This window comes from Gorilla gorilla, chromosome X (genome assembly GCF_029281585.2).
Source record: "Gorilla gorilla gorilla isolate KB3781 chromosome X, NHGRI_mGorGor1-v2.1_pri, whole genome shotgun sequence".
NCBI lineage: Eukaryota > Metazoa > Chordata > Mammalia > Primates > Hominidae > Gorilla > Gorilla gorilla.
Genome location: NC_073247.2, coordinates 103,407,634 through 104,465,000, shown reverse-complemented (window position 1 = coordinate 104,465,000; position 1,057,367 = coordinate 103,407,634). Strand labels below are relative to the sequence as shown.

Sequence of the window (1,057,367 nt, the reverse complement as noted above, 5' to 3'; positions counted from 1 at the left end):
CCTGGCAGGCGGAGACCCCTCTACAACTATGGACACTTGAGTTGGCAGAGAAAGCTGCTTAGAGAAGTGGTAGGGGACAGAACTCCAGCCAGTGCAGAGCCCAGAGGCTTTGGTGTGGGCGCATCTGTAGTGGAGCATGGCCAGGGATTCCATCCCCCAAGGCTCCACATGCTCCCATGGGAGATTTTTGCCCTAAGCAAAGTGTTGGTCCTGAACTCTGCATGGTGGTGGTGTCCATGAGTCAGGGCACCTCCCCCGCCCCAACACCCCTCAGTCTGCTTGCCTCTTCTGAGTCCCCAGCCTGGCTGTGTCTTCTTATAGTGCAGCCCCCAGGTAACTTTGGGGGCCCATATCATAGCTCCTGTGCAGGCAGATTGTGTCTGACAGGCAGAGTGCTCCAATAGGTTGACCCCAGAGACGTGCACCAGTCCACCCTTTCCCTCCCTTACTGCAGCCTCCCCCATGCCACTTTCCCTGCAGCCCCTCACTCACAACCAGCTTCCCCCATTGCTTTGGCAGCATGTATGTGCATGGAAAGACCTAGCACACTCTGCCAGTGCTGGAGTGCACATGCACCCTGCTGTGTCACTGTTGCAGAAGTGAGTGCACACACACCCACCTACACTGCATGGCCATTGTTTTTGGAGAGTTAGCAGGCATGGAGCCTGCCAACCCTGCTCCAACCATTGCCCCACTTCTGCAGTGACTCTACTGCTGGTGTGAAACTAGGCATGGAAAACAGCAGACCTGCCCCCACTCAGAGTGGCTACTGCCACCAGTGTGCACAGAGAGGGTGCACCTAATACTGCACTCTCAAGCATGGTACCCCCATGCTGACATCAGCATGAACATGTGCACCATGACTGGTGGGGGATCCCTACCCCCACTGAACTGTACTGCCATCAACACTGCTGTGAATGCCTGCACAGAGGCCAGCAACCAAGCACACAATAACACCCTGTCACTACCAAAAAGCATGCAACACTCCTGTCCTGTGCTGCCACTGATGCTATTGCTGCCACATGTGAATTAAGATGGATCCAGCTTCCACTGCCCTATGAAGTGCTTTGTCTGACACCACTCATTAGAATGTTGTGACCAGAAGTCCAAAAGCACTTTGGTCTATCCAGCACAGCAGGTTCTTAACCTTTGAGGGGGAAGAGATAAAATCTGGGGCTGGATATCAGTCTCCCAGAGTTAGAACACCCAGTTCAGGAGTCCTAAGATGAAACTTGGCCCCTAAAAGCTTCCAGTCATGAAACCAGATGACTGAACCTACCTTATACCATAACGAAACCCTCAAGGTTTTCAAGTAGGAAAAAAGGAAAAATCTTAACCAAAAAACAGCTACTTCAAAGACTGAATAAAACATCAACCCACAAAGATGAGAAAGACCCAGCAAAAGAACTCTGACACCTCAAAAATCAAGAGTGCCTTCTTTCCTCCAAATGATCATACTCATTCTACAGCAAGAATTCTTAACCAAACTGAGATAGCTGAAATGGCAGAAATATAATTCAGAATATGAATAGGAATGAAGATCATCAATATTCAGGAGAATGTTGAAACCCAATCTAAGGAAGCTAAGAATCACAGTAAAATGATACAGGAGCTGACAGAAAAAATAGCCAGTATAAAAAATAATGTAACTGATGTTACTGCACTAAAAAACACTCTATAAGTATTTCCTAATGAAATTGCAAGTATTAAGAGCAGAATACACCAAACTGAGTAAAGAATCTCTGAGCTTGAAGACTGGCTTTCAGAAATAAGACAGTCAGAAAATAGTTTTTAAAAAAAGAATAAAAAGAAATGAACAAAACATCTGAGAAATACAGGATTGTGTAAAGAGATTGAATCTACAACTCATTGGCATCCCTGAAAGAGATGAGGCGAGTGTAAGCAACATGGAAAATATATTTTAGGTTAGCATACATGAGAACTTTCCTAACCTAGATAGAGAGGCCAACCTTAAAATTGAGGAAATGCAGAGAACTCCCACAAAATATTTCAAAAGATTATCCCCAAGGCACATAAACATCAGATTGTCTAAGGCCAAAACAACAAGAACAAAAAAAATTAAGGGAATCAGAGAGAAGTGACAGATCACTTACAAAAAGAAGCCCATCAGATTAATAGCAGACCTCTCAGCAGAAACCCTACAAGCCAAAACAGATTGGGGGGCCTATATTAAATCTTCTTAAAGAAAATAAATTTCAACTCAGAATTTTATATCTGGCCAAAGGATAAATAAGATCCATTTCACATGAACAAATGCTGAAAAAAGTAGTTACCATCAGACCTGCCTTACAAGAGCTCCTGAATGAAGCACTAAACCTGGAAAGGAAAGACCATTACCAGCCACTACAAAAACACACTTAAATGAACAGACCAGTGACACTATAAAGCAACCACAAACAAGTAGGCATAACAAACAACTAACAATACAATGACAAGATCAAATCCACAGATAATCAATACTAACCTTAAATGCAAGTGGACTAAATGCCTTAATTAAATGACACAGAGTGGCAAGCTGGATAAAGAAGCAAGGCCCAGTGTATGCTGCCTTCAAGCAAGCCATGTGACATGCAGTGACACTGATAGACTTAAAATAAAGGGATAAAAAATCAACCAAGCAAATGGAAAACAGAAAAAAGCATGGGTTGCAATTGTAATTTCAGACAAAATTAGAATTTAAACCAACAAAGAACAAAAAAGACAAAAAAGGGTAGCACATCATGATAAAGGGTTCAATTCAACAAGAAGACTTAACTATTCTAAATATATATGCATCCAACACAGAAGTACCTAGACTCATAAAACAATTCTTTAGAGACCTTCAAAGAAATTTAGACTTTCACATAATAATAATAATGGGAGACTTTAACACACCACTGACAGTATTAGATAGATCATCGAGGCAGAAAATTAAGATATTCAGGACCTGAACTCAAAACTGGATCAAATGGACTTGATAGACATCTACAGAACTCTCTACTCCAAAACTATGGGATGTATATTCTTTTCATCTGTAGATGGCACATACTCTAAAAGTTGCAACACAATGAGACATTAAAAAATCCTCAACAGATGCAAAAAACCAAAATCATACCAACCACTCTCTTGGACCACAGCACAATAAAAATAGAATTTGAGACTAAAAAAAAATCACTCAAAACCATAGAATAACATGGAAATTAAACAATCTACTCCTGAATTACTTTTGGGTAAATAATTAAATTAAGGCAGAAATCAAGAAGTATTTGAAACTAATGAGAATAAAGATATACCAGAATCTCTGGGACAAAGCTAAAGCAGGGTTAAGAGGGAAACTCACAGCACTAAATGCTGACATCAAAAAATTAAAAAGATCTCAAATTAACTACCTAACGGCACAACTAAAAGAACTAGAGAAGCAAGAGCAAACCAATCCCAAAGCTAGCAGGTGACAAGAAGTAACCAAAATGAGAAGTAAACTGAAGGAGTTTGAGATATGAAAAACCATTCAAAAGATAACCAAAGCCAGGAGCTAGATTTTTTGAAAAAATTTATAAGATAGATAGACCACCAGCTAGACTAATGAAGAAGAAAAGAGAGGCAATCCAAATAAACACAATCAGAAATTACAAAGGAGATATTACCACTGCCCCCACAGAACAACCATTACTAACACTCTTATGAATACCTCTATGCACACAGACTAAAAAATCTAGAAGAATTGGATAAATTCCTGGATATATACACCCTCCCGAGACTGAACCTGGAAGAAATTACATTCCTGAACAGACCAATAATGAGCTCTTAAATTTAATCAGTCATAGCCTACCACATCCCCACACCCCCCAGAAAAGCCCTGGACAAGACAGATTCAAAGCCAAATTCTACAATATGTACAGAGAAGAACTGGAACCATTTCTCTTGTAACTATTCCAGAAAACTGAAGAGGAGGAACTCCTCCACAATTCATTCTGTGAAGCCAGCATTATCCTGATTCCAAATCCTGTCAGAGTCACCACAAGAAAGAAACTTCGGGTCAATATCCTTGATGAACATTGATGCAAAGTCCTCAACAAAATACTGGCAAACCAAAGCACATCAAAAAGTGAATCTGCCACAATAAATTAGATTTTATCCCTAGGAAGCAAGATTGTTCAACATATATAAATCAATAACACAATTCATCACATAAACAGAAGTACAACAACTACATGATTATCTGAATAGATACAGAAAAAGTTTTCATTAAAACTCAGCATTTCTTCATATTAAAACTCACAACAACATAGGTATTGAGGGAAAATACCTTAAAATAATAAGAGCCATCTGTGGGAAACCCACAGTCAACAATCATACTGAATGGACAAAAGCTGGAACCATTCCTCTTGAAAACTGGCACAAGACAAGGATGCCATCTCTCACCACTCCTATTTAACATACCATTGGAAGTCAAGGCCCAAATAATCAAGGAAGAGAAAAGAATGAAAGACATCCAAATAGGAAGAAAGGAAGTCAAAATATCCCTGATTGCAGATGACATGATTCTATATCTAGAAAAACCCATACTGTCAGGCCAAAAGATTCTTAAGCTGATATGCACCTTCAGCAAAGTCTCAGGATACAAAATCAATGTACAAAAATCGTTAGCATTCCTATACACCAACAATAGCCATACTGATAGCCAAATCATGAATGCAATACAATACCATGCACAATTGACACAATAAGAATAAAATGCCTAAGAATATAGCTAATGAGGGAGGTGAAAGATCTCTACAATGATAAATACAAAACACTGTTCAAGGAAATCAGAGATGACACAAACAAATGGAAATACATTCCATGCTCATGAGTAGGAAAAATCAATATCATTAAAATGTCCATACTGCCCAAAGCAGTTTATAGATTCAGTTGTATTTCTATCAAACTACTAATGACATTCTTCACAGAACTAGAAAAAAAATTGTTGGCCAGGTGCAGTGGCTCATGCCTGTAATCCCAGCTACTTGGGAGGCTGAGGCAGGAGAATCACTTGAACCTGGGAGGCGGAGGCTGCAGTGAGCCAACATTGCGCCATCGCACTCCAGCCTGGGCAACAAGAGTGAAACTCCATCTCAAAAAAAAATTGTTTTAAAATTAATATGAAACCAGTAAAGAGCCTGATTAGCCAAGGTAATCCTAAGCAGAAAGAGCAAAGCTGGAGGCCTCATAGTACCTGTCTTTAAACTCTACTGCATGGCTACAATAACCAAAACAACATGGTACTTGTACAAAATCAGGCACATAGACCAATGGAATAGAATTGAGAACCCAGAAATAAGGTCACACACATACAATCATCTGATCTTTGACAAAGCTAACAAAAACAAACAATGGGGAAAGGACTTTCTATTCAATAAATGGTGGTGGGATAACTGGCTAGCCATTTGCAGAATACCGAAACTTGACCCCTTCCTTATAACATATACAAAAATTAACTAAAGATAAATTAAAGACATAAATATAAAAGCAAAAGCTATAAAAACCCTGGAAGACAAGCTAGGCAACACCAATCTAGACAAAGAAATTGGCAAATATTTTATGATGAAGAACCCAAAAGCAATTGCAACAAAAGTAAAAATGACAAATAGGATCTAATTAAACTAAAGAGCTTCTGCACAGCAAAAGAAACTATCAACAGAATAACAGACAACTTACAGAATGGGAGAAAATACTTGGAAACTATGCATTTGAAAAAGGTCCAATAGCCAGCATGTATAGAGAACTTACACAAATTTACAAGAAAAAAATTATCAACCCCATTAAAAAGTGGGCAAAGTATATGAACAGACACTTTTCAAAAGAAGACATACATGTGGCCAACAATCATAGGAAAAAAGCTCAACATAACTGAGCATTAGAGAAATGCAAATCAAAACCACAGTGAGATGCCATCTCATACGAATCAGAATGGGTATTGTTAAAGAGTCAAAAACCAAGAGATGAGGTTGCAGAGAAAATAGATCAATTATATAGTGTTTATGGAAGTATAAATTAATTCAAGCATTGTGGAAAGCAGTGTGGAGATTCTTCAAAGAGCTAAAAACAGAACTACCATTTGACCCAGCAATCCCATTACTGAGTATATACCCAAAGGAAAATAAATCATTCTATCATAAAGACACATGCATGTGTAAGTTCTTTTCAGCCTTATTCACAATAGCAAAGACGTAGTATCGACCTTAATGCCAATCAGTGAAAACTGGATAAAGAAAATATGGTGCCTAGTCACCATTGAATACTATGCATCCACAATAAAGAACAAGATCATGTCCTTTGAAGTAACACAGATGGAGCTGGAGGCCACTATCCTTAGAAAACGAATGCAGGAACAGAAAATTAAATATCACATGTTTTTCACTGATAAGTAGAACACCTGGACATAAAAAGGGGAACAACAGACACTGCAACCTACCAGGGGGTGGGGAATGGGAGGAGGGAGGGAAGCAGAAAAAAAGTAACTATTGAGTTCTAAGCATAGTACCTGAGTAATGAAATAATCTGTACATCAAACCCCCATGACATGACTTTACCTATATAAAAAATATGCACATGTAACCCTGAACCTCAAATAAATTTTTTTAAAAAAGAAAATTGAATGAGTGATATAAAAAAGAATAATAAAATCATTAAACAAAACTCAAAATTTTGGTGATGTACCAGTCCTCTCCCTTATTTAAACATGTGCTTTCCATACATAATACCCTGTGAAAAGGAAACTAAATATATTTGGGTAACTGTATTAGTCTGCTAGCACTGCATAATAAAACACCAATGACTAGATGCCTTAAATAACAATGCTGTGATTTGAAAATTCATGTGTTGGAACCTAATACCCAATGTAACAGTATTAAAAGGAAGGACTTTTGTGGAAGTGATTGCTCTACCCTTATGCATAGAACACTTATAAGAGAGGTTGTAGTGAGCACATTAACTCCTTTTTGCTGGTCCATCTCTTCTGCCGTGTGAGGACACAGGCTTTACCCTTTTTTGCCCTTTATCCTTCTGCTCCTTTTGTCATGTGAGGACTCAGTATTCACATATTTTCTGCCACAAGAGTATTCTGTGAGGAAAACAGTGGCTATGAGGAGCCAGCCCTCACCAGACACCAAAACTGTTGACTCCTTAATCTTGGGCTTCCCAACCTCCACATCTGTGACAATTAAATTTCTATTATTTATAAATTACCCAGTCTAAGATATTATGTTTTATTCACCTGACATGGACTAAGACAAATTTATTTCTCACTGTTCTTGAGGGTGGAAGTTCAGGATGAAGGTGCTAGCAGGGTTGGTTTCTCCTGAGGCCTCTTTATTTCTTTAGCTTGTGAATGGCCATTTTCTTTCTGGGTACTAACATTGCCTTTCTCTCTCTCTCTCTCTCTCTCTCTCTCTCTCTCTCTCTCTCTCTCTCTCTCTCTCTGTGCATTTTCTTCCTTTTTATATAAGGACAACGGTGCTAATGGATTAGGGCTTCACCCTTAGGTCCTCACTTTATCTTAATTATCTCTTTAATGATCCTATGTCCAAATATAACATACGAGGTTAAACCTTCGACATATCAATTTGTGGAAAGGGGAAACGATTCAATCTATAGCAGTAACTAAGGAGGTATTTTCAATTGTGTTTGCTCACTTAGATTTTTGTCAATTTGTTTGCCTTGACATGATGATTTCCACTTTTATGGGCATAACTACTCTTGAACAATGTTTAAAAATAATTTAAAAAATAATTATGGGCTATTTTTACATTAATTTTCAATGTAAAGTTATATGTAATGTTACAGCATGAACTTTGTCTCCCTAAAATTAATATGTTGAAGTCCTAAACCCCAGTACCCCAGGATATGATTGTATTTGAAAGTAAGGCCTTTATATTGGTAATTGAGGTTACATGAGGTCACTTCAACAAGCTCTAATTCTCTGTGACTGTTATCTTTATAAGTAGAGGAAATTAGGACACAGTTGCACACAGAGAGAACATGTGAAGACACAAGAAGACAGCCATCTGCAAGACAAACAGGCAATTCTGCCAACATAAATAACTCTGCCAACACCTTCACCTCAGACTTGTAGCCCTCAGAACTGAAAGTAAATACATTTCTCTTAAAGCCTCTTAGTCTGTGGTACTTTGTTATGGCAGTCCTAGCAAACTGATGTAGGTACTAATTTTTTTTTTCACATTTTGCCCAATTTCCTGTCTTTTTCCTGATCATTAATCATTACCTACCAATTCATTTGCTAAGGGTTTGGGATTCACACCTCTGAATTAATCAAGAGATTATGTTAATCAACTACTTTTTTGAGGTGGTATTCCCAGATGACAATCTTGCAAAACTCAACTAAAGTTTAACAGATTAGATGCAAACTTTAGAGAAATGCTGAGCATTTGTTTTTCCTTTTATTCTTAATCAACATACCTAAAGTGCCCTATTCACCCAGTAATGATCGAAAAATCTCCCAGGGAAAACCTCAACTGTCCTGTCACTTCCCAGATAAACTCTCTCATATAAAGTCTTATTTTATATGGGTGACAATGAAAAGAAAATATTGAATACACTTTGGGAACTGAGAATCTCTCAATTATATAGACTCACTTTGGTTTTTGCCATTTTCTTTGTACTAGGGTTGTGAATTGCCTCCTGTCTGTGCTTAACCCTTAAAAAATTAGTATCTAAAAAACGAATAACCTACAGACAGTAATGTTACCAAACCATAAATGTGCAGGTAGCTGAATTGGCCATTTAAGTCAATACATATTGAATTTCTTCTAGTATCTAAGCTCTCTGTGCCCCATACCTATCACTATTGCCACCCTCTTTTCTAACATTGTAAGTTACTTTTGTCTGTTTTTGAAATTTATATTAATCGAATCATACAGTATGTATTATCTTGTGACTAGCATTTTTGTTGTTCAATAATATATTTGTGAAATTCATCTATGTTATTGCATGTAGTAGCACTTTTTCCTCTATTGATCATTCATAGTATTCCATTGTGTTACATCTCCTGCAAATAAACATGTTCTTTGGCTCATTTTATTGTTAATGGCAATTACAGTAATTTCTAGTTTCTGCATGTTAGGACCTGTTGTGCTATAGATGGTTTGGCACTTGCCTTCTGGTGCACATACGTACCCATTTCTGTTGGTAATAGACCCATGATTGGAAGTGCTGGTTCAAAACCTATGCAGATATTCAGGTTTAATAGTTCATGAACAGTTCTACAAAGTAATTTTACCAATTTCACCAATACTGATATCCTCTTTCCAAATTGCCTCAAAAAGTCTGTTTTCATTTTCCTATTAGGTTGACTGTCTCTTATTAATTTCTAGAAAATTTGTATACATTATGGACACAAGTAACTTTGTCCATAATAGATATTTCCAGTTAAACATATTTCAAATGTTGGGTTGCATGCATTTTTGGCTTGCATTTTCTTTTGCTTTATGCTGTGTTTTGGTGAAAAGAAATTCTGAATTTTAATGTAGTACAAATTATCAATTGTTCTCTTTGCTGCTAGTGCGATTTGTTTTATTTGTTTTCTTTTTAATAAGTCGTTGCCTATCTCAAGGTCATAAAGACATTTTTCTATGTTATATTCCAGAAGTTTCTCATTTTACATTTCATATTTAGAGTGTCCAAACTCCTGTTAAAGATCAACAGGAACAAGCCTGTAGTGTGACAAAATCAGATTTATTCACTCACTGGAAGGGAAGGGTATTTCAGAGGACTAGTGGAATGTCATCTGACAAGATAGAAGGAAGTGTCTTTTGCAAAGTTTGAGTTACCACTGAAGGATTCTGAGGGCAGTCTAATGGAAGTATGGTTGTTATTTCTGAGGATGGATTAAAATAAGTACAGATTAACTGGGGATTGGTTACTGACAAAAGCAATTGGGTTTTCCCTAGTAACACATAAAAATCGAAAATCTGGTCTGGATATGTCGATAGTAAGAAAGCAGTGGTCACCCAAAGAGGTGGCCCTTATTGAATGTCACAACTGTTGCAAGACCTTGGAAGAAACAATGTTACATTTTTTTTGAAACTATATCTGACTTTCTCTCTGCCTGTCCTCCCAGACTTATTAACAATAGAGCTGCTTTTTTTTTTCCCTCCAGTTCTGAAAAGATTTTTTATTCTTTTCACTCTTCAAATTCTACGGCATTAAAAAATGTCAATTTTTTAAAATATGTGGATATACAATTAGTACAGCATCATTTTTTGAACGGAAATTTCTTACCCCACTATTCTGATGTGTCACCTTTGAAGTAGATCAGATGACTTTATTTAGGTCTGTTTTTGGGCTCTGGAATTTTTATTTCCTTCATTGTCCTATTCTTATTTAAAAAATCACACCATCTTAATTATCATATTTTTTTAAATAAAGCATAATTTTCATCCTCAAGCTATCCTGGCTATTTTTAAACCTTTGCAAGTACATATAAATTAAAAATCATCTGGCTTGGTCAATTTCAAAAACAGCTGGCTGTAATTTTGATTAGGATTTCTTTGAATCTATACATTGTTTGGGGGAGAAAAAACATTGAGGTAGAACTAGACAGACTGAAAAATGCCAGTAATTGGATTCATAATAATCAGGTTTGAGTTGTTGGCTCATCATTTTGCTATAGTGCTAGATCTGATAGTGGGTAGGATAAACTTACTAGTGAGAATGTCAAGCGATGTGATGATGTTGGAATGATCCGTTCAAACTGAAGATGATGATTTTGAACCAGAAATGCTGTGCATAATAAAACAATAATACAAAACACTTAAGATGAGTATCCAAATAGAGGGCACTAACAGGAAAATGAAAAAATAAGAGATTGAACTCTGGAAAAGGTGTCCAGCTGAATATTAACTGAATAGGCAAACTAAGTATTTACAGATCATTTTGGATAACAGTGAATCAGAAGAATTGATGTCAAGGATTCAGCCGAACCAGTTGGAAGAAGCTATGGTTAAAAGTTAGAATTTCACTGGCTATGTGGTAGAATTATATAATCTTTCTTTTCAATCTCATTTGATTATCTGAAATGTCATGTAATAATCTTTTTCCTCTATCTTTATTTTTTCTATATTTACCTTTCATTCTCACTCCTTTCCATAAGAAAACTCCCTTACCTACTCCTATCTATTAGTATCACTTTTCATCAGTGCTCTACTGGTGATTCTGATACACTCAGAAGAATTATTACTAGTATCCATAATAAACAACATTCAGGGCACTGAAAAAGTATCTGCCTTATGCTACGATGGAAATTACTTCAAGTCCTCAGATCAGTTTATCCTACATGCTTGTTTTACTTGTCTGCCTGAACTATTACTGTATAATTTTTATATTGATAAAGTAATTAGAGTTCAGTGTGATATGACTTATGATAAATCACAAAAACCAAAATTACGCGTGATCCTCCACTTTTTATTTAAATCATAAAAAGTACCATCCTTATCTGCCTCTCCTTTCATGTAGCAATATTTTCAAGTGTCCCCTTATAGTAAATTGTATTTTAGAAAAGTTAAAACATTCAGATATTCTCCTCCTTTCTTAAACACTGTTTATTTGCAACTTTGTACCTCCAGTCCTCTCAGGAATCAAATTTCTTTGGCTAAATGTGATCAATTTCCTTGATTAGTCATGAGTGTCAAAATTGACTTTCTTAAATTATTTAGCAAGGGAATTATTGTTAAAGCTCAGACAAGAGGAAATAGTTTAGTAATTTTATCTCCCATTTAAGAAATTAAGAGGCAGACTTAATTGATTTGATTATAAAGTTTCAAATAACAATATTACCAAGATGGGAAAAGAAAAGAAATCTAGCTCATTCTTGTTCCAGGAAATTCTGGGAAGAAAAATTGAGACACAAAGAGGGTTAGGAGATTAGACACCAGGACTTTCACAAACCCCTACTAGAACAAATAGATAGAGGTGGAGGAGTCAGATGGATGTAAATATTAAGATTATTGACACACTAGGCAGAGGCTGCAAACCTCTAGAAGAATCCTCACATGCCCTTACTTTCAACACAATGTTTGAGCTATGATGTTGAGGTGCAGGTATTAGATAAATAGTTTGATGAACCTGAGTCAAAGTTTCTGATTCCCTGTGGCCTGGAAAATTGGGACTTAGATGTTTCAGTGTACCTCACTGAGGATGCTATGTGGAGTTGATAGGACACTTTTGGAGCAGCAGAAACCTGGGATTGTAATGAAGAGAAATTATCATGAATTGGGAATTCAAGATTAGGGGCCAATATCCAAGAACATGAGCTCAACAAGTAGGTGCAGCACATCACACATAGGAGGGCAAATGAGACCAGTTGCACACCAGCACTCATCATTCTAGGAAGCAGCACAAACTGCTGAGTATCCAGAGAGAACAACGGAAGTCCAAAGGGTTCCATAAGAATGCAGGACATCCCATATCCCTTTTATTGCCCGGAGGGTCACATAAGCCACATCCACTTCAATTCTAAACATACCCACTAGCCATCTGAGAGAGGATCAAGAAGAGGGAGGCAGAACACTAAAAATTGAGGTACTTGGGTCTTCCAAGGAGACATGAACTGAATTACCTAAAGAGATAGTTTAAGTTATTGGAGTAAAATGAGATTACAGGATTATGTTCAACCTTGGGTGGGGGGTAGCTTTTATTATTTTTATTGCTATCTAATAGGGTCATGAACAGGTCCTAAAATAAAAATCAAATCAATTGTAGACAATAAAAAAAGACACTGCATTTATATATCTGAAGGCACTTTCACAACACTGCTACATAATTACATATGTGTCTATAGCATTATTTCTCATAGTCAAGCAAAGTTGGAATGTATTAAATAACTATAATTGAACCAACATTATTGCTAATCATTTATATTTTTCCATGGATATGTATTGCTCTGTCTTCCAACTTCTTATAGGCCACATGAGGGAAACTCACACGTAGGAGAAGAGAATGAGGGAACACACAGTTCACAAAGTGAAGCAGAGCCAAAAGAATGAGGGAGAGCCAAACAGAAAACAGCTTTTGAATATGTTGGTATTGTCAGGCCTGAAACCGAAACTACTCTTAGTCTTCCTCTATTATACAGGTTGCTACATTCCCTGTTTTACATAAGCTATTTTATGATGGATTTTCATCGCTTACATTAAAAAAAATCACAATAAAGTATGTTTGTTTTCATATACGTGATCTTTCGACATAGTAAGCATGCATGTTAAAGATTTTAACTCTTGACTTTTACATCCATTGTAAAAAGTGGCACCAGATTTGGTATCATTTTCATTTATGGATGTTTGGGTTTTTTCGGTTATTTATTTATTTATTTTTACATTTTCCCCAGCTTTATTGAGGTATAATTGACAAAAAATATATACAGTTGAGTACAATGTGATTTATTAATTTACTTATACATTGTGAAATAAATACCACAATCAGGCTAATTATGTGATTAGCTTGAATACGTATTCATCACCTCACAGTTACCCTTTTCTGTGTGTGTATGGCGAGAACGTTTCAAATCTACTCAGGAAATTTTAAGTATATAATACAGTATTATTAACTATAGTCATCATGTTGTACACTGGATCTCCAGAGCTTATTTACTCATCCTGCACAACTGAAACTTTGTACCATTTGACTAACATCTCCCCATTTTCCCCACCCGGCAGCCCCTGGCAACCACCTGTGTTTATCACGTAAAAATCTTCTCTTTTATGTTTTTTTTCCCCCTAGGTCAGAAATGCCTGCTTCAACAGAGTTCAAATGTGCATTCAACAAGAGTTGTTCCTTTTCATGATTTTATTATTAATAATGAAAATTATGTTAAAGAAAATCCCAAATATCACATAATTTTATTCATCAATAATTCAATGTAAATTTCAAAAATAAGAACTCTTTTTTTTTTACTATAACTACAATCCATTACTACACTGAAAAATCAATACTAATCCTTAAAGTAATAAAATTCCAGTCAATATAAACATGCTCTTGACTGACTCAATATGAATTTTTATAGTTGGTTTCTTCAAGCAGTGTCCAAAGTTATTACATTACATTTGGTCACGATGTCACTTTTATTCAATAACAGTTCCCTTTCCCTTTTTACTACATATTGATTAAAACAATTTATCTTTTAGAAGTTCCCATGTTCTGGAATTGCAAGATTGAGTCATCTTTATGTCTTTTAATATTCTTTTGCTTTGCATTTCCTATAATCTGGTGGATAGTGTCTGGATATTTCACTTTTATGGTGTTACATTTGATTAGGCTCAGGTGTTATAGACCTGGTATATCTATTATAAAGTTCTCCATCAGCATTTCACCCTAATATTTCGGTGAACATTGATTATCTTCACGTAGACTCATTATTTCATTTTTGATTCATTTACTGCCAAACTTTCTGTATTCTTATGTCTTAAATGTTTCTTTAAAACAGTATATGGGTGGATTTTTCTTCTGATATTTTGCTTCATAAATGGAACACATAATTCATATATAATCAATGGAATTACTAACAAATTTGAGTTTTAATGAACTGTATTATGTTGTGATTTTTATTTGTACTAAATATCCTGTGTTTCTTTGTCTCTTCTTTTTTGCCTAATTTTGAATTGAATAATTTTTATTATGTCATTTTTTTCTCTACTAATTTGGAAATTTCACTTTCTGTTTTGAATTTTTTATGGGTAACCTGGAAATTACATATGCCTACTTGACAAAGTCTTACTATAAACAAAACCTTTTTTCATCCCTTGTGACTGTGCAAGTACCTTAGAATACCTTCATTCAATTTAATCACCTCCCAAAGAATTTGTCACTCCTCTTACTTATTTTAATTATCTTTTTAAATGCCCAAAGATGTTATCATTATTGTAGCTTTTTGCAGTCAGTGTTCATCTAGATTTATTTATAGATTTACTATTTTATTTATTTCTCATTCTGTCTTACATCTCAGATCCTCCATTTCAATTTACTTTTCTTCCACTTGAAGCATATCCTTAAGTTCAGCTGGTAATTACAGATTTCATTATCTACAAATGTTTTCATTTCCCTTTAGTCTTGAAATATACCTACACAGTTTAAAACTCTTTTGGCAGCTGTTTTTTTAAAACTTCATTCAGCATACTGAAGATATTATTCTGAAAATCTTTGTAGTTGAAAAGTCAGACTTCTTGTTAAACTGTAACCTTTTAAAGGTAATTCACCTTTTTCCTCTGGCTACTTTTAAAATTTATCTTCATCTTTGGTGTTCTGAAATTTTATTAGAACATACCTAGTGATGATTTATTTATATTTATCACGTACGCAATTCATTTGGTGTCTTGAAATTTCTAGAAATATCTCCACAATAGTTTTTACAAATGATTTTAAGTTTAGTAAGATTAGATTTAAGATATAATACATTTATATCTTATATATCTTAAATCTATTATTATATCTTAAATCTAATCAATTAAATGTAATCTAATTAAATCTATGTATTATATCTTAAATCTAATTTTTTTTTATTATTTCTGGAATATCCATATGACTATTATTAGAAATGGAAGCCACAATTATTTTTTCAGTCTTGATTTTTGTATTTCATTTTTCTTTTTCATTTTCTCTTGGTGAACCTAATCAGTCAAATGTTACACATTCTCAGTCTATCTTCCATTTCTTTTAACCTGTTTTTTATATTTTCCATCTTATATCTTTAACTGCACTCTGAATAAGTTCTTCAAATTTATTTTCTAGTGAAAATTTCAATCTGCCATTTAATCCCTAGATTTGAGTTTTGTTATTACACTGAATATGTAGTTTTTCATTTCGGGAAGTTTCACTTTGTTCAAGTATGCCTATTGTTTTCTGATATTTTCTTACTAAATGATCTTTGTAATTTCACCTTTTATTCTTTAAACATTTTGTGCTTAGCTACTCTATATTTCATGTCTGACAATATATATATATAATTGCAGTTTGTGGAGTTCTAAGTATGCTTTCTTCTTGGTTGTTTCAAAATTAACTCGCCTGTTCAGATGTTTACTCTTCTTTCAGAGATTATACATTTTTTGATGCGGTAAAATATGACATAAAATGTTCCATTTGAACAATTTTTAACTGTACAATTCAGTGGCATTCAACAAATTCGCAATATTCTGCACCAAAACCACTGTATATTTCTAGAAATTTTTCATCACACTAAGCAAATACTATAAACCTGTTAAGCAATAAATCTCCAGGGCTTCTCCTGCCAACCACTGGAAACCTCTATTTTCTATCTCTACATTTTTGTCTGTTTTACATGGTTCATTTTTGTCCTTTTGTGTCTGCCTTACTTTATTTAAAATAGATGTTTTTAAGGTTTATCTATGTTGCAGTGTGTATCAAAACTTCATCCCTTTTAATGCCTGAATAACATTCTATTATATAAATATACATTTTTTATCCATTCATCCATTGATGCACACAGGTTATTTCCACCTATTGACTATTGTGAATAATGTTACTATGCACATTCATGTACAACTATCAGTTTGAGTCCCTCATGGTAATTCTACATTTTAACTTTTTGAGGAACTCTCAAACTCTGCTTTTGATGGAGGCTGCAACATTTTGCATTTGCACAAGTAATGCAAAAAGTTCCAATTTCCCCACATCCGTTACAATTGATGTTATTTTTGAATATTTTTTAGTAGCCATTCTAGTGGGTGGGAAGTGGTATCTCGTTGTAGTTTTGATTTGCATTTTCATAAGACTAATGATATTAATAATATTTTCATATGCTTATTAGCCATTTATATATCTTCTGTGGAACAATGTCTGTTGAAGTACTTTGACCATTTTTAATTGAGTTACCTTTTTGTAAGAGTTCTTTATATATTCTAGATGTTAAATCTTAAGATATTATCTGCAAATATATTCTTCAATTCTGTGGGTTGTGTTTTCATTCTCTTGATAGTGTCCTTTGATATACAAAAGTTGATTTTTATGAAGTCGAATTTACCTCTTTTTTTTTCTCTTAATTGTGGTTTTGGTATGATATTTAAGTAACTATTGCCAAATAAAGGGTCATGAAAATTTGTTCCTATGATTTCTACTAAGAATTTTGAAGTCTCACCTCTTCAATTTAGGTCTTTCATTCATTTTGAGCTATTTTCAGATATGCTGTAAAGTAAGGATTTCACGTCATTCAATACATTTGCATATCCAGTTTTATCAGCTCCATTTGTTGAACAACTTTCATTCCACATTGAATAGCCTTGGCACTTTGTTATAAATCAATTAGTGATAAACCTTCACTACTATATGTGAAGGTTTACTTCCGAGCTCTCATTTCTATTCTCTTGGCCTTTATGTATATCCCTATGTGAGAACCATACTATGTTTTGTATACTGTAGTAAGTTTTGAAATCAGGACATGTGAGTCCTCCACTTTGTTTCTTGTGTTTCTTTTTGAGATTACTTTTTGCTATTCAGGGTATCGTGAAAATCCATGTGAATTTTAGAATAGGTAATTCTATTTTTAAAATCATGCATTTTTTTAAAAGGCCATTAAAAAAAATCTGGGCTGGGCATTGTGGCCCATGGTTGCAATCTTAGCACTTTGGGAGGTGAAGGCAGGAAGATTGCTTGAGCCCAGGAGTGCAGGACAGCCTGGGGAACATAGACCACATCTCTATTAAAAAAATTATATATTAAAGAAAAATCAAATTATATTGAACCTGTATGTCGCTTTGGGGACTACTGTCCTCTTAACAACACAGATGTCTTTTCATTTACTTTTGTGTATCTATTAGGGTTCTCTAGAGGGACAGACCTAATAGGATAGATGTATATATAAAGGGGAATTTATTAGGGAATACTGATTCACACAGTCACAAGGTGAGGTCTCACAATAAGATGTCTGCAAGCTGAGGAGCAAGGAAGCTAGTCCGGTTCCCAAAGCTGAAGAACTTGGAGTCTGATGTCCAAGGGCAGGAAGCTTCCAGCATGGGAGAAAGATGTAGGCCAGAAGACTAAACTAGTCTAGTCTTTTCATTTTCTTTTGCTTGCTTTTATTCTGGCCGCACTGGCAGCTGATTAGATTGTGCCCACCCATATTGAGGGTGGATCTGCCTTTCCCAATCCAATTATTCAAATGTCAATCTCCTTTGGCAACACCCTCACAGACACACTCAGGAGCAATACTTTGCATCCTCGATCCAATCAAGTTGACCCTCAACATTAACCATCACAAGTCCACCCCTTGTCAACTTGAACTCATACACATCTCCTGAAATCATACATAATCTTAAGTAAAGACAATAATAAGGTCATAATTACACCTAACATAATACAACTGTCTTTTGTACAATAGGAAATGCACCAATCGCTAACACAAATGCTATTACATAGTTAATAACACTTAAATGTTGATATGAAGTCAATAAATCTTATGGCACATGATAAAATAAAAAGGAAATAAATTGAAGATATTTTCTTAGTACAGCGTATACATGCACAAACATGTTCTTAACAAAATAAGAAGAAAATACTCATGACAATTACAGTCCTTGATTCTGCAACTGGTCACGTGGTTGTAGCTAATTTTGATGACCGCTTTTCTCTACTACCCATTCTGTATTCCCTTTACCTTCAGCACGCACTTTAGCAGGTTGTGTTTTTTTACCTGGTGCAGTGACCAAAACCTTCATTCCTGAAAGGTCTGGGCCATTTGTAGTCCTGCCTGGATTGGACTGTTGTAATTTCCCATTGACCTTAATCACAGGGCATGGTAATACTAAGAGATACCCTAAAAATGTTTCTGTATTCCACACATACTCTTCCTTACCTCCACTGTGGAGTAGTAGACTGATTTTAACTTGATAGCCCTGGTCAGTCACCCCAGACAACACTGTAATTCTCTTCTTAGCCTGTTGACATAGAGGTAGAAGGATCCCAAAGTGGCCAGGTGGCAATCTTAATGTACAGTTCAATGAAATTGTTGTTGTGTCTCCTGGTGGCAGCATTCCTCCATCAGAACTACAACCTTAAGTCCAGCAGAACATGATGTTGAGGAAACAGGAAGCAAAAATTTTGCTAGTGGGTCACTAGAGGTGATGATGAATGGTGCCACTTCCACTTCCATCCCTTGATTCCTGGACCCATGAATCCTGGCTACGGGAGAAACAGTACCATATATTGGATACTGATTCAGAGCACACACAGCCTTCTGAAGAACTTTTCCCCAGCCCTGCAGAGTATTGTCACATAGTTGGCATTGTAATTGTGACTTCAAAAGGCCATTCCACCATCCTATTAATCCAGCTGCTTCAGGATGATGGGGAACATGGTAAAACCAGTGAATTCCATGAGCATGAGCCCACTGCCACACTTCTTTAGCTGTAAGGTGACTGTCTTGATCAGAGGCAGTGCTATGTGGAATGCCATGATGGTAAATAAGACCTTCGTGAGTCCATGGATGTAGTCTTCGCAAAAGCATTGTGTGCAGGATAGGCAAACCCATATCTGGAGTAAGTGTCTGTTCCAGTGAGGACAAACCTCTGCCCCTTCCATGATTGAAGAGGTCCAATGTAATCAACCTATCACCAAGTAGCTGGCTAATTACCCAAGGAATGGTGCCATGTCGAGGGATCAGTGTTGGTCTCTGCTGCTGGCAAATTGGGCACTCAGCAGTGGCCATAGCCAGGTCACCTTGGTAAGTGGAAGTCCATGTTGCTGAATCCATGCATAACCTCCATCCCTGCCACCATGGCCACTTTGTTCATGGGACCATTGGGCGATGACAGGAGTGTCTGGGGAAAGAGGCTGAGTGGTATCCACAGAATGAATCATCCTATCCACTTGATTATTAAAATCCTCCCCTGCTGAGGTCACCCTTTGGCGAGCACTTACATGAGATACAAATGTCTTCACAATTTTTGACCACTCGGAGAGGTCCATCCACATACCTCTTCCCAAAATTCTTTTGTCACCGATTTTCCAATCATGCTTATTCCAAGTCCCTGACCATCTGGGCAAACCACTGGCTACAGCTCATTAATCTGTATATAATTAAGCATTTGGCTATTTCTTGTTCCAAGCAAAGTTCACAATGAGGTGCACTGCTCAAGGTTCTGCCCTCGGAGAAGATTTCCCTCTGCCACTTTCCTTCAAGGATGTCCGAGAAAGGGACTACAGTGCTGCAGCTGTCCACGTTCAGGTAGCGCCTGCATATTGTGCAGAACCATCTGTAAACCAGGCCCTTGTCTTCTCTTCCTCTGTCAACTGATCATAGGGAACTCCACATGAGGCCATCGGTGCAGGCTGGGGGAGAGAAGACAGAGTGGCAGGGGTGGGGACCATGGGCATTTGAGCCACTTCCTCATGTAACCTACTTGTGCCCTCAGGACCTGCTCTAGCCTGATCACATATGTACCACTTTCATTTGATGATGGAATGCTGCTGTGCATGCCCCACTTTATGGCTAGATGGGTCAGAAAGCACGCAGTTTATGATAAGCACTTCAGGTCTCATGGTAACTTGATGACCCATATCCAAACGTTCAGTTTCTACCAAAGCGCAGTAACAGGCCAACAGCTGTCTCTCAAAAGGAGAGTCATTATCTGCAGAAGATGGCAAGGCCTTGCTCCAAAATCCTAGAGGCCTCTGCTGTGATTCACCTATGGGAACCTGCCAAAGGCTCCAAACAGCACCTCTATCTGCCACTGACACCTCAAGCACTATTGGATCTGCTGGGTCATATGGCCCAAGTGGCAGAGCAGCTTGCACAGCAGCCTGAACCTGTTGCAGAGCTTTCTCCTGTTCTGGACCCCACTCAAAACTGGCAACTTTTTTGGTTACTTGATAAATGAGTCAGAGTAACACTCCCAGATGAGGAATGTGTTGTCTCCAAAATCTATATAGGTTGTGCCTCTTTCTTGGTTGTAGGAGGGGCCAAATGCAGCAACTCATCCTTCAACTTAGAAGGAATATCTTGACAGACCCCACACCCCTTAACCCCTAGATATTTTACTGAGATAGAAGGTCCCTGAATTTTAGTCAGATTTATTTCCCATCCTCTTGCACACAAATGTCTCACCAATAAGTCCAGTGTGTTTGCTACTTTTTGCTGACTGGATCCAGCCAGCATAATGTCATCAATGTAATGGATCAATCTTGTGGAAGGGAAAAGGAATCAAGAGCTCTTCAAACAAAATGATGACACAAAGCCAGAGAGTTGATATACCCCTCAGGTAGGACAGTAAAGTTATGTTACTGGCCTTGCCAGCTAAAGGCAAATTGCTTCAGGTGGGCCTTATGGACAGTGATGGAGAAAAAGCCATTTGCCAAGTCAATGCCTGCATTCCAGGTACTGGACATGTGTTAATTTGCTCAAGCAATGAAACCACATCTGGTACAGCAGCTGCAATTTGAGTCACCACTTGGTTAGGCTTACAATTATTCACTGTCTTTCTGCAAGCCCCACCTGTTTTCTGTGCATAGGCAAAATAAGAGAGTTGAACGGGGATGTGGTGGGAATCACCACCCTGCATCTTTGAAGTTCTTGATGGTAGTGGTAATCTCTGCAATTCCTCCAGGGATGCAATATTGTTTTTGATTTACTATTTTTCTAGGTAGAGGCAGCTCTAATGGCTTCCATTTGGCTTTTCCCACCATAATAGTCCTCACCCTACCAGTCAGGGACCCAATGTGGTGATTCTGCCAGCTGCTCAGTATATCTATGCCAATTATGCATTCTGGCACTGGGAAAATGACAACAGGATGAGTCTGGGAACCCACTGGACCCACTGTAAGTCAGACCTCAGCTAAATCTCCATTAATTACCTGACCTCCATAAGCCCCTACTTTTACTGGAGGGCAACAATGACGTTTGGGTCCCCAGGAATCAACATCAGGTCAGAGACTGTGTCCAGTCCTTGAAAGGTCTGATTATTTCCCTTTCCCCAATGCATAGTTACCCTGGTAAAAGGCTGGAGGTCTCCTTGGGAAAAGATGGAAGAAAAATTAACAGCAAAAATAGTTGGTAGTGTAGTGGGGTCTTCCCCAAGGGGAACTGGCTTCCCCTTCATTCAAGGGGTTCTGGGTCTGTAAGCTGGTTCAAGTCTGGAAATTGATGGAGGGGCCATGATTCTCTGTTTTTATAATTCAAATTTGTCTTTTGTTCACTTCGCCTGGAAGTTTTCTGCTTATATAAATTAAGTAAGAGTGCAGTAGGCTTCCTATGAATTTCACTTCTTTTTTTTTTTTTTTTTTTTTTTTTAATTTCACTTCTAGGAACACTGTGATTAATTAGCCAATGCCAGAGCTCTACAAGAGTCAGACTATTCTGATTGCTGCTTTGCCTTTGCTTTCCATTATGGTACCTATGCCCACCTTGCCTTTGACGTTTGAGTGCTGCCACTTGACCTCTGCCACCTCGGGATCCAATTATTCCCATTTTGTAGTTGAGTGACTGTGGTTCCTACTGCAAGATCTGGCATACAGAAAAGAGCAATAACAGAGCCCTTCGAGGATGCAGGTACTGTTCTCACAAATCTATTTAACAAAATATTGGTCAAGGGTATATCTTCTGAACCCTCCCAGCTGGGATGAGTAGGTCTAAATTGACTAATCCACTCCTGCATCCAAATCTCACCAAGCCTTTGGATCCCTTCCTCCACGTTAACCAAGGAAGATCAGGCATTTCCAGCTCATTCACAATATGCCATCTTTTAATCCATATTTTAGCTAACCAAGCAAATAAACTATTGGAACCTTTTTTAATTCCCCAAACTGCAACATTAAATGCAAAGTCCCTGCTTAGTGGGCCCAAATCAATAAATTCAGCCTGATCCAATTCTATGTTCCTTCCACCATTATCCCACACCTTTAATATCCATTCCCATGCCTGTTCTCCAGATTTCTGCTTATAAAAATTAGAAAGCTCAATCATTTCTTTTGGAGTGTAGTGTGCCTCTTCATGTGTCACACTCTGAACCTCACCTCTGGGGCCCCGCCAGGACTTTAGTCTAGTTATAGGACTAGATGCTAACAGGGGTGTTGGGGGTGGCTTCTGAGGAGAATCAGCATTGTCTTGCTGGCAACTGCCTCACGGGAGGCCATCATTGTTGCCTCAGGCAGTCAGGGTTTATCTCCTCAGACAAAGGTGGAAAGGCTGATGGCAGCATGGGTTGGGGCAGGAGGGATGTTGCCACTACTGGGGATAGGGAAGCTGTTTTTTGTTTTCTGGCAAAAAAGGCTCATCAGAGTTTACAAGCTCAGTGTCCCCAGCCTCATCAGGGTCCTCTCACATGTTCCCATTCTAAGTTGCAGGGTCCCACTCTTTTTGAATCAATGCCCTCACTTTAACACTAGACATCTGGAAAGGCTGTGCATGCACCTTTTGTTGCAGGTAAGCCACTTACATGATAAGAGCTTGTGTCTGATTTTCCACAATTTCAGTCTTTTCCTACAAGAGATAATACTCTCACTCAGAGCAGTCTTAGAAGGTTTAAGGCTCCATGTCTGCTTCTGAAGCCAGGAGTTGGAATCCTTGAGTTCATCATTTTCTTTCATCCCTTTCCAGTGAACTCAGAAGCAACCAACCAACTTTATTATATCCTTGGTTCTCCACATATGGTCAAAGGTATTATGTAGAGTAACTAACCTCCTTGCCTCTCATGAGCAGTGAAATCAGAAGTATCAAGTGTGTTCATTATGCATAACTCTCCAAACAGTTCACGGTAAGGACTATCAGTGTTCTTCATACAATTAGAAGTAGAGTCCTTAGCATTTTGAGGCCTAATCCATATTAAGTAGCCAACTCCAGAAACCCCAAAACCGACAAAATAACTCCATCTTAATATTCTATTCCTCTAGAACCACTTCTGGTACCAAAATTTGTATTAGTCAGGGTTCTCTAGAGGGATAGAACTAATAGGATAGATGTATATATAAAGAGGAGTTTATTAAGGAGTATTGACTCACACAATAACAAGGTGAGGTCCCACAGTAGGCCATCTGCAAGCCTCGGAGCAAGTAAGCTAGTTCGAGTCCCAAAGCTGAAGAACTTAGAGTCTGATGTTCGAGGGCAGGGAGCATCCACCACTGAAGAAAGATGTAGGACAGAAGACTAAACCAGACTTGTCTTTTCACATTCCTCTGCCTGCTTTTATTCTGGTTGCACTGGCAAGTGATTAGATTGTGCCCACCCATGTTGAGGGTGGGTCTGCCTTTTTCAGTCCACTGACTCAAATGTTAATCTCACTTGGCAACACCCTCACAGACACAGCCAGGACCAATACTTTGCATCCTTCAATCCAATCAAGTTGACATTCAATATTAACCATCACAGTCCCTAATTTCTTTCAGTAATGTTTTATGGTTTTTTGATGTATGTCTTTTACCTTCTTGGCTAAGTTTATTCATAAGTATTTTATTCTTTTTGATGCTATTGAAAATAGAATAATTTTTTAATTGTTACTGTATACAAATACAACTGATTTTTGAATGGTAACTGTGTATTCTGAAACTTTGATACATTTGTCTATTATCTCTGACAGATTATTTTTTGTGTAAAATTAGGGTTTTCTACATATAATGTTAGGTCATCTGCGAAAACATAATTTTCCATGTAGTTTCCAATTTGGGTGCTTGTAGGTTTTTTTCTTGCATAATCTCCTGTTTAGGGCTTCCAGGACTATGATGAATAGAAATGGCTAAAGCAGGAATCCTCAGAAGAGCTTTCAGTGTTTCACAAATGAGTACGATATTAGCTGTGGGTATTTCGTATATGGTATTTATTTAATCTTGGGAACATTTTCTTCCATTCTTAGTTTTTGAATGTTTTTATCCTGAAAGGATATCGTATTTTATTCAATGCATATTCTGTATCAATTCAGATAATGTGGCTTTATTTCTTTGGTCTGTTAGTGTAGTATATTACACTGATTGAATTTCATATATTTAATCACTCTTGGATTTTTGAGATAAATACCACTTAGATATTATGTATAATCCTTCTAATATGCTGTTGACTTAGGTTTTCTAATATTAGGCTTAGGATTTTTAAATTTATAGTCAAAAAGAAACTAGCCTGTAGTTTTGTTGTATTGTCTTTATATGGCTTTGGGATGGGGTAATGTTAGTCTCACAGAATGAGTTTAAAACTATTTCCTTCTCTTCCACTTTTTTGAAAAGTTTCAAAGGAATTAGTGCCAATTGTTTCTTAAACGTCTGGTAGAATTTACCAATGAACCCATCTGATCTATCTTGGAATTTTATATGTTTGGAGGTTCTTGATTAACAATTTAATATGTTTACTTTTTACTGTTCTATTCATATTTCCTATTTCTTCTTGTGTCAGTTTTGGTAGTTTATCTTTCTAAAAGTGAGTTTATATCATCTAGGTTAGTCAATTTTCTGACATGTAAATGCTCATAATATTTTTTAATCCTTTTATTTTTATGAAGTTGATAATAATGTTATCCTTTTACTTTTTATTGTATTAATTTGTCTTCTTTTTCTTAGTCAATATCGCTAAAGGTTTGTCATGTTTGTTAATCTTTTCAAAAACTTTCAGTTTCATTAATTTTCTCTGTTGCTTTTCTATTCTCTATTACATTTACCTCCCTGCTAATATTTATTATTTCTTTCCTCTGCTAATGTTTGGTTTAGTTTGCTCTTCTTTTTATAGTTTTTAGGCATACAGTTACGTTGTTGAATGGAGATTTTAATTTTTTTTTAATTTAAGCATTTGCAGCTATAGATTTCTCAGCAGTGTTTTAGCTGCATCTCATAAGTTTTGATAGATTGTTTTGCATATTTCTTAACATTTTCCAATTACCCTTATGATTTATTCTTTAATGTTTTAGTTGTTTGAGAGGTTTTGGTTTAATTTCTGCATAATTGTGAAGCTTTTAGATTTTCTTTAGGTATTGATTTCTAATTGTATTCCATTATAATCATAAAATATTTTATATGATGGCAATATTTTAAAATTTATTAAAAATTGTTTTGTGGCCTAAAATATGATCTGTTCTACAGACTTTCTACATGCATTTGAGAAGAATGTATGGTCGTTTGGGGTGTAATATTCAGTATATATCTTTAAGGTCTAATAGTTTTATAGTATTATTCAAGTCCTCTATTTCCTTATTAAAGTTCTGTCTGGTTGTTCTATCCGTTATTGAACATGGAACACTGAAGTCTGTTGTTAGGTGCATATATGTTTATAATTGCTATATCTTCTTGCCACATTTTACCTTTTACCAGTGTATATCCTCGTTGTCTTTTGTGACTTTTTTTTTACTTTAAGTCTGTTTTCTCTGCAATAATATGGCCACCCCAGCTCACTTTGATTACTATTTTCGTGAAAAATCTTCTTCCATTCTTTTAATTTCAACCTCTTTGTGCATTTGTAACTAAAGTGGGTCACTTATAGCCAGCATATAAATAAATCACGTTTCTCCATCATTTATGCCAATATCTGCCTTTCAATTAGAGAGTTTAATCTGTTAATATTTAAAGTAATTTTTGATTTGAAGGGGCTTGCCTTTGCCATCTAGATATTTGTTTTCTGCATGTCTTATATGCGTTCTACTCCTCCATTACTGCTTTATTTTTACTTTTTAAAATTTTAATGGTTCACCATTTTGATTTTCTTCTTTTCTTTATACATTTTACTTGTTTCTTATTGGTTACCATGGAGAATACAATTAGCATGTTAAACTTAAGATAACTTAGTTTGAATAATACCAACTTAATTTCAGTACTATAAAAACTGCTCCTATATATCTCCTTCGTTCTTCTTTTATATTTTAATAGTCACAGATCGTATTCCTACATATTGTTTCCTTTAACATAGATTTATAATTAAAATTTTATTAATTTAGACTTTAAATTGTAGAACAAATAAAGGAGTCACAAACCCAAAGTATGATAATACCACCTTTCATATTTACTTATATAGTTACTTTTACCAGTGTTCTTTATTTCTTCATATACCTTGAAGTTATTGTCTAGTGTTCTTTTATTTTAGCCTAAAGTATTCCCTTTAGTATTTCTTGCAGGGAAGTTCTACAATTAATAATCTGTGTCAGCTTTTGCTTATCTAGTTATATTTTAATTATCCTTTATTTTTGAAGAATAGTTTTGTGAAGTATAGAATTTTTGTTGCCAGTTTTATGTCTTTAGCACTTTAAATATGTCATCTCACCTCTTGCTTGCCTTTATGGATTCTAATACAAAATCAGTTGTTAATCTAATTGGAGATTTCTTTATGTGAAATGAATCATTTCTGTCTTGCCACTTTCAAGAGGTCTCTTTGTCTTAGATTCCAACAGTTCGATTGTAATGTGTTTCAATGTGAGTCTCTTAGTTTTTCCTATTTGAAGTTCATTTAGCTTCTTTGGTGTGTAGATTCATATATTTTATCATATTTAACTTTTCATCCATTAGTTATTTATTTAAATATTTTCTCTTCCCATTTCTCTTCTCCTTCTGGCATTCCCATAATGTATATGTTAATACACTTTTTGATGTTTGACATTTACTTCAGTTTCTGTTCATTTCTTTCATTATTTTTTCTCTATATTCCTCACACTAGATCATTTAAATTATCTTCAATTTTGCTGATTCATTTTTCTGCCTGCTCAAAGTTGTTGAATCCTTTTAGTGAATTTTTAATTCAGTTATTGTACTTTTCATCTTCTGAGTTCCTGTTTTGTTTGTTTTTCTAATTTCTCTTTTTTATGTTTACCATTTTATTATAAAGAATATTGCAAAAGATACACATAAAAATATTCATAAGGCTAAGCATGTGGGAGGGGTGTGGAGTTTTTATGGCTCTCCTGGCATACCATCATTCAGGAAATTACATGTGTTCAACTATTCAGAAGCTCCCCAGACCCTGTCCTTTTGAGTTTTTATGAAGGCTTTATTATATAGGCATGAATGATTAAACCATTGGCTACTGGTGATCATGGTAGTCTTCAGCCCCTCTCCCTTCCCTGGAATTTGGGGAAAGCTCTCAACCCTCTAATCCTGCCTTAGTGTTTCCCATAACCAGCTCCTATCCTGAAGCTACCTTGGGGATGCCAGTCATCAGTCAACTTATTAGCATATACAAAGACATCACTTTGGAGTTTTTAAAGATTTTAGAAGTTGTATTGCTGGAAACAAGATTGAAGACTAAATATGTATTTTACAATATCACAGACTGCCCCTGGTCTTCAAATTCAAATCCCTTACATCAAAAGGACATACGACTCAGAGGACACTGCCAAATTCTAGAATCCCATATAATCATTAATCATTAGTTCAGTCCATTATATTGCATGAATATCTTCCGGGGTAAGGCCATTAATGTTTACAGATATTCATTCAATCTTGGCAGGATACAAAAGCAGCAGTGGTCTTAGCAAACATAGCTTCACCCTTTCAGGCATCTGGCATACTTGAGCTAAGAGACAATATAATCTCTTTCTTTAAGCCTCTTTTGAGGTTTTAATGTAATATAGGATTTCCCTCAATTCAAAACCCATTTATTCATCCCTTTGCCCTCAGCTATTATTCCATCTCTCCATTAATACTCAGACTTCCACCTTTGGATGAGACATTAGAATCAGCAGTCGTGTTGATCTACATTGCAAGCACTAGTCTGGCAGGTACCTCCTCCTCAGTCCATTCACATTTAGATAGCTATTTTTACCTCCAGAAAATGTAGCTACATTCACTGTTAACTCCAATTTTGCCAGATGCGGTGAAGGCAACATCCACCCGCATCTGGCCTTTTGAAATTCTGACATAAAGTTTTAATACATAGTTATAGTTTCTTTCTTAAAAATCGTCTCTGCTTTCAGCACTTGTTTTTACTGCCCTGGTCCTAGAACCACTGCATCAAACAGGAGAAATATTTTTTTGAGGTTATGTGGGGAAAAAGTATAGTCCTTATATTAATATACTCCTCTCTTGGCAAGGGTCACATAGTCACACTAGCATCCTTTCCCATCCCCTCTTCACAAAAACCACAGAAATGTGAAGGAATCTAACCAATGGGAACCTTCCCTTAACCCCACTTATGTTGAGTGTGGTCACACATTTATGAAGCCCTGTGCTCACACTCATAAGCCATCCCGTTATTCTTTTATCTCCCCTTGTTTTAGGCAGTCAATGTTTTCGTTGCCTGTTTCACTTTTCTATCAAACTATTACTCTGAAAGGAGATATCTTTGCCCACTGTTGAATGTTATTGCCTGTATGGTGGGTCTCTCAGCCTGAAGTAATGATGCTTGCCCATTCACATCTATGCAATATCTTCTGTTCTGGTTTTCTTACAGCACTCTGAGCATTTGCATCTTCCACAGGATAATCAAAGCCTAGTCCAGAACCTGTTTCTTCCTGTCAAGACCCATTTGTAGCTCCCTCAGGTCTACCAGCTTCAGTCCCACTTGGCAGCTAGTTTTATGGCCTTCCCACCAGGGAATCTGCCACATAACCATTGGCAGGCTCTGTCTCTTTGCTGGCATACATAAGAATTTTTATTGTTGTTATGTGTCTAATAGGGTGTAAGAGAAACATGTCTAGATTAAGTTCATCTCTTAATTGCTGAAGTATGCCTATATCCACTCATTTCATTTCATGGACCCAGGCAGCCACTTCAAGGGATCGCTTAGTGGATGGATATCAGCTTGTCAATTCTAATTACCTTCTGAACCTGAAAAGGGGCTATTCTGATGAGCATAGACATGTTCTACTTTAATGAACTCCTCAAATTTCCATAAGGTCATATGGGCATCCCATTAATAAGCCAGATTTTCATTGACCTTCTGCCTGATCATGTGGCCCAGCCATTGGCCACTGCCCATGAATCAATAAAAACCCAAGCACAGGGGCTTTTATTATTTATTAATTTATTGATTTTACAGAATGCAGTTCATCCCACCAGGGTTATTTTGTTGTTGCTGTTACCTTTTTTGTTGTTGTTGTTAAACTTGTTCGTTTTATTGGTGCATTTCCTGTAAAAATAATCTCTATATCAGTCTATCATATTTGACTTGATTTAGGGCATTAGAATTTTTTTTTATTATTTTATTTTAAGTTCTAGGGTACATGTGCACAAAGTACAGATGTGTTACATAGGTATACATGTGCCGTGTTGGTTTGTTGCACCAATTAACTAGTCATTTACATTAGCTATTTCTCCTAATACTATCCCTCCCCCTGCCCCCCATCCCATGACAGGCCCCCATGTGTGATGTCCCCCGCCCTGTGTCCAAGTGTTCTCATTGTTCAATTCCCACCTATGAGTGAGAACATGTGGTGTTTGGTTTTCTGTCCTTGTGATAGTTTGCTCAGAATGATGGCTTCTAGCTTCATCCATGTCCCTGCAAAGGACATGAACTCGTCCTTTTTTATGGCTGCATAGTATTCCATGGTGTATATGTGCTACATTTTCTTAATCCAGTCTATCATTGATGGACATTTGGGTTGGTTTCAAGTTTTTGCTATTGTGAATAGTGCTGCAATAAGAATACATGTGCATGTGTCTTTATAGTAGCATGATTTATAATCCTTTGGGCATACACCCAGTAATGGGATGGCTGGGTCAAATGGTATTCTAGTTCTAGATCCTTGAGGAATCGCCACGCTGTCTTCCACAGTGGTTGAACTAGTTTACGCTCCAACCAACAGCATAAAAGCATTCCTATTTCTCCACATCCTTTCGAGCATCTGTTGTTTCCTGACTTTTTAATGATCACCATTCTAACTGGTATGAGATGGTATCTCATTGTGGTTTTGATTTGCATTTTTCTGATGACCAGTGATGATGAGCATTTTTTCATGTGTCTGTTGGCTGCATAAATGTCTTCTTTTGAGAAATGTCTGTTCATATCCTTTGCCCACTTTTTGATGGGGTTGTTTGTTTTTTTCTTGTAAATTTGTTTAAGTTCTTTGTAGATTCTGGAGATTAGCCCTTTGTTAGATGGGTAGATTGCCAAAATTTTCTCTGATTCTGTAGGTTGCCTGTTCACTCTGATGGTAGTTTCTTTTGCAGTGCAGAAGCTCTTTAGTTTAATTAGACCCCATTTATCTATTTTGGCTTTTGTTGCCATTGTTTTTGGTGTTTTAGTCATGAAGCCCTTGCCCAAGTCTATGTCCTGAATGGTATTTGCTAGGTTTTCTTCTAAGGCTTTTATAGTTTTAGGTCTAAACTTTTAGTCTTTAATCCATCTTGAATTAAGTTTTGTATAAGGTGTAAGGAAGGGATGCACTTTCAGCTTTCTGCATATGGCTAGCCAGTTTTCCCAGCACCATTTATTAAATAGGGAGTCTTTTCCCCATTTCTTGTTTTTGTCAGGTTTGTCAAAGATCAGATGGTTGTAGATGTGTGGTGTTATTTCTGAGGCCTCTGTTCTGTTCCATTGGTCTAGCTCTCTGTTTTGGTACCAATACCATGCTGTTTTGGTTACTGTAGCCTCGTACTATAGTTTGAAGTCACGTAATGTGATACCTCCAGCTTTGTTCTTTTTGCTTAGGATTGTCTTGGCGATGCAGGCTCTTTTTTGGTTCCATACGAACTTTAAAATAGTTTTCTCCAGTTGTGTGAAGAAAGTCATTGATAGCTTGATGGGGATGGCATTGAATCTATAAATTACCTTGGGCAGTATGGCCATTTTCACTATATTGATTCTTCCTATCCATGAGCATGGAATGTTCTTCCATTTGTTTGTATCCTCTTTTATTTCATTAAGCAGTGGTCTGTAGGTATCCTTGAAGAAGTCCTTCACATCCCTTGTAAGATGGATTCCTAGGTATTTTATTCTCTTTGTAGCAATTGTGAATGGGAGTTCACTCATGATTTGGCCCTCTGTTTGTCTGTTATTGGTGTATAGGAATGCTTGTGATTTTTGCACATTGATTTTGTATCCTGAGACTCTGCAGAGGTTGCTTATCAGCCTAAGGGGATTTTGGGATGAGACAATGGGGTTTTCTAAATATACAGTCATGTCATCTGCAAACAGGGACAATTTGACTTCCTCTTTAACTAATTGAATGCCCTTTATTTCTTTCTCCTGCCTGATTGCCCTGGCCAGAGCTTCCAACACTATGTTGAATAGGAGTGGAGAGAGAGGGCACCCCTGTCTTGTGCCAGTTTTCAAAGGGAATGCTTCCAGTTTTTGCCCATTCAGTATGATATTGGCTGTGGGTTTGTCATAAATAGCTCTTATTATTTTGAGATATGTCCCATCAATACCTAATTTATTGAGACTTTTTAGCATGAAGTGCTGTTGAATTTTGTCAAAGGCCTTTTCTGCAGCTATTGAGATAATCGTGGTTTTCGTCATTGGTTCTGTTTATGTGATGGATTACGTCTGTTGATTTGTGTATGTTGAACCAGCCTTGCATCCCAGGGATGAAGCCAACTTGATCATGGTGGATAAGCTTTTTGATGTGCTGCTGGATTTGGTTTGCCAGTATTTTATTGAAAATTTTCGCATCGATGTTCATCAGGGATATTGGTCTAAAATTCTTTTTTTGTTGTGTCTCTGCCAGGCTTTGGCATCAGGATGATGCTGGCCTCATAAAATGAGTTAGGGAGGATTCGCTCTTTCTCTATTGATTGGAATAGTTCCAGAAGGAATGGTACCAGCTCCTCTTTGTACCTCTGGTAGAATTCAGCTGTGAATCCATCTGGTCCTGGACTTTTTTTGATTGGTAGGCTATTAATTATTGCCTCAATTTCAGAGCCTGTTATTGGTCTATTGAGAGATTCAACTTCTTCCTGGTTTAGTCTTGGGAGGGTGTATGTGTTGATGAATTTATCCATTTCTTCTAGATTTTCTAGTTTATTTGTGTAGAGGTGTTTATAGTATTCTCTGATGGTAGTTTGTATTTCTGTGAGATCAGTGGTGATAACTCCTTTATCATTTTTTATTGTGTCTATTTGATTCTTCTCTCTTTTCTTCTTTATTAATCTTGCTAGCAGTCTATCAATTTTGTTGATCTTTTTAAAAAAAAACAGCTTCTGGATACATTGATTTTTTTGAAGGGTTTTTTGTATCTCTATCTCCTTCAGTTTTGCTCTGATCTTAGTTATTTCTTGCCTTCTGCTAGCTTTTGAATTTGTTTGCTCTTGCTTCTCTAGTTCTTTTAATTGTGATATTAGGGTGTCGATTTTAGGTCTTTCCTCCTTTCTCTTGTGGGCATTTAGTGCTATAAATTTCCCTCTACACACCGCTTTAAATGTGTCCCATTATTTACCCAGTAGTCTTTCAGGAGCAAGTTGATCAGTTTCCATGTAGTTGTGCGGTTTTGAGTGAGTTTCTTAATCCTGAGTTCTAATTTGATTGCACTGTGGTCTGAGAGACAGTTTGTTGTGATTTCTGGTCTTTTAATTTGCTGAGGAGTGCTTTACTTCCAACTATGTGGTCAATTTTGGAATAAGTGTGATGTGGTGCTGAGAAGAATGTATATTCTGTTGATTGGGGTGGAGAGTTCTGTAGATGTCTATTATGTCCACTTGGTGCAGAGCTGAGTTCAAGTCCTGGATATCCTTGTTAACCTTCTGTCTCGTTGATCTGTCTAATATTGACAGTGGGGTGTTAAAGTCTCCCATTATTATTTTGTGGGAGTCTAAGTCTCTTTGTAGGTCTCTAAGGACTTGCTTTATGAATCTGGGTGCTCCTGTACTGGGTGCATATATATTTAGGATAGTTAGCTCTTCTTGTTGAATTGATCCCTTTACCATTATGTAATAGCCTTCTTTGTCTCTTTTGATCTTTGTTGGTTTAAAGTCCATTTTATCAGAGACGGATTGCATCCCCTGCTTTTTTTTGTTTGTTTGTTTTCCATTTGCTTGGTAACTCTTTCTCTATCCCTTTATTTTGAGCCTATGTGTGTCTCTGCACATGAGATGGGTCTCCTGAATACAGCACAGTGATGGGTCTTGACTCTTTATCCAATTTGCCAGTCCGTGTCTTTTAATGGGGCATTTAGCCTATTTACATTTAAGATTAATATGGTTATGTGTGAATTTGATCCTGTCATTATGATGTTAGCTGGTTATTTTGCCCATTAGTTGATGCAGTTTCTTCCTAGCATCAGTGGCCTTTACAATTTGGTATGTTTTTGCAGTGGCTGGTACTGGTTGTTACTTTCCATGTTTATTGCTTCTTTCAGGAGCTCTTCTAAGGCAGGCCTGGTGGTGACAAAATCTCTCAGCCTTTGCTTCTCTGTAAAGGATTTTATTTCTCCTTCATTTATGAAGCTTAGTTTGGCTGGATATGAAATTCTGGGTTGAAAATTCTTTTCTTTAAGAATGTTGAATATTGGCCCCCCACTCTCTTCTGGCTTGTAGAGTTTGTGCCAAGAGATCCGCTGTTGGTCTGATGGGCTTCCCTTTGTGGGTGACCCGACCTTTCTCTCTGGCTGCCCTTAACATTTTTTCCTTCATTTCAACCTTGGTGAATCTGACAATTATGTGTCTTGGGGTTGCTCTTCACGAGGAGTATCTTTGTGATGTTCTCTGTATTTCCTGAATTTGAGTGTTGGCCTGCATTGCTAGATTGGGGAAGTTCTCCTGGATAATATTCTGAGGAGTGTTTTCTAACTTGGTTCCATTCTCCCCGTTACTTCATGTACACCAATCAAACATAGATTTGGTCTTTTCACATAGTCCCATATTTCTTGGAAGCTTTGTTCATTTCTTTTTACTCTTTTTTCTCTATACTTCTCTTCTCGCTTTATTTCATTCATTTGATCTTCAATCACTGATACCCTTTTTTCCACTTGATCGAATCGGCTACTGAAGCTTGTGCCTGTGTCACATAGTTCTCATGCCATGGTTTTCAGCTCCATCAGGTCATTTAAGGTCTTCTCTATACTGTTTATTCTAGGTAACCATTCGTCCAATCTTTTTTCGAGGTTTTTAGCTTCCTTGCAAGGTTTCAAACATCCTCCTTTAGCTCAGAGAAGTTTGTTATTACTGACCTTCTGAAGCCTACTTTTGTCAGCTTGTCGAAGTCATTCTCCATCCAGGTTTGTTCCGTTGCTGGTAAGGAGCTGCGATCCTTTGGAGGAGAAGAGGCGCTGTGGTTTTTAGAATTTTCAGCTTTTCTGCTCTGGTTTCTCCCAGTCTTTGTGGATTTATCTACCTTTGGTCTTTGATGATGATGCTGGTGACCTATAGATGGGGTTTTGGTGTGGATGTCCTTTTTGTTGATGTTTATGCTTTTCTCTTCTGTTTGTTAGTTTTCCTTGTAACGGTCAGGTCGCTCAGCTGCAGGTCTGTTGGAGTTTGCTGGAGGTCCACTCCAGACACTGTTTGCCTGGGTATCACCAGTGGAGGCTGCAGAACAGCAAATATTGCTGGCTGATCCTACCTCTAGAAGCTTTGTCCCAGAGGGGCACCCGCCTGTATGAGTTGTTAGTCGGTCCCTACTGGGAGGTGTCTCCCAGTTAGGCTACTTGGGCGTGAGGGACCCACTTGAGGAGGCAGTCTGTCCATTCTCAGAACTCAAATACCATGCTGGGAGAACCCCAACTCTCTTCAGAGCTATCAGACGGGGACGTTTAAGTCTGCAGATGTTTCTGCTGCCTTGTGTTTAGCTATGCCCTGCCCCCAGAGGTGGGGTCCGTCCAGTTCGAGCTTCTCCGGAGGCTTTGTTTATCTACTCAAGCCTCATTTGTTTATCTACTCAAGCCTCAGCCATGGCGGACGCCCCTTCCCTGCCAGGCTGCTGCCTAGCAGGTCGATCTCAGACTGCTGCACTAGCAGTGAGCAAGTGGGAATTACCTTCTTTAATCAGACTGGCATCCTTCCAAATAGGATGTCATCTGTTCACCTCAGAATTGTCATTTACATCCCAAGCAGCTCTTTGTTAGTCAGAAGAGGGTTGTTTATAGGGCACTTTCAAACTTTTGATAGAATCCAGCAGCTTTAGACACAGTTTCTTAGTCATTTCTAGGGAAAAAGTGGTTTCCTGCTCAATAGTATCTTCTTTTTGGATTCCCCAGGTAGCAAGATTCTGTATAAACAATTTCAGTTTTATTATGAAACTCTTCTGGCCACTGCTACTATGTTAGAGTATTTCTCTGACATCACCCAAGATAGTTTGGTATTCGAGGTTTATAAAATGAAGGGTAGCTTCATTTCAGTCATAAAGGGTAGCTTCACTTAATGTCCCATAGTAAAGCACCAAATGTCCTGCAAGTAAAAAGATTTTAATCCAAACTTCCAGGTAATCATCACAGAGAGGCACTCACCCGCTTTTGCCATAAGCTGTACCTCTGCTAACACTTGTTAACCTAAATGGAAGAAGCTGGGGCAAAATTAACAAAAGTAGAGATTTTATTGGGTCCAAAATTGAGAATTTGCAACCTGAGAGCATAGATTCATATTGTTCTGAATATGGCAGGACAACTTCAATTGGCAGCAGTTACAGGTGGATTTGTAAAGAAAAGAAGAGTCAGTTTCTGAGTTGTTTCCCCGGAATTTACATTAAAATTACATAAGCTATTGATCAGCTATACATTGTTCTTTTTATCACAAATTCCAGGAACATAAAAATAATGGGTGAGACAGCTATTCAGAAACAAAATGACTTTTAAAAATTTTCTCCAGGCATAAGTGTGAGCAGAGGGAGATGACTAAAATCCTGTACTCATTTTCTCTTGGTTCTGCATACCTCACACAGTTCAGATTGCTCTGAGCTATTTTTCTTTTCTCTCACTGCACAGAGGGCTATTAAAGGGAGAGTTTATTCCTACCAGAACTCCAGCTTCTATTCTACATTCTGTGGGCTCAGAAAATCTTGCTGGTTTCTGTTTAACATGATGTCCAATTAATATTGCTAAATAGGCATATTTATATTTCTTCTATTTTACACAACTGGGTAGGAGATTTCCCATTCAGATACAATGTCCATGCTCATTATACAATCAAGTAAAGGAGACACTACCACTTCATATAAATCATGTTCACATGTACAAACTCACCTATAAACTTTTCATTTTTATCAACTCTTACTTTCCCAACTGTAACCTCCATTAGAACTTTATCAATTGGTTTTTGTTTTATGATATTAGGTAGGAAAAGTGTTCCCCACTCAGATATAATATCCAGTTTCATAAAATGTTTAGGTAAAGGAGGCACAACTTCTTTACATAAAACCTGTTAAAGCATTCCAACTTTTATAATTATATCAACCCTTACATTTTTATATTCTAGTCCTAGGAACTTCTCTTCTCCACCCCCAGATCATTTTATCCCCTCTTGTGTAAAAAAGCTTTAGGTCCCCAGTGAAACTGCCTTTGAAAAACTTATAACTGAGAAAATTATGACAGTGAAAGAGATCTGACCTAACTCACTCCATCTTGCTTCTTGTCTCTAAGCTGTCCTTGTCCATTCCTGGGCTGGGCATAGGCTGAACTAACTTTGGGAAAACTGAGTCTATAGTTTAACTTTCAAACAAAGATGATAACAGCTTATTTTCCAAAACAAACTCCCTTCCTGGCTGGGGACTAGACTGCTTTGCAGGGCTAACAAATTAGCTACACAATTAGAAATTATGGTGGAGAAGTCATGCAGCTTCTGGCTGCAAGATGAAGAACCTCCCAAAATTGCTCCTGGAGATAACATCACTATTGTAAAACCTAAGATCAGTGCTTGAGATATTTTGCAGACCCTGTCCTCAATAGATCAGCTGGCACAACCCAGATCAATAAACTGGCTCATCTGGTCTTGTGGCCACAATCCAGAATCTGACTCAGCACAAGAAGACAGCTTTGATTCCCTATGACTTTATCTCTGACCCAACAAATCAGCACTCCCCACTTACTCTCCCCTACCCCCCAAGTTATTCTTAAAATAAACTCAGTCTCTGAACTTTCGGGGAGACTGATTTGAGTAATAATAACACTCCAGTCTCCTGTTCAGCCAGCTCTGCATGAGTTAAACTCTTTCTCTATTGGCATTTCCCTGTCTTGATAAATTTGCTCACTCTGGGCAACAGACAAGAAAAACCCACTGGCCAGTTACACTCTCACAATCCATTTTAGTAAAGGCTTCTCAGAAATTTGATGATACAGATTTACAAAATGAAACAATTTTTTTCCACGCTATACCCACTGGTTCCAATCATTACTTGGTTTTTCCCTTCCCCCACATTGACTACCTTCTTAGTAACCACAGGTCTTAGAAGTACTGTCTGTTGTCCCTGCATAATTTTTACCTTGGGCATCAGCTTAGAGGCTAGTGGCTAAAGCTCAGACTCACTGAAATCTGTGCTTGTGCTAGAATAAAGGTCTGACTCAGTACTCTCTTTCAGTTTCATTTCAGCTTTCACAGATAACAACCAAGGGCTTGAATGTTTTGCTTTTTTTTTAACTAATAGGTTGTATTTTTTTAATGCATCTAGTGAACTGTTGTGAAAAAATTTAGTATCTGTAAAATCTCTGAGGAGATTTATTCTGAGCCAAATATGAGTAACCAAAGGCCTGTGACACAGCCCTCAGGAGGTCCTGAGAACATGTGTCCAAGGTGGTCTGGCCACAAATTGGTCTTACACATTTTATGGAGAAATAAGTTATCAGTCAATACATTTAAGATGTACATTGGTTTGGTCCAGAAAGGGGGGACAATTGGAAGTGGAGGGCTTTCAAGTCATAGGCGGACTCAAAGATTTTCTGACTGGCAATTGGTTGGAAGAGCGATTATTGATAGAAAGGAATGTCTGGGTTATGATAAGGGGTTTTAGAGACAAAGGTTTTATCATGCAGATGAAGCCTCCAGGTAGCAGGCTTCAGACAGAATAGATTGTAAATATCTCGTATTAGACTTGAAGAGTCTGTTCTATCAGTAGTTCCAAAAGGGAGGAGGGTGTAATGAGTCATGTCTGGCTTCACCTTACCATCATGGCCTGAACAAGTTTCTCAGGTTAACTTTGGAATTCCCTTGGCCAAAGAGAGTGATTCATGCATATGGTTGGGGGACCTTATTATTTTATTTTTGGTTTACAGAACCAAGTCCATGGGAGCTAGGTTCATCTCTGAATTCCACTGGTAAATTTTACCTTTAGTAACTAATTGCAGCACATCCGTGGCTCCAAACCATGGTGACCACATGGCCCCTAAGGAATCAAAGATTCCTTATCACCACCCTTTTATTCTTTCTCTTCCCAAACCATCTGTTTCTGTGAGCCAGGACTATTCTAGTAAACCCCATTTCATGGACTCAGTTGAGAGTAGAAAAAACTCACACACAAACTCAAAGTGCAGTTTCTATTTTCTCATCAACAACAATCAACACAGAAGACTTCTGTGACAAAATGTGTGGGGATTTCTCTCCACCAACAAGCTAGCAATCACTTCTACAGTTCACATCAGCTAGGTTTCCTCTAATTCCATTCTACTCTGACAATGTCTACTTGAATATAGTCTCAGATCCCACAAGCTGAGGTCTCAATCCCCACGACTGTATTCCCCCTTCACATGCCAATTGCAAGCTCCAGGTTGTTTTACCTGTACATCTTACGAACTGGTTATAAATCAGAGATCCCGTAACCCCCTCCTTTGGTTTGATCAAATTGCTAGATCAGCTTACAGAACCCAGGGAAACATTTACTTACATTTTCCATCTTATTATAAAGGATATCCCAAAAGATTGGCCATGGCAGAGAGGCCCACCAGGTTCAACCAACAGGACAAATGTGGCCAAGTGTGGCAGTCATGACCTGAAACTATCTGACTCAGTTGGAACCTTATTCTACCCGAGCCAGCTCACCTCTGTGGCTAGCATCTTATAAAAAGATGCATATGGCAAAGCATATGGAAAGGAGTACAAAGCTTTCATGCCCTCACCAGGTGTGCCATCTGATAATTTGGTTCTGTGTCCCCACTCAAATCTCATGTTGAATTGCGATGCCCAGTGTTGGAGTTGGGGCCTGGTGGCAGGTAATTGGATTATGGGGTTGATTTCTATGGGTTTAGCAGCATCCACCTAGTGCTGTCTCGTGATAGAGTTCTTATGAGATCTGGTTATTCAAAAGTGTGTGGCACCTCCCCCTTCTCTCTCTCTGTCTCCTGCTCTGGCCATGCGAAAACCATGCCTGCTTCCTCTTCACCTTCCACCATGATTATAAGCTTTCTGAGGCCTCCCCAGGAACAGAAGCCTGTACAGACCACAGAAACATGAGCCAATTAAACCTGTTTTCTAAATGAATTACCCAGCCTCAGGTACATCTTTATATCAGTGTGAGAATGGACTAATACACCACCCTCCAGGAACCTTCATAGGTTCCACTATCTGAAAGCTCTTTCTATCTCTTTTCTGACATTTGCTGTTTGTTCAGACATCGTTCTTCCGAATACCTTAAATTCATTTTCTATGCTTTCCTTTTGCTCTTTGAGCATATTTCAGACATTTTATTTAACGTATTTTACTATAAATTCAAATGTTTGGGCTTCCTCAGAGATGGTTTTTGTCAATTTTTTTTCCTGTGAGTGGGCTATGTGTTTCATTTTTCTTTTTTTTTTTTTTGGTATGCTTTGTAATTTTATTATTGTTGCTGTTGTTTGGAACTGTACATTTTGAATGTCATAATTTGGCAATTCTGGAAATCATATTTTCTTATTCCTAAGGGATTGCATATTTTTGCTTGCTGAGAGATGCCATTATACATTTGTTCAGTGATTTTTCCAAACTATTTTTGCGAAGTTTGTGTTCCTTGTGGTGTATGGTCACTGAGATTTCTGTTTCATTATCTCTGCCATAAGCCAGTGCAGGTTCAAGGTGGAAATCCTAAGCCAAAAATTTATAAGCCTGAAGTCAGCATTTTCTTTCATTAAACTCTCTACTATGGTCAGAAACAAACATCTAACCCTCAAACCTAGATTATTCATTCCAAAAATAACAGTCTATCACAATTGCTATTCATTACAGTTATCAGTAAAACCGTAACTATTTGCCACTGTGTCCTATGAACTAACAGTGATACACTTTCCAATAGTAACAGGATTGTCATAGCTTTATACATGCCAAGGCCAGATAACCAATACCAGATTACCAATTTTGAAGTTTTATGGCCTATAATTACTTCTAGTGTCAAGCACTGTAGTATCAATCAGGGCTCAGTTTAGGTAATAGAAGTCACTTAAAAAAAGAAACTTAACATAATAAATTTAGTATTTATGAGGTTACTGCAAGAATTGGAGAGTAAAGATTAAGCCTGTACCTCCAGAAACAATACCTACTACTCCTAAGAAAATATATCAGCATCACTACTACCTTCCTCATAATCACAAAGGTAAGGAATCAGAAAGCTTGGCCCTAAAATATGAGCTTTAATGTAATCTTATTGAAGCCATGATCCAGGGATTAGAAAGAATGTTTAGGAAGCTATGACTACTACTATAATTACTACAACTGTGGTAGGCCAGGTCGCCATGAGGAACCAGAGAGGTCAGCCTTCACCAACACCCTTCAGTTACTCTGATAAAAGTATAAGTTAAACACTAGAGAACTGGAGAAACTAGCACCTTAGAACAAAGGCTAGAATGTAAAACAAGGCATTTAACACCCCACCTGGGCTTCCTCAGAACTTAGAGTTTGATTAAAATAATGGAAAAGTTCTTACACACTTTGTACACCTTGTACCAAGATCCACTTTAGATTAAGTAATTCTTCCAAAGCTCTAAAGTAATTTTTCAGATCCCAGCCCCTAGTTAAAGATTAAACAGGGTGAAACACTTTGGCTTGCAGGTGCACTCTCACACATAGGCATATGGTCTGAATTTATATGAGCACTGAAGAAAAACCTTGTAACTTTTAGTTGGTCTGGTGAGTTACTACGACCTTCTGTCTGTAGCCAGTTGCAGAAATAAACTCCCTTCTTTCCCAGTCTGTCTGCATCTTGTTATTGGACCGCAAGAACAAGCAGCCAAACCTTGTCCTGTCTGGGAACATGACTGTCTGGGAAATGAAATGTGAAATCTAGCCACCATGAGAGCCTGTATTTTTCTCAACACTCATGATGCTTATAAACAGATTAAAAAATGTTAGTCCATTATTATTGCTGTAACTGCCACTTTCATTGCTAAAACTGGAAATTGAACAACAGAATCTTCACATACATTGTTTGCCAGCCAGAAAATGGCAAAAGTTATTTTGGAAGGTCTATGCCTTATTTCAGCCCTCAAATCTTACGTAACTGCAACTTATTAGTAAAACTTAATTTGACTCTATGATAGCTTTCTATTACTACATAACAAGTTACTACGGTTTAAAACAACATTCACTTTTTAGCCCGCATTTATGTAGTTCAGAAATCTGTCATGTCATAGTTGATTTCTCTGCTCAGCATATTACAAGGCTGGCATCAAAATGTCAGTCTGAGTTCAGGTTTGGAGGGTTTAGAAACCTATGTAATTCTAGCTCATTCAGGTTGTTGGCAAAATTTAGCTTCATGAGGTTGTAAGACATAGGTCCACATTTCCTTAATGGCTGTCAGTCAGGGGTCACTCTTAAATCCTAGAAGCCACTCTCTAGTCCTTGCACACGGTCCTGCTCCTCTTCAAAGCCAGAAATGTGAGTCCATTAAATCTTTCTCCTGCTTCAAAGCCTTTCGATATTCTTTTCTACATTTAAACAAAATGTTTTGCTTTATGCTAGCCAAAATAAGCTAGACACATAAAGAAAAATATTGTATAATCTCACATACATGTGGAATCTAAAAAAGTCAAACAGAAACAGAGGGCAGAATGGTGGGTGCTAAGAGCTGGGGTTTGGAGGGAATCAAGGATGGTCAAAGTGTATAAACTTCCAGTTATAAGACTATCATGTTCTGGGAACCTAATGGATCCTATCTGTGTTGATAGATGTATTAATTTATTTGATTGCAACAATTATTGCAAAATATATGCATATATCAAAACATCATGTTGTACACTTCTAATGCATACAATCTTTGTCAATTAAATATTTTAAAAGAAAGGAGGGGCTCACTTGATTGGGTCGTGTTCACTCAGATAATCACCATATATTAATGTCCATTAACTTAAGACTTAAATTACACCTATAAAATGCCTTCGCAACCATACCTAGATTAATATTTGATTCAGTAACCAAGAATGAAATCTTGGGACCAGAGAGAGCAGCTAGAATTCTGTATACTACAGCCGACATAACCGTAGTTGCAAGGAATATCTGGAGATATATATTTCCAGTTACTGTAGTACTAAAAATATCACACTACAAATAACTTTGAATTCTGTCATTTGAACATTTCCAGCCTAGGATGTTTGGCATAAACAGGAGATATATTTTTAAAGTGGCGTATTTATGAAACTGCAAGAAGTTTACTATGATTATATTGAAGGGTAGCCACATGATGAGAGAAAGAGGAAAAAGTGAGCCTCTAAATGTGGCTTGGGGAAAATTGTCAAGAACTATGTATGAATTTGTAGGAATGTTGAACTTCTTTCTGTAGACAATGGAAAGTTGTGTAGGATAGAGTTTAAAATAATAAATATTGAATTGGTATCAGAATCAATAAATATTGGTTTACATTCCAGTTGCAACACTTACTAACTTTATTCATCTGCTCAGATTATTTGAATTTTCTGAGTATCAATATCCTTGTGTATAAAGGAGGATGATAACAGTAATCTATTACTTGAAGAACATTTTTAAACAACTACACATTAAGTGAATAGAATACACATCGCACTTCAACATGCTAACTTTCATTGACATTAAATATATTGAATAGGAGAGTTATGTTATCTATTATGTGTTTTTAAAATAAAACTCAAAAATTAATTTGGACAATAGGTTATCATGAAGAAAAGATCAGAAACAGTTAGGCAAGTGAGCAAAGGTCCTAATAAGAGATGAAAATAATATGTAAGCTAAGACACTATTGATGAAAATAAAGAGGAAAAGACAAAATCACTTCAGAAATAGATTTAGGTTTTCTGTGTTAATTTATTTAATTCACAGATGTTTGCAATCAGCCAAGCATAATGCCTACTAGGTCAAAGCTCATTCTACGCACGATTGTGAGCAAGACTCCTGCTAGAGGAAGTGACCCCTGGTTTTTTCTTGATTATGTTCTTCCCATATGATGTTTCACTTTATGCTTCTCTACAACCAGTACGCCAAAACAGGAGATTAGACTACAAATGGTCACTTGACCAAGAAAAGCCATTTCCTATACTAATCAGTAGCCCATGAGATGACAAAACATAAATAATTCTGGCTAAATATAGATAAACTGGTCCAATCAGATTATGTTTTAAGGAACTTAAACTAGGAGTCCAAAGAGAATGGGATAGTTAATATGGGGAAGTAAGACTGAAACTATGCACAAAGAGGGGCAAAAAGGCAAGAAGGACCATGAGAAATAATAAAGTTAATGGGTCAAAATGATAAGCACACGGAAATTTTGAGTAAATTGGGGCTAATTTTGTAGGACATCAATCTTACACACAAAATGAATTCATGAAAAAAACAAATTTGGGGATATTGGGGTATGGTGATTTATGCATAGTAAATCTGGTTAATATCAGTTTCAAATAAGAAATATATTGAATGGGGTAAAAAATCAATGCATAGAATATGACATGAATAGATACAAATAAAATATCAAAAACCAGAAGAGTACCTGAGTTAAATTAATAATTGAACATTAAATTGAAAATCCATTCGAAATTGCTGCAGAGATTTCTAGAATAGTCTTTGACAGTCCAAAATATAGTCTCAGAAATACGCTATGATTCCTATCTCTGTGAAATATGACCAATGTCTTTTGGGCTTTTTATGAGTCTCAGTACATGTTTCTGCATATGTCTCCTTACATTATGCTTATAACTTGAACTAGTCATTGAGAGACTCTGTTCCTTTCAACTAGAATAGATACATATAAAATAATGAAGCTTTTACCTGCCTCTCTCTTTGGTATTATATTCTATTTATTAGTCTTTCTATTCCTGTATTTATTTTTTATTTATTTTATTTTTTTTGAGACAGAAACTCGCTCTGTCACCCAGACTGGAGTGCAGTGACGCGATCTCGGCTCACTGCAACCTCCGCCTCTCAGGTTCAAGCGGTTCTTCTGCCTCAGCCTCCCAAGTAGCTGGGACTACAGGCGCGCGACACCATTCCCAGCTAATTTTTGTATTTTTAGTAGAGGCAGGGTTTCACCATATTGGCCCCAGGCTGGTCTCGAACTCCTGACCTCATGATCCACCTGCCTCGGCTCCCCAAGGTGCTGGGATTAAGGGCGTGAGTCACCGTGCCCGGCCCCTATTCCTTGAATTTTTAAAATCTCCCTGTGTCAGGTTTTCCTTCTTTATCTACAAACATGGCTCAGCTCTTCCTAAACCAAAAAATCATTTACAAACTCCTATCACCTCTTCAACGTACTATCTTGTCTATTTTTCATAGTTCCACATTTCCTCCAGAGAAGATTTCACACCAATTTTCTTCACTTTCTCACCACCCGTTTATAATTATGCTTTTTACAATCAGTCTCTTTACACCACTGCTCTACTGAAACTGCCTTATGAGATACTACAAATGAGTTTCCGGTTTCCGGATCCAATCACCTTTGTTGGTATTCATTCTTCTTGACATTTCTGCAGCATTTGAGCCTGTTGATAATGCCATACTTCCAGGAATTTCTCTTACTTTGCCTTCTATAATACTATACTCTCCTCATTTCTATCTGACTGATTCTTCTGTATCCTTTTGCAGCTTCTCTTACTCTGTCAGCCTGCTAAATATATATAACACAAATTGCACTATCTTTTTATCACATTTGCTGACAAGGTTTACTCCAGTCTCCCTACAATGAGTGCCCCGATAATTTTTCAGAAAACCTTATGAGTGCTCCACTCCCAATGTATCTGCATTATTCTATTAGGTGCTACATAATAATCACTGCCATTCAGCTAAGTACAGTAGTTCTCTAATTCTAATGGTTGCCGCTCTGCCTAATGCAGCAGGCATTACTTCAGTACCATAGAACAGACTGTTGCCACTGATACGACGCCCCTGCTTTTCTGGTTATTGTAGTCTTTCTACTTGATCTGCTAGGCACAACAGTTATCTTTCAGTTGCCAAAGCTAAAAAGGTTTGCATGGCAGTGTGATGAAGAGTAACTCCTTATTTCTTTTACAATTTGTTATAGAAATTCCTAAGAATTATTCTTGTGTGTCTCTATCTTAAAGAACATTCATTGAAAGATCTCTCCATAGGTCTCAGACAATCTAACTGAATTAGGGTGAGGAGACTAAACATAATAATGGCAAACATTTGTTAAGGACTTAACAAGCCTCAAGAACTGTCTTATATACTTACTGCATTTTAACTTTTTAAATTACTACAACTAACTTCTGGTGTAGTATTATTTTCCCAATTATACATTTAAAGATAATAAGACAGCCAGGTGTGGTTGTTCACGCCTGTAATCCCAGCACTTTGTGAGGCCGAGGCGGGTGGATCACTTGGGCTCAGGAGTTCAAGACGAGCCTGGTCAACATGGTGAATTCCCATCTCTACCAAAAATACAAAAATTAGCCGGGCATGGTTGTGCACTCCTGTAGTCCCAGCTATTTGAGAGGCTAGGATAGGAGGATGGTTTGAGCCCAAAGACAGAGGTTGGAGTGAGCCGAGATAGCACCACTGCGCTCCATCTTGGGTGACAGAGCCAGACCCTGTCTCAATAATAATAATAATAATAATAATAATAATAATAATAATAATGAAGATACTAAGAAGCAGAGAAGTTAAGATACTTGCTCAAAGTAACCCAGCTAGTAAGTGACAGGCAGGAATTCAAACCCACACACTTTGGCTCTAGAAACTATATTCTTAACAAGTAGACTTTACCACTTCTCAAAATTCATACTGAGGACACAATGTTTTACTTAGATTATTATTACCTAAATTAACTAAGCATTGTTACTGGATCAAGCATAGGGTTTTTAAGCCTCCCTGACAGAAGACTACTATTGGAAGAGCTCACCAGTTTGATGGACATGCCAAACTCTATCTGAGCTGTTTCCTCAAATTTTACTCACACAAATACACTTTGTGTGCCCATCGCATGAGCTACTTAGACGTTTGCTAGATATGTCCTGATGACTCTTACCCTCAATATGGATTCTACTACTTCTGTATATTTCTTAAGATTTTATTCACATTTTGTTTTAGAATCTATTAATCAGAAAATATATCTAGATCCATAGCTTCAACTATCACCTCTATGTAAATGACTCTTACATCTCTATCTTCTGTCCTAACATCTCTCTAGATCAGGAGACCTACACATCCAACTGCTTCACTGATTATTTCTACCTCATGAGCACAACAAATTCAACATTTTGAAAATTGAAATCCTCATTTTTGTGCTCAAGGTAATTCATTTTCCTGATATTTAGTTTATTCTAACAGCTCTAACCAGACTTGAGATCTCTTTATCATCTTTGATTCTACCCTATCTATTATTCCTTATAGCCAAATAGTTGTTGAATTGTACTGATTTTAGTTTCCACAAAAAAACTCTTTTTTATTCTCCGTTTCCTCTGCCACCACTCAAATTCAGGCTTGATTGACTCAGTCATGTGCTATTGTAAGAGGTTTTTAACTGATCTCCATGTCTTCTGCCTCCCAACTTATAAATTATACCACCCTGCTATCAGCATAATTTCCTTTCAGTAAGTATTGACCTACTCAAACACATTCATTGCTCCACAGCTAATTATAAAATTAACTCAGAATTCCTCAATTTTCTATTCAAGACTCTTATCATTTTGTTTCAAACTATATTTTCAGGCTTTTAATTGTCTAATCTGCTAGATTCTCTACAAAGCATCACACCACAGACATACTGGGTGCTTTCTGCCTCATATTTTGCTTTGTCCATGCATATTTAACTCCATCCTTTTAGAATGTCTTATATCCCCACCCTGAATGTCACATGTCAAAATTCTGCAATAGTATCTCACCACCTCTTTAATGAAAGCACTTTTGATCCCTCTAATTAGATGCAATCATGTCTTCATTTGTTTCCATATCATTTTGTACATTTTTACGTGCCACTTGTCTCCCTCCGGATTTTTTATTTTTACATGTTTTTTACTTATCAGCCTTCCTTCCACTCCCACCTTATAGATCCACCTCCAACTTCATCCCAGCTAGTATCTGAGCATTTTGAGACTCTAGATGATCTTACTTATGTCTGTGTTCTCTGTAGTGACTAACAGATTTATTATAAATAGAAAGTAATCAGTGGAATCATTTAGTTGAATGAAAACTTCAAATAAGTAAGACTTATGTATAAACTGGAAGTGTAAAACATCTGTTAGTCCACATGAAAGGAGAAGGAAGTCTAATAGTTTCTTGAGTAGAACCAGAGTGGCAACAAATAGAGCTACACTATGGGCTGCCCCCTAATATTTTTTATAGCACAGTCCAAAATGCATACTATATTAATTACAGTTCTCTAGAAAAAGAAAATTAATAGGGGAGATATAGATAGATAGACAGATAGATATAGACATAGATATAGATAGATACATAGATACATAGATAGATAGAGATGTAGAGACACTGTTGACAGTTCCTACCCAAATAAATTCTGTACCCAGATACATAATTTTATTAAAAACTAATACAATTTTTATTTCACCAAATTTAGAATAATGAAGGGAGACTCTGCCTGCCAAAGATATCACAGAGGAAATCAACAGAACTTACTGAACAATAGAAAAGTCAGGAATTCTGCTTTATTTCAGTTATAATTTTCAATGTTATTTAAATCTTAGCCCTTCCAACTGCATTGAGAAATGCACTATTTTTTTTAAAATAAACTAGACATCACCAACATTTACTTTTCACATATTGCAGAGAAAAGAAATAAACAAATCAAATGATTTCTTCTACAGAAGACACAAAAACAATGTATCCAAGCTTCAACATGGCAGAAACAGAGAAGACTGCAATCTCTTTTTTCTTCAATGGTGTTTCTGTTTAGGCAGCTTTTCTGTCAGAGAAAGAATAAGTAAATATATTTAGTCCATTTTATTCTGGGTTGCAAATTATAATTCTGATCTATGTGGAAATATTCAAGAGGCAATTTATATGCAAAGTAAAACATGAAGAATCAGAAGTTTTTCTTCCTTAGTGGGTGATTTATCAAAGATTGAATCTCAGTGTTACTGTATAAACCATGTGTTTTTAGATAAATGAAAGTCATATAAAGCAGCAGGTTTTAAAAATCTATTTTGTTTGTTTTAAATAATAATTATTAGTTGTAGGTCAATGAAGAGTGATAAGTTAGGTATACATTAAACAATTAACTATTATTTATTTCTTTGTTTATTTTTCTTTGTAATTAATCTTTCTTAGGTTACTATATAAACACCAATCAACACTATGAATTGTTTTATTTAACCTCGAAATGCACTAGCCACTGCCTTTCCTTTTTGCAAACAGGAAAATAAGCTGTGGAAGGTAGCTTTTACTTCTGGTTTATCATAGGCTAGAAGATGATACACATAAAGAAAGCTTCCGCAACATTTTTTTCTATAAAGATGTGCCTGTACAATAGCAAAACTGGCAGGCTTAACTTTGCTCTTATACATGAAAATAAACATCTAGCAAAGGGGCAGAACAAGGAGGCTAAATAGAAACCTCCACCAATTTTACCCTCCACAGGAACACCAAATTTAATAATTATCTACACACAAAAAAGGACGTTCATAAGAACCAAAAATCAGGTAAGCAATCACAGTACATAGTGTTAACTTCGTATCACTGAAAGAGGTACTAAAGGCGGTAGGAAAGAGAGTCTTAATTTTTGATGCTACCCCTCCCGAATACTCTGGCGGTGGCTGTGTGGCCATGAGAATCCATTTCACTTGGGGAAGGCAAAGTGCAACAACTGTAAGAAATTGCATCGAATTCAGTGCTTCCCTGTCACAGAGAAAAGCAAAACTGTGCTAATCTCAGCTGACAACTACCCATGGAGGGAGCACTTAGACCAGCCCTAGGCAGAGGAGATTAGATTCACCCATCCTAGTGATAGGAACTTGAGTTTCAGCAAGCCTTGCCACCATGGGCTAAAATTCCTCTGGGGTCTTAAATAAACTTAAAAGGCAGTTTAGGTCACAAGGACTGTAATTTCTAGGCAAGCCCTAGTGCTGAGCTGGACTTGGAGATAGTGGGCTTAGGTGGCACATGACCTAGTGAGACATAACCAGGGTGGCTAAGAGAGTGCTTGTGCTACCCCTCTACAAATTCCTCACAGTTCAGCTTGCAGCAATGAAAGTGACGCCTTCCTTCTCCTTGAGGAGAGGAGAGGAAAGAGTAAAGAAGACTTTGTCTTGCAACTTGAATACCAGCTCAGCCAGTCTGATATAGCACTGGGCAGAGTAGTGAGGCTCCCATTCTAGGCCCTAGATCCTGGACATTTCTAGAAACACACTGGAGCAGAAGAAAACCTGCTTCCTTGAAGGGAAGAACCAAGTCCTGGCACTATTCATCACCTGCTGACCAAAGGGTATTTGTTCCTGAATAACCAGTAGCAAGATCCAAATTTTACACACAATGGGCCTTGGGTGAAACTCTGAGGTGTGCAAGCTTCTGGTGAGACCCAGCACATTCACAGCTCTGGTGGCTATGAGGACAGACTCCTGCTTGAGAAAAGCAGAGGGAAAAGTAAAGGGGAATTTATCTTGCATTTTAGATACCAGCTAGATCATAGCGTAGAAGAGCACCAAGAGGGAGCTTGGGATCCCTGATTCAAAGCATTGGCTCTTGAATGGTCTTTTCAAACATGCTCTGGGCCACAGGGGAGTCCACTGCCCCAAAAGGCCAGTCCCAGGCCTGGCAGAATTCACCACAAGATGACTGAGGAATTCTTGGAATTTATGGAAACATCAATGGTAACCTGACAGTACTCTCCAAGGGTCTGTGGTAATGGTGGCCATGGGGTGAGACTCCTCTAACTATGGAAAGGGGAGGGGAGAGTTGGAAGGACTTTGTCTTGTGGTTTGAGTGCTAGTTTAGCCACAATAGAACAGAGTACCAGGTAGATTCCTAAGTTTTTGGCTCCAGTCCCTGGCTCTGAGACAGCATCTCTGGACCTGCCCAGGGCCTGGAAGAACTCACTGTTTTCCCTGAAAGGAAAGACACAAGTCTGGCTGGCTTCAGCAGCTGCTAATTTTAAAGCCTCAGGACCTTGAATGAACATAGGTGGTAAGCAGGTAGTAGTTACAACAGGTCTTTGCTAAAACCCAGTGCTGTGCTGGCTTCAGGTCTGACCCAGAACAGTCCCAGTGGTGGTGGCCATGGGGGTGCTTGTGTCACCCCACACCCAGCTACAGGTGGCTCAACACATAGAAAGAGAGATTCCATTTGTTTGAAAGTAAGAAAGGAAAATAAACAAGATTCTCTCTTGAGAAGTCCAGAGAATTCTTCCAGATTATATCCTAGTCCAAGAAGTGGTACCTCCATGAATCTGTAAGAACCACAGCATTACTGAATTTGGTGTTCCCCTTAATGTACATATGGCTTAGATTACAACATTCAAGTCTGTTTGAATGTCTTGAAAGCCTTCCCAAGAGGGATGGCACAAACAAGCACATACTGAGAATACTACAGTAAATACCTAACTGAGAGGTGACAATGTGCTGACGGCCCTCGCTCGCTCTCAGCGCCTCCTTGGCTTCGGCATCCACTCTGGCCATGCTTGAGGAGCCCTTCAGCCTGCCTCTGTACTGTGGGAGCCCCTCTCTGGGCTGGCAGAGGCTGGAGCTGGCTCCCTCTGCTTGCGGGGAGGTGTGGAGGGAGAGGCACGGGCGGGAACCTGGGAGCGACCCTTGCGGGCCAGCGTGAGTTCTGGGTGAGCGTGGGCTCGGTGGGCCCCACACTCAGAGTGGCCAGCCAGCGCTGCCGCTCCAGGCAGTGAGGGGCTTAGCACCCGGGCTAGCAGCTGTGGAGGGGCACCGGGTCCCCCATCACTGCCGGCCCATCCACACTGCACTTGAATTCTTGCTGGGCCTCAGCCATCTCCCCGTGGGGCGTGGCTTAGGACCTGCAGCCCGCCATGCCCGAGCCCCCCCACGGTGGGCTGCCCCAAGGCCCGAGCCTCCCTGACGGGCGCCGCCCCCCTGCTCTTCAGCACCCAGTCCCATCAACCACCCAAGGGCTGAGGAATGCAGGTGCACGGCACGGGAATGGCAGGCAGCTCCACCCACGGCCCTGGTGTGGGATCCACTAGGGGAAGCCAGCTGGGCTCCTGAGTCGGGTGGGGGCATGGAGAACTTTTATGTCTAGCTAAAGGATTGTAAATACACCAATCAGCACTCTGTGTCTAGCCCAAGGTTTGTAAACATACCAGTCAGTGTTCTGTGTCTAGATAATCTAGTGGGGACTTGGATAACTTTTATGTCTAGCTAAAGGATTGTAAATGCACCAATCAGCATGCTGTGTCTAGCTCAGGGATTGTAAACACACCAATCAGCATGCTGTGTCTAGCTCAGGGATTGTAAACACACCAATCAGCACCCTGTCAAAATGGACCAATCAGCTCTCTGTAAAACTGACCAATCAGCAGGTTGTGGGTGGGGCCACATAAGAGAATGAAAGCAGGCTGCTGGAGCAAGCAGTGGCTATCCACTAGGGTCCCCTTCCACATTGTGGAAGCTTTGTTATTTCGCTCTTTGCAATAAATCTTGCTGCTGCTCACTCTTTGGGTCCACGCTGCCTTTATGAGCTGTAACACTCACCATGAAGGTCTGCAGCTTCACTCCTGAGGCCAGCAAGACCACGATCCCACCGGGAGGAACGAACAACTCCGGACGGGAGGAACGAACAACTCCAGACATGCCACCTTAAGAGCTGTAACACTCACCGCGAAGGTCTGCAGCTTCACTCCTGAATCCAGCGAGACCACGAACCCACCAGAAGGAATAAACTCCGAACACGTCCGAACATCAGAAGGAACAAACTCCGGACACACATCTTTAAGAACTGTAACACTCACCACCAGGGTCTGCGGCTTCATTCTTGAAGTCAGTGAGACCAAGAACCCACCAATTTCAGACACATAACTACTCGATGCACGGACAGCAGTTAACACCCACAGGCATCAAGGCTATCCAGGAAACCATAAGTTCACAAAATAAACTAAATAAAGCACCAGGAAACAATGCCAGAGAAACGGATGCACGTGTTGTTTCAGACACAGAAATCAAAATCGCTGTTTTTAAGAAACTCATTCATAATAACAAAGAGAAGAAATTTAGAATAATATCAGATAAATTTAATAAAGACATTGAAATAATTTTAAAAAATCAAACAGAAATTATGGAGCTGAAAGATGGAATTGACATACTGAAGAATGCATCAGAATCTCTTAGCAGAACTGATCAAGCAAAGAAAGAATTAATGAGCTTGAAGACAGGCTATTTGAAAGTACACAAAGGAGACTAAAGAAAAAAGAATAAAGAGATTGAAGCATGCCCACAAGATCTAGAAAATTTGACAAGTAAGTTGAAGATACAAGGACTGAAAAGAAGGAATAATAAAATACCTGTTTGTGGCCCCAAAAAGGAGAGGAACCAGGAGAACCATCCCAAAGTAAATATCCATGAAGACCATTCTTGTGATGCTTTTTTTTTTTCTATTTCAGCAGCTTGACATGGTTTTTTTGTTTTTTTTTTTTTTTTTTGACGTGGTTCTGCACTATTCCCGACTGATTAACATAAACACAACATTCCTATTCAAGGACTAAACAAATACCCCATTGGGCTCCTGTAAGCAGATTTATGCCACAGCCATTTTGGAGAACAATTTGTGCTACGAAGTTGGCCTGATTTTGGAGGACTTCCTGGGTGTCCGAGATATGTTTGAGCTTGGTGGGGTGTTCCATTGAGAGGGTATAATAAGTATGGGCTGTGAGGCTCATACCTATTATTCCCATGCTTAACCCAATGTCAATCCCTAGGCCAATGAACATGGCAATCAGTTGGATTGCTCAGTTTTCTCTGCTAGAACTATAAAATGGGATTGGAAGGAATTGATTGGAAGGAGCAATTTGGATGTCTAGGGCTAAGTAAACTAGTGTACAAGTTCTAGTTCAGTTGGCTGGAAGACAAATACACGCATTTGTTTACAGAGGAAGAATGCTTCCTCAGATTTAAGGCAAGATATTAAACTTAGAGTGAAGAAAAGAAGTGTGTTTTGGCCTTCTGACCTGAAGAACAAGTATGAAGTAGCTAGAGTAGCAGTTGTAAGAGGCTGTAAGGCTTGGATATTATAGTTTGCATTTGGGTGGATTTTGTTTTCCCAGAATAACTGAAAGCATTAAGAGTCTAGAAAAATCTGAGATTTGGGGTTGCTGAACATGAGAATTTGTAGGCAATTGTTAGGGGAATTCACAACCTTGCCATTTTGCCATGGAGTTACATCAGGACAAGTGTCTGGAGAGGGCCTCACTGTACAGAAGTGATAGTTTATATTTTGGAGATTTGGGGCATTGAGGTTGGCTAGGCCTGATATTCTAACTGGTACCAAATTATATTTTCCCCTGATACATATTTTCTATTGGTACAATTTATAGTTACAGTGTAGTTGCAAAGGGGTTTAGGAACATTACCAACAGGGTTGAAGTAATGTTTGTTTTCTGTTGCTTAAAAAAAAAAAGCTTAATGTTTGAATTGGACTTGTTTAAAAAGGGGGCCTACAACAGGGGGTTTTCTCTTGGGTCAGGGAACCAGTCCTTTGAGAGGGTTTATGTTTTTAGCTTGGTTGTGTATTGATTTAAATAGGCAAAGAATGAAGCTACCATGCCTTGTGTATGCTTTTTAGGGTCCCGTGGGAGTGGGGAAACAGGAATTTGGGATACAAGGTGGTGTTAAAAGGGATGAAATTCTGAGCATAAATAGGGAATGTGGAATCATACCTTTCAGAGACTAATAGTAAACAAAACCAACAATCCTTGGCACACAGAGAAGGTTGTTTCCTTAATAGCTTGTGAGTCCCTTCAAGTACAGTGTAATCCACAAGACTTGGCAGAATAAGGTTCATTGTAAGTGTTAATGCTAATTGGAGACATATCCAAGTAACTAGGATGAAGCCTGACATGTTAAAGGTGACAATATATAGTGAATTCAGGGAGACAGGAAAGTAGAAGGACTGTAAAGAGTATAAGAAAAACAAACAAACACCTAGTACCTTGGTATATTGTTGTTGTGGCATGGAGGTATATGAGATTACTAGGACAAATATAAAGAAATTTTATCGGGGTGGTAATCTTGGAAATCCCCCTGCAAATAGCAACCATATCCTACTTCCCTTATAATAGTATTAATGTCAAGAGGATGAAGCTGTTTAAGTGAAGCAATTGGATAATTACTGTGAGCCTGTAATAGAATTGAGTAAAAAGAGTTAGCTCTAAGAATAAAGTTTTAAAAAGCCATTGGGCTAATTTCCATCAACTTCAAGAGAGATCAAAATATTCTAGATTTCTTGGGAAAGCAGGAAGCCCTGGTATTAAATGATGTTTCTGGGATCTCTGTAAATTATAACCTTGAAGTTCATGCCTCCTTCCTTTGGTGATTGGTAATTTAGAAAGCACAGTTACATACAAGGTCATCAAGGATAAAATATTGTTTAGGCATCTGGTTTTTAGAAATTGTTCTAATTGGTTATCTTTTCAGAAAATCCAAGTGAAGGAAGTTTTTACTGAAAATTTTATGCTATTTTTCCTATAGTATGTGGTATTGATTTTGTGACATTAAATTATATGGCTGATTAGATAAACCCAAATCTCAAAGTTGGTATTACTGCCTTGAGTCCACCAGTGCTTGCATGTTTTTATGTGCTTGATAGAGTGCAAACTGCCTTGATGAGTATCCGTTTGCTAATTTAATAAATAGATTAACTATCTGGGATCCCCACCAGAAATTTCAGAGGACTCAGTAATAGCTTTAATTGTTAGCTACAGTAGCCAGACTATGTTATGGTGGTTGAGTCATTGACATGCTTATTCTTAAAGAGTGAAGTTCAAGGAGAAAGGAGAATATTATTGCATCCAGATGTAAAAAGGCAGTTGAAGTGCAGAACAATGAAAGTAATGACCAGGATGCAGTTTACAGCTGTAACTAAGTAAAGAAGCCAGGAAAAAAGTAGATTTCATTGATTTTTAAGGAAAGTTAAGGGAGTAAGGAAAAAGAAACTCCTTGAAGCTAGAGTTGAAAATTAGGGTTAGTATTACCTGAATCCAACTCAGAATCTGAGTTTGTCTAAACAATAGATAGAGGCTGATTTCGCTGTGTCCTCACCCAAATCTCATTTTGAATTATAGTTCCCCAAATCCCCATATGTCATGGGTGGGACCAGGTGAAGACAAATGAATCATGCAGGCAGTTTCTCCCATCCTGCTCTCAGGAGATCTGATGGTTTTATAAGGGGCTTCCCCCTGCACTGGGCACTCAGTCTTCTTCTCCCTGCCACCATGTGAAGAAGGATGTGTTTGCTTCCCCTTCCACCATAATTGTAAGTTTCCTGAGGCCTCCTCAGCCATGCAGAATGGTGAGTCAGTTAAATTTCTTTTCTTTATAAATTACCCACTATCAGGTATGTCTTTGTTAGCAGCATGAGAATGGACTAATACAGGAAATTGGTACCAGGAGTGGAGTGCTCCTATAAAGATATCCAAAAACGTGGAAGCAACTTCGGAACTGGGAAACAGGCAGAGGTTGAAACAATTTGGAGGTCTCAGAAGAAGATAGGAAGATGTGGGAAAGTTTAGAACTTCCTAGAGACTTGATAAATGGCTTTGATCAAAATGCTGATAGTAATATGGACAATAAAGTCCAGGCTGAGGTGGTTTTAGAGCGAGATGGGAAACTTGTTGGGAACTGGAGTAAAGGTCACTGTTGCTATGCAAAGAGACTGGTGGCATTTTGCTCCTGCCCCAGAGATCTGTGGAACATTGAATTTGTGAGACATGATTTAGGGTATCTGGCCAAAGAAATTTCTAAGCAGCAAAGGATTCAAGAGGAAGCAGAGAATAAAAGTTTGGAAAATTTGCAGCCTGACCATGGGATAGGAAAGAAAATCCCATTTTCTGAAGAGAAATTCAAGCCCACTGCAGAAATTTGCAAAAGTAATGAGGAGCTGGATGTTAATCACCAAGACAATGGGGTAAATGTCTCCAGGGCATGCCAGAGACCATCACAACAGCCCCTCCCATCACAGACTCCAAGGCCTAGGAAGGAAAAGTGGTTTCCTGGGCCAGGTCCAGGGACCCACTCCTGTATGCAGCCTTGGGACTTGGTGCCCTACATCCCAGCCACTCCAGGCATGGCTATAAGGGGCCAACGGACAGCTCAGGCCATTGCTTCAGAGAGTGTAAGACCCAACCCTTGGCAGCTTTCACATGGTGTTGGGCCTGTGGGTGCATACAAGTCAAGAATTGAGGTTCAGAAACCTCTGCCTAGATTTCAGTATGTATGGAAAGGCCTGGATATTCAGGCAGAAGTTTGCTGCAGGGCCAGAGCCCTCATGGAGAACCTCTGCCACATTAGTATAAAAGGAAAATGTGGGGTGGAAGCCCCTACACAGAGTACCCACTGGGACACTGCCTAGTGGAGCTCTGAGAAGAGGCCACTGTTCTCCAGACCCCAGAATGATAGATCCACGAACAACTTGCACCATGTGCCTGGAAAAGCTGCAGACACTCAATGCCAGCCCATGAAAGCAGCCAGGAGTAGGGCTGTACCCTGAAAATGGTCCTAACCCAGCCATTGGATCCCTTCCAAAGACCAATCAGTTATCAGAGAACCCTGATTGGTTGGCACAGGGCTGGCCTCCATTCCTCCATGCGCTAGCATCTGTGACCCTATTAGTTGAGGGGGGTCTCCAAGCTAACTCTGGGCCAAGAAATAATAATATATACACCACACAGTGTAACAAATATTTTAAACTCAAAGCCCTTTCACTGGGTCTCTAATAGTGGAATTAGCAGATATCAATCAGTACTGCAAACACCATAATTAAACATTAAGCCACGTCAATTTCTTAATCCTGCCACCCTGTTACCAGATCCAAATGCAGATGGACCACTTAAACACTCCTGCTTACAAACTATTGATTTAACTTGTAGCACCAGAACAGACCTCCAAGACACCCCCCTTACCAATCTAGAGGCCACTTGGTTCACAGACAGCAGTAGTTTCATGTTGGAAGGTACCCAGTTATCAGGGTGTGCAATTGTTAGCCTTACTGAAGTTATAGAATCAAGGCCCGTACCAGGCAGCACCACCTCAGCCCAGAAGGCAGAACTTATTGCCCTTACTCAAGCCTTACAATTAGGACCAGGCATGAGATTTAATATTTACACAGACTCAGCCTATGCATTCATGTAGTACATGCCCATGCAGCCATTTGGTGAAAAAGGAAACTCTCAACAGACCAAACTTCTCCAATTAGACATGCTCCTGTAATCATGATTCTGTTAGAGACAATTTTGCTTTTTGCACAGGTAGCTATCATTCACTGCAGAGCCCATCAGGGAAGCAGTGATGAAATCTCAATTGGGAACAATTGAGCTGATGACTAAGCAAAAGCAGCTGCCAGGCTGCCCCTTCAGGCAGTTTCGGTTCCTAACCCCACTCTCCTGTCTCACACTATTCACAGAAAGAAACCCAAAGGGCTCTAGTGACAAAAGGCTTCTCTCATACCTCAGAAAGCTGGCTAAAAAGCTCTAATGGCAAACTTTCGTTCCAGGAGCCTCGCAATGGAAACATTTAAAAAGCTTACACAAATCAACTAATGTGGGGGCCAAAGCCCTCCAAAACTTAGTAAGTCCACTGTTTATTGGTAAAGGAATAACCCAATCTTCAGTGAGCCATCTTGCAGGCTTGTGCCACGTGCTGCGAAAATGAATCCTGAAGGGACCCACAAATCTCCTCCTCTCCTCTACTCCGTTCGAAGATGAGGGACCCTACCAGGAGAAGATTGGCAGCTAGATTTTACACACATGCCTCCAATGCAAGGAACTTAAATACTTGCTAGTCTTTGTAGATACTTGGGTGGATAGAGGCCTTTCCCACCAAAACTGAACAGGCATTAGAAGCCACCATGCCCCTTTTGGACCACATTCTTCCCTGTGTTGGGCTCCCTTACTCATTCCGTAAGACAATGGCCCTGCCTTCATTTCTCAAAACAAGAAGTTGGCTAAGGCCCTTCAAATGAAATACTACTTGCTTGCATTCTGGTATCCACAATCCTCTGGAAAAGTAGAAAAAGCTAATCAAACCATAAAAAGGCATCTCACAAAGCTAATACAGGAAACTGAACAGTCATGGCCCGCTGTGCTCCCTATTGCCCTCTGAAGGTCTTGCATTACCCCAAATTCAGAAACCCATCTCAGCCCATTTGAAGTTCTTTATGGAAGGCCCTTCTTACAAACAGACCTCTTGTTAGATCCAGAAAGTCATTATTTCACACAGCATGTGATATCTCTTAGGACAAACCATCAAAACCATTAACCATTACCAAAATCTTCACAGTCTAAAACCCAATCCCTCTTTTCCAGAGAACACACAGCCTAAACTGATGCCTGAGGACTGGGTGTATCTTAAAACTCTCGCATAGGATGAAAGGCCTTTAGAATCCATCTGGACTGGGCCATATCGAGTTCTTCCTACCACCCCAATGGCTGTAAATCTCCGAGGTGTCTCTCCATGGGTCCGCCTCTCCAGAGTCAAAGCCACTCAGGCACTAAGTGAAGATCCTCCACTACATACAGCTGTGAGACAATCAGAGACCTCTGTATTAGTCTGTTGTCACACTGCTAATAAAGACATACCAGAGACTGGGTAACTTATAAAGAAAAGAGGTTTTTTGACTCAGAGTTCAGCATGGCTGGGGAGGCCTCAGGTAATTACAATCACCTGAAGCTGAAGCAGCTGATACGCAGGGCACCATGTCTCAAGGCTGCATAGAGCAGGGGGTCACTGGGCCAGGCCCATGAAACCATGTATTCCTCCTAGGCCTCTGGGCCTTTGATGGGAGAGGGCTGGCATGGAGGTCTCTGACACACCCTGGAGACATTTTTCCCATTAGCTTGGGAAATAATGTTCAGCTTCTCGTTTACTTATACAAATTCTTTGGCCTGCTTGAATTTCTCCCCATAAAAATGGATTTTTCTTTTCTATTGCATGGTCAGGCTACAAATTTTCCAAACTTTTATGCTCAGCTTCCTCTTGAACACTTTGCCACTTAAAAATGTCTTCTGTTAGATACCCTAAATCATCTCTCTCAAGTTCAAAGTTCCACAGATCTCTAAGGCAGAGGCAAAAAATGCCACCAGTCTCTTTGATAAAGCATAGCAAGAGTCACCTTTATTCCAGTTTCCAACAAGTTCCTCATCTCCATCTGAAACCACCTCAGCCTGGACTTCATTGTCCATATCACTATCAGCATTTTGATCAAAACCATTCAACAAGTCTCTAGGAAGTTCCAAATTTTCCCACATCTCTCTGTCTTCTTCTGAGCCCTCCAAACTCTTCCAACCTCTGCCTGTTACCCAGTTCCAAAGTTACTTCCACATTTTTCAGTCCCTTTATAGCAGCATCCCACTCTCTGCTGTATCATCTTACTGTATTAGTCCGTTCTCATGCTGCTGTAAAGAAATACCTGAGACTGGGTAATATATAAGGAAAACAGGTTTAATTGCCAGAGGGATGCAAGAAACTGGCTGCTGAAAGACAGAAAAAAATAAGTAAACTCAGGTCCTTTGATCAAAACGGGTGATGGTGGTCAGACACTTCCACATAGACACCTTTTGGTCCCACCTGTGTGTAGCTCCAATCAGTGACCTGCAATTGGCTCGTGCTTAGACGCTGTCTGTTGAGGGTCCCAAGTTGGGAAAGGGAAAGAGACAGGGGAGAGAGTTCCCCATGAAAAGAAAGTCCCCTAATGGGCCACCAAAATATTACAGGTGAACGACAACTATCTGGGCTGGTGGCATGGGGATAGAAGAATTTGCCAAGACAGTTGTGGGTAAAGAAAGGCAGATTTATTAGAAAAAATATTAGGAAAATAGTTTGCAAGGAGGCAATGGGAAGGCCAGCAGAAACTGACTGCCGGGAAACAAAGCCTTGGTAGAAATTTTATAAAATAGTGTTTATGCTGTCTGCTGAAGAGGGCTTTGTGCAGTACTAAAAATGCTAAGGTTGCGATGACCTAACTTGTAGGTGTCTAATGACAGTTGGGCTCAGGAAGATTGTCAGTTGTTTGCACAGGAGGTCTATATGACCTGAACCGTGAAGAAAGGCGTACTTAGAGCTTATCTGTTTTTTTCTTTTTGTTTTTCCCATCTCTCACCAGCCTAACTCCTTTGTCTATTTAAGACTCCACACATATCAGACTCTTAGATGGGAATCCCTTTTGTACCAAACAATTTTACTTTCTGTCCCTGTTCAGAAAATACTCCAAGGGTGGTGTTTTTTCCAATTTTATGTGTAAATAGAGACACAGATGGAAAAATTTTAGATGTAGACATAGAGATAGAAACACATAGATAGAGTCAAATCAATAAACTTTTGTTACCTAAAAGAAAAATCAGAAGTAGATTGAAATGGATCAAAAGACTTGTTTGCTTAGCATTTGTGTTATCTACTAAACAGCCTTGAAAATGATGGGAGCAGTGGGTGATGAATGTTTGCTTGTCCCTTAAGCTATAGTAAATAAATTGCACAATAAATGAGCAAGGATCTATAAACATAGCTCCAGGGGCCTCCATTCTGTTCGTTCCTGATTCCGTGTCCCTCCTGTATGCTTCAGGCAAAATGATGCTTCTGTGAAAGTGTATTGTAACTACTTGAAATGATTTTAAAGCAATAACATATAAACTATTTCTAACCCATTTTATTTTGAGACTTTTCTCAGTTCTTTAAGAATTGATCAAGTTGGAAAGAATATCCAATTTCAAAGTTTAACTGTAAATAATCTGTATTTGCCAATAAAAATATCCTCTAGAAAATTGTCAGCTTACTGAAATTAAACCTGTGAAATGTTTAAATCTATGAAAATTAACAAGGTATTTTCTAGGTGTCTTATGAATATATGTCAATGCAAAAATTGATTCTAGAACATAGAGATTTAATAAAGTTGTATGTTTTATTGACTACACTTCATGTTTCTTTGAAAAATTTGTCATTTATTTTATTATAATATTTTGCATTTTAGTGAAAAGTATGAGGTATGTTTACTTTAACATTTAAAAATCATAATAATTTTTCACGTCTTTAGAAATAATGCAAATAAGGCAACTTACCTATCAACCGGAATAAATAAATGAAAGACAGAAGTCTAGGGTATGAAACCCAAATATGACAATACATAAAAAATGTACAGAGCTACTTGAGAAACAATTTTGCTTAGATAAAATTTCTTTTTTCAATATGTATATTTTTTCATATAAGCCATAAATTGACTTTTTCTTTTTAATTCTAGTTCTGCAAAATATGACACAGGCTATACAAGAAATTACCCACGTATATATTCATTTGTTGAATGCACCAGTGAATAAAGCAAACAAATACTGATTCATTGGCTGAAAAAAAGGTTTTTAAATAATTGGTTTGAAGATACATTGTTTCAATGATTTATTGCTGCATAAGGAATCATCCCAAGCTTAATAACATGAAACAAACTTATTTTTATTATTACTAGTTATTATTTGAAATATAAGTTAGGATTAGATCAGGTCGATAATTACTTTTGTGGATCTCCCAGGCTAAAATCCAAAGGTGACTGGGGCTGGAGACATTTAGAAGGCTTCGTAATTCATGTGTATGAGTTAATTCTGGCTGCTGCCTGGGAACTCAATAATGGCCTCAGCTAAAAGATATAAATATGTGACCTGGGATTCCTCATAGCCTGGCAGCTGACTTCCAGGAGCTATTGTCCCAAAAAGGAGCCATGTAGAAGCTCTATCATCTTGTTAAAGATACGACATCTTTTCAAGGATACAGTTAACCTTACATATCATCATTTACACTGTATGTAATATCACTTCCATTGGGGCAGTAACAAAGGCCCACCCAAGTTCAAGGACACTGCAACCTCTGCCTCCTGGGTTCAAGTGATTCTCCTGCTTCAGCCTCCTGAGTAGCTGGAATTACAAGTGCGCACCACCAGCTAAGTTTTTGTATTTTTAATAGAGATGGGGTTTCACTATGCTAGGCAGGCTGGCCTCGAACTCCTGACCTCGTGATCCGCCCACCTCAACCTCCCAAAGTGCTGGGATTAGAGGTGTGAGCCACCGCGCCCAGCCCTAGGCTCCACTTCTTGACAGGATAGTAGCAAGGATCTAGAAGAGCATGTGGGATCATAAATATTGTTGCAGTCATTACTTGAACATACAATCTGCCACAGGCATTATAGAAAGCAGTATAAGAAAATAGTTTAATGCAGTCCAAACTCTGACACCTGCTAGACATATTAACTTAGTAAGTTGCTTTACTTTCTTAAGGCATAGTTTCTTCATCTGTAAAGTGCAGATAATAACCCATAATTTATAGGGCTACTATTATTATTACACCTTATTATTGCTATTATATGATGTACAACCATTCTATATGATAGTATTTTCTTCAGTAATGGAAATGTTCCATATCTTCACTGTCAATATGATAGTTTCTAGCCATATGTGACTATTGAACTCTTAAAAGGTGACTCATGCACCTAAGGAACTGACTTTTCAAATTTTATTAAATTTAGATAGTAATTTTGGGAGATAATTTTCAATAGATCTTTTGAGTTTCTGCATGTCTTGTGAATGAGGTACTACCTTCTGAGTTTCTGCATGTCTTGTGAATGAGGTACTAAGTGTCCCTTTTTCCAAACTAACATTTCAAGGATGTGTGTAGAGAACAGCCTTGAAAGATTGAGACTGTTTCCCTCCGGAGCAAAAGGAAGACATATAGAGAACCCATTATAAAAGGTGTTAGTTTCATAAACTCAAGATTTCTCTCCTGTAAGAGGAGATATTAACTGGCTTTCTATTGCAACACCCTGTGAGAACTGGGGCTCAAGAAAGCAGTGCAAAAAATGGTGACACTCTAACTACTGTTGTTGTTGTGAATAATAAACTGTTCTTGGTTGCTGATCCAGGAGTCTGAAGTCTTCTTCCCATTCAGCTGGCCCAAAATCGTGCTCACCTAACAAGTTTGAGTAAAATTTCAGACCCTTTACAGTTCTTGACAGAAACATATGGCTTGTCATGACCATATTTCAAATATTTTTCTTCAAATGTTTTCTCTGTCCCCACTCTCCAACTTTGGGGGTCCACTTAACATGTTTCCTAGGTTAAAGTTTTCTCCCCATTCACATTTTTTATTCCTTTTTTTCCAGTTTCATTTATGATAGTTGCTGATAAGACTTTAAGTTCAATTATCTTTTCTTCTGTAATGTCTAATCTGCCATTCATCCAGAATATCATCTGAGACATTGTATTCTTTAATTTTTCAGATTTGATTTGTGTCTTTTTGAATGTTTTTCTTGTCTCTACATAATATTCAATCCTTCCACTCGCTTGATGTGGTGGTGATTTTTCTATTCTATAATTCTTCTCAAGCTTTATTCTGGGATGCAGTTTTATTTCATAAACAGCTTTATCCATGCTTTTTAAGGTTTGTTAGGTGGGACCTAAACAACATTTTATGCAAGGCTTATTATCTCTAATCCAAAGGAAAGACTTCTAAAAATACTTTACCTGACCAGGCGCAGTGGCTCATGCCTGTAATCCCAGCACTTTGGGAGGCCGAGGCGGGTGGATCACCTGAGTTCAGGAGTTCAAGACCAGCCTGGCCAACATGGTGAAACCCCTTCTCTACTAAAAATACAAAAAAATTAGTCTGGCATGGTGACGGGCGCCTGTAATCCCAGCTACTTGGGAGGCTGAGGCAGAAGAACCACTTGAACCCGGGAGGTGGAGGTTGCAGTGAGCCAAGATCGTGCCATTGCACTCCAGCCTGGGTGACAAGAGCGAAACTCTGCCTAAAAAACAAACAAACAAAAAAAACACTTTACCTAATGCTCCGTGAATTATGACATTGACCTGTGCAGCTGGTAAGAATAGGCATTGTTCTAGGCCTTGTCTGAGCTCCAAGTATTCTATCCTCTAATTCCTTTGAGCAGTTCTTTTGTCTTGAGTAGTTTTCTCCCATGCATCAACTTCACAGTACTCTGAGGAATACTCAGTGATGATCCTATTGTGATTTTCAAAGTGTTTTCTCTGTATAGGCCTTTCCTCTAAGTTACTCTACCTTGTAAACTGTAGCCACCTTGCTCTCTCTGGACTTACAGGCATATCTCCTCAACTGTGAGAGTCTGCTGGGCTTCCCCTGGCTTCCCTGTCTCTGAGCTGCATCTGGGAAACTCTCAGAAGGCGGTAACCTGGGGAATTATTGTCATGCATTGCCTGAACTCCAATGTTTTGAAAAGTGTTATTTTCATATATTTTTGAAGTTATTGCTTGTTTTTAGACAAAAAATCAAATATCTGTTACTTTCTTTGGGTTGAACAAATTGTTTTATTCATATTATTGGGCAGTTCTTTTGCCTTGAGTAGTTTCCTCCCAAGCATGAACTGATCAGTACTCTGATAACTGTTCAGTGAGAATCCTATTGACATCTCCAGAAATTTTCCATCAATGATTCATATTATTGTTGTTGTTTTATTGACATTTTGTATTGCAATTTTTCTCAAAAGTCAGAATATATGTTCATAGTTAAGAATGAGGAACTAAAAACTGTTAAGAAGCTCTGTATAAGTCAATCGAGCTTGCTTACATGTAAGCTTAGGGAGACCTTTGATTAGAGATTTGGTCATTATGTTGATGAATGTTCAAATGCAAGAACTCAGAAAATTTCACCCTAAGATAGCTCAGTTTTCTTTAACTGGAACAATGTATTATATTTGGAAGCTAGCACTTCCAGATGTGGAGGCAGTACTTATTTTTTAGGATAGATTGATTGAATGGGAAATTTACTCATTAATATTCATACTTTCAATCAATTCCCTGTCGTCAACCCAGTGTCTCTCTCAGAAACTCTCTTATATAGTAGAAAAAGTAATAATTGGGATTGAAAACCTCTAGAGAGGCTGAGTACTTAGAACATACATGATGGAGTGCAAACTTGTCTATCAGTCAGAGTAGTGGAAGGCTCTGCCTACAGGTACTCCAACAACTTCTTCAAGTATAGAAGTGAGCCTGTCCATTCCAAGATATTTTCTCATCTTGAATGACATTGTAAGACTTTTGTGGGTTTCAGAACTGGTTGTGAAAGGAAGAATTGTTTACAAATTTGGAAAAAAAAAAGTAAGACAACAGACATAGAACCCTTACAGAAATGGGTTTTCTATCCTGGAAGAAACAGTATAAGCATGTATTTTAAGGCACCTATGGTAGAAGTTTTAAAGCAAGGCAGAACAGTTTTGTATAAATGTAGATGAGTGAATTATATTTAGAAGTGCACCAGCCACCATTACTGTTTGTAAAGCACTATGATTTGCATGCCCCAAATAATTTAATCTCCACAGCAACCCATTATTTTACTATAAAACAAGAAGTTTATAATCCCAATTTTGTCTTTATCTGTGGTATAGTGGGATTCAACTAATTTTGAAACTAAAACAAATTAAGTAATTAACCAATAACAGTACAAACTCAATTAAGATGCATTTGGAATATACATTTTTATAGACTGAGGGTCTAGAGCAAAATAAATACTGGACGTTATAAAAGTGGGTTACCTCTAACCCTAGATTTTTACAGCCTAATTTAGCATGGCACAAGCCTAGTACGCTCTCATAACCATTACAGATTAAATCAAAATCTCAATTTTTTATGTGTAACACTTAAAGAAGGCCAGTTTTCAAGCAGTCATTGAGAATCAACAAGAGGTAATAAATAGCGCTTAATATGGAACACTATCATATAATTATAGCAACAGTGATTGAAGCTTGGCTGAGGTAGTAGAGAATGACAAGCTTTGGAATCTGACCCCTTGAGGTCTATCTTATAAGGCCAAAGCAGCTGACTCTCCAGTCTGAACTTGATGCAAAATTTCTAATATATAAGACATACTTTTCATTTTAATTCATACAAGATACAATGTTAAATATTTCATATGAGAACCTGACTGCTTCCTCATAAATGTATAGGTTAATGTGAAGAGTGATGCCTTTCATTATATTTTGAATAGAATATTGAAAATACTCAATTTGAGTACAATCTGTATAATTTTAGGTTTTTTAAAATAATTCAGATGCATTCATTTATTCTTGATTAATAAATCGAGATCTGAAAAAGAATATGTTTTACTTTATGGCATGTATTATTAATAATTTGTTACTTCACTCACAAGTCTTTCATTTGAGTAAGCCAGGAAAAATATTCAGGGAAAATAATTTTTCAAATCATAGGCATACTAATGCCAGGTAGCTACAGCATGCTATAAGGGGCAATCTTGCTGAATTTGACAAGAGAAATTAGTGTGCTGACAAGCATAGTTATATAAAACTACATTTTTTTCTATGAATTTAGAATGAGCTCTTTTCCCTGGGATTATCTAGGTAACTGTATCTAGGTAAAATGCCTTCTATTTATGGTTTATCCTCAAGTACTCTCAGAGACATTCCAATGTTTCTAATCTTTTTAACGTGGTTATACTTCTATGACTGACCAGGCACACAAAATGGAAAATAGCACATTTGGTGCTCTTAGATACCTTAGTAAACACAGGACCTCTACAATGAAAAGACTATGTTGAATTCCATAAGACATAGACTCTTAACTAGTCATGTGTGTGAAAACCCTTCTCAGTGTGTTGCCAAATACTTTTCAAAGCGTATGTTTTATTGTTGCAATTGAGAATACATAAATTTTACGGCAAAGTTTGTCAGAAGGATTACTGATTTGAGCAGTTGTGAGATGCAATATAAGAAGAAAGAGGTATAAAAAAATCACATACTCTTAGAGATCAATCTTGCATTCAATAAAATACTAGAGAAATTTGCTGAAGGGTATATAAAAGGGTAAAACCATTAAAAAAACACCTGTAATAATTTTAGTAAACAGAAAAGAAATTAAACAGTGTAATAAATGTGGATTATTTTGTCTTAGTCTGCATAGTATTGCCATAAAGAAACACCTGAGGCTTGAGTAATTTATAAAGAAAAAAGGTTTGGAGAAAGGCAGAGCAACATGGCCAAAAAGAAGGCTCCACTGATCATCCCTCCAACAAGGATGCAAATTTAACAACTATCTACACACAAAAAGAAGCACCTTCGTAAGAACCACAAAACAGGTGAGCACATAAAGTACCTGGTTTTAACTTCATATCACTAAAAGAGGCACTGAGAAGTTTAGAAAAGAAGTGCTGAATCACAAATGTCACCACCCTCCCATCCTGCAACAACAGCTGCATGGTGCAGAGACAGAATCTCTGTGCTTGGGAGAGTGAGAGTGCAGCAATTGTGAGACACTGCTTTAACTCAGTGCTGCCTTGTCAGAGCAGAAAGCAAAACCCAACTGAACTCAGCTGATGCCAAAACATGGCTGGAATATTTAAACCAACCCTACTCTGAGAGTAATTTTCCATTTGAAGTAGTTGACACTTGAAATTTGACAAGCCTCACCACCTCGAGCTAAGCTGCTCTGGGGCCCTATGTGAATTTGAAGGACAGTCTAGGCCATAAGGACTGCAAGTCCTAGGTGAGTCCTAGTGCTGAACTAGGCTCAGAGCCAGCAGATTTGGGGAGCGAGTGACCTACTGAGATACCAGCTGGGGTTGCTAACAGAGTAGTTGTGTCATCCATGCCCAACTCATGAAGTGCAGCTCATGACCTCAAAAGAAACCCCTTTATTTTGCTTGAGGAGAGAGAAGGGTAAGAGGACTTTTTCTTGCCTCTTGAATACCAGCTAAGCAACAGTAAAATAGGGAACCGGTCAGTGTTGTGAGGCCCCATTTTCAGGTGACAGATCCTAGACAACATTTCTACACACACCCTGGGCCAAAAGGAAACCCACTACCTTGAAGGGAAGGGCCCATCACCTGCTGACTAAAGAGTTCATGGGCACTGAATAACAAGCAGTGATACCCAGGTGGTACATGCCATGGTCCTTGGGTAAGACTTTGAGACTTACTTCTGGTGATTCCTTGCTTCTGCTACAGCACATTCCCAGCTATAGTGGCTATTGGAAGAGACTTCATCTGCTTGAAAAAAAACATAGGGGAAAGTAAAGAAAATTTAGTCTCACACCTTAGATTTCAGCTAGGCCACAAAGGGATAGCACACCAAGTGAGGCCTTTGGGTCCCTGATTTCAGGACTTGCCTCTTGGATGGCATCACAAAGCCTGCTCTGGGCCAGAGAGGAGCCCACTTCCCTGAAAGGTGAGTCATAGGCCAGGCAACATTCACCTCAATCTTGCTGAAGAGCCCTTGGGCTTAAAGTGAATATTGGTGGTATCCTGGCAGTAATCCCCATAGGCCTGTGGTGGGGATAGATATGGGGTGAGGCTCCTCTGCCTGTGGAAAGGGGAGGGAAGAGAGAAAAGAACTGTATCTCATGGTTTGAGTGCCAACTCAGCCACTCTGCAACAGAACACCATGTAGATTTCTAAGGTTTTTTTTTTGTTTTTTTGTTTTTGTTTTTTTTTTAACTATAGTCCCTGGTTTCCAGATGTCATCTCTGGAACCACCATGGCATTGGGAAATTCACTGCCCTGAAGATAAGAATACAAGTCTGGTGGCTTCACCAGCTGCTGATTGTAGAGCCTTGAGTGAACATAGGCCGTAGCCAGGTCATGGTTATAGCAGGCCTTGGGCAAGACCCAGTGCTGTGTTGGCTTTGGGTCTAACCCAGCACAGTCTCAGTTGTGGTGCCCATAGGGGTGCTTGTAACACCCCACCACCAGATCCAGGTAGCTCAGAATGGAGAGACAGAGAGAGAGAGAGAGAGAGAGAGAGAGACTTCATTTATTTGGGAGACTATAAGGGAAGAGAACAAGAGCCTCTGCCTCATAATCCAGATAATTCTTAAGAATTTCATCTAAGACCTTCAGGTGGTACTTCAATAAGTCTGCAAGAACCACAGCTTTACTGGATTTGGGGTTCCCCCTAATGCACATGCAGCTAAGATTACAACAATCAAGTCTTTTTGAATATGTTGAGAGCTTTCCCAAGAATGTCGGGTACAACTAAGCACAGAGTGTGAAGATGAAAATAAATACCTATCTCTTAAATAGCCAGACACAGATAAACATCCACAAGCATCCAGATTATTCAGGACTATATGATCTCACAAAATAAGCGAAATGAGGCACCAGAAATGAATTTGGGGAAAATAGAAATATGTGACCTTTCAGACAGAGAATTACTTTGAGAGTACTTTGAGTACAAAGTACCCAAAGTAATTCAAAATAACGGAGGGCAGAAATGCAGAATTCTATCAGATAAATTTAAAAAGCTGACTAAAATAATTGCAAAGAATGAGGCATAAATTCTGGAGAAGTTAAATAATGCTATTGACATAATGGAGAGTGCATTAGAGTCTTTAATAGCAGAATTGATCAAGAAGAAGAAAAAATTAGTGACTTTGAAGACAAGCTATTTGAAAATACACATTCAGAGGAGAAAAAAGAAAAATGAAGAAACAATGAAGCACACCAACAGGATCTAGAAAATAGCCTCAAAAGGGTAAATATAAGAGCTACTGGACTTAAAGAGGAGGTAGAAAAAGGATAGGGATAGAAAGTTTATTCAAAGTGATAATAAAATACAACCTCTCAAATGTAGAGAAATATATCAATATCCAAGTACAAGAAGGTTATACAACCCCAAGCAGATTTAACCCAAAGAAGACTAATCTCAAAGCTTTTAATACTCTAACTCCTAAAGGTCAAGGAAAAAAATGGTCTTAAAGCAGCCAGAGAAAAGCAACAAATAACATACAATGGAGCTCCAATACATCTGGAAGTATGCTTTACAGTAGAAACCTTACAGGCCAGGAAAGAGTGGCATGACATATTTAAAATGCTGAAGGAAAAAACGTATCCCCTAGAATAGTATATCTGGTGAAATAGCCTTCAAACATGAAAAAGAAATAATAATTTTCCCAGACAAATACAAGATGAAGAATTTAATCAATACAAGACCCATATTACAAGAAATACTCAGAGGAGTACTTCAACTAAATGAATAAAAAACATTAATGAGCAATAAATAATCATCTGATGGCACAAAACTTACTGGTAGTATCAACTACAGAGAAAAACATATAGTATTGTAAAACTGTAACTACTGTAACCGTGGTGTGTAAACTACTCTTATTATATGTAGAAAGACTAAATAAAGAACCAAACAAAAATACCTAAAACAACTTTTCAAGACATAGTACAATAAAATATAAATAGAAAATACAAAAATTTAAAAGGTGAAGGAAAAAGTTAAGGCAAGTTTTTATTAGTTATTGTTTTGCTTGTTGTTTGTTTCTCTATGCAAATATTAAGTTGTTTTTAGGTTAAAATAATGGGCTATAAGACAGTATTTGCAAGTTTCATGGTAACCTCAAACCAAAAAACATACAATGAATACATAAATAATAAAAAGCAAGAAACTAAATTATATCATCAGAGGAAATCATCTTCACTAGAGGAAGACAGGAAAGAATAAAAGGAGAAAAGTTAGACCACAAAACAACCAGAAAATAAATAACAAACTGGCAGGAGTAAGTCTTTACTTATCAATAATAACATTTAATGTAAATGGACTAAACACTCTAATCAAAAGATATAGACTGGCTGAACGGATGAAGAAACAAGATCCATATATCTGTTGTGTAAATGGAGTACATTTCACCTATATAGACACACATAATCTGAAAATTAAAAAATGGAAAATTGTATTCCATGCCAATGCAAACCCCAAAAAAGCAGGAGTTGCTATACTTATATTAGAAAAAAAATAGATTTCAAGACAAAAACTATAAGAATAGACAAAGTAGGTCACTATATAATGATAAAGGGGTCAATTTGGTAAGAGGATATAACAATTTTAAATATATAGTCACCCAACATGGGAACACCCCGATACACAGAAAATATTATTAGAGCTAAAGAAAGAGATAGGCTCCAGTACAACAATAGCTGGAGACTTTGACACCCCCACTTTCAGCACTGGACAGTTCTTCTAGACAGAAAATCAATTAAAAAAATCAGAATCTGTACTATAGAACAAATGGATATAATAGATGTTTACAAGGCATTTTACATAACAGCTGCAGAATACACATGCTTTTCTTCAACACATGGATGACTCTCAAGGATAAACAATATGTTAGGTCACAAAGCAAGTCTTAAAATATTCAAATAATTGAAATAATATCAAGCATCTTCTCTGGCAACAATGGAATAAAACTAGAAATTTATAACGAGAAATTTTTGAAACTATGCCAATACATGAAATTTAAACAATATGCTCCTAAGTGACCAGCAGTTCAATGAAAAAAGAAAGTTAAAAGAATTCTTGAAACAAATTGGAAACAATTGGAAAATCTCAAAGAAAGGGACAAATTGCTAGATACATGCAACTTACCAAGATTTAACCAGAAAGAAATCCAAAACCTGAACAGTCCATTAACAAATAATGAGATCAAATACATAATGAAATGTCTCACAGTAAAGAAAAGCCCAAGGCCTGATGGTTTCACTACTGAATTCTAACAAAAATACAAAGAAAAACTCATATCAATTCTGTTCAAACTATTTTAAAAAATAGAGGACAAGACCAAACTTATTCTATGAGGCCAGTATTACCCCGATACCAAAACTATAAAAAGACACATTAATTAAAGAAAAGCACTGGGCAATATTTCTGATGAATATTGTTGCAAAATTTCTTAACGAAATACTAGCAAACTGAATTCAATAATACCTAAGAAAGTTTATTCATCATGACCAAGTGGGATTTATCCCTGGGATGCAAAGATGTTTAAACATGTACAAATCAACCAATACGATGCATCATATCAACAGAATAAAGGAAAAAATTATATGATTATTTCAATTGATGTGGAAAAAGCATTTGATAAAATTCAACATATCTTCATAATAAAAACCTTCAAACGGTGGAAATTTAAGGAATATACCTCAGCATAATAAAATCCATTATGACAGTGCCACGGCTAGTATAATACTGAATGCATAAAAACTGAAAGCGTTTTCTCTAAGATCTGGAGCACAACAAGGACGTACACTGCCACCATTGTTATTTAAGATAGTACTGAAAGTCCCAGCTAGAGCAATCAGACAAGAGAAAGATATAAAGGGCATTCAAATTGAAAGGAAAGGGTCAAAATACCCTTATTTGCAGATTATATGATCTTGTATTTGGAAAAATCTAAAGACTCCACAAGGAAACTATTAGAAGGGATAAACAAATTCAGTAAAGTTACAGGATACAAAATCAATGTAGAAAAAATGAGTAACATTTCTATATGCCAGTAGTTAACAATGTGAAAAAAAATAACAAAACAAGAAATCCCATTTACAACAGCCACACATAAATACCTAGAAATTAACCAAAGAAGTGAAAGATTCCTATACCAAAAACTATAAAACACTGATAAAAAATTAAGGAGGACACCATAAAATGGAAAATTATTCCATGTTCATGGATTGAAAGAATCAATATTGTTAAAATGTATGCACTACCAAAGCTATCTGCAGATTCAATAGAGCCTGTATCAAAATACAAATTCATTTTTCACAGAACTAGCAAAAACTAATTCTAAAATGTATATGAAGCCACAAAAGACCCAGGATAGCCAAAGGTATGCTGAGGAAAATGAACAAAAATGGAATAATCACATTATCTGATGTCAAATTATAATACAGAACTATAGTAACTAAAATAGTATGGTGCTGGAATGCAGACCAGACACTTAAACCAATGAAACAGACACAAATCCACACACCTACAGTAAAACCATTTTTGACAATGATACCAAGAACATATGCTGAGGGAAAGACAGTCCTTCAATAAATGATGCTGGGAAAACTAGATATCCTTATACAGAATAATAAAACTGGTTAACTATCTCTCACAATGATGTGGTTTGGTTGTGTCCTCACCCAAAATCTCACCTTAAATTTAATCCCCATAATCTGTGTAATCACTAAGTGTGAAGGGCAGGATCAGGTGGAGGTAATCAGATCATGGAGGCATTATCCCCCATGCTGTTCTCATCATAGAGAGTTTCAAGAGGTCTGATGGTTTTATAAGCATCTGGCATTTCCCTTGCTTGCACTCACTCCGTCCTGCTGCCCTGTAAAGAAGGTGCCTGCTTCTCCTTTGCCTTCTACCATGATTGTAAGTTTCCTGAGGCCTCCCTGGCCATGCGGAACTGAGTCAATTAAACCTCTTCCCTTTATAAATTACCCAGTCCCCGGTATTTCTTCATAGCAGTATGAGAATGGAATAATACACACCATATACAAAATCAAACCAAAATGAATTAAAGACTTAAATCTATGATCTCAAACTACATAACTGCTACAAGAAAACTATCAGGAGTGTGTAGTTCTCTTCCCTTTTGCATCCATCACTGAAGAGGGAGTGGCCAAAATGAAGTTTAATCCCTTTGTGATTTCCAACTGAAGCAAGAATCACAAAAGGCATTTCAATGCACCTTCCTACATTCATGGGAAGATTATGTCTTCCCCTCTTTCCAACAAGCTGAAACAGAAGTACAACGGGTGATCCGTGCCCATCCAAAAGGATGATGAAGTTCAGGTTGTATGAGGACACTATAAAGGTCAACAAATTGGCAAAGTAGTCAAGGTTTACAGGAAGAAATATGTTATCTACATTGAACAGGTGCAGCGGGAAAAGGCTAATGGCACAACTGTCCACGTAGCCATTCACCCCAGCAAGGTGGTTATCACTAGGCTAAAACTGGACAAAGACCACAAAAATATCCATGAACAGAAAGCCAAATCTTGTCAAGTAGGAAAGCAAAAGGGCAAATACAAGGAAGAAACAATTGAGAAGATGCAGGAATAAAGTAATCTTATATACAGGCTTTGAATTACAACTTGAAACAAAGAAAAAAAAAAAGAAAACTACCAGGAAAATTTTCCAGGACATTGTTTAGGGCAAAAATTTCTTCAGTAATACTCTATAAGAACAGATAGCCAAAGGAAAAATAGACAAATGGCATCACAACAAGTTAGAAAGTTTCTGCACAGTAAGTGATACAATCAAGAAAGTAAAGAGACAACCCATAGAATGTGAGAAAATATTTGCACACTACCCATTTGACAACAGATTATGAACCAGAATATATAAGGAGCTCAAACAACTCTATATTAAATACTCTAATAATCTGATAAAAAAATGGGCAAAAGATTTGACTAGAAATTTCACGAAAGAAGACATACAAATCACAAGCAGGCACATGAGAAGGTGCTCAACATCATTGATTATCAGATAATTGCAAATCAAAACTGTACTGAGATAACATCTCACCTTAGTTAAAATGAATTACATAAAAAATACAGGCAATAACAAATGCTGATGAGGATGTGGAGATAAGAGAGTTTATAAACTGTTGATGGGAATGTAAATTAGTACAACCACTATGGATAACAGTGTAGAGGTTTCTCAGTAAACTAAAAATTGAGCTACTATATGATCCAGTAATATCACTGCTTGGTATATACGCGAAAATAGCAAATCAGTGTATAAAAGAGATATTTGCCCTTCTATGTTTGTTTCAGTACTATTTACAATAGCTAAGACTTGAAAGCAAACTAAGTGTCCATCAACAGATGAATCGATGAAGAAATTGTGGTACATACACAAAACAGAGTATATTTATCCATAAAAAGGAATAAGATTAAGTCATTTGCAACAAGGTAGATGAAATGGGAGATCATTATGTTAAGTGAATGAAATAAGCCAAGAACAGAAAGACAAACATCACATGTTCTCACTTACTTGTGGGATCTAAAAATGAAAACAATTGAATTTGTACACAGAGATATTATAAGAATGCTTACCAGAGGCTGGGAAGGGTAGTGGAGAGTTGGGAGTTAGGAGGGGAGGTTAATTAGTACAAAAAAGTAGAAAGAATTAATAAGACCTAGTATTTTGTAAGACAAGGTAACTATAGTCAAAAATAATTGTATATTTTTAAATAACTTAATATAATTTGACTCTTTGTAACTGAAAGAATAAATGCTTGAGGGGATGCATACCCCATTCTCCATGACATGCTTATTTCACATTGCATGCCTGTATCAAAACACATCATGTACCCCATGAATATATACACGTACTATGTACCTACAAAATTTTTTTAAAAATTAAAAAATACAGACTGTGGCTGAATAGATGAAAAAACAAGACTTCGTGATCTGTTGCCTACAACAAACACACTTCATCTATTAAGACACACATACTCTAAAAATAAAAGAATGGAAAAATATTTTATTTCAATATAAACCAAAGATGCAGGAGTAATTATATCAGACAAAATAGATTTCAAGACAAAATGTGTAAGACAAGTCCAAGAAAGTCACAATATAATGATAAAAGTGTCAATTCAGTAATAGGATATAACAATTTTAAATATATATATATATATATATATACACACTGAACACTGAAGCACCTGAATGTATAAAGCAAATATTATTAGAGCTAAAGAGAGAGATGGATCCTGATATGATAATATCTGGAAACTTCAACACTTCATTATCAACCTTGAATAGATCTCCCAGACAGAAAATCAGCAAAGAAACGTCCAACTTAATCTGCACTATATGCCAAATTTACCTAACATATATTTATATAACATTTCATTCACATGTGCTGCACAAAACACATTTTTTTCCTTAGCACATTGATCATTCTCAAGGATAGACCATATATTAAGTCACAAAACCAATCTTAAAACATTCAAAAAATTAAATAATATCAAGAAAATAGATTTATTTGGCTTACAATTCTAATGGCTATAAAGTTCAAGATTGGGCATCTGTATTGGTTGATGTCCTCAGATTGCTTCCAGTTATGGTGGAAGTTGAAGGATGGCCAGATTGTGCACAGATCACAGGGTGAGAGAGAAGCAGTGTTGGGAGGCAGGTTCTTTTCAACAACCAGAACTCATAGAATCTAATGGAGCGGGAATTCACTTATTCCTAAAGGAGGGCAGCAATCTATTCACGTGGGACCAGCCACCTTGACAAAAACAGCTCCCATTAGACCCCACCTCCAAAACTGTGAATCAAATTTAAACATAACATTTAGAGAAACAGACATTCAAACCATAGAAATATTATAGACCCTGTGAGACAATGTTACACTATAATGATGATTATCTAATAACTATTATTGACTTGTGTCTTTGTTTTTTGCTACCATAAGAATATAACAGACAGGATAACATATGAAGACATTTATTTCCAAACAGTTCAGAGATTAGGAAGTCCAAGATACAGGAGTTAGTATCTGTTGATGGTGTTTTCACTGCATCATTCTATGGTGGAAGGGCAAAGAGATAATGGGAGAGAGCAAAATATAAACTCGCCCTTTTATAATCAGCAATAAGGCATTCATGAAGGTGGAGTTCTCTTGATCTAAACAGCTTCCATTAGTTCTCACCTCCCAACACTGTTGCAATAAGGATTAAGTTTCCAATGCGTTTTTTGTTTGTTTGTTTGTTTGTTTTTGTAACTTAGGTTAAGGAGTACTTGAGCAGGTTTGTTATATGGGGAAATTGCGTGTCACGGGGGTTTGCTGTGCAAATTATTTTGCCACCCAGGTAATAAGGGTATCACCTGATATGCAGTTTTTTGTTACTCACCTTGCTTTCTTCCTCCACCCTCTAGTAGTCCCTGGTGTATACTGTTCACTTCTTTGTGCCTAGATGGACTCAATATTTAGTTCCCACTTATGAGTGAGAACATGTGGTATTTGGTTTTCTGTTCCTGTTTTAGTTCACTTAGGATAATGTCCTCCAGCTCTATCCATGTTGCTGCAAAGGACGTAATTTCATTCTTTTTTATAAGTGTATATTAGGTTGGTGCAAAAGTAATTGCAGTTTTTGCCATTACTTTCAATGGCAAACATCACAATTACTTTTGTACTAACCTAATAGTATTCCATGATGTAGACGTACCACATTATCTTTATCCAGTTACCATTGATGGGCATTTAGGTTGATTCCATTCTTTGCTATTTTGAATAGTGTTGTGATGAATATATGCATGCATATGTCTTTGTGTCTTTATGGTAGAGCAATTTATATTCCTTTTAGTATATACCTAATAATGGAATTGCTCGGTTAAATGGTAATTCTACTTATAGTGTTTGGGAGATCACCAAACCCCTTTCCACAAAGACTGAGCTAATTTACATAGCCATCAGCAGTGTATAAGCATTCCCTTTGCTCCACAACCTTGTCAGCATCTGTTATTTTTTGACTTTTAAATAATAACCATTCTGACTAATGTGATATCTCATTGTGGTTTTGATTTGCATTTTTCTAATAATCGGTGATGTCAACCTTTTTTTATGTACTTGTTAGTTGTGTGTATGTCTTTTAAAAAGGGGCAGTTTGTGTTCTTTGTCCACTTTTTAATGGAGCTGTTTGTTTTTTGCTTTTAAATTTGTTTAAGTTTCTTATAGATTCTAGATATTAGACCTTTGTCACATGCATAGTTTGCAAATATTTTCTCCCATTATGTAGACTGTCTGTTTATTCTGTTGATAGTTTATTTTGTTGTGCAGAAGCTCTCTAGTTTAATTAGGTCCCATTTGTTAACTTTTGTTTTTGTTAAAATTGCTTTTGGCATCTTTATCATAAAATTTTTGTCAGATCCTATATCCATAATGGTATTTCCCAGGTTATTTTTCAGGGTTTGTATAGTTTTAGGTTTTCCATTTAAGTTTTTAATCCATCTTGAGTTGACGTTAGTATATGGCATCAGGAATTTATCCAATTTCAATTTTTTGCACATGGTTAGCCAGTTATCCCAGCACCATTTATTGAATATTGAAGTCCTTTTACCATTGCTTGTTTTTCTCAACTTTGTTAAAAATCAGATGGTTGTAGGTGTGTGGCTTTATTTCTGGGGTCTATATTCTGTTCCATTGGTTTCTGTGTCTGTTTTTGTACCAGTACCATGCTGTTTTGGTTACTGCAGCCCTGTGCTGTATTTTGATGTCAGGTAATGTGATACCTCTAGCTTTGTCTTTTCTGCTTAGGATTGCCTTGGCTATTCAGGTTCTTTTTGGTTTCACATAAATATTAAAGTACTTTTTTTTCTAATTCTGTGATAAATATCATAAGTAGTTTGGTAGGAATAACACTGAATCTGTAAATTGCTTTGGGCAGTATGACCATTTTATTAATGTTGTCTTTTCCAATCCATGAGCATAGAATGTTTTTCCATTTATTTTTGTCTTCTCTGGTTTCTTCGAGTATTGTTTTTTAATTCTCATTGTAGAAATTTTTCCCCTACCTGGTTAGATGTATTCTTAGATCTTTTATTCTTGTGCGGCAATTCTGAATGAGAGTGCATTCTGAGTTTGGTTCTCAGCTTAGTTCATTTTTCTATGTTGAACCTTCCCTTTATCCTAGGAATACAGTTACATCTTGAACAACCTCTATGTTGTTCAAGTGTCAACTGTATACATGTATAATCTTTTTAGTGTGCTATTGGATTCTGTTAGCTACTATGTTATTGTGGACTTTTGCATCAGTATTTATTAGAAATTTGGTTTATAGTTTTCTTATTTTATGGTATCTTTTTCTGGCCTTGATATTGGGATAATGCTAGACCAACAGAATGCATTTAGAAGTGCTCTCTACACTTCCATTCTTGGAAAATTTTAAAGGGTGTTAGTGTCAATGTTTTAATTGTTTCCTAGAGTTCACCAGTGAAATTATGTTCTCCTGGTCTTTTTCTTGTTGGGATGTTTGTAATTATTGATGCCATCACCTGACTACTAATAAGTCTTTTGTGATTTTCTATCTCTTAGTAATTTAGTTTTGATATTTGTGGTTTTCTAGGAATTTGTTCATTTCAGGTAGTTTACCATACAAAAATTTATGTTCTCTTTTTTATTTCTATAAAAGCAGTCTTACTATCTGCTTTCATTTCTGTTTTCAGTTACTTGAGACATTTATATTTTTCTTAGTCAATATAGCTAAAGTGTTGTCAATTTTGCTGATCTATTTGAGGAACCAGTTCTTGGTTTCATCAGTTTTCTCGATTGTTTTTTCAATTATTTATTTCTGCTTTAATTGTTATTATATCCTTTCCTCTGCTAGCTTTGTGTTTAGTTTGTTCTTCTTCTAGTTCCTTGAGATATATATTCAGGCTACGGATTTGATATCTTATTTTTTAATAAAAGCATTTTCAGATATAAATGCACCTCTTAGTACTACTTTCACTGCATTCCATAAGTTTTGATATGTTGAGTTTTTATTTTCATTTCAAGACATATTTTAATTTTCCTTGTAATTTATTCTTTGTTCCATTGGTTGTTTAAAACTGTGTTTAATTTCTACATATTTATAGATTTTCAATTTTTTTCTGCTTTTGATTTAGTTCTATTCCATTGTGATCAAAACAGATACGTAATACAATTTAAATCTTTTAAAATCTATTAAGACTCTGTTTTTGTTTATCCTCGGTATTATTTCTTGAACACTTGAGAAAAACAACTTCGGTTGTCTTCATGCATGTGTTGATTCTCAGATACTCGAAATGGATATTAAATTTGTTACCCAATATACAGAAATAAAATTCTGAACTGAATTGCCTGCATCGGTATTGTCCTTGTTTTTATTTTTTGTTTTGAAGCAATTGCCATTAGTCCATCAACATTTTACAGTCAGTTTGGCCATTTCTGACAATAAGACCAATAACTTCAATGTCTTTAATCAAGCCAAATATTAGCTCACATATTTTTCCACTTGTTGAAAAAGAAGAAATTTGTAATACTCCTTTTCAGTAGGGTATTTTTCTCCTATTCAGAGTATGTTTTCACCATATTCACTTTCTCAGGTTCTAGAGTTCTTGCCAAGGTTATTATGATAATATCTATATATAACTTGGTGATTCTCAATCAATCAGCTTCACAAATTAAGTCACAACAACTTGTGAGATTTTTTTTTTTCCCAAATGGCTGGAGTGAAGATGAGAAATAACACAAATTAACCTACACATATATTGTACTTCTTCTAAAACCCCAATCTCCTTTTTGCCAGAGGTTAAAATGTTGCTTGATTTAAATTTTCCTGTTTTTCTTTCTTCACCAGCTAACCCTTGGTGAAAATGAATAAATTAATATCACAATAATAAATATATGAGTGAGAAAAAATAATACAAAAAGGACTGGACTGTGCAGTATGTAATTCTTAATCAAAATTTGGGGCTAATAAAATTTTAAATGCAGTTACATATTTAGTGATACCTTGTAGTTTGAGAGGTTTCAATGAATTCTCTCCATTTAGCCAAAGTGAAAACAAAGCCAGGAGTAAAGTTATTTTGTTCCACAAATATTATCAACCATCTCCAGAAACTTATTTCACCTGGATCTCCTATGGTTGCACAGAGAAATCCTTAGGTAACTTTTACATTAAGTGAAGCAATAGATCTAATCTGGAATAAGTAAATATCACTTAAATCTTGTCTTGAAAGATGCAAAATAAATGTTCAGAAACACTACAATACTGTTCAGCAATTTTGAAAAGTGATTGAAATTATGTTCAAGTCAGAAATTATATTGCAGGAGTTTTCAGAGTGAACAAAAATATGCTAAATCCAAAATGTACCATTGAAAAAGGGTATTTTCTATATACATTTGAAAATCTATTTAAAATAAAGTGAATCATTTGAGTTTTGAATTAACACACACAATAAAAATGAATGTTTATTTCTCATAACTTTTATTAATATATATTAATAAGAAAACATGCAATACAGAACCTGAAATAGAACAATTAATACAAGTTTGCTTCTGGATTACATACTGCCATCCTTGGCCATACAATAGTCAACCTTCTTACTTCCAAAGCATGGTTGGAACTGCTTTGGGATACTGTTCACTTTCAGATGCTGTATGATATCACAGAGGAGGAATCTTCCCACAATACAAACATAAATACATATTTCATAAAAATCTTAATATTTTAAGCAGGGATAGTATAAATTTCACACAGTTTACTCTTTAAAAAGTATCACTTACAATCACTAAACAATTGCCATTAATTTTTTTTATTTGTGCACATACATTTTTCTGAGCAGATTTTTTGTTACTGTTTCTGCTGTTGTCAACTTGAACTGCTTTTAAAAATCATATTTACTAAAAGCACATGACGGTTAGTGTAAGAAAGCTACTGTGAAAGAATAGTTTAAGGCCTCTGCATAAAATTGATCTGGTGTGGTAATTGGCACATAATATAGAAAGGTTCTTGCAGAAATATATTTCAGCTTCTCTTGCTCCCATGTTTTCCCGGCCAATTGAGCCAGTTGGAAACATTCAAAATAGTTTCTAATGGTCATAATAAAAAGTTTACCTAAACTAACTATAAATTTGGTTTCCAAAAAATATAAAAGAAGAAAGATAAGAAATAATAATTATAATAAAAAATATAAATCAGAAGAGTATAAATAAAAGCCTAAACAAGTAGATTTTCATAAATGTGTATTAGGGAGTATACACACCTTCAGTAATACCATGAAAAAGAAACAAACAAACAAAAAAAACTAATGTTGAAATATCCATGTGAGTAAAACGTCTTTAATTTTCTCAGGATTGAAAAGGATTTTTTGTGTATGTGACATAATTACATTTTAAGAACTGAACAATTTGTGATTTGTTTAGTCTATTTTTTTCCCATTTAATGACCATGTGTGATAAATATTAGTTTGGGAAGGCAGAGGCTCTTTGTAACTGCTACCATTACACAATAGCACTAACCATTTATTATTATTTTCTAACCAAATTTACATAATTAAAAGTAAAATATTAAGTAAATAAGAATACACAAAATTACTCTCTAAATTTATTACATTGTAGATATCATATGTAAAAGCTAATTTTTAATACACTGACACAATATTAGTTAAAACACAGGTAAAGTTTAAGAAAAGAATGTGTATGCACGTAGCATATAAGATACTTAGTATTTGAATACATACTCACAAGTGTGATATAGTAATACCATAGCTAGAAAATTAATAATCACAATCTAATTGAATATGGACACAAAATAGAATAACTACTTTGATTGAATGTATTATTCTCATATAAGTCATTCAGTTTGAAGTTTTAATTTCAAATCAAACAAAATCCTTTTTAAAACAGAACCATTTTTTGATTGTTGGTTCAGTAAGACATTTTGCAGTTGTAGGACTACATACATCATACATCACAATAGCCACTTGTGTGCTGTGTCAACCTATACCACTGTCTATTCAGTCAAAGAAATAACTTGTGATGAAAAAGATATTGTCAGATCTGAAGCCCTAGAAGTAACAGGTTTCCAAGGCCAGACCTAGTGGAAGCTTAGAAAGAGAAGGCATAGGGGAGACTAACTGGGCTAATACCCCTTGCCTCTTTGGCTACTCTCAGCCTGCTTCCATTCAAAGCCTCTCTGGTAAAAACCAAGAAGAGGGTGCCCAGTCATTTAATATTCTAAACACAATCTAAGTCTGATTATAAAATCAGAGTTAGAAAGGGTAATAAAAGCGTATTGGTTCATTCCTATATCTATAGGAAAGGTGTCAAAACGTCACAAGTTTCCAGATATGAGGATTTAAGAACCTCCCTAGTAACTCAATAAATTATACTATCAGAAGAAAAATCCCAAATATCCAACTTTGAGTCCTATTTGATTTTCACTAACATAGACAGTAACCATTGAGATGCCTGATAAGTTATTTAATAATCTTTCAACCTCTTCTTTTTATATCCTTTAAATGTGTGTGTGTGCAAGTGTGTGTGTGTGTGTATGTGTGTGTGTAGATCATCAGAAAACTAAGGGTTTGCAGAGAGAAAATGTGAAAACAATTAAAACACAAGAAAAAAATCTCACATCATCTTTGCAGGTTTTTTGAGGCAAAGAATGTTCTAAAATCTACTGGAAGCACTGATTTTTGTCACTATTGGTTCTTTTCTTAATCTTCCCCAAGTTTAAAATTTTCAACATCAACAATAGCCACAATATCAACACATTTGTATGATAATAATTTAATAAACATTCAAATATCATCAGTCCTTCAGGATTCACATGCACCTGGAAAACCAGTATGCTCCAAATCCCTTGGAACATTAACAACACGAAGGAGAAAAAAAATTAATTAATTTTATTAATCAAACTCTGATAGTTAAAAGTTAAGAAGTTATTCTGCACGCCCAGTCAAATATGACTTAAGGAACTTTACAATGGATGGGAATAATGTATATTCTGAAAACGCTACTTAACCTGCTGGGCACATGAAAAGAAACTTTCTCAATATTCAGTGGAAATCCTCACCCATGAAATTATGCAATTACCACAGTTTATGTTACAAAATTTACAGTTTAATCATAAATTAAATATCAAGTTATACATTACAAAATCTATGTCTAAGTTAATCAACAGGAGATATTGACTCCCCCCCCCCCCACCCCAACTGCCCCCATTAAACATCAATTGTCTCTTGGTTTAGTGTTATACTGAAACAAGGTATTTTCTCAGTTTTGCTATGGAAGAAAATTAATTTGGTGATGTTTCTGTACATTTATAAAATGTGCACATACAAGATAATGGCCAGTTAAGAGGATAAAAGAAGGAAATAACAGACAACAGAAGAAAACTAATGTTTTCCATGAATAGTACTGTTTCTTTGCTTAGAAGAATATATTTTATTTCATATATGATATTTTGATGGGTTTTGTTCTGTGTGTGTTATTGGTATTTCTTGTTGACTGCAAGAAGCAGTCATGTGCCTTATTTCTCCCTCTGCATTTTTCCTTAAAATTCTGTTTGATGTAGATTTATAATTACATTTCTTGAAAAGTTCCTTCCTGATATTCTTGTTGTTATTAGTGGTTTTCTTCAGTAAGTTGAGCTAGAATAACAAAAATCCCTTAGTCTTATAGATTTAGTATATGGTTTTATCTACAGTTACATGTATTTGTTATTTTTACTGAACACCCTTTGGTAACAGCCTATTGAGCTGTCAAATCAACATTTAAATCTTCCTGAGTTTCTCTACAAAATAGTAGTTTACCGTCGATATTTTAAGTGACTCGTGCTTTGGATGCATCCACCTCCTTTTAATTTTCTAGGCTGTTACATACAAATTCCCAGAAGTAAAGATCCAAGTAATAATGGACTACAGGCTTAAAATGGCAGATACAGTTTTACTTCTGATGTACTTTACACTAAACTATTAAAGTAAAAAGAGGCCCTTTTTAACAAATAGTTGCTTAATTAGGGCAGTTATTGCACTTCTGTGTCTCGAACTCTACTAAAGAGTAGAGAAATAGGTTGTAGATCTAGATCTGTACAGTTTATACATATTCTTTATTGAAAATGTATATACATATTTTATCAACAATATAGTATTGGAATAAGGTAGAAAACATGAAAGCAGAGAGACACAAACAAGCAGTATTTACACTACCTACTGTGTATTTTGAAGGGAGACTCACTAACAACAACAAAAAAACTGAAAACAACAAACAAACAAAAATCAAAAAGAAAGCCCAAAAAAAGGCTAGAGTACGTATACCTTTTAACGTTATCTGAACAAAAGTTTAGGTAAACTAAAGGTAAACTTAGAAAATAAGATATTTCTAGGCTTTCCATTTGCTACATACTGGTTCCACACAATCAGCATGGAAACAAATCAGTAATATTGCACATGATGATAAAAACAACAAAAAATACTGTACATCAGAAATAGTACGCTCTGTCATGATAAGTCTTACTGTACAAGGGGATGCAAATTGTTAAATTCCTTTTCTTTTTAAATACACATTCTGCATTAAACAAATTGCAATTTTTTGGTTAACTGTTGACTAAGGGTCTAGCTGTAGATTTATTCTGGTATCTGTTTCTATTTACATAGTTATTTAAAAATCTGATAATCAGAATACTCATTGGAATTGTATCTTAAATTTTGACTATATACATCTTTTCTGAAAATTTGAAGTAACTATTTTAGCTTTACAAGGGATGTTCTTCCATAATGGGGGAATCACCTCTGGAGGGTCTGGCCTGTTGGCGTGGAGTGAAGGTTGTCAAAGGAATGACTTTAATTGAATCATCACTGGCATGAAGTCTTTCAGACATGGTGTAAAACTGAGATGTTGCACTACCTTGCACTCCCTGATCAACAGAGCATAGTCCATCAGCACCTTGCACCCAACCTTGCTGCAAACTGACTGATGATTGGGCCTGACTACGATGGAGGGCAATAACCTGTGGCAGAGGAGAACTGTGGCTGATTGCAGCAGCCTGTGCTAAAGGAGGGCTGTAGCAGAGGGCTGAGGCCTGTGCTGATGGTGGGCTGTGGTGAAGTGCAGTAGCCTGCACTAGAGGAGGACTGTGGCGGAGAGCAGACACCTGTATCGGTGGTGGGCTGTGGCACAATGCGATGGTCTGTGTCACTGGAGGGCTGTGGCAGAGAGCAATGGTCTGTGTCACTGGTGGGCTGTGGTGCTGAGTAGAGGCCTGTGACAGTGGTGGGCTGTGGCATAGAGCAGAGGCCTGTGCTTGCAAAGAGCTGGAATGATCCAGAGATGCCGGCATCCAGCAGGCATCAGAATGGCCATAGATGAGACATTCTTGAGTGCAGTTGTCAGAGGCCTCTTCCACAGTTGGTTGAACAGTTATTTCTGCAGCTGTTGGGGTGAGGAAAAACATAATAAAATTTATATTTCAAAGGCATATTTTTATTAGCTACTTAAATATCATTGTGACAAAAAAGGTAACAACCTATATACAAATGCATTAAAGACTTCCATTATTTATAGAGTTGGTATCTTTAATTTGTCAATAATTCTTAGGGAAGTATAAATGACTTGGAGTGGGTAGATGAGGTCTCATTATCATAATTGGGATCCTTTGGCCTAGTATCCCAAATGTAGGTATTTTTTATTGTATCTGTGACCCTCAAGGAAACTATGATCATTCATCTATACATGCAAGTCAGCTGAAATATGGCTTCTAACTAGCACTGAGAGAGGACATAAAAGCAAAATTAATTGGAAAACAAATTATAAGAATATATAATGAACTAATTATAGCTAAAAAATAGTTAGCTAATAATAAATTACATAAATTTGGAAATATAGTTTATTGAACTCTAAGATATGCCTTAGTTTCAAGAATAAAATATAGTCATAATTATTTCAAAAATAAGTGATTTCGGTATTCTTTTTTGCTGGAATCATCTTAAAATACAGGTTAGCAACATAATAAACTAGAGATCCAAGTACTTAGCTGTAAACTATAATAGTTTATAATACTCTTTTTATGAAATTTCTGTATCATCTTCAAATGTCAATAGATATCAAACATCAATAAAAATATTATACAAATTTTAGTGAAATCGAGATGGAGTTACTATATCTATATAAAGTTTACTTGAGAGCAAGAAATGCTATCCAGTATAAAGAAATACATTATATGACAATAAAAAGATCAATTCTCTAAGAAGACGTATCAATCCTGTGTGTATGAACCTTACAACAGAGCTTCAAAATATAAGCAAAATAAGCTAGAAATGAAAGGATAAATAGACATATCCACAGTCATACTTGGAGACTACAATACTCCTTAGAACTTGATGGAAAAAATAGAAAATCAGTAAATGCATAGAAGACTTGAGCAATATAATCAACCAACTAGATCAAAATTTATATTAGTAGAACTATTCAATTTTAGCAAATTAGAATCAGGGGAATATCTTCAAATTGACATGCAGGTCCTACAAAAAGATAACAGCTGACATGATATTCAAAGGTTAAATATTGAATACTTTTCCCCCAAAATCAGAAACAGTAAGGTTGACACCCCTCCTATTTGACATAATATTGTAAGTTCTAGCCAATGAAATAAAGCAAGAAAAAGAAATGAAAGACATACAGATTGAAAAAAAACAACACTGTATCTATTCACAGACACATTTAGGTATATATGTAACAAAATGTGTGTGGTATCTGTGTGCTTAAAATTTAAAAAAAAAGATGAAAAAAATAAAGAAAATCTAATTAAATGGAGAGATATACCATGTTCTTAGCTTGGAATACTCAATATTATTATGATGTCAGTGGTCCCACAATTGATCCGTAAAGTCAACATAATCTAAATAAAAAGGAAATCTTAGATGGATCTTCTGTTTTTGCAGATATCAACAAGCTGATGCTATAATTTATAGGGAAAGGTAAAGGAATTAGATTAGCCAACCAATTTTGATTTAAAAAAACCTATTTGTGGACTCACATGATCTGATTTCAAGATTTACTATAGCACGTACCTAATTATTACAATGTAATATTAGCAAAATAATAAATACAAAATGATTAATAAAAATAGAATAATCAGTCCAGAAATAGATCCACAAAATTCTAAAGTGATTTTCAACAAAGGTCTGAATTCAATGGTGAAGGTATAGACTTTTCAACAAGTCCCAATAGAATGATTATAGGTTATAAGCAGAAAATTAAAACTTGACCCACATCTTTAATCTTATAAAATAATTAACCTGGAATCAATCAAAAGTCCAAATGCAAAATGTAAAACTATACAACTTCTATTAGAAAATATTGGAGAAAATCTTTGTGACTATGAGTTAGGCAGCATTCTTAACTACAACATCAAAAGAACAATTTATTTTTAAAAATATGCTAAGTTGAGCTTATTTGTAATTAAAAATATTTACTTTGCAAAAGGCAATGTGAATGAATGAAAAGGCAAGCTACAGACTGGGTAAAAATATTTGCAAATCACATTTCTGACAAGGGAGTTATATATTTAAAAAAGGATGCAAACTAACAATACATTTTTTTTTCCAAGATGACTGATTAAATCCTTTTATCATGCCTCAGTGACTTGGAAATAGCAAGATAGTGCATAAAGATCAACTTTGTGAGCTTTAATTCAAGAAGAAAAATGAGAATCCACCAGTATTGTGAAGGGGGCCCCAGCGGGGAGGACATGGGCAAGCAGTCCATGTGATGGCATCCAGTTGATAAAAGTAAGTGAAGCCCCAGTACATGAGAGAGACAGAGAGCCTCCCTCTGTGACTCACCTTTCTACTGGGGATCTGAGCAACCCAAGAGGAGGGGGAATATTTTGTTTCTTTAAAGTCCTGGTGCTAACCTGGGGAGAGGCTTGGAGACCTGAGGGAAAAGCACCAGGAAAAACTACAGAAATTTGCCCAGGCCAAGGACTGACAGCAGGATGCCATTTTTAATCCAGGCACATACAAAATCAGCCATTCCTTTGAGACCTAGCAGTATGGCCATGCAGGTATTTTAATCTCAGGCCAGAGATTGGAACACCTGCTCTGGAGCAGGGTAGGGGCTTCCATAGCCAGAACTGTAGAAAGCACCACAGCAGTAGGCACCAGAATTGTACACTCCCCTGTTGAAGCCCTGGGGCAGGAGAAGAGCTGCTATAGCTGTGTTTTCTCCTGGATGATGAGACTTTCATTCAAGGCCAGCTGGCAACCTGAAACTGACTTGCGTATGCCATTAATGGGTGCCCCAGCATGCTCCCCTTGAGATTGTGGTATAGCAGGGCCCTCTCCCTTCCACCTCCATGCAGAAATCCAAGCATCTGGAGCGCCCACTTGCTTGAATCAGCAATCTGAGTTGCCCCACTTTTCATGGACATAAATTGTGGTATAGCAGGCACTTTGCACTCAATACCCAAACAGATCTCCAGGTGTTTGAAGCACTTCCTCACCTGGATCAACAGCTTTACCTGCCCCTATTTCTGTGCATAGATGGTGGTGCAGTGGGGCTTTCATCACAACACATGCAGACAGATCTCCAGGAATTTGGAGTACTTGCTCACATGGACTAGTAGCCTGAGCAACCCCGCCCTTGTTGGCCATGGATCATGGTGCAGTCAAGCCCTCTACATTTTATGCCCAGGCAGATCTTCAGACATTCAGATCACCCACTCACCTGGTTCAGCAACCTGGAGCTGCCCCACCCCTACTATGCAGAGATCTTGGTGAAGGGTGGTTCTCTCTGCTTCACAAACAGGCATCTCTCTCTGCTCCACACCCAGGCATATCTCCAGGCATGTGGAGCACTCGCTCTCCTGGATTAGGAATTTAGGCCTCCCCTAATCCCTGTCCAGAGAACTTGGGGCTGAGGAGGTTTCCCAGCTCCATGCCTAGGCACACCTTTGGGTGTTTAGTGGCTGTCCACTGGATCCTTGCTAAGTGCTGGTGTTTGTGCCTGACATCAGGGGACATTTAGGCAGGCCATGCCAATCTTGGACCTGTCCTAACATAGGACAGAGCAAGGAGCTCAGACAACTAACTGTGCATTCCACAGATCAGCCCATTGCCTAAGATGAGACAGAGCTTCTCCCAGTAAACAAGGATCATGTATATACCTAGCCACATCAGGTACAGCCAGCTCTCACCCATAAGTACCATCTACTGGCTTGTAGGTTGAACTACACACATCAATATAAAACCTGTCAATGAAACTACATAGGGTTACAGAAGCAAAGACAAGTGACCATACCCAGCATTCACTACAGTCACACCCTGTAGGGAGGAGAGGAAAGGGAAAGGGAAAGAAAAAAAATAATAATGTTATACTGAAATAAAAAAAAGAAAATATCCTAACACAAAATTACAAAAATTAGAAGTGCCAACATTCTCAGATGAGAAGAAACCAATGCAAGAATTCTAGCACTATGAAAAATATGAATGCAGTGACATCACCATAGAATTGCAGTACCCCTCCACCAATGGTCCTTAACCAAAATGTAAATGCAGAAATCACATAAAGAATTCAAAGCATGGATTTCAAGGAAGCTCAGTGAGATCCAAGACAAGCTGAAAATGAACACAAATAACTTCTAAAGCAATCCAGGAAATAAAGAAAGAGATAAACATCTTGAAAGAAAGCAATCAGAACTTCTGGATTTGAAAAACTAACTTAAGGAATTTTAAAAATACAATTGAAAGCTTTATCAATAGACTGTACCAAGCAGAAGAAATAATTTCAGAGCTTAAAGACCAGTATTTTGAAATAACATAGCCAGCTAAAAATAAAGAAGAAAAGAATTTTAAGAAATAAGCAATGTTTTTGAGCAATATTAGATGATGTAAAGTGAAGAAACCTACAAATTACTGGCATCCCTGAGGAAGAAGTGGACAATGTAGGTAACTTGGAAAACAATATTTGAGGTAATAATTCAATAAATGTTCTCTGATCTGATCTTGCTAGAGAGACAGACATCCAGATTCAAAAAATCCACAGAACATCTGAGAGATATAATACAAAATGAGTATCACCAAAGCATATGGTCACAAGACTGTCCAAGGTTAACACACACACACACACACACACACACACACACACACCAAAAAAAAAAAAAAAAAGGCAACTAGAGAAAAACGTCAGATCACATACAAACGAACCCCATCAGGCTAACAGTGAACTTCTCAGCAGAAACCTTACAAGCTAACAGAAATTGGAGGCCAATTGTTAATATTCTTAAAAACAAGAAATTCCAACCAGGAATTTTATATCCCACCAAACTATGTTTCATAGGCAAAGGAGAAACAAACGATTTTACAGACAAGCAAGCCCTGAAAAACTTTGTTACCAGCAGGCCAGCCTTACAAGAGATTACTGAGGAAGTTCTAAACATAGAAATCATAGCAGCTAGCAGGAAAACAAACTTTAATACATAGCCCAAAGACCCTATAAAGCAACCACAAAATAGGAAACACAAAGCAAACAGCTAACAACTTCATGATAGGATTAAAACCTCAGATATCAATATTAACCTTGAATTTAAATGGCCTGAAGGTCCAATTTAAAAGATATGGAATAACAAGCTGCATAAAAAAGCCCTATCAGTCTGCTGTCTTCAACAGACCCAACACACATGCATAAACATCCATAGACTCAAAGTAAAGATCTAGAGAAAGATCTACAGTGGAAACAGAACACAAGAACAGGGGTTGCTATTCTTACATCAGATAAAACAGAGTTTAAAGCAATAACAACAAAAAAAAGGGTATTACATAATGGTTAAGTGTTCAATTCGACATGAAGACTTAACTATACACATACATATGCACCCAGTATTGGAGTGTTTTCTTCTTATAAAACAAGTTTTTCTTGGTCTACAAAAAGACTCAGAAAGCCACACAATAATACTGGGGGATATCAACATCCCACTGTCAGCATTAGACAGATCATCAAGACAGAACACTAACAAAGAAATTCTGGACTTGAATTTGACACTTAACCAGTTGGACCTAATAAACATGCACAGAATACTCTAACCAATATACATGTATATACAGAATATATAAAGCATAGTCTCAATAAATTAAAAAAATTGAAATCATACAAACTATTGAAAAAGTAAATAAGATTGACAGGCTACTAGCTAGATTAACAGCAGATGATCCAAATAAGCACAGTCACAATAGACAAAGGTGGCATTGCAACTGATCCCACAGGAATTCAAAAGATCCTCAGAAAATATAAACACCTCTGTGCACACAAAATAGAAAATTTAGAGGAAATTGAGAAATTGCTGGAAGCACACAATCGCCCAAGATTGAATCAGGAAGAGATTGAAACTGTGAACAGATCAATGCTGAGTTTTGAGATTGTATAAGTAATTTTAAAAACTACCAAACAAACAAACCAAAAACAAAACCCAGACCAGATGGATTCAGAGCCAAATTGTACCAGACATACAAAAAAGAGATGTTACCAATGCTACTGAAACTATTAAAAAAAAATTCTAGTAGTAGGGACTCCTCTCTAACTCCTTCTATGAGGCCAGCATCATCCTGATACCAAAACCTGGCAAAGACACAACAAAAAATGAAAATTATAGGGCGATATCTCTGATTAACAAAGACACAAAAATTGTCAAAAAAATATACTAGGAAACTGAATCCAACAGCACTTCAAAAAATTAATTGACCATGAAGACTGTGATCAAGTAGGTTTCATTCTTGGGATGCAAGATTGGTACAGCATATGCAAATCAATAAATGTGATCCACCGCATAAACAGAAGTAAATTTAAAAAAACATGTGATCATCTCAATAGACACAGAAATAGCTTTTGATAAAATCCAGCATCTCTTCATGATAAAAACTTTCATATATTAGTCACTGAAGGAACACACCTTAAAGTAATGAGTCATCTATGACAAACCCACAGCCAACATCATACTAAACAGGCAAAAACTAGAAGCATTCTTTTGAAAGCTAGAATAAGACAAGGATGCCCATCTTCAGCACTCCTATTCAACACAGTACTGGAAGTGCTAGACAGAGAAATCAGGAAAGATAAAGAACTAAAAGCATCTAATTAGGAAAAGAAGATGATAACCTATGTCTATTCATGGCCAGTAGGATTCAATATGTAGAAAATCCTAAAGAACATTGAAAGGCTCCTGGAACACAAAAGATTTAGCAAAGTTTCAGCATACAAAATCAATGTGCAAAAATCAGTAGAATTTCTATATATTAAAGCTGAGTGCTGGATCAAGAATAGAATTTTATTTGCAATAGCCAAAAAAAAAAAAAAAAAAAAAAAAAAAAGCTAGGAATAAAACTAACCAAGGCAGCAAGAGGTTTGTTTGTACAAGAAGAACTACAAAACACTGTTAAAAGAAATAATAGATGACACAAACAAATGAAAAAGTATCCTATGCTCATGGATTAGAAGAATAAATATAAAAATGGCCATACTATCCAAAGCAAAATACAGATTCAACACTCTTCCTATCAAACTACCAAAGTCATTTTTCCAGAATTTGAAAAAAAAAACTGTTCTAAAATTTATATGGAACCACAAAATAAGCCAAATAGCCAAAATAATCCTAAGCAAAAAGAACAAAGCTGGAGGCATCACATTATCTGATTTCAGACTGTACTATAAGGCTACAGTAACAAAAAGAGCATGGGACTGATGCAAAAGCAGACACATAGACCAATGGAACAGAAATAGAGAACCCAGAAATAAAGTTGCACACCTACAGCCATCTAATATTTGACAAAGTTGACAAAATTAAGCAGTGGGGAAAGGACTTTCTATTCAATAAATTGTGCTGGGACAGTTGACTAGCCACATGTAGAAGAATGAAACTGGACCCCTACCTATCACCATATACAAAAATTAACCTAAGATGAATTAAAGATTTAAATGTGAGACCAATAACTGTAAGAATTCTAGAAGGAACCATACGAAACACCATTCTGGACGTTAGCCTTGGCAAAGAATTTATGACTAAATCCTTAAAAGCAATTGCAACAAAAACAAAAATTGACAAATGGGACCTAATTAAACTAAAGAGCTTCTGCAAAGGAAAATAAGCTATCAACCAGGTGAACAGACAACCTATAGAATGGGAGAAAATGTTCCCAAAGTATACATTCAGCAAAGGTCTACTATCTAGACTGTAGAGAACGTAAACAAACAACAAGCAAAAAACAAAAGCCTCCATTCAAAAGTGGGCCAAAAATATAAACAGACACTTCTCAAAAGAAGACATACAAGAGGCCAACAAACATATAAAAAAAATTCCTCATCATTCTTCACCAGATAAATGCAAATCAAAACCACAATGAGAATCTATCTCACACCAGTCAGAATAGCTATTATTAAAAAGCCAAAAAACAACAGACGCTGACAAAGTTGGGGAGAAAAGAGAATTTTTATACACTGTTGGTGGGAATGTAAATTAATTCAGCCTTTGTGGAGAGCATTTTGAAGATTTCTCAAAGAACACAAAACAGAATTACCATTCAACCCAGAAACTCTCATTACTGAGTATTATCTCCAAAAGAAAACAAATTGTTCTACCAAAAAGACACATGCACTTGCATGTTGACACAGCACTGTTCACAATAGCAAAGACATGGAGTCAACCTAGGTGACCATCAGTGGTGGATTGGATTTCTTATATATAGCACGCATATACCATAGGATATACGCAGTCTTTAAAAGAACAAACTATGTTATTTGCAGCAACATGGGTGCAGCTGGAGGCCATTATCCTAAGCAAATTAACACAGCAACAGAAAGCCAAATATTGCATGTTCTCCCTTATAAGTGGAAGCTAAACACTGGGTACTCATGGAAATAAAGACGGCAACAATAGACACTGAAGAGTATTAGAAGGGGGAGAGGGGAGAAAGGGTTGAACAACTATGAATATGATGAGATTATTCATACCCCAAACCTCAGCGTCACCCAATATACCCAGGTAACACATCTGCACATGTGCCCCCTGAATCAAAAATAATAGTTGAAATTTAAAAAACTAAAAAATAACAATAAGAAAATGAAGAACTCAATTAAAAAACTGGCAAATATCTGTATAGACTATCAAGGAAGACATGAATATGTCAGATAAGCATATAATTAGAGGCTCAGCACAGTCAGACATTAAAGAAATGCAAATTTAAAATGCAAAGAGATACCATTCTATTTGAGTGACTAAAAGAAAAAACTAAAAATACCAAGTGCTGGTAAGTATTCCAAACATCTAGAATCTTCAATTGATGCTGCTGCTGACACAGAATGGCACAGGGAATTTAGATAACAGTTTGTCAACTTCCTATAAAGCTAAACATACACTTGAAAAACAAAAACAGAAAAAAAAACAGCAATTCCAGTCCTGCATATTTATGCAAAATATTTGAAAACGTACGTTATCATAGAAATTTTTATGTGCAAGTTAAACAGCATTATTAATAATCACCAAAAGGTAGAAATGACCCTTACTGTCTTTCAGCTGGTAAAAGAATGAACTGTGTCATAGCCATACACTGAAATACTACTCAGCAATAAAAAGAAGCATATTGATTCTTAGAGCAACATGGATGAATCTCAAATGAATTTTGTTAAATGAAAGAAGCCATAATCAACAGTCTACATCGTGTATGGTTCCTATTATATAACATTCTGGAAATGGCAAGCGTATAGGGATGAAAAACATACCGGTGATCGCCAGGAGCTGGGAATTCAGGTAATGTTGACTAGCAGAGCAGCACAAAGAAATTTTGGGAGTAATGAAAGTGTTCTCTATATGAAAATGGTGATAGATACATGATGGTATGCATTTGTCAAAACTGGTAGAACTATAGAACATGAGTGAATTTTATTGTACGTAAATATAAAAAACAGCAATGAGTGATGTCAACTGTTGAGAAATTATACTTTTTATAAATTATCTTTTGCCTCCTTTATTCAATTCAGAATTATTTTTTCCAGAAAAATATCCTAATCAAATTAAATAGTATTGCGTCCAAATAATACATGCTTCTTTGTGGACTCACTGCTTGAAATATTTTTAATAAAAAGTTATCAAATTCAAAACATAATTTTGAAAATAATGTGTGGAAATATTTAAAAACATAAGAATATCATTTATTTACAGAAACCATAGGACAAACGATAATACAAAGGTTTTCTAAGACACTTAGCCTCATACATTTTCTACCTTCGCAAAGCTAGAAAAATGACATAATGATTTTTGTTTAGGTGCATGGTATTAAGAGAAGAGCAGAACAGGAAGGAAGAATTTGGTTATTTTTAGAGAAAGAAACTGTCCATATAATCTTCACTATTTTCTTAACTTTGGGTTGCAACCACTAGTTAATTTCAAATAACTTTATAAATGATTAGTATAATCTGTTTTCACACTTAGGTCTCCAGAAAAGAAAAAAAAAATTCTCTTTTTCTTCTCTCTGAACATGTGTGCTTGCTGAGTGATAATGGCAATTCAAGTTTTTGTGCATAATTTTAAAAACTAAAAACAGAGATTCAATTTGTTATAGAGTCCAGTGACTGTCATTACCCTATCGTGCTTAGTACCAAAGAATAGGATGTAAAATAAGTTATAGTAAGACTAATAGCTCCCCATTAGATAACCATTTATCTTTCTTTATTTAGAGCTCACTTAAAATAAACGTGTCCCTAGGAGATTAACGTTTAAAATGTTCTATATTTTTTGCACAATTATATTTGAGAAATAGTTGGGAATATAGTTTTATATATTTCAGATAATATTAAACCATAATTACAGGCATGAAAATACGTGAACACACATATAACTTTACTTTCAAACAAAATTTAATTTCCTGGTCATCAGAAAAGCAATTTATCCGGCAGCCTAAAATTTCACAAAAAATAATACATCATAGTTTCAATATTGAGCTTCTAGCCTATTTGTGATGAGGAAATTGATGCAAAGTCATTTTCACTGGAAAATGATATAATTTATAATTATTCCTTTTTAACAATTTTCGTGAGATGTAGTTTATATCTTAAAATTCACCCATTTAACATGAGAAATTCAGTGGTTTTTAGTATATTCACAGCATTGTGCAACCATCTCAATTCTGGGACATCTTTATCACTTCAAAAAGAAACTATTAGCAGCCACTGCCCATTTCCCGTCAAACTCCAGAGCCCTAAGCAATCTCTAATCTACTTTCTGTCTCAATAGATTTGCCTATACTGTACATATAATAGAAATGCAATCCTTTATTCGGACAGTTTGGTAAGTGGTCTGGTCTGTTGTATTTAGCATAATGCTTTCGAATTTCATTCATGTTGTAGTATGTATCAGTACTTCAGTTCTTTTTTATTACCCAAGATTATCTTTTATAAGGATGTGCTACTTTTTATTTATCCATTCATCGGATCATGGACATTTGGGTTGTTTTTATCTTTTGGCTATCATGAACAATGCTTTTATTAACATTTATGTAAAAGTTTGTGTGCTGGGTCTTACACCAACTCTGTTTACCATTTGAAGAACTGCCAAATTGCTTTCCAAATTGGGTGCACTATTTTACATAAACATCAGAAATGCATGAATGTTCCCATTTCTTTACGCACTTACCAACATTCGTTATTATTTGTCTTTTTTATTATAGCAATCTTAGGAGTAAGAAGTGCTATCTCATTGTGATTTAGATTTGCATATCTCTAACTGCTAATGAAGTTAAATATTTTTTGATATACTTACTAGTAATTTGTTTATATTCTTTGGAAAAATATGTCTATTTGTATTTTTTACCCATTTAAAAATTATATCTTTTGCATTACTATTGTTGGATTTTACAAGTTCTTTTTATGGTCAATATAAGACTCATAAGATATACAATTTACAAATATTTTCTCACATTCTGTGGTTTGTCTTTTCACTTTCTCGATGATATCCTTTGACATACAAAAGTTTTGAAGTTGATGAGGTATAATGTATTTTTTTGTTGTTGCTTGTACTTTTAGTGTCAGATCTAAGAAAACTTTGCTTAATGCAAAGTCATAAAGGTTTGCTCCTGTGATTTCTAATAGTTTTATGGCTTCTGTTCTCATATTAAGGTCAATGATCCATTTGGAGTGGTTATTTCTATGCATTTTGTAAGGAAGGTATCTAAAAATTATCCTTTTGCATGTGGATATCCAGCAATCCCAATGCCACTTGTGGAAAGACTATTTATTATTTATTGACTTTAATTGGCTGAAAATCAATTGTCCATTGATTGCTATTGGTTTGAGGAAAGTTTTAAAATGGAAAAGGCTTAGTTATCCAAATTTGTTCTTATTTTTCACAATTATTTTGGCTAATCTAGTTCTCTTAAATTCCCATGGTTTTAGGATTAGCGTCTTTTTTTTTTTTTTTTTTTTTTTTTTGAGACGGAATTTCCCTCTTGTTGCCCAGGCTGGAGTGCAATGGCACGATCTCCGGCTCACTGCAACCTCTGCCTCCTGGGTTCAATCAATTCTCCTGCCTCAGCCTCCCGAGCAGCTGGCATTACAGGCATGTGCCACTACACCCGGCTAATTTTGTATTTTTAGTAGAGACAGGGTTTCTCCATGTTGGTCAGGGTGGTCTCGAACTCCCAACCTCAGGTGATCCACCCGCCTCGGCCTCCCAAAGTGCTGGGATTACAGGCGTCAGCCACCGCACCCAGCTCCGGATTAGCGTCTTATTTCTGCAAAATTCAAGTTGAATTGTGTCGAATCTGAAGATCAATTTGTGAAGGATTGCATCTTATAATATTGTCTTACAAATTAAGGATATGGGATGTCTTTTCACTTATTTAGATTGTTAATTTCTTTCACCAATAGTTTAGAATTTTTAGAGGATAAGAAGGACTTTTGTTAAATTTATTTCTAAGCATTTTATTTCATTTTATTCTACTGTAAATGAGATTCTCTTAATTTTTTAAGAAATGTTTAACGCTAGAATATAGAAATACACTCAATTTTTAATATATTGCTCTTATACCTTGAAGCACTGCTGAAGTATTAGTTTTAACAAGTTTTTAATAGATTTCATAAGATTTTCTGTATAAGAAACTCATATCATCTTCAAATAGAGATAATTCTACTTCTTTCTTTGCAATCTGGATGTTTTAGTATCTTTTATTTTATTTTATTTTATTTTTTTGCCTAGTTACTTGTGGTAAAACCTCCAGTACAATGTTTAATGTTTAATAGAAGTGGTAAGTATGGACATCCTATGTCTTGTTTCTGATCTTATGGGAAAAGCATTGAGTATTTCACCATTAAATGTTTTGGAATTTCTCTTGTTGTTTCTTCTTTAACCAATTTATTACTTAGGAAGATCTTGTTTAATTTCTAAATATTTGTTAATTTTCCAAATTTTTTTTGTTATTCATTTCTAATGTTCTTTTGTTTTGATCAAAAGACATATTCTGGATGAGTTCAATCTTTTCAAATTATTGAGGCTTTTTTATAGCCTACCATATAGTCTATCCTGGAAAATCATGCCTGTGCAGTTTCATAGTATATGTATTCTGCTCTTGTAGTTGGATACATGTCTGCTAGGTCTAGTTGGGCTAGAGTGCTGTTTGAGTCTTCTTTTTATTGATCTACTGCCTAGTTGTTCCATTATTGAAAAAGAAATATAGAAATATCTAACTATTATTGAAGTGTCTATTTCTCTCTTCAATTCTGTCAAATTTGCTCCATGAATTTGGTGGCACTGGAGTTAGGTGCATATATGTTTGTAGTTATTATGTCTTTCTGATAGTTTGACCATTTTTTCATGATAAAATGTTCCTCTTTATTTCTGGTAACATATTTTAAAGTCTTTTATTGCCGGATATTAGTGTAGTCACCTCAGCTTTCTCATGATTCTTACTTACATAGTATAATGATTTTCCGTAATTTTACATTCAATGCATTGAATCTGGGTTGTGCATACTGTAGGCATATATTCAGATTTTATTTTGTATTCTGACACTGTTGGCCTTGTTTTATGCTGTTTAATCCATTTACTTTGTTATTAATATCATGAACTGATATCCGCCATTTTTCTTTTTATTTTCTATGTGTTTCATGGTTTCCCCGTTTCTCCTTGCAGCTTTCTTTTGCATTAGGTGAATACATTCTAGTGTAATATTTTAATGCTTTTTATGATATTTTTCACTATACATGTGCGGGTATGTATATGTGTGTGTATGTGTGTATGAGTGTTATTCTCTTAGTGTCTAGTGCTTGAATCTTAATTTATCATAGTTGTTTTTGACTTAATGTAAGTTAATTCCATGGGACATAGAGATATTACTCCTATATACCTATATTTACTATTTACTTTTCTGTAACATATATATGTAAAAAATTCAATAACTACATTGCCATAATTATTAATTTATGTATTTTTAATGAAGCTGATAAAAGGGGAGTAGTACATAATTATAAATTATATTTTATTAACCTTCCTATTTTACAATTTTGTTCTTTTATTTCTTTTCCTGTGAATTCTAGTTATAATCTGGTATCATTTCCTTACTCCAATACTTTGCTTCTACCTATCTTTGTGCTAATGTTGTAATTATGTATTATTATTATATATGAATTTCTATATGTTATAGACTGAACAACAAAATTATATATAATTGTGTATATATAATTATATATGTATATATCTTATACAATTGTTTATATATAGATGCATATGTCTTGTCTTGTCTTATACAAGGGTTTTTCAAATTCATTAAGAGGAGGAAAAAGAAAAAACAAAATTATACTGTCTTTTACATTTACCTACATAATTGCTTTTACTGCCAGTATTGTGTTTTTTAATGTGGTTTCAAATTACTATCTTGAGTCTCTGACTTTCAGCCTGAAGAATTTCCTTTAGTATTTTATGTAACATGGATATGCTAGCAATAAATTGTCTCAATATTTGTTTGTCTAGGAAGGTTTGTATTTCACTTTCATTTCTGACCAATATTTTGCTGGATAAAAAATTATTTCTTACCTTTTTTTTTTCTTACGACTCTTTGTTATTTCACTGCCTTCCTGCCTTCTGGTATCCATTGAAAGTCTTTTTTTTCCCTCCAAAATTTTCTTATTTTCTTTATCTTTCAGTATTTTTACTGAAATGTGTCCGTGTGGATCTCTGTGTTTATCAGACTTCATTAAATTTATTGTGTATATATGACTTTTATCAAATTGAGAAATTTAATAACATTATTTCTTCTAGTATTATTTCCACTCCTTTTTCTTCTTTCTTTCTGATACCCACTTTCCTCATAATTGTTCTTTATTTCTTTTGTACTTCAATGAAGTAAATAGATTAAACAACAAAAAACAAGGCAAACATTGTCAGATAGAATAAAAAATAAGATCTGAGTATATGCCTTTTTCTTTGTTCTTTTTTCTCTCTTTTTCTTTAGATTGCATAATATCTATCAACCTAAATTCGAGTGTTCTGATTCATTCTTCTATTGGTTCAAATGCACTGTTGAATCACTCTAGTCAATTTTACATATTGATTACTGTACTTTTCAACTCCAGAGTTTCCATTTGGTATTTTTGTGCTTTTTATTTCATTATTGATACTCTGTATTTGATAAAATATTGGCATTTTACCTTCCTTTACTTATTTAAGCAGAGTTTCTTTTAAATCTTTGAATATGATTATAATGGCTTCTTTGTAGTTATTATCTGTTAAATCTGACAACAGAGCCCTCTCACAGTTAGTTTCTGTTGCTTGCTTTTTTTCATGTAGAGCTCACAGTGTAACTCATAATTTTGTCACAGAATACCTCATAATTTTATCAAAAACTAGACATTTTAGATTATATATTGCATCAATTGTGAATACTGATACCCCTACCCTCTCTGGGACTTGATTTTGTTGTTGTTTATTTGCTTGTTTTGTTACTTGGCTAGAATATTTGGCGAAGTCTATATCCCATTGAATGTGTTACCTCTGATGTCATGCATCAGAGGGTACGGCCTTAAATATGGACATACACTGAGATGTCAGTAATTTTAGCTAAGGTTTATTTGACAGTCTCTTTCACTGATTTATCAGCTAAACTACTTGCTTCATTTGGTATCCGTTCTCAGCCAGTTAGGCTCCACTCATTACTGGCTGATTGCTTGATTGTTTTTGGCAATGTCCAAAGGCATAAATTGCTCAGCAGTCTGATACAATTAAATTTGAGCCCCTTTGCAGGGGTAGTCTTTAAGGCCACATTTGGATGTTGGTTCTGACCCAAGCGGGCTTTTTCTCTGCACTTTTTCCTGATTGTCTCTGCTAAACTTATAGCTAATCTACAGTCTTTTAAATTTTAATGTAATTTTTATTTTTTTGCTCTCATGGAGCTATCAGCTTCTTCTTATTGCCTTACCAGCAAAATCTCCACTGTTTTTGACAACTCCCTTAGCTTGAACTTCCCCCATACTTTGCTCCAAATGAGTCCCTTCTCTTGAGGATAGCTTTGGAGCTCTCTGTATTTATCATCCCCTGGGCAATATATGTGTGCCACTGCTCTCACGATAAAAATGAGGATAGTAGCCTGCTTCTTTTAGATGTATACCCCTGCTTTTTAGCAGACAGGTGAAGTATCCTCTGGTCTTCTTAACATGCCTAATCCAGCATGGGATTTCTACCCTATAAGTGAATTGGAGTATGGGCAACTAGGCACAGTGTTCTTAACCACTGTTGCCTATAATAGAGCTTCTGCAACACAGACCTGTTAGAAATTAGAAATCCTGGAAGCCTGTGCCTCAGTGGAAGATACCTTAACCCTAGACTTGGAGTTGGAGGGAAAAGGAGTTCTGCATTTTTGAATGACCCTGGAAGGGATGAAGCTTTTGTCACACTAAATTGTGTGGCGAGATATGGATTATGATTCAAATGCCACAGGCTCTCACTATTCTTGCAGAATATTAGTAGATTTTCTAGAATAAGTGCTTCTCCATTTGCTGTTTGCTCTTAGGACGATCTCTTAGGTTGCTTCCAACTTTTGGCTGCTGTGAATAATGCAGCTATGAATATGGGTACTGATACCTGTTTGAATCTCTATTTCAACTACTTTTGAGTATATACCCAGAGTAGAATGGTTGGGTCATATGGTAATTTTATGTTTATTTTTATTTATTTATTTTTTTTGAGACGGAGTCTCGCTCTGTCGCCCAGGCTGGAGTGCAGTGGTGCGATCTCGGCTCACTGCAAGCTCTGCCTCCCGGGTTCACGCCATTCTCCTGCCTCAGCCTCCCGTGCAGCTGGGACTACAGGTGCCCGCCACCACGCCCGGCTAATTTTTTGTATTTTTTAGTAGAGACGGGGTTTCACTGTGTTAGCCAGGATGGTCTCGATCTCCTGACCTTGTGATCCGCCCGCCTCGGCCTCCCAAAGTGCTGGGATTACAGGCGTGAGCCACCGCGCCCGGCCTTTTTTTTTTTTTTTTTTTTTTTTATGAATCACCATACCATTTTCCTTAGTAGCTACGCCATTTTACATTCCCATCAGCAATGTATTAGCGTTTTAATTATTTCACATCATTGTTCTTTCTTTCTTTCTTTCATCTCTTGAGACTTATTCACTATCACAAGAATAGCATGGGAAAAACCCACCCTCATGATTCAATTACCCCTCACTGGTTCCCTCCCACAACACGTGGAGATTATGGGAGCTTCAATTCAAGATGAAATTTGAGTGGGAACACAGGCAAACCACACCATTCTGCCCCTGGCAACTCCCAAATCTCATGTCCTCACATTTCAAAACAAATCATTCCTTCCCAACAGTTCCCCAAAGTCTTGATTCAGCAATAACTCAAAAGTTCACCGTCCAAAGTCTCATCTGAGACAAGGCAACTCCCTTCCACCTATGAGCCTGTAAAATCAAAAGCAAGTTAGTTACTTCCTAGATACAATGGAGATACAGGCATTGGGTAAATATGCCCATTCCAAATGGGAGAAATTGGCCAAAACGAAGAGACTACAGGCCTTATGAAAATGTGAAATCCAGTGAGGTGGTCAAATATTAAAGCTCCAAAATGATCACCTTTGACTGCATGTTTCACATCCAGGTCACACTGATGCAAGAGGTGGGTTCTCGTGGTCTTGGGCAGCTCTGCCCCTGTGGCTTTGCAGAGTACAGCCTCACTCCTGGCTGCTTTCACAGGCTGGCATTGAGTGTCTGTGGCTTTTTCAGGTGCATGGTGCAAGCTGTCATTGGATCTACCATTCTGGGGTCTGGAGGATGGTGGCTCTTTTCTCATCACTCCACTAGGCAGTGCCTCAGTGGGGATTCTGTGTGGGGACTCCCACCTCACATTTCCCTTCTGCACTGCCCTAGCAGAGGTTCTCCGTGAGGATTGTGCCCCTGCAGCACAACTCTGCCTGGACACCCAGGAATTTCCATACATCCTCCAAAATTTAGGTGGAGATTCCCAGTTCTTGACTTCTGTGCACCCACAGGCCCAATACCACATGTAAGACATCAATGTATGGGGCTTGAACCCTCTGAAACAATGGCTTGAGGTGTACATTGGCCCCCTTTAGCCATGGCTGTAATGCAGGGCACCAAGTCCCAAGACTGCACAAAGCAGCAAAACCCTGGGCCTGGACCACAAAACAATTTTTTCCTCCTAGACACCCCCAGCTTGTGACTGTAGGTGCTGCCATGAGGACCTCTGACATGTCCTGGAGAAATTTTTCTACTGTTTTGGTGATTAATATTTGGCTTCTCAATACTTATGAAATTTTCTCCAGCCAGCTTTGAATTTTTCCTCAGAAAAATGGGTTTTTCTTTTCTATTACATCATCAGGCTGCAAATTTTCCAAACTTTTATGCTCTGCTCCCATTTTAAACATAAGTTCCAACTCCAAACCATTTCTTTGTGAATGAATAAAACTGAATGCATTTAAGAGCACCCAAGTTACCTCTTGAATGCTTTACTGCTTAGAAATTTATTCTGCCAGATACCCTAAATCATCTCTCTCATGTTCAAAGTTCCACAGATATCTAGGGCAGGGGAAAAATGCTACCAATCTGTTTGCTAAAGCATAGCAATAATCACCTTTGCTCCAGTTCTCAATAACTTCCTCATCTCCTTCTGGGACCACCTCAGCCTGAACTTTTTGGTCAACACCATTCAACAAGTCTCTAGGAACGTCCAAACTTTCCCACATCTTCCTGTCTTCTGAGCCCTATAAACTGTTCCAATCTCTGCCTGTTACCCAGTTCCAAAGTCACTTCCACATTTTCGGGTATCTTAATATAATAACAGTGCCCTTATCCTGGTACCAATTTACTGTATTAGTCCATTTTCTTACTGCTATGAAGAAATACCCAAAACTGGGTAATTTAAAAAGAAAAAGAAGTTTAATGAACTCACAGTTCCACATGGCTGGGAAGGCCTCACAATCATGGCAGAAGAAAAAAGGCATGCCTTACATGGCGGCAGGCAAGAGAGCATGTGCAGGGGAACTGCCCTTTAGAAAACCATCAGATCTCTTGAGACTTATTTACTACCATAAAAACAGCACAAGAAAAACCTGCCACCATGATGTAATTATCTCCACTGGGTCCCTCCCACAACACATGGGGATTATGGGAGCTACAATTCAAGATGAGACTTGGGTGTGGACACAGCCAAGCCATATCAGAGCACATAAGATGTTTTGATACAGGCGTGAAAAGTGTAACAATCACATCATGAAATATGGGTTATCCATCCCCTCAAGCATTTATCCTTCATGTTATAAACAATCTAATTATATTCTTTTAGTTATTTTTTAATGTACAGTTAAATTATTATTGACTATAGTCATCCTGTTTTACTATCAAATATTAGGCATTATCCATTTATTCTAACTACTTTTTGGAATGATTAACCATCCCTGCCACCCACTCACTTTCTCTACTATGCTTCCCAGCCTCTGGTAATCATATCCTACACTCTATCTCCATGAGTTCAATTGTTTTAATTTTTAGATCTCACAAATAATTGAGAACATGCAATGCTGATCTTATTGTGCTTGGCTTATTTCACTTAATGTGATAACCTCCAGTTCTATCCATGTTGTTGCAAATGACTGAATCTCATTTTTTATGTGAATGAATAGTACTACATTGTGTATAAATTTTATATTTTCTTTATCCATTTATCTGTTGAGGAACACCTAGGTTGTTTCCAAATCTTGTCTATTGTGAACAGAGTTGTCAAAAAAGGGGTGGAGATATCCAATTTCTGTACTTTGGGGTATATACCAAGCAGTAGAATTGTTGAATCATATAGTAGCTCTATTTTTAGTTTTGTGAGGACCCTCTAAACTGTTCTCTATAGTGGTTGTACTAATTTACTTTCCCACAAATAGTGCATGGGGGTTCCCTTTTCTCCACACCCTCTCCAGTTTTTGTTATTGCCTGTCTTTTAGATAAAAGCCATTTTAACTGGGGCAAGATGATATCTCTTTGTAGTTTTTATTTGCATTTATCTGACAATCAATGATATTGTGCACACTTTCATATGCCTGCTTGCCATTTGCATGTCATCTTTTGAGAAATGTATATTCACATTTTGTGTCCCTTTTTTGATTAAATTATTAGTTTTTTTTTTTTTTTAATACAGTTGTTTGAGCTGAGCTCCTCAAATGTTCTGGTTGTTAAAACCTTGTCTGGGGGGTAATTTGCAAATATTTTCTTCCATTCTGTGGGTTGTCTCTTCACTTTGTTGATTGTTTTATTTGCTGTGCAGAAGCTTCTTAACTGGATACGATTCCATTTGTACATTTTTGCTTTCGTTGCCTGTTCTTGTGGGGTATTAGAGAAAACTTTGCCTGGATTGATGTTGAGCATTTTTCAAATGTTTCCTTTTAATAGTTTTCTTTTAATGGTTTCACAGTTTGAGGTCTTAGATTTAAGTCTTTAATCCATTTAGATTTAATTTTTGTATATGGTGAGAGATAGGGATCTAGTCTCATTCTTCAGCATGTGAATATCCAGTTTTCCCAGCACTATTTATTGAAGAGACTGTCTTTTCCCCAGTGTATGTTCTCAGCATTTTTGGAGAAAATGAGTTCACTGTACGTGTTTGGATTTGTTTGTGGGTTCTCGATTCTGTTCCTTTGGTCTATGTGTCTGTTTTTATGTCAGGTTTATGCTGTTTGGTTACTATAGCTCTGTAACATAATTTGAAGCCAGGTAATATAATTCCTCCGGTTTTGTTCTTTTTGCCTAAGATAACTGTGGCTATTCTGGGTCTTTTGTGGTCCCGTATGAATTTTAGGATTCTTTTTTCTATTGCTATAAAGAATGCCATTGGTATTTTGATAGGGATTACATTAAATCTGTAGTGGCTTTGTGTAATATGGACATTTAAAAAATATTAATTTTTCTAATTCATGAACATGGAATATTTTACCTTTTTTGGTGTTCTCTGAAATTTTTTTCATCAGTGTTTTATAGTTTTTTATTATAGCGATCTTTTACTTCTTTGGTTATGTCAGTTCTTAGGTATTTAGTTTTATGTGTGGCTATTATTAATTTGACTATTTTTTAATTTCGATTTCAGTTTATTCACTGTTGGGATATAGAAATGCTACTGATTATTGTATTTTTATTTCATATCGTGCAAGTTTACTAATTTTTTATCAGTTCTAATGGTTTTTTTGCACTCTTTAGTTTTTTTCCCAATATGGAATTATGTCATCAGCAAAAAAAGATAATTTGACTTCTTTCTTTCCAATTTAAATGTACTTTATGTATTTCTCTTGTCTGATTGCTCTAGCTAGGAATTCCAGTATTATATTGAATAACAGTGGTGAAAATGGGCATCCTTGTCATGTTGCAAATCTTAGAGGAAAGGCTTTTATTATTTTACTATTCAGTGTGATATACTAGCTGTGGGTCTGTCATATATGGCTTTTATTATGTTGTAGTGTGTTCAGTTTTTCAGAGTTTTTCTCATTAAGGAGTATTGAATGTAATTATTTTGACTTCAATTGAAATAATCATAGTTTTTTTTTCTTTCATTCTGTTGATATGATTGATTTGCTTATGCTGAACCATCCTTGTGTAATAGGAATAAAGACTTCTTGGTCACGATAAATAATCTTTTTAATGTACTGTTTAATTCAGTTTGCTAATTTTTTGTTAAGGTTTTTACATCAATATTCATCAGAGACATTGGGGCCTGTTGTTTTCTTTTACTTTAACATGTCTTTGACTGGCTTTGTTATCATGCTAATATTAGATTCATAGACTGAGTTTGGAAGTATTTTCTCATCCTCTATTTTTAGGAATAGTTTGAGCAGGCTTGGATTTAGTTCTTAAAATTTCTGGTACAATTCAGTAGTGAAGCCATCAGGTCTTGGGCTTTTATATCCTGGGAGAATTTTTATTACAGTTTTGATCTCATTTTTTGTTATTGGTTTGTTCAGGTTTTAGAGTTCTTGATGGTTTAATCTTGGTAGATGGCATGTGCCTAGAAATTTATCCATTTCTTACAGATTTTCCAATTTTTTGGCATATAGTTCCTCATAGTCAAAATTTTCTCACTGATATATTTTTTGCAAAGGTCGTTTCAATCCCCCTTTGGCTTTTATTCACCTTATTCTTAAGATGTTGGTCACAGAGATGGAAAAACAGCAATGACTATTCTGGCTTCTTCCTGCTGACAGGTGGTACAATTGGGGGAGGTTGGTCCCAGGAGAATATGAGTAAAACCGCTGCTTTGCAGCCATCTGCGTGTACTCACTGGTGTATGACAAAAACATTAATATTCTCACCCACAGTTCTAATACAGCACTTAAGTGAACAATAAACCATAGGTTGTTAGAAAGACAGATTGGGATAAACAGGAAAGAGCAAATTAAATATACCATCTTTGGTATAGTTGAATATCTTTTGAGTCAGTGTCTAAGTCCTGAGACTAGATCAGCTCAGTTAAACAGCTGTTTCCCACATGAGGAGGTAGCACTTCAGATTGGCTAGACCTCTCTATTTTATGAAGGCAAACTAATTTTAATAAGAGGCAGTTTTATAGAGACAGAAGAAAAACAAAGGTTAATGTTGGGTACAATTTATCCAGGTGTTAGATTTAAAGCATCTTTAGGTATAGAGGAGGACAGTAGTAACAATCTGACATATTTTTCTCTCTCCTGTATTACAAGCAATAAGCTTTAACTTACAGGGCCTCGGGAAAGAGGTAGTGACAATTTTATTGAGGCCAAGTCAAAAAAGAAAAATGAAACAAAACTTTGAAAGCATTAGTATGGAGACTTGTAGTCTGGAAAGAATTTAGTATTCATTCCAAGTTGTAGAAAATTATAAAAACTCAAAATAGGGGACTAGAATGTAATAAGAGTTGTACTATAGTTTTTTCTGAAATATAATTTTTCTCTCTCCAATCCTTGTTTTTACTAAAAACAAATCACAGCAAGACTACTTTATTTGTAAAATAAGTTTTAGTCTTACTATACTTGGCCTGAGTATTTGCATAAAGTCAGCAAGAATAATTATTTACCACACAGTCCCTTTTTAAATTTGCGTTGCTGGAATTTTATTCCATATGAAATCTCAGATTAAACTTTTTTAAAGCCTTTAAGTGTAGCCAAAGATTTATCTATGCTTACAAATAACTGTATTAATTGGGTGAATTTCTCACCTCAAGGTGCCAAGATAATTTGGGCTTTTTGGGCCTGTCAGGAAGTGACATTCTTTACTTACCACATGGCAGGACCCCTATACAGGGACTGTGTAGACAAGTTATGAGGTCAGTTTTCCCAAGGGACTTTTATCGGCTCTATAAGTCAACTTTGACTCCTTAAAAGAATCTAAAAGTATGCCATTTCATTCAATGCCATGGTAAAGTAACCAGTGTCTCCAATTTTTTCCTGTTACAAAAGAAAAAAGATTCTTATCGAACTTATGCAAATAACTATACCTGTCATAAATTAAGTACACTTGGAAATAGTTTTCAAGTTCTGGAGAAATCAGGGAGAGAGAAATATGCTTCAGATTTTGCTCACAGGAGGGTACTTTACCAAATTATTTAAAGCTATAGATATCTCAAAAGAAAAAAAAAAAGGTTTGCTGGACTCCAAAACAAAAAAAAAATTAGCAATGTTTTAAACAAATTCATAGGAAGATTATTTTGGTTTTCCATTAATTCAGTCTATGTAATTAATTCCTGTTCTGCTTGATATTCATACACATTAGCTCCCTATGGGAGTCTTGGAAGTTCTTTCTTCTATTTTAATGTCACGATCTCCAAAGTTATCACAAACCTGCATTCAAGTGCACCTGTCAGAGTCCTATAGCTGATTATAAAACCAACTTGAAAAAAATCAAAATAAAACAACTGTGGCTGAAAAAAGTCTCAAAACAGCCATGATTAAGGTCTGGTCGTCTCTGTAGCACATAATAACATAACAATCATAATTATTACTAAAAACATATACTGAGACATATCAGAATTACAAGAATCTCACACAATTCTGGAACACACACCAATAACACATTTATGCAAATACAGCCCAAAGAAGAAAGCCAAACACAATTTTCTACTTGACAATGCTTCCTGTATGATTTTGATATACCAAATAAGCCAAATATATCTCTTTTGGACTTTAGAGTATTTAATATCTGCTCCTAAAGGCTGATTAGATCAAAAAAGGGCTTAATTTAGAATTTGACCGTGGAAAGTTTGTCAAATATCAAATGTTTAAACACTTGATATTACAAAACAAATCCCAAGTAACTGTAAGTCATTTATTTAGCCCAAAAGGATAACTAAAGAAAATTTTAAAAGCAAAATTCTTTACTTGCTGATAGAGGGGAGATTCAGCTTTCCAAACAGGACTCAATAAAGACAGCTTGAAAACAACTGGATGTCTTCTCTCTCCCCCTTCTAATTTCTGTCGTTTATTCAAAAGGCATACAAAAATCTTTTATAATATTTTCATAATACACTAAAATATTGTTTAAAAGAGAGCACAAAATCTCACCTTTGCATTTGTGTCTTATAGATGTTAAACCCAATTATTAATAAAATCTTACAAACAAATCTATACCATCTTAATCAGTTTGACCATGAGGTAAAATGTTCAGAAACCTCTTATAACTCTTTACAATTTTCTCTTAAACAGCAGGTCCATTCTCTAAGAAAAACATGTTATTCAGACACATGGGCACAGATTCTGGCCCAGCATTAGTGTACTTTATTTTAATGTCTAACCTACAGAAAAACTAGATCATCTCCTTCAAATTTTAGCCATTTGTTAATACCCACAGAACTTCATTTACAAGATCAATCCTTCACAAACCCTTTGCAACTTGCTTCAACTTTGTTTTGTCCCATTACTCTTTTAAGAAAATGTTTTTTAAACTTCTGAGCTAGACAAAATTACATGCCCTTTAACAACAACAACAAAACTTCCCATGCCTTCTTATAACCTCTTACCAAAAACAAATTCTACTTTCCTTTCACAACATGCATGTAAAATTGTTTTTCCAGTAGTCTCAAGTACATGCTATGCTGTTAACCCCTAGCAACTTTTAGTTTTGGTAAAAAACCTGGTAAGCAAGCAATTTTAACCACGTATAACATTGCAGAGCCCATGACAAAGACAAAGCTGCAGACAATGTCTGACTCTTCCCAGCCTACCCAGGGAATCTGGCTAACTCTATATGTCTCCAGACCTTATTTAGAATCTAATGACTGTAAAACAGACAAATCAACAATTATTAAAAGTCACAGAAGCCTTTTATTACCTTAAAGCATCTAGCAAACCATATCTGACCTGACTAATTTACACCAAACGTATAAACTTTAAAAACATTTTTATTTTAGTTTACCAGTAATCTTTTAACTGTCTTTATTTTTCAAAGATTATCAGTCACATGACCTAAAACATGTTAAAGTTTCTTTCTGAAATTTGATCTAAGCACTTATTATTCATTAAGCCAATTCATTAGAGCTCTTTTAAATAAACACTACGTACATACACGTAGATACACACACAGACAGAAACAGAGAATCAAGACAGAGTTCCATCAACTGAGAAGTGTTTAGAGGCAGGGCAGGGACTTTTAAACAACATCTGCATGCATATAGCTCCATTATCTATGGAGCTCTCCAAAGAAAAATCCTTTTAAAACATTTTATTTTAGCCAGGATAAATAGCCAATATTTCTGGCATTTGAATCTTTTGTTGTTGTTGTTTTCTGAGACGGAGTCTTGCTCTGTCACCCAGGCTGGAGTGCAGTGATGCGATCTCGGCTCACTGCAACCTCTGCTTCCCTGGTTCAAGCGATTCTCCTGCCTCAGCCTCCCCAATACCTGGGACTACAGGTGCATGCCACAAAGCCCTGCCAATTTTTTGTATTTTTAGTAGAGATGGTGTTTCACCATGTTAGCCAGGATGGTCTCGATCTCCTGACCTCGTGATCTGACCAACTCAGCCTCCCAAAGTGCTGGGATTACAGGTGTGAGCCAGTGCGCCTGGCCTTGAATCTTTTTTACTAAAGGTAACCTCCTATGTGAAATCAATAAGCCATTACTAAGGGGATAGCTTAGCAACAGGCACACGAGGCGTCTCCAAAGAAATGGTAAGTGATTTTTACAAGATCTAGAATCTCCCCAAAGGTAGTTCAGATAAAAGAAAATTCAAGACAAAAAATCAGAAGCTCTCCATGGAGGGAAAAAATATCAATAAATGGCAAAATTTCTGCAAGTATTAAACCTCAAAGGACTCACTCCAAAGCCAAAACGGAACCCAGGCCACCAATTGGAGAGGGTAAAGAGTTAGCAACTGACCCAGAGCAAAGGTGACTGCTGTTATTCTTCCCTGAGGGAGTCTTGAACATTTTCAAGCTTGCAAAGGATTTTAACTGCTCAGGAACCATGTTATTATTATGGATCCTTCTTTTAATTTAACCTTTTTCTTTTAATGGTATCCTCAGTTCCAATAGCGACTCAATTCAAAAAGTCTGGTAAAGTCTAGATGTCAAATTTCCAGGCTTTTACCATATCAGCAAAAGGTGTTTCCAGAAAGAGAGTAGAGGAGACATCTCCATAATCCCCATGATCCCCACGATTCCCAAGAATTTACTCTCAGAAATGGGCTTAAGATAGCAAAAGATGATAAAATCCCAACAAAGATGAGGACTTTTAAGACGAAGCTCACCCAGGGGCTTGGCATATTCAGGATGAAGAACATGCTGATTCATCTCAGACCGCTTGTCCTCTCAGACTGGCTACCTGACATAAACTCAAATATTCCAGCCCTCCAGATGGTACAGGCCCAAAAGAGAGTACCCCACATAGTCATAAAGTCATGCTCTCAAGGACGTAAAGCAAGACAAGAAGAAACCTTTATCTAGTTTTTGCTCCAGGGATCTGTAGCATAGTTTGTAACTGACCAACCTGCAGGGCTGGCTTGAGTAGCAAGCTGATAGGGGTCCTAAATACACATTCTATTCTGTGGTACCCCTCTTTATGACAGAATGGCATAGAAAGACTAATTCATAGTGCAAGGTACACCAGATTCACTACAGTCTCAGACTTGCCTCACAAATCATTTTTCTCATTAATAAACAGTGATTTTTACAGATCACTCAACTGGTTTGCACAAAGAGAGAGAGGAACCAGAAGCCTGATTGGTAAGAAATTCATTCTATTTCTTTTGCTGGCATCCCGGTTTTCCAAGTTCCCTTTCCCTTGGGGCCCTGGCGACCCTGCTGATATGGTAAAAGCCTGGAAATTTGAGATCAGCAAAAGGTGTTTCCAGAAAGAGAGTAGAGGAGACATCTCCATAATCCCCATGATCCCCATGATTCCCAAGAATTTACTCTCAGAAATGGGCTTAAGATAGCAAAAGATGATAAAATCCCAACAAAGATGAGGCCTTTTAAGACAAAGCTCACCCAGGGGCTTGGCATATTCAGGATGAAGAACATGCTGATTCATCTCAGACCCCCCCATCTTACCTTTCCCTTAATTATTCCTGGGCTATTAGTGCAAGGTAACTTTGAGAGACATTTAGTCTGTTGTTTAAATGATAATAGGTCTTACCCAAAACTCAACGGGGCTTTTGTAAAGCCAATGGGAGGCCATCAGTCTAGGCTGAGGAGAGGAGCCGAGTCCTGCTGAGGCGCAGACATGAAAGATTTTCAGCCATTAATCTGAAGATTATAAGATCTGCAGCTTCCCCAATTATTCCGCCGATAACACCACTATTGTAGATTGGCCTTTTAAGATATATTTTTCTTTTTTTTTTTTTGCATATCTGACACCCATGGCTCCACCTGGACCAACCAACCCCACCCAATTCATCCTGCAAGAGGACAGCTATGACAGTACTTGCATAAACAAACAAGCAAAAAGTAAACTAATAAAGATTATATGCTTTAACTTTGTCCCCTGCTTTCAAATATTGTTAATATTTATATGTTATTGTACTGTTTATGTCTTGAAAATTTGCTAAATTATTATTTTTGATAGGTTTATCATTTTGTCTTTCTACTTAAAAGTAGATTACACACCACAGTTACAATGTTATAATATTCCGGTTTTTTGTGCATTTACTATTCCTAGTCAGTTTTGTACCTTCAAATGATTTCTTATTAATATCATTTTCTTTCTGATTCAAGTACACCCTCTAGCATTTTTTGTAGGAGAGGTCTGGTGTTAATGAAATATGTCAGCTTCTGTTTGTTTACAAAAGTCTTTATTTCTCCTTCATGTTTGAAGAATATTTTTAACCAGACATACTATTCTAGGGTAGAAGGGTTTTCTTTGTTGTTGTTGTTGGTTGTTTTGTTTTGTTTCCTATTAGCACTTCGAATTTGTCTTACCAGTCTACCCTGGCCTGTAGGGTTTTCACTGAAAAGTCTGCTTCTAGATGTATTTGAGCTCCATTGTGTTTTCTTTCTCCCTGTGGTGCTTTTAGGATCTTTTTTTTAGTCCTTGACCACTGGACATTTCATTATTAAATGCCTTGAGGTCGTCTTCTTTGCGTTAAATCTGCTTGGTGTTCGACAGCCTTCTTATACTTGGATATTGATATATTTCTCTAAGTTTGGGAAGTTCTCTGTTATTAAATAGTATCCCTTTGAATAAACTTTCTACCCTCATCATTTTCTCTACCTCTTCTTTAAGGCCAATACCCCTTACATGTGCTCTTTTGAGGCTATTTTCTAAATCCTGTAGGCGTGTTTTATTGTTTTTTATTATTTATTCTTTATTCTTTCTTCTCTGTGTATTTTCATACAGTCTGTCTTCAGGCTCACTAATTCTCTCTTCTGTTTGATCAATTCTACTATTAAAAGACTAATGCTTTCTTAGTATGACAATTGTATTTTTCAACTCCAAAATTTCTGCTTGATTCCTTTTAATTATTTCAAGCTCTTTGTTAAATTATATGTATATATATACACATATACACACACAAACATATATATGTACATCCATATATATATATATATACACACACACACAAGTATATGAAAATCCACCAACCACTAGTAAATCAATTTTAAACAATGCACAAAGGACAGAAGTGTAATAAACATTTTCAGGATTTGTATGTGAATGAATGTTGCTAAAATATTATTTTAAATATATATTTTTTAGTACACTGTACAGTCTTTCTTAAATACCAGCCCCATTTAATTATCTTAAAAACTATTTTTCAAGAAGAAAGTATGGGACCATCACAAATTAACTCAATGCAGGTTCAAAATAACATGCATTGTGAATTAGCGAGGTTCAATTTAATTATACTTTAAACAACATTCTCTGAGGGCTTCTGTAACTCATTAATAACATTTAATTTTTATGAACTGAATATTCTTCCTAGAGAAATATATTAGCCTTTCACACAGTAGCAAACTACTCTGTGAATATCACAGTAATTCTTCCCTAGGAAAATTGTGATGCAGTCATATAGTTGATCATTTTATCATGATGAAAAGGAAACTTGAAATGTGATTATTATTTAAATGATGGACAAAAATTCTGGCAACACACACATCAATGGAGTACACTGAGAAGATGGAATATAACGCAGAGTAATAGAAATAGCTATCTGCAAAGAATAGATTTCAGAGAATATTACTTCAATATCTCTTCTTCGAAACCATTTACAAGTGAATTGTTGCCATCTGCATTTACTGAGAAGAAGTCAGAAAAAATTACAGTATATCGAAATATATTTTAGCACAATTCAATAAAGATCACTGTCAGAGCATAATTCATCTGTTTTGGCTCAGAAGGAAAATTTGCTCTTATGATATTAAATTCATTTGGACAAATATTTTTCTACTTTCTAAATGCTTATATGTTTTTAACCTTTAGATTACTTTTGAGAACTATCTATTAAATCACATTTTTAATTGGATGATGTAGAATATGTTTTAAGTAATAGAGAAAATCCCAGTCTTTCAAAATTCAGATATCAAGTTCACAGACATGATTAAATGCACTCTGCTGATGCTCCTTCTTATTTTCTAATCGCTATCAATTTGAGAGCAAATATGTATTTTAAAGACGTTTTTCTTAATGTCATGCCGAAGCAGAATTGAATGTTCATTATACAAATATTTCCAGTCAAACTGTTCCATTTAATGTATCTGTTAATCTCTGATAGCAAATTTCGTATGATAAAGGTCTTATACACACTATTTGATTAATGTTCTAAGCTGAACTCTCATGAAAAGAAATAAGATGCTGTAAAATTGCTTTTGATCTTTCTTTTTGATCTCTTGCACTTTCAGCAGCTTCCCAATTGCACCACTGAAGACTGTCAATATTGTGTTTTAGGGCCGTATCAGGTTGTAACCGATATGCTAATTTCAGCCAAAAAAAAAAAAAAAAGGCTTCTGTGTAGACTTCATCATTTGGTCTTTTCAAAACAATAAATGAGAAATATATGACTCATCTAATAGTCTGACACATCAGTGTTTAGTTAAATGTGGTACAAATGCATAGCTGAGTTATTTGAAACATTCAATCAAGATTTTAACTTTTTATTAGAGACCTGTGTGACTAAGTTCTGTATTGCTGGGGATAATCTGTGAAGATTGATAACTTCAATCTATTCATGTGAACTAACCAGAGCAGCCAAAGGATACACTAGGAAAAAATACCATAAGATGAGTAATCCCATTTTCACCTAATATTTCTACAGTATCTACTGGAATTTGCTGGACACCAATTTAATTAAACGATCATCACCAAGTTAGTAATTTGGAACCTACATAGGTAGGCAGACAAGAACTTGGTGAGTGTGGGGACTTTCTAAGAACGTATCATTAAATGTTGCTACTTTATAGGTATAAATACAGCTATACTTTATGTTAATAAAGTATGTTTATTCCACACCAGACCATTAATCAATCCATAGTTCCATAATTGTATTTTAGGTTAAATTATTCAAGTTTCCATAGTCTTACTCTTATATAATTTGAAGTCTAAATTAAATAGGTTACCTAGTTTAACAAAGATCAGGTTTAAGCAAATTGTTATTACTAGTCTAGGATTGCAATTAGAAAAAAATGTTGAAAAAAACACCATTCTCAGTCAATGAAACAAACTGTCCTCAGTGGCACAAAAATATTCTTTGTATTTTAAAATGCTGCCTGTACAGCAATACAGAGCTCATGATATCAACAACCATTAAACAATGACAAGTGACTTTCATTTGCTGTAGGATTTCTAATTAACCAGTAAGTGTAGCATTTTTTTGTATTACCAGTTTATTGCCACATCAGTAAAATGAGTGTAATGACCACCTTACACTGGTTCAGTCAGCAATAGGCAGTAGAAAGTCTATTTTTCTTCTTTAGAAGTAGTATTTGATGAATATTGCAATTAAGTCCTGTTATTTTTTAAAAGCCTCTGAATTACCTTAGCAACTAAAAATAACCCATGAATAATATTATTGAATATTATGTTACATACTATTCTTTATCATGTAACTGTAAAGTATTTTTAAACACCCAAAGCTATCCAAAGTTAAAATAGAATGTACAGAAAAGCCAAACTTTTAATTCCTTTATCATTTTATATTTTATGATATTATGGGTATTATTGAAATAATGCACTCAACTTTGATATCACATTTGATGCAAAATGTTCTCATGCTTTGGGTTTAGTGATTCAAAGTATTTTTTAGAAAGCACTATTTGCCCGGGCGCGGTGGCTCACGCCTGTAATCCCAGCACTTTGGGAGGCCGAGGCGGGTGGATAATGAGGTCAGGAGATCGAGACCATCCTGGCTAACACAGTGAAACCCCGTCTCTACCAAAAATACAAAAAATTAGCTAGGCTTGGTGGTAGGCGCTATAGTCCCAGCTACTCGGGAGGCTGAGGCAGGAGAATGGCATGAACCCGGGAGGCGGAGCTTGCAGTGAGCCGAGATAGCACCACTGCACTCCAGCCTGGGCGAAAGAGAGAGACTCTGTCCCCCCCCAAAAAAAAGAAAGCGCTGTTTACATTTGGCTTTTGAAATTGGAAAGGACAATTAATATGGTTTGGATCTGTGACCCTGCCCAAATCTCACGTGGAATTGTAATCCCCAGTGTTGGAGGCGGGGGGCCTGGTGGGAGGTGATCGGATTACGGGGATGAATCCTTCATGAATGCTAAACCATCCTCTTGATGCTGTTCTTTTGATAGTGAGTGAGATCTGCTTGTTTAAAAGTGTGTAGCACCCCCCTTTCCTGCTCCAGTTATGTCCAGTGCTGACTGCACTTTGCCTTCTGCCATGATTGTAAGCTTTCTGAGGTCTACCCAGAAACCCAGCAGATGCCAGCATCCTGCATCCTGTACAGCCCATGGGACTGTATAACCAACATGGAGAAACCCTGTCTCTACTAAAAATACAAATTAGCTGGGCATGATGGCACACGCCTGTAATCCCAGCTATTCTGGAAGCTGAGGCAGGAGAATCACTTGTACCCCCGAGGCAGAGATTGTGGTGAGCCCTGATTGCGCCATTACACTTCGGCCTGGGCAACAAGAGCAAAATTCCGTCTCAAAAAAAAAAAAAAAAAAAGGAAAAAAAGAGAATAATGCTGGCCTTAAAAATGAGTTGTCATGATTACTTTCCACTTGTATTTTTTGAAAACAACTTATCTAGAATTGTTATCCTTTCTTTCATAAATATTTGCCAAACTTCACCTGAGAAGCCATCTAGAACTGGAGTTTTCTTTAGGGGAATATTTTTAACAACAAAGTTAATCCCTTTAATAAACACAGAACTATTTCGATTATGTATCTTCCTTTTGAGAGAGATTTGGTAGCTCCTGCCTTTCAATAAATTTGTCTATCTCTTCTAAATTGTTTAATTTCTTTGGGAAAAAGTTGTTCATAATTATTTTCTGATGATCTTTTCACCATCTGTAGGATCTGAGAAGATACTCTCTTTTATTACTGATAATGGTGATTTTTGCTTTCATATATTTTTTGATCAGTCTAGCTGAGGGTATGTCAAATTTTATTAAATATTTCAAAAGATGAACTTTTGGCTTGTTAATTTTCTTAAATATTTGTTTTCTATATTGTTGAGAAATTCATAATTTCTTTATCCTTGCTTTGGGTTTATTTTGCACTTATTTTTCCAGCTTCTTAATGTAAAATCTTACAACACTAATTTTAGATTTCCCCTCATCACTAATATAATTATTTAAAGTTTTAATATTTACTCTGGACACTGTTTTAGTTAGTTGCATCCCATAAATTTTGATATATTTTATTTTTATTACAATTCCATTTAAAATATTTTCTTACTTTTTTATTTCATCATTGTCTCATCAAAGTATATTGTTTAATTTCCAAATATTGTGATTTTTCCAAGATAGCTTATTATTTATATTTTAATTCCATTAACATAAATAAACATATTCTGTGTGCTTTCAATTCATTTGAATTCAATAAGTTTTTTTAATAACCCAGAAAATAGTTGTAATAGTGCATTTTCATGCTGCTGATAAAGACATACCCAAGACTCAGTAATTTATAAAGAAAAAGAGGTTTAATAAACTTACAGTTCCACGTGGCTGAGGAGGCCTCACAATCATGGCAAAAAGTGAAAGGCAAATCTTACACTGAAGCAGGCAAGAGAGAATGAAGGCCAAGCAAAAGAGGATTCCCCTTTTAAAACCATCAGATCTTGTGAGACTTATTCACTACCATGAGAATAGTATGGGGGAAACTGCCACCATGATTCAATTGTCTCCAACTGAGTCCCTCCCATAACGTGGGAATTATGGGAGCTACAATTCAAGATGAGATTTGGTGGGAACACAGAGCCAAACCATATCATTTCTCCCCTGCCCCTCCCAAATTTCATGTCTTCACATTTCAAAACCAATCATGCCTTCCCAACAGTTCCCCAAAGTCTTAACTCATTTTAGCATTAACTTAAAAGTCCACAGTCCAAGGCCAGGTGCAGTGGCTCATGCCTGTAATCCCAGAACTTTGGGAGGCCAAGGCAGGAAGATCATCTAAGGTTGGGAGTTCAAGACTAGCCTGACCAACATGGAGAAACCCCGTCTCTACTAAAAATACACAAAATTAGCCAGGCATGGTGGTGCATGCCTGTAATCCCAGCTACTCAGGAGGCTGAGGCAGGAGAATTGCTTGAACCTGGGAGGCGGAGGTTGCAGTGAGCCGAGATCACACCACTGCACTCCAGCCTGGGCGACAGAGAGAGAATCCATCTAAAAAAAAAAAAAATCCACAGTCCAAAGTCTGATCTGAGATAAGGCAAGTCCCTTCCACCTATGAGACTGTAAAATCAAAAGCAAGTTTGCTATTTCCTAGATACAATAGGAGTATAGGCATTGGATAAATACACTCATTCCAAATGGAAGACATTGGCCAAAACAAAGGGACTACAGGCCCCATGCAATTCCAGAATCCAGTGGGGCAATGAAATCTTAAATCGTCAAAATGATCTCCTTTGACTCCATGTCTCACATCCAGGTCACGCTAATGCAAGAGGTGAGTTCCCATAGTCTTGGTCAGCTCCACCCCTGTGGCTTTGCAGGGTACAGCCTCCCTCCTGGATGCTTTCATGGGCTGGTGTTGAGTGTCTGTGGCTTTTCCAGGTGCATGGTGCAAGCTATTGGTGGATGTACTATTATGGGGCCTGGAGGATGGTGATCCTCTTCTTATAGCTCCACTAGGCACTGCCTCAGTGGGGACTTTGTGTGGGGGCTTCAACCCCACATTTTCTTTCTGCACTGCTCTAGCAGAGGTTCTCAATGAGGACCCTGCTCCTGAAGCAAACTTCTACCTGGGCATCTAGGCATTTCCATACACACTCTGAAATCTAGGTGGAGGTTCCAAAACCTCAATTCTTGACTTCTGTGCACTCACAGGCTCAACACCACGTGGAAGCTGCCAAGGCTTGGGGCTTGCACCTTTTGCATGGCCAAAGCTGTATCTTGGTCCCTTTTAGCGATGGCTAGAGCAACTGGGACACAGAGAACCAAGTCCCTAGCCTGTGCATAACAGGGGGACCCTGGGCCGGGACCACAAACCCATTTTTTTTTCTAGGCCTTTAGGTCTGTGATCGGAAGGGCTGCCTCAAATGTCTCTGAAATGCTTTGGAGACATTTTCCCTGTTGTCTTGGGGATTAACATTTGGCTCCTGGTTACTTATGCAGATTTCTGAAGCCGGCTTGAATTTCTCCTCAGAAAATGGATTTTTCTTTTCTATCAATCATCAGGCTGCAAATTTTCTGAACTTTTATTCTCTTTTTCCCTTTGAAAACTGAATGTTTTTAACAGCACTGAAGTCATCTTTTGAATGCTTTGCTGCTTAGAAATTTCTTCTGCCAGATACCCTAAATTATCTCCCTCAATTTCAAAGTTACACAAATCTCTAGGGCAGGGGCAAAATGCCACCAGTCTCTTTGCTAAAACATAGCAAGAGTCACCTTTACTCCAGTGTTCAACAAGTTCCTCATCTCCATCTGAGACCACCTGAGCCTGGACTTTATTGTCCATATTATTGTCAGCATTTTGTTAGAAGCCATTCATCAGGTCTCTAGGAAGTTCTAAACATTCCCACATTTTTCTATCTGCTTCAGAGCCCTCCAAACTGTTCCAATCTCTGCCTGTTACTTAATACCAAAGTCATGTCCCACATTTGCAAGCATTTTTACAGCAGCACCCCACTCTCAGTACCAATTTACTGTATTAGTTCATTTTCACACTGCTGATAAAGACATGCCCGAGACTGGGTAATTTATAAAGAAAAAGAGGTTTAATGGACTCACAGTTCACGTGGCTGGGGAGGCATCACAATCATGGTGGAAGCAAAAGGCATGTTTTACATGGCAATAGGCAAGAGAGAATGAGGGCCAAGGGAAAGAGGTTTCCCCTTATAAAACCATCAGATCTCGTGAAACTTATTCACTAGCATGAGAGCAGTATGGGCAAAACTATCCCCATTACTCAATTATCCTACACTGGGTCACTCCCACAACATGTGGGAATTATGGGAGCTACAATTCAAGATAAGATTTGGGTGGGGACACAGCCAAAACATATCAATGGTCTACCTTGGTTAATGTACCATGTGCACTTACAAAAAGGTGCATATTCTATAGTTTTGGGATATAGTGTTTGTCTATGTATAAGTATCCAAGTAGGTCAATGTGGTTGATGGTATTGTTTAGACCCACTATTTCTTACGGATTTTTTTTCTCTATTTATTCTATCAATTGCAAAATGAAACATGTTAAAAAATCCTACTATGGAGGAGAAGTCAAGATTGCTGATTAGAAGAAACGGTGGTCAGCAGCTCTCACCAAGAAAAATGAACTCAGTGAGTGAATCCTACACCTTCAACTGAAGTATCCAGGTTCTCTCACTGGGACTGACTAGGTTATTGGCATGAACCACAGAGAGTGAGGAAAATCAGGGTGGAGCAATGGCCCACCCAGGAGCCACACGGGGCAAGGGGAGCTCCCACCTCCACCCAAGAGAGGCAGTGAGTGATTGTGTTACCGAACTCGGGAAATCATACTTTTTCCATGGATCTATGCAACCCGCTGATCAGGAGATCCCTTCATGAGCCCAGGCTACCAGGGCCTTGGGTCCCAAGCACAGAGCTGTGCAGACTCTCGGCAGCCACTTGGGTTGTGGCCAGTGGCAGCAGGTTGGAGAGTGCCTAAATGACTGAGATCCCGCGGGGAGGGCCAACCGCCATCACTGCAGCTTCAGTAGGCTTTTTTTTCCCTGCCAGTGAGAGGGAGACTGGGCTACTTGGACCGGAAGAAATTCCCCACAGCACCGCACAGTGGCTGTGGCAGATCATGTCCTGACTACTTCTTTAGATGGGACTAGGATCCATCCCTCTTCACTGAGTCGGGCCTCCTTGTCGAAATTTCAGCACCTCCAGCCAGTTTACAGATAGAACTCTGATATCCCTGAGACAGAGCCCCTGATGAGATGGGCAGCCACAGTCTCCATGGATCAGCAGACTTAGTTTTTCCTGCCTGCTGGCTCTGAGAAGTCCAGGCAGTCCGGATGAGGGGGATCCTCCCCAGTGTAGAACACCTACTCGGCCAAGGGGCATCCAGGGTACTTTGTTGAGTGGGTCCCTGATCCCATGCCCTTTGACTGTATGAGATGCTCCAACAGGGGTCACCAGACACCTTATATAGGAGCATTCCAGCTGGCATAAGTTCAGTGCCCCTCTGGGACAAAGCTCCCAGAGGAAGGAGCAGGCAGCCATCTTTGCTGTTCTGCAGCCTCCACTGGTGACACCTCCAGGTGTGGGAGTGTCCCAGGTGAATATGGTCTGGAGTGGACCCCCAGCAATCGCAACAGCCCTACAGAAGAGGAGCTTGACTGTTAAAAGAAAAGCAAGCAAACAGAAAGCAGCAACATCAACAAAAGACCCCACAAAAACTCCATCCAAAGTTCAGCAGCCTCTAAGATCCAAGGTAGATAAGCTCATGGAGATGAGAAAGAATCAATGCAAAAATGCTGAAAACTCAAAAAGCCACAGTGCCTCCTCTCCTCCAAATTATCACAACATCTCTTTAGCAAGCACTCAGAACTGGACTGAGGCTGAGATGGCTGAATTGACAGAAGTAGGTTTCAGAAGGTAGGTAATAATGAAATTTGCTGAGCTAAAGACGTATGTTCCAACCCAATGCAAAGAAGCTAAGAACCATGATAAAACATTCCAGGAGCTGTTATGCAGAATAAACAGTTTAGAGAGAAAAACAAATGACCCGATGGAGCTGAAAAACACAAGAACTTCACAATTCAACCACAAGTAGCAATAGCTGGATAGACCAAACAGAAGAAAAGATATAGAGTTTGAAGATTGTCTTGCCAAAATTAGACAGGCAGACAAGATTAGAGAAATAGAGAATAAAAAGGAATGAATAAAACCTCTGAGAACTATCAAATTATGTAAAAAGACCAAACCTAAAACTGATTGGGGTGCCTGAAAGAGAGGAGGGAAATGGAATCAAGTTGAAAAACATACTTCAAGATATCATCCAGAAGAACTTCCCCAACCTAGCAAGACAGGCCAACATTCAAATTCAGGAAATCCGGAGAACCCCAGTAAGATACTCCATGAGAAGATCAAACCCAAGACACATAATCATCAGTTCCCCAAGGTGGAAGTGAAGGCAAAAAATATTAAGGACAGCCCATGAGAAAGGCCAGGCCACCTATAAAGGGAAGACCATCAGACTAGCAGAGGACATCTCAGTGATAACTCTACAAGCCAGAAAAGATTGGGAGCCAATATTCAACATTCTTAAAGAAAGAATTGCCAACCCAGAATTTCTTATCTGGCCTAACTAAGCTTCATAAGTGAAGGAGAAATAAAATACTTTTCAGACAAGCAATTGCTGAGGGAATTCATCACCATTAGGTCTCCCTTGCAAGAGCTACTGAAAGAAGCACTAAATATGGAAAGGAAGCACCATTATGATCCACTACAAAAACACACTGAAGTACATAGACCAATGAAACTATGAAGCAACTACATTAACAAGTCTATAAAATAACTAGCTAGCATCATGATGACAGGATCCAATTCATACATAACCATATTAAACTTAAATGTAAATGGGCTAAATCCCCCAATTAAAAGACACAAAATGGCAAGGTGGATAGAGTCAAGACCCATCAGAGTGCTGTATTCAAGAGAACCATCTCACATGCAAAGACACACATAGGCTCAAAATAAAGGGATAGAGAAAAAATTACCAAGCAAATAGAAAGCAGAAAAAAGCAGGGGTTGCAATCCTACTTTCTGAAAAAAAGATTATTTAAACAAACAGTAATCAAAAAAGACAAAGAAGGGCATTACTAATGGTAAAGGCTTCAAATCAACAAGAAGAGCTAGTTATCCAAGAGCACCCAGATTCATAAAACAAATTCTTAGAGACCTCCAAAGAGACTTAGACTCCCACACAATAATAGTGAGAGATCTATTTATTTATTTTTATTATACATTAAGTTCTGGGATACATGTGCAGAACGTGCAGGTTTGTTACATAGGTATACACGTGTCTTGGTGATTTGCTGCACCCATCAACTCATCTCCATTAGGTATTTCTCCTAATGCTATCCCTCCCCTAGCCCCCCATCCTCCAATAGACCCCAGTGTGTGATGTTCCCCTCCCTGTGTCCATGTGTTCTCATTGTTCAACTCTAGTGGGAGACTTTAACACCCCACTGACAATATTAGATCAATCCTTGAGACAGAATATTAACAAAAATTTTCAGGGCTTGATCTCAGCTCTGGATCAAGTGGACCTGATAAATATCTACAGAGCTCTTTACCCAAAAACAACAGAATATGCATTCTTTGCCACATGGCACTTACTATAAAACTGATCACATAATTGGAAGTAAAATACTCCTCAGCAAGTACAAAGGAACTGAAATTATAATAAACAATCTCTCAGACCACAGCACAATCAAATTAGAACTCAAAATTAAGAAACTCACTCAAAACTATACAACTACATGGAAATTGAACAACCTGCTTTTGAATGACTCCTGGGTAAATAAGAAGATTAAGACAGAAATTAAGTTATTTGAAACTAATGAGAACAAAGATAATGTACCAGAATCTCTGGGACATAGGTAAAGCAATGTTAAGAGAACATTTCACAGCACCAAATGCCCACATTGAAAAGCTAGAAAGATCTCAGGTTGACATTCTAATATCACAACTGAAAGAACTAGAGAACCAAAAGCAAACAAACCCCAAAGTTAGCAGAAGACAAGAAATAACTAAGATCAGAGTGGACCTGAAAAAGATAGACAAAAAAAATCTCTTCAAAAACTCAACTAATCTTGGAGCTGGTTTTTTGAAAAAAATTAATAAAATAGAGAAACCACTAGCTAGACTAATAAAGAAGAAAATAGAATATTCAAATGAACATATTCAGAAATGATAAGGGGGATACCACCACTGACTCCACAGAAATACAAACAACCATCAGAGAATACTATAAACACCTCTATGCACATAAACTAGAAAAATCTAGAAGAAACTGATAAATTTCTGGACACATGCACCCTCCCAATCCTGAACCAGAAAAAAGTTGAATCTCTGAATGGACCAATAATGAGTTCTAAAATTGAGAAAGTAATAAATAACCTACCAACCAAAAAAAGCCTAGGAGCAGATGGATTTACAGCTGAATTCTACCAGAGGTACAAAGGAGAACTGCTACTACTTTTTCTGAAACTATTCCAAACCATGGAAAAGGAGGGACAACTCCCCAACTAATTCTATGAGACCAACATCATCCAAAGAAAACAAAACAAAAGCTAAAGAATATAATAAATACCAGAACTGCCCTGCAAGAAATGCTACAGGAAATATTTCAGTCAGAAAGAAAAGAAAGATAATAAGCCTTAAGTAATCACCTGAAAGTATAAAATTTACTACTAGTAGTAATTACACAGATAAAACAATATTATAACACTGTAACTGTAGTGTATAAACTACTGTTTTCCTAAGTAAAAAACTAAATGATGAAGCAATAAAAAATAATAACTACAACAACTTTCAAGACATAGACAGTACAATAAGATATAAATAGAAACAACAGAAAGTAAAAAAAACAGGCAAACAAAATTAAAGCATTGTTTTTATTACTTTTCTTTTTGTGTGCTTTTTTTGTTTATGCAAACAGTGTTATTATCAGCTTGAAATAATCACTTATAGGATGATATTTACAAGCCTCATGGTAATTTCAAACCAAAAGCATACAAAGAATACACAAAAAGTTAAAAACAAGAAACTAATTTGTGTCACCAGAGAAAATCACCTTCAATAAACAAAATACAGGAAAGCAAAAAGAAAGAAAAAGCCACAAATCCACAAGAAAACTAATAACAAAACAGCAGGAGCAAGTCTTTACTTATCAATAATAACATTGTATGTAAATTTACTAAACTCTCCAATGAAAAGACATAGAATGGCTTAATGGATTGAAAAAAAAAAAAGACTCACTGATCTGTTGTCTAAAAGAAACACACTTATAAAGAAACACACCTATGAAGGCACATAGCCAGGAAATAAGGGGATAGAAAAATATATCTGCCAAAAATATACCTGTCAATGAAAACCAAAAAAAAAAAGAGCAGAACAGTTATATAAGACAAGATAGGTATCAAGACAAAAACTATAAGAGACAAAGAAAGTCACTGAATAATGACGAAGTGGTCAATTCAGCAAGAGGATGTAATGATTTTAAATATACATGAACCCAACCCTGGAGCACCTATATATATGTATATATAGCACCTGTGTGTGTGTGTGTGTGTGTGTGTGTGTGTGTATATATATATATATATATATATACACCCCAGGTAACCTACAAAATTCCGTTCTAGGAAGACCAACTAGTTTTTGTCAGTGCATGATACTAGCAGTCACAAGCTTCAATATGTTGAAATGATGAGTCAAGTTAAGGAACAACAAAACAGATCAGACCCAAAAGACTGGTATAGTTTACCTGTGTAGCTAATTGGATTCATTGTGTTCTGAAAATATATTTGTTGGAATTTGGGAAGAATGAGGAAGTTGAGTTAGTAAGTAAATGCGGTAACAATTGCATTTAATCTATAGTTACAATCAGTCATTTCAGTCATAAGTCTACACAAACATAATAGTAGACAACAGTTTTTTGAATAATAAGCTCACACTTTACTAATGAACCTACGATAATATATTATTTTATAAAGTCAATTGTAGCCTAAGGTAAAAGAAAAAAGTGAAAAAGACCACAAAGTATATTTTTGCACATCACCTTATTTTCAATAATTTATAATAATTTTTCACCATATAAAAATTATTAAATTTTTAAAATTTAAATTAGTAAATTTTCACCATATAAAATTATTAAAAATTAAAAACAAACCCTGAAAGGTGTTAAAATATTTAAATAGCGTGTAATTTAATTAATAACAAAATAGAAATAAAACATAGCCTGTAATACTAGATTGGCATAGATGAAATAATTCAATTAAATTAGCCATGATATATTCAAACTATGCATTTGTTTATTTACATACATAATGTACTCATAAAATTATCTTACACATACATGCATATGCCCAAATTTAAGTAACTATATATATATAGTATGATTGATTTCAAATAAAATAATGTAGCAAACCAAATAAAATGAAGTGATGAAAAACGGCATACTTGTTTTTCTTATATTTTAAGCATTCTGGAATATTTAACTTATCTAAAATACCAAAAGCAGTGCACTTTTACAGTCATATAATAGCATTACCGTATGTTTGAGACATTTTTTCCAAAATGTTTTCAGTTTTGAAGTATTCATGTTAGCCTGCTGAACCAAACTTCTAAGGGTTAAGTGAAAAAAACTACCAACCAAACACACAGTATTTTTTGTAATCTTCAAATGCAGAAAATCTACCTCTCAAAACATCTAATATAGTTGACTACCTGTCAAAAACAAATTTTTGTAAATGTATGTGCAGTAACTGAAATCACATAAACAACTACTTAGCCCAGTAGTTAGTAAGTCTAATCACTTCATGCCTGTGCACTCGATATGAGGAAACAACAATTAAATTAATTCCACTAGATGACAATATTAAAAATACTGGAAGGGCATTTCAATAATTGAAAATTAACTGATGGGTTTATTATATTATTTTGAAAAAATGAATTATTGCTCTCCTGTCTTCTAAATATTCTATTCATGTATTGGGAGATACATAAGGATCGTAAAAATGTGATTTAAATTGTGGCTAAGGATTTTCATGTTTCCACTCCATGAAACTCTAATAACTACGGTAATTAACTTAGCACTTGGGTATTATCAAGCTGAGCTAATACGACATAAAGAAGGTATTTCACATTTGTTGGTCTTGATAAATTGAACATAAATTATCAGAGTGAACATCTTTTATATAAAGAAAATGTGACTATTTCTCCCCAGAATAACTTGTAGGTGTATTAGTCAGATGACCATTCACTAATTTCGCTGAAACTTTCATTCTTGATTTTAAGAAATAGCAGACTCTCCATTTGCAATATGACAGAACAGTTAATGGCATTGGAAGTTTATTTCCCAGGGCATGACAAGAATGCTTTTAGTGCTTAAAAGTGAAACTGTTTTCCAAAGAAAAGAGGAAGTTATTCACTTAACTCCCCACATTGTTACTGAAATAATTTGGAAGGATTCCTATCTCACAAAGTTGGTAATGGTTGCACTGTATTTGCAGTATGAGATAGGATTTATGCATTGTAAATACTACAATTCTGTCGGGAAAAGCCATTCAGTCTTAAATGAGGCACACGAATCATACCTAACAGCATTAAAAACTACCTTACTTTGCATGAACATGCATTTAAACTGTAGTTTTCTCTGTGGAATAGGGAATGTTCAATTTTAGCTAAGATAATCTGCATAAAAAAGGACTAATTTACATTCTCATGACTGCCTCTGTTATTCTCATCTTAAGCACATATTTATAATTACGAAAAGCCTATAGTATTTTCTTTACATTAGGATCTTACAAAACTGTACCTTATTTTTATGTTATAATCTATTATTATTATTTCCATGAAACTGGCAAAATTTAAAGACAAAATGGGTATTTATGAAATAAATATGGAAGTGTCTATGTAATTAAAATTATTTAAAAGATTTTTGGTTAAAATAGCTTTTTGATTTCTTTACAAACGTAAGTAAAAACTTTAGAGTTCTTTTACAACTGAACTGTGGTGTAAATACGTATTACCATCCTACTATAATTGCTGCACATGGTTCATGATACTTTAAATGAGTGTCCACTCAGAACTCAAGCATGAGTTTGTCAGTTTTTAGTTGACCTTATAAAGGGAATAATGCTGAATAATAGCTCTTTATTTTTTCTATTTTACTTTATTATGGACTGTTCAATAAATGTCAGGTCAATTGCTTTTCCTCCAAAACCAATTCCCTTAAAATGAATTGAAGATTGTTTTTCTTTCTTGAAAAGAACTGAAGACACCTAAGGGGTCATCTAGAAATATTACAGAATAGAAAACCAAGGCAAAGTAAAGTCACCTCCCCAAGTGCTCAAAAATCATGACAAAGGCAGGCCTAGAACCCTACTTTCCTCATTCCTAATACAGTGTTTGTCTAACTACCATTTGCTCTTGTGGGATAGTAAGGACAACATGCGTTGTGGTACATTCTCCATTCAAAAGCATTCAATTCATATTCAGAAGGAAGAATGATTTTTGGTTTCAAGTTAGAATAAAATTTTTCAGAATTTCATCACAGCTTGCATTCAGATCTTTTCTGAAAAATAATATGAATTCTCTAAATTCCTGAGCTTGTTTATTTCGTATTTATTTATTTATTTATTTTTGAGACAGAGTGTCACTCTGTCACCCAGGCTAAAGTGCAGTGCCGTGATCTCAGCTCATTGCAACCTCTGCCTTCCAGATTCAAGGGATTCTCTTGCCTCAGCCTCCCAAGTAGCTGGGATTACAAGTGCACACCACCACACCTGGCTAATTTTTGTATTTTCAGTACATACGGGGTTTCCCTATGTTGGCCAGGCTGGTCTCAAACTCCTGACCTCAAGTGATCCACCTGCCTCAGCCTACCAAAGTGCTGGGATTACAGGGCTGAGCCACTGCGCCTGGCCAGCCACAGGGCCCAGCCCTCAGCTTGTTTTTTAAAAATTGTCTTTCACTTTTCTAATTTACTTTTCACTATTTGATGAGATTAAACGATAGTTAAGATACTACACAAATAAAATAGTAATAACATTTCGGCTGCTGAAAAAATGTACTCCTATATTTTAGACATAAATTCATAAAATTCAACCAGTCTTGCAGTTGGTCATCAGCAGTCAGACAGTCAAGCAGTTTATTACTTTTCTTCCTGCTCTTTAGAATATAAGCCACAACTGGGCAATTCTCAGATGTATTTACTAGTTTTCCGCTGCTCACATCCATTACGTAAGACATGCCTACTAAGAACTGCTCTCAACTCTAATAAAATCAATGACTATGGCAGAGAAACTTCCAATATATAATTTGCAATAAGAAGTTTCATAGTGACATGACTTAGTTTTTAAGCTTCATTTCTAATGAGAGCACACAGTGACTGTAATCTACATTACAATTAATATAATCAGCATTAGAATGTTAAAGAGGACATTTTAGGTCACATTTCAGAATGTTATTTACAATTCATTCTACATTTTATCTACACATATATAATCAAGTTTAATTTGAAGGCCTAATTTAGTTATTTTTTCCAATATCAAATACAGTTTGAAAATTTTATTGTTTCATTGTTCATTTGTTTAATATTACGATTTTCAAATATTCTATTTAACCAACCCTATTAAATATTGGTCCCATCCAACTTTTGCCATTTATCCTTCCTTCCTACTGAGCCTAGTGACAGAGAAAGGCTGAGAACATAGGAAGTAGGGTGGAAGGTTGAGGAATGGTGATAGTGGTGAATAACTGTTGAAGCTTGCAATAAATATAAGCAAGTTCTCGGTAGGGATTCCTATTAAACCTAGCCTAAATCAAATAAAATTACTGGATCATATACAGCACCACTTTTCTTTTAGAACCGACATCATTCTGACTCATTACGGCAATTCTTGTATCTGGGACTTCAAGTAAGCCCACAATATTTATTATGCCAAATAGTTAATAAAGAACGCAGACTGCTTTCTTTGCATACAATTTTGAGTTATGCTCCAACAAACTCCACACACTTTTATTACATCTTATTATATCATCAAATAGCAACTTCATATTTTTTCACCAATTCTTCTCCCTTAATACTAATTCGATATTTAATTACTAAATATTATTTTATTTTAAAGTGCTATTTACCTTAAATTTATAAATTAAATTTTAATTTACTAAAATACTAATTTAATAGCAATTAAAAACTTAATGAAAAATAGCAATTAGGTTTGTGTATCCTGGCCAAAGTCACAAAGTAAACAGAGCAGCCATACATTGCTCCTTATAATACATAAATGGAAATTGTAAGCATGTGATCAAGCTCTTCCCAGAAAAAAACAGTCATCAAAACAAATGAGAGCTAATTTAAAACACTCATTCTGTGCTTCATTCAATATTGTGCCCAGGAATAAAAAGTAAAGATTAATTCTGGTTTTACAAAAACCTTTCAGTTAGCTCTGTCATCTGTTTGAAAACAATGTAAGGTAATTTCTATAAATTATAAAAACTCGTCAGAGATATTCTTTATTATCTTTACAATTCAATTTAAAATGTCAATTTTTTAAAAAGAGGCCTTCAAATGAATCATATCTACATGTTTATTATTTTTTCTCTCTTCTTATTTATGTTCTAATATGCCTTCCCCACAATACCGTTTCTATGTCTATAGTTAATTCATTATAGAACAGTGCTTCCATTCAAGCTCAAGTTAGCAGAATATATTCATCAAAAATAATTGGACTTGAGAAGATAGATTTAGATTATGACAGAGAATAACTCATTATGGTTATTAAAAATCTCCTCACCAACTGAGCTGTTTGAGAGTTGGAAGGTAAAAATATTATGCTGGAGTACCCTGGGGTAGGCATAGTTAGAAAATTGAGCTGAAATAAAGCTAAAATATGCAGGTTTCCCAGTATTAAATTTCATGACATTTAAAAAATTATCTTCTCTCTCCCTCCTACCCTAATGCTATAATGATCAGTAAGATCACCTAATTACTTTTGCATACAGTGAAGAGTTACAGTTTTGTAATGGTACCTCAAAGGAGCAACCTCAGTAACAGTGACTCATTTAGCTGTTTAGAAATTCTGTTGATTCACAGGGGGTTACAAGCTGTTGCTCAATAGACTAACATGATCAAGTAATTTATGTCAAACAAAACATTTTTCTCTTGATAAACTATAATAGTATTTCATAAAATATGGATTAATATAGTTTCAAAATATGGCAACGATTACTATTAAATATGTGTTCTAGCAAGACATGCACATTAAAAATGTAACTGTACACTTGTGTAGACAAAATATTTTATTGCATATGGTAGAACTTAAACTCTATCATTTAAAAACAAGAGTATATGAATGTAAGTTCATTGATGTATTATAGCTCCTGCAAAATTTAAATGATTACCACCACAGTTAAACTGATGTGAAACATGTAAAAATAGCACAAGATATTATATTTCAACAAACATATACTTTCTTTTTTCTGGTTTTTTTTTTTTTTTTTTTTTTTTTTTTGAGACTGAGTCTCACTCTGTCACCCAGGCTTGAGTACAATGGTGCGATCTCGGCTCACTGCAACCTCCGCTTCCCAGGTTCAAGCGATTCTCCTGCCTCAGCCTCCTGAGTGGCTGGGATTACAGGTGCGCACCACCACACACAGCTAATTTTTGTATTTTTAGTAGAGAGGGGGTTTCACCATGTTGTTCAGGTTGGTCTCGAACTCCTGACCTCCTGATCTGCCCACCTCGGCCTCCCAAAGTGCTGGGATTACAGGAGTGAGCCACTGTGCCCGGCCAATGAACACATAATTCCAAATGTTAATTTACTCAAAGAAATCAAAATACAATGGAAGGCATATAGTGGAATATACCATTAAAAATCAAAATATCAAAAATTAGTTAATGACATTGGAAGAGCTCATGGTATAATGTTAAGTTAAAAAAAGGAAGACATCAAATAATAAAATGATTGTAATAAATCACAGTATCACACCACCATTTTAGCAATGATTATACCTGCGTGATTTTTATTTTTAATGTTTTCTATATGTTTAGTATTTTCTACAATTTTATCTGAGTGTGCATTAACCCATGAACAAAACAAATCACATGGTGTTGAGGTGGCCCTTAATAAAGGATTAAAGACATTTTTTTAAAAGCCACATAAATGTCAAACACAGTGTCTGCTGCATGCCTTGCAATGTTTTATTTAATTATAACAGCAACCCTATAAAGTAAGTATGGTTACTTTAATTCAAATACTCATCAAGTATTTAATGAAGAAACTGAAAATCAGGAGGTTAAATAAATTTCTAAGGCCAAAGAGCTAATTAAGCAAAAGAAACAGGATTTAAGTCATTGCCCATGGCTCAAAATTTTGTACTCTTTCACTCTTAGAACAATGCCTCTCCAATGATTAATGAATAAATTATATTATAAATATGTACCAATTTATCAACTCTTTCCTTTAAATTTAAATAACAATAATGAACCAGAAATATAAATTTTAATTAGTGAAGATTCCCGAGCAAAGTTGAGGGAAAGGTTCCATTATCTTTGAACATGAGAGAGAATTGAACTTTAAAAATATTTCTATTATGTAAACATTTAAAATGATAAACAACTACGTAAATTTTACATTGCTTCAGACTGGGAATTTAGAAATTGATAACAATGCAGTAGCGTATTTTTAAAGACGTACAAAATAGCCTGTCCTGTAACTGGCTGGGTTTCTTTGAACGTTTCGTTATTGACTCCTTCTCAGTTTTATTATAAATTTTTTTGCACAATTGTGATACTTCAGGTTGTACACTACCTCTAGAATTCATAATAAAGTGATGCTGGCAGTGAATAAATAGTATTTAAAGATTCTGGATATTTAAATATAGCCTTTGAACAGTTTTAGTGATACTTAAGTATCAATATATTACTCAAAAAGGCAGAGCTCTTTCTGGAATTGACTTACGGTTTATTCTATTATTCCTCATGGATATTTCTTTTATTGTGTGTGGTAGAGAAATTTGCTTTATTGTTAAGTTTCTAATTATTCTGAATATTGACTCTAAAGTGATATAAAAACTATGACTACTATGAATTTTTTTTTTTTTTTTTTTTTTTTTTTGGAGACAGAGTCTCACTCTGTCGCCCAGGCTGGAATGCAGTGGCGCCATCTCGGCTCACAGCAAGCTCCGCCTCCCACGTTCACGCCGTTCTCCTGCCTCAGCCTCCCGAGTAGCTGGGACTACAGGCGCCTGCCACAACGCTGGGCTAATTTTTGTTTGTATTTTTAGTTGAGACAGGTTTCACCGTGTTAGCCAGGATGGTCTCGATCTCCTGACGTAGTGATCTGCCCGCCTCGGCCTCCCAGAGTGCTGGGATTACAGGTGTGAGCCACTGGGCCCAGCCTATGAAAATTTTTGTAGTGTATTGAGGATGGAAGATTTCAGTACATTTGCTCTGAAATACCATCATCTCTGTGCACAAACTAGTACTCAAGTCAGCTAGGGCTTTTTGTACGATCTTTTTTTTCTTCAACTTTTATTTTAAGAAGTTCAGGGGTACATGTACAGGATGTGCAGGTTTGCTACATATGTAAACGTGTGCCATGGTGGTTTGTCGCATGGATCATCCCATCATCTAGGTATGAAGCCCAGCATCCATTAGCTATTTTTCCTGATGCTCTCCCTCCCACCACCCTCCTCCTCCAGCAGGCCCGAGTGTGTGTTGTTCCCACCCATGTGCCCATGTGTTCTCATCACTCAGCTCCCATGTATAAGTGAGAACAAACCAACAGCCAATATAATACTGAATGGGCAAAAGCTGGAAGCATTCCCCATGAAAACCAGCACAAGACAAGTCTGTCCTCTCTCACTACTCCTATTCAATATAGTATTGGAGGTTCTGGCCAGGGCAATCTGGCAGGAGAAAAAAATGTAGCATATTCAAATAGGAAGAGAGAAAGTCAAATTGTTTTTGTTTGCAGATGACATGATCCTGTATCTAGAAAACCCCATGATCTCAGCCCAAAAGCTTCTTAAGCTGCTAAGCAACTTCAGCAGTCTCAGGATACAAAATCAATGTACAAAAGTCTCTAGCATTCCAATACACCAACAACAGGCAAGCAAAGAGCCAAATCATGAATGATTTCCTATTCACAATTGCTACGAAGAGAAAAATACCTAGGAATACAGCTAACAAAGGAAGGAAGGACTTCTTGAAAGAGAACTACAAACCACTGCTCAAGGAAATCAGGGAGGACACAAACAAATGAAAAAACATCCCTTGGTCATGGATAGGAAGTATCAATATTGTGAAAATGGCCATACTGCCCCAAATAATTTATTCATTCAATGCTTATTCCTATTAAAGTACCATTGACATTCTTCACAGAATTAAAAATAAAACTATCTTAAAATTCATATGGAACTAAAAAGGAGCCTGTATAGACAAGACAATCCTAAGCAAAAAGAACAAAGCTGGAGGCATCATGCTATCTGACTTCAAACTATACTACAAGGCTACGGTAACCAAAACAGCATGGTACTGGTACTGGAACAGACACATAGACCAATGGAACAGAATAGAGAACTCATGAACACTTCTTATCTCTTGGGAAGGATGATTTCCAAGTGTTGCTTTAGGATATTTTAGAGTAATTCTAGTCATTTAACAAAATATTAAAATTTACAAAATACATGACATTTTGAGTATTTCAGGAAATCAGTGGGGTGCAACAACTCAATAAAAAGTTCATATCACTTTTCTAACTGGCAAAAAGGGAGATGTTAAGGTTAAAGTTAAATGCTCAGTGCCCTTCAAATACTTAGTACTTTTAAAATATGTAACAATAAAGTGAAAATAGTTTTTTTACATTTTTATACAATTGAAATGTAGGCACATTTTGGAAGGAGTAAGTAGTTTCATTAAACATTAGTTTCATCATATTCCTCTGGGTAATAAAGTATATTTTAAGGTGTAGAAAAACATTTATTCAGGTGGTTCTTCAAAGGCTGTATTTCTAAATCTGGATTTAGTTCATCTAAATATGCTTAGACAGATGTGTATGTACATGTTTGCTTAAATAACTAAACATTTATTTGTAATTGTATTTTCCCTTTCCTTTCTGCATTAATTACAAATCTAAAAGAGGTTAAGATAACTCACTATTTTCAATAAAATATTAATAGAACAAACTTATTCATCATGTTTTGATGTGATAGTTGGCTGTTGCATTCTCAAATATATTTCACTTGATCATCTAATGTTTAAATAATATAAAATTATAGTTAATAAGTCCATGCTCTACTCTCTTGTGTCTACCAGAGCTTAAATAAATTTGTGATATTGATATGACTTGGTGGATTCGTTTGGATTTCATAGAGCTGACTACTTGGTAATGCTCAAACCAAAACAGCAACCACCACAAAAAGCCAACTTCTTTTTTTTAATTGAACTTTTCCTGTGAAATCCTGTTGACATCATATCTATATAGATTTTGTATACAAAGTCACACTCACTAGATTAACATTTCAAAAAATTTATAGTATATCTAAAATTTATATCTACCCTTGGTTAATATGAACTAAGCATATTGTTCAAAATTTTTAATTTTTGTAGGTAAATAGCAGGTGTACATATTTATGAGGTACATCAGACATTATGGTACAGGCATGCGATGTGTAATAGTCACACCATGGAATGTTGGGTATCTATCTACTCAGACATTTATCCTTTGTATTACAAACAATCCAATTATACTATTTCAGTTACTATAAAATGTACAATTAAATTATTATTGACTGTAGTCCCCTGTTGTTCTATCAAATAGTAGGTCTTATTCATTTTTTCTAATTGTTTTTGGTTTCTCTTAACCATCCCAACATTCCCCCCAAACCCCACTACCCTTTCCAGCTACTGGTAACTATCCTTTTACTCTCTATCTCTATAAATTTAATTGTTTTGACTTTTAGATTGCACAAATAAATGAGAATGTGCAATATTTGTGTTTCTGTGCCTGGCTTATTTTATTTAACATAATGACCTCCAGCTCCATCTATGTTGTTGCAAATGATTGGATCCCATTCTTTAATATGGCTGAATAGTACTTCATTGTGTATATGTATCACATTTTCTTTATGCATTTATCAGTTGAAAGACCCTTGGGTTGTCTCCGAATATTGGCTATTGTAAACAGTTCTGTAACAAACATGGGAGAGCCAATATCTATTAGATATACTAGTTTTCATTCTTTTGGGTGTGTACCCAGCAGTAGACTTGCTGGATAATATAGTAGCTTTTCTTTCTTTCTTTTTTTTTTTTATTTTTGAGGAACCTCCAAAGCACTCTCTATTGTGGTTGTACTAATTTACATTCCCACCAACAATGAAAGAGGTTTCCCTTTTCTCCACATCCTCACCAGAATTTGTCATTGCCTGACATTTAAAAAAAATATTTTAACTGGGATGAGATAATATCTTATTATAATTCTAATTTGTGTTTCTCTGATAATCAGTGATGTGAAGCACCTTTTCATATGCCTGTTTGTCATTTGTATGTATTCTTTTGAGAAATGTCTATTCAGATCTTCTGTTCTTATTTTATCAGATTATAAGATTTTCTTTGTATAGAGTTGTTTGAGCTCCTTATGTATTCTGGTTATTAATCCCTTGTCAAATGGGTAGTTTGCAAATATTTTCTCACATTCTGCAGGTTGTCTCTTCCCTTTGTTTATTGTATCCTTTGCTGTGCAGAAGTTTTAATTTGATGACCAAATCCCATTGGTCCATTTTTGCTTTGGTTGCCTGTGCTTGTGAGGTATTACTTAAGAGATTTCTGCACAGATCAATGTCTTGGAGAGTTTCTTCAATATTTTCCTCTAGTAATTTTATAGTTTGAGTTCTTAGATTTAAGTATGTAATCCATTATAATTTGATTTTTATACGTGGTTAGAGATAGGGGTCTAGTTTTATTCTTCAGCATGTCTGAATTAAGTTTTCCTAGCACAATTTTTTGAAGAGAGTGGCTTTTCCTCAGTGTATATTCTTGGCACTTTTGTTGAAAACTAGTACACTGTAGGTGTGTGAATTTATTTCTGAGTTCTTTATTCTGTTCCCTTGGTCTATGTGTCTGTTTTTGTACAAGTACATACTGTTTTGGTTACTATAGTTCTGTAGTATAATTTGAAGCAAGGTGAAGTGATTCCTCCATTTTTTTCCTTTTGGCTCAGAATAGCTTTGACTATTTAGGTCTTTTGATAAACCATATACATTTTAGGATTGTTTTCTTCTATTTCTGTGAAAAAACGTGACTGATAGTTGAATAGGGATTGCATTGAATCTGTAGATTACTTTGGGTAGTATGGACATTTTGAGAATATTGATTCTTCCAATCCATGAACACGAAATATCTTTCCATTTTTTGGTGTCCTCTTCAGTTACTTTTATCAGAATTTTATGAGTTTATTGTGGAGACTTTTCACTTCTTTTGCCAATTCCTAGATATTTAATTTTACTTGTGGCTATTGTAGATGGGAGTATTATTTTATTTCTTTTTCAGATTGTCTCCTGGTGACATATAGAAATGCTATTGATTTCTGTATACTGACTTTGTATCCTGCAACTGTACTGAATTTGTTTATCAGTTCTAGTAGTTTCCTCGTTTTCATCATTATTTTTTATTAGTTTGTTATTTAGTCTTTCTACTTAAGAAGCAGTTTACACACCACCATTACAGTGTTGTACTATTCTGTTTTTCTGTGTGCTTACTATTACCAGTGATTTTTTTTATCTTAAGATGGTTTCTTCTAGCACATTAATATATTTTTCTTTCAAACTGAAGAACACCTTTTAGCATTTCATGTAGGATAGGTTTGGTGTTGATGAAATCTCTCAGCTTTTGTTTGTCTGGGAATGTCTTTATTTCTTCTTCAGGCCTGAAGTATATTTTCACTAGATATACTATTTGAAAGTAAAAGTTTTTTTCCTTCAGTACTTTAAATATGTGATGTCACTCTTTTCTGGCCTGTAAGGTTTCCAGGAAAAGTCTGCTGCCAGACGTGTTGGAGCTTGATATAATTTGAATGTGCTTTCTGGCCCAAATCTTACATTGAAATGTAATCTCCTATATTGGAGATGGGGCCAGGGAGGGAGGTGATTGAACCACCGGGGAAGATTTCTCATAAAAGGATTAACACCATCCTTCTTGGTGCCATCCCCCTGATAGAGAGTGAGTACTTCTGAGATCTAGACATTTAAAAGTGTGTTGCACCTCTCTCCTCACTCTCTTGCTCATGCTTTTGCCATGTGACATAATTGCTCCCCCATTGCCTTTGACCATGATTGTAAGTTTTCTGAGGCCTTCCCAGATGCTGAGCATATGCCAGCATCATGCTTTCTGTGCAGCCTGTATAACAGTGAGACAATTAAGCCTTTTTACTTTATAAATTTCCCAGTGTCAGCTATTTCACCAAAAACAAAACAAAACAAAACAAAAAGAAACGGTACCAAGGAGTTGGGAATTTTTCTAAAGATACCTGAAATCTGGAAACAACCTTGGAATTAGGTAGCAGACAGAAACTGGAAGAGTGTGGAGGGTTCAGAAGAAGATAGGAAGATGAGGGAATGTTTGAAACTTTTTAGTGACTGGTTAAATTGTTGTGACCACAATGCTGATAGTCATATAAACAATGAAGTCCAGGTTGAGAAGATCTCAGATGGAAATGAGAAACTTATTGGGAAATGGAGCCAAGGTCACTTTTGTTATGACTTAGCAAAAAAATTGGTTGCATTGTGCCCCTGGCTTGGGGATCTGTGAAACTTTGAACTTGAGAGTGATGATTTAGGGCATCTGGTGGAAGAAATTTCTCAGCAGCAAAGCATTCAAGATGTGGCCTGGCTGCTTCTAATAGCCTGTGTTCATATTTGGGAGTAAATAAATGACTTAAAGCTGAAACTTATATTTAAAACGGAAGCATAATGTAAAAGTTTGAAAATTTTTCAGCCTGGCCATATCACAGAGAAAAAAAAAAAAGGCTTTTTCAGGAGAGAAACTCAAGCAGATGAGACTTTGGACTTTGAACTTTTGAGTTAACACTGAAATGAATTAAGACTTTGTGGGATTATTGGAAAGGCGTGATTGCATTTTGAAATGTTAGAAGAAGATGAGATTTGGGAGAGGCTGGCTTCAGAATAATATAGTTGTCCCTGCCCACGCCTCATATTAAAATGTAATCCGCAATATTGGGGGTGGGGCCTGGTGGAAGGTGATTGGATCACGGAAGCTGATTTCTTATGAATGGTTTGGCATCATTCCCTCAGTACTGTCCTCACAATAAAGAGTGAGTTCTCCTGAGATCTGGTTGTTTAAAAGTGTGTAGCACCTCTAAACTCACTCTCTTGCTCCTGCTTTTGCCATGTGAGGTATTTGTTCCCCCTTTGCCTTTTGCTATGATGGTAAGTTTCCTGATGTCTCCCCAGAACCTGAGCATATAGTAGCATCATGCTTTCTGTTCAACCTGCATGACTGTGAGCCAGTTAAAACTCTTCTCTTTATAAATTACTCAATCTCTGGTATTTCTTCATAGCAATGCAAGAATAAACTAATACAGAGCTCTATTTTATGTTAGTTGTTTCTTTTCTCTTGCTGCTTTTAGGATTCTTTCCTTATCAATGACCTTTGGGAGTGTGGTTAATAAATGCCTAGACATAGTCTTCTTTGGGTTAAATCTGCCTGGTGCTCTGTAACCTTCTTATACTTGAATGCTGATATCTTTTGATAGGTTTGGGGAGTTCTCTGATATTATCCCTTTGAGAAAACTTTCTGCCTATACCTCTTTCCCTACCTCCCCTTTAAGGCCAATAACTCTTAGATTAGTGCTTTTGAGGCTATTTATCTAGATACTGTAGTGATGCTTCTTTGTTTTTTTTTATTCTTTTTGTCCCATCTGACTTTGTATTTTTTATAGCCTTTCTTCAAGCTCACTAATTCTTTCTTCTGCTTGATGCATTCTGTGATTCAAAGATGGATGCATTCTTCAGTATGTCAATTGAATTTTTCAGCTCCAGAATTTCTGGTTGATTGCTTTTAATTATTTTAATCTCTTTGTTAAATTTATTGGATAGAATTTTGAATAACTTCTCTGTGTTATCTTGAATTTCTTTGAGCTTCCTTAACACAGCTATTTTGAATTCTGTATCTAAAAAGTCATCTATCTCTATTTTTCTAGGATTGGTCCCCAGTGCCTTATTTAGTTCATTTGGTGAGGGCAAACTTTCTTGGGTGGTGTTGATGCTTGTACAAGTTCATTAATGTCTGAGCATTGAATAGTCAGGTATTTATTGTAGTTTTCACAGCCTGGGATTGTCCTTCTTGGTAAGGCTATCCAGGTATTTGAAAGGATTTGGGCTTCAAGCCCACTAACACCGTGGTTTTTGTGGACTCCTAGAGCTACTGCCTTGGTAGTCTTAAACAAGATCCAAAAGAATTCTCTAGATTACCATGAAGAGACTCACATTGTCTTCCCTTACTTTCTCCCAAATAAACAGAGTCTCTCTTTCTGTGTTGAGCCATGTGAGGCCGGGGATGTTGTGATGCAAGCACCTCCATGGCCACTATCACTGAGACTGTGCTGCACCAGATCTGAAGCCAGCACAGCACTGGGTCTTGCCCAAAACTCTTTTCTTAAGGGTGATGGATTTCCCCAGGAATTGGAGATGTCCAGTGATGTCTAGGAGCCAGGATGTGGCATCAAAAGTTTCACCAGTTTACCTGATGTTCTCTTCCATTGTGGCTAAACTGGCACTCACACAACAAAACAAAGTCCTTCTACATCTTCCATCCCCTTTACAAAGGCAGAGGAGTTTCTCCCTGTGGTCATAACCACCACCAGTTCATGGGTGTTCAGCCAGATCACCACTGATGCTCACTTAAAGACCAAGTCAGCTTGTGGTGACTGCTGTCAGGTCTAGCACTCAGTCTTCAGGGCAGTGGTCTTCCCTTTGGCCTAGGGCAGGTCCATAAATGATGTCCAAGAACCTAGGTCTGTACACAAGGAAAGCAAGGGCCTGCTTGTTGCTCCAACTGCTGTGGATGAGCTGGTAGAAAACAATGTTTCTTTAACTTTTCCTTTTGCTTTTCTCAAACAGTTGGAGTCTTTCAATGTAGCCAACACAGCTGGAAATGTGCTGGGTCACACCCGAAGCCAGCATATCTCAGAACCCACCACCCATGGAGCACTACATGAGTCACTGCTGGTTATTCAGAGCCCAAGGGTTCTTTAGTCAGCAGTTTATGACTAACTGCCAGAACTGGTTCCTTCCCTTCAAGGCCATGGGTTTGCTTCCAGCCCCAGTTGTATCTAGATAAGTCATCTGTGAGATAGAGCCTGGAAAGTGGGACTCACAATTCTGCCCAGTGCCCTATCCTACTGTGGCTGAGCTGGTATCCAAAATGCATAATAAAAGTCCCTTTTACTCTTTGCTCTCCTTGCCTTAAGAAGAAGGAAGGAGTCACTTTATTGTTGCGAGCTGCACTATCTGGGCTTGGGAGAGGGGTGGCACAAGGACTCCCTTAGCTGCCCCAGCTGGTGTCTGCCTAGGTTACATGCCACTCTAATTCACTGACTCTAAGCCCAACCTAGCACTAGGAGTTGCCTAGCAATTGCATTCCTTGTGTCTCACACTGCCTTTCATGTTTACCTAGAAACCCCGAGCAATTCGGTTTGTGATGGCAAGGCTTGCTGAGAAACTCAAGTTCTGACCACCAGAACACCCCTCTGGCTAGGTCTGGTCCAAATGCTCCCTCAATGTGCAAGGGATGGCTAAGCCCAGCACAGCTTCATTCTCCACTATGACAGGGCAGGACTAAGTTCAATGTAAAGTCCCCCAGTCACTGCAATATTCCTCCCTAAAGTGCACAGTTTCTCTTTCTGCACCACAAGACCTCTGCTATTAGATGAACGAGAGGTGGCACCAGTAATTCAAGACTGTCTCTTCTCCCCTCCTCAGTGCCTCTTTTAATGATATGATATTAAAACCATGTACTATGATTGCTCACTTAATTTTTGGTTCTTATGACAGTGGTGTGTGTGTGCGTGTGTGTGTAAAGATACTTGTTAAAATTTGGTATTCCTTTTGGGGGATAAACAGCATAGGCTTATATTTCACAATCTTGCTCTTCCTTTGCTCTATTTGTATTTTTTTAAAGGCTCATTTAACAAGCATCAATATTTGATTAGTCATAAACATTCAGAAATGTAGATCATATTATGTAGCATTTTATTTATTCTTTTTTCTTAATCCTGCAAATGATTCTGTTTTCATAAATTTCCCAATGCACTCATCTCAATACACATGAACATAATTTTCAGATTTTTTTGACATCACTTTTTCCATATAAAAGCCTTTGAGTTAATTACAAAATACCCAAATGTCCTCCCACACATCTACTAAGTGGCTGCTTGTTATTTTGAATCAATGACAAGTAAAATCAACTACATGCCCAATGGAAATTTTGGCAAGGATTTTAAATTATAATTATTAAATGTAAAAAGTGTTCCCATAGCTTAAATTTTAAACAAAATTTAATTATATGACTCATAATTTCTCAAATATTAAATGCTAGAAACAAATTTTAAAACCTAGCAAAGATAATTATGTTTGACTGTTACTTGACATAGCAATTAATATCTTAAAATAAACATGATTACTTAATCAAGATCAATTAAGTTAAGATACCAGCAAGTTATTCTGAAACTATCTATAATTATTTAATTACTAAGACAAATATAAACAAAACACTAGTCTATAGAATGGAAGAAAAAGTTTTGATAGAAAGTTAATCATCTCAAATTTATTCTTATCTTTTCTACTTAGAGGAGTTTACACCAATATTTTTCCAAGAGTTTTTAGCAGGATTTATGATGCTTTACAAAGAATTGATCTTATCTCCTTAGTCCTGGAAAGCATGACAAATCACTCATAAGCTGAGTGTAGCAGTGGATGACCTTATTTTTTTTCTTGCTTCCATATAGAACTTCAAGCACATAAGTCTTAATCTAATTTACTCTTTAACCAGTTCCTTCCCAATGAACTCCATATTTTCAGAGAGTTTAAACGTTATTTGATATATTCTTTTATATTATGCTATTAGTAACAATGTAACTCTTCTATGAGCATGTGCCTTTTTAAAAGACAACTCATTCACTTATTCATTCAGCAACTTTATTTTCTACAATATGTCTGGGCACATAGAAAAATGGGCAGGGAAAAAAACAACTCAACCTGCATTATGATGGAAGAACAATGTCAAGATTAAATTGTGATGTTTTGAATGCTGCGTATTCAAATACTGAGTCACCTGTGAAACTTATTATGTGTTGATATGGTTTGGCTGTGTCTCCACTCAAATCTCATTTTGAATTGTAGTTTCCATAATCTCCATATGCTGTGGGAGAGAACCAGTGGGAGACAATTGAATCATGAGGGTGGTTATCCCCATGCTGTTCTCATGTTTGTGAGTTCTCACGAGATCTGATGGTATTATAAAGGGCTTTTCCCCCTTTGCTCAGCACTCACTCCATCCAGCCACCCTGTGAAGAAAGTGCCTGCTTTGCCTTTTGCCATAATTGTAAGTTTCCTGAGGTCTCCCCAGCAATGCAGAACTGTGAGTCAATTAAACCTCTTCCCTTTATAAATTATTCACCCTAGGTTTTTTTTTCATGTCACTGTGAGAATAAACTAATACAGTAAATTGGTACCAAGGTACTAGCACACTGCTGTAAAGACATTAGAAAATGTGGAAGCAACTTTGGAACTGGGTAACAGGCAGAGATTGAAACAGCTTGGAGGGCTCTAAAGAAGATAGAAAAATGTGGGAAAGTTTGGACCTTCATAGAGGCTTGGAGGGCTCAGAAGTAGACAGGAAAATGTGGGAAAGTTTAGAACTTCCCAGAGACTTGTTGAATGGCTTTGACCAAAATGCTGATAGTGATATAGACAATGCAGTCCAAGCTGAGGTGGTTTCAAATGGAGATAAAAAATTTCTTGGGTATTGGAATAAAGATGATCTTTGCTGTGCTTTAGTGAAGAGACTGGTGGGATTTTGCCCCTGCTCTAGAGATGTGTGGAACTGTGAACTTGAGAGAGATGATTTAGGGTATCTGGCAGAAGAAATTTCTAAGTGGCAAAGCATTAAGAGGAAGCAGAGCATAAAAGTTTGGAAAATTTGCAGCTTCATGATGCAATAGAAAGGAGAAATCCATTTCATTTTCTGGGGGAGAAATTCAAGCCTTCTGCAGAAATTTGCATAATTAACAAGGAGCTGAATGCTAATTCCCAAGGAAATGGGTGAAATGTCTGCAGAGCATGTCAGAGACCTTCACAGCAATTCTTTCCATCAAAGACCTGGAGGCCTAAAAGGAAAAATGGTTTCATGGGCTGGGCCCAGGGCCCTTCTCTGTGCAGCCTCAGGGCATGGTGCCTTCCATCCCAGCTGCTTCAATCTCAGCCATGGCTAGAAGAGGTCAACATACAGCTAAGGAAGTTGCTTCAGAGGGTGCAAGCCCCAAGCCTTGGTGAATTATACATGGTGTTGGGCCTTCTGGTGCACAGAGTGAAAAATTGAGTTTTGGGAACCTTCAACTAGATTTCAGAGGATGTATGGAAACACCTGGATAGCCAGGCAGAAGTTTGCTGCATGGGTGGAGCCCTCATGGAGAACCTCTTCTAGGGCAGTGCAGAAGGGAAATGTGAAATTGGAGCCCTCACACAAAGTCCCCTTTGGGGCACTGCCTAGTGGAGCTGTGAGAAGAGGGTCACAGACCCCAGAATGGTAGGTGCACCAACAGATTGCAATGTGCACCTGGAAAAGCTGCAGACACTAAATTCCAGCCTGTGAAAGCAGCCCAGAGCAGGGCTGTACCCTACAAAGCCACAGGGGTGGACCAGCCCAAGACCATGAGAGTCCACCTCTTGCATCAGTGTGACCTGGATGTGAGACATGGAGTTAAAGAAAATCGCTTTGGAGTGTTAAGATTTATTGACTTCTCTGTTGGGTTTTGTACTTGCATAGATTCTGTAGCCTCTTGGTTTTTGCCAATTTCTCTCACTTGGAACAGATAGAATTACCCAATTTCCATACTTTCATTGTTTCCAGAAAATAACTAACTTGCTTTTGATTTTACAGGCTCACAGGCAGAAGTGACTTGCCTTGTCTTGGATGAGACTTTGGACTTGGACTTTTGGGTTAATGCTGGAATGAGCTAAAACTCTGGGGGACTGTTGGAAAGGTATTATTGTGTTTTGAAATGTGAGTATATAAGATTTGGGTGGGGACAGGGGTGGAATCGTGTGGTTTGGCTGTGTCTCCACCCAAATCTTATCTTGAATTATTGTTCTCACGATCCCTACATGTCATGGGAGGGACCCAGTGGGAGGTAATTGGCTCATGGTGGTGGTTACCCCCATGCTGTTCTCATGATAGTGAGTTCTCACAAGATCTGATAGTTTTATAAGTGGCTTTTTACATTTTGCTCAGCACTCACTCCTTTCTGTCACCCTGCAAAGATGGTGCTTGCTTTGGCTTCTGCCATAATTGTAAGTTTCCTGAGGCCTCCACAGCAATGTGAAATTGTGAGTCAATTATACCTCTTACCTTTACAAATTACCCAGTTTTGGGTATTTCTTCATAGCAGTGTGAGAATGAGCTAATACATGTGTTTAGCCAAAAGGACCTTCCAGGAGCCTCTGTTATAATAGCTTATGAAATAAGACTTTTGATCAATAATTCTTTTAATCAGAGAAGGACAGAACCTTTCTAAAATTGAATAGAAGGGATGGTAATGCAAGTGCTATGCAAATACCAAGCAGCTGTTTCATAAGGGAAACTATGGCTTTGGAAATACAATAGCCATAGCACTACTTATCTGAAGTCATGAATGTGTTAGTTTAAGATCTCAGACCTCAGACGTCTCCAAACTGCAAGCACTGCCTACAATAAACTTTAAAATATTCCATTGAAGTCTCTTATCTGTATGATTCGTATTTCCTTTGGTTATATCAGGATTACAGTATTATTATATTCCAGAAAATATTAGACATTTTTCTGTCAAAATTTCAGGTCCCTTGAGAAGTTGAAAAATAACCTCACCATCATAAACCTAATTTTTTATGTGAATGTTAAAATATCATCATGATAGATCCTAGGTACATATTTAAAAGAAGTAATGAAGGTCAAATATTTCTTCTGTGTTTTAGACTATACACTTGAATTAAAAATTCCCTTCCATTTCAAACAGAGTTTAAACCTTATAAACTTAGCAAACCACTTCTGCTGTGTGGGCCTTAATTTTATTTTCTTTAATAGTGAAGATGTAGAACTGGATGATCTCTAAGATTCTTTCTGATACTATTATTCAGCATGCATTTTAAAAGTTATGAGGTTCCTATGTTGCACCAGGTGTTGGGTTAAGCATTGCAGAAACAAAAATATACATCGCGAAACCCTGCTACTCAGGCTCTGATATTATAATAGAGAATACACGTTTGTAAACAAGTTAATTACACTAGAAAGTGCTAAAATGAGAATTGAGAGGCTTTGGAGGGCTAAGGAAACAAAGAATAACCTTAGACAGTATGGAAAGTTTGGTGGGAAGTGGGATGTTGACAGTGGGAAGAGCTAGCTTATATAAAGGCATGCCAAGAAGAAAGTGAGGCTCCTTTGCAGGACCCTTCTTAGTTCACAGTTCACATTAGGAGAAGAATATGCCATATAGAAAATGACAAAAATAGGTGTAAGTTATAGAAAACAGAAAACAGATGATAAGAACAAACTTATTTCAATTATTTTTTTGTAGCCATTAAAGAGTTAATAAAAAATTCAGAGCAAAGAGGTGATATTCAATTCAAAAATTAATAATATATCAATTTAAAAATTAAGAGTTGCTAAGTGCTATAGGCTGAAGAATAGTTTATAAAAGTGGAGGATTATCGAAAGGGTTATAGTTAGATATATATGTTTGAACTATGTAATTAATAAAGTCCCTCTGATTCTAAGGGGTTTAAGGCTTTAACTAGGTTGTGCCATTTTCCCCATAAATAAATACACCTACCCTGTACCCATAAAATTTTTAAAAATAATAATAGTAATTTTTAAAAAATTCTTTAGGGCCTGGAATATCAGGCTAAATTTTAGTGTTTAGCTGTAAATAATGCAAGTCTTTTAACTGATTTAAAGAAAGTGGCATGCATAAAATATGGCATAGAAAGGTGGCATTTCCTCTTCTTGCTGTATACAAGACATTGAAGAGTAGAATGTAGAATATCTTTGTTTTCCACAACTAAAACACAATACTTACAATAAATAGTATGTTTTGAAGAACTTATAGGTCGTCAGAGTGGCCAGTTAACTCTTCTTTGCAGATAGAGATACGTTGGTGAAAAATGTTGAGAAGAATCAAGGCATATTCTACCTCTAAAACCGACTGTTCTATGATTAAAAATTTTTTTCTTGGTTGATTAACAGTGAAGATCTAGTGTTCTTCCAATCTGAGTAAAACTGACTCTGTGTAAATAAAGAATATTTTCCCATAATGGAGAATGAGATACTGAATTTACCAAGCTTTTACTCCTGAATTTTTGTCACTTCTGCAACACATTCATATTCTCTATTCTGAGTAATGCAGTGGGTGGTTTTGAAAGTTTATCTAGAACTCCAGAAATTAAGAAAGGAGGGGGAGCAAGATGGTGGAATAGAAAACTCCACCTATTGAATGATAATGGAAATATAACACCAAAACCTATGGGATACAGCAAAAGCAGTGTTAAGAAGAAAGTTTATAGCTATATTTGCCTACATCAAAAAAGAGGAGAAAAACTTCAAATAAACAATCTAATGATGCATCTTAAAGAACTAGGAAATCAAAAGCATTCCAAACCAAAATTAGTATAAGAAAAAAAAAGATTAGAATAGAAATAAATAAAATTAAAATGAAAAGAATACAAAAGATGAGTGAAAAAAGTTGGTTTTTGGGAAAGTTAAACAAATTGACAAACTTTTAGCTAGACTGACTAATAAAAAAGAGAAGAGTCAAATATGTAAAACTAGAAATGATAAAGGAGACGCTACAACTGATGCTGCAAGAAATTCAAAGGGTCATTAGTGGCTACTATGAGCAACCATATGCCTATAAATTGGAAAATCTAGAAGAAACAGACAAATTCCGAGACATGCACAACCCAATAAAATTGAATTAGGAAGAACTCTGAAACCTGAACAGACAAATAACAAGTAATGAGACCAAAGTCTTAATAAAAAAAAAAATCCCAGTTAAAAAAGCCCGAGACCCGACGACTTCAATGCTGAATTCTACCAAACATGTAAAGAAAAGCTAATAAGGATGCTACTCAAACAATTCTTAAAAATAGAGGTGGATGGAATACTTTCAAATTCATTCTGAGGCCAATATTATCCTGATACCAAAAGCAGACAAAGGCACATCAAGAAACACACACACACACACACACACACACACACACACACACACACACACGAAAATTGCAGGACAATATCCGTGATGAGTATTGATGCAAAAATTTCCAAGAAAATACTAGCAAATCAAATTCAAAAACACAATAGAAAGATAATTCATTATAACCAAGTGAGATTTACCCCTGGGATGGAAGAGTGGTTCAACACACACAAATCAATCAATGTGATAAATCATATAAACAGAAGGTAGGATAAAATCCATATGATCTTTTCAACTGATGCTGAAAGTATATGAAAAAATTTAGCATTCCTTTATGATTAAAAAACCCTCAAAGAAATGGGTATAGAAGGAACATACATCAATGCAATAAAAGCCATATATGACAGAACCTCAGCAAGTATCATACTGAATGGGGAAAAATGGAAAGCCTATTCTCTAACACCTGAAACTTGAAAGGATGCCCACTTTCACTGCTGTAATTCAACATAGTAGCAAGAACTAGCTAGAACAATCATACAGGAGAAGATACAAAGGGCATCAAAACTGGAGTGAAAGAAATCAAATTATCCTTGTTTATAGCTGATATGATCTTATATTTGGAAAAACCTAAAGACTGCACAAATGAAACTGTTAGAACTCATGAACAAGGTCAGTAAAGTGGCAGGATAAAAAATTAACATGCAGTAGTATTTTTATATGCCAACAAGGAACAATCTGTAAGAGAAATTTTAAAAAGTTATCCTATTTACAATAGTAACAAATAAAAGTAAATACCTAGGAATTAACCAAAAGTGAGAGATCTCTGTAATGAAAGCTATAAAACGCTGATGAAAAAAATTGAGGAGGACACCAAAAAATTGAAAGATATTCCATGTTCATGAAATGGTAAAATTAATATTGTTAAAACATCCATAATACTCAAAGCAATCTACAGACTCAGTGCAATCTTTATCAAAATACTGGTGGCATTACTCATTGAACTAGAAAAATCATCCTAAATCTTATATGGAATCACAAAAATTCCCAAATTATCAAAGCTATCCTGAGGAAAAAAAAAAAAAAAGCTAGAGGAATCACCTTACCTGACTTCAAATTATACTACACTGCTATAGTAACCAACACAGCCTGGTGGCATTAAAACAGACACATAGACCAATGGAACAGAATAGAGAACCCAGAATTAAATCCACACACTTATAATGAATTCATTTTTGACAAAAATGCCAAGAACATACTCTTGGGAAAAGACAGTTTATTCAATAAATGAGGCTGGGAAAATTGGATATTTGTATGGAGAATAAAAGTAGACCCTCCTCTCATCCTATACAAAAATAAAATCAAAATGGATTAAATATTTAAATCTAAGACTTCAAACTATGAACCTAATACAAGAAAACATTGGAGAAACTCTCTAGGACATTGGTCTGGGCAAAAATTTCATCAGTACAAGCACAGGCAACCAAAGCAAAAATAAACAAACGAGATCACATTAAGTTAAAAAGCTTCTGCACAGCAGAGGAAGCTATCAACAAAGTGAAGAGACAACCCACAGAAGGGGAGAAAATATTTGCAACCTACCCATCTGACAAAAAGTAATAAACAGAATATATAAGGAGTTCAAACAAGTCTATAGGAAATTAATAATCTGAGCAAAAAAAATGGGCAAAAGATTTAAATAGACCTTTCTCAAAAGAAGAAATACAAATTTCAAACAAGTATATGAAAAAGAAATACAAATCAAAACTACAATGAGATATCCTCTCAACACAGTTAAATTGGCTTTTATCCAAAAGACAGGCAATAACAAATGCTAACACAGATGTAGAGAAAAGGGAACCCTAGTACACTGATGGTGGAAATGTAAATTAGTACAACCACTCTAGAGAACAGTTTGGAGTTTTTTCAAAAAAACAAAAATTGAGCTACCATATGATCCAGCAATTCCCCTGCTTGGCATATACCAAAAAGAAAGGAAATCAGTATATCAAAGAGACATTTGCACTCCTATGTTTGTGCAGCACTGTTCACAATAGCTAAGATTTGTAAGCAACCTAAGTTTCCATCAACAGATGAATAGAGAAAGAAATGTGGTACATATATACAATGGAGTACTATTTAGCCATAGAAAACAATGAGATCCAGTCATTTACAACAATATGAATGGAACTGGAGATCATTATGTTAAGTGAAATAAGCCAGGAATAGAAAGATAAACATCATATGTTCTAACTTATTTGTGGGATCTAAAAATCAAAACAACTGAACTCATGGAAATAGAAAGTAAAAGGACGATTACCTAGGGCGGGGAAGGGTAGTGTGTGGTGGGATTTAGATGGGGATGGTTAATGAGTGCAAAAATAGTTAGAAAGAATTAATAAGACCAAGTATTTGACAGCACAACAGGATGACTATAGTCGATAATAATTATACATTTAAAAATAACTAAATGAATATAATTGGATGGTTTGTAACATAAAGGATAAATACTTGAGGAGATGGGTACCCCATTCTCCATGATTTGATTATTACATATTGCATGCCTGATTCAAAATATCCAAGGTATCACATAAATATGTATACTTACTATATACAAAAATAAACTAAAATTAAAAAAATTCAGAAAGAAAACTATTCCAGAAATTTATATTAAAATAATCATGGGTTTATTTTTTAACTATATAAGTGAGAGAGTACCTAGATATCTAAGGAAGATATTTATGATATTACAATAGGAAAAATGCAAACCCTTTATTTCATAGCACATTTAATATGCTTTTTAAATGAATACACAGATATGGGTGAGCCTGAAGCATATTATACTAAGTGAAATAACCCAGGCACAAAGGATTAATACCGCATGTTTCCACTTATATTTGGAAACTAAAAATTTGATCCCACGTTAAGTAGAGAGTAGAATTGCGGTTACTAGAAGTTACAAAGGGTAGGGAGAAGAGGAGAGAGGGAGACATTCATTAAAGGATACAAAATTACAACTAGATAGGAAGATTAAGTTCTAGCATTCTATAGCACTGTAGGATTACTCTAGTTTACAATAATTTATGATATGTTTTCAAAAAGCTAGAAGAGAGGATTTCGAATATTCCCACTACAAGAAATCATAAATGCTTTAAGTGACTGATATGCTAATTACCCTGATTTGATCACTATGCATTGTATGTATCAAAGCATCACTATGTACCCCATAAATATGTTCAATTATTATGTCTATTAAAATATATTAAATAAAAATACATATGCTGCTCTATTAATAATATACTTGTTTCTTTTTATGTATATTTCAGTGAGATGACTTTTTTATTTATTCTGAACCATAGATGTTTTTTGCTCTCTTTCGCCATCGTGAAAAGGATCTTAGGGAGAGATTAAATAAATCATTAAAGTTTTGTTCTAAATAGATAAACCACAGGAAAAAAGGCACTACTCATGGTGAGAAATACATGTTTTCTTAAGTATTTTACAGAGGAACTCGGTGAATCTGAATTTAGATCACGAATTTGAAAATGTTCATCATTTTCATGCAACTTCTCATTTTTTCTATTATTTCAGAACTCATTTACACACATAAAGAAACTGTGTTGAAAGTAAATGTTAAGCACTGAACAGAGACACTTAATTTCAGGTTGAACAATACAGGTAGCATTTTTACATTGAACTGAAATCATGATACTTTCTAAGTAAGCAGCAAATGAAATGAAGTGAAAGTCCATTTCATGTTCAAGACGAAATTATAAATGAGTGCTCCAAAATAAGGCAATGTAAGGCATTAAGTTAAATTTTAAGTTAGAAAAGCAAAGTCAAATGTATGTGCACACATATACATATTATATATGTATATGTACTTTCTTAATTAGACATTATTGTCATATTTGACAATTACACATTTGTGTCCCTCATAAAGTACTGAAAAAGAGTATTTTGGACTTGCATAATGTGCCTTGTGAGAATATATAGTGAATCATTTTTTATATAGCATCTAGTCCTACAATGATCAGATGTACCTGGTGTAGGCTTTAAACTGTTGAATGGTACACTTTAAGCCTGATTTCAATAAATGACAATTGCACTGTTTTTTTCACACATTAACAAAACTGATTAGATATTTTTAAAGACCTTCTGAGCCTTTAATTTATGTTTTGACTGTTTCAGCTGACGTAATTTTAATAATTTAAAGTGAATAATTTTAATAACTCTAGTAATGCTTGCAATATTCTCTAATGATGGATTGAACATGTCACTGAAAAACAAGTGTACCTTTTTCTTCTTTGATCCTATGAGCAAACATTTTAAGTAGAATTTATGTCATTTGGTGTTGGCTCTGTCATCTTTTAAGATCACTACTTTCTATAGCACTGTGGGAGATAAGGGCAAAATGGCTGAAAGGAAAGCTTGGCATTGCAGTATTGAAATTGGCTCACATTTCAGAAGGTGCTAGTGTTAACTGAAATTAACTTTGGGAAGTTCATCATGTTATCATAGGTTTGACAACATCAGCAACTATCATTCCACACACTGATGATAAGATGCCAGAAGGCTAGATAAGAGAATTTTAGGGGCTGCGTGCGATGGCTCATGCCTGCAATCCCAGCACTTTGGGAAGCTGAAGCGAGTGGATTGCTTGAGCCCAGGAGTCGGAGATCAGCCTGAGCAACATAGTGAAACCCTGTCTCTACAAAAACTACAAAAATTAGCCAGGAGTGGTGGTGCCTGCCGGTAGTCCCAGCTACTCAGGAGGCTGAGGTGCGAGGATCACGTGAGCCTGGGGAGGTCGAGCGAGCAGTGATCCATGATTGTGTCACTGCACTCCATTCTGGACAACTGAAAGCATGTCTCAAAACAAACAAACAAACAAAACTTAGAAAAGGAAAGAATTAAAAAAAATAGAATTGCAGGAAAGGAATGAGTTCTTTCCTTTAAGAGTATTTTATAGATGACAATGCACAATTTAAACTTGGATTGTGAGGAAGGAAGAAACCAGATCATCTCCTTTTTAAAAAGGCTTTTGGTTTTAGTCACCTTTTACATATATTGAAGCTATTGACACTTTACAAAAATAGAATAAACATGTTAATGTAATTTCTGTATTGCCAAAATGACATTTTAATAGATGTTAAAATTCTTGTAAACAGTTCACTGTCTATACAATGATAATGAAGTAGAAGATTTTTGCGAGGGCTTGTGTAAGTTTTTTTTCTCATTTATAGATGGAATTGATACAAATACACAGGAAAAAGAGAACTGGTTTAACATCAAGAAAAAGCCCAGTCTGGGAGCAGTGGCTCACACCTGTAATCCCAGCACTTTGGGAGGCCAAGGTGGGCAGATTACTTGAGGTCAGGAGTTCAAGACCAGCCTGGTCAACATGGAGAAACCTTGTCTCTACTAAAAAATACAAATATATATATATATATATAGGCATGATGGCGCCCACCAGTAGTCCCAGAAGCTGGGGAAGCTGAAGCAGAAGAATCGCCTAAACCTGGGAAGCCAAGGTTGCAGTGAGCCGAGATCCAGCCACTGCACTCCAGCCTGGGCAACAGAGCAAGAATCAATCTCAAAAAATAAAAAAAATAAAAAAAAAAGGAAAGAAAAAGCCCATTAGAAAAAAATGTACAACTATCATTTTTTTCTCAGGGTAAATGTTTACCTTTTAAAGGCCTCAACAGGAAAAATAAACACTAAATATAAATCCTCATAATGGTATAAGAAAAGTTACTAGAAACATTCAAAATGTTAAGGAGGTAAGAAAAGAGGAAGAAGGGAGAGCGAGGGAGGGAGAGAGAGGGAGACGGAGAAAGGGAGGAAGGAAGAGAGAGACATTCATTCACATTTTTTTTTCTAAGATTACAATTTAATCTTCCCTTAGAAACTCCAGGTGAGAAGTAGAATCTGCATTTCGATAGCATCTTTCCATAACAAATATTACCTTAAGTCAGCAACATTTAAAAAATATCTGCTATTATTTCAACATGTTTTATTTTATAACCGTTTCCTTTTACTACTTATCTTTTATGTCATGTTCTAAATAGTTTATCCAGGAATCTTGACAGTTACGAGCCAATAGAGAAATCAATCATTAATTTTCACAGTTCTTGCCAAATCACCTTAATACTACTTAAATTCACAGAAAGAGTTAACAATTCCTACAACGGAATTTATGCAGAATTTCTGTAATAGTATTTTCTAACAAAACTATCTGGAAGCTGCTTCTTTTTTGCTGGGCTTCCCTAAAGGTGCAGTAAATATGTCCATGCTGAGGAGGAAAATCATTTCTTCCCATAGCAGTGAATGATCTTAGTGCTCCAAGGAGGTCAATAAGACACTGTGCTAAGGCGCATTGCAAAGACACAGTGAGGAGAACAAAAGATGGGTATTTCAGGCAACAAGCCTTTGAAATATAATAATTGAATGCTGACTAGATGATATGTGGTCTGTTTGCCCCTGCAGACATAGACCCAATATGAAGGGCAGTATCTAAAGCTCACTTTCAGATATACTATCTTTTAAGTTAAAGGGAATATACTTGTGTAAATGGAGGGCAGTGATGAAATAATTGTATGGTTTGAAATACTGCAAGGAAACACAAAATTTCATCAGACACCTACATGTTTTACATAGTTCCTAATATGAATGTAAACTTGGATATTTTTCTCCACCTAAATGGATTATTACTACATAGCAACTTCATTTAGACTGAAGTAACGTCTGTAATTTGTAGAAGAAAATGGGGAATTTGGCATGACCTTATTTTTTTTCCTTGCGTTAACATATGAGAACTATTATTTTCAATTTTTTTGCTATCCATTCTCAAAATGAGAATTGATAAAACACAAGTAATATGATTTACATTTTTATTGAAAAAAGTGTTATATATACAGAGAGATAAGAATTTTCTAAGACTCGTCTTTCATGTATGTTGATGGAAGATAACATTATTTGTACTTTAAATCAATGCAGTCTTCTCTGATAGTATAGAGTTTTCTGATGTTAACCCCATTCCGGCTAGAATCTGATAGATGGATATTATTTGTCCAATAATTTTTCTTTCAGATTATATTCTTTGTTCCACAACTGAATAAATGTGTGATTGTGGGTAAGTCACATCTGCTCTAAAACTTAGTCTTCCCATTACACAATAAAGAATTTGGACTCTATGATCCTTAAGATTATTTCAAATATAAAATTCAAATATTTTTCTTTGCTCTATTTCTAAGAGTAGACAAAGGTTCTCTGTTGTGTAAAAATCAGCTCACCACATAGTACATTAAATCGAATATTCGAAGTTTATCATTGGGTTCACATTTTTTAAATAAAAGGCGTAGACACACACTGACAGTGCCTGAAGGCTAGTGATAATACTTCCCCTACACCCTATCATACAATTTAGCAGAAAATGATATCAGAGAAAATGTTATTTGTAAACCAAAGGGATTAAGTGTGATCACAATTTTATATTTTTATCTTGAAATGTTGGATGTAATCACGCCTTTAAACTAATTCTAATTTTTCGATCAGACTGATGCAAAAGCTTTATTTAAATGTGTACTCATAAAAACAGAGCTGTAAGCATATCAGGGAATTAATTATCAATTCAAGAATTTAACCCTTGAGGCTGGGTGTGGTGGCTCACACCTGTAACCCCAGTACTTTGATAGGTTAAAGGGGGAGGATCACCTGAGGTCAGGAGTTCAAGACCAGTCTGGCCAACATGGTGAAACCCTGTCTCTACAGAAATACAAAAATTAGCCCGGCATGATGGCGGGCAACTGTAATCCCAGCTGCTCAGAAGCCTGAGGCACGAGAATCACATGAACCCGGGAAGCGGAGCTTACGCTGAGCCCAGACGGCTCCATTGCATTCCAGCCTGGGTGACAGAGCGAGACTCCGCCTCAAAAAAAAAGAAAGGAATTTAACCTTCGAAGTCAATGATACTAAAAACGAGATTTTAACCACTCTCCTTATTTGATAGACTACATGTCTCTTATGTAGTAAGTTCTTACTGGTCTTTGGAATAAATAAGACTCTAAATTATAAGTCACTCTGGTAAAAATGGAACAATATGCACAAAAGTAAATTCTTTTATGCCCCCCTAGTTTTTATGCCAATCACAAAACTTACTTGCTAATCATTACAACTTCTCTCTCTACTGTCTCCCACAGAGTGTACCAAAAGCTATAATGGCCTTTTTATTCCAGGCCTCCACATGGAAGCATGCATTTGGACAGCAGGAGCTCTCTGACTATGCTGTTAAAATTCTACCGTACTGAATAGACTTTCTGTTCACTTAAAGGAATCAAGAATCTGGGTGAAGGCAGTATGAAGAGACAGGTACCAGTATACTCTGACTGTGTTTTGTAGGGGCTTGAATCTGGCTATATCAATTGTAGTCATCTGTACCATCAGTAAAAACATGACATCTAAATTTAATATAAAAATTGTATTCATACCAGTTTTCCTTGCTTTAAAAAAGTGCTCCCATTATTAATACACATCAGTAAATTTCCTCCATAAAAAACATTTCTTCATGAAAGCTTTGATTAGATTAGGACCTTTTATTAGGGTGAGCCTGAGAATATCTGATTTTATTTGTGCTGAACATATCTAACCTTCTGAGTTAAAATGAAACCATATGATGGGGTTGAATTTACGGTGTCTTCAATGGCACCTGTTCACATAAGACAAGACCAAAGGGAGTAAGAAAAAACAAAATAAAACAAAAGCAAAATAATCATAACAAAATCCAACTCATGCACTCGTGCTGACTTTTCAGTGTACCTCAATGGCTAACTACATCTAACACGTCTTCAAAAGTTTTTCTAGTCCCACTATTTAAATAAGAAAATCAAGGGCAAAATGTTTTGCTACATCTTTTGTTAAACATAGTGAATAATTTCTCTTGTATTCTCCAAAGGCTGTGTTTTTCATAAAACCTATTTATTATGCAGGAAAATATAATTATATTTTCTCCAAGCATAACTTATGCACCTAAGAAAAAAAGCTAGCTTCTTAAAATGGTACATTTCTTTAAGGCATTTTGCTGTCCTACTTAGCCAGTATATGGGCAAATGTGAAGTATGAGTGAATCATGCTCAAGAAGGGAAATTCAATAAAAATAAGTGGTACCTGCTTGAAACTCAGGGTTTTATTCCAATTATCTATAAATTAGTCCATGGTGTGAAAGGTGTCTGATAACTGCCACACATTAACCCCCAAGCATACTAGTTTTATCTAACAAGGGAATTAAAATGTCTGAAGTATATGGTTTTTAAAATTACCTCCCTTCTTTTCTTCCTTCCATTGTCTATCATCTATCCTACTTACAGAGTTTTGTGGTTATTTTTTAAATTGTTATATTAGCATGTCTATATTCTTATTTATCTTTAACATGTTTGAAAAATAAGATTGGCTTTTGATGACTTCCTTTAGATGGTTTGAGTATAGTATTTCCTTCTGTTATTCTAGACTATACATTATGATAAAACTTTTTTTTTTTTTTGGCAGAGTCTCGCTCTGTCACCCAGGCTGGAGTGCAGTGGCACGATCTCGGCTCACTGCAACCTCCACCTCCCGGATTCAAGCCATTCTTCTGCTTCAGCCTCCCTCAGCTGGGATTACAGGCGCCCGCCATCATGCCCAGCTAGTTACAGGCGTGAGCCACCATGCCCGGCCAAAACTTTATTTATAAATAATGACCCTGATACCAATTTCATGAATTCATATCATAGCTTCTAGTCTATTTAGAGTGTTTTTAAAAAATGAGTTAGCTAGATATTTCTTTCTACTTTCTGATTACTAGGGTTTATAGGAAAGGTAGGATTAAAAACAAAATCTCTTTTCATGTGTATTCTTAACAAGTTCTTAACGTCTTCTTTTAGAAAAATTGGGTCAAAAGATGTTGATATGAATAAAATATAGTGCTGTATTAATAACTATGTTACTGTGATATTTTGCAAGTCAATTTTATGTAATATTTGCTTTCAATCACGATTGGAGAAGTACATGTCTACAGGAAGTTATAATGTTTAAAAATAAAGTTTAAAAAGTTATTAAAAGCCAAAATTTTAAAGGACAATATTATTATTGCATGATTAAGAAATGCAGTGTCCTGATATTCAGGAGATTTCACACTGATTTGTAATTTGGAATATTTTTTAAATACTTGTAGAAATCATATAATCTCACTAGTTCCTTTTATTCTAAATGGAAAAGTGGAAGTGAGTGGTGTTATAATCTGGATTTAAGAAGTATACTTTGTAAAGGATAAAATCGTAGGCTAAAGAATTTTGATGTCTTATGATGAATAATCCTGTTCAGGATTGTTAATAACAGAATTGGTTGAAACACTTCAATTTTTTCTATACTTTGAAAAATCTAGAAAGATGGCTCTCAAGAGACTAAAACAATATTTTCTTTATTGCATTTTTTTAAAGATCATGTATTCTTTATATTAAACCTGTATTGAATTTTGTAGATTTATGCCACTAGAGAGGCAACACTAGATTTTTCAGAGTACAACAGTTACCAGAAAATAAATGACAATCTTTTTTAAAGGTAAAAATTTCCATTTGTTGAAGTTATTTTGCCTACATTCACAGAAAATAATGTTTTATCCTTTCATCTAAAAGGAGACATATATCTTATATATTAGTTGACTTCAAATTATTTTCTCATTCTAAATGATTTTCAAGAAACATACATTGATAATATATTGTGAATCCCACAAAACTTAGTCTTCTATATAAACTCTTGGGAAAAAATATAAAAATGTGGTTTTATTATAATTTTATTCTAATTTATGGACATTTTAAAAGGTGCTAGTGGTCCCAGTGTTCCAACAATATAACATAAAGTATGGTAATACAGATAATTGTAAAGTTAAAAGTTTGGAAATCATTGGGATGAAGATTAGTATTTGTGTGCAGAACTGCAGGCAACTCTTCATCATCTCCTAATGTGCAACTACATATTAAAAGGTGCTAATATTGATGCAAAAGTGATATTTAATGAGTTCCTTTCAAAAAAAGAGATTTTCTGCAATGCCAAAATACTCATCAGGTAGAGTAAAATTCAGTGGAATAGGTGTTGAATTTCAGTTTATTCAATTCAAGAATTTTTAAGCGAAATTTAATCACATTTACAAATTTCATCTTAAATATGTAGTGTGAGAATATGCTATAAAATATAATTATATAAAGTACATTTGAAATAAACTGACATCTCCCTGAGAAAAAAGTAATACAGAGAATTGTTTGAACTGGAAAACATATACCTATCAACATAATTTTAAGTGTAGTATTATATATAGCCTTTTTATTTTTATTTTTGAGAAGGAGTCTCACTCTGTCACCCAGGCTGGAGTGCAGTGGCACGATCTTGGCTCACTGCAACCTCTGCCGCCTGGGTTTGAGCAATTCTCCTGCCTCAGCCTCCCAAGTAGCTGGAATTACAGGCACCCACCACCACGCCAGGCTAATTTTTGTATTGAAACGGAGTTTCGCCATGTTGACCAGGCTGGTCTCGAACTCCTTTTTATAGTGAAAGGGGGTAGTTGTTGAATAGTTTTTTTTTAAGAACTTCTTGTTTAAAATAAATAAAAGCTTAAGAAAAAAATCTAAAGAGGGTTGTATAAGACAGTGGAATAAAAGCCTACACTATTTGTCCCCTGCGCTGGAACACCAAATTTTAACAAGTATCTGCACACAGAGAAACACCATCACTGGACCAAAAATCAAGTGAGTAATCACAGTACATGGTTTAAATTCATATCACTGAAAGAGGCATTAAAAAGGATAGGAGAAACAGTCTGAAATAGCTGACACCACCCCTCCCCATCCACTGGCAGTGGCCCTGTGACACAGAGAGTTTGTGCACTTGAGGGAGGGAGAGCACAGTGACCTAGGGACTTTACATTGTACTCGGTGCTGCCTGTCACAGTGGAGAGCAAAGTCATGCTGGGATCAACCAGTACCCGGCACAGAGGGAGCATTTGGACCAGTCCTTACAAGAAGGGAATCGCCCATTACAGTGGTCAGAACTTGAGTTTTTTTAGCAAGCCTTACTACTGTAGGCCAAAGTGCTCTGGGGGCCCAGGTAAACCTGAAAGGCAGTGTAGGACACAAGGAATGCAATTCCTGGACACCTCCAAGCGCTAGGCTGGGCTTAGAGCCAGTGGACTCAAGTGGCACGTGACCTAGGAAGACACCAGCTAGGGCAGCTAAGAGTGCTTGTGCCACTCCTTTTCCAAGCCAAGTCAGTGCAGCTCGCAACAATAAAAGTGACTCCTTTCTTCAGATTAAGAAAAGGAAAGAAAAAAGAGGCCTTTCTTATGCATCTTGGATGCCAGCTCAGCCACAGAAGTAGAGGGCACCGGCAGAGTTGTGAGGTCCCCATTCTGGCTCACAGATGACATATCTAGAATCAACCCGGGCTAGAGGCAGACCCATGGCCTTGAAGGGAAAAAACCACTTCTGATAGGATTTATTAACTGCTGACTAAAGAGCCCTTGGGCTCTGAATAGTAAGGAGTGATAGTCAGGGAGTACTCCATGGGCCTTGGGCTCTGAGATGTACTGACTTCAGGTGTGACCTGCCATATTCCCAGCGGTGCTGGCTACAGTGAAAGACTCTTTCTGTTTGAAAAAAGCAGGGGGAAAATAATGAATACTTTGTTTTGCACACTAGATACCAGCTTGGTCACAGTGGAGTAGAGCAACAAGCAGGCTCTTGGTGTCAAGTCCTGGTCTAGGCTTTTGGACAGCAATTCTGGACCTGCTTTAGGCCAGAGGGGAGCTCACTACCTTGAAAGGCGTGTCATAGTTCTGGCTACATTCACTACAGTCTCTTAAAAGAGCCCTTGATCTTTAAGTGAACATAAGTAGTGGTGTGACAGAACGCCTTATGGGCTGGTGGTGGTAGTGGCCACAGGGAGGGGTTCCTCTGCCTGTGGAAAGAGGAGGGAAAAGCAGGAAGGACTTCGTATTGTGGTGTGAGTGAGAGCTTACACAAAGTAGAATGAAATATTAGGTAAATTTGTAAGGTTTTGTACTACAATTGCTGGCTCTCAGACAGGATCTCTGCACATGTCTGGGGCCTGAGAGATATCACTGCCCTGAATGAAAGAAGAGAAACCTGGCTGGTTTCACCACCTGCTGATTGTAGAGCCCTAGAACCTTGGAGTCAACATAGGTGGTATCCAGGTAGTGGTTACAGTAGGACTTTGGTGAGACTCAGTGTTGTGCTGGCTTCAGGTCTGACCCAGCACAGACCCAGTGGTGGTGACCCCATGGTACTTGCATCACAATGCCCACAGTTCCAGGTGGCTCAGCACACAGAGAGAGGCACTGTTTGGGAGAAGGTAAGGGAAGACAACATGAGACTCTTCCTGGTAATCCAGGTAATTCTTTTGGACCTTATCTAAGACTACCAAGGCAGTACCTCTATGAGTCCACAAAAACCACAGCATTATTGGGCACAGTACCCAATTCCCTTAGAATACATGGAAAACCTTCTCAAAAAGGACAGACATAAAACAAGCTCAAATTGCAAAGACTACAATAAATATATGTCTTTAATGCCCAGACACTGATGGATGTCCATAAGCAATCAAGATAATCAAGGAAAACATGGCCTTACCAAATGAACTAAATAAGTCATCAGGGACCAATCCTGGAGAAACAGGGACATGTGACCTTTCAGACAGATAATTCAAAATAGCTGTGTTGAGGAGGCTCAAAGAAATTTAAGATAACACAGAGAAGGAATTCAGAATTCTGTCAGGTAAATTTAACAAAGAGATTGAAATAATTTAAAAGAATAAAGCAGAAATTCTAGAGCTGATTAATGCAATTGGCATACTTAAGAATGCATCAGAGAATCTTAATAGCAGAAATAATCAAGCAGAAGAAAAGATTTAGTTGAAGACAGGCTAGTGGAAAATACAAAGGAAACAAAATTAAAAAGAATAAAGAATGAAGTACAACTATAAGATCTAGAAAATATCCTCAAAAGGGTAAATCTAAGTGTTATTTTCCTTAAGGAAAAGTACAGAAAGAGATGGGGGTAGAAAGTGTATTCAAAGAGGTAATATCAGAAAACTTCCCAAATCTAGAGAAATAAATCAACATTCAAGTACAAAGAGATTACAAAACACCATGCAGATTTAACCCAAAGAAGACAACCTCAAGGCATTCAATAACCAAACTCCCAAAGGTCAAGGATAAAGAAAGGATCCTAAAAGCAGCAAAAGGAAAGAAACAAATAACATATAAAAGCTGAGGGATTCCATAAACATGAGACCTGTCTTACACGAAATGCTAAAGGGTGTTCTTTATTCTGAAACAAAATACATTAATACATAAGAAGAAATCATCTGAAGGTAGAAGATTCACTGGAAATAGTAGGGACATGGAAAACCACAGAACATTATAACACTGTAATCATGGTATGTAAACTACTCTTAAGTAGAAAGGTCAAATGAGGAACCAATCAAAAATTATAACTGCAACACTTTTCAAAACATAGACAGTACAATAAGACATAAAAAGAAACAATAAAAAGTTAAAAAGGGGGAGTATAAAGTTAGAGTGTTTATTAGTTTTCTTTTTGTGCTTCTTTGTTTATGCAATCTTTGCTAAGTTGTCATCAGTTTAAAATAATGGGTTATAAGATAGTATTTACAAGCCTCATGATAACCTCAAATCAAGAACCATACAACAAATACACAAAAATAAAAAGTTACAAATTAAATCATATCACCAGAGAAAATCACTTTCACTAAAAGGATAAAAGAAAGAAAAGAATGAGAGAGGAGACTACAAACCAACCAGAAAACAAATAAGAAAATGACAGGAGTAAGTCTCTAGTTGTCAATAATAACAAGGAGATAAATAGATGAACTCTCCAATGAAAGGACATAACATATCAGAATAAAGAAAAAACACAAGACCCGATGATCTCTTGCCTTAAAAAAACAAACTTCTCTGATATAGATACACACAGATTGAAAATAAAGGGATGGCTAAAAGCTGTTTTATGCCAATGGCAACCAGAAAATGGCAAGAATATATTTACTTATATTCAACAACATAGATTTCAAGACAAACACTATAAGAAGAGACAAAGAAGGTCACTATACAATGATAAAGAAGTAAATTTAATAAAAGACATAACAATTATAAATATGTATGTACCTAACACTGGGGCATTCATATATATATAAAGCAAATATTATTTGATTTGCTGAAAATAAATAAATAAATAAAAAGGACATCCAAATCGGTAAAACAGAATTCAAATTACCTTTGTTTGCAGATGATATGATTTTATATTTGGAAAAACCTAAAGACACTACCAAAAACTATTAAAACTGATGAACAAATTTAGTAAATTTACAGAATACAAAATCAATATACAAAAATCAGTAGCCTTTCTATATGCCAATAGTTAATTATCAGAAAAATAAATCAGATTGTCTTTTTTCCAGTGCATGTTCTTGGCAACTTTGTCAAAAATAAGTTCACTGTAGGTATGTGGATTTGTTTCTGATTCTCTATTCTGGTCCATTGTTCTATATGTCTGGGTTTTTTTTGCCAGTGTTATGCTATTTGGGTTCATACATCTCTGTGGTATAATTTAAGTCAGGTAAGGTGATTCCTCCAGTTTTGTTCCTTTTTGCTCAGGACAGCTTTGGCTAATCTAAATATTACAGGGTTCCATATAAATTTTAGGATTGTTTTTCTCTTTCTGTGAAAAATATCATTGGTATTTTGATAGAGATTACATTGAATCAATAGATTAATTTAGGTAGTATGGACATTTTAACAATATTGATTATTCTAATCCATAAGCATGAAATATCTTTTTATTTTTATTTTTCTCTTCAATGTCCTTTATTAGATTTTATAGCTTTCATTGTAGAGTTCTTTCACTTTTGGGGGGGAAAATCTTCAGCACATTGGTCTGGGCCAAAATTTCTTAAGTAATACTCTAGAAGTACAAGGAAATGAAGTAAAAAAAAAAATGGACAAATGGGATCACGTAAAGTTAAAAAGCTTCTGCAGGATGAAGAAAATAATAAACAAAGTTAAAAGACAACTCACAAAATGGGAGAAAATATTTGCAAACAACCTATCTGTCAAAGGATTCATAACCAGAATATATAAGAAGATAAAATAACTTCATAAGAAAAAATTCAATAATGCAATTCAAAACAGGCAATAGATTTGAGTAGATATTTCTCTGAAGAAGACATACAAATGGCAAACAGGCATGTGAAAATATGTTCAACATAATTGATAATAAGAGAAAGGCAAATCAAAACTACAATGAGTTATTATCTTACCCCAGTTAAAATGACTTTTATCCCAGCCTGGGCAACATGCACAGCCCTGTCTCTACAAAAAATACAAAATTTATCCTAGCATTGTGGCATACACCTGTAGTTCCAGATACTGCGGAGGCTGAGACAGGGAGATCGCTTGATCCCGAGAGGTCAAGGCTGCAGTGAGCCATGATTGCACCACTGCACTCCAGCCTGGGTGACAGAACAAGACCCTGTCTCAAAAAAAAAAAAAAGGCTTTTATCCAAGAGACAGGCAATAACAAATGCTAGAGAGGTTGTGGAGAACAGGGAAACCTCGTACATTTTTGGTGGTTAAGATGAAAATTATTATAAACAATACGGAGAAGATTCTGAAACTTCCACAAAAACTTAAAAATGCAGCTACCATATGGTATACCAATCCCACTACTGAGTATATACTAAAAAGAAAGAAAAAATCAGTATATATCTCTCCAGCAAAAGTTCTGAACAAGGATGAGATGGCTGAAATGGCAGAAATAGAATTTAAAATACGGGTAGAGATGAAAATCATTGAGATGCAGGAGCACATTGAAGCCCAATCCAAGAAAGCTAAGAATCACAATAAAATAATACAGGAACTGGCAGATAAAATATCCTGTATAAAAATGTACATAAACAATCTGATAGAGCTGGAAAACATACTACGAGAATTTGATAATGCAATCGTAAGTACTAACAGAAGAATAGACCAAACTGAAGAAAGAATTTCAGAGCTTAAAGACTGGATTTCAAAAACAAGACGTTCAGACAAAACAGAGAAAAAAATAGAAAAAAGAATAGAATAAAAAGGAAGAAACCAAACCTCTGAGTAATATAGAAATATGTAGAGAGATCACATCTATGAGGAACACAAACTTATGAGGGAGATGGCGTATCAAACCCCGTAAAACAAAATACTTTTTAATGACCAAATATCAAGTTGAAAGGATGAGCTCTGAAATGTATTTTATTCACCAAGCTTATGCAAAATTTTTGATAAGGTAATTAAGCTTCTTAAAATCTTTTGTCAATTTTAGAATAGGAAAGACTTAAGAAGATTATTTTTGTGAATCTAAGATCATTACATTTAAATTAGAGTAGTGTTCTCAAATGTGTATTCTTACTGGTACTATATGGCAGTATTGGATCGTATTCCTATCTTTGCCTCAATTTCTAGTTGACTAATACTCAATGATATGATCTAATTTAATTTACATATTAAATAACTTTTTAGTTCAAGGGTACATTTGCAGGGTTGTGTGTGTCATAGGGGTTTGTTTTACAGATTATTTCATCACCCAGGTATTAAGCCTAGTACCCATTAGTTATTTTTCCTAATCATCTCCCTCCTCTCACCCTTTACCTTCCGATATGCCCCGGTGTCTGTTTTTCCCCTCTATATGTCTATGTATTCTCATTATTTAGCTTACACTGATAAGTGAGAATATGCGGTATTTGGTTTTCTGTTCCCATGTTAGTTTGCTAAGGATAATGGCCTCCGGCTTCATCTGTGTTCCTCCAAAGGACATGATCTCATTCTTTTTTATGGCTGTGTAGTATACCATGATGTATATATACCACATTTTCTTTATCCAGTGCACCATTGATGGGTATGTAGGTTGATTGCATGTCGTTGTATTGTGAATAATGCTGCCTTGAATATACATGTGCATGAGTCTTTACAGTAGAATTATTTATATTCCTTTGGGTATATACCCAGTACTGGAATTGCTAGGTTGAATGATAGTTCTGCTTTTAGCTTCTTGAGGAATCACCACGCTACTTTCCACAATGGTTGAACTAATTTACATTGCAACCAACAGTGTATTAGTGTTGCTTTTCTCTGCAACCTTACCATCATCTGTTGTATTTTGACTTTTTAGTAGTTGCCGTTATGACTGGTGTGAGATGGTATCTCACTGTGGTTTTGATTTGGCATGTGTTTGTAGTGGCTGGTACTGGTTGTTCCTTTCCATGTTTAGTGCTTCCTTCAGGAGCTCTTGTAAGGCAGGCCTGGTGGTGACAAAATCTCTCAACATTTGCTTGTCTGTAAAGGATTTTATTTCTGCTTCATTTATGAAGCTTAGTTTGGCTGGATATGAAATTCTGGATTGAAAATTCTTTTTTTAAGAATGTTGAATATTGGCCCCCACTCTCTTCTGGCTTGTAGAGTTTCTGCTGAGAGATCTGCTGTTAGTCTGACGGGCCTCCTTTTGTGGGTAACCTGACCTTTCTCTCTGGCTGCCTTAACATTTTTTCCTTCATTTCAACCTTGGTGAATCTGACAATTATGTGTCTTGGGGTTGCTCTTCTCGAGGAGTATCTTTGTGGTGTTCTCTGTATTTCCTGAATTTGAATGTTGGCCTGCCTTGCTAGGTTGGGGAAGTTCTCCTGGATAATATCCTGAAGAGTGTTTTCCAATTTGGTTCCATTCTCCCCGTCACTTTCAGGTACACCAATCAAACGTAGATTTGGTCTTTTCACGTAGTCCCATATGTCTTGGAGGCTTTGCTCGTTTATTTTTACTCTTTTTTTCTCTAAACTTCTCTTCTCGCTTCATTTCATTCATTTGATCTTCAATCACTGATACCCTTTCTTCCACTTGATCGAATTGGCTACTGAAGCTTGTGCATGCATCACATAGTTCTCGTGCCATGGTTTTCAGCTCCATCAGGTCATTTAAGGTCTTCTCTACACTGTTTATTCTAGTTAGCTATTCGTCTAATATTTTTTCAAGGTTTTTAACTTCTTTGCGATGGGTTCAAACATCCTCCTTTAGCTCAGAGAAGTTTGTTATTACTGATCTTCTGAAGCCTACTTCTGTCAACTCCTCAAAGTCATTCTCTGTCCAGCTTTGTTCCATTGCTGGTGAGGAGCTGCGATCCTTTGGAGGAGAAGAGGAGCTCTGGTTTTCAGAATTTTCAGCTTTTCTGCTCTGGTTTCTCCCCATCTTTGTGGTTTTATCTACCTTTGGTCTTTGATGATGGTGACCTATAGATGGGGTTTTGGTGTGGATGTCCTTTTTGTTGGTGTTGATGCTATTCCTTTCTGTTTGTTAGTTTTCCTTCTAACAGTCAGGACCCTCAGCTGCAGGTCTGTTGGTGTCTGCTGGAGGTCCACTCCAGACCCTGTTTGCCTGGGTATCACCAGCGGAGGCTGCAGAACAGCAAATATTACTCTGCACTATGTTTCTATACAGCACTCAACATCTTTTAACAGGCTATAAAATTTGAGAGAGCAAATTAGCAAATAATAAAATTTGCTTATCTTATATATTTATTGTCTTTCTTTCACCACTAAAATTTAAGTGCCTGTCCCCTTTGAAATCCTTGCTCTGGATTCACAGGTCTTCTGTCGGTTCTTCCAACAGAATGCTAAGTATGTTCATTTCAGGGCTTTTGTACAAGCTGTTTTCTCCACCTAGAAATCCTTCCCACATCTACACACCCAGTGTTAATAAACCTTCAGGAATAAACTGAAATATTACTTTCACAGAGAGACCATCTGTAACATCCTCAGCTTTCTTGATAGCACACTCTTTTTTGTTAAGTAGGACATTTTTTTTTCTAGTTTGTCCTCTGGTAGACCTCAACTTCCTAGAGCAGGACCTGTTATAGAGTATTCAAAATATTTATTAGGGACATTTTTATTGTACATATAAAATTATGTGATAACATCACAAGTATTATGGCTATGTTTTACTATAATTTACCTTTTTTACTTTTTCCTCCCAAAGACATTTAATTTATATTCTGTTTTGAAAATGATATTGTGTTCTAAAAAGCCTGTTATTGTGTGGGGGTAATATGGTTTGGCTCTGTATCCTCACCCAAATCTCATCTTGTAGCTCCCATAATTCCCACGTGTTTTGGGAGGGACCCAGTGGGAGATGATTGAATTATGGAGGTGGGTCTTTCCTGTGCTGTTCCCATGATAGAGAATGGGTCTCATGAGACCTGATGGCTTTAAAAACAAGAGTTGCCCTGCGCAAGCTCTCTGTTTGCCTGCTTCCATCCATGTAAGACATGACTAGCTCCTCCTAGCCTTCTGCCATGACTGTGAGGCCTCTCCAGCCATGTGGAATTGTGAACCCAATTAGACCTCTTTCTTATGTAAATTGCCCAGTCTTATGTATGTCTTTATCAGCATGTGAAAAGGAACTAATACAGGGGGAGAATTGGTGGAGTTTTCTATTCCACCATCTTGCTTTGCCTTCTCCTTTTTTTTTTTTTAAATGAAGGAGGAGAACTTTCTTCTTGTTAAATATATTACTCCCCAACTTATCCTACATCCCTTTTAATATATTATTAAATCTCACTGCTTCCAAAGGTAAGCATCTTTTCACTTTTCATGTTGTTTTTTTACATGAACCTAACCTGTATCTCTTCTTCCATTTCTACTCTTTCCTAATTTATTCTTCTCAGTACAACTAAACATATCTTGTCTTTACTGTCTATTCTCATATATGCTTAAATGCAGTATAGACTTAGTGGATGATAATGATTGTATGGTGTCCATTAGTATATTGTATTTAATAAAGAAAATTTTCTTTAAGAAATGAAGGAACCTTAGAACTACTCCTTGTATTTGAATAATAAAGATATCATTATGTCTCTAATTTCTTAAGGAGAAAATAAGTCTAATAGAAATTTAGGCTAAGGCAATAATCTCTGTCTTAAAAGAGTTTCCTATTGATGTCCTCTCTCTCCTTCTCTGGGTAACTCTGGGAGAATAAGAACTATATTTATCAGAAGCCAAACTTTATACATCAGCTAAACAATGGCAACTTGAAGTAGAAAAAGGCAGACCAGATCCTTTCAAGGTACCAGAGGTCCTAAATTAAAATGTATTTCTATTGGTATATCTTTCTTTCATGAAATTCCACTTACTAGACCTTATTTTCTCCAGTGTCCACTTTGTCCCTGTAGTATTGAGGTGGCTCTGTGTTATCATCACCAATACATTATAGTAACAAGACAGAAATTCTATTTATTCTTACAACACCAATGGAAAGTACACATTATATTATCCATACTAGTGAGATTAATTAACTCAATGATATTTTTATTTCCAGTCCCTTGGGCATACTGTTAGGTCATGGTCTTTCATGATTTTTTCTCTGAAATATAATTGACTTTATTTTTGTGACAATATAAGGCTCTCACTAAATCCAGAAAAGCTCAGAACTAAGGAAGATTATATAAATGGGTCAGTCACTTAATGTTAATATTTTTCATTTCAAGTTCTCTGGTATGTCAAATATTGTCAATTTTTTTTTCAGTATTAGTATCAGTATTTAGCTGCTTATTTAATATATTCATTAAAAAACTTCATATGTCGATTTTTCATAAAATCTGGTTGAGGAAATTTTCATAGCATGATACTCATTGTTAATAGCAAATAAGATGGCTTAAGCTAATAATATGTATAAATATCTTTATGAATTAAACACATAAATTCACTAATGGTCTTCACACAGAGTTCAGATGTTCAAAAAACAGTAAACTTTAGTCAATTATTTACATTACAGGAAATTATATTCACCTATGGAGCTAATAATTTTGACATCTAAAGTTAAGAAAAATTGGAACACTGACATTCTACTGAAAGGAGTCTCTGGCAATTTTGATAGTACCTATATGTTCCTTACCCTTTGTTCTTGGTACACTGCAGAGTTTTACTTACAGAGTTAATTTTAATTTGAGACATCACATTTAGTCTTAAATTCTTACAAGAAATCTCATAGGAGTTGATAAAACTCTCTGTGTGTGCACACACATGCACTTTTAAATTAATGCTTCATTCCTACTAAGTTGATTTTTTATGTGGTTTAAGGAAGCCTTTCTATTTCTAGTGTTTTTCTCACATGTGGGAGCTTCATTGAAGTGTTTCTCGCAATATAAAAATTGTAATTTTTGAAAATAATGCATTAACATGAGGATTAAGAAAAACCTACCGCATTGTATTAACTTGAGAATTATAAAAAAAAATTGCATTCTATATTGGCCACCAATATAGTTTAAGATGCACTGAAACAATCTCCATCTATATTACTTTCCATATGGAAAAGATAATTTACAATGCTTGAAGTTTTGTAAACAACCTGATAACTAAATCTGATAATTTCATGACTAATACAATTGTTTCTATGGTAATCAGTTTTAGAAGAGATGAAAAAAAACTTAAGCTAAAAACAATCGATTCAAATATTCATCACCCAGGTGATATAATATTATATCTTTGGGATATTTGTGGCTGAAGCATTCCTTCTACATCTTTTAAAATGTCTGCCATCTCATTCTTCAAGCACCGAACTATTGTGAAGAATTACTGTAACTTATGTACTAGAGGCCACAGTATCTTTAAAAGGGGCGTGCATGACATAGAATTAGGAAAATGCTAAACTTACTCTTAGTATTGCAAACACCCATCTCTGGGATTTCTCCTGCCTAACAGCTATAGATTAAATCTATCATCGTAGAAAGGTTTTTATAAACGGTAAAATAACAACAATGCAAGGCCTGTTTTGGTGGGGGTGTGTGCTCTTCCCCACCATTTCCTAGAAGTTTTGCATTCATACACTTTACAGGTAAAAGAGCAAGTGAATCCAGCTGTTTGCAAAATAGTAAATATTCAAATGATTTTGAATCTTTGAAACAATTTGTACTCCCCCATAGATGAAGCCTAATTAGAAGGGTTAATCTGCACCTCGACTTTGGGGTTTAAAGAACAATAAACAAAAATTGCTAATCTTTAAAAAAATGTTTTCTGTCTTTGAGAACCATCTAAATTGAAAGCCACTTCTTTGGTTCAAAGGTTTCTTTTCTTTTCATCAGAGTATTTTGAATCACTTGTTTTTATATCCTTACGTCTATTACATACTTTTTAATTTACAAACCCATATGTCACAAAAAAGAGGTCAATGCTCGCTAAGAAATGATATTTTATAGAGAAGTCCTTTGACTGTTTATTTCTGGTAAATCCTCCCATAAGGTAACTTTCGATTACTATTTCTACCAAACCTAGAAAAGAACTGTTATCATCAATAATGGATGTCATTATTGACTCAAGTCATAGATAATTCCAGTTTTCTGTTCTTATTCCCAAACACAATAGACCACTGCACCTTTATTTATTTATTTTTACTTTTAAAAGTATCTCCTTGTATTAGTCTTCAATAGAACATACTTTAGGAAATGCTGGTCTCTGCTTATCGATCTTCGAGTAAGGTAATTATTTTTTTCTTTTTCCTCAATCACTGACACTTAGCCAACAGATGTGTGACCTGTTCTGTGCTGTTTATGTCTAATTATTCATAATTTTAAATTCCTTAATCCTCTGCACATTCTCTCCCATCTCAATGCTACTCTGAGCAAGACCCTAGACTGGCTATGACTCCTACAGTTGCTCTTTATTATCATAGTGTGAACGCTATATAGCATTACCAAGATCTATGAACACAAATAATAGAGAAGTGAAAATCTAGAAAGCTTTAGGATTGGTAATGGCACTAAATAATACACACAGATTCAGTGGACTGTGATTAGCATTTCTCTGAAAGGTATCACAGGCATGTTCCGCTGTTAGAATAACCTTTTCAGCCATGGAATAAATCTAAATTAATGATGGAAACCATGACTAATGCATCTAGCATTAATAACTCATCCAGAAACAAACAATGGTGATGTGCTTGTTACATCAACACAGATTGCTCACTAATCACTGCCTATTTCGGTAAACATCAATCCTACTGTGTTTTTTTCTCCAGAAAATTTTTTCATCCTATAAACCCATAAAAATGGCAACTTTCCACAGTGTGAAATACAATGCTTCAGGATAAAGTGGTGCATTAAAGCATTCTACCCTTTAGTTCAGACAGCGATCTAAATCTAATGTAAGGCTGGGTTTGTTTAAAGTATGTGGATCTAATTATCTCATGCAGCATATCCCTCTGTGACCTTTATCAATTCTGCACTTATCTTTCACCAATTAATAATGTCACAAATAATAGGGCTTAACATGCACCTTATGTTCTGGGTCTTAATGCTGATATTCTCATTTTGTCACCAGAGTTACAGTATGCATTTGTAGGTAGTATTTTTAAAAGACAACTGAATGTTCTTTTTTTCGTACTTAAAACTTCATTAAAACATTACGTCTTCTTTTCTTAGAGATTTTGACATAATAATTTGAATTCTTATTAAAATATAGAGAAATATAATAACACTGTCAGGATTATATGGAAATGGGTTGAACTGGAATTTCTCTAAGGATTCCCATCACAACTTAGGACTCAAGGCTGGGAGTGGTGGCTCATGCCTGTAATCCCAGCACTTTTGGGAGGCCAAGGCAGGTGGATCACCTGAGGTCGGGAGTTCAAGACCAGCCTAACCAACATGCAGAAACCCCCTCTCTACTAAAAAATACAAAATTAGCTGGATGTGGTGGTGCATGCCTATAATCCCAGCTACTCGGGAGGCTGAGGCAGGAGAATCACTTGAACCCAGGAGGCGGAGGTTGCGGTAAGCCAAAATTGCGCCATTGCACTTCAGCCTAGGCAACAAGAGTGAAACTCCGTCTCAAAAAAATAAATAAATAAAAATAAAACAACTTAGGACTCATTAAATACATGCAGGATACGCACATGTGTGTATGTCTATATATGTGTGTGTGCATATAATTTTTATTTTCTTAAACTAAATCTTCTCTTTAATTTTGCTAGGTACATTATGTATACTCCTGTTCTAGAAAAATGAAGCAAATTCTTTTAATCAAATAAAGAGACCGTTTTCACTATTAATCCCCCAGTTATCAATCTCATTCTGTTTATGATTCGTGTTTGGGAATAAGAGTACATTTAGAAGTAGTTCTAATAATTCACCCTGAAATGTAGAATGCCCCTTATGCTAAAAGAGCTATCTTGAAATATGTCAGATAAGGGTCCACTTAATTCACTCATGTACTCTTTCATTTATTCATAATAAATCTAGAATTTGTTTTTAAATATGCTGGATATTACTGCTTGAAATGAAGAAACTTAGTTCTGTCAGCAAAGTAAAATTCAGATATTTGGGCTAAACAATTCAGTTGGATCTTGAAAACATGAGTAAATGTTCTTCCCAAGAAATACTCAATTATGTTAGATCCCTTCTCATGGGCAGGATTTTTAAATAGGAGAATATATTTTATGTGTTGCTCTTTTAAAAAGTATTTTCTTTTAGCTTTAGGGTCTGATAAATGTTTTAAAGTAAATTAATTTTAGGGCTAATTTTCTAGCTTATTATAGTAAATAAGACTGGCTCATTTGAGACAGTGTCTAGTGCTTTAAAATAAGTTATAACCTTTCTAAAGATATGTTAATAATACCATGTGTAATTTAGCAAGAAAAAATATGTTCACTAATTTCAAATATTCTTCATGGGAATTGAAATCATAATACTTTTATTTTTTTAATTTCTAAATTTTTATTTAATTTTTGTGGGTACATACCAGGTGTATATATTCATGGGGTACCCGAGATGTTTTGATACAGGCATGCAAAGTGAAATAATCTCATCATGGGGAATGAGATATTTGTCCCCTCAAGCATTTATCCTTTGAATTTAAAACAATCCAATTACACTTTTCAAGTTATTTAAAAATGTACAATTAAGTTATTATTGATTATAGTGATGCTATTGTGTCATCAAATTGTAGGTTTTATTTATTCTTTCTATATTTTTGGGCCCATTAACCATCTCCACCTCATCCCAAACCCCGGCTACCCTTCCCAGACTCTGGTAACCATCCTTCAACTTTCTACGTTCCTGAGTTCAATTGATTTTATTTTTAGATCCCACAAAAAAGTGGGAACATGCAATGTTTGTCTTTCTGCACCTGGTTTATTTCACTTAACATAATGATCTTCAGTTCCATAGGTGTTGTTGCAAATGGCAAGAGCTCATTCTTTGCTATGGCTAAATAGTATACCACTGTGTGTATGTACCACATTTTCTTTCTCCATTCATCTGTTGTTGGAAAGTTGGGTTGCTTACAAATCTTAGCTATTGTAGACAGTGCTGCAACAAACATAGGAGTGCAAATGTCTCTTCAATATACTGTTTTCCTTTCTTTTTGGTATATATCAAGCAACGGGATTTCTGGATCGTATGGTAGCTCAATTTTTGTTTTTTTGAGGGAACTCCAAACTGTTCTCTATAGTGGTTGTACTAATTTACATTTCCACCAACACGGTACTAGGGTTCCCTTCTCTCCGCATCTGCACCAGCATATGTTATTGCCTGCCTTTTGGATAAAAGCCATTTTAACTGGGGTGAGAGGATATCTCATTGTAGTTTGGATTTGCATTTATCTGATGTTCAATGATGCTGAGCACTTTTTCAGATGCTTGTATGAGATTTGGGTGTCTTCTTTTCAGAAATGTCTATGGATATATTTTGCCCATTTCTGATGGTATTATTAATATTTTCCTATTGAGTTATTTGAGCTCCTTATATATTCTGGTTATGAATCACTTGTCAGATGGGTAGTGTGCGAACAATGGCTCCCCATTGTAAACATGAACTATTAAGCAAGCAATTAGAGTAGAGCTTATTAAAAAATCTCAATTCTCCTAAAGTCTTAGCTTCCTGAAGGAATTTGAAAATTCTTCTTTTCTCCACTTCATTTTTGCCACCTACAGTACTCCAAAGGCTGCTAATGATCATAGAACTGGAACCATATACCAAATGTTATGTTGCAGGTTGTAGAAGAAAAAAGAAAAAAAATGCTAAAGTCAGCCTACAAGGACATACATCTCCCGTGATGAATTAAGAATGAATTTTATTTTAAGGGCAGATACTCTTCAAAGTTCATATACTGACCTATTATATTCTGATACCTGAAAAAGATTTGGCTACAGGGAGCAACAGGGAATCTGGAGCCCAAGTACTGAATTCTATTTGTTAGTATTGTATCCCAATTCATTCTTAGGTCACCCTGTAGCACTCCGTGTTTTATCTTCTAATTTAAAAAATTGGAGCAAAAAATAAGAAAATGACCCAATGAATGAATTCCATGCCCTCATGAAAGTTGCATTATTATTGAAATATTTTTCTTTTAAATGGTTATCAATTAAAACTCAATAAACTAGCTTCAAGAAAGGATATCGTTATAATATTTGTAAGGCAAGGTTGATAAAGAATGTATTAACTTTTCAATATTCAGTTGTGTACACGGTTGGCCAAGAACTGATAAGATAGTAATTCTACTTTTTTTTTTTTTTTTTGAGAAAGAGTTTTGCTCTTGTAGCCCAGGCTGGAATGTAGTGGTGCAATATTGGCCCACTGCAACCTCTGTCTCCTGGGTTCAAGCGATTCTCCTGCCTCAGCCACCCATGTAGCTGGGATTACAGGAATGCACCACCACTCCTGGCTAATTTTTGTATTTTTAGTAGAGATGGGGTTTCACCATGTTGGTCAGGCTGGTCTCGAACTCCTGACCTCAGGTGATCCACCCACCTCAGCCTCCCAAAGTGCTGGGATTACAGGCGTGAGCCACTGCGCCCAGCCAACTCTACATTTTTTAAAGTCTTATTTTGGTAATTTCATGCAGTATCACTTTTGCAAAAACATTGAATTATTTTTATCTTCTTTACATTGTTCTTAAGTCTATAAAGTAGAAAAACAAGTTGCAAACAAAGACATAATTCAGGAAGGAAAATCTAGCAGTTGACAAAAAGAATTCAAAATTAATAAGAGGGTTATGCTAATGTTAATTGTAATACTGCATAGATACAAAGGTTAAGTTCATTTAATAAAAATGAGGTTTAAGTTCATTTTGTGGGTTGATTGAAGACATGTAATAGTTTATGAATATTCTTCTAAGTTTCCATTTAAGGATTCCTTTCTGGCACTGTTTTATATTAACTGAGTAAGGAAAACATTTAGGTGTTCCCAACTGTCAGACTTAATTCTGTGGTAGGTTGAGGATTAATTATTAGAAATCATAGAGTTCCTCATAGCAAAAACACAAGGTCCTGATTAGAGACACAAGCACATGCCCTGTACTAAATTTTAGGTATTACTATACACATACACTTGTACAGATGATACTCTCTGAATTTTCTATGCTGCTATTAAGTTAACTTTAGTTAGTTATCACATCTCAAGGGAATGGCAAGTCACAGAACGGCAAGAGATTGAAACAAGAGTCTATTGAAGGGACAAAGAACAGAATACCAGATGATAAATTTAATTAGTAATTGGTCTTAGAAAAAAAAAGGTCAAATTGATGCTGAAAACTACTGCTCCAATGAAACTAAACACAAATCTTTTTTTTAATGGGTACAAAATAGGGATGGGGTTACCGACAACTGGGCAGTTGCTATGGGCAGTAGATACCAATATGGGCAGTAGATATCCATATTGGAAGATAACATGTCAGAAATCAGAATATAAGCCAGAGAAATAAATATTCTTGTCTCATTCGTTTTACTATAATGTGTATTTGCAGAAGTCGCTTCTGAAAAATGAACAGGCAAATAATTCAAATTTTGGATAAAAGACGTAGAGTAGAATTTGGACATCTGGATTTTCCCCTATTAACCTGATTTATGTCTTGATGTATTTGCTTCAGATTATAAACCCCGATTCGCAACTCTAGAGCAACTTAAAGAGAGAAGATGGAAAAGAGATCTTTTGTTTAAAATCAATGAAGATAAAGGCAGAATCACGGTACTGAGGTATAATAGTATTTAACATTTAACTCCATATAATATGTAATAACTGAAAACAGAAATTTTGCTCCGTGTAGTTTTGCATTTGAAGCCACTTTTGAAATGTTCTCGAACACCAATCTCTTGTCTTCTGTGCTAAGCGTTTACTCATATGGCTTGTAACCTCCCTAGTACTGCATAGAGAAAAAAATTCTGATCTCAGAAAGAACTCACCTTAATTGAAAAATTGATTCATAAAAAAGAATCTAAAATGGCCTATTTCATTTGAAAAAAAATGCTAAAAATTACATAAAAACAAATGTATGATGGATTGTAAGGTGAAGGATAATAAAAAGAAGAAAAACAAAAAGAGAAGAAGCTTTGGATTGGCGAGTAAGAAAAGTGAAAATAAAAGAAAGAATTTCATGACAATGCGAACTACCAGAAAGGCATACTGATTCACTGCTGCAAAACCTCTATCTCTGGAAGTCTTTAAAAGAAAAGATAAGTGTTCATTACAGTGCCTGACCCTTCCCTTAGAGAAGCCCTGTGAACTTTATGGGACAGAGTGACGAAAGCAGATAAGGAAAACAGTGGAGAAAATCTCTGGCATCCACCACTGAGTCTAGAAGGGAACTTTGGTGGTCACATATCCTGTGACCTTCAGTTAAGACTGCAATAGCACTAGTTAATGTCAAATTTCAATTGTCATTCAACATGTTTTCTTCTGAGATCTGAGCGATGTCTAACGTTACTCTTGCTTTTTATAGAAAGAAAATGTAGCTCACAGCTCTCTAACACCTTAAGAGGGAAAAATGAAGAGGAAATGACTGGATGCAACATTTGTGAAGCAATTTAATAATATAAAATTTTAGAGCTAGACTAATAGTAACTATTCCCTGTATTGAATCCCTAGAAAGAGATTCAAAGAAGCCAGTGGGCTGAGTACTATGCAAAAAAAGGTGACTCATCCAAACTAATAAATATCATTATTTTGGTCAAAAAGCAGTGCATCGCTGAGAAAAATAGATATGACATTGGATAGCAACGACAGAATGGATTGCCTGTCGCTTTGATGTTATTCTGGGGGAAAAGACATTAAAATAAGACACCTTTTAAAGGATGTGCATATCATTAAAATAGTGCAGGAGGCCTTGCCTCTTATTTTCTTTCCTTTATATTTAGCTCACTCTCTGAATGGCCGATCTATGGCAGATTTGTCAGAAAGCCTTACTTTCTTAGTGGCCAAATCTTAACTGCTGAGAATAACTCTTGGATACATTTCATCCAAGTGATGTAAAGTTATGGGAGAAGCATTATTCTTAGGGTCAGACTGACTTGGCCTTGATTTTTTGTTTTGGCACTTTATAATTTCTGATATTAGGAAAGTTAATTAACTCTCTCACCACAATATGTTACCCACTTTTTCTTAAGCTCCACAGTGAGTTTGTAATTCCTCTTCTTCAGAAGGACTATTTTGAAAATTAGATATAACATCTGCAAATTGCTCAGCGCAGCATGTTGTAAACACAATAATATAACATTTACAAGCATACCACATTTTACTGCACTTCACTTTGTTGTTCTTTACAGATGTGTTTTTTACATATTGAAGGTCTGTGGCAACCTTGTGTCCAACAAGTCTATCTATGCTGTTTTTCTAACAGCATGTGCTTACTTTGGGTCTCTGTGTCACATTTTGGTAACTCTCACAATATTCCAAACGTTTTCATTATTATTATATCTGTTATGGTGATTAGTGACCTTGGATGTCACTATTATAATTGCTTTTGGATACCACAAACCAGGCCCAGATAAGAGGGCAACAATCAATAAATGTGTGTGTTATGATTACTCCACTGACCAGCCATTTTCCCATCTCTCTCTTTTTCTTCTGGCCTATTTCCTGACACACAACAATACTGAAATCAGGCCAATTAATAACCATAAAATGGCATCCTACGTGTTCAAGTGAAAAAGAGTCATGCATATCTAACTTTATATCAAAGGCAGAAATGATTAAGCTTAGTGAGAAAGACATGTCAAAAGCCAAGATAAGCCAAAAGCTAGACCTCTTGCACCAAATAGTTTGCCAAGTTGTGACTGCAAAGGACAAGGTCTTGAAGAAAAGTAAAAGTTATATTCCAGTTAACACATTAATTACAAAAAGCAAAACAGTTTTACTGCTAATATTGAGAAAGTTTTAGTTGTCTGAACAGAAGATCAAACCAGTCCCAACATTCCTTTAAGCTAAAGCCTAATCCAGAGAAAAGATTAATTCTATGAAGGCTGAGAGGTAAGGAAGCTGCAGAAGAAAACGCTGAAGCTAGCAGGGGTTGCTGGTTCATGAGGTTGAAGGAAAATAGCTACCTTCATAACACAAAAGTGCAAAGTGAAGCAGCAAGTGCTGATGAAGAAACTGCAGGAAGTTATCCAGATCTAGCTAAAATAATTCATGGAGGTGGCTACACTAAACAGCAGATTTTCAATGTAGATGAAGCAGCCATAGAGTGAAAGAAGATACCATGTAGGACTTTCATAGAGAAAAGAAGTCAATGACTAGCTTCAAAGCTTCAGAGGACGGGCTGATTCTCTTGTTAGTAGCTAATGCATTTGACAACTTTAAGTTGAAACCAGTGCTCATTGACCATTCTGCAAAACCTAGGGCACTTAAGAATTACGCTAAATGAACTGAGCCTGAACTCTATAAATGGAACATCAAAGCCTGAATGACAGCACATATTTTCGTAGCATGGTTTACTGAATATTTTAACCCAACTCTTTAGATCTGCGGCTGAGAAAAAAAGATTCCTTTCAACATATTACTGCTCATTGCCAATGTACCTGGTCAGTCAAGAGCTCTAATGGAGACATACCAGCAGATTAAAGTTGTTTTCATTCTTGCTAACACAACATTCATTCTATAGTCCATGAATCAAAGAATAATTTTGATATTCAAATCTCATTATTTAATAAATATATTTTCCATGGGTATAGCTGCATTAAATTGTGATTCCTCTGATACATCTGTGTAAAATAAATTGAAAATTATTTGGATAAGGTTCACCATTCTAGATGCCATTAAGAACATTCATGATTCATGGGAGGGGGGTCAAAATACTAACATTAACAGGAGTTTGGAAGAAGTTTATTCCAACCCTCATGGATGATTTTGAGAGGTTCAAGACTTCAGTGAAGGAAATCACTGCAGATGTGGTGGAAATAGCAAGAGAACTAGAATTAAAAGTGGAGCCTGAAGATGTGACTGAATTGCTCCAATCTCATGATACAATTTTAACAGATGAGGAGTTGCTTCTTAAGGATGAGCAAAGAAAATGGTTTCTTGACATAGAAACTACTACTGGTGAAGATCCTGAAGACATTGTTGAAATACAAATAAAGGATTTACAATATTACATAAGCTTAGTTGATAAAGTGGCAGCAGTGAGAGGACTGACTCCAATTTTTTAATGAAGTTCTACAATGGGTAAAATGCTATCAAACAGCATGGCAGGCTACGGAGAAATCTTTTGTGAAAGGAAGAGTCAATTGATGCAGCAGATATCACTGTTGTCTTATTTTAAGAAATTGCCAGGCCAGGTGTGGTGGCTCATGCCTGTACTTCCAGCACTTTGGGAGGCCAAGACAGAAGAATTATTCAAGTCCAGGAATTCAGTACCAGCCTGGGCAACATGGTGAAATCCTGTTTCTACAAAAAAAAAAAAAAAAAAAAATGCCACAGCCACTCCAACCTTTAGCAACCACCACTCTGATCAGTCAGTAACCATCAATATTGAGGTAAGACCTTCCACCAGCAACAAGATTACTATCCACTGAAGGCGCAGATGATGTTCAGCATTTTTTAGCAATATTTTTAAATTAAGGTATATACATTTTAAAAGACATAATGCTCTTGCACATTTAATAGACTATAGCTTAATGTAAACACAATTTTTATATGCATTGGGAAACCAAAAAAAAAAAACCTGAGAGATTTGTATTCATCAGTATTTCACTTTATTGCAATGGTCTGGAACTGAGCCCACAATATCGTCGAGGTATGCTTATTCTATAAATACCGTAAGTGTTAATGTTGATTCCTTTCTATTTCTCTCCTTTATCCCCACAAGATTTGTATTTATCAGCATTTTTCCTGTACTTGGAATTATTTTCACAAGTGGTGTCTAATTATCCTATCTCCTCTCTTATGTAATTAGAAGCCCATCAGTTTTTCCCTCCATCCTATCCCACAGGACAAAGAAAGTGCTTAATGTTTGTCAGTATTATTTTTCAACCATTATAGTAAAAATTCAAATCTCCAAAGATACAGCTATTGATACTATTGTTATCTTTGGTCAGAAACCCTCAAAAGCTCAAAAGATTTACATGTTTTTGGGGGCTTTTACTATTAAAATGTACTTAAAAAGAGCATATGAAGGCAAAATGAATGAGAGGAATAAAGACAAAGTATATCCCTGTAAATATGACATACTGAAGAAATGAAGTATACTATTTGACTGTACTGAGATTATTAAAAATTAACTAATAATAAAGGGTACACTTTTGATTTACCTGTCATAAGTCAAAAAAACAAAGAATATGACGTCACTATGATATTTCTGTTTTCTAATCCCTATAATAAATTGAACTAATTAGAACAGATAGGTTAATACCCTTTTTGATAGATGAGTTCATAGTCACTAATGATATATTTTTATCTTGAGCAAAGAAGGAGTCATAATTAATTATACTTAAGTACATTGCCAGAGAGTGATATTAATTTAATCATAAAGTAAAATAAAAAGATAAAGCACATATAAGATGGCATTAGGAGAAAGGAAGAGATCAATTTTGTATCATGTTTTGATAGAGATAATAAAGAAGTCTATTTGCTACTATAATAGAAGGATAAATACAAGTTTGGCTTCAATTATGAATGAGATAACACCCAATTCCACTGCTGCCTACTGTGTGAGCTTGAGTGAGTTACTCATCTTCTCTATATGGATTTCTTCATCTGCCAATACATTGTATTAAGCACTAGGCGTGTGTAATGTATTATCACAACAAATGAAGTTTTATGAAGCATTATGGTCCTCATTTTGCAAATGAAGAAATGTGGTTCAAAATGTCCAAGGCCAAAGAGTATAGTAAGCAGCAGAATCAGAACTTAAAAAAATTCTTCCCACCACTTTGGGAGGCTGATGAAGGTGGATCACGAGGTCAGGAGATCAAGACCATCCTGGCTAACACGGTGAATCCCTGTCTCTACTAAAAATACAAAAAAATTAGCTGGGTGTGGTGTCGGGCACCTGTAGTCCCAGCTACTCGGGAGGCTGAGGCAGGAGAATGGCGTGAACCTGGGAGGTGGAGCTTACAGTGAGCCGAGATCACACCACTGCACTCCAGCCTGGGCGACAGAGCAAGACTCTGTCTCAAAAAAAAAAAAAAAAAAAAAAAAAAAAAAAAATTTATTGGTAAGCCATAGTGAATGTTCCCTGCAAGATTTAATTTGTATCTAGCGAACTTTTCTTTTGCTAGCATGCTCGCAGAAGGTCTTAAACAGGCCAAGCTAGGATATAATCCTGAAGGCCCTGATTATTCTACCTTTTGTAAGGTTGAGGAAACAGGACTTACATAAGCAAGTCAAGTAGGTCGCTGGACCAAGTGGAAAATATAAAACATTGGCTCCTTTTAATCGTTACAAAGATTGTGATGTTCCAGAAGATAAATTGACTCAATTAAGTAGATCCATAGCAGACTCCTTAACATTCACTGGATTGAGTTTACAGAGTATGTATATATATACTTCATATATGTGCACATGCACACACACATAGTTTTGTGATTATTATTGCTAAGGAAGCTCTAATAACAATATCCACATGATAGGTAAGGATAAAGTAAATGAAACTTACAGGAAGATTTTGACAAATATGGAAAGACATTTCACAAAGGGAAAACATATCACATTTACTTCTCAATTTGGATGAGTTTACTGATATTTTTCAAGATAAAAGTTCAGTTAAACCCACAGAATTAATTAACACAAAGAGGTTTAGGGCAGATAGGAAAGAGATTCAACTTAAAAAACTATTTAAAATTGTGTGATAGTTTTTACATACTGGTTTGCTTAAACCAACCAATAAAAAAAGAGAAATCAATCCATCAATTTTGAGATTAATCTATCATCTTAGAGCAAGCAATTTTTACCAAAAGAAGACAGAGCTGAGCCCCTGTGAATGAAAATGCTATCATTGCACTATGACAATATTTGTTAAAAATCACAAAACTCAACAATTACAGAGTATAGTTTGATGGACTTGATATATGAAAACAGTAACATTTTTTACAAATAGAGAAAAAACTTTATTGAATCAGGTAGCATTGCTCAAGAAGTATTTCGCCCAAAGTTTATGGATGTAACTTTTCATGATAGGAAGTGAAGCTGGGAAGAGAAGATGGAAGGGGAAGCCTACTTCACATAAATATCTGAATTAAGTGAATACTTTAGAAAATAAATTTGATTTTATTAATTTTTGTATAATTAATGCTATATATATTTAGGCAGAAATAAAAATCCCGTGAGATAAAATTTAATAAAGACACAAATCCCATTTAAAATGAGCAGTCCTTTTTATACAGTTGGCTATTTAATGTTATATATTTAAGACCAGTGTTCTGGTACACTGTATTTCCCTTGAAAACTAGTTCACATGATTAATTTTCTTATCTCAAAGTTTATTTCACTGGGCATAAAGCAATCCATGTTTGAATTACCATGAAGGCTATGGAAAGTTTATACCATTGCCAGCTTTACCAAAAGAATGGTAATGTGATGTAGCTATGTCACTACTAATTGTTGACAATTTTCTCAAGAGCCTGAATTGGCTTTCAGAGAGATCTCTGATGCAATTCCAACTCACATTTGAAATTTGGTATGCACGCACACACACACTCAAGCTCTGTTTTTTGTATTTTGGGTTTTTTAAATGCACAGACAATTGCAACAAAAGAAGGGAGGATAAACGTTATGGGATAGGGTAGAATAGGGAAGGTTCGAATCATTCAGATTATTGTTATCTATTCTCCAATTTGCCCTTGATGGGAAACAATTAATAAAATCTTGGGTACCGTGAGACATTATTTAGTTCACATTCAGCCTGGACAATACCTCACATAAATCAATCCAGGCTTACGTTCTCACAATCTTTCACAAAAAGTCATTCTTTTATTTAGCAAGTCATTGTCAGAAAAATACCCAGTCGTGCCTATCATAGATCACCTTATCTTACATTTCTCTTGCCAGGTCAGTCCCTTTTCTCTACAATGGTCAAGATGGCAGATGCCAAATGTTAGAAAGATACTGTTCTCTGAAATGAACCTTCATATCTAGATGGTTGTGTTTGTGGTTGAGGTTGTTGTCGTCGTTTGAGATTGTGTGTTTTATTTTCTAACACAGGAGGAAATTAAGAAAATTGTAAAATCTGCGTCTTTATAAGACAGATTGATCACCTCTATAAATATAATGCAAATGCACACTTTGGAAAATACACTGATCATATTTGAAATTCTAAATTATTTATAGTAAACCTATATGTAAACTATAGTTTAATTATATGATTCAGTCATCTTTTTTTCCCCTTGGGATTTGATTTTTTACTAGTCTCAGCATTGTATATTAAAATTTTTGTTGTTGTTAAACTATGTGAACTAGAAAGCATTTTTCAAAATACTTTTTTCCGTTAGAAGATAAATCCTATTCTCCTCATATTCCACTTCTGTTAACAAAAAGTCAGACATTAATCAAGCTGAAAAAGCTTCATTTTATTTCTTCATTTCCCCAAGGGTTCACCAGTACATTTCACAGAATCTTTTATTTTCTGAACTTCATCATATCAAGACTTTTGTTTAGTCCTGTTCTGTTTTTATTTAGAATCATCATCTTTTCCCTGTTTCTTTTCTAAAATCCACATGCTTTTCAACCTCCTGTGACTGGAAATAGTCTAAGATCACCAGTCAAGTTGGCACAAACATGATTGCCAGGGATTAACAACCCCTCAATTCAATAGGCAGAATTATGTTCACACAGCTGAGAAGATATAAATCAGTCACTTTTCTAATTAGGTTCCAAGGTTGATGGAATTATCTAGACTTCACCTGGTAAAATAGAAGCTTATAAGAAGAAAAAGGTCTATGAGTCTTTCCTCTTTATTTGAACAGGATATGAACTATACCCATTTACTGAATCATGAGCAGTATAACATTGCAAGAGAACAATTTCTTTTTCATTTGACCTACTGCTTCCCTAGGTATATTTGCAAATGAAAGACATTTTCCAATAGAAAATATCAAACATGTATCCAAGTACTTTGTAATAACACTAAATTTGTAATATTACTTAGAGCAATTATTATTATTGCTATTGTACAGAAAAAAATTGTCATTGCTTTCAATATGGTGGGTAGCTTTTTCAGATGAAGAAATTTTAATTAGACGACCCTTTTTTGATGGAAACATATTTTATTAACTAAAAGTAAGGGTACATTATAAACTTAACGCTAAAATGCCACACACACACACACACATACATTTTTCTTATCTTCAGCAGTTGGACGACTGGTAATGCGTTAGGGGTAAATAGGTAACCCTTTTATCATTTGTGTTTTAGTCCATAACGTGTCATGGGAGCCCGCGGCGGCGGCGGCTACAGCGAAATGGCGGAGTCCATGGCTGACACCCAGTGGCTGATGACCAAGCCGCAGAACCTGAACGACGCCTACCGGTCCCCCAACAACTTCCTTGAGATCTATGAGCAACGGGCAGACTGTGGGGGGCGGCTGGGGCCGCTTCACCACCTTCGAAATCAGGGTCAAGGCTACCCTTTCTTTAAATTCACATAAGAACATTTGGACTTTGAATTCTAGACTTATTAACTTAGGGTATTTGCAAAAATATTCTTTATGAAATAATAAGAAATGAGAATTGACTAGTAAATAAACGAAAAATATGCTTAATATGTATCTCTCTGAAACACGTATTATAGTACTATTTGAAGACTTACCTTTTCTTATAAGATAAATCAATACATATGAAAAGAGTTAGAGTCGGTTTTGAAGGATAAGGGTGATTCTTTTCTTTTCTTTTTTTTTTTTTTTTTTGAGGTGGAATCTCGCTCTGTCGCCCAGGCTGGAGTGCAGTGGCACAGTCTCAGCTTACTGCAAGCTCTGCCTCCCGGGTTCCAGCCATTCTCCTGCCTCAGCCTCCCGAGTAGCTGGGACTACAGGCACCCGCCACCACGCCCGGCTAATTTTTTGTATTTTCAGTAGGGACGGGGTTTCACTGTGTTAGCCAGGATGGTCTCGATCTCCTGATCTTGTGATCTGCCTGCCTAGGCCTCCCAAGGTACTGGGATTACAGGCGTGAGCCACCACGCCCGGCTGGGTGATTAATTTTTAATATTTATTTATTATTTTTGAGATGTAGTCACGCTCTGTCACCCAGGCTGGAGTGCAGTGGGGAGATCTTGGCTCACTGCAACCTCCACCTCCCGGGTTTAAGCTAGTCTCCTGCCTCAGCCTCCTGAGTAGCTGGGATTACAGGCGCACGCCACCACACCCAGCTATTTTTTTGTATTTTTAGTAAAGATGGGGATTCACCATGTTGGCCAGGCTGGTCTCGAACTCCTGGCCTCAGGTGATCCACCCGCCTCGGCCTCCCAAAGTGCTGGGATTACTGGCGGGAGCCACCCAGTGGGCGATTTAAAGGTATTAATTTTGATCACTTCAAACTGTTAAGCCAGATGCCCTAAAATAATTGTAACCAAAACCGATTTGAGAAAACTAAACTTTATCTGATCTTATTCCGCCTCCTTATTCACAAAATGCTGGTGAGAACATAAAATGGCACAGCTGCTTTGGAAAACTGTTTGGCAGGTCTTAAAGCATAGAGTTACCATATGAACTGGGTATTTCACTCCTAGGTATATATCCAAGAGAAATGAAAACATAAAAGTGTCTGTGCACAGAGACTCATACATGAATGTTTATAGAAGAATTGCTCATAGTAGCCAAAAAGTAGAAACAAGTCAAATTGATGAATGGATAAACAAAATATGTCATGTCCATACAATGGGATATTAGTCCACCATAAAAAGTAATGGAGTACTGATACATACTACAATATGGATTAGCCTTGAAAACACTATGCTAAGTGAAGCCAGATAACATACTGTACAATTCCATTTATATTAAATGTTCAGAATATAACTATATGAACAGAAAGCAGACTAGTGGTTGCTCAGAATTGGGGTGGCCACAGTCTTTCTTGGGGTGAGGAAAAGTGTTCTAAAATTGGGTCATGGTGATGGTTGTAGAAGTCTGTAAATTTGTTAAAAATCATTGAATTGTACACTTATAATAGGTGAATTTCCTGGTATATAATTTATACTTCAAAGAATCTGTAAAAAACTACATATTGAAAGATGAAGAAGTCAATGTGAAGAACTTTATGTAAATAACAATACAAAAGGGAAAAAAAGTACTTTTCAAATTGAAAAGTTTAAATGAGAAAAATGTTGACATAAGTGAATCTTCAGAAGCTTAACCCTCATTTCAAGCCTGAGTTGTTAAGATTTTCAATAGAAATAATATTTATACATTGAGATGTTTTATAGCCAATAGAAAACCTCATGAAATTTTACCTTATGTGGTGGCCAGAATTCTAATATTCTCATTTTGTGTAATACCAAACATTAAGGAATTACTCACTATGCATTATTCTTATCAATTCCATAAGCCTCATATCCCCTTTTACTTCCAAAGTTTCTTCATTATTTTTGCTAGTAATATTTTTAGCACCCTCACAATATAAAGGTTGTTACTTTCTTAGTTGGAAATGCTTCTTCTTGTCATCACCAGTAAAATAACAATTTGCATAGTTTTGTGGGTTTTGTTTTAGAAAGAACAAGTGAAACTTTTAAGTTATTCAAATTGCAATGGGTATGTGCACACATGTATATTAAAAATTCATTCACCATTGAGTTACCACTTTTGTTTGGATTTTAACAATAGTAAGCATACGAATATACTATTTGTGTATTTTATAACTATAAAAGAACTAACTTGTACTGAATAAGCACCACCCTAAATGTTTTACAATCATTCTCTCTCAATTAATCCTCATATTAAATATAGCTGACCCTTATTGAAGACCTAATCTATGCCAGGAACTCTTCTAAAAACATTGGATGTATCATCTCTCATTTACTCTTCAAAGCATTTCCATGAGGTAGGTACTAATATTATCTCCACCTGAGAGATTAGAAAACTGAGGCATAATTAAGTAACTTGCCCATGACCATATAGCTAATAATTGCAGAGCTGAGAGTAAAAATTTAGTCAAGAACCATGGTCTTAACCACTACATGATGTTGCCTTCTACTTTGTATTAAAATTTCAAGCTTTACTTCAAAATGATCTAAAAGACTTTGATTTAATAAATTCACTTAAAAAATTACTCTTCCCATTGTGCTCGAGCCCTCTGTACACTCACTGTGACACGCTGGCTCAGTTTTGTGGCCTATAGATGCAAAGATACTATGATTTTAATTAGACATTTTTCTTTCTTTTGCATATCATCATTTAAGTATCCTTCTAGTAATTTCCTCCTAGCTAAATAATTTACTTCTTAGGAGAAACTCATCTCAATTTCATATTTCATAAACCCAGTCTCCTCAAAACATTTTAGTTGGCTCTCTAAAAATATTTTAACATGATGAAGAGGATTCTGATGAATTTATTATCATTATATTACGTCCCCAAATAGTTCCCAGTATTAATATGTGAGCTACAATCTACTGATCTTGAAAATGTAGTCATCAAAAGCTGTTACACTTTCCATGAAGTGTCTGTCTTTTCATAAGAGGAAGCACTGATTTAATTCAATGAATCACATAGACAAAATTATTTTGCTTTCTGAGAGGTACTGATAAAAGTACAGGTGTGTGCATTAATATGCTGGTGCCTTAGAGAAAGAGACTATTATGACAGTATGGTCTTCATATAGTATATGGTATGTGAAATCAGCTTCTTTAATGATAAGACTTCCAAAAATTCTGATTTGTAATACATTGCCTTAACAGCAGGTAACAGGACATATTATACTTGAGGAAGAGGTCTCCCACAGCATCATTTTATAAGAATCCATATTTCAAGGAATATTTTTAAGCAGAAGCACAGACAAGACATTACAATGTGATGCCACGGATAAAGGCCATATTGAATTTCTGCTAAGTTTGCCATCAAGAAGCTAGAGCTGTTATACCCTTAGGCACCCCCTCATCTTCCAGAAATGCGGAAGTTCCTTGATAGCTTTTGATAATAGTATGTACACCATCAGGAAGCAAATAATGTATTGTGGAATTTCAGGCCTTTTTTCTGCTATACTGAATTGTTTCCTAAAAAATATAAGAAAGTCTGGTCACAAACAGTGTCTTGCCACTGATCTCTCTCACTAGAATGCATCAACGTAGAAACATACTGAATTAAGACTGGATTTTGGTCTCATCTAATGCAGTTAACTTCTCTGTATCTCACTTCATGGAATCATAATGCTAACAGCAACAAAAACAATAGCTACAATCAATAATTTAGAAAAACACTCTGTGACAGGCATGGCACTTAGTGTTTAAAAAAATTATTTCATTGAGATTGGTTGCATTATATAGTTTCACAGTTGAAACAAATTAGGCTAACAACTAAATAATACAATAATCAAACTCAGACTGACTCTCCAAAACTGCTCTTTTTCAGTCACATTAACATTGGCTATTTGCCCCCCTACTACCTAAGAATGCGATTGTGAGGGTTAAGCGTCTCTGTTGTCCCTTCTGATGTAAGTAACTTCCAGTGACATGTTTTAATGACACCATCCATGCAACTGTCTCTTCCTGGAGTCAATACAATTTACTGAGAATTCTAAAATTACACAGCTGCCACAGAAATGCATCTCAGACCTGTATCGCAGATACTAATAGATATCACAGATACTAATAGACATCACAGGTGTACTAATCTCTCCAGTGAGATTGCATATGAATGAGTATTGGCCACCTGTAAAGACACTGGTCAGAAAAGGAATTTCTACAGGCCATCCTTTTCTATTCCTAAATTACATCTGGGGAAACTATAGGTGCTATAGCACCACCAACCACACTCAGTGCTTCTGTCTGCAGTCTGAACATTCGGCAACTTTAAAAGGTATTGCTAAATGTTTATTTCTTAGAGATAAACTTGAGATAATTGAAAGTCTGAGGATGAATTTCCATAATTTAATAATACCTTTTATGCACAGTAATTTAAAAGCAGAGTGAATCTGATGTGTTTGGGGAAGTCGTACTTAAAAATCTGGAGATGAATTAGGATAAGACAAACTGAATTTTTTAATAATCTAATCGAATACAAAAGCAGGAGAGTTCTATTAAGAGAACATGCACCTTCTAGAACTATCCAAGATACAGTCTGTTAACACAAGGAGGCATTGTTAGGAATACTAAATCAAATCCACCCCAAAACCTGAATCCCTACCGGATAATAAGTGAGGTTGGTGCAGCAGCATAGTCCTCTTTTCAAGGTCTCTTCGGGATAATTTAGTGCCTTGAAAATTGACAGTAATGCACTAAATGCCCTTAGGTTACAGCTTCATAGGTTAAGAAGTAGAGATTTGTAGCAATTATTATACCAGGACAATTCAGACAAAAACCCTTTCCTGAATTTATACTGAGAGTTACTTTAAAAGATACAGGGACTGGCATTTGCAAGATTGTCTCTCTTTTATTTAATTTTTTTAACCATGTTGACACAGCTAAAGTGCTTCTCTTATCCACAAGTTGCTATTCAAGAAGAGGGGAAAACAGCCTTCATTAGTTATTACCAAATGAATGAAATACAGTGTCAGCTTAGGATACCTCTGTAGACAAGATGTTATGGCCTGGTAATGATCCCTGTTAGTTACAATTCAATGTTGTCTTCAGTAAGTTATAAATTTCAACTACAACAAGATACGGGTTTGTTCTGAATAAAATTAACATTTTATTTCACTCACCCTGAAATTGTATACTACAGGTTTGTTTTCACACAAGCCTGACCATTATAACCTTCCAAATTAAAATGTCAAGATGGACAACATATTGTTACATTATTAAATATTCTATAATTTTCAAGCTAGATTCTCACTCTATCTAATTGTTTATTATAAATGTGGGGATATTTCAATATTAGTCTCAGAAAAAGGAAAAGATATTAAGGCTCCAGTGAGCATATGACTAAGGAAAATTAACAAGCTATCTCAAGAATAAGTTGTTTCTTTGTACCGATAATTTTATAAGTTGCACAGAGAAGCTTTTATGAACCTGATTTTTGGCTAGCTGAACAATTATTTGCCCAGAGGAAAGGATGCAAAGTAACTGCTATGAAGCATCACCTGTAAATCAGAATCTAGACTACAAACCAGATCACCTAACTCTTATCCTCACGTTTCCCCACATAAGTCATGTTGCCCTTCTTGAAATGAAGAACAAACAAGTAAGCAAAATATTACTGAGACAATATTAGCTCTTATAATAAATAACAGGGAAGATGTTATCAATTAGAAACTCAGATTGCTTTCAAATAATACTTATCTCAAAGAAGATGAGAATCTGAAACAGAAATCATTTTGCAGAAGTATAAGAACATGTCTCAGAAAAGTAAATATTTCTTGTCACTATTAAAACTTTTTATGTGATGTTTTTATCCTTAAATAATCAGGATAACCAGATTCTTGAGTTACAATTTATTTGAAGAAATTATATGTCTAGTGCCAGAGTGTCAATCATTGTAGGACTTAAAACGTGGGCCAATCTGGTATACCCATTCAGCTGCACCCCCACTTGAACATCATCTACAGTGAAAATTTCCATCCTATCATTTGAGCTAAGAAGCAAATCTTACAATTTATTACAGACTTCCTGCACTGGATAATGGTCCAATTGATGGTATGTGACAGAGCAGCTTAACTTCAAGAGCAACTGCTGCTTTCTGTAACTGCTGTCACTTTTGCTTTCCTCATCTTCACCTTCATAAACAATTTCCTTGTTGCTGCTTTAATTTTGAGATGTCTTGTTTCCCTGGGAAATTGCTATGAGAGTGAATAAAAATAGGTGGCTGTAAAGTATTTTTCCCAATATAAACATTAATTTTTGCTTAACAATCATAATTGCAGAGCAGTGGCTAACACCAGACCTTTTGTTTTCATAGCCAATATGAATAAATGGTCAACGTCTCATGTGGGCAAAACTCTTCACTTTTCAAGTGATAAATAATCCATTGAGGCAGGAAATAAAGCTTTTAAAATTAATTTTTATGATCTTAATATTAAATAAGAAAATTGTATGTGCTTCAGGCAATTTAGAAATATATTGTTTCAAAATTTTTTATATACAAAATTATTTTCAGGCATATTACCTTAAAATTGTGGGTGTATTTCTGTCCCAAGTGCTATTTTTAATTTTACCATATTCTATTTATTTTTATATTGATTTATAATAATGGGTTTATTTAAGTCTTAGCTTTATATCATTTTTAAAATATCAATAAAGCATTATAAATTTTGAAAGGGCTGAAATGTGTTAGTATTAAGAAGGTCCTGTGGTTTGGCCAGGCACAGTGGCTCACGCCTGTAATTCCAGCACTTTGGGAGGCCGAGGCGGGTGGAACACGAGGTCAGGAGATCGAGACCATCCTGGCCAACATGGTGAAACCCCATCTCTACTAAAAATACAAAAGCTATCTGGGTGTGGAGGCACGTGCCTGTAATCTCAGCCACTTGGGAGACTGAGGCAAAGAATCACTTGAACCCAGGAGGCAGAGGTTGCAGTGAGCCTAGATCATGCCACTGCCTTCCAGCCTGGGCTGCAAGAGCAAAATTCTGTCTCAAAAAAAAAAACAAAAAAACAAAAAAACAAAAAAACAAAGTAGAGTTACTATCTTAACTGCAGAAAGTACTGAACACTATATATACTATGCTTTTTTCTATTCATGCATATAAATGATAAAATTTAATTCATCGGACTGGGTGTGGTGGCTCATGCCTGTAATCCCAGCATTTTGGGAGGCTGAGGTGGGCAGATCACTTGAGGCCAGGAGCTTGAGACCAGCCTGGTCAACATGGTGAAACCCCGTCTCTACTAAAAATACAAAAAAATTAGTCATGTATGGTGGTGGGCGCCTGTAATCGCAGCTACTGGGGAGGCTGAGGCAGGAGAATCTCTTGAACCCAAGAGGTGGAGGTTGCAGTGAGCCAAGACTCTGCCACTGCACTCCAGCCTGGATGACAGAGTGAGGACTCTGTTAAAAAAAAAAAGTTCCTGTGGTTCAATATTAATATTCTTGTTTCTTTTTTGGATTTTATTTTCCTATTTAGTTTCCTTTGAATTCACATTCTCTTAGGAGCATGCTAGCTCAAAGCAGTGCTTCCTCTTGCCTATTCATTTCAAGGCCAGCATCAAACAATAGTTCCCACATAAGTTTTTCTTTCAGTATCAATCACATATTTAGTATCCAAACGTAAAACCAGATGATTTAGCTGAACTTTGTCCTGCATATTTTGCTTTTAAATGAGTATAATGTCAGTTTCCAAATATTGCATCTTATTTAAAAAAAAATCAAAATAGAGTCAGCTCTCACCAATCTAGCCCAACAGAGGACAGTAGCAAGGATAAACCGGAAGATGAAGCACTTTGAAACTAATGAGAACAAAGATAAAATATACCAGAATCTCTGGGACACAGCTATTAAAGCAATGTTAAAAGGAACGTTTATAGCCCTAAACACCCACACCAAGAAGTTAGAAACAGCTCAAATTAGCAACATAATATCACGCCTAGAGAACTAGAAAAACAAGAGCAAACCAACCCCAAAGCTAGCAGAAGACAAAAGATAACTAAAAAATCAGAGATGAACTGAATGAATTTGAGACACATGAAAACATACAAAAGATCAATGAATTCAGAAGTTTGTTTTTTGAAAGAACAAATAAGTGTGAAGGATTACTAGCTAGACTCAAAGAAAAAAAGAGGGAAGATACAAATAAGCACAGTCAGAAATGAAAAAGGGGGCTTTAATACCAACTCAGAGACATACAAAAAACCCTCAGAGACTATTATGAACACCTGAATGCACAGAAAATAGAAAATCTAGAAGAAATAGATACATTCCTGGCAACATAAAACCTCTGAAGATTGAACCAGGAATAAATTGCAACATGAAAAGCCCAATAAGGAGTTCTAAAGTTGAATCAGTAATGAAAAGCCTAACAAACAGAAAAATCCCAGGACCAGGTGGATTCACAGATGAATTATAACATACGTATAGAGAAGAGCTTGTATCATTCCTTCTGAAATGATTCCAAAAAATTATAGAATGATACTAGCATTATTCTGAACCAAAGCCTGACAGAAACACAACCAAAAAAATAAATTTCAGGCAAGTATAATTGATGAACCTAGATACAAAAATCCTCAAAAAAAAAAAAAAAAGCTAGCAAACTGAATCCATTAGCACATCAAAAACTAGTTTACCACAATCAAGTAGGCTTTATTCCTGGGGTGCAAAGTTGTTTCAACATATGGAAATAAAAAATATGATTCATCATATAAACAGAACATCAAAAATGACATGATCATCTGAATAGATGCAGAAAAGGCTCTTGATATAATTAAACATCCCTTCATACTAAAAAATCCTAAACAAACTAGGCATTGAAGGAACTTACATAAAAATAATAAGAGCCATCTATGACAAACCCATAGCCAACATCATACTAATTGAGCAAAAGCTAAAAGTGTTCCTCTTGAAAACCAGAACCAGACAAGGATGCTCACTCTAACTGCTTCCATTTAACACAGTACTGGAAGTCCTAGCCAGAGCAATCAGGCAAAAAAAAAAAAAAAAAAAGAAAAGAAAAGAAAATGTATCCAAATAAAAAAAGAGGATAATGTTTTTAAAAGATAATGTTAAAAAAAGAATGTATGTTTATCCAAACATAAATTCAAACTATTTATGTTCACAGATCATATGATTCCATACCTAGAAAGCCCCATAGTCTCTGCCCAAAAGCTCCCATATCTGGTAAATATCTTCAGCAAAGTTTCAGGACACAAAATCAGTGTACAAAAATAAGTAGCATTTCTATATACAAACAAGATCTAAGCTGAGAGCCACATCAAGAATGCAATAACATTCACAATAACCACAAAAAGAATGAAATATCTAGGAATACAGGTAACCAGAGAGGTGAAAGATCGCCAAAACAAGAATTATGAAACACTGCTGAATGAAATCAGAGATGACACAGCACATAGAAAGCATTCCATAGTGCCCAAAGCAATTTACACATTCAATGCTATTCCAAACAACTAATGACATATTTCACAGAATTAGAAAACAAAAAACTGCTCTAAAACTTATATTGAATCAAAAAAGAGTCTAAATGACTAAAGCAATCCTAGGCAAAAATAACAAAGCTGGAGGCATCACATTATCCAACTTCAAACTACACTATAAGGATATAATAATCAAAACAGCATAGTACTGATACAAAAACAGACACAGAGACTAATGGAAAAGAAAAAAGAGCCCAGAAATAAAGCCACACACTTACAGCCATCTGATCTTCAACAAAGTTGACAAAAACAAGCAATGAGGAAAGACTCCCTATTCAATAGAAGGTGTTGAGATAATTGTATAGCCATATCCAGAAGATTGAAACAGGACCCCTTCCTTATACCATACACAAAAATTAACTCAAGTTGAGTTAAATGCTTAAATGTAAAACCTAAAACTACAAAAGCTCTGGAAGATAACCTAAGAGATACCATTCAGGACATAGGCCCTGGCAAAAATTTAATGATGAAGACACCGAAAGCAATTGCCAAAAAAAAAAAAAAAAAAGACAAGTGTGACTTAATTAAACTAAAGTGCATCTGCACAGCAAAAAAACAAACAAACAAAACAAAACAAAACAAAAAAAAGACAAGTGTGACTTAATTAAACTAAAGTGCATCTGCACAGCAAAAAAACAAAAAAAAAAAAAAAGAAAAAAAAACAACTATCAACAGAATAAACAGACAACATACAGAATGGGAGAAAATTTATTCAAGTGATACATCCAACAAAGGCCTAATATCCAGAATGTATAAGGAACTTAAATTAACAAACAAAAAACAACATACTAATTGAGCAAAAGCTGAAAGCATTCCCCATTCAAAAGTGGCCAAAGGACATGAACAGATACTTTTCAAAATGAGTCATACACTTGGCCAACAAGCATATGAAAAATTGCTCAACATTACTAATCATTAGAGAACTGCAAATCAAAACCAGAATTAGTGAAAAAGGCTATTATTAAAAACCATAAAATAACAGATGCTTGAAAGGCTGCAGAGAAAAGGGAATGCATATACACTGCTCATGGCAGTGTAAATTCATTCAGCCATTGTGAAAAGCAGTTTGGTGATTTCCCAAAGAACTTAAAGGAAAACTGCCATTTGACCCAGCAATCCCATTACTGGGTATATACACAAAGGAATATAAATCCTCCTAACAGAAAAACACATGCAAACATATTTTCATCACAGCACTATTTACAATAACCAAGACATGGAATCAACCTAAATGTTCATCCATGGTTGACTGGATAAAGAAAATGTGGTACATATATGGTTGACTGGATAAAGAAAATGTGGTACATATACATGATCCAATACTATGTAGCCATAACAACGAGTGAGATTGTGACCTTTGCAGCAATATGAATGGAGCTAGAGGTCATTATCCTAAGTGAACTAATGCAGGAACAGGAAACCAAATACCACATGTTCTCACTTACAAGTAAGAGCTAAATATTAAGGATGCACGGACACAAAGAAGGGAACAATAGACACCAGGAACTACTTAAGGGAGGAGAGTGAGAGAAGAGTGAGGATCGAAAAACTATCAGGTACTATGCTTATTATGTGAGTCATGAAATAATCTGTACACCATACTCCTGCAACACAACATTTATCTATATAACAAATCTGTACATATATCCCTGAACTCAAAATAAAAGTTTTTAAAAACATTCATAATATGAAGACAGATATTGTGCTCTGGAATGCATTTTTAAGAAGTCTTTTTTTTTTTTTTGATCTTGGGTGTTTGCTGATTTGGAGCATTTGATTCAAATGAAGACATTCAGAGACACCATGAAGGTTTAGCTCTGAAACTGCGGAAAAGCTGTTCTGAACCTGGGTGTCCAGAACTCTCCCTCATCCCACCTCATGGTCATACTCTTCAATTTTCTTATTTTTAATTCGACTTTTATTTTAAGTTTAGGGGTACATGTGCAGGATTGTTACATAAGTAAACGTGTGCCATGGTGGTTTACTGCACAGATTATCCCATCACCCAGGGATTAAGCCCGGCATCCATTAGCTGTTCTTCCTGATGCTCTTCCCCAACCCTACAGGTGCCCAGTGTGTGTTGTTACCCACCATGTGTCCATGTGTTCTCATTGTTCAGCTCCCACTTATAAGTGAGAACATGCTGTGTTTGGTTTTCTACTCCTGCGTTAGTTTGCTGAGGATAATAGCTTCCAACTCCATCTATGTCTCTGCAAAGCACAAGATCCTGTTCCTTTTTATGGCTGCATGGTATGCAATGAGGTATATGTACCACATTTTCTTTATCTAGTTTGTCATTGATGGGCATTTAGGTTGATTCTATGACTTTGCTATTGTAAATAGTGCTTCAATGAACATATGCATGCATGTAACTTTATAATAGAATGATTTATATTTCTTTAGGTATATATCCAGTCATGAGATTGCTGAGTCAAATGATATTTCTGCCTCTAGGTCTTTGGGAATTGTCACATTGACTTCCACAGTGGTTGAACTAGTTTATATTCTCACAGGCAGTGTAAACGCGTTCCTTTTTCTCCACAACCTCACCAGCATCTGTTGTTTTTTGACGTTTTAGTAATAGCCATTCTGACTGGTATGAGATGGTATATAATTGTGGTTTTGATTTGAGGATCTCTAATGATCAGTAATGTTGAACTTCTTTTCATATGTTTGTTGGCCACATGTATGTCTTCCTTTGAGAAGTGTCTGTTCATGTCCTTTGGCCAATTTTTTTATGAAGGTGTTTGCTTTTTTTTCTTGTAAATTTAAGTTCCTTGTAGATTCTAGATATTAGACTTTTGTCAGGTGGCTACATTAAGAAATTTTCTCCCATTCTGTAGGCTATCTGTTCACTCGGATGATAGTTTTTGTTTGTTTGTTTGTTTTTGCTGTGCAGAAGCTCTTTAATTAGATCTCATTTGTCAATTATTGCTTTTGTTGCAATTGCTTTTGATGATTTATCATGAAATTTTTGCCTTTGCTATGTCCTGAATGGTATTGCCTAGATTTTCTTCTAGGGTTTTTATAGTTTTGGGATTTACGTTTAAGTCTTTAATCCATCTTAAGTTAACTTTTATATATGTTGTAAGGAAGGAGTCCAGTTATAATTTTGTGCATATGGTTAGCCAGTTCTCCTAGCATTATTAATTAAATAGGGAATCCTTTTTCCATTGCTTGTTTTTGTCAGGTTTGTCAAAGATCTGATGCTTGTAAGTGTGCAGTCTCATTTCTGAGTTCTCTATTCTGTTCCATTGGTCTATGTGTCTGTTCTTGTACCATGATGTTTTGGTTAATGCAGCCTTGCAGCACTGTTTGAAGTTAGGTAGTGTGATGCCTCCTGCTTTGTTCTTTTTGCTATGGATTAACTTGGCTATTTGGGCTCATTTGTAGTTCGATATGAATTTTAAAATAGTTTTTTTAATTCCGTGAAGAATGTCAATGGTAGTTTAATGGGAATAGCATTGAATCTATAAATTACTTTGAACAGTATGGCCATTTTTACAATATTGATTCTTCCTATCCATGAGCCTGGAATGTTTTTCCATTTGTTTGTGTCTTCTCTGATTTCCTTGAGTGGTGGTTTGTAGTTCTCCTTGAAGTGGTCCCTCACTTCCTTTGTTAGCTGTATTTCTAAGTATTTTATTCTTTTTGTAGCAATTATGAATGAGAGTTCATTCGTGATTTTGCTCTCTGCTTGCCTTTTGTTGGTGTATAAGGAAGCTAGCGATTTTTGCACGTTGATTTTGTATCTTGAGACTTTGCTGAAGTTGCTTATCAGCTTAAGAAGCTTTTGGGCTGAGACTATGGGGTTTTCTAGATATAGGATGATGTCATCTGCAAACAAAGATAATTTGACTTCCTCACTCCCTATTTGAATACTCTTTATCTCTTTCTCTTGCCTGATTGCCCTGGCCAGAACTTCCAATACTATGTTGAATAGGAGTGGTGACAGGGCATCCTTGCCTTGTGCCGGTTTTCAAGGGGAATGTGTCCAGCTTTTGCTCATTCAGTATGATATTGGCTGTGGGTTTGTCATATATGGTTCTTATTATTTTGAGGTCTGTTCCTTCAATTCCTAGTGTATTTAGAGTTTTAAACATAAAAGGATGTTGAATTTTATCGAAGGCCTTTTCTGCATTTATTGAAATGATCGTGTGGATTTTGTCTGTTTATGTGATGAATTACATTTATTGATTTGCGTATGTTGAGTCAGCCTTGAATCCCAGGGATGAAGCCAGCATGATCATGGTGGATAAGCTTTTTGACGTGCTGCTGGCTTTGGTTTGCCAATATTTTACTGAGGATTTCTGCATTGATGTTCATCAAGGATATTGGCCTAAAGTATTCTTTCTTTTGTTGTATCTCTGCCAGGTTTTGGTATCAGGATAATGCTAGCCTCAGAGAATTAGTTAGGGAGGAGTCCCTCCTCTTCAATTTTTTGGAATAGTTTTAGTAGGAATGAAACCAGCTCTTCTTTGTACTTCTGGTAGAATTCCACTGTGAATCTGTATGGTCTTGTGATTTTTTTTGGTAGGTAGGTTATTTATTACTGCCTCAATTTTAGAACATGTTATTGGTCTGGTCAATGATTCAATTTCTTCCTTTCAGTCTTGGGGGAGTGTATGTGTCCACAAATTTATCCATTGCTGCTAGATTTTCTAGTTTATGTGTATAGGGGGATTACAGTATTTTCTGGTAGTTGTTTTTATTTCTGTGGGATCAGTGGTGATATCCCCCTTATCATTTCTGATTGTGTTTATTTGATTATTCTCTCTATTCTTTTTTATGAGTCTAGATAGTAGTCTATTTTATTATTTTTTTCAAAAAAACAGCTCCTGTATTTGTTGATTTTTTAAAAGGGTTTTTCACATCTCTGTCTCCTTCAGTTATGCTCTGATCTTGGTTAATTATTGTCTTCTGTTAGCTTTGGGGATTGCTTGCTCTGGGTTCTCTAGTTATTTCAGTTGAGATGATAGGTTGTTTACTTGAGATCTTTCTAGATTTTTGACGTTGAGATTTTAGTGCTATAAATTTCCCTCTTAACACTGCTTTAGCTGCATCCCAGAGATTCTGGTATGTTGTCTCTTTGTTCTCATTACTTTAAAAAAACTTACTGATTTCTGACTTAATTTCATTATTTACCCAATAGTCATTCAGGAGCAAATAGCTGTGTGCTTTTGAGTGGATATCTTAATCTTGCATACTATTCAATTTTCTGCTTAAATCTTCCCTCCATCTCTCAGGCTTATATGTTATTACAAGTGTCTGACATTGCCTCTCACACTTACAGGATTTCCTTTTAGATCATCCCTGATGTTAAACAAAGGGTTTTGCTGTGTTTCCTAAAAGAAAACCAACTGGAAATATATTTACTCCTCCATTATATTTTATACCTTTCTAGATGAAGTGTAGAAATTGATGTTGTGGAAAGGGTAAAAAAGGTAGGAGAAATCAGTTGCTTTTTTATAGTTTCGTATCATATTTTCACCAAATTAAACTCTGTTAAGTAGAGATATCTACAATAGAATTCAGATCCCTGAAATATGATCTTTTAAAAGATAAATTGTTTTAATAGGCATATGAAAAAGTAGAATGCAATAACTTTAAAACATTTTACATCTTGATTGCAATGGAAGTCTGATTTTATTCTGTGTGTCAAAGAATGTCTTAGCTTAGTACCAATTTTAAGAAAAGTTGTATAAGCCCCTATAAAAATACAATATCTGCACTAGAAATGTGTGTTACACAGCAAATATAGTGAAGAGCTGGATTTGGAATTGAAAAAAAAATACGTATTTACAGTACAGTGACCAGAACTAGCATTAGAAATGCCAGAGAAAAACTGTAATTACTTCTTGCCTTCCTTTTGGAGGTAAAGGTCTCTCTCTCTCTTTCTTTCTTTCTTCTTTCTTTCTTTCTTTCGTTCATTCTTTTCTTTTTTCATTCTTTCTTTATGAGACATGGTCTCTTTAAGTCACCCAGGCTGGAGTGCAGTGGCATAATCATGGCTCACTGCAGCCTCGACCTCCCAGGCTCAAGTGGTCGTCCCACCTTAGCCTTGTGAGTAGTTGGGACTATAGTCACATACCACCACACCTGGATAGCTTTTTTTTTTTTTGTAGAGACAGGGTTTTACTATGATGCCCAGCCTGGTTTTGAACTCCTGGGCTCAAGCAATCTGACTGCCTCGGCCTCCCACCATGCTAAGATTACAGGCATGAGCCACTGTACCCAGTCAGGAAGGTATTTCTAAAGTCCTTTATTAAAGGTGATGGTAGTAACTATCCACTGTTTTTGTTTTTTTTTTTTTCATACTCCAGATGAGGAGAGGTACTTCCATCTATTTTAGTCTTCCTATTTTTTTAATCCACCACCTTTATCTAGGCAAAAATTACTACAAGTAAAAAATTATATTAATATAGAATCAGATATTCAATCATTTTATATTTATTTATATAAAGAAACATAAATCTAAATTAACTTAGATATCATATTGATGAGTAAATTTTTTCTATAGGTAAATGGTCATAGTTACTGAGACAAACATCACAGAACCTCTACATTCTGATTTTTAAAAAGTTGTTCAGTTTATTGAAATGATTTTGACTTTAATAGAAAGAAACAAAATATGAAAAGAACTACAATGAATATTAGTTGATATTTAATAGATTTAGGAAGAATTTTCAAGGTGGTAAACAAATAAAACTGTCTGTGGATTTCTTTTTAGGACGCTTTTAAATAATCAGCTGGAAATATTATGCTGATCTGCAGCCGCTCAAGTTATCTAAGAATATACTCAAGATATTTCAAGTTTTGTTATAATATCTATTATACTGTTGATGACAATATGAATGAAACAACAAATAGGCTGCTATTCAAGTTAAGGGATTTATCTTTCATTGGGTATTTTACAATCACTACTTCATGTTATATTTTTTATTTCTTATTGTGGAGTTGTATTTTATGTATGAGTGTGATCTTTGCTTTTAAACATTTTATGAGTTTTAAGTGCTACATATTGTAGAAGTATGCAATACATTTATAGTTTGCAACAGCCTCATAATTGCTACATTATTGTATTGATTCAAAGGTAGGTTAAGTCAACTTAAAGCTATATGTTAGTTACTAATATATAGTAAAGTTAACTATATGGCCAATATAATAACCTGACTTAAAGTTTCATTCTTTTGTCATGATTTTTTTCTAGTTTTAAGAAACTGGGCAGCAGAATATTTAAGGAAAAGAAGCCCCTACTATAAAAATGTAGCAAAATTATTTTAAACTATCAATTGTTTGTATAATTAGGGATACTCCAGCACATTTTGTTAATGAACCACAAGTGTCTGTTAAGAGTGAGTAATCTGGCATAACATATGTGATACCATGTGGTCCCAATAGGACAGCATCGTTGTTATAGAAACTTTGCAAGTTACCATTATACTTTTGCTAATTTTGTTGCTGGACTAATGTTACTCAACTAAAGACAAGCAAAACTACCTCTTTTAAGGAGCATACATTCATAAAATCACTTTAAAAGAGAGAAAAGGAAAAGTCACAGGGTATGATTAATTGTGGATATCTGAAATAATGGTCAAATTATAGAATTCCCATTAAACTGTATGCAAATCCTTGCTATAGTTTACAGTTTAAGCCAACAGGGAGTGTGTCTTTACCAAATAACAAAACAATAAATAAATAATTGCAAAAAGTTAATAAACTGTTCATCAAAAAGTATTTGACTTTTCCCTCAGTTAACAAATTAAGCAGGCATTTTGTCATCATGCAGATATTATTCTTAAATGATCAATATCTGCATGAAACAAATAAGGGCATAGCAACCTTTACGACAGCATATCAGACAAAATTTCGATTACAAATAATTTAAGACAGCTGTTTAGTCCTATATTAGCCTTGTTTCTAATGTAAACAAGATCATTCTCTATTGTAATTGTTATTTGAAACAAAGCCATACTATTAAGAAAAGTTTCAGTGATAGATCAGAAAATAACTAGTTTCCATTTTCATAATTACTAAATATATATAAACACATCAATCAGAAGTTTATACTTCGAAGGATTTATCATTTGATTGTAGAATGCTAGTATCTAATTCCTAATGAATACCAACCACTAAAGCTATATATTTTAAAAATAGACACTTACATTTATCTTATACTCTGTACTTTAAAAGTTAATTTCAATTCAACAAACATTGATTGCATGTGCCAAGCATGTTGCTATTTGTGAGGAATACAATATTGAATAAAGAATAATCTATCCTCCTGAAGCTTCCAGTCTAGTGGGGAATACGTAAAAAAAAAATTCTTACAAAGCTATTTCAGTACAGTGTGATGAATGTTATGATAGAAACAAAGAGTCTCTCATTGACCAAACTTTGGTCAGGCTCCTTTAAGACCTTTCTTGATTAGGCCTTGTTCTTCAGCCTTGTCTTAAGAACTGCTTAGCCCAGTTTTAGTCAGAATCTCTCACCTTCCATATCACCTGACCTGAAAGATTCCACAAGAATTCTGTTAGGTCAATTTAGGCAGAATTTCCCCTACACTTAGTAATTTTTCCATCCACCAAGCTTCACCCAACAACTTCCTCCTTGGCTATAAATCTCCACTTGCCCTGGCTGTATTTGGAACTGAGCTCAAGTGCCATACTGAAGCCTCTTTTCTCCATCTGCAATAGTTCCTGAATAAAATCTGCTTTACCACTTTAACTATTGCCCAACTCTGCTTTTCTTTAACACAAATATCTCAGAGTGCTATGGAACACAAAGGTAAGAGTCTCAAGTAATTTGGCCAAATATGTCTTCTGAGAGGAGTCAACTTCAAAATTAGAGCTAATGACTGAGAACTAACTAGGTAAAGGGATAGGGGAATGGGTGGAAAAGCATTCTAGGTGAGGGTACTGCAAAGGCATGTAAGAAGAGTTTATAGTGCATTCTTAGAAGTTAGTTACTTAGAATACCTGCGGTATAACATTTTAGGGACTCATAGTGAAAGATAAATGTAGATAGATAAGCAGTATGTTTACATATCTGGGCTTGTCCCCAGAAAGGTGGAATTACTTTGGTTTCTACATTAGCATAATTTTGGTTTTGCCATATTCCATAATCCATTGTCGTCCTCATGGAATGCTTTCTGTGTGGGCATATTTAATAGTAGTCCCAAAGTCAAAGAATATACATCTCTGAAAAAAGGCTTGTGCAACCACCTTCACCTGCTTGCTAGCTGCTAGGAATGATACACCTGTAGTTTACTAATCGATGCTCTAAAACCTAAGAGTTACTTTTCCTCCAATGATTAATTCCTAGATGGCCTACCTAAAAGAGTTGTTTAATCTTCATCACCACATTTTTCCTTGCATAATTATTATATAATTAAACAACTTCCATTTTAAGCCTGTTTAGAAAACACTAGACCTCAGCTAAGGCTCAACTTCTGGGATTTTGAAGAGACTACCTGTTCTTAAATGTAGGAGAAAGAAATTGATATTTTGCCTCTTATACTTCCTAATTTTTAAAGATTCTCATATAAATTGCATGTTTTCAAGCATTAAAACCAATCTCATCTATATCATAGACAATGAACCCCTACTTTATATATACTACAGAATTATATTGCCAAAGAAAGTTATTTCAGTCAATACATATTTACCAATTAACTGATAAAATCTAAAATGGTAGTCAATGCAGTAGGTACTGGGAAAATGAAAAAATTTCTAGGAATAATAAATATGTTCAGTATTTTGATCGTGGTTGATATGATTTGGTTCTGTGTCCCCACACAAATCTCATTTTGAATTGTATTCCCATAATTTCCATGTGTTGTGGGAGGGACTCGGTGGGAGATAATTTGAATCATGTGGGCAGTTTCCCCCATACTGCTCTTGTGGTAGTGAGTAAGTCTCACGAGATCTGATGGCTTCTGATCAAGGGTTTCCACTTTTGCATCTTCCTCATTTTATCTTGCTGCTGCCATGTAAGAAGTGCCTTTTGCCTTCCACCATGATTCTGAGGCCTCCTCAGCCATGTGAAACTGTGAGTCTAATTAAACCTCTTTTTATTCCCAGTCTCGGGTATATCTTTATCAGCAGCATGAAAATGGAATAATACAGTGGTGATAATTTCGAATGTTTACTGATATGCCGAATTGCATACTTTACATATGGACAATTTGTAATTTGTCAGTTATTTCTCAATAAACTCGTTAAAATACATAATAAATTTATCTTAGCTGGTATGACAGCAGTCCATATAGGGTATAGTGATGTCACAGAGGAGAGAGTGCTCAATTCTACCTCAAGGAAGAGAAATGGAAAGCGTTACAAAAAAAAATTGACTGCGACTGTGTGTTGAAAGATGAGAAGTGTTTTCAAAGTGGACATTCAAACAGAATAGCATATAAGCAGGCACATGAAGCCGCATAAATCATTAAGTGAACCTAAGATTATCTGGATTGTTTAAAGCATTGGGATTGAGGGGCAACTGGAGAAATCAGTATGGAAAGAGACGGTATGCAGATTTATGGAGGTTTTATTATGCTAAGCAATTCGCTTGAGTTGATGAAAGAGAATAGTAAATAAAGAAAGGATTGTATCAGTATATAAATATTTTATGTAAATATTCAAGGAACCTCACTATTAAAAATCTGGTATGCCATACCGAGGAAAGAACTCTTGGGTATGGCAAATCAGGGTTTAAATATCAATTCTTCCATGTAAAACTGTATGACTACAACCAAGTTTCCTAATATCTTTGAGCCTCAGTTTACATCTTATCACATGAATTTACTTGGCTATAGGAAAATACAATCCCAATGTAGTGATACTTTTGTATCTAGCGCAGAGTCGTCGACAGTAGAATGGCACCCTGTAGTCTCTATAAACAACTGTAAAATGAGCACCCAGCAATACAAATGTTTATGTTCTGTTGTGCTGACAAATACTGGTGAACTATTCATAAATCTCATGCATTTACTGATACTTCAGGTCAAAGAGCTTTCACAACTATTCAGCCCCTGATGCCTTATTGCCTTATTTCAAAAAGAGGACTTAGCTGTAGATCAATGCATTTTCTTGAATGTTTTATGTAAATTCAGTATTGTCAGTGAGAAATAATGGATTACAGTGGTGCCGGCCTAAAAAATCCACTGGCAAAAACAAGGCTGATTAAAAAAAAAGAAAATCAAATATCAGCCTCTTTCCTGAAACAAAGTGGAAGGTCAACTGTTTGTACATATAGCATGACAGCCCCGCTGACATACACTTCATTTTTCATAGAATAAACTGACAGTGATATTTAATACTCCTAACAGGGGCTAGATGTTCTGATCTGTTAAACTGCTTGGCAGTTCATGCAGAGAAGACAAAAGTGCACTGACATCCTACTGAGAGGCCAGGACAAAATATATCTCTTGAATCACAAATAACATGAAAAGGACTTAGGACTGACCATATATGCATGACTTTCATGTTATTTTAAAATAAAATGTTCTAAACAACTTATACCTCTTTACTATTTCATGTCCAATAATTGCACTCTGATTTTGTTTAAGGAAATTTTTGAATTGCGTTTGAGTTCAGGGTGAGGATCTCTTAACTACCTTTAGAATAGATAATATGCAAAATAGCGAAATGGTTCTTTTGGTATGGGTGTTTAACTCTTCAGCAGATGCTTCTCATTTTCCTTTGCATTACATCACATAGCCTTGTGAAGGGAAAGAAAATAACCTTAAAAAAAAAAAAACCTGTTGGCAAGAGAGGGCTATAAAAATTAAGGGAGCAGCCGGGTGTGGTGGTTCACGCCTGTAATCCTAGCACTTTGGGAGGCCGAGGTGGTTGGATTGCCTGAGCTCAGGAGTTCGAGACCAGCCTGGGCAACACGGTGAAACCCCGTCACTACTAAAATACAAAAAATTAGCCTGGCATGGTGGTGTGCACCTGTAATGCCAGCTACTCAGGAGGCTGAGACAGGAGAATTGCTTGAACCTGAGAGGAGGAAGTTGCAGTGAGCCAAGATCATGCCATTGCACTCCAGCCTGGGCGACAGAGTGAGACTCCGTCTCAAAAAAAAAAAAAAAAAGTTAAGGGGACAAACATTATGTAAGTTTTACTACTGAAGTTCTCTAGTTTCTGCGTTCTGCAGAGTCTAAGTCTTGAATGAAAGCTTCTCATAACTTTGTTCCTAAAAATGGGTTTTGACCTAGAAATGAACACATTACTACCTTATTGACTTCTAAGGAGACCAAAAAAAAAATGTATGAACTGCACTGTTCATTACGTTAGAATTCCAATGCTATAACTTACTGATAACAACTTTTAAGAAAATTGTACTTTATTGTAGTCAGAGCACTCAACATGAGATCTACCTTCTTAAATTTTATGTGTCCAATATGGTATTGTTCACTATAGACACAATGTACAGCAGATCTCTAGGGCTTATTCATCTTGCTTTGAAGTTCTTACTAAAATGAAACTTTACAATTAAAAAAAAAAATTACCATTGCAGTAAAAGTAAATTATCTCACTGAACTTTACTGTAGTCTCATACAGTGTGATCTGTATTTATGACCTTTTAGTATATGCAATGTGCATCCATATAGCTGTGTTTTAAATAGATACTTACAAAATATATGTTTGTTTTACATAATTCAGAGTTTGAAAAAAGAAAACATTATAATTATTATTTGCTCACATTTAGAAAAATCATACAATATTCAACATTAAATAACGGGCTCTCAAGTATGTTTTATAAAGATGTTTGCATATTCTCAAGCTTCATCTCAGTTTTAAACTGTCACTCAGTTATGTGGTAGATAAATTTAAGAAATGCACAGCAGGCTTGTTGGAAAATGAAAGAAGAGATTATCATAAGGAACAGAAAGAAAAAGTTTAGGAAATTTTGTTCCAATTATCTATAAAAATTAGTCCCACTAATGCTTGTTTCATAAGTTCTATTTGTCATCAAGCACCTATCTCTTCTGAATTTTCACATATGTGTAGTCAGCACTAATGATCTCGACAAAGTACATTCCATTCCTTTTTGTACACAGAGATGGATCTGAAACACACTTTCCCACAATTGTGCACCCAGCTGGGGGAGAATTTTGCTACCTCAATTTCTAATCAATGACATAATGATAGTTTTACTTCAGCTCATTAATGCACAAAAAAATACAGCTTTCTCCAAAGCAAACATGTTTTACTATGAAAAATTGTGAGAGAGAACAAAATAAAATGATTATGTGACATAAAAAATGTGCATAGAAATTTATTTGAATACTTCATATCTAGCTACTCAGAAGTGAAGATAATATCACAATAAAGCTTGTTATGCTGGAAAATGCAAATTCAAACTAATTGAATTACAGTCACTTGTTTGTCACAGCCACTGATATAAAAATATTGTCTCCTAATATAATGTGGGTTACGTCAAAGTTTAAGTGGCTCATTACTTTATTGTAGAAATGTAAGTAGTTTCTAATTCTTCAAATTGTACCCAGAGGCTCAGAGCCAATTAGCACAAAAAATAATAAATACAGAACATGTAAAAATTGAAAGCAAATTAATCACAGCTCACAGTAGTTCTTATAAGCAGCTAAAATAATGTAAGTTTGACGATAAAATGTAAACTTTGAAAGAGTATGGTTTGTCACCATTAAAGACTACAGTTTTCCGATTAGTGCATATTTGCCTATATTAAATTCAAAACCAGGGAGTTTCCTGCCAGCTATTGCCAACATAAACCATATTTTTGTGCTATAAATAATTTGGGACTTCTTGATATCCCATAATACTATTCAGCCTTAAAAAAGGATATACTACCATTTGTAACAACAGAGATGAGTCTAGAGGACATTATCCTAAGTGAAATAAGCCAAACATAGAAAGAAAAATACTGCATGATCTCAATGATATTTGATATCTAAAACTTAGTTAAATACATAGAAAGAAAGAGTAGAACAGTGGTTATCAGGGGTAAGGAGAGGGAGAAAATGGGGAGAAATTGGTCACAGAGTAAAAAGTTGCAGCTATGTAGGATGGATAGGTCTAGAGTTCTAATAATGTACAGCATGAGGTCTATAGTTAATATTATTCTATAGTATACAGAAAGTTTACTAAGAGAGTAGATTTTAAGCACTCTTACTATTTAAAAAATGGTAGCTATGGTATGTGATGGGTAGGTTAATGTTTTTGTCTGACTGTAGTGATCTTTTTACTACGCAGAGGTGTACAAAAGCATCACGTTGAACACCTTAAATATAGACAATAAAAATAAATACATAAATACACAACTAAAAATAGAGACTGAATACAAGATATCAACAAGCCAAATCTCTTGTATAAAGCTGTTAGGACTATACAACATACTTCTGGAAATGCAATACAGGGAGGAATGCACTATACTTGCTCAATTTCACTTCTTCATAATTTTACGAGGGACCTTGGAATTTTCAAAGTGCGATGTATTATGTAGTATGCATTCTCTTTCTCCTTGCTGTCTTTCTCCTCCTCTTTCCCTTTTAAACTACTTTAATGAAATTTGAACTACGATTCTGGGAATAACAGTTAAGCCATATTTTTTAAATGAATATGAATAGACAAAATATGGTCACTTATATTTTACCTTTCTTCCTTTTGAAAGTTAGACCTGTTTCAGTTCATATGAAAATAGATCACAAAATAGACCACAAGACAAGCTTAACAAGAGTCTGCTTAAGTATGTGCCTTGTTTTTTCTAGTTGACCTTTTCGTAGTTAATTATAGTCATTTGGCTGTCAAATTCTCAGCTTAGGATTCCCTACGATCTGCACCAAAACTCACAGTTGTCATTAATTGTTCTTCTATTTGTCATTTCACTAAATGTCCTAAGGACCAAATGCCTGCTTGCTTGCTTGCTTTCTCTCTCTCTCTTTCTTTCTCTTTTCTTTTTCTTTCTTTCTTTTTCTTTCTTTCTTTCTTTCTTTCTCTTTCTCTCTTTCTCTCTTTCTTTCTTTCTTTCTTTCTTTCTTTCTTTCTTTCTTTCTTTCTTTCTTTCTTTCTTTCTTTCTTTCTTTCTTTCTTTCTTTCTTTCTTTCTTTCTTTCTTTCTTTCCTTCTTTTTCTCTTAGAACAAGGTCTCCTGGGCGCGCATGATAGTGAGACAGGGCACAAAAGTTCAGTGTCACTGTTCATGCCATTTCCATTCTGTGTATTACATAGAGAACCATGGTCTCTGGACTCTCTTTCTGACATCTGGCTTAAGTTCTACTGATGACAGGTTCATTGTAAATACAAAGATCTTTCAGGATCATCGATACAGGATGTAGCATGTTATTTCCTAGATGCGCATAACTTCATCCTGCATCCAGATTCACAGTGTAGGTTTTGTTCATTGTAAATGCCTATTTCTGACATAAACTTGACAGCTTCATCACAATAAATGCAAGGAAGGAAAATAGCGCAGAATATGTGACGTAAAGATATGTGGAGGGAAAAACCTGTAGAAATTTAGGAAATACAAATTATATTTTAAGTTTTATTGTTATAAATCATATAATTAGTTGATCTACTCCAAAAATAATTCATGTCCTTACCTCTCTACTAACTTGACTCTGATGTTCTCATTACTCTTTCAGGACAAGTATCTCTCCTATCTCTTTTGGGCAAGTTCTTAGCATTGGAAGTACTAAGAATGTATTGACTATTCTTTCACCTACTAGCATCAGTTATAAACTATTATGTTTATGTATCAGGAAAATTTTTTCTGCTTTTTTACAAGTAGAAGGGTTATATTGCTTTACTATGCTTACAAAGTTGTATATCTTTCCGCCTTGAATATCAATTTTATTTGTAAAAACTATTATGTCATTATTGTTGTTTTTGTTCTTAGTGTTATTATTATTATATTATTATACAATTATAGATGTTAAAAATAACATACCAGAATTAATTATCTGTTGGGTCCAAGTAAGAGCATGTTGTTTAGTAAAGTGGCTGATGTGATGATATTAGCAATTTAATGGATATATATATATACATATACATATATGTATATGTATGTATATGTATGTATATATACATATATACATATATAACATATATATACACATATATACACATATACATATACACATATACATATACACATATACATATACATACATATATACACATATACATACATATATACACATATACATATATATGTGTATATATATGTGTATATATATGTGTGTATATACATATAAAAATTTATACATATATATAAATTTTGTGGCATAATTCCTGTTATTTTCATAAATGAAATAGGTAAAACTGATTAAAAAGGTGGAGAGGTAGATGGTTTAGGAATATTTTTGATAGTAAGAACAGAAGAGAGTGAGAAAGAAGAGATATATTATTATGTCCTCAGTTGAGCTGCATGTGGATCTGAAGGGGAAAAAAAAAGCAGGAGTAGGGATACATGCAGAAAATGACCAAATAAACTCACAAAACTTGGCTCTGCCCAAGAAGAAAAATACAGAAATATCATGAGAGAAGAGATAAGGGATAAATAAATTCTGTGGTAAATGAATATGCAAGCGTAAATATGCCCGAGTTTACAGGTGTATGTCTCTAAGTAGCCATTGTCTTCCCCAGGCCTAATTAGTTATTTAAGCCTGTGGCAAACATTTCGGCTCAGAGCTCATAGTGGGTGCCTTTCACCCACCTATAATGCCAGAAATATACCTCCATGCCTTGTTTTCTTTTTTTGGACATAGGAGTAAAGCAGAAGAGGTCAAAAGTGAGTGAAATACCTCATTCACATCTAGATTTCTGGTTGTATGATACCATCATAACTATACTTTAAAAAATGCCATTCTATTGTGATACTAAAAGTTAAATTAACACGGGTCCTGTGTTTACAGGCTAGAAGTCATCAGAATGGATACAAAACTATGCTTTAAAGAGCATATTTTAAAATGCTTGGTAAATGTGGGTGTATACCCACATTCAGAGTATAGGTGCATCTGGCCATTTGGAACAGGTACAATTTAGCTTGTGCATGAAGACACCCCCACAGAGCTGCAGGTGTCACTTTCTAGAAAGTTGAGCTGGAATACATGATTTCAAATTGCCATCCTGAAACTTCTTTATATCACTACTGCTTATTTTCACCTCTCTTCCTGTTTATGTAATGCTAGAATCCAGAGGAACCCAAATATCATGGCTTTTGAAACAATTGAAATTCCCTCAGATCAGAATTTGCATGGTATATGCCTCTCCTTGGCAATAAGGGTTTTGTTGTATTTATATTGAGATTAATTCAGCTTTTTCTGCAGGCCAGATTGAAACTATTTTGAATACAGAATTTAGAATACAAACAACAACTTCCTCAAGCTTGCCCGTGTCTAATAGATAGAGGTATAAATATATAATAACACACATAGGTATATAATAAAAATATATATAATTACTAATTTGAGTTTTCCAGTAGCTAATTAGCTCAAAAATTCTACCTTAGGTATTATGTCCAGGTCTTGTATGTATTTGTAAGATACCTAGAACAATTAGATTTTACTAAGGGAATAGACAAATGATTGCTACATTAAGTAGAAATTCACTGAATGAATATTTATTAAAAACCTTCTATGTGCTAGATATTGTTGAAGGAACTACAGAAACACATGTGAACAACTCAGACAAGACTGCTGCCATCATAGAGCTTACATTCAAGTTATGCTAGAAAAATAAATATTTGTTAATTCTCAAGACACTGAACAAAACTTTCCCAAGTATACAGTCCTCCTGTCATTTCTTATAATCTGATGATGCGCTCTCACTTCACAAAGATGATACTGATGTTGAGAGGTTAACAAAAGATATCATTATGGTATATGATTCTAATAAAACATTATCCAAGTCCAGGAGTGGTGGCATATGCCTATAGTCACAGCTACTGGGAAGGCTGAGGCAGGAGGATCACTTGAGCCCAGCAGTTCTAGGCTACAGTGAGCCATGATTGTGCCACTGCACTGCTGGGCAACAGAGTGAGACGCCATCTGGTATATATCTACCTTGTCTTGATATATAGAATTTGAAATTAATTGGAAGCCAATTCAATCACACCAATGTAGGGTATTCATCAAAGGATAAAGTATTGTTGTCAGTGGTGTGTACACATTATTAGTTTGCCAATATTATGGATTCACAGACAAAAATGTTAGGCCTCTTAGTTAAGAGACCTATTCTAAATACCCCTCTTATTTATCCAGAGGTGAAAACCCTTTCTATACCTCCATCTTCACTTACTATATTATGTTAAAATTATCTATTTATGAATCTAAATATTTTCCGGAATCAGATTGCAGTATACTTATTTCTGAAGCCCAGCTCCTACCACAAGGCCTGACACAGAGTAAAGGCTCAGAATTTCTAATGGAAGAATTATTTAACAACCATACTGTTTTTTTAATGAGGATTTAAGTACCATTAAGTAAATAGTGTAATATAAAATCATCTGGAACTTTTTGTTTTAGAATCTGAAGAAATTTAGGATTCAGGGATGTTAACTGAACAATAGGATGACAGTATTAAGTTTGTAAAGTTTAAAAAATTAAAAACATTAAGTACTATCTCTCTAGTCCTTTCTTACATCCTTTCTGGAATGTTAATAGTCTAATCCAATTGGGAAGTTGTGTGTGTTTTGTTTTCAAGTTCAAATTAAACAAAAAAGTAGAAAGCATATTTCTCAGAGTTCAGCCTGGCCAACATGGTGAAACCCCCATCCCACTAAAAATACAAAAATTAGCCAGGCGTGGTGGTGCATGCCTGTAATCCCATCTACTCTGGAGGCCAAGACAGGAGAATTGCTTGAATCCAGGAGGCGGAGGATGCAGTGAGCCGAGATCATGCCATTGCATTGTAACCTGGATGACAGAGTGAAACTCTGTCTCAAAAAAAAAAAAAAAAAAAAGGAAGCATATTTCTCAGAGATAATAAAAAACTATATATTTGTCATGTCAGTCAAGCTTTGCTAAGAAAAGCACTTTATCTATAATCATGGAGTTCTGTGGCTTCACAATGTAATACTTCAATTTAAAATTTAACAAAGTATTATATGACACTTGGAAAAGTGCAATACATTATCTCTAAAAAGATATACTAAAATCCTTCTTTGACAAGATGATGATCTTACCTCTGCTTAATATATGCTAAAAATGTTGTTCTCAAATTGTACCTTGATTGGGTGAGTGATAATAAAAAGTCAGCAATATTTGCTAAGTTTATTTGCTTATATCAATATTTGGCAAGCAAAATAGCTCTCCTGGAAATATATGGAATGGATACAGCAGAGAAAATACATCAATTATTAATTATGATGCAGTTGTAGTTGGAGCATAATGGATAGAGTTAGTACATTTTATTCTAAAAAGAAATTTAAAAATAGAAGTGTATAGATATTTTAAATTGTGACTTGTGAGAGTCAATTTACTTTTTCACATCTTTGCATTTATGTCAATGATTTTTACTTTTAATGATTTTGCAGTCATTTATTGCAATGAGAAACCAATATATATTGAGCATTTGTGATATAAGTGTTTCGCAAATGTTTGTTCTAACATATTACTATTGCACATTTTCAGATGAAAAAATCAAAACTATTAGACGTTCAAACTATAAAAAACTAATGGGGAATAAATAAGGGTCACATGTGTCCTGCATATTATTTTATATATTTATATAGGCTTATTTTCATGAAAGCCTTCATTTTCAACCATAATGCAAGTGTTCATAAATAAGATTGTAAAAAATTTACAACTTTCTATGTTAAATATAATGCCTTTTGTACCATTCAATCAGTGAATCTCACTCACCTCCACCATCCAGTTAACAGTTAAAATAGATAATTTACATTTTCTTACTGTTTGGGTATTTGGGGGAGTTACTGTTATGTTACATAATAACAACCACCATCAAAATAATTCATGTTTCTTGATGTATAAATAGCTAGCACTTAATCTCTATACTCTGTTCTGTATTCTGATAGTATTTTTCAATCTGATAATCTATTATAGTACAAGGAAAGGCAGTCCCAGAAGGCAAGCTTTGACCCTGTGTTCTACTACATAAAAAATTAATGCTCAGACTCACCGTCCAACCCAGCTTTAATAAAGCTACCCAAATTCTCTTGGCTGAATCTTTGGCAGGGTGATATCAATCAAAGTACTCAATTTTGTATTTGCTAATTCAATAGGCAGGCTGAAGAGGCTTTCAGCTCTACATTTTCAGCTCTACATTTAATAAGACTTTTTACATATTTTCAATTTTTGCTGTGTTGACAGAAAAAAATGAGTTTTGAGAACTACAAGATGTTCTTTTCTAGTAAGAAATGTTTCTTCTAAGTTTAACATAACTGGCCATTTCATCAATCTTTCTATTATTTTGCAAGGCTATATCTTAAAGAAAAATAATATTATCTTTATTATCACAAGTAACTGAAATTTCATTGATTACTAAAAATAATACATCGACTCAGAGAGATTGCATGTCCTTTCAGACCTTAAAGATAGCTTCTAATTGTGATGAGCAATTATGTCATCTTGTTACATTATTATAAAGGCCAAATTATTCTTCATTGTAAATGTGCTTCTTATGATGTATAAAAACATGTGAACATTTTTACAAAATAGATGAAGCCTTCCTGATATTTTCCTACGTCATTATTCTTATCACTAATTGCTAATGTTTCTGGGGTAAATACACTATTATATATTTATGTTAGACATCTTTTTAAATATACTTAAAAACTTGAATTTAAATATACTTAAAAATTTGAGCCATATAAACAATGAAAGATTGCTCCAAATATGATTGCCTATATTTATAATTTTTGCTACAATAGTAATTATTGAAATAACTATGAAATCTTATTATCTGAAAAATCTCAGACCTCATTTTATATGTAAATACAAACAAATATGTATTAATAAATGTATGAAAATGAATATGTATAATTAATTTTTAAAGAAACAATTTCAAAAATTTATATTGGTCTTTGATAGAAATCAGTTTTAATACAATTTAAGAATATTCATCTAAAGTCTTAATTTATACTCATCCTTTGTTATGTTTCCTCCTCATTTTATACAGCAATCACATTAAAAAAATTTTTTTTTACATGAATAAGTTCTTTAGTGGTGATTTCTGAGATTTTGGTGCACCTATCACCCAAGCAGTGTATGCTGTACTCAATGTGTAGTCTTTTATTTCTCACCCCTCTCCTACCCTTTCCCCCAAGTCCCCAAAGTCCATTGTATCATTCTTATGTCTTTGCGTCCTCATAGCTTAGCTGCCACTTATGAGTGAGAACATATGAGGTTTGATTTTCAATTGCTGAGTTACTTCACTTAGAATAATGGTCTCCAATTCCATCCAGGCTGCTGCAAATGCCATTATTTTGTTCCTTTTTATGCCTGAGTAGTGTTCCATGGTATGTACCTATATATATATGATACCACCTTATTCTGGCAAACATGGCCATAATGAAAAAATAATAAATTAATAGATGTTGGCATGGATGTGGTGAAAAGGGAATACTTTTACACTGCTGAAGGGAATCTAAATTAGTACAACCCCTTTGAGAAACAGTATGGAGATGCCTTAAAGAACTAAAAGTAGATGTACCACTCGATCTAGCATATATATATATATATATACACATACATACATACACACACACACACACACACACACACACACAGATTTTCTTTATTCACTCATTGTTTGGTGGGCATTTGGGCTGGTTCCATATTTTCACCATTGTGAATTGTGCTGCTATAAACATGCATGTGCAAGTATCCTTTTCATATAATGACTTTTTTTCCTCTGGGTAGATACCCAGTTGTGGGATTGCTGGATCAAATGTAACAAAATATATGTATGACAAAGTCATTTTTCTTCCCATGTTCTTTCACAATGAAACATATTTATGTTAAATGAATGGCGTCATTAAACTACCAAGTCTAAAATAAACAATATTATTTGTTTTGGAATTTGTATAATGAACTTTAGCAAAACGTTGGACATAATTTTATAAATAAAATAAAGTACATAATTTATAACACATCGATATGTAATTTATGAAAATTGGGTGTAAATTCTTCATAAGTGAAAGATCATAGACCTTATTCAGAGTGTATTATTGGCTCTCCAGTTTCTTGAGCCTTCATAAGTCTTGAATAACTATTTTTCTTTTTATGTAATCTTATCTTCCCTTTCTATGCAAAATTATTTAAATGCATCATTAAAAGCAACATCTGTGTCACATGTGAAAAAGCTGACAAATTTTCCCATGCCAAGGTACAGTCTGTTGGCCAAGTGACAACATGAGGAACATTACCCACTGCAAGAACTGTCTTTGAGGAATAATTCAAATTCCAATGCATGGAGAAAATACCATTTTTCCAGTAATAGTTCACTACCTCTGACTATAGTGTAAAAGGTAATAAATTGTTTAGGTATAAGGAATGTCAAACAAGCCCGGTGTCACAACTGTGAGGCTTCTCTTTGTCTTTATGAAATTATTGTAACCAATGTCTCTGTGTTAATTTATAAATTCATTGCATCACTTTTGTAAAAGAACAAAATATGGATTATCATGATGTCAAATATAAAGCTTACAAGAGCCAGATAATTTAGTTTGAGTTTAGCTGTATGTCTTGTCATACAGCTTCAGGGAATTTAATAAATACCTTGGTTATCTTTGAGGGATAAAAAAGACAATTAATTTACATGTTTCACATCTTTCCTTGAAATACCTCATACACTAAAATGTATCAAAGGATAAGATTAGAAAGGAAATATTATGTTTAATGTTTGGTGTCAGATACTTAAGTTAGACACAATATACTGTTCCCATGGATGTTAAAATGCAAATATTGCTGTCAGATTCTTAAAGTGATATTCCTCTTTATTACTAACAATCTGATTTAAACTATTTATAAGGAGTCTACACATAAAACTTTGAAGACTAAGAGAAAAACAAAGTAAAGGAAGAATGCTCCCAATAATTTTAATGAGACATATGTGGGTAACATATACTATAACCATAGATTTATATACATACATCTATTCATTTACATCAAGACTTCACTGAAGTTTTAAAATATGCTAAAAAAATGCAGGTTAAACATTGGTACCTGGCTTATCATCTTGACAGTTAGACATTACTAAACAGAGAGGTTAGCTTAATTAGAGGTAAAAGACAAACCAGATTTAGTCATGGGAATGGAGACTTCAAGGTGTATTTAACAATTACAAGATAATTTGATAAACTCGTAAAAAAAAATCTCCTCTGTTTCTTAAAAGTGGCTGAAAATACTAACAATGATAAAAGAACAGAATTATGCACACAGCTGTATTTTCTAATTCATAGAAAATTATTTCACAGGTTAATGAAAACAAGCAGTACCTCTTTTATTAATATTTGAAATAAAAACAAAATGAAATTGATTTTGCCTAAAAGCTAAGTGGGTAGCCAATAAAAGTTCAATCTAGAAAAAAAATAATAATGGAAAAATAAGAATGCTATTATTGTATTAGCATAATATTTAACATCTACGATGTCTAAGGGGCAGTGCTAAATTATTTGTGATAGTTGCTATTGATATTTATATTTTACAAATGAGTAAACAGACTTTAAGAGGTTAAATGATTGGAGCTGAGCAAGATGGCCAACTAGAAGCAGCCAGGTGGAACGGCTGCCACTGAGGGATCCTGACAGCTGCTGCACTCCTAACAGATCTTCAGCGGAAAGGCACTGAGAGTGGACAAAGGGAAGACAAAAATGGGCTGAAGAGGGAGGAAGCTGGGAATACTGCAAGGGGCTACTGTGCAGCAGGACTCGTTCCTGGCCCCCAGTAACTCTAAGGGAACAGGTAAGTTGAACTGGCAAGGAGCAATTAGCACTCACCATGGACTTCTGGAATCCCAGCAGTAGGAAAACACTTGACCACCACAGACACTTGCGTTGGCAGAGAGAGCTGCTTAGAGAAGTGGTAAGGGCAGCCTTTCATCTAGTGAGGAGTGCAGAGGGTTTGGTGTGGGAGCGTCTGTAGCAGAGCATGGTCAGGGACTCTCACCCCCCAGGCTTGACTTGCTCTAATAGGAGAATTTATCCCTAGAGGAACTGTCAGACCTGAACTCTGCAGGCCCATCAGAAGGGGATGGTCCAACCTGCGCACCCCTTGGTCTGCTGGCCTGTCCCAGAGGCCCAGCCTGACTCTGCCTCTTTGCGGTGCAACCTCTGGTGCCCTGGGGACCCACATCATAGCTCCTGCACTGGTGGACTGCACCACACTGGCAGAGAGCTCCAGCAGAGCAAAGCCCATGGCCATGCACTAGCTCACACCCTCCCTCCCTCAACTGCATCTACCCTCAGGCCCACGGCCCTTCCCCATATTGCCTTGCTGGTGAGTGTGTGTGAGGTGGCTTTTGCATTCCGTGTCCCCTCGGTGTGTGTGTGTGGGGTGTGTGTGTGTGTGAACCCTGCCCTTCCACTGCTGCCAGCATGAGTTCACTCCACCTCCTCTCTCCCCACTGTACTGTCATTGCAGTCAGAGCCTTGGTGGGCACAGAGCCCAGCAGCCCCACCTTTACCAGGCCCCTGCCCCTGTGCCAATGCTATTTCTGGAGTGAAACTAGGAACAGAGAACAGCAGACCCTCACATTCCCTGAGTGGGGACCTCTGCCTGCATGAATGCACATAGAGGGTGCACAAAGACCTGCACCTGACAGCGTCCAGCCCTTGCGCTAAAACCACCACCAGTATGACCACATGCACAGTCACCAGAGGGGATCCCCATCCTAGAGAGCCATGCTGCCTCTGTCGCTGCTGTGAATGTGTGTAGGGAGACCAGTACCCCAATACCCACTAGGTGCCCTGCCACAGCCAACATGCAGGTACCACACAGTGCTGCCACTGTCACTGCTGCTGGCACATGCAAACAAGGACAGATCCCACTGCCACTGACCTACCAAATGTTTTGGCTGGCATCAGCCATCAAAGTGTAGTGATCAGTAGTCTGGGAGCATTTCAGCCTTCCCAGCACTTTGGGTTCCTAACTTTGAGGAGCCAGAGAACAAAGACAGGGCCCAATACCAGTCTCCCAGAGTTACAGCATGTAGTATAGAAATTGGGAGCAGAGACTTGGCCCCCAAGATTCTTCCAGAAATGAAGCCAGTTGACTGAACCAAGCTTGTACCACAACCAAACCCTCAAGGTCATCTAATAGGATTAAAAAAAAAAACCTCACAAAACAGCAACTTTGAAGACTAAAGGAACATCAGCCCACAAAGACAAAAAAGAACAGTGCAAGAACTCTGACAACTCTAAAAGCCACAGTGTCTTCTTTCCTCCAAATGACCACACCAACTCTCTAGCAACGGTTCTTCACTGGGCTGAAATAGCTGACATGACAGAAATTGAATTCAGAATATGAATAGAAACTAAGATCATTGAGATGCAGGAGTACATTGAAACCCAATTCAAAGAAGGTAAGAATCATAATAAAATGATGCAACAACTAACAAACAAAATAGGTCTTTATAGAAAATAATATAACTGAGCTCACAGAGCTGAAAAACACACTACAAAAATTTCATAATGCAATCACAAGTATTAATAGCAGAATTGACCAAGCTGTGGAATGAATCTCAGAGTCTGAAGGTCAGCTTTCTAAAATAATACAGTCAGACAAGAATAGGGAAAAAAGAATTAAAAGGAATACATAAAACCTCCAAAAAAATGGAATTATGGAAAGAGAACAAATCTATGAAGCATCGTTGTCCCTGAAAAAGATGAGGAGAATGGAAGCAACTTTGAAAACGTATTTCAGGATATCATCCATGGTCACTTCCCCAACCTAGCTATACAAGCCAAGAATCAAATTCAGGAAATTCAGAGAACCTCAGTAAGATACTTTACAAGAAGATCATTCCGAACACAATCATCAGATTCTCCAAGGTCAAAATAAAAAAAAAAAAATTAAAGGCAACTAGAGAAGAGTCAGGTCACCTAAAAAGAGAACCCCATCATACAAACAGCTGACCTCTCAGCAGAAACCTCACAAGCCAGAAAAGATTGAGGGTCTATATTCAACATTCTTAAAGAAATTTCAACTCAGAGTTTCATATCTGGCCAAACTAAGCTTCTCAAGTGAAGGAGAAATGACATTATCTTCAGACAAGCAAATGCTGAGGGAATTCATTACCAACCAACCTGCTTTACAAGAGCTTCTGATGGAAGCACTAAATATGGAAAGGAAAGGCAGTTACCAGCCACTACATAAACATACTGAATTACACAGGCCAGTGATGCTATGAAGAACCACACAGACAAGTCTGCAGAATAACCAGCTAACATGATGATGATAGAATCAAATCCATACATATCAGTACTAACCTTGAATGTAAACAAGCTAAATGCCCTCAATTAAAAGGCACAGACTGTTAAGTTGCATAAAGAACCAAGACCCATTGTTATGCTGTCTTTGAGAGACACATCTCACATGCAGTGATACCCATGAGCTCAAAATAAAGGAATAGAAAAAAATATACAAACAAATGGAAAACAAAAAAGCAGGGATTTCAATCCTAATTTCAGAAAAAACATATTTTAAACCAACAAACATAGAAAAAAGACAAAGATGGGCATCACATAATGGTAAAGGGTTCAATTCAACAAGAAGACCTTACTGTCCTAAATATATATGCACCCAACACATTAGCACTCAGATTCATAAAACAAGTTCTTAGAGATCATCAAAGTGACTTAGACTCCCACAAAATAATAGTGGGAGATTTCAACACCCTTTCACAGTATTAGACAGATAATTCATGAAGATATTTAGGAACTAAACTCCACACTGGACCAAATGTACTTAATAGACATTTACAGAAATCTCTACCCAAATACCACAGAATGTACATTATTCTCAATGCCACTCGGCACATACTCTAAAATTGACCACATAATCGGACACAAAACACTCCTCAGCAAATGCAAAAGAACTGAAATAATAAGAATCACTCCCTCAGATCATTGCACTATCAAATTAGGAAGCAAGACTAAGAAAATTGCTCAAAACCATACAATTAAATGGAAATTGTATAATTTGCTCAGGTCATGAATGAGTTTGGGGTAAATAATGAAATTGAGGCAGAAATCAAGAAGTTATTTGAAACTCATAAGAACACAGATACAATATACCAGAATCTCTGGGACACAACTAAGGCAGTTTTAAAGTGGAAATTTATAGCACTAAATACCCACATCTAAAAGTTAAAAAAATCTCAATTGAACCACCTAACATCACAACTAAAGAAAACTAGAGAAGCAAGATCAAACCAAGCCCAAAGCTAGCAGAAGACAAGAAATAACCAAAATCAGAGCTGAACTGAAGGAAAATGGACAGGAAAAAACATTCAAAAGATGAATGAATCTAGGAGGTTTTTTTTTTTAATTAGTGAAATAGATTGTGTAATAGTCCATTTTTACATTGCTATAAAGACATACTCGAGACTGGGTAATTTTTAAAAGAAAGAAGTTTAATTGACTCACAGTTCCACATGGCTGGGTAGGCCTCAGGAAATTTATAATCATAGCAGAAGGCAAAGGGGAAGCAAGCACCTTCTTCACAAGGTGGCAGGAGAAAGAACATGTGAAGGAGAAACTGTCAAATACTTATAAAACCATAAGATCTCGTGAGAACTCATTCATTATCACAAGGCCAGCATGGGGGAAACTGCTCCTATGATCCAATCACCTCCTTCCCTTGACACATGGAGATTACATGTTCCTCCCTGGAAACATGGGGATTATAATTTGAGATGAGATTTTGAGGGGAACACAGAGCCAAACCATATCAGATTTCTAGGTACACTCATACAGAAAAAAAGGGAAAAGTTCCAAATAAACACAATTAGAAATGACAAAGAAGATATTACCACTGACCCCACAGAAATACAAATAACGATCACAGAAGATTAATGACCAGCAATAATACCCAGGCAATACTTCTAGTGCCTTGGGTGAAATTCTGAGACTTGCTGGACTCAGGCTACAATCAGCACATTTCCTGCTGTGTGTGTAGGGGGCAAGACTCCCTCTGATTGAGAAATGAGGAGGGAAAAGGGAACTTTGTCTTGGACCTTAAGTCCTAGCTCACCACAGTGGAGTAGAGCAAGAAGTGGACCCTTGAGGTCCCCATATCTAGGACATGGATGTTGGACAGCATTTCTGGACCTGCCCTGGGTGAGAGAGGAGCCCATTGTTCTGAAGGGTGAGTCCCAGGCCAGGTATCAATCATCACAAGCTGACTGAAGAGACTTTGGACCTAAAGGAAACATCAGCAATAGCTTGGCAGTATTCTCCATGGCCTCATGTTGGCAGTGGCCACAGGGTGAAGCTCCTCTACCTTTGGAAAAAGGAAAGAAGAGTGGGAAGGATTGCATCTTGTGGTTTGAGTGCCAGCTCAGTTGCCGTACAATAGAATACCACTTAGACATCTAAGGTATTTAATGCTAGTCTCTGGCTCCTGGATGGCACATCTGGACATACCTGGGGCCTGGGGAAATTCGCCATCTTGAAGGGAAGAGCACAGGCCTGAAAGGCCTTACCAGCAGCTTACTGTAGAGCCGCAGGGCCTTGGGAAAACATAGGCAGTAGTCAAGTTGTGGTTGTATCAGGCCTTGAGTGAGGCCCAGTATTGTACTGGCATCAGGTCTGACCCAGCACAGTCCTAGTAGTGGTGGTCACACAGGTGCTTGTGTCATTCCACCAATAACTCCAGGCAGCTCAGAACAGAGAGCGAGAGAGAGACTCCTTTTTTTTTTTTTTTTTTTTTTTTTGGAAGAAAGTAAGAACAAGAGTTTTTGCCGGATAATCTACAGAATTCTTCTGGATGTTGTCCAAAACCACCAAGGCAGTACCTATACAAGTCTGCAAGAACCACAGTTACTTAGTTCTTAAACTTAAAAAGTTGTCCCGGGCTTCAGGCTTCTTGCGTTCTCTAATACAGATATATTTTAGATCACAACATCAAAGTTCTTTGAAATATCTGGAAAGCCTTCCTGGGAAAGATGAGTACAAACAAGTCCCTACTGCAAAGATAACAATAAATACCCTATTCCTCAATGCCCAGACACAGATGAAAATCCATAAATATCAAGACTATCCAGGAAAACATGACCTTACCAAATAAACTAAATAAGGCACCAGGGACCAATCCTGGAGAAATAGAGATATGTGAACTTTCAGACAGATAATTAAAAATAGCTGTTTTGAGGGAACTCAAAGAAATTCAATGACAACACAGAGAAGAAATTTAGAAGTCTGTTAGATAAATTTAACAAGGAGATTGAAATAATTAGAATGAATCAAGTAAAAATTCTTGTGCTGAAAAATGCAATTAACATGCTGAAGAATGCATAAGAGTCTTTGTATTAGTCCATTCTCACACTGCTGATAAAGACACACATGAGACTAGGTAACTTACAAGGTAACAGAAGTTTAACCACAGTTCTACGTGGTTGGGGAGGCCTCAAAATCATGGTGGAAGGCAAGGAAGAGCAAAGTTACATCTCACACGGCAGCAGGCAAGAAAGAACTTGTGTAGGGGAACTCTCCTTTATAAAACCATCAGATCTCATGAGACTCATTCACTATCATGAGAACAGCATGGGAAAAGCCCATCCCCATGATTCAATTACCTCCCTCTGGGTCCGTCCCACAACCCATGGGAATTATGGGAGCTGTAATTCAAAATGAGATTTGAGTGGGGACAAAGCCAAACAATATCAGTCTTTTAATAACAGAATTGATCAAGTAGAAGAAAGAATTAGTAAGCTTGAAGATAAGCTATTTGAAAATACACAGAGGTAAAGAAAAAAGAATAAAAATAATGACATACAACTACAGAATCTAGATAACAGCCTCAAAAGAGCAAATCTAAGAGTAATTGGCCTTAAAGAGGAGGTAGAGAAAGAGATATGAGTAGGAAGTTTTCTCAAAGAAATAATAAAAGAGAACTTCCAATACCTGGTGAAATATTATCAATATCCAAGTATAAGAAGCCCAAAGAACATCAAGGAGATTTAACCCAAAAGAGACTATCTCGAAGCATTTAATAATCAAACTCTCAAAGGTCAAAAATAAAGAAAGGATTATTTTAGAAAGAACAGCAAGAGAAAACAAACAAATAACATACAATGGAGCACCAATACATCTGGCAGCACATTTCAGTGGTAACCTTACAGGGCATGAGAGAATGGCATGACATATTTAAAGAAGTGCTGGAGAAAAAATACTTTCGCTCTATAATAGTATATCTGGTGAAAATATCCTCTAAACATGAAGGAGAAATAAAGACTTCCCCCAAAAAACAAAAGCTGAAGGATTTTAACAATACCAGACCTGTCCTTCAGGAAATACTAAAGAGAGTGCCTCAATTAAAAAGAATAGAATGTTAATGAGCAACAAGAATTCATACAAAGGTACAAAACTGACTGGTAATAGTAAATACACAAAAAATACAGAATATTATAACACTGTAACTGTGGTGTGTAAACTATTCTTATCATAAATAGAAATATTAAAACAGGGACCAATAAAAAATAATAACTACAACTTTTCAAGACCTAGACAGTACAACAATATATAAATAAAAACAACAAAAGATTAAAAAGTAGGGTAATAAAATGTAGAGTGTTTATGAGTTTTCTCTACATTTTTATGTTTGTTTGTTTATACAGTGTTAAATTATTATTAGCTTAAAATAATGGGTTATAAGATAGTATTTGCAAGTTTCATGGTAACCTTAAATCAGAAAACAGATAACTGACTGACAAAAAATTTAAAAAAAACTAAATTGTATCACCAGAGAAAATCATCTTAACTAAAAGAAGAAAAAAGGAAGGAAAGAAGGAAGAGAAGGCCACAAAATGAACAGAAAACAAATAACAATATGGCAAGAATAAGCCCTTATTTGTTAATAATAACATTTAATGTAAAAACAACTAAATTCTCCAATCAAAAGGCATAGAGTGGATTAATGGATTAAAAAAACTATATAATCTATTGCCTACAAGAAACATACTTCACATTTAAAGGCACTCATACATTGCAAATAAACAGATGGTAAAAGATATTCCATGCCAATAAAAACCAAAAAAGAGTGGTAGTAGCTAGACTTATATCAGACAAATTATATTTCAATATAAAACCTATGAGACAAAGAAAGTCACTATATAATGATAAATGGGTCAATTCAGGAAAAGGATATAACAATTGTAAATATATATGTGCTCAATAATACAGCACTCAGATATATATAGCAAATATTATTGAGCCACAGATAGAGATAGGCCCCAATACAATAATAGGTGGAGACTTAAACACCACACTTTCAGCATTGGACCTTTCAGACAGAAAATCAACAACAACAGCAACAGCAAAAAAAATTGAACTTAATCCTCACTATAGAACAAAAAAACCTAATAGTTACAGAAAATTTCACCCATCTGCTGCAGAATACACATTTTTCTCCTCAGCAAATAGATCATTCTCAAGGAAAGGTCATATGTTAGTTCAAAAAACAATTCTTAAAACATTCAAAAAAGTCAAAAATTATCAAGCACCTTCTCTCACCACAATGGACTAAAACTAGAAATTAATTACAAGAGGAATTTTGGAAACCATACGCTCACATAGAAATTAAACAATATGCTGCTGAATGATCAGTATGTTAATGCAGAAATTAAAAAGAAATTTGAAAAAATTCTTGAAACAAATTATAATGGACACACAACATACTGAGCCCTATGGGATATAGCAATAGCAGTACTTAGAGGGAAGTTTATAGCTGTAAGTGCCTACACTAAAAAATGAGAAAAACTTCAAGTAAACAACCTAATGATGCATCTTAACAGGAAAAGCAAGAGCAAACAAAATCCAATATTAGTAGAAGAAAAATAATAATAATAGAAGATAAATCAATGAAATCAAAACAAAGAAATCAATACAAAAGATCAATGAAATAAAAAGGTTGTTTTGTTAAAAGTTAAACAAAATTGACAAGCCTTTAGCCAGACTAAGAGAAAAGAGAGAAGACCTGAATAAAACCAGAGATGTAAAAGGAGACATTACAACTGATACCACAGGAATTCAAAAGATGATTAATGGCCATTATTAGCAACTATATGCCAAAAAATGGAAAAAGCTAGAAGAAATTGACAAATCCTAGACACATATAGCCTATCAAGTTTAAACCATTAAGAAATCCAAAACCTGAACATATCCATAACAAATAATGAGCTCAAAGCCATAATAAATATCTTCCAGCAGAGAGGAAGTCAAACTATCTCTGTTTGCAGATGACATGACCCTATATCCAAAAAAAAAACAAACAAAAAAAAAAACGATTTTGTCAGCCCCGAAGCTTCTGAATCTGTTAAACAACTTCACCAAAGTCTCAGGACACAAAATCAATGTGCAAAAAGTGCTGGCATTCCTATACATCAACAACAGTTAAGCTGAGAGCCACAAACAAATGCCTATTCACATTTGCCACAAAAAGAATAAAATACCTTGGAATACAGCTAACCAGGGAGGTGAAAAATCTCTACAAGGAGAACTACAAGCCACCACTTAAAGAAATCAGAGATGACACAAACAAACGGAAAAACATTTTATGCTCATGGATAGAAATAATCAATATCATTAAAATGGTCATCCTGCCTAAAACAATGTATACATTCAATGCTATTCCTATTAAATTATCAATGACATTCTTTACAGAAATAAAAATTTAAAAAATTATTTTAAAATTTATATGGTACCAAAAATAGCCCTAATAGCCAAGGTAATCCTAAACAAAATGAACAAAGCCAGAGGTATCATGCTACCTGACTTCAAACTATACTATACTACAGGATTATAGTAACCAGAATGGCATGGCACTGGTACAGGAACAGACACATAGACAAATGGAATAGAATAGAGAACCCAGAAATAAGACCACACACCTACAACTCTCTGATTTTTGACAAACCTGACCGAAAAAAAAAAAAAAAAAAAAAAAAAAAGCTCTGAGGAAAGGATTTTCTATTCAATAAATGGTGTTGACATAACTGGCATATGCAGAAGATTGAAACTGGACCCCTTCCTTACACTATATACAAAAATAAACTCAAGATGGATTAAAGACTTAAACATAAAACCCAAAACCATAAAATTCCTGGAAGACTACCTAAGCAATACCATTCAGGATACAGGCACTGGCAAAAGTTTCATAACAAAAATTCCAAAAGCAATTGCAACAGAAGCAAAAATTGACAAATGAGATCTAAGTAAATGAAACGGCTGCTTCATAGCAAAAATAAACTATCAACAGAGTAAACAAACAATCTATGGAATGACAGAAAATTTTTGCAAACTATGTATCTGACAAAGGTCTAATATCCAGCATGTATAATGAACTTAAAAAAAAAAATACAAAGAAAAAAAACAACTCCATTAAAAAGTGGCAACATACATGAGCAGACACTTTTCAAAAGAAGACATACATGTGGTCAACAATCATATGAAAAGGGCTCAACGACATTGATTGTTAGAGAAATGCAAATCAAATCCACAATGAGATACTATCTCACACCAGTCAGAATGGCTACAATTAAAAAGTCAAATAGTAAGAAATCCTGGTGAGGTTGTAGAGAAACAGGAAAACTTATCCACCGGTGGTGAGAGCGTAAATTATTTCAGCCACTGTGGAAGACAGTGTGGCAATTACTCAAAGACCTAAAGACAGAAATAACATTTGACCCAGCAATCCCATTACTGGGAATATATCCAAAGGAATATAAATCATTCTATTATAAAGACACATGCATGCATATGTTCACTGCAGCACTACTCACAATAGCAAAGATATGGTATCAACCTAAATGTCAATCAATTATAGACTGGGTAAAGAATATGTGGTACATATACACCATGGAATACTATGCAGCCATAAAAAAGAACAAGATTATGTCTTTTTCAGGAACATGAATTGAGCCTAAGGCCATTATTTTTACCAAAATAACACAGGGCCAGAAAATCAAATACCACATTTTCTCACTTATTAATGAGAGATAAATTATGAGAACACATGGGCACATAGAGGAGAACAACACATACTGGGGTCTCTTGGAGGATGGAGGGTGGGAGGAGAGAGAGGATCAGGAAAAACAACTAATGGGTGCTAGGCTTAAAACCTGGTTGATGAAACAAACTGTGCAACAAATCCCCGTGATGCAAGTTTACCTATGTAACAAACCTACACTTGTACCCCTGAACTTAGAAGTTAAAAAAAAAAAGAAAAAATATATCTTCCAGCAGAAAAACAGCTGAGGACCAGAGGGTTTCACTGCTGACTTCTAACAAATATTTAAGAAAGAACTAATACCAATTCTATTCAAACTATTCTAGAAAACAGAGAAGGAGGGAACACTACAAAACTTATTCTATGAGGCTAATATTACCCTGATACCAAAACCAACAACATATCAGAAAAAGAAAACAGGCCAATATCACTGATGAATATTGATGCAAAAATCTTCAACAAAATATTAGCAAACTGAATTCAACAACACATTAAAAACATCATTCATCATCACCAAGTGGGATTTAACCTAGAGATGCAAAGATGGCTCAATGTATGCAAATCAATCTATGTGATTCATCATATCAACAGAATAAAAGACAAAAATCATATGATTATTTCAATTGATGCTGAAAAATTACTTGATAAATTCAACATTCCTTCATTTAAAAAAATTCTCTGAGAATTGGGTATAGGATGAACATACCTCAATATAATAAAGGATGTATACAACAGACCTACAGCTAGTATCATACTGAACGGGGAAAAAACGAAAAGTGTTTTCTCTAAGATCTGGAACATGATAAGGAGGACCACTGTCACCAATGTCATTCAACATAGTACTGGAAGTCCTAGCTAGAGCAATCAGACAAGAGAAAGAAATAAAGGGCATCCAAGTTGAAATGGAAGAAGTAAAATTGTTCTTGTTTGTTAATGATATGATATTATATTTAGAAAAACCTAAAGAGTCCACAATAAAATGATTAGAACTGATAAACAAATTTAGTAATTTTGTATGTTGATTTCGTATCCAAAATCCAACAACATATCAGAAAAAGAAAACAGGCCAATATCACTGATGAATATTGATTTCATATCCAAAATCAACATACAAAAACCAGTAACATGTTTATGTGCCAACATTAAGGAATCAAGAAATTTATCCCATTTACAATAGCTACAAATAAAATATGATAAATTAATCAAGGAAGTGAAATTCTCTACAATGAACACTATAAAACTTTGATGAAAGAAATTGAAGACACAAAAAATGAAAAGATATTACATGTATGTGGAAAAATAAATATTAAGATATTCATACTCCCAAAGTAATCTACAGATTCAATGCAAACCCCTGTAAAATAATCACGACATTCTTCACATTAATTGAAAAAAAAATTCTAAAACTTATATGGAACCACAAAATACGCAGAATAGCCAAAGCTATCCTAAGCAAAAAAAAAAACTACATTGGAGAAATCACATTACCTGATGTCAAATTATACTACAGAGCTATACTAACCAAAATAGTATTGTACTGGCATAAAAACAGACATATAGACCAACGGAACAGAATAGAAAACCCAGAAATAAATTCATACATCTACAGTAAACTCATTTTCAACAAATGTTCCAAGAATATACATTAGGGAAAGGACAGTTTCTTCAATCAGTACTTCCTGGAAAACTGAAATCTGGATATCCATATGCAGAAGAATGAAACTAGACCGCTATCTCTTGCCATACAAAAAAATCAAATCAATGCATATTAAAGACTTAACTCTAAGACTTCAAACTATGAAATTACTAGAAGAACACTTTGGGGAAACTCCTCAGGAAATCTGAGTGTGCAAAAACTCTTTGAGCATTACCCAACAGGCACAGGCAACCAAAGCAAAGATGGACAAATGAGATCACATTTCATTATTCAGATGATAGGCAAAAATGTATCATGGACATTAGAACTGATTATAGAAGAACAGAAGAACTACCCCAACACAATGTAAAAAGTCAAAAGCAACATTTTACATTTAAAATACCAAAAATTGATAAAGTATGTTGTTAATATTGCTAATATGTCAAAATTAAAGATTAAAGATAAGTTTCTTCCTTACATAACAATTCAGGTTTATAACTGATTTCAGGAAAATTTTTTCTTTAAGTGCTCTTTCTATTTCATCAAAACATCAATGTATTATACATTGCAGTTTAAGATAAAAGTGTATGAGTGAAATAAATTATTGTTATAAAGAACAGTGGAACAATAGGACAGAAACATCACCAAATATAAAGTGGACAACAAAGAAATGTGTGCATATGCACAATGAGTGCAAATATATTTGGAACATTCAATATATCCTGCAGCATTTTAAAATTTTATCAGCACAAAAAACATATATATTTTTCAACTGATTGCTTAAACTCCATGTTTTTAGAAATATTTTGTCTGTCAACCTTAACTTATCATAGGTTCCCATGTAATCCATGTGTTACAATTTGGCAAAGAAAATGCATATTACATATTATTTACAAATTCATAAACAATGTAAACTTTGTTAGTAATTTAGAAAACATATACAATTTATACATCAAATTGGAATAGAATACAGAAAAATATAATTATATCTTTAATGGCTGCTCAAACAAAATACTGAAAATGCTTATACTATCAGAGGAGAGAAATGAATAATAAATTCATAGGTAATTTGAAAGCAACTACTTTAAGCCAAATAAATAACTATAGGGTCACATTTATTTTATTATCTAAAGATTGATGACACACAATTTAGAAAAAGCATTCAGATATATAAGATATCCAACTGACTGAATGCCCTTCCTAGATTTCAGATATTTTAAATGTATCAAAAATGTGTTTGAAGCAAACAGTTGATGTTTTATGAGAAGCAAAAAGGTAAACAGTTCTTAAACACAAATCAGCACTTCATTTTAAAATGAAACATGCAACATGGTGATGGTTTGTGTTGATTTCTACTGTACCTTTCTTTAGTCCAGGTATGAAAGCTAAAAAGAAATTTTAATAAAGTTAAACACAATAAATATTTTCTCTTATTTCTACAACATTATATTAGCATACCTAAATAAATATAATTTGTAAGGTATTGCAATATATTTTCTACTTCACTTTACAAAGAATGTGATAATTGAGACATACTAGGACTGCTGCTCCTTCCCATTTGTATTTTGTAATACATTTTTATAGAATTGGACCAAGCCTATGCAATATGTTGGCTTCCTGGGAAGTAATGATTGGTGCTTTCCACAAAGGAAATGTGTTGTTAAACGTAACATTTTGCAGTAACTCAGTAGATTTTCTAGCTTCGTCGCCTGTGATGGCTAAGTACAGTCCTCTACTGACATACCAGTTTCTTTCATGCAACCTCCTACTATAAGTGTAGAGCAAGGAAAGACATTGTTTTTGACTTAACAGGTTGCTCTGTCTCCAAACTTCTGACATATAAAATAGTAATAGGAAAAACTCAAAATCAGCAGGCACTAGCATGAGAATGGCCCAGTAGAATTATTCTTATCATGGTTTAAGAAACTTTTTCTATAATACCATTGTCTTCACCTAAAATTTTATATTATTTCTCACAATTAGGACATAAGGGATTAGAGATTATTGTCATTATTTTCTAGATAAATTCAAGCTTTGCATTATTGACTTTCTTCAAAACACTGTGAAATCATGCTTGACCTGGAACAAGTAGCAAAGTCTATTTTTAAGCAAAATAATTGTATGTTTATAAACACCCAAATATGTATTGATCTGGGCAGATGACTCTCAAGTTTATTCATTACAAAATTTTAAAGCCAATATTAATAAATAATTTCCTGATCACATCTGCATTTTAGGAAGTATTTAATAATATCCATTATGGATAAAAGCTTAAAGATAAACATTTTGAATTTGTTAAAAATCTATTTTGAATAAAATTAGAATATTATAAAACCGAAGACATGAAATTCTTAGATGAATAAAGCAGAATAGAAAAATAGAGGTGAAAGTAATGTTTCTATGCACTAATAAGGATCAATAAAAGAGCATTGTACAACATTTTTAAGTGTCACTGACAAACAGCACATTTATTTCTCATTGCAAGGTGTTTCATCTGTATGCAATGTAATTTAATGGTAATACAAGCTGAAGTATAAATTTTTTTAAAATAGTGCTTTCATAAAACACTTTGGGGAGGATTGATCTTCTACATAGAATTTTGCAATTCCCCACCCTTTAAATGAGGATTCTACTTCAATGATAAGAAACACACACACACACACACACACACACACACACAGAATCACTCTAATTTTGTATTAATTAGAATTAATAATCAACTCATAATATTTAAGTGTAGAGTTTTCAAATATACTGAAGTAAAAAGAGAAAGACTGCTTTAAACAGAAAAGTAATAACGTACGTGCTTTTCATTTTTAAAGACTGCAATTTCAGTGTTGTCTAGAGCTTAGTGATAAAAATCCTTTCTAATTTGGTAACTAAAAAGGTCAAAAAAATAAGTAATGTAATGGGTCTGGACTTATTTCTAATAGTATAGAAGGTACAAATAAAAGAAGCAAAACAAGGGACGTGACAACAATAAAAAACAAAACAAACACATTTTACCAACTTATTCAAGACTTTTAGTTCCCAAATTGAAAAGTGAAAATTGGTTTATAAACCACCAAAGTCAAATATTGATTAATTTTCCTTAAAATTCAGAACAATAAGTATATTCGGCTTAAAACTTTTAAGAATGAATGTGAAGAATTTCTCGAATTCATCACATGAGAAATGGTCCAGAAAAGGAACCATTTTCCCACTGTAAGGGAGTATATATATATATATATATATATATCTTATATACTAACAACCACTAAGAAATGCATTCATTATAATTATTAGGACTTTTTTGTGTAAGCTAAAGGCCCATCTTGAAATGTATCTCTAAATCTCAGAGTAATTTTTAATTAAGGTTTAAAGGTTTATCATTGACATTTTTAAAACACCAACACTGCCCAAGATGTTTGTGGTAAGCAGATCAGCATAGTCCTTGCCATCTGAAATACTATAGTCTATGTGAATCATTATGACTGAAACTAATTTTTAAAATAAATAATCCAACCAAATTTTATATTATGAATGACTAGGTATATAATATGACTAATGTGTAACTTAAAACATAATTTGTCTAATATGGAAGATGAACATATCTCACAAGTTAAGTGTGTTTTTAACAAGAAGATTGTTTTTAGGCTATTAAATATTCTGTGATTAAATTTATTTGTTAATAAATTTAAAAACAATAGTTTAGGTGTCGTTATTTTTACTTACACAAATTCAATAATAATAAAAAATTATGTTTGCATAAATTCTTACTTTGAGTATAATTGAGTTTTTTAACATTATTTTCTGAATTAATGACTAGCAAATATTTTAATTAGTAAACTAAAACAATAGAAATAACTAGGCTTCTTTTACCACAAAATTAAGAAAACATACATTTTAAAGAAAAAAAATCTGCTCTTTGAGTTTCATAAATATTACTAAAATTTATCATGAGAACAATACCAAAACATGCTACATTATTGCATACACACATATTTTAATATCTCCTTTATATTCCTAAAACAAATTTTAAGTACTAAATATGAGCTAGAAATATCTGGCTAAAAGTAAATGAGAATTCCAAATAACTAGATGATGTTTGAAGAGCTTATAGGTCAATAGATCTCACCATAAATTTCACAGTGTTGGTGTAACCTTTGTTGATCAAGTACCACGCATCAATCTATAATTGCCATTTACTTCAATAAAGAAGTAACAGTTGCAGTTTTATTATGCATAAATTTTAAAGTCATGTAATAAAGCTGCATTAATGAAGCCATTTTAAAATAAAAGTGTTATTTCTTGGAATAAATAAGAAGTGAAAACATTTTCAAAGACATTTGTTTAGAAATAATCAGATATCTTTACTACTAGAGTCAATTGAAATATAATATTGCATGTAAGTATCACTATGCATATGCATATATCTCCTCCTTAATTCAGTGAATTACAATGTTTATTATAGTTCCTAATACAAATAAAATCTGATCAGTCAAGATTCAATTCATCTTGAAAACTAATGTTTATCCTATTCTTATGGGCTTTTTTTGTTTCTTTAAGAGACATGTTCTCACTCTGTAGCCCAGGCAGGAGTGCAGTGGAAAGATCATAGCTCAGTACAACCCCAAATTCCTGGGCTCTAGCAGTCATCCCATCTCAGCTAGGACTACAGGCCTATGCCACCTATAGCATGGAGTAGCGTATGCAACCGTGATACAGGCTAACTTTTGAGAACAAGTTTCTCATTTTCTTATGCAAAGCCACACAGTAGTTTATACTGAAGGTCACAGGATATGGCAGAATCAGTATGAAAAAAATGAAATCAGTGTACGGAAGACTGTGGTGTCAAATTAATAAACCAATACCTCTTTGAATAATGCTAATTTTAAAAAATTCTACAAAATATGCCAAAAAGATTCAATTCTTCTTGATGTATAATTCAAATCACCCCAGTGAATCTCCTATTGAGTGCAAAACTAATATACTGTGGCAGTGTTGTACTTGTGTAGATTGCATAGAGTCTGAACTACAAAAATAGTGAAGCTCGAATCAAATTTTCTATTCAAATTGTGTGTAAGATTAAGGCTACTGTATTAGTTTGTTCTCATGCTGCTATAAAGAACTGCCCAAGACTGGGTAATTTATAAAGGAAAGAGGTTTAATTGACTCACTGTTCCACAGAGCTGGAAAGGCCCCATGAAACTTACCATCATGGTGGAAGGAAAAGAAAACACACCCTTCTTCACATGGCAGGAGGAAGGAGAAGTGTCAAGCAAAGGGGGAAAAGCCCCTTATAAAACCATCAGATCTCTTGAGAACTCACTCGTTATCATAAGAACAGTATGGGGGTAACTGTCCCCATGATTCAATTACCTCCTACCAGGTCCCTCCTGTGACATGTGGGGATTATGGGGACTATAATTCAAGATCAGATTTGGGTGGGGACACAGCCAAACCATATGAGCTACAGAGAAGCTGCAATGTGATTAACATAATGAGCATCTTATTTGCAGTGAAATAAGTGTTGCAAATATAAAATTAATTATGTATCCCTGTATATTAAAGTTTCCATCCATATTCCTCTGTGCCTTGAGTTTCAATAAAAATTAGGTTACTACTGGATCAAAGAAATATTAATTTGAAAATTGACAACAGCAAAAGTCATAATGTTGGCTTTATTATAGAGGTAACTAAAACCTTAGGAATCGAAACATTTTCACAAAATATGCAATTACGATTTTCTACATTAACAGAATTTTGGTTGACTGAACTCATGCAGTGCCATAATACCAGATGGCTTATTTTCTTTCATAGCCTAGAGTTGTACGTTTTCTTCCATTTCTGAAATTAACTCATTTTTCCTATTCTTCACAAAATCTTCCTAGTCCACAAGCTATTGGCTCTATTTTCTGCCCTTTTATTCAAGGGAAATATTTGCAAAGGCTGTAATGGATACCACCTTCAAGTCTCATTTTTTTGTTGACAGTGTTTATGCGCTTCAAAGAGCACAGAGTTACAACTTAAATTTTATCTAGAATAAAATGATTAGAGAAGTCAAGGACCAGAGCCCTTAGACAGTCATCCGATTCAGCATCCTCAATATACACATGAAGAATGACATCAAGAGAAATAAAATGACTTAGATCTAACACTAACACAACAAGTTAGAGACATAAGTAGAATTAGAATTCATGTTTTCATTACCAAGGAACTCACATACTATTAAATGCCACCATTTACAGATCATTTCCAAGATACGAAAACAATACATATATCCAAAACTATTTGCTCAAGGAAAACTTTTATTGCAGGGAGTATCAACAGATCAGTGCTTTTAGATTATACATTTGGAAAATTCCAATTTAGATGAATACTAAATGCAATTTACCCCCTCATGTACACATCAACTGACAAGGGCAGAATAAGAGAAAATCATATTTTAAGAAATAAAATATTGCTTTGGCAGATCCAACAAAATGATAATGCCTATTGAAAAATACTAATTAGCAATTTAACTTAGTCCTGAAGAGAAATAGAATATAATTGTTCCTTTTTGCTAAAAATACAAGGCAAAAATTTCCACCTCAAAATCTAGCCTTAATATTTTAAATTGTTCATGGCCATATAAAGCGCATCTAGCCAATCATAATAACTCCTTTTGGTAGCTACAATTAAAAGAATAATTCTGAGATATACAGAACTGGACATCTTACAGAAAAATTTATATATGATCACATTATTTTTTCATCTGGTTTTCTCCAGGCCATCTGACTTCACTAATTACATTGTCAAACTATCCTAACAACACAAATGTCAATTTAAAATCCTTCTCGGTTAGTTTGGATATTTAAGATAATAAATTCTTTTTTTAAAGAATCTTTTTAAAGATTTTGCTGACTCCCAGAAAGAACTCAAGAAATATGAATTATGAAGGACTCAACTTTTCACAAAAACAAATGTGGGAATAAAAATTGTTTCATGGTCCATTGAAAGTTCCTACTAAGGCACTGGTTACACTGCTTTGGGAGTTACATGAAGCAGTTATGATAATATACAAATTTTAATGACGATGAGAAATTCCCAAAGCAAAATTTTGAGGGCTGGATCCATTATTTTCTTCAGTTTGGCAAAGAAAATACTAAGAAATCAGTATTTCTAAAATATGCCTTTAAGCTATCCAAAATGTTTGAAACAATTGTAGCTCTCAAACATTTCATACCTTTTAATACTCAATCTGTTCTTGAGAGGGTGAATTCTAAATTAAGGCCATTTTTAAATGGGACTTGGTGGTGTATCTGGTCTTTAGGTCCACAGTGAAATTGATTTGTAAAGCATGTTCCTTTGCATGATTTTAATGCAGACAAAATACATGCCTCCAAGGTAATAATGTACAATCTGTACATTGCTAAAAGACTTAAGTTTTAAAATTTCTTCCTTGTGAAATTGAAAATAAGTTTCTTCTAAGCAATTTACCCAATTTCGAAGCTTTGACTGGTTTGTCAACAAACCTTTTTGAGTTGTGCACATAGAAATAAAACAGGGATAAAACTCAATCATATCTAGAGAGAGAGAATATAATTGAAGTTTATTTTTAGAATAAAAAATTTCAAAACTTTTTCTTCACATTTTCACCAACCTGTTTGCTCTATTACGAACTAATTTAAAAGTTTGCTGTACTATAAAGAAAACAGTAGGTAATTAAAGTCTCTATATTGCATAAGTAAATGGACATGATATCAGGAAACAACTTTTACTTAAACACTTGAAGGTAGGCCATTTGTATATATTATTTTGAGAAATGTCTATTACAATCTCTTGTCTATTTTTTAATCACTTTTTTTCCTATTGAGTTGTTTGAGCTCCTCATATATTCTGGTTATTAATTCCTTGCCAGATGAGTAGTTTGCAAATATTTCCCCCCCTTCTGTGGGTTGTCTCATCACTTTGTTGATTGTTTCCTTTGCTGTGCAAAAACTTTTTAACTTGCTGTGATCCCATTTGTCCATTTTTTGGTTTGATTGCTTGTGCCTCTGGGGCATTGGTCAATAAGTCTTTGCCAAGACCAATGTCCTGGATAGTTTCTCCAATGTTTTCTTGTAGTAGTTTCACAGTTTAAGGTCTTAGATTTAAGTGTTTAATCCACTTGGATTTGATTTTTGTATATAGCAAGAGATACGGGTCAAGTTTAATTCTTCTGCATATGGATATCCAGTTTTCCCAGAACCATTTAATGAAGAGACTCTCTTTTCCTCAGTTTATATTCCTGGCACCTTTGTCAAAAATGAGTTCACTGTAGGTATGTGAATTTGTTTGTGGGTTCTCTATTCTGTTCCCCTGGTATATGTGTCTATTTTTATGCCAGTACCATGCTGTTTTGGTTAGTATGGCTCTGTAGTATAATTTGAAGTCAGGTACTATGATTCCCCCTGTGTAGTTATTTTTGCTTAGCATAGCTTTGGTTATTCCGGGTCTTTTGTGGTTCCACATAAATTTTAGGATTATTTTTTCTATTTCTCTGAAGAATGTCATCGGTGTTTTGATAGGAATTGTAGATGGCTTTGGGTAGTATGGACTTTGTAACAATATAGATTTTTCCAATCTATGAATATGAAATGTCTTTCAATTTTTTTGTATCTGCCTCAATTTCTTTCAACAATGTTTTATAGTTTTCATTGTTTAAATCTTTTTTTTTTTTTTGAACTCTGTACTTTTTATTGGCCTCCTGCTCCCCAAAGGGTACCCTGCTTCTGCTGGCTTAATGCCTCAGAACTTTGGTGTCGTTGGTCTCAGACACCACTTTGCCATCTACTCTCCGGCGGGCGGTGGTCTTTTGGATGGTTTGCATGGAGTTGCTGCTGTCCAAGGCATCACCAAGAATGAAGTCCTCGCCATCTTCCAGCAGGCGGCGGTAGGTGGCGATCTCAGCCTCCAGCTTGACCTTGATGTTCAGCAGGGCCTCATACTCCTGGGCCTGGCGCTGTCTCTCTGCCCGGGTCTGTGCCAGCTCTGACTCCAGGTGCAGCAGGATCCCGATGAGCTGCACCATCTGTAGGGAGTAGCGGGCCTCCACCTCCCTCGGGTTGTTCTCCAAGCTGGGCTTCAGATTTCTCATGGAGTCCAGGTCGATCTCCAAGGACTGGACTGTACGTCTCAGCTCTGTGAGCGTCATCTCAGCAGCTCCAACCTCGGCGGACTGTGTGGCGACCACTGTGGTGTTCTCCTCAATCTGCTGAGGCCAGTATTTGTCTAGCTCCTCTCGGTTCTTCCCAGCCAGCTCGTCATATTGGGCCCGAATGTCTGCCATGATCTTGGCGAGGTGCTGAGATTTGGGGGCATCTACCTCCACGGTCAACCTAAAGCTGGCAATCTGGGCTTGTAGGCCTTTTACTTCCTCTTCGTGGTTCTTCATGAAGAGCAGCTCCTCCCTGAGAGCCTCAATCTCTGTCTCCAGCTGCAGTCAAGTGACATTGGTGTCATCAATGACCTTGCGGAGCCCATGGATGTCGTTCTCCACAGACTGGCGCATCACCAGCTGTGTCTCATACTTGACTCTAAAGTCATCAGCAGCAAGACGGGCATTGTCAATATGCAGAAAGATGCGGGCATTGTCCACAGTATTTGCGAAGATCTGAGCCCTCAGGTCCTCGATGGTCTTGAAGTAATGGCTCCAGTCTTTGACCTGGGGTCCCTTCTTCCCCAAGTGCTCCCGGATTTTGCTCTCCAGCCTACGGTTCTCAGTCTCCAGGCTCCTCACTCTGTCCAGGTAAGAGGCCAGGCGGTCGTTCAGGCTTTGCATGGTCTTCTTGTTCTGGATGCCTCCCATTCCTGCCAGACCCCCAGCCATCCCCGCGGCCAGGCCCCGAGGCCCCATGCCACCCCGGAAGCTGGTGGAGCTGGACACGGAGATCCGGGAACCAGAGCCCCCGGCGCCTGCATAGACTCTGGCCGCGCTGCTGACCGGCCGGGCGCCGTAGCTGGGCGCCTGGACAGAGCCCAGTGACTGGTAGTTAGTTGGTGGAGAAGGTGGACCGAGTGGTGAAGCTCATGCTGTCCGGGGAGGAGAGAGATAGGACAGGACTCAGGCTTTGCCGACGATGGTGGCCCATTGTAGAAATCTTTCAAGTTTTTGGTTATTTACTCCTGGATACTTTGTTTTATTTTTAGCTATTGTAAATGGTGTTTCTTTTTTGGTTTCTTTTGCAACTTATTTGCTGTTGGCATATAGAAATGCTACTAATGTTTTTCTATGTATGTTGGATTTGTGTCCTGCAACTTTACTAATTCCAATTTGTTTATCAGTTCCAATAGTTTTTTGGTGAGGACTTTAAGGTTTTTTTAAATATAAGATTACATTGTCTACAAACAAGAATAATTTGACTTCTTCTTTTTCAATTTGAATGCCCTTTATTTCCTTCTCTTATCTAAGTAGAGAACTATGTTGAATAAAAGTGGTAAAAGTGCACATGCTTTTATTATTCTTGATCTTAGAAGAAAGAGTTACAGACTTTCTTTGTTTGGTATGATACTAGCTGTGGGCTTAACAAATGTGACTTTTATTGTGTTGATATATGTTCATTCTATACCCAGTTTTTCGAGAGATGCCAATCAAAACTACAATGAGAAATCATCTCGCCCCAGTTAAAATGGCTTTTATCCAAAAGAGAGGCAATCACAAATTCTGGCAAGGGTAGGGATAAAAGGGAACGCTCATACGCTTTCGATGAAAATGTAAATTAGTACAACCACTATGGAGAACAGTATAGAGGTTCCTCAAAAAACTAAAATTAGACCCACCATATGATCCAGCAATTCCACTGTTGGGTTTAAATCCAAATGAAAGAAAATCAGTATATCAAAGAGATATCTGCACTCCCGTGTTTATTTTGCAGCACTATTCACAATAGCCAAGAAATGAAAGCAATCTAAGTGTCCAATGGATGAATGGATAAAGAAAATGTGCTGCATATTCAGAATGGGTTATCATTCAGCCATAAAGAAAATGAAATTCTGTCATTTGCAACAACACGTATGGAGCTGAAAGATATTATGTTAAGTGAAGTAAGTCAGACACAGAAAGACAAATGTTACATGTTTTCAATCATATATGACAGCTAAAAAAAAATTTGAACTCAATGGAGGTTGAGAGTGAAATGATGATTGCCAAAGGCTGGAAAGCATAGAGGAGACAGAAGGATAAAGTGAAGATAGTTACTGTGTACAAACATAGAGTTAGATAGAATGCATAAGATCTAGTATTTGGTGGCACAATAGGGTGACTCTAGTTAACAGTATTTTGTTGTTTATTTTTAAATAACTAAAAGAGTGGAATTGGAATGTTCCTAAAACAAAAAAATGATAAAGGCTTGAGATGATGGGTTCTCTAATTACCCTGATTTGATCATTATACATTATATGTCTGTATCAAAACATTACACATACATCATAAAAATATACAACTATTATATACCCATAATAAAGTTAAAAATAACAAATAAAAATAAGCACTTGAAAGTCTTATTTTATTAGTGAATGTCAGTTTTGTAAGTTCTATAGCATATTTTCTCTTTCTGTATGTTCGTATGCCTTGCTAAACATATTAAGCTCTGCACACAACTTAGGACATAGTTTGGAAACAGAGATTTCATTTGAGAAGTACTTATATTGATCATATATTATATGCATGTCTATACTTAATACTATATTATTTACATTTTCTGTTACATATAGCATATGTAACAGAAAACTGGAATAAGAAATAGGTCATATAATTACCATTTCAAAAATATCTATTTCAACTTTATTTTAGGCAGATGTTTACATGTTTTTGTATATGAAAGCATGTTTTTTAAAATCCATAAAGAAAAATTTGAACTTATTTCAATAATGTTCACTATCATAAATATTGCATTGTTCCCCCAAAGTAATGTTCTATTACTTTCACTTTAAAATTTGCTACAAAATGAGAAAGATAGTGATGTTTATTCATTGACAGTATTTTTTCTCCTAATACATCAGTTTAGAGAGATGCATCTGGATGGACAACTTATAAAACTCCAAATAAATTGATTATTTTATTATATAGATCTTAATATTTACATATAAAATATTTAAGGAGATGAAATAATTGAAATGAAAGTATGGTTTTTGGAAGTGCAAGCTGACTTGATAATTCTCTTTATAAATATGTTTTCATAATCTCACATGTGATATTAGCACGGACTGAAGTTGTGATTTCTTGTAATCACGGTGAATTACTGACAGCTTAACAGTAGTACCACGCTGGCATTTTCAAAGAATTGGAGACTTTGATTTATTTTCTATATTTATATTTTTTCTCTCTAATATATATTTTATTGGGACTTTGTAACTGTATGAACACAAGCTTTGGCAGAAATTTTTAGTCTTGGAACCAACTGGTTATTTATATGTTGTATTGTAACACATGGGGAAAGGAGGGATCCTTGAAATCATAGGCCACATCTAAAAATACAGTCTGAATAATGCTATTGTTTTAACTATTAGGGAAATCATATCAAAGAAAAAATGAAAAATAAATGTATTAGAAAATTTATTTTCCATTATAACAAAGGAATGGAATAAAATCAAATCCATGTTTGCTTGATATTGAAAGATATATGATTATTATTTTAGTTTAAATATAAATTATTTTAAAATTTACTGTTTAATGGCAATGTTCATGCATAATTGTTATCCACAGAATTACTTAGTTTTACATTTTCAAGTATCAATGGATAAACCAGACATATGGGAATTTGGCTACAGATTTTAGGAATAAACAAGAAAAGACATTTTCCATGTGGTGAAACATATTGGATATCTACTGTGGAGAACCAATCTTCTTAGATGATATGTTGATAAATATTTTATGTCAGCAAAGAACAAAGCATAAAAAGCAGTGCCACAAACATGAAGAGGAAGCGAAAATAGAAGCAAGCTATTTCAAACAGAATTAAATAAAAGCTTATATGCGCAGGAAGAGGAGGGGGAGTATGAGGAACTTATTTTATCAGTCTGACAGATTAACTCACTGCAAAAGACATGTTAAAAGGTTTTTTGAATAAACCAAATGCTGTCTGCCTTAAAAATCATCTGCATTTCATGATTAGAAGATACAGATTTAAGGTAATGGCTCTTTGGATACTCAAAATATAAATATTATATTTTGGTATTTGTAAAAGGAGAGTATACCGCTAAGAGATAAAATGTTGCCTAAGTTTTAGTTCTTATATAACAAGGAAGGAGATATAAATCTTTAATACACTATAAATTTGATTCTGCATTTGTCTGAGTTCCTATTAATCTCTCCCTTTACTTTGTTTCTTTAAACATAAAATGATGTTTCTGCTACACAGTTTGGAGAATTCACACAGAAATTAGTTCAAATACACATATTAATATTGCTAAGAATTTGACTGAAATTTAGTCTAAGAGAATATAACCATGACTAGCTAAGATATTTATTTAAACTATAAGCCAGTCCTATCCATTCCTCGAATGCACATTGTGCTCAGATGAAATATCATGTCCCATGATGAAAAATATGTATCCCCGATCCCTAAGTAGCAATATTTTCCTATTCTTTTTTCAATTTTTGTACTCTATTTTACAAAGAATTACCAGTGTTCACTTATTTTGCATGGACATAACTCACTGAAAAACTTTCCAAAATGATTTTACTTTTAAAAAGTAGAATTAACTTCAAGTCAGCATGTACTTTTGCTTGTGGAAATTAAAGGGTATTTTTTATAATTTGCCAAAATTCCCAAAACACAATGTGAGTTTCCTAAAATACAACAATCAATTCTTCTGATTTTTCCCCTATAATTTGAAATCTTATACGAGAATTTCAAGTGTCAAGAGAGAGAGAAATGTACTCATATCTTGAATAACAAATACATTTGGTTTAAGTAAGATTTTGAAGTTATGTTTTTTCCTACTAGAAGAGATTTTTTTAAGAATACAAATTATCCCCATAGGTTGACTAAGTTAAATAATAATTTGTCATGTGATTTTGAATTAGATATGGATAAACTTCCTAATTCTTTTTTTAAATTTTCATTAAACTGTTGTTATTTCCTATAAATAATTAATGGAATAACTTGAAAAGGAGGTCATGTGTGGTGGCTCATGCCTATAATTCCAAGGCTTTGGATGGCTAAGGCAGGAGTATAGCTTGAGGCAAGGAGCTCCAGGCTAAAGTGAGCCATGATCACACCACTGCACTTCAGCCTAGGAGACAGAGTGAGACCCTGTCTCTAAAAATAAATAAATAAGCCAAAGTTAGTGCATCATTACATTCTTTCAACATTACACTATATACCAGTATTACTGAATTCTGAGGACCTTTCTCAGAATCCGTTCCTTTTGAAAAATGGGCACCATCAGGAATGGGCACATAATGTTCCCAGCTATCACTTGGCCCTTTAGCTAAAATAATTTAAATGAGATACATTGAGAAGAAGACATGATTAGCAATGAATTATATAATCTAAATCAAAGATTTAGGAGTCATAAAGGTATCACAGAATGTAGCACTGATACTAATAAAAACATGATGCCACCAAACACACAAATGCAAAACTTCCTGACAACAAAAGTCACTAAGAACAAATCCTTTACACAGGTGAAACGATTTTCTGGCAATATATAATCAAAACTCAGTCATATTCTAGGGAAAAAGATACATGCAGAAGCAAATAATGCATTAACACATTTCCTCACAATATTTTTCTCAAAATTTTTGTGCAAGATTAATGTATATTTAGTTTACATAAGGTTTACATAAAGGATAAGCTAAAGTTGTGTCAGGTATGATGCCACCTTCATAAATATTTGTTGAATTAATGAAAACATGTTGAAAGTTTAAGGGTCAATATGTCACAATTACCCTGTGATACTCATTCCAGCTCAGTGAAAAGGAACAAAGCCAAACCTAAGAATGAAAGAAAAAATTGTATTTCGTTCATGCCCATATCTAATCTATTTCTCACCCTTTTGAGACAAATTTCCTAAATAGTCTTTTTCTCAGACTTCTTTATAACCCATTTCTTTCATAACAAACATTCTTATGCATCATCAACTTAGTTTTCCAAGCCATGAATTCTTCACCAATAAGAATTTCTGGAACACTGTACTGTACTGTTCATATCTTTTAAACTTAAAAAAAGAAAAAATATTTTTGCTAACTATGCCTGTTTGTGTAGAATTCCCAAATCTAAAACACCACCAAAATAAAGCATTTCTGACACTCGCTGAACCAAACATATTATTGATTATTTAGTATGTTTCAGGTCTTGCTATGTACCAAGAACACTGTGCTGAATAAATGACATTGTCCCAGACCCGACTTAGCACTTATTTTATATGTTTGTGTATATATATGTATTTAGATAGATACATATTTAGATACATATATATTTTACATATAGATATGTAATATCTATATATACTGATTATATATAAATATGTATATATACACTGATTACACGTATAATTATATATAATTATAATACATATAATTTTATTACATGTTTAATTTATATCTGTATGAAGATATGCTAATTTACAGGCCTGTATTTAGCGTTTTTGAGCAGTCTTTTCATTCTGTAATTAGTATGCTGTGTAAATAATTTCACTTCAGTGAGCCACTTTTTAAAATGGGCAGGTGAGGTGACATTTTTCTATAAGTGATTGATTCAAACTAATTATCTTTATGCAAGTACAGATACAGATTATGGAACATCAGCCCACTGGAACTATTACTGTTATTTTACATTTTACAATATATTCAATTTATATGCACACAAAGCAAGTAGGTACAGTTTTCATTGAGAATATTATTAATATAGCAAGAGTCAAAAGACCACACAAATTTCACCTGAATCGCAAATACCTGCAATCACTTTACAAGCTCTGACTTTTAAGAATGTAGGTATTTTAAATGCTATTTCAAATCGAAGAAATACCTTCTTTGGTTTTCAAAAGACATGTAGATCATACACTGTCTCAGCAGAAAAAATTATTTAAAAATAATTTATTAGACAATAGAGAAAAGTAAAACACAGCACTGTATGTCGTACCATAATAAGAAAAAAAAAACATAATCTCATTCTGTTAACTAAATAGTTGGAGAGGATTCCATGAATATGCCTTTTGAATTTGATAGCATTTCTTGTGTTAAAATTTGACTACTGATTAGAAAGACAACTGACAGAATTTTCACATCTCTACCATTACATTGCTTACTTGGTATGCAACTTCCACAGACTTAATGTAGTTTGTAAAGTCAGTATACAGGAATTCATCTTCCTATAGTTTCATAAAATAACATTAATTCGGATGAAATTTAGAACAGATACTCACGACTACAATATTTGCTATGAGTTTCTATATGGTTGTCCTGTGTGATATGTGATATGGTGGTTCAAAAAAATGTTTATCATAGTGTAATTCACCAAAATAAGCCACTGCACTAGTTTGCATTGACTTAGCAATAAAGGAATTCATTTGTTCTCTATCATTAATATATAATCCCAAATTAATATTTAATACTGCACAGATTGTGTCATTACCGGTTACATTTATAAGACAGATTTAGGAGAAGTATTTGTCTACTTCAAACACTGTTATAAATATTGACATATCTATAAAAAGGCAACATAATTATAATTCCACATAAGTCATTCACTAAGAATGCAAGGTAACTTGTAAAAGAGGGGTAGGAGAAAATAACAAAAACTAAAATATAAGGGTAAAAGAAGGAAGACAAAGAGGGGCAGAATAAAATAACAGAAACAATAATACAGAAGTAAAAGAAGAAAGACCCAAATACTCCAAGTGCTATATTAGTTCATATTTAATATTATATAATATATAAACTTGCTGGGGGTGATGGCTCACGCCTGTAGTCCCAGCACTTTGGGAGGCCGAGGCAGGCAGATCATGAGGTCAGGAGATTGAGACCATCCTGGCCAACGTGGTGAAACCCCATCTCTACTAAAATACAAAAAAATTAGCTGGGTGTGGTGGGGCACGCCTGTAGTCCCAGCTACTTGGGAGGCTGAGACAGGGGAATTGCTTGAACCCAGGAGGTGGAGGTTGCAGTGAGCAGAGATCACGCCACTGCACTCCAGCCTGGTGACAGAGCAAGACTCCATCTCAAAAAAAAAAAAAACATATATATATATACACACACACACACATCTATATTATACAAACTACTATATATGTAATTTTTCTGTTTTTAGCAGTTTTGCAGTACAGTGCTCAAATATCATTTTAATACTTATGCTATCAGGATGGGCTCATCTTTCTTACAGAGAGTTCAAAATTATTTTCATTCTTATAGAAAGTTTTTGCTGTAGATGTTAGTGAGCTCAGCAATGAGTAGTTACTTGCTTGAGTTTATAAAGCTGTTAATATTTGAATCAAAATCATATGGTTCAGATGAATATATTCTTTCTTTTGATAAATATTTGGTTTTGATAAATGAATTTCTACATGAATAAATATTCTCAGAAGGCATTTAGTCTGGATATAATATGGGTACATCTCTCTATCTACATAATTTGTCTATCCATATCCAAATACAGATAATATACAATAGAATTCACACATTTATGTGAACTAAAATATAACTTCACAGTCCTTCAGTTTTCATATCAGTTCCATGAATAACCTCAGATTAATAAATATATGATGATGTATAGTAGATGAAACTTTAATACCCATTTGAATCATTACCAGTCACCCTCCTGTTTCCTACATTTTGATTGTTAAACAAAACACAGAATTTAGTCTAGGGAGAATTTGACATAATTAAAGGAAAATTTTCATTTCTGTCTGTCTACTAAAGTATTCTCTGATCATCGAATACTGTTAAGTAGTCAACTACAAACAAATTAGAACGCCAGAAGTTTGTGGCTCCTCACTAAGTCAATCTGTATTAATCAGGTTTCATTGCTTTTCTTATCATGAAGTCTTTTTTATGTTACATTCAGCCTAACAAAGTCTTGAGAATATGCCTACTTAGCAAACACATTTTCTTACCCTGTAACAGAAATAATCGGTAGACTCAAAGATAAAACTTTACTTTTGTTCTCACTGGAACTCAAGTGGTGAATGATTGAAACACATTTTAAGGTTTTCCATTTAAATCAGTGGTTTTTAAAATTTGCATACACATAGATCAAATGGATAATTTTACAAAAATATTATTTCCAGGCTACACTCCCAGGGAAAATAATGATATTAGTAGGACATAGCATTAATATTTCCTTTTTGCCTTTTTAATTTTGGTAAAACATACATAAGATTTATATGTTATATGATGGATCTGCACATAAAAGTTTGAGGTACACTGATTTTAACTATTTAAAAAAATTATGCAAATGTACTTGTTTCATTCAAAAATTCATACTTTTGATTAAAGGCTAGGGTTGCCGTCGTGTAGCAGTCGGGTTACTGTGAAGGTATGGGCAAACTGCAAACAAACTTCTTGAGATATTAGAATGATCAAAAATTAAGTTTAGATTTGTAAATACAATGGTAAGTTGTGAAATCTTCCACAATTGGATGTCCTACTCTGATATAGCAAATGCATCAATATTAATAAATTGGAAACTTTTTTGACAGGACTCTACTTAACCAACTCATTCGATTAAATAAAGCTCATTATTCTCACAGTGAATAAAACACTGACTTGATGAAGTCAACAAGCTTTATGTCCTCACCTCAGCTAGGATGCCACTTTACAGTATACCCACTCACTTCTGAGCCAAAGCGAGTTTATGCTTAAAAAAAGTCAGATATCGTTTTAAAATACATTTACATGAGCTGCATTTGCTATTGCAACCATTTAATTTAATTAAAATCTCATATAACCCAATGAAATGTTAATATAAAAATAATTGCTTCAAAGAAGATGAAATTGAACTTTTCAGAAAGATTACAAAGGGCAAAATGCTGCAATGACTTGTCATAGAGTACTGTCTGAGCAAGAGAACTACAGAAGATTCAGAAAAAGTATCATAAAACTCTAGAAGCATTCCATACTCAGAACACTTTTCAAGAGCATTTAAAAACACACTCCATTTTATGGGAACAAAAACCAGACACTACATACTATGTAATATTGGTAGAGTGTATGTAATAAATATGGTGCATTGTGCTAAAATCAGTGAACATATATCCAAAGGCAAGGCAAAGATTCTACATCAAATTAGGAAAGATAAATGTACACTTCTTTGTTTCAAGTATTTATTTATCATATATATGTAATATATATGAGATATGTATGCATTTCTTAATGATTTACCTGTTCATCTGATTGCTTTGATGAACCATCTTACCTCTGATTCTGACTGTGACTGTTAAAAGAGCGTCTACTGGAATTAAATGGGGTTATGTGCTTACCAATAAAATCTTGATGTTCTATAACCTTCTAACCGAAGATTTCTTAGCCTAGCATTGTGAATAAAATTTAGCTCTAATATCTGATATCTGAGGTTGCATTCTTGGTGTGTATTTCTGAGTGTATATTTGTGTGAGGAAAATTTTCCCAATGATCTGAGATGGATACAATGTAATTGACTTTATCTTTACCATTTCATGAACTCTATAATAAAGTTATTATTTATTCAATATACGCAATAGTGATTTTTTAAATTATACAATTATACTGCTCCTAAATTTTAAGAGAAACACTACGATACATTAGTATCTGTTACACCTACCATGTGCCAGGGGGTCTCTTTTTGTATGCATTTTAACATTTCAACAACTCTCTGACATAAATACTATTTTCATTCCTGTTAAATCAATGGGGAAACGGAAATTGAGATAGAAAGGTAGGTGACAGAACCGAGATTCTAACAAAGAGTTGCTGACTCTAGAGCTTTTTGTGGGCTTAACTACTGCATGATAATGACCTCTAGAATATTTTCTGGCAGAATGGGCAAAGCACGATGTAATTTGAGCTCTCATGTATGATTCAAATATAATCACGATACTGTGTGTTTTAACCCATGCTCTATCATTATTTTTTTGTGAAATTTGTGCAAATAATCTATCCTTCTCCAGCCTCAATTTCCACATCTTTAAAATGGGGTATTTGTGTATATTATTATAAATGTTCACTTTAACTTTAAAAGAATTTTTACACTCTCATATCAAGGACTAAATTTTGAATTAATAGGTTGACCAGACATTCAGTTTCTGTTGCTTGATGTTTCTTGGTCTTCCACTGTTCCTGAGAATGATCAACCATCTGGGAATAGTGTGGTAACAAATAAAAAATATTCAGTTTAATAGTTTATTACAATTTCTGATACAGAAGATTGAAGCTGCTATACAAGAAGTTAATTTGAAAGTTGTGTACTTCTCAAATAGCTATGTTGCCCTGATTCTATTCAGTTGACTATTTGTTGAGATTTTTCTCTAAAAATAAAGATCTAGACTCCACCTGTAGGTTAATAATTGTAATCCATCAAGAATGAGCAAAAAAATCAGAGCATGCCTATGCTGATCTATCTTTTCTGAATCAATTTAGTAGCTGAAGGGTGTCAAACACTTGTTAAGCTTGGTAAATTGAAGTAATGACATATTACATTATAAGAGGACTTTAGAAAAGTCCTATCTGCTACTGCACATTTAAGTGATGCCTATCCGAAGAACACTAAAGTAATCTGCAAAAGAACAGATCTACTTATGTGAGTCATTCTAAAAAGATATGAAAAAATATGAAAATCTGTTGCTGTATATTTTTAAACATGATGCTTTTGCCAGCTAGCAAACAATAAAATTTCGGCTATAAGAAGTTACTGAAAACTATCAAAACCACATATACTACTTAGCCAAAACTTGGACTCCCCAAAATTCTCGAATTGTAAAGAGTTAATTAAGCTAATTAAGTACCCTTTCTCCACCACACACACATATTCTTGGTGGCGTAGATGCTCAGTCTCTTTAGTTAGTTATCATTTTAAAAGATAGAGGAAATTTCGTGTGTTAGTCCGTTTTCACACTGCTAATAACGACATACCTGAGACTGGGTAATTTATACAGGAAAAGGGTTTAATGAACATACAGTTCTACATGGCAGGGGGTGGAGGGGGCTCACACTCATGGCATAAAGCAAGGACGAGCAAGTCACATCTTACATGGATGGCAGGCAAAGAAAGAGCTTGTTCAGGGACAATCCCATTTTTAAAACCATCAGATCTTGTGAGACTCATTCAGTACCAAGAGAACAGTGCAGGAAAGACCCACCCCCATAATTCAGTCACTTCCCACTGGGTTCCCCCCACAACATATGGGAATTGTGGGAGTTACAATTAAAGATGAGATTTGGGTGGAGACACAGCCAAACCATATCATTCCGCCCCTGGTGCATCCCAAATCTCATGTCTTAACATTTCAAAAACAGTCATACCTTCCCAACAGTCTCCCAAAGTCTTAACTCATTTCAGCATTAACTCAAAAGTCCACAGTCCAACATCTCATCTGAGACAAGGCAAGCCCCATTTGCCTATCAGCCTGTAAAATCAAAGGCAAATTAGTTACTTCCTAGATACAATGGGAGTACAGTCATTGGGTAAATACAACCATTTCAAATGGCAGAGATTGGCAAAACAAAGAGACTACAGGCCCCATGGAGGTCCAAAACTCAGCAGGGCAGTGAAATCTTAAAGCCCCAAAATGATCTCCTTTGACTCCATGTCTAACTTCCGGGTCATGCTGATGCAAGAAGTGGGTTCCCATGTTCTTGGGCAGCTCCGCCTCTGTGGCTTGGCAGGGTACACCCTCCCTCCCAGCTGCTTTCATAGGCTGTTGTTTAGTGTCTGTGGCTTTTCCAGGCACGCAGTGCAAGCTGTCAGTGGATCTACCATTCTGGGGTCTGAGGGACAGTGGTCCTCTTTTCACAGCTCCACTAGGTGGTGCCCCAGTAGGGATTCTGTGTGCAGGCTCTGACCTCACATTTCCCTTCCACACTGCCCTAGCAGAGGTTCTCCATGAGGGCCCTGCCCCTGCAGCAAACTTCTGCTAGACATCCAGGTGTTTCCACACATCCCCTGAAACCTAGGCAGTGGTTCCCAAACCTCATTTCTTGACTTCCATGCACCCACAGGCCCAACATCACATGGAAGCGGCCAAGGCTTGGAGCTTACACCCTCTGAAGCCATGACTCGAGCTGTACCTTGGCCCCATTTATTTGTGGCTGGAGTGGCTGGGATGCAGGTACCAATTCCCTAGACTGCACACAGCACAGGGACCTGAGCCTGGCCCACAAAGCCATTTTTAAATCCTAGACCTCTGGGCTTGTGATGGGAGGGGCTTCCATGAAGACCTCTCACATGCCCTGGTGACATTTTCCCCACTGTCTTGGTGATTAACATTCAGCTTCTAATTAGTTATGCAAATTTCTACAATTGGCTTTCATTTCTCCTCAAAAAATAATAAATTCTTTTCTATCAAATTGTCAGGCTGCAAAATTTCTGAACTTTTATATCTGTTTTCCTTACAAAACTGAGTGCCTTTAACAGCACCCAAGTCACCTCTTGAATGCTTTGCCACTTAGAAATTTCTTCTGCTAGATACCTTAAATCATCTCTCTCAAGTTCAAAATTCCACAAATCTTTAGAGAAGGGGCAAAATGCTACCAGTCTCTTTGTTAAAACATAACAAGGGTCACCTTTGCTCCAGTTCCTCATTTCCATCTGACACCACCTCAGCCTGGACTTTATTGTCCATATTGCTGTCAGCATTTTGGGCAAAGCCATTCAACAAGTCTCTAGGGAGTTCCAAACTTTCCCACATTTTCCTATCTTCTTCTGAGCCTTCCAACTGTTCCAACCCCTGCTTGTTACCCAGTTCGAAAGTCACCTCCACATTTTCGGGTATCTTTTCAGCAGCACCCTACTCCTGGAACCAATTTACTGTATCAATCCATTTTCATGCTGCTCGTAAAGACATACCTGAGACTGGGTAATTTATACAGGAAAGGATTTAATGGACTTACAGTTCCACATGGCTGGGGAGGCCTCACAATTATGGTAGAAGGCAAGGAGGAGCAAGTCACATCTTATAGGGATGGCAGCAGGCAAAGAGAGAGCTTGTGCAGGGAAACTTCCGTTTTTAAAGCCATCAGATCTTGTGAGACTCATTCAGTAACACAAGAACAGCACAGGAAAGGCCTGCCCCATTATTCAGTCACCTCCCACCAGGTTCCTCCTCCCACAACATTTGGGAATTATGGGCATTAAATTCAAGATGAGATTTGGGTTGGGACACAGTGAAACCATATCATTGCATATAACATATTCAAGGCAATTTTGTACAATATTCTAGATAGTACATGCTCACTCCTGAGTCCATTTAATCCAAAAAGAAGTACATTATTTGCACACTACATAGGAAAGAGGCTGCACATGATATAGAATCATTTAAAATATTGGTTGATACTCAGAAAGTATTCTTTCTTTTTTTTTAATTCTGCTTTGTGATGCCTTGAAGAAGAATTTCTAAGATTAAAATGTAGGTGTTATTAAGTAATAATAAGAATTTAAAATCTGGGCTGGCTTTGGTGACATATTGAGACATGACACAAAACCAATAATATGAGGTTAAATTAAGGAGTTCACTTAAGTTGAAGGCATTTGCTAACATGTTCTTTCAGAATTATTATGGAATCAAAGAGTAGGAACAAAAGCATAATTTTCTAATCCAGTTTGCTTTTTCATTCCAAATCTGAATTTTAGTTATTTGTGACACTGCTGAAAATTCTACTCTTAATCACATTTAAGGGATATTCTATAATATCCCATATATATTTTTTCAGCAGTGTATCTTACCAGAAAGAAGCAATTCCTCAGAGCTAGCATAATTTTTAATTATAATTTAATTCAATTCAACATTCTCTCCTATACCTAGTGAAAATAAAGTACACTTGATCTTAAATATCCTAGTTTCATTAAGTACTTACAATATTAAAAACAGTTTTAAAATTGGTTTTAGACTTCTCCTGATTCCTTTAAACTTTTCTTATGCATTAAGTTTTCCCAACTTAATTGTTTTCTTGGTCTCTTCTGAAAAACTATTCTTTTAGTTTTTTAACCCCTCGTAATTTATGATGCATTCTTGATGTGAACTCTTAAAATCCATGTTGGAACTAACTTGTATTTATATCATTTTTTTTCAAGCAAGTTGTAGTATTTTAAAATATAAGATCTCCTCACAGAAATATACATGATCCTCTGGGATTATTAAGAACAACTCTATGCACATGAACTAGATGATCTAGAGGAAACTGACAAATTCCTGGAAACATACAATCTTCCAAGATTGAATCAGGAAGAAGTTGAAATCCTAAAGAGAGGAACATCAAGTTCCAAAATTGAATCAATAGTGAAAAACCTAAAAAAAAAAAAAAAAAAAAAAAAAGCCCTGGACCAAATGGATTCACAGCTCAATTCTACCAGAAGTACAAAGAAGAGATGGTACCAATTCTACTGAAACTATTCCAAAATATCAAGGAGAAAGAGCTCCTCTGCAGCTCTTTCTAAAATACCAGCATCACCCTGAAAACAAAACCTGACAAAGACACAATAAGAAAAGGAAACTGTAGGCCAATATTCTTGATAAACACAGACATGAAAATCCTCAAGAAAATACTAACAAATGGAATCTGACAGCATATCAAAAAGTTAACTTGTCATGATTGAATAGGCATTATTCATGAGATTGCAAGGTTGGTTCAACATACACAAATCAATAAATGTGATTTACTACATAAACACAATTAAAAACAAAAACCATATTGTCATAAATTATTTTTCTCAATAGATGCAGAAAAAACTTTTCACTAAATTCAACATCCCTTCATCATTAAAAAAAAAAAAACCAACAGACTAGGCATCAAAGGAACACACCTTAAAACAATAAGAGCCATCTATGACAAACATGCAGCCAACATCATATTAAATGGACAAAAGCTGGAAGCACTCCCTTTGAGAACTGCAACACGACATGAATGCCTACTATCACCACTGTTATACAACATAGTATTGGAAGAGTTAGCCAGAGCAATCAGGAAAGGGAAAGAAACAAAAGACTTCCAAATAGGAAAAAAAAAAAAAGAGTCAAACTACCACTGTTTGTGGTTGACAAAATTCTATATTTAGAAAACCCTAAAGACTCTGTCAAAAAGTTCCTGGAACTGATAAAGAACTATAGTAAAGTTTCAGGATACAAAATCAATGTGCAAAAATCAGTAAATTTTTACAGTCCTTCCCAAAAAAACATTCAAGCTGAGGGTCAAATCAAGAATGTCATCTCATTTACAATAACCACCAAAAACATAAAATACCTAGGAACACATCTAACCGAGGTGAAATATCTCTGCAAAGAGAACTACAAAACACTGCTCAAAGAAATCAGAGATGACAAAAACACATGGAAAAACGTTTCATGCTCATGGATTGGAAGACTTAATACATTAATATGGCCATACTGCCCAAAGCAATTTACAGGTTCAACACTATTTCTATCAAAGTACCAACATCATTTTTTACAGAACTAGAAAAAAAAACTATTCTAAAATTCATATGGTACAAAAAAGAGCCTGAATAGCAAAAGCTATGCTAAGCTAAAAGAAAAATACTGGAGGCATCACATTATCTGACTTTAAATTACACTATGAGGCTACAATAAAAAAAATAGCATGATACTAGTACAAAAACAGTCATGTAGACTAATGAAACAGGATAGAGAACCCAGAAATAAAGCTGCACACCTACATAAAACCATCTTATCTTCAACAAAGTCAACAAAATTAAGCAATAGGGAAAGGACTCCCTATGTTATAAATGATGCTGGGATAGCTGGCTAGCCACATGCAGAAGAATAATGGTAGATCCATACCTTTTACCACATACAAAAATTAACTCAAGATAAGTTGAAGGTTTAAATGTAAAACCTCTAACTATAAGAATCCTAGAAGAAAACCTAGAAAACACCATTCTGGAAATTGGCCTTGGGATATAATTTATGGCTGCGTTCTCAAAAGTGATTACATCAAAAACAAAAATTCACAAGTGGGAACTGATTAAACTAAAGATCTTCTGCACAACAAAAGAAACTATCAGCAGAGGAAAAACACAAACTCCAGCATAGGAGAAAATATTTGCAAACTATGCATCTCACAGAGGACTAATATCAAGAATCTATAAGAAAGTTAAACAAATCAACAAGCAAAAACCTAATAACAACCCCATTAAAAATAGACAATGGACATGAACATACACTTCTCATAAGAAGACATACAGGTAGCCAACAAACATGAACAAATGCTCCATATCACTAATCATCAGAAAATGAAAATCAAAACCAAAATGAGATACCATCTCATACCAGTGATATGGAAAAAATGCTCCATATCACTAATCAGAAAAATGCAAATCAAAACCACAATAAGATACTATCTCTATCTCACAACAGTCAGAGCAACTACTATGAAGAAGACAAAAAACAACATATGCTGGTGAGGCTATGGAGAAAAGGGAATGCTTATACACTGGTGGTGGGAATGTAAATTAATTCAGCCACTGTGTGAAGAAGCTTGGAGATTTCTCAAAGAATGTAAAATGGAATTACCATTTGACACAGCAATCCCATTACTGGGTATATACTCAAAGCAATATAAATTTTTTCTACCAAAAAGACACATGCCAACAGCATGTTCATTGCATCAATATTCACAATAACAAGACATGGAATCAACCTAGGTGCCCATCAATAATGAACTGGATAAAGGAAGTGTGTTATGTATACACCGTAGAATACTACACAGCCATAAAAGAAAGGAAATTATGTCCTTTGCTATGAAATGAATGCAACTGGAGCCCATTACCCTAAGTAAAATAATACAAGTACATAAACCCAAATAACACATGTATTAGTCCATTTTCACACTGCTGATAAAGACATACTCAAAACTGTCAACTTACAAAAGAAAGAAATTTAATGGACTTATGGTTCCATATGGCTGGGGAAGCCTCACAATCATGGTGCACATCACATCTTACATGGATGGCAGCAGGCAAAGGAATAGCTTGTGCTAGGAAACTCCCCCGTATAGAACCATCAGATCTTGTGGTACTTATTCACTATCATGAGAGCAGCATGGGAAAAGCCTTCCCCCATGATTCAATTACCTTCCACCCAGTTCCTCCCACAACACATGGAAACTCAAGATGAGATTTGGGTGTGGACACAGCCAAACCATATCATTCCACCCCTGGCCCCTCTCAAATCTCATGTCCTCATATTTAAAAAACAATCAAGCCTTCCCAACAGTCCCTCAAAGTTTTAACTCAAAAGTCCACAGTCCAAATTCTCATCCGTGAAAACGCAAGTCCCTTCTGCCTATGAGTGTGTAAAATCAAAAGCAAGTTAGTTACTTCCTAGATATAATGGGGGAACAGGCATTCAGTAAATACAGCCATTCCAAATGGGAGACATTGGCCAAAACAAAGAGGCTACAGGCCCCATACAAGTCCATAATCCAGCAGGACAGTCAAATCTTAAGACTCCAAAATCCTTTGACTCCATGTCTCACATCCAGGTCACACTGATGCAAGAGGTAGTTCCCATAGTCTTGGGAAGCTCTGCCCCTGTGACTTGGCAGGGTACAGTGTCCCTCCCAACTGCTTTCGTGGGCTGGTGTTGGGTGTTTGTGACTTTTCCAGGCACACAGTGAAAGCTCTCAGTGGATCTACCACTCTAAGGTCTGAAGGGCTGTAACCCTCTTCTCACAGCTCCACTAGATGGTGCCCTAGTAGGGACTCTGTGTGTGGGTGCCGACCCCACATTTCCCTACCACACTGCTTTAGCAGAGGTTCTTCATGAGGGTGCTGCTCCTGCAGCAAACTTCTGCCTGGACATCCAGGCATTTCCATACATCTTCTGAAGTCTAGGCAGAGGTTTCCAAACCTCACTTACTGACTTCTGTGCACCCACAGACTCAACAACAAGTGAAAGCTACCAAGGCTTGGGGATTGCACCCTCTGAAGCCATGGCCCAAACTCTACCTTGGCCCCTTTCAGCCATGACTGGAGCAGCTGGGACACAGGGCACCAAGTCCCTAGGCAGCACTCAGCATGGGAACCCTGGGCCTGGCCCATGAAACCATTTTTCCCTCATAGGCCTCCAGGCTTGTGATAGGAGGGGCTGCCATAAAGCCTCCTGGTGTGCCCTGGAGATATTTTCCCCATTGTCTTGGTGATTAACATTTGGCTCCTAGTCAATTATGCAAATTTCTGCAGCTGGCTGAATTTCTCCTCAGAAAATGGGAATTTCTTTTCTATCAAATTGTCAGACTGCAAATTTTCAGAACTCTTATGCTCTGCTTTCCTTATAAAACTGAATGTCTTTAACAGCACCCAAGTCACATCCTGAATGCTTTGCTGCTTAGAAATTTCTTCCACCAGATACCCTAAGTCATCTCTCTAAAGTTCAAAGTACCACAAATCCCTAGAGCAGGGGAAAAGTGCCATCCGTCTCTTTGCTAAAAGATAACAAGAGTCAACTTTTCTCCAGTTCCCAACAAGTTTCTTATCTCTATCTAAGACCACCTCAGCCTGGACTTTATTGCGCATATTGCTATCAGCATTTTAGTCAAAGCCATTCAACAAGTCTCTAGGGAGTTCCAAACTTTCCCACATTTTCCTGTCTTCTTCTGAGCCCTCCAAACTGTTCCAACCTCTGCCTGTCACCCAGTTCCAAAGTTGCTTCCACATTTTTGGGTATCTTTTCAGCAGCACCCCACTCTACTGGTACCAATTTACTGTATTAGTCTGTTTTCACACTGCTGATAAAGACATACCTGAGACTGGGCAATTTACAGAAGAAAGAAGCTTACTGGACTTAACAGCTCTACATGGCTGGAGAGGCCTCACAATCGTGGCAGAAGGCAAGGAGGGGCAAGTCACAACTTACGTGGATGGCAGCAGGCAGAGAGAGCTTGTGCAGGGGAACTCCTCTTTTTAAAACCATCAGATCTCATGAGACTTACCCACTATCAGGAGCACAGCATGGGAAGGTCCTGCCCCCATGATTCAATTACCTCCCACCAGGTCCTCCCACAATGCATGGGTATTCGAGATGAGATTTGTGTGGAGACACAGCCAAAGAATATCACCACATGTTCTTACTTGTAAGTGAGAGCTAAACATTGGGCACTCATGAACATACATATGGCAACAACAGACACTGAGGACTACCAGAGTGGGGAAGGAAGGAGGGAGGCAAAAGTTGAAAAACTATTCAGTACCATGTTCAGGACCTGGGTGATGGGATCATTTGTACCCCAAACATCATGCAATATACCCAGGCAACATACTGCACATGTACTCCCTGAATCTAAAATAAAACTTCTAAAAAAACCATTCAAGATCTTGTAAATTATAAAAAATTATTGGAAAAAAATGGTTTCTAAAAAGAAAATTTAATCTTTGACATTATTCAGCACTAAAAACAAGGCTGACACTGGAGAATACCAAGAGGAAAAGCATGTTCACACTCCATAATAAAAGAGAATAAAATTGTTTTTTTTAAAAACTAGCTATCAAAACATTGTCATTAAATATAATTATCAAGTAAAAACGGCTCTGAAATGTAACTGTTTGTACTCCATTCTCCTATATAATTTCCGATAATTTATAACATCTTGTGGTTTATTGTTTTTAAAAAATCTTTAGTCTTCCAAAGATTGTTTAAGTATAATGTTTTGTTGGGAATCATTTTGCTTAGACTGTCTCCAATGCATAAGTAGATGCAAGCAGAAGAAGGGATAGTAGGAAGGAAGGAAGGGAGAGGAAAAGAATGGAGGAGGAGGGGAGAGAAAGAGCTGAAATTTTGAAGTTGATATCTCTTTGTTTACCTATACTTGAACTCTCAAGAAGTTCATAAAATGTTTAAAATGAGTCAAGCAGTGATTATTTAAATAGTTTATGTCTTTATACATAGAAAAATCTTTTAGCAAGTTTTGATTTATAAACTCAATCACTTTTTCATACTTTCCTAGATATATTTTTCAAAATTATAATGGTTTTAGTACTATATGCAAGCGGACTTGATGCACAGCCATCCAGAATAGCCGCATGGTTTGGTCATTCATTACATGGAGGAAGATCCTATGGCTCTGATTCCATCTAAGGTCTGTCCATATTCCTCCAAATTCAGGTCACATTTTGTTTTCCTTTTAAGCTTTGGCTTCCATTTCAATATAACAGAGATCAACACAATCCAAAGTAATTGCTAGGATAATATATAAGCTTAATTGTTATTATTGTAGCCCACTTGGTGTTCTTACCTTCAGAGGTATGACCCTAAAGACACTTCTTTACTACTTCTTTCTTATGACAGTTCATAAACTCAGTTTAATTACATAAATGCCATTAATTGACAATAACACCTAGGAAACCCAAATGAATTCTGGGTTACATATTTATGCATAGTCTGATATTTGTTGAAATTCCAGATGTCTCCTGTGCATTTTTCTAATACAAAAGTATTAAAAATTCTATTCATGTCTACTTCTGGTGTCATGACATATACTTCCAAGTAAGTCCAAATATATCAAGTTTACTGTGGAGGGGAGGAGAAACATCTTTTTCTCACCCGTATTAATCTCATGTCTTAGGCACTATAGCAAAAGACTAACAAGAAAAAAGCATACAAATCTGTTTAGTACAACTTTCATATGACATGGGGACTGTAATAAGGAAATGAAGACCCATAAAAACAGGTAAAATTGTGTATTTTTATGCTTATGTTTGATGAAGAGTGAATAATTATGGAGAAATAAATGGACAAAGTGGGGTAGATCTAATGGTGACTGAAGGAAACTTAGCAAGACCTGTTGGTTCAACTCCTTCTCTGTGACCCTTCATCTTCAGATATAAAAATGTTCTTTTCCTCTGGGTATAAGAAGGGCACCTTTCTATTGAGTGTCTTATGACCTGCTTCAGGGAACAGTCAGAAAACCCTTCCTAGGTTTTATGGCATGCTTCAAGTAACAAGGAGAGGTGGGGAGGAGTTGAGACTGACCTTCCTGCTTCTGCTGTTTTCTCAAATTACTTCAGCTGAAAATATTCAGTATGCCAAGGTATCATATTTTGGAGTAGAATATCCTGAACTTTGTCAACCCCAATAAATGATACATAATTAACATTTTAAATTAAATTCAACAAAATAATCAATTCCCTTAATAATAACTGCTTTGAGTGAAAGCAACAGCACTGAGGGAGTTTTTAAAATCATATTGTGTGTCTTATGTTTACTAAAATACGTGCTTATGCAATATACATGCAATTTTTAAAACAATAAAAGACATCATTCAGGATACATGTTGTCTGGTACTTTTGTCATTAGAGTAGAATTAAGGAAAGGACAATGTGTAGGCAAGGGTGCTTGACTGAGTTGAAGATGGAATATACGACTCTCAATTTACTTACAACATCAAATTTCTATAGACTCTAAAATATTGTGTTTGCTTATGCATGTCTTACTACCTATCAGATTAAGTTCAAAGCACACAGCTGGCCATTTTTGGCAGCACCCAATTTTTGATGCATTACTTAGCAGTAGGTGCATTACTTAGCAGTAGGTCCCTTATTGTTTTCACTACACTTAAATCATGCTGTCCTCTGTCTTGTTACCTATAGCTGTATTTTTTAAATCTTTTTCATTATTTTCTCTGCAAGGTTTAGTTATATAAGCGCTTAAAGCAGGGTCCTTTTCCACCCTTGGGTTCATTCAGACTAATTATCAATTATCTTTTTCCCTTACAAGAATACCTTAAGGGAGAAATATATACTAGACAGCACCTAGGAAAAGTTCTGCCCCTGTTGCAGGTCTTCTGTTTCCATGTAAAACAGTGGGCCATTCCATGTAAGAAAGCTTTTCTTCTGCTTACTTAAGACTCAAAAGCAATAATAGTACAGTGCCAGAGCACACGATACACTTAATAGAAGTGAGTGAAATTAATTAATGAGCAGATGCTAAGTTTAAAGAGAGAAGGGAGGGGACATATGGACAATTTAAAAATTATAGTCATATTTGTTTTTCTGTTATAAGGTCAATTATATATTTAAGTAAGGTAATTTATCCTTCATTATCAGTATCTGACTTTTCAAAATTACATTTTAAATATCTTGCTTATCTTAGTAGAGATCCACTGAAGCTCAGACTATAAAATTTTACCAACATCTCTAGAAAAGATATAAAATTTTACTAAAATCATTATTTGGTTATCTTTAGTTAGAATTATAAACAGAATCCTGACTTCCTATTTTGAGTGGTTACACTAATTCCTGTTCTGTATGTTAAACTTCAGCCTTAATACAAACCATACACACATATGCACATCTACTATACTTGCCACTTCATGTTTTCATTTCAAATTTTTGTGCGTACAGAGTAGGTGTATATATTTATGGGATACATGAGATGTTTTGATACAGGCATGCAATACATAATAATCACATCATGGAGAAACGGGTATCCATCCCCTCAATCATTTATCTATCCTTTGTGTTACAAACAATCAAATTACATTCTTTTTTTTTTTTACCTTTTATTTTAGGTTGGAATACATGTGCAGGTTTGTTATATAGGTAAACTCGTGTCATGGAAGTTTGTTGTACAGATTATTTTGTCGCCCAGGTACTAAACCTAGTACTCAATAGTTATTATTTCTGCTCCTCTCCCTCCTCCAAAACTCCACCCTCAAGGAGGCCCCCTTTGTCTGTTGTTTCTTTCTTTGTTCATGAGTTCTCATCATTTAGTTCCCATTTATAAGTGAGAACATGTGGTATTTGGTTTTCTGTACCTGCATTAGTTTGCTAAGGATAATGGCCTCCAGCTTTATCCATGTGCCCACAAAGGACATGATCTCATTATTTGTATGACTGCATAATATTTCATGTGTGCCACGTTTTCTTTATCCAATCTGTCATTGATGGGCGTTTAGCTTGATTCCATGTCTTTACTATTGTGGATAGTGCTGCAGTGAACATTTGTGTGCGTGTTTCTCTATGTTAGAATGATTTTTATTCCTCTGGGTATACACCCAGTAATGGGATTGCTGAGTTAAATAGTAGTTCTGTTTTTAACTCTTTGAGGAATTTCATACTGCTTTCCATAATGGTTGAACTAATTTATACTTTCACTAACAGTGTATAAGTGTTCCCTTTTTTTCCATAACCTCACCAGCATCTGTTATTTTTTGACTTTTTAATAAAAGCCATTTTGACTGGTGTGACATGGTATCTCATTGCGGTTTTGATTTGCATTGCTCTAATGATTAATGATATTGAGATTTTTTTCATATGCCTGCTGGCCACATGTATGTCTTTTTTAGAAAAGTGTCTGTTCATACCCTTTGCCCACTTTTTCATGGGGTTGTTTGTTTTTTTCTTATAAATTCGTTTAAGTTCCATATAGATGCTGGATATTAGCCCTTTGTTGAATGCACAGTTTGCAAAAAATAATTTAATCTGTGGGTTGTCTGTTTACTCTGTTGACAGTTTCTTTTGCTATGCAGGAGCTTGTCACTCAGTGCCTTTTAAGTGGGATATTTAGCCAATTTACATTCAATGTTAGTATTGATATGTGTGCGTTTGGTCCTGTAATTGTGTTATTAGCTGGTTATTATGCTGGCTTGTTTGTGTGATTGCTTTATAGTGTCACTGGTCTGTGTATTTAAGTGTGTTTTTATATAGGCTGGTAGCAGTCTTTCCTTTCTATATTTAGTGCTCCTTCAAGATCTCTTAGAAGACAGGTCTGGTGGTAATGAACTCCCTCAACATTTGCTTATCTTAAAAGGACCTTATTTCTCCTTCCCTTAGGAAGCTTAGTTTGGCTGCATATGAAAATGTTGGTTGAATTGGTTTGTTTGTTTGTTTGTTTGTTTAAGAATGTTGAATATAGGCCCCCAATCTCTTCTGGCTTGCAGGATTTCAGCTGAGAAGTCTGCTGTTAGCCAGAAAGGATTCTCTTTGTAGATGATCTGCCCCTTCTCTCTAGCTGCCATTCTTTCTTTCATTTTGACCTCAGAAAATTTGATGATTATGTTTCTTGGGGATGATCTTCTTGTGTCTGATTTTTTAGGGGTTCTCTGTATTTCCTGAATTTGACTGTTGGCCTCTCTAGCAATATTGGGGACATTTTTATGAATGATAGCCTGAAATATGTTTTCAAAGTTGTTTGCTTTCTCCCCATACCTTTCAGGGATGTCAATGATTAGTAGATTTGGCCTCTTTACATATGCCCATATTTCTCAGAGATTTTGTCCATTCCTTTTTATTCTTTTTTTTCTTAATTTTGTCTAATTGTCTTATTTTGGAGAGCCAGTCTTCAAGATTTGAGATTATTTCCTCATCTTGGTCTATTCTGCTGTTATTCCACTATTTCAGCTTTCAACTCCTGTATCATTTTATTATGATTCTTAGTTTTCCTGGATTTGGTTTTGCCATTCTCCTGAATCTCAGTGATCTTTGTTCTTATCCATATTCTCAATTCTATGTCTGTCACTTCAGCCAGCTAAGCTTGGTTAAGAACCCTTCTTAGAGAACTGGTGCAGTCATTCATGGACATATGACACTGGCCATTTGAGTTACCAGGGTTCTTGTGTTGGTTCTTCCTCATTTGTGTGTATGGGTGTTCCTTTAACTTCAGTGTAGATTGAGTCAATAGACTTCTTTTCTGGATGTTTTCTGCCATGATTGTGAGGCCTCCCCAGCCATGTGGAACTGTGAGTCCATTAAACTTCTCTTTCTTTACAAATTCCCCAGTCTCAGGTATGTCTTTTTCAGGGGCATGAAAACGGACTAATACATCTGTCTCTACAAAGAATAATAATGATAAAAAAAAAATTAGCTACTTGAGAGGCTGTGGCAGAAGGACCTCTTAAGCCCAGGAGTTGGAGGGTACTGTGAGCTATGATCATGTTACTGCACTCCAACCTAGGTGACCAGTCAAGTCCTTGTCTCTTAAAAAGAAAAGAAAATTTAAATTTCGAGTGTGGCTGTACGTTTTTAAAAATTCACTCTTCTTCTTTACCCTATAAATTTAATTCATTATGAGTAAACATATTTAACATAGTCTGCCAGAGACTGATACTTACATTTTGTCTTTTCTTCTCTTAAGCTATGTCAATGAAAAAGGTAGTATCATGTAATTATAGAATCTTGCTAAGATTAGTGAAAAATATGTTTGATAGTTATGAAAGATAGTTCATTTGTGTTCTTTTCATTAAGCTTATTTTTGTTAAACCAAGTGTTAAACAGCATATGGGTAAATGGCAAAAGTCTTTGCACACTATGGCATGAATGTATAAATAGAAAATCTATTAAATCGGAAGATAGATACATAGATAGATAGATAGATAGATAGATAGATAGATAGATAGATAGATAAAATTTAGGTTAAAATGCATCTATAAGGATCTTGTGCTTATGCTTTGTGATCTTAGAAGATGAAAAAATAATATAATGGACCTCACCTTGAATTGTAATAATCCCCCTTGGATCCCAAATAAGTAGCTTACTCTAGGCAAAGTGAGTTTGCTTTTGGTATTCTGCTTATAGGAAGGCTACTGTGTGTTCAGAACCTTTTCACACTGCTTCACAAGTCACATCACTAATGCTTTTTGATTATGAAAGGACAGGCACATGTCAATTTGCTCCCATACTGTAAGTCTTGATATATCAACAAAAATGAAGACAAGAACAATAGTTATCATTGCTGTTCAAGTAAAAGACTTCAAGCACTATTCAAGGAGTTTTACATACATTATATCATTTGTCTTGCACATCTACCCTCTGTTATATCCATTTTATAGGAAAATCAGGATTCACTTTCAGGACTGATTCCAACCTCATGTTTCTTACACTATTCTACACTGAAGGTCATTTTTGTAATCAATTACAAGTCCCATAACACTGACATTTTGGCAACACTGTGTCAACTTTACTCTTCACACAGATGTTCTCAGAGCATAAAATCTAGGAGAAAGGAATAGAGCATATGGGACCTCTTCCAGCTGCCTTTCATCTCCTTCATATGTTCATAAGACTTTCTGTTAATAATCCTAAAGGGTGAGTGATCCACACTGTGAGTGTAGGCCACAAGAATATGTTTCCAAAATGTTTGAGCAACCAGGAAAGAAGGTTGAACACTGTTTAATATTACTATCACTGCAAATAATAGGAATTATTTATATGCTAACTATTCAGTTCCTCACTATATTTATTTGCTGGGTCAGGCTCAATGCAGGAACAAGATACTGAAGCTTTAAAACAGCAAATGATTTATAAAACTTTTTTTGAATAAGTTTATTGTTGACTTATAGTCCCTAGTAGCAATTACAATAATAGCTCTTTAAAAACAAAGACACAAACAACAAAAAACAGCACTATGAATCCCCCCTTCACCATTTTCTATTGCAGAAACTAAGGTAGTTCCTTTATTGTCTATTCCTTGTTAAACTAAACTACATTAGCCAAGTCCAGATTTATATTAATGGATTTACACTACGCTTTGGAGTAATACAACATGACTTTCTATATCTCAACCAAAATTGTATTGAAGATGATTTAACTCACAAATAAGTTTTAACTGATTTAAAACATAAAAATAAAAAATATAAATTTTGAAAACTTATGAAAGTTTGTTCACTAGGTTTTCCTGTGGATTTTGTTAATGATTCAGAGCTCTAATTATAAAACTTCATAGCCAGTAGTAAAAAAACAATTGTAATGATGCTATCAATATACTGAGTGGTTATTTTTGTCAAAAATATATTTTAACTTTATTTAGCTGTCATATATATGAACAAATAAATATCTACCCTCCCTCCCCCTTTTTAACAGAGTGCCCATGGAAATCACAGTTATTTTCTGGTAGAATTTATTTAGCAACTATTTTCCATACATACACTACAAGTATTTACTCAACTCCTACTTGATATGAAACACTGAACTACCTACCATGGGAAATGCAGCCAAATAAAGAAGGCATTTTGAGCCATATAACATTTATTAATCCATATGATGAAATTTTTCAATTTTGAAGAGGTGGTTTTGATGTCACTCATATCTTGTAATATCATATGCTGGAGAATAAAACTTTAAAATGCAAAGCTATCTTTAAATATATTTTATAAAGTAAAATTAGATGTGCATAACCTAATTTATGAAATCTTTTAATCTAATCTAAATGGTATTTCTGTTGAAAGCTACCAATATAAATATACAGATGGTTGTAGAAATTACTAATCATTAGAAACTTTAAGAGAATGGTGCCATATTATTTGGAATCATTTAAAAAGTTTTAAATGACAATGCAATTTTAAAAGACCATGAAATGAAGTCTACAAAGGAAGAAAAAAGAAAATAACAAGGACAATACTGGTAATAAAAATGCAAAAGGATCATTAACTATGATAAAATGGTCAATTCATTATTACTGTTTGAGGAATCCTTTTATTCATATTTCTTGGGTCGTGCATTTCTGAGCCAATCAAATGTTAAGTAAATGTATTGTCAGATCATTTTGTCCTTTATATTAAAATATGTAAAAATTACTAGGTTAATGAAAATTTAATTGCCAAGTTAGAAGTAGTATTTCCTTTATAGTGCTTCTTTAAAGGGAATTTAAAATTTGTTTAAGATTTTAACCTTGTCTAACTTGTCAGAGGAGTAAAAAAAAGATGAGCTTCTAGATATAAGCTCATTAATTTCTATACGGATGATACACAGAGAGATAATTCAGTTTTTTAGCAATATGTAGCTTCCGAAATTCTTGCCTTGATCCTATATTGTAAGATGGAGAATTTCAGGTAGAGAATTTATTCTCATCTCATGTGAAGATAATCTGATTAAGATTACTGGGGTTTGAATTAATAGGTATCCTAGACATGACACAGAATAATAGAAATACTCCCATTTCTCCCTCCCTACCCACTCCAAAATAATAGCTTCAGTTTCTGCACATTTTCAAATGCTTTGATTACTTGTAACTACATTTTTCCCCTTACCTCCTTACACGTGTGAGTAAACTTGTCAAAAACAAAAATTGAGTTCTATTTTAAGTCTTAAACTCCAGTGCAGTTTTGTAAGTCCTTCATACTTCCTTTGCATAATAGTGTTAATTCAAACACAGCATTATCATCTAGGGAAAAAAAATGCCCCTTTTCAAATTACAACTATGAAAAGAGTCAGATACCTTCAATGGAAAGTTCCTGTCTACAAATAAATTTCATAAATGTATTACTACTACCACACAAAATATCAATACATTTACTTCACAAGTACGGAGACTTATAGGTATTAAAGAAAATATGGAGACAATTTACTGTTTTCAATTACAACTTGAAGGAGACTGTTAGAAATCCTGCACTTTTCATTTCCAAGAGACAATATTATATAGTAAAGTTGAGGTAAGCTTTCTTTTACATTTCATCTTTAAAAAAAGGAAAAGGAAGAATGCCTCCTGCAGGTAAAGCTGCACTTTGTAAACTGATTAGAAGAATAAGTAAAATGAAATTCACTTTAGCTTGTAATTCAACCATTAGTTTCTATCAGAGATGAGCTTTCAAACTCAAAGTTTTGAGAATTAAAAGATGTATTCTCTCAATAAAACTATAAAACATATGCTACCATGCATTACAGATGGTTGCAAACAGAGTCGTAAACCTGATTTATTTTTATTTATGTGCTATATATAGTGCTGCCTCTGCCATCACCTTACTGCCTCATAACAATGAACCACATATGACAAACTGCAGTATGATTACAGTAAGTTGTATTTTCATAATATTTGTAAGACCTATTTTAAACCAATCTTCCACAACAGAAATCACATAATTTTGTTCCTCTGAGGCTTTTTAATATATTTTCTAACACATAAATGACTATGGATTTATGACTGATCTCATGGAGGTTGCAAATTATTGTCAGAGAAATGGTCAAAGTTCAACCACATAGCCAATACATTTACAACCACTGAGAAGAACAAATTACCTGAAACCAAGTTGTTCTATTGGCCAAGGTAGCTCACCCTTGGACATAATTAGTGAAAAACATTGACATTATCAGAGAAAGTAAACACTATAAAGTAAAATTCATAAACTGCTCAATTGAAATCGGAAAATTAATATTTTAATCAAGCAACTGTGCCAAACTTCTGAACAAACACGTAATCAATTGCCATGGGAAATTGCATAGTATTAATTCTTAACAGTTATTTTTCAAATTAAATACTTTTGTTCTGAATTTTATTTAGCATTATCTCCATCCTACAGATAAAAAATAGAGTACAAAAGTTCAAAAATGCAATCAGAACAGAAATATTATGCATATTAAGATGAACTGTCACAAAATTTTACAAGAAGGCCTGAAGTTTGGTAAAATGTTATTTAAAGGATATTTTCACAGTGGGTGAAATCCTAAAGAAGCTTGCAATACAATAAGCTCAAGTTTATTAATTTTAACCCTGGGAAAGTAGTCATTGATAACTGTTCTCCAACGACATTTAAAGCAGATGACAAGGCTCATGTTCTCATATGGAGCATAGTTTATGCTTGTACACAGACAGAATCTCCCAAGACTCAGAGTGCTTATTTCTTTGTTGTTTAACAACATACTAGAAGTTTTAAGAAAACTTGTATTGGAAGAAAAGTTATCAATTACTTCTAAACCTTTTCTCCTTATCAACAAACCTGAATGCGTTACTGTTACCTGTCAGTGGGGCTCACTAGGCAGCAATTCTCAACAAGGCTATGCATGGCACCGCTATGGGCTTCAGAGAATCAGGGTAGTAAGGGGGTGTAATTTTTAAAAGCCCATTATTTGTCATGATATACATCCCCCATAGGAGCACTCCCACCCACTCACCCTCCTTGAAAATCAAGGGTCTCTCTTCGCCTCATAAGGCACAGCATACCATGAGAAGGGCCTGAATACAAAAGCAATGAAAACACTACCTGTCCTAGCTTTTCGTTAGCTGGGGGTGGATTATTATTTTAAAATTTCACTCCTTGACCTTGGCTTTCAAAGATGGCCCATTTAAGTCCTGAAGGGTATGTATGGCAGATACTAGTAACCAACAACAAAATTACCTGTGACATTAATGATCAGGGTGCTGGCTGTCTCATCTGTGCTATCTGGTCAGTGTGGTTCTGTAGGAGACACAGATTTCTCAAACTGTTTATTTTTATAGGCCAATTGAGAGCATAACAACTGTAATTTGCTTATCTTAGTTTGCGTCCTATGTTCTCAGGAGTTTATTTTCAAATACTGTTGGATTTCTCATTGGTCAAGGTAGGCTTTATGATACAGGTAGAAGGGGAAAGCCACTTATATTCTGAGTTAACTTCTAAATAAATCCAACGGCTATTTATGCTAGCTCCAGTTATTGACCACTGCCAAGAAAATTAGTTATCATTTTCCCTATAAGTTAGCATTTTACTTTTCACAAAAAAATGCAGGTCCAAAAAAACCAGCTTTAAGGCATCTAGAATGGATTTGGTCACATTGAGGCATCACATCTGGTACAGGACATAGTCCATTCAGTAACCGTGATAGAGTGGTATCTGGTCTCTATGAAGCGTTATCCCCTCTTGCTTTATTGAAAGTCAGAGTTTATGGGTTTATCTGCTCCGTATTCACCCTACCATATTTGTCACAAAAGCTCTCTTGCTCTGAAGAGACGGTGAAATTATAAATTTCCAGGTGTTTTGACAGTTGTAGTACAAGCTGGATTTATTTAGTCATATTAAGTATATCATCTAGGAAGCTAAAAGGCTAGATTTTCAGATAGCACAACCATACTAGCATGATCACTGAAAGAAAATAAATAAGTAAATGTACAAGAGTTTGCTATAATATAAAAAGAAAGAAAGAAAGAAAGAAAAAGAAATTGCACTTTTATAAATATACATGAATAAAGCTCATGGAGTGCTAGCCATTCAACCACCTGTCCTATCTATAGCTGGAAGGGGCCATGGCATGAAGTGTTATAAAAGAGTTTTGCCTGGAATATCAAAGACACAGAAGGAAATAAAGAGGGACACCGGAAAAGGGCAATGATGACAACAGGTACTTTTGCGTTGCACATGCTCCTGCCTTACTCTATTATCTTCAAGCAATAAAGCCAGGAAGGGAAAAATTTACTCTCACCTTGGTGGGACGGAAGAGAGAATAACACACAGCAAGGAAAACAGAAGGCAAAATACGAGAATGTGTACAAAGCAATCAACTGCTACATCACTCAGCCTGTTATGGATACAGTTGCACAGTTCAATTTATGCTAATACGTGCTATCAATTTCGAGAGAAAATTCATTGTCATTTCATTTTGATGCACACATATATTCTGCAAGAGTTTTATTATGATTCTGAATATAACACCTGAAAGAGATGCTGCTCTATCATTTGTACACTTGTATGAGAAATTACAATGACATTAGTAGATTAGATGCTCATTTGAAGCTCATAAATAAAATTTTCCATATCTCTTTTAGTAAAACCCATTTCAAGAGTACAGTTAAACACTCTAATAGCAAGCTCAATCAATTCTATTACAATTATTAAAAGAATTGGATTTCTTAGGATGGAGTATGGACATATGCCATACATAATATAATATAATTTAGACTATGCAAATATAATATAATTTAGATTATATGTCATGTCTTCATTTATTGGTGATTTCACTAACTACATTTTATGTTAACCAGCACCATAATACTTCATAGGTCCTACTTTTAGCTAATTTCTGAAACAATATTATTATATTTATGAGTTTTCAGAAAAATATTTTCCATTGGAAGAGTGTTATTACTGGTACTAAGAGCAATAATGGCAATAAAATAATTAACGGTTATGAGAAGTTATACTATACCAGGTGTACCATGTACAGCTATCAATTACTTTACAAAATAAGCATTATTATCACCCTTATATTTTAGATTAGCATACTAAGGATGAGAGGTGTTAAATAATTTGCAAACTTTAAAAAACTAGTAACTATGAAAAATAGAATTTAAAACTGTGCCTGTCTGCACTCATATGACACTAAATTTTTGCTATATTGGTCAATAGCCCACAGAAAAGTGAAACCTTGGAACATGATTAATCTGAAGTTCATTAAATAAATCTTGATTTATTTAGTAAAGCATGGTTACTGTTATTGCTTTCTGTCCCAGGATACAATATTAGAGGTTATTTTTTAAACTAGAAAAAATTTGGAAACTCAGTGCTTTTAGGATTATGTCTTCCAAATGGTTTTAGGTATGTGTGTGCATGTGCATAGGCATGAAGGTAAATAATTATAGGGGAAGCTACTAAAATAATTCTCCTTTTTCAACTTTCTCCCACTTCACTAACACTTAAGTTTTCCTTTCTTAAAGAAGAGGAAAATTTTTTTATAAAGCTGAAACTGGAGGAAGGAGAAAAGAAGGGAAAGAAGGAAAGGAGAAAGGCAGGGAGTGAAGGGGAGGATGGAGGAAAGAAGATAATGCAACGTTTTCTGCATATGTTTCAATTGCTTCTCTAACATAATTCTCAATAGTAAAGTGGCAATAGTACTGAACACCACAGAATACCAAACATTGTCCAAATTAGTTGGGCTACCTTGGGCAGGTCATAATATACTTTGCATCTAAATTGCTATGTTTATAAAGGAAGAACATTGGATAAAATCAACTCCAAGGTCCCTTTCGAATAAAATTATACTATTTCCTCTAGTATTTTCAGCTTAGATTATGAGATACCATATTATTTTTAAAGGGCTTATTAAGAATATGCAATACCCTGTTTTTGCCATTTCATCATATTTTCAAATTCATGAATATAAATGATTTATTTTAATAATTTCCTAAAATAGTATTATTTTATGCAACTATAAGCATTGATATTAGTTATTATATTGTTAAAATTGTGCATTTATATTATTCATTATCTTTGTTTTTGTCATCTAAATGAAAACATAGTTCGATGCAAATTTTTCCTTAATTTGAAACACACATATCAGTCCTAAAAATGTAGTCCAAAAATAATGCAGGACAAATTGTTATTACAATATTCATGACATTGATGAAAATACATTTCTTAGTCAACTCTGGTTGCTCTCTTTCTCTACCTTGTATTGTTTTTTAAAGACATGACAGTAATGTTTCAAATTGCTTGCAGCAATGCCTGAAGTCTAGAACTACTGAAATGTCCTTAGCTCTATAAATACTATTTACGCTCTATTTATTAAGAGCAGAACATTTTGGTCAATTCTATTATACTTTGAGGTTAATAGGTATCTATTGATTGTCTAATAGCTTAATAGTAACAAAAAATACAGTGGCTGAAAGAACCAGCATATTAATAACAATTTTAATCCAAATGCAATCTATGTTTGTTCGCTGAAAAATATTTCCTTGAACTCATACAATTTCTCTGCTCCCCTTTCCATCTTGAACCTACTAGATCCAGACTTTCACTTCCAATATTATACTGAAAATTCTCTTATCAAGGTCACAAATAACCCTCCGTGGTGCTAAAATCAAATAGTTATTTGTCAGATCTAATTTTACTTCACAGATCTCATTTTCTAGACTCTACATTTGACATTGTTGATCATGCTTCTCCTTTCTTGAAATAGCTTCTCATGTGACTTCTGATCTGCCATTGGCTTAGTTTTTCACTTACATCATACTAACCTCTTCTCAGTCTACTTAGCTGATTTCTTCTTACCTCCTCTATTTCTAAAAGTTGGAATATCTTAGGATCAGTACCCAGACTTTTCATCTTCTCCATCTATACTCGTACCCTAAGTGATCTCATCCTTTCTTATGGTTTAAAACCCCATTTGTATACTCTTTATTCCAAGCCAACACATCTCTCCTAAAATACAGCCCTGTATATCTAAACGTCTACATAACACTTCTATTTACATGAGAAAAAGGCACGACAAACCCAATCTTCCCCTGCAACCTTTTCTTCTAAACTCCAAACTTTCTTCTTCCCAAGTCTTCACCGTCTCTAATTTGAAAAATGCAAACTTCTATTTTCTTAGGTGAAAAAAAATGGAGTCACCTTTGATTCCTTCATTATTATTAAAGAAGGATACATACATATCACACATACAATATATTAGGGAACTTTGTTGGCTGTATCTTCAAAACACATTTATAATCTGACAAATATCTGCCACATCTACTGCTACGATCCTTGTATAAACTGTAATTCACCTACCTTATTTCAAAAGCTTTCTAAGTAGTCTCCTTCTTTTTGCTCCAGTCCAATTTATTGTTTTCCCAATAGCAATCAAGTTGTTCATCTTAAAACATACATTAGACCATGCCACTTCTTTGCTCAAAATCTTCCTATAAGAGTGATCTCAGACTCTCTTTTTTTATGCTGATAACGACAGTTTGTCCCAGGAGCCACTGCTGAAATCAGTTTGCAGTTTTTCCAACACTTCTAGAACCAGCCAGATTACACTTCCCTCACAGATACCACTACCAGTTAGCCAGCATCTCCTTCTCAAAGGTTTGGGTCTCAAGCCCAGAGAACCCTCCTCTGTGCTCATAAACATAAGCACCAGCTGAGGTGCACCTCATGTTTGGAGGGTTGCAGTTCTGTCCAAAATGTAGTAAGCCCAGTATAGCCCATATATACCATTTGTTATAACTAAAACCTCTGGAAAATACACAAAAGGCAACTACCCGAGGACTCTGAAAGGTAAACAAAAGGAAGGCAGGTTTAGAAAAAGAGTCAAAACATAGAGAAGCAACACATTCAGGGATGAGTTTCCTCATACATTTTTCCCTTTGTCTCACAGATTTGTCCATAATGTAAGCTCCCTTTGCAAAGCTCGACAGAGGTATAGAGCTGACAGCTGGAACTTCAGTTGAAAATGCATAGAGGAACCAGAAAAGAGTCAGAGAATGTAGCAGCAGTCCTAGAAACAGAAATGTTAACTAAAGGGACTCCATAATTCTATGTGAACCCACACAAATCCCAGGTTCCCCTATGAACTGCATGAGCCAGAGAGAGACCCAAAGCAGGATAGTAAGGGGTTTTGAAACCTGAACTATGATATAACCTAAAACCTGAACATCAGATTATCCCCTGAATCATGCATATACTGAGTTAATCTAGACATCATAGGAAAGCCTTTAAAAATTTAACAGATACTAGAACAACTGCCAGTTAAACAAATAAAGAAAAAATCAGCATTATCCACATGATTAAAATAGAACCCAGAGGCTATACTATATAACATTTAACATAAAAACACTCAGGAAAATATGAGAGATTCTCAAGGGAAAAAAAAATAACATTTGCCAATAGAAATTCTGTGTTCCTGCTGAGAGAAATCACAGACAACACAAACAAATTCCACACTTATGAATGGATAGAATCAATATTGTGAAAGGTACCATGCTGCCAAAAGCAATCTACAAATTCAATACAATTCCCATCAGATTCCACCCTCATTCTTCACAGAACTAGAAAAAACAATCCTCCAGTTCATACATGAAACCAAAAAAGAGCCCGCATAGCCAAAGCAAGTCTAAGCAAAAAGTACAAATCTGGAGGCATCATATTACCTGACTTTAAACTATACTATAAGGCCATAATCACCAAAACAGCATGGTACAGGTATAAAAATAGGCACATAGACAAATGGAACAGAATAGAGAACCCAGAAATAAACCCAAATACTTACAGCCAACTGATCTTTGACAAAGCAAACAAAAACATAAAGTGGCAAAAGTATACCCTATTCAACAAATGGTACTGGGATAATTGGCAAGCCACATGTAGAAGAATGAAACTGGATCCTCATCTCTCACTTTTTATAAAAATCAACTTAAGATGCAACAAGGACTTAAATCTAAGACCCGAAACTATAAAAATTCTGCAAGATAACATTGGAAAAACCCTTCTAGACATTGGCTTAGGCAAACACTTCATGACCTAGAACCCAAAAGCAAATGCAACAAAAACAAAGATAAATAGGTGAGATTTAATTAAACTGAAGAGCTTCTGCACAGCAAAGGAAACAATCAGCAGAGTAAACAGACAACCCTCAGAGTGGAAGAAAATCTTTCCAATCTATACACCTGACAAAAGACTAATGTCCAGAATCTACAAGGAACTCAAACGAATTAACAGAAAAAACAAAACAAAACAAAAACAATCCTATCAAAAAGTGGGCTAAGCACATGAATGGACAATTCTCAAAAGAAGATAAACAAATGGCCAACAAACATGAAAAAAGCCTCAACATCACTAATTATCAAGGAAATGCAAATCAAAACTACAGTGCAATACCACCTTACTCCTGCAAGAATTGCCATAATAAAAAAATCAGGCTGGGCGCGGTGGCTCAAGCCTGTAATCCCAGCACTTTGGGTGGCTGAGGCGGGCAGATCACGAGGTCAGGAGATCAAGATCATCCTGGCTAACATGGTGAAATCCCGTCTCTACTAGAAATACAAAAATAATTAGCCGGGCCTTGTGGCGGGTGCCTGTAGTCCCAGCTACTTGGGAGGCTGAGGCAGGAGAATGGCGTGAACCTGGGAGGCAGAGTTTGCAGTGAGCTGATATCGCGCCACTGCACTCCAGCCTGGGCAATAGAGTGAGACTCCGTCTCAAAAAATAAAGAAATAAAGAAATAAATAAAATAAAAAATAAAAAAATAGACGTTGGCGTGGATGTGGTGAAAAGGGAACACTTTTACATGGTTGATGGGAGTGTAAACTAGTACAACCACTACGGAAAACATTGTGGAGATTCCTTAAAAAACTAAAAGTAGAAATATCATTTGATCCAGCAATCCCACTACCGAATATCTACCCAGAGGAATATAAGTCATTATACGAAAAAAATACTTGCACACACATGTTCATAGCAGCACAATTTGCAATTTCAAAAATATATAACCAACTCAAATGCCCATCAATCAACCAGTGAATAAATAAATAGTGTTTTATACCATGGAATACTACTCAGCCATAAAAAGGAATGATATAATCGCATTTGCAGCAACCAGGATGGAATTGGAGATCATTATTCTAAGTTAAGTAACTCAGGAATAGAAAACCAAATATCATATTTTCTCACTCATAACTGGGAGCTAAGCTATGAGGATGCAAAGGCATAAGAATGATACAATGGACCCTGGGGACTCAGGAGAAAGGGTGGGAGGGGAGTGAGGGATAAAAGACTACAAATTTGGTACAGTGTATACTGCTGGGGTGATGTGTGTACCAAAATCTCAGAAATCATCACTAAAAAACTATCCATGTAACCGAAAACTACCTGTTCCCCAAAAACCTCTGGAAATAAAATGTAAAAAAAAAAAAAAAAAAGAAAAAAATTCTATGTGTTCGTTTATTTCACTGAGCCGGTATATAACAGCTGCTTAAAATCACTGTCTAATAAGTAGACGTTCTATTTCTTTCACAGAAGTAGAAACTATAAGATAATCAAATAAAAATTTTAGAACTGAAAATTCAATATCTAAAATAAACAATTCCAAAGGTCTAATATCCAGAATCTATAAGGAATTTAAACAAATTAACAAGCAAAAAACAAACAACTCCATTAAAAAGTGGGCAAAGTACATGAACAAATACTTTTCAAAATAAGACATACGTGTGACCTACAAGCACAATATGAAAAATGCTCAGCATCACTGATCATTAGAGAAATGCAAATCAAAACCGCAATGAGATACTCACAATGTTGTGGAGAAGAGGGAAGAGTTACATATTGTTAGTTGGAATATAAATTAGTTCAGCCATTGTGGAAAGCAGTGTGGGGACTTCTCAAATAACTTAAAGTAGAACTACCGTTTGACCCAGCAGTCTCATCATTGGGTATATACCTAAAGGAATGTAAATCATTCTGCCATAAAGACATATGCAAGTGTATGTTCATTGCAGCATTATTCACAATAGCAAAGACATGGAACCAACGTAAATGCCCATCAATGGAATACCAGATAAAAATACGTAGTGCCTATACACAATGGAATACTATGTAGCAATAAAAAGAGAATGAGATCATGTTCTTTGCAGAAACGTAAATAAAGCTGGAGGCCACTATCTTAAGCAAACTAACACAGAAACAGAAAACCAAATACCACATGTTCTCACTATAAGTGGGAGCTAAACTTTGAGTACATATGGACACAAAGAAAGGAACAACAGACACTAGGGTCTGTTTGATGGTGGAGAGTGAGGAGGCTGAGAGAAAAACTACCTATTGGATACTATGCTTTTACTTGGGTGACAAAATAATCTGTATACCAAGGCCCCATGGCAGGCAATATACCTGTATAACATGTGCCCCTGAACTTAAAAGTTAAAAAACAAAACACAGATAAATAAACTATTCACATAATATGATCATGTGATCGATAGCAGAACGGAGATGACAGAGGCAAGAGTCAATGAACTTGAAGACAGATCAGTATTATCCAATCTGAAGAACAGAGAGAGAAGAAAGACTGAAAAAAGACTGAGAAGAGCTTCAGGAAATAGTGGGAAAATCTCACAAGTTTTAAAATAAATGTCTTTGAAGTCTCAGGAAGAAGAAAAAGTGATTGCTCCAGAAAAAAAATGTGAAGAAATTAGGACCAAAAACTTCCAGATTTGATGAGAAACAAAATTACATATTCATTAGCTCAGCAACCCCCAACCATGATAAACTCAAAGAAATCAATGCCCAGATACACCACAATCAATCTTCTAACAATAGAGAAAGAAAATATTAAGTAGCTAGAGAAAAATAATTCATTATAATTAATGGAACAATAATTTGAATTACCAATGTTCTCTCATTAAAAGCCATGAAGGCCAGAAAATAGTGAGATGGTATCTTAAAATGATGAAAGAAAGCAACTAACTGCTAATGTAAAACTTTATATCCATTAAATATCCATTAAAAACCCTCCTTGGGATGAAGGATAAAGAAAGGCATTCGTAGATGAAGGGAAACTCACAGAACTCATTGCTGAAAGATCTCAGGCTGAAGGAAAATTACATGAAGTTGAATTTATTAAATCTCGTTCTTAAGAGAAAAAATTAAATATTCAATTTCATTGTTGTAACTAATAAAAAGTTAATTTGAAGGCCTGTAGGAAAAAATTTCAGGAATAAAGTAAGAGAAAGATGAATAATAAAAAATGGGTAATATAAAACTAAATTTTCTTTTCTTAAATTCTTTAAATTATGTATGATCATTGCAATCAGTGTACATAGTTGTAACCCATATGACAACTATAACAAAAAGGTTTGTGGGAAAAGATAAACTCTATGGTAAAACTTCCACATTTTTACTGTGGTAGTAAAATATAACTCTGAGTAAACTGTGAAAGGTTAGGTATGTATATTATCAGGCCTAGCGCAAGCACTAAGAAATAATACAGGAGACATAGTCAGAGGTCAACAGATATATTAAAGTGGAATATGAAAAACAAATCCAAAGAATTCGAAAGAAAAGGGGGAGAGAGAGGCTGGGCGTGGTGGCTCACGCCTGTAATTCCAAAATTTTGGGAAGCTGAGGCGGGTGGGTCACGAGGTCAGGAGATCAAGACCACCTTGGCTAAAACGGTGAAACCCTGTCTCTACTAAAAATACAAAAAATTAGCTGGGTATGGTGGTGCGCGCCTGTAGTCCCAGCTACTCAGGAGGCTGAGGCAGGAGAATTGCTTGAACCTGGGAGGCAGAGGTTGCAGTGAGCTGAGATGGTGCCACTGCACTCCAGCCTGGGCGACAGAGCAAGAATCATCTCAAAAAAAAAAAAAAAAAAAAAAAAAAAAAAGGGTGGAGGGAGGGGAGAGAGAAACAGAAAAGAGAAGGGACAAATAGAAAACACCTATTAAAATGGTAGAATTAAATCCAATAACATCAATAAATACATGAAAATAAATAGTTATAGCACATGTATTTTAAGATTTTCAGGTTGGATTAAAAAAACAAAATGAAACAAAAAAAACAAAGCCCAACTATGTCCGTCAACAAAAAAGCTGCTTTAGCTAGAAAGACCTAGGTAGGATAAAAGTTAAGATAGCTAGCCAGGTGCAGCAGTGCACACCTGCAGTCCCAGCTATTTGGGAAGCTGAGGTAGGAGAATCTCTTGAGCCCTGGAGTTTGAGCCAGCTGGGGCAATGTAACAAGACCTTGTCTCTAAGAAAAAAAAAGACAAAAAAAAAAAAAAAGAACAAAAAAACAGAAAACAGACATACAAAAAAGCTAAAAGATGGAAAAAGATATACCATGCAAACCAAAAGCAAAAAAGTTGAAATGACTATATTAATATCAGAAGTAGACATTAGAACAAGGAATATAAACACGGATATGGAGTGAAATTTTATAATTATAAAAGGATCAATTTACCAAGAAGAATTAACAATCCTGCATATATATACACCTTAAAACAGAGCTTTGAAATACATGAAAAAAAAACCTAATACAACTGGAGAGAGAAAACAAACACTTCTACACAGTACATAGGCCAAAAGGAAATCACAGTTGAATGAAAACAAAATAAAGCATATCACAATTTGTAAGATGCAACGAAAGCACTGGTTAGAGGGAACATTACATTAAATACTACAAACTAGAAAAGAAGACAGTTCTCCATTCCGTGTTCTAAATTTTCACCTTAAGAAACTTGAAGAACAGCAAATACAATCAAAGCAAGCAAAAAGAAGAAGAAGAAAAAAAAGTCATTAACCAGGCATAGTGGTGTGTGTGTTTAGTCCTAGCTACACGAGAGGCTGAGGCAAAAAGACCACTTGAGCCCAGGAGTTTGAGGTCACAGTAAACTATGATCGTACCACTACACTCCAGCCTGAGTGACTGAGCAAGACCATGTCTATCTAAAACAAAAACATAAACCAATAAAATTTAAAACAGAAAAATAATGAAAACAATATGAAATCAAAATCTAGTTCTTTGAAAGGTCCAAGGTGGGAGATAATGAAAAGGGGCAATACACAGCATTTAGTATATATGACATTTATTTGTAATAATATTTTTCCTCCTGGCAAAGTAAATCATAGCAAAACTCTCACTAAAATGCTATCTAGGAAAAAAAGTCAAGAATATCTGCTTGCCTCCAGGAAAAAGACTGCATGATACATTTGAAATGCATGCATACTTTTGTGATTACCTGGCCGTTTATATTTTATGATTACCTGCTGTTATAGATAATACAAAAATTTGCTTTATTTGACAGTTATGTCTCAGTAAGCAACAAATAGTAATTATTCCGCATTGCTAAACTAGTAGAAACTACTAGTAATAGTAAGGATGTTAAATTTGAATAACTAAAAAAATAGAATAACTAGTAGATAGAGAAGAGACCTAGCTTGGGGCAATGGAAGCATGATGGAAATCTGACGGTGATTAGTAGTTTAGGTATACACCAATATATATCAGTGAAAGATTAGTCGAATGTTATTTAACATCATATTGAAAATATAAAATGCTTTATCTACTTAGGTTAAAGGCCTACACTAAAAATGAGCAAACTGAATACTTCTTATGTATTAAACCAATCTGCTAGGAGTCGGCTATGCGAGGCTTAACCTTCTAGTTTGTGAAATCAGAGCAGGCTTTTGCATAAGAGAGGAAAGGGGCAAAAAAAAAAAAAAAAAATGGAAGAAAAGAAGAAAACAAAAGTGTGTGACCACGGCTATAAACCAAAGTGATTTTGCAGTTGTTCAATACTAATTAAACACATTAGGCAACTAGCTAAGCCTATGCAATATTCATAGCCTATAACAGTTTCACAATCTTTTCCACCAGTCATTTTTACCTTTAGAGTGAGCAAGGAGCAGAAATACAGTTTAACAAAAATTACATGTGTATTAGGACTCCCTGAACATTGAAATACACTCTTCAAATCCATATTGAGTAGTCTCTAAGTGTCTTTTATGAAATAAAATTAGAAAAACTTTCTATTTCACTATTGTAAGTAATAAAAAGATTTGTTTGAAGGTTAATATAGAAGATTCATAATTCAATTACAGACATATTTGGCTTCCATGTCAACTGTGACCAAGACAGAGTATGTAGCTTTTGTTCTAATACTGACTGCGTTTATAAAAAACAGAAATAAAAAAAATAGTACTGATTTAGCAGCTATAGGCTTGGTAGGTCATTAGCACTGTATGTGAAAAAAATATACATGAAAAGAAAGTGATTGACACTTTGCAAATGTCTACTCATATAAAATGTAAAAACTAATATTTACTTGCATTGTACAGTTCAACTAACAATATTCATTAACTTCTGCCGGAATTTTCATTTATTGCTACTTTTCTTTTAACAAATCACTCATTTGTCTACAGATGGCATTTATTCAAAGCATAATGCATGTTACAGCATCATTCTGGAGAGGACTACAATAGCTTAAGAAAAACAACTCTGACAGTCGTCCACCCACCTCCGTCATTGTTAAAATCAATGAGGTATATTTACATGCAATGAAGTAATTGTCCGGTATATGAAAGTTATAATTATGAGATAATGTTAAACTAAAAAAAAAATGCCACCAAAGTGGCTTGGATCCTGAAAACACAATAAATAATGTACAACTTTTATTCATATTTAACACATATTCAGTTATCAGAATAAATAAAAGCACTTGTTTTAATGTACTCAAAGAGAAATATTACACATTTAACTTTTTTAAAAAGGGGTAATCCTTTTTTATTCTTTATTTTTATGGGCATATAATAATTGTACACATTTATCAGGTACATGTGATACTTTGATAAAAGCATAGAACGGGAAATGATCAAATTAGGGTAATGGGGTAAAAGTCACCTCAAACATTTATCATTTCTTTGTGTTAGGAATATTTTAACTCCACTTCTCTAGTTATTTGGGAATCACTTTCTAATTTCCATTCTCAATCCGAGATTTTTTTTTTATAAACACGTGCCTTCCATTGTTTCTCTTTTGAATTGGATATGTAGAATTTTTATTTCAATTTTCATTTTTAAATTTTGTGAGTATGTAGTAGGTGTAATATATTTATGGGGTACATGAGATGTTTTGATACAGGCATGCAATGTGAAATAATTACATCATGGAGAATGGGGTATCCATCCTCTCAAGCATTTATCCTTTGTGATACAAATAATCCAATTACACTCTTTCAGTTTTTTTCAAAATGTACAGTTATTATTGACTATAGTCACCCTATTGTTCTATCAATTAGTAGGTCTTACTCATTCTTTCTATTTTTGTGTACTCATTAACCATTCTCACCTCCTCAATCACCCCACTACCCTTTCCAGGATCTGATAATCATTCTGCTACTTTCTATATCCAGGAATTTTTGCACACTAAATATTAATAGTTTGACCTAAGAAAATACAGACACACAAACACACACACATATATACACACAATAGCAAATCTTTGACTTTCAGTATAGCACAGTGAGAAATAAAAAGCGTTCACTCTCATATAATAAACACATATTAAGGCAATTTTTCCAATCATACAAAGTGAAAAATAACTATGAATATTTTATTTCCTAATAATATAAATCTTCAAAGATAAAATGTATTTTTTCTATTAATTTAAAAGAATTATAGAATGCCAATATTTTATTTGTGGTATTCACAACTTGTGCCAGTTCACCTGGTAGTTAAAACATATATTCAGTCTAAATTGTGTCCTCGAATTCTTATTTGCATGATTGCTATTTAGTGAAGTACCTAAATAGGTTAAACATGTCTCTTGTTGTAGTTATAAACACAACAAATTATTATTTTTCTTTTCTTAAAATCCATGCAATTCAGCTTTAAAGTCACTAGAATATTTTTATCAGAAATATTTTCTAGTTGCCTACACTGTATCCTCTTATTTTAATGCAAATGAATACTGACATATTTTGGACTGTTTCAAAATTTTTCATTTATACAGAGTAAAAGTAAAAATACTATTTTTTGTGAGATATACTTAACATTCAGGAAGGATAATTGATGCATTGTAATTGCATTGATGGACTAGAGTTCTCATTCACATAAAAATTGTAAATTACATTCTTTGCTCGTCAATGATGTAAAAGTACATTAATGTCATGAAATAAAGGTCCACAATTGTTTGAAAGTTATTTTAAAAGGAGAAAATTATAGGCACACATATGTTCACCCATATGTGGTTAACCACCTCTTCTAGGAAGTTAAGTGTTTCTCCTGAAAGTGGTAGTGTAACTTAGACAGTAGAGTACCTTCCTCTGATGAAGTACATCACTCTCTCATCTCAATGAGCAGTGAATGGGTAATGATGAATGCATTATAGAACTTTTCACTCAATACCATCTGCTTCAGAGAAAAAAACAAAAGCTGAAATTGTCTAGGAAAGTTTAAAAAAGTATGACGTTTCTATCAAAATCCCCATGCTTGCAAAGAAAACCTTCTTTTCTCTCCAAATTAGCATTACTGATTAGAAATGAGAGTCTGTACTAAAATAAATTAAGAAGTATACACTGTCCTCAAAGATAAATCCTGAGAAGAGAATATAATTACCTTCTGAAAATGAAATTTTCAATTCATAGGCCAATGGATGTGACTGAGAATAGAAATTCCATTCTGATTTCGTATGTCATCCTTTGGATAAGAATTGCATTCTAGGACTCAAGATATGAGGTGTTACTGGTGCAGCCATGTGACTCTTGGTTAAGAATGACTGATTGTCTTGGAAAGCTGTAACACTATAGAATTTTTTTTTTTTAAATAGTGATTCTATGAAACAGTCTGTGATGTCTTAATTCTATTTCCTCTTGTTCCATTCACAATGAAAGTGTATGTGTCAATGTGGTGAATCTGTAAACAAACATATTTGTGTCAGGATCACATAAGAGTTAAAGACAGATATTGGTGGCACATGTACCACTGGTTCCATCATGTCCTAATGGTGTAAATTGAACAACCTCCTTAACCTCTTTAAGCTTCAGTTTACTAACCCTTAAATTTGAGATGTTAAGTTTATCCCACATGTTTGTTTTGAGAATAAAATGTTAGTGCTTTGAACACGGTAAGCACATGATTTAAGACCTTGATATTATTACTTAATAGTAGTAGTACTTAAACATTTAGTTTGACATAGTTTCTACATTTTCCACAATGATTACTGCCTGATCCATTCTACTGAGAAATAAAAATAAAAAAGCCCATAATTCAATTGAATGACCTCTCCTATTGGCCAAGGGATCCCCAAAGAAACCTTGGAACCTGAGTTTCTGGCCATGACTCAAGGGGAAGGCGTCATTCCTTATTATAATCCTTCACTCCCTCACTAACCACCAATAGGCTTTCTTCTCTAAGGATTAAACAGAAACCAACCCTTTCAAGAGACTTGCTGCACTGCTAGTTTTAACCAAGTACCTGATATTGCTCCCTCTTTTTGCGGTTTTAACAAAACAACAGACCAGCACTTCTTCCTAATAATAGACTGCCAGCTATGGGATGGTTCTGGACAGTCTACGGAGGATGCACAGTGAGGGTTTTTGTGTCCTCTACTTCATCTTTTAATGTCAGAGGGCCAAAAACTCCACCCTCATATGCTAACACTGCCATTTTTTGAACATGGATCCCACGGAGAGGCATAAAGCTCAGTTGTACACGCACATATTTCTTCTTTCATAAATATTCATGCCTCCTCCTATAGCTTACGGAATATGTATATTTGGGCACTTCATTCAGCACAAATCCCTGTCTTATTCTTCCGACCCTTTAAGTATTTGTTTCTGGCTTCTGATTGGAGGCTAGCCTTCCCAGCCTGTCACAACGGCCACTCTGCAGGCTGCAATCCCTTATGGAAATAAAGATCTTCTTTCCAAATTTATGAACCTCATCATTCTTCAGTTGACATTATCATAGTATTGAGAGACTATGAGTTGAGGAGCCATGGATACCTAAGCCTAACAGCACCAATCTATGGTAATAAGACCTTTTGAGAAATATATGTGCATCAAATAATAATAATATTTGATTCCTTTCAAAGAGAGATACCATTAGAATTTGCTCAGTTCTTGAGAAAATAATATATATATATATATATGTAGATCTAAAGATTGCCAAATTCTTTTTAACAGAAATGAAGAATGCCTTTGATGGCCTTATCAATAACTTGGAGATAGCTGAGGAAAGAATCAAAGACTTGATGTCTATTGACAAAACTCATCAATAGAAGGTTTCCAAAATGAAATGCAAATAATAAATAAAGAATGAATAGAAAAAATAATCCAGCAAAATGGTGGACTCATGTGCCGCTCCCACTTGGAAGGACAGAACAGCATGTGGAGACTCACATCATAAACGTTTGCTCCAAGAACCAACACAGGAACATACCAGAACACCAAAAGAATTCACAGACCCTTTGAAAGAAGCAGCTTGTCACTGCAAATCTTCTTGCTTTATTTGGGCCACAATTTTGGCTCTGTGCTTCACAGAAAACAACACAAATAAAGCAACATAATTAGATAAATTATACATGCTGTCAAAAACAAAAGACAAAGCAATTTCTTAGGAGAAATAGACCTATCTTCATCAGAGAACCACCTAACATGTACATATGATCATGTACATACGAAGCTTCTAGCTGCTTATCTTAGAATGAATATGCTTACTTTTTTCTCTACCTAAAAATAAATTTACACACACACACACACACACACAGAGACAGAGAGAGAGACTGTTTTTTGAAACATAAGAAAAATTGATAATAGGTAATAATTAATTAATAGAAAATAATTCTTTTTGCAGTTCCAACAAACAAATCTTTAAATGAAGGTACTATAGATGCAAGGTTGTGTGAACTCCTATTATGGTAATAAAAGATAAACTCCAAGAGTGTGGGTATGTTGGTTTATAAAAAAAAAAGATAAATTATACCATATTTATCTACCTCCTCATCTATATATATATATATACTATTTTCTTTATTTTGATCATCAAATTTTTATCTTTAGAAATTAAATTGTCAACAATTAAAGCCCGCTGTGACAGTGTAGCACCTCAGTAGGTTCTGAGACATACAACTGGGCAACTACATCATACTTTAAAGTTGCCATTTCTGGTATCACTGTTACAGGTGCCAATAGAGTGAGAGCAAAGTCTCACCTTCTGAAAGCCAAAAAACGAAGAGAACTACTGCAGGCAGATGTGCTACAGTGAACTATTATCCCATGTAAAGAAAGACCTTCAGCTTAAGCAGTTGAAGGTAAAGCAAAATCCTTATTTTGGCAACAGGGAAATCTCTCTCTCTCCCTTTTCTTCCTCCTCCTCCTCCTCCTCCTCCTCCTCCTCCTCCTCCGCTGCTGCTGCTGTTGCTTGTGCTGCTGCTGCTGTTGCTTCTTCTTCTTCTTCTTCCTCCTCCTCCTCCTCTTCCTCTTCCCCCTCTTCCTCTTCCTCCTCCTCTTCCCCCCCCTCTTCTTCCTCCTCCTCCCCTTCTTCTTCTTCTTCTTCCCTCCTCCTCCTCCCCCTCCTCTCCCTCCTCCTCCTCCCCCTCCTCCTCCTCCCCCTCCTCCTCCTCCCCCTCCTCCTCCCCCTCCTCCTCCTCCCCCTCCTCCTCCCACTCCTCCTCCTCCCCCTCCTCCTCCCACTCCTCCTCCTCCCCCTCCTCCTCCCCCTCCTCCTCCCCCTCCTCCTCCTCCCCCTCCTCCTCCCCTCCTCCTCCTCCCCCTCCTCCTCCCCCTCCTCGTCCTCCCACTCCTCCTCCCACTCCTCCTCCCCCTCCTCCTCCCACTCCTCCTCCTCCCACTCCTCCTCCCCCTCCTCCTCCTCTCCCTCCTCCTCCCCTCCTCCTCCCCCCTCCTCCTCCCACTCCTCCTCCTCCCACTCCTCTTCCCTCTTCTTCTTCTTCTTCTTTCTTTCTTTCTTCTTTTCTCTCAAAATTTTACACCAATAGCATACCTTGATTACCTTCAGTTTATCTGATTATACTTCTCTGAAACAGCATGTCCAATCTCCATTTCCTGTTAACTCTTACCTGCCCTTTAAAAAAAAGTGCAACACTATTTACAAAAGCAAAGACTTGAAACCAACCCAAATGCCCATCAGTGATAGACTGGATAAAGAAAATATGGCACTTATACACCACGGAATATTATGCAGCCATAAAAAAAGAATGAGTTCATGTCCTTTCTTTTGCAGGGACATGGATGAAGCTGGAAACCATCATCCTCAGCAAACAGGAACAGAAAACCAAATACTGCATGTTCTCACTCATAAGTGGGAGTTGAACAATGAGAACACATGGACACAGAGAGGGGAACATCTCACACAGGGGCCTGTTGGGGGGTTGGTGGGAAAAAAGAGGGAGAGCATTAGGACAAATACTTAATGCGTGCGGGGCTTAAATCCTAGATGATGGATGGATAGGTGCAGCAAACCACCATGGCACATGTATACCTATGTAACAAACCTGCATGTTCAACATAGGTATCCCAGGGCTTAAAGTAAAATTTTAAAAGTACAATAACATAGGTTAGCCAATTTATTCAACCTAAGGGGAAATATAACGTTAATGTGTATTTATAGCATTGACCTACTCAAACTTTCTCTGATAGTAATCTCTTGCAATATATTTGGATTTTAAAAAATTTCTTCTTCATATCTTATATTAGCTTTAAAAACTGGTGATACAAAACAACAGGAATAGTGAAAACAAGAGATTATTTTAAATGTAATCTGTTGACTTTATTTACTTCCCCAGTAATAACAGGATGTACATAGCTTTCATTAAATTAAGCCTTTTTCTTAGTGACTGATACCACATGAATATATTTTGCTTCTTACAGAGTTTGCAGGTTCTTCTTTCTTACCCTCAAGATACAAATTGTTTTCTTTAATAGAAGACCAGTATCCTTTGATGGCATCAAACATCAGTTGGCGCTTTTGCCTTCTCCCTCAAGAAAGCAGTCTTTACTACTTATACAAATTCTCTTATTTTTCCATTTTCCCCTATAATATTTTGGCATTGTTGATTCAAAATATGAGCTTCTAAATTCCTAACATTTCCTGCTATATTTTATAATAATAAATATTATGCTTGAGTTTCTGGATATACAGCCTTATAAATCCTTTAAGCCAATTCAGCAAAAACTAATGATAATCACAAACTAGATTTTAAAAATATCCTATATTTTCCTTTGTTTCTTGATGGAAACTACTACCTTTCCTTAAAGGTATCTTTTCTTTATATCCTTTCTGGTTCTCCCTTTCACACAGGTGCAGCATTAAAATCCAATAACTTGGTACCACAGGGGCAATTCTGCATGAAGAGTACCACTGAAGTACCGATTTCACTTTGAAAATATCACAAGAATATATCTTTTGTTGCTATGCAGGTAATTATCAGTATTGACAGCGTGACTACAAGCAAAGCCCCTTCCTGTACGCACTAAGAAAGGTGATTCACTCTATCTCCAGCTAAATACCTGAACAGATGCCTACCAGAAAGCAATAGGAGGAGAAGAGAAAATTGCTTATAATTCCTAAATAAGATTTTCCTTCCTTAATTATGTTTCTTCCTGTCAATTTACTCAATGACAATAATAAGGGGAAAAACTGAAATGCATAAGAGATATTTCTTTAAAAATAAATTATACTGATGCTACTACGGGAGAGGGGGGCAAGAGAGGGAGAAATCTTTATTCCCACAGAGACACATTCTTCTAAATTCTGTAAAAGTAATTAAAGCTATTATTACTATATTCATATTTCTAGTTTACATTTTTTGCCACCAGTCCTATGTATAAATCTATGCTTATTTTAAAATGCTAAAAAAAATAGGCTTATAAAGTTCTTTGGAAAGCTAAATATTTCACACTTCAAAGCATAAGTCTTAAAAGAAGCAATTTCTTGGCATTGATTTTTTAGTAAATACAAATGTTAAGAGTCCACTAATTGAAACAGAATAAGCACAAGCAAAATGAGGTAGAGTAAAGCAATTAACCGAGAGAAATGTGAATCAAATACAGTTAAGAACCAAATCTTCACTTGAGTTTAGCCATTGTTACTTTTCTACCCAATAAGTCAAAAGCATGATTCAATATAATGCATCTTTTGCAATTTTATAAACCACAAGGTTTGAAATTGTGTGTAATCCAGACCTAGGGAAGAAAAACATTTCATAGCTCTATCGTTTCAGCTAAATCACATTTTCTGCTATTGTCATCTACATGACATATCTGTTATGCTTCCAATAATACACATAATTCAGATAGCCCATTCACCAATATAGAATTTATCTGTAGAAGGAATGGTTGTAGCAAGAAGAAAATAGTGCTTTATAATTTTTCTCTTTCTTGAAGCCTAACAAAGCAATTAAGAGAGGGGAATGTTTACCATTTTGATGGGTGTTTAAACAGAATGCCAAACCACGTTCTAGCTTAAATATTGTGTGGTATGATTATGTCTATGTGACAGAGATACTATACAAGATTGTCCTCTACTGAACTATGACAACATCAAGCATGTTATTGGATGACATATAATTTAGGTTAATTCTAAAAATCCATTTGGTTTTGTAAAGAACTTCTCACAAATTGGTCCTGCATGATTAAAATAAGTAAAGCCTCAATCAAGAGAAGTCATGCTAGCAAAATAAATTCCACCAAAATACTTTAAAACTTATTTCAAATTAGCAATCAATGGCTTGTCCACCACCTCCTCTAGTTCTCAGAAAGTATATAATACAGCACACATTAATCTAATATTGGTACTTCCCAGCTTAAATTGTATCATTCTAAATATAATTAGCCAATTACATTTTTAAAAATATATTAATGTTAAGCATGCATTTATATAGATAAATTCTATATAGATTTGAATAAAAGTAAAAAATACTATTTCTTGGCTGGGCGCGGTGGCTCACGCCTGTAATCCCAGCACTTTGGGAGGCTGAGGCAGGCGGATCACAAGGTCAGGAGATCGAGACCGTCCTGGCTAACACGGTGAAACCCCGTCTTTACTTAAAATACAAAAAATTAGCCCGGCATGGTGGCAGGCACCTGTAGTCCCAGCTGCTGAGGAGGCTGAGGCAGGAGAATGGCGTGAACCTGAGAGGCAGAGCTTGCAGTGAGCCGAGATCGATCGCGCCACTGCACTCCAGCCTGAGCAACAGAGTGAGACTCCGTCTCAAAAAATAAAATAAAGAAAATAAAAATAAAAAAGTACTATTTCTTTAAAGAATAGTAATAAATGAAGCATTTCACTTTATTACACGCATTCCAGTAACTTTGGCAAACACTGACATTTGTGGTGTTTCTTCCCCCTTCTACATGAGCTTGACAAGGCAAATTAATTTCAGATGCATCTAACTCTAAGAAATTGACAAACTGCTTTTACGAAAAAACTGCAGTTATTTGCAAAAGTCTTATATTTCAAATAATAATGATAAAGGCAATTTTCTGTAGCTGAAATTACTATTCTGATAAACACATGTTAAAACATGCTAAGATGCCCTGTCTCACTTATAAATATGGAAAATTATATCTAGGCATCGATGAGACAATTTTTTTATCTCTTCGTTTCTTAATATTAAAACACTTTAAGGCTGGCAAGGTGGCTCACACCTGTAATCCCAGCACTTTGTGAGGCCGAGGTGGATGGATCACAAGGTCAGGAGTTCGAGACCAGCTTGGCCAACACGGTAAAACCCCGTCTCTACTAAAAATACAAAAATTAGCCTGGCATGGTGGCATGTGCCTGTAATCCCAGCTACTCAGGAGGCTGAGGCAGGAGAATTGCTTGAACCCGGAGGCAGAGGTTTCAGTGAGCCGAGATTATGCCACTGCACTCCAGCCTGGGCAACAGAACAAGACTCCGTCTCAAAAAACAAAAAACAGAAACAAACAAACAAACAAAACACTTTAATAGTATCCAGTATCTGCAAGAGTGTAGGGGAAGAGTAACCTCATACACACTTAGTGGGATTATAAACTAGTTTACCCTTTTTGTCAGGCAGCTTAACAATATCTAAAAATACATGTGTTCTAATGTACATAGAGAGAGGATGAATAGAAGACTGAAAGATGACACATGCCATACACATATCTGATTATTTTTATCAAGACTATGTAAAGAATATAAGAATAATTAAGTAAAAATAATCAAATTTAAAAATCAGCTACATTTATGAATAGTTTAATCAAGAGAAGAAAAACACATAATAAGTAATACATTTTTGAATAGATATTCAACCATATCAGTAAACTAGAAAATGTACATAAAAGACAAAATGAAGTTCCATTTTACAATTTTCACATTTGAAAAATTAAAATATGGTGTCAAATGGCTATGGGATGTTGAGCAACAACTCTCTTGTACTACTTAGAGACTTCAGATAGGTTGAACATGCAACTCAACAATTTTAATAACAGGTAAATACCCAAGAGTAACTTTAAACATGAGCAACAGAAAGCATGTACAAGGTTGTTCTTTGTAGCAGTTTTTGTTATGGTCAAGTATTGTAAACAACATAACTTGAAAATATCAATAGGGAACTAATTTCTGTGAAATGTTCATACAAAACACTGCAAAACAGTGGAAGTGGAGGGACTAAACTTACATATGCCAATAAATAAGAACATGCAAAAGGAGTCAACAGCAGAAAGGTCTGTACGTGACTACACCATTTATAATGTATAGTACATGTAATAAAAATACAAAAAATAATAATTGGGGGTAATAAACACCAAATTCAGAATTGTGAGTTACTCTGGAGAGAGAGGAAGCAGATTGGGAACAGAGGAGTATTCACAACTCTGAGAGTTCAATTTTTCCTTTTTTTTTTTTTTTTATGAGATGGAATTTCACTCTGTTGCCCAGGCTGGAGTGCAGTGGCGCGATCTCGGCTTACTGCAACCTCTGCCTCCGGGGTTCAAGCGATTCTCTTGCCTCAGCTGCCCAAGTAGCTGGGATTACAGGTGCCCACCACCACGTCCTGCTGATTTTTTTTTTCTTTTTTTTTTTGTAAACCGGTTTCACCATGTTGGCCAAGCTGGTCTTGAACTCCTGACCTCAGGTGATCCACCTGCCTCAGCCTCCCAAAGTGCTGGGATTACAGGCGTGAGCCACTGTGCCCAGCCAAGAGTTCAATTTTTAATAATAAAGGGTGATATGACACAATCATGGCAGAATGGTAATCTTTGAAAATATTAGAGGATAGAAACAATGATGTATTATCAGTCTTTTTTCTTAATGATTGAAAATTTTAATAATAAAACTTGCACATTCCTTTTCATCCAACAATTCCATTGTTTCCATGACAGATAGACTAGTAATAGAGCATTACAATTTCTGCTCAACGATATTCATTGCAGCATTGTCTGTTTTAGCTAAAATCTAGACATTACCTAAATAGTTATGAACAGGTTAAATCAGTCATGGTCCATCAAAGTTATTAGAATACCATGCCACCACTAAAATAATGAGATATATCTATTCTTTTTAATGTAGAAAATTCTGCAAGACATACTTTAAGTGAAAAACAAAACAAGACATCAACACTTGTGTATAGCAATACTCACTTGGTTAATAATTTTAAAATCATCTATATGCATATAAATAAATGTTGGTATACAAATTTTGGGTGGAAGTAAACAGAAAAAGCTTTTTTTTTTTTTTTTTTTTTTTTTTGAGACAGAGTCTCACTCTGTTGCCCAGGCTGGAGTGCAGTGGCGTGATAGATCTCGGCTCACTGCAAGCTCCGCCTCCTGGGTTCACGCCATTCTCCTGCCTCAGCCTCCCGCGTAGCTGGGACTACAGGTGCCCGCCACCACGCCCAGCTAATTTTTTGTATTTTTTAGTAGAGATGGGGTTTCACTGTGTTAGCCAGGATGGTCTCGATCTCCTGACCTCGTGGTCCACCCACCTCGGCCTCCCAAAGTGCTGGGATTACAGGCGTGAGACACCGCGCCCGGCCCGGAAAAAGCTTTTAACAGAAATTATCTGTTGTAAGAGGTGCTTGTGAGCAGTGAAGAGAGGTGCTGAGGGAGACACTAACTTTTACTTTCATATCTTACAGTGGTGTTTAAATGTTTTACCATGTATACACATGTTAATACTTTTATTTTTAATATAACTGATGTTATCTTGGTACTGAGATTATGGTTCATTTTATTTTCTTCTTTATTCTGAATGCCAATATAATCTTCTTTGCAATGGAAACAAAAGGAGAGCTACTTTAAAAAAAATACAACTAAAGCTTTGTCTATATGAAAATAAAATGACTGATGAACCCATTCAACTTTGTTAAACAATTCTCTTCTAAAAAGAACCAGAGAAATCACTTATTAACATGAGTGGATTGGCCTGAGAAGACAAAATGGTCAATGAAGTTTCCTCTAACTTAATAGGCTAATACCTATGGCCTTTCTTGTTTAGGTCAGACAACTGAATCTCCAAAGTGATCAAAGACTTTGTGAAATCCTATGTGAATCCTTGAATGAATGTTTATTATTATGGGGAGGGAGTTCATGGCTTGAATATGATTAGAAAAGTATCCATTATTAACAGCAAATTGTTTAAGGTGTGTGAAATGTGGTGTTAGGGGTATTGTATTGCTTATGTCATTTGGCCCTCAAAATAATCCAAAGAGGTAGGCAGTATTATTGTATACATTACACAGAGGAGGAAACCTGATGGCGCATGAATATGTACTTCCTCAAGTCACAACCCCCACCATTCTTACAATATATATTACTTTGTAGGAAGTGTTAGGGGCAATAACAAAATAAATATAGAATATGATTTGCATGCATTGAAAATTGCTCAGACACAACAAACCATTATTGTCTCTTAAAATCCTTCAGTTATATGTTCACTTGCACCAAGTGGCAGAGACCAGGGTTGGCTTCCATAATATGTAGCCAAGTCCTTTCTCCAATACCTGCTTATTTCACTCATGCACAGGTTGGAGAAGTGGAATTCAGTGATTAAGCTCAAAGACCAACCTATTGCCTACCCCTCACAGTTCTTCTTAAACTCTGCTAGAACAGTTCCAAAATTATGTAAGCAGGAAGGAGGTAAGTTGCAATCTATTTGAACTCCTACTATATAATTTTTCCTTAAAAGTCAAAATTTTCTTTTCAGAAAAGAATAATGTTTCTATATCCATACATAAAACTTTAAGATAAATAACAAACAGCAGGATATTCTTACTATATATCAAAACTTGAAGGTACAGTAAGGATAAATGTCTTGTATAAATTTTTCTGATTTAGCAATCAGAGGAGATAAGAGTGAAATTTTTACTCTACATTTCTATGTGATCAAGTGAAAGACTTAACTTCCCTACATAGATTATTTGAATATAAACGAGGATAGAATGAAAATGTATTCATTCTTTTATTACACAGTAGGCATGATATACATGATCATAACTTGCCCTTACACACTAAAGCTGCCAAATATCCTTACATTTCTTTGAAAGTCCAAAGTATGCATTTCTATTTTTACTCCTTGTCACCATTCTCAGTAGACAGACAATGTTGAAAGAAACTTCCAATTTTCTTTCATGTTAAAAGAAAATACAATATGTAAGTATTTTTGAATCTGTTCCTATCTCTTTTCATAACTTTTGATTCCTGTGAGAGTGGAAACATAGTTTTGTGAGGTTTTTGCTTTGATGAGGGTGGGCTAGGTCATTTACAAAATATACAGTAATCACATGACATTTGTAAATTTTATAAAATTTCTTTTATCCAAAAGAATTATGCTTTTAATATTAAACAGTGGAACTTCAGTGACGTCTTCTTATATTCTGCCGCTATCACCATTTTGCAGAACTCATTCCAACCATCTTCTTAAAGATAAGATAGTAATTGGACTCAAATGAATTACTCAGTCCTATTTGCCGTTTTGAAAATGATGATCCAAACTAGGAAAATTTTTAAATCCTACAAGGAAACTTGAAAATGTGAGTCACTTTGATTTTCTTGTTAGATTTTATCCAGAAGACAAAGCTTTGCTTATTATCGGGTCTTCTATTTTCCTGATTGCAATCTCATTTCCCTTGCCCTTGAAAAAACACATTTGCAGTGACCTCCAGCTTGTTAAATATTCAGCAGAAAGTTTATGGACTTTCCCATAACCTTGATTAAAAGCCTTCTGGGAAACTAAATGCTGAAAGAAGAGCTTTATTTGAAAAGCAACTTAAGTGCTCCATGCTGATTTCTGTTTCACTAATAGTACATATAATCAGCAGTCACTGACATAAAATGAGGACAGAGGTAAAATATTGAAAAGCCATCTTTCTCTTTTCATGAGTTACTGTAGTAGCAGACTAAATGAGATATTTACAACTTGATTTAGCAGAAAGAAGAGATTTATTTTTAAACCCCCAGGAGATATGAATAAAATGACTTGCAGATTCACACTCTACAAAAAAAAAAAAAAAAACGTAAATGCCCAGACACATATCCCAGTACACACGTATAAACAGATACTCAGAACACACAGTAATGACACATGAAACAACTCATGATGTTTTGAAACAAAATAACTAGGAGTTTTGAAAACTTTAAAGGTGAAGATCTAGGTGAAAATTAATAATTAAGACTAATTTAAGATGAGCTTCTTATATTTTATTAGTGATTTTTGGTTTATCATTTATTCGTTGTATTCTTTTGTTCTGGAAGTTCTCCATTATCAGTATCTCAAGAGGCAAGGTAGTAAAATTTCCAGAATTTAAATGCACTATTCATCTTCAATTAGAATCTTTGGTATATATACATATATATACACACACGCACACACTTTTGGCAAATATATGAAATTATAAACACATATAAAAGAACAAATGCATAGTTGAAAATACAATGTTAATTACTTGTCTTGTATTTGCCTAAGAAGCAATTGTGAAATTTAGCAGTTGTTCCTTATAGATGCTGTTTAAGTTGTCTGTTTACTCTGTTGATAGTTATTTTGCTGTGCAGAAGCTCTTTCATTAAATTAGATTCCCATTTGTCAATGTTTGCTTTTGTTGCACTTGCTTTTGTGGTCTTGAAATCTTTGCCAGTTCCTATGTCGAGAATGGATGCTTAGGCTGTATTCCAGGGTTTTATAGTTTGGGGTTTTACATTTAAATCTTTAACCCATCTTGTGTTGATTTTTGTATACGGTGTAAGGAAGCGGTCCAGCTTCAATCTTCTGCATATAGCCAGTTATCCCAGCACCATTTATTGAATAGGGAGTTCTTTCCCCATTGCTTCTTTTTCTCAGCTTTGTCAAGGACCAGATGATTGTATGTGTGTGGCCTTACTTCTGGGCTCTCTATTCTGTTCCACTGGTCTATGTGCCTGTTTTTATACCAGTACCATGTTGTTTTGGTTACTGGATCCTTGTACTATAGTTTGAATTAGAGTAGTGTGACGACTCCTGCTTTGTTCTTTTTAAGATTTGCCTTGGCTATTCGGGCTCTTTTTTGGTTCCATATGAATTTTAAAATAGCCTTTTTGTAGTTCTGTGAAGAATGTAATCGGTAGTTTGATAGGAATAGAATTGAATCTGTAAATTGCTTTGGGTAACATGGTCATTTTAATGATATTGATTCTTCCTATCCATGAGCTTGGAATCTTTTTCCATTTGTTTGTGTCACCTAGGTCACAGAGTTACTGACAGAACCTAGACTGTATATCAGGTCCCCTTTTTTCTAATCATATTCATTCCACTGAATATACAGTACCAAATATTTGTGCACGTGTTAATTTGATAACGGAATTAATCTTTCCTTCAAAAGCAGAAAGGAGTAAAGGACATGAAGGATTAATTCATGTAACCAGCTTAAGGCCATTTACTTTTTCACAAAAATGATTATATCTCTTTAAAGCCATTTTTACATTTGCTTAAAGTAAAAACGTAGATTCAAGGACAAAAAAGCAGAATACAAATGAAGCGTTATCATTTGATCCATAGTAATTTTTCAAAACTTCAAATTATTGCTTCAAGAACCCTCATGTTTGCCTAACACTATCTTCGTTAGATAATTACTTGTTATAAATCAGCACAGGCTGAAGTCTGATAGGACATTCAGCATTCCAGATGTACAGAAGTTTCTTTACTAACTTCAAGATAAAATCCTTTAAAACAAATTGCATTGATTAAAAAACATAGTCCTTATGCTTCCTGTGGAATTTTTTAATAAAAGATGGCATATTGCCTTGTGGTTACTAGCAATAAATCACCTTAAAATATTACAATGAAATGGCTTGGTCTCATGTAATACAGCCATTGTAAATAAAATTATAAAAATATTCTTAAAATTTGCAATGAAACACTGTTGTGATGAAGTAAAACAAAATTGTGCTGCCATGTCTACACAAGAAAAAAATGTAATATTAAAAATGTTTTATTTCTGTGATGATTTGGAGTTATAAAAATGCCAAGTATACTATTATTCCTTCCTGTTGAGAGTAAGCTAGTTTGCTTCATCTTCAATATATTCAATATTCCCCCACACCTTGAGGAGGAATGTTTATTTGTGCTTATGCCTATGTGACAATAAGCCTGATTATAAGCTTGCAATGACACATTATCAATCTACTTTTTCTAACATCTCAAAAAGTAGTCTGTAAATTTAAATATGAAAAAAGGAAAATTTTGACTATATATTTATTACTGCTGGTGCTATTGTAAGATGTGAAACTATTCATCTCTGGGGAAACTTTGGATGGTTAATTTGAGAATGCTAAAATAATTTGAAACAAATAAAATAATCAGTTTTAAACTGCATGAAGTTCTAATTCCAATGAGCCACAATGTTCTTAACTTGGCTATCTTTGATTCCTACCATGGAATAGAAAAAGCCACATAGTGTGAGAGATGAAAACACACCTGCCTACAATTTCCTTAAGCATCTATATTCAGAAAACATCATGCATACTAAAAACATAGACTTCCCTTCATTTTATGCCCATTACACTCAAGGCACAAAGCCTCATAAAACATACTGGGAGAAGGAGATTGCAATGAAAATGAATGGTGATAATTAAAAAAGATGCAAGAACAAATAATCAGTCAATATTTTTTCACTCTTTGGAATTAAACTAGGATATATAAGTAAGCAATGAGATAAAAAAAGAAATAAAACTTACACATAATCAGCAGTTACCTAATTAAAGTTCCTATCATAGAATATATGCACATTGAATAGCTAAGCAAATATGTTTCCCAAAACTATGAGAACTTTAACAACAGGACGTTTCTTTTTTATGACTCAATTGCATACACAACAAACAAATTCTTCTGGATATAGGCAAAAGTGGTCAAATAAAACAGTCCAGCACCCCACATTCAATGGGAAACTTATCTGCATCTTTTTTGTCTACTTCCTGTGACTTTCTTGGCTTCCTTTGTTCACCTTTCCCAGTCTGATAATTGTTTGCAAAAGTTGACACTTCAACACTAGCAATGATCCAGAAGAATTCTTAATCTGCTTGAGTTAATAGGAATCACAATGACTTCACCTGCAGAGATGTTTGCTGACTTGATTAGTTGACAGCGCAGCTGGTACTCTGCTTTGCTAATGCCCTATCTGCCCTGTTATTCTTCTGATCAGTTTCCTAGAAATGAAGAGCTTGTCTATAGTTGAACACCTAAAATAAAAATGGCATTTATATTCACCTAGATGACATGGGTGACGTATAAATGGAGTGCATTGTTTTTCAAATAAAAATTATCAGAAAAAGGCCAGGCACGGTGGCTCACGCCTGTAATCCCAGCACTTTGGGAGGCCGAGGCGGGCGGATCACGAGGTCAGGAGATCGAAACTATCCTGGCTAACACGGTGAAACACTATCTCTACTAAAAATACAAACAAACAAACAAACAAAAATTAGCCGGGCGTGGTGGCCAGTGCCTGTAGTCCCAGCTACTCGAGAGGCTGAGGCAGGAGAATGGCGTGAACCCAGGAGGTGGAGCTTGCAGTGAGCCGAGATCACGCCACTGCACTCCAGCCTGGGCAACAGAAGGAGACTCCGTCTCAAAATAAATAAATAAATAAATATAAACAAATAAATAAATAAAAATAAGATGTGTGGATTTTTGTGTGCATGTACACATTTGTGTGTGTGGACAGATATACAGAAAGAAGAGAAAGTCTCTCTATTGAAGAATCAAGCAAATATGCACTGACCTTCGAAACTTTCTATAATGCTTTTCTGCACTTTACTATGAGACTTATCTCAAAGTCCCTATAATACAACTCCAGTATGGTAAAATTTTATGTATCTTAAAATATAATACAATGTGTTTGAGGCTTTAGGACAGATTGTCATGAGTTATTTTAATACCTCAATTTATCATGGCCAATTGCTGCTCTGCTCTCCTTCATCTTTACCTGGGTCAGCTGCTAAGCACATTTGTTAGAACTTTGCTACCCAAAGTGTAGCCCCCACACCAACAGCATTCACATACCCTGGGGACTTGCTAGAAATGAAAACTCTCTGGTCCCTACACCCAACTGCTGAGTTTGCATTTTAACAAAATTTCTAGGTGGTCTGTATGCATGTGAAACTGAAAAGTGCTGTGTGAGAATATGATTATCTTATAATTTTTTTTTTTTTTTTTTTTTTTGAGACGGAGTCTGGCTCTGTCGCCCAGGCTGGAGTGCAGTGGCGCTATCTCAGCTCACTGCAAGCTCCGCCTCCCGGGTTCACGCCATTCTCCTGCCTCAGCCTCCCGAGCAGCTGGGACCGCAGGCGCCCGCCACTACGCCCGGCTAATTTTTTATATTTTTAGTAGAGACGGGGTTTCACCTGTGTTAGCCAGGATGGTCTCAATCTCCTGACCTCATGATCCACCCGCCTCAGCCTCCCAAAGTGCTGGGATTATAGGCGTGAGCCACCACGCCTGGCTAAAATATTTTTAAATGCTGTAAATATATGTATATATGCAGACAAATACATGCACTTTCATTTAATACAACAATGCTACAAAGCAACTGCTTTTATTATTCTCATTTTAAGGATGCACAAAGCTGAGGCACAGGAAGCCTAAATGTCTTGTCAAATGTCATACTACTAGGAAGGAGCAGACTTGATATTCTATTCTAGGCAATCTGGTCCCACTCCAATAGAATGCTTCTCTTCATAACGAGTTATTTAGTCTTATATACTTTAATAGCCACTAAAATGTGTTTTGTAGATAAGAGACTAAGAAAGAAACAGAATATAAGAGAATTAAACATATCTGCATCTCTTACATTTTAATGTATTTTAAAAATCTTATGGGTATTAAAATTCTCTGATTTCAAAAAAAAATCTTTCTGGGAGTAGACAAAGAAATTCATGGTCTTTTGAAAACAAGGTCTCTGAAGGTCAACTTTTTTTTTCTTTCTGCAAAAAATAGTATTGCTAAAGCAGCTCTGAATGTTCAGTTTCAAGCGTATGATAAATTTCCCTTATGCAGTGAAATTCCAATTCTCTGCCCTGAAAGCAGTATGTTTTTACCCTATATTGAGTACTAACACATAGACAGATTCACTTCAGACTGTTGGGCATTATGGGATCTTTCTAGATGAAAGGTTTTTTTACTTAGCCACAGTTCATATCCTTTGAAACCCTGAGGGGATATTTGCCAAAGTTACATGGGTATTGAATTGGGCTCAGTTTGTTTAAGATCTTTCGCCATGATATTTGGATTTCAGATATTATATTTCAGAAGTTAAACTGTTTTGCAAAAATATAATGGCTAGTTATTTCAGAAGGGAAGACTTAATAGTTCAATACTATGGCACTTTGAATTGAAATTTCAATATTTGGATTTAATTTGGGTCAAATCCTAAAACTCCAATTTTCTACTTGAATAAAAACATATTTGTGTGAAATTTTTCAATATATCCTGTTCTTCTGTCCAGTACAATTCATAATCAACTGGGGGAAGAGAAATTAGAAAACATTATTACTGCAAAGTTTGCAATGGATTTAAACTAGTAAAAGTAGCTTTTATAGAAGATTATCTGAACGAAAAAACAAACACAAACAGCTGAATCAAATACATGATTTATCCAACAACTGAGAATGCCTTTGGTGCATTCATATATCAAAAATATCTCTAATGAGTACTCTGTCCTTGTAACTACAGTCTGAATTAGGCAAAGATCCCTGAATTCCTTGTTAATATTTAACTTAGTCTTTAAAAATCAGATTAATTAGCTACATTCTTTAAAAGAATGTAGAAGACATGTATGTACCTCTGTAAAGTTGACTCCTCCCAGGTTGCAGTGAGCTGAGATCGCGCCACTGCACTCCAGCCTGGGTGACAGTGAGATTCCGTCCCCCCACCCAAAAAAAAAAATTGACTCCTTCTTCAAATCAAATTTAAGAGGCATTTCTGCAATATGAGGACGCACATTTTCCAAAGAGGCAGAATACAGTTAAATGGAACAGTTAGAAAAAATTGTCAGGTTCAGTTTTAGATTAAGTTACATGCATAAATCTAAGGAAATCACAGTCTAAACTCAGCCCTGGAAAACAACATCATTAAAATAAAAATTATAGCGAGCCAAGTGAACTTTGCAATGCACTATTGATGAGCCAAGGAGTAGGAGTAGAATCTTCTAAAAGTTAATTAAAACTCACTGTTTTTTTTACATGCTTCAATAATATTGTCCTATAAAACTAATGCTATTTTCAAGATGATCAAGTATTCTTCTCAAAATATTTTTATTTTTGCATGACTTTCTTAATCCAGAGCATCAATTTCTATGATGTCATCTATTAGTATAAATAAAAGCTAACAGACTTTATATGTAAGACAAACTTCATATAATTTAATGGATTGAGCAGAGTACAACTCCTTTTCATCTCTAGGATAAACAACTAGAGATGAAAAGGAGTTGTACTCTGCTCAATCCATTAGAACTAGAACTAGAGATAAAAGCAGGAAAGCAGGATAACTTTTTTTTTTTTTTTTTTGAGACAGAGTCCCTCTGTCACCCACCCAGGCTGGAGTGCAATGGTGCCATCTCGGCTCACTGCAATCTCCCCCTCTCAGGTTCAAGCGATTCTCCCACCTCAGCCTCCCAAGTAGCTGGGATTAGAGGCACCCACCATCATGCCCGGCTAATTTTTGTATTTTTGTAGAGACGGGGTTTCACCATGTTGGCCAGGCTGGTCTTGAACTACTGACCTCAGGTGATCCAGCCATCTCGGCCTCCCAAAGTGATGGGATTACAGGCGTGAGCCACCGTGCCCGGCCGAAAGCAGGATAACTTTTATAGGACATTTATATAACTATAAAAGTTATCCTGCTTTCATCTCAAGTTCTAATCATTATCCAAAAAGGACTATTATAATAGGGTTTACCCAAAACATTTTGACTATATGGCACACTATTAACTCAGTCGATTGAGTTTATGAATATCAATTCCTTGTTAACTGAGACTTCATTCTTCTGGAAAGTAGAAGTAGCATAGAGTTACACAGGAATTTCATATAGAGGAAGAGCTGAGTTTACAGCAGAATGCATAAAACATATATTCACATATTCTGCGTTTCTCCTCCTGGAGATTCTGTTTATGCACTTTTCATCATATTCAAAGGAAATTTACCTTCTAAAATTCATTTTTTAATTCCAAGTTGTTCTGGAAGTAATCATACACACACGTACACACAATTTAACTACATTAGATAAGCATAGTGAAAAGTGGCTAGTTTTCCTGACATAGAGATCATTATCATTCAGCATGTTTACAGTTTTTTCTGCAGTACTTTCACTGGTTAGCACAAACAGTAATTTTAGAAATCGGCAGTCTGTATTGCTCCAAATGCTCTTTCAGGGCATTTTTAAAATGGGAACCTTTTTAAAAAAACAAAGGGCCTCATCACATATAAAAAAGTTCTCCATTTGGATATATTGTAACATTCCCCTTGAGTGATGATAATGCTAAATTTTATACTACTTTTCTCTCATGAGTTGTTTCATTTAAATTTCAAAAGTAGCTGCTTACCAACATTAGTGACTCTTATTTTAGAACACGATAAACAATAAACATCAAATCTTAATTTAGAACATTAAGTTGTTGCTTAAAAGGGCCAAATCTCAGTTATCTCATTTGCAATGTAAAAGGCAACACCTGCACATGTAAATTCTGGGATTTTCATAGTTACAAAATTATGACCCTAGAAGGGGCACTAGAGATTCGTACAATCCCTTCATTATATAAATTAAGAAAAAGAGACAGTGAGGTTAAAAGACCTATCCAAGTTCACAGAGCTAGTTAATTGTAGTAAACGGACTAGAGTTCTGTAATATGTAAGATGATTGCCTAAAACAAATTATCTACAATGGTTTGTGCTGAAAAGGTTTCATGAATAGTGATTACACAAAGAATTACCGCAATAAAAATTCGTATTCAATGTTCAAATATTTTTATCGTATAATTAGATACCCCAAAATAATATTTAAAATTACCAGCCTTTGAGGTCTACACAAATTGCAAGAGAAGAATTTTCTAAGAAAAAAATAAACTTTTAATGGCTTATTTCATATACACTATTCAGAAAAAGTTTGTTTAGATAACATACAAACATTTCCAATATAAGATTGATTAAAAAAAGAAGTGCCAGATAAAGACCATGTACCTAGTGGAACTGGGAAAACAATTTCTAAGATTATTGATTAAGAGAGAGAAAAAATTGGCTAAGCGGACACTGTTATCTCTATTCTATTCTCTATTGAGCATCTTCAATATTCAATAAAATGTAAATTAAAAAATCACAGAAATCATGGTAAGACAGATGGTCTATAGTTATTCATTTTTTAATGAATTCCTTGATATATTCACCGGTTGTTGAATGTTCTGTTGATGAAAGCAATCATGAGAGTTGCAAGTTATTGTACAATTTTAAAAGTGTCATGGAGATTAAAAATATGTTGCTACAATACTCCTCATTCATTAAAATTTATAAATCATTTTAAAATAAGAAGTTGATGTGTGGCTAACACTACTAAATATTCCAAGTCACCCAAATGCTACATCTTGAATGACTGATTATACTGACTTTCAAAGAACTACAAAAAATAACAAATGGCAAATAGTCTGTCTTATAGGCAAAGGAAAGTGAGAAGTAAGATTTTTAAAAAAGCAGAAGAAAGAATGTTGTCATAAAATGAATTGCCTCATGGCTCATAAATTATAGAAACACAAATGTTAAATGACCTTTATTATTTGGTGTAGGAAGCTTAATAAAATTTAGAAGCAAGAGAAGGTTTATTGTGAAGAGAAGGCCACCTATTCTCTGCCACTTTAGGTGATTATTCAAGCTTATTGACATTCCAGACCTATGACATTGGCTTTCAATTGGCAGCTTGTGCCAGTCTCCTAGTGCTTGTCACTTTCAAACAGAAAAGACAAGATAAGAGATTGCTTTACTTATAGTGGCCTGCTTTTGAGTGATCAACCTCTATCTAATCCATATTATATTTAAGATATTAAAGATACACTCATCTTAGAGACTGTCACCCAAATAAAATCCTGTAAATGTCTTCAAGTCTCCAACTTTAAACATATACTTCTCATTTTAATTCATGACCTCTATAATTTTTTAAAGATTATCTCTAGCATAAAGCTTTTGTTGCCTTCACAAAGCCTATATACTCCAAATTAGCAGTCATTTTTCAATTGGTCTACATTGAGATTTCATCTCTTATATAGGGAAGTTGAATATGATAGGATGGTATCGTAAGACGTGTTTTACCCATTTTTCTTATTATAATGTATTTATAAACTTTCAGAAGCTTCAATAGAGAAAGATTTACTTTTGAAAAGCACGTCAGTTTAAATGGTAAAATTAATATACATCACAGAGCATCTGCTACCAGATCACTGTTTATACCTGCCTAAGCACATTTATTATAAAAACTACTGTCACTACCAAGTATACCTTATTCTCTCTAAAACAATGGCAGATGGCTGAACTCTTGGGTGGAACCATTCTTTGTAACCTATTTATATATACTTTTCTAACACTATTTACATAACACATCAGGGACTAAAATAAACTGGTAATAATCATAGACAGTATCAATTATTACAATGATATTTCATTTGAAAAAGAATAAAAGTGACTTTGATATTATTGTTTCCTTAAAAATATTAATAAATATTAAGGAAATTTTTAAATTTTCAGTAGCAGCATAAAGCTATATATTGTTTTCTGGTGGCAAGGCAATGAAATAGAGCAGGCATATGTCCTATATTTCCAGAACCCAGGGCCATGGAGTTCAACCTCTTTCTCGAAATAGACCATAACTGATATCATTGATAATGATAATATCACTCCTTAGAAATATTGATTGATTCATTTTTCAAAACACATGACATTAAGCTTGCTGAGCTGATTTAAATTATTTTACTCCCCCCTCTCTACCATGGACTGACACTATTATATAGGCTAATGAGCACAGATTTAAGAAATAATCTTACAAATACATAGCCTACAGAGTCAGAATTGGCCTTGCTGCGTAATTAACCTTTAAAGGGAGCATAATTTCTTTTTGTTAAGTGGAATATATTTCCTATTTGTTTCATGTAAAAATATTAACAAAATGATGCATTCACTTTTCTTTTTATTGTAATACATGAATTGATATGTGACTTTTGTCAAAAATGCATTTTAAAGAAATATTAGAAAGCCTATGGAGTCAAATTTTCCTGGGCATATAGCAGCAAACAAAAACACTTAATTAACAGTTATACAGGTAACATTAGCTGAACTGTGGATTCAGATGATTTTCTGCCACATCAGAAGTGTTACTCTCCTCTTAAATATACTAACCAATACTACTCCTTTTTTCTGTAATTGAATCATATTTTCTCCTTGAATTTTTTAGATAATTAGATCACTGCTTTCCCCAAGGTACTAGTATATCAATATTTTCCAGGAAAAATATTTCCATGGCTTTATTTTGCTTTTAGACAACTGACTCCTAATGTTTTTAATTATGAAAGGCTGAGTTTTAATGACCCATTACTAGCTTATTCTTTTAAAGTTTCACAGTTTTCGGTTTTGATTTTTTAATTTTACCAGTAGTCTACCTTTAGAATTAGATATTCAAATAATGAGATGTTCAAACACTTACTAGTAATTACCCTAGTGTTATTCATGTCAATACTCTTAGCAGATCAGGAGAAAATCTGGCATTTCTCTGAGTAGAAATTCATTCTAGTCAATCAAATTGGTCTCCCACTTTTTATACCAATTTATTAGATTACTGGTAGAAGATCAATCAAAGTGCCTTGCCAGGGAAAGATTAATTACTTCCTTGTTGTGAATTAATTAGTAGTGTATTTGAGTGCTAAGCAAACCTGATCTACTACTGAAATAAAAATGAATGTCAAACAGATTTGCTAACCTGAGATAAACTCTAGCAGACATCATTTTAATAAAAACATATATTTATCTTTATTTTAAACATATAATTTTTTAGCCCTAAATGTTCTTGAAACTCTATATTTTCTTCTTTTGTATCACAGAAATGACTATGGTATACAAAAAGCGGAAAAGCATTAACTTTTTTGGGGGAAGATGAAGAAATTTCACTCAAGTATTTTGTTACTTTAAGATTCAATGTTAGACACTAGACCAGCTATAACATTTTCAGATAGAGTGACTTCATGCGTGAAATGATCACATACAATGAAGAGGTTTTAAAAAATACAGATGACATAACTTGTTCAGTTGAAGAAAATTAAAATACTGATATAAACTAAATCATTCTCCTCTTCATTTTAGGGGGATTTTTCTCTGCAATTGAACTGATTTATGACTAGAAAGCTGAAGACTGATTTGAGCCTCTTTAGCAATACTCTATTTCACCATTTATCTTCCAAAGAATTATGGCTATTTTATCTCTTCCAATGAAGCTGGAAAATTATAATATGCCAGCAGATCAGTAGATGTGTAAAAATATTAGTAGTTACCCTTTTAGATCCAACTTACCTATAGTGAAATAGCAGCAATGCATTCTCTATTTGAGGACAAAACATAAAAATCCTGGCTTCATAAACATAGAGTATTAAAAAATCTCAGAAGTTTAATGTGGTAGACATTTGCTAATATTTCTATATGTCTCAGAACTCAGTCTGAATTATAAAAACAGAAAAAAATTTAGAAAACAAATTGGAAAGCATTTTTAAATCATATCCTCAAAAATCATATTTTATCTGAGACTACTTAAAAATAAGTAGATAGGAACACAGGGCCATACATAGTTTAATGTGTTTACAGTAGTCCCAAGAGGATCTCACTGTCCTCAAATCTCTGAGTTAACACTACACCTGGATATGTAAAATCCTCAAAAGTAGACTCACAACTTGTTCTTTACCAGGGCCACATGTGTCTCCATGAATGTGTCTCAAGAAAATCCTTTGAAAATGCAGACATTATCTGTTTCAGTATCCACAGTAACCCAGCAGCAATCAATAGTGCTGTTTTTGAATTGGGTTTCTATTTTGTTTTTGCTTTTTAACAAATTAACTAGCTTCAAAGAGCAGGGTTCATTGTAAGTAATCTGATGAGGCTATGGTAGGAGGAAAGGTCTAGAATATAAGCTGTCATCCAAGGAAGACAGAACTGTATAGAATGGCATTAAGTGACCCTTAGTCCAATGGCCACAGTACAGAGATTGCAATTATACAATTTAAAAATTACAGTCTTCAGATGGAATGAGACAGGATATTTTATTGACTTTGTCTCCTCAAAAAGTAATAATTGGCTTGAGTTTGTTTTCTTTATTTTAAAAAGGAAAGTTAATAGTCTTGGCAAAAGACTTAAGAGAATGAATTGTGTGATTTCTTCATCTACGCAGCAGACTTTTATCAACCAGGGAACTATATTTTTAAAGCAGTATTAATAAATCCCTCTAGCAAATTTTACAGAATACCCTTATTCATAAATGTCATATTTATTTCTGTTTTGTGAATTTACAAAGGATTTGCAGAACTATGTGCTATTTTGGCAATTCACTAGCAAGAAAGAAAGCAGATTGAAGATGTAATATGTTTCAAAATGTGAAATGGGAACTGCATAAATTAATTCCATTGCTTAAGGAGAGCATTTATTTCCTCTAACACTTTACATTCCTATCAGTGGTGCTATTGACAAACTCTGCACAGTTTATTGGCATCTGCTCCATATCATAAAACCCATTATTGGGTGCTATTTCAGAGCTATAGCTTTGCTTTTTGAAGAATCAAAATACCTTATCATCAGTATTAGCCTAAAGAGATTACTTTGCTATGGCCAATTCTAAACCAGCTATGTTTTTTCTTTTTAATTAAAACAACACACACACACACACACGTACTATGTTAAACATTTCACTACCGTGACACATTAAGACAATGGAGCTTCATTTCAAGTAAATTATTGCGCTTCTTGCACTTTTAGTAAGGTCTCTGACTGTCCCAAAACAAAACTCCTAACCAAAATTTTCTTGGAACATGATTTAGGGGGAGGTTTCACATTTAGTAGGAGAGCAGTTTGTTAGTATTATTCATAGTAAAAAATAACATTTAAACATTCACTTAACAATATTGTTAGACTTGTAGAAAATGGGCATTCATTTTTAATTATATCTACCCTTTGCATAAGTTTATTAAAATAATAAGCAGCAAAATATATAATTTGCTTTACTATTATCATTGCCCACAGACATCTAGATTTTAAAATAAAATCGATTTAGCAACTAAAGTTTTTAATGCAAATTTTGTGAGTCCTTCATCCTGTAGAGTAAATATGAACAAGATATTTAATGTTCAAGATAATAGTGTAAATATAATTAGAAGAGAGAAATGTTTAGCTCCTAATAGAAAGCACCCATTTTTTTAAAAAAAGCCCCTAAGCATGTCAGCTAATACATTGATGCTAGCACTTATATCCTTAACTATAAACAAGATCAGCTTCTGTTAAGAACTATGCATTTGAATACTTTTTAAAACAACTACTTATTTCTAGATAGAATTGGGATTAATAAAGCTATATTTAATGTTAAATGTTTTACTATTTCTAACACATACCAATTCTCCTATTATTATCAACAGTATTCCATTTGAGTCTCATTCAGTTGGAATTTTATTTCAGGGTGAGATGTGCACTGTGGATGCTTACTCTGAGTTTACTCTTTAATTGTCGCTATGCAATCCTCTGTGAAAGAGGCTTAGTAACACATGTCATGTACAAATGAATCAACTCTTTCCAGTTTATAAAAATGATACTTATCCCATTTCTATATTCTTATTTAACAGGGCATGATAGACCTACAACTAAAACAATGATTTATGGAGTAAAGAAGATCAGTGGCACCCTTGCTTAATGTGTATTTGTTACTTATGATCATATTCTTATTAGAGATTAGCTCTTAGTTCATTACACAAGTAAATATAATCACAACTATGTATTTCTACCAGGAGTCATTTTGCTGTGCTAAACAAAGTAAATTAAAGATAGTTTAGTGACACAAGGTATAGGGGAATTTTTTATCTTCAGAACAAATGTTGATCATTTATTCCAAGTATAAAATTGAAAATGGAGATAGTAGATTTTCAGGACTGCCTGAACTTGCTGACTCAAAAGTCTCTAATATTTTTACATTAAAAATACCTATAATATATAGCATCTACATCTGTAGAGAGAAAAAGTTGATGTTATGTTGTCATTGGTTCCATATGTTTAGCCTTAGATTATATCATAATGTTTAGCCAATCCATTTCCCTATTTTTTGAAGTTTCAAAAATAGAGGATTAAAATACAATGATAGGGAAGCTATTTTGTTCTAAAGCCTAGAAGCTTTATTTGAATTATACATCCCTGCAATCCATAATGCTCAAAATAACCTTTCAAAATGTCTAGTTTATATTACCTTATTTATGTTTTTGCCAGGTATTTGGCCCATTTTTTTTCATATTGGTTTATGGCTATGACTTTTTTCTCACATATATTGTATGCTTTTTTGTACCTACATACTTTTATGTACATAACATAAATGGAGCAAATTGTAGCTTCTTGCAATTTCAAGACTCTTCTGAGAAATATATATCTTATCAAATTTTGTATTTCCTGAAATTATAAATCAGCAAGGTTGTTCGCTACACGTTCAAGATAATACATTTAATGAAATTTTATTTAATATCAACTCTATGATCCTTTTAAAGAGTTCAACATCTTTGGAATTTGCAAAACACAGATTTTGTGCCTTCTGTCTGAAGACCAAATGTGAATACCTTTCTAAACAGTAACATGCCACAGGTGTGTGATTTCAGTATATTACTGAAAACCTCAGATGCCCTCTCCTACATTGGAGTCAGGATCTCTTATTTCCTCAGGAAGAAAATAACTGTCAATGGTTTTTATCTCTACTAAAAACAAAAATAAAATCTAGAAAATAATTTTTATATATAAGAAAAAATTTATACCTTCACAAGTAAATGAATAAAATAAAATAAATTGGCTGTTTATATACAAATAAATATACAGGTGTACATAAATGGAAAATTCTATCTATGCCTTAACAAAGTCACTATAATAAATTTCATTCAGAGTAGTTATGATCATACATTTAAAATATTATAAACTGCCTTATACATGCCATCCATCTAATTCTGTATGTTTACCTTTCAAAAATGTGTCACTATTCACAATAACATAACGAATTAGCCCATGTTATTATGGCTATGATAGCTTGAGTTGCAAACACAGTAAGCCCGTTTATATTGAGGAACCAGAGAGGTATCACTTACTAGATTCAGGATCGGAGTTGCCATCCCCTTCAGTGCGATTGCTGGGTGTAGCACGATCAAAGTACTCCTCCTGAGGATAGCCAAGGGGCAGGCCATGGGATGTGCTGGTAAGGCTGCCTGCATCATGGTCTCCCAGTCCACCATCACTGCTGCTTTCCTGAGAGCCTTCTGGCAGGTGAAATGTGACACGCCGCTGGGACTGAAAGGGAGAATGAAAATTACAGGGTTTCAGATATGATGTGAATAATTGCTTAATGCTGCAATTTAGAAAATGCATTATTTCGGCTATCTGGTGAAGACACATTAACATTATCTTGAGTTCTGAACAATTTCAGGCTTTTGTGAATAACACAATTCTGTGTTCAAACCTTCTTCACCTGAAGGCAGTGTTGCTTCCATTATATTTCGAAACAAGGCACAGCCAGATGCAGAATGAAAGTCAACTTGTTCTAAAGCAAGAGACAGTCAGCTTTATAGCATATTTGAGCAAACTGGAAATTCCAATCATAATTTTAACATGTATTTATTTAGGTATTATTTGGCAATAACTTATTTTTTGACTAATAAGCGTGGATAAATATAACCATACTTTTTTGCTGTATCTGTAAGTTGCTAGTGAGCTGAAACTGTAAATAATAACACAAATTTATTCAATCATGTAGACTTAGAAAACTAAAAGTACATCATCTTTTAGAAGAATCTTAGGGACAAAATTTTGAATTGGAATTTATTTAAATTGATTTCACTTTCTAAGAAAAAAAGTAATTACATAATATGGATAAGAGTTAATGGTAATTATAAAAACAAATTATAGTTATCATCATAAATGGTATTCCTAGCAGAATATAAAAATATATGTACAAATAAAGAGATAAAGATGAAGCATTTGGTTTCTGAAAGAAGAAGTTTGCAACATCTTCACCAGATCTTGTAGTAGCATTTCTGTTTGCAGCATTGCTATGCTATATGTAGTAGTCTCCAACAATAGGCTCCCCAATGGACATCACCTCTTGATATTCAGACTTTCAAGTAGCCTGAGACCACATTGAATCTGCACAGACTCTGTAATCAAACCTTGTAGCTTCTGCTTTGCACCCTTGGAAAACTCACCATGGAAAATTACAGCTGCATTGAAAGTAGTTTGAGTACTGGGAGCATGCCATACTGTGGGGAAGCTCAAGCTAGCTTCATGGAAAGACTGTATAAAAAGAGACTACAGTGCTGAGAGAGGCCCAGCTGTTCCAGCCACTCAAGTTCAGGCGCTGGATATGTACATGAAGAACCCATTATGAACATTCCAGCTGGTGGCCTTATTGGAGTCATCCTAACTATCTTCAGACATTTGAGCACCCCCTACTTAAGGCAGCAGTCGTTGTGGAGCAGAAATAGCTATATCTGCTGTACACTACCTAAATTCCTGACCTAAAAATTAAGAAGGACTATTGATTTTTATGTCCCCAAAGATTACTGATGGTTTGCTATGTAACAATAGATCAACCAAAGCACTGAACTACTGGCAGCATGAAAGCTTCGAATTAGGTATAATTTATTTAAGAGATTTGCATACATCAAAGATCACAAGAATTTACATCCTAGGCATTTTCATAACAGAATGCATATGTTTTCACAAATTCAGGTCTAACAGTCAGCCATTCAGATGGAGCTATGAAAAGATTTGAATATCATACTTCAAACTTATTGGAAGATATATGAAAATATAATAGATGCATAAAATATTTAAGTAGCTCACTTGAATCTTCTTTAGTTTTTAGCCATTATTTTTATATTAAAGTCTCAATAAAACAGGAGAAAATGACTAATGCATGTAATATGTAATATATCTTATGGAATATGTTTCTGAACATAAAATTACTTCTTCTAATGAGAAATAGTCTGCTGATTTTCTACATGTAAGTGTAACAGCCAGACAGGATTCCTTTGGGCCTCTCAGAGGGAGTAGTGGGTGGTGTTGGTTAAGGTAACTCTTAGCAGAATTAGTACGAGCAGAAAATAAACTGAATAAAAGAAAAGCTTGCTGGAACTAAGTAATATTGAGGAGTTCAGAAGGCAGGGGTTTTTGCTGTTGTTTGTTTTGTTTTGTTTTGTTTTAGACAGGGTCTCATTCTGTCATCTAGGTTGGAATGCAATGGCGCAATCTTGGCTCACTGCAACCTCTACCTCCCAGGCTCAAGCGACCCTCCCAAGTAACTGGAACCATAGGTGCGCACCACCACGCCAAGCTAATTTTTTGTATTTTTGGTAGAGATGGGGTTTCACCATGTTGCCCAGGCTGGTCTCGACCCTTGAGCTCAAGCAATCCACCCACCTAGGCCTCCAAAAGTGCTAGGATTACAGGCATGAGCCACCTCACCCAGCCTTGGTTTTAGTTTTTTGGGGGATGAGTGTTAGGTTGTGTGGAAGCTGTGAAGAGTGAGATTGACTGTATTATCTGATTAAACCACACTGTATTTTCTAAGATTTAAAGCATTTATCAGGGAAATAATGTAACTGAAATATCTTTTTGTATGCTTTTGCCTAGTCAATATCCCTTTTTCTGTTTGTCTTTGTATCTAGAACCCACAGTGAAAAGAGGAAAATAAAAGCTTCAGGTCGTCTTCTGATCACCTCTATACAGACATAATCCGAATGTTACCCTGAATTACAGGACATTAAAATACATGGATTACCTAGCCTGTCAGTCATCTATTATTTATTAGTACTAAAGATATTTAGTAGGGAGCTACTGAAATAATCATCAATACTGTATTCTTCAAAAGCAGAGTTTCATAAAAGTTTATAAAAAGTTTAGCTGCTTCAACTCTAAAGTCTCAGAGTACTAAATAAGCCCTTGTGAAACTGCCTTTGCAAAATTATGACTGAGACAGTGAAAGGTATCTAACCTAGCCAACTCCGCCTTGCTTCTTAACCTCCAAGCTGTCCTTGTCCATTCCTGGGAATAGGCTGAACTAACTTTGGGAGAAACTTAGTTTATAGTTTAAAACAAATACACTAACAGCCCTTTCCCAAAGCTGACCTCTTTCTTGCCTGGGGACTAGATTGCCTTTGTAAGATTAACATTAGCCACAAGATTAGTAATTATGGTTTAGGAGTCATGCAGCTGGAGGCTACAAGATTCTGACCCTCCCTAAACTGCTCCTAAGATCAGTGCTTGAGATATTTTGCAGATCCTGCACTTGATGGACCAGCTGGCACCACCCAGATCGATAAACTGGCTCATCTGATCTTGTGCCCCCCACCCCGCCCCAGGAGCTAACTCAGCCCAAGAAGACAGCTTTGAATCTCTACGATTTCACCACTGACCAATCAGCACTCCTGGCTCACTGGCTTCCCCTCACCCACCAAGTTGTCCTTAAAAACTCTCTCCCCAAATGCTCAGGGAGACTTATTTGAGTAATAATAAAACTCTGGACTCCTACACAGCCAACTCTGCGTGAATTACTCCTTCTCTATTGCAATCCCCCTGTCTTGATAAATCGGCTCTGTCTAGGCAGCGGGCAAGGTGAACCCACTGGGTGGTTACATTTGCATTCTTGTAAATAAACTAACTAAAACATTGTCAATAGCTTGTTGGATCTATGTAGAAATTCGTAATATATAAAAAATTTACAACATTTAAAGAAACTATCATCAGAGTGAGCAGGCAACCTACAGAATGGGAGAAAATATTTGCAATCTATCCATCTGACAAAGGACTAATACCCAGAATCTACAAAGAACTTAAACAAATTTACAAGAAAAAAAACAAACAACCCCATTAAAAAGTGGGCAAAGGATACGAAGAGACATTTCTCAAAAGAAGACATTTATGCGGCCAGCAAACATGAAAAGAAGCTCATCCTCAATGGTCATTAGAAAAATGCAAATCAAAACCACAATGAGGTATCATCTCACACCAGTTAGAATGGCGATCATTAAAATGTCAGGAAACAACAGATGCTGGAGAGGATGTGGAGAAATAGGAACACTTTTACACTGTTGGTGGGAGTGTAAATTAGTTCAACCATTGTGGAAGACAGTGCGGCGATTCCTCAAGGGTCTAGAACCAGAAATACCATTTGACCGAGCGATCCCATTACTGGGTATATACCCAAAGGATTATAAATCATTCTACTATAAAGACTCATGCACATGTATGTTTATTGCGGCACTGTTCACAATAGCAAAGACTTGGAACCAACCCAAATGTCCAACAATGATAGACTGGATTAAGAAAATGTGGCACATACATTCCATGGAATACTATGCAGCCATAAAAGAGGATGAGTTCGTTTCCTTTGCACGAACATGGATGAAGCTGGAAACCATCATTCTCAGCAAACTAACACAGGAACAGAAAACCAAACACTGCATGTTGTCACTCTTAAGTGGGAGTTCAACAATGAGAACATATGGACACAGGGAGGGGAACATCACACACTGGGGCTTGTTGGAGGGTGTGGGGCTAGGGGAGGGATAGCATTAGGAGAAATACCTAATGTAGATGATGGGTTGATGGATGCAGCAAACCACCATGGCATGTGTATACTTATGTAAAAAACCTGCACATTCTGCACATGTATCCCAAAACTTAAGTATAATTAAAAAAAAACACACACAACATTTATCTACAGTTTTAAGAATGATAAACTAATCATCCTCTAGGACCCCTCTTATAACCATTAAACTGAAGGTTCAGCAAACTTTTTCTGTAAAGAATGAGATAGTAAATATTTTAGGCTTTGTGGGCCATATGATACAGTCTCTGTCTCAACTACTTAACCCTAATGTTGAAGTGTAAAAACAGCCATAGACAATATGAAACTGAATGGGCCTGCCTGTGTTCCAATAAAACTGTACTTATGGACACTGAAATTTAAAATTTAGGTACTTTTATGTATTATTAAATATAATGTTTTGCTTGAACTTCTTCATCATTTGGCTCTAAAGGCCATGGTTTGAAGACCTCTGATCTGGAAGGCTAATTTTGTCAATATGGAAAAGCTGGTTAAAGATAATTATTGTGTAGTATAAAAGGGCTACTACATTAATATTCATGTCATAATTTGTTCATGACAAATTTCTGTCGTAGCCCTGCAGAGAAGTTGTGACACAGAAATTAAAACAAATCTATTGACTGGAATAGTGACTTTATGGGATGGAAATAAATCCTGGCGTTTTCATGAATAAATATTTGCCCTGAAAAGCTAGTTATTTTCTGCCAGTAGCAGAGAGAAATAGCACAGGATGCCTCTCCCTAAAATCTACACACCTCATTTTTAGCTCAAATGAATCAAAATTCCAGAACGCAACAATACCCAGAAATTATATTGGTGTCATTCACATAAATCATTTACAGACTAAATATCAAATCCCCAGCATTCTTGTGTCCATTAAACCTCATGAAGGCATCATTTCATAGTAATTATCAGGTAAATATTTTTACATTTCATAACATGATGCAAGTGGCATTTCGGACAGGTTAATCTGGCACCAAAGAGGCTGCATGCAGATAGGTGACCCTGTGATTCTAATTATAGAATACTTGAGTATCATGTTAGACAAGGCTCATTAGAATTACTTATACAACCTTGCACACGCCATGAGTTCAAACCTAATACACTCTAACCCAATCTTCCTTTAGATTCACTGTCATCACCAGTAACTCTGATTAGAAAGAGTAATCACATGTAGGGTCATTACTTTCTAAGGATTATCATATGCAAGTTTGTTTTTGATTTATGTATAAAACATTTTGAATTTCAAACTATTAAGAATACTTTAAGATTCCAAGTTCCCACGTTTTATAATAGTAAACAACCTCATTCTGAATGTCAGAGGATTTCTGCATTTTTTCCCATAGGTACTGTCTCTTAGCCAAATGATTTATAATTACTCAATATATCATAAAGTAAAATGTGCAAATAGCCTGGTTAGAAACTAAAGATTTTCATGTGCATTATATGGCCAGCATGCACATCCCATGTGAAGATCATAATTCCCAGTGTAAATCTCACAGATGACATATCAGGCCTTTTTATTTTGTAGCAGGCCTTTACTACTTGGCCTTGAAGTTTGTAGTCATAAAACTTTCTACTTTACCAACTCAAGTCATTTTGCAGGATGGATCAGTTGACCTGTTGGCCTAATTGTGTTTTCACTGCTTCATTTCTTTTCTTTCTTTTTTGTTCTTTTTTTCTTTTTTCGAGATGGAGTCTTGCTCTGTCGCCCAGGCTGGAGTGCAGTGGTGCAGTCTCAGCCTACTGCAACCTCTGCCTCCCGGGTTCAAGCAATTCTTCTGCCTCAGCCTCCCGAGTAGTTGGGACTACAGGCGCCCGCCACCACGCCTGGCTAATTTTTGTATTTTTAGTAGAGACGGGGTTTCACCATATTGGCCAGGCTGGTCTCGAACTCCTAACCTTGTGATCCACTCGCTTCAGCCTCCCAAAGTACTGAGATTACAGGCGTGAGCCACTGCTCCCAGCCTCACTGCTCCATTTCATAAAATTTGAATAGTCTCATTTCTCATGTTTCTGGGGGTTTTACCCTTCATGGCTATTTTTTTTTTAAGTACCATAATACATCACTAGCATGTGCTGGAGGCTTTTTATGAAGCTACATTGTACCAGAATCGGGTGACCTCCTAGCTCTGACTATTCGGCCATTACATTTTTCATGATATAAGTTTTGTGTGTGTGTGTGTGTGTGTGTGTGTGTGGCACAGTCAGACATATTTTTTGCTGATTAGAAGACTACATGGCATTATAAGCAGGCAACTTTCTTTCTTTCCTTGAATCATAATTCATTTCAGCTCAATCAGAATGGAAATAATCTATTTGTAGATATGCAAGATGAAGCTTCTTCTTTCAGGAATGTTATTGCTTATAAATTGTTAAATTGGCTATTACTGCAGTTGTGTGAACTTTGCAAATGAAATAGCAATATTGTGAATGTTTGAGAAACTACAATTCTTTGACTAACATTTAAAATATGACAGAATTGAAACTTAATATGCTTTGAAACTGGCATGTGTCAAAAAAGCCATTAAGCAATACTAAAACCAAATATTAAAACTGAAATAGACAATGGTTTCAATGAAAAGCCTAATTATCAGTCAAAAAAAGAATAGTAGAAATATCTACATTGTTTTTGGTACTAACCACATCCATATTTAGTGACTTACATTTAAACTTATGAATTACCAAAGCACCTTGACTATCCAATAGTTATCTGATAGCCTCAGCTATCCTAAAAGAACCTCATATCAGGAAGCAAGTGGGGGAATAAAGGCATGTAAATTCCTAAAGTATTTATCACAAAGTTTGTTTTCAGGATCATATCTACCATACTCTGCTTTTATTTTTAATTTTAACAACCTTGGATATCTGTTTCTCCAGCTCACAGTGTGTATTAGGAGGGTTGGTAGCTGCTAGAAATGAAAACATTGACAGAAGGAGAAGTTCCCACCAATTTTCTTTAGATATGCCTTTAGTTACATAAAATATGTGTGATTGTTCTTCTACATGACAAGCCCTCCTGTGTTTGAAGATAGTTAAGACTTATGTATAAGTCTTCCTATGCCAGGCTATAATTCCCATCCTAACTTGTTATGGTTTTCAGAACTTTTACGATCCTATTAACCCTTTTCATTTTTGTCCCTGTAGTCTACTAGCATAATTAACAAGATCAAACCTAAACTACTTACTCCATTGTCAGTGATGAAATAGACTTGGGAGATGATGGAACCATGGATCACATATGATCCAAATAATCATTTTATTTTTAAGAATATTAGTCAATAGTTAAGTTTTTCTAGTTGTTATTTGAAAATATGTTTCCATAAAATAAGCCACAAGTTTGGTTGAACACTGCTTCATCTCTGGTGTCACTCCTTTATATTTGCAAAATAATTCTCCCTTTGCCATAGTTACACAACATGTCTGTTTAATTAATACATTTTAAACAAGCCAAATGTCATTCAAGCAACAGATGGTTTCTGACTTGGATTAGATGTTGGAATAATTTTGTAGCATACAACGAAAGAGGAAAAACCTGGCATTGTCATTAATGGCATAAACGCTTGGATCAAAATATTTCTTGTTTAATGTTAGTAAAAAATGCAACAAAAAGTTATGATTGTGAATAAATATCAGTTTTTAAATAATAATTATTAGAATGTATTCCTAATAAAACTGGAGAATGCACACATCGGCTAGTATGCTAGCAATTTCGTTAGTGTGTTGAGTTTATGGATAGTGGTAACATATTTGTTTTAGACCCATTCTGGTGTATATGAAACATGTTTGTTTCGTCTTTTTTATCTGGTGTTCATTAGCACATGGAAAACAATTGCTGCTTTGTAATATGTGTCACTTCCTGGAAATTAATATGAGATGAATAGACCAATGTTTCCTTTGAACTTTTCTTACATTTAAAAAAAATTGAAGTTCTATAATCATCATAGATAATCAAATAATAAATAAAAATAGTTGCATCTTCCAGTAATAATATTCACCAGTGTGGAAGATAGTAGCAAGCAACGTTGTGGTAAATATAGTTGTGGGTGGAGTTGTGGGGAGGAATTGTAATCAACTAATTTCTGTAGTGTTGCTGTAGTCTTTTACTTGTGGATCTCTCTACAGAGGTGTATTTCTTCTAAAAGCAGACTCCCCTCTACTTATTTTCCATACAAACAAAAATATCTCTATATACTGTCTACCACACCCACATACTCCACACGCACATACACACATACACACACATGGTATTAAAAATAACCTCAAAGTGACTGACAAGTTAAAGAATTAAAAAAAAAAGATTATGCTATGGTCCCAGGAGTAAATTGATATGGCACTGTCCTTTTCATTTTTCTTAAAAAGGTATAAACATATACTTCTTAATTATTTCTAAATTGAGGATGGGAATACAAACTAGTAGAAAGATATAGTCTCCGACTCTAAAACCCATAAATCAATCTTGTATATTTACCTCCAATATATTATTTGGACCTTTTGTAACACTACTTTTGTTGCCTTTCATAACATTTGGGAATTAGATAAGGGAATGCAAATTTGGATAAAATTGATAGCTAGCTACTGCAACCAGTAGCTATCAAGTGGTTTTCAAAACATCAGCTACGTAGAAATCACCTAGTTAATTTGTTAATCATGCATATGTCACAAGATCTTTGGGGTGTTGCTTCACCACACAGAAACCTCTGTGGCCAATGGTGCCTTTGCTCGAGTTTTGCTCGGGCCCACTGGGCTTATTCCACCCACTCGGCTTGGCAGGCTGCACTCAGGTCTCACTACCAGCCCGGATCCCATGCCTGCCAAAGGCAAGTCAAATGCAGGGAGGAGAGAGGTGTGTGAGTGAGCAAGCACAAGTTCCGGCCACTGCGCATAACCAGGTACCCTGGCTGTGGTGAGGTGGGCAGCTGCAGGTGCCAGCGTGGGCACTGGATCCCTGCAAGGCTGCAGCTGAACCAACCGTACTGCAAGTGAATTGGGCACCAGGGAACATGGTGGCACCTGGAAGCTTGGAGATGCCAGGACCCACAGAGCCTCAAAAAGGGTGTCACAGCCCTGGCTCAGGGAGCTCCTAGGTCCAGGCTCCCCAAAGGGCACAGCTCTTCTCTTCTTCTCTCTTCTATCCTCATCACCCTCAACGTGGCAAGTTGGGTTGGGGGTGGTGGTGTTTCAGCCCTGTTTGTGTTACAGCTCTTTCAGTCCTGCCATTTGGTGGGTCCTGAGTCCTGTGTCCAGGAAGAATGAGGTATGCAGACAATTGGAGTGTGAGCAAAGTGAAGAGATGCTTTGTTGAGTGACAGCGCACCTCTCAGAAGACACGGAGTGGGTAGCTCCTAACAGCAGTTAGGTCATCTGTCATTTGTCCAATTCTCACTGAGTCCTGGAGTTTTTATGGGCTTGAGACGGGAGAAAGTCCATGCTGATTGGTCCATGGACAGCCATAGGCAGGCCAGAAAAAGCACGCATTCTCACTCTGGTCTGAGGAACTGGCCAACGGGCCCCCAGGCTTCAGGCCTTCTCTGACTGGAAGGTGGGACTTCACCAGGGACATGCCCTTTTCTGAGCAGAAGCCTCTATGCCTCCTGACGCTATCAATCATGTCATCCATGGCACCCACTATCAATCATGTCATCTATGGCACCCAGGCTGTTCATGCCAAAGGGCACCTTCAGGCCCATGCCCAGCTGCCCTCAGCACCCCCTCTGCTTCCCTCCCTTGTTTGTGGGTGGTCAAAGTCTGGAGGTGGCTGAGGCAGCCATGGGCATGTCAGCACCGCCAAAAGCTCACACACATCCCACCAGGTTGCCACAGTGCCCAGGCTTGGCCTCAACTTTGCTCCAAAATTGGAGTGGGCAGCTGGAGAGCTGAGAGGCCAAGCAGCAGGTGCAGGCTCTTTCAAGCCTGCTGGGGCAGGAGGGCTTCCTGGGTCCCCAAGAGCACAGGATGCCTGGGGCAGCAGTCCCAGCTGGGGCCCCTGCAACTGCACCTGGGAGGGCGAGGCTCTCACCCCTCCAATTCAGAAGGAGGCGGGGCTCCCACCTGTTCCTGGTTCCCACAGGCTCCATAGAGCATGCAACCCTGGTCACGCCTCCCCCACTGCAGCTGGTGTCATGGCAGTGGCCACTCCAGACAGCCGCGACTGCCATCACAAATTCCTGGGTTTCAAAATTCAAATATTCTGTTCTGTTTTAGTAGGTCCGAAGTAAGATTCAGATTATTTAAGCCACATGGTCTACCACAGAGTGAATGTTTGTGTCACCCTAAAATTCATATGTTAAAACATAATCACTAATGTGATGGCGTCTGGAAGTTGGCCTTTGGGAGGTGCTTAGGTCATGAGGGCAGATCCCTTATAAATCAGATTAGTGCCCTTATATAAGTGACTTCAAAGATCTCTTACCCTTTCTGCCATGTGAGTACACAGTGAAAAGATGCCTCCTTGTTTATGAACCAGGAAGTGAGCCTTCACCAGACACTGAATTTGCCAACAACTTGATCTAGGACTTCTTAGCCTCCAGAACTCTGAGAAATAAATTTATGTTGTTTATAAGCCACCTAGTTAATAGCATTTTGTTCTAGCAGCCTGAGCAGATTAAGACATGGTTCTTTGATAATTTCAGAAACATATATATTTATACGTGTGTATGAGAGAAAACTGGGAATGCTGATTAAGTTTTCTAAATGTGTTTATAATAGACTCTTTTTTTGGCATTTTAATATGATCATATTAGAGTAATGAAGTTCTAATGACGTCAGACTGTACCCTAATTAGAACAATTTTAGAATATGATTATTTCACAATTTTTATTCTATAGACATCTCCTTTTGCCACAATATTATATTTAATCACATCTCTTACCCTGACACTCATTAAAGGACAATTAAACAAGACAACTTACAGTGAAACTATGAAATAAAAACTCTCAAAAATCATTATTTTTCCTAAAAATCAAAAATAAATCTACACAAAAATATCTTTCTAAATTTATAATATTAATCATTCTAAGGCATTTGAAATCATTATGGGCAACATTTCTGGGATTTTTATTGCTCGTATACCCTCTTTGTAGATCAAAAATACATTGTATTGATCAGAGAAATCATTATTACAATTTGTTATCTGTTGAATAATTAAATTCTATAACATTCAAAAGTCATAGGATTATCTTAAAAATAAGAGACCAATTCTGAAACATGAATATATTCACTTTTACTTGGCAAAATTGATGAATTGTCTTTGGATATATATATATAATTTTATATTTTCAAGCCACTACATCCATTAACTATACAGTTTAATCAGTTCACTTTTAATTCACTTTAATTAGTTGCTATTACTAGAATGATTTTGCATTCAGGATGTGTTCCTGCTCACTTTTGATAAATGATACATATGATCTAGTTATGACATTATTAACACAGAGATGGCCATGGTATAATATAATGAAAAAACGTGGGATGGGGGAGCTTCACAGATATGAAATTATCTGTGGATAATTTGATCATACTAGAGTGACGCTGTTCTGAAGAAAAACTAAGACAATTGCATGGTACTATAAGGATTAAAATAAAATCAGTAAAAATATTTTTTTCAGATTATATGCTTGTGTGAATAAAGGAATCACATATTTTCTATTTAATAAGAATTGATTATTGCTTGGTACAGCCTTCATAATACAAAATTTTTCTTTTATTTACAATGAAGACAAGTTGGATCATAGGACTGTTAAAACTAGAGCTATGAATCTCATGGCATTGAAGAAAAAATATTGCTAAAAGAGATTTGTGCTTAAGAGCTCTATAAACTGTAGTGTTGGGGCACCTTCATTCATGATAAATATTCCCAAATAAGTATAATGACTCTAGGTCCAATACTGAGTTCAACCAATGTTAAATGCAATGAGCCTTCCAAAAGTTCTGATTTCTGAAGTGCATTTAATGGTTTATTTAAGATATACAAATTGAAAAGATTACATCCTACAAGATACAGTAGGTCATATTTTACAATTTTAAAAGACTAGTTTTGTCTCTAGCTCTCTGAAGTTCCTATTAAATTTCAAAATGATACCTTTCTGTCCTTTCCACTTACACCTTGACAATTCTTCAGTAAGTAATTAACACATAGAATCTATAAAACTGTACCTGGCAATTATATAGAATATTTCCTTACTGGAAAATTATCTGTTTTTAAAAAATATTTTGATCATGTTTCCAAATGTTAATGTAAATCACAAGTGACTCATTAGTAACTGACATAAGGGTCAGGAGTTAGAACTGGTGGTACTTTGAAAACTGCCATTAGCTAATAATGTTTAAATTTAAAGAATGTTAAATTAAACATAATGGAACATTAAGTTATTGTCACAAATAAGTGCAGGATTTATTTATTTATTTATTTATTTATGCAAAAAGTGATACTGAAAAGAGGAAGAATCAAGTGCTATTTATTTTACCTAAAGAAAGAGTAGCGCACTCCGAACATTTGCTTCTGTTTTGACATCAGCCTTTGAAATATGTTTTATTAATCTAGACTTCACCTTCACTTAGTGATCACAGACAACCAAGCAGCTTAAAATCCTAATAGACATATGGCACAAAGAATTAAGTTAGCCCTATTGTTGAAAGATGAATTTGCTGTATATTAGTGCTGCTGGATTTTTTTTTTGTTCAATAGCTTCGTGAAAATGCAAATCATCAAATCTCTTCAGTGTGTTTGTTACATTTTGTTAGTTTTCATGCTCCTCTAAAATTGCTTATTTATGAATCTATTTAAATTTTGTTGCAGTAATGAAGCAAAAGCAAAATAATTACATCACTTTGAGAAAATAACACAAGTAACTCGATGTTAAGAGGGTAAACTCTAAATTGGAAACTGGTCATAAAAGACGGGATAAATTCAAATTAAAGACAGTTGCTCACCCCGCAATTGATTTTTTAAAACAAGTTTGACATGTCAGTTTGTGGTACATTTTATGAAACAGATTTTTCTCTGATCCAAATAACAGCAAAATATGTTGTGATATATACATTTACAAATATGAGCTCAGACCTAATAGGGGAAAGAAGGGCATAAAGAAGATATCTTGATGGTAGGAAGAATACACACACACATGCACATGCATTCACATATGCACAATGCTTTTCAAAAGTCTAAGCACATCAATATTTCTTAATTTCCTTCTCAGGTTATTTAAAAAATTGCCTTTAACAAACAAAACAAGGCCGGGCACGGTGGCTCACGCCTATAATCCCAGCACTTTGGGAGGCCGAGGAGGGTGGATCACAAGGTCAGGAGTTCGAGACCAGCCTGGCCAAGATGGTGAAACCCTGTCTCTACTAAAAATACAAAAATTAGCCGGGCGTGGTGGCGGGTGCCTGTAATCCCAGCTACTCGGGAGGCTGTGGCAGGGAACTGCTTGAACCCAGGAGGCGGAGATTGCAGCGAGCCGAGACTGAGCCACTGCACTCCAGCCTGGGCGACAGAGCGAGACTCCATCTCAAAAACAAACAAAGAAACAACAAAAAATAATATTAAAAGTCATGTAAACAGGTAAACACTTTAAAGATGCAATAATCTTTAACTAGATACTACTAGCAAATATTTTTAAGGTAATAATTGAAAATACATATAAACATAAACTAATTCTTAAAAATATAAATGAATGGGCCAGGTTCGGTGGCTCACACCTGTAATCCCAGCACTTTGGGAGGCCGAGGAGGGTGGATCATGAGGTCAGGAGATCAAGACCATCCTGGCTAACACGGTGAAACCCCGTCTCTACTAAAACTACAAAAAAAAATTAGCCGGGCTTGGTGGTGGGTACCTGCAGTCCTAGCTACTCAGGAGGCTGAGGCAGGAGAATGGCATGAACCCAGGAGGCAGAGCTTGCAGTGAGCTGAGATCATGCCACTGCAATCCAGCCTGGGCAACTGAGCAAGTCTCCATCTCAAAAAAAAAAAAAAATATATATATATATATATATATATATATATATATATATATATATAAATGAATGGAATGATTAAAAAGTAAGTGAGGTAAACCCTTAACAATCTGCATGTTTAATTTTATATTTAATAATCCCAAATATTTAGGATAAATTTTCATTAACTGCACATTTTAAAAATTTTGCCATGCCAATGTATTATGAAGAAATCACATCTAAATTTGCTTATCCATATATTCATATAATATCAACAAAAATCATTGATTTATTTGACACCAATAATTTCAAGATAGTAATTAATAATTCAATTTGATAAGCCTTTGGACATTTTCATAAATTTTATACACAATTTAAATATGGATAAACGAGATCTGAATTACATTTCACACATGGTGATATGGATTATCATTTTAAAACCTGGCTCAATTGAATTCCAAAGACATTTGTTAAATGGCAACAGTGTAACATTTGTTAAATGTTGCTTATTACACCTGAACACATCTCAGATCCAGAGGATCTTTCTATTATTTTCAACTGAACCAACAAAAAGCTCACGTTGCAGAAGAATCATTCTTCAAACAAATATAATCAATTATCATACCAGAAATGTAGCATACTGTGAAGCTTCCACATCTAATATTCATTTGTTAGGAGGAAAAAAAAGACTTTTCATTGATATTCTGAAGTATTGATAAAGGTCTTCCTGACTATTACTATGCTAAGTGCAAATATCTGGAGACAAAGAGCACTCTCTGGGAGACAATGGATAAATCGTCTTTGGATAAAAGAGAAATGTTAAGATAACAAACTTGTACTGAGGCAACTTGAAGCAGTATTCTGTGGTGGAAAAGACAAAATGTGAGTTACACATAATTCAATTGAAAATAATCTTCAGAAATTTAAAATTTGGTAAATGTTTTTTAAAGGGTTGCATTATTGATTTTTAAAATTCATATTATAAAAAGAGAAATGGCCAGGAAAATATAAAGTTCCATGATTCATTTCTGAAGAAAAAAAATGACAAATATAAAAGTGAGGTTTTGAAAATGCAATAAAAACAACATAAAGACTATATGAAACCATGGAAATTATAACCAGTCACTTCATTAAATATAATTATATATAAAAACTTCAAAACAATCTCATAGGAACATGCATCCTTGGTCTTTAAAATGTCTCATTTTGTAGTGCAACATCTACAAGCAAGCAAATTATTGTTTTTTTAATTGCCACAGGAGTTGCGGTGCAAAATTGGTTATTGGAAAAGGATGAGTGCTGTGAAGTCTTAGAAAAATAGGATACAATTTCATTTAGATGAATGAAAGTAAATGAATACAGTTCACTTGTTTGAACACTGTCTTCTGTTTAAAAAATCAGTTAATTCAGTAAAGCATTACTCTTTAGTTTTACACTAAAATATGTAGGCACATTTCTAAGGATCAAATCTAATTATCTTTCTGATATAATTACTTGATTATTAATGAGCTGTTTAAAAAAATCGAAGTGGTTAATACCTCAGCCTCATTCAAGAAAAGCCTACTTCCTAATTTCTCTCAGAGATTTTAAGATTCAGAAACATCCTTTTAAGAGTTATATTCTGCTCCTTTCTTACTCTGAAATCTAATGCAGTGAAGGATTTTAAAACACATCATTCCAGAATATGCTCTTTGGCATAAGAATTATTTTGAGCTAAAGGCATTTGAAAAACAGCAGGTGCAAGAAGTTCACTCTGACCTTCATTCTGTTTCTTAACAGCAGGAGACGAAATTCCCATGCGAAAGATATCCTCTTTGTACTGGAAGGCAAGAAAACTTGTCTTCGAGGACAGAAAATTGAGACTGAGGGAAATTTGTACAAACTTTGTTAAACCAACCTTATCTTCTTAGTCACAACTCTACCCAATTAACTCCTCTAGCCCAAACCCCTTTGCCTTGTTACATTTTCACAATTTACTACATTTTGTCCAATACAGCATGTAAGTTTTCAACTCCAACTGCGTCTTTGGGTCTTCATTTCCTTATTTATGAAGACTCCCATGCCATGTAAAACTTGTATTGAATAAATATGTATACATTTCTTCTATTGACCTGTCTCGTGTCAGTTTAATTCCCATATCCAGCAGAAAAACCCTAAGAGTAAGGGCAAAAGTTTTCCTTCCTTTTAGCAGTCTCTAAAACATATTTTTATCTCCTAGTATCAATGTATGAATATATGATTATTTTAAAACATTTGAAAATTCATTTGATTGACATACCAACTTGAGTCAGATGATTCAATTTAGTTAATGAATAGTCATTTATGGTGTAAAATATTTTTAATTGTATAATCAAATCTAAGTGCTGGGCCTTATTATCCTGCTACGTCTCTTCAATTTAGCTGAAAATAAATGTTCTATTAATAATATAGTTTTTGATGATCTATCAATGATACATGCTTAAAATTAGTGGTTTTCAAACTTTAGACAAATATAATGTAACAATTGATAAGCTAATTATTAAATACTTATAATGCATTGCTACCTCATTTAAAATACATTGTACAAATAAGACACTGGGGATGGGGCAGTGACTGTGGGGATCGGGGTGTGGGAGGCCGCTGTGGCTGCTGCCGCTGCGTCTCCTGCTGCTGATGTTGTGGCTGTTGTCACGGGAGCTGGAGCCTCCGCCATGACCGTTTATCCCACACACAGCAAAGGCCCTAGAACTTCCGGGATCACATAGTTCCGGTCCATCTGCGTGGAGAAGACGGCAAGGCTAGGCGAGGGGAGGGGAAGGAGACTGAGGCACCCGCTCGGTACCCGCCAGCTCCACGTCGCGTCTCTGAGTGCTCTCGCCACTTGAAGAAGTCAATTTTTATATTGTATTATTTAAGCTCACTTTAAAACATATTCTTCAAAACAGGGTAAAATTGAGGGTTAGATTATAATCCTGTACCTATCAAAGAGAAGTAACAGGAGTTGCTTATCACAAAAAATAGCATATTCCCTCCCCTAAGAATCTTTTATTTTCCTTATTTTCCTTCATCATGTCTATCAGCACACTTTTGTGATGCTCTCTGAAAGGAGATCCTGATATTGATAGTCATGAATTCCTCACTGTCCTACATGGATTCTGACTTTAATTTCTTTTTCAATTAGCATTGAGCTTAAGAGAAAGGCAGTTTATTTAGCTAGTTATCTGTTGCTAGGAATCATACTCAATAAATAAATAAAATAGACATATATTTCTTACATTATAAAGAAAATTCAACATCTGTATATCATAATATAATTATGCTAATTTCATTCATAGCTCCTCTGTTGGCACTATGATCCAAATCTGTCTTCCTTATATACCCAAAAGTACCTAAACCCTTATTACCCAAAAGCCATCAAATCACCCACCCCCAAGTGGCACTGCTATTCCCACCTACACTTCTCTAGTTTATGCACAGCACATAAACATATTCTAATACACTATATCACTTACTGATTTATTATGCTTATTGTCTATCTCCATGAGAGCAGAAGCTTTCCTCTGTCTTGTTCACTGTGATATACTCAGTACCTTGAACAATACCAAGAATGTAACGGGTAAAAGTCAATAAATATCTGTTGAATTAAAAGTACACTAATGAATTTTTGAGGACTCACATTTGCAAAAGAGAGTACCATAATACTTGAGTTAAGTGACATGTCTGAGGAGTATAATGTTTTAATGAACAAACTCTTCTAGTTAAATAATGGAAACAAATTTAAAAGGTAGCATCCTCTTTTCCTACTTAAATCACTTCAAGAGTAATGAACATACAGGTAGAAATGCCAAATGGACAACTGGAAATTATTTTCTGAATCTCATTAGAAAAGTCACCTATACTCTAAAAGGTCAGATGCAATTTGTGGTGCATATGAGAAGAAAGAGAGATTTTTAAAAATATAATATGGTGGTAATAGTAAGTCCTGACTATGAGCAATTGCTTAAAATTTAAATGGATTAAACACCTTAATTATAAGACATTATAAGACATTACACTGGCATAGTGAATGAATAACCAGGAACTAAATATGTACTGTCTACAATAGACTCATGTTAGAAGTAAGAACACAAATAGGTTGAAGGATAAAAGGTGAAAACAGATAGTCCATGCAAATAGTGGCCAAAAGAAAGCAATCATAGCTATGCTAATAGTAAGCAATAGATTTTACACCAAAAAATGTTACAAGAGACAAAAAAGGACAATATGTATTGATAAATGTCTATTCACCAAAAATATATAATTATTAGCATACATGCACTACATATCAGAGCTTCTAAATATATGAAGCCAACATTAACAGAATTGAAAGGAGACAGTACTACAAAAATAGTAGACTTCAATATTCCATTGTCAATAATGGCTGGAACCAGAAAGATGATCAGTAAGAAAATATAGTTCTTTGGCTGGGCGCGGTGGCTCATGCCTGTAATCCCAGCACTTTGGGAGGCTGAGGTGGGCGGATCACGAGGTCAAGAGTTCAAGACCAGCCTGACCAACATAGTGAAACCCCGTCTCTACTAAAAAATACAAAAATTAGCTGGGTGTAGTGGCGCACACCTATAATCCCAGCTACTTGGGAGGCTGGGGCAGGAGAATTGCTTGAACCTGGGAGGTGGAGATTTCAGTGAGCCAAGATTGCACCACTGCATTCCAGCCTGGGCAACAAGGCGAGACTCTGTCTCAAAAAAAAAAAAAAAAAAAAAAGAAAAAAGAAAATATGGATCTTCAACAACACTATAGACCAATTGGATCTAACAAATATACATGACATATCACGCGAGATCAGAAGAGTACACATTTTTCCAAAGTACACATGGAAATATCTGCAGGATAGATAATATATATGGCCATAAAACTAATAATAATTAATAAGAATGAAATCATACAAAATATCTTTTGCAATCACAATGGAATGAAACTATATATTAAAGTAGAAAAAACTTGATAATTCTGAAATACGTGGAAATTAAACAACACACTTTTAAGCAACTACTGGGTCAAAAAAATCACATTATAAAATATTAGAAAGAAAAATCACATTAGAAAATATCTTGAGAAAATGAAAATTAAAACACAACATGCAAAAAATGCAAAAAAAATTATGAGATAAAGAAAACCAGTGCTAAGAAAAAATTTTTTGTAAATGATTGGATTAAAGATCTAAAATTCACAACCAAAATTTACACCTTCAAGAACTAGAAACAGGAGAGGGGCCAAGGTGGCTGAATAGGCACAGCTCCTGTGTACAGCTCCCAGCGAGACCAACACAGAAGGAGGGTGATTTTGTCATTTCCAACTGAGGTACTCAGTTCATCTCATTGGAACTGGTTAGGCAGTAGGTCCAACCCACGGAGGGTGAGCAGAAGCAGGGTGGGGCATCGCTTCACCTGGGAAGTACATGAAGCTGGGGGACCTTCCTCCCCTAGCCAAGGGAAGCCATGAGGGACTGTGCTACACGGCCATGTTACTACACTTTTCCCATAGTTTTTGCAATCTGCAGATCGGGAGATTCCCTCCTGTGCCTATACCACCAGGGCCCTGGGTTTCAAGCCAAAAATTGGGTGGCTGTTTGGGCAGACACCGACCTAGCTGCAAGAGTCTTTTTCCTACCCCAGTGGCACCTGGAACCCCAGCAAGACAGAACCATTCACTCCCCTGGAAAGGGAGCTGAAGCCAGGGAGCCAAGTGGTCTCACTCAGCAGATCCCACTCCCACGGAGCCCAGCAAGCTAAAAATCACTGGCTTGAAATTCTCACTGCCAGCACAGCAGTCTGAAGTTGACCTGAGATGATCGAACTTGGTGGGGAGAGGGGCATCGCCATTACTGAGGCTTTATAAGGCAATTTTCCCCTGACAGTGCTAAGGAGGCTGGGAGGTGTGGACTGGGCAAATTCACCACAGTGCAGCAAAGCGGCTGCGGCCAGACTGCTTCTCTAGATTCCTCGTCACTGGGCAGGGCATCTCTGAAGGAAAGGCAACAGCCCCAGTCAGGGACTTACAGACAAAACCCCCATTTCCCTGGAACAGAGCACCTGAGGGAAGGGGAGTCTGTGGGTGCAGCTTCAGCAGATATCATCATTCCTGCCTGCTGGCTCTGAAGAGAGCAGCTGATCCTGAAAAAAAGGGATTCTCCCAGCACAGCACATCAGCTCTGGTAAGGGACAGATGGCCTCCTCAAGTAGGTCCCTGACCCCAGTGCCTCCTGACTGGGAGAGACCTCCCAATAGGGGTTGATAAACACCTCATACAGGAGATCTCCAGCTGGCATCAGGCTGGTGCCCCTCTGGGATGAAGCTTCCAGAGGAAGGAGCAGGCAACAATCTTTGCTATTCTACAGCCTCCACTGGTGATAGCCAGGCGAACAGGGTCTGGAGTGGACCTCCAGCAAACTACAGCAGACCTGCAGCAGACAGGCCTGCTTGTTAGAAGAAAAACTAACAAACAGAAAGCAACAACATCAAAATCAACATAAAGGACCCCCATGCAAAAGCCCCATCCAAAGTTCATCAGCCTCAAAGATCAAAGGTAGATAAATCCATGAAGGTGAGGAAAAACCAGCACAGAAACGCTGAAAATTCCAAACACCAGAATGCTGCTTCTCCTCCAAATGATAGCAACTCCTCTCCAGCAAGGGCACAAAACTGGATGGAGAATGAGACTGACAAATTGACAGAAGTAGGTTTTGGAAGGTAGGTAACAGCAAACTCCTCTGAGTTAAAGGAGTGTGTTTTAAGCCAATGCAAGGAAGCTAAGAACCTTGATGAAAGGTTACAGGAACTGCTAACTAGAGTAACGAGTTTAGAGAGAAACATAAATGACGTTATGGAGCTGAAAAACACAGCACGAGAACTTTGTGAACCATACACAAGTATCAATAGCCAAGGTGATAAAGTGGAAGAACGGATATCTGAGATTAAAGATCAACTTACTGAAATAAGGTGTGAAGACAAGATTAGAGAAAAAAGAATGAAAAGGAACAAACAAAGCCTCTAAGAAATACAGGACTATGTGAAAAGACCAAACCTATGATTAATTGGTTTACCTGAAAGTGATGGGGAAAATGGAACCAAGTTGGGAAACACACTTCAGGATATTATCCAGGAGAACTTCACCAACCTAGCAAGACAGGCCAACATTCAAATTCAGGAACTACAGAGAACACCAGTAAGATAATTCTTGAGAAAAGCAACCCCAAGACACATAATCATCAGATTCTCCAAGGCTGAAATGAAGGAAAAAATGTTAAGAGCAACCAGAGAGAAAGGTAGGTTACCTACAAACGGAAGTCCATCAGACTAACAGTGGATCTCTGCAGAAACCTTACAAGCTAGAAGAGGGTGGGGGCCAATATTCAACATTCTTAAAGAAAATAATTTTCAATGCAGAATTTCATATCCAGCCAAACTAAGCTTCAAAAGTGAAAGAGAAATGAAATCCTTTACAGACAGGCAAATGCTGAGGGATTTTGTCACCACCAGGCCTGCCTTACAAGAGCTCCTGAAAGAAGCATTAAATATCGAAAGGAAAAACCAGTACCAGCCACTGCAAAAACACACCAAAACAGAAAGACCAATGACACTATGGAGAAACTGCATCAACTATTGTGCAAAATAACCTGCCAGGATCATAATGACAGGATCAAATTCACACATAACAACATTAACCTTAAATATAAATGGGTTAAATGCCCCAATTAAAAGACACAGACTGGCAAATTGGATTAAGAGTCAAGACCCATTGTTGTGCTGTATTCAAGAGACCCATCTCACGTGCAAAGATACACAGAGGCTCAAAATAAACAGATGGAAGAAGATTTACCAAGCAAATGGAAAGAAAGAAAAAAAAAAGAAAAAAAGCAGGGGTTCAATTTTAGACTCTGATAAAACAGACTTTAAACCAACAAAGGTCAAGAAAAGACAAAGAAGGGCATTACATAATGGTAAAGGGATCAATGCAACAAGAAGAGTTAACTATCCTAAATATAAATGCACCCAATACAGGAGCAACCAGATTCATAAAGCAAGTTCTTAGAGACTTAGAAAGAGACTTAGACTCTGATACAATAATAGTGGGAGACTTTAACACCCCACTGTCAATATCAGACAAATCAACAAGACACAAAATTAACAAAGTATTCAGGACTTGAACTCGGCTCTGGACCAAACAGACCTAATAGACATCTACAGAACTCCCCATCCTAAATCAACAGAATATACATTCTTCTCAGCACATACATAGCACTTATTCTAAAATTGACCACACAATTGGAAGTAAAAAACTCCTCAGCAAATGCAAAAGAGTGGAAATCATAACAAACAGTCTCTCAGACAACAGTGCAATCAAATTAGAAATCAGGATTAAGAAACTCACTCAAAACCACATCACTACATGGAAATTGAACAACCTGCTCCTGAATGATTATTGGGTAAATAACAAAATTAAGGCAGAAATAAATAAGTTCTTTGAAACCAATGGGAACAAAGAGACAACATACCAGAATCTCCAGGACACAGCTAAAGCAGTGTTAAAAGGGAAATTTATAGCACTAAATGCCCACAACAGAGAGCTGGAAAGATCTGAAATCAACACCTGAACATCAGAATTAAAAGAACTAGAGAACCAGAGCAAACAAATTCAACAGCTAGCAGAAGACAAGAAATAACTAAGATCAGACCAGAACTGAAGGAGATAGAGACACAAAAAACCCTTCAAAAAAATCAGTGAATCCAGGAACCGGTTTTATGAAAAGATTTTTTTAAAAAACAGATAGACTGCTAGCTAGACTAGTAAGGAAGAAAAGAGAGAAGAATCAGGTAGACATAATAAAAAATGATAAAGAGAATAGCACCACTGATCCCACAGAAATACAAACTACCATCAGAGAATACTATAAACATGTCTATGCAAATAAACTAGAAAATCTAGAAGAAATGGATAAATTACTGGACACATACACCCTCCCAAGACTAAACCAGGAAGAAGTCAAATCCCTGAATAGACCAACGAGTTCTGAAATTGAGGCAGTAATTAATAGCCTATGAACCAAAACAAAAATCCCAGGACCAGATGGATTCATAGCCGAATTCTCCCAGAGGTACAAAAAGGAACTACTACCATTCCTTCTGAAATTATTCCAAACAATAGTAAAAGAGGGACTCCTCCCTAACTCATTTTATGAGACCAGCATTATCCTGATACCAAAACCTGGCAGAGGCACAACAAAAAAGGAAAGTGTCAGGCCAGTATCCCTGATGAACGTCCATGCGAAAATCCTCAATAAAATACTGGAAAACCAAATCCAGCAACACATCAAAAAGCTTATCCACCATGATCAAGTCAGCTTCATCCCTGGGATGCAAGGCTGGTTCAACATATGCAAATCAATAAATGTAATCCATCACATAAACAGAACCAATGACAAAAACCACATGATTATCTCAATAGATGCAGAAAGGTCTTTGATAAAATTCAACATCCCTTCATGCTAAAAACTCTTAATAAACTAGGTATTGATTGAACATATCTCAAAATAATAACAGCTAAAACCTAATGATATCATAGCCATTGTAACATCATAGCACAATGCATTACTCATGTGTTTGTGGCAATCCTGGTATAAACAAACCTACTGGCCAGGTGTGGTGGTTCACACCTGTAATCCCAGCACTTTGGAAGGCTGAGAAAGGATGATTGCTTGAGTCCAGGAGTTCCAGACCAGCCAGGGCAACATGGTGTGACCGTGTCTTTACTTTTTAAAAAAACAATACAACAACAACAACAGCAAAAATCTACTGCACTGCCAGTGGTATAAAAGTATAACACATACAATTATGTACAGTACATAATACTTGATAATGATAATAAATAACTATGTTATTGGTTTATATATTTTCTATACTACACCTTTAATTGTTATTTTAGAGTATATTCCTTCTACTTATTAAAAAAAAGAAAAGTTAACTGCAAAACAGCCTCAAGCAGATCTTTCAGGAAGTATTTCAAAAGAAGACATTGTTATCATAGGAGAAGACAGCTCTGTGCATGTTACTGTCCCTGAAAACCTCCCAGTAGGACAAGGACAAGATGTGGAGGTGAAAAGAGTGATATTGATTATTTTGACCCTATGTAAGCCTATGCTAATGTTTGTGCATTAGTTATTAACAGAAAGATTTTAAAAGTTTAAAATATAGAAAAAAATAGAAAAAGCTCATAGCATAAGAATATAAAGAAATTTTTTTTTTTTTTTTTAGAAAGGGTCTTCTTATGTTTCCCAGGCTGGAGTGGAGTGTCTATTCACAGGTGCAATCTTGCAGTCTTTTTAGTGCACTACAGCCTGGACTCAAGGAATCCCCATCTCAGCCTCTCAAGTAGCTGGAATTACAGGTGCCCACCACTGTGCCCAGCAAAGAGAAAATGATTTGAGCTATAAAATGTGTTTTTGTATTAAGCTAAGTGCTATTACAACAGAGTCAAAAGCTAGAAAAAAATAAAAGTTTATGAGGTAAAAGAGTCGTAGAAAGCTAAGGTTCATTTATTACTGAAGAAAGAAAAATATTCTTTCATAAATTTAGTGTCAGCCTGGTACATGTTTATAAAGTACACAGTAGTGTAAAGTAACGGCCTAGGACTTCACATTCACTCACCATTTATTCATTGACTCATCCAGAGCAACTTCCAGTCGTGCAAATTCTATTCATGTTTAGTGCCTTATACAAGTGTAGCATTTTCTATTTTTTGTACTATTTTTACTCTACCTTTTCTATGTTTAGATACACAAATACTTACCTTTGTGTTACCATTGCCTACAGTATTCAGTACAGTAACACGCTGTACAGGTTTGTAGCCTAGGAACAATAGGCTATGCCATATAGCCTAAGTATGTAATAGGCTATAGAGTGTAAGTTCATGTAAGTACACTCTATGATGTTCACACAGTGACAAAATCCCCTAACAATGCATTTCTCAGAACATATTGCCATTGTTAAGTAGCACATGACTATTATATGAGGAAAGCATTACCATGATTCCAAAGCTAGACTAAGACACTATAAGAAAACTACACACCAATATCCCTAATGAAAATCCACAACAAAATACTTTAAAACAGAATTCAACAATATATTAAAAAGGTTATACACCAAGACTGAGTAGTAATTATTCTGAGAAGAAATGCAAAAACAGTTCAACATACAAAAATCAATGACTGTACTATACCACCTAACAGAATGAAGGGAAAAACATACCTCATCATATCAATGGATGAAGAAAAACATTTGACGAATTTCAACGCTCTTTTATGATTTTAAGAAAAACACATTAAACCAAGTACAAATACAAGGAAACTATTTTAACATTATATCATATATGAAAAGCCTGCAGCTAATATCATATTCAATGGTGACTGTCTGTAAGATTTCCCTCTGAGATCAGGAATAAGATAAGGATAACTGCTTCCACCACTTGTATTCAATATACTACTGGAAGTACTAGCCAGAGCAATGAGGCAAGAAAAAAGAGTGAAAGTCATCTAAATTGGAAAAGAAGAAGTAAGTTTATCTCTGTTTTTAGATGGCATGATCTTAGATGTATAAAATCCTAAAGATTATTAAAAAAAAAAACCCTGTTAGAACTAATAAGTAAAATCAGCAGAGTTGCAGGATACAAAATCAGAACCTAAAAATCAGTAAGGTTTCTAAACACTAACAACGAACAATGTGAAAATAAAATTAGGAAAACATTTCTGTTTACAATAGTATCAAAACAAGAATATATGTATGTATAAACCTAACCAAAGAGGGGAAAGGTATACACTGAAAACTACAAAATTTTGCTGAAACAGATTAAAGAAGACACAAATAAGTAGAAATCTATTCTATGTTCATGGATTAGAATACTTAATATTGTGCATGGTTCAACACTTCCCAAAGAGATCTACATATTTAGTGTAGTATCTATCAAAATCTAAAAGGTGTTTTTTAGAGAAATGGAAAAATCCATCCAAAAAACACGGAATTTCAAGAGACCTGCAATAGTGAAAACAATCTTGAAAAGAAGAATAAAGTAAAAAGTCTCACATTTAAGTTACTTGTAAACTTACTACAAATCTACAATAATCAAAATGGTATGGTACTAGAATAAAGACAGATAAATAGACCAAAAAAATAGATTAGAGAACCTAAAATTAAAGGTTCACATGATAGGGAACCTAAAAACAAAGGCTCAAATGATTTTTATCAAGAATGCCAAAACCATTTAATCAGAAAAGAACCGTCTTTTCAACCAATGATATTGGAAACCTTGATACTCAACATGCAAATGAATGAAGGTGGACTCTTTCCTTACAACACATACAGAAAAACTCAAAATGCAATAACATAAATGTAGGACCTAAAACTATAAAATTATTAGAAGAAAACAGAGAGAAAAAACTTCATAACATTGGGTTTGGCAATGAGTTCTTAGAAATAACGACAAAAATATAGAAATAAAAGAAAAAATAGACACATTTGACTACACAAAATTTAAAACTTTCTTGAGTCAAAAAACACAATCATCAGAATGAAAATGCAACCTACAGAGTGGAAAAAATATTTTCAAACCCTACAGCTGGTATATGGTTAATATCCAAAACATCTAAAGAACTCATACAACTCAACATCAAAAATAATAAATAAGTAAATAAATAACTCCTTTAAAAAATGGGCAAAGGACTTGAATAGCCATTTTCCAAGGAAGATGAACATATGATCAGTATGCACACGAAAAGATACTCAGTATAACTAATAATTAGGGAAAAACAAAACTATATTGAGATATCACTTCACACCCATTAGAATGGCTACTATCAAAACATAAAATAACAAATGTTGATGAGGATGTGAAGAAAGTGAAATCCTGTAAACTGTTCGTAGAAATATAAAATGGTACACCCTCAGTAGAAAACAGTGTAGCGATTTCTCAAATAATTTAATGTAGAATTACCATATGATCCAGAAATTCTATGTCTAGATATGAACACACAGAAGCAGGGTCTCTAAGATTCAAGTGTACTCCCTTGTTCATAGCAGAAATTTTCAGAGTAGACAAAAGGTAAAAGCCACCCAAATATCCAGTGACAGATAAGTGGATAAACGAAATGTGGTATACACTTTAAAAAGGAAGGTATTTTTGACACATGCTACAATGTGGGTGTACCTTGAGAATATTATGCTAAGTTAAATAACCCAGTTACAAAAAGACAAATAGTACATGAGTCCACTTATACACGGTAACAAGAATAGCCAAATTAATACAAACATAAAGTAAAATGGTGCTTGCCAGTGGCTTGGGTACCAGGAGGAATGGGGCATCATTGTTTCATGGGTAAAGAGTTTCACTTTTGTAACATGAAAACAGCTCTGGAGATGGATGATGGTGATGGCTGCAAAACAATGTGATGTACTTAACGCCATTGAACTGTATACTTAAAAACTACTACAATGGTAAGTTTTGTTATCTGTATTTCACAACAAATCTTTTAAAAGCTAACAGTGGCATATTATAAGTTATCAGAGAGAAGAGAGCATTTGTAAAACAGGGATAGTAAAAAAGAAATCTAATGAATCAGGGATTTTCAAAAAGCTATGGACTGAGAAATGTCACTTGAGTTTGGTCATCATTGGTTTTCTTTAAGGATATAAAATTGGAAAAGATAATTCTAAGTTGCAAGAAGTTAAAGAGCTGATGTGTTATGACAGCAGTTATAAAATTATCTTTTAAATTGTTCGGAGGGAAAAGGAAGTGAAGAGTTTCAGCAAATGTCTGAAGAAAAAGTAGGGTTTAGGATGTTTAGAATTATTTGTCTTTTAAAATAATAAAGACCTGATCATGTGGAGAGATATGGGAAGACCAAATAGAGAAATAACTTAAAGATGCAAACAGGGGGAATTGAAAGGAGAGATATACTTCTTTCTCAAAGACAGTAAACAAAATAAAGACAGTGAAAGGAAAGATTCAGAAATATTCTGAAAAGTATAGACAAGAGAAGGTGAAAAAAACTGGTTTAATTATCTTAATCTCCTAAATAAACAGTAATTGAGATAATACCTGGCAAATTGTGAGTGACGTAACATGGGACTAAGAGTTTCAAATGAATAAAATAAATAAATAAATCAGCTTCTTCGGATAATGTGTTAAGAAATAATAAGAGATTTAATTAAAAAAAATACTGCCCAGAGGTGCCAAGAGCCCTGATACAGTTAGAAGTATGAATTTGTAGTGGCCCAACACAGGCCATTTTAAGAAATATATTTTCCAGCAGTTTTGGAAATCTGGGAGCCAAACAGCAAAATATTTACTTTTTATTGATTTTTTTTTCTTGGTTTTAAAATGAATGACACCTTAGTGAGCTAATGAAGACCTGCAGTGCCCAGAATAGTGCCTGGAGCATATAGACACTAAGTAGATTTAGCTGTATGCAATGTCTTTTTAAATATGTATGATGTAGTAAAAGACAACTTTGACAAAAAAGCTAAATGAGCAGTTTTTGATGATATCTAGAAAACTTACAAATGAAGGGAAGAAATGCATTTCTACTCTAGAGATCTAAAACATTGCTTTGAGTTGGCTGATCTCCAATGTTTTCCCTGCAATGTTTTAAAGAATCCCCACATATTATAATTGATCATTTGAGTTATGCATATCAAATTTAGATAGGACAAATTTTGAGAAAATAATGTTTTATTTATTTATCTCCTGTGCAATATACATCATAAATTCAAAATATTTCGAGCATTAAAATGTTCCAGTGTTTCAAACTCTGTAGAAATGCGAATGATGCTATCACCCTAAAATGATTTTTAAATGTAAGGGAACAGTAACATCAGAAAAGCAAGAAATAAAGCTGTATTTCACTTTTACAAAGTATAAAGCACTGTATACAAAGTATAAAGTACTGTATACATTGTATAAAGTATAAAGCACTTATACAAAGTATAAAGTATAAAATACCCTACAAGTACTTCTAAAATAAGGAAACAACAGGAATTAATAGTTTTGAAATGTTGTATCTTAAGCTTTGTAAAACTTACACTTCAGATCTTTTATATTCAGATAATTTATTTTAAAAATAGTTGCCTAAAGAGTGAGAAAATAAGGATGCTAACAATAAAACTTGATGGAGAGATTAATTTATGCTTAGTCACATAGATTTGTTTGCTGTTACAGACAACTCATTTGAAAAGGCATATTAAATAAGTATTTGGTACAAGGCACTGAGGAGGACTAAAATTACTATTATTTTCATGGGTCAATATTGTGTTTTAAGGGACATTTATAAAGTTAACAGAAGCATCAAATGCTTCTACCCACAATGGAATAAACTACCTATAGTATTCTATCTTATATGATGCTCTTAGGTAATAGTGGTGTTTGCTTGCTATAGTAAGATCTAGTTACCATGTACAAAACCTAAAATGCAATGATGAAGAGATATATATCATATGCTTGCAGCTGCTGAATTACACATACTTTAGTTTATTTCTAGCCCTGTATATCTTAAAAGGCAGAGCCAATCAAATCTATTGTGTCACAAAATAAATGAGATATTAGGTCGGCTGAAAACACTGGCTTTTGATTCACTGAATTTTATCATAGAGACATGAACTTTGCTTTAAACTAAAGTTTAAATTCCACTAGTTTGCTTTTATCATACTGTGTAAGAAATTAAATACAACAATCCAAGCTGTTCATTGTGTGCATGTACCAAGGGATATATTTACCCTTAACTGTTGTGAGAAATCTATTTAGATTTTTAAGCTAAGGTAGTACCTTATAGACTTTTCATTACGGTCAGTTCTCACAGTGCTTTTTCTTTCCTTCTGATCAATAAGTTTAAATAATGAGATACCAAATTTTACTGTATTAGTGGTCATCAAAAATAGCCAATCACTTCTGCACACTCCAAAATATGAAGATAACTCATACACAAAATAATGCATGTTTGTCCTCCCCCAAATTAATCAAGTTGAATATATATATTTTTTCTAACAAAAGGCAGTTTGGCACAAAAAAAAAAAAAAACATAAATGAAATTAGATGAAAAAATAGCCACGCCTCCCCCAGGCATGAGGAACTGCCACTCAGTGTGTCACAATTAATTTACAGGGAAAATGTACACTATAGATACTGCCTTCTGATGACAGCTTTTCACAAGAATCAGATTGTAAGTCTGAAGGACTGCAGATTAGTGAGAATTGATGAAACCATAAATGTCCTTGCCTTATTAAGATTATATAGTCTGAAATAGAAACTTCCTATAAGCAAGTTCCTTATGAGAAGAATTTATAATAAATAAATATGAGAACCTACAGATCTCAAATTCTAGATGCTAAAAGAAAATAAAAGAAACTAACAGAGGTGGCATAAAATATTATCGTTTGTCCAAGATCGTATTTTTGTCTCTATCTGTGAGCATGATAGGTAGAGGAGTTTTTCTTGTCTGTGAGTACCCAGGTTGTGTCATTGGTAACTTTAGCACTAGGAGAAATAAAGTAATTTAAGTCACAGTATAAACCGGGTTATTATGGGCAAAGAAATATGTAATAATCAATTTTCTAGGCTAGCACAAAGTCTACCTAAGCAAAAAAAAAAAAAATCAAAAAACTTACCAGAAATATTATAACATTTTTCAAAAAAGTCTAAAAAGTATCAATTTAGGACCTAAAAGGATCTGACAATAGCCAAAAATGTAGATTCTACATTAGATGAATGTACAGATTCAACATCTTTGTGTTTTCAGTAACAGGAGTTTTATTCTCTTTTCACCATTATGTGTGTGGCACATCATAGGCACTCAAGATTATTTGTTGACGAAATGGATAAATGTGTAAAATAAGAGTCTCTAGAATCTTCACTCCATGACATCAGTGACCATCTGTATCTAATGATTATTTGCCTTCAGTGCAGTTAGATGTCTCTTCTGAGATTTAGACCTATAATTTTTTTAGCTATGGAATCCATTCCAGATCTACAACTGTTTGCTTATAGACATTTCAAAATCAACATATCCGAAACCAAAGTCCATATTGCCCTTCCCTCAGTCTTCTGCACTTTCTGTTTTTCATTTCTTGTGGTTCCTTGGCTTTGGCCCCATAGACGTCACCAATTATTGTCCATTCTACATCCTAAATATGCCCAAAATTTCTTCCTTCCTCCATCCTGCATGCCTTTTGTTTTATTCCTACAGTCATTGCCTATGACCAAAATTTTATCTGCAGGTAAAACATAAAATAAAATATATCCTAAAAAATTAACTTTCAATATATTCAATTCTCTTAGGTATAAAAAAACAGACATAACACTGAAAAGATACATAATAAATTAAAATAGATTTATACTTAATGAGATCGATACAAGTAATACAAGGTATCTTAATTTGTTTAGCCTCCTGTAACAAAATACCATCAACTAGATATCTTATAAACAACAGAGATTTATTTCTCACAGTTCTTGAGTCTGGGAAGTCCAATATCAAAGTTCTGACAGATTCATTGTCTAGGAATGGCCTGCTTTCTGTTCATAGAAGGCTCTTTGCTGTGTCCTGACTTGGTGGAAGAGGTGAGGGGACTCTCTTAGGCTTCCTTTATATGGGCACTAATCCTATGCATGAGGACTCCACTCCCATGACCTAATCACCTCCCAAAGGCCCCACTTCCTAATATTATCACCTTAGGGGTGAGGATTTTAACATGAATTTTGGTAGGAACAAACATTCTGACCATAGCACAGGGTAAAAGAAAGACTAGATTTTGTTTTTCCAAATTAGTTAAATGAAATAAAGAAATATATTCTCAATCATAAGAGTTAGTGAGAAAGACAATATTAGGACATCAACATGCATTATTTTCAAATTCTTCCTGATCATCAATTGTAGTGACCACATTCATCTGCTTTATTATAATGAAGCAAGGAGAAATCAGGAATTTAAATTAATGACTTACATTCTTACATTTTATCTTTTGAGCAATATAAGTTATCAGGCTTTTTTTTTTTTAAAAAAAGTGAGGCCTTGGGTGATTCATTCAGAAAAAATAAAAAAGGCCATTCCACTCGCCATTGAGAATAGACGTGAATTTTTGAACTTTGCTCCATCCTTAGCCACCTGCTCTTGGCATTCAGTACTTATTGCATTTTCACTGTTGCACAGGAGCCAAAGCCACATTCTCTTCAAAGGGGTGCATTTCCTGTTGCCTTTCATGATGCCAATCTTCATTATGGTCCCTAAATCACCTAGAGTGGACAATTTTATGTGGCCCATCTCTGGAAAATAGCAATTGCTGTGTAAAGATGATTTCACTTTAAGTAAATAACTATGGGAACTGACATGGCCAAAGACCCTACTCCAATAATTACAGCAATTCCCTAGTATGATACTCTGTGCCACATTCTTTAAAAGTTTGACTATATTTACCCAATGAGGTTGAAAGATATAGGATTTAAGCTGTTACACTTTCTTACACGGTGATTATGGAAGCAATAACAAAGTGATAAGAAAATAAACAAATATGATTACCTTATTTATAAGAGGCAGTCCCACCCACATTACAAGCAAATGTGTTCTCTGCTTTCATACATACTATTGTATTCTTGCTGCTTTTGCTGTTTACCAAGAGATGAGTATATGGGTTTTTAATTTTATTATTACAAGGCGATTCTACTCTAAATTATGTTGTAAATATAGGGGAAATATTTCGAAGAGTGAATCACTTAATAGTTTTAAAACTGGGGATATATAGTTAACTTAATAGAATTTATATGACATATAGCCAGGCATATTAGAGCTAAATTTGGTATTATTTCTTTCCTTCCTCAAAGAACTCAGTTTTAGGTAATTACATACCACAATTTTTAGAGACATGAAACATTTTAATGTGGTTAATGGTTCCTTTTTATAAAGTAACATAACTTGCAGTTTCTTTGCTGGCAAAGGAAGACCAGTCTGTGGAGAAAGTAAATGAATTCTTAGTGCATCAAAGAAATAGAGAAAAACAAATGTTATAACTTTTGCTTCGCTCTCCAAATTATCTCCCAGGATTCCCTCTGGGGAATACAAGTTGAAACATTTACCAGGAGCATTGACACAGAAGGAGCTTCTGGTGATCTATTCATTCTATATATACATGACTTGTTCAGCTGAAGTATGAGGCTGTACAAGTAACAACTCTCAGGAGTATTTAAAACATCATTTAAAGTGTTTTTTTTTAGAATTTGCAATGATTATATGAAAATATGTGAAACAGTATATATTTATACAGTCTTAACATGAGATAGCACGGTTCTCTGATTGCAGTGATCAGTCACAAATGTGCAAAACTATATTGCAACATGAAGCTATATTTCCTCCAAATCCTTTCAAATGGACCCTTAGGATACTATTTCTTGGTCATGATCAAAATTGGGTAACTGTAAGTCAGATATAGAACATGAAATATCTATAATAGCTCCTATGATATTTGCAAAAAAAAATGCAGGGAAACTCTAAAATTTACAATGACAGTATAAACTACAGTGAATAAATGAAGAAACAATTCATGTTAAAACCATTCACGCTTTAATAATATATCTTCGTAATAAAACTGATAAATGTATGTTTTATTTGTAACCTTCAGATGTATTAAAGAGTTTTGTTTTGGTTTTGCATTACTTTTAATAACGGAGACTCTGCTTCAACAATTTCTTTTAATGAGAAGTAGTCAACTTAGATTTTATCAGATTCCAAGGCAGATAAAGATGACAAGAATAGCAATTTCTTTTAGAAACTGAAATCAATAAAAATTATTAATTCATTAGAACTCTAACTACAGACTAGTATAAATGGGGACTATTTATTTCAACGATGCTGCTATTGTTCACAACATTTTGCTGTTTCTCTTTCAGATTTATCTTCTGTGCTATGCTATGAGCCACACGAGTTCACTGTCATTATTTTATTGATTGACCTCACATTTATCAAGGCGTTTACAGCTCTATGATGCTGAATTTCTCTCTTTTACTGAGTACCTACTAATGTCTGAGAATTTTTCTTTGTGCCTTTAGTATAACTTCAGCTAATTTCAAATATTTCATTTTCTCCTTGACTGTATTTGTTAACTAACACTTGCCTTAGTGATGAAAAAAAATCCTACATTGAATTCTTCATTTATAGTAATATTTGGAATACAGAATTCATAATAAAAGGAGTTTGTGGAGTAGGAAAAGCTCTAGAAAATGAATCAAGAGACCTAAGCTCCAGTTCCACTTCTTGTTCATGTAAATCCAGGTAATTCATAACTAAGTTGGCATCAGTTTTCTCATCAATCAAATGAGAGTGTTGGGTATATAATGTCTTTCTAATATCGTTTTTCTCTCTAAAATTCTATGGTTTTTGTAGGAATACATTTACTCAAGGCAAAAGCTGCAATCCATTTAGAATCCAAGATCAGTAGATGGAGTATAAATATAAGATACTGCATCTTCAATATTAAAACTTTTTATTGTATAAAGTAGAAAGTCATGATAATGATGAAGAAAATTATCGTTTCAGTTGTAGGGCAACTGGAAATAGCTTATTCTCCAAATGATGGTAAGGTCATGTAGTCAGATTGAGTTAATATTTCCAATTTCCCATTGTTTGAAAACTACAGAGGTTTCCATTTAAACACTTCACATGTCTTCTTTAAAATCTATATGATTCTTTACAGGCAATGTCTAGGAGTGGACTGATGATCTTAAGAAATCATAACATCTTTTCCATTATTCGATAGCTGCTGTATCAGTAAGTCAGTGTGAACAAACCTCTTCCATACCCAACACAATGGAAGCTCAACTATAGCAGATTCCAGATGAAGGGATGAATCATATACAGTAGAGAATTATGAAGTGAGCTAAGGAAAAATAGATTTTACCTCATTTAACAGTGACTAATATGATGCTTGCAGTAACTAAACATGCAATGTTTAATACCGTGTTAAAAAATTTGACTCAAGGCCAGTGTAGTCCATTCAAATGTAAAGATAATATAATTATTATTACACTATAAATAACATTGATAACAGTAAGATAAAATAGAATTTCATAGTTACAGATCTTAGAAAATTATTCGATGTGAATGTTAAAGATAGCTAAAGAAATGGAAAGAAAACTTACTATATGTACCCCATAGGTTTAGGTGATATAAAATATTTCCAAATGAAATTGAATATTGTTAGTTTACATGAAATTAAAAGACGTCATGCATTAGTCGAACCTACTCTGAGTCATTCCTGCATGACTTATTCTGAAAGCAAAGAGGCGTAAAATGATTTATTTGTGAACCTACACAAAAGAGCTTTGTAGGAGGAGAATTAAGTTGATGGAATAGTTTATAAGAAGTGAGTCTTGTAAATTAGAAGTAATTTTAGTTCTTGAAACAGATATATCTGATTAGGGATTATTGTATTTTTGGACTGAAGACCAGTTGACCTGCGATTGCAGTAAAGTAAACATCATACTGAACAGAAGCTACTCAGAAGTTTGAAATTAACTCACAAGTTCTTTCTTCCACTTTGAATTGAAAATCATCTATAGAGTTCAAAACCTGCCATCAGTGAAATGAAAATCCTAGAGGAAGATGCCAATTTTCATTGTCTATCAGTGCACAAATATTTCATGACAAATGAGAATAATGAGTTACATGGGTGAAATAAATGTGTTTTGAAGTATGAGAGCATAACAAGACAAGATAATACATGGTCACAGGTCTGCAATTTTTATGCACATCTTGATAAGCTGTTCTGGGTAGATACTGAGAAAAAATGGTAGATAGAAGGCAGAACTAAGTTACAACTCCCACTCAGACAGACAGAGCAGCATGTGGAGACTTGAATCATGGACTTTTGTTCCAAGAACTACTTCAGGAATATACTAGGAAAGCCAAGAGAATCCATAGACACCCTGAAGAAAGTGGATTGCTCCTACAGGACCTGGGAGACAACCAAAACACTGTGCTGGTATTCACAGCTGAGAGACCTGAAGATGGTACACATCACAGGACTCTGTCTGTGAAGACAACCTAGTCCTGCTGGGTGGCTAGATCCAGAAGAGAAATAACATCACTACAGTTTGGCTCACAGGAAGCCACATCCCTAGGAAAAGGGGAGACTACTACATCAAGGGAAAACCCCAGGAGGCAAAAGAATCTGAACAGCAACTTTGAGCCCCAGATCTTCCCTCTGACATAGCCTACCAAATGAGAAAGAACCAGAAAAGCAATTCTAGTAATATAAAGAAACAAGGTTCCTTAACATGCCCCAAGAATTACACTAGCTCACCAGCAATAGATCCAAACTAAGAAGAAATCCCTGATTTACCTGAAAAAGAATTCAGAAGGTCAATTATTAAGCTAATCAAGGAGGTACCAGAAAAAGGTGAAGTCCAATTTATGGAGATCAAAAAAATGATACAAGATATGAGGGGAGAAATCTTCAGTGGAATAAATAGCATAAATAAAAAGCAATCACAACTTCAGTTTATATGTTGAAGGAATAGCAACTAAGTTGACATCAGTTTTCTCACCTATCAAATGAGAGGTTTGGGTATATAATGTCTTTCTAATATCCCTTTTCTCTATAAAACACTACGTTTTTTTGTAGGAATACATTTACTCAAGGCAAAAGCTCCAATCCATTTAGTATCCAAGGCCAGTAGATGGAGTATAAATATAAGATACTGCATCTTCAATATTAACAATTTTTTATTCTGTAAAATAGAAAGTTATGATAATGATGAAGAAAATTATCGTTTCAGTTGTAGGGCAACTGGAAATAGCTTGTTCTCCAATTGATGGTATGGTCATGTAGTCAGATTGAGTTAATACTTCCAATTTCCTATTGCTTGAAAATAACAGAAGTTTCCATTTAAACACTTCACATGTCTTCTTTATAATCTATATGATCCTTTATAGGCAATGTTTAGGAGTTGATTGATGATCTTAAGAAATCATAACATCCTTTCCATTAACTCATAGCTGCTGTGTCAGTAAGTCAGTGTGAACAAACCTCTTCCATACCCAACACAACGGAAGCTCACCTACAGCAGATTCCAGATGAAGGGATGAATCATACACAGTAGAGAGTTATGAAGTGAGCTAAAGAAAAATGGATTTTACCTCATTTAAAAGTGACTAATATGATGCTTGCAGTAAATAAACATGCAGTGTTTAATTACATGTTTATTTAACTGTGTTAAAAAATTTGACTCAAGGCCAGTGTAGTCCATTCAAATGTAAAGATAATTTAATTATTATTACACTATAAATAACATTGATAGCAGTAAGATAAAATAGAATTTCATAGTTACAGATCTTAGAAAATTATTCAATGTAAATATTAAAGATAGCTAAAGAAATGGAAAGAAAACTTACTATATGTACCCCATAGGTTCAGGTGATATAAAATATTTCTAAATGAAATTGAATATTGTTAGTTTACATGAAATTAAAAGACGTCATGCATTAGTCGAACCTACTCTGAGTCATTCTTGGATGACTTATTCTGAAAGCAAAGAGACGTAGAATGATTTATTTGTGAACCTACACAAAAGAGCTTTGTAGGAGTAGAATTAAATTGATGGAATAGTTTATAAGAAGTGAGTCTTGTAAATTAGAAGTAATTTTAGTTCTTGAAACAGATATATCTGATTAGGGATTATTGTATTTTTGGACTGAAGAACAATTGACCCGTGATCGCAGTAAAGTAAACATCATACTGAACAGAAGTTACTCAGAAGTTTGAAATTAATTCACGAGTTCTTTCTTCCACTTTGAATTGAAAATCATCTATAGAACTTCAAAACCTGCCATCAGTGAAATGAAAATCCTAGAGGAAGATGCCAATTTTCATTGTCTATCACTGCACAAATATTTCATGACAAATGAGAATAATGAGTTACATGGGTGAAATAAATGTGTTTTGAAGTACGAGAGCATAACAAGACAAGATAATACATGGTCACAGGTCTGCAATTTTTATGCACATCTTGATAAGCTGTTCTGGGTAGATACTGAGAAAAATGGTAGATAGAAGGCAGAACTAAGTTACAACTCCCACTCAGACAGACAGAGCAGCATGTGGAGACTTGAATCATGGACTTTTGTTCCAAGAACTACTTCAGGAATATACCAGGAAAGCCAAGAGAATCCATAGACATCCTGAGGAAAGTGGATTGCTCCTACAGGACCTGGGAGACAACCAAAACACTGTGCTGGTATTCACAGCTGAGAGACCTGAAGATGGTACACATCACAGGACTCTGTGCAGACAACCTACTCCTAGCTGGGTGGGTAGATCCAGAAGAGAAATAACAATCACTACAGTTTGGCTCACAGGAAGCCACATCCCTAGGAAAAGGGGAGACTACTACATCAAGGGAAAACCCCAGGAGGCAAAAGAATCTGAACAGCAACTTTGAGCCCCAGATCTTCCCTCTGACATAGCCTACCAAATGAGAAAGAACCAGAAAAGCAATTCTAGTAATATAAAGAAACAAGGTTCCTTAACATGCCCCAAGAATTACACTAGCTCACCAGCAATAGATCCAAACCAAGAAGAAATCTTTGATTTACCTGAAAAAGAATTCAGAAGGTCAATTATTAAGCTAATCATGGAGGCACCAGAAAGAGGTGAGGTCCAATTTAAGGAAATCAAAAAAATGAAACAAGATACCAGGGGAGAAATCTTCAGTGAAATAGCGTAAATAAAAAGCAATCACAACTTCAGTGTATATGTTGAAGGAATAGCAAGCAGGCCAGTATCGCTAGAGCCAAGGGAGACCAGGAAAGAGTACAGATGCTTCTAGACTTACGAAGGGGTTATGTCCTGATAAACCCATTGTTAAGTCAAGGAGCATCGAAATTGAAACTATCTTAAGTCAAAAGTGCATTTAATACACCTAAGCTGCCAAACATCATGGCTTAGCCTAGCCTACCTTACCGTCCTCAGAACACTTACATTAGCCTACATTGGACAAAATTAGCCAATACAAAGCCTATTTTATAGTAAAGTGTTGAATATCTCATGTAAGTTCCTGAATACTGAAGTGAAAGTGAAAAACTGAATGACTGTATGCATACCCGAAGTACAATTTATGCTGAATGTGTATTACTTTTGCACCATCATAAAGTCAAAAAATCATAAATTGATTCATCATAAGATAAGGACCATATATAAGAGGAAAGGAGGTCAGAGAAGAATGGAAAGGGGAGGGGACAAATGGTAGCGGGACTTGTAGAACATGGTAAAGTATTTTAACTTTCTTTGAGAGAAATGGGAAGCAATTGGTGGGTCATGAGCAGAAGAGTGATGTGATCTGAGTTTTAAAGGATGGTTGTGGCAGCTTGATTGAGAAATGACTGAAGAGGTCAAGGTTAGAATCACAGAAATCATTCTTATGTAAATACATGTTAGGTAAATAAATGAACTGCAAGTAAGAATGTATACTTTCTACATGTCCAATTAAAATAAATTTTATTCTGTTGTTTAAAATGGCTATTATTTCATAAAAAGCTAAACATTATTTTCAGTTACCTATAAAATAAACAAGAATTAATTTTTTGCAATTTTAAAAATGTAAATATCCAAACAATAAATTTTCACTATTTCTTATCATAATTAGATACATTATATAATGGACATTTAATAAGCACACTGGCTTAAAGCATATAAATACATGCTTAAATATAATATGTATTAGTAATGTCCATTTCAACAAGATCTAGAAAAAAAGTTACAAGGTTTGAGTTTCTATGAGCTCTACCAGCTATAGTCACGTGCACAGAGCTACAATTATGCACTAATACCCATACATGTCAGATGCTCATAGATACTTGTAGAAAGGACATTCCACATTTAGAAAGTAAGTGCAGAAAATTTTGACTGCTGTCAGGAAGCCAGTAGTGCTGACTATGATCAGTGTCCCATACCTTATTTGTTCCTTATAATTTTGATAAGTGGCCAGGCGTGTTGGCTCACACCTGTAAATCCTAGCACTTTGGGAGGCCGAGGTGAGTGAAGCACCTGAGGTCAGGAGTTCGAGACCAACCTGACCAATATAGTGAAACCCTGTCTCTACTAAAAATACAAAATTGACTGGGCGTGGCAGTGCATGCCTGTAATCTCAGCTACTTGGGAGGCTGAGGCAGGAGAATTGCTTGAACGCAGGAGGCAGAGTTTGCAGTGAGCCGAGATCACACCATTGCACTCCGGCCTAGGCAACAAGAGCGAAACTCCGTCTCAATAATAATAATAATAATAATAATAATAATAATTTTGATAAGTTTGATTTCTCTGAATTAAAACATCTCATAGATGAATGGTCTCAATCCCTGAACTTGGATTTTGGATGGTTACAAAAGAGAAAGCTGTACAGCATATTGGTTGAGATCCTGGGCTTGGGGAGTCATATAGACCAGGATTAGAATCCTACTCTGGCATTTACTACTTTAACACAGCCTTTGGCTTACAAGATATAATACTTATTTGTATATTTTGTTTTTGTTTCATTTTGATTTTCTGACCCAGCCCGGGGCTGGATCATTGGTTGCTAGTAGTCCAGAACTTCACCAACAGAGGTCCTCAGAGCTGAAAATAACAAAACTGCTTCAATTACTTAAGGAACCATTTTGCTTCAGCTTTAGGAATCCAGGTGACAGTGTTGTGTGAAAGAACAGAAAAATGCCAGAGTTTGGTGGAATGGAGTGGGTTCTATAATAAATCACCCTAATTAGAAAGCTTGTGGCTCCAGTGTCTGTAAAAACAGGACACTGACTGAAATCAGCCCTTGTTTTCTTTTTGAATTTCTCTCTGGCTCTGATGTATAATGTCTTTTTCTTTCATGTAATCTCTATGGTCCATAACCAAAAATGATATTTGTCTTCAAAGATAGCATTAAATTGCAAAATTATGCTACTTGGAGAAAATAAGAAAAATTGATTTGCAAGTCAATTGAAGACCCAACTATTTCTGTGGAATCTACTATGTATATACTACAATATAGATAATAAGCAAGAACAATAAAGGGTTTTTAAATATACTTTGCTCCAATGTAGTTATAACAGAAGAAACTATCTATGAGGTTATAATGGAGGATATAGACTTGATGTCATGACACCTAGGAATCCAAGACCCTCACCTGCAAGAATGGAAATAGGTTGTGATGAACTATGTTGATGACATAAACCTGGGTATAAATGGTTTAGAGTGTCTCTGAAGGTCAGCTGCTTTCCTTAACACTCAGGCATACTTATAGAATTCATTTCTACCTAGAAGCCTCTTAGATTTTGAATTAGGATTTCAAGTAATCTTCATTTTCTCCAGACTATTTTCTTCTTTGTCTTCTAACTGTCAAAATTTTTGTTGAATTAGAAGACTATAAGAGCATCCGAAGGAGAAAAAAAGTCTTCTTTATGAACTATTAATGCCATGTTTCACATCAAACATTTCATTAAGTCAAACTATGTGAATATATAATGACATCTAGTATTCTATAATTTCTTAAATTACTTATTGAGTTACTTGTCAATGAATAAGTTATATGATTATTGATTAATTTGACATTTATAACTAGTAGTAACATGGTTTATGTCTGAGCTTGTACACATACACAAATATGTCCACAAATGCAAATAATTTTAAAATATATTTTATAAATCAAAGTGTAGCTGCAACTCAATACATACTTAAGGTTATAAAAGAATTTTAAGCATATCTAAAAACATAGAAAAGATTATTTTAGCACAAAAGTCACATAATATATGTATATAATTCAAGTGAATGACTCAAAAGTGATTTAATAAAACTTAGTTTTTTTTTTTACCACCAATTAACAGAAAATTAGTAGGAAACCAACTGAAAATAACTAGATCTTACTGGATACCAGGTAATACATTTTCTAGGGAAAAATATGCTACAAGACATCTTCTTTAAGGTTTCAATACCTGTAGAAAATACATATTGGAGACCATGACATAGCAGTGAATTAAAGCATTATTTATTCACATAATAACTAAATATCTATGGCTGCCACCATGAGGATGGACTAGGATAGGCCCCTTTGACTAGAATGAATTATTGAACATCAAGTAAAAGAATCTAATAAATTTCTTTGCAATACTTAATTTTGGTAAAAAGTCAAGATGCACGGGCATTTATTATTAAATGTTGATTGTAGTCTACTACACATGTTTTCACTTAAAAGTATAATTCCACATGTCACTTGTAAAATTTTAATACAAAGTGTTATTTTCTGAGAAGATGGTAAGATAAAGTTCAAGGTTTTGGACTTGTGCAGGTTTTATTTATATTATGGGAAGAGGATGACTGGAAGCAGAAATAACTCATCTTGCACAGAGGATCCATCTAGTAAGTTATAGAGTATTCTATTATTGCCAAGTTTAAGGGATTATACATCTTGAGATGTAAAATGTAGCAAAAATGCTCTCCATCAACAAATTACCCACGAATCCCCATCTGAATTGTTCACTGACATTAAACAGACATTGCTATTTTAAAAGACAATAAGACTGACTGATAAAAATTCTATGACCTTTCCTTTTCCTCTTTCTTCCACAAGAAAAATGGTCTACTTCAAAATGTCAAGGAAGGCATAAGAACTTAATCCTGAATCTGTCATATGAGTTGATGAATTCATTGCCAATATAGCATTGGCAGTCGTTAATGTACATGCAAGCAACCCATCTATATTTGCTGCTTCACTTAAGTAAAGAAAAAGAAGATCTAAAACCTATCATTGGAAATTCAAAACAACAACATTTTACTTTAAAATTGGATTTCTATGTATTTTCTCCTTAGATTTCATATATTAGGATTCTTTTGCTATATTAGCTACTCACACATTAGAAGCTAGTACTTTTATCAGAAAAAAAAACAGGTACTAACTTTGATACGTTTCTGATATGTGCTCAGGGGTGTCTAATTAGCTTTCAATACCATGTCTCCTGTGTTTTCATATTCTGAAAAATAATGAATGAGTTTATTAAGGTAACTTGCAGAGTAACTTCAAATAACAAATGAAGATGACAGACGTAACTTCATGAATTCCTATAATGCGGGAAGGAAAAAAAATAACTATCAAGACAATGAACTTATTTTATAAAACAATTTTTTTGAGATTTCTTCTGACATTATTGCAGTTATTAAAACAAATACAAATTAAAAATTAACATTATTCTGGATTTAATAAAATCTGTTTAAACAATTTTTAAAAACTCATTTTTTAATGTTTAAGACATTTTCTAATATTCTGATTGTGTTGAGAATATTTCTAGTGTAGAGTTGGGGCCAGTGGGGAAAACAGTATAAAGCTTCATATTCTAAGTCATTTTCTCTGTGGTTGTTCTTTGTAATCCCTCCAAATTTATTATTTTCAAGCTAATTATTATTTACTTCTATATAAAAGTAGCTTCCCTGTATCTAACCCAATGGGAGTTAGATGATATGTTTATGTACCCTGTCTATAGCTGAATTATTTCATGTTTCTGAGAAGCAAGTAACCTAGACACAACAGTAAAAAAACACGTACCAAATTGAAAAGGAATGTTCTTTGTATCCTCTTCAGCTCTGTTTTCACTAAGGCTATATTATTGCATCTTCATATTCTCTTTTGTTTGATTAATAAGATTTATAAGTTCTCTTTCCTTCAAAGAGCTCAAAAATCAAGACAAGTAGAAAAGAACTAGCAAACATTGGAAATATCTGAAAAATTTAGGTAAAAAAGGAAAAGAAACAGAGAAAGAATATTTTTAAAAAGGAAAGATGAAGGGCAAGCATTTCCACCTATTCATCATATTAGCTAACAACACTGTATAGCAGGAAATAGCCCTATTCCTGCTTTTAGAAGCAATAGTAGACAGTGCTCTGTTACATTCCTGAATACTCTTATCAGATTTATCCTCATTATTTTATTTTCTTTCCATTCAACATTATTAATTATTATTTGGTGCTATTACTTCTGTCATTGGCCCTTTTCTTTATTTCTTATTCACCACTGAGTTTATTGCATAGACATTAATGTTAAAAGACAATACAGGAGTAGCTTACAATCAAAATGTTCTTGAGAAATGAATTTATCTTATTTCTTTATCAAGCATCATTAATTTTCTCTGCCTTGTTGATGTATTTATGAAATCTATAAAAGTTATTATGATCAACAACATTTCTACGATGCAATTCTATAGTACAACTATGGAAAATGTAAAGGATAAGATTTTATTTTTACAAGTGGTTAGCACTACATATAATGTTGTTTAAACAAAATCCCCCTCATCTATTCCAGAAAGTGGAGGAGAAAAGCAGCCTATTACAAGGGAGAACTCAGACTGAGACAGAAGATACAGATTATGCTTCTCTATCTGTCTTGACTTACTACCTGAACTTGATAAAATAATCTTAACAGCCAAATTGTTAATTAGCTTATAAAATAGTTAATGACATTTTCTTGCTTTGTGCTGCCTAATTATTAATTAAATAATAACTTTAATTTGCTTCTACAGGCATGAGGAAAGGTCCAGGTGGATATAATCTTGAAACATCATCATTCATTAGCCTCATAGTCTGTAAGTCACAAATTATTCATTTATGGAGTCCCTACTATATCTAGAATAACAGGCCAAAATAATGTGCCTAGCGTGAGGAAAGGTCCAGATGGATAAGATCTTCAAACATCATCGTTCATTAGCTTCATAGTCTGTAAATCACAAATTATTCATCTACTGAGTTCCTACTATATATAGAATAATGTGCCAAAACTTGAGGACCCAAAGAACTTAGGAGACAGGGACCAGAAAAAAAAAATGTTTGTACAACCAGCTTTCAATAAATTTAAAATCTAATTTAGGGCTAGAATACACAAAGTAAAGTTTTCTCATCTAGCTAAGTTTGTAAATACTCAGTTATATAGACATTGTCCAGACTCAACAGAGGGCCCACTTCAGTTTACATAAAATGTATAATTGAACGTCCAAAAGTAGCATTGAATGCTATTGAGGTGGGTATTAAATTTAGCAGTATTATTTTCACAAGCTTCTTGATTAGAAATAATTTTTAAATGTTATTGCTAGAGGCACAATGTATTTTTTGAAATACAGACTGAAAATTGCCATTAGATAATTCAAAACTAGTTTGGTAAAATTAAAAATTGTATTTAATGTGATTCTCTTTTTCTTGAAAGGCAAAGTCATTTCACATAAAGAAATACACGTAGATATATAGCTTTATATAAAACAGTTTATGTGTGTTCCCTTATGATAATGTCCAATATGGGTAATTCTGAAATAAAACCTAAAATGCCACTACAGGTTTAACAATTATTACCTCCTTTTTTCCTCACTCTTTACTGTAATATTATCCACCATATCAAAGGGTAAGGTGAAAACCGACTCAGTAAAGCTATTCTGAAAGCAAGTCTGAATTTCTAAGTGCTTTTGGTTGAGTTTTAAAATGGTAGAACTATATAGGCTTATACCAATATTCTTCAATTGATTTGTGATAAGTTCTATTCTACCTAACACTAAACAAGGCAGATGGAATTTCCAAAATGAATCTGACCTTAAAGATTGGCCTTCCAAACAGCTTTGGTGCAAACCCATTTTGAAAATGGACTTTGCCTGAAGGCTGCCCTTTACACATTTAAAATGAGACAGCTATTTGAGTTTCAAATAATGGTGTTTAGTCCCAAGCCAACTTCAGCCAACAGTCTTCGTCGTGATTCTGATTATATAAAACACTTAATTTGATTAGAAATATTCTCATGTTTGGTCAGCTATTTCTCTTGGAAAATGTTTCATAGTAGCAATTGGAGAGCACAAAATAGAAATCATTTCATCATCTACAAGAAAAGATAAATGGAATAATATAACTACCTTCATATATTCTTTTCTCTTTTTTGAGTTTATTTTTTTCTATTTTTATTTTAAATTCAGGTGGTACATGTGCAGGTTTCCTACCAACGTATATTGTGTGATGCTGAGGTTTGGAGTATGAATGAACACATCACCCAGCCAGTGAGCATAGGACCCAATAGGTACTGTTTCAACCCTTGCACCCCTCCCTCACTCCCACCTTTTGAATACTTTAGTGTCTATCATTCTCATCTTTATGTCCATCAATGTTTACCTCCCACTTATAAGTGAGAACATGCAGTATTTGGATTCTGTTTCTGTATTTGTTCACTTAGGAAAATGGCCTCCAAATGCATTCACATTGCTGCACAGGATATGATTTTGTTCCTTTTTTACAGATTCGTAGTATTCCACGGGATATATGTACCACATTTTCTTTAACCAATCCACTGTTTATGGGCATCTCGGTTGATTCCACATCTTTGCCATTGTGAACAGCACTGCAATGAACATATGAGTTCATGTGTCTTTTTGGTAAAATGATTTATTTTCCTTTGGGTCTATACTCAGTAATGGGGTTGCTAGGTTGAATGGTAGTTTTCTTTTTTTCATTTGTTGTTTGTTTGTTTGATAATCCTTGAAACTGCTTTCCATGGTGGCTGAACTAACTTACATTCCCCCTAGTTGTGTATAAGCATTCCCTTTCCTCTGCAGCCCTGCAACCATTATTTTTTAACTTTTTAATAAAAGCTATACTGACTCTTGTGAGATGATATTTTATTGTGGTTTTGATTTGCTTCTATCTGATGACTACTGACGTTGAGTATTTTATCAGATGCTTGTTGACCACATGTATATCTTCTTTTGAGAATTTTCTGTTCATGTCCTTTGCCTATTTTTAGTGGAGTTATGTGTTTTTTGCTTCTTGAGTTGTTTAAGTTCCTTAGAGATTCTGGATATTAGTCCATTGTTGGATTTGTGTTTGTGAATATTTTCTCCCATTCTATAGGTTGTCTGTTTATTCTGTTGATAGTATCTTTTGTTATGCAGAATCTCTTTAGTTTAATTTGGTCACACTTGTCAATTTTGGTTTTGGTTGTGATATAGTTTGGATATGTGTCCCCACCCAAATCTCATGTTGAACTGTAATGCCTAATGTTGGAGGTGGGGCCTGGTGAGAGGTAATTAGATCATGGAGTTGGACGACTCACGAATGGTTTAGTACCATCCTATTGGTGTTGTCCTTGCAATAGTGAGTGGCTTCTTATGAGATCTGGCTGTTTAAAAGTGTGGCACCCCTGACTTGCTCCTGCCCTGGCCATGTAAGGTGCCTGCTCCCCCTTCACCTTCCACCTCGATTGTAAATTTCCTGAGGGCTCCCCAAAAGCTGAACAGATGCCAACCTCATGGTTACTGTGTAGCCTGCAGAACTGTGAGCCGATTAAACCTCCTTTCTTGATAAATTACCCAGTCTCTGGTATTTCTTTATACAAATGTGAGAATGGACTAATACAAAAATTTGGTATCAAGGAGTGGGTATTTCTATAAAGCTACCTGAAAATGTGGAAGTGACATTGGAACTGAACAGCAGGCGAAGGTTTGAAGAGTCGGGAGGGCTCAAAGGAAGACAGGAAGATGAGGAAAGTTTGGAAGTTCTTAGAGACTAGTTAAATAGTTGTGATCAAAATGCTGATAGTGATATGGACAATGAAGTACAGGCTGCTGTGTTCGCAGATGGAAATGAGGACCTTATTGGGAAATGAAGTCAATGTCACTTTTGTTATGTCTTAGCAAAGAACTTGGCTGCACTGTATTCATGACCTACGGTTCTGTGGGAGTTTGAACTTGAGAATGATGATATAGAGTAACTGGCAGAAGAAAATTCTAGCAGCAAGTGTCCAAGAAGTACTGTGCCTGCTCCTAACAGCACATGTTCAGATGTGGGAGTGAATAAATAAGTTGGAACTTATATTTAATGGGGAAGTAGAGCATAAAATGTTGAAAAATTAGCCAAGTGTCAGAAAAAGAAACAGCTTTTTTGGGAGAGGAATTCAAGCAGGTGGTGGAGCAACCACTTGCCAGAGAGATTTGTATAGCTAAAAAGCCAAGGGTCGATTCCAAGACAATGTGGAAAAGGCCTCGGAGGCATTTCAGAGACCTTTGAGGTAGCCTCTCCCATCACAGGCCCTGAGGCCTAGGGGGAAAGAATGGTTTTGTGTGCCAGGACCAGGGCCTCACTGCCCTGCATAGCCTTGGGACACTACTCCTCACATCCCAGTTGCTTTGTTTCCAGTCTCAGCTCTAAGGGCCTCAGATACAGCTCACATCACTGCTTCAGAAGATGCAAGTCATAGCCTTGGTGGCTTCCATGTGGTGTTAAGCCTGTGGGTGCACTGAGTCAAGACTTGAGGTGTGGGATCCTCTGCCTAGATTTCAGAGGATGTATGAATAAGCCTGAGTGCTCCAGCAGAAGCTTGCTGCAGGGATGGAGCCCTCAACAGAGAAACTCTAGTAGAACAGTGCAGAGGAGAAATGCGGGGTTGGAGCCCCCACAGAGTCCCTACTGGGGCATTGCCTAGTGGAGCTGTGAGAAGAGGGTCACTGTCATCCACTGAGAGCTCATACTGTGCACCTGGAAAAGCTGTAGGCATTCAGTGTCAGCCCAGGAGACCAACTGTTGGGGCCAAAAACCAGAAAGCCACAGGGACAGAGCTGCCCAAGGCCTTGGGAGCCCATCCTTCCCACCACTGTGCCTTGGATGTGGGACATGAAGTCAAAGGAGACTATTTTGTAGCTTTTAAGATTTAATGACTGTCCTGGTGGTATGGGGTCTGTAGCTCCATTCTTTGGCCGATTTCTCTTTTTTGGCATGAGAATGTTTACCCAATGCTGGTTTTTCCATTGTATTTTGGAAGTAAATAACTTGCTTGATTTTATAGGATCATAGACAGAAGAAACTCATCTCCAGATGAGAATTGGGATTTTGGACTTTGGAGTTAATGCTGAAATGAGATAAGATTTGGGGGGACTATAGAGAAGGAATGATTGTATTTTGCAATGTGAGAAGGACATGAGATTTGAGGGGGCCAAGAGTGGAATGATATAGTTTGGATAAGTGTCTGCACCCAAATCTTATGTTGTATTGTAATGCCCAGTGTTGGAGGTGGGGCCTGGTGGGAGGTGACTGGATCATGGGGTTGGATCCCTCATAAATGATTTAGCACCATCCCCTTGATTCTGTCCTCACAATAGTGAGCAACTTCTTGTCAGATCTGGCTATTTAAAAGTGTGGCACTTCTCTCTTGCTCCTGCTCTGGCCATGTGATGTGCCTGCTCCCCCTAGGCCTTCCACCATGATGGTAAATTTCCTGAGGACTCCCCAGAAGGTGAGCAGATGCCAGTATCATGCTTCCTGTATAGCCAGAGGAACCATAAGCCAATTAAATCTCTTTTCCTTATGAATTACCCAGCCTTTGGTATTTCTTTACAGCAATGCGAGAATGGGCTAATACAGGTTGCAATTGCTTTAGAGGACTTAGTCATAAATTCTTTCCCAAGACAAATGTTAAGAAGGGTATTTCCTAGATTTTCTTCCAGGATTTTTATAATTTGAGATCTTACATTTAAGTATTTAATCTATCTTTATTTAATTTGTGTATACAGTGACAGATGGGGATCTAATTTCATTCTTCTGTATGTGGATAGCCAGTTTTCCTAGCACCATTTATTGAATATGGAGTTATTTATTCATGGCTTGTTTTTGTCCACTTCGTCAAAAATCAGATGTTGGTATGTGTGTGGTTTTATTTCTGGGTTCTCTAGTCTGTTACATTGGTCTTTATGTCTATTTTTGCATGGGTATCATGCTGTTTTCATTACTGTAGCTTTGTAGTATAGTTTGAAGTCAGGTAAGGTGATGCCTTCAGTTTTGTTCTTTTTGCTTAGAATGGCTTTGACTACTCAGGCTCTTTTTTGCTTCCATATTATCTTCATATATTTTATTCAGTTTATGTTGAGTTTCACATAAAAGTAAATAAATTCAAATCCATAGCTTTGAGCAGCCCACCAGTAGTTAGAAATAGAGAAGAAGCAAGGTATATACTTTAAAATTTTCTCTGATACCTGAGCTTCAGGACACCAACCAACATGACCCAGCCACTTACGCAGAGTAATTGCTAGCAATAAAAATGAACAATTTGATTTGATTGCCTATTGGTTATTTACAAGCATTTTCCATGCTTGTGTGTTTCTATTTCTGCCACCTGAAGACCAATGTCATGTTGTATAAAATTAGGGGTGATTGTCTCAGTAAGTGAATATAATTTGCTCCAATAGATAGTGATAGGTAGTGGGGTCTAAATCCAACAATAATTCAAGGCAGGAAACAGTGTTATGCGGTGAAATGCTTCCAACATTTGGAAAAGAATGAACTTTATTTGTATGCAATCTCATGAATTGGATTATGTGCTTGTACTTGTTTTTATATAGCCTTGTCTCAGTCTCCAGGCTCAAATTACTCAATTAAAAAAAGGAACATTGTGACAGTTCACAGCTGCGAAGTCTGCACTCTGCTATCCCAACATGGATTAAGCTAATCAATACAGAGTGTAGCCTAAACTCTCTAAAATACCAGAAGCTAATTTAATAACTGTCTACTTAAGAAACAAGAAATTAATATAACATTTACTTAAGACAGTTATTTGAATAAGAATCTTCTATGTGGAAAGGTTGTCAGCTTAATTTATTGTTTTATTTGAAAAGGTGATTTAAACATGAGAACAGGTCTTAGAAAATTGAATTATGACTTATTTTGTGAATATTGGGTTTTCATTTTAAAACATATTTAAAGCATTAACCATCCCCAACACCCACACCCCCCCAACCCTCTCACTATCCTTCTCAGCAAACTGAATAGGCAAAAATATTTCTATTTATTAGCTATGGAAATTTATATGTAAGAGGGGACAATATAATGTAGACTTTAAGAATATGTCTAATCAAAAGCTGTTGGACTTTATCTGCATTTCTTAGTATGGATCTTTAAACATAATAAACACTCTGTAAGTGGTGGATATAGATACAGTATTCATTTTGCCCACAGTAAATCCCCGTCTTTTATACACATATTCATATTTAACATCTTTAGAAAAGCCTGAAGATGGTCTTTCTGGAATCAAGACCTGGTTACTCCAATTAATCCCTAGGAATCTACTCACATTACTGAAACAGACTTACTCACTTTCTTCTCTGTAATCAGGTAGGCCCTCATATCAATACATATCTCTATTACACAGTTTGTTCATGTTGCATTACATATTTAAATTATTATGTCTTTCTTTCTTAATTGATTATGAACTTTACTCAAGCTAGGACCTTGTCTTATTCAGCTCTGTATCCCAAGACCAAGAACAATGAGTACATCCAGGACATTCAGTGTTGAATGAATGACCTATGAATGTCAGCATTTTTTTCCTGTGATGCTAATGGATACAATGTAGTGCTTTCTCTGAAAAACTAATGGATTGGCAGAAACCAGAGGTCTATTAACTTACCAAAGGGAGCAAGAACTCACTATTACTTATCTGCTATAAGCAAGCCACAGGGCTAGATGCTTCCAGAGAACTTGTGGAATTCATCAACATGTTAGCAGTACAAGGCACTGGGATCTTGGACTTGGATCATGGTGGGAGCTTGCCAATTAACAAATGCAAATTTCCTACCTTACAAGACAAACTGAAAATTGCATTCCACTGGCCATATATACAGCCTCAGTGTTCCGGCTATCTCCAGTAACTTTTCAGCTACATAAAGATCACAAATGGTTCTACTATGTATTAAACATGTCATAGTTTAAGTAGTATAAATTCACTGTGTGAAGGCTGAGAAATACTTCACATCTACATTTATTTTTGGAGAAATCTGATGTCACTTGGAGTGGGACATCAAATATTTAGAGCCTATCAACCCCTCCAGTGTAGATATAAAACTAGAAGACAGCGCTGTAAGGAACCGAATCAAAAAGTAACTTGTATGAATTGTTTGGTAGGGCTGAGTTTGAGTCCTCAGACACTACGACTATTTCTTTAAAAAAAACCTTATGTCGCAGACTTTGCTGTGAACTAATTGGCTCAAAATTCTTACTGAAAGAGATGCAGCTACACAGAGATAAAAGCTGTCCATGCATTGCGTGACTCATAAGTGTGAGAAATATTTAGAAACTTTGAAAACTTGGAGTGAATTTGAGGTCAAGTAACTGTGCAGCATACAGTTTCCACTACAGCATATGTGGCAAAAATCAATGGATTCACAGCTTAATCAAAAATGCCCTAACAAAAAATTATAAATATATATATTCTTGAATTTAATGAAAAAGTTTTCATATGTTGTCAGATTTGGGTTTTGAAATTTACAAGGCTGAAATAATGTGAATGATCAATTATTAATGAAAGACTTTGAATATATTTTTCACATATATGCAATAAACATTTTTATATATTTGTTATCAGAAACATGGACTACCTCTGGTTTTCTTTAATAAATGCTAACTAACTATTTCAGCATTACAATGAAAATCTTGAAATATCTTGAAAATATCTCAAGATTCAATTTTATGACCTTGAAGTCATCTTATTTCAGAATAATTTTGTGTGTGAATCCTCCAGACAGATTAAATTTGAAAAAGGATCTTCCATGCATGTCAAATATAACATAAGAATAAATCAAATTATTTTCTTATAATAGTTATTATGTAATTTTGACATATTTATATGACAACTTCCTTTTTTTATTTTTTTCTATTTTGATAATTTTGGTAGATACCTTCCTTGTAATTTATATAATGAGCACAAACAAAATCACTAAGATAATTGCTATAGCTGTTCTCTTGTGGTAGGTGTCATCTACAAACATTTAAAATACATCTCAAAAGTGAATTTCTAATTGATTATAGCTTTGCTACTATGACCACCAACGGCATAAAAGTAGATCAATTACTGCAAAACTTAGATATTAAATAGAGAAGGTAGGTATTAACTGTCAAATCGTGATCACTATTGTAAATATTTTAGAAACACACACACACCCAATATCTATCTATCTACACACATACATGTATTTATTTATATGATACTGGCTAGAAATTAATGACCTCATTGTAGTGTAGTCTTAGCCTTACCAACAAAGTACATTTAAGGAAACTTTTCTGCACAATGTTTCTAGTAGTTGCTTTTTGTTACTCATTGTAAGTGTGATTTTCACACTGTTTGGAAAACTCAGGCCTGCTCCATTAACAGATGAAGTGTTATTGATCTGATACTTGCAGATTAGAGAGGAGTTCATTTTCACCCTTTTGTTATCATTTGGTTGCTACTAGTCCAACAATGGATTGGAAAACATGCCTGTGCATGCAAAGCCCATTTGAGATAAATAGATTTCGATTTCCTTCAAATGCCTTGATTTTCACTTATTTTCAGACAGCTTTCAGGAATGAAAGCCTAGAGCACATTACTTTCAGATTCCTGATTATAGATGCAAGCATGATTTAAACTTAAGAAGCTACTTACACATGAATGAAATAAAAAAGCAATCTCAAATAAAAAAGCAATCTCTCATGTTGGATGAAGAGTCACTCGAGGTCTAAAATTATGAACTTTGGTGTTCATTTGGAACTGAAGGCAGTTATTTCTATGCTTTGGGGTCTGAAAAAAAATTGATTTTACATAGATTCAAGGTGGTTCCATGCATCCAATGTTGGGAAAATAATTCCTTGTCTTCATGCTAAAAAAGGAAAAGGGGGTTTGGGAATGTCAGAAATAGACTAAATTGTGTTTTTTTCCCTTACCTGTAAATGATTGACTATAAACCCTAGACCCTGAGAGATAGGCAATATACAGTTGACCCTTGAACAACAAGGGTAAGGGGAACCAGCCCTTCTTACACCTGAAAATCCACATATAACTTTTGACTCCCCCAAAACGTAACTACTAATAGCCTACTGTTGACTGAAAGCCTTACCGATAACATAAACAGTCGATTAACACATTTTGTATGCTATATGTACTACATACTGTATTCTTATAATAAAGTAAGCTAGAGAAAAGAAAACCTTATTAAGAAAATCATAAGGAAGAGAAGATTCATTTAGAGTACTATATTGTGTTTCTCGATACTATAAGTTTATCTTGTCTGTTTACAAGATGAATCAGTTGTATGAAATGGCGGGCAATGCAGCTGCCAACCTTAATCTATGGCACATGGCAAGCAATTTAACTTTTTCCTGTAATGGCATGACTTTTCTCTGCTTTTTGGGAGTACTTCCAGCATGACTACTGGCACTTCGTATGGCTCCCATGGTGTTATTGAAGGTTTATGGTATTGCACTAAACATGATGAAATATACACAAGAACTGAAAGATCACTTTTTACTACAATACACAATTTACTAGAGAGAGAACTGCTCACTTGGAGATGATTAGCATCACAGGGAGTTTACAGAAGATACTTGCAACATTTCAGCTCACTTTAATAGAAATAGGAGGTGACTATGAAATTATTACAGTAGTACAGTGTTTACCACACTAAACTTAGGCAGTTGTAATTTAATACTACATCTTTATGTTTGATTATATCACTCTCAACTGCAAATGGTGCTGTGTATGGTCTGTGTTTCTGCGTGTAAATTTTGATCAATGTTAATATTTTATTAAAGATTTGTGTACAATTTATGGTAGTAAATGATAAAATAGACTAGTATCTACATTTATTTTATGCATTCATGACATACCTTTTTCTTAATAATTTCAATTTTTGTAGGCTACACAGTTTGTAAGTTTTTCCAAATTGTCAGAAATTTCAAAAAAATTTACAGTATTCATTGAAAAAAATCAACGTATAACTGGATCCATACAGTTCAAACCCATCTTGTTTAAGAGACAACCACAGTCTGAAAGCGAATGCTATTGTCAGAGCCTGAAATGCAAATGGAGACTTTCCAAGGCAGCCAAACTAGAACAGCACAAAGTTAAAGTAGATCCCAACTCAAACTTTCAACACTGATAATAATTTGCTGGTTTTCTATGAGAATAAAATACTTTATGGTTTTTCTGTCATTGAAGATGTTAATAAGTGTGTGTTGCTTAATTGAACTTTACTTTCCAAAAATATCATAGATGATTTATATATGCTAAATTGGTATCAAAGACTGAATGGAACAAAGTATATAAACCAAATTAGGCAAATTGTCACCTGAAACTAAACAATTAACTTGTCCTGGCTGTCTACAACCTCTACTCAGATAATAAAACCTGCTCTATGAACACCTTCCCTCAGGAAAGTTCTCAAAGTGAGTTCTTTCAATATCTTGACTTATGTTGCTGCACATGGGCTTATAGCAGGAAATTCACTTTGAGTAAATTTCGGAATAGCGAAAATTATTTCCAAAGCAATTTTTGGGAAATTGAACGCTTGATAAAACATTAGTTATTTAGTACAGAATGCTGTCTCGAACAGGTAGGAATAATTTCATCACTCTATGACTCATACAGGCATCAATTGTCAGCTCTATTACACAAGCCATAAAAAAGAAAAAAACAAAACAAAATATCTTCTCATGCAAGACATTAGGATTTAAATCTCCTGTAATTCAAATACTTTATACGTATTAAGCCATTTAAACTTCACAACAACGTTATTCATCAGGCGTCAATATCATCATGCTCATTTTGAAGATATTAAAATTAAGTCATAAAAGTTTTACATAACTTATTGAAGTTCTTATTGTCACTTCATGGTGTGAGTAGGCATTAAACCCTAGTAGTTTTTAGCAAAAATAAGGGCATGAAACTAATTCCTTCTGTTGCCTCCCATGTACATGTTGCATAAATGCTTCTACCCTCACAGTTTCTAACCTGGGATTTAATATGACAGTATTTCTTATTTGGTAACCCCTCTGAATGCCTAGACATAAACCCAAGTTGTTAATTTTCCACCGGGTCTAACCCAAATTCTCAACTTTATTGTAAACTTTAATATGCATCAGGATAAGCTAGCAGTCTATTAAAACATCCATTTTTGAGGCTTATTCCTGAAGTTTTTGATTCAGTAGGTCTGGGTAGGGCCTGAGAATGTGTATTTCCAACCAGTTCCCTGCGCTGCTGCTGCTGCTGCTGCTGTTTTAGTAACCACATTTCAAGAATAATTGGTCAAATTACCCAATTCGTTGCCTGTTAATAAACACAATATTTTGTAAAAGCATATGGTAAGGATAAGTTGTCATTTATCTTTAGAAATTGTGAGAACATATTTGTAAATTAAAGCCAATAATTGCTACTGATTTAATTTTTTATTAACTGAAAGTGAGTATCAATAGGGAGTAGTGATAGTGGTAGTTTAATAAACACATAGGAGCTCAAATTAAAAACTTTGAGAACTCACATCTTATGGTCTTCACCTTTATATGTCAGAGGCATGCACGTGCATGCACACACACACACCTATACACAAGTAAAAGTTTGGGAAAGTAAGACAAAAGGATAACCTGAATATTGTTACAAATGGAGCTGCCCTGGGATACAAATAAATAAAAGCTATTGTCAAAAGTAATGCAATGGTCATTAGAAAGGTATTTACTTGCTTTCTTAAATTTTCTTATTTATACAAGTCACATTACACTGAATATCATGCCATTTTCTTCAAGAAATTTAAGAGATCTTAGCACTTAAGTATCAGCAGATAATTTGCAAATGGTGGTGATTTCACTGTAACTGTATTAATAGGGCATCTTTAACAGTTTATAATTACAGACTTCAAGTTGTGAATATAAACCCTCGTTATGGCATGTATTATAATTAATGTGTGCCAGATAATGCTATTTATTTGAACGTCCATTATTCATAGAACACTACATTGAGCGACAAGGAGAAGGAAAGATGGAAAATAGGGTTCTTGACCACAATTTATTTTAAATTATAGTTGTAATGATGTAACAGTGCAAATAAATTGAGAAAAACTGAGTTCAACACACTTGAGAGAATGTATATTAATACCTGGTGATAAGGGATAGGAGATTAATCAGAGAAGGCTTTGTAGAGGACATAATTTTCAAACCAAATGTTTTAAGGTGTAAATTGGTTAAAAAGGAAGAAAACCATTTGAATAAAATATCTGATAATCCAATTTTCTCTGTAAAATTTCCCCAGTCTATTATGGTATATATTGACCTTTTGCTTTTCATAACTTAAATATCATAATTTGTAACAGAAAATTTGGTGCTTAAATATGTACTGTCTTGTATTGACTATACTATTTCCTTTTTTATATTCATATTTTTTTCCCAACTAAACCAAAAGTTTTTTGATGGCAGGCAAAAAGTTTTATGCATTTTCTTTTGGTATACCATAGCTAGCATAGGCAGTTACCACAAGAGTCAGCACATTCTAGGCAATTTAAAAACAAAGAAAGAAGTAAAAGCAGAAGAAGGAAGAGGAGGAGGAGGAGGAGGAGGAAGAGGAGGAGGAAAAGGAAGGAAGAAGAAGAAGAAAAGAAGAGGAAGAAGAAGAAGAAGAAGAAGAAGAAGAAGAAGAAGAAGAAGAAGAAGAAGAAGAAGAAGAAGAAGAAGAAGAAGAAGAAGAAGAAAGAGGAGCAGGAGGAGGTGGAAAGAAAAAATCAGCTCATGAATGATATCAAGACAGGAAACGGGCATTTAATGACTACTGTTTTGCAAGGGATTCAGACATTCCTACAAGGCTAAATTGTAAGGTTGATGAAAACATCATTTAAGATGTAGCCTATCATAATTATTTGTACAAAAGTATTTTTAAAAGCTTAAGTTTTAATTAACATGCAGTAAACTGCACATATTTAAAATGCACAACATATGTTTTGAAGTATGTATACACTCATGAAACCACTACTACAGTCTAGACAGTGAACACATCCTGACCCTCAACGGTTTCCTTGCGCCTCTTTGTAATCCTTCACTCTCACTCTTGAACATTTTCATTTCTCAAGAAAGCATCGATTGGCTTTCTGACATAATAGCTTAGTTTTCAGGCTCTGGAGTTTTACATAAGTTGATTCATACAGTATGCATGCTTGTTTGGTATCTGGCTTCATTCACTCAGGATAATTATATGCATATTCGTCCATGTTGCTGCCTGTATCAATAGTTTATTACTTTTTACTGAGGAATAGAAATCTATTTAATTGGCTTGCTACAATTTGTTTATTGATTTTACTGTTGATGGACACTTGGGATGTGCCTAGACTTCAACTATAATAAAACTGCTATGAATGGGCCTGCACAAGTCTTTTTAGTTTCATTTCTCTTGGGTAAATGAATAAGGATGGAATGACTGGGTCATGTAGTAGGAGTAGGTTTAACTTTATTAGAAACTGCCCAACTGTTTTCCAACATGTTCAATTTTACATTTCCACCAGCAGTGTAAGAGAGTTTCATTACTCCACATCCTCACCAATACTTGATACAAAGAATCTATTTAATGTTAAGTATTCTTAATGTTATTTTATTTTGCATTTCCCTGATGATTAGTAATGTGCACGTTTTAATGTGCTTGTTTTTCATCCATATATCTTCTTTGTTGAAATGACTGTTCACAGTTCTTTTACCATTTTTAATTAGGTTGATAATTTTCTTCTGACACAGGTTTGAGAGTACTTTATATTTTCTGGATAAAAATTCTTTAGCAAATATGAGATTTTCAAATATTTCTCTTTCTTTGTGGTTTGTCTTTTCATTCTAAGTTTTTTTTAAATTTTTAATTTGCGGGTATATAGTAGGTGTATATATTTATGGGTTACATGAGATATTTTGATACAGGCATATAATGCATAATAATCACATCAGAGTAAATGGGGTATCCATCACCTCAAGCATTTATCCTTTCTTTGTGTTACAAACAATCCAATTATACTCTTTTAGTTATTTGTAAATGTGCAATAAATTATTGTTGAGTGTAGCCATACTGTTGTGCTAACACATACTAGATGATATTCATTTTATTTATCTATATTTGTGTACCTATTAACCATCCTTACTTCCCCCCAGCCACTACCCTTCCCAGCTTCTGGTAGACATAATTCTACTCTTTATCTCCATGAGTTCAATTGTTTTAAATTTTTAGCTTTCACAAATAAGTGAGAACATGTGAAGTTTGTCTTTCTGTGCCTGGCTTATTTCACTTAACATAATAACCTCCACGTCTATCCATGTTGATGCAAAGACTGGATCTCATTCTTTTTTCTGGCTAAATAGTACTCCATTTTATATATGTGCCACATTTTCTTCATCCCTATGTCTGTTGATAGACACTTAAGTTGCTTCCAAATCTCAGCTATTCTGAATAGTCCCACAATAAACATGGGAGTACAGACATCTTTTTGATGTACTCATTTCTTTCTTTTGAATGTGGATCTAGCAGAGAGATTGCTAAATCATATGGTAGTTCTATTTTTAGTTTTTTGACAAACCCTCTAATTGATCTCCATAGTGGTTGTGTGAGAAAGGACATTCTTGCCTTGTTCCTGATCCTTAAGTAAAAGCATTCAGTCTTATCATGTAGTATTATGCTAGCCATAGGTTTTTCAGATATGCTTTATTATGTTGCAAAGCTTCTCTTCTAGTCCTAGTCTGCTGACAGTTTCTATAACAAGTAAATGTTAGATTTTGTCATATTATTCTTCTGCATCTATTGAGATACTTATATGATTTTTCTTTTTTAGTCTGTTAATATCATGAATTGCACTGATAGATTTTTGAATGTTAAACAAATCTTTCATTCCTATAATAAACCCCACTTGTTCATGAAATAGTATCCTTTTCATATACTGTTGGATTTGACTCACCAAATATTCATTAAGAATTTTTATATCCATATTCATAAAGGATATTGGTGTGCAAGCTTTCTTCTCTTCAAATATTTGTTTCTGGTTTTGGTATCAGAGTAATTCCAGTTTCAAGGAATGAGTTGGGGTATAGCTTTCTCTCTTGATAATTGTTTTTGGAGTTTGTATAGAATTGGTCTCATTTAGTCCTTAAATATTTGGTAGAATTTCCTAGTGAAGCCACCTAAGCTTGGAGTATTCTTTTTGAGAGGATTTATTTTAGTAATAAATTCAATTTCTTTAAGTGATATAGGGCTACTCAAGCTATTTCTTCCTGATTGGACTTTGGTAGTGTTTTTTCTTCCAAGTAATTTGCATATTTCATCAAAGTTGTCAAATGTATACAGTATAAATATTAATACTCCCTTTTTATACTTTTAATATCTGTAGTGATATCATCTCTTAATCCAAATACTATTAATTTTCTTCTCTCTTTTTAAATCTTATCAGTTTGCCTAGAGTTTTACCAATGTCATTAATTTTCTCAAAATACTAGCTTTTGGTTTCACTAATTTTCTCCATTGTTTTTTGGCTTTTGATTTCATTGATTCATGCTCTAATTTGTATTACTTTTTTTCTTCTGCTTAATTTGGTTTTCTTTTGCTCTTCTCCTGGTTTCTCACTGTGGAACCTTAGATAGTTAATTTGAGATCTTCTTGTCTAATATTGTAATTTTATGCCATAAATTTCCCTATAATCACTGACCAGGGACCCTAGCCACCTTGACCTCCCTGGGCTCACAATTCCAGGAGACGAATTTACTACGAGGGCCCAATCATGCTCTATTTGGGTTCCCTCTCCCTGTGCTAAAGGATAGAAATTATATGCAAGCAATAAGCTAAGGCAATAGTAACTATTGTTTCATTTATGTTCTATTTCTTAAGTATGACTATTCATGTACATTTATGTATGATATGTTGAGAACCATTGTTTCATACATTTTGTTTGGTTTCTTTGTTGTTTCAGGTGAAGGATAAATTCACTCCCTGACACTTAATCTTCACAAGAAATAGAAATTTCAAATGATTTCATTACTTGTACTTCTTTAAAAGTAATTATTACTTTAAGTGGCTTTCTGAAAAATTTTTAAACAGGACATTTTTTAATAACACATTCCATGATCAGATCATCTAAGTTATGTCTCAGAAATCACATGTTGTATTTCTGAGAAAGAAATATTTACAGGCATAATCTTTTTTTGCATCTTAATTATCAGTACCTTAGTTGCTCAAAAGAAAACATCTTTCTGTTGGGGAAAATCTTCCCCAAGAAAAAGCAAAATAGCTTTTGCTGATATATCCATGTTGAATAGAAATAGCAGGTGTACTAATCCCAGGTGCATACTGTATGGACAGTTAGAGATCTCTTCAATAATTGAATTCTGAAAAAGTCAGGATAAAAAGCTGCCAGGACCCAAAGTAAAACAGTGAAATCAATTGTTTCTTTTCAGAGTGACAATTATTATTTCTCACATAATAGATGTTATTATCTCAAGTAGCAAAAAGCACATGGGGGTCTTGCAGGTAGTCTGAATAAACCTTTTTTATGAGTCTTTTTAAAATAAATTCCCTTAAAGCTTTAGAGGACAGCTCAGTATGCAATCAACTAGACTGCCCAAGTGCACATGAAAAATAAGAGATTTTGGCAGTAATCAAGCACTGCAAAAGCTTTTTTTTTTTTTAAAGCATCATTTATTTCAAAGTACAACACAAAGTTGTATTTTTAAGAAATACACATTCAATCTTGTATCTCAAGACTTGGCTATGAAGCACTGCAAAATCTTAAAATTGATTAACACAAGGTTTTTTATTACAGTTGTTTTTAAAACGATTTATGTAATTCAAATATTCAAAACGTTCCAGGGCTTCCAAGTCCATTGTTTGACCCTACTACATTAGACTTTTAGGTCTAATATTAATCTCTTTATTTTTACGCTATAATGAATTCCTTAAGATATGGCCTTTGAAAGCATGCAATTATTAGCTGACAATATATCGGATATACATGCTCTAGCTTTCCAGATTATTAACACAGATACCTGAGAAGACTGATGAGAGACTTCATATTGGAATGTTTTATAATTCTTTATTGTATTACATCTGCAAATTATGAGATGAAGTTGTGGCATTTCTAATAATTTCTGTGAATTTTTCTTTTTTAAAGAGATCCTAACTTTTTGAATATTTATATGGGTAACAATATCTTCATTAAATATGGCAAAAGTACCTAAAAGTTTATATTCATTTAGGTAGTCTTCCTAGAGAGAGAAATAGGAACAGAAAATAAAAATTCCTAAGTGGCATTTCATCAACTGTTCTATCATTTTATTTTCCACTGTCTCTCTCTCTCTCTCTCTCTATATATATATATATATATATATAGTTTATTAAAAATAATTGAAAATAATATGCTAGAGAGTAACATAATAAAGGGCACAAAATGCCCACATTACTCATTTTAGCAGATTGCATTTTCCAAAGATGACTAGAAACATATCTCCTAGAACCTTGCCATTCCACCATCAAAAGGTAGATAGAATCTGTGTTCCCCTTGAATATCCATGTTCCCCTTGAATCTCAGTGGACTTTCGTGACTGCCCAAACTAACAGAGTATAGCAGATTGATACTCTCTGAATTTCAATGCCAGGTCATAAAAATGCTGCACACTTTCACCTGCTTCTCTAGGATGTTCATCCTTGGATCTTTCAGCCTCCCTGTAAGCAATCTGATTACCCTGAGTCTACCATGCTGCAAGGAAGCCCAAACTACTCCACATGGAGAGGCCAGAAATCTACATGAACAGAATGCTTCCTTGCCAGTTTCCAACCATTTCAGCCACCTGCTGTTTTGACTGCAACCACAAGCCAGAACTTCCTGCTAAGCTACTTCTGAATTCTTGACCCACAGATACTGTGAGACATAATACAATAATTGTTGTTATTTTAAACCATTAAGTTTTAGAGTGATTCATTATATAGAAATAGATAACCAGAGGACTCATTTCTTTCATTATTTTAACAAATTGATATCTGAAAGGGATAACATGCTATAGAGGTTATAGTGTTAATGACAGGTAACATCAATTATTAGCACTGTGGCATTAATTTCTCTGAGAAACACTTGACTACAGAGAGAAATAACGGGAGCAGGTTAGTTGTTATAGGAAAGTAGAGCTGAGGAAAATTATGGAAGAATGGATGAAACTAACATAAGATGGCTTTGAGCAACCATGGGACAGCATGGGGACAAGTGCTAGATTAAGGGGTGTATTGGAGGCAGAGAAAAGCTTTGTCTGCTAAATCAAGGAGTTATTAAAGTATAAGTCAGGGTCGTGCTGACTGTGGCATTTGCCATATTTGCAAATCTTCCCAGGGCACAGTGACAATCTAGCTTCTATACTGCACAGGGATGAAATTAGAATAATATGAGAAAAAAATGGTGAGTTTCTTTTTCTCTCATTTAGCTGAAAATGTCATTTAAAATAAGTTTTGGTACCTAAATTGGAATGCTGCATTTCCTAAAATTTACTTGTTAAATTGCTGTTTCCCTTGATGTTAGAATGATTTCACGTAGAGGCACTATCTTAATATTATGTTTGATTGTCACTTAAAGTTGTAATACTTCTTTTTAAAATGTATATATAATGTCTGGAAAAAAGCAAGAGTTTTTGGCTGTTTCTATCATTTCCTTTCTGTTTTCATTTATATGATTTCAGATCAGAGAATATAGGGTGAATAAGGGTAAGAGTCATTGCTTCTAGAATTCTTGGGCATAGAATGTTGCCAAGTTTAGGAGTGTACAAGACCATCTCCAAATATGTCGATTGTTCAGTTTCTATCCTTCTCAACGAGTTATCTTTTTGTTCCAAGTAATTGCAATATGTTGTATGTTCATCGCAGCACTATTCACAATAGCAAAAACATAGAGTCAACTTAGGTGCCTATCAATGGCAGACTGGATAAGAAAATGCGTGGACTACCATGCAACCATAAAAAGAAAGAGATCGTGTCCTTTGCAGCAACAAGGATGAAGCTAGAGACCATTATCCTGAACGAATTAACATAGGAACAGAAAACCAAATATCTCATGTTCTCATTTACAAGTGAGAGCTAAACATTGAGTACATATAGACACAAAGAAGAGACAAGAGACACTGAGGCCTATTTAAGGGTGGCCAGTGGGAGAAGGATGAAAATAAAAAAACTGCTTATCGGGTACCATGCTTATTACCTGAGTGACAAAATAATCTGTACATCAAACCCTCATGACACATAATTTACCTGTATAACAAAACTGCACATGTACCCCTGAAAATAAATAAAAGTTTTTTAAGAGAAGAATTGCAGTATCTTAATGATGGCACTCAAAGTGATGGTGATAAATAGTGTTATCATGTACTACATTGCTATCTTTTCTATATTAGGAGCTTAACTCTGCAATAAATTTTATATAAACATTATTTAGGATTGTCTATCTTCTTGTTACCCGAAGGCATTTGAAGAAAACTAGAAGAATGTCACCAAGTTATCTCAATAACTCTACAGATTGCTGTGACACTCTAAAGCTATAAATGAAGGTAAATGTATCTGATCTATGAAGTCAGATTGTTCCCTCTATTGACATGGAAGAAAGAGATTGCCAAATTGATTTATAAGTATTTGGACACCATCAAATTAACTTATTGCCTTCCAGCAACAGGTTGTCAGGTTTACACAGAAGACCATGATTCCTGGGGTGGCCTCAAGCATGACCTGAGCAGTCTAGCCAACAGGGTAGGGCAAACATCAATTACTTGAGCATAACTTGTCAAAATCCTAACTGTACTAGAAATAGCACACTCCTACTCATCATAAAAAAGGATATGAGAGGATTTTTGTAATGCCTCCACCATTTATAAGCCAAGAGAGTCTCTCCCTATGCCAATCTCACCTTAACTCACCAGCTTAAAGCAGAACCACATAATGATTGCTCTTAAGATGATTTTAATAAAGAAATACAGAATATATTATATAGGCTTAGATCATGACCTAAAACTGCTCTCTGGAACACTGATTTATTGAATTGTATTTTTAACAGAATTAATTTTCCTGGATTGGTAATAAGTATGTTATTAAAGCCTGGAAAAAAAATTGAAACTGTGTAAAGTAATCTCATTTCATTCCCACTGTTGAAACAGAGAGAAATCCAGATATTTAACTGAAGTGGATTTGACACTGTTAAAAAGCTGGTGAGTCTGATGATTACAAATGTATCAGAGGGAGGTGGTCTTGGGGAGTGATTAATAACTTCCCTTGTCTAGAGGCACATAGCTGTAATCATAGTAGAAAGCCAGTATCTGTGGGTGCAGCACACCAGCATGGCACATGTATACATATGTAACTAACCGGCACATTGTGCACATGTACCCTAAAACTTAAAGTATAATAATAATAAAATTAAATTTAATTTTAAAAAAAGAAAGCCAGTATCTGAAAGTCAAGGAAAATGGGGTAGATTGCAAGATAAATGCAGAACACTCTCCTATACACGAGCTCACCAAGTCACCAGTGAAGAGGCAGGTCTGAAAGCCAGCATTCAAGATGGATCTGAGGGTTTACTGATTCTTTATTCATCTTAGAGTGGTAGGTAAATGACAACTCCTATAGTTACCTCTCTTCCTTGTCTTGCAACAGTTTCAATCAATATCAGCCTGTCTAAGTAGTGTAACAGCAGAGAAAAAGATCACAGTCTGATAGTGTTTCAGATTAGTTTTTATAATATATCATACTTTTAATTGATTCTATATGAGAAAGAGCTTATTTCCATTTTAAAACAACAGCTTTAATATTTTCTGTTTACGTAAGCATAGTGATGGCATTAAACAGAAAGAAATAGGCTTTCTCCCATCAAATCTCTATAAAGTATTTGTTTATTACAATGCACTTGCTTGTTAATTGGTTAGTTTCTTGCTTAAGCAAGCAGATAACCTAGAAAGGATAGTGTCATTACTCAGCAACTAAAGGAAGCAGCTGTAAACATATTACCAATTTCGAGTTATTGGTCTTTCCCTGTGGTTCCAATGACTAGACAATCTGAATCCTGAGAGAGGAAACACGACCTATTTGACAGATCTAAAGGACATAATACCACTTAAAAAGAGCTAAAGCATTTATTAAAATCAAACAGTATTAAGTATCCCCTTCATCATTTCAGTGTTGCTGTCATTCTTTGCTTTCAAGCTATTTTCCCCAGTCTCTGTCATACTTTTGTCCTTAGAATGACAATATTCCCCTGGCAATAGACTTTATGAGTGTTGATAAGAGCGTTATTAATAATAGTATTGTGATAGCAATTGAATTAGTATTGTTACCTTGGAAACACTTCTTGTAACTACTCGTCTTTGTCAAGAAATATTTGTAGAGTTATCTGTTTATAAAATATGTCATATATGTTTCTACTGAGATGAGTAGAAACATGATCAAATTACAGTAAATAAGATATAAAGACTTCATAAAGCCATAGACTATACCCGAGTCCCCATGATTAAGCCCACTTCTTCCTATTTTCCTTGCATTGCACTCAACCCTTCAGCTTCAATTTCATCATCTGTAAACTGATGATAAAAATAACTTTTTTCTCTGATTATTTTGAACTGTATAAAATAAGGAATGGAAAGTACATTGTAAATACTGAGTCAATATCAGTTAATTTTGTTTTGGTTGTTATTTGTGCTTTTTCTCATGCATATTTGATTCAGTCACCTGTCCATTTGGAGAATATTGCATATAATTCTGCGAAATGTTATAGTAATTATCTAAGAACAAGTTAGTTATATTCAAGGTAATACTGAATATTTAGTACTCTTTGTTTCTTGTAAATATGTGTATGTGTGCATGCGTTAAGTATGTAAGATCAAATTCCTAAAATAGACTACGGAGTAAATTAGCCATTAGAGAATATCAGCAGAAAGTTAGACAGACATTAATTATAATTTAAAAGGCTGTATACCAGCAAAGTATATATGTTTCTGCTGGAAAAGCTTTAAAAACAGAAAATATTTTGTATGCTCTACGTGCACTTATGTAAAAGCTGCATGTAATATAGTCAAAAATCGAAACAAGAAAACATAATGGTTGAGAAATTAATATAAACTAAAAATAAAATGTTAAGCATTACCACTGAATGAATGGACCTTCTCTTGGCCAAGGGTACCCCAGAAAAAAAACTTAAAAACAGTCCTCAGGCATGATGAGATGGGAAGTCAGTCACTCCTCATTATACTTCCTTCCTTTTGGGGTGTAGACGCAATTGACCAACATTAATGTTAAAATTGAGATCATAAGATGACAGAAGAGACTCTTTGTGGTAATAAGATACCAAATTATCCATAGGATCTAAGGCCTTAGCAGGCAAGGGTTAAGACTCTTAAACTTAAAGAATAAATTATGTTTTAACCTTCCACAAGGTTTTTATTTTTCTCTAGCAGCTAAACAAGCACTGGCCATGAGGTAAGCAATATTAAAACAATTACACGGCCGGGCGCGGTGGCTCACGCCTGTAATCCCAGCACTTTGGGAAGCCGAGGCGGGTGGATCCCGAGGTCAGGAGATTGAGACCATCCTGGCTAACATGGTGAAACCCCGTCTCTACTAAAAATACAAAAAAAAGTTAGCCGGGCATGGTGGCAGGCGCCTGTAGTTCCAGCTACTCGGGAGGCTGAGGCAGGAGAATGACGTGAACCCGGGTGGCGGAGCTCGCAGTGAGCCGAGATTGCGCCACTGCACTCCAGCCTGGGAGACAGAGCGAGACTCCGTCTCAAAAAAAAAAAAAAAAAAAAAAAAAAAAAAAATTACAGTTCAGCTCACAGATACTGACTAACCGACCTCCTGTTCCACAAGCCATAACTATAGCTTTGGTTGTACAAGACAACTGATTTCAGGACTTTCTCCTGATAAGAAGCCCACTAACCATAGACTGATTCTGGCAACTTTACAGAGGCTGTAAGCTTCTATGTCTTCATGTCCAGAAAAGGCCCTTTCATGTATAGGTCCTAATTGTAATACATTAAAATGTTAAGTTCTTCGCCCCAAAGTGAACATGGGTCATATGTTACATGCATGTTTGTTCAATAGATGTGTCAGGATCTTCATAAATATTCATAGTTCCTCCTGTAACCTGTTGAATATGTATGTTTAGCCAATCTGTTCAGCATAAAGCTCCTACCCCAATCCCTCTTCTTTAAAGTGCCTGTCTCTGGTCTTTGCAGGAGGCACGCTTCTCAGCCTGCAGGATGGACACCTTACAGGCTGTAACCCCTTATAAAAATAAATCTTCCTCTCCTTTTCTAAATTTATAAATTGTGTGGGTTCTTTAATTAACGTGAGTATACAAGATTGTAAGGAAAATTTGTCCTTTCATTCTAGTATCTTCAAATATTGTTATAATTCATTATGTGCAATGAATCATAATAACTTTTTAGAACTGTATTTAGACACTATTTATTTGCTAGTGGTAACAGTAATCCTAGTGATTTATGGATCATATATCCTTCATATTATTGATTTGGTTGAAAAAAAGTATGTGTTTGTGTGTGTGTGTGACAGAGAGAGAGAGAGAGAAAGAAAGAGAGAGAGAGAGAGATCATGAGATCATTGTCTATTTGTTAGATCTGCCTACTTCCTTTCTATACTAAAATTCCAGAACAGGAGCAGAGACAGGTAATATACATTTCAGCAAGATTCTATTAACAGATGAAAAACTCAGAGGCATGTGAGCTAGAACTTTTGTCTACTATAATGATTGCTAATATATTTTATTTTTCTCACTAGCCGATTGCCACAGACACATGCTCCATTTGTGTACTGTACACAAATCTGAGCAGTATGAGACAAGGTAGAATGAGATGTTATTGTCTTTGTTTCAATGTATAGAAGAATATCATATCATATAGGATTCTGGTAATCAACCCCAAACCCATTAACTGTGGTAGCATTTTGGTTGGGCATGGAAGCTTTAATTAACTTACTGAACATACATGAACATTGATTAGAATTATACCATGATGCTCAGCAAAATGATAAAGGAAACTGTGTAAGATTAGCAGTGTTATAAATGAATGGTGATATGTCAAAGAAAATTCTGTGTCCACTAGCAAACAAACTGAAAAGATCTTGATCTACTTATCAGTATTATTTTACATTTATAAATTTTAATTTATCATTGATGATAATAATAGCAGCTCTCTCTATCAAGTACTCATATGCCAGGCCACGTGTAAGCACTTTATATATATAAAATCTCATTTCACTCTCCTGATAATCCTATCTGAGTTAGGAGTGCTTATCTGCATTTCACATAGAAGATAATGAAGGCAGGCTGGATGCAGTGGCTCACACCTGTAATCCCAGCAATTTGGGGGACCAAAGCGGAGGATCACTTAAGCCTAGGAGTTTAAGACCAGCCTGGACAACATAGTGAGACCCTGTCTCTACTAAAAATTAAAGCAAAAAAAGAAACAATGAAGGCATATAAGACTTTTAATTCTACGGCCGTGGTCTCATTCCCATTAAGTAGAAGACCAGGTCTTAAAATTCAATCCAAATTATTTAATTTTATCTTTTGTTCTCTTACTGAATGTCTAAAACCTTAAGTTCAAAGTGTTCCTGTATTGATCTTTGTTTATCTTGAAAAATCAAAAATTAATAATTTTGCAAGACAGTCTCAAGACATACACTGTGGACACACATATATAATAAATAACCAATTGATAGAGGAAGATGAATTCCACTACCCACTCTCAAGATAAAGATAATCAGGATCCCTGCTTAAAGTTCACCAAACATGAACAAAAGGAAAGAAAATCCAGGTGCTTATCTAAGATATCTAATTATTTTCACAAAACGTTTTGATAGTGAATGAAATCTTTTGGTTTACTTTACAGTTGTGCCCATACAGCAATGAGGCTGCTTGCAAAATTGGACTATTTTTAGAGAGAATTTACATTCTTTGAATAAAGTAACAATACCTACTTTATTCTGTGAGAAAAAGTTGCTATATAAAGACAGTCATAGTTAGTTTAAACAAATAAGACTTTTTCATGTTATAATGCCGGTGAAATCGCTAAATGACTATGGATTTCCTTTATGGTTTTTAAGGATGTTAACAGCTTCTCAGTCCTCTAACTAATTGATCAGTAAGATTGATACAAAAGTGACAATTACAGAATTGTTTGCCTTTACCTTGGATGGTATTCTTTTAATTTTGTTCTAGAAAAGCCAATTTTCCTATGATTAGAAAGATAGTGAAACAGTTATTGAGATTTTTATGTAATCAGACATGAAACAAATCTATTCCCAGGCTAAGGTGCTTTGAAATAATAATGGTGCTGTCCTACATCCATGGAGATGATGTCAAGCACTGACCTCACACCAGTGCAAGAGTAAAAAATATCTCATAAGAGAAACAAAGGGTTTATGCAATTGTGGCCTGTATTTTTTTTAATCACAAATCTCAACTACCCAGTATCTGTATTTCAAAAAAAAAGTCTGAGCTTTGCTGTGCAATCACAGAGAGAAAAAATTTGAGGGAAAAACTGCTTCCTACTGACTATTTCTATTTTTGTCTTTGTGTTTGCAAGTGAGTTTTGATTGCTGGATTGTACAGGCAAGACTTTTCTGGTTGACACTGTAGAAAAGCATGGCAAAAATCAAGTTTAGCTACAAAATATGGAAGTCTCAGGAATGTGGCAAATCCCAAATCAGAGGATAAAAACAGAGTAATTTTGAAATGTAGGTAGGCAATAAAAATATAAGGAAAACACTTTCATCCAGATAGTGTATTTTGATAGAATGAATTTATTCAAAGAGGTATTTTTTCCATGGTAATTGTGGTGCAAATTTGATTTGACTTAAATTTTTTTTAGGAACAAATAAATGTGGCATTAGAATATTATACAATTAAAGATAAAAGAAGCTAAGAAACACCAAAAATAAGCAAGTGATAATCTTACATTTTTAGATATTACATTACTATTACTACTACTATTGTTACTACTTCTACTATCAGTACTACTAATAACAATAACTAACATTTAATAAAAATTACTGTATGTTGAGGTCTTTTAAGTCTAACATTATACTGAATGCTAACAGTAATCTGAGAAGGTAATTATTCTTCTTCTCATTTCTAGTTTGGTAAATTGAGTCTTAGAGAAGTTATGTAACTTGCTAAATTTCAAACAGTTAATAAATGTGATATCCAGGATCTAACCTCAAGTATGTATAACTCCAAATCTGTGAGCTTGTCTATTACACTAAATTGCTTTTTACACTTAAATATTAGTGACCGAAAAAAATCTGTTAGAACTGCTTAGATTTGCTATGAATTTTAAATCTTGGTTCAAAATATTCTATAGATTTATTCCCCACATTTGTACCCAATCATTCCAACTGAGAGATAGTTGAGATATTTTACGTACCACTGGAAAGTATTATCAACAATTGTTGTCAAGTTTATGACTCTGTACTGATTTTAAAATACAATGTGCATTGAGAAGCAGCATTACAAAAAGAGAGAGAAAGAGAGAGAAAGAGATTAAAAATAATTATTCAAAGAAGCATTATTTTAACAAACAGAAAGGTTCAGATTTGTCTAGCCTACAGTTTTGGGACTCCTTAAAGAAACTGGTAGAATAATGAAGAAATTTGAAGAAGGAATGTGGAAACACATATTATAGATTAAGAGAGGATGAAGAAGGACTCTCTAAAGACAAATCAAACTATTTTGGTCTATCAGTACGTCTTCATTCAAATTGAATGCAAATGTTACTCCTAGCAGGGATGGGGGGTGGGAGGGGACAATTTCACAAGCTATAACACATTCTTTTTAGTTAACATTTCTTCACTCTTGTCCGTATCATATTTCCACTCTCTAACTCCAAAGTTTAAAAATGAACAGTTTTACAAATTACTTTGTTTTTTTCCCCCTTGACTGCAATTTTTTCTGAAACTGCGTGTTTGGCTGTCTTTAAGACATAAACATTTTAATTCCATTTTGGCTCTGGAGACCTTAATTCAGCTTTTCAATGTAGAAAGGCACAGTGAATAAATGTCTATCATGCATTGGTTCTTTAATGACTACAGGGGCAGTATGAGATTAAAAATTCAGAAAGGAAGTTGCTTGGTTTTTAGCAGATGCAGGGCGAGAAGTTTCCAAAATCTACCAAATCTAAATCCCTTTGAACTTGAAATACAAAGTAAATTCACTTTTCTCAAAAGTCTTTCTGATACCAGTGTCAGAGCAGTTTTGACCCCAGTAAGTTAGTTGTAAAGAGTTCTAAATTAAATAAACAAATAACATAAGGTCAATAACAGAAAACATTTCCTGACCTTACTGTTTTCATAATTTCATAATAGGGTCTTTCAAAATGACACTAAAAATTCCTAATGTTTAATTAAATTTCTAAACTGAATTAATTATTGGATAAATAATCACAGATAATGTCTTTTATGAAAAAAGTGTCCAATTATTTTAAGAAGAGATAAATAATACATCATATTTTATATCATCTTGGATATAAAGAAGATGCTAATTGGGGAACTCCTTTTGAAAAATAAGTTTTGACGAACTGTTTAATAAATCAAATGCAGCATTCACTGGTCTGTTTAGAGAGATCACTACATTTCTCAGCATCTTATGCAATTTTATACTTTCACGGTTTTCCCAGACAGTTATTTCTACAATATTATTTGCCTAGCATTTGGCAAATTCTAGGCAAAACATTAAATATATTGTTTTATAATGTATAATTTATTTGCCTTTCTCCTACACTAAACTGTGAGTTCACCTAAAGCAAGCCACAATGACCTGCTTCTAGCACAATTGTACATCTAGCACAATTGCCAGCACAAAGATTGTTCAGAAAATGTGATGGTTAAAGCATATGGGGTTGAATACTTGCCTTGACTTCAGAAGAGCACTAATAATTTGTTCTATTAATGTAAGTAATATTCATGTTGAATTCATTTGCCAAGTCCATCTGAATAAAAATATAAAAATGAAATATATTCTTGTTTTGGTCATTATACTTGTATTAATTGAGTAATTTCCCAACTCTTCATTTGGTTTCAGTTAAAAACATACAGCCGCAATAAGTGAAGAACAATGCTCTAAGATTAAATAATTCAGGCCAGGGATGGTGGCTCACCCCTGTAATCCCAGCACTTTGGGAGGCCAAGGAGGGCAGATCCCTTGAGCCCAAGAGTTCAGGACCAGCCTGGGCAACATGATGGGACCCCATCTCTACATAAAATACAGAAATCAGCCCAGCGTCATGGCATACACCTGTAGTCTCAGCTATTCAAGAGGATGATGTTGAGGATCGTTTGAGCACAGGAGATCAAGGCTATGGTAAGCTGTGATCGGATCACCGCACTCCAGCTTGGGTGAAGGAGTGAGATTCTGTCTCCAAAACAAAAAAAACTTAAATAATTTGATCATTTCTATCATTTCTATCAAGGATGTTATGGTTTAAGTTCACTTTTCTGAAGCTAGAGAAGTGAGATGGGACTTCCAAAATTATTCACATGGCTCCAGTCAATAAACAAGCAAGCAAGCAATCTAGCTAGCAAACAAAAGAAACAACAATAATTTTAAAAACCAGCTGTAAATAAAAGAAGGTTTTAAATATCTAAACTGTCTCTGTGTTGATTAAAATTTAATGGATAGATGCCAATCCTCCAGTGCACTTTATGCTATATAGATCTGGCAGGAGTAAATAGCACATGTTACAGAATATCTTAATAAGACATAGAGTATGTGGCTAATATTACAGTGCGTCTATGAGCATCTATAAAAGTTTAAAGATTTGAAAGTTGTTTAGTGTTTCAACTTGCTTAGGGCTCTCTGGGAGGTGCACATATTGATTGAACTTTTCTTGTGGCATTTACTTCACAGGGACATTGATGAAGATTCTCAAAATTCATGCTAGAACTTGAAAGGGAAATAAATGAAATGGAAACTCAAATCATAACATATTGTTAAGCATTCAAATTTAAACATATTGAAATCCAAACCTGTAGAGGCTTGCATAGTAATATTAACTTCATCTGGTCTTCAAACATTGTACTTTTAAATCTTCACAGACTAGAAAACAATCTTACTGACCTATTTATGTTATTAACCTTGATCCTGTATATCAATGTTTTAGATATCCCACAAAACTTGCAAAAAACAATCCAGTGCTCTGTGTTGATATGCAGCCCTGTGCCGCTCAATGTTTTGGTCAGCGACAGATTACATATATGACTGTGGTTCCATAAGATTATAATGGAGCTGAAAAATTCTTACTGCCTAGTGACTTCGTAGCCATCATCATGTTGTAGTGCAATGCATTACTCGTGTTTGTGGTGACGCTGGTGTCAACAAACCTATTGCACTGCCAGTCATATAAAAGCATAGTATATACAATTATGTACAGTACATAAGACTTGATAATAATAATTAACAATTATGTTACTAGTTTATGTATTTACTATATTACAATTTTTATCATTATTTTAGAGTGTGCTCCTACTTTGGAAAAGAAATTAGTTGTAGAAGAGTCTCAGGCATGTCCTTCAGGAGGTGTTTCAGAAGATGGCATTGTTATCATAAGAGATGACAGCTTCATGCATACTATTGCCTCTGAAGATCTTCCAGTGAGACAAGATGTGATATTGATGATCCTGACCGGGTGTAGGCCTAGCTGAACGTATGTGTTTGTGTTTTATTTTTTAACAAAACAGTTTAAAAAATCAAAATGTTAAAAACAGAAAAAGTCTATAGAATGAGAATAAAAAGAAATAAAATATTTTTGTGCCCCTGTACGATATCTTTGTGTTTTAAACTAAGTGTTATTACAAAAGAGTTCAAAATATTTAAAAATTACAAAATGTATAAAGTAAAAAATTTACAATAGGCTAAGGTTCATTTATTATTGAAGAAAGAAAAATAGATTTCCTTCAATTTAGCGTATCCTAAGGGTACAGTGTTGATAAAGTCCACAGTAGCGTACAGTAGCGTCCTAGGCCTTCACATTCATTCATCACTCACTCACCCAGAGCAACTTCCAGGCCTGCAAGCTCATTCATGGTAATTGCCCTATATGAGTGTACCATTTCTTCTTTTTTATACCGTATTTTTACTGTACTTTTTCTAGGCTTAGATATATAAATACTTACCATCATATGTGTCTACAGGTTACAAATATATACATTAACATGCTGTACAGATTTGTAACCAAAGAACATTAGGCTATATAATACAGCTTAGGTGTGTAGTAAGCTATACCTTCTAGATTTGTGTAAGGACATTCTATGAAGTTCTCATAACAAGGAAATCACCTAACAATGCGTTGCTCAGAAAGTATCTCTATCATTAAATGACACATGACTGTACTTAATAAACCTGCACAACAAACACTACTGGGCATGTGTCAGTACAATTTACATGAACATTTTACAGTTATAATTTGTTCAAGAAAAAATTACATAGAAGATATTCAAATGTAAGGACCACAAGAAACAAGTTGTATCTTTTCTTTAATGTGAAGGAAGTGTGTAATGATGGAAAGAGCATAGGTATTTGGCCAGATGTAGGTTTGTCTTCTCTATCAGTCATTGACTAACTGTGTGACTTTTGCCAAGTTACCTATTTTCTCTAAGGCTCTGTGTTATCATCTGCAGACAAAGTTAAAAATACCTACCTTCAGGTATAGTACATTGCAATGTCCCTGTCACATAGTGGGGACTCAATAAAAGTTAGCTGCCTTCTTTCTTACAGAAAAAAAAAAAATGTACACATTTTGTGGAATTACAGACTGAAGAAATGTCATCTTTATCCCTGCTTTTTACTATTGTCACTGAGACTGCTTTGCTATTCTCAAATTAGGACTAATGAAAAAGCTCCTGTTACTAGGAAAACATGGGCAATTGTTAATACATAATAATCTAGCCATTAATGAAGAGACTATTTTATAGGAAATAAGAGCATCAGGGAAATCAAGCAATTAAATTATTATTAATAGTTTCAGGTACTAGACTAAGTGTCTACATGACCCCAAAACACACTGGGCAAGCCTCTATTCCTGAACAGGAGTTAGTTATTTTAGGCCTTCCGTGTATCCTGGTTAATTCTTCTCATTCAGGGTACATAGTTTAAAAAAAGAACTCGTGTTAGTAGGGAAAATGATCTAAAATAAAATAGTAAGTTGAAACAGTGGAAAATTACACTTTTCAAACAGCATTCACTTGAATATAAATTTAAAACTGTAAAAATGATTTGTGGCTGGTAAAAATAAAAACGCATTCAAATTTCTAAGGTTTTAGTAAATGCTTGCCATTTCTACAATTGGAAAACTATTTTAGATAGGTACTTGTCCTTTTTGCATGTGTTCTTGTGTAGTAATATTTATGAAAATAATGGAGTATTTACATCAGTGATATTATTAATCTGAGTAGTACATTAGTCAAAACCTTTTTCCCATGGGAACCAATCTCTTACTTTAACATGTAAGTTAATATAAAAATCGTATTATTACATTTTGATAAATTTGAAATAATGTGGCACCTAAATAAATCTATTTAATTAAATAAGGAACACATATGCTAATAAATTTTTTTCATACTACATGCTAAATCCCTCCTTGAACTTATTTTACAGTGATATTAAGTGTCTCTCAAATTTCCTATTTTGCCCTACAAGTTATCTAAAGGCTATAATTATTCCACTGTATCATTTTTAAAAGGCAATCAACTATGTTTTGTGAAAGAAAAATAAAATAGAAAAATTAATTTATCATGGAACAGTTCCATTACCACCAATGGAAAAAGTCAATGCACAGACACGTCTGGCCAGGGCATTCTTTTGCACTGCAATGATGCCAAATTTGGTTATGCTAAATAATTTTAAACCAACAGTGTACCTAACAATGCTTATTTACTCTACAGAATACATATACTTAATTTTCAAAAGATCATCTTTTTCTTACCCTATTCTCTCAAAAATAGTAACTAATGTTTCTTTTCTTTGCTAAAAAGTCAGAGAAACTATCCTCTTCTATTAAAAAAACTTAATATTCTACTGCTTCCTTATCATATACTCCATTTTATCTGTATTGTAATAAACAAAGAGGAAAAAGGACAGTATCTTTTTATTTCCATTTAATATAAAATCATAGAATGTCCCATGTTAAAATTATAAAACTGAATATTACGGACAAATTTGTAGCACACACACTGTAATTGCTTACTTTCTGGAGTACATGAAGTAAACACTAGTAGTGAGGGAAGATAAGTCCTGTGAGCTACTGTGGAAAAAAAAAAGCAAACATTTAATTATATTTCATTCTTTGAGAATTAACTTTCAATTGCCAAATGTGGTGGCTTCTCATTTTAACTGAACAATATCAATCTGATATATTTGACTACTTGGGTTTTGGGGGGCTTTTTTCTCTTTTATTTGAAGAACTAAATATACAAATAATAATTACCTGTGGTGATGGCACATCAACTAAGATTACAAAGTTATCATAAAAAAGAGAAGAAATATTAAAAGCAAATATTTACCACTTAGAATCTAACACTGACAATTAACTAGTGCAGAACACTTCCAGTTTTATAAGGCTGACTCTATCTCAAAATGGATTCAAGGTGAAAAATAAAACTGACTTGAAAGCAGAAAACAGTCTACCATAACTGAGTGTCTTTTATGTATGAGGTGAGTTTTATGCATTATTTCCTACTTTATAAATCATCGAACGATTGGTATCATCCTCATTTTACATTTCTATTGTTCTTAAATGTTTTATATATCAAAGTTATTCTCCATCCGTTTCTCATCCCATAGAAATTAGATAAACTGGAAATTTAGTTGAGGTCGAAGTCACTGTACATAAAATCATTTGGGTTACTCGGAAAACTCAAAGCCTGAGAAATTCATTATTTGACTAACTCATTGATCTAATGTCTTATTATATATCAAACTGCTCAGGTTATTTTACTCAGAGTTTCAGGTGAACTAGGACTTACAAATGAAATCTACAATGCGCTACATTTACGAAAACAAAATCTACATTTTAACTATTTCTCAAAATTTTGTAAAAGTGTTTTACTGGAAGAGAGTTCATATGCTCTTGAGGAGATAACACTTATCCTCATCATTTTTGCTTTTCACTCATACCTGAGAATTAATGGAATAAATATTTTAAAATTACCATTTAGAGGCCAGGGGGGTGGCTCAAGCCTGTAATCCCAGCACTTTGGGAGGTCGAGGCTTGCAGATCACTTGAGGTCAGGAGTTCGAGACCAGACTGGCTAACATGGTGAAACCCCATCTCTACTAAAAATATAAAAATTAGCCCAATGTGATGGGGGGCACCTGTAATCCCAGCTACTTAGGAGGATAAGGCAGGAGAATCAATTGAACCTGGGAGGCTGAGGTTGCAGTGAGTCGAGCCTGGGCAACAGAGCAAAACTCCATCTCAAAAATAAAATAAAATACAATAAATAAATAAGTAAATTACCATTTAGAAAAAACATGATGTTAACACAAAGAAGACTAAGTAGGGGCACATGTTTCCAAAAGAAAGAGATTTTAGAATGCGGTGATGTTGACAAAATTAAAAGTTCTATTCCCAAATTTAATTAAACATAAATTTTCAGCCTGATCTCTTTACTGGTCTGCATTTCAACCAGAACAGAAAAGCAAAACATGAGAGAATACCGGACACGGTGGAGAAAATTGTTTAGAATCAGGTAATAAAGGAAAGTTGAAGAGAGTAGTACATAGGAAACAAAGGCATAACAAAAACAGCAACAGAGTGAAGCAGGTGGTGAAAAACAGAGCAAAAAAACCCGAGGAAGAAAACAAGAATGATGGTTAAACTGAAGGAAATAGAAACTAGAGTATCTGGAAATTGAACCAAACTTTTCTTTTCCTTAAAAAATTAATAATACAATTGCAAAAGTGTCATTCTACACCAACAAGGAAGAGATGTTTGAAAAGCAGCATACAGCAAATCTAGATCAGTATTAAATAGAAAATTGCTGCTATACAGGTAGTTGTATTTTGTCCCTGCTATCACTGGCTTGGGGGAAATGTCTCCGGCAGTGAGAGATGCACCATTAGAAAGTGATTTCCTTTGTTTCCTTAGTGGAGGGAAAATCCCATTTAATTTTAGACATGGTAGAAGTTACAGGTCTGAGTTTGTTTTGTTGTAAATTTGTTTCTTTCATTGTGAAAAAATATAACATAAAATTTACAATTTTAACCCATTTTAAGTGTACACTTCAGTAGCATTAAGTACATGTACATTGTTGTGTAACTGTCATCACCATCCATCTCCAGAATTTTTATCTTTCCAAACAAAACCCCCAAAGCCATTAAACAATAATTCCTCACTCTTCCCTTCCCTCCAGCCCCTGGCAACCACCATCTTACTTTCTATTTCTATGAATCTGACTAATCTAGGCACCTCTTTAGGTGGACAACGTGGAATCATCCAGTATTCGTCCTTTTGTGAATGGTTTAATTCACTTAGCATAATGATTTCAGAGTTCATTCATGTTGTAGCATATTGCAGAATTTCCCTCATTTTTTAAAGCTGACTGATATTCTACTGTATATGTATATACCACACTTTGCTTATCTGTTTATCCATCAATAGACACATATATTTCTTCCATCTCTTTGCTGTTATGAAAATGTTGCTATAAATATGGGTACACAAATATCTGTTCAAGATGCTGCTTTCAATTCTGTAGCATTTATACCCAGAAGTGGATGTGTTGGATCATATGTCAATTCTGTTTAATTATTTGAAGAACCATTCATTATCTCAGTTTCACAACAGCTGCACTATTTTACATTCCAACCAACAATGCACAAGGCTTCCGTTATCTCCACATCTTCACCAACACTTGGTATTTCCTTTTCTTTTTTTAGTAATAGCCTTTCGAATCGGTGAGAAGTGGTTTCTTGTTGTGGTTTTAATTTGTATTTTTCTAATAATTAGTGATATTGAATATCTCTTAATATGCTTATTAGCAATTTATATATTATCTTTGGAGAACTTATTCAAGTCCTTTGTCCATTTCTTAATCTGAGTGTTTAGTTTTGTTGTTGTTGTTGTAGGAATACTTTAGCTATTCTGGATATCAACTCCTTATGAGATACATGGTTTGCAAATACTTTCTCTGATTCTGTGGGTTGCTTTTTCACTCTGTCGACAGTGTCCTTTGATGCACAAAAGTGTTTGTTTAATTTTAATGTATTATTTTTGTTACCTGTGCTTTTGATTCCATATCCAAGAAATCATTATCAAATCTAATGTAATGAAGCTTTTCTCCTATGTTTTCTTCTAAAATTTTTATATATTACCCCTTATGGTTAAGGTCGTTGATTCATTTTGAATTAATTTTTGTATATGGCATAAGGTAAGAGTCTCACTTCATTATTTTGCATGTGCATATCCAGATTTCTAACACCACTTGTTGAACAGACTGTCTTTTCCCTATTCAAAAGTCTTGGTACTCTTGGCGAAAATCATTTAACCATATACATGACAGTTTATTACTGGGATTTCTATTCTATTCCATCGGTCTGTATACCTGTATTCATACCAGCACCCACACTGTTTTGATCACTATAGCTTTGTAGTAAGTTATGAAATCAGAAAGTGTTAGGCCTCCCACTTCGTTCTTTTTTAAGACTGTATTAGCTATTCAAGGTCCCTTGAGATTCCATATCATTCTTAGGATGTATTTTTCTAGTTTTGCAAAAAGTATTATTGGGATTGATAGGGGTTGCACTGAATATGTAGACAGCTTTGGGGGGTATTGACTTCTTACTAACACTAAGTCACTCAATTCATAAACACAGTATATCTTTCCATTTATTGGTGTCTAATTTCTTTCAGCAATATTTTGTAGTTTATAGTCTACAAGTCGTTCACCTCCTCAGTTAAATTTATTCCTCAGTATTTTAATCTGTTTGAGGATATTTTAAATGGTATTGCTTTCTCAAATATTTTTGTGTGCTCATTTTTAATGTATAGAAATATAACTAATTATGTTAATTTTATGTCCTCCAACTTTACTTTTAATGTATTACACTGATTTTTAGTTCTAAGAATTTTGTAGAACTTTCACAACTTGAGGCACTCAAATAATTGTTATGATTGCCATGAGACCTTCATGCAAATGGAGAAAATCACTTAACACATTTTTAGTTCTAAGAATGTTTTTGTAGAATCTTTAGGGTTTTGTATTTACAAAATCAGGCCATAATGCATATAAGGCAACTTAATGTCTTTCTTTCAAATCCATTCCATTACAATGTTAAATGTATAGCAGACACCCTATTCTTGTTCCTGATCTTAGAGGTAAAGCTTACAGACTTTCATATTATGTTAGCTGTGGGTTTTTTATATGTAGTTTTTATTATGTTGAGATAATTTCCTTCTATTCTAGTTTGTTGCTTATTTTTTTATCATAAAAGGGGATGTTGAATTTTGAAAGGGTTTTTTGTACATTGAGATGATAATTTTTTTCCTTCATTCTGTTAATGTAGTGTATTATATTGTTTGATTTTAATACACTGACACATCCTTGTATTCCAGAAATAAATCTCACTGGGTCATGGTATATAATCCCTTAAATATGTGGCTGAATTTGGTTTGCTAATGTTTGTTGAGAACTTTTCATCAATATTCATCAGCAGTATTGGTCTGTAGTTTTCTTTCCTTGCAGTGTCTTTTTCTGACTTTGGTATCAGGATCACACTGACCTTACAGAATGAGTGGGTAAGTATTTCCTTTTCTATAATTTTTTGGAAGAATTTGAAGGGGATTGATGTTGACTTTTCTTTAAATGTTTTGTAGAATTCACCAGTAAACACATCTGGTCCTGAGCTTTTCTTTGTTAAGAGTTTTTTATTTTTTGTTCCCCTTCCCCTCCCAATGGATTCTTGCTCTGTTGCCCAGGCTGGAGTGCAGTGGCACGATCTTGGCTCACTGCAACCTCCACCTTCCAGGTTTAAGCAATTCTACTGCCTTAGCCTCCTGAGTAGCTGGGATTACAGGCATGCACGACCACGCTCGGCTAATTTGTTTGTGTGTGTGTGTGTGTGTGTGTGTGTGTGTGTGTGTGTGTGTGTGCGCGTGTGTGTGTGTGTATTTTTAGTAGAGACTGGGTTTCACCATGGTGGCCAGGCTGGTCTTGAACTCCTGACCTCGTGATCTGCCCACCTCGGCCTCCCAAAGTGCTGGGATTACAGGTGTGAACCACGGTGCCTGGTCAAGAGTTATTTTTTTAAATTATTATTATTATTACTGATTCAATCTCTTTACAGTTATAGTGCTATTTGGTTCCTTCCTATCTCTTTCATTCTTGATATTTCTCATCTTTCATTCCTGATATTACATATTAGTCTTTTCTTTTTTTTCTTCATAAATTTAGTGAAATTCTTGTCAATTTTGTTGATCTTTTTAAAGAAACAATTCTTAATCTCATGGATAGTCTCTATTGTTTTTCTATTCTCTATTTTAGTTATTTCTGCTCTAGTCTTTATTATTTCTTTCCTTCTGTTCACTTTGGGTTTAGTTTGTTCTTTCTCTAATTCTTTATGATGTAAAGCTAGGTTGTTGATTTGAGATTATTTTTCTTTTTAATGTAATTGTTTATAGCTATAAATTTTCCTGCTTTCAATGCATCCTACAAGTTTTGGTAAATTGTTTTATTTTTATTTGTTTCAAGATATTTTATATTTTCCCTTGCAACTTCTTCCTTGACCTATTGGTTGTTTAAGAAATTTCCACATATTTTGGATTTTCCTTCTATCGTTGATTTCCAGTTTCATTCAATTGTGATTGAAAACGATACTTTGTATAATTTTAGCCATTTAAGATTATTGACTTGTTTTATGGCTGTCATATGGTCAATTCTGGAGAGCGTTCTAAGTGTACTTGAGAAAAATGTGTATTCTCCTATTTTTTAAAAAAACACAAAACCTGTTCACTGCCCTAGTCACCCACTGTACATTTGGTTCAACAGTTTTCAGAGAAAAAAGATGTTTATTCTTTTATGTTAGTTAAATTTTGCTCTGGATAAGTGCAGCAAAATAGTAAGAAATGTAAGGGTGGTGGCTAGTTTGAATGTACCTCTGTCACTCAATCATAATTTACTGTATTCGTAACACATATGCATATGCCAGCTTCCTCTAGGTAGATTCCACTTTAGAAGTTTGTGAAAAGATGTGATGATGTAACATCAAATGTATATGTTTAACAGGTGTTATAAACTGAATAGATCCCCCCAACCCAAATTCATACTTTGAAGCCCCAACCCCCCAATGTGACTTGCAAATAAGGCCTTTAGGAAGGTAATTAAGGTTAAATGGAATCATAAAGGTGGGGTCCTAATTTGATAGGACTGGTGTCTTTATAAGAAGAGGAAGTCCAAATTCGATACGACTGAGGAAGAGACACCAGATATCTCTCACTCTGCATGCACACAGAGAAGAGGCCATGTGAGCACACAGCAAGACGGTGGACATCAGCAAGCCAGGAAGAAAGGCCTCACCAGAAACCAAACTTAATGGCACCTTGATCTTGTCTTGCACTTTCTAAAACAGGAAGAAAATAAACTCCTATCATTTAAGTTACCCCGTCTGTGGTAACTTTGTTACCCATATGTGGTAATTCTCATAACTGTTATGGCAGTCCTCGTAGACTAGTACAACAGCTTTTAGGCTGTGTCTATGTGTGGCATGACTATCAATAATTTTAGAATTTTGTTAGGAAGTTTTTCTGAATATCTGACATAATCTGGTGCTAAGTGCGGTCTTAGTAAAATATAGTAAATCAACAAGAAAAATTGTATTCAATTGGCTGTGGGTAGACAGATGTGAGTGTAACAGATTGCTTTCAAATATTCCAATTTCCTAGATTATCTCTTGGGATACAGCAAAAAAAATTGGCTGCAAGATTATATTTATTGCAATCATGGCTAACTTAAGAGGGCGGGAAGCTGTCATTTTTCTAAGTTTATTTCAATTCAATATCATCATATTTTCATCTCAAATTCACTAGAGGAATCAGTCAAAGTAACAGTTTTATTTTACTGCTCTTCGAGCAAAGTTTATTATGATTTTTAACATAAAGAGTAGTGTAGTACAGTGGAAAGAATATTGGATAGGCTAGAAAGAGTTCAGAACATAAGGATGGCAATCTAGTTTTAGACAATAAGATATTTTCTGAGCCAGGGAATATTACTTAATGTCCCTGAATCTCATTTTCATCCTCTGAAGAATAAGAGTGGGAAGGCAAGCTAGATATTCCCTAAGGATTCCCCCAGCTCCAACAATATATTATCCTAAGACTAGTGTTTTTCTTCTACAATATTGTCTATTTTACTTTGAATTATACCAGTCATAAAAGACCATATCTAACACAGATATGGGTATCATAGGCAGCATATTTCTATCATTGGGTGGTTCTTGTACAATGTCATAAATACATGTCAGTTAAAAATAAAACTGATATATCTGTGTAGCTTTTCGTCAATTTTATAAGTTCTGGTAAATCTGAATCAGTTTCTGCTTTGCTTCAGACTGTAGATTTGAAGGTCTTCAACGATGGCAAGATAACCATTTTTATATCTTACATCAAAGGCAGGTAGCTGTATTCACTAAATGAATAGAGTAAAAGCCTTCAATAAAAATAAAATTTATTTATTTATTTTGGTTAACATTAAGTTTATAGCTAAATTAGGAACCATAAGGGAAGAATTTTTCAGGTATCTGATTAATACCATCCACATAGGTTGACAACCTAGATGGCCCTTGGGAGACACAACCTAAACATAACACAGGAATAAAACAGTGTTCTTTTGATTTATCTTTAAATATTCTACTTGTTTGTCTTCTCTAAGCATTATTGTTGACAGAATTTCCCACTCCACTGGGAACTAAGAGTTCTTATTCTTCCAAAATAAAATATCTCAACTTAGTCATTTAAAACTCGTGTTGCGTTGTAGTAAACATCTGAACTCATTTAAGAACTGTTTATCTTGTGAGGTATGATTGTAGAGCACCAGTTATAAATGGCATTACAACATACCGTCTTGGACTGTAATTCAACCATTAGCGTTAGTTGTACTCTTCATGGGAAGGAAATGCAGTGTCTTAGTATGAAAATTACTATGTAAAATGATATTTTAAAAATGAGAATGGAATGTTCAATTTCATATGTTTGACAGATATCGCTTCCTAAACATCTGGGAGCCTGAGAAACATTTAAACACATAATTGCAGGTGGCAAACAGATGCAAATATATTCACAGTTTTTGTCAGATAGTGTTTCTTTACATTATATATAAGCAGTTTTTTGTCAGATAGTGTTTCTTTAAATTATATGGACATACTTCCTGTCAAGAATGTTCCTCTTATTTATATTTACCTCAGTTGGAGGTTCTCTAGGACCCTACATGAATAATCATCTTAGAGAAGGAGATATAAAAACCCACTGAATTTTCGAATTTGGTATAGAAAGGCTGACCATACTTTCCTTCTTGAAACTCTGTCAGGCAATTGTTCTGCAATGCTGTTATCTTACCCTATTCAGTTTTGTTATCTTCTTCCAGTAGAATTTTTCTGGCTTCTCTTCTTCCAATCATATCATTGAAAGTATATTGTGACAGAATTTCACCCTTGGAGCTGTTATCTTCTTCCTCTTCTATGTGATCTTCTTGGGTAATATCTGTTCCAGTGACTTCAAATATTGTATATTTTATCATGCCTCTCACCTTTCTATCTCCAAGTTCAAATGCTCTCATACCTCAAGAGCCATACTTCTAGCTGCCTGCTAAGCATCTTCAACAGGATGTCCTACAGCCACATCAAAACAATGTCTTCAAAACCATACTAATTACATTCTGCTTCGAGTTTGTTCCTCTCCCTATGTATTCCACTAGCGTTGAAATCAGACATTAGCTACAAAATATTGTTCCATTATCAAATTTTTACTTTTCTGCTAGTCAATATCTATATCCAGTCAATAATTTCTCAACTTTCTATCTCTTATATTTCCCTTGAATTCATTCTCTATCTATTCTTACTCTTCAAGTCATGTTTTAAGGTCTTGAATCATTTAATATCTGGGCTTAGCTTAGTTGAATTTCCCTTCCATACAGCTTCTGGAACTATTCTTTAAAACCCCAAATCTGGTCATATCACTCAGATTCTTAGATAGTACATGGGTGCTGCATTTCTTAAAGGATAATTTTAAAATTTCCCAGTATGACATACAAGCCCCTTCACAATCTGTGGAAGTCTCATACACTAAGCTCCAGGCTATAAAAAAACAACTGTCCTAGCCAATAAACTCTGATTTTATATTCTTTTATATTCAAATCATAGTGTAAAAACTGACTTCCAGCATGACATCTGAGGAGTTCCATGGATGTAATCCCTTGCAAAACTGGTAAATATTAATTTAAAAACAGCCATTTAAAGCGTCAGAAAATGATCTTAGAGCATCTAGCAAATGAAGATATACTTGTTCAAGAAAATCTACTAGAATTCTATAAAAAGAGCGAGAGTCTGTGGTATTCGTGTGAAGACCTGTGCCTTCCTTTCTCCTCCCAGGTCAGCAAGACTACAACTCCATTACACATGAGAGCAGCCAAGAACACAACGTTCCCTTTTACCTGACTCCCAGTGGGAGTGCTATCTTTCTTAGGGGATCATAAGGTCAGAATTTCTTACCCTGCCCCTAACTTCCTGTTGTCGAGGCTAAGTTTCAGGTAAATGCAGCTGAGAGGTGAGGGCTTTCTTTTCTACCCAGCCCCCATTCAAGTGATGGAGGTTCTACCTTGGAAAAGATACAACCAAGAATACTAGGGTCCCAATCTGCCTTGCCTTCACTTGTAATGCAGTAGTTTCATGGCCAAAGAATGGCTGAAGCTACTACCACTGACCACTTTGTTACCTCCACTAAGCCCTCAGCTCCTAAAGCAGGAGAATCACACACAGAGAAGTCGGCCAGTTCAGGACCAGGTAGTTTCACTGTTGAATTCTACCAAACGTTTAAAGGATAATCAACACCAATTCTTCACAAATTCTCCCCTTAAAAAATAGAAGAGTCAGGGAATACTTTTTATTCATTGTATGAGGCCATGATTTCCTGGCACCAGAACCAGGCAAAGACAACACAAGAAAAGGAAGCTGCAGAATAATATCTGGAATGTAAACACACAAATTCTCAAAAAAAAAAAAAAAAAAAAAAAGGGAACCCAGACTCCTAGGAAAGGGATGCATTGAACATGTGAGGAGTGATTCACTTTCACCATGGACATCTGGAATCCTGGTAGCAGGAGACCCCATGATCCCCATGGACACTTGAGCTAGCAGCGAGAACTGCTTAAAGATTTTTAAGGCTGGGCAGAATTCCAGCCTATGTGGAGCCCAGAAGGTTTGGTGTGGGAACATCTGCAGCCAAGTACTGCCAGGGACGCCCATTCCCCAAGGCTCGCCATGCTCCTCAGGACACTCTAGACTTAGGGAAACTGTCAAACCGGAACACAGCAGAACAATCTTGCCCAGGAGACCAGCCAGTCCACCCTGAGCGCCTCCTGTCTGCTAACCTCTCCTGGGTCCCCACCCTGGCCACGCCTACTTGCAGTTTAGCCTCCAATACTCAAACGGGGTGCCTGCAGGATCCCGCATCATAGCTCCTGCACAGGAAGACCACACCTGACTGTCGGAGAGCTCCAGCATCGTGGCCCTGGCCTACTGGCACCAGCCCAACTGCACCCTCTCCCCACTGCAGCCTCCCTTATGTCTCTTTGCCAGCAAGCACTTGCCCACAGCCACACTCTCATTGTTTTGCTGGCACACACATAGGCAAGTAGACTTTGCCTTTCCTTCACTTGCTGGCACAAGGGTGCACATACACCCTACTGTGCCATTGCCCAACAGCAGCCCTCCAGAGTTAGAGCACACAGCCCAGGAGTGCTGAGCTGAGCCTTGCCTGCACCAAAATGTACCAGAAATGAAGCCAGTAAACTGAACCCACCTTATACAATGACCAAACCCCCAAGGATGTCAAAGAAAAGAAAAAGCAAATAATCATAATAATGAAAATTCCTCGCTGGGCACAGTGACTCATGCCTGTAATCCCAGCACTTTGGGAGGCTGAAGCAGATGGATCACGAGGTTAGGAGTTAGAGACCAGCCTGGCCAACATAGTGAAACCCCGTCTCTACTAAAAATACAAAAAATTACCCGGGCATGGTGGCAGGCACCTGTAATCCCAGCTACTCGGGAGGCTGAGGCAGGAGAATCACTTGAACCCAGGAGGCGGAGGTTGCAGTGAGCCGAGATCGCGTCATTGCACTCCAGCCTGGGTGACAGTGCAAGACTCCGAAAAACAAACAAACAAACAATAACAACAACAACAACAAAACAAAGAATAGCAACTTCTTGAAGGAAAGGACTGAAGAAAAATCAGCCCACACATATGAGAAAGAAACAGCACAAGCACTCTGGCAACTCAAAAAGCCAGAGTGTCTTCTTACATCTAAATTAACACAGTGGTATCCCAGCAATGAATCTTTTTTTAATTTTTAATTTTTGTAGGTACATAGTAGGTGTATATATTTGTACATGCACATGGCACATACTCAAAATTGACAACACGATCAGACATAAAACAATCCTCAGCAAATTTTAAAAAATCACACAAACCACACTCTCGGAACACAGTGCAATAAAAATAAAAATTAATACTAAGAAAATCATTCAAAGCCATATAATTACATGAAGTTAAACAACTTGCTCCTGAATGACTTTGGAGTAAACAATGAAATTAAGGCAGAAATCAAGAAATTATTTGAAACTAATGAGAACAAAGATATAATATATTAGAATCTCTGGGACACAACTAAAACAGTGTTAAGAGGGAAGTTTATAGCACTAAACACCCACATCAGAAACTTAGAAAGATCTCAATTTAACAACCTAACATCACAACTAGAGGAGCTAGAGAAACTAGAGCAAACCAACCACAAAGCTATCAGAAAAGAAATATCCAAAATCAGAGCAGAACTGAAAGAAATTAAGATGCTAAAAACCATAAAAAACATAAATGAATGCAGGAGTTGGTTCTTTGAAAAAAATTAATAAGACAGATAGACTGCTAGCTAGATAAAGAAAAACAGAGAAAATTTAGATAAACACAATCGGAAATTTCAAAGAAGACATTACCACTGACCCCAAAGAAATACAAAAACCCGCAGAGACTATTATGAACATGTGTAGTATGTATGCACACAAACTAAAAAACCTGAAAGAAATGGATAACTTATTTGACACATACAACCTCTCAAGACTAAACCAGGAAGAAATTGGATCCCTGAACAAATAAAAAATGAGGTCCAAAATTGAATCAGTAATAAAAAGCCTTCCAACCAGAAAAAGCCCAGAACCAGACAGATTCACAGTGAGTTTCTACCAGATATGTAAAGAGGAGCTAGTACCATTCCTGTGGCAGGCCAGGTCTCACTAACACAGACCTCCCTAACAACTGTTTCAGTACTGACTGAGTGGTTATTAAAAGCTGATAAAGCTTTACCTATCAGCTTTTAATAACCACTCAGGATGGAATGTAACAAAAGCCCACCAACAGTTTTGCCTAGGCCTTTCCTGGGCCTTAAAGCATGACAAGATAATGACGGAATTCTTAACAGGACCTGTTTCGTATTAAATAAGTTTTATTGGGAGTATGGAGAAACTCCCCAGGCCTCCACAAACAAGCTTTATTGGGGACTAAAGGAACTCCCCAAACCTCCATGATTTAGCAGGAGACAAGATAAGGGTAATCACCCCAGCAGCTAGACCCATCTAAGTTAAGTAAATTTACTGAGGCTCCAGAGGAAGGTCTTCAGGACTCAGATCTTAGTCATAGATTAAAAGAAGTTAATCACTTATGTCTTTAAATGAATGCACACTTACATGTAGACATATAGCTTAGAAGGTATATAAGCTCTGAAAGACTGTAATTTTGAGTTGGTCCGGCAATATTTTTCAGGCCTTGTCCCTGTAACCGGTTACAGAAATAAAAACTCTCTTCCCCACTAGTTCATCTGCATCTCATTATTGGGCCACAAGAAATAGCAGCCCGAACCTCAGTTTGGTCTGGAAACATTCCTACTGAAATTATTCTATAATATGGAGAAAAAGGGACTCTTCCCCAACTCATTCTATGCGGCCAATATCATTCTGATACCAAAACCTGGCAGAGACACAACAAAAAAAGAAAACTTCATGCAAATATACTTGATGAAAGTAGATGCAAAAATTCTCAACAAAATACTAGCAAACTGAATTCAGCAGCACATAAAAAAGTTAATCACCATGATCAAATAGACTTTATTCCTGGGATACAAGTTTGTTTCGACAAATGCAAACCAATAAATGTGATCTGTCACAGAAACAGAACCGAAAATAAAATTCTCATTTGTATCTCAAAAGATACAGAAGGGGATGTTGATAAAATTAAACTTCCCTTCATGTTATAAACACTCACCAAACTAGGCATTGAAGGAGCCTGCTTCAAAACTATGAGTCATCTATGACAAATCCGCAGCCAACATCATACTGAATGAGCAAAAGCTGGATGCATTGCCTTGAAAATTGGAACAAGACAATAATGCTCTCTCTCTCACCACTGCTATTCAAAACAGTGCTGGAAATCCTGGACAGAGCAATCAGACAAGAGAAAGAAATAAAAGGCATCCAAATAGGATGACAGCAAGTCAAACTGTCCCTGTTTGCAGGTGATATGATTCTATACCTAGAAAACTCCATAGTCTCTGTCAAAAAGCTCCTTGATCTGATAAACAACTTAAGCAAAGTTTCAGGATACAAAATCAATGTACAAAAATTGGTAGCATTCCTATACACCAATGACATCCAAGCTGGGAGCCAAATAAAGAATGCAATTCCAGTCACAATAGCCACAAAAAGAGAACAATATCTGGGGAAACATCTAACCGGGAAGGTGAAAAACCTCTATAACAAGAATTGCAAAACAGTGCTCAGAGAAATTAGAGATGACACAAACAAATGGAAAAGCATTCCATGCTAATGGATAGGAAGAATCAATATTGTTAAAACAAACATAGTGCCCAAAGCAATTTACAGATTCAATACTATTTCCATCAAACTAACAAAGACATTCCTCACAGAATTAGAAAAGCTATTTTAAAATTCATATGGCACCAAAAAGCCCTAATAGTCAAAGCAATCCTAGGCAAAACGAAAAAAGCTGGATGCATCACATTACCCGACTTCAAACTATATTACAAGGCTACACAGTAACCAAGATAGTGTGGAACTGGTACAAAAACAAGCATATTGACCACTGCAATGGATTAGAAAGCCCAGAAATAAAGCCGCATACCTACAACCATCTGATCATTGACAAAGTCGACAAAAACAAGCAATGTGGAAAGGACTCTCTATTCAATAAATAGTGCTGGGATAACTGGCTAGCCATATGCAGAAGATTGAAACTGGACCCCTTTCTAACACCATATACAAAAATCAACTCCAGATGGAATAAAGACCTAAATATAAAACCTAAAAGTACAAAAACACTGGAAGATAACCCAGGAAAGACCATTCTGGACATAGGACCTGGCAAAGATTTTATAACAGAGAAATCAAAAGCAATTACGACAACAAAATAATTGGCAAATGATATCTAATTAAACTAAAGAGCTTCTGCATAGCAAAAGAAACTATGAACAGAGTAAACAGGCCACCTACAGAATGGGAGAAAATATTTGCAAACAATGCATCCAACAAAGGTCTAATATCCATAATCTGCAAGGAATATATATGTGAAAAAATGTTCAACATCACTAATCATTAGAAAAATGCAAATCAAAACAACAATAAGATACCATCTCACACTAGTCAGAATGTCTATTATTAAAAAGTTGTAAAATAACAGATACTGGTGAGGGTGTGGAAAAAACAGAATGCTTATGCACTGATGGAGGGAATGCAAATTTGTTCAGCCATTGTGGAAAGCAATGGCAATTTCTCAAAGAACTTAAAACAGAATTACCATTCAACCCAGCAATCCCATTATTGGGTATAGTCCCAAGGAATATAAATCATTCTACCATAAAGACACATGCACATGGATGTTCATTGCTGCACTAGTCACAGTAACAAATACATGGAACTACCTAAACACCCATCAATAGTATACTGGATTAAAACAATGTGGTACATATGTATCATGGAATACTATGCAGCCATAAAAAAGAACAAGATCATGTCCTTTGCAGCAACATGGATGGAGCTGGACGCCATTGTCCTAAGCAAGCTAACACAGGAACAGAAAACCAGATACCACATGTTCTCACTTATAAGTGGGAGCTAAATATTGAGTACACAAGAACACAAAGAAGGGGACAACAGCCATCGGTGCCTACTTGAGGGTGGTGGGTCGGGGGAGGGTCAGGACCAATAAACTACCTGTCAGGTACCATGCTTACTACCTGGGTGATAAAATAATCTGTATATTTAACTCCTGTCACATGCAATTTATCTATATAACAAACCTGCACATGAATACCAAAACCTAAGATAAAGTTTAGAAAAAAAACCTAGTGAACCAAATTTAGCAATGTACAAAAATAATTATACACCATAATTAAGTGGGATTTATTCCAGGGATCCAAGACTGATTCACCATAGGAAAATCTATCATATAGCAAATCAATAAAATAAGAAACAAAATGCACATGATTTTTTTTTTTTTTTGAGACAGAGTTTCGCTCTTGTTGCCCAGACTGGAGTGCAATGGCACGATCTCGGCTCACTGCAACCTTGCCTCCCGGGTTCAAGCGATTCTCCTGCCTCAGCCTCCCAAGTAGCTTAGACTACAGGTGTATGCCACCATGCCCAGCTAATTTTTTGTATTTTTTTAGTAGAGATGAGCTTTCACCATGTTAGCCAGACTGGTCTCGAACTCCAGACCTCAGGTGATCCGCCTGCCTAGGCCTCCCAAAGTGCTGGGCTTACAGGCATGAGCCACGGCGCCCAACCCACATGATCTTTTTAATAGACACACACACACACACACACACACACACACACACACGCACACACAAATACACCTGTCAAAATCCAACATGCTTTTATGGGGATAATATTCAACACACCAGGAATAGAAGAAAACTTTCTGAACCTAATGAAGGGCATTTATTAAAAACCCACAGCTAACATCATAATTAATGATGAAAGATTGGGTGCTTTCTCACTAAGACCAGGAAAATAACAGTAATATCCACTCTTGCTCATTTCTAACGTGTTGCACTGGAGGACCTAGCCAAGATAATTATGCAAAACAAAAATGATAATAACAATAAGAAACAAAATTCATACAGATTGGAAAGGAAGAAGTAAAACTATCTCTATTTGCAGATGACATGATCCGGTATATAGAATATTCTAAGGAATCTATGAAAATTATTAGAAATAACGAGAGTCCAGCAAGGTTGCAGGATATAAGATCAATATAGAAAAATCAACTATATTATTCAGTTTATTTAGTTTTTGTTCACTTTTAGACATGACCAATATAAATAACACATATACTTAACTTTTGGGCAGATTTATATCATTTTAATGCTTTCTCAGTTCTATGATTACTTACAGTTCAGTGCTTACCATATTATTCATATTATTCATGAGTCATATTCTGTTTGCATTTACCCTTTGCAAAATTTAAGTTACTATTCACGATGATTTTCTCAATACTTTTGGTTTCAGTAAAAGTTTTCTTAACCATTCATGAAACTACATTTATCTAGTTATTCCAATTAGTTAACAAATACTATAAATTACTTCTTTTTAAGTATTTACTATTTTGGCTTCTAGAAGAGAGTTTAAAATAGCTGAGGTAGAAATAGATAACTTTGAAATTTCTGTGACTCCCTTAGTTTTACAATGTGTTATGCTTCATTGTATTAAATTCAAGATAATAATAGCAATTTGCTCACCAAAGAGTACACACATATGTTTCTCTAGGGCCTTGAATCCAATAATTACTATTTATTTTTATGAATCTCCAAACAGCAGTTCTCTGAGAAGATGCTTTTATTTTACAAGTGAAACCCTAAGCTCTTCTTGATGAGATCTAGCATATAGCAGCTCCAGGACAATCATTTATGAAAATTTATCTTTGTAGTCATTTTGGGTCCTCTTGTTTTTCCCCAAGACCACAGCTCCTAAAATGTATAAACAAAATGGAAATGTCCATTCCTGTTGATTATTGTAATGTTTTATGTAGCTGTCTTCTTAATTAATGAGCATATTTCAAGGAGATTAAGATAGATTGGAATAAAAGCCAATAATATTGCTAGAATTTATACCAGGATAAAATGCTCTAATGTTTTTAATAAACTTCAGAATTGGCAGGGCACAGTGGCTCACAGCCTGTAATCCCAGCAATTTGGGAGGCTGAGATGGGTGGATCGCCTGAGTTCAGGAATTCGAGACCAGCCTGGCCAACACGGTGAAACCCTGTCTCTACTACAAATCCAAAACTTTAGCTGGGCGTGGTGGTGGGTGCCTGTTATCCCAGCTACGTGGGAAGCTGAGGCAGAAGAATCACTTGAACCTGGGAGGTGGAAGTTGCAGTGAGCCAAGATCATGCTATTGCACTCCAAACTGAGCAACAAGAGCAAAACACCATCTCAAAATAAATAAATGAATGAATGAATAAATGAATAAAATAAACTTCAGAATCTTTAATAAATTTTAGAATCATTTTAGATTTCAAAAAAATGTTGCAAGGTTAGTACAGGTAGTCTTTCTCTACACCCATTTTCCCTGTTGTTAACATCTTACATTATTATAATACATTGTGCCACAACTAATGAACCAATATATCTATACACTACTATTAACTAATTTTTACTTTATTTCTATTTCTTAATGTCTTTTCTCTGACCCAGGATCCCATCTAGGGTTCCACATTACATCATTTAGTCATCATATCTCCTTCAGTGCATCTTGACTATGACAGTTCGTCAGGTTTTCCTTGTTTTTGATGACCTTGGTAGTTTTGAGAAGTACTAGTTAGGTATTTTATAGAATGTCCTTCAATTTGGGAAAAGCTCAAGAGTTTTTCATTGAGATTTCGTAACAGAAGAGACAAAGATGTGCTTCTGCGTGCCAAAATAGTCTTTGGAACATGTTCACAGCTTTAGTTCTTTTTTTTTTTTTTTTTTGAGACGGAGTCTCGCTCTGTCACCCAGGCTGGAGCGCAGTGGCGCGATCTCGGCTTACTGCCAGCTCCGCCTCCTGGTTCACTCCATTCTCCTGCCTCAGCCTCCCGAGTAGCTGGGACTACAGGCGCCCGCCACCACGCCGGCTAATTTTTTGTATTTTTTTTAAGTAGAGACGGGGTTTCACCGTGTTAGCCAGGATGGTCTCGATTTCCTGACCTCATGATCTGCCCGCCTTGGCCTCCCAAAGTGCTGGGATTACAGGCCTCAGCCACCGTGCCTGGCCCACAGCTTTAGTTCTATGTTATAGAACTCTACTATCATTCCAAAGTTCTTCATTAAATTTTATTCAGTGTTCCTTTTAATTTTACTTTTAGTCACACTGGAATATTTTATTTAAATGAAAAACTGTATTGGATGCCACTCCTCAGAAACAATTTTCTGTTAAACTTGACATCAAAAATGACATTTTAGTGTCACTGAGATGTGCCTCTTAGTTCATTTTTCTCCTCACTTTATTTTCTGTAGAAGACATTTTCATGTAATTAAATCTTCCTAGTACACGGTCACAGCTAAAATCCCTGCATATGTGCACACATATACAGCATGACAACTGCCTTGGCAAAAGGCTCTTTGTTTTCCTGAATGGTTCCTTTATGACCTTCAGTCACTGGCTGTTATTGATTCCTGAAACAAATATGATTCTTTCTTGGTTTTACTAGGCACACTCTCTCTTGTTAATTACTTTTAGTTTAAATCACTTTGCATTTCGTTAAGGTCAACAAATTGAAGGAATTGAATAATTCATTGCTGGACTTTCACTGCAGTTCTTTTTCCCCTACATCTCAGTTCTTTGAATACCAATAAAAAATAAAAACATTTTTTTCTTTGTCTATTGTTCCCAATAGTAACTGTGTGTGATTCTGTGTATGTGCTGGCAGGGAGGTGTGCAGTGGTGTAGGGCACCAACAGAAAGATTACATAGCAAAAGGTAGAAAGACATCTTCCTTGAATGTTTTCTTTTTGACTTTTCTTATTTTCCTTCTCAGGAGGTTGTGGCTTCAGTAAATGACAGTTTCATTCTGCTGTTAAGAGAGGCATTCTAAAAAATCACCCTCTATATACCTAACTTTAAAAGTCTCCTGAATTCTTTCAATAAAATAGAACAAGACATAATCTGAACCAGCAGGTAGTACTTAGAAATGCATTTCATGAAAAGCTTGCATAAGTATTTATAAAATGAGAGTGAGAACATTTAAAGAACAAGTGTGCTGGTAAAATGTTCCAGCAACATGCAAAAACATTAAGGATACTTCCAATTTATGAATGTTCTGTTCTTTTCTTTAAAAAGTTACCTGCTGATTGTTATGACATTCAAAATATTTTTTTCCAAAATAATTTTTTTTTCTGCAGCAGACTTTGAGAAGTCTTTGCACATTGATGAAACGAGTTCAGCCACTTCATTATTTCTAAAATTTAAATGACTTTGCATCCATAATCCAGAAAGACAAGATTAACTATATATTTTATGCATATTAGGTTGTAACTATTACATATAGTACCCAGTATATTATGGTCCACATTTTACTGGATTGCATGTGACCACCTGCTAACAACCAAAGTGATGCATTTCACATTTTGCATTCTTTCTATTCAGAGCTGATTTTCCAAATAGTCTCCAAAATGGATAAAGACAATGAATTATTTTAATTATTTTTTGCTTTTGTGTTCATGCTTTTTTTTTCTTTTTTCTTTTTCTTTTTTCTTTCTCTTTTTTTTGTTTTTGAGACAGAGTCTTTACATTTTCATAATGCCCTATGGTAGACTAAGTCATGATTTGAAAGTATTTCAGTGGCTATAAGTCATGTGTGTCTGATGCTCTTGTCCAAGATATGACTTTTCCATCTCTGGGCATTCAAGTATATAAACACTCTGTTTCATTTCCAAAGATGAAAAGTAAGCATATAGTTTTAGTTATAGCTTATGGAACTTGTTCAAAAGTAGGAAACACACAACAGAACTAAAAACTAATAATCTTTAATATATTATTAAGCAACAGAGTAATTAGCTAGTTCATTTTGCTAGCTTAAGACCTCATACCCATTTTTAACCTATATTAATTCCATGCACAGACGTTAAAAAGTTGGAATTGGGTTACAGAAGATGTGTGTTGTAATTTACTGAACCTAAAAAGTTACAAACATGGTTTATCCATCTGTGAGGCCCTTCTATATGGTAGGAGGGTAAAACTTCTATGCTTTTAACAAATGGGAATATTTTTCTGAAACTGTGTTTAATTATTTACAGCTACCAAATGTACATACAGGATACAGGATATATGCCTCTTCTCCTCAAACACACATAGACTTTATAGTATTTTATAAGAAAAAAATCTTTGGAAAGAAAATAATGTATCAGTATGCTTTAACAAATGAAAAATTTCTGGGCTGGGCGAAGTGGCTCACACCTGTAATCTTAACACTTTGGGAGGCCCAGGTGGGAGGATCATTTGAGCCCAGGAGTTCCAGAACAGCCTGGGAAACATAGTAAGACTCCATCTCTACAAAAAACCAACAACAACAAAAAATAGCTGGGCATGGTTGCAGACACCTGTGGTCCCAGCTACTCGGGAGTCTGAGGCAGGAGAATCCCTTGAGCCCAGAAGGTCAGTGCTGCAGTGAGTCATGTATGTGCCACTGCACTCCAACGTGAGTTACAGAGAGAGACACTGTCTCAAAAAAAAAAAAAAAAAAAAAAGACAAAAGAAAAAAAATGTTTCTCAGTTCATCTTTCATCCACTAACTACATCCTCAATGTAAACTATTTTATAAATCTTGTAATTATAAATCTTGTTACTTAAAAGAAATACATGGTGGTGCATTGTTACTAATATACAAATACAAATACTATACAATAACTTTGCCTACTGAAATAACGTGATTGATGAAAACGGCCCAATAACTTCAATCAGGTTTATTTATCTAGTTTGAAAATATTTGCCCACTTAGTTATGCCACTGTTTATTCATTGGAAAATATTAAACATATTTTAGACAAACATGACAACATAAGAGGATAATTTCTTCAAACACTTGATTTTCCACTTCTACAAACAGTGAATTTGATTTTTCCACAAGTTAACACACTGATATGCTTTCTGTAACATCACTAGACATATCTTTGCTATGACTGCTCTTTATGATTCTGAAATGATGGCATGATGTGTTATTTAGGAAGTGGACCCTGGTTAAAACACATGCTGTGGAGCCAAATGTTAAAAGTCAATTGCTCCTTTCTGGTTATTTCATTGAATGGCTTTAACGATGTGTTTTAACTGCCGAGTGAATCTGTGAAAGTGATACACTGATTCTAACTTCTCTCTAATCATGATGGAAAAATAACCATTTGATGTAAAAGGTTGTAAAAATTAGCAAATTTTATGTCTGATCATCCCTAATATACATACATACAAATGGAAGGTGAATAAGAAATGAAGGCATAATTAGTACTCACTAATTTGATTCATAATTGTTTTATTAGATGTCAAATAAATAAGAACAGTTGCATTATCATAAAACTGTAGCTGATAAAAAATTATTTGATCGAAATTGCAGCTATAATTAATGACAATTTTAAATGTTACCTCTATCATTCCCACTATTAACCTTATATAAAAGAAGTGTTTTAAACTAATATGTTTCAGATTCCTTTCTATGACTTACTTTCTTTAAAAATATAGTAAATACGAGTTAGGAAAATATGAACAAATGATAAGCTTTCCTGGGAAATATTTGTTAAGTAAGCTGACAGATATTTCTATGAAATTATTCATATGAAAATTATGATCTGCATTAGTTACTTAAAAGAAAAAAAGTAAATAGTTGTCTGTGTAATAAATTACGCTTTTAGGCAATATTGTTCCTACTATTACTGAGTCTACACAGTAAAAACATAGTTGCATTTTTTAAATGAGTTGAAGTATCTGACCTAGTCATAACAGTGGTTTGCTATTTATTTACATGTGAACATCCTCACAATGTTCACATGTAAATTTGTTTTCCCTCTTGTTCTAACCCAATAGTACTCAGCCCTTAATTTACTAAAATGTATTAAAATCACATTTAACTTTTCCATTTTAAGTACATTTGTTCATATTCATCAGTGCGTAAGTACTCATTTATAAGTGAAAGCTGAAATAAATGGAGTTGTCATTTAAATCATGAAAATATAGTTATTTAATTTTATGATGCTTCAGAAGCTACGTTTTAGCCCTTGCTTTAACAAGGTGGAATAATTGAGCCTCATTTCCAACAGAAAAAACAACTTGAATAAATATTCAACCTCGGTGTGCTGTATATTGCGTCTATTGAGAAGACAGTAGATATATGATTCCAATGTGATTTTAAATACCTGATCTGAAATTCTTTGTAATCTTTCATAACGCATATAATAGTAATAGCTTATATTTTAATATATTTTTAATCATATGAATAAAAACTCAGTGATAAATCTTGAAGGAATTTCTGCAAATAGAATTGTTATGCAGTCAATAAAGAGCAACCATAAAAATTGAAACGGGTGAAGTTGTGACTCTATTTGATAGTTCCAATACAAAATTTACTAAAATACAAAATACTCATAGTCTATTATTAAAACAAATATTTTCAGTATTTTAGTTGATGATTCATAATTCTTAAATAAATAGAAATTATAGTGGGATCAACTGCAGAGTGACTACCTTTCAATACAGCATTCATTAATTTCTCTTTTACATTATAAAAATTTAGTCAATTATAAAATTAAGAAAATATATTCATTTCCATGAAACACTCTTAAAAACATTTGAACTTCAGACAAAATTATTTACTGGGATGATATAAAACCTGGTACATGTTTTTGAAAAAAACCACATCAAGATTAAAATCTATAATTAAATTCTTAAAACAAATCACAGAAATACTGAATACATTTCCTCTGATTTTTATTTTTCCATACTGACAATAAAATTTAACCAATGAAAATACCAAGGCATGTGCAAAGAAATGACGTCCTGCCTTGATTAACAGTAAAAATAAACAGATATTTTAAGTCTGGAATTTATTGATACAGCCTTAGAAGTAACTAATTCATTAGCTGGGCATGGTGGCACATGCCTGTAGTACCAGCTACTCGGGAGGCTGAGGCAGGAGAATTGCTTGAACCAGGGAGGTGGAGGTTGCCACTGCACTCCAGCCTGGGCGACAGAGCAAGACTCCGTCTCAAAAAAAAAAAAAAAAAGAAGCAACTAACTCAAAATTTGTAGTGACCTCAGTGTCTCCAAGTGACTTAAGGTCCTTTCATAATAGTAGAACGTTTCTTCCTAAAAGGTAGTATAAGAACCTACTAGCTACAGAAAGGAAAAACTATAGCAGACCTCTCGAACAGGGCTAAAATTCCCACAAATAGCCATTAATTTTGGTTTCTTCAATCTCTGCACCTAAAAAGAAAATGCATTTCCATAGTGATACATTAAATGCAGTAGCATGGATCGTGTATTAGTCTGTTCTCACACAGCTATAAAGAACTACCTGAGACTGGGTAGTTTATAAAGAAAAGAGGCTTATTCAGCTCACAGTTTTGCAGGCTATACAGGTTTATGCTTCTAGGGAAGCCTCAGGAAACTTACAGTCACGGCAGAAGGGGATGAGGAAGTAAGCACAGTCTTCACATGGCCAGAAGGAGGGAGAGAGAGTGAAGGGGGAAGTGCTACACACTTTCAGACAACCAGATCTCGTAAGAACAAACTCACTATCACAAGAACAGCAAGGGAGAAATATGCCCCCGTGAGCCAATCACCTCCCACCAGGTCCCTCCTACAACATTGGGGATTGCAATTCAACATGAGATTTGGGTGGGACACAGAGCTAAACCATATCAGATCTATTTTAGTAGAATTAGCTAGCTATCAATTTATTAGAGTGTGAAGAAATAATATACTGCATAAGAAAATGTTGATTTAGGAAAGTTTAAAACAAAAGAAAAGGAAGAAAATTCTAGGTTCCAGGATAATGTCCAAATAATGCTGGATCGTACAGGACAGTGCAACACTAGTACCAGGGTTGCTGGTTGATTGAATGAGCACATTAAATGCTGTAGTGGGAAGACAGAATGCCGACAGTGGATACTGAATGAGACGTATTCTGGGAGAGGTGAAAAAGAAGCTAACACAGGAACAGAAAACCAAACACCGCATGTTCTCACTCACAAGTGGGAGTTGAGCTATGAGAACACTTGGACACAGAGAGAGGAACAACACACACCAGGGCCTGTCAGGGGCTGGTGGACAAGGGGAGGGAGAGCATTAGGACAAATACCTAATATATGTGGGCTTAAAACCTGTATGACAGGTTGATAGGTTCAACAAACAATCATGGCTCATGGACACCTATGTAACAAACCTGCACATTCTGCACATGTATCCTGAAACTTAAAGTAAAATACAATAAAATAAAATATAAAATAAATAAGAGAAAAGAAGCACTATTTTCACATTCTGTTTTTTACCGACAGTCAATTCCAACAACAAACCACTAGTTTGGCACCCATTGTCTTAAAGTCACGTAAATACAGTGTATTGAATCATACTATTACTATCATTAATAATAATGATAATATATAAACTTTGCATGGCACCGATATGTTCCAGGCACTGTTTAAATCATTTTTAGATACATGAACTTATTTAATATTCACTTACTTAAAACTTACAATAACCCAGTGAGATAAGTATGATTATTATTCCCATTTTACAAACTGGGGAAAGACTTCTTTTTATCATTTAAAATACTTTCATGTTTGTAGATGTGAGATCATTTTAGGAGAACCTATATTTATAGATTATAATTCCTTCTTGCTATATAATTCCATTCCAGATTTTCAGTTGTAGCTACTTTGTTCTTTTTCCATCTTTCAGTAGCATTTAATAAGTAAACTAAATCCTTGAAGAGATAATCTCCAAAATTGGAACTAGTGAGACCATTTAGTAGAACTTACTTCATCTAGTCATCAGTTCAAAAATATGAAAGCCCATTTAATATAGAATGAAATAAGTGGTCTCTTTGAAGGAAGAGACCTGAATTGCATTTATTTGATTTTCCTTTTGTTTATCTTATTTTATTTTCACTTTCTTTGTACTATATCTGCTTGCTTTTCCTTTCCTTTTTTTTTTTTTTTACTTTTTGAATTTTATTTAAAACCTTAAGAGGAACAATGCTTAACTTCTCACTTTATTTTTCAAAATGTCAGCTGGACTTTCTGTTAACCTTTAATACCCCTAAATTAAAAGATAATTCTGAATCTTCTGTGAAATGCTGGAATATTTGTATGCACCAACATTAAATAATTTTTTCCTGGGCTCATTGATGAGAAGCAAAGCAAAAATTATGTAGGCGTGATAAAGCTGTGATGGCTTTATCTTTAGCCATGATGATCTTTTGCTGGGAACAAGCCCCCAAATCTGGCCATAAACTGGCCCCAAAACTGGCCATAAACAAAATCTCTGCAGCACTGTGACATATTCGTGATGGCCATGATGCCCATGCTGAAGGTTGTGGGTTTACCGGAATGAGGGCAAGAAACACCTGGCCCACCCAGGGAGGAAAACCGCTTAAAGGTGTTCCTAAACCACAAACAATAGCATGAGCGATCTGTGCCTTAAGGACATGTTCCTGCAGCAGATAACTAGCCAGAGCCCATTCCTTTGTTTCGGCCCATCCCTTTGTTTCCCATTAATCTATAATCTATAGAAACAATGCTTATTACTGCCTCACTGTCAATAAATACGTGGGTAAATCTCTGTTCCTGGCTGTCAGCCCCCTGATTTCCCACTCCACACTCTATATTTCTGTGTGTGTGTCTTTAACTCCTCTAGCACCACTGGGTTAGGGTCTCCACGACCAAGCTGGTCTCCACAACCTTTAATTAATGGCTATTCCTTATATATGCACAGAATAATAAATAATTTGTCAATATGTTTCCTTGTTTTCAGTTTTAGTTCCCTGACAAAATTCAAACCTAAAGCACATATGTTATTACACACACAGATTGACTTACTACTTTTATAAAAATTTTCTACAGGCTGAGTGCAGTGGCTCACACCTGTAATACCAGCACTTTGGGAGGCCGAAGCGGGCGGATCACCTGAAGTCAGGAGTTCGCGACCAGCCTGACCAACATGGAGAAACCCCGTCTCTACTAAAACTACAAGATTTGCCGGGCATGGTGGTGGGGGCCTCTAATCCCAGCTACTCAGGAGGCTGAGGCAGGAGAATTGCTTGAACCCTGGAGGTGGAGGTTGCAGTGAGCCGAGATCGTGCCATTGCACTCCAGCCTGGGCAACAAGAGTGAAACTCCATCTCAAAAAAAAAAAAAAAAAATTCTACAGTCTAACAGAAAATCCATACTCTATAATGATGTGAGACTAGTATCATAGATTTTGCCAGCACGTCTGCATCATATTGCCTGCTAATATCATAACAACAATAATAACAATAATAAACTGGGCACTGAATAAAAGTCATCTTTCATCACAATACAAAGCATCTGTGCTTGTGTCTTCATTGCAATATCAGTATAGATTGCATGTATTCCATCTGCAGTGATTAGGAGGTGAAAACAGAGGGAAAAAGTGGAAAAAAGTGCTTTTAATGTCTATGGGCTTCCAGATGCCACAGTTCACTAGCTACACAAATTGTTTCTAAGCAATTTGGTGTATCTTATCAAGTCCTTCAGATTAAATTTAAAAGGCAGTCCCATATGTGAAAATATAATGTTTTATGTACTAGACCCTAGAGTTCCAGCTCATTTTTAGATGCTTCTGCAAAAAAGCCGTTGAGAGTTGGTGCCAGATTTTCCCACAAATAAAATCTATATATTACATTAGAAAATATTCTGTTCAAACATAAAAATAAACTGTGATTTGTAGGCAGTAGAAATATTTTTGTACACAAACAATTTTAGCTTTCTTAAAAGCTTCTAAAAAGAAAAGTGGGCTTGCCTCGCAGCAAAAATGGTTCTCATCCTGCGTTTTCTGACAGTCATTAGGGGTATCAGTATGGAAGAGGGTCAGTAATATCAATTTCCCTCTTTCTCAGAACTATCTTAAATCCTGCTGATTAACAGTGGATTAAAATATATTGTTTTGTTTTTTAGTCTAGTAAAATATAAAGCAAGAAACTTTACAGCAGGTATAAACACAACTTGTTTTTATTAAAATATTTAATTGCTTAAAAAGCAAACAGTAATTTATAATGTCTAATAACTGGACACAGTCGCACACACATTCTATTCTATACATGTTGCTTTGAATTTTTTATCTTTGTAATAATGCAATTAGGAAGCAGAACTTTAGAACTAGCAGGAATAAATATGAACCATTACAGTGATTAACATTAATGACTAAGTTTCTCCAAAGTGTAGTAAAGAATGATGAGAATATTTTATATCAGTCACTAAATTTACATACGTAGGTTGATTCACGTTGGCAGTGATTGGCTACATTGAGTATCAATAGAACTCTAAATAGAATTCACAGGTGCTGTCTTAATTTGAATTTTATTAGGAAAAAGTAGCTATAACAATCAGTTTATAAGGCAAGTTCAGTTTGTAATTGTATAAAATCTGAAATTGTGAACATGCTAAAAGAAACCTGGATAATTTTGTCAACTAAGAAAAAAGGAAGCTTGTTCAAAATGAGAACTTGTAAGTCCATTAATGAACATTGTTTAAACTTCATCAAGAAAAAATAAAGGACAGTAAAGTAAGAGAAATATGTCTACCTTCATTCCACACTGAATTTCATGTAAGAAAAAATTTAATCTAATGAGTCCCAGATATACACCTCAAGTAAAAATAATTTCTATGAGCCTCTATAGCTAGTGAAAAGTGAATGAATGGAATAAATATGCTTAGACACACTGGACATTTTATGTGATAATATAACAATTTATATGGCACTATACGCAAAATTGTCCATCAGATCATGAAAAGTGCTAATCCCTTGGTGTTAGAAAATCATACGATTTGTAGAACTTGATGTGGAATTATGGAAAAAACCAGACATTAGAAACCTAAACATCGTTGTAAGTAGCAAAAATAAAATGAAATAAAGCCCTCACTAAATCACTGACTCATCAATATTAGGCATAAAATGAAAGCTGGATTAAAAGAAAACCTTCCATTGTGATAGGGCAAAGGCATTCGTAGAAGTTCAGTGCATTCTGCTTTAATTACACTGCAACACTGTACACTCAAATGGCTAGAGACTTAGAAGCAATATTAAAGGAAGATCACTTCTATAAAAACTTGAAGTAAATCCTTATTAACATAGTCTTTCTTACCAACAGGAAAGAAAGGGGCAAGCAAATTAATAATTTTTTCTGTACAACCCATTACAGCATAACTTGAGTGATCTATTCAGTTTAAAATATCTGTTTTTATATGGTACTAAGTATTGCCATAGGTGTTGCTAAAATGATTAATCCTAATTGGAATTATCATGTAGTGATCTGGGAATGTTTATTGCTTTATCTTGATTCTGTCAATTTAATTTTTTTTGCTTAGGAGATCTGGCTCTAGAATTATATTGAGGCTTCAAATCCCAGCTTCACATACTTCTTGGCACTTGACATGAGCTCAATAAATTCAAGCAATAATAGATCTATAGATAGAGAGAGAGACAAATGTTTCCATGACTCTGATTTTTCTAATATCAAGAAGCTATGACTAATTTTGTGTGTCTTTTTAAATTTTGTGAAATAGTGCCAACACTTTAGCATTACAGGAAATAGCATTCAATGTCTCCCAATAATGAAAAACGACAGCAATCTGCCCATAGCTTCCCAGCAGAAATACTGGAACTAATATAATCTAGGGAAGATTTCATTCTAGTTATTCACCATGGTCAAAGTTTGTTTGTTGGTAGTGAAGTTGTGTTGATTTGATAACAAAATTGACCTGCTATCTACTAAACCATCTAGCTCATAAATATCCAGCACTGACCTAAAAAGCATAAATGCTATTTTATTTTAGCATAATTCATTGCAGAGAGCTTAACATAGCATATCATTTTATTATAGTTGTGGCATACCGTTCTTAGCTTTCTTAACTTCATCATATGTAAAATATTCTACCCTCAATGTCAGATAGCTGAACGATACAGGCTTTGCAATGAACTGAATCATTTTGAGTCCTGCAATATATATTAAATTCTATAATTTAAAATTCTACATCTTTTTCAAAGATTGAACTAGGGTATTATTTTTGGAAGATAGTAACTATGTGAGGGTTAAAATCCTGTAGGTTTTGTATTTTTTATCCATTTTTAGGAAAAAATTTTTAAGATGAACACTATAAAACTTGAACTTCAAAGTCAAAAATAAATATCTAACTTAGTCATTTATTAGCTATTTTTACAGATAATTATTTTCTAGACAGCTCCTGTGGAATTAAATAACTCCAAAACATTATTTTAGAACTTCTTATTCCCCCACTCCCTTTTCTCTCCTTCCTCTTATTTTCACTCTTTTGCTTTTCCTCCTTCTCCTCCTCCCTCCTCTGCTCCTCTTCTTGTTTTTCTCATCTTTCTCATTCTTCTTTATCTTCTTCATTTTCCTCATAGTAATTCAGGTCTAAAAAGTTTAAGTGACTTGAATAATGTCTATATCTGAATGTATATGTCATAACTTACCGTAGAATAAGGTCTAAATCTGAACATATATTTCAGTCCCTGAGACACAGTGGGTCTTCCATAAAAGTTTGTTGAATGAATGAATTTTTTTCATATACCATAACGTGTTTTAGAGACAGCAGAGTAGTTCTTATTCTGCTACCAAATTAGTCTAAGAAGAGAATGAAGCCATTGTACAGAATCTAGATGAGTTGAAAATATGAGACTATTAGTATGTCAACATCCACAATTCACTTGTCCTCAGTTTGGACTCTAATGGAAAGAAGCCGTGTGACAAGGAAGTCATAAAACCCAATTTCTGGAGATTACAGCTCCATACCTCATAGTTAAGGACTCTTAAGTTTAATTGATCTTAATTCTTCCTATACATTGTATATCACTAAACCACATTGCTATCTGTTCTTGTTTCATACTGACTAGTTCTATTAATCATATTTCCAGATCCAACTTAGTAAAGATAATCCACATTACATACCCTAATCATGGCAGCTGCCTGGGAATGCTTTTAGTTTCCTTTTTAACTGGCAATTTTTCCCCAGTGCATGTATATGAACACACATAAATTAAAGTCAGGTAGAAATAGAGATGCAACTTTCTGAATGCTTGCCTTTATGAAAACAGTAGTTGTCTGTGTATGTTTCCTGGTGTACTCTTGTGTATGTATGCATGTGTATCTGTGTTTATCAGAAGGACAAATCTGAAATGTAGAATAAGAAAAATGATTCAATATGACCTTTGGTTCAGAAATGAAGAGGGGGTTAAGTTGCTGTGGAGATAAGTAGCAGGATGATGATGCCCAGAAAAGTGCTGAGAGGATGTTAGTCTGTTTAGTTCAATGATTGCAGTTCACAAAGGGCCCTCATTCACTTATCACCACTCAAGTACCATCACCACCACTAAAAGACTTAAGATTCAGCCAGTTGGAACACAGATGCTTCTGCTTAGAATACTGTAGAGGGAACTCATTTTGAACTTTACCATATACTTTAGCAGTTCCTTGATTCATTTGCTGAAAACAATGTTTATTTTTCCTATCTCACTGATTTATTTTGGTATTGATATTAGACTAGATGTCAAGTTTTCCCCACATTTACTACTGTAAATGGTAAAGTTTTCTCCCCAGTTTACTAATGTCATTTTTTAAAAAAAAATTATATTTGATTAATTACATTATGCTTCAAAGGATTTGTTTGTTCAAAGTAACTCAATTGTTTCCTCATTTTCTACCTAGTTTTTATTTAGTTCTACAGCATTGCATGTTTGTATCTCATTTAATTTGGGATATAATTCTCCAGTTTAACTGAATGTGAAAGATTCAGAACTGAACAATAAAGTATACTCATATGTCAGTTAATGACAGAGATATATTCTACTATATATTTATTTATTTATTTATTTATTTGAGATGGAGCCTCACTCTGTTGCCCAGGCTGGAGTTCAGTGGCACAATCTTGGCTCACTGCAACCTCCACCACAGCCTCCTGAGTAGCTGGGATTACAGACGCGCACCACCACGCCCGGCTAATTTTTGTATTTTAGTAGAGACGGGGTTGCACCATGTTGGTCAGGCTGGTCTCAAACTCCTGACCTTATGACTCACCCACCACGGCTTCCCAAAGTATAAGGATTACAGGCGTGAGCCACCGCTCCTGGCTGACAATGGAGATACATTCTAAGAAATGCATCATTAGGCAATGTCTTCATTGTGCAAAAATCATAGAGTATACTTACACAAACTGAAATGATGTAGCCTACTACACACCTAGACCGTGTATGTTTGCATGTGTGCTTTTGTACGTGTATTCATGTGTATGCGTATATGGTATAGCCTATTGCTTTTAGTCTACAAACCTATACAGCATGTTAGCATGTTTCTGTACTGAATGCTGCACATAATTGTAACACAGTGGTAACTATTTGTGTATTGAAACGTATCTAAAAATAGAAAAGGTACAGTAAAAATACAATATTATAATCTTATGGAACAACCCATTGTATATGTGGTCCATCATTGACCAAAACTCATTATGTGGCACATGACTGTACAGGAGAAATTTACCTAATCAAAGTAACAATGGATTTTTGTTATCCTAAATCTATAAGATCTGCAGTTAATTAAGTTGAAATGTCAATATTTTGGACCTTTAAAAACGTGAAAAATATGCTGGGCAAAAACCATTCATATATTGCCAAATACGTACCAACTAATACATAGGCCAAGTAATATATCGCCAAGTAAAAGTTAAATATATTGGCAAGTAAAAGTTAATAGGAGCGTTTGTTTAAAAAGTTTAACATTATGGTTTCTGCCCAACCAACTTTATATAAGTATTATAAAGATAATAACTTGTCAATAAAAATGATACAAAACTATTCTGGAGTTATGCAGCAAACAATTCCCAGAAATCACCTTTATTACAAAACACAAAACAGATCGGAGACAGTTCCTTTAATGCTAGAGATTTAAAAAATTGCATTCAATGCTGACTATGGAAAATACTAAGGGCAGTATTTGTGATTTGCTCCACTACACATTTATTTTCAGGAAATAAATAAAGAGGGTAACCTGTCTTGTTAGTAAAGAGATGCATCGTTTGAAGCATTATGCACTTTGAGAAGAAAACCTAATTCTTAAATCAATGTTTAAAGTATATTTGGACTACAATAGGTTTTATTCATGACAGTAAAACAAGCTGTTAAAGTGTATCTGATAAATATACCAGGCTAAAAGGAATCAAATATAATGGGAAGGAGAATGCTATTTGAACAGAATAAAAATGCAATGGCTTATATGACTGACAAAAGCTAAAAAGAGGCTGGGCATGGTGGCTTACACCTGTAATCCCAGCAGTTTGGGAGGCCGAGGCGGGCGGATCACCTGAGGTTGGGAGTTCGAGACCAGCCTGACCAGCATGTAGAAACCCTGTCTCTACTAAAAATACAAAATTAGCCAGGTGTGGTGGCACACGCCTGTAATCCCAGCTACTCGGAAGGCTAATGCAGGAGACTCGCTTGAACCCAGGAGGCAGAGGTTGCAGTGACCTGAGATCGCACCATTGCACTCCAGCCTGAACAACAAGAGTGCAACTCCATCTCAAAAAAAAAAAAAAAAAAAAAAAACAAAACTGAAAAGAGACTGTCAGGCCTCTGAGACCAAGCCAAACCATCGCATCCCCTGTGACTTGCACGGATACGACCAGATGGCCTGAAGTAACTGAAGAATCACAAAAGAAGTGAAAAGGCCCTGCCCCGCCTTAACTGATGACATTCCACCATTGTGATTTGTTCCTGCCCCACCTTAACTGAGTGATTAACCCTGTGAATTTCCTTCTCCTGGCTCAGAAGCTCCCCCACTGAGCACCTTGTGACCCCCGCCCCTGCCCACCAGAGAACAACCCCTTTTGACTGTAATTTTCCATTACCTTCCCAAATCCTATAAAACAGCCCCACCCTTATCTCCCTTCACTGACTCTCTTTTCGGACTCAGCCCGCCTGCACCCAGGTGAAATAAACAGCCATGTTGCTCACACAAAGCCTGTTTGGTGGTCTCTTCACACGGACGCACATGAAATTTGGTGCCGTGACTCGGATCGGGGGACCTCCCTTAGGAGATCAATCCCCTGTCCTCCTGTTCTTTGCTCCGTGAGAAAGATCCACCTACGACCTCAGGTCCTCAGACCGACCAGCCCAAGAGACATCTCACCAACTTCAAATCCGGTAAGCGGCCTCTTTTTACTCTCTTCTCCAACCTCCTTCACTATCCCTCAACCTCTTTCTCCTTTCAATCTTGGCGCCACACTTCAATCTCTCCCTTCTCTTAATTTCAATTCCTTTCATTTTCTGGTAGAGACAAAGGAGACACATTTTATCCATGGACCCAAAACTCCGGCGCCAGTCACGGACTGGGAAGGCCTTTCCTTGGTGTTTAATCATTGCAGGGACGCCTCTCTGATTATTCACCTATGTTTCAAAGGTGTCAGATGACACAGGGATGCCTGCCTTGGTCCTTCACCCTTAGAGGCAAGTCCTGCTTTTCTGGGGAAGGGGCAAGTACCCCAACCCCTTCTCTCCTTGTCTCTATCTCTTCTCTGCTTTTCTGGGGGAGGGGCAAGTACCCCTCAACCCCGTCTCCTTCACCCTTAGCAGCAAGTCCCGCTTTTCTGGGGGAGGGGCAAGTACCCCTCAACCCCTTCTCCTTCACTCTTAGCAGCAAGTCCCACTTTTCTAGAGAGGTAAGTACCCCAGCCTCGTATCTCTGTGCCCCAATCCCTTATTTCCATGTCCCGACCCCTTATTTCTGTGCCCCGACCCCTTATTTCCATGCCCTGACCCCTTATTTCTGCGCCCCATCCCTTATTTCCAGGCCCTGACCTCTTATCTCTGTGCCCCAACCCCTTTTCCCACTTTTCTAGAAGGTAAGAACCCCCGAACTCCTTCCCTCCATTTCTCTACTCTCTCTTTCCTCTAGGCTTGCTTCCTTCACTATAGGCAACCTTCCACCCTCCATTCCTCCTTCTACTCATTTGGCCTGTGTTCTCAAAAACTTAAAACCTCTTCAACTCACACCTGACCTGAAACCTAAATGTCTTATTTTCTTCTGCAATGCCGCTTGACCCCAATATAAACTTGACAGTAGTTCCAAATAGCCGGAAAATGGCACTTTGAATTTTTCCATCCCACAAGATCTAAATAATTCTTGTTTTAAAATAGGCAAATGGTCTGAGGTGCCTGACGTCCAGGCATTCTTTTACACATCAGTCCCTTCCTAGTCTCTGTGCCCAGTGCAACTCCTCCCAAATCTTCCTTCTTTCCCTCCCCACTGTCCCCTCAGTCCCAACCCCAAGCATCGCTGAGTCTTTCTAATCTTCCTTTTCTACAGACCCATCTGACCTCTCCCCTCCTCACCAGGCCGAGCTAGGTCCCAATTCTTCCACCCTGTAATCTTTTTATTGCCTCCCCTCCTCACACCTGGTCCAGCTTACAGTTTCTTTCTGTGACTAGCCCTCCCCCACCTGCCCAGCAATTTACTCTTAAAAAGGTGGCTGGAGCCAAAGGCATAGTCAAGGTTAATGTTCCTTTTTCTTTATCCCAAATCAGATAGCGTTTAGGCTCTTTATCAAATATAAAAATCCAGCCCAGTTCATGGCTCATTTGGCAGCAACCCTGAGAAGCTTTACAGCCCTAGACCCTAAAAGGTCAAAAGGCCGTCTTATTCTCAATATACATTACCCAATCTGCTCCCGACATTAAATAAAACTCCAAAAATTAGAATCTGGCCCTCAAACCCCACAACAGGACTTGATTAACCTCACCTTCAAGGTGTACAATAATAGAAAAAAGATGCAATTCCTTGCCTCCACTGTGAGACAAACCCCAGCCACATCTCCAGCACACAAGAACTTCCAAATGCCTGACTGAACTGCAGCAGCCAGGCATTCCTCCAGAACCTCCTCCCCCAGGAGCTTGCTACAAGTGCCAGTAATCTGACCACCAGGCCAAGGAATGCCTGCAGCGCAGGATTCCTCCTAAGCCATGTCCCATCTGTGCAGGACCCCACTGGAAATCGGACTGTTCAACTCACCTGGCAGCCACTCCCAGAGCCCCTGGAACTCTGGCCCAAGGCTCTCTGACTGACTCCTTCTTGACTTAGTGGCTAAAGACTGATGCTGACCGATCGCCTCGGAAGCCCCTAGACCATCATGGATGCCGAGCTTCAGGTAACTCTCACAGTGGAAGGTAAGCCCATCCCCTTCTTAATCAATACAGAGGCTACCCACTCCACATTACCTTCTTTTCAAGGGCCTGTTTCCCTTGCCTCCATAACTGTTGTGGGTATTGACAGCCAGGCTTCTAAACCTCTTAAAACTCCCCAACTCTGGTGCCAACTTAGACAATACTCTTTTATGCACTCTTTTTTAGTTATCCCCACCTGCCCAGTTCCCTTATTAGGCCGAGATATTTTAACCAAATTATCTGCTTCCCTGACTATTCCTGGACTATAGCCACATCTCATTGCTGCCCTTCCCAATCCAAAGCCTCCTTTGCATCCTCCTCTTGTATCCCCCCACCTTAACCCACAAGTATAAGATACCTCTACTCCTTCCTTGGGGACTGATCATGCACCCCTTACCATCTCATTAAAACCTAATCACCCTTACCCCGCTCAACGCCAATATCCCATCCCACAGCATGCTGTAAAAGGATTAAAACCTGTTATCACTCGCCTGCTACAGCATGGGCTTCTAAAACCTATAAACTCTCCTTACCATTCCCCCATTTTACCTGTCCTAAAACCAGACAAGGCTTACAAGTTAGTTCAGAATCTGCGCCTTATCAACCAAATTGTTTTGCCTATCCACCCTGTGGTGCCAAACCCATATACTCTCCTATCCTCAATACCTCCCTCTACTACCCATTATTCTGTTCTAGATCTCAAACATGCTTTCTTTACTATTCCTTTGCACCGTTCACTCCAGCCTCTCTTTGTCTTCACTTAGACTGACCCTGACACCCATTAGGCTCGGCAAATTACCTGGGCTGTACTGCCACAAGGCTTCACAGACAGCCCCCATTACTTCAGTCAAGTCCAAATTTCATCCTCATCTGTTACCTATCTCGGCATAATTCTCATAAAAACACAAGTGCTCTCCCTGCTGATTGTGTCCAATTAATCTCCCAAACCTCAATCCCTTACAAAAGAACAACCCTTTCCTTCCTAGGCATGGTTAGTGCGGTCAGAATTCTTACACAAGAGCCAGGACCACACCTTGTAGCCTTTCTGTCCAAACAACTTGACCTTACTGTTTTAGCCTAGCCCTCATGCCTGCGTGCAGAGGCTGCTGCTGCTTTAATACTTTTAGAGGCCCTAAAAATCACAAACTATGTTCAACTCACTCTCTACATTTTTCATAACTTCCAAAATCTATTTTCTTCCTCATACCTGACGCATGTACTTTCTGCTCCCCGGCTCCTTCAGCTGTACTCACTCTTTGTTAAGTCCCACAATTACCATTGTTCCTGGCCCGGACTTCAATCTGGCCTCCCACATTATTCCTGATACCACACCTGACCCCCATGACTGTATCTCTCTGATCCACCTGATATTCACCCCATTTCCCCATATTTCCTTCTTTCCTGTCACTCACCCTAATCACACTTGATTTATTGATGGCAGTTCCACCAGGCCTAATCGCCACACACCAGCAAAGGCAGGCTATGCTATAGTACAAGCCACTAGCCCGCCTCTCAGAACCTCTCATTTCCTTTCCATCGTGGAAATCTATCCTCAAGGAAATAACTTCTCAGTGTTCCATCTGCTATTCTACTACTCCTCAAGGATTATTCAGGCCCCCTCCCTTCCCTACACATCAAGCTCGAGGATTTGCTCCCACCCAGGACTGGCAAATTAGCTTTACTCAACATGCCCTGAGTCAGATAACTAAAATAGCTCTTAGTCTAGGTAGACACTTTCACTGGATAGGTAGAGTCCTTTCCTACAGGGTCTGAGAAGGCCACCGCAGTCATTTCTTCCCTTCTGTCAGACATAATTCCTCAGTTTAGCCTTCCCACCTCTATACAGTCTGACAACAGACCAGCCTTTATTAGTCAAATCAGCCAAGCAGTTTTTCAGGCTCTTAGTATTCAGTGAAACCATTATATCCCTTACCGTCCTCCATCTTCAAGAAAGGTAGAATGGACTAAAGGTCTTTTAAAAACACACCTCACCAAGCTCAGCCACCAACTTAAAGAGGACTGGACAATACTTTTACCACTTTCGCTTCTCAGAATTCAGGCCTGTCCTCAGAATGCTACAAGGTACAGCCCATTTAAGCTCCTGTATAGACGCTCCTTTTTATTAGGCCCCAGTCTCATTTGACACCAGACCAACTTAGACTGTGCCCCAAAAAAACTTGTCATCCCTACTATCTTCTGTCTAGTCATACTCCTATTCACCATTCTCAACTACTCATACATGCCCTGCTCTTGTTTACACTGCCGGTTTACACTGTTTCTCCAAGCCTTCACAGCTGATATCTCCTCGTGCTATCCCCAAACTGCCACTCTTAACTCTTGAAGTAAATAAGTAATCTTTGCTGGCAGGACTATGCTGAATCTCCTTAGGCACTCTCTAATCAGATGCCCTAGGTCCTCCCAATTCTTAGACCTTTTATACCTGTTTTTCTCCTTCTTATTCCATTTAGTTTTTCAATTCATACAAAACCGTATCCAGGCCATCACCAATCATTCTATACGACAAATAATGTTTCCTGTAAAAACCCCACAGTATCACCCCTTACCACAAAATCTTCCTTCAGTTTAATCTCTCCCACTCTAGGTTCCCACACTGCCCCTAATCCCGCTTGAAGCAGCCCTGAGAAACATCGCCCATTCTCTCTCCATACCACCCCCAAAAATTTTTGCCGCCCCAACACTTCAACACTATTTTGTTTTATTTTTCTTATTAATATAAGAAGGCAGGAATGTCAGGCCTCTGAGCCCAAGCCAAGCCATCGCATCCCCTGTGACTTGCACGGATACGACCAGATGGCCTGAAGTAACTGAAGAATCACAAAAGAAGTGAAAAGGCCCTGCCCCGCCTTAACTGATGACATTGCACCATTGTGATTTGTTCCTACCCCACCTTAACTGAGTGATTAACCCTGTGAATTTCCTTCTTCTGGCTCAGAAGCTCCCCCACTGAGCACCTTGTGACCCCCGCCCCTGCCCACCAGAGAACAACCCCCTTTGACTGTAATTTTCCATTACCTTCCCAAATCCTATAAAATGGCCCCACCCCATCTCCCTTCACTGACTCTCTTTTCGGACTCAGTCCGCCTGCACCCAGGTGAAATAAACAGCCATGTTGCTCACACAAAGCCTGTTTGGTGGTCTCTTCACACGGACGTGCATGAAAGAGACCACCAGAACATAAATATATAAATGCTGCAAAACACAAGCATAAACAAGAAAGTAATATATCTAAAACAAAGGTTAGTGAATTTATGGAAGCCGTTACCCCTAAATGAGTAAGCCAGATAGAGAATCTAAGTATACGTAAGTAGAATTTAGTTTTATTCAAGAAGGATATTCTATAGTAGGTTATTATAGGAAATTAAGCTAATTGTATCAAATGGAATTTTTAGTTTACAACCTCTTTTTCTTTCTAGACAATGCGGTCCTTGAATGTCAAAGTGCTACCTCAATTCCTTTAGATACCTTCATCACCAAGCACTGGATTTGACACATAGAAACCATTCCACATATGTTTGTTAAATAAATGACAACACATATTCATTAAATATTTACTAGGTTTCAAGTGGTTTGTTAGACAAAAGCTACAGGAACCTATAAGACTTGTTGAATTATTAATTCTCCATATCCCAACATTAGACTGCAGAATTTACCACTTTATTGTCTCTAATTTAAAGCATAAACATTAATTCTGGAAATTTCTTTTAAGCAATAAAAAAAATTCAAATAAATGAGGAAGATTAGTTTGACAGTGATCTTCAAGGAATGAGCTAGGCAATTGACCAGTATATTTAAAATCCTTTGGTAAAATGCCACCTGATAATTAATTGTCAGAGGCTTGCCTGTGAGATCCCTGTGAGTTAAGCAGGAGACTTGTCCAGCTTAAATATTAAATGTATAACGAGGAACAAATACATGAGAAGTAAATGAACACAAGAAAACCTGCCAAAAATAATATATCTAACTTAGGGGTTACAAAATATGGGATTTATAAATCAGAGTTCTTTTTCATAAATGGCTCAATATCTGACACAGCAACCCCAATATAAATGCCCTTGATAAAAAAAGCAGACATCTAAGTCACTACTACTGAGGACTCCATTTATGTTTTATGTCGAGATACTTTTCCATCCACTTTTACATCCAGATACTTTGTCATAAAAACAGAAAAGATATTGAATCAATACCATCATGTATTGTCGAATTTCATCTGCCTCCATGAGTCTGATCTCCTGATACCATTTCTCTGGACATTAATAAATACTTGTTCTAGTCTTTAAATCATAATGCTTAAGGGACATATATGAAATAAATTGTCTTTAGGATAATAAAGAGTTCTTCATGCTTGAAAGACTAAATTAAAATTCTAATACTTTAATTACTATAAAGCTTACACAATTATGGATATAAAAATATTATGGAAAGCCAGCATCATTGCAAAAGAGCATGTGTTATGCCCAGACCGTTAGTTCCCCAAAGAAGACCACCAGAGTCCAGAGTCAAAGCCAAGCGGCAAGGATCTTTACTACAAGTTCGAACCTGGTCCCTCCATTCCACAGCATACAAGAGGGCCCTGAACAATGCGAGTGTTTGCTTTTTATAGCCTGAAAGTTACAGGGGAACAAAGGAATTCTTTTGGTTCCCGCTCTTTCAGGAAAACTTTGAATGGCTGTCCCCTTATCGGAGACTTTCCTGGTGGTGTTTGCACTGGGCTCAGGAAGTTTGAGAGATATATGGCGATATGTGGTGGGATGGGAGGATGGGATGTGTTTGTACTGGGCTTGTTTGTTTTGAGCCCGGGGCTGAGGAATGTGCTCGGCTCCTTTCACATGGTGATGAGGTTCAGGATATTCCATGCCAAAATATGACTGTAAGAGACAAGAATATTGAAGCAGGAAAATAGGATCTGGAATCAGGGAACATAAGTCTGATTCACACTTCATCTATGACAGGAAATATTCTCTCCATAGGGAGTAGGCCAAGTAAATGACTTTATAACTTACCTCATCCTCTCCATTTACATAGGGCATGCCCCAAGTAACTAATGAGGTTCTCTTGGGGGTACTTAAACCCCTCCAAAAATCTGTAACGGGACCTTTGAGCCCCTATGCTTAGGCCCCCTCCCACATTATGGAGTGTACTTTCATTTTCACTAAACCCCTTCGTTCCTTTCTTGCTTTGTTTGTGCCTTTTTTGCAATTCTTTGTTCAAGATGCCAAGAACCTGAACATCCTGCACTGTTAACAATACGTTACCTCAAAATATGCCTCATTGACACAAAGATTTCTTTAGAGCTGTCATTTTGAGGAACTGCAGACAGAAGAATTTCTGAGAAGTTACCCTTTTGTAAAACAAATTTACAGCTATAAAGGAAATCTCCATTTGTAAGGGTGTTCCCTCCCTGCACCAGGAAGAAAAAGAGAACTGAATTACTGGAGATTCTTAATCAATGAAGAAGGCATTGACTTAAATCTGCACAACAAACATTACCTTTGTTTCATGGTGTTTTTTCTGGCTATCTTATCTTAACTGCACCTTTCTCCACACCCTTCTTTCTTTGCTTCAGAGAATCGTGGTAGTTAAGCCTGAAGTTTAAGACAACTCTTTGAGATCTACTCTAGGGATTTACTCATTTCTCTGGACTATCTTCTGGGAATGGAAAATAAAAACATGGGAGCCCAATTCACTATGCCAAAAGGAAAAAATTAAGCTCAAAGCTGAGTCATGCAAGAAACTGACTTTCCTTTTGTTCCTAAGCAGATAGCTACAGATAAAAGGTTTAATAGCTCCACAGATAGCTACTCCATGTTCACCTTATCTTAGGTAAACTGCTGATTTACTGAGTTTGAGAATAATATATAATTGACTATACCCCTACTTGTTCCTTTTGCTTACAACATGTGGATTCCATAATGAGACCGTATCCTCCCTCTTTCCCCTCCAGCCAGTTCTTCCCCTTTAAATATCAAAGCCTTCAAAATCATCTTTGGAGAAAAGCACAGACCTCCCTCCTAGGCATGTCCTTCACATTGGCAAAGTAAACTTCTAAATTGATTGAGGCCTGTTTCAGATACTTTCTGGTTTACAGATTGGTGACCAATGAAGGGAACTCTTGAGTGGAGGGCTGATATGTTAAGAACGTCCTGTGGTTTGGCCGGGCAGGGTTGGCTCACGCCTGTAATCCCAGCACTTTGGGAGGCTGAGGAGGGCAGATCACTTGAGGTCAGGAGTTCGAGGCCAGCTTGGCCAACATGGTAACACCCGGTCTCTACTAAAAACACACACACAAAAAACAATTAGCTGGGCTTGGTGGTGGGCGCCTGTAATCCCAGCTACTTGGAACAGGAGGCTGAGGCAAGAGAATCACTCAAACCTGGGAGGCTGAGGTTTCAGTGAGCCGAGATGGCACCATTGAACTCCAGCCAGGGGACAGAGCGAGTCTCAAAAAGAAAAAAAAAAAAAAAAAAAGAAAAGGAAGCTAGGAATTGAAAGATACAGAAGGAATATGTACTTAATGAACATGAAGTTACAATCTAGGTGTGAACATTATATTTATGTATACAAATGATTAAAAGAGATCACAGAAGGTTTTATGGAAGAAAAATTTCCAGAAAAATCGAGAGAAAAGCAGTGGTTAAAATATCAAATGTAACAGAAAGTTTGGATGTAGGAAGCAGAAAATCTTGCCCAAATTATAAAAGGGTTATACTTTAATCAGGAGGGGAATGTAATTAATTATAGCAAGGAATATGTGGTGAGAAAATGTAGTTAATAGTGGGGAGATGAGCCCTTCAATTTAGTAGTGAATTACATCAATATCTAGCAAGGGTAGCTGACTTAAGGGGAGGCCTTTTTATTTTATATATTTTTTTTATTGACAAATGACTTTTACATATTTTTAAATATAAAAGGGCAGTGGCATTTAGGAAGGGACTAAAGAGCTAGATATTTCAAGATTTCAGAGGGAATAAATGAGAGGCTAGAAAGGAACTCAGAAATATATTGAGGTTACAAAAATTGTTTCTATCTTAGGATAGTAGGATTTAAAGTAATCTGCTGGTAATGTTATGCCCAGACCATTAGTTGCTCAAAGAAGACCACCAGAGTCCAGAGTCAAAGCCAAGCGGCAAGGATCTTTACTACAAGTTCGAACCTGGTCCTTCCATTCCACAGCATACAAGAGGGCCCTGAACAATGCGAGTGTTTGCTTTTTATAGCCTGAGAGTTACAGGGGAACAAAGGAATTCTTTTGGTTCCCGCTTTTTCAGTAAAACTTTGAACAGCTGTCCTTTTATCGGAGACTTTCCTGGTGGTGTTTGTACTGGGCTCAGGAAGTTTGAGAGATATATGGCGATATGTGGTGAGATGGGAAGATGGGATGTGTTTGTACTGGGCTCAGGAAGTTTGAGAGATATATGGCGATATGTGGTGAGATGGGAAGATGGGATGTGTTTGTACTGGGCTTGTTTGTTTTGAGCCCGGGGCTGAGGAATGTGCCCGGCTCCTTTCAGTAATTCAGGGCTGGAAATTGTGAAAGAAATTCGAAAATAGTTGAAAAGCTTTGGAAAGTCATTCAAAGCATGGGATAGAAAGATAATGAGAGGAGAATAAAAATATTTCAGAACAATAGCTAGATCCCAACTGAAACTTAGTACTATTAATGTGTAGTGAGCTAAATCTTCAGTATAATTTTTTTGATTTTTTAATTTTTCTACATAAATGTGCTCAGTGGCTGTGAAGAATACAGTCTACAAGGGTAATCTACAGTTGGAAAGTGGCACTCCAAACAGAGAAACCAAGGATAACAATGATGAGACAGAATGATAAATATAACCAGGAAGGAATTTTATCAAGTGGGTAAAATGGAGAGGGACTGAGTAATTGGAGAACCTACTGAATGGAAAGCTCAAGTTAACCAGACAGGATAATATAAAGCAGTTAATAAACTTGTGATCTTAAAAAGGGAGGACTATGCTCAAAATTATGGAGACCTTGAAATCATATGAATATAAGATCCAGGGAATGCACATATGTACATATAAGAACCACAGAATTGAGAAATGTAGTATACGAAGATGTAAAACAAAACTGATATTCACCTGTGGTGATGGCTACATTAACAGTTGTAACACTGAATGCCAGTTTGTATTTTTAGTAGAGACGAGGTTGGCCAGACTGATGTTATCGGCCACTGTGCCTGGCTGATAAGTGTAAGTCTTGAACAAGCATGACACTAGCATAGATGGAGAATCCCAAAAGATCAAAGTGTCCTTTACATTATCTGATATTTTTTGCCACTGATCAAATTTTCAGCCATTATCATTGAGTTAAATAAATAACCTATTCCAAAGCAAGAAGCTGTTAAGACCCTATGAAAGGCTTCACAGTGTACCTGCAGTACAATGTCCCTAGAAGAGCATATCTATAGAACATATGTAGGATGAAGGGGAATTAGTTTCCTTAGGTGGTAATGCTAAATTAGAGCTCTTAGTGTGATTTAATTTTTCATAATACTAATTACACCCAGCCTGGCCAACATGGTGAAACCCCGTCTCTACTAAAAAATACAAAAAATTGTTGGGCGTGGTGGCACATATCTGTAATCCCAGCTACTCAGGAGGCTGAGACAGGAGAATTGCTTGAACCTGGGAGGCAGAGGTTGCAGTGAGAGGGGATCACACCACTCTACTCCAGCTTGGTGACAGAGTGAGACTCTGTCTTAAAAAAAAAGAAAAACATACTAATAACACTAAACTAAATGTTTAACAAGGAAAACTGGCAAAAGAAACAGAAGAAATAGCATTTATAATCATGCAGATTTAGCCTCATGCATTTGCTAGTCCAAAAAGTAATAATAGTCCAAATAGTAATATGGGAAAATAATCCTTCTCTAAAATAAGACATGAAAATGTATCTCTTCAGAAATATACCATTAGAATTTGTTTTATTTAGATAACTGAAAAAATCTCAATGTTACTGCTATGGTTTGAATATGTCTCCCAAATTTTATGTGTTAGAAATGTAATCCCCAAATTCACACATTGATGGAAGGTGGGGCCTTTGGGGGGCCATTAGAATTAGATAAAGTCATTAGGGTAGGGCCCCCATGATGGGATTAGTAGCTTTATAAGTACAAGAGACACCTAAGCTGATACACACACTCTTGCCTTCACACCATGTGATGCCTTCCACCATGTTATGATGCAACAAGAAGGTCCTCAGCAGATGCTGGTACCTTGATATTGGACTTCCCAGCCTCCAGCACTGTAAGAAATACATTTCTTATTTTATAAATTACACAGTCTGTGGTATTCTGTGATAGCAACAGAAAATGAGCTAAGATAGTGCCATTCTGCATTCAAAATTCTAAATTATGCTTTTAGGAGAATTTCTGAAGCAGGAACCTCCAAACACGTCTGCATTGTTGTACAAAACAGCAAATGAAGAAATACCTTGGAGACACCAGCAAAGTGGGTATTTTAATATATGTTGGATCAAACATTTTCATTGCTCCCCTCATCTTCATGTAGCCTTGGAGCAAATGATTGTACAAATGTCAGTAGTCTGGCCAATGACAGAGAATGGCTTTTACTTGCTTTGCTACTATAGCTACTCTTTCTATTACCCATTATGTGAGTCTAAAAGAATCTGCTTTTTAATTTACCTCAGGCAGATATAAAGAAATCGGAAATATATTCCTCGGAGAATCTCAGTCAGTTCTGTTTCTGCCATATTCAGTTTAGCACTTTAGTGAACATTCTCTTTAACAAGCCTGGCCATTTGTGCAAACCCTAAGGGCAATTTAGTCTCAGGTTAAGCCAAAGTGGGAAGGGATCTTGAAAAAAAATGTCTACATGGAAATGTTCAGGTTAATGCTAAATAAGGGAAAGCTGGTAGATTGAATAAAAAGAGCAGTTTGTATTCATACGAGGAAATTTTAAAAACTATTAACCAGATTCAAAAAACTGTAATTCCCTTTTTTAGTTGAAAATAAGTAGGCCGGGTGCAGTGGCTCACACCTGTAATCCCAGCACTTTGGGAGGACAAGGTGGGCAGATCACTGGAGGTCAGGAGTTCGAGACCAGCCTGGCCAACATGGTGAAACCTCGTCTCTATTAAAAATACAAAAATTAGCCAGGTGTGGTGGCAGGCGCCTGTAATCCCAGCTAATTGGGAGGCTGAGGCAGGAGAATCATTTGAACCTGGGAGGTAGAGGTTGCAGTGAGCCGAAATCATGCCATTGCACTCCAGCCTGGGGTCAAGAGCAAGACTTCGTCTCAAAATAAAAAAAAAAAAAGAAAATAAGTACTGCTTACACTATTCAATTACAAGTGGCCATGTGTTGAAATTTGTTTTTCCTCCTAATTAGTAATTAACCACGTGGATAACAACTGGTTAAAGAATGAATGAACTATGACATGTGGCATTTGCTTCTTTTCTGCTGTGAATGCCACTAGCTTATCTACAAAATATAACATAATTTTTTAAGAGGGGGTAGAAAAAGTGTCTATCTTTGTAACTTAAACCTCTGATTTGAAATCTAAATATAGGTCCTATTTGGTGAGTACTTTGAAGTCATTTACACTTAAATCTAGAGAAATCATTGAGAAATTATCTTCTTCTTTGATGTTTTAGACTCTAAAAGATAAAGAATTCATCTAGATACTTCATTCTTAGCTAAGATAATGTGTTGCCTTACTTTTTTACAAATGCGAGAACCTTATACTTTCCCATACTCTGAATTAAACTGAACATAAAAGCCATATTTTATAATTCATAAAAAGACTAAAAAGGTGAAGTTCAGGAGTTCAAGAAATGAATTTACCTTTTTATAGAAACATTTGCAATAAATCCCAAGTTAATGAATATTCTGACACTTAATATATTTAAAGTTTATAGCTTCTTGAATTTAATATCCAAAATACCCTTCAAAAGGTATACATAAATGCAATGAACCAAAAATAAAGGACACCAGAGCACAGACCTAATCTCCATAGTATACATTAACAGTATTATATTAGGCAATGTATGGAATGTATATAGACTAGTAAAAATGAGTTAATGATGGGTCTGTAGCATTATTGTAGTTGACAGAAGTAACTTTTTAAAAATTACTATTCCAGAAACATCTTTAGCACCTTTATAACGTTAAATATATTAAATGTTACTTCTAAAACACAATGAAATCACTTATTTTAATATAAAGAAAGTATTTGTTTTACGATTCCAAGTTGTTATCTTTTTAAAGAGAGAATTTCTGGAGACAGATTGCCTGAGTTCAAACCCTGGCTCTTCTACTTGTGAGCTCTGTAACCTTAGGCAAGCCACTTAAGCTCGATGTATCACCATTCCTCATCTGTAAAATAGCCTACAGGATTATTGTGAAGATTAACTGTGTATATATATGTGTATACACATTCCTATATATATGTATGCATACCTATACACATACACACATATATGTATATGTATACACACATGCACAAACATAGAGCGCTTGGAACAGAGTAAGCAGATTTGTATTTTTTTTTATTATGCTTACTTTATTTTAAAAAAGCTAGTGAAAAAAATAATAAACTTCACAGTTGCCCATTTCTAACTCTCTGCTTCGTTTTAACCCAAATTTTGTCAGGTTTTTCCCCTTCCCACGGGCCCCTGAGCTTGGCTTGACACCAAACCTGAGCAACCACTAAAAAAAGTGGAATGTGTCCCAATCATTAGCTTCTCAGGAAATCAGATGACAACAGATACTTTTGGGCCCACTCTCTTGTTGGTCCAGCTTCCTCTTTAAAGATTCTGCTTATCGGCCGGGTGCGGTGGCTCACACACATAATCCCGGCACTTTGGGAGGCTGGGGTGGGAGAAATAGTTGAGCCCAGGAGTTCAAAGCTGCAGTTAGCTGTGATCCATCGTGCCATTGCACTCCAGCCTGAGCAACAGAGCGAGACCCCATCCCCTACCTCCAAAAAAGATTCTGCTTATCTCTGCTTGCTTACCCTTCTTGACCTTATAAAGAAAAGCCTTTTCTGTTGAATTTTGAGATCCTTGCAGATTTTTAACGTCATAACCTTCTCCCTATTGCAATATTCTTTCTTCTGAACAAAGTCTCTCTCTATGTCTGTCCAGATTTGTTTTATTTGACAAAAAAAAAAAAAAAAAAATTGTCCTTCACTAAGAACCTCTTTTTCCATTGGTCCTTATGTCGATTATTTACATGTTGAAGTGTTTTATGTTGAAATGTCATGACTTAGGAGTTTCCTGACCTGGAACATAGGTTCTTCCCAGAGTTCTATATGCAGGAGCCTAACTTGTAAAACAAAGACATGTCCTTATTTATATTCACTAAGCTAGAAAAATATTTCCAACATTCCTCTTCTTCAAAATTTCAATGTTGAACTAACTGAGCCACAAGTTCATTTCCAAATTCACCAGAATGGTTAAGAATGTTAGAACACAAAATCCCCAAATCTGTAGACCTTCTCTCTCTTTCATTCTCTCTCTCTCTTTCTCTAAATATACACATAATATAATATAAATACATGTTTTATACACACACCCACACACATATAATCACACCGTACATAGTAGCAGCCAGTGACATTTTACTACCCTTGCTTCCTTCCTTTTAACTGGAGATCTTGTCTATGAACTTTTGTCTTCTGGGAGGAGCTGACTTTCAAAACTTCATCACTCCAAGGCCACAGTGATAGTATGATTCAGAGAGGCAATTGAAAGCACTCCGAAAGATATATTGATTTACAACTCTCTGATGCTGTTATTTTAGTTTATCTCTCAAACATTAATGAAAATCCCTTTTGGCATTGTATTCAAACTCCATTTTCCATTAATTCTCACACTTGATAAAGACATCCAAGGTGAACAGATTACTTTCCGGCATAGCTTAGACAACTCTCTGGCAAGCGCTTTTTCAAACGTAAAGTTTGGTTTCTTAAGCTAGAATAAGATAATTCATCTTTAAGATTATATATATTTAACTTAGCAACAGCAAAGATAAGATTCTGGTGCCTAATATGGATAGCATTTAAGGCTTACTGAATTTAATATCCAAAACGTCTTCTGTCAGAAATTTAAGGGAAATTGATTTCTTTAAACCTCAAAACATAATAAGAAACTAAGGCGTAAATGCTAGGAAAGAAATGTTAATAAACAACTGGAAAACTTTATTTTTAGTGGTAGTACAGTTTAACTAGTGAAGTCATTTAACAATATGTATGAGATAGTTTATTTGTTTAACAATAGAAACACAAATTTTTCTAGAAGACTGGACTGTTCATATACATTAGGTTGGTGCAAATGTAATTGTGGTTTTTACAATAACTTTTAATGGCAAAAACCACAATTACTTTTGAACCATCCTATACTTGAACAGAACTTAAAATTTTCGCATTGAAGGATGACATTCCAAAACCCAGTTTCTCTGAGATCATCATTTTTCCTATTAATCATGTTTAGTTATATAATTCTTCTCTGTGACCCTATCAAATATCATGATTTATATTCACTAACTTTCTGCTGTCACTGCTAAAATGTGAATTGACACTAAAATTGTTCCTTTTTTTATTGCTAGCATTTATCATAAAATAACTGTATTATCAGAACATTCACAAAGTGACGCTGTCAACAGTATGTTGTTTTGGCATAGTGGGAAAAGAAAGTATTGGGGGAAAATAAAATAAAATGAGACTCGAAATTGTTTCCAGAACTGTGCGATACAAAATGTGAAAACAGCTCAGCTTGACTCTCTTTTAAAGTAGAACCATAACATATGTTATCCTAAGTACTTACAGTTTTAACTCCATGGACTAACTACTGTAGCTTCACACAGTATAAACACAACACTTCAAAATCAATTTTCTTTGAAATTTGCAGTCTTACCTTTCCTGCCACTTTCCCTTCAGATTTCCGCTGATTTAGGATAAAATGGAGGCAAGGGAAGCAAAGGAAAATAAAACAAAAACAAAAATCAGCTCAAATTTGGTTACTGCAAATACATTTTTTTTTTTTGAAAAAAAAGCATGTCAACATTCCCAGTGCAATGGTACACAGCTTTGTTTTTCTGCTGAAACTACTTTCATCTCCTACATTCTTCAGTGGTTTGAGTAAAGGGATATAACAGCATTGTAAATCTTGTGCAAAAATATGAAGAACCACATACAAAATTTCAACTGGCATAAAAAATATATGCTTAGCTCACTTACGCATTAACCAAGAAAAGGCACCCTTCCAATTAGATATTCTGTTATGATGTCACTTATTTTCTATCCATTTTTAAATGAATGGGCCTTTATTTCAAGCATAAACACATTTTTTAATTGAAACGAGAAAAACTAGGCTCATTGAAAATTAATGATTTGGGGGTAAACATAAGAAATGTTTATACAGCATTGGGATATTATTGCTGAATTTTAAATCAATAGTTTCTGTTGTTCATAGGGGCATCTTAAATCAACTCTGTTCAACTAAATCCTTGTTAATATCATCATGGAAGTCATTCTTTTCATTTTATTTAAGACTTTTTTTTCTCCCTCAACCACTTTCAGGAGACAGGTTAAGTTACTTTTTAAGATACCAGAAGCATATAGACCATTCGTCCTTTTGGATTCATTCTCCTTTGTAGAGGATTAAATTACTGAATTAAAAGTGAATCAAATGTCAACATTTCCAGCTGATGATGCTCCCAAAAGTCTGTTCTCCGCAATCTTTATCTTAATTCCCTGTTCTTTTTACAGTTATGCAAAAGTCCCTTACAGAGTCTTCTTGAATACAAAGAATCACAGAAAATTGTCAGGAGAGTAGGCTTGAATCTGAAATAAGGGTAAATACTAAGAGAAATAGAGTCAACATAGTAAGAGGATGCATGCTTTCTCTATTTTTTTTTTTTTATCCAGTGGCTTATTCCCAGACCAAGAAAGTATATTTTTTTCTATCATTTTAACATAACTTGAGTTTACAAAATTGAAATTGAGGTAAGCATTCAGATATAGGAACAAACCTATTATCTAAGAAAATAAAGTATGCTTCTTGTCCATCCACTTCGAGTGTTTATTGTTAGCCCAAGATATTCTTATAATCTCTCTGCATCGATCAAATTCAACCATCAATGGCTCAATGATAGAATTTAATTTTCTGTGAAGGCATAGCCTGAGGATAATGCCTTGAGTAATCTCTTCCAAGAAAGTGTCCTTGGATTTCTCTGTCTTTAAACAATCACTATTTATATCTCTCCCTATTATGAATGATACACATAAATAATAGATAAAAATTTTTAACTTTCCAAAAGAAATAATCTCAAGGACTATAACGTCACCAAAACTTTAACCATATCTAAGAATATAACATTAAAAAATTAATTTTCTGTTTTATAGAACCACAAAGGATCTTTTTTTTTAGTTTCATTAGAAATCACTTTCACAATCACAATAGATTAATGTTAGATGTTTCACCACTTATCACAAAGCAATCCAAAAGCATTAAAATTTTTAGTGAGCAAAGTGAAAATCTAAAAATGTGAAACACATCTATCTTGGTAAATTATTTCATGAATTATTGAAAAGTTAATGACTTAACCAACATTTATGCTAATGAAGAAGTTAGGGTGAGCATTTCCTTTCCTTATCATTTTACTGAAAAAGAACAACTCCAGAATGTATTTATTTCCCTAAATTGTATATTTTCATTAAGAGAATTGTTTATGCTGTGCTACTTTTGCCCTTGTTTGAGAATTTCTATTGAGAAAAGCCTAAAATAGATAATGTGGGAAATACTAAAACGATAGTCTTTACACTTATCCACACCACACAGACACAACACAATCTGTCAAATGAGTAGCTTCTAGTGCATGCCTACTAAACAAGCATTAGAATAAAAAGGAAGTACAGAAATATATTGGCAAGCAGGCAAGTAGCTGGGTAAATTGATGCCCGATTTGATTATAGAAACATTAAAAAAAAATCAATGCTGGAAGGGGAAAAAACATGATGAAAAGCAACTCCTGTTTTAATAGAGATATGGATTTTTATACTCTTATTTATAAACTGGCCCTGAACAGGCAACATAACATTAATAAAATAATTGGCCAAATTAAATTATATATAGTGAGGAGTGGGAGAAAAGTTAATGCATCTGAATGTCTATTGGCTCAGTTTTTGCACAATATACATTAGTCGTGTTGTGTCATATGTTCTTATTTACCTCCTGGTGTGAATAAATTCTAACACTTACCACCAATAGGTGAATACTTCCCTTACTGCATCTAAATTTCTAGATTGACAGAGCTATTGAATGCAACTAATGAAACAGAGGGACAGAATGTAATGTCCAAAATAAGTAATGAGACAGTGGAGGCAGAGCAAGATGGTGAAATAGAAAGTTCCACTGATAGTTGCCCCAACAAGGAAAACAATTTAACAACTGTCTACACAGAAAAAAACACCTTCATGAGAACCAAAAATCAGGTGAGCCCTCATAATACCTAGTTTTAACTATGTATCCCTGAAAGAGGCATTGGAGCGATAGAAAAAAACAGTCCTGAATCGCTGACGCTACCATTCCCCAACCCCAGGCAGAGGAGGCATGATGCAGAGAGCATCTCCGGGTGCTGGGGGAGGGAGAACACAGCAATTGTGAGGCACTGAACTCAGTGCTGTTTTGTTAAAACAGAAAGGAAAACCAGAAAAAACTCAGCCGACGCCCTCCCACAGAGGGAGCATTTAAACCAGCCCTAGCCAGAGGGGAATCACCAATCCTAGTGGTACAAACTTCAGTTCCTGCAAACACCGCCACCTATGGCTACAGCACTCTGTGTCTTCAAGTAAACTTGAAAGGCAGTCTAAGCCATAAGGACTGCAACTCTTAGGTGAGTCCTAGTGCTGAATTAGGCCCAGAGACAGTGGGCTGAGGGGCACACAACCTACCGAGACACAAGCTGGAGAGGATAAAGGAGGGTTGGCATCACTGATCCCCTAACCCCAGGCTGCACAGCTCATGGCTCCAAAGGAGATCACTTCCACTTGAGGAGAGAAGAGGGAAGAATGCGGAGGACTTTGTCTTGCATCTTGGAAACTAGTTCAGACAGAGGAAGACACGGCAAATGTCACAGCTGTGGTGCACCCGTTCCAGGCCCTAACTCCCCAGCAATATTTCTAGACACACCTTGGGAAATAAGAGTATCTGCTGCCTTGAAGGAAAGGACCCGATCCTGGCAGCTTTTATCACCTACTAACTGAAGAGCCCTTGGGCCCTGAATAACCAGCAGTGATACCCAGGTACTACATCAAGGGCCTTGGGTGAGATGCTGACACTTGCTGGCTTCCAGTGAGACTCAGAGCATTACCAGCTGTGACAGATAAAAGGTGATATGGTTTGGATCTGAGTCCTCACCAAAATCTCATGATGAATTGTAATCCCCATTGTTGGAGGTGGGGCCTGATGGGAAGTGATTGGATCATGGAAATGGTGTTCTTGTGAATGGTTTAGCACCATCCCCTCAGTGCAGTTCTCATGATAGTGAGTGAGTTATCGTGAGATCTGGTTCTTTTAAAACTGTGTAGCAACTTCCCCTCTCTCTTGGTTCTTCTCCAACTATGTGAAGTGCTGCTACCCCTTTGCCTTCCACCATGATTGTAAGTTTCCTGAGGCTTCCTGAGAAGCAGTAGCCACTAAGCTTCCTATACAGCTTTCATAACTGTGAGCCAGTTAAACCTTTTTTCTTTATAAATTACCCGGTCTCCGATATTTATTTATAGCAATGCAAGAATGGACTCATGCAGAAAATTGGTACAAGGAGTGGGGCATTGTTACAAAGATACCTGAAAATGTTGAAGCAGCTTTGGAATTTGGTAACAGGCAGAGGTTGGAAGACTGTGGAGGGCTCAGCAGAAGAAAGGAAGATGAGGGAAAATTTGGAAATTCCTAGAGACTTGTTAAATTGTTGTGACCAAATTACTGATGGTGATATGGACACAGATAGCCAAGCTGATGAAGCCTCAGAGATGAGGAGCTTATTGGGATCTGGAGCAAAGGTTACCTTTATTATGCACTAGCAAAGAACCTGGCAGCATTGTGCCTGTGCCCTAATGATCTGTGGAACTTTGAATTTGAGAGTGATGATTTAGGGTATTTGGGGAAAGAGATTTCTAAGCAGCAAAGCATTCAAGATGTTGCCTTGCTGCTTCTAACAGCCTATGCTCTTACATGTGAGCAAAGAAATGACATAAAACTGAAACTTATATTTTAAAAGGAAGCAGAGCATAAAATTTTGAAAAATTTGCAGCCTGGCCACGTGGAAGAAGAGAAAAAAAAAAGTCTCCATTTTCAGGGGAGGAATTTAAGCTGGTGGTAGAAATTTGCATAACTAGGCCGGGTGCAGTGGCTCACGCCTGTAATCCCAGCACTTTGGGAGGCCGAGGCAGGTGGATCACCAGGTCAGGAGATTGAGACCATCCTGGCTAACACAGTGAAACCCCGTCTCCACTAAAAATACAAAACATTCTCTGGGCATGGTGGCGGGCGCCTGTAGTCCCAGCTACTCCAGAGGCTGAGGCAGGAGAATGGCGTGAGCCCAGGAGGTGGAGCATGCAGCGAGCTGAGATCGAGCCACTGCACTCCAGCCTGGGCGACGGAGCAAGACTCCGTCTCAAAAAAAAAAAAAAAGAAATTTGCATAACTAAAAGGAAGCCAAGTGCTGATAGTCAAGACAATGAGGAAATCATCTCAAGGGCATTTCAGACACCTTCACGGTAGCTCCTCCCATTACAGGCCCAGAGGCCTAGGAGAACAGAATGGTTTAGTGGGCTGTGCTGAGGACCCTGCTGCACTGCACAGCCTCAGGAGACTGCTCCCTGAATCCCAGTCTCTCCTGTTCCAGACATAGCTAAATGGGGCTCAGGATGCTGCTTCAGAGAGTCCAAGACATAAACCTTCATGGTTTCCACATGGAGGTAAGCCTGCAGGTACACTGAGTGCAAAAGTTGAGACTTGAGAGCCACTACCTAGAATTTTAGAGGGCATATGGAAAAGCCTGGATTTCCAGGAAGAAGCCTGCTCCAGGGGTGGAGCCCTCATGGAGAACCTCTATACACAGTCCCCTCTGGGACACTGCTTAGTGGAACTGTAAGAAGAAAGCCATGATCCTCCACACTCCACAATGATAGATCCACCAACAGCTTGTACCCTGTACCTGGAAAAGCCACAAGCACTCAATACCAGTCCATGAGAGCAGCCTCAGGGGCTGAACCCTGCAAAGCCACAGGGGCAGATCCGCCCAAGGCTTTGGGAGCCCACCGTTTGCACCAGTATTTCCTGGGTGTGAGATATGGAGCCAAAGGAGGTTATTTTGGAGCTTTAAAATTTAATAACTGCTCTGCTGTATTTGGGACTTGCATGCGGTCTGTAGCCCCTTTCTTTTGGCCAATTTCTTCCTTTTTGAATGAGAGTATTTATCCAATGTCTGTAAGACCATTGTATCTTGGAAGTAACTAACTTGTTTTTTATTTTACAGGGTCATAGACAGAAGGGACTAGCCTAGTCTCAGATGAGACTTTGGACTTTGGATTTTTGAGTTAATGCTGGAATGAATTAAGACACTGGGGGACTGTTGGGAAGCATGATTTTATTTTGAAATGTGAGAAAGACATGAGATTTGGGGGAGGCCAGGGGCAGAATGATATGGTCTCGATCAGTGCCCCCACTCAAATCTCATATCTAAATGTAATCCCCAATGTTGGATGTGGGGGCTGATGGGAGATGACTGGATCATGGGGGTGGAGTTCTCATGAATGATTTAGCACCATCCTCTTGGTGCTACTCTCATGATAGTGAGTTATCAGGAGATATGGTTGTTATAAAAGTCTGTAGCAGCTCCTTTTTCCCTTGCTCCTTTTCTGGCCATGTGAAGTGCTGCTCCCCCTTTGCCTTCCACCATGATTGTAGGTTTCCTAAGGCCTCCCTAGAAGCAGAAGCTGCTATGCTTTCTGTACAATTGGCAGAACCATGAGCCAATTTAACTTCTTTCCTTATAAATTACCCAGTCTCAGAAATTTCTTTATAGCATTGCAAGAATGGACTAATACACATGCTGAAATTCCTTTTGCTTGAAAAAAGCAGAGGGAAATGGGAAAAAAAAGGAATGAGATCATGTCCTTTTCAGGGACATGGATGGAGCTGGAAGCCATTATCCTCAGCAAAGTAATGCAGAAGCAGAAAACCAAATACCACATGTTCTCACTTATAAGTGGGAGCTGAATGATGAGAACACATAAACACAGGGTGGAACAACACATATGGGGGTCTGTCAAAGAGTTGGGGGTGGGAGGAGGAAGAGTATCAAGAAGAATAGCTAATGGATGCTGAACTTACTATTTAGGTAATGAGATGATCTGTGCAGCAAACCACCATGGCACACATTTACCCATGGAACAAACCTGCATATCCTGGACATGCACCCTTGAGCTTAAAATAAAAGTTTGGGAAAAAAAGGAAAGAAAGATCATTCATTATCACCAAGTGGGATTTATTCCAGGGATGCAAGGATGGTTCAATGTACGCAAACCAATCAATGTGATACATTGTATCAACAGAATGATAGACAAAAACCATATGATCATTTCAATTGATGCTGAAAAAACAGATGATAAAATTCAACATCATTGCATGATAAAAACCCTTTAACTGGGTATAGTAGGAACATACCTCAACATAATAAAGGCCATATACGACAGACTCACATACTTAATGAGAAAAAAACTGAAAGCCTTTTCTCTAAGATCTGGAACACAACAAGGATGCCAATTTTCACCACTGTTATTCAACATAGTACTGAAAGTCCTAGCTAGAGCAATCAGACAAGAGAAAGAAATAAAGGGGAACCAAATTGGAGGGGAAATAGTCAAATTAACCTTGTTTGCAGATCATATGATCTTATATATGGAAAACCTAGACTCCACGAGAAAATTATTGAACTGATAAATAAATTCAGTAAAGTTGCAGGATTCAAAATGAACATACAAAAATCAGTAGCATTTCTATATGCCAACAGAGAACAATCTGAGAAAGAGATAAAAAAAGTAATCTCATTTACAATAGCCACACATAAAAACAAAAATCCAGAAATTAACTTCACTGAAGAAGTGAAAGATCTCCATAATGAAAGCTATAAAACACTACTGAAAGAAATTGAAGAGGACACCAAAAATTAGAAAAATATTCCATGTTCATGGATTGGAAAAAACAATATTGTTAAAATATCTATACTATTCACAGCAGTCTACAGATTCAATGTGATCCCTATCAAAATATCAATGACATTCTTCACAGAAAGAGAAAAAACAATTCTAAAATTTATATGGAACCACAAAAGACCCAGAATAGCCAAAGCCATCCAAAGCTAAAAGAACAATAGTGGAGGAATTATATTACCTGACTTCAATTTATACTACTGAGCTGTAGTGACCCAAACAGCATGATACTGGCATAAAAACAGACACATAAGCCAATGGAACAGAATGGAGAACCCAGAAACAAATCCGCACACCTACAGTGAACTCATTTTTGACAAAGTTGGCAAGGACAAATACTGGGGAAAAAACAGTCTCTTCAATAAATGGTGCTGGGAAAGCTACATATCCATATGTAGAAGAGTGAGGTCAAGGAAAGATCTATTACCCAAGAGTATTGCTTTTGTGCAGTCTCTCTGCAAAATACTCCTTCTTTATCCTGTCTCCAGGTTTACAACTTTTTTTTTTCTTTTCTTACCTGTGTAAAGTACAGCTGCTATCTTCATTCTGGTTTCAAGTACATCTTTCTTGTGTATTCCTGCTGGTTACAGAGTGTGTATACTTGTGAACACAAGCATTAGGGACTTTTGACCACTAAGATTAAGGTCAGAGTAAAGGAAGTTAGACGGGAATGGGAAGTCAGGGAATCCATGTCTCTAAATGAAGGTAACCGAAAGTGGAAGAAACCTTCTGGAGGATAAAGACACTAGAGTTTATCCTAAGTCACTACTCTGTCTACTGAGTAGAAATAGAGTAGAAAAGAACATGTTCCAGAAACAATGTATTTACTGAGCACAGATTTCTTTTAAAAGTTGACTAAAATCTCATCCAATTTAAAAAAAAATCATTCCTAAATATTTATTCACTGAATCTGATGCAATATCAACTTGAGATGTCCAATAAAGGTCAAGATTTAACTAAAAACACTTATCAAAATGATGTTGTTGGCAGTGTTGTGCAGGACTGGAAGTGTTATGGTACATTTTCTAAATGTCATGGTCAAAATGAAAATATTTATCACTGTGAGCACGTAGAAAATCCTCAATACATATTTGTCTAATGAATGGATGAAACTAGAGAAGAAAGCTTTTCATATGCATGTGCGCACACATGCGTGTGTGTGTATGTGTGTAACATGACAAACTAGAAGCTTGTGAAGTCAGGTTGCTAATGCAGGTATTCCATGCGGAATACCTTCTTCCAATCTGTACTTGAAAATTAAATACATAGGTCTTATGACTGAGGAAAAATATTACAACTTTAAGCCAACTTAATTTTTACTTCTTTTAAATAAATATAACTACCACGACCCAGTTTACTTTGTTTTGGTAGACATTCTATTTCAGAACTCTATTCAGTTATCAACTTAGAGTGCTGGTGGTTTTAAAGAAAAGACACTGGTAAATGTAATAATAATAACAATAATCTTAAATTTTATTCTCAACATTTGCTTATTGACTATTTTCTTTCTAAAATGTAAATGACCTCTTTAAAAGAACAAATTTATCAGAATGCACCTAGGTATTTCTATTGTCTTATTATTTTTTGGCTAAATTTGAGGCTAGCATAAAAATTGTGTAGCATCTTTATAACAATAAAGATAACATGACATTCAAAATCAGAAGATTCAATTTTTAGTCCTGGTTCCACACACAAGTAGCTGTATGATCTTATTAAAACAAACTTTAGGAGGCACTAAATCCATGGCATTAACTACCCTTATTGATGATAATGATGATAATAATGATGGTGACATTTACAGGAGCATTGATACTACAGTCGTCACTGCCATTGCCATCATCACCTTGTATTTATAGATTATTAGGCATTTAAGTAAATGCTTTACAAGTAACATCTCATTTAATTCTTACATTGACCCTACGATGTGGGCAAAATATTATTCTCATTTTACAAATAGGAAAAAGATGGATCAAAGAGGTTAAGAAACTTACCTAGTTGCTCTACTTACAAGGGACAGAGCTGAGGTTTAAAACCAAATTTGCTCAATTCTAAAGTTTATATTCTTAAAAATTTAAGAATTTAAGCTCCATAGCAGGAGGAATTTTTTTTTTTCATTTTGGATTTTGGAATGCTGCTATATCCTCAATCCCTATAAAAGTACCTGGCACAAAGTATACCTGCAATAAATATTTATAGGCTTAATAAAAGAATAAGCTAAACTCCTTTATTCTTTAATTATATAATTATACATAATTGGAGCCAGTGTATAATAATTAATTATGAATCTTGGTTACAAGCATAAATTCTGGAACCGTATTATCGAGGTTCAACTCCTAGCTCTACCGCTTTACCGGTGTTACCCTTTTGCATTAGTTCTATAATGTGTACAATAGAGAAATAAGGGTTCCTGCTTCAGAATATTCGTAAAGTGCATTAAATAAATTAATTAACTCAAACAGTAACTGCCATTTGTAAGAGTTATATATATGCTAGCTACTATTAATGGTAATTTACTTTAACACCTTTACTGATATACAATTCACATACCGTACAATTCACCTACTTAAAGTGTCAATTCAGAGGTTTTTTTACTATATTCACAGATATCTGTAACAATCACCATGGTCAATTTTTGGAACATTCTCATCACCTCAAAAAGAAACACTATATCCTTGATCTATCACCTCTTATATTCCCATTTCTCAACCCCCAAATTTAGACAATTACTATTTCCATCTCTATAAATTTTCCTGTTCTGCACATATGAATGGAGTCCTATAATAGTTAGTCTTTTGTGACTAGATTTTTTCACTTAGCATAATAGCTTCAAGATTTATCCATATTGTAGCATGTTTCAGTAATTCATTCCTTTTTTATGGCCAAATATTATTCATATATATATTTTATATATTTTTATACATATATATTTTATATATATATATACACACACACATTATTTTGTTTAAACATTCATCAGTTGATGGACATTTGAGTTGTTTGCACATTGAGCCATTATGAATAATGCTGCTATAAATTAAAAATATTCATCTCAAGTTTCTGAATGGACATATCTTTTCATTTCTTTTGTTTATGTACCTTGGAGTGGAATTGCTCAGTCATATGATAACTCTGTGTTTAACTGTTTGAGTGACTGCCAGACTGTTTTCCAAAGCAACTGTACTATTTCATATTCCCTCCAATGATGTATGAGTTTTCCAATTTCTCTATATCCTCACCAAAAAGGTAATTTATTTTTAACTCATTAACTTTATAGTTCAAAACTAACTATTCCTATCCAAATATTTTTAAAGACTATAGGCAGGTATCCAAAATTGGTTTAATTATATTAATACAATTATGTAGCATAACTATTCTACTATATGAAGTGACACTTGTCAAAAAAGTGCCAAACTCATCCTTTCAAAGGGTTGAAAAATTACTCATTGCCTAATATGAATTTACCCATCATTTCAAATACATATTTTAAATAAGGAAATTCCCTCTGTTAAAGCGAATGACAATTTTTAAAAGATTATCAAATTATTATGTATTAAAATCCCAACAACTGTATATCACTGTTAAAGTCTGAAAAAAAGACAATTGGAAGAAGAGACACAATATCATGGGACAATGATATTGCAGTTACTGGACAAGGACTAAGGAAATTAGGAGTATTTGATTGAGTCTACTTGAAATGATTTTTTATGAATCCTGCATCTTGGAATTGGAACATGCAGATTATATAAAGTACTATAATGAAAGCCAAATTAAAGGGGATAAAAACTAATGCTATTCTCAAAATGGATCCTAGGGTCCATCTAACAAAGCTTAACAGGGACAAAATATTCTCAAAACAATGTAGAAGCAGAATATTATGGCTACTGCCAAATTCCCAGCTTCTTAGCAGGAGACACAGTTGAATTAGAGTACAATTGCACCTTATTCTCACATAATTGTTTTGGCTTATTCAAAACCCTAGTCTTGCCCTGAAACATTCTTTACTATGTTAGTAACAAAAGCAATGTGACAGGCACATCTGCTTTCTGAAAAGATTGCATGTCAGTTGAAACAATGTTTTATTTTTAATAGTTTGAATTTTGCATAAAGATACCTTTATTTGCTGCTAAAGATCTATGCAAATGGCTCCAACATCACTTTAAATTACAGATCATCTTAACGTGTCACTCTTGTGGCATGTGAAAATCTGACTGAGAATGTATATTGTGTCTATTAACGCTTGTAGATGTTTGCACAATGAACATAAAACCAATACAGTGATTACGAGAATAAACAACAGAATACAAATGATCTTTCTTATTTACTAGAAGGAAAGCATTTTTTAAAAATGTAATAGCTTCAATACTGTTTAATTCTGTGAATATCTGGTTTTCATATTAGATAATAGTATGACAAACTATATATATACATACATATATATGTATGTATATATATGTGATGAGAAAAAAAAGATTAAAAGCTTGCCTTTATATCAAACTCCAGGACAGATAAAAGGGTATTTAAAAGGAGAATTACTGGCCGGGCACAGTGGCTCACGCCTGTAATCCCAGCACATTGGGAGGCCGAGGCTGGTGGATCACCTAAGGTGAGGAATTTGAGACGAGCCTGGCCAATGTGGTGAAACCCTGTCTCTACTAAAACTACAAAAATTTAGCCGGGCATGGTGATGGGCGCCTGCAATCCCAGCTACTCAGGAGGCAGAGGCAGAGAATTGCTTGAACCCAGGAGATGGAATTGCTTGAACCCAGGAGGCGGAGCCAAGATCGCACCACTGCACTCCAGCCTGGGCGACAGAGTGAGACTCTGTCTCAAATAAATAAAATAAAATAAAATTACTAAAACTTATTCCTTCAATCTATGTTTGATAGCACAGTAGAGTAACTATAGTTAACAATAATTTATTGAACATTTCAAAATATCTAGAAGATTTGGAATGTTCCCAACAAAAAGAAATGACAACTGCTTGAGGTGATGGATATCCTAACTACCCTAATTTGATGATTACACATTGCATGCATGTATCAAAATATCACATGTACCCCATAAGTATGTACACTTATTATTTGTCCATATTAAAGAAAAAAATAAAATAATATTACTATTTCATTAGTATGGGTCTTAAGTGAAAGTAAAATGCTATTATAGTAATTTTAATTAAAGGCTAGTTATATATATAACTAACTTTCTGATACTGACTTGAACTTAGAATGTGGCTGCATTCCTTTTGATTTATCCCTAAGGATTTAGTTTCAAGGTAATATTTCCTAGCTTATAACAGATTGAGAAGTTATTATAATTGCTTGATACCTGGTTCCATCTCTTGTTTATTTCCTAGGTGGGAAAAATATTGTCTTCTGGGATTATCATATAGTTTCCGAGTTCTTAGTTGATGCTACTCTATTCTCTCTGTTTCAAACTCCTCTAGCAATTCCATGCTGAACTTCCACTTTCAGTGCATTTTCTGTGAAATTTTCAACTTTATTTCAAATCACCTAAGAAAAGTGAAGTTCAAGACAAAGCCACTCATTTTTTTCCAGTTGAATTCATTATTTTTATGTTTGTCAGGTTTCACTAAATTGTTGTCAGGTTTCACTAAACCTGTCTCAATACTATCAACTCAAATAACGCACAATAGCTACAGAGGGTGAAATAACACCCTCCAAAAACTCATGTCCACTCACAACTCAAAGTGTGGCCTTATTTGGAAATAAGGTCTTTGCAGATGTAATTAGCTAAGACTCTAGAGATAAAAATCATCCTGGATTTAGGAATCCCTAGATCCAACGACTGATGTCCTTATAAGAAAAAGACACACAACAACACATGAAGAGAAGGCCATGTGAAGATGGAGGCAGAGATTGGAGTGGTGCAATTAGTAGCCAAGGACAGCCAGTGCAACCAGAAGCTGGAAAAGATACGGAAGAATTCTTACCTAGAGCTTTCAGAGGGAGCACGGCTCTGAGAACACCTGATTTCAGACTTCTAGACTGCAGAACTATGAGAGAATAATTTTCTATTGTTTTAAGCCACCAAACTTTGTGGCAATGTGTTATGGCAGTCCTAGAAAACAATACAAATAACCAAAGAGACATGCTTCCACCTCAGGAAAAGAGGAAGCTAGTCAGAAAATGGGTTGTTCCATCAGTTAACTAATTTATTTTTTTTAAATGCCTGGAAAGACTGTTGACCACAAATATGGAAGTTTCTGGAGAGTTGAGATGAATAAGTAAGCATGACACATGGAAGAAGTATCAGGCTTTAAATAGCCAAATACAGGTTACAGTCCCAGTAAATACAGTTACTCTTCATTAGTAAAGCATTTTGCAATAGCCTATTTGGCACTATGTGCAAGCTTTCTAAGTCGTAGAAAATGAATGCGATAAGGCTTCTGTCCTAGAGGAACTCAGAGTTTAATCGACTCATAGTTTAGAAGCTGAAATAGATAATTACTAGATACGTGTTATCATGGGCAGATAAATAAAGTGCTGGCAATACTCTAAGGGATCAAAGAGCTGTGTGACACTGAGCAAGTCCTTGAATCTCAAATTATTAATCTGTAAAACTGGAATAACAACAACATACACCTTCTATCTTTAGAAGTCATTTTGAAGGTCATATAAAATCCTCTTTCTCTCCATACCTCCTTTCTTTCTTCTTATACTTCAACTATTTTTGGCATCTACTATTTTTAAGTGTTCTCTGAACCAGACATTCTGTTAGGTATTTAATATATACTATCTGAATTTATTTTTAAATATTTTATCATAGTAAATATCCTACTTTTACATTTTTAAAAATGAGAAACAGAGATTTCTACTATTTGCCAAAATCACATCGACTGTAAGTAAGTATGTAAAACTCTTTTCAGGTCGGGCACGGTGGCTTACACCTATAATCCCGGCACTTTGGGAGGCTGAGGCGGGTGGATCACCTGAGGTCAGGAGTTCAAGGCCACCTGGCCAACATGGCGAAACCCCATCTCTACTAAAAATACAAAAATTAGCCAGGCATGGTTCCGGGCACTGTAATCCCAGCTACTCGGGATACTGAGGCAGGAGAATCGTTTGAACCCGGGAGGTGGAGGTGGCAGCAGGCCGAGATTGTGCCACTGCACTCCAGCCTGGGCGATAGAGTGAGACTCTGTCTCAAAACAACAACAACAACAAAAAAGTAAAAAACTTTTCACCACAACTTGTTGCTATATAACTTAGATATAAATATGTACAAAATAAATATTATACTACTGGGAGTTCATGTCCAATATGCCCCATTACCTATGAATAAGTGAGTTAGATGATGAAAACGATGGAAAATATGCATGAATAATTATGAGTAGATGAATATTATTTAATCTCTATAGTACTTTGTTTCCTAATTAAATGTTTATCTATGCTACTGGAAGAACATTCCAATATGTTTCTACAGTATAGGCATTTGAATTAATTTTAGTGTTATGCAATTACATTTGTATTTACCTCATGAAGTTCTCTAATTCCCCCCGAAAATTTACAATTAGATTTATACTATCTATTAGGATATTCAGTATTTTTAAATATGCAAGTAACATGGCCAGCCCCTAACATGGATCGTTTAATCAGTTTGAGTATTAATCCATTTATTTTTATAATGTAGTTAAACTATTAAATTGTACAATTGACAAATATTTCAATTCAACCATTTTAGGTTTCTACTCACTTTTCCCATGGTTAATTAAGGTGCATCATATGTAAGGAGAACATCCTTTGTGTGGACAAAAGGCCAAGGTTTAACAATCTATCCTCCCTTCATGTAGGAAGGACTGCCCGATGTGTCAAAGCTGGGAAATCTACAGCTTAGGATAAATTTTTGTCTCCTATACCATTTCTAACCCACTCATTCATTCGCCAGGCTAGTTGCTCATTCATTTATTCATTCACCAGGCTAGCTTTTAAGTATACAGAGATTGCCAGAATAGACATACTCATCTTTGTCCTCACAGAGATTAGAGTCTCCTTAAGGGAACAGAGACAAGAGTATAGTGATGTCAAAATAGTCTGGCAACTTTTTCTTCATTAATAGAGGTATCATTGTATAATTTTGTCTCTCAGAATAATTTATAAATATTTAGTTACAGCTTTAGCAGAGATATACAATAAGCATTACTTCAGGGGCAACTTAATATTTACCACAGCTCAACTCCAATATCTATCATGCTGCCAGATTTCCATAATACAGAAATAAAAGCACTCCTCCTGAGTGATCCACGAAGTCTTGAATTATCAAAGGCTTACATTAAAACTGCATAAGATAGGGTCTGAGCTTTATTTAAAAAGGTATTTCATTTCCCTAGAGGCTCATCCGCCTCAGGCGTCTTCCCAGTGTTTAGCTCTTAAAGTATCTAAAATATTTTAAACTTGTACATATGTACTCTTTGTGAATCTATCATATAGATCTCCTTTTTTCCAAGTTTATCATATTGTGCAGTTCTTATTTTCAGTTTCCAATTCAACATAAAACACTGGATGGTTCCATTGATCTTTCTGGCTGAGTTTATTCGCACCAGAGCTCTGTATTCAGGACATTTTTATTTTTACTATTAATTGTTTATCATTGGTACTTTTGGAAGAATGATAGAGTTGTATTTCTTTGGGAATGCTAATTATGGAATTTCCTCAATCAACAAATATTATTGAGCATCTACTATGTGACAGGCATAGCACTTTAGATCGCAGGCTCTGGGAGCAGACTGCCTCTCTCAAAATCCAATTCTACCACTTAACTCTATGACCGTGGGAAAGTTACTTAATTACTCCAACTACTGTGTTCTTAAGTCTATTAATCTGTAAAACACCAATGACAATAGTGAGTATAAGAAACGGTGGCTGTGAGGGCTAATTGAGTTAACACAGTAAAGCACTAACACATAGTCCTGTAGTAAGCACTTAACAAATTCTGGTTATTATTTTGATGACGATCATTATTTTAATTATGCACTGTGTGAAACCTTGAGAATACTATGATTCAAAAAGAAACAATCTTACAATCTACTGACCAAGTCAGCTACTAAAAATTACTTAAGGAAGATCAATAAATTGCTGATATGTATAAAAGTGCTTTGAATGACAGTAAAAGACTGTGAGTGGGAAAACTTTTGCTTTAGGGTCCCAAGTGAATCATTAGCTTGTGAAAATTACAGAAAATTGTATAATACTGATCTAGTTTGCCTAAAGCATAGAAAATATGTTTTAAAAAATAAAACATTTTATTCAGCTAGTGATTACGGTCCAAAAGTAAAAAAGCTAGGTTCATTAAAGGCTTTAAACATGTATAAATCTCCAGAGCCACAAAACTTAATGCATGCCCCTTAATGTTAAATCAGTAGTGAAACAGAGGTTTCTATCTTAGGCTCATGGGATCAGACTCTTGGCCCAGATTATGAGCTCTTTATCATATTCATTCTAATTGTGGCTCATCTTGAAATGATTAGATCTATTGTTAGAAAGTGGCCTTGTCAGCACTAAGGATGCAGTGATTAATAGATAATTCAGAATAATTTCTTTGGATATATGTCTAAACTCTCAATCGAACTGCAGACCCAAATTATTTGGTGATTACAGAAATTGTAATTTCTACCCTTTATTCACATTCATCTCCACAGGAAGTAATTATTGCAAGCAAAGAATAGCAGAAATCAAAATATTTTATAACTAGTCATCTACAGAGAGATAGAAAAACTTAAAGTGGGCTATGTGAACAACCCTTGATATCATAAGCCAAAATTAAAGTATACCATTAAAAATGCTCTAACAAAATCTGGTTTAATTTAGATGAAGGTCAAACTTACTGTTGGTGGTATCAAGACCTTTTTTCCCACTACTAAGGCATCTTTAGTTATTTTGGAGGTATAAATAAGCTATTCTAAAATTATATGGAAAGGCACATGACCTAGAATAATTAAAACAATTTTGAAAAAGAATAAAATGGAAGGAATCACTCTACCTTATATTAAGGCCTATTAAATAGCTACAATAATCAAGACAGTGAGGTACTGACAAGGGAATAGAAACATAGATAACTGGAACAAAGTAGACCACCCAGAAATAAATTCTCACAAATGTCTGATCGATTTTTGAAAAGGGCGCAAAAGTGATTCAATGAAGGAAGGGTATCCTTTTCTATAAGTGTTTCTGATGCAATTGGATATTTATAAATAAAATAATGTACCTTGATTTAAACTTCATACTTTACACAAAAATTAATTTAAAATTTAATTCAAAAATTAATTCAAAATTAACTCAAATGTAAGGTGTAAAATTATAAAACGTCTACAAAAATATTTTTTAAAATTTCAGAATTTAAGGTTAGGCAAAGTGTTTTTGTACTTGACACCTAAAGTGAAATGCTTACAAGGTGAAATTGCTTAATTAGATTTCATTAGAAATGAAATCTTATGATTTACAAGATTCTGTGAGAAGATCGGCAGAAAATATTTGCAATTCATATATCTGAAAAGAGGAATAATATCTACACTACTAAAGAACTTTAAAAATTCAATAGTAAAAAAAAGAGAGCAGTTCAGTCAGAACGTGGACAAAACTATCAACTGCTATTTCAACAAAGAGTAAATCCGAATGTCAAACATGCACAAGAAAAGATGTTCAGCAGAGTTAGCCATCAGGGAAATGCAAATTTAATCCACAATGAGATATCATTATACATCTATCAGAATGCTAAATTTAATAATAATAATAATAATAATAATACCACCAAATGCTGGAGAGGTTGCAGAGAAACGAATCAAGCATACATTGCTGATGGCAATAAAGTGGTATAGACATTCTGGAAAACAATTTGGCAGTTTCAAAACTAAACATGTGACCTAGCAATTACACCTTTGGACATTTATTTCAGAGAAATTAAAACTCATATTTACACAAAAGATTGTACACTAATGTTCATAGCTTTATTCATAATAACCAAAAATTAAAAACAGCCTAGGTGGCCTTCAGCAGGTGAGTAGGTAGACAAATTGTGGTACATTCATACCATGGAATACTACCCAGTAATAAAAAGGAATGAACAGTTGATGCACACAACAACTTGAATGAACCTCCAGAGTATTATGCTAAGTGAAAAAGCCGATCCCAAAATGTTACATACAAGGTTTCACTATGTTGCCCAGGCTGGCCTCAAACTCCTGGGCTCAAGCAATCCTTCTACCTCAGCCTGCCATATAGCTGGAACTACAGGTGTGTACCAACATGCCTGGCTTACATGCATTCTTAAAATCCCAAAATTATAAAAATTGAGAACAGATTAGTGGTTGTCAGAGGTTAGGCATAAAGAAGGGTAATGAGAAAAAGATGAGTATGGTTATAAAACGGCAACAGGAGAGGTCATTTTGGTGATAGAACTGTTCAGTATCTTTTTTTTTTTTTTTTTTTTTTGAGATGGAGGTTTCACTCTGTTGCCCAGGCTGGAGTGCAGTGGCATGATCTCAGCTCACTGCAGCTTCTGCCTCCTGGGTTCAAGCGATTCTCCTGCCTCAGCCTCCCGAGTATGTTCAGTATCTTGACTCTGGTGGTGGATACATGAACATACACATGTGATAAAATTGCACAGAGCTGAATACACACATATATACAAATGAGTGTACATGTGATATTATACTATACTTTTGCAAGATCTTAGACAACAGGTAAGAAAACCAGGAGATCTCTTTGTTTTATCCTTAAAACATCATGCCAATCTAGAATTGGTTCAATAAAAATTGCAATGTAAACTATTTTGAGTTCAAAAGAAGCTAACCAAGGAAAAGCAGAATTTTGAGAAGCCAACAAGTTGTCATGTCTGGGCCATAATATATTGGCTGTAATCATTGTTTCTGCTGTGACAGACATTCACTGAGAGGAATGTCCACTTTTTACAGTTTTAACAAATGATTAGCTCTTAGTAACTAGATTTTGTTTTTCATGCTCGGGGCTTTAAAGAAATGACAAGGGACAATTTTTAAAAGTGGAAAATAAAATAATATCTAACCAAGAAACTGGAAAGGTCTCATCAGGAGAACTATTTTATTTGGACTTCATTGCAGCATACCTTTCATGTGAGTCATTAGTGACAAGATGTAGATATATTGAAAAGAATATATTGTTTTTCATAAGTCGTTGCACACCATTTCTTTGTTGATGCATTCATTCAGTCTTTCTAATTTTATTTAGCACTTTAAGAAAAGAACTTTATATGATGTATATCTTCACATTTTTAAAAGAACTATAGTCACTTATATATGCATTCAATAAACATCAAAGCCAGCGGGTCTTTATTACTTCTTGCAAGTTGACCCTAATTTATGATAACTCTGCTCAAAATATGATGGAATTTACTTGGACCACTATTCTCATTTATATTTAAATGCATACCATTAAAATCAGTGCAACTTTATCATGACTATTTTAATATCAGCCCCTGTGCATCATCAAATGAATATATACTAAGCAACATTCTTCTGAGGCAGTGTAACCTGAATTAAAAATGTATACAGAAACTATATTGTCATTTACAATTTCAAAATTTTTGCTGAGATTCATAAAAAAGAACCCAGGCCAGCATTAAACTGTGATTGTCAGACATAGAGACCCAGTTCTAATAATTATCAGGCAAACTTTAAGTGATCGAGAAAAGTAAACTGCTAAAAAAAAAAAGTAGTTTATTCTACCACAACTTCTGAAAACAGAATTGTGAAATTTTCCCTTAGCACAGCCATATATTTGAGTATAATCCCAATATTATGATTGGGAAAGTTGACCAAATAATTATCAACAATGTAAAAATTTATTTTAAAATACAAGCTTTGACATTTAAAATGTAATAGATAAATTTTTTCATATGTCTAATTATATTTCAACGAAGCTGTGAAGAATGTTAATGACAGAATATAGATAGTGTGTTGTTTCAGGCAGAATTCTAAGATGCTCCACCCAGTGATCCCCATTCTTGTATAACCCCCTGTACTTTGTGAGTAGAACCTATAAATATGATGAGACATTACCCTTGTGATAATGTGGCATTATATGACATAAAGGCCGATTAACTTGGCTGGGTCTCCTAATCAGGCAAGTCCTTTAAAAGCAGAGAGATTTCTCCAGCTGATCGAAGAGAAGGAACTCAGAGAGATGCAGAGCATGTGTTCTAGAAGAAAACAAGTATCCATGTCGTGTGCTGCCTATGTTGAAAGCCGTGCATCAAGGAACTGCAGGTGGCTTCTAGACACAGAGAATTGTTCCCAGACTATAGCTAGCATATAAATGGAGACCACTGTCCTCCAACAGCAAGAAAATAAAATTTGAAAACAACTAGTGCATTTGTGAAAGGATTCTGATCCCAGAGGACCACAGTCCTCTTTAATGCCTTGATTTCAGCCCCATGAAACCCTGAACAAAGAATCCAGTTATGCTGTGCTTGGACTTCCAACCTACAAAACCTATGAGATGATAAATATGTGTGTTCTTCTTAAGTCACTATGTGTTAACTAGCATTAGAAACAAATAAGTCTGTATACTATTATTCACTGTAAAATTATTTCAAATTAGTTGTATGTTTGAGCATTCTCCTAATTAAATGCTGAGATAAAAATTAAAAATTCTAAAAGGGTGAGCAATATAGAAGTGGCTTGTTAATCTTCACAGCTGTAATAAGCGTTGGTCTCTGGAAAAATAAAGGATCCTACATCCCAATCTTAGGCATAATTCATCTGAGTATGTGCCAGAAGTTGCAGAAATGTGTAATGGAGGATAATAAATAACTATGGTATACACTGCATTATGAAGTAGAAATAAAGTACTCTGAGTTACATCAACATTTTCAATCAGACAGTTGGTTCCCTTAACGTATGAACTAATGTCTGACACATCAATCTCTTTAGTTGTCTGGCGAGAGAGTAATATGTATTGTCAGTAATGCAGAATTACATGATTCAATAAAGATCTTTTTGAAAGTCTTCTGGACAAAAGTTATCATTTCATTTACAGTTCCTCTGCATCAGTACTCAAGTTAATTTTCATGGTTAAGTATATTAAAATTTATAGAAATGAAATTTACCATGAATATTACAAAGCATGTGTGATTCCCATTTGAAACCAGTTTATTTCTCTGCAGAATGGTTTTTAAATTTGGCATCTTAATAGGACTGATCATCTATATTAGTTTTAAGTCTACGCCTGGTGGACTCCAAAACCGCAATCTATATATAAATTAACTAAATAAGAAAAATGAATAGCCAAATACCAGTGATAAATGGAATACATTTAGGGTAACAAATTACATATTAAACACAATATCACAAGATACAGACTTCATCTTCTTGCTTCTTGAGTCAATATTTAAGGAGTGATTCACTCACTTCACAAACTTTCATTCCATTTCTAATATATGAGACATACATTCAAAATAAATTTAAGAAGAATGAGCAATGGATGAAAACAAAGGCTGATAATATCTGGCAAGATGAAGTGAAATGACTACAAGTAAGATAGGTAAAACATATTTCAAAGAAATGAAGAAAGGTAACATATCAATCTGTGGATGGAAAAAAAACCATGAAAAATAAATTGACTCTTTTTCTAGAATAATGAGTGAAATGCTTTGTTGTAAGCATATGTGATTCAACAGCCACATATTGGATAGTAAGTCTCTACCAGTAGCTACTGAAGAGTGTACATGTGTAATAAATGTGCAGTATTCATAATTATTAAGATATAATTTATTGAGCACTTATTATTTTTAGGCACTGTTACTTTACATGTATTTTATAGGCAATATTTATTTAATTGTATGAATTATATACAATTATTTTGCCAGTCTAGACAACCATATATTACCTAGTTGTATGCACAGACAACAGCAACAATAATTATAAACAGCAGCAGCAGCAACATCTAGAATTCATGAGAATTTACAAGAGTCAGCCATTAATATGAGACCTTGTGTTACCTATATTATCTCATTTAACCTTTGTAACAACCCCCCAAAGTAGTTGTTTTTTTCCTTAAACTCCCACTACATAGATGAAGAACATGTAATGCACCCGAATTAGTCACCTTCTAAATGGCAAAAATAGGACTAATGCACATCTGTCTGAATTCCGTTTAACATCATGCATAATGCCATTCTGCCTATTGAACATGATGCTGTCTGCAAATGACATTATATAAATATGATCCTAGAAAATTAGATGTCTATGTAAACTATTCACAGTACACACATATACAACACATGTACACACAAACATTATAATTACTGACCTTCATTTTAGTCTTATAATCCCCAAGCAACACAAATAACCAATGTTTTCAAAGTCACAAGATGCATTTTAAAGTTTTTTTAGTTTTCAAACATCTCTAAAAATTTTGAAAGCATCTTGTGACTCTCAGACACATAAAATTGTGGCTAAACTATGTTTTATTTCAAAGATGCGGAAAATTTATCTTGTAGAAAAGGCACTTTTAAAAGCCAATGAGTTTTCTATGGATAAAATATTGAGATCAGCTTGCTGTGTTCATGACTGATAAGAAACAAAAATGTGTAGTTAGAGCACTCTATCACAGATTAATGCCATTAGTAGGTAAATTCCTTACTGCCCTGAGGCTGTAAACAATTGTCCATTGAGTTATTCTGCCCTGACAAGTTGCTGACTTGTATTATTCATGCTTTGGCATAAGTGGTTTTATAAATGATGGACTTCTTTCATCATCTGTGATTAAATATGGGTGCAGAAACCAAGGGAAACAACCACAACAAAACTAGAACTGAAGATTGAAGTTACTGCTGTGGAGCTTTAAGAGGTTAAGGAGAGATAAGGGGGTACTTGTTAGAGGTGCTTAGTGAACATTGATAATCTCCTAAAGGGAATTTATGACTTCTTTTGAAATTATATCCCTGTACTGACAATTGGACTATAACAATAATAGAAAGAAAATTTACTATAAACAATGAGAACTATCTTTTATTGAGTTTACTATGTGCCAGGCATTATGCTAAAGCCTTACATGCATTATCTTATTAAATTCTCCAAATACACTTTTGTATTTGGAAATGTTACTGTCCCATTTTACAGATGAGTTAAATGAAACATACTGAATTTAAGTGATTAAATGCCAAAAAAGGATAAATTGCTCACAGTAACAGAGATAAAATTAGCAGATATGAAATTTCAACTCAAACTCATCTGATTCCAAAGCCTGCTATACTGACAAAATAAAAGCCATTGATAAAATTATTGATCTTTACGGATTTCATTTTCTGTAATCTAAATCTGATTATAAATTTAAAATAAATAGTAAAGGATATTTTGCTATATTAATAAATTTTTAAAATATACTTTTAAAAAACCCACAAATTTCTCCTCCTATAAAAGATCAAGTTTAGCTGTATACTAGAATGACAAAAATGAAGAATTCTCCTGCACAGACTCCAATCTGTCAGATAAATCACGGCAGGTGTCTTTTTTTCTTCAACAATTTAAAGAATTGAAACTCACAGTTTCTAAGTTGGATTTACAATTTTGATTTACTTGGCAAAAGCTTTCACCAGACAAATTGTCTTCATTAGAGAAGAAAAAATAAATGGATTCCCTCATTGATAGTCTCAGTGAGCATCAAGCTGTCTAAGTAGGCATCTCATTGTACATTGTGGACAATTTCTAAGAGTATTTTATGAAAATTTATTTTCTCTTTGTAGGCCTGTTAGGCAGTACCAACATATTAACCAGATAAAAGGATTTATGCCCATATTTTCAAAATAAACAGAAAATATTTTTCTAGACTCTATACATAGTAACATAATGCATAAGAATGGCCACAATCACCAGCATGATTTTATCAATACCTGCCAGGCTTCTCTTCTTTGCTGGCTTGATTCTTACTAGTTCCTTATGGAGTGATTTTTAGCCTTTTGTAAAAACATGTGTTTCTTCTTTATCTTCTATACATTTTCCCTATCATTACCTAATTCTTGTGGAGCATCAAGGCAGTAAGGTAAAATTTTAGAAACAGGAAATTATGTCAATGAGTCATAAGAGGAATTGGTTATAAGGTTAAGACAGGTGCTACTTTGACAAATTTAAAAACAATTATTAAGAAAAATACACAAAATAATTAAGATCTAGTTTTGTGTTACCTATTTGTTTTCTCACAATGCAAATAAACATAGTTCATTTTCAAAATTATTTTTCATTAAAAAAATCTGCCTCCCTATCTCTGAGTATCTAATCCCATTCACTAGTACAATTTGTTCAAGACTTACAGTAGGGGATCTGGAATGGTTTTCAGATGGCAGCTAACCATGCCTTAAGTCTCCATGGTACGTTAATTCTTTGTTCTTCCGATGTTCAAAATAGTCACAGTAATCAAATCTACTTAAGATATATTTGGATAAGCAAATTCAGATTTCTTTGGTAAAATTTTGAGAAATGAAATATCTTAATACAGACTGTTAGCATTTTGTTATATGAAAAATAGATAATTTTTATTACAATTATATTAGCATATGGAAATGTCAGTTTGTGGTAATGTGGTGGTAGTTGATTAGGCCATCTTATCCAATATTATCTGTATTTATTAAGGAAACATTAGTTGAATACCATGATAACATGTTTTTCAGATAAAGAAAGCCAAAATCCTACCCCGGGCTGTACATGAAGGATGACAGTCCACTCTGAGATGCATTGCAAGCTATTGTTTGATCAATAATCATTTAGTTTTGATTTGCAGTTCAAGCAAGTGCAAAGCTGGATTCTTCTTAACATGATCCCATTGCATATGCTTCCAAATTGGTTCTTCAAAAAAATTAACTCTACTCTTTTATTCATTCCCTTATGAAATATTAAAATATAAAGATAATTTTGAATGGTGAAGTCTTACTCTGTTTGCTTTATCAAAGCTCTAGAGCTGCAAACCAACTTTGTCATTTTCTGCAGTAATAATAATTTTTAAAATTCCATCTGCAGAAAATTGTGACATATCTTATCAGCTACAAAAAACAAATTTGGAACACGTGTGTTAAAAGAGAGAGTGTGCTTTCGAGTTTATTTTATATATGTTTGGTTTTCTATTATTATTTATACTACACCACCTTTATCAGAAAATATTTATATTAAGATTAAGGGGCCTTATTTGTCAAAACTCTTAAAGAATTGGTAAGAATTAACATTGTCTATGAAATCATAACCCAGACCTGACAGCTATAATTCAGTGCAACCCAATCATGCAAAGCCTCAGGGAATCTCAGGGCTACTTTTTAAAATCTAAGAATACAACCAAGAATCATCTTTATCAGTAAGATGCTAGATTCATGGACTATAATATATTTAAAAATATATTTTGTGCTTTTATTTCTCTTTCTTTTGTATCATATTCATATGTAATTTTATTTTAATAACTTCTATCCTTCTGCAGCTTCTTTCTGAAGCAGCAGTTTCTTCATCTTGTATTTCTTTTTCTTTTTTATTGTAATCATATGGACTTTCAATTTTTGAAAAATTTCCTGCTTCTGAAGTTTCTTTTCTAAAATGTATATTGAAACATATTTTGGAAATAGCATATAACTTAAAAAGGATAATTTTTCCTTTACAATTAAAAAACACATGCAAGAAGAAATGTTTTATTATCTTTTAATGCACAGCATCTTAATAAAGACATGGTTTCAATAATAATAAAAATTATTCCTCCTGAACATGTGTGTAAAACTCATTGTCTCCTCCATGGTTCTTATTAATATAAGAAAATGACAATTGTCTCCAAATCTAAATGCTCACAATGGGAAAAAGAAAAAAACAGAGAAATGCTTTTAAGGTATGAGTATAATAACCCTTTATATTATTTGTTCTTTCATCTAAATCAAACAATGTAATATTCTTTGTATTCTCTGAGCTTTTTCATAAAGTGCTGCAAATTATACATATATACACACACACATACACACACATAATTCCCTTGGAAAACGGAGTCTAAAATTAAAAACCCCAATGGGTTTATTGAATGTCATTACCAGAATGCATGACAAAACTATCTTATATGTTAGATTTGATATGTCTGGTTTCAAAAGTACATTAAGTACACACAGCCATGCCTTAATAATGCATCATTTTGCCTAGGGATATTGCCCACTTCATGTCTTCTGGTATGATTGTGAGTGCTGCTTCATTTGCCACCCTGGCAACTGCTGCCCCATACCTCCCTCTTGTAGCTATCACTATAATTATCATTTTATCTGCATGCTCTGACTAGTGAGAGTCTTCTTGTAGATAACTTTTAGTTCTATAACTATTGACATGCTATAGACAAGCAAAGATGAAGATTAAGCTATTCAGTGTTGTCAAGCTTATATTGATTAAAAATAAAAGATGTATTTTTTTAAAAGAACATCATTTTCTAGAAAAGTGGTAAGTGCTTTCCCATTTTAGAAACTAATTATAACAATACTATTGAATTATCCGGATTGTCTTGGCTCGTTTATGACATCCTTCAACATCAAGGTTTAGAAGTAGTGCATTATTCTGTGAAAGTCAAGCTGCTAAAACTATGCCAATATTGACAGAAAAAATTGAAATCACTGTTTCTTCATATAGTCATAAACTTGAAGTTTCCTTTCATTCGGTAGAATTGCTTTTTTAAAATCAGTGAATACAACAATAAAAATGAAGTATGCTGTGAAAAAAATATTAAAAGTTTAATTGAAACACAACTATTCTTGTATCCATAACATACTGTGGCCTTTATTAGTTAAGTTTGAAGCACACTTAAAATTACTGTGGCTAGTGTAGCTACTTTCTGAATTCAAAAACATCCATAGAATTAACATATATTCTTCACTATGTTGGCTCCAGGTAAATATTTCTATAAAGAAAATAATTGTTTTTTCTGTGAACTAAAGTACACACACAATGCATGTCCACTTTAGTCCCAAGAATGATTTCAATTAACCTTACACAATAAATCACAGTATAAAATAGGCTAAAAGTGAGTAAAAATAGAAAAACAAAACCATCAAAAACTGAAACATAGATACACTTATAACTCATGAGTGTTTTAATTTTATAGTTAAGCAAAGGACTTAGCTCTAACCTTGCATGACAACTAAAGCATAAAGAGAAACATTTAAGTTACTACTTAGGCCTATGTCATATTGTTCCTGAAGTTTCTGAAGAGTTGCATGTTAAATATTATGTAGAGTGTTATGTAATGTTTTCTGTATCATTAAAAAAATGGGAAAGGACTATGTGTTTCCAGGTACTAAGTATGACAATAGGATAAAAAAAACATAATCAGTGAGATAATAGGTTATTACAATGCTGTAATATTACCAATATAAGAAAGCAATACACAATAAGAATTATTACCTAAGAGAGTACAATCGACTGAGGCTCTAGGAGGCATTAGGTAGGGTTTAGGATGCAGAAAATCAAAAGAAGCAATGGATAAGGACAGGTGAGGACTTGGGGTAGAGTCAGATTTTACTATTTAATTATATTTAGGGCAGGCCGGGCGCGGTGGCTCACGCCTGTAATCCCAGCACTTTGGGAGGCCGCGGTGGGCGGATCAGGAGGTCAGGAGATGGAGACCATCCTGGCTAACATGGTGAAACCCCGTCTCTCCTAAAAATACAAAAAATTAGCCGGGCGTGGTGGCGGGCGCCTATAGTCCCAGCCAATCGCGAGGCTGAGGCGGGAGAATGGCGTGAAGCGGGAGGCGGAGCTTACAGTGAGCCAAGATCGCACCACTGCACTCCAGCCTGGGTGACAAAACGAGACTCCGTCTCAATAATAATAATTTTAAAAAATTATATTTAGGGCATATCTGAAGGTCAGGACTAGCCTAGCTGAGAAAATCTAAATAATTATATTTTTATCTTTAGATTTATTGTCTATGTCTATACGATCTGAAAAAATAAGTGAATACATGTAGGCAAGCACACGTGCAAAGCTCCATGAGACCACACAACTATGTTAATTGATGAGTAGAGATGTCTGCCCTGTTAGATAGTCATTAATAAGATATTTATATTTCTAGCAAACTTTAGAGAAAACATTTAAGCATTAAGTATATACAGGGCATTTAGGGTATTTTTCAGGATTTGGGAAAATACGAAATCAACAAAGTTGCAGAGTGCACCATCTAGTGGTTCACTATAGTACATGACAGTATACTCTAGTCTTGACTGTTAGACCGCACAGGGTCCTTGTTTTATGCCTTGCCTTCCCCTCACCTCTGTTGCCACTGACCTTTCTATTCCATTATTTTGAGGAGACCTGAACACAGTGATCATGGCTTTTGTAATATACACCACCATACCTCTGTTCTATGCCATTGTTGATGAAAAAACAGAGAAACTTTTTATCAAATAATTCCTCAACACCTCATTAATGCAATAATAATGGCTGCAATATATCTCAAGATCGATGAATAAATGAATATCAAATGAATTTATCTCTCTTTCGTCACAAAACTGATATAACATTTGGAGCACTATATGGGCCCTTCCCTCTGAATAGTTCCGCAAATCTCCAAGTGTGGCCTAAGATGGAAATTACTCTACATAGTCACATTGGAATGAAGTGAGCCTTCTCTGTTCTTTCCAGCCCAAAGATGGACTCAAGAGGCTGTCCGTGGTAATCCCATGAGCGCTACTACGGACTGAGATATTTCATGGCCAAGTGTCATTCTTGGGGAGTAGCGTACCTACTAGCCAATGTCCATAAGAACTTAAAATTGGCATATGCCTTGTAATCTCCCATTTTGTATACCTGTTCATACACCAGAAGATCCTTTTCATACTTGGGAGAGTCTCATTCAACTAATTGCTAATGACCAGAGAATTGAAACCACATACTTAACTGTTCCCATATACCATTGCATCTCTACTCAGCTGCAAAGGGCAAGTACAAACATATTAAAGGCCCTGTAGGTCTAATTCAAACAACGATTTTCCTAGTACTTTGTTTCCTTTGCTAGCATCCTTATATCAGAATGGAATTTCCCCAGCTCATCCACTTAGCCTCCTACTGACATTTTTAATGCCATTGTTATAATTGTTTATAGTAAGAGAAAAAATGAAAATTTTCAGAGATGGCTTTTCTTTCAAATGATCTGGCAATTTTCCACTTAAATCCTCAGCTGTATGTAGCACACAAAATCTTGCATATAAAAATTACAAAATTTTAAATGGCTGAAGTTTTTCCTCACTAGCTTACTTTTTAAATTAGCAAACAATAAAAAAAGAGCTTATTTCTAATTCTCTTCTGATACCTCAAAATGGGCACATTTTGGAAAACAAACCAAAAAAATATTCCCATCTACCAGGACAGACAAAATAAAAAAGCATTTAGAGTCCGTTTCTGTTTCTAATTTGGGTGAGGTTATCTATGATACATAGACACATTCTCTACTAAAAAGTGAGCTAAATACTGAAAACTGCCTCACACTGCTGTCTTTGCTCTCCATACTCGCAGATGTTGGTGAAGAATTGCAGTGATTTTACTGCTAATTCCCTATTGCCACATTCTGTACCTCCAGACTCTATTCTATGGCTGTGGCAGATTGAAAATTAGAAGGCCCTGAAACAGTGACTAATGTTCTTCCAGTCCTGTCTGCACTGCCGTTTTCTCCTGTGGTATGGCTACCAATGGAGAATCAATTTGGAAATTCCCTTCAGCAAATGGATTCTCTGGAATATTTGCTGACAGTAGCAGAACATTTATCAGCAGCACTGGCAAGTTGTTTAGCAACCTCTTTCCGTGGTCTTTTCATCCCTTTTCATCTGAAAAGTAAAAAGAATTCCCAGGATACCAGCTCCATTGGTCACTCTAATAACATCCATATTCACCAAACCGGGATGACTTCTGTGTAGAGAAAGGCAATTGCCTTTCAGCAGGAATATATATATAATATATATATATATATATATAAAATATATATATATATATTTTATATATATATATATAATATATATTATATATATATTTTATATATATTATATATATTATATATGTATTTTATATATATTATATATATTATATATGTATTTTATATATATTATATATTATAGATATTATATATGTATTTTATATATATTATATATAATATATATTTTATATATAAATTATATATATATATTATATATAAATATATAATATATATTTATATATAATATATATATATTCATAGACAGACATTCTTTAGGGCAAAATCGAGACATACAAAACAAAAATAAAACAATGAGAAAACAATCTGAGTTCCAGAGGACACTGTAAGTATGCATTTTAAAACGGACTTAAAAGTTTTTTTTTTTTACTTCATGTGTTATACAAATTATATGAGGAAAAGAGCTCATATTTCCTGCATGTTGACATTTTTCTAAAACAAATTTCCTTATACTAAAAAAAGTTTTCAAATATTTTTAGTACAAATGTATTTCAGGATATGACAAAGATTTTTGCCATACAAAGATGGAATATTATCTCACTCTAATATTATCCAAATTTCTAGTGATTGCCCTCCATTGATTTTAATTACCCACTGTAAGCCACAGTACGTTAGTTCAAAGCAATAAAAAGTCATCCACATTTCCGGGTTTCTAAACTTGAAAATTATTTTAATGCATTTTATAAGGTATTCTGAACCGTATCTAGTTAGGCATTTGGTTTTATTAGGGGCCTTTTCTTAGGGTGGCCAGAAAACTATTTTCCAAAAAAGGGAGATCATAAGCCAAAATTACATAATTTATCTCACTGACAATATCAGGAACTAGGCTGCTTGGTAAGTTTGGTCATGTTTCCAGAAGTAAATAAGTTTACTTTCAATATTCCTTCAGTGTTTTGATTTCATTTTATCCAGAATAAATATTAAAATCTTATTTTAGTCTTGTCAATGGCCTGAATGCCTAATGACAATATAAAATTGGAAAAGTTATAATTATTCCCAGAAAAAACTCATGTCACCTCTGCCACTCTTTTGATATTAGCTGATTTATTTCAGGTGCTGTCATGAAAGTTTTAAGTCTAGAGTTTTTCTTCTCTCTAGGCTGTTAATGCATTCTGGCATTATTAATGGTTCCCTTATGGAATCACACAGTAAGTTGAAAGCTCAACTCTCTAGGCGTTGGCATTTATATTTCAGAATCACTTAGCAGGGATGAAAACAAATTTAAACTCTTCTGTGTCAAGCAATCCCACCACTCAATCATCTTCATGAATTGTCTGAGGAGAAAGATGAGACCTTGGCAAAATGAGGGGAGACCTCATGACTACTGCATGTTGTCCTTATAATTTGATTGATACTCCTACCCCCTTAAATGCCATCTTTGTTTTCCCTGCTATGCCTTCACTCATGCTGTTGACAATTTCCCCACTTGGCAGCCCAAAAGAATATTCTCCCTATTTTCTCCCATCCAAGTCAGACCAATTTCTAAAGGTTCAGTTCAAATCTCACCTTTTCCAAAGTGTTTACTGAGTACTGTAGACCACATCATTCTCACTGGTCTTAAACTCTTAGGGTACCTAAAGTCTGTAGTGCATAATTTAGTACTTAATTAAAAGGAGATTTGCGATTTTTAATGTGAATCTTTTCTCCTAATCTAAGACATAGGTTTGTTGGAGGAAAGAAATAGTCTTTGAGTATCTTTGCATCTCTTAGCCTATACAATGCACACTTGAAAATATGATTAATTGTTTTTGGTGTGATGTCTATAAGGAAAGACAAGGTCTCACATAGTGAAAAAGTTAATCACCACTTTTCAGTGGGAGAAAAAGGGTTTTGCTACTGTTTGAAGATAAATAGTGCAAGTGGCCTAGATAATGTCCTTTCTTTCACATCAAAAAATTTTTTTCAAGTAATAATAACAGCTGCCCTTTTACAGCTTTGGCTGTCTTAGCATTGGCTTAATTACTTCACATGCATCATTGAACTTAGTCTTTCCAAAAGCCCTATGCATCAGGTATGGTAGTATCATCTACATTTTACCAATGAGAAAACTGAGACTTAAAGCAATTAACTAGTTTGCCCATTGTTGTATAGTTAGTAAAGACCAAACTAAGATTGAAACCCGGGTTTGACTGTTTCCAAAGCCCATACGTTTGAAGCACCAAGTATGTTCTACTGCCTCCCCAAAAGAGAAGCTGAATTCAAAGGAGAGGAAACAAATGTAGAATTCTTACTGAAAAATTTGAATGTAGATGTCATGACATGGGCAGACCTTAGGGATACACTGTGGTCTTAACCTCCAAGACTTAGGCACTCATTTTCTCTGTCTTGTCAGGACTTAAATTACTGCGTAAGTATGTCAGAGAACATGGAAAACATCACTATCTTCTTTCAGATCACTAAGTCATTCAATTAATCAGTATACATTTATTGCTTGAGTAGTCCAGCGTAATAGAATACAATCTGTTAGGTGTTTTAACACAAGTTTCAATGTCCAACTAACTAGTAGACATCCAAAAACAAAAATGCAGATCAACATGTTTTGGCTGCATTGTTGGTAAGACTACCTTCCCTTAAACACTGTGAACACAAAAATAGAAAGTTGAAGGGATTGATGATCTTTCAGTAACAGGTATAACACAGTTTTTGCTGTCTGTTTTCCATGAATTTCTATTTCATTTTATTGTTAATCTTAATTGTCTTATTATCACTACTTAATGCATACATGTTTCACTTTCAAAGATATAGTCTTTTTCATAAAATATATACAACTATTTTGCATTTTTTGATAGAGCAATGTTCCTCATGTTCATTATTAAATGAATATGATTGTTTAGTTTTCTAAATTTTAATGGTTTGCAGAATTTTTCAATAGGCTCCTAGTATATCTTTATAGTGACTACATTATAGTATCTATGAAATTATAAAAACAAACATGAAACTCTAATGGTTTTATTCGTTAAAACCCACAAAAACTTACAAATCTGTTTCTGTCCCTAAGGAAAATAGAAACACAGAAATATAACAAATTGAATTGTAGATAACATTTTGTAAAGGGCTGCAGCAATGTTATTTAAGTTTGGGAGATAAAACATACTAATTACAAGGAGATTTTATTTGCATGAACAAGAGGCACAAATTTCTTAGTTGAAAACTTTAAGAAAATAGAATAATATTTGCCAGGAAACCCAACAGCTTTAGGATTATTAGGCATAACCAGGAACATTGTCACATCTATCTCAGAAAATATATTTCTAAAATGAAAAGAAACTTGGGTGGATATTAATGACTAGAATGTACTGAAATTTGCGTTAAGTTTATAGATCTTGACACACTAAGCAATGCCAGGGAAAAAAAAATAGAAAACAGAAAAAGGGAGTTAAAACTAGTATATTTTATAGGATCAATGTGGAGATCAGTTGTTACATTTGGCAATGAAATAAAAGAGGTTGAAGGAAGGTCAGGGAAAGGCAATGAGTGAAATTCAGATGCAGACGCTATAAGTGCACTCCCTAGAGGAAATTTGCTATTACAGCTAGGTCACAGTGTGTGAGTTACGAGACAATGATATACAATGACTGGCAAACTTGCTAATGCTCAGAATGTATACTTTATCTGTTAATTACTAAAAGTACGTGTGCCCTGAAATTATAATCACAGTAAAAATTAATGTGGGTATTTCCTTTTCTGCTTCAAAATTTCTTCTAAGGATTAATTTAAAAAACAAACCAAGTAAACAAGCCACTTGAGAGTCCATCTGCCTCTTTATCTCTAAAACTTTGTATGCTCTTCCATGATTAAAGCTCAGAATCAAAAAAATTGTAAGCATTGGGACTCAGAAAATGATAGCATACACGGAAAGCCTCCAGATGCAGTCTCAGAAGCAATGTCTCTCTCTGGTCTTCTCCTGCCCTCCTGTCTGGCAGCCTCATTCTCCCTGAGGCTAGACTACCCATAGAAACTATAATCCCTCTTCTCCAAAGGGGGCCAAAATAACCAAAACATCTTCCCCAAAGCCAGTCATTAAACCTAAAAATATTACTCTTTTTCCTGCTTTTCTTTAAGCAGTTTAATTTTACTGTAACTTTCTCCTGCTTTTCTTTACAGCCAGTAGGAACTAATATTTGAATTTTAATTCCAATAAGAACTGGCCGTAAAGAAATTCGCTATACTACCTTGTTTGATTATGGGTCATAGCACCCCATTCCAGAGACAGTCAGCTCCGTACCTAAAAGGAAGGAAAATAGCATAGACAGGACAAGAAGAATTTGAACAGATAGGTCTTGCTAGATTTCTCTACTCGATCTATTAACATTAAATTATACCCTTTTTGCCCAATCAAAGTTCTACATAGCTGCCCATTCTTCACTGAATCTAAGCATAGAAATGGATATTTTTCCCTGTATCTTTGAATCTTCATTCTGAAGGTTACCATGTAACATAAAACTATAATCAAATAAATCTGTTATGCTTTTCTCTTGTTAAACTGTCTTTTGTTATTGGGGTGTTGGCCAAGGCACTTACGATGAGGAGGAAAGGGATCATCCCCTCCCCTTTCTGTCCCTACATAAGGGTACAAATTGTGTGTGTGTGTTTTAATATTCCCCAAAGAATATTTTGTAGTAGTCTGAATTTTGCATCCAAATAACCTTTCGATGCCTGAAGATGAAGAATAGTTTTTGATTGTTAATGTTTTGCTCTCATACTTGTTCCCCAAAATAAAAATTCTAAGGATGATGCAACTGAATCAAAAATTGATCTATTTCAATTTAAGACTTTTCCTGCAGATATTGAAGCACCTCTGTTGATTAGGACATACTTTGCTTAAAAAGAGAAAAATATACAAAAGAAATTCTCACGTAAACCAGGAGATCTGGTTTCTAACTCTGCCACTGACTACTTTTGTGAGCTTGGAAAATAATAACTATTACTGTTGCTTGAGGGTCTGTTAAGTACTGTGCTTTATTTATTTTCTTAATTTTGCAAAATCTTATGTCGTTGTTCTTAACCCCATCTTCACCATTCTAATATTTGAATTCCAGCTCCAGTGCCTTTACCAACAAGAATTCTTTCCTGATCTCCACTCCCAGTCAAATGTAATCACTTCTTTTGCATGGACACAGCATGTTACTTATTCTACCATTTAGCACCCATTTTGTTTCATCTTTTATAATTGGTGGTTGAAAAAATACTCTTTCTTACTAAACTATGAGCAACTAGAAGTCAAGGCCTTTATTATTTTTTTCTTTTCTCTTTTACATGATTATATTTCCAGTTTATTTCCTCAGGACTTAGCACAAACTAAGCCCTCAGTAAATGCTTTTTTTTTTTTTTGAATTATTGTGTTAAGTGAAACTAAAACAAGGGAGAAATACTACAAACAGCTTATTCTAAAAACTATTAAACCAGCAGAGAAAGTGAGACATATGGCAAAAATAATTTATTTACCTCATTTAGAGCAAAATATGTTTTGTACAGGTGTAAATTATATTGCCTTAGAAGAGCTAACTCAAACAGACATTTTTATTAGAAAATTAAAAGAAAAAATGTGTATTTGACATGTTGTAAAACACCCCTTTAGGCTAACAACAGTCTTTTTAATAGTTGTTGCAATAGAAAAAATACCAACAGAAGCCCAATATGTTTCTATACTACATACTAACAGCAGTATCAAACACTCAGAGGTGATGCAAGGGAAAAAAGAAAAGAAGAGCACTTGCGTTGGTGGAGGACACCCACTGAATTCTCACAGCACACACAATTGGGCAAGAGATAATCACTTTAGACAGAGCAAAGGTAAGTGGCACCTAGTGCACATGATCAGTGATTAAGTGTAAATTTTAAAAGGTTGCTGTAGTTGTTTTTCTTGCAATTATTTCCTTTTAGAAGTTGTTAAAAGAAAAGCTTCAGACAAATTAAATTTAACAGAATTTAATTAAGCAATGAATCATTCGAGAATTGGGCAGTACTCAGAAACGGTAGACATTCAGAAAGCTCTACCCCACAAGGTGGGGAGGCAACATTTACGGACAGAAAACAGAAGTGAGACACAGAAAACAGAAGTGAGGTACAGAAACAGCTTGATTAGTTACTGCTCAGCCTTGGCCATACATGAACACAGTCTTGTCAGTTGACAGGCTGTTATTGGCTGAAAATATACCTAAGCTAGGCTTTCCATTTGTTTACATACTAAGTTAAGTTGCAATTTGTTATGTAGAAACTCAAGGTACGGAGGCATCCTCAGGCCAAATTTAATTTAATTTAACAAAATGCATATGTCAGACACCTTCAAGGATCAAAAAAGTCTATTTAAAAAAAAATCTAATGTCTCCCACAAACATTCTCTACTATCATCTCTTTAAGGGATCAAGAAGACATGGTCTGCTGGTAAAATTACCCCAGTGTTGCCTTCAGTGGCATCAGCCTAAATAAGCATCACTGCCTCAAAGAGTCAGCACAGCTGTGTAACTGAACATTCATTTTGCCTTGTCTCAACATGCCTTAATCAGATACTTCTTCTGAATCACCTACTGTCAATGGGGGAAGAAAGTTGAGAGTAGGAGTTACAGGTGTCACAGTTCATACTCCTTGCATCAGAGTACTTAAGACACTTCCTTATAGAAATTTCTTCTACACAAAAAGGCAAATGGCCAAAGAGGTCCTCGATGATATCCCTCATGGTACATATAATGTGTGCATTAAAGAGCTGAGGCAGATCACCAAACTTATAACTTTAGCATTTGTGTAACCGTAGATTTATAAGTCTTGCAAGCAGGTTCCCATTTATGTAAATACACAGAATACATACATACACCATATGTATATATGGTGTAAGTTACATTTATTGAATGTTCACTATGTGCTAGACACTGTACTAAGTGCTTTATATAGGTTAAGTAATAGAATCCACAGTAATCACTGATTAAATAAATCTAATTATTATTGTCATGACAAATGGTGGAAATAAAACTCAGAGCTATTAAATAGTTTGGTGAAAATTACATAGTGAGTCAGTCGCAACACTGGTATTTAAACCCAAAATTATCTGACCTCAAAGCCCAAGTTCTTGTGTGACATAATATGTTGCCTCTTAGTTTTGGTGGATACCAGTTGCTTCAGGTGAGAGAAGATGGTTGTACCTGGCAAAAAAGAACACTAAGTGAGTATAAGATACTATGCTAGGTGTGGAGTCATGAGTTAAAAATAATCTCTGCTCTTAAGAACTCACATTGTACTGGGGGAATATGACATATGCATAGAAGCTTGCAATGTGAATTTGTGTGTGAGAGGAATAGACACAGTGTTAGTGAAGTTAGTGAAGTTCAAAGAATGGAGAGCTAAAAGCCAGGTGGGTGCTTCGAAAGATGAATAAGAAGGTAGTGGCAAAGCACATAAGCAAACAGCACTGTTTGGGAAAGGAGAAATATATACAAATAAGTAGGGAGGAATGAATAAAAGGGATGAATTAAAGAAAGAGCAAAGAATCCAGTTTGGAACATAAGTATGCATTTAAAAATTAGGCATGTGTGTGGCTCACGCCTGTAATCCCAACAACTACAGAGGCTGAGTTGGCAGGATCACTTGAGCCCAGGAATTGGAGGCTGCAGTGAGCTATGTTTACACTGCTGCACTCCAGCCTGAGCAACAGAGCAAAACCATGTCTGTAAAAATAAAGAAATAAAAAACAAAATTAACCGGTGACAAGACCAGAAAGAAAGGTGTAGGCCAAAACATGGATAGGCATGAAAGTAACTTTACACTTCTTTCAGTGAACAACGGGTGATGGCAAAACTTGAAGCTAGGATGATCCACACATCAGGGCTGGAATTTAGAATGAAAAATATGGTAGCTCTTTGAGAATGGACCAAGGGGAAATCTAGGAGAGGGGAAAGGATGTGGAGTTTGACAGCAATGGTCCATGTGATGTGTTTTGCAGCCTTAGTATACCTACGGAGATGAAATACATTTGGAAACTCACTCTTGTGAATTATTTCTATGATAAATTAAACCTGACCAAAGATCATTGCAGAAACCTGGTGAGAGTATCAATATGAGTGGAAAGTTGGAACGTCTTCAGTTGTCCTATCCTATTTCCAACAACTTTATGTTACTAACAACAACAACAAAAGAATTCTACATCGTAGAAAAGAGCCAACAACTGTAGAGAGATCGGGATGCTCTACAATGGATGCTAATATGAAATTGCAGCAGGAAACAACAGTAGGGGAGAACTATCTATTATAAAGTAGAAGAAAATAAAACAAAACAGAAAAATCTTTAAAGTCTCACAGGCATGCAACTTGCTAAATTGTTGTAGTATTTTTTCTTTTACATTTGGGCACTAACATTTAAATAGGGCAATCCGACATTGTTACCTGTGAAACAGAGTGTTTCTAAAGAAACAAGTCCTGAAATTATAAATTCAACATTTACATTGAGTAATCTCCCAAAATTGAGATACAAAATACTTTCACATCACACCAAGGAGCTCCCTGCCATTGTATAATCCTTTAAAAAAAATCTATTGAAGAGGCTGGGCATGGTGGCTCACGCCTGTAATCCCAGCACTTTGGGAAGCCAAGGAGGGTGGATCACCTAAGGTGAGGAGTTCAAGACCAGCCTGACCAACATAATGAAACCCCATCTCTACTAAAAATACAAAAATTAGCTGAGTATGGTGGCGTGCACCTGTAATCCCAGCTGCTCAGGAGGCTGAGGCAGGAAAATATCTTGAACCCAGGAGGCGGAGATTGCAGTGAGCTGAGATCGTGATTGCATCCAGCCTGGGCAACAAGAGCAAAACCCTGTCTCAAAAAAAAAAAAAAAAATCTATTTAAGAAAATGGTTTGCTCTGAAATTATGCTGGAAGTCAACAATTAATCTAATGGTCATACAGTAGACCCATAAAAGAGATTGTGAAAAGGTTCACTTTGATTTTTATTATTTTTAATTTTAACTCTAGATTACATCAACAAATGTTTTAAAGTAACTAATATTTGCTACTACAGATCTGAGCAAACTCAGTGGTGTTTCTTTAAAGACAATCTCTCAAATTTGCTTATAATAGTTCTAGATTAGTCAAAGTATTTTCAGCATATAACATGCTGATCAAATAAACTGATATACAAACTTGAATCAACGGAATTTTTGTTTCCTTAACAATAACTCCTGCCAAAATCAACAAAGAGGCACTGACATATAATGTCTCTGGCCTTTATCTAGCCTTCCTCTATAGATACTTCTGAAGGTTCTCAGCCTGCTCAGCCACTTGAGGTGATAGCCAACTTTGCCTCGGACCAGAACCAATCTGCACCATACCTGGAAGTACTTCGTATATATGTGTGTGTGTGTGTGTGTGTGTGTGTGTGTATGTGTGTGTGTGTATTGTATACAATGTTTTCTTTTTTAAAAAAATGAGCAATTTTTTATTTTTATTTATTTTTATTTTTATTTTTTTATTTTATTATTATTATACTTTAAGTTTTAGGGTACATGTGCACAATGTGCAGGTTAGTTACATATTATACATGTGCCATGCTGGTGTGCTGCACCCATTAACTCGTCATTTAGCATTAGGTATATCTCCTAATGCTATCCCTCCCCCCTCCCCTCACCCCACAACATTCCCCAGAGTGTGATGTTCCCCTTCCTGTGTCCATGTGTTCTCATTGTTCAATTCCCACCTATGAGTGAGAATATGCGGTGGTTGGTTTTTTGTTCTTGCGATAGTTTACTGAGAATGATGATTTCCAATTTCATCCATGTCCTTACAAAGGACATGAACTCATCATTTTTTATGGCTGCATAGTATTCCATGGTGTATATGTGCCACATTTTCTTAATCCAGTCTATCATTGTTGGACATTTGGGTTGGTTCCAAGTCTTTGCTATTGTGAATAGTGCCGCAATAAACATACGTGTGCATGTGTCTTTATAGCAGCATGATTTATAGTCCTTTGGGTATATACCCAGTAATGGGGTGGCTGGGTCAAATGGTATTTCTAGTTCTAGATCCCTGAGGAATCGCCACACTGACTTCCACAATGGTTGAACTAGTTTACAGTCCCACCAACAGTGTAAAAGTGTTCCTATTTCTCCACATCCTCTCCAGCACCTGTTGTTTCCTGACTTTTTAATGATTGCCCTTCTAACTGGTGTGAGGTAGTATCTCATTGTGGTTTTGATTTGCATTTCTCTGATGGCCAGTGATGGTGAGCATTTTTTCATGTGTTTTTTGGCTGCATAAATGTCTTCTTTTGAGAAGTGTCTGTTCATATCCTTTGCCCACTTTTTGATGGGGTTGTTTGTTTCTTTCTTGTAAATTTGTTTGAGTTCTTTGTAGATTCTGGATATTAGCCCTTTGTCAGATGAGTAGGTTGCGAAAATTTTCTCCCATTTTGTAGGTTGCCTGTTCACTCTGATGGTAGTTTCTTTTGCTGTGCAGAAGCACTTTAGTTTAATTAGATCCCACTTGTCAATTTTGGCTTTTGTTGCCATTGCTTTTGGTGTTTTAGACATGAAGTCCTTGCCCATGCCTATGTCCTGAATGGTAATGCCTAGGTTTTCTTCTAGGGTTTTTATGGTTTTAGGTCTAACATTTAAGTCTTTAATCCATCTTGAATTCATTTTTGTATAAGGTGTAAGGAAGGGATCCAGTTTCAGCTTTCTACATATGGCTAGCCAGTTTTCCCAGCACCATTTATTAAATAGGGAATCCTTTCCCCATTGCTTATTTTTCTCAGGTTTGTCAAAGATCAGATAGTTGTAGATATGTGGCATTATTTCTGAGGGCTCTGTTCCGTTCCATTGATCTATATCTCTGCTTTGGTACCAGTACCATGCTGTTTTGGTTACTGTAGCCTTGTAGTATAGTTTGAAGTCAGGTAGTGTGATGCCTCCAGCTTTGTTCTTTTGGCTTAGGATTGACTTGGCGATGCGGGCTCTTTTTTGGTTCCATATGAACTTTAAAGTAGTTTTTTCCAATTCTGTGAAGAAAGTCATTGGTAGCTTGATGGGGATGGCATTGAATCTATAAATTACCTTGGGCAGTATGGCCATTTTCATGATATTGATTCTTACTACCCATGAGCATGGAATGTTCTTCCATTTGTTTGTATCCTCTTTTATTTCATTGAGCAGTGGTTTGTAGTTCTCCTTGAAGAGGTCCTTCATGTCCCTTGTAAGTTGGATTCCTAGGTATTTTATTCTCTTTGAAGCAATTGTGAATGGGAGTTCACTTATGATCTGGGTCTCTGTTTGTCTGTTATTGGTGTATAAAAATGCTTGTGATTTTTGCACACTGATTTTGTATCCTGAGACTTTGCTGAAGTTGCTTATCAGCTTAAGGAGATTTTGGGCTGAGACAATGGGGTTTTCTAGATATACAATCATGTCGTCTGCAAACAGGGACAATTTGACTTCCTCTTTTCGTAACTGAATACCCTTTATTTCCTTCTCCTGCCCAATTGCCCTGGCCAGAACTTCCAACACTATGTTGAATAGGAGTGGTGAGAGAGGGCATCCCTGTCTTGTGCCAGTTTTCAAAGGGAATGCTTCCAGTTTTTGCCCATTCAGTATGATATTGGCCGTGGGTTTGTCATAGATAGCTCTAATTATTTTGAGATACGTCCCATCAATACCTAATTTATTGAGAGTTTTTAGCATGAAGTGTTGTTGAATTTTGTCAAAGGCCTTTTCTGCATCTATTGAGATAATCATGTGGTTTTTGTCTTTGGTTCTGTTTATATGCTGGATTACATTTATTGATTTGCGTATATTGAACCAGCCTTGCATCCCAGGGATGAAGCCCACTTGATCATGGTGGATAAGCTTTTTGATGTGCTGCTGGATTCGGTTTGCCAGTATTTTACTGAGATTTTTGCATCAATGTTCATCAAGGATATTGGTCTAAAATTCTTTTTTTTTGGTTGTGTCTCTGTCAGGCTTTGGTATCAGGATGATGCTGGCCTCAAAAAATGAGTTAGGGAGGATTCCCTCTTTTTCTATTGGTTGGAATAGTTTCAGAAGGAATGGTACCAATTCCTCCTTGTACCTCTGGTAGAATTCGGCTGTGAATCCATCTGGTCCTGGACTCTTTTTGGTTGGTAAGCTATTGATTATTGCCACAATTTCAGCTCCTGTTATTGGTCTATTCAGAGATTCAACTTCTTCCTGGTTTAGTCTTGGGATAGTGTATGTGTCGAGGAATTTATCCATTTCTTCTAGATTTTCTAGTTTATTTGCATAGAGGTGTTTGTAGTATTCTCTGATGGTAGTTTGTATTTCTGTGGGATCGGTGGTGATATCCCCTTTATCATTTTTTATTGTGTCTATTTGACTCTTCTCTCTTTTCTTCTTTATTAGTCTTGCTAGCAGTCTATCAATTTTGTTGATCCTTTCAAAAAACCAGCTCCTGGATTCATTAATTTTTTGAAGGGTTTTTTGTGTCTCTATTTCCTTCAGTTCTGCTCTGATTTTAGTTATTTCTTGCCTTCTGCTAGCTTTTGAATGTGTTTGCTCTTGCTTTTCTAGTTCTTTTAACTGTGATGATAGGGTTGCAATTTTTTATCTTTCCTGCTTTCTCTTGTGGGCATTTAGAATTTCCCTCTACACACTGCTTTGAATGTGTCCCAGAGATTCTAGTATGTTGTGTCTTTGTTCTCGTTGGTTTCAAAGAACATCTTTATTTCTGCCTTCATTTCGTTATGTACCCAGTAGTCATTCAGGAGCAGGTTGTTCAGTTTCCATGTAGTTGGGTGGCTTTGAGTGAGTTTCTTAATCCTGAGTTCTAGTTTGATTGCACTTTGGTCTGAGAGACAGTTTGCTATAATTTCTGTTCTTTTACATTTGCTGAGGAGAGCTTTACTTCCAACTATGTGGTCAATTTTGGAATAGGTGTGTTGTGGTGCGGAAAAAAATGTATATTCTGTTGACTTGGGGTGGAGAGTTCTGTAGATGTCTATTAGGTCCACTTGGTGCAGAGCTGAGTTCAATTCCTGGGTATCCTTGTTAACTTTCTGTCTCGTTGATCTGTCTAATGTTGACAGTGGGATGTTAAAGTCTCCCATTATTATTGTGTGGGAGTCTGAGTCTCTTTGTAGGTCACTCAGGACTTGCTTTATGAAACTGGGTGCTCCTGTATTGGGTGCATATATATTTAGGATAGTTAGCTCTTCTTGTTGAATTGATCCCTTTACCATTATGTAATGGCCTTCTTTGTCTCTTTTGATATTTGTTGGTTTAAAGTCTGTTTTATCAGAGACTAGGATTGCAATCCCTGCCTTTTTTTGTTTTCCATTTCCTTGGTAGATCTTCCTCCATCCTTTTATTTTGAGCCTATGTGTGTCTCTGCACGTGAGATGGGTTTCCTGAATACAGCACACTGATGGGTCTTGACTCTTTATCTAATTTGCCAGTCTGTGTCTTTTAATTGGAGCATTTAGTCCATTTACATTTAAAGTTAATATTGTTATGTGTGAATTTGATCCTGTCATTTTGATGTTAGCTGGTGATTTTGCTCATTAGTTGATGCAGTTTCTTCCTAGCCTCGATGGTCTTTACAATTTGGCATGATTTTGCAGTGGCTGGTACCGGTTGTTCCTTTCCATGTTTAGTGCTTCCTTCAGGAGCTCTTTTAGAGCAGGCCTGGTGGTGACAAAATCTCTCAGCATTTGCTTGTCTGTAAAGTATTTTATTTCTCCTTCACTTATGAAGCTTAGTTTGGCTGGGTATGAAATTCTGGGTTGAAAATTCTTTTCTTTAAGAATGTTGAATATTGGCCCCCACTCTCTTCTGGCTTGTAGAGTTTCTGCCGAGAGATCCGCTGTTAGTCTGATGGGCTTCCCTTTGTGGGTAACCCGACCTTTCTCTCTGGCTGCCCTTAACATTTTTTACTTTGTTTCAACTTTGGTGAATCTGACAATTATGTGTCTTGGAGTTGCTCTTCTCAAGGAGTATCTTTGTGGCGTTCTCTATATTTCCTGAATCTGAATGTTGGCCTGCCTTGCTAGATTGGGGAAGTTCTCCTGGATAATATCCTGTAGAGTGTTTTCCAACTTGGTTCCATTCTCCCCGTCACTTTCAGGTACACCAATCAGACGTAGATTTGGTCTTTTCACATAGTCTCATATTTCTTGGAGGCTTTGTCAGTTTTTTTTTTATTCTTTTTTCTCTAAACTTCCCTTCTCGCTTCATTTCATTCATTTCATCTCCCATCACTGATACCCTTTCTTCCAGTTGATCTCATTGGCTCCTGAGGCTTCTGCATTCTTCATGTAGTTCTCGAGCCTTGGCTTTCAGCTCCATCAGCTCCTTTAAGCACTTCTCTGTGTTGGTTATTCTAATTATACACTCATCTAAATTTTTTTCAAAGTTTTCAACTTATTTGCCTTTGGTTTGCATTTCCTCCTGTAGCTCGGAGTAGTTTGATCGTCTGAAGCCTTCTTCTCTCAACTCGTCAAAGTCATTCTCTGTCCAGCTTTGTTCCGTTGCTGGTGAGGAACTGCGTTCCTTTGGAGGAGGAGAGGCGCTCTGCTTTTTAGAGTTTCCAGTTTTTCTGCTCTATTTTTTCCCCATCTTTGTGGTTTTATCTACTTTTGGTCTTTGATGATGGTGACGTACAGATGGGTTTTTGGTGTGGATGTCCTTTCTGTTTGTTAGTTTTCCTTCTAACAGACAGGACCATCAGCTGCAGGTCTGTTGGAGTTTGCTAGAGGTCCACTCCAGACCCTGTTTGCCTGGGTATCAGCAGCGGTGGCTGCTGAACCACGGATTTTTGTGAACCGCGAATGCTGCTGTCTGATCGTTCCTCTGGAAGTTTTGTCTCAGAGGAGTACCCAGCCATGTGAGGTGTCAGTCTGCCCCTACTAGGGGGTGCCTCCCAGTTAGGCTGCTCGGGAGTCAGGGGTCAGGGACACACTTGAGGAGGCAGTCTGCCCGTTCTCAGATCTCCAGCTGCATGCTGGGAGAAGCACTGCTCTCTTCAAAGCTGTCAGACAGGGACATTTAAGTCTGCAGAGGTTACTTCTGTCTTTTTGTTTGTCTGTGCCCTGCCCCCAGAGGTGGAGCCTACAGAAGTAGGCAGGCCTCCTTGAGCTGTGGTGGGCTCCACCCAGTTCAAGCTTCCTAAGTAGCTGGGATTACAGGTGACCACCACCATGCCTGTTCAGGCTTGCTTTGTTTACCTAAGCAAGCCTGGGCAATGGCGGGTGCCCCTCCCCCAGCCTCGCTGCCGCCTTGCAGTTTGATCTCAGACTGCTGTGCTAGCAATCAGCGAGACTCCGTGGGCGTACGACCCTCTGAGCCATGTGCAGGATATAATCTCCTGGTGCGCTGTTTTTTAAGCTCGTTGGAAAAGCGCAGTATTAGGGCGGGAGTGACCTGATTTTCCAGGTGCCTTCTGTCACCCCTTTCTTTGACTAGGAAAGGGAACTCCCTGACCCCTTGTGCTTCCCGAGTGAGGCAATGCCTCACCCTGCTTCACCTCGTGCGCGATGCGCTGCACCCACTGACCTGTGCCCACTGTCTGGCACTCCCTAGTGAGATGAACCCGGTACCTCAGATGGAAATGCAGAAATCACCCATCTTCTGCATCGCTCACGCTGGGAGCTGTAGACCGGAGCTGTTCCTATTCGGCCATCTTGGCTGCTTCCCCAATGTTTTCTTTTTAGTCGGGATCTCCCTTCCGTCGCCAGGGCTAGAGTGCAGTGGCAGGATCTCCACTTACTGCAGCCTCAAATTCCTGAGCTCAGGTGATTCTCCCATCTCAGCCTCCCAAGTAGCTGGGACTACAGGCATGTGTTAGCACACATGGATTTTTTTGTATTTTAGTAGCAATGAAGTTTCGCCGTGCTGCCCATGCTGGTCTCAAACTCTTGGGCACAAACGATCCACCTGCCAGGGCTTCCCAAATTGCTGAGATTACAGGTGTGATCCACCATGCCTGGCCTCCTGGCAGTACTTTAACAGGCCCAGTCTCACTATCTAAATACAGAATGTAATGTGCTAGTGTGGCCATGGAAACCTAAACGTCCATGTTTACTAAACCAATTGCACGTGTCTATGTTTCCCTGCTTCCTGTTTTACCTTCCAATTTTCAGATGGGATTGGAGGGAAAAAACGGAATTGATTATCTGGTTATTGAACATCTTCCATACGCTCACTTTAGAAACTTTATTGTGCTAACCTTCATGGCAATTCTATAAGAATGATATAAATACCCTCAAGTTACAGATGTGGAAACAAATTCAAATAATTTGTCACTTGTCTCAGGGTCTGTGTACAGTTAATGAGATAATCACTGGCTGCATTCTTACTACAAAGAGAACCAAATAATGAGGTTGCCTAACCATGAGTATCATCATTGATCACATGTTTTTTTCTGCAGAATGTTTCCCTCCAGATCAGGACTTTTGGCATCCTAAAGTTAGTCGAAATTAATCAAATTCCTTCTTGTGCATTTGAATGTGCCCTACTGGCAACTCTTCTTTGAGGATCATACCTTCACCCCAAATGCAATGAGGCCCCCAACTCTGGCCTCACCTATTCCTGGTATTTATTCCACTCTCAAGTGGCCTCCATTTCACTCTCAATGTGCTTTACTTATGAGTCCTCATGATAAGCCAAGTGATGAGCTTTTAGCAGCTTGGTTTCAGTGTTATCAACAAGGCTACTTCTGTGATTACAAATGCAATTTGTTTTGCTTGGGTGCTAGACATTGCTAGAAGACTCATGCATAGGCTGATGAGTCATAATCCAAAACTCTATGTAAACAAATGATTCATATGATAGAAGTATATTCACCCTTGATTTCTTCCTTATATTTGAAAACTGAAACTCCATATTTTATTCATTTGATTTATTATTATGTTGAATAGTGCTTAAATTCTATAATTTATTTTCCAAAGCCTAATAACTGGTAGATATAAAAGGCATAGTTAGCAACTTTTTTTCTAAGTTGGTTGCCAATATTTTGTAGTCCAAGAGCTCCAGAAGAATGGTTCCCATCTGTCGTGCTGTGTATTCATCTGCTGTGGGAGCTCATAAGCCTTTTATCTATGGACATGACACCCATCTGCTCTGTTGCTAAGATTCATTAACATGCCATGAGAATCGTGGGATGTCAGGTCACACCTGGGATACATGTTTGCTGAGGAGCCATTATGTATAAATATAAGAATAGGGGACAGTGTACGATTGGACAAACAGCATGGACTTTAGAATCAGAATATTTATGTTTAAATCCCCTATCAAACACTTGCAAACTGTGCAACTTTAGGCACATTATTTAACCTCTCTGAGCCTCAGTTTCCTCAAGTGAGGCATTAATGGCTATACATCAATAAAGCTGCTATAAGGACTGAATAAATTGAAATTATTACTTTAGAGCACTTAACATAATGCCATTAGTAATCAAAAATAAAAGTTACTAATGATTAAAAGCAAAGTACTCAAACGGCTAAAGGTCAATGACAATGACAAATCTTAGGACTCTGGGCAGAGAACAATGTTGAATATTTTCCATATGTCTAAAAATAAAACCCTGCACTTACAAATAATGTTATCACATCAGGGTATGTTGATTTTTTTATATTTAGTCTTTCCACTGTCTGAAGAGTTACCTCTAAACTTGTCTTGGCATTTAAGGCCTTCAACAACATAATTCTTGAAGATGAAAATTACTCTCAAAAGTTCCCAGATTAAGCTTTGAAATAATTCTGACCTCAAATCTTTCCATGATAATAGTTAGCTTATGTTTCTAAAGAACATACACATTTTCCATACAACTTAAAGAAATCATACCAAAGAAACACATTCTGAACTTCAAGCCAAAAGATAAGTGTGTTGGGTTTTGAGGAAAACATTAAACTATGAAGTGTGTGATTCAAAAACATTTTTTTAAAGTGTGAGTATCTTAAAAGTATCAAAAATATCACCTGTTGTGAAACTGTAGCTGACAAGTAAAGGAAGTTAATGGTATGTGCACCTTGGAAAACTTTGTATTATTTTGTGACCCCAGTGAATTTTTTTCAAGATACTTACATTGCTAATAAAAGGCACTCCAGGCCAGGCGCGGTGGCTCACGCCTGTAATCCAAGCACTTTGGGAGGCCGAGGCGGGTGGATCACCTAACGTCGGCAGTTTGCGACCAGCCTGACCAACATGGAGAAACCCGGTCTCTACTAAAAACACAAAATTAGCCAGGCATGGTGGCACACGCCTGTAGTCCCAGCTACTCGGGAGGCTGAGGCAGGAGAATTGCTTGAAACCGGGAGGTGGAGGTTGCAGTGAACCGAGATAGTGCCATTGCACTGCAGCCTGGGCACCAATAGCAAAACTCCGTCTCAAAAAATAAAGTAAAATAATAAATAAATAAGTAAATAAACAAATAAGAGAGCATTCCAAGGGTCAAGCACTGTGACTCACGTCTGTAATCCCAGCACTTTGAGAAGCCAAGGTGGGTGGATTACTTGAGGCCAGTAGTTTGAGACCAGCCTGGTCAACAGGGTGAAACCCCATCTCTACTAAAAATACAAAAATTAGTGGAGTGTGGTGGTGTGCACATGCAATGTCAGCTACTTGGGAGGCTAATGTACAAGAATTGCTTGAGCCTGGGAGGTGAAGGTTGCAGTGAGCTGAGATTGCACCACTGCACTCCAGCTTGGGTGACAAAGCAAGACTCTGCCTCAGGAAAAAAAAAAAAAAAAAAAGCATTGCAAGTGGCCCCACCACATAGACACAAATTGAAATCAATACAAAAATATTGCCCAAGCATAGTCTAACATTTAATGAATCAATTATGAATAGTCTAGAAAGGTAGTTTTCCTTGGAAAATAAATAAAGACACTAGTGTTGACCTTTAACCTGAGCATCTAAATCTTCCTTTGGGGTGCTTTGTTTATAAACAAAACAAAACAAAAACTCAAATCGGTGTGTGACTCATTCTGTCATAAATTATAGACCATTTGGAATATGAAAGAATTATGTAAGAGATAATTTTATTTTATGAAAACTGATTAGCCAAATTCCTGTGGATTCTTAATTGTGCTGTGGTAAAATATAAGATTAATGTAGCAGTTCCTTCATCTAGTAAATTTACTGCTAACATATTGAATTAGTGATCCTGTTAGCACTATTCCAGGATTAGGTCATTCGTCAACACTGCTAATTCTCACATTCCATCACTCTTAGTTTTTCTCAACCTACAGAAAGATTTTCATTAAAGATTATCATAGCAGTTTACTGATATGGTTTGGCTCTGTGTCCTCACCAAAATCCCATGTTGAATTGTAATTCCCAATGTTGAGGGAGGGACCTGGTAGGAAGTAATTGGATCATGGTGGCAGGTTTCCCTCTTGTTGTTCTCATGATAGTGAGTGAGTTGTGAGGCTACCTGGTTGTTCGTAAGTGTGGAGGACTTGCCCCTTCACTCTCTTCCTCCTGCTCCCACCATGTGAAGATGTGCTGGCTTCTCATGCACTTTCTGCCATGATTGTAAATTTCCTGAGGCCTCCCCAGAAGCAGAAGCCTGTACAGCCCACAGAATCATGAGATGATTAAACCTCTTTTCTTTATAGATTACCCAGCCTCAGGTATGTCTTTATAGCAGTATGAGAATAAACTCATACAGAAAATTGGTACCAGAGAAGTGGGGCATTGCTATACAGTTACCTGAAAATGTGGAAGTGACTTTGGAACTGAGTAACTGGCAGAGGTTGAAACAGTTTGAAGGGCTTGGAAGAAGACAGGAAGATGAGGGAAAGTTTGGAACTTCCTAGAGACTTGTTAAATTGTTGTGGCCAAAATGTGGATAGTTATATGAACAATGAAGTCCAGGCTGAGGTGGTCTCAGATGAAGATGAGGAACTTACTGGGAAATGGAATAAAGGTCACTCTTGCTATGCTTTGGCAAAGAGACTGGCAGCATTGTGCCGCTGCTCAAGGGATCTGTTGAACTTTGAACTTAAGAGAGACGATTTAGGGTATCTGGTGGAAGAAATTTCTAAGCAGCATAGTGTTCAAGGTGTGACCAGGCTGCTTCTAAGAGCCTATATTCACTTGCATAAACAAAGAAATGACCTGAAACTGTAACTTATATTTTAAAATGGAAGTAGAGCATAAAAGTTTGAAAAATTTGCAGCCCAGCCATGTGGTAGAAAAGAAAAGCCCATTTTCGGGGGCCGGGCACAGTTGCTCACGCCTGTAATCCCAGCACTTTGGGAGGCCGAGGCAGGTGGATCACAAGGTCAGGAGATCAAGAACATCCTGGCTAACACAGTGAAACCCCGTCTCTATTAAAAATACAAAAAAAATTAGCCAGGCATGGTGGTGGGTGCCTGCAGTCCCAGCTATTCGGGAGACTGAGGCAGGAGAATGGTATGAACCTGGGAGGCAGAGCTTGCAGTGAGCTGAGATTGCACCACTGTACTACAGCCTGGGTGACAGAGTGAGATTCTGTCTCAAAAAAAAAAAAAAAAAAAAAAAAAAGCCCATTTTCTGTGGAGGAATTCAAGCTGGTTGCACAAATTTGCATATGTAAAGAGGAGCCAAACGTTGACAGCCAATATAAAGGAGAAAATGTCTCGAAGGCATTTCAGCGAGCTTCGTGGAAGTCCCTCTCATCACAGACCTGAAGGCCTGGGAGAGAAAAATCGTTTCATGAGCCATGCCCAGGACCCTGCTGCTCTGTGCAGCCTTAGGACATGGCGCCCTGTGTCCCAGCTGTTCCAGCTCCAGTTGTGGCTAAAAAGGGCCAAGGTACAGCTTGAACCCTTGCTTCAGCGGGTGCAAGCCCCAAGCCTTGGCAGCTTCCACATGGTATTGAGCCTGCAGTTACACAGAGGGCAAAAGGTGAGGCTTGGGAGCCTCTGCCTAGGTTTCAGAGGATGTATGGAAAAACCTCAATGTCCAGGCAGACATCTGCTGCACATGATGAAGCCCTCATGGAGAACCTCTACTAAGGCAGTACAGAGGGGATATGTGGGGTTGGAGCCCTCACACACAGTCCCCACTGGGGTACTGCCTAGTGAAGCTGTGAGAAGAGGGCCACTGTTTTCCAGACCCCAGAATGGCAGATCCACTGAAAGTTTGCCCAGTGCACCTAGAAAAGCCACAGGCACTCAATGCCAGCCCATGAAAACAGTCAAAAAGGCTGTAGACTGCAAAGCTGCAGGAGTGGGGATGCCCAAGGACTTGGGAGCCCATCCCTTGCATCAGTGTGGCCTGGATGTAAGACATGGTATAAAGGTAATTATTTTGCAGCTTTAGAATGTAATAACTGCCCTGCTGGGTTTTGGACTTGCGTAGGGCCTGTAGCCAATTTGTTTTTGCCATTTTCTCCCTTTTGGAGTAGGAGGATTTACCCAATGCCTGTACCCTCGTTGTATCTTGGACATGCAAACTTTTTAAAAAAATTTTACGGATTAATAGTCAGAAGGGACTTGCCTTATCTCAGATGAGAGTTTGGACTTCGAATTTTTAGTTAATGCTAGAATGAGTTAAAACTTTAGGGGCCTGCTGGGAAGGCATAATTGTGTTTTGAAATCTGAGAAAGACATGAGATTTGGGAGGGGTTGGTGGAGGAGTGATATGGTTTGGCTCTGTGTCCTCACCCAAATCTCATGTTTAATTGTAATCCCCAGTGTTGTGGGAGGGACCTGGTAGAAGGTGATTGAATCATGGGAACAGACTTCCCCCTTGCTGTTCTTATGATAGTGAGTGAGTTCTCACGAGACCTGGTTGTTTGAAAATGCGTAGGACTTCCTTCTTCACTCTCTCTCCCTAATGCTTCCACCATGTAAGATGGACTGGCTTACCCTTCACCTTCTGCCATGATTGTAAGTTTCTTGAGGCTTCCACAGCCATGCCTCCTGTACAGCCTGCAGAACTGTGAGTCAATTAAACCTTTTTTCTTTATTAATTACCCAATCTCAGGTAGTTCTTTATAACAGTGTGAGAAGAGACTAATATATTTACCATTTCTAAAAATTGCATTTTCGGGGATATTTCAACACCTTATATTCTGTGTGGTCTGTGTATCTTATTGTTTATTTCTTTTCACTCCAGCATCATAAAGGATCATCTTACTTTATCATATGCAAATGTATGCAGGTGTTCTTCTAGCTGAATAGAAAACTATACTCTTCTAACACCAGAAAGAGCCTCCTTTAAAAAAAATTGTATATATATATATATATGTATATATTAGGTTCAGGGACCACCTTCGGTTCTTTCTTTACATTCTTAGTGAGAAACTGTAATATAGTAATAAGAAAATGAGCTTTGAAGCCAGACAAAGGGAGTTTGAATCCTGTCTTTGGTACTTACTAGCATCTTTCTGTTCCCCAATTTCCTCATCTATAAAATACAGAAAATAATAATAATAGTTTTAATAACAGTCACGGGTTTGTAATGAAAATTAGATGAGTTAATGTTTTAAATGCTTAGGAGACTGCCTAATATATAGTAAGTTTATATAAAATTTTTAAAGAAAAGTTTTTTTTTTTTTTTTTTTTTTTTTAGATGGAGTCTCACTCTATCACCCAGGCTGGAGTGCATTGGTACAATCTCGGCTCACTGCAACCTCTGCCACCCGGGTTCAAGCGATTCTCCTGCCTCAGCCTGCTGAGTAGCTGGGATTGCAGGCACCTGCCACCGCACCCAGCTAATTTTTGTATTTTTAATAGAGACGGGGTTTCACCACCTTGGCCAGGTTGGTCTTGAACTCCTGATCTCGTGATCCACCTGCCTCGGCCTCCCAAAGTGCTAGGATTATAGGGGTGAGCCACCACCCCCAGCCAAGAAATAAGTTTTATGACCACATTTAGCTTCCATCATTTTTTCAAAGTGATCATTCTTTCTAATGTCTTTATTTATCTTGTATCACTTTACATTGCACTATTTTATGTCCTTTTTTGCCAGAAGTCAGTTATGTTTTTTGTAGGAGACATGAGTCATAAGCTGTGACCACTGATATTTGGAAAATTAAAGTCAAACAATAAGTCCATTCCCCACTCCCATATATTCTACAGCAGTTGTCTAGTGCTATTATTCCAAGCTACTTATCTCTCAGTAAAAATAAGACATGATTACAAAATATTGTATTTAATGAAGTACAGTGGTAGCCAAGATATTGTCTAAATTCATAATTAGAATGGCATCTTAGTAGAATAATTTTTTTACAAGCAGGGCAATTGCCATTCAATGTCATAGAAAAGCATGAAAAAGCACCAATAAGTAGACCCCAGTTTTATTTTGTTTCAGTTTTTTTACAGAACATCATTCAGTTTTAGACTTGCTAACTCATGGAACATTATAATTGCCATGAATCAGGGGAAGGGAAGGTGAAGGGTGAATTTATTGTGGAAGGGGAAACGATCAAATCATATAAAATGCCACATTACAAAAAAAAAAGAATTCCATGCTAACTCACATATACATATGGCATGTGCAAAGCTGATCGACTGCCATTTTTTGAGTACCTCTCTACTTCCTCTAAGTATTGCACAGCTGCTAGCATATTTGCTGCAGTGAATGTTTTTGGTCCCATTGGCCCCTAGAAATTGAAAATGTTTTCAGGGTGATTTGATTTAACTTCTGAAGTTGATTAAAACTAACATTAATTTTTGAAAACCTAATTTAGGACTTCAGTATATTTACTCCAGTTACGTATCAAAATATTTTTAAAGATACTCACAAAAAATGATAATTATCCTAATAAGGAAATGGACATTCTCATTTGATTTTCTTTACTCAAAGAAAATTGACCTATGATTTCACAATTCCACATTAATTAGTTGAATAGTTGGCTTTTCAGCTAGGATCCACTCTGTTTTATGGGACAGTATTGTAACATTTGCCAATTAAAACAAAAACAGAAACAAAAACCACCAGGCATGGTGGCTCACACCTATAATCCCAGCACTTTAGGAGGCCGAGGCAGATGGATCACCTGAGGTCAGGAGTTCAAGACCAGCCTGGCCAACATGGTAAAACATTGTCTCTACTATAAATACAAAAATTAGCCAGGTATGGTGGTGGTCACCTGTAATCCCAGCTACTTGGGAGGCTGAGGCAGGAGAATCGCTTGAACTCAGGAGGCAGAGGTTACAGTGAGCCGAGACAGTGGCCTTGCCCTCTAACTTGGGCAACAAGAGCAAAACTCCATCTCAAAAAAAAATAAAATTAAATGAAAAATTTTTTAAAAAGTCACTATCTGTATCATGAATGTTAATTAATTGGCAACTAAATTGTTGAATGTGGCATTATCAAAGTATTTAAAGATTTCAGTGGAGGAACAGAAATAATTTAACCTCTAAATTGCACTCTAGTTCCACTAGGCTCTATTTTCAGAGTATTGCTTTTAAAATTCCCCAAATTAAGTAATGAATATCTTGTTAAAAATAAGATATTTCATAAGAAACCATAAAAGTTTATTCATGAAATAAGTATTTTATTTAAGCTTTTCAGGGGCAAGCACAATGTTCCTTAAAAACAAGATTGAAAAGTCCTTATCCGTACATACTTTGCCTGTAATAATACCATATACAAAATGTAACCCATCAGTCTATGGTCTATCTTAAATTGCAGTTGAAGCCTCAGGCAATCAAGGCTGTCAGATAACTTTAAAAAGATCTTCAAGAAAAAAGTACTCCCTGTGTAAGAAATAATTGTGTCAATAACAAGATTTTATCTTTGTTAACAGACAAAAGAATTGGTAATTGGTAAATCAGTAGAGTTAATTATATGGGACTCCATTTACAGGAGTACGGTCAGAAATAACTACTTGGTTAGATAAAAGATCATTGATTTATGCCTAAGTGCAGTAGCTCATGCCTGTAATCTCAGCATTTTGGGAGGCTGAGGCGGGTGGATCACCTGAGGTCAGGAGTTCAAGCCCAGCCTGGCCAACATGGTGAAACACCGTCGCTACTAAAAATACAATGATTAGCTGGACATGGTGGCAGGCACCTGTAATCCCAGCTACTTGGGAGGCTGAGGCAGGAGAATTGCTTGAACATGGGAGGCAGAGGTTGCAGTGAGCTGAGATCATTCCATTGCACTCTAGCCTGGGCGACAAGAGCAAAACTCAGTCTCGAAAAAAAAAAAAAAAAAAAAAAAACATTGATTTAGCATCTTCTTATTCATCGAGGAAAAGTGTTATATTATAATGTCTAATTCCATCTGACTTCTATTTATCCCAGTGATACCTGATGTCATACTGGTAGGTTAAATTTTATAATCTTAAGGTGCTTATTTGAAATTGTGTGCTTTTCTTCAACACTTCTATTCTGAAGACGACTGCAACGGTTTCTTAATCAAACATTCAATAAACTAGTAGTATAATTCTGAGACGGCTCTTGGATACAGGTGTAGGTGGGATTATTATATTATGTTTGCTTTGTATTCTACATTCACACCAATTTTCTTGAGACTGAATCAGCAGGGCATGACTCGAAAGTCATAGTAAAACCACTTTTGCAAAAATTATAACTAAGAAAATTATTACAGTGAAAGAGATTGGACCTAACTGACCCCATTTTGCTTCCAACTGCCAAGCTGCCAAGCTTGTTCATTCCTGGGCATAGGCTGAACTGTTGGAGGAACTTAGTTTATGGTTTAACTTTGAAACAAAGACGATAATAGCCTGACATGGTTTGACTCTGTGTCCCTACCCAACTCTCACTTTGAATTGTAATAATTCCCATGTGTCAAGGGTGGGACCAAGTGGAAATAATTGAATCATGGGGGCAGTTTACCCCATGCTGTTCTCATGATATTAAATTCTCATGAGATCTGATGGTTTTATAAGGGGAATCCTCCTTTGCTCAGCACTCACTTTGTCACCTGCCACCAGGTGGCTTCCACCATGATTATAAGTTTCCTGAGGCCCCCTTCCCAGCCATGGGGAAATGTGAGTCAATTAAAACCCTTCGCTTTATAAATTACCCAGTCTCGGGTATTTCTTCATAGCAGCGTGAGAACGGACTAATACCGTAAATTGGTACTGAGGTAGTGGGGTGCTGATATAAGGATACCCTAAAATGTGGAAGCGACTTTGGAACTGGGTAACAGGCAGAGGTTGGAACAGTTTCAACAGTTCAGATGAAGACAGAAAAATGTGGGAAAGTTTGGAACTTACTAGAGACTTGTTGAATGGCTTTGAACAAATTGCTGATAGTGACATGGACAATGAAGTACAGGCTGAGGTGGTCTCAGATGGAGACGAGGAACTTGTTGGAAACTGGAGTAAAGGTCACTCTTGCTATGTTTTAGCAAAAAGAATGGTGGCATTTTGCCCCTGCCCTAGAGATCTATGGAACTTTGAACTTCAGAGAGATGATTTATGGTGTCTGGCAGAAGAAATTTCTAAGTGGCAAAGAGTTCAAAAGGAAGCAGAGCATAAAATTTTGGAAAATTTAAGCCTGACGATATGATAGAAAAGAAAAATTCATTTTCTGGGAGAAATTCAAGCCTGCTGCAGAAATTTGCACAAGTAATGAGGAGCCAAATGTTAATCACCAAGACAATGGGAAAAATGTCTCCAGGACATGTTAGAGACCTTCCTGGCAGCCCCTGCCATCACAGAACAAAGACCTAGGAGGGAAAAATGATTTTATGGGCTGGGCCAGGGCCTTCTTACTCTGTGCAGCCTCAGGACATGGTGACCTGTGTCACAGGTGCTTCAGTTCCAGTCATGGCTAAAAGGACCCAAAATATAGCACAGGTCATTGCTTCAGAGGGTGCAAGCCCCAAGCCTTGGTGGCTTACATGTGGTGTTGGGGCTGCAGGTGATAACATCTCTATTGTAAAACCTAAGATCAGTGCTTGAGGTATTTTCCAGACCCTGCACTTGATGGATCAACTGGTACCACCCAGATTGGTAAACTGGCTTATCTGATCTTGTGACCCCCACTTAGGAACTGACTCAGCAAAAGAAGACAGCTTCAACACTCCCTATGATTTCATCTCTGACCCAACCAATCAGCACTCTCCACTTTCTGACCACCTACCCACCAAATTATCCTTAAAAACTTCCATCCTCTCCTGAGTTTTTGAGTAATAACAAAACTAGTCTCCTGTACAGTTGGCTCTGTGTGAATTAAACTCTTTCTCTATTGTAATTCTCCTGTCTTGATAAATTGGCTCTGTCTAGGCAGCAGGAAAGGAGAACCCATTGGGAGGTTACGATAGTTTCAAACGTGGCAAAACTTCACTAATTCAGGCTGGAATAACTTAAAACTTGTGACAATTTGGACAGAATCCTGGGTTGGGATTTACCTTTATAATATTAATCATATCTTCTCACAGTGCATGAATCAATTCTGAAACTCTTTGCAAACAGCATAAATTAACTCTGTGAAATACTGTAGGATGTTACAATTGCAGAATGCATGGCTTCCATGAATTTCAGATGCACATATAAATTAAATAATTAACATGATCCTCCTTCCATTCCATTTGGGTTATTTATCTAATAGTCTAGATTCATATTTATGTATTTACATTATTTGAATTTATTTATCCTATAACAAATAAAAAACATTTGAAAATAACTAGGTAGAAGGCAATTTATGGATATTAATTTGATACCAGAGGAGTCAGATTTAGGACTTTATTAACAACAGTATAATAACCAGTTATAGAATACCAAATAACATATTAATGTCTGGACATTGGCCTTCTAACCCCCCTTCTTTTTTTTGAGACAGAGTCTTGCTTTGTTGCCCAGGCTGGAGTGCAGTGGTGCGATCTCAGCTCACTGCAAGCTCTGCCTCCTGGGTTCATGCCATTCTCCTGCCTCAGCCTCCTGGGTAGCTGGGACTACAGGTGCCTGCCACCATGCCCGGCTAATTTTTTTTGTATTTTTAGTAGAGGCGGGGTTTCACTGTGTTAGCCAGGATGGTCTCGATCTCTTGACCTCGTGATCCGCCCTCCTCGGCCTTCCAAACTGCTGGGATTACAGGCATGAGCCACCGCACCCAGCCAACCCCATTTTTTTTAAGTCCTCTTAAAATCTATACTAGGAAAACAAATTAGAATTGAATTTTTGGTCACATTTTTGAGCTGTCCTGACCAAAATAAGTAAAAGTGGTTGCTTTACAAATACACCTTATAACTTGATTTTTAAAAACAAATTCAGACGGGTTTTGTTAGAGTAGGTAGCTATACAGACATGAGCAGGGCAGAAGATGCTTCTCCCCCAGGAATGTCAGGTGACCATCAGGTGATGGTCAGGCTGTCATTAAACTGTCTCTCTAAAATAATAATCAGTTGCAGCAGAGGCAAGGAAAGGGAGACTCCCAAAAGATAGAAAACACCTGAAGCTGGTGATCAGCAGCTTCCCAATAAGATCTCAGGAGTTGGGTGGGTGAGCTCAAACATGTACACTAACAGGCAAAATGGTAGAATTTAACTGGTATATGACCTTCCTCTAGGAACACTCAACTGGTAAGGGAAAAATGCCTCAAATGAGCATGCACACAACTTCAGTAAACACACTGCACATGTGGCCCCTCTCAAGTGCTAGCAGGCCACTGTGCAGGTGGATAGCCCATCCCAACAAAAAATCAAGGAAGAAGACACACAAATCTTGGAATCATGCCAATGTATAAAAACCTCAAGTCAAGGGTCAAACAGGGTACTTGGATTTCTCAAATTGCCCACTTGGCCCTCTACCAAGTGCACTTTGCTTCCTATCATTCCTGCTCTGAAACTTTTTAATAAACTGTCACTCCTGCTCTAAAACTTGCATTGGTCTCTCACTCAACCTTATGTTCCTCAGTTGAATTCTTCCCTCCAAGGGAAGAGTTTGCTGCAGACCTACCATATTTACTGCTGCTAACATTATCCCCCAAATTTGTTTCAGTGAAGTTTTACTAAAGTTTGCCTAATTAACATAAAAAGCAAATTATGCTATATTATGCTAAAACTTAAATTTAAGTCATATTATAAAACGGCAGTTTTACTTTTTTCAATCCATGATTACAAAAGTACACTTAAGCATCAGCAGAATAAACATTTAGAAGATGCTTTTAGAGGAACACTTTTACCTGATCCAACAAGTTAATTTCACTGTTATTATCAAATCACACTAAAAAGATATATATTTACTGTCATATTTTCAACAGTAAATTTTGAGTCCAGCACAAAATCACCTGAAGAAATGTAAGGGAATACACATTATGTACACTACTTAAGAGTATTCCTTATACACTTATAAAAATCATTTAAAAGGAAGGGGGAGGAAAAATCATAGGGCTTTTGCCATACCTGTGGTTGGGGATGAATCCAGATCTCCATAGTTGTAGACTCTTTCATGGGGGTGCAAGATCGCACAACCTCCTTCATTGGCTTTAGAAGGGAAGAAAATAGAAGTATTTTAAGCTGTTTGTTAAAAGTAAAATACACAGTACATTTCATATAAACATTGCCTATAGGTAGCTAAAATAGTGCCTGGGTAAATCATCTCTTTTTAGACATCATAGTTTATTTATGTAACAAATGGTTATTGAGGGTTAACAATATGCCACACATAGCTCTAGGTACTAGAATTAAAAAAGAGAAAAAAAAGAAAAGAAATTTATTTTCTCATGGAGTTTACATGGAGTGTTACATTTATGTGTTCTATTAAACATATGAATGAAATTGTGGAGGACGATTTAAATGATGCCTGTAACCCCAGTGCTTTGGGAGGCCAAGGTGGGAGGATCACTTGAGCCCAGCATTTTGGAGGCTGCAGTGAGCTATGATTGTGCCACTGCACTTTAACCTGGGCAGCAGAGCAAGACCTTGTCTCAATAAAATAAAATAAAATAAAATAAAATAAAATAAAATAAAATAAAATAAAATAAAATAAAATAAAAATAAAGATAAAAAATAAAATATTTAAATGGCTGACATTTAAGCTGTAGAAAATTTCTGTCCAATGCTTTTGCAACCTAATGGCTTCAAGGGCTATCTATATATGTGAATATGCTCTTGTTGCAAATTAAAATCAATCTTGTGTGTGCCACCACAACACAAATTTGCTATTTGCCATACAAAGATATTTAATAGATGTAATAAATGCCAAAAGATTTAATAGATGTGATAAGTGCTAAGTGCATTGAGGACGCAGATCCTCAGTGCAAATGATCCTTGTCTTTTCAGGAATTAACAGATTTTACCAAAGATGTTCAGTTGTTACTTATGTAAGGAAGCAATACCAAGTTGGAAGTGATTGAAGAATTATCCTATATCTTGGCTATTGTGATTAGTGCTGCAATAAACATAGAAGTGCGAGTATCTTTTTGATATATCCATTTTCTTTTCTTTCTTTTTTTTGGATATATAACCAGCAGTAGGATTGCTGGATCATATGATAGATCTACTTTCAGTTTTTCCAGGAACATCCTTACTGTTTTCCATAGTGGATGTATTAATTTACATTCCCATCACCAAGGTGCTAGCATTCCCCTTTCTCCACATCCTCTCCATTGTCTGTTATTTTTTGTCTTTTTGTAATAGCCCTTTTACCTGGAATGAGATGCTATTTCATTGTGGTTCTTATTTGCATTTCCCTGAAGATTAGTGATGTTGACTACTTTGGGGATAAATAACCAGAACATATAAGGAACTCAAACAACTCAATAGAAAAAAAAATTAATTTAAAAATGGGCAAAAGATATGAACAGACATTTCATAAAAGAAGACATGCAAATGGCCAAAAGGTGCATTTAACTTTTTTTAAAAAACCAAGTTTATTTGGGTTGCATTTCACATGCACATTTTAAGCATCTAATTTAAACACTCTCTGTCAACTGTGAGCAGTTCAACGTCTGCTGGGCTGCCCTCTGTCAAATACATAATGCTGTATTCATATGTCCATTTAATTAAGTAGGGATGCTATTTTACTTGGTTAAAAGTATAAGTCTATGTGGATGTATCTTGCACATTTAAATTTGGCAACTAAACATGTCCACTGTATAACATGCTTCAGTATTCAAACATTAGAAAAAATTATTTTGTTTTGTACAAAAATAAGAACCTAAAATGATCCCCCCACCCCTGCCAATATTCTATCACTCCCCACCCTCTCCAAAATTACATAGTTATAAGACTAAAAACCAGGAAATCATCTAATAGAATAGCCCCAATATACAGAACTGCTGAGACCTAACTGTAATGCAAGTGAGAGAAATGACACTTGCAGGAAAACTTAGTGCTTAGCTACATTTATGCTTGACTGTTTTAAGAAAATGAACTATGGTTCATCAGTGACACCTGAGTAATAAAATGCAGCTCTGTATTTCTCTTTCCTTACATGTACCACATACTGAACCAAACGATCTTTCCTTTTATGGAATTAGATGTCAAACTTTCAAGAAAAGAGTAAAATGCTTTATAAGAATCACAGTCTTTGTAGATTTAAGCCACATTTTAATTCAGTTCATATTAAGATAGTGCTCAGTGCCAAAAAGTAAGAAGTGTGTTTTAGCAATGATCTTAAAGAGTCTTGAGAAATGTCACTGGCATTATTGCTAATAATAAAAAATAATACTTCTAAGAGAAGGAAGGATAGATATTGGATCTTATTATTATTCCTGAGTTAGAGATTACTTGCTAATCATTTAGACATTGGAAGGGAAGTTGACTTTGTTTAAAATTGCATTAATGCCTTCAAGCACAAATATGTTGTTTCACTAGTGATGCTGTGTAAATAAATAGACATATGTGAGAGAAAAGGGGTAGGTTTATATTATTTCCCACCTTTTAGAATCTAGAAATTCTATAGATTAAAAATTATCTGTAATTTTCTTGAATTATTTTATTTATGGAGGAGGTAGGAAGAGGCTAGATCATAAGAAGCATTGATGAAGAGTAAATGCTCAAAATTTTATTAATTCCAATTTTTTTGTCAAAAAGTAAGAAAATTTTAAGGCAAATTCCAATTCACAGAAGTAAGAATTATTTCTCAAAATATACACAATAATAAAGTTTTTGCAATAAATGGAAAATATATTTTCAGCTTCCAAAGGACTCAGTCTTTCATGAAAATAATAAGATGCAGGTAACTTAAAAGAATAAAATTCACTTCCCAAAATATATCTGCTTTGCAAAAATAGGCTTATGAAGAAAGATAATTTGATTGAACTTTCTAAATCTGGCCGGTTCTTCTTGCTGTTCTCAAATGTTTTCCTGAGAGTGTTGCACAGTATCTGAGCTTTAGTAACTTCATTCATTAACTGCTTTCCTTAACTTGACTAATTGCAAAGCTACTGAGAGAGGTAAACCCAGACTGGTTTTGTGGTTTTGTGATTTTTTTTTTTTTTTTTTGAGACAGGATCTCACTCTGTCACCTAGGCTGAAATGCAGTGTGGCAATCTTGGCTCACTGCAGCCTCAACCTCCCAGAATCAAGTGATCTTTCCACCTCAGCCTCCTGAGTAGCTGAGACTACAGGCGCATGTCACCATGCCCGGCTAATTTTTGTATTTTTTTTCTTTTTTTTTTTTTGTAGAGACAGTGTTTCATCATATTACCCAGGCTGATCTCAAACTCCTGAGCTCAAGTGATCTGTTTGCCACGGCCTCTGAAAGTGCTGGGATTACAGGTGTGAGCCATCTCACCCGGCTCCTGGTTTTGTGATTGTTTTCAGGAGAAATGTGGAATGCATCCTTTCTTCTCTCAATTAGACATTGTATTGCAACTCAAACCTAATGGTAATAAAATCATTCTAACAATAAGATCATGCTATTTCTGAATACAGTTTCACAACTATTGTTTCAAAATCTAGCAAAAAAAGAATCCAGAGATGCACTGGTGCATTCAGCAATTATATTTCTTTCTCAAATGCAGTAGGTTTTCCACTAGAAATGTAAGTATGCCATCATTTTCTGGGTAATCAAACCCACCATGGAAGTCTCAGGATTTGCAAATATGTGACATTATAAATTGTCATAGTTATCACTTTATTTTAGCTGCCAAAGACTACAAGTGGGTATAACTGATACATTATTGTTATCTTATTGTCATATGGTTGAAATATTGACAGATTAGGGCCAAAAAGGTCTCCTCAAACATGCATATGAGATATTTTTTGGAGAGTCCTATGCAACATCTAGCATGATGATATATGCCTAAAGACATGTAAGTATGTGGGGGATGCTTCTAGTGATTACATTTATAAAAGCTTTTTTTCATTCTTATTTCCTTAAAAGAATGCATGATCCTTACTGTGGAAATAACATTCATCAAAACTATGGCAAAGTTTACAAATATAAAATGTAACTTGATGCTTATTTTTCCCAGGACATATATAGATGAATGATTTTCATTAGAAGCCTTGAAACAATATCAACTTTTAATTTTTATAATGTTACAGGACATATTTTCTAATTGCAGTGAATGTAATCCAGAGGTTTCCTGAAATAGGAGAAACTCTCAGTTAATTACTACTCTCTTTAATGTTTCTTTTCTCCTGATATGCCTTTCTGCCTTATATTTGTTAGAGGTGTTAAGATGTATTCTATATGCAATATTTAAGGAAGAAAAGATATATATTTAAAAGAGACTAAAGTCTACTCAACAATGTGGTGCAACAGTGGAAAGGATAGAGCCTTTGGAATCTACATCTGGCTCTACAGTCTACTAGTTTTATGAACTTTGTCAAGTTATTTAAGATGATTCTCAGCTTCATCATCTGTGAAATGAGTATAATAACATGAGCCTCATAACATACTTCTATGATACTGAGTTACTGTAATAAAATGCTTGGCATTTTGTAATTATCCTCTTGGTTTGCACTATTATGGTTTTATCTTCTCTAACAACATGAAACAGAAGCCATTCACCATGTGATTCATTCTTTCTCTCTCTCTCAATCTCTCTCCACCCCTCTCTCATTCTCTCTCCACCTCTATCTCCCCTTGTCTCTTTTCTAAGTGAAGCTATCACTTTAATACAAGAGAAAGGCCCCGAGCAGCCCTGCCAGGGATGGAGTATGCTGGCCTCACAATCTTCTATTCCCATTCAGAAATGACCCTCAGTTCTCATCAGTAAGGTACTATAAAGCACCTGAAATTTGTTGAATAAATTCCAGTTACTTAGAGGTTTTTTAATTTTTTTTTCATATATCTGAAAAACGAAAATTTACCACTGTTACAATAATGTGATGAGTGAGGGTGCTGGGAATGGGTAAGGCAGACATTAATTATTCTTTACTTATCCCAATTGTTACATAATCTGTAGTTGGAAGAAGCCTCTTTTGATTAGAGATAAATTCTTCTTACTCAGGTAAATACAAGTTTTTGTGTGAATTTAGTTGAAACTTCAAATTCAAAAGTTGTTTTTTAAAACTGGAGTTTTCTCAAAAGCTTAAATTTTGAGGACTGGTATGAATCATATTTATTAATGCTTATAGTAAGGATAAATATAGATTTTAAGTCAAATTGACAATTGAAAGTATAAAATAAATTGGCTACTTAAATGTTTAAAATGTATCTATATTTGCTTAAAAATCAATGAAATTTTTTTAGGTGGAGACAAGGAGAAAGGTTGGATTAAATACGTTTAGACTTGGAATTTGATATTTAGTGTTTGGTCAAAATTTTCAAGTATTGAGATATTCTCTTTCCTAGAAGGACTCTGTAGATTACATGCTTGAAGAAATATAAGAACTATAAGCTTTCTTATAAGTTACACAGAGTAAAGTGTTCCCATATAAACTCACAAACTGAATTTTTACTGTGTTTTTTAGAGTTGCGGCAAGACTAGAAAATACATAATTTAATAATGTTTCCTCTCCATGGGGAAACTGGCACACATTTAGCAGAATTAAAGGGACATGTAAAGCTATGTTTATCAACAGCATGGCACAGACAAGACATTGTGAATCTGGAATACTTTACATCCTATGATTAATTCTCCTTTATTCTTTGTGTGTCTTTTGTTTTGTCTTGAGTTTTGTATGCAAATTGGTGTCAGGAGACATGGATTTCTAAATGCAAAGAACAATTTGATAGCTATGGATGGAATGTTTAGAAATGACTTAACCCCGGGTTAATGTAAACTAAAATTTATTTTAAGACTTCATTTTTTTTTCTAGGATAACTGCCATCATCAAAGCTACAATGATGAGATCTTGAGAAAAATAGTGTTGGGTTATTTCATAGGCATGTCCAATATTTTTCAGACTAATCTGAGTCCCTCTGAAGTGGTTTGTCAGCACAAGGTAATGAGGATCCTCCTTCCGGATGTAGTTAGACCCAAGAGAAATGTGGAAAAAACGAGATGAATAATTTGGGAGAAATATATTCATTTATCCATAAGGATTCCAAGGGTTTTGCCAAAAGCAAACAGCTATCTAGAAATTGTCGTCAAGAGCAACAAATCACCAGGTGGAAAAATCAACAAGCTTGGAGCATTTAATTAGATCTTTTATCTTAATCATCAAGTCAAGTGTGTGTTCCTATGTGTGTTTAGGGAAGGGGGAATGTTATAGAAGGGGGATGAATTAACACTTAGAAAGCTCAGAGCTTTAACAAAACCCGACATGAGATTTGCCAGATGGTTTGGTACCGGATTGTAAAACTTGAAACTAATCTTCGTTTAAGAGTTTTAATGGTTGTATCGCTCTTATAAAGCCTCTTGCTCTTCTGCTAGGGTGATTCTGCAAAATTATACATCAGGTTTTAAAGAAGAGCTTCTATGAACAGAGTCTCCTTAAATCTCAGCTAAACTGAGCAAGAAGATTACATATTATTATGACGTAGCACAGCACGATTTCCCCCCAGCAAACATAATGATGTGAAAAAAGGATAAAGCTATCATTCTGTGCAAAGAGGTCATCCAGAGAAGCACAAAAGAACAATGCTTTTCACACAGATTATCTGGACATGTTGAAATATTCACAGTGCAAAATCTCTTAATGTTTCTGTGCAGAACTCTGATCCTGACAAGCCTCCAGATCTAGATAGCAAGACCCAGTGATCATATATCTCTATGAGATGGCCTGCCCTAGGGCACCTGGGAGAGATTCTAGCTGTTCCAGACATTACTGGAAAAAAAAAAAAGCATAATATTTATTTCTCAGATGATATATATGTAGTCTTAGCTTATCAATTTTATTTCAAGGAGAAGACATTTTCCCACTTTTTATAATTTAAGTTTACTAAACTTTAAAAATGCATACTCTTATTAGCATGCGAAAGAACAAAAACAGCACAGAACTATAATTCTGTGTATATTTTCATATTTCAATATCCCGACTGAAAGCTAATTAAGATAGGTGCCATAAAAATGAAGTTGTATTGGATTTATGGGCTTCAAATATTCAGTGGAAGAGTTATGAATTACGAGTAGACAAGTTCAATCCATCAGCTTAACATTAGGTAATTTGAACTTTCATATTTTAAATATCAAAACTTATCAGAAAATATCAGTAAATTATGTTTAAATCCCTAAAAGAATAATTTACGTTTGCTTATTCATTGGATTATTTCTTATTTTCACCTCTCTGAGAATCGCTCAAGATTACTCCTCAGTGTAGGCACAGATATTTCAAACTAATGATCCTCAATTATTTTCTTAAGAACTAGACCCAAATAAAGACAAAACACAATACTATAAGCTTCATTTAGTCCTTATTTTCAAAGTACTTACTGTCACTGCTGTTACCATAAGTTCCTAAAAATATGCTATGTAAGTAGTACCTGGGCGAGTTTCTTGAATGTTGTCCAATTTTTTAAAGGTGGCTATGAATGCATTAAAATTTTTTCTAAATGTATGATTCAGATATAGCAGTTATGCATTTTCCAATATTTTGTAAATTGTCAGAGCAGGATTAAGGGAAGGGAAAACCATTCCATCAAAATAGTTTTTTCCAGTAAGAATTTGAAAAGCTCAAAAGGCTGAAATCAATTGATTATTCAGCAGCTTACTGTAGAGTGATTTTTAGATAAACATTTATTTTAAAATTTTTTAAGAGGTGTGAGAGTAGAAATAATTCATGGGTTTATCACACAAAGTGTATCTTTCACTTGGAAATATTTCATGCATAAATCTCTTTAATGGGAAAATATACAGTAATTTATTATGTTAAAGCAATATATTATTTAAAATATAAAAGTATTATTTTGAAACTGGAAAAAAATATAGAGGAATAGTTTGGCCAAATTTATGCTCAAAATACTAAATTTTGTCGTAATTAGTAAAAAATTATAATGTTCTTGTTATTAATGGAGATAAATATACTATAGGTGAAGTTAAACTCCTAAAGATTTAACTAGCCCCTACAAAGAAAAGCACGATATAGTAAAGATAGTTTAGGTTATTGGCATCATTCTTGTCCCCACCAAAAAACAACAAAAGTTATACATACTTTACTGCATGTAAAGTGGATGCCATCATGAAAATAATCTGATGTGTATCAGTAATACTGAGATGATTCACCACTACTACCCCCCACCCTAGGGTTAAAATGGATTAATCTTTCAGATTCACTAGAACACAAACACATAAAATAATGCCTTTTTCACTACCTTCAATATGTAATTTTGCTTGCAGGAAGTCTTTTTAATAACTATGTCAAATTAAAAAAAAATCCCCTTCAGTTACATACAGAAGACTGGATTGATAATTCCTAAATGTTAAACAAGTCTGCCCATAACTATAAATGAATTATAATTGTATAACCTGGAGGCCAGGCATGGTGGCTCACACCTGTAATCCCAGCACTTTGGGAAGCCGAGGCAGGTGGATCACTTGAGATCAGGGGTTCGAGACCAGCCTGGCCAACATGGTGAAACCTCGTCTTTACTAAAAATACAAAAATTAGTTGGGTGTGGTGGCACATGCCTGTAATCCCAGCTACTCGGGAGGCTGAGGCAGAAGAATTGCTTGAATCTGGGAGACAGAGGTTGCAGTGAGCCAAAACCGCACCACTGCACTCCAGCCTGGGCAACACAGAGAAACTCCCTCTCAAAACAAAACAACAACAACAACCACAAAAGTCGTATAACCCGTGTCTACTCTAGCTTGCCACCATTCCAATATCTGAATAATGGCACTAATTGTTTAAAAAGAGAATGGAGGCCGGGTGCAGTGGCTCACGCTTGTAATCCCAGCACTTTAGGAGGCCGAGGTGGGCGGATCATGAGGTCAAGAGATCAAGACCAACCTAGCCAACATGGAAAAACCCCATCTCTACTAAAAATACAAAAAATAAATTAGCTGGGCGTGTTAGCGCACGCCTGTAGTCCCAGCTACTCGGGAGGCTGAGGCAGGAGAATCGCTTGAACCCAGGAGGCAGAGGTTGCAGTGAGCCGAGATCACACCACTGCACTCAAGCCTGGGGACAGAGCGAGACTCCATCTCAAAAATAAACAAACAAACAAACAAACAAACAAATAAATTTAAAAATAAAAAAATAAAAAGAGAACGAAATCATGAACTTATAGTTTTTGTCTTTTATGCTTTCCAGTTATGTGCAAAAGGTTTGTCAGAGAGTTAGCGGCTGTTACAATTATGAGTTAACTTTCTTTTTAAAAAGTCAATTATAATTCACAAAGTAAAGAATTATAAACCTTTTTGTTTCCTAATATTAGAACATTAAGCTCAAGTGTGGGGCAAGGAGACAGAATGGTTCTCCTTCATTAAAAAAATTATGACTCATATTAAGATCCATATCATAAGCCATAAAAAGGCACTTCTTCCTAACCTTGAGTTATTTGATGAAGAAATATTAACATTTTAGAAAATTTATCTATTCACTTCGATCAAGATTCTAGGTAGAAACAAACTCTCACTAGATTTCTTGTCCCTGAGAAATCTGTTCTGGGAGGTTGCTGTCTTGTATGTCTTCTGAGTTCTTCGAAGATGCTATTTGTGCTTAATTATTTGGCAACATAAACATGGCCAAATAGAGGCACTAAATGTTATCATGAGAACTTGGCTTTGTCAGTGTAAACTCAAGAGTAAAGAATTAAAAGTATTCTATGGAGATACACTAAGCTCTTAATTAAAATTAGTTTTCAGTTTTCAACGCAAAAAGAACTTCACTAATTCATTATTTTTAAAAACATTCATTAGCATTGCCTGCCAAACCTAAATAACTGCAATTCCTAGGTTGATGTCAATAACCCAATAATGAATGGAGTTAAGATGTATTCTATAATTAAAAAGTATGCTAGACTAAGCCATTGGTAAATTTAATTTCTTTTTGTAAGAACCTGCAGAATATGCATTTTGATTATATTAAAACCCCTTACATAATAATGACGTTTCTAATTTCTCAAGAGATCCTTCTAGTAATCTCAGGTGATAAGCCAAGAAAATATTTTGACCTAAATTGGTCTACAATCTACTTCAATTATCTGGGAACTTGAATGAAGAACAAAAGGACGAACAGAGAACAAATTGAAATAAGTAAAGGTAGAAAATAAAACAAATATAATTAGGAAAAGCAATAAGTCAGTTGTCTGAAATATGACTGGAAATAAATGTAGGTTAAAAAGATGATGTGAAATATAACTGCACTTTAACCTTGAGCAATTATCTATTGAATTTAGAAGCATAGTTAGGGAAAGGGACAATATTCCAGTATCAATGAAAACAACAAAATAGAATCCATGTTAGCTTAATTGGGGCAAATTTATCTTGACCAAAACAAAATGAATAACAAGCAAGTATGAAAATGGAATTTTAAAATTAGCGTTAACTTATACAAACATAGAAAATTAACACTGGCTATTTTTGTATTAGGGCATTGGGAAAGATTTGCATATTATTACATTATAATCAAAAATAACAAAATCGTCAGTGAAATAGCAACAACGATCAGGTCCTCTTTAGACTAGATTCTCTAAATTTGAAAAACTGAGTGAAAAGTTCTTCAGTTTATTTCACGTCAGATTTTACAATAAGTAATCTCTAAAGACTAGTTAAAATGGGGGGAAATGAAAAGGTAAATGATCTATATTTCTGAGAGAAATTTCATTAATCAGTAATTTGTGATTATTCCATATTATTATTTCCCATCAAATGTACTGAAAAAATAATTGTTTATTTATTTAGGAGACTCATTGAAATTTTGTTTTAAAAGAAACAAAACACTTTCTCATTATATACCTGCATAGGAAGAATATTGGGACTGATGAGAAAGATAAGAATGTTGAAATTGTTTTGAAGTAAGAACCTGCAGAATATGCATTACGATTATATTAAAGCACTGCCTGGGGTGCAGGGACTACAGAAATAAACAAAATTTGTAGAAAAAGTTTTAAGCTACTATTTCTTAAACCGTTTACTTCACATAGTAAACAGACACATAAACCAATGGAACAGAATAGAGAACTCAGAAATAAGACTGCACACGTACAACCATCTGATCTTCGACAAATCTGACAAAAGCAAGCAATGGGGAAAGAATTCCCTATTTAATAAATGGTGCTGGGAGAACTGGCTGGCCATATGCAGAAAATTGGAACTAGATCCCTCTTCCTTACATCTAATATAAAAATTAACACAAGATGGGTTAAAGACTTATATGTAAAACCCAAAACTATAAAAAACCCTAGAAGAAAATCTAGGCAATACCATTCAGGGCATAAGCACAGGCAAAGATTTCATGATGAAAACGCCAACAGCAATTGCAAAAAAAGCAAAAATTGACAAATGGGATCTAATTAAACTAAAGAGCTTCTGCACAGCAAAAGAAACTATCATCAGAGTGAACAAACAACCTACAGAATGGGAGCACATTTTTGCAATCTATCTGACAGAGGTCTAATATCCAGAGTCTATAAGGAACTTAAGCAAATATGTAAGACAAAAACAAACAACCCCATTAAGAATTGGGCAAAGGACATGAAAAGACACTTCTCATAAGAAGACATTCTTGTGACCAACAAACATAGGCAAAAAAGCTCAACATCACTTATCATTAGAGAAATGCAAAGCAAAACCACAATGAGATACCATGTCACGCCAGTTACAATGGTGATTATTAAAAAATCAAGAAAAAATAGATGCTGGCGAGGTTGCACAGAAAAAGGAATGCACTGTTGGTAGGAGTGCAAATTAGTTTAACTATTGTGGAAGACAGTGTGGCAATTCCTCAAAAATTTAGAACCAGAAATACCATTTGCTCCAGCAATCCCATTAGTGGGTATATACCCAAAAGAATATAAACCATCCTATGTTAAAGATACATGCACATGTATGTTCATTGCAGCACTGTTCACAATAGCAAAGACATGGAATCAACCCAAATGTCCATCAGTGATAGACTGGATAAAGAAAATGTGGTATGGTACATATACACCATGGAACACTATGCAGCCATAAAAAGGAACAAGATCACGTCCTTTGCAAGGACATGGATCGAGCTGCAAGCCGTTATCCTCAGCAAACTTATGCAGGAACAGAAAACCACACACCACATGTTCTCACTTATAAGTGGAAGCTGAACAATGAAAACACATGGACACATTGAGGGGAACAACACACACTGGGGCCTGTCATGGGGGTGGAGGAGGGAGAGCATCAGGAAGAATAGCTAATGGATGCTGGGCTTAATACCTAGGTGATGGGTTGATCTGTGCAGCAAACCACCATGACACATGTTTACCTATGTAAGAAACCTGCACATCCTGCACATGTACCCCAGAACTTAAAAGTTGAAAACATATATATATTAATTTATATTAATATATAGACTGCCCACAGGTTTTAGAATTTTAGTCATGTCACTAAAGTTTGCTTACATTTATGGCTTTATGCTAATCAAATTTGACTATATGAAATTATATTCCAAGTATATACAATCATGGTAAAAGTCACATAAATCTGTGATTGCATTGAAGACACATATTATCGCAAAGAAAGGTTTTCAATTTTCTCCCTTGTACTGTCATAAAATCAATGCCTTTAGGATAATCTTTGAGATCACTTTCACGTATAAACTTAATAAATGTTGATGTCTTTGTAAGTTGTCTGAAAGAGTAGAGATTTGCAAAGATGCTTCACTTTACTTTTAAGACTTTTAATATTCTCAGAATTCTTTTGTGTTTCATCTCATCTACCCCGTCTCATGGCCAAATATGAGGAATGAATTAAATAAAGGGAGACAATTGGAAGACGATGCCCTCCTCCTATGCAATATGCTCTACTTTCTTTCAATAATGTTGTTTTCTTCTAATCACAACAAAAACTACTTGAATGGCTGCCCCAGAACTCCCTTCATTATAGTACCCCATTTGGACTTGTTCTCCCTTAGCAGATCTTCAAGATAAGTTTTCTTTCCCTACTATTACATCAAATACATCTTAGGCTTTGTTTTCTAAAGATGTTCTCTAGTACATAACAGTATAATCAGATTAATGTATCCTCAGTGTCAATGCCTTATTATGCTAATTCCTCTTCAGAGGAATTTGCACTTGTGGAGGCCTCATACATTAGCCTAATGGAATAAATCAATCAATAACGAGAAATGTAGAGGCTGGAGCGAGAAAAGAGCTTAGAGAGAAGAAAGAATTATGCAGAAGAAACTGGGAGAAGAGCTCCCCACAGTCTTGCCTCATCACTTCCCCAGTTATTCCATTCCTGGTACATAAGTCACAGCTTTTTTGACCTCTGCCACATAGATTCTAGGAATTCCTACTCTCTTCAATGGGTAGAGATGAAGATGAGCCTCATCCTTGAAAGGAGGTGAAATTGTCTCAATCAGATGTTTCGGCTCCTAGTCTTCTCAATAACTTTATGTAATCAGTTCTCACATATAAGTTTCACCCTCCCTAGGCAGTTCATTGAAGTCCTAATCTTTGGATTCCTATTTTTACTGAGTATAAAACTCACTACAGAAGATTTTCAGGTCTGTGATGACACAAAGAACAAATACCATCATGTTTATATTCAGGATTAGCCAAGGTTTAGAGCAAATAAAAGTCACTTGAACCTTCATTCCAGGGTAGAAATAATCTAATTATGGTATTTAATAAGACTTGGTAATGCTCTAAATCAAATTTTCAGGAAATTTTGCATTTCTTTCTTTGTTAAACGAAAACCTCAACCATCTGTTATTTCAGCAGTATTGACAGAATTATAAACAACAGGAGAACGTAATAATTTTCTTATATTAAGATCTATATATTACCTTGGGAATTATTTCTGGTTTTGACACAGATTCCTCTCCCTACCTTAAATTCATTCCATTTAAAATTCAACCCTCTGTGACAGGCAGAATAATAACCCCCCTCAAAAACTGTCCACATGCTAACCATTAATTTTGTGAGTATATTAAATTATCAAAAAAAAGGACTCTGCAGATGTGACTAAATTAAGAATCTTGAGGTCGCAAGATAATTCTGAGTTATCTGGGAGATTGCAATGTAATCACAAGGGTCTTTGTAAGGAAAGAAGAAGGAATGAAAGTCAGAGAAGGTATGAGGGGAGGTCAGATTGATGTGGCCTTGAGCCCAGGACTACGGGTAGCCTCTAAAATCTGGAAAAGGCAAGATAACAGATTCACCTCCAGAGCCTATAGAAGGAATGTAGCCCTGTCTACACCTTAATTTTAGCCTCATTAGACTGATTTGGGATGTCTGACTCCAGAACTGTAAAATAGTGATTTTTTTGTTGTTTTAAGCCACTAGGTTTGCTGCATATGTTACAGCAGCAGCAACAGGAAGCTAATACACCTACTAAAAGCTAAATTGAATTCAAACCACTGATATTTTGAAATATATAAGTAAATAGGTTAGACACAAAACACTTTGCATTTAACATTTTAGCTGACACATAACTTATGGGGAACAATGTGATATTTTGATACAAACTACATATAATGATCAAATCAGGATAATTAGTATACTCATGACCTTCAATATTTATTATTTCTTTGTGTTGGGAACATTCAAAACTCTCTCTTTTAGCTCTTTAAAGATATACAATAAAGTATTGTTAACTATAGTCACCCTACAGTGCTATGAAAGCTAGAACCTATTCCTCCTATCTATCTGTAATTTTGTGTCTGTTAACCAACCTCTGGCTATACTCCCCTTCAATATTACCAGCTTCTAGAAACAACTATTCTCTTTTTTTTTTTTTTTTTTTTTGAGACAGAGTTTCGCTCTTGTTGCCCAGGCTGGAGTGCAATGGTGCAATCTCGGCTCACCGCAACCTCTGCCTCCCGGGTTCAAGCCGTTCTTCTGCCTCAGCCTCTTGAGTAGCTGGGATTACAGGTGCATGCCACCACGCCTGGCTAATTTTGTATTTTTAGTAGAGATGGGTTTCTCCATGTTGGTCAGGCTGGTCTCGATCTCCCGATGTCAGGTGATGCACCCGCCTTGGCCTCCCAAAGTGCTGGGATTACAGGCGTGAGCCACTACGCCCAGCTAAAACCACTATTCTGCTCTCTACTTCTACGAGATCAACTTTGTTTGCTCCCACATATGAATGAGAACATGCTCTCATATGTGCCTATTTCTGTGCCTGGCTTATTTCACTTAACATAATGTCCTCCAGGCTCATCCATGTTTCCAGGAATGATAGGATTTCATTCATTTTTATGGCTGAATAGTATTCAATTCTGTATATATATCGTATTTTCTTTATCCATTCATTTGTTGATAGGCACTTAGGTTGATTCTATATCTTAGCTATCATGTGTAGTGCTATAATAAACATGAGGTTCAGACATCTCTTCAATATACTGACTTCCTTTCCTTTGGATATATACCCAGTAGTAAGATTGCTGAATCATATAGTTGTTTTATTGTACTTTTTTGAGGAACCTCCAAACTGTTTTCCATAATGGCTGAACTAATTTACATTTCTACCAAAAGCCTATAAAAGTTCCCATTCTCTTCATCCTTGCCAGCATTTGCTATTTTGTGTTTTGTTTTTTTTCTTTTTTTTTAATAGGCATTCTATTTAGGGTAAAATTATTTCTCATTGTGATTTTGATTTTGATTTCCCTGATGATTTGTGATGTTGAACATTTTTTCATATACTTATTGGCCATTTGTATGTCATTTCCCAAATCACTTGCCCATTTTTAATTGGATTATTTGTTTTCTGCTATTGAGTTGTTTGAGTTCCTTGTATATTCTGGGTATTAATCTCTTGTTGGCGAATAGTTTGCAAATATTTTCTCTCATTCTGCAGGCTTCCTCTTCACTCTGTTGATTGTTTCTTTTGCTTTGCAGAAGACTTTTAGTTTGCTATAATCCCATACTTCTATTTTTGCTTTGTTGCCTGCGCTTTTGAGGTCTTATCTATGAAATCTTTTCCCAGATCAATGTTCTGAAGCATTTCCCTTATGTCTTCTTATAATTGTTTTATAGTTTTGGGTCTGACATTTAAGTCTTGAATTCATTTTGAGTTGCTTTTTGGATATGGCGAGATATGAGTCTAGTTTCATTTCTCCTGGATAAGGATATACAGTTTTCCCCGCACTATTTATTTACTTCTTTATTTAAATTTTTAATTTTTTAGACACAGGGTCTAGCTCTGTCATCTAGGCTGTAGTGCAGTGGTGCAATCATAGCTCACTGCAGCCTCGAACCCTTGGTCTCAAGCGATTCTCCTGCCTTAGCCCCCCGTGTAGCTGGAACTACAGGCACAGGCAATGAAATAGCCCCAGTTATATCATATTGTTAATATGTTAAATTACATAGCAAAAGGGACTCTGCCGATATGACGAAATTAAGAATGTTGAGGTGGTGACATTATTCTGAATTATCTGGAAGATTGCAATGAGTTATCTGGGAGAAAGCTTATTTTGTTCCAGCTTACTTATACTATATATTACATTATATTATGACCAATCCCAGTTTATTTATTTATTATTATTTTTGTTGTAGAGAGGAGGTCTTGCTTTGTTTTCCAGGCTGGTCTTGAACTCCTGGCTGTAAGTGATCCTTCTGCCTAGGCCTTCCAAAGTGCCAGGATTATAGGCATGAGCCACTCTGCCAGGCCCCAGCACCATTTATTGAAGACACTATTCTTTCCTTAGTAATATTCTTGGTGCCTCTATTGAAAATTAGTTGGCTGTATATATATGATTTATTTTTCAGTTCTCTATTATGTTCTCTTGGTTTATGTATCTGTTTTTATGCCAGTACCATACTGTTTTTGTTACTATAGCTTTGTAGTATATTTTGAAGTCAGGTCATCTAATGCCTCCAGCTTTATTCTTTCTATTCAAGATTGCTTTGGTTATTCAAGGTCTTTTGTGGTTCCTCACAAATTCAAAGATTGCTTTTTTCTATTTCTGTAAAGAATTTCATTGGTAATTTGGTAAGGATTGCATTGAATCTTTAGATCACTTTGGGTAGTATGGTCATTTTAACAATATTGATTTTTCCAATGCATGAGATAAGATGTCTTTCCATTTTATTGTAGATGCAAAACATTTTAAATTGCAACCACAGTCTTGAAATGATTGGCTGGTGATAAACGAAGACATGTGAGGATCTAAATAAAGTCAGTGACTTTGGCAGTATCTACTTTTTCACCAAAGCTTAAAAATATGTAAAATCTCATGACATTTGGTCACTAGTGAATTGCATGGGACAAAAGACAAGGGTTCTCATACAGTCATTCACTCATTTATTCAATAAATATTTACTGAGCATCTACTATTTGTTATACACTGTTCCACATGCTGGGGCTACAGTTATGAATAGAACCTTAAAAACTGCCCGCCTGAGATTATATTCTAATGGAACGTAAAAGGCAATAAACAAACAAAAAAAATACATAGTCTATTATATAATGTCCAGTGCTGTGGAAAAACTTTAACATGAAGATGGGGGATAGAAATTTCTGGAGAGTGGGGTTGCTATTTTACATAGAGTGATCAAGAAAGGACTCATCGAGGAGCTGACATTTAACAGGAATGGGCAAAACCACAAGCCATATCTCAGGCAGACATAACTGCAAAAGCAACGTTTCTGACATAAGGGCTTGTTTGCTGTACGTGGTGTGTCCGCTGAATAACAAGGAAGCCAGCGTGGCAGGAACAGAATGATCAAGGAGAATAGAAGCATAAGATTCAGAGAAGGATCACAAGACCTGTCATATTGTAGGGTTTTTTAGACCATTATAAATACATTGACATTTACTCTGAGACGGCAAAACATTTGAAAATTTTTAACAGTGGAGTGACATGATCTGACTTGAATTCTTAAAAGGTTTCTCAGCCAGGCACGGTGGCTCATGCCTGGGAGGCTGAGGTGGGAAGATCACCTGAGGTCGGGAGTTCGAGACCAGCCTGACCAACATGGAGAAACCCCATCTCCACTAAAAATACAAAAATTAGCCAGGTGTGGTGGCACATGCTTGTAATCCCACCTATCTGGGAGGCTGAGGCAGGAGAATCGCTTGAACCTGGGAGGTGGAGGTTGCGGTTAGCCAAGATTGTGCCATTGCACTCCAGAATGGGCAACAAGAGCAAAACTGTCTAAAAAAAAAAAAAAAAGGTTTCTCTAGATGATATGCAAATAGATTGGAGGACAATGGCAAATGTAGGAATGCCTGTTTGGAAACTAGTAATCCAAGAGCAAAATGATGATGGCTTAGACAAGAATGGTAGCAGTGGAGATAATAAAAACTGGTTGGATCTATATATTTTGAAGGTAAAGTCCCACAGGACTTGTTGAAAGATTAGACGTGTGGTATGGCAGAAACAAAGGCATTAAGAAAATGTCACAGTCTTTTCAGGAGCAACAGAGATGTTAAAGACTCAAGAAGAGCAGGTTTGGAGGTAGGGAATCAAGAGTTGAGTCTTGGGAATGTTAAACTAAAAATACCTGTGAGACATACAGGTGGAGACTCTGAAGTTTAGGGGAGAGGTATGAGGTGGTGTATTAGTCCACCTTCATGCTGCTGATAAAGACATACCCGAGACTGGGCAATTTACAAAAGAAAGAGGTTTAATGGACTTACAGCTCCACATGGCTGGAGAGGCCTCACAATCATCGTGGATGGCAAGGAGGAGTAAGTCATGTCTTAATGGATGGCAGTAAGCAAAGAACGAGAGCTTGTGCAGGGGAACTCCTCTTACAAAACCATCAGATGTCTTGAGACTTACTCACTATCACAAGAACAACACAGGAAAGACTTGCCCCCATGATTCAATTACTTCCCACTGGGTCCTTCCCACAACATGTGGGAATTCAACAGGAGATTTGGGTGGGGACACAACCAAACCATATCATTCCACCCCGGCCCCTTCCAAACCTCATGTTCTCACATTTCAAAACCAATCATGCCTTCGCAACAATTTCCCAAAGTCTTAACTCATTTTAGCATTAACTCAAAAGTCCAAAGTCCAACATCTCATCTGAAACAAGGCAAGTCCCTTCCACCTATGAGCTTGTAAAATCAAAAGCAAGTTAATTACTTCCTAAATACAATGGGGGTATAGGCATTGGGTAAATACAGCCATTCCAAATAGGAGAAATTGGCCAAAACAAAGGGGCTACAGGCCCCATGCAAGTCCAAAATCCAGCAGGGCAGTCAAATTTTAAATGTCCAAAATGATCTCCTTTGACTCCATGTCTCACATCCAGCTCACACTGATGCAAGAAGTGGGTTCCCATGGTCTTGTGCAGCTGCACCGCTGTGGCTTTGCAGGGTACAGCCTCCCTCCAGCTGCTTTTACTGCCTGGCTTTGAGTGCCCGTGGCTTTTCCAGGTACACAGTGCAAGCTGTCAGTGGATCTATCATTATGGGGTCTGGAGGATGGTGGCCCTCTTCTAACAGCTCCACTAGGCAACACCCCAGTGGGTACTCTGTGTGGGGGCACCCACCCAACATTTCCCTTCTGCACTGCCCTAGCAGAAGTTCTCCATGGGTGCCCCACCCCTGCAGCAAACTTCAGCCTTGACATCCAGGCATTTCCATACATTCTCTGAAACCTAGGCAGATGTTCCCAAGACTCAATTCTTGACTTTTGTGCACCTGTAGGCTCAACACCATGTGGAAGGTGCCAAGGCTTAGGGCTTGCACCCTCTGAAGCCATGCCTTGAGCTGTACCTTTGCCCCTTTTAGTCATGGCTGTGGTGGCTGGGACACAGGACACCAAGTCCCTAGACTGCACATAGCAGAGGGACTCTGGGCCTGGCCCATGAAACCATTTATCCTCCTAGGTCTCTGGACCTGTAATGGGAGGGGCTACGGCAAAGGTCCTTGATGTGCCCTGGAGACATTTTCCCCACTGTCTTGGGGATTAACATTTGGCTCCTCATTACTTATGCAAATTTCTGCAGCCAGCTTGAATTTCTCCTCAGAAAATGAAATTTTCTTTCCTATCACATTGTCAAGCTGCAGATTTTCTGAACTTTTATGCTCCATTTTCCTTTTAAAACTGAATGCCTTTAACAGCACCCAAGTCACATCTTGAATCCTTTGCTGCTTAGAAATTTCTTCCACCAGCTACCCTAAATCATCTCTCTCAAGTTCAAAGTTCCACAAATCTCTAGGGCAGGGGCAAAATGCTGCCAGTCTCTTTGCTAAAGCATAACAAGACTCACCTTTGCACCAATTTTCAACAAGTTCCTCATTTCCATCTGAGACCATCTCAGCCTGGACCTTATTGTTCATATCATTATCAGCATTTTTGTCAAAGCCATTCAACAAGTCTCTAGAAAGTTCCAAAGTTTTCCACATTTTCTTGTCTTCTTCTGAGCCCTCCAAACTCTTCCAACCTCTGCCTGATACCCAGTTCCAAATTTGCTTTGACATTTTTCGATATCTTTTCAGCAGCGTCCCACTCTACTGGTACCAATTTACTGTATTAGCCCATTTTCACACTGCTAATAAAGACATACCTGAGATTGGGCAATTTACAAAACAAAAAAAAAAGTTTTAATGGAATTACAGTTCCACATGGCTGGAGAGGCCTCAAAATCATGGCAGAAGGCCATAAGAAGCAAGTCATGTCTTACATGGATCACAGTTCGCAAAGAGCAAGAGCTTGTGCAGGGGAACTCCTCTTTATAAAAGCATCAGATCTTGTGAGACTTATTCACTATCACAAGAACAGCACGGGAAAGACTTGCCCCCATGATTCTACCTTCCACCAAGTCCCTCCCACAACATACGGGGATTCAAGATGAGATTTGGCTGAGGACACAGCCAAACCATATTAGGTGGGGATACAAATTTAGGATTCATCGATATATAGATAATATTTAAAGCCATCGGACTTTACAAGCTCACCAAGAGCATGAGACTAGATAGGGAAGATAAACTGTTTGAGGATTGCATCCTGGGGCACTAGAATGTTTAGAGGCTAGGAAGATGAGGAAGATGCAGTAAAGGAGAGTAAAAACGAATGGCTTTGAGGTAAAATAATTAAGAGAGTGATATGGTTTGGCTCTGTGTCCCCACCCAAATGGCATGGCAAATTGTAATCCCCACGTGTTGAAGGAGGGGCCTGGTTGGAGGTGGTTGAACCATGGGGGCTGACCTCCCCCTTGCTGTTCTCATGACAGTGAATGAGTTCTCACAAGATTCTGTTGTTAAACAGAATGTAGTGCTTCCTCCTTCACTCTCTTCTGCTCCACCATGGTAAAACGTGCTTGCTTCCCCTTCAACCTCCGCCATGATTGTAAGTTTCCTGAGGCTTTCCAGCCATGCTTCCTGTACAGCCTGCAGAAATGTGAGTCATTTAAACCCCTTGTCTTCATAAATTACCCAGTTTCAGGTAGTTCTTTATAGCAGTATGAGAACAGATTAATACCGAGAGAGCGAGGTCCAGGAAACCAACTGAAGAAAGTAATTCAAGTAGGAATGATCAAGTGATCCGCATGTTGCAGGTAGATCAAGTGAGACAAGAACTGATCACTGAATATGGTAACACAGAGAGAAGTACTCTACTGCTGATTGCTGCTTCAGTAGAGTGGTAGAAAAAAGTCTTGATTGGAAGGAATAAAATATGTTCCATCAGTATCCCCAAATGTGTTTCAGATTTCTACAGCTGTATTACCTCTAATTGCCTTTTGAATAAGCCCAAAAGGACTCTATGATACAAGCATGGAATTGATTTTTAACAGTGCTTATTCCATTAAGTAAATTATACACAAAGAAATAAGCACTTTCCTGCTAAGAAACTGACTTTTTTAGATAACAAAGCCTTTTCAATGAAACTGAACATTTTCATTTCACTATCTTCCTTTTTCTGTATCATTCCAGCATATGGTTGAGCAGTTTAAACACAGGTCTTTATTATATACATGCTCATATGGCCAGAGATAATGTAATTTTTATGTTAATTTTTTGAAATTCAAATGGGTTAAAATGTTCAAAGTTTTGTGTTATCCTTAGTGATGGATATATAAAATAACGTAAAGGGAAAGCAAAAATACTTTTGAAAAGAGGGGCAACTTCAAGTTTTCTGCCTTTTAGAAAATTAAACCTGATGCCTTTATATATTTATAAACTTCAGAAATGTCACACTGCATTTTGTAACATTCACTTGCTTTAACAAAGTCAAATGGAAAATTAAAGTAATAATTCAGATAGTTTAAGATCGAAATAGTCAGCTTTTGTTTCCAGTGGTGATAAATTTGAGGAAATGTGATCTTTTGGGTTGGATTAGTCAAATTATTTTATTCTTCTGACTTCTTTGAGCATATGGGGTAACATGAGAGTTACTACAAATTAGAAAACTAGTGATCTCAAAGAATTAACTACGTAAACCTATGTGTTAGCGTGCATGCTGGGAAAAGCTGATAAAAAATAGAGTTATTTGAAAACTTCTCACTGGAATCCACGTTTTTAGATATTATTAATGACAATGAATAATGTCCTTGTCCATTTTTTGTAAAATATTTCATTTAATTTTGAAATCGTCTCTGAATTAGATTTGAAACAAAAAAATATTTTTCTGTATAACCATCATTCTTAATTATAATGAAATTTGTTTGATGTGTAGTTAAATGATAAAATGCATAATTTAAATTATTAGGTGAAAACTTTTCAAACTTAAGAAATATCTGTATATACAAAAGAATATTCTCCTTCTATCATTGGTAAATCAAAATGAAGGCCAATAATACATGAATTATTCAATAAGCTTTAAATCATAGAAAACTTGAATACAGGCCATCAAAAGTGAAAGTCTTCATAATTATCTCATTAATTTTATTTAACATAAATAACCAATTTAGAGATGATGTATACATTTCACAAATTGCCTGAATTTGTTATAATATTTTACCACTTTCAAAAATTTTAAAGTATGGAGACATGCCATTAGGCCAGTGTTTTAAATAACAAAGAATAATCTCATGAGACTGTGAATGTCAAATAAATTTAATGTTTGATTCTGGGGATATGTCTGTTGCTAGATGCAATTTTATGCAATACTATGTATAAAGAAGAAAATAATGAATGCAGCCATCCTAGTTTACTGAGAACATTCACTGTGCTGTGTTTAAAGTAAGTTGCAAAATCCAGGCATTATTCTTCAGTTTTCATTATTTTGAGAGTCACTGGGGGCTTTGGGATTGCAGCAAGAATTAAAGTGCTTTCATTCTACCTAGGGTTCCTACTGTTCGTGAAATAGATTTCCAATTATTTTTGTTAAAATGTTTTAGTTTCTGTACTGGTGAGTTATCTTTAAAACCAAGGAAAGAGAAAGCAACAGAATTGCTCTCACAATTCTTTTATCCAAGGCTTCTAATCCTTCTCTGAAACAAAGACTCCATGGAAGGAAATTCATGGGTAAAAAGTGGGTAATGGTAAGGGAGGCTGGAAATCAAAACAAAAACTCTTCTGTACTACCAAATATAGAACATTTTCCAAATTGTGTTTGTGTGTGTATATATGTATATATAATTTATAATTAATATATAATTTTCCAAATTGTATGTATAATTGTGTACATATAATATATATGTATCCATAAATAAGAATCCTCAAGTGACTGTGATAATATACAATCCTTATATACCAACTAAAAACATGTACCAAAAAGTTGGTTCACCTAAGATGTTCTAGGTTTTGTCTGAATATTGCACCAAAATTCACAGATTTAACTCACAAAATGACTATTAGGTTTGCACATGTTTCAGTACTTCAAAATATGTTTCCAAAATTTATACAGGCAGGCCCCAGAGGGAAAAATTTGTTTGGCTATATTATGGCAAATTTAAAAATCGCCCCATCATGCAATTGTAACTTTTATTGTCTATTAAGAAACAGGCCATCTCAAGGATGAGAGTGTTAGAGGTCATTCCAATTCCTGATTCTAGTCCCACAGAAGCTTTTGTGATAAAATCAGAATACATCACTATTTGCTGAGCTTTTAACCTCCACTCTCTAATGGCTAGGTTTATTGCTGGTACAAGAACTTCTCCAAAGACATTTAAGCATAGAGCACCATGCCTCAAACTAGTTTGAAATAAGAATAACTACCTTGTGGCCAGGCACAGTGGCTCAATCCTGTAATCCTAGCACTTTGGGAAGCCAAGGCAGGCAGATTGCTTGAGGTGAGGAGTTCAAGACCAGCCTGTCCAACATGGCAATACCTCATCTCTACTAAAAATACAAAAATTAGCTGGGCGTGGTGGTGCGTGCTTATATAATTCCACCTACTTGGGAGGTTGAGGCAGGAGAATCGCTTGAACCCGGGAGGCAGAGGTTGCAGTGAGCCGAGATTGCCCCACTGCACTCTAGCGTGGGCAACAAAGCGAGACTCCATCTCCAAACAAACAACAACAACAAAAAAAAACAAAAAAAAAGAAAAAAAAAACTACGTTGTACTTTAATGCTTAAAATATCTGCTAGTTACTGTAAGATCTTTGCTCCCCACTCTCAACACCCGCAAAAAGTGTGCCAATCTGTTCTAAGGATCTGTAGTGTAGAGCCTAGAGAACATTAAAGAACATGACAGAAGCTGTAAACCTAGGTAGAGACATTGTAGTATCTCTGTGTATCTATGTTTTCTCTTCTCGCACACCAACATAAAATAAATTATCTCTCAAGAGCTACATGAGCTTGGTCTTAAATGTTGCATGTGGGTATGCTTATAGTATTCTGGAAAATGTATTTATGTATGTTTATTTGTGCTGATATATCCTTGTATGAAGGAGGCACTGAATATGTTAAGTTATCTAGTTCATTATTCGACAGTTTGAGTTACAGAACTAGAAATGGTTTTATGATCAAGTATACAAGGGTTAACGTATAAAATTGACAAATGTTTCGCATGTTGAATCTGGATCTCATTCTTGAAACAATGTTCCCTACTATATTGCACACTGAATTAATGTATGCATTGGAGGTGTTGTAGAAATAGAAGAAAGTTAAACTTGGGAGATTAGGGAAGCTTTACTTTTCAAACAACTCAGCACGTTGCCTGAAAATATCTACAAGCCTGTGATTTGGCTAATCCATTAAATTCCTGTGGCATTTCAAGTGAAGCTTTTAAAGCCCTCGTGAAATCCATTACAATGAATATAAGAATCAACTCAAAAGTATCTCTAAATCTAGTCATATTTGTCAAGATCCTATCTGAGAAGTAAGTTCCTAGGTGCATCCTAAATACATGGAAACAAAGGTGGCATTCCAATGATGCACCATATGTCAGTTGCTCTCGTTCACTCTGCTTCATTCTGCTAAGCTCCTAATGAGGCAGTGGTTGGTAGTGAAAAGGATGACATTAAAAAACATCAGCAGTTTGGGTTCTGGTTTCATTTTTGCCACTAACTTCTTCTGTGGTTTTAAGACAGTTACTCTGACCATTAAATGGAAAAATTGCAATATTTTACAGAAAGAGTAAATCAATCTGGATAACTTGCCTTCATGGAATTATAGATTAGAAAGTTCTTATTTTGGAAAATTTAGTTATAACAGAGGTGGGTGAACTCCTAAGGAATACATGTATATTTTTCTCTCTCTATATATATGTATGTATGTATGTGTTTATATATATATATATACACACACACACACACACACACATATATATATGTATACACACATAAATACTCTTTTCAGGGAAGAATATCTTTATTAGTTACAGGGACACACGTATATTTTTGTCTAAGGAATGCATGTATATTTTTGTCTCTATATACGCATTTATATGTATAGGTAGATACATAGATAGATATATAGATATAAATATAATTTTCAGGGAAGCCTATCCTTATTAGTTAGTGGTAATTTCTATATATGATTCATACCTGCTTCAAAAATTTAGAAAATTTTTTTAACTAAAGGTGCCTAGCATTTCAATGCTATATACTCACTAAAACTGTTCACTTACTCATCTCAAATTATGTTTTGCACTTCATGGCTTTCTTGCAAAATCAGACTTTCTTTTTCTGTTAAGTTAAACTTTATTATAGGCTGTGGTGGATTTTCATGGAAGCTGCCGATGTACAAGATCTACCTTTCTTTTCCCTGAATGATTAACTGACAGTTTAAAAGTTTTGTAAATTACGGCTGGGTGCGATGGCTCATGCCTGTAATCTCAACACTTTGGGAGGCCGAGGCGGGTGGATCACCTGAGGTCGGCAGTTCGAGACCAGCCTGGCCAACATGGAGAAACCCCGTCTCTACCAAAAATACAAAAAATTAGCTGGGCATGGTGGTGCATGCCTGTAATCCCAGCTACTTGGGAGGCTGAGGCAGGAGAATCACTTGAACCCGGGAGGCAGAGGTTGTGGCGAACCAAGATGGCGCCACTGCACTCAAACCTGGGTGACAAGAGTGAAACTCTGTCCCAAAAAAAAAAAATTGTAAATTGTATAAGCTTTTATGCTGGAACTAAGCTTCTTTGGATTATTGTGTTGTGGCTAACCTCATTTAATAGCTGCTGAGAAAGTATCATTTTTCATTACTGAAGTACAAGGAGCTATAAAGTTATAATTTTGCATACCTCATAGAACAAAATATAGTTGAGCCTTTAGGTCTTAACATCAAGTAGTAACATTTATTTTGGATAGTTTAACAACTTAACTATCTGTAGTCAAGAGACCTCAGAAATATAAGTAAAACATGGATGGCATGGAGACTTGTACATTGTAATTGTCTTACATTTAGCGGATGTTATCAGAGCTGCCATTCCTGAGACAACTATATCTTCTTTCTTTTAAAATCAAACATTCTCTTGGTTTCAGCATGGAATCTTCTCAAATGAACATTCCCAGTTATGACTTAGCTCTTCATCCAGCATTTGATTCTCTACATTTTTTGATTCTCACGTGCATATACCATTAATATCCATGACCTAATAAAAACTGAACTCATTATGGTCCCTCAATACACAGTCACCCTGTTTTCCCGTTAACATTATGATCAGCATCATTAGCAAGCAGTGAAAAAGTCACTTTGGTAGCCTCCGTTCCAAGAGTGTGAACTCAATGTCAAAAAACCCTCTAGTATAAAATCATCACATTCTCCTTCAAGGTAACCAGCAATATTTTCACCTTTTTCTCTTTTATCCTTCTTTGCTTATTTAAAGCCAGGTTTTATGAGGTTTTTTTTTCTTTTTGTATTATTCTTTTTAATCATACTGTCTAGAGTCTTCTGTTTTGAAAATGACCTTTGACATTAAAAATAAAAGTAGCTCCCTCCAAGTTTCTGTGGATCATTTAATGTGTCTTTTCTCTCCATAATAGGTCTGCTTTGATCTTTATCGTCTTTCTAACAAAGCCTCTTGTTTAGGTGAGCAACTGGTTTTCTGATTGCTGTCCCTCACTACTTTTTTTTTTTTTTTTTTTTTTTTTTTTGAGACTGGGTCTCACTCTATCACCCAGGCTGTCATGCTGTGGTGCTATCACGACTCACTGCAACCTTGACCTCCCAGGCTCAGGAGATCCTTTCAGCTCAGCCTACCAGAAGCTAGGACTACAGGTGTGCACCACCATGCCTCACTAATTTTTGTATTTTTTTGTAGAGATGGGGGTTCTCCATGTTGCCCAGGCTGGTCTCAAACTCCTGGGCTCAAGCAATATTCCTGCCTCCCAAAATGCTAGAATTACAGGTGTGAACTACCACACCTGGACTTTCTCATTACATCCTTGAAAGATAAAATTACAAAATACATTTTGAGGTCACAGCCTATAAAATCAGACTTTCCACAAAAGAAAATAATATATGCTCATTGAGTAGGAAAGTAGGGTCTCTATATTTTTTTTTCTATGTGACTGTTTCTCTGGTGTATGTTGAAGTCATCAATAATATGTGACCTGATCAATACTGACTCCTTATTTTCAAGGAGGTACCAAATGGTATTGTCTTCCTCATCAGATTATGTCATTGTTTACATCTAACAAACTGAGAAACTACCAGAAAAAATTTAAAGCAATGATTGCCTCAAACAACAACAAAATGAATTGCCTTTTTCATTTTCTTTATTCTAAAAAACAAAACACATAGTAGGGGCTAATTCATGGTTGAGCAGGTCTTTGGAACTAAATAAAGTTTAGTGATTTAAAAATGATTACAAATCAAGTTTTCAAGGACAAGTTTACCAGCATTAAGTCCTAGACTCTTAGGACATGTCATCTAAAATCAAACTAATAGCAAAAGGCATACTCTGTATTGCTTAATGGTTTAAGACTCCTGAAAACAAAGACTAATGCCTTTCCTGGCATTATTTAGGTAAAGTAGTTTTTCAGTGACAACCTAAAGCTAGGAAATATAATTTGATATATTTTATGTGGTCATAGAAGATTAAAACAATGGAACAATTTCTGCTTGCCACATTGTATAGATAATTTTTTTGGACATTTTATGAAAAAACACCTTAGAAAAAGAGGTGGTGACCATAAGACAGTTTTGAATTTACCTTAAGTACTTTAGGAATTACCTTAAGTACTACACCTTAAGTACTATAGGAATAATTATACAGTGTCCAGTGACTGTGATACTTCCATGCATGTAAAAATAAGACTCATTCATTGTAAACATACAAAGAAATCTATATTTCTTTAAGAATAATCTCAGGCTTCTTCAAGTAATTTGGTTTCCTTGGAGCCTATCTAGGACCCCATATAAATGTTCTTCTTTAACCAATAGAAACTATATGCTGTTATGTGCTGAATTAAGCATTTTGCTCATAAGGTTTCTTTGTTTTGTTTTGCTTCCTTTCCACTGAATCTTGAGCAATGGGGCAGTTTTACTAATAATCTAATGTCAAAAAAAAATTTGTTAACTAGCTGGGCATGGTGGCACACACCTATAGTCCCAGTTACTCGATAGGCTGAGGCAGGAGGATTCCTTGAGCCCAGGAGTTCAAGGCTGCAGTGAACTATGATTTTGCCACCGCGCTCCAGCTTGGGCAACAGAGACCCTGTCTCAAAAGAAAAGAACAAAAACAAACAAACAAACAGACAATCAAAAACAAAAAATAAACAACAACAACAAAAAACTTTGGTGATAAAATCAATAAACAAACAAGGAATATACAGAAAATTCCTCAACCTGATAAAGGACATCTGTGAAATAACTGCAGCTAACTCAAACTTAATGGTGAAAGAATAATGCTTCCTTGCTAAGATCAGGAACAAGAAGAGGATATATGCTTTTACACAGCAATTAAACATTGCACTGGAGGTTCTAGCTAGGACAATCAGGCAAGAAAAAGAAATGAACGGCATCCATATTGCGAAGGAAGAAGTAAGACTATCACTATTTGAAGACGACAGGATCTTATATATAGAAAATCCTAACTGAATGTCTATGCAGTAGCAATGAATAATCCAAAAATAAAATTTAAGAATACAATTCTACTTACAATAGCATATAAAAAGATAAGTATTTACTTAGGAATGAATGTAATAAAAGAAGGGCAAAACTTGTACACTGGAAATTCAAAATAGTGTTGAAATAAAGAAGTTCTAAATAAATGCAAAGGTGTACCATGTTCATAGATCAGAATACTTAATATTGTTAAGATGGCAAAATTATTCAAACTTACATACAGATTGAGCATAATCCCTATGAAAATTCAAACTGGGCTGGGCACGGTGACTCATGCCTGTAATCTCAGCACTTTGGGAAACTGAGGCAGGCAGATCACCTGAGGTCAGGAGTTCGAGACCAGCTTGGCCAACATGGTGAAACCCCATCTCTACTAAAATACAAAAAATTAGCCAGGCATGGCGGCACATGCCTGTAATCCCAGCTACCCAGGAGGTTGAGGCAGGAGAATAGCTTGAACCCAGAAGGCACAGGTTACAGTGAGCTGAGATCACACTACTGCACGCCAGCCTTAGCAACTGAGTAAGACTCAATCTCAAAAAAAAGAAAAAAACAATCATTTTTTGCAGAAATTGATAAGCTTAAGCTGATCCTAAAATTCATGTGGAAATATAAGGAACCCAGAATAGCCAAAAAAGTCTTGAAAAATAAAAACAAATTCTATCAAAACCTCTGGGGTAGAAACAAGGTATCAGTATTTTTTAAAATTTTGGAGAAACAACATGCACAACCAATGTTGGGAAACACACTTTTAGGTCAGATAACTGTGCTGGACACTTGATTCATAACTAGCTCTGAATCTCAGTTTCCTTGTTTGTAAAATGAGTATAGTTCCTGTCCTCAGTGCTATAAATGAGTATCTGTATAAGAAAGGGCTTCTAGAACACAAAGAATAACCCCTAAAAATCAAGTTTTTAGGCCGATACAGTGGCTTGCACTGATAATCTCACTGCTTTGGGAGGCAGGAGGATTGCTCGAGGCCAAAAGTTTTGAGACCAGCCTGGGCAACATAGTGAGACTTCCGTCTCTACAAAAGAAGTAAAACTTAAAAATTAGCTAGGCTTGGCCAGGTGCAGTGGATCACGCCTGTAATCCCAGCACTTTGGGAGGCCGAGATGGGAGGATCACCTGAGGTCAGGAGTTCAAGACCAGCATGGCCAACATGACGAAATCCCGTCTCTGCTAAAAATACAAAAATTAGCTGGGCATGGTGGCAGGCGCCTGTAATCCCACCTACTCAGGAGGCTGAGGCAGGAAAATTGCTTGAACCCCGGAGGGAGAGGTTGCAATGAGCCGAGATTGCACCATTGCACTCCAGCCTGGGGGACAAGAGTGAGACTTCATCTCAAAAAAACAAAACAAAACAAAACAAAACAAAACAAAACAAAAAAAGCAAATTAGCTAGGCTCGTTGGCACACACTTGTAGTCCTAGCTGCTCAGAAGGCTGAAGCAGGAGGATTGTTCCAGCCCAGGAGTTTAAGGTTGCAGTTAGCTGTGATTGCACCACTGCACTCCAACCTGGATGATAGAGCAAGATGCTGTCTCCAAAACTAAAAAGATTTAAAAAAAATAGAAATTAAGTTTTTGAGTGATCTTGGTATATGGTGTCCATGGTAAAATTCTTCATCTTTCCTGTATGTTTGAAAATTTTCTTTTCTCCATACCTGGAACAAGGTTTGTGAACTGATTCTACCCCAGGAACTACTACTATATTTTCTCATTCTTTTCCAATTTTTTTTTGAGCTCTCTTTCAGTAATCTTAAGCTTTCTGTTCTTCAACAACAGAGCTAAACTTCGGTAGATGCATAATTCATATACATATATTTGAACTATATAATACTGTTTGGCCAGACAAGCATAGATGAATCCTAAAACATGCATAAAATTAATATTTTCCCTTAAATTTATCTTTAGTACTATTAAGTGAGAGAAGATAGTGAAATAGTTTATTCATCCTTGTCCTGAGTATCTTGGGATTCTCAGATTAAAAATACAACTTTCAGTTCAAATTTGAGGGGGTTTGTAGGCTTATGGTAATGAAAAATAGAGAGAAGTATTTTTATTTTATTTCTATCTCCATATTTTTATACAAAATATATCTTATCCTAAATAATGTGATGTTAGTAGCAGAATAACTAGACTGAAAGCTACTTTGTATGCATTTTTCCAGCCTAAGTTAATTGCTACTGCCTCTGGATTTCCATGTCCCTCTGTTCATACCCTGATGCTATAAAAAGTGGCTATTACAGTTAGTATTAACTATATGTAGGTAAGCTTGTATACCGCACAAGACTGTGAGGTCCTTGGAGGTAGGAACTGTGTCTTATTAGTCATTGTATCATCAGTACATACATTTTTTCTGAGTATTTGTTATGCACAAATATAGTCCTAAGTGGTAGTAATTTGATGTCATTACTGTTTAGCACAGTTTCTGGCTTATAATAAGCACCCAATAAATGTTTCTGGAACTTAAACAAAATATAATATATTCTACTGCCTCAATAAGACAAAATAGAGGAAAGTGGTTAGACTAAGAAACCATTCAGTCATTTATTCATCAAATTAGCTAGGCTAATTCCAGAGAATAAATAATAGAGTCTCCTTCTAGAGTTATTGGTACTGGAATTATATAGGAGGGGTGAGGACCCATGTAATAATGGTTATCATTTGAATTAAAACTTAAATCCAAGAGGAGCACTAGCTCTTTTCCTATAAAACTGAAACTCTCCTGTGTTTCAGTCTCCATCTGTTGGGAGCAGGATTGTGGATGAAAACATTCAGAAGAGTAAGAATGCCCCTAAAATTCAGTCTTAGCTCAAATATGATTTTGCTGTATAAATTTGGAGATAAAGCATTTTTTTGTAAGCTCTGAAAAAAAATGGGGACTATATTATTTTACTCACTGGAGAGTGATAAAGCTCAGTTGAAGTCTATACTTCTCACAATGCTCCAAGTCACTGAACAAAATTTAGGTCTACATTGAAAATGAATTTTAAAATCCTCGGGTTTTGTCCCTATAAACACTTTCTTTCCACAAAATGGTGGCATTTAGGAAGTCTTCCCCACTCATTCATCTTGAGAAAGTATTTGTGTATATAATCTCTTCAATCCAAAGAAAAGAATTAAGGACGTGATTTTCTGGATTTTCATTAGTAAAACTGGTATGCCATGTGATTTAAATAGTTGTTTTAGAAAACACACATATACATAATTCAGGGAAGGTGCTATTAACAAACATTGAAAATTTCAGGGAAAATGGTCATACCAATGAAGCTAGCTCCAAAGCAGACCTTATAATGGCCAGAAAGTATACTAACTTGATGAAACTGGGATTTTGCTTCTAGTTCAGCTATGCCCAAGTGTGTGAACTTAGGAAGTCACTTCATCTCTTTGAGCCTAGTTTTTCTCATTTTTAAAATGAGATTTTTGGATAGATGATATCTAAAATAACTTTCAATGGTACAACTCAATGATGCTATAGTAAACAATGGAAAACTGATTCTTCATCCTTGTAATCACAAAGAAAAGACACACATGTTTATTTATTAATTTTCTGCCAAGATTTTGGCATTTATATAGTTAGGGGTTTTTCGTGTTTTGTTTGTTTGTTTTGGGTTTTTTTTTTTTTTTTTTTTTGAGGCAGAGTTTCACTCTGTCACTCAGGTTAGAGTGTAGCCTTGACTTCCCGGGCTTAATTAATTCTTCCACCTCAGCCTCCTGAGTAGCTGAGACTACTGGCAAGCACCACCACACCTTGCTAATTTTTTATTTTTTGTACAGCTGAGGTCTCACTATGTTGCCCAAGCTGGTCTCAAATTCCTGGGCTCAAGTAATCTTCCCTCTTTGGCCTTCCAAAGTGGTGGGTTTACAGGTGTGAGCCATCACCCCCACCAGTATTTATATAGTTTAAAGGACTATTGTCAGCTGGGTGTGGTGGCTCATGTTTGTAATCCCACCACTTTGGGAGGCCGATGTGGGTGGATTGCTTGAGCTCAGGAGTTCGAGACTAGCTTGGGCAATATGGAGAAACCCTGTCTCTACGAAAAATACAAAAACTAGCCAGACGTGGTGGCACACGCCTGTAGTCTCAGCTACTTGGGAGGCTGAAGTCAGAGGATCACTTGAGCCTAGTAGGCGGAGGTTACAGTAAGCCGACACTACGCCACCGCACTCCAGAAAAAGGATACTTGTGCACTCTAAATTTGTTGGCAAAGTAAAACAGTTAACCTTTGTACCACAGGCTGAACTACTTCTCATATCAGCAAGGCTATCTTGTTTTCTTTCTTAATAACAATCATCCCAATCAGGACTCATAGGATGTGTACTTACACATTTTCTATTATACAATGAATAATTTCCTCTAAAAATACATTTATAATGTTGATCAGTCATAGTGACATCATATTTTCCAAATTTTGCCAATTCCCTCAGTTTTAGAAAAAGAAGAAAATTCATGGCCAGCAATTGTGGTAAGAAGCTACAAAATAACAAAATAGACAGCAAGATCTTTCCAGCAGTTTAACTAGATGGCCAAAGTAATCTACCATTGAAAAGTAAAGAAATATCACTAACTATATTCTATAACTTTGTTCTGTATTCACTCTAAAACAACATGGAAAATTACTAGTTAGAGAGACAAATAACATAGATAAGAGGCAAAATCTGGCACATAAATTTTGATTTTGACTCTTTCAAGAGCCACACAATTCCCTGAAATTAAATATCATTAAGATACTTGCCTATAGAATAGACACACAAAAAAATTACTAAAATAAATCTTATTATGTGGCATTTTCAATTGAAACAAGAGTAAATATTTTTGCTAATAATTCTATGGTTTGATAGCCCCCAGTTTGCCTATTTTTTTTGCACTAGACTCAAACTGTTCATCTGCAGTGTCTTTCAATGTCTATTTTTAAAGTTCTTAAGAGAAGATTCCCTGTCAGCAATATAACTTCCAGTTTTATAGCTTTTAGATAATCTTTTAAAAATATACTTTAAAGATTAATATAGCACTTCATATTCAGTGAGGAAAAGGAAGCAAAAATTAGCAAGTAAAATTATAGAATATAATCGAGGATAGTACGTTTTAGCAAAAAGAAATGCAGGTGCAGGTTTAAATTACAGGAAAGTATTAATTTTAATGTTCATAATAAGGAGAGTTGCCAACGTGATAAAGGATGGAATCATCAGTTTACAGCTATTGGTGACATTTCCTATTGTCATTCAGCCAACTAATTGCCTTTTTGCCTAGATGAATTTATTTTTCTTTTTTAAGTGATGGGGACTCTGTCCATCAGGCTGGAGTGGAGTGGCATCATGATAGCTCACTGCAGCCTCAAAATATTGGGCTCAAATGATTCTCCTGCCTCAGCCTCCTGGGTAGCCAGGTCTACAAGCACATGCCACTATGCCCAGCTAATTTTTAAAATTTTTGTAGAAACAATGTCTTCCTCGGTTGACTGGGCTGGTCTCCAACTACTGGGCTCAAGCGATTCTCCTGCCTTGGCCTCCTAAACTTTTGAGATGACAGGTGTGAGCCATCACATCTGGCCCAGATGAATTCCTTATAACAGACATGTTACAGGAAATTCTGTGTTTGCTAAAATATGTTATATTTTAAAACTTCTGCTTACATAATCTGTCTTGATATATGGATATTGCTTAGATGATATAAATGGCAATTATTAGCAAGCACTCCATGTGAAATATGACAGAAAGTATAGGATTGTGAAGTCTCTGGAAAACTAACATTTTAAATAAAGCATTAATAATATTAGGAACTATTTTCTGACATCCAAAGTCATAGTTATTACTATATTTACTCAAAAATATTACACATCAGAAATAAACTGTAAGTAGAATACCATTTTATAAAAATAAGATTATAGTAGATTGATAAAAAATTATATCAACAAACAGATGTAAAGAGTATATTTTCTGAACACTTAATATCATATGAATAGATACTAATGAGAAATATTTTTCTCTTTTAATGTATTGAAAATATATTTCATTATTGTGTGAAAAAATAAAAAACAGTGGTCAGCTATATTTAAATGTTAATATTACTGTACACTATATTTCACTATATGTATATTATTGAAGACTGATTTTTCCTAAGTTTACACAATAGAAGTAATGTCATTCACAATCCCTATCAATATGCTCACTAAAAATACCCTTCCGCTAGAGTTAACCTATGGAAACTTAATGTAATGCAAATGATATCCTTGTCAGTTTCACTTTTTTAGCCAAATTCCCTTTGCAAATCCTGTGTATCTAGTAATAGTCCCATAATGCTTTCAGGAATTTCATGAAAACTATCCCCTCCTATGGCAGATTCATTTATAACAGGAAGTACTAGAAATGCAAAAGTGCAAACAATGATTTTTCATTAGCTGGAGAGTCATCCTTAAGCATTTAAATATAATACAGACACATTATGAAAGCAATTACAGTGCACATAGCTACTGAAATCTGAACATGGACCAGTTTTAAATTGCTTTAAAATCAATAACATATATCACTGGTCATAATTATCAAACATCAGAAGTAATGTAGGGTTGTATATAATTATGGTTACAGTCATGGGATTTTACAACAAAGCCAATGACCTCTGGAATTGAATCTTTTTCACTTGCACTGCCTAATTCTGTTTAAGTGGGGACTTATGTATGTAATAGAGCAAAGAAAAAAAGATAGGTTTTGTGATGACAAATACCCTATACAGACAACAAAATCCCATAGGCAAGATGGCTTGGTAATACGTTGGGAGTTTTGCAGAGACTGCTTTGAGTGAGTCCATGTTCTTTGTCAATAAAATGGAAAACTGGATTGTGATCTCAACTTTCACTTTTCAAAATATACAAGGAGACTGCTGATTATCAGAGCATCTTTAAATTATAAAGCTTTAGCATTGAGGCTGCAATAAGACTCTCTTGGTGTTCAATATATGCCAAGAATGATCTTTTTAAACTCTATTTATGATACCTTAAAATTATTAATTTATTTGTATCCAATCAATGAGTCAATTACTCTTAATCCTATAATACCATCATGAAAATAATTTGTCAAGCAGCATAGTGTATGTATCAGTCCGTTTTCACACTGCTGATAAAGACATAGCTGAGACTGGGCAATTTACAAAAGAAAGAGGTGTACTGCACTTACAGTTCCACATGGCTGGGGAGGCCTCACAATCATGGCAGAAGGTAAAAAGTAAGGAGGAGCAAGTCATATCTTACATGGATGGCGGCAGGCAAAAACAGAGCTTGTGCAGGGAAACTCCCATTTTAAAACCATCAGGTCTCTTGAGACTCATTCACTATCACAAGAACAGTGCAGGAAAGACCTGCCCTCATAAGTCAATCACCTCCCACCGTGTTCCTCCCATGACACGTGGGAATTCTAAGACTTACAATTCAAGATGAGATTTGGGTATGGACACAGCCAAACCATATCATGATAATATATATAGAATTCTTGCATCAGAATTACAAAAAAAATGACATTTAAAAAATGACACTCTTTAACTCCAGGATTCTTTGCAGTTATATGTGTTAGTATTTATTTTAAGCAATAGCCTTTGTTTTGAATTTTATTCACGTTTTCACTGCTTGTCTATGTATGTGCACACTTTACTTCAAACCTTGCCTTCAAGAACATTCATGAATACATGTTATTCCTGCCATACCTCAGATCATTTCTAGTGAAACAATATACAACAAAATAGAATTACTTCTCATTAGAAGACAATCCAAGAAGATATACTTATCTTAGGGCTCTCACAACATTGATTGTTTTTCAGATGGTGGCATATTCCTCCTTAACAATTTTCTACTTCACCCTCTTTATATCAGCAAACCTGTACTTGTCCAACATCTGACTCAACAATAAAGTCATTCTGTTTAGTACAACAAAATAAATAGCAACAAAAAATAACAAAAGAGAATCAGCTCATTATTGCTATATTTCAGTAAGAAGAAGCCCGTGTCATAAATGTTACTTCCAACTTTGAGCAAGATGGAGATATCATTGCAGCTTACTTGGAAACCAGATGATAATTCTAATTAAAAAGTATTTTCCCTATAAATGTCAGTTAAATTTGAAAAACAATAATTCTTGATGGCAACATAATTCAGTAATTAAAATTTAATCTATGCATCAAGATGAGTCATTTATGTTTGCAAAGTACAGTCTCTTTAGATTATTTCATTTTTTTAACTGTAAAATGACTAAAACTTTGTATTATTTTGAAGTTGTAAAATATGAAAACCAGTCCCTGGTGCAGAGAGAGAAGATGGTGGATAGGAGGCAGGACTAGCTTGCAGTTCCAGCTCAGACAGACAGAGCAGTGTGTGGAGACCTGCATCGTGAACCTTCGCTCCAGAACTCCTACAGAAATATACCAAGAAAGCCAAGAGAATCCACAGACCCTCTGAAGGAAGTGGATTGCTCCTGCGGGAGCCGGGAGACAGCCCAAATACTGTGAGTACCCAAGCTGTGACAGTGGGAAAGGGGGATTGTCTGCTCCCAAACACACGCCCTCACTGGGGAACCTGAGGGTCTAAATCACGGGAGAGGCATTTGACCTCATCTAGAGCTGAGTCAATTTAGATAGCCGAGTGAAACACAGGGGTAGAGGAAGCAGCGGAAAAAGCCCTGTGGGCTCTCTGGGTCCCCAGGGTAGCTATTTCTGACTTGTCTCACAGGGGTCCTTGGGGAGGGCTGCCAGAGGAACTGGGAAAAGACCACAGGGAGAAGGAAACCTCCAGCTGAACTTTGTAACAATTCCAACCAAATGCGAAGTCTCCTGGCCAGAACTCAGGGTAGGGCGTGAATCCGGTATGCAGAATCGACGGGTGGGGAGGCACAAAAGCCCTGCTTGCTTTCTCTGTGGGGAGGCTGGTAGCCTGGGGCAAGCTCTCAGCCCTGCTTCCCCACTGCCTGGAAACAAACTCAGCACTGTTTTGGGCGGGGGCACGGTGGGAGTGAGACAGGCCTTTTGGGTTGCATGAGAGCTAGGTGAGGTCTGTAACTGCCGGCTTTCCCCCACTTCCCTGACAAACTGCATGACACAGCAGAGACTGCCATAATCCTCCTGGGAACATAACTCCATTGACCTGGAAACCACATCCCCATCCACCACAGCAGCCACAGCAAGCCCTGCCCAAAGAGAATCTGAGCTCAGACACACCTAACCCTGCCCCAACCTGATGGTCCTTCCCTACCCACCTTGGTAGCTGAAGACAAAGGGGATATCCTCTTGGGAGTTCTAGGGCTCTGCGCAGCACCTGTTCCTCCCTATACTACCACAGCTGATGCTCTCTTGAAAGCACCACCTCCTGGCAGGTGGCCAACCAGCACAAAAATAGTGCATTAAACAATCAAAACTAACGACCCTCACAGAGTCCATTTCATTCCCCTGCCACCTCCACCAGAGCAGGTGATGGTATCCACAGCTGAGGATACCGAAGACACTTCACATCACAGGACTTTGTGCAGACAGTCCCCAGTACCAACCCAAAGCCTGTTAGCCCTTCTGCATGGCTAGATCCAGAAGATAAATAACAATTATTAGAGTTCCGCTCTCAGGAAGCCACATCCTTAGGAAAAGGGGAAGAGTACTACATCAAGGGAACACCCCATGGGACAAAAGAATCTAAACAGCAATGTCCACGAGTGGTGGCTCACGCCTGTAATCCCAGCAGTTTGAGAGGCCGAGGGAGGCAGATCATCTGAGGTCAGGAGTTCAAGACCAGCCTAGCCAATATGGTGAAACCTCATCTCTACTAAAAATACAAAAATTAGCCAGACATGGTGGTGCACACCTGTAATCCCAGCTACTCAGGAAGCTGAGACAGGAGAATCGCTTGAACCCAGGAGGCAGAGGTTGCAGTAAGCCGAGATCGCACCACTGCACTCCAGCATGGGTGACAAAGTAGGACTCCATTTCAAAAAAAAAAAAAAAAAAAAAAATCTAAACAGCAACCTTGAGCCCCAGATCTTCCCTCCGATATAACCCACCCAAATGAGAAGGAACCAGAAAAATAATTCTCATAATATGACAAAACAAGGTTTTTTAACACTCCCCCAAAAAATCACACTAGCTCACCAGCAATAAATACAAACCAAGAATAAATCTCTGATATACCTGAAAAAGAATTCAGAAAGTTGATTACTAAGCTAATCAAGGAGGCACCAGAGAAAGGTGAAGTCCAACTTAATGAAGTCAAATAAATGATACAAGATATCAGGGGACAAACCTTCAGTGAAGTAGATAGCATAAATAAAAAACAATGACAACTTTAGGAAATAAAGGGCACATTCAGAGAAATGCAAAATGTACTGGAAAGTCTCAGCAATAGAATCGGACAAGCAGAAGAAAGAACTTCAGAGCTCAAAGACAAGGTTTTCTAATTAACTCAATCCAACAAAGACAAAGAGAAAAGAATTTTTAAAAATGAACAAAGCCTCCAAGAGGTTTAGGATTATGATAAATGACCAAACCTAAGAATAATTAGCATTCCTGAGGAAGAAGAGAAATCTAAAAGTCTGGAAAACATATTTGGGGGACTAATTGAGGAAAACTTCCCCGGCCTTGCTAGAGACCTAGACATTCAAATACAAAAAGCTCAAAGAACACCTGGGAAATTCATCGCAAAAAGATCATGTCTAGGCACATTGTCATCATGTTATCAAAAGTCAAGATGAAGGAAAGAATCTTAAGAGCTGTGAGGAAAAAACACCAGGTAACCTAAAAAAGAAAACGTATCAGATTAACAGCCGATTTATCAGCAGAAACCCTCCAAGCTAGAAGGGATTGGGGCCCTATCTTTAACTTCCTTAAACAAAATAATTATCAGCCAAAAGTTTTGTATCCAGCAAAACTAAGCTTTATAAATGAAGAAAAGATACAGTCTTTTTCAGACAAACAAATGCTGAGAGAATTTGCCACTACCAAGCCAGCACTACAAGAACTGCTAAAAGGAGCTATCAATTTTGAAACACATCCTGGAAACACATTAAAACATAACCTCTTTAAAGAACAAATCTCACAGAGTGGGAGAAAATCTTCACAATCTATACATACAACAAAGGATTAATATCCAGAATCTACAAGGAACTCAAATTAACAAGAAATAAAAAAAAAATACCATCAAAAAGTGGGCTAAGGACATGAATAGACATGTCTCAACAGAAGATATACAAGTGGCCAACAAACATATAAGAAACTGATCAACAGCACTAATGATCAGGGATTCCAAATCAAAACCACAATGCGATACGACCTTACTCCCGCAAGAATGGCCATAATTAAAAAATCAAAAAATAATACATGTTGCCATGGATGCAGTGAAAAGGGAACACTTCTATACTGCTGGTGGAAATGTAAACTAGTACAACTATTATGAAAAACGGTGTGGAGATTCCTTAAAGAACTAAAAGTAGAACTACCATTTGATCCAGTACTCCCACTACTGGGTATCTACCCAGAGGAAAAGAAGTCATTATACAAAAAAAAAAAAAAAAAAAAGAAAAAAAAATACCTGCACATGCATGTTTATAGCAGCAAAATTTACAATTGCAAAAATATGGAACCAGCCCAAATGCCCATCACTCAACAAGTGGATAAAGAAACTGTGGTATATATTTGATGGGATACTACTCAGCCATAAAAAGGAATGAATTAATGGCATTTGCAGCAACCTGGATAGGATCGGAGACTATGATTCTAAGTGAAGTAACTCAGGAATGGAAAATCAAATATCCTATGTTCTCACTCATAAGCAGGAGCTAAGCTGTGAGAATGCAGAGGCATAAGAATAATGCAACGGACTTTGGGACTCAGGGGGAAAGGGTGGGAAGGGAGTGAGAAATAAAAGGCTACAAATTGGGTTCAATGTATGCTGCTTGGGAGATTCGTGCACAAAAATCTAACAAATCACCACAAAAGAACTTACTCATGTAACTAAATACCACCTGGTTATTTCTAATAACCTATGGAAATTAAAAAAAAAAAAAAAAAAAAAAAAGCTGGCCAGTAGAGCCAGCCAGCTACAGACCAAAATAAATAAACAAACAAACAAATAAATAAATAAATAAAACCATTCCCTGTTAAATAAAATGTATGAAAGGCCATTGTTTTGGGCTGAGCTCCTGCACTAGGCCCCAGTAGAGCAAACCAAAATGGAGTCACTCATGATAAGTGCCTTGTAATCAAACTGAAACACTAAGGAAGCAGGTAAATCCCCAAACCTTTTTTTTTTTGAAAACAGGAGATTCATAACAACCAATTGAAGAGGGCCCAGTAAACCTGAGCCAGCAAAACAAGGAAGTCCTCTCAGCTTTAACCCTTACAAAAAAAAAAAAAAAAAAATGAGGTAACCTGATGTCACTCCACATTTTAATCTATTTCCTTGTTTGCACTTTAAAAAAACAACTGTTCAGCACTCATTCTGTTTTATAGAATGAGATGTTGCCTGATTCTAGAATCACTAATAAAAGTCAATTATGTCTTTAAACTAAATTCATTGTAATTTGGTTTTTGACACTCTTAAATTGCCTCTTTTTTAATCCCAATGAGGTTAAGTTTACCACCAATTACCTTTTTATTTGTTCTAGAAAATTTCCCTTTATACTCTAAAACATACAGACACTTGTGTTTTTTATTCTCCTGAGTATCATAACCCTTTCTCAGGAGTTTTGTAATACTAAACTATACTGGCCGTTACTCAGACTATGCAATCTTTAAAAAATGATAATATATTTTTAAAATGATAATATAATGAGTTTACACTATACAAAGAATTCATAGATGTGAATTCTTCTCCACTATGTAGAATATTTTTTTATATTCAATACATGTTGAATTTTTGCAGTGGGTCACATGAGAAAGAACACAGCAAACCTCCTATATCCACATCTGAAAATACAGCAGACTGAGAGATTCTACCTACATATGATTCCATTAACTAGGACTTCCAAACTTTATTTATTTCTCATTATTATTTCATATGTTCTATAATATTTAGCTTATATTCCTGCTAAAGTTTCTGTACTTTTTAATATTTATATTAGAAGAGCAAGAATTTAATTATTAGCATGCCAATTTGATAGTAGCTACAAAATCCATGAGATATTAAGACATTTTTGTAATATGTACTTATTTTTGTGCTTAAAATCTTAGAGTCATTGCAGAACAATGCAGACAAATAAAGCAAGTGTAGTTTGCTAAATATAAAAATTATCTATTCTAGGCTGGGCCCAGTGGCTCACGCCTGTAATCCCAGCACTTTGGGAGGCCGAGGTGAGCAGATCACGAGGTCAGGAGATCGAGACCATCCTGGCCAACAAGGTGAAACCCTGTCTCTACTAAAAATACAAAAATTAGCTGGGCATGGCAGCGCATGCCTGTAACCTCAGCTACTCGGGAGGCTGAGGCAGGAGAATCGCTTAAACCTGGGAGGCGGAGGTTTCAGTGAGCCGAGATCCCGCCACTGAACTCCAGCCTGGCGACAGAGCTAGACTCTGTTTCAAAAATATATATATATTCTGAAAAAAGACTAGAAAACATTACCATTCAGGCAATCTTAAAATCAAAGTTAATAAATACAAAGACAAATAAAGTAAGGAGTCAACTATCTATTAAATAAATTTCCTTTTCTTTTTTTCTTTTTTTCTTTTTTTTTTTTTGAGACAGTCTCTTGCTCTGTCACCCAGGCTGGAGTGCAGTGGCATGATCTAAACTTACTGTAACCTCTGCCTCCCAGGTTCAAGCAATTCTTGTGCCTCAGCCTCCTGAGTGGCTGTGATTACAGGCATGCACTACCACGCCCAGCTAATTTTTGTATTTTTAGTAGAGATGGGGTTTCTCCATGTTGGCCAGGCTCTATCTAATAAATACATTTCCTATGAAGTGCAAGTATTTAGCATTTTAAAATTATTAACTATTAAAAGTATTCTTGATTTTGTTTTGTTTTGTTTTTAGAAAGAGTCTTGCTCTTGTTGCCCAGGCTGGAGTGCAGTGGCACAATCTCAGCTTACTGCAACCTCTGCCTCCCCAGTGCAGGCAATTCTCCTGCCTCAGCCTCCCCAGTAGCTGGGATTACAGGTGCCTGCCACCACGCCCAGGTGATTTTTTGTAATTTCAGTAGAGACAGGGTTTCACCATGTTGGTCAGGCTGGTCTCGAACTCCTGAACTCAGGTGATCCATCCACCTCAGCCCCCCAAAGTGCTGGGATTACAGGCATGAGCTACCGCGACCGGCCTTGATATTTTATAGTCCAGAACAGAAAGACTTTCATAAACTGATTTTCAACATATAATTGATTTTTTCCATGTCATAAGAACATGATTAAATACTATAATTGATATTATTTAAATGTTTATTGATATAAAAATTAACACAAAAAATTCTAAAAGAAAATCTTGATGATGAAAGCACAAACCTTGTAAGAATAAAATGTGTTTAAATTCAAACTGAGCTTCTAAGTGGATACTGATAATGTGACCGAGAGCAAATGAAAAGTGTGTATTTGAGTCTATAACAATTATTTACTCATTTTAATGTAAATGTCATTTTAACAAAAACTAACATATTGCCTGAACCACCTCATTTTAAATATTACCCTGACGTGCTTTAAAATCGTTTTCTTATAGTGACTCACCATGTATTGAAACAACTTTCTTTTACACTCTGTCATTTTTCTTTGGTTTATTGACTAATCGTTCTATCCTTTGCCATTAAATGGATCTATATCCTTCACTTTAACCCTTTCCTAATAATGAAAGGCAAATTACATTAATACTCAGTAGGAATAAAAAAATTATACACTATTTGTAAGTTGTTAACAGTGCAATTAAATCATTATTTACCATGATCACCAGAGGAATAGTAGAAGATAAACAATTTGATAAATTTAAGGTGAGGCAGAACAGGGGCCTTTAGCTCTCTAATAGGTAACTGTTTTAATTCAGACGTTCATAAAAGCCACAATCCTGCACACCAGGAAGATGCCTTAGTGTATAGCTCCCAAAGCTAAGGGACATTAGGTAGAATTTCTTTGCCGAATTTTAGGTTTAGAAAATGTGCTCTAACGGTCTTCTGAATAATTAAACCTATGTTTTGGCATAGAACAGACCGCAACCATTGGATTTTGTATTCCAGGGACAGATTTTTGGAAGTGGTAATGGATTTGCTACATAAACCTCCTGCCTTAGTTAAAGTGTATTCAAATCTCTCTTATGAAGGTCATTTTAAGCCTATCTAAGTTGAAGTTAAATATAAGTACCACTGCTGTCTTTTGACTTCTTATGCAGAAAGCATGTTAGCATGTTTACTTCACACGTGTGAAGTGATTCTTTGTATGTGATTTTAACCATCCAATTCCACATACATACAAACACATAATGAGTATATAAATGGTAGTATATCAAATTAAACTATGCAAGGAATGGAAATTCCTACTGGAATGGATTAACAACTCTAATATGCTAGAATTGTAAGAACGGGGTATAAGTTACATTCCTTCATTCATTTATTGAACGCCTATTCTAGGCCATACATTCTACTAGGCGCTGGCAATACAGAAATGTCTGCATTCACAGTGATTTTAGTTAGGGAGAAAGGATGAAATGCATACGTTAGAAATTATTAAATACTATAGTATGTTAGATGGTACTAGTGCTCTGAAAAAAGATCAGGGAAAGATTATATGGAGTGCGTTTGATGTGTGTGGGAGGATAGTTGCAATTTTTAACAGGATGGTCAGGGAAGACCTCACTGAAAAGGTGACATTTAAGCAAAGATTTGAAGGGGTAAGAAATTGCATCGTATAAATATCATGTGATATTTATGCAATAGAACCAGTCAGTGCAAAGATCCTAAGGAAAGAGCACACCCAGCAGCTTCAAGAGACAACAAGGAGACTATGTGAACAAGGAATGGGGGGTTGGGTAGGAGATGAAGTCTGAGAGGTAACTGGAGGGGGTGCAGGTTGTGCCCTCTTAAGAGTGTACTTGTTGGATAATCAATCCTATGGTGTCTTTATTTATTATTTTGTCATAAAAAATGTCACAGGGTAGGCCCTCAACGATCTTGAAGTCTTTGCTCTTTACTGTGTAAATTGACAAACCATAGTGTGTTCTGAACGGAGAAATAGCATGATCTCAGTTATATCTGAGTCTCTCTGGCTGCTTTGTTGAGACTTGACATGGAGGGGACAGGAGGGGAAGCAGAGAGAGCAGTTAAGAAGCTATTGAAGTAACTGCCGGGCACGGTGGCTCACGCCTGTAATCCCAGGGCTTTGGGAAGCCGAGGCAAGCGGATCACGAGGTCAGGAGATCGAGACCATCCTGGCGAATATGGTGAAACCCCGTCTCTACTAAAAATACAAAAAAATTTAGCCGGGCGCGGTGGCGGGCCCCTGTAGTCCCAGCTACTCCGGAGGCTGAGGCAGGAGAAGGGCGTGAACCCGAGAGGCGGAGCTTGCAGTGAGCCGAGATGGCGCCACTGCACTCCAGGCTGGGCGACAGAGCGAGACTCTGTCTCAGAGAAAAAAAAAAAAAAAAAAGCTATTGAAGTAACTGAGGTGACAGTCAATGGAGGCTTGGACCAGAGTGGTAGTGGTAGAGGTGATAAGGAGCGAGAGGTTTCCAGGTATATTTTGAAAAAAGAGCCAAAGTGTGTGAAAGAAAAAAGACAATGCCAAGGTTTTTGGCCTGAGGAAGTGGAAAGATGGTATTAACATTTCCTGAAATAAAGAAAACTGTTAAAGCACCAGGTTTGATAGTAAAATGTTAATTTGGAATAGGAATGGAATAATTTAACCTCAATTTAAAACTAGAGTTAAGCTTTCTCCACATGGTAAATCTTTGGGTCATCTCCAGCAGCATTTTTTAATGAGAAAATAATAGATGAAGAGACTATAGGATTGATAATCCAACCAGTACGGTCTTGAGAGTGAATGTCAGTATTAATATATCATATCATAATTAAACAGGCAAGGTTCCCCTGTCCCTCTCACAGGGCATGCGATGGGGGTGTGGCTCTCTTCTTCAGTGCCCCACTGTATGCTCAAAGGAGAGCATACAGATGGGCAGGCTGTGGGGTTCTGACACCACGGCAGTGTTTAGCGGTGCATATTTACAGCTGAAGCCCCAGTGGGATGTGTTACAGGGTGCTCTTTGTTTTGCTGTCTATAGGTGGCTTGTGTTAACCAACTCAGACCCCCTACCTTATCATAAGGACAGAGGGATTTCTGTATCGCGGGGTTTCCTGCCTTGGTGTACGGGAAGAATCGGATCACACGTGGGCTTGGAGAATGAGTGCAAGATTTTATTGAATAGGAGTAGGTCTGGGCAGATGGGGGAGCCAGAAGGGAGAGAGTTTTCCCCCGGAGTCGGGCCGCTCGGTGACCAGACTTTTCTCCGACGGCTCTGGCCAGACGCTATGTTGTTCTACTAGTCAATGGCCTGCCGGGCGAGCTATTTTGCCATCTGCTCTGGATGGCCAGCCGCTTGTGTCTTCTTCCGCCGATGTGTTCCTCACGCTGTCCAGCCGCTTGTGTGTCTGCCCGCTAGGGTCTCGGGTTTTTATAGGCCCAGGATGGAGGCATGGTGGGCCAGGGTGGTCTTGGAAAATGCAACATTTGGGCGGGAAAGCAGAAGTGCCTGTCCTCACCTAGGTCCTTTGGGGTAGAGCCCTAGCCAGGGACATGCTTTTCTCTACGCAGAGTTTCCCTGCCCCACTTCCGTATCAATAATAATGTGCATAAACCAGATTGTCCCAGAAAAACTGACAAAATTAGATTAAGACAAAGAGCAACTACTGGGAATTTAACTCATGTGTCATGTACCAAAGTGATTTTTTCTTAATGGCATAGAAGAGATTCCATATTGAAATGCCTTAAATATCTTATCCTGAAGTATCTTAAATCACTTACATTATATAATGTCATTAAATAATAAACTTGATCAATAATGGAATGAAATCTGAGAAAACTGATGGTCAAATGTCCTCCTTTCCAATCAATAGATAGGTAGACTGATTTCCACTTATGTATACGCACCTCATCACAGCAGAGTTCATTCATCAAAATTGAATTCAATTTACAGTTCAGCTCTTACAAAGTTGTCTCAACCTATTTTTGTGCTATATTTGTATTTAGTCTGCTCATTTATGGCTCATATTTAAAAAATTTTTCACAGGCATTAACTTTTGGCGTTTTTCTACCAGTAATAACTATCTTTTTGTTGTTGCTTGTTGCTAATGGTGCTTTTATCCTCCTTTGTTATTTGTTTTCATCAAAAATATTACAGAAACTTGCAATAAAACAGCTTAACAGACAAGAGCACTTGGTTTTTATCATAACTGCTGCTACATCTGTTGTTTCCTTAGAATTAGCATTGGCATTAAAATATATAGTCTTTACCAAAACTTTAAATTTCCTTGATGATAGAATTCTTGTTGCTCCTGCCGTGCTCACCATCCCAATGAATGCCTGCTTCTTCTTCACCTACCAGATGTAGTGAATGAGAGAAATCCTTTAGATAATAAAAATGATATACAATTTTGAAAGATTAGTAAACATACAGGCAACATAAAAAATGCCTCCATTCTCTAAGTAAAATAATCCCTACAGGAGAAATATCTGAAACCACTTCACATTTCAATAAACACCTAATTGTGCTTAAACTTGCTATTACATTATTTAGTTTGTCAGTTTGATTAAAAGTAAACCACTATAAATCACTGACAAACAATTAACTATTATTTCTAGGCTAAATACAAAACTCAGTGCGGCTCTGTTTTATAGGATTGTCTTCTGTGTGTGTGTGTTTGTGTGTGTGTGTGTGTGTGTGTGTGTGTGTGTGTGTGTGTATTTATTTATTTATTTATATGTAATATAAGATGGCATTGCAATCTGTAATAGGATTGGCATTTTATACCAATTAGATTTGTTTCATAAAAATTAAAGTTAAAATTTCAGACAAAGGAACTATACAGATGCATCCTCCTGTAGGTCGATTGTCAGATTTTGTGATACATGTTTTAATGTGCTAAGTATACCCCCTTGGGAAAACCTGTTTTCAAAAAAATTTAACTAAGTCTTATCAGCAGTTAGTATCGAAAGAGGCCAGGTGCAGTGGCTCACGCCTGTAATCTCAGCACTTTGGGAGGCCAAGGTGGGCGGATCACCTGAGGTCAGGAGTTCAAGACCAGCCTGGCCAAAATGGCAAAACTCCATCTCTACTAAAAATACAAAAATTAGCCAGGTGCCTGTAATACCAGCTACTTGGGAGGCTGAGGCAGGAGGAGCACTTGAACCTGGGAGGCGGAGGTTGCACTGAGCCGAGATCACGCCACTGCACTCCAGCCTGGGCGACAGAGCTAGACTCCATCTCAAAAAATAAATAAATAAATAAATAAATAAATAAATAAATACATACATACATACATACATACATACATACATAAAATAAAAAGATAGAAAATATTTTTTAAAATTTTTAAATTACAATTTTAAATGTTTAATACTTTAGTTTTTTGCTAATGAAGAAAGCTTTGTCATTCTGAAGTGAGCTTCACAGGATTATTCTATCAGTATTTTGTGAATGCATATATGCATAAACATAAAAATATTCATTTATTTTAAATAAGCAAAGACTCTTGAAACAAAAGTTTAAAGTGCAATTCTAAAGTACATTGTCTTAATGACCTTCCTTTCACCATATGAACAATTTTAGTGCTCCAAGTAGTCAAGAAGTGTTCATGAAGTATAACTGAAGCTATACAAGAAAATATACATTTGATTTAATTTTTTTTTAATTTGGGGAAAGAGTCTACTACTTTGCATTATAATTGAAAAGTACATAAAATTATATTGACTGGACTATCTGACTAATACTAAAAATAAACCAAAACAAAGTAATATTTCATTCAGTTACTGGCATAAAATGATTTTGTTTTCTGACTTCAGTGTTGGATGGAACTACTGAAATATAAATATGCATACATTGATGTTTGGCAAGGCACTTGCGCACAATGAAGTCTTCTTAATTGCCAGCACAATTTCTTTTTTTACTGTTTTTATGTATATTCTGTTTCCTTGGCAGGTCTACACAATCGACACATCTGTTAGTATGGCAGAAGGCCCATTCAAAAATTGGAATACTGAAGTCAAAAGATATAAGTGCCAAACATAGGTGTGGTTTTAGAGTACATCTACACAAATATATTGTTTTCCTTACTTATATGGTTTTCTTATTTCTTCCTCTAGTTACTATAGTATCTTATCCTTAATTGTTTTGACATTTGCCTCCTAAAATTTTAGATCTATAATGTTTAAAATTATGTAGTTTCATCCATATTTAAACTTAGGTTTACAGAGAAATAGTTATATAGAAATTAAATGAATTAATAAAATAATTGTGACTTAATATGTAAATGAACTCTAAAGTTTGTTCATAATGATGAAAAAATTTATTTAGTCATATCTACAAACATGATGAAATAAAATATATGTAACAATAATAATAAATACTAATGTGAAGTTTTTTTGTCTCTGAAAAAGAACCGTAGAATTAAGATAGATTATAATTTTAATTTCAAAAACAAATTATATTAGAAAATAAATATAATATGCCAATTAACAAAATAGAGAAAAAGCATTTCAATAAATGTAGAAAATACGTTTGACAAAATTCATCTATTCATATTTTTAAAAATTCTAGGCCAGGCGTGGTGGCTCAAGCCTGTAATCCCAGCACTTTGGGAGGCTGAGGCAGGTGGATCACGAGGTCAGGAGATCGAGACCATCCTGGCTAACACAGTGAAACCCTGTCTCTACTGAAAATACAAAAAATTAGCCAGGCACGGTGGCGGGCCCCTGTAGTCCCAGCTACTCGGAAGGCTGAGGCAGGAGAATGGCTTGAACCTGGGAGGCGGGGCTTGCAGTGAGCCGAGATGGCGCCACTGCACTCCAGCCTGGGTGACAGGGCGAGACTCCATCTCAAAAATAAATAAATAAATAAATAAATAAATAAATAAATAAATAAATAAAATAAAAAGAAAAATTCTAAGCAAACTAGAAATGACGGGTAAATTCCTCAAACTGAAAAAGAATATAAAAAAAATTTAGAGCTAAATTCATAATTGAAAGACTAAATGCTTTCCCCTTGATACTAGGAAGAAAGCATGGATACTGGTTCTTGTCACTTTGTTTAACATTTCCCTAAAAGGGATAGCAATTTGAATAAAGCAAAATACAAGCAAACAAACAAAACAGAAGTATAATGGTTTACATGAAACATCACAGGGGAACCACAAAACAATTACAATAATTAATAAATAAATTTAGTGAGATTAGGTGATATAAGGTTTTATTCTTTCATATTAGCACCAAATAATTGGAACGTGAAATTTAACAAAACCATTCATATTAATGCCAAACAACATAAAATCCTTTTGGAATAAATCTAATAAAGTTGTTTAAGATTTCTACATGAAAAACTATAAAATATTGCCAAGGAAAATTAAGTAATATCTAAATACATGGGAATATATATACTATGTTCATGGATTGGAAGGCTCACTATCAGGAAGATGGTGTTTTTATAGAAACTGAAAATCCAATCTTAAAATTTTTATTGAAATGCAAAGGACCTATGAAAATCCATGGAATTCATAAACTCTTTAAACCTGAGACCTATTATAAAGCTACAGGAATCAAAAGTGTTCATTAAGAATGAACATAAATGTATCCAGAATATATCAATAACTTGTTTGACTTAATAGCAAGACAAATAACTCAATGAGGAAATGGGAAAAAAGTAAACAGACATTTTACCAAAAAAAAAAAAATGGATGAAAAATAACCATGAGATGCTTGACATCTGCAGTCATTAAGAAAATGTAAATTTAAGCAATAATGTCATACTTTTACAAACTCATTTAGAATGGCTACAACTAAAAAGACAACCATACCAAATGTTGGCAAGGATGTGAAGTAACTGGCACTCACACACACTGATGGTGAGAATGCAAAATTTCATAACCACTATGAAAAAAACTTTGGCACTTTCTCAAATAGCTACATGTACACCAACCATATGATCCAGCTACTCCACTCTTACATATTTTTCCAAGAGAAAAGAAAAGACACATCCACACAAAAACTTTCACACAAATGTTTATAGCATCAATTATCCATAATAGACAAAAAGGAAACAACACAAATGCCTATCAATGGATGAATGAATAAATGAACTGTGTTGTATCCATAAAGTTGAATATTATTTAGCAATAAAAAGGAATAAAGTACATGCTACTTTATCCACATGGATAAACCTTGAAAACCTCACAGTAAGTAAAAGAAGCCACCTACCAAAAAATCACATATTGTGTGATTCCACTGATATAAACTTCTTGAAAAAGCAAACTAATATATACTTACAGTACACATATTAGTGGTTGTTTGGGTCAGGGTGAAGGGAAGAAGGAAAGTATTGCAAAAGGGTATGAGGAAACTTTTAGTTATGACAAATATGTTAATTCTCCTGACTATGGCAATGTTTTCACGTATGTCAAAACTGAGCAAATTGTACATTTTGAATTTTAAAATAAGTACAGTTTATTGTGCTTCAATTACACTTCAATAGACAAATCTTATTAAAAATTCCTGAAATTGTGTTTATGATTATGCCTTGGAATTTGGTTTGTGATTATGCCATATATATACATATATATATATGTATACACACACATATATATACACACACACACACACATAGAGAGAGAGAGACAGAGAGTGAGAGAAAGAGAGAGATCTCTCATTCCAGCCTATATCCTTGTCACAAATGGATTGTCTGAATTTTATGAAAAGTACATAGTTCTTATAATGCTAATCTTTCTCTGATATAGACACAGTAAGTCAATCTAAATATGCACATTTATTCTCTACATTGGAACAAAAAATAGACATTAGCACTATAAATCTGATTCAGTTGCTATGCCAGGCCTAGCCTTCATAATTATAATTACTGAGCTCAGTTATCCACAACTGGAATTGGGAAAAGTACACATCTGCTTTGTCCGGCAACTTTCAGACCCACAGTTATAGGGTTGATGTTTTACAATACAGATACACTCGTTTCTGATAGATGAGGATGGCAAAGTTGAAGTATATTTTATACATTCGATAATGTTTTCAGCAACATCAAAACTACTAATTGTACAAAATATAATGTGAGGGAAAGCATCTATGGCTGTACCTCTGACTCCCAGGTCAATGTATTGCAGTGGAAATTATTGGAAATGATTCTTCAAATTCTTTAGCATTATCTAAACAAAGGGAGTATGCAATACACACAAAGCCAGATATAGCATTAACTTTCTAAGATCCAGATCCAGATTTTCACTCCAAAAAACATTTATGTGTGTGTGTGTGTATGTGTATATATATATACACACACACATATATATATAAACATATAACTATACATGTATGTTAATGTTTCCAAGGCCAGTTCCTGAAATTATGCTTGCAGATGGTCTTATAAAGAAAAAAAAAGTTAAGTGGCTGAGGAGCAAGTATTTTAAACAAAATAATAATTTATTTTATGTAAGCCTAGATGTGCCTACACTATACTATCTGTGCTAAGTAGGCAGTTCTAATGTGTTCTATCACAGGTGCTATTCCTTTATATTAGAAAGAAATTCAGGCCGACGCAGTGGCTCAGGCCTATAATCCCAGCACTTTGGGAGACCGACGCAGTGGATCACTTGAGTTCAAGAGTTGGAGACCAGCCTGGCCAACATGGTGAAACTCCGTCTCTACTAAAAATACAAAAATTAGCTGGGTGTGGCGGTGCATGCCTGCAATCCCAGCTACTCGGAGGCTGAGGCAGGAGAATCGCTTGAACCTGGGAGGCAGAGGTTGCAGTGAGCCCAGATTGTGCCACTGCACTCCAGCCTGAGCAAGACTCTGTCTCAAAAAAAAAAAAAAAAAAGGAAGGGAAAGAGACAGGGAAAGGTAGAAGAAAGAAAGAAAGAAAGAAAGAAAGAAAGAAAGAAAGAAAGAAAGGCAGAAAGAAAGAGAGAAAGAAAGAAAGAAAGAAAGAAAGAAAGAAAGAAAGAAAAAGAAAGAAAGAAAGAAAGAAAGAAAGAAAGAAAGAAAGAAAGAAAGAAAGAAAGAAAGAAAGAAAGAAAGGAAGGGAGGGAGGGAGGGAGGGAGGGAGGGAGGGAGGGAGGAAGGGAGAAAGGAAGGAAGAAAGGAGAAAGAGAAAGAAAAGAAAGAAAGAAAAGGAAAGAGAAAGAAAAGAAAGAAAGAAAAAGAAAGAAAAGAAAGGAAAAGAAAGAAGTTCAGTAAACGAGGAGTGTGACTACATGGTAGGAGAGAAAAGGTCACAGGTCAGACAGTTTTCCAATGTTCTGCTTCAAAGTTGTCTACCTGCCTTTGGCAATCTTGGTAATTCCCCTCTTAGTACATAGGTGTGTAGCAGATTAATCACTGATTTATTGTCAAAAGAAGTTAAACATCAATCGAGTTCTCTGCTGGATATTAGAAAGACCTGAGAACATCTTGCCAATTGATTAAAAATAGTAAGATTTACATAAAAGTCTCTCCTTTTGCTTATCTCTAACCCTTGTTTATTTGTCACTGTACTGCCAACTTTTGCTGGCTCAAATCAGTGAAGACGTTTTCCTTTCAAACATACATTAGAATGATCACTGAAAAGAAGATCCCTGGGAATAAAATGTGTAAAAGTTTTTTAAAAAAATCTGAAGACATAAGACAAAATGACACAATGGGCATATACCGAGAAAATGTTGCAATTAGAGATTGTGATCAAATAAGAGAAATAAATTTGTCAGGTTGTATCTTCATTTAAAAAGACAAATAATTACATTTTACATAGTTGGATAGTTCCATTCTTGATTTTGTTTCTGCTAACGGTTTGAAGAATTAAACTTTCCATATTTCAATTCCCTCTTTCTGAAAGTAAACTAATAATAATAATAATAATAATGTCTCTACTGAGCTATTTATTTCATTCCCATTTAAGATAAATAAAAATGTAACCTCATATCAAATTCTGTTACATCTATTAGCTTCAGTCTCTGAGTATTTATTTATTTATTTTGAGATGGAGTCTCAGTCTGTTGCCCAGGCTTGAGTGCAGTGGTGCGATCTCGGCTCACTGCAACCTCCACCTCCTGGGTTCAAGCCATTCTCTTGCCTTAGCCTCCCGAGTAGCTGGGATCACAGGCATGGACAACCACACCTGGCTAATGTTTGCATTTTTATTAGAGACAGGGTTTCGCCTTGCTGGCCAGGCTGGTCTCGAACTCCTGACCTCAGGTGATCTGCCCACCTCAGCCTCCCAAAGTGCTGGGATTATAGGTGTAAGCCACCGCACTAGGCCATGTTTGAGTATTTATTACTCAAGTTATAGTTTAACTTCCAAATTATCCAAACTTCAAATTCTATGTAGCATTTATAGATACAGTAAACAGGTCTTTTACAATTTTAAGAATGTATTTAGGCATCAAACAAAGAAATATCAGGGTAATTCTGCAATACTGACTTGCTCAGAGATATCCCAAAAGTCCAAAAGTCAACCCCCAAATGCTTAATGATGTTTTGCAGAAAACGGAAAGATGTGCTTATAGAATATAAAGGCTTTAATTAGTAGAACAAAAACCACTATTCCATATTGCCCCTCATGGGAGGCATTTTGACTCTTAGCTATTGCACAAGTTGCACATACAGGAGGGCTGTAGGCTCCCTCTCACCCCCACCCCCCAAAAGCAAGCAGTTGTATGCAACAGCACAAGTTTCCAGTTTAATAGACTCCCAGGGAGAAAGGAAAGATTGTTGTACCTGACTGGAATGTCTTTAGGGATTCTCAGTTGTCAAAATCAAATTTCAAAATAATAGTTCAGTTTTTATTGGCCCATTCTTTCTCGTAGGCAGGAAGAAAAGAGGAGTATGCTAACATATCCTATATATATATGATGTTTATGAAAAAATATTACTCATGGCAGTTCTATAGAATGTCTCCCAGGTTTTATGATTTTGATGAAAGAAAAATATTCAGAGGTTGTCTCTTATGTGCAAAGCACATTTGCAAGACAATAGGCCAGAGGCAGTGCAACAATTTAATGCTTTTGCATTCTCTAAATGGATATATTATACAATAAGAAAAAATAAACTTTGGGACAGCTTGACACATATTTGAAAAATAGTTTCTAAGAAAGTGGAACTGAAACATCTTTGGAGAGATCATAGAACAGATGAAAAACATTACTAAGTCATCATGAAGTGTGCAAAAGCCCAATGGGGTGGACAAATTTTGGAACTATACAAAATTAAATCTTTCATGTTTCTATTTCTCAAGGAAATTAGTGTATTCTTATATTAATAGTTTAATTGAATAAGATCCATCCATTTGTTTAATTATTTGCAAATTTTGAGTGCCTGAAGATATCTGGCACTGATTAACCCTAAGAGTTTTGGTACTGTTATAACTGACAATATTAAAAAGAAATTTAAATCTTCTGTTTCCCAATAAAATGCATACATTTTTCTTGCCACAGCTATATCTTTTCTAAATAATATAACTTAGCTGTCTTCTACATGCACCATTTATAAAGCAAAGTAATTTTATTCAATACCAGAGCCTTTCCTATTACTTTCTTAAGTCTCTGGAAAATGTTGCCTTTACATGAACTATCAGGTGATTTCCATGAAGCCTTATAGTTTTCTACTCACAGACCATACAAAGCAAAATAAATCATAAAAAAGAAAATAAATAAAAGCTGTAGATATTTGGGCTCATAAATATTCACCAAATGACTACAGCAATACTTCTCTGAAAGTCCCAACCCTTTTTAATCTGTGGGGGGACTGTCCTCGCATTTTTCTGAGTCCCTTTGTTTACACTTAATGAATACAAAATTAGAGCCATTGTATACATACTTGAGTTAAATACAAGCAGCTTGTTTATTTGCACAATCATCTCACTGTCTACAGGTTATGTTCATTTGAAAGACAAGCCTATTAACCAAACTGACACTATGGCAATTTTGTAATGGTTTTAATAGACAAAGCAATCCAAATAGATGGATCAACAGTATACTTAGAAGAATAACTGTTGAGGAGGATGGTCACACTGGCAGCTCCCCCAGGACATTTATACGTAATTTACTTACACCATATCATTTAGATTTTGTATATGCAACAAGCAATTTTGTAGATCCAGTTCAAAGCTCAGATGATTAAATCAGTTTGCCATCATACATGAGAAAATTAACAATGCATAAATTTCTAATGCATGTGAACGTTATTCCTTCATCCCTCTGCATCAATTTGAAGAAGAATAAAGAAAAATTCAGAGCTAAATTATGTAAACCTATGAAAGTCTACTACTAATGACATCAGGATAGCTGGCCATACAGGATTTTAGTATAGGAGGAGGCAAACGTGAAAGTTAAGTATTGGGTGATAAAGACATACCCAAGACTGGGAAGAAAAAGAGGTTTAATTGGACTTACAGTTCCACATGGCTGGGGAAGCCTCAGAATCATGGTGGGAGGCGAGAGACACTTCTTACATGGCAGTAGCAAAAGAAAATGAGGAAGAAGCAAAAGCGGAAAACCCTGATACACCTATCAGATCTCATAAGACGTATTCATTATCATGAGAATAGCACGGGAAAGACCGGCCCACTTGATTCAATTATCTCCCCCTGGGTCCTTCGCACAACACGTGGGAATTCTGGGAGATACAATTCAAGGTGAGATGTGGTTGGGGACACAGCCAAACCATATCATTTTGCCCCTGGCCCCTCCAAATCGCATGTCCTCACATTTCAAAACCAATCATGGCTTCCCAACAGTCCCCCAAAGTTTTAACTCATTTCAGCATTAACCCAAAAGCCCACCAGTCCAAAGTCTCATCTGAGCCAAGGCAAGTCCCTTCTGCCTATGAGCCTGTAAAATCAAAAGCTGGTTACTTCCTAGATACAATGGGGGTTCAGGTATTGGGTAAATACAGCTGTTCCAAATGGAAGAAATCGTCTAAAAAAAAGGGGACTACAGGGCCCATGCAAATCCGAAATCCAATGGGGCAGTCAAATTTTAAAGTTCCAAAATGACCTCCTTTGACTCCAGGTCTCACATACAGGTCACGCTGATGCAAGAGGTGGATTCTCATGGTCTTGGGCAGCTCTGCCCCTGTGGCTTTGCAAGGTACAGCCTCCCTCGTGGCTGCTTTCACGGACTGGCATTGAGTGTCTGCGGCTTTTCCAGGCGCAGGGTGCAAGCAGTCAGTGGATCTACCTTTCCGGAGTCTGGAGGACAGTGGCCCTCTTCTCACAGCTCCACTAGGCAGTGCCCCGGTAGGGATTCTGTGTGGGGACTCCAACCCCACATTTCCCTTCTTCACTGCCTTAGCAGAGGTGCTCCATGAGGACCCCGCCCCTGCAGCATACTTTTGCCTGGGCATCCAAGTGTTTCCATACATCTTCTTCTAAATTCTAGGCAGAGATTCCCAAACCACAATTCTTGACATCTGTGCACCCACAGGCTCAACACCACGTGGAAGCTGCCAAGGCTTGGGGCTTCCGCCCTCTGAAGCCACAGCCCAAGCTCTACGTTGGCCCCTTTCAGCCACGACTAGAGAGGTTGGGACACAGGGCACCAAGTCCCTAGGCTTCACACAGCATGGGAACCCTGCACCAGGCCCACGAAACCACTTTTTCCTTCTGGGCCTCTGGGCCTGTGATGGGAGGGGCTGCTATGAAAGTCTCTGACATGGCCTGGAGACATTTTCCCCGTGGTCTTCAGGACTGACATTAGGACAGGGTCTCATTCTGTTGCCCAGTTTGGAGTCCAGTTTCACAGTCACAGCTCACTGCAGCCTTGACCTCCCTGGCTTAAATGATCCTCCCACCTCAGCCTCCCTAGTAGCCAAAAACTACAGGCATGTGCCACCACATCTAGCTACTTTTTTTTTTTTAAACAGATAGAGGTCTCACTATGTTAACCAGGCTGGTCTCAAACTTCTGGGCCAAAGCAATCCTCCCACCTTAGCCTCCCAAAATGCTAGGATTACAGGCATGAGCCACCGTGCCTGGCTGGAGAACATTGTAAACATTTTAAATGCATATATAGATTTGTGTATGTGTAGATGTGTGTGTGTGTGTGTGTGTGCATGCATCTGTGTGTGTGTGGTGTATATATATCAACGTGTATGTGTGTGTCTGTGTGTGTGTGTATATATATATACACACAATTTAGGGATAAAAATTTTCAATAAAGATTAGAACCATCTTATATAAGATTGTCAAACTAAAATATTAAGGCACAGTAAAGAAGGATAGTAGATGATCCAGTAGTTCACGGCAGAAAAAAATACAAGTTACCCGTATTTGTAAAATGAATAAAATACTTTGAATGGGTGTATGTGTGTGTGTGTGCATGTGCGACTGTGTGTAATTCACAAGTAGTAGCTGAACAATTAAATATTTAGCTTACCAATTTGTACTTTGGTTACCTCAGTCATCAGAATAGACCCATTCAATCCCTATCTCTGCATTTGACCTACAAAGAATTTAGCACTTGGGCCGGGCACAGTGGCTCACGCCTGTAATCCCAGTACTTTGGAAGGCTGAGGCCAGCAGATCACCTGAGGTCAGGAGTTCAAGACCAGCCTGACCAACATGGATATGTGTATGTGTAGATGTGTGTGTGTGTGTATGTGTGCGCACATGCATGGACCAACTGTCTCTACTAAAAATACAAAATTAGCTGGATATGGTGGCGCATGCCTGTAATCCCAGCTACTAGGGAGGCTGAGGCAGGAGAATCGCTTGAACCCGGTAGGCGGAGGTTGCAGTGAGCCGAGATTGCTCCACTGCACTCCAGCCTGGGCAACAAGAGCAAAACTCCATCTCAAAAAAAAAAAAAAAAAAAAAGAATTTAGCACTTGTTTACCTGAAGCACCTAGTCTACATGGCAATATTAGAGTAAGGGTGTTTTACAACTATCTGACAAATTTGAGATCATCTATAAAATTAATCCAACTTAATTTATACAATGTACATTAAGCTTATAATGGTATAAATTGCATCTGCCTTGTCTGATAAGATTTACTCAAACAATAACATATATGAAACAATATTCAACAATGATACAGAACTTTATGGGGTGAATAGTTCCATCTTAAAATTCACAAATGATTTAGAACAAGTAGAATATCTCAATTCCAGGGAATCAGAAACATGTTCTTAAGTATAGAGTTATTGTTGGGAATTAACTATATCAAGTTTTCCTAGAATACCTATTTCTGCCATTTAACTTACCAGTTGTGACTACTATACACATAATAGATGTATTATAAAAATATTGCATTAGAAATAATTACAGGATAAGTATCGTTAATTGGTTAAACTAAAGCACATGGCTATATTATAAATATAAAAATAGCAACATAACTGTGATGAGGAAGAAAATGGCATTGGAAAAAAACATTAGGTTTAAATGATCTTTCTGTTTCGTCAAGTATCTCACAAACAATATGGAATTTAAAATGGGGAAGCGAAAGAGCTTCGTCTTCAATGTAGCCTATAGCATCACTTTTTAAAATAGTTCTGTCTTTGCCTGGCTTAAATTAAGATGTGATATCTTTTAACAGTATTCTCTTGTTTTGCTTTTTATGTTTTCTAAATAAACTAAGTAATTAATCATGTTGCAATTTCCACTTGCTGACCCAGCAGTCAGACAAGGTATGGGCCCATACTAATAATGAAATACTAATTTGCAATGTTAACACTTAGGTAAATAACATAAACAATGAAAAATGTAATATAGAATTTTTAAAAAACTATATAACATTCAATATTACTGATTACCAATAAAATCCTGCATGCCATTGATATCAAACTGCTATTAATTCACTTCTGTGAGAGGAATGTTAACAGAAATGGACTAAAATAAAGTAAGTATAGTTTTCTACTCTCCACCTGTTTCCCCTTCTTTAAATAATATCAATAACAATCCTATAGAGGGTGACATTGTATACAGACACAACTGGAGAAGAATGATCCTGTCCCATCCCCATGTAAAATTAATGATAGATTAATAATAAACAAAAATGTATAACACTTATATAGACATTTTTATAGCTTTTTTATGTACTTGTCAACTTTTATCTGTAACTATGAAAGCAAAATACATATTTATTAGTATGTCTTCATTTCCATAAATTCTCTCAGGTACCTCTTAGATTGGATGCTAAATGAGGGGATGAAACACAAGCCACTTATATTCTAACACTACATAAACATTTTTTGAGCAACGAGTCTTTACAGCGGAGAGCTGGTTTTTTTAATAAACCTTGCTATAAGTGGGTTGGCAGGTAGAAATTCACAGGACAAATAATTTTGAAAAAAGGCCATTTATTCTATAAATTTATATGTAAATGTTTTTATTTTTCAAGATTTGTGATTTTCGTTGTTGAGTTTTTAATACAAGAAAAAGGTGTAAAAGGGCCTTTACTTCAAAGTTAGGAAAAAGTGACAAAAGCACAATCATAACTTTATTTTTACATACTGTTTTATTTTATGTACTGTTCTCAAGTAAATTGCACAACAGTTTTGGAAAACATATTTTTACTGTGCCTCTCCTAAATGAAATCTATAGCTACTAGTCATTTACAAACAGCCTTTCATAAAGTTAACCATATTCTACAACATAGCCTAGTAAATATTAAAAATTTTTGAAGAGAGATTAAATTACAAGTCTACTTAGATGTTGAAACTAAAAATCAATACTGATAAAATAGCTTTTGAAATAATTATCAAACTCATAAATGCCTCTTCCTTTTTAATATATACATATGTATGATAAAATACATATATATGTATACACATTCACATGTACATGTGTGGGGACACACATCATTTTAAAAATATACACAATATATATTAATACTGTATATTTCAAAATTCTGCTTTTGAAATATACTTAGAAATTTTGAAAATATTGTTTATTTATGTCTATAGTTAAAATTATTTTACAATATCTGTTAATCTTGATTCTTACCTCCTTTCATATTTTCTCCTTGAAATTAAAAAAAAAAGGAAGAATAGAAGGGCATGGACAGTAGGTAATTTTAATCCTTTCTTAGAAGTGATTCTATAAATGTGCTACGTTAATATAAATATGAATAACTGGGCAGAATATAGAAAAATAGTCCCTACTTTATTGATAGATCCCAGGCACTATAATAGCATTTTAGTAATGAAGGTATGTATGTCACATTCTCTGCTGAATCATACCACCTAAACCCTTGTTTGTATATTATGTTTAATTATCAACTATTAACAAATTATTAAAACGTTTCTGAAATGACTCACAGCAACACTGCATAGATTATCTTTCTGATAAAGTTTCTTATTGTTGTCTCATGGATAAATAGTTCATAAAGAAAAACTACAGATTTTATTTGAGTAAAGTACATTTACGTGCAGCTACTGTCGTTTTGATTAGACTTGTTTTAGCCCTAGAGGGGTGGCTCATGCCTGTAATCTCAGCACTTTGGGAGGCTGAGGCAGGTGGATCACAAGGTCAGGAGCTTGAGACCACCCTGGTCAACATGGAGAAACCCCATCTCTACTAAAAATACAAAAATGTGGCGGGTGCCTATAATCCCAGCTACTTGGGAGGCTGAGGCAGGAGAATTGCTTGAACCTGGGAGGCGGAGGTTGCAGTGAGCTGAGATCATGCCACTGCACTTCAGCCTGGGCGACAAGAGCAAGACTCCATCTCAAAAAAAAAAAAAAAAAGAAAGAAAGAAAGAAAAAAAAGAAAAAGACTTGTTTTAGAGTAAAATTGACTTTTTTTTTTCAAAACATTCCAAATGGTATCTGTAGATAATACCAGGTATTTACTAAAGGAAAAGAAAAATGAACTGAATTTCATGAAAAATTAAAATGTTTATTTACATTACCAATCAAAGAGGAGAGGTGAAAATAATTTATATGTTAATGCAATTTCAAGGGCATACACCCTGCTATTGCCATTAACAATTAGCCAAAACATTTGCATCCTAGATTGAACATTCTCCTCTGTCCAATAAAATTAAAATGTGTTGTGTACATGTGAAGCCTAGGAAAGTTGGTGGTAAGAAACATAATGTTGATGGAAGGCCTCACTTTGAGATTTCTTTTTGTATACTCCTAAAAGTATTAGGAAATTGGAATTCTGATATAGTTATTTCTGTATACAAATACTGTTCAATACATTATGAAACTGATAAAAGACACTAATTCAGTAGAATAATATGAAACTAAATATTTGGATCTCAATATAATACTACAAATGATTATCCATTGTGCATTACGATTACATTGAATGGTCATTTAATTATAGGGCTCTGATACATTGGACACTTTTTAAGTCAAGACTAATATAAGAACTAATAATTACAATGTGCTTTGATACCCTAGGCTATTACAATATTCAGAGAATATATTATATTTGATATTATATTTCCAATGCACATATTAATGCATACTTGAGAAAAATATCCATTAATTATTAATTTTAATTTTATGTTTATATTTAATTTTAATTTTAAAGTATTTTTATTCTTTAATTTTTAAATTATAGAATTTTAATGGCATACTATATTTATGCTGCCATAATTTATGGAAAATAATAATGAAAATAGATTCTGATGCTAGAGTAAAACTGAGGACATGCCAGTTTTCATAACATACCATTAAAAAAAGCCTTTATAGAACATTATGCTTTCAGCACTATTCACAATAGCAACGACAAGGAATCAACCCAGTTGCCCATCAGTGACAGAGTGGATAAAGAAAATGTGGTACATATCCACCATGGAATACTATGCAGCCATAAAAAGGAATGAGATCATGTCCTTTGCAGGGACATGGATGGAGCTGGAAGCCACTATCCTTAGTAAACTAATGCAGGAACAAAACCAAACACTGCATGTTCTCACTTATAAGTGGGAGCTGAACAGTGAGAACACATGGGTGCAGGGAGGGGAACAATATACACTAGGGTCTGTCCGGGGTGGAGAGGAGGGGGGACAGAGAGCATCAGAAAAAATAGCTAATGGATGCTAGGCTTAATACCTAGGTGATGACATGATCTGTGCAGCAAACCACCATGGCACAGGTTTACCTATGTAACAAACCTGTGCATTCTGCTCATGCACCCTGGAACTCAAAATAAATAAATAAATAAATAAAACATTATGCTAAGTGAAAGAAGCCAGTAACAAAATATCACATATTATATTATTTCATTTATATGAAATATCCCGAATAAGCAAATCTTTTGATACAGAGATTTGTGGTTGCTAGGAGCTGGGTTGACAGGTGGGTAGAATGGTAGGATTGGGGATGACTTTTAACAGGTATAGTGTTTCTTTTGGGGTTGAGGAACATATTTTAAAATTAATTGTAGTGGTAGTTGCAAAATTCTGTGAATATACTAAAAGCCATTTAGTTGTGCACTTTAAATGGGTCAATTGTATGGTATGTGATTTATATCCCAATGACTCTGTTGCCATGAAAAGGATCTTATATACTAAAACATATATGAAAAAGTTTTTCTTATTTTTATGGCATCTTAGAAGAAACCTATATGCTTCATTGCCTGCTAGAACTAAGGACAACATAGTACCTGGCAACCATTAAAGCTGCTTGAAGTTGAGCTTTGCTACAGCAGACATTCTTCAACTTAAATTGTAAGCTCTCCAAGATGACTTTTTTAAGAGACAAAAAGACTATGTTTCCATTATTCTATAGGTTAACAGAAATCAACCAAGTTTATTTTATAACAATACTTAATATGCATACTAATGGTATGTGTGTATATGTATACACTGCTGTCTATGTATATATTTGCTTGTAGTATAAGAAGACTAACTGGGCATAGTGGAGTGTGCCTGTAGTCCCAGCTACTTGGAAGGCTAAGGTGGAAGGATCCCTCAAGGCCAGGAGTTTGAGGCTGCAGTGAGCCATGATTGGTCCTTTGAATAGCCACTGCACTCCAGCGTGGGCAACAATATGAGATTCTGTCTCAAGAAAAAAAAAAAAAAAGAAAAAAGAAACAAAAATGACGAGTAGAGAAAACCTGCAGGCCTATTAGATTTGATTTATTATTGTGAAGGTAAAAATTTTTAGGGAAAATGAAAATATCCACTTCCTACCCCTTCCCAAATTTATTATCATAGCAGATAGTAGATAAAGTGATCCTGTTTAAAGAGAAAACTAGCTCATATAATTCCTCTGCTCAGCACCTACCAAAGGGTTTCCCGTCGCACTCTGATTAAAAGTTAAAGCTCTTAAAATGCCCTGCAAGGCTCTATCTACAACAGGGGTCAGTAGGCAGCTTCTGTAATTGAACAGATAGCAAATATTTCAGGCTTCATGGGGCCCCATCATGTCTTTTGCAACAACTCAGTTATACCCCTGTGGGATGAAAGCAGCCACAGGCAGTATGAAAAAGAATGAGCATGGCTAGATTCCAATAAACCTTTATTTACGGAACTAAAATTTGAATTCAACAAGATTTTCACATGTGAAGTAGCATTTTTCTTGGGCTTATTTTTTAACCATTTAATAATACATGTAAAAATTATCCTTATCTCCTGAGGTATCTAAAAAGAAGTGCAGTTTGCTGACTCCTACTCTACAAGATCTGATCCCCTGTTATCTCTCTGACCTTATCTCCTATTCCTCTTCCCTTTGTTCCTCGGACTCCAGAGATTCTGGTATTCTTGCTGTCTACGTCACACATACATCTAGTGCCTTTGTATTTTTGTTCCTTCTGTTTGGAATAAGCTTCCCCCAAATAGCCACATGATTACTCCCTCAAGTCTTTCAAATCTTTGCTCAGAAGTCACCTACAATTTCAACAAGATGTTTGACTTTTATTTCTTTGCTTTGCTAATGAATAGTGCTTAACAGCTAATATGGGACTAATTAGTATTCCAGTGTCTTAATTTGAACACATAAGACTTCCTTGCCATGTGCTTGTAATTTGCAAATGAAAACCAATTATTGACTGAATAATTACAAGTGAGCAATCTATCACTCTCTCCCAAATATTTTTGTTTAGAGATAATGACTTTTTTTTGCATATGTCATCTTTAAATTACAGTATGTGTGTTCTCGACTCTGCTATTACTTTCTCATTATCAAAGATTGGCAGCTCAGATTTTCTTCACCAAGATAATAATTTTCATTCCAATTATACACAAAAGGCTGATCCTCCAATTGACTTCATGTATTCCACCATACACACACACACACACACACACACAAACACACACACACATCTATGTACATAATGATCACAGGACTAAAGTCAGAGCTACAGGGTACTGTACAGCTTGATTTTTATTAGCATATTATACTCTCTCCAAGAAGACATATAATAATTTCCTTGGGCAGTGTTCACAATAATATTTATAATGAAACATAAACCCTATTCTTGCACCAGCACTTGAGGGACATATTTTATCACTCTTATTGGAATAATAAAACAGAATATTAATGAAATGTAGTACCTTCCTTCCTCTCACCAAAAAAAGAAATCATGCCTACCACATAGAATCTTTTACTGTACAAAATCATCATGGCCTATACAATAAAGAGTGCTGTTACTATACTTGAAGAAATTATTCATTCCTGGATGGGATATTCATTTCTTAGAAATAATGGACTTCATTACACTATCATTGTGACAAAATGGATGTGATGAGACAATGAATGATGCTATTTGCCCTTTTAGTTAAGAGATATTGAAGAGAGGAACAGAAGGTAGGATAAAAAACTCTGAACTCAGAGAAGACGAATAACACGATTCCAGTATAAAATGCATTAAAGCTGCTGTTTCATTAGTTCATAGTAAAATGGGGAACCAAAATCCAACAGACTACCATTTTTAATACAATGAAAACACTCTCTCTCTAGGACCTTATTTTTATTTCCAAATATATATATTTATTTGTAATATCTAGAAATAGTCCTTACTGTTGTCAGAGGCATTTGAACCTGAGCAACTCCATCTTGAATAGGGGCTGGGTAAAATAAGACTGAGTCCTACTGGGCTGCACTCCCAGACGGTTAAGGCATTCTAAGACACAGGATGAGATAGGAAGTGGGCACAAAATACAGGTCATAAAGACCTTGCTGATAAAGCAGGCTGCAGTAAAGAAGTCAGCTAAAACCCACCAAAACCAAGATGGCAACAAGAGTGACCTCTGGTTGTCCTCACTGCTACATTCCCCCCAGTGCCATGACAGTTAACAAATACGTGGTAACACAGGAATCGACCCTATATGGTCGAAAAAGAAGACACATGAATAACCCACCATTTGTTTAGCATATAATCAAGAAATTACCATAAAAATGTCTATGGAGTAGCCATTTTTGTATTCCTTTACTCTCCTAATAAACGTGCTTTCACTTTACTCTATGGACTCACCCCAAATTTTTTCTTGCACAAGATCCAAGAACCCTCTTTTGAGGTCTGGATCGAGACTCTTTTTCGGTAACACCTTTCTGGCAACTAAACATACTCTCGTGTTTTTTTTTTTTTTTTTTTTTTCTGCTTCTTTTGTAAAACATATTGTCAAAGTAATTAGTTTCATTAAGAAGAAAACATCATTCTGTGAAAGGAAAAGAAATCTTGGGACCCCAAAATCCCTAAGCTAAAAAGAAATGTCAAGTTGGGAACTGCATCAGGCAAACCTGCCTCCCATTCTATTCCTAAATATGATAGTTACAAAAATTAAAAAAACAAACAAACAAAAAAAAAACTACATACCTCCCTCACAATTTGCCCACAAGGAAATTCCTCGTAGACAAAGGATAGGCAGAACTCAAAGTCATCCCTCTGCTCATGTAAGACAAATGCATATCTGATTGCTTCCTTTACCCTATTCTTTCACTAACCTAGACTTAGGCATAAATGATTATTCCTGTAAATTGTGCATTCCGTGAAACGCTAATCAGAAACTCAAAAGAATGCAATTGTTTGTCTCTTATCTACCTATGACCTGAAAGTCCCCTCCCCACTTCAAGTTGTCCCACCTTTCCGGACTGATCCAATGTACATCTTACATATATTGATAGAAGGCTCATGTCTCCCTAAAATGTATAAAACCAAGCTGTACCCCTACCACTTTGGGCACATGGCATAGGACCTCCTGAGGCTATATCATGGGTGCATCCTTAACCTTGGCAAGATAAACTTTCTAAATTGATTGAGACCTGTCTCAGATACTTTTTGGTTTACAATCCATTTCCAGAATACATGTGTATTGTTTCCCTCTTGAAATAGTCTGTCCATCTCTATGCACAGTCCATTTGTATTGTTCTTGTATTCTAAGATATGTGGTTTCTCATAAACAATAAAACATTTGGCCGGGAGCGGTGGCTCACGCCTGTAATCACAGCACTTTGGAAGGCCGAGGCGGGGTGATCACCTGAGGTGGGGAGTTCAAGACCAACCTGACCAACATGGAGAAACCCCAACTCTACTAAAAATACAAAATTAGCCCGGCGTGGTAGCAGGCTCCTGCAATCCCAGCTACTCGGGAGGCTGAGGCAGGAGAATCTCTTGAACCCAGGAGGTAGAGGTTGTGGTGAGCCGAGGTTGTCCCATTGCACTCCAGCCTGGGCAACAAGAGTAAACTCCGTCTCAAAGAAACAAAGAAAAAAAATAAACAGCAAAAAGCCACAGTTGCTTATGATTCCGGGTATCTGTGAAAAGTTTCAAAATAATTTCCTAAAAGTACCTGAATTTTTATCCAGACTAATGTGAACAAAGCATTCAGACTTGATAATAGCAAAATATAAATTATCATTCACGATTCATAAAGGATGTCAGAACTAGTTAGCATAATGGCATTAGACATTTTTGTAAGCTAATTACCACATTTTTAAAGTCTAAAATCTACTTGATGTGATTATATTCTCTTCATATATAAATGAATGTGCAATGTCATTAATTATAAAATTATTTTACATGAAATTTAAAATTTCAAAATGCACTTTTCCACTTAAGAAACTCTTAAAAAGACTAGTCATGAATATTGAATTTTGTGTTGTTTTGCTTCTAAACATGTACTTCCTTGATGGCATTTTTAAATATTAAGAAATGTCAGAATTTAAAATTATTAATTGAAAAGGATTTGAATTCTTGTTAATCCAATAGAGTTTATTTTTCTGTTAATTATTTAGATTAGAACAAACTGTGAATGATGCTGAAAATTAAAGAAAAATTATCTCATGTCATACTGTGGCAGGCCAGGTCTCAATAACGCAGGCTTCCATAACAACTGTTTCAGTACTGACTAAGCAGTTAAGTTAACCATATACATATACATACATATATATATATATATACACACACACATATATATATACACATACATATATATATATATATATATAATTTCTTTTTTTCTTTTGAGACGGAGTTTCACTCTGTCGCCCAGGCTGGAGTGCAGTGGCATGATCTCGGCTCACTGCAACCTCTGCCTCCTGGGTTCAAGCGATTCTCCTGCCTCAGCCTCCCAAGTAGCTGAGACTACAGGCACACACCACCACGCCCAGCTAATTTTTGTATTTTTAGTAGAGACGAGGTTTCACCATGTTGGCCAGAATGGTCTTGATCTCTTGACCTCTTGATCCAACTGCCTCGGCCTCACCAAAGTGCTGGGATTACAAGCGTGAGCCACTGCGCCTGGCCTTTTTTTTTTTTTTTTTTTTTTTGAGACAGAGTTTTGCTCTTGTTGCCCAGGCTGCAGTGCAATAGCGCAATCTTGGCTCACTGCAACCTCTGCCTCCCGGGTTCAAGTGATTCTCCTGCCTCAGCCTCCCGAGTAGCTAGGATTACAGGCCCCCACCACCACACCCAGCTAATTTTTTTTTTTTTTTTGTATTTTTAGTAGAGATGGTGTTTCACCATGTTGGCCAGGCTGGTCTCGAACGCCTGACCTCAGGTGATCCTCCCACCTCGGCCTCCCAAAGTGCTGGGATTATAGGCGTGAGCCACTACGCCCGGCCACAAGTTAAATATTAAAAGCTAAAAAAGCCAGTGCCCTTATACAAAGGCTGGAATGTAACAAAAGCCCACCAAGAGTTTTGCCTAGGCCTTTCCTAGGCCTTAAAACATGACAAAATAACAAAGGAATTCTTAACAAGGCCCATTTAGGATTTTATTGGGGGTCTGAAGAAACTCCCCAGGCCTCCAGGAACTCCCCAAACCTCCGTGATTTAGCAGGAGACAAGATAAGGGTAATTACCCTAGCACCTGGACCCATTTGGATTAAGTAAATGTACTGAGGCTCTAGAGGAAGATCTTCAGGACTCAGACCTTACTTATAGATCAAAAGAAGTTAATCACTTATGTCTTTAAATGGATGCACACTTACATGTAGACATATAGCTTAGAAGGTATATAAGCTCTGGAAAACTTTGTAATTTTGAGTTGGTGTGGAGATAAATTTCACGCCTTCTCCCTGTAACCGGTTGCAGAAATAAAACTCTCTTCCTTCCCAGTTCATCTGCATCTCCTTATTGGGCTGCGAGAAATGGCAGCCCGACCCTCAGTTTGGTCCGGGAACAAAATTAAGTTATTTCCTCACCTGACTCAAGGGAAAGTTTATAACTCTTGCTGTGTTTCACGTAAGTAAATCCTCCTTAACATTTATTTTCTTTTTCTATCTCTTGATTTAAAATTCAAATCTATAAAAATTCAAACCCATAAAAAATGTCCTCACTTTAGGACTTTGAAAGGTAAAATCAACACTGTACATATCTTTAAGCTCAATAAATATCAATCACAGTTAATAGAATAAAACTATTCGTTTTTTAAATGGTGGAATCTAAGACATTAGAAATCCATCTTGTTCAGGCAATAATTTAGTAATGTACATTCAAGTATATATCATGATTCAGAATATATTGTCCTTAATATTATGAGGGCATCCTGTTAAGTGGTAATGTGTTTTGTACCCATAACTGAAATTTTCTCAGGAAGTTGCATTCCAACAAACACCTAAAATGAGAAGGTGTATATGGGTTTGTTTTTTTTTTTTACATATTTCCATGGATATTCTTTTCAAGTAGTAGCAGGGTATCTGTGCAAAAAATGAGTTAATATTCTTTTTCTAGGTCGTTGTACCTACTGTACCATAAAAAGAATGTCGAGTATATCAAACAATAATCATATAAAATGGGTTCCATTAACATAAAATTATATATTCTTATCACAAAGCAATGTGCTTGCAATTGCAATTAATGTGATACAGATATAAAATTAAGTATCCCAAGAAAAATTTAAAGACCTACTTTTTTCTTTAATAATATTAATACTGATTCAATAATAGATTTTTTTTTTTTTTTTTGAGACAGAATTTCACTCTTGTTGCCCAGGCTGGAGTGCAATGGCGCGATCTCGGCTCACCACAACCTCTGCCTCCCTGGTTCAAGCGATTCTCCTGCCTCAGCCTCCTGAGTAGCTGGAACTACCCAAAATGTGCCACCACGCCAGGCTAATTTTGTATTTTTAGTAGAGACGGGGTTTCTCCATGTTGGTCAGGCTGGTCTCGAACTCCTGACCTCAGGTGATCTGCCCACCTCGGCCTCCCAAAGTGCTGGCATAATTACAGGCATGAGCCACCGTGCCCGGCCTCAATAATAAATTTTTTTTAAATATGTCAACTGCTAACAGTTTTTCTACTGATCTAGTAGAAACATGCTAAAACATGGTTAGACTAGATGGCTAGTCAAGGAATTTTTGTAAGAAATGAAAATATAGGAGTAAATAAGTGAAATGCTTTACAATAATAACAGAAAGCAAGAATTTTGTCAATATGTGCCAAATTTTTGTTTAATGAATAATAGATTACCAATATTAAAAATGTAGTTCTGATTGTCCTAATGTTACATATGTGCATATATTACATGTATTTTACATGTGCATATACTGCTGATATTTTAAACATACATATATAGGGATTTATATTACAATAAGAAAATCAGATCCTAAATTTGGAAATGTGTGTGTGTGTGCGTGTGTGTGTGCGTGTGTGTGTGCGCGTATAAGCCATTTACTCACGAAAAGTACAAACTATCTTACAGAATGATGTTGTTGGGGTTAAAAACACACTACCCCCAAATACGGCATCCTGGCATATTTAATATTTTATGTGGAAGAACTTTGAAAAAAGACAGGTACAGAAAGAACTCTCTGACCTTTCTGTCTCCCATGGAGCTATTCATGAGATCCTTATGTGAGCCCTCCCTACCCCTGAAGGAAAGAAGTATCCTCTCTCTTAAGAGAAGGGAGGGATGCCTACAGGAATCTGAGAAAACAGGTCTTTCTAAGTTTCCCTCATTTTACTAGCCTTAGCGCATACCTTTTTGGTCATATAGCATTTTTCTACAACATTCCACCTTTCCTCAAGCCTAGTTTAAAAACACTCAGGCTTAACCGCTTCTTTGGATTTCATTTCCTCATGAAGTCTCCCTTGTCCTATAAAACTTATACTAAATAAATTTGTATGCTTTTCAGTTTTTAATTAGTCTTATGTCAGTTTGGTTTACGGGGCCACAGGCAATAAACCTAAAATGGGTAGAAGGAGACTTTTTTTTGGCACGGAGGTGGGGGACGGAATCTCGCTCTGTTGCCCAGGCTGTAGTGCAATGGCACGATCTTGGCTCACTGCAACCTCTGCCTCCCGGGTTCAAGCGATTCTCCTGCCTCAGCCTCCTGAATAGTTGGTATTACAGGTGTGCACCACCATGCCTGGCTAATTTTGTATTTTTAGTAGAGACAGGGGCTTCTCCATGTTGGTCAGGCCGGTCTTGAACTCCTGACCTCGTGATCCGCCTGCCTCGGCCTCCCAAAGTGCTGGGATTACAGGCGTGAGCCACCATGCCTGGCCTAGGAAAAGACTTTTTTCCCCTCCCCTACAATGTTAAGGACATTAATTAGAAATATACACTATTTATGGTATTCATTTCCAGGTGAAAACTGAATAAAAATAAGAATTCTTAATTGTTATTTATTTATTTATTTTCTTGATATATATGGCAAACATCCATTTCAACAATGAAAATTATAATAATTATAATGTCCTGTATATGTTTGCATTCCTAGGTATGTCCAGAACATTATGCTGCTATAATATTAATTATATCACCTGAGAAAACCTCTTCTATTAATAGGAAATTATTGTAATAGAAAATGTGAAATGAATCAATTTTGACACATAATCTGCCTTTTGTTCATTTATTTTTTTTAATTTGTAAAAAATTATTTTCTGATTAAACAGGAATCATCTTATAAAACTAATGCTGAGGCCAGGTGTGGTGGCTCACACCTGTAATCCCAGCACTTTGGGAGGCCGAGGCAGGCAGATCACCTGAGGTCAGGAGTTTGAGACCAACCTGGCCTACATGGTGAAACCCCCGTCTCTACTAAAATTACCAAAATTAGCCAGGCGTGGTGGCACACACCTGTAATCCCAGCTACTCTGGAGGCTGAAGCAAGAGAATCACTTGAACCCGGGAGGCAGAGGTTGCCGTGAGCCGAGATCGCGTCATTGGACTTCAGCCTGGGCAACAACAGGCAGACTCAGTCTCCAGAAAAAAAAAAAAAAGGCTAATGCTGAGAGATTGCAGGCAAGAGTCCTATTTTTTTTTTTAGTTATTTATGTCTTTCTTTTCTGTCCAAGGCACAATTCCTAGAACATTATTTTTCAGCAGGTGTATTCCATACTGACTGAAATCCAAGGAGAGTGAGTTTAGAGATGTAAGATCAATTATTTATTTTCTCTTTCAGTAAATACCACTTAGTGCATACTCCCATCAGAAGACTGTTTTACGTTTGTAAAGCATTTAATAGTATTTCAAATTGCTTCCACATTCATTATAATTAACTGTAGCACCTTACTTGCATCCATTGGTGAAAGAATTAAAAGAATAGAAATTTTACATATATAATTACAAATCTTCACATACCAAATAGAGAATCAAGCTAATTCTAATCAAAATGTCTGCTTCTGAGACAAAATTACTCTTTTGGCTATTTACTCTTTTGTAATAACTAGCTCCCCACTTCAACCATAGTCTAACTTATTCAATAATCACCATAACAGTAACATAAAACCAATAGCTTTGCATTAAATTGATATTTTAGGTTTGGGTAGAGTTACGTGACTCTTAGAAAGGGGGAAGGGTAAGGCTGGGTGTGGTGGCTTATGCCTGTAATCACAGCACTTTGGGAGGCTGAGGTGGGCGGATCATGAGGTCAGGAGATCGAGATCATGCTGGCTAACATGGTGAAACCCCGTCTCTACTGAAAATACAAAACAGTTAGCCCGGCTTGGTGGCACGCACCTGTAGTCCCAGCTACTTGGGAGGCTGAGGCAGGAGAATCCCCTGAACCTGGGAGGCAGAGGTTACAGTGAGCTGAGATCAGGCCACTGCACTCCAGCCAGGGCGGCAGGGCGAGACTCCGTCTCAAAAAAAAAAAAAAAAAAAAAGTTGGGGGAAAGATAACTATGTGGCTGCTTCTGATGTGATACTTAAATTATTTATTTAAACCCTGACGAATTTCAAAAAGGATTTAAGACTGCTGTTTCAATTCTCAAAATACAATTGCAGCATAATTATAACCAAATACTATAATCAATCTAATTTAACAGTGGAGGGAATAAAGCAAATGAATCCAGGAATTGGGGTATTCAAATTTTTGGCTGGTACGGAAAGCACTCATTATTAACATCTATATTAGAGGAAAATGAAAACACCAATAAATGACATGGCATATTACAGCACCTATTAATATTTATAACATATAATTTAATAACTATACATTTTAACAATATACATAGGGGCTTGGCAATGAATACACTGGATAAAACATATATGTTTACTAGTAGTAATAATTAGATTCATATCTCTTTTTCATACTATCCTAAAATCATTTTCATTATTTACATAGGATGAGTTTTCAAACACTTATGAACATTTCTGCACTAGATATGCTCATTAAGAAAGATTAAAATGAAAAAGGAAAGACTTGTCTTGAATTACAACTGAATCAAACAGTGAATTTAATAAAAATCATGCTTTTAGGCAACAAAAATCAGCTTCCATTGGTGAAATACTGACATCATTGGCAATGAAACTTTTTTTTAACATATTTCAAACAAAGGTAAGAAATACATATTCCTCCGAGAACATCTATTATTTTTAAAATTAGATTCTCCCATACTTTAAATTTTTTCCCCTCAAAACCCAATCTAATACACACAAACACACACACACACACACACACACTCCCCACATATCTTCAATCTGGTAAAAAATTTATTTTAAATCAAAAAAGAGATTTTTTAAAAATTTATTTTATTTTTTTATTTTTTATTTTTTATGTTTTGAGACAGAGTTTTGCTCTTGTTGCCCAGACTGGAGTGCAATGGCATGATCTCAGCTCACTGCAACCTCTGCTTCCCAGGTTAAAGCGATTCACCTGCCTCGGCCTCTGGAGTAGCTGGGATTACAGGCATGCGCCACCACACCGGCTAATTTTGTATTTTTAGTAGAGACAGGGTTTCTCCATGTTGTTCAGGCTGGTTTCGAACTCCTAACCTCAGGTGATCCACCTGCCTCAGCCTCCCAAAGTGCTGGGATTACAGGTGTGAGCCACCACTCCCGGCGAGAGAACATTTTTATATTTTCAATGTTTAATCAAAACATTTGTGACTGTCATGATGTATTAAACAGTAGGAGAACATAAATGCATATGTGCTTAGAAAGCAACAATTCCTCTTCAATTGTTAAGGATTACTTTGGTGCTGTCTTGAACTAATCAGAAAACGCAGTTTATAATCTTATTTTATTTTATTTTATTTTTTTTGAGACAGAGTTTCATTCTTGTCACCCAGGCTGGAGTGCAATGGTGCAATCTTGGTTTACTGCAACCTCCACCTCCTGGGTTCAAGCAATTCTTCTGCCTCAGCCTCCCGAGTAGCTGGGATTACAGGCGCATGCAACCACAACCGGCTGATTTTTGTATTTTTAGTAGAGACGAGGTTTCACCATGTTGGCCATACTGGTCTTGAACTCCTGACCTCAGGTGATCCACCTGCCTCGGCCTCCCAAAGTGCTGGGATTACAGGCGTGAGACACCGCACCCAGCCTCAAGTTTACTTTTAAAAGACTAGCAAATGTAGGGGGGTGGAGGGAGGGGGAAGGAATAGCATTAGGAGATATACCTAATGTAAATGACGAGTTAACGAGTGCAGCACACCAACATGGCACGTGTATATATATGTAACAAACCTGTACATTGTGCACATGTGCCCTAGAACTTAAAGTAAAATAAAACAAACAAACAAACAAACAAAAAAAGACTAGCAAATGTCCTATAAATATTAGTAACATCCTTAAAAGGGCAAACATTTATCATGAGGTCAAAAATAATTTAGTTCACTTCAAGAAAGTTCCATATAAGGAGCTCACAATAACTACTATTGTCTACTGTTACATAATGTACCTATGAAGCAATGAGACAGATAATAACTAAGTCATCAAAACTAAGTCATCAAAACCAGTCTCATTACTTTTAGTTAGACCTTGTGTAACAATGACAAACAAAACCCTCCCATTTGTGTTTGGATATGGAAGAGTATGCCTGCGGCAATGTCAAATTTTTGAGACCTTTGTAGGAATTTAAAATACATATAATCAATATGAATAACTTTATTGCATGCATTACCATTGTAATTTTTTAATGCCACTGTTTTGACTAAAAGGATATAATATCACTAATGTTGAAGATATTATATTTATAAGCATTATCATGTTAATATGTTTTCATATTTGATTGGAACTTTCCTTAATGGATTATAGAACTAAATGTTGCCTTCCTCTCCTATACTATTATTTTCTAATAATTCAATATTAAATTGCATTTGTTATTCTTTCAATCAGAAAGCATGACGAAACAGTAGGTGCATAAAATTTAAATCTATTCATCCATTCATGCAACAAATGTTGAGTTCATACTATGTGCCAGACATTCCTTAGGCAGTAGAAATACAGTGATGAGCGAGACAGACATGTTCCCTAACCCACATGGAGCTCACAATTTAGTAGGAAAGATAAGCAACAAACAAACAAATGCATAAATAAATCAGAGATCACAAATTGGACTCCCAGGGACAGAAATGTTCAGCAGACATGTTTTGTTTGGTCTGCATTTTAGTTTAAATATATTAATTGTTTTACAACATGAAAAAATATGGAATATTTACATTAATTAACATTCAGATTCCCTGTTTGTCTTGAAAACCTTGGGATGCTTTCAACATAGGCCCTACTCCCAAATGGCCTGGGACTAAATAGCTATTGCCAATTTTAGATCCAGAATGTCATCACCAGTGCCAGTCGCGCCTCTTGCGGTATTATACTCGGCCTATTTTTTTTTTGAAATGGAGTTTTGCTCTTGTTGCCCAGGCTGGGGTGCAGTGGTGCGATCTCGCCTCACTGCAACCTCCGTCTCCCAGGTTCAAGCGATTCTCCTGTTTCAGCCTCCTGAGTAGCTGGGATTTCAGGTATGCACCACCACGTCCAGCTAATTTTGTATTTTTAGTAGAGACGGGGTTTCTCTCTGTTGGTCAGGCTGGTCTCCAACTCCAATTTCAGGTGATCCGCCCGCCTCAGCCTCCCAAAGTGCTGGGACTGTAAGTGTGAGCCACCACACCTGGCTTGTACTAGGCCTATTTTACCCATTTATTTCACCTGCCTTGGCTCCCGTGGCACCTGAGTTGTAACCACTGAAGTATATCTTAATTATAATATGTGACACATAAAATAGAGGAAAAGAAGAATAAGGTAGCACAACAGAACTGACTTAATAGATAGTAGCGTTATAGACAGCATCTCTAAGGAAATGACTTTTAAGCTGCAACTTGAAGTATGAGAAGTATGGTGGGTGTGGCAGTGTCCTAGGCAGAAAACAGAGCAAGGGCAAAGACACAGAGGCAGGACAGCACTTTCCTTATTTGATAAAAATTAAAAATGGAGACCAGTGTGCCTGGAATATATAGTAAGCAAGGAGGAAAGTGGAATGACATAGAAAAGAGTCAAATCAGGCAGGATATTGTAGGTCATTGTAAAGATTTGAGTTTTATTCTAAATGGATTGGAAAGACATTATTATTTGATTTATGTTTTGAATATCATTCTATCTATTCTGAGAAGAATGTGATTGATGAGATGTGAGAATGAAAGTTTGCGAGACTCTAGGATACTGATACAAGAGTGTGTGGTGGATGGCCAACGGCCTGATTTAGTGTGATATCAGTAAAGATGGAGAGAAGTTGATGAGTATGACGGAGTTTGGAGGCGGAATAAATAGAGTCTGGTGAGGGATTGAATCTAGGTTGGAGTAGAAGAAATAAGGAGAGAAACTGGGATAGTATTAGTACCATTTAATGAAATAGAGATGATGAAGAAGGAACTAGGTTTGGTGCAGCAGAAAAGCTGTTAAAATTTAAGATACCTGTGACTTATGTCAGTGTAGGCAGTTAGAGGCACAAGTTTGGAGATAAAGGAGAGTCATATGCATAGAAATGGTATTTAATACCATAGGATATGATACCATCAAGAGAAAGGTCTTAGAAAAAAAATAGATGGTGGCCTAGTACTGACCTCTGAGAAACTACACTTACAGGTTGAGTAGGTGGTGTGACAATGATAAATTGTATGGTTACTGCCCACAAGAAACTTACAGTCTTCTAATATATACAAAAATCACTAGATTGTGATGAACCGAGTAGTAATAAGAACATGCTGTGGTGAGTTAGAGAAGGGAAGTAGTATTTGTCTAGGCGGAGAAAATCAAAGACAACTTGGTAGAGAAAATTGGTTGGCATTACAGAAAAAGTTTACATAGGCCAACATGCAGTCGGTGAGGATTGGGACAGGAATTTCAGGTGAGGAATAAACTTTCCCCAAAATGTGATACAGGACAGTGTTCATGCTCCAGAAACCATAGTTGCCGTAGTTAAAGCATAGGGTAAATGGTTAAAGCAAAGGGTAGATGGAGGGCAATACATTCAGATTATGATTTTCTTTTATGTATGTATGTATTTATTTAAATTTATTTATTGAGATGGAGTGTCGCTCTGTCGCCCAGGCTGGAGTGCAGTGGCATGATCTCAGCTCACTGGAACCTCCACCTCCCAGGTTCAAGCAACTCTCCTGCCTCAGCCTCCCGAGTAGCTGGAATTACAGGTGCCCGCCACCACTCCCAGATAAGTTTTGCAATTTTAGTAGAGACAAGGTTTCACCATGTTGGCCAGGCGGGTCTCAAACTCCCGACCTCAGGTGATCCACTCGCCTCGGCCTACCAAAGTGCTGGGATTACAGGTGTGAGCCACTGCCTGCTCCTGGCCCAGATTACGATTTTCTTAAAGGTAAACATTAAATACTCAAGAATATCACTTGGCCTTCATTCTCACTATACCACTATTTAATGTGACATCCATTGATTCTTTTATTTTTTTCTTTTCTTTGTAGAGGAATTTCTAGTAAGTTTCATAAACATAATAGGCATGTTAAGTATGACAGAAAGAGACACACATTATGAACTAAAGACTTATCATAGAAGCCATTTAGAAACTGGTCATGAAAACACCAACCAGTTCATGGCTCAATAATTTCAAAACTTGTTTCCCAAATGGTTTCATTATATTTATTTCAGGGATAGGAATAATGTTGTGGTTAACATTGTGGTTGGATTTGGTTTTTCAAGAGGTGACTGCGGCTGGGCACAGTGACTCACACCTGTAATTCCAGCACTTTGGACGCTGAGGTGGGTGGATCACCTGAGGTCAGGAGTTCGAGACCAGCCTGGCCAACATGCCAAAACCCCATCTCTACTAAAAATGCAAAAATTAGCCGGGCGTGGTGGCAGACACCTGTAATGCCAGCTACTCGGGAAGCTGAGGAAGGAGAAGCTTGAACCCGGGAAGTGGAGGTTGCAGTTAGCTGAGATCGTGCCACTGCTCTCCAGCCTCGGCAACAAGAGTGAGACTCCGTTTCAAAAAAAAAAAAAAAAAAAAAAAAAACAGAAATGACTGCTTTTTTCTTTGAAAGGGAGTCTCGCTCTGTCACTCAACATGGTGAAACCCCATCTCTACTAAAAATACAAAAATTAGCTAGGCATGGTGGTGCACGCCTGTAGTCCCAGCTACTCGGGAGGCCGAGGCAGGAGAATCGCTTGAACCCAGAAGGTGGAGGTTGCAGTGAGCCGAGATCGCGCCACTGTACTCCAGCCTGGCAACAGAGAGAGACTCCATCTCAAAAAATAAATAAATAAATAAATAAAGTAAAATCAATAAAAATTGAAAAACTTGATATCGTCTTTGTTTACATTTAAAAAATTTTGCTTCAACTATTCAATTATTGCTAATACGGTCCAAGAAATAGGAGAAGCATTATGTGACAGAGTACACACATATTAGATGAGGACAAGTGTGCACTGATGGCACAAGACACCCTAGTGACTCAACATAATATGTTTACAAATACCTAAATTACTCAATGGGAGTAACTGGGCTAATTCTCAGATTGGATTAAAAACAATTTTAGGCTGGGGTGTGGTGGCTCACGCCTGTAATCCCAGCATTTTGGGAGGCCGAGGTGGGTGGATCACCTGAGGTCAGGAGTTCGAGACCAGCCTGGCCAACCTGGTGAAACCCCATCTCTACTAAAAATACAAAATTAGCTGGGCATGGTGGCGGACGCCTGTAATCCCAGCTACTTGGGAGGCTGAGGCTGGAGACTCGCTTGAACCCAAGAGGCAGAGGTTGCAGTGAACCAAGATCACGCCACTGCACTCCAGCCTGGGTGACAGAGCAAGACTCTGTCTCAAAAAAAAAAAAGAAAAAAGACAAAAAACAAAACAAAACAAAACAAATTTTAGAAGCTATGATTAAAATGAATGATCATGCTACTAAAATTTAAAAATACATAACTCATAATTAATTTTCATAAAAATAATAGATATGTTTGTTTATCTCAGCTACATACTTATACTATTAAGAGAATAAAACATAGTCAGATAATTTAATAATTGCCTAAACCAGAAAAAGGAAGCCACTGCATGAATATCTGCCAGACCTCTAAAATAATTATTATTAGTAGAAAAGACTTTATGATTAAAACATGTCAAAATCCATAGTGCATACACTATAGATAAGTGTTTTTGGAGAACCCTATGCTATTAATTTTGTTCAGTCTAAATCATTTATGCCTGAGAAGACTAAACATGTTCAAAAAAGTGTATTGTCAACTATTATTGCAGTCATGTTGTAATTGTCGCTTTGTGAAAGACATGCTGTTTTCCGCACCAAGATATTAGATTCCACCTATGTATGGGTCTGCTTTCTTCATGAATCTAAAAGGCATCACTCTTTCACTATGATGTCACAATAAAAATACAAGGCTAATGATCAAAAGTGTAAAATATGAATTCGACAATTAGCATTTGAATTACTTCATCAAAAGTGAATTTCTAATTATTTTGAGTCTGCATTTTCACCATACTTATCTCTTTGTTTACCTTCACATCTTAGAAAAGTTAGAAAATGGTGGCCAGGCGCGGTGGCGCACGCCTGTAATCCCAGCACTTTCAGAGGCCGAGGCGGGTGGATCACGAGGTCAGGAGTTCAAGACCAGCCTGGCCAAGATGGTGAAACCCCACCTCTACTAAAAATACAAAAATTAGCCAGGCGTGGTTGTAGGTGCCTGTAATCCCAGATACTGGGGAGGCTGAGGCAGAGAACTGCTTGAACCCAGGAGGCGGAGGTTGCAGTGAGCCAAGATCACGCCACTGCACTCCAACCGGAGTGACAGAGAGAGACTCCGTCTCAAAAAAAAAAAAAAAAGAAAGAAAGAAAAGTTAGAAAATGGTGCCATTCCATTCTGCAAGTCATCAACTTTACTACATAGTTCATATGATGGATGGTATAGGCATGACTTTGTATTACATGAAAAATATCATGGCATATCACTCCTGCCCCCTTTTAGCTTATTCCATTCCAACAGTGTGTTTTGAAACTGTTATGAAATATCATGTTAAAGTACCTGACAATATGTATCAAGACTACAAAGCTATTTCTTCTCTCAGAAAGTACAGGTAGACCAAAATGCTATTGGGTAAAAGCCTCTTGTTTAATTTTGCAAAAAATTAAAATGTGATTTACCTCACAGATAAACGATTAAATGTGTAAAATAAAAATAGAAAATGCATAAATGTGTCTTATTCAATATGCATTTAAGAGCACACACTACTTGGTAAGAAATGCGCTAGCTGTTCAGCTTGGCTTGAATACATGCATTATGTAAATTAGTTTATTTAGAAATAATAGAAATAATAAAATAATGAAAATAATGGAAAACTGTAGGTTTTATTACTAATGAGTTAAGTTTGTTTTGAGAAATTATTGAATTGCTTAGGGGATCCCAAAATTCCATCTCCATTTTTTCAATTTCCTATCTTTCTAATAAAGTACTTTTGGTTAATGTGGAATATCTATACCCAATAATGTACTTCAAAAAGTATGTGACATGGGTAATTTGTTGCCTATAAGGTCTGGTTCTGTAATAGCATATTGCTTTGATTTTTAAGTAATTAATCAATGGCTAGGTGTGGTGGCTCACACCTGCAATCCCAGCACTTTGGAAGGCCAAGGTGGGAGGATCACTTGAGCCCAGGAGTTGGAGACCAGTATGGGCAACATAATGAGACCTCATCTCTGCCAAAAATTAAAAAAATTAGCTGGATGTGGTGGTGCATCCCTGTAGTCCCAGCTACTCAGAAGGCTGAGGTGGGAAAATTGCTTGAGCCTGGGATGTGGAGGCTGCAGTGAGCCATGATGGCACCACAGCACTCCAGCCTGAGCAACAGAGAGACCCTGTCTCAAAAAAAAAACCAAATAAATTAATTAAAAAATTAAAATTAAAATAAATAAATAATTTATCAGATTATCTCAAGACTGCATTATATTGGCCAGGCACAGTGGCTCACGCCTGTAATCCCAGCACTTTGGGAGGCCGAGGAGGGCGGATCATGAGGTCAGGAGATCAAAACCATCCTGGCTAACACGGTGAAACCCCGTCTTTACTAAAAATACAAAAAATTAGCTGGGCATGGTGGCGGGCGCCTGTAGTCCCAGCTACTCGGGAGGCTGAGGCAGGAGAATGGCGTGAACCCGGGAGGCGGAGCTTGCACTGAGCCGAGATTGCGCCACTGCACTCCATCCTAGGTGACAGAGCGAGACTCCGTCTCAAAAAAAAAAAAAAAAAAAAAAAAAAAAGACTGCATTATAACCAAACCAATAATATGCATGCTTAGTTTGCATTAAAATGCAATAAATTTTGGAATGAGTCAAATCTGAAAAAAAATACTAATAGAACTATTAATTTTAAAAGATACGTGTTTATACTCTAAAGCATATGTGAGGGAGGGCTGTGAGGGTAAGCCAGTCAGACAAGACTTCCTAGAAGTGGACGGGAAAGCTGACATGTTAATTTCATTGTTTTCTGGTTTTAAGGTCTTTAAGAATGCTTTGGAATGAGTCAATAAATATATATATATTCCACCCTCTTCCCTTCTTGTGAGCTTGGAGATTTTATGGTGAAGAGATCTCATGCTGCTAGTACAGCAGAAAACCATATTTTAATTCTGGGGCTTAGGGTCTCGTTTAGTTAGATGTTAGTTGCATCTTTTTTTCCTGATGTCTTACTTTGCTGCCTTTAAATGAAATATTTTTATGAAACATTAAGATAATGTACATTATTATGAAGGGAAAACCAAAACTGCAATGTTTCTGAAGGGCATATGGCTTCATAAAACTGTTGGTGGTAGATCTGTGTTGGAGGATGGAAATCTATAGCAGAAGTAATCTGTGGCTCAAGAAAAAAGGTGGCTGGCAACTACCTGCATATGAATGAAACATTTGTGGCCATTAAGACTACTGTTTTAAAACAGCAGTATGCACGCATGACCATAAATACATTTGACATTTATACAGCCCGGCTCTAATTTCCGTGTTCTCTGCATGTGGAACAGCAAGAGCCATAAATGTTATTACACATTGCTCCTTAATATGCAAAGGTGAACCTGTATACTCAGTACATATTGCCTTAGCTTGTTAATGAGCATTTCATGGACTGTGTAACTGCTGAACTACATTCTGCTAGAAACATTGAGTTGTTCCTTCAGGCCTTATGTTTCAGCAAGCTTGTTCTCACTTTGATGTATAAATTAGAGCAATACATTGAAGGGACCCAGGGGTTACTTGATGTTGACTCTTTCCTGTGAAATTGAATATAGCTCTCTTCAAATGTGCTTCTGAAGCATTTTTTTTCCTTCCTGTATTTAATGTGGAAGAATTTCTACTGCTACAGAAATGAACCTCTAGATTAAAAATTACTTGTATTTACTTTAATAAAAAATTAGTCTATGGCCTTTCCCTTGCATTATATGAGGAAATAAGAGAGTGAATCTCAAAGAAACACTTACACTAGTATATACAGATCCCTTTGTTATTTGTTCTTCAAGAGAATAAAGAGAGTATTTGTGTGAATACGGTATTACTTTTTTTTTTTTTTTTTTGAGACAGAGTTTTGGTGTTTCACCCCGGCTGGAATAAAGTGGCCCGATCCCCGCTCACTGGAACCTCCCCACCCCCAGGTTCAAGTGAGTCTCCTGCCTCAGCCTCCTGAGTAGCTGGGATTATAGGTGTCCGCCACCATGCTCGGCTAATTTTTGTATTTTGGTAGAGACGGGGTTTTGCTATGTTGGCCAGCCTGGTCTCAAACTCCTGACCTCAGGTGATCCACCCGCCTCGGCCTCCCAAAGTGCTAGGATTACAGGCGTGAGCCACCATGCCTACCACAGTATTACTTTTTGAGGGCTTTTTCCCTACCCTTTACAAGTTTAAAGACATAAAAGGATTGAACTGGAGGAAATCTTAGAAATCCCCAAGTTCTGAACCCTCATTTTATAGAAGAACATGTTCAGGTTCATATTGCAAAAGAGGCCTTCCCAAAAACACACAACTAATTCCTAACAGGGTTTCCTAATCCTCAGGATGGTATTCTACATACTATATAATACTGCTAACCCAACATTGATTTTTTTTAATTATAAAATAAATTTGCTGGCTGAGCACGGTGGCTCATGTCTGTAATCCCAGCACTATGAGAGGTCCAGGATAGTGGATTGCTTGAGCCCAGGAGCTCAAGACCAGCCTGGGCAACATAGTGAGACCCTGTTTCTACAAAAAAATACAAAACATTTGCTAAGCATGGTGGCACATGACTATAGTCCCATCTACTCAAGAGGCTGAGGAGTGAGGATTGCTTGAGCCTAGAAGGGGGAGTTACGATGAGCCGTGATTGTGCCTCTGCACTCCAGCCTGGGCAACAGAGGGAGACCCTGTCTCAAAAAATAATAATAGATAAATAAATCAATAAATAAAATAAAAATACATTTGCTAAAATAAGAAAACAGCCAGAAAGATTATCTAAGAATTTAATTTTCTTGGAGCTTTCTACATCTGTCTACACCTGCATTAATGCTAATGTATTAATATTAGTTTTGGCCTCCAATGCTATTAAAAGTTGTATTGGATCAATCTGAAAATCTAAGAAGATGGTAGAAAGAGCTGTTACTCTTTGTTCCTTGATTCTCTGTTGAGCTCAATAACTTCATGTGCCACCATGAGTAAATTTTAAAAGTTAGAAATCAGTTTTGAATTAAATAAATATTATAGGCTATTTAATAAAACATACCTTCAAGATGATCTATGAATACCAAAATAATGTCTGAATGGATTAACCCCAGTTCTGGTCAAAGTCTCAAGAAAAATTAAAAATATATTTCAAGTATGTCATTCTAAGCATTAAAAGCTAAGTGTTGAGCTAACTAAAACACTCACATTTACACGCCTTACAAACATGCTGCTGCAGAGTATACACTTTACATTTTAAATTATGGGCAACTATCGCTCAGAGAAACTATGGATCTGAGAATATAATTCCACTGAAGCTATGTTACATGAGAGAGACTTAGTAGTAGAAATCTGTGATGGTTAATATTAAGTGTCAATTTGTTTGGATTGCAGGATGCAAAGTATTGTTTCTGGGTGTGTCTGTGAGGGTGTTGCCAGAGGAGATTAACATTCGAGTCAGTGAACTGGGAAAGGCCAACTCACCCTCAGTCTGGGTGGGCATCATCCAATCACCTGCCAGCGCAGCTAGAAAAGGCAGTCAGAAGAAGGTGGGATAAGCCGACATGCTGAGTCTTCCTCTGGATGCTCCCTGTCCTCGAACATCAAACTCCAAGTTCTTCAGTTTTTGGACTCTTGGATTTACACCAGTGGTTTGCTAGGGGCTCTCAGGCCTTCAGCCACAGACTGAAGGCTAAACTGTTGGCTTCCCTACTTTCGAGGTTTTGGGACTCGGAATGAGCCACTACTGGCTTCCTAGCTCTTCAGCTTGCAGACAGTCTATCATGGGACTTCATCTTGTGATGCTGTGAGTCAGTTCTCCTTAATAAACTCCCTTTAATATATACATATATACTATTAGTTCTGTCCCTCTAGAAAACCCTGACTAGTACAGTCTCCTTCTAGTTAAATACATATTTTTTCATTATTTTCTTTCTGCTTGAAACTAGAAGAATAAAATTAAACTTTATTAGTCTGCAAAACTTGTGGTCTATGAGTACCTCACAATAAATATGTGTTTCATTTAACACATATTTATTGAGTGCCCAAATACAGTCATGTTGATCTAGTCTACATAGATAACTGCAATATAAAGTAGTGGTAAGAATAAATGATAATTGGTATTGGAGATCAGTGGATAGAGAGGATAGAGATCAGTGGATAGAGAGGTCAGTTCCAGTTGTTATGAATTAGAAGACTTCATGGGGAGAGTTCAACTTCAAAAATGGAAAGAGACTGGGCACAGTGTCTCAAGCCTGTAATCCCAACACTTTGGGAGGCCGAGGAGGGCGGATCACCTGAGGTCAGGAATTTGAGACCAGCCTGACCAAAATGGCAAAACCCCAGCCGGGCATGGTGGCAGGGGCCTGTAATCCCAGCTACTCGGGGAGGCTGAGACAGGAGAATCGCTTGAACCCGGGAGGCAGAGGTTGCAGTGAGCCGAGTTCGTGCCATTGCACTCCAGCCTGGGCGACAGAGCAAGACTCCGTCTCAAAAATAAATAAATAAATAAATAAATAAATAAATAAATAAATAAATAATAAATGGAAAGGACAGGTGACATTCTTTTGATCCAGTAGGGGTGCAGGGTAGGAGAGGAGAGTTTCCAAGATGGAAGCTGCAAGTTTATGCAAGGCAGGGAGCAAGGAAACCACAAGGTATGTTTAGACAATGTTCAGAAAATAAGTTTGGATGAGACAAAGTCTTTGTGTAAAGGAAGAAGAAGCAGAAACTATAATTGGGATATAAAGAACCTTGAAAGACTTTGATCTTTGCCTTTAGGAAAGTGATTTTTAAAAGTTAGAAAAGTTTACAATTTGTAATACACCTCTCCACCTTTTTAATGGAAATTCAACAGAATCAAAGCCACAATATAGAAAATAGATAAAAAGGCTAGTTTCTAAGGATCATGTCTGGATCAGGAGCCAGGATTCCTGATCCAGAGACAATGGCCCCGATGGGATGGAGCCCGAAGGCGTCATCGAGAGTAACTGGAATGAGATTGTTGACAGCTTTGACGACATGAACGTCTCGGAGTCCCTTCTCCGTGACATCTACGCCTATGGTTTTGAGAAGCCCTCTGCCATCCAGCAGCAAGCCATTCTACCTTGTATCAGGGGTTATAATGTAATCGCCCAAGCCCAATCTGGGACTGGGAAAATGGCCACATTTGCCATATCGATTCTGCAGCAGATTGAATTAGATCTAAAAGCCACCCAGGCCTTGGTCCTAGCACTCACTCGAGAATTGGCTCAGCAGATACAGAAGGTGGTCATGGCACTAGTAGACTACATGGGTGCCTCCTGTCATGCCTGTATCAGGGGCACCAATGTGCGTGCTGAGGTGCAGAAACTGCAGATGGAAGCTCCCCACATCATCGTGGGTACCCCTAGCCCTGTGTTTGATATGCTTAACCGGAGATACCTGTCTCCCAAATACATCAAGATGTTCGTACTGGATGAAGCTGACGAAATGTTAAGCCGTAGATTCAAGGACCAGATCTATGACATATTCCAAAAGCTCAACAGCAACACCCAGGTAGTTTTGCTGTCAGCTACAATGCCTTCTGATGTGCTTGAGCTGATCAAGAAGTTCATGAGGGACCCCATTCGGATTCTTGTCAAGAAGGAAGAGTTGACCCTGGAGGGTATCCGCCAATTCTACATCAACGTGGAACGAGAGGAGTGGAAGCTGGACACACTATGTGACTTGTATGAAACCCTGACCATCACCCAGGCAGTCATCTTCATCAACACCCGGAGGAAGGTGGACTGGCTCACCGAGAAGATGCATGCTCGAGATTTCACTGTCTCCGCCATGCATGGAGATATGGACCAAAAGGAGCGAGATGTGATCATGAGGGAGTTTTGCTCTGGCTCTAGCAGAGTTTTGATTACCACTGACCTGCTGGCCAGAGGCATTGATGTGCAGCAGGTTTCTTTAGTCATCAACTATGACCTTCCCACCAACAGGGAAAACTATATCCACAGAATCAGTCGAGGTGGATGGTTTGGCCGTAAAGGTGTGGCTATTAACATGGTGACAGAAGAAGACAAGAGGACTCTTCGAGACATTGAGACCTTCTATAACCCCTCCATTGAGGAAATGCCCCCAATGTTGCTGACCTCATCTGAGGGGCTGTCCTGCCACCCAGCCCCAGCCAGGGCTCAATCTCGGGGGGCTGAGGAGCAGCAGGAGAGGGGAGGGAAGGGAGCCAAGGGATAGACATCTTGTCATTTGTTTTCTTTGAATAAATGTCACTTTTTGAGGCAAAAAAAAAAAAAATAGATAAAAAGGTAGGTATTATGGTTAAAGTAGAAATACTGTTCCTTCCCCTGAATCTAACCCCTATACACTCACTGACCTTCCTCAAATATTTTGGATCTGCAAATAGTTTTAAGCAAAAATAAGGTCATATGTTCTTCAGGGAAGTTAATCAATAAACTAAGTGTTTTAAATATAATCTAGCACTGGTGTTAATCTCTTGCACCCAAAATAGAAAATATAAATCACTGCCTTTTTTAGAGTTAATTTACACTGAAACAACTTGAGTAATTCTTCAAAGAAGCTTCAAATGATCAACTTTAGCAATTAATTATAATTAGGACTCAGGTGCCATGATTTAAAAAAAAATTGAAAAATGGCTGAACAAACTAATAGCAAAATTTTCTTAATCATAAACTCATTATTAGGAGCCTCATGATGAATTAAATCTATAAATGGATTATCATGGTGGAATAAAAGATAAGTGAATAATTTTAAAATGAATATAAGTAAACAACACAATGATATCAAATTGTCATAAGAAAACATTATAATAAATCTCTATCTAAAAAGTGAACATGCCTATTGAAATTGTCCACACAAATGACAGTAGGTAGCAATTATAGGATGAAAATCATTAATAGTTTAACTCATTTGCATTTTCCATTAAGAGAAAATATCAAAATACCAAACATTTCAGGAATTCTTTGGGAAAGAATTTGTTTCAAAATTTAAAACAGTAGGACACTATGATGACTATACTTTTTTTTTTTTACCAGAACCTCACCCTATCCCAGATACTATCTGTTTGCCAAGCCTCTCTCAAATCTATGAGCCTGCCTGCTATGATGTAGCTGTCTTCTGCACAAATAGCGCATGTCTTATCTTGCCTGTCCTGATCATACACAGTTGTTCATCTTGTATACTCTCTCTTATGAAATTATAAGCTCCATAAGAGTAAAGGTTATAGCTTATAGCTGATACTTTTTTTTTTTTTTTTTGTATTCCTGGTTGTGTGATAATCAGTGCAGTTTAGAAAAATGAGCATTAGAGGCTGGGCACAGTGGCTCACGCCTGTAATCCTAGCACTTTGGGAGGCCTAGGCGGGTGGATCACGAGGTCAGGGAATCGAGACCATCCTGGCTAACAAGGTGAAACCCCGTCTGTACTAAAAATACAAAAAAAAATTAGCCGGGCGAGGTGGCGGGCGCCTGAAGTCCCAGCTACTCGGGAGGCTGAGGCAGGAGAATGGCGTGAACCTGGGAGGCGGAGTTTGCAGTGAGCCGAGATTGGCCACTGCACTCCAGCCTGGGCGACAGAGTGAGACTCCGTCTCAAATAAATAAATAAATAAATAAATAAAAGAAAAATGAGCATTAGAGTGGGGTTGTGAAATAGCCTCAGTTCTGTCACTAACTATGTGACTTGGGAAACTATTTTATATTTCAGAATTTCAATTTTCACTTTTGTAAAATGATGACATTGTACTATATCTTCTACGGCTCTTTCAACTTAGTAATGCTGTGACTAAAGGAAACTGGATAAATAAATGCTGTTTTTTTTTAAATTTCCTATACATTTTCCTTCTTACATTCTACCTTAAAATTTAAAAAAATGAAATATTAATTTGAGGAAATTTATTTTCTTCGAGTAGCATTACATTTTTATTTAAGATGAGTAGATACAGCTCATATGAACAGTTTCTAATAGAGAGCCAACTACATTTTCATGAAAAAATTCATTTCTCATTAATAACTAGAAGCATTGAGTAGAATATGAAATTTCTAGACAGACTTGTAAAAAACTACTGATAAAACCTCATCTGTATTGCGAAAACACATGCTTAGAAAGTAGTTGATGCTGATTTTTTTTTTTTTTTTTTTTTTTTTTTTTAGCATTAGGTGATTCAAATCCAGCTCAGAAAGTTTAAGGCTAATACAGAGCTTACTTTCATATTCTCCAAACCTACAGAGAATGCTGGTAATAAAATATCACTGCTGCAGACTAAACTAAATAAGGCTCATAATAATCTTTCCTTTGCCAAGTATTTAGAAGGTCTGTCCAGGTGAAAATATTTGCTATTTGTGGAGCTACCAAAGGCCTAGAATACCCCAGATGTTGACTGCATTTACATATTAACATAACTTAAGAAAGGTTATCAGCATGTCCTGGTTCCTCTAAGAAAACAAAGGAGAGCCAGAAAGGGATATTTGGAGCTATCAAGAATATGGTGTGCTGTGAAAAGAAATTACATTTTTGGACCCCAAACTCATTTATCCAAAGGGAAAAGTCAAGCTGGGAAGTGAGTCACACAAACCTGCCTCCCCCTTTTGGTTCCTCGATGAGATGGCTACCAGATGAAAGGCTACATGCCTCCCCCATATTTTGCCCACAAGCAAATTCCTGGTGAACTGTTAAAAACTTCTCCATGGCCATGCAAATTGATGGCTTATCTTTACAGGTGCAGTCACCCAGCCTGCCAGACAAAAGTGCATAGCTGATTGTTCCCCTTCCCCATTTTGTCTGTGTTATGTAAAATGCAGATTCTTCACATTTTTCCTCTGCCCCCCCTTGTTTACGTAAAAACTGTGTGCTTCTCAATATCCCACCCTTTCCCCCCCTTTAAATTTGGAGCCCTCAAAATCATCTTTGGAGAAAGGCATAGACCTGTCTCCCGGGTGCATCCTTAATTTTGGCAAATAAATCTCCTAAAATGATTGAGGCTTGTCATTTTCCTCGGTTGACAGTGTCTACTGAAATTCAAAACTTTTTCTTTGATTTGTTTAGGTATCTTGTCTATATTGGCATTGGTACTGTGAAATCTTAGTCTAAGATTTTATTTTTCTCTTTCTTTGTAAGAGCCTAAGATTTATGTATTCCAATTGAATTACTTAGTCTATACAATACAAATTTCATTTTCAATAAGCTGGAACTTTCATAGACCTTCTAATTTGTTTTATTCACAATCTTTCAAGGATAAGTTTGAAATAAAAACCCTTTTAAATATACGATTGATTTATATTTAGGGACTAATCAATCTATAAAAGTAGCTATTTCAATTATGAAGTAACTTAAAGAAAAGATTAACTGCTGAGAAAAATTGCAGCTCCATCGGTCAATAGCTAAATTATACAGTGTTTTATTCAATAACTATATCTTCAAAAAATAACTTCCTAGTCTCGAAACTGTCTTTGCAAAAATTATAACTGAGGATATTATGATAGTGAAAGAGATTAGACCTAATCAACTCCATCTTGCTTCTAACCTTTAAGCTGTCCTTGTTCATTCCTAGGCATAGGCCAAACTAACCTTGGGAAGGAATTTAGTTTATGGTTTGACTCTGAAACGAAACTATAGCCCTTTCCCAAAAAGACTCCCTTCTTGCTTTGGGCCCAGTCTGCCTTTGTAGGACTAACAAACTAGCTACAAGAGTAGGAATTACGTTTAGGGGTCATGCAGCTTCTGGCTGCAAGAGTCTGAACCTCACCAAATTGATCCTGGAGATAACATCACTATTTTAAAACCTAAGATCAGTGCTTGAGATATTCTGCAAACCCTGCACTTGATGGATTAGCTGATACCACCCAGACCTGGCTCAACCAGTTCTGTGATCCCACCCAGGAACAGAAGACAACAAGAAAACCTCACTTCGACCCCCCTATGATTCCATCTTCAATCCAAACAATCAGTACTTCCCACTTCCCAAGCCCCTACTGCCAAGTTATCTTTAATGTTTTTTTTTTTGAGATGGAATCTCCCTCTGTCGCCCAGGCTGGAGTGCAGTGGCATGATCTCGGCTCACAGCAACCTCCGTCTCCTGGACTCAACAAGTAATTCTCCTACCTCAGCCTCCCGAGTAGCTGAGACTACAGGCACCTGCCATCACGCCCAGCTAATTTTTGCATTTTTAGTAGAGACAGGGTTTCACCACGTTAGCCAGGCTGGTCTCAGGTGATCCACCCGCCTCGGCCTCCCAAAGTGCTGGGATTACAGGCATGAGCCACCGTGCCTGGCCTAAGTTATCTTTAAAAACTCCAGTCCCCAAGCATTCCTCCAAATGCTCAGGGAGGCTGATTTGAGTAATAATAAAACTCCAGTCTCCCACACAGCCGGCTCTGAGTGAATTACTCTTTCTCCATTGCAGTCCCCCTGTCTTACTAAATCGTCTCTGTCTAGGCAGTGGGCAAGGTGAACCCGTTGGGTGGTTACGGTATTACAAAACTTATAATGATAATAGAACATTTTACTTAACATTATTCAATGCTTAACAGGACATAATTTAGGTTAATATTAGGTAATCCTGACCATAGTTATCTATGCATTTTAATTCTATGTCCCTACCTCTTACGGCTTATCAAAACGAATAGGAATAATATATCCTATAGCAAGGTTAACACTTCGTATTTCAAAGGATGAGAGGTTATGTTTACGGATGCATTATTGGAATTCTATTTAAAAAGTATTTCCTCCCACATTCTTCTATCAAAAACCAGCTATGTAGTAAAGGTCAGAGTGGAAAACAGAGTAGTCTGCATTATATTATATGTGTACCATAATGGTGAAACATTATATTGACAGATTTAGGGAAAGCTTTTTTTTTAATCATATTGAGGTATAAAAGACAAAAATCAATGGAGCCGAAAACTAACCTCAGAATGACAGTGTTTTATATTTTTCTAAGCCTCTACCAAAAATTTATTTCACTTTCCTACTTAATATTCAAAATGGATGCATGCTGATTTGAAGTACAGTGTCTTGCCAAGGCAGTCAGCCTTAGAAATACTAAATCCCTTTTACTTTTTTTAATCACAGTGTTAAATTCTCCTGAGTGAATCACAAGTCCAAGGTGGCTGAATGCACTTGCCAGTCTATTGCTATTGAAGCACCTTAATGACATAAAGAAGAAGAAACCAATGAACATTGTTATATATTTCATTTGATACTGATGTAGACATTTTGAGGAAATCTGCATTTTGAACCAGGTATGTTTTCAGAACAGATCTTGGACTACATGATGTCTAAAAACTAAATAATATCCAAGGATCCTTCATGATTAAATTCTCTTCACTCAGCTTGTCAAAGAACTCTGCTTCTTTATATCAGAACTATATTTTTTCTTTATCAGTTCATATTGTTTATATACAAAGATATTTCACAAACTATCAAATAGCACCGATAAATTAATTTGACTAGTGATTTCCTATACATATTGGCATATTGTCGATGAAAAGAGTCAAATTCTGTAAAGTATTTTAAGAGATTTATTCTGAGCCAAATATGAGTGACCATGGCCCATGACACAGCCCTCAGGAAGTCCTGAGAACATGTGCCCAAGGTGGTTGGGGTACAGCTTGGTTTTATATATTTTAGGGAAGTATGAGACATCAATCAAATACATTTAAGAAATACATTGTTTTGGTTCAGAAAGGTGGGACAACTCAAAGTGGGGGCTTTGAGTTCAAGCGATTCTCCTGCCTCAGCCTCCCGAGTAGCAGGGATTACAGGCATGTGCCAACCACGCCCTGCTAATTTTGTATTTTTAGTAGAGACGGGGTTTCTCCATGTTGGTCAGGTTGGTCCAGAACTCCCGACCTCAGGTGATCCGCCCGCCTCGGCCTCCCAAAGTACTGGGATTACAGGCGTGAGCCACCGCGCCCAGCCTCTTGGTGATTTAGACAATGGATTCCATTAACATCAAAGGGTGTTTTGAACCCAAAAGTACCTAAGACAGCTCTCAAATTTGTGAACTCAAAAGTATCTGAGACAGGTCTCAATCAGTTTAGAACGTTTATTTTGCCAAGGTTAAGGACATGCCCATGACACAGCCTCAAGAGGCCCTGAAAATATGGCCAGGGTGGTCAGGGTACAGCTTGCTTTTACACATTTTGAGGAGACATCATACGTCAATCAATACATGTAAGATTTACATTGGTTCCATCTGGAAAGGCAGAATAACTCAAAGTGATGAAGGGATTGACAGGGGGATTGAGGGGTGGCTTCCAGATCATAGATGGATTTAAAAATGTTCTGATTGGCAATTGGCTGAAAGAGAGTTATCAATAGAAAGAAATGTTTGGATTAAGTTAAGGGGTGGTGGAGACCTCGATTTTATCATGCAGAGAAGGCCTCCAAGTAATAGGCTTCTGAGAGAATAGATTGTAAATGTTTCTTATCAGATTTAAGATCTGTGTCGATGCTAATGCTGGTGGGATGTACAGTGAGGCATGTGCCTTCCCCTCTTCTGTCATGTCCTGAACTGGTTTTTCCGGTTAACTGTGGAATGCCCTTGGCCAAGAGGAGGGGTCCATTCAGATGATTGGATGGCCTTAGAATTTATTTTTGGTTAATAGTGCCACACAGCTAAATCCAAGAGAGTATCTTAGAAAATGTAAGTGATATCTTGTTAACTATAGAGTTAATTCAGTATTTGAATTATTTAAAAAAGATAAACCAATAAATGATAATATGGCTTTTAAAAATTTTTCCCAGTAGGAAGTTTTTATAATATTTTAATCAGCAGGTATTTGACTCGCACGTATATGCCCAGATGGCCTGAAGTAACTAAAGAATCACAAAAGAAGTGAATATGCCCTGCCCCACCTTAACTGATGACATTCCACCACAAAAGAAGTGTAAATGGCCGGTCCTTGCCTTAACTGATGACATTACCTTGTCAAAGTCCTTTTCCTGGCTCATCCTGGCTCAAAAAGCACCCCCACTGAGCACCTTGGGACCCCCACTCCTGCCCACTGAGCACCTTGCGACCCCCACTCCTACCCGCCAGAGAACAAACCCCCTTTGACTGTAATTTTCCTTTACCTACCCAAATCCTATAAAACGGCCCCACCCTTATCTCCCTTCACTGACTCTCTTTTCGGACTCAGCCCGCCTGCACCCAGGTGAAATAAACAGCCATGTTGCTCACACAAAGCCTGTCTGGTGGTCTCTTCACACGGAAGCGCATGAAATTTGGTGCCGTGACTCGGATCGAGGGACCTCCCTTGGGAGATCAATCCCCTGTCCTCCTGCTCTTTGCTCCGTAAGATCCACCTACGACCTCAGGTCCTCAGACCGACCAGCCCAAGAAACATCTCACCAATTACCAATTTCAAATCCGGTAAGCGGCCTCTTTTTACTCTCTTCTCCAACCTCCCTCACCATCCCTCAACCTCTTTCTCCTTTCAATCTTGGCACCACACTTCAATCTCTCCCTTCTCTTAATTTCAATTCCTTTCATTTTCTGGTAGAGACAAAAGAGACATGTTTTATCCATGAACCCAAAACTCCAGCGCCGGTCACGGACTGGGAAGGCAGCCTTCCCTTGGTGTTTAATCATTGCAGGGACGCCTCTCTGATTATACACTCACGTTTCAAGGGTGTCAGACCACGCAGGGATGCCTGACTTGGTCCTTCACCCTTAGCGGCAAGTCCCGCTTTCCTGGGGCAGGGGCAAGTACCCCTCAACCCCTTCCCCTTCACCCTTAGCGGCAAGTCCCGCTTTCCTGGGGCAGGGGCAAGTACCCCTCAACCCCTTCTCCTTCACCCTTAGCGGCAAATCCCGCTTTCCTAGGGGGCAAGAACCCCCCAATCACTTATTTCCACGCCCCAACCTCTTATCTCTGTGCCCCAATCCGTTATTTCCATGCCCCAATCTCTTATCTCTGCACCCCAATCCCTTATTTCCGTGCCCCAACCCTTTCTCTGCTTTTCTGGAGGGGAAGAAAACCCCACCCCTTCTCCGTGTCTCTACTCTTTTCTCTGGGCTTGCCTCCTTCACTATGCTTCCACCTTCCATTCCTCTTTCTTCTCCCTTAGTCTGTATTCTTAAGAACTTAAAACCTCTTCAATTCTCACCTGACCTAAAATCTAAGCGTCTTATTTTCTTCTGCAATGCCGCTTGACCCCAATACAAACTCAACAGTAGTTCCAAATAGCCAGAAAATGGCACTTTCAATTTTTCCATCCTGCAAGATCTAAATAATTCTTGTCGTAAAATGGGCAAATGGTCTGAGGTGCCTGATGTCCAGGCATTCTTTTACACATCAGTCCCTTCCTAGTCTCTGTGCCCAGTGCAACTCCTCCCAAATCTTCCTTCTTTCCCTCCCGCCTGTCCCCTCAGTACCAACCCCAAGCATCGCTGAGTCTTTCTAATCTTCCTTTTCTACAGACCCATCTGACCTCTCTCCTCCTCGACAGGCCGAGCTAGGTCCCAATTCTTCCTCAGCCTCCACTCCTCCACCCTGTAATCTTTTTATCGCCTCCCCTCCTCACACCTGCTCCGGCTTACAGTTTCATTCCATGACTAGCCCTCCCCCACCTGCCCAGCAATTTATTCTTAAAAAGGTGGCTGGAGCTAAAGGCATAGTCAAGGTTAATGCTCCTTTTTCTGTATCCCAAATCAGATAGCGTTCAGGCTCTTTTTCATCAAATATAAAAATCCAGCCCAGTTCGTGGCTTGTTTGGCAGCAACCCTGAGACACTTTACAGCCCTAGCCCCTAAAAGGTCAAAAGGCCGTCTTATTCTCAATATACATTTTATTACCCAATCTGCTCCCGACATTAAATAAAACTCCAAAAATTAAATTCCGGCCCTCAAACCCCAAAACAGGACTTAATTAACCTCACCTTCAAGGTGTGCAATAACAGAAAAAAGTTGCAATTCCTTGCCACCACTGTGAGACAAACCCCAGCCACATCTCCAGCACACAAGAACTTCCAAACGCCTGAACTGTAGCAGCCAGGTGTTCCTCCAGAACCTCCTCCCCCAGGAACTTGTTACACATGCCGGAAATCTGGCCACTGGGCCAAGGAACGCCCGCAGCCCAGGATTCCTCCTAAGCCACGTCCCATCTGTGTGGGACCCCACTGAAAATCGGACTGTTCAACTCATCTGGCAGCCACTCCCAGAGCTCCTGGAACTCTGGCCCAGGGCTCTCTGACTGAATCCTTCTTGGCTTACCGGCTGAAGACTGACGCTGCCTGATCGCCTCAGAAGCCCCGTAGACCATCATGGACGCCGAGCTTTAGGTAACTCACAGTGGAGGGTAAGCCCGTCCCCTTCTTAATCAATACGGAGGCTACCCACTCCACATTACCTTCTTTTCAAGGCTCTGTTTCCCTTGCCTCCATAACTATTGTGGGTATTGACAACCAGGCTTCTAAACCTCTTAAAACTCCCCCCACTCTGGTGCCAACTTAGACAACACTCTTTTATGCACTCTTTTTTAGTTATCCCCACCTGCCCAGTTCCCTTATTAGGCCGAGATATTTTAACCAAATTATCTGCTTCCCTGACTATTCCTGGACTATAGCCACATCTCATTGCCGCCCTTCTCCCCAACCCAAAGCCTCCTTCGAGTCTTCCTCTCATATCCCCCCACCTTAACCCACAAGTATAGGACATCTCTACTCCTTCCCTGGCAACTGATCACATGCCCATTACCATCCCATTAAAACCTAATCACCCTTACCCCGCTCAACGGCAATATCCCATCCCACAGCACGCTTTTAAAGGATTAAAGCCTGTTAACACTAGCCTGCTACAGCATGGCCTTTTAAAGCCTATAAACTCTCCTTACCATTCCCCCATTTTACCTGTCCTAAAACCAGACAAGGCTTACAAGTTAGTTCAGAATCTGCGCCTTATCAACTAAATTGTTTTGCCTATCCACCCCGTGGTGCCAAACCCATATACTCTCCTATCCTCAATACCTCCCTCTACTACCCATTATTCTGTTCTAGATCTCAAACATGCTTTCTTTACTATTCCTTTGCACCCTTCATCCCAACCTGTTTTCGCTTTCACTTGGACTGACCCTGACACCGATTAGGCTCAGCAAATTACCTGGGCTGTACTGCCACAAGGCTTCACAGACAGCCCCCATTACTTCAGTCAAGCCCAAATTTCATCCTCATCTGTTACCTATTTCGGCATAATTCTCATAAAAACACATGTGCTTTCCCTGCTGATTGTGTCCGATTAATCTCCCAAACCTCAATCCCTTACAAAACAACTCCTTTCCTTCCTAGGCATGGTTAGTGTGGTCAGAATTCTTACACAAGAGCCAGGACCGCACCCTGTAGCCTTTCTGTCCAAACAACTTGACCTTACTGTTTTAGCCTAGCCCTCATGTCTGTGTGCAGAGGCTGCCGCTGCTTTAATACTGTTAGAGGCCCTAAAAATCACAAACTATGCTCAACTCACTCTCTACATTTCTCATAACTTCCAAAATCTATTTTCTTCCTCATACCTGACGCATATACTTTCTGCTCCCCGGCTCCTTCAGCTGTACTCACTCTTTGTTAAGTCTCACAATTACCATTGTTCCTGGCCCGGACTTCAATCTGGCCTCCCACATTATTCCTGATACCACACCTGACCCCCATGACTGTATCTCTCTGATCCACCTGATATTCACCCCATTTCCCCAAATTTCCTTCTTTCCTGTTCCTCACCCTGATCACGCTTGATTTATTGATGGCAGTTCCACCAGGCCTAATCGCCACACACCAGCAAAGGCAGGCTATGCTATAGTACAAGCCACTAGCCCGCCTCTCAGAACCTCTCATTTCCTTTCCATCATGGAAATCTATCCTCAAGGAAATAACTTCTCAGTGTTCCATCTGCTATTCTACTACTCCTCAGGGATTATTCAGGCCCCCTCCCTTCCCTACACATCAAGCTCGAGGATTTGCCCCCACCCAGGACTGGCAAATTAGCTTTACTCAACATGCCTGAGTCAGGAAACTAAAATACCTCTTAGTCTAAATAGACACTTTCACTGAATAAGTAAAGGCCTTTCCTACAGGGTCTGAGAAGGCCACCGCAGTCATTTCTTCCATTCTGTCAGACATAATTCCTCAGTTTAGCCTTCCCACCTCAATACAGTCTGATAACAGATGAGCCTTTATTAGTCAAATCAGCCAAGCAGTTTTTCAGGCTCTTAGTATTCAGTGAAACCTTTATATCCCTTACGGTCCTCCGTCTTCAAGAAAAGTAGAATGGACTAAAGGTCTTTTAAAAACACACCTCACCAAGCTCAGCCACCAAAAAGGACTGGACAATACTTTTATCACTTTCCCTTCTCAGAATTCAGGCCTGTCCTCGGAATGCTACAAGGTACAGCCCATTTAAGCTCCTGTATAGATGCTCCTTTTTATTAGGCCCCAGTCTCATTCCAGACACCAGACCAACTTAGACTGTGCCCCCCAAAAAAACTTGTCATCCCTACTATTTTCTGTCTAGTCATACTCCTATTCTCCGTTCTCAACTACTCATACATGCCCTGCTCTTGTTTACACTGCCAGTTTACACTGTTTCTCCAAGCCATCACAGCTGATATCTCCTCGTGCTATCCCCAAACTGCCACTCTTAACTCTTGAAGTAAATAAATAATCTTTGCTGGCAGGACTATGCTGAATCTCCTTAGGCACTCTCTAATCAGATGTCCTAGGTCCTCCCAATTCTTAGACCTTTTATACCTGTTTTTCTCCTTCTTATTCCATTTAGTTTTTCAATTCATACAAAACCATATCCAGGCCATCACCAATCATTCTATACAACAAATGTTTCTTCTAACAACCCCACAATATCACCCCTTACCACAAGATCTCCTTTCAGCTTAATCTCTCCCACTCTAGGTTCCCACGCCGCCCCTAATCCCGCTTGAAGCAGCCCTGAGAAACATCGTCCACTCTCTCTCCATACCACCCCCCAAAAATTTTCGCCGCCCCAACACTTCAACACTATTTTGTTTTATTTTTCTTATTAAGAAGGCAGGAATGTCAGGCCTCTGAGCCCAAGCCAAGCCATCGCATCCCCTGTGACTTGCACGGATAGGACCAGATAGCCTGAAGTAACTAAAGAATCACAAAAGAAGTGAATATGCCCTGTCCCACCTTAACTGATGATATTCCACCACAAAAGAAGTGTAAATGGCCGGTCCTTGCCTTAACTGATGACATTAACTTGTCAAAGTCCTTTTCCTGGCTCATCCTGGCTCAAAAAGCACCCCCACTGAGCACCTTGGGACCCCCACTCCTGCCCACTGAGCACCTTGCAACCCCCACTCCTACCCGCCAGAGAACAAACCCCCTTTGACTGTAATTTTCCTTTACCTACCCAAATCCTATAAAACGGCCCCACCCTTATCTCCCTTCACTGACTCTCTTTTCGGACTCAGCCAGTCTGCACCCAGGTGAAATAAACAGCCATGTTGCTCACACAAAGCCTGTTTGGTGGTCTCTTCACACGGACGCGCATGAAAGGAAGGATATATGGAAGAAATAGTGACAAGCTTGGAAGAAAGGCTTCTTCGTGTGTACCTTGTTACATGGTTTTAATTTTTAAATCATTTGAATACATCATCTATTAAAAATCCCCAAAATAAATTTAAAAAATTAAAAACCCATAAGAAAAAACACTTAAGGGAAAATACACGAACTACATATTCTGCTAAATGCTGTAAATGCTTGTTCTGTCAATATGACGGAATCTTTTAAATATATGTTCTTTATTTTCTTTAATGATTATTTTGATTAATATATGGAGTGCAGCCATCATTCATCCTTGGCTGCTTGAAACTTGGAGTTGATTTTCAGAGAAATTATTGAGATTACTACTTTCCACTTAAACATTATACCATAGTGCACATTGAATTGGTTTTGATTACTACCAAAAGGAGTAATTTTCCCCAACAATTTTTAGCATATAAATACAAGCAGAATTTCACTGAATGACAGCAGGATACATAGCAATGAAATACACAAAAATTGAACTAAATTTTTGTGTTTTGTGTAAAAGAATGGCTCTGGTCCCTGCTCTCAAGTTGCTAACATTAAATTAACTCAAAACATGTATTGTTTGCCTTCTATGGGCCAAAACCTGCACCTTATTCTTTCTCCATTTTTATTCTAGGCAGAAGATATTACAGAATTCAGGAGTCAGAGAATTAAAGAATTTCTTAGCAACCACAGTCTCACTGAGGTTCATTCAATTTTAGAGAATTTAATTCAAAAGATTAAAATGATGAATGTAGCTCAGCATATGACCTGCAGTTGAAGACACCTGGCTCGCAGCTTGCTTTAAGTTTGATACATGAGGTTATTTGGCATTTACTGCCATGAAGTTTGAAGGAAGCATACTGAAAAGACACAGCAATAAACTTTTGTCATTAATTTCTCTCTCACAGTTTCTGACAAGCTGGAAAGAAATGTCATTTGTATTTCTTAATTGGTTTCATTTCCACGCAAATACAGACTTTCAGTAAAAGTTTCTAAAAAGCTATACACATGAAATTATTAACAACACAAAGCACGTACTGGGCCAAGGTGTGAATAGATAATTCTAACAGAAAAGTTACAAAAAAAGTCAAGATCAAAATATGATTAAGACAGGAGAGCAGTTTTTAGAGATGTTTTGGTAAAATAGATATGAGTTACTAGCCTATACTCTGTAAACATGCTTGATGTGGCCGGTATGGCATGTCATTACCCTTTTAGGAACACACAGATCCATATGTATTTACAATGATTAATTAAAAGAGAGCATTCAGGGGCCGGGTGCAGTGGCTCAGGCCTGTAATCCCAGCACTTTGGGAGGCTGAGGTGGGCTGATCACCTGAGGTTGGAAGTTCGAGACCAGCCTGACCAACATGGAGAAACCCCGTCTGTACTATAAATACAAAATTAGCTGGGTATGGTGGCGCATGCCTGTAATCCCAGCTACTCGGGAGGCTGAGGCAGGAGAATTGCTTGAACCCAGGAGGCAGAGGTTGCTGTGAGCCAAGATCACACCATTTCACTCCAGCCTGGGCAAAAAGAGTGAAACTCTGTCTCAAAAAAAAAAAAAAAAAAAAAAAAAGAGCATTTGGAGCTTCACTGGACAAGCACAACCAGCTCAGTGGACTTCTGGCAATACCAAGAACATTTTGAGAATCATGCCTGTGGTTTAACCACGGATGAGATTTTAGCTAGTGTCCTAAGGGAAGAACAAAATGATGAGCAAATTCAAACATCATCTTTTGGTTTAGCCTGATGGTTTCTATGACCAACCGTATGTTTATTTATGAAAGAATTTGTATTATTTAATTAAAATAGAAATGAAGGTATATGGTATCACAATCATGTTCATTATTAGTTTTGTGTCTTGCTGTAGACATACATTTAGTGAGTGCTTACCTATCATTGGAGTTGAATCTACCTCCACCTTAATTAGTTCTTGGGCTCAATTTCTGACCACACAACCTCACAACATAAAATGTAGTTTTGGTTACTTAGATTAGTGTAGGCCAGGAAACATTGGTGCAAGAAGAAAAAATAAAATAATAAATCCCTAGGTTCAATAAGATATCGTCTGCTACCTCATTTTTTTCCCTAAAATATTCATGCTTTAGGAATGAATTTCATTATTTGAATACATACATATATGTTAAAGCAGTCAGCACCTTGTATCCGAGGGTTCCACATTCTTGATTTCAAGCAATTGAGGATCAAAAATATTTTAAAAGCCCAATACAAATAACAATACTACAATAAAAAGTAATACAATATATATAATACAGTATAATGACTATTTACATAGCATTTACATTGTATTAGGTATTATAAGTAATCTAGAAATAATTTAAAATATACAGGAGAAGGTGTGTAGACTATATGTAAATACTATGTATCATTTTATATAAGGGACTTGAGCGTCTAAGGATTTTGGTATTATGGGGGTGCTAGAACCAATCCCTTAAAGATACCAAGGGAGGACTGAATATAAATATACATATATATAGCAGATACATAAATAAAATGAGGATTCATATATTGAAATTCTATGGAGTTCTGCATAATTCATAACTCATTTTTACTTATCAAACTATAATCTATAGCTTTATGTATTAACTGAGTATCAATTCTGCTAAATACCAAATTTTTCATATGAATGTACACCATCATTAGAGATGCAAAGACTTAGAAAGGAAATGAAAAGAAAAAAATAAAATATATTCGTGTTGGGGGAATGGTGTAATGAAAAAAATATATTTCCCCGCATCTTTCCTGAGAACTTTTTCAATTTTTTTTTTTTTTTTTTCTGAGACAAGGGCTCAGTCTGTTTCCCAGGCTGGAATGCAGTGGTGTGAACACAACAAGGCAGCCATGACATCCTGGGCTCAAGCAATCCTTCCATCTCAGCCTCCCAAGTAGCTAGGACCACAAGTGCACACCACCTGGCCAGTTTTTTAATTTTTTTAATTTTTTTGTAGAGATGGGTCTCGGTATGTTTCCCAGGCTGGTCTCAAATTCCTGGGCTAAGTGATTCTCCCACCTCAGCCTCACAAAGTACTGGGATTACAAGTGTGAGCCACCATGCGTGGTCCCTGACTTTTTCAATTTTGTTTTCTAATCTTAGAGGAGAAAATAAACAAAATTAAAGAGAAATGTAAGCAAGATTATCAATAGTTTATACCTTCTTATTAGCTAAAATGACACCATCACCAGATGAACATCTCTGTCTAATAAAGATTGACATGAGTTTGACAGATCCATTAGGCTCAGTTCCACTTTAATCCTAACTTTTCCCATATATTCATCCATACACATACTTTGTACATCATTTTATACAATTTGTATGTATGTGATATGGTTTGGCTGTGTCCCCATCCAAATCTCCATCTTGAATTGTAGCTCTCATAATTCCCACATGTTGTGGGAGTGATCCAGTGGGAGATATTTGAATCATGGGGGTGGTTTCCCTCATACTGTTCTCATGGTACTTAACGTCTGATGAGATCTGATGGTTTTATAAGGGGTTTCCCTTTTGCTCAGCTCTCACTCTCTCTTGCCTACTGCCATGTAAGACGTGCCTTTCTCCTTACAACATGATTGTGAGGCCTGCCCAGCACATGGAACTGTGAGTCCATTAAACCTCTTTTTCTTTATAAATTACCCAGACATAAAGGTATGTCTTTATCAGCAGCATGAAAATGGACAAATACAATATGATATGTGTATATATTCATATATAGCAGGTACATACACACACACACACACAAACACATACACATACACTCCACTTAGGGCCCCTAAACTATGTATAAACTTGTCTATTTATTCAGTCCTCTTACATAGTCCCCCTGAGAGCAAGTGAAGATAATGTCCCATGTGTTCAAAGTGCCTTGTATATTAAATCATAAAGGAAAAAGGGGCCTGCATATATCATTCAGAATGAATCTCTATTTATTCAATTTGTGAATAAGGTAGACAGACTCTCCCTTGATTATCTGAAATATGAAGGCAGATTGATCTTCAGCAAGTGACTTGCATTTTGGAAAATATCAAACAACATTTCAATCGAACCTTACTTTCCTTCAGAAATATATGTAAGGGAAACATCTTGTCTTTGATGCCCACTGTGATAACAATATAAGTAACTAATTCTATTATTTGCAGTTTTATAATCTTTAATAATTGTGATAGTATATTCAAGAACTTGTCTAAAGATGTTGAACACCTTAACTTTGTTTCTAAAAGAAAAAATGCATTATGATTGGCCTAAAAGTGCTCACTGATTCTCTTCGTCTTGGAATTTGAATAGCAAAAAGTAATTCAGAATCAACTTTGTTGCCACTTAAATAACTTCTCTAAGATTTTTCTAGGAAAATGGAAGATTTCCTAAAGTGAAGATTTTTGCCTTGTCAATCAATATCCATTAGCAATTTCACTACGTGTACAAATTTAATTACTAAAAAGCAAAGTCATTACCCTTGATATGTAGGACATAAGGTTTAAATGGCATATATTTTTATATTATAGATTGTTCCAATTTCATGCTTATAGCATATGTTCACTGTATCTTTGCTGACTTTCTGCCTGAATTAGAATTTTTTATTGTTTAAAGCTTTGAAGTAGGCTTAATTTAGGACTATAGTGATGACAACATCAAAAGGTGGTTACTTCTAGATGAGAAACTCAATAAAAATTACAGTATGTGAGAGAAATGCAAATTCCTTCCTTTGGGATGTGCCATACTAGCCCCAGAATGAAATATTATTATTTTATTAAATATATGTTAAAAGATATATCTTATTCAGGGGTACCTACCTCTAAACAACAAACTAGAACATTGTGAAGAACATTTGAAAAGTATTTTTGGAGGAAAAAACATAATATTAGGAATAGAATTCTAAGGACATGTGGTACAAAATGTCACAAAAGTAACCAAAGAAGAAAAGAGCAGGTAAGGAGACAAAGAGAGGATATGAAATGCAGAAAAAGCCTGAAAATTAGTGAGCAATGGAAGAGTAAATGCATTAGCTTTGTTGAAACACTAATGACAACCTAGACATTTTTGTGCTGGAAATTTCACCACAGCTGGGGATTGGGGGTTAGGGGATAGGAGGACTCGGATTTGGGATTTGGACTTGCATTTTTATTAGCTGAAATCTCTACAGAATTCACTTGTTGCTCCGTGTTCTTCAGTTGATAATGCATATATTACCATGTATACTGCAATGAAGGGCCTTTGTTCTTGGATATATCTTTAATGTAATTTAAATATTGATAATAATATGTGTGTTTGTGGAGTGACATCATAAACATTCAAATTAAAGAGGGATGTTAATGTTTTTCTAAACCTCTAGATATTAGAAATTAATACTTTACTTATTTCAAAATATTCTCCAAGTAAATAAAAAGCACTACAGTTGTTGTTGTTTTTCCCCAAAGCCAGAAGGTATTCATGATGGCATAGCATATTGTCCTAGTGAATTCTGTTGTTAAAATCCAACTGTCCTAAACACTGAAGTACTAGAGGCTAGGATAATTGGAAAGTATGATCATCCAATTGGCAGACAGCCTAGTAGTGGACATGACAGAGCAGTTAAATGTCTCACATTGTCCTAGTGTATAAAATGAGGGAGAAATAAGATATTTTTCTACACCCTGATTTTTTGTGTATTCCTTTAGGAAGAGAGAACAAGTGGGCTTGTCCTCATATATACCTGTATATCCTCAAAGATAGAGATAAACAGTTAAATCTGAATAACACCTGCATATCATAGGGCATAAGAATACTTTTAAGCAAGAGGTTATGGCTCAAAATCAAATCTCTATTTCTAATATCTAAAGAAACAGATTCTGCAATGATAAGTAACCTATCTCTACTCATTTTATAAAATAATTCAAATGGTTTGCAAAGAAAAGTCTTGATAAAATGCTGTTGTCCATTTTTTTTTCAGTTATTTAAACCAGTGTGTGGGATGTCAACAAAACAACCATGCTAGATATTATTTTTTAATTTAATGTTTTTCATATACACACACACACACACACACACACACACACACATATTACTTTTTTGTGTGGTGCTGGATATTTTTAAATAGCAAAATATAAACAGGTAAAAAGGAATGAAGCTTTATGAATAAAAAATTCGTATATAATTTGTGTTTAATTAAAACAGCTAGATTTAGGACTAAAAAGAAGTCATGAGTTTCAGTAAATGCATATTAAATTTGTATCTTGTAATAACCTAATTAAATGAGAAATGTGGACATTTTAATATGTATAATACCCAAATGGCACTTTAAAATGTTTGGAGAGTTCATCTCTTGCGTATCACTTTATATTCTATATATTTGTCTCACAAATGCTGATACACTGGAAAATTGAGTCACTTTCCGTGATGAGTCTGAGCATGTTCTATGCCTCTTTTCTGCTCCACTAGACATTTATCATTCTTGGTGGCAAATCTGTAACTAATTTTCTCAGGCTACTGCTTTTCATACAGATAAATTCCTGAAAAAATACCAGTAAAAGGGCTGAGCATGCATAGATGAATCTCAAGAGGGAACAGTGATTAGGTATAAAATCATAGGAGACATTTGTGCCTATTCACTTTTTACCAGGCAAAGTCTATGCCAAGAATAAAGGTAATTTCCTTACGGAATTCTTACCACTACTCTGGAACCCTGTTGTCCATAGGTTAAATAATCTATTTAAATATGGTCTGGTTCACACTGATGTAGCAATAAATTTCTTCTATAGTTCAAGCTGTAGATAAAACTATCTGATAATTAATATAGTTTTCTCTCTGAAATGGTTACATGATTTAAAATGTGCAAATTATGCTAAAAGGGAAAAGCAATGAAATAATATTTATGTATCAAAATATATTCTCGAGTATATTCCTCTTCTCACTTTTCAGCATGTGAGGATGAAAACGTACCCTCTCACCACACAATAGTCACATTTCTCTATATACACCTTGTAACAGTCTGTTCCCGCATTGCTGTGAAGAAATACCTGAGACTGGGTAATACATAATGAAAAGAGATTTAAGTGGCTCAGCATTCTCCAGGTTGTATAAGAAGCACAGTGGCTTCTGGGGAGGCATCAGGAAACTTTCAGTTATGGCAGAAGGTGAAGCAGGCACCTCTGACATGGCCATAGGAGGAGGAAGAGAGTGAGGGGTGGGGTGCCACACACTTTCAAACAACCAGATCTTGCAATAACTCAGTCACAATTACCACAACAACATTAAGGGGGATGGTGGTAAACCATGAGAAACTGCCCCCATCATCCAATCACCTCCTACCAGGCCCCACCTCCAACATTGGGGATTACAATTGGACATGAGATTTGGGCAAGGACACAGATCCAAACCACATCTCTGTGAAAGGAAAATATCTTGGAGCCCTGAAATCACTAAGCGAAAGGGAAATGTCAAGCTGGGAACTGCTTAGGGCAAATCTGCCTCCTATTCAAAGTTACCCCTTAGCTCATTGAGACAAATGCCTATTTGATTGTTTCCTTTGGAGAGGTTAATCAGAGACTCAAAATAATGCAAACGTTTGTCTCATATCTACCTATGACCTGGAAGCTCTCTCCCCTGGAGTCATCCTGCTTTTGCTTCGAGTTGTCTTGCCTTTCCAACCGATCTAATGTTCATCTTACATGTGTTAATTGGTATCTCATGTCTCCCTAAAATGTACTAAACCAAGCTGTGCTTTGACTACCTTGGGAACATGTTTTGAGGACCTCCTGAGGCTGTCATGGGCGTGTGTCCTCAACCTTGGCAACATAAACTTTCTAAAATAACTAAGACTTGTCTCAAATTTTCAGAGTTCACATCACACAGAGATCACTACTATATACATTTGTGTTCCTTAGAGTAAGGCTGGTGTCTTCAGTGTATTACCCTGTAAAGTTCTGAAAGATATAAATTGCAGTTCCTTGCCTGCTGAGATATTGGGCAATTATGCAACCACGTCAAACTACCTAGATTTGAGAATGAGGTCTAAGCTCTAACTTTTTTATCTTGCCCAAATTCCTATCTAAGGGGTCTGGGGAGTCACACCCTACAAACCATAAATTCCATCAAATGGGGTTTATTTAACCTTGAATATCGTGGCTTACTTTCCAATCTGACTCGGGAATAACAAGGAAGAAATTAAAAATATTTTACCCCAAAACATATTTCCCTGCCATATCTTGAAATGGCCCTGCAAAGCCATCCTTTGTGGGAAAAATCTGCATTATATAGAGAATCTTCTTTCCTCTTTGTCTTCCTTCCTTCCTTTCCAGAACCAGGAGATAATCAACTAAGAGCCAGGCACTCTTTTAGGTCTTATTGTAAAATAAGAAACATTTTACAACCTGCTCTCTCTGAAGTTGGCTATCCGAGAGCTTCCTCTGCACAATAAAACTTGTTCTCCACAATCCTTTATCTTAACCTAAACATTTCCTTTCTATTGATCCCAGGCCTTCAGATAAACTCAGCCAATTGTCAATCAGAAAATGTTTCAATTTACCAATAGCCTGGAAGCCCCCACTTTGAGTTGTCCCACCTTTCTGAACCAAGCCAATGTATTTCTTAAATGTATTTGATTAATGTCTCATGTCTTCCTAAAATATATAAAACCAAGCTGTGCCCCGACCACCTTGGGCACATGTTCTCAGGACCTCCTGAGAGCTGTGTCACGGGTCATGGCCACTCATATTTGGCTCAGAATAAATCTCTTCAAATATTTTAGAGAGTTTGACTCCTTTGGTAGACAAGAATAATTACATATAGAGTTGAAAAATGCAAAGATAGGCATGTCTGACCACAGAGAAGACAGGAAGTCTGACGACAAATCCATACTGGCAGTCAAATCTGGGAATTTAAATGGAATATGCAAATGTACTTCACAGCCTTCTGTTATCATTGTATTAGGTTGGTTCAAAAGTAATAGTTGGATACATAACTCTGCAGTCTTCTAAACTGACTTCCTGTTTTAAGAACTATAAATCATAAAAGAAAGGAAGAAAGAAAATCTCACTAAAGCATTGCTACTTATGTTAATATGATAGCAACTCGATTTATTCAAGTGCTGATCAATGCTAAACAATCAGAGTGGTTCATGAATTATGTATTACAAAAGAGCCTGGTGCTTTTTAGTGGAATGTCACAAGGTTAACCAACTGGTATACATGGATTCCCTTAGGCAGAATTTCAGCTGTAGTGCTTACTGCTCCAGTTGATGGAAGAATGGCAAAATAGAGTTTTGTTTGAAACACATAATGAACTGCTCTCACGAACTTCAACCTTCAAAAGTCATTATACATGAGAGTTTGATGCTGCAGACAATTACTGGATCTCCATTTGTCTGTCAATATCATTTCTTGTTGCTTTATTACTTAACCATATCTCAGAGATTATTGACAGCACAATTGTCATAGATTGCTCTGTTTATACAAATGCATTAGCAATTAAAACAACTTGTTATGCGTATTTCCTACTTAAGGGTTCTCTAGCCTGTTTCAAGTCTGTCTCTGTTTGTTAGAAATGCTTGCTTCTGTAAAACCTGAAGGCCTAGCCTCCACTTTCCCATATATGCCTCCTTCACATAACTATTTCTCTAGTTTTCATTTTTTGTTAAAATTCACGTCATTTTAAAATTGAGGGCAATTCCATTTGAAGCTAAAGTTGGAGTATTGATGAATCGAAACTGGCATTTTCCTAAGAGTTTCTAAGATGCAGGAATCTGTCTACACTACTAATGAGGTTATAAATTTAAACAATCAACTAACTCTAAGATCTTTTGGAACCCACTTTTACAAGAGATTTCTATCATTCTGCTCTAGTTATTAAAAATCTTGCTATTATGCAGAACTCTTAAAAATTTCATTATCATTAGCCTATCATGCCCTCAATAAAAAGGTGGCACTGTATCTGATAGCATCAATTCTATGTACAGCTCTTTTCACATGCAATAGTGTATCTTGACATTTCCAACAGTTACAACTCTTAGCAATGCCACACAATCATAATTCCTCATGAATGGAATCTATTATTTCAAAATGTAGTTCAAAATGTAGACTGTAGAAAAGTTAAATGAAGTAGGTATTCGATGTAGTTCAAAATGTAGACTGTAGAAAAGTTAAATGAAGTAGGTATTCGATTACACCAATATTAAATAAAATAAGGATGATCATCTTGAGGAAAAATGGGACCGCATTGCAAAAGATTTATTGCAATGTTATTAAAATACTGAATCAGCCTCTGAGCAGTCTGTCAATTTATTTAATCAAACCTCACATCACGTGCTGCAATGGAGATTTCCTTCTAAACAAGCAGAAAAGGTTTAAAAAACAATTTACTGCCAGGCACGATGGCTCATGCCTGTAATCCCAGCACTTTGGGAGGCCGAGGTGGGTGGATCACCTGAGGTCAGGAGTTTGAGACCAGCCTGACCAATATGATGAAACCCTGTCTCTACTAAAAATACAAAAATTAGCCAGGCATGGTGGCATGTGCCTGTAATCCCAGCTACTTGGGAGGCTGAGACAGGAGAATCGTTTGAACCTGGGAGGAGGAGGTTGCAGTGAGCCAAGATTGTGCCATTGCACTCCAGCCTGGGCAACAAGAGTGAAACTCCATCTCAAAAAGAAAAAAAAAGAAAAAATAATTTACTTATGGTAGTTATGGCCCCATTCTCCTAAAGGAATGTAGAATGTGGGTTTTTATTTTATTTCAGATATTCCCCTCCCATAAAGCTAATTTCAAGAGACCATGAGAGATTTATTTATAAATTCAATGAAACTAATGGCATATAATTATATAGGACTATGTGAGCAATAATGATTTAACATCTACACAGATTAGACTGTTCCGAAATCAAATTGTTATATTTAGATTGGTCATTATTTGGGAAGATTCTCTGTCCTCAGTTTTAATGAATGGATATCATCATTCTCTTTATGTTAAAACATGTGTCTTCTATATTATATGTATAGTTATATCACAACTTATAATTGTCTTGCAAATGTTTTATAGTCAAGGTGTAAAATTAGAAAATCAGAATGTTTATGCTTCTTCTGAACATTAGGTATAACATACCTGTAAATATTTGAAATAATTATTGTATACTGCCCAGTAACAGGAAATTGACTTCAGATTCACAGATGAGATGTTTCTACATCCCAAGAACAATTTCATTCTCCATTCCTCCCTAGAGTTAAACAACTTATCTTAGGTTTTGTTTTGTTTTGTTTTGTTTCGTTTTGGTAATTTCTTCTTTTCTGCTACCTGAGTATAACAACATGAAATGTTAAGAAATAATATATGAATGTTTTACCTTTAAGATGGTAGTATTTTGTAGGACACTACAATAGTCTCCAAAACCGGTGGATATGCCAAACAATAAATTTTTCTAAGGCAGTAGAAGGAAAGAAAGACCAATTCTTGGAGAAATAAAATGACCTAAAAGGTTATTGGGGGATTTTATATTCATTCCATAGAAAGAAACGTACTTTACAGTAGGGAGATCCCTATTTGGGCATTCTTATTTGAATCTGTATTTCCCAGATGTGTGTTGGCTCCTCCAATCAAAACTTGCTGATAAATCAGAAGTGTTTTTGAGCTTTGGAGCATAATTTTGATGAATTGTAATAAGCAAAAGTAATTTCTCTTCTTACAACCCATTTCCTACTTATTGAAAATGAGAATTATCAGATAATTCAAGGACCAACTAAATGAACAGACATATAGATGAGTTCCTAATGATTTCCCAGGACATGGATACATGGATCAAAGCATTAAAAAAGAGAATTCCTTAAAGGAAAAAAAAATCTAATACTTTATCTAAAACAGTGACATAATTGTTGTTATGGTGTGTTTATTTGTATTTGTTAACAAAAATGAGAATAAACTGCTACAGCTATTAAAGCAATTGAAAAAATATTCAAGAGCAAAAATGTGTTGCTCAGAGTTATATATCCTAAAGATCCTATCACTGTAAATTTATTAAATCTATATAATCTCTTCATTTTAAATGCAATTTTTATAATGATTACATATTTCCCTACTTAATTCTACTGGATATAGCTGTAATAACTTTAATTTCCAAGAATGTAATATAACTGGAAGTCTCACACTCAAAATAATTGGGACTTTAAGATAACGAAAGTGATCAAGGCCTTATATGCAGTTAAATTGCTTATATATATTTCTTATATATATTTCTTATATATATTTTATATATATATAAGAAATATATATCTTATATAAATATATAAGCAATTTTCAAACTAAGTAAAATCAGCATTTTTTAACTCCCATTAATCATTCAGCATAACTCATTATTTGCCATTACGAGTACATATTTGGAGGGCAAAATGATATCCGACATGATATAAAATGAATTCCATTTTTAGCTTGCTGGGTCATAATTTCAACATTAAATGATAAAGGGAAAGTTAAGCATTTGAAAACGATTATCATGATTTGATTAGATATGAATTATGTACAAACCTGTCTGTGTGTGGAGGAAAAGTTAAATATTAAAATTAAACTCAACTGGACACAGACAATGGTCACCAAGTCCCAAAACAGGTTGAGTGAGCCCCTTGAGGCATTCATCCAGCACTGTTTCGGAGAAATCTCTATCTCAATCTGTTCTTGTATCTCAGTTATTGAAAGACAACAGACAATAGCAAAAAACAAGTTGACCTTTTTGTGTTCCTTGAGCCCAGTCGTGAAGGGTCCTTGTGACTGGGCCTCATGCCAAACAACTTACAAAAAGAACTAGGAGCCAGGCACGGTGGCTCACGCCTGTAATCCCAGCACTTTGGGAGGCCAAGGCACGATCACCTTAGATAGGGAGTTCAAGACCAGCCTGACCAACATGCAGAAACCCCGCCACTACTAAAAAGTACAAAATTAGCCAGGCGTGGTGGTGCCTGCCTGTAATCCCAGCTACTCAGGAGGCTGAGGCAAGAGAATCGCTTAAAACTGGGAGGCAGAGGTTGTGGTGAGCTGAGATCGTGCCATTGCACTCCAGCTTGGACAACAAGAGGGAAACTCCGTCTCAAAAAAATAAACAAATAAAAAAGAGCTAGGGTCCCAGACCACCCAGACCACCCTAAAGCTTCATGAGACCTCTCCTCATCTGTGCATGGACAGGTGACCAACTATGGAGCTCAGGCTGTTGCTTCCCAGTCTGGTGATGCTTCCTCCATAGTCTGGTGAGTGTGTATATATATATATATATATATATATATATATATATATCTTTTCTCTTTTCCCCTTCCAATTGCAATTTGCTTATTATGTCATTTGTTTATTATATGATTTGCTTATTATATCTGTATTGCCATATACTTGGGATAAAGGCTGTTTACCCTTAAAAGTATTGTGTGTGCCTTTTCGTCTCCCCTCATGTGTCTCCCGCACAGAACACTGTCACAAAATATGCTTAATATAGTAAAATAAAGACATCTGTGTCGTTGTCTTTCTCATCAAAAAAAGTTTTGTATTTTTAAGTGCAATAAAATATGAAATACAAGGTGTACGTCCTCTATTGCACAAAACCATAAACTTTATGGAACTTATATCTATTCTTTATTTAGCAGTTTGCTTAGATAACCTGTGCTATACATTTTACTTCTTTGAGGTACAGATAGTTTTTTTATCTTCAATAGACAAACTTTTCATAAACACTATCAATTAGGCAGTTATTACCATTTCTGCAGCCCAAAGAATATTCCACTTCAAAGATGTGAGGAGAAGTGGAGTCTCTAATTAAGTGTCAATGTTCTGGATTTAACTGTATATAACCATGCATATTTAATGTTAATATGCAGGTCATTCATAATATTTGAAATTTCATATCAATATTTAATACGCAATTCCTGAAATGACATATCTTTATTATATTTTATTTTATTTTTATTATTATTTTAAACAATATTTTTAATCAGTTATATCATAAGAAACAAGAAAGTCAAATGTATTGGTATTAAGCAACCTTCAGTCTAAATCTTCCTTACTGAGTTTGGTATAAAAGAGGGGTTTTCAACAAAAATTTAAGACAAGCTACATAAGTAATTTCTGGTAGCCACAGTAAAAGTAAAAGCCAAAATGAGCAGGTGAAATTATCTGTTTTATTTAATCCAATATGCCTAAAATATTCAAATTTCAACATGCAATCAATGTGAATATTAATGTTTTATCAATGAGCTATTTTACATTGTCTTTTTCATAGTAAGTGATCAAAATCTGGTATGTATTATATACTTATGGCATATCTTAATTCAGACTAGTCATGTGTCAGGTGCTTTAAAGTCACACATAGCTACTAGTTACTGTACTAGACAGCATAGGCATAGAATATGTCTGCAATGGTGTTTTACTTTTGATAGATGTAAGTGCATTAAATCCATGAAGTTCCAGCTCTGTGATATTTTTGTTTTCCTTTCTTTCTTGCATAGGTGTTATTTGGGAAGAAAAAAAATGTTCTGACCATAACTTAACATTTTTTCTTTAGTCTTTGAAGTCTCAATATGCCAGATGGTAGAATTTCTTTGGACATTTTTTTTTTTTTTTTTGCTTCTATAATATGACGGTGGGGGTTGTAAAAGCTTTAGCATAGCTGAGCACATACTGTTCAGTAATGGCAGAATTCCAGGGTGAAAAAACACAGGCAGCCATGGCATGTGGGTGGCTTTTTTTTTTTTTTTTTTTTGCAACCAAATTAAGAAAAGACTTTTAGAGAATGAATTTCTAACATAAGAAGAGTCAAACAGGGGGAGGTTTAAATCGAGTATTCAGGACCCAATGAAAGGTTAATTTTGTTAAATTAAATAAGCAGGAGCCTATTGGATTGAGGCTGTTTCCGTACTTTGAATTCCTACCAAACAAACCACAAACTACAACCTCTTTTAGTATATAAACCAACTGAAACCCAATTTAGATGTATATTTTGTAACAAAGAGCGAAGTTTCAGCCAATCACGAGACACTGAGCTTCAGTTAATCACAAGCAGCAAACTGATCAGACCATGTCAAATGAGGCAGTCATCTAGCTCTAGCCAATCAGGTGATTACTCTGCTTTTGTATTCAGACTATAAGAGCTCACTGTCCACACCACTATGCAGAGTTCTCTGAACCTGTTCTGGTTCTGAGTGCCGCCTCATTCATGAACTTGCTGAAATGAACTACTAAATTTAATTTGTCTAAAGTTTTTTTTTTTCCAACAGTTTTAAGTCTAACCAATTAGAGCTACATGTAACAAATCATATTTCTCTTATATCAATAAAGAAGCCTGGGATGAAATGAATAATTGACTCAGACTGTATTAATGAAAGTAGCCTAAGATCATTTACAATCATAACTAAAATTATATCCAGTGATGTCGCATTGTATAATAATCACTCTTTAAAAAGCTCTCTAAGATTAAGAGGTAGCCCAACCCTCTAAAGGTCAAGAGGTAGTCTAACACTGGTAGTCCAACCAAGTGCTTGTGATCCTCTAGAGGAGCAAGTACTACATGCTAGCTGCACTCTCAGAGTTTTTGTAGAAGTATAATAAAATCTTTCTCAATATTATGTGTAAATTATTTAAGTAAATTTTTTTGATCTTTTGGAAGTGTTAGTTAATATTAGACTATTTCTTTTTTTTTTTTTTGAGACTGTGTTTCAGTCTTGTTGGCCAGGCTGGAGTGCAATAGCACGATCTTGGCTCACCGCAACCTCTGCTTCCCGGGTTCAAGCGATTCTCCTGCCTCAGTATCCCTAGTAGCAGGGATTATAGGCATGCGCCAGCACACCCAGCTAATTTTGTATTTTTAGTAGAGACCGGGTTTCTCCATGTTGGTCAGGCTGGTCTTGAACTCCCAATCTCAGTTGATCCATCCTCCTCAGCCTCCCAAAGTGCTGGGATTACAGGCGTTAGCCACTGCACCCGGCCCAAACTCTTCCAAATTTTCAAAAACTAGACTATTACTAAAACGGTGAGCTTAACAAAAATGGTCTAGTAAGGTGCATAAATAAAGTAAGCTATTCAGTTGGTAGCTTCTTGATCAAATGTTCCCATCCTCTCTAAGATCCTTTTTTGTTGTTGTTGTTGTTGTTGTTTTTGACGGAGTCTTGCTCTGTTGCCCAGGCTGAAGTACAGTGGTGCAATCTCGGCTCACTGCTGCAACCTCTGCCTCCCGGGTTCAAGCAGTTCTCTTGCCTCAGCCTCCTGAGTAGCTGGGATTACAGGCATGCACCACCACACCCGGCTAATTTTTGTATTTTTAGTAGAGACGGATTTTACCACGTTGGTCAGGCTGGTCTCGAACTCCTGACCTCATGATCCTCCCGCCTCAGCCTCCCAAAGTGCTGGGATTACAGGCGAGAGCCACCGTGCCTGGCTCTAAGATGCTTTTTATAGAGTTACAGTTATCATACATCCAGATTTTAAAATTATTCATTAAGTAAAACAAAATTTAATTTGGGTCTTGAGAAGGACAACTTGAGTTTGATATCATGTTTAACACAACCCAAAATGATGGTAAAACACATTTTTAGAGGTCTTTTGAACTTTGTTAATGCAGCTTTAAGAAACAGTGCTGTGTAAAGAAACTGTATATTTAAAATATGTAGTTTTTTACTTTGCAGTTTACACGACTGTTTGAAAATTCTCCTCATATTTAAAATAAAGTGCTATAATTTTTTCTGTAGTCTAAAAAATGCAGAGAAAGTTCTCAAAGTCATAAATTCCTTAAAGTTGTAATTTTGTAGTTCACTTCAATTTATTTCTTGGGTTTATTTTGTATTGTTTTTAAGGAAGCACACATCTTAAGTTTTAGGTGCAGCATTCAAGGTGAAAATGCTCTTCCCTTAACCAGTAGGGTGAGCCAAGATACCATTACAGTAGGATTTTCATGTGACACAGTGTCAGCCCTTAGTAAAATTCAAAAATAAATAAAATAGTAAACTAAAGTATTGCATGCCTTACATAAATTTCTGGTGACTCTTGCTTGCTCTGACACAGTTCCATCCAACCATATATTTCCTAGATAAATGTATTATTTCTGACAAGATACTCATTTCTAATCTTACAATATTACAGGGTTAACTGTGATGATTCACGGTGTTAATAGGATCTAGGCTGTCAACCATAACTAGGGGTCTGTCATCTAAGCACTGCTGTGGTTTTGACAGAATAAACATGGCAGGCTCAAATTCATCACACATCAAAGTTTACAGACTCACAGTTACATATTTTGAATATATTATAAAATTCTACTGCATCTTCTATCAATCCTGCAATAATTGTGTTACTTAAATTTAAATATTTGTAGAATTAATACTTATTTTTTTAAGGTGAATGAAGCAACAGTTGGAAAGCCAAGAGAAGCCACTTGTTGTGAAAATGTGTTTTTTCCAGTTATTTTCAACCTGAGATTGATAGTACATGCCATCATATTAATGCTTCTGTAATTATTAACAAACTTAACGAAATTTGCTATACTGTTCCAAAGCATTTCATATTTAAGTTTTAAATAAGAATACATATTTTTGTAGGCTCTTAGTCATGTACTAGCTTTCACATGCAGTCAAATGACTCCAATTCAAGTCATCTGCCCATTTGCCTTAAGCATCTCTGATACTTCTTTGCTTCTTAATAAAGCACATTGGTCATCCTATTAGTATGATTTAAAAGGTTTTTAATTTAATACAACTATCCCATCTTATCACACATTTTTAAATACTCTGTATTATCCTTGTGACAACAAGAGCAAAACCTATCACACTATTAACTTCATTTCGGTGACATTCAGACAAATGATTTCAGATGTCAATGTGTACTTCAGCAATTTACTGGTTATGTCAAAGAAATATGGTAGCCTTCTGGAAAGTGATGGTTTAATCTGTTGAAGAAATTATAAGATCTCAAAGTCTAGGTGAGCATATATGCAAATTTATGCTTCATATAGAAGTATTCTTATCTGTAAACTAAAACCTTTATTTAGTGTTTAAAACCTATTCAATTTTATTTCTCTCTACATCCCAACTCCTTAAGTGCATAAGAGTTAGACTGTGGTGTCAGGTAGGCCTGGGTTTCAGTCTTGGCTTTGCCACATAATAGATTTGTGACATCATTGAAAAAATTGTTAAACTATTCTAAGTCTCAGTTTCCCCATTAGTGAAATAAAGATAATAAACTGTACCTACCCCAGAGTATTGTTGTAAAGATAAATTGAAATAAATGATGTAAGGTACTCAGCCCATTGGGTACTTTAATTTTCTGTAATAAAGCCATTCCCTTCAGTATTTATAAAACAACATATTTTTGGTCTATTTTGCTATTATTCTAGCCACTGCTGCAAATTAAATAACCATCATATAATCATCATGCCTTGAGGTCAAATCAAGTTCTCACTTCTGCTATGAAACCAATATTGAGTTATGTGTGCATATATGTGTATGTTTGTATGTATGTGTGTGTGTGTGTGTGTGTGTGTGTTATTGGCTCAGCCAAAGTTGTATTTTATTGTGCTATTCTCTGGTTTCCAGTACCTTATTTATTAGTGCCTAATTGTATATTACATCATACTAATGATGATGTGTCCATGTGCATTTCATCTTCCCAATTAAGCTTCAAGTTATTAGTGAAATTGGAATGAGTCATAGATTTCATTGTAGCCTACAATGATTAGCCACATAGTAAGTGCTTAATTGATCAACAGGAGATGAATTATGTAATTGCTACTACTTCCTATCCCTATCTCACTCCTCATATGTCCTTGTCATATGAATTCCCCTCAATGGAAAATGTGTTCTGGGGAGGGAAACATGTACAGCTGTGCATGAGACACATGTTCTCATTTTGGAGTTAGATCTCTCTCAAGTTTCCTGAAAGGTATTCAAGCAGGGGCAGAGCTAGGTTTTCTGTGCCCTGAAAATTATTTAATATGAGGGGGACTCTTTAGTATCTTACTATTATTATTTTACTAATATCATTTTTGCAATTTTACAAAATCATGTGACCCATGTGATACATTGGTAGAAGATCCAACTCTCTCTGGAGCTTGAAATATGTGGTGTGGATTTTATTAGTATTGAAGGAATTCAAAACACACTGCTCCAAAGTATGCCACTTTGTGCTAAGAATCATTTTGAACTAAAGAAACTTGAAAAACAATAGGTGCATGATCGGTCTGACTTTCATTCTGTTTCTTAAAAGGAAGATATGAAATTCCCATGTGAAAGATGTCTTCCCTCTACTGGAAGGACATTTCTATCACCAAGAACAGGAAACTGAGGCTGAGAAAAATCTGTACAAACAAACCTGGTTAAACTAACTTTATCTATCCAGTCACTTCTCTACCCAATTAACTAACCTAGCCAAAGCCGCTTTGCCTTGTCATATTTTCACAATTTATTACACTTTGTCCAATTCAGCATATAAATAACTCAGGGTCTTTGGGTCTTCATTTCCTTATGATGGCTCCTGTGCCACATAAAACTTGTATTGAAAAAACTTGTATCATTTTCTTCTGTTTATCTGTCTTACATGGGTATAATTCTCAGTCCAAAGCCAAAAATCCCTAAGAAGGTAGGGGCAAAATTTTGCCTCCCCTACAGGATCAAGTTAAATCCTCTTCTATATCCAGCACTTGCTCCTGGTAAAATTCCCAATTTGTGCTGTCATTTCCAGCCATTTTTACCCCATGATCTCAAATGATATTGAAGGGGAAATCTTTTTAGCTAAGGTATTGTTCTCATTTAACTCTTTTTTAGTACCAGGTTAATTTTTATACATTCTGAGTAATACAACATCAACAACAGCAAAAATTATCAACTTATGATTTGGAGACATCTGTATTTGTTTCCTATTGCTACTGTAACAAATTACTACAAACTTTGTCACTTAACACAAATTTCCTAGGTTACAGATCCAAAAGTCAGAAATCTGTAAGTCTCACTGGGATAAGATGAAAGTGTCAGCAGGGTGCATTCCTTTCTGGAGATTCTGGGAGATAATCTATTTCCCTCCCTTTTCTAGCTTCTACAGGTCAGCTACACTCTTGGAATCATGGTCCTGTTATATCTTCAGAGCCAGCATGCTGGGCCAAGTCATTGTTCACCTTCCTCTGCCTTCCTCTTCTACTTTGAAGAGTTCTTGAGATTATATTGGCCCATCAAGATAATGAAAATAATCTCCCTACTTTAAGGTCAACTGACTAGCAACCTTAATTATATCTGCAACTATAATCCTCCTTCACTTTGTAATCTAACATATTCATGGTTTCCACAGATGATGTGGACATACTTGGGGAATGGGCATTATTCTGCCTACCACAACATCCTTTGGGAAATCGCTGAGTAACCGTTACCATCAATTCATGTAACAAGGTCATACAATAGATAATAATATTTCTGGGTCAGTGATTCATTCCTTTATTCAACAGATACAGTCGGCTATTGTTATTCGAAATAGTCATGTTCTATGAAGTAGCTGTGAACTATGAATTAGCTAATTTACTGAAACATTGCTTCTAGGGGAAACATGTACATATGTACACATATCTCACATAGATTATCAAATTAAAGCCTAAAAAAACTTTTCCTGGTAGATTCTATTTTTTTTTTTTTGACTTTAGAAAAGAGAAAATGGCCTTCATAAGTTTTAAGTGACTTGCCTGAGGACACCCACTAACAGATATCAGAGTTGGGATTTAAATCCCATTCAAGGGGGTCTCAGTGAGAGCTTCTTGCACTACATTGCACTGTTTCCTGCCATCTCTATCTTCTGGTCATTTCTGTATTAGAGCTGGAACAGGGCAGAGCAGGTCCTTGCTGGAGCTCAGCTGGAAACCCGAGCATGAGGCAAATCACATTTGTTGCTGCTCTGTCCATGTCCGTGAATGACCAAAAAGCTTCATGAGTATTGATCGTGAGGTTACAAGTAAATTTTAGAGAGTAGCGGCATTTGCAAATACAGAATCCTCAAATAGTGAAAATCAACTCTATTTGTGAAGCACCCACTGTGTACAATGCACCATGCAGGCCTGCTGACACTGATTTTATCCCAGTGAGGCCCACTGTAGATCTCCAACCTCCAGAACTGTAAATTTGTGTTGTTTTAAACCACTAAGTTTGTAGCCATTTATTACAAATGACTACATTTGTCATTTGCAACAGGAAGCAGATACAGATGTCTTCAAATCATAAGTTGATAATTTTTGCTGTTATTAATTTTCTGGGGAGAGAAGCAGATTCCTTGGGCTCTTATAACTTAGGGAATTGAACAATAAACAAGTATTATGATAAATGGATATTCATGACAATTCTATATAGGCATGTGTGAGAGAGTATGTGTGTGCATACCAAATCATGAAACACCTACAATCAGATCAAGACCTCCAGAGAAATAAACATGCAAAAATACACTGAGTGACAATATCAACGAAGCAGCCATGTGATCTCATTTTCACTGACCTTGAAAATGTTCATTTTCTCATGCTATTCCTGGCAAGTAGGCTTAGAAAAAAAATGAGTAAGGCTTAACACAACTCTGAAGAATTAGCATAGTCAGCTGCTCAGCTGAGCAAAATTTTAATGTAAAGTACTGTTAATCGAGAGAGTGGTACCATGCTATACAAACAGTGTTGCTGCTCCTTTTTATAACTGCCCTCATTCTGCCAAAAATCCTAAGAATCACTCATTAGCACTCTTAAAATGACTTGAAGATGTTATCCCTGCAAATATTATAAGCATGTTTCAAGAAAACTTACCTAAATGAACAAAACTTGTATACACACATCTAATGTTGAGTTTCAAAAAGTAGAGCAAAAGTTGCCTAAAATGCATATATTCTCTGTAAAAGTAAAAAATGAAGAAGAAAAATGAAGAAAGATTTAAGCTTTCTGTACTATTGGGATTTAATTACATTAGATAGAACATTTTATAAATATTTTGCAACATGAGCAGTTCCTTTGGAATGTTTAAACTGAAATATTGTAAAGATGCCAAGTCTTCCAGTATCTTCATCTTGAAAGAAAAAAAAAAGCCCTGAAGTTCAACTTTCAATAAAGAGACAATTTTTTTATAACTGGTGATAACAGGTACGCAGAAGAGGGCTACAATAGTTTTAATAGTCTATTGAGTCCACAGGGAAACACTACTCCATTTTGTTTCCAGGAACAAGCATAGGGCTAATAATAACAGTAATATTCTTTATAAAGCACTTATTTTCCCTACCGAGACACTCAAAATATGACAGTCTAAATCTGATCATAAATAACAACTTAACCTTTTTCATTACTATAGTGAAAGATTCGTGAAATATTCATTTAAGTTTTGGGAGGTCAAAAATACTAATGGAAATAAAGGTATTTCTGAATTTGCCAAACTGGAAATATTTAGATCTGAGCTTTAGTTTAAGTTCCCTCAAGAAACTAGTCTAGGAATACTCCTATATGTTTCTTACTTTTAGAAGTTTATGCACTATATAATTGAAGTGAGATTTATGTGATGAGTTTGTTTGTACTTGATGTCTGTCCTTCCTTTCTTCCTTCCTTCCTTCCTTCCTTCCTCCCTTCCTTCCTTCTTTTTTGAAACATTTAATATAAGCAGCTAACAGGAATGAGGCCTGCTGTAGAAGCAATCATAAATGCCTTTATTCAAACATTTAAAATGATATTTTCAGTATTATATGGTTATATATTGTTGGAAGTAGCATAAAATAAATTTCATAATGTTAACTACTCTAATTCTACATTAAAGCAAACTGAAGTTCATGAAGTGGAAACAATTTTGCATATACTACATGGTCATTCAACAATAGAGTTAAAGCTAGGATTAATATTTCCTTACGTCTGCTCGGGTGTTCCTTCAGCTATACTGTGTTTTCCTCTATTCATGCAACAGGTATACACTGATTGCCTACTACTTTCCGGGTATCATGTGAAGGCTTTGAAAAAAAAATCAGGTTACCTTCAAAGTTTACTGTGATTGTGGGGCTGGCTTACCTCTTTGTCCTCAAAGTTAGTATAAACTCTGTGAAGGCCAATACCATTTTTGTCTTGCTCACCATTATTCCCTGGCACCTAGCACAATGCTTGGCCCATGATAGATGCTATACAGTTTTGTTGTACAAATGATGTGTATAAAAAGATGTATTAACAAAAGTAATGAAAGGCAATGTTCATTGAATGTCAGTGTTTTGGAACTCAGAAATTATTTCCAATATTTCAAGTGAAGAAGGCTTTGTTTATCAAATAAGTACATTCTTCACAAATGATTTTAACACATACTTCCAGCATGCTAGGTCTAAATTAGTGTTTAAGAGATCATTTGAATACTCAAAGATTTGTTATGTATTTTTGGTGCCAGAAAATAAAAACTTGAGAATCTAGAAATTTTGAATAAGCCCAGCTGGGCAGAAGTCAATTTTATTGTATTTATGTATTCAACTCAGAATATTGTGTTAACTGTCAGGAAACAAAAAAGCCAAATGCCATTAAAAATAAATGACTTAATTTGGATTTACTGAAATAACATAACTTGAAGATTTTACATATTTGATGAGGGTACCCTCAGTCCCACAAAAGCTATGGAATTTTGGTTATTTGTCCCTTTTGGTGTAATCATGCCTTTATGATTCTGATCCTGTTCCAACCCATTTAACATGTCTATTCTACATTGTGAGCATCAAAGTTTGATCTCAGTAAAACCCAACAGAGAAACTATTTAATCGATCACAGACCTTACTGGAAGGATTTCTGAACAAACTATAGCTGAGTCTTTTGCTTCCCTTTCTGGGTGATAAACATTGGCCTCTCACTACATTGCACTAGGAAGTTTGGCACATCTTCACTTGATCATAACAATTACAAAAAATTGCTGTGGTCTCTCATTGGTTTTCTCTCAGAGACATGCAAAATGTTATAAAAAGAATTCAAGTAAAATGATGCAAGACCTTTTTTAGAGACCATAAACCTGCTGTCATTGAAAGAATGTTTGGGCTAGCGGCTAACATATTTCCTTACACGGAATTTTTTCTCTTTATCTTTTACTACCAATTTCTCTGTCTCTCCCATGCCCACTCAGATAAATAATTGCAATCACAAGGAGAGTTCAGGCATCTCTTCCAATGCAATTAATTTTACCGAAGTCTTACTATACCTTCATTTCCTTATTAAGGCATGGCATACCAACAAGAAGTACCTTTCCACAGCCTCTAGGTATCATGCTTGATGTTTTTATACACTACTGCCTAGTACAGTGGAAAGAAAACAAGTTATGGTCTGAAGTAAACATATTTGAGGCAGGATTTGTGCTTACTAAATGCATGTCTTGGGGAAATTGATCACAATAGAGCTCAATTTCCCCATGTGTAAAATGAAAAGGTGATAGTTATTCACACTGAATTTTTGTGAGGATTTAATCAGATTAAAAAGGTGATTGAAACTTGTTCAGTTCTTACAAGTAAATTTTGTGGATCTGGATAGTTTTTCTTTTAAAGAAGCAGAATGATTCTGAAATAGAAACTTTATTTAAGTCCAAGAAAACTAAAATACCCTTGAACAAACTGAAGATTGCTCACATAATTTGTAAAAAGTCGTTAAAATAATACCTAGTCTGAGTCACTTTATGAAAGCTCGTTTTGCTTCTTTGTTTCAATTCAACACACTGTATGCCACAAAGGTGAATATGATTTGTTCATTCAAATAAAAATCCCATACTAGGTATTTGCTCAGGGTAGGCATAGCTGAAATCAGTGTTTCTCAAAGCTAAGTTCAAAAGCCACCTGCATTCAAAGGTGCTGAGGTACCTGTTAACAACGTAGTTTCCTGAACTTTACTTCTGACCTGCCAAATTGCTGTTTCTAGCTGTGGAACCTTGAAATCAACATGCTTTCAAGAGCCTCAGATGAGTTTCCTGAACACTAAAAGTTTCAGAGACCCACTGACCTACGGAAATACCATGGTTGGTTATTATAGAATTCCAATAGAGGCCTCGTGAGATGCAGGTAGAAACCAGAAAAAGCATTTCAAGTATTTTTGAATCTAGAATCCAGTATTGCAAGAAGGAGAACACAATCCCTCTGTGTAATTACCACTAAGAATAAAAGTATCCCCATGCAAATATTGTGCAACTTTGTTTTGCTTCATTCCTTATATCAATTTTTACCTGTGAGCTCTATATCCATGGAGTGGTTAGTTACAGAGGCAGGGCTTGGAAAGGCTGCTATTGTCGGTAAATTCTCTGTATGTGATATAGCACACACATTGCATTTAACCCCAGGATAGATAGAATTTTGAGCGATGCAATAATATTAAGAAAGGAAAACAAAAAAAAAAGAAAAGTAATTTATCTAAATAGAGAAAATAAAATGACAATTTCAGCTGGAATTAACACTTTACAAATTAATAAACGATTCATTACTCATGAAATTAAATATTGGGTAAGAAAAATTCTCAAAGTGTATTATGTGAAAAAATATTGACTGTTAAAAAATGAAATGATCTGTTGCATTGTTTCCATCTCTGATTTCTGTCTCTATAACTGTAGTTTCACACAAATATCTATATTTTCCTATAAGCTAAATTGAGTGGTCAATAGGTGAATGAATAGAACAAATTTTTTTTCACATAACATAAAAATGAGTATTGAAGCACACTAAGAAAAAAATTGTATTATTAAAGATGCACTAGTATATTTATAGTTTTTAAAACTAGATGAATGTGTAAAATAGGAAACGTGGAGGTTTGTTTTTCCTCTTCATTTTCAGACATAAATAAATTCATTTGCATTTTCTGAAAATGTCTAACTTTACTACCACAAGCCTTATTTTCTATATGAAACTGAATCGTATCTTTTAATCTGGTCTCACTTTAACTTCACTTTATCAGAATATAGAAAAACTGCCATCGTTTTGTTCTTTTCCAATGCCCAATGACAGTTTGGTCTAAAAATGTCTTTCATTACAGAAGTATTACATACAAAGTAGCATATTGGCAAAAAGGAATTAAAGAGATAGATATTTCTTATTGTGGATCCAAGAGCCACCTAAAGGAACATTTTACTTTTAACATGCTCCCCAGGTCATTCTAATTCAGATTATTATAAAATCATGCTTTTATAAACATATCTAATGGAAACAAAGCATCTTTGAATGACCACGTGTAAATGATTCATCATAAGAAAAGAAAATAAATGAACTTGGTGAGCGTCAAATTGTATTCTATCATGCACACATGAAACACTTGCAAACAGCACCTTGACATTGTCCTACACATGTTTATAGCCAGCTTTTATCCTAGCTGGATGAGTCTAAATCAGATTCACCTGCTACAATTCCAAAATGGGTACGGCCTCCCAGTATTCTAGTCATTTAACTGTTTTTCTGTACAAAACAAACCACCCCCATCTTTGTTGAAATATCCGGATTAACTGTCTCATCATTAAAGGGGCTACTTGCCTCGTTTAGACTCCTACTACCCCTAAAGAACGGACCCATTCAACAATGACCATCAGTTACCTATTCATCTGAAAATCTATCCTGCATATATTCATACATACAAGTATATTGCTCTTCCATTGCCTCCAGGTTCCTGTATAAATGCTCTGCAGATATTTAGAGAATATAAATTAGGTAAGGTGGATGAAACATGGTAAGATATCTTATTTTATTCTCACTCCTTTTACCAGTTAGCTTTCCAGTTTCCACTCATTGTATTAGATATGGAATGAGAATTGTCTCTCTCATTTTCAGCATAGGCTTAAAGTAAAAGGACAATACACACTTTTATGCAACGAATATTGCCACAGTTGTAAAGAGAAGGCAGAGCAAGATGATGGAATAGAAGCCTACACGTATCATTTCCCCCGCTGCAACACCAAATTTTATCTACACACAGAAAAGCACCATCACAAGAACTAAAAATCAGGTAAGCAATCATAGTACACGGCTTTAACTTCATAACCTGGAAAGAAGCATTGAGGAGGGCAGAAAAGACAGTCTTGAATCACTGATGCCACCCTTCCCCCAGCCCCTGGTTGTGGCCATGAGGTATGGAGAAAGAATATGTGCATTTTGGGAAGACAGAGAGCAGTGACTGGGAGACTTTACATTGAACTCAGTGCTACCCTGTCACAGTAAATAAAGCAATGCTGAACTCAGCCAGCACTCATGCACAGAAGGAGCATTTGGACCAGCCCAATCAGAGGGGAATCTGCCATCCCAGTTGTTGGAACTTGGGTTTCCCAGCAAGCCTTGCCGCCACAAGCTAAAGTGCTCTAGGATCTTTGATATACTTGAAAAGCAGTCTAGGAAACAAGGTCTGCAATTCCGAGGGAACTCCTTGTGCTAGGCTCGACTGAGAGCCAGTGAACAGCGTGGCATGTGTCCTAAGGAGACACTAGCTGGTGAGGCTATGGGAGTGCTTGCACCATGCCACCCCCTACCCCAGGCAGTGCGGCTCATAACAATGAAAGGGACTCCTACTTTCTGCTTAACAAGAGGAGAATGAAGAATAAAGAAGACATTGTATTGCATCATGGATACCAGCTCAGCCACAGTAGGATAAGGCACTGGGCACATTCAAGAAGGTCTCATTCCAAGCCTTAGCTCCGACATGGTATTTCAAGACACATCCTGGGTCAAAAGGGAACCTCCTGCCTTGAAGGAAAGGATGCAATCCTGTCAGCATTTCTCACCTGTTAACTGAAGAGCCCTTGGGCTCTGAATAACCAGCAGTGATACCCAGGTACTACACAAAGGTCTTAGTGAGCCTCTGAGATGTGCTGGCTTCAGGGAAACTCAGCGCATTATCAGCAGTGGTGGTTATAGGGCAAAACTCCTTCTGCTTGAGAAAAGCAGTGGGAACAGTAAAAGGGACTTTGTCTTGCACCCTAGATACCAGCTTGGCCACAGTGGGGTAGAGCAACAAGCAGTCTTTTGGGGTTCCTGAGTTCACGCCTAGGCTCTTGGACAGCATTTCTAGACATGCCCTTGGCCAGAGGGAGTCCATTGCCATAAAGGGTGAGTTCAAGCCTGGCTGCATTCACCACAGGCTGATGGAAGGGTTCTTGGGCTTTAAGGGAACATAAGCAGTAGCCTGGAAGAAAGGCCCCATGGACTGGTGTACTGCTGGCCACAGGGAGAGGCTCCTCTGCCTGTGGAAAGGGAAGAGAACAGTGGGAAGGACTTTGTATTGTGGTTTGAGGGCAAGCTTAGACACAGAAGAATAGAATAATCCCTGGCTCTAACAAAGCATCACTGGGCTTATAGGAACTTGCCACCCTGAAGAGAAGGCCATGGGCAAGGGCCGGAACTGTGCTGGCTTCAGGAATGACCTAGCAAAGTCTCAGTGGTAGTGGCCACAGAGGTGCTTGCATCACCACACCCCCAGTTGCAGACGGCTCAGCACAGAAAAAGAGACTTCATTTGTTTGGGAGAAAGCAAGAGAAAAGAGCATACTCTCTGCCTGGTGATTCCAAGAATTCTTCCAGATATTATCCAAGACTACCAAAGAGGTACCTCTATGAGTCTGCAAGAACCACAGCATTATTAGACTTGGAGCCCAGGTCCCTTCAAATTCCTAGAAAGTCTTCCCTATAAGGATAGGGAAAAACAAGCCCAGACAGTGAAAACTACAATAAATATCTAACTCTCTTTAATGCCCAGACACCGATGAACACTTACAAATATCAATACCATCCAGGAAAATGTGACATCACCATATGAACTAAATGAGGCACCAGGGACCAATCCTGGAGAAAGTGAGATATATGATGTTTCAGAGAGATAATTCAAAAAAGCTGTTTTGAGGAAAATCAAAGAAATTCAAGATAACACAGAGAAGGAATTCAGAATTTTATCAGATAAATCCAACAATTCTAGAGTGGAAAGATGCAACTGACATGCTGAATAATGCATCAGATTCTCTTAATAGCATAGGTGATCAAGCAGACAAAAGAATTAGTGAGCTTGAAGACAGGTTATTTAAAAATACACAGTCAGAGGAGACAAAAGAAAAAAGAATAAAAAACTATGAAGCATGCCTACAAGATCTAGGAAATAGCCTAAAAAGGGCACATATAAGAGTTACTGGCCTTGCCGGGTGCAGTGGCTCACGCCTGTAATCCTAGCACTTTGGGAGGCCAAGGTTGGCAGATCACGAGGTCAGGAGTTTGAGACCACTCTGGCCAACATGGTGAAACCCCATCTTTACTAAAAATACAAAAAAAAAAAAAATTAGCTGCGTGCGGTGGTGTGTGCCTCTAATCCCAGCTACTCAGGAGGCTGAGGCAGGAAAATTACTTGAACCCAGGAGGCAGAGGTTGCAGTGAGCTGAGATCACGCCACTGCACTCCAGCCTGGGCAACAGAGCAAGACTCCATCTCAAAAACAACAACAAAAAAGAGTTACTGGCCTTAAAGAGGAGGTAGAGAAAGAGACAGGGGTAGAAAGTATATTCAAATGGATAATATTAGGAAACTTTTCAAACCTAGAGAAAGATATTAACACTCAAGTACAAGAAAGTTACAGAATACCAAGCAGATTTAACCTGAAGGAGATCACCTCAAGGCATTTAATAATCAAACTCCAAAAGGTTAAGGATAAAGAAAAGATCCTAAAAGCAGCAAGAGAAAAGAAACAAATAACATACATTGAAGCTCCAATACATCTTGCATCAAACTTTTCAGTGGAAACCTTACAGGACAAGAGAGAGTGGCATGACATATTTAGACTGCTGAAGGAAATAAAATTTTTATTCTAGAATAGTATATCTTGTGAAAATATTCTGTAAGCATGAAGGAGAAATAAAGCCCTTCCCACACAACCAAAACCTGAGGGATTTCATGTCCCATAAGAAATACTAAAGGGAAATCTCCAATCTAAAAGAAAAGGATGATAATGAGCAAGAAGAAATCACTTGAAGATACAAAACTCATGGGGAATATTAATAGTAAGTACAGAGAAAAACACAGACTAGTATAACACTGTAACGGTGGTGTGTAAACTACTCTTACTCTAAATAGAAAGAATAAATTATGAACCAATCAAAAATAATAACTCCAACATTTTTGCAAGACAGCAAAATAAGACATAAAGAAAAGCAATAAAAAGTTAAAATAATGGGGGGATGAAGTTAAAGTGTAGAGTTTTTATTAGTTTTTTTTTTTTTGCATGTTTGTTTATGCAATCAGTGTTATTGTTATCCATTTAAAAAATCAGGTTGGTTGCTGTGGCTCAAGCCTGTAATCCTGGCTAGCACTTCAGGAGGCCGAGGCAGGCAGATCACGTGAGGTCAGGAGTTTGAGATCAGCCTGGCCAACGTGACAAAACCCTGTCTCTACTAAAAATACAAAAATTGGATGGGCATGGTAGTGCATGTCTGTAATCCCAGCTACTTGCGGGGCTGAGGCATGATGATCACTTGAACCCAGGAGGTGGAGGTTGTAGTGAGTCAAAATCGTGCCACTGCACTCCAGCCTGGGTGACAGAGCGAGACTTTGTCTCAAAAAAATAATATCAGTTTTAAGATAATAGTTGCAAGCCTCATGGTAATCTCAAAGCAAAAATCATACAATGGATACACAAAAACTAAAAAGCAAGAAGTTAAAGAATACCACCAGAGAAAATCACCTTCACTAAAAGGAAGACAGTAAGGCAGAAAAAAAGACCGCAAAATAATTGAAAATAAATAACAAAATGGCAGGAGTAGGTACCTACTTATCAATAATAATATTGAATGTAAATAAAATAAACTCTCCAATCAAAAGACAGAGTGGTTGAACTGATTAAACAAAAGAAGACCCAATGACCTGTTGCCTACAAGAAACACATTTCACCTATAAAGATAAACACACACTAAAAAAAAAAGATGGAAAAAGATATTCCATGCCAATATAAACCAAAAAAGAGCAGGAGTATGTATAGTGACATTAGACAAAACAGATTTAAAGACGAAAAGTACAAAACACAATAATGGTCATTATACAATGATAAAGGGGTCAATTCCACAAGAAGATTTAACATTTGTAAACATATATGCACCCAACACTGGCGCACCAAGACATGTAAAACAAGTATTATTAGAGCTGAAGAGAGTGATATACCCTAATACAATAATAGTTAGAGACTTCACCCTGCTTTCAGGATTGGACAGATATTCCACACAGAAAATCAACAAAGAAACTTCAGATTTAATCTGCATAGTAGAACAAATGGAACTAATATTTACAGAACATTTCATCAAACAGCTACAGAATGCACATTTTTTCTCCCCTGCAAATGGATCATTCTCAATGACAGACCATATAATAAGTCACAAAACTAGTCTTAAAACATTCAAAAAATTGAAACAATATCAAGAATCTAGCTGGGCATGGTGGCTCACACCTGTAATCACAGCACTTTGGGAGGCCAAGGCAGGCAGATCACTTGAGGTCAGGAGTGCAAGACCAGCCTGGCCAACATGGTAAAACCCTGTCTCCACGAAAAATACAAAAATCAGCCAGGCGTGGTGGTGCACATATGTAATCCCAGCTACTTGGGAGACGGAGGCTGGAAAATCACTTGAACCTGGAAAGCAGAGGTTGCAGTAAGCCGAGATCACGCAACTGCACTCCAGCCTGGGCAACAGAGTGAGACTCCATCTTAATAATAATAATAGTACTATCAAGAATCTTCTCTGACCATAATGAAATAAAACTACAAATCAATAACCAGAGGAATTGTGGAAGCTATAAAAACACATGGAAACTAAACAATATGTTCCTAAATGATCAGTGAGTCAGTGGGTCAATAAAGAAATTAAGAAGAAAATTTAAAAATTTCTCAAAACAACTGAAAATGGAAACACAATATACCAAAATCTTTGGAATACAGCAAAAGCAGTACTAAGGGGGAGATTGATAGCTGTAAATGCCTACATAAAAACAAACAAACAAAAACCCTTCAAATAAATAACTCAGTGATGCATCTTAGAGAACTAGAAAAGCAAGAACAAACTCAATACAAACTTATTATAGAAGAAAAGAAATTAATAAAGATCAGAACAATTAAATGAACTTGAAATGAGGAAAACAACATAGAAGATCAATGAAATGAAAAGTTGGTTTCTTTGAAAATATAATCAAAATTTACTAATCTGTAGCCCAACTGAGAAAAGGAAAGACAAAAATAAATAAAATCAGAGATGAAAAAGGAGACATTACAATGGATACCACAAATTCAAAGAATCATCAGTGGTTACTGTGAGCAACTACATGCCTTTAAATTGGAAAACCTAGAAGAAATAGATAAATTCCTAGACACATACAACCTACCAACATGGAATCATGAAGAAATCCCAAACCTGAACAGACCAATAACAAGTAACAAGATCGAAGCTCTAAATAAAAAGTCTCCCAGGAAAGAAAAGCCTGAAACCTGCTGGCTTCACTGCTGAATTCTACCAAACATTTAAAGAAGAGCTAGTACGAATTCTACTCAAACTTTTCAAAAAATAGAGGAAGAGGGACTATTGCCAAACTCATTCAACGTGGCCGGTATTACCCCGATACCAAAAGAAGATGCCAGACAAACATGTATCAAAAAAAGGAAACTAGAGGCCAATATCTCTCCTGAATATTGATGCAAAAATCTTAAATAAAATACTACAAACTGAATTAGACAATATATTAAATAGAGCATTCATCATAACCAAGTGGGATTTATCACAAGGATGCAAAGATGACTCCACATACACAAATCAATGTGATATGTCATATCGACAGAATGAAGGACAAAAACCATATGGTTATCTCAATTGATGCTAAAAAGCATTTGATAAAATTAAACACCTCTTCCTGATAAAAACCCTCAAAAACTAGGTATAGAAGGAACGTATCTCAACATAATAATAGCAATAAATGACAGACCTAAGTCTAATATTATAGTTAATGGGGAAAAACTGAAAGCCTTACTTCTTATATTTGGAACATGACAAGGATGCCCACTTTCACCACTATTATTCAACATAGCATGAGAAGTGCTAGCTAGAGCAATCAGAAAAGAGAAGGAAATAAAGGACATCCAAATTTATTTTTACTTTTAATTATCTGTTTATTTATTTAGACAGAGCTCACTCTGTCACCCAGGCTAGAGTGCAGTGGCAAGAGCCTGGCTCACTGCAACCTCCATCGCCCAGGTTCAAAAGATTCTTGTGCCTCAGCCTCCCAAGTAGCTGGAATTACAGGCATGCACCACCACGCCCAGCTAATTTTTGTGTTTTTAGTAGAGAAGGGGTTTCACCCTGTTGATCAGGCTGGTCTTGAACTCTTGACCTCAAGTTATCTGCTCACCTTGGCCTCCCAAAGTGCTGGGATTACAGGCCTGAGCCACTGCTCACAGCAAGGCATCCAAATTTAAAGGAAGAAGTGAAATTATTTTTCTTTGCAGTTGATAATGATCTTACTGTTGGAAAAACCTAAAGACGCCACCGAATAACAATTAGAACTGATAAATAAATTCAGTACAGTTGCAGGATACAAAATTGAGACAAAAAAATCAGAAGTATTTCTATATGCGAACAGTGAACAACTTGAAAAAGAAATAAAAAAGTAATCCCATTTACAAGAGCTACAAATAAAATGAAATACCTAGGAATTAACTTATCCAAAGAAGTGAAGGATCTTTATAATTAATACCATGAAGCACAGATCAAACAAAGAGGACACAAAAATTCAAGATATTCCATACTCATCAATCACAAGAGCCAATATTGTTAAAATGTCCATGCTACCCAAAGGAATTTACAGATTCAATGCAAAATACCAATGACATTTTTCACACAAATGGGAAAAAAAATAATTCTAAAAGGTATATGGAATCACAAGTGACTCATAATAGCCAAACCCATCCTGATCACAAGGAACAACACTACAGGAATCATATTACTTGACTTCAAATTATACTATGGAGCTATAATAACCAAAACAGCATGGTACCAGCATAAAAAGACACACAGATCAATGGAACAGCACAGACAACTCAGAAACAAATCCATACACCTGCAGTGAATTCATTTTTGACAAAGGTACCAAGAACATACACTAGAGAAAAGTCAGTTTCTTCAATGGATGATGCTGGAAAAACTGGATATCCGTATTCAGAAAAATGAAACTTGATCTCTATCTCTCACCTTACAAAAATATCAAGTCAAAATCAATAAAAAGACTTAAATCTAAGACTATGAAAGTACTACAAGAAAACTTTGGAGAAACTCTCTAAGACATTGTTCTGGGCAAAAATTTCTTCAGTCATATCCCAGAAGCACAGGCAACCAAAGCAAAATGGACAAATGGAATCACATGAAGTTAAAAAGCTTCTGCACAGCAAAATATATTATCAACTAAGTGAGGAGACAGCCCAGAGAAAGGGAGAAACTATTTGGAAACTATCCATCTGACAAGAGATTCGTAATCAGAATATATAAGGAGCTCAAACAACTCTACAGGAAAAAAAATCTAACAATCCAATTAAAAATGGGCAAAAGATTTGAATAGACATTTCTGAATAGAAAACATGAAATGGCAAACAGGCATATAAAAAGTGCTCAACATCATTGATCCTCAGAGAAATTTAAATCAAAACTACAGTGAGACATCACCCCAGTTTAAGTGGGTTTTATCCAAAAGTCAGGCAATAACAAATGCTGGTAAGGATGTGGAGAAAAGAAAACCTTTGTACAATGTTGGTGGGAATGTAAATTAGTACAACTACTATGAAGAAAAGTTTGGAGGTTCATCAAAAAACTAAAAATAAAGCTACCATACAATCCAGCAATCTTACTGTTGGGTATATATCCAAAAGGGATATATAAGTATATCAAAGTGATATCCGCAGTATAACAAAGTGATATCCGCACTCCCATGTTTGTTGCAACACTCTTCACAATAGCCAAGATTTAGAAGCAACCTAAGTATCCATCAAGGGATGAATGAATAAGGAAAATGTGACACTTATCCACAATGGGGTACTATTCAGCCATAAAAAAAGAATGAGATCATCCAGTCATTTGCAACAACATGGATGGTGTGCATCCATCAGCCCCTGCAGTTTACCCCCAGGCCCCAGGAGCATACCCACGAGCCCCAGGGATCCACCCTCAGGCAATGGGGTTCAATGCCCAGCCTCCCAGAGACCACCTGTAAGCTTCTGGAATCCATCCTGCAGTTCCTTGGGTCCACCCTCAGCCTCCTGGAGTTTACCCCTCAGATCCTGGAGTGCACCGCCAATGTCCCTGATGCTGAAGGCCATGCTTTCCTCTGAAGGCCCTGGGAGCCATCTCCTCCTCCTGCAACTAAATGAGAAGCTACCCGCTTTCCCAGCAAGCGTAGTGTTCTGTGGGTTCCTGCATTTCCCCATGGAGAGAAATTTGATCTTTTGTATTGACCCCGAGCTCATTAAACTGCCTCCCCCGGGGAGAAAAACAAAAAACAACAAAAAACTTATTGCACTGTCCAATTTAGAGCTAATAAGTTTCTCAATTATAATAAAATCATAAATCTATAATTACCTTGTGATTTCATTTAAATGAAATTCTAGAATAAGCAAACTTACCTATCATGTCATGGCAGAAAACAAAGTAGTAGTTGCCTGGAACAGGGAAGAGGAAAGACTGACCACATAGTAACATGACAAAGCTATTTATTTATTTATTTATTTATTTATTTATTTATTTTTAATTTGTGTGGATTTGATAGAAATGTTCCATACCTTGATTGTGGTGGTAGTTACATGGGTGTGTACATTTTTCTGAACATGTTGAACTGTACAATCAAAATTGGTGCATTGTATTGTATGTAAACTATAAAGTTAGATTTTTAGAAGAACAAAAAATAAAATGTACGTTAATATGTCCTTAAAAAAGTTTATAACTAAAATGAGGCCATCATTGCTGCCAGTGCAAATGTGTTCATGGAGGGCAGCATCCTTGAAACCACCAGTGACCCACCCATGCTGCCATCACTGCTGGTACAAGTGCAAGCACGGACACAGGCAACCCTACCCCTGCCAGTCCCCCACCCCCACCACACCACCTACACAAGTTCACCCAAGAACACCAATGTCCCACTCCTACCAGTACCCAACCCCAGCAAATACACGTGCACCCTGCTGTGCTGCCATGGCTACTGGTACACATGAGCAAGCATGAATTCTGCAGTCACCACCCCAAGAAAGTGTTTTAGCCAGTACAACCCATCAGAGTGTTGTGGCTGCAGACAGGGAATGTTTCAGTCCCTCCAGCATAGCAGATTCCTAATTTGCAGAGGCCAGAAAACAAAGCTGGGGGCCCAATACCTGCCTCCCAGAATTAGAGCACACAGCCCAAGAGTGCTGAGCTGAGCCTTGGTGCCCTAAAATCGTCCAGAAACAAAGCCAGTCAACTGAATCAACCTTATATCACAATCAAACCCCCAAAGGCATCAAAGAAGAAACAAGTAAATTCTCATCCAAAGGATAGCAATTCCAAAGATAGAAGAAACAGCCAACACAGATGAGAAAGAACTAGTGTGAGAACCATGGCAACTCAAAAACCAGAGTGTTTTCTCACCTCCAAATAACTGCTCTAGTTCCCCAGAAATGGTTCTTAACCAGGCTGATATGGCTAAAACGACAGAAATAGAATTCAGAGTGTGGATATAAATGAAGACCATCAAGATTCAGGAGAAACTTGAAATGCAATCCAAGAAATCTAAGGAATACAATAAAATAACCCAGGAGATACATGAAATGTCTGTTTTAAGAAAGAACCAAGCTGATCAGATAGAGCTAAAAACTCACTTTAAGAATTTTTTTAATTTTTATTTTTTTAAAAATTTTGAATGCATAGCTTTTTTTTTTTTAATACTTTAAGTTCTGGGATACATATGCAGAATGTGCAGGTTTGTTACATAGGTATAAACGTGCCATGGTAGTTTGCTGCACCAATCAACCCATCATCTACATTAGGTATTTCTCCTAATGCTATCCCTCCCCTAGCCCCCCACCCCCCGACAGGCCTGGTGTGTGATGTTCCCCTCCCTGTGTCCATGTGTTCTCATTGTTCAACTCCCACTTATGAGTGAGAATATGCGGTGTTTGGTTTTCTGTTCTTGTGTTAGTTTGCTGAGAATGATGGTTTCCAGCTTCATCCATGTCCCTGCAAAGGACATGAACTCATCCTTTCTTATGGCTGCATAGTATTCCATGGCGTATATGTGCCACATTTTATTCAGTGTATCATTGATGGGCATTTGGATTGGTTCCAAGTGTTTGCTATTGTGAACAGTGCTGCAACAAACATATGTGTGCATGTGTCTTTTTAGTAGAATGATTTATAATCCTTTGGTTATATACTCAGTAATGGGATTGCTGAGTTAAATGTTATTTCTGGCTCTAGATCCTTGAGGAATTGCCACACTGTCTTCCACAATGGTTGAACTAATTTACACTCCCACCAATAGTGTAAAAGCGTTCCTATTTCTCCGCATCCTCTCCAGCATCTGTTGTTTTCTGACTTTTTAATGATCACCATTCTAACTGGCATGAGATGGTATCTCATTGTGGTTTTGATTTGCATTTCTCTAATGACCAGTGATGATGAGCTCTTCTTCATATGCTTGTTGGCTGCATAAATGTCTTCTTTTGAGAAGTGTCTGTCCATATCCTTTCATGTTAAAAATCCTGAACAAACTAGGCTCTGAAGGAGCATACCTCAAAATAGTAAGAGCTATCTATGACATTCCCACAGCCAACATCATATTGAATGAGCAAAAGCTAGAAGCATTCCTCTTCAGAACAGAAACAAGACAAAGATGACCACTCTAATACTCCTATTGAACATAGTACTGGAAGTCCTAGGAAGAAAAATCAGACAATAGAAATAAATAAAAGATAAAAGGCATCTTAATAAAAAGAGAGGAAGTCAAACTATCTCTGTTTGTAGGTGATATCATTCTATACCTAGGAAGCCCCATAGTCTTTGCCCCAAAGCTCCTAGATCTGATAAACAACTTCAGCAAAGTTTCATAATACAAAAATTATGTACAAAAGTCAGTAGTATTTCTATACACCAACAACATCCAAACTGAGAGCCATATCAAGAACACAATCCTATTTATAATAGGCATAAAAAGAATGAAACACCTAGGAATAGAACTAACCAGAGAAATGAAATATCTCTACTATGAGAATTACAAAACACTGCTCAAAGAAATCAGAGATGACACAAACAAATGCAAAAACATTCCATGCTCATGGATAAGAAGGATCAATATTGTTAAATGGCCATACTGCCCAAAGCAATTTACAGATTCAGTGCTATTCCTATCAAACTACCAATGACATTCTTCAGCAAATTAGAAAATGCTATCTTTAAATTTATATGAAACCAAAAAACAAACAAACAAACAAAAAAATCAACCCAAATAGCCAAGGCAATCCTAAGTAAAAAGAACAAAGTTGGAGGCATCACATTACTCAACTTCAAACTATACTATATGGCTACAGTAACTAAACATCATGGTACTGGCATCAAAAAAGACTCACTGACCAATGGAACAGAAGACAGAGCCCCCAAATAACGCAACACACCTACAATAACTTGATCTTCCAGAAATTGACAAAAACAAGCAATGGAGAAAGGACTCCCTATTCAATAAATGATGCCGGAACTGGACCCATTCCTCTCACCATATATAAAAATCTACTTAAGATGAATTAAAGACTTAAATGTAACACCTAACATTATGAAAACTCTGGAAGACAACTGAGGCAATACAATTCTGCACATAGGCTCTGGCAAAGATTTTATTACAATTCGCCAACAGGAAATGAAATAAATCAAAAATTGACACATGAGAGCTAATTAAACAAGAGCTTCTACACAGCAAAAAGAAACTATCAACAGAATAAACAGACAACCTACAGTATGGGAGAAAATATTTTCAAAGTATGCATCTGACAAAGGTCTTATATCGAGAATCTACAAAGTACTTAAACAAATTAATGAGCAAAAATCAAACAATCCCATTAAAAAGTAGGCAAAGGACATGAACATATACTTTCCAAAAGTGTACATACATGTGGCCAACAAGCATATGAAAAAATGTTCAGTATCACTAATTATTAGAGAAATGCAAATGAAAACTACAATGAGATACTATTGCATGCCAGTAAGAATGGCTATTATTAATAAGTCAAAAAATAATAAATGCTGGCAAGATTGTGGAGAAAAGGCAATACTTTTACACTGCTGGTGGGAATGCAAATTAATTCAGCAATTTTGGAAAGTGGTTTGGCGATTTCTCAAAGAACTTAATACAAAATTACCATTTAACCCAGCAATCTCATGATTGGGTATATACGCAAAGGAATAGAAATTGTTCTACCATAAGGACTCATGCACATGTATGTTCATCATAGCACCATTCACAGTAGCAAAGGCATGGAACCAACCTAAACGCCCATCAATGTTAAACTAGGTAAAGAAAATGTTGTACACAGTCACCATGGAATACTATGTAGCCATAAGAGAGAATGAGATCATGTCCTTTGAAGCAACATAAATGGAGCTGGAGGTCATTATCCTAAGTGAACTTATGCAGGAACAGAAAACCAAATACTGCATGTTATAAGTAGAAGCTAAACACTGAGTACACATGGACACAAAGAAGAGAAGAACAGACACCCTAGGGTCTACTTCAGGGTGGAGGGTGTGCAGAGGCTGAGGATTGAAAATCTGTCAGGTACTATGCTTATTACCTGAGTGACAAAACAATTCATATAGCAAACTCCTGTAACATGCAATTTGCCTTTATAACAAACCTGCACCTGTACCCATGAACCTAAAATAAAAGTTTACAAAAAAATTAATTCCCCAGGAATCAAAGAAAGAAACAAAATAAAAGAAAATTACTTATAAAGTCATCTGAAACTTAGAGAAACCATCCCATTTCCTACAGAATTATTTTATGTTACATTTATGACACACAGAACAGAATAAAAGCAGAAATTTTTATTTTAAATCATTTTCCTGTATTTTTAAATTGGGAGTTCATCAGATTGTGGATGGAATTTTCTCAAAGTGCCAAGCAATTAGCTAATCCCTGTTTTTAGATGCAAACTTTTTTTTATGGGTATAATTTTAGTGCTTGCAACGATCTGTACCTATGAATAAAACAGAAGAACCTAATTGGATCAAGGAAAGCACCTACATATTAAATTAGTTGTGCATATCAAGCTGCATATATAAGCAGAGTAGATAAATTTAGCTTTTGTTAATATATATATAAGTTTTTCAAATGATGACTAAATGGGCATTAAATACCTGTGAAATAGGTAAGCAGAAAGATTAAGTAGCAGTGATGCCTAGGCTTGCAGAGTTATCATAAAACTATTATATTAAGGAGGTCTAAATTACAGGATTGTAATTCTAGGATCAAAAGCCCGGCTTTGTTCCCTGTCATAAAAATCAGTGTGCCATACTTTCTTCTATGCAGGTATGATATAAATCTGCATTATTTTCCAAATGTGGTATTTATGTGAATTTTTACATGTTAAAAATATAAGGAACCAAGGTAGGATATTTAGTTGCTGGAATTTCTTTGGTTTAGAATCCATTTGATATATGTAAGGTTGTTCTCACCATTGAGGCTTCATATCTACACTCTGCACACATATTGTAAGCATATACAGGCCTTTTACAACTGTTACAATTGAAAATGAGATTCTGAGTACTCAGAAGCAATATGGTATACTGAAAAATATTACTAGACCTATGTCTGCATCCTAGAAAACTCAAATACCTCCTTGAATTTCCATTTTCTCATCTTTAAATAGAAATTCATAAAGTCTGCCTTTCCTAGCTCATGGGATTGTGAGGATCAAATAATGTAATATATGAAAAAGTCCTGTACAATATGAGTTGGTATCATTATTATAGTTAGGTTTTCTGTCACACAATATGTATCATCAAGAAGTATGTATCAAATTTCTACTATGTTTATATATTAACTGGAACTTTTTATCAGCCCTTTTGCTTTTAAGCACAAAATTAATGCATTCATATCATACAGCCAAAATTTATTAGACACACAGAATCAGGATTTTAATAACTTTTAATAGCTCTGTGGAAGCATCATATCACAAGCTTCAGTTTAACTTAGATGCAAAACTTAATTCAACTCTTTGGGTTTTTATATTTTAGAAACACTTGGGAACATATAATTTCCTCACCTCTGCAACAACCTGCCACTGTTAACGACCAATGTAAACCCTTGACAAGAGAGGAATCTATGCACCTTGAACCACAATATCAAATTCAATTTCCCACCACAATTTCTGAGAATATAAATCACAGAAAAATACAGCATTGAAATAATATGAATATTTTGAATCTGAATATTTATTCAGTTCTGTTTTTTTACTGTAAATCTGAATTCTGATCAGCATTTATCAACATAAACACACATGCATTACTGCACTGGAATTATGAAATACAGTGTCAATATCAATGACTAAGTACAATATCTCTTTCTTCATCCAAAATTTTTAATAATGTTTTATGAGCACATAACTATTTGACCGTATGTATTGTGTAAATACCATGACATGTACCTGTATATAGAAATGAATTACACATACTATGAGGATTAAACAAATACATACAAGCAGATATGTTTTTACATATATATAATTGATTTTATTCATAGCATTTGCAACTTCTTATGGACCATATTGGTAGGTTTATAAAATATAGTCCAAAAATCGGTTTTTTGTTATTCGATTTTATTTTAGATTCCGAAGGTACATGTGCAGGTTTGTTACATGGATATGCTGAAATTTATGGTGAGGTTTGGGCTTCTAGTGAGCCCACGACCTAAATAGTGAACATTGTATCCAACAGGTAATTTCTCACTCCTCAATCCCCTTCCATCCTTCACCTTTTTGGAGTCTGCACAGAAATAGTTTCCAGAAACTATGTCATCTTGCACCACCAGCCCTTCCTCTTTTAGGTATTAGTTGCACTAATAAAAACAGAAAGGTAGATATCTTAGATAATTTTAATATATCCAGCCATGTGACTGTCTCCAACAACCATGAGGCTCTAGAGGACTGAGTTAAAATAGGCCTGAGAGAAGTGAGGAGAGATCACTGGGAGGTTTTGTCCCAAGACTTGAGTAACCAAGATGGACAATAAAGTGAGAAGAGCAACATAGAAAGGGAAGAAATTAAAGGCAAATCAAGTAGACTTTGCAATTTTATTATACGTGGCTGTGAATCTATCATCATCGTGATTAAAATGAATAATTTCAATTCTAATAGCAAAATAACTGGCTTCAGAATTGAATCCACAACATAATGAGTAAAATGTCTATTATCTAAAGAGTGACTGTATACTCAAGTTACTTGTCTATAAAGATAAGCAATAAATCTTTTCCTCAAGTTATATGAATGGTATAAGTTTATAAAAATGAGTCATCCTATGTAAGTTCAAGTTGAACACATGGCAAACAAAATGTAAATTCAGAATTGAGAAACCAATTTGCAAAACTCATACTATGCTGATATTCTGATAAAAGAATTAAGCACCATTAATGATCTTTATTTCATTTATTTCATTTGCATTTTGGAAGTTTTAGTTCCAGTTCAATAATAAAATGAAAGCTTGGAATAAATCAAAAAGTATTTGAAGTCCTTGAAAGATATTAAGGTAACAGAGTTTTCAAATGTTGAAGTAAATCAAACTTCAATATTAGATGCCCACTGCTAAAGACTGTCAGACGGACTACAGTGTTTTTGATGTACTGCGTGTTAGCTTTAATCACATTATGTAGAAAACTCCTATGACAGCATTCTGTGCCACTTCGTGGCCATATACACTATCAACTATAGCTCCCACTTAGCTAGGACAGAAAGAAGCCTCATTATAAAGAGTAGAGATTGGTCCTCCAATCTGATTCAAAACAATGATTCATAAACCATCTTTAAAATTATAGATGCCAATATACCCATATAATCCCCATGTGGATACTCATATTTTTCTCTAATCTTGGTTGATTTCTTAAATGAAATTATTTTTGCATAATAGGCTATTACGTTTCCCTTCTCCTCACTTCAGTGTCTGTTTTGTTGTTTTTTGTTTGTTTGTTTTGTCATTTTGAGGACTCACTTTATTGCACTTGAGTGTAACTTTACATCTAAAGACGCAACTAGTTATCTTTGTCCAGAATGAAGAGTTAGGTCACAAATTAAAAACCTATATAATAATATAAATGCACATAAAAGTGAAAATAAATTGTTATATCTTGAAACGGAAAACATCCAATAATGTTTTTTACATATAAGTGAAGAATATTAAATTCCTGCATGTGTGTGTATGTGCTATTTCTTTTTAAGTAAAAAACAGATTTTAAGCTGATTAAAATTTAGAATAAGATGTAAATTTTAAAACTTAAGTCTAAATACATAAATATAATTTTAAATAAGTGTAAAAAATTAACTCTAGTTGGGTAAAAGACTTAAATGTAAAGTCCAAAACTATAAGAATCTCGGAAGACAACCTAGGCAATACCATTCAGGACATAGACATGGGCAAAGATTGCATGACAAAGATGTCAAAAGTAATTGCAACAAAAGCAAAAATTGACAACTGGGATCTAAGGAAACGAAAGAGCTTTTACACAGCAAAAGAAACTATCAAAGAGTTAACAGACAACCTACAGAATGGGAGAAAATTCTTGCCAACTATGTATCCAACAAAGGTCTAATATACAGCATGTATAAGGAACTTTACGAAAAAAAAACCACACAAACAATTTTATTAAAAAGTGAGCAAAGGACATGAACAGATACTTTTCAAAAGAAGACATACATGCAGCCAACCATCATGAATAAAATGATCAAAATCACTGATCATTACAGAAATGCCAATCCAAACCACAATGAAATACCATCTCACACCAGAGTGCCTATTTTTAAAAAGTCAAAAAATAACAGATGCTGATGAGGTTGTGGAGAAAAAGGAATTCTTATATACTGTTGGTGGGAGTGTAAATTAATTCAACCATTGCAGCAGACAGTGTGGTGATTCCTCAAAGACCTAAAGACAGAAATACCATTTGACACAGAAATCCCATTACTAAGTATATACCAAAAGGAATATAAATCATTCTATTATAAAGACACGTGTGCACATATGTTCACTACAATAGCAAAGACATGAAATCAACCTAAATACCCATCAATGATAAACTGGGTAAAGAAAATGTGGTACATATATACCATGGAATAGTATGCAGTCATAAAAAAGGTCATGTCCTTTGCAGGGACATGGAGGGAACTGGAGGTCATTATCCTTAGCAAACTGACAAATGAACAGAAAACCAAATACTGCATGGTCTGACTTATAATTGGGAGCTAAATGATGAGAACACACTGACACATAGAGGGGACAACACACACTGGGGCCTATCAGATGGTGAAGGGTGGGAGGAGGGAGAGGATCAGGAAAAATGGCTACTAGGCTTACTATCTGGGTGACGAAATAATCTGTACAACAAACCCCTATGACATAAGTTTACCTATGTTACAAACCTGCACATGTACCCTGAATTTAAAAGTTAAAAAAAATAAGTAAATAAATCTAATATGGCTCTTATGTAAAGCCCCAAACACATGTCATATGAATATATATAGCAATGAAATATGCTATTTGCTAGTATTTCAAGTAGCATATATGAGCTTTAAAAGAAGATTCATAGTCTCTCTTTCATTCCAGGTTTCTCCTACAGGCAACTTTGCCCAGTGTCTGGTTTGTTTCAATAGTGACTTTCTGTTTATTAATACAATTATAAATCGAATGCCATTGGATGGTTCTTAAATGGCTCTTTTTCTAAGAGAAACATAGTAATGAAATAATCCTGCAACCTGTAAACTACTATGTATCAAGTAGCAGTATAAAGGAAAGTAAAATAAAGGAACTCAGTTCAAATTTTATTCAGGCACATTATCCAGGACATCTCATGGCCACATATCCCAGTATGCCTACTTGCTCTTCATGTCTACTTCCCTTTAGGAGAAGTTAAAGTGAAGAGTATTTTAAGAATTCCACTCTACCTTTCCTGGAATAGGAAGTTCAGGCATTAGGGTACCAGGTACTCTAGATATCCACATAATGGGTATTCCATATTCGTTGAACAGCAAACTCCTTTTCTCTAAAGCATATATTTATAGTTTTATAACTTCTTTTGAGCAACTGGTTTCCTTCAACGATTGTCAGATGTGTTTTCAGTTTCAAAGGCTAAATTAAACACTACACTGTGGTTACTTTTTCTTTTCTTTTCTTTTTTTCTTTTTTTTTTTTTTTGAGACAGAGTTTCACTCTTGTTGCCCAGGCTGGAGTGCAATGGCACGATCTCAGCTCACCACAACCTCTGCCTCCCGGGTTCAAGTGATTCTCCTGCCTCAGCCTCCCGAGTAGCTGGGATTACAGGCATGTGCCACCATGCCCAGCTAATTTTGTATTTTTAGTAGAGACAGGGTTTCTCCATGTTGGTCAGGCTGGCCTCGAACTCCCGACCTCAGGTGATCTGCCTGCCTCGGCCTCCCAAAGTGCTGGGATTACAGGCGTGAGCCACCGTGCCCGGCCCACACTGTGGTTACTTTTTAATTCCAAGAAGTTCTTCCTTGAACTTCTGGTGAAGAAGCAATGACTCTATTAAACATGGAATCCTGTAAAAATTTCTTATTTATCAGGCTTTGACCAATGAAGTAAAAATTTTCACATAAAATATCTTGTTGGATTCCGACAAAACTGTGAGTTGGAAATATATCATTTCCATGGTCAACTTAAATAAGTAAAGTGATTTTAAAAAGGTTGCACAATTGGGAAATGACAAGAACATTGATCTTGTCCATTCCTTGCTAAATTTACCCTGCTTTGCTTCTAGGTCCCAAGTAGACATAAAGAGATAAACTTAAGCCAAATTTACAATTTGTAAGTGATTTAGCAACTAATGAGGCATTTATATAAGCTCTTGGCACACTTCAGATTATCCTCATGGCAATGTTGGGTGTTGAAATATTAGTATCTTCAGTTAATGATTGTGAAATGGAATCAGGAATACATGAGCATGGGCTGAGGTTCTACTAAGCATGAGTTCTGTGATCTTGGACACATTTATTATTATTTCTTAGCCTTCATTTCCTCATTTGAAAAATGGGGATAACAGTTCTGAGAACAACCATGTTGAAAATTAAATGACATGTCAAGAGCAGATGACAACACTCAGCCTGACATTTAAAAAATACCAGACTTGGACAGATGCAGTGGCTCACGCCTACAATCCCAGCACTTTGGGAGGCCGAGGCAAGTGGATCACGAGGTCAGGAGTTCAAGACCAGCCTGGCCAAGATGGTGAAACGCCGTCTCTACTAAAAATACAAAAATTAGCCGGGTGTGGTGGTGGGTGCCTGTAATCTCAGCTACTCAGGAGGCTGAGGCAGGAGAATCGCTTGAACCCAGGCGGCAGAGGCTGCAGTGAGCCGAGATTGTGCCACTGTACTCCAGCCTGGGTGACAGAGCAAGACTGTCTTAAAAAAAAAAAAAAAAAAAAAAGACTCAGTTCAATGCGCTGCTCCTTATTTTCCTTATTTGAAACATAGTAACCCAAAAAATGATAGTTTTGACCTCTTGGGTTTGACAATTTTCAGAAGATTCTTGATGATAGTATTATGAATTTTTAAATAATTAAAGAAAAGTATAGATAGGTAGTTATGAATTACTACTATGAAGACTGCAAAATATTACAAATCAGATTTAAAGTCAATTTTATAGCTATTTTTAAAACTAATAGGTTGACACCCTGGGGTTTATTATCATGCTGCTGTCTGTTGAACTAATGTAGTTTGGGACCCTGTGCCTCAGGATACACGTAAAGCATGTATTCGTATGCCAGTAAAATAAAAATTGTCTTCTGCTAGTTCAATAAAGCACACAGGCAATTGGAGAAACACCTGAAATGTAATAAAATTGTTTCTAATAACTTCCTAAATTTATATGACAACTTAAATATGTAAATACATGAATAGTACTAATAATTAACATTAGAATACATGAAATAAGAACTGTGAATAAAAGACGTGTTTTACATCCATTGAACATTTATTAAATAACTAAATATGTAGAGATCTTTTTTCGTACTGAGGAAATATTTCTGCTTCTAATTTCCAGCAACAAAAATGTAATGACTTTATTTTGAAATTTATTTTTTGACTTTAATTCAAACAAGAAGTCAATAGTAAATAATACAATTTTCTTACTTCATAAAGTTTTGATAGTGTCTACTTCAAGAAACCTTATTAGAGAGGAAAATGCTAAGAATTCTAGGGAAAGTGCTATATTTTCAGAGAATAAAAATTATGCATATGATGAAGTTCAACTATATTACAAGTATATAGAATATATCTGAAAATTGATGATGTTAACATATAATGCTTCTTGTGGTTCGGAAAGAAAAAAATTAATCCCACCTACCAGATTAAGCAGGATGTTATAGAATGTTTGTGTCTGCAAGGTTAGTGTCTATTCTGTGTATCTTCTCTTAGTATAAATGCAGAAGTAAGTTGAGAGAGAAAGAGAGAGAAAATGAATTAGATAACTATAACTGGACAATACTTATTATTATGGTATTTTTTAATAATTTTCTTCACCATGATTTTTATTTCTCTGTGATTTATAATGCATTAAAAGAGCAAGTCAATCAATGCAGACTTGAAAATCAGCACAACTTTATCCATTCTTTGTAAAACAAAGCACTTTAATGACTTAGTATCACCCATTCTGATCCCATTCCCACAAAACTCACTTACATGTAAAGCTAATTTTAAAACTGGACTTTATTGGGATTGCATTTGTTTTTCCTGCAGTATTCAACATTTTTGAAAAATATTGTGCCTACTCTAGTTTCTGTAGTCATAAGGCATCTAAATTTCAAACCAAGGGTCAGATCATACTAGTTAAACATTCAAGTTTACTAAAGCAGAAGAAATGGGGATGGGACATTCATTCCAACTCCTCTGAGTTGCTATGGGGATAAGAATGATTTGAGGAGCAAATTAGGGAGAATAATGAAAGCAGAGTTTTACCTTTTTGTTACTTCTCAGTGTGCATGTAGTAGTATTTGCTGGAACTGGATGGAGACTAAAGAAAATATACTGTATGATAACTGAGTTGAAAGTGTTCAGAATGGTATTTACATTTCAAAAATTATTTGTATCAGCATTTTACCAGCTTTATTGAAATATAATTTAAGTGTCATACTGTCCACCTTTTAAAACATAAAATTCATTAGTTTGCAGTATATTCAGACAGTTGTACAACCATTAAAACTATCAAAAATGTTCTTTTTATTATTAACCTGAATGCCTAGAGTTATTTACCCAGGCTCTCACTAACATTTTACCAAATTTTAATATACTTCACACCCATTTGATTCTTTGAAGATATATTGAGACCAATATCATACAATCTTAGTGATGAAACTCTATACACTCTCAAATCTTCCCATGTACAAAGATAAAGGAATGTAGTTTTGTATATTTTTCACTATATTGTTACTAGTACTGTAGAAATAAGAATATAATCTCTCCATGTACATGTATCTCAACAATTCACGATATTTTGTTTCTGGCCATAAATAATAAACACCTAATTAATATACAGGTACATTTCCACCAGCTTGGAATTTAAAGCATGCTGTATTTGAAATCATTGCTGTATCACTGCTCATATCACAAACCTAGGAGATACATTTTCTCTTTTGAAGTACCAATGCCTTTTAACATTAAAAGTTTAAAAATAAATTTAATCATCCAATTTCCAATAGGGAAGAGAAAGAGTAACACTTGTAAACCAACACTGGGAAATTAAACATGAAAGAGACATTAGGACAAAAAGATTTATCATATGCCGACTAAGGAAAGGAAGAGAACCGCAAGAAGTTTCTTAATGGTTTAGTGCTTGGAATTGAATGAGTAATAGTGCTTTCGAACTATATTTCATTTGATGCACTTGTTCATCTATCCCTCTATCCCTCAATCTATCAATCCTGTAACTCATGATTTGGTTTATAGAATTTGTGGAATGCTAATTTTCATACTATAGAAATTTATGTGAATAAACTTTTGTACATTTTTGTATCAAGAAAGAGAATATCATTTATTGAAGTCAATGTGAGTAGACACAAAGGGGGCATCATGCCATACAGTTCTTTCAACAAATATTTATTACATTGAGATGTAAACCAGCTGACTTTGTCCAACTTGGAGCTACATGGGGTTCCAGTGCAATCAGAACCAAAACTTGCAAGGGAATTATAATCAATTTTCAACATGCATTGGAACATTTAGTTTTATTAAAAATATTTATTATTCGTTAACTCTGTCTGCTAGAAACTATCCTAGGTACTCGGAATATAAAGGTGTGTATGCCACAAAGTATATGTTACACTTAAAGAGTTTACGACCTACTTTGCTGGTACTTAGGTTAACTATCTTATATGAAAAGCTCTATGATGAATGTCTCCATTTTAGAAGATACAGAAACAGGCACAGAATGATTAGTTAACTTGTCCAAGGTCACACAGTTAGAGAGTGTCAAAGTGTAAGACTTTGAACCCAGACGGTCTAGCTCCAGAATCCATACTCTTAAAAAGTGTACTGTACATATAATGCAATCTTTAGTGAATACTAAATAAATGAACAGCATCAAAACATGCTTCCAGTAAATTATGAATTTCATGATGGAAAATCATTCTACTATCCTTTATATTCATACCAATAAGATGATATGAAATACAACAAAAAACCTTTAATTTACATCAATACCTAACTTATCTTCTGAAAATATTTTTCTTGAAGTATGAATGCCAGCTTTTCTAAGAAGTAAAGGTAATTTTATTTTCATATAATACAAGCTTGTGCCACTAACCGAAAGCAGAAAATGAATCAATGTGGGTTTCAGGGTCACCAAAATATTGGTATGTATATGTCAATAATACCTCTATTTTTAAGCCAAATATTTTGTTACATTTGGAAATTAAAACACACTGACAGCTGGGCCTGGTGGCTCATACCTGTAATCCCAGCACCTTGGGAGGCCGAGGCGGGCAGATCACCTGAGGTCAGGAGTTCGAGACCAGCCTGCCCAACATGCCGAAACCGCGTCTCTACTAAAAATACAAAAAATTAGCCTAGCATTGTGGTGGGCGCCTGTAACCCCAGCTACTCGGGAGGCTGAGGCAGGAGAATCACTTGAACCTGAGAGGCAGAGGCTGCAGTGAGCAGAGATTGTGCCACTGCACTCCAGACTGGGCAGCAAAGCGAGACTCCATGTCAAGAAAAAACAAACAAACAAAAAAACCACGCTGACAATCATTGGTGCTAAGAAAAACTTAATTTTATAATAATAAAGTATAAACATATAATAACTAAACAAGAAAAGGGAGAATTACCTTAGTAAGTATAAAACATTTACAGAATATTTATTTTTAATTAAAATACCTGTTTATCTACAGATACTATTTTTTTCTATCCATAAATACAATTTTAATCTTTTAAAGGCTAAATTCAATCTTACTAAAATTAAAATTCCAATTAATTTTTCAAGAAATGATGTGACTCTCCTTAAGTTCCACAGGAGATCCTCTAAAACTGTGAGGACTAAGCTCTGATTTTTTTTTTATCTTGCCCAAATTCCCTTCTGAGGGGTCAGGGGAGTCATGCCCTACAAACCATAAATTCTTATCACATGGGTTTTAGTTAACCTTTAACCTTGTATATCATGACTGACTTACTTTCCAATCTGACTCTGGCATAACAAGAGAAAAAAACAAAATGTTTTACCCCAAAATATATTTCCTTGCATACCTTGAAATTATCCTGCAATGTCTCTTGTGGGAAAAATCCACATTCTATAGAGAATCCCCTTTCCCCTTTGCTTTCCTTCCTTCCTTTCCAGATCCAGGAGATAATCAGCTAAGAGATAGGCACCCTTTCAGGTCCAATAAGAAACATTTTACAACCTGCTCTCTCTGAAGTCGGTTATCTGAGAGCTTCCTCTGCACTGTAAAACGTGGTCTCCACAATCCTTTATCCTAACCTAAACATTTCCTTTCTATTGATCCCAGGTCTTCAGATAAACTCAACCAATTGTCAGCCAGAAAATGTTTAAATTTACCAATAGCCTGGAAGCCTTCACTTAGAGTTTTCCCACCTTTCTGAACCAAACCAATGCATTTCTTAAATGTATTTGATTGATGTCTTATGTCTTCCTAAAATATATAAAACGAAGCTGTGCCCCATCCACCTTGGGCACATGTTCTCAGGACCTCCTGAGGGCTGTGTCACGGGCCATGGTCACTCATATTTGGCTCAGAATAAATCTCTTCAAATACGGAGTTTAAGTCTTTTCATCAACAACTGTGTTTGATGAGAAATCATGAGCTACCAGTGCCACAGAATGAATTTATTTTTCTAATAGACATTTAACACGTAGCACTTTCAACCAAAGAGTGTTACTTTCCTCTAAATCATTAAAATTCAGACGTTTTGCCACATTTAGCTTCTTTTGATAAGTAGCTATGTAAAAAGAATGAAGCATATTCTTTTTCAGTAATTAATATAACTAAGTTTTGAATTGTTTGGTAATTCGTTATCTGGCTTATCAATGTTAGGTGCCTTGCATTTACTCATTGAAACTAGATAGCTTATTCTTTAAATAAGAGCTTTTTTGTTTCATTTACTTTGAGCCATATCTTACAAAATGGAAGTTCTTTCGTCTCAAAGTTTTAAATAACGAGTATTTGAGAGAAGGGACACTTTGAACATAACCAAAGTGAGAAGGTAAATGTTGAGGAAGAGAGAGAAAGTCGGTGTTTTTTTTCAAAAGAAAAGCTTTATATCAATACGTAATCAAGAATTATTTGTATTTTGAAATGATGTGTTCCTGGAGGATCATATCTTCTCCAAACCTCAGTAAGTTAGACTACTGGTCATTTCTTCTGAACCATGAAATTCCTGCATTTTAAGGCATCCACAAACATGGTATATTACTAAGTACTTCTACTTCTAATGCTGATACAAATGTCATTACTTTAGCCTGACCTGAAAAAAGTCATCAGCAAGTATTAGTTTACCTCCCAGACATCAGAATGCAAATATTCTTTTCCCTCCCAGGCAGCTTTCCATTGTGCACTTAAAGCTCATCCATAAAAGGAATGGGTAATCCAAAGTGGCTCCTGTGCATATAGCTACTTTGATTTTGACAATTCATTGAGCTGGATAAGGCTTGCTTTTTTTCTGGGGTGCTAAAATCTTCTCACTGCTAGAAAATACATTGTGTGCATGTTCCTAAATTAGACTTCCAAAAATATGCCTCTGTATTCCTTCCACAATGGATTTCAAATTTCTGACTGAAAGATGAGAAGATGGGGAAACTAATTACTCTGACTTCTTAGAAACAACAACAACAAAAAAAATAGAAAATGCTGCTCACCTTTCTATACCTAACCTGGAAATTTAAGCCATAAATATTTTCTGTTTAGGTTTCACTGTGCCATATGTCAGCTTTCAATAAATAGCCCAATAGCATCACATCCTAAAGTTTAAATATAGCTAAGCAGAGGCTCAAAGCTAAAGTACATAAATAACAGAATCATCTTAAATGTTTTGATTGGCAAAAAGAGCTGGAGGCTCTATCAATTTCACTGCTCCTGACTCAGTTCCTCCCTATAAAACAAGGTCTATCAAGGCATAAAAAGAATCACTGCAGTAGAACCCTAGTTTTTACTGGTTACACCCATAGAAAACAGTGACCAAAAATATTTACATTTCAAAGAATATAAATGGAGAAATGTGAAATATAAATTATTGCCAAATATAAATGATACAGTATTAATACTATAATCAATTGTGTATATTTTCTAAATCTTTATACTTCACATTAATATATTATGCAAAGGAGATAGTGTGTGTTTAAACACCATTAAAATGTACGGTATTATTACAAAAATATCTTACTCCTCTCAAGATATATCCTAAAGGAGAGAAAATAAACCATTGCTCTTTGCCCCTTTTGTATTTTAGGTTTTATTTTTTCATGTAAGCATGTGTATGCATAGGTGGATATTTGGTTTCCCCTTTGTTAATGTTTTTTCTTAATTGAATTTTGTGAGCTCAAAGGGAAATCTGTATAATGTTTTAATAAAAAGGTAACACCACTTAATCCCATGGGAAAGTATGTTGGAGACAACTATATTTGAGAAGAGCCTTGAGTCAAGATTTTTGTAAAAGTTTTTGTATTTCTAATAGTAATGAAGGATATGTTTTGCTAAAATTGACTATAATGTGGATCATCTATAAATATGGTGCTATTTTATTCAGTTTAATAAAGTATTTGCATTGTCTTTCTAGTAATTTTTTAGGCATTTATGTTGCTCGTTTGATCCTCTCAGATAAAAAAAAAATAGTACTATTTTCCTTGGCACCCCTGTCTTGCTTTTTTTATTTTTGGATCAGCCAACACACACTATGTGGAGCAAAAAACAAAAAGAATTTACAACAGTGCCAATATCAATGTAAAACAAACAACACATGTTTTTGGTTTTTAGTTAATTTGCTCCAAGAAATAGATGGTACTTTCCAAAGATTATATTTTGAAAGGTCTTTAAATCCTTGGAGGATCAAACTATAATTTTGTGTTTGGTAGATTATCATTTCCCTTTTATATTAAAGCCACAGTGATAATACTCCTATTTTTCATAGATAGTCTATTACCAGTTTGAAAGGTCTGATGAGAAATAAAACCTACATGCTTAAAAATCACCAGTAGACACTAACATAGAGAGTGTTGTGTCCATCCAGTGGTATATTGGTCAAAAATTTAATGACCAATTCTCAAAAGAGGTGAAAAACACCCTGTTGTAGGATTTGCCAATTTATGCGGCATAAATACTCCCACTATTTCCTGTTTCAAGCTAACAACATGATACCACTAGATAGAATTGGAAAGAGATGCACAATTGGCTCTCACAAGTGGGTACTTGTTGGCTCCAGCACACCATCATTGGTGTATTTTTAGTAGCATTGGTTAGAAATACAGTGAAACATATTAGAGACAGATTTTTTACTGGAATCCCTGCCAAAATAAACTTCTGAAAGTGTTGTTCCTTTTTTTTTTTTTGTAATGGAGTCTCGCTCTGTTGCTCAGGCTGGAGTGCAGTGGCACAATCTTGGCTCACTGCAACCTCGGCCTCCCAGGTTCAAGCGATCCTCCTGCCTCAGCCCCCCAGTAGCTGGAATTACAGGCACACACCACTATGCCTGGCTGATTTTTGTATTTTTAGTAGAGTCGGGGTTTCACCATGTTGGCCAGGCTGGTCTCGATCTCCTGACCTCAGATGATCCACTCGCCTTGGCCTTCGAAAGTGCTGGGATTACAGGCGTGAGCCACCACGCCTGGCCTGAAAGTGTTGTTCTGACTCTCAATCCCCAAAATTGTAAATGTCAACTGAACTCTTTGACCTGGCATCCAAGATCCAAATCAAACATTTCAAATTTCCTTGTAACAACCCTGTTTCATACATTAACCCAATGAAACTGAACTATTTGATTTGTATCAGTGTACACCAGAGATTTCCTGTGTTAGTGCCTTTAATAGTCCTGTTCTTATTTCTGAAACACCTTTTTTTCCTGATGACCCACATATCTAAATTTGATCTTTCAACAACCTGCTTAAGAACCACCTGCACTGTAATCCTTCTGTCTAAATAGATCTCTCCTTCCTCTGGTATCCTGTGGTCCAGACTTCATCTTCATTCTGGAATCAGTTTTTTCCTGAGTTTATAATTATATGCCTTTGTTTCTTATCTGCACTAATTTGACTACAAGCTCCCTAAGGGCAGGTACCAGGTGTAATTGATCTTTCTATCCCCCAGAGCTTCTAAAACATCGTGAACGTCTTGAAATCTACAGTTGTGCCTAATTCATTTATTAGAGCAGAGGAGGAGAGAAAAAGTCTATGTTGTCATTTTAGAAAGAGCATGATCAGTTTTTATCAAGATTTAATATAAAGCTTGCCTTTCCTTATAATTGCCAATTACAAACTTAGGAATTATGTGGTTTTCTCCTTAGGAATCCCTTCTGTAATTCAGTGAAAGAAATGATGGGTATGACAGGGCTGAGGACACATAATCATACAGATGTGCCAATATATCTTACACATTATTTGATGCAAATAAAGTGTTCCCCAAAAAACTCATTTTCATATCTACCATTTTGACTTTTAAGCTCCACAGTACTTGCATCAATCAGAAAACAGTATAGTAGTAACCCTTTACTAAGTCTAAAGACATTTCTCTTAGAGAGAATTCATGAATTTTATCTTGACAATACACCTGCAAAGATCACACTTAAGGTTTTAATATTTGAAATCTCAAAAGAATGGATGAAAGCACGGTTGAGAGCAAATGCATAACTTAAATGCAAAGAACAACAACAAAAAACCCCATGAAATCAAAAAGTATGAGGGAGGTAGAGACAAAGACACAAAATCAGAAGCTAAATTTTTACATATTTAAAACTATATGCTTCAAAAGTCTGTACTTACTAATCAATTTAATAAAGCTGTGGAAAAATTTTACCTTCTGTTACTTATATGATTATTTATTAAGAAACACAGGAGTTCCTTTGTAAACTTTTTGTTAATCTATATGCTCATTAAATATGCAAGAATATGATCTTATTATTTATATGGAAAGGGAGATATGGGCAAGACTATTCTATAAGGTATTTAAAACTGAATATCTTTCTGTAAAACAAATCAAAATAAAAACAAATCCTCTAAACAACAGTGAATATATTCATCTCAATTCAGCCTTCAGCGCTTATCAGTAAAAACTTTAGTAGACAACATAGTCATCAGAATTACTTTGTCACAACTCTACAAAGATTTTGCTAATTCTTTTCAAGTCCATTTCATTAGTTGGAAAAAAAATAAAATATTAAAAAAATTCAAATCCTGATTTAATAAGTGAAGGATTTAAATAAATTACATCCTTTCCATGTTCAATGAACTCTAAATGAATTTCACTGCAATCCATTGCCAAGCAGCTAGACTATATCCTTAGGAATTTCAACAATGTACTTATATTAAAGTGACAAGTTGAACTAATAGTTTACTTAGTATTTCAGCCTTGCAAGATTATAAATGAGTTGGAATATCTCTTTTTAACTCTATCAATCATCTAAAAATGCAAGATTATAATTAATACATTAATGCTGCTATTTTAAACTTCAAGAAAGTTATGCCTATGATAGGATGTTTGTCAATGAAATTCAAGCTATTTAAAGGCAAATTAAAATTTTATATTAGGATTTGTATATGATCGTACACTGGCGGTTACACATAATTTTGACTGATAAATTGACAACTTAGTATTTCTGTGAAGCTGTTTTTCATACAGTGAACATTTCCTTGTAAGTTACAGCAGCCAAGACATTATATTTCTGCATATGTTCATTTTGTTTTTTAGCTCCAGGTCATGGCTCCATCACCAAGGACCAGTGGCCCATCCATGGAAGTTAGAAAGGCAAAGATCATTTAGTACTTTGATGAAAGACTAAGAGAATATCAGTGTATTTATTTTGTAAAAAATGTGTATTCCTAAACATAAACTTTGGTGTATTTTAGAAATTATGAGCCTTATGGGATAACAACCCAGGAAATCTGCTAGAGATCTTTTAGGCTTTCAGTTATGCATAGATTAAATGTTTTATAGCCCAATCCTCCACATTTTGTCCAATCACTACTTCGTTGAACTGACAGGGAAAACAGTAAAGCTAAGATCACTAATTGCAGAAATTGCAATGTAATTTCAACTGAAATGAAGTCAAGAAAAGTAAAATATGTTAAAGAAATTATTTGTATTATTAAGTGCTGGCATGCTTATGTGTCAATATGCCAAAAGAGGCAATATTTAATTTTTGAAAAAATATTCTCCCTCACTTTTAAAACACATAAATATTAATGAACAAGTATCATCTCTTTCAAGTAGAAAGCTAGGTTTTTTTCCTTCAATAACAACATAAAAATATCTAATATATCGAAAATGCACAGCTATTTTTAGGTTACCTACAATGGTATAATAAACTGAACATCACAGAAATGTGTTCTTAAAAAATGAGCAACGGCCGGGCGCGGTGGCTCATGTCTGTAATCCCAGCACTTTGGGAGGCTGAGGTGGGTGGATGACGAGGTCAGGAGTTCAAGACCAGCCTGGCCAAGATGGCAAAACCCCGTCTTTACTAAAAAATACAAAAAAAATTAGCTGGGTGTGGGGGCGGGCGCCTGCAATCCCAGCTACTCGGGAGGCCAAGGCAGAGAATCGCTTGAACCCAGGAGGTGTAGGTTGCATGAGCTGAGATCACCCCACTGCACTCCAGCCTGGGCAACAGAGTAAGACTCCCTCTCAAAAAAAAAAAAAAAAAAAAAAGCAACAACTTTATAGCTTCCTGAGCTATAATCTTTATTCAAATAATTATTTGTGTGTATTTGGAAGTAGCCAATAAATAGCTAAATGTAGTTCATTGAGAGAGAATTAATGTATGTATGTTACTCTAAAATCACATGGTAGGTGCTCATAAGAAAAAAAATTTTGTCAGAAGATTTTATACTCAGAAATGCTAGATTTTGTAAAGTGTGTGTCTTAATCTGAGCCATATAATATGATGTACAGAAATCTTCAGAAAGACACATTTAACACAGATTAATTTTCTATTAACATTTATGCATGTATTTAATAAAAGTAAATATATTTAGTTGATAATTCATTCAAGACAAGGATTTCTGATTGTTCACTGAAGAATGTGACATTATCTTTCATGATATATTTTAATTTAATAATATAATATTTTAAGATATAAGCTATTTATGGTGTTTCTTAATTTAATAAAATATTAAATTTTAATGGATTGCATGGGAAATATTCACACTCGTATTCTTATCACATAATACTGTAATTAAAAGTTAAATTACATTTAAATACTTTAGTTGCTTTAGGATTTTATACTATTTATTAAAATTGATTTATCAATAATCCCGTCTCACTATAAGATCAAAATGAATACAGAAGCTATTTTGTTTTTTTTTTTGAGATGGAGTCTCACTCTGTCGCCCAGGCTAGAGTGCAGTGGTGCGATCTCAGCTCACTGCAACCTCCACCTCCTGGGTTCAAGCGATTCTCCTGCCTCAGCCTCCTGAGTAGCTGGGATTACAGGTACATGCCACCAAACCCTGCTAACTTTTGTATTTTTAGTAGAGATGGGGTTTCACCGTGTTGTCAGGCTGGTCTTGAACTCCTGAGCTCGTGATCTGCCTGCCTCAGCCTCCCAAAGTGCTGGGATTACAGGCATAAGCCACTGTGCCCAGCCTAGAGGCTATTTTTTAAACTGTAATATTTGCATGGTACTCATTCATTTTTTTGCACCTGCTAAATATATACATGGTGTATTAAAATCAATAGAAGTTCAAGGAATAGAACTCAGAATTATTTACTTCTTTTCTGATCTAACTACCAATACATGTCACCTTACCTTGACGTTTTTAATGTGAAAATTTAGGAAGAAGCATATATCTTGGGCTGTGATTTCAAAACACTACATGTTTGAATAGTCAGTTTGTGTTGTACTGATTTGCATTGGATTATTGTGAGCAAAGTATCAAGACTGAAACACAAAAACTCTCTTACCATAGAACAATACAATACAGAACAGCATAGATTTGGTGATTGTATAAGAAAATAATTTTAATTAGGTTTTATAATTTGTAGTCAAGTATATGAATATGCATACTTTTCAAAACATAATGTTTTAAAAGTCACCATAATTCTATACTTTGTTGAAGGAGGAGTGGCAAAATTAAGAATAAGTAGCATTCTAAAGTGACTATAGTTGGCAAAAATATATTGTATAATTCAAAGTAGCTGGAAAAGAGGACATGAAATGTTACCAACCCATACAAATGATAAATAGTCAAGGTGATGGATGCTTCAAATACCCTGACCTGATCATTACTCATTCTATACATGTGACAAATACTCACAAGTATCCCATAAATATGTAAAATATTATCTTTTAGGTAAATTAAAAAGTAGCATTATTCCTCTTTTTTTATGTGCAGATATATTGAGATTTTAGATATAATCAATAACATAATCAGCAATTTCTAAAACATTCAAAACATGTGGCAATAGTTTTGTCTTAATAATGAAATTCTGAAACTATTGAATGAGGAAATATTTATCCAATTTTCAAAATGCATTAATTAGTCTTTGGTAAAATCTCTGTCCCACCCCAGAGAAAAATGGCCAACCAGAAGCCTCCACTGATTGTCCACTTGACAGGAACATAAAAGTCTAACAACTAACTACACACACACAAAAAGCAATGTCATAAGGTCAAAAATCAGGTTAGCAATCACAGTACTTGGTTTTAACTTCATATCACCAAAAGAGGCACTGAGAAGGCTAGGAAAGACAGTCGTGTATCATGGACGTCACCCCTCCCATATCTCTGGCAGTGGCTGTATGCAAGGAGAGAATCTTTGCACTTGGGAGAGAGAAACAACACCGACTGGAGGACTTGGCATTGGACTCAGTGCTGCCCTGTCACAGTGGTGAGCAAAGTCTTGCTGGGCTCAGCCATTACCCACCCACAGAATGAACATTTGGACCAGCCCTAGCCAGAGGGGAATTCCCCATCCCAGTGGTTGGAACTTGAGTTTCTCATCAAGCCTTGCCACCATGGGGTAAAGCGCTCTGGGATCCTGGGTAAATTTGAAAGGCAGTCAAAAGCACAAAGACTAAAATTCCTAAGCATGTCCTAGTTCTGGGCTGGGCCTAGAGCCAGGGGACCAGAGCAACATGTGACCTAGGGAGACATCAGCCAGGGAAACTAAGGGAGTGCTTGTGCCAACTTCCCCCTCCAATCCCCCCAGCCCCAGGCAGTGCTTGAGGAGAGGAGAGCAAAGAGTAAAGAGGACTTTGCCTTGCATCTTGGATACCAGCTCAGCCAAAATAGGATAGGGCACTAGGCAGAGTTGTGAGGTCCCTATTTTTAGGCCCTGGATGTTGGATGACATGCTAGACATACCCTGGGCCAGAAAGTAATCTGCTGATTTGAAGGGAAGGACACAATTGTGGCATAATTCAATAGGCTCTGAGTAACCATCAGTGATAACCAGGTAGTACATGGTGGGACTTCAGTGAGATTGTGAGACATGCTGGCTTCAGGTGAGACCCAGCACATTCCCAGCTGTGGTGGCTGTGATGAAAGACTCCTACTGCTTCAGAAAAGCAGAGGGAAAAGCAAAGGGAACTTTTCTTACACCTTAGGTATCAGCTTAGCCACAGTGGGGTACAGCATAAAGCAGGCTCTTGGGGTCCCTAAGTCCAGGCCTAGCCTCTTGGGTAACATTTATGAACCTGCCCTGGGCCAAAGGGGAGCCCACTTCCCTGAAGCGTGAGTCCCAGGCCTGGCAGCATTTACCACAAGCTGACTGAGCAGCCCTTGGGCTTTAAGTGAACATTAGCAGTGGCCTGGCAGAAATCCCTGTGGGCTGGTGGTGGTGGTGTCCACTGGGAGAGGCTCCTCTGCCTGTGAAAAGGGGAGAGAAGAGGAGAAGGACTTTGTCTTGTGGTTCAAGAACCAGCTTAGCCAGAGTACAATAGAACACCAGGTAGATTTTTAAGGTATTTGACTCTAATCCTTGGCTCCCAGAGAGCATCTCTGGACCTGCACAGGGCCTGGGAAACTTGCTGCCCTGAAGAAGAGGTCACAAACATGGCTGGATTTCCCACCTGCTGATTGTAGAGCCCTAGGGCCTTGAGTTAACATAGAAAGGAGCCTGGTAGTGGTTACAGTGGGCCTTGGGTGATACCCAGTGCTGTGCTGGTTTCAGGTCTGCCCAAGCACAGTCACAGTGTTGGTGGCTCCAACTTTAATTCTTCCAAATCTTTTACAAGACCATCAAGGCAGTGCTTCTATGAGTCTCCATGGATGACAGTAGTATTGGTCTTGGGGTTCAAGTCTCTTTTAGGACCTGGAAAGTGGTATTAGTCCATTTTCACACTGCTGATAAAGACATATCCAAGACTGGGCAACTTATACAGGAAAGAGGTTTATTGGATTTACAGTTCCAGGTGGCTGGAGAGGCCTCATAATCATAGCGGAAGGGGAAAGGCATGTCTCACATGGCAGCAGACAAGAGAAGAGAGCTTGTGCAGGCAGACTCTCATTTTTAAAACCATCAGATCTCCTGAGACTCATTCACTTTCACAAGAACAGCATAGGAAAGACCCGTCCCCATTTCAATCACCTCCCACTGGGTTCCTCCCACGACACATGGCAATTGTGGGAGTTACAATTCAAGATGAGGTTTGGGTGGGGACTCAGCCAAACCATATCATTCCACCCCTGGCCCTTCCCAAATCTCATGTTCTCACATTGCTTTCACACGGTGCTGGCAGAGGTTCTTCTTGAGAGCCCTGCCCCTGCAGCAAACTTCTGCCTGGACATCCAGGCATTTCCATACATCCTCTGAAATCTAGTCAGAGGTTCCCAAACCTCAATTCTTGACTTCTGTGCAATTGCAGGCTCTATACCACGTGGATACTGCCAAAGCTTGAGGCTTGCACCCTCTGAAGCCATGGCCTGAGTTCCATGTTGGCCCTTTTCAGCCATGGCTGGAGCTGCTGGGACATAGGGCACCAAGTCCCTGGGCTGTACACAGCATGGGGACCTTGAGCCTGGCCCACAAAACCATGTTATCCTCCTAGGCCTCTGAGCCTGTGATTAGAGGGGCTGCCATGAAGACCTCTAACATGCCCTGGACCCCTTTGTCTTGGGGATTAACATTGGGCTCCTTGTTACTTGTGCAAATTTCTGCAGCCCGCTTGAATTTCTCCTCAGAAAATGAGATTTTATTTTCTATTACATTGTCAGGCTCTGAATTTTCTGAACTTTTATGCTCTCCTTCCCTTATAAAACTGAATGCCTTTAACAGCACCTAAGTCACATCTTGAATGATTTGCTGCTTAGAAATTTCTTCCACTAGGCAACCTACAGAATAGGAGAAAATTTTTGCAATCTACCCATCTGACAAAGGTCTAATATCCAGAATCTACAAGGAACTCACACAAAGTTACCAAAAAAAAAAAAAAAACCCACAAACAACCCCATCAAAAAGGGGGCAAAGGATATGAACAGACACTTCTCAGAAGAAGACATTTATGCGGCCAACAAACATACAAAAAAAACCCTCAACATCACTGATCATTAGAGAAATACAAATCAAAACCACAATGAGATACCATCTCATGCCAGTCAGAATGATGATTATTAAAAAGTCAAGAAACAATAGATGCTGGAGGCTGTGAACAAATAGGAATGCTTTGACACTGTTGGTGGGAATGTAAATTAGTTCAACCATTGTGGAAGATAGTGTGGCAACTCTTCAAGGATCTAGGACCAGAAATACCATTTGACCAAGCAAAGGAATCCCAAAGGAATATAAATCATTTTACTATAAAGATACATGCACACTATGTTTATTGCAGCACTATTTACAATAGCAAAAACATGGAACCAACCCAAATGCCATCAGTGATAGACTGGATAAAGAAAACGTGGTACATATACACCATGGAATACTATGCAGCCATAAAAAGGAATGAGATCATGTCCTTTGCAGGGACATGGATGAAGCTGGATGCCAACATCCTCAGCAAACTAACACAGGAACCGAAAACCAAAAACCACGTGTTCCCACTCATAAGTGGGAGTTGAACAATGAGAACACATGGACACAGGGAGGGTAACATCACACGCTGGGGCCAGTTGGGAGGTAGGGGGTGAGGGGAGGGACAGCATCAGGACAAATAGCTAATGCATGCGAGGCTTAGAACCTAGATGATGAGTAGATAGGTGCAGCAAACCACCATGGCACACGTATACCTATTTAATGAATCTGCATTTTCTGCACATATATCCCAGAATTTAAAATAAAATAAAATGAAATAAAATAAAATAAATCTCTTCCACCAGATACCCTAAATCATATCTCTCAAGTTCAAAGTTTCAGAAATTTCTAGGGCATGGGCAAAATGCCGCCAGTCCCTTTGCTAAAACATAACAAGAATCACCTTTGCTCCAGTTCCCAACAAGTTCCTCATCTTCATCTGAGACCACCTCAGCCTGGACTTTATTGTCCTTATCACTATCAGAATCTTGGGCAAAGCCATTTAACAAGTCACTAGGAAATTCCAAACTTTCTCAAATTGTCCTGTCTTCTTCTGAGCCCTCCAAACTGTTCCAACCTCTACCAACCAGTTCCAAAGTTGCTGCCACATTTTCGGGTACTTTTCAGCAGCGCCCCTCTCTACTGGTTCCAATTTACTGTATTAGTCCATTTTTATGCTTGGGTATGATAAAGACATATCCAAGACTGCACAATTTATACAAGAAAGAGGTTTATTGGACTTACAATTCCACGAGGCTGGGGAGGCCTCACAATCACGGTGGAAGGTGAAGGGCATATCTCACATGGCAGCAGACAAGAGAAGAGAGATTGTGCAGGCAAACTCCCATTTTTAAAACCATCGAATCTCGTAAGACTATTCACAATCATGAGAACAGTGCAGGAAAGACCTGCCCCCATAATTCAATCACCTCCCACCACGTTCCTCCCATGACAAGTGGCAATTGTAGGAGTTACAATTCAAGATGAGGTTTTGGTGGAGACAAAGCCAAACCATATCAAAGACCATCCGAAGAAAGATGGGAAACAGAATCCCAGACTGTGAAGAGTATAATAAACACCTAACTCCTCAATACACAGACATAAACAAACATCTACGAGCATCAGTAACCTCCAGGAAAACATATTCTCACCAAAGGAACTAAATAAAACATCACAGATCAATCCTGAAGAAACAGAGATATATGCCCTTTGAGACAGATAATTCAAAATATCTGCTTTGAGAAAACTCAAAGAGATTCAAGATAGCACAGAGTATGAATTTAGAATTCTATCAGATAAACTTACAAAGAGATAGCAATAATTTAAAAGTATCAAGCAGAAATTATGGAGTTGAAAATTGAAATTGGCATACTAAAGAATGCATCGACTCTTTTAACAGCAGAATTAATCAAGCAGAAGAAATAATTAGTGAACGTAAAGACAGGCTATTTGAAAAGTCAACGTAGATAAAAGAAAAAAGAATATGAAAGCATAAAGCACACTTGAAAGCTATTGCTATCTAGGTAATAACCTCGAAAGGGCACATATAAGAGTTATTGGCCTTCAAAAGGAGGTAGAGAAACAGATAGGGGTAGAAAGTATATTTAAATGGATAATATCAGGAAATTTCTCAAACCTAGAGAGTGACATCAACATTCAAGTACAAGAAAGTTATAGAACACCAAGCAGATTTAACCTAAAGAAGACTACCTCAAGGCATTTAATAATCAACTTCCCAAAGGTCAATTCTAAGGAAAAGAACCTAAAAGCAGCAAGAGAGAAGAAACAAATAACATACAACAAAGCTCCATTACATCTGGCAGCAAACTTTTCGGTCGAAACCTTACAGGCCAGAAGAGAGTGTCAGGACATATTTAAAGTGCTGAAGGAAAAAAACTTTTACCAGATAATAGCAAAAATTGGCAAAAATATCCTTGGAGCACGAAGGAGAAATAAATATTTTCCCAGAGAAACAAAAGCTGAGGAATTTCATAAACACCAGATATGTGCTACAAGAAATGCTAAAGGGAATGCTTCAATCTGAAAGAAAAGGACATTAATGAGCAGGAAGAAATCATCCCAAGGTATAAAACTCACTGGTGACAGTAAGCACACAGAAAAACACAGAATAATATAACACTGTAACTGTGGTGTATAAACTACTGTTATCCTAAGTAGAAAGGCTAAACAATTAACCACTCAAAAATAATAATTACAAGACAGTATAATAAGATATAAACAGAAACAGAAAAGTTAAAAACTAGGGAAACAAAGTTAAGGTGTAAAGTTTTTATTAGTTTTATTTTTGCTTGTTTGTTTATGCAAACAATGTTAAGGTGTTATCAGCTTAAAATAATGGGTTATAAGATGATATTTGCAAGCCTCATGGTAATCTCAAAAAACAACCCTAAAATGGATATACAAAAATTAAAGACCAAGAAATTAAATCTTGCCACCAGAGAAAATCACCTTCAGTAAAAGTAAGACAGGAAGGATGAAGAAAAGGAAGAAAAGACCACAAAACAAACAGAAAATCAATAACAAAAAGGAAGGAGTAAGTCTTTACTTATCAATAATTACATTGAATATAAATAGACTAAACTCTCCAATCAAAAGGCATAAAACAGCTGAATGGATAAAAAAAGCAATTCCCAATGATGTGTTGATTACAATAAACATAGTTCATCTATAAATGTACACACAGACTGAAAATTTACAAAATGAAAAAAGATATTCTGTGTCAACGGAAACCAAAAAAGAGCAGGAGTAGCTATACTGATATCAGACAAAATGGATTTCAAGGCAAAAACTGAAAAAAGAGACAAAGAAGGTTATAGTATAATGATAAAGTAGTCAATTCAGAAAGAGGATATAACAATAGTAAATAAATATTCACCCAACGCTGGAGCACCCAAATATATATAAAAAAAAATTAGAGTTAAAGAGAGTAATAGACCCCAACACAATAATAGCTGGAGACTTCAGCACCCCACTTTTAGCACTGGACAGATCTTTCAGGCAGCAAATTAAACATCTGACTTAATCTGCACTATAGTGCAAATGGACCTAATAGATATTTACAGAACATTTCATCCAACAGCTGCATAATACGCATTCTTTTCTTCAGCACATGGATCATTCTCAAGGATAGACCATACCTTAAGTCACAAAATGGGTCTTTAAACATCCAAAAAATTGAAATCATATCAAGCATCTTCTAAAAACACCATTTGATAAGCCTAGAAATCAATAACAAGAGGTATTTGGGAACTATACAAACACAGGGAAATTAAATAAAATGCTGAATTACCAGTGAGTCAATGAAGAAATTAAGAAGAAAATTGAAAGATGTTTTAAAACAAATGATAATAAAAACACAACATATCAAAACCTATGGGAACAGCAAAAGTACTACTAAGCGGAAAGTTTATAGCTGTAAGTGCTTACATTTAAAAAAAAGAAAAAGAAAAACTTCAAATACATAACCTAACTATGCATCTTAAAAAACTGGAAAAACAAGAGCAAACCAAACTCAACATTAGTAGAAGAAAATAAATAATAAAGATTGGAGGAGAAATAAATGAAATTGAAATAAGGAAATGATACACAAGATCAATGAAATGAAAAGTTGGCTTTGTGAAGACATAATTGACAAACTTTTAGGCAAACTGAGAAGAAAGAGAGAAGACACAAATATATAAAATCAGAGATGAAAAAGGAGACATTATGACTGAAACCACAGTAATTGAAAGGATTATTTAAAGGACTAATTTAAAGGATTATGAGCCACTCTGTGTCTATAAATTGGAAAACCTAGAAGAAACAAATTAATTCATAGACACATACAACCTACAAATATTGAACCACGCAGAAATCCAAAACCTGAAAAGACCACTAACAAGTAATAAGAACAAAACAATAATATGAAGTTTCTAGAAAAAAAAAAAAGGCCTGGGACCCAATGGCTTCACTGTTGAATTCTACCAAACATTTATAGAAGAACTAATGCCAATCCTACTCAAACTACTCCAAAGAATAAAGCAGAAGGGAATACTTCTAAATTCATTCTATGAGGCCAGTTATTACTCTCATACCAAAAGCAAAGTCATGTCAAGAAAGAAAACCACAAGCCAATACCTCTGATGAATATTGATGCAAAAATCCTCAACAAAATACTAGCAAACTTAATCCAACAATACATTTAAACAGATCATTTGCTGGGCCCAGTGACTTATGCCTAAAATCCCAGTACTTTGGGAGGCTGAGGTGAGCAGATCACTTGAGCCCAGGAGTTCAAGACCAGCCTGGGCAACATGGAGAAACCCTATAGCTACAAAAATGTAGCCAGGCATGGTGGCGAACACCTGCAGTCCCAGTTCCTTGGGAGGCTGAGATGGGAGAATCACATGAGCCCAGGAAGTTGAGACAGCAGTGAGCCGTCATTGCAATAGCCTCAAAAAAAAAAAAAAAAAATCATTTATCATGGCCAAGTGGGATTTATCATAGGGATTCAAGAATTATTCAACATATGCAAATCAATTGATGTGGTACATCATAGCAACAGAATGAAGGACAAAACTGTATGATCATTTCAACTGATCCCAGAAAAGTATTTGATAAAATTCAACATCCCTTCATGATAAAAACTCTTAAAAAACTAGAGATACAAGAAACATACCTCAATATAATAAAAGCCATATACAACAGGCCCACAGTGAGTATCATACTGAATGGGAAAAAAACTGAAAGCCTTTCCTCCAACATCTGGAACACGACAAGGATACCCACTTTAACCATTGTTATTCAACATAGCACTGAAAGTCCTAGCTAGGGCAATTAAACAAGACAAAGAAATAAAGGGCATGCAAACTGGAAAGGAAGAAGTAAAATTATCTTGGTTTGCTGATGATATGATCTTATACTTGGAAAAACCTAAGGACCCCACAAGAACACTCTTACAACTGGTAAACAAATTTAGTAAAATTGCAGGATAGAAAATAAACATGCAAAAATCAGTAGCATTTCTATATGCTAGCAGTGACCAATGTAAAAAGGAAAAAAAAAAAGTAAGCCCATTTACAATAGCCCCCAAAAAAATGAATACCGAGGAATTAACCTAACCGAAGAACTGAAAAATCAAGACAATGAACATTATAAAACAGTGCTGGAAAAAACTGTAGAGGACACAAAAAATGGAAAGACATTCCATGTTAATGAATTGGAAGAACGAATATTGTTAAAATGGCCACACTACTCAATGCAATCTCCAGATTCAACGCAATCCCTAAAAGAATACCAATGACATTCTTCACAGAAATAATTTTTAAAAATCCTAAAATTTATATGCGACCACCAAACACCCAGAGTAAACAAAGCTATCTTGAGAAAGAAGAATAAAACCGGAGGAATAACATTACATGACTTTAAATTTTACTACAGAGCTATAGTAACAAAAACGGCACGCACTGACACTAAAAACAGACACATAGATCAGTGGAACAGAATAGAGAACCCAGAGATAAATCCATACACCTACAGTGAACTCCTTTTCAACAATGGTGCCAAGAACATACTCTGGGGCAAAGACAGTCGCTTCAGTAACTGATGTTGGGAAAACTGGATATCCATGGGCAGAAGAATGAAACTAGATCCCTGTCTCTCACCACATACAAAAAAGTCAAATCACAATGAATTGGACTTAAATCTAAGACATGAAATTATGAAATGAACACAAGAAAACATTGGAGATATGCTCCAGGACATTGGTCTGGGCAAAAATTTCTTGAGTCATACCCTACAAGCCAAGGCAACCAAAGCAAAAATGGACAAATGGCATCATATCAAGTTAAAAAGCTTCTATGCAGCAAAGAAAACATTTTGCCAAGTGAAGAGACATCACACAGAATGGGAGAAAATATTTAAAAGCTACACATCTGATAAAGGATTAATAACCAGAACATATGAGGAGGTTAAACAACTCTATAGGAAAAAAAATCTAATAATCCGATTAAAAATGGGCAAAAGATTTCAATAGATATTTCTAAAAACCAGAAATATAAATAGCAAACAGGTATATGAAAAGTTGCTCAATGTTGATTGTTAGAGAAATGTAAATCAAAACTACAATGAGATATAATGTCACCCCAATTAAAATGAAATATCTAAAGTCAGGCAATAACAAATGTTGGTTAGGATGTGGAGTATAGGGAACTCTTGTACCCTGTTAGTGGGAATGTAAATTAGTACAACCACTATGGAGAAAAGTTTGGAGGTTCCTCAAAAAACTAGAAATAAAGCTACCATACAGTCCCACCATCCCACTGCTGGATATATACCCCAAAGAAAGGAAACCAGTATAATGAAGTGATATCTGCACCCCCATGTTTGTTGCAGCACTGTTCACCGTAGCCAAGACTTGAAAGCAATCTAAGTGTCCATCAGCAGATGAATGGATAAAAGTAAGTCATATATATACACAATGATATTCAATCATAGAAAGGCTGAGATCCTGTCATTTGCAACAGCATGGATGGAATTGAAGATCATTGGGTTAAGTGAAATAAGCCAGGCACAGAAAGACAAACTTTTCATGTTTTCACTTCTTTGTGGGATCTCAAAATGAAATCAATTGAACTCATGGACATTGAGAGTAGACAGATGGTTACCAGAGGCTGGGGAGAGTAGTTCGAGGGTTGGGGGAGATGGGGATGGTTAATGGGTAAAAAATAAAATAGAAAGAATGAATAAGATCTAGTATTTTCTAGCACAACAGGGTGACTATAGTCAATAATAATTAAATTGTACATTTTAAAATAACGTAAAGTGAAATTGGATTGTTTGTAACACAAAGCATAAGTGCTTGAGGGGATAGACGCCCTATTTTGATGTGATTATTATGCATTGCACACCTGTATCAAAGTATCTCATCTACCTCATAAATATATATACCTACTATATACCCACAAAAATTAAAAATTAAAAAAAACTAAAAAAAAATCTTTGCCCAACCAGAAAATATTATAATATTGTAAAACCACTCAGTTACTATTTAGAAATATAGCTTGTCCAGGCGCGATGGCTCACACATGTAATCCCAGCACTTTGGGAGGCCAAGGCGGGCAGATCACGAGGTCAAGAGATTGAGACCATCCTGGCCAGCAAGGTGAAACTCCACCTCTACTAAAAATACAAAACTTAGCTGGGCATGGTGACACGTGCCTGTAGTCCCAGCTACTTGTGAAGCTGAGGGAGGAGAATCGCTTGAACCTGGGAGGTGGAGGTTGTAGTGAGCCGAGATCGTGCCACTGCACTCTAGCCTGACCACAGAGCAAGACTCCATCTCAAAAAAAAATTGAAATATAGCTTAACCGAAAGGTTGAAATCTACTTATTGTTTCTCTTTGTGTCTTATTGGCCTGAATTTCTAATATCAATCAACACCCCCATCTGAAATGGACAAATCAATTAAGATTTCTCTTTATGTAATAGGTGATATAATAAGGTTTTAAATTATGAAAAATTATGTTCAAATGCAATGTTCATTAAGCAACATTTCTAAAATCCAAAAAGCTTCTCTTTATTTTTAGAAATATTTTATACTACCTAATGTTCAAAACAATTTTGAAATGTACTCCCTCTCCCCCATTTCTTTGCAAAAAGTTTCCTAAAACAGCATATGCTACTATAAGCCTAAACAACAACTCACCTGTACTAGGATTATATTGGTAAACTAAAGGAAGTGTGTGTGGTAGTCTTTCATATAGGTGGATTTAGATAAATTTTGACAAAATAATCTTAATTACATTGGGAGCTCTACAATCTCATATTCATTATAAATGCCTGATTTCCTCCAACTTCTGATGATGTCACATATTTTAAGTTTTAACTAGAAAGAGGGAGAAATTTCAGCCTCACTTGAATGCCCAAGGTGAAATTGAGATCAGTGGCAATCCAATAAACTGCGATAGAAAGACAGTTAACAGTAATGGGAGAAGGATTCGAGCATATAAAATAATGCTAATTATGTTCAATCATTACCCACGGGAGGTGGTGATAAAAGGGACACTGGACTTTAGATAAAATCTTCGAAAACTTTGCCATCAGTCAACTTGCTCCTAAAGACTAGGGCCACTGAAGTCTCCTTTAATCAGCAGTTGTCCCTATCCTGTAGCAGATGTGTATTTTGCCAACAAACTGAGCCACATTCTCATAATGCATAAGCTACTCCCGGGGAGTGTAATAAGCCTTTCTGGAAGCTACATTAACTCTTTAAAGCACTGAAGCAGTAATTTTCAATGGTATCCTTCTGGCCCAACAAAAAGACAAGAAAATGGCAAAACCAAGAGTGTGTGTACATTGCTCATGATGGGTCATTGATTCTTCCTTCCAACCTGGCACAATTTGCAGTTTTAGCAAAAAATCTCAGAAGGAGAACAAAGATAGCTTGTCTTTGCTGTTTCTGTTATTGCTGTGTTTTTGGCCTCCTTTGTACAAATGTTTATACCTGTTGAGTCCTAGAGAAAGTATTCAGAGGGCAAACAAGTAGAGAGTAATTCATGAGTATCTGAGCTTCATGGTATTTTAAAAATGAAATGTGATAATCACTTATAAATGGCAATTCATAGAGAAGAGCAAAGAAGCTAGTTTGAGTGAGGGAGAAAGTAGTAGGAAAAAAAATGGTAGACCTGAAGGAAGATCTCGTAGGGCCTTGTAGACCACTGTAAGGACCTTGGGTTTTACTCTAAATGAGAAGCAGACATTGGAGATTTGAAAAGAGGAATTAGCTGACTTCCTTTAATAGAACCTCTCCCATCTATATTGAGAAGACAGTGTGATAAAGAAGATGTGAAAACAGGAGACAATTATAGAGACTATTGGAATAATTCAGGTGAAAGATAATGGTGGCTTGGACCAGTGTAGAAATAGTGAAGAAGGTAAGTTAATAAACTGTAGGTTTGACTTCTATTCACAAGCGAGAAGCTTATACATAAGGATCAAATCTTCAAATCTGTCATAATCCTTACTGTCACCATCTTACAGAATATGAAGTATGTAATATTACCCACAGATATACTTTGGAGAGGTTTCTGCCAGTTTTCCAAGACTTCCCTTACTGTGTGATCTTTAAATTTTAACACTTACCTTTGTTTCTCTTAGTTAATAAGCTTTTGATGACACTGACTATGCAGGGAGCATTACACTGGCCACTATAAGACAATTAAATAATAATATTTAGAAAACTCTAAACTTAAATGGTAAGTTAAACTCTTAAGGGTAAGATTAGATGTTTAGAAAGCTGGGACAAGCATCATTAAAAAATTTAATTAAAAAGTTCACAGTATGGACTCATCTATGACAAATTGAAAGAAAGAAAATAAAGTCAAATGGAGAAAGCCTATAAATGCTTTTTAGCAAGAAAACATCAAATATAAAATATGCCTAATTCAGATGGAAAGAAAATGACATAATAAGTTGAATTTTCTTGCAATTCAATGACATGACAATGGTCATGTACACATTTGTAACAATAACTTAGATCTCGTGTCCTGGCTGAAACATTGAATATTAAGTCAATTCCCACTGGATTATTATAGTTTTGTTTATAGAAGTGAATTTCAGATACTTAACTATATTTTTGCAGCTATATTGCAATATTATATGTATTTTATAATGCTTTTTTATGCATGGACTAACTACTAAGCATAATTCATAAATCTAATATTCATGGATTGGTGAAAAGAAGAGTGATACGGTGTTACTTTCATGCTTCTCTTGCTATGCTATATATAAGATGTAATAAACTTAATTTATGACTACCGTTTCTCTTTCTTGGCCATAATAAACATGGACCCTAGGGCTATTTAACTGTTCTGCATATCTCCTATCCTTCAGTTAAGAAACAATTAGTAAAAATTGCTTCGGCCCCCTATAGTCTATATTATTTGACGTCTAGATAGCTAGTAGATGTAAATTTGGCTACTGTAAACGCATTTAGATCCCAACTAGGAGTTTTCTTTTACAGGCCAATAAGCCCCTTGGTAATTGTATTCCAATGAGATAAGAAAGCTAAATTATTAGATCATACCAATATATTATCATATTATTATAAAAATGACACTATCATTGAGACACATTCATACATAAATGTAATATGCAAATAAGGCACATTATATGTGTCATACACTATGTGTGTGTGTGCTGTGTGTGTGTATATATACACATACACACAAATACTGGATATTTTAGCACAAGGAAGAAATTTAAAACGTGTACCTTAACAAAATGCAAACCATAGCCACTAAAATGGCAATATGTATCCCTTATGACTGTGTAGAATAAACAGTCATTACATTCACATTCCCAAAGAAGACAGGGCAAAAGATGAAGAAAGATAGGCTAAATTGCAAGTGGATACAATTCTTTCCTTTTAGTCTAGAAGCGTTCCTTTATGGCATCAGAGTAGCAATTTTCCTCCCAGCATTTACCTTCTAATGAGGGAACAGGGAATAGAACCCCCAGGTAATAACTATGTTCATCTTGAAGGAGATATAGCTTCTATTCTCACATGACACATGGAGAAAAAAACAGGTAATAGAGTAAAAGTTTTCTTTTCTCCTTTCTACCTGTGCCCTACCCTTATGCAATGTTTGACATAAGGACCATAGTACTCAGAAACGCATGCTCACAGGGATTTAATGCCTAAAATTGGAAAAGTATTCTTCCTCCAAATTCCAAAAGGGAATCCATAGATACTATTTTGTTTCATTCACATCACTTGTTAAACCTCTATCATTTTCTCTTAAGAATGGATAATGAGTGTTCCTTGAGTCTTATGGGAAATGTATCTCCTCTTTCAGCCACACATTCCTCCAGTGTGAGTGATCTACAGCAGGAGTTGGCTTTTTTTTTCTGTAAAAAGGCAGATAGTAAATAATTTATGATTGTTGAACCATATGGTTTCTATTGCAAGTAGTCATCCTGTCACTGTAGTGTGAAAGCAGCAATAGGCATTACATAAATGAATGGCTGTGGCTTTGTTCTAATAAAACTTCATTTATGGGCACTGAAATTTCACATAATTTTCACATATCACAAAACATTGTCCTTCTTTTGATTTTTTCTTAACTTTTAAGTTCAGAGGTACATGTGGAGGTTTGTTATATAGGTAAACTTGTGTCATGGGTGTTTGTTGTACAGATTATTTTATCACCCGGGAATTATGCTTAGTACCTACTAGTTATTTTTGCTGATCCTCTCCCTCCTCCCACCCTCCACCCTCCAGTAGGCCCCAGTGTCTCTTGTTCCCCTCTATGTGTCCAGAAGTTCTCATTGTTTAGCTCTCACTTACAGGTGAGAACATGCGATATTTGGGTTGCTGTTCCTGTATTAGCTTGCTAAAGTAATGGCCCCCAGCTTCATCTATATTCCTGCATAAGCTCCTTCTTTTTTATGGTTGCATAGTATTCCATGATGTATATGTACCACATTTTCTTTATCCAGTCTATCATCAATGGGCATTTGGGTTGGTTCCATGTCTTTGCTATTGTAAACAGTGCTGCAATAAACATATGTGTGCTTGTGTCTTTATAGTAGAATGATTTATATTCCTTTGGGTATATACCCAGTATTGGGATTGCTGGATCAAATGGTATTTCTAGATCTAGATCCTTGAAGAATCGCCACACTGTCTTACACAATGGTTGAACTAATTTACATTCCCACCAGCAGTGTCAAAGCATTCCTATTTCTCCACAGCCTCCAGCATCTATTGTTTGTTGACTGTTTAATAATCGCCATTCTGACTGGTGTGAGACGGTATTTCATTGTGGTTTTGATTTGTATTTCTCTAACAATCAGCGAAGTTGATCTTTTTTTCATAAGGTTGCTGGCTGCATAAATGTCTTCTTTTGAGAAGTGTCTGTTCATATCTTTTGTCCACTTTTTGATGGGGTCATTTGTTTTTTTTTTCTTGTAAATTTGTGTGAGTTCCTTGCAGATTCATATCCTTTGTCCACTTTTTGATGGGGTTGTTTGTTTTTTTTTCTTGTAAATTTGTGTGAGTCCCTTGCAGATTCTGGATATTAGACCTTTGTCAGATGGGTAGATTGCAGAAATTTTCTCCCATTCAATGGGTTGCCTGTTCACTCTGATGATAGTTTTTTTTTTTTGCTGTGCAGAAGGTCTTTAGTTTAATTAGATCCCATTTGTCAATTTTGGCTTTTGTTGCAATTGCTTTTGGCGTTTTCATCATGAAGTCCTTGCCCATGCCTATGTCCTGAATGGTATTGCCTAAGATTTCTTTTTGGGTTTTTTATGATTTTGAGTTTTACATTTAAGTCTTTAATCAAGACTTTTCTGCATATGGCTAGCCAGTTTTCCCAGCACCATTTATTAAATAGGGAATCCTTTTCCCATTCCTATTTTCGTCAGGTTCATCAAAGATCAGATGGTTGTAGATGTGTGGTGGTATTTCTGAGGTCTCTATTTCTATTCCACTGTACGTCAGTACCACGAAGTTTTGCTTATTGTAGCCTTGTAGTATAGTTTGAAGTCAGGTAGCATGATGCCTCCAGCTTTGTTTTTGTTTTGTTTTGATTTTTTTGCTTAGGATTGTCTTGGCTATAAGGGCTCTTTTTTGGTTCCATATGAAATTTAAAGTAGTTTTTGCTAATTTTGTAAAGAATGTCAATGGTAGTTTAATGGGAACAGAATTGAATCTATAGATTACTTTGGGCAGTATGGCCGTTTTCACGATATTGATTCTTCCTATCTATGAGTCTGGAATGTTTTTCCTTTTGTTTGTGTCCTCTGTTATTTCTTGAGCAGTGGTTTGCAGTTCTCCTTGAAGAGATCCTTCATATCCCTTGTTAGCTGTATTCCTAGGTGTTTTATTCTCTTCATAGCAATTGTGAATGGGAGTTCATTCATGATTTGGCTCTCTGCTTGTCTGTTGTCGGTGTATAGGAATGCTTGTGATTTTTGCACATTGATTTTGTATCCTGGGACTTTGCTGAAATTGCTTACCAGCTTAAGTAGTTTTTGGGCTGAGACGATGGTGTTTTCTGAATATAGAATCATGTTGTCTGCAAACAGAGTCAAGTGGACTTTCTCTCTTCCTATTTGAATACCGTTATTTATTTATCTTGCCTGATTGCCCCAGCTGGAACTTCCAACACCATGTTGAATAGGAGTGGTGAGAGAGGGCATCCTTGTCTTATGCTGGTTTTCAAAGGGAATGCTTCCAGCTTTTGCCCATTGAGTATGATATTGGCTGTGTATTTGTCATAAATAGCTCTTATTATTTTGAAATATGTTCTATTAATACCTAGTTTATTGAGAGTTTTTATCATAAAGGAATGTTGAATTTTATCAAAGGCCTTTTCTGCATCTGTTGAGATAATCATGTGGTTTTAGTCATTGGTTCATTTATTTGATGGATTATGTTTGTTGATTTGTGTATGTTGAACCAGCCTTGCATCCCAGGGATGAAGCCGACTTGATTGTGGTAGATAGACTTTTTGATGTCCTGCTAGGTTTGGTTTGCCAGTATTTTTTTGAGGATCTTTGCATTGATGTTCATCAGAGATAGTGGCCTGAAGTTTTCTTTTTCTGTTGTGCCTCTGCCAGGCTTTGGTATCAGGATGATGTTGGCCTCATAAAATGAGTTAGGGAGGAGTCCCTCCTTTACAATTGTTTGGAATAGTTTCAGAAGGAATGGTGTCAGCTCCTCTTTGTAACTCTGGTAGAATTCAGTTTTGAATTTATCTGGTCCTGGGCTTTTTTTTGGTTGGTAGGCTATTGATTACTGCCTCAATTTCAGAACTTGTTATTGGTTTATTCAGGGATTCTACTTCTTCCTGGTTTAGTCTTGGGAGGGTGTATGTGTCCAGGAATTTATCCATTTCTTCTAGGTTTGCTAGTTTATTTGCATAGAAGTATTTATAGTATTCTCTGATGGTAGTTTGTATTGCTGTGTGGTCAGGGGTGATATCCTGTTTATCATTTTTTATTGTGTCTATTTGATACTTTTCTTCTTTATTAGTCTAGCTAGTGGTCTGTCTATTTTGTTAATTTTTTTTTTTGAAAAACTAGCTCCTGGATTCATTGATGTTTTGGAGGGATTGTTATGTCTCTATCTCCTTCAGTTCTGCTCTGATCTTAATTATTTCTTGTCTTCTGCTAGCTTTTGGATTTGTTTACTCTTGCTTCTGTGCCTCTTTTTATTGTAATGTTAGGGTATTGATTTGAGATCTTTCTAACTTTCTGATGTGGACATTTAGTGCTATAAATTACCCTCTTAACACTGCTTTAGCTGTGTCCACGAGATTCTGGTATGTTGTCTCTTTGTTCTCACTGGTTTCAAAGAACTTCTTGATTGCTGCCTTGATTTCATTATTTTCCCAGGAGTCATTCAGGAGCAGTTTGTTCAGTTTCCATGTAGTTGTGCAGTTTTGAGTGAGTTTCTTAATCCTGAGTTCTAATTTGATTGCACTGTGGTCTGAGAGACTGTTATGATTTCAATTCTTTTGCATTTGCTGAGGAGTGTTTTACTTCGAATCATGTGGTTGATTTTAGAATAAGTGCCATGTGGCACTGAGAAGAATGTATACTCTGTTGATTTTTGGTGGAGAGTTCTGTAGATGTCCACTCAATCCAGGGCTGAGTTCAAGTCCTGAATATCCTTGTTAATTTTCTGTCTCATTGATCTGTCTAATATTGACAGTGGGGTGTTAAGGTCTTCCACTATTATTGTGTGTCAGTCCAAGTCTCTTTGTAGTTCTCTAAGGACTTGCTTTATGAATCTGGGTGCTCCTGTATTGGGTGCATATATATTTAGGATAGTTAGCTCTTCTTGTTGCATTGAATCCTTTACTATTATGTAATGCCCTTCTTTGTCTTTCTTGATCTTTTGTGGTTTAAAGTCTGTTTTGTTAGAGACTAGGATGGCAACCCCTGCTTTTTGTTGTTGTTGTTGCTTTCCATTTGCTTGGTAAATTTTCCTCCCTCCCTTTATTTTGAGCTTATGTGTGTCTTTGCATGTGGGATGGGTCTCCTGAATACAGCACACTGATGGGTCTTGACTCTTTATCCAATTTGCCAGTCTGTGTCTGTTAATTGGGGCATTTAGCCCATTTACCTTTAAAGTTAATATTGTTATGGGTGAATTTGATATTGTCAGCATGATGCTATCTCGTTATTTTGCACACTAATTGATGCAGTTTCTTCATAGTGTCATTGGTCTTTATATTTTGGTTTGTTTTTGCAGTGGCTGGTACTGATTTTTCCTTTCCATATTTAGTGCTTCCTACAGGAGCTCTTGCAAGGTAGGCCTAGTGATGATGAAATCCGTCAGTATTTGCTTGTCTGGAACAGATTTTATTTCTCCTTTGCCTATGAAGCTTAGTTTGGCCGGATATGAAATTCTGGGTTGAAAATGCTTTTCTTTAAGAATGTTGAATATCGGCCCCCACTCTCTTCTGGCCTGAAGGGTTTCTGCTGAGAGTCTGCTGTTAGTATGATGGGCTTTCCTTTGTAGGTGACTTGGCCTTTCTCTCTGGCTGCCCTTAACATTTTTTCCTTCATTTCTACCTTGGAAAATCTAATGATTATGTGTTCTGGGGTGGATCTTCTCATGGAGTATCTTAGTGGTGTTCTCTGTATTTCCTGAATTTGAATGCTGCCCTTCCTTTCTAGGTTGGGGAAGTTCTCCCGGATAATAACCCGAAGTGTGTTTTCTAACTTGGTTTCATTCTCCCCGTCTCTTTCAGGTACTCCAATCAATCGTAGGTTTGGTGTTTTTACATTGCCCCGTATTTCTCAGAGGTTTTGTTCGTTCCATTTCTTATTTATTTTCTAATCTTCTCTGCATATCTTATATCAGCAAGATCATCTTCAACCTCTGATATCCTTTCTTCTGCTTCATTGATTCAACTATCAATACTTGTGTATGCTTCACGAAGTTCTTGTGCTGTGTTTTTCAACTCCATCAGGTCATTTATGTTTCTCTCTGTACTGGTTATTCTAGTTAGCAGCTCCTGTAACCTTTTACGAAGGTTCTTAGCTTCTTTGCACTGGGTTAGAAAATGCTCCTTTAGCTCAGTGAAGTATGTTATTACCCACCTTCTGAAATATACTTCTGTCAGTTTGTCCATCTCATCCTCCAACCAGTTCTGTGCCCTTGCTGGAAAGGCGTTGGGATCATTTGGAGAAGAGGTATACTGGCCTTTTGGGTTTTCAGAATTTTTTCATTGATTCTTTCTCATCTTCATGAGTTTGTCCAGTTTTGATCTTTGAAACTGCTGACCCTTGGATGGGGTTTTGTTGATGCTGTTGTTGTTGCTTTCTGTTTGTTTGTTTTTCTTTCAATGGTTAGGTCCCTCTTCTGGAGGGAAGTTGGGGTTTTCTGGGGGTTCACTTCAGGCCCTATTCATCTGGTTCACTCCTGTGCCTGGAGATGTCACTCGAGGAGGCTGGAGAACAGCAAAGATGGGTGTGTGCTCCTCCCTCTGGGATCTCTGACACTAAGGGGCACTGACCTGGTGCCAGTATGTACTCTCCTGAATATGGTGTCTGACAACCCCTTCTGGAGGGTCTCACCCAGTTGGGTGGCATGGGGAGCAGGACCCGTTTAACAAAGCACCTTGACTATTTCTTGGTGGAGGGAGTGTGTTTTATTGGGGGGAATCCCACTCATCTGGGCTGCCCAGATTTCTCAGAACTAGCAGGAGGAAAGACTATGTCTGCTGGTCCACAGAGACTGAGGCCACCCATCCCCCTAGGAACTCAGGCCCAGAGAGATCAGACTTCTGTTCCTGAGTTCCTGGGGCTAGAGTTGGAGTTCCTGCAGGGAGGCCCTGCCCAATGAGGAAGAATGGGTCAGGGTCAGGTCTGAAGAGGTGCTCTGGCCGCAGTCTGCCACAACTGGTGTGTTGGGCTGTGGGGGATACCTCTTGGGACCAAGCCATCCAGCCTCCCTGGCTCCAGCAGGGAAAAAGCATGACCTGGAGCTATAGAGATGGCTGCTGCCCTTCCCTTGCCCCGGGAGCTTAGTGTTAGGCAGCTATTAGTCCCAGTGCTGGCTGCCACCCCTCCCACAAGGAGCTCAAATGACTTAGACAGCAGACAGCAGCAGCTGTGATGCTGGCTGCGCTCCCACGGGAAGACTGGCAGGCTTAAGCCATTTTGTGCTGAGTGGCTTTTGAGAATCTATGCAGCTCCGTGGTTGGGGCCTTAGGCCCTGGTGGCATGGGCTCACGAGTAGAATCTTCTGGTCCATGGGTTGCACAGTTCAGTGGAAAAGCACGGTTTCCCAGGCTGGGTAGCATATTCACTCACTGCCTCCCTTGGCTTGGGATTGGGGGCTCCCCTGCCTCATGTGGCTCTTGGGTGGGCCGTTAAACCACACTGTTCTTCCTTCCTCTCCATGGACCACGCCAGCTGCCGAGTCAGTCCTGATGACAGAACCTGGATACCTCACTTGCCGGTTCTGGATTTGCATGCTGTTATGGTTCTTTTCCATGGGAACCTCCGATGTCTGCTGCTTCTAGTTGGCCATCTTGGCCCTGCCCCACTGAGGTCTTTTTAAATTGTTGCTGTGGGCGTTTAGTGCTATAAGTTTCCCCCTAAACACTGCCTTAGCTGTGTTCCAGTGATTCTTGTATGTTGTATCTTTATTCTCATTAGTTTCAAATAACTTGATTTCTGGCTCAATTTCATTATTTACCCGAAAGTTATTCAGGAGCAGGTTATTCAGTTTCCATGTAATCGTATGGTTTTAAGAAAATTTCTTAGACCTGATTCCTGATTTAATTGTGCTGTGGTCCAAGAGAGTAGTTATTATAATTTCAGTTCCTTTGCACTTGCCGAAGAGTGTGTCTGATTATGCGGTTGATTTTAGAGTATATGCCATGTGGTGATGAGAAGAATGTATATAATATTGCTTTTGAATGGAACGTTCTGTAGATGTCTATCAGGTCCACTTGATATAGTGTTAAGTTCAGGTCCTGAATATCTTTGCAAATGTTCTACCTCAATGATGTGTGTAATACTGTTAGTGGGGTCAAGGGGGTCTCCTCCTGCTGGGATTCCAGAGGCTCTTGACAAAAGCAGGTTACTCTTTGACAGTTTAACTCGCCCGTTCTCCTGGGGTCACTGGGGGCCAAGAATGAGTCCTGGTGTGAAGTAGCCCTATGCAATGTTTCCAGCTTCCTTCCTCTTCAGCCCAGCTTCTGTGACTTTCCTCCATCCACTCTCAGTGCCTTACCACTGAAGATCTGTTAGAAGTGTGACAGTTGTCTCGATCCCTCAGTGTTAGCTGTTCCACCTGGATGTGTCTATTGAGCCATCTTACCCTCTAAATCTGATTTATTTCAACACTTAAAAATGTTAAAAAAAATTTGTAGCTCCTGGAAAGATTGTATGTGTTGTATGTGCCCAGGATTCATAGTTTACTGACTCCCGATTTATAGCATAAAGTTTTTTTCTGATACATGTAAGATTATAAACGAAGGTGTAGTGTGCCTGGAACACAGGCAATGAGACTGTTCTTTTTCATTTTCAATGGGCAATGTGTGTGTATGTGTGTGTGCACACATGCAAACACGTACATGGCTCTACAAATAATAATTAGATCACATGGGATCAATGAGAAACATAATAATTAGTATCACATCATAATCAGATACTGTATGAAGCATGGCTGTATATTAATACAACTGGTGTTTAACAAACCTATCAGAACATATATATTTAGACAAATGCCATTAATTTCCAGATAGCTGTCCTGAGAGGCTATATTCATTACTCACAAGTGGGCTACCATTGTTCAGACCACTTTTGGAATATTTAATTAGAAATTGCATTCGAAGATAACTGGTAACAAGGCAGTGGCATTTTTGACTCTATACTTCCTGGTCAATTTTTAAAAAACTGTTAACATTACCATTAAAACATGCTCTACTTAGCAACGTACATTAATTATATCTATTTAAGATTTTGCAGATGTTAATATTGATTTTTTGTTCTTATAACTATTTTCTTAAATTATCATTATTTTTTAAAATGAAATATATCTGCACAATTTTATTGACATCTATTTGTCTAATGTGCTTGAAAAACAAACTCTAGTATCATCTGTGATTGAGACTCAACCAATACATAATGGTTTCAGATAATCTTTTTCCAGTCATCTTTATGAGGAACCTCTCATCAGCCATGACAGCAGATAGTAAGAATGAGACAGATAAATGCCAAATACAGCAGCTACTAAAGCATCTAGTTCTCTCAGCCTAACCATTTGGCTGCTTGTTATGGTTGTTGGTATCCAGATATTTCACAAACTAGTAAAGTCTGAATATCTATTATTTTGTGTTAATCACCATTAACAACATTAACAAGACTCAATACAGACATAGCTCATTTTATTGTGCTTCATTTCGTTGTGCTTCATAGATATTGCTTTTTTTTTTTTAAAATCTGAAGGTTTATAGCAATCCTACATTAAGCAAATCTACTGGTGCCATTTTTCATTTTTCCAACAGCCAATGCTCACTTTGTGTCTCTATGCCACTTTTTGGTAATTCTTGCAATGTTCAAAACTTTTTTGTTATTATTATCTCTCTCTATATATATATTTGAGACAGAGTCTCACTCTGTCATCCAGGCTGGAGTGCAGTGGCACCATCTTGGCTTCTCAGCTCACTGCAACCTCAACCTCCCGGGTTCAAGCCATTCTCATGTCTCAGCCTCCCAAGTAGCTGGGATTACAGACATGCGCTACGACAGTCAGCTATTTTTTTTTTTTAATAGCGACAAGGTTTTGCCATGTTGCCCAGTCTGGACTTGAACTCCTGACCTCAAGTGATCTGCCCATCTCAGCCTCCCAAAGTGTTGGGATTACAGGAGTGAGCCACCGTGCCCCACCTACTATTATATCTCTTATGGTAATCTGTGATCAGTGTTCTTTTTCATAATTTTTAATTTTCGTGGGTACATAGTAGGTGTATGTATTTATGGGTTACATTAGATATTTTGATACAGGCATGCAATGTGTAATAGTCACATCAGGTTAAATGGAGTATCCGTCACTTTGAGCATTTATATTTTGTGTTACAAACAATCTAGTTATACTCTTTGTTATTTTAAAATGTACAATTTATTTATTTTTGGCTATAGATGTTACTATTATAATTATTTGGGAATCCACAAACCTTGCTCATATAAAATGAAGAACTTAATTGATGAATGTCCTCTGTGTTCTGACTGTAATGTGAACTGGCCCTTTCCATGTATCTCTCCTTCTCCTTCAGCCTACCTATTTTCTGAGATACAACACTCCTTAAAGTAGGCCAGTTAATGACGCTAAAATGGCCTCTAAGTGTTCAAATGAAAGGAAAAGTCACATATCTCTCATTTAAATTAGAAGATAAAAATGATTAAGTTTATTGAGGAAAGCATACCAAAAGCCAAGATAGGCAGAAAACTAGGCTTCTTGTGCCAAAAAGTTAGCCACGTTGTTAATGCAAAGGAAAAGTTCTTGAAGAAAATTGAAAGTGCTACTCCAGTGAACACAAAAATGATAGAAAGTGAAATTGCCTTATGGCCAATATGGAGAAAGTTTCAGTGGTCTAGATAGAAGATCAAACCATCCACAACATTCCCTTCAGCCAAAGCTTAATCCAGAAAAAGTTCCTAACACTCTTCAATCCTAAGAACGCTGAAAGAGGCGAGAAAGCTACAGGAAAAAAAAAAATGAAGTTAGCAGAGGTTGGTCATGAGGTTTAAGGAAAGAAGCCATCTCCATAATATAAAAGTGCAGCAAGTGCTTATAAAGAAGCTGCAGCAAGTTATCCGGAAGATCTAGCTAAGATAATTAATGAAGGTGGCTACACTGAACAACAGATTTTCAGTGTAGATGAAGCAGCCTTATATAGGAAGAAGATGCTATATAGGAATTTCATGGCTACAGAGAAGTCAATACCTGGCTTTAAAGCTTCAAAGTACATATTGACTCTCTTGTTAGGGCCTAATGCAGCTGGTGACTTTAAATTGAAGGTAATGATCATTTACTATTCTGAAAATGCTAGGGCCCTTAAGGATGATGCTAAATCTACTCTGCCTGTGCTCTACACATGGAACAACAAAGCCTGGATGACAGCACATCTGTTTACAGCATGGTGTATTAAATATTTTAAGCTGACCGTTGATCCCTACTGCTAAAAAAAGGATTAATTTCAAAATATTTGCTTATTGACAATGCAACTGGTCGCCCAACACTTCTGAAAAAGATATAAAAGGAAATTAATGTTGTTTTCATGACTACTAACAAAACATTCATCCTGCAGTCCATGAATCAGGAGTAATTTCAACTCTCAAGTATTATCACTTAAGAACTACATTTCATAAGGTTATAGCTGCCATAGTTAGTGATTTGTCTGATGAATCTGAGAAACGCAAATGGAAATGGTTCTGAAAAAGATTCATCATTCTAAATCCCATGAAGAACATTCATGATTCATGAGAGGAGGTCAAAATATCAATACTGACAAGAGCTTGGAAGAAGATGATTCCACCGCTCATGGATGACTTTGAGGGGTTCAAGACTTCATTGAAGGAAACCACTGTAGATGTTGTGGAAGTAGCAAAAGAACGACTTACAAGTGGAGCTTGAGGATGTGACTGAATTGTTGCAATATCATGATAAAACTTGAATGGATACAAAGTTGCTTCTTATGAATGATAAAAAAGTGGTTTCTTGAGATAAAATCTACTTCTGGTGAAGATGCGGTGAACATTGTTGAAATGACAACAAAAGATTTAGAATATTACATAAACTTACTTGATAAGGCAGTGGCAGGGTATAAAAGGATTGACTGAAATCTTGAAAGGAGTTTTGCTCTGGGTAACATGCTATCAAACAGCATTGCATGCTACAGAGTATTTTTGTCAGGAAAGGAAGAGCCAATCAATGTAGCAAACTTTACTGTGATCTTCTTTTAAGAAATTGTCACAACTACTCCAACCTTCAGCATCCACCACCCCATTAGCCACACCCCATTGCCAACATCAAGGCAAGACCCTTCACCAGCAAAAAGATTTCAATGGAATTTCATATCTCACAGTGTCCTGTAAATAAAGATTAAAGTCCACCATTTTCTTTCTTAAAAAAAAAAGATTTCAAAGCAATGAAGCCTCAGATGAGTGTTAGCATTTTTAGCAATAAAATATTTTGAAATTAAGATACGCACATTATTTTATTTTATTTTATTTTATCTTTTTTTGCAGCATGAAATGTTTTATTTATTTATTTTTATTATACTTTAAGTTTTAGGGTACATGTGCACAACATGCAGGTTTGTTCCATATGTATACATGTGCCATGTTGGTGTGCTGCACCCATTAACTCGTCATTTAACATTAGGTATATCTCCTAATGCTATCCCTCCCCACTCCCCCCTACCCCACAACAGGCCCTGGTGTGTGATGTTCTACTTCCTGTGCCCATGTGTTCTCATTGTTCAATTCCCACCTATGAGTCAGAACATGTGGTGTTTGGTTTTTTCTCCTTGCGATAGTTTGCTGAGAATGATGATTTCCAGCTCCAACCATGTCCCTACAAACGACATAAGCTCATCATTTTTTATGGCTGCATAGTATTCCATGGTGTATATGTGCCACATTTTCTTAATCCAGTCTATCATTGTTGAACATTTGGCTTGGTTCCAAGTCTTTGCTATTGTGAATAGTGCCGCAATAAACATACATGTGCATGTGTCTTTATAGCAGCATGATTTATAGCCCTTTGGGTATATACCCAGTAATGGGATGGCTGGGTCAAATGATATTTCTAGTTCTAGATCCCTGAGGAATCGCCACACTGACTTCCACAATGGTTGAACTAGTTTACAGTCCCACCAACAGTATAAAAGTGTTCCTATTTCTCCACATCCTCTCCAGCACCTGTTGTTTCCTGACTTTTTAATGATCGCCATTCTAACTGTTGTGAGATGGTATCTCATTATGGTTTTGATTTGAATTTCTCTGATGGCCAGTGATGATGAGCATTTTTTCATGTGTCTGTTGGCTGCATAAATGTCTTCTTTTGAGAAGTGTCTGTTCATATCCTTCACCCACTTTTTGATGGGGTTGTTTGTTTTTTTTCTTGTAAATTTGTTTGAGTTATTTGTAGATTCTGGAGATTAGCCCTTTGTCAGATGAGTAGATTGCAAAAATTTTCTCCCATTCTGTAGGCTGCCTGTTCACTCTGATGGTAGTTTCTTTTGCTGTGCAGAAGCTCTTTAGGTTAATTAGATCCCATATGTCAATTTTGGCTTTTGTTGCCATTGCTTTTGGTGTTTTAGACATGAAGTTCTTGTCCATGCCTATGTCCTGAATGGTATTGCTTAGGTTTTCTTCTAGGGTTTTTATGGTTTTAGGTCTAACATTTAAGTCTTTAATCCATCTTGAATTCATTTTTGTATAAGGTGTAAGGCAGGGATCCAGTTTCAGCTTTCTACATATGGCTAGCCAGTTTTCCCAGCACCATTTATTAAACAGGGAATCCTTTCCCCATTGCTTGTTTTTCTCAGGGTTGTCAAAGATCAGATGGTTGTAGATGTGTGGTGTTATTTCTGAGGGCTCTGTTCTGTTCCATTGGTCTATATCTCTGTTTTGGTACCAATACCATGCTGTTTTGGTTACTGTAGTCTTGTAGTATAGTTTGAAGTCAGGTAGCATGATGCCTCCAGCTTTGTTCTTTTGGCTGAAGATTGACTTGGCAATGCAGGCTCTTTTTTGGTTCCAAATGAACTTTAAAGTAGTTTTTTCCAATTCTGTGAAGAAAGGCATTGGTAGCTTGATGGGGATGGCATTGAATCTATAAATTACCTTGGGCAATATGGCCATTTTCACGATATTGATTCTTCCTACCCATGAGCATGGAAAGTTCTTCCATTTGTTTGTATCCTCTTTTATTTCATTGAGCAGTGGTCTGTAGTTCTCCTTGAAGAGGTCCTTCACATCCCTTGTAAGTTGGATTCCTAGGTATTTTATTCTCTTTGAAGCAATTGTGAATGGGAGTTCACTCATGATTTGGCTCTCTGTTTGTCTGTTATTGGTGTATAAGAATGCTTGTGATTTTTGCACATTGATTTTGTATCCCGAGACTTTGCTGAAGTTGCCTATCAGCTTAAGGAGATTTTGGGCTGAGACGATGGGGTATTCTAGATACACAGTCATGTCATCTGCAAACAGGGACAATTTGACTTCCTCTTTTCCTAATTGAATACCCTTTATTTCCTTCTCCTGCCTGATTGCCTTGGCCAGAACTTCCAACACTATGTTGAATAGGAGTGGTGAGAGAGGGCATCCCTGTCTTGTGCCAGTTTTCAAAGGGAATGCTTCCAGTTTTTGCCCATTCAGTATGATATTGGCTGACGCACATTGTTTTATTAGACATTAATGCTATTGCACACTTAATAAGCTACAGTATAGCATAAACATAACTTTTTTATGTTTATACTAAAAAATTTCCATGACTCACTTTTTTGAATATTCGTTTTATTGCAGTGGTCTGAAATCAAACCCACAATATCTCTGGAGCATGCTTCCATAGTATTTTTACAAAATCCAAAAGACTTCTGTCCAGTAGAATTATGGACATGTACCAGGTCTACCTTTGCACACCCACAAGTCATTTTAGGTGGAGATTTTATAATGTGAGGCACATACTACTTTAACTACTTGTTTAACACTGATTGTACCTAGATCTGTTCAAATATATTTATACTTGTATACATTTATACTTGCAAGAAGAACAAACTTGCAAAAAGTACTTTTAAAGTCCTCTTTCGAATTATTTATAAACATTTTGTACAAATTCAATTCTCTACATTTTTAAGGGAAAAAAAGCCTCTTACAGAAGCCAATTACAAAGAGAATATCGTTCCTAAAGCAGCACAGATGTTGAGAATAATTTTACATATGGGATAACTTCTCTTTGCCCATTTAAGGAAACATCATATATTCACAGCTGGAATTTATCTAGTAAGAGGTCTTCTAGGGTAAAACCAGCTGCCATTTTACTATCTCCCTAAGATAAGCCCCTCAGCAGCACATCAAAACATTACTACATTAAACAAAAAAAAACCACATGGTCTTTATGAACACACATCTGTTCTATGTATTCACCACCACTTCATTATTTTCATATAACCTGAAGAATCAAGTTGTGTCTAATGTTTTTAAAGTACAAAGGATATATGCTAGATTTGCCTATTAGGTTGTTGTAATGGCCCCATATGTCAAGATTGACTTTTGAAAAAACTATCACATAAAACAAGAATTGCCTCTTAGATATTAGAAGATTCATTAGACTAAATTAAAAATATATAAAAAACTACTACATGGGGAAAGTAGGCCTAGATTCTGAGACTGGCTCTAACACTGAAACTAAATTTTGGATTTTTGGCAAGTCACTATTCTCCAGATTTTAGTGGCTTCCTCTATAAGACTCTGGTTTCCACTAAATGATTTTCAGGATCTCTTGTAATGCTGATTCTAAAACCTAAGTATCAATGTTCTTGCTGTTTTTATCAACAATTCTATCTTCTATCAATCTGTATATCTACCTAATTTGACTTATAGAGCAAGCCATCAGGGTGGGAAAATGGGAAATGACATCCACTAAGAAGATATGTTTTTGGTGTTTGCTCTTCCTTCAAATTTCTAAAATCGTTCAAGGCCATGAACATTCTTTTCTATACTTCTTGTATTATATTCACCACTTGAAATAAGAAAGTTGGTCAAGCAACAAATTTAGAACGCATTTTCTTTCAGGAATATTTACCTCATCAAAATTGAAACACATTTTACATTGAATTAAGTGATATGCTATGAAACTGGGGCACTTGGATAAAAATAGTGACTTTTTGGAATGGCTATTATTAAAAAGTCAAAAAATATCATGTTGGTGAGGTTGCAGAAAACAGGGAATGCTTATAGGCTGTTGGTGGAAATGTCAATTAGTTTAGCCACTGGGGAAAGCAATGGAGACTACTCAAAGAGCTTAAAACAGAAATACCATTCAATCCAGCAATCCTATTCCTGGTTATATACCCAAAGAAATATAAATTGTTCTGCCATAAAGACGCATTCATGTGTATGTTCATTGCAGCACTATTCACAATAGCAAAAACATGGAATCAACCTAGATACCCATTGGCTGTGGACTGAATAAAGAAAATGTGGTGTATATACACCATGGAATACTACATAGCCATAAAAAGAATAAAATCATTCCGCTTGCAGTAACATGGATGTGGCTGTAGGCCATTATCCTAAGTGAATTAGCACAGGAACAGGAATCCAAATATCTCATGTTCTCACTTATAAGTAGGAGCTAAACATTGAGTACATGTGGACACAAAGATGAGAACAATAGATTCTGGGTATTACTACAGTGGGGAGGGTAGGAGGAGAGTGAGCACCGAAATACTATCAGGTACTATGCTCACTACTTGGGTGACGGGATCATTTGTACACCAAACCCAAGTGACAAACAATTTACCCATATAAGAGACCTGCACATGTATCCCCTGAACCTAAAAGTCAGAAAAAAAAATAGTGATTATGGCTTTTTCACTAGCTTATGATTTATCTAGTATTCATCTAAAAAACAGAGACAATATCTATGCATATCCATCTTATAGAATTATTTAATCAAATATTTTGAATATATAAGATCAAACTGTTCTGTACACATGGAAAACTGTGTGGATTATGAATTAATGAGGTAATGAAAGAACTCTCTGAGGGGGTAAAACAGTACCTACATACCGGTCATTGTGATGAATTTATAATAATTCTAGGTAGAAAAGTCATATTATTGGCTATGTCTGTAAGCACATGATAAGTAAGAAGAAAAATGAGAGATGTAATCACTTAAGATATTTTAATGATCATCCCAGATGACAAGAATGATGACAAATTTCTGTAATTGGCTTCACTGTTCAAAATATGAAGGTCCATTTACATTTGGGGTGTAAGGCAACTTAGATGCTATCTATTTTAAATGACAGTTGATCATTTGCAAAAATATTTCTTTTTCTTTGCACTGTTCCTTACAAGTAGGTATTTGCTTATTTTGATGAAAGAGAATATTATTTTTTAATCACCTGAGAATCATATTCCTATCATATTCATTTTTCCATGTACACAGAACAGTTTGGTTATATATAAAGTATTTGTTAAAATAATTATATAAAGTTGATTTGTAGAGATATTGTCTCTGTTTTTTAGATAAATACTAGAGAAGTCATAAGTTAGTGAAAATGCAACAGGTCAGGCGAGGTGGCACACACCTGTAATCCCAGCCCTTTGGGAGGCCGAGGTAGGCAGATCATTTGAGGTCAGGAGTTCCAGCCCAGCCTGACTAGGATGGTGAAACCCCGTCTGTACTAAAAATACAAAAAAATTAGCCGGGCATGGTGGTGCATACCTATAATCCCAGCTACTTGGGAGGCTGAGGGAGGAGAATCACTTGAACCCAGGAGGCGGAGGTTGCAGTGAGCCAAGATCGCACCACTGCACTGCAGCCTGGGAGACAGAGAGAGATGACTCCGTCTCAAAAAAAAAAAAAAAAAAAAAAAAAAAAGCAACAGTCACTGTTTTTTATCAAAGGGCCCGGGTTTCATAGAATATCAGTTAATTCAATATAAAATGTGCTTCAATCTTGAGAAGGCAAATCTTTCTGAAAGCAATTCTTTCCTGAAAAATTTCAAGATATTGGTATGCTTAAAACAACAAAGTGATTGTGAATTTATTTTCATTGCATTGTAATTTACATTTTATTTGTAATACAGCATGATAATGGCATTGCCTTAGTATGTCATATGTAAGAAGCCACATACTTTTTATTATTTTCAAGGTTTCCTTAACACTGTTCTCATTCTATGCCATTTTGTTGCTGATTAATATATTTAAGCTTTAGGATAGACTATCTTGTTAAAAACTTAAAGTTCAAAAACATAAAAATATGCTCTTGATAATTTTAGAACTTGACCACAAAATACCCTGTAAAATTACAGCAAACCACAGCTCTATTTTAATATTTCTATTATTCTTACCTGGAAGCTAGGGAAATTGAGCTAGAATACATCTTTTGAAAGGAAATGCAATAATAACAATGTCCAATCTTAATAATGGGAATAAACTTAGATATTTCAAATATAGTTACTAAAAAGGAGCACATAAAATTTTGCTGATTTTCTTAAAAACACAGCTATTGCAATTGTATTCACATTTGGCTAAAAGTGCTATTTCTATAAAATAAAGTATTTGTGGGATGAGTTTGCTCGTTTTATTTTGAGTTTGTTTGTTCCGATTTCTTTATCAGTGCCTAAGCATCAAAGGTTACCTATAAAGTGGAGTAACAAGCATTTTGCTCAAGTTCACCTGATATCTAAAGAAAACATATTGGCATCCCTTCACCAGTAAGTGTATCTTTACTTTTGATCAGTACAATAGTTTGTGTCACTCATAAGTAATAATGAAAACTTATTTCATTAAGAAAGATAAAATAAGAAAAATTAACATATTAATTTGGAAAGAGCAGGAAATATACAAGGGAGACAGAGCAAGATGACAGAATAGAAAGCTCTACCTATAGTTGCCCCCCAGCAAGGACACCAAGTTAACAATTATCTATACAGAAAAAAAAAAAAAACTTTCATAAGAAACAAAAATCATGTGAGCACTCATAGTACCTAGTTTTAACTTCATATGTCCTAAAGTTGCACTGAAGAAATAAACCCTGTAGAATTACCGATGCCACCACTCCCCCACCTCAGCATGGTGCAGAGAGCTTCTCTGGACACTGAAGGAGAGAAAACACAGCAATCGTGCGGCGCTGAAATAAGTGCTGTCCTGTTAAAGCAGAAAGCAAAACCAGAGCAAATTCAGCTGACCCCTGCCCACAGGAGGAGCATTTAAATCAGCCCTAGCCAGAGAAGGATCCCTTGAAACCAGAGGTCCATACCTGAGTGTCTGCAAACCTCACCATCAAAGGCTACCACACTCTGTCTCAAAGTAAACTTGAAAGGCTGTCTAGGCCGTAAGAACTGCAACGTGTATGTGAGTCCTAGTGCTGAACTAGGCCCAGAGACAGAAAACTGAAGAAATCTGGCATACTGAGGCACCAGCCGGAGAAGTCAAGGGAGTGTTGGAATCATCCCTACCCTAACCCCAGGCTGCACAGCTTTCAGCACTGAAAGACACCCCTTTCTTCCACTTGAAGAGAGGAGAAGGAAGGGTGGGAAGGACTTTGTCTTTCATCAAGGATACCACCTGAACCACAGCAGGATAAGGCACTGGTCAGAGTCATGAGGCCCCCCCATTCCAGGCTTTAGCTTCCAGATGACATTTCTAGACACACCCTGGGCCAGAAGGGAACCTGCTGCCTTGAAGGAAAGGACCCATTCCTGCCAGCTTTTATCGTCTGCTAACTGAAGAGCCCTTCGGCCCTGCATAACCAGCAGCAATACCCAGGTACTACATTGAGGGTCTTGGTCAGTCTCTGAGATGGGCTGGCTCCAGGTGAGGCTCAGTGCATTAACAGATATGGTGGCTCTGGGGCAAAACTCCTGCTTGAGAAAAGCAGACAGAAAAGTAAATGGGACTTTGTCTTGCATCTGAGGTAACAGCACAACAAAAAGCTGTGGGATTTCAGCAATATCAGGCCACAGGGGTGGAGGTCAGTAGACCACCAAGTGAGCTCTTGGGGTCTGTGATTACAGGACTTGACCCTTGGGTGGCATTTCTGGACCTGACCTGAGTCAGAGGAGAGGCCATTGCCCTGAAGGGTGAGTCCCAGGGCAGGCAGCATTCACAATAAGTTGACTTAAGAGACCTTGGGTCATAAGGGAGTATTGGTGGTAGTCTGGCAGTATACCTCATGGCCTGAGGTGGTGGTGGCTATGGCGAGAGGCTCCTCTGCCTTTGGAAAGAGGGGGGAAGAGTGGGAAGAACTGTGTCTTGTGGTTTGAATGTCAGCTCAGGTGCAATACAGTAAAACATTAGGTAGATTTCTAAGGTTTTTGATGCTAGTCCCTGACTACCAAACAGTTCTTCTGGACGCACATAGGGTCTGGGGGACCTCACTGCCATGAAGGGAAGAACATAGGCTTGGCTGGCTTTGCCACATGCTGATTGTAGAGCACCAGGGCCTTGAGCAAACATGGGAAGTAGCCAGGGAGTAGTTACAGTGGGTCTTGAATGAGACTCAGCACTGTGCTGGCTTCAGGTGTGACCCAGCAGGGCCATAGTGGTGGTGACCACAGGGGTGCTTATTGTCACTCCAGCTCCAGCTTTACATGGGTTAGAAAAGATAGAGAGGGACTCTGTTTGTTTGGGGGAATGTAAGAGAAGAGAACAAGAGTCTCTGCCTGATAATCCAGAGAAATCTCTTGGATCTTGTTTAATACCATAAAGGCAGCACCACTATGAGTCTGCAAGAACCACAGCATTAATGGGATTGGAGTGCCCCCTAAAGAAGATACAGCTTAGATCACAACACTCACATCCTTTCAAACATCTGGAAAGCCTTCCAAAGAAGGGTGGCTACAGATAAGACAGTGAAGACTACAATACATATCTAGCTCTTCAATGCCCAGACACTGAAGAATATCTACTAGCATCACCACCATCCAGAAAAACATGACCTCACCAAATGAACTGAATAAGAACTAGGGACCAGTCCTGGAGGAACAGGGGTATGTGACCTTGCAGACAGATAATTCAAAATAGCTGTGTTAAGGAAACTCAAAAAAAGTTCAAGATAACACAGAGAAGGAATTTAGAATTCTATCTGATAAACTGAACAAAGAGATTAAAATAATTATGAGTAATAATGCAGAAATTCTGAAGCTGAACAATGCAATTGGCTTTCTGAATAATGCATCATCATCCTTTAATTAGCAGAATTGATCAAGCCGAAGAAAGAATTACTGAGCTTGAAGACAGGCTATTTGAAAATACACAGAAGAGTCAAAAGAAAAAAGAATAAAAAAAAATGAAGCACACCTATAGGATCAAGAAAATAGCCTCAAAAGCACAAATTTAAGAGTTATTAGCCTTGAAGGAAGTAGAGAAAGAGATAGGAGTAGAAAGATAATTCAAAGGGATAATAACAGAAAACTTCTCAAACCTAGAGAAAGACATCAATATCCAAGTATAAGAAAGAAATCGAACATAAAGCAGATTCAACCTGGAGAAGGTTACCTCAAGCCATTTAATAATCATACTCTCAAAGGTTAACAGTTAAGAAAGGATTCTAAAAGCAGCAAGAGAAAAGCAACACATGACATACAATGGAGCTCCAATATATCTGGCAGTTGACTTTTCAGTGGAAACCTTACAGGCAAGGGGAGAGTGGCATGACATATTTAAAGTGCTGAAGGAAAAAAACTTTTACCCTAGAATAGTATATCCAGCTAAAATATTCATCAAACATGCAAGAGAAATGAAGACTTTCCCAGACAAACAAAAGCAGTGGCATTTCAGCAATATCAGACCAGGCCTACAGGAAACGCTATAGGGAGTACTTCAATTAGAAAGAAAAGGACATTAATAAGCAATAAATAATCACCTGAAAATACAAAACTCAATGATAATAGTAAGTACACAGAAAAATACAGAATATTATAAGACTAACTGTGGCATGGAAACTACTTTTATCTTAAGCAGAAAAGCAAAAAGATGAACCCATCAAAAATAATAACTACAACAACTTTTCAAGACAGAGTCAGTACAATAAGATATAAATAGAAACAACAAAAAGGTTAAAAGTGGAGGAGCTAAGTTGAGGCATAGAGTTTTTATTTGTTTTCTTTCTTTTTGTTTGTTATACAAAGAGTATTAAGTTGTTATCATATTAAAATAAGGGGATATAAGTTAGTATTTGCAAGCCTCACGGTAACCTCCAAACCAAAAAGCATATAATGGATACATAAAAAATAAAAAGAAAGAAACTTAATCATATCACCAGAGAAAATAACCTTCACTAGAGGAAGACAGGAAGGAAAGAAAAAAGAAAGAGAAGATCATAAACAACGAGAAAATAAATAAGAAACTGGCAAGAGTAGGTCCTTACTTATCAATAGTAACATTAAATGTAAATAGACTGAATTCTCCAATCGAAAGACATAAACCAGCTGCATGGATAAAGAAGCAAGACCCACTGATCTGTTGCTTACAAGAAACACTTCACCTAAAAAGACACACATAGGCCAGGCGCAGTGGCTCACACCTGTAATCCCAGCACTTTAGGAGGCTGAGATGGGAGGATCAAGAGGTCACGAGATCGAGACCATCCTGGCTAACATGGTGAAACCCGTCTCTACTAAAAATACAAAAAATTAGCCAGGTGTGGTGGCGGGCACCCGTAGTCCCAGCTACTTGGGAGGCTGAGGCAGGAGAATGGCGTGAACCTGGGAGGTGGAGCTTGCAGTGAGCCAAGCTTGGGCCACTGTATTCCAGCCTGGGCGACAGAGCGAGACTCCATCTCAAAAAAAAAAAAAAAAAAAAAAAGGGCACACATAGACTGAAAATTAAAGGATGGAAAAATATTTCAGGACAATGGAAACCCAAAATGAGCAAGGGTCACTATATTTGTATCAGACAAATTAGATTTCAAGACAAAAACTATGAGAAGAGACAAAGAAGTTCACTATATAATGATAATGGGGTCAATTTCACAAAAGAATATAAGAATTTTAAACATATATGTACACTGGAGCACCTAGATATATAAAGCAAATATTATTAGAGCTAAAGAGAGGGATAGTTCCCAATACAATAATAACTGGAGACTTCACCACCAGACCTTCAGCATTGGACAGATCTTCCAGACGGAAAATCAGCAATGAAACATCATATTTAGTCTGGACTATTATAGACCAAATGGACCTAATAGATATTTACAGAACATTTCATCTAACGACTATATAATATACATTCTTTTCCTTAGCACATGGATCATTCTCAAGGATAGATAATATGTTAGGTCACAAAATATGTCTTAAGACATTCAAAAAAATTAAAATAATATCTGGCATTTTCTCTGGCCACAGTGAAATACAACTAGAAATAAATAACAAGAACTTTGAAACCTATATAAATAAATGGAAATTAAACAATACGCTGCTGAATGACCAGTAGGTCAATGACGAAATTAAGAATGAATTCAAAAATTTCTTGAAACAAATCATAATGGAAACACAACATACCAAAACCTATGGAATACAGCAAAAGCAGTATCAAGGGGAAAGTTTATGGCTATAAATGCCTACATCCAAAAAGAGGAAAATCTTCAGATGAATAATGTAATAATCCATCTTAAAGAACTAGAAAAGTAAGAGCAAATCAAACCAAAGTTAGTAGAAGAAAAGAGATAATAAATATCAGAGCACAAATAAATGAAATTAAGATAAAAATACAATACAAAGATAGGTTAAACAAAATGCTGGTTTTTTAAAAGTTAGACAGAATTGAGAACCTTTATTCAGACTAAGAAAAAAAGAGAGAAGATCCAAATAAATAAAATCAGAAATGAAAAGGGAGGCATTATAATTGATACTGTAGAAATTCAAAGGATCGTTAGTGATTACTATGAGCAACTGTAAGCTAATAATTTGGAAAATGTAGAAGAAATGGACAAATTCATGAATACATACAACCTAGCAAGATTGAACCAAGAAGAAATCCAAAATCTGAACAGATCAATAGCAAGTAATGAGATTGAAGCCATAATAAAAATCTCCCATCAAAAAAAAAGGAAAAAAAAAAAAAAGCCTGAGACCCCATGACTAAACTGCTGAATGCAACCAAACATTTAAGTGATTAATGCCAATCCTATTCAAACTATTTCAATAAATAGAGGGGGAGGGAGTAATGCCAAATTCATTCTACGAATCCAGTATTACCCTGATACCAAAACCAGACTGACACAATAAAAAGATAAAACTACAGGCCAATATCTCTGATGAGTATTGATGCAAAAATCTTCAACAAAATACTAGCAAGCTAAAATCAACAATACATTCGAAAGATCATTCATCATGACCAAGTGAGATTTATCTTTGGGATGCAAAGATGGTTCAATATAAACAAATCAATGTGATATATCCAGAGAATGAAGGATAAAAACTGTATGATCATTTCAATTGATCCTGAAAAACCATTTGATAGAATTCAACATCCTTTCATGATAAAAACCCTAAAAAACCTGGGAATAGCAGGAACATTCCTCAACATAATCAAAGCCATATATGAAAGACTAATACATAGTATCACAGCGAATAGTGAAAAACTGAAAGCCTTTCCTCTAACATCTGGAACATGACAGGAATGCCCACTGCCACTACTGTTATTCAACATAGCACTGGAAGTTCCAGCTGGAGCAATGAGCCATAAGAAAAATATAAAAGAATCCAAATTAGGAAGGAAGAAGTCAAATTATTCTTGTATGAATATGATATAATCTTATATTTGTAAAAACCTAACAACTCCACAAGAAAACTATTAGAAGTGATAAAAATATTCAGTAAAGTTGCAGGATACAAAATCAACATACAAAAATTAGTAGCAATTCTATATACCAACAGTGACCAATGTAAAAAGAAAATAAAATTAGTCCTATTTACAATAGCCACACATAAAATTAATTACCTAGTAATTAACCAAAGAAGTGAGAGGCCTCTATAATAAAACTATGAAACATTGATGAAATAAATTGAAGAGTGCCCCAATAAATGGAAAAAAAATTCCATTTTCACGGATTGGAAGAATGAATGTTGTTAAAATGTCCATACTACCCTAAGCTATCTACACATTTAATGCAATCCTATCAAAATACCAATGACATTCTTCACAGATTTAGAAAAAAAAATCCTAAAATTCATATGAAACCACAAAAGACCCAGAATAGCCAAAGCTATTCTAAGCGAAAGAACAAAACTTGAGGAATCACATAACATGTCCTCAAATAATACTACAAAGCTATAGTAACCAAAACAGCTGGAACTTGCATGAAAACAGACACATAGATCAATGGAACAGAATAGAGAACGCAGAAAGAAATCCACACCCCAACAGTGAATTCATTTTTGACAAAGGTGCCAAGAACATATCATGGGGAAACGCCAGTTTCTTCAATAAATGGTGCTGGGAAAACTGGATCCCTATATTCAGAAGAATGAAACTAAACCTCTATCTCTTGCCATATACCAAAATCAAATGAAAATGGATTAAAGACTTAACTCTAAGACCCCAAAGTCAAAGGCTATTACAAGAAAACACTGAAAAAATCTCCAGGATTTTGGTCTGGGCAAAGAATTCTTGAGCAATAGACAATAAGAGCAGGCAACCAAAGAAAAAAATGAACAAGTGGGATAACATCAAGTTAAGAATTTTCTGCACAACAAAAGATACAATAAAAAAGTGAAGCAATAACTTACAGAATGGGAGAAAATATTTGCAAACTACCCATCTGACAAGAGATTAATAATCACAACATATAAAGAGCTCAAACACGGCTGGGTGTGGTGGCTCACACCTATAATCCCAGTAATTTGGGAGGCTGAGGTGGGCAGATCACCTGAGGTCGGGAGTTCGAGACCAGCCTGACCAACATGGAGAAACCCCATCTCTACTAAAAACACAAAATTAGCTAGGCGTGGTGGTGCATGCCTGTAATCCCAGCTAGTCAGGAGGCTGAGGCAGGAGAATCTCTTGAACCCAGGAGGCAGAGGTTGCGGTGAGCCGAGAGCACGCCATTGCACTCCAGCCTGGACAACAAGAGAGAAACTCTGTCTCAAAAAAAAAAAAAAAAAAAAAAAAAAAAAAAAAAAAAAAGAGCTCAAACAACTCTGTAGGAAGAAAATCTAATAATCCAATCAAAAAATGAGCAAAAGATTTGAATAGACATTTCTCAAAACAAGACATACAAATGGCAAACAGGCATATGAGAAGGTGCTCAACATCACTGATCATCAGAGAAATGCAAATCAAAACTACAATGAGATATCATCTCACCCCAGTTAAAATGTCTTATATCCAAAATACAAGCAATAACAAATGCTGGGGAGGATATGGAGAAAAAATAATTCTTATATACAGTTGTTGGGATTGGAAATTAGTACAATCACCATGGAGAATAGTTTGGAGATTCCTCAAAAAACTAAAAATTGTGCTATCATATGATCTTGCAATCCTACTGCTGTGTATATACCCAAAAGAAAGGAAATCAGTATATCAACAAGATTTCTGCACTCATATGTTTATTGCAGCACTGTTCACAATAGCCAGGATTTGAATGCAACCTAAGTGTCCATCAACAGATGAATGGATTTAAAAAATGTCATAGATATACACAATGGAATACTATTCAGACATCAAAATAAAGAAATCCAGTCATTTCCAACAACATGGATGGAACTTGTGATCATTATGTTAAGTGAAATAAACCAAACACAGAAAGACAAAGATGGCATGGTCTCGCTTATTTGTGCGATCTAAAAATCAAAGCAATTGAACTCATGGGGATAGAGAGTAGAAGAATGATTACCTGAGACTAGGAAGGGTAATGGGGGGCTTGGGTGAGGGTGAAATGTTTAATGGGTAAAAATATAGTTAGAACGAATAAACAAGACTACTAATTGGTAGCACAATAGGGTGACCATAGTCAATCGCAACTTAATTGTACATTTTAAAATAACTTAAAATTTTTAATTGGATTGTTTGTAACTTGAAGGATAAGTGCTTGAGGGGATGGATACTCCCTTCTCTATGACATCCTTTTTCACATTGCATGCCTGTATCAAAAAATCTCATGTACCCCATAGATATATACACTCATTATGTACCCACAAAAATAATTTTTTAAAAGGAAATAAGAATGTACTTAGGTATAACTTTAAATATAATAGAAACTAAATATGTAATATATTAAATACTATTTTATTTCATTGTATGCTGTAATACTTCGGTTAACCAGAACCCAGTCCACTGGCACCTTGGCAAATCCGTATGTGAAAATGGAACAAAGGAATTAATATAAATCCAGAAGAACTAAAGATTTGGATTCAAATGTGGTCTGTTTGATATCTTCAGGTGAAATATTCAATTTACACTAAAGTCATAATAACATTCATTAATTACTTTAATTAAGGAGTATAACTTCAGGGTAGGCTTTGTATGATCCAGCCCTGGTCATATATAATCGTTACTTTCTTACCTAGTGAGAGTAGAATCTGTCTGCCTGCCAGTTGACTCATGTTTTTAAACCCCCATACATAGTGAAACACCATTTCTTCAGTCATTAACCTAGACTTACTTTGCCAGCTAAGACGACGAAAGCCAATGTTATATTTCCATTTTAAAAATTAGACTCCTATTTTAAGGCCGTCCCTTTAGACCTGCTTACTCTGAACTTCTGCAAGCCGTGAAGCTATTCATGTAGCCTTAATCCAAGGACATACAGTTTGGTAGGGATAAAGAAGAAACAATGAAAAAGAAAAATATGCCATGCTAGATTGTTGGAATAAACACCAGCAATGAGATTAGTTATTACAAATGGGTCATTCTTCTCACCATCTGATTCCACGACTACCTCTGAGTCTCTCCATCTAGTGTAGCCAGTGTTATATGTTTATTCTTCAATTAAAAAGTAGGAAGCTGTCTTTTTTTATACAGCTCTACTGACTCTATTATTTTAAACCATACAAATTTCAGAGTAAATATTTTATTTTTTCTTCTAAGTGTATGCTGTTTATGTAACATTTTTAGTAACAATTTTGAACATTTTCATATGGCCTCTTTCCAGACATATTGCTCTGGTTGAAGTTTCATGAGAAACATAGTTGTCTTCCAAAAAATAAAAGAATTAAGAGTGTAAACAAATATCAATGCACATATTTGAAGGTTTTGGTGGTTGATCCCACTAGTCTAGGCAGGGAATAACCCACTTTAAAGAACTGCACTGAATAAAACAATAAAAACTGTTAAATGGAAAACCCATTAATCAAAATAAATTTGTTGCCAACATACCAGTTAACTGAAATGTTACTGTATTGCTCTTTTACAGAAACATACTATTAAGGCTGGGGATGGTGGCTCACGTCTGTAATCCCAGCACTTTGGAAGGTTGAGGCAGGAGGATCACTTGAGCCCAGAAGTTTGAGACCAGCCAGGGCAACACAGTGAGGCTCCATCTTTACAAAAAAAATTTAAAAATAGTTGGACATGGTGGTGCATGCCTGTAGTGCCAGCTACTTGAGAGGCTGAGGTGGGAGGATCCTTTGAGCCGGGGAGGTTGAGGCAGCAGTGAGCCGTGTTGACATCATTGCACTACAGCCTAGGAGATGAGTGAGAGACTGTCTCAAAAAAATAAAATAAAATAAAATAAAATAAAATAAAAGGAAAAGAAACATGCAAACATACTATCAATCAGGAAATAGATTATTTACTGAATATGTACTGAATGCTTACTACTGTATTTGGCATAGTGATAATATAGGAAAATATAACACATGAGCCCCACCTTATAGGAGCTTATAATTTGGATGGAGAGGAAAAAATTACATAAAAGGACAATTAAATACAAACAAATAAATGTATAAATATAATGTTCAACAGGGTAGAATATATCATAGAGAAATGGTTAGTCTGGATGGACTAAGACTAGAGTTAACATATAGCAAAATTATTTCAGACTTTTGTAGAATTAACAAATACCACCATAGGATAAAAAAACAATAAAGATGATAGAGTCAAATAGATCCACAACCTAAGAGGATTCTTTTTTTGCAAAGATAAACAAAATTGATAAAAGTATGTTGAATTTTATCAAATTTTATCAATCTTTTAGCTAGACTAAGAAAACAAGAGAAGACTCAAATAAATAAAATCAGAACTAAAAGACCAGGCATTACAACTGATACCACAAAGATACAAAGAATCTTAAGAGGCTACTATGAAGAATTATTCACCAACAAATTGAATAACTAGAAGAAATAGATTAATTTCTGGAAACATACAACTTACCAAGACAGAATTATGAAGAAATAGAAAATCTTGCTGTGTGCGGTGGCTCATGCCTGTATTCACAGCAATTTGGGAGGCCGAGGTGGGCAGATCACTTGAGGTCAGGAGTTCGAGCCCACCCTGGCCAACATGGTGAAATCCTGTCTCTACTAAAAATACACAAATTAGCAGGGCATGGCGGCGGGAGCCTGTAATCCCAGCTACTCAGGAGGCTGAGGCAGAAGAATCACTTGAACCTGGGAGGTAGAGGTTGTAGTGAGCTAAGATTGTGCCACTGCACCCCAGCCTGGGTGACAGAATGAGACTCTGTCTCAAGAAAAAAAAAAGAAACGAGAAAAGAAATAGGAAATCTTAACAGATTAATTACACATGAGGAGGCTGAATCAGTAATCAAAAATCTAACAAAGAAAACACCAGGAACAGATGGCTTTATTGGTGAATTCTACCAAATATTTAAAGCAAAATTACAATATAAGCAATCCCTCACAAACTCTTTTAAAAACTGAAGAGAGGAGAGAACACCTCCAAAACCACTTTATGAGACCAGCAATACCCTGTTACCAAATCCAGACGAGGACATTATAAAAAAAATTATAGTCAATATGTCTGATAAACATTGATACAAATATCTTCAACAAAATACTAACAAACTGAAATCAGCAGCACATTAAAAAGATCATACACCATGATCAAGTGGGATTTATTTCTGGAATGCAATGATGATTAAACATATACAAATCAATAAATATGATACACCTCATTAACAGGATGAAAGACAAACATCATATAATCATCTTAATAGTTGCAGAAAAAATTTGATAGAATTCAACATACTTTTATCATTAAAAACTTTCAATAAATTAGATATAGAAGGAACATAGCTCAACATAACATAATAAGAATCTTATAAGACAAACCCACAGCTAACATTCTATTCAACAGTGAAAATTTGAAACTTTTCCTCTAAGATAAGGAATAAGACAAAGATGTCTCCTTTGCCACTTCTATTCAGCATAGTACTAGAAGTCCCTGCCAGAACAATTAAACAAGAAAAAAAAAGACATCCAAATCAGAAAGAAAGAAGTAAAATTTTCTGTGTTTGCAGGTGACATGACCTTGTGTAAAAACACTAACGATCCACCAAAACCTATTAGAAATAATAAAGGAATTCAATAAAGCTGCAAGACACAAAATCAACATAAAAATACCAGTTGTGAATTTATATACTAACAACTAACTATTAAAATGTAATTAAGTAGACAATACAATTAACAATAAATTTTAAAAAATACTGCTGAACCCTTGCGCAACATGGGGGTTAGAGGCACTAACTTCCATGCTGTTGAAAATCCACATATGACCTTTGACACTCTAAAATCTTTACTACTAATAGCCTACTGTTGACTGTAAGCCTTGATGATAACATAAACAGTTGATTAACACATAGTTTGTATGTTATGTGTATCATATGCTGTATTCTTACAATAAAGTAAGCTAGATTAAAGAAAATGTTATTAAGAAAATCATAAAAAGAGAAAATATGTTTACTATTCCTTAAGTGGAAGTGGGTTATCATAAAGCTCTTTATCGTTACCATCTTCACATAAATTAGGCTGAAGAGGAGAAGGAAGAGGTGGGGGTTTGGTTTCCTCTCTCAGGTCTGATAGAGGTGAAAGAAAACCATGTATCTGTAAACCTGTGTTGTTCAAACCTGTGTTGTTTAAGGGTCAGCTGTACTTAGGGATAAGTTAACCACAGAGGTACAATATCTGTACACTGAAAACTGTAAAGTATTGATTTTTAAAAATGAAGAAGGGTTGGGCGTGGTGGCTCACACCTGTAATCCCAGCACTTTGGGAGGCTGAGGCGGGCGGATCACAAGGTCAGGAGATCGAGACCATCCTGGCTAACACGGTGAAACCCCGTCTCTACTAAAAAATACAAAAAATTAGCCAGGCGTGGTGGCGGGGGCCAGCTACTTGGGAGGCTGAGGCAGGAGAATGGCGTGGACCTGGGAGGTGGAGCTTGCAGTGAGCCAAGATCGCGCCACTGCACTCCAGCCTGGGCGACAGAGTGAGACTCGGCCTCCAAAAAAAAAAAAAAAAAAAAAAAGAAGATAATACAAATAAATAGATACCCCATGTGCTTAGATTGGAAGAATTTATATTGTTAACATGTCTATGATATCCAAAGCAATGTACAGATTTAATACAATTCCTATCAATATCCCAATAGCATTTTTCATGGAAATAGAACACAAACAACTCTAAAATTCATATGGAACCACAAAGAATAGCTAAAAGACTCTTGAGGAAGAAGAACAAAGCTGGAGGCATTATACTACTTGATTCCAAACTACAGTACAAAGCTATAGTAATTAAAACAGTATGGTACTGGCATAAAGACAGACACATAGGCCAATGGAACAGAATAGAGTCCATTAATAAACCCACACATAGACAGTTAAGTAATCTTCAGGAAAGGTACCAAGAATGCACAACAGGGAAAGCATAGTCTCCTCAATAAGTGGCACTGGGAAAACTGGATATCCATATTCAAAAAGAAGAAACATAGACTCTTATCTTACATCACACACAAACATCAACTCAAAACTGATTAAGACTTAAATATAACTCATAAAACTGTAAAATTCCTAGAAGAAAACAGAGGAAAGCTCCTTGACATTTGTCTCAGCAGTGTTTTTTTTTTGTTTTTTTGTTTTTTTTTTTTAACGTGACACCAAAAGGATAGGCAACAAATGCAAAGATAAACAATTGGAACTACATTAAACTAAAACATTTCTGCATAGCAAAGGAAACCACTAAATGAAAAGGCAACCTACAGAATGGGAGGAAATATTTACAAATCACATATCTGATAAGGGGTTAATATCTAAAATATATAACTAACTCATACAACTAAATACTTTTAAAAGATTATAAAACACCAAATAATCCAATGAACAATATGCAAAAGACTTGAATAGTCATTTTTCCAAAGACAAAAAAATGATGGCTAACAAGCACATGAAAATGTGTGCAACATCACTAATCATTAGGGAAATGCAAATTAAAACCATGATGAAATATTACTCCATTACCTGTTAGATTGGCTATTATCAAAAACAGTAAAAACATCAATTGTTAGCAAAGATGTGGGGAATAGGGAACCCTTGTAAACTGTGGGTGGGGATGTAAATTCATACAGCCATTATGGAAAACAGTGTGGATGTTCCTCAACACCTTGAAAACAGACCTACAATGTGATTCAGCCATCCCACTTCTGGGGAATTTCCCAAGGAAATTAAATCACCATGCTAATGGGATATCTACGTTCTCATGTTCTTTGCAGCATTATTCACAATAGCCAAGATATGGAAACAACCTAAGTGTCCATCAATATATAAATGAATAAAGAAAATGTAATGTATATATACAATGGAATATTATTCAGCCCTTAAAAACAAGGAGATCCTGATATTTGTGACAACATTGATGAACATGGAGGACATTATACTAAATGAAATAATCTAGAGACATAAAGAGAAATAGTACATTGTTTCTCTTAGTGTGAAATCTAAAAATTCAAACTCAGAAACAGATTGCAGAATGGTCATTACCAAGTGCTGGGAGGGTGAGGGAAATGGGAAGAAGTTGGTGAAAGGGTACAAACTTTCAGTTAGAAGAGGAATAAATTCTAGAGACGTAATGTATTTGCTAAGAGGGCAGATCTCAAGTGTTCTCACCACAAACACAAAAAGGTAAATATGTGATGTAATTTACATGTTAATTAGTTTTACTGTGGCAATCATTTCACAATGTATATGTGTATCAAAACATAACAATGTATACCTTAAATTTATACAATTTTTATTTGTTAAATCATACCTCATAAAGCTGGAAGAAAGAAAAACAAGAGGTTGTTATTGACATAAAATACTGTATTATTCCTCTGCCACCTTCACCAAGAAAAACTTAAAAGAAACCAAGCACTGTATAATGATTGGCAAAATGCTGTAGAGGATCAGTTTACATGGAACAAGCACAGCAGCAGAAAATGTTATTCTTGACATTAATAATAAATGTAAGTGTAAATGAAGTCAGGCCAATTACCAGAAAGAAGCATTACTCCTGCAGCCAAGGAGAAGGGAAGAAGACCCTAACAGGTCCCTTTCTTTTTATTTCCCGAAAGCAGCCTTTTAAAGCAGTTTTGTCAGTCTTCCTGCAGATTTTCAGGCCCTGAGAAAATTAGGTTTTTCTAATTTCATCAGTTCTAAATTTATTATTTCCCAGAAACACAACTTTAATGTAGAGGCATCCCTAACCTCCAACTCTTTCTCTAAAAGAGGGGGAGAAAAAAAGCCAAGAGTCCAACATGAATTTTAGCACAATTCATAGCTTAATATTTTTAAAAATATGTACAATATTCATTGAACTTGCAGCTTCTCATCTATAAAAGGATGATTCAAAACAGTGATAGTCATAGCAGCTTTTTTCTATTTTTTGAAATAAAACACAGCCTTACAGGTGAGGAGAAAGTTAATAAAGGATATACTCTTTCAATTTCTGTTCATCTGCTGAAAGCACTAGGTAATATATGTTCAAAATTACTTTTAATAAAATATAAACCAGTCTACTGTTAACACATCACATTGGGAAACTAATTAATGAGAACACAGATTTTGCAAACTTGTTAATCTGAAAGGACTCTAAACTTTAACAAATTTCACCTTGGTGTGTTATGTTCTTCTTTGCACACAGATCTAAACTGGTTTTCAAAATGCTTAGTTATGCATGCAAATGAATATTGGTACAACCTGTGTGGCCAATGCTACCTCCTGATTTAATGATTTTTATTGCTTCCTGATAACAAGAATCTCATCACTTTTTTTCACTCTTGTATTTCCAAGGCTACACCCGATAGCTAGCACATTGTAAGTGCTCATTAAATGTTGGACTTTAGGAAAAATTATTTAATTCAAAACCATAGGTTATTGCTCCCAAACTCTGCCCCAAACTACACCCCATTTACACCAGTAGTGAAGCAATATCTGATAGTTAAAAGCATAAGATTTAATCTCTACCAGACCTAAGTCCTTGCTCCACCACATATTAGCTGTGTTAAACTTAGCTTCAGTTGTCTCATCTAAAATATAGAAATAATAAAAATAATTGCCCCATAAGACTATTGAGAGTCCAAAACAAGATAATCTTTCTCAAGCTGTGAGCAAACTAAGTGTAATAAAAGATGATTCTGAGAAGATGATGGCGATGACAGTTTTTGAAACTCCCAGAATCTCCTTAGAGAAACAGAGCAACCTGACAGCAACACCAAAAAACCAGAAACAATATTTACAACTGCACTAGGTGACAAGGTGTTCTCATGATTCTCAAAACACAAGTGGTGGAGAAAAAAAACACCCATAGCCACAAGACCAGGACGTTATCAAGGTCAGTGTGGAAATGAGCAGAGAGGCACAATAGGGTGGCTGAACCTGAAAACACAAGAATGCCAAAACAGCAAAGAAGTGTTCACAGGAAAGCACAGTAGGCAAAGTCGAGAAAGTAACTGAAATTGAGAGGCGTTTGGCCCCTTCCAAAAGTCAGTGAGCTCAAGGGGTCAGCATTTATGACTGAAGCGACTACAGTAGTGTAGATTGATATACATTTGAAAATGACTAGCCAGGGCTTCCTTCTAGAGCAAGGCACTACACCAAGACAAAACTACTGGGTTTGGAATAAGAATTAAGCAGCATAGGAATGATAGTGATAAAGATAAGATAAGGCCCACGCAAAGTAGAGGAGAGGAAGGGTACCATGACATCTCAGAAGGCAAGTCAACATTTTTTTTTTTAACACAGCAGGAAAGGGAGCTCTGTGAAGGTAGAGCTAGTTGTGAAAGCAGCTCTGATGAGCTTCCCTGTATCTTGCCTTCATCTGGAAGTTTAAGAAACCTAATCGTACATAAGCATGAGCAATGGAATATTATTGAGGACAAGCTCACATAAGTTACTATAAGATTTAAAAAAAAAATGAGCAGAATAGCATCCCTCCAGCTCATAAAAATTGATTAAAATGAATACTTACTATTTAAAAATAAGCTAACAGACATTAAGAAAATTATACAATACGCGAAAGAGCAATATAAAGCAGAGTTAGATATTGTTAAAAAAACTTAAGTGACAACTCAGAAAACAATTGGAAATAAAAGAAAAAATTAATTTCAAAAATGTTCCTTCTAAATTCAAAGGAATAGACAAATAAAGAAACAAAACAGATACAGGTCAAACAGAGGAAATTTCTTGAAATGCAAAAAAAAAAGAAATTAAAAAATATGATAATGATTTAATAAAAAGTGTCAAATGTTGAAAGCATGTAAACGCGATTCAACATATAAATCACAAGAATCACTGAGGAAGAAATCAGTAACAAGGTAACTGAACAAATGCAAACTAAAAACAAAATTGAAACTACATATTGAAAGAACACACCAAGTTCCTGAGAATATCAATCCAGAATTACCAACACCAAGATACATACTTAAAAAAAAAAAAAGAATTAAATAGGATTAACAAAAAAGAGAAAAAATCCTTGGAAAGTCTAAGAGAAAGTGATTTCTGCAAACACAGTGTGAAGAGAAAGCCAGACATTGGCCAGAGACCTCAGAACTCAAGGAAAGACATGATGGTGAGCTCCCTGGGTTTTCTTTTTGCCTTGTGTATCCCAGACTGGGTACTGGAAAAGCCAGTAACCTGGAAGCACCAACAGACCAAAAAAAAAAAAAAGAAAGTCTTAACAAAAGCCTGTTCTCAGTAGCCAAACGTCCTGGAAAGAGACAGGTTACCAAGGGAGAGGATGTTAGATGATAACTTTTTAACTCCAGCCACAAGAAAAAAATGCAGCCCCACCCAACACACACCAGCCAAGAGGAGGGTGTAGACTTCTACCATTGCCAAACTGTAACAAGGATCCTTAGCCCCCAGCCCCCGCTTCAGGTTGATATCAGAGAAGATTGTGCAGAAAGTAGTAATTAGTCACTCTTACTCTTCCCAGCCAAGGAAGTATCAGTGGAGACCTAGTGGAAAGCCAGAGCTCCCATCTTAAGCTAGCAATAACAAGCAACTCCCCGTTTCAGGTGCAAAGCTGAATGGAGAACCCAAAATTTATTGCCAGGCACAACCCAGTAGTAAGGAGGTGCCCTTCTTCCTCCCCACCAGAGTAGATGGTATCAGAGAAGACTTAGTGAAAAGTCAGGTCCCTCACTTCGGCACAACAGTAGTGAGGCTAGCCCGCCGGAGTTCAGGGAGGCCACGTAGTGAGTAGTAATGAGGCCACTCTGCCATTCCCTACAACAGATAACAGCAGAGGCCTAGTAGAAAAAAGGTATACCCTAGCCCCACCTAGCAGTAAGTAGGAGCCCCTGCACCTCCTGTGTGTTAAGAGAAGTTGAGTGGGAAATTGGGATTTCCGCTATCCCTGGAAATAATGAGGCAGTGCCCCCTTTCTCACTGGAGTGGTGTCAGATAAGGCCTGCTAAAGCAGAAAATTTAAATGAAGTTTGGAGTTTCATAATAAAATTCTGAAAATGTCCAGATTTCAATTGAAAATCACTCATCATACCATGAAGCAGGGAAATCTCCATATAAAAGTGATAAAGCAAGCAACAGACACCAACAACAGAATGACAGAATTGTTAGAATTATTTGGGAAGAATTTTAAAACAGCCATCATAAAAATCTCCCAACAAGCAACCACAAACACATTGAAACAAATGAAAAAAAAAAAAAATAGAAAGTTTCTGCAAAGATATGGAAAGTCCCAGAAAAAACAAAAGATATAAATAAGAGTCAAATGATAAATGTATGAGGTGACAAATATGTTAAATATCCTAATTTGATCATTATACAACCTATAGATGTATCAAAACATAAAATTGTACCCTATAAAACTGTATAATCTTAATGGATCAATTATAAAAGAATCAAATGGAAACTCAAATAAAAAATACAATAACAAAAATAAAAACTCAGTGGATGGGTTTAACAGCAGAATGGAGAGGACCATTCTGGAGAGGAAAAGATCAGAGAATCTTTTGAAGAGGAAAGAATCAAAGAAATTGAAAAAAATCATATTTAATCTATTTGAACAACAGAAAGAAAATAGCCTATAAAAAAATTAACAGAGCCTGAAGTTTGTGTAGGATTATAACAAAAGATCTAATGTTCATTCCTTCAGAGTTCTGGAGAGAAGAAAGAGGGTAGGGCTAAAAAGGTATCTGAAGAAATAATAGATGAAAAATTTACGAATCTGGCAAACAAAACACAAACCTACAGATCCAAGAAGCTGAATGAATACAGTTAAATCTATTTTTTTGTAAGGACTTCTCAGAACATTGACTATGCTAATATGCATTTGAAATCAAAATTTCATAAATTGATTAGATATACAACTTTTTTTTTCATAACTGTAGTTAGGGGTCATGCCACTACCTCCCACATGGGCTTAAATTTACATTCTGCATTGTTTCCTTTTGGCTTTTCTCTTCTTATTCTTTTTGTTGTTGTTGTTTTTGAGAGAGAGTCTCGCTCTGTTGCCCAGGTTGGAGTGCGGTGGCAAGATCTGGGCTCACTGCAAGCTCCGCCTCCTGGGTTCACACCATTCTCCTGCCTCAGCCTCCCGAGTAGCTGGGACTACAGGCGTCCACCACCACACCTGGCTAAATTTTTTGTATTTTTGGCAGAGGCGGGGTTTCACCATGTTAGCCAGGATGGTCTTGATCTCCTGACCTCGTGATCCGCCCGCCTCGGCCTCCCAAAGTGCTGGGATTACAGGCATGAGCCACCGCGCCCGGCCTTCTTTTCTTCTTCTTTCTATTTTCTATTTTTTTTTTTTTTCACAAGAAATGTTGGGAATCCAATGACAGTAGCTTTTTTTATTTAAGAAGTGTAAGCAACATTGAATCAGGAAGGATGGACTTTCTTGAGGCCTTCTAGTATCACAGCAGGTAGCCTCCCTCTGAAGGATGTGTGATAAACACTGTCCAATGAAACAGGGTCTCATCAGGCCCACTGTGGTTTGAAAACCTGCCTAACCCCTAGTAGCAGATTCCTGGATAGTGAAGGTGATGGAGAGTCTGGGTATATGAGGTAATAGATGCAGAAAACCAAACCCAATTTAGGGTTCCTTCAGCCAGTTGGTCCCCTGTGAAATGGATATATATTTGAATCAAGAAGTGAATTCTTGGAAGCCCAAGAATGGGTAGCCTTGGACAGCTGAGCTTATTCACATTGAGTAGTATAATCATTCTCTTTGGAAGAACCCTAAGCGATTGTATTGAGTTCCGGATCTGCACTATACCATGGTAGCACTGGTCTGTGTCCTCTACCACAGTATGTAAGACTAGTGTTTGACAACTGCATCATATGACAGCCAGGAGCAGTGGCCATAGCAGACTGATCAAAAGTAATTGCAAAATATCCAGGCAGTTCATTTAATCAAATGCTGCCTAATCTCTGATCACTTGAACACATAATCAGCTACACACTTCTGCCCACTTGAGAATTATTGATTCCCATTAAAACAAATACAGGTCCAGGTGACACATATTATAATTATCATAGGTAATGTAATTACTGCATGCAAATTGATTGCTATAATTAGTTTATGGTTATTTGTATGAGAGAGAGAAGTAAATTGCAACGTTTGGGGGAAAAAAAGATTAAGACAACATATCCCTCAGCAAAGAGGAAGACACATTAAGTTAACAATATATGTCACCATGACACATGTCTTAAGATATATTAACTGAACAATTCCTAGCAGCAGATTTTGAATCACTTCAGTATGAGCAGGAGAAGGGAGGACTGGATATGGGAAAAAGAGGAAGAGAACATAGAAGATTCAAAGAGAGGAATGGAAAGAAGAGAAAGAAAAAGGAGAGAGAGAATAGGAGAAAAGAGAGGAAAGGGAAGAGAAAGCAGCCGACTTCACATAGAAAATTAATCTAATATTATAATAATAGTGCTATGTATTATAGTATTGCTCATCAAAAGAACATAGCTCTATACTATAATACAGGTATATTCTATTCCAAGATTTTTCTCTGGTTTTAAATTTTAAAATTTTAACTTCTAAAAAGAATTGGCTTTGATATCCTCACAGCTCATAAATGAAAAAAACAACAAAAGTGCCATTATATCATGGGAGATACAAAGATGAATAATAATGGTTTCTCTCCAGATAAAATTATTTTTGTGAGAGTTTTTGTAGTTTTTAAATAATTTTCAATAGTTTTTTAATAGACCATTTTTTTTGAAAGACCATTAGGTCTTTCAAAATGAACCTTAACACAAATTTTGTGCATTCGTGAAATGCAAAAAAAAAAAAAAAGTCACTTTATGGTAATACTTGTTTCAAACATTTTGTTTCTCTTTTTTTCTAATGACTCTTGTATTTCTCAAAATGAAAATGAATGTTTCCATAAAATTCCTAATATTTATTATAGGCAAATTATGTATGAAGCATTTTTCCATCACACAATGTAAAATCTTCGTAGTGGGTAGTATGAATCATTTGTAATATAAATTAAATATAAACTTTAAAAAATACCAACCTGAGAAATTATAAAGCTTTTATATAAATAATGAGTAGACTTAAAATAAATAAGCACCTGTCCATTGTCATCCAGACATAAGGTAAGCAGAAGACATTCATTAAGTTTAATAATATAACCCAATTTAATGTTATTTGATTAAGAAGAAATATGTCTGGGTCGAGTGTGGTGGCTCATGCCTGTAATCCCAGCACTCTGGGAGAATGAGGCAGGTGGATCACTTGAGGTCAGGAGTTCCAGACCAGCCTGGACAACGTGAAATCCCATTTTTACTAAAAATACAAAAATTAGCTGGACATGGTGACAGGCACCTGTAATACAAGCTGCTTGGGAGGCTGAGGCAGGAGAATCTCTTGAACCCAGGAGGCAGAGATTGCAGTCACTTGAGATCACTCCATTGCACTCCAGCCTGGGTGACAGAGGGAGACTCCATTTCAAAAAAGACAATGTTAAATCATTCCTTTTGTAGGAGACAATTTTCATTTTTGGCCTGGCCCTATCTAAAATTTTTCAGTTAATTTTTCATCATGATGTTATTAGGGAGTGAATTGGATTGAATACATTGCCAATTCATTTGCTCAGGCAAACTTTTAGACAGCTGAGAGCAAGGTTTTAATTACATACAACATGGTAAGACAGAATGATGGCCCCCAAAGATGTATGAGCTCCAATTCCAGAACCTGTGACTATGTTATCTCACATAGCAAAAGTGACATTGGCAGATGTGATCAAGGTTAAGGTCCTTGAGATGGAGAGACTCAAGGACCTGGGTTAGGCAGGTGGGCCCAATCTAATCACATGAGTGCTTAAAAAAGGACAACATTTCCCAGATCTAGTCAAAGGGAGACATGAGGTGAAGAAGGGTGAGAGAAATGCAGAGTCGCTTTGAGGATGGAGGAAGAGACATGAGCCAAGGAAGGTGGAAAAGGCAAGGAAATGGCTTCTCCCTTAAAGGCTCCAGAGGAAATAAACCTATTGTCACCATGATTTTAGTCCACTGAGTTCTGTTGGGCCTTTAACCTTCAGAAATATAAAATGATAAATTTGGGTTGTTCTTAGCCACTAATTTGTGATACCGTGTTACAGCAGCAATAGAAAACTTACATACACATAAATATGGCTCAGTTGCTACATCTTGACACTAACACAGTATCAATGACATACATAAAGAATGAATTTTAAAATGGTTGATTCATACATAATTTAATAGAAAGTTAGCACATTTATAATTCAATTAATTTAAATCTTTATTAACTTTATTTCTCTAAACTACTTTGAATTCTTAGATATTTACTATTTTAGTGGGTATAATTGAAAATGGTATCCCCCAACAATTGGCAGTTGAAACTGCCAGAATTTTTAAATGAGTTGTTCTATTTCTTCCTTACCTCATTCCATAAAATCTACTTTCAAGAAGGGGTTGAGGTTAACTGTGCTGAAATAAGCTTCTCTGAGCTAATCACTAAAAGAAATAGATTCATAAGGAATGAAGCCAGATAGGAAAGTGAGGGAAGAGGCATCTGTTGTCCTCACTGTGGTGGTATATATCCCCGTGGGAGGCTGAAAAACATCTGTGCTTCATGAAACCCTTCCGTGAAAGAATTATGCGTCTCTACCAGACATTTCAAGCTCTTTAAAAAAAGATGCATTTTAAAAAGACAATTTTCCATACTAGCATTTAACTTAGCATTTGGCTTAGTTTTATTCTGAATTAATTTAAGTTTCCTATGAAGGAAGATGTGGATTCAAGCTAGATGTGGATTTCTGCTAGTTTTATAAAGCATACCCTTTCCCTCTGAAATGGTAACTCCATGAGTTTGGAAGACAGGAAAGAAGACTAGAAGGTTGTATTTAAAAGTTAAGTCCGGATATAAGCAAAAACAAACAAAAATCTCAGCAAAATCTCCATTTCAGTTGGAATATGGCAATGTTCTTTGAAGAATGCAAAGCCTCCAGGGGAAAAATAGGGTTTGAGTATGGTTTTCCCTGAATGTCGTAAATTAAACTTTTTATTTATTTTTTATTTTTATTTATTTATTTATTTTGAGACGGAGTCTCACTCTGTCACCCAGGCTGGAGTGCAGTGGCACGATCGGGGCTCACTGCAACCTCCGCCTTCTGGGTTCAAGCAATTCTCCTGCCTCAGCCTCCTGAGTAGCTGGGATTATAGGCATGCGCCACCACACCCAGCTAATTTTTGTATTTTTAGTAGAGATGGGGTTTCACCATGTTGGTCAGGCTGATCTCGAAACCCTGACCTTGTGATCCACCAGCCTGGGTCTCCCAAGGTGCTGGGATTACAAGCGTGAGCCACCACACCCGGCCTGACAAATTAAACTTTAAGCATGTAAAACCTAGTAGATTTCCATTTCAGTTAATATGGAAAAATAACCAGAAAACTCTCCTGCTACAAAACCCATAGAATTGCTGAAGAAAATATAGCAACACTCCTTTATGTGTATTACTTAGATCATAAGAAAAGGAAAGCAATCCTTAGAGGAACAACACAAAAAAGTTCTGACATCAAGGCTGCCCTAGCGATGATGTTGTGGTGGCGGGTGTGCAGGTTATGGGAGGACTTATGGTTCCTCAAACCAAGGGGCCTGTGATTCAACTGCAAGGAAAGAACACAAGGCACAAGGCTAAGGTCTTAGGTTCACTTGAAGTGGGAATTTGGAAATGAGATCCCCTGAACAAAGCCAAGACTTTGAAGAAGCATACATATGTTGGATTTAAAAAAATGCCATCAGAACAGTGAGATTCCAAGGAACTATGCCTATGTTAGTCTGGTCTCTGGATGGGGGGCGGGAGAAAGGCTCTCCTGAGAACTTATAAATGCAGATTTTCATTTTAACAGGTTATGGTCTGAATTTATACTACTCACATGATCCACGGATACCTAAAGTAAAATATTAAAGTAAAAAGTGGTCCCCAGAAGGTAATACTCCCGGGTTGCCTTAGCAGTGGTAAACTCAAAACTTGTCTAGGAGGAATGTTCAATCCAGGCAGAAGAGGATTCCTACAGATAAATTATCTCTGAAGATTAGCTCAGAGTTCAAAATTTGCCGTAGAAAAGAGTCAACAGCCACAACAAATAGCTCTGGTGTTACTCCAAGAACTTTTAAGAATCATTAAGTAGATAAAAAGAACTATCTTTAAATTGATTAAAGAAACAGTACCAAATAATGTTTAAAAAACTAAGCAAGGAACATTATGACAAAAGTTCACACATATTCTTAAAGAGATTAAACTAATAAAAATGAATAAATACATAGGTGTTGAAACTAAAAGCTAGCAGAATATTTATTAAAAAAGTGAAAACCTCCGGAGTGATATGATTCTAATGAGTAAAAATCTATTAAAACGGTTTTAATAAGGTAGAGTAAAAATTAGGACAGTCATGCCACACGGATTTCACTTTATTTTAAAGTCTCCCCTGATTTAAAAATAATACTGTAATAATCCTAAGGTTAAAGAACATCACTGACTTACAGATATCCAGATGTATATTTTGTAGTTAAAATACTGAAAATCAATTTTCATATGAAGTATGCAGTAGTAAATTGAGATGATTTTCCAGATTAAACTAAAGACTTCGAATGTAACTTTAGATACTAATAACGCAATAAGAACACAGTCTACATATATAATAAATATCTCTATAAATATGAGCAATTTTCTATGATATGTTTTGTTTACAGATTATAACATACAGTATTTTTCACATACACATATATTCTTCATTTTATTAAATTGGCTTTATTGGTGGTTGATATGGTTTGGCTCTGTGTCCCCACCCAAATCTCATCTTGTAGCTCCCATAATTCCCACATGTTGTGGGAGGGAACTGATGGGAGATGACTGAATAGGGGGGTGGGTCTTTCCCGTACTGTTCTCCTGACAGTGAATGGGTCTCCCGAGATCTGACGGTTTTAAAAACGGGAGTTGGGCCCCGCAGCTGGCTCCACTTAGTTCTCTGCCTCCGCACGGCAGCCCCGGCCATAGCCGCCTCCTAGCCCACTGCCACCACCTCTAAGCATAAGATGGCTGTGCCACCCATGTATGCCAATCTTGGCAAGTCTGCCAGGGATGTCTTCACTAAGGGCTATGGATTTGGCTTAATAATACTTGATTTGAAAACAAAATCTGAGAATGGGTTGGAATTTACAAGCTCAGGCTCAGCCAACACTGAGACCACCAAAGTGACGGGCAGTCTGGAAACCAAGTACAGATGGACTGAGTACGGCCTGATGTTTACAGAGAAATAGAACACCGACAATACACTAGGCACCGAGATTACTGTGGAAGATCAGCTTGCACGTGGACTGAAGCTGACCTTCGATTCATCCTTCTTACCTAAGACTAGGGGAAAAAAGATGCTAAAATCAAGACAGGTTAGAAGCAGGAGCACATTACCCTGGACTACGACATAGATTTCGACATTGCTGGGCCTTCCATCCGGGCTGCTCTGGTGCTGGGTTACAAGGGCTGGCTGGCCGGCTACCAGATGAATTTTGAGACTGCAAAGTCCGGAGTGACCCAGAGCAACTTTGCAGTTGGCTACAAGACTGATGAATTCCAACTTCACACTAATGTGAATGACGGGACAGAGTTTGGCGGCCTCATTTACCAGAAAGTGAACAAGAAGTTGGAGACTGCTGTCAATCTCACCTGGACAGCAGGAAACAGTAACACGCGTTTCAAAATAGCAGCCAAGTATTTGATTGACCCTGAAGCCTGCTTCTTGGCTAAAGTGAACAACTCCAGCCTGATAGGTTTAGGATACACTCAGACCCTAAAGCCAGGTATCAAACTGACACTGTCAGCTCTTCTGGATGGCAAGAACGTCAATGCTGGTGGCCACAAGCTTGGTCTAGGACTGGAATTTCAAGCATAAATGAATACTGTACAATTGTTTAATTTTAAACTATTTTGCAGCATAGCTACCTTCAGAATTTAGTGTATCTTTTAATGTTGTATGTCTGGGATGCAAGTATTGCTAAATATGTTACCCCTCCAGGTTAAAGATGATTCAGCTTTAAGATATTACCCTTTCAGAGGTACAGAAGAAACTCATTTCCAAAAAAGGCCCTTTCAGTGGTAGACTTGGGGGAACTTGGCAGCCACTTTGAGATGCCAGGTTTCTTTTTTCTCTAGAAATGGCTGCAAGTGGAAGCTGATAATATGTAGGCGCTTTGTAAATTCATATTGAGTAAATGAATGAAATTGTGATTTCCTGAGAATCGAACCTTGGTTTCCTAACCCTAACTGATGAGGGGCTTGCTGCTTGATGGTGTGTACAAACTCACCTGAATGGGACTCTTTTAGACAGAACTTCATGACCTTTTCCCAGCCCAGTTCATCATTACCTCTTTTACACCAAAAGGTCTGCAGGGTGTGCTCACTCTTTCTTTTGTGCCATTTTGGGGTGGAGAGGGTGGATGTGATGAAGCCAATAATTCAGGACTTATTCCTTCCTGTGTTGCGTTTTTTAGCCCTTGCACCAGAGTATGAAATAGCTTCCAGGAACTCCAGCTATAAGCTTGGAAGCGTCTGTGTGATTGTAATCACATGGTGACAACACTCAGAATCTAAATTGGACTTCTGTTATATTCTCACCCTTCAATTTGTTTTTTAGCAGTCTAATGGGTACATTTTAGAGTCTTCCATTTTCTGTGGAATTAGATCCTCCCCTTCAAATGCTGTAATTAACATCACTTAAACTTGAATAAAATATTGAAACCTAAAAAAAAGAAAACAACAACAACAGGAGTTACCCTGCACAAGCTCTCTTTTTGCCTGCTGCCATCCACGTAAAGTGTGACTTGTTCCTCCTTGCCTTCCACTATGATTGTGAGGCCTCCCCAGCCATGTGGAACTGTAAGTCCAATAAACCTCTTTCTTTTATAAATTGCTCAGTCTCAGGTATGTCTTTATCAGCACAATGAAAATGGACTAATACAGTGGTATAAAAGGTTAAGTGGTAGATCCAGAAAATAACCTATAATTTCTGATTCCAAATCATTTTTTTTCTAATGAATCATTTTTTTGCAACAGCAAGCAGTAGGGGACTTATCAGGTAGCCACATTTTTTTTTAATCAGATACTGCATCATTGTAGACTTCCAGAGCACTTAGGAAACCACAACTATAAATCTTTGTCGAATATACAATTTCGGCAAGGACAAGCCAAATTTTTCTTGAATAATTGAAAACATAGCCCAGATAGGAACCAGTGTGATGGAACTTGGTTCTCCTTCATTTTTTCCTTATTCAATTCTTCATTCAATGATTGAATGGGGAGTGAGATAAAATCACACATAACCTGTCAGTTATAGCACTGTCGAGTTAGCTATTAAATATTTACAAAATGTAAGACTGTCACTGTACTGTGAGTTTCTTGAGGAATGAGAACAAATCTTGCTCACTATATATATATATATATTCAGTGTATATATATATTCAGTGTATATATATATTCAGTGTATATATATTCAGTGTATATATATTCAGTGTATATATATATATATATTCAGTATATATATATATAATATATACACTGTGTACAACCTCACACAGGACTTCAAAACTAGTAGACACTCAGTGATATTTACTGAATTGACAAATTAACTAAATTCAACTGCTATTCATTTCTTTCTTTTTAAATATAAAAAAGTAGTAATACAGTTTTATAATTTGATATGTTACATATCTTTCATCAAAGCAACATAAAATGCTCTATACAGATCTCCAGTTTGGGGCTGGGCTTGGTGGTTCATGCCTGTAATCTTAGAACTTTGGGAGGGCGCAGCGGGATGATCTGTTGAGCTCAGGAGTTGGAGACCAGCAAGGCCAATGTAGTGAGACCTTGTCCCTACTATAAACAACAACAAAATTTAGCCAGTGTGAGCCTGTAGTCCCAGCTACTCGGAAGGCCGAGGCAGGAGGATTGCTTGAGCTCATGCCACTGCACTCCAGCCTGGGCGAGATCCTGTCTCAAAACCAAACCAAACTAAAACAAAACGAAAAAGCCCTCCAGCTTTTTAAAATTGTCACTTGCTGAAATTACTTCCCTAAGATATCCATCAAAAGATACAGAGCTAGAAAGAGCTGTGAATACTGTTGAGAAATCATTAAAATGTGATATAGATTGGTCAAGGAAACAGTCCTGCTTTGGGTCAGCATGAGAGCCTTTGCTTTGAAAGAAGTGCTGAGTATTGCTGGTGGAGAAGTGTATAGAGGGCAGTTCAGAAAGACAGAATTGCCTGACCTAGGATTCCAAGACTATTTTAATAACATAAATACTCTGGTTCAGGTGAGAGCAGTCAGCTTTTAAAATGCTAAAATTTCTACTCCACTTCTTGCTTTCATTCAATTGAGTTTTGTCCTAAACTTAGGGTAAACAGCCAAAGCTGTTTTTACTTCTCAGAAATTAGACACCAAACGTATTCTTGCTAATTTTAAACCAGGGCATTTAAAGATAAGATATCATTTGGTAATCTCATCAGTGCCTGCCCATTTTTTGATGCAATCCTCAAACTGTTGACTGTTGAGACAGCTTGATGAGTCAAAGTTTTGAAAATTGTATTAACTCTCTGCTTTTTAAAATGTTTGCCTTTAGATATAGCATTAAACAATTGGATTGGTTGCTATATGACTGTTTTGTTATTCAGTAATTACCATTTGGTCATAATTTCATTGGCAGTGAAGATAAGGCATACTTCAATATTTTGCTTTTAAATTATTTGTAGGAACATCTATGATGACTGTAGCTCCACAGATTTGTAATCACTTTATGGAGAAACAGAGCATCTCTTTGCAGTAAATAAAACAGCACACACTCTGAACATTAGAAAAAAAAGTCAAATGAAGGGGAACAGCATATAATAATGTTAAGGTCCTTAGTGTGGGAGTGAAGGGATCTGAATTTTAGTCCCAGCCCTGTTACTAACTAGTTGTATGTCTTTGAGCAAGCCATTTTTATTCCCTGAGCTTTTGTTTCCTTATCTATAAAATTATATGCTCCATTTTCACGGTAAAAAGAATATAATATGAATGGCATTGGCAGGCAGGAAAAAGCGGAAATACATTAAAGAAAATATAAAAAGTAAAACAGCCTGCCATTACTCTTTCTTGTCTTGCATTTACACTTTAACAAAAGTATTAAGTTGCCTTAATATTCTTAAGCAATGAAATTATTATAGGTTAATTTAAACCCCAGAAGGCTAATTTTGCCAGTTCCATAGTCCATATCTTGCCAAATAGCAGAATTTGTGACACCTCATTCTCAAGAACAAACCTACTGAATTTTATTATGGTTATCTATTCACAACTGATACCCTGCTCATGTTTGCTACAAGCATATTAACATGATGTCATTAGTATACGATATGTTCAGTCTGAATTTTATCTCGAACATCATTAAAATAGTTTTACAATGCATTCGGATATACAGAAAATTCAACATATTTGATTTATTATTACATTTTAAACAGACAAAAATGCCCTTGTGGAAGGCTCATATACAATAATAAATGCAGATATGAAGTACTGAATTACACATACCGTATACCTCAAATCATCAGAGATAGCTCTAGAATTAGGCTATGCCCTGAAATATTGGAAGAATCCTGGAAACTGAGAAAAACGATAGCAGCTGCTGTCATTGATGGTGGCACCAAACCAAACTGCGATGTCTAGAAGTATTAATCACAGAGCCCTGAGCCCTGACCCCTGTCTTTATCACCATCTCAAAAACCAGAGGGTAAAGATGTAAGATGAATAAGCAAAATACCGTGAGGAAGTTTGAGTGGACAAGAGGAAGAGATTGAGGATCAGACAGACAGCAAGGGGATAGCAGCTGCCCACAGAATATAAGTAGGGAGAAATAGGGAGATTCCTCTTTCACCTATTCAAGAAACATCCCTTGTGCACCTATTACGTGCCAGACACTACTGGGTGTTGTTAATACAAAAATGAATTTGATCTAACCATGCTTATCACAGAGCTTCCTGTACAGCAAAGTGAAGCAGGGACACATAAATCTTGAAACACATTATGGTAAGTGTTACAATGAAGAGATGTGCGAAGTGTGATTGGTAGCCCAGAAAAACAATCAACCTCCTCGGAGACTCAGGAAACTCTTCACATAGGAATTATTACATGAGTTGGGGCTTAGTAGAAGAATAAGCATTTTCCAGGTAAGGGAGAAAGTCAAAGTGAGTATAGGCAGAGAAAAGCACAGTCATAAGAAAGGGACCCGAAAGACCACTCAGGCTAACGGGACTAGGTATAACTTGCTCTGCTGCAGCTCTTGGTGTATGTTGTGGAGGCAGGATGTTAACAAAAAGTGGAAAAGAAGGGACTGGGAAAAGCAGACTGGAACCATGTGATGAAACTTCTCATCTGCCATGTTAGAGTTTGGATCTTACCCCTCATGCAATAGAGAAGTGAATAAGATTTACAAAGGAGGGTTATATGATCAGAACTGTTTTCTTAGATTGCTGAATCTGGGGAAAGGGTGGAGGGTTATTTGGACAGGGAGAATTTACAACTTGAAGGAGAAAACAATTAGGAGACTGGATTACAACTGTCTAAGGAAGGTTTAAAAATCCAAATGCTTTCGAAGGCCTCAGAAATCATGCAAATTTAAAGCAGAACCCAGCACACTCACCCTGCCCCCAGGTATTACATTCAAATTTTTAATAAAGGAAACAAACTATGCTGGCCAAGTATGATTTAGGATGGAATTAGGTTTAGATGCCAGTTTTTTAGATCATATGTAGAAGAAAGAGTGATGACATTGTAAATTATGGCATGGAGAAATGAGAAAAAAGAGAAGATGAATTCAAGGTCTGTTTGAGTGATGAGTGAGACTGACTGTTCCCGCTACTTCTGAATCACTAGGAAATCAGGATATTCACTACAAATGCTTAACATGTGCTCATCGACTCAGTTCACTCATAGCTAAGGAGAAAGCAAGAGAGAAGTCTTTGCCCCTTATACACTGCCATTGAAACAAAATCCTGCATGGATACAGTTATAAGTCAATGTGGTTTGGGGTATTTCTTTCTTTAACACATTGAAAATAATTTGGGCCTAGCAATAAAGAAAATTAGCTAGTCTTAGTCAGAAGCTGGTTTATTTGTACAGTTATCTATTTTTGTAAGGCTGACAGTGGCTGAATTAAGCACCTGGTCAAAAACACAAAATAAACAACCATGCTACAGCAATGACAAGAGGCCAACAGACTATATAATTAGAAGTGATTTTCTTTTTATTTGTTAAAAGAGATTTTCAATTTCAACTCTATGATAATTTTATACAATTAACCCTCTTACTCTTGCAATTTATATCTAAATAGATATATTTTCTACAACCATAGTGTGGCAGGAAAGGATGCGGACATGGTGTCTACTTAGACTTGGAGTGAGGGAAACATAAATGAGGAAGTACAGATACTTGATTCTAAGGGTTGAACAATTTCTGGACAAAAGAGGAATTCTAATGGATAAGAATAATGGATTGAATACCACTAGTTATCTCAAAACCAAAGTGGAGCATTAATATGGCTTTTCTTCACTTAAGCTAACCTGATCACAAATAATTACAGAGGTAATATGGATAAATATAATCTTAAAAACTACTATATGTGGTAAAAAGCACCATATGTGATTCTGATAAATTTAAACACACAGTTTAAGTGCATTTCCTGGTTTTAAAAATGGCTGCAATTTACATGTATTACTGGCATAAATATAGAATGCCTCATATGTATCGGTGATTAATGAATAAGCTAACTGAACAAGTGGCTAGGTAGCATAAAAGAAAGAACAGTAAACTTCACATCAGAAGACCAATATAATCTTCAGGGCTGAGTGACAAGTTAAGAGTCTTGGTCATATCACAGCTAGCCATTTGCTGTGCAAGACATTTAACCTCTGTGTTCAGATCTCTCTTTTGTGAAGAGAGATTAGGAAAGGCCAAATAGCAAACCAAGAGTTCTAACAAAAAGTCTATCATTCAATACCCTTATAGAAGAGAGAAAGTATGTCTGGCCTTGAAGAGGAACATCAATTTGGATGAAAAATTCAATTATCCTGAGCTAGAAATCCAAGTCTCTTATACATCTATATAATAATGAAAATAACTGTGCTATCAAAATTACATCTGTTTTATTTTTTTCCTGTGCCAAAGCAAAAACACACTTAATAGCCAGGGGTCACAAATTCAAAGCAGCCATGCTGTTTCAGGAGCCAAGCAAAAATCATAAATATGAGCCGGGTGTGGTGGCTCATGCCTGTAGTCCCAGCTACTCAGAAGGGTGAGGTGGGAGGATTACTTGAGCCTGGGAGGTTGAGGCTACAGTGAGCCCTGATCGCACCACTGCACTACAGCCTGGGCGACAGAGTGGGACCCAGTCTCAAAAACAACAACAAAAAGAAAATAATAAATATGTAAAGACCCTCAAATATAAAATAATATGACATGATGGGTCTATGGCTAATAAGAGAGTACATATCTCCCAATAGCCTTCACAATCAATTTTTTTTTCCTAAAGACTGCCTCTCAAAGCCCATCTCTATCTACATGTGGGCAGTGGGCCATAAGATTGTGACTCCCAGTCTTAAGCTGTCTATTATTGATAGCATTTAAGTGTCTTCTTTCATTTGGATATTGATGTTGTTCTCACAAGTCAGTAAACTACCTTATCAATGATCAATTTCCTCATCTTACTTGATGCTATCAACGGCATTTAACCCAGTTGATCCTTTCCCCCTGCTTGATAGCTTTCTTCACCTGGCTCCCTGGATACCACACACTCAGGTTTTCCTCTTACTTTTACAGCCATTCCTGAGTCCCCTTGACTAGTTTCTTCCCTTCTCCTAGATCTCCAAAAGCTGGAGGTCTCTAAGGTTTCTTCCCTTTTGTATCTACACACTCATTTCTTTGGTGATAACCAGTCTCATGTCTTTAAATAACAACCATATGCTGCCAACTACCAAGTTTATATCTCCAGCCAGGACCACTCTCCCAAACTCCAATTTCCTATATCCAACTGCCCATTCAGCATCTCTACATAGATATCTAATTGACATCTTAAGATTAAGACGTCCAAAACTGAACTCCTGATCCATGTGCATTCTTACCAATCACAGTTGATAGTAACTATTCTTTCAGTTGTCAAAGCCAAAAATCTTTGTGTCATCTTGACATCTCTATTTTTCTTACATTTCACATTTTGGTCTATTAAGATATCATCCTAGGTGTTTCCTAATAAATATAGAAACTGACCACTTTTCACCACCTTCATTGCTTCCATCCTTGTGCAAGCCACCATTCTCTCCTGAAGAGTACTACAGTAGGTCTCTGCTTGCATCATTACCCCATATGTACTATTCTCAATAGCAGCCAGAGCGATCCTATTAAAACTCAAGTAAAAGGCCAGGCGTGGTGGCTCATGCCTGTAATTCCAGCACTTTGGGAGGCCGAGGCAGGCGGATCACCTGAGTTCAGGAGTGAGAGACCAGCTTGACCAACATGGAGAAACCCCATCTCTACTAAAAATACAAAATTAGCCGGGCATGGTGGCACGAGCCTGTAGTCCCAGCTACTTGGGAGGCTGAGGCAGGAGAATCAATTGAACCCGGGATGTGGAGGTTGCAGTGAGCCGAGATCGGGCCATTGCACTCCAGCCTGGGCAACAAGAGTGAAAGTGTCTCAAAAAAAAAAAAGAAAAGAAAAAGAAACCCAAGTAAAATTATTTCACGCCTCTAGGCAAAGGCCTGCCATGTCTCCGTTTTACTTGGAATCAGGCCATTGTAGCTTCTTATAAGGCCTTTCCAAATATCTCCCTTGCCACCACCGTCTTCCTTGTCATTTCCTCTCCTATCACTGCCCCCTAGTTCAAGTTGCTTTAGCCACACTGAACACCTTACGATTCCTTGAACATACCTGTAATGTTTTTATATAACTCTTAATTATTCCCTCTGCAGGAAGATTATTCCCCTGGATATTTACTTGACAAAATCCCTTACCACATTAAATGTGGGCTCCATATTCTACCTTCTCAATGAGCAAACCCTGACCACTTGCAAAACAGTCACAACCACACCACTGACACTGCTAATCCCATTTATGGTGCACCACAAAGGTTATCAATTTCTAACAGTCTCTATACTTTGCACTCACTGTCACTTAACACAAAATTGATGATTTTTCTTTAATGAGAGCTTTTATATATTTCTCAAGATAATTAATATATAAATATCTAAGTAAATCATGTATAGGTAATGGTGAGATTTATCTACAATTAATAAAAATAAATCATGCATAACTGGCTGAGACTGATATACAGTTAATCAGTCATCCATTTACATTTTAACATTCTTAAAGCTTTGCTATTATAGAAAAAATTATTTTTTTCCAGATTTATAAAAAGTTTTCTCCTACCATAAAACAGAATAAAGAACTGATACAAATGTGAAATAAACCCAATATAAAGGCTTTGCAAAATGCCTGTTAATTTTACTTTTCCTTTTGTTAAATTTACTTTTTAATTGACAAGTAAAAGTTGTAGGCTGGGCGTGGTGGCTCACACCTGTAATCCTAGCACTTTGGGAGGCCAAGGCGGGTGGATCACCTGAGGTCAGGAATTCGAGACCAGCCTGGCCAACATGGTGAAACATCATCTCTACTAAACATACAAAAATTAGCCGGGCATGGTGGTGGGCACCTATAATCCCAGCTACTTGGGAGTCTGAGGCAAGAGAATTGCTTGAACCCAGGAGGCAGAGGTTGCAACGAGCCGAGATCCTGCCACTGCACTCCAGCCTGGGTGACAGAGTGAGACTCTGTCTCAAAAAAAAAAAAAAAAAAAAAAAAAGTTGTATATACTTATGGTGTGCAATATGGTTTTCCTGTATGTGTACATTATGAAATGGCTAAATCAAGCTATTTAACACACATTAGCTCACATGCTTATCATTTTTTGTGTGGTGAGAACACTTAAAATCTGTCACCAGCAATTTTCAAGTATATTTTTATTAACTATAGTCACCATGATGCACAATAGTTTTCTTGAACTTATTTTTTGTATCTAATTAAAATTTTGTGTCCTTTGACAAACATCTCCCCAGTACCCCAACTCTCAAATGCTGGCAACCACCATTTCAGGTAGTTTTATTTCTAAAGTATGTCTTACATGTAGATACTTGTTCATTTAGAGCTTATCAAGCAATATAAAAAACATTATCCCAGAAACCATAAAACAAGTTCTCTCCATGTTTTACATAAGCTTTCAATGCTTAAAATTGAACAGATCAGCTACTGGAGGAAATATTATGGGTTTGTCTGACAGCTTCTGTTCACTGTCAAAATTCTGCCAACTAGTTGTTAGCACAGGCAAAAATTTGTCACTTAAGAGACTAATGCATTAAGCCTAAAAGTCAAATTGCTCATTAAAGATAAGGTGACTGTTTTTTAAGAACCAAAAGCTATGTTTTTATTAGAGGTAAAGCTCTCATGATTATATGGCCACTTATATCAGAAATTCAGCCACCTTACCCTCAGTGAACAATTTATCTTCCAGACTGGATTCATTGTCTATGCAACTGATATAGTTCCCTGGTTTAGAGCTTATTATCATGCTGCAAACTGAGTAACATATTCCTCCAGACATAAATGTCTACAGAGCTCCCCTTAACAAGAGTCAAGTGTCCTTTTCAACTTTGCTAAAACACCAAGATGCCCTGAATAAGCTTAATTGAATTATTTTGTTTTACTAAAGTATGCAAAGTTGTTCCGTTTCTTCTTTTTTTTTTGTAATAATCAGGACCCCAGGTACACATAAATGAATTCTCTGCTCCTTTTGAAGAAGAAGATCAAGAAAAATTCCCCAAGTGCAAAATCAAAAAGAAAAGAAAGCTTTCTTTGCTTACTTGAGCTATACATCTCTTACCGTTCCTGTAATGCTTTCTTAAATAGTGAAAATAAGTAAAGAGCAGGTAATTATGCATTTTTCCTTAGCTATTTTCCTAAGGGAACAAACTTATTAAAATTTCTATGTATTTTAAAGTTATATTAAGTAGCATCTGCATGACGCTATGGTTGACAATGCCTTTCAATTTCATTTGCATTTTGTCTTTATAGCTCATTGAAAATCTGAAAGTAACGGACAATCATTGAAAGCTTATGAGGTCCAACATTGTGTTAGGTGCTTCACCATATCACCATATTTCAGTAAGGTAGGTATCACTATATCTTAATTTTTAGATGCGGAACCTGAATATTTTCCTGTTGCATCATTTTTTATTGCACCTGATGTTTTTGAAAGGCAGAATAATCATCAGAACTAACTTTATTCAGTGCCTACGAGCGGCTGCACTATGAGGTGCTGCACTACGAACTTTATCTTATTGCTAATTTTCATTAAAGCCAAGTGAGAGAGGTATTATGGACAGGTGAAGTGGCTGGGCTTCTGGGTTGGGTGGAGACTTGGAGAACTTTTCTGTCTAGCTAAAAGATTTTAAACGCACCAATCAGCATTCTGTGTCTAGTTAAAGGCTTGTAAATGCACCAATCAGGGCTCTGTGTCTAACTAATCAGGTAGGGGACTTGGAGAACTTTTCTGTCTAGCTAAAGGATTGTAAATACACCAATCAGCACCTGCCAAAATGGACCAATCAGCATTCTGTAAAATGGACCAATCAGCTCTCTGTAAAATGGACCAATCAGCAGGATGTGGGTGGGGCCAAATAAGGGAATAAAAGCAGGCCACCCTCGCCTGCAGTGGCAACCCGCTCAGGTCCCCTTCCATGAGGTGGAAGCTTTGTTCTTTCACTCTGCGCCATAAATCTTGCTGCTGCTCACTTTTTGGGTCCACACCGCCTTTAAGAGCTGTAACACTCACTGTGAAGGTCTGCGGCTTCATTCCTGAAGCCAGCGAGACCGTAAACCCACCAGGAGGAACGAACAACTCTGGATACGCTGCCTTTATGAGCTGTAACACTCACTGTGATGGTCCGCAGCTTCTTGAAGTCAGCGAGACCAAGAACCCACCAGAAAAAACCAATTCCGGACACATTATTATACTTATTTTACAAATGAGGAAGCTGAACGTTAGTGAGATTCAATAAATTACCCAAGTCACATAAAAAGAACTGGCGGAATCAGGATTCCAGGCCGCACTCTCCACCAAGCCGTGCTGCCAAACACGATGATCCCTTTTGCTTTTGCTTTTTTCCTTTTTTTTTTTTTTTTTTGAGACAAGGGCGACTCAGTCACCCAGGCTGCAGTGCAGTGCCACAGTCACTGCTCACTGCAGCCTCAACCACCTGAGCTCAAGTGATCCTTCCACTTCAGGCTCCCGAGTAGTTGGGACACAGGAGCATGCCACCATGCCCTGGTAATTTTTTTATTTTTTGTAGAGAAGGAGTCTCGCTATGTTGCCCAGGCTGTTCTAAACTCCTGGGCTCAAGCGACCCTCCCACCTTCAGACTCCCAAAGTGTTGGGATTACTGGTGTGAGCCACCATGTCTAGCCTATGATGATCTTTCTTTGATCATCTTCACTACCTTGACGCTTAGTAAATTCTAAACAATATCTTGAATTTTACTAATGTGATGCTACTTTTTTAAACAATCACTTTTTTTTTAATCTAACAAGACACTATTTTCCAAGTAATCCACATAAAGTGAGCAAAGACTTGTTAGGATACTAATTTTATAGTGTAAATTGGTACAAGGAAAGTTGCTGTGACATGTGGTTATACATGTAAATGTTGTCCTTGGGCTTGCAAAGTATTCTCCAGAGTCAAGCAAATGCTCATATAATTAAGCCACCCTTTCTGAGGTAATCACTTTTTAACCAACTATTTTTTATACCAACTACATTCCTTTGGGTAATAATGAGAGGTCTGGTATTATACCCTCATACTGTATAGTGTTTTAATTAAAACAGGTGTCACTGAGTACATAAATATTTTGCGTCTGTCAGAATCTATAATCATGCAAATGGAAAAGAGCTGGGAAAGAAAACACACATCTTTTCTGTTTATATTTCAATTAGGATGTGAAACTTCATTGCTAAAAGTAAGATTTCGGACTAAGAGAAATTAAGACGTGCCTTTTTTTAGTTCTAAGCTGCATTGACGTCTACCAACATTAACATTTAATAATTCCATGTTATACATATATGTTGCATTTGAACCTACAAAATATGACTAAACTAAGTCACCCATTTTTAGATTTATAACAATATGGTGTTATAAATCACAATGTTTTATTGCAATATTTCAATGTGGCATGGTGAATTAGACATTTCCAAATTGATAAGTTCTTCTGGAGTTGAAAAAACTTCTTAAAAGATACATGCACACTTTTCATGTCATCAGGTCATTTTGTAACATGTAATGATAAATGGTTAAGCATACCTGAAATACATTATTATAAAGTCTTATTAGCCTCAGAAAAATTAAGCTAAGACTAAAAGAGGGGATATTTGAAAGAAAAATAAATAAATCACTTTTGCTGTCCGAAGAGCTCTAGCCTAAAATCAGGAACCTGAGATTTGTGCTATACACAAACTAGCCATGAGATGTTGGCCAACGCTCTTTATTTGCTTGTGACTCAGTCGCTTTAACTGTGAGACAGGATAACAAACTAAAGAAACAATTACAAATCTGGTGGTATTTTGGGAGAGAAAAAGACTATTTACAAATCTGAAATATTTCTATTGTTATTTTATTGTTTGAATATAAGTACTTAACAGTGTGAACCTATTGAAAAAAATATTAAAACAGCACAGAAAGAAATATAAAGAAAACTTAACCTTTCATCCTAAATCCACTCTGCAGAAAAAAACCCTACTATGTTGTGTAATCAGATTTTAAAAAATAAATGTGAAGATTTTCTATTACAGTGAAGAGTTGATTCTTAAAAATCAACTCATATTTGAAGGCTTGCTTTTCAATTCACTGCACCACTCAAAACTGCAATTCACTTTATAGAACCAGACGTGAAACAAAAGCAATGGATCGCATTCAGAAGACATTGTTCAAGTTCTGGCATTACCCTTTATTAGCTGGGTGAAAAGGCTAAATCTCTGAGTATAAATTTCTCATCACTAAAATCAGAGTAATATTTCCTTTCAGCCTTGTTAATGAAAGAAGAGAATATAAAGATGCTCTTTAAATTATAACAAGCAGTATTATTTTAAGAGATTTGTTGTACAACTAAGTTGTTCCTGCTAATATAGTTATTAAAAAGTTAAATATTAATCTGTATAAATAGAGACAACAGAATAAAGTACTCTTAAATTTAAAATTTGTACTCATGTGATGTTGCTAGGGGAGGTCTTCCTCTTTTCTACTTTGTCAGCTCTCTGGGAAGGTTGAACGCTCAATTGGAAACAAGGAAATATTTCTGCTTATCTCCTTCTCCTACCACAGTGGTCCCCAACCTTTTTGGCACCAGGGACTGGTTTCGTAGAAGACAATTTTCCATGGTTGGAGGGTGGGGGTGGGTGGGTGGATAATGGTTTCAGGATGAAACGATTCCACCTCAGATAATTAGGCATTAGTTAGATTTCTCATAAGAAGAGCACAATCTAGATCCTTTGAGCAGTTCACAATAGGGTTTGACCTCCTGTGAGAATCTAATGACGCTGCTGATCTGACAGGAGGTGAATTTCAGGCGGTAATGCGCGCTTGCCACTGCTCACCTCCTGCTGTGCAGCCTGGTTCCTAACAGGCCATGGATAGGTAGCGGTCCATGGCCCACGGTTTGGGGACCCCTGTCTTACAGCATTCTCAGTCATACAGTCTGTTCACACCATCCCAACAACTACACACTGGTAACAGACAAAAAAAGGGGAGAAAAGAATGACACTAAATAGGTCCCTTCCAACGTCTCTCCTTGGATGAAGCTGGAAGCCATCATCCTCAGCAAACTAACACAGGAACAGAAAACCAAACACCACATGTTGTTACTCATAAGTGGGGGTTGAACAATCAGAACACATGGACACAGAAATGGGAACAACACACATTGGGGCCAGTTGGGGGGTGGGGGGTGAGGAGAAGGAGAGCATTAGGACAAATATTTAATGCATGTGGGGCTTAAAAGCCAGATGACAGGCTGATAGGTGCAGCAAACCACCATGGCACATGTATAGCTATGTGACAAACCTGCACGGTCTGCACATGTATCCTGGAACTTAAAGTAAAATTTAAAAATAATAAAATAAAATTAATTCCCTTTCACCCAACAAACTATTCTTTTTTTTATGCAATAAAATTTATTTTAAAAATACGTGCCTGTTAAAATACCGGGTAGCTTTTCAATATTTCTTTTTTTGTTTTTTGAAAGGCAATTTTATTATTTTATTTTATTTATTTTTTAAATTATACTTTAAGTTCTGGGGTACATGTGCACAACGTGCAGGTATGTTACATAGGTATACATGTGCCGTGTTGGTTTGCTGCACCCATCAACTCGTCATTTACATTAGGCATTTCTCCTAGTGCTATCCCTCCCCCAGCCCCCACCCCCGACAGGCCCCGGTGTGTGATGTTCCCCTCCCTGTGTCCATGCGTTCTCATTGTTCAACTTCCACTTATGAGTGAGAACACAAACTATTCTTTAGTTGAATAACACATCTCTTTATATTCTAGGAAATAGTATTCTGAATAAATTAATTTTGCCTCCAAAAGCATCAAATATTCTTTCTCTTGAAATTCATTCTCTTGAAACTGACCCAATAGTCCCATAGACAGTTGTTTTTGGGTAAACATTGATATTGATCCTTCTGGTCTTAAAGCTTGAAACTTATATTTGTTTTATATGCATTCCTTCCTCAGGAAATGATGTTCAGGCCTCTCAGAAAAAAAAAAAAAAAAAATCAAAGAACTGAAACTCACCACATCAGGGCATCCAGATAATGAGATGCCAGATCCCTCATTCATCATGATTGTTTCCTTGCCCCTCTCTAGTTCCTGTCTTCTAACACATTGTTACATTTCTTCCCCACTATATAAAAACCTAATTTTAGACAGTCAAGGAGAGGGATTTAAGACTGAGCTCCCATCTCCTTGGCTGCAGCACCCAATTAAAGCCTTCTTCCTTCTTCCTTGGTAATACTTGTCATCTCAGTCATTGGCTTTCTGTGCAGTGAGTAGCAGAACCTAGACCAAACCCCTGCTGTTTTGGGGACACTTTCAACTGACAAAATGTGGGCTTCTAAAAATTAGAGAAAACCAAATGTATGGTTTTAATAGACTTCCTTTCTCTTGTAAGCCAATGTTTAACTTCTTGAAGTGATAACTAATAGTTGTTTAAAGAATTTTATTAATTGAACAAGATCTTTTATTAAGAGATAGATATAAAGAAACATCAATGGAGAATCAATTCATCTTAAGCTGGGACAAAGAAATCAGGTTTCATAAATTGTAAAAATGACTTCATTGTCAAGTCCCTTAATTGGTCCCTCCTCTATAAATTAAGTTTAACTCACAAGTGTGTCTAGAAGACACTCCACTCTACCTAATGTCTGCTGTCAACAAAGCCAGAGCTGGGAATTGCACATCTAATGTACATGGCCTCTAATTGTTATTTTGGCTGTGAATAAAAAGGAAAAAACAAGAAGTCAAAAATGGAATTTTCAAGGGCCCACCTGCATGCTTGACATACAAAAATAATACATTGTGTGATATACAGTGTTTGTATGAATAAACTTTTCTACTCTTGTGTGCTCTCAAATGTAACTTACTCTGTCAAACAGGATAAATTAAAAACAATCTTCTTAACCACTGTAATTTCTATTATTATTCCATATTCAGGTTTCTCATGCATTGTCTTTTATATTATCTCCCACTTCCATTATAAGCCATTAAAATAAAGGATTGTCATAACTTTCCTCTAGTTCCAGTAACTTTAAGTTTATCCTCTGTTCTTTTAAAGAGCCAAATGTACATTAAATTACTGAATGCAAAAGTAAAGAAAATACTTCCTTTTTTCATGCATTGTTAAAATGTTAATGCTATTACAAATTATCTGTCACTGATACTCAAAAACAGCTGTAAAAAGATAAAAAACTCAGTGACCCACAAATGATAGTAAGGTTTGGCACCCTTTAAACTAAACGCAAGCAGTTTCCTTCAGCTCTGCCCTTATGTATGTCTCCTGTTTTCAAGAGCTGTCTGCTGTTCCTAAAGATTCTAAGGGTTGAAGCCCGTACCCTAGTCATTAAAGATCATCTGACACCACATATTGCTAGGCCAGAGAGGCACAGTTGTAGTATGCTCTAGTACAACCTGTCAGCTCTCTAAACAAAGCACATGTAAGTCCTGCTGATGGAGGAAAATCTGGAAAGAAAACCCCACACTTTAGCAGGAGCATTTTCAAATAGAAAAGATAATGTAAAAGTATTATTTTAATTCAAAGACTGTGATGCTCAATAGTGTAATGTTACATCATGGTTTTCTTCCTAAGTGATCTTGATCTTCATGCAGCCGTAATAACTAAGGTTTCAAATAAGAAATGATATTGTTCATTAATATAACATAGCACCATCATGTTAACACGACATGCATTCTTTCTAGCTGAAGAGCTGGATAAAACCTTGCAATATAAATAACAAGTCTTAGGCAAGACTCTGATAACTATATAATAGACCTGCTAACAAAACAGTGTTTTTCAAGTTTGCATTGGCTAGTCTGGGTCCTTGGTGGTTCCATATGAATTTTAGAATTCTTTTTTATATTTCTGTGAAAAGTAAGATTGGCATTTTGATAGGAATTGCACTGAATCCATAGATTGCTTTGGATGGTATGGACATTTTAACAATATTAATTCTTTCAATTTAAGAACACAGGATATCTATTTATTAATGTCTTCTTTAATTTCTTTCACTGATGCATTATAGTTTTCAGTGTAGAGATCTTTCATCTCCCTTGGTTAAATTTGCCCCTAAATTTATTAATTTTGATGTTGCTTGATATGGTTTGGCTGTGTCCCCAGACAAATCTCATCTCGAATTGTAGTCCCCATAATCCCTGCATGATGTGGGAGGGACCCAGTGGGAGGTGACTTAATTATGAGGTTGGTTACCCTCATGTTGTTCTTGTGATAGTGAGTGAGTTCTTGCAAGATCTGATGGTTTTATAAGGGGCTTTTCCTTGTTTCGCTTGGCACTTCACCTTGCTGTTGCCATGTGAAGAAGGACATGTTCGCTTCTACTTCTGCCATGATTGTAAGTTTCCTGAGGCTTCTCCAGCCATGCTGAACTGTGAGTTGATTAAATATTTTTCCTTTACAAATGACCCAGTCTCTGGTATGTCCTTATTCGCAGTGTGAGAACAGACTAATACAGTAAATTGGTACCAGGAATTGCAGTGTGAGAACAGACTAATACAGTAAATTGGTACCAGGAGTGGGGTGCTACTGTAAAAATAACTGAAAATGTGGAAGCGATTTTGGAAATGGGTAACAAGCAGAGGTTGGAAAAGCTTGGAGGGCTCAGAAGAAGACAGAAAGAGGTGGGAAAGTTTGAAACTTCCTAGAGACTTGGTGAATGGCTTTGACCAAAATGCTGATAGTGGTATGGACAATGAAGTCCAGGCTGAGGTGATCTCAGATGGAAATGGGGAATTTGTTGGGAAGTAAAATAAAGGTGACTTTTGTTATGCTCTAGCAAAGAGACTGGCGGCATTTTGCCCCTACCTTAGAGATCTGTGAAACTCTGAACTTGAAAGAGATGATTTAGGGTATCCAGGAAAAGAAATCTGTAAGTAGCAAATCATTCAAGAGGTGATTTGGGTGCTGTTAAAAGCATTAAGTTTTATATATTCACAAAGATATGGTTTGGAATTGGAACTTATGTTGAAAAGGGAAGCAAAACATAAAAGTTCAGAAAATTTGCAGCCTGATGATGCTATAGAAAAGAAAAACCCATTTTCTGATAAGAAATTCAAGCTGGCAGCAGGAATTTGCATAAGTGAAAAGGGAGCCAAATGTTAATTGCCATGACAATGGAGAAAATGTCTCCAGGACATGTCAGAGGTCTTCACAGCAGCCCCTCCCATCACAGGCCTAGAGGCTTAGGGGGAAAAAAGTTTTTTTTTGGCTGGACCCAAGGCCTTGCTGCTTTGTGTAGTCTTGGGACTTGATGCCCTGTGTCCCAGCCATGATTAAAAGGGGCCAATATATAGCTCAGGCTGTTACTTCGGAGGATGCAAGCCCCAAGGGTTGGCAGCTTACACATAATGTTAGGCCTGCAGGTGCACAGAAGTCAAGAATTGAGGTTTGGGAACTTCTGTCTAGATTTTAAAAGATATATGTAAATGCCTGGATATCCAGGCACAGGTGTGTTGCAGGGATGGAGTTCTCATGGAGAACCTCTGCTAGTGCAGTGCAGAAGTGAAATGTGGGGTCAGAGGCCCCAAAAAGAGTCTCCACTGGGGTATTGCCTACTGGAGCTGTGAGAACAGGGCCACAGTCTTCCAGATCCCAGAATAGTAGATCCACTGACAGCTTGCACCATGCACCTGGAAAACCCACAGACACTCATTGCCAGCCTATGATTGCAGCCAGGATGGTGGGCTGTACCCTGCAAAGCCACAGAGATGGAGCTGCCCAAGGCATTGAGAGCTCACCTCTTGCATCAGCACACCTTGTATGTGAGACTTGGATTCAAAGGAGATCATTTTAGAACTTTAAGATTTGACTGCCCCACTGGATTTTGGACTTGCATGGGGCCTGTAGCCCCTTTGTCTTAGCCAACTTCTCCCATTTGGAATGGATGTATTTACCCAATACCTGTTGACCCATTGTATATAGGTAGTAACTAACTTGCTTTTGATTTTACAGGCTCATAGGCAGAAGGGGCTTGCCTTGTCTCAGATAAGACTTTTGGACATGGACTTTTGGTTTAATACGGGAATAAGTTAAGGCATTGGAGGACTGTTGGAAGGGTGTGATTTTGTTTTGAAACATAAGGACATGAGATTTGGAAGGGGCCGGGGTGGAATGACATGGTTTGGCTGTGTCGCCACCTAAATCTCATCTTGAACTGTAGCTCCCATAATCCCCATGTGTCATGGGAGAGACCTGGTGGGAGGTAATTTAATAATGGGGGTGGTTACCTTCATGCTGTTCTCATGATAGTGAGTGAGTTCTCACGAGATCTGATGGTTTTATAAGGGCTTTTCCCCCTTTTCGTAGGCACCTCTCCTTGCTGCTGCCATGTGAAGAAGGATGTGTTTGCTTCCCCTTCTGCCATGATTGTAAGTTTCTTGAGTCCTTGACATGCTGAACTGTGAGTCAATTAAACCTTTTCCTTTATAAATTACCTAATCTCAGGTATGTCTATATTACCAGAATGAGAAGAGACTAATACCCAACTGTAAATGGTATTGCTTTTTAAATTTCTCCTTTTGAGAGTTCATTGTTAGTGTATAGAAATGCATCTGATCTTTCCTTGTTGATTTTGTACCCTGTGACTTTACTGAATTCGTTTATTCATTCTAGTAATTTTTTTTGGCAGAGTTTTTAGAGTGTTGTGTATATAAGATTATGTCATCTTCCAATAGAGGCAATTTTACTTCTTCTTTTCAATTTGGAAGCCTTTTATTTCTTTCTCTTGCCTCATTGCCCTGGCTAGGATTTCCAGTACTATGTTGACTAGCAGTGGCAAGAGTGGACATCCTTGCTCCTGATCTTAACAGAAAAGATTTCAGCTTTTCACTGGAGTATGATGTTATCTGTTAGCTTGTCATATTTGACATTCATTATGTTGAGGTATATTTTTTCTTTACCTAATTTGGTAAAGCTTGTCAAATTGTTTTTCTGCATCTGTTGAGATGATTCTATAATTTTTATCCTTCATTCTGTTAATATAGTGTATCTCATTTATTGATTTGTGTATGTTGAACTGTTCTTGCACCTCAGGGATAATTTCCGTTTGATTATGGTGTATGATCATTATAATGTGCTGTTAAATTTGAGTTGTTAGTGTTTTGTTGAAGATTTTTGCATTTGTGTTCATCAAGGATATTGGCCTGTAATGACAAAGCTTGGGGCATCACATTTTATGATTTCAAAGTATATTGCAAAACTATAGTAAACAAAACAGTATGGTGCTGGTATAAAAACAGACATATAAACTGATGGAACAGAATACGGAACCCAGAAATAAATCCACATGTATAGAGTCAACTAATCTTTGACGAGAGCACCAAGAACACACAATGGCAAAAGGATTGTCTCTTCAACAAACTGTGTTGGGGAAACTGGATAGCAAGAGCCTCAAAATAAAAGTGCACCCCTACACCACTTACAAAAATTAACTTGAAATAAAGACTTCAATATAAGACCTGAAACCTGGCCAGGTGTGGTGGCTCATGCCTGTAATCTCAGCACTTTGGGAGGCCGAGGCAGGTGGATCACCTGAGATCAGGAGTTCAAGACCAGCCTGGCCAACATGGTGAAAGCCTGTCTCTACAAAAATACAAAAATTAGCCAGGCATGATGGGGGGTGCTTGTAATCCCAGCTATTTGGGAGGCTGAGGTGGGAGAATCGCTTGAACCTGGGAGGTGGAGTTTGTAGTGAGCTGAGATTGCGCCACTGCACTCCAGCCTAGGAGACAGATCAAGACTCCATCTCAAACAACAACAACAACAACAACAACAAACAAACAAAGTGAAAAAACACAAACTGACACCAAAAACTCCTAGAAGAAAGCATCGGGGAAAAGTTCCTTGACATTGGTCTTGGTAATGATTTTTTTTATGACACCAAAAGTACAGCAACAAAAGCAAAAATAAACAAGTGGAATTACATTAAACTAAAAAGCTTATACACAGCAAAGGAAACAAACAATAAAATGAAGAGGCAACCTAAAGAATGAAAGAAAATGTTTATCTCGTAGGGGGTTAATATCTAAAATATATAAGAAACACAACTCAAGAGTAAACAAAAACCAAATAATACAATTTAAAAATGGGTAAAAGAATAGACATTTTCCCAAAGAATGTATACAAATGGCCAAGGAAAGGTGCTCAGCATCACTAATCATCAGGGAAATGCAAATTAAAATCACAAGCAGATATTAGTTCACACCTATTTAGATGGTCATTATCAAATTTGAAAAGATAACAAGTATTGGTGAGGATGTAGAGGAAAGAGAACACTTGCACACTGTTGTTGGGGATATAAATTGGTACAGCTGTTATGAAAAAACAATATGGAGTTTCCTCAAAAAAATTAAAAAATAAAACTACTGTATGATCCAACAACCCGTCTTCAGAGTATATATCCAAAGGAAATGAAATCAGTGTCTCAGAGAGATAGCTGCATGCTTATGTTTATTGCAGCATTCACAATAGCCAAGATATGGAAACAACATAAATGTCAGTTGATGAATGAATGAATGAAGAAAGAAAGAAAATGTAGTATGCAATGGAATATCATTCAGCAATTAAAAAAAGGAAAACCTACCATTTGCAGCAGCTTGAATGAACTTGGAGGACATGGCTTATTTAAGTCAGTCAAAGAAAGAAAAATACTGCATGATTCCATTTACGTATGGAATCTAAAAAGAAAATATAATGTTGTACTTAGAGAAACAGAATAGGATGGTGGATGCCAGGAGCTGGAGTGTGGAAAATGGGGAGACATTGGTTAAAGGATATAAATGTTCAGTTGAATATTCAGATGAATAAGTTCTGAGGCTCTAAAATACCGCATAGTGACTATAGTGTTTTGCAGACTGGACATTTACTAAGAGAGTAGATGTCAAGTGTTCTCATCAAAAAGAAAAAAAAGGATAACTATTTTCAGTGATGAATGTGTTAATTAACTTGATGTAACAGTCACACAATGTACACATATATCAAATCATCAGGCTGTGCACTTTATTATAAACAATTTTGTCAATTATGCTCAATAAAGTTTAAAAAAGACCCCAAAAATAAATATTGGAAAATTTTACATTTTTACATAAAATTAAGTTTCACTTCTCTAAATTATTTCAGAGAGAAAGGAATCAGGCAGTATGAATCTGTTGTTACTGCCATTGACACTACTGATAGCTAGGAAAAATGTGTTAACTGTATAGTGGGAACAGTGCCACTTTATACTGAGGTCTGTCTTATTAGCATTTCTTGTTGAATATTCTTCATTAATAATATCAAAATATATGTCAGACTTGTTGAAGTTTTCCTCGTGAAACATGCTTTAGTTGTTTCCATAAATTTAAACAGTGAGAGAAGAACAAGTAACAGTTTACAAAGGTGTATTTTAAAAATGTCGCAAAAAACACGATCCAAGATGGCTAATTAGAAGCAGCTGTGGTCCACGGTATTCACGGAGAGGAATAAGAAGGGGTGAGGGAATTCAGCATCTTCAATTGAAATATCCAGGTTCTCACATTGAGACTGACTAGGAAAACAACTCGACCCACAAAAAAATGAAGAAAAGTGGGGAAAGCTGATGGCCCATGGGGGAGTGGCATGGAGCCAAAGGAAGCCCCACCCTCATCCAAGGGAAGTGGTGAGTGATTGCGCAACCCCACCTGAAAAACCACACTTCCTCCATGTATCTTTGCAACCCATGGATCTGGATATCCCCTCATGAGCCCATGCCACCAGGGCCTTGGGTCTGACACACAGAGCTGTGTGGAGTCTCAGCAGAGCAGCCACTCAGACACACACAGACACCCAGGAACTTTACATGCTCTGGCCTTGGGATCCCCAGTAAGGTGGGAAATCCATCTGCACATATCCCTAGGAAGGGTGCTGAATCCAGTGAGCCAAGCAGCATTGTTCTGTGTGCCCCACTTCCTGTTACCTCACAAGTTAAGACCCACTGGCTTGGAATCCCAGCTAGCCAATGGCAGCAGGTTGCAGTCTGCCTGAGATGAGTCTGAATTCCTGGGGGGAGGGGTGGCCACCATCTCTGTGGTTTGGTAGACTCAGCTATTCCAGTCTGCCCCCTGTGGAGAATACAGATGGTCCAGATAAGGAAGGGCCACCCCACAATGCAGCACAGCTGCCTTGCCAGTTGGTGGCCAGACTGCTTCTTTAAGTGGGATGCTGATCCATTGTTTCTCACTGGGCAGGACCTCTCTGAGGGAGCTCCAGCCACTCCAGCCAGGGTACTATGTATAGAGCTCTGATCCCTCCCTGTGATGGAGCTTGCAGTGGAAGGGGTGGCCTCCATCTTTGTGGTTTGGCCAACTCAGCTCCTTCAGCCTACCAGCTTTGGAGAATTCAGGTAGTCCAGATGAGGAAGAGAGCCCCTCAATGAGGCATGCCTGCTCTACCAAAAAGCAGCCAGACAGCTTCTAGGGGCAGATCCCTTATCTTACTCCTCCTGACTGGGTAAGACCTGCCAACATGGGTGTCCAGTCTCCTCCTACAGGTGCATGTAGGCTGGCAACAGATCAGTATCCCCCTGGGATGGAGCTTCCAGAGGAAGGATCTGGCTGTTATCTTTGCTGTTTCATGGCCTTCACTGGTGATACTTCCAGGTATGGGAGAAACTGAGGCAACTAGGGTCTAAAGCAGACCCCCAGCAAATTGCAGCAGCCATATAGTAGCAACTAGGGTCTAAAGCAGACCCCCAGCAAACTGCAGCAGCCATACAGTAAAGTAGCCTGACTGTCAAAAGGAAAACAAACAAACAAACAGAAAACAACAACATCAACAAAAAAGACCCCACAAAACCCTTATTCACAGGTCAGCAACCTAAAAGATTGAAGGTAGGTAAGCCCACAGATATGAGAAAGAATCAATGCAAAAACGCTGAAAACTCAAAAAGCCAGAGTGCTTCTTCTCCTCCAAAAGACCACAACACATCTCCAGCAAGGGCACAGAACTGGGCTGAGGCTGAGATGGCTGAATTGACGGGATTAGGCTTAAGAAGTGGGTAATAACAAACTACATTGAGCTAAAGGAGCATGTTGTAACCCAATGCAAAGAAGCTAAGAATCATGATAAAACAATACAGGAATTGGTAGCCAGAATAGCTAGTTTAGAGAGAAACATAACTGACCTGAGGGAGCTGAAAAACACAACACAAGAACTTCGCAATGCAAACACAAATATCGACAGCAGAATAGACTAAGCAGAGGATAGAATCTCGGAGCTTGAAGGCTGTCTTTCTGAAATACGACAGGCAGACAAAAATAGAGAAAAAAGAATGAAAAGGAACAAACAAAACCTCTGAGAAATATGGATTACATAAAGAGAGCAAATCTATGACTGACTGGGGTACTGGAAAGAGATGGGGAGAATGGAACCAACTTGGAAAACATATTTCAGGATATCATGCAGGAGAACTTCTCCAACCTAGCAAGACAGGCCAACATTTAAATTCAGGAAATCCAGAGAACCCCAGTTAAGATACTCCATGAGAAGATCAACCCCAAGATACATAATGATCAGATTCTCCAAGATCAAAATGGAAGAAAAAATGTTAAAAGGGCAGCTAGAGAGAAAGGCCAGGTTACTGACAAAGGGAAACCCATCAGACTAACAGCAGACTTCTCAGTGGAAATCCTACAAGCCAGAAGAGATTGGGGGCTAATATTCAACATTCTTGAAGAAAAGGATTTCCAACCCAGAATTTTGTGTCTGACCAAACTACATTTCATAAGTGAAGGAGAAATAAGATCCTTTTCAGACAAGCGAAGGCTAAGGGAATTCATCACCACCAGGCCTACCTTGCAAGAGGTCCTGAAGGAAGCACTAAATATGGAAAGGAAAAACTATTGCCAGCCACTACAAAAACACACTGAAGTACACAGACTAGTGACACTATGAAGCAACTACATAAACAAGACTACAAAATAACCAGCTAGCATCATGATGGCAGGATCAAATTCACACATAACAATATTAACCTTAAATGTAAATGGGCTAAATGCCCCAGTTAAAAGACACAGAATGGCAAGATGGATAAAGAGCCAAACCCATTGGTATGCTGCCTTCAAGAGGCCCAGCTCATGTGCAAAGACACACATAGGCTCAAATAAAGGTATGGAGGAAAATTTACCAAGCAAATGGAAAATAGAAAAAAGCAGGGGTTGCAATCCTGGTCTCTAATAAAATAGACTTTAAACCAATAAGGATTTAAAAAAGACAAAGAAGGGCATTACATAATGGCAAAAGTTTCAATTCAAAAGCTAACTATCCTAAATATATATGAACCCAATATAGGAACACCCAGATTCATAAAGCAAGTGCTTAGAGATGTAAAAAGAGACTTAGCCTCCCACACAATAATAGTGAGGGACATTAACATGTACTGACAATATTAGACAGGTCATCAAGATAGAAAATTAACAAAGATATTCAGGACCTGAGCTCAGCTCTGGATCAAGTGGACCTAATAGAAATCTACAGAAATCTCCACCCAAATTCAACAGAATATACATTCTTCTCGTTGCCACATGGCACTTACTCTAAAATTGATCACATAATAGGAAGTAAAACACTCCTCAGCAAATGAACAGAAATAATAATAAACAGTCTCTCAGCACAATCAAATTAGAACTCAAGATTATGAAATTCACTCAAAACCACACAACTACATGGAAATTGAACAGCCTGCTCTTGAATGACTTGTGGGTAAATAATGAAATTAAGGTAGAAATCAAGAAGTTCTTTGAAACTACTGAGAATGAAGAGACAATGTACCACAATCTCTGGGACACTGCCAAAGGGAAATTTATAGCATTAAATGCTCACATCAAAAAGCTGGACGCATCATGCTACCCAACTTCAAACTATACTACAAGGCTACAGTAACCAAAAAAGCATGGTACTGGTACAAGACCAGACACATAGACTAATGAAACAGAATAGAGAACTCAGAAATAAGACTGCACAACTACACCTGTCTGATCTTTGACAAAATCAACAAAAGCCAGCAATGGTGAAAGACTCCCTATTTAATAACTGGTGCTGGGAGTGCTGGCTAGCCATATGCAGAAAATTGAAACTAGAACTTTTTCCTTACACCTTATACAAAAGTTAACTCAGTATGGATTAAAGACTTAAATATAAAACCCAAAACTATACAAGCCCTACAAGAAAATCTAGGCAGTATGATTTAGGACATACGTGCAAGCAAAGATTTCATGATGAAAATGCCAAAAGCAATGGCTACAATAGCAAAAATTGACAAATGGGATCTAATTAAATGAAAGAGCTTCTGCACAGCAAAAGAAACTATCAACAGAGACAACCTACAGAATGGGAGAAAATTTTTGCAATCTATCCATCTGACAAAGGCTTAAATTCCAGAGTCTGCAAGGAACTTGAACAAATTTACAAGAAAGAAACAAACAACTCCATCAAAAAGTAAGCAAAGGACATTAACAGACACTTCTCCAAAGAAGACATACATGTAGGCAAAAAAACATATGAAACGAAGCTCAACATCACTGATCATTAGAGAAAGGCAAGTCAAAGCCACAATGAGATACTATCCCTTGTCATCCAGAATGGCTATTATTAAAAATTCAAAAAACAACAGATGCTGGTAAAATTGTGGAGAAAAAGGAATGCTTTTACACTGTTGGTGTGAGTGTAAATTAGTTCAACTATTGTGGAAGACAGTGTGGTGATTCCTCAAAGACCTAGAGGCGGAGATACCATTTAACCCAACAATCCCATTACTGGATATATACCCAAAGGGATATAAATTATTCTCTTATAAAGATACATGCATGCCTCTGTTCATTGCAGCACTATTCACAATACCAAAGACGTGGAATCAACCCAAATGCCCATCAATGATAGACTGGATAAAGGAAATGTGGTACATATACACCATGGAATACTATGCAGCCATAAAAAGGAATGAGATCTTGTCCTTTGTAGGGATATGGATGAAGCTAGAAGCCATCATTCCCAGCAAATTAACACAGGAACGGAAAATCAAACACCACACGTTCTCATGTATAAGTGGGAGCTGAATTATGGGACCACAGTTATGGACATGTGGGGGAAAACAACACATACTGGGGCCTGTCGTGGTAGGGGGAAGGGGAGGGAGGGCACCAGAAAAATACCTAATCGATGCTGGGCTTAATACCTAGGTGATCTGATGATCTATGCAGCAAACCACCATGGGACACATTTTCCTATGTAACAAACCTGCACATCCTGCAATATACCCCTGAACTTAAAATAAAGTTGAAGAAAAAAAAAATACATGGTAAGATTGTGAACTAATGTTCATAATACGGTCAACTTTACTATTATGCTGTCATTTGTGCATATAATAGATATTTATTTTATGCTCTTGTAGATGTCAGCTTGGCTCATATTACCAAAGCTACATACTAAAACTTTTTAAGAAACTCTCTGACTTCTAGACCTCACTTCTAAATAACAGCAAAGTAACAAACTGATTTTACCTGATTCCCAGTGTAAACAGAGAATATTGAAACAGTGTACAATAAAGATCTGCATACATGGATGTAGTACTTACAGAAAAATAAAACTCATATGTAAGATACTAAGATGCATGGAGGAACAAGATCTAAATGTCAAAGGTAGATAGCAATTTGTGGTTAGACCTCTAATGAGAATTAGCAATAACAAGAAATTACTGGTGGATACTGAATTTCTGATGTTTCAGCCCTGTGCCAACTTGCTTCTAAATATAAAATGCAGAATTTTAACTTGGGTACCCTGGTGATTATTTAGTGACAAAATCTGCCTGTTCATTTTTCCTTAGTAAAATTATCACTCTGATACCTCTTCAAGGTCCCTCTGCTTAGATTTTGATTAGTTTCTCTTTTTAATTTTTACATTTAAAAAAATGTTTGTGGGTACATAGTAGGTGTATATATTTATGGTGTATATAAGATGTTTTGATACAGGCATGCAATGTAAAATGATCACATCATGGTGAATGGGGTATCCATCCTTCCAAGCATTTATCCTTTGAGATACAAACAATTCAATTACACTCTTTACTTTAAAATATATAATTATTATTGACTATAGTCACCCTATTGTGTTATCAGATATCAGGTTTTATTCATTCTTTCCATTTTTTCATACCCATTAACCACCCCCACCTCCCTCACACTCCCTACTACCTTCCCAGTCTCTGGTAACCATCTTTCTACTCTCCAAGTCCATGAGTTCAATTGATTTGACTTTTAGATCCCACAAATAAATGAGAACATGTTATGTTTGTCTTTCTGTGCCTGGGCTATTTCACTTAAGGATCTCCAGTTCCACAGTTCCATCCATGCTGTTGCAAATGACTGGGTCTCATTCTTTTTGATGGCTGAATAGTACTCCATTGTTTATATGTACCACATTTTCTTTAGCCATTCATCTGTTATGGACACTTAACGTTTCTACTGAATTTTAGCTATTGTAAACAATGCTGCAACAAACATAGGAGTACAGATATCTCTTCGATGTACTGATTCCTTTTCTTTTCAGTATATGCCCAGGAGTGGGATTGCTGGATCATACGGTAGCTCAATTTTTAGTTTTTTGAGAAACCTCCAAACTGTTCTCTATAGTGGGTTGTACTAACTGTTATTCCTAGCTGATTAATATGTCCCAAAGCAAATATGATTTTCCCCTTCCAATATAGTTATAGGAACAATGCATTAAAACAGCTATTATATTCTAGAGTTATTCATTCTTTGGCAGTTTTATATTTTTCAAAGTTCACAAATGGTAACTTCTTTTCAGCTAAAATGGAAAATTTTACAACTGACTCAAGGGACAAACAGAAAAACACTGCTTGTTGTCTAATTTAAATAGTTAAGAAAAATCATAAAATTTCTTTTGTTCAACTTACCTCAAACATTACATCCCAAAGTAGAAGTCAAGTGTTATTACTTTTACATTGAAGGGACTACTCATTAATAAAATCAACTGCCAAATCAACTTTAAACTGAAATAAATATCCAATTAAAATAAAAAGCAATAGATCTTTTAAAGTGTGTTTTTAGTGCATATATTTTTTGATATGGAACAGATATTCACGAAAGTTTGCTACAATGTGAATTACCGTGAAGCCCAATTTCCTATAGACAGAAATGGCAGAGAGGTAGAGGATGTTGTCGGGATACTTAGGGGAGTTTTCTTTCTGGCATCCAGCTCTGGTGACCATTAGCACTTGTGAAAAGTAGGGAAGAACCAATTACCACACCCATAATACTGCCATAGCAGCAGCCATACCAATGAGCAGGTGTAAGCTTTGCTACTGCAGCTAGAATACTCTACAACTTCAGCAGGCCAGGGCTCCTGGCAGAGCGACTGGAAGCTTTCCTACCCACCAGTGCTAACGGGTGATTCTTTATCCTTAATAATGAAAATGTAAGAAATTTCCAAATCCTTACCTAAGAATCATCAGAAAATATAATTTGCTCCATGGCTTTATTAATTCAATAGGAGAAAAATTCATGCAATTTATGTGATGTTTATTATGTGATTGTTGGACTGCAATAACTAGAAAAAATAAAGTTGTCAGAAGTCACAATAATTTCATGGAAATTTGTTCAGATAAAAATGAATTTTAGATGACTGGAATAGTTGATGCATCAGAGAAGAAAAGATTCAACACTAGTAACATTACTTTAAAATGGAAATTTAATACACAGAATGGCCAAATTTCATAATCCTCTATGATGCTGATTTGTGTCCAAAGAATGCCTGCCACTTCCTTTTCAGTATTGATGATTATGTAAATAATTTCTAGATCTATTATGAATGTTGACATATTTAGAATTATGACTTTAAAAATCACATGGAAAAATAGAAAGGCTACTCTCCAAGTTTGCAGAAAATGAAGTCCACATAAATTCTGTTACTATCAGTTGACCTCCTGTCCTGCTGTAATAAAGTGTTTCAAATATTTCAAATAGTACTCTCTTGCACAGTGTTCCATAGCAAACAGCAGTTGTAGTGCATTGACTTTCAAATGGCTTTTACTCTAGTGGTAGAGGTTGTTTTATAATATAAGTACACTCATATTTAACACAGTGTCCTGAGAGAAAAATAATACGTTATGGATGGCTAGTTACTATTTCTACCTGAAAAACAAAGATCTGTTATTTGCTAATACATAGGATACAGTCATAAATGCCTGTAGTTGAAAAGCTACAAAAATGTCTAGTTCTCATTTTGAAAAAATAAGGTTGCTCATAGCAATTGTATCTTCCTTATGTCTCTCTATACATGGGAGTGATTTTGCGAGGTTGTTTTAACATAAAATATCCCATTTTTCAAGATGTAAAAACCAATTCTGACTTATTTAAAGCACACTCTAACATAGGCAAAATGTGCTTATATTTCAGCCACTTTTCTACATGTTAGGAATACAGAAGGAACAAAGCAGACAATGATCACATGGAGCATACACTCTAATGGAAAGAACAAAATATTCTAATTTATAGCTGTTTATTTAAAAATATTTTGTGCTTTTGCAATTCACAGTTGCAAAGATAAGGAATCAACCTAAGTGCCCATCAATCAATGAGTGGATAAAGAAAATGTGATATATATGTGTGTGTGTACATATATATATCACATTTATATATATATCACATTTATATATATATCACATTTTTATATATATATCACATTTATATATATATATATATATATATATACCACATTGATATATATGTGGTATACACCATAGCATACGAATCAGCCATAAAAATAATAAAATAATGTGTTTTGCAGCAACTTGGGTAGAACTGGTGGCTGTTATTCTAGGTGAAGTAACTCAGGAATGAAAAACCAAATACTGCATGTTCTCACTTATAAGTGGGTGCTAAGCTATGGATATGCAAAAGTATATAGACTGGTATAATGGAAAGACATAGGAGACTCAGAAGAAGAGAGGGTGAGAAGGAGATGAGGGATGAAAAACTACCTATTGAGTGGAGTGTACGCTACTCAGGTGATGGGTGCACTAAAATCCCAGACTTCACCATTAGACAATTCATCCATGTAACCAAAAAATACTTGTACCCTGAAAGCTATTGAAATAAATAAAATAAAATTAAAGAATGACAATAAATATAAATATTGCATGATTTGAAATACATTTTGAAATGCTGAAATATAGTTTTGTCTTGAAATACATTCTACAAGAATTTAACATGCTAGTATAAATCTTTAAATCATACAATCCCCATATGATGTGTCATTGTCTACTGTATTTCTGTCAGGCCGCTCTTATGATTGGCCCATCTACTAGCCATCCCACTTCTCCTGATCACTCCAGTTATTCCTCCTATTAGAATTCTTTTTGTCACCCTTTTTCTGTCTGCTTATGAAAATCCCAGCCAGCTTTTTAAGCAACTGTGATCTATATAGTTTAAATGCTACATCTTTCCTAAACCTCCCCCATTACCCCAGCCTTTGCTTATTTCTTTTTTACTGAAATTTTATAGTACCAATTAATTAAATAATTATAGTTTGTATCTGATTAAAAATATAAAGCTATTCTCAAATATAAATTCTCAAATATAAATATAAAATCGTTAAAATTATCACATGCAAAACCATTAAATATGTCTGGAATGAATTTTAAAGATCATTTAATCTAACTTAATTTTGCAGCAGAGAAAACAGCGCTAGAAGCCGAGTGATTTATCACAGTTACCCAGGTGACAAAAGTAACATTGAGTCTGAATCCTCAACACCTGACTTCTATTAAAGTATTTTTCCACTCCATCAAACTACTTGTACGAATTTGTTTTAATGTTTTTTCCTAGTCACTAGTCTTTATTTTACAATGATAAGATGCAATCAAATTCCAAATGCTTTAGCCTATGTTATTAATATTATCTCTCAGGGTTATCTCATCTATTCGGAAGCGACAGTATTTTCTTTTGTAAGTTTTTTTTCCCCTCTATATCTGCCTCCTCAAAAAATGCTTGGTAATTTTTTGTCTGTTTAACTATAATTTGGCTGTTTTTGTCTTGTCCTGGACTCGTTAAGCTGTTATTGTTTCAGTTCATCTTTGTCAGAATCTTCCTTGAGATAAGCAACCCCCAAAGATCATAATAGCTTCTTACTGCTCCCTCCATGCACTTTAGTCTTCAATATGACAGACCCATTCCGTAACAGTCTCTTTTTTCTGTGGACCCAATAACATGGGAAGTGCTGAACTGCAAAGTACTGGCTTTCTGTATGTATTTGTATATTGTAACAAATACTCTCTCTTATTCAGGCTCCTCTGAGGCCTCTGCTCGACGAGACCTGATCTTGGGTTTCCCTCTATCCTTGTAGAATCCAGTTTGAGTAAGAATCCTGCTAAATTAGTTTAAAGAAAGTCCCCCATCCTTGGTGTCTGTCCTTATCCTCACCTTCTATATCTTATCATCCCGGCCTGTCTTCAGCAAGAAGTCTGTTGAGTTGGCATAGCAGGAATCCTCCTTACACCTGATGTTTCCTCTTAGTAATATTCTACCCACTGACCCCATGCTGCTCCTTGGATATCAGTCTACACTTGTCCTTGTTGGAATCAGAGTCAAGCCCAATCTTTCTTCCCCACTGCACCGCAAGTTCCCATTGCAGTGGTCCCTACACCTATTGCAATGGTCCCTCCTTAGGACCTTCCTCACCTTATTTAACAAGTGTTATAAATAATGCTTTTCTTTAACAGTTATAACATATTCAACTAATATAAATGTATCATCTGATTGCAACATCTTAGTGTAGGACAGAGCACAGCCTGTATAACCATAACAACTACTGTATTGAATTCCAAACCCAAGGTACATTGTCAGAGCAACTGTGGAATTTTACGTTTCTTCTGCACATGCCATCACTTATCCCACAGTCCATTACCCCTAGCACGCCAAGATAAGCTGCATGAGTTTAGTTGCTTCCTTTTTGGCTGTAACATAACATGGAATTGGAAATAATGTGGTGGGCAGAATTGTCAACTATTATTTAAACACAGATTTTTCTTTTGCTTTGATGGCTGACTTTATTGTGCCAATTTTAAATAGCATTTCTTTTTTTAAAGGGAAAATGTTGACTTAAGGTTTCCTTGGTAAAAATTAATGATTTCATTTAAAAATAATTTTATCATAACTAAAAACTCTTAATTAAAGCATAGTATTGGAAGTTAAGGATCCAAGAGTAGTAAGACTGCTTACATGAGAATGAAGTATAAACAAAGCAAGTACCTTGAATTTGCTTCTAGGAAATCCTAAAACATAGGATACCATATAGCATATAACAAAATGTAAAACATTTCAGAGGTCTCAGGAGCCTAGATTAGGAAGGAGACATTGGTAGCATGGAATGCCTCATAACAGAATACCTAGAAGGCATTTCCATCTAAGGAATTGGATCTGATTTTTGAAATAAAAACAGGATTGGCTTCTGATTTCCAGAAATTTGGGTAATTGGGAGGATACCAGTATGTTGCCCAAGTTACTGGAAGTGTGTACGTACTTAAAGAGAATATGGTTTAAGGCAACCATATCCCACACACCAATGAGTGAATTGGAAATGACTAGATTCACTAATTTTTGCGCATTTGCCATGCCAAGGCCTGGAGGAAAATTACTCTTTATGTCCCCAGGAGACTGGTAGAGAAAAGAATACCTAACTGAGAGCCTCATCCTGTAGTCTTCTTGAGAAAAATCTGTATGGGCATTTTCTCCTCTCTATGATTTCTTTTCTTCTAAATCTCAAACTGCAAAATAATATCAACTTTTAGCTACAAAATTTTATCAGTTGTGGCTAAAATAACCATATAGAATATGAGTTTTAAATATAAAACTCCCTCCAATTACTAGGTGCATCTTAAAAATGACAAAAATTTTGTACGGTGTATGCATGCAAAACACATCTTGGAAGTGTATAAATGTTCCCTGAATGTGACTATAGAGAAATAGATGACTTCTGCACTCTATATTCTTGAATTGCTTCTTACCTACAGCTTTTTGTATGCCCTTCGCATCAAGATTTGCACTTGAATGATGTTGATAACAATCATTTCTTGGAGTCTAATATCAAGATTTTTTAGACTGCTGCACCCCCCCAACACAAACTTTCCCCTAGCTTGCACACTCAAATGCACACATGTGTCAAAATTTTTATAAAAATTTTTGTATCTAGTCTCAGCATGAATATGAATATAGAGGAATTCTTACGTAGCATGCTCTTTGCAGTAACTGCACTTCCTTATTGACCATTAATTACCCAGGATCAGCTTTGTACTACATATACCTGGGGTTTATCATTGTCTAGGGATTCCTGTGCATTAGGTGTTCTGGAGTTAAATTTCATGCTCTCAACCCCAAGAATTGAAGCATGTAACCAGGCAAGAAAACACATGCTCATAATACATAAAATAAAAATTGTATTGAGACACATCTTCAGGATTTTTAAACTTGACCTGCTTTCATTTGAACACCTGCAAGCATACCTTACTAAACTGTCTCTATAAGTATGGACGAATTTTGAATAGTCACAGTGATTATAAACAAAAGAAGAAAACAGTGAGAATCAGTCAGAGAGGAAGGTAAGAGAAGGAAAATCAGAATTAATGAGATCCAAATTACTGCTAAATTTTAAAAATATATATTGCCTCAACCTGTCCTTCACGTAAAGATAAATATATCACAAATCCTTCCTAGTACATTATTTTAAACATGAGGGAAACAGGTTTGAATCCAAATTCAAACTCCAGGCATCAAGAACATATGACAGAAGCACAGCTTTCTTATATTTTTTATGGTCATTTACAATACTTGCAGTCAAGTATGATATATATTTTAATTAACTTTGCATGGGATTCCAACATTTTGCAGTTCAACAACTATGTTATGAATAAGATCATGGTACTGAGAAAGCTTCTTCAGCATCAACTTTAATAGTATAATGTTTAAAATATAAATTATAATATCCCTGATAATAGGAGTGTGAAAAAGCAAAATTTAATATTTAGTTAAGGCAAAATAAATGTGCACTTCCAAGATATGTGATTCTGGGTCAATAATTTAACTCACTTGTTCTTCCTTATCTGTAAAATGGGAATCACAATAATGTCTGTATCTAAAGGGGTACTGTGAGGAGTACAACCAACAAAAAAATACCCTAAACACATCCTAGTGTACTAAATAAAATGGCTCTGAGTATTCCGTTTCACCACGGAGAGGATTCAGCATGTGTATGTATAAAATCTTCCTTATCCATCCTTTGTGTTGTGTGTCCCAATTAAAAGTATAATGTAGTTATAGCACCTAAACACTAACAATTGTCTAGCTAATTCCTGAATCATTGTTTCATGCCAAAAGTAGTTGGTACTAAATGGCTAAACTGAAATCTGGCAACGCAACTAGAAACAGAGCTGAGAAATAGGGTATAGAAAGTCCAAGATGGGTTTGGAAACATGCAGCAATTTCAAAATGGGTAAAGGTTCGGTTTCATTCTACGATTATCTGAACTTAGAAGACAAATTTTACTTTTTGTAAGAGCCTACTATAATTCTTTCTTTGCAACAAAACTATAAATTTACCATTTTTTTTTTACTTATAATATTTATTATAAGATGCTGGCAAATAGGCTGCATTTTTAGAACACCAGAAAATTTTGCCCATGACAATTTCAGAGATTTATTATCATATACTTGTCTTCTGACTTAAAAAGATGTTTAGAATACCAACAGTTGCCTTCTTTGGAGGTTAATACAAGAACGTGGTGCATCTAATTCATCATGTATGACAAAACCGGCCTTTGCATTTTGGGATAAAAGAGGCCCTAAAAATTTAGGAATTTCATTTAGGGTTAAGTTTGACTTTCATTGTAAAGGCCAGGATTACATGCAATTTATTCCTGCTTTCATAAAATTGTAGTCTTTCAGTTTTGACTGCCAGTACATTAGCAAAGGGAATTAACACGGCACTCTAGTATTGTCCTGCTATCTACTTGCATATTTTAGAGATAAGGTTGAAAGATGTAGCCCTGAATGATTATAAAATTGAAATAAAATTAGTCATTCTATATAGCTTTTCATCTCATACCCGAATAGTATTTTTCTTTAATCTAAACCTCCAGAGATTAATTTCCATAGGAACAATGTATTTTTAAGTATCTAGTCATTTCCACTGTATATGAAAACAACACTATCCTTCTGACATTTAAGAATATATATATATATATATATATATATATGATGTCTACGAAGACTTAGAGAAAAATAAGGGAGACAGCTGCAATTCTAAGCAGTTAATATAAAGACTTACAGATAAGAGGGATTTTAAGTATGATCTTATAGTACTATGTGTCATGTGATGGTTTTGATCTAAGTATTGATGTGACTGCGCTTAATGGATTTATATACTTGATTTGTATTTTGAAATCTGTTCCTTTTTAATAGTATGAAATGCCTTTAAAATAAGTTCTACAAAAGGATTTTTTTCTGTCAACTAATGAAAATACGATGCTAAATGATAAATATCCTAGTTTCATCTTACATGGTTTCATTAAATGTGTAAATCCATTTAAAAAGTAAACCCATACATAATTCTTTGACTATTACTAAGAGATTTTAAGGGATCAACTAAAATAAACTATTTCAATTTGTGTCCTATAAGAATATTTCCCTTCCAGCCTACTTTCTACAGATAGAGCCAGTGTATAAAAATCTAAGAAAAATGAGGAAATATCAAAGGCTTATTTGATGTTACATAATGATGCACTATATGATTCACCCGAAAGTTACTTTCTTCATGTATTTTGTTTCTTAATTTTTAAAACATGATTTCTATACAGATATTTTGTGTGAATATCCCTATTGTGTGAGATCAGATGCAAGCATTTTGAACAAGTTTTGATGTGCTGAAGATCACTAGCTTTCATCACAATAGTTTTGATGTAGTTTTTTTTTTTCTGGAGTATAGGCAAATAAAATGAAACCTAACAGTACCCAAAACTCTCCTTATAAGAATTTCAAGCTAAACTAATTGTTTTTGTGGGTACTCTTCCAAATTAAATTCAGTCACTTCTACTCACTTCACAAGTTACCATCAATTTCCTGTGTTGTGTGTGGAGTAGGTCACCCAAATTCTAGCATAATGTGATCAAGGAAATCTAGTTGTATACTAAAAGCTTTTGTAGGTCTGTTATTAAGCACTGAACAAGAGCAAGCGAACACACACACACACACACACACACACACACAATCCAGGAGATACCTCTTTGGGATATGCACTTCTGAAAGGAGAAAAGCAGCTAAGCCAGCTAAGGTGAAATCACAGATGGCTCTCACCGAGTTTATTGGACGTTTTAATGGCTGTATTAAAACATCAAAACCTATAAGTAAGCCTGTGGCCTTTTTTTTTTTTTTTTACTTTCTAGTCTGAAAGAAATGTGGAGTATCATGATTAGCAATATTTACGTGTTTTCTCTTAACTATGGCATGGCTGTTATTCTGTTTTCAATGTCAGATGTGAACTACTAACTGATAGATTAAATATTGTGTTGCTAACACAATAGTTTCCTAATAATTGCATATCTTGCTTTTGATATTCAGGGGGAAAGCATTCTGTTTTTCACCATTATTATGACGTTAGCTGTAGGTTTTACATGGATGTTCTTTCTTAAGTTGTGGAAGTTCTTTTCTATTTGTATGTTACTAAGAATTTTTATAAGGACCGGATCATAAATTTTGTCAAATATTTTTCTTATATTTGCTATGATGATCACGTGCTTTTCCTTTTTCAGTTTTCTTAATATGGTAAAATATATTAATTGATTTGTTTTAATAGACTTTATTTTTTAGAGCAATTTTAGGATCACAGCAAAATTGAGAGGAAGGTACAGAGATTTTTCCTATACTGTCTACTCCACACATGCATTGTTTCTCACGTGTTAATAGCCCCCACCAAAGTGGTACGTTTGTTACAATTGATGAACCTACACTGACACATCATTATTAGCTAAAGTTCATAGTTTGCATTTGGGTTCACACTTTGTGTACATTTTATGGGTTTAGACAAACGTACAATGAAATGTTTCCACCATTATAGTATCATACAGAGTAGTTCCACTGCCTTGAAAATCCTCCATGTTCCAACTATTTATCCTCCCCACTCCAACTCCAGACCCCTCACAACTCCTGGCAACAATTAATCTTTTTACTTTGCTTTTTCCAGAATGTCATCTAGTTGAAATCATACAGTAAGTAGCATTTTCAGATTGACTTCTTTCACTTAGTAATACACATTTATGGTTCCTCCATGTCTTTTCATGGCTTGATATATCATTTCTTTTAAGCACTGAATAATATTGACAGATTTTAAAGAGCTAAACCATCCTTGCATTCTAGAATAAACATCACTTGCAAATGATGTATATCATGTTGGATTTGACTGATATAATTTTGTTTAGAATTTTATATCTATATTCATTAAGGATGTTGATCTTTAGTTTTCTTTTTTTCTTTTGGATTTTTAGTTTTGTTTAGTTTCTTTATCAGGGCAATGCTGGCCTGACAGAAGGAATTGGGAAGTATTCTCTCCACTTTAACTGTCAGAAAAATTTTTTATGGAATTAGTGTTATATTTCCTTTAAACACTTAGTAGAATTGACAAGTGAAGCCATATGGGCTTGCCGTCTCCTTTGTGGGAAGGTTTTAAACAAGGAATTCCATTTCCTTAATAGATATAGGACTAATCAGCTTATCTATTTCTCCTTTAGTGAACTTTGGTTGTTTGCATTTTTCGAGTAATTTGTATATTTCATCAAAGTTGTCAAATTTATATGCATAAGGTTGTTCAAAATATTTCATCTTTCTTCTTTTAATGTCTTTCTAATCTGTAGTGATGTCACTTCTCTCATTGTTGATATTACAAATTTGCATCTTCTCATGTCTGGCTAGAGATTTATCAGTTATAATTTTACTGATTTTTTCAAAGACAATGAACCTTTGGGTTGACTGATTTTCTCTTGCTTTTCCTGTTTATAATTTCACTGGTTTTGGCTTTGAGCGCTATTGTTTTTGTGCGTGATTCCTTTGTGTTTAACTTGTTCTTCTTCTTCCAGTTGCTTAATATTAAGCCTGAGGTCCTTGATTCTTTTCTTTTTTCTTTCTTTTCTAATAAATTAAGACTGAGGTCATTGCTTCTAATAAAAGCACTATAAATTTCCCCCTATTTCCTGGTTTAGTAGCATCACAGAAATTCTGACAAATTGATTTTTCCATTTCCATTCAGTTCAAAATGTTTTATTTTGGTACCAATAATTTATTTAAAAATGTGTTATTTAGTTTTTAATTATTTGGAGATGTTTCCAGGTATATTTCCCTTATTGATATACAGTTGAATTCCATTGAGGTTACTGAACATGCTTTCTATAACATGAATTCTTTTAAATTTATTGAAACATTTTATAGTCCAGAATGGAGTGTATCTTAGTAGATTCTCTATGTGCACTTGAAAAGAACGTATTCGGCTATCATTGAGTGGAATGTTCAATAAATGTCAATTAGGTCAAGTTAGTTGACAGTGGCAATCCAGTCTATTATGTCCTCTCTGATCACAAAACTTATTGAATCAGTTGATGAAAGAATATTGAAATTCCCAACCAAAATTGTCAATCCTTCTACTTTTCCCTGCAGTTCTACCAGTTTTTACTTCATGTATTTTAAGGTTCTTTCATTAGTTGCACGAACATGAATAATGAGTATATCCTCTTGATGAATGCATGCCTTTAACATTATGAACTATCTTGCTTGATCTCTATTAGTATTATTTACTCTGAAATCTATTTTTTTGATATTAAATAGCCATTTCAACTTCTTTTAACTATTGTTTACATAATGTATAATTTAAGATGTGTTTTTATAATTAAAGTGCATTTTTGTAGAGAGCCTACATTAAAGTCTTGTCTATTTTTATCAAACCTGATGATCTGCATTTTAATTGAGGTGTTTAGACCGTTTATATTTAAAGGTGTAACTGGTTGTTTAAGATTAAACAACCAGTAAGAATTTGTTTTTTTGTTTGTCCTATGTCTTTCCTGTTTTCTTGCTATTTGTTTTTTTGTTTGTCCTATGTCTTTCCTGTTTTCTTCTTTCTCTGCCTTCTTTTCTGAAGGTGGGGTATCCATCCCCTTGAGCATTTATCCTTTGAATGACAAACAATCCAATTACACTCCTTAAGTTGTTTTAAAATGCACAATTAAGTTATTAGTGACTACAGTAGATTGAATATTTTTTATAATCAAATTTTATTTCTGTTGTCTTTTTAGATACAACTTTTTCATTTTAGTGGTTGCTTTACTACTAATAGTATATACCTTTAACTTATCACAGACTGCCTTCAGACTATATTATCCTACATCATGTATATTATAAAAACCTTGCAATAATATACTTGTGACCAGGCGCAGTGGCTCACACCTATAATTCCAACACTTTGGGAGGCTGAGGCAAGAGTATCAGTTGAGCTCAGGAGTTTGAGATGAACCTGGGCAACATAATGAGATCTTATCTCTACAAAAAAAAAAAAAATTCTATTAGCCATGTGTGGTAACCCTTAGTCCTAGTTACTTGGGAGTCTGAGCCAGGAGATCATTTGATCTCAGGAGGGTGAGGCTGCAGTGAGCCATGACTCAGCCATGGCACTCCAGACTAGGCAACAGAGTGAGATCCTGTTTTCAAAAACAATACATATATATGTTTGTGTGCCTGTGTGTGTATACATGCGCATGTGCGCCTATGCACACACACACTTCTATATCTCCTCTTCCAAACTTTTATGCTATTATTGAAATACATTTTACTTATATATGTTATAAACTCCAATATGCTGTCATTAATGTTTTATAAATAGCCAAGTTATTTTATAATACAGTGTGTTAAGGCTGTTCTTGCGTTACTATAAATACCTGAAACTGGGTAATTTAAAAGAAAAGAAGATCTTTAATTGGCTTATGGTTCTGCAGGCTGTACAGGAAGTATAACATCAGCATCTGCTCTGGGGTAGGCATCTGGAGGCTTACAATCATGGCGGAAGTTGACACAGGAGCAAGAGAGGGATGGGGGAAGTGCTGCATACTTTTAAATGATCAGATCGAATGAGAACTCACTCATTATCACAAGGACAATAACAAGGGGGATGGTGGTAAACCACTCACGAGAAATCCACTCCCATGATCCAATCACCTCCCACCAGGCCCACCTCCAAAACTGGGAATTATATTTCAGTATTAGATTTGGGCAGGGCACACATCCAAACTATATCAGAGAGTTTAATGATACAAAAACTATCTTGTATATTTACCCTGTAATGATCATTTGTAGTGTTATTGTTTGTTTTTGTATGTCCACATTTCCATCTGGTGTTTTATTTTTCCCTGCCTGATGGACTTCAGCATTTCCGTGGGCTGGTGATAAATTCTTTCAACTTTTGTATGTTGGAAATATCTTTATTTTGCCCTCAGTTTTGAAAGATATTTTCATTGGATATAAAATTCTAGGTAGACTTTTTTTTTCTTTCAGCACTTTAAAGACAGCCCTCCACTGTCTTTTTACTTGCATTGTTTCAGACAAGAATTCTGCTGTCATCTTTGTTTCTCTCTACATAGTGTGTCTCGTTTCTCTGGCTGCGTTACATTTTTTTTTCTTTATCATTGAGTTTGAGCAATTTGATTATTATGAGCTGTAATGGGTGCAGTTTTGTTCATGTTTCTTGTGCTTGGATTCATTAACCTTCTTGACTTGATGAGTTCAGAGTCGTCATTAAATTTGGAAAATTTTTGCCATTATTAACTCAAATATTTTTTTCTGCCTGTCTCACACCTCCTCTCCTTCTTAGACTCTAGTTCCACATAAGTAAAGCTACTTGAAATTGTCCCAGAGCTCAGTTACTTTTGTTGTCATTTAAAAAAGTCATTATTCTGTATTTCATTTTGAATAGTTTGTATTGCTATGTCTTCATATTCACTAATCTTTTCTTCTTGTATGTCTACTCTAACATGAATTCCATCCTGTGCATTTTTACCTCTCATACATTTTGGCTGGCATTTCTGGAAGTTTGATTTGAGTCTTTTTAATATCTTATGTATCTCTACTCAACATTTTGAACATAGAAAACACAATTACAATAACATTTTAAGATGCTATTATATGCTAATCCTAATATTTGTGTCAGCTCTCAGTTTCTGTTGATTATTCTACTCATTATAGCTTATGATTCCCTGCTTATTAGTATGTTCACTAATCTTTGCTTCTATGTCATTCATTGTGAATTTCACTGTGTTGGCTTCCAGATATTTTTCTATTTTTATAAATATGATCAAGATTTTATCTGGGATGAATATAAGTTACTTCAAAAGTTTGATTCTTTCAGGCCTTCTTTTTGTTATTTGTTAGTAGATGCAGAGTTATGCTTCATCTAGGGGCTAATTATGTCCCACTACTGAGAAAGACCTTTTGGAGTGCTCTGTTCAGTGCCTTAGAAACATAATTTTTTTTCCAGTCTGACTAGTAGAAACAGGCACTATTTCTAGCCATGTATAAGAACCAGGCATTATTCTGTAATACTACTGGATGGCTTTTTTACACTGACTTCAGATGGTTCCCTCACAAATACACTGATCAACAAGCTGATGAATACCCAAGGGAGACCCTGTGCTGATCTCCAGGGTATTCTCTCCGTCTAGCTCTTTTCTCTTCAGTACTTTGCTCCAGAAATTCTAACCATCTCTGTCTCCTTAACTCAGGAAGTTATTCAGGCTCCACCTGGATTATCTTTCTCTGCATTGTGTTCTGGCAACTCCCTCAAGATTGTGAGCTGTGGAAATTTTAGGTTTACTTCACTTGTTTCCTGTCTGTCAGGGATCACTGTCCTTTTTTGCCTGAGGTCCATAATTTGACAGAGGTCATTTTATATATTCTCTCTCTCTTTTAGTTGTTTCAGAAGTAGGATAAATCCAGTCCCTCTTATTCCATCTTGGACAGATGTAAAAATGTTCAAGTAGTTTTTAAAACCACAAATATGCTTCTGAGGGTGTATCTTGTGAAAACACTTATGTTCTGACTTAGAAGTGTCAGGCTACTTTGATTCTTCCAATCTTCAGATATTAAAGGGAAGTTGTAGCAACTTTAGATTCAAGACAATATTTATTCATGGCTATTACCTTTCTTTTGGAAAGATGGTATGAAAGTATATGCAAAATAGAAGCTCACACATTTTTAAAAGAACCAGTATTGTTTTGTCATGAAATATTCTAGTGATAATTTTCTCAATGTGAGAAGAATTGCATAATATCAGATGGACAATCTAAAATTAATGGCGACTTTATTGACCTAATTAGACAAATAGGCATACATAGTGAATTTAATTCAATTGTATGAGCTATAAAAGTCATATTTGCATGAAGAAATTAAGCTTAATTTTTAAAATTTGAGAAAAAAGAGAAAAAACTACTGAAACTGTACCAGATGTTGAAATTATACAATGAATAAAGGAAGATCTTATACAGTCGCTAAAGACAGAGAGAAACAGTGTAATGATGTTTTGAACTAATGAGACCTAGTTAATAAATCTAATCACTCTTCCTATCCATACAGTAAAAACTCTGCATATCAGAATAGATTATTGAAAGAAACACAGTTTCCAAATATATTTTCTTATATTAGTTTTTTTAGATTCACATGAATTTTGAAGAAATGAATTAGTAAAACTGGTAGCAATCATTTCACAAGCAGCCAATATGCAGACCTCTACATTTTGTTGCATTTATTTGAACTTTATATTTTACTTTTTTCATAAAGGATAAACTTTGGGCATTTAATATTTGTCCCTGTGTTTGATGCAATGGGAAATTATTCTGATTTTACTCTTTAGATAGGCTTATTTTAGAAAACATAAGCAAAAGCAAAGCAAATAGTTCCATATATTAGGTAAGAAAAAATTGTGTAAATTCGACTAGATTCCCAAAACTGTAACAACATAGTACTGATGTGTACTATTATTTAAAAGAAAAAAATAGTCATGTATATTGAGCTATAAACGTAGAAAAAGTGCTCAGACTATTGTCCTCCTTCTCATTATATATATGGCAGTTGAATGAAAAAAGTCAGAGTCTAAACCTCTCCTCACTCACAAAATCTGTATGTAGTTTTAGGAAAATAGATTCCTATTAAGTGGCAATTACCTAATCAAGTATCTAGCATATCAATCCAGAATCTTAAAGGTGATTATAGTTTCATAAAAGGGATTCCTTTGCCAGTTGTAACTTTGAATTAAACTACTTAAATCATTATATAAATAATTACAATAACATATATTTAAAATTATTAAATTAATAGTAAATCTAATAAAATGAGAAGATAATAAGCATCCTCATTGAATATTCTTAAAAAATGAAAAGGTAAAGTGTTAAGCCCATTCAATTATGATCATTTCCTTAATAACATCGATGCAGATAAGAAATAAGCTTTATTCATGTATGGCTTCATGCTAAAATCATATAAATATTTTGCCTATAGCTAAACTTAAATAATCCCTTTCAGGACCCTCAAAAAACAAAAACAAATAAACAAACACCTTCAAATATTACCTTCAAGTTAATAGCAAATGATAAAAATTATTTTAGGCAAGGAACCATTCTCAACTATATTATACTATATTATATAATATATATTATATTATATAAATGTTTCGATTTCAAAAAAGAGCTAACCATATGTTTCAGAGAGGAGCAAGTCAAGAATGAAAATACAATTGTAAGTTGTAAGGGTTTGAGATAATTACAAGTGGTCAAATTTGTATCTTTTGGTGTATACATTAGCTAAATGTTAAGAAGGTTAAAATTACTTAGGCGAATCAAATTTTCATCTCACAGAACTGCCAATTACAATTTAACTCTATGTTCAACTGCTTTCTAATTCTTTATGCACCATTAATTGAGGGGTACTAAGGATAAATATTGCCCCAATAGATCCCATTTTGCTGAAACATCCCACCCCCTCTGGATTGTACATAACTTGAAGATCATAAGGTACCTGGATAGGACAAAGAAACTATAAACCAAAAATAAAATTTAAAGGCCCCCTGCAACCATCTGAATGGGCTCCCTCCTCAGCCAGAGCCCCCTAAAATTTAACATGAAAGACTGGTTCAACCCATTATGGCAAGTGGGTGTTGGGCATGCTTCATTATACCCTTCCAACATTAACAGCAATACATTAAGTCTGGTAAGAAACATTAACAATCTATTCTCTCTAAAGTCTGCTACTTGGAGGCTTCATTTGCATGAGAAATCCTAGGTCCTCACAAGCGCTTATAATAATCTAGACTTTCCTTTCTATAGATAATAACTCTTTCAACCAATTGCCAATCAGTATATGTTTGAATCTACCTATAGCCTGGAAGCCCCTGCTTTGAGTTTTCCCACCCTTCCAGATTGAACCAATGTAAATCTCACATGCGTTGATTTATGTATTATGTCTCCCTAAAATGTATAAAATCAAGCTGTACCCAACCACCTTGGCACATGGCATCAGGACCTCCTGAGTCTATGTCATTGGGGCCGCCTTAACCTCGGCAAAATAAACTTTCTAAATTGATTGAGACTTGTCTCAGGTACTTTTTGGTTTACAAAACTTCTGTTTCTCTAAAAAAATGGACAGTAACAAAAAGTGTGACAAGGTTTAGTAGATATTCTCAGCACTGATTCACTATGGAGATTGAAAAGTGTATCGTTAAATTAATTGAAGCTGATAATATGAAATAACACACAAATTCAGGAATGAATGTTCTTTAGGAAAAATAATTTATCTTTAAGATAAATGACAATAAGAAGCTGGGAAATATAAGTGTAAGAAATTGTACAAAATTACAAATTATAAGAAAATAATTTAGCTGTCCATGAAAACTGGGTCTTCATGTTGTACTGGGTCTTCTCTAGTAAGACATTTGTTATCTCTATAGCCATGAAAAACTGAAAATATGTTCCAATATTGTTCCTCACTTGCATATTTCCTTTTTAAACAATGCTTTTTTTAAAACTTGAATTTCCTAAGCTTGACATATAATTGGGATAACACATCTTGCTGAGGTATTTTCTACCTGAATTAGCATACATTGAAACATACTTATTTCCCTTTCAAATTCCTTATCTTCATTAAGCTGTGTCTATTTAATTACATTGCCTTACAGCTTGCTGAGTTTCATCTTATACAATTGAATGTTCTTCTAATTGTCCAATAACTTTTCTGTTCAGCTTTGGGTGATTTATTTTAGACACAGAGTTATTTCAGTTTAAACTCAGTAACATATCTACAGTGGGATTCCAGTCTAATTTCTATAATTTATCTAGGACTCTCAGGCAGGAAAAGACAAAACTCAAGCTTTCTTTAATTCAATGAAGAATAACAAAAGGTCTTCATTGAGGAAAAACAGTGAAGATAGCTTCAGTTGGAATTGCTGCCATATAATGTATATGAACAACAACAATTTGATGGTTCCAGTAAAGTTAGTAGCATTTTGGGTAAATAATTAATTGAATTAAGGTACTCCAAAGTAGAATTTTAAGATCATATATTGACTTAAAATCTAATTTAAACTATTTCCATATAGTTTTGAAGAATTGGATAAGGTGCTCCTAGTCTGTTTTAGAGTATCCTAAAGAGAGACACACAGAAAGTATCCCAGAACTAATGTCTTTAAACCTCACTACAGTCAGAAAAAAAAATCTAGCTAACAGCGGAGTGTTGTGCCAAGAATTTCCGATTTTAGCAAGAAACAAAGAGTGACCTATAAGTCTCAAGAAAAAGCTATTCTTTCAAAAGAGCAAATTATGTTCAGGGGGGAAAAAATGGTAAGACTAGAAGCATAACAAGGGTTGACAGACATCTTTAATTATGGGTGCTATTCCAACCCAAGCCTAAAGGAACTAAGCTGTCTCCTCGTGCTGGTAAAATTTAAATGCCACTAATCAATGATTCTTATAGCTTGGGCCGTGAAATTCTTCCACAATAACATTCCCATGGTTAGGGACAATTCACAAAGGGAACAGCTAAAAGAAAGACAAAGACAAAGCCCATTTTTAAAGGAAAAAAGATTTCAATAGCTGAGGTGAAATATTTAGCTATGTTTTAAGAAAAGAATGCATCTGTGATGTTAGTTTTATTATTGTCCTAATTAACAGACTTATAACATTTTGTTTGGATGGAGACATATCCTTAACCACAACTTTGTTATCACCCTTTCTCTTTAGAGACACTCAACACATTCAACGAAAGGGCCATTAAGAATGTCTCCATTTAGAAACCCTATTTTGTGTGATTTTTGTTAATTGTTCACATTATGATTGTTATTACTTTTTTTACTAGAAAATTTTTGAGGATAAGAATTAAACACTAATTGCAAACAAAATGAAATTTGCTTAGGCATGTCTGACACCTAAAATATTCATTTCTTCACACCAACTTTCCCATTTAACAATAGTTATTCACTGACAAATTTAGAAATAACTGCTTACTACCTAAGCAGTTCATAAATATGCATGGATTTTTGTCAGCAAACAAAGAAACTAGCGAATATTTTGATAAAAATGCATCAAAATATGTCAGGATTATAGCAAACATTAATGTTATCTTTCCTATAAAAGCTGAGCTCCTTTTCCTTAGTAAAATAAATTTTCTTTAAAATTCATCATGGGTGGAAATATCTTCAAATATTTGCATAGAGAACTGTGCTAAATTGTGTTTGAAGGTTGAAAAAATGCATTGTAGGTATTTGAGTTGCCTATCTGACAACAAAAATTCACTAATGTAAAGTAATATTATACATCAAAAGAGTTTCTAATATTTTACTAAGGTATTTCACTGCTTCTTCTTCAAGATGATCTGGTCCATGAGTAACCCATTCTCTCTCCTGAGGCTGATAGTAGCAAAGGAGGAGACAATTTTCTCTGGCTGTGTCTGAATCTTCTGAATACAGCTTGGCCTGTTAATTACTGCAGTTTTTCAACTGGCACAAATGAGGCATTAGGAAGTAGCAAAAGCTTTGCAAGACATAGGTCTGCTTTTACTAGTTAGAGATTTTCAAAATAGACCCACCTTGATTATCTTAAAATATTTTTATAATCCAAATAGTGGTACTCAGGAAGTCAAGAAGTTAAATGTTTTTCATGCTACATTTTCTTTCATGACATCTTCAGTAAATGCATCATTTCAGTATTTGTTCATAAAAGATAAATTTTTCATTCAAAGGTAAAGGAATCAAAATTAACTAAAGGTGGGTAATTCCAGAGACTTAAATGTGTTTAAGATTTGTGGGTAAAAAAGGTGGGAGCAAGAGTGCCACTAATCTCCACTTCTTATTGGAAATGCTACTTGTAACGTATTCATGAATTTAACATAGGATGATTGTAAGATGTTAATGAAAATGTTTTTAGATTATTAAGTAGGTACTGGATAAGTATGTTTCAGTACACAGTTAAGTCTAGAAATTTGCTCTCTCCCTCTATCTCTTTCTCAGGCGCACGCGCGCGCGCACACACACACACACACACACACACTCACACAATGCAGACACATACACCATGCCCACTTCTTCATACCTCTCTTCCCTCTTTTCTCTTGTTCTCTCTGCTCTCTTCCTCCATTTCTCCCCTTTTCTCTCTTGCTACTACTGACTCTGTTTGCCTCTCTTCATCTTTAACACATTTTCTCTCTCTCGGCCTCTCTTTTGAATTTTCCCTCTCTTGCTCCCCTTTCCCTCTTCCCATGTTTCTCCACTTTATCTTTACTGTACTCTCTTCCTATTTTCACTCCCTTTTTCTTCCAAACTTCTCCCCCTGTCTCACCTCCTACCTCTTTTCCCTCTCTCCCCCTTTCTTTCTCACCATTTCTCTTTCCAAAACTCAAAAAGGGGCATGACATTTTTGTCTTTTCCCTTTTTGAAATAACATATACACATAATCATACACAATGTTCCACAGCTGTGGCTCAGCTTTGGTCAAGAACAGACCATCAAAAGATATAATAGTGTATTCATGGAATACTATGCAGCCATTAAAAAAAACGACATCACGTCCTTTGCAGGGACATGGATGGAGCTGGAAGCCGTTATCCTCCGCAAACTGATACAGGAACAGAAAATCAAACACTGCATGTTCTCACTTATAGTGGGAGCTGAACAATGAGAACACATGGATACATGGAGCGGGGAACAACACACACTGAGGCCTCTTGAGGGCGGGTGGGTGAGGGAGAGCATCAGGAAGAATAGCTAATGGATCCTGGGCTTCATACCTAGGTAATGAGTTGATCTGTGCAGCAAACCACCATGGCACATATTTACGTGTGTAACAAAACTGCACATCCTGCACATGTACCCTGGAACGTAAAATAAAAGTTGATGAAAAAATATATATAAGTATAATGATGTATTTTTCTATTGAGTAGAGAATGTTTGACTGCTTAAAATATGACTTCTCTATAGGATTAAATTGCATTCATCAGCCAAAAAATATTATCTTAATCATTTTTTCTGAACTCAACTCCTGACAAAAGACCAGATAATGCACATTGAAAATACTGTGTTTCTTTTTATCTAGAAGTTTTTAAATAAGTCCTAAAATTATAAAACACAGAGGTAGAAGTGGACTTAGAATTCACATAGTGTAACCTTCACCTGAAGCCCTTCAATAGAGCAGTCTGTCAGTGTCCACATATCCTTTGCTTTTTCAATTTTAGTGCTGGAAATCTCCCTGCTTCATAAGATGGCTCATTTCATTTTATTAGAAAATGCTGTCTTCTAATGAAATAAAATCTGTCAGTGTAAACTTCACTCATAGGTTAATACCAATTACTCATAGTACATTAGCAGACTATTTTCAACATAATTAATTTGCCTTTCATAATTTATTTTTCTGCCAGACCAACATGCAAATAGTTTTACTGCCCCTTATTATATAAAAGTAAATTGGAACAAGCTAAAAACTTTCAAAAAGGTTTTCTTTCAAGCCAACTAATGTAGACAGTTATTTCAAAATTAATGATCATATACACACACGCACACAACACACACACACACACACACACACACACACCACTAAAGCTTATTGAAAAAGAAAAGAAAAATGAAAAAACAAAACTATCTGTAATGAATTTCCCAAAACAAAGTTCACCTCAGCTCCCTTTCCTGGACAGTGTTTTGAAATATTCCCTCTAAGATTACAGGTGCTTTTAAATCTTACATATTTAGAAATCTAATCTATTAAAACTAACCATAGGAATGGCTACAGAATTTTCCCATCTACATATATATTTTATGCTTAGATTTCAAGTCTGAACACCGTAACCATATTGAATGAACCACTCTAATGACCAACTCTGACACTAGGCTACTTTCAAAGCTTATTTACCATGTTGTCTGGTTCCAGCATCAAGGGCCAAATTAAGCCATCAAATCTACTTCCAAGTAAACACAACAGTTGTCATTGTATTGGGAATGATATGGAAAACTAAGTCCTAAATGTGCTACTGCTTGTGAGAGGGCTACCAGCTCTGTTGTGTTTGCTAGCTGAGGGCTAATCCCCTACTTCTCACTTTTGATGGTCACAAGTTGTACCCCAAAGTTTTTTTTTCTGAGAAAGAAACAAAAATAATATATAGTATGTATATATATGTGTATATATGTATATGTATGTGTATATATGTATATGTATGTGTATATATGTATATGTATGTGTATATATGTATATGTATGTGTATATATGTATATGTATGTGTATATATGTATATGTATGTGTATATATGTATATGTATGTGTATATATGTATATGTATGTGTATATATGTATATGTATGTGTATATATGTATATGTATGTGTATATATGTATATGTATGTGTATATATGTATATGTATGTGTATATATGTATATGTATGTGTATATATGTATATGTATGTGTATATATGTATATGTATGTGTATATATGTATATGTATGTGTATATATGTATATGTATGTGTATATATGTATATGTATGTGTATATATGTATATGTATGTGTATATATGTATATGTATGTGTATATATGTATATGTATGTGTATATATGTATATGTATGTGTATATATGTATATGTATGTGTATATATGTATATGTATGTGTATATATGTATATGTATGTGTATATATGTATATGTATGTGTATATATGTATATGTATGTGTATATATGTATATGTATGTGTATATATGTATATGTATGTGTATATATGTATATGTATGTGTATATATGTATATGTATGTGTATATATGTATATGTATGTGTATATATGTATATGTATGTGTATATATGTATATGTATGTGTATATATGTATATGTATGTGTATATATGTATATGTATGTGTATATATGTATATGTATGTGTATATATGTATATGTATGTGTATATATGTATATGTATGTGTATATATGTATATGTATGTGTATATATGTATATGTATGTGTATATATGTATATGTATGTGTATATATGTATATGTATGTGTATATATATATATTTGGAGAGGACCTCTTTTTTTTTTTTTTTTTTTTTTTTGCTCTTACTCTGTTCTGCCAAAAATCTTCCCTTCGTGCCATGGTTTATCTGTTACTTTACAGAATTATATACCATATATCTCTCCATAGTGTCTTAGGAGAGATGATTTCCTTTTCTTTTATTCTTTTACTAATATTTCTCACATGCACACAGACACACATGCACAGCATTTTACCACCACTATCAGGTATGCTTCCAAATTTTGGTAGTCTTTTATATTTAAAATAGATTTCTACCTATTACTACCAACTTTTTTCTATCATTTTAGTCCAGTGAATAGTCTATGTTTTAGAACTATCTATGGACATTTGGGCTAGATCTAACACCTTTTAATGAGTCTTTGAGCCTTACAAAATTTCTGTTGTTGGGGCTTATTTCTCTTTATTATCTTTCTGTTCCTGAATTTATTCTGAGAGATCGTGTATATACGCTAACACTAATTATATAATAGTTAAGTAGTTTCTTACTACTTTATGGATTTCGATTTGCTTTCTGTCATTTTAGGCCTCCTCTTTTTAAGTAAATCACTCCACTACTCTCCTCAATAGAGGCTTTTTATGAGCCTTCCTAGTATCTGAAGAATACAGAATCACCAACATGTCATATATTTGCATAACATTGATAGAAGTCAAGTAGTTCTAAAAACTCACCAAATTTCTGAGAGTCAAACTGTCTAGAGTTGACTAAATCTTTACTGCATATTTTTTCTTAAAGACTGCTGGAATCTCATTGAACAATGGAGTCATTATACTTGCTAATTCTTATTTCACTTCCTTTGCATTTTATCTGCCACAAAGTTAATTTTATTATTTCCCTGAGATTACTGCTTTTAATAGCATGTCTCAATCTTTCATAAGTGTATTGGTAAGAATGCTACTGCTTTGCTAATCAACGTGGCCATGATAATCAGTAATGATAGTTAAAACCAAATTCCTGGAGCTAGACTGTCTGGGCCTGAATCCTAGCTCCATTACTTCCTAGGCTGGTGATCTTGGCAATTTACTTAGCATTTCTGGGCTTCGATTTCCTTACCTGAATAACATACACAAAGAAATGTAAGTATTTCATAGGGCTCTTGTGTTATGTTCAAGGGCTCAGATTAGTACCTGGCACATAGTAAGAACTCAGCAAACCTTGTTTACTCTTTTACTTACTCATTAGACTCTCTGTATATGTGACTATCGGGTAGACTGTAAATATAATATGTTAATTATAACTAAATATAAACTAAATAATTCACAGTAATGATCAAAATGGTTGAAATAATTTTGCTAGACATATGAATAGCAGATTATTTCACTTTTCAGAAAAAACAGATAAATAGGATTGATATTTATCAGACTTTAAATTTATTACTTCATTTTATAATTCATAAAAAACAAACTTAATATTTATTATAATCTAAGCTAGGCACCATTTTATCAGATTCAGGTTACAGTTGTTAAGGTCTCTAAAATATTACAGAAACACTTCTACAAAGCTCCTAAGACATCTATATATACGGGATTACCTACACGAAAACAAATGTTTATATATACACACTACACCTAAGGATTTGATTCATTTGCTCCTACTTGATCTTTGTTCACAAGCTTGTGTAATTCATTTGTTTCCTTTATCTATGCACAGCATTTGATTAATTCTATGATATTCCAGAGCAGTGAATATCATACATTGAAAATATGCTTTATAATGTGAATTAGAAGGATATTATATCAGATCACAACACTTGAAAATAAATCAAAATCCATCTGTATCATTTTCAGGGCATGTATTATCCATTGTGAACACTTACCCATGACATTTACATCCTTAGCTAGGATATACCAGCCATTAATTTCCCTCTATAAAGAAATTTGCTCACACAACAAACCACTAATTGTTGAAATGTAATTTGAGGGTATCCGAAAGTGTACTGGCTGGAAAAACTTCTGTTAAAAAACTTCTCTTAAAGTTTAGTAAATATAATAAAATGCTTATTTCCTTTCTTTCAAAGTAACATTTGAATGTTTTTTAGGCTCCAAGTTTGTTTCTTGTTTTACAGTAAGTATTTTTCTATCTCATCATGCCTAATAAATTTAATCAGGGCATTTTTAGCATCTTCTCTATACAAAGCACCACTCATTATATAATATATATGACTAAATGATAATCTTCAGCATGATATAAAGTTACATATTTACTATGGGTGCCCACAAAGAATAAAATCCACAAGAGCCACGTTTGATTAGGTTGTTCATTTTACAAAACCCCAAAATAAGTAGCTTGGTCTTTTTTATATACATAGTGAGAGAAGTGTTACTAAGTGCAGCAGTCAAGAATATATTCACAGCATGCCATTGGTAGTACAGATAAGGGGAGTCACTAAAATAAACCATGAAGCTTAATTTCCAGGCTAAGTGTCTGTCTCAACTCTTTTTTAAGCTGAGAAATAGGTGTAGAGAAAAACATGTACTTTTATCTGGCCATTTATTTGGACTATAAATTAGACTAAGTCTACCTTTAAACACTGGGCTGAATGTGAAAAATCCCCTAGTAAACAATGGGGCCCTGAGTACAATTCTTCCTCCTCCACACCCTTGTGAATTATGAAGCTTAATCATGTTCATGTCTAAGCCAATACCTAAATTAGGTAATAGATCAGAAGCTGGAAACAAATTCTGCAGCTCTTACATTGCCTCTTTCAGAATGATTTTTTTCCCCTGCTTCCCTATCTGCCATTGCCTTCTGCAATGGGGGAACTTCTCAGAAAAGTTACAATAGATATCAAAGATGCGTTACATAAACAGAGAAAGTCATTTTACTGCTCTGGTTTCCTAAGATTCCTCATTGATAAAGTGAAAGATTTAGACATGAAAGCTCTTCTAGCTTCGTGAGTCTAAAATCTCTATCACTTACATTGTTTACAACTGAGTCACATTATAAGAATTTTTTAAAATCTCCTTTAAAAGGCTTTATAGTTTAATTGCCAAGAGCATGGTCTCTAAAGGCAAAAAGGCTGGATTCCTTACCATTCACTAGTTCTGAGACCTTGAACACATCATCTAAATGCTCCGTTCCTCAGTCTTCTCATTTATGGAAAGGGGAAGATAATGGAATCTATATCATATAGTTATTATGAGAATTAAATGAGTTAACCCATGTAAAGCACTTAGAAAAGTATTTGACACTTAGATGGTGAATTTGTCATGTTCCCTAACTGCTGATGATGAAAACTTGCGATCATATTGACTACATTTTCACTATTTTACTGAGCATTTCACAAAAATATTGTCTTCTATTGAGGAACATCCATATTCAGGAAACATAAAGCGAGTGTGTGTGCATGTGAGTGTATTATTTAGCACATTACCTATCTAGATTATTTAGATAGTGTTTGCTTTAAATAAACTATATTTCCCTTGTGTCAAAACAGTTCTTGCTTTCATTCTTGATGCAGAAGCTAAAAAAGTTGATCTCATAGAAGTAGAGAGTAGAATAGTGTCTACCAGAGGATAGGAAGCATGGAGGGGAAGGGGAGATAGAAGAGGTTGGTTAGAGGTTACAAAATTACAGCTAGAAAGAAAGAATAAGTTCTAGTATTCTATAGCATTGTAGGATGACCATAGTTAAAGATAATATATAGTTTCGAATAGTTAGAAGGAGGATATTCAATGTTCCCAACACAAAGAAATGATAACTGTTTGAGATTATAAATATGCTAATGACCCTGATCTGATCACTATACATTATATGTATTGCAACGTTACTATGTAACCCACAAATATGTACAATTATGTGTGAACTAAAAATTTTAAAAAAATACAAATCAAAAAATATAATGTTTGCAAAAAATTCTATTACAACAAGAATTACACATGGAATATACAGATATTTGGGAAAAATGTATTTACTTAGTTTCAGTCAATTGGCTGTCTGATATAACAATAGGCTTTTAAAATCTACAATAGTTAAAAATAAAGTCATAGAAGCCAGGATAAAATAGCACCCTCATCAAAAGAAGTGATAACTCTACAACGGTATGAAATGTTTTCTAAAATATCATGTGATGGTTAATTTTATGCACCAACTTGAAGGGTGTTTTTGCATATGATTAACGTTTAAATCAGTGAACTTTGGGTAAAGCAGATTGCCCTCCATGATGTGGGTGGGCCTCATCCAATCAATTGAAGGCCTGAATAGAACCAACATACGGGCCTTCTTGTGCAAGAAGGAATTCTCCAGCAGATGGCCTACAGATTTTATTAGTATCATTGTTTCTCTTGGGTCTCCACTCTGCTGACCCACACAGCAGAATTTGGACTCACCAAGCCTCCATAATCTTATGCTTTAATTTCTTATAATAAATCTCCTTCTATATATATATATATATGTGTGTGTGTGTGTGTGTGTGCGCGCGCGCGTTTGTGTGTGTGTATATATGCATACATCCTGTTGATTCTATTTTTCTATATAACCCTGATTATACAGTATTTGCTCAGTCTTCTAAGTGTCTCAACTAAGAAAATGCACCAAGTACTAAGATAATATGTCATCAAGAGATTCCTCTCCCTTCTATACCAAGAAAGAAAACCTATCAACATGCTTTGAATTGAAAGGAAAAATCAGTCAATGATGTGATAACTCTGCCATACTAACTTAGAATTCAAGCCTTCTAAAGCCATGTACTGCCTGAAATCATTGCACACAAGCTCTAGCTATATTTTCTCAATATTGAGAGTCTTTCTTCTTAAAAGGAATAGTATTATTAACTATGAGTAAATCCTCCATGATGATAAAATTCAAATTTAATGGTAAACTATTCACTGAGAAATTCGGAAACAATCTATCTGCTTTTTAACATTCTTCAATTATCACAGCATTTTCTCTGAAAATCAATTTTCTATACAGCTAGTGCCTGGCAACAAGAGACCTCAAATAATGACTTTAGTGAGATAGGGAAATCTGTTTTGGTTCAAAAACAATTGGAGAGAAAGACTGCTAGATCATACATTCATATTTCAATGAAAATGTAGTTTATTCCCAAGTCAGCTTTTCAATACAGGCAGTCCCTGACTTACCATGGTTCAACTTAGGATTTTTTTTTTACTTTACGATGGCACAAATTGATACACATTCAGTAGAAACCGTACTTTGAGTACCCATACAACCTTTCTGTTTTTCAGCACAATAGTCAATAGATTACATGATATATTAAACTTTTTTAATAAAATAGGCTTTGTATTGGATGATTTTGCTGAACTATGGGCTAATGTAAGTGTTCTGAGCAGGTTTAAGGCAGACTAGGTTAATCTATCATGTGTTGTTAGGTGAGATGTATTAAGTACATTTTTTACGTACAATATTTTTAATTTACTGTGGGTTTATCATAATGTAACCCCACTGTAAGTTGAGGAGCATCTGTATTGATGTTTATAATGTTTGCCTAGTTGATTCTTAATATTGGTAGTTTCTTTTCAAAAATTTTTTAACACATGTCAAACCATGATGAAGATGAGACTACCATATGTTGCTTTCAAGTTGAGCTTCAATGGTCCATTTCCTTGAAAATTGGATACTAATATGTTTCTTAGTATTTAAGCCCCTAAGTGGCATGTTTAAAAAAATATTTCCAGCAGCCATTCAGATGTTTCTATACTAGTTTGGTGCCTTACTTACTACACATACACAATTACTGATGAGACCAGGAGGAAGAAATGTGTTTAAACCAGCTAAAGAAAAGGTACTCAATTTCTTATTCCCTATAATCAGAAGAATTGGAATTCCAAGTAAAGTCCCACAAAAAACAAAGCCAGCAATAGATTCTAGATAGATGCAAGGATGAGAGAGCTCAAATAGGTTAAAAGTCAAAAATTAGCCAAGAGATAAATTATGCATATGGCTTGATTTAACAAAGACAGTGTTTCCAATTAAAGCCAAATTTTGTTTGTGTGTGTGTGCGTGTATTACTTTCCTATCACCATTGTGACAAATTGCTACAAACTAGTGGCTTAACACAATACAAATCTTTATTATAGTGCTGGAGGTCAGAGTTCCAAAATGGGTCTTGCTGGGCTAAAATGGAGGTGTTGGCAGGCCTATGTTTCTTTCTAAGGAAGAATCCATTTCCAGTTTCTAGAGACTACTCACATTCCTTGGATTACAGTCCTTTTCTTCCATCTTCAAAGCCAATAAGAGCAGGTCAGTTCTTCTAACATCCCATCACTATGATCTCCTGTTATGCCTCCCTCTTCCAAACTTAAGGAGACTTGTGATTAAATTGAACTCACTTGGGTAATTCAGGATAATACACTTACTGCAATATCATCTGATTAGCGACTTTCCATGTCCTTTCCTATCTAAGGCATCATATTCACAGGTCCCAGGGATTAAGGCATGGGCATCTCTGGCAGGCCATTATTCTTTTTATTGTTGTTATTATGAGATTTTTTGATAATTTCAAATTTTATTTTAGATTCAGGGGGTACATGTGCAGATTTGTTACATGGGAATATTGTGTGATCCTAAGGTTTGGGGTATGAATGATCCCTCACCCAGCTAGTGAGCATAGTACTCAATTGGTAGTTTTTCAGCTCCCCCCAACTCTAGTAGTCTCCAGTGTCTACTGTTCCCATCTTTATGTCTATGTGTACTTAATGTTTAGCTCCCACTTATAAGTGAGAACATGTGGTATTTGGTTTTCTATTCTTGCATTAATCCACTTAGGATAATGGGAGTCGGTATTAGTTAGGGTTCTCTAAAGGGACAGAACTAATAGGGTATATGTATATATGAAGGGAAGTTTATTAGGAAACATGAATCACACAATCACAAGGTGAAGTCTCATGATGGGCCATCTGCAAGCTTAGGAGCAAGGAAGCCAGCCCAAGTTTCAAAACCTCAAAAGTAGGGAAGCCAACAATGCAGCCTTCAGTCTGTGGCCCAAGGCCCAGGACCCTCTGACAAATCACTGGTGTAAGTCCAACAGTCCCAAAGCTAAAGAACTTGGAGTCTGATATTCAAGAGCAGGAAGCATCCAGCACAGGAGAAAGATGAAGGCTGCAAGACTCAGCAAGTCAAGTCCCTCTACCTTCCTCTGCCTGCTTTATCCTAGCTGCACTGGCAGCTGATTAGATGGTGCCCACCCAGATTGAGGGTGGGTCTGCCTTTTCCAGTCCACTGACCCAAATGTTAATCTCCTTTGCCAACACCCTCACAGACACACCCAGAAACAATACTTTGCATCCTTCAATCAAGTTGGCACTCAATATTAACCATCACACGTCCACCCCTTGTCAACCTGAACCCACACACATCTCTTGAAATCATACATAATCTTCAAATATAAACAATAATGAGGTCATAATTATGCCTAACATACAGCTATCCTTCATATAACTAGAAGTGCACTAATTAATATTTGTAGCACAGTATGTATATATTTTTTACATTGATGTCCACAAAATATGAATTTGTTTTTGATTTTTATTAATTCAAGAACTTGTATCTTTTGATTTAGAATCTCCAGAAGCTGTTCTTTTGTAGAGTCCATGTGAAATGACAGGTCATCTGAATTTGTCTTAAAAGTTAGCAAGAGATATCTTACATCAATTGCTTTTGCCAAGGGTTGGTTATATGCTGCAAAAGTGATTTAACCTCTGAAAGACATTTATAATAGAGACCTAAGATTCTGTTATTGAAAGCAGGGGTCCTCAGCTTTTGTGGCACCAGGGACTGGTTTTGTGGAAGACTATTTTTCCATGGACAGAGGTAGGTTTCGGGATGAAACTGTTCCACTTCAGATAATCAGGCATTAGATTACAAGGAACGCACAACCTAGATCCCTCGCATGCACAGTTCACAATAGGGTTTATGCTCCTATGAGAATCTAATACCATCACTGATCTGACAGCAGGCGGAGCTCAGGCAGTAATGAAAGCCAAGGAGAGTGGTTGTAAATACAGATGAAGCTTCACTTCTTTGCCCGCCACTGACCTCCTGCTGTGTGGCCCCAGTTCCTAACAGGTCAGGGACCAGTACCAGTCCACGGCCCGGGAGTTGGGGATCCCTGATCTAAAGCCTCTTAAACACAACTACTATAGTCTTAAAGTGTAGAGTATGGACTCGAGCTAGACAGACTGTGTTTAAACCCCAGCTTTACCACTTACTAACTGTGTCATCTTCAACAGGTCATTTAACTACTCTAGACTTCAGTTTCCTAATCTGAAGAAACAGAATTTAAAATATTACCTAAGTGAGATGATATATGCCAATAGAATGGTGTCTGGCACAAAGTTAAGTGCTATATACAGGTTAGCTATTATTACCGAGTTATAATTTTAAAACCATCCAAAATATCTAATTTAATAAAAATATATTGCCAACATCAGCAATAACAGATCTTGACTCATTTCATAACTACTAACTATATTAAGGAACAAACACTCTTTTAAAAATTATACATTTTATACATGCATATGTAATGCCAAATACTAACTAAAGTAAAGGTCATTCCTATATGATAGAAACCACTGAGTCGTAAAATGGCTGAGATATTATGTATTGCCATCTTCCCAATGAAAGAGAATCTATAGCCACTTTGGAAGACAGTTTGGCAGTTTTTCACAAAACTAAATATACTATTAACCATAAGGCTCAGCAATCACATTCCTTAGTATTTACCCAAAGGAGCTTAAAACTTATGTTTACACAAAACCAGCAAGCAGATATTTATAGCAGCTTTATTCATAAATGCCAAAATTTGAATGTAACCAAGATATCCTTCAGTAGGTTAATGAATAAATAAACTGTGGTAGATTCAGAAATGATTATTCATTGCTAAAAAAATGATCTATCAAGCCATGAAAAGACATGGAGGATCCTTAAATCTGTATTGCTAAGTACAATAAGTTAATTGGAAATGGCTACATACTGTATGATCCTAACTATATGACATTCTGGAAAAGGTAAAACTATGGAGACAGTAAAAATATCAGTGGTTGCCAGGGGTTGTGGAATAGGGGAAGGAGGGATGAACAAGCAGAGAATGGAGGATTTTTATGGCAGAGAAACTACTCTATAGATACTATAATTGTGGATACTTGTTATTTTAAATGTTTTCCAAACCCATAGAATGTAGAAGAGTGAACCCCAATGTAAACTATGGACTTTGGGTGATACTGATGTGTAAATTCATCAACTATAACAAATGTGTCACTCTGGTGGGGGATATTGACAATGGGGGAAGTTACACATGTGTAGGGTAGAGAAGATATGGGAAATCTCTATAACTTCCTCTCATTTTTGCTGTGAACCTAAAACTTCTGTAAAAAATAAAGTCTAGTTTAAAAAATGAAAAGGAGTAAAATATTTCTGAGTGCTCTGGGAGCAAAGTTGTAAATGGGAAATTCACCCACAGATCAACCATCACTGGAAGCTTTGTGGTAAATATTATTATTACCTTTTTTGAATAATATTTTGACTCTGGAAATCCATATAGTCAAAAGCATTTGTAGATACAGAGTTTTTCAAGTGTGTGCTTTCTGTAAGTACTCAGATTATGAAATTATACACTAATTAGTATAACTGGCACATGGATCTCAATTAAGATTTCTAAAATTATGAGTCTGCTAATGAGTAGGTAAAAGAGAATTCATACAATTCCAAGATTTCTTAAGACTTAGAATTTCTCAAATTATGAACATACTAACATAACAGTAGAATTATATTTATGAGAGAAAAAATAGAGGGATTTTTTTCTAAACAAATATATTTTCTCATTATTTTAATGTTCATACAAAGTGTAAATAATTAATGCAGTATACAATGTCTCAATTGTCAAGAAAACATTATGAAGCAAATTATAACAACAATAAAGACACAATTCTTGATTTTGGTGAGCGGGGGATAGGTGGAGTAGAATGAGATTTCTCTGCTTTACTCTTACTCCTAGAAATTGAGTAGGCGATTCAGGATCATTTTATATATTTGCCTTCTTTCAAAGTTGAAAGCAATATACTGACTGAGCACAACTCCTTTTTAAAGCTTCATTTCCTTGTGTTTTCAATTGTTTACTGAACGCAAAATGCATGTTTGAATTATTTAGCATAGAAGGGACTTATAGAAGGCTCTAGAGAAAATGCTTCTGGAACAGTATAGTGTGGCCCTATTTTATCCACCATTGCACAGAACATCTATAAATGGTCCCAGTGCTTGCACAGTGCTATGGGGCTCATTCCCATTATCCCTGAGCTGTGGTTACTTCAAATGCTCTGCTAATCGTTCTGTGCTTTAACATGCTCTGGAGAAAAATCTAAATAAATGTTCCCACAAAGTCAAAGAAAAGTCCCACTAATGAAATTAAGCAAAGGGAATAAAATGTGTTTTTGTCAATGTAGGCCCCTTAAGTGAAATTTTGGAAGGTGATGCACATGGATCATTCAGTAGAAAAGCTTTCAATTAGTGTTACTTCACACTTACTCTGTAAAGGGCAAAAATAATCAAAACTGTCCATCAGGTTTGTTGAATGTGTAACCAAGCAAATTTTCAACAAGTTGAGTTCCCATCAGTTATTTATTTGAAAAATATCTGAACGTTAATTTATGAAAAGTTACAAGGAGTGGGTAATCAACTTCTTTTAGAGGAAATATACTTTGTTCTTTTAACTCATAAAAGTAATTTTTATCAAAAAAGTAATTTTTATTAAACCTAAACTTCATTTTTTTTACTTTCTTTTTTTATCCAGATAATTTTTTTATTATTGAAATACCTAAGAATGTGACAAGGAGATATGAAAACAGACAAGTAACAGAGGAAAGACAATTTCATGAAATAATATATTTTGAACAACTTTCTAATGGTTATTTCTTTCTCTTCCTGATAAGGTTCTCTTTTTCCCCGTCACTCTTTATGTCCTGGTTGTGGAGTGAAAAGTGCATTGAAAACAGCAATTTCCAAAAGCTTTGGTGAGGATGTTATGACAAAGAAAAAAATATGCAAATATTCTGACTCTACCTCAATACTGATTTCAAATCAGCCTGATGCATTAATGTAATTGCTTTAATGGACAATTGTCTACACCTTTTAAACTTCAATCAACCCACATCACTTTCACGGAAGTACCCAAAACACTGTTGATTCAAATATTGTCTCTAGAAACAAAGATAATCCTTTTGTGAGACTTAAAATTTAATTTATAGACTCTGTGTGACACTAGGTCAGTGCTGCCATTAGATTAACACCAATTGACCTTGACAATTCTGACATTTTAAACAGGCAATTGGTAGTGATTGGCTCACCTGAGAACAGCTCATTATTTATAGGGCTATCTCTTATAGAAACAAACAGCTCATTATTTATAGAGCTGTCTCTTACAGAAACAACTTGATTCTGACCTGAGTAGTTTTCATCTGCACCTGAGCAGTGCAGAATTACAGATCCCTACTGAATTGAACAGTAATGTGTTCCTTTGTATTCCTTAATTTTATAGTCTTAATTTTTTAACATGTCCTGCAAGGTTTGTATCCCCTCCTGTGGGTGACATCCTAGCTAGACTGCCCAAGGAAAAGTACTGATGGTACATGCATTTCCCTCTTAAGTCTACACCATCCTAAATGCTATTCTGTGGACAATTCTTCATGATATTTGAAAAGAGAGAGAGAGAAACTAAACTAAAGAGAGAGAGAGAAACTAAAACAACCAGTGGTTGTTTTAGTAGGCATTTATCATGTGCTCATAAAAATTTTTTTAAAACTGCACACACAAACCCATAAAAATCAGTTTGATTTACCAGGAGGTTTAATAAAACAAAAATTCCCTGAAATAATTTGTAACTTTCCTTTATTAAAAGTGAAAATTCCACCATTAGTACAAAATGTGAAAAAAACACATTTTTTTTTTGCAGTAAATATCCTCATAGCAATGTTCCTGAAACAGATTTTAGATCAAGTACACTGTCTCTCAATCAACAACATCTTAGTCTACACCTAACTTATTGTTATGTATCATTATCAAGATATGCTTCTCCTCATATCATCCAATGTTTAGGTGCAAAATAAACATATTCTTCCTAGAGGTTTAGCACATATACACTGTGTTGGAAAAGTTCTACTTAATATAAACATTTGAATCAGAATTTCAATTAATAATATGTGGCATTCTGCTTGTAATATTACTCAGTAAATGCGCAACACTTTTATACTTGATCTCCTCAAGATGAAAACAACACAGAGAGAAATTCCAGCAAAAATAAACTACTTTTCTTCCCAAAAAGGAAGCTTAGCCTAGGAGATTAAAAAATAATAATAAATAATAATGTGAGACTCTAGGCAATGAACCCAGCCAAGCCTGCCTAAACTTCTGACTTACAGAACTGTGAGATAATAAATTAGTAGTTTTAGGCTTCTAAGTTAGTGGTAATTTATTACACAACTTCCAAAACTAATACACATTCACTTTTTTAGATAAAGAAACTGAGACCCACAAGGTCCACAAATACAAAATGATGTGTCTCTCTTCAATAATCACATCCCACCTGATACATGTTCTGTTCTGTTGGTCTACATGCCTGTTTTCATAACAGTACTGTGCTGTTTTGGTAACTATAGCCTTGTATTATAGCTTGAAGTCTAGTAATGTGATGCCTCCAAGTTTGGTTATTTTTGCTTAGTCTTGCTTTGGCTATGCAGGGTGATTTTTTTAATCCCATATGAATTTTAGGATAGTTTTTTTCTGGTTCTGTGAAGAATGATTATGGTACTTTGATGGGAATGGCATTGAATCTGTAGATTGCTTTTGGTAGTATGGTGATTTTCACAATATTGATTCTACCCATCCACAAGCATGAGATGTGTTTCTATTTGTGTTGTCGATGATTTCTTTCAGCAGTGTTTTGTAGTTTTCCTTGTGAAGATCTTTGACCTCCTTGGTTAATTATATTCCTAAGGATTTTTTTTTTTTTTTTTTTTTGCAGCTGCTGTAAAAAAGCTTGAGTTCTTGATTTGTTTCTTAGCTTGGCTGTTGTTGGAGTATAGCAATGCTACTGATTTGTGTACAATGATTTTGTATCCTGAAACTTTACTGAATTCGTTTATAAAATCTAGGAGTGTTTTGGATGAATCTTTAGGGTTTTCTAGGTATACAATAATATCATCAGTGAACAGCAACAGTTTGATTTCCTTTTAATCAATATAGATGCACCTTGATTTCTTTATCGTGTCTGATTGATCTGGTAGGACTCCCAGTCCTATTTTGAAGAGAAGTGGTAAAACTGGACATCCTCGTCTTGTTCCAGTTCTCAGGGGGAATTCTTTCCAACCTTCCCCATTTAGCATAATGCTGGCTATGTGTTTGTCACAGATAGCTTTTATTACCTTGAGGTATGTCCTTTGTATGCAAATTTTGCTGAGGATTTTAATCATAAGCGGATGCTGGATTTTGTCAAATATTTTTCTGCATCTATTGAGAAAATCGTGTGATTTTTGTTTTTAATTCTGTTTATGTGATGTATCACATTTATTGACTTGTGTATGTTAAACCATCCCTGCATCATTGGTATAAAACCCACGTGATCATGGTGGATTATCTTTTTGATATGCTGTTGGAATCAGTTAGCTATTATTTTGTTGAGGATTTTTGCATCTATGTTCATCAGGGATATTGGTCTGTAGTTTTTTTGTTACGTCCTTTCTTGATATTGGTATTAGGGTGACACTTCATAGAATGATTTAGGGAGGAATCCCTCTTTCTCTGTCTTTGAGTATAGTTTCAGTAAAATTTGTACCAATTCTTTTTTGAATGTTCGATAGGATTCAGCTGTGAATCTGGTCCTGGACTTCTTTTTGTTGGCAATTTTTTATTATTGTTTCAATCTTGCTACTTGTTGGTCTGTCCAGAGTTTCTATTTCTTCCCAATTTAACGTGGGAGGGTTGCATGTTTTCAGGAATGTATCCATCTCCTCTAGATTTCCTAGTTTTTGTACAAAAATGCGTTCATAGTAACCTTGAATGATGTTTTGTATTTCTGTGTATTGGCTGTAATATCTCCTGGTTCATTTCTAATTGAGCTTATTTGGATCTTCTCTATTCTTTTCTTGGTTAACCTCACTAACGGTCTATCCATTTGTTTATCTTTTCAAAGAACCAGCTCTTTGTTTCATTTATCTATTATATTTTTGTTTCAATTTCATATAGTTCAGCTCTGGTCTTCGTTATTTCTTTCCTTCTGCTGGTTTTGGATTTGGTTTGTTCTTGTTTCTCTAGTTCCTTGAGGTGCAACCTTAGATCATCTATTTGTGCTCTTTCAGACTTTTTGATGTAAGCATTTAATGCTATGAACTTTCCTCTGAGTACTGCTTTTTTTGTATCCCAGAGGTTTTGTTAAGTTGTGTTACTATTATTCAGCTCAAAGAATTTTTAAATTTCATTGTTGACCCAAAGATAATTCAAGAGCAGATTATTTAGTTTTCATGTATTTGTATAGTTTTGAGGATTCCTTTAGGAGTTGATTTCCAGTTTTATTCCACTGTGGTCTGAGAGGATACTTGATATAATTTTTTTCTTAAATTTATTAAGACTTGTTTTGTGACCTATCACATGTTCTACTCTGGAGGATATTCCATGTGCTGAAAAAAAATGTATAATCTGCAGTGGTTGGGGAAATGTTCTGCAAATATCCATCAAGTCCATTTGTTCTAGACTATGGTTTAATTTCACTGTTTATTTTTTGATTTTTTGCCTTGATGACCTGTCTAGTGCCGGCAGTGGAGTATTGAAGTCCTGCACTATTATTATGTAGCCATCTATCTCATTATCTCATTTCTTAGGTCTAGTAGTAGTTGTTTTATAAATTTGAAAATTCCAGTGTTAGGTGCGTATATACGATTGTGGTATTTTCCTGTTGGTCTATTTCTTTTATCATTATATGATGTCCCTTTTTGTTTTTTCTTCGTGTTGTTGCTTTAAATTCTGCTTTGTCTGATATAGGAATAGCTACTCCTAGTTGCTTTTGGTTTCCATTTGCATGGAATGTTTTTTTCCACCCCATTACCTTAAGTTTATGTGAGTCCTTATGTGTTAGTGAGTCTCTTGAAGACAGCAGCTACTTGGTTGGTGGATTTTTATCCATTCTGCCATTCTGTATCTTTTAAGTGGAGCATTTAAGCCATTCACTTTCAGTGTTAGTATTCAGATGTGAGGTATTGTTTTACTCATCATGTTAGTTGTTGCTTTAATACCTTGCATTTTTGCTGTTGCATTAATGTTTTATGGGCCCTGTGAGATTTATGCTTTAAGGTGTTTCTATTTTGGTGTATTTTAAGGTTTTGTTTCAAGATGTAGAACTCCTTTTAGCATTTCTTGCAGTGCTGGCTTAGTAGTCAGCACTTGTTTGTCTGAAAACAACTTCATTTCTCCTTCATTTTGTTTCAGGGGGCTAAAGATGGGACCTCAATCCCCTCTGGCTTGTAAGGTTTCTGCTGAGAGGTCTGCTGTTAATTTGATAGGTTTTCCTTTATAGGTTATCTGATGCTTTTGTCTCACAGCTCTTAAGATTCTTTCCTTTGTCTTGATTTTAGATAACCTGATGACTACATGCTTAGGTGGTGATCTTTTTGCAATGAATTTCCCAGGTGTTCTTTGAGCTTCTTGTATTTGGATGTCTAGACCTCTAGCAAGACCAGGGAAGTTACCCTCAATTATTCACTCAAATAAGTTTTCCAAACTTTTAGATTTCTCTTCTTTCTCAGGAACACCAGTTATTCTTATGTTTGGTCATTTAATATAATCAAAAATTTCTTGGAGTCTTTGTTCATTTAAAAAATATTTTCTTTGTCTTTGTGTGATTGGGTTTATTTGAAAGCCTTTTCATTGAACTCTAAAGTTATTTCTTCTATGTGTTCTATGCTACTGTTGAAACTTTCCACTACATTTTGCATTTCTCTGTGTGTCTTTCATTTCCAGAAGTTGTAATTGTATTTTCTTTGTGATATCTATTTCTCTTGAGAATTGTTCATCTATACCCTATATTGTTTTTTAATTTCTTTAAGTTGGTTTTCACCTTTCTGTGGTATCTCCTTGAGTAGCTTAATAATCTACCTTCTGAATTGTTTATCTGGCAATTCAGAGATTTCTTCTTGGTTTGGATCCATTCGTGGGGATCTGGTGTGATCTTTTGGGGGTGTTATAGAACCGTGTTCTATAACAGGATTACTTTTCTGGTTTCTTCTCATTTGGGTAGACTATTTCAGTGGAGAGGTATGAAACTTAAGGCCTGCTGTTCAGATTTATTTTCTTGTCCTAGAGGGTGATTCCTTGATGTCGTGCTCTCCCCCTTCCCCTAGAGATGAGACTTCCTGAAAGCTGGTCTGCAGTGATTGTTATTGCTCTTCTGAGTCTAGCCACTGAGTGGGGCTACCAGGCTCTGGGCTGATGCTGCAGGATGTCTGCAAAGTGTCCTGTGATGTGATCTGTCTTCAGGTCTCCCAGTTGTGGATACCAGCACCTGCTCTGGTAGAGGTGGCAGAGAAGCAAAGTAGACTCTGCGAGAGCTCTTTGTTGTTAATATGTTTAGTATGCTGGCTTTCTTGAATGTTGGTTATGCTAGTGATGAAGTTGTCACATGGACACACTCAGGACCTCTGGTTAGCCAGGATGTTGCCAGCAGTGAAATTAGGTGTTGTCTTCTCCTTCCTGGGATCAGGGTTATTCTGTCCTGAGTTGCTGTAATGGCCTGAGTTGGTTGGCCTCCAGCTAAAAGGTGGCACTTTCAAGATAGCACCAGCTGTGATAGTAGTAAAGGGCTCTATGCTTACTCTAAGATGGTCCTGGTAAGTATTTTGGTTTCTCAGGTGTTGGGTGGGGCCATAAAGCTCCCATGAGTTTCTGTGTTTTGTGTTCAGCTATCAGGGTAGTCATGTGGGGGCAGGGTTTGGTGGGTCTGGGTGCAGACTCTTCTTGGGGAGGGCTTGTCATGACCACTGTGGAGCATGGGGTGAGGTGGTTCTCAGGCCAATGGGGTTATGTTCCATAGGCGATCCTGGCCGCCTCTGCTGTGCAGTATAGCTCACCAGGGAAGTGAGAGATAGCCAGTAGCAAGAAGCCAACCCAGCTCTCATGCAGTTGGCGAGGCCAGTCTCTCATTCATGCAGTGCCCCTGCTCTGACCTTGCCACAAGCCATGAGCTACTCCACTGGGAAAGCAAGCATGGCTTTAGGACCTTGCCTTTCCCTGTCTGCCCACTCCATCAGCAGCAGCTCCTGTACTCCCGCACTTGCTTGTATGTGCAGCAGCTCCCTCCCATCCCCCAGACTGGACTCAAGAAAATGTGTGCCCAGCCAAAACCACTACCAATTTCATTTGGGAGCCTCCTTCACCCCATAATCCCTCCCCAATTCCTCTGGCCACCTTTCCTGAGGGCCCCTGTGAGATATAGTCAGGGATGGCCTTTCTAGGTTAGAGGTGGAGACTGGGAGTGCATGCAAGGCACTTCCCACTGCTACTTCTACTTTTATATCTCATGTGACTTCCTAAATCCATTTCATTTCTAGGTAAGGTTAAATTCTCTTGTGATCTGGATTTTCAGATTCCCCAGTCAGGATGTGTGATCGAAGGTAGGTTTTCCTTTCGCCCTCTCACACTTTGGGAACACACAGTTTTTCGCCTGTTTTGTGGAATTTGCAGCAGTGTGCTGCTTCCTTCAAAGGATTTGTGAATTCTTTCAGTTTTCCTGGTATGTTCCTGTGGGGGTTCTTGAAGCAAAAGATCACAGTGTGAGTCCCCACACACTCTTCTGTCTGTCCATGTGGGAGCTATACATTATCCCTGTCTCCTATCTGCCATTTCCCCCCCACCTCAATTTTCTCAAAAACACATTAAAAAGATCGATCATCATGACCAAGTGGGATTTATCCCTGGAATACAAGGATGGTTCAGCATACATAAATCATTAAGGTGATATATCATATCAACAGAATGAAGATCAGAAACCATATAATCATTTTGGTTGATGCTGAATAAACATTTGATAAAATGCAACATCACTTCATGATAAAAACTTTCAATAAACTAGGAATAGAAAAAATATACCTCAACATAATAAAAATTGTATACGACAGACCCATCATACTAAATGGGGAAAAATCTGAAAGCCTTTCCTCTAAGATCAGAAAGAGAACAAGAATGGCCAATTTCACCATTATTATTCAACATAGTACTGGAAGTTCTACTTAGACACACTAGACAAGAGAAAGATATAAAAGTCATCCATGATGGAAAGGAAGAAGTCAAATTATCCCTGTTTGCAGATGGTATGATATTATCTTTGGAAAAAACTAAGGAGTCCAGCAAAAAAACCATTTGAACTGATAAATTTAGCAAAGCTGAGGATACAAAATCAACATACAAAAATCAGTAGCATTTCTATATGCCAATGGTGAACAATGAGAAAAAGAAATAAAAAAGTAATCCCATTTACAATAGTCACACATAAAATTAAATATCAATGAATTAATTTAAAGAAGTTAAAGATCTCTATAATAAAAACTATAAAACACTGATGAAAGAGATTAAGGACAATACCAAAAAAAAATGGAAAAATACTCCATGTTCGTGGACTGAAGAATCAATATTATTAAAATGTCCATACCACCCACAGAAATCTACAGATTCAGTGCAATCTCTATCAAAATACCAATGACATTCTTTATAGAAGTAGAAAAAAATGTAAAATGTATATAGAACCACAAGAGACTCAGAATAGACAAAGGTATAGTAAGGAAAAAGGACAAAGAAAGACAAACTTCACATGTTCTCACTTATTTATGGGAGCTAAAAATGAAAACAATTGAACTCATGGAGATAGAGAATAGAAGAATGGTTACCAGAGGCTGGAAGGGTGTTAAGTTGGGGAGAGGAGGGTAAGTGGGGATGATTAATGGACACAAAAATATAGTCAGAAAGAATGAATAAGATGTAGTACTTGATAGCATAACAAAGGGATTATAGTCAATAATAATTTAATTATACAGGTTAAAATAACCAGAAAAGTATAATTGGATTGTTTGTAACACACACGAAGGAAGTATGCTTGAGGTGAGCATACCCCATTTACCCTGATGTGATTGTTACACAATGCATGCCTGTAACACAATATCTCATGTAGCCCATAATTATACACACTTACTATATACCCATAAAAATAAAAAATAAAAATAAAATGATAGGATATTTATTTCTTGATGGAAATAACAGGGGAATAGAACTATCCCTGCACATGAAAAGTGGATTTAATTGAATACAATTATTTAAGTGGCTAGACATATGTAGCAGCAATAAAAAAGGACCTAACATTTATTGGACTGGATGAATATTATCTAATCCTTTGGCATTTTGTAATTTTAATTCCAAATAAATATCTCTAGAAGTTGTAAACATAAAATTTTATGTTTGAAATTCAGATAATTTAGATAATTCAAAATTTATGAAAGAAAGTATAGTTTCAAATTCTTCCAAATTGTGCTAGTTTTGGTTCCGCTTTTAGGTTTTCTAAAATGAGTTGGAAATTATTAACAGTCATATGAGGTATATATTGAACTATTTTCATAGGGTCTTATGAATTTTATGTCATAATGATGAATAATATAAAAAAGCTATCTTATCTGCCATGTATTATTAATGGAACCAATTATATTTATAGTTTAGTGAATAAGGTAAAATATGACATTTTAAATAATGATGAGATACTTTCACAGAAAACGATGGGAATTTGATACTGCTGAACTTTACCAACTAGACAATCATGTTGGAAAATGTGATCTGATATAAAAATCTTTCCAAATTTTTCTTCTTGTATGTTTTTCTATACTTGCAGATCATCCTGTAAGATTTGAACATGCCCACATTAGAATGTAACTTATCTTGAGGGGGTTGGATGGCCTAAAAACAAACCATTGAACAAACAAAAAAGGATGTAACTTAGTTTCTGAAGTCAAATGGTGTGTATCTGAAGCTGGAGAAAATGGTCTTTTTTGTTTTTGTGAATATTTGTATGAAGAATTATAAACTTGCTTAAATACGTGGATAAATATTTTTACCTATGAAAACTGAAGCTTTCTTGTGGTAACATTTCACCGCATATGTGAATTACCAGGTTCAAATAGTAAGATATTTTGTGTGGAAAGTATCTTTCTTCTCTATCCACCGTAGGTGGCCTTCACTGGGAACTAAAAAGGCCCAACCAGGGAAACACAGTGTTTTTATTTTTAATTGCTTCAGGTAAAGAAAAATTTTATCATGGTGATACCTGTAGAGAAACCAGAGATAGAAAGGCTAAGATGCTTATTAGCAATCCTTTCAGATTAGTTCAGATACTTTGTTTCACTGGCTGATGCTACAAAAAATGTATATCATAAATATCGTATCTTAATGAAATTGGCTTAAAATGCTCACTACTACTGGACAATGACCCTCAGCAAGCCTAAAGCAGGTGTTACAAAACAGGGAATCTAAAGTTCTGGAGACCTAACATACAGCATGATGACTATAGTTAATCATACTGTATTGAGTACTTGAAATTTGTTAAGAGAGTCGATCTCAATCTCACACAAAAAAGGTAACTATGAGGTTATGGATATGTTAATTAGCTTGATAGTGGTAATCATTTCACAGTGTATAGGTATATCAAAATATCACGTTGTACAACTTGAATATAATTTTGATTTGCGCATTATACCTCAATAAATCCGAGAAAAAAATCAGACAACTCAATAATTTAATATGCCACATTTACAGACAAAATAAAACACTGATGTGATATATCGATTTCCGAGGTCTCTGTTGAACTGAAAGTTTCAACTACTTATTAGGCAATGCCGATAAGATTTTGAATCTAGGGAGGCATCTAAAAGAGGCTAAATTTAAATAAAAAATTTTTAGCCTGAAGTCAGCAAGCCATAATAAATGCCTACACCTTCTTTTGTTATAACGGGGAGATATTTTTAAATCAGCAAACCACTGTAAGATCTTTAAGAGAATCCTTTCAACACAGAAGATGCCATATGTGTTTTTAATGGATTTTCAATTGGGTGCATTAAGCTGGGTCTCTCATGACTGAAGTGTTCAGGAGGTGGGACATATTAACATATGAGCCACGAAATGTGACAGAGACAGAGGACCAGGAAGGAGAGGTTGATATTTTTACAAAGTACATGCAGATAGCAGCATTGAATTCTTCACAATCCTTTACTTTTTTATCTTTTATCTTTTCTTTTACTATACCATTTTAAACACACTTTTTCCAATAAAGTATGTTGGCTGAGAGCAATCAAATTTTGACTCCACTTTAATGGATACACGTTTTGGAGCAAAATATTTCAAATAGCTTGTTTTGAAGAGGACTGTGTAAAAATAACTCTTATAACAATAAAATAGCTATAATAATGTGCTATTTTCTATTTTATCTTGAATGTTTTGTACAATTTGTTTTAGAATTACATAACTGTGTCTTTATAATAGAATAATTTATATTCCTTTGGGTATATGCCCAGTAATGGGATTGCTGGGTTGAATGGTATTTCTGTCTTTGGGTCTTTGAGAAATTTCCACACTGTCTTCCACAGTGACTGAACTAATTTATACTCCCATGAATAGTATATAAGAATTCCTTTTTCATCACAACCTCATCAGCATCTGTTATTTTTTGACATTTTTTTTTTTTTTTTTGAGACAGAGTCTCACTCTGTCACCCAGGCTGGAGTTCAATGGCACGATCTTGGTTCACTGCAACCTCCGCCTCCCGGGTTCAAGCAATGCTCCTGCCTCAGCCTCCCAAGTACCTGGGATTACTGGCACAGTCGCATCATGCCCAGCTAATCTGTGTATTTTTAATCGAGACAGAGTTTCACAATGTTGGCCAGTCTGGTCTCAAACTCCTGACCTCAGTTGATCCACCTGCCTCGGCCTCCCAGAGTGCTGGGATTACAGGCGTGAGCCACCACACCCGGCCTTGACTTTTTAATAATAGCCATTCTGACTGGTGTGAGTTGCTATCTCATTGTGGTTTTGATTTGCATTTTTTCAGTGATCAGTGATGTTGAGATATTTTTCAAATGATTGTTGGCCACATGTAAGTCTTCTTTTGAGAAGTGTCTGTTCATTTCATTTGCCCACTTTTTTATGGCATTGTTTGTTTTGCTCTTGGTAATAAGTTCCTTATAGAGGCTTATAGTTTCTTATAGAGGCTGGATATTAGACATTTATTGGATGAATAGTTTGCAAAACTTCCTTCCGTTCTGTAGGTTTTCTGTTTTCTTGATTGTTTTGCTGTGCAGAAGCTCTTTTGTTTAACTAGATCCCATTTGTTGATTTTTGCTTCCTTAGCAATTGCTTTTCTCATTTTCATAATGAAATCTTCGCCCATGCCTATGTCCTGAATGGTATTGCTTAGGGTATCTTCCAATAGCAAAACATGGAATCAACCTAAATGCCCATCAGTGATAGACTGGATAAAGAAAATGTGGTACATGTATACCACGGAACACTATGCAGGCATAAAAAAGAACAAGATCATGTTCTTTGCAGGGACATGGATGGAGCTGGAGGCCATTATTCTTAGCAAACTAACACAGGAATAGAAAACCATACACTGCATGTTCTCACTAATAAGAGGGAGCTAAATGATGAGAGCACATGAACACATAAAGGGGAACAACACACAATGGGGCCTTTCAGAGGGTGGAGGGTGGGAGGAGGGAGAGGACCAGAAAAAACAACTAATGGCTACTAGGCTTAATACCTGGGTGATGAAATAACCTGTACAACAAACCCCCATGACACAAGTTTACCTATCTAACAAACTTGAACTTGTACCCCTGACCTTAAAATAAAATTTAAAACAAGGAATTACATAACTGTGATTGTTTGAAAAACTGTTAAAGAAATAACTAAAGTATATATGGCTGTCCTTGACATTGGCAATATATTAAAATTGATTTTTTAAATATAAATTGAAAACCATTGGTAGTATTTAAGACCATGGCAATTTAAATATTTATATTTGTCTATTAAAATAAATTTATGTCAGCCTCTCTCTCTCTCTCTGTGTGTGGGTATGTGTGTGTGTGTGTGTGTGTGTGTGTGTGTGTGTGTGTGTGTTGAGGGTGGTGTGTATCATGTACATGCATGTGTGTGCCAATGGTTGCTCTTTGGGGAAGTAACAGAAATTTAGAATCCACTCAGCAAATAAAAAATAAATACCATATTCACCTTATCTCTATCTGAAGATCAACTATGTACAAAAACACTAAAATCATTGTAATAACTGCTTATGTTTTAGAATTATAATAGTGTACTAGTGTAAATAGTGTGGTAGTACACATAACTTTTATACTTTCACTAGTCATGTCATTTTATTTTAAAAATAGCATTACAAACTATATATTGTCTGTATGGCATGAAGTTGGCAGAGTTACCTAAAATTTATTCCTTGGCCACAGTGTGTGCATTAGCACATTATTGGTGAAAATATCTTTCTAGCAAAAATTATTTTTTGTTTTCCTCAAGTGATTTATCCTTCTTTGAAAAAAAGAGTAAAAGAGTAATAAAAATTTGTTCCAAAGTGGTTTCGTGTTTGATATTTAAAAAGGAATTTCACAAACATTTTGTTTGTCACTACCTATGAATCTAACAAATGCCATGATTCTTCGTTAATTTAATGAGTTCATATGACCATAATTAATTAATTAAGTAATTAATTTTCCTGAGTGCCTATGTGCTGAAACCAAGCTGGTTACTAGGGTTACGAAGTTAATAAAGGCATTGTGTTTGTCTTTCAAATGCTCAGTCTAGTGAGTATAAGGTTATTAATGGGCAATATTTCAAATATGTGGATAAGCAGTCAATTAATGGATGCATGTATGTTTATGTTCAGTGATTATCATCCTTGTTTGCTCATATAAATCACCTGTCAGGCTGATAAACAACAAAGATAGCTAGGCTTCAACTCAGACCTCTATTATAATTTCTTAGGATAGATTCTGACCTCCAAATGCAATTTTAATGCACAGCCAGTGTTGTGAATCTCTGGTCTAGACGTTGATCAAATACAAGGTCACTTTTATCAAAGTGGTTAATATATTGGGCCACTGTTGATTCAGCTTGTTTCTGTTATTCTAATAGTGACAGAAGGTGAAGTCTTCTGTACTCTAAATGAAAACAAAATGGGAAAATGCTAAAGAATCCTCAGTGTATAACTGCTTATTTGTTTCACTGCCCATATGCACCATAGGAAACAAATATTTCAATATGTTGAATTTGATTAACATAAGGTTAAAAGTTACCTCTACATATCTGTAGTAAGTTGATGTTATCTTCTAGAGCAAATTGTAAGCTAAAAATGTCTTCTTTATCACAATTTTGAACATATGAGTCAAGTACCTTATAATTTTTTAGTCTTTAAATATGATCTTCAAATGTAAAGATCTTATATGTACATAGAAAGCCATAACCTCCATGATGCTTCTACATTATTTCTCTGAAGCAGTGATTTTGAAATATATAAATGACAAATGACTAATTATATGTATGAAGTCTAAGAACAAGTGAATTATAAACCTGTTTAATCTACATAGAAATTATGCAGGAAAAGTCACAATAAATTGGGCAGACTTTTATTCTTCTGAATGGCACCATGGCACAGTTAAACACTTAGAAAAAGGCACGATTTAGTTTATTTTTTAGAAACAAAAGTTTCAAATCTTGAGAAAATTAGTTGATGTGTCATTTCATACCTTAGTAAAAAAATGTGTAGAGTTGACACAGAGGAAAAAAACCACAAAAAGAAAAATGAAAATATCATGTGTCTTGAAAAACACTTTATTAATTAGGCATTACTTTCCAATTAGGCATAAAATATAACTAAAAATATATAAATCTAAACTTTGTAAACTGAATTTCTCTATAAAATTACTTTTATACAAAAAGCAATTATTATATGAAAAAGAGAAAAGCATTTAATAATGATAGATTATCCATTAGAGTATTGATAACTGATGAAATAGTATAAAATATCTTTTAAAACTCAGTAGCTTTTAAATATTTTTCTTATTTATCTGTACAATAAATTTCTGGAAGTAGAATTACTGACTTTACTACACATCATGAAAGCTGACTTTTAAAAGCTATTCTTTCAGCCGAGGGAATATAGTGAGACCTTGTCCCTACAAAAACCAAAATAATTAGCTGGGCATGGTGGTGCACACCTGTAGTCCCAGCTACTTGGGAAGCTGAGGCAGTAAAAGAGGTTGAGCCTGGGAGGTTGAGGCTGCAGTGAGCCGAGATTGCCCTAGTGCACTCCAGCCTGGGTGACAGTGAGACTCCATCTCAAAATAATAATAACAATAATAATAATAATAAACAAAAAAGTAAAAAATAAAAGCTGTTCCTCTTTATACTACCAGAAGTTTTTCTTGGAGTTTCTTGGTGGAAGATCATTATAAACAATAAATAGCACTATATTTTTCTTTTTAATATTTATTCTTTTCCCCGTACTATTGTTGTAAATGAAATGTCTAAAACAATTTTAAACAAATTGCCCTTAGCTTATTATAGATTTTAATGGAATTGCCTCCAGTGTTTCTTTGTGAATTACGCTGTTGGCTGTTGGATCGGTGCACAAAGGGATTTATGTTCAAGAAGGTTCATTATAGTTTGTTTATAATAGCATAAAAATAAAACCATTCATTCATATTGGATATCTAAATGTATTATAGAATGTCTATGTGATGCAATATTATGTAGCTATCAAACATCTTATTTGAGAAGAGTTTTTAATAAAATAAAAAAATGAGCACACAGAAAAAAGATTGGAAGAATGTGCACTGAAGTAACACTTATTGTCATTGAGTTGGTAGGATTATAGGTAATTTCTATTTTTCTTCTCTATTATATCTCTATTCATCTGTATTTTTCAAACGTTCTACAATTAATTTATACTATTTTATAGTCAGAAAAGGATCAATTACCAACAATTAAATAACAAGTACAAGTTATTTTTGAGAAATATAATATCCAAATTGAATTATAGCTGAAGAAACTCTTGGCTTATTAATCAGTCAATCATAGTTGGATGCTTCCACTAAACTATATAGTGATGATGAAATGTAAATATGTAGTCGTACTGCTGCCTTTAACTTCAGACTATTCCCCATCATATGTTAAACTGTGCTAAATATCCATTTACTTATGATATTAGGTTGGTGCAAAAGTAATTTTTAAAAGTAATTTTGCCATTACTTTTAATCGCAAAAACCACAATTACTTTTGCACCAACATAATATAATAGCTTTATCATATACTATTTCCTACATTTCGAAGTATTTAATCCCCACACCCATCTTCTCACCCTTTTGTCCCACAGTTAAAAGGAATTAGAGTTTTACCATCTTTACATGTAAAACATCTACACATTTGTTCTCCATCTCCTCAACTCCTACTTCTTTACAAAACTTACACTCCTGATTATCTTAGTTCAAACCCCAATTGCTAATTTCTAGTCAACTGCCTTCAATTTTGGAGTTGTTGTAGAAAATATACTCTACTTGATCCCCTCCACCATCTCATTCGTCAGTCCCTATTTTCATTTCCCACCTCTACTACCCTAGTCCTGGCCCTTATCCCTTATTTTGTTCTTAATTCAATGTTCTGGTTCTCCTAGCTGATTTTCCTACTTTAAAACTTGCCTTCCATTTTTCATTATAATTTTTAATTAATCATCTCAAAATATTTGTTATCACATTTTTTTCCTACTCAAATATTTTATACACGCACACACACACACACACACACACACGCACATAGAGGAACCTGAGCTGAGTCACAATGACTCTGTGGAATTTAATCATGTTATGTAAATAGAATGGCAAAGAGCAAGTCTCCACTATAAAAAAATATGAATGAATTTGTAGAAACTAAAACCAGCATGCTGTATAGTAGAAAACTGCAAGCGATATGATATCTCTGAAGTGTAAACTATGACCCAGGGATGAATGAGACCTCAAGCTGAAAATTAAGCACGAGACCACACCATGGAGAGTTTTGTTTAGTATACTAAAAAATGGGTATTTATACTGAAACTTATGAGGATCCAATGAAGGATTTTAAGCAGAGGAGTGGGATGATGAGATTTGCAAGTGAAATAGAATCTTCATTGGCTATGTGGAAGCTGACTTGAGTGAAACAAGATTAGAGATATGATGAATGCCAGCTAAGCAGCTATCTCAGTTGTCCACATAAAACATGAAAAGAACTTAAAATAGGATACAGGAGTAGAGATAGAAGCAATAAATACTACTCTCGTGTTTAAGAATACAGAATTTGGAATGTAAACATTTGTATTTAAATAACAGCTTTACCAAATAATATTTGTGTGACATATAGCAAGACAATGAACCTTCCTGAGCTCCATTTTCCCCATAAGTGAAATGGGAAAAATAGTACCTGTAGTATGAAAATTAAATGAGTTAATACTTTTTAAATTCTTGGCACCATACCTGGCATGTAGTACATTTTGAAAAATATTATCTGCTATCATTTTCATTATTTTAAAAATATTTTAAATGTAAAGTCAGAAAAAAAATGTTGTTGAACAATTGGAATGAAGGGGAGGGGGAGAGAAGGAAGCATAGGATGTTACTGAGATTTTTAACTTGAGTGACTTGAATGAATGGTGACTCTATCAGTTGAAGTAGGTAAGAAATCAGATTTGGGAAAAGGAAGTTGAAGGGAATCAATCCAATTTAGAGCGAGTAGAGCTTGAAGTTCCATGGACCAGTGAAGGGGAGATGTTTATAGGAGAACTTGATGTATCAGTCAAAATCTCAGGTGAGAGACCAGGACTGTATATGGAGATCAGAACTCATCAGGATATAGGTTACATATAAAACAACAGAGAGAGTATAAAATGATGAGAACAGGCTGAGGATATAACTCTTAAGAAAATTAACACTTATGCAGTGGACAGATGAAATTACCACACAGAAAAAGAAATGGAATTATCAGAAGGCCAAAAAAAAATCAGAAGGGAATATCATCATGCAAGCTAAGAAAATAGAACTTCAAAAGGAGTGAATGAATGAGGAAAAATGTCAAATAGAGCAGAAAGATGGAAATAAAAAAATGTCCATTGAGTTTGGCAAATAGGAGGCCACCGCTAACTACATGAGACATATGAGTAGTGAATGGAGGGGATAGAGACTAGATTAAGATGTTTTGAAGAGCAATTGGGAATTGAGGAAGTGTAGGTGGTTGACATAACATTCCCATTTGAGCAGGACACATGAGAAACACTATTCCAAAAATAAATATAAAAATTTCTTTCATTTGTTATTTATTGCCTCCACAAAATTGTCAATAACATGGCCCTAACATCTTCTTAAATGTGTCTCAACAGTAGCTGAAAACATTGCTCCAAAAATATGACATATATTTTAGCTTATTTAATTCCTACCAACTGGGACTTTTTCTTTCTCTCCATTTTTCCAAATCCTGCATTAGGGACCAAATCATGTTCAATCTCTTCCACGAATCTTTCCCAATTTACTCTAGCCCTTAATGGCTTCTTCAAACTCAAAAATAGGAATTATTCCCATACTGTCTTGTATTTTAGGTATTTATTTTCATGAATGTATGCCTGGCGAGCCTAAGTAGTATGTATTCTGAAACCAGTCAAATAAAAATTAAATTAAATTTTGTCTTTATGTTTTATCTTGGGATACCTATTTTAATTAGTTATCTTTGTAAGATATCCATCCACATTCATGGAATGAAGTGTTTATAATTTCAAAGATCATAGAGTGATAATAGAGTAAAATGTCTAATATTAAAATCACATAATAAGTCATATTCTTATCATTTTATTATAAACATCCCCCTTAAAGTAATTTATTGGTAATTCAGAAAAGAGAGTAATACTTACATAATATCTCCCTATGCCTATGGAGAAAGAATGTGAAAAAGACATAAATCTTATGAGTTGATAAACTACCACTGAACAGTGGCATTTGAGGTCTTATTCTAGAGTCAGAAAGGCTGACAGGAAAGGACTGGGAAGTGAGAGTTAGGCCAATCTTGGTAAAATTCCAAACAGGCCACTTACCAATTACCTGAGCTTGAGCAAATTGCTGAAACTCTGAAACTCAGTCTCCTAGTTTTGTATGTGATGTGCTAACATTACTTGCCTACCAGGTAGTTGGGCAGGTTAGTTGAGGTAACTGGTGAAGAAGGGGCATAATGCTTATCAAGTGCCTGTTATATCCCAGTCACATTTCATAGGTTATCTAATTTAATTTACACAACAAACCTGGGAGTTTGACATTATTTTTGCCATTTTTATAGTTAAAGATCCTAAGGCTCAGAAATCTTAAACAGTTTTACGCAAGGCCCAGCAGCTAAAAAGTCAGTGTTATAAACCATGTCCCCTGATTCTGAAGCTCATTCACTTCCTGAGGCCCCAGTGTGCCTGACACAGAGTAGACACACAAGAACAGTTTTCTCCTTCTCTTTCTAATTTTGAGGAGAATCACTATAGTTACCATTTCTGAAATCGCCTTACTTGCCACTGAAAGCTGTCTGAGTTTCCTTAATTAAGTGCCATACAAAACCCATGGTTTTATGGAATTTGATTTCATGTGCTTATGAGCTATTCTAAGACATACTTGGTATAAATGTAGTTCATGAATTAGAAGTTGCATTTCAGAAACACAGGAGTCTTACAGTCACCCCCATATAATCATAAGTTGGACCTTTTGGATACTTGCATAAAATCTTGAGATGTCTGTAATCAAAGGCCCATCATTTCAGTGTTTTATGAGGGAGCAAACCTAATTGTATAGCAGGTTGAAAGGCTTGTTTAGTTCCACAGTGTCCCCCATCATCCTGAAGCAGCTGGATTGATAGAATGGTGAATGGCCTTACAGGGATGGGGCAAAGATCTCGAGAAGGCTGTGTATGCTCTGAATCACTGTCCAATATATGGTACTGCTTCCTCTCATAGCCAGGATTCACAGGTCCAGGAATCAAGTGGTGGAAGTGGAAGTGGCACCACTCACCATCACCCCTAGTAACCTACTAGAAGAATTTTTGCTTCCTGTTCCCATGACATTACGTTCTGCTGGCCTAGAGGTCTTAATTCCAGAGGGAGGAATGCTGCCACCAAGAGACACAACAACAATTCCATTAAACTGGAAGTTAAGATTGCTACCTGGCCACTCTGGGCTCCTCCTACCTCTAAGTCAACAGGCTAAGAAGGGAGTTACAGTGTTTGCTGGGGTAATTGACCCCGACTATCGAGATGAAACCAGTCTACTACTCCACAATGGAGGTAGGGAATAGTATGCATGGAATAAAGGAGACCCCTTAGGGCATCTCTTGGTATTACCATGCCCTGTGATTAAGGTCAATTGGAAACTACAACAGCCCAATCCAGGCAGGACTACAAATGGTCCAGACTCTTCAGGAATAAAGGTCTGGGCCACTCCACCAGGTAAAAACCATGACCTGCTGAGGTGCTTGCTGAAGGCAAAGGGAATACAGAATGGGCAGTAGAAGAAGGTAGTTATCAATACCAGCTATGGCCATGTGGCCAGTTGCAGAAACAAGGACTATAATTGTCATGAGTGTTTCTTCCTTATTTTGCTAAGAACATGTTTGTGCATGTATACACTTGTACTAAGAAAATGTCTTCATTTTATTTCCTTTCTTTTTTCTTTATCATGTGACATAAGAGTCATTGATTTCATATCAGCATTTAACAATTGTTAACTTTATGTAATAACATTTAGGTTGGGGATTGGTGTGTTTCCAGTTATACAAAGGATAGCTCTATTATGTTAGGTGTAATTATTTGAAGATTTTATATATATATATATATATATATATATATATATAATTTCAGGAGATGTATATGGGTTCAAGTTGAAAAGGGGTGGACTTACAATGGTTAACATTGAGTGTCAACTTGATTGGATTGAAGTTTGCAAAGTATTGTTCCTGCATGTGTCTGTGAGGGTGTTGGCAAAGGAGATTAACATTTGAGTCAGTGGACTGGGAAAGGCAGACCCACCCTCAATCGGTGGACACAATCTAATCAGCTGCCAGCACGGCTAGAATAAAAGCAGGCAGAAGAAACTGGAAAGACTACACTGGCTGAGTCTTCCAGCCTACATCTCTCTCCCATGCTGGATGCTTCCTGCCCTCAAACATCGGACTTCAAGTTCTTCAGCGTTTGGACTCTTGGACCTTCGACCACAGACTGAAGGTTGCACTGTCGACTTCCTTACTGTTGAGGTTTGGGGACTGGAACTCGCTTCCTTGCTCCTCAGCTTGCAGTCGGCCTATTGTGGGACTTCATCTTGTGATAGTGTGAGTCAATACTCCTTATTAAACTCCCTGTAATATATACATCTATACTATTGGTTCTGTCCCTCTAGAGAACCCTAATAAACGTGGTATTGGTGACAATTATGAAAAGTTCTCATTTTACAAATGCTTTTTGAAAAGTCATCTCATTGAGGTTCTGAACAATCCATCATCCCCATTTAACACAAGAAGAAATTGAGTCTCAGACAGAGAAGATGATTGATTTTCCAAGGTCACAGTAGATATATTAGATAGGAAAGCTAAACCTCAACAGTGGTCTGGCTCCTAGAATGGTATTATTTTTGTTAGCTTCACTTTTTCTTAATTTTAATAGTATTTAATGCCATTTCATACAGTTGTTACAGTGTTGTCACATAGTAAATAGAATGTGTATGCAGTGGTAAGAATCCTGAACTGAAAGTCAGGAGATTAAAACTCATCACCTGATTCTATTAAAATCTAACTGAATAACCGTGGGCAAGTCATGCACACATTCTGACTCTTATCTTCATCTGATATTTTATGATTCTACCACTTAGTCAATATTGTCAATAATTTTCACTATCACTAGAAGAAAAAACTTTATATCAGCTATATTTAAAAGTACATTCACCTACAACTGGAAAGGCTTTAAAGTTACATTACTGCCCAGAGCTATACTCAATATTTCTACTCAGGCTCCCATAAAGAACACACATGGCAGGGTTTAGGAAGCAACATTCCTACCATGCAAGTGAGCTCTAATTAAGCAGTTAATAAAGTAGAATCACCTAGACTGTTGATCTGAGATAGCTTTGGTACAGGAGAATGAACAAGAAATTGGCTAAATTCGGCTGGGGCAAATTATTGAGCTCCTGAGAGCTCAATCTTTAAAATGAGTATGATACCAATGATATCTAGCTCGTAATATTATAAGAAGATTAGATGAGTTCATCTATGTAGAAGAAGTCTTATACTTATTGACTCCTTTATGCTGTGCTATGTACATTTTTTATACTCTCTCATTTACTCCTCATGATCCTGTTGATCAGACATCTTGATGTCACTGGAAAGATGAAGATCCTGAGGTTCAAAGAGGATAAAGACCATGTAGCTAAAACCTGCAAATCCAGATTTGGAAAAAAAGGTCTGTCTTTAAAGCCCAGTCATGTCCCACCACACCTTGCTTTTCAGTGTGCCTAGCACTATGTCTGGCACCTAGCAAACACTCACAGAATTTTCCTTGAATTAATCCTTCCCTCCTTTTCTCCTTTTTATAAATTCTAATTTCTAGAACTTAATGTAGCAGAGGCATTTGATGTATGTTCCCTAAGTGGACGTAAGGAGTTAATGCAGCTTCCTAAATAAATGATGAACTTTGCCTCTTTGGAACAAAATGTATTTATAGTATGGCATTGTATATCTTTGACAATATTAAAAATTAATGTTGCAATTGTTACATATGAATTAAATAGTTAAATTAGGAAGCACAATCCAGAAACAAAATATATTTCCAATTTATGTTATATAAGCAAAAGTTAGTAATTCTGACTAAATTGAAAATTCATATTATTTGAATTGATAACTTTCCTTCCCTTCTATAGATATCTGGTGATCCATATTTGATATATATTTCTGGTGATTACCAAAAAGTCTAATCAGGCTAGGTAGAAATTCATAGCTATATTTAATGTATCAAAATGCTCCTTTTCATTATAAATTGATGTCAAAATTACTTTACACTTAGATTTCGTGATGCATATATATTCCCTCCTCTATCAAACTCATCCTGTGACTTACCAAACTGCAGGACATTAGAATCATATTATATTTTAAAGATTGCAAAGGCAGAATGGAAAACAGAGCTAGGGCTTGCAACACAATATCTGCAGAAAGTTCAATTAAAACTTTTTGAATAGCTACTATCTTCAAAGTTTGTCCTGGGTTCATATATTAGAAATGGGAGTAGGTGAAAGAAGAAAGACTTCCTTGTCTATGCTATTTGCATTTCCCAACTGATGTGTTCATAGGAAATTATGCTCCATGGCAAATATCTGCTTAATAATAGTAGCTTCCAGAATGAATGTAGTGCTTGCCAACTTTATGAAAATCTAATAAACATAATCATATACAAGATTATCTGCTTGAGCTTAAATAGAAGAGAATGCATCTAGGAAGGTGCAAAGAGTGTTGGGAAAATATAATTGAACTTTGTGTTTTATAGAGCAGAGGAGAAATGTAATAGGGTAGTGCTAAAAGGGAAGAGCCTATGGACTTCAAACCAGGAGATTGGGGAGCCATGGATCTGCCAGAATTCTGATGTAGTATAGTGGAAGGAGAACTTAAGAGTCAATCAGGCTTAACTATAGACCGTCTCTCTGCCACTTACTAATGTTATAACCTGAGATAAAGAACTAACATATGTATGGTACCTAGCACATTACCTGACATAAAATAGCTGCTCATTAAAGGTCAGTTCTTTCTCTGGGCCTTGGTTCCATCATTTGCCAAATAATAGAGGCAGACTAGGATACTACATGATCTTTAAGGATCCATTCCATCTCTAAAATAGAAGCTGAAGACAGGTAAAACAATAAATCTCATGAAGATTATAGGTAATACTACAGTCTTGAAAATTAGGTCAGGCAGTATAACATAACCAGAAGACTAGAGAGCATTCTCAATATAAAATAAGGCCAGGTGCGGTGGCTCACTCCCAGCACTCTGGGACGCCCATGTGGGTGGATTGCTTGAGTCCAGGAGTTTGAGACCAGCCTGGCCAACATGCTGAAACCCCATCTCTACTAAAAATACAAAAAAAAAAAAAATAGCCAAGTCTGGTGGCACGTGTCTGTAGTTCCAGCTACTCGGGAGGCTGAAGTGGAAGAATCACCTGAGCACAGGAGGTTTACACTGCAGTGAGCCGAGATTGCACCACTGCACTCCAGCCTGGGTGACAGAGAGAGACTCTGTCTCAAAAAATATATTTATTAGTTAATTAAGTAAAATATTTCTCCAAGACCAAAACAAAAATTTGTTCCTATTAGAAGAATACACTCTTCATCTTTTTCTTTTTCAAATTGGGATGTAAATTTAAGTTCTATTAACTGTATTTTAGCTTTATATTTATATATACTATGTATGTGTATTACATACATGTACATAATATACATATATACATATACATAATATACGTGTATATGTATATAATATGTATAATATATAATACATAACATATGTATATGTATATATGTATAATGTATGTAATGTTAAGTGTATTACATATTATACATGTAATATGTAAATATATGGAATGTGTAATATAATGAATATATGATACACATAAATATATACATATATAATGTAATATGTATTATATATAATATCAGTATTATATACATCTACAGAAATCAAACTTACATAAATATCTTTCTGGACTGTTAGGTTTCTTTGGGCAAGGGGAACCTCATGTAGAATATATACAACTATTTGATATTTCTGTCAGAGATGAGAGAAGGTGTTAAAACTTGGGGGCATGAATTATGCTCCATGGCAAATATCTGCTAATAATAGTAGCTTCCAGAATGAATGTAGTGCTTGCCAACTTTATGAAAATCTAATAAAAATAATCATATACAAGATTATCTGCCTGAGCTTAAATAGAAGAGAATGCATCTAGGAAGGTGCAAAGAGTGTTGGGAAAATATAATTGAACTTCGTGTTTTATAGAGCAGAGGAAAAATGTAATAGGGTAGTGCTAAAAGGGAAGGTAAATATATGGAATGTGTACTTGTACAAGGACCAATCCTAGGCATTACCAGGGAGAGGCAAACTAATAAATATGTAGGTTGATGAAACTGAGGAAATGTCCGAGAGAATCCATAGTTTTGATCTTTTGTATCCTACCACCTCTTTCTCTTTTCCTGTTCGGCTTTTGATCTTTTCAGCACTAGCATCCTCTCCCTGTCTCAATCTCTTTTTCCCAACACTCAACCACCTTGTATAGCTTTAGCTACACAAACTATACTTCTCTCAATGTGAAAAATATATTTTCAGAATAGCAGCTTATGTGGTTAAATAAACTTTACTCTCCACACAGTGTATATAGACATTGTGATGAGTACAGTGACCACTGCTCAGGGAATGAGAGAGTTCAGGTGATATGACTGAAGTATACCACAGAGTAATATTGCTAAGAAAGGCATAAAAATGTATTATAAGGGAACATGATCAGAAAACTGTTTTCCTGAGTAAAAAGAGTCACCTTATCCAGAAAGTGTGTAGTTGACTGAGATTTTTTCTCTTATTGGATTAACAGAAATTATATAAGAGTCAAGGTGCATGCCCCTATGTGAACATAGAGTCACAAACGGTGCCCAGAGGATGAGAAGGTCTGAACTACAGCATGTTTCTTTAATGTGTTAATAGGACAAGTCTCTATCTGTTAGTATATCCAACACTTCCCATGTCTATATGTGGTAGCCAATCTGGGGTTCTAACACATTCTACATGCCAGACTAACCTAAAAAAGGATATGTTGCAAGTCTATTTTCTGAGTTGTCTCTTGGGATTTTGATTTCATATCAGAAGGGACATGGTATTTTTCTCCATGAAACAAAAAAAATGGACCATGAAATTTGAAATTTCATACATAAGCACAGTGATATTTGAGGTAGAAATAGAGTTAAGGCATATTTGGAATATTGTTATTGTACCTTTTCAGTTAGACTCATTTTAGATATAATTGTTTCAAAGAAATAAATCAGAGTAAAACATACTTCTGGCCTCTATCAGATTAAAAGGGAATAAGAGGGGTGCGTTTATGAATAAAAATCTTTCCAATGCCCTGATGGAAGCACTTCAAAAAAATCTAAAACACCACACAAATATAAAAGCAACATTTGTTCACTAGAAATATGGTAATGTACTGTTCTTGCTATGTTTTTCATGTTATTGAGTCCTTAGTCTTGTCTTCATATCTAGTCTTTCACTATATTACCCCTTTATAATGACCCTCTGTTACCAAGGTATGTGCGCTGAAGAAAATAGTCACCGACTTTAAGAATGTTAATAGCTGCTTTTATTTTATCTGGGATGATTGAAAATTCTCTATAGTTGTAACTGAGCAAAAGAAACATTATTTTCCTATTCATGATGGTGTTCATTTCCTTTACAAAAAGAGGTGACATAAGTCATGATTTTTTATAAAACATGTACCATGAAAATGTCTTATCCTAAAGCTGGTGTTAAGAATCTCCCGATATAAGATTGTCTAGGAAAGATATGAAAGAGAAACTAAACAAAACAAAACCCCAATTTCCCAGAATGTTTCCTACATATAATTTAGAAAGACTTTTTACGTCGTAGTAAGAACGAAAGTAAAAAGGGCTAACTTAAGAACTCGGTGGTTTATTTTTATCCGTTCTATTTCTAGGAAGCAGGTAGCATATTTGCTTTCAATGTAAGTGCCAAGAAGTTCATTCCTTAAAACTTTATATATATATAGTCAGTTTTGAGTAGTGATATGTAGTTTCTGCATTTTCAGAGTAGCTCTGCCATGTTATAATTTGGACATACATATATGTACATTTGATATCCCATGGTTTCTCCATCTGTTCATGTTTTCCCAAAATTGATAACTTTGATTTTCAGCAGAGGGGCGGAGAGACACAATGATTTCTATTTGGGGTGAACATTTCATCTCAGTACTTCGGCGACAGGATTTATGTCTACACAAACACATCCAAACCATAGTCGTCAATATAGATTTGTGATTATTCACCATAGAAAATGTCCCTCTATTGAAGACAAGAATGTCTTTTTTTCTCGCCATATAGCATACTGGGAATATTTTTCTTTGAAGAAATCACACACTGAGATGCTTCTTGTGCTAAAATGCCTAAAAGCGCTTGCAGTGAGCCGAGATAGCGCAGATGCACTCCAGCCTGGGCGACAGAGCGAGACTCCATTTCAAAAAAAAAAAAAAAAAGCCTAAAAGCAGTATGCGGTTCTCTCACCCCTTTGTATATGGACTATATGCAGATCAATAAATGGGTTAAATTTTTCCTTTGATACTTTTTGAGTATAACTCATGGACAAAAGGTGTAACAACAATCAAAATATCCAAAATAGATATTTAAAAATCTTTCTAGAATTAATGAAGAAAAGCAATGTAACAATTTTCTGGGAATAGTTTCCAGAAACTGATGTTTACAGGTTATATGACCTAGTCATTTATTTGAAACATTTTAATTTTATAAGAATTATGTAAGGTTGATGCTAAGATTTGAAAAGATATGGGAGGAAATGATAGCATGCCGACTTGTTTCATTTTTAATAAAATCAGGTAGCATTTCTTCATTTTTGTCATATACTCTCTGGTATTAAAATTGTGTTCTTGGCCGGGCGCGGTGGCTCACGCCTGTAATCCTAGCATTTTGGGAGAATGAGGCGGGCGGATCAATTGAGGTCAGGAGTTAGAGACCAGGTTGGCCAACAGGGTGTAACCCCAGTCTCTACTAAAAATACAAAAATTAGCCTGAAATTGCTTGAACCCGGGAGGCGGATGTTGCAGTGAGCCAAGATCGTGCCACTGCACTCCAGCCTGGGCAACAGAGCAAGACTCCGTCTCAAAAAAAAAAAAAAAAGTGTTATTGTCCTATCTCCACAGTTGCACTTCAGTATCGCCAACTGCAGTTTATTTTTGTTTTTGTCCTTGCAGCCGTGTCTTAACAAAAAAAAAGTCCTCAAAATAATTCTGGTAAATTGTGCAGATTTATGGAGGCATCAAAGTGCATGCCATGATCAGGGAAGAGGGGGTAGCAGAAGAAATGACAAAAATATGAGGTGCATGGCACGGTAGGAGATAGAATGAACAAGTAGAACTGGTTAAGATTGCAAAGTCCCTTGAAAAATATAAAAATTGAGGCTTTATTCTATGTGCAATGAGGAAAGAGAAGCTTTTCTGTCAGGCTTTACTGCATCAGACCTGTGTTTTAGGAGTATTATGGGTACAGGGTAGAAAATTGATTGAACAAATGAAAGTAGAAAGTAAGGCAACCTGTTAGTAGTGGAACAGGTAACTGGTGACTAAGACTGGAAAAAGGAAATGGCAACGGGACAAATGTCAGGGGTATTTTGGAGGCATTATCAACATAATATAGCTGTTGGCTTGGATGTGACTGAGGAGAGGAAAGTGTTGCTGACTTTAGGATGCTTCCTGAAATGGGTTAAGTACATGCATGCCCATACCCAATACATACTTGGGAGGTGGTTTACTAGTGATATTCTCTCTCTCTCTCTAACACACACACACACACACACACACACACACACCCCTAATTATTATAGTAAACACTGAAATTTTATATTTTGTCACTTTTATGTGCTTTTTTTCTTTTTCTTTTTTTTTTAAACCCTGATATTATATACTCACAAATTTTCTGCACTGGAAAAAGGAAAGTTGTTTGTTTTTTGTTTTTTTATTAAACATACTTGCAGTTCAACTCCTTGGACAGGGGGTTTTTTACAGTAATAGCAACTAGGGTAGAACCTTGGTCATCCTACATTTCTAGCCCCCTATACCCCATCCCTCACCATAACCATTGACCTTCTCCACATTGCCTTACTCACAGTAGGAGTTTGAGAAATATTTAATTTATCTTGTCTGAACTCATGGTAAACTCCATTATCGATAATGCTTTATCAAATACAGTGGTTCATAAATGATACCACATTACCAATATTCAAAAAATGTTAATACAATAAAATGCATGAAACTAAAACTTTAGTAAATATGACTACTTCATTGCTTTGGGTTAATTGAAAAAGATCAATTACACCACAATGGTGGTGAACAGAAATGACAATATAAAAATTCTGGTTAATCCAGCACAGATAATGAGCTATACCATGAAGAATGTAGGATGTCATTGTGCTAAAAATATTTTAGGATCCTTGATGATGTTAATGAAACTAGTAGCCCCTGCTGACAAGAAGCGCTTCAAAAAATATCAGAAGATGTGTTATTGCAATGCAGAAACAACTTTATTCATAAGTATTTCACTTAATACAGATTACACACACTGTATGCACTGAAATTACATCAAATACAACCAGGTGTTAGTATCTACATGTATTCCAGTTGAAAGATGCTCTATAATTAGTCATTCTAACATATTCATACAAAAACCTGTTCATTCTTTTTTTAAAATTACAGCTCCAAAGTAGAAAGCCAAAACAATATTTTAAAAGTGACTGTTATGAATCCTCTCGTATTTTAAATCTTCTTAATTTTAATGTTATACTGCTTTTCTTCAATGCTGTTCTTAGTACTAACTCTACTCAAAATCAGAAATGATAATAAACTGTATACATTGCCCAATCTGAAAATTGGATGTATCCTCATAATCATATTCCTGTGATTTATGCCAGTCCAAAGTCCTCACTGAGCTGTTTACAAAAATGTTTGTTTATATATACATAGGTAGGCACGTATGCATGTATATAATTATGGTAAATCCATACCATAGCCATTTGATGAAGACATAAATTAAACCCATAAAGTTGAAGACACATGAAACAGCAAATCCGACATTGTACAGAAGACTAACAGAGAACTACTTCTTTCTTTTTATTTTCATAATTATTAAAATTAAGTAATGTAACAATGCAAAATAAAGAGGATTGTTTTAATGGACTTTTACTTGGATATATTTTAGTTATAACAACTGGGCAGAAGTTGGCTATTATGGAAAGCAAATTTGTCTTTATTTGTGTGTGTGTGCAACAGAAGCAGAATCTGTACTAGTACTTAGATAACAAAAATCAATTTAATTTTTTATATGTACTTTAACATTACTGGATCTGTGATCATTTGGGAAACAGACAAATAATTTTTTAAAAAGAAAAAAACATGAGGACATATACAGAATGTACTGGATATGACAAGGATTTTCTAAATGAAAGATTATATATGGTATGATATCAGGGATACTGGATGATTATAGTTTAGAAACGAGGCATAATGGTGTAAAAGGGGACAATAACATTGTAAATGTAGATGCAAAATCTTTTAACAAGCTTTCTTTAGTTTGAAGTTTATATTACTTTTTTCTGCTAGAAATTTGACAAACATAAATATGCACACATATATGCAAACATATCTGTGCTCACACATACACTAACCCATTTTAATACCAATACATTAGAACTGCTTAAACATCAAATTAATATGACATTTCCTCTAGACACACAATTAGGTATATTAACTTCTAGACATTTATCTTTCAGTTCAGACACCTAAAAAGATTTAAGTGTACGTTCCCTCTCATTTCTTTAATTTGTGTGCATTTTGAAATAAATAAGTGTATGTCTTTATACACAACTAAAATGTATAAATGTAAAATTGAATTGCAGCACTGTGTGGAATTCTGTTGTTAACTGTTATCAGTTATTCTAGATTCAGATAATGACAACTTTATATAGCATGTAAAACTCTTTTTTCTATCGAAAATGAAACTATTTACAAAATCATTCTGTAGTACTAAATTCTGTGTCTTTATGTAGTCAAATAATTCTGTCAGGTCAGCAAAATATCCCTATATGTAGTAAAAAAATCTATTTTGCCTCCATATGTTTTGGTATCATGTAAACACAGTCATGATAACAATCTGGAAGATAACTCAGCAGTTTCTTTGGATAATTAAATTTGTGTAAAAAAACCAATTATTTGGCCAGGTGCGCTGGCTCACGCCTGTAATCCCAGCACTTTGGGAGGCTGAGGCGGGTGGATCACCCGAGGTCAGGAGTTTGAGAACAGCCTGGTCAACATGGCGAAATCCCGTTTCTACTAAAAATACAAAAATTAGCTGGGTGTGGTGGCACATGACTATAGTCCCTCAGGAGGCTGAGACAGGAGAATCTCTTGAACCCAGGAGGCGGAGGTTGCAGTGAGCTGAGATCAGGCCACTGCACTCCAGCCTGGGAGACAGAGCAAGACTATGTCTTAAAAAGCAAAACAAAACAAAAAAGTAATTATTTAATCTGAGCATCATAAATAATGAGTATAATTTTCTGCAAAAAATACACTCAATTCATAGTTTTGAATAACAAGAGATGAAATAAATAAAAATAATAATAAAATATGGTCTCTCATTTCAGAGGTCACAAACTAGTTTTGACCATGAAATTCCATTTTTGTGTATTTGTTCCATCCTTGAACATGAGACTATTTCTGTATTTACATGTCAAAAGAGCCAGTGCATTTAAAAAAAATTTTAGTTACTTCAAGTTTGTGTCACTCAACAACTATTCAAGTTGCATGTTTGAATTACTGAAAATATTTTTGGATAACGTAACAGTTGTTTATGATCAATTCTCTTTAGTTATAATATATCATTGAAATGGTGTTCTGCATTGATTTTGTAATTAAGGTTAGAACTGATATATAATAAGTAAATACATTTTAAAGTTTATTTTATAGATTTCTGTAAATAACATTTTTCTTTAGAGTTCAATATTTGTTTTACTTTTCACTACTACTGAATAGTCAAAGCGGTATTACTTAAACTTTTCTCTAATTGACTAATGAAAGTATTATTGTATCTAATGTTTCTTCCAAGTTTTAAGATAAAAAGAATGAAAATGTTTTTATTTATTTATTTAAAAAAATTTTTTTGAGATGGAATCTCACTCTGTCACCCAGGCTGGAGTGCAGTGGCGTGATCTAGACTCACTGCAACCTCCCCCACAACCCCCGCCACTCAAGAGATTCTCCCATTTCAGCCTTACAAGTAGCTGAGACCACAGATATGCACCACCAAACCCGGCTAAGTTTTTGCATTTTTGATAGAGACAGGGTTTCAACCATGTTGCCCAGGCCGGTCTGAAACTCCTGAGCTCAAGCGATCCACCTGCCTCAGCCTCCCAAAGTGCTGGGATTACAGGCATGAGAGTTACTGCCCCTGGCCACTGAAAATTTTTTTAAAAGTCAACTGTATTCAAAAGATAGTAACATTTTATGAAGTAAATCAATATATAATTGGTACATATAAGGTTCTAGGATAAGGGATAAAGTACAAATATTTCTAGAAAATCTATTGGAATAGTTCATTTTCATTATTATGTCAATTTGACTACCTGAAATCTAATGAAATGTGATTTGTGATTTTTTTCACTTGACAAAAAAGTTTTATTATTAATTGGATATATTTGTGTATGTATGGATAATTAAATGTAATTAACTATTTCAAAAGGAACATTTAAAACAATTTCGGTTGCAAATATCTAGAATATAGGAAAATTAAAAGAGTTCTGAAAATTCCGGGAAATAATTATGTAACTAGGTTGTTCTAAGGGAACTTTTGGAAAATATTAGATGGTATTTTTTTAAAGTATAAAAGCTTCTTCATCAAGACTTGATATTTTTACTCAGGGGACTTTAGTCTCATGGTGGAGATATGTAACATGCCTCTGTATGACACTATCAACTAATCAAGGTATGTTATTACATAAATTTGTCCAATCATACATCTATAAAAATAAACAATATGTTTAATAAATAAATCAGTCTTCAATACATGTAAAAAGTCCTGGATGTATAGTTTATAAAACAATAAGCATAATTCTATAATTTTAAAATGCACCACTTCAAAAAGTTATATAGCCTTCAAACAGAATTACTGTTATAAAGAACTCACTGCTATAGCTTGAAATAAAAAACAAATAATTTTAAAATTCTTCATCTAAAAGCTTTATACAATTTTCTAGATTTTTCTACAACAAATGTGTATCACATGTACAATAAAAATAGAAACCTATGGCTACTCTAGAATTTTAAAAGTCTACTCCTAATTCTAAATACATTAAACCAAAGATGTCATGTATGAACACGCACGATGTATGAAAAAATGCACTGTAGTTCTTTCTAAAAATACTAATTATATGCAAGAAATATAGCTTTGTATTATCACAGAATCTTTGAATATTCTAGGAAGCTAAGTCATATTTAAAATAAACACAAACTAAGCTTCATAAAAGCCAAGAAAATACGTCTATTACACAAAAGCACCTACAAGAAGCATTTATGGAATGTGGCTTAGATTTATATAAGATTACTCAAGGTCTGCTTGTCCTGTAGTGCTTCTGTTACACTCAGGCTGCACATCACATCTAGCTAGATACACAATTACAACATGGAATTCAACAGTGAGGAGTGCAGGTGACAAAACAGCAAAATGATGTAGTTAGTATTTCATGGTGAAATGACAAGGTTAGTAAATATTGATTGAATATAAACTCAACTTCTAAAAATTATTCTAAAGTATATATATATTTTCTTTTCTTTTCTTTTCTTTTTTTTTTTTTTTGAGATGGAGTCTAGCTCTGTCGCCCAGGCTGGAGTGCAGTGGCGCCATCTCGGCTCACTGCAAGCTCCGCCTCCCGGGTTCACGCCATTCTCCTGCCTCAGCCTCCCGAGTAGCTGGGACTACAGGCACCCGCCACCACGCCCGGCTAATTTTTTGTATCTTTAGTAGAGACAGGGTTTCACTGTGTTAGCCAGGATGGTCTCGATCTCCTGACCTTGTGATCCTCCCGCCTTGGCCTCCCAAAGTACTGGGATTACAGGCATGAGCCACCACGCCCGGCCAAGTATATACATATTTTCATTCATAATGTGGACAGGGTGGTCAACAGAGAAAACAGACTTATACATGAAAGATGAATTAATGAATGAGATTAAAATTGTTTTATAATTTTTACATTTAAATCATTGAAAATAAAAAAGTCAGAAATATAATAGCTTAAATATCGTATCATTAAAAATAAACTTGCATAATTAAAATAAAATGAGAATATATTTCCGTATTTTTTGTTTAATTTATGCACTATAGATTTTGATCAAATAATATTTCTTTGAGTGCTTCCAGGGGAGAAAGTATACAGTACACTGTAGCTCATCAGGTAAGCTACTTATAATTTAATGGACAAAGTTCACTAAAAGTTCCTTTTATTTATCTATGATGACTAGTTTTAAGATTTGCTATCTTTTTGTCTTTTCCTTTTCATGACTAGAATAAGAACCAGAGAGACCATCAAGGACATTTCATTGAGAATATTCCCGTAGTCGATTAATGACAACACAAAAGGTTGGAGATATCTGAGAACTTGCAAGGCAAACGTAATAATAATATCAATTAAATTAAAGGTGCGACCAGGTCAACTGATAAGAAGGAATCAAGTAAGGAAATAAATATTTTTGTCCTCTGGCCTTTGAGGAAAACTGGTTTCAATGCCTTCCATGTTGTTCTCAAATAGAGATAATATTCTCTCAAACAAAAGCAAAGGATAGATCAAGAATAGTTACTAGTCAAAAGTAGAATTCATTTTCATCTATGGCCCAAATTTAAATACTGTTAAATCTCTGTACTATCATTGGCTTATATGGGTAAATATTTTAGCCCAAAGCAGAAGTCAGTTTAGAAGTTCCTTTCTCAGAGATGCTGCATTCTAAGAGATGGAGTCACAGCTTTAAAAATAAAGTTTCTATTTTAATCTTCTTCAGATACAGCACTCATAAAACCATTGAGGAATGCTTTTAAAGAAATTCTGGATAATTATTTCAAGGAATTTTCATCTTCATATATACAAAGGAGTGATTAGGACCTTTACTCATTACAGTTATGAAGGAAAGGTTCACTGAAATGGAAGAAAAACAAGGTATTCTCCCTTAGTTCAGTGTGTGCAGAAAAGGAAAGGAAAGGCCAGGCTAGTCATGACACAAGCAATAAAAATGCAAATGCATTTTTATAATAATTACATACACAAATGATCATGAAGCCATGACAGCTTATTATGGGACACTTCAACTTCTGATTCACTTTTCTGGGCTTCGTCATTTTATTCAAAATTAAATTGAGACTGTAGATTTTGGAAACCTCCACTCTAGGTATATCTTGCTACCTGCAGGGCACTGATTTTAGGAATATAATAAGTTGACTCAATTTTTACATTCCTTGGAATGATTTGAACTAAACTGAAATATTTATCAAGAATAAAAGGGGAGGAACTGCAAACTTGTTCTATGTGAATAACTTGTACAAGTGTGTATTTTAATTTCAAGCAATTTTTCTACAACAGTTGTTTAAGAGTATGTAATATAATATTGTAACTCACATGATATCTACCATAAGCAGTAAAAGTAGTTATACTCACAGTCATTATAATCAACTAAGTAATGTTTAAACAACCAGATAGCATGTACATTCACGGAACCTGACATATTGGAAATACAAGGGATTCTGTACGGAGTTAATGGGAACACTAAATTTTAACAGAAACTTGTTTAAAATATTACCTATATATTAAATATCCAAGAATTACACTAATTTGAAATACTGAACAGAGCATAAACCTTTTCTAAATACATTTACATCAAAGAACACTTCAAATAATACACTAACGTTAATGTACATACAAAACAGACCAAATCCTATTCACACTTTTAAAGGTAAAATGATACATAATTAACATTTGAATTAAAATTCAGGAAGCATATGCTATGTAATCATTATAAGGGTCCTTTGTACTCCCTTTTTATCCCAATAAATCATGATTTTAAAAAATTCTGTTAGTACTGTTAGTAAGTCATAAATAGTTTAAGAATATAGCATAAAATTGGAACATGTCATTCTTTCCTCAATAAAATATAATGCACACAAAATATGAGGCATTTACTCATTCGTGTAGGAAATGAGTTAGTTGACTTACTGTGAAAAGTGAATTCATTTTAAAGGAAAAATTACTCAAAGCAATGATGTATATTTAGTAATTTAATGCTAGAGAAATAAAACAGACTTATTTAAATAAGTTACTCTAGCAACCTCACATTTTTCTTAGGTAGTTTCAAAGTTGAGATAAAATCTTTTTGAAATCTCCTATCTCAATTGTTGTTTCCACCCTCATATGACTGGAATTATGTTTCGTAATATAAGAAATATCAATATACTTTTTTTCAAAATATCAGGGAGTATAAAGAACTTTACATTCTCCTTTTGACAGATAAAAATAGAAAGGACCTCTTTCTTTGAAAATATTTATAGAAAAAGAAAACATTATTACAACAAAAATAACTTTTTTTCTTCTTCTTTTTTTTTTTTTTTTTTTTTTTTTTGAGACGGAGTCTCGCTTTGTCGCCCACGCTGGAGTGCAACGGCACGATCTCGGCTCACTGCAACTTCCGCCTCCTGGGTTCAAGCGATTCTCCTGCCTCAGCCTCCCGAGTAGCTGGGATTACAGGCGCCCATTACCACGCCCGGCTAATTTTTGTATTTTTTAGTAGAGACGGGGTTTCGCCATGTTGGCCAGACTGGTCTTGAACTCCTGACCTCAGGTGATCCACCCGCCTTGGCCTCCCAAAGTGCTGGGATTACAGGTGTGAGCCACCACACCCAGCCAAAAATAACTTTTTAATAATTAAAAGGAGTGGAAGAGCATGAGTACAATCAACATAAAAACCTAGTAAAATTATTTTCTATCACTGAACATTTTTTTTCTTTTTGAGACAGAGTCTTGCTCTGTCACCCAGGCTGGAGTGCAGTGGCGCGATCTCGGCTCACTGCAAGCTCCGCCTCCCGGGTTCACGCTATTCTCATGCCTCAGCCTCCCGAGTAGCTGGGACTGCAGGCGCCCGCCACCACGCCTGGCTAATTTTTTGTATTTTTAGTGGAATTGGGGTTTCACCGTGTTAGCCAGGATGGTCTCCATCTCCTGACCTCGTGATCCGCCCGCCTCGGCCTCCCAAAGTGCTGGGATTACAGGCGTGAGCCACCGCGCCCGGCCCACTCAACTTTTAAGCAGAGTAGTGGGTAATAAAAATGATTTTCTCAGCAATATTATGTTAGTGAATATTTTCAAAACACTGAACCAGAGTGTTTTGGTTTTGTTTTTTGTTTGTTTGGGGTCTTAAAAATGTCTCTTGCCCTGGATACCTTTCAGAGAGTAGTTTGGCTAGTTCAGCTCACTTCCAAACTCCTGGAGATAATGTTTTAATTATTCAACAATCAGACAGGGCAAGTAATTGCATGTTTCATGACTGATATATTAACCATAAGTGTATACACCAAGACAGCCTTATATTACATCACGGCTGTTGATTCAGAGCAGAGAAACAGCATGAGAGTACTCTGTTATTGCGCTGCACTGTCTCTTCCATAAATTTTAAATTTCCATTGCCAGATTACAGCTAAAGAAAGCACAAGGTTCACTAGGACATCATTTTTAAGATGATTTTTTGTTTTGCTTGCTTTTATAATGGGAAATCTAGATTACAAAATTAATGATCTTAGCCTAATTTTGAAATCACAATCATTGAAATTTTTTGGAAGGGGAATGGAATTTTGTTGTTCCTAGAAAGTTATATCTCACTGCAGATTTCAATAGTTGATGTCCTGGAATCAGTCTAGGACAAGAAAAATAACATGTTATCAAAATCAGATGGTTGTGTTCTAGGAGTTTCATTTGCCAAGCATGCTTCATGGTTAAAATTTGCATTACCAAAATATAAATGCAGAGTCAAAGTTACTGAATTTTACAATAGCAAATACCAATCCTATTCCAAGCTAACTCAGACTGCAATTATCATTTCAAATCCATGTATCATATCTACAAGATGGTTTCATGCATGAATTAGAACTGTCTAAAGTTTTCACCATTCATTCACCTCATTTCTGAAACTGAAAGACTATTCCAACTCAAATCACAGAAATTTGTAAGGTTTTTTGTTTGTTTGTTTGTTTTTTGGAAAATGATGTACCCCAAATACTTGTCTTAGACAGTGACTGGAAGACCTTCAAAAAATTCTACTTTCATTTTTACTCTCCTCTCTATTTTTTTAAAATGTATAGTCTTCACAATATTTAATGGGTGAATTGTATTAAGCAAGACTTGGTTTTGGCAGTTTATCTCTTTTATATGACATTGATCAAAAGTGATTTTAAAATAATTATTTATACTTATGGTTTCTCTAGTGTCATAACAACCAATTGCTATCTGCTTGCTTTGAAAGGTGTTAACAGAAGATAATGTGTAGCCTCATCCTTTCAAATTTCATGTTTTTAAAATTTCTACTACAATGTATACAAAAATGCCTTCCATAATACATGTAGAAACTTATGCCAAAGACGACCATTATATTCCCCAGGTATAGATGGCTTTATGCAATATATGTACTCCTATCTAATAAATGTTCCATATATTTTCAGAACATCCAAGTCAGAAAAACAACCTATAGAATGATCAAGGAGAATGAGAAATTATGAGAACTAGAAAGTATTTGATTCCCTTTATAAAACATAAAATTTCAGATGAATTCCCTTGTCTCTTATAGTCTACTAGAACATTTTATTTTCCACTTTCCTGTTTCTATTCAGATGAGTAATGAACTAAATGTAAATATTCCCCAAACTCTCATTTTGAAAATGCATTTCTCACTGTTTAAAATAAATTGGAATAATTCTGCCTTCTGCTAACAGTAATATTTTATTCCACTCTAAGTATTTCCTTAAGGAACAATGAATTTGTATTGTATTGACTGTCACTTCTCCCATTTTGTATGATATTTCTTTAAAAAGAAGACACCTACTGCATTTGAATTTTTAAATACATAATTTCTTTTTCAGTGCTCACTTATTTTGCTAGCATTCTGCAACATCAGTGAACACCCTAACATTAAACACAAATTGAAGAGCATATAGAAAAGGTAAAGAACATTGCAAATGTAGCACAAAATGTAAAGATTCAAATTATTTTTAGTATCATATTAATCTGCCTAAGTTCACCAATTCATGTCTTGAAGATATTTAGTAACGAATATGAAACAACTGTGAACCAATAGTAAAATATATAATTTATTTACTTTTTAAGCTGTGAAATAAATAAGTCATCTGCTAATTCAATGATTCTAAGATAGTCCTTTCAGTTAATAAAAACCTAATAACAACCAATAACTGATTCTCATTAGCATTTACTTTTTTGTATTTTGACTAATTCTTATGATTCAGAAAATGTCTCTTAGTTATATGATATAAAATGCATCATGGAAAAAGGTTTATTATTTTTAATGACTTTTTAGGATTACAAAATATTTTTAAAAAAACAAAAAAGTGAGGATACTTGAAAAATACTTCAGTTTTTTGTTCTTCATCCATGCCCTCCTTGCTATGTGTTCATAAACTCAAGTAAAATCAGTCTAGCTCATAAAATATCTCTGTGCCTTCAAAAAGCACTGAAACCAGAACTTGCTTTATTAATTAACTTCATTCAATCTATTAAAAATGATGATCTACATATGTAATTCACAAACCCACTCTTTGTACACTTCTTAAAGAAAGTCACAAATTAAACCCAGGAAAAAATGTTATTATACCCAAATCATGTAGTGTTAGTCATAAAAGATACTTTTATGTTGAGAAACTTATCCAATAAGCAGAATAGCAATAAGAATTTGAAAATGAGAGTGCCCTTTTTAATGGTTAAATATAAACAAAAACACACCCTGTGGAGATGTTCGACATCTCTTAACGTTTGTTGCCCATCCCAGATCCACTAACTATGTAAAATATGGGATTCATCTGAACTGTAGAAATAACAACTGCAGCGTAAATTCTTTTAAAGTCTAACAGAAGCTCTCTATACAGACACTAGGGTTCTAGTTTACCTTTTGAAACAGCATTTAATTGTGTACCTACTGTAATAAAAATGCACCCACATCTGAATTAGTACCTTACGTTCACTGTGTGATTCAGAGAGAAAAGTTAATGTTATCGTATTATATAACTGCGCTTATGCTTGAATGACCTCCATTCTTAAACCCATTTCCAAAGTTATGGTAAACTATTTGCATTGCTATCTTGAATGCAGTAGCCTTCTTTAATATCTCGAACTTTTGGTGAAAGAAAATCAGTTTTGATTTTCACATTGCTACTATTTTGTTAAGCCTGAATAGGTGTTCAAAAGACTTTATTCCCTGAAACTAAGATTAATACTTTTTTAAGAGTTGACACAGACAAAATAATAAACTCAACATGTAGCATGACTTCGAGAAAAAAATGTGGGTAAATTCCATTGCTTGTCTTTTTAAAGGGAACAATTATATTTAAATCATTTAACATTTAAGAGTTTCTGGATAAATTTGTATTCATTTCTTCATGGAACACTGATAAAAGGCACTGGATAAACTCTTGCTTTCATAAATGTATTGGGTTTTAAGTTATTGTGCACAGATTTCTTGGGTCTTAACATGCCCACATTTTTCTTTGTGCCCATTAGAGAAAGCAAACATTTTATTTTCCAAAAGTAATTATCTTTTAAGAATGTCTTCTGAAGGGCTCAAAATACCTTGCATAAATATGCAAATATTTAAATAGCTATCTAAAGTAGACACCTCATATATATTTCATTCTCTGGCTTAAAGATGAGAATGAGTAGGCTTTCATTTTTCTAATCCCATTCTTGTTATATTGTGTGACTGTAGATTTGATGCATCAAAATAATTTTGAGTTCCTAATCTGAAAACGACACTTTTCTTTATGAGGACCTGAAGGCCTGGTAGAGTATGGGGGGAATATCTTGGTGCTGAATGTCTGTGAACAGCCACAGATTTTCCCAAGTGAAGCTAGGCTTCTCAACATCATTAGTATTTAGAGCTATTTATCAGATTCTGAAAAGCTTTACTGTGATGTATCTAGCCCAGACTATTCTGATCCTCATGCACACAATGGTACTGAGGACAGTGCTACAACCCTTTGTGTTGAAGTTTTTTTCAATATATTCTCTAGCAAGAATTGTCATACTGCCATCTACAGACAAAATTGCCCCTACTATAATTATTATTCTGCATCCAATTTTCCTAAATCAGTAGTTATTTTGTTCTCATCTTCTACCAAACTTAATTGAATCCATATATCTATTGGGTACATCTGTAGAATGTGATTGTTTTGATCCCTCTTTGAAGTCAATAGATTTTGTAAAGTTCTACATCAACTGAAAATAATAATTAAAAAATGGTTAGAAAGTTGTGTTAGAAACTTGGATACCTACCGGTCTGGTGTGTACAGACACAGGTACCTCGAACGTCGTCACTGGATAGCCACAGTCAGAAACGCTGTAGGGATCTGAACTGCTTGAGGAACACTTGGAGATAGAGTCACAGGCCACAAAGGTGTTATCGAGAGGCAGTTCTTGGATGATGTGGTGCTTCGAATTCAGGGGAGTTTCAGGCTGAATTTGGAAGGCAGGCTGTGGAGAGGCAGATTTGTAGTGACGGGCCAAATCAGGGCTGTCGGGCTTGAAAGTAGTAGGTGTAGTTACCCAATTGTACTTTCCCATGGTTTGCTCTTCTAGATCAATAGGAAGGTCTAGTGTGACTCTGTTTCCATCACTGTCAACATCATCTGCCTTAGTTTCTTCAATAGTGACAAAGTTAAGCAGCAGGTTCTTAGGGGAATGCTTCTTCTTCTTTTTCTTTTTCTTCATCATGATCATCTGCCTGTTTTCTGGGTTTGGGGTAGCCCATTCAGAATTCTGCTTGTTTTTCTGAGCAGCCTTAAGGTGTGGTGCCTGGCGACATCTTACTACAGCAGTGATGAAAATAACTACAACGACAGTTATGGTGCCAGCAACAGCTGCAACCAGGATCTTGACATAGTCATTAGTTGGTGAGGATACATCAGCTATCTCAGTATTTGGGGTCACTGGTGCTTCAATGCTTTTGCGCACCAGTTCATTAATCAGTGTAGCATTGGTCACCGACTCATTCACGAACAGATTGACAATTACAACACTGAAGAGAGAATCAGGCTGTCCTAAGTCATTAGCTTTGACCAACACTCTGTGTAAACCAAGGTCTGTAACATCACATTTCTCCATCAATGTTATGTTGCCTGTTTCTTGGTCGATTGCAAACAGATCTCTTGTGTTTCCTCCTACAATACTGTAACGAACCTCTGCATTCATGCCAGTGTCATTGTCAACAGCAATTACCTGAAAGACCACTGTGCCTGGATTAGTGGATGGTAGAACCAATTCATAAGAATAGTTGGAAGGAGGGACAATGAAAACTGGTTTGTTGTCATTGACATCAACCACATTTATGGTTACTTTGGCACTTGAAGAACGTGATACTCTACCACCATCCTCAGCCTTTACATAGAAAGTGTAAGATTCTTGTTTTTCTCTATCAAATGAAATATTTGGTCGGATGACACCAGTTTGTGAATCAATGGTGAAGTCATCACTCTCATCTAAAATGGAGAGCGTAACTGCAGAATTGTCTCCATAATCAGGATCAGTTACAGTGATTAGTCCTACTGTACCATGTCTTGGAAGGTTTTCTGGGACATAGAAGTTGTATTCATTGTGAGTGAAAACTGGGCTATTGTCATTCTGATCAATAATGCTTACAAAGACTGTGACATTGCTGGTTAAGGGTGGCACCCCGTTATCTTTTGCCAGAATTGTGAATAAATATTTATCCTCTTTTTCTCTATCTAGTTTCTTCACTACAGTCAGCATGCCTGTACGACGATCCAGGCTGAATTCAGGTGGAGCATCAGGGCCTAGCAGGTAATTGATCTCAGCATTAGGCCCACTGTCTGCATCCGTTGCACTTACTTTCGTCAACTGGATGCCAGGAGAGTTATTCTCAGGAATAGAAACAGTTACGAAAGACTGGGTGAAAACTGGAGCATTGTCATTTTCATCTTTCACTTTGATGAAGAGCATTGCTGACTGATTCAAAGGAGGTTTGCCAGCATCTGCAGCCAGTAATTTAATGGCATATTCTTTTGTGGACTCATAGTCAAGATATGCTGCAGTCTCCAGGAGGAACTGATTACTGAATACTGGCCTTAATCTGAAAGGGATTTCATGATCTGTGAAGCATGTCACCCTGCCATTATGGTCCGCATCCTTATCCGTCACAGTTATGAGAGCAATTTTGGTGTTGAGTGGAATATTTTCTGAAAGAACAACTGTGTCATTGACAGGATTGACGATGTATCTTATGTCAATGGATGGGACATTATCATTGACATCTGTAACATTTACCAGCACCATTGCTCTTGCTGGCATCAATCCACCATCACTTGCCAAAACCAGTAACTTGTGGTTTGGTGTTTCTTCCCTATCCAGTGGTTCTTTGATTGTGATAAGTCCAGTGGTGGCATTGAGGTGAAATAATCTCCTGGCAATGTTGGAGACTAGATTGCTGAAAGAGAAGTGGATCTTGGCATTTTCACCTATGTCAGCATCTGTGGCATGGAGCTGTGTCACTGAAGTGCCTACAGGAGCATTTTCTGGTATACTGACTTCAATCTCTGTCTCCTTAAAGACTGGGTGGTTGTCATTTGTATCAGTAACACTTACTTGCAAAATAGCAGTACTGGATCTTTGAGGAAAGCCACCATCTTCAACCTTTACTTTCATCACGTAGGTATCCTTCTCTTCCCTATCTAACTCCTTTTGAACAATCAGTTGTGGCATCTTGTCTCCTTCTGGTGTTTCAATGACATCGAGGCCAAACATGTTTTGACTCTGGAAAACATGCAATGAAACAGAATTAACTTATGTTAATATACATTAATATATTAATATTAATATGAATAATAAAATATAATTTAACTTATGTTAGCTTATCTAATGAGAACAATTTTCAGTTTCTTGAAGCCACATAAAATAATGGGATCAGTTCAGAAATAGGTGCCAGAAGACTTGAATTCTAAGTCTCAACTCTGCCTATAACAAATACCGTGATTACAAGCAAGTTACTTTACTTTTCTTGATATTTGTAAAATTAGAGAACTGTACTAGAAGATGTTCTGGGGACAGGAGCCTTCAGATTGTAGCATTTTATGGTAATATATGTAACTCATTTATGTGAGCTATTTAAGATTTTTTAAATTATGTGAACTATTTCAGATTTTTTAAATTAATTAATTTTTTATTTCATTTTTCCATGAGTTATTGGGGTTCAGGTGGTATTTGGTTACATGAGTAAATTCTTTAGTGGTGATTTGTGAGATTTTGGTGCACCCATCACTGGAGCAATATACACTGCACCATATTTGTAGTTTTTTATCCCTCGCCACCTTCCTTCTCTTTCCCCGAAGTCCCCAATGTCCATCGTATCATTCTTATGCCTTTGCGTCCTCATAACTTAGCACCTATATATCAGTGAGAACACACAATGTTTGGTTTTTGAACTATTTAAGTTTTCAAAAGAAAAAAGTATATAGAATTTTAAAAAGAATTGTCACTAAATTTTTGCAAGATAAATGAAGCTGTAAGCGAATTATCCAAGATTATTCCAAATGAATTAAAATATTTTTTACTGTAGATTTCAGTTGCCTAAGATGCTTTTTCAGTACCAAAGTAAGCACCGAAATAAAAATATTCCTCCAAGACAACATCATAAGTATCATACCTAATAAATACAGCTAAAACCTTTAGCAGATGGAAAAAAAATACACAAACTGGTTGAAATATAAATTTGTATAAAATACACAGAATTTCAATATTTCCCATAGGAACACACAGTTAAAATGAAATTATCTCAGAGATTAACAACGCAATGTTATTTTCTTACTTTTTTTTTTAACATGCAAGCACAATGAACTAAAATTCACAGGTCAAGACCTCAAATTGAAAAAGATAGCTTCGGAAAGGACCTATTTTCAATTCATGCCCACGAAGTCACAGTATGGAAATATTTAAAAAACAATCCCCTCGGCCGGGAGCGGTGGCTCACGCCTGTAATTCCGGCACTTTGGGAGGCCGAGGCGGGCGGATCACGAGGTCAGGAGATCGAGACCATCCTGGCTAACACGGGGAAACCCCGTCTCTACTTAAAAAATACAAAAAAAATTAGCCGGGTGTGGTGGCGGGCGCCTGTGGTCCCAGCTGCTCAGGAGGCTGAGGCAGGAGAATGGCATGAACCCCAGAGGCGGAGCTTGCAGTGAGCCGAGATGGCGCCACTGCACTCCAGCCTGGGCGACAGAGTGAGACTCGTCTCAAAAAAAAAAAAAAAAAAAAAAAAAAAAAAAAAAAATCCCCTCCCTGAACTACAATAAGATGATCCCTACACACAAACGTAGTGATCTTGCCAGCTCACCGAGGAGAAATGAGAGAGGAGGATTCCTGTCCAGTGTTACTTGCAGCATTATGACAGAGATGAATGAGATAAAAAGGTACTGGAGGGTATGAAGAAAAGATCGGAGGAGGACTTTAAGATTCCTATTCATGGGTGATTTATGAACAGATATATACACACACACACACATACACATATGTACATCTAAATAATTTTTAATTCTCTACTACATTTTTAACATACATGTTCTGGACAAGTGGCATGGATTGGTTATTGATCTCTCATTTATGTGTTGTATCATAAAAGAACAGGATAAAATCTCAGGTTATAGTTTTGTCATACCACTGTCTAAAACAAGATCCTAAAAATTAGAACCTAATAAATAATACCAGGTTTTCAGAGACTGCTAGAATATATGATTAGTTTATAAATATATTTCAATCACATTATCTTTAAAAAATTTACCTGTCTTATAATTGCCTATATATAGTCTTAAACAATATCCAAATGCATCTCATTTTTTCCTCTTATGAATTACTTGAGATATTTCTGCAAACTTTCAGATTTTGGGGGGGGTGCTGAGATTCACTTATACTTTTATTCAAACGCAGTGCCATAATATATCTTTGTGGAGGAATTAGATGTTTATTACAAAATTTAAGATGGCATTTCAGAAATATTAATTAAAATCATTAGTTTGTTCCAACGTTATTTAAAAAAAAATTTCACAAGAGCTAACCAACGTATATTAGTTATTTTGTTTTTAATTCATACAATAAACGTGAGCATTCTATTCCTATTTTACTCAGATAGAGCAATAATCAACCTGGCTTTTCCTTGATTATACAGTAAGAAAACCATTTTCATGTTATATGTATTTATATTTGAAAATTAGCAAGCAAAATCTATTATTTGATATACTGCATATTTTAAGAAAAAAAAGAATTTCATGACAACATTGAATGTAAGTAAATACCATAACATACTATTATAATTTGACCTAAACAAATTTAGTGATTAATGATAATTTAATTTTTGTAATGATATTCCAAGAGGTTTTTAGGAAGGTTCAAATCCAAAATGTCTATTTATGGGTAGAAAAAATAGTTTCTAAATTGTACTTCATAAAATCCATGGCACTTAATACTATTCTTTTAATCCTTGACATTCCAATACTGAGTGGCTAATATGGTGAGAGCATTCTCCTAGATGCCAAGGTTATGGTGGTGAGTAAACATATTTTACTAATGTGATAAAAGGTAAGTTCTAGTTAAGGTGAAAGAAAAATCAATAACTATGGATTTAATGATGGTATTGACACTAATGGATTTACATTAAGAGAATCACTACATTTTTAATAAGAGCTATATGGGGAAATTGTAAGTTATTATTAGAGGTTGCATAAACAGAAACAAAGATAATATAATATAAAAAGAACAAGTAAAATGTTCCAAAGTTCTTAAGTTTCGGAGCCAATTATCCAATTTATGAATACAATACATCTGGGAAAATGAATATGTAAGTTTTAATTTTAAAATTTATGTATTTATGTTTGTGCATTTCTTGTTTATATATTTAGTTTTTAGTTTTATGTGTTTGTCTGAATTTTGAGTTGGCCTTTGCTTTCCAAAGCAAATTAAGGCAAGCTTGTGTCAGATGAAAAATCCAAGATCAGCATACTCACTGTCTTTTAATTACTTTATGTGAAATGGCAATAATCTTAAAAATATATTTTTCTAATTCTCAAGGTGATAATGAAATGTACATATTAGTTAATGGATAATGTCACCATTGCTCTTCTGTCTTCCACAACTACTCTGTTCAATATGATGGTAATTAGCCCCAAGGGAGCATTTAAATTTAGATTTAAATTAAATGAATTAGATTAATTTAAAACATCAGTTCCTACTTGCACTACCCATATTTTAAGTTCTCAACAGCTCCATGTGGCCAGTAGCTACTATGTTGGACACTGCAGATGTAGAACATTTTCATTATTGCACAAATTCTATTGAACTGTACTATCCTAAGACATCATCTTTTTCTTTAAAAATAATCTATGATTAGCCAGGTGATTGCATGCATAACCCCCATTTTTCCAGATTTTTAGAGTTCTACAAAGACATGCTGAGCAAACATATTTAAACTTAATATTGTCCACGGGATTTGAACAGGAGTTGCCCACAGGTTAAGACATAAATAATTTTCAACAAAATTTTGACATCTAAGTTGATGTCAAAGTATAGTGCCAACATGAGCTTACTATTATTACTGAATGATGATTCCAAGACTGTTTTCTGTTCAATCTCCTTCAGGAATAAAGAATAACTAACACATGAATCCAACATCAGTCCTACCCCAAATGTAGTTAGTTCAACTGAACTCACATCCACATGAGCAATTAAAAAACTGAATCCTTTTGCCATATGTTTGACCATGACAGGAGGACAGTGAGAAAAATGAAAAAGAAGATAAAACGTATGGCTCCTTAATTCATCATCTCCCTATCTTTAGCATCGACGCATCCTTATATACAAAAAAGTTAAAAGTTTGAAAGAATTGACCTGCACTATCCTGAATTCCAAATCCACTTAAAATTATTTATTTCTGTGTATAGGGGCAAACTCTCTATGTGTATATCTCTAGGTACGCCTTCATATACTAAATAATGTGAGTGTAGGGTAATATGGCATGAAGCTTTGTTTAAATGTATAATCTCTAAAGATATAGCACCTGGCATATGTGAACACATTCAGAAAACATTTGTTAGATAAATAAATGCATGAATTAAATTAGTGGCCCTTATTTTGAAAGATAAAAGAAGAGCAGAATTTGGTTGTTCTTAATTCTCAGTCTGTATAGGCACAGGAATACTCTATAATTGTTGACTTGGGTTTTTTTTTTTGTCTTTTATTTTAATAAAACTGTCCAGAAGACAATTTCAAAATTATTTCCTGAAACAACTACTTCTTTTCTGTTCAAAAATGTAATAAAAGCCAAATTGTCAATTGCTAGTAAAATTTTACAACCTAGTTGTAAAACTTGATTTTCAGAATAAATTATGACAAATTCTAAGTGTGGTATGTAGCCAGTGCGTTATTGAAAAGATACAAAACCCTACAACTGTCAAACACGGATACGTGCGATCAACAAAGAAAACAAAAATCAGGGAAGAAAATAATATATAAGAACTGCATGCAAGAATCATTTACACATGATATGTTGATTTTTGGATTCTGATATCTGAAATGGCATTGATCTCTAGTACACAAAAGTGCCAATTCAGGTTGAGGTCATGAAAAATTTATGGACTTTCTAATAACCTCATCCTAATAACCTTCATTTGTGAGTGATATTTCTTCCTAAATTCAAAAATAAGCTTTAGGATTGCAAACCCAAGACAAAAACTGCTGAAATAAGCAAGATAAAGCCCTTCTGAGACTTTAATTCTTTGTGGAGATTTGTAAAATCAAAAAAGAGAAAGTTGATGTTGGATGTGAAACTTGCAAGAGAAGTTTTTTTTTCTTTTAAAAAATTGATAAAGGATATTCATTGCCAAATAGAGAGCCATATATTTTGTCTATTGTCCTGGGAAAGAATTAACGAGACAACTGGAGAAAACTTTAACATATTTGACACATGCATGTGCAAGACACCACTTCATTGCCTATTGGAAGGCAATAAATAACACAGCACTTTTAGAGCTATAAATCTGGTACAGTTGCCCAGAAAATGCATACAGTGCCAGTAAGTAGTAAAAATAGTTCCAAAGAGATCTACTTCTAAAGCTGATTGAAAGCCATTTACTCTTTAGATCGAGGAATGCTGGTGGAAAGACTCAAAATTTATTTCTGACTTTCACCACTGCTTGATTTATCAATAACTAACCTGATATTTAATTTTTTTTCACTTTTCTCTTAGTATTAATGATACATCTTTGGGCCACAGGAATGCAAGAACATAGATTCAAATGGATAACACTACAATAAAATGGCTGTTTTAGAAAACATTAAGGAAATACTTTAATACACATTGAATATTCTCAATACAGATATAATAAGTATTATCATAAATTCACTTTCATTCCACTAAAAATTCTTGGTTTGCTATAGGCTGTCTAAAACTATTAGGGGGAAAAGCAACTGTTGCTTATATATTCAATACTGTGGTACCTTTTAGAGTCTATGCACTACTTCTAGAACATTTATTTCAGAATTCATTTGTAGCCTTGTCAAGGGAAATACAATAAAAAATGGATTACAATAAAATGTCCCAAGCCGTCAGTCACATATCTACCGATAACCCTAATGTCACCAAGTCCCACGCTACTTTAAAGTCATACTAAGGAAAGGAGAGTGATGTGTAAGAAAACACCATCTCTCTTTGGGTAAGAAAACACCATCTCTCTTTGGGTAAGAAAACACCATCTCTCTTTGGGTAAGAAAACACCATCTCCCTTTGGGTAAGAAAACACTATGTCTCTTCAGAAGAAATAAGTTTACATTAAAATATTAATAATAGTATTGTTAATTTTGATAAAGCCACATACAAGGTTTAAGATATTATACATGTATTTTTTTTCCCACTAGGACTTAGCAAAACCTATTTTGTAGAACAGTACTATTCATAGCATGTGGTTCTTTTTTTAAAATGTTAGTCCAAAGAATAGGAATTTCTGTCATTGATTTTTTTTCCCTATTTTGTCAGATTTCAAAATTAAGAACAGTCTTTGTTTTTCCCTTTTGACAAAAGAGTAGGCACTCAGGAAGATTCTTGAAAATGATAGAATATTTGTACTAAGTTCTGTTTTAATGTGTACTTCCCCCAACTTTGTTTTTATAAGAAAATATATAATAAATGCCATTTCATTTTTTCTGGCCTTGTGTTCACTATCACTACTCTGGTTTCTCCATCTGAGAGAACAATCAAATGATTTTATTACGTTATTTGGAATATGCACTCAGATTGAAATGTCTTAAAGTGTTAATTTAAATTCACAATGTTTTAAGCTGGAACAAAGGAGATTTAATTGAAGACATCAGGGTTGTTATATCCACGAGAACAGTGAAGCAAATCTATTTTTCAGGTCTCCATTTTTTTTAGTCTATTCTTCCCTTGATTTTGAAAAGTCAGCTTTTGGCTTTCAGAAATAAAGGAAAATCTTAAACATATGACTTAATGTGAAGTACAGAAATGAAACACAAGACATAATCTGATTAATTCTGTAAACATCCTAGGAGGAACCAATCATTTTTTACTAGCATGCATAATAATTGAGAATTCTCTTTTTTACTTGTTTCATTTGCTTGTGCTCACACGTGCACTTGCATTCTCTATCTCGCTCTTTGACTCTATCTCTGTCTCGCTTCAGTTTCTAAAACCTGCAATGGCTAAGCATGCCTTATACTACAGCAAAACTCTTTAATATTATGCAAATGTTTAAAATACAAATTGGCCTTGACCCAGAGATTTCATTTATTTGAAAATATTTCCTTTTAAGGACTGTATTTCAAGCATGTAATTTTAATCACTAAATGCTTTTAATTGGGAAGATATGCAATACAAATGAAATGCCACTCCTAATTGTTGCTAATCAGCTCTTTTTAGCAGCTGCTCTCTTGTGCTTAAGTTAGATGAGCTGCATTCATAACAAAAATATAGTATATTCAACCACTGAATACTAGTACTAGAACAGACTTCAGATATCATCTAGGCTTACTTCTCCTCTTATGAAAAGGACACTAAGACACAGTAAGGTTAGGTGACTTGCCCGTGATCACACAGCTGGTTTATTGCAGAACCCGATTTGAAAGCCAAGTCTCTTAGTTTTTAGTTCAATGATTTTTTCACGGAAATATGGTTACTTCTCAAAAGGAAGTCCTTTTGATGCTGGCAAGAACTCTGTATTCTGGAGAGCTCTCAGTATGAGAAACTTATCAGGTAATTACTGCCCAAAAAGAGCAAAAGCAAAACAAAAACTATTGTGTTTTCTGATCCCAGAATATTGAGCTACTAATAAAAAGATTTCTTCCCTGCTCCCTTCAAAACTACCACCCCTAAAAGTAATGTTTATTGAAAAAAGAAACCAAAGAAATACCATCTAAAATTTTAAGAGTATATAATTAAATACAATTTTAACTTGCCAATTTAAGAATATGAATAAATATTGAGTGCTATTATTTCTATGTATAAATTGAGTCAGGTTCTCAAAATAAAATTCACCGTTACTATTCTTCAATACCTGGTATAAAGTATTTTACATTTCTTAGAAGATTTTCTTAAAAATTTCTTGTAAAAAGGTCCTTTAAGAACATTCTAAGAAAAGTCCAAAAGCTTTTTATGTTGCAGGTGTACTTTATCTGAACTATCGTTTTAAAGAAGCAGGGTAATGATCTAATGGTAAATTTTAATGAAAATTTGTGATTAGGTTAAACTTTAAAAAAATCAGTAATCAAAAATGAAAATATGATCTTTCACTAATAGACACTGCTGTAAACCTAACTGATTGCTTATTAATATCAGGAAAATAAAACTAAAGTTGCTTCTGGTTCATTGTATGTCAGAGAAAACCTCAGGTAAAGGAAGTCAGTAATAATACAACTTCAAGAAGGGAAAATAGTGCTAAAAATTTAAGATCATATGAAGGTGTTTTATCTTTTAAGTCTCAGGGCTTCTTGAGTGCTTCTAACTCTGATTGGTTCTACCTTCTAAACTGCTAAAGATCTCAACCAGTTTCTTTTGGATCTACTATCATCAAAGTCCAGAAATCTCCTTTTCTCCAAAAGAAGATTTCAGTTTCTCTATCACATGAGAAGGCCATTTCTTCTGTGTCCCATGGCCTCTGACTATTGATTAAATGGACGTCATAATAAAGATGGTGGCAAATTTTGGTGAGAGAAGTTTGGTAAATGACAAATTTGTCTGTGGATCACATTCTTTTGGAAATGGGTAAGCATTGTAAGAATAGTTCGTATCTTTTGCTCTTTAATGCAAATAGTTTCAAATTGGCAGTAACTAGTCAGAGATGGCTCATTCTAATCAAGTCCTTGGTGAATAATTGGAAGTCATTAATGCTATAGTGGGTGAATGACAGAATCTTGTGGTAGATTTTTTGTTGTTGTTGTTATTTTTGGTCACTAAAACATTGGACACATATATGAATGAAAGTCCCAGATTTCTCAGTGACCTGGTTTTTGAGAAGTAGGATGTAGCCCAAGTAGAATCAAACCTCCACAGGCAGGGCTGGGAAGCTGAAGGATGGCATGGGAGAGGCAGCAAACTTGGGTCTTTTTTCCCTTGAACATTTCAAACAGATCAAAAAATTTTTTCCCAGTGGAGGTGAAGGACTGGGAATCATAGACGTGTCTTTTTTTATAAATCTGGATTTTAACTAAAATGCATATTCTTCTTTGTTGGAGGTAAGACTAGTCAAGGAATGGGGAGTATGGGATAGTTGTGATATGTATCCGGGATAAGTGATAATTGAAGTAAAAAGAGAAAAGTTTAGGGCAGAAAATACGAGGCCATGCACAGAGGGGCTAAAGAAAGCTTCAGGTAAGTCCATTTATAAGGTCTATCCAGTTGGCCCTGACACCATGGGATATATCTGGAGATGTTAAAAGGGCCTTACCTCTGACTCATACTTTCCTGCTTTAATTTAGGGGGAGGCAGAATTCATTGCCATTTGTCCTAATAGTTTCTGTTTCTGTTTTAGAAGAAAGTACCATGTCTTCTGAGATGATTTCTGACTCTTCATTAGCTCTGACTCATCTTAAAACAACTCATTGATAGGAAAAATGCCACCAATTTTCTGTAAGCATAACTACTGTTTATATATTTAGGGAGTCTTTACCTACTCAAATTTACTAGAAGTATTTAATATTTCTAGTTAAGATACTATGCCCCATAGCAACGAAGCTAGGAGTGATTTAAGTTATGTTTGGGATCAAGTTGAATTAAGAGAAACAATGATATTTTTGTACTACTAGTGATTTTTTTTCTTCAAGTGCAGTGAATATAACACACTTTAATCAGGGCATCAATACAATATAATCTCTAACCTCCATCCAGAGATTAAGAACATGTATGAAATTACACCAAAATTAATTAAAATGATGTATTGAAAGTCAGAACCAGTATTTTATGGCACAATATTCAGCAACTATGTAAGTCATTCGAATAACTAAAATTTCCATTAATATCCAATTAACCAATTCTTTACAGACCCAGCAAGTGACAAGCTTAAAGACACTGGTCCCAGTTTTGCTCAATGATACACAGACATTTTTAATGACTGATAGCAGTTTAGATAAAAATGATTATGGGTGGTTGGTCAGAAATATTTTTTCATATGCCACAATACTAAAAGAAAAAAAATACTATAGTGAAAGACAGAGCAAGATGGCAGAATAGAAGGTTCCATTGATCATCCTCCCCACAAGGACACAAATTTAACATCTATCTACAAAGAAAAAACACCTTCATAGGAATGAAAAAATCAGGTGAGCACTCATAGTACTTAGTTTGAACCTCATACCCCAAAAGAGGCACTGAAGAGATTAAAAGAAAAAAAAAAGTTGAATCACCGAAGCCACTTCTCCTCCCCCCACTACTGCAGTGGCCTCATGGTACAGAGAGCTTCTCTGGGCACTGGGGGAGGAAGAACACAGCAATTGTGAGCCATTGAACTCAGTGCTGTTCTGTTAGAGCAGAAAGAAATACCAGACCAAATGCAGCTGACAATCACCCGCAGAGGGAGCATTTAAACCAGCCCTATCCGGTGGGGAACCACTGATCCCAGTGGTCCAAATTTGAGTTCTCACAAACCTTGCCACCAAGGGCCAAAGTGCTCTAGGTCTCTAAGTAAACTTAAAAGGCAGCCTAGACCATAAGGACTACAACTCTTAGGCAAGGCCTAAGGCAGAACTGGGCATAGGACAGTGGACTAGGGTGGCATGCAGCATACTGAGACATCAGCTGGGGAAGCATCCCCTGTCCCCTAACCCAAGGCTGCACAGTTCATGGCTCCAAAAGAGACACCTTTCTTCCACTTAGGGAAAGGAGAGGGAAGAGTGAGGAGGTCTCTCTTTTACATCCCGGATACCAGCTCAGCCACAGCAGGATAAGGCACTGGATAGAGTCATGAGGCCCCCATTCCAGGCCCTAGCTCCCAGATGACATTTCTAGACAGCTGGCTTCAGGTACCAGCATGGCAACAGAGGAGCAGAGCACCAAGTGGGCTTTTGGGGTCCTCAATTCCAGGACACGACCCTTGGGTAGCATTCCTGGACATGTGCTGGAACAGAGGGGAGCCCATTACCCTGAAGGGTGAGTCCCATGCCAGGCAGCAATCACTACAAGCTGACTTAAGAGTCTTTGGGTCTTAAGGGAATATCAGCAGTAGTTTGGCAGGACTCCTTGTGGCCTGGGGTGGCAGTGGCTACAGGATGAGGCTTCTCTGCCTTTGGAAAGTAGAGGGAAGCAAGGGAAGGATTGCATGTTGTGGTTTGAGTGCCAGCTCAGTCGCGGTACAATAGAACACCAGGGAGACTTCTAAGGTTTTTGACTGTAGTCCCTCACTTCCAGATGGCACCTCTGTACCCACCTGGTCCCAGAGAGACCTTGTTACCCTGAAATGAAAGACATAGACCTGGCTGGCTTTGCCACTGGCTGACTGTAGAGCCACAGGTCCTTGAACAAGGGTGAGACCCAGTGCTGAGCTTGAACTTGGATGAGACCCAGTGCTGAGCTGGCTTTAGGTCTGACCAGGTGCAGTCATAGTGGTGAAAGCCACAGTGGTGCTTGTGTTACCATATCCCCAACCTTAGGTGGCTCAGAACAGAGAGGGACTCTGCTTGAGAAAAATAAGGGAACAGAACAACAGTCTCTGCCTGGTAATACAGAGAATTCCCTTGGATCTTGTCCAAACCATTGAGGTGGTGCCTCTGTGAGTTTGCAAGAACCACAGTGTTAGTGGGCTTGGAGTGTACCCTAAAGCACATACAGCTTAGATCACAATACCAAGAAATACCCTTTCAAATACCTGGAAAGCATTCCCAAAAAGGATGGGTATAAATAATTCCAGACAGTGAAGAGTACAATAAATACCTAACTCTTCAATGCCTAAACACTGAAGAACATCTATTAGCACTAACACCATCCAGGAAAACGTGATCGCACCAAATGAACTAAATAAGTCACCCAGGACAAAGCCTAGATAAACAGAGATATGTAACCTTTCAAACAGAGTTCAAAATAGCTGTGTTGAAGAAACTCAAAGAAATTCAAGATAATGTGGAGAAGGAATTCAAAATTCTATCAGAGAAATTTAACAAAGAGATTGAAATAACTAAAAATAATGAAGCAGAAATTCTGAAGTTAAATAATGCAATAGATATACTGAAGAATGTGTCAGTCTTTTAATGGCAGAATGAATCTAGCAAAAGAAAAAGTTAGTGAGCTTGAAGACAGGGTATTTGAAAATACACAGAGGAGACAAAAGAACAAAGAATAAAAAACAACGAAGCATGCCCACAGGATCTAAGAAATATTAGTAGCCTCAAAAGGGCAAATCTAAGAGTGACTGGCCTTAAAGAGGAGGTAGAGAAAGAGATAGGGGTAGAAAGTTTTTCAAAAGAATAATAACAGAGAACTCTCCAAACCTATTAAAATATATCAATATCAAAGTAAAAGGAAGTTTTACACCAAGAAGATTTAATGCAAAGACTACTTCAGGTAACTAATAATTAAACTCCTAAAGATCAATGATATAGAAAGGATCCTAAAGACAGCAAGAGAGGGAAAATACACACACACACACACACACACACACACACACACACACACAATGGAGCTCCAATACATCTGGAAGCAGGCTTCTCAGTGTAAATCTTACAGATCAGAAGAGAGTGGCATGACACATTTAGAGTGCTGAAGGAAAATAAACTTTTACCTTAAAATAGTATATCTGGTGAAAATATCCTTCAAACATGAAGGAGAAATAAATATTTCCCCAGACAAAAGCTGAGAGATTTCATCAACACGAGATCTGCCCTACAAGAAATGCTAAAGGGAGTACTTCAAACACAAAGAAAAAGACATTAACGAGCAATAAGTAATCACCTGGAGGTACAAAAGTCACTGGTAACAGCAAGTACACAGAAAAACATAGAATATTATAACACTGCAACTGTAATGTGTAAACTACTCTTATCCTAAGTAGAAAGAATAAACAATGAACCAATCAAAAGTAATAACTACAACCACTTTTCAAGACATAGTCAGTACGGCAACAAAAAGTTAAAAAGCTTGGGGATCAAGTTAAGGTGTAGAATTGTTATTAGTTTTCTTTTTGATTGTTTGTCAGTTTGTGCAAACAATGTTAAGCTATTATCAGCTTAAAATACTGCATTATAAGATGGTATTTGCAAGCCTCAAAATAACCTCAAACCAAAAAACATAAAATGAAAACACAAAAAATAACAAGCAAGAGACTAAAACATATCACCAGAGAAAATCTCCTTCACTAGAGGAAGACAGGAAGGACAGAAAGAAGGAAGAGAAGACCACAAAACAACCAGGAAACAAATAATAAAATGGCAGGAGTAAGTCCTTACTTATCAATATTATTCACTGTAAATGAACTAACATCTTCAATTAAAAGACAAAGAATGGCTAAATGGATGAAAAAATGAGAACCAGTGATCTGTTGCTTATGAGAAACACATTTCACTTATGAAGACACACATAGACTGAAAATGAAAAAACAGAAAAAGATATTCCATGCCAATGGAAAACAAAAAAGAGCAGGAGTAGCTATACTTATATCAAACAGAGTAAATTTCAAGACAAAAGCAATTAAGAAGAGAGAAAGAAAGTCAGTATATAATGATAAAGGTTTCAATTCAGTCAGAGGATATAACAATTTTAAATATATATGCACCCAACACTGGAGCTCCTGGATATATAAAGAAAATATTATTAGAGCTAAAAAGAGATTGTCCCAAGTACAATAATAGCTAGAGACTTCAATGCCCCACTTTTAGCACTGGACAGATCTTCCCAACAGAAAATCAACAAAGAAACATCAGACTTAATCTGCACTATACACCACATGCATCTAATAGATATTTACAGAACATTACATCCAACGGCTGCAGAATACGCATTCTTTTCCTCAGCACATGGATCATTGTCAAGAATAGACCATATGTTAAGCCACAAAGCAAGTCTTAAAACATTCAAAAAATTGAAATAATATCAAGCCTCATCTCTAAGCACAATAGAATAAACCTAGAAATCAATAAAGAGAGGAATTTTGGAAACTATACAAATACACGGAAATTAAATAATATGCTGCTTAATGATCAGTGGGTCAATAAAGAAATTAAGAGGTAAATTGAAAAGTTTCTTGAAACAAATAATAAAGAAAACACAGCATACCAAAACCTATGGTGTAGAGCAAAAGCAGTACCAAGAGGGAAGTTTATAGCTATTAGTGCCTATATCAAAAAAGAGGAAAACCTTCAAATAAAGAATCTAACAATTCATCTTAATAAGTAGAAAAGCAAGAACAAGCCAAACCCAAAATTAGTAGAAGGAAACAAATAATAAAGATTAGAGTAGAATAAAACGAAATTGAAATGAAGAAAATGAAAAAAGATTGTTGAAGAAACAGAAAGCGGCTTTTTAAAATAGTTAAACAAAATTGACAAACTGTTAGCCAGATGAACTAAGAAAAAAGAGAGAAGATATAAATAAATAAAATCAGAAATGAAAAAATGAGACTTTACAACTGACACTGCAGAAATGCAAAGGCTCATTAGTGGCTACTATCAGCAACTATAGGCCAATAAATTGGAAAACCTAGAAGAAAATAGACAAATTCCTAGATACATAGACAAGATTTCACCAGGAAGAAATTCAAATCCTGAACAGGCCAATAACTAGTAGTGAGATCAAAGCTGTAATAAAAAAGCCTCTCAGTAAAGAAAAGCCTGGGACCCGATAGCTTTACTGCTGAATACTACCAAACATTCAAACAAGAACTAATACCAATCCTACTGAAACTATTGCAAAAAATAGAGGAGAGAATATTTCCAGACTCATTCTATGAGACCAACATTACCCAGATACCAAAATCAGACTAAGACACATCAGAAAAAGAAAACTGGGTGTTGGTGGGGCCAAGATGAGTGGTGGTGGTGCCAAGAAAGCTGATTAGATGCAGGTGTGGTTGGCAGCTCTCACCAAGAAGAACAAAAAAAAGCTAGTGCATCCTGCACCATCAACTAAGGTATCCAGGTTCTCACATTGGGACTGACTAGGTGGTTGATGCAACCCATGCAGAGAGAAAAGCACGGTGGAGTGATGGCCCATCTGCTAGTTGCACAGGGCAAGGGAAGTTCCTACCCTCAGCCAAGGGAGGGGGTTATTGTGCTACCCTGCTTGGGAAATCATGCTTTTTCAACCGAACTGCACAACTCAGGGATTAGGAGATTCCTTTGTGAGCCTATGCCACCAGGGCTTTGGGTCCCAAGCACAGAACTGTGCAGAATCTCAGCAGCCATTTGGGTTGGACCCAGCGGTAGCATGCTGGAGACTGACTAAGATGACCAAGTTCCTCGGGGGAGGTGCGGCAGCCCTCCCTGTGGCTCCAAACAGCCATTTTCTGCTGCCAGGGCCTGACAGACTGGAAGGTTTCGACTGGGAGGAATTCTCCACAGTGCAGCACAGTGGCTGTGACAGACTGCGGCCAGATTGCTTCTTTGGGTGGGACCTGGATCTATCCCTGTTCACTGGGCAAGGCCTCCCTACAGGAATATCAGCAACTCCAGTCAGGGGTTTATGGACAGAACTCTGATCTCACTGGGGCAGACAAAATCTGAAATGATAAAGGGGATATCACCACCTACCCACAGAAACACAAACAACCATCAGAGAATACTATAAACACCTCTATGCAAATAAACTAGAAAATCTAGAAGAAATCGATAAATTCCTGGAAATATACACCCTCCCAAAACTGAACCAGGAAGAAATCGAATCCCCGAAGAGACCAATAATGAGTTATGAAATTGAAGGAGTAATAAATAGCTTACCAAAAAAAACAAAGCCCAGGACCAGATGGATTTACAGCTGAATTCTACCAGAGGTACAAAGAGGGGCTGATACCATTTCTTCTGAAATTGTTCCAAACAACTGAAAAGGAGGGACTCCTCCCTAATTCATTTTATGAGGCCAGCATCATTCTTATACCAAAACCTCGCAGAGATGCAACCAAAAAAATAAAAATAAATAATGAAACTTCAGGCCAATATCTTTGATGAACATCAATACAAAAATACCGAATAAAATACTGGCAAACTGAATCCAGCAGCAAATCAAAAAGCTTATCCACCACGATCAAGTCAGCTTTATCCTCAAGATGCAAGGCTGGTTCAACATACACAAATAAATAAACATAATTCATCACATAAGCAGAACTAAAGACAGAAACCTCATGCTTATCTAAATAGACACATAAAAGGCCTTCAATAAAATTCAACAACGCTTCATGTTAAAAACTCTCAATGAACTAGCTACCGAAGAAACATATCTCAAAATAATAAGAGCCATTTATGACAAACCCATAGCCAATATCATATTGAATGGGCAAAAGCTGGAAGCGTCTCCCTTGAAAACCAGCACAAGACAAGGATGCCCTCTCTCACCACTCCTATTCAACATAGTATTGGAAGTTCTGGCCAGGACAATCAGGCAAGAGAAAGAAATAAAATATACTCAAATAGGAATAGAGGAAGTCAAATTGTCTTTGCAGATGAGATGATCCTAAATCTAGAAAACCCCATTGTCTCAGCCCAAAAGCTTCTTAAGCTGATAAGCAACTTTAGCAAAGTCTCAGGATACAAAATCAGTGTGGAAAAATCACAAGCATCCCTAAACACCAACAACAGATAAGCAGAGAGCCAAATCATGAATGAACTCCAATTCAAAATTGCTACAAAGAGAATCAAATACCTAGGAATTCAGCTAACAAGGGAAATGAAGGACCTCTTCAAGAAGAACTACAAACGACTGCTCAAGGAAATCAAAGAGGACACAAACAAATGGAAAAATATACCTTACCATGCTCATGGATAGGAAGAGTCAATATTGTCAAAATGTCCACACTGCCCAAAGTAATTTATAGATGCTATTCCCATTAAACTACCATTGGCATTCTTCATATAATTAGAAAAATAACTATTTTAAAATTCATATAGAATCAAAAAAGAGACTATATACCTAAGACAATTCTAAGCGAAAACAACAAAGCTGGAGGCATCACACTACCTGACATCAAACTATACTACAAGGCTACAGTAACCAAAATAGCATGGTACTGCTACAAAAACAGAAACATAGACAAATGCAACAGAATAGAGAACTCAGAAATAAGACTGCACACCTACAACCATCTGATCTTTGACAAACCTGAAAAAAAAAAAAACAAGCAATGGGGAAAGGGTTCCTTTTTTAATAAATGGTGCTGGGAGAACTGGCTAGCCATATGCAGAAAATTGAAATTGGACCCCTTCCTTACACCTTTTACCAAAATTAACTCAAGATAGATGAATGAATTAAATGTAAAGCCCAAAACTATAAAAACCCTAGAAGAAAATCTAGGCAATACCATTCAGGACATAGGCAAGGGCAAAGACATCATGATGAAAATGTCAAATGCAACTGCAACAAAAGGAAAAATTGACAGATGGGATCTAATTAAACTAAAGAGCTTCTGCACAGCAAAAGAAACAATCATCAGAGTGAACAAACAACCTACAGAATGTGAGAAAATTTTTGCAATCTATCCCTATGATAAAGGTCTCATATACAGAATCTATAAGGAACTTAAACAAATATACAAGAAAAAAAACATTAAAAAGTGGGCAAAGGACATGAACAGACAATTCTCAAAAGAAGATATACATGCGACCAGCAAACATATGGAAAAAAAGCTCAACATCACTGATCACTAGAGAAATGTAAACCAAAATCACAATGAGATACTATCTCAGGACAGTCAGAATGACGATTATTAAAATGTCCACAAAATACAGATTCTGGCCAGGCTGTGGAGAAATAGAAATGCTTTTACACTGTTGTTGTAAACTGTGGATTCATTAAACCTCTTTTTCTTTATAAATTACCCAGTCTCGGGTATGTCTGTACTAGCCATGTGAGAATGGACTGATACAGTAAACTGGTACTGGTAGAGTGGGGTGCTGCTGTAAAGATACCCCAAAATTTGGAAATGACTTTGCAACTGAGTAACAGGCAGAGACTGGAACAGTTTAGAGGGATCCTAAATAAACAAGAAGATGTGGGAAAGTCTGGAACTTCCTAGAGACTTGTTGAATGACTTTGACCAAAATGTTGATAGTGAAATGGACAATAAAGTCCAGGCTGAGGTGGTCTCAGATGGAGATGAGGAACTTGTTGGGAACTGGAGCAAAGGTGACTCTTGCTATGTTTTAGTGAAGAGACTGGTGGCATTTTGTCCCTGCCCTAGAGATTTGTGGAACTTTGAATTTGAGAGAGATGATTTAGGGTATCTGGCAGAAGAAATTTCTAAGCAGCAAAGCATTCAAGAAATTACTTCAGTATTGTCAAAAGCATTCAGTGTTATCTATTCACTACAATATGGTTTGGAACTTATGGAATTTATGTTTAAAAGGAAGGCAGAGCATGAAAGTTTGGAAAAATTGCAGCCTGACAATGTGATCGAAAAGAGAAAGCCATTTTCTGAGGAGAAATTCAAGCTGACTGCAAAAGTTTGCATAGGCAACAAGGAACCAAATATCAATCAAGAAGACAATGGGAAAATGACTCCAGGACATGTCAGCAGATTTCATGGCAGCCTCTCCCATCACAAGCTGGGAGGCCTAGGAGAAAAAAATAATTGTTTCATGAGCTGGGACCAGGGCCTTGCTGCTTTGTGCAGTTTGGGGACTTGATGACCTACATCCCAGCCATGGCTGAAAGTGTCCGATGTAGAGCTCAGGCTGTTGCTTCAGAGGGTGGAAGCCCCAAGCCTTGGTGGCTTATATGTGGTGTTGGGCATGAGGGTGAACAGAAGTCAATAACTGAGGTTTGGGAACCTCCACCAAGATTTCAGAGGTTGTAGGAAAACAACTGGATGTCCAGGCAGAAGTGTGCTACAGGGGCAGAGCACTCATGGAGAACCTCTGCAAGGGTACGGCAGAAGGGAAATGTGGGGTGGGAGCCTCCACAAAGAATCCCCACTGGTGCACTATCTAGTGGAACTGTGAGAAGAGGGCCACTGTCCTCTAGACCCCAGAATGGTAGATCCATTGACAACTTACACCATGTGCCTGGAAAAGCCACAGACACTCAATGCCAGCCTGTGAAATCAGCCAGGAGAGGGGCTGTACCCTGCAAAGCCACAGGGGTGGAGCTGCCCAAGACCATGGGAACCTACCTCTTCCTTCAGCATGACCTGGATATGAGACATGGTGTCAAAGGAGATCATTTTTGAACTTTAAGATGTGACTGCCCTATTGGATTTCAGACTTTTATGGGACCTGTAGCCCCTTTATTTTGGCCAATTTCTCCCATTTGGAATGGGTGTATTTACCCATGCCTGTACACCCATTGTATCTAGAAAGTAACTTGCTATTGATTTTATAGGCTCATAGGTGGAAGGGGCTTGCCTTATCTCACATGAGACTTTGGACTTGGGCTTTCGACTTAATGTTGAAATAAGTTAAGACTTTGGAGGACAGTTGGGAAGCTATGATTGGCTTTAAAATGTGAGGACATGAGTTCTGGGAGGGGCCAGGGGCAGAAAAATATGGTTTTGCTGTGTCCCCACCCAAATTTCAAATTGCAGCTCTCATAATTCCCATGTGTCATGGGAGGAACCTGGTGTGAGGTAATTGAATCATGGAAGCATTTCTTTCCTGTGCTGTTCTTGTGATAGTGAATAAGTCTCATGAGATCTGATGGTTTTATAAAAGGGAGCTCCCCTGCACACACTCTCTCTTGCCAGCCTCCATGTAAGACCTGCCTTTCTCCTCCTTTGCCTTGTGCCATGATTGTGAGGCCTCCCCAGCCACGTGGAACTGTGTGAGTCAATTAACCCTATTTTTCTTTATAAATTACCCAGTCTTGGGTATGTCTTTATTAGCAGCATGAGAACAGACTAATATAACCTAGGACCAGAAATCCCATTTGAACCAGCAATCCCATTACTGGGTATATACCCAAGGGAATATACATTATTCCACGATACAGATACATGCACATGTATGTTCACTGCAGCACTATTCACAATAGCAAAGATGTGGAATCAACACAAATGCCAATCAATGATAGACTGGATAAAGAAAATTTGGTACATATACATAATGGAATACTATGCAGCCATAAAAAGAAATGAGATCATGTCCTTTGCAGTAACATGGGTGGAGATGGAAGCCATTATCCTCCGCAAACTAACACAGGAACAGAAAATCAAACACCACATGTTCTAACTTATAAGTGGGATCTGAACAACGAGAATGCATGGACACAGGGAGGGGAACACCACACACTGAGGCCAGATAGGGAAGGAGAGCATCAGCTAACTAGCTAATGCATGCTGTGTTTAATACCTACATGATGGGTTGATAGGTGCAGCAAATCACCACAGCACACATTTACCTATGTAATGAACTGCACATCCTGCACATGTACCCTGGAACTTAAAAATGATAATAAAAAGAGAAAACTACAAGCAAATATCTCTGATGACTATTAATGCAAAAATCCTCAACAAAATACTAGCAAACCAAATTCAACAATACATTAGAAAGATCATTCATCATAACCAAGTGGGATGTATCCCTGGTAAACAAGGATGGTTCAACATATGCAAATCAATGCGAGACATCATCAATAGAATGAAGGATAAAAACCATATGATCATTTCAATTGATGCTGAAAAAGCATTTTATAAAATTCAACATCCCTTCATGACAAAAACCCTCAAAAAACTGGGGATAGAAGGAACATATCTAAACACAATTAAAGTCACATATGAAAGATGCACAGCTAGTATCATACTAAATGTGGAAAAATGGAAATTCTTCCCTCTAAGATCTGGAACATGACAAGGATGCCCCCTGTCACCACTATTATTCAACATAGTACTGGTAGTCCTAGCTAGAGCCATCAGATAAGAGAAAGATATAAAGGTTATCCAAATTGGAAGGAAGAATTCAAATTATCATTGTTTACAGATAATATGATCTTATATTTGGAAAAAACTAAAGACTCCACAAGAAAACTATTAGAACTGATAAACAATTTCAGTAAAGATGCAGGATCCAAAATCAACATACAAAAATCAATACCACTTCTATATGTCAACAGTGACCAATGTGACAAAGAATTTAAAAATTATTTCCATTTATAATAGCCACACAAAAAATTAAATACCTAGGAATTAACTTATCCAAAGAAGTAAAAAATCTCAATCATGAAAACTATGAAACACTGATGAAAGCAATTGAAGAGGGCACCAAAAAAGGGAAAAAATATTCCATGTTCATAGATTAGAAGAATCAAAATTGTTAAAATGTCCATACTACCTAAAGCAATCTACAGGTTCAATGCAATCCCAATAAAAATTCCAATGATATTCTTCACAGAAATAGAAAAAAAATCCTCAGATTTGTATAGAACCACACAAAAAAACCCGTATAGACAAAGTTATCCTGAGCAAAAAGAACAAAACTGAAGGAATCACATTACCTGACTTCAAATTATACTACAGAGCTATAGTAACCAAATAGCATGGTATTGGCTTAAGAACAGACACATATACCAATGGAACAGAACAGATAACCCAGAAACAAATCCTCACTACTACAGTGAAATAATGTTTGACAAGGTTGCCAAAAACATACACTGGGGAAAATACAATCTCTTCAATAAATGGTGCTGGAAAAACCTGATATCCACATGCAGATGAATGAAATTAAACCCCTATCTCTCACCATATAGAAAAATCAAATCAAATTGGAGTAAATACTTAAATTTAAGATCTCAAGCTATTATACCATACAAGAAAACATTGGAAACAATCTCCAGGATGTTGGTCTGGGCAAAGATTTCTTGAGCAATACCTCACAAGCACAGGCAACCAAAGCAAAAATGGGCAAATGGGATCACATCAAGTTACAAAGCTTCTGCACAGCAAAGGACACAATCAACAACAAAGTGAAGAGACAACCCACAGAATGGGAGAAAATATTGCAAACTACCCATCTGACAAAGGATTAATAATCAGAATATATGGAGAGCTCAAATCACTCTAGAGAAAAAGAAATCTAATATTGTAATAAAAAATGGGCAAAAGATTTGAATAGGCGTTTCTCGAAATAAGATATACAAATGGCAAACAGGCATATGAAAAGATGTTTGACATAATTAATCATCAGAGAAATGCAAATCAAAACTATAATAAGATATTATCTCACCCCCATTGAAATGGCTTTTATCTAAAAGACGGGTGGTAACAAATGTTGGCAACGATGTGGAGAAAAGGGAATCCTTGTACAGTGTTTGTGGGAATGTAAATTAGTACAATCACTTGGAGAACAGTTTGGAGGTTCCTCAAAAAACTAAGAATTGAGCTACCATTACAATCCAGCAATCCCATTGCTGGGTATATGCACTAAAGAAAGGAGATAAGTATATTAAAGTGATATCTGCACTCCCAGGCTTTTTTGCAGCACTATTCACAGTAGCCAAGATTTGGAAGCAACTGAAGTGTTCATCAACAGATGAATGAGTAAAGGAAATCTGGTACATATACAAAATGGAGTACTATTCAGAAAAGAGAATGAGATCCTGTCATTTGCAACAACATGGATGGATGGATCATTATGTTAATTGAAGTAAGCCAGGCACAGAAAGAGAAACTTCACACGTTCTCACATATTTGTGGGAGCTAAAAATTTCAGCAATTGAACTCATGAAGACAGAGAGTAGAAGGTGGTTACCAGAGGCTAGCAAGGGTTGTTGGTAGGCAGGGGAGGTGGGGATGATTAATGGGTACCAAAAAAGAAAGAATGAATAAGACCTAGCGTTTGCTAACACAACAGGGTGGCTACAGTCAATAATAATTTAATCATATATTTTAAAATAACTAAAAGTATCATTGGATTGTGTGTAACACAAAGGATAAATGCTTGAGGGAATCGATGTCCCATTTACCACGATGTGATCATGACAATTGCATGTCTGTATCAAAGTATTTCATGTACCCCATGAATATATACACCTACGATGTACTAACAAAAATTAAAAAGAAAAAAGAAAAAAGTAAATACATTAAAAATTTAAAAATACTACAAAATTCAAGAGCTAAGAACAATTTTTCATAAATAAATCTATAACTAAAAATATTAGCTTAAAAAATGCTTGTAATTAGTTCTATCACACACCACTATCAACTTTTGTGTCTCATTCATATATTGAATCTTCCATTAGTTTTTCCTTTGCCTAATTCTAGATGTCAATTTTTATCTTTTTCTTGTCCATTAACAATCAGGAAATAGTTTTTCTCAAAGTTTATTATTTTAACATTGCTAATAATTCTTACATAACTATGAAATCAAATTAGAAAAATAATGATTTTACTATTGAAAATAATAAAACTTCCTTTACTAGCTGAGGTTGAATCATTTATAATACATATACCAATATACTCATATGTATCAATTTTCTCATTCCAATTTTTTATGTTAAGATTTGAAATTAGGTTGGCAAAACATTCATATTTGATTAACATAAATATTCTATTTATGAAGTGGGTTCATTACATAAGATTTTGCTAGTGCTAATAATAAATATGTTTTCTGTATATATAAAACAAAATTAATATTGAAAAACTTTTGTGCAATTAGTGAAATGTAAATCTGACCTGAAATTAGAAGAAAACCACCTCAGGCTACTCTGTTTTATCATTTAGCACTGTGTTCCCCTTCAGTCACACAGATGAGAAAGTAACTTCTGCATTTACGATAAATTATAACATATTATGAATTTGTTAAAAGGCACTATTACTTCATAAAATATCTTTTTATCAAAGGACTTGATATATGTGTTAATACTATTTCACCTATGACCACTAAAGTATGTGTTATTCAAATAGCATTTATTGTTTCAACATTTCTGAAATATTTTATCTGAGAATGCTCATCATTTGAAGGTTTTTGAAGGTTTTCAAGTCTGACTCCTTTTTGGAGTTAATAAAATCTTTCTATAAAATACAAAATCCTCTCTTATGAATATGTGTAAGGGTGAGCTAAAGCAATGGTTTTCTATTGTTGAAATTCCTGGGGCCCCCACCCCAACCCGAGAAAACATTTGTCAAACTCTGGAGACATTTTTGCTTGTCACAATTAGGCAAGAGAGTGCCACTAAGATCTATTTGGTAGAGGCCAGAGATGCTGCCAAACTTCCTGCAGTGCACAAGACAGTTCTCACACCACCCCACAAGGAAGAATTATCTAGCTTCAAATGTCAATAATGCCAAGGTTGAGAAGCCCTAGGCCAACGCAATGAAAATTGCAATCCTAGAAGAAAAAGACTAAATTGTACCCCAATAGAAATTTTACTCTGAAATCGGCATAAATGGAATTATAAACGTAGGGTCCAGCAAATAATCAGAAAAGACTCTGAGAAAATATAAATGTATAGAAACTAATAACATTTGTGCATTAGAATCATTTGTGCAAACATCATTTTTTTAGGGCATTAAACTGACTATAACAAAACATACTTTTGTTTAGACCTTCGTATCTTGTGGCTAATTAAAAACCCGTAAGTCATTAACAAATAATACCTAATTTTGGGCTGGGCGTGGTAGCTTATGCCTGTAATCCCAGCACTTTGGGAGGCCGAGGCGGGAGGATCACCTGAGGTCAGAAGTTCTAGACCAGCCTGGCCAACACGGTGAAACCCCGTCTCTACTAAAAATACAAGAAATTAGCTGAGTGTGGTGGTGGGCGCCTGTAAGCCCAGCTACTCAGGAGGCTAAGGCAGGAGAATTGCTTGAACCCGGGAGGCGGAGGTTGTAGTGAGCCGAGATCGTGCCATTGCACTCCAGCCTGGGCAACAAGAGTGAAACTCCGTCTCAAAAAAGAAAAAAATAAAAAGAATTCCTCATTTTATGAAAATAGAAATGAAATAAATGCTTTGAGTAGGAGAAATTTTTTTTCCTCTCACTATCCTAGAAAAACATGAAAAGCGAAGCTTTTGACTTAGATTATTTGTATGCCAGGACAGAATAGCAGCAAACCAGTTTCTATTTGTTACCAATGGAAGTAGGGCCTGAAAGCTGCAACATTTATACAACAGCTTGAAAATAGAGGTGATAAAAATCAATGCATATGTAAAATATAATACTTGGGTTTATGTAAATCCAATTAGTCTAACGATCAGACCACCTGACTACAGAACTGGAGAAATCTTGATTTCCTCAGCTGACCTGTCAATTTCAACGAAAAATTTAAAATCAAACTTTGACTTAGGTTCCAAGACAAGTTCTTAATCAGAGCTAAAACCACAGGTGACAAAGAACTGAGGATACCCCATTTACCCTGATGTGATTATTACACATTGTATGACTGCATCAAAATATCTCATGTACCCCACAAATACACACACGTACTATGTACTCATAAAAATTAAAAATGGAAGAAGAACAACTGAAAATATGGAAAAGAGTACGTACCCATAGAAGACATTAGTCTATTTATTTGATATGAATAAATGTCCAACTCTTTTTATTTTATGTTTATTTTAAGTTACATCTAATATTGGTCATTATTTCTTAAATGAAAGTGGTAAGTGTATTTGATCTGACAATATCATATGAAAAACTACAGTGGTTTAAATATCTAGGTTTTACAGGTAATTTTAATATTTTAATGTAATTTTTATAATTTCATGCATTATTTAGTGATTTTCTGATGTACAGTCAGTAAACATAAGTTTATGACAAAATATGGATAATTTTCCACAGCTCCCTACATCTTAATTAATCAGCATCACATTGAGCAATAATATGTAATTCAGTCTATAGTGCAGAAAAAAAACACAATAGGATGAAAGCAGAATTATCACTACTTTGTAATCTACCAGGAAGCTGATCTTCATCCCTTACCTATTATAACATTGCATCTCCCTTATTCTCCTAAAATAGCTGTCACAAATATCAAAAGATGTGGCAGTTCTTGATAGTTAAGGGTTATACAATAAATGCTTCAATAGTATACAGTTAGCAGAAGGAGTTTTTAGTTTAAATCTTTTTAATTGGGAATATCAAGGCTTTTGTCTCCTTTTTATGATCTACTTTGAATAATGCTTACCAATTGGTAAGGACATATATAGGTAAACCTGTTTTCAATCCGTGAGCAGCCACATGTTTTAATTTAAAAGTGAAAAAAGAACAAGGTATAAATCTAATTGTAATACAAATGCTGTATTTGGAAAGTCGTATCTTGATAAGATTTTTAAGACAATGTTCTCAAAATTGAGTTCCAAACTATAATGCCCACAAAAACGTTTTGTAACATTGATAAGTTACTATGATAAAAGGATGATAATTGAGCAATATGGTAGAAAATATTTTAAAAATACTTTTTATCTTGTCTAAAAATTAATGTAAAGTTCTAATATATCAAAGCCAGTATAATATTTATACTTTCCTTCTGGGAATCAAAGCAGAAGTTAAAATTGTAGGTATCCACAGCCTCTATATGTTATCACAGCATCTAATTGTAAGAAAAATGGTTTAAAGACATGTATGCAAGGCTACCAAGAAAATCTTCAAAAGGAATGTAGCAATGCCAAAATAAACAGTTAAAAGAGGAATCTCTTATCAATGATGCCTATTACACTGAGGTTTGTGACACCTACAAGATCCAATTTTAAATTCTCTTAAAAATCCCTATTATTCTAAATAGACACACCTATTTGGTTCGACTTAATCTCTTAGAAGAGTAACAGATGCTGCTCCTTGTAAGATACTCTAAATGTAATAGAAAACAAGAATAAGGGTGCTACAACACTGATCTAAACTAAAGAGGGGAGTTTACTAATAACAGAAAAGAACATCTAATGGAGATTTGAGCTTATCTAATCCTATGAATAATTCTGGACTATTAAAAAATATTTTCTGAGAATCTTGAAATGCATTTGCTAAAGTAGATAATTTCTAGGAAGTATTTTTAAAGTATTTTGAAGGAAAATGAAATGTAGTAGGATGTAGTGGGGAGGGATATGATTCATGAAATTTGATTATTAACTTCTGAATAATGAAGAATTGGCTATGTTTTCAAATAAATTAGCTATACATATTATGCTAAATGTACTTTCAGGAACATAATAGCATGTACAAAGAATCCTGGATATTAAAGCAATGCTCAGGTAATAGACTTTGAAGTTATGTTTTCATTATCAAACACTAATAAAATCACAATATCTCAAAAATTTGACAACACTGGGATATATATATTGAAATATAGTGAACCCTATCAATGATAGTAGACTGATAAACATTTGGTAAATACTGATTTTTAACTTCTGAAATAGACATTTTTTCTCTTATCAAAATCAAGTTTCTGATTTGGCAAACTGACAAGTAGTGAAATAAAAATAATTAATATAAAGATAACTCATGGACACAAAGAAGGGAACAACAGATATTGGGCCTACTTTAGGGTGGAGGGTGAGAGGAGAGAGAGGAGCAGAAAAAAATAACTATTGGGTACTTACCTGTCTTAGTACCTGGGTGATGAATTAATCTGTACAATAAACCCCCAAGACAAGAGTTTACCTATATAACAAACCTGCACATGTACTCCTAAACCTAAAATAAAACTTTAAAAAAACTAAAAAGTAAATAAATAGTAAAGTTAAGGAACCTAATAATAAGTAATTTGCATTTTCAACATCATTACTCTAAAATTGAATGTGGACTAGTAAAACATTAGATTATTAAGCTAACTGAACTCTATACCACATGTCGTATTTAACTTGATTTTTATTATCACCATAATTATTTGGGTTTATAGCAATTGCTATTAATTCTATTGACTAGGTACTTAAATTTAATTCAATTATTTTTATTAGGGACTATGCTAAATATTCAAGCTATCTCAATTAAAGGCAAGTTTCAAAATAAACATACTTGGAAAGTGTTTAGTAATTCATAAAATTACTTCTTTTCATAAGTAATGTCATATAAAGAAATCAGTAATCCTGATATGCATAGTTGAATTGTAAAGTAGAAGTCTTCATCGTAGCAGGTTCAATGAGTCAATGCACATAGAAATTTTTTTGTGGACCAAACTTATCTTTAGAAAAGTGATTAGTTCTGTTATAATAGGATACAGGCATTTAAGTCACCATCAAATGATACATGCTGCATATGAAATATATAATATCCAAAACCCTGAGTGAAAAATTCAGGCAAATGAATGTAGAAATCCAAAACATACGATGCAAAAATAATTAAACTATTATGGGTGACAGCACATTTTGTATTGTTGATGAATGGAGACAAACAGCAAAATACAAATTTGATCCCAAATCAATGGTATCGATTATCTTCAAACCAGTAACATAGGAAAGTATAACAAAAACAATTAGATTATTGGTGACACCATGTTTTGTAATGTAGATGAACAAAGAAACACAACACTTGATCCTGCATCAATGGTATCAATTATCTTCAAGCCAGTATAATAGAAGACAGTATAAGCTGTTCTAAATATTTATGAAGAATATGTCCATGGAGATAAAGTCATAAAGAATCTGCCTGTAGTCCCAGCTACTCGGGAGGCTGAGGCAGGAGAATAGAGTGAACCCCCGTGGGGCGGAGTCTGCAGTGAGCCGAGATCCCGTCATTGCACTTCAGCCTGGGCAACAGCGAGACTCTGTCTCAAGAAAAAAAAAAAAAAAAAAAAAAAATCCTCTCTTACAAAAACCACTCAAAGCTTTGGCTCTACAATCTAAAACCTCATTTTGGAAAGCTGCTTAAGTGGTTCTGTATCTCATCCTGTCTTCAGGCTATACTCAAATGGCCTGTAGACAAATGGCTATTTAGGGAAATATGTGTAGAAAAGGAGAAACTCGGTCACACATTGAGCTTCTGAAAACTTTACTTGTTTAGTAACTTGGCAAGACATTTAATCCCTCCTACATTTTGTGGATCAGTGCATAGAAGCAAACGACATAGTCTTCATCTATTTGAATAATATCAAAGGAAATAGAAATCTTATGTCCAAAAGTAACAGAATTCTAAATGCAATTATGCCTGTTTTCCATGTCTGTTTTTTTTTGTGTGTGTAAAATTTAGCTTTAGAAAACACTACATTAGATGAACAATGCCAGCTCAGAAAAAAATTCACCCTATGTAAGCTTGATGACAGCGTTTCTGCTGTTAGACAATTCTTCAGAAGCTAGTCTTTTGCCAATAGAACCAAGTCAGCCTGAGAGTCGCTCTGCTAAATTAAAACAGAGTGAAGTTCAAGTTTGTGCAAGTAATAGTTGACCCCATTTATGTTTTGCAGAAGATGGCAGCTCTCTGGCTCAAGGTAGACCAGACCTTGAGAAGAAGGATGTAAAATGGAAAAGAAGGAACTACTGTAGAAATTTGGGGTTTTAAATATTGTGACTATATATTCTGGTTGTCCCTGTTTAATTTAATGTCAAAATTGTCCTAATTTGGAGGATAAATGATATACCCATCCTAATATTATACAAGGCAAATAGATAACAAAAATTCATATGAGGATAAAATACAGATTAAAAAATGTACAAAAAACGTTGGGCCTGGTGGTGCTAGCCTGTAGTCTCAGCTTCTAAGGAGGCTGAGGCAGGGGAATTGATTGAGCCCAGGAGTTCAAGGCTGCAGCATGCCATGATTGTGCCTGTGCAAAGCCACTACACTCCAGCCTGGGCAACACTGTGAGACCCTGTCTCTATAATACACACACACACACACACACACACACACACAAAGGACACAAAGATAATTCATTCTTTAAGCTACAAAATGAATCTTTGTACACTGTACACTGTACAGGTCAAACCATTTGTCCACTGCCTCTGTGAAAAATCATTTGAGAAAGCAACACTTAATAATAAATATTGCCTAAGCAGTCATCAAAATAAACAGTTATCTTTTTAAGAAGCACCGACTGATAACTGCAACTAGGAAAGCAAATCCAGTTATTCATGAAATAGCAATTGCTAACCATGTAGGAAAGCATAGAGTTATGCAGTCAGTTATTTGTGAGGAAACAACAAAACTCTCCACATCACACTGTAAACACAAAACAAAAAAGCTGTTGTCAGTAAAAAGAAGTGTCAATAATTCCTTGTGGCAATGCACCACAAATATGGGTGAATAAACTATCACTAACTCATTGAAATAATCACAAATTTAAGGAAACTTAACAGCAGCAACAATTGTCAATGAACTGTGTAACAAGGCATGGAGACACTTTAAAATATCTTTTTTTTTTTTTTTTTGAGATGGAGTCTTACTCTGTCGCCCAGGCTGGAGTGCAGTGGCGCGATCTGGGCTCACTACAAGCTCCGCCTCCCGGGTTCACGCTGTTCTCCTGCCTCAGCCTCCCGAGTAGCTGGGACTACAGGCGCCCGCGACCACGCCCGGCTAATTTTTTTGTATTTTTAGTAGAGACGTGGTTTCACCATGTTAGCCAGGATGGTCTCAATCTCCTGACCTCGTGATCCGCCCGCCTCGGCCTCTGAAAGTGCTGGGATTACAGGCATGAGCCACCGCGCCCGGCCTAAAATAACTCTTGAGGTTACATAAGAACATAGTTTATGTTTACTTATAGCTGTATCTAATCTAATTAAGAACTTGTTCCTTAAGATGAAAAAAAGAAGCAAAAATAATTGTGTCACTAAATTCCATAGTTGCCTGGTAATAACAGGAAGGTTATTGGGTAAAATGCCATTTTTTACATTAATCAATACCTAAATAAGGCCAGTCACTACTTTGTGGTGTAAAATAGTAATGTAAAACATTATTTCAGAAATAAATCATTTTTTTTCTTGCTTCACACCTTTATAGTCTAGATTGTAGAACACCAGACATAGTTACAATGAGATTACAATTTACAAAACATGCACAAAACAGTTGGAGAAAAATTTTAAATTACTTACATTTCTATTAGTATATTTGAGTAGAAAATATAGCTTAAGAAGTCTTGTCTATTAGATAAATAGTTAAAATCCAATTTCTAAGAGCTAAAGAGATTATCAGTTTTATTAAACTGGTTACCTCACACGTAAACTAGTTTTCTGTGTGAGAGCTCTAGCTATATGAAAATGCTTTCATTTTAGCAGTTAGGTATTTGATCTTAAACATATAGATAAACAGAGTATAATTAACCTCAAACTATAGGGAAAATAGATTATAGAGAAATGTTTAGAATCTTAAAAGCTGCAGATGAATAAATAGGCTATAAATAGCCTATACAGAAGCCAGCCAATGATTTTCCAATTTAGGGCCGTATATCCATTCCCCAATGAGGTCATTTTCACTTTTCCAGGCCCATGAGTACTTCTAGTTAAAAAGGTGCATTCCTATACCATTACTATGGTTTCCAAAGGATTAAACATTGATAGCATGGTCATTGTTACTTCTTCAACTTGGAGATTTCTACATAGGGTTTGGAATCTAGGAAAATGATGCATTTGATGGGGGTAATATAGCTATCTGTGACTGATCCCTTAGGAATAACTTTCCTCACAGCAAAATTAAAAGATTTAAATGCCTCCTGAAACACACAGGATCTGTTAAATACTTACATCCTCCAAGCAAAAGCAGTATGAAACCACTAAACACAAAATCAAATAATCAGCATCAGAATCTTATTATATTGTGTATTCAAACAATGTAAGTAGCCTTCATTTTATATTTACTTATTTATTGAAGGTAGTTTAATGGGAGTTAATTGAATATGCATTAGTTTGTAACTAAGCATGATCATATTCTTTGGCTTTTTGATATCTATATACAATCTAAAATTCATCCATATAATCATTCAGTGACTTAAATAAAGCACTCTGTTCAACTAAAAGTAATCTATAAAGTCTTAAACTTCTTAATTTATTTATAGTCCATTAAATTGTTTCTCTAGAATTCATGCATCCAGACCGTAGAGGCAGTATATGATTATCTAAAACACAACTTCGTTCTTCTGTTAACCATTTACTTCGTTATTTGCATTACTGACAGCAATGCTCCCCTTGTTCCACTGACCTTAGGATGCAGGCTGTTTATTCTGCTATATTTCCCTGGTCAAACTATTTTAAATGAATCCTTCTAAACAACTCTTGTCCTCAGAGGATATCTTGGCTCTCTTATAAGCCAGAAAAACATACTAGCATCCAGGAAAGGCTTGTTATAGCAAATCTTCTGCTTGAAAAAGGATATTTTAAGACCTATTTAATTTAGAATAATTAAAAATAAAAAAGTTCAAGTATGTTATTACATACCTGTTCTACAAAATCTACTGGAAAAAAAACAGTCGTGATTATCTTAGAAAGGGGATAGGAAAATAAGTTCTCAGCTTGAAAAAAGAAAAGACAAGAGAGGAAATCTTTTTTAAAAAAATAAGGGCATATGAATGAGATGTAAATAAAGCAATTCCAGATGGTAGAGGCAGTATATGAGAAAGTACTCATATTAGCAGTATCACTGTCATATGGAGGGCCACGAGGAGACAAAGACAAATGAAGAGGAGACATTTGATTCAAGAGATAAGCCAAAGAGGGTAAGTGGAAGACTTAAAACAAAACAAAACAAAACAAAACAAAAACTGAACTAGGTCCAGAAAAAAATGTAGAGCCAGTGGCACTGATCAAGAAATAGATTAATGTTGTCATATTTTTCTCTGTATACATACATAAAACATGTATGGAAAACTAAGTTTAAGTTGTAAAATAGGCTTTTTAAGGAGTATGAAGCATCAACTCTTAGAAAAATTGTGAAAGACTATAATTAAACTCAACCTACAGAGTAAAACCCATAACTATTGTTTACAGAACAGTTTTCTTCAGGGTACTCAGCAAACTTTATAGATTTTACTTATATCATTAGCTTTTATAATATCCCTGCATGCTACATAAGGATAATTTTAATTTTCTCTATTATATAGGAGAGGAATTGTAGGCACAGATAACAAGTTTGAGAATTAAGATAATAGAAAGACTTAGGTTAATTACCACAACTAGCACAAGAATTACCATTGTCATCAAAAGGTTTTATTTCCAGTCTCAAAATGATTGTGCAGATAAATGTTGGCAAAAAGTATTACTGCCATAATTGCAAACCTAGTAACAAAATAAGATATCATAAGTTAATGAGAGTGCTTGGTAAAAATCTACTAAAAATAGATATAAAATTTTAACTTTTCTGAGACAATAAAACTTTAAATAATTCCATTTTCTTAATGGCAGCATGATCAATTTAAGATAAAGTGTTCTTATAACATAATAAATATGGCCAAGTGTGATGGCTCATGCCTGTAACCATGACATTTTGGGAAGCCGAGGCGGGAGGATCACTGGAGGTCAGGAGTTTGAGACCCTGGCCAAAATGGTGAAACCCTGTCTCTACTAAAAATACAATAACAACAACAAAATTAGCCAAGATTTGTGGCAGACATCTGTAGTCCCAGCTACTAGAGAGGCTGAGGCAGGAGAATCAATTGAACTCAGGAGGTGGAGGTTGCAGTAAGCCAAGATTGTGCCACTGCACTCTAGCCTGGGCGACAGAGCAAGGCTCTGTCTCAAAAAAAAAGAAAAAAAAAGAAAGAAAGAGAAAGAAAAGAGAGAGAGATACATACACACACACACACACACACACACACACACATAAGTATGTATGCATATATAAAATAAATATGCTTTCCTTTTTACTATCATTAGAGCAAAAATATAATCCCGATAATGCCTGTTATTAATCTCCTTGGGGACACTGACTGTTTTCCAAACACATTTTTTATCCCTCAAGACTTTGTACATTGAGCACTCATTAAATATGTGTTAAATTTAGATTACTGGAATTAGACTAAGATATTAGTTAGCAGTCAGTTATTGTTACATCTAGACAAAATTTAATAGAACAGCCTTTCATTCTTTAGAATTTCACTTCATTGTATTGAAGAAGCTTAAAATAATGAACTTCTATATATAAAATAAGTAAAAGGATGAGAAATATTCATGATAATACTCTATATAAAATAAAATTCCAGATTAAGTGAGATCACAAAGACAAATGTAAATTAGGTTAGATAATCCAAAACTTCATTTTATGATTTTCAACTTTTAAAATCCTTTGTTTTGTTTAATGAAACAAAATTCACACTTACTTTGCAAAATATGTCTTTTAAAATATGTTTCCTATATATGACGTTATACTACTTTCCTCAGTTTACCAGCAAATATAGAGATATGTGCATGCAGCAATTAAAACATGCTACCACTAAATACTCTTCCAATGTATAAAGAATAAGCAATAGGTTTCTCATGATTGTTCACCTAGAAGTACCTCTTCTATTTCAAAGGAAATACAAAATAGATAACTAGCGATATTTTTATAGTTTTAATTGCTAAAACGTGTGTGTCCACATGTATTCTATTTTGATGCCCTTAGTGCTCTAGTAATAGATATTTAACATTTTATGGATAAAACACTTTATTACCTATTTGTAGAACAGATTGGTGAAGATATAATTTGTGCAAGCAAAAGACCAATGAATAAAGGACATTTCAAAAATATTAAGAAAATTAAGTTCTGCGTTATTTAATTAAATTAGACTCAATATTTTCCTTCCTCCAGTGACATCTACCTGCACTGGGAAATTGAAAGACACTTGAACAACAATCTGCTAAAATTTAATTTGTGGTCAAAGCAATTTATTTGGTCTATTAGGCTACTAGATTATTTAATTATTCATTCTTGATTAGTTTTGTGAAGATGACTGTAGACTGATAAATACAAAAGGGAGAATATTAATTTCTTCAGTATTTGATTTTTAAGTGAGAATTAGTTTTCATCTGCACTTTATAGTTTTTGCTAAAGACCAATTCTATCAAAAACTGGTCCAAACTCATACCCTGGTAAAACCATGAAGATAGATACATTATTTTATAGATAAAACTCAAACAAACTCAGAAAGTTTTCTGCAGAATGACCTTATTGCTTTTATCATCACTTCTCATACAAGGTGTCATCACCTCTGATACAGAAATCTTACCAATCCATCAATTTATTTTATCTAAGATTGAAAGATCACACTTCAGTTCACTAAGAGAGTGTCTCCACAGCAGTGTTGTTATATAATCAATATAAATCAGTGTAGACAAAAAGAATAATTTATGCCAAGAAAACTACCCACATTGGGATATTTATAATCTTAGATTATTAGCATTGATCAAAATTGTTAAAGACAATTAGATCTGTGTAATACAACCTCATGTTTTCATTAAATAATTCTATACCAATTAATTTTGTCTTATAAAAATATGTTTTTATTTTAGGATTTAAGTCATTTCCTTTGGCAAGAATAATATTAAGTTCACATTTATTTTTATTTAGATACAGTGGACAATGAAAAAACAGATCAATAAATCTGTATCTAATAACATAAAATTTAGTGGTGCTTCTTATAGTTAGTTGGTAATATTAAGTTAAGAGGCATGATGTGAGTAGATCATTCAGATTTGGGAACACATTTGTTCTTCAGAGCCTCAATTTATAAATTCCAGAATTGAACTATTTACGATGTCCAACTTATGTTCCATAAGTGCCCATCCATACTGTGGGATTTTTAATAACAGATGTATTTAACAAAAGGCATTAGTGGACGATGAACACTAACCAAGACTCTGATAATAGTAATGAAGTCAAAAGTTACTTAATCCTATTAGTGTCACACTCTCATTTGTTAAGACCTGACAGCATTAATAAAGATTCATTTATGAAGACAATGAGTTTTATGTTGTCATTTTTTCCCCAGTGGAAGTGTACTTTGATAATAACCCCAGCTTTCAGAAACCTCATAGTCATTAGCATTTGATTGTCATCTCTTTTGCTTTTTAACATTAGATCAAAAATATTAATATGCAAATTATAGAATTCAGAGAATATAAAATCAAGTAATCTTAAAGCTGAAATGTAGAAATTTTAAGTGAAACTTCATTTTATATTTGAAAAAATGAGGAAATCATTATATTCAAACTCTTCTGAGCCTCTTGGAGGCAAATAAACTAAGTAAGTTTTCTAAAATTGTTATACTCATTGTTATAGTATATTCTCTCTGCACTGACATCAATGAATCTTTACTCACTTCTAATGTTACACATCACTTTGAGTTATGGTTACATAAGGTTAAAAAAATATTAATTTCTTCAGAACAACAAAGTTTGCTTGCTCTTTGTCTTCACAATGTATTATTTGATGTCTCATTCTCGGCAATTTAAATCAAGATTTCTAAATCTTGTGGTAGGTGAGATTTTTCACAATTTAGATTTTCTAACCCCAGATCGCAAAACAAATCTAATTCTAATCTTAGTTTCATAAATCCAGTCCAGCTCTTGATCAATGGGGAAGATGTTTACTTAAAATAGAAACAAGGACCCAAACATCTTGACTATGTTAAAAGACTACCCCAGTTTAAATGATCTTTTGAGATTCATGGAAAAGATGAGGATGCCTTATGGGATGGGTAGAAACAAGGGAAGGCCTTGAGTAGGATCACTAATCTGAGAAAAAGTTGATCTTCATGTTCTGTCAACAAAAATTGTCAACCTTTGAAACACTGTCATGCCTGCCTTAAGGAAATCAATCAGCACACTGTCACTGGGCTAGTACAGAAATGTGACTGTTGATATATGCCAGGGAAGATGGAAATTTGAAGCAGAAAATAAAAATAACTGTAACATCATTATATAAACTAATTTCCCCTGAGTTCCTACCATGAGAAAAGAAGGAAGTCCCTGTGGTTTATATACATATTCTGAGTCAGACTGGGTGCTTGAGGGATGTTTCTATTTGTGAAAATGTTGGCTTCCCTGTCAAAAAATACTTACAATATTTTAAAAAGCTTTATAAATAACAGGCCATCTGAATTAAAAAGTGAAAGTTAAGGAGATCTGTGATTTCCTACTCCTGAACAACAGTTCTTTCAAATACTGCAATGTGTAGTACGATGTGTGTGAGTATGTAAATAGCTATATGTATATAGGGAATTAGCATTGCAGTATGATTTTACTTGAAAGAGAGAAAAGAGAAGCTTTCAAATCTGGATTCTTTTTTAAGTGGCAACTATTAATAACATCAAGAACTCTTACAGATGATTTTTTTTCTTTAGAGAGTAATATGATCCATTAAAAAGTTGAAAATTAATCGCATCAAAATCACATAAATAAGTTTTATTTTTGCTTATTTTTTAAACAAGCAGAATTACTTGGTAATCACTTCATTCCCCCACTTTTTCCCTTTTTAATTTTTTTAAATTTTATTTATTTTTTTTTTTGGAGACAGAGTCTTTCACTGTTACCCGGGCTGGATTGCAATGGCGCAATCTCGGCTCACTGCAACCTCTGCCTCCTGAATTCAAGTGATTCTCCTGCCTCAGCCTCCCGCCACCATGCTTGGCTAATTTTTGTTTGTTTGTTTTGTTTTAGTAGAGATGGGGTTTCACTGTGTTGGCCAGGCTGGTCTCGAACTCCTAACCTCAAGTAATCCACCCTCCTCAGCCTCCCAAAGTGCTGGGATTACAGGTGTGAGCCACTGCGCCCAGTCTTTTTTCTTTCTTTCACTCTTTTCCTTTTGTATCATGAACTTGCAGTGACCCTGCTCTGAAGGTTATCTATCCATCTACAATCTATCTGTTGATTAGGAGTCAGGAACTGCACTCTGGTTCCTACCTCTATCATTTACCAGTCATATGATGATGAGCATAATACGTTATCACTCTGAAACTCATTTTCCAAATATTTAAAATGTGAAATAATACTTTCCCTGTTTGTGCCAATGTATACTGAAACTCATAAAAAGGTAAGCTAAATTAATATATGTATATATTAGTTTTAGAAATAAATATTCTAAGTTTTAAGTCTTATGAAATTTTATACTACATACATTTTAAACATTTAATAAATATTTTCCATCAATGCCTTTAATTTCAGTTAATTAATATCAAATAGTAAATAGTAGGATGCCTTCATGTATAAATTGACCTATTTAAATATTTAAATTGAGCTTTTCTCCTAGAATTTTTCTCTATATTTCTCCCTTCTCTCCCTTTGCTATTTGAACTATTCATATACATTTTATATTAGCCTAGTTAGGATAAACGGTGATTTTGCTATTCTTGTCTATTCAACAAAAGTAGAGCAAATTAATATTAATTAAATTCTCATCCTATTCTGCAGGACAAAGGGGTTTTTAAAAGAAATTATTATGGTTGGCCTACTTATTTCACATTGTAAAATTTACTAAAGTTTATGGATGAATCAACACATGCTTCTTTTCTCTCTTTTTCTTTAAGTCTCCTTTCCCATAGCATATATGCCACTTTCATGACAGGGCCTTTTTGCGAGTCAAAGTGCATTCAGTTAAAGTCACCCATGTCATGGCCCTCTGCATGCCTGGGGTTATGCTTTGTGTTCCATTCTCATTATTTTTAACAAGCAGTCAAAACAGTATTTGTCCACGGGGCCATACAAACGCCCCAGTACTTTAGGCACATCATATAGTTACTTTAGGCTTATCACACATTCTAAAACAGAAAGAAATTTTAGAGCATTTCTAAGACTCATCTAAGAACCTGTAGTGAGACTTTTTGTCATTTGCTGACAATCTTTCAAAGAATGTCAAATGAAAGCACATTTTAACAAAGCTAAAATTATGCTACCAGGCTTATTTGTTTTATTTGAATTAGTTAAGCAGCTTTCAAGACAAATCAGAAATTTCTTGGAAGTTCATTAAGCTGCCCTAAGGGAGACATGACAAAATTATTCTTTGAATAAAGCACAACATTTTAAAACAACACATTTGTCAAGATGGTCAGTTGAAGAGACCCTATTGCTAATATCTGATTTAAACTTGGTAAGGTCTCATTTTGATTTTATCTATTAATTTTTATTGTCCAAATAAACGTTTTTTATTTGTTTAGGCTGTGCTGTGCAGTATGATAGCCACTAACCACATGTGGCTATTAAAATTAAAATGGAATTAATTAAGCATTTCGTTCCTTAGTAGCACTAGCTACTAAGTACTTTCAAGGTCTCTATAGCTACGTGTGACTGGTGGCTACTGCATTGTTCTCACACAGATTGCCGTCCTTGCAGAAAATTCTGTTGTGAAGTGTTGCTTTAGAGAGAGACTATCCACTCTGTTACTCAATTTATTATATCAAGTGATAAGCCTCACATTTCTATAAGTACTTAAATGTCTTACAGCATGTTCAAAAATCTTCTATGCAGGTATGTCTACTCCATACTAAGTGCTTATTCTTCCCAATTCTGCCCCTGTGATAATTATCATCCTCATATTATGACTGAAGAAATTAAAGGTCAAAAAGATTAAGCTGAAAGTAGCATGTCTGGTAAGAGGTAAGCATAAAACTGTGATCCATATCTATCTGACTCCTGAATATTTTTCCATTTCATCAGATAAGGAGATGTCATTGCAGGAACTTCACCCCAAAGTGCTCATTTAAAAATCATCTAAATTTTATTTTTTTGAGGAACCTCCAAACTGTTCTCTTTAGTGGTTGTACTAATTTACATTCCCACCAACAGTATTCAAGAGTTCCCTTCTTTCCAAATCCTTCTCTTTCTGTTTTCACTTCATATACTCAAACGTATCTGCATTTCACTGAAATTTGCTCAAGAGGTCTGTAGCCTTCCATTCCTGAATGAATTTATAAATAAATATATCTTTACAATAGATCAGCATCAGTTGAGCAATTTTCCCATATTATATATCCTCCAGGTCAAAACCTTCAGATGATATATATCAGAATGTCTTAGTTATATGTTTTGGGGCATATTTTTAACACTAGTTATTATATAGATCATAGTTTGGCAGAATATTTATAAAAGTGTGAAAATCCCCTGAACATATCTATCTGAAACATGAACATTAGTTATTTCATTAACATATATTTTCCAAGATCATTCAAGTGCATTGTACTACTTCACATACCCAAATCTGAGTTATCTATTACTCTTTATATCATATAAGTAATTTAAAAGAATTGATCATTAACTTGATAAATGTGGCCCCTCTGCACATATTTTGAAGAATACCAAATATTCTATCTATTCTCTCTACCTTCTCCATCCTAAGACCCAAATCAAGCCAGAATAGGTTATTCAAATTAACTGATTGACTCTTTTTTGTTAAAAGGCTTACTTACCCTTTACAACAAATGAACACTCTGTTTTCAAATAATTGTAAAAAAAATGAAAATATTTAACATTAACAGAACATTGACTAAAATTTAATCTCAATTTGATGATTCAGGATATGCTAAAGACCTTGCCTTACCTTGAAATCCTCATGAAAAATATTTATCTATATATGTTCAGAAATGCTAGTAATAAATTAAATTGTTCTAGTCACCTCTCAAATAGATTTATTTGGCACCATATCAAATGGCAAGATAAAATTTGTGTATCTAAAGTAATCACTAGGAAAAATTGATAATCAGATTTATGGATTCATTCTTAATGATTTGCTTATATCAAGTTTTTGGCAGAAGCATGACTGGACAGTTTGAAAGAATGAAGCTGGGCAAACTACTGATTTGTAAGTAGCAGGGGTGACCTCCTTGTCTGATCCCTTTATAGATTAATGGAAACACAACTGTTTGAAAATGAATATACAAACCATGAAAATTCATAATCCACACTTAATTGCAAAAACTGCATTGATGAATTTTCTCCACTATGCTTTAAATTACATAAATTTTGAAAAATTGGGGTGATGGCTTACTCAAAATTTGAAATACATTAATATCATTTTATTTTACTCTTTAAAAAATGAGATGATATCTTTAACAAAGTGATTTTAAAACGCACCTTAATTAGTTCGTAGTTTTGAACTCCGTTTATTCCTACGTCAGGATCAACAGCCGCTGGGAGAGTATATTTAGAGTTTATAGCCGAGTTCTCTGGAATTGATATGTTGATAACCGTTGCTGGGAACAATGGTGCATTATCATTTATATCTTCTATCAGGAAACGTATCTTAACCAGTCTAAATATTTCATCCGGCAAAATGGCAACCTCCACTTCATAAAAGCAATGCTCATCCCTTGGGATACCAGCACATAATTTCTCACGATCAATGCGAGCGCCAGTAGTGAAGATCTCACCAGTATCCTCTTCAATTCGAATCAGTGGCACATCTCCGGTCTTGTACACTAGCTTGAACTGCATAGCAGTTGTCAAGGACTTGTTTGGAATCAGCGACAAGTTAAGGTCTTTCAACAAGTCGCCTATCAGGACGTTTTCTGGCATTTCTTCTCGGATGGTGTAGTTTTTCTCCTGGGCGCCAGAGTGGAACACCACGCATGCTAGCAGGACCGCGAAAATGTACGTCCCGGACAACAAGTCCATACCAGGTACACTTGTTACAGTTTGTTGTATTAACCCGCACAACACTGACCAAAAGAAGAGGAGAGAGAGAAGAGGAAGAAGAAATTATTAAGAAGCCAACTCTAAACATGCATGTTAACAAAAACTGTTTCAAATTAAAATCAGTAAATGAGATGTTAGCATAATTGACACTCTGTTAATTAGTGATAAATTTGTTCTGAATCAAATATTATGAATTCGTACATTAAGAATAAAGATAAATGAAATAAGATACCTACAGTATCAAAAATGACACAGAGTACCTATAAAAGTGTCCACCATTGATAAATATATAAAAGATAATACTTTAATATACCAAGATAGTTAAAGAGAATACAAATAATTAAAATATTTAATTCAATAGTTAAGGGAAAGTAAAGGGTATTTGTTACAAGTCACAAAATATAATCATTATTCTTTGTTATAATATGGGTTTAAAATGCAATTATTCTCTTGGCAATGAATAATTTATACAATAGTCCATTTCTTCAGCTCTGGGCATCAAAGTGAAAAAAAATTGATCTGGATAAAAGGAGGCAAGGAATCATTATAAAGGAGGGACTAATAAAGTTTGATTTGAAGAAGAGAAGTTTGGGAGAGGAGAGGGGTTGATGTGACTAACGCCTAAACATGGTAACAACTATCATGTGAAAAGGGGATTAGAGGATTTTTCTTTGGATAAGAAAAACAAGAATAGCTATTAATATAAAGGACAAGTAAGCAACTTTCAGATTGACATAACTGCTTATTAAAGGATTCTGAAAAAAAAAAAGGTCTCAGGATATTTCAGGAGTGTATTCCATATCTTTGGAGGTACTGGACCACCAGATTAGATCTACTACATTTGCTTTAGATATATGGATTTGGTAGATGACGTCCAAACATTCAATGGGAGAGTTAGACTAGAAGACATCCCAACCCTGAGAATTTATGTTTATAGAACGCAGAAGGTAGTTCATATAAAAATGGGTTTTCACATCTATAGACTAACAGGAATTATACGACTTCAAGGAACAGCTTGAGAAGGGCTTGAAAATAAGAAAGGCATTTAAAAACAGTACCAAGTTGAAAGTGAGTCAAAAATCAATCTCTCTTGCTACTTCTCCCTATTATTTTTCACTCACTGAAAGCTTTAAAATTATTTCAGTTCTTGAACTCTTCTGACAAAATTCAATGAGGAATTTTGATTTTCTTAAAGTCTGCAAATTTTATCTTCAGTTTCCTTTCGTAATTCTCAATTCTTATTCTCTATTTTATTTATCCTCAAGTTTATATATTAAATATCTTTTAATCTCTAGTATAATTAAACATTCTAATGTGCTTCTTCTGGATAGTATTTGTAGATGATATATTATATAAACAAAATTAAATTTGTATCACACTGAGCTAAAGCCTATCAGATGTCATACTTTTATAATTAAATGAAGGTTAATGCAACTATTAAGGTATTTAGCAGTTTTGAAAACTCAGTGGTCAGATGGTTATTTAAAATTCCATTCCAGAAATGTATTAATGCATATAGGTATCCAATTAAGGAATTTCTCAATATTTATTGGTAATCGATAACATCAACAAGTTTTAGTACTTGTTCTAAAAACAGGAGGACTACATATGATATAAATAACTTGTTATGGATATTGTGCTCTGATTATGCCAAGCAATGTGTTATATGAAATAACTGTCCCATTGCATAGCTGCACATCCGCATTTTTTAAAATATGCATATGCCAATGTTGGAATACACAAAATTGGAAAAAAAGAAATCTTCCTATTTACAATCAATAATCAAATAAATGCATCTGTTGCAACAATCGAGATAGTTTAGGTCAGGAGTAGACTTAAAATATCTCATTAATTTTTATCGCAACATTTTAAAAATATATATTATGAATTCAATGACTTTCCTATGTTAAGCAGTTGGTATCATATATAAAATATGTTAGTTATGATAGTGAGTAATGCTAGAGCTGAAGACATTCTTTATCTTAGTAAACAACACAAAAACACTGTTGCCTGTGGTATAGTATTTTTAGCATCATTTGTACAATGATGTGCACTAGGATTACATAATATAAAAACTCGCTCAAAATTCAGTCTTGTGAATTTTTGGTTTTATACTCCGTTATGAAGGTGAGATTAAAAATACCCCATTGATACTACCAGCTAATATGCACACATATATGTGCTCTATATGCTGTGAATCTAGCATATCTAAGAAGTTTTGGATGTTTATGTGATTTTATAAATGTCATGCAAACATAAGCAGAAATAAAAATGGGGCAGTGACAATTGGAATTAAAATTATCGCTCTATTCTTATCTTACCCTTAGGTATTACACATTATTACAACTGGCAGAAGAATACTACAGACTGTTTTTAAAAACATTGCAGGATATTCTGACTTATAAGTGGGAGCTAAATGATGAGAACTCATGGACATATACAGGGGAACAACACACACTGGGGTCTATTGGAGGTTGGAAGATGGGAGGAGGGAGAGGATCAGGAAAAATTAATGGGTACTAGGCTTAATACCTGGGTGATGAAATAATCTGTACAACAAACCCCCATGACACAGGTTTACTTATATAAACCTGCACTTGTACCCCTGAACTCAGAATAAAAGGTAAATTAAAAAAAAATAAGATAAAACAACCTTGAATTCCTGGGATAACCCCCCAAAATGAAAAACAAAATAAAGCAAAATAAAGAAATAAAAGCATTGCATGCATGTCGCAATATCTCTACACAAAGAAAGAATTAATAGAGCGATCTAGTTCCAAGAAGTCACCCTCCCTCAATCCATTCTAAATCTGTTCTACTCTATCTTTATTTTTAATTTTTTAAATTATACTTTAAGTTCTAGGGTACATGTGCACAACATGCAGGTTTGTTACATATGTATACATGTGCCATGTTGGTGTGCTGCACCCATTAACTCGTCATTTAACATTAGGTATATCTCCTAATGCTACACTTCCCCCCTCCCCCCACCCCACAACAGGCCCCAGAGTGTGATGTTCCCCACCCTGTGTCCAAGTGTTCTCATTGTTCAATTCCCACCTATGAGTGAGAACATGTGGTGTTTGGTTTTCTGTCCTTGCAATGTTTCCTGAGAATGATAGTTTCCAGCTTCATCCTTGTCCTTAAAAAGGACATGAACTCATCCTTTTTTATGGCTGCATAGTATTCCATGGGGTATATGTGCCACATTTTCTTAATCCAGTCTATCATTGATGGACATTTGGGTTGGTTCCAAGTCTTTGCTATTGTGAATAGTGCCGCAATAAACATACATGTGCATGTGTCTTTATAGCAGCATGATTTATAATCCTTTGGGTATATACACAGTAATGGGATGGCTGGGTCAAATGGTATTTCTAGTTCTAGATCCTTGAGGAATTGCCACACTGTCTTCCACAATACCATCATCATATAAAACATTTTAAAATGTGTTTCATAACTGGAAATTCATTCAGTGGTTTTAAAAACGGGGAAGAAATATTGAGAAAAAAATACCATTTCTAAAGCTTAAGTGAATATATATGTTGCCAACCTAGAAGGAATATTCACCCTCTAGTTAATAAAGAGTTTGAGATGAAATGAACTCATGGAGGTTTAGCCACTTATTCAACAAATACTTATTAAGCAATTTTTATATGTCAAGCACAGTTCTAGACACTGAAGGTACATCAGTGAACAAAACAGTTTATATTTGATAATATATTCTAGTATGTCTTTAATTCAGTGTTCAATTGCTGTATAATGAACTCATCTCTGCTTCTACCAGGATGTGAACATGCATGTTTAAGTAACCTCAATCTCCAGATTTTGATTTCAACTCTCACATTTGCCACTTGAAAATTTATTATCTTTAAAATTTATTAAGTTTTCTTTGAAAATGCTGAGTTTAATTCTTTGAATGAACAGTACAGAAATTTAGCTACTAAATATGGATATAAATAATCACTGCTTAGTCTTATGGAAGCATGGCACATTTAACTCAGATATCCAGGGAAAATATGCCTACATACATATCTTAATGTATGTAAATTACATTCTAATTTTTCTGTCTCATGAAAAATGTGACAAGGTAACCTTAAATTTCTTTGCCCTTCTCCTACAACCCACTCCTACTATAGATTAATGTTAGTTTGGAAATTGATAAAGGAAACAACACAAAAGAAGATATAAAGAACTAAAATTTTTGACAAGTTCCAGTAGTGCCCATGCTATTTAAGTGATGCCCTTTATCAGCAAGACATCATGGTTGGGTAAGCAATAGTTGTATTTAGAGGGACACAATAATGACAATTAGAGAAAGCAAAAACAGAAATAAAATAAGCATCTCTGAAAATTTAAAGATATATAAAGCAAAAATGGAAGTTCATTTTATCATCTCTGAGTAGGTAAGGGAGCTAGGCATCTACTATATGCAATTCTAGAAATTTCAAACCACACAATTAATGTTCAAATGCTTTGTCAGAAGAATTTCAAGGCATAATTTCCTTGATATTTTTTAAATTTTTTCTTCATTATAGTGCTGGTTTCATTTGTAATATATTTAAATGAATTCTATGTGAATTACTGGATTATATGCTACAACAACAAACACATGAGTGAATGGTTTATCTGCTACAATTTTTGTACAATTTCTACAATAGTACAAATTTAAGTATTACATGAAGATAAGAAATATCTATCTGCTGCCCATTATCCTAACTCCACTTAAATCTCATCATTCCAATTATTTCAATGTTTCATGAAGTCAAAAATACACCATTTAACAGCCATAATATATTAGGTGGTCACTACTGTTGTGTTCTTGGTCTCAAATACAAGCAAAGCTTCTTTCACAGCCTGGGTAAACAATAAGGTAGTTCTTGAGGTTGACACGAATCTATAACATTGCAATAAAAGTAACCACATTGGGAGAAAGACAAATTGGAGCAACTGATAAACCTAGTATTTTCAGAGGAACTGACTACAGCAAGCAGAGGCGGGCAAGGGCATTGGCTGTCCAATTCTATATAATTATTTCCTGTGTATTCTGAAACTTCAGATGTCAAAATAAAAAATTTAATAAGGCACAGTAATTACATAAGAATGGTTTGTTAAATTTTATTCCACAAACAGCTTGCTTACTGTACTTATTGTTCATGTCTAATTTTTCACATTTGGGTCTAAACTTCTCTGAGAAGTGGATTCCATCAATGCTGCTTCCTTCTCCAAATTGTTTATTGTTTGCTGATTCATTCTAGCATTCCAACAACAGTTAGTGTGGTGTTCTCTAACAGGGTTTCAAAATCTGATAATAATCAAGCTCAAATAGCACTTAATAAGACAAATTCTAAAGGTTGCTCTTCTATATTAATTTTTCTGGATTTTTGATATATGATTTAGGGAACATTTGAAACATGGCTTTACAGAATAATCAAGCAAGAGACACATTCTTCATGGCAAAAATATAACATTTGTCTATCATCACACATTGTTCTATTGCCTCAGGGTGAATGTAATATTGCTTGTTTCAGTATCTAATAATTATTTTACTGTACTTTGTCAACAAGTACCAGATTATCATAATAAATAAGTCCTAAATTCATCAAAGTTCAAAGGATAATTTCCACTTGGTGTAGTATTTGAATTGCTCTATGTGATTTTAAATCAGTTATTTCATTTAATCTGTATAACAACTATGTGATATATATACATATCTGCAGGCATTGCTTTATATATTAAATATTTTTTATCAAATAGGCATTAATTTCACATTCTGTAAATTCTCTAGATGATCACATTTTAAGAAGGTAACCAAAGGTCCCTCGTGTAAAGGAAAAGTGTTTGCAAAAGAAAAGAGAAAGAAACAGAAAGTGATGGGCTTGGAATCTATTATTCATGGGTGAAATTATGGAGGTGGTATAGCATCACAAAATTAAAGAGATCAAGGGATATGGAGAGGTGATGTTCAATAATGGAGGGTTCAGGCATGACAATTTTAGTCATTTGTTAACAAATGTGGTTTCTTCATATATATATAATTGTATGTGTGTGTGTGTGTGTGTGTGTAATATATATATTTGTGTCTTCACTGGGTATTTGTTGAAAAGCCTATTTTGAGTTTTATATATAAGGATAAGTAGTACTTCTACTAGTCACTATTCCATGAATTAATAAAACAGTACACCAAACAGTATTATATCTATTAGTTTTATATATAAGGCTAAATAATACTTCTATTAGTCACTATTCCATGAATTAATAAAACAGTACAGGAAAACAGGTAGTAATATATCTATCATATTAGTGTTTAAATTATCTATGTAGAAAGACCAATTAATATTTTACTATTGATTGCACACCTCCCCAAACTTCAGTACTAATTGCAATATCTGCACAACGCACTTTATCAGATTACTCCCCTATATACGTATGGTGCATATTCTAGCATGACTTAATTTATTTTTTGTGTTGGGTTCTAAATTATCAAATTACAATGCAGTAAAATCAACAGTTGAAAGCAAATGAGATATAGCACCAGAATCTTGGAAGTGATGGCTAAAAACAAGATCCAAGTTGATGGTCTGTAAAACAAATCACGGTAAGATATTAGTTGTCAGAAAATGAATTATATCCATCAACTTATTGTTCCAAGGAACAGAGAAATGACTTTAATAGTTGCATTCATTCACTCCATGAGACAATGAAGCTCTTCCTATTAAGATGACTTTGGAGTTGCACAATCCATAACTACACATCTTAGAACGCTAAGCAAAAATGACATAGCAACCTTTTAAAACCAATCTTACGACTTGGTTTATCAACTGCCTAATAACAGATGCTTCAGCCTAAAGGTTCAACAATATTCCTTCTTCTTTTAGTTCTCAGTTTTTTACACATATTTTAATGTCATTTCTGTGATTTTTGTTTTGTGTCACCTCAAAACCAAAAAAATGGATAACCAATTAAAAATGACATTAATTAATAAATGAATAGAAAAACAACTGAACCATAAATGTGACACACACAAGCCATATTTCAAATCTTCAGTTGTGATACACTTAGAGTAGAAAAAATGATAAAGAATTCTGCCTTTTGGCCGAAGCGGGCGGATCACGAGGTCAGGAGATCGAGACCATTCCAGCTAACACGGTGAAACCCCGTCTCTACTAAAAAATACAAAAAATTAGCCAGGCGTGGTGGCGGGCGCCTGTAGTCCCAGCTATGCAGGAGGCTGAAGCAGGAGAATGGCGCGAAACCGGGAGGCGGAGCTTGCAGTGAGCTGAGATCGCTCCACTGCACTCCAGCCTGGGTGACAGAGCGAGACTCCATCTCAAAAAAAAAAAAAAAAAAAGAATTCTGCCTTTTAAAATGGAATTTGCATTAATAAGTATAATCAAACACTATTTCATGGATAGAAAGAATAAATATCATTAAAATGGGATACTACCCAAAACAATTTACAGATTGTTATTCCTATGAAACTACCAATGACACTCTTCACAGAAGTAGAAAAAAACTATGTTAAAATTCATATGGAACAAAAAAAGACCCCAAATAGTCAAGGCAATCCTAAGCAAAAAGAACGAAACATGAGGCATCACATTACCTGACTTCAAACTATACTACAGGGCTACAGTAACGGTACTGGTGCAGAAACAGACACATAGACGAATAGAACAGAATAGAGAGCCCAGATATAAGGCCACACACCTATAACCACGTGATCATCCACAAAGCTGAAGAAAACAAGCAATAGGGAAAAGACTCCTTACACAACAAATCGGGCTGGGACATCTGGGTAGCCATGTGCAGACAATTGAAACTGGACCCCTTTCTTACACCACATACAAAAGTCAACTCAAGATGAATTAAATATCCATAAAACCCAAAACTATAAAACCTTGGAAGACAACCTAGGGAATTCCATCCTGGACAAAGGAAGTGGCAAAGATTTCATGATGAACATGCCAAAAACAATCACAACAAAAGCAAAATTGACAAATGGGATCTAATTAAATTTAAGAGCTTCTGCAGAGCAAAAGAAACCATCAACAGAGTAAACAGACAGTCTACAGAATGGGAGAAAATATTTGCTAACTATGCATCTGACAAAGGTCTAATATCCAGCATTTATAAGGAACTTAAGTTTACAAGAAAAAAACAACCCCATGAACAAGTAGGCAAAGGACATGAGGAGACACTTTTCAAAAGAAGACTTACATGTGTCCAGCAAGCATATGAAAAAAAGCTCAATATCACTGATCATTAGAGAAATGCAAATCAAAACACCAAGGAGATATCATCTCACACTAGTCAGAATGGCTACCATTAACAAGTCAAAAATAACATATGCTGGCGAGGTTGCAGAGAAAAGAGAATACTTTTACAATGTTGGTGGGAGTGTAAATTAGTTCAACTATAGTGGGAAGCAGCATAGTGATTCCTCAAAGACGTAAAACCAGAACTACCATTTGACCAGTAATCCCATTACTGGGTAACTACCCAGAGGAATATAAATCATTTTACCATAAAGACACATGCACACAAATGTTCACTGCAGCACTATTCACAATAGTAAATACATAGAATCAACCTAAATGTCCATCAATAACAGACTGAATAAAGAAAATGTGGTACATATACATCATGGAATACTATGCAGCAATAAAAACTAAGGAGATCATGTCCTTTGCAAGACCATGGATGGAACTGGAGACCATTATCCTCAGCAAACTAATGCAGGAACAGAAAACCAAATATTGAATGTTCTCATTTTTAAGTGGGATGTAAATGATGAGAACTGATACACACAAAAAAGGGAACAACAGACTCTAGGGACTAATTGAGCATGGAGCGTGGGAGGAGGGAGAAGAGCAGAAAAAAAAAATTCCGTACTAGTCTTAGCACCTGGGTGATGAAATAATTTGTATAACAAACTCCTGTGGCATGAGCTTACCTATATAACAAACCCGCACATGCATACCTGAACCTAAAATAAAAGTTAAAGAAATAAAGCAAATATTTTTCCCATTAAAAAATAAGTAAAATGGAATTTGCATTTATAAGTTAAAATAAACCCTACTTCTTGTGTGTTCTTTAGTTTCACAATAAAAGCATGTACTGGGTTCAGCCTGGTTTTCAGGAAGGAATAGCATCTATAAGAGAAAATTCAAATGTATTTACAAGATGTTCATACAAAGATAAGGTATAAATGTTAGTGTTTGTATAATTTTTCCTTTCTCTTTCATCTAGGTAAATACATAAGAAAATGTTTTCTCTATTTAGCAATATTCTTCATACTTATAAAGAGTTACTATTTCAACTGTGTCTTAATACATTTTAACTCCAAATATAAATGTAATATTAACCATTTAAACTTCAATTTGGGCATTCAAAATAACCTTGCTACATGTGAGAAAACTTAATTTTAGAGAAGGCCTGTTGGGTCCTGCTTCAAAAGTATTAGTATATTTGAAAGTGCAAAAAGATGAGCGGTAAAAATTAGACATTCTTCAAGACAACTCCCTACATAATACACAAAGATTGAGCTCTTCAAAAATAACAATTTAGATATAAAATTTATTCTCTATAAATATCAGTTTTAAATGGAAACAACTATATAGATCCATAATATTTTATATTATGAATCTCAACTCAAAGCAAATGAATCATTCCAAATATATACCAACAATTTTAAGACATTATATTTAACTTAGCAGTTCATGGGCACTGTACCAAATACACAGTAAGTGCTTAAGAAATGCTTGCTGGAGGGAGGAGCCAAGATGGCCGAATAGGAACAGCTCCGGTCTACAGCTCCCAGCGTGAGCGACGCAGAAGACGGGTGATTTCTGCATTTCCATCTGAGGTACCAGGTTCATCTCACTAGGGAGTGCCACACAGTGGGCACAGGTCAGTGGGTGCGTGAAACGTGTGTGAGCCGAAGCAGGGCGAGGCATTGCCTCACTTGGGAAGTGCAAGGGGTCAGGGAGTTCCCTTTCCTAATCAAAGAAAGGGGTGACAGACGGCACCTGGAAAATCGGGTCACTCCCACCCGAAAACTGCGCTTTTCTGAAGGGCTTAAAAACTGGCGCACCACGAGATTATATCCTGCACCTGGCTCGGAAGGTCCTACGCCCACGGAGTCTCGCTGATTGCTAGCACAGCAGTCTGAGATCAAACTGCAAGGCGGTAGCGAGGCTGGGGGAGGGGCGCCCGCCATTGCCCAGGCTTGCTTAGGTAAACAAAGCAGCCGGGAAGCTCGAACTGGGTGGAGCCCACCACAGCTCAAGGAGGACTGCCAGCCTCTGTAGGCTCCACCTCTGGGGGCAGGGCACAGACAAACAAAAAGACAGCAGTAACCTCTGCAGACTTAAATGTCCCTGTCTGACAGCTTTGAAGAGAGCAGTGGTTCTCCCAGCAGGCAGCTGGAGATCTGAGAACGGGCAGACTGCCTCCTCAAGTGGGTCCCTGACCCCTGACCCCCGAGCAGCCTAACTGGGAGGCACCCCCCAGCAGGGGCACACTGACACCTCACACTGCAGGGTACTCCAACAGACCTGCAGCTGAGGGTCCTGTCTGTTAGAAGGAAAACTAACAAACAGAAAGGACATCCACACCAAAAACCCATCTGTACATCACCATCATCAAAGACCAAAAGTAGATAAAACCACAAAGATGGGGAAAAAACAGAACAGAAAAACTGGAAACTCTAAAAAGCAGAGCGCCTCTCCTCCTCCAAAAGAACACAGCTCTTCACCATCAATGGAACAAAGCTGGACAGAGAATGACTTTGACGAGCTGAGAGAAGAAGGCTTCAGACGATCAAATTACTCTGAGCTATGGGAGGACATTCAAACCAAAGGCAAAGAAGTTGAAAACTTTGAAAAAAATTTAGAAGAATGTATAACTAGAATAACCAATACAGAGAAGTGCTTAAAGGAGCTGATGGAGCTAAAAACCAAGGCTCGAGAACTACATGAAGAATGCAGAAGCCTCAGGAGCCGATGCGATCAACTGGAAGAAAGGGTATCAGCAATGGAAGATGAAATGAATGAAATGAAGCGAGAAGGGAAGTTTAGAGAAAAAACAATAAAAAGAAACGAGCAAAGCCTCCAAGAAATATGGGACTATGTGAAAAGACCAAATTTACGACTGATTGGTGTACCTGAAAGTGATGGGGAGAATGGAACCAAGTTGGAAAACACTCTGCAGGATATTATCCAGGAGAACTTCCCCAATTTAGCAAGGTAGGCCAACATTCAAATTCAGGAAATACAGAGAACGCCACAAAGATAATCCTCGAGAAGAGCAACTCCAAGGCACATAATTGTCAGATTCACCAAAGTTGAAATGAAGGAAAAAATGTTAAGGGCAGCCAGAGAGAAAGGTCGGATTACCCTCAAAGGGAAGCCCATCAGACTAACAGCGGATCTCTCGGCAGAAACCCTACAAGCCAGAAGAGAGTGGGGGCCAATATTCAACATTCTTAAAGAAAAGAATTTTCAACCCAGAATTTCATACCCAGCCAAACTAAGCTTCATAAGTGAAGGAGAAATACAATACTTTACAGACAAGCAAATGCTGAGAGATTTTGTCACCACCAGGCCTGCCCTAAAAGAGCTGCTGAAGGAAGCGCTAAACATGGAAAGGAACAACCAGTACCAGCCGCTGCAAAATCATGCCAAAATGTAAAGACTATCGAGACTAAAAAGAAACTGCATCAACTAACAAGCAAAATAACCAGCTAACATCATGATGACAGGATCAAATTCACACATAACACTATTAACTTTAAATGTAAATGGACTAAATGCTCCAATTAAAAGACACAGACTGGCACATTGGATAAAGAGTCAAGACCCATTAGTGTGCTGTATTCAGGAAGCCCATCTCACGTGCAGAGACACACATAGGCTCATAATAAAAGGATAGAGGAAGATCTACCAAGCAAATGGAAAACAAAAAAAGGCAGGGATTGCAATCCTAGTCTCTGATAAAACAGACTTTAAACCAACAAAGATCAAAAGAGACAAAGAAGGCCATTACATAATGGTAAAGGGATCAATTCAACAAGAAGAGCTAACTATCCTAAATATATATGCACCCAATACAGGAGCACCCAGATTCATAAAGCAAGTCCTGAGTGACCTACAAAGAGACTTAGACTCCCACACATTAATAATGGGAGACTTTAACACCCCACTGTCAACATTAGACAGATCAACGACACAGAAAGTTAACAAGGATACGCAGGAATTGAACTCAGCTCTGCACCAAGCGGACCTAATAGACATCTACAGAACTCTCCACCCCAAATCAACAGAATATACATTTTTTTTCAGCACCACACCGCACCTATTCCAAAACTGACCACATACTTGGAAGTAAAGCTCTCCTCAGCAAATGTAAAAGAACAGAAATTATAACAAACTATCTCTCAGACCACAGTGCAATCAAGCTAGAACTCAGGATTAAGAATCTCACTCAAAACTGCTCAACTACATGGAAACTGAACAACCTGCTCCTGAATGACTACTGGGTACATAACGAAATGAAGGCAGAAATAAAGATGTTCTTTGAAACCAACGAGAACAAAGACACAACGTACCAGAATCTCTGGGACACATTGAAAGCAGTGTGTAGAGGGAAATTTATAGCACTAAATGTCCACAAGAGAAAGCAGGAAAGATAAAAAATTGACACCCTAACATCACAATTAAAAGAACTAGAAAAGCAAGAGCAAACACATTCAAAAGCTAGCAGAAGGCAAGAAATAACTAAAATCAGAGCAGAACTGAAGGAAATAGAGACACAAAAAACCCTTCAAAAAATTAATGAATCCAGGAGCTGGTTTTTTGAAAGGATCAACAAAATTGATAGACCGCTAGCAAGACTAATAAAGAAGAAAAGAAGAATCAAATAGACGCAATAAAAAATGATAAAGGGGATATCACCACCGATCCCACAGAAATACAAACTACCATCAGAGAATACTACAAGCACCTCTATGCAAATAAACTAGAAAATCTAGAAGAAATGGATAAATTCCTTGACACATACACTCTCCCAAGACTAAACCAGGAAGAAGTTGAATCTCTGAATAGACCAATAACAGGATCTGAAATTGTAGCAATAATCAATAGCTTACCAACCAAAAAGAGTCCAGAACCAGATGGATTCACAGCCGAATTCTACCAGAGGTACAAGGAGGAACTGGTACCATTCCTTCTGAAACTATTCCAATCAATAGAAAAAGAGGGAATCCTCCCTAACTCATTTTATGAGGCCAGCATCATTCTGATACCAAAGCCGGGCAGAGACACAACCAAAAAAGAGAATTTTAGACCAATATCCCTGATGAACATTGAGGCAAAAATTCTCAATAAAATACTGGCAAAACGAATCCAGGAGCACATCAACAAGCTCATCCACCATGATCCAGTGGGCTTCATCCCTGGGATGCAAGGCTGGTTCAATATATGCAAATCAATAAATGTAATCCAGCATATAAACAGATCCAAAGACAAAAACCACATGATTATCTCAATAGATGCAGAAAAGGCCTTTGACAAAATTCAACAACCCTTCATGCTAAAAACTCTCAATAAATTAGGTATTGATGGGACGTATTTCAAAATAATAAGAGCTATCTATGACAAACCCAAAGCCAATATCATACTGAATGGGCAAAAACTGGAAGCATTCCCTTTGAAAACAGGCACAAGACAGGGATGCCCTCTCTCACTACTCCTATTCAACATAGTGTTGGAAGTTCTGGCCAGGGCAATTAGGCAGGAGAAGGAAATAAAGGGTATTCAATTAGGAAAAGAGGAAGTCAAATTGTCCCTGTTTGCAGACGACATGATTGTATATCTAGAAAACCCCATTGTCTCAGCCCAAAATCTCCTTAAGTTGATAAGCAACTTCAGCAAAGTCTCAGGATACAAAATCAATGTACAAAAATCACAAGCATTCTTATACACCAACAGACAAATAGAGAGCCAAATCATGAGTGAACTCCCATTCACAATTGCTTCACAGAGAATAAAATACCTAGGAATCCAGCTTACAAGGGATGTGAAGGACCTCTTCAAGGAGAACTACAAACCACTGCTCAAGGAAATAAAAGAGGATACAAACAAATGGAAGAACATTCCATGCTCATGGGTAGGAAGAATCAATATCATGAAAATGGCCATACTGCCCAAGGTAATTTATAGATTCAATGCCATCCCCATCAAGCTACCAATGACTTTCTTCACAGAATTGGAAAAAACTACTTTAAAGTTCATATGGAACCAAAAAAGAGCCCGCATCACCAAGTCAATCCTAAGCCAAAAGAACAAAGCTGGAGGCATCACAATACCTGAATTCAAACTATACTACAAGGCTAGAGTAACCAAAACAGAATGGTACTGGTACCAAAACAGAGATATAGATCAATGGAACAGAACAGAGCCCTCAGAAATAACGCCGCATATCTACAACTATCTGATCTTTGACAAACCTGAGAAAAACAAGCAATGAGGAAAGGATTCCCTATTTAATAAATGGTGCTGGGAAAACTGGCTAGCCGTATGTAGAAAGCTGAAACTGGATCCCTTCCTTACACCTTACACAAAAATCAATTCAAGATGGATTAAAGACTTAAACGTTAGACCTAAAACCATAAAAACCCTAGAAGAAAACCTAGTCATTACCATTCAGGACATAGGCATGGGCAAGGACTTCATGTCTAAAACACCAAAAGCAATGGCAACAAAAGACAAAATTGACAAATGGGATCTAATTAAACTAAAGTGCTTCTGCACAGCAAAAGAAACTACCATCAGAGTGAACAGGCAACCTACAAAATGGGAGAAAATTTTCGCAACCTATTCATCTGACAAAGGGCTAATATCCAGAATCTACAATGAACTCCAACAAATTTACATGAAAAAAACAAACAACCCCATCAAAAAGTGGGCAAAGGACATGAACAGACACTTCTCAAAAGAAGACATTTATGCAGCCAAAAAAACACATGAAAAAATGCTCATCATCACTGGCCATAAGAGAAATGCAAATCAAAACCACAGTGAGATACCATCTCACACCAGTTAGAATGGCAATCATTAAAAAGTCAGGAAACAGCAGGTGCTGGAGAGGATGTGGAGAAATAGGAACACTTTTACACTGTTGGTGGGACTGTAAACTAGTTCAAGCATTTGGAAGTCAGTGTGGCGATTCCTCAGGGATCTAGAACTAGAAATACCATTTGACCCAGCCATCCCATTACTGGGTATATACCCAAAGGACTATAAATCATGCTGCTATAAAGACACATGCACACATATGTTTATTGCGGCATTATTCACAATAGCAAAGACTTGGAACCAACCCAAATGTCCAACAATGATAGACTGGATTAAGAAAATGTGGCACATATACACCATGGAATACTATGCAGCCATAAAAAATGATGAGTTCATGTCCTTTGTAGGGACATGGATGAAATTGGAAATCATAATTCTCAGTAAACTATCGCAAGAACAAAAAACCAAACACCACATATTCTCACTCATAGGTGGGAATTGAACAATGAGATCACATGGACACAGGAAGGGGAACATCACACTCTGTGGGGTTGGGGGAGCGGGGAGGGATAACATTAGGAGATATACCTAATGCTAGATGACGAATTAGTGGGTGCAACGCACCAGCATGGCACATGTATACGTATGTAACTAACCTGCACAATGTGCACATGTACCCTAAAACTTAAAGTATAATAATAAAAAAAAATAAATAAAAATAAAAAAAAGAAAGAAAAAAAAAAGAAATGCTTGCTGGAGATTCGGGTCACCAATTCTTTTGTTTTAAACCTTTTCCTCCAAGAATATATCACTACAACAACCAGCAAAGACTTCAAGAAATAATCGGAGTGATTTATAATAACTTGGAGTGTCCATTATTTTATGAATTCCATTTTATTCAAAAACCTAAAGTTTTCTGGTGAGAGTATATTTTATGCATGATCTTCACCTGTAGTTATTTTCACTACAAATTATACTAAGTGGTTCTTAGGAAATCAGTTTTTCAAACTATTAGTAAGTAAAATATTTAAATTAATTTAACTAATCCTACATGTTTTCACAATATTTTTAGATTCCTCTTCTTTAAATTTTTTTTTCTATTTCTCACTTAGGACAACCACAAACCCCACTCCAACTCATTAAGAAATGAAAAATGATTTCTTTTATCATTAGCCTTCATTCAGCATATTCCATGCCTTCTCACCACAAGTAAAAAACAAGCCTTCAAAGGGGTAATATACTAGTATATTGGAAGAAGAATGAAATGCAACCCCCCTTTTATTTATAAATCAAGAAGTGCATTAACCTCAAAACAATTCTAAGTAACCATCAAATGGGAAATCAAGAATATACAAGTTCCGCCTCTACAGAGTTGGATACAGTATTGCTTGCTGGACTAACAAACACTAGCCAACTTGTAATTGAGAAATATTCATGAGATGCTTTATTTGTATGTTTAAAATAATAATGTCTGTGTTTCACTGTGAACATATGCCCTTGTGTGCATTTATGTGCATGCATGTGTAGACAGATCACTGTAAGGAAAACTGCCAATTGAAATGCCATCATACTAAACAATAGTTGAAATGCAAGTGGTGTGATCAGGGTTAATCTCACATTAAGGCAGCCCCAAAATAGAACTTTCATTGCGTTCCATACCAATACATTTTTTTTTTTTTGAGATGGAGTCTCACTCTGTCGCCCAGGCTGGAGTGCAGTGGTGCGATTTTGGCTCACTGCAACCTCCCAGGTTCAAGAGATTCTCCTGCCTCAGCCTCCCGAGTAGCTGGGACTACAGGCGTGTGCCACCATGCCCGGCTAATTTTTTGTATTTTTTTTTAGTAGAGATGGGGTTTCACCATGTTAGCCAGGATGGTTTTGATCTCCTGACCTCATGATCCACCGGCCTCAGCCTCCCTAAGTGCTGGGATTACAGGCGTGAGCCATCGTGCCCAGTCCACCAATGCAGTTTTAAGTGAGTAATACATTCAGATAAAAAAAAAATTCTTCATGCATTTGCGGTTATTGTTATTTTTATTTAGCTATTGCACTGCTTATAAAAAACGTAATTTGATCTCACATTGGTTTAGAAAAAGAGATTACGAAAAAAGAAAATAAAAGACACCATTCTTTTGATTAGGTACTAGAGGCTCCAATTACTTGGGAGACTTTTTGGTTTTTAGAATTATAACATACTCTGTAATGATTTCAGTTTGTCACAGAGTACAAAATATGTGAAAATGGCCAGTATTTCATTTTAAATTATAATTTCTTTATAGCTGATAAACGTAAAATATTTTCCTATTCCAGAAAATATTAGAAATGCTGAAATATGTTATATTTTCTTTTCAGAGATATCCAACTCCTTAATAGATATCATAGAAGAAGTTACAACAAACACAACTATTTTACACTTGCAAAAACTGCCACTCACTCTAGGAAATTGCGATCACAGGGTACATTAATTCTTTATATAACCTGACAACCCTGGAAAATAAAGACCAGTGCTCTTCATGATGAAATTACTTTGCATCAGGACTTGATTTATAGATAGCACAAGAACAAAATTAGAAACGAAGGTGATTGATTATGCCTTGAAGAAAGAACTCTCTTTTCCATACAATAGTTATATTTAGACTATAAGCATCTAGAGCTGTGCAGTCCAATATAGTACCTCTTGCTGTGTGTAGCTGTTAAAAGTAAATTTAAGTCAGATTAAAAATTCAATCCCTTAGTTGTACTAAGCACATTTTAAGTGCTCAATTGTCCAATAAGGCTAAGGACTTAAGCACTGGACAGCACAGATTATAGAATATTTCTATTACGACAGAAAGTTCTGTTGGACAGTACTAATCTAGATCAGAAGGTCAGTAACCTTCAACTATGCCTGCACCCAGGACAGTGAAATGATGGCTAGAATATCCAATTCATAGGCAGGGGACAAAAAAGGTATAAAATTAAATAGTACAGTAAAATGTATTCTTGAATCATTTAGAAATGAGTAGTATTTTATGATTCTAAATTTTGAAACTATTAGGCAGTGAATATTTTTAAGATATTGGTAACTTGTTAACTCAAGAAGAAACAATCAAATCTCCCCTCATTTTAAGTTAGAAATCACACTGTTCCAGATCCTCTGAGAGAACAAAAATGCACAGTTTTATAGTTATAAGTAAATAGCATCTTAAAATAGAATTATTTCATAAAACATTATATGATCCCAGTAAAACCTATGTGATATGCTATATAAATAAATGTACTGTATCTGAGACATAAAAATTATGAAGTGGTAATATACCAAAATAACTCTCCACTTGATAATCTTTAGTATATTGGGTAGGGTCAATAGGAGTTTGGAATACTCACCATGTTCTTCTCATTTATCACCATCATAATCCTTATACAGATAGTATGAAGAATATGATGCATGATAGAAATCATGAATCCTTCAAAAACCTCAAACAGAAAACTGAAGGGTATAGGACAAATATCCTAATAGACAACTATGTAACTTCGTCACTGTCTTGCTTTAGGCAATATCAGAAATGCATGCACACTATAAATAAGTACCTGTGATACAGAATCATGCAATGCAAGCCACTGTTTTCTAACATAGCCAATTACCCTTTCACTCTTAATCCATCTCCAATGTCCCTCAGTCCACATTGCCTCATCCTTCCTTAAATATATACTCAGAGCACTAATATACATTGGCTAACACAGTTCACAAATTTCCTCATATTTCTGCTTTTGTGCAGACTTTCCCTTGACCTCCAAGTTCTCCACAGTGCTGGATACAGTCTTAATGAATACCACCGATTTAACACTTTTCATATTATCATATATGTTTTATAAAGAAATAATATTTAATGAAGCCACAGACTCTGAGAGTTTTAAAAATGTAGAGAAAAAAGTTAAATAACTAGTAAAAGCCATTAAGCACTGAAATGGAAATATAATCCTTCAATGTTCCCTATACAACATATAGTCTTGTTCCCAATCCCTTTCTTCCCTAAAAAATGAAAAGAAAAGGAATTCCTTGCTATTTCTTATGAGTCAGTCCTTCTCCATTTTAATTTGTCTTTCCATTCTATTTGAACGGAATAATCAAATTGGGGCAATGTATGGAAGATCTTATATTCTAATATTTTAATTTTATGATAATTTTCAGAATTTATTACATAATTATACATAAAACAAACTTATATAGGCATTTTGCGTATTGGAGATTTTTTTTGGGGCGGGGGTTGGGGACTGAGTCTCGCTCTATTACCCAGGCTGGAGTGCAGTGGTGCAATCTTGGCTCACTGCAACCTCCGCCTCCCGGGTTCAAGTGATTCTCCTGCCTCAGCCTACCAAGTAGCTGGGATTATAGGCACCCACCATCACGCCCAGCTAATTTTTGTATTTTTGGTAGAGACGGGGCTTCACCATGTTGGCCAGGCTGGTCTCAAACTCCTGACCTCAGGTGATCCACCCACCTCGGCCTCCCAAAGTGCTGGGATATTTTTTTACCTTTCCCATATCCACTATATAATGTTGCTTAATTAGTTTTCATTTACATTTATTTATTCCTTTCCCATGTGTCAATATATTAACACGTCAACATGTCAAAATATGCTTTCTTACAGAGTAAGATATTACCTAATATTACTTTCAAACTAGCAATTAAGCCCACAGACTAAAACAAGCTAGAAAAAAATAGGACTTTTATTTCTGTGTTGTGTGCCACATTAATGAGAAAATGCAAAATCAATTTTGTTCACATAGTCATTACCAAGTATATGAGAAAATAATTAGTTGATAGCTCATTTTACCATTCTGACAGAAGACATTTCATAGAGACATTATTTAAATATACTTTCGGTTTGATTTTCTAGTTTTAAAAATAAATGAAAAATTTTTTCATATATAGAATGAACTGAAAGACTCCATAGAGATCATTTTTTTGCAATTGTCTTAATGAACAGTATTGATGATTTCAGATAAACCATTCATTCAGGGCTTCACATCCATTGTAGCAAGACCATTCATTTAAAGCTATTGCAAAATGTATATGATATGGAAATTGAGACAGTCATTAATTTCCAATACTAAAAAATGTTTTTATACCCTACTGAAAAAGTAAAGTCATAAAATGTTATTATATCCAAATATAAACTATCCTGGCATTAAGAAATTTAAATTTTTTAAAGAAGTCCTAGAATGAGCTATGGAGCTAGACGGTCTTGTTTTATAATAAATCCAAGATCCACCACTCACTAGCTGTGTGACTTTATGCAAGTCATTTAAATTCTCTGTATCTTTGGGTAAAACAGGGTTGACAATTGTGTCTACCTTATAGTGTTATTGTGTACACTAAATGAGTTAATATATGTAAAGTACTTAGAACAGTTCCTGGAACACTAATGTTACATGTGTTTGTAATTGTTGATATTGTTATTATAAACTAAAAAAAAAATAAACAAAGGTATTTGTATATCCTGCACTCACAAAGACAAGTCTAATCCTGTGGGAAAAACTAACTGGACTTGAATTCTAGTATTAACTATGCCTTTAGGTATCTGTGACTTTGGACAAGTCATTTAGTCATTCTGTGCCTCATTTTACTCACTGAGGGTGAGTAGCGTTGGGATTTATCTCTAAGATCTTTTCTTGTTCTAGCCATCTGTGATTGAAAGAAGGTTTAATCATAAATACATAATCATTTGCATAATGGATCTCAATTATGAGCAATGCTACAGCTTTAAAAGATCTTACATCACAATTCCACATGCGAAGTCAAAATGTCTTTTCATCAAATGCATATTTCATGTAATCTTCAGATTTAAAATTATGTTTATAAGGTTTAAAGACTGTGTGCTCTGTTTTAGGTAGTTAGTGATTTTATAATTGTTCCCAGCTTGGCAACAAATTTTTTTTCATGTAATTTAGATTAAAAAGCTTATTTTAAAAGAGGAATGATTATATTCAACTTTCAAGGTATGTTTGGTAATATTTTGGTAATAAATTTTTTTTTCAAAATTTTATAACCCTTCATAACATTTTTGAGAAAGACATATCCCAGTGACATTTATCTTTAGATATTATTATGATTGGTTTTCAAATGCTTAAACTGAACAATGAATGTTTTTGATAAAACAGGGAACATGTTAACTTATTAGATGATTTTAATTAATATTTAAATTTTTAAAGAACAAGTATAAATTAGGGAAAGTGGGGAGTTATTTTAATTGGATACGTGCAATATATCTTGAAACTCTGTAATCCAGCACTGTGTTGAAAATATTAAAGCAAACACCTCACAAAATCAAGTGCATTTTGAAACAGTATTTGCAACTAAAATATGTGAACTATGGCATCATGATTTTGTCCTGAAAATAATAAAAATTTGACATCTCTAAATTTGATGACTTTAAAACAAAAAAGATAATTAAAACCTGTTACAGCTGACAACAACATTGCACCTTCATAATTTTTCACTAAGTACAGCTGCTAATTTTCAAGAGGAACTGTTAGAGATTTCACGTAAGAACTGCTTCTCCTCTCTATTTTTATTCAGAAGAAAAGGTTTTTTTTTAAAACAAAGCATTTCCAAATATATTATCTATCCAACCAGTACTTTTTTGTGGTCTACTTCCACGTTTTTATGGTGTTGAAAAATAAGTATTCATTATTTTGATAAACATTATATATAACAACCAAACCAAACCGATAACAACAACAACAACAAAAACTGAAAGCAAAAAAACTATGTTTATTACCTTTTGAAATCTATAGAATCTAAACTCCGAGGCCTAGCATTCAAGGTCCTCAATTAGCTGCTTCTAAGAAATATCTTTCTCTTTAATTTATAATCCATGACCTCTCCTCTTCAGCCGAGCCAACATCTACTCTCTAGCCATAATATTTTCCACATCTTCTCTGGTCATCAAAGGTCATCATCTACTTCAGAGCAATTCAAAACTCATTTCCTCTAAGAAATTTTCAGATTAGCATCACATGGGGAAAATTTGAATAAGCATAAGAGTAAGGATAAGGTTAAATGTAAGTGCTTAAGGGATTTGTGGTTAAAATATGACAACTGAGGTGATGGCAGTCAGCAAGAAAAAGTCTTAGAGCAATCAGTTTTGTTTTTTTTTTAACTTCAAAATGGAAACAAATCTCATCAATATTCAATTAGCATATTCCAGTACTCGTCTATTTTTCTTCCACTCCTTAAACAGTACACAGAATATTGTTTTGAATTGAATGGGCTGAATGTCTTGTTGAATAAGAAATTTTCACCTTGGCTTAATTTGGCTTTACTACCTGAATGTTAATTTTTTGTATCTCCCCTCTACTATCTCAAGTTCTCTTAAAACCAAACCTGGTACAAATAACAGGTCTATAAAATGTGGTGTATATATAATGTCACAATAAAGAATAAGATTATATTAAACTGTCAATGATTAAGCTACAGACTGTTTTATTCATGGCAGTTTGTAAATTTAAGCTGTTCCTAAATATGGAAATAATGTGATGAGTTATATTCCAACTACCTGCAAGGGACTTGAATAATTTGGGAAGAACTGTGAGGCACAAGGGGAAACTGGTAGGAGCAGAGGATGTGGAAAAGACTGCAGAGAAAACTTGGAAAGGATGAAGGTATTAAAGAGAGAAAAGGGATGATTGAGAGGTAAGGAATGATTTTGAGCATTGAGACGAACTAACAAAATAAGAAGCACTCATAGAGTCTGAGCAACAAGTTGTTATGAAAACTTAACTGGGGAAAACTATGGTGACAACAAAGATGGAGAACTTAAAAACTGGGTAGAGACTTGGAAGAATTATAGACACACAAAGAGAACAGGGAGAAATCTGGGAAAACTAACGGAACTGAGAATGACTTCAATGAACGGAAAACTTGAAGGAATGAAAGGTAGAGGGAGGGGTTGGGAAGATTTACTGGATCTGGGAGGTCCCAGGCACCATAAAGAGTGGATTTATGTACTTGGAGAGAATGATGGAAGTGACAGAGGAGTAATGGAGGGAATAGAAGGGAACAAGAAAAAGAATCATGTAAAAAGTTGTTTAAATCTTTTGTTCTCTAAAGCTTAAAATGTCTGAGAAATTTAACAGTGATTAGAACTTTTAAGAGATTTCTTCTTTGAGCAATGCCAAGGGGAACATATTTCAGTATCTTCTGCCACATGGACAAGAGAAACTGAGAATGAGTATTTGTGACAAATAATTTAAATATATTATTTTTAAGTGTATTACATTATTGGAGTATTGTGACAAAGTTGTGGGGGTGCACTGGAGTACACGCTAATCACTAAGTGGACAAACTTAAATGATTTTTGAATAAATCAAAACCTCCCAAGCAAGAAACTGAACACTACTTCCAAATTTGGTTTAATTAAATAGAATCCTAAACATTTTTTATTCATCTAAATGGACATTTGGGGGGATAGCCTATTAGTTTATTAAATCAAATCATATTCCTACAAGTGCAATAAAGTCTATATATTTATTCATTAGAATACTCTCTTGTTTGTTAGTTTGGTGTCTGTTTGTAAAGTATGTTCTGTACACCACGCATTGGAAATGCAAAACTGAGGAAGAACAGTCTCTCTACCTAGGGTGCTTGTAGTATTCAGAACAAGTATTTGTTCTGAAAATAGGCACTTCTGGAATTTTTCAGTACACTGATAACTCATGGTCCTAAAGACATCTTTGCACGATCCAGAGGGGCCTTTACAACTTCATTGTTTACCGTCAGTAAACTGTCAATTCTTTAGAAATTGTCAATCCACTGACAACATGTGTGGCCATCCAGGCCAATCCAGGTAAATTATGCGTACTATAATTTGTGGGATTTTTGTTGTTGTTGTTTTACATCTCTCCCTACATGATATCAGTATATTGGAATATAGACTTCCCCTTCCTCTCATCCAATCTCACTGTTAACATTTTAAACTCAAAACAAATCTTTTAAGAAAATGAAAGCTTCAAACATGAAAAATTGGAGTTCAGATAAAATTACTACTCCTGAAAAGACCCAGAGGAAAGGAGACGTATATGATATTTAATATATATGAAACTCACCTTGAAATATCTGAATTAAAACCCACTGTCGTTCAGTCCTCATAGTGCTCTGCAATCAGCTGTTGAGTGGGGGATAAAAAGAGGGAGGGGAAGAAAAAGGTCTTTGCCTCCAGTACATTGTAATCAGTTTAAACTTAAATGAAATAGATGCACTGAAAAGATAGGGCTTCAATAACCCAAATGCTGCACTAGATAGGAGGTTCCATGGCAGGACCTCAGAGTGCTGTTAGCAGCAAATCATCCAGGATTCTGAAATGTAGGCACAAAATATTTTTTGAATTAAAACTGGAGTGAAGTCTCTGCTATCCTTATTTGTCTGCTAATCAAAGCTTAAATAAAAACACCCTCCCCACCAACTGCTATTATTCCTTGGATCATTATAACAGTTTTATAAACCTAACACATAAAATTGGGAATCTGCATAGGCTTATCAAACAGTAGACAGGATAGATTCAAAGTTCTATTTATATGGAATAGGTGTGATCCTAGCCCCATTGGCTAGTGGTATTTATTTCCTGACTGAGGAAAATGGTTATGCCTGCCTTGAATGGCAATCACATAATATACATCACTAAAAATGCTTGATTACCTACATATCTATTTCAATTTTTTCAGTTATGAACCTGATCTTAGCTATAATGCCTCTTGTTATCAATTCATACTCTCTTATGTGGGAATTTCTAATTTTTTAAGGAGGATAGCAAAACATTGTCTCACCCAAGCTTGTCAGCTTCTTCACAAGATTACAAAGTTGAGAGCAGCTGAGGCAAAACCTCTCTGGTATGTGATCTGTGGAATCCTTCTTATTCACAACAGGATTTTCCTATGAGGGGTCAAACACTTTCAGTTGGCTTTCAAGAAACCACAAATCTAAATTAAACAAGTAGGCAACACATGACAGAGGGCCATCATTTTATGGCAGGATCCTCCAATTAGCTGTAATGGCTACAAATCAAGAAAAGGTTAAATATTTCTGAATAATTTTAGATTTTGGAAAAAGGGAAGCAAAGAACATAAAGATTGTGTTTTATGATCTCATGAATCTCTCTTGGATTAAAAAACAAAAAATCCCTGATACTTTGGGAGGTAGGGTATACTGGAAGGTATTTCTTAGCTTTAACAGGGAATAAGCTATTAAAATTTTTGAAAAGCCAGCCTAGTCTGTTGTATTCTTATTCTAATTAAGCCAGTCTTGTTAAAGCATTTAATGCATATTTATGTGGAAAATATGACATCTTCCTACCTACATGAATTATTTTGAGTTTTATATTATTGATATTGCAAAAAATATGGATTAAATGAAAAGTGATAATAATGATACTAATATAAATCTTCAACTTTGAGGGGTAATTGCTTGTATTATAAATGGCTATGAATCATACTTTGTATTATGGGAAGTGGTAATCCTATGCCTTATTATTTGTTATTATGATCTCCCTCGAATTCCATAGATGTGTTTCTCTCTTCCATTCCTCCAGCAAAAATTTCTAGAGCAGTACTATCCAATAGAACTTTCCGCAATGATAAAAATATTTTATTAAAATAATCTGCATGGTCCAATATGGTAGCCGCTTGTGCCTATTAACCACTTGAAATGTGGCTAGTGCAACTGAGGAATTAAATTCTTAATTTAATTTAATAAATTAAAATTTAAATACTCACATGTAGCTAGTAGCTACCATATTCAACAGCACAGTTCAGAGATACTTCACATTCTGTATTTAATTTGGAGTATGCATGAATTTACTTAAGGAAAATGTGTTTTGTTAAGATATTCCATCCTCTTCCATCCATTCATCCATCCAGTTGATCTGTACTTTTTAAGCACCCTCTGTGTATAAAGCACATGTTAAGTTTATGTAGTGGGGGAGATAATACAAGATTTGTAGAAGATAAATATTATACTAAATAGGCTAAGTGACAAAGGACAGAGCACAGTAATATGATAGTACCGAAGAATGTGAATACTTTGAGGTAATGGAATTAAGAAGAGGTTCATGAAAGAAGTAGCTCTTTAAATGTTTTTGATAAATAGCTGGAAGATGTAGGAAGAAAGATTGGAAGAGAAAGAGATTGCAAGATAAAAAAGTCTAAAGTTTAATCTGGAATGTGGGTATAAGGAAGAGGAAATAGTCCAAAGCTTTTGAAGTGTGAATGACTGAAGAAGTTAGTGCCAAGAACAGATAAGGCAAAGACAGAAGAAGAATATGTTTTATAAGAAAATGTTGAGACTAAGTAACATAATTTACTTTAATCTGAGATTTTATAAGTTGCTTAATTATAAAAGTTATTTGTGATAAACTTTAATTACAAATGAGCTGAAATTGTAGCCATTAAACAAACCTTATACGTTAATTATAATTTTACTAAAGATAAATATGATCAGCGTGGAAATAAGATATGCTTAAAGAGACTTCTAGTAAAGGATGAGCATTAATCATCTATTTAACCTTCCATATTGGCTTCTATATTTAAAGACTAAAGTTTAGGACAGCTACAGTAAGTGCAGATAAACACAAACATACATGAATTTTCTCTTACTTTCTGTATACAATTATTTGGGCAATGCCAGATAACCTAAATTTTATTATTTGTTTTCATGTCCCAGGGGAGTGCCTTAAATACTTCAGCCACTATTACATTTTTTATTAATCTAGAAGCAAAGATCAAAATACTTTGAGAAAGTAGATATCCTCATAATGTGATGTGGATAGCTAATCAAATGCCATAAATATAGAACCTTAGTGATAGATTTATCAATGCCCAGATCCATCACACATTCCTCTCTTTTTTTTTTTTTTTTTTTTTGAGACAGAGTCTAGCTCTGTCTCCCAGGCTGGAGTGCAGTGGCATGATCTCGGCTCACTGCAACCTCCGTCTCCCAGGTTCAAGCAATTGTCCTGCCTCAGCCTCCTGAGTAGCTGGGATTACAGGCGCCCGTCACCATGCCCAGCTAATTTTTGTATTTTTAGTCGAGACAGGGTTTCACCGTGTTGGCCAGGCTGGTCTCGAACTCCTGACCTCATGATTTGCCCGCCTTGGCCTCCCAAAGTGCTGGGATTACAAGCATGAGCCACCGCACCCAGCCACACATTCCTTTTGAATATACATTTATTAACAACTGTGAAATTTGAATAAAAGTTAATATTATCTACAGAGATCTTTGTTATTTTTGCTTTGCCTCTGTGGATTAATGTTTATTATTTTGACCAGAAAATCTTTCTTTGCAAGCAAAGGAAGAATTGAATAATGTTTCCATAGTTTGAGTAAATAAATTTTAAATAAATAATCAGGTATTTAATACAAATACATAATCAGAAGAGTGGGAGATAGTTAGGGTTATATCTCTGCCTTTAATAAAGACCAGTCCAATAATGGGTTAAAGTTATTTTTCTAGCTGAACCTTCATCCCTGGATCGACAGAGCTAACAGATAAGGGTGTTATTTCTTTGAAAGTAATAATGAATTCCATAAATTTTATTGAAATAAGTGTTTTTTCCCATTAATGTTTATCATAAAAAATTTTTAATTGAAAAGCTGTAACCCTTTATATTTAACATTTTGTGAACCAGTCAGATGCACTTCATGACTTAGGGGCTACAGCTATGTTGGTATTTTTTTTCTCCTAGAATGATTTATGAGGAACAAGAGGTCGTGAACCTCTTTTGAACCTATGAATACACAGTTTGCTAACACATAGATTCTAAAATTCTGAAATTTCTGATTCTAATAAAATACCTCTATGAATTTGGCCACCCAATAGAATGTTGGTGGGTGAATTAAAATACTACTTCACCAATATTTCTCTCTCTCTCTCTCTCTCCCCCCCCTACAGACACACACACACACAACCATCCCCATTAGTTGATTCAAGCTTATTGATATTAATTTGTCAATTCCAGTTGCTGCCTTAGTTATTGATTCTTCCTGTTGACCTTTATTTATTTTTAATTTTTTTAGAGACACGGTTTTCACTGTGTCACCCCGGCTGAAGTGCAGTGGCATGATCATAGCTCACTACAGCCTCCAACTCCTGGGCTTGACCAATCCTCCCACCTCAGCCTCCCAAATAGCTAGGACTACAGGCACACATGAACAGACCTGGCTAATTTTTTTTTTTTTTTGTAGAGAGGAGGTCTTTCTATGTTGCCCAGGCTGGTCTCCAACTCCTATTCTCAAGCCATCCTCCCATTTTGGCCTCCCAAAACACTGGAATTATGGGCTTTCAGCCACTGTGTCCAACCCCTGTTCACCTTTATATCGATATGGTTTATGGAGATATTTCTGTTAAAAGATAAACTACTTGAATTTTGTTCAACTTAGAGTTTTATTTCACAGCCTTTCCCTGATCCTTAGAATGTATACATCTATAAGACCACATCTTTGGCATTATTTATAGTAGAAAAACTTTATTCAGATTTTGCAGAAACTATGAGTAAAATGTCTAGTTTCTGCTGTTGTGTACATTTTGCTGTGTGATGGCGTAGATACAGTCAATAAGGGAAAACCACAAGGAATATCGACACTAGCCCCTGTCAATGGTAAGAAAGTTTCTGAAGTTTTTTTTGTTGTTTTTCCTGCGCTAAGTATGGTCAAGTACCACATTCCAGTTTGCCTGTTATCCCTCCATCAGCGTAGGCCTAAGCTTAAACTCAAATTGTAACTTGCATATGCAAATTTAATTTGCATAGAAAAATTGAGTTTTTCAGTGAGACTAAAATTCCCATAACCAGGGTGTCTTATTAATTGAAAAGTGATAGGAAAACTCCCACAAATGAAGTAACTGTAATTTATACTCCTTGTGAGTTATCATCTTGAGAAAAGTTTCTTTTGCAGTTTCAGATTTCTGTGGACTACAATTTTTAAACAGGTGTACTGTGAAGAATATAAGAAATCTCCACTTAGAGAATTTAAGATGTCTAAGAGAATTGTCACAACTGTGAAAGGTGAGAAGCATCAAATGCCCTTTGTCCCCTTTTTAAAGAAACATTTTCTAGTGGATATCAAACTCTTTAAGTGGAGGTGTTTTAGCACACACAAGACATTCCTTCACCTTCATTTTTTTTTATTCTAGCAAGTTTTATTTTGGCATACCTGAAGACAGGAAAAAAATGAGTATTTCTTGCCAATTTTCAAAAATTAGCAAATCCTGAAAATATTCATTATAAATAGATCAAAACATTCAGCCACATGCTATTACAAAGGCAGTCAATTTAAATCAAGTTTGACTAGCAAACTTTCTTCTCCCACACCCACTTTTACAGTCCTGCTGATCTCCCTACTTTATAGTCCCTTATTCACATAAAATATACTAGATTATTTAAGAAAAAAGTCCTAGGCACTTCACTTATCCAGTATCACCTTCATATTAACAAATATTATTTTCTTTTTATTTGAGGTGGGTAAGCATTCTATTTATTTTGCCCTATATCTTTTTTGTCCTAATCACTTATTTTAATTTGCAACAGGATCTCACTCTGCCACCCAGGATAGAGTGCAGTGATGCCACCATGGCTCACTGAAGCCTCTAACTCCTCAGCTCAAGTCATACTCCCACCTGTTTCCCCTGTAGCTGGAATTATAGGTGCACGTGTCACTGTGAGGAGCTAATTTTTTTTAAAAAAATGTTTTTTGTAGAGACAGGGTCTCACTATGTTCCCCAGGCTGGTCTGGAACTCCTGAGCTCAAGCAAGCCCCCTGCTTTGGCCTCCCAAAGTACGCAGATTACAGGTATGAGCCACCGTGCCCAGCCTAATCACTCATTTTAGTGTGAAACTACTCTAAATACATGAAACTGATAAACACTATTGTGAATATGTTTCTATTCTAACATTAGAACCTTGGAATATTAGAAATTCCTTTTTGATATGTTACTACAAATACTGATTTTAAAAATACATGCATACACATACATGTATGTATGTATAATATATATGAGATATGCAATATCTAGATGAAAAGGGTCTAGTGTCTAGTTTAAAGAATGCCAGAAGATTGGATGATGAATTTCCCTTTAGGGAGAAACTGAATTCTAGATCTGAAACTTGTATGTTTTTTATATATTTCTGTATCTTGGGGGACTAAAATGTTTCAAAATGGCTACTACATTTAAACATGTTGAAGTAAGGAATTTTTAAATAGATCATGTGAATAGAATTAGAAGTGGTTGTAGAAAGAAACTTAAATCTGATCATTATCCTTTACATTCATAAAAAAAGTCCTTTTTAGAATAAAGTGTGGTATATTCATTGTTCTTTAATATACCACAAAGGGAAAATGTAACTTCTAGGAGTCTTTTTGTCACTTCAGTTATCATAAATGGAAATGAGTATTTTTCCTGACCATTTTACTATAGGTTATATTTACCAGTTTTCCAAATTCTCTGATTATATCATGTTGAAAAATGAAAGAAGAACATTATTCTTGGATTTCTCTCTAAAACTGAGTAAAGTTCCTCTGGAAAATTATTCTTTCTAAGTAGGATGAAATAATATTTATTTGGCTGTCTTTTATCATGACATTTTATCACATGCCTATTATTATATGAACCATTTTTAAACTTTCATACTTAAATTACATAAATATCTAATGGTTCAAAACTAAAATGTTTGTAAATATACAATTTAACAATAAATAATTACACTTTGAACTATACCCTCTCTGACCTAATAAAGTGATCAGTTTAAAAATACAATACCACTTTTGTCATAAAAGCAAAGAAATCCACAACTTTTATACATGTTGATTGAATAGTCATTTGAAAATGATGAAGTAACATTTATTTAAAGTAGCATGTATTTAAAAATAGAATTTCCTCAGAAATACCAGATTCCTCAGAAAAGCCAATAAATACATTACTAAAGACTGTATAAACAAAAGTTAAAATTTTAATCTAATTAATTATATTTTAAACAGTCTTTATTTTTTTCTCACTTCCTCTCCGGTTAATTAAAAATGACCAGAACCACTTGAAATATAAAACTGCCACTTCATATTCTGTGGCATTATTGTAAATAAATCATATTCTCACTGACCAAAAAAAATTTCCATTAAAATGGCATATTTTAAGGATATAATATTCTTTTAATTAACTCGATGATTTTTTAAAATGTTTAATTTTGCTAAGAGTTTGAAAAGACTTATTTGGTAAAAAGAGAGAATGTATCATGTTAACATTGCTTAAGCTATTAAGAAACAATATTCTTTATTTGTAGACTACTGTTACCAGCAAGGCCACCAATACAAGAAGCGTAAAACTTCCACAATTTAGCCAACAGTGGGGATTATCTCTATCCATATGTGATTGAAAAAATGTGGGAAAATTCAGTTTTCTACTCAGGCTATTTGGATTCCTGCTGCCAAGATCATATACACACTAGCAAACTCCTGCAAGTCCTAATCCTATTAAAAATATATATAAAGGAAATACAGATCCATGTTTCTGCAAATTACTATGCTGACAAATATAGTGATTCACTAAGCAGCTGGGGTCATCTTAATACAATTTCCAAAGAATGTAATCAGTTATTAGAATAATAGTAGCTACCATTTATTGAATTCTTATTACATGCCAAGAACTGTGCTAAGTGCATTTAATACAGCAATCTTATGATATATGCACTGCTATTGTGACTTCCGTTTACATATGAGGGAATTGAGACTCTAAAAGTTTCAGTAACTTGGCCAAGGTCACAGACCTATTAAGGTATACAGGTAAAATTTGAAAGAAGATTTATATGAGTCGAAAGCTTAAGCTCTTAGCTACTACACAGACTTTAAACAATACAAAATATGTTTATTTTTCACTTACACTAACATAAATAAAACAGTAAAGTTTTGGAATCAGAATCTAGATTGTAATTATTAAGGACATCACCCAAAAAAGAGCTCTTCTGTTTGAAATCCGAGTTTAGAAAAAAAAAATGAAAAAGATAACTGATGGCAAATGGTTTTAATTTACCTTTTTCTCAGGAATCAAATTTTGCAAAATTTCTGATAATGGGATAAACAATTATACGGAGGCTTCATTCCGTATGTTTCTATAATCCATATTAAATTGCAGACACAATAAATCTGCAGAAACAAAAAATGCTAACATTTGATCCAAATGCCTATCTTATTAGAAAAATGCCTGTTCATTCAATAAGTAATTGAATAGGAAAATAGATTTACCTGATGCTACATTTCATTGAAATTTATGTTGCATAATTGGGTAATTTGTACTGAGGCATTAATAGAACTGTGTTTCACTTTTCAGGAACTCATATTAACATTAAATCGGAAGTCTCAACTTTATAAACTGACTTTCATTTGATCTTAGCCAAAAAGCTGAGAAGTGATCAAATCTCACTTCCTCCAGAAGTATGCATTATTCATAAAGACTTCTCCAACACTAATTTTTACTTAAGACTAAGTAATTGTCCGGACAAATCTGCAGATGTGAGGAGAAATTCAGAAGATAGTTCCACTGATAATTATGATTTTCTCTGTTTCAGTACATCTGAACTGTGACCTTTGTTTACTGGTTGAAATAGATAAAATTGCTGATATTTAACCAATTTTGACCTGAAAAATAGAAATTTTATGTAGTCCGACTTCATATATTCTATATAGATATTTAGTCAGACTTTCCACTAATATGCAATTCTCCATACAAATCACTACATCAGTAAGTAAAGATTTATTTCAAATATCTGGGAAAAGCACAAAACTAAGCGTGCAGGAAAACTTATTTCATGCAGGTGGGCATTAATAAATATATGGAAATTATCAGAATGTGTGGGCCTTCTTAATAATGTAACTTTAATATGGGGTGAGGAGTAGGATGTTTAAATATGCAAAGATAAATTTCTTATTTGAGAGCTGTTAAAAGCACAGCAGACAAGACAACGTGTGGTGGTGAGAAGCAGGAAACAGGGGATCCAAAAAGGTGTATTTTAGTCAACAGAATTAATTGATCTAAATTATGTGCAGCATACTGTACTAGCATAGGTAACCGTAACTGTGAAGAAAAAATGACAAAAGACACACAAATATGAGCTGAGAGAGAATCCTTTTCTAGTATCTACATAAAGAAAATTGCCCAAATTTGATTTGAAAGATTTCCACTGAGGGGGAACACAGATTGCCAACAACAACTTAGATAGACATGTTACTCCATCTTTTCTAATGTGTGCATGCAGATGCATGTGTATGATTGTCAGCATTGCTCCTTAAACATATAGAATGCTATGAAGGACAGGAAGAGAATCTGCCCCACTTGCCGTAAGGGCAGTTTCCTGAATTATTTCAGTGAAGCATTTTCTCTCGAGACCAATTCTTCAAGAAAGTGCATTGATAATGCATCAGTGTGCTTTCAAATCAATCAGGATTTTATTGTTTCATTTAAATAAAGTTATTTAATATATGTTGGCCTTTCAGACTCTTGCCTCTCCTAAGCATCTTTCACATATACTGTCATCTAAGTGTGACTGGGAGTCATATGTAACACCTGGAGGACTGATAACAAATGCCATTTTTAATACATTCTGAGAGCTTGATATTTGGAGTCTATGATGAATTCATTTACACAATGAAGAATCTTTCTGCAAAACAAATCATTAGTAATTAATACTGCATTCATATCATGTATAATTTCAGCTTTAATGTGAAAATATTTCTAGTTTTAAAATATGTAATTTATCTATATGAATTCACTTTGTGTATAAAGTGTTTTAAAATGTTTATATCACTCCAAAAATATAACTTTCACTAATGAAAGAAAAGTTTACTTTATTCTGGAAAATTATGCTTGGCTATTTCCTTCCCCTTGAATATAATCAAAGGCAATCTACTACTTCCATGCAAATGTTTTTCAAACAGTTTCTGTTGAAGAAATCTCCATTATTCAGGCACAATATGCAGCCGATGTTACCTTTTGTCTGCATTATGACTCAAGACCCTCTTTTTTGTTGACTAACAAAGGCAGAAAATGAATACTGCTGTTTAAAATCCTTTATGTTTCCTTTTAAATTCTTTTGAGTTGAATAAGTAACTGCCCTTCTTATTTAAATCATTTTACTTGAAGCCTAGATGGGATAATAAACTCTTTTTTTTTTTTTTTTTTTTTGAGACAGGGTCTTGTTCTGTTGCCCAGGCTGGAGTGCAGTGGCATGATCATGGTTCACTGCAGCCTCCACCTCCCAGGCTCAAGTAATCCTCCCACCTCAGCCTCCAGAGTACCTTGGTCTACAGCTGCATGCCACCACACCCGGCTAATTTTTTTTATTTTTGGTAGAGACGAGGTTTCATCATGTTGCCCAGGCTGGTTTGGAAATCCTGGGCTCAAGCTCTCTGCCCCACTCCACCTCCCAAAATACTGGGATTACAGGCCCAGGGCGCCCAGCAATAAACCTTTTTTAAAAAAACAGCATTTCTATGTTTTAAGTAAAAATGAATAACTTTTGAATGTAAAATAAATATCCCTAATATTAAATGTAAGCCATCAAGTATCTTAACATGAATGATCAACTGAATATATTTATTATAGGGTTAATTTGCCTTTGGTTTTGCCTTTTTTCCAAAGTCGATGATAGCAGTAGAAAGGGCCTAAATTTTCAAAAGAAAGCAATTGCTACCTCACCTGCTAAATGGAAACAACCAAAACTAGGTACATGAACATTAAGTTAGACACAGAAAATCATTTTAATTACAGCAAAATAATCTATTATGTATCATGTTTGTTCCAAACGCTAAGAAAAAATATCCATAGTTTTCTGTGTTAATTTTGTCAGACAACATTTAGATATACAGTACATCAAAGCCTTATTCTCCTAGGCATATATCCTTTTACTGTGCATCTCCAAGACAATTGAGGGCTAAAGTCAGAGTATGGGGCAAGCAGTTGCCTTAAAGAGCCAAAGCACATATTCCTAATTGTACGTTTTGTTTTTACTTTTAGACAAAGAGATGCTTAAAAACAGAATAATAAAGGAGATTTTCAAACTGATTATTTTTTGACATAGATGCCTATTTGTAGAAGAATGGAAGTAGAAAACAGAGTGAACTGCAGTAAAATATTTAATCTTTCAACAACTTACTTTATGAAGAAAGAGTAGTGAAAATTCAATGGAAGAAGGAAAAAAGAGAGTAGAAGGAAAAGAGAAAGTGGGGAGAAAATGGAAGAGTGTGAAAAGTGTTATGTAAAAATATTTTCTTTTTGAGACAGAATCTCTCTCTGGCGCCCAGGCTGGAATGCAGTGGCGCGGTCTCGGCTCACTGCAACCTCCGCCTCCCGGGTTCAAGCGATTCTTGCGCCTCAGCCTCCCGAGTACGTGGGATTATAGGCGTGTGCCACCTCGCCCGGATGATTTTTGTATTTTTAATAGAGACGGCGTTATGCCATGTTGGCCAGGCTGATTTCGAACTCCTGGCCTCAAGCGATCCACTCACCTCGGCCTCCCAAAGTGCTGGGATCAATTACAGGCGGGAGCCACTGCAACCAGCCACAAAAACCTTAATGAGGTATCAGTTCAATCTCCCTGCTATCAGTTCAATCTCCCTACTATGTGAACCTGGCAACTTTCTCGGACCTTTTAACTCCCCTAACCTGGAATGTTGTAGGGTGTATTAAAGGAGTCAAAATGCTACTAGTGTCAAAGCAATAAAAGATATTTGGAATTGATTCTGTAAATGAAACCTTAAATGATCTAGTTTGTTATTCCTTGATTAGTATACATGATAAATGCAAAATTTTTATTTAGGAACATATGTATAATGATTATATTGCCATTTGTCTAAGCAAGAATATATGGACATATGTATCCACATATGCCTCTCCATAAATACTAATGTCTAATATATGAATAATAGACATATATCTCTATAAGTGCACTTGCAAAATGTGTAGAAAATATACAACTCTGTTATGTGGCATCTCATCTGGTTTTATAAGTTATATGTAACACCTAATTTAAAAAACTTATTTATTTACTTATGAACACATATCAGTGTTCAGTGTTTATGGTAATTTATGAATATAAATGTTTAACATCTAGAGCCTCACACCTTTCAGTTCTACTCTGAATAATACATTTTTATTCAAGTTTTATCACTCATTTGCACAGTCAGACAAGTTGTTAAAGAGTCATTATTTTTATTTCACAACCAGGAAACTCAGTAGTTTTGCAGAAATTCATAGTAAATCAAGTGAAAGGCCAGAAATCTGCTTTCTTTTGTGAATCTTTAAACAACCTTATCAAGCTCTTTTATATCATGTATCACATTATACCAAAAAAATGTGTTTTACTGTTCATAGCAAACAGTCTCTTAGTAATCATCTCACACTCACTCTTGTGAGCCTAGTACAATTCCTCAATAGACATGTGGTCTTTTACTTAACAGAATTATGTATGTTTGTGATTTATTATTTATTGAAGGATAATAGAAATTTTAGCTATAGATACACTTTTTTCAATGTAAGTGAAAAAAAAGATTTGTGTTTAGGAGGTCATGGATTTAGTTAAAACCTCTATTCAACTTTGTGGCATATCCTAAAATTTTAATTTCAATTATGCATGTATGAGTTTTTTCAAGAGATAATTCTGGAAAATAGAAAATATGGAGTAGGTAAAAAATAAGCTATTCAAAATCTCTGGTGAAGGGTAGGGTTTCATTAAGTATTAATTGATGATATATGATAAGGAAAACAGAATAAATGTGACCTAAGTCTTCATTTCTAAAAGTATGTTTTGAATATAAACATTTTATGATTTATTATATAATTTCAGAAATTATGTATATTATATATATTAAAGGAAGAAATAATCCATGTCTGAGTAAAATACATTCCAACAAGAAATGAGTTCTTACAACCTCACTGCTATCTAGTGGTAATATATCCTAACAGCAGGAAGACAACCTAAGTCCTACAAAAATAGGTTGTTTTCTGTGAAAAGTAGAATTTTCAAGTAACAAAGTGACACTGAATATTAGCAAGAGAAACATAATTTCTAAGCATTATTAAAAACAAATTTCTATTTGTCTAGATCCACTTTGAAGGCCATTGTGTATCATATATTTGTAAAAGTATCTGTGTACTTGTATTTTAGGAAAGTGATTCTACTGATTTTTTTTTTTTTTTTGAGATGGAGTCTTACTTTGTTGCCCAGGCTGGAGTGCAGTGGCACAATGTCGGCTCACTGCAACCTCTGCCTCCCCGGTTCAAGTGATCCTCCTGCCTCAGCCTCCTGAGTAGCTGGGATTACAGGCGCCCGCCATCATGCCTGGTTAATTTTTGTATTTTTAGTAGAGATGGGGTTTCACCATGTTGGCCTGGTTGGTCTCGAACTCCTGACCTCAGGTGATCCACCTGCCTCGGCCTCCCAAAGTGCTGGTATTACAGGCATGAGCCAACACGCCCGGCCTGTAACACTGTGTTTTAACCCCCGAGGGGAACACCGTTCTTGGAGGTACTGCAATACCAGTTCAATGTGTGGAGTGGACAGAGCATGCTCCTATTCCATCTCCCTGCTCCAAAAATCCATGTAATATATTGTCCTCGGACAGAGGATATATCAGATATTGAACTGATAGGAACAGATACTACACTCTAACACTCTATCTTAGCCAAAAGGCTGAGAAGTGATACTGATTCTTCTTTTTTTCAAGTTTTTAAAATATCAAGTTAAGAAAAAAAGCATAAAACTTAGCTACTAGAATGAAAGTCTAGATGGGCAAATTTCTACCATGCTGTTTCCTTGTCTGTACTTATCAAGCAAATGCATCTGTGTTCATCTATGGTTTTGTTTGTACTGCATTTGCATCATTATTGCATGATAATAGTTATAAAGAAAATAAATCCAAGAGAAGATATTTTAAATTTCGACTGACTTCTGATCAATATCTTTGACTCATAATATTCCATTCTGACTGAATACCCTAAGGATATGATTAAAGAATAAGGAATTGCTGCATTTTAGTTGTCTTAAGTAGAAACATAGAGTGAGTTTTTTGTACAATAAGGCTAATGTCCACATAAAAATAAAACCAGCAGTTAATTTGGAAGAAAATCAGTTAAAATAATTGATTGATTCAACTAGATGTATTATGCAGATGGATTATAAATAAACTCAATTCTCCCTTTATGGTTCAAACAAATGTTTTTTTTAGTTATTTAATGCTGAGAGACATTTTATCCCTCCAGTATTTATCTCAGTATTATGAGTCAGGATTTCTGAACAGAGACTAGAATTGAAAGTTCTTATTTTAACTTGAGATTGTCCAAGCAAATCCATTAAAAATCAAAACTGTACATGCCTCTAGATCAAATCTGTCAAATTTCTAATACAAGTGAAATAAAAATGCAATCATCTTTGATGAGAAAGATCACAAGCCATCTATAATTTTAATTTGCTTAAACTCATTATACAATCTACAACAAAAGTAGAATTATCAAAGGAGAAAATCTAGTTTTAAATTAGACACTTTAAGTGTGTGTGTTCACATTCACCAGGCTGTAACTGAATTGTTAACGACAGGCGATTTTATAGGTAGAATATTTCTCCTACAATTAAGCTGTCCAGAAGAAAGAAGAAAAACCTTAATATTCAGTTTAACTGATGTACTTTTATGTTTCCTCAAGGCATGGTGTTCTGCACTCCTAACACAGTTAATAAAGCTGAGAAATGGATATAATAAAAAACATTTATCTAAAAAGAAATTGAAAAGTTTATGTGCATAGTAATTATTAATATAGTTAAATGATATTTCAAAATATAAACAAAAATACATTTATATTTCGCATTCTGGTTAAAAATCTGGACTGTGAAGTGAAAAAGATGTGAGTGTGATCCCTGATGTGGCCATTTACTGTCTTTGTACATTTACGCAAGTCTCAGTTTCTATATCCATACCATGGAAATAATTAGACTACCTCCTACTTCACAGAGGCACAGAGGTAGACATCTAAGATATAGATAACTAAGGATTAATTTGTACCAACTATATATATAATGATTATCCAGTATGCAAAATGTAATTATTTTGGTAAATTTGGCATTGGTATTTTAACCATAATGTTTGGTTCAAAATGAACTTGGGTTTTTCAGTTATTGTGAACTTGTTACTTTTAATAATCAGTTTATCAAGTCAGCTATATCTACAAGAGATAAGAAAATGATATTGACAATTTTTCTGCCCTTTTAGTCCTTTAACAGTTTCCAACTTTACTTGTTTGTCTTCAGTAGCTTCTGAATCAAGGAGATTCTTTCTCATTGAATTTTTTCACGACATTACTAAAATTTCAAAATTTATCTATATAGTAGTTTCAAAATAGTTATGCAATTAAAAAAACTACACCTAAAATTTTCTCTGAAAATTAAAGACGTTCAAATTATTTCTTAAAAGAATTTACTCTAAAAAATGTATACTATGCAGTAGGAATACATGGCTCTGGTAGAAAAGAACACAAACAAATCAATAGACCAATAACTATGTTAGATCAAATGCTGTCTGTTCACAAGGAAAATCTTTTACATTTTGGAAAAAAAGATAGCTATGTAAGATAAATTTTCATTCAAGCAAATATAACAAGACTGAAATATAACTGAGGTTGCTGGCTTTTATACTACTTCCTTGCACTTAACCAAACTTGTTAATTTATATTTTGATAACAGCATGACCTTTAAAGGTATGTTTGCTGAAGAATAGTTTACAACTCCATTCCATTAATCTATTAAAAGTCTAATGTGTTAGACATTTTTAGCAATAGAGCAAACACCTTTAAAATATTTAAAATGGGGCAAATATTTATTTTTCTGTAAATAAGCAAAACATAAGTTCCATAAATTGGATGATTGGTATTGTTAATGGAACATTAAAACTTTACCTTAATGTATTTTGGGGTCTTAAGTCATAGGGACCTGCTACTAAAATTAAGATGACTATAAAACTGTTCTTACAGTATTTCTGCAAAACAAACTTCTTGGATTCAAGAGAGATCTAAGTTGCAGTGAAGTATTATAGTGAGATTTCCGTAAAATTTAAAGTTTAAATTGTAGCATAAAACCTCATGTAGGAGACATCCCTAACATTCAAGAAGGTAAATGTTATGATGTATGTAACATTGCTTTATAAAATTTAAGTTTCATTCAGAAAATTAGTTAATGAGTTAGTATTTTTATGTCTTTAATTTGTTGAAAAAGAGTCACCATTTTACTATTTAACACACATTAGTTTGGTATTTACTATTCAAATCTATAACCAAAACTAGTTTTAACACTGGACTATTTTGGGCTATATGATCATTATACATGTGATTTTAAAAAATGTACATAAGCCCTTTTACTGGGGTGAAAGATGTGACAGGACAATATAGTGAAAAGCACACTGACCAAGCAGACCTAAATTCTATTTCAGACTGCCACTAAGTTGCTTTTGTGACCTTGGGCAAGTCACTTCGAAGGGAATGGAACCTTCTGGAAAACACACGTTAAGTCAGTAGGTGTAACTGTTCATAGCTCATAGTTAAACAGTATTTGTGTTTTAAGTTACTTCCAAAAAAGCACAAGTTATGCACAAAGACAAAAAATATCAAAAATGACCTTCTGTATTAGTCTGTTTTCACACTGCTGATAAAGATATACCCAAGACTGGGCAATTTACAAAGGAAAGAGGTTTAATGGAGAACTCACAGTTCCACGTAGCTGGGGAAGCCTCACAATCATGGCAGATGGCAAGGAGGAGCCAGTCACGTCTTATATAGATGGCAGCAGGCAAAGAAAGAGGTTGTGCAGAGAAACTCCCATTTTTAAAACCATCAGATATCATGAGACCCATTCACCATCATGAGAACAGCACAGAAAAACCCGCCCCTATGATTCAATCATCCCCAACCAGGTCCCTCCCACAACGCGTGGGAATTATAGGAGCTACAAGCTGAGATTTTGGTCGGGACACAGAGCCAAACCATATCACCTTCCTAAGTAAAAACAGGAAAATCAAATAAACTAGAAATTCCAGGTTATTATAGAATGCCTAGGGACACGCATTTCACTACAATAATTCCTACTTTCTTCATTTGGAGCCACTAATAATGAGAACAGAATGAATACCCCAACAGCAAACAAGTATATTTTCATCAAAACATTGCTAGTCATGATTTACCTCAGTGTATTGCTAATTCAGTAGAACCTGAATATCTCATCACAATTTGTATTTTTTTCTGCAAAGAAATGTTATCCCTAACCTAGATTCTATATCTGAGAAACATTTCCTTTCTTTTCCTTCCTTTATTAAAAATCTCAAATCACTACATAATTCCTAGGTTAAATTATCTACCACCAGTAACTCAGTCTACATGGCAATGGTGAAAAGCTCATGGAATCTTAAGTTACTCCTAACTAAATTGACGATGACTTTAGGCAAGCCATTTAGCTAATCTGGACTAGCTCAATTCTTCATTTGAAAAACAGAAATGGACAAAAGAAAGGGAGGATAAAAATGTCTGCTCCAGCTAATCCACAGGGCTGTTTGAAGTGTTAAATGGTTATATGTAAAGGTTTCTTTCAAGAAATCATTCACGAATAAATATCACCTTTATGTAGAACTGTAGTTTTAAGGAAACTTTACAATAAGGATAGTGTTTTTCTTGTATTCAATGGCACTTCAGCACAATATGTGTCATCATTTATATTTTTAAGTCTACTAATTAACTCATGGTATTCACTAAAGAAACTAAACAGGGTTTGCTTCTCTAACAGCAAAATATATTTTTATAATAGTTTCTAATAATCTAGTTCTTCCAATGGAAAACAAAGTATGAGCTCAGTGGATAAAACTATTCACCCCACATGGTTAACTACTATTACAGAAATCTATTACGGAAATGCTTGAATGTAATTCAAATAAAATTAGAAACTTGAAACCTACCAAAGTTCTGTGATCAAGCATTACCAGTACTTAGCCAGAGTAATACACCTTAGTGTATTATTAACAGTCTATATCTAAGCCAACCCATAGCCGTAATTTTCCTTTTTGCTCCCAAATACTCTCCCTCTAGACCTATTATTTCAAATATTTTTATCTTCACAGAGAAGACAATCCTTTGAAGTTTGACTCTGGTTTCCGAAATTATTTGAAAATAGAACCAAATCCTAATTTGTTTTCCAACTTAGTATTCCTTTCTTGTTCAATCTGATAACATCCTTATTTCCTAGTCCACTATTGACTACTGTATAATTGTATAGTTATGTTAATATATGTTTTAAATTACTAAAGCCAGGGATATCACAATAGTTTTGCTGAATAAGATTCAATAAGTGCTCACTGAAACTTTTTAGTACAAATTTAAAACTCCTAAAAAAGTAAATATAATATATTCTAAATTGTTATTTAATATATATCCTTAATTATATTTGAACCTAATAAATTGGTGCATATATTAGCTGATAAAACAAATATTATTCCAGGGATAAGAACAAGGATCTATTACTGTCTCTGACACCTAAAATGTATGTGATTTTAAGAATAGAAAAACTTGTCTTGCCTCTTTCCTCATATGTTAAAAATATATATTATATGCAATACCTGTTTCACAGAAATGTTGTGAGATTCAGATGAGACAAAATCTGCCAGAGTACCCTAAAATGCAATGAAAGCAATTTAAAAGTGATAATGTAATTATTTACATAGTAAAATCTGTGATATTAGTGATATTGCCTTTAGTAGTTACTGCAAAGTGCTATTTCCAGTATTTTGTTTAGTTTTTGTGTTAAGTTTCATAATAAATCTGCTTTGATTTTTAGTTTACCTGTTTCAAAAACTTAGTAGTTTCAGTTACAACCAAAGCATGTTCTTGGGTGATCTATTAATGGGAAAACCCACAATTATTTTTGCTTCAATCTAATAGTTGCTATCATTGGCATAGGATATAAAAATATATAAAGTGTAATGATATTGTAAAGGAAATACTGTATATCATGTTCTCAAAGTGTCTTCCATTTCTCTGAATCATGATGCTTATTTGAGTTGTCAGTCCTTATCCTGGAACCTAATTGTAACTGAGAATTGTAATTTTTTTTCCTAATGAATATAATTAATCCATTTCCTTTAAAGTTCTTACTAATTCTTTTGTGATCCTATCATATTATTAGCAATTGTAAGTACTTAGACATTTAGTATGTATTATACAGTATTGTCTTCTGGCTAATATTGTTCAACCTTCACTGCCATCTCTTTAAAATCTATTCTTCAAGTCTATGATTTATGATTAAAATTTCATCCAGTTATGTAATATTTTCCTGTAATTAAAACTAAACTCATTCTAAGATCTACTCAAATTGATTCTGAAGCTGGAAATATAAATGACTTAAAGTTATGAAACTTAATTGGAATACTCTGACATCATTATTTTGTTTAATATTTTGAACCATTCTAATATTTGCTGGATCAGGCCAAGAAATTATTTCATATTTTTTCCAGTTATGAGTCTGAGATAGTCTGATTTTTGACATGTATTTAATTACATATGATTTTTTATTTTAATGCCATTGTAAATTAACTCAATTGTTTCTCATTGTCTTAAAACATGAGGCCAGGCGCGGTGGCTCACGCCTGTAATCCCAGCACTTTGGGAGGCCGAGGCGGGTGGATCACGAGGTCAGGAGATCGAGAACACGGTGAAACCCTGTCTCTACTAAAAATACAAAAAGTTAGCCAGGCGCGGTGGCGGGCGCCTGTAGTCCCAGCTACTCGGGAGGCTGAGGCAGGAGAATGGCATGAACCGGGGTGGCGGAGCTTGCAGTGAGCCGAGATCGTGCCACTGCACTCCAGCCTGGGCGACAGAGCGAGACTCTGTCTAAAAAAAAAAAAAAAAGAACAGATCGTGTTCATAGAACTGATATTTCTATTTACCATAGAGTAAGTTTTCTTCTCTATTCTTTGATAATAGAGTATGAAGATGTTTTGCTATCTGTTTATTTTGTCTTGATTCTTATATTTCTTTTCCTTTTTGTATATTTTGGATTTTCCCTCTCAAAAAAAAAAAAAACCCTAAAAAGATATAGGGTATTTTGGCTGCTATACGTGCCCCATTAGGTACATGGAAACAGTCTATGCTTAAATGGTATGGTTTAGATTCGGATCCCTACACAAATCTCATGTCCAGTTTTAATCCCCAGTGTTGAAGGAGGGGCCTGGTGGAAGGTGATTGGATCGTGGGGGTGGATTTTCCCCTTGCTGTTCTTGTGATAGTGAGTGAGTTCTCACGAGTTCTGGTTGTTTAAAAGTGTGTGGCACCTGCCCCTGCTCCCTCTTCCTCCTGCTTTGGCCATATAAGACGTGACTCCTTCCTCTTAGCCTTCTGCCATGGTTGTAAGTTTCCTGAGGCCTCCCCTAGCCATGCTTCCTATACAGCCTGTAGAACTGTGAGTCAGTTAAACCTTTTTTCTTTATAAATTACCCAGTCTCAGGTAGTTCTTTATAGCAATGCAAGAACAGACCAATACAGAAAACTGTTAGCAAGATTGGGGTTCATACCCACATGGGCACTAGCTTAACATTATTAAGTTATGTGTTATGTTAAGAGTAATGAAATCCAAGGCAATTTTGGCAGACACTCAAGTTCATTTAGCACTTACAAAAACATTTTAATCCAATTGGCCCTTTATCTCACTGAGATCCTCAAATTATTACCACTAAACAGACTTTGCTGTTCCTGTAAGTATCAGAGCTTAGAAAAGACTAGTAGAATTTCATTGGGAAGGTGATGGCTTCTGAATCTCAATGGTACAATTAAGACATGAATTCCAACGCTGAAGTGAAAACTTTCAGTTGTTTTCCTAACCCTGCTAGAACTATATCGTGTCTCCTAGCAAGCACAATTTAAACATTTACATTTATTTCAATGGTTGCTTTCAATGTCATTTGTTTTAATTTGATACTGTTTCTGAGCTGCACATAAAGAAATGAGAACTATGAAAGTTTTCCCAAACTAATAATGAATGGAAGTTTCACTTAGATTAAGTGACTATTCGGCTGTATTCTAAGATAAAAGTCTAGTTGTGAGGAAAGTGGTTAGCATGGTGTCTAATTTACCATTTGTTCCCACTTTGAGGACTTTTATTTTGAGACAGCAAATACAAAATAATCTCTACCAAGTGTCTTTCGTTGTTTCTGTTGTTGTTCTGCAAAATGTGTGTACTAATAAGAAAATAAAAAGAAGTTCTTCAAATTAGGTAAATGAAAATCTAATTGGATATTCTACTCTAAAATCTGAATGATTAGCTGATATGTTCAATTTTGATATTTTACAAACCAATATCTTTAGGGGTCTATACTATACTAAGACTTCTCAGAGCTTTTGGATTTCTTTAAAAAGATTTTAAGATATTGGTACACCATTGACACTGTATGACGAATGGTTTTCATTTTTGAAATGGTATAATCGTATGTACAAAGTGTCCATGAAATAGATTTGACTGCAAAATGGACAAGCAACTGGTTGTTATTCTGAACTACAGTTTCAACCAATATAGTCACACCAAAGGTTAAAATCAAATTTAACCTCTAAATGCAAATAATTGTAAATCTATTTGAATTTAAAACTTTCATCCATTGCACATACCTAAATTGTTTCTTTTTTCTTTTAAGAAATCCTGTTACCCTTGGCTTACTTCATCTTTATCATGCTTGTTTACCAGACTATGGATCAGCCCCTTTTGGATAACTGTAGTTTGAGGGGCAGCAGCTTCCATGTGTACAGGGAACTTGTTAGAAATGCAGAATTTCAGCCTCACCTAGAATCTACTGAATCAGAATCTGCATTTTAACATTTCTAGATGATCTGTCTGCACATTATAGTTTGAGAAGCACAGGAATAGAATGTAATTTCCTAGAAACTGGAGTTTAAAATAACAAGTCGTTAGCAGTGATGCTGATTGATTAGTAATTGTATATTGGTTCTATTTCTTTCTAAAGTGTTTTGATTCTGTTATATATGCCAGCTATCCAATTTGTGAACATTAGCCTTATATTCCCATATCTGTTTACTCCTGTATGCAGTTCTGAGGCATTCAGAATGTCTGTGACTTTCAGTGAATTCAAATGCTCTTTCTTAAGTAATCCTGTTTTGCACTCATGGCCATTATAAAATGGCCAGCACATATTGTAACTGCTTTATTTTATGGATGCTAAAACTGAATTCATGGACTAAGAAAGGCTGCAGACAAGGAAAGCTTTAAGAACTGTGGAGGCAGACTGAAGGGTAAAAGGTCACTGTCAAACTGAGCAAATTCTTTCCCGATCTAAAAAGAAAGGCAAAGGAAATTCTGCCTGAGGAGCTCTCATGTAAAGGTTTTGTCCTGTTTGTGTGTGTTTGGTGTGTGTATTACCTATTCTTAAGCCTCTCTTTAAAAAAATTTAATGTATTCATGTTTTGGAAGATTTTGATTCCCCCAACCTAGCAAACAACCATCAAATAACAATTAAGGTATTCTTTTTTCTTTTTCTTTTTCTTTTTTTTTTTTTTTTTTTTGAGACGGAGTCCTGCTCTGTCGCCAGGCTGGAGTGTAGTGGCGCGATCTCGGCTCACTGCAATCTCCGCCTCGCGGGTTCAAGGGATTCTCCTGCCTCAGCCTCCCGAGTAGCTGGGAGTACAGGCGCACAGCAAGACGCCCAGCTAATTTTTGTAATTTTTTTTAGTAGAGACGGGGTTTCACCATGTTGGCCAGGATGGCCTCAATCTCTTGACCTCGTGATCTGCCCGCCTCAGCCTCCCAAAGTGCTGGGATTACAGGCGTGAGCCGCTGCGACCAGCCAACACTTAAGGTATTCTAAATATATAATATGAGAAGTAAAAGAGAGAAGCTATCCAAGGCAGTTTCAAAAAGCTTGCATATTTCACACTGAACAGAAAATCAGGCCCTATCATCCAACGCTCTGGTAGTTCTCTTTCTTCTCTACTTGATTTCCTTTCTCCTCCCCTCTTCCTCTGTCACAAAGTAAAATAAAGCAGTCTACGATTACTCAGGAAAGAAAGGAAAGCTTTACTTTGGCATAATTTTCCTGCCTACCTTTGCCTGACCCATACTCCCTAACAAACGCACATATGCCCTGGCATAGAGAATGAGATTATGTAGCAAACATCAAATTTTAGAGAATGCACTCAAAATCTTCCCCAGATTATATTTAAAACCTAAAGGAAATGTGTACTTAACTATTTAGAGTAAATATGCATTTATAAAAATAAAACCATCCTTCCAGGAATGTATATTTCTAGCCATTTTAAGTAAATGGGCTTTTCCAGTCATTTAAAAAAAAATACTTAATGTATTGATACTTGAATCCATTCACTTGTTTTCCATATCAAAACATCATTTTTCATGTTTTATAACATAATATGCACAATACAGGTGCTTTTAATAATCTCTATTCAATACAAAATGTGGGAAACAGTATTTTCTAGATCTGAGTCAGAGTGGGAAATTGTTTACTGCAACAAAAAACAAACAAGTTTTGGATACATTTAACTTTCTGATAAGATACTATTATTAAATTTGAGCAAAGGTAATTAAAAAGCCCTACATGATGGTGTTTTAAAATTCTAAACACATTGGAAAGCAGGGAACAAGTATGTTTGTGGAATAAATTAATTCATGCTCTCACCCAATACCTTACATGAACTCCAGTAGCACTCATGTCTCATCCCTGAGTCTTCCTTTTCTTATCTGTAAAATGAGGGGTTTGGACTAAATTATCTTTCCGGTCCCTTCCACTTTCAGAGTCTATAAAACCTGCACTATACTTGATGTACTGTAATGTAGAGTGACAACGAATATTTGTTGAATTCAATTTAATGTGACTATATATTACTTTGTTGTTGTTGTTGTTCATTGTTTTAGCCCTATTAGAATATAAGCTTTTCAAAGACAGAACTCTCCAAAATTTCTTTAAGGGCCACCCTTAACATTTAAAGTATTGCAATGCTGGACAAGCCATAGGTTTTTAGTTATTGATGGTTAATGAATCAATACAGTCAAATTGATAATACGTGCAGAGCCAAGGGACAAGGAAAGAATGTCCTAGATGTCTACTGCTTTTTGTAAAATATCACAGGATTTTTTTTCCCTTTGCAAAGGGTCTTGAAATAACTTACAATTCCTTCATTTTACTTTTGGGGAAATTGAAGTCCAGGGAGGTGAAGGTTTTTGCCCAAGGTCACTCTCTAGACACTAACAAAACATAAATCATAAAAGACTTTGTGTTCACACAATTTAAATAAACCCCTGCTCTCACTGTACCTGAAACGAGTTTGTAATCTGAAGACAACAAACAATGATTTGAATTTTGGGGGCTTAATATCCTTTCGGTTGATATGATACAAACCCACACTCAACTGATTACCAAAGATATGTTGCTTCCAAAATGTCATGTCAGGAAAAAAAACACTACCTAAAAATCATTGGCAAACATCCCCTAAAATAAATCTTATGTAAAAATACAGGTGTTCTAAAAAAATGACAGTAGGATAGTAGGATATAGGATTAAACATTTGCTACATTAAGTAAACTCAAACTTTAGGGACTGTCATTATGATGGGTCATAATTTAAATTATTTTTGTAAACAAAATGGAAGAAGCATATAAGCATGTACTGTTAACATTTCAATAGTTCTACCATTTTATTTAATATCATATCATGTTTACAAAGCTTAGTGCAAAAAGACACTAAATAGGAGAATATAATGCTAGTAGAAAATTAACTGGAAAACTTATTTTAATATATTTGAATATACTTGTCTTTGAAATTTTTATTTTTTAATCCAAGACACATTATATATTTTTGCTTTTTACATTCAGAACTTTGACAACATATACTCAAAGATAAAAGAGAGGCAAGAAGGGATGTTGGGAAAAGACCTGGCTTGGAGACTAAAGACCATCAATCCTCTTGAAGCTTCCCCTCTTAATTCTGGAAATTCTTAGGGAGCTGATTTCTTCAGCGGGAACTTCAGTCTCCCCATTGACAAAATGGGTATAACCATGCCTTCTTTTTCTACTCAAAAAATTTTTATGAACCTAATATAACTTTTTAAATGATATAAAAATATAAAATACTATACATATTGAAGGAGTTAAAGAATGAATCAAAATAAAGGTGACAGAAAGCAATCTTTTAATTTCATTTTATGTGATGATAGTAACTGAATTATATAATTAGCTAAAATCTCAATTTGCACTCTAATCACTTAAGGATTTTTAAAAGAAATGAATTTTCCTTTAGTTTAATTAAAATCCATCAGCAAATTAATTTTATCATTGTCATGCTAAAAGTTATATTAGATTATTAAAACAGTTTTTATTGAACAGAGAAATATATTCTTCCGGAATTTATTCTCTCCTTTCATTTATCTTTCCTCCTATTTACCCAAATCTACACGTTCAAGATGAGCAGATTAGGTGTACAAAAATCATTCTTTCAGATTTGGGCTGGAAACAAAAATTGTAGCCACTGATGTTCTTTGTCTTAAAATGTATTATATTGATCCAGTGCATAACACATTAGAGACAATTAAAAGGGCAGTTTAAATCCTTGAACAGTTGAGGATTTTTAGATTGCAAAAAGATAACAGGTACATTTATAATTTCTGGCAAGCTACTCCTCAAATTCAAAACAGTAATTGAAAAATACTCTTTTTCCCACGTTTTGGTGCTGTTTGATAATGAGAATGCAGTGTTTCCCCAGATGTAACTGAATATTAAAAGACAGTTTCACCCTAAAATAGTTTTCTCTATCTGATAAACTTTTATTTTACAATTAACCTTGCATAGAGAATAAATCTTAAGGGACCATGACACATAGGTCATTTGATGTTTTCTCCTAACAAAAGATAACCACATTTTAGAGATGATGCCTTCGTGAAGAACTTCTATTGAACAATAACACCATTTCAAATATGATTAATTTGAACATAGCAAGCCAGTTTGGAACATCAAGACATCTTACCTAGTTTTCTTCATTCTGGATACTGAATGATCAATAAAGTCTTCAAATAATAGAATTCTGCTCAGACAATGACATGTAATTTGGAATGTTGTAATATAAAGTCAATCCAATTAAATGTTCCAAAGTATTTTATTTTTCCCAAAGGTAATATGTATATATGTCTTTGATGAAAAATGTATTTTTACAGCATACTCTTTCTTCCCTTCCCAGTTCCCAGCGATGTTGAATCAATTCCACTGAATGTAGAGAGAAGAACGATATGAGAATTGCACCTTTACCATACACACAGAAAAAGAATTTTCTAAGAGTGCAGTTAAAATAAAACAAACAGGGGTTCCTTTGCCTCTGAAGATTGGTAACTGTATGTTGACATGAACACACGTTGACACAGGCTTTAAAATCCTGTGTGTGGGCTGAGGGGGTCTGCTGAGGGGGGTCCCTTCTCAAAATATTTAAACTTGAGCCACTGTACCAATCCCACAAAGCAAAAAGAAAAAAAGGAGGGAGGAGGGAATAAAAATAAGAAAGAATTTCACTGAAAATATAAAAGGAATTACCCATGGGAAGAGAATACAGCAGAAAGGATGGGATGCAGCGAAACAGTGTCAGGAGTGTGTCAGTGAGAACTTCAGAAAGGTTGGAAATACTCCCCAAAGTAAAATATTTGAATCCCTAGCCACAACCAAAGGAAAACAGACATTTGCAGGCATAATAAAAATATATAACAAATTGAAGGAATTCCACTAAAAGTCTTGTGTGAACTAAAACAGCAAAAGACACAGAAAGGAAGAAACCTTGATGACGAAAATTTGGCAAATCTAAGCAAGTTTAAAGTAGAGTGGCTTTTCTTTCCCCTTAGCTTCTTTGAGGTCAATGAAAGATAGGAGAATGCAAGGTGGCTAATGGGGAGGAGGATGTAAAAGGGGGAAATGAGTGGACAAATTAGCAGGATAATTAATGCATGGGAAAGGGGTGGGGAATAGCTGACTTAGAGGAGGAAAAAGAAGCGAGATAGAGCTATTTGTTAGTGCCTAAAGGGAGGAAAAAAACAAAATTAAGAGGCTCTAACTGGTTGTAGAAAGAAGGCTGAAGTGGGTAAAATGTTACATGATGTAAGGTTCAGAGATGATGCAGGGATGTGTGTAGAAAATGGGGTGAGGTGAAGATGAATGTGCTTGAAAGTGGCCGAAGGAGTGGGGGTCTCCCCAGGACAAAGGGAGTTTACTCGATAGATGGAAGATGGTGAATTTTTCGAAGGCTGGATGGGGAAAGTGAGATGAGTAAAAAGATCTGAGTGGATAGATGATGATGCCTAAAGAGAAATTTTATTCCCCAAAGTAGCCTTCTTTTCTTTCTTAGTTATACTGATTAGCTTTAGGCCCTATTCTTTCATTAGTCCTCTTTTCTGGATGTTACATTATCTTCTTAACATATTTGCTTCCACTCTCTACTGTAATACATCAATGTATTCAATTCTTCATTTAAATGCAAACAACAATAATATTTCTACTGTGTGCTATCTATTGCCCAATTTTCTCAGGCTATTTTGTTGTTGTTACTTTAACAAATTTGCTGGGAAAAAATCTTCAAAGATGTTCTAGGTCTACAAGACACACATATACCTCTAAACTTTGTAACAAGACATCAAGCCCTCATGCCCTTCCTTACTTATTCTGTGTAGGGCATGACCTTCCAGATACATTTCTTGGCTAGCCACTGACTAGGAATGACTATTTTTAAAGCCACAGACCTTTCTCTCCTTTATGAACCTCTTCTCAACCTCTTAACAAAAATTAATTCCTCCCTCCATTATGCTCAATTACACCATTTATCACATTGTATCCTAGATCTATAAGAGTGTCATGGCTCAAAGAGGCCCACGCCATGTTTGTCATACTCTCTTTTGTATTCCTAGAGCCTAGCACATTGTCTGGCACAGTAGGTGACTAATTAAAGTTTGTGGACTCTTCAGTGAACAAATACAGGGATGACACCTCCTTTAAATTATGTGAAGCAAGATTCTTGGAGAGAATTAGCCTTCAAAATTTCATTCCCTGAATAATTTTCTTTCCCACTAAGAAAACGTGGCTGCCATACATATTTTTTCAATGTAGCTCAAAGCCAGTGGCTTATATAAACTCCCTTGTCGATGTGCCTCCCCTTGCTCCACCAAGAATCTTATAAATCCTAGCTAAAGGCTGTTGTGGACTGCTTGCGCAGAGAAAAAGAATTTTCTGCTTTCTGAATCTCTTAACCAGATTTCTTCCCTGCCACCAGCAGTCTGGAAGCTCTCTATCAAGAATTTCTATCTCGCAAAAAAAATATAAAGTTTTGAATACCAAGAGAAGGAAGAATGTGAAACCTGCAATCCCTTCTGCCAGGGCTTTCAGCTGCTGAAACCCAGCATTACCTGGACGTCCTTCAGAATCCAGTCCGGTGACAAAAAGGCCAAGGAGCCAGGGGGAAGGGGCAGGGAGTGGGGGTGCACAGTTTATTTCAACCCTTAGCAAATGACTGAGCTCTAGAAAATGAGTGTGTTTTATGCTTGGTCGGAGTTTCTTTCCCATTCCTGTATTTCAGACGCACAGCAACTTTAAGTTTGCTGCCAGCTATACGTCATGAAAGGGAAGCTTTTCATCAAAGGGAAGAAGAAAACGAAGGGGGAAAAATCCTACTTTTACAAAACAGAGTAGTTCTTTGCTTCTGCTCCCTTTGCCCACATCTCTCACCTGCGTCCAAACCAAAACACAGTAAATAAGCAGTTTGTTGCGACACCCCTTGAAGGTTTTTTCCTTTGGAAGGTAATTCTGCTCCAGGCGCCAGTTGCCTCTACACGCCCTGCCTCTGCCCCTCCCTCTTGCCCTGTGCAACCTTCTCCAACTGCATTCTGCGGGCCTTCTACCAAAGCTAAAGAAGGAATTGTCCGCAATCAGGAAAACAGATTAGCCTCAAATTTGGCAAAGCAGGGGCTTGCTCCTTAGGACTGTAAGAGCAAGCTCAAAAGGGAAGCCGCAGCGGGCTTCCGTCTTAAAGAAACCTATTCCTGCATCATCCCAATTTGGAGCGCATCCCAATAAAGAGCATGGTGGTCTCTCCCCTGTGGCAGTAGTGGATAGAGCCTTTCCGCAACTTCCAATTTGCAGTTTCTTCTTTCTGTGAAGGGGATTCCCCAGCCTGCGCTTTCGCCTAAGGTTACAAACCCTCCCCCACCTCACAATTTTGTGGGAAAGATGACCCTCCCCGCCTTCTAGAGAGCTTGCTCTGTGACAGGCGAAGCAGCAGCCACGGGGTTTTTTTTAAAGAGGCCGTTCTTCACATCCTTCTTTTTTATCACCCGAGGGGAGAGAAAACAGCAGAAATTTAACACCAGTTACTACTATTATTGCATCTGGAACACTTGCCCTCTAAAATGTTGCTAAATAAGTAAAGTCACTGTGAATAGTGAAGGTGCAAGCTGAAAAAGGGAGATAGCTGGGGCGCGGAGGAAAGGAGGAAATGGAGGAGGGAAGACCCCAAATCTGGGTTTGAACCCCGGGTTTAAAACCGGCGGCGGGCCGCCAGCAGTGGCCACCCCGGCCTCCGGCGCCTTAGCGCGCCTCTGAGGAGCGAGGGACTGGAAGGGGGGGCTGCGGGCCGGGACCCAGGAAGGGCCGAAGGGACACGAGGGCGGCTGCGCGCAGGGAGCGCGCGGGGCAGGGCTGCTCGCGCTTGCGGGTCGGACTCGCAGCTCGGCTTCCCATCGGCCGGGCCAGGCCTCTCTGCAGCTGACATCATTGCCAGAAGGAGGGGCTGCCCCTGCCAAGGCGACTGAAGAACAGGGTTCTCCGGCCTGGTAGGCAAAGGCGCTCCCTCGCCGCTTGGCGAGTGTGGCGACCTGGCAGCTGCAGCGGGACTCAGCTTTTGGGAACTGCCGCGGCAATTCTTAATTTAGTCGAGGGAGAAAGGTATCTTTACACCTCAGCGCATCCATCCATCTCTCGGTTCTTTCGTCAAGACCGCCCGCACACGGTCCGCGCTCTCTCTATGATGAACCAGACAAAGGCAAGAAAGGGGGAAACGTGTACATACACTATTACTTCGACTTGCTTCCAATTGCTTCCCCACCCCCACCCCCGCCGCGACACACACACACACACACGCGCACACACACACACACAGACCCACAGAGGAAAGGCCAGCCCTGGCGCCGGAATTTCCTGCTGGGATTGCGAGAGTTTGTTTCAAACAAGATTAAAAGTGGAATTCCGTCAGTCTTTACCAAGTTGCGCGGGTGCCCGCAAGTACCGTTTCCTTTTCTATTTTGAGTCACACCTGTTTTACTTTTTAGGGGGCCTAAGAAGACGGTCGCTTTAAGTCACAAAGCACCTCTATGTTCTCAGGTGTGCTCAGCGTTCGGAATTCTCTGCGTGCTCCTCAGGTTGTTTCCTGGTTGCAGCGCTAAGAGCGCACAGGCGACTGCTATGACACCATCGCCTCCTCCCCATCTTTGCTGCCCCCCTCCCCCTTCTACCCGGATTTTCAACCAGTTTCTTCCACACACTTTTCTTCGTACAAACAGATCCTAGGCTGGGTTTAAATCCCATTTTGTGATGTTTCCACACAAGAAAAGGACACTTTAAAAATTTTTATTTTGTTTGTTGTTGAGCTTTAATTCTTTTTCTTTTGTCCTAGCCCCTCTTCCCCACGGTTTTTGCTTTGTGGGTGTGTGCCGCAGTGGCGCAAATAGCAATTCCCAGCCCCCAGCCCACATTTTGCATCGGAGAGGCTAGGGCTCACCCGTAAGCGCTTCACATGAGCAGCCTAGCGCCCCACACCCTAAGCCGCAGGCGGGTGAAGCAGAGGAACGCGGAATAAATCATTCTGAAGCAAAAGGGCCCATCTTCGGTTAAGCTCTAAAAGTCTTTCCCTGGGAGAGGCAAGGAAGCGGCTCTGGCTATACACTCTGAGAAAGTGACCTCTCCTCCTACCCCTCAGTCCCTTTGCGACTAAGCGCTCAGATGCGAGTCCCAGCCGCAACCCGGGCGGACTGCCGCTCCGCTCTTCTAAAGTCTAAAAAATGCACCCGTTTGCGGCTGCTCGCTTTTAAAAAGTCACATTTTCCGATGAACCTCTTTTAAAAGGTACATTACTTTTCTCGAAAAAAAAGAGCCGTTTTATCGCTACGCGCTTTAAGAAAAAGAATTCCTTTGTGAGGACGTGAACTGTTTCTGGGTTCTGTCTTAGAAAACACCATCTATTTATGGGATAGGTGGGCGGTTTATTGATTTATTTATTTGGCTAAGGGATTACAAGTCATTTCTTTAGAGAAAGAGGAACCCTTTTATGTCTGGCAATACTCTTAGAAAAGTCATTTTTTTTAAAATGAGAAAATGATGCCGTTTTTCGGCTAGATTATAAGTTGATTTTTAAAAAATAGGCAGTATTTCTCACACCTACCATCTCCACATCCAGCAGGTGCTGGCTGAGTACAGCCCCATAAATAGGGCGGGAAGGAAGGGCGGGGAGGCGAGCGCCAAGAGAAACAGCACCGGGAACCCTCTGCGCTCCTGGCTCTCCTGGCTCTCCTCTCTGCGCCAAGGGTCGTACCCTCAAGGGTTGGAGCCAGCCTGGCAGGGATCCAAACCCGAGCCCCCAGAGGAGCGCAGCGAGGCCAGGGGTAGTTTCTCAGCTAGAGGCATCGCCCCTCAGCTCCAATCTCTCAGCCGGGCGAGTCTGGGAGTCCGGGACATGCTCTTTTGTCAACACCCGCCCCAATCTTAGAGTTTCCCTCAGCCTCGCTGAAGCTGGCTGTACCCATTAAAGGGAGAGACCTTTTTGCACAGCCAATGTCGGGGAAATTCATGCGCCGACACATTTCTGACAAAAGTGAGAGTTTTCCCAAAGTAACCAAGCGCAGCGGTGGTAGTGCAAAAAGATATTCTCCCTGCGCTCACCTCCGGGGTTTGCTCTTTCTCTTACCTCCCGGGAAGAGAAGGGGGAAGGGAGAATAGCAGAAGCGTCTTTAAAACCACCCCGTTGTCATAGTTCAGACCTCAGGGGCAGGCAGCGGGCAGTGTCCGCGCACTAAGTGTGGACCTCACGCCTCCCTGACAGCACCCTGTACAGGTACCCAGTCCAGTTACTTACCTAATAACGATGCCTTTAGAGTAGAATGAAGAGGTAAACGAAAGGGAGAAAAAAGGCTTCCGCCCGCTCCACGGAGACTGCGACTGCTGTAGCGGGCTCTACCGCCACAGCTCGCAGTCCGCAGAGCAGCCGGAGTCGCTGAGGTTGTTTCTGAGGCTATTCAGGCAGCCCGGGCTGCCTGTGCTGCCTGTGTCGCCGCTGGCACTGCCACTCTGCGCACTCTGTTTGGCTTGCCTTCCTCTTTGCCGCGCGGGCAGCTGAGTGCAGCTACTGCTCACCGCTCCTCCCGCCCCGACAGTTCGCCGACTGCAAGGAGCCAGTGCCGAGCCAGCCCTTTTGAATGGCGAGGGGGAGGGACTTAACAGAGGGGGAGAAAGGGGAAGGAAGGGGGGTGAACCAGGGGAAGGCGTGGGGAGAGAAGTGAACCAGTGTCCGGGCCGCCTGCTGGGAAGGGATGGCGCAGCACCAACTGCTGAGTACCCCCCTCTGGTCCCCTCTCCCTGCACCTCACATCCCCCATCGATCCGGGGGCGGCCCCTCCCCGCTGACGGAGAACCAGCAAGAAGGGCGGGGGAGAGATGGAGGTAAGCTTAGGAAGTTACCGCTCGCCTCCTGGAGAAGGAGGCAGAAAGCGTGCTGGCAGCACTCTCGCTTGCGGGACCCGCTGCTGAAGAAAACGCGCCGCTTTCGGGCTGCTAGCTTTCCTGAGCAAAACCCAGGGCATACAATGTTCTCCTCGGTCCTCTGCCCACTCTTCTCTTAGGCTTCCCTTTAAGTTTCACCCATTCACATTTTCTCAGAGAAGTTTGATTTTTCTTGTGTGTTTTTCTTGTGATACCGCTGGCTGCCGACTCCAGCTAGAGAACAAGCATCCCACAGCACCATTTTCTCATACAAAGGGTACTTAAGGCAGACTAGGGGTAGTAGGGGCAGAAGCCTGGCAAAGTCACAGTTGGAGCTGAGAGGCTGTCCGCATATATCATACTCAACTGTGAGCGGGGTCTGGTACTTCGATCGCCTTTCCAGATTAATCCTCTGACAGCAGCGAAGGGGCGTGTGTGTGTGTGTGTGTGCGTGTGTGTGTGAAGGAGGGAAGGAGAAGTTCTAGCGACCTAGCATTTGGCTACCCCAGAGAGCAAGCAGGAGTGAGTCAGGTGGCATTGCTGCCAGAGACCAGGCAGCGTCGCGGGCATGGACGGCGCTTTTCCAAGGTAGGAAAGGGGGCAAGAGAGGGAGGAAACCAGCCCGGAGCCTCATGCCTGGTGCTTGCCAGCCAGCTCTGGCTGCCTGGTGGGCGACGGCTGGGTGGGCATCCGGGTGCCAGGTCCCCAAGGACCACTAAAGGTACCAGGAGGAATGTGGCTGGTTTATGCCTTCGAAGGGTCGTGGATATAAGGAAGTAGGGGCCAATTCCCCCGTTCCTGGCATGTGATTATAAAACCAGTAGTAACAACATCAAAACCACCCCAGCTGGTCAACTCTTATTCTTGTTTCAAGGAACAACTCCTTAAATTTACCCAGACGCCAGAAAATTAACCAGGTGAATTTTCTAAATTCCTCTCTCCAGAAAGGTGTACGATTTTATGGGGAAAATCCACTTTCCGTGCTTATCCTGTAGAAAAACTTATCTTTCTGGTGCTGTGCAATTATTTGAAAGGAGGTGGCTCTTTTTCCTGAAATAAAAGGAGAAAAAGTAGAGAATGTTTTACAGCACCAATAACACAGTATCCATTTTTTATTTTTTGTCTACTGAATGGAAGAGGAGATGACATCTGCATAGAGATAGAACATCAAGAAGGAAAAATTTTCAGAATTATAATAAGTTGCTTTTCTCTAATAGCTGCTTCAGGGAAAGTTTTTTAACTGAAAGGCAAATCCTTATGACTTGTTTCCCCAGTATATCCTTCTCCATCTTCTTAGCTGCCTCCTTTCCCATTCCTGATATTTTGAAGGTTAAAACCTTGGTTCAAATATGCCTCACGTCACTTTTTTGCATATTTTTATACCGAAAGCCATGCTACTAGGAGAAACATCAGCACCGCAGCTCAATGCAGGTCTTCATGAAAGAAAACAGAGAAATATTTACTTGCACAGGTGTGAGGAGACACTTCACTATTACATTTTGCTCCTCCTGTAACTGTCCCTCCATTATTCACAGTATCCAGCACATGCATTGTACTCTTCTTGGGAGCTAGGAAATGTCTGAGAGGGGAAATCAGAAGCTGCTAAATGGTTACAGCTCTGACTCTTGGGGATTGCAATACTGGATGAGACTGTGTCATGGGAGATGGCAGGAACTCAATGCAAATAAAATCACTGATTGATCCAGGGACAGTGTGGCACAGGCATGCTATGGGAGTGCTTTCAAATACTAAGAATTATTCATAACATCCACATTAGATACCAATTAATTGATTTCTGAAGATTTCCATTTAATCCCTAGGCAGGAGAAGAGAACTATTTTGTCACTGTTTAAAGTATTTAAAGTTATCATCGTGACAGACTTATGAGGTTAATATTATTATTCCGTTTTGCAATTCCTGAAACTGAAATTCATAGAGGACAGGTGATTTGCACAAGACCATGATGCTAAAGAGTAACAGACTCTAGATTTCTATTCAGGGTATATAACTCATAAATTCAGCTACATGGTTACTTTATAGTTAATCTGAATTCTTCTATATATAATATGGAGCAGAGCATTTAGTTTTAGGTGTATAGTCCAATAGGAAATGATCTGAATAGATTAGAAACATTACTTACAGACCAAGGAGACTCTACTAGTTGAACTAAGCAATCCAGAAAATTACCTAAGAAATTGAGTCTGTTGAAAAGACTGACAGAAATCCACATCTGAAAATAATGAAAATTTTCCCCCATTTTCTTTTCTCCTCTGTTCTGTCTGATGGTGGCACCAATGAGCAATGGAATAACCAAAACGCACCTGGCAAAAAGCTCTAGGCATTCCAACTCTAAAAGGACTGATGAAGACGCTTTTCTGACTACAGACAGAAGGACTCCCCGTTACTGAATGTTTTTAATGTACCATCTGCATTATATAAGTTGTCCCATTAATCCTCCAAACCATTCTAAGAGGTAGGTATTATTAGCTTCATGTTTTCCTTAACAAATGAGAAAACAGAGACTCGGTAAAAATGCCCAAGGTATTATAGCTATAAAATACACAGGAAATTCCAACCCGTGTTACGTCCAGTCCATTGTGCTGCCCCTCAGCATACGGTCTTCAGATTGTGTAGTGACACATTTTCAGAATGTGCATTACATAAAAATTTTATGACTAACAAAAGTCCTCAAAAGCAAGAAGGACACTGTGGGAATCTGGTTTTTGGATGAGGTGTCAGGAAGGAACTGTGATATTTATTGCATTTTGTTTCTTCAGTGTTCCCATTAGGAACCTAGACCAGGGTTCTGCTATGATCATAAAAGGGAAATTATGGTAATATATACCCCATAAACATGGAAATATGCATATTCTCTGAGGGATAAACTATAAAGCCATTCTGATTATATAATGGATCAAAGAAGAGTTTTCAAAAACATCAGTGAGTAAGGATGTTTCTCAGGCCTGTAAGAATTGATTAAAACCAAGAAATGACATGCCCATCTAAAAAAGGATTGTTCAGCCATAGAATCCTGGTGAAAGAAAACTGAGAGAGATGAGCATTGGCAACACCTATTCATGTACATTTTCATTTCTCTGACAAAATCACCCTTGATATGAGATTGATGAAGCCAATCAAATATTGTTATTTCAATTCACCTTGCATGAAACATCCCTTATCAAGCAATCTGTCATCTCATTGTGATCTGTCTTTCCTTATAGTCTCTGTTCAGAGAAGGAGTGTACAGGTCATGCAGATAGATGACAACAGAGTAATTTGTGTTTATCATGTGACAGTTATTTTGCACTAAATTCCATTCTTTTTTTGTGTTTTACATCACAAATTGCACTATTCATTGCACAGACATGTTATAATCAATAGATCATCATTGCTATTGGGAAAGTAGATTGGTGTATGGGAATGAAACAGAAAGACTGGATAAAACACATTCTCCATGATATTTTTAAGGTTTAATATTAAACCATCAGCAACAATTGCAATCAGTGGGAGGGAGTGATGCTCAGTAGTTAAGAAAAAACCTTTGATTTTTGACCAAATTTGGAGTCTTGGCTCTGCCATGTTCTAGCTGTCTGGCTGTGAAGAAATTAATCTCTAGACCTGTATTGTCCAATAAGATAACCACTACCCACATGTGGCTACTGAGCACATGAAATGTGGCTTGCCCTAGTTGACATATGCTTCGAGTGTAAAGTACACACCCAATTTTGAAGGTATATCACATAAACACACACACGTATGTAAAATATATTGACCAGGTGCCATGGTTCAGGCCTGTAATCCCAACACTTTGGAGGACCAAGGCAGGAGGATTGCTTGAGCTCAGGAGTTCCAGACCAGCTTGGGCAACATAGTGAGACCTCATCTATACTAAAAACAAAAAATTCACCAGGTGTGGCAGTGCACACCTGTAGTCCCTGCTACTCGGGAGGCTGAGTTGGGAGCATTACTTAGGCCCAGGACTCGAAGGCTGCAGTGAGCTATGATTGTGGCATTTTACTCTAGCCTAGGCAACAGAGCAAGACTCTGTTTCAATATATAATATAATATAACATAATATACCATTATCATTGCATATCAGTTACATGATGAAATAATATATTGACTCATTGGTTCAACAAATATATTATTAAATTAATTTCAACTGTGTATTTTTAATATTTTTAGAAAATTTCAAATTGCATGTGTGGCTTGCATTACGTAGCTTTTTGGACAGAGCTGTCCTAAAAAGCTACAGTTCCTTCATCTAAAATTAGGGATAATAACCTTATCCACCTCAAAATACTGTAGTGATATTTAAATAAGGTAATTCATCTAAAATGCTCAGCAGAATGTCTAAAATAAAGCTAAAAAGTTGTCACTCTCCAAGACATAAAAAAATAAAGATGTTAAGGAAAATTAAAAGATAACATAAACCTCAAAGGGATAGAGAATGCTTAAAGCAAAAGCCTTAGTTAAGAATTCATTTCTCTTTATCCCAGGTGAAATCATTCTGCTTCTCTCTTTAAAAGCAACAACAAACATTCATGTGCCGTCATAGGGGTAGGGGAACAATACTGTGACCTACAAATATTATAGTGCATATGCAAATGATATGAGAAGTTAAAAGTACTTTCTCAATTCCAAGCATTTTTACTATCATAATTTGTACAGGCAGTTTTACATTTAATTGGTAGATATTTCTAGCATTCAGGCATTCACGTCACAAATGATAATAAGGCTGAAACTGGTACAGATACACAAAAGACAAATGAATTTCTTCAGAAGCTAAAGATTGAGAAATGGGAAAAGGTCTGCTAGTTACCCAGCTCTATGCTGTCGGTGGTTTAACTGCTTTACCTAGCAGCTCACCAAATGCATAGCTCAGCTGGAGACACTAGAGGGTACTATTACTGAAAACATAGATGAATGAAATCTTTCAACACACTTCCCCCTCTCCACCACTATAATGAATAAGAATATTTGAAAAGGGCGTATCTGTGAAATGAAAGCAACATTTCTCCATTCCCTCCTGTATATGACTTGCAAGGATTTTGTGGTTTTTGTTTTTTTGTTTTGTAGACCTGGGACTGGCCTTACAACACTACCAAAATAAAAAATATATATATCAGAAGTGTGCTATAATGTTTGGGCCAATAATTGGGAAAAGTTTAAACTCGTTCCCTGCTCTGAGAAAAGCTTTACTGAAAGTCCAAGGAGGGGAGGAAAAGAAGGGCTTTCTACAGAGGAAAGATTTTGATAAGAATTCTTAACTACTTCAACAACCTCTGTAATTAATAGGGGTGTGACAACTGTTTGGTAGTCAGGTCATATAGAAGATTTTTTTTTTTCCAGTGGGCTTGAACAGCTCCACAATTGCAGTGGATAAAAGCTGTAGCTGAATTTCTTTCACAAGAACCTGACAATTACAGCCTTATGTTTATAGCTGAACTTTGTTGAAGCAGTGAGCGCTGATTATAAATGATTATAAATTATAAATGATTGTAAATGTGGGGTTGTTCCCAAGGTTGCTATTTTCCCCTGAAGAATTCATTTCTCCTACTGTACTCTTATTTTTCTGCAAATGAATAGCTGCAAACTGTACCAGATGAAGATTTTCATCTGTGTGCTACTGGCCTGTGTTGTGATGGCAGCACGTGAATGGGGAAAATTATTGTTTTTTAAAGAGTAGAATGATTAGAATGCTATTAACAGTCTCTATCTTTCTTGTTTCTTTAGGACAGGCTTTGCCTTAAGTTATCCAGATGTTGCATGGTGAGGTGAAGGATTCCAACAGTTTTGTTCGTTGAGAAAAGCAGAATCCTTTTTTTTTTTTTCATTAACAATGAGAATGAATTTTCCTATTCCATCAAGATTTCTATGTGGCCATCTCTTCAGGACATAGGTATCAGCTACTGTTTTAAATTTAGGAAATGCACACACATATGCAACCAACCACATAATGTTTCCAAAGCAATATATTGAGATTGATACAAATACACATTTTTCAAGAATCCTGGACTAATCCCACACTACTCTGAGCCTTCTTTACTTTTTAAGCCTCTTTATTTCTATTATATGACTGTGAACTAAGTAGATTTAACTTTTGTATGCTTTTAAAATCAGTTATTTTTCTGATATGTGATAACAAATATACTGTGTATTTCATTAAAACGTATAGGAAAACTGCTCTTTTTTTCCTTTTAAAATCAATGCCTATGGTATAGTCAACAAAGTATTTAATGAGTGGCTATTTTGAGCCATTTTTAATTGGCTGGACTACTGCAGACATACCATTTTAAATGATTACACATATGTCTAGAGAATCAGCATAGGATTTTTGTTTTTCCTTTGAGATTGAACAATTTTTATTTCTTTTTATTTTTTCATTACCAAAACTTAGCTGGATGTCAGTTTCTGCCTTTAAATAAAATATCCAAATCCAGGATTATCCTCAATTGCAAAAATGCAGCTGGTCTCAACTATTCCTTTTATATTTTCTTTCACATAGGGTAGAAAATGGTGAATCATTGTACTTTCATATAATCAAAAGATGTCTTGAATTTTAAATGTAATTGTCCTTTCTTGAGTAACTTCTAAATGAAGTGAAACCACAAAGGCAGTTTGGCACACTATTGATTCTATCCTGGTTATCTTTTTTGTCAGGCTAGAATGTGAAGGGAAAGGGTTTGGAGCACAGAATGGTTTTCCTTTTAAAGAAAAAAAAATGAATGAAAAATTGGCAATGAAAATAAAATACTGGACCTAGATTGCCAACTCTGTGAATGTTGTTATTATTAGCCTCCACCTTCTCTAGCCCTGTTGCTGGAGCTTGAGGCACTAGTCTCTCCTTCAGGCTGAACCTAATCCTGTCATAATAAAGAATCCTTCAGAAACCTTCACTTTGTCAACTGATGGATTTTTGAATTCGATATTTTTTCAGACCCACTGTTCAGTGTTCTTGTAGTGGATCGACCAAATCTGCATTTTACTCCAAGTCCAAACCTAGTGTTCTAGTTCATACAATTAGTCGTCTAACTCAGTTATCTGGGGACACTGTAGTACCCGTTGCTATTACTAGTGCTCAGGCTCTGATAGTTGGAGCATTGGCACCCTGCTTGGTTTCCACCAGTCCCTTTCTGTGGTGCTCTCAGCTCAGTGTCAGGGAAATATTACCTGCTTCGCTGAGGGTCATGATCCCAAAGGGACAAACTGCTTAGCACTGTCCTACAAATAAGATTACTTATGACTCTAGCTTCTCATTTTATGTTTTATATCCTTGGATCATTTATTCTACGGAAGATGCTGAAGTGGGTAGGCTGTGTTGGTAAGACTTTTTCAGTTTATCAAAATAAGTAATGATGTCTTCCAATGACATTTGTTATTCTTGAATAGTGTGACTGAATTACTTAACACCCACACTTCCAAAACCAGATTTAGATCCAAAAACTAGATTTAGATAAATCATAGATAACTGGAAAATAGTCTGTTATCCCCAAGTGGATTAGGTCTCAGAGAAGAGGAGAAGGAGGAGGAGGGTGGGACATAAGGAATAGGCAAACTCAGGGTCCTGAGGAGGGGAGGCAGTAGTGATACTTTTTTCTTCTTAAATTATTTTTCTTTTACTTTTCCTTCAACTTCACTACTGTAACTTTTCAAATTTATACCATGCTACATCTCTTTCAACTTTTCTGCATGTACTCCAGCGGGGTAAAATGCTCATCTGGAGACTGGTGTGGAAGTGAAGATGATAGGGAAGAAAGGAATTGAAGTCACCTACTCCCTTCATAATGATTTCCTTTCTGCAAACTCTCTAAGGAAGAGAAGGGTGTTAGCAGTTAGCAAATGATGTAAAGACCACAAACTGGTGTTCAAACCCTGTTTACTTTGAGCTCACTGTTTACTTTGAGACCCGAGTTTAGGCAGCGTAGTCTGCAATAGAAAGAGAAACTAGGAGAGAAGGAAGTGATGGCGTGTGCACTCTGGCCGATGCCCTCTAGGGGGCAGCAAAGGAACAAATTGGAGTTGGGGGAGGTAGGCGTGGTGCAGGTTTATACGGAGGATTTCCTGTGTTTCTTTAATACGTAAATATGTGTTGTGACTCTCCAGCAGGGGCATATTAAAAGTTTATTCAACCAGGGAATCTTTTTGAGGTAGTATGAAAAATACTGCTTGGCAGTTGTAAAAGTGCTTGGCTCTTCAAACCTGTCAGCCTATCATGATGTTGATCACTCTGCATATAGCTATTTCTTTCTATTAACATTCATGTGATCCCTTGACGTGCTACTGCTCAAACCAGACCAGACCCAGTTTCAAAACTGAGACTACGAAGAGCAATTTATGGATATGAAAATGAAAGGAAATAAAAAGAATAAATCTGTACATTGTAACACAGACACAAGGACCTCCCATTGTAACTATTTTTGACATAATATATTACATTTTTTGCCTAGAACTTGTGATGCATGTAACACAATTTTAACTTAATAAGCTCCTTTTGTTTTGGCTATCTTTTTACGGCATGGCATGTAGGAAAAATAAATGGCTATGATGTATATTACCTAAGAATCTAGAAAGCCTCGATTCAACTTGTGATTCTATGACATTCTAGCTGTAGAACATTGGATAAGTTACTCAAATTCTTTCCATTTCAATAACTATGTATTGAGAAATGAAATTACCTTGAGAATTGTTATTAGAAACATAAATGAGATAACATAAAAACTGCCATGAAGTACCCGATAAAAATATTTCAATATAATTTAGCACTCAAAAAATTAGACTTCATTAGGCAGCGAAAGCAGTCATTGAGGTAAAATGAGGCAAAAGAAAAGGGAGGTGGATATAGCTGTATTATCCATTCACTCATTTGTTAGTTCATCTATTCATTCATAAACAAATACTTATTGAAGAACTCTACATCCCAGGCACTTTTTAGCCACATTAATTCGTTAAATAGACTTTCCACTTCATGTTTGGTTTTTAGTTCTAGGTAGTGAGTTATATAATGATAAGTACAACCCCAGCATTGTATAAGTCACTATCCCTTTCACTATTTAATTGAAGTAGGCAGGTAAAAGGGATTGGTAACCTCAATTTATTTGCATAAAATAAATATTACCTCTCACTCCCACCACACAATTTGAATCTCTCTGAGGGTATATTGCACCCTGAAATACAGTCCAAAATTTATAATTCACATAATCTTTTTTATACACATCTATGTTTATAGATATGGATACAGATATTGATATAGATATATAGTGATGCATATTTTGTAACAGCATGTTGTTCTTATTTTATATCTTATGAACAGCCACACATTGATTGAACAACTGATAGAAATAGAGGCAGATTTACCATGGAGCTAATGAAGTTTAAGATTGAGGGCCCTTCACTTACACTGGCCTCTTTTGAGGCCTGATATTACAAAATCATTTTCATATGAAGAGGCAATCCAATGATAGGCACCCAAAAATGTTGGGAAAAAGTATCATAGATATTTATGTATAGGAAAAAACATAATACATACAGGGTTTGGTAGTCTTTACACTTTCAGGCATCCACTGGTGTTCTTGAAATGGGAAAAGAAAAATATTACAGAGATGTGTCAAGCAGCTTATTATTAAAAGTATATAATTTTCTTGGATTCTATAATGTTTGTGATATTTGTCAGCTTCTATAAATTTGGCATTTGTTGTAACCTGTCTTTATAAATAAATATTCTGGTTATACAAAATTTTGTATGGTAATTTTGTATTCTTTTTTTTAAAGAGAGTTAACGTGTAAGTTTCAGATTCCAAAAACTAGGATTCATCCCTATTTATCCATATCAAAAGACCTGTCTTTTATTCTTCCAGAGGAAATACAAAATTTAAAAAACTGGAACTTAAGTTATAAGTTTGTACCTTTATGAGTAGATTAATTTGGACCTACAAAATAACTTCAGATTTTAATTCTGAAAAAAATTTAATAGTTTCTGTAGCTTTCTGTAGTATGATTCTTGGCTACATCAGTGACTAAAGGGAAAATAGAAACCTCCATACGCTTGTGGAAGAGATTATAGTTCTTTCATTTACAGAAAGCATGCAATAACCATATGTAGCTCTGTAAACTAGGACTGGCCTTTATCAACTTAGAGATTAGTGAATTTGTTCGAGTTTTGGACTTTTGGTCATAGACATTTTTATTCTCAGATAATCATCTGTCATATTTAAAGGATATATGGGATTCCTGATGAATCAAATAAAATGGAATTTTATATTGAACATAAAATAGAAAACTATCAAATCAATCATTCTTTTGAGTTCTATGATGGATTAGTTTTTTCCACTTTGAACTGCTAAGTATATTATATTTCACACAAAGGAACATTAGTCAAATTTAAAAACTTTTCTTCAGACAAGTTGTCATTTTTGTTATTTTTAAATGACAAGAGATAGGAAGCAATTGCAGTTTTCTCTATTCCAACTGATGTTCTATGCTGTTATTTACAATGTGCTCTGAAAAGAAAAGGACATCATAATTTAGAAACAAAATTAAAGTGAATGGGATTCCTTTATGAAAATACAGTGTAATTAAACTTCAGCAAGTCTAGATTCACATCCCCTGAATCTCTTAATTGTTTTTATGTTTGCTACAATACTGCACATAGTATTTTTCAATTTAAAACACGTTCATAGTTGTATAAGAGAATAAGCAACTTGAAATTTATTAGTTAAAATGAAGCACTTGTTAATTAAAATGTCATCAAATCTTGAATTTTCTTCTTGGATCAGTTTCCTTAAGTAAAGCAGGTGTGTGTTTAGAGGTGTCAGAGGCATTTGAACCAGACCAAATCCATCTTGCATAGGGGCTGGGGAAAATAAGGCTGAAACCTACTGGGCTGAATTCTCAGGAGGTTAGGTATTCTTAGTCACAGGATGAGATAGGAGATCAGCACAAATTATGGGTCACAAAGACCCTGCAGATAAAACAGGATGCAGTAAAGAAGCCAGCCAGATTCCAACAAAACCAAGATGGCAATGAAAGTGATTTCTGGTCATCCTCACTGCTCATTATATGATAATTATAATGTGTTAGCATGCAAAAAGACACTCCCACCAGTGCCATGACTGTTTACAAATGCCATGGCAACATCCAGAAGCTACCCTATATAGTCTAAAAAGGGGAGGAGCCCTCAGTTCCGGGGAAATCCCCATCCATTGCCTGGAAAACCCCCATCCATTGCCTGGAAAACTCATGAATAATCCTCCCCGTGTTTAGCATATAATCAAGAAGTAACTATAAGTATACACAGTCCATGCCACTGCTCTGGCTCTGGAGTAGTGATTCTTACTTTCTTTACTTTCTTAATAGACTTGCTTTCACTTTATTCTATGGACTCACTCTGAATTCTTTCTTGTGTGAGGTCCAAGAACCCTATTTTGTGGCCTGGATCTGGACCCCTTTCTGGTAATAGAGGTATGGCCAAAGATCCATTAGTGAATAATGATGAATAAGTGCACTGCCTGCATATGTATATGATCCTGCCTGTTCCTTTTTATTTTATTTTTTAAGCAGTGGTGATGAGTTTCCTTTATGATCAAAACGTAGATATTCATTAGAGGCCTAGTTAATGGCATAGGGCCTAGTATGGGGGGAGACAAAATATTTTTTCTGTACAAAATTAACTAGCCTATGTGACTCAAATTCATGTGCTTGGGCTCATTAGCACAATGCTCTAACTAATTAAACTAATGAATCTCAAAATAATGACAAATCCTAAGTTTGAAAGAATAAAGTTCTTTAACTCAGCTTGTTAAAGACTATTAAGCAAGGTTGCCAAAAATGTTCTAACACTTCCTGAAATCACAATGACATTAGGGAGCAAGAATTGTATTTCTTTCCTTTCCTCATGATACTTGTTCATAAATGCAGAGAATGTCATAAATTAGCAGTCAGTAGTCTACTGGCAAAGTATTGATAGTAATGATAAACCTAAAAGGTGATGAGGGACTCAAAAAACAAGGAAGATAGGGATTAGAAATGCTGGATATTACTAAGACACTAAGTATTCCTGTTCACACACAAAAGATAATTTAAGAAATTTAATACATCTCTTCTGAAACATATGGTGCTGAATTGGAGACCAGGCCAATGTAAAACCACCAAATCTAGTATTGGGGGATCACCAAATCTAAATTGGGCAATTAATTTATTTGGGTCATTTTGGTGATCCTAATACCTACTGCAAGAGGACTGAAGCACATCCATCAATTTGCTTATTAAGCTATCTAAAGATTCATTCGGACATCCATATAACCCTTGCCAAATACTTATTAGCTAAGTGATCCATTTACTTAAAATGGTGTTTTCTAATGCATGTTCCCTGGATTCGTAATTAATATTAGCCTTAAAGACTCTGAGATGTATTACAGCAAAAAAATATATGTAACATTTTCTAACCCAGAATTTCCCATGTCTGTCTTTTTTCTTTGCTTTTTAACAGTAACACCTATTATTGTACTGTTAAACCCATTTCAAGAGATGGTGACTTGTAAGGCATATATATTCCTACTGAGAAAACATAAAAGAATAGATGAAAGTTACTTGTATATTGTAGAAGTATCACAAGAGAAAAATTGAGGCCCAATCTTGTTTACAGTTATTTCATGTCTCTAAATTTTACATTTTTATATTTTAATGTCTGAAATGATATAGTATTTTAAGTGGTTAAAATCAAATTAATAAATTTGTGTAGCTATTTTTAAAATTCTAGGCACTTGGACTAGAGTATCTTTATTGTGTATCAAAATGTCCATGAATACAGGAAAAGCAACCTCAGTTATTTGGTCCAAGTCCAATTTCTGCTAATTTACATTCTGTCTAATTAAAATACCCTTTATAACATTATATGTAGTTTTCTTTCACTTTGTCTTTCAAACCTCTGTGTTATGTTGTCTCATATTATTTAGTTGCCAAGTTGCACCACTGAGAAGACAGATACATTGGTTGGTTTGTAAAGTGACTGTAGATGTGTAAGGGAGGGAAAAAAAATATTTTCTTCTACCTTCTCAGATTTTGGATCTAGAGACCTGTGAATTAAACTGAGAAAAGACAGATTATCAAAAGAAAAGGCATACAAACTTTCTTGGTTTTAATATTTTTACATGCACTGGAGCTTCACAGAAATAAAAAACTCTAAGGGGCCTTTAGACCAAGGGGATTATATGCCATTTTAACAAAGAGTGATAAATTATTCAGAAGTGACTAGACAAAGGAAAGTAGTCTGAGATTCTATGGAGTAAATTGTGGGACGGTGACTAGGAAATATATGGGGGAAATAATGGTGGATAGGGGTTGATTATGCACACTCATCTTGGTGCCATCTCCAATGACAAGAATCATTCCCCTCTTTCTGGTATGGGTGAGGAAGACAACTTTACACATGGAAATTTTGTTACAAGTGGAAATTTCCTTTATGAAAGTGTAATGTATGACCTCAGATAGTGGGAGGGCAGAGAGCTCATCCTGTGCCTGATGTTCTCAATTGCCTTCAGCTTAAAATAATCTTTACTCAAAGTGGCATATTTTGGGGTAGCATATTCTGATCTCCTTCAGATGTTAATCACAGTATATGTGAAATGCATTTTGCTGTGTCATAATTTCTTTGTTAGATTTCTTTTGCATTTGTTTCTTTAAGAGATTAACTTTTTTACAGGCATGAGGAAGAACTAATCTATATTCCAATGTATGTAGTTCAGCACATTACCTCAGTGATCTCATAGATCAATTTCACTTTAGAGATTATTGACATGTCAGGTGATTATAGTCAGGCTTATCAATTTTCCTGATAACAGTCAACCATGAACACTAAAGCCACATATTTAAATTAGTGTTTATTTTGGTTAAGGATTAAAATAGTTTCAGCATAGGATATATTAACAGTTGTCAACAAAAGAAGTCCAACCCTGTAAAATATTTGAAAAGATTTATTCTAAGTCAAATATGAGTGACCAATGGCCTTGACACACCCCTAGGAGATTCCGAGAACATGTGCTCAAGGCAGTCTGGCTACAGCTTGGTTTTATATATTTTAGGGAGACATAAGACATCAATCAACACATGTAAGGTGTCCACTGGTTTGGTCTGGAAAGGTGGGACAACTTGAAGCAGGGGCTTCCAGGTCATAGGTGGACTCAAGAATTTTCTAACTGGCAATTGGTTGAAAGAGTTAAGTTATTGTATAAAGACCTAGAATCAATAGAAGGGAATGTCTTTGTTAAGGAGTTGTGGAGACCAAGGTTCACATTCTGCAAATCGAATGAATAGAAGGGAATGTTTCTTATAAACTTAAAGAGGCTATTCTATCAGTCTTAAGGTCTCTGTTTTAATATTAATGCTGGTCAGCTGTGCCCAAATACCAAGGGGAGAAGGGGATTTTGAGGTAGGTCTGACTGCCACTTCCCATTATGGCCCTAACTAGTTTTTCAGGTTAACTTTGGAATGTCCTTGGCTGAGGGGGAGATCCATCAGTCGGTTGTGGGGCTTAGAATTATATTTTTGGTTTACAAAGTAAAACACTTATTTTTAGTATTTTTTATTAAACTCTCTTCAGGAAATAATATGCTTAGTAGATCAATAACATTTAAAATTTCATTCTCTAAACCAAAGTCATTTTTGAAAAATCATGAAGGAATTTACAGCACTAAACTGTAATTTTAAAAAACCCATGAGACATATATTTTTATAAAATTAACTATATATATATACATATATATGCACTCCTTCAATTAGTTATAAAATTATGTTTCTAATTGGATAGCAGAATATCCTTAGTAGCTGTAAATGTTGGCTTCTGTGGTAAACTTTGTTGTAAGTTTAAGACAAATGCACGTCTTCTTTTAAGTGGCATTCTGAACTCCTGAGGTATGTGTATTGGATGTAAAGGAAGTACTTATTCAATAATTACATACTTTGTTTGAATAGTGGCACTACCCATTTTTAGCTCACTTATAACCAACTATTTTCAATATGTTTTTTAGAAAAGCACCACAAAGCTATATAATTTTCAGGTTGCAAATTTAGTTTTCATCACTTGGGAAGAAATAAAATGTCATGTTCTGAAATGGGACAGCCTAATGGGTCTGGGACTTTCTATGCATTTACTAATATCAGTAGGGTATTGAGTTTTCTTGGCAAGTGTTGTGGAATTTGTCAGTTTTGCTATATAAATTTCACAGTCATTTTTGTAGCTGGTAATAACTACTTCTTGTGATGGAGCACTAAAAGTAGTTGTTTTAGAATGATGGTTTAAATGAAAAAATTGATTTTTCTGCTTTGTTATCTAATGAATCAGAAATAGTAAGTATATTTTATGACAACAAGCTTCATTTCATAATTGAGAAGACATCATGGTCTGTTAAGGTACAGAAATCAAAGGGTAAATGAATGAAGAAAAAGTTACTAAAGAAGTTAAATTACTTCCTATTCATTTCTTAGAACCAAAATATTCTATATAAAAACCAGTGACTAGCTCTCTTCAGTTGTCATAATTCTAAACAGATATTTGAAACTGAAAGACAGATTAAGGATTATCTGGTCCATCTGTTTTCACTCAGAACCCCTCAGAGTTGCAGGGTTTTATAGAAATGCATGAGAAATTATGGTATGGAGTGCAACGAGAAGGAAGCTTGGAAGGCAAGGCTCTGGGTCATACTCAGAATTGCTTTGTTTTTTGACTGACATATATGTAAGATTCCACTTGATATTTTGTGTGAAATCAGAGTTCTGCTGCTAAAAAATATAAAATGCCCTTAAGAAAATCACTGATCTAGGTCATCTTCCTCATTTCACAGATAATAAAATTGAGGTTCAGTTCATTTAAAAACTTATTCATGAAAACATCCATTAACTGAGTGGCAGAATAAATTGTTTATCAAAGAAACTTGCTAGGATATATTTATTATCCCTTACATTTATATATGATTTTAAAGGTTTCAAAGCAGGTTCATATCTGTTATTTGATTTGATTCTCAAAAAAATAACACAATTAAGTGGCTATAGAAAGCCTTAGTCCAATTTTAGAGATGAGGAGATGAGATTGAAAGAGACAAAGCCACCACGGTTATACCACATTCATGGTAGAATCAGAATGACAACTAAGTTTTCTTGACTCCCAGAAGTTTATCCTGGAGCATAGCTTTTTGTAATAATAGCTTGCCTAGGAAGTGAACATTTACAGAGATGTGGCACATATACTAAACCCCCAGTTAGCTGTCACCATAGGCTCTCAACTCACTGAGGCCTTAAAAAAAACATCTAGACCTGCATTCCCATTTAACTGATGGAACTGAGATTCAAGCTAAATAAAGGAGCTTATATTTGGAGACAGGGCTTGAATTAAAATCCACATATCCTAAATTCAAATTAGTGTCTTTTCTACCAAACTGCGCTGTATCAATTTGCAATATATGCTATTCAGTGAAAACACACACTCTTTTGTGAAAACACACATTCCTGCCAGTGTTCTGTATCTGTGCTTTTAATAACCTAGGTCCTCTATCTTAGAATGCCAAAGACCTTGCTGCAATGTAGTTATGTATCCTCTGAGATGTGTGTGATAAGCCCTTTTATGAATTGCAATGTACATACATGAGAAAGGAATGTTACTTGCGTGAGGAGGGATTATGGTCATCTAGCATTTGTATAGAAATTGTAGTTTTCCTGGTCAATTACTGTGAGACTTTGCAACTGAAGAAGTTGATACATGCTTTTCTGTCCAGGAGAAAGCATAAATTCCCATGTTTTCTGGATGAGGTCTCAGTCCATTAGAAGTTTAACACCTTTGAAAGGTTGAGTAATGTTCTTTCTAGATCCCAGCAAATTCAGCCCTAAGGATTGTGCTAATTTAAACAATTGTTTTTCTAAATCTCTACCAGATCTATTAGAAGCATTTTTTCATACTTTTCTGTGTGTATTCTATTTCTACCCTTATGGTTTTCTCAACTGTAAAGCTTCTTTCCAAAACACACATGCAAAAGTAAATGTGATTTAACATATCTTCAGTAATAACATTAGTAGCACAATTACATAGTCTTTAATTGACCTTTGTCTATATTGGGATTTAGCAACCATATTTTTGGCAGTAAAAATGAAGAAAAAAATATAAGCTACTCTCATGAACTTACGGTTTTCATTTAGTTGAAAATAAAATAAGAAATTATTGAATTTCTTGAATTATTGAAGAAGGTCCATTTGAATGGCACACTTCATGGGGGAAAAACATGACTCCAATGGCAGAAATAAGTTAGCCATAGAAGATGTATTCCACAGCAACTGTTATGTACAAATTATTATCAAATGCACATTAAAAATGTTAAATACCAGTAAATAAATACTAGAGTTTGGATGAAGGTGAGGAGGTCAGTTATGAGGATAGGATCTGTTTAATAAATAGGATTGAGCAGGACAGGAAAGGTTCTAAGAAGAGAAAGAAGTCAAAGGGTAAAGGCAATGCTTCATGACCCCTAGAAGCTATAGCTCAGGGCTGCTACGTAGGGTTGTACAATTGTTCACAGCACAAAGGACTAACAAGTGGGACAGACAGGGGCTTAAATCCAAGTTGTCCATCCTGAAGATTTTTTCTCTTAAAGGAAGAGGTGCTATGGCATGCAGAATTTTAAATATGTCCTCTCCTCCCTAAAACTGCCCAAGATTTCTGTGCCTGGTTTATTTAATCAAACACCGATCTAGATACAATCATGAAGGGATTTTCCTAATGTAATCAATGTCCAAATCAGTGGACTATAAAATACACATATGATCTAAGTGAGACAGGCCTTATCACATGACCCCTTTAAAAGCAGAGAGTTTTCTCCTGCTGGTCACAGAAGAGGAAGAGAGAAATCCAAAGAACAAGGGTGATTCAACACACCTTTGCTGGCTCTGAAGATGGAGGGGGCCATGTGAGAAGAAATGTGGGTATCCATTAGGAGCTGAAAGGAGATCTCAGCTGACAGCCATCAAGGGAGCAGGAGCCTCAGTCCTACAACTGTAAGAAATTGGATTCTGCCAACAACCTGAATGAGCTTGGAAGAAGGCTCTTCCCCAAAACTTGCAATAAAGGAACACAGACTTTCCAACACCTTGATTTCAACCTTATGACACCCTGAGCAGAGAACCTAGTCTAGTCTAGTTGAACTTCTGAACTATAGACCCTGTGAGATGAAAAATGGGTGTTGTTTTAAGCCTCCAAGTATGTAGCAAATTATTATGGTAGCAATAGAAAACTAATACAGGCGCCTTAAAAAATATCAAGAGGCTTCACGACCTAGTAAGCTGCTCCCTTTGTGACTTTACGGCCAAGCTCTTCAGAAAAGCAGAGGAAAGTCTTAGAGGTGATCAATCACACATTTTCCTTTTTGATTCTCACTTCAAGTACCATCCCTTTCAGGGGAAGTTGTGACAATTGTTAGTGTAACTACTGACCTGAAAAGCTCAAAGGGTTGTTTGTTCTGCTTGTTTCCTTTTCACCTTTAATGTCTTTCACAGAACATCATTAAGAGTGACTTCATTGCAAACTCGTTAATTAAGCTAATTCTTCCATAAACAGATTTTTAGGTAAGGTTTTAAATTGTGAATGTCATTAAGTACTTCTTAGAGCTAGCATCCTGCTTATTGGAAAGAGGCAATAATTCATTAGGGCTTTCAGTGGGGCCATGTTGTGAGCTTGGAGGGGCTACGGGGAATAGGGTTTGACACCTAACCTTGTCAGTGAAAAAGCCAAGCCTCATAACTAACTAATGTCTGGAATAAGTGACAGTAAAATTGTTACTCATCACACAGATGCTTCTTAAAACAAAACAAAACAACAACAACAACCCAAAACTCAGAAACATGGCTGAGTGGATACTGCTGAAATGTTGTATATTTTAATAAAAGAAAAGCAACTTTATTTTTCTACTATGGACTAAAAAACTATAAAATAACTTATACTTTGTATTTTTGCTTCTTTTTGTTCATCCACAGGCTAGGCTTTCTGATTTTCACAATCAAAGCAACACAGTGTTCAACAAGTAAGAAAAAAACTAGAGAAGAATTCCAGTTAACTCTATTAGTCAGAAAGTTAACTAAAAGTTCCAGTTAACTCTTAGCATCATCTTTGATGCAAAAACAAATCAAAACAAATCAAATAAAAAATGTAGTGTTACACTAAATCTTATAAAGAAAATTTTTGTTTGCTTTTTAAAGTGTACTTTATTGTGTGTGTGTATACATATATATATATATATTTTTTTTTCCATCTTTAGAGGTTTCAAATTTCCCGAGAAAATGTAACTAAGATATGAACTCCTATGGCTAGCAACATGTTAACATTATGAACATATTGTAACAGTTCCAGTTTATTTATTGTTTTATAGTAAAGTAGAGCACAAGTCTAGGAGTAGTCTGCAGACTTTTATGGCTTAATGTACTCTGAAGAAAAATAAAATAACTCTGTCACCTAAGGCTATAATCTCTAATGAAATGAATGAAAATGAAAGCATCATATATGCTATGACTAGATGAAAATAAATTTTATTATAAACAAACTGCTATTATGGCAAAGGAAATAGTAGTCCTGTTATGTAGGGATCACTACTCACTATCTCTAAATTATAGTACATCCCAAAATAGGAGTGCTGATACACAAAATATTACACTCCAGCTGAATGGACTCTGACAGTGTTTAAAATAACACAGTCATATACTCAGGCATGTAAAGTGCTTTCCCTGAAACTTTTATGATTCATGAATTCCTGCTTAGACATTACTTCTTATTCCTGGGATTAAATAACTGGCTTATTCTCTTAATCAGTCTCATTTATCTACTTCATGGGTCTCCATTTCATTTCATCTAAACTACTGCTTAGAAATGGAAAATATAACAACATTTAAGAGAAGATGCTTTATCTCTATAATAAGGACTCTTTATAGAAATGTGATTTTGGATTATGTTTAGTTTGGCCTATAAAAACTGATTATTAATATGACATGGCAAAAAAAACTAATAATGATTCCTCTTTGTCTCTATAAATAGAAAATAAAAAATTCTGAAGTCTTTTTTTAATGTTTATATACACCAATGCAGAGCAGTCACAACACCTAAAATAGTCAATTACTTTAAACAAGCTATTTGTGACTTTCTTTTTTAATTTTCTTTTTTTTTATTATTATACTTTAAGTTTTAGGGTACATGTGCACATTGTGCAGGTTAGTTACATATGTATGCATCTGCCATGCTGGTGCGCTGCACCCACTAACTCGCCATCTAGCATTAGGTATATCTCCCAATGCTCTCCCTCCCCACTCACCCCACCCCACAACAGTCCCCAGAGTGTGATGTTCCCCTTCCTGTGTCCATGTGATCTCATTGTTCAATTCCCACCTATGAGTGAGAATATGTGGTGTTTGGTTTTTTGTTCTTGCGATAGTTTACTGAGAATGATGATTTCCAATTTCATCCATGTCCCTACAAAGGACATGAACTCATCATTTTTTATGGCTGCATAGTATTCCATGGTGTATATGTGCCACATTTTCTTAATCCAGTCTATCATTGTTGGACATTTGGGTTGGTTCCAAGTCTTTGCTATTGTGAATAGTGTTGCAATAAACATACGTGTGCATGTGTCTTTATAGCAGCATGATTTATAGTCCTTTGGGTATATACCCAGTAATGGGGTGGCTGGGTCAAATGGTATTTCTAGTTCGAGATCCCTGAGGAATCGCCACACTGACTTCCACAATGGTTGAACTAGTTTACAGTCCCACCAACAGTGTAAAAGTATTCCTATTTCTCCACATCCTCTCCAGCACCTGTTGTTTCCTGACTTTTTAATGATTGCCATTCTGACTGGTGTGAGATGGTATCTCATCGTGGTTTTGATTTGCATTTCCCTGATGGCCAGTGATGATGAGCATTTTTTCATATGTCTTTTGGCTGCATAAATGTCTTCTTTTGAGAAGTGTCTGTTCATGTCCTTTGCCCACTTTTTGATGGGGTTGTTTGTTTTTTTCTTGTAAATTTGTTTGAGTTCATTGTAGATTCTGGATATTAGCCCTTTGTCAGATGAGTAGGTTCCGAAAATTTTCTCCCATTTTGTAGGTTGCCTGTTCATTCTGATGGTAGTTTCTTTTGCTGTGCAGAAGCTCTTTAGTTTAATTAGATCCCATTTGTCAATTTTGTCTTTTGTTGCCACTGCTTTTGGTGTTTTAGACATGAAGTCCTTGCCCATGCCTATGTCCTGAATGGTATTGCCTAAGTTTTCTTCTAGGGTTTTTATGGTTTTAGGTCTAACATTTAAGTCTTTAATCCATCTTGAATTGATTTTTGTATAAGGTGTAAGGAAGGGATCCAGTTTCAGCTTTCTACATATGGCTAGCCAGTTTTCCCAGCACCATTTATTAAATAGGGAATCCTTTCCCCATTGCTTGTTTTTCTCAGGTTTGTCAAAGATCAGATAGTTGTAGATATGCAGCATTATTTCTGAGGGCTCTGTTCTGTTCCATTGATCTACATCTCTGTTTTGGTACCAGTACCATGCTGTTTTGGTTACTGTAGCCTTGTAGTATAGTTTGAAGTCAGGTAGTGTGATGCCTCCAGCTTTGTTCTTTTGGCTTAGGATTGACTTGGCGATGTGGGCTCTTTTTTGGTTCCATATGAACTTTAAAGTAGTTTTTTCCAATTCTGTGAAGAAAGTCATTGGTAGCTTGATGGGGATGGCATTGAATCTGTAAATTACCTTGGGCAGTATGGCCATTTTCACAATATTGATTCTTCCTACCCATGAGCATGGAATGTTTTTCCATTTGTTTGTATTCTCTTTTATTTCCTTGAGCAGTGGTTTGTAGTTCTCCTTGAAGAGGTCCTTCACATCCCTTGTAAGTTGGATTCCTAGGTATTTTATTCTCTTTGAAGCAATTGTGAATGGGAGTTCACTCATGGTTTGGCTCTCTGTTTGTCTGTTGTTGGTGTATAAGAATGCTTGTGATTTTTGTACATTGATTTTGTATCCTGAGACTTTGCTGAAGTTGCTTATCAGCTTAAGGAGATTTTGGGCTGAGACAATGGGGTTTTCTAGATATACAATCATGTCATCTGCAAACAGGGACAATTTGACTTCCTCTTTTCCTAATTGAATACCCTTTATTTCCTTCTCCTGCGTAATTGCCCTGGCCAGAACTTCCAACACTATGTTGAATAGGAGTGGTGAGAGAGGGCATCCATGTCTTGTGCCCGTTTTCAAAGGGAATGCTTCCAGTTTTTGCCCATTCAGTATGATATTGGCCGTGGGTTTGTCATAGATAGCTCTTATTATTTTGAAATACGTCCCATCAATACCTAATTTATTGAGAGTTTTTAGCATGAAGTGTTGTTGAATTTTGTCAAAGGCCTTTTCTGCATCTATTGAGATAATCATGTGGTTTTTGTCTTTGGCTCTGTTTATATGCTGGATTACATTTATTGATTTGCGTATATTGAACCAGCCTTGCATCCCAGGGATGAAGCCCACTTGATCATGGTGGATAAGCTTTTTGATGTGCTGCTGGATTCGTTTTGCCAGTATTTTATTGAGGATTTTTGCATCAATGTTCATCAAGGATATTGGTCTAAAATTCTCTTTTTTGTTTGTGCCTCTCCCCGGCTTTGGTATCAGAATGATGCTGGCCTCATAAAATGAGTTAGGGAGGATTCCCTCTTTTTCTATTGATTGGAATAGTTTCAGAAGGAATGGTACCAGTTCCTCCTTGTACCTCTGGTAGAATTCGGCTGTGAATCCATCTGGTTCTGGACTCTTTTTGGTTGGTAAGCTATTGATTATTGCCACAATTTCAGATCCTGTTATTGGTCTATTCAGAGATTCAACTTCTTCCTGGTTTAGTCTTGGGAGGGTGTATGTGTCAAGGAATTTATCCATTTCTTCTAGATTTTCTAGTTTATTTGCATAGAGGTGTTTGTAGTATTCTCTGATGGTAGTTTGTATTTCTGTGGGATCGGTGGTGATATCCCCTTTATCATTTTTTATTGCGTCTATTTGATTCTTCTCTCTTTCTTCCTTTATTAGTCTTGCTAGCGGTCTATCAATTTTGTTGATCCTTTCAAAAAAAACCAGCTCCTGGATTCATTAATTTTTTGAAGGGTTTTTTGTGTCTCTATTTCCTTCAGTTCTGCTCTGATTTTAGTTATTTCTTGCCTTCTGCCAGCTTTTGAATGTGTTTGTGCTTGCTTTTCTAGTTCTTTTAATTGCGATGTTAGGGTGTCAATTTTGGATCTTTCCTGCTTTCTCTTGTGGACATTTAGTGCTATAAATTTCCCTCTACACACTGCTTTCAATGTGTCCCAGAGATTTGGGTATGTTGTGTCTTTGTTCTCATTGGTTTCAAAGAACATCCTTATTTCTGCCTTCATTTCGTTATGTACCCAGTAGTCATTCAGGAGCAGGTTGTTCAGTTTCCATGTAGTTGAGCAGTTTTGAGTGAGATTCTTAATCCTGAGTTCTAGTTTGATTGCACTGTGGTCTGAGAGATAGTTTGTTATAATTTCTGTTCTTTTACAATTGCTGAGGAGAGCTTTACTTCCAAGTATGTGGTCAATTTTGGAATAGGTGTGGTGTGGTGCTGAAAAAAATGTATATTCTGTTGATTTGGGGTGGAGAGTTCTGTAGATGTCTATTAGGTCTGCTTGGTGCAGAGCTGAGTTCAATTCCTGCGTATCCTTGTGGACTTTCTGTCTGGTTGATCTGTCTAATGTTGACAGTGGGGTGTTAAAGTCTCCCGTTATTACTGTGTGGGAGTCTAAGTCTCTTTGTAGGTTACTTAGGACTTGCTTTATGAATCTGGGTGCTCCTGTATTGGGTGCATATATATTTGGGATAGTTAGCTCTTCTTGTTGAATTGATCCCTTTACCATTATGTAATGGCCTTCTTTGTCTCTTTTGATCTTTGTTGGTTTAAAGTCTGTTTTATCAGAGACTAGGATTGCAACCCCTGCCTTTTTTTGTTTTCCATTGCTTGGTAGATCTTCCTCCATCCTTTTATTTTGAGCCTATGTGTGTCTCTGCTCGTGAGATGGGTTTCCTGAATACAGCACACTGATGGGTCTTGACTCTTTATCCAATTTGCCAGTCTGTGTCTTTTAATTGGAGCATTTAGTCCATTTACATTTAAAGTTAATATTGTTATGTGTGAATTTGATCCTGTCATCATGATGTTAGCTGGTTATTTTGCTCATTAGTTGATGCAGTTTCTTCCTAGTCTCAATGGTCTTTACATTTTGGCATGATTTTGCAGCGGCTGGTATTGGTTGTTCCTTTCCATGTTTAGCGCTTCCTTCAGGAGCTCTTTTAGGGCAGGCCTGGTGGTGACAAAATCTCTCAGCATTTGCTTGTCTGTAAAGTATTGTATTTCTCCTTCACTTATGAAGCTTAGTTTGGCTGGATATGAAATTCTGGGTTGAAAATTCTTTTCTTTAAGAATGTTGAATATTGGCCCCCACTCCCTTCTGGCTTGTAGGGTTTCTGCCAAGAGATCTGCTGTTAGTCTGATGGGCTTCCCTTTGAGGGTAACCCGACCTTTCTCTCTGGCTGCCCTTAACATTTTTTCCTTCATTTCAACTTTGGTGAATCGGACAATTATGTGTCTTGGAGTTGCTCTTCTCGAGGAGTATCTTTGTGGCGTTCTCTGTATTTCCTGAATCTGAACGTTGACCTTCCTTGCTAGATTGGGGAAGTTCTCCTGGATAATATCCTTCGGAGTGTTTTCCAACTTGGTTCCATTCTCCCCGTCACTTTCACGTACACCAATCAGTCGTAAATTTGGTCTTTTCACATAGTCCCATATTTCTTGGAGGCTTTGCTCGTTTCTTTTTATTGTTTTTTCTCTAAACTTCCCTTCTCGCTTCATTTCATTCATTTCATCTTCCATTGCTGATACCCTTTCTTCCAGTTGATTGCATTGGCTCCTGAGGCTTCTGCATTCTTCATGTAGTTCTCGAGCCTTGGTTTTCAGCTCCATCAGCTCCTTTAAGCACTTCTCTGTATTGGTTATTCTAGTTATACATTCTTCTAAATTTTTTTCAAAGTTTTCAACTTCTTTGCCTTTGGTTTGAATGTCCTCCCGTAGCTCAGAGTAATTTGATCATCTGAAGCCTTCTTCTCTCAGCTCGTCAAAGTCATTCTCTGTCCAGCTTTGTTCCGTTGCTGGTGAGGAACTGCGTTCCTTTGGAGGAGGAGAGGCGCTCTGCTTTTTAAAGTTTCCAGTTTTTCTGTTCTGTTTTTTCCCCATCTTTGTGGTTTTACTTTTGGTCTTTGATGATGGTGATGTACAGATGGGTTTTTGGTGTGGATGTGCTTTCTGTTTGTTAGTTTTCCTTCTAACAGACAGGACCCTCAGCCGCAGGTCTGTTGGAGTACCCTGCCGTGTGAGGTGTCAGTGTGCCCCTGCTGGGGGGTGCCTCCCAGTTAGGCTGCTTGGGGGTCAGGGGTCAGGGACCCACTTGAGGAGGCAGTCTGCCCGTTCTCAGATCTCCAGCTGCGTGCTGGGAGAACCACTGCTCTCTTCAAAGCTGTCAGACAGGGACATTTAAGTCTGCAGAGGTTACTGCTGTCTTTTTGTTTGTCTGTGCCCTGCCCCCAGAGGTGGAGCCTACAGAGGCTGGCAGTCCTCCTTGAGCTGTGGTGGGCTCCACCCAGTTCGAGCTTCCAGGCTGCTTTGTTTACCTAAGCAAGCCTGGGCAATGGCGGGCGCCCCTCCCCCAGCCTGGCTACGGCCTTGCAGTTTGATCTCAGACTGCTGTGCTAGCAATCAGCGAGACTCCGTAGGTGTAGGACCCCCCCGAGCCAGATGTGGGATATAATCTCGTGGTTCGCCGTTTTTTAAGCCCGTCAGAAAAGCGCAGTATTCGGGTGGGAGCGACCCGGTTTTCCAGGTGCCGTCCGTCACCCCTTTATTTGACTAGGAAAGGGAACTCCCTGACCCCTTGCGCTTCCCGAGTGAGGCAATGCCTCGCCCCGCTTCGGCTCGCGCACGGTGCGCGCACCCACTGGCCTGAGCCCACTGTCTGGCACTCCCTAGTGAGATGAACCCGGTACCTCAGGTGGAAATGAAGTAATCACCCGTCTTCTGCGTCGCTCAGGCTGGGAGCTGTAGACCGGAGTTGTTCCTATTCGGCCATCTTGGCTTCTCCCCGTGACTTTCAAATAAAACTGTAAGTGCTTGAATTCAAAGATAATCTCTATATAATCATTTTTTTCTGAGAATGTGAAAATGTTGTAGCTCTTTTTGATAATGAATTTTAGGGGTTTGGTTTATTTATTACCCTTTGGTTCATTTTTTGGCTTATGCTTACCATTTCTTCTTTCTAAAATTACCCTTTAGTTACAGCTGAATTGAAATACCAAAGTAATTATTTGTCATTATATATTTTTTAAAACTGAAATGCTGATCTGGAAAATGTCGGATAGTGAATGAAAGCCAATCTACATTTTCTAAGTGCTGCATTTACTTTCTTCTACATCATTTTAAAAAGAAGCTGATATATTAGTAAAGATATTGTATTTATTCTCATAAAATTTATAACACTCTGTGTTACCACAGTATTTATGGCAAAGAACCACTTCCAAGAGAAGAGCTGACAGGATTTTTATGATGAATGCTTACTCAAATGGGATTTTCAGTTTAATGACAGTGTCAAATCCAGGGATAAGCAGGTAACCCTACAGAAAGTTGGAGAACAAAATCGGGAAATCTAAAAGAAGGAAATAGTAAGGCAAGTCTCATAGCTAGTATAAAGACCAGTCATGTGGTATTAGAGAACAAGACCTAGGAAGACACTGAGCAAGAGTGACATAAGCTTGTAGCCTTTTAGTTACTCAAAACTATGGAGACAAAATGTAGAGCATAGATTTTGAGAATGAAGCAGAAACCCAGTGATCAGGGCATCAAGCCAGGATTGGATCTCTTTTATCTAAAGATGAGATTAATCTTAATAACTGGGACATGGCTCAGCCAGCAGATAGAAGGCAATAGCTGAACCTGAGGAGGATAAAGGACTACAAAAGTTTGGGAATGGGTCTAGGCAAGGGTTTCTCAACATTAGCACTATCGGCATTTTGGATTGGATAATTAATTCCTTGTTGTGGAAGGCTGCCTGGGTAGTATATTTATCAGCATCCCTGGCCTCTACTCCATAGATGCCAGTAGCACTCACCACCTTACAGTTGTAATATCCAAAAATATCTCTAGACAGTGCAAAATGTCCCCTGTGGGGCCAAATCACCTCAGGTTGAGAGCCACCTGTTTAGAGTATAGGATAGGCTCAATTGGCTGTAGAGACAAGCCTAACTATATGGCTGAGGAGTTTGAAGTGGAGAGCAAGAAGCAGTTTCTGACCACCAATAAAAGAGAGTGCACTAAAAATGGACTTGAAAATGGTCTAGTATTTGTTCTTGAATGAATATTAACACAAATGCTACTGACCACAAAGAACTTGGTTCTTTGCTTGCCTTCCAACAACAGAATGAATAAATATATACTGTGCTTCTTTATTCCTGGCTTTAGAGTGGACAAATAAATGGAATAAGCGAGGACCTGGTTCCAGGTTATTCTATACAGAATAACCTGGTTCCTAGTCAGGGATCATAAGGAAATAAGGAATTGTAGAATTTATCATGGAATAAACTAGATTCTTTAAATGCCAAAATTATTCTCTGGCAATGCCTATTTGCATTAAAATAGTAATTTGATAACTTGGGTAAAAGGCCTGAAGAAGTGATGCAGAATTCAAAAATAATTAATTTAGCTTATGGAAATAGTTTGTTCACTGTGACAGAGGGAAGTATGCTTGAATTACTCTTACTCAAAGAAAGGTTTCTTGACACATTTGACTACTACCATTGAGTAACATATACATGGTAAATGATTAATGATACCTTGGAGAAGTAATTTAACAAGTACTTCTTAAACCTCAATGTACATAGAAATTATCTGGGGTGGAGATTTTGTTAAAATGCAGATTCTAATTTCGTGGGCCTGAAGTGAGGCCTGAAATTGTGCAGTTCTAATAACCTCCCAGGTGATGCTTAGGCCTGGCCCACGGACCACAACTGAAGTAAAGATTTCAATTCACTGGTTGTTAATTTCTTCATCCATAAAATGAAGGATTTAGGTTATATAAATCTATGGTTTCTTTTAACCATGACTTTTGTTGTTCTGCCTGATTTTGAATTAATACCTTCTATGTTGCTTTTGTTTCCATTCGGTTTAGGGTAAGAACGTATTCCTTTCAAAATCTTATTGATTTTTTTTTTTCTTTTGTTACCTGTATAATTATGTACTATAATAGCTTATATAAATAACTTTCTTTTCCCATTCTAGCCAGACAGAGAGAAACCTGAAATAAAGTGCTTTTTGGATAAAGCATTTAGCTTTTTGCTATAAGAGAGTTGCCAGAAAAAAAAAAAAAAAAAAAGCAAGTTTGTATATTTGGCTTTCCAGGGCTACTTTGTATCAGTCTGGGTGATAATTTCCCATATGGTTTGGAAAGAGTGAAAGCAGAATTTGGAGGCTGAGTGGCTTTTCCAATTTGATTACTACAAGAAAGAGAGAATCAGATTCGTCACAGTGGATTCACAAATGTATTCCAGATTTTTCTCCCATTTGAATCTAGCTTGAGACATATAAAACCAAATATTGTGTTTTTCAGTATCCACAATTATGAATTTTCTGTGTGATCACCCCCTTTGACTGATATGGATAACAAGGGATTGACTGTACACACTCAATGTACACTCAAATTGTTTCATGGAAAGCCTTTTACCTGCCAGTTCTCATACGCCATTTTTGAGTGTGTCATCTCTTAATTGCAGCTGATTTCCACTTCCTAAAGAAAGGTTTTCATTTGGATTTTTAGAATACCGCGTCCTTGTGTAAAGGTGCCATTTTGGTCTTAATTTAGTTAAGATGCTAGAGCCACTCAGATGTACCCTGCTTCTTATGAAGATGTTTATTTTGGAGGCAGTAATCCATGTACAGGTGTGATATGTGTAATTTTGCAATCCTACAAAAATGCTCTTTTCATTAACTGTAGCATTGGTTACTGTAAACCAAATCTTCTTTTTAGATGTGTATTCACAGCTCATGTCAACATCAGTGGGTGTCACATGTGTGTTTATAAGGGAGGGTTCTTGCTAAATGTTGTTTCTATTCTCCATATCTGAACTTTAATGGGTGGCTCTGGATCACAGGAAGTATGCTGTATATGTAAAATTAATTTACCATTTGCTTTTTAAATACATACGGTAGTTACACCTCTGTAGTAAGTACCACATATAGCTAAACAAAACAGAACATAGAGATACATCTGCCTTCTAGGACATTCAGTCCTAGAAATAATTCTCAGTGGATCTCTCTCTCTCTCTCTCTCTCTCTCTCTCTCTCTCTCTCTCTCTCTCTCTCCCCCCGTGTGTGTGTTTGCATATGCATGTTGGTGGGGAGAAGGAAGAGAGTGTTTGGGTACATTATTACAGTAAGAAATTGAAGACATTTTATCTTTTACATAGTTTTGTTTTTTCTGTTATTGGGGCAAAAAAGAATGCTAAAAGAAGGTGGAAGCAGGGCAATGAACAAAGCATCACAGAAAAGAGTGAAGGGCAAAGATAGGAATTAAAAGCTTATTCCAAGGGGCAAGAGTACATTTTCAGTCATGGTTAGTATGTGGGCTACCTTGCTCCATCTTTGTTTCTGTGGATGTTATACATTGACAGGAGAGAGATTTCATGAAATACATTTCTTCCCTTTTGTAGGCTGGCTTATCCACTGTAAAATTTGTGCATTGTGTTACTGTTCAGTAGCTCAGAAATACTGCTTCTATGCCTTTCTAAATGATGGCTGTAGAAATCCTGTAGTAAACAAGCATGGTTGGTCTGCTTATGGGGTGGGGGGAAGGGGGAGGGATAGCATTAGGAGATATACCTAATGCTAAATGACGAGTTAATGGGTGCAGCACACCAACATGGCACATGTATACATATGTAACAAACCTGCACGTTGTGCACATGTACCCTAAAACTTAAAGTATAATAATAATGAAATTAAAAAAAAAAGAAAAACAATATTAGTGCCATCTTCCTGTTTTGGAAAAATGGCTGCAGGCTATTTTATCAGCAGTTTTATCACACTGACACTTTCATATTACAAAGTTTTAATTACTTGACAGTAACCCTTTTTTTCCAAGTGATTTTTTTGTTGTTGTTTATCTTGTTCATCTGTGTTCTCCCTGATTGCACTGGCTTACCTAACTGGACAGCTGGAATATGTTAGAGAGTAGGCTGCTCTGAGAAACAAAATTGTTCCTTTGGAAAATTTTCCAGGAGTTACTGGAAGATCTTTAAGGCCCCTTTCATTTCGAAAAGACTTGGGTTCTATATCTAGTGCAGTCTTTTATTTGAATTTATTTTCCTTTATCAAGAAGAATGCTCTCTGTGAATGCCTTTAGTGACTACTGAGACCATGAAAAAAAAATAGCCTAATAAAGAAAACATAACAATTAAAATATTTTTCAGAATCTTTTATATTTTTGTTTATTTATGTCTGTTAACTTGGAACTCCTATTTCTGGTTCCTGTCCTCCATCCACGCTAGAAGGTTAGTTTCTTAATAGCATTATCAGGAATTTTTTTTACAAGGCCATTGCCTTGCTGGTTAAATGACCTTTAACTAAAAAGAGAGAGATGTCTTATATTTCAAGGAAATACTATAAGTCAATGTTAATGCAATTTTTTTTTGTTGAAAATAAATCATGTGACTGTGATATCACTTTTAGCTTCATGTTTTGCCATGGTAATATTTTAATGCATTCTCTTTACTCTTGCTAGAGCTAAAAATAAATGCTTGGTAAATCTGATGCTTCCTGAATTTATGACATGACTGACTTCTTCATACTCAATAACATTTATTAAAACCATATTTTCTTGTAAGAAGCTCTAAAAACAGATTCTTTTGTCCCTTTATTTTTTTTTCTATTGTCTCCTTCACTCAAGAGGTAGCTAAGCTATTCTTTACTTATTTAGTAATTCTGTTGCAATTTGATATTTACTATTATTCTACACAATGCCTGAAAAGGAAAGAGGCAATCTTATAAAATGACTTCCTACTGAGGTTTTATCCTGGCCTCATTAGCTCTGCACTGAAGATCCATAAAAACAGCTTACCAGATGTGTGGTTTATAACTGCTTGGATAGCTCTTTCTGCCGGAAGATTTATAAATCTTAGCTCATACCATGTATAGACCATGATTTTTAGTTCCAGATAGCTATCACGCATCCTTATCACTGGCACCAGCAATTCTTTGTACCTGGGCTCTGTAGTGTATTATCTCATTACTGACTGGCAGTTGAGTCATAGCATATCAATCCTTGAAAATCTCCTCTTAATAACTGCCATATATTATTCAGTTAGCACTGCTTCATAATTAATACTCTGTTAACATGCTATCTACTGGTATCACGATGGTAATTTCCTGCTCATACATGGCATACTATTGATATTCTCAAAGGAGTTTCTATTCAATGCTATGATTTTTAGAGACAGAGTCCTCATTTCTAGGCAAATCTGCGATCCTGGGTAAATAATGCTCATGTTTTTATCTTATATGTCTCACCACCCAGGAAAAGAGAGCCACAATTTATTAGTTTTGCCAAGCTGGCTGGAAGTGATATTATAAAATAATTAGATTACATTTCATGAGTAGTTTGTGGCTTTACAGAATTAGGCATCTAGAGTTATAAAGAGCTCACATATACCCTCATTCCCCGTGTAATTTCACTGATGCAAAAACTGAGGTCCAGGGAAAGTTGTCTTCCAGTTAGTGTCTGAGGTTGAAGCTAGCTCTCTTAACTTCCAGTCGGGACTCTTTCAACATGAAGCTCTTAAGTTTTCATCATCATATCTTACTGAGTTATACAGGGTCATTACTCATGCTATACCTGCCATATAAAAATCCACTGAAACACTAATTCTAGTGATTAAGGGCTGCTTTGCAAGTTGTTACCTTGGAATCCTGTGGCAGGCTGAAATTGGGCACAACTTCACACAACATAAGATTTAAAATGTAAAATAAAACTGTAAAGTAATGTTGCTAATGTTATTATTTTAAATTATTGCGCCCCAGAGAAAAAAGAGGTTACCTTATGTGTGTAAGTGCTTTGAATACAATTGCTTCACAAATGTGAATTGATAGCATTGCCTTTTATTAGTTAAACAACAAATAGTTCTCTGGCGGAAACAGTCTCTTTTCATACCCCCAAGTTTTAGCCATGCAGGTACTATTGGTGCTAGTTATGCCCATATCATTCGCTTGTTGAATGAATGTGTTGAGATTAAATGTATCAACATATGTAGATGAGTTAAAAGAATGTCTGGTGTGTGATAAATTCTGTGTTACCTATTATGTTTTTAAAATAATGGTTAAGAACCTGGAGTCTGGAGTGGGAATGCATGGATGCAAATACTTGGTTCTACCGTTTACTTCCTATGTTATTTTGCTCTAAGTTTTTTTTGCCTCAGTTTATTGATCTATAAAATGGGAACATCGATAGTATGTAACATAGGTCATTTATAAGGATATGCATTAATACACATAAAGCACTTAGAACAGTGTCTGGCAGACAGAAAACACTTTATAAGTGGTAGTTGGTATTTTTAAAGGGTATTCATGCATTCATTTATCCTAAAATACCTTTTTCACCCCTGCTGTGTTCTACTCATGATAGGGATAAAGTCCATAGAGGGAAGAAGGCAAGTAAACATGCACTCTACAGATTTATTAATAATATGCTGTCAGGAATGCAGTGTGTTCACATTCTACTGAGTTATTAATATGCTGTGATGAATGCAGTGTGTCCACAGCATAAAAGCATCCTACTCTGTGTGTTTATGTATGTTAGTGGGCGAGTGACTGGGAGGTCGGATTGGTTAGGGTGGTAGATGAGAGATCAATGGCTCAAGGAAGGCTTCCTAGAAGAGATTTTATTTAGGCTGATAAATAAAGCATGAATAGGAGTTAGGAGGGGGCAAGTGGGATGAAAGGAAGAGAGAATTCATTGGCAAAGGAAATACAGAGAAAGCACAGTAAAATGCAAGCGCATAAAATAACTTGAGAATGGCAGCCCTAGGAAACTAATACACCGAGACATGTTGGTTAGTTTACTTGTGTTTGTTTGGCTAGCTTTGTTTTTTGTTTTTTGTTTTTTTAATATGTCACTAAGCATTGTTTGGCTTTCCCCTCCCCCCAGTTAACTATCTACAGAATTTTTGGATTGGGTAGAGGAAACTAGCTTCAGTGTCAATTTACTGACATATACAAAGAGAAAATGATTTAAATTCTGCATCTTCAAATCATTTAAAAGGTTTAAAAATACTTTAAAGTGTGTTAAGCTCATTATTATTATTAGTTGTTCCTATTATTATCTTCAGCATTATTGTTTTCTATTGGACAAAGAACTACCATTTGTTTGCAAAGTGCACAGAATGTGAGTTCATGCTTTCTTCTTTGACATAGATGACTTTCTTCCTTTTTCCCCACCTTTATGGGCCGCTGTAACAAATTCTCACAAACTTAGTGGCTTAAAACAAAAGATATTTATTTTTCTCTCAGTTTTGGATGCCAGAAGTCCAAAATTAAGGTGTCATCAGGGTTGTGCTTCCTCAGAAGCCTCTCAAGGAGAATTCATTTGTTGTTTTCTCCAGCTTCTGAGGGTGATAGGCTTTCTTTTAATCATGGCTGCATCACAGCGATCATTGCCTCCTTGGTCAAATTGCCTTTTCCTCTTAGGTCTAATATCCCTCTGCCTTGTTCTCATAAGAACACTTGTCATTGGATTTAGGGCCCACTGGGATAATCCAGGATAACTTCTTTGGTAAGCATTCATTGCATTACTCACCTTCTCATCTGTTTTCCCCTTTTACATTTCCACCCTTGAATCTTTTCCTAAGAAGATCAAAGACCATATTGTTTTAAGCTATCTTAATGTCTTCAATTTCATAATACTTTCATATAAATGCTAATACCATTTGTATATTAACTCTGAGGTAGTCATGTCAGAATTATTGCTCTTTATAGGTGGAGAAACAGACAGGAAAGCCAAAGGAGCAGAGCTAGGCTTAAATCCCAGTTTGTTGTTCTTTCTGTTACATGAAACTTTTGTGGGCACGTAAATCACTTGGTACCTTGTTAAAATACAGATTATGATACTGTTCATATGGGAGGAGACTGAGACTTTTCATTTCTATGATATTCACAGGCAATTTTGATGCTGCTGGTCTTCAAAGCATACATTGGGTAAAAAAGACGCTTTAGATGATAGATTTATAACAGAAGTTAGAAGTCCAACCTAAAAGGTTTTAAATAATTATAGCTTTAATCTTTATATGTCTGGTTTGTGACCACGTGTTTACAAAGCAAAATAAAACTACAGATATTTGAATGTCAAAAACAGATGTGACATTTAAACTCTCACAGAATAGAGAAGACAGAGAAAGATGGTGGAATAGAAGGCTCCATTGATCGTCTCCCACTCTCAACAAACACCCAGTTAGCAAGCATCTACACAGAAAAAGCACCTTCATGACAACCAAAAACCAAGTAAGCACTCATAGCACTGGTTTTAACTTCATATTTCTGAAAGAGGCACTGAAGAGATAAAAAAAAAAAAAAGTACTGAATCACCAATACCACCTAACCTCCCACCACTGGCAGCAGCAGCAGCTGCATGGTGTGGAGAGCTTTTCTGGGCACTAAGGGAGGGAGAATACAGCAATTGTGTGGCTTGAACTCAGTGCCGTCCTGTTAGAGCAGAAAGGAAAACCAGACCAAACTCAGCTGATGCCTGTCCTTGGAGAATGAATTTAAAGTAGCCCTAGCCAGAGGAGAATCACCCATCCCAGCTTAAGGACCCAAACTTGAGTTCCCACAAACCTTACCACCATGGACTGCAGCACACTCTATCTCCACGTAAACTTGAAAGGCAGTCTAGGCCATAAGGACTGCGACTCTTAGGCAAGTCTTAGGGCTGAACTGGGCCCAGAGACAGTGGACTGGGTAGGCACATGACCTACTGATACACTAGCTGTGGCAGGGTCAAGGGCATGCTGGCATCACCTCTTTTCTAACCCCAGGCTACACAACTTTTGGCTCCAAAAGAGATCCCTTCCTTCTGCTTGAGGAGAGGAGAGGGAAGAGCGGGGAGGACTCTGTCTTGCGTCTTGGATACCAGCTCAAACAAAGCAGGATAGGGCACAAGACAGAGTTGTGAGGGCCCTGTTCAGGCCATAGTTCCCAGATAACATTTCTAGGCACACCCTGGGCCAGAAAAGAACCTGCTTCCTTGAAGGAAAAGACCCATTCCTAATAACATTCATCACCTGCTAACTGGAGAGCCCTTGGGCACTGAGTAACCAGCAGTGATACCAAGGAACTACATCAAAGGTCTTGGGTGAACCTCTGAGGCTTGCTGGCTTCAGGTGAGACTCAGAACAATATCAGCTGTGGTACCTATGGGGCAAAACTCCTTCTTGAGAAAAGCAGAGGGAAAAGGAAAGGGGATTTTATCTGGCACCTTAGGTAACAGCATGGCCACAGAGGAGCAGAGCACCAAGCAGGCTTTGGGAATTCCCAATTCCAGGACATGACTCTTAGATAGCATTTATGGCCTTAACCCGGGTCAGAAAGGAGCCCCACTTCTCTGAAAGGAGAGTCCCAGTCCAGACAGCATTTATCACAAGATGACTTAAGAGCCTTTGGGACTTCAGGGAACATTGATTGGAAGTCTGGCAGTACACTTCACGGCCTGAGGTGGCAGTGGTTACAGGGTGAGACTCCTCTGCCTTTGGAAAGGAGAGGGAAGAGTGGGAAGAACTGTGATTTGAGTGCCAGCTCAGATGCAATACAGTAGAACACCAGGTAGACTTCTAAGGCTTTTGACTATAGTCCCTGACCCCTGGACAGCACATCTGGACCCATGTGGGACCTGGGGAATCTTGACACCCTGAAGGGAAAAACACAGGCCTGGCTGGCTTTGCCATTGGCTGATTGTAAAGTCCTGGGGCCTTGAGTGAACATAGGCAGTAGCTAGAGAGTGGTTACAGCAAGCCTTCAGTGAGACCCAGCACTGTTCTGGCTTCAGGTCTGACCCAGCACAGTCATAACAATGGTGTCAACAGGGGTTCTTGTGTCACTCCACCTTCAGCTTTAGGTGGCTCAGAACAGACAGAAAGACTCTGTTTTTTTGGGAGAAAGTAAGGGAAGAGAATAAGAGTCTCTGCCTGGTAATCCAGAAAATTCTCCTAGATCTTGTCCAAGACCATCAAGGCAGTACCTCTATGAGTCTGGAAGAATCATAATGTTACTGGACTTTGGGTGCCCCCTAAAGGGGACACAGATTAGATCACAACACCCAATCACTCAAACATTTGGAAAGCCTTCCCAAGGAAGATGGCTACAAATAAGCTCAGACAGTGAAAACTATCATAAATACAGAACTCTTCAATGCCCAGACACCAAAGAACATCTACTAGCATAAACACCATCTGGGAAAGCATTACCTCATTAAATGAACTAAGTAAGGCAACAGGAATCAATCTTAGAGAAACAGAGATTTGTGATGCTTCAGGCAGAGAATTCAAAAGAGCTGTGTTGAGGAAACTCAAAGAAATTCAAGATAACACAGAGAAGGAATTCAGAATTCTATCAGATAAATTTAACCAAGATATCGAAATAATTAAAAAGGCTCTAATATTCACGCCTGTAATCCCAGCACTTTGGGAGGCCGAGGAGGGCGGATCATGAGGTCAGGAGATCGAGACCATCCTGGCTAACACGGTGAAACCCCATCTCTACTAAAAATACAAAAAATTAGCTGGGCATGGTAGCGGGCACCTGTAGTCCCAGCTACTTGGGAGGCTGAGGCAGGAGAATTGTGTGAACCTGGGAGGTGGAGCTTGCAGTGAGCAGAGATAGCGCAGATGCACTCTAGCCTGGGTGACAGAGCGAGACTCCATCTCAAAAAAAAAAAAAAAAGAAAGAAAAAACAACTAAAAGAACTACCATTTGATCCAGAGATCTCCCTACTGGGTATCTACCCCGAGGAAAAGAAGTCATTATATGAAAAAGATACTTATGTAAGCATGTTTATAGCAGCACAATTCACAATTTCAAAAACATAGCACCAGCCCAAAAGTCCATCAATCAATGGGTGGGTAAAGAAAGTGTTTATATATATATATAATATAATATATTATGGCTATATAAAATATAATGGGCTTTAGGGACTCTGGGGGAAGGCAGGATAAAAGACTACACATTACGTGGGCAGTCCATGATGGCCAATTAGAAGCAGCTGAGGTCCGTGGCTCTCCCAAAGAAGAATGAAAACAATGAGTGAATTCTGCACATTCAACTGAGGTATCCAGGTTCTCACATTTGGACTGACTAGGTGGTCTGCGTGACCCACAGAGAGTGAGAAAAAGCAGGATAGGTCAACAGCCCACCTGGGTGTGGCACAGAGCCAGAGGAGCCCCCAACCCCAGCCTAGGGAGGTGGCAAGTGATTGTGCAGCCCCAGTTAAGAAACCACGGTTTTCACACAGATCTTTGCCACCCACAGATCAGAAGATCCCCCTCATGAGTGCATGCCACCAGTGCCTTGGATCTGAAGCACAGAGCTGTGTGGACTCTGTAGCCGCTTGGGCAGGCACGGAGACCCAGGAGTTTTTGCTTACTCCAGCCCTGGGAATTCTGGTGAGGCAGATCTCTCTGTGCATTCCCCTAGGAAGGGGGCTGAAGCCAGGAAGCCAAGCAGCGTTGTTTTGCAGGCCCCGTTCACACGGCACCCCATAAGTTAAGACCCACTCTCTTGGAATATCAGCTGGCCAGTGGTAGCAGACTGGAGACTGCCTGCGATGACTGAGTTCCCAGGGAGAGGGGCAGCTGCCATCTTTGTGGCTTGAGTCAGCCGTTCTGGTGTGCCAGCTTTGGGGAGTCTGGGAGGTCTGGACCAGGAGTAATTCCCCACAGTGCAGCACAGCTGCTGTAGCAGATTGTAACCAGACTTCTTATTTAAGTGAGACCCTAATCCATCTCTCCTCACCAGGTGGGGCCACCCTATGGGATTTTCAGCACTCCAGCCAGGGTTTTACAAACAGAACTCTGCTCTCTCTGGACTGGACCCCCTGGGAAGATGGGCAGCCACCAACTCTGTGGTTCAGCTGACTTAACCTTTCCTGCCTTCTGGCTCTGGAGAGTCTGGGTGGTTTGGACAAGGGAGGTTCCCCCAAGCCTGGCACACCTGGTTTGTCAAAGGGGAAGCCAGACTGCTTCTTTAAGCAGGTCCTTGATCCTGTTTCTCCTGACTGGGTGACACTTCCCAACACAGGTCTCCAGACACCTCCTACACTAGCATTTGGGCCAGCTTCAGGTCAGTGCCCGCCCTGGGATGCAGCTCCCAGGAGGAAGAAGCAGGAAACATGTTTGCTGTTTTTCAGTCTTTACTGGTGATACATATAGATGGGGGAGGGACTGGGGTGACTAGGATCTGGAGTGGACCCCCAGCAAACTGCAGAAGCCCTATGGAAGAGGTGTCTGACTGTTAAAAGAAAAATAAACATGCAGAAAGCAACAACAACAACATCAATGAAAAGGACCCCACAAAAATCCCATTCAAAGTCAGCAACCTCAAAGATAGGAGGTAGACAAGGCCACAAAGATGAGAAAGAATCAATGCAAAAATGCTGCAAATTCAAAAAGCCAGAGTGTCTCTTCTCCTCCAAATGACTGCAACACCTCTCCAGCAAGGGCACAGAACTGGGCTGAGGCTGAGATGGCTGAATTGACAGAAGTAGGCTTCAGAAGGTAGGTAATAATGAACTTTGCTGAGCTAGAGGAGCATGTTCTAACCCAATGCAAAGAAGCTAAGAACCATGATAAAACAATACAGCATCTGATAACCAGACTAGCCAGTTTAGATAAAAGAATAACTTACCTGATGGGGCTGAAAAACACAACATGAGAACTTCACAATGCAATCACACGTATCAGTAGCAGAATAGACGAAGCAGGGAAAAGAAATCTCAGAGCTTGAAGACTATCTTCCTGAAATAACACATGCAGACAAGAATAGAGAAAAAAGGAATGAAAAGAAATTAACAAAACCTCCAAGAAATATGGGATTATTCAAAAAGGTTGAACCTACAACTGATTTGGGTACCTGAAAGAGAGGGGAAAGTGGAACCAAGTTAGAAAACATACTTCAGGATATCATCAAGGAAAACTTCCTCAACCTAGCAAGATAGGCCAACATTCAAATTCTGGAAATCCAGAGAACTCCAGTAAGATAAACCATGAGAAAATCAACCCCAAGACACATAATCATCAGATCCTCAAAGTTAGAAATGAAAGAAAAAAATGTTAAGGGCAGCTGGAGAGAAAGGCCATATCACCTACAAAGGGAAACGTATTAGACTAACAGTGGACCTCTTAGTGGAAACCCTACAAGCCAGAAGAGATTGGGGCCCAGTATTCAACATTCTTAAAAGAATTTCCAACCCAGCATTTCACATTTGACCAAACTACACTTCATAAGCAAAGGAGAAATAAGATCCTTTTCAGACAAGCAAGTGCTGAGGGAATTCATCACCACCATGGCTGCCTTGCAAGTGCTCCTGAAGGAAGTATTAAATATGGAAAGGAAAAACCATTACCAGCCACTACAAAAACATACTGAAGTACACAGAGCAGTGACACTATGAAGCAACTGCATAAACAAGTCTGAAAAATAGCCAGCTAGCAGCATCATGACAGGATCAAATTCACAAGTAAGAATATCATCCTTAAATGTAAATGAGCTAAATGCCCTAATTAAAGCTGGATAGAGTCAAGGACAATTGTTATGCTGTATTCAAGAGACTCATCTCACATGTAAAGACACACATAGGCTCAAAATAAAAGTAAAATAAAAATTTACCAAGCACATGGAAAACAGAAAAAAGCAGGGGTTGCAACCCTCATTTCTGACAAAACAGACTTTAAACTGACAAAGACCCAAAAGATGAAGAAGGGCATTACATAATGGAAAAGGGTTCAATTCATCAAGAAAAGCTAACTATCATAAATATATATGAACCTAATACAGAAGATTTATAAAGTAAGTTCTTAGAGACCTACAAAAAGAGGTAGACTCCCACACAATAGTGGGAGACGTTAACAACCCACTGACAATATTAGACAGATCACTGAGACAGAAAATTAACAAAGATATTCAGAACCTGAACTCAGCTCTGGATCAAGTGGATCTGATAGATATCTACAGAACTCTCCACCCCAAAACAAAAGAATATATATTATTCTCATTGCCACATGGCACTTACTGTAAAATTGATCATATAATCAGAAATAAAACACTCCTCAGCAAATGCAAAATAACAGAAATAACAACAGTCTCTCAAACCACAGAACAATCAAATTAGAATTCAAGATTAAAAAACTCACTCAAAACCACACAACTACATATAAATTGAACAATCTGCTCCTATATGACTCTTGGGTAAATAATGAAATGAAGACGGAAATCAACAAGTTCTTTGAAACCAATAAGAACAAAGAGACAATGTACCAGAATCTCTGGAATGCAGCTAATGTGATATTAAAAGGAAAATGTAAAGCACTAAATGCCCACATCAAAAAGCTAGAAAAGTCTCAAATTGGCAACCTAACATCACAACTAAAAGAACTAGAGAATCAAGGGTAAACAAACACTAAAGCTAGCAGAAGACAAGAAACAACTAAAATCAGAATGGCACTGAAAGAGATAAAGACATGAGAAACCCCCCAAAAAAATCAATGAATCCAGGAGCTGTTTTTTTTAAAATTTAATAAAATAGACCACTAGCTAGACTAATTTAAAAAAAGAGAAGAATCAAGTAGACATCACTAGAAATGATAACAGGGATATTACCTTTGACCCCACAGAAATACAAACAACCATCAGAGAATATTATAAACAACTCTATGCACATAAACTAGAAAACATAGAAGAAATTGATACATTCCTGGATGCATACACACTTTGAAGACTGAACCAGGAATAAACTGAATCCCAGAATAAACCAATAATGAGTTCTGAAATTGAAGCAGCAATAAATAGCCTACCAAGAAAAAAAAAATCCCAGTGCCAGATGGACTTACAGCTGAATTCTACGGGAGGTACAAAAGAAACTGGTACCATTTGTACTGAAACTATTTCAAACAATTGAAAATAAGGGACTCCTCCTTAACTCCTTCTATGAGGACAGGACCATTCTGATACCAAAACCTGGCAGAGATACAACAAAAAAAGAAAACTTCAGGCCAATATCCCTAATGAACATTAATGCAAAAATCCTCAATAAAATACTGGCAAACCCAATCCAGCAGCACATCAAAAAGCTTATCCACCATGATCAAGGTGGCTTCATACCTGGAATGTAAGGTTGGTTCAACATAGGCAAATAAATAAATGTAATTCATCACATAAACAAAACTAAATACAAAAACTAGATGATTATCTCAATCGATGCAGAGCCTTCCATAATATTAATAACCACGTGATTATCTCAATAGATGCAAAGGCTCCAATAATATTCAACATCCCTTCATGCTAAAAACTCTCCATAAACTAGGTATTGAAGGAACATACCTCAAAATAATAAGAGCCATCTATGACAAACCCACATTCAATATCATACTGAATGGGCAAAAGCTGGAAGTATTTCCCTTGAAAACCGACACAAGACAAAGATGCCCTCTCTCACAACTCCTATTCAACATAGTATTAGAAGTTCGGGCCAGGGCAATCAGGCAAGAGAAAAAAAATGGTATTCAAATAGGAAGAGAAAAATTCAAATTATCTTTGTTTGCAGATGACACGATACTATATCTAGAAAACCCCATCATCTCAGTCCAAAAGCTAATAAGCAACTTCAGCAAAGTCTCAGGAAACAAAGTAAACGTGCAACAATAACAAACATTCCTATACTCTGACAACAGGTGAGCAGAGAACCAAATCATGAATGAATTCCCATTTATAATTGCCAGAAAAAGAATAAAACAGCTAGGAATACAGCTAACAAGGGAAGTGAAGAATCTCTTCAAGAAGAACTACAAACCACTTCTCAAGGGAGTCAGAGAAGATACAAACAAATGAAAAAACATTCCATGCTCATGGATAGGAAGAATCAATATCGTGAAAATGTCCATACTGCCCAAAGTAATTTGTAGAGTCAGTGCTATTCCCATTAAATTACCATTGACATTCTTCACAGAATTAGAAAAAACTATTTTAATATTAATATGGCACAAAAAAGAGCTTGACTAGTCAAAAAAATGCTTAGCAAAAATATCAAAGCTGGAGCCCTCATGCTACCTAACTTCCAACTATACTACAACATTACGGTAATAAAAACAGCATGGTACTGTTACAAAAACAGACACATGGACCAATGGAACAGAATAGAGATCTCAGGAATAAAATCACACACCTACAACCTCTGATCTTTGACAAACCTGACAAAAACAAGCAATGGGAAAGGTATTCTTTATTTAATAAATGGTGCTGGGAAAACTGGCCAGCCACATGCAAAAAATTGAATCTAGTTCCCTTTTTTAAAGCTTATATAAAAATTAATTCAAGATGGATTGAAGACTTAAATGTGAAACCCAAAACTATAAAAACTCTGGAAGAACATCTAGACAATACCATTCAGAACTTAGGCATGGGCAAAAATTTCATGACAAAAACACCAAAAGCAATTGCAACAAAAGCAAAAACTGACAAATGGGATCTAATTAAACCAAAGAGCTTCTGCACAGCAGAATAAACTATCATCAGAGTGAACAGAGAACCTATAGAATGGGAGAAATTTTTTGCAATTTATCTGTCTAACGAAGGTCTAATATCCAGCATCTACAAGAAATTTAAACAAATTTACAAGAAAAAAACAAACAACCCCATGGAAAAGTGGGCAAAGGGTATGAACAGACCCTTCTCAAAAGAAGATATTCATGTGGCCAACAAACATATGAAAAAAGCTCAACATCACTGATTATTAGATAAATGGAAATAAAAACCATAATGAGATACCATCTTATGCCAGTCAGAATGGCAATTATTAATACGTCAAAAAAGGTCTCTAAGAATTTTTCTTGACTTTTTAATAATTGTCCTTCTGACTGGCATAAGATGATATCTAACTGATCCCACAGAAATACAAAGTACCATCAGAGAATTCTATAAACACCTCTATTCAAATAAACTAGAAAATCTAGAAGAAATGGATAAATTCCTGGACATATGCACCCTCCTAAGGCTAAACCAGGAAGAAGTCGAATCCCTGAATAAACCAATAACAAGTTCTGAAATTGAGGCAGTAATTAATAGCCTACCAACAAAAAAAAGCCCAGGACCAGACAGATTCACAGCCAAATTCTACCAGAAATACACAGAGGAGCTGGTACCATTTCTTCTGAAACTATTGTAAGCAATAGAAAAATAGGGACTCCTCTCTAACTCATTTTATGAGGCCAGAATCATCCTGATTCCAAAACTTGGCAAAGACACAACAAAAAAAAGAAAATTTCAGGCCAATATCCCTGATGAACATCGATGTGAAAAACAAATTTACAAGAAAAAACAACCGCATCAGAAAGTGGGCAAAGGCTATGAACAGACACTTCTTAAAAGAAGACATTTATGTGGCCAACAAACATATTAAAGAAAGCTCATTATTACTGGTCATTAGAGGAATGCAAATAAAAACCACAATGAGATACCATCTCATGCCAGTTAGAATGGTGATCATTAAAAAGTCTGGAATCAACAGATGCTGGCAAGGCTGTGGAGAAATAGGAATGCTTTTACACTGTTGGTGGTGGTGTAAATTAGTTCAACCATTGTGGAAGACAGTGTGATGATTCCTCAAGGGTTTATAACCAGAAATACCATTTGACCCAACAATCTCATTACTGGGTATATAACCAAAGGATTATAAATCATTGTATTATGAAGACACATGCACACTTATGTTTATTGCAGCACTATTAACAGTAGCAAAGTCTTGGAACCAACCCAAATGCCCATCAATGATAGATCAGATACAGAAAATGTGGCACATATACACCATGGAATACTATGCAGTCATAAAAAACCATGAGTTCATGTCCTTTGCAGGGACGTGGATGAAGCTGGAAGCCATCATTCTCAGCAAACTAACAGACGAACAGAAAACCAAACACCACATGTTCTCACTCATAAGTGGGAGTTGAACAATGAGAACACATGGACACAGGGAGGGATGGGGGTCTAGGGGAGGGATAGCATTAGGAGAAATACCTAATGTAGATGATGGGTTGATGGGTGCAGCAAATTCCCATGGCACGCGTATACCTATGTAACAAACCTGCATGTTCTGCGCATGTATCCGAGAACTTAAAGTATATATGTATATTTAAAAAAAGGAGACAGAGAGTAGAAGAATCATTACCAGAGGCTGGGAAGGGATGTGGGAGGGTAGGGGTGAGGTGGTGATGGTTAGTGGGTATAAAAAAAGTTAGAAATAATAAATAAGACTTACTATTTGATAGTACAACAGAGTGACTGTAGTCAATAATAACATAATTGCATATTTTAAAATAACTTAAAGACTGTAACTGGATTGTTTGTAACTCAAAGTATAAATGCTTGAGGGGATGGATACCCTGTTCTTCATGATATAATTTCACATTGTATACCTGTATCAAAACGTCGCATGTAACACATAAATATATATATCTGCCATGTACCCACAAAAATAAAAAAGTTAAAAAAATACATTAAAAAATAAACTCTCGCAGAATAAATCAATGATACAATATTTTTTTAACTTGGAAGTTAAGGTCTTTTGCTGTTTATGAATCATCATGTTAATATCGCATTAGTTTACATATTGTTTTAATATGACGTGGAGCAGTAGGGTGTATAATTGTTTGAATGTTTCTTTCCACTGACTGCACAGCATTGTTTCTTCCTGCAGCTGAAAAAGTGTTTTCTCCTACCTGACACTTAACGAGGACATTTCCAGTCATTTAGCAGCAAATGCATACAATTTAGAACATACCTCATTCATATGATTAGGATTTAAAATGAAGCAGATTGCCAAATAGTATTAGAACAGCAGACATACAGGGACAATTGTGTCCTTGTTATTTTGCAGTCTATTGTGCATTCATCTCGTTTTTATCTAGTCTCTCTTTCTCTCTCTCTGTTTCACTAAGATAATAGAAATAAATTAAACCAATGAATCAGTTTTGCCTCTCACAAAGACTGTAATGCTAACTAAATAAAGAAAAAGACTAAAAGGAAATGACCCTTTCTTAGTTTTCTCTTGTAGTTTCAATTATTTAAGGTGTAATTTGAAAGCATCATGAAGGTTGAGTTTCAGTAGAGACTTAAAGTACTTTGCAGAAATAAGTCAATTTCTTCTGAGCAACAATAATACGTTCATTGGAGAAATGGTGAACATTATTTTTTTTTCATTTAGAAAAAGATGTTCCTTCAAGACCTAAATGATTAGGATATCACTCAGCCACAATGAAGGGTTATGTCCTTGCATCTTTATACAAGGGCACTTTCTACTTCAACTCACTGCCACTGCTGGAAATAACAGTACAAAACTCTATGTCATCTTAAATGTTACTTGGATATCAATGAATACAGCATATATCTAACCTGATATTTTAATTCCCATCCACAATTTTAAAGTATACTCTATTTTTCCCATTAATATCTACCTTTATTATTTGTATCTTTAAGAGGGCAAAACACCTTTAAGAGGGCAAAAACGTATATAGCAGGATGCCTTACATGTAAATATTTTTTTACTAGTGTAGTGGCATACACAAAACATATCAAAAGACATGGGGAAATGACTTCCAATATTCCATATATCATAAAGTGAAGAGCAAACTTCCATCCTTTTATTTAAGAATTCATAGTAAAAATATTATCTCCTGAACTAATTTGTTTCTACCTAACTGCTCCTCTGTTCACCTACCCCAAGGTGTTTTGAAAGAGAGAAAGTAAGATTCCTTACTGTTCTTGATATAGATTTGTCTTCCCTCCTGGAAAGATCTCAGTCAGATGGAAAAAAAGAGATAGGTTTCTAAACTGTCCCAGATTCAAATATGAGCAGTAGGATCCATCTGGTAGGAGAAAAAAAAGAGAATGATTCCAAAATACATGCTGCTGCACCAATTCTGAAATGCAAATACTTATTTCTTTCTAAATGTACACAAATGAGTGTAAAGTGTTAACATTTCCTCATGTTATTTACTTGTTTTAAAATGTATATATTTGTAAATTGTTGATTTATCCCTTTACATAGACACTAATTCATCACACTTACATCATTGATAAACTCTATAATATTTTAATGGATAACCATTTGATGTGATAAACTTATTATGGAAATGGAAGATTTTTAAAGGGGCAAATTTTCTGTTAACATTAAGCAAAAATTAATTTCTTGCTGTTATACGTTTCAAAAAATACAATTGCATATGCATATGGCAGAATAGTAAATTTATGTTGATCTTAGTTAATTATGGAGCAGAGATAACAGAGATTAATTCTGATATCTGCTACTGGCTTCCTTTGTGACCATGGCCACATATTTCTTGGCTTGTTTTTATAGTTGGGATAATAATAAGTCTACTCTTTCTCAGAAGGATTTGATTTAAAAGCACAGAATACTTTCACCTCTTAACACTCACTGAATCTTTCTGGAGGGAATAAGGAGCTCAAAGTCATCAAATCTTCAGTGAACAAAATGGAGGTGTCTTTCAATCTTGGGCGCATCAGTTCAAGCCTCCTGTTGACCATGAAAAATTTATAAAACTCAATATTAAAACATACACTGATAGAAGAGGAAGAGAGCAAACACAGGTAATACAGAAACTGAAGAGATTATTTTGAAGGGAAATGGTGCTAAGGAACTGAGAAAAGACAATTAGATTTTCTACTTCTTGAGAGCCAGAAACAATGTCTTATTTAACTTTGTATCTGCAAGGTCTAGTATAGTGCCTGGCACCTACTAGCCTTTTAGTAAATGTTGTTATATGACATTGAGAGCAAAAATTATACTTTTTGAATTGATTGTAGAGGTGGTTAGATTTTGAGGAAAATATTTCAGAAGGCCATTTTCATGTTGAATTATTTGGGGGTTGGCAGATGTGAGACATTGCACTTGGAAACTAGGCCTTTTTGTAAAATGAAACAATATGTTGCTAAATTTGTCTGATCGAATTTCCTTCCCTTATGAATACATGGCATTAATTGCTGTTAGCTCCTTCACCCTCTGAGTAATATTAAACAAACTGTGACTATATAGTGAAGAGAAAGCAGGAATTTATGAGAACATTCAAAGTAAATTCAAATTGACAAATTTGAATTTGTCAATAGTATGAAATCTCTATTAGTTAATATAACAACTTCAAGATGTGACCTCCTCCTTCCCCGATTACATGCAGGTCCTCAGATTGAGCATAACTTAAAAAGCTGCTGATATGGGAACTTTACCTAGAATTGAGGAGAGCCATGAAAGAAATAGGGACTAGTTGAGTTTTCTTTCTAGCCCCTTGGAGCAATTTAAGAGTAGTTCCTTGTGAAAGGCATAACTACCCCTATTGAAGGGGAGTGATGGATGATGTAAGAGTTGAGTATCATTCTGGTTGCTATATTTGATCTTTTGACCATTTCCTCAAAGCCTTAGCAGAGATGACATTCCAGAGAAGAACAGATTATCTCTTTTTGTATGATACCACAAAATCTACACTATTATGGATTCTGAGTTCTGTGGTTGACCAACATATCTAGGAGCAGTAAAGTCACAAACAGATAGAAAATCTTCAAAGCAGTAGAGTAGTCTTACATTGAGAGGAAAAAGGCTATTCTGAAAATATTAATCATTGCCTCTCTTAGGAAAGATTTTCAAGCTTTTCTGTAAACTCCTTGTGTGTGTTAGAAAAGTCTGGGTTATGCTGTGGTAAAACAAAACAAGCAAACAAATAAAAACACATCAATCGCAGTAGCTTAAGACAAACAAAATTTATTCTGTGCTCATACCTATTCTTTTCTAGGTTCAGACAACTCCACAAAGAAGTCATCCTCCATGTGTTGGCTTGAACTTCCAGATTCCTTTTAGCAACTCTGTGTTGAGACATTTTTCCACAATCATTGTAATGGGAAAGAGCGGGTTAAAAAGTCTATCACCAACATATTTTCTTGGCTAAAGCATGTCATATAGCCAAAATTGTGTTGGTTCACGCACAATTTTTCCTAGATCATTAGCCTTTCGTGGCACCATGTATCAGGAGATTAACTGCAGTATATTAACACAGCCTAATGTGGCAAATCAGAGAAAAATACTGTACTTTACACAATGACCATTCTTCTTACTATCTTCCTCTAAGCTGGATACAGGCTTATGTTCTGTCTTGGAAGTGCTTATTGTATGTCTCGTCCAAGTTTTTGTTCATTTTATTTTTGTTTCCAGTACTATTCCCTCAAGCTATATTCACATTTTTCTTTCAAGATAAAATCCTATATATAGTGTTGTAGTTCTTTGTTTACGAGCAGTTTAACATATCAATTTATAATCAGTGCTATAATTTTATAAATTTTTTTTGTTTTTTTGCTTTCCACAGTGTTGAATAGGGTTTGAGTAGTCAGCTCAAACCTATTTTTCTTATAGCATCTTTTCTTTCTAGTGAGTAATTTTGCAGGATGTGATGTTTTCCTAGTAATGCATATATGGCTTATAGCAGAGACGCTTGTATTGCAGTTAGTGTTGTACCAGTACTGAAAAAGTAGTTCTAGCTAGCATGAGGACGTAGAGGGAGCTTTGTTCCAGCAACCATTTCATCTCAAATTTGAGGAACACTTGCTAGGTTCCTATATAAATCAGACTCCCCAGAGACTTTGAGTAGCGGTACAGTAGTCTAGAACTTTGTTTAACAATTAATCATTTCAAAATCTTTTGGCTGCTAATTCTATTGTCTCACTGTGTTATTCTATGTGGCAATGATCTGCCTGCTCCAAAATACTGGGTAATTAGCCTATTATTTTAACAAACATCTTTTGTCACATTAAGATCAGAATGCTTAAAAACTGGGAATTTACATCTTTTGTTAGGCTGTTCACTAGGAAGGTATCCCCATTTTTACATGAATATTTACTCCACCGAGGGTTGACCACTGAAAAATTAATGCAAACTCTTTTTGGCACTCCATCTCTGATCTGATCATTATACTTATAACTCTACTGGTTAGAGAAACTAGCTGTCATTTTCTTTTTTCTCCCGTTTTTCTTTTTTAGTAATTTTAATAGTTTTATGGGGAGCAGGTGGTTTTTTTCACATGGATAAGTTCTTCAGCGGTAATTTCTGAGAGTTTGGAGCATCCATCACCCAAGCAGTGTACAGTGTACCCAATGTGTAGTCTTTTATCCTTGCCCCACCCCCATTCCCCCTGAGTTTCTAAAGTCCATTATATCATTCTTATGCCTTTGCATCCTCATAGCTTAGCTCACACTTGTAAGTGAGAACATAAAATATTCGGCTTTCATTCCTGAGTTAATTCACTTACAGTAATAGTCTCCAACTCCATCTAGGTTGTTGCAAATGCCATTATTTCATTCCTTTTTATGGCTGAGTAGTATTCCATGGTGTATATATACCACATTTTCTTTATCCAATCGTTTATTGATGGGCATTTGGTCCGCTTCCATATTTTTGCAATTGTGAATTGTGTTGCTATAAATGTGTGTGAAAATGTCTTTTTCATATAATGAGCTCTTTTCCTCTGGGTAGATACCAAGTAGTGGGACTGCTGAATCAAATGGTAGTTCTATTTTTAGTTCTTTAAGGACTCTCTATCTGTTTCCCATAGTGGTTGTATTAGTTCACATTCCCACCAGCAGTGTAAAAGTGTTTCCTTTTCACCACACCCATGTCAGCATCTATTATTTTTTTATTTTTAGATTATAGCCATTCTTAAAGTAGAAAAGTGGTATTTCGTTGTGGTTTTAATTTGCATTTCCCTGATAATTAGTGATGTTGAACATTTTTAAATACATTTATTGGGCATTTTTATATCTTCTTTTGAGAATTGTCTATTCATGTTATTTGCCCACTTTTTGATGGGGTTACTTGTTGTTTGTTTTTTTCTTGCTGATTTGTTTAAGTTCCTTGTACTTTCTGGATATTAGTCCTTTGTCGGATGCATAGTTTGTGAATATTTATCCCCTTCTGTGGGAGTCTGTTTACTCTGCTGCTGATTATTTCTTTTGCTGTGCAAAAGCTTTTTAGTTTCATCAGGTCCCATCTACTTATTTTTGTTTTTACTGCATTAGCTTTTGGGTTTTTGGTCATGAAGTTTTTGCCTCAGCCAAAGTCTAGAAGAGATTTATCAATGTAATCTTCTAGAATGTTCATAATTTCAGATCTTAGATTTAAGTCTTTGATCCATCTTTGGCTGATTTTTGTAGAAGATGGGAGATGTATAAATTTTAGAATTTTTTTCTAGTTCTGTGAAGAATGGCGATGGTTCTTTGATGGGAATTACATTGAATCTGTAGATTGCTTTTGGCAGTATGGTGATTTTCACAATATTGATTCTACCCATTCATGAGCATGGGATGTGTTTCGATCTGTTTGTGTTGTCAATGATTTCTTTCAGCAGGGTTTTGTAGTTTTCCTTATAGAGGTCTTTCACCTCCTTGATTAGGCATTTTATTTTTTTTACAGCTTTTGTAAAAGCAATTGAGTTCTTTATTTGATTCTTAGCTTGGTCGTTTTGGGGGTATACCAGTGCTACTGATTTGTGTACATTGATTTTGTATCCTGAAACTTTACTGAATTCATTGATCAGATCTAGGAGCTTTTTGGATGAGTCTTTAAGGTTTTCTAGGTATACAATCATATCTTCTGTCAAACAGTGACAGTTTGACTTCCTTGTTACTGATCTGGATGCCATGTATTCACCTTCTTGTCTGATTGCTCTGGCTAGGACTTCCAGTACTATGTTGAATAGAAGTGGTAAAAGTGGACATCCTTGTCTTATTCCATTTCTCAGGGGGCATGTTTTTATCTTTTTCCCTTTCAGTATAATGTTGGCTGTGAGTTTTTCATAGATGGCTTTTATTGAGGTATGTCCCTTTTATGACAATTTTGCTGAGAGTTTTAATCATAAAGAAATGATGGATTTTGTCAAAAGCTTTTTTATGCAACTACTGAGATGATCATAGGATTTTCATTTTTAATTCTGTATGTGATGTACTTCATTTATTGACTTGTGTAAGGTAAACCATCCCTGCATCCCTGGTAGAAAACCCTCTTGATCAAAGTGTATTATCTTTTTGATATGCTGCTAAATTCAGTTCACTAGTATTTTTTTGAGGATTTTTGCATCTATGTTCATCAGGGATATTGGTCTGTAGTAGTAGTAGTAGTAGTAGTAGTAGTAGTAGTAGTAGTAGTAGTTATAGTAGTAGTAGTAGTTGTTGTTGTTGTTGTGTCTTTCCCTGGTTTTAGAATTAGGATGATACTAACTTCACAGAATGATTTAGGGAGGATTCCCTCTTTATCTTTTGGAATAGTTATAGTAAGATTGGTACCAATTCTTCTTTGAATGTCTAATAGAATTCAGCTGTGAATCCATCTGGTCCTGGACTTTTTTTGTTGGCAATTTTAAAATTACTATTTCAATCATGTTACTTGTTATTGGTCTGTTCAGAGTTTCTATTTCTTCCTGATTTATTCTGGCAGGGTTATATATTTTCAGGAATTTATCCATCTTCTCTAGATTTCTAGTTTGTGCACATAAATGTGTTCATAGTAGCCTTGAATTATGTTTTGTATTTCTGTGGCATCTGTTGTGATATCTCTTGATTCGTTTCTGTTTGAGCTTGTTTGGATCTTCTCTCTTCTTGTGTAATCTCAGTAGTGGTCTATCCATTTTGTTTATCTTTTCAGATAACCAGTTTTTTGTTTCCTTTATCTTTTTTATTGTTTTTGTTTCAGTTTCATTTAGTTCTGCTCTGATCTTTGTTATTTCTTTCTTCTGCCAGGTTTGGACTTGGTTTGTTCTTGTTTCTCTAGTTCCTTGAGGTGCAACCTTAGATTGTCTATTTGCACTCTTTCAGACTTTTTGACGTAGGCATTTAATGCTATGAACTTTCCTCTTAGCACCACTTTTGCTGTATCCCAGAGGTTTTGATAAGTTCTGTTATTGTTATTGTTCAGGTCAAATAATTTTTTAATTTCAATATTGATTTCATTATTGACCCAAGGATCATTCAAGAGCAGATTGTTTAATTTCCATGTATTCTTATAGTTTTGAGGGTTTCTTTTAGAGTTAATTTCCTGTTTTGTTTCACTGTGGTCTGAGAGGATACTTGATATAATTTTGATTTTCTTAAATTTATTGAGACTTGTTTTGTGGCCAATTATATATTCTAGCTTAGAGAATGTTCCATGTGCTGAAGAAAAGAATTTATATTCTGCAGTTGGGTAGAATGTTCTGTAAATGTCTGTTAAGTCCATCTGTTCTAGGGTATACTTTAAGTCCATTGTTTCTTTTTTGACTTTCCATCTTGATGACCTGTCTAGTGCTGTCAGTAGAGTATCAAAGTCCCATACCATTATTGTGTTGACATTCATCTCATTTCTTAGGTCTAGTAGTAGCTGTTTTATCAGTTTGGGTGCTCCAATATTAGGTGCATTTTTATTGAAGATTGTGATATTTTCTTGTTGGTCTATTTCTTTTTATCATTATATGATGTTCTTCTTTTTCATTTTTTATTGTTTTTGCTTTAAAGTCTGTTTTGCCTGATATAAGAATAACTGCTCCTGGTTGCTTTTAGTTTCCATTCACAAGAAATATATTTTTCCACCCCATTACCTTAAGTTTATATGAGTCCTTAGGTGGTAGTTGAGTCTCTTGAAGACAGCAGATACTTGGTTGGTAGATTTTTATCCATTCTGCCATTATGTATATTTTAAGTGGAGCACTTAGTCCATTTACATTCAATGTTAGTGTTGAGATGTGAGGTGCTGTTATTTTCCTCATGTTAGTTATTGCTTTAATACCTTGTTTTATTTTGTTTTAATTGTGTTGTTGTTTTACGGGCCCTGTGAGATTTATGCTGTAAGGAGGCTCGATTTTGGTGTATTTTGAGATTTTCTTTCAAGATTTAGAACCCCTTTAAGCAATTCTTGTAGTGCTAGTTTAGTAGTGGTGAATTCTCTCATCATTTGTTTGTCTGAAAAAGACTTTATCTCTCCTTCATTTATGAAGCTTAGTTTTGGTGGATACAAAATTGTTGGCTGACAATTTTTTTCTTTAAGGAAGTTACAAATGGGACCCCAATCCCTTCTGGCTTGTAAGGTTTCTGCTGAGAAGTCTCCTATTAATCTGATAGATTTTCCTTAATAGGTTATCTGATGCTTTTGTCTCACAGTTCTTAAGGTTCTTTCCTTTGTTTTGACTTTTGATAACCTGATGAATACATGGATCTTTTTGTGATGAATTTCCAAGGTGTTCTTTGAGCTTCTTGCATTTGAACGTCTAGATCTCTAGCAAGGTCTGGGAAGCTTTCTTCAATTATTCCCTCAAATAAGTTTTCCAGACTTTCAGATTTCTCTTCTTCCTCAGGAGCACCAATTATTTTTAGATTTGGTCATTTAACATAATCCCAAATTTCTTGGAGGCTTTGTTTATTTTTTTAAATTCTTTTTTCTTTGTCTTTGTCTCATTGGGTTAATTTGAAAGCCTTGTCTTTGAGCTCTGAAGTTCGTTCTTCTGCTTGTTTTAGTGTATTGTTGGAACTTTCAACTGCATTTTGTATTTCTCTAAGTGTGTCTTTCATTTCCAGAAATTGTTATTGTATCTTCTTTGTGATATATATTTCTCTTGAGAAGTTTTCATCTATATCCTCCATTGTTTTTTAATTTCTTTAAGTTGATTTTCACCTTTCTCTGGTATCTCCTTGAATAGCTTAATAATCCACCTTCTCAATTGTTTATCTGGCAATTCAAAAATTTCTTCTTGGTTTGGATACATTGCTGGCAAGTTGTTGTGATCTTTTGGGGGTGTTATAGAACCCTGTTTTGTCATATTGCCTGGATTACTTTTCTGGTACCTTCTAATTTGGGTAGACTATTTCAGTGGAGAGGCTTGAAACTTAAGTCTTGCTGTTCAGATTATCTTGTCTCATGGGGTGATTCCTTGATGTGGTGCTCTCCTCCTTCCCCTAGGGATGTGGCTTTCTAAGAGCTGAACAGCAGTGATTGTTATGCTCTTCTGGGTCTAGCCACCCAGTGTGGCCACCAGGCCTCCAGGCTGGTGCTGGGAGATGTCTGCAAAGTGTCCTGTAATGTGATCTGTCTTCAGGTCTCCCAGTAGTGGATACCAGCACCTGCTCTGGTAGAGGTGGCAGGGGAGTGAAGTAGACTCTGTAAGAGTTCTTGTTTGTAGATATGTTTAGTTTCCTGGCTTTCTAGAATGCTGGTTCTGCTAGCAGTAAAGTTGTCCTTTGTACACACTCAGGGCCTCTGGTTAGCCTGGATGTTGCAAGCAGTGTAATTAGGTGTTGTCTTCTCCTTCCTGGGATCAAGATTATTTTGTCCTAGGTTGCTGTAATGGCATGAGTTGGTTGGCCTCCACCCAAGAGGTGATGCTTTCAAGAGAGTACCAGCTGTGGTAGTACTAGGGGGCTCTAAACAAACTCTAAGATGGTCATGGTAAGTATTTTGGTTTCTCAGGTGATGGACAGAGCCATAAAGCTCCCAAGAGTTTCTATGTTTTGTGTTCAGCTACCAAGGTATGTAGAGACATACCTTCAGGTGGGGGCAGGGTTAGGTGAATCTGGTCTCTCCTTGGGTGGGGCTTGCCATAGCCACTGTGAAGGATAAGGGGTGGTTCTCATGCCAATGTGGATATGTTCCAGAGGGGATCTTGGCTGCCTCTGCTGTATGATATAGTTTGCCAGGGGAGTGGGGGACAGTCAGCAGTGAGAGACCTCACCCAGCTCCCATGCAGTTGTTGAGGTCAGTCTCACTTCTGCAGTGCCCCACTCAGACCATGCCCTAGGCCATGATCTACCCCACTGAGACAGCAAGCATGGCTTTTGGATCTCGCTCTTTCCCACCTGCCCATTTGGCAGCTCCTGTGCTACTGCACTCACTCATATCTGCAGCAGCTGCCGCTCATCCCCTGGACTCTGCTCAGGAAAATTTGTGTCCAGTCAAAACTACTGCCAGGTTTAGTTGGGAGCTTCCTTTGCCCCATGACCCTTCCCTAATTCTACTGTCTGCTTTCCCCAAGGGCTCCTATGAGATAAGAGTTAGGACTGGCTTATCTGGGCTCAAGCTGGAGACTGGGAATGCGGGCAAGGCACTTCCTGTTGCTACTTCTACTTTTATATTTCACTCAACTCTATATCCATTTCATCTTTAGGTAAGGTTAAATCCTTTTCTCATGACCTAGATTTTCAGATTCCCCAGTGGGGATGTGTATTCAGAAGTAGGTTTCCTTCCTCTCACACTTTGGGAACTCACATTTTTTTTGCCTGTTTTGTGGAATTTGCAGTGGTGTGCCACTTCTTTCAAAGGACCCTTGAATTCTTTTGGTTTTCCTGATATGTTCCTGCAGTGGTCCTTTGAGTGAAAAATCATCGTATGTCTCCACATGATGCTTTGTTTGTTCATGTGGGAGCTGCATGTTAGCCCTGTCTCCTATCTGCCATCTTTCCCAGATCTCCTTAGCTGTCATTTTCAAAAGTTGTTATTTAAATGTAGGACCATTATTCCAATCATATGCTAATAATATAGTAATTATAATTGAATTCAAGTACTGTTTATACAAGTAAACAAAGATCTTTACAATTTTGACTCCTTTCTTAAAAGAAAGAAAATTCACTTGACCATAAGAAAATGAGAGTAAAGTAAGTGACTGACAATGACTGACCATTTGTAACCTTTGTAGGAAATATTAATGGTAGTCTTTATTCTCATTCCCTTTAGTGACACAGTGTGAATGTATTTGTACTGTCATTAGAAATTCTGTGAAAGTTGCCAGGCGGAGGCTGAGGCGGGCAGATCACCTGAGGTCAAGAGTTCGAGACCAGCCTGGCCAACATGGTGAAACCCCGTATCTCCTAAAAATACAGAAATTAACCAGGCGTAGTGGCAGTCACCTGTAATCTCAGCTACTCAGGAGGCTGAGGCAGGAGAATCGCTTGAACCTGTGAGGCAGAGGTTGCAGTGAGCCAAGATCGCACAACTGCACTCCAGCCTGAGTGACAGAGCAAAACTCTGTCTCAAAAAAAGAAAGAAAAAAAATTCTTTGAAAGCCACTACTGTCTATAAACAGGCTTTTGAAAACCCCATCACATATATAATGGGACCATGTTCACAGTGGTCATTGCACAGTTATTTCTTGGTAGTTAAAATGAGAGGATGATGACATAATAAGCTTTTTCTAATTTAAAGTTGTTTTTGATTGTATACAAAAGCTTAAAGGCATGTGATATACTTAAATATCACAGTCCATCTCTCTCAGTCTCTCTCTAACTGCTTTTTGGCAAGGGACATAATGAGTATGTTAAACTAGGGTATATTTAGGATTGGTAGACTGAGGAGAATTCTTATAACCCAAATGTCAGTATTGGATATACTGCAGTTGTACAATGAGAAGCCTCCTAAGAGAGATTATTCTACTTTTGCTTTTTCGGAATTCTGTGGCTGAGGCAAAGGAAGGGATATGAAAAATGGCTTAAAATGATTTATTGTAAAACATAGGCCTTGACTACTAACCTAGATAGTAGCAGTAGGAAAGATGCCACATTTTTATGATAAAAGTAAAGTAGGAAGTGAACAAGCTTTGGAGTTCCCAAAGTTCCCTTCTTGAGTTAGTACCTTCATCTTGCAGGAAGAACTTCTCATTCCTCCTAAGCAGATGTATTCGATGTTTTTCTATGCCAGACTAATAAAAGACTTTTCATTGTTAAAATATTGGAACCTCAGGGTAAAACTCATTGCAAGGTTCTTTGATTTTAACGAAGAATTTGGGAAAATAGTGTATATGAAGAACTTTCTATTTGCAGTGATTGCCTTAAAGGGTAATTCAGTTCATATTAGAAGTCAACAATTAGAGTTTTAAATGAAAGATGCTATCAAAAGTAATAGCAGCATTTGGATGTTTCATAGATTCTCTGAAAATATACATTTCATGTGCAATATATGGCATTGCAACTATTATTTGGCATCTCTCATATGGTAAGTCAAATTGTTGTAGAAAAAAAAAAGTTTCAGCCATAAGAGGCAGAGATTCTGAGCCTTATTTGTAAAATGAGAATAATATTTCCTCACAGGTTTGCTAGGAGACCAAATAGGATAATACATATAGATGTGCTTTGTGAATTGTAAAATGCTCAGCAGATATTAATTCTAATTCCAGCGTCATGTGCAATTAGTTCTTGTAAGAATGTTTTTTTCACCAATATCCTAAACTTCCCGGTGAAACCAGGTATGAATCTTCATTTGATCACAGATAAAAAAGACAAATTATTCTCTGCAGCCAATAAGAGATCAATTTCTTTGAATGAGAAAGGCAATATAATTGGAGCTAGTCTGAGCCATCACAGACATCTTTCTAGAAATGGCCCCATTTTTACCTATAACTGGAATTCAATTTATGTTGTTTCGTATTTCTGAACAAATATAAGAGATCAGGAAAGAATGTGTTCTCTGGCTTTTCTTTGGTTCTCCCATGTGGCTTTCTGAATCAGTCTTTGCTGGGGAGAAATTTCAAAGAAATTTGCAATCACTCTCTCATATTCATCTTCTGAGGTAGTGTGCAAGAGGGCTCAGTGTATGAACAATAAAACTAGAACTGAACACTTAAAATTAATATAACTTTCAAGTATATAATATTGTCTTAATTAACAATGATTTAAACTTATCGGTTGAATTATTTCATTGAAGAATAAAATAATTTTATCTCCTAAGGCATGTATATATATATATAGTAGGTATTTGAACTTTTGAACTGCTGTCTTATAAATTTGATTATTTATGTTATATTTCTTTAACATGATTTATATTATTCTGAATTCAATTATTGTTTAGAGGAAGCTAGTTCTAAAAATTATATGTAATTATAATTATATGAATATTTTTGCATATTTATAATACAATGATATAAATATATATAATTATGTGAAATTATGTATGCATAAAATCTTTACAGGCAACAATTTTTGATATGTATTCAATTAAGTAAATATACTACATGATTTTATACTATGCATTCATAGTTTTTTTAAAATAATTTTTATTTTATTTGTGGCATTGGGGTTGAAGTTCTTTTTTCCCTCTCTTATTATAAATTAATTACTTATTATGACTGTACTAAAATTCAAGTCTTCTAATATGTGCTATCCAGACCCATGATTCTATTAAACTCTCTATTAATAAAACATATGTGTAGTTTGATACAGAAATAAATGCTTTCACTTATTAAAAATAAAAACTTGAAATAACTATTTTCTTGGCTTTGGATAAGAGACTAGACCCTATACACTCTTTCTTTATTTCAGCTTAGTCTAAAGCTGCGATGGTGACCAAAATTTTCACAAAGACTGACTCCCTATTTCTAGCATGCAACTTCATGGATAAGTGCTGTAATGACAAGGACCAGAGAGTATGCTTTCATTATACTTCTCAATCTCTTTTCCTGCCGGGACAGCTGGACATTTTTACTGTGGGAAGAGGAAAGAAGAAAGACTTCCACAGTACTTTGCACACTGTAAATTCTCAATGTGTTTGTTGAACAAATGTAAAATATTTGCAGTTCCTCAAGTAAATGCCTTATTTCCCATGTCCTATATCATAATGCACATTCATGTTAATGAATATATTGTAAGTGCATGTGTATAATACAAAAATGTTTCATTTCACTAGAATTTGAGACTTCAGACAGTAGCTGATTATCCTGAGTATAAACTTGCAGGGAATAAGGGTTTGGTGGTAAGTTGTACAGTAGAATGATACTTTTGTGCACTGAAAAAGGAGATAATTTCAACACTTCGTATCATTGTGAAAAAGCATGGCTGTGGGAGCCATGTTAAAGCTGTGCAGGAAGTACAAGGGAAGGAAAATCAAATAGGAAAAAAAGCTATCTGACAAGAGCCATCTCTGGATTTGTTTATTAGCTATACTGAAGTAAAAATTAAAGATGTATTTTATCTGAAACATTTAAAATCACTTGATTTCTTTACACTTATATTAGTGAATTTATTTTTAATTTAAAATACTAATAAATTTACATGCAGTTCCTGAAATCAGATCTTATAAAGGCATTAAAAATGTAGTATTTAGTTAGAAACAGAATACCTTTTATTATATTTTGTATTTACCATACAACAGAGGAGGTTCATATTTACGTAGTTGTCACTGGTTATACAATGCATTTCTACTATTTATAAACTATATCTGCTTCATGTGGAAAGGCCAAAGGAAGATAATATATGTTATATGTAAACTGAACAACCAAGTGTCTGACACTCACTAAATTGGAGATGTCATCTTCATTTTCATCATAACCATCATATCTCTTTCAAAGGTCAAAGAGTACGCTTTAATCCTGTTTTGTTCTTAGTCTTTTATTAAGTTTGAATTCATATAGAAAAATAATCTAGCATCCTTTGAATTCCTTGATATGCCTTTCTTTTAGCTTTTTCCTTTTCTGTTTTTAGTTCTCCAATAGAAGTTGCCAAATTTAGTGTGGTTTAGGTGTAACTGAACCCCACTGTATTGTATGAGAATTCCAGAGTAAGCAAAGTCCTTTGTTTTCATCATTTTCCGGAGTAATTCACAGTCAACAGTGACCTGAGTCCTGTTCCTAGGCCTTAAATGACAGCATAGATATAATAGTTTAGGTTATATTTTTCTGAACTGAGTTGCCTTACTTTTATCTATCTTTAAACCTTTCTTGAAGCTTATCTGATGCTTTTCTGTCAACTCAAATAGCTATGTTATATCTTCTCACGGTTTAACACATCCATATAAATTGGCATTTTTCTCTTGTTTCATTTGACTCTGTGCCATTTAAATTATCTGAGAGGTAAGGAACAGAGCCAGAAAACAGTGTACTCTGTTGTGCAGGCCTCCTGAAGATGCATCCTAAAATAACATAAGAAAGGGGCACCTTTCAAGTATGCAGAATATAAGGCCACATTTGTGCTATTATTTGAGGGGTGCTATTACTCTTCCCTTGTCTTCAAATACTTTCTGCCACACACAAAAATGTCTCCATCCTCAACTTTCTGTATTGTGAATATGTTAAGCAAATTTTAGAATGCTTTAGGTCCTAATGGATTTCCTTGGTTCAGGAGACACAACTTAAATTTCATTTTATCTGGGAATACCTTCCTGACGCCTCTAGGTAATTAGGCTTTGCCCCATTCTCCTACTGATCCCTGTCTACACTTTAGTTGTAGCATAAGACAAATTTACTTGTTTTCATGATAGCTGACACAGTGCCTGAAAGAAAAATGCTCTCAATACATATGGGTCAACAAATACAAAATAAATAAATGAGGCAAATGCTTAGGGGAAATATTTTATTTTAAGCCTGAAATACCTCTCCATTAAATATTTGATAAGATCTGCATGTGAGTTAATTTGTTAAGAATAGGGAGTTGTGAGGAGTGAGTGGAGTGGGTGTTATCTCTCATACAAATGAGAAGGGAGTTTTCTGTGGAAAGAAGAGTAGAAAAGATTGGTAGATACTTCTTACAGCTTTTCTTACAGCCTGACTGAATTAAATCTTTGTATACCTAATCATGTCCTCTTTACCATTCCATACTATCTCCTGTAAAACAAAAATAAAATTCTAAGCCCCTTAACCATCTAAATAAACTCCTACTGTCAGCTAAGGGCATTCCAAAGTTAGCCTGAAAAACTAGTGTCAGGCCATGATAGGAAGGGGGAGCTGGATATGCTTAATTGCACCCTTCTTCCTTTTGGAATTACTGGTAGAACAGATTCTTTATGTCTGATAAGAAACATTTACAATCTCTTCTCTCTGAGGCCTGCTACCTGGAGGCTTCATCTGCATGACAAAACCTTGGTCTCCACAACCACTTATCACAACCCAGACATTCCTTTCTATTGGTAATAACTCTTTCAACCAATTCACAATCAGAAAATCTTTGAATCCTCCCATGACTTGGAAGCCCCTGCTTCCCAGTTGTTCTGCTTTCTGGACTGAACCAGTGGACATCATATATGCATTAACTGATGCCTTATGTCTCCATAAAATGCATAAAACAAAGTTGTGGCCCAACCACCTTGGGCACATGTTCTTACAATCTCCTGAGGCCTGTGTTACAGGCCATTGGTCAGTCATAATTTGGCTCAGAATAAATCTCTTAAAATATTTTAGAGTTTGACTCTTTGTGTTGACACTTCCTACATCTTATCACACTCTCTGACAACACTTTCTTTTCATACTCTTGCCTTTGTGTAGCAAATTTACCTACGAATAAATGACTGAATGTAAACTAGGACTTTCTATTGATGTGGAGAAGGTATAGAAACATAGAAACATATTAAGAAACAAAAAGTGATAAAATTTAAGCTGCAATATTCTGATTTGTACATATCCATTTAGAATGATTCATTTCTTTAGCAAAGAAAGTATGTTTTAATTTTTCCTAAAGTATAATATAAAATATTAAACATTTTGAGGACAAATGTTACATAAACAAAATAAAAACAGTCATAGCATTGCTCTTGGATGAATGCCTGTCACTCAGACACATGGTTTTCTGCTAATCTACCCATAATGGGGAATTTGATGAAAGGTTATTTTTCTTTTTTGTTAGCAGTTTGTCAGAAGAACATAGGTGTTTACATGTGTAATATCATTTTGAGTAACAAATGCCTCTGACTTTATGACAATGTGTCCACTACTGTTTTGTTGATACAGCAATATCTCCTATGATACTTGCATTCATTTCTTATGTGTTTTACTTTTTTAGAATTAGAAAAAATAGATCATTTTTTCCATTTAGGAAATACTTTAGGAAATGAGGTTCAATTTTAGGGCTAGAAAGTTTTAATAAAATAAAACTGATACACATACAAATAGATGTAAGGTTGAATATTAGATGTGGAAATAAAGGATTATTATTAGGATTATTATTAGGATTACTATTAGGATTGTGAGTGGAGAACACTGAAACATAATTAACATAATTTTTAAAACCCATATTTGAATATTCCAATAAAAATGTCAATTCTTGTTTTTACGTCCCTCATATATGTTTTGAGGATTCTGGCATTGTTAACCTGAGAAATATCACCCTTAACAGTCCTCCTTCTAACTGCATTCCTGGTTCTGTCAGCCTTTTCAAGCCAATTTTCAGTCAGTAGTGGTATTTTCTTAAAATTAACATGTGGAAAATTGTATATAATTAGTAGAGAGCATCCTTTTTTCTCTAGTTGCACTTTAGGAATATTTTCCATGTTTCTAGCATTAGTCTACCTCATCCTACCAGCCCATTCTATTCACTCATGATTTGGACCATATGGCCCATCCTTATGAATGAATGGCTACCTATGTGGTATGATGTGAAAAATACTGACGTGTCTCCTAGTTTCTTAATATCTCCCCTATGGGTACTGACAGTATTATTGACAAACTCCATTATTATTATTCCTGTGATAATTTTGAACAGTTTAACCTTTATTAGCTACAGTACCTTCATATGTACAGTGAAAATAATATTACTTATTCTGAGGTTCAAGAGAGATTATGCGTATGAAATGCTTACATGGAGTAAATGTGGTGCTACGGCTTGAAGGTGTCCCTTTCAAAATTCAGGTTCTGTCAATATAATAGTTTTAAGAGATGGGGACTTTAAAAAGTGATTAGGCCATGGGGGCACTTACCTGGCCAAAGAGATTAAGGCCCCCCTTATAAAAGAGGCTTCACGAAGCATTAGGTGTGCTTGCCCCTCTGCCTTCAGCCATGTGAGGACACAGCGTTCTCCCCGATCCAGAGGATGCAACAATAAGGACCATCTTGGGAGCAGAGAACAGAAAGCAGCTATCAACAGAAGACCAAACTTGCCGGTGCCGTGATCTCCAACTTTCTAAGCCTCAGAGCAATGAAAAATAAATTTCTGTTCTTTATAAATTACCTAGTCTCAGGTATCCTAGTGTAACAGCATGAATGGATTAAGACATGTGATTATAATAATACTGATAAATAACTATGGTGAAAGATGTTAGTACTGCTCACCAGTATTTCTCATTCTTCTCTCTTGCTGGATACAAATGAAAATTGTACCTCCCTTCCCCTTTGAGAATAGGCGTAGCTGTGAGAATTACCTTGAGCAGGCAATAAAATATGAGCGAAAGTAATGAGTGTCACTTCCAGGTAAAGCTCTTAAAAACGTGTCTTGTTCTCCCTTATACCATTTCCCACCACCCAAAGCAAGTGGCAACACTCCAGATAGTAGAATCTGTGTCAAACTGTGTCCCTAAGTGAGGACTATGTGAAGCAGAGCACCTCTCTCCAATCTAAACAATGGACTTGTAGAACATGTAGTAATGAGGGAGAAACAGACTTTACTGACTTTAAACAAATGATATTTTGGTGTTTAATCATAGCACATATTAGCATATCATAATTAACATAATTTATTCTGTAAGTTTCAGTATTTCATTATATTGAATATTATTTTTTTGTGGCAAAATATACAAAGACATGGGATATCTTTTCATTTACTTGGGTCTTCTTTCTTTCACCAATATTTTGTTGTTTTTAGTTTATAAATCTCTCACTTCCATGTTTACGTTTCAAGATTGTTTTGGCTATTTGGGTTTCCCTGTGACTCCATATGAGCGTTAGGAAGTTTGTCTATTTCTGAAGAAACTATCATTTAGATTTTTATAAGAATTACATTGAAACCAAGCATTGCTTTGGGGAGTATTGATATATTAACAATAGTAAGTTTTTGAATCTATTAACAATGGCTAGCATTCCAATTATTTACATTGCTTTTAATTTCTTTCAGCAATGTTTTTTATTTTCTTTGATATTTTCTTTGCTATCAGTCTTTTGTCTTCATGTATATCCTTACTTTCTTCATTATTTTATTTATTTCATTATTATTTTATTTTCTTCATTATTAATCTTTCATCTCCAAGTAGTCCCAAGTTTTTTTTTATTATTATTTTCTATTGTGGTAAGATATACGTAGCATAAAAATCACTACTTTAATTATTTTTAAGTGTATGGGTCAATGGCATTAAGTATATTCACCTTCTTGTGTAATCATCACACTATTTATCTCCAGGATTTTTTATCACCAGAAACCAAACCTCTGTGCCTATTAAACAATAATTCTCCATTCTCCTGACCACTAGCCCCTAGTAGCCACTATTCTACTTTCTATCTCTATGAATTTGTCTACTCTGGAAAGCTCATGTTACAGGAACCATGCAATATTTTTACTTTGGTGACTGGCTTAATGTCTCCACTTAGCATAATGTCTCTATGATTTGTCCATATCATCGGATGTGTCAGAATTTTATTTGTTTTTGTGGTTAGATAATAGTCCATTGTATGTACCTACCACATTTATTTATCCATTAATCTGTTGACTGACACTGGATTTTTTCTGTCTTTTGACTATGGTGAATAATGCTGCTATGAAAATGGTGTATACATATCTATTTGAGCCCCTGCTTTCACTTATATTGGGTATATACCCAGAATTGGGATTGCTGGATCATATGGTAATAATTGTATATGGAGTTGCCATACCATTTTCCATAGCACTTGTACCATGTTACACTACCACCAGCAATGCATGAGTGTTCCAATTTCACCACAGCTTCACTGACACTCGTTATTTTCTGTTTCTTTTTTCTTTGTTTTATTTTCTTAAATAACAGGTGTCAGGAATTCAGCTGAACTAGAGGGAGAAAGAGGAGAGAGAGAGAGAGAGAGTGCATGCTGAGCTGCTAGATGGGGGAATATCTGATTAAAGCAGCAAGCCAAAAATGAAAGAGTGAATCCTTTAATGGCTTACTGCAATGGTATAAGCAAGAAGCTAAAACCAGAAACAGTGCAAACACACTGTGTTCCATTTCCCCTGGTGCACTCATGAAGGGTCACTTGAATCAGTACAAAAGTGGGATGTATCTTACTGTTGAGAAAGCTCCCAAATGAAAGGCTCTAGCAGTTTTATGTCTCTGGGCTTAAAGGGAAAGCTAGAAGTGGAAAAGAACTGGGTACTGAGTCAGAGTGGAAAAGTGCTTTCAAATTTTTCTCCTCCTTACTCCCATTAGGAGGCCTTGGCAGAAGGACTTGAAGAGAACCTTTGCAAAAGGTCTCAAAGAGATTGAAGAATGAAGGCACCAGGGCTAGGAGTGTACATATGTGATGAGCATGACTAGACAAGAGAGGCTGAGAACCTGATTGCAACTCTCTCTAGAGACTGTAATAAAATGGCTCTGCCTTAAGTCTGGTGTAGAGAGGGCAATTTTCCCCTGTGATGCCTGTCAGGTTGTTGTCTACAGTCTGGCCTGAAAAATTACACATAGGTTTTTAACCAGGCACCTTGCTTTTCAGTACACATCTTAACAGAGTGAAGTGATATCTCATTTTGTTTTGATTTGCTTTTCCCTAGTGACTAGGGATAGTAAGAATCTTTTCATGTGCTTATTAATCATTTGAATATATATATATGTTGGAGATATGTTTGAGTCCTTTGTCCAATTCTTAATTGGGTTGATTGTTTTTTGTTGTTGTCCAGTTACAGAAATCCTTTATGTATTGTAGATATCAATCTCTTATCATATATTAAATTTGCAAGTATTTTTTCCATCCCACAGATTGCCTTTTCACATTTTTGCCAGCATTCTTTAATATATAAAAAGTTTTTAATTTTGATGGAGTCCAACTTGACTAGTTTTTCCATTGTTCCCTGTCCTTTGGTATTTTATACAAGAAATCATTGCCAGACTCAAGGTCATTAAGGTTTTCTTTTTTTTTTTTCTAAGAGTTTTCTAGTTTTAACTTTTATGTTTAGGTCTGTGATCAATTTGGAGTTAATTTTTGTACATGGTGTAAGGTAAGGGCCCAATTTCTTTTTGCGTGTGTTCTGTGGATATCCAGTTTTCCCAAAACCATTTGTCAAAGAAATTGTCCTTTCCCCATTAAATGGTCATGATATCCTTGTAGAAAATCATTGTGATAATGTCAGATAATGTATAAATATTAATATGTGTATAATGAATGAAAAATGTGTAATAAAAGCGAGTTGTGTGTTTCCTGACATTTATGTGAGGGTTTATTTCTGGGCTCTTTATTCTATTCTACTGGCCTATGTATCTGTCTTTATACCATTACCACACTGTTATGATTACCATGGGTTCGTAGTAAGTTTTGAAATCAGGAAGTGCATGAAGCCACTAAACTTGGTTTTTTCCAAGTTGTTTTGGCTACAGGGGTCCTTTGATATTTCATATGAATTTTAGAATAACATTTTATATATCTACAAAAAAAGTAACTCAGATTACATTTTGTAGTTATTATTATTTTATTGATGTATAATATTTTACATATTCATGGGGCACATATCAGTATTTTTTACACGCATAGAATGCGTAATGATGAAGTCAAGGTATTTGGAGTGTCCATCACCTTGAGTATTCATCATTTCCATGTGTTGGTAACATTTCTAGTCCTCTTTTCTTGCTATTTTGAAATATAAAATATATCATTGCTAAGTGTAGTCACCCTAGTCTGCTATGAAACATTAAAACGTACTTCTTCTACCTAACTGTAAATTTGTACCCATTCACTAACCACTCTTCCTTTTCCCCTCACACGCTGATACTTTTTCCTGTCTCTGTTATCTATCGTTCTATTCTCTATCTCCATGAGATCAAGTTCCTTAGATCCCACACATGTGTGAGATCATGCAATATTTGTCTTTCTGTGTCTGTGTTATTTAATTTAACATAATGACCTCCAGTTCCATCAATTTCTGAAAATCACACAATTTCACTCTTTTTATGGCTAAAAATTATTCTATGATGTATAAACCACATTTTCTTTCTCAATGAATCCATTGATGGAAACTTTAGTTTATTCCATATCTTTGCAATTGAGAATAGTGTTGCAATAAACATGTGTATGCAGGTATTCATTTGATATATTGATATAATTTCCTTGGGATAAATACCCAATAGTGGGATTGGTGGATCATGTAGTAGTTCTATTTTCAGTTTTTTGAGAAATGTCCATACTCTTTTCATAGTGGCTGCATTAATTTACATTCCTATCAGCAGTGTATAGAGTTCCCTTTTCTCCATATCCATGCCAATATGTGTTACTTTTTGTCATTTTAATAGAAGCCATTCTAACTAAGGTAACACGATATCTCATTGTGGTTTTGGTTTGCATTTCTCTGATGATTAGTGACAATGAGCATTTTTCACATGCCTATTGGCCATTTGTATGTCTTCTTTTGAGAATTGTCTAGTTATTTCTTTTGCCAACTTAAAAAGGATTATTATTTCTTTATTGTTGAGTTGTTTGATTTCCTGGTATATTCCAGATTTTATTCCCTTATTGTATGAGTAGTTTGCAAATATTTTGTCCCATTCAAAGGTTATCTCTTTATTCTTTGATTGTTTCATTTACTGTGCAGAAGCTTTTTAGTTTAATATAGTGCTATTTGTCTATTTTTTAAAACTTTAAGTTCTGGGATACATGTGCAGAACGTGCAAGTTTGTTACATAGGTATACATGTGCCATGGTGGTTTGCTGCACCTATCAACCTGTCATCTAGGTTTTAAGCCCCACATGCATTAGGTATTTGTCCTAATGCTCTCCCTCTCCTTGCCCCCCACCCCCTGACAGGGCCTTGCGTGTGATTTTTCCCTCCCTGTGTCCATGTGTTCTTATTGTTCAACTCCCACTTATGAGTGAGAACATGCAGTGTGTGGTTTTCTGTTCCTGTGTTAGCTTGCTAAGGGTAATAGTTTCCAGCTTCAGACGTGTCTCTGCAAAAAACATGAACTCATCCTTTTTTATGGCTGCATAGTATTCCATTGTGTATATGTGCCACATTTTCTTTTTCCAGTCTATCGTTGATGGACATTTGGGTTGGTTCCAAGTCCTTGCTATTGTGAATAGTGCCACAATAAACATATGTGTGCATGTGTCTTCATAGCAGCATGATTTATAATCCTTTGGGTATATATCCAGTAATGGGATTGCTGGGTCAAATGGTATTTCTGGTTCTAGTTCCTTGAGGAATCGCCACACTGTCTTCCACAATGGTTGAACTAATTTACACTCCCACCAACAGTGTAAAAGCATTCCTATTTCTCCACATCCTCTCCAGCACCTGTTGTTTCCTTACTTTTTCATGATCACCATTCTAACTGGCATGAGATTGTATCTCATTGTAATATCTGGGCTGGAATGCACAGTTCCTCATGGCACAGTCCCTCATGGCTTCCCTTGGCTAGAGGAGGGAGTTCTCTGACCCCTTGCACTTCACGGGTTAGGCGACAGCACACCCTGCTTCAGCTCTTTCTCCGTGGGCTGCACCCACTTTCTAACCAGTCCCAATGAGATGAGACAGGTACCTCAGTTGGAAATGCAGAAATCACCGTCCTTCTGCGTTGATCTCGGTGGGAACTGCAGACCGGAGCTGTTCCTATTTGGCCATCTTGCCAGCGCTCCTAATGAACACATCTTAAAACCTAAGAAATTGAATCTTACTGGTACCTTGCATCTATTTGCTATGCAATCTTTTGGGGGTCTTCCCTTAAATGGAAGGGTTGCAGTCATAATTTGATCTTAAATATGCTATGATGTGCTCTCAGTGTTCCTTGATACTCTTTGTTGCCAAAATTTGTAAACACTAATGTAAATTCTAAGTTCAGAGCAGTTCAGAGAAGAAAGATATTAGCTGGAGAAAATTGGAAACTTTTTCTGACAGGGCAGAGATATAATCTCTTACTGAAAGGATGATGAATAGGTCTTTGTAATCACGAAGAAGACAGTGAAGAAAATTCATGTGGAGGAAACATTCTAATAAATGGTGCAGATTTGGGAATGGATATTTCATATTGAAGGATAATGAGGATATTTCCTGGTTATATTAGAGAGTTTGTGTTGGATAGTATTGAAATAGATATATGTAAAAATAGTTTGGGGCCATATTTTGAAGTATCTTAAATGCAAATTTGTAGAGTTCGAGATTGTCTCAAAAACAATGGGAGACATTTTACGTTTTTGTTTAGAGACATGGTAGGGTATAAGGGCTATAAGATCAAGAATCAATGTCTCTTTGGTTTAACACTTCATTCAACAAATATAAATTGACACCTTACTATGTGCCATGTGTAATAGTAAGGGGTCAATTTATATCAAATAGTATTTGTTGAATGAAGAAATTGTAACACGCAAGAGACTAGATGCAGGAAGATCATTTTTGAGGCCATTCAATTAAAGACCTTGCCCAGAGTGGTAGCAGTGGGAATAAAAACAAAAATTGGGACAAATGTTATAAGCACAACAGGAAACTGTCGTTAAAAAAAAAGCATCTTAAGTACTAGTCAGCACTAAAATTGGTAACTACAGTATTTAATTTGAGTGTAGAATTCATATGTGCTAATGTAAAGAATGAAGTGGATGTTTTTGAGCAATTTGAGGTCCAAGTAAGGGTAAAGGGTGGGTTCATTGAGTATGAGGATTTGAATATTTTTTATTTAAATTTTCTCATTTGGGAACATGAATGACCTGGAGAATGGTAACAATTAGTAAGTATTATATTTCAGAATTCCTAAATAGGCATTCTTTCATCTATCATGCATTATGGCAATAAGCAGACTGCTTTTAGTATCATTCTCATCTGTAAACCGAGGATAACAGTAATTACTACATAGGGTTTGTATAAGGATTAAATGAGTTAATAAATGCAAAGCCGTTAGTAGAGTACTTGGCACACAAAATGATGAATATTTTGTGGTAGAGTTAATACTAAATCAGTAGTAACTTCTGGTTGAACATTTATCTGATAAATTGTTTCTAAAACTCAACTTCTATTAAAGGTTTTAGGACTCCTTAGATATAGAGTATTATACATATTACACCCCCCCACCCCTTTTTAACCTTTCTTGGCCTTTGGTTGAATCTATATTAAGATACTTGATTGATGTTCTTAGTCTATTACATTTTGGCTGAGTCTGCCTTGGGAAAAATAAATAATTTGTTCCTTTTAATATAGTATAATCTTCTAACTTCTTTGCTTTTCATACTAGGACACATTTGATATTGGAAGTAAATGAGGCATTAAGCCATTGGGCTTATGTATTTCTGCCAACATTGAAATCTGCTCCTTATTTCTCAAAAGAAGAAAAGAAATACCTCAAATGTCCTGAGTAATATATAAACCAGGTCATTTCCTTTAAAGGCCTTTTTTGGGGAGAAAAATATAATCTTTATACTTTTGATTATTTAAAAAAAGCATGAAGGTTAACTTGATATGGGAATTTATGATATGAATATCCTGATTAATTACTAAACCATGAATATAGTAAGCCTTCTTTTGAGCTATACTTGGAGAATTTTTGTTCAATTTTTATTTAAAAAGTCCCCAGGATGATACCTGCAGATATTTATTGTAAACATTTTACAAATGTTTCAATTGAATTTTCTGGCAAATACTATCTTTACCTCTTCAGGTATCCACAGCCAGTCCTCCATAACCTTGGGTTCCACACTCATAGATTCAACCAACTAAAGACAAAAAATATTTAAAAAAGAAAAAAAACAATACAACAATAAAATTAAAATTAAAATACAGTATAACAACAATTTACATAGCATTTACATTGTATTAGGTATTATAAGTAACCAAGAGATGATTTAGAGTGTTCATAAAGATGTGCATAGGTTATATGCAAATACTATGCCATTTTCTATAAGGTACTTAAGCAGCTCTAGATTTTGGAATACACAGGAGGCCCAGGAACCAATCCCCAGTGAATACTGAAGGATGAATGTAGTCTTTTTTTTTTTTTTTTTTAAAGGACTATCCCAGATGGCTGACTAGATACAGCCAGAAGGAACATCTGTCACTGGGAAACTGGGACATCAGGAATACTGGCACACCTTCGGAGGGAAGGCATTGAGAATGGATGGAGAGAGGACACAGATGCTGGGTTGAAGGGGGAGGAAGCTGGGAATCCTGCACAGGGCTACTGAGCACTGGGAAATGTTCCTGGCCCCCAGAAATTTCTGGGGAAAGGGTGAGTACAACAGGAAAAAAGTGGCCCACTCTCGCCACGGACCTCTGGCATCTTGGTAGTAGGAGACCCCACAACCCCGATGGACACTTGAGCTGTAAGAGAGCTGCTTAAAGGGATGTTAGGGGCAGGATTTCAGCCTATGTGGAGCCCAGAGCATTTGGTGTGGGAACGTATGCAATTGATCATGGCCAGGGAGATGCATCCCCCAAGTCTCACCATGTTCCTGTAGGAGACATTAGCCTTGGGCTGGCTTTTGGACCCGGACAGAGCAGGGAAGTCTTGCCCATGAGATGAGGCAAATTCAATCTGAACACAGTCATGTCTGCTTGCCTCTCCAGGGCCCCAGCCTGTCCATGCCCAGTTGCCATGCAGCCTCAGATGCTCAAACTGGGTGTGAACTCGTGGCCTTCATCATAGCTCCTTTAATGACAGATTATGCCTGACCTTCAGAGAGCTCCAACAGAGTAGCCTCTGCTGACATTCACCAGTCCACCAGCATCCTCCCTCAACTGCAGCCTCCCCTGTGCCACTTTGCAGGCACACACACATGTCCATGGCCAACCATTCATTGCTTTGCTGGCATGGGTGAATGGGTAGACTGCACCTCCCTTTCCCCACCAGCATGTGTGTGTGCATGCACCCTGTCACACCACTGCTGGTGGCAAGAGCAAATCCCTTGTGCTCGACCACTGATATGTAGACATTGGGCCACATTGCCATTGCAAGTGTGAATGCATGTATGGATGCCAGAAACCCTGCTCCCTCTTGTGCTGACACTGCTGCTGATACAAACACACACATGGATGTGGGCCAGCATCCCCACTCCCCTACGTTACCATTGCTGTTGCTGCAAATGTGTGCATGGAGGTAGCCTTACATCAGCCAGCACCCTGCCCCAACTGTTGCCACCAGTGTGACAGTGAGCATACACACCAGCAACCCCATGCCTGCCAGTACCCTGCCCCTCTATGCCACTGACAGCACTGGCATGAATCCATGCAGAAATGCAGCAGTCCTGCTCTTACCAGTACTCCACCCCAGCCAACTTGTGTGCATCTTGTCATACTGCCACAGCTGCTGTACTCACAAGCAAGCATGAATCCTGCTGCCACTTACCTGACAATGTGCTTTGGCTGGCATCACCCATTGGAATGTTGTGGCTAGCAGACTGAGAACACATCAGTCTCTCTAGTGAAGCAGGTTCATAACCTTGAAGGGCCAGAGAACAAAAGCAATGGCCTGGTACCAACCCCCCAGAGTTAGTGCACACAGCCCAGGATTGCTGAGCTGAGACTTGCCCCCCTAAAATCTTCCAGAAATGAAGCCAGTCAACTGAATCCATCTTATACCAAAATCAAACCCTCAAGGGCATCAAAGAAGATAAAAGGAAAGGAAACTCATCCAAAAGATACCAACTTCAAAGATTGAAGGAACATCAGCCCACACAGAAGAGAAACAACCAGCACAAGAACTCTGGAAACTCAAAAAGTCAGAGTGTCTACTAACCTTCAAATGACTACTCTACTTCTTTAGCCATGGTTCTTAACAAGGCCAAAATGACTGAAATTACAGAAATAGTGTTCAGAATATGGGTAGGAACAAAAATCATTGAGATTCAGGAGAAATTCAAATCCCAATGCATGGAACCTTCAGAATACATGAAAATGATACAGGCGATGAAAGATAAAATAGTCATTTTTAAAAAGGAACAAACTGGACAGAGGTGAAAAACTCACTACAAGAATTTCATGATACAATCACAAGTATTAACAGCAGAATTGACCAAACTTAGTAAAGAATCTCAGAGTGAAAAGAGTGGTTCTCTGAAATAACTCAATCAGACAAAGATTTTAAAAAATAATGAAGGATAAACAAACACTCTGACAAAATATGGGATTATATAAGGAGACCAAATCTGATTCATTGGTGTCCTTGAAAGAGAGTGAGGGAAAGTAAGCAACTTGAAAATAATTTGAGAATACCATCCTTGAAAATCAGCCCAAACTTGCTAAAGAGGCCAACATTCAAATTCAGGAAATGCAGAGGAACCTTGCAAGACACTATGCAAGATGACCACACCTAAGACACATAGTCATCAGATTTTCTAAGGTTAACATGAAAGAAAAGATGTTAAAGACACCTAGAGAAAAGTGGCAAGTCACCTACAAATGAAAGCCCATCAGGCTAACAGTGGACCTTTCAACAAAATCCTACAAGCCACAGGAGATTGGAGGTCTATATTAAGCACTATTAAAGAAAACAAATTCCAAACAAAAATTTCATATTCAATCAAACTAAGTTTCATAAGCAAAGGAAAAATATGATCCATTTCAGATAAGCAAATGTATGTGAATTTGTAACCTACCACCACGTCAGACTTACAAGAGGTCATCAACGGAGTGCTAAATATGGAAAGGAAAGATTGTTATTGGCCACCACGAAAATTCACTTGTGTTCATAGGCCATTGAAACTTTAAATCAATCATGGTATCAAGTCGGCATAATAACCAGCTAACAAGATGATGACAGAATCAAAACTGCACATATCAATATTAAACTTGAATGTAAACAGGGTAAATGACCAAATTAGAAGGCACAGAGTGGTAAGTTGCATAAAGAAGCAAGACCCAATTGTATGCTGTCTTCAAGAGACACATCTCACAGCCAATGACATGCATAGGCACAAAGTAAAGGGATGTAGAAAAATCTACCAAGAAAATTCTCCCAAAATTGGAGGTTGTTATTCTAATTTCAGACAAAACAGACTTTAAACCAACAATGATTTTAAAAGACAAATAAGGGCATTACATAAGGGTAAAAGGTTCTATTCAACAAGAAGACTGAACTTTCCTAAAAATATATGCCACTCAACACAGTAGCACCCGGGTTAATAAAGTAAGTCCTTAGAGATCTATGAAGAGATTTAGATCATGACAAAATAATAAAGATGAGAACACTCCACTGAGATTATTAGACAGATCATTGAGGCAGAAAACTAACAAAGATACATGAGACCTGAACTCAACACTTGACTAAATAGACCTAACAGACATCTACAGAACCCTTAGCCTCCAAACCAATAGGATATACATTCTTCTCATCTGCATATGGCACATATTCTAAAATCAACCACAGAATCAGCTATAAAGAATTCTCAGCAGAGTCAAAAACACTAAAATCATGCCAACCACACTCTTGGATTACAGAGCAATAAAAATAGAAATAAATACTAAGAAAATCACTCGAAACCATACAATTATATGGAAATTAAACAAAGAAAACCCCATAGTCTCTGCCCCAAAGCTCCAAATCTGATAAAGAACTTCAGCAAGGTTTCAGCATACAAAATCAATTTACAAAAGTTAGTAACGTTCCTATACACCTACACTGAAGCTGAGAGCCAAATCAAGAACACAATCCCATTCACAGTAGCCACAAAAATAATAAGATACCTAGGAATATAACTAACCAAAAGGTGAAAGATCTTTACTATAAGAATTACAAAACACTGCTCAAAGAAATCAAAGCTGACAAAAACAAGTGATAAAACATTCCATACCCATGGATAGGAAGAATCAATATTGTCAAGATGACCAAACTGCCAAAAACAATTTACAGATTCAGTATTATTTCTAACTACTAATGATATCCTTCAGATAGTTAGACAAAGCCATTTTAAAATTCATATAGAACAAAAAAAAAAGAGCTCAAAGTGCCAAGGCAATCTTAGGCAAAGAGAACAAAGCTAGAGGCAACATATTACCCGGTTTCAAGCTATACTACAGGGCTACAGAAACCAAAACAGCATGATACTGGTACAAAAACAGACACATAGATCAATGGACCAGCACAGAGAACCCATAAATAAGACCACACAGCTACAACTAACTGATGTTCGACAAAAGTGACCAAAATGAGCAATGGGGAAAGGATTCCCTACTCAATAAATAGTGCTGGGATAACTGGCTAGCTATATGCAGAAGATTGAACACGAACCTATTCCTTTCATTATATACATAAATCAACTAAAGATGGATTAAAGTCTTAAAAATAAACCTAAAACTATAAAAAGCTCTATACAAAAACCTAAAACATACCATTCTGGACATAGGTTCTGGCAAATATTTCATACAAAGACACCTAAAGCAATCACAACAGAAGCAAAAATTGACAAATGGGACTTAAATACATTAAAGAGCAGTTTCTTCACAGCAAAAGTAACTATCCACAGAGTAAACAGATCACATAAAGGATGGGAGAAAATATTTACAAACTATGCATCTGACAAAGACCTTATATCCAGAATCCTATAAGCAAGTCAAGCAAATTAGAAAGCAAAAAATAAAAAAAAAATAAAAGAGGGCCAAGTACATAAAGTGACACTTCTCAAAAGAAGACACATATATGGCCAACAAGCACATGAAAAAATGCTCAACGTCACTAATCATTAGAGAAATGCAAATCAAAACCACAATTAGATATCATCTCACAACAGTCAGAATGGCTGTTATTAAAAAGTAAAAAATTACAGATGTTGCTGAGGCTGCAGAGAAAAGCACTTTTGGTGGGAATGTTAAATTAGTTCTACCATTGTGGAAAGCAGCTTGGTGATTCCTCAAAAAACTTAAGACAGAATTACCATTCCACACAGCAATCCCTTTATTGGGTATATACCCAAAGGAATAGAAACCATTTTACAATAAATACATATGCATGTGTATGTTCATTGCAGCACTATTCACAATAGCAGAGAAATGGAATCAACCTAAAATCCCTTAATGGTAGACTGGAGAAAGAAAATGTTGTACATATGTATCATGAAATACTACACAACTGTAAAAAATAACCAGATTATGTCATTTGCAGCAACACAGATGGCGCTGGAGGAACTAACGGAGGAACTTACACAGAAACAGAAAACCAAATGCTGCATGTTTTCACTTTAAAGTGGGAGCTAAGCATTGATTAGACATGGACATGATAAAGAGAACAATAAACGCCAGGGCCTATTTGAGGGTGGAGGGTGGGAGGAGGGTGAGAAATGAAAAGCTACCTATAGTGTACTATCCTTATTACTGAGGCGATGAAATAAACTGTATACCAAATCCCCATGACATGCAATTGTCTATATAACATCTGTAATCTTGAACCTAAAGTAAAATTTATAAAAAAATAAATAATTATAATATAAAAAGTGGGATGAGGAAACAGATTGCCAGTTTGAATCTTGCCCCACTTTTTTGCACTCTTTTTCCCAGTTGAAAAATGGGCATCATGACAGTGCCAGTATTACAGTTTTGTTGTGAGGATTAAGGGGGTTAATACAGGTGTAGCTTATTTTATTGTGTTTCCCCTTATTGCACTTCTCAGATATACATATTTACAAATTTAAAGTTAGTGGCAACCCTTCCTCAAGAAAGTCTTTCAGTGACATTTTTCCTAAATGAACTGTGCTCACTTTGTGTCTCCATGTCACATTTTTTTGTAATTCTTGTGATATTTCTAACTTTATTAGTATTATTATATCCGATTATTATTATATCTATTAAGATGATCTGTGATCAGTAATCTTTGATGTTACTATTATAATTGCTTTGAGGCACCACAAACTGCACCCGTAAATAATGGCGAACTTAATTGATAATTGTTGTGTGTGTTCTGACTGTTTCAATGGCCAGGTGTTACCCTCTCTCCCTCTACTTGGGCCTCCCTATTCCCTGGGACATAACAATATGCAAATTAGGCCACTTAATAACACCAAAATTGACTTTAGATGTTCAACTCTTTCACTTTAAATCAAAAGTCCAAAATGTTTAAGCTTAGTAAAGAAGGCGTGCCAAAAGTTAAGATAGGTCAAAAGCTAGGGCTCTTTTGCCAGTTAGCCAAATTGTGAGTATCAAGGAAAAGTTCTTCAAGGAAATTAAAAGTGTTACTCTGAACACACCAATGATAAGAAGAATAAGCAGACTTATTGCTGATATGGAGAAAGTTTGAGTGATCTGAATAGAAGATCAAAGTAGCCACATCATTGCCTTAAACTGAAACCTAATCCACAACAACGCCCTAACCCTCTTCAATTCAATGAAGACAGAGAGATGAGAAAGCAGCAGGAAAAAAGTTTGAATTTTGCAGAGGTTGTTTCAATGAGATTTAAGGAATGAAGCCATCTTCATAACATAAAAGTGCAAGGTGAAGCATCAAGTGCTGAGGGAGAAGCTGCAGCAAGCTGCTGAGATTGTGTTAATTAATGAAGGTAGCTACACTACACAACAGATTTTCAATGTAGATGAAATAGCCTTCTATTGGAAAAGAAGGCTTTTTCCAATAGAAAAACTGCACATGTGGTGGATATAGCAAGAGAACTAGATTAGAAGTGGAGACTGAACGTTTGCCTGAATTGCTGTAATCTCATGATAAAACTTGAGCAGATGAGTTGGTTTTTATGGATGAGCAAAGAAATTGGTTTCTTGAGGTGGAATCTACTCCTGGTGAAGATGCTGTGGAACATTTTTGAAATGACAACAAAGGACTTAGAATGTTACATAAACTTAGCTGATAAAGTGGTGGCAGAGTTTGAGAGGATTGACTCCAATTGTGAACGTTCTACTGTGGGTAAAATGCTATCAAACAGCATCACGTGCCACAGAGAAATCTTTCATGAAAGGAAGAGTCAATTAATGAGGCAAATGTTACTGTTGTCTTATTAAAAATTTCCTCAGGCACCTCAACCTTCAGCAACCACCATGGTATTCAATCAGCAGCCATCAACACTGAGACAGAACACCTACCAAGAAAAACACTGCAATTTGCTGAAAGCTCAGATGATTATTAGCAGTTTTTAGCAATAAAGTATTTTAAATTTAAACATGTACATTTTTAGACCGAAAAATAGTCTATTTCACTCTTAGTAGACTATGGTACAGTGTAAACATAACTTTTATATGCAAGGGGAAACCAAAAAAATCATGTAACTCGCTTTGTTGTGATATTTGCTTCATTGTAGTGGTCTGGAACTGAACTCTCAGTATCTCTGAGGTATACCTGTACATATGAAGTGCTTAAAACAATATTCGGCATGTATTAAACGGTCTAGAGATATATCTATTGTTACTATTGTTTGACTTTAGAAAATTATCACACTTGGGTGTCTTTTTTTATCTATCACTTCATATTATGTGTGTATATGCATGTGTGTGCTTGTGTGCAGCAGTATAAGTGGATATTTCAGGATGTCAGTTTTCAGTTTCCTGCTGGCTTTTGAAAGGCTACTTAAAACGTATGAAAAATTATTCTAACATTGATGACTGAATTTCTGTATCTTTGATAGATGACAATTTTCTTCATTCATTCAAACAACCTGAGGCACTATATTTCCCTTATACATTTCTTACCGTAAAAAATTCTAAAATAGTATATGACTACATAAAGATATTCATAAATGTTTATCGGTATCAAGATAAGATGTTACTTTTTGAAGGAGCTAATCATTCTCTTCAGTTGAATGGCAAGTTTATTATTTTAAATAATCTTATAACTTTTACTTGTGTATAAGACTGTTTAGAGTTTAGACTGTAGGCTAGATGAGAGGTTTTCTAACATCTTTATAGTGAGGAACTGACATTTAGAAACTCGTAACAATGAGGATTGTGTTAAAAGATTGTAATAGAATGTAAGCTTCAATTTCATGTGTATGATAAGTTTAACCACTATTCTTTAAAACAGTTATGCTTGACTTTTGGCCTTGCTGGCATTTGTAATTCACAATATAGAGGCTGATTTTTAAAACATCACGTTTTCTGTGAATAAGCATTCTTTACTTTGAATTCTCCTCAGTTTTCATGGTTCTTTTATATCCAGTTTTCTTCTTTCATGCATTCGGAATTTACTTCAGTCTCAATAAGTATATTCATAATCCTAAAATATTTCCTTAAAACTCCAATCTGCAATGGGTTTATCATCAGAGAGGAAGAAGCTTTTAATTTGTCACTGATATAAATAGATTTACTTTAGAAATTTCAAGTAGATTATGATAGCCACTAATAGCCAATAACATTTGTTAATAATTTCAACTTTTATTTTAGATTTGGGGGTATGTGTACAGGTTTGTTACCTGGGCATATTGCATGATGCTGAGGTTTGAAGTACAATTGATCGCATAACCCAGGTACTGAGGATAGTACTCAACCTACTACTAATACTCAACTTTTCAACCTGCCTCCTTGCTCTACACCCCCCCTCCACAGTAGCCCCCAGTGTCTATTTTTGCCATCCTTATGTCCATGAGTACCCATGGTTTAGCTCCCATTTTTAAGTGATAACACATGGTATTGGTTTTCTGTTCCTGTGTTAGTTTGCTTAGGATAATGGCCTCCGGCTCCATCCAGGTTGCTGCAAAGGACAAGATCTCATTCTTTTTATGGCTGTGTAGTGTTCCAGGGTGTATATGTACTATATTTTCTTTCTCTGATCCACCATTGATGGGCACCTACATTGATTTCATGTCTTTGCTATTATGAAGAGTGCTGCGAGTAACATACAAGTGCATGTATCTATTTGGTTGAATAACTTATTTTCTTTTGGGTGTATACCCAGTAATGGAATTGCTGGGTAAAATGATAATTCTGTTTTAAGTTCTTTGAGAAATCTCCAAACTACTTTCCACAGTTGTTGAACTAATTTATACTCCCACCAACAGTGTATAAATTTCCTTTTCTTTGCAACCTTGCCAACATTTGTTATTTTTTGACCTTTTAATAATAACTATTCTGACTGTTGTGAGATGGTATCTCATCATGGTTTTGATTTGCCTTTCTCTAATAATTGGTTATGTTGAGCAATTTTCATATGCTTTTTAGCCATCAGTGTGTCTTCTTTTGAGAACTGTCTGCTCATGCATTTTGCCCAATTTTTAATGTGATTATTTGTTTTTTTCTCCTTAAGTGACTTACAGATTTTGGATATTAGACTTTTGTCAGATGCATAGTTTGTCAATATTTTCTCACACTCTATAGATTGTCTGTTTACTCTGTTTATAGTTTCCTTGAGTGTAGAAGCTTTTTGGTTTAATTGGATCCCACTTATCAATTTTCGTTTTTGTTGCAATTTCTTTTGAGGACTTAGTTATAAATTCTTTCCTAAGGCTGATGTCCAGAATGGTGTTTCCTAGGTCTTCTTCTAGGATTACTCTCATTTGAGGTCTTACATTTAAATGTTTAATCCATCTTATGTTAATTTTTGTATATGGCGAAAGGTAGAGGTCCTCTTTAATTCTTCTGCATGTGGCTAGCCAGCTGGCCCAGCACTATTTTTTGAATAGAGAGTTGTTTCCCTGTTGCTCATTTTTGTCAACTTTGTCAAAAATCAGGTGACTGTAGGTGTGTGGCCTTATTTCTGGGTCCTGTAATCTCTTCCCTTAGTGTATGTATCTGTTTTTGTAACAGCATCATGCTGTTTTGCTTACTGTAGCCTTATAGTATAATTTGAAGTCTGGTAATATGATGCCTCCAGCTTTTTCCTTTTTGCTTGGGATGACTTTGGCTACTTGGACTGATATTTGATTCCACATGAATTTTAAAAAGTTTTTCTTAGTTGTGTGAAAAATGACTTTAATGTTTTAATAGAAATAAAGTTGAATCTATGTATTGCTTTGGGCACTATGGTTATTTTAATATTGTTCTTTCATTCCATGGGCATAGAATTTTTTTTCCATTTGTTTTTGACATCTTTTATTTCTTTCAGCAGTGTTTTGTAGTTCTCCTTGTAGAGATCTGTCACCTTCTTGGTTAGATGTATTCTAGGGTATTTTAATTTTTTGTGGCTATTTTAAATGGGATTGTGTTCCTGATTTGGCTGTCAGCTCGAATGTTATTAGTGTTTAGAAATGCTACTGATTTTTGTATGTTGATTTTGTTTCCTGAAATTTTATTAAAGTTGTTTATCAGTTCCAGGAGGATTTTGATGGAGTCTTTAGAGTTTTCTAGGTATAGCTCATATCATCAGTGAAGAAAGATAGTTTGACTTCTTATTTTCCTATTTGGATGTCTTTTTTACTTTCTGTTGCCCCATGGCTGTGGCATGAACTTCCAGTACTTTGTTGAATAGGACTGGTGAGAGTAGATATCACTGTCTACATTCTGGATCTCAAGGGAAATGCTTCCTGTTTTTGTCCATTCAGTGTGATGTCTGTGGGTTTGTCATAGATGGCTCTTACTATTTTGAGGTATGTTCTTTTGATGTCCAGTTTCTTGAGGGTTCTTATCATGAGAGGATTTTGCATTTTATTGAAAGCTTTTTCTGGATCTATTAAAATGACCGTATGGTTTTTATTTTTTAATTCTGTTTATTTGGTGAATTACATTTATTGATTTTTGTATGTTGAAGCAACCTTGCATCACAGGAATGAAGGCTGCTTGATCATGGTGAATTACCATTTTGATATATGGTTGGATTCAGTTCGCTAGTATTTTGTTGAGGATTTTTGCATCGCTGTTCATCAGGGATATTGTCCCATAGTTTTCCATTTTTCACTGTGTCTTTGCCAGGTTTTGTATGAGAGTGATGCTGGCTTCATAGAATGAGTTAGAAAGGAGTTCCTCTTCCTCAATTATTTTGGTACCAGCTTTTCTTTGTACATCTGGTAGAATTCAGCTGTGATTTCATCTGATCCAAGACTTTTTTGATTCATAGGTTATTTATTCCTGATTCAATTTTGGAGCATCCTAGTAGGCTAGTCAGTGTTTCCATTTTTTTTTCTGATTTAATCTTGGGAGATTATTTGTTTCCAAGAATTTATCCGTTTCCTCTAGATTTGGTAGTATGTGTGCATAGAAGTGTTCATAACTGTCTCTGAAGATCTTTTGTATTGCTGTGGGATCAGTTGTAATGTTTCCTTTGTCATTTCTGATTGTGTTTATTTGGATTATCTCTCTCCCTCTCTCCTCCCCTCTCTCTGTTAATTTAACTAGCAGTCAATTGGTGCTGATGATCCCTTCAAATAATCAACTTTTGGTTCCTTTGATGCTTTGTAAGGATTTTAGGGTCTCAATGTTGTTCAGTTCTGCTCTGATTTTAGTTATTTCCTTTCTTCTGCTATCTTTGAAGTTAGTTTGTTCTTGTTTTTCTACTTCCTACAGGTGTGATAATAGATAATTACTTCAAGATATTTTTTCTATCGTAGGCATTTAGCACTATACATTTTCCTCTCAACATTCCTTTTGCTGCATCCCTGATGTTTTCCATGTTGTATCTCTGTTTTCACTTATTTCAAATAATTTTTTGATTTATGCCTCAATTTCATTGTTTACCCAAAAGTCATTCAGGAGTAAAGTGTTTAATTTTCATGTAATTGTGTAGTTTTGAAAGATCTTCTTTTTATTGCATTTTGTCTTTATTCCACTGTGGTCCAAGACAATGGTTGGTACTACTTCAAGTTTTTTGAATTTACTAAGGCTTGCTTTATGGCTGAGCATGTTGTCTGTATTGGAGTATGTGCCATGTGCATATGAGAATAATGTACATTCTGTGGTAAATGAGTGGAGTATTCTATACATTTCTATTAGGTCCAATTGGTCAAGTGTTGAATTTCAGTCCAGAATTTCTCTGTTAGTTTTCTGCCTTAATGATCTGTCTGAGGCTGTCAGTGGTATGGTGAAGTCCCACACTATTGTTATGTGGCTGTCTAGGTCTTTTGGTAGGTCTAGAAGTACTTCTTTTATGAATCTGGTTGCTCCAATGTTAAGTGCCTATATATTAAGGATAGTTGATTCTTCTTGTTGGATTAAACCCTTTATCATTATGTATGCTCTTCTTTGTCCTTTTTTACTGTTGTTAGTTTAAATTGTGTTTTATCTGTTATAAGAATAGTGATTCAGGCCGGGCGCAGTAGCTTGTGCCTGTAATCCCAGCACTTTGGGAGGCAGGTGCCGAGGCAGGTGGATTACCTGAGGTCAGGAGTTTGAGTCCAAACTGGCCAACATGATGAAACCCCGTCTCTACTAAAAATACAAAAAAAATTGGCTGGGCGTGGTGGTGGGCTCCTGTAATCCCAGCTACTTGGGAGGCCTGAGGCAGGACAATCACTTGAACCCAGGAGGTGGAGGTTGCAGTGAGCTGAGATCGTGCCACTGCACTCCAACTAGGGCAACAAGAGTGAAACTCCGTCTCAAAAAAAAAAAATAAGAGGAAGAATAGTGATTCTTACTTTTTTATGTATTCTATTTGCATGATAGATTTTTCTCCAACCCTTTTTTTATTACACTTTACGTTCTAGGGTACATGTGCACAATGTGCAGGTTTGTTACATATGTATACATGTGCTCCAACCCTTTACTTTGAGTCTATGTGTGTTGTTATGTGTGAGGTGCATCTTTTGAAGAGAGAAGATGAATGGGTCATTTTTTTAAAATTTAACTTGACACTCTGTGCCTTTTACTTGGGATGTTTAGACCATTTATATTCAAGGCTAATGTTGATATGTGAGATTTTGATCCTGTTGTGAAGTTATTAGTTGCTATCTTTGTAGTTTCTATTGTAGAGTTGCTTTATAGGATCTGTGGGCTATGTACTGAAGTGTATTTTCTTGTTAGCAGGTATTATTCTTTCATTTCAGTGTTTAGAACTCTCATAAGGATCTCTATAAGATTGGTTTAGTGATAACAAATTCCCTTAGCACTTGCTTGTCTGGAAAAGATTTCATTTCTTATTTGCTTATAGAGCTAAGTTTGGCAGAATATAAAATTCTTGGTTGGGCCAGGCGCGGTGGCTCACGCCTGTAATCCCAGCACTTTGGGAGGCCGAGGCGGGAGGATCACGAGATCAGGAGATCGAGACCATCCTGGCTAACACGGTGAAACCCCGTCTCTACTAAAAATACAAAAAATTAGCCCGGTGTGGTGGCGGGTGCCTGTAGTCCCAGCTACTTGGGAGGCTGAGGCAGGAGAATGGCGTGAACCCAGGAGGCGGAGTTTGCAGTGAGCTCGAGATCGCACCACTGCACTCCAGCCTGGGCAACAGAGCGAGACTCCATCTCAAAAAAAAAAAAAAAATTCTTGGTTGGATTTTCTTTTCTTTAAGAATGCTGAAAATAGGCCCTCAATCTCTCTCAGCTTACAAGGATTCTGTTGAGAAGTCTGCTGCTAGCCTGATGGGATTCCTATTGTATATGATCTGACCTTTTCTTCTAGCTACCTTCAAGATTTTTTCTTTAGCATTGACCTAGGACAGTCTGATGACTATATGCCTTGGTGATGTTTGTTTTGTATAGTATCTCACAGGTGTTCTCTGAATTTTTTGTATCTTGATGTCTGCCTCTCAAGAAAGATTGGGAAACTTTTCTTGAATTATTCTCTCAAACATGTTTCCGAGTTGTTTGTTTTCTTTTTCTCCTTCTCTCTCAGGAATGCCAACCATTTGTAGATTTGGCCACTTTACATAATCCCGTATTTCTCAAAGAGTTTTTTCATTTTCAAAAATTCCATTTTTCTTTATTTTTGTCAGATTGGGTTAGTTTGAAAGACTAGTCTTCAAGTTCTGAAATTATTTCTTCTACTTGTTCCAGTTTATTGATAAACCTTTCAATTGTATTTTGAAATTTTAAGTGAGCTTTTCAATTCCAGAAGCTTCGATTGATTTCTTTTTTAAGATTTATATCTATTCCTTCATTTCATGGATTGCTTTAGAAGTTTCTTTGTGTTGATTTTCAACCTTATTTTGGATCTCATTGAGTTTCCTTACAGTCCATGCTTTGAGTCTTTTATTTGTCATTTCTGCATTTATATTTTGGTTAGGAATCATTGCTGGAGAGCTAGTGTGATCCCTTGGTGGTGTTAGTATATTCACATATTTTTATGGTGCCAGAATTCTTGCACTGGTTCTTTCTGATCTGAAGATGCTGACACTTCTACTTTTTGAAGTTATTTTTGTGCAGGTAGGATTTTTCTCTTTTTCCCTATAATATTGTTTTTTTCTTTTTTCAGTTTCTCTTTCTCCCTCTCCCTTGGGGATGTGACTGTAGAGAATGCTGGGTAGTGTGTTTTGGCTTTGCTTCCGTAGCCTTGTGCACTTCTGTCAGCAGGTTTTATACTGGACTGTGCAGTTTGACCAATAAGCCAGTAGGTGGTGTTTCTGGGTAAGAGCCCACACTGGCCGATGTGGCTGGGCATATACTTGATCCTTGTTTACTGATAGAACCTCTCTGTCGCCTCAGGCAATGGCTGATTCTTAGAGTGCACAGCCGTCTGAGCTTACTTCTTAACTCCAGAGGGTTGGGGGGGCAAGATTGATGGGGTCAGACTGGGCAGGTCCACGTACTGGTGTCCTGATGGGAGGGACAAGCACTAGTGCTGAATGAGAATCCACTGGGCAGCCACCAAGTGCCCAGAGATGCGTCTAGGTATGAAGCTGGGAAACCTCCCTAATCTCAAGATATCTGCACAAGGATAGGGGTGTCGTAAACTCCTACTCCAGGAGGGTGGATGTTCCATATGCCTGGAGATTTGTTTGGACATGAAGTTGAGAGGATTCTCCTGCACCAAGATCTCTGCACAGAAGTGAGGAGAAACTCAGGATGCTGAACCAAACAAGTAGGTGCTCTGAATGCCTGGAGATGTTCCTGGGCACAGAGCCCAGAGGGCCCTGCTGCACCACAATCTATGCACCGGAAGGGTGGAGCAATTCAGGTTGCTGATCCAGGTGAGCAGGTGCTCTGCATACCTGGAGATGTACCTAGTTTTGGAGCAGAGAGGGGCTCGCTGCACCACAATCTATGTCCATGAAGAGAGGGGCAGCTCAGGCTGTTGGTCCAGGGAAGTGGGTGATTTGAGAGTCTGGATTTCTGTTTGTGGGTGAAGCAGAGAGGGTTCTTCTGTACCGCAACTTCAGGGGAGCAGGATGGGATACCCAGCAATGACACACATATTTGTTCCAGGTTGCCAAGCTGGCCCTAGATGTAATTATCATTGTCCAGGAGAAATTGCAGCTGAAGCAGCTCTCCTCCCACTCAAAGTATGCAATAGGGGAGAGCACAATTCCAGCACCTGATGCTGAGGCAGTTTCCACAGTAGCACAATTCCAGCACCTGATGCTGAGGCAGTTTCCACAGTTCTGGCTGAGGAGACCCCTACCCTACACCAGAGCAGGCCCTCCAAACTCTGGCCTGAAACTAAAATGTCTACACAGCCACGCTTCTGGGTCGCCACAGAATGGCTGACTTTGCATGAGACAGGATTAAAAATGCCATCCTGATCTCAGTTCTGGGTCTTGGAAAATGAGTGCAGCTTTTCCCAGTGTCTGTCTCTCACAGCGTCTTTATGCCTCTCGCCAAGTTAGCTCCAAGACTTGGGAGAAAAAAAAGGGTGCTTTTTGGCCTAGGTTGCTCAGATTCCCCCAAGGAAAGGTGAGTCAAAGAGGGAGGCTTCTGCCTCTCTCATGTACTGGGGCCTCACTCACTTTTATCAGCCAGACATTGACAGAGGAGCTGTTTGCCCACGATCTCATCCCCAGGATTTGGGGTGTCCTTAATGACTCTGGTGTACTCCCATTTCCCTTCTTGTATTAAAGCGCACAGTGTTTATCTTTATGAACTCTCTTGGTATTTCCAAGTGGCTGAGGCAAACTAAAAGCCTCTAATCTGCCATCTTGAAAGAAAAACAAATAACATTTTAAATTATCTGTCATTTATTTGTCCATTAAAGCATTTAATAATTTTTAATATTTAGTTTAGATATATTTGTTGTATAAAATATATAAAACAACTCAATGTGTTTTAAGCCATTTAAATTTAATTTTATTTAATAAATTGGATAATTTAAATTATCAAATTTATTAAATAAAATTAAATTTAATAAATTTAAATTAATAAAAATTAAATTTAATACAACTAAATTTAATAAATTTAAATTTAATACAACTAAATTTAATAAATTTAAATTTAAATTCATAAACTTAAATATACTAGATTATTTAACCATGACTTTCATTACATGTATATAAAATATATATAACAGCACAGCTTATATATAATAATTACATAAATTAAAATTTCACTATATTATTTCATGTATTTGTTATAAAATTTACACTAGGGCCTTGATTTTACATTTACAATATTCATTAGTTATTGCATGTGGAAATTTTATTTTCCTTAGTGCGGATATTCAGGATTTCCACGTTCAATTATTTATCATGGCATCTTTTAGCAAACCCAAGCTATGGTTCATGTAAAACAGGAAAAGTATTTTTAATGAAAAAACACCATTAGGAAACCTTACTTCATTAGCAATGTATTTTCTGATACCTCTTACATTTTAATTTCAGATATGTCTCTCCTGTGTCTCAATTTCCATTTTATTTCCAAATATCCAACTATGGGGTCTATCAATCAAGATCAGTTTTTAGTAGTGATTTGTATTGTATCTACAATACAAATAATTTGAAAGGTAATGCATTTTTGCTAAGTGAGGAGTTTGCAGAAATTTAATTACAGTTACCTCTAAACCAGTGGAATAAACCATGAAGGGAAATTCTTGTTTTTTTTTTTTTTTTCATTTGTTGAGAATGAAGTACACTCTGAAATCAATTGATATGGAAAAATAGAGCAGATATGGTTTTATTTTGTTCTTGTTCCTTCCATAAATCCCAACCTAGCTTTTCTCCAGGCTCGAAGATGCACTGAGAGGCTGATCTATGATAGTTAAAGAAGAGATAGAAGGAACGGTTATACGGGTAGGTTAACTCAGACTCAACCTCAGAAATACAGCTACGTATTCAAAAATAAAAGTAGAATTTTTTTTCTATTCTTCATATCTCCTTACTTATCTATTACCTCCTTAAGCACTAAGTCCAGATCTTGTGTGTCCTGTAATAACTTTCTTTACAGTGGATATAGTTTGCTACAAATGTTTTTTTAATACTAGATTTCATATTAAATTGCTATGATGCTCTTTCTTGAGATAAATGTGTTCCAGTAAAGCATACGTTTTACACTGTAAAACTGATTTTAGAGAATCTTGAGAGTCTCCCAATTGATATGCCATAGCATTAATCAGGATTCCTGGGTAATTCGAGTTGCTGGGTTGACAGAAATAACTAGCATCCCTGTAATACATTGTTCTTTGAAGAATACTCCTACGTATTTATTGTTTTATGAGATCCTCATAACTGCCCTATGGAAGATAAAAATTTTAGTATCTAAATTTTATGGAAGAGGAAATTGATGCTTAGTGAGTGTAAATGATACGAAGCAGGATTGAAACTAGGAATGTTATGTGCTCTTATGTTACTTCACCTGAATGACCAGAGTTCACTATAATTCCCTAGATCATTGGCTTGTTTATGTATAATGTGTCACATGTCCAAGGAATTTCACAGGCTCTTGCATTATTTTCTGCAACATAATCTATTGCAGTAACCAGTATTTTCATCATTTTACATATTGCTGAAAATAATACTGCCATACACTTGCAAGATATTAGACAATGTTAAGTAAATCTACTTGGAAATGCTTTATAAAAAAGATTAATAACACAAATTTGAAGTTGAGTTCTAATGTGGTCATAACAGTGAATTTAAGAATGAGTATATATGTGACGTAAACAGGTATGTGAGGTTATAGAATGAAGACTACAGATTAATTTAGTTGGTTTCCCTTGCTTTAATTCCCATAAACTCTACTGTGGCTTTTTCTATACATTACATTCTTTGGCCTGGCTGTACTTAGGAAACTTCATGCCAAACCCCTCTTTATTCTCCATTGAATCGACTTTTCATCTGGCTATCTTAAAACAAGAGAGTATCAGATTTGAAAAATTCACATGATGTCTGCAAGACTGCTAGAGATTCCTACTATACTCATCACCTCCCCAATATCCCTCCTCTGGTCATTATTCTCTTATTCCCATTATTTTAGGGCTAAATGAACTTTAACCATATGTAACAACAACCCACTATTTGGCTCTTAGTTTTGATCATTCAGATTTACCATCAAGACTTTACAAGAATATCTAATGAAACAAAAAATAATGACTTATTTCTAAAAAAAAATTTTTTTTTGGAAGTTGCAAGAAATAATTTGACATGGTTTGTCTGTGTCCCCACCCAAATCTCATCTTGAATTGTAGCTCTGGTACTTTCCACGTGTTGTGGAAGGGAGCCGGTGGGAGATAATTGAATCATGGGGGCCGTTTCACCCATACTGTTCTCATGGTAGTGAATAAGTCTCACCAGATCTGATGGCTTTGTAAGGGGAAACCACTTTAACTTGGCTCTTATTCTCTCTCTTGCCTGCAGCCATGTAAGTTGTGCCTTTCACCTTCCACCACGATTGTAAGGCCTCCCCAGCCACGTGGAACTGTGAGTCCATTAAACCTCTTTTTCCTTATAAATTACCCAGCCTTGGGTATGTCTTTATCAGCACCGTGAAAACAAACTAATAAAGAAATAAAAGGCAAAGAAAAGTGAAATTATAGTAATTTACTACTCTAGAGTTATCTCTAATTGATTACATATTTAATATTTTATTTGCTTTTATTAAAATTAAATAAAATAGTATAAACATGTATATTAAAATAGCAAAAATTAAAGTATGAAGTTATCTATGCTATCAGTAAATTAATAATTGCTTCTGTGTGTAGTAATATACATATCTCCTTAGAGTTAAAAAAGACCCAGTCCTACTGATCATCTTAATGAATAATTCACTCACCTGTTCAGTAAAGTAGTTCTGGTGAATTCCTGTTATCTGAAAGAATGGAAAAAAATCTCCTTTTGTTTCATTTATAAGTTTGAATAATAGGAAAATTATAATATTACTCTGAAGTTTTAAATGTTTCAACCAATAACTGATGTAAATCCTTATTCTGGGATACCATTATTAGGTCAGTTCAACAGTTTCCCTTTTATTAAATAAGTATGTAATCAATTGCAATTAAAAATACTATTCAGAGCTTTAAGAAATCAAAAGCATTAGCTTTAATTGAATCAGTCATTGTCCAACAATGGCTACACTATAAATGACATCAAAAAATAACATAAAAGCAGATTCTGTAAGTCTTTTCAGAAGCAGCAGCCATTGCACTTATAAATAGTGTAGAAATGCTGGATACCTTTGGATTTTTTTTTAATTTGGTTGTTGAAAGCAATTTTATTGAGTTTCTCTTATCCATTTGGATACATTAAAATTAAAATATTGGTGTCCTCTTTTAGTTGTGACAAATTTGTTTCAGACATAGCATACCGAAAAGTAGTTTCTCTTATGCTTAGTTTCTTTGTCCTACTTTGAAGGCAAATTCTTCCTCTTCTTTTTAAACCTCTTCTTCATTTTATTTTCTTTATGTTTTTATAAATTAGGGGTAATAATGTATTATAAAGAAGTGACAAGATAATAAGTGTGCATCTTTTGTTTCTTCTGAAAATCTACTCTGAACCTCTTCCCTACCCCACTTCTAAAATTGTTCTATACAAAAGGATAAATGAATGCTGAGTTCTACCTTTGATTCCAAATTTTTCATTCTAGGTAAATTATTATTATTAAAATATTTTTCCTGGCAATAATTTTCACTTTTATTTAATAGACTTGGTCTCAGATTTGTATGATTCTACCTTCTTTGAGCTTTTGTCTCTCCATCTGAATAAAATTAACTACAAAAATTCCTCTTATCTACCAATTAAAAACTTTACACGTATTAATGAGACAAGGAAACAATGTTCCAAATGAATACCAAGAAAATCTCTATGTAGTTTAAGCATAAAACATCATTAAAGAGTAAAAAATGTTTGCTGCTTCTTTTTGTTAACATCAAAATCAAGTACACATTTGCCTTACCAGGACAAGAGATATACAGTAATGAACTCTGTTTTCTAGAAAACTATACCTTTAATCATTTGATGTATATCACTAAGAACATTTGCAGCATATTCATTAGAAGTCAGAAAACAACCGTTAGAATTTCTTTGAATAACAGAAATATTTATTCAAAATAACAAGAAAAATTGCAACACTTCAGCGGAATACCATCACATTTTTAATATTTGAGAACAAAATAATTGCTTTGGTTACGTATTAATATTTTACTTATCATAGCAATTAAGTACAAATTAGAAAATCCCCAAATACTGTGACATATTCTGATATAAATAATTATGCTCAGATAATTCTACCTGATATATTTTAGCTAGAAAAGTAGAGCAAAGATTCAATTCAACATGGCATATAATGATGCACAGGATTTTTTCAAGAAAATTTTGAAAAATATACCAGACTACAACCTGCATAAGAACAAGGACAATGTTCCACTCATTTTAAAATATTTCTTTGGAGCACTGGAACTGAGATTGCTAATGGTGGTCCACAGTAAATACTAGCTATAGTTATCTTCAAAATAGAGGTAATAGTTGTATTTATGTTAGGGCTGTGTGCAATAAATGAGATAATGTGAATAAAATGCCTATCACAATCACTAGTTCTTAGTAAACATTCAACGAATGTTAGTAATGAAAATAGTAACAGTATTAAATACAATGATAAACTATTCTATCAATGTGTTTTAGGGAAGTAAAACACTAATTAATGTATACTCTTTATATGAAAGCATGTTAATTATCCAAATATTTTAAAATCTAATATATCTTGCCAGAAGCTTTTATTCTGTTTCACCAAGATACAAACAGGATGCTACTGAATGAAAGAAAAATGATAGTATTCAGATTGTTAATTAACATACATGTATTTGATTTTGATTGATAAAATTGGATTGCTATGGTTAATTGTAATATGCTTAAGGTTAATTTTTTGATCCCTAACTATACTACACAGCCTTTACAGAGTAAAAATTATCACTGAAATAAGTTAATTTTCAGACTTTCGTCCTCAATATTGTGGATGTTTTTATTACTATTGCTATCAACAATCATTTTTCAATATTTTTAATTTTCAATATAAGTTCAATCTACTTAAAATATATTTTAGATGTATTATGTTTGTTGAATGTAACTATAACTGAGATAAAGGAATTTACTACTCTGTGTTACTGATAACTATAAAAACAGTCAAAATTTTAAATGGGCCATCCAAACTTACCAGCATTAATGCAGTATGTGTTAGAGCAAAGTAGTTAAGAATAAAAGCTTGAACTGAAGGTAGACATGGACGAGAGTACTGCCCTTTGTCTGTACCAACCGTTTCTCAGTTTCCTCATTGGCAAAATGTGAAAAATAATTTCATCTTCATTAAATAAAGTAATTCATTACATTGCTTCTCTGGTGAACTGATACATAGTAAAAATACAGTGTTAGTCATTATTATTTGAAGAAAGTCTCAGCTCTCATGATATGTTGTGATGTATCACTATTGTCACATTTCTGTGAATATTGATTAACTCTAAAACATTGTGATAAAATCTTGATTTTAATTATTCGTTCCTGCATTTATCTTAACTTTGGTCACTTCAATAGTTTTGTATGTTTTCTTACCTGATTTTGAAAGGTAGATTTTGTGTTGAATATAATTTTATTCCAACACATTAAAGACTCATTCAGTGGGAATTTGGGAAAAATAACTAGTGCAACTGTATTAGCTACATCATATATATAACTATATCTTGTCTTTTTAAATAATCAATTTGGTTTTTAGGGACATCAAGAATTAAAGTTTGGAAACCTCTAGATTTCAGAGGAGGTATGGAAACACCTGGATGTCCAGGCAGAGGAGTGCTGTAGGGGTGGAGTTCTCATGGAGAACCTCTGCTAGGGCAGAGTGGAATGAAAATGTTGGGTGAGAGCCCCCACAAAGAGTCCCCATGTGGCACTGCCTAGTGGGGCTGTGAGAAGAGGGCTACCATCCTCCAGACCCCTGAATAGTAGATCCACTGACAACTTGCACCATGCACCACAGACACTCACAGACACTCAATGCCAGGCTGTGAAGGCAGCCAGGAGGGAAGCTGTACCCTGCAAAGCCACAGGGGTGTAGTTGCTCAAGGCAGAATGATATGGTTTGGCTCTGCGTCCCCACCCAAATCTCACCTTGATTGTAGTGCCCATAATCCCCATGTGTCATGGGAGGGACCCAGTGGGAGGTAATTTAATCATAGGGATGGTTACCCTCATGCTGTTCTCATGACAGTGAGTGAGCTCTCACGAGGTCTGACAGTTTTATAAGGGGCTTTTCCCCCTTTTGCTCGGCACTTCTGTCTCCTGCCACCTTGTGAAGAAGGATGTGTTTGCTTCCCCTTCCAGTATGACTGTAAGTTTCCTGAAGCCTCCCCAGCCAGGTGAAACTGTGAGTCCATTGAACTTCTTTCCTTTATACATTACCCAGTCTGGGGCAGTTCTTTATAGCAGTGTGAGAACAGACTAATACACCTTCTGTTTCAAGATAATGAGAGGCTTTTTTTTCTTTTAAATGGCTTCTACTGAAACTTTTGTGGTTGTTGTCTATCAGTTTTAAAGATCAGGGGTAAGGCCAGGCCTAAGTCTCAGATAATGTTTGCAGTTTTCTCAAATGATTTAAAATGGAATAAAGAGTTCTCAGTCAACAGTAGTAAAAGTTACAGAGATAATCTCTTTAGTGGGTCTTATCTAGTTCCTATGTATGCACAGTAAAATATGTCATAAAATAGAGTAAGAAAGTTTTTACTTTAAGAGAAACTGCTAGCGGTCTATCATAAAGAAAAAAAGAGAGAAGAATAAAATAGACACAACAAAAAATGATAAAGGGGATATCACCACCAATCCCACAGAAATACAAACTACCATCAGAGAATACTATAAACACCTCTATGCAAATAAACTAGAAAATCTAGAAGAAATGGATAACTTCCTCAACGCATACACCCTCCCAAGACTAAACCAGGAAGAAGTTGAATCTCTGAATAGATCAATAACAGGCTCTGAAATTGAGGCAATAATTAATAGCTTACCACTCAAAAAAAGTCCAGGACCAGATGGATTCATAGCCGAATTCTACCAGAGGTACAAGGAGGAGCTAGTACCATTCCTTCTGAAACTATTCCAATCAATAGAAAAAGAGGGAATCCTCCCTAACTCATTTTATGAGGCCAGCATCATCCTGATACCAAAGCCTGGCAGAGACACAACAAAAAAGAGAATTTTAGACCAATATCCCTGATGAACATCAATACAAAAATCCTCCATAAAATACTGGCAAACCGAATCCAGCAGCACATCAAAAAGCTTATCCACCATGATCAAGTGGGCTTCATCCCTGGGATGCAAGGCTGGTTCAACATATGCAAATCAATAAACGTAATCCAGCATATAAACAGAACCAATGACAAAAACCGTATGATTGTCTCAATAGATACAGAAAAGGCCTTTGACAAAATTCAACAACCCTTCATGCTAAAAACTCTCAATAAATTAGGTATTGATGGGACATATCTCAAAATAATAAGAGCTATCTATGACAAACCCACAGCCAATATCATACTGAATGGGCAAAAACTGGAAGCATTCCCTTGGAAAACTGGCACAAGACAGGGATGCCCTCTCTCACCACTCCTATTCAACATAGTGTTGGAAGTTCTGGCCAGGGCAATTAGGCAGAAGGAAATAAAGGGTATTCAATCAGGAAAAGAGGAAGTCAAATTGTCCCTGTTTGCAGATGACATGATTGTATATCTAGAAAACCCCATTGTCTCAGCCCAAAATCTCCTTAAGCTGATAGGCAACTTCAGCAATGTCTCAGGATACAAAATCAATGTACCAAAATCACAAGCATTCTTATACACCAATAACAGACAAACAGAGAGTCAAATCATGAGTGAACTCCCATTCACAATTGCTTCAAAGAGAATAAAATACCTAGGAATCCAACTTACAAGGGACGTGAAAGACCTCTTCAAGGAGAACTACAAACCACTGCTCAATGAAATACAAGAGGATACAGAAAAATGGAAGAACATTCCATGCTCATGGGTAGGAAGAATCAATATCGTGAAAATGGCCACACTGCCCAAGGTAATTTATAGATTCAATGCCATCCCAATCAAGCTACCAATGACTTTCTTCACAGAATTGGAAAAAACTACTTTAAAGTTCATATGGAACCAAAAAAGAGCCCACATCACCAAGTCAATCCTAAGCCAAAAGAACAAAGCTGGAGGCATAACCCTACCTGACTTCAAACTATACTACAAGGCTACAGTAACCAAAACAGCATGGTACTGGTACCAAAACAGAGATGTAGACCAATGGAACAGAACAGAGCCCTCAGAAATAATGCCGCCTATCTACAACTATCTGATCTTTGACAAACCTGACAAAAACAAGAAATGGGGAAAGGATTCCCTATTTAACAAATGGTGCTGGAAAAACTGGCTAGCCATATGTAGAAAGCTGAAACTGGATCCCTTCCTTACACCATATACAAAAATTAATTCAAGATGGATTAAAGACTTGAATGTTAGACCTAAAACCATAAAAACCCTAGAAGAAAACCTAGGCATTACCATTCAGGACATAGGCATGGGCAAGGACTTCATGTCTAAAACACCAAAAGCAATGGCAACAAAAGACAAAATTGACAAATGGGATCTAATTAAACTAAACAGCTTCTGCACAGCAAAAGAAACTACCATCAGAGTGAACAGGCAACCGACAGAATGGGAGAAAATCTTTGCAATCTACTCATCTGACAAAGGGCTAATATCTAGAATCTACAATGAACTCAAACAAATTTATAGGAAAAAAGCCAACAACCTCATCAAAAAGTGGGTGAAGGATATGAACAGACACTTCTCAAAAGAAGACATTTATGCAGCCAAAAGACACATGAAAAAATGCTCATCATCACTGGCCATCAGAGAAATGCAAATCAAAACCACAATGAGATACCATCTCACACCAGTTAGAATGGCACCTAGAAACAACAGGTGCTGGAGAGGATGTGGAGAAATAGGAACACTTTTACACTGTTGGTGGGACTGTAAACTAGTTCAACCATTGTGGAAGTCAGTGTGGTGATTCCTCAGGGATCTTGAACTTGAAATACCATTTGACCCAGCAATCCCATTACTGGGTATATACCCAAAGGACTATAAATCATGCTGCTATAAAGACACATGCACACGTATGTTTATTGTGACACTCTTCACAATAGCAAAGACTTGGAACCAACCCAAATGTCCAACAATGATAGACTGGATTAAGAAAATGTGGCACATATACACCATGGAATACTACACAGCCATAAAAAATGATGAGTTCATGTCCTTTGCAGGGACATGGATGAAGCTGGAAACCATTATTCTCAGCAAACTATTGCAAGGACAAAAAAACCAAACACTGCATGTTCTCACTCATAGGTGTGAATTGAACAATGAGAACATATGGACACAGGAAGGGGAACATCACACACCCAGGCCTGTTTTGGGGTGGGGTGAGGGGGAAGGGACAGCATTAGGAGATATACCTAATGTTAAAAGACGAGTTAATGGGTGCAGCACACCAACATGGCACATGTATACGTATGTAACTCACCTGCACGTTGTGCACATGTACCCTAAAACTTAAAGTATAATAAAAAAGTAAATAAATAAATAAAAAGAGAAACTTGTGACCAAGGCATTAGAATGCTTCTCTTGGGTATTCAAGTTGCTAGACAGAGATTATGCAAGAAGAGTTATTAGTAAAAGTTTCAGACCAGTAACTTCTATTTTTTCCCATTAATTGCTACTCTCAGTCACAATATACTCCATTATTTTAAATACTTTGATTATACCCTTTTCAAGTTATTGGGCCTAGTTATTGTATATGGGGATGAGAAGGAGAGAGAAGGTACACATGATTCTCACTGGCCTTATTGGATTTTACATATATCATTTCAAAGCCTGTATACTCTGGTTTAGGATTTTAGTACTCCTTCTCAGGAATCATTTAGGAGCAAAAGTAAATAAATATATAAACTACTGTCTCCTTTGTCTTAGTCCTAGTCAGCTTGGCACAGTTTGCATAATTGTAATACAATAAAATGTCAATTAAGAAGTACCTCAGAAGGATTGTTAACATTAGTTAGTCTCCTCTAGTTGACTTCTGGTGCTGCATCTGCAGAATCTATGAAAATAGGATTTTTCAATAGACTTATAACTCATTCATTAGTCCGAGTGCTACTTATTTAGACTGTCAGCAATTATACAAATTTTCAAGTAAGGTTTAAGCCAGTGATCAGTTATACTTGAAATGCACAAGTAAGAAGCTATTATTGTGAGTTCAGCTCAGAATATTTTAATAATGTTTCTGGTTTCTGTACACTTCCTAGAAGAGGCTCATAAATTTGGCTCTAAGCATTTTCTCCAAAGTGGAAAAAGAAACAGTTTAAAAACACATTTATTCATTTATTTAAGAAATATTCATTGAACTCTGTTAAGATACTCCTTTAAAAGTTTCAGTGTACATAAAAATAAAAGCAAACTAATTTTTCAGGAGATGCATAACTCTTCCTGGGACTAAGGCCAGAGTGAAACTTCTTGTGTGGGCCATCATAAAGAGAATACTGTGTATGGCTCATTGTCCTGGGTTTGACATTGTTTCCAAATATCACAGTTAAGAATCTTTTTTTTTTATTATTATACTTTAAGTTCTAGGGTACATGTGCACAACGTGCAGGTTAGTTACACAGCACAACGTACAGGTTAGTTAGTTAGTATACATGTGTCATGTTGGTATGCTGCACCCATTAACTCGTCATTTACATTAGGTATATCTCCTAATGCTATCCCTCCCCGCTCCCCCCACCCCACAACAGGCCCCGGTGTGTGATGTTTCCTTTCCTGTGGTCAAGTGTTGTCATTGTTCAATTCCCACCTATGAGTGAGAACATGTGGTGTTTGGTTTTTGTCCTTGCGATAGTTTGCTGAGAATGATGGTTTCCAGCTTTGTCCGTGTCCCTGCAAAGGACATGAACTCATCTTTTTTTGTGGCTGCATAGTATTCCATGGTGTATATGTGCCACATTTTCTTAATCCAGTCTATCATTGTTGGACATTTGGGTTGGTTTCAAGTCTTTGCTATTGTGAATAGTGCTGCAATAAACATACATGTGCATGTGTCTTTATAGCAGCATGATTTATAATCCTTTGGGTATATACCTAGTAATGCGATGGCTGGGTCAAATGGTATTTCTAGTTCAAAAAAAAAAAGAAGAATATTTCACCACCCTAAATCCTGGGCATGTTTTTCTGCATTTCAGGTGTAGGTTTTTAAGGTTTAAATTTATAATAGACACCCATTTCATCAAAATTGAAAATTTGATTTGTGTAATGTGGTAAGCATCATATTCAACAACATTCTTACAGTGAATAGAATAATGAATTTCAGAGGATAGTTTCTTATAATGTCCTTCACTGTAGGTTGATTTCCTAATGCCATGGCCAGTATAGGGAAAGCAATTTTGGGGAAATAAAAATGATTTGGCCCCATCATACAGCTCTCTCATTGACTGGCTTCCCCTGATGATAGATTTTAATGTTTAGTTAGTTCTTCTATAACACAACTTATAGTATTCTAAAAAACACCATATTTTTTTTCCAAAATTGTATAGGAAAAACCTGAGAGCTCATGAGAAAAATGAGGTTTGGGCACAGTATTCAAACACTTTTTCAGTGACACATAAAAAATAAATAATAGAAATCTAATATACGTGATAGCACAATTTCACATAAATGCTATAATATGGCACTTTACCTTGTGGAAGTAGGTTTCAGAAGGATTGCAGCTTGTGAGTTATTGTGAGGTTGTGTGGGGTGATTATCTGAAAGCAAATGCAAAGTTGTAGCAGGAGATGTGGATAGGTGTGTGTATTAGTCTGTTCTCAGGCTGCCTATAAAGGCATACCTGAGACTGGGTAATTATAAAGAAAAGAGGTTTAATGAACTCACAGCTCCACATGGCTGAGGAGGCCTCACAATCATGGTGGAAGGCAAGGAGGGGCAAGATACATATTACATGGTGGCAGGTAAGAGAGGGCTTGTTCAGGGGAACTCTCATTTATAAAACCAGCAGATCTTGTGAAACTTACTCACTACCCTGAGAATAGTATGGGGGAAGCTGCCCCCGTGATTCAATTATCTCCACCTGGCCCCACCCTTGACATGCGAGGATTATTACAATTCAAGGTGAGATTTATGTGGGCACACAGGCAAATCGTATCAGCACGGCTCATTGTCCTGGGTTTGGCATTGTTTCCAAATGCCGCAGTTAAAAATCCTTCACAGCCTTAAGTCCTGGGCATGTTTTTCTGCATTTCAGGTGTAGGTTTTTAAGGTTTAAATTTATAATAGAACGTATTTCATAAAAATTGTAAATTTGATTTGGCATATAGACTTCTTCTTCAAGTTAGTTGTGAATCATTGCTGGGAATTATGTTGTGGATGTCTCATGTGCACCCATAGCTTATCCAGACAGCTGAAGGCTTTGAGAATGGTAGAGATGTTTGACAACACTAAAATAGCCACCCCTAGGACTCATTTTCCAAGATAAAATAAGTCACTTCTGCAGGATTTAGCAAACTGTTTTTTTTTTCTTTTTTTTTTTTTTTTTTGAGACGGAGTCTCGCTCTTGTTGCCCAGGCCGGAGTGCAATGATGCGATCTCAGCTCACCGCAACCTCTGCCTCCTGGGTTCTAGTGATTCTCCTGCCTCAGCCTCCCCAGTAGCTGGGATTACAGGCATGCACCACCTTGCCCGGTTAATTTTTTTTTTTTTTTTGGTATTTTTTTTTAAGTAGAGACGGGGTTTCTCCATGTTGATCAGGCTGGTCTTGAACTCCCAACCTCAGGTGATCCACCCGCCTCTGCCTCCCAGAGTGCTGGGATTACGGGCATGAGCCACCACACCCAGCCTATTCTGTTTAAGGATGTTATCTATAGATAGTCTTTTATTTTTATGAGACAATTGTTCCCAATATTTTTCACTGTTGAGACTAGAATTTATATGCTCAACAATCTTTTCATTTCCTTAATTTATTGTGGCCTTGTTGTTACTGACTTTGCAGCAGTACTTCAAGTGGTTCCTGCCTGTGTAAAGTTTTTGTACACCAACAACCAATTCTCTGAGTCTCTCACACCAACTGGATGCCCAACAACTCAAATTTAATTTTGATATTATCTACCTGAATTTGGCATCATATCCCACAGATTAAAGGGCTTGGTTCCTCAAACTGCTTTCATTTCAGATGCCAGCTGCAACTCCTGGGGGCCACCTGTACTTTTGACTGACTGGCTATAATTCAGGGGTTCCTATGACATCCTTCTCAGGTTTGACAATTTGCTAGAACAACTCACAGAAGTCAGAAAAATACTACTTATGTTTACTATTTTATTTTAAAGGATAAAACTCAGAAACAGCGAAATAGAAGAGATGCACAGGGCAAGGTATTGAGGAGGGGATGCTGTGCAACTACCATGCCCTGTTCAGGCACGCCACCCTCACGGCACCATGAAGTGTTCACCCACCCAGAAGAAGCTCCCTGAATCACATGGTTCAAGAGGATTCATAGGGTCAAATCACCAGTCTCCTGCTCACCTCCTCAGAGGCCAATGGATAGAGTAGAATTTCCACCCCTCAAATTACTTGGTCCTTCTGGTGACCTGCCCCATCCTGAGGCTACCTAGGAGCCCCACACTAAATCAGTTCATTAGCATAAACTTAGGTGTTTTAAAATGACACTCCAGTTTCCCAGGAAATTTCACAGATTATAGGAGCCCTGTTCCAGGAACCAAAAACAAAGACCAAATAGATTTTTATTATATCACAGAGTCATATACATTTGTTTTTTCTTGCTTATTATCTCTGAGGGGTCACAGAGTGGATTTCTGTCTGTTGCTTGGGAAACATCATGTTCTCTCAATGTGAAGCACTTCATTATTCAAGCTTTTCCTCAGTACTTAAATTTTTTCTTTTTATGCACTACTTGGTATTTTTGAACCAAAATATTTATACATTTTGGATGTTGACTTTTTATGTAGTATAAAAATATCCTCAAATACAAAAGAATGGCAAGACATAAACTTGTAGGATAACATACATAATAAACTGAGGTTTCCAGTGAATTGTTTTGGGTGTGTGTGTGTGTGTGTGTGTGTGTGTGTGTGTGTGTGTATGTTTTTTATATTATTATGCTGGGTGCAGTTTTCTGTGTTTACCGAGAGATTTTCAGAGCTTAATACAATGCGAAATCCTTTTTATGTTCAAATTGTTCCCTAATATATCAATCGTGTTGGAACAAATTCATGTTTTCAAAAAATATTTTAGCAGAAATGACTGCATTTGAGGAATGATGAGCAGCATATTCTTCAGAAAATGCTACTTAAATAATGGATACATTTCTCATATATGTATTTTTAATGTTGAGAGGCAGAGTTTAAGATGATCCTCCCTAATAAGTAACTGGTGTGAAGTTATTCTATACCACTGTTTGCATGAAGCACTAACTACTTACCTTAGCTGAGAACTCAGAGCTAGGTTGCAGGACCCAGTACCCTATCCTCTTTACTTACCAAAGCATTAACTATAGGATGAACCTTCAGAAAAAAAAAAAAAAAAAAAGTGAAAGATATTGACTTCAGATACTACTGCTGCCCCTTACATATTCTAAAATTTAATATAGCTTATAATGTATTTTCAAATATATGTCAATATTTACAATGTTTTTACAAAGTCCAGGAGAACATGCCATTACCCAGTTAATCAATCAACAGATATCTGAGCCCAAGTATGGTATTGCCTAAGTCCCAACACTTTAAGAAGCTTATATATAAGTTTCTATTTTTCATTTCTTTGCATTCTATTTATTTTCCACCACTACATCACTACATCATGTTGTAATGAGTGTCTTTTTTTTTAACCATCATTTTAAGTTGCCTCTTATTTTATTAAGTGAAACTTAGCTCTAGGACTCTTTATGTGAAAAACATTGTGGAAATCCTTATCTTGGAAGAAACCACCATGTTATGGTTATACCATACTTTATCAGCTAGTCTCCCATAGGAGAAAATACCTGGAGAAGGTCCCCTGTTTTATGGCATTATATAATTTGTCTAATAAAATAAACAGCATCATTAGCAAGAGATATGTGAAAAGCCGAGTGACTGATTTGAATATTAGGCTCAAAATATAACCTTTCTTGTCATTTCCACCAGGTAGCATGAAACTTAAATGTGAAAATTTTCTGTTTAGCAAAGCATTTGAAATTAGTAACCCATCCTTAGGATGTGGGGATATAACTTCTGGTTCTATCTAGTAGGAAAGAACTATAATATTAGAAAAAACCCTATTTAAAACAATTTGCACTAAAAAGACAAATACTATTTAAAAAGAAAAAAGGTACACCTGTTTGAAATGCTGACTCAGAAAAAATGGTGACTTTTTCAAAGAAAGTCATAATATTATGAATCAGAAAATAGGATTGTGTACTCCACTAATTTCTAGGTGGAAGGAAAAAGAACTGTTTCAAATGTTTCAAAATGTTGATGAAAAGAGGGGTGCACTTGTAAAATGTGAATTATAAAGATCAATGATCAATTGGAGATAGGGGAAATTACCTAAATATAGAATCTTTCATTCTTATTCCTTGTAGAAAACAGGAAAATATTTACTGGCTTTATCTTAAAGCAGAGAAAAAGAAGATGATTGACCAAAAAAAAAGTACTATTCTCAGGATGCATGTTTCCTTGAGTGGGAGCAGTCTTAAGGAACAATATTTACAGAGGGGAATTAAAAAATACATATTATCTATTATAATCTTGTAACATGACAAGCCAATATGTTAATGTGTTTAATTATATATTTTTAAATGTTTGAATGACATATTTATGTAGTGCATTTTAAAAGAAAAACAACTTTACAGTTTGTAGTGTATTGGATATTCTTAAGGCAATTTTGCCTTGCTATCCAGAGCTTATTGAATCTTAATATTCTTTTTTTATCCAATAAATATTGTTGAAGAACAACTATATGTTAGGGAAACTCTTCAGCACTGAGGATGTAAATAAAAATAAGATATACCTCCACACTTTGAGAATTTCACCATACAGCAAGAAGCTCTACAGACTCTATAACGTATCCTAGTATTACTGATCAAATACAAACTATACATCTCTTTAGTAGTGTGAATATGAAGGGATGATGTAGCAGATTCCTTGAAATCATCATTAGCATATTTCCTAATTAAATCACAGACATTTTAAATAAGATCATTCTTGATTTAGAAGTAAGTGTTATATTAGCACTATATTCTATATGCTAAAAACAGAAAGGTCTGGAATAGAATGAAGCTTCTTGAACGGTACATCATATAAGAATTTAAGGAATGTCCCGTTATCCATAAACTTTCTGAGGATACTCTCATCTACTCAAAATTAAGCCCCTTTTCAGTTTTATTTATTCATGTATTCATTCACTGATGTGTTGATTCATTCATCAAGAAATGCCTCAGTCTTAAGCACAAAAAAAAGAAAACAACATATTCCTTGTTTGCAAATAGCTCAGTTTCTTAACTTGTTCTAGCCTTCTATACTCTTGTTTCTAAAATGGCAACATCTCTGAGCGTTTTCACAGTGGTAGTATTGTATTAGTCTGTTCTCACACTGCTATAAAGAACTGCCTGAGACTGGGTAATTATAAAGGAAAGAGATTTAATTGACTCACCATTCCACAAGGCTGGGGAGGCCTCAGGAAACTTACAATTATGCTGGAAGGGGAAGCAAACACATCCTTCTTCACATGGTGGCAGGAGAGAGAAATGAGTGTCCAGCAAAGGGGTGAGCCCCTTATAAAACCATCAGATCTTGTGACAACTCACTCACTACCATGAGAACAGGATGGGGCAAACCGATCCCACGACTCAATTATCTCCATCTGGTCCCTCCTATGACATGTGGGGATTATGGGAACTGCAATTCAGAATGAGATTTTGGTGGGGACACAGCCAAACCATATCAAGTGTATAATCAAGAAGCCCAGGCCAAAGGTTTGAGGCAAGTAATCCCAGCACTTTGGGAGGCCAAGGCGGATGGATCACCTGAGGTCAGGAGTTCAAAAGCAGCCTGACCAACGTGGAGAAACTCCATCTCTACTATAATTACGAAATAAGCCAGGCGTGGTGGTGCATGCCTGTAATCCCAGCTACTCAGGAGGCTGAGGCAGAAGAATCACTTGAATTCAGGAGGCAGAGGTTGTGGCAAGCCGAGATCGCGCCATTGCACTCCAGGCTGGGCAACAAGAGCAAAACTCTGTCTCAAAAAAAAAAAAAAAAAAAAAAAAGAATAAATAGGCGATAAGAGCCAGACCCCTTTTCATAGCCCATTGACAATACTAGGTAAGTATTTTACAGTGATAATAGAAGAGAAAGACGTTTAGGTATTCTCCTTAATCTCCAAACCCTTTCTTTAAAAAGAAGCTTATTTAATTAATTTATTTAACAGACACTTAACTAGCACTTAGCACATATAATGTTCCAGGTACTATTTGAAACTCTTCAAGATCACAAAGCACTTTAAGTGGGCCCTGAATAGAAAACAATATATGCTATTACAAGCCGGTGGAATTTAATCTTCTGGTGAAATAATCATAACATTAATAATAATTACTAACTCTACCTGCCTGGGACTTTATATACATTTCCCTTAATACAAATTGCAAAAATATATATAGGCCCTATATATTGCCATCCCTGTTTTATGGTTGTGTAAAATAGAGGTTAAATGTCCAGGGTCACAAAGTAACTGTTGGAGCCTGGATTCAAATCCACATCTGTCTGACTTCAAAGCTTAAGGTCATACCCATCACCACCACAATGTACTGGGTTGTATGTGAATTTGGATGCATAGTTAAGGATCTTCTACAGAATCTTCCTCATAGCTTGTCAGATTTTCTGGTGTTATATGATTATTGATTCATTTTAAGGGAACACTCTTAAAATTACTCTTAAAAATTCAAAAAACCAGAAACCTAGTAGTACAATGAAGAAGTTTTGATAGTAAATTTTTAGCCATGCGTATCGAAACCTGAGAAGAACAGTGAGCAAAATTGCTAAAGAAAGTGACTTCATTAGAAAGAGCAAGGAAGTTGAAAGGAGCTGCTAACTTGGTAGACTTAACTGTTTACCTATCCATGTCTGTCTACCTGGCACTAATTGCCAAATATAATTGTTCAGACTTGTATATTGAGTCTTGAGATATCTGCACCATCAATTAATTAGCGGCATGTATACCTCTTTTATTTAAGATTTAAATTAAAGTAACTAATAAATGTATGATAGAGTAATCTACTTTAACACGAGTGTTTTGGCACACTGGATTTTGTTCACCAGAGGCTAGAATAGCAAAAGTGATGTCTCAGGAAAACCAACCCCTAAAATGTTTCTATTAAGGACTTTGTTGGTCTCTAACACAGATCTCTTCCTTTTTCTTCTTTTAATTATTTTACTAGATCTTTCTCTTCTTTCTTAACTTTTGTAAAATCAACCCTGGTATACAGTTGGCCTTTGAACAATATGGTTTTGACCTGTGCAGATCCACTTACCTACAGATTTTTTCAATAAATACATTGGAATATATTTTGGAGATTTGCAACAATTTGAAAAAACTCACAGACAAGCCACATATCTTAGACATATAGAAAAAAATAACAAAAAGTTATGTATGTTGTAAATGCATAAAATACCTAGATACTTGTCTATTTTATTATTTATCACCATAAAATACACACAAATCTGTTATAAAAAGTTAAAATACATCAAAACTTATTCATACAACCACTTACAGACCTTACACAGTGTCATTCGCAGTTGAAAGTAGACAAACATAAAGATATGTTATTAAATCACAACTCCATAAAATTAACTGTAGTATGTAGTGCACTACTACAATTTCATAGCCACCTTCTGTTGCTCTCGCAGTGAGCTCGTATTGTCAGCATTCACTTAAAATGCCCTGTGCTGCTGATCATCTCCACATGAGCAGCTTGTCTCCTCAGTAAATTGTGCGTCACAGTAAAAAGGGATTTCTCATGGTTCTTGCATATTTTCATCATGTTTAGTGTAACACCGTGTTTGAGTAACAACATGGGATTCATATGATGTGCCACTGTTGATGCTGGAAGTGCTACCAAGAAGCAGAAAAAAGTTATTGTATTACCAGAAAAAGTTGATTTGCTTGATATGTACCGTAGATTGAGGTCTGCAGCTGCGGTGGCCTGCCATTTAAAGGTAAATGGATCCAGCATAAGGAGCACTGTAAAAAAAGAAAAAGAAACACATGAAGCCATTGTTACTGGTATCCCAGCAGATGTGAAAACCTTTCACATTTTGTGAAATATCTTTTTGTCTTGCACTGAAAATGCAGCTTTTATGTGGGTGCGGAATTGTTACTAAAAAAGGCAGACCTACAAAATTTGATGTAATTTGAGAAAAAGCAAAGTCATTATATGACAATTTAAAGCAAAAGGAAAATGAAGAATCGGAAGCTGAAGTATTTAATGCCAGCAAAGGAAGGTTTGATAAATTTAGAAAGAAGTATGGATGAAAATATGTAACAATAACAGAAGACGCAGCTTCTGCCAATCAAGAAGCAACAGACAAATTCCTAGATGCCATTAAAAAAAACAGTGAGGAGAAGAGATAACTAACTGAGCAGATTTATAATGCAGAAAAGTGCCCTGTTCTTGAAAAAAATGCCACCAAAGATATTTATTACTAAGGAGGAGAATCAAGCACCAGGATGTAAGGCAGGAATGGATAGACTAACTCTACTGTTTTGTGCAAATGCAGTCGGGTTTATGATCAGGACTGCCTTTATCGATAAAGCTGCTGACCTCTAAGCCTTAAAGAGAAAATATAAGCACCAGCTGCCAGTCTTTTGGGTTGTACAGTAGGAAGGCCTGGACAATGAGAACCCTGTTTTTGAATTGATTCCTTCCATGCTTAGTCTCTGAACTCAGGAAGTATTCTACAGTAAGACACTGCCTTTTAAAGTTCTTTTGATATTGGACAATGTCCCTGAATACTTGAAACCCCGTGAATTCAACACCAAAGGTGTTGAAGTGGTCTCCTTCCCCCAGATGCAATATGTCAAGCTCAGCCTCTAGATCAGGGCTCATAGGGACCTTTAAGGCTAATTACACGTGATTATCTATGGAAAGGATTGTGAACACTATGAAAGAGAACCTGGATACAGACAACATCATGCTAGCCTGGAAGAATTACACCATTGAAGATGCCATTATTGTTATAGAAAGAGACATGAAAGCCATCAAGTCCAAAACAATAAATTTCTGCTGGAGAAAACTGTTTTCAGATGTCGTGCATTACTTTACAGGACTTACAACAGAGCTAACCAAGGAAATCATGAAAGATATTGTGAATATGTTAAAAAAAAATGTGTTTAGGGGGGTTTAGGCTTTGAAGATATGGGGCTTGGAGAAACTCTAGAGCTCATAGACCCCACACCAGACAAATTAAAAGAAAATGACTTGATGGAGATTAGTGCTTCCAAACCAGTGCCAGACAATGAAGAAGAAGACATAGAAACAGGGCCAGAAAAGAAATTGACATAAGGCAATCTGGCAGAAAGGTTCCAATGATTCAAGATTGCATTTGACTTCTTTTATGACATTGCCCTTTCTATGATATGGCCAGTGAAACTAAAGCAAATAATGGAAGGAGAATCGGTACTGTATAGAAAAACTCCTAGAGAAATGAAAAAGTGAAAAATTCAGAAAGAAATTATGACATATTTCTGTAAATGTACACAGAGTGTGCCTGCATCTCCTGCCTCCCCTTCTGCCTCTTCCACCTTTCCACCTCTGCCCCTTCTGAGACAGCAAGACCAACCCATCTTGTTCTTCCTCCTTGTCAGCCTACTCAAGGTGAGTATGCAGACATTTATGTTGCAGACCTTTATGATGATCCACTTCTGCTTAATGAATAGTAAATACATTTTCTCTTCCTTATGATTCTCTTACTAACCTTTTTTCTCCAGCTTACTTTATTGTAAGAATAGAGTATATAATGCATGTAATTAATATACAAAATCTACTCTTTTTCGACTGTGTTAATTGACTGTTTATGTTCCATTTCTGGAGAGTCAAAAGTTTGAAGAAAAACTGAATTCTATTCTATACATAGCTGCATTCTGTAAAAGCATGTGACCACACAGTAATGAACATTATAATGTCCATTTTGCTTATCATTTCGAAGTTTGAATTAATGATTTTAGCAGTGTGTTCTTAGGCATTTGTAGTTAATTTGTCTACCCTGCTAATCTACAGTATAATATACAATTACAAAGAAGCAATGGGAGAAAAAAATAGTGGTAATCCCAACAGAGGCATTAACAGAGATTCCAATTTTACTGAAAAGAAGTAGAGATCCCACTGAAGCTGGCAAACAAAGAGAAATCTTCCTTAGCTAGTAAGATTTGCTAAATCTTACTTTTATCCTTTGTGCTGTGTCAGATCATGTTGTTCTTCTGCTAAGAATTCTCCAATGACTTCCATCTCAGTAAAGGTAAGGGCCAAATCAAGCTTCTATACAACTGAACCCCTTACTCCTTTGACTGCAGCTTCTCCAACATTTTTGCTCACTCCACTTCATCAATATGATCCTCTTTGCTGTTGGAAAGAGGCAAGCTTAGAGCTGTTGCATCTCCTTTCCTTCTGGTTGAAATTATCTTCCCCAAGATAACCATATTTTTCACTTCATTGTTTCCTGATCTTTGTTCAAATGGCACCATCTCAGTGAATTTTTCCCTGATGATACTATATAAAATTATGTTTCCTCACCTCCTCTTGTCTGCTTATTTTTGTTTCTTAATGCTTATTACCTTCTAATATGCTTCATAATTTACTTATTTATTTTGTTTACATTCCATCTTCCCCAAGTATGTAAGATCCATGAGGGCAAAGGTTTTTGCCTATTTGTTTACTGATATTTCTGCAGTGCCAGTAACAATGCCAGACACACAGTAGGTGCTCACAAATACCTGTTATATGAATGAATGAATGATGGATGGTAAAATAAGGAAAACCTGTTTGTTCTACTCGTAATGTATGAATCTTCAAGCTTGCTCACAGTTAATTACATGCAATAATTTTAGGGAAAAACCTTTCCATAAGCCACCCTCTTTTGTTTCTGACTGAAGCTTTCTTTTACCCTCCCAATAGGTAACATGATGCATATCTTCAAACACATTTTTTGCATTTTTCCATTGAAGAACAAACTGGAATGTTTGGGGAAAGATAACTTCATAAGCAAAAGTATAGCTGAAACTCAGAACATAAATAGCATTTCAATGCTCTTTAATAGGGTACAATATTACAGGAAGCTAAATGTCAAAGTATGTAAGTTTTTCCTTTCCTGTCATATAAGACAGCCCTAACAATATTCTCTGTTATATGTTTGAAAATGGAAGATTATTCATATTCTAAGTGGAACTTCCAGAAAGTATGCATATAATGAAAGGTGGGTAGATAATAAGGTAAGAGTTGTCCTAAAAATAATAGACACCCATGAGATCTGATACAGGATGAATGACTTATTCTTAAAAATTTCAGTGCAGAATTTACGTGAAATATTAATTTAGCAGTATATCATCAGCTGAAAGGGACTGGTAAGTACAATAAATAATTAATTTGAAACTACTTTTAACAAAAACCAAGCTTTTTAATCACTAGGCTGCTAAAGAATCTTTTAGCATAAAATAATAGATATAACTGTCAACATGGACAATATCGGTGTGCTTTTTTAAAAATAATTTTTCCATCATCACCTGGATTTTTACGGAAAGATCCTACTAACTTATCCTTGAAAAATCAATTCACCCACTATCAGTCACATATGCTAAACAAGGTTGCAAAATAGTTGTGAGAGAAGAGCGACCATAATCTGCACAATGTGAATGAGTATATTTAAACTGCTATTAAAATATATAAATGACCTAATTTGGGTTAAAATTATTTTCATGATAAAACTTTATTATACCCCACATCATTCAAACCTGGCATATTTTTTCCAAAGGCAGCTAACATTCAGCCTAATGAGTGAGATCACACGGATTGAGCTGCTGTCCATTTCCTTGAGGCTGAAAGAACTATCTTTGCTCATTGTTCATTTGAGAAACTATCACAATGTGATGTTTTCTAAAAAAAAAAAAAAATCAAGGATAAGTCTCTTTTAAAAGTAATCGTTTATTGTTTTTGGTTATGGGTTTTAATAGATTGACCAGTAAGATGTATAATAGAAAATTAATTTTCTTAAAATAAAATGTGAAAAAAGAGGTTTTCATTTAAAAATTATGTAGAGATTTATCTTTGTACTACAATCTCATGTTTATAATACATGGTTCTTTTCTGAGTTTCCAAACCAGAAATTTGAACATCTGAGACTAATCTACTTTGCTGTCTACCAAAATTTCACTCTCCTTCTGATTGCACTGAGCACATTCTGACAAAGCTAAGCTATATAGTCAGGGTACCTGGGCTGGAACAGTTTCTGGGAAGGTATTTTGAGAAAGATATATTAGTAATAACATTGTAAATACACATTTGGACATGCACTACCTCAAGAGGATTATTGATTACTTATTTATTCATTCAACAAACATTTGTTGAGATATCCCAAAATACAGACATGCCTTTAAGAAGCTCAATATATGGATGGAGGGCAGCATGTAGCACAAATAATTTATATTCATTATATATTATTCTAAGTGCAATTATAGAGATACATCATAGGTATAGCGGTGCCATAAATAAGGACTGCTAAACGGTGCTTTTTTGGATCAGAGGAATTTTCACTGTGGAAGAACCATTTGATCTGGATATTGAAAGAGTGTTGCACAATCATTATATGAAGTTACAATAAATTTATAGTTTCCACGTTGTGGTAGGGTGTTAATTATTGTCCAATAATTTTTAGTCACCATGAAGACAGAGATCTCAGATTCCTTTACGTTGCTCTTCAATGTCCACTCCAGACTTATATTTTTTTTTACCTCAAATCTCCTAACATTCCACTTTCTCTTTCGGTGTTAGCAGATTTAGCCTCTCACTTCACTGAGAAAATGGAAGCCGTAAGTCGAGAATTAGTACAACTTCCTTACTTTTCCCGTACTGTGTATCTTCATGTCCACATATCTTTTACTTCCTCACTCATAACTCAATGGAAGAGGGCTCCCTTCTTCTCCACATGACAAATTTCTCCCCTTCTGTTTCTTCTGTCTCCTAAGAAACTTGTTCCATCAGATATCATCTGTATATTCTTTGTCAATAATATAAGTCTCTCTAGTCATCATGCCATTTTATTTATAGCTGAGAGTCATCATAATAGTAGTCTGTAGTTATTTACTGCCTCTGTTTATTTACTGCCCATTGTCCCCAAATTACAAACATCTGGCTTCTCAACGACCCCTTCCATTCCCTTGAAATAGAAGACCCTGTCTTCCCAATTTATCAATGCTATCAGTATTTCCGAAGGCTCCAGTCACTTTGCTTTCCCTATCTTACTTCATCTCTCTTTGATATTTTGGACTGTGGCCCACTGTCTTCGTGAGATTGTCCTTCCTCAATTTCTATGATACTCCTTTCTCCTTGTTTTCCTCTATCATTATGGCTATTTCCTCTTACTCCCTTTACAGGTTCTTCAGTGTGAATAATCCTAAAATGTTCATGATATTCAGGAACCTATACTCACCACCTGCTTTTTAGACTCCATAGGCTCTTTCTGGATAATATCAGGCATGTTCATAGCTGTAGTTTTATGCCTGTAACTCCAAAGTTTCTATCTATAGTCATAACCTCACTACAGAATTCCAAACCAAGCATGTTCAGCTTGCAACTGGACATCTCCATTGCCATATTCCATTGGAAACTTTAAAAAAAGTCTTTCTCCAGTCTTTTCTTTCTTTATCCCAGTTTTCATTCCTTCCTAAGCATTATTCAGTATCCACTAAAGCTTAGGCTTAAAAAAAAATGCCATGGAGTTACTACTGTATGCATACAAGTCCCCAAAAGACAAAAAAAAAAAAAAATAGCAAGCTAGAATATAAAATACAAGAAATAAAAGTGACCTTTTAATAAAACATTCTATAAACAAATGTACAAGCCAAAAACAAACAGCCCCATTAAAAACTGGGCAAAGGACAAGAACAGACAGTTTTCAAAAGATGACATACTGGGCCAAAAAGCATATGAAAAAAAAAATGCTTAACATCACTAATGATTAGAGAAATGCAAATCAAAACCACAATGAGATACCATCTCACACCAGCCAGAATGGCTATTACTAGGAGGTCAAAAGAGAACTGACCTCAAGTGAACCTCCCACCTTGGCCAGTGAATGTTCTGGGATTACAGGTGTGGGCTACTACACCTAGCCCCCAAATTATAATTACTAGAAAGATGTCAATATGTCCATAAAGTTTTATTTTTTAACTTTTATTTTAGGTTCAGGGGTGTGTGTGGGGGTTTGTTACATACATAAACTATGTGCCACGGGGGTGTGGTGGACAGACCATTTTGTCCCCCAGGTAATAAGCATAGGACCAGATAAGTATTTTTTCTGATTCTCTCTCTCCTCCCATACTCCATCCTCAAGTAGGCCCCAGGCAAGGTGCAAGCAAGATGCTGCCGAGGTTGCACTGAAAAGCGAACACTTATACACTGCTGCTGGGAGTGTAAACTAGTTCAGCCACTGTGGAAAGCAAAGTGGCGATTTTTCAAAGAACTTAAAACAGAATTACCACTTGACCCGGCAATCCCATTATTGGCTATATACCCAAAGGAATATAAATCATCCTACCTTAATGACACATGCACGCATATGTTCATTGCAGCCCTGTTTATAATAGCAAAGACATGGAATTGACTTAATGCCTATCAATGGAAGACTAAAGAAAATGTATATATATATACACACACATATATATACACGTATATATATATAAAAGAAATATTATGCAGACGTTGAAAGGAATGAGATCATGTCCTTTGCAGCAACATGGATAGAACTGGTGGCCATTATTTTAAGCAAACTATTATTTTAATGCAGCTACAGAAAACCAAATACCACATGTTCTCACTTATAATTGGGGGGTAAACAATGAGAACATACAGACACGAAGAGGGGAACAACAGAAACTGGGACCTACTTGAGGGTGTAGAGTGAGAGGAAGGAGGGGATCAGAAAAAACGCCCATGTGGTCCTATGCTTGTTATCTGCGTGACAAAATAATTTGTGCAACAAACCTTCATGACATGCAGTTTACCTATGTAACAAACCTGCACATGCACCACTGAACCTAAAATAAAAGTTAAAAAAGAAAACATTCTGGGATATTGACACTGTTCTAATAATTATAATTTGGGGGCTGGGTGCAGCAGCCCACACCTGTAATCCCAGGTTTTGGGAGCTGGAGGTGGAAATATCACTTGAGGTTAGGAGTTCAAGACCAACTTGAGCAACATAGTGAGACCCTGTCTTTAAAAAATTATCCAGGCATGGTGGCTTGAGCCCAGAAGTTTGGGATTACAGTGAACTATGATTGTACCACTGCACTCCAGCCTGAATGAGAAAGAACATGTCTCTTAAAAAAGTTATAATTTGGAGATAACACACTAATATAATTAGAATTAATCGAGCATCTTAGAGCCTTCAAAATATCTTAGTTTAATAAATTATTATTATTATTATTTTCTGAGACAGAGTCTCACTCTGTCGCCCAGGCTAGAGTGCAATGGTGCGATCTCAGCTCACTGCAACCTCCGCCTTCTGGGTTCAAGAGATTCTCCTGCCTCAGCCTCCCAAGTAGCTGGGACTACAGGTATGTGCCACCATGCCCTGCTAATTTTTTGTATTTTTAGTAGAGACGGGGTTTCACCGTGTTAGCCAGGATGGTCTCGATCTCCTGACCTTGTGATCCACCCGCCTCGGCCTCCTAAAGTGCTGGGATTACAGGTGTGAGCCATACCACGCCTGGCCTAGTTTAATAAATTATTTTAAGTGACAACATATTGGCTAAGCTCATGTTTGCCTTAGAAAGCTAGAAGGAAACAGTTTGGCATTACAGTGGGAATCTAATATTTCATTTGAGTTAATCTGAGAACATGTTATTGTTTACATTTAAAATACATTTAAATACATTTCTAAGAAAATCACTAATTATCATAAGCGAATAAAAAAGAATGATTGATTGTAATTCGCTCTTCCCTAGTGTTTTCTCAAATGAAAGGGAGTGGCTGACTGTATTACCAGTTTAAGCCAAACACAGGTTTCAGCTTGGATCATTTGAATAACTCAAATAAAAGTGGAATTTACACCCGAAAGATGAGTGTTATCCTCTCAATTTGTTTGATTGTGAGGATCTGATCAGGCTGGTAAAGGGAGCCTGGCTTAAGTATGTTCTGATTTCATTTTATTCTTATTTATTTATTTATATCTCATTTTCTAAAATTATCTTCAACTTCTTTGTCCTCACTTTCTACTAATATGTTTTCTCAGGTTCTCTGTAACCAGCATCATATTTGGAGGGGTATAAAAACAGAAAAACTAGTCATTTTAATATGCTTGATTTAGTGTAAAATAACTGGCATGCTTGTGGGTTTTATGTTAGTTTATTTTCATTGAATTAATTTATTTTCTCACAAAAATCTTTGAATTATCTAATTACTTCAATTTCCAATGCAGAGGAATCACAAAAAAATAAAATCACTCTCTGAGTTAAAAGTTCCCAACTCATGTAAACAAGTGGAAACAAAAAATAATTACAGGCTTACAATAAAAACAGCAAAAGAGCACAAATATAGTAGAGATTTTAATGAAGAGGATGGTTATTTTTACCTTAGAGTTAGATTAGAAGAAGCTTTATGAATGGTGTCATTAAAGGGTTTAAGTGGAAAATGACATTGTCAGATGTACATTGTATATAGATTACTTCTAAGAAGATATAAAGATTGGATTGGATAGGTGTAAAATTGAATCTAAAAGACAAGTTAGGAAATTATTGCAATCATCTCTGCAAAATAATATATAGGCCTAGCCTAAGGCATTGGGAGTGAAAAAGGGAAGGTATAAGCAAGGGGAAGGATGTTGACTCAGGTGTCTGAGCAGGGGTTGAGGTAAAAAAAAATTTGGAATGACTCTGAAGTTTCTGACCTAAGATAGTAGAAACATGAATGAGGATGTGAGAGACAGGAAAACATAAGACCTATTAGGGAGGATGTTGTGATGATGAGATTACTTTTTGACATACTAACCTTGAAAAGCCTGTGGTATATTCAAGTATGAAATGTCAAATTGCAGGTTTTTCTTTTTTGTCTGAATATTAGGAAACAGATCTGGGGGTAGAAAGGGTTAAGGATTTCTGAATGTCAGCATATTGGTGGTTGAAACATTAATAGTAAATGAATTTATCAGGGGACATTATATTGAGTGAGACGGGAATTGAAGATAAAACCCTAAAGAACACTTGCGTTGAACAGAAAAAAAATACGGCAAACAGTCAAGAAAGAAACCTTCCCCAAATGGTCAAATGTAGGAAAAAAAAACCAGAACAGTGTGTTATCAAGGAAGCCTAAAACAAGAGACCATTTTCAGGCAAAATAGAGTGGTAAATTATATCAGATATCATAGAAAAATCTTATTCTGTATGAGACTGCTTCCCAGCTGGAGTTGAAAAATAATATTTTAAGTTACTTTCTTTATGCTCAGCTCAGCTATCATAATGTGATGTTTGAGCCAAAATTTGTAATTAATCCTTGCCCTTTCTCTATTCTTGAGAAGTTATAATTCAGAGACAATAAGTAAGAAGAAAATAAGAGTTAGCTTGACTTCTGTTGATCTTTTGTGTCTGATATGGTTTGGATCTATGTTGCCACCTAAATCTCATGTCGAATTGTAATCCCCAATGTAGGAGTTTGAAGCTGGTGGGAGGTGTTGAATTATGGGGACAGATTTCTCCCTTGGTGCTGTTCTTGTGATCGTGAATAAGTTCTCATGAGATTTGGTTATTTAAAAGTGTGTGGCACTTTCCCCAGCCGTCTTCCTACTCCAGCCATGTCAAGTGCTGGCTCCCCATGTGCCTTCTGTCATGATTGTAAGTTTCCTGAGGCCTCCCCAGAAGCTGAGCAGATGCTGTGACACTTCCTGTACAGACTGTGGAATCATGAGCCAATTAAACCTCTTTTCTTTATAAATTACCCAGTCTCGGGCATTCCTTTATAGCAATGTGAGAACTGAAGAATACAGTGTCAAAGTAAGAAGCACAGGGCAGAGCAAGATGGCTGAATAGAAGCCTCCACTTATCATCCACTCTTTCTTGAACACCAAATTTTAACAACTACACAGAAATGCATCATCATAAGAAGCAAAAATCAAGCGAGCAATCAGAGCACCCAGTTTTAACTTTCTATTGCTGAAAGAGACTCTGAAGAGGGTAGGAAAGACAGTCTTGGGTCACTGATGCTACACCTCCCCCATCCTTTAGCAAGGACCACGTGGAACGCAGAGAGAATCTGTGCACTTGTGGGAGAGAGAACACAATGACCGGAGGAATTGGCATTGAACTCAGTGCTGCCTTGTCACAGCAGAGAGCAAAGCCATGCTGGATTCAGCCAGCACTCACTCATGGAGGGAGCATTTGGATCAGTCCTGCCAGAGGGGAATTATCTATCTCAGAGATAGAAACTTGAATTTCTCAGCAAGCCTTGCCACTGTGGGATAAAGGGCTCTGGGGTCCAAGGTAAACTTGAAAGGCAGTCAAAGACACAAGGACTGCAATTACTAGGCATGTCCTAGTGCTGGTCTGGATTTAGAGTCAGCAGACTATGATGGGACATGACCTAGGTATAGAGAGGCTAAAGAAATGCTTGTGACACCTCTTTCCCAACCCCAGGCAGCACAGCTTACACCAACAAAAGTGACTTCTTCCTTCTGCTTGAGGAAAGGAGAGGAAAGGGTAAAGAGGACTTTGTCTTGCATCTTGGATCACAGACACAATAGGATAGGGTACTGGTACTGGGCAGATTCATGAGGTCCCCATTCTAGGCCCTACCTCCAAGAAGACATTTCTAGACACACCTGGGACCAGAAGGTAACCCACTGACTTGAAGAAAATTACCTGGTCCTTGCAGAATTCACCATCTGCTGATTTAAGAGCCCTTGGGGCCTGAATAACCAAGAGTGATACCCAGGTAGTATGCCATGGGTCTTTAGTGAGGCCGAGATGTGCTGGATTCAGGTAAAACCCAGCACATTTCAGGCTATGTTGGTTATAGTGAAAGACTTCTTCTGCATGAGAAAATCAGAGAGAAAAGTGAAGGGAACTTTGTCTTGCACCTTAGGTACCTACCAGCTCAGCCCCAGTGGGGTAGAATGCTAAGTGGGCTTTTGCAGTCTCCAAGTCCAGGCCTAGGCTCCTGAGCAGTATTTCTGGACATTCCCTGGGACTCAGGGGTGATTATTTCACTGTAGAGTGAATCCCAGGCCTGGCGGCATTCACCACAAGCTGAGTGAAGAGCCCTTGGAATGTTAAGTGAGCAGTAGTGGTTGCCTGGCAAATTCCCCGTGTGCTGGTGGTGGTGAGGGCCACTGGGAGAGGCTCCTGTGCCTGGAAAAAGGGGAGAAAAGAGCAGGAAGGATTTTGTCTTGTGATTTGAGAGCCAGCATAACTGCAAAGGAATAGAACACCAGGGAGATTTCTAAGGTTTTTGAATCCAATCCCTGGCTCCCAGACAAAATTTCTAGACCTGCATGGGGCCTGGGGGAACTTGCCATTCTGAAAGGAAGGACAGAAATTTGGCTGGCTTCCCCATTTGCTGGTTGTAGAGACTTAGGGTCTTGAGTGAACATAGTCAGCAGCCAGGTAGTGCTAACAGTGGGCCTTGGGTGAGACCCAGTGCTGTGCTGTCTTCAGGTTTGACGCAGCACAATCCCAGTCATGGTGGTGACAGTGGTGTGTATGGTAACCCACACCCAGCTCCAAGCAGCGTAGCACACAAAGAGATTGTTTGGGAGAAAGTGAGGAAAGAGGACAAGAGTATCTCCCTATAATCCAGATAATTCTTCTGCATCTTATCCAAGAACATCAAGGCGGTACCTCTATGAATCTACAAGAACCACTGAATTATTGAGCTTGAGGCCCAAGTCCCTTTGAATATCTGGAAAGCCTTCTCAGAAGAGATAAACAAAAACAACTCTACACTGTGAAGCCTATGATAAATACCAAACTCTTCAATGCTCAGACACTGGTGAACATCCACAAGCATCAAGACAGTCATCATGACCTCACCAAAGGAACTAAACAAAGCATCAGAGACCAACCCTGGATAAATAGAGATATGTGACATTTCAAACGGATAATTCAAAATAGCTGTTTCGAGGAAACTCAAGGAAACCCAATATAATACCAAGAAGAAATTTAGTTATATCAGATAAATGTAACAAAGAAATTGAAATAATTAAAAAGCATCAAGCAGAAATTCTAAGGTTGAAAAATGCAACTGACATACTGACTAATGTGTCAGAGGCTCTTAATAGCAAAATTGATCAAGCAGAAGAAGAATTAGTGAAATTGAAAACAGGCTATTTGAAAATAAAGTCAGAGGAGGTAAAACAAAAATAAAAAACAATAAAGCATGTCTACAATATCTAGAAAATAGCCTCAAAATGGCAAATCTAGGAGTTATTGGCCTTAAAAAGGAGGTAGAGAAAGAGATATGGGTTGAAAGTTTACTCAAAGTGATGGTAACAGATATCTTCCCAAATCTAGAGAAAGATATTGGTATCCAAATACAAAAAGGTTACAGAACACCAAGCAGATTTAACACAAAAAGACTACCTCAAGGGATTTAATAATCAAACTCCCAAAAGTCAAAGATAAAGAAAGGTTTCTAAAAGCAGCAAGAGAAAAGAAAAAAATTACATACAATGGAGCTCCATTATGTCTGCAAGCAGACATTCCAGTGGACACCCTATAGGCCAGGAGAGATTGGCATGACATATTTAAAGTGCTGAAGCAAGAAAAAACAAACAAACAAACAACAAACTTTTACCCTGGAATAGTATATCTGGTAAAAATATTCTTCAAACATGAAAGAGAAAAAAAGGCTTTCCAGACAAAGAAAATTTGAGGGATTTCATAAACACCAGATATGACTTACAGGAAATGCTAAAGAGAGTTTTTCAGTCTGAAATAGAATTACATTAATCAGAAATAATAAATCATCTGAAGGTATAAAACTCATTGGAAATAGTAAGTACATAGAAAATCACCAAATATAATAACACTGTAATTGTGATGTGTAATCTATTCATATCTCAAGTAGAAAGACTAACAGAATAACCAGTCAAAAATAATACTACAACTTTTCAAGACATAGGCAGTACAATAAGATACAAATGGAAAAAACAAAAACTTATAAATGGGGGGTAGGTGAAGTTAAAGAGTAAGGTTTTTATAAGTTTTTTATTTTGCTTGTTTGTTAGGATGTTTATGCAATCAGTGTTGAGTTGCCATCACTTTAAAATAATAGGTTATAAGACATTATTTGCAGGACTTATGGTAACCACAAATAAAAAAAAATGCATACTCAAAAAAATGAAAAGCAAGAAATTAAATTGTCATACCACAAAAGAAAATTACCTTCACTAAAAGGAAGACAGGAAGAGAAAAAAGAAGAGAAGGTGACAAAATCATCAGAAAACAAATAACTAAATGGCAGGAGGAAGTTCTTACTTCTCAATAATATTTAATGTAAATTAACTGAACCCTCAAATAAAAAGACATAAAATGGATAAAAATACAAGATTCAGTGATTTGTTGCCTACTGGAAACACACTTCTCCGATAAAGACAAATATAAACTGAAAATAAAGAGATGAAAAAGATATTCAATGGCAATGGAAACCATAAAAGAGCATGTGTAGTTATACTCATAACACAAACAAAAAAAAAACTTTAAGACAAAAATGTATAAAGAGACAAAGAAGGTCATTATGTAATGAAGGTGTCAACATAGCAAGAGGACATCAAAATTGTAAAAGTATATGCACCAAACACTGGAGCACCCAGATATATAAAGCAAATATTGTTAGAACTAAAGACAGAGACCGAAATCAAATAATATCTAGAAAATTCAACACCCAACTTTTAGCATTTGACAGATCTTCCAGACAGAAAATCAATAAAGAAACATTAGACCGAATGTCCTCTATAGCCCAGATGGATTTAATAGATGATTACAGAACATGTCATTGAAGAGCTACGGAATACTCATTTTTTTCTTCAGCGTATGGATTATTCTCAAAGATAGCCCATATGTTATGTCACAAAACAAGTCTTAAAACATTCAAAAAATTGAAACAAAAGCAAACATCTTTTCTGACAACAATGGAATAAAACTAGAAATCAATAACAAGAGTAATTTTGGAAACTATACAAACACATGATAATTAAACAATATGCTCCTGAATGGCAAGTGACTCAAAGAAGAAATTAAGAAGAAAACAGAAAAATTTATTGAAACAAATGCTAGTGGAAACACAGCATACCAAAACTTATGTAATACAGCAAAAGCAGAACTACAAGATAAATTTATGATTTTAAGTGCCCACATTAAAAAAAGAAGTAAAACTGCAAATAAATAACCTAATGATGCATCTTAAAGAACTAGAAGAGCAAGAGCAAACTAAATTCATGGTTAGTAGTAGAAAAAATAAAGATCAGAGCAAAAATAGATGAAATTAAAACTAGGAAGCAATACAAAAATCAAAGAAAGAAAAAGTTTTCCTAAAAGATAAATGAAATTGACAAAACTTTAGCCACAATAACTAAGAGAAAATGAGAGAAAATCCAAATAAGATCAACAGTAAAAAAGGAGAGATTACAGCCAATACCACAGAAATTAAAAGTATAATTAGTGGTTACTATGAGCAACTATATACCAATAAGTTGGATGATCTAGAGGAAATGGACAAATTTCTAGACATATACAACCTACCAAGTTTGGACCACAGAGAAATTTAAACTTGAAGAGACCAATAACAAGTGACAACAACAAAATTGTGTTAAAAGTCACCCAGTAAAGAAAAGCCCAAGATTCAATGGTTTCACTGCTGAATTCTACCAAACATTTAAAGTAAAACTAATACCAATCTTACTCAAACTATTTCAAAAATAGAGGAGAAAAGTATACTTCCAAACTCATTCTATAAAGCCAGTATTACCTCAGTATCAAAACCAGACAAAGACACATGAAAAAATAAAAGTACAGGACAATATCTCTGATGAATATTGATGAAAAAATAATAACAAAATACTAGTAAACCAAATTCTATGAGACATTACAAAGATCATCCATCAAGTGGGATTTATCCCAGGAATGCAAGGTGAGATTGACATACACAAAATAATCAAGTAATACATCATATTCACAGAATGAAGAACAAAATCCATGTGATTATTTCAATTGATGCTGGAAAAGCATTTAATAATATTCAACATCCCTTCACTGGGCTGGGCGCGGTGGCTCTCGCCTGTAATCCCAGCACTTTGGGAGGCTGAGGTGGGCAGATCACTTGAGGTTGGGAGGTTGAGAACCTCCCTTCATTATGAAAACACTAAAAAAACTAGATACAGAAGGAACATACATCAACATAATAAAAGCCATATGACAGGTCTACAGCTAGTATCATCGCGAATGGGGAAAAATGGAAAACCTTTCCTCAAAGAATTGGAACAGGACAAGGATGCCCACTGTCACCACTGTAATTCAACATAATACTGGACATTCTAGCTAGATAAATTAGACAAGAGAAAGATATAAAGTGCATCCAACTTGTTAAGAAAGAAGTCAAATTATCCTTGTTTGCAGATGATATGGTCTTATATTCAGTAAAACCTAGAAATTCAGCCAGAAAACTATTAGAACTGATAAATGAATTCAGCAAAGTTGTACATAAAATCAACATAGGAAAATCGGTAGCATTTCTATATGTCAACAGTGAATATTAAGAAAAATAATTAAAATGTAATTTCAATTACAATACCCAAAAAGCAAATTAAATATCTAGGATTTAACTTAAAGAAGTTAAAGATCTCTATAATGAAAACTATAAAATACTGATGGAATAAATTCAAGAGGATGCAAAAAACTGTAAAGTTAGTTTATGTTTATAGATTGGAAGAATCAATAATGTTAAAATGTCCATACTACCCTAAGCAACCTGCAGGTTTAATGCAATCCCAATCAAAATACCTATGACATTCTTCACAGAGATAGAATCAACTATCCTAAAATGTATACGGAACCCCAAAAGACACAGAATAGTCAAAGCTATTCTGAGCACAAATAAAAACCCCAAAATTGGAGGAATCACATTACCTGACTTCTAACTATAGTAGTTATAGTTAGAAGTAGTTATACAGAGCTATAGTAACAACAAGAGCATAGTACTGGCATAAAAACAGACACACTGACTTCATTAGTCTGTTTGTAAATGGCTGATAAAGACATATCCGAGACTAGGCAATTTACAAAAGAAAGAGATTTAATTGAACTCACAGTTCCATGTGGCTGGGGAAGCCTCACGATCATGGCAGAAGGCAAGGAGGAGCAAGTCTTATCTTACATGGATGGCAGCAGGCAAAGAGAGGAGGAAGATGCAAAAGTGGAAATCCCTGGTAAAGCCATCAGATCCTGTGATCTCATACCATGAGAACAGTATGGGGGAAACTGCCCCCATGATTCAGTTATCTCTCAATGGGTCCCTCCCACAACATGTGGCAATTATGGGAATACAATTCAAGATGAGATTTGGATGGGGACACAACCAAACCATATCATTCCACCCCTCCCCCCTCCCAAATCTCACATCTTCACATTTCAAAACCAACTGTGCCTTCCCAACAGTCCCCCAAATCTTAACTCATTTCAGCATTAACTCAAAAGTCCACAGTCCAAAGTCTCATCTAAGAAAAAGTAAGTCTCTTCCGCCTATGAGCCTGTAAAACCAAAAGCAGGTTAGTTACTTCCTAGATACAATGGGGGTGCAGACACTGGGTAAATACAACTATTCCAAATGGGAGAAATTGGCCAAAATAAGGGGGCTAAAGGGCCCATGCAAGTCCTAAATGCAGTGGGGAAGTCAAATCTTAAAGCTCTAAAATGATCTCCTTTGACTCCATGTCTCACATCCAGGTCATGCTAATGCAAGAAGTGGGTTCCCATGGTCTTGGGCAGCTCGGCCTCTGTGGCTTTGCAAGGCACAGCTTCTTTCCTGGCTGCTTTCATGGGCTGGCATTGAGTGTCTGCAGCTTTTCCAGGCTGTCAGTGGATCTAATATTCTGGGGTCTGGAGGACGGTGGCACTCTTCTCACAGCTCCACTAGGTGGTGCCCCGTGGGGACTCTGTGTGGGGGATCCAACCACACATTTCTTTTCCGCACTGCCCTAGCAGAGGTTCTCCAGGAGAAGTCCGCCCTTGCAGCAAACTTCTGTCTGGGCATCCAAGCATTTCCATACATCTTCTGAAATCTAGGTGGAGGTTCCCAAACCTCAATTCTTGACTTCTGTGCACCCACAGGCTCAAGCTTGGGGCTTGCACCATCTGAAGCCATGGCCCAAACTCTATGTTGGCCCCTTTCAGCCATGGCTGGAGCAGCTAGGACACAGGGCACCAAGTCCCTAAGCTGCACACAGCTTGGGGAACCTGGGCCTGGCCCACGAAACCACTTTTCCTCCTAGACCTCCAGGCCTGTGATGGAAAGGGCTGCCATGAACACCTCTGACATATCCCTCTGATGTATCTCCATTGTCTTGGGGATTAACATTTGCCTTCTCGTTACTTATGCAAATTTCTGTAGCCAGCTTGAAACTCTCCTTCGAAAATGGGATTTTCTTTTCCATTGCATTATCAGACTGCAAATTTTTCATACTTTTATGCTCTGTTTCCCTTTTAAAACTGAATGCTTTTAATAGCACCCAAGTCACCACTTGAATGCTTTGTTGCTTAGAAATTTCACCCACTTGATACCTTAAATCATTTCTTTCAAGTTCAAAGTTTCACAAATCTCCAGGGCACGGGCAAAATATTGCCAGTCTCTTTGCTAAGACATAACAAGAGTCACTTTTGCTCCACTTCCCAACAAGTTCCTCATCTTCATCTGAGACCATCTCAGCCTGAACCTTATTGTCCATATCACTATAAGCATTTTCGGCAAAGCCATTCAACAAGTCTCTAGGAAGTTCCAAACTTTTCCACCTTTTTCTGTCTTCTTCTGAGCCCTCCAAACTGTTCGAACCTCTGCCTGCTACTCAGTTCCAAAGTCACTTCCACATTTTCAGGTATCTTTTCAGCAACGCCCCCCTTTACTGTTACCTGTATCCATTTGCTATCATGCTGCTGATCAAGACATACTTGAGACTGGGCAATTTACAAAAGAGGTTTAATTGAACTTACAGTTCCATGTGGCTGAGGAAGCCTCATAATGATGGCAGAAGGCAAGGAGGAGCAAGTCCTGTCTTACATGAATGGCTGCAGGCAAAGAGAGAATGAGGAAGATGCAAAAATAGAAACCCCTAATAAAACCATCAGATTTTGTGAGACTTTTTCACTACCACGAGAAAAGTATGGGGGAATCTGCCCCCATGATTCAGTTATCTCCGACTGGGTCCCTCCCACGATATGTGGGAATTATGGGAGTACAATTCAAGATGAGATTCGGGTGGGGACACAGCCAAACCATATTATTGACCAATAGAAGAGAATAAATAACACAGAAACAAATCCACATATCTATAGTGAACTCACTCTCCACAAAGGTACCAAGAACATACACTGAGGAAAAGATAGTCTCTTTGATAAAAGTTACGGGGAAAACTGGATATTCTTATGTGTGCACACACACACATACACACACACACACACAAAAGTAGAGCCTCTTTCTCACCACATACAAAAATCAAATAAATATATAAATGATTTAAATCTAAGATGTAAAACTATAAAATTGCTATTAAAAAATTGTTAAACCTCTCTAGGACATTAGTCTGGGCAAAAATTTCTTGAGTAATACCCCAGAGGCAGAGACAATCAAGCAAAAATGGATAAATGGGATCACTTCAATTTAAAAAGCTTCTGTACAGCAAAGGAATCAATCAACAAAGTGAAGAGGCAGCCTATTGAATAGGAGAAAATATTTCCAAACTACTCATCTGTATTAGTCTGTTTTCACACTGCTATAAAGATACTACCTGAGACTGGGTAATTCATAAACAAAAGAGGTTTAATTGACTTACAGTTCAGCATGTCTGGAGAGGCCTCAGGAAACTTATAATCACGATGGAAGGCAAAGAGGAAGTAAGGCATGTCTCACATGATGGCAAGAGAGAGAGTGCAGGGGAAACTGACACTTTTAAACCATAAGATCTTGTGAGAACTCCCTCACTATCACGAGAACAGCATGGGGTAAACCACCCCAATGATCCAATCAGCTCCTACCAGGTCCCTCCCTTAACACTTGAGGATTACAATTCAAGATGAGATTTGGGTGGGGATGCAGAGCCACATCATATCACCATCTGTCAAGGAATTAATAACCAGAATATATAAGGATCTCAAGCAATTCTATGGAACAAAAATCTAACAATTCAATTAAAAATGGGCAAAAGATTGGAATAGACATTTGTCAGAAGAAGACATACAAGTGGCAAACAGGCATAAGAAAAGGTGCTCAACATCATTGATCATCAGAGAAATGCAAATCAAAACTACAATGAGATATCATCTCACCCCAGTTAAAATAGCTTTTATCTAATAGTCAGGCATTAACAAGTGCTGGCAAGTATGTGGAGAAAAGGGAACTCTCAGACATTATTGTTAGGCATGTAAATTAGTACTAACTATATGGAGAACAGTTTGGAGGTTCCTCAATAAACTAAAAAACACAACTACTGTATGATCTGGGAATCTCACTGCTGGGTGTATACCCCAAAAAAGGGAAATCAGTATATCAAAAGCATATCTGCACTCCCATGTTTGTTGCAGCACTGTTCACAATAGCTAAGATTTGGAAACAACTGATGAGCCCATCGACAGCTGAATGTATAAAGAAAATGCAGTACATACACACAATGGAGTACTATTTTTTTAATATTTGAAGACATTTATTCTGAGCGAAATGTAAGTAACCATGACCCATGAGACAGCCCTCAGGAGGTCCTGAGAACATGTACCCAAGCTCATTGGGGTGCAACTTGATTTTATACATTTTAGGGAGGCATGAGACATCAATCGAATATATTTGAGAAATACATTTGTTTGCTCCAGAAAGGTGGGACAATTCGAAGTGGGGGCCTCTAGGCTATAGGTAAATTTAAATATTTTCTGGTTGATAATTGGTTGAGTTTGTCTAAAGACCTGGGATAAATAGAGAGGAATGCCAGTGTTGTAATAAGAGGTTGTGGAGTCCAAAGTTTTATCATGCAAGTGAAGCCTCCAGGTAGCAGGCTTCAGAAAGAATAGCTAGTAAAAGGTTTTTTATCAGAGCTGTTGATGTTAATGGCAGGGAGGTATAATGAGGCATGTCTGACCCCCACTTCCCTTCATGGCCTGAAACAGTCTTTCAGGTTAAAATTTAAGAGCCCCGGCCCAGGAGGAAGTTTATTCAAATGTTTGGGGAGGCCTTAAAATTTTATTTTTGGTTTACATTTTCCCCCTTCTGGCCAAGATTTGCCAGAGAAACATCAAAGGCCAGCAAATCTTTATTTTGTTCCATAGTGTTGCCTGGGTGGCGTGGCTGCCTGCCCTGCATCCATCCTGTCCCTTGGTAGGACTCCCTGTGGCTGAGGGCCTTAAGAGTCAAAGACTTATAATCAATTAATTGTTCTAGGCCAGATATAAAAGGTTGTGGACAGGCATTCATTACCTCCTAAAATTATTTTAAGAAAAAAACTCAGCAAACAAAACCGAAAGGCAACATTACCAGACTGACTTATTTTTAACTTCTATGTGTTGAGCTATGTGTAAACTTTGTTTTAGTTACAGACTTAAAGCAATTTGCTGTACAAAACATAAGCATTGTTCTGAAAAATAATTAATATATAGATAGATTTATCTTTACAACTTATAACTAGGAGTTTTATACCCAGTAGGTTTTGTTACAAGGTATTTTATCCTGTTAGTAAATATTTTCCTTTAATTCTATACTAAGCAGAAAATTCTTTATGGTTGGAGTGGATGCAAAAGTGACACATAATAGTTTAAAAGGCAACTAAATTTGTTTTACAGGCAGCTTAGGCATCTTTGTACCCCTTCTTGATTTGGAGGGTTTGACCATGACCTAATTTTATACCTCAAAACCAGCCCTTACAATCTCATGTGCCCGCCTCGTCTATGACAGTCCCCGGGCCTAGAGAGAGGCTGTGTGTATAGTTTTAGCAGCAGAACATTCACAGGGAAACAGATCTGCGTCCAGTGGGATGGCAAATGAAGGAGAATAAAATCTGGTCTTCAGAATACCGTGATTTTGATTTCCTTGGAAGTAAAACAAAGAGAGATGAATAACATTTATACTTTGACAATTATAAGACTAATTTTTGTGTTAGAACAGACAAAGGAACCTATTTCAATAGGGTGCCAACTAAAAATATGAAGAAAAATTATAATCTGGTACACTCTAAAGGATTATTGTAGCCAAGAAATAATTCATGATATAATCTGCACATAAAGAAACAAAGTTAGTGTCGAAATCGTGTATCAAGTGTTACACTTTTCCTTATGAAACAATTTATTTAGCCCCTTTCTTTTCTACTAAAGAGAAATTATATTAAGACCCATTTCTGTGTTATAGGCTTATTATGCTTGGCCTGATTATTTGCATAAAATGCAGCAAGAATTCATTGGCCATATAGGCTCGTTTTAAGTTGGCTGTGATGGAACTTTACCTAAAAATATGCTATTTTAGTTAAAGCCTTGGTAAAATAACCAGTGTTTTCAATTGTTCTGTTTTAAAAGACGCTTATTGAACTTATGCAAATACCTATATTGTCATAAAGTCACGATCTGAAATTTGGAGAACTCAGAGAGAAAAGTAATTCGTTACAAAAAAAAATACTTTACCCAAATAACTTAAAAGTAAAGACTTTCCTGACGCTTCTTTAAATAGAGCAGTGGCTTTTAAACAAGATGTTTGTTTACGTTGGAAATGGCATTCACAAGACAAGCAGTTCGTGAGAGCTATCAGACATTTTAGAAACTAGCAGCTCCTCACAGAATTAGAATTAGTCCTAGGAAAGAGGCCCCCTGCTTATCAGTAACTCCTCCTTATATTCCCAGGTAGCAAGATTCTATGTAAACCATTTTTATTCTATTATGGAACTCTCTCAGGCACCACACAATGGAGTACTATTCAACCATTAAAAATGATATCCTGTCATTTGCAAAAACATAGATGAAACTTGAGGTCATTTTGTTAAGTGAAGTAAGCCAGACACAGAAAGACAAACTTTGCATGTTCTCACTTATTTGTGGGAGCTAAAACTTAAAACATTTGAACTCATGAAGATATAGAGTAGATGAATGGTTACCAGAGATTGGGAATGGTTGTGGGTGAGTGGGGGTAAAGAGGGAATGGTTAATGGGTGCAAACAGTAGTTAGAAAGAGTGAATAAGACCTACTATTTGATATCACAACAAGAGGACTACAGTCAGTAATAATTTATTTTTACATTTAAAAATAAGTAAAAATGTATAATTACATTGTTTGTACTACAAAGGATAAATGCTCGAGGGATGAAGATCCCATTTACTGTGAGGTGATTATTATGCATTGCATGCCTGTATCAAAGTATCTCATATACCCTATACATATATTTACCTACTTTGTGCCGACAAAAATTAAAAATAAACAATTTTAAAAGTAAAGAGTAATGCACCAATCATCCTTTATGAGGTAGGGGTAAGTTGTGGAGTTAAAATTTGATATTAACTAATTTACTGCCAAGAACCTCTAAGTTCAAAGGCTAATATAGTATGGTCCTTGTGCTCAAGGAGCTTGACATCTAACAAAGAAAAAAAAAAGACATATTTTTAAATTTGGTACAATAAAATAAAAAGTGCTAGAAGTATTAAATACTTCTAGAATTTACCTTTTAGTCCTCTAGATCTCTCTAACTTGAGAGTTTAGGTAAGAACATGTTCCTTTTGTCTGAATCATTAAACATTCCAAAACAAAGTATATCTATATTGCCATGTGTGTTTAAATAGCTTTTTGAATTTAAATTGCGGGTATTTTTTTTTGATATGCTAGTATTGTTTTCCTAATCTGTTATCCAATGTAAACTTCAAAAAAGGATCTATATGCAGTCATATGCTGTATAATGATATTTCAGTGAACAACGATATGGTTTGGCTGTGTCCCAAATCTCATCTTGAATTGTAACTTCCACAGTTCCCACGTGTAAAGTGAGGAACCCAGTGGGAGGTAGTTGAATCATGGGAGTGGATTTTTCCCGTGCTGTTCTTGTGATAGAGAATAACTCTCATGAGATCTGATGGTTTCAAAAAAAGGGAGGTTCCCTGCATAAGCTTTCCTCTTTGCCTGCTGCCATCCATGTAAGACATGACTTGTTCCTCCTTGTCTTTCACCATGATTGTGAGGCCTCCCCAGCCACGTGGAACTGTAAGTCTATTAAACCTCTTCCTTTTGAAAGTTGCCCAGTCTCGGGTATGTCTTTATCAGCAGTGTGAGAACAGACTAATACAACAGTGTTTCAAGGAGAAGGATACTTTTAGTTATTATGCTCAGGATTAAAAGATGACTTTGGTTTTCTTTGATTAACATACCATTTCCATTATAGTATGAGAAATCCGAGATCAAAATGGGATTAACACCCATCCAGTGGGGCTTCTATATGAAACCACCTACAATCTCAACATGGAGTTTTCAAAAGGAATAAATCAATGAAATGGATGTAAAATATACTTCTGTGTTTATAAATCAAATCTAAAAATGGACTTGAGCATTATGACATCCCAGTATAAAGAAATTTTTGTGGATATGTGTGACTGATTTTAGTCATTGTTAATATTCTTATAAACCTTTAGAAGAACATTTCTTTCATATTCAGGTTGCTGTATAACATGAAAACTTTGAGTTATGACTACCAAGCCCAGGAGGATGCAAAGAAAAGAACCAGCTAGAGTGTAGTGCATACTGATGACTATCCCACTCTCCAGTCCTTTTTCATATCGGCCTGTAGAGGGAGTATTGGTAGTGTCCTCAGAGGATTTTCTAGCTTTTGTAGCACATGCTTTTCCAAACTCTCAATAGGAGAGTTGGAGAGTGAGATTAAAAATCAAATCATAAATTTTTATTTAAGTTTTTGAATTGTACAGGGAATTGTACATTTGAAGAGTCTATCAAATATTTTGACTCCAATTAATTAACCTTTTTATTCAAAACCTATAAACAACTGCATTTTTTCATGCCAACCATGAAAAGTTTAAGCTAACAATACACGTTTTGTTTACTTATCCATACTTTAACGTTATTTTAATCCCAAAGTTTCAGTAGAAATAGTGTAAGAACAAAGAATGTTGGATAGATAATTAATTAACAAATAGTACCATGGGGAAATATTAAAATCTACTGTTTATCTCCTATATTGACATATTTACATCTGTGGGTGTGTGTGTGTGTGTGAATGTGTGTGTATGGAAATGAAACATTTAGTCGATAAGTGAGGAATATCTATTTAACCTTTAATATTAAGCAAATGGTTCACACTGTCTAGACAGTACTTATTGAATAATCATGCATAATCACCAAAATGATTCAAAAGCACTGAAATCCAAATGTTAAATTATTGCACAAATAATTGCTAAGATTGATTTTTTAAATTGATTTTTAAATCATTGTGTTTCACATCTGTTTTCTATTCAGTTTTGACTTTAATATATTTCTCCCTCTGTATATATTCTACCAGATGTTCCCCAATAAGTTAGGTATCATATTTAGCAGTTTATTTTACCTTGGTCTTCTAGTCAGGCTCTCTCTTTCACTGATTTTGCATTCCACTGCAATAGTTTCTCCCTGTTTACTCAGTTATCTCATACTACTCCTTTAGCACTCAAGTGAGAGTCCATTGTGAAAACTTTCCTTTGGCTTTTGACTAGGTAAAATCTCTATTTTATGTTGCCATAGTACCATTTTCCTCCACTTCATTGCAATTTTTACAGTTCTAATTATATATTTATTAGTAATGATTAATAATTAATTGGTAATTTTATTAATGTCATTTCTCCTAAGAAGATGGTCAGCCACATGAAACGAACTTTGCCTATTTTGGCCCTACATTGTTTGTTTTTTCTTCTCCTGTCACAGTGCCTGATATGAAGGAGGCACTCAAATAGGTATGAAAATAAGGGGGGAGGGAGGACAGGAAAGAAGGAAAGAATGGAGGGAGGAAGGTAGGGAAAAGTAGAAGGAGGGAGGAAATGCCATAATAAAGCTTCTTGTTCAGCTGGAGTAGAATTAAACAGACTTCATTTCCCCTCTTTGAACATACAGATGAATAATTATAATGCCTC

At 36.0% G+C, this 1,057,367-nt stretch overlaps 1 protein-coding gene, 1 long non-coding RNA gene, 1 other non-coding gene and 4 pseudogenes across 3 annotated transcripts; 4 read left to right on the top strand and 3 right to left on the bottom strand.

Annotated features, from left to right (window-relative positions):
* The first annotated feature begins 74,718 nt into the window (after positions 1-74,718).
* Positions 74,719-75,156, top strand: LOC101145598 (large ribosomal subunit protein uL24-like; annotated as a pseudogene).
* A 9,639-nt stretch (positions 75,157-84,795) lies between these two features.
* PCDH11X (protocadherin 11 X-linked) lies at positions 84,796-925,217 on the bottom strand. The gene is made up of 11 exons (XM_063703283.1): positions 924,671-925,217; positions 918,545-918,780; positions 894,227-894,395; positions 893,282-893,387; positions 892,565-892,623; positions 867,837-868,420; positions 824,594-827,086; positions 503,137-503,217; positions 443,541-443,570; positions 316,556-316,754; positions 84,796-87,006 (listed from the first exon to the last, which is right to left on the bottom strand). The coding sequence occupies exons 5-11, from the start codon at positions 892,605-892,607 to the stop codon at positions 86,330-86,332; spliced, it is 4,107 nt and encodes a 1,368-aa protein (XP_063559353.1). The 5' UTR covers positions 892,608-892,623; positions 893,282-893,387; positions 894,227-894,395; positions 918,545-918,780; positions 924,671-925,217; the 3' UTR covers positions 84,796-86,329.
* On the top strand, positions 164,745-189,239 carry LOC129530166 (uncharacterized). Its single transcript, XR_008675746.1, has 3 exons — positions 164,745-164,779; positions 180,341-180,446; positions 189,091-189,239. It is a non-coding gene; the product is annotated as an uncharacterized lncRNA (long non-coding RNA).
* On the bottom strand, positions 243,389-244,773 carry LOC101144245 (keratin, type I cytoskeletal 18-like; annotated as a pseudogene).
* Positions 590,382-591,704, top strand: LOC101144990 (eukaryotic initiation factor 4A-I-like; annotated as a pseudogene).
* Positions 720,605-721,602, top strand: LOC101144607 (voltage-dependent anion-selective channel protein 1-like; annotated as a pseudogene).
* Positions 905,991-906,189, bottom strand: LOC115932588 (U2 spliceosomal RNA). Its single transcript, XR_004068848.1, has one exon. It is a non-coding gene; the product is annotated as a U2 spliceosomal RNA (small nuclear RNA).
* Positions 925,218-1,057,367: the final 132,150 nt, after the last annotated feature.

Coding starts and splice junctions, on each gene's coding strand:
- PCDH11X (XM_063703283.1), bottom strand. CDS start 892,607: ATGAGGACTGAACGACAGTGGGTTTTAATTCAGATATTTCAAG. Junction 503,218..824,593: donor TGTCTGTACACACCAGACCG/GTAGGTATCCAA, acceptor TCCCTTCTAAAG/CCAATGAAGGAGGTTGTGCG. Junction 87,007..316,555: donor CAACTCCGATCCTGAATCTA/GTAAGTGATACC, acceptor TCACCCCAACAG/CTGCAGAAATAACTGTTCAA.